Source organism: Homo sapiens, chromosome 17 (assembly GCF_000001405.40).
Source record: "Homo sapiens chromosome 17, GRCh38.p14 Primary Assembly".
Lineage (NCBI taxonomy): Eukaryota > Metazoa > Chordata > Mammalia > Primates > Hominidae > Homo > Homo sapiens.
Window position 1 is genome coordinate 60,535,408 of NC_000017.11, and position 1,139,808 is coordinate 61,675,215.

Sequence of the window (1,139,808 nt, forward strand, 5' to 3'; positions counted from 1 at the left end):
GGGCTTGCAATTGGCATTTGTTGGCATCAAAAGTTGGGGGCAGTCTTGTGGGACTGAGCCTTCAACCTGTGGGATCTAATGCTTTCTCCAAGTAGATACTGTCTGAATTGAACTGGAGGATACCCAGCTGGTGTCTGCTGCAGAATTGATTGATTGCTTGATGTGTAGGGGGAAAAAATCCACATATGCTGGTGTTGCAAGCATGTTATGAGGGTACAGTAGGAAAAACTAAGTTTGTTTTTCTGCTCATACATACCCTGACAAAGCCCAAGCCTCGTGGAAGGCTACATGTAAACACTCTGGTCAGCAGCTCCAGAGCACAGCCCTTGAGTCATCCCAGCCCAGCTACCAGATGTTTAAGTGAAGAACCTGTAGACGATTCCAACTGTAAGACATTTGAGTCACCCTTTATTTTGTCCCACTGAACCTATAGCTTGGGTCACCCCAAAAGTGGAGGCAAGAATGTTCCCACAAAGTGCTCCAAACCATCTCAAGATGGGGCTGATTGGGATTCACAAGAAAGAAGCACAAAATGCCAGGGTGATCAGTCCAAAGCAATTATTAGTGGAACTTAGATGCAGAGTGCTGCCTCATATCCTCATGACAGAGGGCAAGAGAAAAAGAATGTTCTACCCGGGTATGTCTGCAGCAAAGGGGTCAAAGCATAGAGTTTACATGAGGGTTTTAGGAATTTGACTCAGTGCTGGGGCTGGTTTCTTTCTAGTAAACCTAATTACCTTTATCAGGGCCTGGGGACATTCAAGGCCACAGTTTGAATTCAAGCTTGCTGGGAAAAACATACAGCTGGCAGAATCACAGAGTGGTCAAGACACTCTGATTTTTGGTCAGGACACAGAAAGTGGGGGAAACTGGGAGACCCTATACCTTCAGTCTTCCTAGATGAGGGCCCAGCATCATGGAGCTGAAACAAGCATCCCTGCTGTGCTCTGTTTGAATTCCTTACTCACAAAAGCATAATAAAATGGTAGTTCATTTATATCACAAATGTTGGGGGTGGTTTGTTATGCCAAAATAGATAACTGGAACACCCCATCCCAATCCTCTAAAGTTCCCAGGAACTCATTGTCTTAGACTCCATAATTTTCAGGGATACATATCACTAAGCATGCGGATACATTCATGAAAATGAAAATTCAGGCCGGGTGCAGTGGCTTACGCCTGTAGTCCCAGCACTTTGGGAGGCTGAGGCGGGTGGATCATTCAAGGTCAGGAGTTCAAGACCAGCTTGGCCAACATGGTGAGACCCTGTCTCTACTAAAAATATAAAAATCAGCCGGTCATGGTGGCGCATGCCTGTAATCCCAGCTACTTGGGAGGCCGAGGGGCGAGAATCACTTGAACCTGGGAGGCAGAGGTTGCAATGAGTCGAGATCGCACCGCTACACTCCAGCCTGGGTAACAAAATGAGACCCCATCTCAAAAAGAAAAGAAAAGAAAATGATAGGATTCGTAGCCTATACTAGACAACTTTCATAGTTTACAGACTATGACTCTGCTACACTTTAAAGAGTGAACTAGGCCAGGCACAGTGGCTCATGCTTGTAATCCCAGCACTTTGGGAGGCCGAGGCAGGCGGATCATGAGGTCAGGAGATAGAGAACATCCTGGCTAACACAGTGAAACCCCATCTCTACTAAAAAAATACAAAAAAATTAGCCGGGCGTGGTGGCGGGCGCCTGTAGTCCCAGCTACTTGGGAGGCTGAGGCGGGAGAATGGCATGAACTCGGGAGGCGGAGCTTGCAGTGAGCCAAGTTCGTGCCACTGCACTCTAGCCTGGGTGACAGAGCGAGACTCCAGCTCAAAAAAAAAAGTGAACTGCCTAGTCACAGAGTTTCAAAATGGAGACAACGATTTTTGTCCTAAATCTGAAGTCTTCTTCGGAGCCCTCCAAGTCTAAAGTGCATGTATTCGTTGCCTATCAAATAAATAGGGTCTTGTCATGGCACACCTATGGCACCACACATCATATAAGCTAAATGACTAGGTCATTTTGTAATGACCCATGTAACTTGAAACTACCAAAAATCAAAGCAAGTCTTTGTCAACAAGTTCTGGTCATCCGAGAAAACAATGCAGATAAGAAATCCAGCCTAATTATTTTTTGTTTGCTTGTCTTGAGACAAGGTCTTGCTCTGTTGCCCAGACTGAAGTGTAGTGGCGCCATCACAGCTCACTGCAAACTTGACCTCCTGGGCTCAAGTGATCCTCCCACCTCAGCCTCCTGAGTAGCTGGAACTACAGGCACACGACACTAGCCCAGCTAAATATATATATTTGTAGGCACAGGATTTTGTCATGTTTCCCAGATTGATCTCAAACTCCTGGTCTCAAGCAATCTGCCAGCCTCCAGAAGTCTTGGGATTACTGGTGTCAAACACCACACCTGGCCTAAATCCAGCCTAATTCTCATCATCCCTCATCACCCATATCTGCAGAAAACTAAAGAGTTTTCTGAACATGTTCATAGTTACCATCCATCTTGTCCTGGCCCCTTTAAATTCACCCTGCTTGTTAGACATAGATCCTATGGCCAAAATTAATCCAAACTGCTACCTGCTAGGCTGTTCCCTTGTTCTTCATCTTTACTGTCTCCACTAACAAAAACACCTCCCTGCTGGGTGTGGTGGCTGACATCTGTAATCCCAGCATTTTGGGAGGCTGAGGCAGGAGGATCACTTGAGCCCAAGAGTTAGAGACCAGCCTGGGCAACATAGCAAGACACAATCTCTACAAAAAATTTTTGTAAAACATTACGCAAATGTGGTGGGGCGCATCCGGCTACTTCGCTGAGGCTGATGCAGGAGGATTGCTTGAGCCCGGGAGATCAGCGCTGCAGCGAGCAGGGTTCACACCACTGCATTCCAGCCTGGGCGACTGAGCGAGAACCTGTCTCAAAAAAATCCTATCCCTGCTGGGCGCGGTGGCTTATGCCTGTAATCCCAGCACTTTGGGAGGCCGAGGCAGGCGGATCACAAGGTCAGGAGTTCGAGACCAGCCTGACCAACACGGTGAAACCTCATGTCTACTAAAAATACAAAATTAGTTGGGTGTGGTGGTGTATGCCTGTAATCCCAGCTACTCGGGAGGCTGAGGCAGGAGAATCGCTTGAACCCTGGAGGTGGCAGAGGTTGCAATTAGCTGAGATCGTGCCACTGCACTCCAGCCTGGGTGACACAGCAAGACTCTGTCTCAAAAAAAAAAAAAATCCTATCCCTGCCAGCTGCCGTGGCACACACCTGAAATTGCACCACTTTGGGAGGCAGAGGAGAGGGCTATTACTAGAGCTCCAGAGTTCGAGACCAGCCTGGGCAACATGGTGAAACCCCGTCTACAAAAAAATACAAAAATGTACTGGGTGTGGTGGTGTACTTGTAGTCTCAGCTACTTGGGAGGCTGACGTGGGAGGATCACCTGAGCCTGGGAGTTCAAAGCTACAGCGAGCTGTGATTGCACCACTACACTGCAGCCTGGGTGATGGAACAAGACCTCCCAAAAAAAAAAAAAAAAAAAAAAAACAGGCCGGTCACGGTGACTCACGCATGTAATCCCAGCACTTTGGGAGTCCAAGGAGGGTGGATCACTTGAGGCCAGCACGAGACCAGCCTGGCCAACATGGCAAAACCCCGACTCTACTAAAAATACAAAAATTAGCCGGGTATGGTTGTGCACCCCTGTAATCCCAGCTGCTTGGGAGGCTGAGACAGGAGAATCGCTTGAACTCGGGAGTCTGAGGTTGCAGTGAACTGAGATCGTGCCATTGCACTCCAGCCTAGGCGACAGAACAAGACTCTATCTCACAACAAACAAACAAAAAAAACCATCATCCCTATTTTGCTCTAAGAAGCAAAACAAGGTATAGCCTGTGATTAGGCCAGTCCTTATTTTGAAGAAGCCCACCTGAGGCTGAAGCAGGAGGATTGCTTGAGCCTGGGAGGTAAGATTGTGCACACACAATCTGCCTACTTGACAATCTGAAGTAGAAACCCAGCATAGAAGGACTGAGTAGTTCTGGATTTGTGCTGCCAAGGCTGGTTTAATATATGGAATAAAGGCTTAAGGATCATATATGGAAAGACAGATATGTAACCAATGATAATTCATTGTGAAAAGTCTGTGGTAGAGTTTGCACAGAATCTTATGGGAGCACAGAGGAGGAGATAATGACTTGTTTTGGGTTGTAATAATGCTGTAACAGTTCCAATATAGGTCAATGCTCAAGTATTTTTAGTTGCAATGAAACTCATAGGAAAATAACAATGGAACAGATTTACTTGGGCAATTATAAGTGCGTTCATTTTCTTTCTTTTTTTTTAACGTGGGTTCGTTTTCACCTTGACATTGCACCTAGTAAAATTTTCTGGAATCTTTTCTAATTATCAGAATGTATAAAATACATAGAAGTTTGTGAATCAAAGTTGTGGTTCTTGGCTGGCTGTGGCAGCTCACACCTGTAATCTCAACGCTTTGGGAGGCTGAGGTGGCTGGATTGCTCAAGCTCAGGAGTTTGAGACCAGCCTGGGCAACATGGTGAAACCCTGTCTCTATGAAAAATTTTTTAAACATTAGCCAGGCATGGTGGCATGCACCTGTGGTCCCAGCTTGTTCAGGAGGCTGAGGGGAGAATCCCTTGAACCTGGGAGGCAGAGGTTGCTGTGAGCCAAGATCACGCCACTGCACTTCAGCCTGGGTGACACAGTGAGTCCTTGTCTCCAAAAAAAAAAAAAAAAAAAATTGTAGTTCTTTATTTGTAATGGTGAAAGGTTATGACTTTTTCAATGAGATAGAAAATAGCAAAGATCATGGATCAGGAAAAAAATTTAAAAGGAGTTCAAAATGCACCTGGCCAACATAGTGATACCCTATCTCTACAAAAGAAAAATAAAATTAGCTAGGCATGGTAGTGTACAGCTGTAGTTCCAGCTACTTGGAAGGCTGAGGCAGGAGGATTGCTTGGGCCCAGGAGTTCAAGGCTGCAGTGAGCCATAATTGTGCCACCGCACTCCAGCCTGGGTAGCAGAGTGAGACCCTGTCTTAAAAAAAACAAAAAGGAAAGAAAAAAGAAAGAAAAGAAAAAATAGGCACAAGGAAAGCTATAGGCAATATAATATATAATAATGATAACTCTTGAGCCATCTGATAGAACTACCATTATCCTAAGTGATCCCATATACCGCCAACCTCCCACCAAACATTTTATTTAAAATGTGCAAATGACACATTTTTAACTTAGAATGCAACATATATGGTGAGGCCATCTACTGAGCTTAACAAATACTGAGGAATTTGTGTCCAACTTTTTATTTATTAAGGTTGATGTATCTATAAGATGTTCAGGTAGCTATAGTCCCAGCTACTCTGGAAGCTGGGCAGAGGTAGGAGGATTTCTTGAGCTGAGTTGTTTTGATCCAGCCTGGGAAACATAGCAAGACCCCATATCTTAAAATAAATAAATAAATAAATATATACACACACACATACATATATATTATATATGATACATTATATATATGTATTATACATCATCATATATGTGTGTGTGCATATAATATATTATGTATTATACATAATATATGTATAATACATGATATATGTGTGTATACATATAATATATGCAATTACATATTATACATAATACATAATATATAACATGTATAATACATTATAATATATACAAAATATATATTATGTATACATATACCCACACACATATATATGTTCAGGAAGACATGGGAAAAAGCTTTAAGACTAAGGAAATAACCTGATAATTGTTGATAGGTAACGATAAGAGAGTATAGTATATCGAAAGAGAGAAAGAATATTGCTATGGTTTGAATGTTTGTCCCCTCTGAAACTCATGTTGAAACTTAGGCTGGGCACAGTGGCTCATGCCTGTAATCCCAACACTTTGGAAGGCCAAGGTGAGAGGATCTCTTGAGCCCAGGAGTTCAAGATCACCCTAGGCAACATAGTAAGACCCTGTCTCTACAAAAAATTTTAAAAATTTGCTGAATGTGGTGGCACAAACCTGTAGTCCCAGCTACTTGGAAGCCTGAGGTGAGAGAATCATTTGAGCCCAAGAGTTTGCAGTGGCAGTGAGCTGTGATCATGCCATTGCACGCCAGCCTGAATGATACAGTGACTGTCTCAACGGAAAAAAAATGAAAAGAACCTTAATCCATAGTGTAACAGTGTTAGGAGGTGGTGCTTTTAAAAGGTGATTGGGTCATGAAGGCTCTGACCTCATGAATAGATTAATCTATTCATGTGTTAATGTATTAATGAATTATCATGGGAGTGGGTGAGTTATCATGGGAGTGGGTCTGTTATAAAAGGCCAGGTTGACTCTCTCTCCTGAGCTCCCTAGCCACGTGATGCCCTGTGCTGCCTCAGGACTCTGCAGAGGGCCCCCACCAGCAAGAAGACCCTCACCAGATATAGCCTTCAACCTTGGACTTCCCAGCCTCCAGAGCTGTACAAAGTAAATTTATTTTTCTTATAAATTACCCCATCTGAGATATTAAGTTGTAGCAACAGAAAATGGACTAAGACAAATGTGTAATTCAAGAGAAAAGAAAAAGAGATCACATTATAATCTGCCCCCTAAGATCTCTTATAATGATTTGTTATAATTTATATTATAGTGTAATATACAGTAGTCACCCCTTATCTGCTATTTCACTTTCTGCAGTTTCAGTTACTCACAGTCAACTGGGGTCCAAAAATATTAAATGGAAAATTCCAAAAATAAATTCATAAGTTTTAAATTGCCCGTCATTCTGAGTAGTGTGAAAAAAATCTCACATGGTCCCACTCCATTCTGCTCTGTCCTGCCCAGGACATGAATCATCTTTTTGTACAGTTTGTCTACATTGTATACACTCATTACTGTATATCAAAAAATATGCTATATGTAGGGTTTGATGCTATCTGAGGTTTCAGGCATCCACTGAGAGTCGTGGAATGTATCCGCCACAGAAAAGGAGGGACTGCTATATACGGATGCCTTATCTCCCAAACTGGTCCATAAGTTTTTTGTGTTTTTTTTTTTGAGATGGAGCCTCGCTCTGTCCCCCAGGGTAGAGTGCAGTGGCACAGTCTCGGCTCACTGCAACCTCTACCTCCCAGGTTCAAGCAATTCTTCTGCCTCAGCCTCCTGAGTAGCTGGGATTACAGGCGTGTGCCACCACACCCGGCAAATTTTTGTATTTTTAGTGGAGATGGGGTTTTGCCATGTTGGCTAGGCTGGTCTTGAACTCCTGACCTCGGTGATCTGCCTGCCTTGGCCTCCCAAAGTGCTGGGATTACAGGCAAGGGCCACCATGCCCAGCCCTCATAAGCATCTTGAGGACAGAAACATAAATATGTATTTCAGGTACCAAGCATAGTGCAGATATAGGATGAGTATTTAATAACTGGATGAAAAGGAAAGATCCTTCCTATTTTTCTCTAGGGGGGAAAGCACATTTTGCACATAGGTGTTTATGTAGGTGTTTGCTGCATCGCAAAACATTTACTTTCTGTAAAACCCAAGGTAGCAAAAACATACACTTTAAAATATTTTTTCCTGCTGAGTGTGGTGGTGCACAACAATAATCCCAGCCACTCAGGAAGCTGAGGCAGGAGGATCACTTGAGCCCAGGAGTTCGAGGCTCTAGTGAGCTGTGATTGCACCTGTGAATAGCCACTGTACTCTGGCCTGGGTAACATAGCAAGACCTCATCTCTAAAAAAAAAAGAAAAAGAAAAAGAATTTTCTTCCTTTTTTAAAAAAATTGTGCTATAACATAAAATGTACCATTTTAATCTTTTTTTTTTTTTTTTTGAGACAGAGTCTTCCTCTGTCACCCAGGCTGGAGTGCAGTGGTACGATCATGGCTCACTGCAACCTCCGCCTCCCAGGTTCAAACAATTCTTGTGCCTCAGCCTCCTGAGTAGCTGGGTCTACAGGTGTGCGCCACTGCACCTGGATAATTTTTGTATTTTTAGTAGAGATGGGGTTTCATCGTGTTGGCCAGACTGGTCTCAAACTCCTGGGCTCAAGTGATTCACCTGCCTCGGTCTCCCAAAGTGCTGGAATTATAGGTGTGAGCCACCACATCCAGCCCATTTTAACCACGTTTAAATGTACAATTCATTGCCATTAAGTATATTTACAATGTTGTGCAACCATCACGACTATCTATTTCTAGAAAATTTTCATCATCCCAAACAAAAAGCCTATACCTATTAAACAATAACTCCTCATTCCCCTGTCCTCACAGTCAGGCCCTGGTAACCACCTTTCTACTGTCTGTCTCTGAATTTGCCTATTTTAGGTACCTAATGTAGTGGAATTATACAATATTTGCCCTTTTGTGTCTGGCTTATTTCACTTAGCATAATGTTTTCAAGTTCATCCATGCTATAGCATGTATCAGAATTGCATTCCTTTTTAAGGCTTAATATTCCATTGTATGTACATACCACATTTCATTTATTCATTCATCGGTCAGTGGACATTTGGGTTATTTTCGTCTTTTGGCAAATGTGAATAATGCTGCAGTGAACATCAGTGTACAGTATTTGTTTGTGTCCCTGTTTTTAATTCTTTGGGGAATATATCTAGGTGTAGAATTGCTGGACCATATGGTAATTCTATGTTTAACTTTTTGAGGAACTGGCAAACTGTTTTACAGCATGTGCATCATTTTATATTCACCTAGCAACGTACAAGGGTTCCAGTTTCTCAGCATCTTCGCCAACACTTGTTATTTTCCTTTTTTAAAATAATAGTCATTCTGGCTGGGAACGATGGCTTGGGCCTGTAATCCCATCACTTTGGGAGGCCAAGGCGGGTGGATCACTTGAGGTCAGAAGTTTCAGACCAGCCTGGCCAAGATGGTGAAACCTTGTCTCTACTAAAAATACAAAAATTAGCCAAGCATGTTGGCGAGCGCCTGTAATCCCAGCTGCTTGGGAGATTGAGACAGGAGAATCTCTTGATCCCTGGAGGTGGAGGTTGCAGTGAGCCAAGATCATGCCAGCTGGGCAACAGAGCGAGGCTCCATCTCAAAAAAAAAAAAAAAAAAAAAAAAAGCTGGGTCCGTGCTCATGCCTGTAATCCCAGCACTTTGGGAAGCTGAGGCGGGCGGATCACCTGAGGTCAAGAGTTCAAAACCAGCCTGCCCAACATGGCGAAACCCCATCTCTACTAAAAATATAAAAATTAGCCAGGCATGTTGGTGCATGCCTGTAATCCCAGCTACTCAGGAGGCTGAGGCAGGGGAATCGCTGGAACCCAGCAGGCAGAGGTTGCAGTGAGCTAAGATCAGGCCACTGCACTCCAGCCTGGGCAACAGAGCAAGACTCTTTCTCAAAAAATAAATTTAAAAAAAGAAAATAAAAATAAATTAAAAATATAAATAAATAAATAAAATAATAGTCATTCTAATGGGTGTGAAGTGGTATTAAAATATTTTTGTAGCCAGGTGCAGTGGCTCATGCCTGTAATCTCAGCACTTTGGGGAGGCCAATGAGAGAGGATCACTTGAGCTCAGAAGTTCAGGGCAGCAGTGAGCTAGAATGGCACCATTGTGCTCCAGCCTGGGCGACTGGGCAACAGAGACTCTGTCTCTTAAAAAAAAAGGCTAGGTGGTGGCTCACGATCACTTGAACCCAGGAGTTGAAGACCAGCCTGGGCAACATAGTGAGACCCTATCTCTACAAAATTTTTTTAAAAATTTAAAAAAGTAGCCAGTTGTGGTAGTGCATGCTTTTGATCCCAGCTACTTGGGAGGCTGAGATAAGAGGATCGCTTGAGCCTGGGAGGTCAAGACTGCACTTGTGAGTGATGATTGCACCACAGCACTTCAGCTAGGGTGACAGAGCAAAACCCTGTCTCTAATTAATTAAAATACATTTTTAAAATTTTGTCTTACAAAATCCACAGAAGGGTGAGCTAGCCTGATAAGAAAGGCCTATTAAGTTTAGAGTTGAAGACACTAAAGTTACATCAGAAAATGTTTAGGCAAACATGTTAGGAAACTTAAAAATGTTCAACTGGTTTTTTGATGTTTTCGCACATCTTCAAATAGATTATGTATGAGGATGTTTATACAGTTTGTTTATGTGGTAAGATATCAGTTTCTATGTTTGTTTGTTTTTGAGACAGGGTCTCACTCTGTTGCCCAGGCTGGAGCGCAGTGGCACAATCACAGCCCACTATAGCCTCAACCTCCCTGGGCTCAGGTGATCCTCCCACCTCAGCCTCCTGAGGAGCTGGGACCACAGGCGTGCACCACCATGCCCGCTTAACATAACCGTTTTAATTGTGAACTGAACTTACTCTGCAACCCCTCCCCTGCATTGAGACAACAGCTATTGTGGTTCTATGTTTACTTATTTTAAGTGAGAGGGCACAGAAGAGAGAAACAGGAGCCTTTTGTTTAAAAGTCTAGCCCCTGCCGGGAAATAGAAAGCGCTAATATGCATAGACACAGCCGTAGATTTGGGAGCAACTTGATGAATAGAGCTTCTGCATCCCTTAGACCAGCCAGTTTCCCTGGAGAGGAGAAAGGAAAAGGAGGGAAAGCCCAAAGTAGAAAGCATAGGAATCTTATTATGTAGAAAGTACCCTGTACCCCGTCCCCTCACCACCCCACCACTACCTCCACTCATGGATCCCAGAGTAGGAATCAAAAACTAAAGATCTGTGGCATCTGAGTACATAGGACCTACTTTCACAGGAAGATTTGAGAAAGGCAGTAGGAACCCAAAGTGGAACAGCTGCCTGATATGCCCAGGCTGTTAGGCCTTAGACAACATCTCCGGGCCCTGCAGCATGATATGGGAGTCGTACAATGATGCTCTTGAATTATCTGGTGGTAACTAGCATCTGTGAAGTGTTTTGGGTAACTCAAGAGTTGCTCAGAAAAACAGAATGATTTCTGTGTGTTTAGGAACTTTAGGCAGCCTCCCGAACTGGCCACTGGCAGCCTGTTACAGGGGGTGACAATTCCAAGGTGCCCTGGAGAAAGGAGAGAGAAATCTGCCTCTCAAGAAGCTCTGTGATCCAGAAGGAGGAAAGCACAGCAGTGATGGGCACAGACCATGGCCAAGGGCAAAATAGACATTGGCCATCTTGCAGATGCTGATCACTAGCAGGATGAAACAGCTCTAAGCATTTTTTGGTCCTTAGATCACACGACTCAAAATTAAAATTCCAGGGATAGAAAGGCTGATTGGCTCTCTTGGTCACATGTCCACCTTTGGCCAGAGGACAGGTCAATATAATTGTTCACCAAAACTACATCAGCTAGCAAAAGGATAATAACCTAAGAAAACAATCAGGGGATGTTACCAAAAGACAGGATCAGGAATGTCTGGCAAGCAAAAACTACAAATATCTGAATTCACCACAGGGACTTACAGTGTCAAAGATAAAGTAGCTTGTTGGGTTTTTGTTTTTCTTCCCAAAAAACTATCTGCAAGTAAAGATATGATAGTGTTTTTTTGTTTTGTTTTGTTTTTGAGACAGAGTTTCACTCTTGTTGCCCAGCCTGGAGTGCAGTGGCACGATCTTGGCAACCTCTGCTTCCCGGGTTCAAGCAATTCTCCTGCCTCAGCATCCCAAGTAGCTGGAATTACAGGTGTGCGCCACCATGCCTGGCTAATTTTGTATTTTTTTAGTAGAGACAGGGTTTTGCCATGTTGGTCAGGCTGGTCCTGAACTCCTGACCTCAGGTGATCCACCTGCCTCAGCCTCCCAAAGTGCTGGGATTACAGGTCTGAACCACCGTGCCCGGCCAGTATTTTTTTTTTAATCAAAATTTTTTTTTTTTAGACAGGGTCTCACTCTGTCTCCCAGGCTAGCTCACTATAGACTCCAACTCCTGGGCTCAAGCGATCCTCCACCTTAGCCTCCTGAGTAGCTGGGACTACAGGGTGCAATGCACGCCACCACGCCTGGCTATAAAAAAAAAACCAACTTTTAAGGCATAATTTACATACAATAAAAGTGATACATTTTAAGTGTACACATTGATGACTTTTGACAGATGTACACATGTATGTAACCACCACCCCCAGTCAAGATGGACATTCCCATCTCCCAAGAAGTTCCCTGGTGATCCTGTGCAGTCAGTTGTCACAAATGCCCCAGCCCAGGCAACCACTGATGTGATTTCTGGTACTATTGATTAGTTTTGCCTGTTGTAGAATTTTGTCTAAATGGGTAATGGTCTAATACTTTTAATATTCCATTTTATTTCCTATTAGCTTTTTAGCTGTACCTTTTTAAAATTATTTTTTGGAGACTGCCCTATGGCTAACAATATGAGTCCTTAACTTACCAGACTCTATTCAGTCAATACTGTCTCTTTACAATTAACACTTCCCAGTTTCTATACAAGCCCCCTTCTACTTATCTCACACTTTCTGCTGCACAATGAAATACCTTTACAATAAATAAAAAATTTACAAATACATTTATCTGCCTTCCTGTATTTTGATGATTTTATGATTATTGTCATATCTTTTATTTCTACATTTATTATAAGCTCCTCTTACAGTATTTTGTTTTTTCTTTTCTTTAAAGAATCATCGCCTTTTAAGTAAATCACAAGAAAGAACACAATCTTTTTTTTTTTTTTTGAGACAGAGTCTGGCTCTGTGCCCAGGCTAGAGTGCAGTGGTGTGATTGGCTCACTGCAACATCTGCTTCCCAGGTTCAAGCAATTCTTCTGCCTCAGCCTCCCAAGTAGCTGGGACTACAGGGCCCTGCCACTATACCCAGCTAGTTTTTGTATTCTTAGTAGAGATGGGATTTCACCATGTTGACCAGGCTGGTCTTGAACTGTTGACCTCAGATAATCCACCTGCCTCAGCCTCCCAAAGTGCTGGGATTACAGGCGTGAGCCACTGCGCCCTGCCACAGAATCTTGTATGTTTAGCAATTTTTTTTTCTTTTTTCTTTCTTTCTTTCTTTTTTTTTTTTTTTCAGATGGAGCCTTGCTCTGTCACCCAGGCTGGTGTGCAATGGCACAATCTCGACTCACTGCAACCTCCATCTCCAAGGTTCAAGTTATTCTCCTGCCTCAACCTCCTGAGTAGCTGGAGTTCAATGGCACAATCTCGACTCACTGCAACCTCCATCTCCAAGGTTCAAGTTATTCTCCTGCCTCAACCTCCTGAGTAGCTGGGATTACAGACGTGCACAACCATGCCCACCTAATTTTTATTTTTAGTAGAGACCATGTTGGCCAGGCTTGTCTCGAACTCCTGACTTCAGGTGATCCTCCTGCCTCGGCCTCCCAAAGTGCTATGATTACAGGCGTGAGCCACCACCACTGTGCCCAGTGTTAGCAATTATTTACAACAACTGATACTCTTACCTTTCTTCCTATAGATCTAATTATATGGAAAGATACAATCATTTTTGACCAAATTTTTATCTTACTATGTTGTACTCTACTCATCTACATTTCTTCCAGTAGTGGCAGTAATTTTCCTATATACAAATACATCCATATATAAGCACACAGTATATATACAATATATATAAAACATATAGACAAGTTAAAAATATGGAAGGAAAGATTATAAAAGCAATAAAAACATAAAATATGGAAGAATAAAGTAAAAAAAAATGCGATGGACCTGTGTGGAAAAGCTACAGGACAATAGGGGGAGGTGAAAGAGGATTTTAATGAAAGGAGGGACATGCTTTGTTCCCGGAAAGACAATATTGTGAAATTTTGACTTCTATTGAGAATAGAATTGTTTCTACTCTCAACAATTCCACTCATTTTTGTGGTCAAAACAGCATATAGTTGTATCTTTTTTTGGTAAATGCTAAATCTGACAGTTGTTGCCCTTTAATAAAAGAAACTCTTTCATATATTAATAATTGGTATACCCGATTTTGCTTCAGCCATCATGTTTACACTTTCAGCCATCATGGTTTATACTTTCCACTCATTGTATATTCTTGCTTTCTTTCTTTTCCTTGGAAAGAAAAGTCTTCGGCTAAATGGATTTTTTTTTCTTTTTTTAAAGAGAAAGGGTCTTGCTCTTGTCGCCCATGCTAGATTGCTATGCCACTATCAAAGCTCACTTCAAGGCCAGGCATGATGGCTCACGCCTGTAATCCCAGCACTTTGAGAGGCCAAGGCAGGCGGATCGCTTGAGCTCAGGAGTTCAAGACCAGCCTGGGCAACATGGCAAAACCCCATCTCTACAAAAAAATACCAAAAAATTTAGCCAGGTGTGGTGGCATATGCCTCTAGTCCCAGCTACTCGGGAGGCAGAGATGGGAGGAACACTTGAGCCCAGAAGGCAAAGGTTGCAGTGAACCAAGATTGTGCCTTTGCCCTCCAGCCTTGGTGACAGAGGGAGACTCTGTCTCAAGGAAAAAAAAAAAAAAAGCTCACTGCAGCCTGGAACTCCTGACCTCAAGTGATCCTCTTGCCTCAGCCTCCCAAAATGCTGGGATTAGAAGTACTGTATCCCCCCTTTTTTTTTTTTTTTTGTCAGAGTCTCGCACTGTCGCCCAGGCTGGAGTGCAGTGGCGCAATCTTGGCTCACTGCAACCTCCGCCTCCCAGGTTCAAGTGATTCTCCTTGCTTCAGCCTCCTGAGTAGCTGGGATTACAGGTGCACGCTACCATGCCCAGCCAATTTTTGTTTTTGCTTTGTTTTGTTTTTTTAAGACAGAGTCTTGCTCTGTTGCCCAGGCTGGAGAGCAGTGGCGTGATCTCTGCTCACTGCAACCTCTGCTTCCTGGATTCAAGTGATTCTCCTGCCTCAGCCTCTTGAGTAGCTGGGACTACAGGCACGTGCCACCATGCCTGGCTAATGTTTTGTATTTTTAGTAGAGACGTGGTTTCACCATGTTAGCCAGGATGGTCTTGATCTCCTGACCTCATGATCTGCCCGCCTTGGCCTCTCAAAGTGCTGGGATTACAGGCATGAGCCACTGCGCCCGGCCTAATTTTTGTATTTTTAGTAGAGAAAGTGTTTCATCATGTTGGCCAGGGTGGTCTCGAACTTCTGACCTCAGGTGATCTGCCTGCCTTGGCCTCCCAAAGTATTGGGATTACAGACATGAGCCACCACACCTGGCCAGAAGTACTGTATCCTGTTTCCACTTTCATGGTGGTGAATTTTACCTTTTAGAAAACAATAGTTATTTTTATTTTCTGATTATAAAAGTAATACATACTCATGAACAGAAATTTGGAATAAATAGCAAACTAGAAGGAAAGTGCCATGCAGAGATAATCACTATTAATATCTTTAATTTTTCGTATTATTAAATTTTTTCGACCGCAGCCGCCGCCGCCCGACCGCCGGGAGGATGGAGTTCAGCGGGCAGCGGAGCTGTCTCAGTCTTTGCCGCCGCGCCGGCGAGCGCCGCCCGGGAGGCAGCGGCTGGAGGAGCGGACGGGCCCCGCGGGGCCCGAGGGCAAGGAGCAGCCGCCTGCCTTGGCCTCCCAAAGTGCCGAGATTGCAGCCTCTGCCCGGCCGCCACCCCGTCTGGGAAGTGAGGAGTGTCTCTGCCTGGCCACCCATCGTCTGGGATGTGAGGAGCCCCTCTGCCTGGCTGCCCAGTCTGGAAAGTGAGGAGCGTCTCCGCCCGGCCGCCATCCCATCTAGGAAGTGAGGAGCGCCTCTTCCCAGCCGCCATCACATCTAGGAAGTGAGGAGCGTCTCTGCCCGCCCGCCCATCGTCTGAGATGTGGGGAGCGCCTCTGCCCCGCCGCCCCATCTGGGATGTGAGGAGTGCCTCTGCCCTGCCGAGACCCCGTCTGGGAGGTGAGGAGCGTCTCTGCCCGGCCGCCCCGTCTGAGAAGTGAGGAGACCCTCTGCCTGGCAACCACCCCGTCTGAGAAGTGAGGAGCCCCTCCGCCCGGCAGCTGCCCCGTCTGAGAAGTGAGGAGCCTCTCCGCCCGGCAGCCACCCCATCTGGGAAGTGAGGAGCGTCTCCGCCCGGCAGCCACCCCGTCCGGGAGGGAGGTGGGGGGGGTCAGCCCCCCACCCGGCCAGCCGCCCCATCCGGGAGGGAGGTGGGGGGGTCAGCCCCCCGCCTGGCCAGCCGTGCCGTCCGGGAGGGAGGTGGGGGGGTCAGCCCCCCGCCTGGCCAGCCGTGCCGTCCGGAAGGGAGGTGGGGGGGTCAGCCCCCTGCCCGGCCAGCCGCCCCGTCCGGGAGGTGAGGGGCGCCTCTGCCCGGCCGCCCCTACTGGGAAGTGAGGAGCCCCTCAGCCCGGCCAGCCACCCCGTCCTGGAGGGAGATGGGGGGGTCAGCCCCCCCACCCGGCCAGCCGCCCCGTCCGGGAGGGAGGTGGGGGGGTCAGCCCCCCGCCTGGCCAGCCACCCTGTCCGGGAGGGAGGTGGGGGGGTCAGCCCTCCGCCCGGCCAGCCGCCCCGTCTGGGAGGTGAGGGGCGCCTCTGCCCAGCCGCCCCTACTGGGAAGTGAGGAGCCCCTCTGCCCGGCCAGCTGCCCCGTCCGGGAGGGAGGTTGGGGGGTCAGCCCCCCGCCCGGCCAGCCGCCCTGTCCGGGAGGGAGGTGGGGGGGTCAGCCCTCCGCCCGGCCAGCCGCCCCGTCTGGGAGGTGAGGGGCGCCTCTGCCCAGCCGCCCCTACTGGGAAGTGAGGAGCCCCTCTGCCCGGCCAGCCGCCCCGTCCTGGAGGGAGGTGGGGGTGTCGGCCCCCCGCCCGGCCAGCCGCCCCGTCCGGGAGGGAGGTGGGGGTGTCGGCCCCCCGCCCGGCCAGCCGCCCCGTCCGGGAGGGAGGTGGGGGTGTTGGCCCCCCGCCCGGCCAGCCGCCCCGTCCGGGAGGGAGGTGGGGGGGGTCAGCCCCCCTGCCCGGCCAGCCGCCCCGTCTGGGAGGTGAGGGGCGCCTCTGCCCGGCCGCCCCTACTGGGAAGTGAGGAGCCCCTCTGCCCGGCCACCACCCCGTCTGGGAGGTGTGCCCAACGGCTCATTGAGAACGGGCCATGATGACAATGGTGGCTTTGTGGAATAGAAAGGCGGGAAAGGTGGGGAAAGGATTGAGAAATTGGATGGTTGCCGTGTCTGTGTAGAAGGAGGTAGACATGGGAGACTTTTCATTTTGTTCTGCACTAAGAAAAATTCCTCTGCCTTGGGATCCTGTTGATCTGTGACCTTGCCCCCAACCCTGTGCTCTCTGAAACATGTGCTGTGTCCACTCAGGGTTAAATGGATTAAGGGCGGTGCAAGATGTGCTTTGTTAAACAGATGCTTGAAGGCAGCATGCTCGTTAAGAGTCATCACCAATCCCTAATCTCAAGTAATCAGGGACACAAACACTGCGGAAGGCCGCAGGGTCCTCTGCCTAGGAAAACCAGAGACCTTTGTTCACTTGTTTATCTGCTGACCTTCCCTCCACTATTGTCCCATGACCCTGCCAAATCCCCCTCTGTGAGAAACACCCAAAAATTATCAATAAAAAAACAAATTAAAAAAAAAATTTTTTTTTCATGAAGTAATGTGCAATTGCTGTAAAGATTTCCAATAACATTGAGGCATTATAGTGGACATCTTTTATTTTTGCTCATCTAGTATCTATTCTTTCTTCTGGTAACACCACCTGATTTCCCTTTGGGGAGCTATCTCTCTTCCAATTTCCATTCATGTGTTTCAGATGGGACTGAGCCCACCTCTCAGCTCCAGAGACTGGCCAAGAGCCAGGCATGGCCAGGGTGATGATGAACCTGGCAAGGCTAATGGGAATCAATTCTGGAACTTTAGTTAAAACTACTGGGAAAGAGAGGTTCCCTTTCTCTACTGTGACTCACACCTGACAAATAGAATATGGTGGAAGTGATGCTGTGTTACTTCCAAGGACATAGCTTCCACTCAGTACCCTCTTTCTTGAATCACTCACTCTGGGGGAAGGCAGCCACCATATTGTGAGGCCACCCAAGCAGCCTTGAGGAGAGGACCTTGTGAAGAACAACTAGGGCATCAGCCATGTGAGTGAACCACTTTGGGGTTTTTCATTTGTTTGTTTGTTTGTTTTGAAACAGGGTCTCACTCTGTCACTCAAGCTGGAGTGCAGTGGCATGATCTCCACTCACTGCAACCTCCACCTCCCAGGCTCAGGTGATCCTCTCACCTCAGCCTTCTGAGTAGCCAGGACAGGTGCACACCACCACATCTGGCTAGTTTTTGCATTTTTTGTAGAAACAGGGTTTTGCCATGTTGCCCAGGCTGGTCTCAAACTCCTGGGCTCAAGCAATCCACCTGCCTCAGCCTCCCAAAGTGCTGAGATTACAGGCATGAGCCACTGTGCCTGGCTGGAGTTAGCCACTTTGACAGTGGATACTCCAGCCTCAGTCAAGCCTTCAGATGACATCTTTATTGCATCCTCATGAGTGATCCTGAGCCAGAACTGCTCAGCTAATCTGTTCCTGACCACAGAAACTTTGAGAGATAATAAATGTTTGTTGTTGTTTTAAGCCACTAAGTTTTTTGTTTGTTTGTTTGTTTGTTTTTGAGATAGAGTCTCACCCTATCGCCCAGGCTGGAGTGCAGTGGCACGATCTCAACTCACTAAAACTTCCACCTCCCGGACTTAAGCAATCCTCCCAACTCAGCCTCCCAAGTAGCTAGGACTACAGGAGTGCGCCACCATGCCGAGCTAATTTTTGTATTTTTAGTAGAGACAGAGTTTCACCATGTTGGTCAGGCTGATCTTGAACTCCTGACTTCAGGTGATCTGCCTGCCTTGGCCTCTCAAAATGCTGACATTACGGGCATGAGCCACCATGCTCAGCCATAAGCCACTAAGTGTTTAGATAATTTGTTATGTGGCAAGAGATAACTAATACAAGATTAGTTTAGGAATCCAAACCTAAGCCTATCAGCATGTGGCATTCCCCTGTGAACTTTGCTGGTTCAAGAATAGGTATGTTATGAAATTGTCCTAATTAGACCCAGGGACAGACTTATAAACAGCTGGGTGAATAGCTCTCTTCTACTACCCATAAACATGAAAACCTATGTTCAAAGTGTGGCTGGCAGCCATCATTATAAATAAAGCCCTCATTAGTGCACTTGATGAGTCTTAAGAAAGAAAGTGGCTGGGTGTGGTGGCTAATTCCTGTAATCTCAGCACTTGGGAAGGCCATGGCAGGCAGATGGCTTGAGGCCAGGAGTTTGAAATCAGCCTGTGAAACATGGGGAAACCTTGTCTCCACAAAAAATACAAAAATGAGCTGGGCATAGTGCCACATGCCTGTGGTAGCAGCTACTCAGGAGGCTGAGGTAAGAGGATCGCTTGAGCCTGGGAGGTCAAGGCTGCAGCAAGCCGTGATTGCACCACTGCACTCCAGCCTGGGCAACAGAGCAAGACCCTGTCTCCAAAAAAATAAAAGCCAACTTTAGGGTGAATATAATATTGTAGATAGCAAATCAGATGGACCTAATAAATTGCGTCCTTGGTGAAATTATTGAGCTACTGAAATAAATAACCATAAACCCCTCCTTAACTTTAACCTTCTAGTTATATGAGCCAATACAGTTCCTTATCATCTTAGCCACAATAGCCTTCTTTATGTTAGCATTTGCTTTAATAGAAACACTTCCCAGTATTATCAAACTCTTTTAGTAATGTTGTTTTAGGTATATCTTATGTAAATTGTAAATGGCTGGGATTTTTTTCTTTTCTCAACATGACTTTGACTTTGGGAGAATTTACTACATGATCATAGCTCACTGAAGCCTCTGACTCCTAAGCTCAAAGGATCCTTCCCACCTTGGCTTCCTGAGTAGCTGGGACTACAGGTGTGCACCACCACACATGGCTGATCCAACGTTTTGAAATCTGGATCTTTTACATAGAAATTAAGTTGTGTATCCACACTTTAAAAATTAGAGGATCTATAATGTGAGGCCCCTTAATCTCACATCACTGAGTGGTGGCTGGCCCCTTTAGATGGGGTATGTACCCGCTGGTTCACCACAGTGCCCCCCATTCTATGTTATTTTTCCAAAGTGGAGAGAATTTTAGTTTATATTTATGGTCTCTCCTTGCACTATTTTTTTCTTATGGTAGAATATCTGTTTCCATGACTCTATTACTTTTATTGAAGACCAAGAGAGCCATATTTCAAGAAATAAAAGTAAAAATATCCATTTCCACATTACCCTTCTGGCCCCTGTGGTCATTTGGGTTTGCATTTTCTGTTTTAATTCTTTTTCTCTTTTACAATTGGTTACCTATAAATTGTTAACAATTATGTTATGGGTCACTGGTTTCTTTCTTTTTTTTTTTTTTTTTTACTTTTTTTCTTTTTCTTTTTCTTTTTTTTTTCTTTTTTTGAGACAGGATGAGGCTCTGTCACTCAGGCTGGAGTACAGTGGGGTGATCACAGCTCACTGCAACCTCCACCTCCTGGGCACAGGTGATCCTTCTACCTCAGCCTCCCTAGTAGCTGGAACTTCAGGCACATGTCACCACACCCAGCTAATGTTTGTATTTTTTGTAGTGACAGAGTTTCGCCATGTTGCCCAGGCTGGTCTCAAACTCCTGGGCTCAAGTGATCCTCCTGCCTCCGCCTTCCAAAGTGCTGGGATTATAGGCGTGAGCCACCACGCTCTGCCCAATATTTTTAATGACCATCAGGAAACAGTAGCTATAATTTTGCTCCCCTATAATTTTACTTGCTACAGAAAATCTTTAGCAAGATTTTCTTTCTCCTCTGCCTTATAACTCACTTCCACTTTTGTTGTGATTTAGTTCAACATTGTTATTCATCTTTCTTATTAAGTCTCTTCTAAGAATCTTTTCTGACAAATTGCACTAAACATCAAAACCACTATCAACAACTATTTAATCTATACAGCTGTAAACATTGTCAGTTTCTTTACTCATCACTGTTTCTTTTTCTTTTCTTTTTTTTTTTTTTTTTTTGAGACAGAGTCTTGCTCTTGTCACCCAGGCTGGAGTGCAATGGTGTGGTCTTGGCTCACTGCAACCTCCACCTCCCGGGTTCAAGCAATTCTCCTGCCTCAGCCTCCTGAGTAGCTGGGATTACAGGCACTCGCCACCATGCCCGGCTAATTTTTGTATTTTTAGTAAAGACAGTGTTGTGCCATGTTGGCCAGGCTGGTCTCAAACTCCTGACCTCATGATCTTCCCCACTCAGCCTCCCAAAGTGCTGGAATTACAGGCGAGAGCCACCGCCCGCGGCCTCTTTTTTTTTTTTTTTTTTTTTTTGAGACAGAATCTCGCTCTGTCACCAGGCTGGAGTGCAGTGGCGGGATCTTGGCTCACTGCAACCTCCTCCTCCCGGGTTCAAGCAATTCTCCTGCCTCAGCCTCCTGAGTAGCTGGAATTACAGGCACATTTCACCACACCCAGCTAATTTTTGTATTTTTAGTAGAGACGAGGTTCACCATGTTGGCCAGGATGGTCTCTATATTCTGACCTCGTGATCTGCCGGCCTTGGCCTCCCAAAGTGCTGGGATTACAGGCGTGAGCCACTGCGCCCCGCCTACTCATCACTGTTTCTTATATATCACCCCTGCCCTTTTTTGAGCTTTTTATTGTAATTCATCTGTCATTTTGCTACAGTTCTTCTTTCTTAAGGGAAAAAAAATATCTGTTGATAGATGGTTTGCACTCCCTCAAAACTTGTCAGTTACTGGGCTATTCAATTTCGCTTGAGCTAGGCCTCCCACCCCAAGGCTGCAGCATTCTGCTGGCCAGTTTCACCCTGAGTATGATGAGTGGCCATGGAACTGGCTGACAAGCTAAGACCCTGCCGGAGCAAGAAAGCAAGGGAAGTGGTGGAGGCTTAAGGGACTTCGCTGATGTGATTTGACTGTTGTGCTGAGTCTTTCTCTTTTTGTCCCCAATTCTCTCTCTTCTTGTTTGTTGTAGTTGCCTAAAATTAGTTGGATCTCAGCTAGCCAATCTCTCTGGCTGCCTAGGTAAATTGCCATTTCAAAGAGAGTCAAGCATACTAGTGTAAAATTGTGATCCTTTTCCCCTAAAACAGGAAACACTGCTCCACTGTCTTTTTGTATCTATTGCTGCATATGAGAAAACATGAAAAGTTATGAGTTTCTTTTTATCTTTGGAATATGGAAAAGTCACCAGACTCACTTGGAATTATCTTCAATTCCTCTCTTTCTCACACCCCACCACCTTCTACCTATCAGTAAATCTTGTTAGTTCTACCTTCAAGATGGAGTTCAGGCATGGTGGCTCACACCTGTAATACCTAACTTTGGGATGCCAAGGTGGGAGGATCACCTGAGCCCAGGATTTTGAGACCAGCCTGGGCAACATGGTGAGACCCCCATCTTATATAGCTGAAAGAACACTCAAGGGGCCATAGGCAGGTGAAAGATGGTTTCATTCAGCAGCTCTCTTACACTGTCTGTCTCTGTCTCAGCTACCTGTTCTGGCTCTGTGACTCCTGCCACTCCCACACACAGCTGCAAAGCCAGCTGTCTCTACAGGGTCAGAAGCTTAACACTTTCTCTCTCTGGGCAAGAGCATGCCTGTACAACATCAGCAGGGCAGTTATACCTTTTACAGACAATAGTGGCTCCAAGCCAAGTGATGAGCCTTCCCATGTTATGCCTATGTAGCTGTGATTATATAACAAGCAAAGTTATGCACCTGCACTCCAAACTTGCTGAGTCATGTGGGATGTTTACCTTGGCCCATGCCTGCCTCGCTGCATTGCAGCCATGTTCCTTACACAGGAGGATCCCTTGAGCCCGGGAGTTTGAGGTCAGCCCAGGGAACATAGCAACAGCCTGTCTCTAAAAAAAAAAAAAAAAAAAAAGTAAAATATTTTTAAAATTTAGGAAGCTGCCAGGGATGGCTCCTCCAAAATAAGGAGTAAACCAAGCAGGAGGAAAAATATGACACAAAATGAAGGGTACAACCAAAAGAGTGGTATAAAGTAAACCACTAGGATGGTTGTAAAGGGAGATACCAATGAGACAGTGGTATAGGCCTAGAGAGGAACCAATACAGATTGGAGCAGGCCAGAAGGGTCTGGAAGAGATTTCCAAAGAAAGATTCAATTAATAGATTATGATTGCTAGAAAAACACTTGTTAGATCCTGGTGTCTGGGTCCAGCCATGCTGAAGTCTGAGGGGAGTGGGTGGATGAGCAGAAAGAACACTTGATGGGCTGTAGGCAGGTGAATATGGTTTTATTTAGCAGCAGCTCTCTTACACGGTTTACTCAAACTAGCTCTTTTACATTGTCCACCCTGTCTCAACTGCTTAGTCTGGTGGCTCCCACATACACCTGTGCAGCAGGCTTTCCCTTGCCTTCAGGGTCAGCAGCTTAACTCTTTTTCTCTCTGGGCATGAGCAAGCCAAGCTGTGTCCTGGCTCCCTCCTGTCCATCTGTAAAATGGACAGCTTTGGCTCTCTCTGTCTCTCTTTCTCTGGGTGCCAGTGCATCCCCCATGTCAAGCCATGTTGAGCCGAGCCAAGCCCCCAGGTCCCCCGTACAGCATTAACAGGGCAGACAATAGTGGCTCAGAGCCAAGTATGAACTTAACACAAACAAGTTATATAACAAGTGAAGGTGTGCGCCTGCGCACCAAACTCACTGAGTTACGCAGGCCTTGGATATCCACCTCGGCCTGTTCCTTGACCAAAGCACATCCATATGTACCTTACACTCCACCCCCTAGGCCAAACGAGACATATGCCTTGGACACACAGGTTTGATCCACAGGTTTGGCATACAGGCCTGACATATAAACTTTGGGCATGCAGGCCCAATACATACACAGGCTTGACACATAAGCCTGACACACAAGCCTTGGGCACACAAGCCCGATACATACATAAGCTTCTGGGTACGCAGGCCCCTTGCATACATAAGCTATGATAAACTGCCCAGCTACTGGCGCAGATTACCTTAGGTGTCACCTCCTTGGTGATTACCATTCACACTGCCTTGAGTTTAGCTTATTAACCACTTTGCCCATACCTGCTTTCAAACCATATGATGTCAGTACTAGCCTGGACTGCACCAGCAGTCCAGGCAGCAGTAGCACCCCAGCTGGACCCACTTGTACACGATACCCTATTAGGAATGGGGGGGTGTGCTTCCTAATGGTGAAGGCTTAGGTCTAGGGGTGCCTCAGGCCTCATGGCCTCATCTTGCATTAGGACTACTACTCAGGAGGCTGAGGCAGGAGAATTGCTTGAACCCAGGTGGCGGAGGTCGCAGGGAGCTGAGATCGTGCCCTGCACTCCAGCCTGGGCGACAGAGCAAGACTCCATCTCAAAAAAAAAAAAAAAAAAGAAAAAGAAAAAAGAAAAAGTCCATTGTTGCCCTCCCATGAAGGCAAACTGTTCCTGGCTCTCTGGACAAGAAGTCCCAGTTCCGTTGTCAAGCGGTCGGCAAGTCCGTGACAGACAATACAGCTGCCAAGCCGTGCAAAACATCCACCCCCAGAATGTCTTCAGGTATGTGAGACACATACACAGTGCATAAGTGGAGAGCCAAGCAGCGGATGCCAAGATGCAAAGACACAGGTTTTACTTTCACTGACCAACTTTCATAGCTGTTCATGCGGCTCTGCCCGGAAACTTATCCGGGTTCAGAGACCAGTGGATTGCCAAATCCACATGTGGCTCTGGTTTTCCAGTGCCCCGCAAGCCGGCACCTTGGCCAGTTCTCTTATCAAGCAGAAAAGGCTTTACACTTCCGCCAACTGCAGCAGGTACTCTTTGAACTGGAATGCTCGAGTAGGACTAGGTTGCGCAGCAATGTCCTTCTCCCGAATGACTTGCACTAAGTCTGTACACAACTGGCGACATTAGTTGCTTAACTCCCTCAATTCAGCGGGGACACAGGCACCATAGGAAATGTGTTCCACCACGATGGGGGGTCTCTGGGCCTCCTCTTGGGGCCCAACAGCTGTTCATGCTCTATTTTCTGACGGACTACCGGGCAAGCCTGCAACGGAGGTTCCTCCTCCCTGCGCTGCATCCTGCAGGGATTGGGCATTCATTTCCCTCAGCATAGTCGCAAATGCCCATCTGACTCTGCTGGCAAAGGTATGTTCCTTTCAATGCTGTGCATTTCCAGGTGATTCAGCGCCTTCTCCACACTCATAGGGGATCTGTACACTGCCTCCCATGTTTCCACTGGGGCTCATCCAAGCAGCACCACTGCGACCGGGTACCACAGCTCATGCTGCGGCCACGTAGCCGTCCCGGGAGCCCTCAGGGGCTGAAGACCCACTCACCTCCTTCCATCCTCGTCGCCAGTTGTTAGATCCTGGGGTCTGGGTCCAGCCCATGCTGAAGTCTAAGGGCAGTAGGTGGATGAGCAGAAAGAACACTGGGTGGCCGGCCATAGGCAGGTGAATTTGGTTCTATTTAGCAGCAGCTGTCTTACACAGCTTACTCAAACTAGCTCTTTTAGACTGTCCACCCTGTCTTGGCTGCTTAGTCCGGCGACTCCCACACACACCTGTGTGGCCAGCTCTCCCTTGCCTTTAGGGTCAGCAGCTTAACTCTTTTTCTCTCTGGACACGAGCAAGCTGAACTGCGTCATGGCTCCCTCCTATCAGTCTGCAAGACAGACAGCTTTGGCTCTCTCTCTCTTTGGGCGTCAACACACGCTCCATGTCAAGCCATATTGAGCCGAGCCCAGAGCCCCTGTATAGCGTTAGCAGGGCAATTATACCTTTTTCAGACAATAGTGGCTCAGAGCCAAGTATGAACTTACACCAAAAGGTTATATAACAAGTGGAGATGTGCGCTTGTGCGCCAAACTCACTGAGTTATGCAGGCCTGGATATCCACCTGGGCCTATCGACCAAAGCATATCCATATACCTTACACCACTGTTTTGAATGTATCAAGAGCAGATTTATATAACTGGAGTAAGTTTGGGGTTAAATTAATAATAAATAATTTAAAAGCCAGATAAATGAACAAACAATAACCCCAGGAAAGACAAAAATGTAAAAGGGAAAGTAATCATACTATAATATTAGCATGGATAAAAATAGCATTTTTCGGCTGGGTGTGGTGGCTCATGCCTATAATCCCAACGCTTTAGGAGGCCGAGGCCAGTGGATCACCTGAGGTCAAGAGTTCGAGACTAGCCTGGCCAACATGGTGAAACCCCATCTCTAGTAAAAAAAAAAAAAATACATAAATTAGCTGTGGTGGCAGGTGCCTGTAATCCCAGATACTCAGGAGGCTGAGGCAGGAGAATCGCTTGAACCCTGGAGGTGGAGGTTGCAGTGAGCCGAGATCATGCCATTGCACTCCAGCCTGGGTGACAAGAGCAAAATTCCGTCTAAAAAAAAAAAACAGCATTTTTTACTTCTCCTTCCTGCCACTTTGTGAAGAAGTTGCTTTGCTTCTCCTTTGCCTTCCACCATGATTAAGCTAGGAGAGGATATGCCTGCACAACATGGCAGATTATCAATGGGGGACCTGAGAAACTGAAGTTCTATACACATCAGGGGCTGAGAGGATGCTCCAGGTGATGGTGAAGTAAGCTCCAGCAGGACAAGTGGAGCATGGAGTATACCTTCAATTAGAAAGCCAAAACAATGTGAACTGTTGAAAACTGCTGTCACTGATTCTCTCCAAGCTGAGGGAATACGCAAGGTCCCTGCCTCCCACGAAAAGCCGCTCTTAATATTCATCCAGCAGGATTGTATGGAAATCAAGAAATCCAAAAGGGCTGTGAAATATTGATGTTCTGTTCAGTTTCAAGACCTCTGAAATGCAAAGTGATATGTACACTAAACACACAAGAAAATGCAAATACCTTTATAACACTTTTCTCATAGTTCTATTTTCATCCCTATTGGAAGCAAGTCGTTAACATTCATTTTATCGTAAATATAATGGCAATGAATTTTAATGTGCACAAATTAAAATATTTTATAAATTTTAAAAATAGCATTTTACATTATTCAACTTATGGAACTATTTGACTCTAGATTATATGATTGTATAACCTGAAAAAACTAATTATAAAATATTTTATATCATTCAATTTAGGGTATTAGATAAAAAAATTAACTCATAGTGACTAAGCTGGTTAATTATTGCCCTTAAATGGATATTAAAAGCGAATTTTTCTCTTTGATAAAGTAACTAGCAAATGATTAAATGTTGTGAAAGTGTTTCCTGGTGTATGGATTCACTGAATTCCTTTGACCCACTTAAACAGAACATGTGACATTCATGAAATAGTAACTTAATAGCTTTAAAACAGCTGTTCTGTAGCTCCAAATTAATTTAGCTTTTCTCTCTCAACATGTCTACTTTATGAGAAAAAAGCGTGAGAAATGAGTTGTTCTTTTGCTTTCAGGCCCTGTCCTACCATGAGCTGAAGAGGCAGCAACATACGTGTTTGGAGTTTAGTAGGGACTGAGAAGCGGGGAAAAGAACTGCCTAACCAAAGGTATTGTTTCCACCTGACTTCCAAGATGTCAGAAAATTCTCCCTAGTAGATACTCTTTTATACATGGACATTAGCTATTGTTGTTAAAATGAAAACAGGTTAAACCTATTACGTTATCATCACCTATCAATAATTTAGACTATCAGCTTATCAGATTTATTAGTCTTGTAGTGAAATCCTGTTGTTAAACAGCACAGAAACAGGAGAGAAGAAAGAATTGTCTAAGTCTGCACTGTCCAACAGAAATATAATATGAGCCATATAAGTTGAAATTTTCTAGCAATTAGCAAGTAAAAAGAAACAGGTGAATTTTTTTCTTTTTTTCACTTCCTCCTCTTCCAAGGTGAAATTATTTTTAATAACATATTTTTGTTAACCCAATATATCTAAAACATTTTCAAACATAAATCAATATAAAATTATTAAAGAGATATTTTGCATTCTTTTTCTGTACTGTCTTTGAAATCCAGTGTATGTTTTACACTTACAGCACATCTTAATTTGAACTAGACACATTTGAAGTTCTTAATAGTCACATGTGGCTACCATATTGGACAAGCAGGTCTAAGTCAGTGGTTCCCAAAATGTGGTCCCTGGAGCAGCAGGATAAGCATCACCCTAAAACTTGTTAGAAATACAAATTCTCAGGCTCCACCCCAGACCTACTGAATCAGAAACTCTGATAGTTGGGCTCAGCAACCTGTGGTTTAACAAGCCTTTCAGGTGATTCTGATAACATGTTAAATGTCACAATCAGCAGTCTAAATTATGGGGAACTGGTTTTTCTTTGCTAAGTACATTTAACAGGGTTCAAAATTCAAAAAGTACAAAAACATACACAGTGAAAATCTTCCTTTCCTGCCAGGCACAAACCATCTATCTCCCTTTCCTAGAGGCAACCAAAATTTTATGTTGGTAGGCAGCTGTCATGCTGGACCCCTATTGACTTCAACAGCAATGGCACCATGTTTGAGAGGCTGAAGACGAGATGCAGAGCCAGTGAATGAGACACAGGGTTTGTTTAATTAATTTATTTACTTTTTGAGACAGGGTCTCGCTCTGTCACCCAGGCTGGAATACAGTGGTGTAATCATGACTCACTGCAGTCTCAACCACCTGGACACAAGCAATCCTCCTGCCTCAGACTCCTGAGTAGCTGGGACTACAGGCATTAGTTCTGGCTAATTAAAAAAAAAAAAATTATAGAGATGGGTCCTCACAATGTTTCCCAGGCTGAGACATAGGGTTTATTGAGGAGACTTACATACAGGGCAATCCAGTGGTGGCAGGCTGGACAGGAGAACTGCATTTGCTTACAAAAAACATACTGGCTGGGCGCGGTGGCTCACATCTGTACTCCTAGCACTTTGGGAGGCCAAGGCAGGTGGATCACTTGAGGTCAGGAGTTCGAAACCAGCTTGGCCATCATGGTGAAACCCTGTCTCTATTAAAAATTCAAAAAATTAGCTGGGCACGGTGGTGCGTGCCTGTAATCCCAGCTACTTGGGAGGCTGAAGCAGGAGAATTGCTTGAACCTGGGAGGCGGAGGTTTCAGTGAGCTGAGATCGTGCCACTGCACTCCAGCCTGGGCAACAGAGCAAGACTCCATCTCAAAAAAAAAAAAAAAAGTATACTGGTTATATAGTGTTTTCACTTAGCATTCTCACCCTAGCAACCTCCACCTGGCAACCTTGATTTAACCCAAAACAAAGGGCCTTGATCCCCTGTATGGCCTGCATTCCATGGGATGAGATGGGGATTCCTATGTTCCTCATAGGTAAGGAATGAATCTCCTGATTGGCAACTCCCAGGTTCCTTTTTTTTTTTTTTTTTTAAGAAACATGTTTATTTTCGGTCAACCTTATTTCCATGTGGCTTATGAGCCTGTAAGACAACTTGGTGGTTGTTCCTACCCATTCAAGTGGCCTGAGCAGTGGGAGCTGCAGACCAGACTTCCATGGCAGGCTGAGCTCTCCAATCTTCAGTAAGGAATTGCTGAATAGGCACAGAGGGCACCTGCCACATTCAGATCAGTCTGCACCCTCAGGCAGAGGAGCAGTGAACTCAGGAGCTGGAGCAGTCCATTTACCCTGAAATTCCTCCTTGGTCACAGCTTTTTTTCAGCAACAGCTTGCTCTTCCTTTTCATCTTTTTTTATCTTATTATATATATATATTTTTTTGAGACAGAGTCTCACTCTGTTGCCCAAGCTGCAGTGCAGTGGTGCTGTCTCAGCTCACTGCAACCTCCACCTTCTGGGTTCAAGTGATTCGCCTGCCTCAGTGTCCCAAGTAGCTGGGACTACAGGCACGTGCCACCATGCCAGCTAATTTTTGTATTTTTAGTAAAGACCGGGTTTCACCATGTTGGCCAGGCTGGTCTTGAACTCCTGACCTCAGTGATTCACCCACCTTGGTCTCCCAAAGTGATGGGATTACAGGCGTGAATCACCACACCTGGCCTTCCTTTTCAACCTCTTTAGGATCTCTATAAAAGTAGAGATCAGGCCTGAGCTCCCATGAGTGTTCACAGGAGATGGTGCCATGCATGCACAGAAGTTCCCAAACCAGCATCCACCATATCAAACCCGTAAGTAAGCTCCTTTGTTGTTGCATGGGATGGCAATGTCCCCATAGCGCAAAGGAGAATCTGTGTTGCACAGAGCGATGGTAGATAAGATTAACATAAGTTGCCTCTGTGACAGGCCGGTGGTCGTTGTTGGATTGTTGGAATCAATAACCACCAGAAGCTGTGGCTCCCAGAAGGTTTCCTGGATCTGGTTAGTGAAGGTTCCAGGAGTGAACCGACCAGCAATTGAACTCCCAGAGATTCTTTAGCTCAGAGTTCCGAACACGCATTCTTCTTTTTTTTGAGATGGAGACTGGAGTGCAGTTCACTACAATCTCCACCTCCTCGGTTCAAGCGATTCTGCTGCCTCAGCCTCCTGAATAGCTGGGATTACAGACACGCACCAAAATGCCTGGCTAATTTTTATTTATTTATTTATTTTTATTTATTTATTTTTTTGAGACGCTGTCTCGTTCTGTTGCCAGGCTAGAGTGCAGTGGTGTGGTCTTGGCTCACTGCAACCTCTGCCTCCCAGGTTCAAGCGATTCTCCTGCCTCAGCTTCCCAAGTAGCTGGGACTACAGGTGTGCACCACCATGCTCGGCTAATTTTTGTATTTTTAGTAGAGACAGGGTTTCACCATGTTGGCCAGGATGGTCTCGATCTCTTGACCTCGTGATCTGCCCACCTTGGCCTCCCAAAGTGCTGGGATTACAGGCATGAGCCACCGCTCCTGGTCTAATTTTTATATTTTTAGTAGAGATGGGGTTTCACCATGTTGGGCAGGCTGGTCTCGAACTCCTGACCTCAGGTGATCCACCCGCCTTGGCATCCCAAAGTGCTGGGATTACAGGCATGAGCCACTGCCCTGGGCCGTCCGAACACACATTCTTCTTAGGCCATAGGGTCATTCTCCGGGTATGCTTAAATTATTTCTGTTAGGCACATCTGCCATACAGCAGCCTCCAAGATGACCTCCAGTGATCCCTGCCTCCTGGTGTTTACCCTTTTGTAGTCCCCTCATATTGTACCAGATTTGCTCTGTGTGACTAGTAGAAAATTGCAACAGTAATGGTATGTCCCTTCAAAGGCTAGTGTATAGAAAGACTTTGTGGCTTTTGCCTTGCTGTCTCTTGGATCAGTCACTAGCTGCTATGGTGTGAAGACATTCAAGCAGCCCTATGGAGAGGTACTTGTAGTGAGGAACTGAGGCCTTCAGCCAAGAGCCAACAAGAAACTGAGGCCTCCTGCTAACAGTCATCATGTGAGTGAGCCATCCTGAAGGTGGATTCTCTAGCCCCAGTCAAGTCTTAAGAGATTGAAGCCCCAGTCAATATCTAAATTGTACCTCATGACAAACAAACCCTAAGTCAGAACCACCCTGCTAAGCCCCTTCCCAATTTATGACCCACAGATACTATGAAATAAGAAACGTTTGTTGTTTTAAGCCATCAAATTTTGTGGTAATTTGCTATGCAGTAACAGATAACTAATAGACCACATCTAGGAGAATTTGGAAAGAGTCACTTGAAGATCTATACAAATAGTAAAACTGAGCCTGATAAATCTAAATTGCTGCCCTAAGATTACGTTATTCATGCTAGCCATTGTAAAAAAAAATCATTACTAAAGTTTTAAATATTATAATGTGTCCTTCTTGTTAAACACACATACACACGCAGAATACAGAATTATGTGAATAGGCCTGGTGCGGTGACTCACGCTTGTAATCCCAGCACTTTGGGAGGCTGAGGAGGGTGGATCTCCTGAGATCAGGAGTTTGAGATCAGCCTGACCAACACGGTGAAACCCCATCTCTACTAAAAATACAAAAATTAGCTGGGTATGGTGGCAGGTGCCTGTAGTCCTAGCTACTTGGGTAGCTGAGGCACAAGAATCGCTTGAACCCAGGAGGCGGAGGTTGTAGTGAGCCAAGATCATGCCACTCCAGTCCAGCATAGGTGACAGGGTAAAACTATGTCTTAATAATAATAATAATTATACAAATAGGACAACTCCTTCAATCTTCTCTGAAACTGCCTTGATTCCATCCATTTCTGCACAATAATTCTTCAGCTTTTTCTTCCTTTTCATGAAATACATATTTTCATTTTCCCCAAAACTACCCAGTCTGTTTCTTTTGCTTAAAATAATAATAATAATTTTTTATTTTATTTTAGAGATGAGGTCTTGTTATGTTGCCCAGGCTGGCCTCAAACTCCTTGGGCTAAAGTGATCCTCCTGCCTCAGCCTCCCAAGTAGCTGGGACTATAGGCATGCTCCACCACGCTCAGATTATAGTCAGAAGAATCTTAACAGTATTATAATGGATGTACCACAATTTAATCCATCTCCTCCTAATGGACACAACTTATTTAATTTTTAATATTATTAATAATATTGCCACCTTCTTTACATCTTTGTGCACCTATGTGTTATTGTTAAGATAAACTCCTAGAGATGAAATTACTGAGAGGGCTGGATGCAGTGGCTCATGCCTGTAATCCCAGCACTTTGGGAGGCTGAGGCAGGTGGGGACATCACTGTGGAATGTCAGAAATGAAAGTCAGTAAATTTTGTTTTGTAAGTTCAAAAGCAGTTTCTGTCTCATAAAGCAAAAAATATTAAGAAAGAAGATAAAATCAGTCAGCAGAGATGACCAGATAGGTAGAGACTGAGAATGTCACAACCTCTGCTCACTCTTACAACCACCCTGGTAGCATTTTTACCCCCCTTCCCAGGAGTATTAACTCCAAAAGGAAGAAAGATCAAGTAGAAAGAAACGTAAACTAAGGTATTTTAAACATGAATTGAGATATAATTGAATTTGATTTAGTTTGCCTTAGATTAATAAGATTGTTTTCTGCTTCAGGCAGGATGGGGACTCAAGGTCATAAATTAAGATTGAACTGTAGGAAAGTTCTATTTGGCTGGGCATGGTGGCTCATGTCTGTAATCCTAGCACTTTGGGAGGCCAAGAAAGGAGGATCATTTGAGGCCAGAAGTTCAAGACCAGCCTGGGCAATATAGTGAGACCTCTGTCTCTCCCAAAAAATACAAAAATTAGCCAGACATGGTGGCACATACCAGTGGTCCCCCAGCTGCTTGGCACGCTGATGTGGGAGGATCACTTGAGCCCAGGAGGTTAAGGATGCAGTGAACTTTGATCATGCCACTGTACAACCTGGGTGACAGAAAGAGACCCTCATTTCAAAAAACCAAATTAATTAACAAAATTAAATATAACTTTTCTTTTCTTTTTTTTTTTTTTTTTGAGACAGGTCTTGCTGTGTCACCCAGCCTGTAATGCAGTGGCGCCAGCTCAGCTCACTGTGACCTTGACCTTCTGGGCTCAAGTGATCCTCCCACCTCAGCCTCCCAAGCAGCTGGGACCACAGGCCCACACCACAACACCTCACTAATTTTTGAATTTTTTTGTAGAGATGGGGTCTCTCACTATGTTGCCCAGGCTGGTCTTGAACTCCTGGGCTCAAGTGATCCTCTCTTGGCCTCCCAAAGTGCTGAGATTACAGGTGTGAGCCACTGCTCCTGATTAAAAAGTTCTATTTTCCATATACCTGCACTTGGAGGACACTGTGGGTGAGCATCTGTGCACGACCGGTTCCTCACTTGCCTTGCGCTAGTCCCAGCCCTGCTCTTCATTTGCTGCTTTCAGAGGGTATCTTTCAACATTTTCCTGAACTTGGGCCTTCTCTGAGGGAGATCCAGCAGTTTCTGAAATCACTAACTGCTAGTTTACAAAATCCTTTCGGGTCCCAGACATCCTCCCTATTTCTTAAGAATATTTTTGGCCGGGCACAGTAGTTCACGCCTGTAATTCCAGCACTTTGGGAGGCTGAGGTGGGTGGATCACCTGAGGTCAGGAGTTTGAGACCAGCCTGGCCAACATGGTGAAACCCTGTCTCTACTAAAAATACAAAAATCAGTCAGTGTGGTGGCACGTGCCAGTAATCCCAGCTACTCGGGAGGCTGGGGCAGGATAATCGCTTGAACCTGGAAGGCGGAGGTTGCAATGAGCCGAGACTGTGCCACTGCACTCCAGTCTGGGTGACAGAGTGAGCCTCCATCTAAAAAAAGGAAAAAGAAAAATGTTCAGGACTATTATAGCTGAGAAAAGTTTTCTTCATGTGTCCTTTAGACTTCTATGTTCACAGCCTTTCTTCATAACAGGCCCCTCCCTTTTCTCCCTCGCATCCTAATAAACCTCTATTCTACCCTCTGCCAAATTTGTATTAAAAGTCGCACATGAGCCCAGACGACATCTGATTCTCTGCAGCTAACAGAGGGCTGGCAACAGAAATCTCTCTTACATCCTGGCAATATGTAATATACTACCTTTCTCATCTAGTGATGAGAGTCCTTACGGGTCTAGTTTCTTCCTAAAGGATGCACCCTCTCTGAAACTAGACATCAACCTTATAACTTTGAATCATTCTCTAATTTGGCAAAAGCAGATCTTGCAAAATAATTTTATACGTTCTATTTTGAAAATGCCACCTAGTGGACAGAGCTAGTAAGGTTTTCATGATAACAACCAGTCATGGGATAATCACGAGAGTGAGCCCAGGGATTTAGCAAACCCTCCAGCTGGGTCCACTTCAGCACACAAACCAGCCAAATGGCCTGTGATGACTTTTCTTTTTCTTTCTTTCTTTCTTTCTTTCTTTCTTTCTTTCTTTCTTTCTTTCTTTCTTTCTTTCTTTCTTTCTTTTTCTTTCTTTCTTTTTTTTTTTTTGAAATGGAGTTTTGCTCTTGTTGCCCAGGCTGGAGTGCAATGGCACGATCTCGGCTCACTGCAACCTCTGCCTCCTGGGTTCAAGTGATTCTCCTGCTTCAGCCTCCAGAGTAGCTGGGATTACAGGCATGCACCACCACGCCCGGCTAATCTTGTATTTTTAGTATAGACAGGGTTTCTCCATGTTGGTCAGGCTGGTCTCGAACTCCCGACCTCAGGCGATCCACCTGCCTTGGCCTCCCAAAGTGCTGGGATTACAGGCATGAGCCACCGTGTCCTGCCCTGTGAAGACTTTTATCCTGTCTTTTCTGCTTCCCTCCAAATTAATCATGACATAATAATTCAAAAGAAAATATTGGGGGCAGGCACGGTGGCTCACACCTGTAATCCCAGCACTTTGGGAGGCTGAGGTGGGCGGATCACTTGAGGTCAGGAGTTCAAGACCAATCTGGCCAACATGGTGAAACCCCATCTCCACTAAAAATACAAAAATTAGCCGAGCATGATGGTTCATGCCTGTAATTTCAGCTACTCAGGAGGCTGAGGCAGGAGGATCACTTGAACCAGGGAGGAGGAGATTGCAGTGAGCCAAGATTGCGCCACTGCACTCCAGCCTGGGCAACAGAGCAAGACTCTGTCTGAAAAAAAAATACAAAAGAATTAACATCAAGAAGAAAATGTTGGTTGTTCCAATTCATGTTGTTATGACATCCAAGTTGCTAGCTATTGTAATGGCAAAATATTTGGGGAAAGTATATGGAACAAAGGTTCATGTGCTGGGCAATGATGGGAAGTTAGTAATTAGTATGTCCCCTCTCCAACTGCATAGAATAGTTTACACTCAGCAGGAAAATCGCTAAACTAAAATTCCAAACATAATATGAGAATTCAATAGGTACTTTATTGTTTGAAAAAAAACATATAAATCATGACTGTTTCTCCCCACCCCTAAGAGTAGTAATTTAAAACTCTGGAAATATTTTAAACAAAGATAGGAGGCATTCCTTTCTTTCAAATATGGAGTACTTTCAGATAAGATCCCTGAAATCTTCTTTTGAGAAATGTCAGGGCAAAACTGAGATCCAGTTTCTGAGTTTAGACAGAAAAATTGCTGAAACTTTTGAGAGTACTTGGAACTTCAAATTATCTGTGACTCCACCTTTCCTGAGTCACACAGCAGCCCATTACAGCCCTTTTCTGTTTCTTCCTTTGTGTTGCTCCGTCCTGGGTTTGGGAAATGGTTCATTTCCTCCTCTCTGCCCACTAGCAATTTCACATTTCAATTTCAGCTACAGGAAGGGACACAAATAAACACCTATTAGAAATTATGGGGTGAATAATTTTTTGGATGAGAAAGTTTCAAAAATCATGAGAGGCACCTATGGCAGACCCCCTAGGGTCTTATATAATGTCCCCTCCGTATGTCTCTGCTTTTAGACACAGCTGTGCTGAATAGTTCCATACAAGTTCAGATGCACCTAGCACTAATGGTGTCCATGAGTACCTGTGTGCATCTTGTTCAATGCCCAGGACATTCTTCAGTGCCACAGGAACCTGCTAGACCCATGGACAAGTGCAGTCCAGGGTAACCCTCAGGCAGAGGGGGACAGGAATAGGTGATGATCCAGCCTCCTTTCCTTTGGAAGAATCATTCTTGGAGGCCCTGGCTGACTGGAGCTCCTGATCTCCACAGTCGCAACCTGGATAATTACCTTTATATGATCTTTTGCTCCTCTGTTTTACTGTCCTCCATCTCTCCTGTGATCACTTTCCAAATAAACTACCTTAATTCAATTCCTTGTCTCAGCCTCTGCTTTGAAGGGAACCCAATCTGTGTTCACTAGGAGACAAGTGAGAAAGCATTCTGAAGTCCATTTTTGCTCTTAGTAAGTTAAGAAGAGTATACTTATTCTGGGCCAAGTGCGGTGGCTCATGCCTGTAATCCCAGCACTTTGGGAGGCTGAGGTGGGCAGATCACTTGAGGTCAGGAGTTTGAGACAAGCTTGGCCAACATGGTGAAAACCTGTCTCTACTAAAAATACAAAAATTAGCTGGGCATGGTGGTGGGTACCTGTCATCCCAGCTACTCGAGAGGCTGAGCCAGAATTGCTTGAACTTGGGAGGAGGAGGTTGCAGTAAGCCGAGATCATACCACTGCACTCCAGTCTGGGCAGTAGAGTGAGACTCCATCTCAAAAAAAGTAAAAAGAAGAGTATACTTATTCACTCCCGATGTTTTATTTGGTTAAGTGGGGTGACATCTATTCCCATTTTTTATCTCTCTATGCTTAATATGCTGTTGCCACACTGGCCTTCTTTCTGTTTCTCAAACAAACCAGCCTATTCCTGTCTTAGGGTGTGTGGAGGAGTTGTTCCTTCTGCCTGGAACACTTTCTTTCTGTGGCTTCACATGACTGGCAGCATCTTGTCATTCAAATCTCAATTCAACTGTCACTTTCTCAAAGAAAACAACCTTGATCACCAAAAGTAGCCACCATATACACACTCCCAACACCGTAACATATTACTTTGTTTTTTTTCTTCATAGCCGGTATAAATTTATCTGGTTAATTTATTGATCACCTATTTCCTCCTCAAAACCTAAGATCCAAGTACAAGTAGGTACTCAACATACATTTGCTGATTAATAAATCTCCTGGGCCAGGCATGGTGGCTCATGCCTGTAATCCCAGCACTTTGGGAGGCCAAGTAGGCAGATCGCTTGAGCCCAGGAGTTTGAGACCAACCTGGGCAACATGGCAAAACCCTGTCTCTACAAAAAATAAAAATTAAAAAATAAGCTGGGGATGGTGGCATATGCCTTTGGTTCCAGCTACTGGGGAGGCAGAGGTAGGAGGATCTCTTGAGCCCAGGAGGCAGAGGTTGCCATAAGCTAAGATCGTGCCACTGCACTCCACCCTGGATTATAGAGTGAGACTCTGTCTCAAAAAGTAATAATAATAAACCCAATAAATCTCCTTTTGCCTGTAAAGAATTGATAATGTTTTCTTGGACTTGTGTGCAAAAATAAATACAGATTTTTAACAGAGACTGCTCAGCTCACCAGTGTCTGGGAAAGGGCAGCCTAGCCTCTCCCTCTACATATATCAAAGGGTTGGAATAGAGCATTCCAAAGAATGATCTAAGTAGAAACCTCTGAAGGAAAATCTCTATGAACATTCCATTTGCCTTATGAGGAGCTTAAAATTTAGCTCCCCACTGAAGAATTTGTTTCACCTTCAGTACTTGGTTAGGCTTGCATTACCTTATCCAATGGCCTCTTTACCTCTTTGGCAAGGTCTAAATTTGTCACAGATGTGGGATTTTTTGTTTTGTTTTTACAAAGTCTAAGTTTGTCACAGATTGTAGGAGTCCAAGTGAGACAAAGTAGAGTTGGGGCTTGGCTTCATTCAGCTCACCCCCAACTAGAGCATTCCCACTGAAATGCTCACACAACTACGTCACTGCTAATAGTCCTTTTACTTAAAGAATTCCAGGAACTGGCCTTGGAGATAATCAAGGTCACAGAGTGTTCCCCCTCAGGAAGGAATGCTGAACAACTGATTTACAGCCTGGTTGCCCTGGCCAGACCACCAGCTGGCCCATTACTCAAGAAAACCATCACAATCAGATATGCTGACCTGCATACCCTACCCATCACGTGTTTTGTCCAGCCCAGCCTGCATACCCTACCCTTGATGTCAATTCTCATGCTTTGCCTACCAAAAAAGCCCTACCAGCTCTTCAGGGAATTCTTTCTTTTGTGCTGCCTCCCTTATGTCTCAGCATAAGCTCCAATGAAGCCTTGTCTGGGAAAGCTCTTTTGGCCTCATGTCAATTTCTTTTGCATTGAGAGCCCAAGAACCCATGGTCAGTAACATAAGGAGACATGACAACTAAATACAATGTGGGATCCTGGATTGGATCCCGGAACAGAAAAAAGATATTAGTAAAAAAACTGATAAGATCTAAATAAGGATTGTCATTTCCTTAAATAAAAAAAAAAAGTAACTATGAAAAATAGAATAGATATAAGACTAAGGTAGGCCATTCCCAGAATCCAGCTTTGAAATACTTTGCCTCCTTATCACAGAATCAAAAGTGCTTCCCAGCCCAGGCGTGGTGGCTTACACCTGTAATCCCAGCACTTTGGGAGGCCAAAGTGGGCGGATCACCTGGGATCAGGAGTTCGAGACCAGACTGGCCAACATGGCAAAACCCCATCTCTACTAAAAATACAAAAAATTAGCCAGGTATGGTGGCAGGCGGCTGTTATCCCAGCTACTCGGGAGGCTGAGGCAGGAGAATTGCTTGAACCCGTGAGGCAGAGGCTGTGGTGAGCCGAGATCGCCCCATTGCCCTCCAGCCTGGGCGACAAGAGTGAGACTCTGTCTCAAAAAAAAAAAAAAAAAAAAAAAACAAAACAAAACAGTGCTTCCCAGAGTTGAGAAACTGTCCCTGCATGAGGAAGAGGATACATGACTTTAAAGAAGTTTCCTACCCATCATCTTTTTTCTTCTCCCCTCCCTCTTTCCCCATTCTTCTCTCTCCCTCTCAAATATATTTTGAATATGTTATGCCTGTATGAGGTATAAAACTCAGAAAGTACAAAAATATATGTGTAGTTCAGATTAATAGTAAGTGTGGTAGGCTGAATAATGATCCTCCCTAAAATAAAATATTTACATCCTAATCCCTGGAACCTGTGAATGTTATCTTATATGGGGAAAAAAAGAACTTTGCAGATGTTATTAAGTTAAAGATCTTGAGATGGGCATATTATCTTGCATTATCTAGGGGGCTCCTAAATAAAATCACATGTATCTTTGTAAGAGGAAAGCAGAAGGAGATTTAACACAGACAGAAGAGGAAAAGGCAATGTGACCTTGGAGGTGGAGACTGGAGGGATGTGGCCACAAGCCAAGGTGGGCTAGCATCCACCAGAAGCTAGCAGAGGCAATTTGACTGTAATGTGTCTAGCTAAGGTTTTTTAGTTTATTCCACTTGATGTTCATTGCACTCTTGAATGTATTGTGCTTTCTTCAAATTCGACAAGTTTTCAGTCATTATTTCTTCGAATATTATTTCCACCCTTTTCTCTCTCTCCTCTCCTTCTGGAACTCTTATTGTTTGTATTTTGGTACACTTGCAGGTTTCCCACAATTCTCTAAGGCCTTTATTCTTATTTTCTTGCTGTCCCCCAGATTGGCTCTCAGTGGACTTGTCTTGAGATTTGCTGAAGACAAACCTGAGACAGGATCTTGCTCTGTCACTCAGGATGAGTACAGTGGCACAATCATGGCCCACTACAGCCTCAAACTCCTGGGTTTGAGTGATCTTCCTAGCTCAGCCTCCCACCTCGGCCATCATGCCCAGCTAATTTTTATTTTTATTTTTAGAGATGGGGTCTCACCATATTGCCCAGGCTAATCTTGAACTCCTGGGCTCAAGTGATCCTCCTGCCTTGGCCTCCCAAAGTGCTGGGATTACAGGTGTGAGCCACCACACCAAGCTGCTTTTGTGTGTTTGTTTTCAAGATGAGGTCTCACTCTGTCTCCCAGGCTGGAGTGCAGTGGCACAATCTTAGCTCACTGCAGCTTCAAACCTGTGGGCTCAAGTGATCCTCCTGCCTCAGCCTCCTGAGTAGCCAGGACTACAGGCATATGCCACCATGCATAGCTAATTTTTAAATTTTTTGTAGAGATGGGGTCTCACTATGTTCCCCAGGCTGGTCTTAAGCTCCTGGCCTTTAGCAATCCTCCCTCCTCAGCCTCCCAAAACACTGGAATTACCGGCGTGAGCCACTGCACCCAGCCCCAGGTTTGGTCATTCTTTGTCAATTCAAATCCACTGTTGAGCACCTCTAGTTAATTTTTCATTTCAGTTCTTACACGTTTCAACTCCAAAATTTCTATTTTGAGCTAATTTCTATCCTTTATTGATATCCTCTGTTGGCGAGATTTTTGTCATACTCTCCTTTAGTTCTTTTTTTTTTTTTTTTTTTGAGATGGAGTTTCACTCTTGTTGCCCAGGCTGGAGTACAATGGTGTGATCTCAGCTCACCATAACCTCTGCCTCCCTGGTTCAAGCGATTCTCCTGCCTCAGCCTCCTGAGTAGCTGGGATTACAGGCACGCACCACCACACCCAGCTAATTTTGTATTTTTAGTAGAGATGGGGTTTCTCCATGTTGGTCAGGCTGGTCTCGAACTCCCAGCCTCAGGTGATCCACCGGCCTCAGCCTCCCAAAGTGCTGGGATTATAGGCATGAGCCATTGTGCCCGGCCCTCTCCTTTAGCTCTTTAGACTTACTTTCCTTTAGTTCTTTGAACATATTTATAATAGCTGATTTAAAGTCTTTGTCTGCTAAAGTCAAAATCTGGACGCACCCAGGGACATTTTCTTATTCTTTTTTTTTTTTTTTTTTTTGAGACAAAGTCTTGCTCTTGTACCCCAGGCTGGAGTGCAATGGCGTGATCTCGGCTCACTGCAACCTCCGCCTCCTGGGTTCAAGTGATTCTCCTGCCTCAGCCTCCCGAGTAGCTGGGATTACAGGTGCCTGCCACCACGCCTGGCTAATTTTTGTATTTTTAGTAGAGACGGGGTTTCACCATGTTGGCCAGGCTGGTCTTGAACTCCTGACCTCAGGTGATCCGCCCGCCTCGGCCTCCCAAAGTGCTGGGATTACAGGCATGAGCCACCGTGCCCGGATGACATTTTCTGTTTGCTGCTTTTTGTCCTGCATATGTGGCATACTTTCCAGAGGTGGTGGTGGTGGTTGTTTTTTTTGTTGTTGTTGCTGCTTCTCTGGTGACTTTCTTCAAATAATTCTGTAGATTCTGTATTCTCTGCATTGTGTGGCAATTGAGTTCTCTGCTAGCTTTAAAAAAAAAAAAATTATAAGCCAGAATTCCTAGGTGTGATCCCTGGGTCAATAAAATTTAGTGATCAACCAATGATCAGTCAGAAGAATTCCTTTAATGCCCTTTAATGCTTTGTCTTTCTGTCCTCTCTTCTTTGCCAAGGGAATCTGTGTGAGAAGGCATGCCTTCATACTTCAGGCAGTTTACAAGACAGCCTTAGCTTTCGTTTTCTGCTTGCTACAGAGCCTTAAGGTCAGCCAGAAGCGAGTGACTGGAAACTTCTTCATTCCCATCTCTCTCCTGGGTAAGTGCACAGCCTTGTGCATGCATGCAGCCTTTTAGATCCCCTGAAATATGCTGGAACTTTTCGAAGTTCCCTATGTCTAGTTCCCTTTTCTAGTTCCCTATATTGTCTAGTTCTCCAGGACGTACTTTTAGATTCCCAGCCTGTCTCTTGCTTACCCCAATTGAAATTACAGTCTTAGCCTCAACATTGCTAGCAGATGGCTCTTGTTTTGTTAATGCCTTGGGAGTCGGGCATTTTTTCTGATGAGCTGAGTTCTAAGTCATCAAGTAATTACAACTCCCTAGGAATAGAGATTTTCCAGAGAGCTGCAATTTTGAACTAAATATTGGCTGTACTCTGGGGATCTTTCTTTTAACTGAGCGCCACAAGAGGTCAGCCCTTGCCATTGGCTGTGAGACTGCTGCTCTCGGCTACCTCTACTGAGCTGAGGAGGGAGGGTGGATGGGAATAGCATCCCAGCCACAAGTTAAAATATCACAGATCACACTGTCTTAGCAAAGTTTAACAGCTTCTCTTTCTAGAGTTCTAAAATGGTTGGCCTTAGTGGTTTTGCCAGTATTTTTCTTTGTTTTTGTGGGAGAGCAAGTTCACCGAAGGTGAACTATTCTGGAAGTTAATCTCCAGGCAAACTCATTCTTTTTTCTTTTTCTTTTTCTTTTTTTTTTTTTTTAATGAGATGGAATCTCGCTGTGCCACCCAGGCTGGAGTGCAGTGGCGCGATCTCAGCTCACTGCAACTTCCACCTCCCAGGTTCAACCAATTCTCCTCTCTCAGCCTCCCGAGTAGCTGGGACTACAGGCACACGCCACCACACCTGGCTAATTTTTGTATTTTTTAGTAGAGACAGGGTTTCACCATATTAGTCAGGCTGCTGTCAAACTCCAGACCTCAGATGATCCACCCGCCTCGGCCTCCCAAAGTGCTGGGATTACAGACGTGAGCCACCGTGCCAGGCCAGGCAAGCTCATTCTTTCTTTCTTTCTTTCTTTTTTTTTTTTTTTTTGAGACGGAGTCTTGCTCTGTCGCCCAGGCTGGAGTGCAGTGGCGCGATCTTGGCTCATTGTAAGCTCCACCTCCCGGGTTCAGGCCATTCTCCTGCCTCAGCCTCCCGAGTAGCTGGGACTACAGGCGCCAGCCACCACGTCCGGCTAATTTTTTTTGTATTTTTAGTAGAGACGGGGTTTCACCGTGTTAGCCAGGATGGTCTCAATCTGCTGACATCGTGATCCGCCCGCCTTGGCCTCCCAAAGTGCTGGGATTACAGGCGTGAGCCACCGCACCCAGCCGTTCCTTCTTTTTTTTCTTTTTCTTTCGTTTTTTTATTTTTTTGAGACAGAGTCTCTCTGTGTCGCCCAGGCTGGAGTGCAGTGGTGCGATCTCGGCTCACTGCAAGCTCCACCTCCCGGGTTCAGGCCATTCTCCTGCCTCAGCCTCCCGAGTAGCTGGGACTACAGGCGCCTGCCACCATGCCCGGCTAATTTTTTGTATTTTTAGTAGAGACGGGGTTTCCTGACCTTGTGATCCGCCCGTCTCGGCCTCCCAAAGTGCTGGGATTACAGGCATGGGCCAGCGCACCCGGCCGCTCATTCTTAAACATGGTTCTTCTCAAGTCTCCTACATTTCTGCAGGGAAAGTTTTTAAAGTTTGTCCTGTTTTCATCAAGCTCAAGGCCAGACTATGAATCTTCATAACAATATGATTTAAGCTTATTCTGATTCTGATGTGGAATACCCCAGCTATCCTTAAGGTGTATTTTTTTTTAAAATGGAACTCCCAGAGGTTCATGGAACATATTTTATAAAGAGCATCCCACTAGCCGGCTGTGTGGTAGAAGGCTGTTTACTGATAGTAGCATCCTAAACCAAAGATAACTAGATGATTTACAAGGGCAAGAGAAAAAAAGAAAAGAAAAGAAGATAACTTGAGTACTGTCATGTTTTCTGCACAGGAGAACTTGTGCAATTGCTGGAACAAATCCAAATAGATTATTCTGGTTCTGTTTATTTTCGTTTTAGAGACAGCTTCTTGCTATGTTGCCCAGGCAGAACTTGAACTTGGTTGTGTTTTCTTATCATCCAGGATGTGTTCTTATTTATTTATTTATTTATAGATAAATAAATCTTTGTTTCTCAGGCTGGAGTGCAGTGGTGTGATCTCGACTCACTGCAACTTCCGCCTCCTGGGTTCAAGCAATTCTCCTGCCTCAGCCTCCCGAGTAGCTGGAACTACAGGCATTCGCTACCATGCCCGCCTAATTTTTGTATTTTTAGTAGAAACAGGGTTTCACCATGTTGGCCAGGCTGGTCTCAAACTCCTGACCTCAGGTGATCTGCCCACCTTGGCCTCCCCAAATGATGCGATTACAGGCATGAGCCCAGGATGTGTTCTTTATCTATCATTACCACCTGTGGGGAAAGGCAAAGCACTGTGGACTATTTGAGATGAGGTGCTAATTCTTCCTACTTAACTCAAACCTTTCACCTGGCATTTCATTGTTTTACCTGGAGCCAATCAATAATACCATTTCTCCAGACTTCTCAGTCCCTCCCCCTGAGAATCAGTTCACATTGTCCCCATGTCATTCATGACTTTACTGCTGGGACACAAACTGTGCCTTTTTGGGGTCTCAGATGGTAGTGTGACAGAATATACACTTTCTGTCTTTAATGAGCTTTTATTATCCTACAATGATTGAGTGTGGATGAAGAAATAGACACCTACTCCTCTATCTCCAAACAACTGATTAAAATAATCAAAGGGGCCAGGCGTGGTGGCTCATGACTGTAATCCCAGCATTTTAGGAGACTGAGGTGGGCGGATCACTTGAGGCCAGGAGCTTGAGACCAGCCTCGGCAACATGCTGAAACCCCGTCTCTATCAAAAATACAAAAATTAGCTGGGCATGGTGGCACACACCTGTGATCCCAGCTACTAGGGAGGCTGAGGTGGGAGAATCACTTGAACCCAGGAGGAGGAGGTGGCAGTGAGCTGATATCATGCCATTACACCGCAGCCTGGGCAACAGAGCAAGACCCTGTCTCAAAATAATAATAATAATAATCAAAGGAAAATTAGCATCAGTGATAAAAATATACATATTGGGCTAGGTATGGTGCCACATGCCTGTAATTCCAGTGCTTTAGGAGGCCCAGGTGGGCGGATCGCTTGAGCACAGGAGTTTCAGACCAGCCTGGGTAACACGGCGAAACCCTGTCTCTACATATATATGGTGTGGTGGCACATGTCTGTAGTCACAGCTGCTTAGGAGGCTGAGGGGGGTGGATCACTTGAGCCTGGGGGATTGAGGCTGAAATAAGCCGAGATCATGCCACTGCACTCCAGCCTGGGCAACAGAATGAAACCCCATCTCAAAAAAAATAAAGATAAAAAAATAAAAAATACACACACAGACACACACAACTGATTAAACAGTGGAAGGGAGAGAAATATACCCCAGTGATAGAAGAATTTCTGCCAGATAATGGTTACCTAGGACTGAATGCTAGGGTAAAACTCATGTATATATCTACTTGTAAGAAAATAAGAGAATAGCGCAGTATCATGAGAATTGAGAACAGGAACTCTTGACAGACCCCTGCTAATAACTACTAATCACAGATTCAAGATCTAGAAAAAGCTGTTTCTTGAAGATTTGTGGGCCATTTTACTTGGAATCTCTTTTCATGGGCAGGACAAAAATACTTGAAGGTAATTGCACAGAGTTTAGGAGAGAAAAGGAGGCCATAAAAACAGGAAAATCTGTGGTGAGGTTCTACCCTGACTGGAACATCTCATTAGAGCAGGTAGATCATCTCAACACTGGGAGAAGTTTCCTTATTCTTATGGGCAACTGACCCCATGGGGCAGTTTCCCTCACCTCAATTTACAAAACAGCCAGGAAGGGAACCACACACTGCTATGCCTTGTACCTGAACCACAAGCCAGTCCAAACAGAAAAACAGGTATCAGGCTGGGCATGGTGGCTCACGCCGGTAATCCCAGCACTTTGGGAGGCCGAGGCAGGCAGATCACGATGTCAGGAAATCGAGACCATCCTGGCCAACAGGGTGAAACCCTGTCTGTACTAAAATACAAAAAATTAGCCAGATGTGGTGGCATGCACCTGTAGCCCCAGCTACTCAGGAGGCTGAGGCAGGGGAATTGCTTGAACCCAGGAGGCGGAGGTTGCAGTGAGCTGAGATCGCACCACTGCACTCTACCCTGGCGACAGAGCAAGACTCTGTCCCCTCAACACCTGCCCCCCGCCAAAAAAAAATTCACTAAACAGAGCCCTAAAGAGGCTATACTGTTAAGTGGTTGTGAATATAGCCGTGGAGTTACGTTGTCTCAGTTTAAACTCTATCATTTATTTTCTGTGTGACCTTGAGCAAGTTATTTTCTTCAGGTGCCAGTTTTCTCATCTACAAAATAGAATAATAGCACCCACCTCTCGGAAGTGTTGTAAGAATCAACTGAATTTATACACGTAAAGTCCTTAAAATAATGCCATGCACACAGAAAAGTCTCAATAAATGTTAGCTGTTATAGGAATAATAATATTATTATTCTTTTTGCAACTTCAAACAAATGGTCATCTTGAATTATGAATATGGATGTGGCCTTTTTTTATTTGAGACAGAGTCTAGCTCTGTTGCCCAGACTGGAGTGTAGTGTCGTGATCTTGGCTTACTGCAATCTCCGCTTCCTGGGTTCAAGCGATTCTCCTGCCTCAGCCTCCCAAGTACCTGGGAAAACAGGTGTGCGCCACCACGCCTGGCTAATTTTTGTATTTTTAGTAGAGATGGGGTTTCACCATGTTGGCCAGGCTGGTCTCAAACTCCTGACCTCAAGTAATCCGTCCGCCTTGGCCTCCCAAAGTGCTGAGATTATAGGCCTGAGCCACCGCACCTGGCCTGGATATGGCTTAAAAGTTGATTTAATCCAATTCCCTCCCAAGACTTTTGTGAAACTGTGACTCAATAGAAAAATTGACTTCTTGGTGAAGCATTTACTACATTATCTCATTTAACCCTCTGTGAGTTATGTACCTTTGCTGTCCCCATTTTACCATTGAGAAACAAGCTAAGAGAAGTTAACTAATTTGCCTAAAGTTTTAAAGTGTTAAGTGGTGAGGAGGATTAGAAGCCAGAGCTTCTTCTTTTTTTTTTTTTTTTTTTTTGAGATGGAGTCTCATTCTTGTTGCCCAGGCTGGAGTGCAATGGTACGACCTCGGTTTACTGCAACCTCCTCCTCCTGGGTTCAAGCGATTCTCCTGCCTCAGCCTCCCAAGTAGCTGGGATTACAGGCACTTGCCACCATGCCTGGCTGATTTTTTGTATTTTTAGTAGAGATGGGGGTTTCACTGTGTTGGCCAGGCTGGTCTCGAACTCCTGATGTCAGGTGATCCACCCACCTCAGATTCCCAAAGTGCTGGGATTACAGGCATGAGCCACCATGCCCGGTGGAAGCCAGAGCTTCTTGTTCTGAAGTCCATCTCCCTTATAAATTCTATGCCAGTTTGCTTAAAGTCATTGAATTCTTAAGTTTCTACATCACAACACTTAAGCAAGGCGTGGTGACCTGTGTCCTATATAGTGGGAGGCTGAGGTGGGAGGATTGCCTGAACCTGGGGGGTTCCAGGCCAGCCTGAAAAATATAGTCAGATCCCTTCTCAAACAAAACAAAATAAACCACATATTCAATAACTGTGAGAATTTTCAAGCAGGTGTTTCTAGTTGTCAGCCAAAGAACAATCTTAATTCTTTCACTGCACCACATAACTTCCTGGTCAACTTGTCTGGATGAATTAATTGCAAATATTCCTTTAATAAATAACAAAACAAGCTGGGTGAGGTGGCTTGCACCTATAATTCCAGCTACTTAGGAGGCTGAAGTGGGAGGATTTGGCCAAGAGTTCCAGACCAGCCTGGGCAACATAGCAAGACCCCATCTATATCTTTTTTTTTTTTTTAATTAGCCAGATATGGTGGCCTAGCAGCTGTAGTCTGGCCTACTCAGGAGGCTGAGGTGAGTGGATTGCTTGAGCCCAGAAGCTGGAGACTACTGTGAGCTCCCATCATGCCACTGCACTTTAGCCTGGGTAACACAGCAAGACTCTCAATCAATCAATCAGTCAATCCACAAATAGACTTTCTGTATAGTGTTATGAGAGCAACTGGAGAGCAACAAGCCTTCACCTAATGTTCATAGTTCCCTCTCCCATTGCCCTCCCCCTTGCTCTCAGCTGACAATTTCCTACTTCACAGAGAAGATACAGGCCAATGGGCAGTGGATTCTTCAGGGTCCTACCCTGCCCCATAAACCAACAACTTATCTGCAACCCTGTCAATTCTTGCTTTTTCCTTTTCTTCTCAGTCGTGAAATTCTCTCTCTTTTAAGATGATTTTCTCCACACATACTCTAAATCAATGGTCACCTGAAGATTGACAGAAAGTTAATTCTTATGCCCCATCCCAGACTTACTGAATCAGAAACTCTGGGAGTGGGGCCAGCATTCTCTGGATTAACCAGCCTATCAGGTGATTCTGATGCATGCTGAAGTTTGAGAACAATTGTTCTAAATCCTTATTATTCAAAGTGGCCCATGGAGTGGCAACTTTGGTACCACCTGAGAGCATATTAGAACTGTAGATTCTTGGATGCCCCCTAGACCTAATGGAGCTGAATCTGCATTTAATAGGATCCTCCAGATGATTACAGGATCCCCAGATGGTTCATGTGCATGTTAAAGTTTGAGAAGCTCTGCTCTAAATAATAATCTCTTCTCAGGGATATTTCTCATTTTTCCCTCTCTCTTTTACTTTTTCTACTGTTTTGGATTTTTCCTGTCAGCATTTTTTTAATTTTTATGTTTTTGAGATGGAGTTTTGCTCTTGTTGCCCAGGCTGGAGTGCAGTGGCGTGATCTTGGCTCACTGCAACCTCCACCTCCTGGGTTCAAGCGATTCTCCTGTCTCAGCCTCCCAAGTAGCTGGGATTATAGGCATGTGCCACCATGCCTGGCTAATTTTTTGTGTTTTTACTAGAGACGGGGGTTTCATCATGTTGGCCAGGCTAGTCTCGAACTCCTGACCTCAGGTGATCCACCTGCCTCGGCCTCCCAAAGTGTTGAGATTACAAGCATGAGCCACTGCGCCTGGCTCCTGTCAGCATTTTAAAAATGAGTATGTCTCTTTAATATTAAAAAATCATTATTCTGGGTGGGCACAGTGGTTCACACCTGTAATCCCAGCACTTTGAGAGGTTGAGGCGGGCAGATCACTTGAGCCCAAGAGTTGGAGACCAGCCTGGGCAACATGGTAAAACTCCGTCTCTACCCAAAATACAGAACGTTAGCCAGGTGTTGTTGGGTGTGCCTGTAGTCCCAACTACTCAGCAGGCTGAGGTGGGAGGATCGCTTGAGCGCAGGAGGCAGAGGTTGCAGTGAGCCGAGATCGAGCCACTGCACTTCAGCCTGGGTGACAGAGTGAGATCCTATCTCAAAAAAAAAAAAAAAAAAAGTTTTAATGAAAAAATAAAAATGTCATTATTCTATTTACTTTTTAGCTACTTCTCTCTCCTATTCACAGACAAGCTTCTTAAATGACTTACCCATACTGTAAACAGAGTCTTTTTCTCTTCACCTCACTCACTCCTCAATCCCTATCAGCCTGACCTGTCCCTGCCACCCTACTGGAAATTCTTGAGCGAGGGAAACAAGAAACCCCTTATGGATAAATCCACTGGATGATTTTCAGTTGTAAACTCACTTGACCTCTCTACAGCATTTGACGATATTGGCCATGTTTGCCTTCTTAAAAGTCTCCTTAGATTTTTGAATAAGACATTCTTTCCATCTTCTTCTATCTCCCTGACCACTCATTATCATCTTTCTTTGGTGTCCCCTGCTCCTACACCTAGCCTGGGTATGGCTAGTGAGTGGGCCTACTTGATCTAAAACAGAGTTTCCCGGTCTCAGCACTCTTGACTCTTTGTTGCAGGGGGCGGGAGGGTGGCAGGGGGAGGCCTCAGGGGTGGGGGTGTCCTTCTGTGTGTGCATTGAAGGATGTTTAGTAGTAACATCCTTGGCCTCTACCCACTAGACACTAGTAGCATTTCCTCTCCTCAAGTTGTGACAATCGAAAATGTGTCCAGATATTACAGAATGTCCCATCAGGGGAAAAATTGCCCATGGTGAGAAGAAAGGGTCTAAAAGCAATCAGATCAGATGTGACCTGGTTCTGGTAAACAGTAAGACATCCTTGCTGAAAATTTCTAGGAAAGTTCTCTCTCTTTTATTTTTTTTTTCAGATGGAGTCTTGCTCTGTTACCCAGGCTGGAGTGTAGTGGCTTGATCTCGGCACACTGCAGCCTCCACCTCTCGGGTTCAAGTGATTCTCCTGCCTCAGCCTCCCGAATAGCTGGGATTACAAGTGTGTGCTACCACGCCCGGCTAATTTTTGTATTTTTAGTAGAGATGGGGTTTCACCATGTTGGTCAGGCTGGTCTCAAACTCCTGACCTCAAGTGATTCGCCTACCTTGGCCTCTCAAAGTGCTTGGATTACAGGTGAGAGCTATAACACCTGGCCTGCTAGGAAAGTTCTTTATTTGAGAAAAAGCTATGGGATGTTATTCTTTCTCTCCCGTCACATGGGGAAGCATGTAGTATTGATTGCCACAGGTAGCTATCTTATAGCTCTGGATGAAGAATGAGGTGGTTTCTGATGACATAGCTGGATCAACCAGTTCTGATGTCAGCCCTTCCTCTGGATTTAGTCCTGGCTAATACACCTTTCAAACTCACTTACTCATCTGATCTCCTGTTGTCCCATTTCCTTCTCCCTCTTTGTCTCTCAGCCCGTCCCCTTCAGATTGACATTTTATTTGCAGTTTGGTTTTCTAATTTATTTTTCCCAGTAGATACTAACTTTTCCTCTATCTTTTTCCACATTTTACACGGAGGCTAGCATCTCACCATTGTCACAATGACTGCCAGTTCCCAGGCCTCAACCTGGAATCTCAGAAGCAACTCTTTTTGTACAGCTGAGGGGCACCTGGAACATAGAAGTTAAGAAGAGATCTGGCTGGGATCAAGAAACCTCTTTTCACTGCACCTGAGGCTCAGTTGTGCCCTCTGCTGACACTAGGTCAGGAGGCTGGACAGCTCCAACTGGAAACTTGGAGCAGGGTTTTAAGACCTCTGCTTTCTCACTTTGAAGAATTGGAATAGAAAAATAGAAAATACAAAAATGATGAGTCCTTGGAATTGATAGGACACGTAGACTTGAGAGACTTGAACATGTTTTTTGTCTGTTTGATTCCCTTCTCTATTCCCAGTGTTTCGAGCAGTTCTAGTCCATGGTAAGTGCTCAGTAAATATTTGTGCTGATGAGCAAGCAAAAGGCTGTTCTGCTGTGAAAGGTATGGTGGAGACCCTTATGCTCCTAGAAAGATGCAGAGAACAATTGCCTTGTTTCCTGACAAGTCCCTGTCCAAGGTCCTCATCAGGCTTAGGTAGGCTTCCTGCCCTCTGGTTCTAGGAGATATCCCTATATGTGTGTAACAAATCATTTTTTTTTCTTATACTATATTGAGGGGTTTGGCATAGATTGCCAGTCTTTTTTTATTTTTATTTTTATTTTTAGACAGAGTCTTGCTCTGTCGCCCAGGCTGGAGTGCAGTAGCACCATCATGACTCACTGCAGCCTCAACTTCCCAGGCTCAGGTGATCCTCCCATCTCAGCCTCCCAAGTAGCTGGGATTACAGGTGTGGGCCACTGTGCCCAGCTCTAGGCTGGTCTTGAACTCCTAGGCTCAAGTGATCCTCCCGCCTTCGCCTCCCAAAGTGTTGGAATTACAGGTGTGAGCCAACAAGCCTAGCCAATAAACTGAGCATTCTTTTTATTTTATTTTATTTTATTTATTTATTTATTTATTTTTGAGAAGGAGTTTCACTCTTGCTGCCCAGGCAGGAGTGCAATGGCGCTATCTCTGGCTCACCGCAACCTCTGCCTCCCGGGTTCAAGTGATTCTCCTGCCTCAGCCTCCCGAGTAGCTGGGATTACAGGCATGTGCCACAATACCCGGCTAATTTTGTATTTTTAGTAGAGACGGGTTTTCTCCATGTTGGTTAGGGTGGTCTCGAACTCCCAACCTCAGGTGATCCGCCTGCCTCAGCCTCCCAAAGTGGTAGGATTACAGGTGTGAGCCACCACACCCGGCCCTGAACATTCTTTTAAATAATTCAGATGGGCTGATTCCATTCAGGGGGTCCCATATATGGAGCTTTACTTAATTTGAAGGGTGAAAGGGGCAAATGTTAATAAATCACGGTTCCTATGCTTTGGCATCTGCTGAGATAGCTTTTTCTGCTACTTCTCTTGACATCCTGGCCCCTGTGAGGACCATGATGTTCCTTGGGTGCATCTCCCAAATCCCAGGAGCACAGTTTCTACTATCCTACAACCTCACCATGCTGGGCAAGGTAGAGGTAAGGCTTAAAGACTGGTGCCTGCCTTCCCAGGTTGGCCCAAGAAAATGAGGCACATATTCTGTTGCAACTGAGCCCCAAACCATCTGGAGGAATTCAGTTGACTCCCCTCACGGGCCCTTGCATGTGGAGAGGGCCAGGAACAGGATAACTTACTTTTGAACACACCACTATCTAAGTTCTTTAGTTTTTTCTCCAGTTCTCCTCCCCTTATAGCTTGTAGAATTATTTTTTTTTTCTGAGAACTTTAAAACATTTTATTTTGTTTTGTTTTGTTTTGTTTTTTGAGACAGGGTCTTGATGTCACCCAGGCTGGAGTGCAGATCATAGTTCACTGCAGCCTCCAACTCCTACGCTCAAATGATCCTCCTGTCTCAGCCTCCCAAGTAGCTGGGACTACAGGTGTGTGTCACCATGCCTAGCTAATTTTTAAATTTTTCTTTTGTAAAGATGGGGGTCTCGCTTTGTTGGTCTCAAATTCCTGTCCTCAAGCGATCCTCCCACCTCAGCCTTCCAAAGCACTGAGCCACTGAGTCCAGTCTTTTTTTATTAAATACAGAAAAATATGGAGAATAATAAAATGAACGTGTGTCCTCACTACCAAGGATCAAAGATTATTAACATTTTGTCATATTTCTGCTGTATTTTAAAGAAATACAAAAATTACAGATAAATTTTATATTCTTTTACCTCTTGCTCTGCACCCCAGAGTCCCATTAACCATGTCCTCTCCCCAAGGGTAACAACTACCATATTTGTTTGTATTTTTCCAGTACAATTTTTAGATTTTACGTACATTAGATTACTTTATACTATATATATTACACAAATTATTTTACTTTAGCAATATATGATAATGTCTTTTTTTTTTTTTTGAGATGAATTCTTGCTCTGTCGCCCAGGCTAGAGTGCAGTGGCGCGATCTCGGCTCACTGCAACCTCCACCTCCTGGGTTCATGCAATTCTCCTGCCTCAGCCTCCTGAGTAGCTGGGATTAGGTGTGTGCCACCATGGCCAGCTAATTTTTGTATTTTTAGTAGAGACGGGGTTTCACCATGTTGGTCAGGCTGGTCTCGAACTCCTGACCTCAAGTAATCCACCCAATTTGGCCTCCCAAAGTGTCAGGGTTACAGGGATGAGCCACCGCGCCTGGCCTATAATAATGTCTTGAATGTGTATGAAATGTATATAAATATGCTATGCCATATCAATTTGTGTATTCATTTCAAATCATCCTCTTAGGACTGGGCATGGTACCTCACACCTGTAATCCCAGCACTTTGGGAGGCCGAGATGGGAGGATTGCTTGAGGCCAGGAGTTTGAGACCAGACTGGCCAACATAGTGAGACCCCATTTCTATTTTATACAATTAAAATATTGGCTGGGAACAGTGGCTCATGCCTGTAATTTCAGCACTTTGGGAGGCCAAGGGGGGCAGATCACTTGAGGTCAGGAGTTTGAGACCAACCTGGCAAATATGGTGAAACCCCATCTCTACTGAAAATACAAAAATTACCTGGACATGGTGGTGGGCACCTGTAATCCCAGCTACTTGGGAGGCTGAGGCAGAAGAATTGCTTGAACCTGGGAGGCAGAGACTGCAGTGAGCCTAGATCACGCTACTGCACTCCAGCCTGGGTGACAGAGTGTGACTCTGTCTCAAAAAAAAATTAATTAAATTAAATTAAAATATTAAAAATAAAATAATCCACTTAGGCTGGTGCATGGCTCATGCCTGTAATCCCAGCACTTTGGGAGGCCAAGGCAGGAGGATTGCTTGAGGCCAGGAGTTTAAGACCAGCCTGGGTGGCAACATAGTGAGACCCTGTCTCTACAAACAATACAAAAATTAGCCAGGTATAATAATGTACACCTGTAGTCCCAGCTACTGAGGAGGCTGAGGTGGGAGGATCACTTGAGTCCAGGAATTAAATGTTACAGTGGGCTATGAGCCTGCCACTGTACTCCAACCTGGACAACAGAGTGAGACCCCATCTCAAAAAAAAATTTATAAAAATGCAATTATTTGGCCGGGCGTGGTGGCTCATGCCTGTAATCCCAGCACTTTGGGAGGCTGAGGCGGGTGAATCACCTGAGGTCAAGAGTTCAAGACCAACCTGGCCAACATGGTGAAACCCCGTCTCTACTAAAAGTACAAAAAATTAGCCGTGCATGGTGGCAGGCACCTGTAATCCCAGCTACTCAGGAGGCTGAGGCAGGAGAATTGCTTGAACCTGGGAGGTGGAGGTTGCAGTGAGCCAAGATTGCAGCACTGCACTTCAGCCCGGGTGACAAGAGCAAGACTCTGTCAAAAAAAAAAAAAAAAAAGCAATTATTCCTTTACTATCTTGTAATATTATTTTTGAGATGTTTCCATGTTGACACAGTGTACCAGTTAGGAATGCTTCTGGCTAAAGATAACACGAAACCCAACCAAGAGTGATTTAAACAAACGAACTTTTTTCTCTCACATACAAATATTCTGGAGGTCGATAGCTGTTGGCATTTTTTTTCCCATAACTCAGTTATGTCAGGGACAGAATTTCTGTACTTCTGGCACTTTCTTCACGGCTGTATGCAGGGGGAAAGTGCAGTGCCAGCTGCATTTGTCTCTAGAATCCCTCAACAAACTTCCATTTATATCTCTGATCAGCTGGGCACGGTGGTGCACCTGTGGTCCCAGCTACTCAAAAGGCTGAGCCCAAGAGTTTGAGACCAGCCTGGGCAAAATAATGATACCCCTTCTCAAAAAAAGAAAAAAAAATCTCATCGATCATTATTTTCCCATGGCCTACGTGCAAAGGAGCTTAGGAAAGAGGATAATTAGTCTTTTCAGCCCCATAGAGAAGGTGGCAAATGGAGAAAAGAGTCAGGAATGGTTGCTGGGTCAGTCAATGTCTAGTATATTATTCCTAAAAGAATATTTCTTGTGACTGCTATCACTGTTATATGGATTTTCTTACTTATTCCACTACTGATGGATGTTTCCAATGTTTGCCATTTCAAGCAATGATGCAATGAACAACCTTGTATATGTCTTCTTGTGAATTTGTAAAATCTTTATCGTCTCCATTGCACAAAAAAACTGGCTCTGCTAAATTGTATATTTTTGCATACCAGGATATGTTTTTGAAACAAAAAAGCTGAATGTTTAACTTTTTTTCCTCTCTAACATCATGTTCCTGAGGCACAAACCCAAATATCCTTCAGTGAGGGAAGGATCAAGAGGGAGTAGGGATGTCTAGGGGTGGAAAGCTAGTGAACATTATAAAAATAATTTCCTGCTAAAAAGAAATTATAAAGTCTTAATATATTAGAAATTATATTCTGAATTAGTACATAAACAAAAACTAGGACATCAAAAAGACTCACAAAGAAGCAGAAATCTCAGAACAGACCACACAGGATGAAAAGAACAGTGCAACACAAGAATTCAGTATAGTTAGGAGCTCAAACAAACAAGACCAATCATACTAGTTACAGGGTATCCTCAATTCCCTAGCGAGGAGGAACAGGAGATTTTTATCTGTGTCAGTAAAGATTCTTTACATTGCAAGTGAAGAAAAATCCAAGGCAAACTGCTTTCACTAGAAAAGGAAACAGAAAAGACTATTGCTAAGTCCAGTGATGGTCATGACTTTATCCAAAGTTCAAATCATGTTAGTAGGACCTAGCTCCCAGATCCTCTTCCTCTGAGTGTTAGCTTCATTTTCAGGCAAGTTCCTTTCCTGGTAACAGAATGGCTGTAGCAGTCTCAACTTCACATTCATAGGACACAGAATCCTGAAGAAGAATTTAGCTTATCTTCCAGTAGCTTCATTTTATTAGGGAGAGGTTTTTCTTTCCCAAGAGCCCCAGCAAATATCCTTATATCTCACTGGGCTTCTGACTAGGTTATGAGTTCATTAATGAACCATCAGTAAGGCCATGGAGATGGAATATGTTGACTGACCTAACCCAGTCTGAGCTCTCCCAGAGCTGAGGCTGAGACCAATTCTACCCAATCACATAGCTTGAGAGTAGGGGAGGGAGTGATTACCCAGGATAAAATCTTTGTATTATTTCACCAAAAGAAGGGTGTTCAACCCAGCGATCTCGTTACTGGGTATACACCCAAAGGAAAATAAATCGTTCTACCGAAAGGACACATGCATCCATGTGTTCATTGCAGCGCTGTTGACAACAGAATCAACCCAGGTGCCCTCAATGGTGAATTAGATTTAAAAAATGTGGTACGCATACACCACAGAATACTATGCAGCTATAAGAAAGAACAAAATCATGTCCTTTACAGAAACATGGGTAGAGCTGTAGGCCACTATTGTAAGCAAATTAACACAGGAACAGAAAAGCAAATACCTCATGTTCTCACTTATAAGTGGGAGATAAACATTGGATACACATGGGCATAAAGATGAGCGCAATGACACTAGGTACTAAAGGGGGAAGAGGGGGTGGAGGGCAAGAGCTGAAAAACTACCCATTGGGTACTATACTGACTACCTGGGTAATGGGTTCACTCATACCCCAAACCTCTGCATCATGCAATATATCTTTGTAACAAATCTGCACATGTACCCTCTAATGTGAAAATAAAAGTTGAAAAAGAAAAAAGAAGGGTGAATGGATGTTATGGATACTGGAAAGGAAAAAACAAAATGTCCACTAAAGTATCAGAACATACTTTATATGATTTTTAGTTAATTATATGTAAGCAGGTAGAGTAAGCCATATTAATCTCATTACAAAGACAGTCTGTCATTGTCCGTAAATCCTTTGACTTATTTACCCCATTTTTCATTAAAACCCATCCAAGAATAATTACAGGCCAGAAGCACTTTCCACTAATCACCACTTAAATGATAAGCCTAATCATTAAATGATAAAACTAAATCAGTGCCCTCGATTGCCTGTAAAAGAAGATACTGAGCTAGACACAGTGGCTCACGCCTGTAATCCCAGTACTTTGGTAGGCTGAGGTAGGAGGATCACTAGAGACCAGGAGTTTGAGACCAGCCTGGGCAACACAGCAAGACTCTGTCTCTACAAAAAAATCCAAAAATTAGCTAGATGTGGTGGCATACCCCTGTAGTCCAGCCATGTGAGAGGCTGATGTGGGAGGATCACTTGAGCCCAGGATTTTGAGGCTCCAGTTAGCTATGAATGTGCCACTGCACTCCAGCCTGGGCAATACAGCAAGACCCTGTCTCAGAAAAAAAAATGTATAGAAGCCCAGTGCGTGCTGAACCCTTGGAGATAGACTTCAACCCTCTGATCCTCTGATACATCCATACACTGCTGCTCCCACTGTTGAGTTAATGCTTGTTCACTAACCTGTTTGTTCCAGTTGTTCTTGTTTTAATTACATATTTAAGTAAATGTTACATTATGTGATGAAATAAGAGTGGAGGAAAAATAACTTCTCTCTATGAAACTAAATTTAATACTTTGGAAAGACTCAATAAAGGCAAATTAATTTTTTTTTAAGACGGAGTCTTGCTCTGTTGTCCAGGCTGGAGTGCAGTGGCGCAATCTCCGCTCACTGCAACCTCCGCCTCCCAGGTTCAAGTGATCTCCTGCCTCAGCCTCCCAAGTAGCTGGGATTACAGACACCCACCACCACGCCTGACTAATTTCTATATTTTTAGTACAGACAAGGTTTCACCATGTTGAGCAGGCTGGTCTTGAACTTGGTCTTGAACTCCTGACCTCAGGTGATCAGCCTCCCAAAGTGCTGGGATTATAGGTGTGAGCCACCCAACCTGGACCAAGCTTCCTCTCTTTAAATAGGTGATTTAGGAGTTCAAGTTTACAGTGAGCTATGATCACACCACTGCACTCCAGCCTGGGCAACAGGCCAAGACCCTGTTTCTAAATAAATAAATAGTTCTGGGCCGGGTGCGGTGGCTTGTGCCTATAATCCCAGCACTTTGGGAGGCCGAGGCAGGCAGATCACCTGAGGTCGGGAGTTCGAGACCAGCCTGACCAACATGGAGAAACCCTGTTTCTACTAAAAATACAAAAAAGTAACCGGGCGTGGTGGTGCATGCCTGTAATCCCAGCTACTCAAGAGAATCACTTGAACCTGGGAGGCAGAGGTTGCGGTGAGCTAAGATTGCACCATTGCACTCCAGCCTGGGCAACAAGAGCAAAACTCTGTCTCAATAAATAAATAAATAAATAGTTCTGAGGTCCCTTCTAAGTTCAATTAAGTTCTACATACTGGATAGAGGCAAGAAAATGTGAAAAAAAAATGTCGTGCCCATTTAACACAAAGGAACACTGAGTGTTTTAAGATAATCTGCTCCTATGCTAGCTCAGAAATCAAAATTTTGTTAACATCTGCAAACACAAATGTCATGTTTAACTTTAGTTTCTATCTTTTTTTTTTTTTTTTTTTGACAGAGTCTCACTCTGTCACCCAGGCTGGAGTACAGTGGTGCCATCTCGGTTCACTGCTGCCTCCGCCTCCCAGGTTCCAGCGATTCTCCTGCCTCAGCCTCCCAGGTAGCTGCAATTACAGGCAGGCGCCACCATGCTTGGCTAATTTTTGTATTTTTAGTAGAGACAGGGTTTCGCCATGTTGGTCAGGGTGGTCTCAAACTGCTGACCTCATGATTCACCCTCCTCGGCCTCCTAGTTTCTATCTTAAAGGTGGTTTCTCTAATTTCGTCTCAAATTCTGGATGGTACACTATTTGGGGCATAAAATCTTCTGCAGCAGAAGTGTAGTAAATAGTACTGCTGAGTAAAACTAAACCATGCAATAATTACCTCAAGGAAAAAGATGGTTTTTCCAAGTTATTTAAACAAATAGCTTTTATTTAACTTTTCATAAAATGGAAAAAAAGGAACTTTTTATAAAGAAAATGCAATGACGCAATAAAGACCAGGCCACATCTCTTTAGAAAAAGAAAAAAAAGCCTAAGTGTATCAGTAGAACTATCTGAAGAGACAAAGGTACAAATATTCTTTCCCCATTATTGACTCAGAAACCACTTATCTGCAGAAACATGACAGATTGAATTTCCATGGCTAATTAAGAACATATACAGCTTTGACACCTTTGGGACTCTGGCAGCTGTGATTCCAATTTTGCGTCTCCCACCAATTTACATTCACACACAATGAATGTGACAGTGGTAGTCAGATTAGAGTGATTATTTTGTTAAATACTGAGTTGCAAAAACAACAGGGTCAGAGTAAAGGCAGGTGTACAGAATGTAACCTCTTGAGACACGTTATCTCACAGCTGTAAATACACAAAGTGGCTCTAATAGATGGACAATGGACTACTACTCTCCTTGGTAGATGTCACTGATATTTTCTAGCTATGGGAAGAAACAATAGCATATTAATGAGATTTTTACTTTGTTTCTGAAATTAATTCTTTTTTTTTTTTTTTTTTTTTTGAGACAGAGCTTTGCTCTGCCACCCAGGCTGGCATGCAGTGGCGCGATCTTGGCTCACTGCAACTTCCATCTCCCAGGCTCAAGTGATTCTTGTGCCTCAACCTCCCGAGTAGCTGGGATTACAGGCGGGTGCCACCATGCCCGGCTAATTTTTGTATTTTTAGTTGAGACAGGGTTTTGCCATGTTGGCCAGGCTGGTCTTGAACTCTGAGCTCAAGCGATCCACCCACCTCGGCCTCCCAAAGTGCTAAGATTATAGGCGTGAGCCACTGTGCCTGGCCTAAAATTAATTCTCAGAGTGTATGTTTGAAGATTTTGAACTCTATGATTAAAGACATGACTCCTAAAATGAACAAATCAGTGGATGACAATAGGTAACCCTGAAATAGATCCAAGCATATATAAAAACTTACTAATAAAGGAAGTATCAGTAACCAATTGGAAACACACTTTTTTGAAAGAAATTCAAACTCACTTTATGCCAAAATAATTCCAGATAAATTTGAATGTAAAAACACATTTTAGCCAGAAAAATACTAGAAGAAAACATAAAATTTTAGTCATATTTAAGTAATCTCAGAAGTAATAAGAACGTTTTATTTTCTGGGTTTTTGTTGTTGTTGTTTTTTAAGATATGAGGTCCTCGTTTTGCTATGTTACCTTTGCTAGTCTGGAACTCCTGGCCTCAAGCAACCCTTCCACTTTGGCCTCCCAAAGTGCTGGAATTACAGGCATGAGCCACAATACCTGGCTTAAAAGGACACTGAGGACATTTTAAGCATAAAACCACTGGAAATATAACAAAGGAAACTTAAAAAGATGTTTTAGGATATTTTTATCCCATGTTTTCTTTTAGTATTTAAAAAAAAACATATGGCCAGGCGCGGTGGCTCACGCCTGTAATCCCAGCACTTTGGGAGGCAGAGGCGGGCGGATCACGAGGTCAGGAGATCGAGATCATCCTGGCTAACATGGTGAAACCCCGTCTCTACTAAAAATACAAAAACTAGCCTGGCATAGTGGTGTGTGCCTGTAATCCCAGCTACTCGGCAGGCTGAGGCATTAGAACTGCTTGAACCCGGGAGGCAGAGCTTGCAGTGAGCTGAAATCACACCACTGCACTCCAGCCTGGGCGACAGAGTGACAGTCTGTCTCAAAAAAAAAAAAATAATAATAATAAATAAATAAAAATTAAAACATAAAAAATATTCTAATATCTGTAGGACAACTAATCACCTTCTTTTTCAACATCTTGGCTATTCTTATCCATTTTCTCTTCCAGATAAATGTTGGAATCAACTTGTCAAGTAAAAAAAAAAGAATCCAGTTGGAATTTTGATTAAAGTTATATTTGTAGATTAATTTGAGACCAATTGAGTTGTTTTCTCATCTAGAAACATGGTATGTTTTTACATTTATTTAGGACTTATTTTTTCTTTAGCAACGTTTCCTGGTTTTCCTCATATTAATTTTATACATTTCGTGCTGAGTAAATTAATTAATCAACTCACTCAACAACTCTTTGTCCGAGGCTCAGAGTGTACAGCAATGAACAAGGCAAGTTCCCTGTTCTCATGGAGCCTATATTCTAATTGGGACAAATAAACAAAAAAGATCAGCTAGTGAGTAGTCCTCTGCAGATAATTAAAATAGGGTTATGTGATAGAGAGATATTGGGTGGCTACGTTAGATTGGGTGGTTAAGAAAGTCCCTTAATATTTCAACTGAGATCTGAGTAGCAAGAAGAATCCAGCTTTGTAAAGCTGCTGGGAGTGGGGATGGCATTTCAAGGAGAGGGAACCGCTAATGAAAAAAAAAAATCACTAAGTCTCCTAATAGTTTGATATTTTCTGTTCAAGGAACAGAAAAAAGGCCAGTGAAGCTAGCGGTGAGTGGTGAAGGGGAAAGTGTTATGAAAAGATGTTAGACAAACATTTAGGGGCCAAACAGATGATTCAGGCCTTCATAAGGAGTTTGCATATTATTTTATTTTTTTGAGACAAAGTCTCTGTTGCCCAGGCTTCAAGGTAGTGGTGTGATCTGAGCTCACTGCAGCCTCTGCCTCCCAGGTTCAGGTGATTCTCCTGCCTCAGCCTCTCCCCCTAGTAGCTGGAACTACAAGTGCACGCCACCATGACTGGCTAATTTTTGTATTTTTAGAAGTGACAGTGTTTTGCCATGTTGGCCAGGCTGGTCTCCACTCCTGGCCTTAAGTGATCTGCCCGCGTTGGCCTCCCAAAGTGCTGGAATAACAGGTGTGAGCCACTGTGCCTGGCCTACATTATATTAAATGTGATGGAAGCCATGTATTGAGTAAAAGAATGACTTGATCTGATTCATGGTTTTTGAAAGATCGCTATAGTACCTAGCGGAAAAAGGATAGCAGAGGGCCAAGAGTGAAAGAAAGATTTGTGAGGAGGCGAGTGTAGTGGTCCAGGTAAGAGGTAATAGTGGCCAGATATGGTGGCTCACACCTGTAGTCCCAGCTACTAGGGAGGCCGAGGCACGAGAATTCCTTGATCCCAGGAGGCAGAGGTTGCTAGTGAGCCGAGATCACGTCACTGCACTCCAGCCTGGGTGATGGAGGGAGACTCTGTCTCAAAAAAAAGAAAAAAAACAGAACATATTTATACACAAATGGAAATGACCCAGAAGAGGAGAAATTAGTCTGGGTGTGGTGACATGTGCCTTAATCTCAGCTACTTGGGGGCTAAAGTTGGAGGATCACTTGAGGTCAGGAGTTTGAGGCTGCAGTGAGCTATAATTGCGCCTGTGAATAATCACTGCACCCCAGCCTGGGCATCATAGACCCCGTCTTTAACATTTAGAAAGACAGAGAGAAAGGAGAGATTGATGAGGCAGGAGCAAGGAGGATAATTGTTGGAGCAGTAAAACTCTTGAAAAGGAGACAGTATGGAAGATATGGATAGTATCTTGAAAAATAAAGTGGATGAGAAGTGACACGAATAGTGGAAGAAACAAAGACGGTGGGCTATGAAAAATGATGGGGAGATACCAGGGATCAGTAGCTGACAGCATCTCAGAGTAGCAGCAGTCTGCATAAATTTTAAAAGCACTTGAGTTTCTGAGGGAGGAAGGAAGAGAAGTGGTTTGGAGGTAATATGAGGAATAGGCCACAGATAAGAATACCTATGAGAGGAAAAATAACCTCCTGTACTTGAAAAGTTGCAAGGGAGGTAGTTTTGCTAAGTGATAAACCGGGTTTCAGTTGGAATGGGAAGTTGATGGGAACATTTACAGAAGAGGCTAAGAATAAAGGGGAAGTGGTTGATGGCAGATGTTGAAATCAAAAGTGTGAAGTGAAATGGTTAGGATATTTGGTGAAGAGTGGGATATGGAATCAGAGTAATTGAAGCAGAGAGTAGCATGGAGATACTAGAGCAATAAACGGATGACGCAGATCCTACTGGTTGTGATTGAGGTGGAAAGGATTATAAAGCATGATGGAATTATCTTTTGGTAATCTCTTGGGTCAAACGTGGTGAACGGTAAGATGAATAATATAGAGCTACACAAACCGTTCTTGTGATATGGAGGCTGCTCCCTAATTACAATGCTAATATTTCATTTAGGATTTTTGTATTCATCGTTACAAAACAGGGTCTGTAGGTTTCCTTTTAGTGTTCATAATGCTTAGGTTTTACTAACAGGGTTATGATTACCTCTCCAAACAAGCTGGGATTTTTTTTTTCAAGCGTTTCCATGCCCTGGAACCATCTGGTCTAGTGCTTTTTGGGGTAATGAATATCTTCAATTGTATTTATTTTTACTTAGTTGATCTATTCAGATTTTCTACATTTTCTTGAGCTGATTTTGCTTATTTATATTTTTATTGATATAAAGATTTTTTCTATTTTTATTTCTTGTGCCAACTGTATGTACATTCCCCCCATTCCCGTTTCCATACTGTTTTTAGGCCATTTGAAAATCTCAAAGGTTTTACAGGAAAGTACAGATTGATGAAGAAATGGCCAAAAACGGGAAAAGTGAACTTTAAAGTGATTCAACTACAAAACGTATGCTACTGAGCAAATACTAGTGTATTCCTCGCTCTGCGGCTTAACTCCATGAAAATCCGTGCAAAGGTTTTAGCGTTGGGATTGTGACCGACTCGGTGAAGAGAGGGGACGATCACCAAACCGTTAGAGCACTGGGGCTCTTGGCAGTGTTTGTCAGTTATTTTCAAGTGATAACTTGAAGTGATACCGCAGGAATAAAATGCTGTATCCAGAGCTGGTCGGAACGAGCACTACCTTTAACAAAAGCTGAAAAGATCTGCCTAGGAATTCGTTAGAATACAGCCCTCTTACGTCTCTGACATACCTAGTTATGTGAACCGAGACTGTGCAGCTGACGGTGGAAATTTCCTAAGTGCTTTTTAAACAACAGAACTGGACTCCCTCCCTCCTCCATTCCCAGTCGAATACGTCCCACCCAGATCCAGCTCAAGGGTGCAGCACTTGTTCCGGCCAGCTCACAATCGCCCTTTGGAAGGGAGGTTTCCCGCCATTTCGCTTAGGAGGAGGGTGAACTCTTCTCCCTTCATTCTCCACTCGCTGGGGGCCCGAGCCCACACCACCTTCCTAGCAAAGCAAGCAGCGGGACGCCAAGGCCAGCAGGCCGCATTAAGAACGCTGGACTGAGCCAAAAGCCTACACAGACCAAGCCGCTCGGGAAAGGATCAACAACTGCCGACAACCCGGAGGGCGAAAACGCCCGCGGCGTAGGGGAAGCAAACTAGGAGATGCGCGGGCCCAGCGCCAGCGGCGGGAGGAGGCAGCGCGGCCGTCGCAGGCGGGAGCGAAGGCGGGGACGGAGGGCGGGCTCGCTCCACTCGACTCCGGATTGGTCGAGCTTAGAGAGCCGAGTGACGTCAGCGGGGGAGAACGCCTGATTTGTGTGGTGGGCGCGGGCGGTGGGGGGAAGCGCAGTGCGCAGGCGCAACTGCCTGGCTCTGCTCGCTCCGGCGCTCCGGCCCAGCTCTCGCGGACAAGTCCAGACATCGCGCGCCCCCCCTTCTCCGGGTCCGCCCCCTCCCCCTTCTCGGCGTCGTCGAAGATAAACAATAGTTGGCCGGCGAGCGCCTAGTGTGTCTCCCGCCGCCGGATTCGGCGGGCTGCGTGGGACCGGCGGGATCCCGGCCAGCCGGCCATGGCGGGGCTGTACTCGCTGGGAGTGAGCGTCTTCTCCGACCAGGGCGGGAGGAAGTACATGGAGGACGTTACTCAAATCGTTGTGGAGCCCGAACCGACGGCTGAAGAAAAGCCCTCGCCGCGGCGGTCGCTGTCTCAGCCGTTGCCTCCGCGGCCGTCGCCGGCCGCCCTTCCCGGCGGCGAAGTCTCGGGGAAAGGCCCAGCGGTGGCAGCCCGAGAGGCTCGCGACCCTCTCCCGGACGCCGGGGCCTCGCCGGCACCTAGCCGCTGCTGCCGCCGCCGTTCCTCCGTGGCCTTTTTCGCCGTGTGCGACGGGCACGGCGGGCGGGAGGCGGCACAGTTTGCCCGGGAGCACTTGTGGGGTTTCATCAAGAAGCAGAAGGGTTTCACCTCGTCCGAGCCGGCTAAGGTTTGCGCTGCCATCCGCAAAGGCTTTCTCGCTTGTCACCTTGCCATGTGGAAGAAACTGGGTAAGTTCCCTGGCTTGTTTGGCGCCCGCCCCTTTTTCAGGCAGTTCAGGGCTTTTATGGCACCAGCCCCGCGTGGGCCCCCGGCACCCAGAGCGCAACCAAAGTATACACTGATGGAAGTGACTAAAAGCTGTAATAGCGCTTTGCTGGGTGGAGGTCCGGGCAAACCAAGCGGCCTTGGGGAAGATAGGATTGCCGTCTCCCTGCAGCCTATTCTTGCTTTATTTCCATCCTCCAAGGATCAATGGGAAGCAGTCCACTCCCTTCCCTGCTTCACTTTGGTGGCAACCAGAGGAAACGTGTTTGAAACCTGGCGCCAGATTTTGGCCAAAAGATAAATCGATGTTGCACCTGGGCCAGGCGAAGGAAAAACTGTAGTGTTTCCTTAGAGAATCTGTCATAATTCTGCTCCTGAAAGTCTTATCCCTCTCGGTTGCCTCCTACCGGTGGTGTCAGTTCTCCAGATTGACCCGGGATTGCTGGGGTTGGTTGCTGGAGTAAAGCGTAAGCTAATTTAGAAGGGCTGAAACGTAACCATCCGGCAACTTAAAGTTTTGGAAGGAATTCCGTTGTAATGATGGTGAGATGTTTTTAGGATCATAAACCTGTACTGCTTATGAAAACTAAAAACGCGGAACGTGTTGTTACCTCTTAAAAACTGGCCCCGTGTTAAGGGTGTGCGTTAGATTCTGCTTGGGTTTTCTTTTTGGAAATTGCCTTAGCTGATTGCTTTCAGATAGTTCCCAACCGGTTGTTCCTAGTTTAAAAAGTACTTATAAATTGTAACTGCCCATCAAAATAAGAAAAGGCAAGGAATTACTGTATGCTAGAAGGAAATAAAGGTCTTAAATGTCTAAAAATTTCGGTGTAGTTGTAGTTTCATCTAAGTTTTTTTAAATGTTTGTAAAGCAGGCAGGATTTCTGTGCCCAACATTTACAGAATCATCTTACAGCATTATAATTGCTTATCTATTGCAGTGAATAAATGGCATGCATCTTTGTTAGAGCAAAGAAGACAATACTTCCAGTGGTGGGAAAAAACCTTGTTTATGGCAGCATAATAACGTTGCTTTATTTTCAGCAGAGGGATAGAGACATAGAGAAAAGAGTTAGATTTAGCAAATACAGAACATTTTTAGAAAGGTATTGTCATAGAGTTGTAGATTAGCCGGTTTCAAAGTCTGTTTTCCATTTGCTTGGCTTTCTGCCAAGAGTTAGTTGATTGACTCAAAAACCAGCCACTAGGCTTGTTGGAGGCGTTTCCCATCCATCCCAGGGGCCCCTCTTTATGGATTTATTTTGTTTTTGTGTAGGCACCGTAGAGCTGAAAGCACTGTAGTGTATTGTAGAAATATGTGATATCATTGACTGCAGGGCAACGAGAAGTCGACAGCAGCACAAGAGAGGAAGACTAGGCACAGAACTATTTAGAGTGCTGTTTATTTTGCAGTATACTTGGAGTAACATGAATTTGCCATATGTTTGAACTTTAAGGATAAAAAATCTTTAAGGTATAAACTCCGTTACATTAGTATTAAATTTTTTTTTTTTTAAGAGACGGGCAGGGGCGGGGGACGGGTGTGGGCCGCCTTACTTTGTTGCCCAGGCTGGGCAACAAGCGATCCTGGGCTCAAGCGATCCTTCCTCCTCGGCCTCCGAAAGTGCTGGAATTACAGGCGTGAGCTACCCTGCCGGACCTTCAGGAACATTTTTTAATAAAGCAGGGGCCATGCTGTTAAATGTAAATATGTATGGTTTAGTTTTACATACACAGACTTTTCGAATTAAGCTGTCACTCTTATGATGCATAAAGTTTAGAGCCTTATACTCCAGAAAAATGTTAAAGTTTGTTTTGTACCACAGCTAGACCTCAGACTTCGTCCTCAAAGCTTGAAAAAAAAAAAAAAAAAAAAAGTATGCTAATTATTTTGGGAGTCTTGACAAAGGAAACGAAGGTTTAAATTTTTTTTTCAATCACAAATTCTTGGATGGCTCCACATTTTCTGTAAAGTAAACTGTAGTTTGCAATCTGCAGGCCAACCCCTTTCCTGTACATATTCAGCCTCTCCAGTAAATTATATTTGTTACACGAATTTCCATTACATTAGTCTCTACTCACCTTTTTTCAGGACACATGGAAATACTCCATTTCCATTTTCTTGGATTCTGCCTCTCTCACCCTGCCCCCCCAACAAGGAAAACTCAAACAAAAATATATCCATCATGTAGATTCCCAGTCAGTATGTTTTCTTCTGTGAAGACTACTTTCTTTTGGAATTGAGCACCCTTTTTTCTACTTTTGTAGTGCTCATTGGATTGTAGTAATAGTTCTCAAACTTTTTGCTCTCAGAACCCTTTATATGCTTATTGAGGACCCCAGAGAGTTTTTATGTGGGCTACATCTTCCAGTATTTACTATATGAGAAATTTAAACTTAGGCAATTTAAAAATATTTCTTTAAAAACAAACTTATATGTTTATATATATATTTTAAAGAAAAAACACTTTTTTCCCCAAATAAGAAATAGTGGTGGGAGGAGTGGGGTTGTTTTACATTTTGCAAACCTCTTTCAATGTCTGGCTTAATAGAGGACAGCTGAATGGCCGGGCGCACGCCTGTAATCCCAGCACTTTGGGACACAAAGGCAGGCGAATCACCTGAGGTCAGGAGTTTGAGACCAGCCTGGCCAACATGGTGAAACCTTGTCTCTACTAAAAATACAGAAATTAGCCGGGTGTGGTGGTGCATGCCTGTGATCCTAGTTACTCAGAAGGCTTAGGCAGAGAGAATTGCTTGAACCCGCGAGGCGGAGGTTGCAGTGAGCTGGGATTGGGCCACTGCACTCCAGCCTGGGCAACAGAGTGAGACTCCGTCTCAAAAAAAAAAAAGACAGCTGAATTATCATATCCACTTCTGCACTCAATCTCTTGCGCTATTTGGTTGAAGTATCTAAAGAAATAGCAGCCCCACATGCATATGTAGTAGGAAAAAGGAGAAATATTTTATTAGTCTTTTCAGATAATTGTGGATATTCTGCACTAAAATGGTAGCTATTTTCCCCCCCAGAGAAAGGTGGAAGAAAAGTAGTTTCTTAAAGTTTGCTGAATTGGAATTTGAAACCTTAGTAATGAATTTCATACTTAATACGTTAAGATCCATTGGTCTATTTTGTACTTTGAACGAATCTCATCCATGTGTGATTTTTGTGACATAGTGCATTAGTTATTTGGAAAATAATGGTTCACTCAGTTAAGAACGTCCTCTGAATAGCAACACATTTCATTATACAATATCAAAGAAAATCATGTTTGTTAATATCACTGATCTCATCAGAAAACTCTTTAAATATTGGGAAGCTATCTAGTTCACTGTTGTGGATACACATTATCCAAAATGTATTTTTCAAGCAACAATTAGAAATGTATCATTGAGAACAAATACTGTCAGTTTTTCTTGAAGCGAAAAGCTCACTTTGTTCATGTTGAAGATGTACACCAAATGCCCAAGTCTTATTAACACAGTTTATCAGTCTCTCAAGTAAAGATGATGGTCCATGAAAAATGTGGCTAGTTCATTACATGACTCAGACAATCACAGGTGCTTTTCCTGTAGTATGTAACAAAAGCCTGTTTATGTAGTCTCCTTTTTGTCATATAGAATATTAAAAAGATATGCAGCCTGGGCAACATGGCAAGACCCTGTTGCTATACAAAATAAAAAATTAGCTTGGCATGGTAGCATGTGCGTGTAGTCTCTGCTACTCCAGAGGCTGAGATGGAGGGATTGCTTGAGCCTGGGAGGTGGGGTTACAGTGAACCATGATGGAGCCTGTGCACTCAGCCTGGGCAACAGAAGAAAAAAGTAGGTATTCATGGGTTGGGATTTAATACAATTAATTTTTATTGTGTCATCAAGGATATTCTTTTTTTAATTTTAGTTTTTGTTTTTTGAGACGGAGTCTCACTGTATTGCCCAGGCTGGAGTGCTGTGGCACAATTTCAGCTCACTGCAACCTCCTCCTCTCAGGTTCAAGCGATTCTCGTGCCTCAGCCTTCTGAGTAGCTGGGACTACAGGCATGTGCCATCATACCCAGCTAATTTTTGTATTTTTTTTAGCAGAGATGGGGTTTCGCCATGTTGGCCAGGCTGGTCTTGAACTCTTGACCTCAAGTGATCCATCTGCCTCGGCCTCCCACAGGCATGAGCCACCACTCCTGGCCAGGAATATTCTTAAGTGAAACTAGCTTGCTTTTTTTGGACTGTAATTAGGTAGCTGTGAAGAATGCAGTGACTAATGGCTCAATCTGGTGCCACTGCCTTGACTCCTGCCAAGGTACCAGTAGTTTACCAGCCATTGCTTTCTACCATCAGTACAAATGTCAGCACAGTGAAAAGGGCAAATAAACTCTTAGAATTATTATGAAAATAGTTTTGGCCTTGTAGAATCCCTATAAAGATTACACAGACCACTGGGAGATGCTAGTCTGCTATAGTATCTGCCTGTCAGCTAAATCTTGAGGTCTTTGGGGCCAGAGATACTGCCTTACTCATCTTTAATTGTTTTAGGATTGGCCACATAATACCTTGCCCAAAGTAGCTGCTCAACAACTAGTTGAGTTTAGTTGAATTTCTGTTGAGTGTAAGTAAATAAATGGACTTTCTTCCATTTTTTAATTAAAATTTCTCCTTTTAAAAAATTGTGCTAAAATACAGATAACATAAAGTTTATACCAGGCCAGGCGTGGTGGCTCACGCCTGTAATCCCAGCAATTTGGGAGGCCAAGGCGGGCGGATCACCCAAGGTCAGGAGTTTGAGATCAGCCTGGCCAACATGGTGAAACTCAGTCTCTATTAAAAATACAAAAAAATTAGCCGCACGTGGTGGTGTGTACCTGTAATCCCAGCTACTGGGGAGGCTGAGGTGGGAGAATTGCTTGAACCTGGGAGGCAGAGGTTGCAGTGAGCTGAGATCACGCCATTGCACTCCAGCCTGGGAGAAGACGCGAGACTCTGTCTCATAAATAAATAAATAAAATTTATACCATTTTAGCCATTTTTAGGTATATAATTTAGTGGCGTTAAGTGTATTCATAATGTTGTACAACCATCACCACTATCAGTTTTCAAAACTTCATCAGCCCAAATAGAAACTCTGTGTCCATTAAATAATATCTCATTGTTTCCCCCTTTCCCATCTCTGGTAACCTCCCCATTCTACTTTGTACTGCTATGAATTTGACTATTCCAGTACTCCATTTAAGTAGAAAAGTGTTCTTTTGTGTCTGACTTATTTTACTTAGCATGTCTTTAGAGTTCATTCATATTGTACCATGAGTCAGAATTTCTGCTGAATAATATCCCATCATATAGATGTATGCATGCCACATTGTGTTTATCCAGTTTTCTGTTGATGGACATTTGGGTTGTTTCCACTTTTTGGCTATTGTGACTAGTACTGCTGTGAACATTGGTGTACAAGCATTTGTTTGCATCCCAGTTTTTCAATTCTTTTGGGTATGAACCTATAAGTGGAATTGCTGGATCATATGGTAATTCTATGTTTAACATTTTAAGGACTTGCCAAACTGTTTACACAGCAGCTGTACCATTTTACATTCCTACCAGCAAGGTATGAAGGCTTCAATTTCCCCATATTCTAACGCTTGTTAACTTTTGTATTAAAAAAAAAAATCCTGATGAATGTGGACTGTCTTACATTTTAAAATTATAGCTTTTCTATGTTACTGAGCCCTTCTTGAATTATTTGGTGTTAAGCTTGACCTCTCTTGTCTTTCTAATGATGTGTACGCCTCCCAAATTTACAAAGGAAAATTTTTTAAATGGCTTATTTTTGTCTTGAGGTAGGGAGATTTGGTAAATACAGTATGGAATGAAAGAGTATATAAATATATTCTTTTTTTGTGTGTGTGACAGGGTCTTGCTCTGTTGTCCAGGCTGGAGTGTAATGGCATGATCAAAGGTCCCTGCAGCCTTGACTTCCTTGGCTCAAGGGATCCTCCTGCCTCAGCCTCTGAAGTAGCTGAGACTACAGGCATGTGCCTGCAAAGTAGCTGAGACTACAGGCATGCGCCCAGCTAATTTTTTTTTTTAATTTTTTTTTTTTATAGAGACAGGGTCTTGCCATGTTGCCCAGGGTGGTTCCTTACCCTGGGTTCAAGAAGTCTTCCCAGCTTGGCCTCCCAAAATGCTGTTATTACAGGCATAAGCCACCACATCCAGGCCTGAATATATTCTTTATTAAAAGGTCATTATTTTTCTTTTTTCTTTATTCATGATCATAAGTTTTAGGTTATGCCTAATTTATACTCACATATATATGTTTACTGCCCTTTTATTATGCTTGCCTTCTAAGAAATAAGTTTTTTTGTTTGTTTTGTTTTGTTTTATTTTTGAGACGGAGTTTTGCTCTTGTTGCCCAGGCTGGAGTGCAATGGTGCGATCTCAGCTCACTGCAACCTCCACCTCCCGGGTTCAAGCGATTCTCCTGCCTCAGCTTCCCGAGTAACTGGGATTACACGCATGTGCCACCACACTCAGCTAATTTTGTATTTTCAGTAGAAAAGAAGTGAGACTCTGTCTCTGGGGTTTCTCCATGTTGGTCAGGCTGGTCTTGAACTCCCGACCTCAAGTGATCCACCTGCCTCAGGCTCCCAAAGTGTTGGGATTACAGGCGTGAGCCACCGCACCTGGCAAAAATAAGTTTTAAAGTTTGTATAGGCTTTTTTAGGTTTACTTATTGGAAATAATGTTTTCATTGTCCCTTCTTTTGATAGTTTAAAGAAGATGGTGAATGAAGTGCAGCTTTTAGCTCTGTGTCATAGTCTTATCAATAGAGTCAATAGAAAGATGACATTCTGCAAAGGGTGATCTCTGGTGTGATTACAGGGAATTGGCCACAGTATTTGTAAAGGAAGATGAAATACAAAAGTTTCATTTGTTAACTTGGACTGAAGATTTAGAGCATTCATTTTAAAAGAGTATGACCAAGGAAATCGTGAAGAAGTTAATCTTAACATAAATTGTTGGTTCTAGATTTGGCATTACTTTAATTTAAAATGGAAAGAAACCAAAGTGGGGAGAGAGAATTGAATTTGGAGAAACCTCTTAAACTATAGAATTTTAAATGTGTATCTTGTTTTATGTTGGTTGTTCGCATTTTTTCATCATAAAGGATCTTCACCTTCTCATAAATTATACGTTCTGAAAGAGTTGTGTGCCATATTACTTATCAAGTTCAAATTTATTTTTTCTATTTTCATTATCAGTCATTACTTTTGATCCTTATTAGGTAGTCTCTCCAGAATTGATATCACTTAGAGAAATAGAAGCAATTTAAATTCTCATTAGTTTCTACATTATGCAGGTAAAACTAGATTTCTTTGCATCTTTATATTATGAAATATTCAAAAAGATGTAAAATGATTAAACAAACACCCATCCATAACTCAGCTTAAAAAATAAAACATTACCAGGCCGGGCATGGTGGCTCACGCCTGTAATCCCAGCACTTTGGGAGGCCGAGGCAGGCAGATCATGAGGTCAAGAACCTGATGAAACCCAGTTTTTACTAAAAATACAAAAAATTAGCTGGGTGTGGTGGCATGCGCTGGTAGTCCCAGCTACAGTGAGCTGAGATCAACGACACTGCACTCCAGCCTGGCAACAGAGCGAGATTCTGTCTCAACAATAAATAAATAAATAAAATAATAAAACATTACCAGTATAGTTAAGCCCCTTCTCTCTGTGTCATATTACATCTTTTTCACTCCCCATGAGGGGCAACTGCTTCTATATTCAGTGTTTATCATCCTCACTATTTTTTTTATAATTTTATTAGGTATATCTTTTTTTTTTTTTGACACAGAGTCTCGCTCTGTCGCCCAGGCTGGAGTGCAGTGGCGCTATCTTGGCTCACTGCAAGCTCTGCCTCCTGGGTTCACACCATTCTCCTGCCTCAGCCTCCCGAGTGGCTGGGACTACAGGCGCCCGCCACCACGCCCGGCTAATTTTTTGTATTTTTAGTAGAGACGGGGTTTCACCGTGTTAGCCAGGATGGTCTCGATCTCCTGACCTCGTGATGTGCCCTCCTCGGCCTCCCAAAGTGCTGGGATTACAGGCGTGAGCCACCGCGCCCGGCCTTTATTATGTATATCTTTAACCAATATACAGTACATTTTGTATTTTGTTTGTTTGTTTGTTTTTTAAGACAGAGTCTTGCTTAATCTCCCGGGCTGGAGTGCAATGGCGTGATCTCGGCTCACCGCAACCTCCGCCTCCTGGATTCAAGCGATTCTCCTACCTCAGCCTCCCCAGTAGCTGGAATTACAGGCGCGCACTACCACGCCCAGCTAATTTTTTGTATTTTTAGTAGAGATGGGGTTTCACCATGTTGGCCAGGCTGGTCTCGAACTCCTGACCTCGTGATCCACCCGCCTTGGCCTCCCAAAGTGCTAGGATTACAGGTGTGAGCCACCGTGCCCAGCCTGCATGGTTTTTATAACTTATATATGACATCTTACTATATGTATGCTATTGTCATCCCTTATGTGTTGGTTTCACTTTCTGCAGTTTGTTAACTTTGTTCAATGTTGAAATATTAAATATAAAATTCTAGAAATAAACAATTTGTAAGTTTAACTTGTGTGCTGTTGGGAGTAGCATGATGAAATCTTGTCTCGTCCCACTGTGTCAGCCCTGGATGTTAATCATTTCTTTGCCCAGCATATCTACGCTGTATATGCTACCTACCTGTTAGTCACTTAGTAGCTTGTTAGTCACTTAGTAGCCATCTTGGGTGTGGTTATCGGATCAACTCTTATGGTATTGCAGTGTTTATGTTCAAGTGACTCTTATTTTACTTAATAATGGACCCAAAGAGCAAGAGTAGTAATGCTGGCATATTGTTATACTTGTTTTATTTTATTAATGTTGTTAATTTCTTACTGTGCCTAATTTATAAATTACATTTTATCATAGATACGTATGTATAGGAGCCAAGCACGGTGGCTCACGCCTGTAATCCCAGCCCTTTGGGAGGCAGAGGTGGGCGGATCATGAGGTCAGGAGATCAAGACCATCCTGGCCAACATGGTGAAACCCTGTCTCTACTAAAATACAAAAAACTAGCCGGGCATGGTGGTGCGCACCTGTAGTCGCAGCTACTCAGGCGGCTGAGGCAGGGGAATTGCTTGAACCTGGGAGGTGGAGATTGCAGTGAGCCGAGATCGTGCCACTGCACTCCAACCTAGCAATAGAGTGAGACTGTCTCAAAAAAAAAAAAAAAAAAGATATGTATGTACGTATAGGAAAAAACATAGTGTATATAGGATTTGGTACTATCCAAAGTTTCAGGCATCCTTTGGGGGTTTTGGAACATATGCCCCTGCGATAAGGGGGTACTACTCTATTCTTCTGGGTCTTACTTTTTTGGTTCAGTATTGTATGATTTCTTCATGTTGACACACGTAGCTCTAGTTCGTTCATTTTCACTTATGGATAGTATAAATATACCAATATTGTGCTCATCCATTGTATCCTTGAAGGATATTTAGTTTTACAACTATTTATAATTAAAAACAATGATGTTTGGAATATTTCCGTACATGTCTTTGGTTGTTCTTCAAATATCTGAGGGGTTCTCTGAGAGCCCAGGTTTGGCAAAGTAAAGCCTACAGGCCGCATTGGGCTACCACCAATTTTTGTAGATAAAATTTTTTTTATTGGAGCACTGCCAAGATCATTTGTTTATACAATGTCTGTAACTGCTTTCACACTTCAACAGCAGAGTTGAATAGTTGTGACAGATACCATATGTTTTGCAAAGCCAAAAGTATTTTCTGGTCTTTCATAGAAAAGGTTTGCTGACCCTGCTCTAGTGTACTAGGGGAACAATTGCTGGGTCATGAGGTATGATATCTTGGACCTCACTAGATATTGCCAAATTGCTTTCCAAGGTGTTTATACCTGTTTATTCCCCTGAAGAAGTGTAGGAGAGTATCATTCTTTCACCTTCTTGCCAATACTTGAAGTGGTCTGCATTTTATGGTGGTGAAATTATATCTTATTGTGGTTTTAATTCTCATTTCCCTGATTCCTCATAAGATTGAGTACATTATTATTTTTGAGACGGAGTCTCGCTCTGTTGCCCTGTTGCCCAGGCTGGAGTGCAGTGCCTCGATCTCAGCTCATTGCAACCTCTGCCTCCCAGGTTCATGCGATCCTCCTGCCTCAGCCTCCCAAAGTAGCTGGGATTACAAGCATGCACCACCACCCCAGCTAATTTTTCTATTTTTAGTAGAGTTAGGGTTTCACCATGTTGGCTAGGCTAGTCTTGAACTCCTGACCTCAAGTGATCTGCACGCCTTGGCCTCCTAAAGTGCTGACATTATAGGTGTAAGCCACCATGCCTGGCCATGTTTTCTTTTTATGAAATACCTTTTAATTTTTTTGCCCATGTTAACACTGAATTGTTTTCTTGCTGATTTGTAGAAATTCTTTATGTATTTTGTGGGGTTTTTTTGTTTTGTTGGGTTTTTTTTTGAGACAGGGTCTTGCTCTGTCACCCAGGCTGGAGTGCAGCGGCACGATCTTGGCTCTGCCTCCTAGTTTCAAGCAATCCTCCTGCCTCAGCCACTTGAGTAGCTGGGATTACAGGCATGTGCTACAATGCCTGACTAATTTTTGTGTTTTTTGTAGAAATGGGGTTTCACCATGTTTGCCAAGCTGGTCTCAAACTCCTGGCCTCAAGTGATCCACCTGCCTCGGCCTCCCAAAGCGCTGGGATTGTAGGTGTGAGCTGCCACGCCTGGCCCAAAATTCTTTATGTATTTTGGATACTAATTCTTTGTTACAGAGTTAGCAGGTATCTTCCAGTTTTTAGTTTGTCTCTTCACTTCGTGATGTTTATTAATGAACAGAAGATGTTAAACTTATGTAATTTTATTAATCATTTTCTTGATATCTCATGTTTTTAAAGATGCTATTGTGTTCTCTTCTAAGAGGTATACAGCTCTGCTTTCACAATTAAGTCCTCCTATCATTTTTGTTTTTGTCCTTTACCTATGTGCTGTCCAATTGACTGGAGTACACATGTAGCCACTGACTACATGTAGTCAGTGGCTACATGTGGGTATTTAAAAAAAGAAAACAGATTTATAGAGGTATAATTGACATACAATAAATGGTACACATTTAAAGTATACTCTGATAATTTTTGACATATGCGCATGTCAAGCCATCATCACATTCAAAGCAATAAACATCTATCACGCCCAAAAGTTTCCTTGTGACCATTTGCAATTATCCCACATTCTCCAATCTCCATTTCTAGGTAACCACTGAGCCGCTTTCTGTCTTGTAGATTATTTTTTCTATAATTTTATATACAGTCATATGTTGCTTAACAACAGGGATATGTTCTGAGAAATGTGTCTTAGGTGATTTTGTGTTGGTGTGCGAATATCAGAGTGTACTGACACAAACCTAGATGGTATAGCCTACTGCACACCTAGATTGTATATAGCGTGTTGCTCCTAGGCTACAAACCTGTATGCAGGTGGTATGGTATCATTGTTAACTTCCTGATTTTGATGGGATCGTAGTTATGTAGGAGACTGTCCTTGTGTGTAGGAATTAAATACTATAAATATTTAAAATTGATGGGATTTGGTGGTTTACACACTATTGCTTCAAGAAAAAGAAAATAGAATTATTCTTGCAAAAAAGGAAAGGTAAAGCTGAAGATATAAAAAGATCAGAAACCCGGATACTTTTAGGAATCTAGGTAGCAGTTTCATCAGGGTCTTGCTGCTGGATGTGTACCAGATAACAGTCTGTTTTTTTTTTCAATGACGAGAATAAATAAGAAACAGCAGCATTTGGAGTCACCATTTGGTTATGATAATTCACTGTCATTTTCCAAGAGCTATCAGACTTTTGCAGTGGTCAAACTATGTAATAGGAATAGATGGGATTTACCACCCCTTCTTCTTTCATGTTTTAGTGGTGGCAGGAATCTTTGTTATTCTTTGAAGGATGCGACAGTGCTTTTAAATTATTAGTTTGGAGTAGAGTCTCATTGTTGAGGTGCTCCAAAGTCTTGCACTTGGCCTTTTCTACCATAATAGGCTTCCTAACCTATCAGTTAAGAGCTTTCAGGAGAAGCTATTAGTTTTTGTCCAGCTAGTTGATATTCCATTCAGTCTGTGGAATTGGGGAATTGTGTACTATGTAATACTAAATAGTATTACTGCTTAAATAAACCCTTTAAATAAGGGCTAAAGTGAAAGCAGTGTAGCCTTTTTTTTTTCATTTGGACTATTTCTTCAGAAAAAAAATTCTCAAAACTGAATTATTTGCTTAAACAATGTATACCTTTTGATGGTTGCCAATAAGTATTTTCAAATTGCTTCCCTGAAGGCTTTACATCTCCATACTACTTTGGAATTGGAATTCTGTAAGAACTCTTAAGTGATTGAGAGTATGTGCCCTAGAGTTGTACTGCCTAGGTTCGAATTCCAGCTTCTCCACTTACTGAGAGTTGACAGCGTGCTGGCAGCCCTCGCTGGCTCTCAGCGCCTCCTCAGCCTTGGCGCCTACTCTGGCTGCGCTTGAGGAGCCCTTCAGCCCGCCACTGCACTGTGGGAGCCCCTCCCTGGGCTGGCCGAGGCCGGAGCCGGCTCCCTCAGCTTGTGGGGAGGTGTGGAGGGAGAGGCGCGGGTGGGAACTGGGGCTGCGTGCTGCACTTGTGGGCCAGCGCGAGTTCCAGGTGGGCATGGGCTCCGCAGGCCCTGCACTCGGAGCGGCCAGCTGGCGCTGCTGGCCGCAGGCAGTGAGGGGCTTAGCACCCGGGCCACTAGCTGCAGAGGGTGCGCCGGGTCCCCCAGCAGTGCTGGCCCACCGGCGCTGCGCTGGATTTCTCGCCGGGCCTTAGCTGACTCCCCATGAGGCAGGGCTTGGGACCTGCAGCCTGCCATACCTGAGGCCCCCCCCCCGCCACCCCCCCGCCTCACACAGCCCAAGCCTCCCCGATGAGCACCACCCCCTGCTCCACGGTGCCCGGTCCCGTCGACTGCCCAAGGGCTGAGGAGTGCGGGCCCAAGGGCTGAGGAGTGTGGGCGCAAGGCCCGGGACTGGCAGGCAGCTCCACCTGCGGCCCCGGTGCGGGATCCACTGCAAAGCCAGCTGGGCTCCTGAGTCTAGTGGGGACTTGGAGAACCTTTATGTCTAGCTAAGGGATTGTAAATACACCAATCAGCACTCCGTATCTAGCTCGAGGTTTGTAAACACGCCAGTCAGCACCCTGTGTCTAGCTCAGGGTTTGTGGATGCAACAATCAGCACTCTGTATCTAGCTAATCTGGTGGGGACTTGGAGAATCTTTATGTCTAGCCAAGGTATTGTAAATATACCAGTCAGCACTCTGTGTCTAGCTCAAGGTTTGTAAATGCACCAATCAGTGCTCTGTGTCTGGCTAATCTAGTGGGGACTTGGAGAACTTTTGTGTCTATCTCAGGGATTGTAAATGCACCAATCAGCACCCTGTCAAAACGGACCAATCAGTTCTCTGTAAAACAGACTAATCAGCTCTCTGTAAAATGGACCAATCAGCAGGATGTGGGTGGTGCCAGATAAGGGAATAAAAGCAGGCTCAGCCAACATTGGCAACACGGTGGGGTGGCTTCCACACCGTGGAAGCTTAGTTCTTTTGCCCTTTGCAATAAATCTTGCTGCTGCTCACTGGGTCCACACTGTCTTTATGAGCTGTAACACTCACTGCGAAGGTCTGCAGCTTCACTCCTGAAGCCAGGGAGACCACCAACCCACCAGAAGGAACGAACAACTCCAGACGCGCAGCATTAAAAGCTGTAACACTCACCGGGAAAGTCTGCAGCTTCATTCCTGAAGCCAGCGAGACCACGAACCCACCAGAAGGAAGAAACTCCGAACACATCCGAACATCAGAAGGAACAAATTCTGGACACACTGCCTTTAAGAACTGTAACACTCGTGGCAAGGGTCTGCGGTTTCATTCTTGAAGTCAGTGAGACCAAGAACCCACCAATTCTGGACACATTACTACCTTTGTAACCTTCAGTAAAACTATTTGCACCAGGGTATCCTTACCTATAAAATAGAGATGTTATAACAATTTATTGGTTTTTGCCTTTATGACATGCATATTTTCTTGCTTAAGAAAATTTTCCTTAGGCTGGGTGTGGTGGCTCACACCTCTAATCCCAACACTTTGGGAGGCTGAGGTGGGCAGATTGCTCGAGCCCAGGAATTCAAGACCAGCCTGGGCAACATAGTGGAACCCCCTCTGTACAAAAAATACAAAAATTAGCTGGGCGTGGTGGCGTGCACCTGTAGCCAGCCCAGGCAAACCCAGCTGCTTGGGAGGCCCAGGTGGGAGGATCGCTTGAGCCGAGGAGGCAGAGGTTGTGGTGAGCCAAGATCATGCCACTGCATTGCAGCCCGGGTGACAGAGTGAGACTCTGTCTGAGGAAAAAATGAAAAGAATACTTAAGTGAGAGTTAGTATACTAGATGGTGCTGTCTTTTAATGCACTTCTCGTTTTATGTCATTAAAAAAATTAAAATATAAAGTAGGAAATAAATACTATAGTTAAGGAAGACAACATAAAAATACCAGTTGCTTAATATATAAATTTAGTGCAGTTTCAATCAGAATCTCAAGAAGGTTTTTTAATTTTGCAAGTTGCTACTAAAGTTCCTTTGGAAAAGTATGTGGGAGAATTTTCTTTTTACTTTTTTTTTTTTTTTTTTGGGTAGAGATAGGGTCTTACTATGTTGCACAGACTGGTCTTGAACTCCTGGGCTGAAGCTATCCCCTCCTGCCTTGGCCTGCCAAAGTGCTGGGATTACAGATGTAAGCCACCGCGCCTGCACCTCCCTCCCCCTTTTTTAAGCGACAGGATCTCTGTGTTGTCCAGGCTGGAGTATAGTAGCTATTCACGGGTTCAATCACAGTGCACTATAGCTTCTAACTCCTGGGCTCAAGCATCCTCCTGCCTCAGCCTCACAAGTAGCTGGGACTGCAGGCATGAGTGACTGCACCCAGCTATGTAAGATTAATTTTTTTGTTTTTGTTTTTTTTGGAGGCAGAGTCTTGCTGTCACCCAGGCTGAAGTGCAATGGCATGATCTCGGCTCACTGCAGCTTCTGCCTCCCAAGCTCAAGTGATTCTTGAGCCTCAGCCTCCTGTAACTGGGGTTATGGGTGTGGTGGCACACAACTGTAATCCCAGCTACTCTGGAAGCTGAGGCACAAGAATTGCTTTAACCTGGGTGGCGGAGGTTGCAGTGAGCTGAGATTGAGCCACTGTACTGTAGCCTGGGCGACAGAGCAAGGCTCTGTCTCAAAAAAAAAAAAAAAGGAAAACTAAAAAGAAAAGAAAAAGGCCAGGTTCAGTGGCTCATGCCTGTAATCCCAGCACTTTGGGAGGCCGAGGCGGCAGATTACTGAAGGTCAAGAGTTCGAGACCAGCCTGGCGAACATGGTGAAATCCCGTCTCTACTAAAAATACAAAAATATTAGCCTGGTGTGGTGGCACATACCTATAATCCCAGCTACTCGGGAGGCTGAGACAGGAGAATCTCTTGAACCCAGGAGGCAGAGGTTGCAGTGAGCCAAGATCACGCCTCTGCACTCCGGCCTGGGTGACAGAGTGAGACTGTCTCAAAAAAAGAAAAAGAATTGAGGGATACTTAAACTACCAATTATTAAAAAGTACTATAAATAGATTAGTAGGATGAGTTTAGAAATAGATCTAAGGCAAAATGTAGCATATAATAAAGGTGACATTTCAGATGAATAGGGAAAGTATGAATTAGTCATTTTTAGGTCATTGCAAAATATCTCTTTGTTCATGTTAGGCTTTTGACCAAAAGTGTGATTTAAATAATATTGCATCTAAGGATATTTATTTTTAGCTCGTTTTTTCACTTGCCATTTTGTTTTAGGTGATTTTTGTGAATGGCTGAATTATTTGTATACTGTAGGTAAATTTTGTTTTGTTTTCTTTCTTTTACTCTTTAGGAGACTGAGTCTTGCTCTGTCGCCCAGGCTGGAGTGCAGTGGCACGATTATAGCTCACTGCAGCCTTGAACTCCTGAGCTCAAGTGATCCTCCTGCCTCCTCCTCTGAAGAAGTTAGAACTAACAGATGCATGCCACTAAACCTGGTTAATTAAAAAAAAAAATTTTTTTTTTTTTTTTGTAGAGACAGAATGTGGCTGTGTTCCCCAAGCTGGTCTCCTGGCCTCAAGTGGTCCTCCTGCCTTGGCCTCCCAAAGCACTGTGAATGTAGGCATGAGCCACTGTACCCTGCCAAATTTTGTGTTTTGAATGTGCTGTAGAACTTCTGAGAGTTCGCCTCATTTATTCATTCACATTTATTGTAGTAGAAGTTTTTTTTTTGTTTGTTTGTTTTTTAATTTACTTCAGTTTGTTTAAAAAGAAAGAGGATAGCCAGGCACAGTAGCACATGCTTATAGTCCCAGCTGCTTGGGAGGCTGAGGCAGGAGGATTGCCTGAGCCCAGGAGGTCAAGGTTGTAGTATGTGATGATCACACCTGTGAATTAGCCTGCACTCCAGCCTGGGCAACATATTGAGACCCTGTTGTTAAAAAAAAAAAAAAATAGAAGAAAGGGTTTTATCAAAAGCTAGTAAACACCCCAAATAATTGAAAGGGCTGAAGAAACATACAGTATACTCTAGGCTGAGCTTCCATGAAATAACTTCTGCAACCAGATTGCAAACTGGATGGGCTATGAAGCTGTCCTTGCTGTGATTTCTGCCGGCAAAATTGATACCTTTTCTCTGCTTTTTTTTTATTTTAAATATTGCAAAATAAGCATATGTATAGAAAAGGTCATAAAACATAAATGTACACTTCAATGAATAATTATAAACTGAACACCATCCAGTTAGGAAAGAACATTGTCTGCACTGCAGATATCTGTATGTCCTTTCTGATTTCATATTTCTATCTCCCCCTAAAAAACTACCTTCCTGACTTTCATCATGAGAGTTCTGTAATGGTTTACTTGTTTTTCTTAATAGTTTCACCACTTTTCTCTAAACATGATGGTTGTTTTTGAAGAAAGTCATGCTCTATGTGTTCTTTTATCATGTGCTGCTTGTGAGATTCTTGTGTGCTTTATGTAGTATTGTCCATTTTCATGTTGAACAACTTGGGCTGTTGCCCATTTGTAGCCCTTATTATTGTTTTAGAGACAGGGTCTTGCTGTATTTCCCAGGCTGTAAACTCCTGGGCTCAAGCGATCCCCCTGCCTCACAGCCTCCTGAGCAGCTGGTACTACAGGCACATACTACCATGGTTGACTCATGTATTTGTTGTGTATGTATGTTAATTTGTGGTATATACCTAGGAGGTAGTCAAAGAGTATACATATCTTTACCTTTAATAAGTAATGCCTAAATGTTACCTGCAATGTACCAGTTTACACTTTCACAGTAGTTGATGATAGTACATGTTGCTCCATTTTCTTGACCACAGTTCGGTTGCTATTGTCGAACTTTAATTTGTGCGGTCTTGTAGTTATGCAGCACTATCTCATTGTGGTTTTAAATTAGTATTTCTCTGATAATTAAAGAAGCTGAATACCTTTGCATATTTTGTGGCTGTTTGGATTTCCTATTTTGTAAAAGGCTTGTTTAAGCTTTTTGTCCATTCTCCCATTTGGGTAGTCTGTCTCATTGATTTGATTTGTAGGAAAATTTTATATATTCTGGATGCTTTTCCTTTGGCGCGTAGGTGTGTGTATTCTGTTCTCTGTGTTGTTTTTATTCTAATAATGGTATCTTCTGAAGAATAGATTTTTTTAGTTGCTTTTAAAAAAGATGTGCAATGTGATAGATGATTTTATGTATGTATACATTGTGAAATGATTACCACAGTCAAGTTAATTAACACATCCATCACCTCACATAGTTACCTTTTTTTGGTGGTGAGAACACTCAAGATTTATTTTCAGCAAATTTCAAGTATACAAAACAGTATTATTAACTATACTCTCTGTGTTGTACATTAGATACTAAGAACTTACTCATAATGGGAAGTTTGTGCTGTTTGACCAACATCTCCCCACTTCTCCTAACCCCTAATCCCTGGCAACCGTCCTTCTACTCTTTCCTTCTGTGACTTTTTCTTTAGATTCCACGTATAAGTAAGATCACACAGTATTTGTTTTTTCTGTGTTTGGCATATTTCACTTAGCATAATGTCCTACAGGTTCATCCTTGTGTTGCACATGGCAGGATTTCCTTTTTTTTTTTTTATGGCTGAACGATATTCCATTGTGTATACATACATTTTCTTTATTTATTTATCTCTTGCTGGATACTTAGATTGTTTTCATATCTTGGATGTTTTGAATAATTCTGCAGGGAGTGTTGAGGTACATGTATCTCTCTGAGAGACTGATTTCATTTTCTTTGGATATACATTCAGAGGTGCAATTCCTGAGTCATATGGTACTTCTATTTTTAGATATATTTTTAATTCTATAATATTTTCCATAATAGCTATGCCAATTTACATTTCTATCAGCAGTGTACAAATGTTCTCCCTTCTTCACATCCTGGCCAGCACTTGTTTACTGTTATCTTTTTGATAATAGCCATCCTAATAGGTGTGAGGTTATCTCTCTCTTTATTTTTTTAATTTTTTTTTAGATGGGTCTTCTCGCTCTGTTGCTCAGGCTGGAGTGCAGTGGTGTGATCACTGTAGCCCCAGACTCCTTGGCTCAATGGAACCTTCTGTCTCAGCCTCCTGAGTAGCTAGGACTACAGATGTGTGCTACCATGCCCGGCTAATTTTTAAATTTTTAGTGGAGATGGGTCTCGTTATGTTGTCTATGCTGGTGATAAATTCCTGGCCTCAAGCGATCTTCCTGTCTCATTTTGTTTTTGATTTGAATTTCCGTCATGATGCTTGATGTTGAGCTTCTGTTCATATACTTGTTGCCCATTTGTATGACTTCTTTGACAAATGTCTATTCAGGTCATTTGCCCAGTTTTTTTTTGTTTTTGTTTGTTTTGTTTTGTTTTGTTTTGTTTTGTTTTGAGACAGAGTCTCGCCCTGTCGCCCAGGCTGGAGTGCAGTGGCATGATCTCGGCCCACTGTAAACTCCACCCCCTGGGTTCAAACTATTCTCCTGTCTCAGCCTCCCCAGTGGCTAGGATTACAGGCGCCTGCCACCATGCCTGGCTAATTTCTGTATTTTTCGTAGAGACGGGGTTTCACCGTGTTAGCCAGGCTGGTATTGAACTCCTGACCTCCTGATCCACCCACTTCGGCCTCCCAGAGTGCTGGGAATACAGGCATGAGCCACCGCGCCCGGCCTGCCCAGTTTTTAACTGTGTTTTTGTTTGTTTGTTTGTTTTGCTATTGAGTTGTATGATTTCCTTATATATTTTGGATATTAATATCTTACCACATAGTGTAAAGTTTGTAAATATTTTCTCCTGAAAGTTGCCTTTTCATTTTGTTGATGGTTTCCTTTCCCGTGCAGAAGCCTTTTAGTTTGATGTAGCCCAACTGTTTTTTTCTGCTTTTGTTGCTGTTTTTTTTGTTTGTTTGTTTGTTTTTTTGAGACAGAGTCTCGCTGTACTACACAGGCTGGAGTGCAGTGGCGTGATCTCAGCTCGCTGCAATCTCTGCCTCCTGAGGTTAGGATCCCTCCTGAGCTGGGATTACAGGTGTGCGCTACCATGCCTGGCTAATTTTTGTATTTTTAGTAGAGACAGGCTTTCACCATGTTGGTCAGGCTGGTCTAGAACTCCTGACCTCATGGTCCACCCACTTTGGCTTTCCAAAGTGCTGGGATTACAGGCATGAGCCACTGCACCCAGCCTGTTGCCATTTCTTTTGGTGGTCATATTAAAAAAGTAATTGCCAAGACCAACGTCGAGATTTTTCCTTATGTTTTTTTTCTAGGAGTTTTGTGCTTTTTGTTTTTCTTTTCTTTTCTTTCTTTCTTTTTTTTTGAGGCAGATTCTCGCTCTGTTGCCCAGGCTGGAGTGCAGCGGCACGATCTTGGCTCACTGCAACCTCCACCTCCAAGGTTCAAGCGATTTGCCTGCCTCAGCTGCCTGAGTAGCTGGGATTACAGGCGCACACCACCACATCTGGCTAATTTTTATATTTTCAGTAGAGATGGGGTTTCATCATGTTGGCCAGGTTGGTCTCGAACTCCTGACCTCAGGTAATCCACCCACCTTGGCCTCCCAAAGTGCTGGGATTACATGTGTGAGCCACCGCATCCGGCCTGAGTTATGCTTTCAATGTATTTCTTACATTTCAGTTTTTAATCACTTTCCAGTTAATTTTTGTGTATGGTATAAGACAAGGGTACAATTTCATTCTTTTGCATGTGGATATCCAGGTTTTCCAGTGCCATTTATTGAAGACTATCCCTACCTCAGAGTTTTGTTTGTTTGTTTGTTTGTTTGTTGTTTTGAGACAGGATCTCACTCTGTTGGCCAGGCTGGAGTGCAGTGGCACCATCTCCACTCACTGCAGCCTCCACCTCCTGGGTTCAAGTGATTCTCCCACCTCAGCCTCCTGAGTAGCTGGGACTACAGGCACACATGCCTGGCTATTTTTTGTATTTTTTTTTTTTTTTTTTTTTGAGACGGAGTCTCGCTCTGTCGCCCAGGCCAGACTGCGGACTGCAGTGGCGCAATCTCGGCTCACTGCAAGCTCCGCCTCCCGGGTTCACGCCATTCTCTTGCCTCAGCCTCCAGAGTAGCTGGGACTACGGGCACCTGCCACCACGCCCAGCTAATTTTTTGTATTTTTAGTAGAAACGGGGTTTCACCATAGTCAGGATGGTCTCGATCTCCTGACCTCGTGATCCGCCCACTTTGGCCTCCTAAAGTGCTGAGATTATAGGCGTGAGCCACCACTCCCAGCGTGTTAAGAGTTATCTCAAAAAAAAAAAAAAATTATCGGCCAGGCGTGGTGGCTCACGCCTGTAATCCCAACACTTTGGGAGGCCAAGGCGGGCAGATCACGAGGTCAGGAGATCGAGACCATCCTGGCTAACACAGTGAAACCCCGTCTCTACTAAAAAAATACAAAAAAATTAGTTGGGTGTGGTGGCAGGCGCCTGTAGTCCCAGCTATTTGGGAGGCTGAGGCAGAAGAATGGCGTGAACCTGGGAGGCGGAGCTTGCAGTGAGCCGAGATCATGCCACTGCTCTCCAGCCTGGACGACAGAGCGAGACTCTGTCTCAAAAAAAAAAAAAAGGAACACTCATTTACTGTCTTTATTACTGATTTTTCTTTTTGCTTATGTTGGATTACAAGTCTGCATTTTTATTTTTTTTCTTAACATAATTCTATTCCTTTAAACTTCCAGGAATTCTTCATCTTTGCCTATGACCTTTCTGTGTGTGTCTATATGTTGTGGATTTATTTCTAACATTTACATTCTGTCCTTTCAGTGGGATTTTGGTGGGGAGAATATGTCATTGTTTGGACTCATTTTGCCATCATGAACTATAAGTTGCAGTTTGTTTAGTGTTACATAATACTTCAGAATTGTTGAATGACAGTGAATTTAATTAAACAGTATAGGGTTTGTAATTTAATATACAGGGATTCTGCCCCTAAATATTTGAGTTATCTGAAGCAGGTTTCTTAATTATTCAAAGTATTGATATCCTTATCTGCAAAATGAGGAATAAGTAAATAAATAAAGGGAATAATCATATCTGTCTCATAAGTTCGTCACAAGCATTATTTGAGATAATACATGTAAAGCTCTTAGTATAGAACTTGGTATACAGTGAATATACTCAGTAAATGTAATTTGTTAAGTAGTGACTATTCAAAATAGTTATTTCAAAAACAAATCAAGCCGAGTGCGGTGGCTCATGCCCATGATCCCAGCACTTTGGGAGGCCGAAGCGGGTGGATCACCCAAGGTCAGGAGTTTGAGACCAGCCTGACCAACATGGCGAAACCCCATCTCTACTAAAAATACAAAAATTAGCTGGGGATGGTGGCAGGCGCCTGTAATACCAGCTACTCGAGAGGCTGAGTCAGGAGAATCACTTGAACCCAGGAGGCAGAGGTTGCACTCCAGCCTGGGTGACAGAGTAAGACTCAATCTAAAAAACAACAAAACAGAAAAACAAGTAGCTTTTTCAGAAAGCCTTTTAGAAGAGATATGAGTAAACAGATGCTAAGTGGCTGGCTAAATGATACCACAACTCTTGAATCAAAACTGATTCAGATTAAAAAAACCTCTTAACACATTCTTTCCTATCAATGTAGTTAGGACTAAGAGTCATGTAGCAGTAGTAAACCTGTCCTGTAATATATTTCTCTTAGGATTGGTTTGATAGTTGTATCATAATTGCATTATTTATAACATTAATTTATTAATGTATTCATTAATTAACCTAAGTCCTTTAGTAGTTTTCAGAATATTTTTCTTAAATTGTTTCCTGTGCTAATTCGAATGTTAACATGCTAATTCAGAGTTTGTTGCCATTTGTATCCTGACAGTGTATTAATGTTTATACTTGCAAGAGTGAAATATTTTATTTCTTATTACAGCGGAATGGCCAAAGACTATGACGGGTCTTCCTAGCACATCAGGGACAACTGCCAGTGTGGTCATCATTCGGGGCATGAAGATGTATGTAGCTCACGTAGGTGACTCAGGGGTGGTTCTTGGAATTCAGGATGACCCGAAGGATGACTTTGTCAGAGCTGTGGAGGTGACACAGGACCATAAGCCAGAACTTCCCAAGGAAAGAGAACGAATCGAAGGACTTGGTGGGAGGTAACATTCTGTCGTTTTCTCTTTCCTCTTTTGGTTCTATTTAGTCCTTTTATGCTTTACTAATGAAATTGACCTACTACTGTCCCTTTTACTGAAGTTACTTTCTTAGTATTACAGGTTTTTTAGTTTGTCTGATGTAATACTCATGTATGTATGTTCATATTTTTCTCATTACTATGAATTGACTTTTATTTCTGATAATGACTCTAATAGGAAATAATATTTCAGTGAGCCCCAAGGAAACAATTCAAGGTTTTACTGAAAACCTTTCAGATGACTTTCAGAATCTAGACGGAGCAGCTCTTGGAGTTCCAGAGTAGAACACTTTGAATCTGGCTGGGGGAAAAAGATTAAGTTAGAATTAACCTTCAGCTTTTTTCATTGATTTCAGATTTACTGCAAACCTTTCCAGTTATTGTTTTCTTTGTTTGAACTTAGCGTTTCAATGTGTAAGTAATTTGTAAACTAGGAACTGAAATTGATTTCAATTTTATATTTTTATGATTCAAACTTAAATGAAAGATTATTCTAAAAATCAAGAGAGTGAATAACATGAAAAAATTTAAAAATTATCTCAATACTAATTTTTAAAAATTGAGGATATGAGGCAAGTTGAGTAGAATCCAATGTTTTCTAAATAATCCTTCTAACTAAAGCCTTCCCATGATATCGTTACTTGCCTCTTTTTTGCTTTTATTAAATCAAAATTGGTCTTTTGCAGAGAAACGACAAACTAAGGAAAATAATTAGCATCTGGCTGGGCACTGTGGCTCACACCTGTAATCCCAGCACTTTGGGAGGCTGAGGCGGGCACATCACCTGAGGTCGGGAGTTCGAGACCAGCCTGACCAACATGGAGAAACCCCGTCGCTACTAAAAATACAAAATTAGCTGAGTGTGGTGGCACATGCCTGTAATCCCAGCTACTCCGGAGGCTGAGGCAAGAGAATCACTTGAACCTGGGAGGCAGAGGTTGTGGTGAGCTGAGATTGCACCATTGCACTCCAGCCTGGGCAACAAGAGCAAAACACCATCTCAAAAAAGAAAAAAGAATTAGCATCCTTAAACTATAAGGAGTTCAACAAATTAATAAAGTACTAAAGTGTGAGGCTGGGCGCAGTGGCTCACGTCTGTAATCCTAGCACTTTGGGAGACCGAGGCGGGTGGATTGTCTGAGCTCAGGAGTTCGAGACCAGCTTGGGGAACATGGTGAAACCCCATCTCTGCTAAAATACAAAAGAAATTAGCCGGGCGTGGCAGCGTGCAACTGTAGTCCCAACTATTCGGGAGGCTGAGGCAGGAGAATTGCTTGAACCCAGGAGGCAGAGGTTGCAGTGAGCTGAGATTGCGCCACTGCACTCCAGCCTGGGCGACAGAGCGAGACTCCATCTCTTAAAAAAATAAAAATAAAATAAAATAAAGTACTAAGGTGCATGGCAACCCCGGTTAGGTGGATAAAGGAGAGAAAGTTTGAACAACAAAAAAATGCAAAACAGTAGTAAACATTTGGTGAAATAAAAGTAAAACATTAAGATGAAACTTCATTTCCTGTTATTAGATTAGGAAAGATAAAGAGATTCCTCTCAATATTTTTATTGAAATGGTTACCTTCTTGGTAAGATTACAAATTGGTACTACCTATATAGAAAATAATATATACCAGTAGCTTTAAATGTTTAGGGAATCTAAAGAAGAAATCTGAACTGTGGACAAAAATATCTGAATAGAGTTACTGATTGCAGCATTTGTAATGACTGTTAAAGGCCAGAAGTAACTTGAAGGCCTAACAGCTGGATAATGGTTAAGTATATTTAGCAACATATTCATAATGCTGAATATGATACAGCCATTAAAAATAACATTTATAGATAAGTTTATAAAACTCATGGTGTTTTGAAATTTTTCCAAGTAAAGGTAGAGTAATATGAACTCCCATGTATATGGGGAAGGTTTAATGATAGAGGAAAATGTTTATGGTCACAAAAAAGCAGGATATAAAATTATATTTCTGGTGTTAGCAATGCAGAGACATGGGAATAAGATGGAAATATTCTAAATTTTTATAAATGAGTGATGAGATTTTATGCCATACGTTTATTTTTATTTTTTTAATGGCGACATTCATTTGGTTCAAATTCAGGTAGCATAAAAAAGAGGATATGCTATGGAAGGTCTCTCAGCTGCTACTGTCCCAAAGGCCACCTCGTTCCCCTCCACTTGCTAAGCAACCAGTATGGCTGTGTGTCCTTTCAAAAGAGAGATATTCATATACAATCAAATATATTATGGAGCTGTACCATGTACAGATGTACCGTCATTTATTTTAATCAGTCTCCTATTGAAGGATTTTTATTTCTAATTTTTTTTTGTTATTGCAAACTGCTGTGAAATGAAAAATCTGCACATATGTGTTTTTGTGCACTTGCCAGTATATTTGTAGGATCATTTCCTAAAAGTGGAATTGCTTGGCCAAAGAGGTGTATGTTTTGAATATTGATAACTATTTGTCTCTATAAAGGTTGTACCAATTTACACTTCTACCATCAGTGTATGTGGATGTCCTGGACAACAAATAAAACTTTTTGATCATATCCAGTTTCAGGTTTAAAAAAGAGGTGTCTCAATGATGTGTTTTTTTGGGGTTTTTTTTGTTTTTTTTTTTTGAAACGGAGTCTGGCTCTTTCGCCCAGGCTGGAGTGCAGTGGCGCGATCTCGGCTCACTGCAAGCTCGGCCTCCTGGGTTCATGCCATTCTCCTGCCTGAGCCTCTCTAGTAGCTGGGACTACAGGCGCCTGCCACCACGCCCGGCTAATTTTTTGTATTTTTAGTAGAGATGGGGTTTCACCATGTTAGCCAGGATGGTCTTGATCTCCTGACCTCATGATCCACCCACCTCAGCCTCCCAAAGTGCTGGGATTACAGGCGTGAGCCACTGCACCCGGCAATGATGTTGTTTTAAAAAAAAATTTTAAGAAATAGAAATGAGGTCTTACCATGTTGCCCAGGCTGGTCTTGAACTCCTAGGCTCAAGCGATCCTCCCACCTTGTCCTCCCAAATTGTTGGGATTACAGATGTGAGCCACGTGCCCAGCTTCAGTAATGTTTTAATTTGAATTTATCTTATGAGAAATATTGAATCTTTTTATATATTTAAGAGCCATTTATATTTTCTTTTCTCTGTATTTCTTTTAATATTTATTATTCATTTTGGGGGATTGTTGTTAGCCATTTTTTTCCCACATTAATGTGTAGGGGCTAGCTGTACATTAAAGAAATTAGTCTGATGTATGTGATGTGAATTTTAGATATTGTTTCCACAGTTTGTCTTTTGATTATGCTCCTGGAACTTTTTCCACGTGGAAGTTTCTTTTAATGTAGTTAAATTTATTAGTCTCTTCTGTTACAACTTTTTGGGTTTTATGCCACACACACAGTGAAGCTTTTTAATAAAGTCTGCTATATTTTCTTTTAGTACAACAGGAATATTTTTGGTCTTAGAAACTCTGTTTGTTCATTGTATTTGTTTTTGACATGATCTCACTCTGTTGCCCAGGCTGCAGTGCAGTAGCACAATCATGGCTCACTGCAACCTCAAATGATCTTCCCATGTTAGTCTCTTGAGAGCTGGGACTACAGGTGCACGTGTGCCAACATGCCAGCTAATTTTCTTTTTCTTTCTTTTTTTTTTTTGAGACAGAGTCTTGCCCTGTTACCCAGGCTGGAGTGCAGTGGCGGGATCTGGGCTCACTGCAACCTCTGCCTCCCAGGTTCAAGCGATTCTCCTGCCTCAGCCTCCTGAGTAGCTGGGATTACAGGTGCCCGCCACCATGCCCAGCTAATTTTTGTATTTTTAGTAGAAACGGGGTTTCACCGTTTTGGTCAGGCTGGTCTTGAACTCCTGACCTTGTGATCCGCCCACCTCTGCCTCCCAAAGTGCTGGGATTACAGGTGTGAGCCAATTCGCCTGACCAGGAAGGAGTATTTTGCTCACTTTTCCATAAATGTTTGTCTTTGATACTGTTTCAAAACTCAAGAAATGATAGTTTCTTAAGGTATCTGAAACTTTATTAATGAACTTTGCATATTCTTACATTAACAGCCATTAGTCAGTCAATGAAGACATTAGTTGAATAGAAATTTTTTTTTTTTTTTGAGACTTGAGTTTTGCTCTTATTGCCCAGGCTGGAGTGCAGTGGCACGATCTCGTCTCACCGCAACCTCTGCTTCCTGGGTTCTCAGCCTCCGGAGTAGCTGGGATTAGAGGCATGTACCACCACACCCAGCTAATTTTGTATTTTTAGTAGAGACGGGGTTTCACGAACTCCCGACCTCAGGCGATCCACCTGCCTTGGCCTCCCAAAGTGCTGGCATTTCAGGTGTGAGCCACTGCTCCCGGCCCTGAATTGAATGCTTTTTAAAAATCCCTGCATAATTTAAAAAAATTAATGACTTTAATTTTAAGAGTACTTTTAGATTCACAGCAAAATTAAGTGGGAAGCACAGAATTCTCATATATACTTTGGCCTACCCCCCGTCTCCCAGGCTTCCCCACTATCCTTCTCCAGAGTGTTTGTTATAATCAATCAGTGAACCTACACTGACATACTGTTATCACCTGGTGTCCATAGTTTACATTAGGGTTCACTCCGGGTGTTATACATTTTATGGGTTTTGACAAATACGTCATGACACGTATCCATCATTATAGTATCATGCAGATTAGTTTCATCACCGTAAGAGTCCTCTGTACTTTGTCTGTTCATCCCTCCCCCACTTACTCCTGGCAACCACTGCTCTTTTTACTGCCTTCATAATTTTGCTTTTTCCAGAATGTCATATAGTTGGAACCATATAGTATGTAGCCCCTATGCATGACTTTTTAATATATGCATTTATTGTTTGTAATATACTAGGTCACTGAGTTATACAGATCTTGCAAATATTGACACTTTTTATTATACTATATAATATCCAGTCATGCAGCCTCTCAAAAAACTCCACTGTATACATGTGGTCTTAGTAGTATTATGAAAAAAAAAAATGGACCTTGGAGACACCCTGAAAAAGTCTGTAGTAACCTGCCAGGGGCCCCTAAACCACATTTTGAGAACCACTTTGCCAGTACTCGTATGGTTTCATCATCTTTTATATTTTAATCTTTAATCCTTCTGGAATTTTAAGATCTAAGCTATGTAGTAAATAGGCAAGTTAACTTTTTTTCTAGATGGCTACTAGTAGCCACTTGAATAATTATACATCTTTTCATTACTGAGTAGCAGGGTGACCAGGCTTAAGACCCTTCTTTAGTGGGAAGATGACCTTGAATTTACCCTCTTCTTGTATTTCTCTGGTGAAGATAAATGTGAAATATCACCTCTGTTGTAAGACAGCATTGCTTATTGTAGAATGATCCCTGAATGGAATTGCATCTTGGTAGGGAAGTTGTTGAATGGACTGTACATTTCTATTCGGAAGCACAGGCCTTGGCTTCCTTGTATGCATGCAGTTTGTCTTGTGTAGGGACCAAGAAACTGTAGTCATGTGCTATTTATTACATTGGTTTCTGTGACACATGAAGCTTACCTAAGCTAGACCCTGTCGTCTTGCTTACAACTGAGCCATCACTTGGGAGATGGAAAAATGGCTTCTGGCTGTCTGAATCACTGCTGAAGACAATATCCTTGAAGCTGCTATGGTGGCATACTCTATTTCCTGCCCAGTATTCTGCAAAGTTAGATGAACCTCCTTTCAGGCTATAGTCTATTTGATCTTGTGATTGTGAAGGTGAGAATATATCTGACATCTCTGCTGGTTGTCATGCTAAGTGGGCTTTGCAAATTATAAACAGAATTCTTCCATATATTTGGGTCTTTTCTGGGCTATAATTTTTTTCCTGCTTATTTACCAGTATTATAATTTTTAAAACGGAGACTTTATTATAATTTTAAATATTGGTAGGCCTGATTCCTTCTCATTAATCTTCCTTTTAAAAAATACTTTTCTTGGGGCCGGGCACAGTGGCTTACGCTTATAATCCCAGCACTTTGGGAGCCTGAGGCGGGCGGATCACCGGAGGTCAGGAGTTCGAGACAAGCCGGGCCAACATGGCGAAACCCTATCTCTACTAAAAATACAAAAATATTATCCAGGCGTAGTGGCATGTTCCCGTAATCCCAGCTACTCGGGAGGCTGAGGGAGGAGAATCTCTTGAACCTGGGAGGCAGAGGTTGCAGTGAGCCAAGATCCTGCCTCTGCACTCCAGCCTGCCCAACAAGAGTGAAAACTGTCTCAAAAAAAATAAAATAAAATAAAGCAGCTGGCTGCGGCACTTGTAATCCTAGCGCTTTGGAGGCCAAGATGGGAGGATCACTTGAGGTTAGAAGTTTGAGACCAACCTGTTCAACATAGCGGGACCTCCATCTCTAAAAAATTTTTTTATAATTATAAATAAATAAAATAAATGAACAAAAAAGGAAATAATTATTTTCTACAGAAGAAATTACCCTTTTGTGTTTTAAAAATACCTTTCTTGACTATTCTTTCTTGTTTGTTTTTTTACTTGAATTTTAAAATTATATTTTATTTGATTTTAATAATGTTTTTAGAAAGAGTTTTTTGGCTTTATTACCAAAAACACCATCTGGACAGTTGGGCAGATACTCCGCTATTTTGGAGCAGGTAACTTTTTGCAAAAATTGAGCTATTTTATTATAAGTTATTTCCTTGCTTCCCTCTGTCCCGGCCTAGGCAACGGGCCAGCATTTTGTTTTTCCAGCCTTCTGTTGCTGCTCAGTCAGCTCTCTGCGTGTCAGGCTGTTCCTTTTTACATGCCTTTTAATCATATAGGACAACAACAGGAAGTGCAGTAAAAGCATCTTTTATAACATTGCTTTGGTTTTTTGTTACTAGATGTTGAAACTTCTATGTTTTAACCAGTATCATTATTTGTCTTTTTGTTTCTCAGAAACACAGATCATAATATCTTTGAATATTAAGTGTCGAGAGAGCTGCTCGTCTAGTTATGTTGGAAGCAGCTACTGTAAATTACTTAGGTACTAAGCCTTACCTTGTAAGGAGAAGGTTTAGCAAAGAATAATAGAGCTTTAAGATGGTATTAAGGCAGAATGTTGGCATCTTATAACTCTTGTGTTTCATGGATTCTTGTGAATGGCAAGTTTAGTCTTTACTCTGCTGTTGACTTTTGAGAGTCATCATTGAAGAAAGCTTAATACAACAAAATGAATGCCTTTGATATTTTAACTCTTGTTATGATCAACCTATTTATATCAGAACTTATTTAAACTAGTTCTTGGCTGGGCATGGTGGCTCACGCCTGTAATCCCAGCATGTTGGGAGGCCCGGATGGGAGGATGGCTTGAGCCCAGGAGTTTAAGACCAGCCTGGCAAACATAGTGAGATCTGTTCTCTACAAAAAAATTACATGCCTTTGGTCCCAGCTATTTGGGAAGCTGAGGTGGGAGCATCACTTGAGCCTGGGAAGTCAAAGCTGTGGTGAGCCACGATCACACCACTGCACTGCAGCCTGGGCAACAGAACGACACCCTGTCTCAAAACCAAATGAAAACTAGTTCTCAAAAGGGATGGTAGGCTGGGCATGGTGACTCATGCCTGTAAGACTAGCACTTTGGGAGGCTGAGGCAGGCAGATTACTTGAGGCCAGGAGTTCGAGACCAGCCTGGCTAATATGGTTAAACCCCGTCTCTACTAAAAATAAAAAAATTAGCCGGGCATTGTGGCGGGTGCCTGTAATCCTAGCTACTCAGGAGGCTGAGGCTGCAGTGAGTTAAGATCACACCACTGCACTCCAGCCTAGGTAACAGAGCGAGACTGTCTCCAAAAAAAAAAGGGTGGGGGGATGGTGAATGAGCAACTTTCTGGAATTTCTCTTCTTTGTTAACACCCACAATGTTTTCTGGTCATTCTCTACTTGTTTCAGTCTTCCTCTGGACTGTTCAGTATACTCACCACTAGCCACAAATGGCTGTTTAAATTAATAAAAATTAAATTTAAAAAATCAATTCCCATTTGAAGTAAAGCTCATTTCGGTCATGCCAGGCATAGTTTGAGAGACCATCTCTAATGTTTTGATTATCAGTGTTTTTTCCTAAAGAACTAATCATATTTCAGGCCGGGCGCGGTGGCTCACGCCTGTAATCCCAGCACTTTGGGAGGCCGAGGTGGGTGGATCACGAGGTCAGGAGATCGAGACCATCCTGGCTAACCTGGTGAAACCCCGTGTCTACTAAAAATACAAAAAATTAGCCAGGCATGGTGGCAGGTGCCTGTAGTCCCAGCTACTCATAGTCCCAGCTACTCGGGAGGCTGAGGCAGGAGAATGGCATGAACCCGGGAGGCGGAGCTTGCAGTGAGCTGAGATCGCACCACTGCACTCCAGCCTGGGTGACAGAGCCAGACTCTGTCTCAAAAACAAAAAAAAAAACCTAATCATATTTCCAAGTTTTAGGCATTTCTTTTGCTCCTATGACACATTTTAGGAGGGTTTTCTTACTCTTGTAACTCCCAAATCTATATGTCTACAGCTGATCTATTTCACAAAGTCTAGTCTCAAACTTTGAATTACAGAAATACCTAAATATATAGTATTTTCTGTATATTGCTGAAATCATATTAAAACTGCCAACAATTAGCTGGGCATGGTGGCACATGCCTGTATTCTCAGCTACTCAGGAGACTGAGGTGGGAGGATCACTGCAGCCCAGGAGGAAGTCAAGCCTGCAGTGAACCATGAGTGCACCACTGCACTCCAGCCTGGGCGACAGAGACCCTGTATCAGAAAACAAAAAACAGGCTGGGCGCTGTGGCTCACACCTGTAATCCCAGCACTTTGGGAGACTGAAGTGGGAGGATGGCTTAAGCCCAGGACCAGCCCAGGCAACATAGTGAGACCCCGTCTCCTCAAAAAAGAAAAAATTAGGCAGGCGTGGTGGCCCACGTGGTGGCTCCCAGCACTTTGGGAGGCTGAGGTCAAGAGTTCGAGACCAGCCTGGCCAACATGGTGAAACCCTGTCTCTACTAAAAATACAAAAATTAGCAGGCGTGGTAGCGTGTGCCTGTAGTTCCAGCTACTTGGGAGGCTGAGGCAGAATAATCGCTTGAACCCAGGAGGCGGAAGTTGCAGTGAGTCGAGATGGTGCCACTGCACTCCAGTCTGGACAACAAGAGCAAAACTCCATCTCAAAATAAATAAATAAAAATAAACAAAAAAACTGGCTGGGCACGGTGGCTGACGTCAGCCTGTAATCCCATCACTTTGGGAGGCCGAGGTGGGCAGATCACTTGAGGTTGGGAGTTCAAGACCAGCCTGGCCAACATGCTGAAACCCCATCTCTGCTAAAAATACAAAAATAGCCAGGCATGGTAGCATACGCCTGTAATCCAAGCTACTCGGGAGGCTTAGGCAGGAGAATCGCTTGAACCCAGGAGGTGGAGGTTGTGGTGAGCTGAGATCACACCATTGTGCTCCAGCTTGGGCAACAGAGTGAGACTCCATCTCAAAAACAACAACAACAACAAAAATTAAAACTGAAGTTCTGCTGTTTCGCCCGTCCTCAACATAAACACTCAGAACCCTATAACCTTTCCTTTTTAATTGCTTATATCACAATTTAATGCCTATTTATTTATTTATTTATTGAGACAAGAGTCTCGCTCTGTCATCCAGGCTGGAGTACAGTGGTGTGATTCTCGGCTCACTGCAGCCTCTGCCTCCCGAGTTCAAGCAGTTCTCTCTCCACTTAGATAAGGCCTTCTGTCAACCCCCAATTGTTTACTAATTAGGTAGTGTTGCTTTTTTTTTGACATGGTATTTATACTTACTTTTCTTCACATTACATTCATTTGGTTATACTGCCTATTCCAGTAATCTCAAAATTTTCCACTTTGAATCTACCCTAATTCCTCTCTGAACAGGAATTTTGGCTTATGCATCTTTGTATTTGAAACACATAAGACATTATTTTGTAATAATGTAGTCTTATTTTATTAGTGATTTAATATACTGAGCTATCTTAGTTGTTGTATTTTAATCATTTAGATTATTTATGTGAACTCTTTATTTTTAGTGTAATGAACAAGTCTGGGGTGAATCGTGTAGTTTGGAAACGACCTCGACTCACTCACAATGGACCTGTTAGAAGGAGCACAGTTATTGACCAGATTCCTTTTCTGGCAGTAGCAAGAGCACTTGGTAAGTAGGACTTAATTTGGTGAAATTATATTGAATTTTCTACAATATATGGTGGCAAAATAAAAGAGGAGACAGAACTAAACCCTTACTTGGCATATAGTGAGGGTAGAGATATCATGATATTCTATTAACTGCTTTAGAACCTAATCGAAGCCATGCATGGTGGCTCACGCTTATAATCCCAGCACTTTGGGAGGCTGAGGTGGGCGGATCTCTTGAGGTCAGGAGTTTGAGACCAGCCTAGCCAACATGGTGAAACTGCATCTTCACTAAAAAATACAAAAATTAGCTGGGCATAGTGATGTGTAGCTGTAGTCCTAGCTACTCAAGAGGCTGAGTCAGGAGAATTGCTTGAAAGCAGGAGGCAGAGGTTGCAGTGATCGCATCACTGCACTCCAGCCTGGGCGACAGAGCAAGACTCTAAAAAAAAGCCTAATTGAGGGGAAGGTTTAGGTATATAATTCACTGACAGTTGCCCTTTGTTCATGAGTCACGTTCAATGTTTTGCTAATTTCTATCTCTGTTTAGGGAAGTATATGCATATCTAGGCTTAATGTTACCCTTGAAACTATTTTTAAGTATCCCATTCTCCTTTAGCCCTTAATAGTCCTCCTGAGAGCCTTCAAAACCTCTTTTTTCTTTAGTTAGGAAAGTAAAATAACTATGAAAAAAATAGTTATATTTCTGGTCTACCTGGCTTTGGAAAGAAGGCTAGAGAATTACACCTGTTAAGGTGTCTTACCTTGGCTATGCTAGATGGGGGTAGTTTTTTCAAAGAAAATGTCTCTGAGAAAACGCACATTTGTTTATTTTTATTTTATGAGACAGGGTCTTGTTTTGTTATTCAGCCTGGATTGCAGTGGCATGATGACAGCTCACTGCAACCTCTACCTCCCAGGCTCAAGTGATCCTCCCACGTTAGCCTCCCGAGTAACTGGGACTACAGGTGTGAGCCACCACGCCTGGCTAATTTTTTCTTTTTTAAGGAGACGGGGTCTCACTGTGTTGCCCGGGGTGGTCCTGGGCTTAAGCCATCCTCCTATCTCGGTCTCCCAAAGCACTGGGATTACAGGCATGAGCCACCACACCCAGCACAACTACTATATATATTAATAATTTGTTTCCAATGTGAAACTAATTTTCTTCTTTCACACCCTGACTGGTGGACTTTTATGTTATATCCAAGCATTTGCTATTATGAAAAATACTGCAATAAATATTTCCTTATATACACATATGGGTTGTTTTTTTTTTTTAAATGGAGTTTTACTCTTGTTCCCCAGGCTGGAGTGCAGTGGTGCAGTCTCGGCTCACTGTAACCTCTGCCTCCTGGGTTCAAGCGATTCTTCTGCCTCAGCCTCCCGAGTAGCTGGGATTACAGGCATGCACCACCACTACCGGCTAATTTTGTATTTTTAGTAGAGACGGGGTTTCTCTATGTTGGTCAGACTGGTCTTGAACTCCTGACCTCAGGTGATCTGCCCGCCTTGGCCTCCCAAAGTGCTGGGATTACAGGCGTGAGCCACTGTGCCTGGCAAGATTTCTTTAAGATACATAACTAGAAATGGAATTTCTGGGTCATAGTATGTTACTTACCAACTGTTTTTGTGTCGTAACACTCACACAAGATGATAATATTTCTACAGTAAGCAGAGGAGGCTACTTGAGACTGAGGTAACTAACATGGACTCTCTAGCCACTGAGGACCCACCCTGCTGCCCCTAGGCCTCACTCATCCAAGGAATACCAATTGGGAGACTCAGTTCAGAGATATCTACATGTTTAGTTTTATTAGGTATTGCTAAATTTCTTCCCAAAGTGATTATCCCAGGTTATTACAGTCCCGCTGTATTAGTTATCTATTGCTGTGTAATCAAATACTCCCACACTTAGGAGTTTAAAACATTTTTTATGTACACAGTTCCTCCGGCTCAGGAACCCGGGGTGACTTAACTGGATGGTTCTGGCTCAGGGTCTCTTGTGTAGCTGCAATCAAGATGTCATTAATCATCGAAGCCTTCAATGGGGTTGGAGCATCTACTTGTAAGACAGCTCACTGAGTAACCTGGATTGGCTGGAGGCTTCAGTTTCTTGCTTTGCCGGCCTCTGCATAGGGTTGCTTGATGTGTCTTCATCACATGGCAGCTGGCTTCCTTAGAGCAAGTGATCATAAAAAGACATTTTGACTTCTACCTTGCTTTCTTGATCACTTGCTGTAGGGAACCCAGCTTTGTATTTTGTTAGCCCTGAATCACTAAATCAAGCCCACCCTCAAGTATATCAAATAATTTGTGGATGTATTTTAAAAGCATATAGTTCCTACTTCTTCATGATTGTTCTTTATTCACCAAATATTTATTAAATACCTGCTATGTGCTAGGTACTGTTCCAGGTGCTGAGGATTCAGCAGTGAATGAAACAAAAATTCCTGCACCCATGGAGCTTACTTTCTAGGTTAGGGGAAAACATGATAAACTAAAATAACTAAGTAGGACACATACTGTGTTAGAAATGCTACCAAGAAAAATAAAGCAGGGAATGCTATGAGGGTGGGGCCTGTATAATAATTCTAAATGGGATGGTCAGAGGAGGGTCTCGCTAAGATGATATGTCAGTAAAGTGTAAGTAAAGAGATGAGGCAGTGAGACCTGTGAGTGTCTGGGGCCACAGAATTTAGGCAGAAGTAACAAATGTAAGGGTTCTCATTACTCATGAATTTTTCTCTTTTTTTTTTGAGATGAGGTCTCACTCTGTGCCCTAGGCTAGAGCTCATTGCAGCCCCTAAAGTCCTGGGCTCAAGTGTTCCCCCAGCCTCAGCTTCCCAAGTAGCTGGGGCTACAGGTGCATGCCATCACACCCAACTAATTTTTAAAAATTTTTTGTAGAGACGTCTCGCTTTGCCCAGGTTGGTCTCAAATTCCTGGCTTCAAGCGATCTGCCCACCTCAGCCTCCCAAAGTGCATGTGCGACAGCGCTCAGCCTACTCATGATTTTTTTTTTTTTTTTTTTAGACAGAATTTCGCTTTTATTGCCCAGGTTGGCGTGCAGTGATGTGATCTCAGCTCACTGCAACCTTCACCTCCTGGGTTCAAGCAATTCTGCTGCCTCAGCCTCCCAAGTAGCTGGGATTATAGGCGTGCGCCCCCACGCCCGGCTAATTTTGTATTTTTAGTAAAGACCTGTGAGTGTCTGGGGCCACAGAATGTAGGCAGAAGTAACAAATGTAAGGGTTCTCATTACTCATGAATTTTTCTCTTTTTTCTTTTTCTTTCTTTCTTTTTTTGTTTTTTTGAGATGAGGTCTCACTCTGTGCCACAGGGGTTTCACCATGTTGGTCAGGCTGGTCTCCAACTCCTGACCTCAAGTGATCTACCCACTTCGGCCTCTCAGAGTACTGGGATTACAGGCATGAGCCACTGTGCCCCGCTCCTACTCAGTATTTTTAACTGAGCAGCTGGAAAAATGGAGTTGCCACTAAGTGATAAAGAAATGACTGGAACATCAGTGTAAAGGAGAGGTCGGAAGTTCAGTTTTGGACACATTACCCTTTCGGCATGTTTTAGACATTAAGGTGGTGATACCTATTTGGCTTCCCATTATAAGAATTGATTTCAGGTGTTGTCTAGGGTGGAGCTTTCAATTTGGGGGAGCCAGTAGCATATAGATAGTATACAAAGTCTTGAGGTCATGTAGGGATTGAGTGCAGATAGAAAAGGGGACAAGGTCTAGTGGCTGAGCCCTGAGATACTCTCACTGTTAAGACTCGGGGGATGTGCTCTGGTTTCATTTGAGGGTTGGATTAAAATTAAAAAAAAATCTAAAAGAGTTAGGGGATGTGAATGGAAGAACAAGGTAAAACAACTAACAGCTGTAAGTCAAATAGGAAATTTGGGTTAGCGTACCCTGGAAGCTAAGTGAAGAAAGTGTTTCCAGAAAGAAAGTGTTTCAAATACTGTTGTCATTTAGGTGGAGGGAGGATTGAAAAATGACCATGGGATTTAGGAATGTGGAGGTCATTGGTGACCTTGAAAAAGAAGGTAGCTTTTGGTGGAATAGCAAGACCACAACCATGATTGGGGTTATTGAAGAAAGAACTGTCTTCTTGAGTGGGAGGAATAAAATTTGATACAGCGAGTTTTTAGACAGTGTTTTTATAGAAGTTACTTTACTTCAACATAATTTTGTAAACACATACAGAAATGAATTAATATTTTGATAAAAGGGCTTATAAGAGAAAATCGTTTTAGTGATAAAAAAGCTTTTTTCCTCTTGATTTCTCTTGTCACATAAATATTTTCTTTTCAAAAATAATGCTACCTTTTAGATTTTAATATTTAAGCTAAAAAGGCTTTGCTGTATTACTTTTCAAACCATTATTCTGACACTTGGAAAAATTTTTTTTTTTTTATGAGATGGAATCTCACTCTGTTGCCCAGGCTGGAATGCAGTGGCACGATCTCAGCTCACTGCAACTTCCGCCTCCCCGGCTCAAATGATTCTTCTGCCTCAGTCTTCCAAGTAGCTGGGATTACAGGTGCGTGCCACCACACCTGGCTGATTTTTGTATTTTTAGTAGAGATGGGATCTCACCATGTTGGCCAGGCTGGTCTCGAACTCCTGACCTCAGTTGATCCGCCCACCTCTGCTTCCCAAAGTGCTGGGATTACAAGCGCAAGCCACCGCGACCGACCGGCCTGGAAATAATATTTTTAAAAGAGCCATGTTATTGGTTTTCTGAGTTTAGCTTGTTGCATGGAAATACTTACTGGCCTAAAGTAAATTAAATGCTCATATTTAGCACACACCCTTATGGTTTACGGCCATTTTTCTTATAGGTTTTTTTGGGCGGGGGAAGGGGTGGGAATAGATGTCTCCTTGTCAACATTGGTACCCACCCTATAGACACTGATGATAATTACCCAAGTACAAATGTAGCAAAGGTGCCCTCTAGTGGCTGCCTGCTGGAATTGCATTTTGAGTCTTGCAAATCATTTTATTCACTGGGGAGATAATTTTTGAGTATAGTGTGTATGAAGCACTCTGCTGTATGTACAAGCACATGATCTTTGCCCTCATGGAGCTTGCAGTCTAGGAAAGGGTTGAAAGGCATTCATCAGATGATAACAAAAAACTGAAAAAAAAATTATTTTTTTTTGAGACTGAGTTTTTTTCTTGTCATCCAGGCTGGAGTGCATTGGCACAATCTCGGCTCACTGTAACCTTTACTTCCCAGGTTCAAGCGATTCTCCTGCCTCAGCTTCCCAAGTAGCTGGGATTACAGGCACCCGCCACCATGCTCGGCTAAGTTTTGTACAAAAATACAGGGGTTTTGCCATGTTAGCCAACTTGGTCTCTAACTCCTAACCTCAGGTGATCTACCCGCCTCAGCCACCTAAAGTGCTGGGATTACAGATGAGAGCCACAGCGCCTGGCTAAAACTGAACATTTTTAATTCTTCTTCTTCTTCTTTTTTTTTTTGAGATGGAGTCTCACTCTGTCGCCCAGGCTGGAGTGCAGTGGCACGATCTCGGCTCATTGCAGCCTCCGCCTTCCGGGTTCAAGCGATTCTTCTGCCTCCATCTCCCAAGTAGCTAGGACTACAGGCGCACGCCACTGCACCCAGCTACTTTTTGTATTTTTAGTACAGACGGGGTTTCACCATGTTGGCCAGGCTGGTCTCGAACTCCTGACCTCAGGTGATCCGCCTGCCTCGGGTTCCCAAAGTGTTGGGATTACAGGCGTGAGCCACCACACCCAGCCAATTCTTAACTTCTTATATGTACTAATGAAAACCTAAAATAAGGATATTTCACTTAACCAGAGAGGCCAGAAAAGTGATATTTGAACTGAGTTTTGAAGAATTACTGGAGGTTAAGGAGGAAGAAAGTGTGTTTTAGGCATAGAAAACAACATTTTCGAAAAGTTCGGTGATAGGAAGAAGCATAGTGATATAGGAACTCTGATGAAGGGCAGTGTAGCTGGAACGGATAAGGAAATAAGAGACTTGGATAAAATGAGAAAATACTGCATTTTATAGGCAGTGGTAAATAATCATGTTTGGCTGGATGTGGTGGCTCACACCCATAATTCTAACACTTTGGGAGGCCAAGGCAGGTGGATTGCTTGAGTTCAAGGAGTTCAAGACCAGCTGGACAACATGGCGAAATCTCCCCTCTACAAAGAATTGGCTGGGCGTGGTTGCACGCGCTTGTAGTCTCAGTTACTCAGGAGGCTTTGGTTGGGAGGATTGCTTGAGCCCAGGAGGCTGCAGTGAGCCAAGATTATGTCACTGTACTCCAGCTTGGGCAACAGAGCAAGACCCTGTTTCAGAAAAAACAAAAGAATTGTGTCTTTATCTTAAAAACAATTGTGAACTATAACAGAGTTGGAATGGGAAACATAACCAGATTTGTGTGTTTTTAATTGTGGTAATATATGCTTAGCATACACGTAACTTACCGTTGTAAAGCATGTGGTTCATTGATGTTACGTACGGTTACACTGTTTTGCAACTGTCATCCACCATTCATCCTAGATTTGTGGGCTTTTGTTTGTTTGTTTTTGTAATTTCAGCTTTTAGATTCAGGAAGTACATGTACAGGTTTGTTACATGGGTATATTGCATGGTGCTGAGGTTTGGGGTACGATTGATTCCGTCATCCAGGTAGGGAGCATAGTACCCAATTGTTAGTTTTTCATGTCTTCCTCCTTCTCTCCCTTCTCCCTCTAGTGGTCCCCAGTGTCTATTGTTGCCATCTGTATCTTCATGTGTACTCAATGTTTAGCTCCCATTTGCAAGTGAGAACATGTGGTATTTGGCTTTCTTTTCCTAAAAGAAATTGGAAATTTCTTTTATTTAGAAATTTAGAAATTTCTTTTCCTAAGTAAATTGGATTAATTTACTTAGGATAATGGCCTCCAGCTGCATCTGTGTTGCTGCAAAGGACATAATTTCATTTTTTTTTTTGTGGCTGTGTAGTATTCTGTAGTGTGTATGTACCATATTTTCTTTATGCATTTCACTTTTGATGGGCACCTAAGTAGATTCCTTGTCTTTGCTATTGTGAATAGTGCTGCAATGAACATTTGAGTGCATGTGTCTTTTTGTAGAGCGATTTATTTTCCTTTGGATGTATACCCACTAACAGGATTGCTAGATCGAATGGTAGTTCTAAGTTCTTTGAGATATCTCCACACTGCTTTCCACAGTGGCTGAATTAATTTATATTCCCACCAACAGTGTATAAGCATTCCCTTTTCTCTGCAGCTTTGCCAGCATTGTCATTTATTGGCTTTTTAATAATAGTCATTCTCACAGGGTATGAGATGGTATTTCATTGTGGTTTTGATTTGCGTTCTCTAATGATTACTAATGTGGAGCTTTTTATGATTCTTGGCCGTTTGCATGTCTTCTTTTGAAAAGTGTTGATGCCTTTTGCCCACTTTCTAATGGGGTTATTTGTTTTTAACTTGTTGAATTGTTTAAGTTCTTTACAGATTCTAGATATTAGATCTTTGTCAGATACATAGTTTGTGAATATTTTCTCCCTTTCTGTAGGTTGTCTGTTTACTCTGTTGATAGCTTCTTTTGCTGTGCAGAAGCTCTTTAATTAGGTCCTACTTGTCAATTTTTGTTTTTGTTACAGTTGCTTTTGAGGATTTAGTCACAGATTCTTTCCCAAGGCTGATGTCCATCCACGATTCTTACAGTTTGAGGTCTTACATTTAAATCTTTAATCCATTAGTTTGTGTTTTAAAGAGAGAATTTTCATTGAGTTTTGAGAATGGATTAGAGGGGGTAAACATTGTTGGAAGTTCTCCATGGGAAGCCACTCAAAGGGGTGCTGAAATTTGATAGGTGTAAGGACCACTGAGTGTCTTGTGGACTGCTGGCTGCCAAGTGCCACAGGAGCAAGCAGAAAATATACTGGAACCAGAAAGCAGGCCTCCTCTCTTCTGGTGTCCCTTCAGCACCCTCTACTGAGGAAAAAAGGGAATTGGCTGTCTGCCAGTTTCCAAGGCACCTCCTTTCAGGACCTACAGAAATGATGTTCTATGATCGTACTTTGGTGTACAAACACTAGACCAGTAATAAAAACCCTTAGTTAAAGGCCCAATTCTGATCCTTACCAGTTATTTGATATTAGATAGAATCATATAGACTCTTTGAACTGGTAAAACAAGGGAAAGTGTCTATGAGTATGAATCATCTGGTGAGTTTGTTGAAAGGTCAGATTCTAGGGACTTTTACTAGCAAATTTGAAGCAACTTGAGCATCAAAACAAATTATAACAGGAATAAGTTAAAAAATATTGAATAAAAAAGAATCTGTAAGTCTATATAGAGATAAAAAATTGTACAGGTAGAAGAATGGATTTTTTTTTTTTTTTTTTTTTTTACATTTAAAGGAGTTTAATTGGGCAATGAACGATTTGTGAATTGGGTAGCCACCCCCGCCCACAGCAGATTCAGAGAGACTCCAAAGAAAATCTTTTTTTTTGAGATGGTGTCTTGCTCTGTCACCAGGCTGGAGTGCAGTGGCGCGATCTCGGCTCACTGCAACCTCTGGCTCCTGGGTTCAAGTGATTCTCCTGCCCGAGCCTCTCGAGTAGCTGGGACTACAGGCGTGTGCCACCATGCCCAGCTAATTTTTGTATTTCTAGTAGAGACTGGGTTTCACCATTTTGGCCAGGATGGTCTAAATCTCTTGACCTCGTGATCCACCAGCCTGGGCCTCCCAAAGTTTTGGGATTACAGGCGTGAGCCACTGCCTCCGGCCAGGAAACTCTTCTTTAAAAAAGATTTTCAGCCGGGCACGGTGGCTTATGCCTGTAATCCCAGCACTTTGGAAGGCCGAGGTGGGCGGATCACGAGGTCAGGAGATCCAGACCATCCTGGCTAACACAGTGAAACCCCCATCTCTACTAAAAATACAAAAACTTAGCCAGGCATGGTGGCGGGCGCCTTATAGTCCCACCTACTCGGGAGGCTGAGGCAGGAGAATGGCGTGAACCCAGGAGGCGAGATCACGCCACTGCACTCCAGCCTGGGCAACAGAGCGAGACTCCGTCTCAAAAGAAAAAAAAAAAAAAAAAGACTTTCAGGCCTGAGCACAGTGACTTATGTCTCTAATCCCAGCAGCCTGTAATCCTAGCACTTTGGGAGGCCGAGGTGGGTGGATCGCTTGAGCTCAGGAGTTCGAGATCAGCCTGGCCAATATGGCGAAACCCCATCTGTAGAAAAAAATACAAAAAAATTAGCCTAGCATGGTGGCACACACCTGTAGTCCCAGCTACTTGGAAGGCAGGTGAGAGAACTGCTTGAGCCTGGGAGGCGCAGGTTGCAGTGAGCCATGATCGCACCAATGCACTCCATCCTGGGCAATAGAGTAAGACCCAGTCTCAAAAAAAAGAAACCTTTTTGGGGTTGGGAAAGAAGAGCAAAAAGAACCAAAATAAAGTAAAATAAACTGTCAGCTAATAAATGTAGTTAGAATGTCCTAATTCTGTCATCAGTTTATAACCGTTATAATAATTGATTCATTCAGGAATCATCAGTAGATGCTAAAATATGGCATATTTTGGTACAGAACAGGATATTTCACAGAGCCTCAAACTTTCACCCTACAGACTACTCACCAGTTAAAAAAAGAAAAAGGCACCTTTATGCTGCCAGTAGATAGCACTTTAACCAAATGATGAAAGTCAATACTGCCAATAATAGGACTGACTGACACACTGTCTCTCCTCATGTGATATACGGAGAAGGACATGACATCAGCAATGTAGTCCTGTAGCCAAAAGTGAGTTTACCCGTTCATGAACCCCTGTAGAGCACGAGAACAAGAGGAAACAATCAGATGGATCCAATTTAAAGGTCATTGTGCAATAGAACTCTTTTCTTTTCTTTTTTTTTTTTTTTTTTTTTGAGATGGAGTCTCACTCTCGCCCAGGCTGGAGTGCAGTGGCATGATCCTGGCTCACTGCTATGTCCGCTTTCTGGGGTCAAGCAATTCTTCTGCCTCAGCCTCCCGAGTAGCTGGGATTACAGGCGCGTGCCACCCAGCTAATTTTGTATTTTTAGTAGAGCCGGGGTTTCACCGTGTTAGCCAGGCTGGTCTCCAACTGTTGACCTCAAGTGATCCACCTGCCTCGGCCTCCCAAAGTGCTGGGATTACAGGTGTGAGCCACCGTGCCTGGCAAAAGAACTATCTTGAACTCTTCACAGTTGTCAATACCATGAATGATAAAAACAAAACAAAACCCTAGGGAATTGTTTTAGGTTAAAAATGACTAAAAAATGACAAATGCAATTAACTTTTTAAAAAGTTTTTTTAAAAATAAAGATGGGGTTTCACTGTGTTGCCCCGGCTGGTCTCGAACTCCCAGGCTCAAGCAATCCTCCTGTCTCCACCTCCCAAAGTGCTGGGATTACAGGCATGAGCCACCTAACCTGACTGAAGAATGATCCTTGAATGGATCCTGGATATTAAAAATGCATTATTGTGACAACTGGGAAGATTTGAACATAAACTTTATATTATACAGTGCTATAGCAATATGAAATTGCCTGAGTGTGGTAGAATAACATCCTCATGCTTAGGAGATAAATGTTGAAGTATTACTGTTTGGAGGTGAAGTGTTTTGAGTCTGTAATCTAATCTCAGATGGTTCAGCAAATAACTAAAACCAGCTCTATCCACAGATTCCAACACTATCTGCATAAAAAATCCCAGATAATCTTCAAAAGAACTACTGGAATTAATAAGTGGAGTCAGCAAGTTCACAGGACCTAGATTTAGCATACACAGTCTATCATATTTTTATGTACTAAAAATGAACAATTCGTAATAAAATTTAAATAAGTATCATTTATAATCGCACCCAAGAAAACCATGAAATACTTAGGTATAATTGTAACAAACTGTGTTTAAGATTTATATGCGTGAAACTACAAAATGATGAAAGAAATCAAAGAAATAGAAATATACCACATATCTTAGTCAAAACCCAGAGTTTAAAAATTTAAGTTAGAAGAAACAATCCCTTCTTCTGAAAATGTATTGAGGTTTATTGAGAAAGAAATAGAGATTGAGGCTGGGCGTGGTGTCTAACGCCTGTAATCCTAGCACTTTGGGAAGCCTAGGTGTACAGATCACCTGAGGTCAGGAGTTCCAGACCAGCCTAGCCAACATGATGAAACCTCGTCTCTACTAAAAATACAAAAATTAGCCAGATGTGGTGGCGGGCACCTGTAATCCCAGCTACTCGGGAGGCTGAGGCAGGAGAATCACTTGAACCCAGGAGGCAGAGGTTGCAGTGAGCCAAGATCGTGCCATTGCACTCCAGCCTGGGCAACAAGAGCGAAACTCCATCTCAAAAAAAAGAAAAAGATATTGGAGACTAGTGATTTGGAAGTTGTCAGTAAAAGAGTTGGAAACTTGAAAGGATGGTTTCACCAAAGCAATGTAAAATATATATGTGTGTGTGTGTGTGTGTGTGTGTGTGTGTGTGTGTATGTGTATATATATATGTGTATATATATGTATATATATATGTGTATATATATGTATATATATGTGTGTGTATATATATGTATATATATATGTGTGTATATATATGTATATATATGTGTGTATATATATATGTATATGTATATGTGTGTGTGTGTATATATATATATACACACACACACATATACATATACATATGTAGGTAGGTAGATAGGTATCTCCAGAAAGATAAGAACATAAGAATAATAGTCCTTACAGGGAAAACTGGAAGGGCAGTGGTGAGAAGGGAGAATTTTCACTGTATATGTACCCTTTTATATCTTTTGGTTTTCATACTATGCGAATATATTACATAATATTATAAAAAGGCAGACCCAGTACCGTGGCTCATACTTGTAATCCCAGCACTTTGGGGAACCGAGGTGGGAGGATTGCTTGAATCCAGGACTTGGAGACCAGCCTGGACAACATAGTGGGACCGCCATCTCTACAAAAAATAAATTAGCTGGGCCTGTTGGTATACACCTATAGTCCCATCTACTTGAGAGGTTGACGTAGGAGGATCACTTGAGCCCAGGAGATCTATCCTGCAGTGAGCCATGATTGTGCCACTGTCCCCATGTTCATTTTTATTATTTCGTCAACCAGGGAGCTTTGTTTTGCTGGTATAAAGAGGTAAGTGTGTCTTTGTGAGCTTATCTGGATTATAATTAGCTTTTAGTGCTTGCATGTATTCTGTTTTGCTGCTCAGAGGGCTGAATTGCTTTTTGAAGAGTCTGGTTAGCAATGATTTTGCTACTTTCAAGTGGGAGTAATTGACTTGAATTATTCTTTCTTTGGACTCTGAGCATGTTTGAATTGCCAGTATTTCTGATGGGGAGCTAGTGGGGAAGTTTAAATAAAGAAAAGGACAAAGCTTCCTCTTGTTTAACAAAAAAACCAGACCTACTGAAAGGGGACAAAAATTGTTTAACCTCTTGTCTGAAAATCTTTTGCTTTTAATTTAGGCCTTTCCCTTAAATAGTTCACAATAAACAAAAGAGGCAGAAATTAATGTTTTCTCCTTTCTGTCTCCTCTTCCACATTTATTGGAAACAGAAGAAAAATTTATATTGTTTCATTTATGTTGTCTTATATATTACAGAAAAGTAGATGGTTTCTATAAATCATTTTTATTTTCTTCTGTTTTAGTTTTATTGATCTTTTTTATGGCCTGGGTCGACTAAAAGTTATTGTCTCTTGAACATTTTGATGTTTGTATCTAATAGGTCTAAAGGCAGAAGTTTAGGCATTGTTTTTATGTGGAGCTAATCAAGGAGAAGGATAAATGTAAGAGCTTTCTTTTTCCGGCTCAGTGAAAGGGAGAACTGTTGCTCTCCAAAGTTTGGTCATATGGTTGGTAAAGAGCATTACAATGCTCATTTTTATATTTTGAATTTTCTTGCAAGTGACTGGTACTTGTTCTGTAAGTTTTGATGTAGGTACTTTACTGATCTAGAGATTAACAGGAAGTTTGCAAACAGCCATTGGTACTTCTGTTTGTAGGATAAGTTCTCATCTTGTCCTTTTTCTTCAAAATTATCTTGATTAATCTTGGCCCTTTGCGCTTAGCCTGTCAAATTCTACAACAATCCTTTTGGGATTTTGGTTAGAATTACATTGACTTTGTAGATTATTTTGGGAATAATTGACATCTTTATTATAGTAAGTATTGCTATCTATGAATCTGATTGGTTACTTCATTTATTTAGATTATCTTTTTAATGTTTCAAAATAGAATCTATAATCTTCATAACAGGCATGTATACCGTTTGTTAAAGTTGTTCCTAAGTTCCTTACATTTGGTTCATTGTTAAAATTGGATTATTTAAACATTTATATTTTCTATGTCTTGCTATCATATAGAAATACGTTGACTTATATATTGGGTTTGTATTTAACAACTTTGCTAAACTTTTCTATTGTAATAATTTATTTTTGGTTTTCCATGTATAAATGAAATTATCTGCAAATAATATTAGTATTATTTTCTCCTTTCCATTTTGTATATACTTTATTTTTATTATCTTACTGTGCTGGGAAGGACTCAGTATAGTATTAGAAGAGAAGCAATGATACAAGGCATAGTTTTCTTATTTCTACATTTTAAAGGGAATACTTTTAACATTTTACCTTTAAGATGATTATTACAGAATTCTGGTGGATATACTTTATCAGGTTAAGGGAGTTCCCTTTTATTCTTAGTTTGCTAGGAAATCTTATCATGAGAGGAGTTTGAATGTTATCAAATGCTTTTCTGCGTCTATTGAGATGAACTGTGTAGATTTTCTCTTTTAATCTGTTGCTGTTGTACTATTAGCTTCCAACTAATACTTCTTGCTTTTTCTGCTCCCTTCCCCCAGGTGATTTGTGGAGCTATGATTTCTTCAGTGGTGAATTTGTGGTGTCACCTGAACCAGACACAAGTGTCCACACTCTTGACCCTCAGAAGCACAAGTATATTATATTGGGGAGTGATGGACTTTGGAATATGATTCCACCACAAGATGCCATCTCAATGTGCCAGGACCAAGAGGAGAAAAAATACCTGATGGTGAGATGTGATTGAATAACTTGATATTGTTGTCTAAACATTGTTTTGGTACTTCTGTCAGAATCTTGAATATGAACTAAGGACATTGACCTTGGGTAGATTTTTGCATTTGCCTTGATCTGCTAGTGGGTAAAACATAGGCTTTGTAGCTCCTAATCATTAGAGGAATGAGACAAGAAATATATAACCGAAGTCTAATAACAAAACACACAACCACTGACTTCAGTATAAATTGGCCTGTGAAACGTTGCTAATTCCTTATTTTTTTAAATGACATATAATTTCCATACCATAAAATTTATCGTTTTTTTTTTTTTTTTGAGACGGAGTCTTGCTCTGTCACCCAGGCTGGAGTGCAGTGGCACAATCTCGGCTCACTGCAAGCTCCGCCTCCTGAGTTCACGCCGTTCTCCTGCCTCAGCCTCCTGAGTAGCTGGGACTACAGGCGCCTGCCATCACACGCGGCTAATTTTTGTATTTTTAGTAGAGGTGGGGTTTCACCTTGTTAGCCAGGATGGTCTCGATCTGACCTCGTGATCCGCCTGCCTTGGCCTCCCAAAGTGCTGGGATTACAGGCGTGAGCCACTGCGCCCGGCCAAAATTTATCCTTTTAAAGTGTATAATTCAGTGATTCTTAGTGTAGTTCACAAAGTTGTACAACCATCACCACTACTACTTTTTTTTTTTTTTTTTCTGACTGTCTCAGTGTCTCGCTCTGTTACCGAGGCTGGAGTGCAGTGGCATGATCTCAGCTCACTCTAACCTCTGCCTCCTGGATTCAAGCGATTCTCCCACCTCAGCCTCCCGAGTAGCTGGGATTACAGGTGTGTGCCACCCCACCCAGCTAATTTTTTGTATTTTTAGTAGAGATGGGGTTTCATCATGTTGGCCAGGCAGGGCTCGAACTCCTGACCTGAGGTGATGCCTCAGCCCCACAAAGTGCTGGGATTTAAGGCATGAGCCACCGCACCCGGCCTCCATCACCACTACTTCTACTACTTTTTTTGTTTTTTTTTCCCCCCAAGAGATGAGGTGTCACTATGTTGCCCAGGCTGGTTTAGAACTCCTAGGCTTAAGCAGTCCTCTCACCTCAGCCTCCTGAGCAGCTGGGACTACTGTGGTGCCATGCCCAGCTCCTAATCTCAAAACATTTTCATCATCATCCCCTAACAGAGCACATGGAAGTATCTGGAATCAAAAATCCAAAGATGGGTTATCCTTAGAAAAGATGATCTTTCTCTCAGATGGCAGGAATAGTAAAGCTGTATTTTGAGGTGGAAGGAGGGGCAAATTGATTGAATTTTTGTTAAATTGCCTCCATTCATTCCGGGCGCAGTAGCTCACGCCTGTAATTCCAGCACTTTGGGAGGCTGAGGCGGGTGGATCACCCAAGGTCAGGAGTTAAGAGACCAGCCTGGCCAACATGATGAAACCCCACCTCTACTAAAAATACAAAATTAGCTGGGTGTGGTGGCACTCGCCTATAGTCCCAGCTACTTAGGAGGCTGAGGCAGGAGAATCTCTTGAACCCAGGAGGCAGAGGTCGCAGTGAGCCAAGATCATGCCATTGCACTCCAGCCTGGGCAATAAGAACGAAACTCTGTCTCAAAAAAAAAAATTGCCTCCATTCATTCACTCAATTAACATACTAGGTACTAGGTACAGGGATTGCAAAGGTAAATAGAATATGGTCCTTCCTCAGCACTTACCATATTATTATAAATAGAATATATAAAAAACTAACAATCCCATTAGATCATGAGTTCTTTTAAGGTGAGAGTCATCTTGATTCAGTTTTACATGTTCAGGGCCTGGTGTGTTGCATTTAGTTGGAGATTATCATGTATCAAAGAGTAACATAAAGACTCTTCTGTCTAATGGATTTAGAATTCTTTAATGATCTGAGAGAGATCATTTCAATGGCATAAAGACAAAAACCAGTTTGTAGTGCATTGGAAGAACCTATTTATGAACCATAAAGTGTTTTAAGATGAGTATTGAAGGAAGCATCCGTATAATGTATAATTAGAACAAGTCTTATGAGACCTGGAAGAGTGAGACGATAGAAAACTTCACAAGACTGCATAGGAAGCTTCATGGAAGAGAGTGATATTTGAGCAAGAAAATTTGCAGGCTTAATCTAAGGCAGCAGTGGTTTTTGGAAAAAACACAAAGAAATACATGTAGGCCGGGCGCAGTGGCTCAAGCCTGTAATCCCAGCACTTTGGGAGGCCAAGGCAGGTGGATCACTTGAGGTCAGGAGTTCGAGACCGGCCTGGCCAACATGGTGAAACCCCATCTCTACTAAAAATACAAAAATCAGCCAGACGTGGTGACTCGCACCTGTAATCCCAGTTACTCAGGAGGCTGATGCAGGAGAATTGCTTGAACCCAGGAGGCAGAGGTTGCAGTGAGCTGAGATCGTGCCACTGCACTCCAGCCTGGTGACAGAGCGAGACTCCATCTCAAAACAACAACAACAACAACAACAACAAAAAACACAAATACATAAGTAGTAGAATTGACAGCTCTTATGTTTATAAGGAGGAAGAATATGATGACACCTAAATTTCTAACTCTGGTGACTAGTAAGCTGTTATAAAGAAGAGACATTATTTAGGGAGAGATGGGGGAGGTAATTAGTTCAGACATAGGCATGTTGAGTTGAGGTACCTGTGGTTCATCTAGATAGATATCTTCAGTAGGCAGTTATAAATATTTGAGAGAGAGGGGTGGCATGCTCCTATAGTCCCAGCTACTCAGGAGGCTGTGGGAGGATTGCTTAACCCCAGGAGTTCAAGGCTGTAGGGCTCTATGATTGTACTTGTTAATAGCCACTGCACTCCAGCCTGGACAACATAGTGAGACCCTCATCTCTTTAAAAATAAAAACTTGGGAGGGAAGCGTGGAAATACTAATTTAACAGTTAACAAGAGTTGCGTAAATTGTGGCAATATATGCACTTAGAGAGACTCTGTGGTTTAAGAGCACACAATATTAGGGGGACTCAAGTCAGCAGAATTCTAGTGAGCTGAGGGAAAAATATACAGGTAAGATAGTGGAAAATGGTTTATATAATTGTTTTCATAGAGCATTGATGGGAAGGGAAACAGGCACACTGAAAAAGTGAGAGGTAAGGGCTCAGTCAGCTGGTGTTTGGAGAGTGGAACCACATGCCGTAGGGAATGTGATAGATTCATGAATTAGAGATTAATGCTGCCTTTAATCAATTCTGAGGTGCATATTTTCTTTTAATATCTCTGAAATTGGAATACTTTTTACAAATGGTATATCACAGTTCAATTAACAGTGTTTTTGGTTTTTTTTTTTTTTTGAGATGTAATCTCGCTGTGTTGCCAGGCTGGAGTGCAGTGGCGCGATCTCAGCTCACTGCAACCTCTGCCTCCCAGGTTCAAGCGATTCCCCTGCCTCAGCCTCCCGAGTAGCTGGGACTACAGGCGCGCGCCACCATGCCTGGCTAATTTTTTTTATTTTAGTAGAGACGGGGTTTCACCACATTGGCCAGGATGATCTCCATCTCCTGACCTCATGATCCACCCACCTCGGCCTCCCAAAGTGCTGGGATTACAGGTGTGAACCACCATGCCAAGCCACCACGCCCAGCCGACAGTGTTTTTTATTTCGTTTGTGGCACATAAAATGATGCATCCATAACACAAGGCTCATGGTATTCTACATGAAGAAAACAATCTAAGTGATCCAGTCAGAGTTACAAAAAAGAATATCATAGTAAAACCCCTCAAAGTAGGAGGTTGAAAATAATAGAGCAGAAATTAATTATTTAGGGAGATTCACAAAACCCAGAAGGGCAGTCTTTTAAGAAGACACATAAGGCATGATTGATTGTTTCTAGTTCAAGAGAAAAGCACAAAAAAGTTTGAGTGGACATAACTACACTTAAAAATAGAGATTTTTAAAACACACTTTAAAAAATTCGAAGTATACTATACATATGACATTTACTATTTGTACTATTTGAAATTGTACAATTCAATAGTAAAAAATCCATTTATATTCTTTTTTTCCACCCTTCATCTCTCTCTCCCTACTACCCTTCCTGGCTTCTTGTAACCACAATTCTACTCTCTCTCTTTGTGAGATCTACTCTTTTAGCTGCCACATATGAGTGAGATCATGTCTTTCTGTGCTTGGATTATTTCATTTAGCATAATGTCCTCCAGTTCCATCCCTGTTGCTGCAAATGACAAGATTTCATTCTTTTCTATGGCCGAATACTATTTCATTGTGTATGTGTATATACACCACATTTTCTTTATCCATTCATGTATTAAATGGAATTGACGTAGGATGATTCCATATTTGGACTGTTGTGAATAGTGCTGCAATAAACATGGGAGTGCAGATATACCTTCAGTGTATTGATTTTCTTTCTGTTGGATATATGTATAGTAGTGGAATTGTTGGATCATATGGTAGTTTACTTCTGTTTTTTTTTTTTTTTTTTTTTTTTTGAGGAACCTTCATACTGTTCTTCGTAGTGGCTGCTCTAATTTACATTCCCACTAACACTGAGGGTTCCCCTTTCTGCACATCCTCACCAGCATCTGTAGTTGCCTATCTTTTTGATGCAAGTGGTTTTAACTGGAGTGAGATGATACCTCATTGTGGTTTTGATTTGCATTTCTCTGATGATTAGTGATGTTGAGCATTTTTTCATATATCTGTTAATCATTTGTATGTCTTTTGAGAAATGTGTATTTTAGATCTTTTGCCCATTTTAAAATTGGATTATTTGGGGCTTGTTTTGTTTTGTTGCTACTGATTTGAGCTCCTTACATGTTGTTAATTCCTTGTCAGATGGATAGTTTGCAGATGTTTTATCCCATTCTGTGGGTTCTCTCTTCACTTTGTTGATTGTTTCCTTTGCATTTTAGCTTGTATTTTCATTTGTCTATTTTTGCTTTGGTTGCCAGTGCTTTTGAGGTCTCATGCAAAAATTATTTGCCCAGAACAGTGTCCTGGAGCGTTTCTCCAATGTTGTTTTCTTCTAGTAGTTTCATAGTTTGTGAGATCAAAGTAGATCTCACAGAGGGAATAGAATTGTGGTTACCAATTCTACTAATTGAGATCTTAGATTTAAGTCATTAATCCATTTTGATTTGATTTTTGTGTGTGATGAGAGATAGGGGTATAGTTTCATTCTTCAGCATATAGTTATCCAGTTTTCCCCCTACCATTTATTGTTGCTCTTGGCACCTTTGTTGAAGATGAGCTGGCTGCAAATTGCGTGGATTTATACATAGGTTTTCTGTTCTGTTCCATTGGTCTATGTGTCTGTTTTTGTAGCAGTACCATGCTATTTTGGTTACTGTAGCCCTCTAGTATAGTTTTGAAGTCAGGTAGTGTGATGCCTCCAGCTTTGTTCTTTTGGCTTAGAATTGCTTTGGCTATTCAGGATATTTTGTGGTTTCATATGAATTCTGAGCTTAAAGAAAAAATTATGTGAAGAATGTCATTTCAATTTTGATAGGGATTGAATCTTTAAATTGCTTTGGGTAGTATTGTCATGTTAACAATATTAATCCATCCAATCCATAAGCATGGACTACCTTTGTATCTTTTTGTGTCCTCTTCAATTTCTTTCATCAGTATTTTCTAGTTTTCCTTTATAGATCTTTCACATCTTTGGTTAAATTGATTACTAGGCATTTTATAATTTGTGTACCTATTGGAAATAGGATTGCTTTCTTGATTTCTTTTTCAGATTGTTTGCTGTTGGTATATGTAAATGCTGCTGATTTTTGTATGTTCATCTTGTATCCTGCAGTTTCACTGAATTTATCAGCTCTAACAGTTTTTTGGTGGCGTCTTTAGGTTTTTGTAGGTATGAGATCATGTTACCTGCAAACAAGGCTCATTTGACTTATTCGTTTCCAGTTTGGTTACCCTTTATTTCTTTCTCTTGCCTAATTGCTCTGGCCGGGACTTCCAGTATTGTATTGAATAACAGTAAGTGAGAGTGGGGCATCCTTGTCTGTTTCAGTCCTTAGAGGAAAGACCTTCAATTTTTTTCCCCATTCAGTATTGATGTTGGCTGTGAGTTTGTCATTTTGAGGTATATTTCTACTATACTTATTTTTGTTGGGTTTTTATCATAAAGTGATGTTCAATTTTACGAAATGCTTTTTCAGTGTCTATTGAAATAATATGCTTTTTTTTTTTGAGAGAGAGAGTCTCACTCTGTCACCCAGGCTGGGAGCACAGTGGTGCGATCCCGGCTCACTGCAGCCTCCACCTCCTGGGCTGAACTGATTCTCCCACCTCAGCCTCCCAAGCAGCTGAGGTGGGAGGATCACTTGAGCCCAGGAGGTGGAGACTGCAGTAAGCCGAGGTCACACCACTGCATTCCAGCCTGGGTGACAGAGTGAGACCCTGTCTCAAAAAACAACAAACAAAATTTTCCACTCATTTTCATTAGTCATTTATTTCTATGGGTACTTTTAATACATGCAGGCAGCCGGGCACGGCGGTTCACACCTGTAATTCCAGAACTTTGGGAGGCCGAGGCAGGCAGATCACCTAAGATTAGGAGTTCAAGACCAGCCTGGCCAACGTGGTGAAACCCCGTCTCTACTAAAAATACAAAAAAAAAATTTAGCTGGGCATGGTGGCAGGTGCCTGTAATCCCAGCTACTTGGGAGGCTGAGGCAGGAGAATCACTTGAACCTGGGAGGCGGAAGTTGCAGTGAGCCGAGGTCTTGCCATTGCACTCCAGCCTGGGCGACAAGAGCAAAACTCCATCTCAAAAAAAAAAAAAAGAAAGAAAAGAAAAGAAAGAAAAAAATACATGTAGGCTTATTTCCTGGAGTACATCATTTTCACTTTTGTTCTGTGAAACCTAGCAGATTTTAAATTCATATATGACACTGGAAGTTTTATTCCAAGCCACATTTATTTGCATAAAATGAGATCCTTTTGGTTTTGTTTTCTTTACTCGTTCAATTGGTATATATTTGTTCTTTATACTATAAGCAGTTATTGTATTACTTTTTCCTCATATGAGTGACATTGACTGTTTATATATATATATGAGCTGTTTATATTTCCTTTTCTCTGGATTTTGTTTATATTCTTTGACAATTTTTATGTTGAGTCATTTTCTTCGATTTGCAGAATCTCTTATGTTAGAAGGAATTTGACCCTTTGCAATGATTTTTTTTTGTACCATGCCTGATTGTCTTGTTTGTGAATTATGTTTTCTTAAATAACTTGATGTTTACTTCTTGTTGTTGTTGTTGTTTTGAGACGGAGTCTCGCTCTGTCGCCCAGGCGGGAGTGCAGTGGCGTGATCTCGGCTCACTGTAACCTCCGCCTCCCAGGTTCAAGCAATTCTCCTGTCTCAGCCTCCCAAGTAGCTGGGATTACAGGCACACACCACCATGCCTGACTAATTTTTGTATTTTTAGCAGAGATGGGGTTTCGCCATGTTGGTCAGGCTGGCCTTGAATTCCTGACCTTGCAGTCCACCTGCCTCCACCTCCCAAAGTACTGGGATTAAAGGCGTGAGCCACCACACCTGGCTACTTTCTTTTTAAGTAACTTCTTTATAACTTTTTCTTTTCTTTTTTTCTTTTTCTTTCTTTCTTTTTTTTTTTTAAATGGAGTCTTGCTCTGTTGCCTAGGCTGGAATGTGGTGGCCTGATCTTGGCTCACTGCAACCTCCGCCTCCTGGGTTCAAGCGATTCTCCTGCCTCAGCCTCCTGAGTAGCTGGGACTACAGGCATGTGCCGTCGCGCCCGGCTAATTTTTTGTTTTTTTAGTAGAGATAGGGTTTCACCATGTTAGCGAGGATGGTCTCGATCTCCTGACCTCATGATCCACCCGCCTCCTCCTCCCAAAGTGCTGGGATTACAGGCATGAGCCATTGCGTCTGGACAACTTTTTCTAAATAAAGTTACAGTGAAGGCTGAGTTTCTTGATAAAAATAAAAATAGTGAAATTTAATGACAGGATAAAACCTTGTTTTATTAGTATTTTTTGAATTTAGAAAAGTATTATTTTAACATGGCTAAGGAGACTGGGGATAATGTTTGAAAATTTGGGAGCTTTGGCTGGGCGCAGTGGCTCACACCTGTAATCCCAGCACTTTGGGAGGCAGAGGCGTGTGGATCGAGGTCAGGAGATCAAGACCATCCTGGCTAACATGGTGAAATCCCGTCTCTACTAAAAATACAAAAAATTAGCCGGCCATGGTGGCGGGCGCCTGTAGTCCTAGCTACTCGGGAGGCTGAGGCAGAAGAATGGCATGAACCCGGGAGGCAGAGCTTGCAGTGACCCGAGATTGCATCTCTGCACTTCAGCCTGGGTGACAGAGGAAGACTCTGTCTCAAAAAAAAAAAAAGAGAAAAGAAAAAAAAAAATTGGGAGCTTTGTTTGGGCCACAGCGAACACCAAATATTTAATTTGATATAGATACAGATGTAGTGGCAGCTAAATCTGAGTTACTTTCCTTCTCCTTGTTCTTTTGAATACAGGGTGAGCATGGACAATCTTGTGCCAAAATGCTTGTGAATCGAGCATTGGGCCGCTGGAGGCAGCGTATGCTCCGAGCAGATAACACTAGTGCCATAGTAATCTGCATCTCTCCAGAAGTGGACAATCAGGGAAACTTTACCAATGAAGATGAGTTATACCTGAACCTGACTGACAGCCCTTCCTATAATAGTCAAGAAACCTGTGTGATGACTCCTTCCCCATGTTCTACACCACCAGTCAAGGTATATAGTTCCATAGTTTTTAAGTTATGTTTTAATAGACACCAGTTCTTTGGTTAGCGTCACCTGGAAACAATTTTTAAATTCTTACAGGATTTTGGATTTGAACTCGATTCAAGAAAGTGATGTAACTTATTATCAGAGAGCCATCTTTACATCAATACTAATCTGAATGCCAGCCATGTGTACAGCACTAATAAAAAGGTGATTGTGGGCCCTTAAGAATATTATTGTTTGCCATCTAATGCTATGAACATTATTTTTAAAGCATTTAGAAGTTTGTGAAGCACTTAAATATATTTTATTTGAATCTCGTAGCCCAGAAGTAGAGCTAATGTTATTATTTCATTTTATCAGTAATAAGCCTGAGAGATTAAACTGTCTAAACAAGGTCATAGAGAATCAAAATTGAGCTGGACCTGAGGATAGCAGACGTTACAACTGGTTGTCTGTTAACTCGTATAAGAAACTTTATTCCTATTTCTTATCCATGTTAATATTGATTGAGTTTAAGATATGCTTTGAAATAAGCAAATTTTAAGTAGATATCATACTTTTTTGATTTACTAAGAACTCAAATACTTGGTTGTGTTTTCATCCTAATTTTTCCCACCAAAAATTAGCAGTATTGATTGATAATTGCTTTAATACATAGCATGGCTAACCTGGCTTTCTGAGAATGTGTTTTCAGTAGACTGACCATTAAAATGGGAAATGTAGGGAAATCTAATGTCACCTATTCAGGAAGTTTTTTAAAGTGTCAAAGGCCTTTAATTTTGGGCGTCGTAATCCTATAGTCAATACTTGGAAATGGATTATTACTGCTTTGCTTTCTTTCACTTTACATACATATGGCAAAAACCACATATGGCCAGATACAATGGAATGTTTTCATTTCTTTTTCTTTTTTTTGTTTTTGAGACAGAGTTTCACTCTTGTTGCCCAGGCTAGAGTGCAATGGCATTATCTTGGCTCACTGCAACCTCTACCTCCCAGGTTCAGGTGATTCTCCTGCCTCAGCCTCCCAAGTAGCTGGGATTACAGGTGCCCGCCACTACGCCCTGCTAATTTTTTGTATTTTTAGTAGAGATGGGGTTTCACCATGTTGTCCAAGCTGGTCTTGAACTCCTGACCTCAGGTGATCCACCCGCATCGGCCTCCCAAAGTGCTGGTATTATAGGCCTGGCTGAAATGAAGTATTTTCATTCACAAAAGGTTTCTTTTCTTTGAAAACCATGAATGGTAATGCAGGTTGAAACCCTTTAAAGCCTCTTTATTCTCTTTTCAAAGCTGTGAAAGAGCTTATGTTTGTATATTTGCGTATTTCTGAATATTTGTATGTAATTATTACTTTCATGTTCCCTTATAACTGACCTTTAGGCAGTATAGAGAAGGAGGAGACATTAGGGTGGGGAATAGTGTGAGGAACAAAAGGGCATTCTTAATATTGACCTCAAATAAAAATTATTGCAGTCTGCTGACTGGCATTAGTAAACCCATACATAAAATACGTTTAAAAAATTACTTAAGCTGGGCACAGTGGCTCATGCCTGTAATCCCAGCACTTTGGGAGGCTGAGTTGGGCAGATAACCTGAGGTCAGGAGTTTGAGACCAGACTGACCAACATGGAGATACCCCATCTCTACTAAAAATACAAAATTAGCCAGGTGTGGTGATGCATGCCTGTAATCCCAGGTACTTGGGAGGCTGAGGCAGGAGAATCGCTTGAACCCAGGAGGCGGAGGTTGCGGTGAGCCAAGATCGTGCCATTGTGCTCCAGCCTGGGCAACAACAGCAAAACCCCATCTCAAAAAAAAAAAAAAAAAAATTCCTTAAATTCTGGGCTGGGCGTGGTGGCTCACGCCTGTAATCCCAGCACTTTGGGAGGCAGAGGCACATGGATCATGAGGTCAGGAGATCGAGACTATCTTAGCCAACATGGTGAAACCCCATCTCTACTAAAATACAAAAAATTAGCTGGATGTGGTGGCTCGTGCCTGTAATCCCAGCTACTTGGGAGGCAGAGGCGGGAATCGCTTGAACCCGGGAGGTAGAGGTTGCAGTGAGCTGAGATCGCGTTGCAGCACTCCAGCCTGCTGACAGGGCAAGACTCCATCTCAAATAATAATAATAATAATAATTCTGATAATGACCTAATAATACTACTAAAGTAAAGATAAGAAGACGTATGTTTGCCATATGCAGGTATAGTTATTTGTTAACCCATTGGCCCTGCCCAAATATGGGAAAATATTTAGGTTAATTCAGAATAATTAGTATTGTTGGCTCTGATCTAACAACTAACAAAAGACAGATTTCTGCCCAAGAAATTGTTTTTGGTTTGTTTTATTTACCTTAATTGACATAAAGGTGAGTACTCCTGACTATATTTAATTTACATCATTATTAAAGTTGTCTCATGTTTAGTAACATAGAGATAAATTTAATTATAATGTGGTTAATGTTGAACAGTCAGAGACTTAATCACATTTAGACAAGGCATTTGAGACTAGATTTGTCTGTAAACATGTCAGCTTCCATTTGAATTCTCACATAAATTAGTCTTTGTTTTGGGATGGAGATAGTGGAAAAGCCTTTGTTTAAGTAAGATAGATTACTATGACACACATTTCTTTCTCTGTCCTTTGTTTAGGGCAAAACTAAATTTAGCTATGTTTTACAAGCTAAGATCTTTAAGAACGGAATGGGGAAGAGAGCAAAGAGTTTCAGAAAATTAAAACTTAGTTTTAGTTGCATTTTAGGCACAGTTTGTAATTAATTGTTTAATATTGGATTACAGGGTAGATGGGAGGAGAAAGTTGATCTCTGAAGCAGTGAACTTTTTTAAAGTATGTATTTTTAGGGGTAACCTCAATATCACATAACTGTTTTACGAACATGCAGGCCTTAGCAATACAAATTAACCTGGGGTACATCTAAGAAGTCTAAACAGTTGCCTGTGCTAACAGATACAATGTATTCCCACAGAATGCCAATAAAAAGAGAATTCCCTTCAGAAATGTTCAAGAAGAAAGTAGGGGAAGGGAAGCCAGCACACCTGTGGTGTCAGAATAATATTCTGTGCATTTAGGCTGGGTGTGGTGGCTCACGCCTGTAATCCCAGCACTTTGGGAGGCCGAGGCGGGTGGATCACAAGGTCAGGAGTTCGAGGCCAATATGGTGAAACCCTGTTTCTACTAAAAATACAAAAATTAGCTGGGTGTGGTGACATGTGCCTGTAATCCCAGCACTTTGGGAGGCCGAGGCAGGCTGATCACCCGAGGTCAGGAGTTTGAGACCAGCCTGGCCAACATGGTGAAATCCTGTCTTTACTAAGAATACAAAAGTTAGCTGGGTGTGGTGGTGGGTGCCTGTGATCCCAGCTACTTGGGAGGCTGAGGCAGGAGAATCGCTTGAACCCAGGAGGCGGAGGTTGCATTGAGCCAAGACTGTGCCATTGCACTCCAGCCTGGGCAACAAGAATGAAACTCTGTCTCAAAAAGAAACAAAAACAAAAAAACAGAGAAGTGATGTATTTGGGGCAGTACCAGATTAGTAACTAGAAATTCTTTGTCCTTTTCTTCAGTGTCCATTGGTCCTAAAGTCTATATATATATGTGTTTTTCAGTAAAGCATATTCATATCTATGATTAGATCGAGATCATTTTAGAAACGAGTTTCTGGGCCGGGTGTGGTGGGTCACTTAAGGTCAGGAATTTGAGACCAGCCTGGCCAACATGGTGAAACCCCATCTCTACTGAAAATACAAAAATTAGCTGGGCATGGTGGTGAGCACCTCTAACCCCAGCTACTCGGGAGGGTGAGGTGGGAGAATCGCTTGAACCCGGGAGGCAGAGGTTGCAGTGAACAGAGATCGCGCCACTGCACTCCAGCCTGGGTGACAGAGCAAGACTCGGCCTCAAAAAAAGAAAAAAGGAAGCTTCTGGATGCCTTCAATTTCCCTTTCATTTTATTTTTTGAACCTCCCTGCCTCCCTTATTTCCCTTTGTTTTTAACTCTAGACAAATTAAAGGAAACATTCCTATGATAAGTATACTTTTATATAGCACTTCTAAGAAAGTTGTATATTCAGGCTGGGCGCAGTGGCTCACGCCTGTTATCACAGCACTTTGAGAGGCCGAGGCGGACAGATCACCTGAGGTCAGGAGATCGAGACCAGCCTGACCAACATGGAGAAACCCTGTCTCTACTAAAAATACAAAAAAAAAATTAGCTGGGCATGGTGGCGCATGCCTGTAGTCCTAGCTACTCAGGAGGCTGAGGCAGGAGAATCCCTTGAACCTGGGAGGCAGAGGTTGTGGTGAACCAAGATTGTGCCATTGCACTCCAGCCTGGGCAACAAGAGCGAAACTCCATCTCAAAAAAAAAAAAAAAAAAAAAGGAAAGGTGTTTATTTATAGGAGATTTTATTTCGGAGAAAGATCAGATAAATACGTCTTCATTTGCTGCTCTGCTTGGGCTTTTCAGAATCTATTAATATTTTGATACATTTGATTGAGAGTCCACTTGAGGAAAATTTTACATGTTTGGGGGAGAGAGTATTTATGCTTTAACTCTGGACCTTGATAAAGTATTAAGACAATGATTTTATGAAATGTTATTACTTTGGAAGAGCTGGGTTTGATAGTAAGAATGTTCTTATCTGGAGGTGAGCGGCTATTCTGAGTATATGTAGATTTAGAGCACTACACTCAAAGTAGTGGTGCATATCTAGATTGACATGAAGCGTTGTGAAAACAGCATTTTTAAAAACAATAAAGTGCCTTGGATAATTCTCATTTGTTTTCATCAATTGGGAATTTCCCTAACCATTCTCAGAATGGTCCCATGTGTACTACTTTTCTCAAATCACAGAGCAGTATCTAGTGTTTGCAGGATGGGTGCAAAGCAGCATTCTTCTGAGTTTCCATTATGACCATTATGACATAGTTGCTTTAATGTTGTACTTTGCTTTAATGATGTGCTTTAATGTTGTAATGCTTTCCACACTACATACTCAGAAATTAGAATTTAGGAGATAGGATAAACCAAAAAACTACAAATTTGTTGCTTATCCTACTGAGATGCTACCATCCCCTCCAGTGGTTACACTGGTTTTCATTACTAGAAAATTCAGATTTTTATTTTTAATTTTAATATTTATTTATTTATTGTGAGACGGAGTCTCACTCCGTCACCCAGGCTGGAGTGCAGTGGTGCGATCTCTGCTCTCTGCAGCCTCCACCTCCTGGGCTCAAGCAGTTCTCCTGTCTCAGCCTCCAGAGTAGCTGGGATTACAGGTGCACACCACCATGCCTGGCTAATTTTTGTATTTTTAGTAGAGACGCAGTTTCACCATGTTGGCCAGGCTGGTTTTGAACTCCTGACCTCAAATGATCTGCCCGCCTCGACCTCCCAAAGTGCTGGGATTACAGGGGTTAGCCAGTGTGCCCGGCCAAAAATTGAGATCTTTAAAAGCTTTTTTTTCTTTTTTGAAATAGGGAACGCTTCATGAATTTGTGTCATCTTTGCACAGGGGCCATGCTAATCTTCTTTGTATCATTCCAATTTTAGTATATGTGCTGCTGTAGTAAGCACTTAATGGCATCTTAAAGCAATTTTTTGATGGTTCTTATGGAAAAATATGACTTTTATGAAAAATAGAGCGATTTCATCAGCATTATGTTATTACCAAAAGTAAATTAAAATGCACACAGAGAATGCGATACTTTTGATCTTCTCCATGTTTGAGTACAGAATAGTGGAAGAGTGAATGTGTGCCTATGGTTAATTTTGAGGGTTTGTTTTGAAATCTTGTTCCTTAATGTATCTTATTTTTGTTTACCTGCCAATGGATAGAAAATGCTTGTGACCACGTGAATTTTCACCCACTTGAATAGATTACTTTATAATTTCATCTATTACCCTGAAGACAGAATTCAATGTCATTCTTACCTTTATATTGTCTTCTCACTCAGGTTCCTCCCATTAAACCTTAACACATAGTTCAGTAAATAGAAGGTGAACGAATTAGTGAATGCATACCCCGTTTTTGCCATCCTACTAGCTTCATAAGAAGCCTAATATCACATGCATAGATTTGTTGAGTTCTGGGATAAATTTTTTCTTATTTGTTTTACCTTCTTATTTTTCAGTCACTGGAGGAGGATCCATGGCCAAGGGTGAATTCTAAGGACCATATACCTGCCCTGGTTCGTAGCAATGCCTTCTCAGAGAATTTTTTAGAGGTTTCAGCTGAGATAGCTCGAGAGAATGTCCAAGGTGTAGTCATACCCTCAAAAGATCCAGAACCACTTGAAGAAAATTGCGCTAAAGCCCTGACTTTAAGGATACATGATTCTTTGAATAATAGCCTTCCAATTGGCCTTGTGCCTACTAATTCAACAAACACTGTCATGGACCAAAAAAATTTGAAGATGTCAACTCCTGGCCAAATGAAAGCCCAAGAAATTGAAAGAACCCCTCCAACAAACTTTAAAAGGACATTAGAAGAGTCCAATTCTGGCCCCCTGATGAAGAAGCATAGACGAAATGGCTTAAGTCGAAGTAGTGGTGCTCAGCCTGCAAGTCTCCCCACAACCTCACAGCGAAAGAACTCTGTTAAACTCACCATGCGACGCAGACTTAGGGGCCAGAAGAAAATTGGAAATCCTTTACTTCATCAACACAGGAAAACTGTTTGTGTTTGCTGAAATGCATCTGGGAAATGAGGTTTTTCCAAACTTAGGATATAAGAGGGCTTTTTAAATTTGGTGCCGATGTTGAACTTTTTTTAAGGGGAGAAAATTAAAAGAAATATACAGTTTGACTTTTTGGAATTCAGCAGTTTTATCCTGGCCTTGTACTTGCTTGTATTGTAAATGTGGATTTTGTAGATGTTAGGGTATAAGTTGCTGTAAAATTTGTGTAAATTTGTATCCACACAAATTCAGTCTCTGAATACACAGTATTCAGAGTCTCTGATACACAGTAATTGTGACAATAGGGCTAAATGTTTAAAGAAATCAAAAGAATCTATTAGATTTTAGAAAAACATTTAAACTTTTTAAAATACTTATTAAAAAATTTGTATAAGCCACTTGTCTTGAAAACTGTGCAACTTTTTAAAGTAAATTATTAAGCAGACTGGAAAAGTGATGTATTTTCATAGTGACCTGTGTTTCACTTAATGTTTCTTAGAGCCAAGTGTCTTTTAAACATTATTTTTTATTTCTGATTTCATAATTCAGAACTAAATTTTTCATAGAAGTGTTGAGCCATGCTACAGTTAGTCTTGTCCCAATTAAAATACTATGCAGTATCTCTTACATCAGTAGCATTTTTCTAAAACCTTAGTCATCAGATATGCTTACTAAATCTTCAGCATAGAAGGAAGTGTGTTTGCCTAAAACAATCTAAAACAATTCCCTTCTTTTTCATCCCAGACCAATGGCATTATTAGGTCTTAAAGTAGTTACTCCCTTCTCGTGTTTGCTTAAAATATGTGAAGTTTTCCTTGCTATTTCAATAACAGATGGTGCTGCTAATTCCCAACATTTCTTAAATTATTTTATATCATACAGTTTTCATTGATTATATGGGTATATATTCATCTAATAAATCAGTGAACTGTTCCTCATGTTGCTGAATTTGTAGTTGTTGGTTTATTTTAATGGTATGTACAAGTTGAGTATCCCTTATCCAAAATGCTTGGGACCAGAAGTGTTTCAGATTTTTTAAAATTTTGGAATATTTGCTTTATACTGAGCTTTTGAGTGTTCCCAATCTGAAATTCAAAATGCTCTAATGAGCATTTCCTTTGAGCATCATGCCTGCTCTGAAAAAGTTTCTGATTCTGGAGCATTTTGGATTTTGGATTTTCAGATTAGGGATGCTTAACCTGGATTAACATTCTGTTGTGCCATGATCATGCTTTACAGTGAGTGTATTTTATTTATTTATTATTTTGTTTGTTTGTTTGAGATGGAGTCTCACTCTGTCATCCAGGCTAGAGTGCAGTGGCGTGATCTCGGCTGACTGCAACCTCTGCCTCCCGGGTTCAAGTGATTCTCCTGCCTCAATCTCTCTCCCCAGAAGCTGGGATTACAGGTGTGTGCCACCACACCCGGCTAATTTTTTTTTTTTTTTTTGAGATGGAGTCTAGCTCTGTCATCCAGGCTGGAGTGCAGTGGTGTGATCTCGGCTCCCTGCAACCTCTGCCTTCTGGGTTCCTGCGATTCTCCTGCCTCAGCCTCCTGAGTAGCTGAGATTACAGGCACGCGCCACTGTGCCCAGCCAATTTTTGTATTTTTAGTAGAGATGGGGTTTCACATGTCAGTCATGCTGGTCTTGATCTCCTGACCTCGTGATCCACCCGCCTCGACCTCCCAAAGTACTGGGATTACAGGCGTGAGCCACCGCATCCGGCCTGAGTTTTATGCTTTCAATGTATTTCTTACATTTCAGTTCAAGTGATTTTCATGTCTCAGCCTCCTGAGTAGCTGGAACTACAGGTGCGTGCCACCATGCCTGGCTAAGTTTTGTATTTTTAGTAGAGATGGGTTTTCATCATGTTGGCCAAGATGGTCTTGATCTCTTGACCTCATGATCCACCAGCCTAGGCCTCCCAAAGTGCTGGGATTACAGGTGTGAGCCACCGTGCCCAGCCAACTATGCCATTATTTAACCATGTCCACACATTCTGGTTATTTTCAATATTTTGCAGAAGATAATTCTTGATCGGTGTGTCTTATGCCACAAGGATTAAAATATGTATTCATTGCTACAAAACAATATCTCGAAATTTAGCAGTTTAAAACAACAAATATTATCTCCAGTTTCTGAGCCTCAGAAATCTGAGAGTGGTTTAGCTGGGTGATAGTCTCGTGGTTTTGGTCAAGCTACCAACCAGGGCTACAATCTTTCGAAGGTGTCATTGGGGCTAGAAGATCTGCTTCCCGCAAGACTCACAGCTGTTGGCAGGAGACCTCAGTTTGTTGCCACATGTTCCCCTCCAGAGGGCCTCTCACAACATGGCAGTTATTTGTCCCCAGAGCAAGCAACACCGGAGGGCAAGGAAGAAGCCATGATGTTTTTTGTAACCTAGCCTCTGAAAGTGTCATACCAATTCTGTATTTTGTTGGTCACACAGACCAAGTCAACTACAACGTGGGAGACTCCTACACAAGGCATGAATTCTAGGAGGTGGGCATTTTTAAGTGTCATCTGGAAGGAGGCTGTCACAACCTGGAAGTTAAAAGCATTGATATTCTGAAATACAGCGTGTATAACATTGTTTTAGTAGGGTGTGCAATAGTTATGTTTTGGTAATAGCATTAATGAACAATGTTATTTTCATCTTCCAGACATCTGGAAGATTGCTCTAGTGGAGTAAAACATCTTAATGTATTTTGTCCCTAAATAAACTATCTCACTAACAAAGTTGAGAATAATTTTTTTTTTTTTTAACAGGGTCTCACTGTCCCCAGGCTGATGTGGAGTGCAGTGGCAAAATCATAGGTCACTGTAACCTTTAACTCCTGGGTTCAAGTGATCCTCCCATCTCAGCTTCCTGAGTAGCTGGGACTACAGGTGCATATCACCACACCTGGTGGATTTTAAAAATTTCCTTAGAGACAAGGTCTCACTGTGTTGCTCAGGCTGGTCTTAAATTCCTGGCCTCAAGTGATCCTCCTGCCTCGGCCTCCCAAAGTGCTAGGCAAATTTTAATCTTAGAGACAAAATATTTAGGCAGTATTAGTGGTTGCATTAGGGATTACAATGTACATACACTTATAGACTACTTAGAATCAATGTTCTATGACTAAAAGTGGAATGTAGGAACGTTACTAGCCAGGTGTGGTGGCATGTGCCTGTAGTCCCAGCTACTCTGGAGTCTGAGGTAGGAGGATCACTTGGGCCCAGGGGGTTGAGGCTTCAGTGAGCCGTGATCACACCACTGCACACCAGCCTGGGCAACAGAGTGAGACACTGCCTCAAAAATAAATAATAAAAGTAACAAAAGTTTTAGCAAAAGGAAAAAAAGTTAAAAGAAAGCAAGCTGGGTATGGTGGTGCATTCCTGTAGTCCTAGCTACTCAGGAAGCTGCGGTGGGAGGATTGCTTGAGCCCAAGAGTTCCAGGCTATAGTGTGCGATGATCACACCTGTGAATAGCTATTGGACTCCAGCCTGGACAGCATAGTTAGGCCCTGTCTCTTACACAAAACACAAAATAACAAAATGAAAACAGGTCGGGTGCGGTGGCTCATGCCTGTAATCCCAGCTCTTTGGGAGGCTGAGGTGGGGGGATCACCTGAGGTCAGGAGTTTGAGACCAGCCTGGCCAACATGGTGAAACCCCATCTCTACTAAACATACAAAAATTAGCTGGGCGCGGTGGCACACACCTGTAATCCCAGCTACTTGGGAGGCTAAGGCAGGAGAATTGCTTGAACCTGGGAGGCAGAGGTTGCAGTGAGCTGAGAATGTACCACTGCACTCCAGCCTAGGTGACAAAGTGAGACTTCGTTGCAAAAACAAAAACAAAAAAACAAAAACAAATGGAAACAGAGAAGAATGTGGTGCTAAAAAAAAAATCTAGGCTGGGCACGGAATATGCCTGTATTCCCAGCACTTTGAGAGGCTAAGGTGGGTGGATCACTTAAGGTTAGGAGTTTGAGACCATTCTGGCCAACATGGTGAAACCCTGTCTCTACTAAAAATACAAAAATTAGCCAGGCATGGTGGTGGATGCCTGTAGTCCAGCTACTCAGGAGGCCGAGGCAGAAGAGTCACTTGAACTCGGGAGGCGGAGGTTGAATTGAGCCGAGATCGGGCCACTGCACTCCAGCCTTCGCAACAGAGTAAGACCCTGACTCTAATAATAATAATAATAATATAATAATAATAATAATAATAATAATAATAATTAAAGATGGCTTTAAAACATCCTAAGTCTAATGAGTCATAAACCTACAAATTCAAGCTCAGCAAATCCCCAAACAGAAAACATTAAGAAATCCTGACATAACCAAATTGCTAAAAACTAAAGAGAAAAACAATCTTGAAAGCCACCAGAGGGAAAATATAATGCATACTGACATACACAGGACTAATTTAAATGACTGCATATTTCTCTTCAGAAACCATGATAGGGCCGGGCATGGTAGCTCCACCTGTAATCCCAGCACTTTGGGAGGCCGAGGTGGGTGGATCACTTGAAGTCAGGAGTTTGAGACCAGCCTGGCCAACACGGTCAAACCCCATCTCTACTAAAAGTAAAAAAATTAGCCAGGCATGATGGCGTATGCCTGTAATCCCAGCTACTTGGGAGGTTGAGGCAGGAGAATTGCATGAACCCAGGAGGTGGAGGTTGTAGTGAGCCAAGACAAAGCAAGACTCCGTCTCAAAAAAAAAGGAAGAAAAAAAACAAACATGAAGACCAGAGGAAGCGGCATTTTCATTTTTTTGAGACAGAGTCTTGCTCTGTCACGCCCAAGCTGCAGTGCAGTGGCTCAATCTCGGCTCACTGCAACCTCCACTTCCTGGGTTCAAGTGATTCTCCTGCCTCAGCCTCCTGAGTAGCTGGGACTACAGGTGCGCACCACCATGCCCGGCTAATTTTTGTATTTTTAGTAGAAACGGGGTTTCACCATGTTGGCCAGGCTGGTCTCAAACTCCTGACCTCAGGTGACACACCCACCTTGGCCTCCCAAAATGCTGGATTACAGGCATGCGCCACCATGCCTGACCACCTTGTGTATTTTTTAAAACAGTTGATAAAACTAAGGTTTGAGGGCTGGCCGTGGTAGCTCATGCCTGTAATCCCGGCACTTTGGAAGACCGAGGCAGGTGGATCACCTGAGCTCAGGAGTGTGAGACCAGCTCTGCCAACATGCTGAAAACACATCTCTACTAAAAATACAAAAATTAGCTGTGCATGGTGGCGCGTATGTGATGGTGCGCACCTGTAATCCCAGCTACTCTGGAGGCTGAGGCAGGAGAATCACTTGAACCCAGGAGGCAGAGGTTGCAGTGAGCCGAGATTGAGCCACTGCACTTCAGCCTGGGTGACCAAGGGAGACTCTGTTTCAAAACAAAACGAAACAACAACAAAAACAAGATTTGGTCGTTGTCGGCAGTTTCACTTTCCTGTATCTTTATAACTGTCTATGGTTGTTTTTTTTGGGTTTTTTTTTGGAGAGACAGGGTCTCATTTGGTTTCCCAGTGTGGAGTGCAGTAGCACAATCACAACTCACTGCAGCTTTGAACTCTTGGACTCCAGTGATCCTGCTGCCTCAGCCTCCCGAGCAGTTAGGACTAAAGGCATGGGCCACCACGCTCAGCTAAGTTTTACTTTTTTTGTAGAGATGGGGTCTCACTACGTTGACCAGGCTGGTCTCAAACTCCTAGGCTCAAGCAATCCTCCCGCCTCAGCCACCCAAAGTATTGGGATTCCAGGCCTGAGCTACTGTTACTGGAAAGGGGTCCTGATCCAGACCCCAAGACAGGGTTCTTGGCTCTTGCACAAGAAAAAATTCGGGGTGAGTCCATAAACTGGAAGCAAGTTTATTAGGAAAGTAAAGGAGTAAAGAATGCCTCTTCCATAGACAGAGCAGCAGGATGAGCTGCTAGTTGGCCATTTTTATGGTTATTTCTTGATTATATACTAAACAAGGGGTGGATTATTTATGACTTTTCCGGGAAAGGGGTGGGCAATTCTCGAAACTGAGGGTTCCTCGCCTTTTTAGACCGCATATGGTAACCCCCCTGACACTGCCATGGTATTTGTAAACTATCCTGGCCCTGGTAGGAGTGTCTTTTAGCATGCTAATGTATTATAATTCGTGTATAATGAGCAGTGAGGATAACCAGAGGTCACTCTTGTTGCCATCTTGGTTTTGGTGGGTTTTGGCAGGCTTCTTTCCCGCAACCTGTTTTATTAGTTAAGGTCTTTATGACCTGTATCTTGTACTGACCTCCTATCTGATCCTGTGACTTAAAAGGCCTAACCTCCTGGGAATGCAGCCCAGTAGGTCTCAGCCTCATTTTACATAGCCCCTCTTCAAGATGGAGTTGCTCCAGTTCAAAGGCCTCTGACACCACCGTGCCTGGGCAATAGTAGGAGCTCCGACATTTAATTGTTCCTGTTAGTGAATAGAGCATCATGGAGAATAAATGAAACAAATAAATAATCGTTTCTGGTAAAGAGATTTTGTTACATTTCAGTTACAGGCAATAGAATTATAAGCAGTTACAAAGCAGCACTGATGTGTCAAAGATAAAGAATGACCACACTTGGCCTGGCTGTGGCTCACTCCTGTACTGCAACTGCAACTCCCAACAGTTTGGGAGGCGAAGGCAGGCAGATTGGTTGAACCCAGGAGTTTGAGACCAGCCTGGGTAACAAAGTGAGACCCTGTCTTTACAAAAAAAATTTAAAAATTAGCTGGGTGTGGTGGTACGCACCTGGGCTGAGGCAGGAGGATCCCTTGAACCGAGAAGGTTGAGGCTGCAGTGAATTCTGATTGCACCACTGTACTCTAGCCTGAGTGACAGGGATGACCATACTTAATAGTTTGCCCGGAGCAGTCCTAGTTTACTTTTTTTTTTTTTTTTGGTGTAATTATTAGAAGAGCCTCATTTCACTGTCCTGACAAGATGACAAATTCTATGACCACTTTATAGATACTAGTTGGTTTCAACAGAATGAAAAACTAAAGGAAAATAATCACCGTATCTTCAGGATTTTTTTTTTTTTTTTTGAGACAGAGTCTTGCTCTGTTGCCCAGACTGGAGTGCAGTGGTGCCATCTTGGCTCACTGCAACCTCCCCCTCCTGGGTTCAAGCAATTCTCTTGCCTCAGCCTCTGGAGTAGCTGGGACTACAGGCGTGTGCCACCATGCCCGGCTAATTTTTGTATTTTTAGTAGAGACGGGGTTTCACCATGTTGGCCAGGCTGGTCTCGAACTCCTGACCTCAGGTGATCCTCCCGGCTCGGCCTCCCAAACTGCTGGGATTACAGGCATGAGCCACCACGCCCGGCCATCTTCAGGATGTTTGCTGGACTTGGGAAGGAGCAGAGGGATCCAACATAATAAACAACTGCAAAGACTTAAAATTTTGAATAGAAATTATGGGGAAATGCTGTTTTAGAAAGCATGATTACCTAGTACCTAGTATTCAGGATGGACAAATGGCAGGCACTAATTGTAATCAATAGAGGTGAGGTGATAGGAGTTTGGATTATGTTGGTTTTGCTAGTCTATGAATTTTGGGATTCTACTTTGGGTAGTGTTTAGAAATTGGGACCTAATGAATGCATCAGAAAAAGTCAATATCATGAGTAATCAATATATTTTTATCTTACAAGATAAAATCCTAGCTACAGCTAGAGGATTTTAGAGAAAAGTGATGAGGTTTTATTTTTTAAACTTTTTAAAATACTTCGCTGAAAATTAAAATACTAATGTTCACCACAGTTTTGTGTGAAAACAGGTTGTTTCCCTGCTGCTGAAATTACAGGATCATTATTCAAGTGTTTTTGGTGGCCTGGGTCAGTGAGGCAATAGCTTAAGGCTTAAAAAACAAACAACAAACAAACCAAAAGAAGAATCCTAACCAAAGCAAAAACACACCAGAAAGTACACACTGATCTTGAAATTTGGTTTGCATATGGACAGCTCCCTGATTATTCTCTAGGGATTTTGATTTTTTGTTCTGTAGGGTCATATGAGAGGCAATCTTGGTCATTAGTAATTTACTATACTGGGCCAAGGAAGCAATTGGAAGAACAAAGAACTCCCTTAAAGTTACTCTTTTCCATTAAAGATGAGTTTCGTAGCTGGGATTGCTAGGTAGCAAGAACAAATAGTTCACTGAAGAGTTTCTCCATGTCTCTGTACTTTGAAGTGACTCATGAGCTGGCAGTATGTACAAAGCACCCACTAGTTTCTTCCATTAAAAAATATGATCACCACACGTTTTATCTCCAGTGAAGGCTCATAAGAGAATCTCAAACCATCTTTGTGGATAATAAAATGGGGTAATTAGAACTGGCTGGTCGTTCGTTTGGAGAAATTTCTTTCTTTCTTTCTTTTTTTTCTGAGACGGAGTTTCGCTCTTGTTGCCCAGTCTGGAGTGCAACGGTGCGATCTTGGCTCACCGCAACCTCCACCTCCCAGGTTCAAGCGTTTCTCCTGCCTCAGCCTCCTAAGTAGCTGGGATTACGGGCATTCGCCACCACGCCTGGCTTATTTTTTATTTTTAGTAGAGACGGGGTTTCTTTCTCTTTTTTTTTTTGAGACGGAGTCTCGCTCTGTCGCCCAGGCTGGAGTGCCATGGCGTGATCTCGGCTCACTACAAGCTCCGCCCCTCGGGTTCACAACATTCTCCTGCCTCAGCCTCCCAAGTGGCTGGGACTACAGGTGCCCGCCACCACGCCCGGCTAATTTTTTGTATTTTTAGTAGAGACGGGGTTTCACCGTGTTAGCCATGATGATCTCTATCTCCTGACTTCGTGATCCGCCCGCCTCGGCTTCCCAAAGTGCTGGGATTACAGGCGTGAGCCACCGCGCCCGGCCCTTAGAGACGGGGTTTCTCCACGTTGGTCAGGCTGGTCTCGAACTCATGACCGCAGGTGATCCGCCTGCCTCAGCCTCCCAAAGTGCTGGGATTACAGGTATGAGCCACTGCGCCCGGTGCATTTGGAGAAATTTCTACTTTGATCTAAGAACTTTAAATTTGGGCTGGGCGGATGACTCACGCCTGTAATCCCAGCACTTTGGGAGGCTGAGGCGGGCACATGGCTTGAGCTCGAGTTCGAGACCAGCCTGGGCAACATGGTGAAACTCCATCTCTAGAAAAAATACAAAAATGGCCGGGCTCAGTGGCTCACGCCTGTAATCCCAGCACTTTGGGAGGCCGAGGTGGGCGAATCACGAGTTCGACACCAGCCTGGCCAACATGGGGAAACCCTGTCTCTACTAAAAATACAAAACATTAGCTGGATGTGGTAGTGGGCGCCTGTAATCCCAGCTACTCGGGAGGCTGACGCAGAAGAATTGCTTGAACCCGGGACACGGAGGTTGCAGTGAACCGAGATTGCACCACTGCACTCCAGCTCAGACGACAGTGCAAAGACTGTCTAAATTAAAAAAAAAAAAAAAGAAAGAGAAAAAAAGAAAAAGAAAATAAAAAATACAAAAATTACCAGGAGTGGTGGTGCAGGTCTGCCGTCCCAGCTACTCAGGAGGCTGAGGTGGGAGGATCACTTGAGTCTGGGAAGTCAAGGTAGCAGTGAGCTATGATTGTGTCACTGCACTCCAGCCTGGGAGACAGACTGACACTCTGTCTCAAAAAAAAAAAAAAAAAAAAGAAAGAAAGAAAAAATGGCCAGGCGCAGTGGTGGCTCACGTCTGTAATCCCAGCACTTTGGGAGGCCGAGTCAGGCAGATCACGAGATGAGGAGTTCCAGACCAGCCTGGCCAATATGGTGAAACCAGACCAGCCTGGCCAATATGGTGAAACCCCGTCTCTACTAAAAATACAAAAATTAGCCAGGCATGGTGGTGCACACCTGTAGTCCCAGCTACTCAGGAGGCTGAGGCAAAAAGAACTGCTTTAACTCGGGAGGTGGAGGTTGCAGTGAGCCCACATCGTGCCACTGCACTCCAGCTTAGGTGACAGAGTGAGACTCTGTCTCAAAAGAAAAAAAAAAAAGAAAAAAAAACTTATTTAGTCATAAAAAGCCTATGGGGTCGGGTGCAGTGGTTCACACCTGTAATCCCAGCACTTTGGGAGGCTGAGATGGGAGAATCACTTGAGCTCCGGAGTTCAAGATCAGCCTGGGCAACATAGGGAGGCCCTGTCTCTACAGAAAAAAATTTTTTAATTAGCCAGCATGTTGGTGTGTGCCTGTAAACCCAGCTACTTAGGAGGCTGAGGTGGGAGGATCACATGAGCCGAGGAGTTGGAGGTTGCAGTGAGCTATGATTGCACTACTGCACACCAGCCTGGGTAACAGCAAAACTGCCCCCCTCTGACGCCCCTGCTAAAAAGAAAGCCTATGAGGCTCATAATATTCTTTTTTTTTTGGAGACGGAGTCTTGCTCTGTTGCCCAGGCTGGAGTGCAGTGGCGCGATCTCGGCTCACTGCAAGCTCTGCCTCCCAGGTTCTCGCCATTCTCTGCCTCAGCCTACCGAGTAGCTGGGACTACAAGCGCCAGCCACCACGCCTGGCTAATTTTTTGTATTTTTAGTAGAGATGGAGTTTCACCATTAGGATGGTTTCGATCTCCTGACCTCATGATCCGCCCTCCTCGGCCTCCCAACGTGTTGGGATTACAGGCCTGAGCCACCGCGCCCCGCCCATATTATTCCTTCTACAATTTACAAAGGATGAAACAATGAAGGCACAGAAATTTACCAAGAAATGTAAAACTCAGCTAGTGTTCATCCTATTTGTAAATGGCACCACTCAGCTGATCAAGCCCAAAACACAGAAAACATCTTTTTTTTTTTTCCTCTAACACCTTTAAGGTTTCTTGGATTTGAACATCCTTGATTCTTTCCCTTTGGGTCCGGAGTTGGTTCCTTCCGGTGGATTCGTGGTCTGACTTCAAGAACGAAGCCGAGGACCTTCTCGTTGAGTGTTATAGCTCTTAAAGGTGGCATGGACCCAAAGAATGAGCAGCAGCAAGATTTATTGTAAAGAAGGAAACAACAAAGCTTTTAGCTTTCCACAGAGTGGAAGGGGCCTGGAGCAGGTTGCCGCTGCTGGGGGGAGTGGCCAGCTTTTATTCCCTTATTGTCCCCGCCCATGTTCCGTTTCTGTCCTAGCACAGTGCCCTTTCTTCAATCTTCCCCACGATTGGCTTTTAGACTCCTGCTGATTGGTACGTTTTACAGAGCACTGATTGGTGCATTTTACAGAGCACTGATTGGTGCATTTTACAGAGTGCTGATTGGTGCATTTTACAATCCTCTTGCTAGCTACAGAGCGTTGATTGGTGCGTTTTTACAGATCACTGAATGGTGCATTTTACAATCCCCTTGCTAGCTACAGAGTGCTGATTGGTGCACCTTACAATCCCCTTGCTAGCTACAGAGTGCTGATTGGTGCGTTTTCCAATCCTAGCTACAGAGTGCTGACTGGTGTGTTTTACAATCCTCTCCTAAGACAGAAAAGTTCTCCAAGTCCCCACTCTACCCAGGAAGTCCAGCTGGCTTCACCTCTCACCTTCATCCTGTAACCGAGTCCTAACTTGTTCTGCTCACTGCATGACAGCCAAGGGGTGAAGAGTCAAGGAGTTAGAGCAAGGATAGTAACTTTATTTCTGAGAGCTAGCAAACCCGGAAAATTGCAGAATAATGTACTAAAGAACCATCTTTTTGGCTGGGCATGGTGGCTCACGCCTGTAATTCCAGCACTTTGGGAGGCCAGGGCGGGTGGAACATGAAGTCAGGAGTTCAAGACCAGCCTGGCCAAAATGGTGAAACCCCGTCACTACTAAAAATGCAAAGAATTAGCCAGGAGTGGTGGCGGGTGCCTGTAATCCCAGCTACTCAGGATGCCGAGGCAGAAGAATCGCTTTAACCCGCGAGGTGGACGTTGCAGTGAGCCAAGATTGAGACACTGCACTCCAGCCTGGTGACACAGTGAGACTCCATCTCAAAAAAAAAAAAAAGTTGGAGTCTTGCTCTGTCGCCCAGGCTGGAGTGCAGTGCCTTGATCTTGGCTCACTGCAACCTCCACCTCCCGGGTTTAAGTGATTCTCCTGTCCCAGCCTCCCGAGTAGCTGGGACTACAGGCGCACACCACCACGTCCAGCTAATTTTTGTATTTTTAGTAGAGACGGGGTTTCTCCATGTTGGTCAGTCTGGTCTTGAACTCCTGATCTCAGGTGATCCACCTATTTCGGCCTCCCAAAGTGCTGGGATGAGAGGTGTGAGCCATCACACCCAGCCTGAAGAACCATCTTAAGTTAGTACACATTTCAGGCTCTTTTTGTGTTAAGGGCAGGGGGAAGAAGAGAGGGTTTGAATCAAGGGGTGACTGATGACCGTAGACATCTGGGCGCCAGCAAGGGTTCCTCGAGGCCTGAAGCCTCTCTGTTACTGGTCAGGTCACAATACTTTCTCAAACTCTCAACATTGTTACTTGTGTGTACACCCTCCTTTTCTCCTTGGGGGTTAGTTTTGGGAAGGGACTATTATCATCCTTGCTTTAAAGTTAAACTATAAATTCCTCCCTTGGTTAGCTTAGTCTATGTGCAGAGATAAGCAAAAGCAGTTAACTTAGATATCACCGATGGGTGGGAGTGGGGAGTTTAGGAGCAAAATGGAGTTAGTCATGCTAGGCCTCCTTTTCAATGTTACAATTCCACATTATCAAGTTATTTCAATCCCACATTATCAAGTTATTTCAATATTTCCAAATATATTCTTCTTCTTCTTCTTCTTCTTTTTTTTTTTTTGAGCGAGAGTTTTGCTCTGTCGCCCAGAGGCTGGAGTGCAGTTGCACGATCTCGGCTCACTGCAACCTTCACATCTCGGATTCAAGCGATTCTCCTGCCTCAGCCTCCTGAGTAGTTGGGATTACAGGCGTGCACCATCAAAACCCGCTGATTTTTGTATTTTTAGTAGAGACAGAGTTTCACAAAGTTGGCAAGGCTGGTCTTGACCTCCTGACCTCAAGTGATCTGCCCCTCTCAGCCTCCCAAAGTGCTGGGATTACAGGTGTGAGCCACCGTGCCCGGCCTTTTCTTTCATTTCTTTTTTTAAAATTTTTTAAAATTTTATGTATGTATGTATGTATGTATGTATGTATGTATGTATGTATGTATCTATCTATCTATCTATCTATCTATCTATCTATCTATCTATCTGTCTTGAGAGGGACTCTCTGTCACCCAGGCTAAAGTGCTGGAGGGCAATGGCGTGATCTATAGGCTCACTGCAATCTCCGCCTCCTGGGTTCAAGCAATTCTTCCGCCTCAGCCTCCCCAGTAGCTAGGATTACAGGCATTGGCCACCACACCTGGCTATTTTTAGTAGAGACGGGGTTTCTTCATGTTGTCCAGGCTGTTCTAGAACTCCTGGCCTCAAGCGATCTTCCCGCCTAGGCTTCCCAAAATGTTGGGATTGCAGGCGTGAGCCACCACGCCCAGCCCACCACGCCTGTTAATAAGCTATACCCTCACGGACCTGTCATTGGCATTAAATTTGATAATACATTAGAGTATTGTATATGAAGTATACGAAGGCCTGTGCTGAGTGTTCAAGAAGTCAGTCAGTATTATTCTACTTATATTAATAAATGAACTGATGAAATGACAATGGCGAGATCTCGATCTTCAACAATAAGGGAGATGGAAACTGAAGCAAGAAGTGGTCTACAAACCTAGCTCAAATTGTTGAGATTACCGGCCGTGCCCCTTATTCAGATCAACCCCTCCTCGGCTGATCGCCGGCGCGAGCCAGCCTAGGCTCCCGGAAGGTAAACACATCGCCAAGGGCTGGGCAGAAGGCGGGTGTGGGACGGGTGAGTGGCCAGCTAAAAGTGATTGGCAGCTGCCATGTCCACGTGCTCCGAGCTTGGAACCAGCTGTCGCGAGAATTCGATGTAAACAGACCAGTCTCCCTGTCCTCCGGCTCCAACCTGAAACGCTCACGTGAGCGGGACAGGAGTCTGGATCATGTTGCTTTTCTTTTCAAAGCCACGAAGGTTCTGTCTTCCAAAAAAAATGTACATGTTCGTAATTATTCCCCAGCTGCCTGCGTTTGCAACCGAACCTGACACCTCGGCTTCACCCGAACTTACATGCTGTTGTGTTTTCCCTCCAGCCCCAGCGGATTGGACACATTCAGAAGGCGGGTCCGCCTCTTTCCTACTTGCTGGTTGGCGAAGCTGACCTCCAAGGGCGGTGCCCGGCCATAGCCGGTTTGCTTCTGGGATTGGCTAGAGGGGGTGGTTCCGCTGAGGCGTGGTAGGAAGTGGCTGCCGTCAATCACTCGGGGAGACTCCAAACAGTGAGCCTAGAGCTGGAGACTAGCGTTAACCGGCGGGGCGGCCGGTGAGAGGGCTGGCAGGGCTTTGGCTTTGGGGAGGCTTGGGGAGGACGAGGGACTGGCGGCGTGAGGGGACTGGGTCGGGCTGGCAGGAATTCGACAGGAGAGAGGTGTCGATACTGGAGGGGGAGGGGAACAGTGCAAGGGGCCGGAGGGCGGCCGGGGGCAGCGGTGGCTCCGTGTTGGAGGTTAAGTGGGCAGCGCCGTACGAGTGTCTTTCAGGAGACTGGGGCCTGAGTGGCTGGCGAGGGTCGTCCCCAGGAGACAGGGCCCTTAAAGGGCAGGGCTTGGGAGACTGTGGTTCGAGAAAGCAAGAATGGGATGAGAATGAGAGGGCTGAGGGGCTGGAGGTGCAGGTATCCTCTGAGGAGGTGGTGGCTCTGCTCCTTGGGGCAGAGGGTGTTTTGGTTGTAGGAGGTGGGGCGCACAGGTTTAGAGTTTTCACATCAGGTGTGAATGCTCCCTACTTAAAAATGGTTTTCGGTGCCTTCAAGATGAGTTCCAGGTTGTGGGCTTCCCTGAGCCCTGTAAGAGATCTTTGATATTGCTGTCAGTCCTCTTTTAACCTTAACCAAGCCGACTCCATGCTCTTAAAATCTCAGTGATTCAGAGGGTCATGAAACATTCTAGGATCAGGATTTACTGATGTGACGGGAAAGGGTAAAGGGCTGTAACAACGTATTAGTTTATGTTAGTTATTTGACTACTTGCTACTAGTCAAATAATTACTTGACTTATTTGTTATAGTAGCAGGGGGTTACGAATGTGATTTAAATTGTGATTTACTCATAGATTCCCAACAGGTTTAATTGGAAGGTAGAGTGATATCATGTCACTTGTTCCGTTTGGTCTTGAAATATTGTACCATGTGTATTTTCACTATCTCAACATAAAATTGCAGTAAATTCCCATCCCATGATCTGGTTCTCTCACCCTTGTAATTTATGTTAACAACAGACCAAGGGGTACAGCAGGAGTCTTCCTTACATTGTTTTGTGGTTCTGAGACCTGGTCCTATTAAAAAACAAAACAGGATGGGCGCGGTGGCTCAAGCCTATAATCCCAGCACTTTGGGAGGCTAAGGCGGATGGATTGCTTGAGCTCAGGAGTTCGAGACCAGCCTTGGCAACATGGTGAAACCCCGTCGCTACAAAAAAATATAAAATTTAGCTCGGCATGGTGGCGCTCGCCTGTAATCCCAGCTACTCAGGAGGCTGAGGCAGGAGAATTGCTTGAGCCTGGGAGGCGGAGATTGCCATGAGCAGAGATCGTGCCACTGAACTCCAGCCTGGGCGACAGAGCGAGACTCTATCTCAAAAATAATAATAACCCCCCAAACCCCTCATTATAATTTGAAAAAAATTAAAAACCTACTTCCTCCTTTTTTCCCTTTCTGGTGTAACAGGAATTTCTGGGAAAGTTTCCTACATTTGAGGCATTTTTGACAAGGGATCTCTAGTGAGTAATCATAAATCTTCCTCCCTACCCCCAACAACGATCCATGTTTTTCTGTTTTTTGTTTGTTTGTTTGTTCTGGAAACAGGTTTTATGAATGAAGCTATGGCTACAGATTCCCCAAGAAGACCCAGTCGTTGTACTGGTGGAGTTGTGGTTCGCCCCCAGGCTGTCACGTAAGCACATTTCAGATAAACCCAATAGCTGAAGAAAAGATTACTCAGAATACTAACATTTAGGTTTTCTTTATGAACAGTGGTTACTTTTGTAAAAATCTTTTAACTGTTGGCTTTATGGGATGAATAATAATAATTGCCAAGACCAAATGAAGAATTGGAGAGTTAAGTTGACGTATTCAGCACATTTACAGAGTACGTGAAGAGCACTATGCTAAATCCTGAAGAGCAGTGTTTTCAAACTCCAGGTTTAACAAATTAGTGGATTGTTAAATCAGTTTAGTGGGTCAGGAGTTGTAGTAGAAAATGAAATAGAGGCCGGGCGCAGTGGCTCATGCCTGTAATCCCAGCACTTTGGGAGGCCCAGGCAGGCGGATCACGAGATCAGGAGATCGAGACCATCCTGGCTAAAACGGTGAAACCCTGTCTCTACTAAAAATACAAAAAATTAGCCGGGTATGGTGGCCCCTGTAGTCCCAGCTACTCGGGAGGCTGAGTCAGGAGAATGACGTGAACCTGGGAGGTGGAACTTGCAGTGAGCTGAGATCGCGCCACTGCACCCTAGCCTGGGCGACACAGCAAGACTCTGTCTCCAAAAAAAAAAAAAAAAAGAAAGAAAATGAAATAGAATATAATAGAAAATTAGAAAATATAGCTGAGAGTTTGTATTGTTTCATGACATGCACATAAATATGTTCATGTGTATGTATATATTTACCAGACAGTGATGTAAAATGTATCTCTTTTAACTTTTAAGTTCAAGGGTACATGTGCAGGTTTGTTATATAGGGAAACTCATGTCACAGGGGTTTGTTGTACAGATTATTTCATCACCCAGGTATTAAGCATAGTCCCCATTAGTTATTTTTCCTGACCCTCTCCCCGCTCCCACCCAACTCTGATAGGCACCAGTGTGTGGTGTTCCCGTCTATGTATCCATGTGTTATCTATAAAAGGAATCTCTTAGTCTAGGTCTCTGTCAGAAAGTTTCAAAGTAAGTGTCATAGTATATGTCTCTGTTTTTGGCATTCTTTGACAAAGAATGTCTATACTTACTAGAGTGAGTTTATAATCTAATATGGTTTGAAGATATGTATACTTTTTTTTTTTTTTTAGATGGAGTCTCACTCTGTTGCCCAGGTTGGAGTGCAGTGGCGCCGTCTCGGCTCGCTGCAGCCTCCACCTCCTCCTCTGTCTCCCAGATTCAAGCGATTCTCCTGCCTTGGCCTCCCAAGTAGCTGGGATTACAGGCGAGCGCCACCAGGCCTGGCCAAATTTTGTATTTTTAGCAAAGACGGGGTTTTGCCATTTGGCCAGGCTGGTCTTGAACTCCTGACCTCAGGTGATCTGCCTGTCTTGGCCTCCCAAAGTGCTAGAATTACATGTGTGAGCCACTGTGCCTGGCCAAAGATATGTATACTTGAAGGCTGACATGGGAGGATTGCTTGAAACCAGGAGTTTGACACCAGCCTGAACAACATCCTGAGACCCTCATGCCTTAAAAAAATACAAAAATTAGCCAGGCATTGTGGCAGGCGCCTGGAGCCTTAGCTACTCGGGAGGCTGAGATGGGAGGATCACCTCGGCCCAGGAGCTTGAAGCTGTGGTAAGCTGTGATTGTGCCATTACACTCCAGCCTAGGTGACAGAGTGAGACTGTGTCTTAAAAAAAATATATGTCTGGGCGCAGTGGCTCATGCCTGTAATCCCAGCATTTTGGGAGGCTGAGGTGGGCGGATCACCTGAGGTTGGGAGTTTGAGACCAGCCTGACCAATGTGGAGAAAACCCGTCTCTACTAAAAATACAAAACTTAGCTGGGGGTGGTGGCAATAGCCTGTAATCCCAGCTACTTGGGAGGCTGAGGCAGGAGAATCGCTTGAACCCGGGAGGCGGAGGTTGCAGTGAGCTGAGATCGCACCACTGCACTCCAGCCTGGGGGACAAGAGCAAGACTTCATTTCCAAAAAATAAGAAAAATAAATAGATATATTTTATATGTATATATATTATTCTTTTTTTTTTCTTTTTTTGAGATGCAGTCTCGCTCCATTGCCCAGGCTGGAGTGCAGTGGCATGATCTCGGCTCACTGCAACCTCCGCCTTCTGGGTTCAAATGATTCTCTTGCCTCAGCCTCCCAAGTAGCTGGGATTACAAATGTGGATCACCACGCCTGGCTAATTTTTGTATACATATATATATATTTTTTGAGACGGAGTTTCGCTCTTTTTGCCCAGGCTGGAGTGCGATGGCACGATCTCGGCTCACCGCAACCTCCGCCTCCTGGGTTCAAGCGATTCTCCTGCCTCAGCCTCCCGATTAGCTGGGATTACAGGCATGCGCCACCATGCCTGGCTAATTTTGTATTTTTTAGTAGAGACAGGGTTTCTCCATGTTGTCCAGGTTGGTCTCAAACTCCCAACCTCAGGTGGTCCGCCTGCCTCAGCCTCCCAAAGTGCTGGGATTACAGGTGTGAGCCACCGCGCCCGGCCTAATTTTTGTATTTTTGGTAGAGATGGGGTTTCATCAAATTGGCTAGGCTGAAGCAAACAAGTGAATAAGTAAAATAATGACAGGCTGTGATTGTGCACCGTGTACTACAATGGAGAGTGACAAAGGAGAATACATATAAGGCTGTCCCGGAAGCTCTCTCAAAGGAGGCAGCACTTAACCCGGAGAACTAAAAGGAAGGGAAGGGGATGGGAAGGAATCCAGATAGAAAGAAAGGTGGTATAAAGGTCTTGATTCAAAGAAGAACTTGGTGTGTGCTAGGAATTGAAGTTGCATATGGCTGAATCAGAATAAGGAGAGTGGCAAAAAATGAGGTTGGAGAGGTAGCCTAATAATTTTCTTTTTTAGGCCTAATCGATTTTTGTAGGTCTCTAGGGCATATTGCTTTTTTAATAGGATTTATGATAAATCATATTATTTTCAAGTGTGATTTTTCACATCTCTTGAAATGGATTTGAATTAGTATTTTGATTTTTTCGTTGTTGTTTTTTTGAGACAGAGTCTTGCTTTTTTGCCCAAGCTGGAGTGCAGTGGCGCGGTCTTGACTCACTGCAACCTCCACCTCTTGGGTTCAAGTGATTCTCCTGCTTCAGCCTCCCGAGCAGCTGAAATTACAGGGTGCACCACCAGGCCCAGCTAGTTTTTGTATATTTAGTAGCGACAGGGTTTCACCATGTTGGCCAGGCTGGTCTTGAACTCCTGACCTCAAGTGATCCACTCGCCTCGGCCTCCCAAAGTGCTGGGATTACAGGTGTGAGCTACCACGCCTGGCCTAAAATAGTATTTTGAAGAAGTTGTTTTTTTCCACTTGCTGAAATTTACGTACTTTGTATTTAAAATACATTAATTTAGTGTCCTTACTTAATTAACAGTGTTATTTTTTTCCCCTTCCCTTTTTTTGTTTGTTTTTTAGAGATGGGGTCTTGCTATGTTGCCTAGTCTGGCTGCCAACTTCTGGGTTCAACTCCACCTCAGCTTCCTAAATAGCTGGGACTATAGGCACATGCTACTGCATCCAGCTTTCCCTCATTTTTATGCATTTTAATTTTTTTCCATGTCTTTTCTATACCAAAAGTTCTGTAAAGGCTTAATAGCTTCTTCTAATGCCTGTATCTACCAGAAAATGTAGACTGACCTGCTATATACAGGTAAGGGACTAGGTTCATAACCAATTTAAGGAGAAGGTCACTAGATAGTGAGTCATCAGCAATAGTTTTACTTGCTCTAATTAGGGCATTCTTCTGCTCTGACTCAAGAGGAAGGTCCTACCTTAGGTCTCTGTCATCACTCCTCCAAATATGACTTAGAAGCTATCTCTATCAAATTAGGAGAGCATGACTTTTAAAAAGAGATAATGTTTAAAAATGTTAAAAGCCCATTTACATTTAATAACATATATAAAGACCCATGAAACGAGAAAGTAGTTTAGCAGAAATATCAGGTGATAAGAGTTAGCCTTTTTTTTTTTTTTTTTTTTTTTTTTTTTTTTTTTTTTTGCCTTTTTTGAATATTATGAGTGATGCCTGTAATCCCAGTACTTTGGAAGACTGAGGCGGGAGGATCGCTTGAGCTCAGAAGTTTGACACCAGCCTGGGCAACATGGTGAAACACCGTCTCTACAAAAAATACAAAAATTAGCTGGGCATGGTGGCGCATGTCTGTAGTCCCAGCTACTTGGGAGCCTGAGGTGGGAGGATTGCTTAAGCCCCGGAGGTCGAGGGAGCAGTGAGCCGAGATCGCACCACTACACTCCAGCCTGGGTGACAGAGTGAAACCTTGTCTCAAAACAAAACAAAACAAAACAAACAAAAAAACCCCAAAAAACAAACAACAACAAAAAACAAGTGACTTTATTAAGGCTTGTAAATAGAGCTTTTTTCATGTTCTATATTAAGCTCTCCTGACCAGTGTTGTCCATTTCACCCTTTTCCAGAGAGCAGTCCTACATGGAAAGTGTTGTGACTTTTCTGCAGGATGTTGTGCCACAGGTAAGTGTCTATATGTGCTTTCGCCTTTCCCTTTGGTCAGGAGAGCTCTGAAATGTTTGGTTTCCTAAACTTGACACTAGTACCAGCAACTTCCAAAAGGTTTTTGATGTTTTAGCATCCTGAGCATTCGTAGGGTGGGACTACATTATTGTTTAGATGTGCCGCAGTGTTGTGATGACAGTGGCATAAATATTATTCCTTAGGACTTTGCCTTCCTAAGAAGAATCAAGGTGAATTGTTAGTAGAGATTTGAGACCTGGGACTTTCTTTCTTAGGTTTCTATTTTCTTGTCCTATTTAAGTGTTGCCTGCCAGAAGGGAGAAAAGCAATATACACTCTGCACTCCTTAACTAGATATTAGCTAAGTATTGTACCTGAACACAAATCTACATCTCTTTTATATTGAGCAGCATTTTTATGCCAACTAAGGTATCCTGTTACTCTAACTGATAAAAGATTAAGTCTTTTACTGTTCCTTTTATATAAATATGAGAATAAAGAATGAGAATAGCCTTACTGGGATTATCTAGTATACTATTGCCAAACTTAACATAATTATCACTTGGCATACTTATTAAAAGTAATAATTTCCTCTCTCAGAGTCTTAACACAATTGATTTGGGATGGTAACTGGTAACTTGTAGCAATAGTAAGAATCTCAGGTGATTCTTATGAAATGGTACCTTTGGGAAGCACTGTTCTAGTGGGACTACTGAAGGGAAAGGTTTCCATACTTTCTCCTTATGGTTGTAGTCTTCCTTGACTACCATGGGTATGTGTAACTGGAGTGTTCAAAAAGGACATTCATAGATCCAGTGTCCCAGCTTTATGAGAGGATCCTAGAAAACACAGTGCCTTCAACCTGAAAAGCTGAGTGGGAAAAAAAGGAGAAAAGAAACAGTGTTATGGTAATATAGTAGAAGGAAAATTAAATTCAGTTGGAGGACATCAAAGAAGGCTTAATGAATGAGATGCCATCTGAATTGAGGAATAGAGTGGAATAAAATCCAACAATGATCAATTTAGTGAGAATGTAATGGGGACAACAGGATCCTAGTAGGTGTTTGCTTTATTTGGCAGAGAGGTTATAACTTAACATTTTGCACATTAGGCTTAGAGTAGCTTAGTGATTAAGAACATAGACTTTGGGCCGGGTGCGGTGGCTCACGCCTGTAATCCCAGCACTTTGGGAGGCTGAGGTCAGGAGTTCAAGACCAGCCTGACCAACATGGAGAAACCCCATCTCTACTAAAAATACAAAAATTAGCCGGGTGTGGTGGCGCATGCCTGTAATCCCAGCTACTCAGGAAGGCTGAGGCAGGAGAATCACTTGAACCCGGGAGGCGGAGGTTGCAGTGAGCTGAGATCGCATCATTGCACTCCAGCCTGGGCAATAAGAGTGAAACTCCGTCTCAAAAAAAAAAAAAAAAAAAAAGAACATAGTCTTTGATATTAGATCTGACTTTATATTTCAGCTCTGCATCTTACTAGTTTCAGACAAGTTACTGAACCTTTCTAAACATCAGTATCCTTATGTGTAAACTCGGGTTAATCATCTTATTCGTCATGGGTTTGTTTTGAGGCTTAAAGGGTGTCATGTATATAAAGCATAAAATAAAGCAAAGCAAATACTAAGTAGTCTTTCCTGGAGGGAGCTTGAGACTGGAGATCCAGGGTAGAGATGTAGATTTTTGGTGTACAATCGTAGTCGAAATAATCAGATGAGCCAGATACATTACAATTTCTAATTGTAATGGTGAGACGTCGTCATTTTAGCACCTACTGACCATAGGTTGCTTAGGAAAGCAATAATAGGAGTAACTTTTTGTTATATTAGACATTTTTTTTTTTTGAGACAGAGTCTCACTCTGTTCCCAGAGTGGAGTGCAGTGGCATGATCTTGGCTCACTGCAAGCTCTGCCTCCCGGGTTCATGCCATTCTGCTGCCTCAGCCTCCCGAGTAGCTGGGACTACAGGCGCCCACCGCCACACCTGTCTAATTTTTGTATTTTTAGTAGAGACGGGGTTTCACTGTGTTAGCTAGGATGGTCTCCATCTCCTGACCTTGTGATCTGCCTGCCTCGGCCTCCCAAAGTGCTGGGATTACAGGTGTGAGCCACCGCACCCGGCCTATGTTAGACATTTTTTCTACTGTTTGGTTGACATGAGAACAGTGCTTTCTAACATTTTTTTTCCCACATTTAATTCAGAGTCCTGCGTTGGTACTTTGTGGTCAGACATTAAAAAATAATGTTTTCTGCCAATATTGTGTTCTACCTCCTGCTCTATTCTGGGAATCATCAAATTCATGGAGCCTAGGTATTCTCTGGGTCTGCAAATATCCTCCTAAAGAGAGAACATGTGTTGTTGGACTGGTAGCAGCTTCTTTAGTTATCACTCATTGAATTCTAGTTGTGATAACATTGATGGATGGTAGTTGCCCTTGGCTGTGTCTTGATCTAATAATTTCACTTATGAAAATTTATTTATTTAATTTTTTTTTTTTGAGATGGAGTTTCACTCTTGTCGCCCAGGCTGGAGTGCAATGGCATAATCTCGGCTCACTGCAACCTCTGCCTACGAGTTTCAAGCGATTCTCCTGCCTCAGCCTCCTGAGTAGCTGGGATTGCAGGCATGTGCCAACACGCCCGGCCAATTTTTGTATTTTTAGTAGAAACGGGGTTTCACCATGTTAGCCAGGCTGGTCTTGAATTCCTGACCTCAGGTGATCCTCCTGCCTTGGCCTCGCAAAGTTCTGGGATTACAGGCGTGAGCCACTGCACCTGGCCGAAAATTTATTTTAAAAAATAATTCAACAAAGAAAAAGTTGAAGCTTAGAACTTTTCAGTATATATGAAATTTTTACATTTTCAGTGTAAAAACTTGTAACCAGCTTAAATGTCAATTAATAAGCAAATGATGATATATCATGGTCCCTATAGAATAATTTGCTATAAATAAAAATTATGGCAATAGTACACTATGGAAATTATTTTCTCTATAGTGAGCAAATAAGACAACATACAGAATGACACCTACAATGATTATAGCTATGTTATATAAAATTCAAAAATAACTTTGTACTTATCAGTGTGTGTAGTGTGTTAGAAACCAGTGTTGAAATATAAAAGAAGTAAATAAATCTTTTCAGTAGTGAGGTGAAAGTTTTGACTTTAAATAAGAGGGCTAAATCGGTTGCTCTTGTTTGAAGAAGGGCTTTTAATCAGTGCTGGGGGAAAAGGAAAAGTGTGGCAGTACACTGACCTCTATAAAGACATCAGGTGATCCTGGGTGTGGTGGCTCACACCTGTAATCCCAGCACTTTGGGAGGCCTAGGCGGGCAGATTGCTTGTGCCCAGGAGTACCAGACCAGCCTGAGCAACATGGTGAAACCCCATCTCTACAGAAAATACAAAAATTAGCTGGGTGTGGTGGTGCACACCTGTAGTCCCAGCTATTTGGGAGGCTGACATGGGTGGACCGTTTGAGCCCAGGAGGCGGAGGTTGCAGTGAGCTGAGATCATACCACTGCACTCCAGCCGGGGTGACAGAACCAGACCCTGTCTCGAGAAATACAAAAACAGAAACCCAAAAACAACTTTTTTTTTTTAAAGACATCAGGTGAAAGGTAGAAGGGCAATAGGTGAGTCTGTGTCTTACTGAGAATAAAATATCTAAGCATGGGAAAAGGAGATCATAAGAGGCAAAAAATGACGTGATTCACCTTTGTGCAAAGCTGTAGTAAGGAACACACGAAGCAGAGCTCAGGTGCTTCAGTTGTCTTCCCAGAATTTTCTCAAAAATTCTGAGTAAAAAACACCATGTCCACTAAGGAGAGAGGAAACTTGAAGACATAGTGAAAGCATATAAGCCTCATTTTGTAAGACTTATTTCCCCCTCACAGGGAAAGCAAAAAGAGGTTCAAGAATCCCAATACACTGAAAGACCTTCTTTGACCTTGTTTTGTTCTGCATATCACTCAGAAATCAAATGTCGCAAAGGAATAAGTCTGCTAAGCTGAAGAAGAATTTGAAAATGTTATTGCTTCACCACGTTAAAGGAAAGGAAAGCCTGATACAGGAAAAAAGGAAGTTGTCCTAAATGCAGGATAGCATCCTGGTTTGGATCCTGGAGCAGAGAAAGGACATTAGTGAGAAAGGTTGTGAAATCCAAATAATGTCTGGGGTTTAATAGTAATGCACCAGTGTTACTTTTGTAGTTTCGAGAAATGCAAATGTTAGATTTGATTAGATTAGATAATATTAGGGGAGAATTTTTTTTTTGAGACAGGGTCTTGCTCTCACCCAGGCTGGAGTACAGTGGCACTATCATGGCTCACTGCGGCCTCAATTTCCCAGATTCAGGTGATCCTCCCATCTCAGCCTCCCTGGTAGCTGGGACTACAGGTGCATGCCACCATGCCCAGATTTTTTTTCTGTAGAGATGAGGTTTCTCCATGTTGCCCAAGCTGGTGTTTTTTAAAAAAGGTATGTTAGGCAGGGCATGGTGGCTCACCTGTGTAATCCCAGCACTTTGGGATGCCGAGGCGGGGCGGATCACCTGAGGTCAGGAGTTCAAGACCAGCCTGGCCAACATGGTGAAACCCCGTCTCCACCAAAAAGACAAAAAATTAGCTGGGCGTGGTGGCACACGCCTATAGTTCCAGCTACTTGGGAGGCTGAGGCAGGAGAATCACTTGAACCCGGGAGGTGGAGGGTACAGTGAGCCAAAATCATGCCACTGCACTCCAGCCTGGGTGATAGAGTGAGACTCTGTCTCAAAAAAAAAAAAAAAGAAAGAAAAAAACATGCTTTATGGAGAGATGCCTCCTTTTGAATACTGTTGAATACTGTTGATACTTCATGCCATTAATGCTTGTCTTTTGATCCTTGCAGGCTTCCAGGAAGCAGCTGATAGGTTGGGTCTAGAAGCTTGATAAGAGACTAAAAAAGTACAGTAATACTCACACCAGTATAATTGCCACAAACACCTAGCACTTAATAGTTAAAGGTAGTAGTTGTGTTTGTTTTCTAAGCCTTATTTGTTGACCAGTATAGCGGATGGTTAGTCTTTCATTTGCCTTTGAATTATAGTAATGCTTCAAAATAGATTGTGATCATTGTATTTTAGGTTTCTGCAGTTCTTTTTTTTGTGGGGGACAGAGTCTTGCTCAGTCGCCTAGGCTGGAGTGCGGTGGCACGATCTCTGTTCATTGCAATCTCTGCCTTCCAGGTTTAAGTGATTCTCGTGTCTCAGCCTCCCCAGTAGCTGGAATTACAGGCATGTGCCACACCTCACCCAGCTAATTTTTGTGTTTTTAGTAGAGACAGAGTTTCGCCATGTTGGCCAGGCTGGTCTTGAACTCCTGGCCTCAAGTGGTCTGCCTGCCTTGGCCTCCCAAAGTGCTGAGATTACAGGTGCCTAGCCTGCAGTTCTTTTAATAAGTTAAAAACTCTTTTGACCAAGGTTATGAGACTCATGGATAATATTCTTTGGGGGTAATAATGTTCTAAAATATTCTAGTTACCAAGATGTAGGGTTGGTGAAGTTGGAGAGGTATAGTGTTGGCTTTAAGTCACTTTGTTTTGAACATCAGTAATATTAAAGCTGTAAAATATGTTTATTCAAATGTTTCTGTTTACTATGCAGGCTTACAGTGGAACACCTCTAACAGAAGAAAAGGAGAAAATAGTCTGGGTCAGATTTGAAAATGCAGATTTAAATGGTATGGTTTTAACTTTTTTTGGGACGTGTGAATTAATTGTTTGTTTGGAGTACCTGATTCCAAAAAGAGAGCCTCTACTTTAGTCAGATTACTTTCTCTTATAGTAATTTTTCAGTTTTCAAAATAAAAGGTAGCATAACCGCAGTACAGAAACTTTAGAACTAATATTGTGTAATAAGCCTTAAAGTAACTATAACACAGTGTGTAAGTGTTAAACTTTGATGAAGTTAAAGTGAGTTAAAATTTTCTTAGGCAGAAAAATGGTTTTCTTAAAAAAGGAGTTATTCAAGTTTGGTCAGTTATATAAGATTTATAACTGCAAAATAATCATTAGTGTTGAACTTTCTTGGCTTGAAAATTGTTTTTTTCTGAACAGAATTTTATGCTAGTCCAAGTACCTCATATAAGTGGAATCGTACAGTATTTGCCTTTTTGTAACTGGCTTATTTCACTTAGCATAGTGTCCTCAACGTTCATCTACATTGTAGCATAGGTCAGAATTTCCTTCCTTTTAAAGGCTGAATGAGGCAGGGCATAGTGGCTCACACCAGTAATCCCAGCACTTTGGGAGGTTGAGGCAGGAGGATCGCTTGATCTTAGGAGTTCAAGACCTGCCTGGGCAACATAGCGCGACCTTGTCTCTACAAAAACTTAAAAAATTAACTAGGCTTGGTGGTGTGTGCCTGTAGTTTCAGCTACTTGGGAGGCTGAGGTGGGAGGATTGCTTGAGCCTGGGAGGTCTAGGCTGCAGTGAGCCGAGATCGTGCCACTGCACTCCAGCCTGGGTGATGGAGTGCAACCCTGTCTAAAAATAAATAAATAAATACAGTTAAATAAGTAAGTAAATAAAAAAAAATCATTTATAAAAGGCTGGATGGGCTGAGCACTTTGGCTCATGCTTGCAGTCCCAGCACTTTGGGAGGCTGAGGTGGGAGGATCACATGAGGTCAGGAGTTCAAGACCAGCCTGGCCAACATGGTGAAACCTCGTCTCTACTAAAAATACAAAATTAGTCGGGCATAGTGGCACACTCCTGCAGCCCTAGCTGCTCAGGAAGCTGAGGCAGGAGAATCGCTTGAACCCAGGAGGTGGAGGCTGCAGTGAGCCGAGATTGTGCCACTGCATTCCAGCCTGGGCGACAGAGCGAGACTTTGTCTCAAAAAAACAAAAACAAAAACAAAAACAAAACAAAAGGGAGTCTCACTCTGTCGCCCAGGCTGGAGTGCAGTGGAATGATCTTGGCTTACTGCAACCTGCGCCTCCTGGGTTCAGGTGATTCTCCTGTCTCAGCCCCCTGAGTAGCTGGGATTACAGGTGCTCGCCATCACGCCCAGCTAATTTTTGTATTTTTAGTAGAGACGAGGTTTCACCATGTTGGTTAGGCTGGTCTCAATCTCCTGACCTCAGGTAATTCACCTGCCTCGGCCTCCCAAAGTGCTGGGATTACAGGTGTGAGCCACTGCGCCCAGCCTCCTATCTCTTTGAGACTCTACTTTTGAGAATTGCTGGCTTATATAGTAATGCTGTTTTTAATGTTTTGAGGAACCACCATGGTTTTCCTCAGTGAACGTACCATTTTTCATTCCCACCAACAATGTACAAGGGTCCCAACTTCTCCACACCCTTTCCAACACTTGTTAGTTTCCTCTCTCTCTCTCTCTCTCTTTTTGGTAGTAGCCATCCTAATGGGACTGGGTTGTGGTTTTGATTTGGATTTTCCTGATGATTAGTAATGTTTAGCATCTTTTTATGTGCTTATTGGCCATTCATTTAGCTTCTTTGGAGAAATGGCTCTTCATGTCCATTGCCCATTTTTTAATTGTTTTTGTTTGTTTATTTAGTTTTAGGAGTTTTCTAAATATCCTGGGTATTAATTCCTTATTAGATATATGATTTAACAATATTTTCTCCTATCCTGTGAGTTGCCTTTTCCTTAAAGACTTTTCAAATATGAAGCCTTTTTTTTTTTTTAGAGCCACCATCCACGATGAGAAAGTCTGAGTGTCGCTTTTACAGATTGGTTTCATTTGAATTTTGGACTCTCTATTAGCTTATTCTTTCAAATAATAACAATTTGTTGGGTCCTCTTTATGGAGAGTAAAACATTAGTTTTTAAGGGTGATTGTTTATGATATCCATGACAAATATTTTTTGAAATTTTTTTCATTTTGGAACATTACAGTGACTGAAATTAGAAGTAGAAGCAGTAAAGCCCCACCCAGAGTTTGCAGTGAGCCGAGAACATGCCATTGCACTCCAGCTTGGGGGCAACAAGAGTGAAACTCTGTCTCAAAAAAAAAAAAAAATGGAGAAACACAGAAGAAAAAGTGGATTGGTCATTTCAAAGTTATTTCCCTTACCAGCTGTCAACAAAGAAACAAAACAATAGAGAAATAACTGATTGGTTAACATCAGGTTACTTCAGGTTATCTTTTGTTCTAAAGATTAAAACAGAGGGAACTTTATTTTATTTTATTGATATATTTATTTATTTTTGAGATGGAGTCTCTCTCTGTCACCCAGGCTGGAGTGCACCCAGGCGCGATCTCAGCTCACTGCAAGCTTCGCCTCCTGGGTTCACACCATTCTTCTGCCTCAGCCTCCCAAGTAGCTGGGACGACAGGCACCCGCCACCATGCCCGACTAATTTTTTTTGTATTTTAGTAGAGACGGGGTTTCATCATGTTAGCCAGGATGGTCTCGATCTCCTGACCTCGTGATCCGCCCGTCTTGGCCTCCCAAAGTGCTGGGATTACAGGCGTGAGCTACCATGCCTGGTGAAACAGAGGGAACTTTATTATCATGCATGTTGAATATTGAAACAGGACTCCTTGGCCAGGTGCTCACCTGTAGTCCCAGCTACTCAGGAGGCTGAGGCAGGAGAATCACTTGAACCCAGGAGGCGGAGGTTGTAGTGGGCTGAGATGTCACCACTGCACTTCAGCCTGGGCAACAGAGCGAGACTCCATCTCAAAAAAAAAAAAAATTAGCTGGAGTGGTGGCATGTACCTGTAATCCCAGCTATTCGGGAGGCTGAGGAGGAGAATCGTTTGAACCCAGGAGGTGGAGGTTACAATGAACCAAGATCGCGCCACTGCACTCCAGCCTGGGCGACAGAGAGATATCCTTTCTCAAAAAAAGAAAAAAGAAAGAAAAGTTCCATGTCACCAAACTGAAACTAAGTTGTTATCTGACCTTAGGAGAAATCAGAAAAGAGACATAACAGCCAATTTCCCAAGGAGAATCGCTTGAACGCAGGAGGTGGAGGTTGCCCGGCTAATTTTTTGTATTTTTAGGAGAAACAGGGTTTCACCATGTTGGCCAGGCTGATCTTGAACTCCTGACCTCAGGTCATCTGCCCGCTTTGGCCTCCCAAAGTGCTGGGATTACAGGCATGAGCCACTGACTTGATTTATACCCAGGCTTGTTTCTCTCAAGACACTACACTGAGAAAGGTATAAGTAGCCAAAGCAGTTTAATATTCTGACATTTTTCTGTCAAATTCTCTAAAGGTGAGAATATAGTTTGAATCCCAGACTACATCAGATCAAATTGATGCTGGTTTACTCTAGTATAATGGGAATTGCTTTCTAGCCTGTGCAGTGAAATTCTTACTATCCCCTAATCCCATACTTCATACTTGGCCAGTTTTTGTATTTTTTTTTTTGACAGAGTCTCACTTTTTCACCCAGGCTGGAGTGCAGTGGCCTGAACTTGAACTTGGCTCACTGCAGCCCCGACCTTCTGGGCTCAAGCAATCCTCCCACCTCAGCCTCCTTAGTAGCTTGGACCACAGGCATGTACCACTATGCCTGGCTAATTTTTTGACTTTTTGTAGTTGGGGTCTCACCATGTTCCCTAAACTGGTCTCAAACTCCTGGGCTCAAGCAGTCCTCCTACCTTTACCTCATAAAGTACTGGGATTGCAGGTGTGAGCTACTATGCCCGGCATGGCCAGTTCTAATATCAAGGTCTAGTACTATATTTGAGTGTTGGATTTCATGTTCAACAGGCCCTTTTTTTCAGTTGCAAGTAATTGTTTTAAGTAAAAAAGGGAATTATTTTTTTTTAATTTTGGAAAAATATAGCATAAAATTTACCATTTTAACCATTAAAAATTTTAATTTTTTTTTTTTTTTTTTGAGATGGAGTCTTGCTCTGTCTCCCAGGCTGGAGTGCAGTGGCGTGATCTTGGCTCACTGCAAGCTCCACCTCCTGGGTTCATGTCATTCTCCTGCCTCAGCCTCTCGAGTAGCTGGGACTACAGGCACCTGCCACCATGCCCGGCTAATTTTTTGTATTTTTTAGTAGAGACGGGGTTTCACCATGTTAGCCAGGATGGTCTCGATCTCCTGACCTCATGATCTGCCCGCTTCGGCCTTCCAAAGTGCTGGGATTACAGGCGTGAGCCACCGCGCCCGGCCAAACATTTTAATTTTTAAAAAAATTATTGATTATTGGCTGGGCGTGGTGGCTCATGCTTGTAATCCCAACACTTTGGGAGGCTGAGGTGAGCAGATCACAAGGTCAAGAGATCAGGATCATCCTGACCAACATGGTGAAACCCCATCTTTACTAAAAAAACAAAAATTAGCTGGGCGTGGTGGCATGCGCCTGTAGTCACAGCTACTTGGGAGGCTGAGGCAGGAGAATTGCTTGAACACAGGAGGTGGAGGATGCAACAAGCCGAGACTGTGCCACTGCACTCCAGCCTGGTGACAGAGTGAGATTCCATCTCAAAAAAAAAAAATTTATTGATCATTAAAAATTGAGACAAGGTCTCACTGTGTTGCCTAGGTGTCGAACTTCTGGGCTCAAGCCATCCTTCTGTCTCAGCCTCCGAAAGTGTTGGGATTTTAGGCGTGAGCCACCATGCATGGTCTTAATTTTTTTTTTTTTTTTGGTAGAGATGAGGTGTTGCTGTGTTGCCCAGGCTGATCTTAAACTCAAGTGATCCTCCCACCTCGGTGTCCCAAAGTGCTGGGATTGCATGTGTGGGCAACAATGGCCATCATCATTTTAAAGTATATTGTCAGTATTGTTAAATAATTTACATTGTCGTACAACCAGTCTTCAGAATTCTTCATTGTGCAAAACTGAAACTCTGTACCCATTGCACAACAACTCCACAGTCTCTACCTCCTCCCAGCCCCTGGCAACCACCACTCTACTTTCTGTTTCTATGATTTTTAACTACTTTAGGGACCTCACATGGGTAGAATGATAGATTATTTGCCTTTTTGTGATTACCTATTTCACTTAACATAATGTTCTCAAGGTTCATTCATGTTGTAGCATGTGTCAGAATTTTCTTCCTTTTTAAGGCTGAATCATGCTTCATTGTATGTATATACCACATTTTTTTTTTTTTTTTTTTGAGATGGAGTCTCGCTCTGTCACCCAGGCTGGAGTGCAGTGGCGTGATCTCAGCTCACTGAAACCTCCATCTCCCAGGTTCAAGCGATTCTCCTGCCTCGGCCTCCTTAGCATCTGGGACTACAGGCGTGCGCCATCACACCTAGCTAATTTTTGTATTTTTGTAGAGACGGGGTTTCATCATGTTGGCCAGGATGGTCTCTTGACCTCGTGATCTGCCCACCTCGGCCTCCCAAAGTGTTGGGATTGCAGGTGTGAGCCACCGCGCCCAGCCCTGTACCACATTTTATTTTATTCATTCATTTATTGAAAGACATTTGTGTTGCTTCTACCTTTTGGCTTTGGGAACAATGCTGTAATGAACATGGGTGTACAAATATCTCTTCTAGTGGAATTGTTGTATCATATGGTAATTCTTTTTTAAATTTTTTGAGGAACCACCATACTGTTTTCCATAGAAGATTTAAAATTTTATTTTTAGAGACAAGTCTTGCTGTGTCATTCAGGGTGGAATGCAGTGAAATGATCACAGCTCACTGCAACTTTGAACTGCTGGGCTCATATGATCCTCCTGCCTTAGCCTCCCAAGTAGCTAGCACTATAGGCACATGCCACCATGCCCAGCTTATTTTTAAATTTTTTGTAGAGATGAGGTCTTGCTATGTTGCCCAGGCTGATCTTGAACTACTGGCCTCAAGGAATCCTCCTGCCTCAGCCTCCTAAAGTGCTGGGATACAGGCATGAGCCACTGTACTTGGGCTCATAGGGGATTTAAAAATAATCTACTCATGGATCTGGGAAAGATTGGGGCTTCATACTTTTAATCTTTGTCCACTTCTTGTCACTACTTCTTTCTGAATGTTTGCATCTCTTCTTTGACTTCTTTAACAAAGAGACAGTTGGTGCAGTGGTTACTCAAAGCTCTTTATTCATACCTTTATGATTATATGATACAATCAAAGAGGAAAAAGTATTCATTAGGAGATCCAGATGGCTCAGTCTGAGTCACTCTCCCATTATTGGAATAGTTGCTGTGGCCAAGGATGTAGTACTAGAATTGCTCAGCTGGTCATGTGCCTATCCCTGTGCTTGATGGAGGATAAGATTAGTTACCAGAATAGAGGGAGTTACAGAGTAGAAAGTGTGTGAGGTACACAAAGGTAATAGCTGCTACAGCTGGGCACAGTTGCATGCACCTGTAGTCCCAGCTGCTCAGGAGGCTGAGGTAGGAGAATCGCTCGAGTCCAGGAGTTCTGAGCTATAATGTGCTATGCCGATTGGGTGTCTGCACTAAGTTCAGCATCAATATGGTGACTTCCCAGGAGTGGGGAACTACCAGGTTGCCTAAGGAGGGGTGAACCAGCCCAGTTCAGAAACAGTTAAAACTCCCATGCTGATGAGTAGTGAAACTGCATCAGTGAACAGCCACTGCAGTCCAGCCTGGGCAACATAGTGAGACCCCATCTCTAAAAGAAAATGCTGCTATCAGCTTCTATTGCTTTAGAAGCTTGGGTCCCTTAGCTACCTGAAGATGCCTCCTAGACATCCTCACATAGATGTCCCACAGATGCCTCAAACTCTGATTTCTTTTCCCATCTAATTGTCTCTCCTTAGCAGCTGTGCACTGACCCTATTTACCTTTCAGGTCATTAAAGCCACAGAACTTTTCATGCCTCAGGATCTTTGCAAAGGGGACCCTCTAGGTGAAATGTTATTTTCTGCCCCTATCATTATTTACCTTTTAGAGTGTACAAAAATGACTTGAAAGGCTGGGCGCGGTGGCTCATGCCTGTAATCCCAGGACTTTGGGAGGCCAAGACGGGTAGATCACTTGAGCCCAGGAGTTCAAGACCAGCCTGGGCAACATGGCAAAACCCCATCTCTACAAAAAAATATTAAAAAATTAGCTGGGTATGGTGGTATGTCCCTGTAGTCCTACCTACTCGAGAGGCTGAGGTGGGAGGATTGCTTCAGCCCAGGAGGTCGAGGCTTCAGCAGGCTGTGTTTGTGTCACTGCGCTTCAGACTGGGTGACAGGGCAAGACCCTACCTCTGAATGAATGAATGAATAAATGAGGGAGGGAAGGAGGGAAGGGAGGAAGGAAAAGAAAGAAGCAGGTTTGGGAAGAAAGATTCAGTTTTGGCTGGGCGTGGTGGCTCATGCCTGTAATCCCAGTGCTTTGGGAGGCCGAGGCAGGTGGATCTCCTGAGGTCAAGAGTTCAAGACCAGCCTGGCCAACATGGTGAAACCCCGTCTCTACTAAAAATACAAAATAAATAAATAAATAACTAAAAAATAAGCTGGGCATGGTGGCAGGTGCCCGTAATCCCAGCTACTTGGGAGGCTGAGGCAAGAGAATTGCTTGAAGCCAGGAGGTGGAGGTTGCAGTGAGCTGAGATTGCACCACTGCACTCCAGCCTGGGTGACAGAGTGAGACTCTGTCTCAAAAAAAAAAAAAAAAAAAAAGATTCGGTTTCACTTTACACCTTGACTTTTGAGGTGTGAATAGAAATCCAGTATCCCTATCCTCCCACCAGTTGCAAACAGTCTTCTAAGGAGGGAGAGTATACTGAGTGCAGTCATGGAAGATTCACAGATAAGTTAAGACTGGACAAGGTTTTGAAGGATGGGTGAATCAAAGGAAGGGAGGACATTGTAGTTGGCTGAAACCATGCAAGAATGCTAGATGTCTCTATAGGAAAGACCGTAAAGTTCAGATTTAGAGGTAGAATAAGAAAAAAGAAGCCAGTAAAGAAAATAGGCCGGGTACGATGGCTCACGCCTGTAATCCCAGCACTTTGGGAGGCTGGGGCAGGCAGATCACGAGGTCAGGAGATTGAGACCATCCTGGCTAACACGGTAAAACCCCGTCTCTACTAAAAATACAAAAAATTAGCCAGGCGTGGTGACGGGCGCCTGTAGTCCCAGCTACTCGGGAGGCTGAGGCAGAAGAATGGTGTGAACCTGGGAGGCAGAGCTTGCAGTGAGCTGAGCCGAGATTGCACCGCTGCACTGGCCTGGGTGACAGAGCGAGACTCCGTCTCACAAAAAAAAAAAAAAAAAAAAAAGAGCAGCAGTGGAGAAAATAAATAGTGATTCTATGATAGAGGATATAAAATGAAAGGAAAGCCAAGGAAAAAGGATTTACTTAAATGTATAATAACTTTGAGGAATAATATAACATTTCTACAAAATTAAGGTTTTTGTTCAAGAACAATAAAGTCTGGCCAGGCCTGGTGGCTTATGCCTGTAATCCAGCACTTTGGGAGGTTGAGGCAAGAGTACTGCTTGAGCCCAGGAGTTCGAGACCAGTCTGGGCAACACAGTGAAACTCTGTCTGTATTTACAAAAAGAAATAATAATAAAAGAAATCTGCTGTATCACCACCATCCAGAGAAAGTGACTAAGTGAAATCTAAAATAAGAAAAAGGAGATTTTGTATATATTATGACCTCAGGGGTTTTATGTGTGGCATTTGAACCTGGGATCAAGATGGTACTTGTGGTAGAAAGATGATTGGATTGAGTATCAAAAAGCCCTAAGATTTCTCATTCAGTTATGAGTAAAGTATACCTAACTTGTTTTTGCCAATGATAAAATGAAGTTGACCTCTCTGCATATAAAAAAGGATTCCAGGGCCAGGCACAGTGGCTCACGCCTGTAATCCCAGCACTTTGGGAGGCTGAGGCAGGTGGATCACCTGAGGTCAGGAGTTCAAGACCAGCCTGGCCAACATGGTGAAACCCCATCTTTACTAAGTAATACAAAAATTAGCTGGGTGTGGTGGTGGGCATCTGTAATCCCAGCTGCTTGGGAGACTGAGGTGGAGAGAATTGCTTGAACCTGGGAGGCAGAGGTTGCAGTGAGCCAAGACTGCATCACTACACTCTAACCTTAGTGACAGAGCGAGACTCCGTCTCAAAGAAAACAAAAACAGAACAAAAAACAAAACAAGAACAACAAAAAAACAGGATTCCGTCTCAAAAATAAATAAAACAGAATTGATATGTCAGATTTGATGATGTACACAAAAGCACATAGAAACTTATAAAACACCATTTGTTTATTTATTTATTTACTTATTTATTTATTTATGAGACAGAGTCTCACTCTGTCCCTTAGGCTGGAGTATAGTGACACAATCTTGACTCACTGCAACATCCGCCTCCTGGGTTCAAGCAGTCCTCTTGCCTCAGCCTCTCCAGTAGCTAGGATTACAAGCATGCACCATCACGCCCAGCTAATTTTTGTATTTTTAGTAATTTTTGTATTTTAGTTTCAGCATTTTGGCCTGGCTGGTCTTGAACTTCTGACCTCAAGTGATCTGCCCACCTCAGCCTCCCAAAGTGTTGGGATTACAGGCGTGAGCCACCACGCCCAGCCAAAAACACCATTTGAATGTCAGGTGTAAAAATAATTATGCCCTAGGTACATAAGTTTATAATTCTGAATTTTGCTGGATATGGAATCATGTACTATTAACATGGCAACAGTGAATTCCTGTCAAAAGAAAATGGGCATTAAAGAATTACTGATGTATTAGCCATTTAATAATTTTGATTTTTATCTTTGAGAATAGGAAGTCATTAATACGGGAGATGGAGGTAAAGAGGTATGTCATTATTGGTGTTTTAAAAAGAGCAGTTGGCTGGGAGGTAGGGATTGCAGTGAGCCGAGATCGAGCCACTGCACTCCAGCCTGGGCGACAGAGCAAGACTCCGTCTCAAAAAAAAAAAAAAAAAAAGAGCAGTTTTGGCTGGGCTTGGTGGTTCACACCTGTAATCTCAGCACTTTGGAAGGCCAAGGTGGAGGACTGTTTGAGGTCAGAAGTTTGAGACCAGCCTGGGCAACAGAGTGAAATCCCATCTCTACAAAAAAATTAAAAAAGTAGCCAGGCATGGTGGCACGTCCCTATGGTCCCAGCTACATGGGAGGCTGAGGCAAGAGGATTCCTCGAGCCCAGGAGGTTGAGGCTGTAGTGAGTCATGTTTGTGTCATTGTACTCCAGTTTGGACAACAGAGTGAGACCCTGTCTCAAAAAAAAAAAAGAAGCAGTTCAACTCTTACGTGAAGTTTGGTGAGCAGTGGTGGAAGCAGGAAGCCATGTATGCTTTTGGAGTAGCTGTTGTAGCTTAGACAGGGTGGTGGTGGTGTAAGAGGAATGAAGAGAACTGTTTAGGAAGACACAGGGACTTGGGATAGATTTACTGGTATAGGTGAGGAAGAAAGTGGTTCCTGGCTTTGCCAATGGGGTAATGATGCTTTTCACCAAAATAAGGGACCCTGGAGGAAAATCAGGCTTGGTGAGGAAGTCATGATCTTTGAGTGGAGTTTGCACTCCTGTGGAGACATCCAAACTCTATATTGAGGAAGTCACTAGCAGATACTAGTTGAAGTAATGGGTGGAATGAGTTAACCTAGGAGAGGATATATGGTAAGAAATGGAAATTTAGAAATTGGTTTTGAGTAACTCCAATATTTAGAGACTAGGTAGAAAAGAATGCTCCAGCAGAGAGAATGGTGAAGGAGTGACTAGAGAAAGTGAAGAAAAGTTAGAGGATTATCCCTGAAAGACCAAGGGAGAGTATTTTAAGGAATAAATGGTGACCATTGGTTCTAGTTGCTGCGCAGTCTAAAAAGATGTGCTTGAAAATTATCTATTGGATTGAACAACTTAGAGATTATTGGTGACCATTAGTGGTGACCAGAAATGGGAGGAGTGTTAGGGACATTCTGAAGTGGGTTTGGGGTAAATGTTAGATGAAAAATAATGACAGTTGTGAATAACCCAATTAAGGAATTTAGCTTCTAGAAGGAGAGGGGAGGCTGGGTGTGGTGGCTGACATCTGTAATCCCAGCACTTTGGGAGGCTGAGGTGGGCAGATCACTTGAGGTCAGGAGTTTGAGACCAGCCTGGCTAACATGGCAAGACCCCGCCTCTACTAAAAATACAAAAATTAGCCAGGCGTGGTGACGCACATCTGTAATTCCAGCTACTCAGGAGGCTGAGGCACTAGAATCGCTTTAACTGGGGAGGCGGAGGTTGCAGTGAGCCGAGATCACACCACTGCACTCCAGCCTGGGTGATGGAGTGAGTCTGTCTCCAAAAAAAAAATAAATAAATAAAAGTCGGAGAGGAGAGCGATGAAATCAAGTCGAGGAAGAGGAATGTTTATTGCTTTATGATTTTGGAAAACATTTATTGTACAAAATATGGCAAATAACACAAAAGTATAGATTAGTGAATGAGTTTTTACAAATCCAATGCTTATGTAACCAACACCAAAAAAATAGAATATAGTTGACCCTTTAATAATGTGGGTTTGAACTGTGCGGGTCCACTTTAGTTATACCCAAACTTTTTGGAATAAATACATTGGAAAATTTTTTGGAGATTTGTGTGACACTTTGACAAAACTTGCAGATGAACCACATAGCCTAGAAACATCAAAAAAATTAAGAAAAAGATATGTCATGAATGCATAAGATGTATAGATACTAACCTATTTTATCATTTACTATAAAATATACACAAATCTAGGCCAGGCACGGTGGCTCACGCCTGTAATCCCAGTACTTTGGGAGGCCGAGGCAGGTGGATCATTTGAGGTCAGGAGTTCAGGACTAGCCTGGCCAATGTGGTGACACTCCATCTCTACTAAAAATACAAAAAAAAAAAAAAAAGAAAAAGCCAGGCGTGGTGGCACACGCCTGTAATCCCAGCTTCTTGGGAGACTGAGGCAGGAGATGCGCTAGAGCCCAGGAGGTGGAGGTTGCAGTGAGCCAAGATTGTGCCAGTGCACTCCAGCCTGGGTGACAGAGTGAGACTCTGTGTCAAAAAAATAAAAAAAGAAAGAAAAGTATGTCTCTCTCTCTCTATGTATATATGTATGTATAGATACACACACACACACAAATCTATTATAAAAAGTTAAGATTTATCAAAATGTACACACACACTTAACAGACAGTACATGGTGCCATCTGTAATCATGTAAACGTATAGATGTAGTTGAATTGAATGCAATTGAATTTTAACTGCATAAAATTACCTGTAGTACATACTGTACTACTGTAATAATTTTGTAGTGACCTCCTGCCGCTGTTGCAGGGAGCTCAAGAATTGCGAGTATTCGCTTAAAATCATCTCTGGTGAGCAGTTTATCTTTCTAGTAAATTGCTGTGTCAAAGTAAAAAGTGATCTCTTTAGATTCTCACCTATTTTGCATCATGTTAATTGTAAAACTATAAACCTTGAATACCACGATGGGACCCATATGAAGTGCCCACTAGTGATGCTGGAGATTCTCCCAAGAATCAGAGAGAAGTCATGACATCATGATAAAAAGTTGAATTGATTGATATGTACTGTAGATTGAAGTCTGCAGCTGTGATTGCCCACCATTTCAAGGTAAAGGAATCTGGCCTAAGGACTATTGTTAAAAAAGAAAAGGAATTTTTTTTTTCTTTGAGACAGCGTCTTCCTCTGTCACCTAGGCTGGAGTGCAGTGGTACAGTCTCAGCTCAGTGCAGCCTCCACCTCTGGGGCTCAAGCAATCTTCCCACCTCAGCCTCCGAAGTAACTGGGACTGTAGGCGTGTGCCACAGCGCCTGGCTAATTTTTGTATTTTTTTGTAGAGATGGGGTTTTGCCATGTTGCCCAGGCTGGTCTCAAACTCCTGAGCTCAAGTGATCCGCCCACCTTCATCTCCCAAAGTGCTGAGATTACAGGCGTGAGCCACCATGCTCAGTCCAAGGAAAGGAAATTCTTGATGCTGTCATTGCAGTGACACCAGCAGGCACCAAAACCTTGCACATTTTGCTTAATACTTTTTTATCTCATATTGAAAATGCAGGCTGGGCGCGGTGGCTCATGGCTGTAATCCCAGCACTTTGGGAGGCCAAGGTGGGTGGATCACCTGAGGCCAGGAGTTTGAGACCAGCCTGGCCAACATGGTGAAACACCGTCTATACTAAAAATACAAAAATTAGCTGGGTGTTGTGGCAGGTGCCTCTAATCCCAGCTACTTGGGAGGCTGAGGCAGGAGAATCATTTGAACCCGGGAGGTGGAGGTTGCAGTGAGCTGAGATCGTGCCACTGCACTCCAGCCTGAGCGACAGAGTGAGACTCTGTCTCAAAAAACAGAAAAAAAGAAAATGCAGCTTTTAGGCCAGGCGCGGTGGCTCACCCTTGTAATCCCAGCACTTTGGGAGACTGAGGCGGGCAGATCACTTGAGCTCAGGAGTTCAAGACTAGTCTGGGCAACATGGCAAAACCCCGTCTTTATGAAAATTAGCTGAATGTGGTGGCGTATGCTTGTATTCCCAGGCAGGAGATCGCTTGAGCTTGGGAGGCAGAGGTTGCAGTGAGCTGAGATAGCACATTGCACTTCAGCCTGGGCAATGGGAGTGAAACCTTGTCTCAAAAAAAAAAAATTAATTAAAATAAATGCAGCTTTTACATGGGTGCAGGATGCTGTAAGAAAGACTTACCTAGCCGGGCGCGGTGGCTCACGCCTGTAATCCCAGCACTTTGGGAGGCCGAGGCGGGTGGATCACGAGGTCAGGAGATCGAGACCATCCTGGCTAACATGGTGAAACCCCGTTTCTACTAAAAATACAAAAAATTAGCCGGGCGCGGTGGTGGGCGCCTGTAGTCCCAGCTACTCGGGAGGCTGAGGCAGGAGAATGGCGTGAACCCGAGAGGCGGAGCTTGTAGTGAGCCGAGATCATGCCGCTGCACTCCAGCCGCCTGGGCAACGAAGACAGACACCGTCTCAAAAAAAAAAAAGAAAAAAAGAAAAAAAAAAGAAAGACTTACTATAGACTCTAATATGATTTGAGAAAAAGCGAAGTCATTATATGACAACTTAAAGCAAAAGGAAGGTGAAAAATCTAAAACTGGAGAATTTAATGCCAGAAAAGGGTGGTTTGATAATTGTAGAAAGAAGTTTGGTTTAAAAAATGTCAAGATAAAAAGAAGCAACTTCTGCCGACCAAGAGGCAGCAGGGGAGTTCCCAGATACCATTAAGAAAATCATTGAGGAGAAAGGTTATCTGCCTGAACGAGTTTTTTAATGCTGAGAGAAGTGCCCTATTCTGGGAAAAAAATGCCACAAAAGACATTTATTAGTAAGGAAGAGAAGTGCACACCCGGAATTAACGCCAGGAAGGGATAGACTAACTCTATTGTTTTGTGCAAATACAGTCAAGTTTATAATCAGGACTGTCCTTATCTATAATGCTGCTAACCCCTGAGCCTTGGAGGGAAAAGATAAACAGCAGCTGCTAGTCTTTTCATTGTATAACAAGAAGACCTAGACAGTGGGAACCCTTTTTCTGGATTGACTCCATTGATGCTTGTTCCCAAAGTCAGGAAGTACCTGGCCAGTAAGAGACTGCCTTTTAAAGTTTTTTTTGAGGCTGGGTGCAGTGCTTCACGCCTGTAATCCCAGCACTTTGGGGGGCCGAGGTGGGTGGATCACTTGAGGTCAGGAGTTCGAGACCAGCCTGGCCAACATGGTGATACCCCATCTCTACTAGTACAAAAATTAGCCGGGCATGGTGGTGCGTGCCTATAATCCCAGCTACTCAGGAGGCTGAGGCAGGAGAATCGCTTGGACCAGGGAGGCAGAGGTTACAGTTAGCTGAGATTGTGCCACTGCACTCCAGCCTGGGAGACAGAGTGAGACTCAGTCTCAAAAAAAAAAAAAAGTTTTATTGATATTGCACAGTGCCCATGGCCACCAGAAATGTCATGAATTCAACCCCAAAAGTATGGAAGTGGTCTACTTGCCCCCAGACACGGTGTCTCTATCTTGTTGTTGGGCCTCTAGATCAAAGGGCCACATGGACCTTTTAAGGCTCACCACACATGATACTCTATGGAAAGGATTGTCAACTCTGTGAAAGAGAACCCTGATAGAACATCAGGAAAGTGTGGAAGGATCACACCATTGAAGGTGCCATCAATGTTACAGAAATAACCATGAAAGTCAGCAAGCTTGAAACAATAAATTCCTGCTGGGGAAAACTGTCCAAATGTTTTGCATGACTTACAGGATTTACGATAGATACCATCAAGAAAGTCATGAAAGAGGGCCGGGCATGGTGGCTCATCCCTGTAATCCCAGCACTTTGGGAGACCCAGGACGGCAGATCACCTTAGGTCAGGAGTTCGAGACCAGCCTGGCCAACATGGCGAAACCCTGTCTCTACTAAAAATACAAAAATTATCCAGATGTGGTGGCGCCTGTAATCCCAGCTACTTGGGAGGCTGAGGCATGAGAATCGCTTGAGCCTGGGAGGCGGAGTTTCAGTGAGCTGAGATCATGCCACTGTATTCCAGCTTGGGTGACAGAGTGAGACTTGTCTCAAAAAAAAAAAAAAAAAAGAAAAGAAAATCATGAAAGAAGTTGTAGATATGGCAAAAAAGATGAGATGTGAAGCATTTCAAGATATCTGTTTTGGAGAAATTCAAGAACTAAGACACCACACCAGAGAAGTTAAGAGAAGACAGCTTGATGGAGCTCAGTGCTTCCAAACCAGTGCCAGATGATGAGGAAGAAGATGTAGAGGAAACAGTGCCAGAAGACTGATGTTAGACAGTCTGCCAGAAAGCTTCCAATTATTTAAGACTGCTTTTGGCTTCTTTTAGACATAGATCTTTCTATAATACTGGCACTGAAATGAAAGCAAATGATGGAAGAAGGATTGGTACTGTATAGAAACATTTTTAGAGAAATTTGCAAAAATGTCAGAGAGGAAGTACAGTATATTTCCATAAAGTTATACTGAGTGTGCCTGCCTCTATTGCCCTCCCTTCCACCTCCTCCATCTCCTCTGCCTCTGTTACCCCTGAGGGAGATGACCGACCCCTCCTGTTCTTCCTCTTCCTCAGCCTACTCACTGTGAAGACAAGGATGAAGACTTTTTTTTTATGGAGATGGAGTTTCGCTGTTGTTGCCCAGGCTGGAGTGCAGTGGTGTGATCTCGGCTCACTGTAACCTCCACCTCTTGGGTTCAAGCAATTCTTCTGCTTCAGCCTCCCGAGTAGCTGGGATTACAGGCACCCACCACCACGCCCGGCTAATTTTTTGTATTTTTAGTAGAGATGGGGTTTCACCATGCTGGCCAGGCTGGTCTGGAACTCCTGAACTCAGGTGATCTACCCTCCTCAGCCTCCTAAAGTGCTGGGATTACAGGCCTGAGCTACCGCACCCAGCAGGATGCAGACTTTTTTTGATGATCCACTTCCATTAATGGATATTTTCTCTTCTGTATATTCGAAGAATACAGTATATAAAACATATACAAAATATATGTTAATTGACTTTATTTTAACAGTAAGCCTTCTGGCCAGCAGTAAGCTATTAGCAGTTAAGTTTTTGGGTGAGTCAAAAGTTATACATGGTGGCTCATGCCTTTATTCCCTCCCAGCAATTTGGAAGGCCGAGGCGGATGGATCTCTTGAGGCCAGGCACTCAAGACCAGCTGGGACAACATGACAAAACCCCATCTCTACTAAATATACAAAAATTAGCCAGGCGTGGTGGAGACTACAGTGAGCTGAGATTGTGCCACTGTATTCCAGCCTGGACAACAGAGCAAGACTCTGTCTCAAAAAACAAAACAAAACAAAACAACCCCAAAAACTTACACTATACTTTTTTTTTTTTTTTTTTTTGGTGGAGACAGGGTCTCACTCTGTCACCCAGGCTGGAGTGGAGTGCAGTGGTATGATCACACCATACTGCATCCTTGACCTCCCGGGCTCAAGCTATCTTCCCATTTCAGTCTCCCCAGCAACTGAGACTGCAGGTGCTTTTCACCAAGCCCAGCTAATTTTTGTATTATTATTATTATTTTTTTGAGACAGAGTTTTGCTCTTGTTGCCCAGGCTGGAGTGCAATGGCTTGATCTCGGCTTACCTCAACCTCTGCCTCCTGGGTTCAAGCCATTCTCCTGCTGCAGCCTCCCGTGTAGCTGGGATTACAGGCATACGCACCACCATGCCCGGCTAATTTTGTATTCTCAGTAGAGACCGGGTTTCTCCATGTTGGTCAGGCTGGTCTCGAATTCCCGACCTCAGGTGATCTGCCTGTCTCCGCCTCCCAAAGTGCTGGGATTACAGGTGTGAGCCACCACGCCCGGCCAATTTTTGTATTTTTTGTAGAGATGGGGTTTCGCCATGTTGCCCAGGCTGGTCTCAGACTCCTGGGCTCAAGCGGTATGCCCACCTTGGCCTCCCAAAGTGCCGGGATTACTCAGTCTATACGTGGATTTTGACTGCATTGGGGGATGGGGGGTACTTAGCACCCCTACCCTCCACATTGTTCAAGGGTCAAGTGTACTTTTCCCCTTCCAATCTTTACATCATTTATTTTTCTTTCCTAATTGCACTGTCTAGGGCCTCTAGTACAGTGTTGAATATAAGTTTTAAGTTTAGGCATCTTTGTCTTGTTCTGCCTCATAGGGAGGAAGCATTCAGTCTTTTACCATAAATATGGTGTTAGCTTAGTATTTTCATAGACATCCTTTATTCTTGATTTGCTGAGTTTTTAAAAATAAAATAACTATTGCATTTTAGCAAATGCTTTTTTAACATATATTGAAATGATCATATGATTTTTTGCCTTTATTCTGTTAATGTTGGCAAATGATAATTGATTTTTCCGATGTTAAACCATCTTACATTTGTGGGATAAACCCTATATTTTAGTGATTGATTATCCTTTCTATATTGTGGGATTCAATTTGCTAGTCTTTGTAAAGTATTTTTATATATACATTCATGAGGTGGATTGATTTATAGTTTTCTTGTAATTTCTTAGTCTGGTTTTGGTTGCCTCAGAACGATTTGGTGCTTATTCCCTTCTCTTCTGTTTTTTAGAAAAGTGTGTAAGGCCGGAAGTGATGGCTTATACCTGCAATCCCAGCACTTTGGGAAGCCGAGGCAGGTGGATTGCTTGAGCTCAGGAGTTTGAGACCAGCCTGGCAACATGGCGAAACCCTGTCTCTACAAACATTTACAAAAAATTAGCTGGGCATTATGGCATATGCCCGTAGTCCCAGCTGCTTGGGAGGCTGAGGTGGGAGGATCACCTGAGCATAGAAGGTTGAGGCTGCAGTGAGCTATGATGGCACCACTGTACTCCAGCCTGGATGAAGGAGTGAGATTCTGTCTCAAAAAAAAAAAAAAAAAAAGTTTGTGGAGAATTGATGTTATTATTATTTTTAGAGCCAGGGCCTTACTCTGTCACCCAAGCTGGAGTACAGTGGTGCCATCATAGCTCACCACAGCCTTGAATTATTTTGCTTAAAGGCTCCTTCCACTTCAGTCTCCAGAGTATCTAGTACTGTAAGTGTGTGCCACCAAGCCCAGCTAATAATAATAATAATTACTATTTTCGAGACGGAGTCTTGCTGTGTCACCCAGGCTAGAGTGCAGTGGTGCAATCTTGGCTCACTGCAACCTCTGCCTCCTGGGTTCAAGAGATTCTTGTGCCTCAGCCTCCCCATTAGCTGGGATTACAGGTGCGGCACCACACCCGACTAATTTTTGTAGTTTTTAGTGGAGATGGGGTTTCACCACATTGGCCAGGTTGGTCTTGAACTCCTGACCTCATGATCTGCCTGCCCCAGCCTCCCAAAGTGCTGGGATCACAGATGTGAGCCACCGGGCCCAGCCTATTTATTTGAAATAGAGACAGGATCTTGCTGTGTTGCCTAGGCTGGTCTTGAACTCCTGGCCTCAGGTGATCCTTCTACTTCGTCCTCTCAAAATACTGGGATTATAGGTGTAAGCCACCATGCCCAGCCCTGTTTTTTTTTCCTTAAATGTTTGATATTATTTAAATGGTGTGGCTAGAAGCTATGTTGAAATGGGCCAAGGAATGACAGATATATAAGGAAATAGATAGCCAGGATGGACAACTTTGAGAATTCTGGCTATGAAGAGAAGAGAGGATGGTTGCTAGACAGGTGTAAAGATTGAATCAGGCATTAAAGAAATACAGTTGTTTTCTTGATTGCCATTATGTCTTTTAAATTTGCTTCTTTGTTACTTAATTCTAATGCAGATACATCAAGAAATCTGGAATTTCATGAAATACATAGTACTGGGAATGAACCGCCTTTGTTGATTATGATTGGCTACAGTGATGGAATGCAGGTCTGGAGCATCCCTGTAAGTACACATGTGGTTGAATACCTAAAACATACTTCCCAGCATGTTAGCTTATGTGAAATCTGTAGATACTTTTTTTTTTTGAGACAGAGTCTCACTCTTCGCCCAGGCTGGAATGCAGTGGTGCGATCTCGGCTCACTGCAACCTCTGCCTCCCAGCTTCAAGCGATTCTCCTGCCTCAACCTCCCGAGTAGCTGAGATTACAGGCATGTGTCACCACACCCAGGTAATTTTTGTACTTTTAGTAGAGATGGGTTTTGCCATGTTGGCCAGGCTGGTCTCAAACTCCTGACCTCAGGTGATCCATCTGCCTCAGCCTCCCAAAGTGTTGGGATTACAGGCGTGAGCCACTGCACCCAGCATATGTCTGTGTATCTTTATAGGATAAATTCCTTTCAATGGAGTTACTGAGTCAAAGGCTAAGTGCATTTGTAATTTTGATATATGTTTTACATTGCATAATATTGGTCTTATTTTGCATTTGGACTCCTACATGTGCCTTTTTTGGGTGACCAAACATAAAATGTCCTAAATGAAGAAGAGGCATGGGAGCAGTGCATTTGTTGAGATGTAGTAAATACTGCATATTTTGGCTTATTTCACTTATATTTCATTATTTGGCATAATCTAAATAATTATCTTCCAGTAGATGAGTGGGCTTATTATTTTTAATTGAGATGGGGTCTGGCTGTATTGCTCAGGATGGTCTTGAAGTCCTGGACTAAAGCAGTCCTCCCACCTTGGCCTCCCAAAATGCTGGGATTACAGGCATGAGCCACTGCACCCAGCTGAGATGACAGGACTTCTGTTGTGTGATTCTTTTGCAGTCGGAGGCTCTGGGCCAGTAGAAGTTGAATTTATACCTTTAATAATTGTATTCAGGAAACTTGTTTGAAGCCCCATGAGTATGTGTGTATGTGTGTTTCAGCCAGAATTTTTTTCTCTTTTTCTTTTGGGTGATATTGTTGCTCCTTGAATGATGTATAAGCAAACATGTATTACCTCAGATTTAATGGAAGTCAGGATATTCTCAAGTACAGAATTTGACCTCAGTAGTCTAAGAATTACTAAGGAACAAGCACATTCACCTTTCAATTCTTTAACATTTTTTTTTTTTTTTTTTGAGACAGAGTTTCACTCTGTTGCCCAGGCTGGAGTGCAGTGGCGCAATCTCGGCTCACTGCAAGCTCTGCCTCCCGGGTTAACGCCATTCTCCTGCCTCAGCCTCTCAAGTAGCTGGGACTATAGGCGCCCGCCACCACGCCTGGCTAATTTTTTGTATTTTTAGTACAGATGGGGTTTCACCACGTTAGCCAGGATGATCTTGATCTGCTGACCTCGTGATCCGCCCGCCTTGGCCTCCCAAAGTGCTGGGATTACAGGTGTGAGCCACCATGCCTGGCCAACATTTTTTAAGTTAAAAAAATGTTTATTTTTTGATAAGTCACTTCTGATGAAGTTTGGTGTTCCATTCTGTTCTTTTTTTTTTTTTTTGAGACAGGGTCTCACTTTGTCACCCAGGCTCGAGGGCAGTGGCATGATTGTAATTCACTCTATCCTCCACCTCCTGGACTCAAGCGATCCTCCCACATCAGCCTCTGGAGTAGCTGGGACTACAGGCACGTGCCACCACACCCAGTTAATTTTTAACACTTTAATGGAGACAGGGTCCTACTGTGTTGCCCAGGCTGGTCTCGAACTCCTGGGCTCCAGTGATCCTCCTACTTGGCCTCCTAAAGTGTGGGCATTACAGGCATGAGCCACTGTGCCTGGCCAATTCTATTCTTATAATTATCATATTATTAAGTATCTAAGATGTGGGATTTTTTTTTTTTTTTTAACTTGGCTTTACTTTGCGGAGATAGAAGAATCGTGCTGGTATGTCATGAAATTAGAAGTATTCTTTTTCTTTTGACTTTTGGGAAGTGTAGTTGACATTTTTCAAGGTCCCTCAATGTTCTTTGTAATTTTGGTATTGTTCCAAAGGCGTGGAGAAAGTACTTAAAATTTGGCAGTGTTTTTTTTTCTTACGGAGAGAAATATTTCTAGGTTGTGATAAAACAAAAGGGTTTTGTAAATGTAACTTTTTCTTATTAATAGAGACTACATTTTGCTTCATTATGCTGTTTGTTGACAGTACTGAAGACAGAGGAAGTTATACCTTTAACAAGAGGGTTGAGCCTGTGTGATTAGGGGTGTTGACTGGATTGAACACATTCCTTTGGTGGTATTCAGGTTGTTTTAACTGCCCACTTGTTTTGGTTATAATTGGGGATATTAATTTTAATAGTTTAAAGTTAATTTCTGTTTATCTTTGAGTAATTAAGGTCTTTATTTCTCCTTATGCCTAGATTATATTTTGAGAGACTTGAATAATTTTTTTTTTGATAGAATTTTCTTTGGCCAAGTGTATATTGTTGTAGTACCACTATTTCATGAATTAGGGCCTGGTGTAGAGGCTGACGCTTGTAATCCCAGCACTTTGGGAGGCTGAGGCAGGAGGATCACTTGAGGTCAGCAGTTTGAGACTAACCTGGGCAGCACAGTGAGACCAGCCGGGTGCGGTGGCTCATGCCTGTAATCCCAGTACTTTGGGAGGCCAAGGCAGGCAGATCATTTGAGGTCAGGAATTCGAGACCAGCCTGACCAACATGGTGAAACCCCATCTCTACTAAAAATAAAAAAAAAATTAGCCGGGCATGATGGCACATGTCTGTAGTCCCAGCTACTCTGGAGGCTGAGGCAGGAGAATCGCTTGAACCCGGGAGGCGGTGGTTACAGTGAGCCAAGATTGCGCCACTGCACTCCAGCCTGGGTGACAGAGTGAGACTCTGTCTCAAAACAAAAACAAAAACAAAAACACATAGTGAGACCTTGTCTCTACAAAAAATTTTTAAAAATTAACCAGGCGTAGTGGCATGCGCCTGTGGTTCCAGCTACTCGGGAGGATGAGGCAGGGGGATTGCCTGAGCCTGGGAAGTTGAGGCTGCAGTGAGCCATGATTATGCCACTGCACTCCAGCCTGGGTGACAGAGTGAGATCTTGTCTTGGGAAGGAAAAAAAAAAAAGACAATCTGGGAAAATAAGCTTCTTATATTTCATTGAGCTCTCATTATGGTCAAAGAGGTTTATATACATATTATCTCATCTAATGTAGAAGTTACCTTGTTTTACAGGTGGTAAGGTCACACTGCTTTTAAGAGGTGGAACTAGAATTTAAACCTAGTTCTGTCTGAATTCAAATTCAAAGCCCATGATCTAAGAGCTATACTTCATCACTTTTCAAATGTGATTGCTAAAGATATGACATGTGAGTAGTTTTGTAGTTAAGGTTTAGTTTTTGTAGAGGTGAAGGGAATTATCCCCTCTCCCTCTGAAATAAATTGACAATAGACTAATGGGAGAAAAAGCATACACATGCATGAGAGCCACATAAAATATGAGACTCAAAGAAGGGCCAAATGGCTGAAGCTTACATAGTGCTCTCTTCATAGGGGAGAAGGAGATGGAGGAATGTCGTCAGTTTTGAGAGTTAGTAAATCATTCTCAGGAAAGTTGAATGGGCCCAAAGAGCAGAAAATTGTTTCTAAGTGATTCACTTGGGAAGTGGGACCTGAGCAGAGATGATAGCCTGTGACAAAGTCTGTCTAGGTGTGGTGTCATTTCTCGGTTTTCCATCCTGTAATTTGAGATTAATCTTCTCTGGTTGAAGAAATTTCAGAAAGGGGAGAGGGAGGCAATTGTGTTCCTTCTAGAAGAGCTTCAGGAAAGGGAACTTGAGAGAGTCCCTCCTTGTGCTTGTGAGGGAGAAGCAGGAGAACACCAGAAAGTCCTTGGTTCTGAGGACTTCTGAGGCCTTTTAATTTCCTTTAGCTCAAAATGCTCAGCATGCCAAAATGCCAGAATTTGGAATATCGTTTTCTGAGCCCCAGTGTTTTCATTTGTAAAAGATTAGTATGTACCTTCAAATACTCATAGTTATCTTTTACATTTTACTTTGTTAGCCATTACTCTGTCAGAACCCTTCTGAAACTTATAACCATTATTCATTACATGAGCATATATGCTAGACAGTGGGGAGCCTATGTTGGCCAACCTAGAAAAAAATGACTCTCATGGATCTTTATAGTCTGTAATTAATACGATTGGCCCTCTATATACGTGTGTTGCGCATCTGCAGATTCAACCAACTGTGGATTGAAAATATTTGGAATTAAAAAAAGGATGGTTGTGTCTGTACTGAACACGTATAGAGTTTTCTTTCTTGTCATTATTTCCTAAACAATGCAGTATAACAATTATTTACATAGCATTTACATTGTACTAGGTATTATAGGTAATTAAGAGATGACTTAAAGTATATGAGAGAATGTGTAAAGGTTATATGCAAATACTATGCCATTTTATGTAAAGGACTTGAGCATGATGGACTTTGGTATTCATGGGTGGTTTGTGGAACCAGTCAGCACAGATGCTGATGGACAATTGCATTTGCATTTGCTTTTTTTGTTTGTTGTTTGTTTTTGAGACTGAGTCTCACGCTGTTGCCCAGGCTGGAGTGCAGAGGGGTGATCTCGGCTCACTGCAACCTCTGCCTCCTGGGTTCAAGTGATTTTCATGTCTCAGCCTCCTGAGTAGCTGGAACTACAGGTGTGAGCCACCATGCCAGGCTAATTTTTGTATTTTTTTTAGTAGAGATGGGGTTTCACCATGTTGGCCAGGCTGGTTTCGAACTCCTGACCTCAAGTGATCTACCTGCCTTGGCCTCCCAAAGTGCTGGGATTACAGGCGTGAGCTACCGTGCCTGGCCTGCTTTTTAAAAATAGAGATGAAATCTCACTATGTCGCCCAGATTGGTCTTGAACTCCTGGCCTCAGGCAGTCCTCCTGCCGTGGCCTCCCAAACCACTGGGATTACAGATGTAAGCCATCATGCCTGGCCATATATTTGCTTTTGAGTAAGTGTAGGTGGGCAGAAAATCAACCCCTGTCCAAACCTTAGCTTAGTTTTTGCTTCTAGTATATGCTCAGGACTCCCTCTTGTTGAGTTTAATATAACTGTCCCGCGGTGGCTCATGTCTGTAATCCCAGCACTTTGGAGGCCAAGGCAAGCAAGTTACTTGAGGTCAAGAGTTTGAGACCATCCTAGCCAACATGGTGAAACTCCGTCTCTACTAAAAATACAAAAATGGTGGTGGCCACCTGTAATCCCAGCTACTTTGGAGGCTGAGGCAGGAGAATTGCTTGAACCCAGGAGGCGGAGGTTGCAGTGAGCTGAGATTGCACCACGGTACTCTTGCCTGGGTGACAGAGTGAGACTGTCTCATAAAGACAAAACTGTCCCACCTGGGAGTCTCAGGTTAAGAAAATAAGCATATCCTGGTTAAACATTTTAAAAAATTGTCTATTGAAGTGTGTAGATGTGAATGGAACTTAGATGATGTCTAGGAATATTATTAATTAGAGTCAGCTCAAAAGCAGAACTGTGCAGTAGTTTACTGCCCAATCTCTACTGCTTTGTACATGACACCAGCTTTCCTAGCTTTCCTGAGCTGTCAGAGCCCTTCTTTCAACACACCAGATGTAACATAGAATGATTGTTATGTGGGCGTTCCAGATAAACAACCCCTTTTCTCAACCATCCCTAACAATGTTATTGACTCTTTTTTGGTGAGGTAAATATAGGCTTTCTTGCTTAAAATTCTTAATTAAAAAAATCAAAATTATCTTTGTATATATTTTAAAAACCAAATAGTTTCGTGAGATTCAAATATGAAACAAATGAAGTTCTGTACTCTTTCTCTTTCTTTTTTTTTTTTTTTTTTTGAGACAGAGTCTTGCTCTGTGGCTCAGACTGGAGTGCAGTGGCATGATCCTGGCTCACTGCAGCCTCCACCTCTGGGGTTCAAGTAGTTCTCCTGCCTCAGCCTCCCAAGTAACTGGGATTACAGGTGTGCGCCACCACACTCGGCTAATTGTTTTGTAATTTTTAGTAGAGACGGGGTTTCACCATGTTGGCCAGGCTGGTTTCAAACTCCTGACTTCAAGTGATCTGCCTGCCTAGACCTCCCAACGTGTATACTCTTTCTTTCATCACTCTTTCAAATCTACTAGTTATTGTCATTTTAGTATTTATTTCAATTATTTCAAAATATCATACTTCTTATTTATTTTTTATTTTGAGATGGAGTCTCTCTGTGACACTCAGGCTAGAGTGCAGTAGCGCAATCTCAGCTCACTGCAACCTCCGCCTCCTGGGTTCAAGCAATTCTCCTGCCTCAGCCTCATGAGTAGCTGGGATTACAGGTGCACGCCCCATGTCCGGTTAATTTTTGTATTTTTAGTAGAGATGGGGTTTCACCATATTGGCCAGTCTTGAACTCCTAACCTCAAGTGATCTGCCTGCCTCAGCCTCCCAAAGTGCTGGGATTACAGGTGTGAGCCACCACACCCCACCTCAAAATATCATACTTCTTGAAGTTTTTTTTCTCCCAGTGTTAAGATTGATTGGTGCCATGAACTATGAAGTTATTTTTTATTTTATTTTATTTTTTTGAGATGGAGTCTTGCTCTGTCACCCAGGCTGGAGTGCAGTGGTGTGATCTCGGCTCACTGCAGCCTCTGCCTCCCAGTTTCAAGCAGTTCTCCTGCCTCAGCCTCCTGAGTAGCTTGAATTACGGGCATGCGCCACCACACCCAGCTAATTTTTATATTTTTAGTAGAGACGGGGTTTCACCATGTTGGTCAAGCTGGTCTCGAGCTCCTGACCTTGTGCTGTGCCCGCCTCGGCCTCCCAAAGTGCTGGGATTACAGGCGTGAGCCACCGCGCACAGCCACGAACTATGAAGATTTAAACGGTGTTCATTTATTCAGCACATGTCTGGGATATACAGGGGTAAGCACAATAGATGTGGTCTTTGCTGTCATGGAGCTAGTAGGAGAGAGAGATTTAAATAAAAATAAATGGATATACAACTTAAGTTGTAATATGAAAAAAAGCATGACATGTTAGGACAAGGAAGTGACATATAAGCTAAAAAATACTTAGGGTAAGACTGGAACAATAAACACTAAACAGAGGCTCTGAGATGAAAGCATTCTTTTCTCCATAGTTAGAAATTGATTTAGATTTCTTAAATTTTTTCTCTTTAAAGAGCATTGTAGCTGGGCATGGTGGCTCACGCCTATACTCCCAACACTTTGGGAGGCTGAGGGTGGTGTATCGCTTGAGGCCAGGAGTTTAAGAGCAGCTTGGGTGAGACCCCATCTCACCAAAACCACAAAAATTAGGGCTGAAACAGGGGGATCAGTTGAACCTAGGAGGTCAAGGCTGCAGTGACCTGTGCACCACTGCACGCCAGCCTGGGTGACAGAGCAAGACCCTCTCAAAAAAAAAAAAATAATAATAATATTGAGATAAATATCTTTATGGTCATATAATTTGGAGAGATCAATAAAAGTAAGGCTCCTAATAGATTTTCCAAATTACATTCTTTTCCAGCCATGTCAGTTATACTTACCCCATATATTTATTAATTCTTTCACTCAGCAAAGATTTATTAATTGTCTATTACATGCCAGACTGTGTTGAAGGTGCTGGGACAACACTGAACAAAACAAAGTCATTCTCTTTGTGGAATTTCCATTCTGGTAGGTGGGGAAGATAGATAATAAATATGTATCATGTTAGATGGTGATAGATAGGGTGGTTGTTGTTGCTGTGGGTTGCTCTTTTATATACGATGGTCTGGGAAAGCCTCTCAAAGACCCAGTGACATAGTGGTGTGAAGTTATCCATATGGGTATTTGAGGGAGGAACACTCCAAGCCAGTACAAACATTCTGAGGTGCAGAATATGTTTCTTTCTTTTTCTTTTCTTCTTCTTCTTCTTCTTTTTTTTTTTTTTGTGAGACAGAGTCTCTCTGTGTCACCCAGGCTGGAGTGCAGTGGCGTGGTTTTGGCTCACTGCAACCTCCACCTCCCAGGTTCAAGCGATTCTCCTGCCTCAGCCTCCCTAGTAGCTGGGACTACAGGGATGCGCCACCACGCCTGGGTACTTTTTGTATTTTTAGTAGAGACGGGGTTTCGCCATGTTGTCCAGGCTGGTCTTGAACCCCTGACCTCAAGTGATCTGCCTTCCCGGGCCTCCCAAAGTGCTGGGATTACAGGCGTGAGCCACCATGCCCGGCAGAATATGTTTCTTATATTTAAGAACAGCAAGGAGGCAGTTTAGCTGGAGTTAGGAGAGCAAAGCAAAGAATAAGAGATTATGTCCAAGAGTTAGCAGTTGGCTAGGGCTTTGTTTTCGCCCTTGTAAGGACATCTAAAATTTCAAATATACAGCAAAGTTGGACTTTTACGGTGAAATTACTTATACCCGCCATCTAGAGCAGCAGTCCCCAACCTTTTTGGCACCAGGGACCGGTTTTGTGGAAGACAGTTTTTCCACAGGGTGGGGATAGTTTCAGTATGATTCAAGCACAGTAAATTTATTGTTCACTTTACTTCTATTATAATTGCATTGTAATATATAATGAAATAATTATACAACTCACCATAATGTAGAATCAGTGGGAGCCCTGAGCTTGCTTTCCCACAGCTAGATGGTCCCATGTGTGGGTGATGGGAAACAGTGACAGATCATCAGACATTAGATTCTCATAAGGAGCACACAATCTAGACACTTCACATGCGCGGTTCACGTTAGGGTTCGCGCGCCTATGATAATCTAATGCTGCTGCTGACCTGACAAGAGGCAGAGCTTAGGCAGTAATGTGCGCGATGGAGAGCAGCTGTAAATACAGTTGAAGCTTCGCTTTTGCTTGCCTGCTTCTCACCTCCTGCTGTGAGGCCTGGTTTGTAACCAGTACCTGGCCCAGGGATTGGGGGACCCCTCAACTAGAATATACCCTTAAAATTTTACTATACTTTTTTTTTTCCAGTTTTTTTTTCAGGCAACCCTCAGAACCAGAAGGGGTTCATACAGCTGCCTACTGTACTTTGTCTCACATCCATCTTATTCATTGCATTTCAGAGGAAATGCAAACATCAACATGCTTTCCCCTAACTACTTTTGCATGCATATAATTAACTAGAGTTCAATATTTGGTTAGTTTTTAAATTTTTTTAGACAGAGTCTTGCTCTGTTGCCCAGGCTGGAGGGCAGTGATGCTATCTTTGCTCACTGCAGCCTCTACCTCATGGGTTCAGTTGATTCTCATGCCTCAGCCTCCTGAGTAGTTGGGATTACTGGCACATGCCACCATGCCTGGCGAATTTTTGTGATCTTTTAAATTTTAGCTATTTTGGTAGGTGATACCTTGAGGATTCATTTAGCATTACCATTTCCCTGATGACTAATAATGTGGAGTACTTTTTCATGTTTCTTGGCCATTTATATATATTTTAGCAATTATTTGTATAATTTTTTTGCCCATTAAAAAATTTAGTTGTAGGCTGGGTGCTGTGGCTCACGCCTGTAATCTCAGCACTTTGGGAGGCCGAGGTGGGCAGATCACGAGGCCAGGAGATCGAGACCATCCTGGCTAACATGGTGAAACGCAGTCTCTACTAAAAATACAAAAAAATTAGCCAGGCATGGTGACAGGTGCCTGTAGTCCCAGCTACTTGGGAGGCTGAAGCAGGAGAATGGCGTGATCCCAGGAAGCGGAGTTTGCAGTGAGCCAAGATCGCGCCATTGCACTCCAGCCTGGGCGACAGAGCGAGGCTCTGTCTCAAAAAAAACAAAAACAAACAAACAAAAAAACTTAGTTGTAGAAGCCATTGGAGGATTTTTGAATAGAGGTAATATCACTTTTAAAAATAAGAAAGGTATGTGAAGAGCAGATTTGGGTGGAAAGGTAGTGAGTTTGGTTTTAAATGTGTGAACCATAGACTGTTGCTGGTCCATAAACTGGTGATAGCGAATCGTTTGTTATTGGCAGCAAAAAGGTAAAGTGCAGAAAATGAGAGTAAGCCTTTCAAAACCTATAGTATTCGCCAGTGCACACTATCCAAACATATGTATATAGTTTACAGAAGTATCATTTGTGCCAACTTTTAGAAAAATCAAAAAATAATTCGTCTTTTATGACAAACAGTTTGAAAAACACTATCATCAAGACATCCAGTTGGAGAAGGAGTTTTTGATGAGTATGTTTAGACATGCAATCATGTATTATTTTATTTCACACAAATAACATTTCTGTGATTATTAACATTCATTTTAGCATTATACATTCTTTGTAGTCATGAGAATAAGATACAGAATTTTCAAGGAGGAGATTTGAATTGCAGGATGAGGAGTTGAACTTATTCTTTCAGCCATAATAATTTGGACTCGTTGAGAATCTTTTGGTAACATACATTCCAAAAGCTGTCTGTAATATTGATTTTGTGGTTGCAGTGGGATGAATAGCAGGAGAAAAGAAAAGGTTATAAGGCTAGTTAGGAGTGAATTTCAACACTGTCTAAATGTTAGATGTTGAGAGCCTGAACTAAGTTTGTTGTTGTGAGAGGATTACCAAAAACCATGGTAAGTGGTTAGACGTTTAGAAGAGAAGAAAGTTAAAGATGTTTCCAGAGTCTTGACCTGGGGACCAGTGCTGCTTAGTATGAAAGATGGCATCATTTTAGCAGAAATAGAATTTGATTATTAGACTTACACTATGTTAAAAATCATGTAAAGCAAAAATTGTATAGCATATTGTCTTATAAGTAATAAAGGGTTCTCACTTAAAGTTTCAGTGGTAAAAGTCTTCTGATATTTTCGCATACTTTTTGCTATCTGTTTAAATGGCAACTTAGTTTTCTTTTCTTTTCTTTTCTTTTTGAGACATAGTCTTGCTCTGTCACCCAGGCTGGAGTGCAGTGGTGCAATCACGGCTTCGCTTCCTGGGCTCAAGCGATTCCCTCACCTCAGCCTCCCGAGTAGCTGGGACCACAGGTGTGCACCACCATGCCCAACTGATTTTTGTATATATATATTTTTTTGTAGAGATGGGGTTTTGCCATCTTGCCCAGTCTGATCTTGAACTCTTGAGCTCAAGTGATCCTCCTGCCTTGGCCTCCCACAGTGCTGGGATTACAGGCATGAGCCACTGCGCCCAGCGTCTTATCTTCTTTTGAAATGCTTATTTTTTTCTTAAAAAATGGAGAATATATTTATTACATCACCTAAAATATGGCAGTTGTATTGTGTGAAACAGTATACAGTTGGCCCTGGATATCCATGGATTCTGAATACGTGCATTCAGTCAATATGGATAGAAAATATTTGGGAAAAAAGTAAAAAATAATTCAACAATAAAAAATAACACAAATAAAAATGACAGTATAGCTATTTACATAGCACATTGTATTAGGTATTGTAAGTAATTTAGAGATGATTTAAAGTATATAGGAGGATGTGCATAGGTTTTATATGCATAGGTTATGTGCAGATACCATGCCATTTTATAAAAGGGACTTAAGCATTGGAGGTTTTGGTGTCCACAGGGATTCTGGAACCAACCCCATGTGAATACAGAGAGATGACTGTATTTTCTTTTCAAAAGTTAGTATTTGTAGTGTTTTCTTGGAGCTGTGTATATGCGGTACTTCAATGACCTAACACTAGGTGTCGCTACCACATTGAGCTAAGAAAAGTGCGGCTGCTCCTTGAAAGGAAATTTTTGCCCTAAAGCTTTTTGTGTAGTTTTTATACACTAAAAGCTTTAGAGCAAATATGCAAGGGCATTCTTGAGGTAAATGCCAATTAGTCTACTATTTATTAGAGGTTGGGTGCCAATAGACCTTGCCATGTTAAGATTGTTAGCCAGGAAACAGTTTTTATGGGTTTCATTTGGGAGTAATATAAAGTTAGTGATTTGGGTACACTGGCAAGCAGAGAGAGGTTGAATATGGATGAAGTCCAGTGAAAAAAATTGCCTTTGTTGAGAATAGGACCTTATTTTGTTTGGTGCATTCTCTTCTTCCTGGAAAGAGAATAGGTGGATCCTTAGACTGTAGATACAGTGGGAGGACATTGGTTGTTATGGATGAATAAAAGCAGAAATGAAGAGTAATACTGAAGTAATTTCTGGAATTTAACCATATTGGTGGATTAAAATATCTTTTCCTGTAGTATGTTTCTTAAAGTATCACTCCAGAGAACTCTTGCATCTGAAACTTAATTTTTCCCTGTGTGCGAATAGTGGCGTGACTCTTGTTGATTTGACATAGGCAGTAGACATTACTGTGAGTTTGAAATTTATCATTGTAAGTTGGACTCTTTCTTACTTGAGATCTTTTTGATGATTTTCTACTCTAAAACAATATATTATTTGGACCTAAGCTGATTTATAAGTCTGTGGAATGCAATTTTTTTCTGATAAATGTTATTGAATATACATACAGTAAAATGCACAAATCTGAAGTGTACAGACTGAAAATATATATATATATAACCTTCTAACCATCATCCTGGATTAAGATCTAGAATATTTCCAGTACCTCAAAAGAATCCCTTGTGCCACTTCCTTGGCAGTACTACCCTCTTTCCACCTCCAAGTAACCATTATTCTGCTATTCTGACTTCTATCACCATAGATTCTTTTTTTCTATTCTTGAATGTCTAAGAAATATGGTCATAGATTTAAAAGGTATGCTCTTATGTTCTGGCTTGTCTCTTAACATTATGACTGTAAGATTTGTTTTTATGCTATTGTGTGTAACATTAATTTTGCTGTGTTGTATCTATCATATGAATACAATAAATTTTGAAAAATCCATTATATGACTGATAGACATTTTTGTTCCCAGTTTTTGAGTATTATTAATAAAGTTGCTCTGAAAATTCTTATATATGGTAATTTTTCATGGATGTAAACAAAAAATGGTAATTTTTGGTGTACGTAAACACTCATTTGTCTTGGGTGTTGACCTAGGCGTAGATTTATTGTGTCATAGGATAAGTACATGTTTACCTTCAGTAGGTACTGCCAAATAGTTTTCAAAAGTGTTTTTGCCAACTTTGTACTCTCACCAGAATTATGTGGAAGTTCTGTTTGTCCTGCATCCTCAGCAGCACTTGGTATTGTCAGTCTTTTTGATTTTGGCCATTCTGTTGCGGATGTGTTGATATCTTCTGTGAGGTTTTAAAAATGCTTTTTAGGGGGCTGGGTGCGGTGGCTCATGCCTGTAATCCCAGCACTTGGGGAGGCTGAGGTGGGTAGATCACGACGTCAAGAGATCAAGACCATCCTGGCCAACATGGTGAAACCCCGTCTCTATTAAAAATACAAAAAGTAGGCAGGCATGGTGGTGGGCACCTGTAGTCCCAGCTATTTTGGAGGCTGAGGCAGGAGAATCACTTGAACCTGGGAGGTGGAGGTTGCAGTGAGCCGAGATTGCGCCACTGCACTCCAGCCTGGTGACAGAGCGAGACTCTGTCTCAAAAAAAAAAAAAAAAATGCTTTTTAGGCTGGGCACAGTGGCTCATGCCTGTAATCCTGGCACTTTGGGAGGAGGTGGGAGGATCCTTTGAGATTAGAAGTTTGAGACCACCCTGGGCAACATAGACCCTGTCTTGACCAAAAATGTGGCATGTGCCTGTGGTTCCAGCAACTCAGGAGGTTGAGGGGAGAGGATCACTTGAGTCTAGGAGATCAAGGCTGTGGTGAGCTATGATCACGTTACTGCCCTCCAGCCTGGGCGACACAGGACACAGCAAGACCCTATTTCAAAAAATGCTTTTTATTTTGCAATAAATTTCAAACTTCCAGAAAATTTTATAATGTATATAAGGTATTCCTGTTACTCATTGTGGAGATTCACCAATTACGGATTTTGCCTTATTTGCTTTGTCATTCTTTCAGTCTCTGTATCTATGCATATATTTTCTGAACCATAATTTCCATAAATTATTATTATTATTTTTGAGATGGAGTCTTGCTCTGTTGCCCAGGCTGGAGTGCAGTGGCGTGATTTCGCCCACTGCAACCTCTGCCTCCCGAGTTCAAGCAATTCTTCTGCCTCAGCCTCCTGAGTAGCTGGGACTACAGGCATGCACCACCATGCCAAGGTAATTTTTTGTATTTTTAGTAGAGACGGGGTTTTGGCATGTTGGCCAGGCTCTTCTCAAACTCCTGGCCTCAAGTGATCCAGCCGCCTCGGCCTCCCAAAGTGCTAGGATTACAGACATGAGCCATTCATTGTGCCTTGCCTGTTTTCATAAATTATTTAGTATAATTTCCTACAAATAAATATATAGCCATAGCACTGTCATCAAGCCCAGGACATTTAAATTTGATGCAGTAGTATTGTGGAAACTATTGTTCATATTCAAATTTCATCCATTGTCCCAATAGTCTACTTTATAGCTATTGTTACTTTTTCACTTTCTTTCTTTTTTTTTTTTTTTTTTTTTTTTTGAGATGAAGTCTCGCTCTGTTGCCCAGGCTGGAGTGCAGTGGTGCGATCTCGGCTCATTGCAACCTCTGCCTCCCAGGTTCAAGTGATTCTCCTGCCTCAGCCTTCTGAGTAGCTAGGACTACAGGCACCCGCCACCATGCCTGGCCAATTTTTTTTGTATTTTTAGTAGAGACGGGGTTTCACCATATTGGCCAGGCTGGTCTTGAACTCCTGATCTTGTGATCCACCTGCCTTGGCCTCCCAAAGTGCTGAGATTACAGGCGTGAGCCACCGTGCCCGGCCTACTTTTTCACTTTCTTAAAATTTTCTTTTGATGAAAAAAATCTGGTTCCGATTTTTTATCTTTTACTCTATTATTATTTTTGTATCTTTGTTTACTCTAAGGACATGCAAATATTCTTCTAGGCTGGGTGTGGTGGCTCATGACTGTAATCCCAGCACTTTGAGAGGCCAAGGCAGGCGGGCCCCTTGAGGTCAGGAGTTCAAGACTAGCCTGGCCAACATGGTGAAACAGTTCGCTACTGAAAATACAAAAATTAGCTGGGCATGATGGTGTGTGCCTGTAATCCCAGCTGCTTGGGTAGCTGAGGCGTGGGAATTGCTTGAACCCGGGAGGCACAGGTTGCAGTGAGCTGAGATCGCGCCACTGCACTCCAGCCTGGGTGACAGAGTGAGACTGTCTCAAAAAAAAAAAAAAAAAAAAAAGGCCGGATGCGGTGGCTCATGCCCGTAATCCCAGCACTTTGGGAGGCGGAGGCGGTCTTATCACCTGAGGTCAGGAGTTCGAGACCATCTTGGCCAACACGGTGAAACCCCGTCTCTACTAAAAATACAAAAATTAGCCGGGTGTGGTGGAATGCACCTGTAAGCCCAGCTACTTGGGAGGCTGAGGCAGGAGAATTGCTTGAATCCAGGAGTGGGAGGTTGCAGTGAGCCAAGATTGCCACTGCACTCTAGCCTGACAACAGAGTGAGACTTCCTCTAAAAAAAAAAAAAATTCATTTTCTTTTAGTGGGTTGTTGTTTTTACCTTTAGGTTTAAGATTCATTAAAAAAAAAAAAACAGCTTTGTATATGTGTGGTATGAGATGGGGTCAGGGTTATTTCTTTTTTGTTTCATTTCCTTTTTTGTAGAGACAGAGTCTCACTCTGTTGCCCAGGCTGGAGTGCAGTGGTGCCATTATAGCTCACTGCAGCCTCCAAGTCCTGGGCTCAGGTGATCTTCCTGCCTCAGACTCCTGAGCAACTAGTACTATAAGCATGTGCCACCATGCCCAGCTACTTAAAAAAAGTTTTTTTTGTAGAGAGGGGCTCTCATTATGTTACGCAGGCTGGCCTTGAACTCCTGGCCCAAAGCAGTCCATCTGCCTAAGCCTTATTTCTTATTTATCTCTATTTTTAGAATAGTGATACTCAATTGATTCAGCACCATTTCCTGAAAAGACCATTCTTTACCCAATTAATTGGAATAATACCATAGATGTGTAGTAATTCTTATACTCTATTTTTTCATTGGTTTAATTGTCTGCTTTTGAATTCTAAATATGCTAGAAACTCAATCTGAGAAAGTCCCAAAATAAACTTCCCAATTTCTTGCTCTTTGCTTTAAATCTATTTTATTTCCACTCTAGCCCTTCTTGCTAACATCTATATTTTTATTAGAATAGTACCATAATTTTTCCATTCAGCCACACTGAAATGTTCGGGTCTATGTCAAGTATTACGAGATACAAATAAAGTAAGATGTGAGCATTGTCTTGAGGCGATAATTTCCTACTTGGGGGAAAGGTCACTAAATATTTGCAGTCTGTGTCAGTGGTTCCCGACCAGGAGTGATTTTGTTCTCCAAGGGGCCATTTGGCTATTTTTTTCATTGTCATGATTGGGGATTGCTGCTGGCATGTGGTAGGTAGAAGCCAGAGATACTGCTACACATCCTATAATATACAGGACAGACTCCTCGAACAAAGAATTGTTCAGTCCAAAACATCAGTAGTGCTGAGGTTGAAAAACCTTGGTCTGTGTGATCAGTATTAGGATAGAGGTATGAATACAGTGCTGTAGAGCCCCCAAAGAATGACAGGATGCCTGGGGGAGGGTTTTTTTTTCTTTTTGTTTTTTAATCCAGGATCAGACCTGAGGGAGTTTTGTTGTTGTTGTCATTGTTGTTGTTTTTGAGACGGAGTTTCGCTCTTGTTGCCCAGCCTGGAGTGCAATGGTGTGATCTTGGCTCACTGCAGCCTCCACCTCCTGAGTTCAAGCGATTCTCCTGCCTCAGCCTCCCGAGTAGCTGGGATTACAGGCATGCACCACCACACTTGGCTAATTTTGTACTTTTAGTGGAGACAGGGTTTCTCCATGTTGGTCAGGCTGGTCTCGAACTCCTGACCTCAGGTGATAAGACCGCCTTGGCCTCCCAAAGTGCTGGGATTACAGGCGTGAGCCACTGCTCCCGGCCAGAGGGAGGATTTTTTTTTTTTTTGAGACAGAGTCTCACTCTGTTGCCCAGGCTGGAGTGCAGTGGCACGATCTCGGCTCACTGCAGCCTCCACCTCCCGAGTTCAAGTGATTCTCCTGCCTTAGCCTCCCGAGTAGCTGGGATTACAGGCATGCACCACCACTCTTGGCTAATTTTGTATTTTTAGTGGAGACAGGGTTTCTCCATGTTGGTCAGGCTGGTCTCGAACTCCTGACCTCAGGTGATCTGCCCGCCTTGGCCTCCCAAAGTGCTGGGATTATAGGCATGAGCCACTGCGCCCAGCCAGAGGGAGGAATTTTTTTTTTTTTTTTTGAGACAGAGTCTCACTCTGTTGCCCAGGCTGGAGTGCAATGGTGCGATCTCAGCTCACTGCAAGCTCCGCCTCGCAGGTTCACGCCATTCTCCTGCCTCAGCCTCCCGAGTAGCTGGGACTACAGATGCCCGCCATCACGCCAGGCTAATTTTTTGTATTTTTAGTAGACATGGGGTTTCACCATGTTAGCTAGGATGGTCTTGATCTCCTGACCTCGTGATCTGCCTGCCTCGGCCTCCCAGAGTGCTGGAATTACAGGCGTGAGCCACTGCTACTGGCCAAGAGGGAGGAGTTTTAACACTTGTGCTGCCTAGTAAAATTTCGTAGAATATGAAAAAAAATTGTTATAACTGGAATATTCAGAATGCACCATACATTGTTTTAGGCATATTGCATATATTATTTATTATCCTGTCAATTTTACTAGTTAGTGTTAGTCTTATTTTACACTTGAAAAAATTAAGGGCTATATTTAACTAGGTCAAGTTCTTTAACAGATACCTTTTAAAAAACAGACTTTAAAAAAAAATTATTTATTTATTTTTTAAACATATCACTGTATTTATTTTCTCTCAGGTAATTTTTCTATGGCTTCAACATTTTCTCTTCAAAATTAAAAGAAAAATATCCCAAAGTTTAGAACTGGATCTCTTGGCCCTTTCTCTTCTTATCTCCTCCCGGTTCAAAATGCTTACATCTCTGAATGACCACCATCCTCTTGGATCTGCAGTTAGGCTCAACACATTCTGGCCTTAGCACAGTCTTCTTTGTGGTCTTAGCCTTCTTCAGGAAAACTGGCCTTCTCTGCCCACCATAGCCACTCTGCTTCCGATCATAGCGCCTCTTTCCCTGGGCATACAAGGAATCCTTGCTCTTATACTGTGTCACTTTGTGAGGCTGATGCTTGCCACACTTCTTACAGAAGGTTCTTCGGGTTTTAGGTACGTTGACCATCTTTGCAGCAGGGCTGTTCCGTCTATGTGATGAAAACGAGAAATGGCATCTGAGACTCTCGCCTCGCAAAGCTCTCGCCTGACAGGAAAGGAAAAAACAGACTTTATTTTTAAGGGCAGTTTTAGGTTCACGGCAAAACTGAGTAGAAAGTATACGGAGGTCCCGTATACCTCCTGCCTCCACATCGTGCACAACCTCCCCAACTGTCAACACCCCCAGCACCACAGTGGTAAAATTGTTACAATCCATGAACATACATTGATATATTATTGTTACCCACAGTCCATAGCTTACAGTAGGATTCATTTTTGGTGGTATACTTTTTTCCTTTTTTTTTTTTTTTGACACAGGGTCTTGCTCTGTTGGCCATGCTGGAGTACAGTGGTGCGATCTTGGCTCACTGTAGCCTCTGCCTTCTAGGCTCAAGTGATCCTCCCACCTCAGCCTCCTGGGTAGCTGGGACTACAGGTGCATGCCACCATGCCTGGCTAATTTTTCTATTTTTTTGTAGAGATGGGGTTTCGCCATGTTACCCAGGCTGTTCTGGAACTCCTGACCTCAAGTGATCTGCCCACCTCGGCCTCCCAAAGTGCTGGGATTACAGGTGTGAGCCACCGTACCCGGCCTGGTTTTTGGTGGTATACTTTCTATGTGTTTTGACAGATAATATAATGACAGGTATCCACCATTGTAATATCACACAGAATACTCTCACTGCCCTACACATCCTCTGTTCTCTATCTATTCATCCCTCCATCCCTGATAAGCCCTGGGCACCCCTGATCTTTTTATCATGTCCATTCTTTTGCCTTTTCCATGTAGTTGGAATCACTACATGGTAGGTAGCCATTTCAGATTGGTTTCTTTGACTTAGTAATATGCATATAAGGTTCTTTCATGTCTTTTCATGACTTGATAGCTTATTCAGATGCTGAATAATATTTCATTGTATGGAATACCACAATTTGTTTATGACAGATACCTTTTTATTTTTATTTTATTTTATTTTATTTTTGAGATGGAGTCTCACTTTGTCGCCTAGGCTGGAGTACAGTGGGGTGATCTTGGCTCACTGCAACCTCCACCTCCTGGGTTCAAGTGATTCTCCTGCCTCAGCCTCCCAAGTAGCTGGGATTACAGGTGCCCGCCGCCATGCCCAGCTAATTTTTGTACTTTTAGTAGAGACGGGGTTTCACCATGTTGGTCAGGCTGGTCTCGGACTCCTGACCTCAAGCAATCTACCGCCTCAGCTTCCCAAAGTGCTGGGATTACAGGCATGAGCCACCACACCCGATAATATCTTTTTAAAAATAAAGATAATATACATACTCTGAAATGCACAAATCTCAGGTCTATATTTTGGTGATTTTTACTTGTGTATATGTGTTTGTATATATGTGTGTTTATGTATGTCTGTAAGCATGCTTGTGTGTATACACAAGTACGTGAAACCACCATTGGGGAGAAAATGTAGAACATTTTTGTACTCATAAAATTTTCCAGTCAATATTTCTCCTCCTTCCAGGATAAGATAATCACTATTCTGACCCCATATTAGTTTTGCATGCATTGAACTTCATATAAACAGGGGCACACAGTATGTACTCTTTTGCATCTGTTCTCTTTTGCTAAATATACTTTTTAGATTCGTCTGTGTTGTTGCTATATCATGGTAGTTTGCATTTTTTGTTTGTTTTTATTATTGTGTTTTATTTCACTATTTAAATATACCATAATCTGTTTAGTTATTTTCTTTTTGATGGGCTTTGTGTTTCTGGCCTTTGCCTATAATGAATAAAGTGTCTGTGAACATTCTTGTAGATATGTGGACTCTTTTTTTTTTTTTTTTTAAGATACCTAGTGAAATTGCTTAGTCACAGGGTAGGTGGCATATGTTTAACTATTAGAAATTGTGGCCCCATCACCTCCAAAACAAAAAGAAATTGCCCAAGGTTTTCCAAATAGGCTGTATTGTTGTATATTTCCATTTGCAGTATCTGGGAGTTACAGTTGTTCCACTCACTGCTTACATTGATGTTGTCAGTCATTAAAAAAAATCATCTTGTTAATCTTACAAGTTAATATGATAGCTATTTTATGGAAAAAACTTTTAGACTTCTATTTAATATAAACAGTTTCTCCTTGGTTAATTATCTATTGCAAATCTATCTTCTTTAATCAATGGGTTAAATCAAGATAGGTTTACAATACCATTAAAATGTAACAAATTCAGTCTTTTAAAAGTGGAAAGAGGCGATGAACCAAAATTGGTTTATCTGTTGCACTGCTTTCTCTCTTCACTTTTCAATTGAACACCTATCAGCTTGTAATAAAATAATAAAGAGAATCCAGTTTGTATGTCTGAGTGATTATGAAGTGTTTATGACAGCCGCTAGGCCGACACTCTCTATAATGGTGTTACATTGACTTCTGAACACCTTCTCGTCTGCCTCCAGGCGTGTGTGTCACTGTAGTCTGAGTGGTTTTACATTAACATCTACCCTGAGTAAGATCTTTTGACTACCAAAGTGTTAGTTGCAAATGGAAGATACCATTAAGGCGGCTTCAAAGGACTGGAATGATATTTGGATTGGTGCATGCTGAAGTAATGGCTAGAGTTTTGAAGTGTAATATCTAAATCAGTGTTGCATAACTGAAGGAACATGTGAGTTCAAACGGCTTTTGTTTGATCTTCCTTTAGAAAATCAGGCTGAAGGGGAAAGGTTAAAGTTGCCTTAAAACACTCCTTTCTATGTGTGCAAAAATCTGGAAGTATGAAAATATGATTACAAGTTCCATTCATTATTTGTGTTCTGTGGTTTTCGTATTGTTCTTGAAATTTACTTCCTGCCTGCCTGAAGTTTTGTATTATGAATTTAGTGTCAAGACCAAAATACAGACCGGGTTGCTGTTTTCTTTATGTGGTCAGCAAATATCTGTTCTATAAGTTGTTACTCCTCACAAATATGCATTTTAGGCGATTTTTATGGCTTGCATTTTTTTTCTTGATGGTATACACAGTAGGTTACAGAGATACTGACACTCTGATATTAACTGAATCATTTGTGGTTAGGCAGGCAAAAAACAAAACAAAACAAAAAACTTGTTCCCCTCTTCCTCCTAATTTTAGGAGCTTTCAAAAGGACTGCTCTTTACTATTAGGAAAACTTTCCTCAAAGTATGCTATCTTAAGTTTTTAAAATTGTGGAGGCAGAGCTGTAAAAAATAAAATAATACACTAACAGTGACTTGTTAGAGAAAAAAAGGCCTGAGTTTAAGAACTATTTTGAATATAGTGTATTTATAGGAGATTCTGATGCCTCTTTGGGCTGGTTATTTTTGGCAGCCTTTTTCTTTGTTTCCTTATCTATAAAATGAAAATATATTATCAAATTGGCTTACAGGGTGTTTTGAGGGAGAGACTGTCAGCTTTCAGTAGAGCTGGCTCTGTAGTTACTGTGGCCACTCATGTAGCTAGGTGAGTTCTTTTTGTTGCTTCTTAACCGAATTCCTTAGTATAAGATGATACCTGCCATGCCTCCCACATTCTCCTTTACGTTTTTACAATTTCTCCCTAATTAAAAGTAAATTGTTATTAATTTTTAAGTTAAAAAAACTATAATGAATAAATCTTCTTTTTAAGGAACTTCATTCCTTCCAGTTGTATCTGTATGATTAGTACATGTGAAGTAATTAGCAAATTGATAACTATACACGTGTTTTTTTGCTTGTTTGTTTGTTTATTTATTGAGACAAAGTCTTGCTTTGTCGCCCAGGCCTGAGTGCAGTGGCATAATCTTGGCTCACTGCAACCTCTGCCTCCCAGTTCAAGTAATTCTCGTGCCTCAGCCTCTTAAGTAGCTGGGATTACAGGCGTGCGCCATTACGCCCAGCTAATTTTTGTATTTTTAGTAGAGATGGGGTTTCGCCATGTTGGCCAGGCTGGTCTCAAACTCCTGACCTCAGGTGATCTGCCCACCTCACCCTCCCAAAGTGCTGGGATTACAGGCATCCTGGCCTTAATGTGTATATTTAAATGGGTTACGTGAGGTGTTTTTGTTGCTTTAGGAACTGAATTCCTTAGTAGAAGACTTTCTTTCTCTAATCTGTATATTTTTACCTTTTATCCTTGATTTTTTTTCTTCCTATTATGGAAGATTAACATTTATTTGTGGGATTTTAACATTTTCTATATATGTTTAAATTAATAGGCTTTATTTATTTGAGTAGTTTTAGGTTTACAGAAAATTGAGGTGAAAATACAGAGACCTCTCATGTATCCGCTTATCACCCTCCTATTTTTTTTTTTTTTTTGAGGCAGAGTCTCATTTTGTCGCCCAGGCTGGAGTGCAGTGGCATGATCTCGGCTCACTGCAACCACCGCCTTCCAGGTTCAAGCAATTCTCCCATCTCAGCCTCCCAAGTAGCTGGGATTATAGGTGCTTGCTACCACTGCTAATTTTTGTATTTTTAGTAGAGATGGGGTTTCGCGATGTTGTCCAGGCTGGTCTCAAACTCTTAACCTCAGGTGATCCGCCAGCCTCTGCCTCCCAAAGTGCTGGGATTATAGGTGTGAGCCACCGCGCCCGGCCAGCCCTCCTATTTTCAACTATTAACATTTGCATTAGTGTAGTACATTTAGTACAATTGATGAGCTTATATTGACACATTATTAATAACTAAAGTCCTTAGATTAACTTTTTCTCCCCAATAGGATTTTATTGGTGTTACTTTTTAGCTTTTTAAACTACTGATCTTTTTAACTACTGATCTTCATTTGTCTCCATATGGTTAGTACATGTGAAACAATTAGATAAGATTGGTAACTCTGCATTTATATGTTTAAATGGGCTATTTTTAGATCGCTGGTAGCAAGGAAAACAAGTTGCAAGTAAAAACATATAAATAGATAAAACTTAGGGAGGGTGGAGACTGGCTTGATCTTGGATGAGATTATGAAGACTAGTGTGATAAAACCTGCTACATAGACAAGATGCTGCTTACCACCTTGGTAGTAGTTCTTTTCTCCAAGGCTATAAATCATAGGAAGTAATGTATTAGTGAGTTCAAGAACTGGGCTGGGTGTGGTGGCTCACACCTGTAATCCCAGCACTTTGGGAGGCTGAGGCGGGCAGATCACGAGGTCAAGAGATCAAGACCATCCTGGCCAACATGGTGAAACCCCGTGTCTACTAAAAACACAAAAATTAGCTGGGCGTGGTGGTGCGCACCTGTAGTCCCAGCTACTCAGGAGGCTGAGGCAGGAGAATCGCTTGAACCTGGGAGGCGGAGGTTGCAGTGAGCCAAGATCGCACCATTGCACTCCAGCCTGGCGACAGAGCGAGACATCGTCTCAAAAATAAATAAATAAATAAAAAAGACCTGAGCACTGAGCTGTACCAAAATATATTCTTCAATATGGTATTTTAACAAATTTCTACGTATTAAATATTAATAGCATGATTTGAGATCAGGAGAGCTAAGGTACATTATGCTAAATAACATTAAGGTAGAATAGTGAGACCAATATAGACTGAATCATTCATTCATCAATTTATTCATTCAACAAGCATCTCTTTGGATTAACTATCATTTATTGAGTGCCAATTATTATATACTATCAAATATACAATTATACATTTAACAAATATACAATTTATATATTGTTGCCTGGTTAGATAAATATGTTATTAACCTTATTTTAAAACGAAACTCAGATTTAGTAAATTTGTATAGCTAATAAGCATAGTCCATTTTCTTTTCTACTAAACTGTTAGAATCATTGATTTTGTTGATTTGTAAAATTTGTAACAGATGATCTGGTGTATTTTTCATATTTTGCATTGTTGTGATAGGACATGATTTTTGGAATAAGACCAAAATGTCCGGGGTCTCAGGTATTGGCTGCTCTTGCTCCCTCTCTTCCCAGGTGAAATTAGAGCAGTTACTAATTCAGAAGACTCTTGACATGAAAGATATTTTTGACAGAAAGGCAAAATGCACTGGAGATAAACATGAGGCATTCTTTTCCTATGATCTTCCATGTCTAGTGGCCAATTTTAAATACTGGATGTTTGGTTGGGTGTGGTAGCTGACGTCTATAATCCTAGCACTTCTAAGAGACTGAGGTGAGATGACTGCTTGAGCCCGGGAGCTTGAGACCAGCCTGGGCAACTTTGTGAGACCCCAGTCTCTACAAAAAAATTTTTAAAAAGTTAGCTGGGCATGGTGGCATGTACCCGTGGTCCCAGCTACTTGGGAGGCTGAGGTGGGAGAAATGCTTGAGCCCAGGAAGTTGAGGCTGTAGTGAGCATTGATCACGCCACTGCACTCCAGCCTGGGTGACAGATCCAGACCTTGTCTCAAAAAAAATCAGATTGTTTTCTTATTGTTGAGTTTTAAAAGTTCTTTATATATTTTAGATAACAGTACTTTATCAGATGTGTCTTTTGCAAATGTTTTCTCAGTTTATGGCTCGGCTTATGCTCTTGACAATGTCTTTTGGAGTGTAGAAGTTTTAAATTTTAACCAAGTCTAGCTTATTTTTTTCTTACATGGATGGTGCTATTGGTGTATCAAAAAAGTCATCACTATACCCAGTATCATCTAGGTTTTCTCCTGTTATTTATTTAGTTTGAGAGACAAAGTGTTGCTCTAATCCCCAGGCTAGAGTTTTGCTTTACTACCCAGGCTTCTATTACCCAGTAATGCGATCCTAGCTCACTACAGCTTTAAACTCTGGGCTCAAGTGATCCTCCTGCTTCAGCTTCCTGAGTAGCTAGGGCAACAGGTGCACACTACCACACCCAGTTAATTTTTAGATTTTTAGTAGAGATGGAGTCTTGCTGTGTTGCCCAGGCTGGTCTTGAACTCTTGGCCTCAAGCAGTCCTCCCACTTCAGCCTCCCAAAGTGCTGGGATTACAGGTGTGAACCACTGTGCCCAGACTCCTATATTATTTTTTGAGTTTTAGACTTTCGTGTTTCACATTTAGGTCTGTAATCCATTTGGAGTTAATTTTTGTGAAGGGTGTAAGGTCTGTGTCTACATTCATTTTATTGCATGTGGGTGTCCAGTTTTTTCAGCACTATTTGTTGAAAAGACTATCTTGGCTCCATTGTATTATCTGTGCTATTATGTCAAAGATCAATTGACTGTATTTATGTGGGTCTATGAACTCTTTGTTCTGTCCCATTGATCTAATTATCTAGTCTTTCACCAATACTACACTGTTTTGGTTACTGTAGCTTTAAAGTAAGTCTTGAAATCAGATAGCATCAGTGTTCTGACTTTGCTTTCTCCTTCGTATTTAGTTGGCTATTCTGAATTTTTTACCTCTCCATAGAAACTTTAGAATTGATTTGTTGATAGCTACAGAATAACTTGCTTTGATTTTGATTGGGATTACATTGAATGTATACATTAAGTTGGAAAGAACTGACATCTTGACAATATTGAGTCTTCCTATCCATGAATATGGAATGTCTCTTCATTTATTTAGTTCTTTTTTGATATGTTTCATCAGTTTTATAGTTTTCCTCATATAGATTGCATACATATTTTATTAGATTTATACCTACGTATTTCATTTTTGGTGGCACTAATGTACATGGTAATGTATTTTTAAATTTCAAATTCCACTTGTTTAATGCTTGTATATAAGAAAGTGACTTTTGTGTATTAACCTTGTATCCTGCAACCTTGCTGTAATTGCTTATCAATTCCAGTTTTTTGTTGAATCATTTGTATTTTATACATAGATGATCATGTCTTCTGTGAACAAAGCCAGTTTTCTTTCTTTCTTTCCCATTTTTATACCTTTTATTTCCTTTTCTTGTCTTACTGTATTAGCTAGGGTCATGTTAAAAAACCTGGTGAGAGGGGACATCCTTACCTTGTTCCTGATCTTAGTGGAACTGCTTTGAGTTTCTCATCATTCAGTATGATTTTTTATTTTATTTATTATTTTATTGTATTTTATTTTATTTTTGAGACAGGGTCTCACTCTGTCACCCAGGCTTGAGTGCAGTGGCACGATCTCAGCTCACTACAACCCCTGCTTTCTGAGCTCAGGTTATCCTCCCAACTCAGCCTCCTGAGTAGCTGGGACCACAGGTGCATGCCACCATGCAGCACTAATTTTTGTGTTTTTTATAGAGACAGGGTTTCGCCATGTTGCCTAGGCTTGTCTCAAACTCCTGGGTTCAAGCGATCCACTCACCTCTACTTCCTAAAGTGCTGGGATTACAGGTTAAGTGATGTTAGCTGGACTTTTTTTTGTAGATGTTCTTTAATCAGGTTGAGGAAGTTCCCTTCTATTCCTAGTTTCTGAGGAGTTTTTTTCTTTTTTTTCATAAATAGGTGTTGGATTTTGTCATATGCTTTTTCTGCATCTATTATTTGACCATGTGATTTTTACCGTGTAGCTTATCGATGTGATGGCTTATGTTAAGTGAGCCATTAAGTGAGTGTAAGTGAGCTATTACATTAAGTGAGCCATTCAACATTTTTTGAAGGTTGAACCAGCTTTGCATACCTGGTGTGAATTCCACTTGGTTCTTTATTTTATTTTCAGAGACAGGGTCTCACTTCGTCACCCAGGCTGGAGTGCAGTGGTGCAATCATAGCTCACTGTTAACCTCAAACTCCTGGACTCAAGTGATCCTCCTGCCTTTGCCTCCCAAAGTGCTTGGATTACAGGTGTGAGCCACTGTGCCCAGCCTATAATTCTTATTATACTTTGTTGGGTTTGATTTGCTAGTATTTTGTTGAGGATTTTCACATCTATGTTCATGAGAGATATTGATCTGTGGTTTTCTTGTAATGTCTTTTTTTTTTCTTACAGGCGTGTACCACCATGCCCAGCTAATTTTTTTGTATTTTTATTAGAGACGGTGTTTCTCCATGTTGGCCAGGGTGGTCTCAAACTCCTGGCTTCAAGTGATCCACCCACGTCAGCCTCCCAAAGTGCTGGGATTACAGGAGTGAGCCACCACACACAGCCTAACGTCTTTTTTATGGTTCCGGTGTTAGAGTAATACTGGCCTCCTAAAATGATTTAGGAAGCATTCTATATGCTTCTGTCTTCCAAAGAGAATGATAAAGAATTGGTATTATTTCTTTCTTAAATGTATGGTAGAATTCACCAGTGAATTCATCTGGTCCTGGGTGCTTTCTATTTTGGAAGGTTATTAATTACTGAGTCAATTTCTTTAATAGGTGTAGACCTATTCAAGTTGTCTATTTATTGTTGTGTGAGTTTTGGCAGATTGTGTCTTTCAAGGGGTTGGTCCATTTCATCTAGGTTATCAAACTTGTGGGCATAGAGTTGTTCGTAATGTTCCTTTATTATCCTTTTAATGTCCATGGGATCTTTAGTGATCTCCCCTCTTTTCCTTCCCTCCCTCCCTCCCTCCCTTCCTCCCTTCCTCCCTTCCTCCCTTCCTCCCTCCCTTCCTTCCTTCCTTCCTATTTTTGAGACCGAGTCTTGCTCTTTTGCTGAGGCTGGAGTGCAATGGCGCGATCTTGTCTCACCGCAACTGCTGCCTCCCAGGTTCAAGCGGTTCTCTTGCCTCAGACTCCTGAGTAGCTGGGATTGCACGCATGCACCACCACGCCTGGCTAATTTTTGTATTTTTAGTAGAGACAGTGTTTCGCCATGTTGGCCAGGCTGGTCTTGAACTCCTGACCTCAGATGATTCACCTGCCTCGGCCTCCCAAAATGCTGGGATTACAGGTGTGAGCCACTGAGCCCAGCCTCCCCTCTTTCATTTCTAATATTAGTAGTTTGTGCCTTCTCTGTTTCTTTTTCAATTAGCTTGGCTAGAGTCTTAATTTTATTCATCATTTCAAAGAACCAGCTTTTGGTTTCATTGATCTTCTCTATTGATTTTCTGTTTTCAATTTCATTGATTTCTGCTCTATTTTGTATTATTTATTTTCTTCCACTTACTTTGGATTCAATTTGCTCTTCTTTTTCTAGTTTTCTTTAAGGTGGAAGGTTAGATTTTTAATTTTAGATCTTTCTTGTTTTATAATATATTCAGTCAGTGCTACAGATTTCCCTCTATGCACTGCTTTCACTGCATTTCACAAATTTTCTTAAGTTGTATTTTCATTTTCATTAGTTAAACATGTTTAAACATTTCTCTGGAGCTTTCTTCTTTGACCTATGTGCTATTTAGAATTATGTTGTTTAATCTTCAAATATTTGGTTATTTTCCAGCTTTCTATTTTTAATTTCTACTTTAATAATTCTATTGTGGTCATTTAATGATTTCTGTTCTTTTATTTTTTATTTTATTATTATTATTATTTTTTTTGAGATGGAGTCTCACTCTTGTTGCCTGGGCTGGAGTGCAGTGGTGCAATCTTGGCTCACTACAACCCTTGCCTCTTCGGTTCAAGCGATTCTCCTGCCTCAGCCTCCCAAGTAGCTGGGATTACAGGCATGTGCCACCACACCCGGCTACTTTTTGCATTTTTAGTAGAGATGGGGTTTCACCATGTTGGCCAGGCTGGTCTCAAACTCCTGATCTCAGGTGATCTGCTTGTTGGCCTCCCAAAGTGCTGGGATTACAGGCGTGAGCCACTGTGCCCAGCCTGTTCTTTTAAATTTGTTAAGGTGTGTTTTGTGGTCCAGAAGATGCCCTATCTTAGTGAATGTTCCATGTCTGCCTGAAGAATGTTTATTGTGCTACTGTTGTAAGAAGTAGTTTATAGATGTCAGTTATATCCAGTTGACTGATGGTGCTGTTGAGTTCAACTATGTCCTTTTGTGCTTTTCTGGCTGCTGGATCTGTTCGTTTCAGATAGAGGGGTGTTAGAGTCTCTAACTCTAATAGTGGATTCATCTCTTTCTCTTTGTCAATTTTTGCTTCATGTATTTTGGTGCTGTGTTGTTAAGCACATATGTAGTAAGCACCGATTAAGTCTTCTTGGGGTATTGACCCCTTTATCATTATGTAATATCCCCCTTTTTCCCTGACAAGTTTCTTTGCCTTGAAATCTGCTCTGTCTGAAGTTAATACAGCTGTGGTTGCCTTCTTTTGATTAGTGTTAGCATGGTATATCTTCCTACATCCTGTTACTTTTAATCCCTGTCTTTATATTTAAAGTGGATTTCTTCTATACAACATACAGTTGGATCTTGTGTTTTAATCCGTTTTCACAATCTCTGTTGTTTGACATATTTAATTGATGTTTAACGTGATTATTGATATAGATGGATAAATAACTACCATATTTGTTGCCCTTGTTTTAATTTTTTTGTATTTTTAAAAGTTTTTTCTTGTGAAAGGGTCTTGGTCTTCTGCCCAGGCTGCAGTGCAGTGGCATGAACATAGCTCACTGTAGCCTCGAACTCCTGGGCTTAATTGATCCTCCTGCCTCAGCCTTCCATGTAGCAAGCCATCATGACTGGCAAATTTTATTTTTTTTAATTGTTGCTTTGTTTTTTTCTTTTTTTATCTTTCATACTTTTGCTGCTTTTTTAGTTTGAGCATTTTATATGATGTTGTTTCTTACCTTTCTTAGCATATCATTTTTACTACATTTTAAACTTCTTTTAGTGATTGTCCTGGAGTTTGCAATACATTTATAACCAATGCATGCCCACTTTCAAATAACACTATACTGCTTCATGGGTAGTGCAATACCTAATATTAACAAACTATTCATAATTCTCTCTTGTTTCTTGTATCATTGCTGTCATTTATTTCACATATGCATAAGTGCATATATATACACACACAATACCACACATATATACATACACATACATAATTGAGTACATTATTGCTATTATTTTGAACAAACTATTATCTGTAAAAAAATCAGTAAGAAAAATAAGTTTTGGGTCAGGCGCAGTGGCTCATGCCTGTAATCCCAGCACTTTGGGAGGCTGAGGCAGGTGGATCACCTGAGGTCAGGAGATCGAGACCAGCCTGGTCAATGTGGTAAAACCCTGTCTCTACTAAAACTACGAAAATTAGCCAGGTGTAGGGGCAGGCACCTGTAATACCTGCTACTTGGGAGGCTGAGGCAGGAGAATCGCTTGAATTCGGGAGGCAGAGGTTGCAGTGAGCTGAGATCACGCCATTGTACTCCAGCCTGGGCGACAAGAGCAAAACTCTGTCTGAAAAAAAAAGGAAAGAAAAATAAGTTTTATTTCACCTTCACTTATTCTTCTCTGTTGTTTTTCTTTCCTTATGTAAATCTGAGTTTCTGACCTATATTGTTACCTTTTTCCCTGTAGAACTTCTTTTAACATTTCTTGCAAGGCAGGTCTACCAGCAACAAATTCCCTCGGTTCCTGTTTGTCCAAGAAAGTTTTTGTCTTTTGTTTTTGAAGGATGAGTTTTCAGGATACAGAATTAGAGGTTGCTGTTTTTTTTGTTTTTGTTTTTTTTTTTCCACACAACACTCTAAGTGCTTCACTCTCTTCTTGCTTGCATCGTTTATGAGGAAAAGGCAATGTAATTCTTATCCTTGCTCTTCTACAAGTAGATAATTTTTCCTTTGGCTTCTTTCAAGATTTTTTCTTTATCTTTGATTTGTTTGAAATTTGAAAATGGTATGCCTTGGTGTAGGGTTTTTTGGGGCATTTATCCCGCATGCTGTTTTCTGAGCTTACCAGTTCTGATTCTGGTTCTGATGCTTGTTGAGTCTCTTCAGATTGTATTGTTTGCCTTTTAGTATGCTTTCTAATTTTTTGTTAAAAGGAAGATATGGTCCATGTGTGGTGGCTCACACCTGTAATCCTAGCAGTTTGGGAGAGTGAGGCGGGTGGATCACTGAGGCCAGGAGTTCAAGACTAGCCTGGGCAATATGGTGAAACCTCATCTCTACAAAAACATACAAAAAAATTCAGCTGGGCATGGTGGTGGGCACCTGTAGTCCCAGCTACTTGAGAGGCTGAGGTGGGAGAATCACTTGAGCCCAGGGGGGCCGAGGCAGCAGTGAGCCGAGATCATGGTACTACACTCCAGCCTGGGTGACAGGGTGAGACCCTGTCTCAAAAAAAAAAAAAAAAAGAAAAAAGAAAAAAAAGGAGGATATGATGTATTGGGTAAAAGGAACTATGGTAAATGGGACGTTAGTAATTGAGTGGCGGTGTGTGGGGAGGGAAACCATTCTACAGTCCTGTGGGTAAGTTTTAGTCCTTTGTTTCTCATTATTTTTTTGAGAGTGTGTGGTGTGTTTTTTAACATCCTCGAGTGAGACAGAAAGGTAAGAGGAGATTGGATTTGGGTATTTACCTTTCCCCAGGTAGGTTAAGCTCTGATATAACCCCAGCAAGTTAGGCTCTCATAAAGTAGTTTCTGTCGAGGCCAGGCTTTGTTAAGAACAGAATGATCTGGTCTGGCATGTTTCAAGATGGTTCCATTTTCACACCCACTGCCAGAGGCTCGAGGGGATTTTTATTCAGTATTGGCTGTTAGAGCCTGGTGGAGCTCCTGGAGGTAAAACACATCAGTGTGAGGGCCCCTAGGTCTGGGTTCCCCTGGAATTTTTACTTTTTACAATTTTTAATTTTTACATTTTACAATGTCTTGTCCACATTGAACCTCTAGAAATTTGTCAATCACAGTTTAGGTGTTCCTACCTTGGTACTGAGTCCTGAGGTTCTCGCTTGTGGATTTCTGCCCTGGTAAATTGTGATTCTCTGTATCTGCCTGTTTGTCTCTCCAATTTTTGGGGCAGCAGTTTGCTCTATGACGTCATTTTTCTGACGGATGTAAGAAGAGCTGTTCAGCTTTTTACCTGTGGTCAGATCTAAGTGAAGTCTTCTGAGCTGCATGTGTTGGCCTGGAAACTGAAAGTCTGAATGTTCACAAATCAGTGTATTTCAGCTTCGAAGGACATTGTGTTGCTAGAACCTAATCATTGCACCTTAGTTTGAGGGAAGGATTGGTCATTATTGTATTTGGAATTAAGATATGAATTTCATTATGTACAAAAAAACTCTACTTATTCCAAGAGCTGCTTAATCGAGTCCTTGAATCTCATTAATATCCTGTACTATCATACCTATCTGTGGTCCTTCAGGACAAAAGTCTTACATCATCTGCCCTCATGGAGGGCCATTATAATAAAGACTAATTATTTATATATTTACTTTGAGGCAGCATTACATATCCATTGGAGACTGATTTATGCATTTCAGTTACCATGCATCTATTGATTTAAATCCATAATTTTTGGACACCTACCAGAATGGCTGACACTAAATATTGGCTAGGATGTGGAGCAGATAGAACTCTTGTACGTTGCTGGTGGAAGTGTAAATTGGTACAATCACATTGGAAAATTAAATCTACAAAAGATACACATGTGCCTGCCCTAATATACAGAAGTAGTTACTCTACTAGATATATATCCAAGAGAAATACATATACATGTTTACTAAAAGACATTTGTGAGAATGTTTACATCAATATTCTTTATTATGTTGTTTTCAAAATGGTAAAACAGTGATCTCATACAACTATATAAGGGACAGATATCCTGCATTTTTTTTAACTCATTGATTAGGGATTTGGGATGTTATTATAGCTGGTTCCAAGAAGAAGGTGAATATCACAGAGAAGCAATTAGGAATACTGAAATAAATTTTCTAATAGATACAAGCTTGGTTAATATTCTGTTGGGCACTAAAATGTACTGTTTGGAATAATCTTTTCTACAGAGTGGAATTCACTTGTATCTCTACCAGACAAAATTCATTTGCATTTCTGTGCACAAGAATCAATTGCATTACTATCAGTTTTTGACAGCTCAGAGTATTGTACAGTAGCCCAGTCAAAGACAAAGTGTGGATCCCCTATAGAATCAGATAACCCCAAAGGGTCTGCTAGAGAGCTCTTGGTAATCCATAGAAAAAACACAGAACACAAAGTAATCTATTCAGCATTTCAAAATCTTTCACAATTTTCCTTGACATCTTTTTTTTTTTTTTTTTTTTTTTTGAGACTGAGTCTTGCTCTGTTGCCTAGGCTGGAGTGCAATGGTGCAATCTCAGCTCACTGCAACTTCCGCCTCCTGGGTTCAAGCAATCTTCCCACCTCAGCCTCCCGAGTAGCTGGGACTACAGGTGTGTGCCACCATGCCCGGCTAATTTTTGTATTTTTGGTAGAGACAGCTTTTCACCATGTTGGCCAGGCTGGTCTCGAACTCATGACCTCAAGTGTTCCACCCACCTTGGCCTCCCAAAGTGTTGGGATTATAAGGCATGAGCTACTGTGCCTGGCCTCCTTGACATCTTAAGAGCTAAAAACTAGAAGTAAAAAAGTAAAAACAACTCAGAGGTCCATGAACAGTAGTACAATGGATAAAATTGTAATATTTTCGGCCAGGCACGGTGGCTCACGCCTGTAATCCCAGCACTTTGGGAGGCCGAGGTGGGCAGATCATGAGGTCAGGAGATTGAGACCATCCTGGCTAACACAGTGAAACCCCGTCTCTACTAAAAATACAAAAAATTAGCCGGGCATGGTGGCACGTGCCTGTAGTCCCAGCTACTTGGGAGGCTGAGGCAGGAGAATGGCGTGAACCCAGGAGGTGGAGCTTGCAGTGAGCCAAGATCGCGCCACTGCACTCCAGCCTGGGTGACAGAGCGAGACTCCTTCTCAAAAAAAAAAAAAAAAAATTTGTAATATTTTCATACAATGGAAATCTATATAGCAATACATATAAAACTACAATTCCATGCAACAACATGAATTAATTTCATAAGCATAGTAATGTGTGAAAGAAGCCATTCCCAAGGGTACATATTGTGGGAACCCATTTACATTAAGATGAACAAGTAGAACTTAAAGTAATAGAAATCAGGATTGTAGTTATGGCCACTCTTGAGTTGGGATTATGACTGAAAAGAGATGTAGCAGGACCTTCTGAGTATCCATAATATTCTGTTTCTTGATGTCTTTTGGTTCAGAGGTACGTTAACATTTAAAATTCATGTTATACATATACTTAGGATGTATGTATTTTTTCTGTGTTTGTTACCTCTTGATAAAGTTTGCTAAAAAAAAAAAAAATCATTTGTGGACCACAAACATCCATTTAACCAGTATCTATAGGGGAAAGTGGGGTTGTGAATGTGTACTCTTGTCCTAATAATGCAGCATTATAAAGCAGTATTTTTATTGTCTTTTGGTATTTGAATTTTCTATATTATAATTGGTCTATGAAAAGTCATCAGAAGTTTAGAAATAAGTTTGATTCTGAGGGCAAGATAACCTTCATTTGCTTTCAGAATTCTCTAAAAGCACTTCTACAGCTCTCCCAGAACTTGTGTAGCCTTTTCTGTGTGTATATTATTGTCTTAGCTGTTGTAATTTCCTTTTGCCTTAGATCGAGTTGTGAGATTCTAAACTTGTACTACCCCCACCCCTTTTTTGGTTTGGTATGTAATTTGCATATTTTCACCATGCGAAAGCTATTTTCTATGGTTGGAAAAGATTTTTTTTCCTACAGTGTGAACAAATCATTCTTTGTTCTCCTTATTGTGCCTCCAAACTGGTACGTCCGGTTTATGCCCCAAACAACAAAAGTCTGTCATCAGAAATTAAAATGCCAGTAAGAACAAAGGCAGAGACCATGAGGAGCTGTTGGAGAGGCTTTCTCCCTGTTCGCTCTTCTCCCCAAGTTACCACAGTTGCCAGGAAGTTGGAATACTGCTTGGACTCTCTTTCCTTGTAGTTCTACTCTTGTATTTATTGCTATTGTTGGTTTAAAAGTGAACTTACAGTTTAGTATACTTCTTTTCAGGATCTAGAAAATCCTTATCTCTGCCATTTTTAATGAGCTCTTTTCTTAAAACCTAAAAAATCACTCTTGACAGCCTTATAAAAAATCAGTTTTGGCACTTATTTGAAGGCAAAATTATCAGTGGACATAATGTATAAAATTATTATTCAGAAAGATAGCTAAAGCAGAATCTGTAAAGACTAACCATCCTCTGTGTGTCCTTTCTAAAACGTATGGATCATATCTGTATAAACCTTAACTCTGTTTCTGTTCTGAAATGGTACTCTAATGTAGAATTCCCACAGACTATTTGGAGAGTTCTCTCCTCGAGGAAGTTTGACATTTTGTGACTCACATAGGATAGTTTAGAATTATGCTTCTAATTTCAGTAGGTTGTACAATCCTGATTTTAATATATTCAGAAATATCTATAAATGTGACACAATGTTTCCTCTGCTCCCCCCAACCCCCACCCCCGAGTTATAATTAAACACAGATCCTAGGACCATAGAGGTAATGAAGAATGGACAGTGAATGTGGGGATGCATTTTAAAATCAGTCCAAATGTTTTTTTCCTCCCCTCACCCATTGCCTTATGTGTAAGGAGGGATTTAAGATACAAGCTTAGAATAGGGCATTTAGGTTTGTTTTGAAAGCTGTTTTGCTGAAAAGTGTTGTATATTCAGGTTTCAAAATGTTTTTTGATGTCAGAATAAGCTCTTGTGTATTAAATACAATGATAGCAAACTTTTATATTGTGAGTATGCTAAGACAGATTTGTTTTATTCTTTTTTTTTGAATAATTGAGTACAGCAGCTCATTTAAATATGGTTACACTTCTTTAACATAAAGGTTTTATTTGATAGGACCAAAAGCTAAATACTAGAACTGGCATATGCAAATAATAGTACAGAGTGGTGGATTTTGTTTTAGAATACTATAATTTATTATAAGTGTAAAGTGAGAAGTATTTTTCATTACTTGAAATATAATTTCAATGTAAGTTCTATGGTATTATTTTAAAATATATTTTTTATTTTATTAATAGAAATAGCAGGTATATTGGGTAACACTTATCTGTTACAATAATTTATTTTTAAAATGTAAATGGCTTGGCAGTGTTTTTATTCTTTTGGCTATTGTTAAAATTTTAAAAGGTAGGTGGAAATAGCCAATAACACATCTGTAATATAATTAGATTACATTAGTGTTACACCTTTTAGCATATATATGCTTAAAATAAAAAAGACTGTAATTTTTAGATTTCAGAGAATGTACGATACTACATTGCAGGGGAAGTTGAACAAATAACCTTTGAAGACTTTTTCTAAATTTTAAATTTTGTTCTATAATAATAAAATGTGGACTATAATGGCCATGGTTTTTATTCTGAAAATTAAAAGTTACAAAGGAATTTGTAGAGTAAATAAGTTCTTATAGTTTGGAATAATGAGTTTATAGCTTTTACGTGTTTCATTGGTGATAGGTGGTGCTATTGTTGCACAGTTAGTCCTAGCATTCTTCACATCTGCATCCCAAGTGCTACAGAAGGATTTCTTGCTAATAAATAATTTGTAGTAATTATCATAAGCAAAATGAATGTGATAGTCATTTAGGCGTTATCACAACTTAACATTTTAAGAAACAAAAATATTTGTAGTTTGCAGCTCTTAAATTCAGATAGAAGCTGAAAATCTAAAAAAGTAGTTACTCTAAAAGAGAGCTCTGTAGATTTATAGTAATATTGTAAGATTTATACACTTCTAATTTTATCATGTATACATCTTTGATATTTTAAACTGCTTGTATGGCAGGCAGTTATTTAAAAAAATACCATCAGTATGTTTCCTCTATTGAATTTATATCTTTATTACATTGGTTGTAAGTTCTTTTGTATCTTGAACTAGTTTTATAATGTTTGCCATTTTCTCTGATAGTGCATATTTCATCAAACACTAGGCAATTATGAAAATGGTTTAAGAACTACAGTACCACGTACAGTAATTTAATCTGTCCATTCCCCTTCCCCACCTCCTCCAAAGATAAACTCGTAGTTCTGTCAGTTGAGATGGAAATAAGAAAGCTATTCTTAACTATAATTTAATCTGCTCAGTGCTTCAATGAGCAGTTTGAAAAGCAGTTGTTTTCACACTCAACACATATTACCATGCCTCTTTACCTTTTGTTCTTCTTTTAAAAAAATTTTTATCCCCCACAAAATGTCCTGAACATACCCTTTACCTTTTGAATTAATAGAATGAATGACTGAAAGTGCTTGGATATTCATAATGTTTGAGCTATGTGTATATTTATGTGTATAATAAAAATGATGACTTTTAAAAGTTGTATATATATATAGAATTTTTTGTTCATAGAATATTGAAATTAGAAGTATCCTGGCAGCTTTTTTTAGCAGCTTTTCCTTTTCGTTTTATGATTGTGAAAGAATATAGGCTTATTGAGGTTACATGATTTACTCAAGGTTAACAGACAATTAGTTGCCTAACCATAAGTATACCTAAGTTATTCACATTTCACCTACGTGTTCTTTGCAATAAGTATTGCTTTTTCTCATTTACAACATATTTGTTAAAGTTGCTATAATATTTAAGGTGAGATTTTCAGAGTAGTATTACAGTTGTTTTGTTCTCAAAGAAGGCAGTTGTGCAGGAACTGTACAGATTTCTAATGGTTTAATAAGATAAAAATTATAGACTTCCAGAACAGACCCTTTTTTTCTGTTCATATCAAGTGTGTGCTCTTACAGTTTTCTAAAATTACTTGCAGTAATTTAAGATATGAATATACTTAACATGTATGACCAATGATAAATGGGTGTGGGTGTATGTATATATATTTCAGACAAAATATTGTTATAAAATTTAGAAGATCTTGTTTTTATATAATACTGTTGTGACCTTCATTTTCCCACTGAAATATTTTCTTTCTTCTCTTATGCAGATCAGTGGTGAAGCACAAGAGCTCTTCTCTGTTCGACATGGCCCAATTCGAGCGGCTAGAATCTTGCCTGCTCCACAGTTTGGTGAGTGTAGTCCTTAAGAAAAGAATCTTTCAGAAAAGAGTTTCTCTTTTGTTGGTCTTGGACTACAGGCAGCAAGAATGATAACTAAAGTCTGTTTTCCTCCAAGTGTCCATTCCCCTTCCCCACCTCCCCCAAAGATAAACTTAGTTCTGTCAGTTGAGATGGAAATAGGTAATCTTAACCAATTCAATATGGCCATTCACTTTCTGCTGTGGTTTTGATTTATCTTCATCCTCTTTGATCTCGATTTAGCCTCTGCCTTTGCTGGCTCTTTCTTGAAGCCCTTTTTCTCTCTTGGTTTTCATGGCATCCTTCTTCCCAGATCCCTTCCTGGCTGACTGTGCCGCCTTTGTTATGTTTCTGGCTTAGCTTTCTTCTGTGGGTATTCCTCAAGTCTCTATTGTTCTCATGCCTTTGCCCTCCTTCTCAGTTATACTTATGCCATGGAGAGCTTGGTTTTCACTTTTCTCTGGGCTGTAGATGACTCTACTGTCTGCATCTACAGCTATGTCAGAAGTGGAGTTTTGGGCTTTTAAGCTTGCAATTCTGCTTTAATAGAGAATACTTCTTAATGTTGTGTTTAAATAATATATATGTTTTATATTTATTTAAAAAATTCAAATATGTGTTTGTATTAAACTTGCTGTTTAGATGGCTAAATAACGCCTGACTCCTTAATACTTTGAGTTTTCCAAAGGTGTTATTCTCTCATTACCTTTCCTGTGTTCACTCAAGCATGTTTTTGCATGTACAGTGAAAACATAATCATAATAATCATGTTTGGATACTTTAAAATCTTCTTAAAAAGAGGATATTAAAATATTTTAATTCTATTATATTTTAAAAAGTTACCAGAAGTGAAAAAAATCTTATAAGACTTCTTGTAGCAGCTAATCCTCTAAATTTGTGAGAAAGATGTTTTTGAAAACTTATGACATTGTGATTGTGTGTAAATAATTTAGGGATTAATTTAGCAACTAAATCTGCCTAAATGAAATGAGGAGGGTGGAGGAAACAAGCAACAGTATCTTGCAGTCACATGTAGATTTTCTCCCTTGCTATTCAACTCTATGGCATATTCTGATTTCAGCTCTTTAGCTGTCTCTCTGTTTCTTTCTCACACAATTGATTGTGCTGTCTCTCGCTCTCTCATGCTCTGTCACTCTCTCTCTTGTTCTGTTTTTTGTTGCATTTGTACTTTGGTGAAATATTTTGATAATGAAGATTCTAGACCGTCCTTTTCTAGAAGGGTTTTGGAATAGCCAGCTTTCTCTTTGGATGGCTGGAATCAAGGAGGACTTTATTACTAAAGGGCTCTGCTGTTTCTCTGTGTGTAATTCACAGACGCAGATTTTTCCCTCTTCATGTTATTTATGAAGTTATTTTGTTTATGTGTATTATCAATGTTCATCTTTTCTCAACTTTTAAGGCAGAAATATGTCTTGAAAATATCTAATTAATATTGCTAATATTTTATTTAGAAGTAGATTTAATTTACTTTCCTCTTAAAAAAAGATTCCTTCCTTCACTATAATGTATTTATTTAAAAACATATTGTTAGATTTAAAATGTAATTTTATATGGGTAAGTTTTCTGTTATGATTTGAACAAATTACTTGTGTAGCTTTTATTGTATTTGATTAATTTTTTAGATTTTTAAAAAAGACTAGTCGAGTGCAGTAGTGAGAAGGGGGGAAAAAGTAGAACAAGGAGTTCCATCAGTAACTGACTGTAAACAATCAAGAACTCACTACCTTCGGAGCAGCCTTTTAGATTTTTTTCCCCCAAAGTTATACGTGCAAATGATCACATAAAACTTGTAATGGAAAAGAGTAATACCCACTTTTCTCTTTTACCCATTTTGCTTTAATTCGTTATGGTGGAATATGTAGCTTTCTGAAAAAGGATGTGTGGGAGATATTGTCTGTCTTTATTCTTCCTTCACTCTTGATTGATTGTTTGGCTGGATAACAAATACGTGTTTATAAGAATGTTACTTCAGAATTTCGAAGGCATTGGTGTAACATTATGTTGAAGAGTCTGAGGCCATTTTGATACCTTTTTCTTTGTGGCTTGTTTTACTTTCTGGAAATCCATACAATGTTGGCTTTGTTCCCAATGTTCTGAGACTTTGCAGCTTTGTGTCTTGATTCACACATTTTCCTGGACCGTTTTAATTTGGAAATGCAAGTCTGGTATTTTGATGAAATGGCTTCAATTTTTGTTGTTGATTTCTTCCATTGAGTTTTCATTGTTCACTCTTTCTATAACTTGTATTATCTGGGTGTTAAATCCCTTGTACTGGTTAATTTTTTAAAATTAATTTCTTTCTTATTCTTTTTTTGAGATAGTTCCAGTGTGGCTTACTATTACTTCTATTGAACAATTATTTTCTGCTGTTATGTTTTTCTTATCCTATACTTCTCATATCTAATACCCTCCTCCCTTCTTTCTTCTTTCCCTCCCTTTCTTCTTTCTTGGTATACTTTACATACAAATAAGTAGCAAATAGAATCCAATGACATATAAAAAGAATTATACATCAGGACAAAGTAAGATTTATTCCAGGAATACAATGTTGGCTAACATTTGAAAATTAATCAATGGGATGGGCACGGTGGTTCATGCCTGTAATCCCAGCACTTTGGGAGGCTGAGGCAGGTGGATCATGAGGTCAGGAGTTCGAGACCAGAGTGGCCAACATAGTGAAACCTCGTCTCTACTAAAAATACAAAAAATTAGCCGAGCATGGTGGCCAGTGCCTGTTATTCCAGCTACTCGGGAGGGTGAAGCAGGAGAATTGTTTGAACTTGGGAGGCAGAGGTTGCAGTGAGCCGAGGTAGCACCATTGCATTCCAGTCAGGGTGACAGTGTGAGACTCCATCTCAAAAAAAAAAAAGAAAATTAATCCATGTAATTTACTGTATTAGAGTGAAGAAGAAAACCTGTATGATCATCTCAATAGAAGTAGAAGAAAACTTTGCCAAATCTCAGTAGCCATTTATGATTTAAAAAAGAAAAGTTTTAGCAAACTAGGAATAGAAAAAAAATTTTCTGAATATGATAAAAGTTATCTGCTTTAAAAATGTATACCAAGCATCATACTCAGTGTTGATATATTGAATGCTTTCCTGCTGAGTTCAGGATGACTTCTGTCACCACTTCTATTTATTGTAGTTCCTAGCCATTACAATAAGGCAAGAAAAAAAAATAAAAGACATAAAGATTAGAAAGAAGGATATGAAAGTGTCGTTATTCATCGATAACATGATTGTGTACATAGAAAATGCAATAGAACCAACAAATAGTTAGAATTAATCAGTGAATTTAGCAGTGCTGCTGCATAGAAGGTTCTGTAAATCTTTTGTGAACTGAATCCCTTCCTGTGCATTTTTCCAGCATCACATTCTGCCATCCTTACCCTGTCCCCCTCACTAGTCATCACAACAACATTCCCTTGTGATAGTTGTACTGAATTTCTTTTATTTCCTCAAAAGACCCATCTTCCTGCTTTCAGGTCTGCTTTTGTTATTTCCTCTTCTAGAATACTTATGTCCTTCTAACCCTTCTTGTTCCTTATCCACTGTCAGTAGTGCATGCTCCCATAGGACTTAATGTTCTTTAATTGTTCATTTGCCTCTTGTTTGCTACATTTGCAGGCTGTTTTTATGTATTCAGTGTCTCACAGAGTGCTTTATACAAGGTATTAATAAATATTTGTTGAATGTTGCTGGATTGTATAATACTTTGCAATTTAAGACGTGGAAGAAAAAGTGAATCCCCTTTCTAAAGGTATTTCTGTAGAAAGCCTGTCCCCTAACTAAAAGTGAGAAACTGAAGGATTTGGATGTCTTCATATCCCACAGAAGACCATCATTGTATTTAATGGGCATTTACTCATGTCAACACAGCTTATGCATCCCTGCTTCTTCATGGCCACTATCAATAATAATTGATTATTTTCTTAATGAACCTAGATCTGCTTTAGGATTTTTTTCAATACAATATTCCAGAAAGCTATGACTAATTAATTGGTATTATCTCAGATAAAAACTGTTACTAATTATCTTTCAAATCTGTCCTTCCAGAACTTAATTCCAAGTAATAAATTTTTCTTATTCATTACTTTAAGTAGCCATTTTGGCTTTTAGTACCTCACTTTTGTAATAAAATGTATCAGTATGTATATTTTAATATACAAGTAAAAAAGAGACTTTCACTTCCTTTAATATGTTTTTAATTTGTTTCTTTTTTTTCTTTTTCTTTTTTTTTTTTTTTTTGAGATGGAGTTTCACTCTTGTTGCCCAGGCTGGAGTGCAATGGTGCAATCTAGGCTCACCACAACCTCCATCTTCTGGGTTTAAGCGATTCTCCTGCCTCAGCCTCCCGAGTAGCTGGGATTATAGGCATGTGCCACCACACCCGACTAGTTTTTGTAATTTTAGTAGAGACAGGGTTTCTCCATATTTGTCAGGCTGGTCTCGAACTCCTGACCTCAGGTGATCCACCTGCCTCGGCCTTCCAAAGTGCTGGGATTACAGGTGTGAGCCACTGCGCCCAGACTGTTTTTAATTTCTTAAAGTAAGGACCATGTAATTCTAACCACTGAAAATATTGATTATTAAAAAAATCAAGTAATACTCAAATGTGGGAAATGAAAATTTATGTGAGTCTGTGTTAGCAAAGGTAAATCTGACTGCTTCTTCCTTTTCATCCTTCCTCAGATATTGAGCATTGTACCAAAGGCCCATATTAACAGCATATATTTCTAGTTTTTTTCCCCTTAACTATTCACACATGCATAACACTAACTTATATTATTATGTCCCAGGACTGATTCAGTTTGTTTATATGTATTACATGTATTGGCTGAAGGGTGTGTGTGTGTGTGTGTGTGTGTGTGTGTGTAAGTGTAATATTTTTCATAACGATTTATAGTGAACATTGTTTTATTTCAGAACTTAGGTATTTATTTTATTATTGCTAAAAATTATGTAACATTGTATTGTATGGGTATTTATATTGTTTTTTCCCAGTTGGTTATGTTGTTATATACTTCCGTATATGTACATTTAAAAAAGTATACAAGGAATTTTTTTTTAAGGGTAACTCCTAATGGGGAATTGCTCACATGTGTATTTCATTTTTTTTTTTCTTTTTTTGAGACAGAGTCTCACTCTGTCGCCCAGGCTGGAGTGCAGTGGCGCGATCTTGGCTCACTGCAAGCTCCGTCTGCTAGGTTCATGCCATTCTCCTGCCTCAGCCTCCCGAGTAGCTGAGACTACAGGCGCCCTCCACCATGCCTGGCTAATTTTTTGTATTTTTAGTAGAGACGGGGTTTCACCATGTTAGCCAGGATGGTCTTGATCTCCTGACTGCGTGATCCGCCTGCCTCGGCCTTGTGTATTTCAATTTTGATGCATGCTGTAAAATTTCCTCTTAGAGAGAGTCTACCAACATTTATACATGAGAATCCCATTTCTCCTTATTCTGTCCTATACTGGTTATTATGAATCTTTTCAATCTTTGCCTGTCTGGATGGCAGAAAATCCTATTCATATGTAACTTGAAAGTGTTTATTTTTAGAGACAGTCTCACTTTGTGGCCCAGGCTGGGATGCAGTGGTGTGATCCTAGCTCACTGAAGCCTCAAACTCCTAGGCTCAAGCAATCTTCCCACCACAGCCTCCTGAATACCTAGGACTACAGGCACACGTCAGCATGCCTGGCTAATTTTTAAATTTTTTGTAGAGTGAGGTCTTGCCATGTTGCCCAGGCTAGTCTTGAACCCCTGGCCTCAAACAATTCTCCCATCTCAGCCTCCCAGTGCTGGGATTACAGATGTGACCCATTGTACCCATATGTAATTTTTTGATCCTTGATTACTAGGGAAGATAGAAAATCCTCATATTTTTGCTATTTATATTCATTAATATCACACTTGTTTATATTCTTTCTCATTGATTTGAGCCCTTTACTAGGTTATTATTAATCTTTAGTTTCATACTAAGAAAATCCTTCTGTATTTTATTATGCCTAACTTTAAATCATGACTTTTCTTGAAAGTTTAATTAAAATTTTATTTTGTTGTTATTTGTCTCTTATTTTATTTATTTATTTATTTATTTATTTATTTATTTATTTATTTAGAGACGGAGTCTTGCTCTGTCACCCAGGCTGGAGTGCAGTGGCTCGACCTCCACTCACTGCAAGCTCTGCCTCCCGGGTTCCCGCCATTCTCCTGCCTCAACCTCCCGAGTAGCTGGGACTACAGGCGCCTGCCACCACGCCCATCTAATTTTTTGTATTTTTAGTAGGGACGGGGCTTCACCATGTTAGCCAGGATGGTCTCGATCACCTGACCTCGTGATCTGCCTGCCTCGGCCTCCCAAAGTGCTGGGATTAGAGGCATGAGCCACCACGCTCTGCCGCGTCTTCTTATTTTATTACATTTTCCATATTGTTGATGGTCAGGAAGTAGTTCTTCCTTGCCAGTCTCTGATTTTCATAGATTTTGGACAAAATTTCTGTTTTATTATGGAATTTCTGTTACTATAATCTTAGCTTTTTGGAATGATGGGAACTGTGTTTTTCTAATATTTGCATTCTATGCAGTGACTTGCATAATAATAATATGTACCATATGAGGGGTACCACATAATGAATTTATTCAATATTTTGTAGACAATAATCTAGAATGCTACTTTGTATAAAGTGTTGTTTATAAATTATCAGTGATCAAATGATGTGTTTTATTTTATTTATTTTATTTTGAGACAGGGTCTCTCTCTCTCTTGCCCATGCTGGAGTGCAGTGGCACAATCATGGCTCACTGCAGCCTTGACCTCCTGGGCTCAAGTGATCCTCCTGCCTTGGCCTCCCAAAGTGCTGGGATTACAGTGTGAGCCGCCATACCTGACTTCTTTTTTTCTTTTTTCTTTCTCTGGGATAGAATTTTGCTCTGTCACCCAAGCTAGAGAACAGTGACGCAATCATGGCTCATTGCAGTCTTGACCTCCTGGGCCCAAGTGATCCCCCTTCCTCAACCTCCAAGTAGCTGAGACCACAGGCGTGTGCCACCATACCTGGCTAATTACGGAGTCTTGCTCTGTCACCCAGGCTGGAGTGCAATGGCGTGGTCGGAGATGGGGTCCCACTGTGATGCACAGGCTGGTCTTGAACCACTGGCCTCAGGTGATCCTCCTGCCTCGGCTTCCCAAAGTACAAGGACTACAGGTGTAATCCTCCGTGCCTGGCCTGATGTTTTTTACATTAATAGAGCTTATAACTCATAAGAATTATGTTAGTCTGGTGTATATTCTGTTTCCTTCCTGCTCCTGGAGAAAGACAATCATTTTGGCCTTGAATAATTTCTTAGAAATGCAGATGTAAAATTTAAAATACACACACACACACACACACACACACACACACACACACACACACACACACACACACACACAGAGTCTGTTCAGCCGAAACACTAGCAAGCCTCTAAAAGTAGGCCAACTGACATTTGTTGATATTCCTCACCAGTCTATTGCAAAGATGAGGAAACAGGCTTATTGACATTTTAAATGGCTAAACTATGAGATTTAGGGCTTCTCTAATGTTTTCCGCTCTAATTACTGCTCAGTTTGCCTTGTGTATTTTTAAAAATAACACCTAGTCTTTATTATTGAGGTCTTACTACTTGTGATCATTTAGGTTTTTGCAATATTTTGCTAAGCCTGTGATGTGATTCAGGTAAATTGTAACTTGAGAACATATGTTGTATTCATCTTAAATTTCTTTAATGATTTGGGTCAGAGAACAGTGTTTCTAGGGGAGAATGTCTGGTTTAGAGGTGCTGCTTTTTCAGTTTGATGATTTCATGGTTTTAGGTATAGGAAATTGATTTCAGAGGATTCTCAGTTTATACCTAGCTGAACCCTGTTATTAGGGCGTTTTTCTATAAGAGGTATAGAGAGAAATGTACTGAACACAAAAGAGAGGTGAATTAAGTGAACTATATAATGCTTGATACTCTTCAGATAACATTTTAGGTTGTTTGTATACATTATTACCACTTTTCCACTATTCTTCAGGGTGAGTACCATTATCCTAATTCACAGGTGAGGAGACTTAATGCTCAAAGAAATTGACGGTTGGTAAATGGTGAAACTGAAACTTGTAATATCAATTATTATTTGGTTATATAGCACATAATATAAAAAAGAAGTACTTCAAAACCCTGTTCCCTGAAGATACTCTCTGTTAATCTCTTGTTTTATATCATTTAAGCCTCTTTATACACACACTCCATGTACATGATGTGTTTTAAAAATTGGGATTACTATGTAATGTATTTTGTAGCTTTTTATTAATTTAACATTATTAGTTGAGCATTTTCCTGATATTAGATATTCTTCTTTTCAATATGCTTTTCAATAGCTGCATAAATTTTCATCATGTGGATTTATGATTACTTATTTAAGCAACCTTAACATTTGTTTTCATTTTTCTCCTGTTTTTTCAATTTTTAATTTTAAAAATTGATACAAATATTTTACATGTTATGCGGTACTTGTGAATATTTCTTACGTGCATAGAATGTGTAATGATCAGGTTAGGGTATTTTAGGTATCCATCACCTGAAGTATTTATCATTTCTATGTGCTGGTAACATTTCAAGTTCTCTCTTGTAGCTACTTTGAAATATATAATACATTGTTGCTAACTATAGTCATCCTACTCTGCTATTGAATATTGAGGCTTACTTGTTCTAACTTAGTGGCCCCAACCTTTTTGACATCAGGGACCTGTTTTGTGGAAGCCAGTTTTTCCATGGATGGGGGGCGTGGTGGGGGATTATTTCAGGATGAAACTGTTCCACCTCAGATCATCAGGCATTAGTTAGATTCTCATAAGGAGTGCACAACTTAGATCCCCTACATGCAGAGTTCATAATGGGGTTGGTGCTCCTGTGAGAATCTAATGCCACCACTTACCTAACAGGAGGTGGAGCACAGACAGTAATGCTTGCTCTCCTAATGCTCACCCACAGGCCATGAACTGGTACCAGTCTGCGGCCCAGGAGTTGGGGACCCCTGTTCTAACTGTGTGTTTGTACCCATTAACCAACCTCTCTTTATCCACCCCCCTTCCATCCACACATTCTTCCCAGGCTCTGGTATGTATCATCCTATTCTCTGTCTCCATGAGATCAGTTTCTTTAGCTTCCACATATGAGTGAGAACATGTGACATCTGAATTTCTGTGCCTGGCTTATTTGACCTAACATAATTAGCTCCAGTTCCATCCCTGTGCTGCAGTGACATGATTTTATTATTTTTTTATGGCCACATAATATTTCATTCTGTATATATACCACATTTTCTTTATTTATTCATCCATCAATGGGCACTTAGGTTGATTCCATATCTTTGCTGCTGTAAATAGTGCTGTGATAAACATGTGAGTGCAGGTTATACAGATTTCTTCTCCTTTGGATAAATACCAAGTAATGGGATTGCTGGATCATATGGTAGTTCTATTTTTAATTTTTTGATGAACCTCCATATTGTTTTCCACAGTGGTTATATCAGTTTACATTCCCACCAACAGCATGTAAGAGTTCCCTTCTTGGCCAGGCGCGGTGGCTCATGTCTGTAATCCCAGCGGATCACGAGGTCAAGAGATCAAGACCATCCTGGCCAACATGGTGTAACCCCGTTTCTACTAAAAATACAAAAATTAGCTGGGCGTGTTGGCGCGTGCCTGTAGTCGCAGCTACTCGGGAGGCTGAGGCAGCTGAATCCCTTGAACCCAGGAGGTGGTGGTTGCAATGAGCCGAGATCGCACCACTGCACTCCAGCCTAGTGACAGAGTGAGACTCTGTCTCAAGAAAAAAAAAAGGAGTTCCCTTCTAAATACAAAAATTAGCCACTTGGGGGGCTGAGGCAGGGAATTGCTTGAACCTAGGAGGCAGAGGTTGCAGTGAGCTGAGATCGCACCACTGCATTCCAGCCTGGGCGACAGAGCAAGACTCTGTCTCAAAAAAATAATAATAATAAATAAATAAATAAATAAATAAATAAATAAATGAGTTTCTCTGCATCCTTGCCAGCATGTATATGTGTGTGTGTGTGTGTGTGTGTGTGTGTGTGTGTGTGTGTGTTTTCTTTTAATGATAGCCATTCTAACTGGGGTAAGATGATATCTCATTGTGGTTTTTTTCTTGTATTTCCATGATGCTTAGTAATTTTGAGCATTTTTCCTGTATACGTATTGGCCATTAATATGTCTTCTTTTGATAAATGTCTATGTTGTTACCCCACATTTTAATGGGATTTTAAAAAATTGTTGAATTTTTTGAGTTCTTTGTATACTCTGGATATTAGTCCCTTATTGGATGAATAGTTTGCAAATATTTTCTTTCATTAAGCAAGTTGTCTGTTCACTCTGTTAATTGTTTCCTTTGCTGTATGGAAGCCTTTTAGTTTAATATAGTCCTACATGTATATTTTTGTTATAGTTGTCTGTGCTTTTGAGGTCTTAGTCATGAAGGTTTTGCCTAGACCTATGTCTTGAAGTGTTTTCCATATATATATATTTAGTAGTCTTACTGTTTTAGGTCTTAAATTTATGTCTTTAATCCATCTCGAGTTGATTTTTGTATATGGGGAGAGATAGGGGTTCAGTTTCATTTTATGCATATGGATATTGAATTTCCCCAGCACCATTTATTGAAGGTCTTTTCCCTTGTGTATATTCTTGGAGTCTTTATCAAAAATCAGTTGGTTATAAATACATGGATTTATTTCTAGACTCCTATTCTGTTCCATTGGTCTATGTGTCTGTTTTTATACCAATATCATGCTATTCTGGTTACTATAGCCTTGTAATATATTTTAAAGTCAGATAGTTTGATGGCTTCACCTTTTCTTTTGACTCAAAATTGCTCTATTTGGGCTCTTTTTTGATTCTATACACATTTGAGAATTGTTTTTTCTAATTATGTAAAAAATGACATTGGTATTTTGAGGTTTATTGATTTTGTTTATCTTTTTGAAGAACCAACTTTTTGTTTCATTGATACTTTGTATTGTTTTTTGAGTCTCTATTTTATTTAGTTTGCCCTGTTCTTTATTTTTTCTTTTATTCTGCTAATTTTGAGTTTGGTTTATTCTTGGCTCACTGCAGCCTCCGCCTTCCGGTTCAAACAGTTCTTCTGCCTCAGCCTCCCGAGTAGCTGGGATTACAGGCTCCCACCACCACTCCTGGCTAATTTTTGTATTTTTTGGTAGAGACGGAGTTTTGTCATGTTGGCCAGGCTGGTCTCAAACTCCTGACCTCAGGTAATTCACCTGCCTTGGCTTCCCAAAGTGCTGGGGTTACAGGCATGAGCCACCGCACCCGGCCGCTTTTCTAGTTTCTTGAGGTGTGTCATTAGGTTGCTTATTTGAAAGTTTTCTACTTTTTTGATGTGTTTATTGCTATAAACTTCTCTTTTAGCACTGCTTTAGCTGTATCCCATATGGTTTTGGTATGATGTGTTTCCATTTTAATTTGTTTCAAGAAATATTTTGATTTCTCTCATAATTTCTTCATTGACCCAGTGGTTGTTCAGGAGTATCCTATGTAATTTCCATGTATTTGTATAGTTTACAAAATTCATTTTGATGTTGATACTTAGTTTTATTCCACTGTAGTCTGAGAAGATTTTTTTTTTTTTTTTGGACACAGTCTCCCTCTTTTGCCTGGAGTGCAGTGGCACGATCTCGACTCACTGCAACCTCTGCCTCCCGGGTTCTATCGATTCTCCTGCCTTAGCCTCCTGAGTAGCTGGGACTACAGGCACATGCCACCACACCCAGCTAATTTTTGTATTTTTAGTAGAGATGGGGTTTTGCCATGTTGGCCAGGCTGGAAGATTTCAGTTTCTAAAAATTCGTTGAAACTTATTTAATGGCCTTATATAGTCTGTCATGGAGAATGTTCTATGTGTTGATAAGAATGTATAACCAGCCTGGCAACATAGCAAGTCCCCATCTCTGTAAAGAAAATTCGCAGAGTGTATATTCTGTAGTTGTTGGATAGAATGTTCTATACGTGCCTGTTAGGTCTGTTGGGTCTGAAGTCCAGTTTAAATCCAATGTTTCATTGTTGATTTTCTGTCTGAGTGATCTGTTTAATGCTGAGAGTGGGGAGTTGAAGCCCCCTACTGTTACTGTATTTCAGTTTATCTCTCCCTTTAGATCTACTAATATTCGCTTTATGAATCTGGATGATCCAGTGTTGGATGCATATGTATTTAGAATTGTTACATTCTCTTGCTGGATTGACTCCTTTATCATTACATAGTGACTTCTTTTTTTTTTTTTTTTTACTGTTTTTGTTTTGTTTCATTTTGTTTATTTTTACAGATAAGGTCTCACTGTGTCACCTGGGCTGAAGTGCAGAGGTGTGATTGTAGCTCACTGCCACCTTGAACTCCTAAGCTGAAGCAGTCCTTCCACCACAGCCTCCTGAGTAGCTGGGAGTACAGGTGTGCACCACCATGCCTGGCTAACTTTTAAAAAATACTGTAGAGATGAGGGTTTCTCTGTGTTGCCCAAGCTGGTCTTGAACTCCTGACTTAAAGTGGTTCTCCCACCTTAGCCTCCCAAAACACTGGGATTACAGGTGTGGCCACCATGCCAAGCCAAAATCTGTTTTATCTGATATCAGTATAGCTAGTGTTGCTCACATTTAGTTTCTATTTGGATGGAGTATCTTTTTTCCATCCCTTTACTTTGAGCCTATGTATGTCTGTAGGCAAAGTGCATTTCTTGTAGCCATCATACTTGTATCATGTTTCTTTTATACATTCAGCCAGTCCCTCTCTTTTAAGCAGATAATTTAATCAATTTACATTTAAGGTTATTAATGATGTGTGAGATTTTGTTACTGTCATATAATTTGTTTTCTGTTTGTTTTGCATATTCTTTGTTCCTTTCTCTCCCTTATTTGTGTGTTTGGTTTACCAGTGAGTTTTATATTTTTGTGCATTTTCATGATAGGGTATGTGTTATTCTTTTACTTTCATGTTTAGGACTCCTTTGAGCATCTCTTGTAGGCCTAGTCTAGTGGTGATGAATTCCCCCAGCTTTTGTTATCTTGGAAAGACTTTATTTCTCCTTCATTCATGAAGGATAATTTTGCTGGATATAGTATCCTTGGGTGACAGGTTTTTTTGTTTTTTTTTTTTTAAATTTTAGCACTTGCAATATGTCATTCAATTCTCTCCAGGCCTGTAGCTTTCTGCTGAGAAATCCGCTGTTGGCTTGATGGGAGCTCCTTTATAGGTGACTAAATGCTTTCACTTGCTACACCTTAATATTTTCTCTTTTGCTTGGCTATAGTTTGACTATAAAGTGCCGTGGAGGAAGACCTTTTTGCATTATATTTGGGGATTTTTGGACCTCTTATTTGTGAAAGTCTAGGTCTTTCTCTTGCTAGACTTGGGAAGTTTTCATCTAACATTTTGTTAAATAGGTTTTCTAACCCTTTCATTCTATCTTCATCCTTATGGATACCAGCATTTCAAATATTTGGTCACTTTTTGTTGTCCCAAATGCCACAAAGGCTTTGCTCATTCTTTTTCATCCTTTTTTCTTTATTTTTGCCTGACTGGATTATTTCAAAAGAACTGTCTTCAAGTTCTGAGATTCTTCCTTCTGCTTGATCTTATCTATTGTTGCTTTTGAATATATTTTGCATTTTATTCATATAATTCTTCTGTTCTAGAATTTCTGTTTTGTTCTTTTTAAAAATACTTATCTCTTTTGTAAATGTCTCAGTTATATCCTGAATTGTTTTTCTGATTTTTCTGTATTGTTTTTCAGAACTCTCTTGTATCTCATTGAGCTTCTTTAAAATCAGTATTTTGAATTATTTCTCTGGGATTTTATGAATTTTTTTATTATTATACTTTAAGTTCTAGGGTACATGTGCACAAAGTGCAGGTTTGTTGCATATGTATACATGTGCCGTGTTGGTTTGCTGCACCCATTAACTCGTCATTGACATTAGATATTTCTCCTAATGCTCTCCCGCCCCCATGCCCCCACTCCACGACAGGCCCCGGTGTATGCTGTTCCCTGCCCTGTGTCCAAGTGTTCTCATTGTTCCACCTATGAGTGAGAATATGCAGTGTTTGGTTTTCTGTCCTTGCAATAGTTTGCTCAGAATGATGGTTTCCAGCTTCATCCATGTCCCTGCAAAGGACATGAACTCATCATTTTTATGGCTGCATACTATTCCATGGTGTATATGTGCCACATTTTCTTAATCCAGTCTATCATTGATGGACATTTGGGTTGGTTCCATGTATTTGCTTTTGTGAGTAGTGCCGCAATAAACATACGTGTGCATGTGTCTTTATAGCAGCATGATTTATAATCCTTTGGGTATATACCCAGTAATGGGATTGCTGGGCTAAATGGTATTTCTAGTTCTAGATCCTTGAGGAATTGCCACACTGTCTTCCACAATGGTTGAACTAGTTTATGCTTCCACCAACAGTGTAAAAGTGTTCCTATTTCTCCACATCCTCTCCAGCACCTGTTGTTTCCTGACTTTTTAATGATTGCCATTCTAATTCGTGTGAGATGGTATCTCATTGTGGTTTTGATTTGCATTTCTCTGATGGCCAGTGATGATGAGCATTTTTTCACGTGTCTGTTGGCTGCATAAATGTCTTCTTTTGAGAAGGGTCTGTTCATATCCTTTGCCCGCTTTTGGATGGGGTTGTTTGATTTTTTTCTTGTAAACTTGTTTAAGTTCTTTGTAGGTTCTAGATATTAGCCCTTTGTCAGATTGCAAAAGTTTTCTCCCATTCTGTAGGTTGCCTGTTCACTCTGATGGTAGTTTCTTTTGCTGTGCATAAGCTCTTTAGTTTAATTAGGTCCCATTAGTCAATTTTGGCTTTTATTGCCATTGCTTTTGGTGTTTTAGTCATGAAGTCTTTTCCCACGTCTGTGTCCTGAATGGTAATGCCTAGGTTTTCTTCTAGGGTTTTTATGGTTTTAGGTCTAACATTTAAGTCTGTAATCCATCTTGAATTAATTTTTGTGTAAAGTGTAAGGAAGGGATCCAGTTTCAGCTTTCTACATATGGCTAGCCAGTTTTCCCAACACCATTTATTAAATAGGGAATCCTTTCCCCATTTCTTGTTTTTGTCAGGTTTGTCAAAGATCAGATGGTTGTAGATGTGTGTTGTTATTCTGAGGCCTCTGTTCTGTTCCTTTGGTCTATATCTCTGTTTTGGTACCAGTACTATGCTGTTTTGATTACTGTAGCCATGTAGTATAGTTTGAAGTCAGGTAGCGTGATGCCTCCAGCTTTGTTCTTTTTGCTTAGGATTGTCTTGGCAATGCGGGCTCTTTTTTGATTCCATATGAACTTTAAAGTAGTTTTTTCCAATTCTGTAAAGAAAGTCATTGGTAGCTTGATGGGGATGGCATTGAATCTGTAAATTACCTTGGTCGGTATGGCCATTTTCACGATATTGATTCTTCCTATCCATGAGCATGGAATGTTCTTCCATTTGTTTGTATCCTCTTTTATTCCGTTGAGCAGTGGTTTGTAGTTCTTCTTGAAGAGGTCCTTCACGTCCCTTGTTAGTTGGATTCCTAGGTATTTTATTCTCTTTGTAGCAGTTGTGAATGGGAGTTCACTCATGATTTGGCTGTTTATGTGTTACTGGTGTATAAGAATGCTTGTGATTTTTGCACATTGATTTTGTATCCTGAGACTTTGCTGAAGTTGCTTATCAGCTTAAGGAGATTTTGGGCTGAGACGATGGGGTTTTCTAAATATGCAATCATGTCATCTGCAAGCAGGGACAATTTGACTTCCTCTTTTCCTAATTGAATACCCTTTATTTCTTTCTCTTGCCTGATTGCCCTGGCCAGAACTTCCAACACTATGTTGAATAGGAGTGGTGAGAGAGGGCATCCCTGTCTTGTGCCAGTTTTCAAAGGGAATGCTTCCAGTTTTTGCCCATTCAGTATGATACTGGCTGTGGGTTTGTCTTAAATGGCTCTTATTATTTTGAGATACGTTCCATCATTACCTAGTTTATTGAGAGTTTTTAGCATGAAGTGCTGTCGAATTTTGTCGAAGGCCTTTTCTGCATCTATTGAGATAATCATGTGGTTTTTGTCTTTGGTTCTGTTTATGTGATGGATTATGTTTACTGATTTGTGTATGTTGAACCAGCCTTGCATCCCAGGGATGAAGCCAACTTGATCTTGGTGGATAAGCTTTTTGATGTGCTGCTGGATTCAGTTTGCCAGTATTTTATTGAGGATTTTCGCATCGATGTTCATCAGGGATATTGGTCTAAAATTCTCTTTTTTTGTTGTGTCTCTGCCAGGCTTTGGTATCAGGATGATGCTGGCCTCATAAAATGAGTTAGGGAGGGTTCCCTCTTTTTCTATGGATTGGAATAGCTTCAGAAGGAATGGTACCAGCTCCTCTCTGTACCTCTGGTAGAATTTGGCTGTGAAGCCATCTGGTCCTGGACTTTTTTTGGTTGGTAGGCTATTAATTATTGCCTCAATTTCAGAGCCTGTTATCGGTCTATTCAGAGATTCAACTTCTTCTTGGTTTAGTGTTGGGAGGGTGTATGTGTCCAGGAATTTATCCATTTTTTCTAGATTTTCTAGTTTATTTGCATAGAGGTGTTTATAGTATTCTCTGATGGTAGTTTGTATTTCTGTGGGATCGCTGGTGAGATCCCCTTTATCATTTTTTATTGCGTCTATTTGATTCTTCTCTCTTTTCTTCTTTATTAGTCTTGCTAGTCTATCAATTTTGTTATCTTTTCAAAAAACCAGATCCTGGATTCATTGATTTTTTTTTTTGAACTTTTTTGTGTCTCTATCTCCTTCAATTCTGCTCTGATCTTAGTTATTTCTTGCCTTCTGCTAGCTTTTGAATGTGTTTGCTCTTGCTTCTCTAGTTCTTTTAATTGTGATGTTAGGGTGTCAGTTTTAGATCTTTCCTCCTTTCTCTTGTGGGCATTTAGTGCTATAAATTTTCCTCTACACACTGCTTTAAATGTGTCCCAGAGATTCTTGTATGTTGTGTCTTTGTTCTCACTAGTTTCAAAGAACATCTTTATTTCTGCCTTCATTTAGTTATTTACCCAGTAGTCATTCAGGAGCAGGTTGTTCAGTTTCCATGTAGTTGTGCAGTTTTGAGTGAGTTTTTTAATCCTGAGTTCTAATTGGATTGTACTGTGGTCTGAGAGACAGTTTGTTGTGATTTCTGTTCTTCTATATTTGCTGAGGAGTGCTTTACTTCCAATTATGTGGTCAGTTTTGGAATAAGTGCGATGTGGTGCTGAGAACAATGTACATTCTGTTGATTTGGGGTGGAGATTTCTGTAGATGTCTATTAGGTCTGCTTGGTGCAGAGCTGAGTTCAAGTCCTGCATATCCTTATTAACCTTCTGTCTCATTGATCTGTCTAATATTGACAGCGGGGTGTTAAAGTCTCCCATTATTATTGTGTGGGAGTCTAAGTCTCTTTGTAGGTCTCTAAGGACTTGCTTTATGAATCTGAGCACTCCTGTATTGGGTGCATATATATTTAGAATAGTTAGCTCTTCTTGTTGAATTGTTCCCTTTACCATTAAGTAATGGCCTTGTCTCTTTTGATTTGTTGGTTTAAAGTCTGTTTTATCAGAGCCTAGGATTGCAACCCCTGCTTTTTTTTGCTTTCCATTTGCTTGGTAGAACTTCCTCCATCCCGTTATTTTGAGCCTATATGCGTCTCTGCATGTGAGCTGGGTCTCCTGAATATAGCACACTGATAGGTCTTGACTCTCTATCCACTTTGCCAGTCTGTGTCTTTTCATGGGGGCATTTAGCCCATTTACATTTAAGGTTAATATTGTTATGTGTGAATATGATCCTGTCATTATGATGTTAGCTAGTTATTTTGCCCATTAGTTGATGCCATTTCTTCCTAGCATTGGCAGTCTTTACAATTTGGCATCTTTTTGCAGTGGCTGGTACCGGTTGTTCCTTTCTATGTTTAGTGATTCCTTCAGGAGCTCTTGTAAGGCAGGCCTGGTGGTGACAAAATCTCTCAGCATTTGCTTGTCTGTAAAGGATTTTATTTCTCCTTCACTTATGAAGCTTAGTTTGGCTGGATATGAAATTCTGGGTTGAAAATTCTTTTCTTTAAAAATGTTGAATATTGGCCCCCACTCTCTTCTGGCTTGTAGAGTTTCTGCTGAGAGATCAGCTGTTAGTCTGATGGGCTTCCCTTTGTGGGTAACTTGACCTTTCTCTCTGGCTGCCCTAAACATTTTTTCCTTCATTTCATCCTTGGTGAATCTGACAATTATGTGTCTTGGGGTTGCTCTTCTTGAGGAGTATCTTTGTGGTGTTCTCTGTATTTCCTGAATTTGAATGTTGGCCTGCCTTGCTATGTTGGGGGAGTTCTCCTGGATAATATCCTGAAGAGTGTTTTCCAGCTTGGTTCCATTCTCCTGTCGCTTTCAGATACACCAATCAAACGTAGATTTGGTCTTTTCACATAGTCCTATATTTCTTGGAGGCTTTGTTTGTTTCATTTTACTCTTTTTTCTCTAAACTTCTCACTTCATTTCATTAATTTGATCTTCAATCACTGATATCCTTTCTTCCATTAGATCGAATCGGCTACTGAAGCATGTGCATGTGTCACGTAGTTCTCGTGCCATGGTTTTCAGCTCCATCAGGTCATTTAAGGTCTTCTTTACACTGTTTATTCTAGTTAGCCATTTGTCTAATCTTTTTTCAAGGTTTTTAGCTTCCTTGCGATGGGTTCGAACATCCTCCTTTAGCTTGGAGAAGTTTATTATTACCGACTTTCTGAAGCCTACTTATGTCAGCTCATCAAAGTCATTCTCTGTCCTGCTTTGTTACGTTGCTGGCAAGGAGCTGTGATCCTTTGGTGGAGAAGAAGCGCTCTGGTTTTTAGAATTTTCAGCTTTTCTGCTCTGGTTTCTCCCCATCTTTGTGGTTTTATTTACCTTTGATGGTCTTTGATGATGGTGACCTACAGATGGGGTTTTGATGTGGATGTCCTTTTTGTTGATGTTGATGCTATTTCTTTCTGTTGGCTAGTTTTCCTTCTAACAGTCAGGTCCCTCAGCTGCAGGTCTGTTGGAGTTTGCTGGAGGTCCACTCCAGACCCTCTTTGCCTGGGTACCACCAGCAGCAGCTGCAGAACAGCAAATATTGCTGCCTGATCCTTTCTCTGGAAGCTTTGTCTCAGAGGGGCACCCGGCTGTATGAGGTGTCATTCGGCCCCTACTGGGAGGTGTCTCCAAGTTAGGCTACACAGGGGTCAGGGACCCACTTGAGGAGGCAGTCTGTCTTTTCTCAGAGCTCAAACACCATGCTGTGAGAACCACTGCTCTCTTGAGAGCTGTCGGGCAGGGACGTTTAAGTCTGCAGAAGTTTCTGCTGCCTTTTGTTCAGCTATGCTCTGTCCCCACAGGTGGAGTCTACAGAGGCAGGCGGGCCCTGTTGAGCTGCGGTGGGCTCCACCCAGTTTGAGCTTCCTGGCTGCTTTGTTTACCTACTCTAGCCTCAGCAATGGCGGATGCCCCTCCCCCAGCCAGGCTTACTGCCTTGCAGTTTGATCTCGGACTGCTGCTCTAGCAGTGAGCAAGGCTCCATGGGCATTGGACCCGCAGAGCCAGGCACGGGATATAACCTCCTGGTGTGCCGTTTGCTAAGACTGTTGGAAAAGCGCAGTGTTTAGGTGGCAGTGTCCTGATTTTCCCAGTGCAGTCTGTCACAGCTTCACTTGGCTAGGAAAAATCCCCCGACCCTTTGCGCTTCCGGGGTGAGGCAATGCCCCACCCTGCTTCGGCTCGCCCTCCGTGGGCTGCACCCACTGTCTGACCAGTCCCAACCAGATGAACCAGGTACCTCAGTTGGAAATGCAGAAATCACCAATCTTCTGCGTCGATCATGCTGGGAACTGCAGACTGGACCTGTTCCTATTTGGCCATCTTGGAACTCAGAAGTCCTTTTTTTTTTTTTTTTTTTTTTGAGTTGGAGTCTTGCTCTGTCACCCAGGCTGGAGTGCAGTGGCGTGATCTCGGCTCACTGCAACCTCTGCCTCCCGTGTTCAAGCCATTCTCCTGCCTCAGCCTCTCAGGAAGCTGGGACTACAGGCATACACCACCACTCCCGGCTAATTTTTTTGTATTTTTATTAGAAATGGGGTTTCACCATGCTGGCCAGGCTGGTGTCAAACTCCTCACCTCAAGTGATCCACCCTCTTCAGCCTCCCAAAGTGCTGGGATTACAGATGTGAGCCACTGTGCCCAGCCATGAATCTTTTTTTATTGGACTCTGTTGCTGGAAAATTATTGTTTTCCTTTGGAGCTTTCTTATTTCCTTGCTTTTTCATGTGTCCAGTGTCTTTACATTGATATCTGTGCATCTGGTTAAATGGTCGAGTTGCTTCTTCCAATTTATTTATTTATTTATTTACATTCTTTAGAGACGGGGTCTCACTCTGTTGCCCAGGCTGGAGTTCAGTGGCGTGATCATGGCTCACTGCAGCTTTGACCTTTTGGGCTCAAGGGATCCTCCTACCTCAGCCTTCTGAGTAGCTGGAATGACAGGCATGTGCCACAGTACCTGGCTAGTTTTAAATATTTTGTAGGAACAGGATCTCACTATGTTGCCCAGCCTGGTCTCAAATTACTGGCCTCAAGCAATCCTGTCTCAGCCTTCCAAAGTGCTGAGATGAGAGGTGTCAGACACCGTGCCCATCATCTGTGGGTAGGGTGCTTTGACTTTGATTTTAGGTGCATATATTAGTGTGAGCACTGTATGATTTCTTTGGTTGTAAACAATATGAGTGGTATCTGTGATTTCCTTGGTAGCTGTGATGGTTAATACTGAGTGTCAACTTGATTGGATTGAAGGATGTGAAGTATTGATCAAGGATGTGTCTGGGAGGGTGTTGCCAAAGGAGATTAACATTTGAGTCAGTGGGCTTGGAAAGGCAGACCCACCCTTAATCTGGATGGACACCATCTAATTAGCTGCTAGCATAGCTAGAATATAAAGCAGGCAGAAATACGTGAAAAGGCTAGACTGGCCTAACCTCCCAGCCTACATCATTTTCCCATGCTGGATGCTTCCTGCTGTCGAACATCGGACTCCAGGTTCTTCAGTTTTGGGACTCAGACTGGCTCTCCTTTCTTCTCACCTTGCAGACAGCCTATTGTGGGACCTTGTGATCCTGTGAGTTAACACTTAGTAAACTCCCCTTTTTTATATATCTATCTATCTCCTATTCTGTTCCTCTAGAGAACCCTGACTAATATGGTAGCTTTGAGTGCAGTTATTAGTGGAGGCTGTGGTGAAATTTTGCTGGGCAGTAGGACACCAAGTGGGTCATTCTTTGTGTTCCAGTGGTGGCAGTAATAGGCTGATTGTGCTTGTCTTTCTGCTCCAGGATGGCTTGCACTGGCACCAGTGTCAGCGGGCCTAGGTGGTCTGATTCTTGGGCCTCCAGATAGCTTGTTTAGCAGTGGTGGGCCAGGCATGTGGGCAGCTTCTCAGGCCCCTGGACAGCTGGTATGAGTGGCAATAGCAGGGGTGGAGCAATGCACTGGAACCCAAGTGATTTATGCTGGTGTTGGCTGTGACAAGTTAGGCAGGTCTGTCCTTTGACTTGATGGTGGTACATAGTGGTGGGTGCCAGCTCTGGTGGTATTGGCAGGTTGTGTTGGCCCAACTGGAGACCCCAGGAGGAGTGGTCAGGTGCCAGTGGTGATGTACTGATCTGGGTGATTTCCAAGTCCGTGGATGACATGCTCAGTTACTGTGGGGACTAGACTGGCTGGATGAGTAGACTTGTCCTTGGGCCCCTTGGTAGTGCATTCAGGTGATGTCTGTGATAGGCAGGGGCAGGATGGTCCCTAGCCCACTGGTGGAATGCTCAGGTGTTGGCAGTGGTGTCTTTGCTGCAGTCCTGCCACTGAGGAGAGTGAGGCCACTCTTAGTGGGAGCAGTGTAGGGAGGTAGCTGTGGGATGTGTGGTTTTCTTGTGCTCTGGTCATACAACAGCCTGCAGTAGCGGAGGTGGGCTTTGTCTTTGAAGCACATGGAAGTGCCTGGCCTCATTTCTCTCCTTGGCCTGGTGCTGGAGGCAGCATTAGACCTAACCCTAGCCCCACCTCCAGCCCCAGGGGAGTTCAAAGACCTTTGGAGGCTGGCTGTGGGCCTGCCGTGGGGAAGGGGGAGGGCCCCCCTCAGTAGGAGCAGCTAGGCAGGTGGTTGTGGGGAATGCAGTTTGCTTGTGCTGTTGGTCCACAGCAGCCTGCAGCAGTGGCAGTGGGATTTGTCCTTGGCGTGTGTGAAGGTGCCCTGCCTCCTGTCTCTCTCCTTGGCCCAGTGGCCTCAGGGAAGAACATAGTCCTTTGGGTTTTTAATTTTTTTTAATTTTTTTTTTATTTTTTGGAGATGGAGTTTCACCCTTTCGCCCAGGCTGGAGTGCAGTGGTGTGATCTCCGCTCACTGCAACCTCCATCTCCCAGGTTCAAGTGATTCTCCCCATTCAGCCTCCTGAGTAGCTGGGATTACAGGTGCCCGCCACCATGCCCAGCTAATTTTTGTATTTTTAGTAGAGACAGGGTTTCACCATGTTGGCCAGGCTGGTCTCGAACTCCTGACCTCAGGATAAGCCCACCTCGGCCTCCCAAAGTGCTGGGATTATAGGTGTGAGCCACCATTCCCAGTCCAAGTTTGGTTCTTAGAATGGTGCCAAGCTGCAGCTGTTCAGGGCTTGAAAGCCTGTGGGAGTTCAAGTTCTCTCTCTGCAGCAATGCTTCTGTGCAGTCTGTAGTCAGTTCCGTATGTTAGTCTTGAGGCCTGTATGGGTCAAGGGGTTCTCGTGTAATTAGGATCATGAAACACTGTGGTGGGCACGTGGAGCCTTGGGGATCTGTCTCACCCTTTTTCTCTGTCCATGAGCTTTCCCCAGTTCATAGTCCATCCCAGCTTCTCTCTCCTTACTTGTTACTTGCTTTTAGTCCTTGCCATCGCCTCTCTCATCCCAGTGTTCCCTCTTTTTTTTTTTTTTTTTTTTTTTTTTTTTTTTTTTTTGAGACAGAGTCTTGCCTTGTCACCAGGCTGGAGTGCAGTGGCGTGATCTCGGCTCACTGCAACCTCCGACTCCCTGGTTGAAACGATTTTCTTGCCTCAGCCTCCCGAGTAGCTGGGATTACAGGCATCTGCCACCACTCCTAGCTAATTTTTGTATTTTTAGTAGAGACAAGGTTTCACTGTGTTGGCCAGGATGGTCTCGATCTCCTGACCTCGTGATCTGCCTGCTTCGGCCTCCCAAAGTGACAGGCATGAGCCACTGCACCTGGCCCCAGTATTCTCTCTTAGACGGTCTATTTGAAGTGTGAATATTTACTTGCTATTTTGGTTCCTCTCTGTGGAGGAGGTGCATACTATCTGCAGTAGTCAGCGATCTTGAACCTAAAACTGAAATTTGTTTTTTTTTTTTTTTTTTTTTTTTTTTTTTTGAGACAGGGTCTCACTCTGTCACGCAGGCTGGAGGGCAGTGGCACGATCTTGGCTCACTACAACCTCAGCCTCCCAAGTAGCTGGGATTACAGGTGTGTGCCACCACGCCTACCTAATTTTTGTATCTTTAGTAGAGACAGGGTTTTGCCATGGCTGCTCTTGAACTCCTGACTTCAGGTGATCTGCCTGCCTTGGCCTCCCAAAGTGCTGGGGTTACAGCGGTAAACCACCACGCCCAGCCCCCAAACTGAAATTTGTATTTGAAAGCTCACCTTACTTAGATCTCATGGTCTCCCAGTATATGGTTTTTACATTACAACTGAGAAACGCTTTTACCACATCACATGATGTAAAAAGTAGCTTCGTTTCTATTTTTTTTTCATTTTTAAGGTCTAAAATAGCTTCAATTATTTCAGTGTCATTATTATATTTGGGTTGTCTAGACTAAGGGTGAAATGCAATGGAAATTGCCGGTATGGAGACCAATACGTAGAAAAGCCGTTCTCCTACATTACTACATTTTAATTTTAAGTTGTCAGGATAAAGTATGTTGCAAAGACAGCAATAGTCTACTTAAATTTCCTTTACCTTAAATCAAATCAAACTTTTAAAAGAAACGTTGGTTCCCTTTCACAAAACTTGGAATAAACTATTAAAAGTGCATCAAAAGGATTAGTGACGGGTATCTTTTTTTTTTAATTATACTTTAAATTCTAGGGTATATGTGCACAACGTGCAGGTTTGTTACATATGTATACATGTGCCATGTTGGTGTGCTGCACCCATTAACTCGTCATTTACATTAGGTATATCTCCTAATGCTATCCCTCCCCTGTCCCCCTATCCCACGACAGGCCCCAGTGTGTGATGGTCCCCCACCCTGTGTCCAAGTGTTCTCATTGTTCAGTTCCCAACTATGAGTGAGAACATGCAGTGTTTGGTTTTCTGTCCTTGTGATGATAGTTTGCTCAGAATGATGGTTTCCAGCTTCATCCATGTCCCTACAAAGGACATGAGCTCATCCTTTTTTATGGCTGCATAGTATTCCATGGTATATATGTGCCACGTTTTCTTAATCCAGTCTATCATTGATGGACATTTGGGTTGGTTCCAAGTCTTTGCTCTTGTGAATAGTGCCGCAATAAACATACGTGTGCATGTGTCTTTATAGCAGCATGATTTATAATCCTTTGGGTATATACCCAGTAATGGGATGGCTGGGTCAAATGCTATTTCTAGTTCTAGATCCTTGAGGAATCGCCACACTGTCTTCCACAATGGTTGAACTAGTTTATGCTTCCACCAACAGTGTAAAAGTGTTCCTATTTCTCCACATCCTCTCCAGCACCTGTTGTTTCCTGACTTTTTAATGATCGCCATTCTAACTGGTGTGAGATGGTATCTCATTGTGGTTTTGATTTGCATTTCTCTGATGGCCAGTGATGATGAGCATTTTTTCACGTGTCTGTTGGCTGCATAAATGTCTTCTTTTGAGAAGGGTCTGTTCATATCCTTTGCCCACTTTTTGATGGGGTTGTTTGATTTTTTCTTGAAAATTTGTTTAAGTTCTTTGTAGATTCTGGATATTAGCCCTTTGTCAGATGGGTAGATTGCAAATATTTTCTCCCATTCTGTAGGTTGCCTGTTGACTCTGATGGTAGTTTCTTTTGCTTTGCAGAAGCCAATTAGATCCCATTTGAGTGACGGATATCTTTAAAAAGGCTTAACATAGGCTGGGCATGGTGGCTTACACCTGTAATCCCAGCTCTTTGGGAGGCTGAGGTTGGTGGATCACTCGAGGTCAGGAGTTCGAGACCAGCCTAGCCAACATGGCAAAACCCTGTCTCTAGCAAAAATACAAAAATTAACTGGGTGTGGTGGTGTGTGTTCCAGCTACTCAGGAGGCTGAGGCAGGAGAATCGCTTGAACCTGGGAGGTGGAAGTTGCAGTGAGCTGAGATCGCGCCACTGCACTCCAGCCTGGGCAACAGAGTGAGACTCAGTCTCAGAAAAAAAAAGGGGGGCTTAACGTGAAGCAAGTAAGTTTCATGTAAGCTTAATGATTCTGACCCAAATTTGAAAATGAGTCTTCAACTTATTTGGGTAAATATCAAGGAGCATGCTTTTGGCATTGTATGGTAAAAGTATGTTTAGTTTTGTAAGATACTGCAAAGCTATCTTCCAAAGTGGCTGTATTGTTTAGTATTTCCACCAGCAATGAACAAGAGTTGTGTAGCTTGCATCTTTGCCACCATTTGGTGGTGTCAGTGTTCTGAAATTTGACTATTCTAATAGCTGTGCATTAGTATCTTGTTGTTTAAACTTGCAATTCTCTAATGACATATGATGTGGAATATCTTTAAATATGCTTATTTGTCATGTATTATCTCCTTTATTTTGTATTATCTGACTCTTCAGGTCCTTTTTTTTTTTTTTTTTTTTTTGGGACAGGGTCTCACTCTGTCACCAGGGCTGAAATGCAGAGGTATTATCATGGCTCGCTGCAGCCTTGACCTCCCAGGCTCGGGCAGTCCTCCCAACTCAGCCTTCCCAAGTAGCTGAGACTATAGGCAAGCACCGCCACATCTGGCTGATTTTTGTATTTTTTGTAGAGATGGGGTTTTGCCGTGTTGCCCAGGGTGGTCTTAAACTCTCGGACTCAAACCATCTGCCTATCTCAGCCTCACAAAGTACTGGGATTATAGGCATGAGCCACCACACCCAGCCAACTGTTGAGGTCTTTAACCTATTTTTTCATCAGGTTTTTTTCTTATTGTTGAGTTTTTTTTTATTTATTCTTGAGACAGGGTCTCATCCTGTTGTCCAGGCTGGAAAGCAGTGGCGTGATCATGGCTCACAGTTGCCTCTGCCTCCCAGGGTCACGTGATCCTCCTGCCTCAGTGTCCCAAGTAGTTGGGACCACAGGCGCACGCCACCATGCCTGGCTAATTTTTGTATTTTTTTGGAGACAGGTTCTCACCGTATTTCCCAGGCTGGTCTCGAACACCTGCACTTAAGTGATTGGCCTGCCTTGGTCTCCCAAAATGTTGGATTTACAGGTGTGAGCCACTTTGCCCGGCCTTACTGTTATGTTCGTTGTGTGTTTTAGATAATAGTCCTTTATCAGATAAGGCTTTTGGAAATATCTTCTACCTATGGCTTGTCTTCTTATTTTCTTTACAATGCCTTTTACAAACCGTATTAAAATATTTTCTTTCCTTCCTCTGCATGGATTTTAGCTCACTTGATGTCGTTTCACAACTCACTGATGCTCTGATCACTTTTGAAGTCTTTCCCTCCCCTCTTGTTCCAGTAGTTTCTATTGGTGCCTCTTCATGTTTCTTCATGTTTTTTTTCTGCAGTATCTAATGTTGTTAACCCATCCAGTGTATTTTTTTCTCTCAGACACTGCATTTTTCACTTACAATTTGCGTGTACATGTGCATGTGTGTGTGCAGAGACAGAGATCTTCCATGTGCCTGGAGACATGTTCACTTTCCTCTCCTTGAATAAATGGAATATGTTTATCATAGGAATTTTAATGTGGTTATCTAATTTGATTCTGTTGATTGATTTTTCTCCTTATTATGGGTTGTATCTATTCCTGCTTCTTTGCATGACTTAAAATTTTTGTTTGGATGCCACACATTTTGAATTTTGTGTTGCTCAGGACTATTTTGTATTCCTTTAAATATTTTTGGTTTTGTCCTGGGACACAGTTAAACTACTTGGCAATAATTTTATTCTTTCAATACTTTCTCTTACTCTTTGTTAGGTATTCCTAGAATAGCCATTAGTCTAGAGCAGGGGTCTGTAGACATTTTCTTAAGAGAGCTAGATAGTATTTTAGGCTTGTGGGCCATCTGTCCTGACTATTCCACTATTCATCTCTGCCCTATTGGGCAAAAGCAGCCATTGACAATACTCAAATGAATGAGTGGTAAGTTGGGGCATTCACAGGGCTCACATCAATTGTTTCCCTTGTCTCAAGGATCACTGTCCTGGGCTGCGTGTTGTTGGATGTCTGAAACTGTTTTTTATATATTTTATCTGTTTCTTAAGTTTTCCTGGCAGGAGGGTAAATCTGATCTGCTGCAGAGGTTCAGCATTTTGCCTTAGTTCCTTGTTTTGGATGACTTAAGAGTGCTTAGGATAGCGCTTGGCATGTAGTAAAAGTCCTATGTGAGTTTTTATAAATAAAGAAAAAAATAAATTTCAAATTGAATTTCATTTGTAAGACAGTTTAAAAATTTTAATGTATCTTTGGAGAAGTTAAGTTTCAAACACTTTGAAAGATGCAGGCATTATAGAGAAATTTCTGGAGGTATCATAGCATTAATTGTGGGGTTTTTTTTCTCTCGGGTGCTAGATGCAGTAGCAAAAGAAAGTGATAAAAACACCAAGGGATTCCTTTATTTCTTTTGATCTCATGAATAGGTAAAGGAGTCTTAAACTTTCCTTCTCCTCTTAACTATCAACAAGGGACTACTATGATTCTTGCCTTTCAGAGTCTGGCATCATTTTTTTCTTTCCCCATGATGCTTTTAGTCTTAACAACAAGAAGTGTGGGCCTCCATGTTATCATTTAAACTATCTTTTTGGCATCTACTGTTTAGTTTAACCTAGTTTTCACTGAATTTTTTTCTCTTGTTGTTGTTACTGTACTTTGCAGTTTTTATGTATATATAGGTTTACCTTGGGAATATTTCAGAATTTCTTTTTTTTTTTCATTTGTAGAACATGGAAATAATCTAATTTGAGGCCAAGTGAATTTATGTAAATTTATAGTTAGCAGTAACAACCAGACACACTAATAAAAACCTTCTAATATTAAAAGAAGGAAAACAAAAACCGTGTGTGCAAAGGAATGATCCGCACAAATTATAGGATACTGACTACCTGGCAGTGGGTAGTAGGGTTTGGGATGTATGAGTCTATATAAGTAAATGAAAGTTTTTGGCAGTGTTTTACTTCTTATGGATGAGGGGGTCATAGGTGTTTATTATTAAAGTATAAAGAAGAGGTCCATGCATTCATTGAGAAGAAATGAACCAAGAATTATGAATGGTCTAATTCTTTGTACTCAGTGCTCAAAGTGGAGAGGAGAAAGATGCAAATGAGAGAAACAGAACATGCAGTCTTTATTGGATTGGAAATAAAAAATTAGAATTGTGAATTAGAGATTAAAAGCAAAGTTTTGAGTGAAGAATTTAAAGAGAGACTTATTTCCCTCTGTATGGGAAATACATACAGTATTTTGCCCTGAGAAATTTTCTTTGTATAAAGTCGTGCTTCACAGTTTGTTAATGTTTTAAATTCATCATAACAGTATTGACTCAGTTTTGTACTTTTAAAGTAATCTGTGTGTGTGTGTATAGATGTATATGTATACTCTCTAATCAGAATGACTCCATATATAGAGCTAATATCAGCTGTTGGTATTTTATTCATATTTTTGAAAATGCCAGTATAATATCTCACATTAGTTGTTTAACCTTTATACATTAATATTAGTTTTCCAAATGTAACTAATGTCCTTCTTTAACCTATCTTATAACAATATAAGAACAAATGGCTGTGCGCGGTGGCTCACGCCTGTAATCCCAGCACTTTGGGAGACCGAGGCTGGCGGATCACAAGGTCAGGAGTTCGAGACTAGCCTGACCAACATAGTGAAAACCCATCTCTACTAAAAATACAAAAATTAGCCAGGCATGGTGGCGTGCACCTGTAATCCCAGCTACTCAGGAGGCTGAGGCCGGAGAATCGCTTGAACCTGGGAGATGGAGATTGCAGTGAGCCGAGATCGCACCACTGTACTCCAGCCTGGGTGATAGAGTGAGACTCCGTCTCAAAAAAAAAAAAAAAAAAAAGGCATGGTTGCTCACGCATGTAATCCCAACACTTTGGGAGGCTGAGGTGGGTGGATCACTTGAGGTCAGGAGTTACAGATTAGCCTGACCAACACAGAGAAACCCCATCTCTACTAAAAATACAAAATTAGCTGGGCGTGGAGTTACATGCCTGTAATCCTAGCTACTCGGGAGGCTTAGGCAGGAGAATTGCTTGAACCCAGGAGGCGGAGGTTGCGGTGAGCTGAGATTGTGCCACTGCACTCCACGCTGGGCAACAAGAGTGAGAACTCCATCTCAAAAAAAAAAAAAAAACAAATGAAGTAAAGTATATACACATATATGTGTGTGTGCGTGTGTATATATGTGTATATATATATTTCACTGACGAAATGGCTAAAATCAGCAAGTATCAGGAGGCAGCTCCGTGACTTCCATGCTACCACTGGCAGTAGGGAAAAAATGGCTGCAGAACTCTTGGTGTCTTTCCCATCACCACCTTATTCTCTTCCTCTACTACTATACTTAAAAAAGCTTTGCCACTACTGTTATGAGACTATGGCCACTAAGTTCCTTATGTTCTTTACTCTTGTTTACCTCAATCACCACAACAAACTCAAAACTTGGCCCAGCGTGGTGCCTCATGCCTGTAATCCCAGCACTTTGGGAGGACAAGGCAGACAAATCACTTGAGGCCAAGAGTTGGAGACCAGCCTGGCCAACATGGCAAAACCCCACCTCTACTAAAATTACAAAAAATGGGCCGGGTGTGGTGGTGGGCGCCTGTAATCCCAGCTACTCGGGAGGCTGAGGCATGAAAATCGCTTGAATCCAGGAAGTGGAGTTTGTAGTGAGCTGAGATCATGCCAGTGCACTCCAGCCTGGGTGACAGAGCGCGACTCTGTCTCCAAAAAGAAAAGGAAAAAAAGAAACTTAAAAACTCACAGGTTATTTCTCATTCTCACCCTCTCTCCATGTGGCATTCACTTTTCAATCTCCATCTCTCTCTTCATTCCCCCACTCTCTGAAATACCTACTCCAACTCCAGAAACTTTCTGACAGGGCCCCCTCGGAAGTCATTATCCATCATCTGCAAAATCCCCTATGTCCTCATCCTCTTTTTGGAATGTTACTTCCTTTCTCTTTGTTGCTGCCTTTCTTTCTTAGTTACTACCTTTCAGTTTTTGGAGATTAGATTTTTATCTCATAGTTTTCTTTAGTACCACTCCTTTCACAATTCCTAAAAATGAACATATTTTTATGTGTTCATTTGAAATCCGTATGTCTTCTTTGGTGAAATGTCCCTTATGTCTTTTGCTAATTACTGTTGAGTTTAGATAGTTCTTTACATACTCTGGATACAAGTCATTTGTTGGATATATGATTTTCAAGTATTTTCATTTCATCCATGGCTTATCCTTTCATCCTTTCAGTTTGGATGAAGTCCAATTATCTTTTTTTTTTTATTTTATCAGTTGTGCCTTTCATGTCATATCTGAGAACTTAGTAAATCTGTAACACTATGGTCTTTAGCGTCTCTTGTCTAGAATTTGTGATTTTCCTGTTTATATCTCTCTGCCCTTCTCAAACTCATTTCATCTCCTCTGAACAGAATATATTTTTAGTTAATTTTATAAGAGATTATTAAAATAGGTTCTATTATATGGAATTCATTCATATGCTTGTTTCAATTTGTGGTGCAGCAAAATTTTAAATTAATAAAATTATTTTCTGTAATTGAATAAATCCTTATTTTCAAATGAGAATAGAGATAAGACTATTCCCTCAGGAATGATTTGCCACAAAGTAGTGGAAATCCATGCACACATTATTAACTTTGATGGTCTTTTTAAATTCTCATTTGTTAGATATTGTCATTCCTGGGAAATTGGTGCTTACTGAGCAAGCAGTTTGTGTTACTCAGCAAGACTTATTTTCCTACAGTCTATAAATCTTTAAAGGAACTAGACAGATTCCCAAAATTTAGAAGTGGATGTATTTGATATCTGAGTGGCATAAGTGGCTTTAAATCTCTTTATAAGATGATACATCTACCATGTAAAAAGATCAGCCCTAGTGTTTGACCCTGTAGTAGTATTCTTTTGGTTGAGTGTTTTATTCATGTGTGTTGGGCATATGCTATAAGTAGCATATGATTTTGTGGGATGATAAAAGTATAGTTTGTATACATATTAACACATTTTTATAGTAAAATTTCCTTGTGTCTGAAGTATTTTTTCTAGGCAGATATTTGAATAAACATCTAAACAATCTTTTTTTGCAGTACACTTTGGGTTAATATGGCATTAGTGTTCTTAATTTGTCTTAATGCAGCCTTGCTTCTAACCACATTGTATTACAGGTTGAGCATTCCTAATCCGAAAATCCAAAATCCAAAATGCTCCAAAATCTAAAATTTGGAGCCTGTTTGAGCTTACTCTAGCTCTGGAGGCTGCCTGCTCTCCCCACCCCCAAATAAAACCCCCAAAACAAAATTCAGAACTTTTTGAGTGCTGACATGATGCCACAAGTGGAAAATTCCACACATAAATAACACAAACTGTTTCATGCACAAAATTAACAAAAATACTGTATCAAATTACCTTCAGGCTATATGTGTAAGGTGCATATGAAACGTAAGTTATTTTCTTTCTTTTTTTTTTTTTTTTGAGGCGGAGCTTTGCCCTTATTGCCCAGGCTGGAGTGCAATGGCGTGATCTCAGTTCACTGCAACCTCCGCCTCCCAGGTTCAAGCGATTCTCCTGCCTCAGCCTTCCAAGTAGCTGGGATTACAGGCATGTGCCACAACGCCTAGCTAATTTTGTATTTTTAGTAGAGACAGGGCTTCTCCATGTTGGTCAGGCTGGTCTCGAACTCCTGACCTCAGGTGATCCACCCGCCTTGGCCTCCCAAAGTACTGGGATTACAGGCGTGAGCCATCGCGCCCGGCAGAATTTCATGTTTAGACTTGGTTCCTATCAAGATAGCTTATTATGTATATGTAAATATTCCAAAAGCCAAAGAAGTCTGAAACCTGAAATGCTCCTGTTCCCAAGCATGTCAGATAAGGGGTACTCAACCTATACCATTCTCTGAGTTTTTCTAAATCATGCAAGAATGGTATGATTCTGTTTGAGAAATATTCTTGGTGCTATTTGATATATAGACCTTTGAAAAACAGGAGATAAGGCTCTGATATGATCACTGGAGCTTGGTGTCTATTGCAATATTTTTGGGAAAATATTCAAATATCTAAAAAACTTTACTATTTTTAATTTTTTTTTTTTTTTGAGATGGAGTCTCGCTCTGTTGCCTAGGCTGGAGTGCAGTGGCGCCATCTCGGCTCACTGCAAGCTCCGCCTCCTGGATTCAAGCGATTCTTCTGCCTCGGCTCCCCCGAGTAGCTGGGACTACAGGCACGTGCCACCACACCCAGCTAATTTTTGTATTTTTAGTAGAGACAGGTTTCACTATATTGGCCAAGCTGGTCTCAAACTCCTGACCTTGTGATCTGCCCACCTCGGCCTGCCAAAGTGCTTGGATTACAGGCGTGAGCCACCATGCCCTGCCTATTTTTTTTTTTTTTTTTAATTTTTTGAGACAGTGTCACCCTGTTGCCCAGACTGGGGTGCGGTGGAGCGATCTCGTGATCTTGTCTTACTGCAAACTCCACCTCCTGGGTTCAAGCGATTCTCCTGCCTCAGCCTCCCCAGTAGCTTGGATTATAGGCACCCGCCACCATGCCTGGCTAATTTATCTATTTTTAATAGAGACGGGGTTTCACTATGTTGGCCAGGCTGATCTTGGACTGCTGACCTCAAGTGATCCACCTGCCTTAGCCCCCCAAAGTGCTGGGATTACAGGCATGAGCCACCACACCCAACCCTAAAAAGCTTTTTTGTCATGTTAGTACTTTAGGTAACTTGTCGTACACAGAGATTTATTGGTGTAAAAGATAGACCTCTTGATACGAATTTTTGATAATTTGTTTGGAAAATAGTTGTATCTAAGCTGTGTTGCAGAGCTTCCTATTATAAATTATATCACAGCTTTCTTCCTTCTAATTTCCAGGCTGAGGTCCTTTTTATCCTTCTTTGAGTTATGGCTAACATAGCCTTACATTTTTTGACATATTTTCCTAAGTTAATTGTAGAATATCTGTAGATATTTTGTTAGATGTACATACAGATATTTAAATTTTGACGCTTTAAAGTAATTTGCCACCATGGTTCTGTTTTATTTTTTGTCTTTTTTGCCATCTTTTTTTTTGAGATGGAGTCTCACTCTGTCCCCCAGGCTGGAGTGCAGTGGCACCATCTCGGCTCACTGCAGCCTCCAACTACTGGGTTCAAGCGATTCTTGTGCCCCAGCCTCTGGAGTAGGTTGGGGTTACAGGTGCGTGCCACCATGCCTGGCTAATTTTTGTATTTTTAGTAGAGATGGGGTCTCACCATGTTGGCTAGGCTGGTCTCGAACTCCTGACCTCAAGTGATCCCCCCGCCTCAGCCTCCCAAAGTACTGGGATTACAGGTGTGAGCCGCTACGCCCAGCTTTTTTTTCCTTTTTTTTTTGCCATCTTTCTCAAAGAAAGAATTTTCCAGCTGGCCATGGTGGTTCACACCTGTAATCCCAGCACTTACAGAGGACAAGGTAGAAGGATCACTTGAGATTAGGAGTTTGAGACCAGCCTGGCCAACGTGGTGAAACTGCATCTCTACTAAAAATACAAAAATTAGCCAGGCATGTTGGTGCATGCCTGTAGTCTCTATTACTCGGGAGGCTGAGGCACGAGAATCTCTTGAAGTCAGGAGGCAGAGGTTTCAGTGAGCTATGATTGTGCCACTGTACTCCAGCCTGGATGACAGAGTGAGACCTTTTCTTTCTTCTCCTTCTTGTTTTTCTTCTTCATCCTAGACTGCCTTATACTTACTCAGATCACATTTCTTCTTATTGTTTTTGTCTTATTTCCATGTTTTTTCCTCTACCCCTTAAAACAAATTTTAAAAGACATTTTTATAAAAATGAATTTTACAATTATGTGTATTTCTTTACCTATTTTTCATAATTCCATTTTTTCCTACGTTAGTTAATAACAGTTGCTATGTGCTTCTAGACCTATTTCTAGGTGTGAATTTCATTTTATTCTGCTGGAGACTTACCAAGCTTTCTGGTTCTTTCTTTTATAATTCTGGAAAATTCTCTGTCATTTATCTCTTTGAATATCATGTTTTAAATTCTTCCTGTCTTCTGTCATTGTCCTCACCATCCTCCACCTAGAAATTCAGCACACCAGATGAACAACTGAGCTAGAAATCAGATTAACTTTCACAAAAGCAAAAGAAACCTATACCTGCTACATAGCCATTTTACCTTGAAGACTGAAAATTAAGGATGACCACATATGAGGAGTCCAGTTATTACTGAGGAGATATGACTTTAAAAACTACTTTTGTTTATCTGTTGCATTCTTTCAAATAGCTTGCAGCACAGTGTGAGACCTAATAATGGTTGCTTAATAATTGCCTGCTGTATTGAGTTTATAAAGATTTTATGTTATTTTACCAACTTTTAAACATCACTTTAAGAATTCCTTCATTTTATCTTAGTTTATGATAACAGCCACTATTTTTTGAGGACTTAGTATGCTTGAGGTAGGTAGCATCTCCAGTTTGCAGATGTGGCAGTTGACCTTCAGAATGTAGATTACAAACCAATTAATTATGAAAGCCAGTTTGGAAATCCATGCCTATCTGATTTAAAATTCCATGCCCTTTCTATTTTCTATGTTACTTCTGTTCAGATCAAATGTTGTGACCAGAAAACATGTTAGTTGGTCTTTATAAGTTATTATTATTATTATTATTATTATTATTATTATTATTATTTTGAGATGGAGTCTTGCTCTGTCGCCAGACTGGAGTGCAGTGGTGTGATCTTGGCTCACTGCAGCCTCTGCCTCTCAGGTTCTAGCAATTCACCTGTCTCAGCCTCCAGAGTAGCTGGGGCTACAGGTACGCACCACCGCACACAGCTAATTTTTTTTTATTTTTAGTAGAGATGGGGCTTCACCATGTTGGCCAGGATGGTCTTGATCTCTTGACCTCAGGTGATCTGCCTGGCTTGGCCTCCCAAAGTGCTGGGAATACAGGCATGAGCCACCGCACCCAGCCAGTCTTTAGAAATTCTAAATTAAGGCTTACTCTGTCATGCCAATTAAATTTGGGGCCCCAAATGCATGCATACGTATATTTACATATTTGTGTACATAAATATAGGTCTTTCTAGGGACTGGAAGGGATGAATAGCCAGAGCACACAGGATTTTTCGGGCAGTGAAAATATTTGATATGCTGATACATGTCATTATATATTTGTTCAAACCCACAGAATGTATGCAACTGCAAGAATGAACCCTAAACTATGGACTTTGGGTGATGATGTGTTAATGTAGGTTCATCAGTTTTTCAATCAACAGTTTGTTTGTTTGTTTATTTATTTACTTATTTTTGAGACAGTCTTGCTCTTTTGCCCAGGTTGGAGTGCAGTGGTGCAATCATAGCTCACTGCAGCCTTGAACTCCCTGGCTCAAGCGATCCTCCCACCTCAGTCTGCTGAGTAGCTGGGACTACAGGTGCACACCACCACATCAGGTTAATTTTTGTATTTTGTATAGAGATGGGGTTTCGTCATGTTGCCCAGGCTGGTCTCAAACTCCTGGGCTCAGGCAGTCTGCCTGCCTTGGGCTCCCAAACTGCTGGGATTATAGGCACGAGCCACTGCGCCTGACAATCAACAAATACTGATAATGTGGTAGACTATGTCTGTGTGTGGCAGGGGCTATGTGAGAGATCTCTGTACTTTCCTCTTTATTTTGCTGTGAACCTAAAACTGCCCTGATGAAAATAAATTCTTTAAAAACAAACAAACAAAAACATCTATTTTAAGCATCTTAACATTTTTCATAATACAGTATTCCTCATAATAGCTACATAACAGTTTTCCCATCATTAACTTCTTATTTGCCTTTTTTTCCTGGGCATATTTGTTCTAAATGAAATGTACTCCACCTCACAGTTATATACAGAGTTTCCACATTAGTATAAACTATGAGATAATGCTACAGGTTTGATTTGAGACTCTTTTTGTTTGTTTCTCATGTTGTAATATTCTCTTTGACTTCTCTGGAGTTCTTTATGGGCAGCTGTAGTGAACAATGAGAATTGGCCACATAAAGTTTCCTTAAATATGGGAAGGTAAATGAGATGTGGCTGGCCAAACATAGAAATGAAGTATAATATAAAGCAGCACTCCATTGTAGAACTGCTGCCAGGAAAGTATCTAAACATCTGGAATATGGTCAGAATTCTATATTAAATAATGCAGTCCAAGCATGTACTGTATCTAAGTTAAAAAACTCTTATATTGAAGATGTTAGGCATCTTATCTAAAGGAGTGCAGCATTTATACTTTGGGAATACGCAGGAAAGAAAGGGTCTATATGTAAAATTACCAAATTGAAAAAAAAAAGGTGAAAATACTTAGTGATGATGGCGTGTGTTCTTTCTAAAAAAATGAAACAAATTTTTTTTTTTTTTTTTTTTTTTGAGACGGAGTCTCACTCTGTCGCCCAGGAGGGCAGTGACACAATCTCGGCTCACTGGAAGCTCCACCTCCCAGGTTCATGCCATTCTCCTGCCTCAGCCTCCCTAGTAGCTGGGACTACAGGTGCCCGCCACCATGCCCGGATAATTTTTTTTTTTGTATTTTTAGTAGAGACGGGGTTTTACCATGTTAGCCAGGATGGTCTCGATCTCTTGACTTTGTAATCTGCTCACCTCAGCCTCCCAAAGTGCTGGGATTACAGGCGTGAGCCACTGCGCCCAGCCAACAAAAAATGTTTTTAAATGAGGTGGAGTCTCACTGTGTTGCTCAGGCTGGTCTTGAACTCCTGGGCTTGCAATCCTCCCACCTCATTCTTTCAAGTAACTGGGATTACAGATACATGCTACTGTGCCTGGTTATGAGAGGAATGTTTATTTTAAAAGCGTTTCTGGAAAGTAACTCAGCAAGCAATATTTAGTAAATTAAATGTAGCTAGGCCAGGCGCAGTGGCTCACGCCTGTAATCCCAGTACTTTGGGAGGCTGACGTGGATGGAGCACCTGAGGTGAGGAGTTTGAGACCAGCCTGGCCAACATGGCAAAACCCAGTCTCTACTAAAAATACAAAAAGTTAGCTGGGCGTGGTGGCAGGCGCCTGTAATCCCAGCTGCTTGGGAGGCCAAGGCAGAGGCAATTGCTTGAACCTGGGGAGGCAGAGGTTTCAGTGAGCTGAGATCGTGCCATTGCACTCCAGCCTGGGCAACAGAGCGAGACTCCGTCTCAAAAAAAAAGTATCTAGCAATCCCAAACATGCCCTTTTAACTTAGGAGTTTTTACTTTTTTTCTTAGTTTTTTATTTTTTGAGACAGAGTCTCATTGTCACCCAGGCTGGAGTGCAGTGGTGCGATCTCGGCTCACTGAAGCCTCCACCTCCCAGGGTCAAGTGATTCTTGTGCTCCATCCTCCTGAGTGGCTGGGATTACAGGTGTGTGCCACCATGCCCAGCTAATTTTTGTAATTTTAGTAGAAATCGGGTTTCACCATGTTGGTCAGGCTGGTCTCTAACCCCTGGCCTTAAGCAATCCACCTACCTTGGCCTCCCAAAGTGCTGGGATTACAGGAATGAGCCACTGCGCCCAGCCAGTAGTTTCCCTTTTGAAAGTCTGTTTCATATGAACAGAAGTACTCGTACATTACCAGAATAGAGTATTTTTACCAGGATGTTTATAGTCAGACAGCCTGAATGTACATCAGTAGGAATGGTCAAATAAATTGTTACAGCCATATTATGCAATATTATGAAGCGATTAAATACTGAGTTAGGTGTATATTTGTTGACCTGAAGGAATTTACATGAAGTATTGAGTGAGAATAATAAGATACAGAGCAATGTGTACACTGTGATCCCATTTTGTAAAACAGTTATCTAAAAAATAAAAAATCTCTGCTGTATTTAACAGCAGTCAGCTCTCAGTATCTGTAGTTTCCACATCTGTGGATTCAACCAACTATGGATCAAAGATACTTAGAGAAAAAGTTGTGTCTGAACTAAGCATGTACAGACTTTCCCCCTTTTCATTATTGCCTATACAATACAGTGTAATAACCATTTACATAGCATTCACCTTGTATTAGATATTATAAATAACCTAGAGATGATTTAAAGTACACAGGAGGATGTGCATAGGTTGTATACAAGTATGATGCAATTTTATGCCAGAGACTTGAGCATCTGCAGATTTTGGTATCTGAGGGAGGTCCTGGAACCAATCCCGCACAGATACCAAGAGACAACTGTTTATGTTTTATTCAGGATTGAATTACCACGGATAAAATTATGTCAGTAATTTCAGGGTATTAATATTGTTTACTTGGACATATTGGTAGAATGTGAGAATATATATAGTATGAGGGAGCCCGGATAGTTCAGTTGGTAGAGCATCAGACTTAATCAGAGGGTCCAGGGTTCAAGTCCCTGTTTGGGTGTGTCCTTCGGCTTTTAGCACCTAATTCTGATTCCACCTTTGAAAAAGAAAGAAAGAAAAAAAGTATTGTTTTAGCTGGGCATGGTGGTGCACATCTGTAGTCCCAGATACTCAGGAGGCTAAGGTAGGAGGATCGCTTGAGCCTGGGAGGTTGAGGCTACAGTGAGCCAAGATTGTGCCTCTGCACTCCAGCCTAAGTGACAGAGCAAGACTCTATCTCAACATTCCCCACTGCCTGCAAATGTGTATATATATATATATATATATATAAAATGTGTCAGTGGAAATCTGAAGTATAAAATCTATGTATATTACTATAAATATGTAAACATTTTAGTATGCTTATTGGCAAGACTCATGAACGTTAATTGACTTTGGTATGGGAGCCTGCATGATTGTGCCCATGTTTGCAGTTCAGCAATTGAAATGAAAAAGAGATCAGTTGTTCCAAGTGCTTATTCTGAGGTTACTTGTTTTTCAGTTAACATTTCTCTGGAAAGACCAGACTACAAATGGTAAAAGCTCTATGTTTTATTATCGACAATCCCTTTTAAAGTTGAAGTAATTAACATTTGGAGTGAATTGGATTACTTTTTATTCTAATGTGTGTGTTTTCCAACTTTTTATTTTCAAAAAGTTCAAGCCTTCATAAAGGTAGAAAGCATAGGATAATAAACACCTACATATCCTTCACCTAAACTGATTATTAATATTTTGTTTTATTTTGGATAAAAAGGAACAAAAGCTCACCTTTTTTTCTCACTACCCTAATCAGCCACTGTTAATGTCATGCAAACAGTTTATATTATTTGCCACTAAACATATTTCTTATTTGCTTAAATTTTTTAAATGAAAGCATAATTTATGGTAGATAAATACACAGAATTATGTGTTGTAGTTTGAGTTTTGACAAATGTGTATACAGTTGTAATCTATACCCCTGTAAAGATAGCATTTCTGTCACCTCAGGAAGTTCTCACATGTACTTTCCCAGTCACCCTCATCTCTACCAGTAGCTTCTACTGCTCTGTTTTCTTTTGTTTCAGAGAGTTTTCCCTGCTTTTGATGTTGTTGCATACATCAATATATCTTTCCTTTTTATTGCTAAGTATATTTCATTATATGAATATAACAAGTTATCAGTTTTTCTGCTGATGGAATTTGGGTTGGATATTGCTTTGAGTTATTATGAGTAAAGCTGTTATGAACATTCTCATGCAAGTCTTTTTGCATCATAGAGTTAACATTTGAGTATGCTGAGCAAATAAGTAAATCAACAGTATATAATGTGCACAATATGAGGTTCTGTTAAGTGCTGTGAAGAAACAAATCAGGGTAAGGAGATAGAGTAGGAGGGAGGATGGTTTCCAGAAACAACTTCCTGATTAAGAGATACTTTAGTAAAGACCCAGAAAAGTATACAAGTGGACTATGCAGATCACTAGGAGAAACTGTGTATTTCCAACCAGAGAGGAGGAAGTGCAGCATTACTGAGGCAGGGGTGTGTTTGACATACTCCAGTATGGGTGCAGAGTGAGCAGTGTGGGGAAATGTTAAGGAGATATTGGCACCATGGTAAGAAGAGCAAGACAGGAGTCAAGGACATGAATAGTACCTTTTTTTTTTTTTAACTAGAAAAGTTAAAAAAAAAGATGAATGGTTTCACCATAGTAGAGTTGCCAGAAACAACAAAATTTATATAAAGTTTGAGTTCTCATATGTTGCAGCACCATGCTCAGTGCTTTGCGTATATTATCTTTTTACAACAGTACTATGTGGCGTATTGGTACTTATCCCCATTTTACAGATGAAAGGATTAAAACACTAAGGGATTAAATGCAGACGCCTTTATCAATAATTTTGTTTACAATTTTCAGCAGATGAGTTGATCATTAATTTTTTTTGACAGTAGCTTTTTCAGTGAGTAAGGGTAACAGAAAAGAATTCTTGTCTAGCTTTAAGGTTCATACATGGCATTTAGTACTACAAGAATTTGGACAAGTTATTTAACCTCTCAAGATCACTTTACTCCTCTATAAAATGGAAGATTTGTGTTTGGTGCTTTTTAAGGTCTGATGAGTCTAATCTGTGAAAGAGCACAGGGAGCTGATTATCAAAGTGAAATAGAAGGTACCATTAAAGGTTAAGGGATACCTCATATATTTAACCTTCAAAAAATACTGTCTTTAATATAGTTTAATAAACTTTTTGAAGTCACTGTGGAGGCTAAAATGTGCACACATATTTTAGATATTTGAGGGAAATGGCAAAGATGTCTTTGGTGATCATATTTAGTTGAAACAATTCAAGGTAATATGATTTATGTCTTGTTTTTCCTTTTTTGTGGGTTTGTTGATGGTGCCTGGAGCCTCTCTATTTTCCTATTTCTCCCTCTTTATCTCATCTTCCACTTCATCTCTCTTCTCTGTCTCAAAAAATTGCTCACAAGTTCCTGTTTAGATAAATGAGAGTATTATTCAATTCATAATGATTATTTATAGAAAATTTGGTAAGAAAATAGAATTTTGTAGCGCACAACAACCTTGACAGAATCTAAAAATTTACATATAAAATGTATTGGCAATAGAATAAAACTTTATGGATAAAATTTAGATTTGCAAAATTTGACTATACCTTGAAAGCTCACATTGAGTGAATATATAAGTTAATCTCAACAAGGACAAACTAACTGAATCAAATCTATCTTAAAAATGATTTCAGTAAAATAAAAAATGAAGCAGAAGACTTGGAAATGGTTTAAATGATAAATTTAGTTGTTCAATGGAATCCTTCTAGAAAATATTTTTCTCAGTGAAAATTGATTAGTTTCAGCATACTTTTGCATAAAATCTTCACATTGAAGACATAATCCTTAACATCAAAAGAGAAGAGTTGAGATATTTCATTATCAGTTGGATTTTTATTTGCCTCTGGGTCTATTTTTGGACCCAGGCAGAAGCTGTTTCTATTTTATGTCTTGAAAAATCCTTAAGGCTGATTTCTGAGCTTAAATCCTTTGGTTTAAATGAGTTTACAATGGTGTGTGTGGTGGGGGATATTATTTAACATTTTCTGACAAGGAAACGCTTTTGAATTTTGTTGCGTGGGAGAGGAGTTGGTGACTTGGTGGGCAAGCCCATTTTCATTACTTTAATTGTGCGATTTATTAGGATTTTAAGCTTTTTATAAATGTTTTAGTGTTATAGGACAGAATTAAAAGGATTTAGCATAAAAGGAGTTTAACAAAAGGACTTTGCAACAGGATTGCAATAGTTTTTATATTTGATGGATTTGGCTAGCCGCTTTTCATTTCAATCATCATGGTACATTCTGTTAAATGCTGTAGAACAGGTGTGTGTAACGTCATTCTCTCTATTGTACATGCAAATAAACACACAATTTTATATATAAAAAGTTAATCCACTGCAATTTGGAGGATTATGTTATGGGAGGGTGATGACTCCATTAGGCATCATGAAGAATGAAGAGTACATGCTATTTATACTGCAGGAAAAAACAAGTTAATAGCTACAATGTTCATGAGATGTAGAATTTTTATGTGGACACTTTTATTCAAGATATCCACAATAAAATTATTTAAATGAAAATTAAGATTTTGTTACATTGTTTTCTAACCTTGAAATGAGAATATTTTTTTTTTCTGGATGGTCTGCCTTATATAAAGTTGGAAGTTTAGTTAGTATTTGTTTATTGTAGATTGTGGTGTTTTCTACTTGCATGGACTTTCTAGTAAATGTGTTGGGAGTTATTGCCATTCTCAGTATAGGGCTTTTATTTTGTAGTTTAAAATTTTAGCTTCTTTGATTATCCATAAACTTTATAAATTTTTAGTAAGTATTATGTGCCTGATCTAGAGAGCAAAGTTTGCTGGACTGATATACTTCAGTAGGTTAGTGAAAACTACTGGAGTTCTTCAATTCAGGTTTGAGAAAAACAATCACAACATTCTTGCCAGTATTATTTGCATTTTAAAAACTTGATGTTTCATTGATCAAAATATCAAATTGATATGCATAATACAGGTACAAACTGTAAAGACCTTGGAAAGACCAGGAAGTAGAAGGAAAATAGCCATTGTTAAAGGTGAAGGCAAAATATGTAGGAGTGAAGAATTGGCTCTGTATAGAGGAAGTTCAGTTATAATTAATTTGGAACATAAATATTATGGACTGTGGGCCTGTTAATTTTTAACTTATGCTTGGATCAAAAGTAATATTGTTAACTGTGAAATCTGATTTGTTTAGCAGGAGTAATGGCACACCATGTACAGTAAATTATGTTTGAACAAACCTATTCTTGATGCTTTCTCACTACATTATCACAGATTTGTTTAAAAGATATAGGCACTGATTATTATATAATTCTAAAATATTTAAATAACTATAGTTTTATTCATAAACATTAGTTGTGTTTGTAGGTTTTTTTTTTTTTTTTTTTTTGAGATAGAGTCTTGCTCTGTTGTCCAGGTTGGAGTGCAGTGGTGTGATCTCAGCTCACTGCAGCCTCTGCCTCCCCGGTTTAAGCAATTCTCCTACCTCAGCCTCCCAAGTAGCCAGGATTACAGGCGTGCACCACCACGCCTGGCTAATTTTTGTATTTTTACTAGAGATGGTTTCACCATGTTGGCCAGGCTGGTCTTGAACTCCTGACCTCAGGTGATCCACCTGCCTCGACCTCCCAAAGTGCTGGGATTACAGGCATGAGCCACTGCACTCGGCCTTAGTTTTGTTTTTCTTTTAGAGGTGAAGATCTTGCTATATTGCCCAGGCTGGAGTGCAGTGGCTATTCACAGGTATAATCATAGAGCACTAGAGCCTCAAACTGCTGGGCTCAAACCTCCGGTGTAGATACTATAGTCTGGTGTCTAAGAAATGATAGAACTTGTCTTAACTTAATTTTCAGTCTTAATTATTATAATCACAGTTAAAAAGTATTAGTTAAGTCACAATCTCAGTATATTACCATTAACCTTTCCTTCTTTGGATTAGACCTCATTATTTTTGGAGGGATCAATTAACATGGATTGTTAATGTTACAAATGCTTTCTACTGACCAGGTGTGGTGACTCACGTCTGTATCCCAGCTCTTTGGGAGGCTGAAATGGGATAATCACTTGAGGCCAGGAGTTTAAGACTAGCCTGGGCACAGAGAGAGACCTCTATCTCTACAAAATATTAAAGAATTAGCTGGGCATGGCGGCGCATGTCTGTAGTACTAGCTGACTGGGAGGCTGATGAGGAAGTATCATTTGAGCCTAGGAGTTAGTGGCTGGAGTGAGCTATGATGTCCAGCCTAGGTGACAGAGCAAGACCCCATCTCTGAAAAACAGACACAAGAAATGCTTTTTATCACCCAGCCTAAGAAATAAAACAAAGAGTTTTGAAGTCCCCTGGCTACACTTTCCAAATATTTTCTTCTTCCTAAACCCGTAAGAGTTAAATCCCTATCCTGAAATTAGTGTTTATCTTTTTTATGTATTTATGTATCCATGGATATTTGTCATGTTGAAATATGATCCCTGGCTGGGCGCAGTGGCTCACGCTTGTAATCCCAGCACTTTGGGGGGCTGAGGCGGGCAGATCACGAGGTTAGGAGTTCAAGACCAGCCTGGCCAACACAGTGAAACCCCATCTCTACTAAAAATACAAAAATTAGCTGGGCATGGTGACAAGCGCCTGTTATCCCAGCTACTCAGGAGGCCGAGGCAGGAGAATTGCTTGAACCCGGGAGGTGGAGGTTGCAGTGAGCCGAGATCGTGCCACTGTACTCCATCTTGGGCGACGGAGCTAGACTCCATCTCAAAAACAAAAAACAAACAAACAAAAATCCCCGTTGTGGCAATGTTGGAAATGTTGGGAGGTGGTGATGGCAGTGGTGGCCATGGCAGTGGCTGCTCCTGGGCTGCATGCTCCACGGAGCCGGTGGAAGCCAGGAACAGGCAGAAGCCCCACCTTCTGAGTTGGCAGGGCAGGAGCTTCGTGCATGGGCCTCGTGCTGGCACCTCGAGCTGCCCGCCCTGCCATAGCCAGCATGCCTGGCTGTCAGCAGTGGGTGAACCCCCCGCTCGCTTGCTTACACATGCCTCACCACTCTGCTTGCCCTTGGCAGGCATGGGATCCAGCCTGGTAGTGTGAGCAGAGCACAGCCTGCCAGGCTGAGTGGGCCCAGTGGGCCCCGAGGGAAACTTGGGCAGCAGTGCTACTGGCCACAGAGGTTTCCGGCTGGCGAAGTGACACTTCAAGGATTCTGTAACAGTGGGGCCTGGTGAAGGTACTTGGATCATGGGGACAGATCCCTCATGAATAGATTAATGCCCTCCCTAGGGAGTGAGTGAGTTCTAGTTTCCAGAAGATCTGGCTGTTAAAAAGAACCTCCCCAGCCGTTTGGCATGTGATCACTGCAAATGCTGGCTCACTTCTGCTTTGTGTTATGAGTTGAAGCTGACTGAAGCCCTCATCAGATGCTCAATATTGAACTTTCCAGCCACTAGAAGTGTGAGCCAAGTAAACCCCTTTTCTTTAGACTACCCAGTCTCAGGTATACTGTTATGGCAACACTAATTGGACTAAAACAATGAGTGTGACTGCTTTATTTTTTTATTTTTATTTTTTCCCCTCTGCCACCCTAGTGTGACTGTGTTAGATATCTCATCTCAGTGGAATCATGTAATATTTATCTTTTTATGATTGGTGTATTTCACTTATAATGTTCTCAAGGTTCATCCATGTTGTAGCATGTGACAGGATTTCCTTCTTTATTTTTATTTTTAAATTTTTAATTAATTAATTATTTTTAGATGGAGTCTCACTCTGTCGCCCAGGCTGGAGTGCAGTGGCACGATTTCTGCTCACTGCAACTTCTGCCTCCTGGGTTCAAGCAGTTCTCTGCCTCAGCCTCCCGAGTAGCTGGGATTACAGGCACCTGCCACCATGCCCTGCTAATTTTTTTGTTTTTAGTAGAGATGGGGTTTCACCATCTTGGCCAAGCTGGTGTTGAACTTCTGACCTCTTGGTCCACCCGCCTCAGCCTCCCAAAGTGCTGGGATTACAGGTGTGAGCCACCGTGCCTGGCCTTTATTTTTATTTTTTATTTTTCCATAAGTTATTGGGGGTACAGGTGGTATTTGGTTACATGAGTAAGTTCTTTGGTGGTGATTTGTGAGATTTTGATGCACCCATCACCTGAGCAGTATACACTACACCATATTTGCAGTCTTTTATCCATCGCCCCCATCTCACTTTCCCCCCAAGTCCCCAAAGTCCACTGCATCATTCATATGACTTTGCGTCCTCATAGCCTAGCTCCCACATATTAGTGAGAACATATGATGGTTGGTTTTCCATTCCTAAGTTACTTCACTTAGAATAAAAGTCTCCAATCTCATCCAGGTCACTGCAAATGCTGTTAGTTCATTCCTTTTTATGGCTCAGGAATATTCCATCATATATATATATATACACACCAGAGTTTCTTATCCACTTGTTGATTGATGGGCATTTGGGTTGGCTCCATGATTTTGCAATTGTGAACTGTGCTGCTATAAACATGTGTGTGTAAGTATCTTTTTTGAATAATGACTTCTTTTCCTCTGGGTAGATACCCATAGTGAGATGCTGGATCAAATGGTCGTTCTACTTTTAGTTCTTTAAGGAATCTCCACACTGTTTTCCCTAGTGGCTGTACTAGTTTACATTCCCACCAGCAGTGTAGAAGTGTTCCCTGATCGCCGCATCCACACCAACATCTACTGTTTTTTGATTTTTTGATTATGGCCATTCTTGCTGGAGTAAGGTGATACTGCTTTGTGGTTTTGACTTGCATTTCCCTGATCATTAGTGGTATTGAGCATTTTTTCATATGTTTTTTGGTCACTTGTCTATCTTCTTTTGAGAACTGTCTATTCATGTCCTTAGCCTACTTTTTGATGGGATTGTTTTTTTCTTACTAATTGGTTTGAGTTCGTTGTAGATTCTGGATATTAGCCCTTTGTCAGATGTGTAGATCGTGAAAATTTTCTCCCACTCTATGGATTGTCTATTTGCTTTTCTGACTGTTCCTTTTGCTATGCGAAAGCTCTTTAGTTTAATTATGTCCTAGCTATTTATCTGTGTTTTTATTGCATTTGCTTTTGGGTTCTTGGTCATGATATCTTGCCTAAGGCAATGTCTAGAAGGGTTTTTCCAATGTTATCTCCTAGAATTTTTATAGTTTCAGGTCTTAGGTTTAAGTCCTTAGTCCATCTTGGGTTGATTTTTGCATAAGGTGAGAGGTGAGGATCCAGTTTCATTCTCCTACAGGTGGCTAGCCAATTATCCCAGCACCATTTGTTGAAAAGGGTGTCCTTTCCCCACTTTATGTTTTTGTTTGCTTTGTTGAAGATCAGTTGACTGTAAGTATTTGGGTTTATTTCTGGGTTCTCTACTCTGTTCCATTGGTCTATGTACCTATTTTTATAAAGTACCACACTGTTTTGGTGACTATGGCCTTAGAATATGGTTTGAAATTAGGTAGTATGAGGCCTCCAGATTGGTTCTTTTTGCTTAGTCTTGCTTTGGCTATATGGGCTCTTTTTTGGTTCCATATGAATTTTAGAATTGTTTTTTCTAATTCTGTGAAGAGTGATGGTGGTATTTTGATGGGGATTGCATTGAATTTGTAGATTGCTTTTGGTAGTATGGTCATTTTCACAATATTGATTCTACCCATCTGCGAGCGTGAGCATGGGATATGTCTCCATTTGTTTTTGTCATCTGTGATTTCTTTCAGCAGTGTTTTGTAGTTTTCCTTGTAGAGGTCTTTTGAGTCCTTGGTTATGTATATTCCTAAGTATTTTATTTTATTTTTATTTTTGCAGCTATTATAAAAGGGCTTGAGTTCTTGATTTCATTCTCTTCTTGGTCGCTGTTGGTGTATAGAAGAACTACTGATTTGTGTATATTAATTTTATATCCGGAAACTTTGCTGAATTCTTTCATCAGTTCTAGGAGCTTTCTGTAGGAGTCATTAGGGTTTTCAAGGTAAATGATCATATTGTCAGCAAACAGTGACAGTTTGATTCCTCTTCACTGATTTGGATGCTCTTTATTTTTTTCTCTCGTCTGATTGCTCTGGCTAGGACTTCCAGTACTATGTTGAAGAGGAGTGGTGAAAGTGGGCATCCTTATCTTGTTCCAGTTCTCAGAGGGAATGCTTTCAACTTTTCCCCATTCAGTATTATGTTGGCTGTGGGTTTGTTATGGTTGGCTTTTATTACATTAAGGCATGTCCCTTGTATGATGATTTTGCCAAGAGTTCTAATCATAAAGGGGTGCTGGATTTTGTTGAATGCTTTTTCTGCATCTATTGAGATGAGCATGTGATTTTGTTTGCTTGTTTGTTTGTTTGTTTGGCGGAGTCTCGCTGTGTTGCCCAGGCTGGAGTGCAGTGCTGTAATCTTGGCTCCCTGTAGCCTCCGCCTCCTGGGTTCAAGAGATTCTTGTGCCTCAGCCTCCTGAGTAGCTGGGATTACAGGCATGCGCCACCACACCTGGCTAATTTTTGTGTTTTTAGTAGAGACAGGGTTTCACCATGTTGGCCAGGCTGCTCTCGAACTCCTGACCTCAAGTGATCCACCCACCTCGGCCTCCCAAAGTGTTGGGATTACAGGTGTGAGCCACCACTCCCTGCCGTGATTTTTGTTTTTAATTTGGTCTATGTGGTGTGTCACTTTTATTGACTCACGTATGTTAAACCATCCCTGCATCCCTGATATGAAACCCACTTGATCATGGTGAAATATCTTTTTGATATGTTGTTGGATTCGGTTAGCTAGTATTTTGTTAAGGATTTTAGCATCTGTGTTCATCAAGGGCATGGGTCTGTAATTTTCTTGTTTGGTTTTATCCTTCCCTGGTTTTGGTATTAGGGTAATGCTGGCTTCATAGAATGAATTAGGGAGGGTTCCTCCTTTCTCTATCTTGTGGAATAGTGTCAGAATGATTGGTACCAATTCTTTGAATGTCTACTGGAATTCTGCTGTGAATCCGTCTGGTCCTGGACTTTTTTTTGTTGGTAATTTATAAAATTACCATTTCAGTCTTGCTGCTTGTTATTGGCCTGTTGAGGGTGTCTAATTCTTCTTGGTTTAAGCTAGGTTGTATTTTTCCAGGAATTTATCCGTCTCTTCTAGGTTTTCTAGTTTACGTGCATAAAGGTGTTCATAGTAGTCTTGGATGATCATTTGTATTTTGTGTCAGTTGTAATATCTCCTGTTTCATTTCCTAGTGAGGTTATTTGGATTTTCTCTCTTCTTTTCTTGGTTAATCTTGCTAATGATCTATCAATTTTATTTATCTTTTCTAAGAACCAGCTTTTTGTTTATCTTTTGTATTTTTTTCCCCAATTTCATTTATTTCTGCTCTGATCTTTGTTATTTCCTTTCTTCTGCTGGGTTTGGGTTTGGTTTGTTCTTGTTTCTCTAGTTCCTTGAGGTGTGACCTTAGAATGTCAGTTTGTGCTCTTTCAGGCTTTTTGATGTAGGCATTTAGGGCTGTGAACTTTCCTCTTAGCACCGCCTTTGCTATATCCCAGAGGTTTTGTTTTTGTTTTTATTTTACTTTTTTGAGACAGAGTCGCGCTCTGTTTCCCATGCTGGAGTGCTGTGGCGTGATCTCGGCTCACTGCAACAGGTTCAAGCGATTCTCCTGCTTCAGCCTCCTGAGTAGCTGGGATTACAGGTGTGTGCCACCATGCCCAGCTAATTCTCTGTATTTTTAGTAGAGATGGGGTTTCGCCACCTTGGCCAGGCTGGTCTTGAACTTCTGGCCTCAAGTGATCCACCCACCTTGACCTCCCAGAGTGCTGGGATTACAAGCATAAGCCACCGTGCTTGGCCGTTTTCCTTCTTTTTTAAGTCTGCATAATCCGTTTCAATATACCACATTTTCTTTATCCATTCATCTATCAGTAGACTTTTGGGTTGTTTCCATCTGTTGGCTATTTGGAATAATGCTGCAGTGAACATAGTTGTGCAAGAGTTTGCTACATTTATTTTTACTTTTATTTATTTATTTATTTATTTATTTTTTTGTGGGGTGGGAAACAAGATCTTGCCATGTTGTCCAGGCTGGCCTTGAGCTCCTGGGCCCAAGCAGTTCTCCTGTCCGGCCTCCTGAGTAGCTGGGACTACAGGTGTGTAGCACCACACCTGACTACATTTATTTATTTATTTATTTACTTTTAATTTATTATACTTTAAGTTCTGGGATACATGTGCAGAATGTGCATGTTTGTTACATAGGTATACACATGCTATGGTGGTTTGCTGCACCTGTCAACCTGTCATCTACATTAGGTATTTCTCCTAATGCTATCCCTCTCCTAGCCCCCCACCTCCCGACAGGCCCTGGTGTATGATGTTCTTCTCTCTGTGTGCATGTGTTCTCACTGTTCAACTCACACTTATCAGTGAGAACACGTGGTGTTTTAATTAGTAAGCTTTATTTCTTATTCACAGAAAAATTAAGCAGAAAATAGAGTTTCCCAGCCTGGGCAACATGGCGAGACCCCGTTTCTGCAAAAAAATACAAAAATTAGCCAGGCATGGTGATGTGTGCCTGTAGTCCCAGCTACTCAGGAGGCTAAGGTGGGAGGATCATTTGAGCTGGAAGGTGGAAGTTTCAGTGAGTTGAGATTGTGCCACTGCACTCCAGCTTGGGCGATATTGTGAGACCCTGTCTCAAACAAACAAAAACACACAGAGTTTCTGTATACCCCTGACCCTGCCCAGGCACTACCTCTTCCCACTTCCCACTTTTTGTATCATAGTGGTACATTTGTTACAAGTGATGATCCTACACTGACACATTATTATTCCCCAAAGTCCCTAATTGACATTAGGATTCTCTTGGTCTACATTCTAGAAATTTTCATAAATGTGTAATGATGCATTTCACAAATGTATAGTGAAACAATAATCCACCATTTTAGCATCATACAGAAAAGTTTCAGTTAAAACTTAAAACTTAGAAGTCCTTAAATTCCTCTGTGCTCTGCTTATTCATGTCTTCCTCCTAATTCCTGCAACCATTGATCTTTTTACTGTCCCCATAGTTTTATCTTTCCCAAAATGTCATGTAGTTGGTAACATATGATATATAGCCTTTTTATATTGGCTTCTTTCAATGAGCAATATGCATTTAACATTCCTTCGTTTTATGGCTTGATAGCTCATTTCTTTTTAGTCTGTTGTTTGGATATATTACAGTTTATTTATCCATTCATCTGCTGAAGAACATGTTGGTCGCATCCAAGTTTTGGCAATTATAAATAAAGCTGTCATAAACATTGTGTGCAGGTTTTTGTGCGGACAAACGTCTTCAGTTCATTTTCGTAATTACCAAGGAGTGTGATTTCAGCATTGTACGGTAAGAGTATGTTTAGTTTTGTAAGAAACTGCCAAACTCCTCCAATGGGGCTGTGCTCTTTGGCATTCCCATTAGCAGTATGTGAAAAGTGTCACTTGCGTCCTCTTCAGTATTTGGTGTTGTCAGTGTTCTGGAATTTGGTCGTTCTGGTAGCTGTGCAATGGTATCTCATTGTTTTAGTCTATAATTCCATAATAACATATAACTTCGAGCATATTTTCATATGCTTGTTTTTATGTGTATCTTCTTGGGTGAGGGTGACCTCAGGTCTTTTGCCCATAGTGTTTTCTTATTGTTGAATTTTAAGATTCCTTTGTGTTGGCTAACAATCCTTTTATCAGATGTGTTTTTTGCAAATGTTTTCTAGTCTGTAGCTTGTCTTCTCATTCTTTTTACTTTTACTTTTTACATGTACTTTTTAAAATAGCAAACCAAAATTATTTAATATTAAAGAAAACCATTTTTAAAGCAATTCTAGCAAGAAGTTTTCTCTTTATTCTGTCTTCCATTAAAAAAATCTTATTTTGAAACAATTACAGACTTACAGGAAGTTGCAAAAATACTACAGAGCAGTCCAGTGTATCCTTGTGTGTACATAATTCCATGCCATTTTATCACATTCACCACCAGCACAATCAAGATACAGCACTGTTCCGTCACCACAAAGATCTCCCTTATGCTACCTCCCTGCAACATCCCCAGCCCTTGAGAACAATTTTTCTCCATCCTTATTTTGTCATTCAAGACTGTTACATAGTAGAATTATACAATATGTAAGTTTTTTGAGATTAGTGTTTGTTTTTTTTTTTTTTTTTTTTTGGAGACAGAGTCGTACTCTGTCACCCAGGCTGGAGTGCAGTGGCCTGATCTTGGCTCCCTGCAGCCTCTGCCTCCTGGAGTCAAGCAATTCTTGTGCCTCAGCCTCCTGAGTAGCTGGAATTACAGGTGCGCGCCACTACGCCTGGCTAATTTTTTTCTTTTCTTTTTTTTTTTTTTTTTTTTTTTTTTTAGTAGAACTGGGGTTTCACCATGTTGGCCAGGCTGGTCTTGAATTCCTGACCTCAAATGATCTGCCTGCCTCGGCCTCCCAAAGTGCTGGGATTATAGGCATGAGCCAATGAGACACCGTGCCTGGCTGAGATTAGCTTTTTTACTAGTACAGTGCTCTTGAGGTATATCCAAGTTGTTTAGTCTATCAGTAGTTAATTCCTTTTTAATTTCGATTAGTATTTCCTGGTATGGATGTACCATTCATCTGTTGAGGGACATCCAGGGGTGATTTTGACTCTTACATCTAAACCTGCTGTTAACATTTGTTCACAAGTTTTTCTGTGAGCACAAGTTTTTATTTTTCTGGGATAAATGCCAAGTACTGTGATTGCTGGGATGTTTTGTTTTTTTAATTTTTGTTTGGACAAAAGTCTTCAGTTCATTTTGGTAATTACCAAGGAGTGATGATTGCGGCATTTTATATTTCCGCTGTGGCATTTTATATTTCCACTAGCAATGTATGAGACATCTAGTTTCTGCTCATCTTTGTCAGCATTTACTATTGTCATGATCCTTTGTTTGAGCTCCTCTAGTAGGTATGTAGTGATGTCTCACTGTGCTCTTAATTTACATTTCCCTAATGACTTTTCCTGTGCTGATTTGCCATCCATCTCTTCTTTCCAGTGAAGTATCTCTTAATGTCTTTGCCCATTTTCTAATTGGATTGTTGTTTTACTGTTGAGTTGTGAGATTATATATTTGAGATTTGAGTCATTTGTCAGATATGTTTTTTGCAAGTATTTTTTCAAGTGTGGATGTAGCTTGTGCTTTCATTCTTCTATCATGGTCTTTGATAGAGCAAAATTTATAATTTTAATTAAATCCAATTAATTGATTTTAAAAATTATCTTATGGATCATACTTTTTAGTATCTTGTGTGGGACTTCATCAAACTCTGTATCCTGCAGATTTTCTTCCATATTTTCTTCTGAAAGTTGTATAGTTTTACATTTAAATCTGTGATCAATTTTGTGTTAATTTGGGGTAAATGTGAGATTTAATTTTTTTTTATGGACATCCAGTTGTTCCAGGGTCATTTGTTGACTATTCTTCCTCCATTGAATTGCTTTTACACCTTTGTAAAGAAAATCATTTGGCCATATTTGTGTGGTCTATTTCTGTGTTTTCTTTTTTCCTTTAATCTATGTGTCTATTCCTCTGCTAGTACCACTAACTCTTATTTACTATAGTTATATAACTCCTGAAATATGATAGAGTGATTTCCTCTATTTTCTTCTTTTGTTAAACTTGTTTTAGCTATTCTAGCTCCCTTACCTTTCCATAAAATTTTAGAATACTCATGTTTATAATTGCAAAAAAATCTTGCTGGATTTTTGGTAGGAATTGCATTAAACTTTATATCAGTTATGTATCTCCATGTATTTAGGTTGTCTTTTGTTTGTTTTATCAGCAGTTAGTAGTTTTCAGTACATAAGTCCTGTACATGTTTAATCAATTTATAGTTCAGTATTTAGATTTCTTTTGAACAAGTATAAGTGCTACTGTACTTTAAATCTCAATTTTCATGTGTCCATGATAGTATATACTTTTGTATGCTGATCTTATAGCCTGTGACTTGCTGGACTAACTGATTCTAGTTTTTTTTTAATTTTTTTTGTTGATTCCTCTGTAATTTTTATGTAACCAATCATGTTATCTGTAAATAGGGAGTTTTATTTCTTCCTTTCTGGTCTATGACTTTTACTTTGTTTGCTGCCTTATTATACTAGATAGAACTTCCAGTACTCTATTGAAAAACAGTAGTGAGAGTGGACACTCTTGCTTTATATCTGACCTCAGAGGAAAAGCATTTAGTTTGTGTGATGTTCGCTGAAAGATTTTGTGTTAAGTTATATCATCTAATACCTGGAGCAACCACTTGAATTCCCGATCCTATAACAATCTGTTTCTTCTCTGGTAGCTTATAGAAGCTTTTCTGTGTTATCACTGTCTTGAAACAATGTACTCTGATATTGGTCTGTTTCATGTACTGTGCTAGAACCTGAAGAAGCTGATAAAATCGTAGTTTTTTGTTCTGGGGAAACTTTTTGAATTATTTCATGGGTGATTTTCTCCTGTTTTCTCTGTTCTCTCTTTTGGAACTTCTGTCATCTATGTATTGACTGTTTGGACTGTCTGAGCCCATCCTTTTCAATTTCTTGTGTGTAAAAATGCTCTTTTCTTCTCTTGTGTTTTTGTTCTTCTCTCTGGGAAATTTTCTTAAATTTGCCTCTGATTCTTGTGTTGAGTTTAAAAACAATATATGCCTGCCTGTAATCCCAGCACTTTGTGAGGCCAAGGCAAGCAGATCACCTGAGGTCAGGAGTTTGAGACCAGCCTCTACTAAAAATACAAAAATTAGCCGGGCATGGTGGCACGTGCCTGTAGTCCCAGCTACTTGGGAGGCTGAGGCAGGAGAATTGCTTGAATCTGGGAGGCAGAGGTTACAGTGAGCCAAAATCACGCCACTGCACTCCAGCCTGTGCAACAGAGTGAGACTCTGTCTCAAAAAAAAAAAAATATATATATATATATATATATGCACACACATATATTTATATAAATACAAATACACACACATACATACATACATACATATATATATATATATATCCCCTTGTTTTTATCATTCTTCAAGAGCTCTCTTTTATTCTCCAAGCGTCTATCTTTTTAATTCTTATTTTGTTCCATGTCTGCAGTATCTTCTCTTACATAATGGAAATGATTAATGACAATTTTTAATTTCTATTGTGTTCTTCCTGTGTAGTATTAGATACTTTCCAGATGACTATTAATCCTTGGCTGTTTGCACATGATTGTCAGTGGCAAACTGAAAAGCTAATTGAAAACATTGCATATCTGCTTGTCGACTTTGTTTTTTTGAGATGGAGTTTCACTCTTGTTGCCCAGGCCGGAGTGCAATGGTGCCGTCTGGGCTCACTGCAAACTCTGCCTCCTGGGTTCAAGCGATTCTCCTGCCTCAGCCTCCCGAGTGGCTGGAATTATAGACACCCGGCTAATTTTGTATTTTTAGTAGAGATGGGGTTTCACCACATTGGCCAGGCTGGTCTTGAACTCCTGACCTCCGCCTCGGCCTCCTAAAATGCTGAGATTACAGGCGTGAGCCACTGTGCCCAGTCTATTTGTCGACTTTTAACTTTATTGTGAGGTGCTTTGGTTGTGTTGTTTGTTTGTTGGAACCCTCTGATGGATAGTATATTTTAGTCTTTCCTCTTGGACTTGTTAACATGTCCCAGAAAAGACTTACAAGTGCCCACCTAAAGGATAAGGTTCTGGTGCTAGTGTCCTGGAAGCCCCATGGGAAAGACGACATGAAGGATGATGAAGGGATGTTTCAATATTAAGTATTAATGTTGTCATTTAATCTTCTTCACTTTTTTGTTTTGCATTCACCTTTACCCAGTGTCCTTCTGTCTGTCTCTAGAGAGTAACCTTTCAGCCTTGTGCTGGGAACGGGGAAGATGAGTTGCCTAACAGGGTAAAGGTCTTAGCATCGATGTGTTTTTCAGATAGCCGATATCAAATCTAGTCTTCTTTATTTTAGCTTCATCTCCCATCAAATCTAGTACCTGGTATTATCAGTTATTGTGCCTTTTAAAGATTCTGCGATGTAAAGTAATTTGGGCGTCAGGTTTTTTCCCCCATGCACAACCTTGAACTTTTAAGATTGCTAAGTCAGTCATCAGTCATCTATTTCCAAAATTTCTTGGGGTTATATATTTTTAAAGTACATTTAATTTAATATTTTTTTTCCTAGAATTTTCTGAAGGTATAAAATGAAATTCATGTCTTCAGTCTACCATCTTAACTCAGAAGTTGAAACAACCATTTACTTGTTTCTTCTGGCATTTGCCTTCTTATTTAAAAACAAAGGAAAAATTTTGGGGGAAATTTATATATTCACATGGTTTGAAAATGAAAAAGCACAAAGTATATAATGAAAAGTTTCTTCTATCCTTCATTTTTTTTCATTTTCCCTCTCATAAGTAACTATTACGATTTTTTTTTTTTTTTTTTTTTTGAGACGGAGTTTCACTCTTGTTGCCCAGGCTGGAGTGCAATGGCATGATCTCGGCTCACCACAACCTCTGCTTCCCGGGTTTGAGCGATTCTCCTGCCTCAGCCTCTTGAGTAGCTGGGATTACAGGCATGCACCACCACGCCCGGCTAATTTTTTGTATTTTTAGTAGAGACAGGGTTTCTCCATGTTGGTCAAGCTGGTCTCGAACTCCTGACCTCAGGTGATCTGCCCGCCACGGCCTCCCAAAGTGCTGGGATTACAGGAGTGAGCCACTGCGCCCGGCCACTATTATGATTTTTATATGTCCTCGTGGAGTTCGTATATGTATGTATACATATATGCAGGTCTTTTTTTCTCTTCTTTGTAAAAAAGGTAGTATATTGGCTGGGCGTGGTGGCTCACACCTGTAATCCCAGCACTTTGGGAGGCTGAGGCGGGTGGATCATAAGGTCAGGAGTTCGAGACCAGCCTGGCCAACATGGTGAAACCCCATCTCTACTAAAAATACAAAAAATAGCTGGGCATGGTGGCAGGTGCCTGTAATCCCACCTACTCAGGAGGCTGAGGCAGGAGAATCGTTTGAACCTTGGAGACAGAGGTTGCAGTGTGCCGAGATCATGCCATTGCACTCCAGCCTTGGGGAGACTCCATCTCAAAAGAAAAACAAGAACACACACACAAAAAACAAAAGGTAGTATATTATTCTGTATCTTCCTATGGTTGTATGTATTCCTTTTTTCCACTTTATATCTTCTATCTCATTCCATGTTTTTATAGTGTAATTCGTTGTGTTGTTTTGCAGCGGTAGGAAATATTCTATTGTAACTTGATTTTTTTTCAGTCTTTTGCTATTATAAACAATACTGTTGTGAATAATCTTATATACAAGTTATTTATCTCATGTCTGAGTATATGTGTAGGGTGAACTTGGATTAAGGGGTATTTGTATTTCAATTTTGATTAATGTGAGAAAATTTAATCAAATTTTTGGATTTTTTAAGGAGCTCTTAAATAAGTGTCAATATATGTAGTTAAATTTAGTTATATAGTCCTTTTTATTTTAGCTTCATCTCCTATCACATTTAGTACCTGCTATTGTCAATTATTGTGGCTTTTAAAGATCCTGTGATGTAAACTAATTTGAGTGTCGGGTTTTTTTTTTTCCCCCAAGCACTACCTTGCACTTTTACTTCTGACTGCTGCATCAGTCATCAGTCTGACTTAGCATGCTTAAGTAAATACACACACACACACACACTCACACAATTTTAAAGATATATAGTTATCGTTATATAAATAACATATTTATATGTATATAAATATATGTAGTTAAAAATTTTTAAGTAGAAAATGTCTGACTTATTTAAAGGTAGTGTGAATAGTGCGATGATCCCTAAGGAACCCACCAGTCATCATTTTATGACTATTCTTGTTTCATTAGCATTTATTTCCCTCCCTCTAGATTATTTTGAACCCTTCCTAGATATCATATCAGTTTATTGGTTAACATTCCCTCACTTGTTTCTAAAAGATAAGGTATCTTAAAAATGTAACCACAGTATTGTAGGGGAGGAAAACTTCTCTGACCTCTCAGGGTCTCTGGGTGGGCCAAAAAATTAAACTGACATAAGATAAATTAACAGGAGAAAAGCATACAAATTTTTATTTCATAAAATTTACATGTGCATGTGTGTCCGAACAGGGAAATGAAGACTTAAGGAAGTGGCGGCTGGGCGCGGTGGCTCACGCCTGTAATCCCAGCACTTTGGGAGGCCGAGGCAGGAGGACTGCTTGAACTCAGGAGTTCAAGATCAGCCTGGGCAACACGGTGAAACCCCGGCTCTACTAAAATACAAAAAATTAGCCGGACATGGTGGCGGGCACCTGTAATCCCAGCTACTTGGAAGGCTGAGGCAGGAGAATAGCTCGAACCTGGGAGGCGGAGGTTGCAGCGAGCCCAGATCTGCCATGGCACTCCAGCCTGGGTGACAGAGTGAGACTCCATCTGTAAAAAAAAAAGAGAAGTGACTCAGCCTAAGTTTTTTTTTTTTTTTTTTTGAGACGGAGCCTTGCTCTGTCCCTCAGGATGGAGTGCTGGCGTTGGCATGATCTTGGCTCACTGTAACCTCTGCCTCCTGGGTTCAAGCTAGTCTGCCTCAGCCTCCCAAGTAGCTGGGATTACAGCGCCTGCCTCCATGCTCGCGCTAATTTTTATATTTTTGTATTTTTTTTTTTTAAACTAGAGATGGGGTTTCACCATGTTGGCCAGGCTGGTCTCGCATCCTGACCTCAGGTGATCCACCCGCCTCGGCCTCCCAAAGTGCTGGGATTACAGGCGTGAGCCACTGTGCCCGGCTTCGGCCTAAATTATTACATGCTAGGTTGAACAAAGAATGACATTTATGGAAAGGTATCTGGGAAGATAAGGGCTAGTTTAACAATGTTCATTTATACAGATTTCTTTCATCCTTGCCTTCACATCTCTGGTGATTAAAATGTTTCTTCTTGGTATGTAGGAAGGTCATCTTTCACTTGGGGGCTTCCTTTCAGGAATCAAAGAGCCGGTCAGCGTGTCTTTCTTACATCTGCTGTTTTTCAAATGCTTTTAGCCCAAATAATCAATATGCCAAAGAGGCATATTTTGGAGTGGTTTGTCCTGAGCTCCTTAATATCATTATCAATATAGTTTTAAGGAATTTCTGTCATGTGTGAGGTTGAGCATTTTTTCTTCTTAATCTTTTTTTTTTTTTTGAGACTGATTCTTGCTCTGTCATCCAGGCTGGAATGCAGTGGCACAATTATAGCTCACTGCAGCCCCCAACTCTGGGGGCTCAGAGGGTCCTCCTACTTCAGCCTCCTGAGTAGCTAGGGCTACAGGAGTGTGCCACCATACCCAACTAATTTTTTGTTTTTATTGTTTGTAGATACAGAGTTTTGCCCTGTCTCAAGTGATCCTCCTGCCTCCGCCTCCCAAAGTGTTGAGAGTACAGGCGTGAGCAGGCACAGAGCACCTTTTCATATGATTCAGAACCATTTATATTTCCTGACTTTACTTTTTTTGCTTCTTGTTCATATTATATTGGTTTTGTATCCTGTAATATTGTTGAGTTCACTTACTATTATTATGTGGACTTAGGACTTGATGGGAGCAGCAACTCTGGATATTCTTGTATTATTATTGCTGTTAATAGGAATACTCTGAACCATTACCTGTGACATTTGCTGTAGATCTTTTGTAGATGATCATTATTAGGTTAAAAAAGATATTTTTGTTATTTTTTTTTGTTCATATGATTAGGTATAGAGTCTAATTGAATGCTTTTTCTGCATCTGCTGAAATATTAATATCATTAATTACATTAATAGATTTTATACTGCCAAACTATTACTGTTGCTTAGGTAAATCTAATTCAGTTATGAGAGTTTATTTTTTTCATATATGTTGCTATTTAATTTGCTGATATTTTGTTTAGGATTTTTGCAACTATGTATATCAATGGGAATGACCTATAGTTTTATAATTTTCTTGTCTTGAACTACCTTTATTTAGTTTCGACATCAATATTATTACTAGTTTTAGGTAATTAGTTGGTGGGGTATGGGATGGTTTTCTGATCTCATGGGGAAGGTGTATAAGATTGAAATTGGTGCCAATTGAAACTTAAAAAAAATGCCAGTTCAGGCTGGCCATTGTGGCTCTCGCCTGTAATCCCAGCACTTTGGGAGGTTGAGGCGGGTGGATCACTTGAGGTCAGGAGTGTGAGACCAGGCTGACCAACATGGCGAAACCCTGTCTCTACTAAAAATACAAAAATTAGCCGGGCATGGTGGTACGTGCCTGTAGTCCCAGCTACTCAGAAGGCTGAGGCAGGAGAATTGTTTGAACCCGGGAGGCAGAGGTTGCAGTGAGCTGCGATCGTGCCACTGCACTCCAGCCTGGGTGACAGAGCGAGACTCTGTCTCAAAAAAAAAAAAAAAATGCTGGTTCAGTTTTTAAAATGATTACATATATATAATATATGATGATTTTATATAGTAGCTTTTCTTCTTTTTATTCAATTGTATAAATTATGTCAACTTATAATGAATACTTCTCCTTTTCAAGTATTTTGAAAGCATGAAAATAGTGGGAATTATACAATAATATTCCTCAAAGCTTACAATTTATTTTATCCTTCCTGTCAGGTGCTCAAAAATGTGATAACTTTGCTGAAAAAAGACCCCTCCTTGGTGTTTGTAAGAGCATTGGATCTTCTGGGTAAGGAAATTTTAAAAATTCTTTGTATCACCTATTACAAATTTATATTATTCCAGAGGGAGAACTTTGATGTTATAAAACCTTTGTAACCATAAGACTAAGCTCTCATAAGAGAGAAGAAGAAGAAAGTAAAACATATTTAGGGTTTCCAACAGTAAATGACATTTATTGATGCTATAGCATGTGCCTGACACTGTTCTAAAGGTGTTGTGTGAATTTTCTTTTTTATTTATTACCACAATACTGTGAACAAATACAAATATCTTTCCAGTTAGTGCATTCCCTCAAATTGAACTTCTGGCTGCAAGGAAAGCTAGGAATGATTATGGTTTTGTTAGTAAGGAAAATTATCAAAATGGATATTAGGTTGGCTACTAGCAGTCTTGGCCTCATGCTTTCAGTAAATAGTGTGCACTTCAGATCATGTGGCATTGGAGAAAGGAAGAACATGTTAATAATATAACATGGTTAGGTCATGGAGTCTTGATTATTGTTTCCTAATGGTACTGTTTGACTTCATAGGCTACAAGACAAATTTCTTCAAGTGTAAATTTTTCGATTGAAGAAGACATAAAGCCTTTGAGAATTTACTGTATACTCAGCACTTTGCCGGGTGTAGGATAAGGATACAAAATCATGAAAGCCTAATTTCTTTCCCCAGAGACTTATGAATGTGGCTGAAAAGAAAAAGTACAACACATGCAAAATAATTATGAAATAATGATGTATGACAGGAATGCAGAGAAGGGAGAGATCAGTGTGCATGAATTAATGAGAAAAAGCCTCATGGAGAAGGAGCAGCATAGGTTAGATCTTAAGGAATGGGAAATATTGCAGCAGATGAGAAGGACTGCCAGGGTAGGTTATAATATAGTAGTGGAAGAGAAACTGAAATAAATACATTTAAGAATGGTAAGAGTTTGTGGGCCAGGCATGGTGACTCACGCCTGTAATCCCAGCACTTTGGGAGGCTGAGGCAGGCAGATCACTTGAGGTCAGGAGATTGAGACCAGCCTTGCCAACAAGGTGAAACCCTGTCTCTACTAAAAATACAAAAATTAGCCCAGTGTGGTGGCATGTGCCTATAACCCCAACTACCCGGAAGGCTGAGGCACGAGAATTGCTTGAACCTGGGAGGCAGAGGTTGCAGTGCACCACTGTACTCCAGCCTGGGCAACAGTGAGACTCTGTCTCAAAAAAAAAAAAAAAAAGAGAGAGTTTGTGACTTAGATTTAATGCCATCTGCAAAACAGATGAAAACAACTATTGCAGTACTCTGAAACTCAACCAAAAGCATATAATAATCTGAAAAGTGTTTAAGCTTGAGAAACTGCTAATCTTTGCACAATAACAGTGGGAATCTGTGGCATTCATGCCTGCAGCTGCTCCTGTCCCACTCCACACTTTCCCTCTTCCAGGGTTGGTTGGTTGGTTGGTTGGTTATAGAGTGTCTTCCAGGGTGAGAAAGGTTTTGAGGACTAGTACCTTACCTGCTGTGCTTGGAAAATTTTCGCTCATCTCTGAGTGGCAGGTATTGCATATGCCTGCCAGCATTATCTGCAGAAATTACTGTCTTGATGACATGTGTGCTTTGAGAGCCATTGGCTCTTTCAGCCTAAGATAATGGTTAGCTGAGGCTTCATGCATATGCAGAGGAGCCATGAAAAAGGGTCCAGGGGGAAGAAAAATCTGAATAGATGTGCAGATCCTTTGGCAAAGGAAAACAACTTTTGTTGACCTGGGGTATTTGAGTGAATCCTCTGTTGAGTAGTTGGCTGCCCACTAAGATACATAGATGCATGGCCAGACCCTGAAAGTCAGGCTTTAAAGTAATGCAAGAATAAAAGAAATAATAAAACTGAACAGAGAAATCAGCAACTGCAAATTGTGGAAGAAGACAGATTTCATAGAATCCAGAGTAATGTTATACTGTATTATATAAAATGTCTATTTTTAAATATAAAATTATGACACATGCCAAGAAACAGGAAGTTGTGGCAGTGAGAAAAAGGCAGACAATAGAAATCATACCTGACTGGTCTTCAGAAAAGCCTGAGTCCTGTCCTCTCACTCTCCCCACTGGACAGCATGAGCTTCACCACTTGCTCCACGTTCTCCACCAAACTACCAGTCTCTGGGCTCTGTGCAGGTGCCCAGCTATGGCACCCAGCCAGTCAGCAGTGTGGCCAGTGTCTGTGCAGGCACCAGGGGCTCTGGTTCCCGGATCTCCGTGTCCCACTCCACCAACTTCTGGGGTGGCATGGGGTCCAGGGGCCTGGTTGTGGGGATGGCGGGGGGTCTGGCAGGACTGAGAGGCATCCAGAATGAGAAAGAGACCATGCAAAGCCTGGACGATTGCCTGGCCTCCTGCCTGGACAGAGCAAGGAGCGTGGAGACCGGAAACCAGAAGCTGGAGAGCAAAACCCAGGAGCACCTGGAGAAGAAGGGACCCCAGGTCAGAGACTGGAGCCATTACTTCAAGACCATCGAGGACCTGAGGGCTCAGATCTTCCCAAATACTGTGGACAGTGCCTGCATCGTTCTGCAAATCAACAGTGCCTGTGTTGCTGCTGATGACTTTAGAGTCAAGTATGAGACAGAGCTGGCCATGCCCTAGTCTGTGGAGAGGGACATCCATGGGCTCTGCAAGGTCACTGATGACACCAATGTCACTCAGCTTCAGCTGGAGACAGAGATCAAGGCTCTCAAGGAGGAGCTGCTCTTCCTGAAGAAAAACCTCGAAGAGGAAGTAAAAGTCCTACAAGCCCAGACTGCCAGCTCTGGGTTGACCATGGAGGTAGATGCCCCCAAATCTCAGGATCTCACCAAGATCATGGCAGACATCTGGGCCCAATATGACGAACTGGCTCAGAAGAACCAAGAGGAGCTGGACAAGTACTAGTCTCAGCAGATTGAAGAGAGCACCACAGTGGTCACCATGCAGTCTGCCGAGGTTGGAGCTGCTGCGTTGATTCTCATGGAGCTGAGACGTACAGTCCAGTTCTTGGATATTGACCTGGACTGCATGAGAAATCTGAAGGCCAGCTTGCAGAACAGCCTGAGGGAGGTGGAGGCCCACTACACCCTGCAGATGGGGCAGATCCTGTAGACTGGATCCTGCTGCACCTAGAGTCAGAGCTGGCACAGACCCTGCAGAGGGACAGCGCCAGGCCCAGGAGTAGGAGGCCCTGCTGAACATCAAGGTCAAGCTGGAGACTGAGATCACCACCTACTGTCACCTGCTGGAAGATGGTGAGGACTTCAGTCTTGGTGATACCCCAGACAGCAGCAACTCCAGGCAAACCATCCAGAAGACCACCTCTCCCAGGATAGTGGATGGCAAAGTGGTGTCTGAGACCAGCGACATCAAAGTTCTGAGACATTAAGCCAGCAGAAGCAGTGTACCCTTTGGGGAGCCAGGAGGCCAATGAAAAGTTCAGAGGTAAAAAAAAAAAAGAAAAAAGAAATCTTATGTGGTTGTCTCCAGATGTTAAATTTTACAAAGATTTTAAAGCAGCTATTATAAATGTGTTCTAAGAACTAAATGAACTATGTATAAAGAATTAAAGGAAAGGGTTATAGCAATAACTCAACAAATAGATAATCTCAACAAGGAGTTAGAATTTATATAAAACTCAAATGGAACTTCTGCTGTTGAAAGGATATAAAAGATATAGAAAGTGAAATAGGCCTGGATGCAGTGGCTCATGCCTATAATCCCAGCACTTTGGGAGGCCAAGGCCAGCGGATCGCTTGAGCTCAGAAGTTCAAGAGCAGCCTGGGCAACATGGTGAAACCCTGTCTCTACCAAAAAAAATACAAAAAAATTAGCTGGGCATGATGGCACACGCCTGTGGTCCCAGCTACTTGGGAGGCTGAGGTGGGAGGATTGCTTGAGCCTGGGAGGCAGAGGTTGCAGTGAGCCCAGATCTCACCACTGCACTCCAGCCTGGGTGACAGAGTGAGACCCAGTCTCAAAAAAAAAAAAAAAGTTCATAAGTTGTTTTCATAAGTTGTTTTATGGATGTAGACCTAATATGTCTTGTTGTTAAGTTTTTGTCTAAATGTTTGTAGTAGGTGAGCATATGGTGATGTTGAATAGAGTAGACTCTTTAGTAGCTACTGTTGGGGAGGAATACTTTTCTCTCTTAAATTCTTTGGGGAGAGGGCTGCAATTTAAACTGACGAAAGGCAGATTAGCAAGAGGACAAAAAATCAGATTTAATTACATATGTACATATAGGAGTTTGCAAAAAAATGTGACTTAAGGTGGCTTATATATCATCTCAGTAGGAGATGGGGATGGAGAGGGACACAATTTGTAGAAGGGCACATTTTGTAGAACAAATGACTTCTTAGAATGGGAGCAGAAGGAAGGGCACTTGTGACTTTTTGGAAAATTAAGGTGGTCCTTAGGAGAAAAGACAGGAGATGTGATAGTTTTGTAACAATATCTGTTTGGGAGTGGTCCTAGAAGAGATTAAGTTGCTCCAGGGGAGGAGATTTATGACAAATGAAGTTTTTTGGAGGGCTCTGCTCTGCTTTTAGGTAGATAAAGTATACTAGGAACTTGAGTGCTATCAACAATCCATGAGTCAATACATACATACATACATACATATATACATATGTACAGTTGAGTTTATGACAATTAAGTTTGTGTGTTCATTTATTTATTTTAGAGACAGAGTCTCCCTCGGTCACCCAGGCCCAGGTGCAGTGGTCCAATCATAGCTCACTATAATCTGGAACTCCTGGGCTCAAGAGATCCTCCCATCTCAGCCTCCTGAGTAGCTGGGACTATAAGTTATGCCACTGTTGGGCTAATTAAAAAAAATTTCTTTTTTTAAGAGATAAGTTCCCACGATGTTACCCAGGCTGGTCTTGAACTCCTGGCTTCAAGCAATCCTCCTATCCCAGCCTGCCAAAATGTTGCAATTACAAGTATGAGCCACCACATCTGGTCCAATCATATTATTCTTATTTTATGCATGCAGAAGCTAATAGAGGTTCAGTCACACAGTTAGTCATGGACCCAGGCTTTTGCTTGACCCTCAAGCTATGTTCTTTCCAGTAACCATACTGTTTGTCATTATGGAGGGCATTCCTCTATACATACACAGGCATATTCCGTCTATAGACTGTATTAAGAGTGCCCTAACCTCAGATTTATATATTTACAATTTTCTGACCAGTTATTTTCAGAGGTAACAAAGATTTCTTAAAAAAAAAAAAAGGAGGTTATGTTAGGAGCAATTAAGCAATTTGTTTATCCCTGCCAGAGTACCTAGGACTACAGGTGTATGCCACCTTGCCTGGCTAATCTTTGTATGTCTTCTTTTGAGAAGTGTCTGTTAATGTCTTTTGCCCACTTTTTAATGGCATTGTTTTTTGCTTGTTGAATTGTTTAAATTCGTTATAGATTCTGGATATTAGATATTTGTTGGGTGCATAGTTAGTGAATATTTGTGAATCTATAAATATTCACAAAAAATATTCACTACAGATATTCACAAACTGTGCATCCAACAAAGGTCTGTAGATTGTTTGCTCTGTTGATAGTCTCTTTTGCTGTGCAGAAGCTCTTTAATTAGTTCCCAATTGTCGATTTTGTTTTTGTTGCAATTGCTTTTGAGGACTTTGCCAAGGCCAGTGTCCAGAATGGTATTTCCTAGGTTTTCTTCTAGGATTTTTATAGTTTAGGGAGTCCTTTCCCCATTGCTTGTCATTGTCGACTTTGTTGAAGATTAGATGGTTGTAGATATATGCAGCTTTATTTCTGGGTTCTCTTTTCTGTTCCATTGGTCTCTGTATCTGTTTTTGTGCTGGCACCATGCTGTTTTGGTTACTGTAGCCTTATAGTATAGTTTGAAGTCAGGTAATATAATGTCTCAGCTTTGTTCTTTTTGCCTGGGATTGCTTTGGCTTTTCAGGCTCTTTTTTGTTCTATATGAATTTTAGAGTAGTTGTTTTTCTAATTTTGAGAAAAGTGACATTGGTAGTTTGATAGGAATAGTATTAAATCTATAGATTGCTTTGGGTAGTTTGACCATTTTAACAATATTTATTCTTCCAATCCATGAGCATAGAATGTTTTTCCATTTGTTTGTATCATCTCTGCTTTCTTTCAGCATTGTCTTGTAGTTCTCCTTATATCTTTAACCTTGTTCATTAGATGTATTTCTTGGTATTTTGTGTGTGTGTGTGTGTGTGTGTGTGTGTGTGTGTGTGCGCGCGTGCCCATTGCAAATGGGATTGCATTCTTGATTTAGCTCTCAGTTTGGACGTTATTTGTATATAGAAATGTTACTGATTTTACTACCTTTATTTTTTTTTATCCTGAAACTTACTGAAATTTTTTATTAGTTCTAGAAGCCTTTTGGTGGAGTCTTTCGGGTCTTCTAGGTATATAATCATATTGCCAGTGAAGAGAGATAATTTGGCTTTTTTCTTTTTTCCTATTTGAATGCCTTTTATTTCTTTCTCTTGCCTGATTGCTCTGGCAAACAGTAGCTTCTTAAGAGAGTCTTTGTGTTAGGCGTATATTTTGATGCAGTGTTTCTGCATAAGCAAAAGATACTTTTGTTATTTTAGTACGTTTGACGTATACCATTTAGTTACTTAGAATTTTTCAGTGTGGAAAAGGACTTCTCCAATTTTATTTTAGTATTTTTTTCTTCATTTAAACACATTGTTTAATGAATTCAAAGGAAGTCTCCTTTACATGATAGCAATAATATAAGAAGGACATGGCTATTAGAAAATTGTGGTCACTAATTTCAGGAACACTATTATTTAAAAGTCCTGTGCCTTCTAGATTCCTCAAGGATCTAGAACTAGAAATACCATTTGATCCAGCCATCCCATTACTGGATATATACCCAAAGGATTATAAATCATGCTGCTATAAAGACACATGCACGTTTATTGCAGCACTATTTACAATAGCAAATACTTGGAACTAACCCAAATGTCCATCAATGATAGACTGGATTAAGAAAATGTGGCACATATACACCATGGAATACTATGCAGCCATAAAAAAGGATGAGTTCATGTCCTTTGTAGGGACATGGATGAAGCTGGAAACCATCATTCTCAGCAAACTGTTGCAAGGACAAAAAACCAAACACTGCATGTTCTCACTCATAGGTGGGAATTGAACAATGAGAACACTTGGACACAGGAAGGGGAACATCACACACCGGGGCCTGTCATGGGGTTGGGGGAGGGGAGAGGAATAGCATTAGGAGATATACCTAATATAAATGACGAGTTAATGGGTGCAGCACACTAACATGGCGCGTGTATACGTATGTAACAAGCCTGCACGTTGTGCACATGTACCCTAGAACTTAAAGTGTAATAATAAAAAAAAAGGAAAAAAAAAAGTCCAGTGCCAACTTATGTCCAATACAAAGTAATTTCAAGAATGGGCAGATTCCTTCACCTGCTTCCAGTTTTTTAAATAAAGTAACAAAAAACAGCAGGCAACTGATGATGTAGAACAGAAGATGTAATGCTTCCAAAATAATTTAAGTTAATGAGACTCAGTTTATAGGCATAAATATAGGTGATACGAGGAACCATTCAGGGAGCCAATGAAGTCTGAAATAATGGAAAGAGTAGGAGAATACATAGTTACAAGACAGCAAATAGAATAGTGACTGCATCAAATGGAGATGGAGAAAGCCACACATAATCATGAAGTGTCTGCTTAGAGACATTCTTCAGTTTCACATGTACCTTGAGAATGTTTTCTTTATCTTGCCCATCTTTATTTCTTTCTTGGTATTAAGCGCAGTGCCCTATATCTAGGAGACCCTCGAATATATATATATTTTGCCTAAGTGAATTTTAGGAAGCTTCCTATACGAGTAGTTATACTCATCCTTTATTTTTTAGTATCACTTTTTTATGACTGAGAATATCTCTTAATCTAAGGAATCATATGTACTGTACCTGGGTATTTACATTTTCGTAGCCAGTTGGGTACAAAACCTTAGGACATCCCTCCATTTGGAGAGGAGTGGGATGTCCAGGTTGCTCTCCAGCTCCCTGGCACATACTTTATTGAACACCCATGTAGTTTAGACTTTGTCAAGTTGCTTATATTCACAACTAATACTGCCTATTAAATTATTCTTGGGAAAATTCACTAAGATTTTCTTTTGATGTATAACTTTTCTTTCTTTTTCTTTTCTTTTTTTTTTTTTTGAGACGGAGTCTTGCTCTGTCGCCAGACTGGAGTGCAGTGGCGTGATCTCAGCTCACGGCAACCTCCACCTCCCGGGTTCAAGCGATTCTCCTGCCTCAGCCTCCCTAGTAGCTGGGACTACAGGTGTGCACCACCACGCCCAGCTAATTTTTGTATTTTTAGTAGAGATGGGGTTTCACCATTTTGGCCAGGATGGTCCCGATCTCCTGACCTCGTGATCCGCCCGCCTCGGCCCCCCAAAATGCTGGGATTACAGGCGTGCACTACCGCGGCTGGCCAGCTTTTCATTTTTATAAATTCATAGTGCCTTTTCTAAGAAGAGGGGAATTGCTATGGAAAGTGTCAGTCAAAGTCAAAATAAAAATACAGAGATGAATCTCTATGCAAAACATTTTATTTGAGAATGTACATAAAACAGAATTGCAATTTGGGGCCACATACACAGTTTGGGGTGGTTTTGTTATGTCTGAAGAACAAAGAAAAGCTTGGGAAATTAGAGAAATGCAACATATTGTTTTAGAAGAAAGCTCATTGGCGCTAGAGTGACAATGGTGGAGTTATGCCGGTTCGTTTCAGCAGTTACTAGTTATAACTGATCTTAGGGTTATAGCAGGCAGTTTCAGCAGCTGGGCTTTACGGCTAATTTTTGGAGCAGGTGCTATGTGCCCCAAGTGCTTTCCCCCACTGGCCCCTCAACTCTGATTTAGTTGGGTAAGACAAAAATGACCCAATTTGCATAATTAGCTCTCACCAAATAATCCCAGTTGTTCATATTTTATCCTTTAGTAATAAATACATTGCCCCAGCCCAAAATTTAACATACTCTCTCTTACTGCATTGATGACAGTCATTAAAATGCCATTTATTTAGGTATTCTAGTGTTTTGTTTCGTTGTGTTTTGAGAGATCATACCATAATAATTCCAGATAAGTCATTTAAGCTCTTGGAAAGGGATAATGTTTATTGTGCCACTGATCCAGAAACTAAGGCAGTGTCTTGTGTAATAATGTGAGAGAGGGAGGAAACCAAAGTTTATTGTGTGTTATATGCTAAACAGTTCCCAGAATGTAGCTATTTATGGTTAGGATCTTGTTGGCTACTATGAGTAATAGCAAATGAGTAACATTATTCAAGAGCTGACTGCAGACCTTGAAGAATGTTTAATCCAATATATTATGATCACATTACACACATTACGTGAAAATATGACCTTTATGTAGAGAGAATCATAGACTATTGGAAGTGGAAAGAACCTTGTAGATTATGTCATTTAACTGCCTTGTGTTGTAGATGAAGAAAAGAGGTTAAATGTTTGTCCAGAGGCTCCCATCACGCATCACTGTGGTGGGAAAAAATTCTTGTAAGAGTGAGTGAAAATTTCTTCATCTCAGTTGGTTAGGAATCCCTTATCGCTCGTTATATAGGCTTTCTATGGCCATTGTTTCCAAGACTGGATTTTAAGAATCAGAAAAATTAGTCTTTTGCCAAGCAAGAACATATGAAAAAATTATAATTGACTATCAGTTAATACTTTAAATTTACTTTGAGAAAAGCAAAATAATTTTTTTTTTTTTTTTTGAGGCAGAGTCTCACTCTGTCACCCAGGCTGGAGTGCAGTGGCGTGATCTTGGCTCACTGCAACCTCCACGTCCTGGGTTCAAGAAATTCTCCTGCCACAGCCTCCCAGGTAGCTAGTTCTACAGACATGCGCCACCATGCCCTGCTAATTTTTGTAATTTTAGTAGAGATAGGGTTTCCCCATGTTGGCCAGGCTGGTCTTGAACTCCTGGGCTCAAGTGATCCATCCGCCTTGGCCTCCCAAGGTGCTGGGATTACAGATGTGAGCCATTGCACCCAGCTGAGAAAAGCAAAATAATCTTAATAGCTAAATAGGAGGAATGACTTAATTTCAAAATTGACTGTTTATTAAATAGAATACAGTTAATTCACAATATTAATATTTTCCTCTCATTATTACAAACTGGCAAAAGCATCATCTTGGATTGGCAGAAGTTCATGGAGTGGTATGTGGAAACCAGTTTCCTAAAGCTGCAGTTATTAGGTGGAGGTGAAGCGCAGTGTCACCATCCTGAAGTGGTACTGCAGTGACTTTATTTCAACGTTTGTCTAATGTAAATAAGGGTTATGTTATTAAATAATTAGAAGTAGAAGCATATTGCTTGGGATAGTCGGTATGTGACTCTTCTTTTTGTCATGAAAAATCCCAGAGCCCTTATATATGATACCTGATGCTTTCAATTTTGACTGATTTTTGTCAGTTGTGTTTGCGAGTTCTGACCGATATTATCTCCATAGGCAGCAAAGTAGATTTATGCCGTTTTCCCAGTCTTTGCTGCTTGTAGACATGGACTCTTCCAGCAGTTCCTTGGCACCAAATCCAGACACCAAGTCTTTCATTTGCCCATCTCTCTGGCATTTTTCAGGCTTTCTGTGGGTACCTGGGTTTTCTTCTAGCTCTCTGCCATGGCTCTGTGGCTGTCTTTACTGCTCAAAGAAAGAGCTTTACATCTTAGGTATACCGTTTATGCTGACAGCTGCCGCACTGGCATAGAGACGTTTTTAATGGGATGGGTTAGCATACCAGGTGATCCAATAACGTAGATGATCTATGGGGCTCTGGGCTTTAGTATTAACTTAGAACCACGAAGACCTCAGTGCATGCTAGATATGATCTCTGTTTATCTGATTATGGATGTAGGAAATCTTAGGGAAATAAGATGACTTTACTGTTACTTCTATTTAATTACTCTTTCTCATGTGGCTTAGGGATGTTTTTTATAATATGTCTTAAAATGTTAACATTGTCTTTGATAAACAGGAGTCACTAGTATAAATGCTAATTGTGTACATTTTTCATGACCCCAGTTCACTTAATTACTTAAAGCAAATTTTTAGTTTTTGTTTGGTGATAAGGCAAAGGGCCCGGAACATTACACACCTGACTGACACTTAATACAATTTTAAAACACATGCTGAACAAATCTCAGTGGGAGGTTAAGAGTAGTCTGTCAGTGTCAAGGAATACACATATTACATTGTAAAATTGTAACCATGGGCTAGTTGTTTATATATTTATTTTAAACTATAATATTTAAACTATGGACACATCTAAAGACTGTGTGAGATTATATTTCAGACTTTGTATATTTTCTTGTGATATTGAAATTGGTACAGATCTCAAATGGTTTACCAAAATGGTTATTTGCAGGTGACCAAACCAAAGGAATGCTGGTTTAATTTCTTACAGAATTGCTTTACTTGCTGTTTGATATGTGTATTCCTGAAAATCTGTGCTGTTAGGGCCCTTGCTGGAAACAGATAGCATACTCAAATTGGGTGATTCAAAGAGAGTTTAAATAAAATAACACATGTGGGAGCTGAGACTCATTATCCTTCCTCCCTTCCCCTCCCCTTCTCTTCCCTCCTACCCTCCCCCTCTCCTTCCTTTCTTCCTCACTCTCTTTCTGAGACAGGATCTTACTCTGTAACCCAGACTGAAGGCAATGGCTTGATCCTAGCTCACTGTAGCCTCAAACTCATGGAATCAAACAGTCCTCACACCTCAGCCTCCTTAATAGCTAGGACTACAGGCGTGAGCCACCATGCCTGGTTTATTATCATTTCTAAGCAAGAGGAGATAACCCTTAGTAAAGCCTGCAGAGAAAGCGATATGAAGAGGGTTAGCAACAGGAACTGTGGCCTCTGGTGGATGGATTTAGCCTATCTTCAGTAACCTGACAGTGGGACATCTTTTTTTCTTTTTTTTTTTTTCTGAGGCAGAGTCTCGTTCTGTTGCCCAGGCTGGAGTGCAGTCGCACGATCTTGGCTCACTGCAAGCTCTGCCTCCCGGGTTCATGCCATTCTGCCTCAGCCTCCCGAGTAGCTGGGACTACAGGCACCCGCCACCACGCCCGGCTAATTTTTTGTATTTTTAGTAGCCAGGATGGTCTTGATCTCCTGACCTTGTGATCTGCCCGCCTTGGCCTCCCAAAGTGCTGGGATTACAGGCGTGAGCCACCGTGCCCAGCCGACGGTGGGGCATCTTATTTCTCCAGAGGCTTCCTATGGGGTCATCCCAGTCAGAAACTAGGGGCTGGATTCTGAAGGTCCAGAGAGCCCACTGATGCAATTCATAGGATATGGCTCAGTCTCCCAAGGCAAGGAACAAGATATAGAGAATGCAGTGTGTATTTGGAGGGGCAGTACACTTCATTCTACAAAATTTCACACTAAAATGGATAGAAATAGGCTTGGTGAAAATGTATGCAACATTGTTTTCAGAACAATAATTTGAATACAAAATTAGAACATTTAAAAGTTGTTTTAATGCTAATTAAAAAAATTTAAAAAGTAAAAGATTTTACCTAAAAAAAGACAAAGATGCCCTGATGGAATGGGGGTATAAGAAAGAGTTGAGACTGTTACGTTATGGAGAAAAGAACAAAATGGACAAAGACCAGGGAGTAACACTCTTTAAGCACTTTCAAACCAGAGGACATGGTTAAACTGAGCCATGAAAAACATGATTTCTCCTGGTTTTCTACATTCAGTTGATCTAATGTACTTTGTATTCAGTTGCTGTTAAATTATAGTACAAAAAAGTAAAATGGTATGAATTTTATTTATTAATAAAACTAACTTTTTTTTTGAGACGGAGTTTTGCTCTTGTCGCCCAGGCTGGAGGGCAGTGGCACAATCTCGGCTCACTGCAACCTCCGCCTCCCGGGTTCAAGTGATTCTCCTGCCTCAGCCTCCCAAGTAGCTGGGATTACAGGTGCTTGCCATCATGCCTGGCTAATATTTGTATTTTTAGTAGAGATGGGGTTTCACCATGTTGGCCAGGATGGTCTTGAACTCCTGACCTCAGGTGATCCACCTGCCTCAGCCTTCTAAAGCGCTGGGATTACAGGCATGCGCCACCTCACCTGGCCATAATACAACTTCTTTGATGTACTGACATTATTTCTCATTGAGAATCATAATTGTAGCAGGAAAGACTGCAGTGTGTGAGGTCATACATACATACATACATACATTTAATTATTGTATAATTGAAATTCAATGAACTATACATATTTAAAGTGTATAATATTATGTGTTTGATGTGTATATACCTTTGAAACTCTTTCTACAAACAAGACAATGAACATCTTATTCCCCAAAGTTTCCTCATGTCTCTTTGTAATTCTTCCTTTGGCCCCTCCCAGCTCTTTTCTTCAAGATAACCAATGTTCTACTTTCTGTTACTATAGATTAGTTTGCGTTTTCTAAAGTTTTATATAAGTGGAATCATATAGTATGTACTCTTTTTTTGTCTAGCTTTGGTTACTCAGCGTATTTATTTTGAGATTCAGCCATGATATTACATGTATCAATAGTTTTTTTTTTGTGACAGAGACTCCTTCTGTCACCCAGGCTGGAGTACTGTGGTGCAATCTCGGCTCACTGCAACCTCTGCCTCCTGGGCCCAAACGATCCTCCCACTGGGGAGCTGGGACTATAGGTGAGCCCTACTGTGCCTCACTAATTTTTGTGTTTTTTGTAGAAACAGGGTTTTACTATGTTGCCCAGGCTGGTCTTAAACTCCTGAGCTCATGTAATCCACCTGCTTTGGCCTGCCAAAGTAGTACATTCATTTTTATTGTGAAATATTATTATATTGGATTAGTTTACTAGAGTATGATTATGCTCTCATCTGTTGATGGATATTTTGGTTGTTTTTAGGTTTTGGCCTTTACAAATAATGCTGCTATGAACATTGTATTCAAGTCCGTATAGACATACATATTTCCTTTTCTCTTGACCAGATACCTACAAGTAGAATGGTTAGATCACATGTTAGATGCATGCTTTTCAAAGTGGTTGTACAATTTTACATCTACAAGTGGTGTATGAAATTTCCAGTTTTTCTGCCACTTGAGAAACACTTGACATTGTCAGTCTATTTTATTAAGTCTTTTTTATTTTAGCTATTTTAATAAATATGCAGTGGTGTGTCATTATGGCATTAATTTGGATTTTTACAAGTTGTTCTTCATTTTCAATCCTTAATTCAGTTACCTCTTCATTCATATCTCCCTGTTATTTGGCCATTTTGAGTTTGTGAATTTCTCGTTTATAATATTGTTTACCTGCAATTGCTACAGACTTACCTCACGTAAGCTCTTGAAAAGCTATACCTATGCTACTTTACATACACTTTTTTTCTGGCATAACAGTTTTTGCACAAAACACAGTTTTCAATAAATATAAGTTAAGAAGTAATATTTCTATGTATAATTTCAGGCAGAGACACTATTGCCAGTTTAGTCAAAACAACAGTCTCTAGTCAAAGAATATTGTATCAAACTACTTTGAAATGTACAGTTTCCAATTACTGCAGAAGTCCCTTTTAAGGAATTGCACTTCCAGGTCAGACCTATCAGTGTTCTTGCGGTGTCCCCTCTCACTTGAATCTGAGCTTCTTTGTGAGACTTGCTTTAACCAATAACATGTCAGTAGACATACCAGAAATGCAAGCTTGATAAATGTTTTTATATTGGGATTTACTCTGTGAAACCACCATAGTCATTATCATATGTGGGTGAAATACCACATGGAGAAAGAGACCCAACCATCCTTACTCTCTCAACTTGCAGCCAACTCAGAAGTAGAAAATAGCTATATGAATGAGCCCAGGAGAGAAAATAGCAGAAGAACAACCCATCTAATTCACAAAATCTGAGAAATAAAGTGATTATTCACTTGAGCCAGTATGGTTTCTAGTGGTTTCTCATACAGCAATAGATACATGAACCATAGTAACCATATTTGTATTAAAACAAAAAGTTTTGCTTTGTTTATATATGCCTAGTTAGTGGGTAGATGTGGTAGTACTGTCACAACTCTTTAATCTGTAGTTTGCCATGTTTCCCTGTGTTTTGGAGCACCCTTGATTTTAGTTTTTATTTAGTCCTAAGTTGTTGTTTGATTTTACAGCAAGGGAATCGTGAGTCCCAGAAAGGTTGAAAAAAGGGTGAGGGGAATGGTGCAGATACAAGGGAAGCAAAGGGGAAAAAACTTTAATCATTTTTCAAAAGATGGCTTTATAGAGAGGATTGAGGGCTGGCAAAGTGGCTCATGCCTGTAATCCCAAGATTTTGGGAGGCTGAGGTAGGAATATCACTTGAGCCCAGGAGTTCAAGGCTGCGGTGAGTTGTGATTGTACCACCGCGATCTAGCCTGGGTAACAGAGTGAGACTCTGTCTCTTACAAACAAAACAAAACGAAATGGAGAGAGAAAGGGAGAAAATTGAAAATGGATGTAGAATAAGAGAAGTTAATTCTCTTTAGAGTTAGGTCAGTCACTGAACTGGTTTTTTGTTCTAGGAAGTTTCGTCATCTCCAAAAATAGTCACGGTGTTTGAGAAATGTAAATTGTATGTAATACACTACATGGAGAATGAAAGCCAATGGTGCATTAATATTGTCAAACTGTGAGAGAAGGCAGTCTTCCATCTTGTGCTTTTTTTCACACAGAGATTTTTCTTTTATGACTATGCCAGGTTTTTGTTTGTTTTAATTTTAGTACCATAGTGTTGAGGAAAAGAAAATTCTCATTAAGCATGTCTGATTCTGATATTGAATGTCCCCCTGGAAGTGGATCACCTGACTACTACCTTCCAAAATATGACTCCCTGGCACTCTTTCTTATCAACAGCCCCTTACAATTAAGTCACTTCTCACTTTGACTACTATAATAAACTTTCATTATGTGTTAGTATTCAATTCATTTTTCTTTCTCTTGAGTAAATATGAGTTTGTATATAATTCATTACAGTTTTTCCCGTTAAAAGTAATGGAAATGATTTTCCATTTAATGCCTTTTCTTTTAGTGGCAGAGTTTTCAGGAAGAAATTACAGTCACTAAGTAGGCATACATGTATTTATAATTATGTTGAGCTGTTGTGTTTTAGTTTTCTGTTTTGTGGGATTTCGGGAAGATATTTTTATTATCTTTTATGATGATGATTTTCTGATGAGACCCTTACCTTCAGCTCCTTTCTTCTTTCTTGCTTTTATCACAACATTCCCAAGGGACACATCTCATTTCTGATGCTTTCCTTCTCTGATTCTTTCCCTTTGGCTGGTATCTCTTGTCCAGCACATGTTCTCGTCTCCTTCCTTGTGATTCCCTAGTAGCCCAGGCTTTGATCCAACAGGTCTTAAGCCTGTTTTCAGCATTTCCCTGCTCAGGGTGAGACTCCCTGCTTCTCAGAGTGAATCCTACATGACTTTTTTCTGTGTTCTGTCACCAATAGATCCATTCCATTCTTCTGTTTTGCAAGTAATTCTTGCTCAGCTCTGGTGCCAGCTCAGGAGCCATCTTGGCCAATTTTGAATATTTATAATCCCCCTACATAATTGTTATTTAAAGTTAGTGGTGTTTCTGTTTTCTAGTTATGCTGTGTTGTGATTTAGGGGTGATTTCATTTGTTTCCCTTGCCGATGTGTTGTTTTCTGGAAGATATTTGGAGTTAGGTGGTCATATACACATGCACAAACACATTTGTAAAAATACATGGGTTGGGCTGGGCGCAGTGGCTCTTGCCCATAATCCCAATACTTTGGGAGACCAAGGCAGGAGGATCGCTTGAGCCCAGGAGTTCGAAACCATCCTAGGCAACATGGTGAAACCCTGTCTCTACAAAAAATACAAAAATGAGCTGGGTGTGGTGGCATGCATCTATAGTCCTAGCTACGTGGGAGGCTGAGGTGGGAGGATTGCTGGAGCCCAGGAGGTAGAGGTTGCAGTGAGCTGAGATCACGCCACTGCACTGCAGCCTGGATGACAGACTGAGAACCTGTCTCAAAAAAAAAAAAAAAAATTAGGTTGTGTTGCACTTATGTGCACCTTGCTTGCTTTTCTCTTTTAATGTATTATAGTGTGGTTTTATTTAATGATGAATATTCATCCTACCTTATGCACATTATTTCATTATATACATATCTTAGTAATATACATTTTGAAAATATAGATAATAGGTTAAAAGAGCTTAAAGCTTAACATAGGCCACCTTGTGCTTTCACCACATCTCCGAATCTCATGTGTGGCTTTATAAGATTTTGTGTCAGAGTATGCTGGTGTCCTAGTTTGTTCCTTGCACTGTAACAAAATACCACAAACTTGGTAATTTATAAATAATAATTATTTATAATAATTTATAAATATTATAATAATTTATAAATAATTATTTATAATAATTTATAAATAATTATTATTTATAATAATTTATAAATAACAGTTCTGGATGCTGGAAAGTCTGTGATCAAGGCAGTGGCAGGTTTGGTGTCTGGTGAAGAAGGCTCAGTCTTTGCTTCCAAGGTTGCACCTTGAACTCCATGTCCTCACATGGTGGAAGGGCAAAAAAGGGCCTAGGGTGTTCTCTGCAACCTCTTTTGTAAGGTTGCTAATCCCATTCATGAGATTGGGAAAGCTCTGCCCTCATGACTTAATCACCTCCTAAAGGCCCCACTTCTTAATACTATCTCTGGGGATTCAGTTTTTTTTTTTTTTTTTTGAGACGAAGTCTCGCACCGTCACCCAGGCTGGAGTGCAGTGGTGTGACCTCAGCTCACTGTAACCTCCGCCTCCCAGGTTCAAGCAATTCTCCTGCCTCAGCCTCCCAAGTAGCTGGGATTACAGGAGCCCGCCACCATGCCTGGCTAATTTTTTTTTGTATTTTTAGTAGAAACAGGGTTTCATTTTGTTGGCCAGGCTGGTCTCAAACTTCTGACCTCGTGATCCTCCTTCCTTGGCCTCCCAAAATGTTGAGATTACAGGCATGAGCCACCTCGTCTGGCTAGTTTTATTTTTGATTGATTAATTAATTAATTAATTAATTTTGAGACAGAGTGTCGCTCTGTTGCCCAGGCTGGAGCGCAGCGGTGTAATCTCGTCTTACTGCGGCCTTCACCTCCCGGTTTCAAGCAATTCTCAAGCCTCAGCCTCCTGAGTAGCTGGGGTTACATGAGTGCACCACCATGTGCAGCTAATTTTTTGTATTTTTAGTAGGGATGGGGTTTTGCCATGTTGCCTCAAATTCCTGGGCTCAAGTGATTCTCTCGTGTCGGCCTCTCAAAGTGCTGGGATTACAGGCGTGAGCCACCACTATAGCTGGTCCAATTCAAAAATTTAGCATATGAATTTTGGGGGACACATTCAGACCATTGCAGCTGGTAAGGTAAAAAAGAAGAAAATATTTGTGAAAGGTTTGCTTCTATACTGTCTGATTCTAAACTTAAGAATAAAAATTGGCCACATATTTATTAAAATGGGGTTCTCTCCCTAACCATTTTACTACCATATATTTCATGTAGCAATGTTGCAAAGAGGTATGTTTTCCATGAGCTACATCTAATTCTTGTCTTTCTTCTCATCTCTCCTGAGCTATTTGCCTGGAAATTTAACAGGAGTACTTAGAAATGGGACATAAAGAAAGATCACCAGAAGATAGTAGTCTATAATGTATATCTGAAGAAAGAAGCCCACAAAACAAATACTGGCATAATGATAACGTGGATGATATTAGGCCTTCAGTGGCAGCTTTTGCAATTTAACAGGAACTCTGCTTGTAGTGATATTTCTGTTTAATGGATACAAATATGATTTTGTATTTGATAATTTTTTTCATATGTAGGTTTAACGTAAGGTTTATACTCCATAATATTTATTGATATTCCTGAATCCATGGATGAAAATATAGAATAATGGAACTAACAAGGGTTTTGGAGTCACATAGACCTAGCTGTGAGTTACTAGCTGTGTAAACTAAATTACTCAACAGTTCTTAGGCTCACTTTCCTTATTTGTAAAGCAGTGCTTATATAAAACTGCTGTGATTGGTTCTTGTGTGAATTCAATGAGGCACTGTTTTCAAGTATTGATTACATCCTGATACATGTTAGGTGTGCCTCATACTATTTGGGTCAGGAAGGTATTAAGGATAGTTAGATATCACTCTTCACCAGGAATTTCTTTTCATTTATATTTATATACTTTCTTTGAGTGGGAGTTTTGCCTCTATGACTGTTCGAGAAATAGGGCTGTACCCAGCTTATCTGGTGCTTGTGCTACAGATTGGCCAGTCTTCATTGCCTAACCGAGTACTGCATCTAGAGGTCTTTACTTTCATTGGAAAATGGTAATGTGTTCATATTCCCAGTAGAAGCTCATATAGTATAAAGCTACATGTGTGTGTATTTTTGTGTGTGTCTTTATTGAGGTATATGGAAATATGATGAACGGCATATATTTAAAGTGTACAGTTTGATAAATTTTGACATCTGTATATGTCCATGAAGCCATCACATTCCAATCAAGATAATGAGCATATCCATCACCCACAATAGTTTTCTCATGTTTCTTTGTAATGCACCCTTCCTGTTCCTCCCCCTGTAGAAGAAGCGTGTTTCTATGTAATAAGTCTTCCCGAGTAGCAGTGCCATCTTCACTTTGTAATGAGGTTTTTTTGGGAAATACTTTGCTGTCACATAGTTCAAAGTGACTTTAGTATACAGTTAAAAATATAAAGGTAAAGGTATTGAGTTCAAAGTTGTTTTTTCTTCTGCTCTACAACTTAACCAAAAAGTAAAGCTTTCCATCTAGAACCAGTTCATAAAACAACTAAAAGGCTTGCAGTTTCTCTGTGTAATCATTTCAAAACAATAGTTTTTTTTCAGCCACCAAGAAGGATGCAGTCTTGACATATAAATAGAAAACAGATTGAGTTTTTGGCTGATATTGCTATACTGGTTTAAATGTTGGTCCAGTCAACTTCAGGCTTAGATTACAAGATTTGCAAATTAGAGGAAAACCAAAAGGGAAAGAACATCTGCATAGATTCTGACTTTGTGGAATTCCATACAGGCATGCTTACTCTACTTCTGGTGGAACAGGCCATGTGCATAGTGAATAAGCCTGAAAAGAGATCACTGTTGTGTTGTGATTATGTTAAAGACAAAAGTTGAAGTAGATAATTAGGCAATTCATTATGGAGAACCATGACAGTTTCTACGTCAAGTATTTTTAACCATTTTTTTGGGGGGGAAATCTTTTGTTGATACAGTGATATGTTACTTTGCCAGAATAAAACCTTGCTAAATATCACTAATTATGTTACTTGATTTTCTGGTATCAAAGTATTGGGATTTGAAAAAGGTAATTTGCTGTAACTAAGGATTTTAAATTGGTTATAATCAAAGACTATATGGATATAATTTATTCTATAAATGACAACACAGTCTCAGTGAGATGTAAGGAATCCTTGTCTGCTACTGGGCTAATCATACATTGTGTATATGATTTTAAGATGTTTTCTAAAGATCACCTCTCCTGCCATTTAGATATGAATTTTAAGAACTGCTTTATTTGATTTTTTTTCTCTTTTATTCTGAGAAGGGGCTTCCTTATGTTCTTTCAAGACATGTTTATGGGTATCTATTATGTGTCAGCTACTGTTAAATAATCCAGGACATCGTTTCTTAACTGAGGGAAAAAAGGTAGAGATGATTTTGATCCCCAAGGGATATTTGGCAGTGTCTGGGGGACATTTTTTGGTTGCCACATCATGGAGTAGAAGGTGCTGTTGGTATCTAGCGTGTAGAGTCAAAGAACCTGCTATACTGTGCATCCTATAATTTGCAGATCAGCCCTTAACAGCAAAGAATTATCTAGCTCATAATATCGATAGGGTCAAGTTTGAGAAACCCTGATCCAAGAAGATAAAAATCTGTATGTCTAGAACTGACATTGCTAGACATTTCTTGCTAGAGCTGACATTCTAGCAAGGAGAGTGAAACAGTAAAAAAATAAGTAAAATATATAGTATGATGATGTAATGTATAACAATAGTAGAGGGTCGGGTGTGGTGGCTCACACCTGTAATCCCAGCACTTTGGGAGGCTGAGGTGGGTGGATCATGAGGTCAGGAGTTCAAGACCAGCCTGGCCAACATGGTGAAACCCTCTCTCTACTAAAAATACAAAAAATTAGCTGGGCATGGTGGTTTGCGCCTGTAATCCCAGCTACTCGGGAGGCTGAGGCAGGAGAATCACTTGAACCCAGGAGGCAGAGGTTACAGTGAGCTGAGATCACGCCACTGCACTCCAGCGTGGACAATAGAGCAAGACTGTGTCTCAAAAAAAAAAAAAAAGTAGAGAAGGTAGTTAGATAAAGTTGGACAGGACAGTGGTGTTTGTTGTTGGTGGATATTTGGATTGTTTGCCATTGAGGGTTTGATGAATAGTGTGGATATGAACATTTCTATATTGCTTTTGGTGTACATTTCTGTTTGGTATATGTAACTAGGAGTGGACTTGCTGGGTCATAAGTTGTTCTCACTATCTTCTTCTATCTTATTATCTTCTTATATCTTGTTAGATATTTCCAAGCAGTTTTTATTGTTCCATGAACCTTTATTTATTGCCAATATATGAAATGATATAATTAGAACAATGTAGTAAATGTGTGTCATTTCCTGTGTTGATGATATCAGGAGTCTTATGAGATTGCCTTAAATAATTGGGATTTGAAATTCTGGATGTGCTTTTTCTCCACTGGTAGCTATTGTAAATATAATTTTGTCTCTTAATTTCTCTTCCTAGTATTCAAATGTTGAGCACTTTTTAAAAATTTGTATTTATTTATTTATTTTGAGATGGAGTCTCACTCTGTCACCCAAGCTGGAGTGCAGTGGCGCGATCTTAGCTCACCGCAACCTCTGCCTCCTGGGTTCAAGCGATTCTCCTGCCTCAGCTGCCTGAATAACTGGGATTACAGGTGAATACCACCACGCCCGGCTAATTTTGTATTTTTAGTAGAGATGGGGTTTCACCATGTTAGCCAGGCTGGTGTTAAACTCCTGACCTCATGATCTGCCCACCTCAGCCTCCCAAAGTCCTGGGATTATAGGCGTGAGCCACTGCGCCCAGCCTGAACACTTTTAAATAGTGTTTCTTTATGTTTGAGAACTGTAAAACTAACTGTAACAGTATAAAACGTGATGGTTGCACAAGTATAGTTGGAAAACTTACCTGGAAAATGGCAGAAATCCTTGATGTCATCTAGATCATGAAGGGGAAAAATGGGACAAACATGAAGTCCTGAATAGTTAACTTTATAGGAAAGGTCATGCTAAGTGAAATGGTACAGGAAAATTTTTAAAATGCTGTATGACCCTCAGGTGTGTTTTGTTCAGGATTGTACAAGGGCTATACTTTTTTTCTTTATTTCTTTGTGTAAAGCTGTTGATCATACCTTAGGATACTGAGGACCAAATATTTGAAGAGAATTTGGAAAGATTTAGAAAAACTCCTTTTACACAAAAGGAGTTTAAATTATAAAGCTGGCTGAAAAACTTGAAAAAATTACAAACTTTGAAGTTTTGTTTTATGTCCATGAATAGATTATTATTATCTTAAAAATAAATTTTCTGGCTCAATAAGGTATTTATCACAACTACTATAATATTCTAGAGCCAAGATTTAATTTTTGGGTTTTTTTTTTTTTTTAAATAAACATCCTTTTGTTTTTTTAAGACAAGGTCTTACTCTGTGATCCATGCTGGAGTGCAGTGGTACAGTCTTGGCTCACTGCAACATTTGACCCTCGGGCTCAAACAGTTCTCCCACTTCAGCCTCCCTAGTAGCTGGGACTACAGGTGTGTCCCACCAGACTCGGCTAGACGGGGTTTTGTGGTATTGCCTAGGCTGGTCTCGAACTCCTGAACTCAAGTGATCCTCCTGCCTTGGCCTCCCTAAGTGCTGTGATTACAGGCATGAGCCACTGCATCTGGCCAATAAATGTCTTTTGATTGAGTTATATGTTATGTCTTTTTTTTGAGACCCAGCCTCATTCTGTCAACCAGGCTGGAGTGTAGTGGCACGGTCTCGGCTTACTGCAACCTCTGCCTCCCAGGCTCAAGTGATTCTTCTGCCTCAGCCTCCTGAGTAGCTGGGACTACAGGCGCGTGCCACCACGCCTAGCTAATTTTTGTATTTTTAGTAGAGACAGGATTTCACCATGTTGGCCAGGCTGGTCTCGAACTCCTGACCTCAGGTGATCCTCCCGCCTCAGCCTCCCAAAGTGCTGAGATTACAGGCATGAGCCACTGCACCGACCTATGTTATGTCTTCCTTATGTTAACTGATTTTATCCTTTGTTAGAAAACAATTGTTGTGACAAGTGGTTTTCTTTTCATTTATATAATTTTATTAACATCTTGTTTACCAAACACAGTATACAACGAAGGTTAAAACAGTTATTGTGAGATGACTGGCATGTTAATTAGAGCCTCCCTACGTGTGTGTGGGTGTGGGTGGATGTGCTTTTGGAGAGACTAATGCAGAGCAAGGGACAGTATTTTGAGTGCCTCTTTGGCGGTGGGTTTTTTTTTTTAAATGACAAGCCCTCAAATATGTGGTATGTTTAAGTCTTATCAGTTATTTAGATGTAGTCACATTTATCTCTGTGGAAAATATAAAATACAATAATTTGTATATTGTAAAGTAATGTCATTTTTAATTTTTTGATTAGTCTTTTTCACTTTCTTGAAAAATTCAGAAGAAAACATTCTGAATGCATCTGTTTGTCAGTTTTGTCCGTGCACCTTTCTCAGACAAAAAAATAAAATGTACGTTTATGATGATGAAAACAGCTGCAGTGCATACTTCTGAGAGTCATTTGTCAAACGAAGCAGCAATAGAGGAAAAATGATAATACACCACTGCACTATTAAGTATAAAACTGCTGCAATTGGTGCCGTTTTAAATTATTAAACACTGTAAATGCCATAAAGTTAATTAGAAGAGGAACAAACTCTACAAAGATAAATGTGTTTTCAGTATGATTGTTAGGGGAGGGTACAGTAGAAACCAGTGAATAGAGAGGAAATTTATTTCTGGCAGGACTCTACACATGGAACTGTGGCTGAACTTTTTACCCTAATTACCTCCTGCTAATGCCTGCAGCGGGCTGGAATCAAAGTGGTGCTTCAGGCCCTGGAAATTCTCTGATGTGGCAAACGTTTGTTGTGTGAGGAGGGTTTCTTAAGAAAAAGCAGAATATTGTGACAGGATTTAAAAAAAATTTCTCAGTTACCACCCACCTCACTTGTTGCCTACAAAAATAGAGTAATTGTTTGCATCTGTGTGTGCTTTTTTATCCCCTAAGAAATAACTGTTATAAATCAATGTGACATAGATCCAGTGAACTGAGGCTTGCCTGAGGTAGGATTTTTTTTTGTTTTTTAAAGTTTCTCCTTTAATTGAAAATTTAGATTCCAAATGTAAAGAGGTTATTTTTTATAATTGAGAAGAAACATTCTATGCATTTTTAAGGAGAATTTGGATCTTAAAGTGTGCTTTTCAAAATGAATTCTAAAAACTTTTGTAGTATCAAACTGATAACTATTAAATTGCTTAATCCTGGAAAAAGTGGGAATTTCCAGTTTCCATTATTAGTTCTCCATCTGAGACTAGAACCTAAAAGACATTTCTCTAATCTTTGTGAAAGTTAATATCATTCCACTTATGTGTCACAAAAGGTTTGGCCATGTATGCATTTTTGAAATAAAAAGAATTAGTTCTCTAAAAGCACCTGCTTTTCAACTTCTGCCTTTAAAGGCAGTGTTTCTATACAATGTAAAATACAAGTACCATGACAAGTCATTTTATATAATCTATTTTTAAAAAATAGAGATAGGGGTCTCACTGTATTGCCCAGGCTGGTCTCAAACTCCTGAGCTCAAGCGATCCTCCCACCTCAGACTGCCAAACAGCTGGGATTACAGGTGCGAGCCACTGTACCTGGCCCATTTTATATATTCTAAAAGAATCCAATTTTCAAATAGTCTGCCCTTGTGCATCTGTGCTGTCTTGTGTCTCCAGCTCCAGCCCTTATCTAATCTTCTTGAAATACCTTTTAGATAATTCTTGAAAAGCACTAATAGCACTTTTTTTATAATGCAAATAAAATCATGTTTTTATGTTGGCAAAAATTTATTTTGGCAGTCTTTTAGTTGGATGTCCTAAAGAAATAGTTTTAATTTTTAAAAGCAGAATGCTGTGAGTTTTCTTGATCCTAGGCAATAAGAATTGTAGTGAAATCCCAAATTTCTTTCAAGATTGTGTCAGAAACTCACAGTTGCTGTGGTTACAGATTGCTTCATTATAACCTTAGTATTTTGCATTTTGCACACTTATACTTTTGCATTGCATCTGTGACCATTCATTCATATAGTAGTTTTGTGAATTGTGAATGAGGGCTATTTGTTTGAACTACCAAGTTTCAAAATTATGTTACAAACAATTTATTTTTATTTCGTTCGGTACATATGTTTACAAAAACTTTAATCAGTGGTAAGGCACTTATATATTTTCACTTCACGTATTCTTTCAAAACTGTAATTATCCACATTTGATATAATAGATATATTTTGCAACATTTGGCTTTGTCATTTGACGCCCCTTCATTTTCCGCTCAATTCCAACTGCCTTTACAAGAAAAGCCAAATAAGAAAACATTTTACTTCTCTGTCTACTATGAAAAGTAATCTGTCAAAACGTGAAACTACTTTTTAAAGCTGTATTTATATCTGTAGGTATTTGGTGCAATTTAAGTTATATTTCACTATAAAATAACTGCATATTATCATTAGAAGGATTTAAATCATCATGTGATATTTTTCTGATTCTAATAACAGGAAAGAGAAATTATACTAATGTGGCTTTATCACAAATTATGTAATATAATAACATTTATGTAAAATGAATGTAAATATTCTTACTAGTTTTCAAACAAAACATTTTATGGTACAAGAGGAATAATTTTGTTGTACTTCAATAATATGTCAGATTTCTTAGAAGTATTAATTTAGAACAGGATATTTTATTGTCTTCTTAATAAAGATAAGCAAAAGCTTAGATTTTTCTGCTATCATTTTAAGAATTGACAAGGAAAATAATTGACTATAAATTTTTACACATATCCTTCTCTAAAATGTTTCCTGTTCTGTCTTGATATAACAGGTTGTTCCTTGATTTTGAGAATTAGACTTTAAGCATAATCTATTAATTTTGGCTTTACTTCATTTCTCAGCATGTCTCAAATGCTGTGATGAACTTTGGTTACTTTGAAATGTTTAGTGAAGTGGTTTCTATTGATTTCATATGTGTACTCAAACTAATCTACATTGGTAGATTATCAAGTTTTAAGATGATACTAGAGTAATAAAACTGGGCATACTCTTTCACAGTATAGTAGTATATTTGGCCTCACTGTGCTTGCTTGGCAGAAGATGGTATAATTAACATCTTTTTATGAGTTGAGCTAGACTTTAGTATCCTCATTTCAAGTACCCCATGTTTTTTTGTTAGCTATGGTTGTGTGTATCTGTTAATATGAAAAATGACTCTGTATTTTTTTGTTTATCATAACTGATAAGGAGTTTTAAGTTATATTGCTTTTAGGGAAATAAATCCCGGCAACATCTTGCTTTTTGTGGTTGTTAGTGCTTCTACTATAACCAACTTATAAATTTTCCCTAGTATATTCTTTTAGTTTTCAAAAGTTCCTTATAATAGTATGACTCAAAACTAACTGTACATGATTTTTAGGGAACTTTATGATGTATTTCTTTATCATTAACTAAAATTTTAATGTTTAATTTTTAACTGGTCTGTTTTGCCTCTCTATTCTTCTGTATTCCTCTGCCAGCAGTTTCTGCACTTTTGTTATCTATCAGAAGAAAGCGATAAAATAGGAAAGTACAATAGAATCTTCTAATGGACATTAAATTCATATATCTTCCAAAATTAAAAAATAATGAACAATTTATTAATATTTTTGCTATTAAAGCTATAAATATATTTTTCTTTTACATGTGGATTTACAATATGAGATTTTTAGTATCCTGAATTACTACTTTCAAACAGTACACTGTAACAGTTATGCTATTATTATGGCTGATTATATTATCTACTACATGAATACCGAAGGCAGATTTGTTAGTTTTTTCTTTGGTTATTTGGAAACCTGATGTTACTGAAGTCAAGGTTGAAACTTCAGTCTTCTTTTACTTCTCTTCTTCATCTATAAATAGATTTCCTAATCAACCAGTAAATGAGTATCAGCAACTTAAATATTACATGTTTTAGCAACCAAAATCTTTGCTATTGTTAGAAACATTTCCACTGGTAGTTTATTGCTGAATATTAAAGATTAAAGTGTTCCTTTTTTAAAATTTGAAGATTGAATCAAATGTTTAAAGAAAAGCTTTTCTTATCAGGCCATGGTTGCTGCAATAAAAGAAAGAAAGAGAGGCTTTCCTGTATAAAGTTTTACCTACATCATAGGGTTATTGGAAAGGTTAAATGAAATAGTACTTGTAAAGCCTTTATAACAATGGGTGGTATTTATCAAATGTACAATATTCATATTCTCGTGATGAAATTATAGATATTATACAGCAGTAACAGATATTAGCCTTATTAGAAAAGCAAGATTCACAAAAGGTAGAATGTCAAACATTTTAGGATGTTTGTTTCAGAAATGGAATTTTCCCAAGTATGTCTCCTGAATTTCTCATTTAGTCATTAATTGTTTAGACTTTTAAATGAATTTTAAAAAATGGATTCTCTAAAAAAATTTTATCCTCTCAGCTTTTTTGGGAGATTTTTAGAGGAGTTTTAGGGTCACAGCAAAATTGAGTGGAAGATACAGAAAGTTCCCACATATCTCCTGCCCGCATACATTTATAGCCTCTGCCATTATCAACAGTCCCCACTAGAGTGGTACATTTGTTATAGTTGATGAACCTACATTGACACATTGACACATCATTATCACCCAGATTCCATAGTTCACATTAAGGCTCACTCTTGGTGTTATACATTCTGTGGGGTTGGATAATTGTATCAGACAGAGTGATTAAATCTTTTAACAGATAGTTAACATTAATTCTCTTAATTCTTTTCTTAATTTTTAATTAATTCTTTTAACAAGTAGTACTAATGCTCAACATACAACAGTGAGCGAGACTTAATCTCTGCCCTCCGGAAGCTTATACGGTAGTTCTTTTTAGCGAAAGAACTTGTAAGTCCGAAAAATGTACAGATGGCATTAACTAGAGTGTTTAGTTCTGTTGTTTGCGTTCCTTCTTTAATAATGTTTTAATATCTCCACATAGTTAAAAAAAAGAAAAAATGGAAAATATCCTGGAAGGTTTAGTAAGCAATTATTTTCTTTATTAGAACAAACTGTTGTTTGGTTTGAACTCTATTGTCATTGGCCTTGGAAATGTTGGAATTTTTCATTAATATGGATTATTAATATTATTTACAGATATCTCACATGTATATTGAATTATGAGTTGTCATATGGTACTTTTAGATGGAGTCATTTCCTTTGAGGCAAGCAGAAAAAGTGAAATGTTTCCCATGTTAGTGTTTTAGTTATAATAACCTAAACATAGTTTTATACTACTTCATGTTAGATCAAGTTATGTAGAAAAGTAATTAGAATATGTTTCACTTGCACCTCAGTAGATTAAAACCAGTTTAGAAGTTTTAAAATGTGCTAATTCTTTTTGACATTTGTTGATTTGTCTGTTTGGTGAAGGCAGATCCTGGATTTCAGTTTAGGGAAGATGATACTTAAAAGACTGACAAACTTGTACTTTGTGTTATCAGGAAATGGGACCTGATTATTTCTTGGAGGCTTGGAAGATTTTGCTGCATTGTCAAATGATTGCACTTTAACCTTATATCTAGTAGAAATTTTACTTTCCTTAGGTGAGATCAGAGTAGTTGAACTGTAGATTTGTATGTCAAAACTCATAGTAGTAGGTGTATATTCAATAAATAGATGTAACAAAAGATGGCAAACTAGCTGTCCTAAACATCCACAACCTTGTTTAAGCCTTTTTATATTCAGCAGATTATCATACCTCCTAATTCACTAGAACTTTATTTATTTGGAATTTCCTGATTCTTTCAGTTAAGCCAAAAACTGATTATTTGGTAACATCAGTAAAATTGATAACCCTTTAATGAGACTAACTAAGAGAAACAGGAGACACAAAGTACTGATATCAGGAATGAAAGAAGGGGCATCACTACAGATCTTATGATCAATAAAAGATAATAAGGTAATATTATACAACTTTTATGCCAATAAATTTGTTAACTTACATGAAATGGAAAACCTAACTAATTGGAAAGTTTTTGGTAAGTGAAGAACAATCAGTAGAATAATTTTCCTGGGAGCAGTTTAAAATTGTAAGCAAATATTTCACAATACTTTTTTTTTTTTTTTTTTGAGATGGAGTTTCACTCTTGTTGCCCAAGCTGGAGTGCAGTAGCACAATCTTGGCTCACTGCAACCTCTATCTCCTGGGTTCAGGTGATTCTCCTGCCTTGGCCTCCCAAGTAGCTGGGAACAGGTGCGTGCCACCATGCTTGGCTAATGTTTGTATTTTTAGTAGAGGAGGGGTTTCACCATGTTGGCCAGGCTGGTTTCAAACTCCTGACCTCAGGTGATCCACCCCGTTGGCCTCCCAAAGTGCTGGGATTACAGGTGTGAGCCACCGTGCCTGGCCACACAATACTTTTTAAAAATTCAATTTTAAATTAAAATTTAACATTTAAATTAAAAAATTTTAAAGCTTATTTTTCCCATGAAGGAAGGCCATAAAACAGTGATACAAGAACTCAGGGAAGACATGGCGAGATAAACCCCACAAATTGATCACAGAATTGATGAATTGTAAGGCATGGAAGGGAGAATAGATAGAAAATGGAATTAAATGAGAGACTGAACAAAATGGGAAGAAAATCACAACATGTGCATAGTTCCCGAATAAGAACAGCAAAGCATTGTGATTGAGGAAATATTTAAGGTAAAAATTAAGAAAACTTTATGGAAATAAAATGACTTCATTTGATGTAATGAAATAGCACAGCGTGTACCAAGGATAGTTGACTCAGAATGGTCAATTCCAATATATATCATTGTAAAGTTTCTGAATTTCAGGAGCTTTAATAACTCGGAGGTGGTGAGGTGGGTGTGGGGAGTGAAGAGGGAGTAGTGGGGATTAGGCTGATCTCATATTTCCCCACAACAACTAGAGCAAATACTATAAGACCCCCGAGAAAGATAGTGAAAAGCAGCCCAAATTCACTTGAAATAGAAAGGTATAGGTTAGAGGTCAGCAAACTTTCTCCTGCAAGAAATATTTTAGGTTCATTGGATGATATGTTCACTGTGGCAACTAAACTATAGACAATAAAGAAATGAATAGGTTCGGCTGTGTTTCAATAAAACATTATTTACAAAAATAGCAGTGGGGCAGGATTTTGGGCATAGTTTGTTGACTTCTATATACCGCCATTTTGGAAATGTTTTTCTAGACAAAATCTAAAAAAATATTAATCATGCTGTACTTATGCATGGTTTTTGTTGTTTTTATTACAGACAGGGTTTCATTATGTTGCTCAGGCTGAAGTGCAGTGGCTATTCACAGGCATGATTCATGGCACACTGCAGCCTCAAACTCCTGGCTTGAAATGGGCTCAAGTGGTCCTCCTGCCTCTGGAGTAGCTGGCACTACAGGCATATGCCACTGTGCCTGTCTTATGCATGGTTTTTAGTGGAGGAAGACTGTGTGGGCGTAGTAGAAAATAGTATTGTATAAGTAGATAATGTATGTATTTATATTATATGTATATTACATGTATATATGTAAATAAACTGGCAGCCCATATCTGTTTCTTGTAACATTTCTTTCATAATTTGAATTTTCATTGTATTTGTTTACCATTGTGGAACATTAAACATATTTCTTTGTATTATAACTTAATTTCCAGTCCTTAAAAGAAAACTCAGCTAATTATTTTGAAACCTCCTTAAAGATAGTCTTTCTAACACATCTTTGTGTTTAATCACAAATAAAGGAAACTTACTTTCTTTTTTTCAACATAATGTATTATGTCTTTGCGTCTTATGTTGTCTGTTAGATCTTTCTTGAAGAAGAATGTCTGATTCCAACCCCAATTGTAATATTACCTCCTGTTTTTGTGTGGAGATGTCACTTACCCCTTTGTGCCTGGTTACCTCTCTATAAGTTGTGCGAGTGTCGGAAGGTTTCATAACCCAGTGTTTATTGAGAACTCTGCAGAAGAAAAATGCAGAATAAAGTTATTAACTAGGCTCATCACAGGTTTAGCTTTTAATATGGTTACGTTTCCATTTTCTTTTCTTTTTCTTTTTAATTACTTAATTAAAAACAAGACCAACTGGCTTTTGTTCTTTAGGAGCCAAATGAGAATACAAATAATGTAATACTATCAAAAATTTTCCTCTTAAATTTAAAGCATTAGATTCAGTAACACATGTTGAAGGTTGTGCAGCTTTTTCCCATTTAAAAATAAGTGTTTCCATGCTTCTTGCAATTTGTGGTAGATTTTAAATGTCTTTGCTATTTTGTGTTTCACTTATACATGCACATTCTTGGAAAATGTCACTTTCTCAAATACTTTGTTCCGCTTTTCCTAATTTTGTTTCAATCTGTTAAATATCATGAATGAAAATAATAAAAGTCTTTGTAAAGGAAAATGGTATTAATGTTTAGAATTTTGAAATCATAAAAGCCATATTTCACATTGCTTTAAAGTGATGTTCATTGTATTGCATTAAAAAAAAAACCCTCTATTTTGAAAACATTGTCCAGGTTAAGAATGGCTATGATTCTAAGAAAATACCCAAATGTAAAGAAAAAACATACTGTTACAAATAATTAAAAAATAGATGAGAGACAAAATTTAAATATTTTTGTTAGGGATTTATGAAACTTGAGTTTTGGAATTGAATTTAATATTGTATTATTTGTAATTCTTGTTTTTCATCAAGCATAAAAGATCCTTTTGCATCTGTCTACTATACCATTTTCAGGAGGTATTTAAATTTTAAAGATGCAGAAGGTACAGTGTGAGGCTACCATCTTTCATGCATTATAATTTTTAAAAAGCTGAAGTATTCAACATCAAACTTAGTCTTTGCAAAAAGCTCAAGGCACTTAGCTCATTTTTCATTCTATAGATGCAAAAAACCTAGTTTGTGACAAAGAAAATGAATTGTTGATCCTATGATATAAAGATATAATTACACAAGAATACTTAGTTGTACATAGCTAAAAGTCTTATTTAATTCCTGTTTTTTGACCTCTTCATGTTTTGGCTCCTTTAGTGGTTCATTTGACTAGGCCTCACTGCATTCTTGACTTTTGTCTTACGTAGAAACCGTTGGATCTGAAACAGATTGTCAGAAGGTTTCCCCGTGTTTACAACATGTTTGGTAGTATTTATATATAAAAAGATTCCTAAGTTATGGGTTGAGAATTCTCATGATTACTTAACCAAGTGATGTGGTTATGTACATTTGGTCAAATCTTTTGACAGGTTAACCTCAATTAATTAAGAACAAATTACTGATATGACTTGTGAAAATTAAAATAACTTTTGATTAAAATTGCTTAATGCTTTGTAGGCTTCTCTGTTTTATCATTTCAAAAACTCTCCCTATTGTCTCAATAAAAGTGAGTTAGAATTCCAGAAATGTTAGTGTGTTACAGAACTTGAACAATGGAGGCTCATTTGGTTAAATTTGTTTCAGAATAGATTATATTGTTAAAATTTTAAAAATTATTTAAATAAATGAAAATTGTGTAATAATTTTTCATATACTACTTTAAGTAAGGAACTTAATTTAGTAGATTTAAATGTAGCATATATAAATGAAGTCATAATTTTACTTATACTGCTGAAATTTAATCAATGTCATTTTGAAGTAGTATAATGGCAGAAGGACTGAAACTTTATTATGTATCTATTAAAAAACCCTTCTGCGTCTTTGAGGTCACACTAAATCTAAAGATCATTTTGTTGCAAAAGAGAGACTGGATGGGTTATCTACTGGTATATAATGTATTAGAACATATTTAGCATATTAGAACAACATTTATCTTCTCATACTTTTTTTTTTTTTTTTTGAGACCGAGTCTCGCTCTGTCACTCAGGCTGGAGTGCAGTGGCACAATCTCGGCTTACTGCAAGCTCTGCCTCCTGGGTTCACGCCATTCTCCTGCCTCAGCCTCCCGAGTAGCTGGGACTACAGGTGCCCGCCACCACACCTGGCTAATTTTTTTTTTTTTTTTTTTGTATTTTTAGTAGAGACAGGGTTTCACTGTGGTCTCGATCTCCTGACCTCGTGATCCGCCCGCCTCGGCCTCCCAAAGTGCTGGGATTACAGGCATGAGCCATTGCGCATGGCCTATCTTCTCATAGTTTCTATGGGTTAGGAGTCCAGGCACAATTTAACTGGTTCATTACCTTAGGTCTTACAGGCTGGAGTAAAGGTCTCATCTGAGGGCTTGACTAGGGGAGATTCCACTTCTAGCCTTCCTAAGGGCAGTTCTTAAGGGCTGTCTGCAGTTCCTTGGCATAGGGCTTCCCCACATGGCTGCTTACATAATCAGGCTCCCAAAAAGAGTCTCTAGTGATGGTGTTTGGGGAGACTGGGGACCAGCAAATGGAAGATGGCATGAGGTAGCCTTTCGAGGTGCTGGAAATGTATTTTTCTGTCTGTGTGGAGTTATAAGGGATATATGGACTTTATGAAAATTTACCAAGGTGTACACTTTAGATTTATATACTCGTTTTTAGGTATGTTATACTTCTGTATATCTTTATTTAAAAGTAATTGTAAAACATACTTTAATAAATAACTGCTAGTTACTTTTAGATTTTTTGATATCCTTTTCTGCTTTGGAACTAATTTTTTAGTTAATATGACTCAACAAAAGTAAATGATAGGTATATCCTACCACTGCTTTAACCAGATCATTGGATAATAACCTTTTAAAATAGGAGATCTTTGATTGCAATGGAATTTCAGCTTTATGTTTTTTTGGTAGTGGACAACCTTATACATTTGGTGAATTAGGATACTTATAATCATTAAAAATCTAAGGTTACTACTACATAACGTATCAAAAAATAGTGGCATGAACTCCTTATACTCAGGTTAACTTCTGGCACCAAGATACCACCTGCCTATGTGGTGATTAAAAAAAGAAAGTATACTAGAACAATTTTTTTTTTCAATTTTCTATTTAGAACCCTGACTTTAGCTAGTTCCATGTCCTTTTCTTTTGCCAATATTCTGCATACTCTACGGGACATGATCTTCTGTGATTCTACATTGTGGGTTATAGTTCCTTTCTCCACTTATTTATATTCTCATCTAAGTAAGCAGTGCTCACATTTGCTTACTCCTGAGTGTGCTATCTTTTCTTTCTCTACTCTAACGTTAAGTTTCTAAGCTCTTTCTTCTATCTCCTTGGATTCCACCATTGTACTGAAAATGAATTCCTCCATATTTACAGGCTGGCTTTCATTTGAAAGATAATTATTTCCTAATAATACTGACTTTGTTGGGTTTTGCATTCTCTTAGCTTTTTTTTTTTTATATTTTTATTTTTATAGACAGGGTCTTGCTCTGTTGCCCAGACTAGAGTGCAGTGGCCCAATTATAGCTCATTGCAGTCTTGAATTCCTGGGCTCAACGTATCCTCTCTCCTCAGCCTCCTAAGCAGCTAGGAATGTAGGTGTACAACACCACACCCAGCTAATTTTTAACATTTTTTTATAGAGAGAGGGTCTTGCTACGCTACTAAGGCTGATTTTTATTTTTTATTTTTTTGTTACTTATTTTATATAGTATTAGTATATATTTTTAAAAATTGGCTAAAAAACTTATACGTGCCCTTTTCATAGTGTCTCTATTAATATTTTGTTGTTGTTGTTTGTTAATTTTTTTTTTTTTTTGAGACAGAGGCTTGCTCTGTCACCCAGGCTGGAGTGCAGTGGCACGATCTCGGCTCCCTGCAACCTCTGCTTCCCGTGTTCAAGCGATTCTTCTGCCTCAGCCTCCCGAGTAGCTGGGATTACAGGCACACACCACCACGCCTGAGCTAATTTTGGCAATTTTTAGTAGAGACAAGGTTTCACCATATTGGTCAGGCTGATCTCGAACTCCTGATCTCAGGTGATCCACCCGACTCGGCCTCCCAAAGTGCTGGAATTACAGGCATTGAGCCACTGCACCCGGCCATACTATTTGTTGAAGTTAAGAATATATCCCATCTCCATATTTTTGGCAAGATGTGCCCTCTTGTTCCTCTCCCTACACTCAGTCATACTGCCATTTATCTACCTTGTGACCAGTATGACAGATTGCATTCTTTTTACATACAGGCTTATATTAGCTATTTAAAGAAACAAGGACTCCCAGGTCATTTCTAATTCTTACTTTCTAATCTTAACATGGCTGTATGGACAGTGTTGCATATCCTTTTATCATCTGCACTGATCCCTTTTCCCGACTCTATGTTTTTCTTTATGCATATTACTTATTAATCTCTAACATTTGATTTATTTTACTCATTTATGTGTTTATTTTGTGTTCAGTAGGTGTCTTTACCTACTAGAATATGTTCAACAGTGGGAAGGATTTTGCCCTGTTTTGCGCTCATAGTGCCTGGCACAAAGTATACAACTAATATACTTTTGTGTTTTTTGAGACGGAGTTTCTCTCTTGTTGCCCAGTCTGGAATGCAATGGCGTGATCTCGGCTCACCGCAACCTCTGCCTCCTGGGTTCAAGGGATTCTCCTGCCTCAGCCTCCCGAGTAGCTGGGATTATAGGCATGCGCCACCACACCCAGCTAATTTTGTTTTTTTTAGTAGAGATGGGGTTTCTTCATGTTGCTCAGGCTGGTCTCGAACTCCTGACCTCAGCTGATCTGCCCGTCTCGGCCTCCCAAAATGCTGGGATTACAGGCCTGAGCCAGCACACCTGGCCACAACTAATATAAATTTATCGAATGAATAAATTAATGAGAATATAAAAGGCAATAGTTCCCTCTACCATTCTGAGATTGAGGCCTAATTTTGACTTAAGATTCATTGTTACTTCCATATTGCTCAAAATAATTTCATTGGTGTTTACTAACCCATTTTAGATGAGGTGTTAGGATATACCAACATCACATACAATTCCCTGTCTTCCCAGTATAGTTGTATAAAAAAACTTCAGTTTTTCTGTTTTGTTTTTTTTAAAGGTGCTGTGGTCTGTCTCTGTAGAAGTAGAGTTTTTCACTTCATGCCAACCTGTAAATTTTGCTTGCCCTTGGTTCAGATACCTTTGTTGGTCTAACTAAGGGGGAGGGCCCTTGTATCAAGCATGACCATCTAAGACTACTGGCTTATCATGGGATGCTGAGTAGGACAGTTCTCTTTATGTCAGTTGTGGCTGGCAGATCTTTTAATTGACCTGATGGATATCATAAGATTGCAAAGGAAGAAGCAGGCATCTCAAGCTGGGAGGATATCATTGTAGTCAGTGAGTAGACGTGAGGATGGAATAGAGCCAAGTAGATAGAATACCATGAGTAAAAAAGTTAATAAAGGTTTAAAGGCTGCAGTACAAGTTGTCTGAAAGGGGAGAATGTAAACTAATGGTTTAAAAATGCTCCAACAAGGCTGGGCACGGTGGCTTATGCCTATAATCTCAGCACTATAGGAGGCCGAGGCAGGTGGATCACCTGAGGTCAGGAGTTCCAGACCAGACTGACCAACATGTTGAAACCCCTTCTCTACTAAAAATACAAAAATTAGATGGGCCCGGTGGCGCATGCCTGTAATCTCAGCTCTCAGGAGCCTGAGGCAGGAGAATCGCTTGAACCCAGGAGGCAGAGGTTGCAGTGAGCCAAGATTGCGCCATTGCACTCCAGCCCAGGCAACAAGAGGGAGACTCCGTCTCTAAATAAATAAATAGATAACCCCAACAAACAAACAAAAACCTGAGTCCATCTCGTGAAGGTCTTTATTTGCTTAGATAAAAGTTTGAACTTCATGGCAGTGGTGTGTCATTGAAAGCTTTAGAAACAGGAATCAAATGATTAGAGAGAATTGTTTAGGGAGATTACTGTGACAAGGTGGATTTTTAAGTTGTAATGTTTGAGTGTGATATAATAAAACAGACCACAAGGGATAAATTCCCATTGCTTATGATCCTTAACAGTGGCCACTGCTCATTACACTCTGTTTCCAAACATCTTGTTTTCCCTTCAGTTCTCCTGGTTTCTGCTTCATTCTAAAACATTTATTGACGGTAAACTATGTCTAAGCACATGCCTGGGCATGCAAAATGAATAATATACTATTATTGGCTTAAAGAAGATCACAATCTGATGGAGACTTAAAAATAAAGTATAAAAAATTTTGAAAATGCTATCGTTCCTAGAGGTTCCACCCTGTGTTCTATTCTCTTGGTTACATACTCCCTTTCTACTTCTTTCTTTCTCTTTTCTTTTTCCTTTTTTTTTTTTTCTCTCTCTCTCTCTTTCACAAAGTCTCACTTTGTCATAGCTCACTGCAACCTTGAACTCCTGGGCTCAAGTGATTCTCCCACCTCAGCATTCTGAGAAGCTGGGCCCACAGGTATGTACCACTGTACCTGGCTAATTTTTTTTTTTTTGAGACTTAGTCTCACTCTGTCACTCAGGCTGGAGTGCAGTGGTGACATCTTGGCTCACTGCAGCCCCAACCTTCCAGGCTCAAGCAATCCTCCCACCTCAGTCTCCTGAGTAGCTGGGACCGTAGACATGTACCACCATGCCCAATTAATTTTTAAATTTTTTTGTAGAAAGGGGGTCTTGCTTTGTTGCACAGACTGGTCTCAAACTCCTGGGCTCAAGTGATCCTCCTGCCTTGATCTCCCAAAGTGTTGGGATTACAGGCATGAGCCACCACACCCAGCCCCATTCTACTTCTTTATCAGTTTTTTCAGTCAGGATCAGGTATATTACTTATGTCAAAAGTCCTTTTTTATTAGTATGGTTGCATATGTATACACAGGGATCCCCACTGACTTCCTGTTTTGTTTAATAGCATCACCAAGTTCTCATTCAGATTGGCTCAAAACCTCAATGTTGAAATAATCTGTACTCTGCTGTTACTGGGTATTATATAAATGTCAAGTTCCTGTTAGCTGATGGCGTTTGTGAGTTGTTCTATATGGTTTTTTTGTCTAGTCTTTCTATCAGTTGTTGAGAGAAGTATGTTGAAGTCTTTCCTATTATAATTGTGGATTTGTCTATTTTTCCTTTCAGCTCTACCCATTTTTACTTCAGATAACTTCCAGCTCTGTTGTTCAATATATATACATTTAGGGTTGCTTTGTCTTCTTGATGTATTGACCCTTCTATCTTTATTTTCCTCTCTGTCTCTGCTTATTTTCTTAGCTCCAAGGTCTACTTTATCTGATATGAATCTTGACAGCCTCCCTGCCTCCCTCCCTTCATTCCTTCTTTCCTTCTTCCCTCCCTCCCTCTCTTTCTCTCTTTCTGTTGAGGTGACTTTACATAATATAAAAGTTACCATTTTAAAGTATACAATTCAGCAGCATTTAGCACATTTACAATGTTGTATCACCACAACCACTAGTTACAGAACATTTTATTCACATCGAAAGAAAGCCCCATACCCGTTAAACAGTCCCTCCCCGTTTCCTCCTTCCTCCAGCCACTGGCAACCAACAATCTGCCTTCTGTCTCTGTGGATTGACCTGTTCTGGGTATTTCATATAACTGGATTCACACAATATGTGACCTTTTGTTTCTGACTTCTCTCACTTAGCATAATGTTTGGGAGGTTCATCCATGCTGTAGTGTGTGTCAGTACTTCATCCCTTTTTATGGCCGAATAATATTACATTGTATATTTTGTATACATTGTACACTACAATTTGTTTATCCATTCATCTGTTGAGAGACATATGGGTGTTTCTACTTTGTGGTTATGATGAAAATGCTACTATGAACATTCATGTAGACGTTTTTGTGTGAACATATGCTTGCTTCCTCTTGGGTATATACCTAGGAGTAGAATTGCTGGGTCGTATGATAATTCTATGTTTAACTTTTTGAGGTACTGCCAAGCTGTTTTCCACAGGAGATGTACCATTTTATATTCCTACCAGCAGTGGACCAGAGTTCCAATTTCTTCATATTCTTACCAATACTTGTTATTTTCTGATTTTAATTTTTAAATTATGACCAACCTAGTGGCTGTAAAGTTATATTTCATTGTGAATTTGATTTGCATTATCCTAATGACTAATGATGTTGAGCATCCTTTGTGCACATGTTGACCATTTGTATATCTTCTTTGGAAAAATGTCTATTCAATTCCTTTGCCCACTTTTTTTTTCTCATTGGAATGTTTGGCTTCTTGTTGAATTACAAAAATTAACAATATATTCAGAATATTAGACCCTTATTTGATATATTATTTACAAATGTTTTCTCACATTTTGTGGTTTTCTTTTTACTTTCTTAATAATGTCCTTTGTTCCACAGAAATTTTAAAATATTGATGTAATCTGATTTATCTGTTCATTCATTTGTTGCTTATACTTTTGGTATCATATCTGAGAATCAATTGCCAAATTCAAGGTCAGGAAGATTTACCTATTTGTTTGCTCCTAAGAGTTTTATATTTGGGTTAGAACTATTTTGAGTTGGGGGCTAGGGTTTCCCTTCATTCTTTTGCAGAGAAATATCTACTTGTCCCAACATAATTTACTGAAGAGACTGTCCTTTCCCCCATTGAATAGACTTGGCAGCTTTTTCAAAAGTTAATTCATCATTAATTTATTTCTGGACTCTGAATTCTATTTCATTTTTGGAATGTCTAATGCTAGGCCAGTTTCACAGTATTTTGATAACCCTAGTTTTGTTGTAAGTTTAAAAATGTGAGTCCTCCAAATTTGTTCTTTTCCAACTTTGTTTTGGCTGTTTGGTGCACCTTGTACTTATTACATTTGTGTTTAGGATTGGATTTCTCATTTCTGCAAAAAAGGCCACTGGAATTTCGAAAGATATTGTATTGCTGTTATGAATGGAACTGTTTTCTTCATTTGTCTTTTGGATTGTTCATTGCTAGATTTTGCGTGTTGATCCTGCAACTTTGTTGAATTTATCAGTTCTGGTACTTTTATAGATTATCTGGAATTTTCGACATATAAGAATATATTATCTGTGAATAGATACCTTTTATTTCTTTTTATTGCCTAATTGCTTTGCGTAGATCTTTCAGTACAGTGTTGAATAATAGTGGGCATCCTTGTCTTGTTCCTGATGTTAGGGGAAAAACTTTCAGTTTTTCTTTATTGAATATGGAGTTAGCTGTGGGTTTTTCATGAGCCATTTATCATGTTTTCAAGTTTCCTTCTTTATTTTTTTTTTAAGTCAGGGTCTTGCTCTGTCACCCAGGCTGGAGTGCAGTGGCATGATCATAGCTCATTGCAGCCTTGACCTGCAGGGCTCAAGCAGTCCTCTGGCTTCAGCCCCCTGAAGTAGCTGGGACTACAAAAAAAAAAAAAAAGTACTCTTGTATTAGCAGATTGGCTTTAAACCAGGACAGTCCTTGAATGTGTAGTAATGCCATCTACAACTCTGCCTTAGTCTTCACTTCCCGCTTGAGATGAGCCAGAGGCTCAGCCAGAGATGCAAAACGAGAGTCCTTGCTGTTTTTCTTTGAGCAAATGTTTGGCCCTGTGTATGAGTGTTTTAGTTTTTATTCCCCAGTATATTAGTCAGTGTATATAAACACAGATAGACACATAGATACACACAAAACCGTTTTAAGGAATTGGTTTGTGTAATTTGGGGGTACAGCAAGTAAGAACTAGGCCAGGCTAGCAAGCTGAGAGGCTAAAAACTGTCAGAGAAGGATTGATGCTGCAGTCTTGAGACAGAATTTTTTTGAAATAACATGTAATTTCACAAACTGAATCTCTGTGTTCAGTTCTTTTTTTTTTTTTTAATCTGCTGTCTTTTAAATCTCTTTATTCATTTCCTTTTAATTCTGGAAAATGTACTGTACTTCACAAATTCAGTTTTCTGCATGAACTAGTCTATTTATAGCTCCATGTACACTTTCTGTTTTTACTACTTTTTTGTGGAGGGGTAGTGTGCAGAGGAGAGTAATGGACTTGGTTGGGTGTTTATTATTTGCTTGAGGATGGTATGTTTTCTGTATTCTTATGAAGAAAATAAGACTTATTTTTTCTCCCACAATTAAAAAAAGTTTATAAAGAGATTTTCTCTCAAGGAAAGCTATTATTATAACTTGTAGCTCAGGTTCAACAGCAAGTGGTGCCTAGTACTGGTTTTTAACAAATATCAGGCCGGGCACAGTGGCTCATGCTTGTAATCCCAGCACTTTCAGAGGTGCATAGAAGAATTGAGTGAAAAGTACAGTGGTCTTCTTTCTTCTTCCTTTTCCTCCTCCTGTTCCTTCTTTCTTCTTGACAGGCTCTCACTCTGTCACTGGAGTACAGTGGCACAATCATAGCACATTGTATGTAGTCTTGAACTCCTGGGCTGAAGTGATCCTTCTGCCTCAACCTCCCAAGTAGCTGGGACTACAGGCGTGCTACCGTGCCTCGCTGATTTTTTATTTTTTGTAGAGATAGGGTCTTGCTACATTGCCCAGGATGGTCTTGAACTTCTGGGCTCAAGCAATCATCTCACCTTGGCCTCCAAAAGTGCTGGGATTAGAGACGGAACCCACTGCACTTGGTGCCTGGACTCCCCTATTCTTTGATACATCCACTTTCTCCCATCATTAACACATTAAATTAGTGTGGCTAGTACATTTGTTTCAGTCAGTGTGCTGATACTGATACAACTAATATCCATAGTTTATATTAAGTTTCACCCCTTGAGTTGTACATTGTGTGGCATTTGAGAAATGTATGATGCTCTGTACCCACTATTACAGTATCATAAAGATAGTTCCTCTGTCCTGAGAATTCCCTGTACTCTGCTTATTACTCCTTTTTTCCCTCCCCCTAACTCCTGGCACCACTGTTTTTTTTTTTTTTTTTTTTTTTTTTTTTGAGATGGAGTTTTTGCTCTTGTTGCCCAGGTTGGAGTGCAATGGCGTGATCTCGGCTCTCTGCAACCTCTGCCTCCTCAGTTCAAATGATTCTTCTGTCTCAGCCTCCTGAGAAGCTGGGATTACAGGCACCCGCCACCACACCCAGCTAATTTTTGTATTTTTAGTAGAGATGGGGTTTCATCATATTGGTCAGGCTGGTCTCGAACTCCTGACCTCAGGTAATCTGCCTGCCTCGGCTTCTGAAAGTGCTGGGATTAGAGGCGTGAGCCACTGCGCCCGGCCAATTTTAGACCTTTTCTGACAAGCTTCTTTTACTTAGCAATATGCATTCAGGGTTCCCTCATTTCTTTTTCTGGCTTGATGGCTCATTTCTTTTTGTTGCTGAATAATACTTTTATTAGCAACAAAGAATGAAATACTTAAGTGTAAAACAAGCAAAAGATCTATATGAGTAAAACAACAAAATACTGATACATGAAATAAAAAAATATAAATGTCATCTCTTCCTAAGTTGATCTATGCATTCAGTGCAATTCCTATAAAAATACAAGCAAGTTATTTTGTGGATATGTACTAAGTAATTCTAAAGTTTGTATGGAAAGGCAATGCTCCTAGAAGATAACATAGAAAATCTAGGTGACCTTGAGTTTTGGCGATGACCTCTTAAGTACAACACCGAAAGCGCAATCATAAATGAAAAAATCAGTAAGTTGGGCTTTATTAAAATTAAAAACTTTTGCTCCGTGAAAGATTATTTTAAGAGAGTGAGAAGATGGGCTGCAGATGGTGAGGAAATATTGGTGAAAGACACGTCTGACTAAAGAACTAAAAAACTCTTAAACCTGAACAGTAAGAAAATGAACAATCCTATTAAAAAATGAGCAAAAGGGTCTCAGCAGCTCGGGCTGCAGGAGGAGTGGCAGCAGCCAGGCAGCCCAGCTTCGCAAAGGCTCTCGGCATGCTGCGGCCCGCAGGCACCTGGCACACGTCCTCCCCGCCACCAGGATGCCCGAGAGGAAGGTCAGCTCCACCGAAGGGGCCGCCAAGGAAGAGGCCAAGAGGAGATCGCCGCGGTTGTCAGCTAAACTTGCTCCTGCAAAAATGGAAGCGAAGCCGAAAAAGGCAGCAGCAAAGCATTGAAACCACCATCTGTAAAGCTCTACATGTTCTTCACGGGGTGAATAATTTCTACCCAAAACTTGGGTTAAAGCTTGAAACGAGGAAGTACAAATAAAAGGGCAAAGGGGAGCAAAGGGAAAACAGGCTGAAAGAAACTAAAGAAGATTTACCTGCAGAAAAGGGGGAAATGAAAACTGAGGGGAGTCCAGCCTCTGATGAAGCAGGAGAGAAAGAAGCCAAGTCTGATTAATACCATATACCATGTCTTATCAGTGGTCCCTGTCTCCCTTCTTGTACAATCCAGAGGAATATTTTTATCAACTATTTTGTAAATGCAAGTTTTTTAGTAGCTCTAGAAACATTTTTAAGAAGGGAATCTCACCTCATCCCATTTTTTAAGTGTAAATGCTTTTTTTTAAGAGGTGAAATCATTTGCTGGTTGTTTATTTTTTGGTACAACCAGAAAATAGTGTGGGATATTGAATTATGGGAAGCTTTGACTGTCTTGGGTGTCAGCTTAACATTTCATAGATGGGGGATAGTTTTCATATCCTATAATACAAAGCATATTAAATGGCAATATGGAGTCAGTCCTGCATTTAATGTCTTGAACATTTTAAATTACTTCTATTCCCGTGGTTTTTTTTTTTATTATACTTTAAGTTTTAGGGTATGTGTGCACAATGTGCAGGTTAGTTACATATGTATACATGTGCCATGTTGGTGTGCTGCACCCATGTTGTTTTTTAGTAGAATTGTTTCCTAAAGAAAACCACTCTTTGATTATGGCTCTCCCTGTCAGAATTGTGTCCACTCTGTAACATCGTTGGTTGTGGTTGTCCTGTTTTCCTAATAACTTTGTTACTGTGCTGTGAAAGATTAAAAAATTGAATATGTAGTATACATGCTATTCAGTTGTGAATTGGTGGGATGTGTGTAACAGCTTATCAAATTGTGAAGATACTGGTACTTGATGTCCTCTTAAGGAAAATTTGCTTCCAAATTTAAGCTGGAAAGTCACTGGAATAACTTTAAAAAAGAATTAGGATACATGGCTTTTTAGATATTTGTTATGTATGTTAAGAATTGTGTACAAATTGAAATGTCTGTACTGATCCTCAACCAATAAAATCTCAATTATGAAAGAAAAAAAGAGCAAAAACCTGACCAAAGAAGATACACATGGCAAATAAGCATATGAAAGATGCTCAATAATGTATGTGATTGGGGAATTGCAAATTAAAAATAACAATTGGATACCACAGTTTTAAAGGGCTAAAAGCTCTAACATTGACAATACCAAATGCTGAGAAGAGGTGGAATAACAGGAATGCTCATTTATTGCTAGTGGGACTGCAAAATTGTACAGCTACTTTCAAATACAATTTGGCAGTTTCTTACAAAACTTAACATACTCATACCATAAGATTAACCAATTGCCCTCCTTGGTGTTTACTCGAATGAGTTGAAACTTACGTCCTCCCAAAAACCTGCACAAAGATGCGTATAGCAACTTTATTCATAATGGCCAGAACTTGAATACAACCAAGATGTCCTCCACCATGCAAATGGGTAAACATTGGTACATCCTGTGAGTGGAATGTCATTCAGTGCTAAAAAGAAATGAGGTATCAAGCCATGAAAAGACATGGAGGAATGAATGCATATTACTCCGTAAAAGAAGTCAATCTGATAATTGTACTGTATGATTCTAACTATATAATGAAACTGTGGAGACATTAAGTTGAAATTTTTTTTTAACTTCTCATCTCTTTTTTGATTAGTTCTCCTTTTATTCACATTTGTTTGTAGAGGAAAACATTTTAGTCATAGTATTAATTCACTCAGAAAAATTATGTGAAATGAGTTATAAATTTAGTGGTGAACTGTACATGGAAGCTTCTTTCAAAATATATGTTTGAATTCAAATGCTAGTGTTTAAAAGTCTATTTAGTAACTGGTAATTTGACTGAATTGAACCATGTCATTATTATTTATTGACTGCCATTCAAAATAACCTTTTTTATTTTTACACATTTACTAGAGAAAAATAGGAAACTTAGACAAACATTCTTTCAGCTTGAGATAATCACGAGATAGTCACTAGTAACATTTTTATATCTAGCCTTCCAAATAGATATGTAGTCAGATATATGCATTTCCTCTAAAATGTAAGTTCCATGAGGCCATAAGTGGTCAATTGAATGGATGAATGCATATTTAACAGACTTAAATAAAAATCTACACACAATTTTAAACATACTGTTTTCTTATAAAATGTTTTTTATTAAGTATATGTCTATCACATACTTTTTTTTCATCCATGTTGTAGCATGTATAAACACCTCATTCCTTTTTATTGCTGAATAATACTCCATTGAATGGATATATCACTTTTTTGTTTGTAAGTTGTTTTTTTTTATACTTTAAGTTCTAGGGTACATGTGCACAATGTGCAGGTTTGTTACATACGTATACACACGCCATGTTGGTGTGCTGCACCCATTGACTCGTCTTTTACATTAGGTTTATCTCCTAATGCTATCCTTCCCCCCTCCCCCAACCCCACGACAGGCCCCGGTGTGTGTTGTTCCCCTTCCTGTGTCCAAGTGTTCTCATTGTTCAATTCCCACCTGAGTGAGAACATGCGGTGTTTGGTTTTCTGTCCTTGTGATAGTTTGCTGAGAATGATGGTTTCCAGCTTCATCCATGTCCCCACAAAGGACATGAACTCATCCTTTTTTATGGCTGCATAGTATTCCATGGTGTATATGTGCCACATTTTCTCAATCCAGTCTATCATTGATGCACATTTGGGTTGGTTCCAAGTCTTTGCTGTTGTGAATAGTGCCGCAATGAACATACGTGTGCATGTGTCTTTATAGCAGTATGATTTATAATCCTTTGGGTATATACCCAGTAATGGGATGGCTGGGTCAAATGGTATTTCTAGTTCTAGATCCTTGAGGAATGGGCACACTGTCTTCCACAGTGGTTGAACTACAAGAAAAAAACAACCCCATCAAAAAGTGGGCGAAGGATATGAACAGACACTTCTCAAAAGAAGACATTTATGCAGCCAACAGACCCATGAAAAAATGCTCATTATCACTGGCCATCAGAGAAATGCAAATCAAAACCACAATGAGATACTATCTCACACCAGTTAGAATGGCGATCATTAAAAAGTCAGGAAACAACAGGTGCTGGAGAGGATGTGGAGAAATAGGAACACTTTTACACTGTTGGTGGGACGGTAAACTAGTTCAGCCATTGTGATTAAGTTGAAAATTTATGTCCACACAGCCTGCACATGAATGTTCATGGCAGCTTTATTTATAATTGCCAAAACCTGGCAGCAAGTTGCCCTTCAGTAGATGAATGGATTAACAAACTGTGGTATATTCATAAAATGGATTATTATTCTTATTTTTCTTATTTATTTTCAGTGAGGTTTTTTTTTTTTTTTTTTTTTGTAGAGTCTTGCTCTGTTGCCCAGGCTGGAGTGCAGTGGTGCGATCTCAGCTCACTGCAACCTCTGCCTCCCAGGTTCAAGCGATTCTCCTGCCTCAGCCTCCTGAGTAGCTGGGATTACAGATGCATGCCACCACGCCTGGCTAATTTTTGTATTTTTAGTAGAGACAGGGTTTCACCATGTTGGTCAGGTTGGTCTCGAACTCCTGACCTCGTGATCTACCCACCTTGGCCTCCCAAAATGCTGGGATTTCAGGTGTGAGCCACCGTGCCCAGAGAGTTTTTTGTTTTGTTGTTGTTTTTTTTTTTTAGTCTACCTACCTTCTTACTCTGGTGGTTCGTGTGCTAGTTGCATGTGTAGTTTTATAAGAAACTGCTAGACTGTTGTCCAGGCGACTGTTCCATTTTATATTCCCACCAGCAATGTGTGAGTGATCCCATTTGTCTTTATCTTTTCCAGCATTTGTTGTCACTATTTTTAAATTTTTTTTTTTTTTTTTTTTGAGGCAGAGTCTTGCTCTGTCGCCCAGGCTGGAGTGCAGTGGTGAGATCTCGGCTCACTGCAAGCTCCACCTCCCAGGTTCACGCCATTCTCCTGCCTCAGCCTCCTGAATAGCTGGGACTACAGGTGTGTGCCACCACGCCCGGCCACTATTTTTAAATTTTTATCAGTTCTGATAGATGGGTAGTGGTATCTCATAGTGATTTTGTATTTTCTTTCTTTTTTTCCTTTGAGACAGGGTCTCACTTTGTCACCCAGCCTGGAGTGCAGTGGCACAATCACTGCCCACTGCAGCCTCAACCCCCAGCCTCAAGTGATCCTCCCACCTCAACCCCCAAAGTAGCTGGGACCACAGGTGCATGCCACTATGCCTACCTACTTTTTGTATTTTTTGTAAACAGGGTTTCACCATGTTGTCAAGGCTGGTCTCGAACTCCTGAGCTCAAGTGATCCCGCCTGCCTTGGCCTTGCACAGTGCTGGGATTACAGGTGTGAGCCGCCGCGCCTGGGCTGTTTTGTATTTTCTTTGTGGCTATTCATGCATCTATATAATCTCTTTCATGAAGTATTTCTGCTTATTTACTTTGTTAAAAGAAGGCCATCAAGAAGGCCATGTCCGAGGTCAGCTGAACGTATTTCTGATTCTCCTGGGATAGTAATTTAATGATGCTATTTGCAAAAACTACCATCTTTTCCATTGCCTTTTAAAGCAAATGCCTATGACTCAATATTTGATGATTTAAGTTATAATGAAGACTCAACCTCCTAGTTTTTTATTAATGGAAGAAGGAGTAAGAAATTTTGTGGAGAATAGGTTGATAGGTTTTCAGAATTAGAGCCTGAATTTCAGACATATATTATATGAAAATCCAAAAAAGTTGTAGCTAAGTATAATTATTTTGGTTTGTCCAGTGCATTCCAAAATTATAGATGGAGGCTGGGTGTGGTGGCTCATGCCTGTATTCCCAGCACTTTCGGGGGCCAAGGCAGGTGGATTACATGAGGCCAGTAGTTCGAGACTAGCCTGGCCAACATTGTGAAACCCTGTCTCTACTGAAAATACAAAAAAATTAGCCAGGTGTGGTGGTGTGCATCTGTGGTTCCAGCTACACAGGAGGTTGAGGCATGAGAATCGCTTGAACCTGGGAGGCAGAGGTAGCAGTGAGCCAAGATCCAGCTACCGCACTCCAGCCTGGGCGATACAGCCAGACTGTCTCCAAAAAAATAAAAAAAAAATTATAGATTCATTTAGATGAAAATGTTTAGTGACTTCTTGTTGATTTTTGTCTTCTATATTTATAATATTTTTCCTTTTAAGAAATCTGGTTTAAATATTTTGTTTTATAGTTCATAATTACTTAATTTAACCTTTTAATTTTCAATAAAAGAAGCATTTTTTGAAATTTGTTCTTTAAATACTTTTAATTAACCCTCTTCACTGTAATGAATTCACTGTGTAAATTCCATACCTTTGGCTGTTGTAATATATAAAAATGAGGACCTTTTCCTCCCTAATAAAATCTTAATAACTTCCTTTATGGGTATGGGTCAAATGTACAGTAGGTAACAGATTGTTCTGATAAAATTTCAACACACATGCTCAGTAATTCACTATAAAACAAGTTACTTACATAAAGAAAAGGTCAGTTAAAGAGAATTTGCATTCATTTCTATTTACATTTATCATGAATAGTGTAAAATGCCTTTACTATGCATTTTTATATGTATATATGGGATCCTGGGCACAAATTACAGATTTTTAAAGAAGCATTTATTAATAAAAATTGCATCCTTCCTGCCTTTCCTACAGCCTCTGATATTTGCTTACAGTAGATTCAGTTACATTCTAAACTTGGCTCTAAAAACTTCTTCTAGGAACTTCCCCCCACTTTATGCTATTAGGTTTACCTTTAAGGTCATAGCCCCATGTTTAAATGTCAAACACAATCCTTTAAAAATAATCCATTAGAGCTCTGTAGAAGTCACATGAAGACTGTATTCTGTGTAAAACTTTCTTGTGGCACTGTTTTCTACACCATTTTTGGCTTGTATGATAGAAAATAAAAGCTTGTTTCATGTCTGTCTATTTTAGTATAACACCTTATGGGGCATGCATACTGATTATTTTATGGAAAGCACTCTCATCAGCCTGCCCATGAGGAAAATTAAGATTGTCTTGCTATGTTCCATGGAAATGGTCAAGGCTTTTCAAAAGAGAAAACAGAGAACAAAAGAATATGTCGGGCGTGCACCCAACTGTGTTATTGGCAGGAAACGTGCTGACTCCTTTGTGAATGTGTGAATTTGTGAAGACCCTTATTTTAAAGAATTATCTTTTCCTATTAGTTGTTGAATGAGAGGTTTTTCTCATATATAAATAGTTTATGGTTCTGACAAATTTTGTTCAGTTATCTATAAACTGAGCTTTCGTAACATTTGTTTTGTCTGTTTCTAATGAAGGCTTGTTGCATGAAGATTCTCAGTTGTGACATTGTATGGATGATGCCAGTGAAGTGATCGGAGTTCCAGTATCTAGTGTGTTGTAGCCATCATGAGCTCCTAATTGAAGGCGACAGGCTGCTTTTTTCCCCTCCTAGTTGGTCAGGCAAAATGTTAGATTTCATTCATTATTAACTCATTCCTTATCAGCAGAGGACTGGATTAATTTGTAGGGAACATAAATAATTTTTGCTTTGTGTCAATTTTAGAGATTGAAGTTCAGGCTTATACAAGATTCTCTCCCACCTCCAGTTGTTCCAATTGTATGCATTTGTGTAACTACCATCATAAAAATGATACACTAACATTTCTGTCACACCAAAAGTTTCTCGTGCCACTTTGTGCTCCATACCTTCCTCCTTTCCCTCTCTCTTGCAACACTGATTTGCTTCCTATTATTATAGTTGTGGCTGTTGTTTTTTTTTTTAACTTTTCATAGAAGGGACTCATACAGTGTGTAGACTTTTATGTATAGCTTCCCTACTCCCACAGTCATGGTATTGAGATTCACTTTTGTTGTTTTATAGATAATTTGTTCTTTTTAAATGCTGAGTACTTTTCATTGCATTAATATGTAACTGTCCATTCACCTATTGATGGACATTTAATTGTTTCTAGGCTTTTTATTATGGCTAATAAAATACCTAGTTGTGACATATGGAAAATGTATGTTTAATTTTTTTACAAACTGGTAAACTATTTTTCAGAGTGACTGTACCATTTTGCGTCTCCAGCAGTAATGTGTGAGGGCTTCAATTAGTTTGCATTCTTGCCATAACTTTGTACTACTAGTTTTTAAAATTTTAGTCATTCTATTGGGTGTAGTGGTATCCATTAGTGGTTTCAACTTGCATTTCCCTGATAATTAAATATGTTGAACATCTTTTCATGTGCTTACTTGCTATCTGTATATCTTCTTTAATCAAGTATCTTTAAACATATTAGGGCCATTAAAAAACTGTATTCTTCTTTTTGCTTCTACAACAGTTATCATAGAATTATCGTCATTTTATTTATTATGAACACCTTTATTTTTTATTTTTCATGCATGAAATCATTTATTTTAGAGCTAATGTAAGCTTAGCCCACATTATAATGTTATAACATTAATTTTAATGCTGACATTAAAATTAAACATTAAAACAACATTGATACAGAAAATAAACATATGACTTAATATGTACAAGAGAGTTAGCAAGAAAAACTTGATAAATAATTTTTTTTCCAACTTTTATTTTAGGTTCTGGGGGTACGTGTTCAGGTTTGTTACATCAGTAAATTGTATGTCACTGGAGTTTGGTGTACAGATTATTTTGTCACCCAGGTAGTGAGCATAGTACCCGATAGGTAGTTTTTTGATCCTCACTCTACTTCCACCCTCCTCCCTCAAGTAGGCCCCGGTGTCTGTTGTCCCCTTCCTTGTGTCCATGTGAATTCATTGTTTAGCTCCCACTTAGAAGTGAGAGCATTCTGTATTAGGTTTTCTGTTCTTGCATTAATTCGCTTAGGATAATGGCCTCCAGCTGCATTTATGTTGCTGCAAAGGACACGATTTTGTTCTTTTTTATGCTGTGTAGTATTCTGTGGTGAATATGTACCACATTTTTTTTTTTTTGAGATGGAGTCTCGCTCCTGTCGCACAGACTGGAGTGCAGTGGTGTGATCTCAGCTCACTGCAACCTCCACCTCCCAGGTTCAAGCGATTCTCCTTCCTCAGCCTCCTAAGTAGCTGGGATTACAGGTGTGCACGACCACGCCCAGCTAATTTTTGTATTTTTAGTAGAGATGGGGTTTCACCATGTTGGCCAAGCTGGTCTCAAACTCCTGACCTCAGGTGATCCACCTGCCTTGGCCTCCCAAAGTGCTAGAATTACAAGCATGAGCCACCACGCCCGGCCTATGTACGACATTTTTAAAATCCAGTCCTCTGTTGATGGGCATCTAGGTTGATTCCATGAATTTGATATTGTGACTAGTGCTGCAAAGAACATAGGAGTGCATGTGTCTTTATGGTAGAATGATTGATATTCCTTTGGATATATATCCAATAATGGGATTGTCCTGTGTTGAATGGTAATTCTAAGTTCTTTGAGAAATCTCCAAACTGCTATCCACGGTGGCTGAACTAATTTACATTCCCACCAGCAGTGTATAAGCATTCCCTTTTCTCCACAACCTCGCTAGCATCTATTATTTTTTGGCTTTTTAGTAATAGCCATTCTGACTGGTGTGAGAAGGCATCTGATTGTGATTTTGATTTGCACCTCTCTAATGATTAGTGATGTTGAGCATATTTTTCATATGCTTGTTGGCCATGTGTATGTCTTCTATTGAGAAGTGTCTGTTCACGTACTTTGCCCATTTTTTAAATGGGGTTATTTCTTGCTTGTTGACTTATAGATTCTGTATATTAGACCTTTGTCAGATGCATAGTTCACAAATATTTTTCTGTCCTTCTGCAGGTTGTTTGCTGTTGACAGTTTCTTGTGCTGTGCTGAAGCTCTTTAATTAAGTACCACTTGTCAATTTTTGTTGCAATTGTTGGGATTGCTTTTGGAGTCTTCCTTATAAAATCTTTGCCAGGGCATGTGTCCAGAATGGTATTTGCTAGGTTTTTGTTTCTAGACTTTTTATAGCATTATGTTTTACATTTCAGTCTTTAATCCACCTTGAGTTGATTTTTGTATACAGTGGAAAGATTTTCATATATAGAGCCCAGTTTCAATCTCCTGCATATGGTTTGCCAGTAGTCCCACCACCATTTATTGAATAGGGAGTTTTTTCCCTATTGTTTGTTATCATCAACTTTGTCAAAGATTAGATGGTTGTAGGTGTGTGGCTTTATTTCTAGGTTCTCCAACCTGTTCCATTGGTCTATGTGTCAGTTTTTGTATCAGTACCATGCTATTTTGGTTACTGTAGCCTTGTAGTATAGTTGAAGTCAAGTAGTGTAATGCCTCCAGCTTTATTCTTTTCGCCTAGGATTGCTTTTACTATTCAGGCTCTTTTTTGGTCTCATATGAATTTTAGAATACTTTTTTTTCTAATTCTGTGAAAAATGCCTTTGGTAGTTTGATAGGAAGAGCATTGAAACTGTAAGTTGCTTTGGGTAGTATGGACATTTTAACGATATTGAGTCTTCCTATCCATGAGCATGGAATGTTTTTCCATTTGCTTGTGTCATCTCTGACTTTTTTCAGCAGCATTTTGTAATTCTCATTTTAGAGGTCTTTTACCTTTCTGGTTAGCAGTATTCCTAGGGATTGTATTCCTTTTACGGCTATTGTGAATGAGATTACTTTCTTGATTTGGCTCTCAGCTGGGATATTATCGATGTATAGACATGCTGTTGATTTTCATACATTGATTTTATATCCTGAAACCTTGCTGGAGTTGTTTAACAAATCCAAGAGCCTTTGGACAGAGACTAAGAGTTTTCTAGGTATTGAATCATATCATCTGGGACTAGAGATAGTGTAACTTCCTGTCTTACTATTTGGATGCCTTTTATTTCTTTCTCTTTCCTGATTGCTCTGGCTGGGACTTCCAGAACTGTGTTGAATAGGATTGGTGAGAGTAGGCGTCTTTGTCTTGTTCTGGTTCTCAGGGGGAATGTTTCCAGTTTTTGCCTGTTCGGTATCGTGTTGGCTGTGGGTTTGTCATAGATGGCTCTTATTATTTTGAGGTATGTTCCTTCAATATCTAGTTTGTTGAAGGTTTTTAACATGAATATTGAATTTTATTGAAAGTCTTTTCTGCATCCCTTGAGATGATCATTTGTTTTTTTGTTTTTAGTTGTGTTTGTATGATGAATCACATTTATTGTTTTGAATATGTTGAACCAAACTTGCATCCCAGGAATAAAGCTTACTTGATCATGGTGGATTAGCTTTTCTGTGTGCTGCTGGATTTGATTTGCTGGTATTTTGTTGAGGAGCTTTGCATCTGTGTTCATCAGGGATATTGGCCTGAAATTTTCCTTATTTGTTAATGTCTCTGCCAGGTTTTGGTATCAGAATGAAGCTGGCTTCGGCCGGGCGTGGTGGCTCATGCCTGAAATCCCAGCACTTCGGGAGGCCGAGGAGGGCGGATCATGAGGTCAGGAGATTGAGACCGTCCTGGCTAACATGGTGAAACCTCGTCTCTACTAAAAATACAAAAAATTAGCCGGGCATGGTGGCAAGCGCCTGTAGTCCCAGCTATTCGAGAGGCTGAGGCAGGAGAATGGCGTGAACCCAGGAGGTGGAGCTTGCAGTGAGCCTAGATTGCACCACTGCACTCCAGCCTGGGAGACAGGGAGACTCTGTCTCAAAACAAACAAACAAACAAAAAACAGAATGAGGCTGGCTTCATAGAATGAGTTAGGGGGAATCTCTCATGCTCGACTTTTTATAATAATTTCAGTAGGATTGGTAGCAGCTTTTCTTTATACATCTAGTAGAATTTGGCTGTGAATTCATTTGGTCCAGGGCTTTTTCTCATTGGTAGGTTTTAAAAAATGACAGATACAATTTTGGAATTCATTATTGTTCTGTTCAGGGTTTTAATTTCTTCCTGATTCAATTTTGGGAGGTTGTTGTGTTTCTAGAAATTTATCCATCTCTCCTATGTTTTCTAGTTTCTGTGCATAGAGGTGGTAAAAAATGTGTTGCATGCATCATCACTGTTGAGTCATAAGATTTTCTTTTCTTTTCTTTTTGAGACAGGGTGTCACTCTGTTGCCCACACTGGAGTGTAGTGGTATGATCAGAACTCACTGCATCCTCAAATTGCTCCTGCCTCAGCCTTCCTAGTAGCTGAGACTACAGGTGCATGCAGAATTTAAAAAATATTTTGGACACAAACCTTTGTCAGATATATATTTTTGCATTTATTTTTTCATAACATGGCACTTGCCTTTTCATTTTTAATTTTTGTCTGTTAAACAGTTAAAGTTTCACATTTTGATAAATTGTGTTTTGTCAGTTATATCTATTTTCATGCATTTCTTTTTCTGTTTAAGAAATAGGTTACAAAGATTTTTCTCAAGAAATAGGTTACAAAGATTTTTCTCCTGTAGTTTGTCCTTGACACATAGTTTTTGCTATTATATTTTTAGACTTATGATCCATTTTGAGTTTGTTTTTGGAGCAATTTAATTTTTTTCATATAGAAATCTGATTCTTTTGGCACCATTTGTTCCAAAAATGATCTTTTCATCATTTAGTTATATTGTACCTTTGATGAAAATGAGTTGGCCATACAAATGTGAGTTTATTTCTCGACTCACTATTCTGTTTCCTTGAAATATTTGTGTATGCCTATACCAGTACCATACTATCCTGACTATTGCAGCTTTATATGTCTTATACATGTATATCATTTGTATACATCCATATCTCAGAGATATTATATAGTGTAGGTTCAGTTCAAGATGACCCCAATAAGGCAAATTCCATAATAAAGCAAGTCCCGTTAATTTTTTGGTTTCCCAGTGCATATAAAAGTTATGTTTGGCTAGGCTCGGTGGCTCATTCCTGTAATTCCAGCACTTTGGGGAGGTAAGGTGGGGGGCTTGCTTGAAGCCAGGAGTTTAAGACCATCTTGGGCAACAAAGCAAGGCACTGTCTAAAAAAATAAAATAAAATAAAAAAATTAGCTGAATATGGTGGTGCGCACCTGTAGCCCCAGCTACTCAGGATGCTGTGACTAGAGGATTGCTTGAGATCAGGAATTAGAGGCTACAGTGAATTCCATTTCAGGTGACAGAGTGAGGCCCTGTATCTAAAACAAAAACAAAACCAAAAAAGGTATGTTTACACTATACTATAGTCTCTTAAGTGTATAATGGCATTATGTCAAAAAAAAATCAATGTGCATACCTTAATTAAAAAATACTTTATTGCTAAAAAATACTGATGTTCTGATACTTCAGTGAATCATAATCTTTTTGCTGATGGAGAGTCCTGGTTACCCCTTACGGGGCTCTTTCCTGTTCAGCGTCATGAAACCAACACATCAAACTGAAAATGAGTATCAGGCAGTGCAGCTTTATTCAGTAGCCTTGGAATTGGAGAAGTGGGAACTTAGCTTAACTTCTCAGCTCCTGAGAAACCTGGAAGTTACAGATATAGGGCATCTTTAATGAAGGGTTTGGGCATTAAGAGCCAGGAGAGGAATATGTTTTTCTTGGAAAGGGATGGAGATTTTCCTGGAATCAAGGAGCCACCTCTTTTCTATGCTTTCCTGGTCTCTTCTGGTCTTTGTCATTGTGATTGTCAACTGTCATGGTGCTGATGGGAGTGTCACTTAGCATGGAAATTGGATTATAATGAAGCTAGAGGTTCTTCAGAGGTCGATTAAACTGCCATTGTGGATTTCATCAGCTTTAGCTGGGTTAGACCTAAGAAGGAACTTCTGACCACAGACATCCTGTTTCCTAAAAATAAATGGAGTTAAAGCTGACTAGGAATTTAGCCATATCACATAGGCATTGCATTGGCCAACAAAAATGGGGTAGGGATCCAGCTAAGTCATTTAGGCACTACAATGGGTAGTATTAGGACCTTGCTCTGGATTAGGCTTTGGCTTAAGGGAATGTTGTGTTTAGTTTAGTCTTCTATCTAAACCACTAAAACTTTCTCCATATCGGCAATAAGCCTGTTTCACTTTCTTCTCATTCATGTGTTCACTGGAGTAGCACTTTTAATTTCTTCAAGAACTTTTTCTTTGTGTTCATGACTTGGTGATGTGGTGTAAGAGGTCTGGTTTTCTGCCTGTATCAGCTTTCAGTACGTCTTCCTTGCTAAGCTTAATCATTCCTAGCCTTTGATTTGAAATGAGAGATATGCAACTCTTTATTTCAAATGAACACTTAGAGGCTATTGTAGGATTATTAATTGGTCTACTTTCAATATTGCTGTGTCTCAGTGATGAAGGAGGCCTGAGGAGAGGGAGAGAGACAGGAGAATAGCTGGTAGGTGGAGCTTTCAGAACACACTCATTTATTGATTAAATTTACCGTCTTCTATGGGTCCAGTATGTGGTGCCCCAAAACAATTACAATAATAACGTCAAAGATCACTGATCACAGATCATTCTAACAGATATAATAATAAATGAAAGAGTTTGAAGTATTATGAGAATTACCAAAATGTGATGGAGAGACACTAGTTGAGCACGTAGTGTTGTAAAAATGGCTTCAGTCAACTTGCTTGACACAGGTTTCCCACAAACCTTCAATTTGTTAAAAAAAAAAAATGCAATATCTGTAAAGCACAGTAAAGTGAGGTGCAGTAAATTAGGTATGCTCGTATGTAAGAATCATGTTAATTTGCATAAAGATTTTAAAGTTAGCTTGTCATCGTCTTTAAAAAGGCCTGGTAGGATTTTGATTGTGATTATTAAATACATAGATCAGTTTGGGGAGACTTGCCATCTTAAGAAAATTATAACTCCCAATCCAAGAACATGGTATTTACTATTATTTATTTAGGTCTTTGATTTATTTTATCTGCATGTTATAGTTTTTAGTATACAAATCTTGCATGTATTTTGTTAGACTTACATAGAATTATTTCATATTTTCATGCTATTGCAAATACTTTCAGTTTCAAATTGTTCATTTCTATACAAACATGATTGTGTATGTAGACCATGAATTCTGCAACCTTGGTAAAGTTCTAGTAGCTTTTTAAAGAGATTCTTTGGGATTTTTTATGTAGATAATGTTATCTATAAATAGATCATGTTATCTGTGATGGTTTTATTTCTACCTTGACAATCTGGATGCTTTAAATTTATTTATCTGTAATTATTGCGCTGGGTAAGACTTCTTATACAATGTTGAGTAGAAGTGATAAAAGCAGACAATTTTGCCTCGTTCTTGACCTTATGGGGAAGGTGTTTATTCTTATATCTGTAGATTTTTTTATAGGTGCACTTTATAAGGTAGAAGAAATTCTAATTATGGTTTGTTGAGTGTTTTTCTCTTGAAAAGGGTGTTGCATTTTTATTCCTAAAAATGCCATATCTGCATCTTTCTAATGTGATAATCATGGTAGTTTCCCCCCTTTTTTCTGTGAATATGGTGAATTACATTAATAGATATTTTGTAGTAAAGCAGCCTTGCATTCCTGCAATAAAGTTCACCTGGTTTTGTATTGCTGGATTTTATTTGCTAATTTTTTTTTTTTTTTTGAGACAGAGTTTCACTGTTGTTGCCTAGGCTGGAGTGCAGTGATGCAATCTCGGCTCAAGATTGAAATCAGTTTCAAGCGATTCTCCTGTCTCAGCCTCCTGAGTAGCTGGGATTACAGACATGCTTGCACCACCACCCCTGGCTAATTTTTGTATTTTTAGTAGAGACGGGGTTTCTCCATGTTGGTCAGGCTGGTCTTGAACTCCCAACCTCAGGTGATCCACCTGCCTCGGCCTCCCAAAGTGCTGAGATTACAGGCATGAGCCACTGCCCCCAGCTATTTGCTAATATTTTCTTAATGAGTTTTGGGTGTATATTTATGAGACATATAGATATACAAGCATATATTTTATTTTCTTGCAATATATTTATTTAGTTTTTGGATATGTGCTACTGACATTATAAAATATGTTGGAAAGTGACTCTTCTACCTTACGAAAGAGTTCATGTATGATAGGTATAATTTTTTGTTTTGAGGATTTTCTTTGCAAGAAGTTATGAATTGAATTTCTTTTTAGATCGTGAGCTATTCAAATTATCTTTATGTGTAGATTGGTTTTGGCACTCTGTACATTTTAAGGCATTTGTCTGTGTCATCAGAATATTTCCTGTTTCCTTCATTATTTGTTTGTTCCTTCTTTATTACTTTTTTGAACACTTTGACCAGAGTTATTGATTCTATTATCTTTAAAAATAACAAAGTTTTTGTTTTATTGATTCCCCCTTTGCTTACTCATTTTATTTTAAGAAATTCTTGTTCTTAAAATATGTTCTGTCCCTCTGTCTAGAACACAGTTTTTTCTTTATTGTACCTTTACAATAAGTCTTATTATGTGGAATGCATTTCCATATACATTCTAGAATGAGATCTCATGTCTGGTATATTTTTGATGAGGTTTTAAACTATCAATTTAGAGGTCTTTTAGGCCATGTTATTTTCTTTTAGGTAGGTTTTTTTGTTTTTGTTTTTTTTTTTTGAGGCAGTTTCACTCTGTCGTCCAGGCTGGAGTGCAGTAGCACAATCTTGGCTCACTGCAACTCCGCCTCCCAGGTTCAAGCAATTTTCCTGCTTCAGCCTCTCAAGTAGTTGGGATTACAGGTGCTTGACACCATGCCCGGATAATTTTTGTATTTTTAATAGAGATGGGGTGTCGCTGTGTTGGCCAGGCTGATCTGAAACTCCTGACCTCAAGTGATCTGCCTGTCTTGGCCTCCTAAAGTGCTGGGGTTACAGACGTGAGCCACCACGCCTGGCCTACGTAGGTTTTTAAAAAACCATTTTATTCTTCTTGTGTAGATATATTATGAATCTTTCCTTAGATTTGTTCCAAGATAGTCAATAGTTTTGATATTTAATGTCATTTTATATGATTTTTAAAAAAATTTTACTAATTGTTTCTCAATTTATAAAAATATACCTGATGTTTGTATATTAAACTTTTATCTAGAGACCTTGGTAAATCCATATATTCTAACAGTTGGTCTTTATTATGAATTTGCCTCTGTGTGTGTGTGCACAGATGATCTATATTTCTATGCACAGATTGGTATTTTTTGCTTTTATACAATCAAGTTTTTAGCAAATAATGACAGCTTTAGTTTCTCCTTATAGTAATTACTTTTCTTGGCTTATGCACAAGACCTTCCATACTGTGTTGAATAGAAGTTATGATAATAAGCATTTTTTCCTACATCCTGATTTTAGGGTCAGACCTTTTCATATTTTATGGGTGTTTGCTAGTTTTTGTTCGTTAGTTTTAAGGTTGGTACCCTTTATCGTATTAAGGAAATGTTTCTTATCATGAATAGGCTTTGAAGTTTATTAGATTCTTTTATGTATCTATTGGTGTAATCATATAATTTTTCTTTTCTTTCATGTTTTTTTTTTTTTTGAGACGGATTCTTGCTCTGTCACCCAGGCTGGAGTGTAGTGGTGTGATCTTGGCTCACCGCACCCTCCGCCTCCTAGGTTCAAGCGATTCTCCTGCCTCAGCCTCCCAGAGAAGCTGGGACTACAGGCACATGCCACCATGCCTGCCTAATTTTTGTATTTTTTTAGTGGGGGCAGGGTTTCACCATGTTGGCCAGGCTGGTCTCAAACTCCTGACCTCGTGATCCACCTGCCTCGGCCTCCCAAAGTGCTGGGATTACAGGTGTGAGTAACTGCACCAGCCTAATCATATCATTTTTCTTCTGTGTAGTACTAATTTGGTGAGTGATATTTTTTTCTTTGCCAAATTTTGCATTCCTAACTTGTTGACTTAAAATAAGGGATGTATTATGATCATTTTTGGGATAAGTTTTGAATCAATTTACTAATATCTTGTTAATCAGAGGTTTGAATATTATGTTAATGAGAAAGTATAGAGATTATTGGTCTTTCTTTTTTAAAAAAATGACATTTTTCTTTCTTTTTTCTTTTTTAGCACAAGCCCACCGTACTGTTGTGTGGATCTGTATTCACTTCGTACTGGGGAGATGGTCAAGTCCATTCAATTTAAGACACCTATTTATGATCTCCATTGCAATAAACGGTAAGGATTTTTTCATGGGTTTCTTGTGTAAAATAAGAAACATGCTCTCCTGGGCATGGAGAACTCTACCAGTTTCAATGACTAACTTAGATTTATTTTTAAAAATCTCAAGGAAACACCTTCTGAATTCTGTTCAGTGGAATAACTCTAAGATTTCTTGATGAATATATTCAGACTTCTAGTCTTGATCCATTAGGGAATTGTGAATTCAGTTTAGTGGGATATAACAAGCATTTGTAAAACAAAATGGAAATGAATAGAAAGTATCTGAGCAAACTTAAAAAGGTTAAGTATGGTTTTGAGAAATATTTTAATGTAGCTTTTTATATGTATTTTGTGTATGCTGATTTATGATGTGAAATGTAGTTTTGCTGTGAGAAACCACCAAAATTTTTGAAAAGCATGTTCCTGAACTATAAAAAAATGCTTTAAAATATTTTTATTCCTTCACACTTCACAGTGGAGCTAAAATAGGGACTAGACTAATTTGTATCCTTTAAAATTTATTTCATTTAATTGCTGGGAAAATATTCAGATCTATCTTGAACTTCTATGTGACCTCTACTGCTAATGACAAATTAATCACAGAACATTAGAGGAGAAAGGAACCTTAGGAATCTTCTATCACTCAGCACTTTCCTTTTCCGTTTAAGCAAACTGAAGCCCTGGGATGGTAAATATCTTGATCATTAGCTCTTACATGCCTCGTATAAATCTTCCATGCCATTAAAAAGCAAAACACCTGAAATATAGAAAATAAATTGTTTTCTGCCATTTCAGTAAATTTAAGTGAAGCAAAAGACTCACAGGTTAGAGTTTAAAGAGATGTTTTGAAACGTGACTCAGTAAGGTTGAATGTAGAAGGGAGGGCAAAGACATACTTAAAAAATACAAATAAAAGGAAGGTGGGTTTTGATACTAATAAGAGAAATATTTGAATTCAAGTATAGAAAGATGAAAATTATAGGATGTAGGAAAAATACCCAATATATTATTGCTAGAATAATATGATTGTCCTATGACACATCAAGTTGATCAGAAGGGTATAGAAGTGTTAAACAACGTTATTGAATGGGTAGATCCTGCAGACATATTTAACCCTGAACTGTCCTTTGTGCTGTCACAAACTTGATTACATATTATTTGGTCAAAAAATAATGTGAACACATACTAAAAAGTACAGAGAAGATTTTTAGACCACAGCTTCCTTGTATTTCAATTACATAAATATACTAGAAGTCAAAAAACAACAACACAAAACTCTTTCTCTTATTTACTTTCCTCTTTAATTTAAAATGTTTGCTCCATTTTAAAGAGGAAATCAAAACTGTAATTGTATATCATCTGAAAATTAATCGCAAAATATGGTTGCTCAGTTGCTTAGGTACTTTATTTAAAGGTTTCAGGTCCCCCACAGATAAATGTAGTCATCTATATCTGAATTGCTCCTCATTCTCCAGAAACCGTACGTATCAATAAATGGCACATATAAAATCACCTGTAGCCCATGCTTAATTCATAACTGCACAAGAGTGAATACTACAACTAGAAATTTTAAATTTGAGGAAGGTAGAGCTTATTCGGGAGCCCTAGCAAGAGGTGATATGACAAGAGTGTATGATATGGCAGAAAGGAGACTATGGTGGGAATTTATTGGTGCAGAAGGGACATAAGTAAACTATGGTTCACTCCCAGAAGCATAGGCTCTGTTGGAGACCTAGTAGTTTAAAGCACTAAGGGATCAAAAGGGTCTCGGGAAGTGTGCAGGAACAGATGTATCCTTGAAAATTCCTTCTGGCAGTATGGCAGGCAATGTTAAGGGTAATAAGTCTTCAAATAAATAAATGTAATAAAGAGAAGATATGATGTAAACCTTACTGAAACAAGGTAGCAACACTGACTCAGAACACTTATCGCTCCTCCATTGTAACCCCCCAATAAAACAGTAATTTATAAAGTCTGATGCTAATGAAAATATAGATAAGTGTACCAATGCAACAAAGTAGAATCTCAGATTAGACACACACAACCTCTATAGACATGTGACTTATAAAGGTTCCGCTGCAGGTAAGTTTTTTCAATAAATATTGCTCCAGCACTCAGATATTGATACAGAAAAAACTCAAGTCTTGACTCCTACAACAAAAAACGATGCCATGTGAATTCTAACTCTAACCATGAAAGATAATACCATTTATTTGTAGGAACATTTTCAATTACAAATTCAATTTATTTTATATTTACAAGTCTATTAAGACTTTAAAGTTCTTTCTAGCACAAGTTTTGATAATTTGCCTTGATAATTTGTCATTTATTAGTTTTGATAATTTATCAATAGTTTTGACAATGGTCTTCCCAGTCATTTGTCCATTAAGTCTTCTAATTTATTGGAATTTAGTTGTTTGTAATATTCCTACGTTGCTAATTTAATGACTGTAGGTTATCTGGTGATGTAGGTAATTTATGAATTCTATTTCCTTTTCTTTTTTGGGAGTTGGGAGGACTGGATCTCACTCTGTCACCCAGACTGGAGTGCAGTGGCACCATCACGGCTCACTGCATCCTTAAACTCCCAAGCTGAAGCAATCCTCTTGACTCAGCCTCCCTGTAGCTGGAACTGCAGGCATGTGCCACCACGCCTGGCTAATTTTTTTTAACATTTTTTTTGTAGAGACAAGGTCCCACTGTGTTGTCCAGGCTGGTCTAGAACTCCTGGTTCAAGTGGTCCTCCTGCCTTGGGCTGGGATTAGAGGCATGAGCCACTGTGCCCAATCTCTCTATTTTCTTGATCAGTCTACCTAGAGATTTGGTTTTATTTCCAGCTGTAGGTTTATTTATAGGGAAGTAGCGTGGGGTATGTGTTGATTATCAAGTTCAGCAGTTTATTTTCTAGTTTGCCAGGGTTTTTTTTGGTTTGTTTTTGTTTTTTTTTTTTTTGCATAACCAGGCATTGTATTTAGTGAAGTCAATATGAGGACGATCATGTTTTTCCTTTTCAATTTGTTAAATTGGATGATTTCCCAGTGTTAAACCATTCTTACACCCTGGGTTTCACCCTAGGGGTAATTATCTATAATCCTTTTTATATATTCCTGGATTTAATTTTTGCAGCTATGTTCATGAGGGAGATTCATGTATATTTTCTTTTTCTTATTATGCCTTGTCTGTTTTTTTGTTTCATTCATTAGACCCTTAGGAAGGTATTTCTTTTTTTGGAATTTTCTATGATAATTTGTGTAGGATTGTTATTCTATTTTTCTTAAATCTTTTGAGTTTCTGTCATTGGGTTAACATACATTTATGGTTATTATGACCCTTTATGAACCATCCTTTGTTAATAGTGATATTCTTGTTCTTAATGTTTATCTGATAATAATATATCCATTTCAGCTCTTTTGTTACTATACGTATGGTATGTATTTTTCCATTTTTCAGTTTTAAGCTAGTTGTGTGTTTGAATTTGTTGGTGTAGACATAATATGGTATCATTATCCAGTCTGACAGTTTCTAGTTTTAAATATTCTATGTTTATAAAATAAATTATGAGAAGGAATGAGAATATTATATGCGTGTATGTGTATATAGTGTGTGTATATAATATGTGCATGTGTATGTGTGTATATGTACTTATATGTATATCTGTATGTATATGCACACATACACACACCCCATATATATCTGAATGTATATATCTGTATGTATATACACACATACACACACATACCCCATATATATCTGTATGTATATATCTGTATGTATATATACACATACACACACACCCCATATATATCTGTATGTATATATCTGTATGTATATATACACACATACACACCCCATATATATCTGTATGTGTATATCTGTATGTATATACACACACCCCCATATATATCTGTATGTATATACACACATGGACACACACCCCATATCTATTTTTATGTATATACACACATACACACACACCCCGATATCTATCTGTATGTATATACACACATACACACACATACACCATATATATCTATGTATGTATATACACATATACACACACATACCTCATATATATCTGTATGTATATACACACATACACACACACACCCCATATATATCTGTATGTGTATATCTGTATGTATATATCTGTATGTATATACACACATACACACACACACACCCCATAAGTACTTTCTCTTTGGTTCCATTGACTCTTAATAATGGTGCATTTTTGTGGCTGTGTGTGTGTTTCATTATTTGATATTTTCTGTCAAACGCTGTGTGTAGAGGAATAGTACAGACATTGGTAATTAGATATGGAAATGCCTTTTCTTCTATCAGGGCATTAAAAGGGTATTAAGTTGATATAACATGTAGGCAAGGTGGTCTGAGGCTTTAGTATAGTAACAGAACAGAAATGGAATTTACAATTGAGTAATTCTAAAATTTGATATTATCACCTTTATAAGGATATTATCTCTACCTTTTTGTGTATTCAGAGTACACATACACATATATAGCAAATTATCACTTATTAGTAAGAAGCAACCCAGTAAAATATATAGAGAAAAGTTTTTAACAGGCCCAGCTAGAAAAAAAAATTGCAAGGATCTAACAGTAGTCACTCATTAGAATTATTCTGCATCAGTAAATGAAATTGTTGTTTTTAAAGATGAACAAAATTAATAAAGCATGCATATGAAATAATACATTTTCCTTTTTTTATACTCATATTAGCATCTGTTGCTCAGATTTACCAGCTTCCAATTTTGAAAAATAAGCTATTAGTTTGTTAAATATTTAGTAACAATTATAATCTCTATTTGATTTTTTGAAGTAAATATTAAGCTTGGCTATTTATATTAATATGCTGCAAGGATAGCACAATATAAAGTGGTGGCTTTGGATGTATTTTAGGAATTTTGCTTTAAAAAAGTGTTTATAACTAAATTATTTTCTAATTATCTGTAAATCTTGGGCATTGAGAAAAATACTGCTTTTACAGATTGTTAGTGAATTTTACTATATTGAGTCAATCAGAAATGACTTATATTTATGAGTAGCAGTTGGGAAATTCATCCGCCATTTAAACTTAAAGTGATGGGTTACATAAATCCATTTTATCTTTAATACCATGACTAAAACATCACTGGAAAAACACTTTAGTAGATAGCCAACAATTTATTATCTTCTCCATTCTTTTTTTTTCATTTCCTTTTGAGACAGGATCTCACTATGTTGCCTAGGCTGGTCTCAATCTCCTGGGCTCAAGTGATTCTCCTGCCTCAGCCTCTTGAGTAGCTGGGATTACGGGTGTGCAACACTGTGCTGGGCTTGATCTTATCCATCTTTACTGTAGACTTATTCGATTCAAAAATAAATGAAAACAAAACTTTACTTTGTGTATTCATATTTTTAGAGACAAGATCTTGCTGTTGCCCAGGCTGGCGTGCAGTGGTGTGATCGTAGCTCCCTGCAGTCTTGACCTCCTGGGCTCAAGTGATCCTCCTGCCTCAGCCTCCTGAGTAACTAGGACTACAGGCTCACACCACCACACCTGGCTAGTTTATTTGTATTATTTCTTATAGAGACAGGGTCTTCCTTTGTTGCCCAGGCTGGTCTCAACCTCCTGGGCTCAAGTGATCCTTCTGCCTTGGCCTCCAGGAATGTTGGGATTGTAGGCATGAGCCACCATGCCTGGCTGAAACAAAACTATTAAAAGACAAACATTTTTTGAGGTGGTAGTTTTTTCTTCCATCACTTTTCTTCTAGTCATCTCTATCTTATTTATATATAGGATTTTGTGGTTTATATTTTTACACATTTTAAGAGGCAGAAGTTTCTAGCCTAAATATTATAGGAAATGTTTAATTTTAAAATTGTATTAGTAGGCACTTGTTTTCATCTAGATGATATAATGCATTTCTGATTCCACTTACAGAATTTCACATTCACTTTTTTTCTTTCTGTTTTTTTTCTCTCTCTAATTTTAGGATCCTTGTCGTAGTCTTGCAGGAGAAAATTGCTGCCTTTGATAGCTGTACTTTCACGAAGAAATTCTTTGTTACAAGTATGTACCAATTTTTTTTCCCTTCTTATGCCTTTGGGTTTATACTACTTACTTGACACAATCAGCAAACTAACTGTAATTTTCTCAACAGTACTTAATGTTTTCAATTTTGATGATTTTCTTGTGATTCTGTGGCTATTCTCATTGAGTAATATTCTTGTATGATATATATTTTCAACTTTCCAACACATTTTCTTTATATTACTAAGCAAGCTTTGTTGTGGGTTACCTCACTTTCTCCTTACATACTATCCTTGAGTTTGTGATTTAGTTTCATATAGCTGTTTCATACTTTCAAAGCAGTTGTTAAATTGCTTAACATACCGTACTTTTATACATTATACCTTTACATATGAGCAAAATTTGTTTCTACTAACATTAGTATCTGTCATTTAACCAAAAGGTGAAAAAAATATATTTTTCGAATAAGGACTTATATTTTAAAAGAGTGTTCAAAAATCTTCAATACTGTTAAATAAACTTATGTACTTATAAAGCTGTAAGCACAATTTCCTTTAAAACTTTTGTTTGTTTTTGTAAATTGATAATATTTGCAGCTTTTCTGTGGGAGTATTTGGCAGCTTGAGATTTTCTAATAGGAGAATTTGTGGTAAGTCCTCATTTGGGTCAACTTACAGATTTTCTGTATGATGGAAAAAAATGTAAACACATAAAGCCTTGGAAAATATATTGGCAGAATCAGTATAGAAGTTGGCACATTTTCAAAGAAAGCAATTTAGCAGTTTCGTATTACCAATTTTACTATAATTTCTCAATTTAAACCATATATGACAGAGAAAAGAGTGAAAAAACCTTTTACTTAGAAGAGAGAATAGTGTATGTATTCTTAGTTTTTATTGCTATTTGAAATTGAAAGTTCTTGCAGAAAAAATGTGTTTTTAGTCATCTTAAAATGGTTAAATGTATCTTAAATATACAAATGTCTTCAATTTTCAATAATTTGGCCTATTATGTAAACATGTAATAATATAGTGCTGTGGCAAAAATATTGTATCTTAATTAAATTTCTAGTGCCACAGACATGCCATTTCTTTTCCTGTAAAGGCCATAAACAATAACTTTTTATTTTGGGAAATATATACATATATATAATTAGAGTAGTAGTATGATGAACACCCACGCATTTATTATCTAGTTTCAACAACTATCAAATAATGGACAGTCTTTTTCATTTATACCCCTTCCCCAATTATTTTGAAGCATATTGCAGACATTATAGAATTTAATTTGTACATATTTATTATCTACGTCTGAAAGATAAGAACTTTGAAAAATTACCAAGTGATTATATAATTATCATCCAAACTGCAGTCTTTTGATTTGCACAGTTGCCATACTGGACTTAACTCTGATCAATATATGTAAACTTGTAAAGTCCTGAGCGAACACAGATATATAGTTATCTTGTCCATTTACTACCAATGAAACTCCCAAGGTTTTTGATACACCAAAACCTTCTTTATGAAAGTTTAGTGTCCTTGCTAAATCTTTTCTACAACTTAATTTTCATGCTTCTTATGTCCCATTTAATTTGAACCTCTCATTATTCTCATTCTGTTGGAGGTACATTTTTCCTTTGTCTTCGTGACCAGAATGGCCTTTTCACTAATACCCCTTCTCTTTATGATGTTTTAATCCTATATATCTTTCTGGGCCCAGTGTAGATAGTAATTCTTATATGAAATCTTTCTTGACCCCTTTAGCTTACAGAAACTTCTCCTTCTAAATCCCTTAAAGATAACATTTCCCACTGTCTGTTTGTAGAACATTAGATTTTCAACATACTTTGCAAATCAGGATGCCCTGGTCAAATATGCTTAGGAAATGCTGCCTTCTGTTGAGACTAGCAATGATGATTAGTATTTTGTCTGTTTAAATTTATTTGATACATTTCTTAATTTCCCATATTTATTTGATAACAGACCTCATTTGTTAACCAACACCGTTTTGGAATGCTTTTGTAGTATGTCATCTCTGCCTCTCTTGAGGCACTTACATTCTATCTTGTATACATTTTCTATCTGTTTGCCGCTAGACAGTATTCTCATTGAGAGAAAAGTTACTCAGTTTGTTTTGGATTGAGGAAATAAAGTTTTACCATGGAAGGCATAATGTGTCTATCATGTCCTTGCCAACATAAAAATATTAATGATTTTTTTTGTTCTCTTAATAATAAAACCCAGTTCACTAAAGATGAATACATTTATCAAAATTATGTTCGGTTTCAAAGCACAAGTGGTTCTTTTTCAGAATGTTTAGTTAATGAAAATGTTTGTGATAACAGTATGTCTGAAAATGTAGTGCTTCTCTGTCAACAGTTATCAGATGAAGAAAATTATTTATATAGGATCAGTACAGATCTTTATAGGTCTGAGTTGGAAATTAAAAGTAAGTGGTGAATATTTTAAGAAATGATATATATATATATATATACACACACATATATACATATATATGCATAGATGAATGAAATTTCTATCTTACAAGTCACATTGGGGTAAATCCAGAAATTTTGGAAAGGATGAGTTTGTTAGAAAATTATGTCTTCATAGGCGTCACCTCTTGAGTATCTCTCTCGTATCTGCAGTATCTCTCCTGTCTATCTCTAAAGGATTTCCCCTTTGAAAATGGGATCTTCTGTTCTGCAGACTTTTAGTAAGCACAAAACATAAGTCAAATTTGATAAAAGTGAACAGGAGACTGAGTTGTTAGCACTCTTTCTTAATGCCTTTCATGCTTTCCTTTTTCTTTAATGTCTTTTTGGGACATCTTTGCCATGTATTCCTGAATACTTCCACCTGAATTGCTGGACCACTGAATAGATGAAACAAGTTTTGTTAAAGCATTAGTCTCTTTTGTATTCTGTGAATTCTTCACTACAGGAAGAAGAGATCTAGAGGGATCAACAGTGTTTGTGGTACTGTAGAAGGTACTTTAAAAGTGAAATGCAGCTTTTAGTTAAGTCCTGGTCAAGTGGCTGGAGGTCCACAGTGATGAATTTTTAGTAATTCCTGACCCACAAAGATTATCACTTATTCTCTCAGAGTAATGTTTGCATACTGGCTGTCATGGGTTGGGCATTCCTTAAAATCTATTTAGTGTGGATTTCATAAAATCTGAAATGTATGTTACTTAAATGGTTAAAATATTGAAAAAAGTAGTAAATAAAAGTACATTCTGTCATTTCTGGGAATAAATGTTGGAAATAAGTGTAATTAACTATGTATATAAGCCCAGTAATGTCTTTTTTTTTCTTTTTTTTTTTTTTGAGATGGAGTCTCACTCTTTTGCCCAGGCTGGAGTGCAGTGGCATGTTCTTGGCTCACTGCAGCCTCCACCTCTTGGGCTCAAGCAGTTCTCCTGCCTCAGCTTCCCAAGTAGCTGGGACTACAGGCAGGCACCACCACGCCCGGCTAATTTTTGTATTTTTAGTAGAGATGGGGTTTTACCATGTTGTCCAGGCTGGTCTCGAACTCCTGAGCTCAGGTGATCTGCCCGCCTTGGCCTTCTAAAGTTCTGGAATTACAGGCATGAGCCTCCATGCCCGGCCAGTAATGTCTTTGAGGAAAGATGTTCTTAATTTTAATATAGTTGTCAGAAGGTAGGATGGTGCATGTCTTGGGAAGAATAGGGACTGAAAGGGAGTGTAAGAATGTGCTTTGGGGAATCTATAATGTCCTTTTTTTGTCTGGTTGTTATTTATGTGTTCAATATGTGTACACTTTGTTGATTTGGGTAATGCTGCATGTATATTATATTTCAACATGCACTTAATATGAAAAAGTTCAGAAAGCAACAGTAACATATGTTTGTGATTTCTTTCTTCATACTCTGGATACAGTTTGATGTAGCATTTCACCACAGGTCCCCCTTACCTGTTCATCTACAAATACCCTTACCAATAGTGGTAATGTATTTTATTTCATATTTCTGTGAGGAAGTATGTCATTCTTAGTTACAAATTATTTTTCTTGAAAACCCTAGGGGTCAAATTTATGCATATGACATATGATTTTAGGTTGGTAAGATTGATGATATTCTGTAAATATTTGAATGAAGGAATTTGGCCGATTTTCTTTGAAATTACAGCTTCCTCTAAAGTGATTTATATCAATATTTAGAACAAAATTTACCATGACCAGATTTTTAAAATTAAGGAACAAAGGGTGCCACTTCATAAGTAGAAAGAATCTTATTTTCCTCCAGTTTCTCCCCTTCTCCCTGTTCCTTTATACAGACTGAAACTTTTGTCAGGTGAATCCCATGCCTGTAAGCTGGTTTTGCCTGTTAGACTGAAAGGTATAGGATATAGAGACTGGAGGATAGGATACTGGGATGTAGGGAGCAGGTGGGACAGGGCATACTGAGATAGCATTTGTGGTAGTTCATTTGCCTGTAGCACATAGTTTTTCTACATTTATTGGTACCTAGTTCTTAAGGTAGGACCATAGCCCATGTTGAATGACAAGATCTCCACTTAATGAGGTTGTTGTTTTGATCATGCAAGCAGTTATCTTCTAAAATAGTTTGAAAAGGTTTTGTATAATACCTTTTTAGTGCATTGGTTATATGTGAATACAATGAAGGGACTGTAAAATAAGTAGAGACAGCTGTGTCCATCAGAGCAAGCATCATGGGAATTTGTGCCAAAGGGTGGAAGGAACAGGTAAAGAGAGCTGATAGAGGACTGTTAATGGAACGCATCCAATATGATGAGAAAGGAGACACCTTTGTATTTGGATATAAAGAAAAAGTCGCCTTGAGCAGCTGTCTGATGTGGAAATCCAAAACCCGTGTATGATTAGGAAAACAAAAGACAAAGACCGATAGATGTCATTAGCAGTCATTTTCAGTGTTCTTAAATTGAAAGGTAGATATGAAGTCTCCAGAGAGATCAAAGGAGTGTACAGTAAGCAATCTTGTTCCATTGGCCTCTGTTTTTACTTGGAGGAGAAAACTTATTTCTTATAATCTTAGTGTTATTTCTTGGTTTTAATGTGTTCTTCATTTATGTTAATGATTAATAACAAATAGAACAAATGGAAATGCAAAGTTTACTTTAAAATGCAAAATTATCTTTAAGTTTTGAAAGAGGAGCTCTGCTTTTATGTGAAGAAACAAGTTTGTAATATTTATGAGAATTCATTGATAGGTTAGTGTGAGTTCTAAGTTCAGCTTACATTAAAAGTTAAACCTATCTTTGTTTTTCTGAGTTCTCCATAAGATGGAAAAGGTTACTATGATGTTTTTAGGGCATGTGCTGGTGCTGGAATCATAGTGGACACTCAGTGAATATATATGCAGTGAACTAACTTGTGACTTTTTCATTCTCTGCACACAATTCTCACCCATTGAGTCTTAGAATGGCAGTACTCATGAAATTCATTTTAAACTAAAAACTCATAAAACCTTATGAGAGTCCTTAATCAGCTGTATGATGGTTAAACACATCTGTGAAATGGTATTTAATGTTTTATATGCTTATGTGTTTTTCTGGGGAGGATGTTCACTTTTTTTTTTTTATTGTTGTTGTTGTTTGTGTTTTTTTGAGATGGAGTCTCGCTCTGTCGCCAGGCTGGAGTGCTGTGGCACAGTCTCGGCTCACTGCAGCCTCCATCTCCCGGCTTCAAGTGATTCTCCTGCCTCAGCCTCTCAAGTAGCTGGGATTACAGGCGCATGCCACCACACCCAGCTAATTTTTATATTTTTTAGTAGAGACAGGGTTTCACCATGTGGGCCAGGATGGTCTTGATCTCTTGACCTCATGATCCGTCCTCCTTGGCCTCCGAAAGTCCTGGGATTACAGGCGTGAGCCACCGCGCCTAGCCATATGCCACATTTTATCTGATCGTTAGTTGACAGATATTTAGTTTGTTTCTACTTTTGGGCTGTTGTAGATAATGCTTGTATGGACACTAGTGCACAAGTTTTTCAGTGGACATATGTTCTCTTGGGTATGAACATTTAGCTACAAGTTTTTGTAATTTTGAAATTTGAATTTCCCTGATGGCTAATGACACTGACCATTTTTAATGTGCTTATTTGCCATTTGTATATCTCTGTCCATTTTTAAATTATTTGTCTTTTCAATACTGAGTGGTAATATTTTATATTCTAGATATGTCACTTATCAGATATATCTTTTTGCAAAAAATGTTCCCTCATTCTTTAGATTGTCTTTTCACTTTCTTCTTTTTTTTGTTTTGTTTTGTTTTGTTTGTTTGTTTGTTTTTGAGACGGAGTCTCGCTCTGTCACCCAGGCTGGAGTGCAGTGGTGCGATCTCAGCTCACTGCAAGCTCCGCCTCCTGGGTTCACGCCATTCTCCTGCCTCAGCTTCCCGAGTAGCTGGGACTACAGGCGCCCGCCACCACACCCTGCTAATTTTTTGTATTTTTAGTAGAGATGGGATTTCACTGTGTTAGCCAGGATGGTCTCGATCTCCTGACCTTGTGATCCGCCCACCTCGGCCTCCCAAAGTGCTGGGATTACAGGCGTGAGCCACCGCACCTGGCCTGGTCTTTTCACTTTCTTTATGGTGTCTTTTAAAGCATGTTAAATTTGCATTTGTTTTGATGAAGTCCAATTTATGTATTTTTCTTTTGTCCTATATAAGAAACCATTGCCCAATCCAAGGTCATGAAAATTTACAGTATTTCATTCTAAGAATTTAATTGTTTAACTTTTTTTTTTTTATTATACTTTAAGTTTTAGGGTACATGTGCACATTGTGCAGGTTAGTTACATATGTATACATGTGCCATGCTGGTGCGCTGCACCCACTAACTCGTCATCTAGCATTAGGTATATCTCGCAGTGCTATCCCTCCCCCCTCCCCCCACCCCACCACAGTCCCCAGAGTGTGATATTCCCCTTCCTGTGTCCATGTGATCTCATTGTTCAATTCCCACCTATGAGTGAGAATATGCGGTGTTTGGTTTTTTGGTCTTGCGATAGTTTACTGAGAATGATGATTTCCAATTTCATCTATGTCCCTACAAAGGACATGAACTCATCATTTTTTATGGCTGCATAGTATTCCATGGTGTATATGTGCCACATTTTCTTAATCCAGTCTATCATTGTTGGACATTTGGGTTGGTTCCAAGTCTTTGCTATTGTGAATAATGCCGCAATAAACATACGTGTGCATGTGTCTTTATAGCAGCATGATTTATAGTGCTTTGGGTATATACCCAGTAATGGGATGGCTGGGTAAAATGGTATTTCTAGTTCTAGATCCCTGAGGAATCGCCACACTGACTTCCACAATGGATGAACTAGTTTACAGTCCCACCAACAGTGTAAAAGTGTTCCTATTTCTCCACATCCTCTCCAGCACCTGTTGTTTCCTGACTTTTTAATGATTGCCATTCTAACTGGTGTGAGATGGTATCTCATTGTGGTTTTAATTTGCATTTCTCTGATGGCCAATGATGATGAGCATTTTTCCATGTGTTTTTTGGCTGCATAAATGTCTTCTTTTGAGAAGTGTCTGTTCATGTCCTTTGCCCACTTTTTGATGGGGTTGTTTGTTTTTTTCTTGTAAATTTGTTTGAGTTCATTGTAGATTCTGGATATTAGCCCTTTGTCAGATGAGTAGGTTGCGAAAATTTTCTCCCATTTTGTAGGTGGCCTGTTCACTCTGACGGTAGTTTCTTTTGCTGTGCAGAAGCTCTTTAGTTTAATTAGATCCCATTTGTCAATTTTGTCTTTTGTTGCCATTGCTTTTGGTGTTTTGGACATGAAGTCCTTGCCCATGCCTATGTCCTGAATGGTCATGCCTAGGTTCTCTTCTAGGGTTTTTATGGTTTTAGGTCTAATGTTTAAATCTTTAATCTATCTTGAATTGATTTTTGTATAAGGTGTAAGGAAGGGATCCAGTTTCAGCTTCCTACATATGGCTAGCCAGTTTTCCCAGCACCATTTATTAAATAGGGAATCCTTTCCCCATTGCTTGTTTTTGTCAGGTTTGTCAAAGATCAGATAGTTGTAGGTATGTGGCATTATTTCTGAGGGCTCTGTTCTGTTCCATTGATCTATATCTCTGTTTTGGTACCAGTACCATGCTGTTTTGGTTACTGTAGCCTTGTAGTATAGTTTGAAGTCAGGTAGTGTGATGCCTCCAGCTTTGTTCTTTTGGCTTAGGATTGACTTGGCAATGCGGGCTCTTTTTTGGTTCCATATGAACTTTAAAGTAGTTTTTTCCAATTCTGTGAAGAAAGTCATTGGTAGCTTGATGGGGATGGCATTGAATCTGTAAATTACCTTGGGCAGTATGGCCATTTTCACGATATTGATTCTTCCTACCCATGAGCATGAAATGTTCTTCCATTTGTTTGTATCCTCTTTTATTTCCTTGAGCAGTGGTTTGTAGTTCTCCTTGAAGAGGTCCTTCACATCCCTTGTAAGTTGTATTCCTAGGTATTTTATTCTCTTTGAAGCAATTGTGAATGGGAGTTCACTCATGATTTGGCTCTCTGTTTGTCTGTTGTTGGTGTATAAGAATGCTTGTGATTTTGGTACATTGATTTTGTATCCTGAGACTTTGCTGAAGTTGCTTATCAGCTTAAGGAGATTTTGGGCTGAGACAATGGGGTTTTCTAGATATACAATCATGTCGTCTGCAAACAGGGACAATTTGACTTCCTCTTTTCCTAATTGGATACCCTTTATTTCCTTCTCTTGCCTAATTGCCCTGGCCAGAACTTCCAACACTATGTTGAATAGGAGTGGTGAGAGAGGGCATCCCTGTCTTGTGCCAGTTTTCAAAGGGAATGCTTCCAGTTTTTGCCCATTCAGTATGATATTGGCTGTGGGTTTGTCATAGATAGCTCTTATTATTTTGAAATACGTCCCATCAATACCTAATTTCTTGAGAGTTTTTAGCATGAAGGGTTGTTGAATTTTGTCAAAGGCTTTTTCTGCATCTATTGAGATAATCATGTGGTTTTTGTCTTTGGCTCTGTTTATATGCTGGATTACATTTATTGATTTGCGTATATTGAACCAGCCTTGCATCCCAGGGATGAAGCCCACTTGATCATGGTGGATAAGCTTTTTGATGTGCTGCTGGATTCGGTTTGCCAGTATTTTATTGAGGATTTTTGCATCAATGTTCATCAAGGATATTGGTCTAAAATTCTCTTTTTTGGTTGTGTCTCTGCCCGGCTTTGGTATCAGAATGACGCTGGCCTCATAAAATGAGTTAGGGAGGATTCCCTCTTTTTCTATTGATTGGAATAGTTTCAGAAGGAATGGTACCAGTTCTTCCTTGTACCTCTGGTAGAATTCGGCTGTGAATCCATCTGGTCCTGGACTCTTTTTGGTTGGTAAACTATTGATTATTGCCACAATTTCAGCTCCTGTTATTGGTCTATTCAGAGATTCAACTTCTTCCTGGTTTAGTCTTGGGAGAGTGTATGTGTCGAGGAATTTATCCATTTCTTCTAGATTTTCTAGTTTATTTGCGTAGAGGTGTTTGTAGTATTCTCTGATGGTAGTTTGTATTTCTGTGGGATCGGTGGTGATATCCCCTTTATCATTTTTTATTGTGTCTATTTGATTCTTCTCTCTTTTTTTCTTTATTAGTCTTGCTAGCGGTCTATCAATTTTGTTGATCCTTTCAAAAAACCAGCTCCTGGATTCATTGATTTTTTGAAGGGTTTTTTGTGTCTCTATTTCCTTCAGTTCTGCTCTGATTTTAGTTATTTCTTGCCTTCTGCTAGCTTTTGAATGTGTTTGCTCTTGCTTTTCTAGTTCTTTTCATTGTGATGTTAGGGTGTCTATTTTGGATCTTTCCTGCTTTCTCTTGTGGGCATTTAGTGCTATAAATTTCCCTCTACACACTGCTTTGAATGCGTCCCAGAGATTCTGGTATGTTGTGTCTTTGTTCTCGTTGGTTTCAAAGAACATCTTTATTTCTGCCTTCATTTCGTTATGTACCCAGTAGTCATTCAGGAGTAGGTTGTTCAGTTTCCATGTAGTTGAGTGGCTTTGAGTGAGATTCTTAATCCTGAGTTCTAGTTTGATTGCACTGTGGTCTGAGAGATAGTTTGTTATAATTTCTGTTCTTTTACATTTGCTGAGGAGAGCTTTACTTCCAACTATGTGGTCAATTGTGGAATAGGTGTGGTGTGGTGCTGAAAAAAATGTATATTCTGTTGATTTGGGGTGGAGAGTTCTGTAGATGTCTATTAGGTCCGCTTGGTGCAGAGCTGAGTTCAATTCCTGGGTATCCTTGTTGACTTTCTGTCTCGTTGATCTGTCTAATGTTGACAGTGGGGTGTTAAAGTCTCCCATTATTAATGCGTGGGAGTCTAAGTCTCTTTGTAGGTCACTCAGGACTTGCTTTATGAATCTGGGTGCTCCTGTATTGGGTGCATATATATTTAGGATAGTTAGCTCTTCTTGTTGAATTGATCCCTTTACCATTATGTAATGGCCTTCTTTGTCTCTTTTGATCTTTGTTGGTTTAAAGTCTGTTTTATCAGAGACTAGGATTGCAATCCCTGCCTTTTTTTGTTTTCCATTTGCTTGGTAGATCTTCCTCCATCCTTTTATTTTGAGCCTATGTGTGTCTCTGCACGTGAGATGGGTTTCCTGAATACAGCACACTGATGGGTCTTGACTCTTTATCCAATTTGCCAGTCTGTGTCTTTTAATTGGAGAATTTAGTCCATTTACATTTAAAGTTAATATTGTTATGTGTGAATTTGATCCTGTCATTATGACGTTAGCTGGTGATTTTGCTCGTTAGTTGATGCAGTTTCTTCCTAGTCTCGATGGTCTTTACATTTTGGCATGATTTTGCAGCAGCTGGTACTGGTTGTTCCTTTCCATGTTTAGCGCTTCCTTCAGGAGCTCTTTTAGGGCAGGCCTGGTGGTGACAAAATCTCTCAGCATTTGCTTGTCTGTAAAGTATTTTATTTCTCCTTCACTTATGAAGCTTAGTTTGGCTGGATATGAAATTCTGGGTTGAAAATTCTTTTCTTTAAGAATGTTGAATATTGGCCCCCTCTCTCTTCTGGCTTGTAGGGTTTCTGCCGAGAGATCTGCTGTTAGTCTGATGGGCTTCCCTTTGAGGGTAACCCGACCTTTCTCTCTGGCTGCCCTTAACATTTTTTCCTTCATTTCAATTTTGGTGAATCTGACAATTATGTGTCTTGGAGTTGCTCTTCTCGAGGAGTATCTTTGTGGCATTCTCTGTATTTCCTGAATCTGAACGTTGGCCTGCCTTGCTAGATTGGGGAAGTTCTCCTGGATAATATCCTGCAGAGTGTTTTCCAACTTGGTTCCATTCTCCCCATCACTTTCAGGTACACCAATCAGACGTAGATTTGGTCTTTTCACATAGTCCCATATTTCTTGGAGGCTTTGCTCATTTCTTTTTATTCGTTTTTCTCTAAACTTCCCTTCTCGCTTCATTTCATTCATTTCATCTTCCATTGCTGATACCCTTTCTTCCAGTTGATCGCATCAGCTCCTGAGGCTTCTGCATTCTTCACGTAGTTCTCGAGCCTTGGTTTTCAGCTCCATCAGCTCCTTTAAGCACTTCTCTGTATTGGTTATTCTAGTTATACATTCTTCTAAATTTTTTTCAAAGTTTTCAACTTCTTTGCCTTTGGTTTGAATGTCCTCCCGTAGCTCAGAGTAATTCGATCGTCTGAAGCCTTCTTCTCTCAGCTTGTCAAAGTCATTCTCCATCCACCTTTGTTCCGTTGCTGGTGAGGAACTGCGTTCCTTTGGAGGAGGAGAGACCCTCTGCGTTTTAGAGTTTCCAGTTTTTCTGTTCTGTTTTTTCCCCATCTTTGTGGTTTTATCTACTTTTGGTCTTTGATGATGGTGATGTACAGATGGGTTTTCGGTGTGGATGTCCTTTCTGTTTGTTAGTTTTCCTTCTAACAGACAGGACCCTCAGCTGCAGGTCTGTTGGAATAACCTGCCGTGTGAGGTGTCAGTGTGCTCCTGCTGGGGGGTGCCTCCCAGTTAGGCTGCTCGGGGGTCAGGAGTCAGGGACCCACTTGAGGAGGCAGTCTGCCGGTTCTCAGATCTCCAGCTGCGTGCTGGGAGAACCACTGCTCTCTTCAAAGCTGTCAGACAGGGACATTTAAGTCTGCAGAGGTTACTGCTGTCTTTTTGTTTGTCTGTGCCCTGCCCCCAGAGGTGGAGCCTACAGTGGCAGGCAGGCCTCCTTGAGCTGTGGTGGGCTCCACCCAGTTGGAGCTTCCCGGCTGCTTTGTTTACCTAAGCAAGCCTGGGCAATGGCGGGCGCCCCTCCCCCAGCCTCGCTGCCGCCTTGCAGTTTGATCTCAGACTGCTGTGCTGGCAATCAGCGAGACTCCGTGGGCGTAGGACCCTCCGAGCCAGGTGTGGGATATAGTCTCGTGGTGCGCCGTTTTTTAAGCCGGTCTGAAAAGCGCAATATTCGGGTGGGAGTGACCCGATTTTCCAGGTGCGTCCGTCACCCCTTTCTTTGACTCGGAAAGGGAACTCCCTGACCCCTTGCGCTTCCCAGGTGAGGCAATGCCTCGCCCTGCTTCGGCTCGCGCACGGTGCACGGTGCGTGCACCCACTGACCTGCGCCCACTGTCTGGCACTCCCTAGTGAGATGAACCCGGTACCTCAGATGGAAATGCAGAAATCACCCGTCTTCTGCGTTGCTCACGCTGGGAGCTGTAGACTGGAGCTGTTCGTATTCGGCCATCTTGGCTCCTCAATTGTTTAACTTTTATATTTAAGCCTTTGATCCATTTTTGTATGTGGTATGAGATAGGGGTCCACGTTCATTCCAGTCCAAATGCTTTTGCATTTGGATATCCAGTAGTCCCAGCACCGTTTGTTGAAAAGACTTCTTTCACCATTGACTTGTCTTGGTATTCTTGTTGAAAATCAGTGGACTTATAAATGTAAATAACTGTTTTCTTTAAAAAAAGGGCTCAGACTTTTTATTTGTCCTTGCCAGGAGAAATAAGGCAAAGTATCACAGAGAGCAGTTCAGTTTTTTTGTTTTTTGAAATGAATTCAGGTCACCTCTCCATTAGGACCACTTTCTGGGAGGATGCCATCTAAAATTGCATCATGCTTGTGTACCTTCTTAATTACTTTTTTAGTAATGGACAAATATAGTGTGCTTCTAAAAATTTTTTACCTTCATTTAAATTGGGAAATGAATTCTTTTAACATCCAGTTCTCTTTGTCCAATAAAATTGTAAACATGTTAGAATTAGGCCTAGTATTATAGAGATTCATGTCCCCCCAACCCCTTCACTTGTTTTCAGACTTTACCTGGAGGCAAAGATTAATCTTTAAAAGAGTCATGCTTATAAGGTTGGGATGGTGCTGAGTGGCTTATGTTCTGCTGATTCCAGCTATAAAGCATTCTTTTGGCAAGCAGGAAAACAGTTGTTTTCATTACAATATACTGTAATTCTTGAGGTCCACTGAACTCTAAAAATACGGACTCAAAAAATGAAATGAAGAATTGTAAACTGTGTTTTTCCTTAGGACCCTTTTGTATTTGTGAGGTTAAAGTGGTTATCAGAATTTATTGAGAGTTAGATTATTTAGTTTTAAAGCTAATTCAGGAGATTCTCTGTGTCTAATGTAACACCACTGTTCACAAGTACTTGGTTCTATTTTTCATGACGAATTTTAAAAGGGGAAAAACTTTCTTATAGATCATATTTATCCTCATTTCTCCAGCTCTGAAATTGTCAGCGGAATACATGTATACATACTCATATAAAATTATATTTTTAATGAATAAGATTAATCTATTCAATGGTCTAATCTATTGTGTAAATACTACACAATTTATATTACAGTATGTTGTCTTTTTATAATTTTTAGTGTGTTTTTGTCCTATATATGTTTCCATAATATGCATTTAATAGATAATAGTAATATTACAGTTAACCTGAAGTCAGTTTTCCGGAAACCCTAAGTATTGCAAACATACTCCTTCAAACAGTAGCATGAATGAACAGTTTTTTAAAAAGGGAGCAATAAAATGAGAAAGCTTTTATTTTGTTTATGTGGACTTTCTTTTAGGGTCTGTCTCTTCTCTATAAGTTTATTATTTTCTTTTCAAGACGAAAATTCAAAATAGATGGCAGTTTAGGGAGCTAGGCTAAAAATGGCTGTGTACTGGAAGTGACAGTAAGGTGTGCTTCTTTAGTGCTTTTGAGCATAGCAATAGGAACATAGTCAGAATGACTAGGGAGTGGCAGCAGGGAAGAGTCAGCGGCGAAGAAAACCGATTCTTCAATTTACACATCCCTGTAATCAAGTTGGAGGAAGATAGAAAATAAACAGTAAATATATGTCATAGAACAATTAACTGTTGTTATTGGCTAGAACTGCAAGCAAGAAGAATGATATTGAGTGAAATGTAAATACAAAGGATTATGCAGTTCCCTAACATCTTTCTGTGGAGGCAGACTTTCAGAGTTACTTGTCTTCATTGGCCTCAGTGAGGTCAAATACTTGTTCTTTTTCTCTCCTCATTGTAGTATCATGTCTGATAGTCTCATTTATCTTTTGCCTTTAAATTCCTGAACCCATCATATCATTTCTCTCTCCTCTCCCAAAATTCTTCCTTGATTTATGAATGTTAGACTTAAAATGGCCCTGTTAACTTCATTCTCATGTTTAGGAATAACTGTATAAAATGCCCAGTGTTTGCTGAAAGTGATGACCAGTTCTTTCCAGATTTGTTTCTTATTGGGACAGAGTTAAGCCAAAAGGAAACTAAATAGAGGGGGAAAAATGCACCTTACTTAGCTAACAAAATAATGACTAGTGTTACAGGAATTTTATGTGAGACTTGAAAAAATATAAGCATTTGATTTTTCTGTTTTTCTGGCATCGATATATGATGCACCAACAGAAAAGTTATTAAGAAATTTCTCAATAGTGCCATTTGAAATTTTTCAGGCTGCTATCCATGTCCAGGGCCAAACATGAATCCTATTGCTCTTGGGAGCCGCTGGCTTGCTTATGCAGAAAACAAGGTAAGACGTGGCCTGTGTTTGGATTATTTGTAATGGAGCAAGTGTTGAAGGATTTTCCATAAAAAATACCTGTGCTCCATAGTTGATTACCAATAATAAATGTTTTACTTACTAGTTCATTTGCTTTGGTTTGGTTTTAATTGTGCAACTAATAATTGAACTCGTTTAAGAATTTATAAATGTTTGGCAGTTGTCATTAAGTCCAGACTCTGTAGAACCTTAATTGTTTTAGCTTGGTTTTATATAGAGAACTTCATTCTATTAATTTGCAGCATTGAGATGACCACAGTAGTGGTATTAAGGAAAGTAGTTTTTGACTTTTTAGAAATCAGGAGGCAGGAGTAACTTCTGTCTTCATTGGTAGATTAGAAACCTGGGCATAGAATAATTTAATTGACAAGGCTAGGCGTGATGGCTCACGCCTGTAATCCCAGCACTTTGGGAGGCTGAGGCAGGTGGATCATTTGAGGTCAGGAGTTCGAGACCAGCCTGGCCAACATGGTGAAACCCCGTCTCTACTAAAAATACAAAAATTAGCCGGGCGTGGTGGCATGCGCCTGTAATCCCAGCTACTCAGGAGGCTGAGGCAGGAGAATTGCTTGAGCCTGGGAAGTGGAGGTTGTGGTGAGCTGAGATCGCACCACTGCACTCCGTCTGGGCAACAGAGTGAGACCCTGTCTCAAAAAAGGAAAAAAAAAAAGAATAATTTAATTTACATTAACTATATGCTAACAACTATATCTAAATAAGGGTTCAGCCATTTGTTTTAATAGTTAAATCACACATGTTCACATTTTGTTGACTTCTTCGGTTATTTATCAATTTATTTATTAAGGTCATCATAATAAGTGAAGATACTATATGCACTAGGAATTTTACTTATGTCTGATTTAAGGAAAAAGGTAAATTTGAATCTTCAAAAAGAAAGATAAAATTCTTTTAATTCCATTTAGTACCCTGCATGTGAATATAGAATGAAATCTTCTAAAAGAATATTACTATTTTTGGTTTCGTTTTTGCTAGTTGCATAGTTATTGTATCTTGAGATTAATATGAATTAATATGAAATAGTTCTTGACAAAATTAGGATGTGGTAAGTAAAGTAGTTATTTGGTAAAGCCAAATCTACTAAATTTCTAGCCTCTGGAATGTACAAAAATCAAGAAACTACTGAAGAAAATTATTTTTCTGCATAAATTCTTTGAGATCTTATCCATAAATCTGTCTAACTACTAGATATGTTACATCTTCCTGAATTCTGTATTTATATTCCATTTTGTTTTTTCTCTTGATTTTCCAGTATATCTTGTAAAAATAGCTCTTTCAAATTATTCTTTTCAAACAAAACAAGGCATACAAGTAAGTGTAGTGACACAATGGTATCTTCTAATGTTTCTATCTGTAAAGCATTTCCCTTGAGTGCTGGAAACATTCAAGACAAAGATGTATAAATTGTCCCTTGGTTCTTGTGGATGTATTCTCACATATGGGGAACTGCCCATTTGGAAGTGGAGGTAATATGTAAGTAGTTACATATTGCCTTTGAGGGGAAAGAACTCCCTTCATAGATGCATAGCCTGAATATGCACCAGTTGTTTTCCCTCTTCAGGAATACATGTTAATATCTGGTGTCATGTACAGAGACCAGACAACGTAGTGGCCTTCACAAGGAGTTTGTGAGTCAAATGTCGTGCTTTCATCTCAAAATATTTCTAGATAAATGTCCTTACATAGTATTTTCATAAGAGCTAGCATTTATTAGTTTCTAATTGTTTTAGCTTTGGGGCTGAGTATAGAATTGTAAAATTGAATTAAATTTTGGGGTACCAGTCTCTTTCAGTGAAAATGCTCTTTGACTATAAAATCTTAAGAAGCCGTATATCTTTGTTTAGTTTTGAGATTCACAGGGTACACGTGCATGTTTGTTACACAGGTATATTGTGTAAGGGTGGGGATTCAGCTTCTAGTGTATCCATCATCCAGATATTGAACATTGTACCCCATAAGTGATTTTTCAACCCTCAGCTGCCTCTTCCCTCCCCCTTTTGGAGTCCCCACTGCCTATTTCCATTTTCATCATCATGTGTACCCATTGTTTAGCTCCCATTTATAAGTGAGAACATGCTATTTTTGATTTTCTGTTTCTGAGTTAGTTCACTTAAGGTAATGGCCTCCAGCTCCAAGCATGTTGCTGCAAAGGACATGATTTCATTCTTTCTGTGGTTGCAAAGTATTCCATGGTGTGTATAACCATATTTTCTTTATTCAAATAATCAGCTGCTGATAGACACCTAGTTTGGTTCCATGACTTTGCTATTGTGACTAGTACTGCGATGAAAATACAAGTGCCTGTCCTTTTTAAATTAATGATTTCTTTTCCTTTGGATATATACCCAGTGGTGGGATTGCTGGGTCGAATGGTAGTTCTATTTTTAGTTCTTTGAGAAATCTCCATACTCTTTTCCATTTACATTCCCACCAACAGTGTATAAGCATCCCCTTTTCTCCATATTCCTGTCAACATCTGTTGTTTTTGACTTATTTTTTTTTTTTTTTTTGAGACAGAGTTTTGCTTTTGTTGCCCAGGCTAGAGTGCAATGGCATGATCTCGGCTCACCGCAACCTCTGCCTCCTGGATTCAAGTGATTCTGTCTCAGCCTCCCAAGTAGCTGGGAGTACAGACATGCGCCACCATGCCTGGCTAATTTTGTATTTTTAGTAGAGATGGGGTTTCTCCATGTTGATCAGGCTGGTCTTGAACTCCCAATTTCAGGTCATCTGCCCGCCTCGGCCTCCCAGAGTGCTGGGATTATAGGCATGAGCCCCAGCGTCCGGCCGTTTTTGGCTTTTTAAGAATAGCCGTTTTCGGCCCGGCATGGTGGCTCATGCCTATAATCCCAGCACTTTGAGAGGCCGAGGTGGGTGGATCACGTGAGGCCAGGAGTTCGAGACCAGCCTGGCCAACATAGTGAAACCCTGTCTCTACTAAAAATACAAAAAATTAGCTGGGTGTGGTGGTGGGCGCCTGTAGTCCCAGCTACTCGGGAGGCTGAGGCAGGAGAATCACTTGAACCCGGGAGGTGGAGGTTGCGGTGAGCCGAGATCATGCCATCGCACTCTAGCCTGGCCAACAAGAATGAAACTCTGTCTCAAAAATAAAAATAAAAATAAAAAGTCGTTTTCACTGGCATAAGATGGTATCTTGGTGTGGTTTTAAGTTGCATTTCTCTGAATATTAGTGATGTTGAACATTTTTTTTTCATTTGTTTGTTGGCCATTTACATTCTTTTTGAGAAATGTCTGTTTATGTCCTTTGGGGTTTTTATTGGAGTTTGTTTTTTTCTTGTTCAGTTGTTTGAGTTTCTTGTAGATTCTTAGTTGGATGCATAATTTACAAATATTTTCTCCCATTGTGTAGTTTATCTGTTTACTCTATCGATTATTTCTTTTGCTGTGCAGGAACTTTTTAGTTTAATTAAGTGTCATTTGTCTATTTTTGTTGCATTTGTTTTTGGGGTCTTTGTCATAAATTCCTTGCCTAGGACAATGTCTAGAAGAGTTTTTCCCTAGGTTTTCTTCTAGGATTTCTATAGTTTCAGGTCTTACATTTAGGTCTTTATTCCATCTGAGTTAATTTTTGTATATGGTGAGAGATAGGGGTCTGGTTTCATTCTTCTGCATATGACTAGCCAATTTTCCCAGCTCCGTTTATTGAATAGGGTGTCCCTTCTCCATTGTGTATTTTTGTCAACTTTGTTAACAAAATATCAGTTGGTTATAAGTATCTGATGTTATTCAGTTCTCTGTTCAGTTATCTTGACCTATGATCTTTTTTTTTTTTTTTTTTTTTTTTGCACGACAGAGTGTAGCTCTGTTGCCAAGGGTGGAGTGCAGTGGCGTAATCTCTGCTTGTTGCAACCTCCGCCTCCTGGGTTCAAGTGATTCTTTCACCTCAGACTCCTGAGTAGCCGGGACTATAGGCACATGCTACCACACCTGGCTAATTTTTGTATTTTTAGTAGAAATGGAGTTTTATCATGTTGGCCAGGCTGGTCTTGAACTCCTGACCTCAAATGATCCACCCACCTTGGCCTCCCAAAGTGCTGGGATTGCAGGCATGAGCCACCATGCCCAGCCTATGTGTCTACTTTTGTACCAGTACCATGCTGTTTTAGTTACTGCAGCCTTGTAGTATAGTTTGAAATCAGGCAGTGTGATGCTTCCTGATTTGTTATTTTTGCTTAGGACCGCTTTGGCCATTTGCTGCCCCACCCCATTTTATTTTATTTTATTTTATTTTTTGCTTCCCTATGAACTTTAGGATAGCTTTTTCCAATTCTGTGGAAAAAACATTAATAATTTGATAAGAATTGTGCTGAATCTATAGATTTCTCTGGCCAGTATGGTCATTTAAATCATATTGATTCTTTCAGTTCATGAGCTTGGGATGTTTTTCCATTTGTTGGTGTTTACAATTTCTTTCATCAGTGTTTTGTAGTTTTTTCTTGTAGAGATCTTTCATCTCCTTGGTTAAATTTCTTCTTATATATATATTTTCGTAACTATTGTAAATGTGATTGCCTCTTTGCTAGATCATTATTGGTGTATAGAAATGCTATTGAATTTTGTATGTTAATTTTATATCCTGCAACTTTACTGAATCCGTTTACCAAATCTAAGATTTTGTGCGTGTGTGTGAAATCATTAGGTTTTTCTAGATACAAGATCATGTCATCAGCAAAGAGGGGCAATGTGACTTCTACTTTTCCAATTTGGATGCCTTTTCTTTCTTTCTATTGCCTTGTTGCTTTGGCTGGGACTTCAGTACTGTGTCGAATACGAGTGGTGAAGTTGGCATCCTTGTCTTGTAGTAAATCTTAGAGGAAAGGCTTTTAAATTTTCCCCATTCAGCCTGATGTTAGCTGTGGTTTTGTCATATATGGTCTTTATTATTTTGAGATAATTTCCTTCTATGCCTAGTTTGTTAAGAGTTTTTATCATGAAGGGATGTTGAATTTTATTAAATGCTTTTTCTTGTATCTATTGAGATGATCATATGGTTTTTGTCCTTCATTCTGTTGATGTGATTATCACTTATTGATTTAGATATGTTGAACCATCCCTATGTCTCTGGAATAAATCCCCCTTGATTGTGGTCTATTATATTTTTGATGTGCTGTTGGTTTTGATTTTCTAGCATTTTCTTGAAGATTTTGGTGTCTGTGTTCATCAGGGATCTTGGCCTATAGTTTTCTTTTTTGTGGCATCCTTGTCTGGTTTTGGTATCAGATGATGTTGGCTTCATAGAATGAGTTAGGGAGAGTTTCTTCCTCTTTTATTTTTTTGGAATAGTTTCAGGAAAATTGGTGATCTCTTTTGTACATTTGGTAGGATTCAGCTGTGAACCTGTCTAGTCCTGGGCTTGCTTTCTGGGAGACTTTATTACCTACTCACTCTCACTACTCATTATTGGTCTGCTCAGATTTCTGTTTTTTCCTGATTCAATCTTGTTACGTTAGGTTGTATGTTTCCAGGAATTTATCAATTTCCTCTAGGTTTTTCAGATTTTCAGTGTATAGCTTTTTATAATAGTTTGCTGATCTATTGTATTTCTGTGGTATCAGTTGTAATGTTCTCTTTTTCATTTCTCATTTTGTTTATCTGGGTCTTTCCTTTCTTGGTTAATCTAGCTAGTGTTTATCAATTTTGTTTATCTTTTTGAAGAACCAATTTTTTATTCATTGATCTTTTGTATTGTTTCATTAGTCTATTTTGCTTAGTTCTACTCTGTTTATTATTTCATTTCTTCTGCTAATTATGGGTTTGGTTTATTCTTTTTTAGCTCCTTTGGGTGCATTGTTAGATTGTTAATTTGTAATCTTTGTACTTTTTTGATGTAGGCGTTTATTGTTGTAAACTTCCGTCAGCACACCTTTTGCTGTATTCCACAGTTTTGGTATGTTGTGTTTCAAGATCATCATTTGTTTCAAGATTTTAAAGAATTGACTCAGTAGTGTTCAGGGGCATGTTATTTGATTTCCATATGTAAAGTTTCCAGAGTCCCTTTTGGTATTTATTTCTAGTTTTAGTCCATTGTGGTCTGAGAAGATACTTGATATGATTCAGTCTTTAAAAGTGTATTGAGACTTGTGGCCTAACATATGGTCTATCATGGAGAATGTTCTATGGGCTAAGAATGTATATTCTGCAGTTGTTGGATAGAATGCTCTATAAGAGTCTATTAGGTCCATTGGGTCTAAAGTCCAGTTTAAGGCCAGGCACGGTTGCACATGCCTGTAATCCCAGCACTTTGGGAGGCCAAGGCGGGCCAATGACTTGAGGTCAGGAGTTCAAGACCAGCCTGGCCAACATGGCAAAATGCTGTCTCTACTAAAAATACAAAAATAGCCAGGCATGGTGGCGTGTGCCTGTAATCCCAGCCACTTGGGAGGCTAAGGCAAGAGAACCATTTGGACCCAGGAGGTGGAGGTTGTGGTGAGCTGAGATCACTGCACTCCAGCCTAGGTGACAAAGCAAGACTCAGTCTCAATAAATAAATAAATAAAGTCCAGTTTAAATCCAATGTTTCTTTGTTGATTTTCTGGCTAGATGATCTGTTTAATGCTGAGAGGAGTTTTGAAGTCCCCCACTATTACTGTATTTCAGTTTATCTCTCTCTTTAGATATAGTATATACTAATATTTGCTTTAGGAATCTGTGTGCTCCAGTGTTGAGTGCATATATATTTAGAACTGTTATATCCTCTTGCTGAATTGATCCCTTTATCATTATATAATGACCTTCTTTGTCTTTTTTTTTTCCAGCTGTTTTTGACTTTAGAGTCTGTTTTATCTAATATAAGTATAACTACCCCTGTTCACTTTTGGTTTCCATTTGTGTGGAATATCTCTTTTTTTTTCCCCTTTACTTTTAGTCTACATATGTCTTTATGGTAAGGTAAGTTTCTTGTAAGGAGCATATAGTTGGGTCATTTAAAAAAATCCATTTAGTTATTCTGTCTCTTTTAAGTGGATTATTTATTTTATTTACATTCAAAGTCATTATTAATATGTGAGACTTTGTTCTTATATTGTTGATTGTTTTCTGGTTATTTCGTATATTTTTGGTTTCATTCTTTTTCTCTTATTGTTTGATGTTATGGTTTGGTGGATTTCTGCAGTGGTACTCTTTGAGTTCTTTCTCTTTCTCCTTTGTGTCTTTGCTTTACCAGTGAGTTTCATAGTTTGGTGTGTTTTTGTGATACTAAATGTTGTCCTTTCACTTCCAGGTTTAGGGCTACTTTGAGCATGTCTTGTAGGGTCAATATAGTGATAATGAATTTTCTCAGAATTTGCTTGTTGGAAAAAATGTCATTTCTCCTTCATTTATGAAGGGTAATTTTGCTGGATACAGTATTCTTGACTGACATACTTTTTTCTTTCAACCCTTTGAATCTATAATTCCATTGTCTTCTGGCTTGTGAGGTTTCTGCTAAGAAATCTACAGTTAATGTGATGAGGTTTCCTTTATATGTGACTAGACACGATTTTTTCTTGCTGCTTTTAGGATTCACTCTTTATCTTTGATTTTAGACAATGACTATAATGTGCCTTAGAGAAGACCTTTTTCCATTGTATCTGCCTGGGGATTGCTAAGCCTGTTGTATCTGAATGTCCAAACTTTTGTTAGACTTGGGAAGTTTTCATCTATTATTCCATTAAATGTGCTTTCAAATTTTTTCTTTCTCTCTTCAATGTCAGGAATACTTATAATTGTAATATTTTGACACTTTATGTTTCCCCAGATGTCATAATGTCTTCGCTTATTTTTAAAATTCTTTTTTCTTTATTTTTATCTGACTGGATTGTTTCAAAAGATCTGTCTTCAAGTTCTGAGATTCTCCCTTTTGCCTGATGTAGTCAGTTTTATTTTACTTATTTATTTATTTATTTAGAGACAGGATCTCACTGATCTTACTCTGTCATCCAGGCTGAAGTTCACTGGTGCAATCACAGCTCACTGCAGCCTAGACCTCCAGGGCTCAGGTGATCCTCTTGCCTAAGCTTCCTGAGTAGCTGGGTCTACAGATGTGTGCCACCACACCAGGCTAATTTTTTTAATTTTTATTTTATTTTTATTTTTTTTTTTGGTAGAGATAGGGTCCTGCCATGTTGCCCAAACTGGTCTTGAACTTCTGGGCTCAAGCAATCTTCCTGCCTTGACCTCCCTAAGTGTTGGGATTACAGGCATGAGCCACTGTACCTGGCCAGAATTTCTCTTTGACCCTTTTAAAAATTATCTGTCTCTTTGGTAAATTTCTCATTTATATTCTGAATTGTTTTTCTGATTTTTCTGTATTGTTTTTCACAGTTCTCTTGAATCTCACAAGGTTGTTTTAAATTATTATTTTGAGTCCTATAAATGGGCTCTCATAAATTTCTTTTTGATTAGAATCTGGCTGGAGAGTTATTGTGTTTCTTTGGAGGCATCATATTTTATTTTTCATGTTTCCTGTGTCTTTACATTGATATTTGCACATCAGGTGCAACAGTTACTTCTTCATATTTTTACATTTACTTTCGTAGAGGACTTTTTTTATTAATGAAGATATATCTATAGTACTGGTTGGATAGGACACTTTGGTCTTGATTCTGGGTGTGTGCGGTAATGTAGTCTGATTTTTTTTTTCTGTATACATCATTAGGGGTATTTATTATTTACTTAATGAATTAGGGTGTGATTATTAGTGGTGGCTGTGGTGAAGTTTTGCTGGAGACTGGGATGCCAGGTTGACTGGTCATCAGTATGCAGTGGTGGCAGCATTGGGCTGAGTGTGCCTATCCTTGTGCCCCAGAGTAGTGTACACTGGCACCTATATTGGTGGTTACAAGTGGGCTGATTGTTGGTCTTCCAGGTAGCTTGCTTGGATGCTGGTAGTGGCAATGGTGAACAGTATGGGTGGGCTGGTTCCTGAGCCCCTGGGCAGCCAGTGTAACATGGGTGATAACGGTAGCAGTGGCAAGATAATTATTTTTGTTCCTAGTGGCGTGTGTTGATGTTGGTGGTGGCTGCAGTGGTCTGGGGGTTCGGGAGGTAGTCTCCAGGCCTGTGGTTGGAGCTTGCAGGTAGGTGCCAGCTTTTGAGGCAGTGGCAGGGAGATAAGGCCCAACCTCAGACCCCCTGGAGGAGTGCTTATGTACCCAAAGAAGTGGATTGGTTTGGGCAGTCCCAAGGACCCTGGGTTATGAGTTCTGTCTTTGGGGGTTGAAGGCAGAACTAGGCTGGGTGGGCTTGTTCTCAGGCTCCCCAATGATGAGAGCAGATACCAGCCATGGTGGGTGGGGACAGGGTAATCCTAGGATCAGTTTTTGGGTGAGGGGCCCTGAGGCTGCTTATGGAGAGGGTAGGTCTGGCCTCAGTGGCCACAGCTAGGCTGGTAGGTGGGGAAAATGTGTCTCTTTCACACCCCAGTCCCAGTGGGGCTCACCCCCCAGTCCCGGTGGCAATGGCATATACCTGTCTCACCCCCATCCCTGGCTGCAGGAGCCTCTGCCCAGCTCGCAACCAAGTCTTAGTGGCAACTCATGCCTGCTCATGTCTCAGTCTCTGGCCTGGCAGCACTTGCTTCCCTGCATTGGTAGCTGCTACAGCCAATGCTTTACTCGATTCTCAGCCCCTAGTGCGGGAATGAGCCCAGATCACACCCTAGTCCCAGCAGTGACAGCCTGAGATTTTTTTTTTCCTGAGATGGAGTCTCGCTCTGTTGCCCAGGCTGGAGTGCAGTGGCGCAATCTTGGCTCACTGAAACCTCCACTTCCTGGGTTCAAGCAGTTCTCCTGCCTCAGCCTCCTGAGTAGCTAGGATTATAGGCATGCACCACCATGCCTGGCTAATTTTTGTATTTTTCATAGAGACAGGGTTTCACCATGTTGACCAAGCTGGTCTCTAACTCCTGACCTTGTGATCTGCCCACCTCAGCCTCCCAAAATGCTGAGGTTACAGGTGTGAGCCACCACTCCAGGCCCCTGATTTTTTTTTTTTTAACACCTCAGTCCCAGTGCTGCTAGGCCCCAGAGCAGCATGCCATCTGCCAAAAACCAGGTTTGAAAATGATGTCTTGCTGGGCATGGTGGCTTGTGCCTGTAGTTCCAGCTACTTGGGAGGCAGAGGTAGGAAGATTGCTTGAGTTCAGGAGCTCTGGGCTGTAGTGCACTATGCCAATCAGGTGTCTGCACTAAGTTCAGCATCAATATGGTGACCTCATAGGAGTAGGGGACCACCAGGTTGCCTAAGGAGGGGTGAACCAGCCCAGGTTGGAAATAGAGCAGGTCAAAATTCCCATGCTGATCAGTAGTGGGATTGCACCTATGAATATTGCACTCCAGCCTGTGCAACATAGTGAGACGCTGTCTCTTAAAAAAAAAAAAAAAGAAAGAAAGAAAAGAAAAAGAAAATATTGTCTTGCTATAGCCACTTAGGTATCAGAAAGTGTATAGGACCCAGTACAAGCTCCCTCCCTGGAGCAGTTCTGTTGGAGAGTCTCCTGGCAGCTCCCTATGTTAAGTTTCAGGGCCTGGGAGGGTAGAGGGTCTCTTTCCTGGCTAAGATTGCATGGTTCCATGGTTGGGGATGTGGGCCGCTGGAATTCTCTTACTTACCCTTGCCTTGTGTTGGGAAGCCACTCCCAGCTCCCAGCCTATCCTAGCCAAGCAGGCTACTTGTCTTCCTTCTCCTACCCACTTTTGGTGTTTCCTGTTAGTTCTCTGTTGAATTCCAGTGTTTTACCTTGGACAGTGTATTTGAAGTGTGATTCTCTATGCACTATTTTGGTTCTTCTAAGTGGAAGAGGTGAGCATGAAATGGTGTTTGACCAAAGTCTATATCCCTTTCATTCACAAATGATAACGTATATATGCTCTTTGGCAAACTGCTTTTTTTTTTCTTTTGCTTAACAATATTTCCTGGAAATTAGTTCATTTGATAGAATTTTGCACTATTTCTATAGTGCAAAATTCTGACTCATCTTTGATTTTGTTGAACCAAGATACAAATGTAATTTTCTGATGATTCTAAATTTAGACCAAAATTTCTGACTTAGTTACTTTTGTGTAGAACTGCTGACTCAGTTGTAGTTGAATTTGAAAGGTAAGAATAGGGCTGGGCGTGGTGGCTCACTCCTGTAATCCTGGCACTTTGGGAGGCTAAGACTGGTGCATCACTTGAGGCCAGGAGTTTGAGACCAGCCTGGCCAACATGGGGAAACCTCGTCTCTACTAAAAATAAACAAAAAAAATCCAGGCGTGGTGGCATGTGCCTGTAATCCCAGCTACTTGGGAGGCCGAGGCGGGAGAATTACCTGAACCCAAGAGGCAGAGGTTTCAGTGAGCTGAAATCATACCACTGCACTCCAGCCTGGGTGACGGAGTGAGACTCTGTCTCTTAAAAAAAAAAAAAAGAAAGGTAAGAGTGTTGTTGTTGTTGTTGTTGTTTTTTACATATTTGTCCTTGAGTATTTTAATTACCAGAAGCAGGGAATAAGTAATAGCCTTTCTTTTCTTGCTTATGCAGCAGGAGGCAGCAGAGGAATAATTTTCATAATTATTTGAATGTGTATTTGTGGATGAATGAGTGAGCAAGAGAGAGATTCTTTTTATTTGCTAAAATGATCACTTTTCAAATTCTTTATTGTACTCTATGTGAAACCACATTTGATGATCACCTGACATTTGGAAAATTCCTCACTTCTCTCTTTCAAATCTATTTAAGCAGTCATTCAGTGTGATGTAACAGAGATTGCTTAAAAAAATCTTGACTTTGCATATCATACTTTTAAGGGTGTTCCATTCTATTATAATATATTACTATTGCTTTCAGGGATGTTTAAAATAACAATGTCAGTGATGAAGAAAATTTTGAATTAAGAATAAAAGGATTACATATCAGTCTTCATCAGAGGACCTGGTTTTAAACAATGTAAAGCATTTTTAATTTTTACTTTTTGTGAGATATAGATTCTTCGTGAATTCCAGAGGTTCTAAAAAACTCATAATGTGGTGCAGTTCTAATACTCTACCCTTGTCATTTTGTTTTTTAAAAATGTTAAACATACAAATCTGGCTAATGACATTTTTTGCTAAATATAGGAAGTAGAGGACCAGTGGAGAATTTAATCCTGGTTTATTGCGTAGCATGTGAAATAATCATGCATATCAAAGTAGTGATTCATTTTGAAAATTGGCAGTTTGCTTTATTTATGTCAGTCACAAATAAGGATATGTCTTTTTCATTCCTAATGGTAAAAGTTTAAGCTCTCTGAAGTGGACAGCTAATATACTTGTCATAGTTGATTTATGCGTAATTTGTAATGCTTTTCCACTGACACAATTGAAAATATAAATATGGCAAAATCTTTTGTCTACTTTTTATGTTTTCTTTTATAATCTTTGTGGAGGAGTTAACAGGATAAAACATCTAATTTGTTAGCATGTCAGATATTTAAGTTAGGAAGTCATGTGTAAGTCCTTTGATTACGTTTTTAAAATTTATTTGTGGAAAGGCCACCAGACCCCAATCCTACCATTTCAGAGTTTATGGATTCTTAAAGACCATTCTTCTTGTAATGAAAACCGTAGTTGAGCATGAAACTGCCTGAGTGGCACCAGTAGATTATAAAAAGGGGTAGAAGTGTCTCGGCAAAGCTTTTAGCTGTTTGTCTGAAATACACTCATGCAAACATTCCCACCCATCACCATCACTGTTCACGGAAAATAAGCTCTATCCTGATAGCCTGTAGAGTTAAACAGATTAATAGAAATGACGTTCTGCTTCTCTCTCTCTCTTTTTCTCAGTTGATTCGATGTCATCAGTCCCGTGGTGGAGCCTGTGGAGACAACATTCAGTCTTATACTGCCACAGTCATTAGTGCTGCTAAAGTGAGTACCTCCGAAATCTTGGAGAGTTGTGGTTATGTGTAGTAATTGTTCAGATTTCTCTCCTGAATTATATTTTCTATTGTAATGATTGTAGTGCTTGTACTTATCCAATTTTAAAGATTTTAAGTCTGTTAACTAGCTTCAAGACTGTTACCTAATTAATACCACATTTGGAAGAAGCTTTCCATGTTTTAAACAGTGACTTCTGGATTCTCTGTGATTTGCATCGTTCTGCCTACACTGACATCCCTTTGCATCTTTGAACATTTCAGAGTCTTCTTCTCATGAAAAGAATATTATTCCCTATGAAAACTTGAGTCAGTCCCTCGTCACATTCAAAGATTCTTTTATATCAAGGGGCTGCCCCTTCATGTTTGTCAAGTGAGCTCTTTTTTTCATGTGTGTGAGGGTTAATTTTGATGATGTCTGGTAAACTTTATGCTGATTATAAGGTATTCTTGTAACCACTATCCTTTAGAATTGTGAAGTATACAACAAAACAATTCTAATAATAGGAATGACAGAGTGAATCTAAAAGACAACATATAATAGAAAGCACAACCATTCAGAAAAGAACAACAGTTTAAAGCAAACCACAGAGTGGGAATCAAAGGTCACACTGTTTTATGTAAAACAAATACAAAAATACTTCATATTTGATCACAGACGCTTACATGATGCGCTTCAGAATGTGTTCCTTGGTTTGATGAGAGAAGCATTACATATTTTTCACCCAAAAGGGAATTAACCATTAGGTCTTTATGCCTATAGCACTATGAGTTTTTAGATTTCAGAAATCTTTTTTCTTTTCTTAAGACAGGGTCTCGCTCTGTTGCTCAGGCAGGAGTGAACACCCACCTCAGCCTTCCAAGTAGCTGGGACTACGGGCGCATGCCGCCACGCCTGGTTTGTAGAGACAGGGTTTTGCCATGTTACGCAGGCTGGTCTTGAACTTCTGAGCTTAAGCAATCCACCCACCTCAGCCTCCCAAAGTGCTGGGGTTACAGGTGTGCATCACCGCACCCAGCAATTGCAGAAATCTTAATAAAGATTGCTTACTTTTCTCCATTGTGTATAGAAAAATTATGATGGTTATTTCAATGAAGAGCTGAGAGAGAGTATTTAGAAAACATCTTCAGTATTAGTCTACTCATTTATCCACAAAATACAACGAGATCTTTTTCTCAAGTATTAGACTCCTTTTAGACTTGTCTATCTCATACACATGGGTCACGATAGTTTAGCTTATGATCATTTTCAGTAATTTTTAGTTATGGAATGGAGGATAACTTTTCAGCTCCTGTTTGCTATTCTTATGTGTTTATGTGCTTATATAAAAAGAAAGTGATCTTCATTCCATGTTTTGCTGTGGACATGCTGGAGTGAGGCTGGACTTAAGATGTTTTAAAAATAAGTGCAGGGCTGGGCGCTGTGGCTCATGCCTGTAATCCCAGCACTTTGGGAGGCTGAGGTGGGCGGATCATGAGGTCAGGAGTTCAAGATCAGCCTGGCCAACATAGTGAAACCCCGTCTCTACTAAAAATACAAATATTAGCTGGGCATGGTGGCGGGTGCCTGTAGTCCCAGCTACTCAGGAGGCTGAGGCAGGAGAATTGCTTGAACCCAGGAGGCGGAGGTTTCAGTGAGCTGAGATCACGCCACTGTACTCCAGCCTGGGCGACACAGCGAGACTCTGTCTCAAAACAAACAAACAAACAAACAAACAAAACAACAAAAAAAATGCAAACTCCCCATTTTCTCATACCTCAATATTGGGAACTGTGAGGCATATACTCATGTCTTCCACATTTAAGACTATGAAATTATGTTTAATATAACACTTTAGGGCTGGATGCTGTGCCTCGTGCCTGTAATACCAGCATTCTGGGAGGCTGAGGTGGGAGGATCACATGAGCTCAGGAATTTGAGACCAGCTGAGGCAATATAGTGAGACCCTGTCTCTACAAAAAAATTTAAAAATTATCTGAGTGTGATGGTACATGCCTGTTGTCCCAGCTACTCCAGAGGCTAAGGTGGGAAGATTGCTTGAGCATTGGAGGCCGAGGCTACAGTGAGCCATGATTGCGTCACTGCAATCTGTTTACTTTTCTTTTTGGGAGAATATAAGGGTTATTTTTAAAAAACTCACAAAGATGTCTCCAGACCTAGAAAACTTCTCTAGAGAATTCTTTTTAATATTTAAGAATAAACAATGGCAATATTACAAAGACTCTTCCAGTGAATAAGCAAAGTCAGATTATGCCTAATCTGGTTTGATGAAGCCAGATCACCTTAATACTAAAACTTTAGAAGAGCATTATAATACAAGAACACTACAGTCCAAATCAATGAACATAGATGTGAAAAATCCTAAATAAAATATTTGCAGAAAAACAGCATTATATAGGATACCATATATATTGTGTCACAGTCCATTTGGAATAAGAATATATGGACATAATTATAGTATAATATATAGGACACAATATATGCTGTGTCACAATCCACTTGGGATAAGAATATATAGGACACAATTCTTCAGTATATAGGACGCTATATATTGTGTCACAATCCATTTGAGATAATCCACAATATAAGCTGGTTTATCACTCAAGATCAATGAGCATAATTTGCACATTTAACAGGAGAAAATTATATGCTTATCACAATAGATGAACAAAAAGTATTTGATAAAATTGAAAATATATTCATTGATAAAATCTTAATAAATACAGATAGTTTCTGGTTCTCTTGGTTTTTAAATTTTTCTCAAATTATCAAACTTGTTTAAACACAGTAAACCTGGTCATACTGAAGTCTGTTTCTGATAACTCTAATGTCTGGTTCCCTTTTGGGTCCATTTCTCTTGTGTGTTGTTTCTGCTCGTTCTCATTTATTATGACTTGAGTCCTTGTGAAGCGGTGTCATTTGTCTGGGGTAATACCCGAAGTTTGTTGTCTCATGCCAAGGAAATTGAAGACGCGGACACACAAGGAATGGGTTTAAGAGTGGAAGTTTCATAGATGAAGAAAGAAGAGAGCTTCCTCCTGCAGAGAGAGGGGGCCTGAGCGGGTTTCAGGATTGGGGCGAGATGTGATTGGTTTTATAGATGAGCTTGAGGAGGTCATGTTTGATTTACATAGGGTGTAGTGGGTTGGTTGGACCAGGTGTGTCATTTGCATAGCATGTGTAGAGGCTGGCTATCCCACCATAATCTTTTATTATGCAAATGGAGTCTCTACCTGGCTGGTGCCATGTTGCCTGCACATGTGGTTACAAAGAAAAGGTAAGAGGGAACCTCTCGGTTGAATATACCTGACTTCCAGATATCCCTTTTCTATTGGCACAGCTGCTGGCATTCACCTATGCAAGCTTCCAGCTTGCTTATCTATGCTTGCAGCTTGATCTTTCAGGCTGCTTTTTGTTAGAAAAGAAATTATTTGGGGGCTGATTTTTATTTAAAGGAAAACCTTGCTGAGGACTCTCTTACTCTCACTAACTGCCTAAATAATTTCTTTTTAACTCCTGTTATCACTTGTTTGCCAGAATTTATTTCAAAACTTTTTAGAAAATAGTTTTGAGTTTGGGATGACAGTGGAGTTCTGGGACAGTATCAGTCTTGAATAATAATCCAATTTCAGGGATTGAGATTATTTGAGTGAAGTTCACCTGCAATAGCTGTGGTCACCTTATTGCTGTAGGTGGACTCTTCTATTGTATATTTCTTTATGTTCAAACCCAAGCTTGGAGGGAATGTCACCAAGTAGACCCATTTGGCAGGGCTTTGACTCTCATAGATGATTTTCTAGTTCCATCTATCAAAAACACCACTTAGTTTCTTAGCACCCTACCTCCTGCTTCCTAGAATCACCAGATACCTCTAGGCCTAAATGCCTAGCTGAAATGTCTGGATTTCCTTATTCTTTCGGATTCTGACTTTGTAACTCAGTACCTTCAAGCAGCATTTTACAAAAATATTCTCTTCGATTTTCCTAGTTGTTCTCATTAGTGGAAATCAGATTGATCTGATTTCCCCAACCTGTCATTATTGAAAATAGAAAACATATTTTCTTATTTATTTTTTAACCATTTCTAGGTGATATATTTTTTGAGATACAACATGGAGAGCACGTTAAAAAGCCATGTAGTATGTGCTCCTTAAGAAAAATACTTAAGTAATTTTACAGTTACTTTATTAAGTCACTTTCTCTGAAAGTGTAATCATTACTCTTTTACTCTTTCCGATGACAGCTTCCCTTGTGGCTTAATAGAGGTTATTAACCACTTTGTTATATAGAAGGATGAATTATTAATTTTTTTGTCTTAAATTTTTTGTCTCACTGCAATTGTGAGGATAAATATATTCATTGCATATGTACTTGGAGCTCCTTAGAGGAAATAATCTTTTTTACATTTTCTGCATTTCCAAATACAACTTGCATAATATTTATGCTATTAATGTTTTTTCCTTTGATTTTCCAAGTAATTTGACTTTTCTCATAAAGAATATGAGAGTCATGAATTTTTTATGGTAGTGATAAAAAATATTGAAATTGTTCAAATGAGATTATTTGACACATTTATAAAATCTTGGTCCATATTTTCTAGTTCCCTCATTACCGTCTTATTTTCATGTGTGTTACCAGTGTGGTCAATTGATTTAATAAAAATGCCCCTGTTTTCTCTTGTTATCTGATAACTTCCTAATGACAACTAACAGCTTTTGTGAGAGCAGCACCATTAGCACTAATGGATAGGGAGGCCAACTGATATGGCATGGGAAAGGTTAAAGATGACTAGTGACCCTTCGGCAAATCTGCTTGCAGCAGAACAGAATAAGTACCATGCTCATTTGAATTATAGGTCATAACGGATTTTCTCACACTTTCGTTATAGTCTGTCATGTTCAGCTGTCTTACAGCTACAGTTTAGTTCTGTGAGTACTTGTGTGAAGATTCATCAGTGATTTAATGAACATTTTTATGTAGATACCTCAGATTGTGAGGACACTTAGTCTAATTTTTCATCTCCTTTTGGCCAGGTTATACTTCTCTATTCCTAATTTTTGCTGAGGCTTTATAATTTTTCATATATATTTGAGAAAATAGTCAGATATATACATACTCTGTCTACTAAAATTAATTGGAGAGACAAATTACTGTGAGGTGATTTAGATTTCCGTTAAATAACATTATCAGTTAACTTCTGGACACTAGTGCTCATAGATGTGCTTGATGCTAACATGGAAACAAATTTACCCTAAAAGCAAGGGTCTTTACAAATGCAGAAAACTTCCAGCACTTTTCTCTAACACCCCTGACTCCCTGCATAGTTAATGGGTTATGATAAATAGTAGTATCTTGTAACTTGCTATACAAATTGCATATTTGATGACTTAAATTTTGAGTTTAGATTTTTGTCCACTACTAAGACAACTCCATCAATAGTCATGTTTTTTTTTTCCCTAGGAAATATCAAACACTCTTCATGTAATATGAGCTGTTGACTATGAAATCTACTGCTGTCTTCTCTCTGTGGATCTTTTTCCTGGTTCTCTTATGTTAACTTTTACTGTTGTGGTTTGCTTTGGTACACATTACTTTCCACTTTTTATGTGCTCCAGTTCTTTTAGTTTTATTCCTTTTCATTGGTATAAGAGCATGAAATAATAGGCTCAGGGGCAAATGGGGAGGATATACAACCAAAGACTTTAAAACTAAAAGGCATTCCTTTGATAAAGGGATAGCTGTGTTTAAGTGGGAGCATCTCCATTAGCATTAATGGAGTGAGTACATCAGTTAAGGCATCTCAGAGGTTAATCAGGCTTCCTGGCCTGCTCTTGACATCAATACACTGTGGCGCCTGAATCTGTTGGTCCTTCAGAGGCTTACTTGACAACACTCCAACAGACTTTGTGTAAGTCATTTCTTGTGAATTATTGAAAGAAATGTTTGGCTGCTAATTGAGGAACGTTGATGTGTTTTATAATCGCGGGAGTTTGAGTTTTTAGCACTAAACAAAACAGTTACAATTGATTTGTGGCTTTCTCTTGGTTTTAGTCTGCTGTTAAATTATATCTTTTTATTTGAATTCAGCATATGGCTTTGCTGGTCATTTTTATTTAAGTATTTATTAGTATATTATTATGGATTTTAATTTTTCCTGTTTTCCACCTTTCAGACATCTGTGTTTTGTATTCATTAACTGTGAGATCACAAGTAGTAACAGAAATAGATTACAAGGCAGTACAGGATAGTGTAAAAATCAGGCCCTGGAGACAGATGGTCCCAGTTTTGAATTCTGACTTTGTCATTGGGTAACTGTTTGAGCTTCCATTTTACTTAACTTCCCTAGCCTCGATTTTCTCTTTCATAAAATTGAAGTATCTGAGGAAATCTATCAACATAGTTTATGTTAAGTGCCTTTACCAGTCCCTAGTCCATAGAAAAGCCACCGTGGAAACATAGCTACCATAAAATAATGCATCTATTATTAGTGCTAGTTTTATGGTATTTTAATAGAACACTTCTTTGGAAAATACTTCTCCCATTTTCAGTTTTAATCTAATTATTGCTTACATCACATTTAGACCTCTATACACAACTGTCTTTGTGTACTATTTATGAATTAAAATTTGAAATACCATGTATATAATAGTTTATATTTTCAAATTTAGCCATAGCATGTGCCAGAATTAGGTAAGGATTTTTTTTTCATAATTGTTTTAGAAAAGATAGTCACCTCATTGAAGATTAATTTGAAATATTTTAATGAAACTTTTTTTCTTACAACATGAGAATTGGAAAAATGTACCTATATTATTTAAAATGTAATTTTTGATGTGTCTAAGTATTCTAGGGTGCCTGTTTTTGTTCTAATGATGATACCCTTCTTCAGCAATGTGTGACTCACAAGTATTTGTCTTTATTTTAGCTTTCTTCCTTTCATTTCTTTTTCTGTAGACTCAGAAACTTGAAGCTTTCTTCCTTTCAGATGAAAAAACTTGTTATTTAGAAAAATGTTTCTATTAATGCATATGAAGATAATCAGAGGATATTCACATAGAAGAAAAAATATTTCACGAGTTAGTTTTACTTATATGTTTTGAATGAAATGGAGCTAAAATGTAATTATAAACATCTTAAGTTATCTTTAATTGAAATAATATAGTAGGAGCACCACATTTAATTGTTTTCTGTTACCAGATAGAAAATAACTCTCTTAACTAATTTAGTATGATACTTCATTCATCCAGTGATTAATATCTTGGACAGAGATTGTGTTTTCCATATGCCAAATCTTGGTATACAGTATTATATAACAGCATATTCATAGATTTGCTTTGGAAGCACATTCTTTTCCACATAGGTATTCTACCAGTGTCTCAGTCTTTTTCATACTAGAAATAGGTATACAATTAGAGTTATAATATTTCAAAGAATTGACCATTTCATAGTTTCTACTTCTTCCTATGTCATTGATTTTAAGATGTATACATTAAGAGGAGGGAATGAAAGAAATATCTTCTATAAAAATATAATTGTACCCTTATGTAAAACAGAGCTCTTTAATTTTTTTAACTATGGCTTTATGCCTGCCATGGTGACTTTAGAGACTTTACTGATGCCATTCCCTCAAACTAATACTGATATTCTAATTAAAATTCAAGATCATTAAAAGTCAGACTGAATGTCTGTGACAGTTTACTGCTATAAAAGATTGTAAGAGAATAAATAACATAATGATTAGGAAAATTAATAAAATGCGTATTTCTATGTAGAATCCAAATACTGATGTGAAGTCATACATTTTACCTTTCATTGTACAGACATTGAAAAGTGGCCTGACAATGGTAGGGAAAGTGGTGACTCAGCTGACAGGCACACTGCCTTCAGGTGTGACAGAAGATGATGTTGCCATCCACAGTAATTCACGGCGGAGTCCTTTGGTCCCAGGCATCATCACAGTTATTGACACCGAAACCGTTGGAGAGGGCCAGGTAAGAAGAACTTTTGGTGCGTACCATGTGTGTTACTTGCAAAGATGGGGCTAAGATCAAGATTAGTCAAAATGTATTTGGCCTAGGAGATTATCAATTTGGAATTTTAGGAATTCAGATTATTTCAAATGAGGTTTTTCTTTAAAAATGATTAGTAACATGTTAGAACCTGCTGTTTTGAACATTATTAATGCATCAAACCTGAAGGTAAAGTCGAGGTTCTAAGAGATTCTCTTATCTGTGAGGACATTTGTTTCATAAATAAATAATTATATAACATTTAATACTGTTCTGTTCATAATATTCTTTTTTTTCTTAACTTGCTACCCTAGAGACTCAGTTATTGTTTCTTTTTTGTGTGTAATGACATTTGTCATAACCTAAATTGTAAGATTAATAAATTTTTTTCTTTTTTTCTTTCTTTTTTTTTTTTTTTTTGAGATGGAGCATCACTCTGTTGCCCAGGTTGGAGTGCAGTGGAGTGATCTCAGCTCACTGCAATCTCTGCCTCCTGGATTCAGCGGATTCTCCTGCCTCAGCCTCCCGAGTAGCTGGGATTATAGGCATGTGCCACCACACCCAGCTAATTTTTGTATTTTTATTATTTATTTATTGAGACAGAGTCTTGCTCTGTCGCCCAAGCTAGAGTGCAGTGGCACGATCTTGGCTCACTGAAACCTCCACCTCCTGGGTTCAAGCAATTCTCCTGCCTCAGCCTTCCAGGTAGCTGGGATGTAGGTGCGTGCCTCCATGCCCAGCTGACTTTTGTATTTTTTAGTAGAGTTGAGTTTCTCCGTGTTGGCCAGGCTGGTCTCGGACTCCTGACCTCAAGTGATCTGTCCGCCTTGGCCTCCCAAAGTGCTGGGATTACAGGCATGAGCCACCGCGCCCAGCCTTAATTTTTGTATTTTTGGTAGAGACGCGGTTTCGCCGTGTTGGCCTGGCTGGTCTTGAACCCCTGGCCTCAGGTGATATGCCCGTCTCGGCCTCCCAAAATGCTAGGATTACAGGCATGAGCCACTGCGCCCAGCCACGTAAATTTTGTTTTAAAGGCAGGACCATACCTATTTGGAGGAATTTATAAACAAATTAATTAATAGTTGCAACTTACACAATTTACTGAGTAGTATCAAAATTTATAACAGATGTTTTCTTATCAATATAAAAATATGTGAAATCTTAAAGTAGCATATAAGAATACATACATGGCAGTAGCTTATTATAAAATCTTGTATCTTCAGATACAGTGTTCTGTAATTTTAAAAATCTAGCTTCAGAAACATTTACAATGAGTGATTATAAGTACAGAAATACATGTTACATTTGCTTATAAATCTTGCTGGTAAGGTATCATTTGGGCTGTTTTTCCCCCATGCACTCATAAACTCTATTTTCTTTTGTGTCATAGTCTTCATTTTAAATATACGTTTCTTAAAGGAAGGTAATTTTTTTATTCTGATAGTGTGTGATCATTGATATAAAAATACAATCTAGAATCAATTCCTAGAATGAGATAGGAGTAGGGCAGTATTGGTGAAATAAAATTTCTTTTAGTTTTTATATAGAATATATATTTAATTCCATATTCAGAGCACTATGCTTAGAAACTATGTGAGCTGTTAAGGTATTAGCCTTAAATATTGCATATGTTTTGAGAAAATCTGTTTCCAGTATATATGGGTTGGTGTTGTGATGAAAAATTACATTTGGCAGCTACTTATATGCTAGTTCCTATAGTAAGATTAACAGCGTTTCAAGAAAGTTTTTCTGCAATTACAACAAAAAAACTTTGAAATTCTGGATTATTAAATTTGGCTCTTGTATTTTACTTGAAATCTGAGTAATAATTCTCTGCCTCTCCTGTCTTAACTTTGTGGTTAGCCAAATGTGTTACAGATTCGTATTTTTTTAATGAAGTGCTAGAAGACTTTTCAGTTGACTTTAATGACTTTGTGTTAATTAGTTGATGTGGATAAACACAAATGTTCTCTTTTTTAATTGAAATGAAATGTATAAACTTTTAGTGTTGTGAGTGTTAGAGTAAAATATTCCTTTTGTTCTTTGATTTTTTGATTTTTAATTAATTCACCTACAAGGCCACCCACATTTATTGGGTAGTAACAACTCTCCTCAACATTGTCTAGGACCATACATCTGTTAAAGATCTAGCATTTGTTGATGGAGAGATTTGGGATTATTTCAAAATAGAAAATGTTATCTCAGTAATTTTGATGAAATAGAAGTGTAATTCACGTATTTATTTTGTTAAATGGAAGTATGGGGACATATAATTATATTAAAACATGACATTTAGGCCTTATGTTTTAAAATGTGGTTTAATTTTTTTCTTTAAGTTCATTAACTTTTTATGACCTTGAAAAAGGAAGTCTTAATTTTGGAGTATGGAAATGGACTATAGATTGGAGAGTTGCAAAAGTTCATTTGTCTGTGATAAATGCATTGATAACACTTGAAACAAATATGTTTATTAAGAAGAATCATAGAAATGTTAACTTTTAAAAGTTAAGAATCTTAAATGTTGTTCAACATGGAACATTCTACCTTTTCTGTTACTGGTTAGTAGCCCCAATCTTCCACTTATGACATATTCTGAAATTTTAACTTGATTAAAAAATTCTGTTAGAGGACAGGAAAGAAATTGATTTTCAATAAAAGGTGAGTTAGTGTGTACATTTTAAAAAATATATATAATTTGTAAAGCAACAAGATCTGTGCAGTATAATTCTGTCTTTTAATTAACATGAATCTGTTTTTTGTCAATAAAATGTTTTTGTCTCTGATAAGTAGTTCAGTTGGAGTACAGGCTGTTTTTAGATTATGCTGGATTGTATTAAAACTGCAGTGGTTAATGTCTTAGATTTATCGCTTTTAGCCCCTTCCGCTGATGTTTAGCCTAAACTGTAATGTTTTTCCTTTTCCAAATACAACTCAGATTGTATACGAAAAGCTGATAATACATTGACTTTTGCTGTTTAAATCCCTTGAGCCTTTGATAATGATTTTTTTTGTGTTAACAATTGTAGTATATAAAATCGGATTCACCATCCTTCTGATGCCATATTGATTAGTTTGATTTTATGGTGATGGGATCATTGTGTGTTAACTGTATTAAGAAGAAATGGATTTGATTGACTTTGCATCCATTTTTATCTGTGTTACTTTCATGTTTTATTTAAAAGCATTTCTGGACCAGAATAAGTTAAGTGGTATAATTTGCTTTTTACACGTTTATATAATTGAAGTTAGCAATGTGGCAAAATCTCTAATGGAAATAAAATGCTTCAGAATGATGACATAAATCTGAGCTATTTCTTGCCTGGAGAACAAGTGTTATTCATAATAATTTAATAGCTTCTGAGGTGTTTTGTTCATGTGATGAAGGCTTATCCACCTTGTATCAATTCATGGGCTCTGCTTTGTTTAATGTAGTCAGGTTGTTAATACAGACTTAAGAGTTCATCCTACTGTGATAAGTGGTGAGTGAAGATTACATGTCTTAGGAAAATTATACTGGAATATCTCTGACATTAATGGTTTAATGTTTTAGGCTAGGTGATGATGCAATGGAGAAGATTCTTCCAAAAGTATCTGGTTGTTTATATTTGTGAAGTCCATAAAGAGAACATTCAAAGAATCTTACGTAGTGGTAAGATTAATGTGCCTTTTTGCTGGATGGCTTCTGTCTTTATTATTGCCATCAAATTGAATACTCAATGCCAGTTGTATTGGAAGGAAACATACAGGGTGTAGGGTTATAATATATGAAAGGAAAGGGAATCTTGTAGATAAAGTTTAAAGTAGAAAAATGGGCAAAAGATAGAAATAAATATTTCACAGAGAAAATAAAATATGGTTGACCATTGAACAACATGGGTTTGAACTGCACAGGTCTACTTATATGTGGATTTTCTCTGTCACTACCAGCCCTTAGACAGCAAGACCAACCCCTTTTCTTCCTCCCTGTCCTCCTCCTCCTTAGCCTACCTGTAGTGAAGACAATGAAACTGAAGACCTTTATAATTGATTCACTTCCACTTAATGAACAGTAAATATATTTTCTCTTACTTTATTATAAGAATATAATCTGTAATACATAACATACGAAATATGTGTTAATTGACAATTTTTGTCATCAGTTAGGCTTCCAGTCAATAGTAGGCTATTAGTAGTTAAGTATTGGAGGAGGGAAAGTCATATGCAGATTTTCAGCTGTGCAGGGGGTCAGCACTTGTAAACATGAGTTGTTCAGAGGTCAACTATACATGTAAATGATATAAAATATACCCATAACTTCACTTGTTATTAATGAGAAAGCTGCAAATTAAAACTGAGATACCATGTTTTACTTATCAGAAACTGAGCCGCTCAAAAGCTTGCAATATATTCTATATTTTTATTAATTTTGAAGTAATTATAGACTCACAGTGAGTTGCACATGCCTTTCATCTTACTTCCTCCAGCTTAACCTGAATGATGATGTATTTTGTAGCTATAGTATAGTACCAAAACAAGAAAATTTTCTGAGTGATGTGGGTTAACAAAAAAAACCTCAGAAAATGGACAATGATACACTCTGTTAACTAGGCTACAGGTCTTAATCAGTTTTCTCTATTTGTTTAACCTGCATTCATTGGTGTGTTTATGTGGGCATGTATAGGGCTGTGAAATTTTATCCCATGTATACATTCATGTAACCCCCACCACAGTTAAGATACAGGACTGTTCTAAACTGTTTCATCAACGCATACTTCTTTGTATTTCATGAGCATCCCTCATCCCACCCCATCCCTTTTTCCTGATAACCACTAATCTGTTTTCCATCTCTATAGTTTTATGACTCTGACAACGTTATGCAAATTGAATAATACATTATGTAATATTTTAAGATGGACTTTTTACACTAAATATATTGTCTTTGAAGTCCATTCAGGTTGCAGCATGTAGTTCGTACTTTTTTTCTTTTCTTTTTTTTTTTTTGAGACAGAGTCTCACTCTGTCGCCCAGGCTGGAGTGCAGTGGCGCGATCTTGGCTCACTGCAAGCTCTGCCTCCTGGGTTCATGCCATTCTCCTGTCTCAGCCTCCTGAGTAGCTGGGACTACAGGTGCCCGCCACCACACCTAGCTAATTTTATGTATTTTTTAGTAGAGACGGGGTTTCGCCATGTTAGCCAGGATGGTCTCAATCTCCTGACCTCGTGATCTGCCCACCTCAGCCTCCCAAAGGGCTGGAATTACAGGTGTGAGCCACCGCGCCCAGCTGTAGTTTGTACTTTTCAATCACTCTGTTGTATTCCATTGTATGAATGTGTCAGTTTGTTCAATTATTCACCCCTTGAAGGACATTTGCACTGTTTCTAGCATTTTTCTATTATGAATAAAGCTGTCGTGATCATTTGTGTAAAGGTTTTTAATGTGGATATGTTTTCATTTCTCTGTAAATGCCCAAGAGTATTGCTGAGTTGTATAAGTGCACTTTTAGAAAGGAAATGTGCAACTATTTTCCAAAGTGCCTGTGCTATTTTATATTCCCACCAGCACTGTATGATAGACAGCAGATTTCCCAACTGAATCCATGGAAGCTGAAGAAAGTGGTACAATATCTTTAAAGTACTGAAATAAATGAACTGGTAGCCCCAAATTCCATTTGTAGTGAAAATATACTTCAGAAATGAAAGGGAAATAAAGGCATTCTTAGAAAAAGGAAAACTAAGAGAACCTATCACTCGCAGATCAACTCTTAAAAATGGCAAAAAGTTTTCCAAGGAAATGACAATAAAAGAAGGCTTAGAACTTCAAAAATGAAAGAACAACAATGGGGTGGGTAAAAATAAAGGTATATGTGAGATATCCTTTTTAATGAATTTATAAGATTATATTTGATGATTGCGTTAGAAATTGTAACATCATCTGATGTGTGTTGACCGATGTGTGTGTAAGAAATACTTAATATTTTTATATTTTAAAAAATGGGGACATAAATTGAACTTTATAAAAATCAAAATTTATGCTACAGTGGACACAATCAAGAAAATGAAAAGACAACTCACAGAAGGGGAGAAAATATTTGTAAATCATATTTTTGATAAGGTACCAGTATTCACAATATGTGAAGAACTCTTATAACTCAAAAATAAAAAGACTACCTAATTTTCAATGAGCAATGGATTTGAATAAACATTTCTTTGAAAAAGATATACCTGTGGCTGATAAGCAGAAATTGGGACCCTTCTAACCTGCTAGTCAGAATTGTGCATTCACTTTGTAAAAGAGTTTCAAAGTTCTTCCCAAAATGTTAAACAGAGTTATATGACTAATATATATCTACGATAAAACTCTGAATATTTGCAGCATTGTTTGCAATAGCCAAAAAGTAGAAAAAAATCTAAATATTCATCAACTGATGAATGGGTGGATAAATAAAATGTGGTATATGCAAACAATATAATATTATTTAACAATATAAAATGTACATTTTAGTGGCATTAAGTACATTTGTAGTGTTATATAATTATCAGTACAGGCACTATCCCTTTCCAAAACTTTTTCACCATCTGAAACTGAAAGTCTCTGCCCATTAAACAATAACTTCCCAGTACTCTGTTTCCCAGGCCCTGGTAACCAGCATTCTACTTTCTGTGTTTGAATTTGCCTGTTTCTAGGTATATCACATAGTGCAATCCTACAGTATTCATCCTTTTGTGTCTGGTTTATTTCACTTAGCATAATATTTTCAAGGTTCATACCTGTCGTAACATATATCAGAATTTCATACTTTTTAAAGGCTCCATAATATTCCACTGAATGTGTATACTACATTTTGTTTATCCATTTACTTATTGATGGACATTTGGCTTACTTCTACCTTTTGCCAATTTTTTTTTTTTTATTGAAATGGAGTCTTGCTCTGTTACCAAGGCTGGAGTGCAGTGGCACAATGTTGGCCCACTGCAACTGCTGCCTCTTGGGTTCAAGCGATTCTCTTGCCTCAGCCTCCCAAGTAGCTGGATTACAGGCATCTGCCACCATGTCTGGCTAATTCTTGTATTTTTTGTAGAGACAAGGTTTCGCTATGTTGGCTAGGCTGGTCTCAAACTCCTGACCTCAAGTGATCTGCCTGCCTTGGTGTCCCAAAGTGCTGGGATTACAAGCATGAGCTACCGTGCCCCGCCACCTTTCGCCAATTTTGAATAATGCTTGTGTGAACATTGGTGTACACATTTCTAATTGAGTCTCTACTTGTAATACTTTTGGTTATGTACCTAAAAGTCAAATTGCTGGATCATATGGTAATTCTATATTTAATTTTTTGAGGAATTACCAAGCTATTTTTCACAGTGGCTGGACCATTTTAAATTCCCACCAGTGAACGTCCAATGATGGATAAGGGTCTCAATTTCTCGTATATCCTTACCCCAACACTAGTTATTTTTCTTTTTAAAAATAATGGCCATCCTAATGATGTAAATGGCCATCCTAATGAGTGCAAAGTAGTATCTCATCATGGTTTTAATTTGCATTTACCTAAGGAATAGTGATGTTAAGCCTCTTCTCATTTGCTTATTGGCCATTTGGTTATCTTTAAAAAATTGATACATAATATTTGTACAAATTTTTGGGGTACATGTGATATTTTGTTATATGCATAGAACGTCTAATCATCAAATCAGGGTATTTAGGATATATATCACCATGAGCACTTAGCATTTCTATGTGTAGAGAACATTTTAAGTCTTCACTACTAGCTGTTTTTAAATGTACCAGGTATTGTTGTTAACTATTGTCACTCTACTATGGAATGTTAGAACTTATTCCTTTGATCTGAGTGTACATTTGTACCCAACCTGTCTTTCTTCATTCTTTTTTTCTTTTTCTTTTTCTTTTGTCTGACTGGGTTAGTTTGAAAGGCCTGTCTGTCAAACTGAAATCTCTTTCTTCTGTTTCATCTAGTCTATTGTTGAAGCTTCTCAATTTTTTTTTTTTTTTTTTTGAGATGGAGTCTTGCTCTGTCACCCACGCTGGAGTGCAGTGGCGCGATCTTGGCTCACTGCAAGCTCCGCATCCCGGGTTTACGGTATTCTCCTGCCTCAGCCTCCTGAGTAGCTGGGACTACAGGCACCCGCCACAATGCCCAACTAATTTTGTGTATTTTTTAGTAGAGACGGAGTTTCACCATGTTAGCCAGGATGGTCCCGATCTCCTGACCTCGTGATCCACCCGCCTCAGCCTCCCAAAGTGCTGGGATTACAGGCGTGAGCCACTGCACCTGGACTCACTTGTATTTTTATGTCATTCATTGAGTTATTCAGTTTATGGATTTCTGTTTGGTTCTTTCTTATGAGATCTATCTCTTTGGTGAATTTCTTTTTCATATCCTGAATTGTTTTTCTTATTTCTTTGTAATGTTGTCTGTGTCTGCTTGTATCTCACTGGGCTTCTTTAATATCATTATTTTTCAATTCTTTTTCAGGCATTTTATACATTTTTTGGGGGGGTTAAAACCTATTGTTGGAAGATTGTGTTTCTTTGGAGGTGTCATATTTCCTTGCTTTTTCATATTTCTTGTGTCCTTTCATTGATGTCTGTGCATCAGGTATAACACTTCTAATTTTTTTTTTCTTGAGACGAAGTCTCGGTCTGTTGCCAGGTTGGAGTGGTGCAGTGGTGCGATCTCAGTTCACTGCAACCTCTGCCTCCCAGGTTTAAGTGATTCTTCTGCTCAGCCTCCCGAGCATCTGGGACTACAGGTGTGTGCCACCACGCCCAGCTAATTTTTGTGTTTTTAGTAGAGACGAGGTTTCACCATGTTGGCCAGGATGGTCTCGATCTCTTGAGCTCGTGATCTACCCGCCTTGGCCTCCCAAAGTGCTGGGATTATAGGCGTGAGCCACCATGCCCGGCCCACTTCTAATTTTTAAAATTGGCTTTCATAGGGGAAGGCTTTTTCCTGTGTGTTTTTTTTTTTAAAATAATGACAAGGTATTTTTAAATTGGTAATACATAGGAAGATAATAACTCAAAGGAGTAGGTAGCAGATGCCAGTATATTCAATCAATGAGCTGTATTTTACTGGAATTTAATCAATATTAACCTGAAATAGATGATAAGTTAATATGCATATTGTAATCCCTCCAACTACCGCTAAGAAATTACTCAGAAAAAGTAACAGAGGACTTAAAATATTAATGCTAAAAATATTTTCTAAACACAAAAGAAGATAGGAGGAACAACAAACACCTAAGACATATAAATATACATAGTAAAATGGCAAACTTAAAATCCAGTTATACCAACAATATATTAATGGCAAATGTATCAGACCCAAATTGCTTCAGATTCAAAGACCACTTGTTTGAAAATAAAAAGATGGTAAAAAATATATCACATGCTTTAAAAATTTTAATGTAAGACCTCAAACTAAAAATCATAGATGAAAACCTAGGAAATACCCTTTTTGACATCTGCTTTGGTAAAGAATTTTTGGCTGAGTCCCCAAAAGCGATTGCAACCAAAAACAAATATTGACAAATGATACCTGATTAAACTAAAGAGCTTCTGCACAGCAAAATAAACTATCAACAGAGCAAACAGACAACTACTTAATGGGAGAAAATGTTTGCAAATGGTTTATCTGATAAAGGTCTAATATCCAGCATCTGTAAGGAACTTAAATCAACAAGAACAAATAACCCCATTAAAAATGGGCAAAGGACACACATACACTTCTTAAAAGAAGACATACGTATGGGCCAACAAACATATGGAAAAATGCTCATCATCTCTCATCATCAGGGAAATGCTAATCAAAGCCACATGAGATGCCACCTTAACACCAGTCAGAATGGCTGTTATTAAAAAGTCAAAAACTGGCTGGGCCTGGTGGCTCATGCCTGTAATCCCAGCACTTTGGGAGGCCGAGGCAGGCAGATCACGAGGTCGGGAGATCAAGACCATCCTGGCTAACACAGTGAAATCCCGTCTCTACTAAAAACACAAAAAATTAGCTGGGCGTGGTGGCGGGTGCCCATAGTCCCAGCTACTCGGGAGGCTGAGGCAGGAGAATCGCTTGAACCCAGGAGGCAGAGGTTGCAGTGAACCGAGATCATGCCACTGCACTCCAGCCTGGGCGACAGAGCAAGACTCCATCGCAAACAACAACAACAACAACAACAACAACAACAACAACAACAACAACAACAACAGATACTGGTGGGGCTGTGGAGAAAAGGGAACACGTATACACTGCTGGTGGGCATCTGAATTAGTTCAGCCACTGTGGAAAGCAGTTTGGAGACTTCTCAACTTAAACAAAGCTACCACTTGACCCAGCAATCCCACTAATGGGTATATACCCATAGGAAAATAAATGGCTCTACCAAAAAGAGACATGTATATTAATCACCATGCTATTAACAATAGCAAAGACATGGAATCAGCCTAAGTGCCCGCCAGCAGTGGATTCAATAAAGGAAATGTGCTATTCATCACCATGGAATACTACACAGCCATAAAGAGAATGAAATCATGTCATTTACAGCAGCATGTGTGGAGCTGGAGGCCAAAACCTTAAGCAAATCAATGGAGAAATGAAAAACCAAATACTCCATATTCTCACTTATAAGTGGGAGCTAAACATTGACCACACCACGTTGGGAGGCCGAGGCGGGCGGATCACAAGGTCAGGAGATCGAGACCATCCCGGCTAAAACGGTGAAACCCCGTCTCTACTAAAAATACAAAAAATTAGCCGGGCGTAGTGGCGGGCGCCTGTAGTCCCAGCTACTTGGGAGGCTGAGGCAGGAGAATGGCGTGAACCCGGGAGGCGGAGCTTGCAGTGAGCCGAGATCCCGCCACTGCACTCCAGCCTGGGCGACAGAGCGAGACTCCGTCTCAAAAAAAAAAAAAAAAAAAAAAAACATTGACCACACATGGACATAAACATGGGAACTATTAATAGACACTGCAGACTACTAGAGTGGGGAGGGAGGAAGGAGGAGTATGGGTTCCTATTGGGTACTATGCTCACTACCTGGGTGCAATATATCCATGTAACAAACCTGCACATGCACCCCTTGTATCTAAAAGTTGAAATTAAAAAAAAAACATGTAAACAATAACCATAATAGAATTAGAGTGGCCATAGTAATATTAAAGACTTTACGTCAAGAAGTATTACTGGAGTAAAAGAGAGACATTTCATTCACGATAAAAGGGTCAATATAATAAAACAATTGTTAACACATAATACAGATAAAACATTTTTTTCTTTTTTTTTCTCAGTAATACTTGTTCTGGAAAACCACTATTAATATGTATAATTAATAAAACAATTATTAGTATATAAATACCTAACAACACAGCCACTAAAAACATTGAACAAAATCTGACAAAATTGAAAGAAGAAATTTTAGCTCTTTTTTTTTTGAGACAGAGTCTTGCTCTGTTGCCCAGGCTGGAGTGCAATGGCACGATCTCAGCTCACTGCAACCTCCGCCTCCTGGGTTCAAGCAATTCTCCTGCCTCAGCCTCCTGAGTAGCTGGGATTACAGGCACGCGCCACCATGTCCGGCTAATTTTTGTAGTTTTAGTAGAGACAGGGTTTCACTATATTGGTCAGGCTGGTCTCGAACTCCTGACCTCGTGATCCCCCTGCCTCGGCCTCCCAAAGTGCTGGGATTACAGGCATGAGCCACCGCGCCTGGCCCAATTTTAGCTCTTTATTACAGCTCAAGATTTACATAATTTATTCTCATTAATTGATAGGAATAAGCACTCTGTAATTTTCCACATGCATGTTAGTAAACATGTACGACTATTTCTCTATTAAAAAATAATTGATAGAACAACTAGATAGAAAATTAGAAAAGACTTAGAAGACATGATTAACACTATTTTCTAACTTGACCACCCAAAACTGCAGAATGCACATTATTTTCAAAAACATCTGAGACATTCATTGTACATGATAGAACAGATGCTTGGCCATGAAACAGATCTTAATAACTTTAAAAGGATTAAAGTCATGCGGAGTATTTCTCTAAGGACAATGGAAATCAATAACAAAATTCGATTTGGGGAATCTCCAAATATTTGGAAATAAAACGCACTTGTAAATAACTCATGGGTCAAAGAAAGAAGCTTAGGGACATTAGCAAATATTTTGAATTGAATGAAAATGAAAACAGAACATATAAAAATTTATGGAGTATAACTATAGTGTTATATGGAAGAAAATTTACAGCTTTAAATGCTTATATTAGGACAAGAAAATGGCCTGAAATTAATAATCTAAGTGTTTCCCTTAAAAGATTATAAAAAGGAGCAAATTATAACCAATGCAAGACTAATGAAGCAAATAATAAAGATCTGGATAGAAGCTGATGGAACAGTAAACAGTGAAATATTGGAAAAGTCTAAAATTGGTTATTTGAAAAGATCAATATAATCAATGTATTTGTAGCTAGATTGAATTGGAGGTTCTAGCTAGATCAATAAGGCATAAAGATCTGACAGGATAATGTTTCAGACATTTTTATGATGGCTTGTTGTTTATGATATTGTATAGCATGATTGACCTGCACAGTTAAAACGGGTAGCTTTTGTGGTGTGCAAGTTGTATCTTTGTAAAGCTTTCACTCACAAATACTATCTCAGTGCTTAAGTACATTGTTTTTTTGGGCTGTATTTGCATATATGTTGTAACTGATAAAATAACTGTTCTGGTCATTTGCTCTGTATCTTTCAGGGCAGGAATAACATTTGGTTTATATTCTGAGCTCTAAGCAGAGTATTTTACACATAGTAAGACTTGACTCTTAACATGCATTTTTGAGAGAAAAAAATAGCGTTGCCAGTGTAGGACAACTTCCAAGGCTACTTAAAATCAAATTTCTCTGTGTCTAAATATTATGATCCAAAATTGGTGTAATAGGTTTTCTTTCTGAAACATTAGATAAGTAAAACAATTTTTAAAAAGTTGTTGAACTTATGATGGGAAATTATATGGAATGTAAATTATATTTCAGTGTAGCCTTAAAAATTAAGAGGAGTGAATAAAAGAAACTCCATTTGAGATACAGAGGTACCTATTCTAATGTACCTCTGCTTTTATGATTTCATAGTCATTTCAAAGAAGTTCTATTTCTCTCTAGAAACTGAGAGTTGAAGAACACGACTTTCATACTATAATATGAAAATGTTATTGGATGATTTCTCTATACACCTGTTTATTTATGTTTAACAAATTATGTTGTTTCCCCCCCATTCTTATATTTCAATAAGGGGCAAAAAATTGTGATTTCCCAGCAGATCGCATAACACAGTAAGACCTGTATTTCCTGTCCTTGGATAAAGCGCTAAGTGATTACATTTTGTAAAGAATTGAAAATAGTTGATTGTATCATTTTTTTTCCTCTGAACCTATACTTGAAGAAGTAATTGTTTCTGTCATCTACAGTCAAGTCAGCTGACTCTTTTTAGAGTTTATATGACTGATGTGCGTGGGGGCATGTTATATCTCTTCCTCAATTCTAAAGTGGAATTCTCTCCTTATATTGGCAAGAATAATCTGCTAGAGTGGAAACATGTTATTTGGTCAGTGGTTTGTGATGTGCCTTCTTATAGGCTTCAAGCTCGGTTATCAGTGAGAAAATATTTACCTCCATTTGTCTTTATTTCTTTGTGAAGGTGCTTGTGAGTGAGGATTCTGACAGTGATGGCATTGTGGCCCACTTCCCTGCCCATGAGAAGCCAGTGTGCTGCATGGCTTTTAATACAAGTGGTAAGTTCGCTCTCTGTCTTTTTTTTTTTTTTTTTTGTAGACCATTTATATAATGGGTTTTCCAGCCAAATATGGAATATGGAATCTGACTTTTCTTCATGTATCAGTATATATCAGAAAAGTTATTAAGTCATTATATTGAATAAAGGAATTTATAATAAAAATTTAGTACCCCTCTAAAATCCCTCTAAAATTGGTTTTGTTCTCGATAAAGTAGCTATTAAATAGCAGCCATTTAAACAATGCTGTTGAGTTACATGAATTTCTGTTTATAATTACTCCAAGAACTTCAGTATTCCAAACTAGAATATTAATGGATATGAGCAGTATTTTTTTTTTGTAACTTGAAGTTTTGTGTAACTAACTTACAACACTTTGTAAGCTAATTTAATTTTCTCGGTTTTTTTTTTAGTGGTGCTCTTTTTCTTTTTCTTCTTAAGGTTTACTCCTTACATTTTGTTATATCTTTTTAGTTCCTTTTAATATAGCATACAATTTGTACTCTTAATTTTCTTTTCACAATATCCAGAGTAGTTGTCTTATTTAAATTCTGCATTTGTAAGATTTTTAAATTTTTATTTTACTATTTTTTTAAAAAAAGATAAAGACAGAGTCTCACTATGCTGCCCAGGCTGGTCCTGAACTCCTGGCCTCAAGTAATTCTCCTGCCTTAGCCTCCCAAAGTATTGCCACGATGCTTGGCCAGATTTTTTTCATTATGATAATGTTTTTGTATTTCTCCATTCCCTGGATATCTATCTGTTTAACTGGAAGTTAAGTCTAGAGGTATAAATCCATTCAGGCTAAGGAGTTTTTGTTTGTTTGTTTCTAAACTTCGTAAGTATTGCGTCTACATCATTTCATCCCAATAGGAGACACATTATTTTAGGTTGTCTCCCTATTTGTGGTGCTATATTTGATCACATGAGTAAAGTAATGACTATCAAGTATCTACATTATTGGAAATAGGTTTTTCTTATGGAGATTAACAAGTACTCTACAGTATGTCATTTTGACATTATTTCTGAAGCAACTTTTTAATTAATAATTTTGTTACATTGAAGGTTGTAGAATGGTGGGTTGTTTTCTTAATTCTGTCCTGGTCTCTGCATTTATTGACTGTTATTCTTCTATAGAAAACGTTTTCTCTCATCAGCCAGGAGTAAACAGCCTTTCTCCTGTATATCAAAAGTGGTATAAATGCCTAATTCTCTCTCTCTCTTTTTCTTTTAAATGACCAATTTTCACAGTAAGGAGTTGGTGTAATACTTCCAGTGGTAGGAAACAAGTTACAGGTTGAGTACTTTATGTCTGAAATGCTTGGGACTAGAAGTCTTTCTGATTTTAGATTTTTTTTTTTTGATTTTGGAATATTTGCATATATAATGAGTTATCTTGGCGGTGGGACCCAAGTCTAAATACAAAATTTATTTGTTTCATGTATACCCTATACACATAGCCTGAAGGTGATTTTGTACAATATTTTAAGTGATTTTGTGCATGAAACATAGTTTTGACTCCGTTTTAACTGAGACTTTGTACATGAGGTCAGGTGTGGATTCTCCAGTTGTGGCATCATGTCAGTGCTCCAGTTCTGGAGCATTTCAGAGCATTTTGGTTTGCATTATAAGAAGAACATAAATTTCTGTGAGGATTTTGGTTTTTCAGATTAGGAATGCTCAATCTGTATTTTAAAAATACTTTGTAAATAAAACTGCTCTTTTGTTTTCAGAGCTGGTATAGTCATCATAAACTTGCAGTCTTTTCAGATCTTACCCATTTGGTTGATGTATCTAAGGAGCATGCTACTTTTAATCTTAGTTTTCAGAAATGATTATATCACTTAAAATTGATGGGAAAAGCCAATCCTTTTCCCCTTCTTTTCATCTTTTCAAATAAAGAATGATAGTAAGGGATTATCATTATATAGAGATATTATTTTATAAAGCACTTTAAATAATCTACCCTCTAATATCTTAATAAGTCATCTTTGATTAAGGGAACAGGATTTTTATAGTGATTGGTAATCAGTAGGATTGATTTAATTAATAAAGGCAAGATTTATTGAAATTCTGTGAGTGTTGTGGGAATTAAGTTAAATGTGAAAAAACAGCCTGGAAGTTATGTCACTTGTAGCACTCCACTTGGAATGACCGGTATGACTCATATTGATATTCCATCTGTTATGTCAGATCTCCTTTGTGTTAGTGTATATTTCATATAACCCTACAGTGCTTCTGACACTGGCAGCTGTATTTTTTTCCTGTGACTTTGCATTATAAGAAGAACATATTATATAATATAAAGAGTGTTGTAGTCGTCATAAAATGGTTTCATAATTTTGATCTACATTTGCCATTTGATTTCTTTGTCCTCTCACATTTGTGTTTATACGATAAGGTTAAAAATAGCAATATTTATACCTATTTTTCTGTGTTGCTGGGACACTAGGTTTATAACTATGATGTAATTTATTTTGTGACAATCATTTGTTTAAATATTTGTTTCCCTTGCTAACTTATCTGTTCCTCCTACAAAGAGATCAGATGTCATTAATCTTTGTATCTCTAGTGCTTGGCATGGTGTCTCAGAGTAATAGGAAACTTAGTGAATTATTTTGAACTATTCCCCACTGTAGATGTATGGCACTGTATTAGGCATGGTAGTCTCTATTTTGACAATGAAAGTGATAGGTCAGTTCAGTATTTTTAAATTCTTTTATTTATTTTTTTCTTTCTTTCTTTCTTTTTTTGTTTTTTGTTTGTTTTTTTTTTGAGACAGGGTCTCGCTCTTTTGCCAGGCTGGAGTGCAGTGGCACGATCTCAGCTCACTGCAACCTCCGCCTCCCAGGTTCAAGCGATCCTTGTGCCTCAGCCTGCCAAGTAGCTGGGACTACAGGCGTGTACCACGCCCAGCTAATTTTTTTTTGTATTTTTAGTAGAGACGGGGTTTCACCATGTTGGCTAGTGTGGTCTCGATCTGTTGACCTCGTGATCCACTTGCCTCGGTCTCCCAAAGTGCTGGGATTACAGGCATGAGCCACCACCCCTGGTCCTTTCCTTATTTTTCTATAGAAATTTTGATGAGATTCTACTAAAGTTCTTCTGGAATTTATTCACTTTGAAATGGTTCATGGTGTATAGAGTTTCCTTGTTCTGGTATTACATAATTGTTTCATATAGCAATCTATGAAGCCTGTTAATATCATTGGAAATAATCCTATATGGAGATGCTAATTAGTTAACTGTACCTGTAAACTTGTGAGTGATGAAAATAATGGTTATTTTTATATCATTTCACATTTATATATAATTCTCTAAATATTGCTTATGCTTCAAAATTATGATAGAGCCTATAATTTAATATATTAACAAAAAAGCCCTTATACTACTTATATTTTAATTTTTTAAAATCTTAAGTATTATATTTTGTGTTTTAATTTCATTCTGGGAAAGTGGTTCTTGGCTTGCTAAAAGGATCCACACTACAGAAATGTTTTAGAACCCTTTATCAAAAAGGTTGAAGCTTGCTGATGTGATTTTACCCGTTTCAGCTAGCACATTGGAAGATACCTCTTTCACTAGTGACTCTATTCACCTTGTCTGGCTAAGTCTTGTTAATTCACTTAATAAGAGATAGTCCCTATGCATAGAGTCTGCTTGCTGGTTAGTTGCAAATGCACAAACAGGGTCTTAAGGAAGGAAAACCCTTTGTGGAGGAAGGACAGCATGCTAGGGGATAAATATTAGCCTGGTTTTGGAGATAGTTCTTCAAAAGGAAATCAATTCCAAGCTGGGACCTAAAAGATTAGAAAATAATGATTCAGTGCCTGGCACCATAAATATTATTTGAATGAAAGAGGCAAGAAAAATATGGTACATTTGAAATAGATTGTGAACCATAGTCTGTATAGTGGACTCATTAGTTTGTTGTGCACAGATATGTTTTTCAATGTGTTCTCATTTCTGCAACATTTTATAAATCCTTCATGCCTGTTTAGATATCTGTATTCAGTGGAGGGTTTATAACTCAGCAACCACTCATACAGTTGGTTTGCACAATGCTTTATAGTAGCTGGTAAGCAATTACTTACAATTCTTCTTAATTATTTACTTTCAGCTTTGAGTATTTTTGCTGTTCTGAATATTGACTTATTACTTGATTATGAGCAAGGATGCAGAAAGTGCTCAATTCTCAATGATGTGGAAGTCTGGATTTTTTCCTTCTTTTTTTAATTAGCAAGTGCTAGTCAGCAGCTACCCAGCTTTGTACAAAAAGTAATTGGGGTTAGCCATGGCTTCTAACCATTAATCAGCTTGTATCATTAGGTGACATTTTATTTTGCTTTGCTAGTTTCTGGTTCATATTTACTCTTCTAACCCTTCTGATTGGTGTACATACATATACACACACATACATAGAGGACATGTTTTAGTGAGGAAACTGCATTGCTATTTGTAAATGCATAGATACCTCAGTAGCTGGGTTTTTTCCCTTAAATTATTATTTGTCTTACAGTTTTAAAAATGTTTTTGTGAGATAAAATGATGTATTTTCTAGCACTCTTCATTTAAGTCCTTCCCACTAGTAAATCATAAGTTTACTAATGTGATTAAGAAATGCGACATTATAAAATGAGGTAGGAGCCGGGCACATTGCTTATAATCCCAGTGACCCAGGAGGCTGAGATGGGGGGACCAACACTTGAGGCCAGGAGTTTGAGACCAGCCTGGCCAACATACCAAGATCCTGTATCTAAAAAAAATTTTAAAAAATTACCTGGGCGTGGTGGCACGTGCCTGTAGTCCCAGCTACTTAATTGGGAGGCTGAGATGGAAGACTTGCTTGAACCAAGAAGTTAAGGCTGCAGTGAGCTCTGATCCCACCATTGCACTCTAGCCTGGGTTACAGAGTAAGAGCCTGTCTGGAAAAAAAATTAAAAAATTAAGTAAAATGAGGTAGTTCTCTGCACACTGGCTGAATTATATTTGTTAGCTTCTGAACTTTTATTAATTGACGTTTTATAAAAAGATATGTAATTTCTTTTTTATTTTAATTTTTAATTTGTTTATTTTATTATTATTATACATTAAGTTTTAGGGTACATGTGCACAATGTGCAGGTTAGTTACATATGTATACATGTGCCATGCTGGTGTGCTGCACCCATTAACTCGTCATTTAGCATTAGGTATATCTCCTAATGCTATCCCTCCCCCCTCCCCCCACCCCACAACAGTCCCCAGAGTGTGATGTTCCCCTTCCTGTGTCCATGTGTTCTCATTGTTCAATTCCCACCTGTGAGTGAGAACATGCGGTGTTTGGTTTTTTGTCCTTGCAATAGTTTACTGAGAATGATGATTTCCAATTTCATCTATGTCCCTACAAAGGACATGAACTCATCATTTTTTATGGCTGCATAGTATTCCATGGTGTATATGTGCCACATTTTCTTAATCCAGTCTATCATTGTTGGACATTTGGGTTGGTTCCAAGTCTGTGCTATTGTGAATAGTGCTGCAATAGACATATGTGTGCATGTGTCTTTAAAGATATGTAATTTCAATAGGCCTTAACACAGTAGTTACAATTTTTAATTTAAATTGGCTTTTTCCAAAATATAACTAATAGATCCTCCAATGACATACTCCAGTCCTTCTTTACCCATACATGTAACCATATATGTTTTAAAATTTATATTAGGAAGTTTTAACCCTCTAATAATTATCTAATTTGGTTAAAGGTATTTTCATGGGGTATGTAATATGGCTAATAAAAACAGTATTGCTTGTTAGAATACTTTTTACTAGTTTAGGGAAGTTTATGTAAAACAAACAAAACATGCCAAAAAGTTGATTGCATGATTTTTGTTTTTAAAGCTGATCTTACTCAAACCAGTTTACCTGTGTTTGTCACTGTTACACTTAAGAATATAAATAAATTCCTTTTAGTCTTCATTCATTCATTCATTTTTTGAGACGGAGTCTTGCTCTGTTGCCCAGGCTGGAGTGCAGTAGTGTGATCTCGGCTCACCACAATCTCCGCCTCCAGGTTCAAGCAATTCTCCTGCCCCAGCCTTCTGAGTAGCTGGGATTACAGGTGTGCGCCACTGCACCCAGCTAATTTTTGTATTTTTTTAGTAGAGACGGGGTTTTGCCATGTTGGCTAGGCTGGTCTTGAACTCCTGACCTCAGGTAATCCGCCTGCCTCAGCCTCCCAAAGTGTTGGGATTACAGACGTGAGCCACTGCGTCCAGCCCTTTTAGTCTTTTTAAAAGAAAGACATATTTTTAGACAACAGTATTATAAACATGTCCTGGACAACAAAATCCAAGAACAAACCAGGCCCATAGCCACTTCCTGGGAAACGTTAAAAATACTATAAAATGTACATGATGGAATAACACTGCAAAACGAATTTAGGAGACCATGTAGGTTGGTTGACTGGGTGGCATACATTTCTGTCTTGTATGGGACCTATTCAGAAAAGACATGAAGTGATGCTATTAAATAGATCTGTGAAACTTCTAGTTCAGCAGCTGCATTCATTTTTTTTTCAATTTTTTAATTCCCATTCTTATTTATTAGCTGTGACTTTGAGGCCAGAATTAAAACAAATATTTTAGTGGCAGCATTTATGATTTGTTTAGAAGTACCAGATTGATCCCCATGGTTAGATCTGGGCAGATTCAATATGGGCAGTGTAAATTTGTTGCTCTCAGGGACAAAGTGAATAACATTTTCAAGGAACTTTAAAAAAAATTAATAAACTTTATTTTTTATTTTTATTTTTTTGAGATGGAACCTCGCTCTGTTGCCTAGGCTGGAGTGCAGTGGCACAATTTCAGCTCACTGCAACCTCCACCTCCCGGGTTCAAGCGATTTTCCTGCCTCAGGCTCCTGAGTAGCTGAGATTACAGGCACGTGCCACCACACCTTGCTAATTTTTTGTATTTTTAGTAGCGATGGCATTTCACCATGTTGCACGGGCTGGTCTCAAACTCCTGAGCTCAGGCAATCTGCCCACCTTGGCTTCCCAAAGTACTAGGATTACAGGTGTGAGCTACCACACCCGGCCGGAATCTTCTTTTGCCTGGCTAACTCTTACACTGATTCCTATCTTAAATATCATTTAAGAAGTCTTCCCTGAGTCTACATAAAATGTCATGTTCCCCTTCCTCCTTCACCTTGTCACCTAATTGGGCAAGCTAGTTAATCTGCTTGTCACACTCAATGCTTCAGTTTCCTCATCAATAAAATGGGGGCTAGTAATGATATCTAAAATAATACCTGGCCAGGTGCACTGGCTCACACCTTTAATCTCAATACTTTGGGAGGCCAAGGCAGGTGGATAGCTTGAGCTCAGGAGCTAGAGACCAGCCTAGGCAACATGGTGAAACTCTGTCTCTACAAAAAATACAAAAATTAGCTGGGTGTAGTGGTGCACTCCTGTAGGTCTAGCTACTTGGGAGGCTGAGGCAGGGGGATTGCTTAAGCCTGGGAGGCAGAAATTGCAGTGAGCTGAGATCGCGCCACTGTGCTCCAGCCTGGGTGACAGAGCAAGACCCTGTCTAAAAAAAAATAAAAAATAAAATAATATCTAACAAATAGAGTAACCTCAATAGATATTAGTTGTTTCTGTTTTCATTATTATCAATCACCTTCATCCTAGTTTTTAAATTATTTACATCCATCAGAGTATCTTTTCAATGTGTTCGCTGTTAGAGGTAAGCTTTTGTTAATATTTTGTCCCCAAGTATTAGCCCAGTAGCTTTCACATACTTGATACTGAGTAAGTGTACATTGAATAATTACAATAATTAATTACATTGGATTGCTTCATAATTGTAATCATGGAAAAAATATAGCAGGGCAAAATTAAGACATTTATTCAATGTTGTTATTCATTTGTTGAATAAAATCAACTTATGTCTAAATTGTGGTTTGAATAAGAATTGTCTGGCCGGGCACGGTGGCTCACGCCTGTAATCCCAGCACTTTGGGAGGCCGAGGCGGGTGGATCACAAGGTCAGGAGATCGAGACCATCCTGGCTAACATGGTGAAACCCCGTCTCTACTAAAAAATACAAAAAATTAGCCAGGCGTGGTGGCGGGCACCTGTAGTCTCAGCTGCTTGGGAGACTGAGGCAGAAGAATGGCATGAACTTGGGAGGCGGAGCTTGCAGTGAGCCAAGATGGTGCCACTGCACTCCAGCCTGGGCGACAGAGCGAGACTCTTGTCTCAAAAAAAAAAAAAAAAAAAAAAAAAGAATCGTCTCCATCTCTATATATTGGGAGTGATACATGATGGCAAATTATAATACATGCAGATACATATCACAGATAACTAAAACTGAAATATGTAATAGATAGTAATTTAAAATACCCCATGGAGGCTGGAAGCGGTGGCTCATCCCAGTAATCCCAACACTTTGGGAGGCCGAGGAGGGCGGATTACTTGAGGTTGGGAGTTCGAGACCAGCCTGGCCAACATGGCGAAACCTCATCTCTACTAAAAATACAAAAATTAGCTGGGTGTAGTGGCACACGCCTGTAATCCCAGCTACTGGGGAGGCTGAGGCAGGAGACTCGCTTGAGCCAGGAGGCAGAGGTTGCTGAGATGGTGCCACTGTACTCCAGCTTGAGTGACAGAGTGAGACTCCGTCTCAAAAAGAAAAAAAAAAGGACCCCATGGAAATGACATTTTTATGTAATAAGAACAATAGATTAGTATACTATTATGTTTTTGGACAACAAACTATTTCTTATTTATCAAACTATCGTTAGAAACATAAGGAAGAAATCCTCAATTCTGTGCAATAAGCCTGACATGAACCTTTAATTCAGTAAATAATTGATTTGCTTTTCAGAGGCATTACTTCTGCCAGCTGAGCAACTGAGAAATGTAAAGTACAACACATCTACATTTTAAATAATTACCCCTCCTTGGCAGGGAAATTGCTTTTCCATCCATTAATAAGAGGAAAATGAGTGTTGAATCTCTAGCAAAACAGAGTAAATATGTACCCCTTTAGATGCTTGGCTGCATCTTTAGCAGACTTGAAATTCTTCTGGTTACTTAAATGATACATATTAAAAGGTGATTGTGGTCTTGGGTTAATTGTTAAAGAAGTTTAGGTTTTTCTTTTTGGACATAAAGGTTTTCCCATTGTCTAGCAAGTGGTTAGAGAAATACCATGTCTTGATTTATTTTTAACATCTATAATGCATCACAGATCTACAGCATAACATAGCTTGAGATTTTTAATCTGACAGCTTCTGGTTTATCACTACCAGACACCTATATTATTTCATTCACAATGCAAAGGCAACTTGAAGAATTTATTTCCTTTTTTCATTAGAAGAGGATGTTTCCATAGTAGGTTTGTACTTACTCTCTTGTTTCATCATCTTGTAAAGTGGTGTCCTTTACTCATGTAATGGATTTACTCTCTGAAGAATTAGTTCTGTTTGCTCTCTGTTCATTGTGGCACTGTAGTTGTGTAAGAGAGGGATCTTTGTAGGGGTGACTTACGATTAGGTAGTAGGTACAGTGTCTAGGGACCACAATACTTTTAGAACCTCGCTATAATTTTCTGATTTCTTTAAAAGCAGAAAAAAAAACATGGTTTTAAGTTAATAGAATGGAGTAAAAAAATATAACTTTAAGTATTTTTTCCTGAAGGAGAGTGCCCATGAAGACAAAAATGCCCAGGTCCCACCTAAAGTCCTAATGTAGCCCTGGGTTCCATCAGTAAGTGAAGAGCCTTTTCCATTCTTCATCACTATTGCCACAGCACTACCACTTAATTGAATAAAGGTGCTCAGTTGATAGTGAATGAACTCATGGAATATGTGAATGCATACATTGGGATACTATGTAAAAATGTGAAATCAACATATATACCTGTAAAAATAGACCTGTCTACAACAAATATAACATAAATACTTACAATAATATAAACATAGTATTTAATTTTGCAAAAGGTAAAGAAGGATCTGTATAGTCAGGTACATACATGCAAAGCAGCTGTTGATTTCAACTTTTCATTTATCAGTATACCCTTACTAGTTGTTAAACACTGAAGTACTTGAATACTTCTTGCCTGTCCCAGTAGCCTCTGAGCCTCCCTCCCTGGTGGGGGATGGTGGGCACCTTGTTTCACTATTCTTATTCAGATTGGCCTGTATCTTGCCATACATTAAATATTTTTTGAACATTGCTCTAAAAACAGCCTAAATATTTCCCAAAGATATATATTCATTTCAAAGAGATTTATTATATATAGTAAGGTGGGTACCTGTGGTCGGGAGCAGTGAGAAATGAAGAGTGGGTGCAGGAACGGAGAAGCAAAGAGAAAATGTAAAAACAGTAAGAGGCTGGGTGCAGTGACTCATACCTGTAATCCTAGCACTTTGGGAAGCCAAGGTGGGCGAATCACTTGGGTTCAGGAGCTTCAGACCAGCCTTCCAACATGGTGAAACCCCATCTCTACTAACAATACAAAAATCAGCCGGGTGTGGTGGCTCATGCCCGTAGCTGTAATCCCAGCTACTTGGGAGGCTGAGGCGTGAGAATTGTTTGAACCCAGGAGGTAGAGGAATACAATGCAATGCAATGCAATGCACATAGCAAGAGAAGGTTTATGTATGGACTTATTAACATAGACGAAATGAAAAATCTGATTAATTCTTCCATGCATCTGAAGTCTAAAAAGGATATCTAGAATGCTAAGAAAGTGGAAGTAATGTTTATCAATTAGAATTGAGAATTAATAAATGTGATGTTAATATAGTTTTAAGAGTACAACAATGTAAAATAATACTATCAAATACAATTATAGTTAATTAAATAATTTATACTATAATTGATATAGTAATTAAAAATGAACTGATTTTATAATTTTCTCTTTGTTCCTTTGATTGTTTCTAAGAAGACATTGAATAAGTAAATATATAATTTGGTTGTGCACAGAATGCCTGCCTACCCAGTCATCTTTTTTATGGATCAGCCATTTTTCTTATATATACTTGTTCTGTAACATAGTCACAGAGTCATGCTTTGATACTGCTCCTGTAGGTAATCAAACCTAATTTCCAGAGACACTTGGTCATTTGGTAATATTTTCAACATATGCTCATATACCCAAAATGTGTTAACTGATGTACAATTTGATACAGCATGCTTGATGACTATCTTTGAAACTTTATCTTTCATCTAATCATTATCATTTGTTACTTAGTTACTTACTTTCTGAACATTTGGACCAGAACCCTGATTCATGTCTGTTATATTTTCATTTAAGTACTATGATACATGGTTCTTTGAGCACCCATTTAGCCAAGCTGAGACTCACTGACCTTTTTTTTTTTTATACTTTAAGTTTTAGGGTACATGTGCACAACATGCAGGTTATTTACATATGTATACATGTGCCATGTTGGTGTGCTGCACCCAGTAACTCGTCATTTAACATTAAGTATATCTCCAAATGCTATCCCTCCCCCCTTCCCCCCACCCCACAACAGGCCCTGGTGTGTGATGTTCCCCTTCCTGTGTCCATGTGTTCTCATTGTTCAATTCCTACCTATGAGTGAGAACATGCAGTGTTTGGTTTTTTGTCCTTGTGATAGTTTGCTGAGAATGATGGTTTCCAGCTTCATCCATGTCCCTACAAAGGACATGAACTCATCCTTTTTTATGGCTGCATAGTATTCCATGGTGTATATGTGCCACATTTTCTTAATCCAGTCTATCATTGTTGGACATTTGGGTTGGTTCCAAGTCTTTGCTATTGTGAATAGTGCCATAATAAACATACATGTGCATGTGTCTTTATAGCAGCATGATTTATAATCCTTTGGGTATATACCTAGTAATGGGATTGCAGGGTCAAATGGTATTTCTAGTTCTAGATCCCTGAGGAATCGCCACACTGACTTCCACAATGGTTGAACTAGTTTACAGTCCCACCAACAGTGTAAAAGTGTTCCTATTTCTCCACATCCTCTCCAGCACCTGTTGTTTCCTGACTTTTTAGTGATCGTCATTCTAACTGGTGTGAGATGGTATCTCATAGTGGTTTTGATTTGCATTTCTCTGATGGCCAGTGATGATGAGCATTTTTTCATGTGTCTTTTGGCTGCATAAATGTCTTCTTTTGAGAAGTGTCTGTTCATATCCTTCACCCACTTTTTGATGGGGTTGTTTGTTTTTTTCTTTTAAATTTGTTTGAGTTTATTGTAGATTCTCGATATTAGCCCTTTGTCAGATGAGTAGATTGCAAAAATTTTCTCCCATTCTGTAGGTTGCCTGTTCACTCTGATGGTAGTTTCTTTTGCTGTGCAGACGCTCTTTAGTTTAATTAGATCCCATTTGTCAGTTTTGGCTTTTGTTGCCATTGCTTTTGGTGTTTTAGACATGAAGTCTTTGCCCATGCCTATGTCCTGAATGGTATTGCCTAGGTTTTCTTCTAGGGTTTTTATGGTTTTAGGTCTAACATGTAAGTCTTTAATCCATCTTGAATTAATTTTTGTATAAGGTGTAAGGAAGGGATCCAGTTTCAGCTTTCTACATATGGCTAGCCAGTTTTCCCAGCACCATTTATTAAATAGGGAATTGTTTCCCCATTTCTTGTTTTTGTCAGGTTTGTCAAAGATCAGATGGTTGTAGATATGCGACATTATTTCTGAGGGTCACTGACCTCTTTTTTTTACCCCTCACCATATATCTGTTTTTTTTTTATATATCCTTCTCTGAATGGTGCGTTTTGAGTTTTTCTCTCTCTTTTTTTTTTCTTCCATGGGGGTGGGGTGGCTGCTCAAGTGTTTTAACTTTCTAACTGGTCTGTTAAACATCTTGCATTTTCCCTTTCTCCATTCACTCCATATAAAGCCAACAAGTTTATCTTGTCCTCACATTTATTTTTGTTTTTGTCTGTCTTCATTTTTATTGAATTGTAACTTACGTAATATAAGTTGCACCAATTTTAAGTATACGGCTTGTTGAATTTTATTTATGTATGTACCTCTCTAAGCAACATCCATAGTGTTTGAAAGATCTGTTTCACACATCTCTGAAATACACAGAATGCCCTTCCTACATTTAGAAATTCCTACATTTCCATATTTACCTTTCCAATTATTTTGTAGTCCTAACACATAAAGAATCTGCTTGATACAGATTGTTCTCCATGAAATCCTCTTCTTTATCTCTGCTTCCTGTCTTATGCTGTTCATAATTATTTCACTTTACTATCCCTTCTGTCTACCAAATTCCTACTAACCTCCATTCAAGGTGTACTTTATTATGCACTTCCAGCAATTATTGTCTATGACATGAATTTAGCATTAGTTGACTGTATCTGTATCTGTAATTTTTCCTTGAGGCTGGTTACAGTCTGATACTACCATGTAGATATGTATAGATCTTGAGTACTAAACTTTGTGTTGGGACATAATATACACCAGAAACTAACACTCATTTATCCTTAGACTTTTCCAATTATATTTCTCACTCTTTTTTTTTTGAGACGGAGCTGGAGTGCAGTGGCAAGATCTCGGCTCACTGCCATCTCCGTAGAGACGGGATTTCACCATGTTGGCCAGGATGGTCTCAATCTCCTGACCTCGTGATCCGCCAGCCTTGGCCTCCCAAAGTGCTGGAGTTACAGGCGTGAGCCACTGCACCCGGCCAAAATTTGTATGGAATTTCAAAGGACCTAAAATAGCCAAATCAATCTTGAAAAAGATGAGTAAATTTTAAAGACTTAAACTACCTAAATTTCTGAATTAATCTAAAGCTCACCAAGAAAGGGTTTTTAGGGAGTAAGTATAGACATAGATGAGTGAATGGAATAATGTCCAGAACAGTCATTTGATTTTTGACAAAAGTGGCAGGTAATTAAATAGGTGAAGTATAGTTTTTTCAACAAATGGTGCTAGAACAACTGCGGTATCTTTTGGTGGAAAAATAAATCTTTACTAACATCATACATAAAATTAACTCTAAATGGATAATAGGCTTAGCATAAACACTAAAACTATGAAACTTTAAAAAGAAAACGTAAGGTTATATCCTTAAACTTGGGATAGAAAAAGATTTCTTAGATAAACACCCAAACCACAAAATCTTCATCAAAATTGGAAATCTTTTGGGAAAATGTTAAATAGTGAAAAGCCATGCCACAGACTGGGAGAAAATTTCTGATAGAAGATAGATAGATAGATAGATAGATAGATAGATAGATAGATAGATAGATATTGAAAACATACAATTTAAAATGAGGAAAAGATTTTAAACAATCATGTCACAAAAGAAAATATTTAAAAGCCAGTAAGCACACAAAAAACTGATCAACATCACTGATAACCAAGGAATACTGGCAAATTAAAACTGTGAGAATACCAATTGAAATTATTAAAAAGACTGACAGTATCAAATGTTGGTGAAGTTATGGAGCTTGTGAGAATGTAAAATTATACAACCACATTGGAAAATAGTTTGGCAGTTTCTTATAAATATTTAATATATGACCCTGCAATTTCTCTCCTAAATATTCACCCAAGGAAAAGAAAAACATGTCCACATGGAGACTAGTATTTGAATGTTCATAGCTGTTTGAGTTACAATATTAAAAAACTAGAAACAGGCCAGGTGCGGTGGCTCACACCTATAATTCCAGCACTTTGGGAGGCCGAGGTGGGTAGATCACTTGAGGCCAGGAGTTTGAGACCAGCCTCGTCAACATGGTGAAACCCTGTCTCTACTAAAAATACAAAAAATTTAGCCAGGTGTGGTGACAAACCCCTGCAATCCCAGCTACTCAGGAGGCTGAGACAGGAGAATCACTTGAACCTGGAGACAGAGGTTGCAGTGAGCTGAGATGGTGCCACTGCACTCCAGCCTGGTTGACAGATCAAGACTCCATCTCAAAAAAAAGAAAAAACAAAAAACTAGAAACAGCTACGGAATGGATATATAAATTGTGGTATGTATTTAAAATGGAACACTAGTCAGCAATATAAATCAATGAATGACATACTGCTACTTGTAGCAAATAGACTGAGAAAATATTGTGTGATTATATTTCATTAAATTCTAAAACAGGCAGTATTCATCCCGCATAATAGAAAGCTGATGAGTGGTTGCTTGGGGCCAGGTGGTTGGGGAGAGGATGGTTTGCAAGTGAACACAAGGGAACTTTTTTTGAATGCTCTTTCTCTTGACTATGGTAGTAGTTACACAGGTATATGTATTTGTCAGATTCATCATACTGTACATCTAAAATGAATCTATTGTATATAAATTATGTATTCATAAAGGTTAAAGTTTTAAAAAACATTCTGGCAATGGACAAATATTCTCAACAACCTGAAAAAATGAGAACACATGTACGTAGGCATACACCACTTTCTTAAATATCTATTTGGTAAGGAAATCTGTTAAAAATAATGAACATTAGAATGCTTAATATGAAAACTCACTGGAAATGACCAGAGATGTCTTCATAAGCCTGAAAATTGTACAATTCAAAGAGAAAGAAAATAATTAAATATTTAAATAATGATGTTAATACACTTCGAACTGCTAAAAATGCAGGAGGACGAATATAACAAATTAAAAAATAAAGTGAGCTAGAAAATCAGTTGTTCACTTTATATAGATTTTTCCACATGAAACAAATAAGGGCAATATCACTGATTTCTAATTTATGTTGGTTATGGATATATGCAACTTTTGTAAGGGATCAGCTAAATCATCTGCTTTGGTAGTGTTTACTTCAGTGCCTTTAACAGAGTGTTATGTAGCAAATTTGATAACGATATACTATATTTTAGGCTACTAAAGTGGAAGAATACATTGATGAGTTTGATTATTAGTGTTTGTAAGTAGCTTAAAAAATATGCTGCTGTAAGCTAGTTTATGCTGCCCATATGGAGACTTTGGGACCTTTGTTTTCCAGTATTCATATCCAGCTTGAAAGTTTTATTAATCTGACTTTAATAAGCTATGATATTATGATTTGTGTAAGCTGAGGAGGTTAACGCTTTCTTTCAGTACTGGGATTCTGTTTCTTTGCTTTTGTGTTTACAAATTTGGCTATTAACTTTTCTAAATAATTAAGTAATTTGTAAGTTTGTATCTATACAGGTGTTAATTGAAAAGTATTACATGAACAAGCATTAATGCCAAAGTATAAAATTCTTTTATGAATGATATAATCTGAATTCCTGTAAACATTTCTATTTGATTCAGCATAATCATGTTTATGTCTCTTTTTGGAAAAGAGTGTGAGTAGCTGGTAGTTTGTCTTCTAGTTCACATGTGTGTATATGATAAAGAACCATACAATTAGGTAGGTGTTATAAATAGGATATGGCAAAAAAGGCAAACCTACTCATGTTTCCAAGATTTTATAGCATATGCCTGGTGAAATTTTGCTATTCTTTAATTTTGCTTTTTGGGTTAACCAGCTGACGCCCAGTTGAAAAGACTTATGTTCGTGTGAGGCCACAAAAGCCTTAATGTTCAGTCTCCAGCTACCTCAGATTTTGGAGAACGCTGTGTACCATCAGCAGCTTGAATCCCCACCCTCTAACGCTAATGCTCATCTATCAAACTTGAGGCTAAGAGTGAGGGAGAGGAAGCTTCCAGATAAACATACAGAAGTGCCTAAACAGCTAATCACTCTAGGCTTCCGCTTCCAGGCCCTATAATTAGAAGTCCTTCTTTTTCCTTGTATTCCCAGATGACGCAAATGCTTTTTGTGGCTTGGCACCTCATTTGGGGCGTGGGTTTAGTTTATGGCCAGGCCAGAGTCTGGTTTAGTCTTCTGATGCAGCATAAATAGTTCTCAAGCCACAGTCTACTCTGCACAAGTTTTTCCTTTTATGTATATGTGCATTTTAACTTGTTTTCTAGAAGAAAAAAAAGCTTGCTATTTCCCTGGCAGAATGTGTGCAAAAGAGGAAATTCTAAATGAAAAGAAAGCACGTGACTATGTAGTCCTATACTAGCTATTTCTTTTTCTCCTTTCTGCTCTTTAAATTTTTTATATTATTTTTAAAATTTTGTGAAAAAAGTAAACTTACTGGTGGATTGTAGAAGCCACATTTGCATGGAGGGGTGGAAAAAAGTGTTTGAGATAGGATACAGAGAAGATAATAGGCATAATTTTTTAGTGGACATTTTCCTGAAAATTTGAATTTGTTTTACATAATCATAACTAAACAGAGATGAATGCCAGTTTGAAAAGCTAGGAACATATGGGAACGTGTTCATTTGTGATTTTCATTCATATGTAAAACAATAATAGTCTTGATTTGGCAAATGAGGACCTTTATTTGAATGCTCATTCTACATAAAATGGTATGATTTAAAACGAAATTTAATGAAGTTTATAGTAGGTGAGGAATATATGTTACAAATGCAAATTCATCTTATTTCCTGTCAGAATGATGTTTCTATTGAATTGTTTGTCAAGTGCAGAAAATTTGTTACAGAGAGGTGGAGTCAGAAGATAGTAGTGGATTTATGATCATTCAAACTTAGTATAACTCAGCAAAAAAGTAGGAGTGGCAAAACACTGTCTACAAATGGACAACAAAGCATTCATGCCTAAACTTAGGAATTCATTGTTTGAGGCCGGGTGCGGTGGCTCACACCTGTAACACCAGCACTTTGGGAGGCTGAGGTGGGCAGATTGCCTGAGCTCGGGAGTCAGAGACCAGCCTGGGCAACATGGTTGAAACCCCCTCTCTATCAAAATACAAAAAATTAGCTGGGCGTGGCGGCGGGCGCCTGTGGTCCCAGCTACTCGGGAGGCTGTGGCAGGAGAATTGCTTGAACCCGGGAGGCGGAGGTTGCAGTGAGCCAAGATTGTGCCACTGCACTCCAGCCTGGGTGACAGAGCAAGACTCCCATCTCCAAACAAAAACAAAACAAAACAAAACAAAACAAATTTATTGTTTGAATAACAGTAAGTAAAGAATATAAACTATGTCAATAACCTCATGATCATAGCTAGACATATAATGAGAGGTAAGGTTATATATATTGTTGTAGGTTTAATAATTTATTAAATTATTTATAATAAATGGTACCTTTCATTTTCTAAAATGTATTCTCTTGGAAATAGCCAGGACAGTGGCATCTAGTAGGATATTTTAATATAGTGACTAGAGCTGTACCTTATGTTTGCCAAAGAAATAGCAAACTCAAATTTACTTCATCTTTTCACTGAAATGACTATCTTGTCTTCCCACAGATGCTTAATATTCTTTCATGCCTTTTTGTTCAACAAAACATTAGTTTAAATGCTTATACTAATGTGATTCTGCTTCTGGGAATAGCAAGGTAAACGTAGAAACCATCCTTCCCATAGAAAACATTTATGAAACCTGGACAAAATACAACTGAACAGGCACATAAAGTTAGATATGTGTATTATAATCTCTGGAACAACCAGTAAAATTTTAATATAAAGAGATATAGCTCAAAAGTCCATAGATAAATTATTTATTTTTAACATTCAACAATAAATATTGTTAAAAATAAGTAGTCTCAAAACAGCAAGAAACCATGAGAAGAGAAATAAAACTGAATAAAATGTTGAAATTAGCATTTCATAAAAATTGAATATTCCAAATAAATAGTCCCATAACAGCAAGAAAACATGAAAAGAGAAATAAAAAACAGAAACAAGACAAGCAAAAATAATAATAAATTGGTAGACCTAAGTCCAGCCCTACCAGTAAGTACTAAATATGAATAAACTACAAATACCAATTAAAGGCAGTGATTTGATTGAAAGAGAGTGAGCGAGTGTGAGAGCACCCAACTGTTATCTAAAAGAAGCCTATATTGATAGATATAGAGTAGAAGAATGGAAAATATATACCATGCAAGTACCAATCAAAACAAAGTTGGAGTGGTAAAGTTAATATCAGAAAAAACTAGACCTCAGAGCAAGGAAAATAACCACGGTTAAATCATGTTAAAAGGGTTAATTGACCAAGACTTCATACAATCCTAAATGTGTATGAACCTTGCTCTAAAATTTAGGAAGCTGATATAACTTAGGAAAACTACACATGTCCACAATTATCCTTGGAGACTGTAACTCCTACTCAGTAATGGAACAGAAAGCAGTCAGTCAGTAAGGAAATTGAAGATGCAAACATCACTACCAATTACATACCTTTCTAGAATATATTCTAGGTGTTCAAGTGTATATGGAACAAGGATCATATTTCAAGCCATAAAACAAACTTTAACAAATGTAAAAGAAGTAACTTCTTGTCATAATGAAATTATACTGGCAATAATATCTGAAAGATATCTGGAAAATATCCAAATATTTGGTAACAAAACAATATACCTTTAAATAACCCACGAGCAAAAGACAAAGCAACTAGGAAACATTTAAAACTGAATATAAATGAAATTGCAGCATATCAAAATCTGTTACATTTAGCTAAGCAGGCTTAGAGGGACATTAATACCTATATGTGCTTACTCCAGAAAAGAAGAAAGTTCCTGAAACAATAATCTAAGCTGCTCCCATAAGAAACTCGAAAAAAGGAAGAGCAAATGAACCCAAAACAAGGAGAATAAAGGAAATAATAAATATAGTAACAGAAATCAGTGAAATTGAAAAGAGAAAAACAGAAAGTTATGAAACCAAATAGGTTAACCTTAAAAAGACCTTACCAGACTGGTGAAGAAAAAAAACAGAGAAGACACAGATTACCAATATCGTGAATGAAAAAGTGGATATCATTAATGTCTCTACAGATATTAAAAGGATGAATTCCTTGAATTACAGAAAGTAATTCATCAAAGAAGAAATTTTAAATTAAAAAATTAACAAAATATTTAATGGTAGTTAAAAATCTTCAAAAATAGGCCCAAATATTTTTACTTGAAAATTCCCTTAAACATTTAACGAAGAAATAATAGCAATCCTACATCTTTTTTTTCCCCAGAAATTAACAGAGTAAGGAGCATTCCCATTTGATTATTTGAGGCCTGGATTATCCTAAATATCAAAATCATCCAAACACATTATTAGAAAAGAAAACCACAAATCAGTATTTCTCAGGGACACAGATAAGAAAATATTCAAGAAAATATTAGAAAATTGAATCTAGCTGCTTATAATAAAGGATTTTGACCAAACGAGGCTTATCCCAAGAATGCAAGGCATATTCAACATTTGACAATCAGTTATTGTTAGAATTCGCTATATTAATAGATTTAAAAAGAGAAGCCACATAATCATTTCAATAGCTGCAGAAAAGCACTTGAAAAATTCAATTTTCTTTCATTATAAAAACTCTCAACATATTTTACGAAGGACTTTTACAAAAAACCTATACATAATGTTATACTTAAAGATTGAATGCTTTCCTCCTACAACACAGAAATCTCTCCTTCCTATTTCTGCTTGCCTCAGCAAATGCAGTAAGTCGAGAAAATTGAAGAAAAGGCATGTAGGTCAGAAGGGAAGAAATGAAACTGTGATTGTTCCTAAACTACGTAATTGTCATCAAAGAAAATTCTTGTACTGTATAAAAAAACCCCTAGAACTTGCAGGAAACATACATTGTCAAGATAAAAAATCATCAATTTTATCTCTATGCACTAGCAAGCAAAAATTGATCATTTTAAAAAATATTACCATTTATAATAACTCTAAAAGACAATATTTTCAGAATCTGTGTGTCAAACAAAAAGAAGTCAAAATAGATCTAAATCAAGAAATATGCTGTGTTAATAGATCAGAAGGCACAATATTAGGATAACAGTTGTCCCCAAATTAATTTATTACACTCAATACAGTTCCCTCAAAATCCTAAACAAGAATGGCTAAAATAATGTTGAAAAAGGCAGGAAAAGGCTCATTTTACCTGATTTCAAGATTTTCTGTGAAGTTACAGTAACCAAGAATGTGGTATTAGTGAATGTATAGACACAGAAATTGAATTAATAGAATAGAACTTCAAAAATAGGCCTTGGCCTGGCATGGTAGTTCACGCCTGTAATCCCAGCACTTTGGGAGGCTGAGGTAGGCGGATCTCTTGAGACCAGGAGTTTGAGACCAGCCTGGCCAACATGTCAAAACTCCATCTCTACTAAAAATACAAAAATTAGCCAGGCATGGTGGCGCACACCTGTAGTCCCAGCTACTTGGGAGATTGAGGCATGAGAATCTGTTGAACCCAGGAAGTGGAGGTTGCAGTGAGCCAAGAATGCACTACTGCACTCCAGGCTGGGTGACAGAGCGAGACTGTCTCAAATAATAATAATAATAACAATAAATAAAAAATAAAAAAATGCCAGGCATGGTGACTCATGCCTGTAATCCCAGCACTTTGGGAGGCTGAGTCCGGCGGATCATGAGGTCAGGAGATCGAGACCATCCTGGCTAACATGGTGAAACCCCGTCTCTACTAAAAGTACAAAAAATTAGCCGGGCATGGTGGCGGGCGCCTGTAGTCCCAGCTACTTGGGAGGCTGAGGCAGAAGAATGGCGTGAACCTGGGAGGCGGAGCTTGCAGTGGGCGTAGATCGCGCCACTGCACTCCAGCCTGGGAGACAGCGAGACTCCATCTCAAAAAGATATAGGCCTACACAAATAGCCAATTGATCCTTGGCAAGTTGACAATGTTACTTCAATGGAGAAAAAACAGTGTCTTCAAGAAGTCTTTCTGGAACAATTGGACATCTTATGCAAATAAGTTAACCTTGTCCATGTTTTGTATAGGATCCTCACCTTATAACCTGTTGTATAAGGTCCTCACACCTTATACAAATATTAAAATGATGATAGGCCTAAATGTAAAACATAAAATTATGAAACTTTTACAAGGAAAGAGAAGATCTTTGTGACCTTGGGTTAGGCAAAGAATTCTTAGCTATGACATCTCATCAAAATTAAGAACTTTCTCTGTAATAGACTCTATTGGCATTTTCAATAAATATCATGGTGAATTAAGTACAGGAAGTAGTAGTTGGATCAGTAGATAAATTGGAGCGTAGAATTAAAGCTTGAAGAAATTGCAAAAGAGGGAGTTTCATGGGGGGTATGTCATTTTCACATTCTTTGTTTTGAAAAATGATTGTGGCTGGGCACGGTGGCTCATGCCTGTAATCTCAGAGCTTTGAGAGGCCACAACAGAAGGATTGCTTGAGGCCCAGAGTTTGAGACCAGCCTGGGCAACATGGTGAGACCCTGTCTCTACAAAAATAAAAGAAAATTAGCCAAGCATGGTGGCATGTGCTTGTAGTCCCAGCTACTTGGGAGGCTGAGGCAGGAGGATCTCTTGAGCCCAGGAATTTGCGGCTGCAGTGAGCTGTGATCAGGCACCTGCACCCCAGCCTGGGCAACCGAGTGAGGTTCTGCTTCAGGAAAAAAATAAAATAAAATTATGAATTCTGTAAATTCAGGAATATCAAACTTCTCTCTGCTAGTTTTACAGGAATGCCATAATACTTGCACATCTAGTGTTTATACCTTGCTGATATACTGATGTGTCATTAAGCTTGGTATTCACATGAAAAAGATATTTTATTTTTTTCTTTTGTAAAGTTTCTTATAGCCTTGGTAATTTTTTTCCCATTGGTAATATTTTAAATATTGTGAATAGCTTTTTAGAATATTTCATCCACATACATAATCATTTTTATTTTTACCCTTTGTTTTTTGTCTTCCAGGAATGCTTCTAGTCACAACAGACACCCTTGGCCATGACTTTCATGTCTTCCAAATTCTGACTCATCCTTGGTCCTCATCACAATGTGCTGTCCACCATCTGTATACTCTTCACAGGGGAGAAACTGAAGCCAAAGTAAGCTGTATAATTTTTCAGAAGGCGATTTCTTGGTGTAATATGACATCTACTCTAGCTGGTCATTTATATTACATTGCAGCTTAATGTTGATGTTTGTGAGAAAATATTGCTGTCTGTGATAGAATGGGTTAGATAAATAGGGAAAAATTCCGTTTTGACCCAGTAAATACATAAGCACTAGATGAACATTTTTTTGTTTAAAAATTCAATGAATTTTGATAAAACAGTAGGGCTGTTTATCCTGCTTTTCCCAACCTGAGACCATTTCTTGCCCCAGGGAAAACTCCTGTCATTCATTTGCTGTCTCTCCAGACCTTTTACTAGGCATTTGGATTCTGTGTACATAAATATGTATGTGCATACATACACACACATATACATATAAACATGGACATATTCATATATACAAAAATAGTTTCATGATGAATATGGATATATGAATACAGTGGAGGCTAGTGAGAACCAGTTGCGCACATCCCTCCTTGGCACGGTATTTAGTGATATTATTTTGATTGCGTGAAATCACCCATGTTGGGACTATTTGATCATGAAAATTTGCAAACACTACAAATCAGGGCTATTTTTTTCCTCAGAGAGCTAGATTTTAAACATTTACCAGCAGATAATCACGTACACGTGCATGGGTACACATATGTTCATATGCATGATTTACTGAGCGCTTGTATCAGGTGCCACGCTAAGTGCTTCACATATATTTAATATTCTTATTTAATTTTTAATTTTTATTTATTTTTATTATTTTTTTTGAGTTGGAGTCTCGCTCTGTTGCCCAGGCTAGAGTGCAGTGGCGCTGCGATCTTTGGCTCACTGCAACCTCTGCCTCCCGGGTTCGAGCAATTTTCCTGCCTCAGCCTCCCAACCAGCTGAGATTACAGGCACCCACCACCATGCCTGGCTAATTTTTGCATTTTTAGTAGAGACGGTGTTTCACCATATTGGCCAGGCTGATCTCTTGACCAAGCTGGTCTCAAACTCCTGGCCTCGTGATCCACCCACTTCAGCCTCCCAAAGTGCTGGGATTATAGGCATGAGCCACCGCGCCTGGCCCACATATATTTAATATTCTTAATATCACATGGTAGATATTGTGTATTGTCTTAATCGCTTAAAATCTCAAACACCTTTTGTTTCATACCTTATATGCACTTGCCAATATAACACTGTATATATGTTATTCTACAAGATAGCCATTTGACCCTACTCTATTTATTGACTAGCCTATCATTTTCCAACAGTCTAAAGTGATGTTTCTCTTGAATTCCCACCAAAATAAATGACTATAATGGATTGAAATGTCTTAAATTTAGAGAACTTAAACGCTAATAGTTTATAAGAATATGTTTGAAAAAGTATTAGGCATTACTCTAGGTTGCTTATTTACTAACTCACTCTGAAAACTGATAAACCAAAAATATACAGTGTTTACCCCACTTTTCTTGTTATCAATTTAATAAGACAATCAAGTAGTTGATGAGGGAAAGTTTTTTCATTGAAATATTCTTTTTTTTTTTTTCCCTCAAGATGAAGTCTTGCTCTGTTGCCCAGACTGGAGTGCAGTGGTATGATCTCGGCTCACTGCAACCTCCACCTCCTGGGTTCAAGCAATTCTCCTACCTCAGCATCCTGAGTAGCTGGGATTACAGGCATGTGCCACCACGCCTGGCTAATTTTTGTATGTTTAGCAGAGAAAGGGTTTCACCATGTTGGCCAGGCTGGTCTTGAACTCCTGACCTCATGATCCACCTGCCTTGGCCTGCCAAAGTGCTGGGATTATAGACGTGAGCCACCGCGCCCAGCCTCACGGAAATATTCTAACATAAAACTGGCTTAAGTAAAATTTTAAAAATTATTTCTAAGGTTTCTTATACAATTATTATTATTAGTAGTAGTAGTATTTTGAGGACAGGGTCTTGCTCTGTTGTCCAGGCTGGAGTGCAGTGGCAGGATCATAGCTGAGTACAGCCTTGACCTCCTGGGCTCAAGTGATCCTCCTGTCTCAGCCTCCCAAGTAGCTGGGACTACAGGTGCATGCCACCACACCTGGCAATTTTTTCAGTTTATTTTCTTTTTTTGTAGAGATGACACTATGTTGTCTCACTGTGTTGCCCAGGCCAGTCTCAACCTCCTGAGCTCAAGTGATCCTCCTGCCTCAGCCTCCCAACGTGCTGGAATTGCAGGTGTGAGTCACCACCCTGGCCTATTCTTAATTTTTATGGGTACATAATAGTTGTACCTATTTGTGGGGTACATGTGATATTTTGATACAGGCATACAATGCGTAATGATCTCGTCAGACTAATTGGGATATCCATTGTTTCTTTGTGTTGGGAACATTCTAAATCCAATCCTCTAATTATTTTGAAATATACAATAAATTATTGTTAACTATAGTTACTTTTGCACTAAACTAACAAATCAGCTTCTAGATATAGTCTCACTTTGGAGAAAATACAGAAATAGAGGGATAAGTTAAACAACACCATGAAAATGCAACTAGCCAACTCTAAAATATGGGAAGTTCTACATTACAAATATGACTTGATTTCTTTAACAAATAATTGTAATTGGAAAATAAAAGTTGATGTGTGGTGGGGGAAAGGTGAATTGTTAAAATTCAAGGAGACTTTGGAGAGTATCATCTAAGTACAAAGCGTGGACCTTATTTAAATCCTCTTTCACACAAACCAAATATAAAAAGACATTTTTCAGACAAGTTGTGAGATTTTTACATTTGACTTACTAGATATTATTTATTATTATTAGATATTATATAGATAATATTAGGTATTCAGGAATTTAAAGTCCTTATTTTTTAGTGATGCAAAAGTATTTACAGATGTCTGGAATTTGCTTTGAAATGATCTAGCAGTAGGGGAGGGGAGGGTTGGTTAGATAATAGGACAAATAAGTGACAGAAGACAATAGAGGGATGGTTATGTTGATTATAAGAGACTTAAAATACACATTGAGTAAATGCATTGTGAAAACTTTGTTTGGACCCTGATCTAAATAAAGTATAAAGAGACATTTTTGAGACAGTTGGAGAAAATTGACCATGAATGAGGTGTTATTTGACATTTATCAACTATAACTAATTTGCTGGGTATGTAATTGTGTATTTGTTTTGTAGAGACAGAGTCTCGCTGTGTTGCCCAGGCTAGTCTTGAACTCCTGGGTTACCACCTGGGTCTTCCACAGTGTTGACATAAGCCACTGCATATTGCCTTGTAACTAATTTTTTAAAAGTCATTATTTATTAGGCATATATTCTGAATTATTTACAGGTGAACAGAGATGATATCTCTAATGTGCTTTAAAATATTCTAGCAAAACAAACAATGAGATATAGTCAACAGATCTGCAGAGCGTTAATTGTTGAAGTTGAATGATGTCCATGTAGGTGGGTCATGTTAACATTCTCTATATTTTTGTGTATGTTTGGAAATTTCTCTTAATAGGAAGCAAAAACAACACCCTTCACCAACTTTTTTACTTACTTTAGCTTTATGACTTGATTTATTGTTCGTTTTCAAAAGCTTTCCCAGCTGTTGTGTTTTAGAGTGACCTTCTTGCGTTGCATAGTGAATCCCGTGGAGATTTTTATTTAAATTGCATTGAAATTACATTTTAATACAGTTAGAACTGACATCTTTATGTTGTAGAAGTTTTGCAACTAGGAATTTTAACATTTTAAAATTTGTCATTGCTGTGGTATGGCAAAGCTATTGATAATTTTGTATTGAATTTGTGTATGCCTGCTTTGCTAGATTCTCTTGTAAGATTAAGTAGTTTTTCAGTAAATTTTCTTGGAATTTCTAAGTGGAATACATTTTCTGAAAATTATTATCTTTTTTGTTTTTATTTTTCTCTTATTATATTGTCTAGGAATTCTAAAATATTATGCAACTGTAGTAGTGATAGCTATACTCTTTGCTTTTTGAATAATATCTTTTATTTTGACTTCATTGTTTTGCCCTATTTCTTGCATGTTTTTCATGATATAAGTAATACATAATAACATTTTGGAGGTAAATTTTAGACAATCTTGAACTACATGGAACAAAAACATCAAAGTTACCTGACCCATTAACCTCTGCACCCAGAGCTGCTTTGCTTGTCAATTTGTTGTGCATTCTTAAGATCCCCAAACATGTTTATTGTAGATGAAATTGTTCTTAACAGTGCAGTGGTATTATATCTTTTTCAATTATTATCCTAGCACTGGAGATCTGAGGATTAAAAAAATGATTTTACTTAACCTTACTAATTTGAGTTCTGACATTTAAAGATCAATAGTTCTTAAAAGCTATGTATGTTTATTTCTAATTAATATCTAGGGGAAAATCCAATTTACTGATTGATAGGGTCTTGGCATTTTCTTTTCTTTCTTTTTTTTTTTTTTTTTTTTTTCTTTGGAGACGGAGTCTCTATCGCTCAGGCTGGAGTGCAATGGCACAATCGCGGCTCACTGCAGCCTCTGTCCTCCCGGGTTCAAACAGTTCTCCTGCCTCAGCACCCCTGAGTAGCTGGGACTATAGGCACCCGCCACCACACCTAGCTAATTTTTGTATTTTTAGTAGAGACAGGGTTTCACCATGTTGGCCAGGCTGGTCTTGAATTCCTGACCTCAGGTGATGCACCCGCCTCAGCCTCCCAAAGTGTTGGGATTACAGGCATGAGCCACTGCACTTGGCTGGGTCTTGGCATTTTCATAGTCCAAGTTCTATTTGAATTAATTCATGAGCTTTAATTAAAATGTAAAAATCTTGAATTTTTATCCCTTACTGTATATTTTTTCCTGCTTTTTGTGTTCTTGTTGCTACAGTTTAGAAAAGACTAAAGACAGGAAATGGGTTTGCACATTTTTCTTTATCTCTGTTATTTTATTCTCAGGCTAAACTGGGAAGTCTTATCTTTTAAATTTTTTAAAAATTATTTTTAAACTTTTTTTTTTTTCTTTTGAGACAGAGTCTTGCTCTGTTGCCCAGGCTGGAGTGCAGTGTCTCGATCTTGGCTCACTGCAACCTCTGCCTCCTGGGTTCGAGTGATTCTCCTGTCTCAGCCTCCCGAGTAGCTGGGGTTACAGGCGCCCAACAGCATGCCCAGCTAATTTTTGTGTTTTTAGTAGAGACGGGGTTTCACTATGTTGGTCAGGCTGGCCTCAAACTCCTGACCTCAGGTGATCCACCCATCTTGGCCTCCCAAAGTGCTGGGATTACAGGTGTGAGCCACCGTGCCTGGCCTAAACTTTTATTTTAAGTTCAGGGGTACATATGCAGGTTTATTATGTAGGTATATTCATGTCATGGGGGATTGTTGTACAGATTATTTTGCCATTCAGGTACTAGGCCTAGTACTCAGTAGTTATTTTTTTCTGATCCTCTCCCTCCTTCCATCTTCCACCCTCAAGGAGGCCCCAGTGTCTGTTCCCTCTATGTGTCCATGTGTTCTCATCATTTAGCTTCTACTTATAAGTGAGAACATGCAGTATTTGGTTTTCTATTCCTGTATTAGTTTGCTAAGGATAATGCCCTCCAGCTCCATCCACGTTCCTGCAAAGACATGATCGCATTCTTTTTTATGACTGCATAATATTCCATGGTGTCTATGTACCATGTTTTCTTTATCTAGTCTGCCATTGATAGGCGTTTAGGTTGATTCCATGTCTTTGCTATTAGGAATTGCACTGCAGTGAACATGTGCATGCATGTGTCTTTATGGTAGAATGTTTGATATCCTGTTGTATATTTACTCAGGAATGGGATTGTGCTGGGTTGAATGGCAATTCCGTTTTTAGCTCTTTGAGGAATTGCCACACGGCTTTCCCCAGTGATGGAACTAACTTACACTCTAACAGTGTATAAGCGTTCCCTTTTCTCCACAACCTAAGGAGCATCTGTTATTTTTTGACTTTTTAATAATAGCCATTCTGGCTGGTGTGAGATGGTTTATCCTGGTTTTGATTTGCATTTCTCTAATGACATTCTTTTGAAAAGTGTCTGTTCATGTCCTTTGCCCACTATTTAATGGGGTTTTTTGTTTTTTTTTCTTGTAAGTTTGTTTAAAGTTCTTATAGATGGTGGATACTAGACTTTTGTGAGATGCATAGTTTGCAGATATTTTATCTCATTCTATAGATTGTCTGTTTACTATGTTGATTGTTTCTTTTGCTGTGCAGAAGCTCTTTAGTTTGATTGGAGCCCATTTGTCAATTTTTGCTTTTGTTGTGATTGCTTTTGGTGTCTTTGTCATGAAACCTTTGCCAGTTCCTGTGTCCAGAATGGTATTGCCTAGGTTGTCTTCCAGAGTTTTTATAGTTTTGAGTTTTATATTTGAGTCTTTAATTCATCTTGAGTTGATTTTTTTTTTTTTTTGAGATGAAGTCTCGTTTTTGTCACCCAGGCTGGAGTGCAATGGCGTGATCTCTGCTCACTGCAACCTCTGCCTCCCGAGTTCAGGCGATTCTCCTGCCTCAGCCTCCCGAGTAGCTGGGCTTAGAGGCACCTGCCACCACATCCAGCTAATTTTTGTATTTTTAGTATAGATGGGGTTTCACTATATTGGCCAGGCTGGTCTCGAATTCCTGACCTTAGGCAATCTACCTGCCTCGGTCTCCCAAAGTGCTGGGATTACAGGCGTGAGCCACTGGAGTTGATTTTTTATATGATGTAAGGAAGGGGTTCAGTTTCAACCTTCTGCACATGGCTAGCCAGTTACCCGAGAACCATTTATTGAATAGGGAGTCCTTTCCCCATTGCTTGTTTTTGTCAGCTTTGTTGAAGATCAGATGGTTGTAGGTATGTGTCCTTATTTCTGGGGCTCTCTAGTCTGTTCCATTGGTTTGTGTGTCTGTTTTTGTATTAGTACCATACTGTTTTGCTTACCACAGTCCTGTAGTATAGTTTGAAGTCAGGTAACATGATGCCTCCAGCTTTGTTCTTTTTGCTTAGGATTACGTTGGTTATTTGGGCTCTTTTTTGGTTTCATATGAATTTTAAAATAGTTTGGGAATCTTATTTTAGAAAATTGTGGTGAAATGCAAAAAAAAAATTCCACCATTTTTACCATTTTAAAGCATACAGTTCAATGGTATTAATTCACACTGTTGTGCATCCATCACCATCATCTAGGTAATCTTAGCCTTTAGCATTGAATGACTTTTCTAAGCTATCACCATTTAACATTTTACCCATACTAGTAGTTCCTTGATTAGAGAAAAACTAGAAAATGGAATTTTAGTCATTAACACAGTGTCTTTTCTTCTAATGTTCCCATCAGGCAAATTATTATTTATGTGCAAATTTTAACTCATTCATGAGTAAATATGGGAATATTTAACATCTCATACATATAATGCCCAATTTCTTTCTTCTGGATTAAATACTTAAAATATTTTTACCTTCTTGAGGGTAATAAGGATTATTATATCTGTTTTATTCTTCACCAAAAATACATACAATGCATACTTTTAAAGTTCCTACTGAGTTTAATGAAATTGATTTTTCTATTAAGATTTCATTTTAGAAGTATATTCATTGGATCATGATTTATATTTTTCATTCATGCAATATTCATGTTAAAAATTACCTTATTTCTTCTCTTCCTTATCTAGGTGGAATCAATTCTTCTCTTCCTTGTGTTACTCATTTTACGCCCCATTATAGTACTTATTATTTTGTATTTTGACTGGTTGTCTACTTGTTTGTCTCCACTAATACTGGGATTTCTTTTAAAAATAAATTGTACCTCATTGATTTTTATATGCATAGGCCTTCCACTAAGGCAGATACATTTTTTTCCTTGGACCATTTGAAAGTAGATTGCCAACATGACATGATGCCCTATTACCCTCAATGCTTGAATGTGTATTTTCTACAAATGAGAACATTCTTCTGTGTAACCATAAAAAAGTCAAATCAATAAATTTTCACCATCTAATTTTGAAAGTCCATTTTGGTTTCACTGATTGTCCCAGTAACTAGCTAAAGGATCTAGTTCAGGGAAACTGAATTTTTTTTTTTTTTTTTTTGAGACAGAGTCTTGCTCTGTCTCCAGGCTGCAGTGCAGTGGCGCTATCTCAGCTCACTGCAACCTCCCGACTGCCTGGTTCAAGCGATTCTCCTGCCTCAGCCTCTGGGATTACAGGCAGACGCCACCAAGCCCAGCTAATTTTTTTTTGTAATTTTAGTAGAGATGGGGTTTCACCATGTTGGTGGCCAGGATGGTCTGGATATCCTGACCTTGTGATCCGCCCTCCTTGGCCTCCCACAGTGCCAGGATTACAGGCATGAGCCACCGTGCCCGGCTGGAGACTGAATTTTTATATCTCTTTAATCTCCTTCATTCTGGAACAGGTCATTATTATTTCTTTGCCTTTTATGCTCTCGGCACATTTAAATATTACAAGTAATTTATTTTTGTCAAAAGTGCCTCAATTTTTTATCTGATGTTTCATTATGATTAGATTTAGCTTACTCATCCTTGACAGGAATGTCACAGAGTAGGTGCTGGTTCTTATTGCATCCTATCAGGTTGTTACTGATTTTGATTTTGATTTGTTATTGATGATGATCAGTTTAATCACATGACTGAGATGATGTCTGCTGGTCTTCCTCACTGTGCAGTTACTCTTTTGTACTTATAAAAATTTACAAGGTTTTTGGGGCAGTAATTTAAAACTATGTAAATATGCCATTCTGCATTGAACTTTCAATTCATTCCTTTATTTACCTATCATTTTGGTCTCATAGATTCCTATTTTATTCAATGGATTATATTTGTTCAATAATTACTTATTATAGTGCACAAAATGTCCCACATTTGGCCAGTGGGAGCCCAATAACTTGGTGTCTGTGTCCTTTTGACATATCTTCACCACTTTCTGAGCTTGTCCTTACTTTCTGGCACAACTAACTTGCTTACCCTTAAGTTTAATTATTATTTGTTTTTGTCTCTTTTGTATGGAAGTTTTAAATTTGATGAGCATTTTATCTAGAGTTAATATTTCACTGTGCTGCTGGGCACATTTTATTTCTTACCTCTTTTTCAAATCCCATCCCATCTGTTCTAGTCACTGAGATGCTCTACCTCATCTCTGACCTTTTAGAATTTGGATATTTTAAGCACTTAACACCTATTTTTGATACCTCTTTGTATTAAAGTTATTTGCCATTTAATTTATCTATAAGTTCAATATGGAAATAGAAATTTTGCTTAAGCTTCTTGGCATCTCTCATGCATAGAATGGAGCCTTGCATATTGTAGTGCAAATGTTTGCTAATGCCAGTGATGTTCCTACTTAACAGGTAGGAAAGTCAAATAGAAATTATTTAAATGATTATGCTCTAGAACACACTCTGTATGGGAGACTGGGAATTTCTAAACCCCAAATACCAGGACCTCAGTGACCACAAAATTAATTTTATAAGGTTCTACAGAAAATTATTTTGAACTGATATATAAAATTTAACACCAGTCGTGAAATCTATATGTCACATGATCTGTTTGGCCCTCTTTGAGTACTACAAAAGCATGTTTTTCTGGATTCTTCCAAGAACTCTGACGGTACTTTAATCAGGCAAGGAAAAAAATTCAGTATGTGTATCTAATTATACTGAATTAAGTTGTTTTGTGGTCTATGACTTGGGATATCCTTTGCATCTGACAGTAATTTTCCTCGTAAAGCACATATGCAGTAAGAAAAATAGTCCTTGTTTTCAACAGTAAGTATAAACCTTACACATATTTTGTTAACATACTTTCTCAAACAGACTCAAGTCATTTTTGTACTTAGCATGCTAATTTTGGCAAATGGCAAACTTGCTTTTGAAACAAAATCAGAAAAGTGTTAATTTTACCATTCTAGAATAATACTGTGAAATAATATAGTTAGTATCTTCAATTGTCAAGGGGAAAATCATCTAGTTATTCAGTGTTATTAACTGATAACTATTTGATGGTCATTTTAGATAAATGCAAATATTTGTTTTTAGTGTGAACATGTTCCAAATATTTCCTAGTTATGGTTTTACTAATATTCAAGTTTAACTGGGCTTTCTGTATTTATTTTTGTGAATCTAGCAACCCTGTGCATGACCCTATCTATAGTCATGTAATTCTTCAGTTTTTCTGCAAAAACGTCATTTTTATTGAGATATAATTTACATACTATAAAATTCATTTTTAGAAGTGCAATTCAGTGGTTTTTGTTATGTTTTTACAGTTTGCATATCATCACTAGTATCTAATTTCAGGACATTTTTGTAATCCTTAAACCACTTATCCATTAGCAGTCACTCCTCATTCCTGTTTTCCCTGCTCCCCTATATACTTGGATGCTGATTAGTAATTATATAACTAAGGACAGGCTAAATACCTTCTCTAATCTTCAAGTTACTCTTCTGTAAAATGGGGCCAATACCGATTTCAGAGTTTATTGAGGAAATAACAGAAATACTATATGTAAAATGCTTAGCAAAGCACTGGCACAGTAAATGCCAAATACAGAGTCAATATTAGGACCTCTACTTTTGGCCAATATAGCGTTAAGAGCTGGATTAACCCTCCTACCTGAAACAACTAAACAATGAACAGTAGTTTTCTATTTACTGTACATTAGTCATTGAAAGATGGCAATCCCTGATAGATGAAGAACAAATGAGAGGATGCCTATGGTTGCCCCAGTTTATTGCTTTGAAAGAGTTTCCAGTCATGGTGCAGGAAGGGGGAACCCTAGTGGAGCCTAGCAGTCTCCCTGAATTGATGAGGTATTGCTAAGAGTCCTGGGAGGCCAAGATCATAGATTCTCAATACACTGGACCAGAGACATGGGAGCTGCAGAGAGAGAATCCCAGAGATCTGCAGAGGAGACATGCGAACAAAGAAAGAACTACCGTCAGATCAGAAAGGCAAGAGTAAAACTATCTTTTATTCAAAAATGACATGATTGTCTATGTTGAAAAACTAAAGGATTTTATTTTATTTTTAAAAAACTAATAAATGATTTTAACAAGGTTACAGGATATTAGATCAATATACAAAAATCAGTTGCATTTCTATATACTAACAACAATGAATTGATCATTTAAAAAATCCAGAAGTGTATACTACTGACATTCAATAAGCAAGACTTGTACTCTGAAAGCTAGAAAATATTGCTCAGAGTAAAGACCTAAATAAATGGAGAATTAAACCATTTTCTTGTGCTAGAATACTTACCATCATTAAAATGTCAGTTCTTCCCAGATTTATCCATAGACTCGATGTAATCTGCATCAACATCCCAGCAGGGTTTTCTTTTGGTTAAACATTAACAAGATAATTCTAAAATTCACATGAAAATGCACAACACTTATGAGCAAAATAATTTTGAAAAAGAAAAAGTTGGAGAAATGTCACTACCTATATCAAGACTTACTAAAACTACAATAATCAGTAGGGATCCTGTGACCATTCCCACACATGTGGAGACAACTTATTTTTGACAAAGGTGCAAAGATACAAAGTGGAGAAAGATTAGTCTTTTCCACAAATTAACAAATTAACTCAAATTAGATCATAGACTTAAATGTAGAACCTACAACTATGAAGTTATTAGAGCACCAAAAGAAACCTTCGTGACTTGGGTTAGGGACAGACTTTTAAAATGTGACACCAAGGTTGGACACAGTTATAATTCCAGTACTTTGGGAGGCTAAGGTGGGAGGATCGGTTGACCCCAGGAGTTCAAGACCAGACTGGGGAACATAGAAAGACTCTGTCTCTACAAAAGCAAAAAAAAAGTTAGCCAGGCCTGGTGGTGCATGTCTGTAGTCCCACCTCCTTGGGAAGCTGAGGTGGAAGGATCGCTTGAGCCTGGGAGGTCAAGACTGCAGTGAGTCATGATCACACCACTGCACTCCAGCCTGGGAAACAGAGCAAACCCCTGTCTCAAAAAAAAAATTTTTTTTTTGGTTTTGTTTTTGCTTTGCAAAATTTTCTATTCCAAAGCCCATTAAAGAAAAATTGATAAACTGGATTTCATCAAAATGAAACACATCTGCTTTTTGAACAAAACCATTAAGAGAATGAAAAGACACAAGTTGTATGTCTTATGTCCACAATACCTTTAAAGAACTAACTCCCCACAGTCAGTGAATAGAGGAACTAAATTTCTCATATTTCATACATTGCTGTTGGTACAGCTTCTCTGGGAAATAATTTTGCATTTACTTAAAATATTAATATGTACTTACCATAGAACCCAGCAATTTCAGTCCTGGGGCAGATTGTTCATATTATAAAATTCATGTTGTTCAGGATGATGTCCAGATTTACTCAATGGTTTTTTTCCTGTGGTTACTACAACAAATTGCCATGAACTTGGGAGCCTAAAATATCAAAAATTATTCTCCTACAGTTTTGGAGGGCAAAAATCTAAAATCAAAATGTAAGCAAGGCTGCACTTCCTTTGGAAATTCTGAGGAAGAATTTGTTCTTTGCCCTTTCTAGCCTTTGATGGCCTTTAGCATTCTTTGAGTTATAGCCACATCACTCAGTCTCTGTCTCTCTGATTGTATTACATCCTCCTCATTTCTGAGTCAGCTCCTCTTCTGTATTTCTTGTAAAGATACATGTGATTGTTTTAAGTACCAACCTGGATAACCCAGGGATAAGCCCCTTCTCTTAGGATTTATAACCTAATCACTTATTTTGCCAAAGAGTAACTCTTTGATCCTTTGAGGGATGTGGACATGTCTTTTGGGGGCTATAATTCACTTCTCTGTATTCTATCCTCTGCCTCCCAGAATTCATGTTCATGCCATATGCTAAGTATTACCTCTTTTCCCTACCAACATCCCCAAAAGTCACAACCCATTCATTACAGCATCAACTCTAAGTCTAAATTTTTTTTAAAAATATTATCGGCTCAAAGGTCCAATCTTATCATCTCAATCATCTGACTCTGGTATGGTTGAGACTCTGGAATTTATCCTAGGGCAAAATTCCTGTGCTTCTGTGGACCTGTGAAACTACAATAAAAGTTACCTCCTGCCAAAATACAGTAGTAGGATATGCGTAGGATAGACATTTCAAAAGGAAGAAATGGAAAAGAATAAAAGAGTCACTGGTTTCAAACATGTTTAAAATCTAGCAGGGCAAATTCCATTGTGTTTCAAGGCCAGAGTTTCCCATCTGGCTTGAGGCACTGCCCTCCTGGACTGCGGCTTCATTTTCTGGGCCTGTGGCTCTGCCCATTCCTGCCTTTGTACACACAGCTTAGGCCTTTAAGTGCACATCTCTGCCCTTGGAGTCATTCATACATTTTATTGAAGGGTAGCACAGGTTTGCACCTAGGTAGCTCTATCAGCCTGTTTCCTGCTTGTGGAATTTTGCAAGTCCAGTAGCTGCCTTCTTCTTCTTTTTCTTTTTTTTTTTTTAATCATGCCTTTGTGCCTTTCAGTCCAAGATGGCGGTGTTTCTGCAGATACTACATTCTCAAAAACCTTGTGTATCTCCTGTGTATGTCATGGGGATCCATGCCATCAGACAAGAGGACACTCCACAGATCTTTCTTGCATTTGTCTCTCTATTCCTGGCTTCTGCTGATTGAGTGGATCCATGAAACACATGCCTGATGTCTTCAGCAGAATGTTGTCAAGCTATACTCCTGGCCTTCAGAGCACATTTTCCCAACCATGAAACTCCTCATAGTAACATCTTTTTCTCCTTGGTAGGATATTCAAATACCAGAAGATCCAAAGGAAGTATTATTGAATGGTAAAATAAGAAGCACTCTGAATGGCAGTAAGGGAGACATTTGAGGTCAGGGAGAAATTTTGAAAAACTTATATCATAAATTTTGTCATTTAGCTATGATGGAATGATAGGAACTGGATTAAACCTCTGTATCCGTTAAGGTTCTACCAGAGAAACAGAATCAGTAGGGCATTACAGAGGTTTATCAGCATACATGATTCTGGCGGCTGGCTAGGCTAGTCTGAAATCAGTAGGGCTGGCCAGAAGGAATGTCCAGGTGGAAACTGTCATGCAGGAGCTGCTGCTTCAATCTATAGGATCACAATAGTCACATTAGCAGAATGAACCTCGAGATTACCCAGATGTAGTAAATTATAAAAATTATTTTATTTTTAAAATAAATTTTCAATTTTGGAATCATTTTAGAGTTACAGAAAAGTTGCAAAGATAGTATAGAAAGTTTCTATACCATATCAAATTTCTCCTTTTTTATACTTAAAAAAATATACATATAAAATTTACTATCTTTACCATTTTTAAGTGTACAGTTCAGTGGTAATAAATACATTTCTATTCCTTTTCTTCCCCTTCATTCACCCTGCCCCACACTTCCTGGCCTCTGATAACTGCCATTCTACTCTCTATCTTCATGAGGCCCACTGCTTTTTTTTTTTCACATCAGATGGATAATGTGCTGACATTGTAACGAGGCTTGAGGAAGGCACATCTCACACAGCAGTGTGAAAACCCACTCATCATGCTTATGAACTACAAAAGGATCAAAGATCCACTTTTGTAGTTCCCACCTAGGAGTGAGATCATGCAACATTTCACTGTGCCTGGTTTGTTTCTCTTAACATAATGGCCTCCAGTTTCAGCTATGTTGCTGCAAATGACAGGATTTCATTCTTTTTTTTAAAGCTGAATATTTCATTGCTATATATACCATATATGCTTTATTTATTCATCTGTTGATGAACTCTTAGAGTGATTCCATATTTTGGCTATTGTGAACAGTGCTGCAATAAACATGGAAGTACAGATATCCCCTAGATGCATTGATTTTCTTTCTTTTGGCTATATACCTGGTAGCAGAATTGCTGGATCATATGGTAATTCTGTTTTTAGTTTTCTGAGGAACCTCCATACTGTGCTCCATAGTGGCTGCACTAATTTACATTTCCACCAGCAGTGTGCAAGGGTCTCTTCTCCACATTCTCACCAGCATCTTTTATTGATTGTCCTTTTGATACAAGCCATTTTTACTAGGGTGAGATGATATCTTGTTGTGGTTTTGATTTGTGTTTCTCTGATGACTAGTGATGTTGAGCATTTTTTTTCATATACCTATTGGCCATTTGCATGTCTTCTTTTGAGAAATGTGTGTTCAGGTCTTTTGCCCATTTTTAAATTTTCTTATTTTTTCTTTTGTTTCTAATGGGGTTGGATTTTGCCCATTTTAAAATTGGATTATTTGGGGGTTTTTGCTATTGAGTTACTTGAGCTCTTTATATATTATAGTTATAAATTCTTTGTCAGATGGATAGTTTGCAAATATTTTCTTCCATTCTGTGGGTTGTTTCTTCACTTTGTTGATTATTTCTTTTGCTGTGTAGAAGCTTCTTAGCTTCAGGTAATCCCATTTGTCTATTTTGCTTTGGTTGTCTAGGTTTTGAGGTCTTACACAAAAAGGCTTTGCCCAGACCAATGTCCTGGACTGTTTCTCCAAAGTTTTCTTTTAGTGGTTTCATAGTTTGAGGTCTTAGATTTACGTCTTTAATCGATTTTGATTTGATTTTTGTTATGGTGAGAGATAGAGGTCTAGTTTCATTCTTCTGCATAGCTATCCAGTTATCCCACCACCACTTATTGAAAAGACTGTTCTTTTACCTTCTTATGTTCTTGGCGTCTTTGTCAAAGACGAATTGACTGTAAATGCATGGATGTATGTTTGGTTTCTCTAGTACGTTCCGTTGGTCTGTGTATCTATTTTTATGCCGGCACCATGCTGTTTTGGTTATTATATACCTGTAGTAAATTTTGAAGTCAGAAAGTGTGATGCCTTCAGTTCCTTTGGCTCAGGATTGCTTTGGCTATTTGTGGTCTTTTGTGGCTCCATATAAATGTTAAGATTTTTTTTTTCCTATTTCTGTAAGAATGTTGTTGGAATTTTGATAGGGATTGCATTGAATCTGTAAACTACTTTGGATAGTATTGTCGTTTTAACAGTATTCTTTGATCCATAAGCATGGAATATCTTTCCATTTTTTTGTGTCTTCTTCAATTTCTTTCATATTTCATAGTTTTCTTTTTATAGATCTTTCACTTCTTTAGTTAGATTGAGACCTAGGAATTTTATATTTTTGTAGCTATTACAAATGGGATTGCTTTCTTGATTTCTTTTTCAGATTGTTCCCTGTTGATGTATATAAATGCTATCGATTTTTTTTTTTTTTTTTTGAGATGGAGTTTTGCTCTGTCGCCCAGGCTGGAGTGCAGTGGCGCAATCTCAGCTCACTGCAAGCTCCGCCTCCCAGGTTCATGCCATTCTCCTGCCTCAGCCTCCCGAGTAGCTGGGACCACAGGCGCCTGCCACCATGCCCAGCTAATTTTTTGTATTTTTAGTAGAGACAGGCTTTCACTGTGTTAGCCAGGATGGTCTCGATCTCCTGACCTCATGATCCACCCGCCTCGGCCTCCCAAAGTGCTGGGATTACAGGCGTGAGCCACCACACCCGGCCAAATGCTACTGGTTTTTGTATGTTCATTTTATAACTTGCAACTTTACTGAATTTGCTGATCAGCTGTAACAATTTTTTGGTGAGTTCTGTAGCCTTTTCTGGATATAAGATCATGTTGTCTGCAAACAAGGCTGATTTGAATTCTTCCTTTCCAATTTGGTTGCTCTTTATTTCTTTCTCTTGCCTAATTGCTCTGGCCAGGACTGGCAGTATTATGTTGAGTAACCGTAGTGAGAGTGGACATACTCGTCTTGTTCCAGTCTTTAGAGGAAAGGCCTTCATTTTTTCCCTGTTCCGTATGATGGTAGCTGTGGATTTGTCATATATGGTCTTTATTATTTTGAAGTATGTTGTTTCTATACCCATTTTGATTAGGGGTTTTTTTATATCATAAAGGATGTTGAATTTTATAAAATACTTTTTCAGTATCTATTGAAATATGTGGTTTTTGTTTTTGATTCTGTTAATATGATATATCATGTTTATTGAGTTGCTTATGTTGAACCATCCTTGCATCCCTGGAATGAATCCCATTTGATATTATAAATGATCTTTTTAGTGTGTTGTTGAATTCTGTTTGCTAGTATTTTGTTGAGGATTTTCACATATATGTTCATCACGGATATTGGCCTGTAGTTTTCTTTTCTTGTTGTCGTGTCCTTATCTGATTTTACTGTCAAGGTAATGCTGGCCTTATAGAATGAGTTTGGAAGTATGTCCTCCTCTTCAATTTTTTTGAAGAGTTTGAGTACAATTGGTATTAATTCTTCTTTAAATGTTTGGTAGAATTCAGCAGTGAAGTTGTGAAGTCCTGGGATTTTCTTGCTTTTTATGGAGGCTTTTTATTACAGCTTCAGTTTTGTTACTTGTTATTGGTTTGTTGAGGTTTTCTGTTTCTTCATGATTCAATCTTGGAGGTTGTATGTTTCCAGAAATTTATCCATTTCTTCTAGGTTTTCCAGTTTGTTGGTATATAATTGTTCATAGTAGTCTCTAATGATTTTTTGTGTTTCTGAGGTCTCAGTTGTTATGTGTCCTTTCTTTGTTTCTGATTTTATTTATTTAGGTCTTCTCTCTTTTTTCTTAGTCTAGCTCAAGACTTGTTGATTTTGTTTACATTTTTGAAAACCAATGTTTTGTTCTATTGATCTGTATTTCTTTTTAGCTTCGATTTCATTAGTTCCTGCTCTGATCTTTATTATTTCTGTCTTTACTATTTTTGACTTTGGTTTGTTCTTGCTTCTAGTTCCTTGAGGTATATCATTAGGTTGTTCATTTGAAGCCTTTCATTTTTCTGATATAGGCATTTATTGCTACAAACTTGCCTGTTAGTACTGCTTTTGCTATATCCCATAGGTTTTGGTATATTGAATTTTTTTTTTTTTTTTTTTTGAGATGGAGTCTCACTCCAGGCTGGAGTGCAGTGGCGCAATCTTGGCTCACTGCAACCTCTGCCTCCTGAGTTCAAGTGATTCTCCTGCCTCAGCCTCCAGAGTAACTGGGATTATAGGCGCCCGCCACCACACCTGGCTAATTTTTGTATTTTTAGTAGAGATGGAGTTTCACCATGTTGGCCAGGCTGGTCTTGAACTTCTGACCTCAAGTGATCTGCCCCCTCGGCTTACCAAAGTGCTGGGATTACAGGCATGAGCCACCACGCCCGGCCTATATATTGCATTTCCATTTTTCCATTTTCACTTGTTTCAAGACATTTTAAAATTTCTTTCTTAATTAATTTCTTCATTGACCTATTGGTCACTCAGGAGCATGTTTTTTAATTTCTATGTGTTTATATATTTTCCCCAGTTCTTCTTATTAAGTTCTAGTTTTAGTCCATTGTGGCCAGAAAAGATATTTGATATGATTTTTATTTTAAAAGTTTTGTTCAGATTTGTTTTATGACCTAAGATATGGTCTCTTCTGGAGAATGTCCCATGTGCTAGTAAAGAAAATGTATGCTGCAGCAGTTGGATAAAATGTTCTCTAAACGTAGTTAGGCTTGTTGGATCTGGTGTGTAGTTTAACTCTGCTGTTTCATTGTTGATTTTATGTCTGAATGATTTGTCCATTACTGGAGTGGGGTCTCCTTCTTTTATTGTATTGCAGTCTATCTCTGTTTTAGATCTATTAATATTTTCTTTATAGACTTGAGATGTCCAGTGTTGGTTGAATATTTATAATTGTTACATATGTTTACTTAATTGACCCCTTTATCATTGTATAGTGTCCTTCTCTGTCTCTCTTTATAATCTTAGATTGGTTGTCTATTTTTTCATGTAAGTATAGCTATTCCTGCTCTGTTTTGGTTTCCAGATACGTGGAGTATCTTTTCTCACCCCTTCACTTTCAGTCTATGTGTGTCTTTATAGGTGAAGTGGATTTCTTGAAGGCAGCATGTAACTTGGTCTTGTTTCTTTATCCATTCAGCCACTCCGTGCCTTTTAGTTGGATAATCGAGACCATTTACATTCAGCCTTATTATTGATAAGTAAGAAGATACTACTGCCATTCTTTTGCTAGTTTTCTGGTTGTTTCTTTCTTAGTGCCTTCCTTTGTGGGTAAGTTATTTTCTCTGGTATTATGCTGTTAATTTGTTGCATTTCTTTTTAGTGAGTCTGTTACAGGATTTTGTGTTACAAGTTTTTGTGTTGTGGTTACCAGGAGGCTTATAGAGACATCTTATAATAGATATAACAAGTTATTTTAAAGAGACTACAACTTATCTTAGATCACAAATAGAAGAGTAGAAACAAAGGCAGGCATAAAGAACATGTAAAAAAAATTTATACTTTTACTCTATCACCCAACTTTTTTTTTTTTTTTTTTTTGAGACAAAGTCTTACTCTGTTACCCAGTGGCACGTTCTTGGCTCATTGCAACCTCCGTCTCCTGGGTTCAAGTGATTCTTCTGCCTCAGCCTCCTGAGTAGCTGGGATTACAGACATGTGCCACCATGTCCAGCTAATTTTTTTGTGTTTTTAGTAGAGACAGGGTTTCACTGCATTGGCTAGGCTGGTCTTGATCTCCTGACCTCAAATGATCTGCCCTCTAAAAGTGCTGGGATTACAGATGTGAGTTACCATGCCTGGCACCCCCAGCATCTTGACTTTTGGTTATATCAGTTTATATTTTTTGTATTACCTATGTTTTAACAGGTTGCTAATAGCGATTATTATTTTTGATAGATTTATCTTTTGGGTTTCATACTAGAGTTATGAGTGGATTGTACACCACCATTTCAGTTATAGAGTATTTTGTGTTTCACCATGTACTTTTTACCAGTGGGTTTTATACCTTGAAAAGCTTTCTTTTAGCACATCAGAGTTTTCTTGGTTCAGATTGAATTATTCTCGTTAGCATTTCTTGTTAGGTGGGTCAGGTGGTGGCAAATTATTTGTTTTTGTTTGTCTCAGAAATACTTTATTTCCCCTTCATATTTCAAGTATAATTTTGCTGAATGCAATATTCTTGGATGGCAATGTTTTCTCCTTGAGCACTTTGAAAATGTTGTTATACTCCCTCCTGGCTTATATGATTTACACTGGGAAGTCTGTTGCCAGACAAATTGGAGATACAGTGTTTGCTTCTTTTCTCGTGCTGTTTTTAGGATCTTCTCTTTGTCCTTGACCTTTGAGAGTTTCATTATTATACGTGTTAGAGTACTTTTATTTGGGTTGAGTGTTGTTCTCAGTCCTTCCTATAACTGGATATTTATATCTTTCTTAAGTTTTAGAAAGTTTTCCATTATTATTTCTTTGGCTGCATTTTCTACCCTTTAGTCTTATCTCCCTCTTGAATACCAATAATTCTTAGATTTGGTCTTTTGAGGTAATTGTCTGCATCCTGTTGGTGGTATTCATTCCTTTTTGTTCTTTGTCCTTCTCCCACCACCCCCCACACCCCCAATTGTATTTTCAAATAGCCAGTATTTTAGGTCACTGATTCTTTCCTTCACTTGGTCCATTCCACTGTTGAGAGTCTCTGATGACTTCTTCAGTTCAGCAAATATGTTTCTCAGTTCCAAGATTTCTATATTTTTTCCCAATCTCTTTGTTAAATTTCTCTGATAAATTTCTGAATTGCTTTTCTGTGTGTTTGTTGTTGTTGTTGTTGTTGTTGTTGTTTTGGAGATCACTGAGTTTTCTTAAAACTGCTATTTTGAATTCTTGGTCAGAGGGCTCACAGATCACTCTTTCATTAGGGTCTGTCACTGGAGTTTTGCTTTGTCCATTGGAGAGGTCATAATTCCCTACTTGCTGTTGTTTTTTTCGTGTGTATATCTGTATCTTTGCATTGATACTTTATTTCAGTTTTATCTGTCTACCTTGTTTTGATTTTATTGGGTATATTTTGCTTAGTGCATTTTTTTTAATCCTTTTAGAGTCAGGGCTCATTTTGTTGCCCAGGCTGGAGTACAGTGGTGCAGTCATTGCTCACTGTAATCTTGAACTCTTGGGCTGGAGCAATCCTCTAACCTCAGCCTCCTGAGTAGCTAGGACTACAGGCACGTGACACCATACCTGGCTAACTTTAAAAAGAATTTTTTTTGTTGTTGTTGTTAGAGACAGACTCTCATTGTGTTGCCCTGCCTGTCACAAACTCCTGGCCTGAAGTGATCCTCTCACCTGCCTTGGCCTTTCAAGGCACTGGAATTACAAGCATGAGGCAGCGTGTCTGGCCTGTTAGTGAATCTTTACAGCTAAGTTGTTGCCTTTTTTTTTTGGATATAGGTGGTACCTAAAGCCCAGGTTCACCTTGGCTCTGCTAAATGATTGTAGTACTGCCTATCCTGATTTGGGAGCATCCCAAAGTGGTTATCCCCACAGTGTGTCAAGTCTGGCTAGGGGTTTGTGCCCAGGGACCTTTGTAATGTATTGCCTACTACATGGTGCTGCTGAACAGCCACTCTAATTTGGTGTCTCCTTTGGCCAAGTAATGGAACAAAGTTTCCAGGGCTAGGGATGGTAGTCTAGCCTCCCCACTTTGTCTTGGCCTGTCCTCAGGGTTGTTTCTCCCATCAGGCAGCCACGATACTTCCTGCCAGTTAAGGCAAGGATAGTTTTCCTGCCAGAGCACCCAAGATGGTGGGAAAGCTGGTTTACCACCTCAGTCTCACTTTTTCCAGTATAGTCACCATGAGTTGGGGGGGGAGATTTTCTGTGCTCTTGATGCCAGGCAGAATCGGGGGAGGGGCATTACAGATCTGGAAGTCTGAATCTCTTACCATTCACTCTGAGGTTTTCTTTTTCACTTCTCTGTGGCCTCAGGAATTGTCTCATCCTCATATTTGAGTTCTGAGTGTTTCTGGTTAAAATCTCGGTACTATATATTTGTTTTTGGTTTTCTGCAGGGGTAGTGAAGCCAGCTAGCTTCTATACCACCGTTTTGGAACTGGAAGTCTCCATCTTCTAGTAGAAATTATTTTAAAGCATCTATTATTACTATGCTCAGTGATATGAAGGAAAATATGCTTCTTTTAAATAAAAGGGTAGGAAATGTCAGCAGAGAAAGAGAAAATATAGGAAATTACCTAGTGAAAAGTCTACAACTTAAAAATACAATATCAAAAATAAAAATGAAATGGATGTGTTAATAGCAGAATTTGAGTGAGTAAATGAATTTGCAGATAGATCACTAGAAATTTCCAAACCAAATGAGTGAAAAAATAGAAAATAAGTAGAGCCTTAGCAACTTGTGGGACAATATCAGAGCCAACATACATGTAGTTATTGCAGAAGGTGAGGAGAGTAAGGGAGGAAAAAAAATCTAAAAGTGGGAAACTTTCCACTTTTGTTGAAAGACATACATTTACAACTTCAAAAAGATAAGCAAACAACACATAAGATTAAGTACAACAAAAACCATGTCAAAGGACATCATAGTCATTTTTCTGAAAACCAAAGTAAGGAGGAAATCTTGAAAGTAGGCAGACAAAAGTAATGCATTGCACACACAGAAAGTACATTTTAACACACTATTGACTTCTCACTGGAAACCATGGAAGTCAGAAGACAGTGGAATAACATGTCTGAAGGACTCAAAGAATAAAATATTGGCCACCTGAAGTTTTCCATCAAACAACAATATCTCTCAAGGATGAAGGAGCAGTAAAGGCGAGACATCCACACTGTAAATTATGCTAATGGCACATAATACCAGAAGCAAACTTGCAGCTTTAGGAAATAGTGAAGAATATGGTCATTTCTTGTTGAATAGAAAGGATGATTTTTCCCTTTTAAAAATTTGTGTCTAATATATGGGAATGATTGAATTATTTTGTTGGTATTGTATTATATGTACATGTAATACATATGACAACTATAGCACAAAGATGGAGGGTGCTAGGGTGGAGGCAGGTATATGGAGCTGTACTATTGCAAGGTTCAACATTGCTATACATAAAAAATCAATGCTTCAATGAAAATGGCATACTAAAAAATGTTCAGTTAATACAAAAGACAGGAAAGGAAAGGCAGAAGCACAAGAAAAAGAGGGATAAACAGAAAACAGATATTAAATGGTATATCAAAATTCAACCATATAGAAATTAAATATTAATGTACTCCAATATAAAGGAAGAAATTGCCTATAAGGTAGTGTTGAATATAGAGACATTAATATGATAGTAAATGTATATTAAAAGATACATCATCCAAATAAGAAACATAAGAATATTGGAAATTCAACTATATTAGTATCAACTAAAATAGAATTTAAGACAAAGCCTATTACCAGAGATATTTTGTACTGTTCAAAAGTCAAATTATCAGGAAAATTTAAATGTATGCACGTAGACTCAGTTTTAAATGCACATAATTTAAATGCATCTTGACATTTTGGGCTGTATGATAAAAAATAAAATAAATGTATGCATCTAAAACTGAGTTTTAAAATACATTAAATAAAATCAGAATTAATAGGATGAATAATTCTACAATCAGCATTGTTGATTTTAATACCACTTTCTTGATGTTGATAGAATAGAGAAAAAAGACATAAATTATTAGAGTAACACTACTAGCTACATTGGCCTATTAGATAACCAAACCCAACAACTGCAGAATACATATTATTTTCAATTATGACATCATGCCTAGTTTGAATGGATATGAAACAGTGGATAATAGATGATACTTAAGTCAGAGGCAAAACATTTATTATGGATGGATTTGGATGGCAATCACAGTGCAGTGCAGGGTACTGTAGGCTTGATAAGCAGCTTGATTCCAGTCATTTCCATCAGTGAATAGAACCTTACCTTGGCTGTGAGTGATCCAGATTGTTCAATTAGCAACTATGATTTGTTTGCAGAACTCATGGCCCCAAAGAGGTGCATCTGTAGTCTGCGAGTGTTTAGTCTTCCTTGTGGCAGATGAGACCACTGGCCAGGCCATTGCCAACTGAGGAAAAGTCAGTAAAAATGAAACTTCTAGAGGGTTTTCAGAATTAGGAGGCGGCGAACTTTTTCTTTAAAGGACCAGATAATAAGTATCTTTGACTCTGCATTCCATATTGTCTCTATACTCAGTTCTCCTGCTGTCATACAAAAGCTTCCATAGGCAGTACATAAATGAATGGGCACAGTTGGCCCACCGACATAGTTTTTACCTAACCCTGAATTAAAGCTGGGGTGATGGCTTTGCATTATTCTATCATGCTGGTTGCTCCTTATTTCAATCAGCCTTCCAGAGTTGTTGGGGTTATACAGCTATCAAGGCCCAGTGGGCATCATCAGGTTTCATCTTAGCTGAGCCATCAGTCAATCAGGCCCAGGTATTTAAAGGAAGCTCTGTGAATCCAGTGCCTCTTGAGCCAGTGGCATGCTTCTGACAGTGGAATAAAAGATAAAGTGGCTGTAATACCCAAGGTTCTGCTCAACCAGACTGGCTGTACTCTGGAATATACCATTTCCATTTGAATAGCGGTCCCTGTTGGTTGGGCTCTTCCCACCTTGTTCATTTTCAAATTTTAGTTGACCCATCCCCAAGTAGGTCTAGAAAGTCACAAGGCCTCCATGGGTCAGTTGTTCAATTACAATTAGAACTTTGTAGCTGGTTAATAGCAGCCTTCTAAAAAAGGGAGTGTACTTGGTGGCTGCATCAGGCAGGTGGCGATGTTGTACTGAGATAACACCTCTGAGTACTTCAGCAGCCATTAAGTCTTTACCTAAACATTTTACTCTTGGAATCCTACGTTGTTTCTGGCATATAATATGGGAAGGAACTGGAAGTCTAGTAGGTGGTCTGTTGTGCAGTTGTCCCACTATCACCTTGGTGTACATGTTCGATGATATCCTCTGGCACAAGCATTTAAGTACAGTCATGTAAGCCATTAATACCAGTTATATATTCACCAACATAAGTCAAAATGATAGTACATTGAATCGGACTAAAGGGTCCCACCATTTTATATCCCATTCCAGTGTATTTTTCCTCCATGAAAAGCATGGACTAGCGTTTTTAATGTGCACATGCCAGTTGCTCCAGTGACAATTGCCCTTCAGTAATGTTATCCCCTGTGCATGGCAGGGGAAGCTACCCTTTGCATAAGGTGGGACAGCTAGGATGTTGGGCTTTTATCTCACTTGGCCTTTTTTTTTTTTTTTTTTTTTTGAGACAGGGTCTTGCTCTGTCACGTAGGCTAGAGTGTAGTAGTGCAATCATTGCTCACTGCAGCCTTGAACTCCTGGGCTCAAGAGATCCTCCACCTCAGCCTCCCAAGTAGCTGGGACTACATACAGTTGCATACCACCATGCCCAGCTAATTTTTATAAAAATTTTTTAGAGAGGCTGTTGCTATGTTGCCCAGGCTGGTCTTGAATCCATGGCCTCAAGAGATCCTCCCACTTTGGCCTCCCAAAGCTCTGAGATTGCAGGCATGGGTCACTGTGTCCAGCCCGAAAGTGCACGTGTTTTTATCAGTTCTGAAGGATAAAAAATGTTGAAGTACATGGCTGGGAATGTTTCTAGAACTTGTATTTTAATTCCCTTTTTTATATTTCTATATGTTTTCATTAAACATAACCTCATCAAATGGCTTGGACTTTGGCAAGGTAGTTATTGCTATATGCAGTTATCTTTATGATAACTCTCTTCGTCTTGAGACTTTTTATCCGAGCATTGCTCTTGGGTTTTCTTTCTTTTCCAGTAGGGTTAGAAAGGGCGTTGTTATTGGAATCATTAGGCATACTTTTGGCCATAGAAAGAAAACCACATTTAACAATGGTTTTTTAAAATCAGTGTTTATTTTTTATCACGTTATAAAATGTTTGCTGCTGGTCTTGGCTGAATGATGTCTATGTGACTTTTTTTGCTCTTTCCCTCATGATTCCTTTATAAATGTCACTTCCCTGGGCATCATTTCAGACTTCAAGGCAATAAGAAGGGGAGAAAGGGCACCATCAGTGATGTTAATTTCCTTTATCAGGAAAGCAGATACTGTTCCAGAATCCTGCAATAGCCACCTGCCTTTGAGTGATCATAACTATGTCACCACTTGTTGTAAAAGAGGCTAGGCAATCACAGATTAAGTATCTGTGGTGGCATCCAGTGAAGGAGTGAATGTTGGAGATGGATGTTGGATTTGCCTCTCAGTAGTTAAATCTATATAATCATCACCACAATCAAGATATAGAATAGTTTTCTTATCTCAGAAACAACTTTCCTCCTGCCCTTTTTCGTCAGTGCTCTCTGCCCTGCTGCTGCCCTAGACATTGCTATTACCTTATTATTAATATATATATATATATATATATGTATGAAGGAGTCTTGCTCTGTCCCCCAGGCTGGAGGTCAGTGGTGTAATCTCAGCTCACTGCAACCTCCACCTCCCAGGTTCAAGCGATTCTCCTGCCTCAGCCTCCTGAGTGGCTGGGATTACAGGCGCATGCACCACACCCGGCTAATTTTTGTGTTTTTGGTAGATACAGGGTCTCACCATGTTGGCCAGGCTGGTCTTGAACCCCTGACCTCAAGTGATCCACCTGCCTCGGCCTCCCATAGTGCTAGGATTATAGGCGTGAGCCACCACACCCTGCCTAAAAATATTTTTTCTGTAATTTCTAAGGTTTGATATGGGGTTGGAGGGAATGCTGTTGCTGGTCACTTTATTTTCTAACTTGGTATTGCTGATCAGTACCAGAGTTATTATTTAAGTATTCTAAAAATGCATATTTCTTGGTCATCCCCCCTCCTACCCAAATAACTGCTGAATCATAATTCTGAAGATGTGACCACAGGATCTGCATTTTGTACAGATCATCTAAGTGCTTCTTATCACACTAAAGTTTAACAATCTCTGCTTCAGGTTTTTTTAGGATGTTAAATAATCCCAAAATGTTATCATTCTTATTAATTGAGGTTGTTATTGAGTTTTTGGTGGTGAATTCACAGCCTTATAAGATGCTGATTTCTACATCTTAGATGCTGAAATGTAGTAACATTTAATTCTAGTACCCAATCCTCTTGTTTCATATGTACTTTGACTTCAACCCATTTTGTGAATTAATTTTTTTAAGTTTTGATAAAATGTTGAACATAGATGAAAACACTCTTTAGAAATTTTATGTTCCATGTGAGTATATCTACTATATTAGATATTGGTTTCCCCAAATATTACAGTTTTGAATTCTCAAATCGATGAAATATTTAAAAATGAATAACTCAGATTACATAAAGTATTTGTATAAATCGGAATTACTGGACTATGACTACAGTACGTTTTAAAGAACAAATATCTTAGCATTTTAGAGGCCTAATTGGTTTCTGATTAGCCAAATTTTATATCATTATAATGAGAAATGTGAGATATTATAAATATGCTAAATAATACAGGAAACATTTAATGAATGGTAAATTACATAACCTAACATAAATTTGCAAAACATTTAATTAAACACTGTAATACTGTATTTGTATCTCATTAGTTGAGAACTCTGACATTTGTATACTTAAAAACTCTAAATTGGTAATAATGAGTGCCCTAATGAGGATTCCCAGATTAAGTTAAGTGCTGTTTGCTTGAGTTTTTCTTCTTATGGCACACTTTTATGCTGAATGGAAGGAAACTTAATAAGAACATCTGGTTATACCTTTTACCCATATTATATTCAAGCCATTTGTTTTTTTTGTTTTTTTTGCTTTTTTGTTTTTTTTTTTTTGAGACGGAGTCTCGCTCTGTCGCCCAGGCCGGACTGCGGACTGCAGTGGCGCAATCTCGGCTCACTGCAAGCTCCGCCTCCCGGGTTCACGCCATTCTCCTGCCTCAGCCTCCCGAGTAGCTGGGACTACAGGCGCCCGCCACCGCGCCCGGCTAATTTTTTGTATTTTTAGTAGAGACGGGGTTTCACCTTGTTAGCCAGGATGGTCTCGATCTCCTGACCTCATGATCCACCCGCCTCGGCCTCCCAAAGTGCTGGGATTACAGGCGTGAGCCACCGCGCCCGGCCTCAAGCCATTTGTTTAACCCAACCCCAGATGTGAAATGAGCCACGATAGGCACAGATAAAAATGCTCGTTTAGGCTTCTCAGCAGCTGCTTATCTTCCTTTGTGCATAGGACAGCAAAGGCATCTCTAAGAACTAAGGGGGCTATTAAAAGAAACCACAAACTATAAAAAGAGGCTATAGAACTTCACTTTCAGGAAACTGGCTAGTTAGTGTTCCTTTCATTTTTTTATGACAGATTTGTTGAGGTATAATTCACATACATAAAGTTCACCATTTTATAATGTACAATTCAGTAGTTTTTTAGTATATTCAGTTATCCATTGATCACTACCATTCAATTCAAGAACATTTTCAGCACCCCAAAATGAACCTTGTACCTATCCAAGTCACTCTCCATCCCCCTCTCCCTGCTCCTCTGCAATTACTAATTTATTTTCTGTATCTGTGGATTTGCTTATTTTATACATTTCATATAAAATGGAATCATACAATATGTGGCCTTTTATGTCTTGTTTCTTTCACTTTGCATAATGCTTCAAAGTTCATCCATTTTCAAATATGCATCAGAAACTTCATTCCTATTCATGGATGAGTAAATACTATTTCATTATATGGATATATGACATTTTGTTTATTCATTTATCAATTGATAGACATTTAAGTTGTTTCCACATTTGGGCTTAGGAATCCAGCTGCAAACATTTGTATATAGATTTTTGCTTTTTTTTTTTTTTTTTTTTCTTTTTGAGATGGAGTCTTGCTCTGTCGCCCAGGCTGGAGTGCAGTGGCTCACTGCAAGTGCAAGCTCTGCCTCCCGGGTTCACACCATTCTCCTGCCTCAGCCTCCTGAGTAACTGGGACTACAGGCACCTGCCACCACACTCGGCTAATTTTTTGTATTTTTTAGTAGAGATCGGGTTTCACCGTGTTAGCCAGGATGGTCTCAATCTCCTGACCTCGTGATCCACCCGCCTCGGCCTGCCAAAGTGCTGGGATTACAGGCTTGAGCCACCACAGCTTGTATATAGGTTTTTGTATGAACGTATGTTTTTAGTTCTCTTGAATATCTATCTAGGAGTGAAAATGCTGGGTCATATGGTAACTTTATGTTAAACTTTTGGAAACAATATATATATATATATTTTTTTTTTAGTATTTATTGATCATTCTTGGGTGTTTCTCGGAGAGGGGGATTTGGCAGGGTCATAGGACAATAGTGGAGGGAAGGTCAGCAGATGAACATGTGAACAAAGGTCTCTGGTTTTTCTAGGCAGAGGGCCCTGCCGCCTTCCACAGTGTTTGTGTCCCTGGGTATTTGAGATTAGGGAGTGGTGATGACTCTTAAGGAGTATGCTGCCTTCAAGCATCTGTTTAACAGAGCACATCTTGCACTGCCCTTAATCCATTTAACCCTGAGTGGACACAGCACATGTTTCAGAGAGCACGGGGTTGGGGGTAAGGTTATAGATTAACAGCATCCCAAGGCAGAAGAATTTTTCTTAGTACACAACACAATGGAGTCTCCTATGTCTACTTCTTTCTACACAGACACAGTAACAATCTGATCTCTCTTTCTTTTCCCCACATTTCCCCCTTTTCTATTCGACAAAACCGCCATCGTCATCATGGCCCGTTCTCAATGAGCTGTTGGATACACCTCCCAGACGGGGTGGTGGCCGGACAGAGGGGCTCCTCACTTCCCAGACGGGGCGGCCGGGCAGAGGCGCCCCCCAACCTCCCAGACGGGGTGGCGGCCGGGCGGGGGCTGCCCTGCACCTCCCGGACGGGGTGGCTGGCCGGGCGGGGGCTGCCCCCCACCTCCCGGACAGGGCGGCTGGCCAGGCGGGGGCTGCCCCCCACGAAACAATATTTTTTAAGCTTTTATTTTTTAGAGATGGAGTCTCTAAAAATATGCATTGCACAGGCTGGAGTGCCGTGGCTCAATCATAGCTCACTGCAGCCTCAAATTCTTGGGCACCAGCGATCCTCCCACCTCAGCCTCCCAAGTGATTGGGACTATAGGCACATGCCACCACACCTGGCTATTTTTCTTTTTTCTTTTTGTAGACACAAGGTTTCACTGTGTTGTCCAGGCTTATCTCTCTGGCTTCAGGTGAACCTTCCACTTCAGCCTCCCAAAGTACTGAGGTTACAGGCATGAGCCATTGCATTTGGCGGAAGCACTTTCTTTTTATTATTATTATTATTATTATTATTATACTTTAAGTTTTAGGGTACATGTGCACAATGTGCAGGTTAGTTACATATGTATACATGTGCCATGCTGGTGCCCTGCACCCACTAACTCGTCATCTAGCATTAGGTATATCTCCCAATGCTATCCCACCCCGCTCCCCCCACCCCACAATAGTCCCCAGAGTGTGATGTTCCCCTTCCTGTGTCCACCTGTTCTCATTGTTCAATTCCCACCTATGATTGAGAATATGCGTGTTTGGCTTTTTGTTCTTGCCATAGTTTACTGAGAATGATGATTTCCAATTTCATCCATGTCCCTACAAAGGACATGAACTCATCATTTTTTATGGCTGCATAGTATTCCATGGTGTATATGTGCCACATTTTCTTAATCCAGTCTATCATTGTTGGACATTTGGGTTGGTTCCAAGTCTTTGCTATTGTGAATAATGCCTCAATAAAAATACATGTGCATGTGTCTTTATAGCAGCATGATTTATAGTCCTTTGGGTATATACCCAGTAATGGGATGGCTGGGTCAAATGGTATTTCTAGTTCTAGATCCCTGAGGAATCGCCACACTGACTTCCACAATGGTTGAACTAGTTTACAGTCCCACCAACAGTGTAAAAGTGTTCCTATTTCTCCACATCCTCTCCAGCACCTGTTGTTTCCTGACTTTTTAATGATTGCCATTCTAACTGGTGTGAGATGGTATCTCATTGTGGTTTTGATTTGCATTTCTCTGATGGCCAGTGATGGTGAGCATTTTTTCATGTGTTTTTTGGCTGCATAAATGTCTTCTTTTGAGAAGTGTCTGTTCATGTCCTTTGCCCACTTTTTGATGGGGTTGTTTGTTTTTTTCTTGTAAATTTGTTTGAGGTCATTGTAGATTCTGGATATTAGCCCTTTGTGAGATGAGTAGGTTGCGAAAATTTTCTCCCATTTTGTAGGTTGCCTGTTCACTCTAATGGTAGTTTCTTTTGCTGTGCAGAAGCTCTTTAGTTTAATTAGATCCCATTTGTCAATTTTGTCTTTTGTTGCCATTGCTTTTGGTGTTTTAGACATGAAGTCCTTGCCCATGCCTATGTCCTGAATGGTAAAGCCTAGGTTTTCTTCTAGGGTTTTTATGGTTTTAGGTCTAATGTTTAAGTCTTTAATCCATCCTGAATTGATTTTTGTATAAGGTGCAAGGAAGGGATCCAGTTTCAGCTTTCTACATATGGCTAGCCAGTTTTCCCAGCACCATTTATTAAATAGGGAATCCTTTCCCCATTGCTTGTTTTTGTCAGGTTTGTCAAAGATCAGATAGTTGTAGATATGCGGCGTTATTTCTGAGGGCTCTGTTCTGTTCCATTGATCTATATCTCTGTTTTGGTACCAGTACCATGCTGTTTTGGTTACTGTAGCCTTGTAGTATAGTTTGAAGTCAGGTAGTGTGATGCCTCCAGCTTTGTTCTTTTGGCTTAGGATTGCCTTGGCGATGCGGGCTCTTTTTTGGTTCCATATGAACTTTAAAGTAGTTTTTTCCAATTCTGTGAAGAAAGTCATTGGTAGCTTGATGGGGATGGCATTGAATCTGTAAATTACCTTGGGCAGTATGGCCATTTTCACGATATTGATTCTTCCTACCCATGAGCATGAAATGTTCTTCCATTTGTTTGTATCCTCTTTTATTTCCTCGAGCAGTGGTTTGTAGTTCTCCTTGAAGAGGTCCTTCACATCCCTTGTAAGTTGTATTCCTAGGTATTTTATTCTCTTTGAAGCAATTGTGAATGGGAGTTCACTCATGATTTGGCTCTCTGTTTGTCTGTTGTTGGTGTATAAGAATGCTTGTGATTTTTGCACATTGATTTTGTATCCTGAGACTTTGCTGAAGTTGCTTATCAGCTTAAGGAGATTTTGGGCTGAGACAATGGGGTTTTCTAGATATACAATCATGTCGTCTGCAAACAGGGACAATTTGACTTCCTCTTGAATACACCTTTATTTCCTTCTCTTGCCTAATTGCCCTGGCCAGAACTTCCAACACTATGTTGAATAGGAGTGGTGAGAGAGGGCATCCCTGTCTTGTGCCAGTTTTCAAAGGGAATGCTTCCAGTTTTTGCCCATTCAGTATGATATTGGCTGTGGGTTTGTCATAGATAGCTCTTATTATTTTGAAATACGTCCCATCAATACCTAACTTATTGAGAGTTTTTAGCATGAAGGGTTGTTGAATTTTGTCAGAGGCCTTTTCTGCATCTATTGAGATAATCACGTGGTTTTTGTCTTTGGTTCTGTTTATGTGATGGATTATGTTTACTGATTTGCGTATGTTGAACCAGCCTTGCATCCCAGGGATGAAGCCCACTTGATCATGGTGGATAAGCTTTTTGATGTGCTGCTGGATTCGGTTTGCCAGTATTTTATTGAGGATTTTTGCATCAATGTTCATCAAGGATATTGGTCTAAAATTCTCTTTTTTGGTTGTGTATTTGCCCGGCTTTGGTATCAGGATGATGCTGGCCTCATAAAATGAGTTAGGGAGGATTCCCTCTTTTTCTATTGATTGGAATAGTTTCAGAGGGAATGGTACCAGTTCCTCCTTGTACCTCTGGTAGAATTCGGCTGTGAATCCATCTGGTCCTGGACTCTTTTTGGTTGGTAAGCTATTGATTATTGCCACAATTTCAGATCCTGTTATTGGTCTATTCAGAGATTAAACTTCTGGGCGGAAGCACTTTCTAAGTGGCTACACCATTTATATTTCCCCTATGGAAATTTGAGTGTTTCAGTTTCTACACATCCTCACCAAAACTTATCATCTTTTTTTATTTTAGCCATTCTTTTCGGTATGAAGTGGTATCTCATTGTGGTTTTTATTTGCATGTCCTTAATGACTAATGATGTTGAGAGTCTTTTCATATGCTATTGGCCATTTGTTTATCTTCTTTGGAGAAATATTTGTCCCAGTCCTTTATTTATCAGATGTATTATTTGCAAATACTTTCCCTCATTCATTTTATGGCTTTTTTAACTTTCTTAATGGTATTCTTTTTTTTTTTTTTTTTTGAAACAGGGTCTCACTCTGTCTCCCAGGGTAAAATGCAGTGCTGCAATCACAGCTCACACCAATCTTGACCTCCCTGGGCTCAAGCAATACTCCCACCTCGGCCTCCTGAGTAGCTGGGACTACAGGCGCACACCAGTATGCCCAGCTAATTTTTCTATTTTTTTTGCAGAGACAGGGTTTCACCATGTTGCCCAGTCTAGTCTTGAACTTGTGGGGTCAAGTGATCTGCCCAGCTCAGGCTCCCAAAGTGTTGGGATTATAGACAGGAGCCACTGTACCTGACCTTTATTTATTTATTTATTTATTTTGGAGGCAGGTTTTCACACTGCTGGCATGCAGTGGCACCAGTATGGCTCACTGCAGCTTCAAGCTCCTGGGCTGAAGCGATTCTCCCACCCTAGCCTCTTAAGTAGCTGGAACTACAGGCATGTGCCACCATGCCAGGCTAATGTGTTTTTATTTTTTGTAGAGACAGGTCCTTGCTATGTTGCACAGGCTGGCCTTGAACTCCTGGCCTCCAGCAGTCCTCCCACTTCCCCCTCCCAAAGTGCTGGGATTATAGGCATGAGCTACCATGCCCAGCCAATGTATTCTTTGTACATGCAAAGTTTTTAATGTTGAAGAAGTATGATTTGTCTACTTTGACTTGGGTTGCTTATAGGTGATCTCGATTAAGAGTCCAAGTAAGAGACTAATATAGTAACCTTGTAGATGATAGTGTTTTAAGTGTATTTTTTTTTTTTCTTGAGACAGGGTCTCGCTCTGTCACCCAGGCTGGAGTGCAGTGGCATGATCTTGGCTCACTGCAGCCTCTGCCTCCTCCCAGGTTCAAGCAATTCTCCTGCCTCAGCCTCCCTAGTAGCTGGGATTACAGGCATGTGCCACCACACCCAGCTAATTTTTGTATTTTTAGTAGAGACAGGGTTTCACCATGTTGGCCAGGCTGGTCTGGAACCCCTTACCTCAAGTGATCTGCCTGCCTTGGCTTTCCAAAGTGCTAGGATTACCTACGTGAGCCACTGTGCCCAGCCACAAGAGTGATAGCAGTATGTTGATAGCAGTGAAAACAGACATTTGGACAGAGTTGCAATGTATTTTTATGAGGACAATAATAATAATAGCAAACATCTTTGTATAGTGCTTATTAAGTGCTAGGCACTGTTCTAAGTGCTGTATGCAGTAACTCATACCCAACAACCCTATGAAATTGGCATAATTATTCCTGTTTTGCAAATGAAGAATCTCAAGGCACAGAGCTGGTAATTAACTTTCATATGGCCATATAGCTTGTAAGTAGTAGATATATTTACTGTGATATATTGCCTCTAGGTAAAGCTTATATATGGCTTTATATTTATAGTACTGTTTCCATGTATTTTCATAATCTTCTATAATATTAAACTTTGTAGATTGTTTCATTTCAAATTGGTATTTTAAATCTAATCTGAAAAGAAATTATATGTGTATGCACAAATGTGTATATGTAGTTATGTAATATATATAAATGGATAGATATACTGTATATTTGCATTAAGAGTTGCCTGAAAGAAGGATGTGTTCCAAGATAATGAGAAATAGTTGTGGGATTTATGTGTGTGTGATTTTTTTAAAATACCAAAGTTATTTTCTGTATTTATGTTCATTATTTTATTATATATAGCTATATTCTACCTTGAAAACAAAATAAACAAAATATCTGCTTGCTATTGAATGTCATTTTTCTTCTTTTAAGCAGATAATCCATATTTTTTAAATTAATTAATTTATTTTACAGATTGGGGGTCTCACTCTGTTGCCCAAGCTAGAGTACAGTGGCACAGTCATAACTCACTGCAGCCTCATAACTCCTGGGCTTAAGCGATCCTTCTACCTTAGCCTCCTGAGTAGCTGGAGCTACAAGTGCATCATTGCGCCTCGCTTGCTATTGAATTCTTTAAAGTACCTTAAAAATAAAGTATCTTAATTTCATTGGTCTCATGTTCTTAACTCATGTCTTGTATGGATTTTTCTTAAGGGAAGACTTTCTTTAGTTTTTCCTCTCTCTACTGTGGAGAATCTAATAACACTAACTTTGAATTTCAACTGAGCAAAAGATTATTCCCATAAAAAGAATGTCTTTCTTCTCATTGTAGATCTATATTACAAAAAACTATATTGAATTATTATATTTTGAATTGCATCAACAAAAATTTTGTCAAAATTTGGTTTTTCTCTTGTTATAAACAACAACTACATGGTACCTTTGATTTTGCTTTCTTGTCTTCAAGGCCTAAAATTTATTATCTGGTCCTTTACAGAAAAAGTTTACTGAACCCAGTTCTAAAAAAAACCTCCACTTCTCTCATGTCCACAAACATTTTCTGTGTCAGTTCTATAGGATTCTGAAATGTGGCCAACCAGGAGCACATATACTTTATCTCTTGCTATTCACATCTGCTTAGTTCCTGAGTTTAAAATATTGACTAGTGAGTGTCTTAAAGAAAAAAATATATAAATATGTTTGTGTCCTAAATTTGAGAGCAGGGGTTTGAATAGTGAGTGGTACCTGTACTTGTTTATTATTTGTTACCACGGTTGCCTAATCTGTACATGGTAAATGTTATTTGTCATGATATTCATGATATTTAGTGCTGTAGAATTAAATCAGTAATGCGACTCGACTCCTATCTAGCTCTTCTTTTTGTGATGAGAATATGTTAATTACAAATAACATTCCATAATTGAGGTCCAAAAATCATGCAGATAATGTCATCACCTTATTACTAGTTTTCCATTTTTACAGGTTTTTTTCATTTTTAATAATGTCTGAAAAACCGTCCAGCTAGTTAACTAATAGCAACAGTTATATTATTTTACATCTTGTGGATAGGCAACTTGTTATCCTCTGTAATGTTATTTAAAGGATTAAACTTTCCCTACTTATTTTGACAGCTAGTATCTTTAGCAGTCCTTCTCTGCTCATTTATATATGCTGATATGTCTTCAAGGTCATAGAGCAGAATCACTTCTCTATTAGCAGTTTTCTAAAAAAGCATTAGGTGGAATTCTGTCTTCCTGCCTTGATACTGTTACTAACACCACCTCTATATCCTGAGTAGTCTAAAAATGAAAGAAAGAAACTCCTTTTTATTGACAGACCAGGAAGTGGTCTTGATTATAAGTGTTTTGGAAAAAGATGTTAGATAACATAGTTCAATTTCACTGTGGCTGGAACATAAATTGCTCAATGATAAATCTAAGGATGCCTTTCTTTATATAGTTGACTCTGTCATGTGAAAATGCATTTCATATTATGATATTAATTTCTTCCGGTACTATATTTCTTTTCTCTTACTTCTTCTGTTTACACCTTTGTTCGTCCTGCTTTTCCCTTCCTCTTGCTTTTCTACGACTTTCATCCTTTCTTTTAATAGGACCCCTGATCTATTCAGAAAAGTCAGTTAAGCTGAACATAATCGTAGGCAAGCTACAGAGGTTAAACACTTCTGGAATAACTATTTATCTGAAATGCTGGAATTGTTGGGAGTTAAATTTCTCAGCTTTTAGGACAGTCTTTAATTATATCATTAATGTGTCATTTGGATGTGTCACAATAGTCGAGATTGGCAGGCATGTGGTTGAATTTTGAGTTTGTTCATGTACTGATGATGTTTGTGTAGCAGTTTTCTAGCAATGAAGTATCTTGTCTTGATACATAAGACTAAAATTTCTTTTTTATTTAAAAGATTCCAGGCTCTATTAGAAACTTGTACTTTGATGGCTACCTAGAGCTTTTGTTTGTGGTGCGTTTCTGAAATATGTAGTCTTATTTGAAGACCTAATACACTGAAAAGTGTTTCTCTGACCACTTGGGGACTTTTACCTAATTCATGTTATTATAATGAAGCTAATATGCCTCATGCACATAGATATGTATATATACAGCTTTTTTTTAATTTTTAATTTTTGTGGGTACATAGTAGTTATGTATATTTATGGAGTACTTGAAATATTTTGATACAGGCATATAGTACATAATAATCACATCAGGGTAATTGGGGTATCCATCACCTCAAGCATGTATCCTCTGTGTTACAAACAGTCCAATTACACTCTTTTAATTATTTAAAAAAATTTTTTGTGGGTACATAGTAGGTAGTTATATATATTTGTAGAGTACATGAAATGTTTTGTTTTATCCAGGCACAGTGGCTCACGCCTGTAATCCCAGCATTTTGGGAGGCCAAAGTGGGCAGATCACCTGAGGTCAGGAGTTTGAGACCAGCCTGGCCAAGATGGTGAAACCCCATCTCTACTACAAATACAAAAATTAGATGGGCGTGGTGGTGCATGCCTGTAATCCCAGCTATTTGGGAGGCTGAGGCAGGAGAATCACTTGAACCCAGGAGACAGAGGTTGCAGTGAGCCGAGATTGCACCACTGCACTCTAGCCTGGGTGACAGAGTGAGACTCCATCTCAAAAAAAAAAAAAAAAAAAAAAGTTTTGTTTTAATACGGGCATACAATGTCAAATAAGTGCATAGTGAAGAATGGGGTACCCATCTCCTCAAGCATTTATCCATTTGAGTTATAAACGATTCAACTGTATTCTTTTTTTTTTTTTTTTTTTTTGAGACAGAGTTTCACTCTTGCTGCCCAGGTGGGAGTGCAGTGGCATGATCTCAGTTCACTGCAACTTCTGCCTCCAGGGTTCAAGTGATTCTCCTGCCTCAGCCTCCCCAGTAGCTGGAAGTACAGGCATGCGCCACTATGCCTGGCTAATTTTTTGTATTTTTAGTAGAGACAGGGTTTCACCATATTGGCCAGGCTGGTCTCAAACTCCTGATCTCAGGTGATCCACCCGTCTTGGCCTTCCAAAGTTCTGGGATTATGGGTGTGAGCTGTCACACCTGGTCCCAATTATATTCTTTAAGTTATTTAAAAATATATGATTAAGTTATTATTGACTATAGTCACCTTATTGTGCTATCAAATAGTAGGTCTTATTTATTCTATTTAAAAATGTAGAATTAAATTATTATTGACTACAGTCACCCTGTTGTGCTATCAAATACCAGATATTATCCATTCTTTCTATTTTTCGTACCCATTAGCCATCCCTACTCCCCCCTCCTCCCTCCACTACCCTTTCCAGCCTCTCGTAAACATCCTTCTACTCTCTATCTCCATGAGTTTATTATTTTGTTTTATTGATTGATTGATTGAGATGGAGTTTCGCTCTGTCGCCCAGCCTGGAGTTCAGTGGCACGATCTCAGCTCACTGCAACCTCCACCTCCTGGGTTCAAGAGTTTCTTCCACCTCAGTCTCCCAAGTAGCTGGAATTACAGGCGCACGCCAACACACCAGGCTAATTTTTGTATTTTTAGTAGAAACAGGGTTTCACCATGTTGACCAGGCTGGTCTTGAACTCCTGACCTCAAGTGATCTGCCTGCCTTGGCCTCCCAAACTGCTGGGATTACAGGCCTAAGCTACCATGCCTGGCCAAGTTCCTTGTTTTACGTTTTAGATCCCACAAATAAGTGAGAACATGCAAAGTTTGTCTTTCTGTAAGTGGCTTATTTCACTTAACATAATAACCTCCAGTTCTGTCCATGTTGTTGCAAATGACAGGATATTATTCTTTCTTTTTATGGCTAAATAGTACTCCATTGCGTATATATACCATATTTTCTTTATCCATTCATCTGTTGATGGGTCCTTAGGTTGCTTCCACATCTTGGCTATTGTGAATAATGCTGCAATAAACATGGGAGTGCAGATATCTCTTTGATATACTGATTTCCTTTCTTTCGAGTATATACCTAGCAGGGGAATTGCTGGATCATACGGTAGCTCTAGTTGTAGTTTTTTCAGGAACCTCCAAATTGTTCTCCATAGTGGTTGTATTAATTTACATTCCCACCAATAGTGTATGAGGGTTCCCTTTTCTCCACATCCTTGCCATCGTTTGCTATTACCTGTCTTTTGGATAAAAGCCTTTTTTTAAACTTGAGGGAGATGATATCTCATTGTAGTTTTGATTTTCATTTCTGTAATGATTATTGATGTTGAGCACATTTTTGTATACTTGTTTGCCATTTGTATGTCTTTTGAGAAAATCTATTCATATCTTTTGCCCATTTTAAAATAGGATTGTTAGATTTTTTCCTGTTGAGTTGTTTGGGCTCTTTTCTAGTTGTTAATCCCTTGTCAGATGGACAGTTTATAAATATTTTCTCCCAATCTTCGGGTTATCACTTTGTCGATTGTTTCCTTTGCTGTTCAAAATCTTTTTTAACTTGACATGATCCCATTTGTCTATTTTTGCTTTGGCTGTCTGTGCTTGTAGGGTAATACTCAAGAAATCTTTGCCCAGTTTCAATGTTCAGGAGTTTCCCAAAATGTTTTCTTGCAGTAGTTTCATAGTTGGAGATCTTAGATTTAAGTTTTTAATCCATTTTGATTTTATTTATGTGTATGGCGAGAGATAGGGGTCTATTTTTATTCTTCTGCATATGTATATCCAGTTTTCCCAGCACTAATTATTGAAGAGACTATGTTTCCCCAATATATGTTATTGACGTCTTTGTTGAAAATGAGTTCACTGTAGGTATGTAGATTTGTTTCTTGGTTCTCTGTTCTGTTCCATTGGTGTATGTGTCTGTTTTTATGCCAGTACCATGCTGTTTCAGTTACTATACCTCTGTAGTATAATTTGAAGTCAGGTAATGTGATTCCTCCAGGTTTTTTTTTTTTTTTCTTTTTGCTCAGGATAGCTTTGGTTATTCTGGGTCTTTTGTGGCTCTATATACATTTTAGGATTTTTTTTTCTATTTCTGTAAAGAATGTCATAGGTATTTTGATAGGGATTGCATTCAATCTGTAGATTGCTTAGGGTAGTATAGACATTTTAACAATATTGATTCTACCAATCCATAAACATGGAATATCTTTCTATTTTCTTGTGTCCTCTTCAGTTTCTTTTTATCAGTGTTTTGTAGTTTGCATTGTAGAGATCTTTCACTTTTTTTGTTAATCGCTAGTTATTTATTTGTAGCTATTGTAAGTGGGATTACTTTGTAAATTTCTTTTTCAGATTGTTCACATTTGGCATGTAGAAATGCTACTGATTGTTGTATGTTGATTTTGTATCCTGCAACCTTACTGAATTTGTTTATCAGTTCTGTTAGTTTTTTGGTGGAGTCTTTAGGTTTTTCTGAATATAAGATCATATGATCTGCAAACGAGGCTCATTTGACTTTTTCTTTTCGAATTTGGATGCCTTTTATTTCCTGTCTGATTGCTCTGGCTAGGACTTCCGGTACTTTGTTGAATAACAGTGATTAAAGTAGGCATCCTTGTCTTGTTCCATATCTTGGCAGAAAGGCTTTCTGTTTTTCCCTGTTCAGTAAGATACTAGCTGTGGGTCCATTGTACATGGCTTTTCTTCTATGGAGGTATTTTCCTTCTATACTCAGTTTTTTAAGAGTTTTTATTATGAAGTAATGTTGAATTTTTATCATATGTATTTCCAGCATCAGTTGAAATGATTATATGGTTTTTATCCATTATTCTCTTGATAGAACATGTCACATTGATTTGTGTATGTTATACTGTCCTTGCATACCTGGGATAAATTCCACTTGGTTGTGATTTTTTTTTTTGATGTGTTGTTGAATTTGGTTTACTAGTATTTTGTTGAGGATTTTTACATCAATGTTCACCTGGAATATTGGCCTCTAGTCTAGTCTAGTCTAGTCTTGTCTGGTCTTGTCTTTTCTTTTCTTTCCTTTTCTTTTCTTTTTCTTTTTTTTTTTTTTTTTTTTTTATGTATGTGTTTGGTTTTGGTTTCAGAGTAATAAAAGCATTGTGGAATGAGGTTAGAAGTATTCCTTCCTCCTCTATTCTTCTCAATAGTTGGAGTAGGATTGGTATTAGTTCTTCTTTAGATATTTGGTAAAACATCTAAAATTAAGCAGTGAAGCCATTGGTCCTGGATTTTTCTTTGCTGGGAGACTTATTACATCTTCAGTCGCATTACTTGTTACTGGTTTATTCAGGTTTTGGATATTTTCATGATTCAATCTTGTTAGGTTGTACGTGTCTGGGAATTTATCCATTTCTTCTAGATTTTCCAACATATTGGCATATAATTGCTCATAGTAGCCTCTAATGATCCTTTGAATTTCTGTAGTATCAGTCATAATGTCTCCTTTTTCATCTCTGATTTTATTTGAGTCTTCTCTCTTTTTTTCTTAGTTCAGCTAATGATTTGTCAATTTTGTTTATCTTTTTAAAAAACCAACTTTTCATTTTGTTAATCTTTTGTATTCTTCATTTCAGTTTTATTTATTTCTGCTTTGATCTTTATTATTTATCTTCTACTAATTTTGGGATTGGGTTCCTCTTGCTTTTCTATTTCTTTAAGATGCATTGTTAGATTGTTTATTTGAAGTTTTCCTTTTTTTTTATTTAGGTGCTTATAACTATAAACTTCCCTCTTAGTACTGCTTTTACTGTATCCATATATATATTTTCATGTTAAGTTTCATTCACAAATATCTTTATTCTACTGTGCTTTTTCTCTTGTCTGGATTTTTTAAAACACTATTTGACAATTGTTTTAGGTGGTGGAAAATTAATTTAGTCAGTGTAGAAAACTTAAGTATCTGTGAGCTGCCTTCCTTTTAGAGGCTATGCTTAAAAATGCTTATAACAGTATCAAATTTTCCTTAGCTTTCTTTAATTTTTTTCTGAAATAAGTAAGTGGAGATATTTTTGCTCAAGTTGTCACCAGTTGACTGATATTGAGATAAAGGTAGTAAATTCAATTTGCTAATTCAGAAATACTGGAGATTCTTTATTCACTGTATGATAAGTGTCATACAAATTAACTTTCCCTGGCTCAGGTCTGTGGCTCACCACTTGTTTTTTGTAAATAAAGTTGTTTTTTTTTTTTTTTAACATAACTGCACTCATTTACATATGTTCTATGACTGCTTTGACAGTCCAAGAGTAGAGCTGAGTAACTGCAACAGACAGTGGAGCTTTTACATCCTACAAGGCCATATGGCCTCTTACAGAAAAAGCTTGCAGATACATGAGCCACTGCAGATACATGAATTATTGTTGTTATCAGTTATGTGTGTGTGTTGGGGGGCAAAGGGCATTGAGTGTTTTAAGATCTTCTTTCTTTGCATTTCACCTCTCTTCAGGATCCTGTATCCCTGACTATTGAAGTAACATTCTACCTAATGGAGTTTTGATCAACAGTCATTGTGAAATGCATCTGTAGAGTAAATTTTTATTTATTACCTGATCTTAGGTACATTTGGTAATGAGGCAATCATTTATATTCATATTTGGTGATGTGTGATACTCTTAGAAAAATCCAAGTAGTTTGAGACATTTTTGTATCTTTTCTTATCTCATTTCTAGGTACAGGACATCTGCTTCAGCCATGACTGTCGCTGGGTTGTGGTCAGTACTCTCCGGGGTACTTCCCACGTTTTCCCCATCAACCCTTATGGTGGCCAGCCTTGTGTTCGTACACATATGTCACCACGAGTAGTGAATCGCATGAGCCGTTTCCAGAAAAGTGCTGGACTGGAAGAGATTGAACAAGAACTGACGTCTAAGCAAGGAGGTCGCTGTAGCCCTGTTCCAGGTCTATCAAGCAGCCCTTCTGGGTCACCCTTGCATGGTAATTTTCTCTGTCTCCACTGTTATCTTGAATCTTCCTTCCCTTTGTCCTTATTTTTACAGATCTGGGATAAAACTAAACTTGTTATAGTCTGTTCATGTAAAAAGAAGATCTTAGGCTTATATGAAATTCTTAATTATTAAATAATTTAATAAATTGGAGCCAGTATAGTAATGGTGATCTTTACCATGCTATTTTAACTCCCTGTTTCAATATATAAGGGATATTTGGTATCATATTTATGGAATATAAAACTTGGAACTATTTTTATAACTTCAGAGAACTGAACATCCTTTTTACTTATCTCTTCCAGAACATTCTATGTTCAATGGGACACTATAGTTTATTAAGAAATATTCATTGTTGGAAAGAAATAGTCATGGGTAATGTGTATTTTAGATAGAGCAGCATTTGCTTTTTTTTTTTTTTGAGACGGAGTCTTGCACTGTAGCCTGGGCTGGCATGCAATGGCGTGATCTCGGCTGACTGCAACCTCTACCTCCCAGGTTCAAGCAATTCTCCTGCCTCAGCCTCCCGAGCAGCTGGGATTACAGGCATCCGCCACCACGCCTGGCTGATTTTCAGTATTTTTAGTAGAGATGGGGTTTCACTATGTTGGCCAGGCTTGTCTTGAACTCCTGACCTTGTGATCCACCTGCCTTGGCCTCCCAAAATGCTGGGATTACAGACATGAGCCACCGCACCCAGCCTGCATTTTATTTTAAAATGGGATTGGCGGGATTTCTGCTGTGTATCTCAGTAATTTATCTTAGAGCAAGTAGCTGTGTAACCATCATCCCAATCAATAAATGGAACATTATTGGAATCTCTCTTTTGCATACCTTCTCCATAACATTAAACCACAATTCTCATTTTTATGGTAACCACTTCTTTACTTTTTAGAATATTTCTACTCCTAAGCAAGTGTCCTTAAACACTATTGTTTCCATTTTATGTAAATGGAATTGTAGAGTATGTATATTTTGATATCTTTGGCTTCTTTAACATTATATTTGTGAGATTCAGTTATGTTGTTGCAGGTAGGTTTAGTTCATTTATTTACAGCTCTCATTTATTCCATTGTACTTCTGTTTATTTATCCTTTCTACTACTGCTGATGTACATTGCATGGTTTCAGGTTTGGGGATAATATGTATACTAATTTTTGAGTGGAAATTCTTGATCATAACGTAGTTGAATCTTAACCTTGATAAATAACACTGGAGTGGTTGTACCGTTTCATTCTCACTAGAACGACAGAAAACGTTGACATTAGATCACCTTTTCTGGAGCATTGCAGATTTCCCTTGATGGGTGACCATTTTAGGTTTTCAAGATTGGGGAATCTTATATAGAGAGATTGTGGTTACCACAGAAAGTCATTGTTATTTTATTAATTGACCTGAAATTCACATAACGTAATATTCACCATGTAAATGTGACAGTACATTCATGATGTTGTGCCACCACAACCTGTTTACAAAACATTTTCCTCACTCCAAAAGGAAACCACATATTCTTTAAGCACTTACTCCTCATTCTTCTTTCTCCTAATCCCCTAGCAAACACCACTCTCTGCTTTGTAGACTGTTACTTGTCCTGTATATTTTATATAAATATAATTATAGAATATATGACCTTTTGTTTCTGCCTTCTTTCATTTAGTATAATGTTTTTGAAGTTCATCCACATTGTAGTATATATTAACACTTCACTCCTTTTTATGGGTAAATTATATTCCATTGTAGGAATGTAACGCAATTGATCTGTTCATTCACTGAGGTACATTTGGGTTGTTTCTACCTTTTGGTTATTGTGAATAGTGCTATTATGAATATGTGTGTACGTGTATTTGAGTACTTCTATGTAATTCTTTTGAGTATGTACCTATCCTAATTTGTTTCAGCTTCTGTACTGACCACATTACACATTCTTTCGTAGTATCCGATGACTTACACACACACACACACACACACACACACACACACACACACACTCTGTAGGAAGCTTAAAGATAGACTGAAAAAATATAGGTAAATGTTTTCCTCGGGACTTTTGTAACTCAAAAAAATGGGACCTCTTTTTACTCCTGAGATCATACTTTATGCTTTGGTTCTATTATTTTTAATGAGAATGATTGTTATTCATGTGTATTTAATTTAACTAGTGACCCATGATATTTAAGGTTGAAAGTTTTTAGAATCAGCTCTAGATGCAAAAGGTCATTGGGAGCTAAACATTGAGTATACATGGACATAAAGATGGGAATAGTAGACACTGGGGACTCCTGGAGGGAGGACAGTGGGAGGGGGTGAGGGTTGAAAAACTACCTGTTGGGTACTACGCTCACTACGTGTGACAGGATCATTTGTACACCAAACCTCAGGGACATGCAGTTTACCCATGTAACAAACTTGCACATGTGCCCCCGAACATAAAATAAAAATTGAAAAACAATGCTTATATTTCAAAAAAGTATATAGAATTTTTATAAAATAAAATTTAGAAAGCTATGAGATATTGATATTTTCAGCTATTTGCTAGACATTTTATTTCAGACTTAGTTACATTTTTTGGTGTTAGTGTTAAAATTGTGTTTTCTATGTAGATGTGTAGTATAGGTTCTTTGGGGGCTTTTCTTTTTGTGTCAAATGTTTTTCATAACATAAAATTTTAGCAAAATCTTTTGGCAAAGAGATTCACTGTACACATGGAGCAGCTAGGTCAATAAGAGAAACCACAGATGTATTAGTAAATTAAGAAGGCTTTGTGATCCCTACATTTATATGTCTTTGGAAGATATTTCCTTGAGCTTCTTTTTTGTTCTTATTCTTGCTTCTTTATACAGCAAACCACATAAGAGGTTTTTGTGTTAAGATTCAAGCATAATGTGCACAAAAGATTGTGGGCATTCCTACCCTCATAGATCTTGTATTCCACGGGAAAAGACAGATATTAAATGACTGTGAACAAATACCTTTCAATATACTTTTGTTGAAGGTTGCAAAGTGCCAGTCAATGAAGGATTTCATCATTTGTGAAAGGACAGTAGTTAAAGAGCAATACTACTAGATTTCCAAGTCAAAATATATTGTTTTCTCTCAGCTTTATTGCTTTCATGTCTCTCTGCATGTTTTTTTCAGAAATCTCAAAGAGGAGAATCCACACTGTTCGACTATGCTGCTGTACTTAAGATTTTCTTTTGAAAGCAAGGAATTTCAGGCAGCCTATTCCTCCTGATAGATAACACGTGTTAAAATTTTATTTCCAGAATTTCCGTCTATTACTCTGTGTAGTTTTTCTCATTTTTGAAGCATGGACTTTAGAGTGATGGTCATTTTTCTTCATGTTTTTTTGTATCTTACATGTCATAACAAAATGGGCATTGTTGGTTAGTTCTAAAAATGATGTATTTACAGTTTGTGTGGGTAAACAGTCTGATGCTGGTCAAAAACAATGTAAACCATTGAACAGGGAGGGATTCATCTTGAAAATGAATCATGTTTTGGCGGTATTACCGTTGTTTGTCTGTGCTCTTTTTAGCCAAGTAAAGGAAACTGTTAAATAACAGTTGATATAGGGGTATTTCCTTTTTACTCTTTGGACCCAATCCAGTTTAGGTTAGGATTATTTTATCTATTTGCCAATTTTTTTAACTTTCCAGAGGATGTTTATTTATTTGAAATATATTCTTTATAAATATCTCTTCCATTTCCTATCTTGTTGCCTGAACATCCACTTAGTCTACTTGAGGACTTCTTGTGATCCATGAACAGGATAGGAAAAAAATTTACATCTTTATATTCACTATCCTTTAACCAAAAGTAAGCATTTCCTTTTTGTTATGAACATGGAAAATACATGACAAAAACATTAACAGTGCTTGTGACACTGTTACCAATAGAAAATGCAGAATTACTCATATCACTTTATATATGAAATATATATCTTGAAGTATCTTGCATTATTGAATATATTTTAAAATATTGTTTTTACTCATCACTACTTTGAAATTATGATTATATAATATTTTAGTATTAATTGATTATATACATTACTATAACACTTTATTTTTAATATATTGATAACTGTACTTCAGTATAGTTCATTTTCTTTGTAATTATATGTCTTTTTCCCATGGCTTGTAAGTATTATTCTGGGAAACATTCCTCAGGCTTCCCCAGACTGTCCAAATAGTCTGTGATACAAAAATGGTTAAGAATCCCTGATCATCATTTTTTCCCTCATCTATATCAGTAATTTCTAACAATTTTTTACTATCACAAGCACTTCCTTGTGGAATGTTAGCTATAAATATGATCTGCCAATTTTCTGCTTAAGATCTTTGTGTCTCACCATATTCCTAGAAGGTTAGAAAATGTCCTATCTTATTTCCAGCTTCTTGTCTAACCATACCTAGATTTCTGTACCCTTCCCTGAATATGCCACATGTATTTATTTTTTGATAACTTTCCTATTTGCAACTTTTCTTTATTTGACATTATTATTGCCTCTTTGAATGCCTACTAAGCAAGCTAAAATATTACTGCCTCTCTTAAGCCTTCTTTTGATTTTTATCATCTTTTTCAACCTTGGTATTGGTATGCTCTGCATACTTTTATCATATTATAATATGCAGGTTATTCATTGACATGTCTGGGCTTCCTATTAGATTGACTTCTGTGAGCACAAAGTCTTTTTGGTGTTTCTATTTGTATCTTGGCAGTTGACATAGATTCTAAGGCCTTTTTTATTTTTTTGAGACGGGGTCTCGCTCTGTCACCCAGGCTGGAGTGCAGTGGCGCCATCTCGGCTCACTGCAAGCTCCGCCTCCTGGGTTCAAGCGATTCTCCTGCTTCAGCCTCCTGAGTAGCTGGGATTACAGGTGCGTGCCACCATGCCCAGCTAATTCTATTCTATTCTTTTCTTTTCTTTTAGACGGAGTCTTGCTCTGTCTCCCAGGCTAGAGTGCAGTGGTGCAATCTTGGCTTGCTGCAACCTCCACCTCCCGGGTTCAAGTGATTCTTCTGCTTCAGCCTCCCAAGTAGCTGGGATTACAGGTGCCCGCCACCATGCCTGGCTAATTTTTGTATATTTAGTGGAGACAAGGTTTCACTCTGTTGGCCAGGCTGGTCTTGAACTCCTGACCTCACCGTGAGTGAGTGATCTGCCCACCGTGGCCTCCCAAAGTGCTGGGATTACAGACATGAGCCACCGCGCCCAGCCGAATTTTTGTATTTTAAGTAGAGACTGGGTTTCACAATGTTGGCCAGGCTGGTCTCAAACTCCTGACCTCAAGTGATCCACCTGCCTCAGCCTCCCAAGGTGCTGGGATTACAAGCGTGAACCACCGCGCCCGACCAGTTTCTAAGGCTTTAAACCAGAGTTTTAAAACATCTTTAGAAGTTGTTCTAAGAAAAACAATTTAGATTTAAATAATTACTTGTTAGAATGAAGAGCTTTTTATTCATAGTAACAACTTAAAAAAACATCTCCAAGGTGTAGTCATTTGATCAACAACATTAATTAGTGTTTATTGTGTCCAGGCACTGTTCTGAGTTTAGGAATTTAGCAGTGAACAAAAGAGAAACATGTCTGTGTTCCCATGGAGCCACAGAGAAAAATGAGGGAAGGGGAATAGGGAATGCCTAGGGAGGATTGCAATTTGAAATTAGTATGCTTCCCATAGGCCTTGCTGAGATGATGACATCTGAGCAAAGATCTGGTGGAAGTAAGAGAGAAATTCATATAGAACAGCCTGTGTAAAATCCTGAGGTGGGAGTGTGCCTGGCATGTTCAAGGAATGATAAAGAGACCAGTGTGGCTGAAGCACATGGTGTAAGGTGTATAATAGGTGATGAGATCGGAGAGGTAATGAGGGCAGATGATTGTTAGCCTTTCACTCAGCATGAGATGGAGGGGGGCTCTGGAGGGCATTGAGAATAAGAGTGACATGATAATACTGTGTTTTGGCAGGACTAGAATGGAGATCTGTATTGAGAACACAGTCTGTACGTGGACATGGGTGGAAACTTAGTTGAGACCAGTTAGGAGAGTATTGCAAAAAATCAGGCAAGAAAAGATGAGGTTTGGAGTAAGTTGTTTATAGTGAAGACTGTGAGAAGTCATTGGATTCTTGATATATTTTTTATGGTATGGCGATCAGAATTTCTGGTACATTTTATGTCAAGTATGAAAGAAGAGATGAGTCAAGATGACTAGTAAGACTTTTAACCTAAACATCTAGAAGGATAGGGTTGGTGTCAATTGAAATGAAGAATGTTGTGGATAAAGCAGGTTTTGGGATGGGGACAGGATCAGGAATTTTGGACATGTTAAGTTTAATATGATGTCTTTTTGACCTCCTACTGATGGTAAGTAGGTAGTTGGTTACATGAGTCTGGAGTTCAGTGGAAAGCAGTCATTTATGTAGGGATAAATGTTTGCAATGCATAGATGGTAGCTGAAACAAAAATGAGATGAGATCACCTTGTAGGTAAGTGAGTATAAAAAAGAGATGTCCCAGGACTGAGCCCTGGGGCCCTCTGACATTAAGTAGCCAGTGACATACAAAGCAAAACTATATATGAGAAATCCTAGAGGCCAAGTGAATTAATTCTTTTAGAGAGAAGGGAATGATTAATGTGTTAAATTCTACTGACAGATCAATGAAGAACTGAGAAAAATAAGACTATTAAAATTAGTAATGTAGAAGTGTGATCCCCAACCTTTTTGGCACCAAGGACCGGTTTTGTGGAAGACAGTTTTTCCATGGGCCAGTGTGGGGAGGGGTGGGAGGTTTTGGGATTAAACGGTTCCATCTGAGATCACCGGGCATGAATTAGATTCTCATAAGGAGTGTGCAACCTAGATCTTTGCATGTGTAGTTCACAACAGGGTCTGTGCTCTGATGAGAATCTAATGCTGCTGCTGATCTGACAGGAGGTGAGCTCAGGTGGTAATGCCAGCTTGACAGCCACTTACCTCCTGCTCTGCAGCCTGGTTTCGTACAGGCCACAGACCGGTACCAGTCCACCACCTGGGAGTTGGGAACCCCTTGTGTAAAAGACATATGTCTTTGATAAGAATACTTTTGGTGGCATGGTAAGTTCCTGGTCCCAGTGGATTTTAGTAAGAATAGGAAAAGACAGTGTCGACAAGTCTTTCAGGGAGGATTGATGTAAGGGGAAGCAGGAACATTTAGAGGAGACAGAGGATGTTGCTTCTTTTATCATAAGGAAATGGGTAGTGAGGATGGGTGCAGGTATTGGAGCTTTGAGGAGAAAGGCAAAGGTAAGAAATAGTCCTCTAGGAGAATAGGCATTCCTTTCACCAGTTAGTAAATTTTTGTTGAATGAATAAAGCATATCTTCCACCGTTATTTGTGCCCTAAGTAAATTTAATTACATATCTTTGCTTTCCAGCTTCAATACCATGTTTCTACACCTAAGTTACTTTCTCCCTACTTCTTCAGGTACACATTCAACCCCATCTTTAAAGGCCAGCTTGTGATGTACTTTCTCTCTCTAAAAATAGTGTTGAATTTCATATATTTGCTCCTTCTGTAAACCCTTTATCTGTACTGATTGTTTTCCACTTTCTGCCTATTATTATTGGTTTTTAAATTTTAGATTAAGAGTGTACATGTGCAGATTCGTTACATGGGTATATTGCATGATGCTGAGGTTGGACTTCCATTGATTCCGTCACCCACATAGTGAACATAGTACCCAACTGGTGGTTTTTCAACCTCCCCACCCTTTTCCTCCCCACTTTTGAATCCCTAATGTCTATTGTTCCCATCTTTGTGTCTGTATACACCCAATGTTTAGCTCCCACTTATAAGTGAAAACATGACATATTTGGTTTTCTGTTTCTGTGTTAATTTACTTAGGATAACGACCTCCAGCAGCACCTATGTTGCTGCAAAGGACACGATTTTATTCTTTTTTTATGGCTGCATAGTATTCCGTCGTACATATGTAGCACATTTAAACAATCTAATCCACCATTGATAGGCACTTTGGTTGATTGCATGTCTTTGCTATTGTGAATAGAACTGCGATGAACATATAAGTGCATGTGTTTTTTTTGTAAGAATGATTTATTTTCTTTTGGGCATATACCCAGTAGTGGGATTTCTGTGTCAGATGGTAATTCTATTTTTAGTTCTTTATGGAATCTCCAAATTGCTTTCCACAGGGACTGAACTAGTTTCCATTTCCACCAACAGTGCATAAGTATTCTATTTTCTCTGCAGCCTCACCAACATCTGTTGTTTTTTGACTTTTTACTAATAGCCATTCTGACTGGTGTGAGATGGTACCTTATTGTAGCATCTGTCTGATGATTAGTGATAAGCATTTTTATATGTGTATTGGCCATTGTATGTCTTCTTTTGAGAAGTGTCTGTTCATGTCTAAATGACCCTTTTAATGGGGTCATTTGTTTTTTGCTTGCTGATTTAAACTTCTTATAGATTTGGGATATTAGTCCTTTGTTCAGATACATAGTTTGTAGTATTTTTTTCCCATTCTGTAGATTGTCTGTTTACTCTGTTGATAGTCAGAAGCTCTTTAGTTTAATTAGGTCCCAGTTGTCAATTTTTTTTGTTGCATTTGCTTTTGAGGGCTTAGTCATAAATTCTTTGCTCAAGCCAGTGTCCAGAAGAGTTTTTCCTGGGTTTTCTTCTAGAATTTTTATAGTTTCAGGTCTTACATTTAAGTCTCTAATCCATCTTGAGTTAATTTTTGTATGTGGTGAGTAGGTAGGAGCCTAGCTTAATTCTTCTGTGTGTATATAGTTAGCCAGTTTCTCCACATCATTTATTGAATAGTTATATCCTTTCCCCATTGTTTATTTTTGTCGACTTTGTCGAAGAATATCAGGTGGTTGTAGGAGTGCAGCTTTATTTCAGAGTTCTCTGTTCTTTTCCATTGGTCTATGTGTCTTATTTTTGCACCAATACTATCCTGTTTTTGTTACCATAGCCTTGTAGTACAGTTTGAAATGTGATGTCTCAGGTCAGGCGCGGTGGCTCACGCCTGTAATCCCAGCACTTTGGGAGATGAAGGCGGATGGATCATGAGGTCAGAAGTTCGAGACCAGCCTGGCCAACGTGGTGAAACCCCGTCTCTACTAAAGAGACAAAAAAAATTAGCTGGGTGTGGTGGTGTGCACCTGTAATCCCAGCTACTCAGGAGGCTGAGGCAGGAGAATCACCTGAACCCGCGAGCTGAATGTTGCAGTGAGCTGAATGTTGCAGTGAGCCATTGCACTCCAGCCTGGGCGACAGGGTGAGACTGTGTCTCAAAAAAAAAAAAAAAAAAGAAAAAGAAAAAGAAATGTGATGTCTTAGGCTTTGTTCTTTTGGCTTAGGATTGCTTTGGCTATTTGGGCTCTTTTTTGATTCCACATGAATTTTAGAATAGTTTTTTCTAATTCTGTGAAAAGATGACATTAGTAATTTGGTAGGAATAGTATTGAATCTTTAGATTACTTTGGGTGATAATGGACATTTTAACAATATTGATTCTTCCAATCCATGGGCATGGAATGCTTTTCCATTTGCTGGTGTCATGTGTGATTTCTTTCAGCAGTGTTTTGTAGTTGTCCTTGTAGAGGTCTTTCACCTTCTTGCTTAGACGTATTTCTAGGTATTTTATGGATTTTTTTGTGGCTTTTCTTAAAGGGATTGCGTTCTTTATTTGGTTTTCAGCTTGAATATTATTGTTGTCTAGAAATGCTACTGATTTTTGTATCCTGAAACTTTACTGAAGTAATTTATCAGGTTAAGGAGTCTTTAGAGTTTTCTAGGTATAGAATCATATTGTTGGTAAAGAGAGATAATTTGACTTTCTCTTTTCCCATTTAATGCCTTTTATTTATTTCTGTTACCTAATCACTTCAGCTATGACTTATAGTAGTACTATGTTGAATAGGAGTGGTGAGAGTAGACATCTTTGTCTTGTTCCAGTTCTTGAGGAGGAATACTTCCAGCTTCTGCCCATTCAGTATGATGTTGGCTATGAGTTTGTTGTAGATGACTCTTACTATTTTGAGTCTACTTTTATTTTTGATGCTACTGATTACTAAGTTAAAACTTTCTTGGTGAGGAAATTGGAGGACCTGGAATCAGACTTCCTGGTGGTAGAATCTATCTTCCATGATTTCCTAACTCTGTAATCTTAGACAAATTATTTATTCTATCTGTACCTCACTTTTCTTTCTGTAAAATTGGAATAATAATATTACCAATCTTATAGAGTAACTATGAGAATCAGAGCCCTTTAAATAGTGTTTGGCACATATCAAATATTCAGTAGAGGATTACTGTAGTTTCTATCATTAGTATCATTATTGATACTGCTGTTAATGTGAGAGTCTATAGAACTGATTCATTTTTCGTATTTTGGTACAGTACCTGTTATCCAGAAAACAGAATAAATGAGTAATTCACTAAATAATGAGTAAATTAAATATAATAATTGTGAACTTATTCTTTAAAGGCTTTTAGAACAATACTAGGCTCAATGTTGATAAGCTCAGTTGCTACATTGCTACACCAATGCAAAACCAAAAGTGATGGTAGTATTATCATTTTAATTGGTTTTTGCTCATTTTAATTGTATACATCAGGAAATATGGTTTTATAAATCAGTACACCTATTCTTGAGCCTTTGCCATTTCTTAATTTTGCAAATTAGTTTTCCATTTTAGGTTCAAAAATATAGAGTTCACTGTGTCATGGGACTTAGAAGGAATTTGTTTTCTTCCTGCAATTTCCATTGAGTTAACAAACAGATCTTGGATTCACTTCTGCAGTTCTCTAGAGTTCCTGCAAGTGTCTCCTTTCCTATTAACTTGTTCGTCCTCAGAGGGGTCATCTTTGAGTCACAGCTTTTGGCATCTGAATTCTAGATTCTGCTTTTTCTAAATGGAAGTAGTTGATGAGACTCGGAGACCTTTGTACAAAGCCTCTCATTTCTTGGACTTGGAGCCTCCATATTTCAGTAAAGTGCTTTTACAAAACTGGAAGTATCACTTTTCTTTTTAGCATCTGTATGAGGCATTCCTTTTACCACTCAAAGACTCTGTTTATAGCTTTCATTTGATGGTTTATTGTAATTTTAACTTACGTTGATCAGTAGTTTTCTTGATACAGACCACATCACAATTGTAAATACAAAGCAACCACACATTTCAGCCTTATATAGTTTCACCTACTTAAGAGAATCAATGATAATGTGATGTTTCTTGACTTTTCTTTCCACATCACTGTTTACTTGTGGATTGAAGTTTCCATGTGCATGTTTTAATTTTTGCCAAGAAAAATCAATCAAGTGCACTGTAGCTCTGCTTTAGATTTTATGCCTCATATGACATAGAGTATATAAATAGTATAAACATGTTAAATGGAGAAAAATCTTGTGGGGGGATATCTTAGTTTAGTACCTGGATTTTTATTGATTATGTGTACTTTATTGTTTTAGCTCAAATGCAGTTTTGTTTTTCATTTGTTATTTTCAGATTTAAAGTTTTCCTGGTGAATTTGTTTTCTCAAATTCTTTTATCACCTTTTTTAAAAAAAAATGTTGCTATAGCACTCTGCTAGTTTTAACATTTACTATTTTCTCAAGACAGAGCAGATGAGTTTGTTAGGGAAAGTGGATAGAAAAGAGTGACCTCATAATACCTTCCTGAAAACAAGATGCTTTCATTTCAGAATCATTAATGGAAGAAGCTATTAAATGAAGATTGTACAGTTGTTGTTTTTAAATAGGTTTTTAAAGAGAAGTTTTAGGTTCTCAGTAAAATTGAGAGAAAGGTATAGATAACGTAGTTTTGGGGGGAAATAAAATTGCCAGTGGGATATATTTTAAAGGAAACCTGATATTATATTGCCTCTAAATTATACTTTAAAATTTAGTGCTATGAAAATTAATTTAAAAATATTTTAAACCTAAATAAACTCTATGTAGATATTTTATATTTTTGTGTATTTCATTTTGGATATAACACATTTCTTTTCTCTGTAAGTTTTGCCTTTAAATAAATGCCAGATGATGTAGTTATCCCTTGAAACTAATCCAGAATTTCTTCTTTGCTTTTTACTGCTTGTGGAAATATTTTTTCTTTTCTATGTATTTTTTACATGGGCAAATCATAAACTCCAGATTTCAAAATAGTTTTATTTTTAAATGGTTAATGAGACATGCCTCTAGAGGGCAATATTTTCTCATTGTAATCAAGGCAACCCTGGCATGAACCTGAGGTACTAGGGATGTTAATGTCTTATCAGATCTTAAATAGCCTTTCTTCCTTTTTATTATGTTTTCTGTGATTTATTCTTCAACGTCTTCTTAGAGAATTCAACTTTGGAAATATATTACTATCAATTAATATCCTTTCTGAGTACTACATGCAGATCCAGTTCCTCTGAGTGAATACCATTGAATGAATAGAGGCAAATTTTTTAGTTATATCATTTGAGTATGTGGGGTCATTATGCTAAATGTTTTTTTATTCTCTATGTGTTGCTATTCAGGGACTTGTTATCTGTATACTTTATAATATCAGAGTGATTAAACTTCATTTTTGAGGCATTGAGGCATTATAAGGGCTAATAGTTATCTACTCTTTTCTATTAACATTGATTGGACACTTACTGTTGTTGTTTACCCTTTAAATATAATTTTTATTTTTTATCAAAGAAATACATGCATTTATTATAAAAGTCAAAAATATAATTTTATAGTGAAAGGAGGCACTTTTTGGCCTATCCTCCCCACTCTCGGGTGTCATTCCCCAGAGGCCTCTTCTTTTAACTCTTCTGTTTTTTTCTCAGTTGGTTTTTTTTGGGCCCTTTCCTGGAAATCCTATTACTTGAATAATGTATCTTCTACATTGAGCCCCTAATCTTCTTGTCTATTTTCTATCTTTTTTTTAACTTTATGAGAATTTCCCCAACGTATGTTTCAGTCTTCTTGTTGCATTTTTATTTCTGCAATCTTTTTAATATGATTTTCTTTGAATTTTTTTTATTATCACACCCTTTTCTTATTTTATGTGTAATATTTTTCTCTCTTTAAGAGATCGTTATAAATTTTGAAGCTTTTTTGTGCTCCTTTTATTATGCCCTCCCCTCCCCTCCCCTCCCCTCCCCTCCCCTTCCCTTCCCTTCTTTTTCTTTCCTTTTTTTTCTTTCCTTTCTTGTCTCCCTTTCTTTGCCTTTTTAAATCGAGACAAGGTTTTGCCATTTTGCACAATCTGGTCTCGATCTCCTGGTCTCAAGCAATCTGCCTGCCTCAGCCTCCCAAAATGCTGGGGATTACAGGTGTGAGCCACCAAGCCCATCTGGAGCAGTGATTTTCAACCCTTGACTGTCCATTATACTTAAGCTAGATAGATTTGAAAAATACTGAGGCCTAGACTCCATCAGACTGATTGAACCAAAACACTGACCTCAGTGATGGGGAATCCTTGATGGATCATTGGCTGATTATTTTTATTTTTACATTCTATTATTTAATAATTCATTTTTATTTTATTCATTTTTATTCAGCTAATCAACAAATCAATACTAAGGAACTGATTGGAAGCTTTTTGAATGTGGGAAGGGCATACCGCCTTATAGGTATCAGTGGTCTATCAGGTAGGAATGCCATTTTATTATCATACCTCAAATAGTCACTATCCGTAGGTCTTTTCATGTACGCTGGTCAGTTTTCCCACAAAGAAATTCTTCTATCCTCTGTTCAGGGTGGGGTTGGGGTAATAAAGAGTTTCTGGCAATAAACTTAGAAGTTAGTTTTCAAGGAGTTGAAGGAGTTAACATTATTTTTGTCTAGTGATTAGAATAACAAAAAGAGGATTTGGAGAACCTGTTTGCATTTGATTATTGTCTTACTTCCCTAGTTAGGAGGACAGTTAAGTAAGAAATTCTGGTCTGGTTCCACTGAAATAAAAATATTTCTATGGAAATCTGGAGATGGAATTTTTAGTTGCTGAAGTGAATGAATGTAAAAACTACTTATTCAGATAAAGAAGTGCAAATGGGTAGAACAACAAATTTTGGGAAAAGAAGTGAATGTTCATTTCCTTATGTACTTATCAAAAGGAAGATCTGAAATGTTTTTTTTTTTTAATTTGGAGAAAAATTGGAGAGGGAGAAGAGAGTGAGTAGGCTTCTTAGGATTTGTAGTAGCCAGAGTTTGAATGATTGACCCATATGAACAGATTTAGAAATTATCAGACTTGAGAATAACAGACATGAATAGTCTTGAGGTTGAAATCTGAGCAGGAACTAGAAATCTGCTAGTTGATAGTTGTAAACTACAAAAGGACAACAAGACAGGGATCAGGGCTATACCAGGATTATGCACAGAAGTAGAAATTTTGATGGTTCTTACCATGATGAGGTAAATGATATTTTGAATTTGGAGGAGGATGAGAAAAGGAAAAGGATTTAAGGTTCATTGAAAGAGTTATTAACATTGGATGATGTGTTTTTGCAGGTGAGAATATTGAAGCTAGAATGAGGCACAAGAGGGAAATTACTATTTCAGAATGGACCAAGGTGGAATTAACATGGGCACTGTTGTTGTTGGCTTCAGAAGAAATAGAGCATTCCATTTTCTGTGTTAAGAGCCATCTCTAGTAAGGAATGCTTAATTAATGTTCAATAATATTTCACTCTGGTCTAGTTTTGGAGCAGATTGAAATGTGTCTATATTTGATAAAACCATAGATGAGGGAAAAAATACCATGACAGTACTCATAAATGAATATAGTTTTCCGGCAGTGCTCCAGCTGATTAGGAAAGTGTTTCGGCTTGACAGGGAATTACAGGGAAAGAAGAGTCATTATTTCTCAACTGGGGATGGTCGTGGTATCACTCCTCTTTGTGGTTCTTACTGTCAAGGATCTTTTGTAAAAGTAGGTTTTACGTACGTAGGTAAAGTCATAGGCATACTTTTGGAAAAGTAAATTTAGAAGAGAAGGGCTTGAACTATTAGTATTCGTGTGGTGTGCTTAGTTTGATTTTTTTCTTTTTCTTTTTTTTTGGTAAACTGTTCCACAAATTGTTGATAATTTAGGCAGCTAAATGGAGTATTGGTTTCCTGTTTTCATCTTGAGGAAAATATGTAAGCATATTTTGATAGATATTTAAATGTTTTAAAACTGGAAATAAAGTATATGTGAATAGAAAAGGTTTTATCTGCCCTGTTGTCAAAAATGCTGATTTGGCCCTTTCGTACTGTACTCCCATCTTTGTATGGTTGTTACAATCTGTTGCTCTTTCCCATCTGAAGGAAATGCATCTTTGACACTTCTCATGACCTGCGTCATGATGCTGAAATAGAGCCAGAAAATATCCTTAACAGTCATGGGTAAAAAGAAGGAAGGCGTCCGTGGGTTGGGGCGGGAGAATAGGGGACTGTGAGGAGAAGAGAGTCTTTGCTCTTTCAGTTTACATCATTTTGATTTTTAGGAAAGTTACTTACATTTTGTGGCTATACTTTTTTTTTTTTTAGGAAAAAATTTCTTTTTTTTCTTTTTTTTTTCTTTTATTATTATACTTTAAGTTTTAGGGTACATGTGCACATTGTGCAGGTTAGTTACATATGTATACATGTGCCATGCTGGTGGGCTGCACCCACTAACTTGTCATCTAGCATTAGGTATATCTCCCAGTGCTATCCCTCCCCCTTCCCCCCACTCCACCACAGTCCCCAGAGTGTGATGTTCCCTTTCCTGTGTCCATGTGATCTCATTGTTCAATTCCCACCTATGAGTGAGAATATGCGGTGTTTGGTTTTTTGTTCTTGCGATAGTTTACTGAGAATGATGATTTCCAATTTCATCCATGTCCCTACAAAGGACATGAACTCATCATTTTTCATGGCTGCATAGTATTCCATGGTGTATATGTGTTGTGGCTATACTTTTTATTCAAGAGAAAATGCTTCGATTTTATATTAAATTGTTCCTTAAGTATACATTCTTTAATGTATAGGTATACAAAGTACATAAAGATAAGTTCTGCAAATGTAAAATTAAATAGTTTTGAGTTCTCCAGATCTAAGAAAATACACTTTAAATCTTGCAGTTAATTCTATATTTCATCTTCCTACAAAGTGTTTATCTCAGAACCAACTTCTGATACTTCTACATCTTGTATGTTTAGCAGTTTAAGTAATAAAGTCACATTTGTTGAAACAAGAAGATAGGATTCTATATTTTTTCCATCTACAGTAAAGCATTTCTATTTACTCTGTTGATATACAAAATTCATTGTGAGGTAAAGATGGGAGAGTTGAGTATAGGGTATTTTCAAGAAATAATTTAATGAGGACTTATACTTTGGGGAGCACATTTCACCTCAGACTTGTTCTAAGGGATGTTAGATTATGGAGCCTTAATTCAGGGATTTTTCATTAGGCTAAAACTCCACTTTTGAGCACTTAGTGTCAGTACTATATTTGAACTTGATTCAGAGGAGTGGGAAATTTTGAGGGTGCTTTAATATGATACATTTAGAAATAGGTTGAGGCTTAAGGTCAAAGATCTTTTTAAAAAATTTTTATTTATACGTATGAAGAATTTACTTTCTTCCCTCTTGTGTTAAATATAGTCTTTTTACTGTTATATTTGATTTTTCATTGTTGAAGGAGTGTCAAACTACAATCCTAATACGTAAAATGAATTAAAAATTGCTAAACCTTCTTAAATTTTAAGAGCACCAACTCTTAATAAACTTTCTTCATTCCAAAATCTTGGAGTGCTCTAAGAATAATAAGTAATGAACTTACCACTTTGAGGGAGGAGATTTTGTTCATTTAACTTACAAGTTTGGGTTGACTCTGTGATTGAAACTTAATTGCATGAAACTTTTCAGACAGATTTTTTATATTTCAGTAGAATTCCTCACAGCTAGTTCTATTATTTTTCCCTTTGTGTTCTTGCATTTTATAAACATTGTTTCTAACTGTTGATTTCATCTCCTTTTCTAGGGAATTTTTGCCTCCTAAGTTTTCAATATTCCTTGTTCTAGGCCCACCTTGTTACCTTTTGGAGTTGTGTCAACTATACTTGCTGTACTTAGAATTTTAGCAACAGGAATTATTTCTTTATGACTTTTAATTTTTAGGCATCAAATTTCTAAATTTATTGGGTTTATTTTAGCTTTAAGAAAAGAAAAATACTTAAATTTGTATGTTGTAGTAGCCAACACATTCAGATAATAATTAACAGATGATAATGGATTCACAATAGAAAAGGAAAACTACCTAGCAAATTATTTATTGGAGTATTCGTACATAAATATATACAGTTTCAATTCTCCTGAAAGTACACTTTTAATTCTAGTGACATTTAATAAGCCCTAGGCAAAGCTCCATGCAGGCTACTTTGTATGTAGTGGGGAGAAGTGATGACACTATCATTAATAATCTCAATCCCCATCCTGTTTAAAAAAAAAAAAGAAAGATTGGATTCTTGTTTTCAAGTCCATTTTGTGGGAGATTTCTCTAATCTTCCTACCTTCTCACCCTTTCTCAAAGTACCTACAGTAATGTCTATGGTGACGTGAACTTTTTACTCAAAGAAAGCAACAAGTGTTTTTGCTTGAAATGCATCAAAAATTGCAGTGTTTTTACTTCACCATCGATTGCCTCCAAAAAAAAGTTATAGGCAAAATGAATCAGTGCCCACACAGGATTGTCCTTCAGTATTTTCTGTCTTTATTTGTCACCCAAACTGTTTGTTGTGTTTATAGTCTTTAAAAATGTGTGTCTGTGTGTCGACACACACACACACACACACACATAAAATTCATTTTCTTTTAGTGTGTGTTCTACTCTCCTTGGCTCCTGTGAACAAGCATTGCTTCCGCCCAGTTTGGTATGTGGGTCAGAAGGCACTGTTTCTCACCAGGGTGCTGCTGTTTCCTTTTCCGACTTGAGTAGATTGCAGATTATACTGGAACATGCCTGAGAAAAGGTCATAAAGGAGGGTGAAAGTCCTGGAACTGCAGCTGGGAAGCTTGACATTCTCATCTAGGAAAGGGGAGAAGAGAGAGATGGAGAGAGAGACACACACTCCCATCCCAACCAAAAATAACCCACCTGCAGGAAATTCCCTTCTACACAGGGTATTTTTTGTTAAATAACTATTGAGAGTTTGGTTGAAAAAACTTTAATGTTAAATTGGATGGCAAGCAAGAACTAAGCAGTGTTTTTAACTTTTCAGAGCCCACATTTCCAGTGACTATTTCAAAACAAGCTACCATTGTATTCTTTGACAGAGTCAAGAAGTCAGAGCTTTTCAACTACAGAATTAACTTAGTTAAACTCCTTGGTATATTTTAGATTTTTATCCCTGTCAATTCCACAGCAAGATATTAAAAACAGTCCAAAAGCTTTGCTCTTCTGTAGAAGACAAAAGTTTACCAAAAAATAAAAAATAAAAAAATAAAAAAAAAGGCCCCGTAGAACTCATCATCTAGTTTTTATTTTTGAAAGATATGATATAGGGAATAGAACATCTACATGATGTCTTAGAATAGGTAAAGTGTTGCAAAGAGGGCAAAAATAAAGGAGATATTTGGGACTGGGGCTGTTTCCGTAGAATTGTCTTCTGAGGAGTGCCAGAGAGTCACATTGACCTCGGGCTTCAGTGTGGCTCAGTAATCCGATTTCAAAATGCAAGAGTTCCAAATAGGAGACCAAAGACACTAGGTGAGGAGCTTATATCCTAGAACAATAGTGGGTGTTGTAGATAAGTGTATGGAGAGGTGATGAGAACAGAATTTAATACAGTCGTAGGAGTCTAGAGTACTGAGTTATAGGAAGGTGTCTATTGTAAACCTTCAGAAAAGTGGAGTGCCTAAAGTGGATAAGGTCTGTGTCTGTGGTAAGAATAAGTGGGATGATATGTGGACCTCCTAATAACACTGCTCTTTCACAGGGCACCATTGCTTAGTGTCCTTTAGCTCTTTTTGCAAATGAAGCTTTGCCGTTTCTATACTTATCTCTAATACTCTAATACTATACTTACCTCATATGTCTAATGACAACAGAAGGACAGTGCTCTTTTTATCCTCCAAATGTTTCACTTGACCCACTTTATTCCATTGTAGGTCTTAGTTTCTCATACCTTCTGTTCCTAAAGAATCTTTCTTTGTCCTCCATTAACAATAACTTTTAGAAACCTGTAACAAAAATTTCTCTCTCTCTCTGGTATGACACTCCTTTAAGGTACTTTCTGATCTACAACTATTGTCATTTGATTCCTTAATGTTATTTTAACTGATTTTATGTCCTTTGGTTCACAATATGGTAAGATATGGAAATTTTTTAAAGGTAGAAAGGATGCAAATACATTCATTTTTTATTTTCCCTCTTCTTGTTTGTATCTCGGAAGAAAGACAACTATACATATGTACACACAGATACACTGATAGTAACTTTAATATTTAACATAATCTGAAATGTTCAACAATTTCAGTTTTGCTAGCTTCAGAGAGTTCTTGCAGTTGGCAGTTTGCCACATTCACATGTTCTCACATCACTGCATTCAGAAGCTAAGAATACCAACCTGGCAGCTTCTGCACAGAGGGTAAAGATAAAACAGAAGGGAGTCTAACTTTGCAGCCACATTACCTGGGAGTTGCTGCTGATGTCTTTTCCACAAATGTCCAAGTTTGTCAAAGCCCAGTAAATCTTAGAAAGTTTATTTTCCTTGTAGCATCTGTGTTTTATAATGGGTCTTTTAATTTGTTTTTACTTTGTCTGCAGGGATTTCTTTTGTCCGGAGTTTTCAGACTCTGTCTTTTTTTTTTTTTTTTTTTTCCTGTGGAAGTGAGTCTGTTAATGATGACTGGTTTGGGAATATGCCTCTCTGCAAAGCTGACCTGACAAGCTATTCCTCCAGCGTGGCAACAAAGCCCATTGTTATTTTCTCTGTTCACTTTTATCCTCAACTTAATCCATTTTTCTTCTGTGTTTTTATAGTATAGAATGTCTGGGAAAACATAATTTAGGACAAAGCATAAGTAAGATGGTATTTTGAAGTTAGCAAAACTTTTAGTAAACAGATCACACCATGTCATTCTCATATATGCAGACAGTGGAACTATGTGTTAGTATGGAGATTGAGAGTTTGTGTCCCCCAAAGTACACGTACCTGTAGATATCCTTTATCCAAAAGGTAACAGGAAAAAAAGAGCACAAGAAGTTGTTTTCATAATTCCTTTTTTTTTTTAAATTGCAAACTTTTAGAAGATAAACATAGAAAGTCAGTGGTTGAACCCGAAAGTGAATGGTTCTGGTGTAATGGCTTTGTATTGTAATATTAAAAACAATAATAGCAGTAAACAAAAAACTGAAAGCAGAACAAAAACAAGACATCATAGCTTTAAACATCAAGGGATGTTTTAAAAATTCTGATTTTTAAATAATTTTGTATCCCCAAATAGAATTCCTGCTTTAACTTATTGAGAAACCATTTTATTGGAACTCGGGATTTCTTTCCCCCAAGAGAACTCCATCTATCGTGGGGACTGGTAAACCTCTAAAGGATCAAAGCTCTAGTGGATTTGGATAAAGACCCAAAAGCCTGAGGCTTATGCAAGTTTATCTATATAGAGTAAGCCCAAAAAACTGGGATGAGAGTCTTAGATGAGCTTATTTTCTCATGAGATTTTTGGGACTTCCTCTGTCTGCTTGTGCCAGAAATACTGTGAGAATATTCATTCTCATGGCATTTGTCACTTACAGGTCTCCTCTTAGCTGGAATTTGAAAGTATAATAGTGTGTGAAATATTTTATGTATCTCAAGACTTCATGCAGTCCACTACCAAAACTGCACTTAAATAACCTCTGTTCTTTTTCATTGTACTCATGCAATAAAGGAAAAAATAGAAGAGTATAGTAAAGAAAGGTTAGTGAAGGTGATACCTTGTAACTCTCTTCATAGATCTCAGAAATATTATTTGTATCTTATGTATTTCTGAGAGGTGAAGCAAAGAAAAAGAATAGCAATAGACTTCATCTAGGTCCAAGGCAGACACTGCAGGTTTCTTCCTGCTGAACTTCCTTATACGAAGAGGCTTGAGGTTTAATGAAGAATTCTGGCTTGAAAATTTAGGCTTGATATAACCACATGGAAATGTCTAAAGATCTATTTTTAAAGTTATCAAGTCTAACCTTCTAGGCCAGTGAACGTGAGACTAAGCAGAATAGTGAAAGCCGCAGACTCCAGTCATCTGGCAACCTTCTGAAGTACTGAGTCCCCTCCAGAATTATTTTTTCTATAGATCATAGGGCCGTATTTTTCTCTACCTCCTGGACATGGAAATAAATATATTTCCTTCATTCATTCAGCAAACATTTATTGAGCTGTTAGCTATTAATGACTAGTAAGACACTATCCTCAGGAGTATAGGCAGCCTGGTGGAGTCTCCAGTATTGTGGAGGACAAATCTGGAGGTTTGTTAGATTCTAGCTGAATTTTCAAAGAAAATCCAAGACAGTGTAAATAGTGTAAAATCATTTATAACCAAAGATTTTAACAATAGGTCCTGGAAGAAAGGATTGTTAGGCTGTCTTGTGTAGTTATTGCATTTATTTATTTAATGTGTATTATTTACATGTCTGTGTCAGCTATTGAGATTTCTGGTCTAAGCTAGCTCTTTCATTTTACTAACTTCTGATGTTATTTATACATTTCTCCTGCTTTATTTTCTACTAGAAAAGCAAAATAAAAAGATAGAGATTCCTTCCTTTATGCTCAAAATTTGTATACCTTTTCTCCCTTTTTAAGTTGTCCTTTAAAACAATAATAAAAGTGACTCCTTACTTTTTGTTCCTGAGTCATTTTTCAGATGTATTTATTAGCATGGTTTTCTCCCATTTTTCATTTTTTGTTAATATGTCTTTCTGTAACATTACATTATGAACTCTTTGAAAGTCCCTTGGACTTACTCCTTCAGAATCTAGAACAGGGCCTGATACCAATAAGCCTCCAAAAGTGTGAAGTGACAGAGCAAAGATTGAGTGGAACTTTTGCTTGGCGCAGTATGCATCTTTGTTAATGTCTTCTTTTTCAGTGTCAGTCTTTAAATCTTTGTTCTCTGTTACCTTGATTTTATCCTATCAGCAGTTCCTTTGCTTATGGCTTACAATCTGACTTTTCCACCTCACTGCTGAAACTACCCTACTGAAGACTATTAGAGTTAGCTTTTTCTCTGAGTTTGTCTTCTTAGATCTTGGCCTTATTGAGCATTTTATTAATATACTCATTGTTTCATTAAAACTGTGTTTATAAGTTGCTAGCCATATCCATTAATATGTAAGACAGACACCACCCCTACGAACATAAACATGAATGTAAAACCTACACAACTTACTTTGCTCTCTCAGATGTGCTGGTTTCAAATGGACTCTACAGCATAAACACAGGAGCAGGCTGAGAAGGATAGATCTGAAGTTCTTTGTATGCTATTCTGAGGTTGTCCTTTATCCTGGTGAGACAGTGAAGCATTTTAAGTTGTGCCTAGCTAAACCACAGATTTGGAACTTCTCAGTGAATCACTTCATTTTCCTAGACCACTCCTTTTATCTGTCAAATTCAATGACTTCAACATCTATACTGTTCCCTCGCTGAAGAACTTAACCTAAGTTCCTACTCCTCTGGCTCAATTGAGAGGTCCTCCTAAAACTGAAATATTTTATCTGCCATAGTTAGAGATTCCTCACTACTCCTCACATAATGGCATCCCTTTATACCACTCTCCCCTCACGTTATCCTTCATGCCCAGAATATTCCTTCTCTCCTACCCTTATCCATATTTTGTCCAATTTTCAAAATCTAGATCATATCCCATTTGCCCTTTTCCTTGAGCCCTTTTCCATATAAAGTTGTTCCCACGTCTGCTTATCTTTGGTTCTTGGCAATTAGCACTTAATGATTCCTGTTTGTGCCTGTTAGACTGTAAGCTTCATGATAACAAGGAAAACAGTCCCTTACAGTGTTATCTTAAGCTAAGGCACTCAACAAATATTTGTTTACTAGTTGTGAAATACATATGATGTACACAATTCTTAATTTTCACCAGCTTGTGACAGAAAGTTGCAGTCTGATTTCAAATTCAAGTTAATATTAGCATAGTTGTCTAATAGCGATTTTATAATTATTTACATCTATATTGGCCTTGAGAGTGTGATAATAAATTACTTCGAATGGCTTAACTATGAAGCAGTTTTTCTCATTTCTTCCACAAATATAATATTTTAATGTGATTTCCCTCTTCATATTTTCTACAAGGTTCTGTGTTGTGGCCTAAATCATCTTGTGTGTATTGTGAATTCTGTCTTTTGTTATTCCTGCAACAGGTGTAGATGGCTTCTGTTAACTTTAATGTGTATTCTGAATTGGAAATTGAGGAGATAGAGAACGATTTATTTTATTTGCATGAATTTCTTATCTTTCCCCATATTTTACAAAAGAGACATTTATCAAAGGTTAACTTGATAGTTCTATAGAGTAATATAAAAGGATAGATTTGTGTCCAAGGAAGAAGTAACATTTGGTTAAGCCACTATCCTAATTCTGAAGCCACTGTCATCTTGTTACGATTTTTTAGAAAGGCACTTTTGACTTTTCACTACCTCTCAGGCTACCATTAGATACTGTGTGGTAGTTCTCCCTCTATCCTGAATCCATGCTATTTTTAAAGCAAATGTCTTTTAGGATGTGTTTTAGAAATAAGATATTAATTAGGACTTTCGGGGGGGATGCTTTTGCTGTGTACATAAATTGGTCAACTTAATTCGAATTAGTAAAAAAAATTTATATGTGTGTTTACTGTGGTTATTTAAAAAATACCTTATCTATTGCTAACCACATAAATGGGGTTGATAATTTTTATCGACAGTCAAGAACAGTGATATAAAATTAACATTAAGTCAATAAGAAGTTTTTTGCATGAAAGAGTTGTTGGATTACAGGCACTGGCTTATTCCGTAACACAGAAAATGAGGTAATTTTTATAGTTTCTCTGTAAACCCATCAATTAATAAGACTCACTAGAAAACTACAGTAATTGAGAAAATGTGGTATTGGTGAAAGGCTACACACATAGATCAATGGAACACATGGATCAATGCAGGAATAGAACCACATGTATATGGTCAGTTGGTTTTTGACAAACATGGAAAGGCAATTAAAGGAGAAAGGATAATCTTTTTAGCAAATGGTGATGGAACAATTACACTTCTATATTAAAAAAATGAATACAATGAACCTCAGCTCTCACTACATACACAAAAATGAACTAAAAATAAATCACAGTTTGCTTTTCCCCTGTCAAATCAACATTGCACTGGAAGTTCTAGGTAGGTCAGTGAGGAGGAAAAAAAAAAAGGGCATCTAGACTGGAAAGGCAGAAGTAAAACTATCTGTTTTTTGAGGATGACATAATTATGTATGTAGAAAATCCTTAGGAATCCAGAAGACATTATTAGAACTAAGAAAGGAGCTCAGCAAAGTTGTAGGATACAAGATCAATGTACAAAAGTTACCTGTATTTCTATACATTAACAATGAATAATCTGAAAAATGAAATTAAGAAAACAATTCCATTTTCAAATTGCATGAAAAAGAATGAAATAATTAGTAGTAAGTTAACCAAAGAAGTACAAAACTTGTACCCTGAAAACTACAAAACAACATTGAAAGAAATTTAAGAATACCTAGGTAAATGGAAAGGCATCCTAAGTTCTTGGATTAAAAGGTATATTATTGTTAAAATGGCAGTATTCCACAAATTGATCTCCAGATTAAATGTAATCCCTATCAAAAACTCAGCTGGCTTTTGTTTAGAAATTGACAAGGTATGGGGGAACTAGCAGATTGTGTTGGATGTAAGGACCTAAGCAGGGCAACAAACCACTTTAACTGTCTTTAGAAAGATTAGGAATTCAGCCCTAATTCCCAAAGACTGAAATATGTTAATAATTAAGTCACACTTGGTGTTACCAGAATACTTCTTTTTTGTTTGTTTGTTTAGAGACAGGGTCTCTCTAATGCCACCTGGGCTTGGAGTGCAGGGGTGCTATCATAGCTCACTGTAACCTTGAATTTCTGGACTCAAGTAATCCTCTTGTCTCAGTCTTTAGTAGCTAGGATGACAAGCGTGTACCACAATACTCAGCTAATTTTTGATATTTTTTGTAGAGATGGGGTCTCACTCTGTTGCCCAGGCTGGCCTCAAACTCCTGGCCTCCTGCCTTGGCCTCCCAAGGTGCTGGGATTACAGTCATGAGCTATCCAGCTCTCCAAGAATAGTTTGGTTTCTTCTCATCCACATAATTGTAATTCTCTTGGCATCAATTCTACCTTTGATGCCTTTCTTAAATGATTACTGGAGTCAGTGAAAACCCTATCGGAGATAGAGAACGGGAGATAGAGAACCTTCCTCAGTGATGCTTTTCTTTATTTTTCTCTTTGTAGGGAAACTGAACAGCCAAGACTCCTATAACAATTTTACCAACAACAACCCTGGCAACCCTCGGCTCTCTCCTCTTCCCAGCTTGATGGTAGTGATGCCTCTTGCACAAATCAAGCAGCCAATGACATTGGGGACCATCACCAAACGAACCGGGTAAGGCCTTAGACTTGATGCTTTTTTAACAGCTGTTTTATAGGGTTGAATGAATAAAAATAAAACATACTTTTTCTTTGTGTGGTTTTTATTATGTTCTTCATTTCCAGCTCAAATAAGACTTAATGGCATCAGATTAAGTACAAAGCATAGAACTTGCACAAGCATACTTGCACACAACCATGTATACACACATTCATCGAGAAAAACAAAACAGTGACAAGCTGTGAAAACTAGTATTGGCTAATCAAAAACAGATCCATCTACTTCGTCTTATGCTTACTGCCTTGTGGCTTTGCCTGCAAGTACAGTTTCATTTTCCTGGCTCTTTCGGGATTTGAAATGACTCCCAAATTTTGACAGATACAAATATGGAGAGAACCTTAGATGACAACCATCTTTTTAGTACTTTGAAAAAATCATCTATATTGAGATATAATTTACATATAATAATCTGTCATTAGTGTCAGGACAATGTGATGTCATTGGTAGTTTTCAAAGCCAGTGCACTAAGATTTGGGCTTTATTTAAGATTGGTCATTAACTTCCTTAAAGACTTTTGATTACTCACTTGATTTATTTGTGCTTATTTTAGCAATTTGCTACCCCTTAGGAATATAAGATTATCACTTCAATAGGTTCCTGAAAATAAACTGCTAGGTCTATGATATCATTAGATATTCAATTGTATATTAACACTGGAAATCCATTTTATATCAGAAAATATATGTCTATAGGCAAATTATTTGTTTTCCATAATGAGCAATCCTGAAGTTTAATCTAATTTGAAATGAAACAACTTTTTTACATTTCTGTATTAAAGTAGTCAAGAGAAAACCCTGTCTGGCCTCAAACAGTCCTCAAGTTCTTTCCAATGAAAGGAATATATTATTTGGCTGCTACGTCAATATATCTTAATTTTGTTGTGCTCAGTATTAATGTGCTTACAGAGGTCACTTTTGTGAGAAGAAATACTCAGTAGTCTCAGGGACAAGGCCTTTGAGCTCCAGGTATCACCACAACATAGAAATTGACTCTGTAGCTAGGTGGAGTGGTGTTTGTATATAAAAAGATCCTGTTGCTGCATGCAGACATAAAATTGAGTCTGTGGCATTTGCTGTGTTTTTCAGCAAAACTTCATCCCAAATCAGACATCTTAAGGCACCAATAATTTGGTCTGTATATCTTTTTAATTTTTTTCAGCTTTTTAACTCCTTGGGCCCAGGAAAAGTATAATTTTAAATTGGATTTCAACTTTCTCTTCCTCTGTTAGTTTATTTTAAAATAATTTAAGAATAATGGCTGTGAATAATGAAGAGGTTATGTCCTTTATATTCACAATTAGGTTATTTTTTCATTGTATATTACATTCCTGGGATGTAGAATCAAAAATGGGACTAAATCTGGAATCATAACTTTAAAGTTTCTTTTTTACTTACTGAAGTTAGTCAGTACATAATTGTATCATCTTGATTCACTCCAGCATTGTACAATTCTCCAAAGTACTTACAAATTTTAGCCTGTCTTTTCTGAATCTAAGTGAAACCATCCTCAAAATTGTTTCTCTGTAATTTAATTTTATATTCAGAGTGAGGGAAATTTAAGAAGGTTCAAAAGGCTCCTGGAGTCATAAAAGCATATTCTGGTGCTTTGTTTCTGGTGCGTGTTTATTTAATTTTAACATAAGAGCTGTCCTGTTTTATAATGCAAAGAATTAGCTCTCTTTTTCTAATGAGCTTCTCCAAATATATCTCTGAAATAGTAACTGAAGTTTAGTGCATAAAATGATATGATGTTAGAATTTAATTCATAATATTTATGGTGAGGGGTAGGAAGTGAGTCTGCTTTTTTATGTAGTATTTGAAATTTTCCATAAGAAGATAAAATCTCTTGCTTTCTTTCTCTCTCTCTCCCTCTTACAACCCGATTTCTCTCTACACTGAGATGAATAGAAACTGTTAGTCATTTGGTGTCCTCCTGTGTTACTACACATTATGAATTTAGATAAAATTCTTATGTTTCCTTTTCTTACAAAAATTTGCTCTCTGTTCTCAGATTTTTGGAGCATGTATTCTGTTGCGTTATGAACAATTTATTAATAAGGGAACTGTTATCAATTTGAGTTGTTTTATGTGCTTTGAAACAAATGTTAGTTAAGATACTTGTATCATATTGTTTACTAGGCTTTGTATCTCAATTTATACCATTTTATTTCTGCCATAGTTTCGAATTCTTTTTTAGCAAGCCTTGTATTGAAGTGTTTAGAGAGAATAATTGATACTTGTCCCACAATGAGTACTAGGTTTTAATTTATTTGTGACATAGTTTCAGACTTACAGAAATGTTTCAAGACTAGCCAAAGGAATTCTTGTCTACCCAAATTCCCCAGTTTTTTTTTTTTTTTTTTTTTTTTTTTTTGAGACGTAGTCTTGCTCTGTCTCCCAGGCTGGAGTGCAATGGTGCGATCTCAGCTCACTGCAGCCTCTGCCTCCCTGGTTCAAGTGATTCTCCTGCTTCAGCCTCCCTAGTAGCTGGGATTACAGGTGTGTGCCACCACACCCAGCTAATTTTTGTATTTTTAGTACAGACAGGGTTTCGCCATGTTGGCTAGGCTGGTCTTGAATTCCTGACCTCAAGTGATCCACCTGCCTCGGCCTCCCAAAGTGCTGGGATTACAGGCATGAGCCACCACGCCCGGCCCCAAATGTTAATAGATCAACTTATTTGCTTTATCATTCATATTCTCTCCCTCTGCCTGCATAAACACTAACACGTCATTCACGTTCTCTCCCTCTGCCTGCATATACACTAACATGTTACGTTTTTGCAGCCTTAATATACCCTTATCCCTACATACTTCAATGTGTAATTTCTAAAGGCACAGACATTCTCTTATATAACTGTAGTACAGTTATCAGAAGAAGAGACCTTGAACGTACTTCATTAGTTTTTCTTAATTCCACATAATTGTTGTCTATAATGATTTTTCTACTTGTAGCATAGCTTTAGTGTACTACAAATTACCCAACCTACTGTTCCTTTTTTCCCTCACCATCTACTATTTTTTATCCCTTCCTATTAATATAGAGTACAGTGACTGATAAGACTTTGATGATAGTGGTCAGTCATACTTGACTGTTGCTAGATGACAAGACTCAATATCTTTAAGCCAGAGGTCCCCAACCCCTGGGCCACAGACTGGTGCTAGTCCCTGGCCTGTTAGGAACTGAGCCGCACAGCAGGAGGTGAACAACAGGCGAGTGAGCATCACCGCCTGAGCTCTGCCTCCTGTCAGATCAGCATCGGCATTAGATTCTCGTTAAGAGTGCAAACCCTATTGTTGTGAACTACACATGTGAGGGACCTAGGTTGCACACTCCTTATGAGAATCTAATGCCTCATGATCTGAAGTGAAACTTCCATGAAACCTATTCCTGGTGCCAAAAAGGTTGGGGATCGCTCCTTAAGCCACTCTCTGAAGAGTTTGTTGATTATACCTGGAAACTACTATTGACTTTTCTGATTGTTCTTTTACTATAAGTTATCTAAAACATTTAATCATAAAGTTTTCAGAATATAATATATGGTTTGATTATCTTAAAATTTAACATTTTCACTAAAATACATGTATTTTGCCTTGTCAAAAGTAATATTTGATTCGTGAGAACCAAATATATTCTGTGAATTTTCATTTTTGCTATATTCTGAGTTTTGAAACAAATCTCAGACAATATTTCATCCCATTAGCTTTCATCCTATTAGATTTTAAAGGCTATATTTATTTTATTAAATTTTTTTTACTATGACAAATTCTTAAGACTGGAGTTAGCTAATTTCCATTAATTATTGGCATTAAATTGTATTGTATTTGCTGAGAAATCTGATGGCTCCATTAACGTCACCAGGGTGATGAGCACATGAGAGTTTTCATTTTCCATGTCTCTTTTTATTCTGGAAATTCTCATTTACTCAAGCTTTGCTTTTATAAAATTCCTTTCCTAGTATTTTTAAAATAAAATCAACAAGAAGTATTTGACATGGATTATGTAGAAAGAGAACACAGAGTGACCCACTTATAGACAGGTAAATTATATTCTGTTTTCAATATACCTGATAATGTAGTTGGTAAAATTATGTACTTAGGTTAGATAAGCTTCCACTTCATCTATGTCCGAGGTATTTTGCACATGGTCATAAAATAACCATAAAGTGTTATATTTCTAAAGTAGAGATTTCTAAAGATTTCTAGGATCCAGTAATTAAATACCCAAATTGAGATAGAAGCCTCAACTTAAACCTTAAGGGGACAAAACGTGTGTTTACCATATTCAACATCTGCCTTCTTATGTTTGCAAATACATATGCCTGAAAGCCTGTGCAGTGTCAGGGACCATCTGTCTCACTGCGAGACATACATGAGGCCAGTAGAACTACAAATAGCAGAAGACAGATGTATTTACACCTTCTTGTTCAGTACCTTGAAGCAGCACTTGGAGGTAATAAGGCCTGTTTTGGCAACAGCTGCTGCTTAACTCTGTGACAGTATACATTGATGGAGGTAAAAGAAGTGTTAGACATTATTTGGCTCCAATAATCACCCATTCAAACAGACTCTGTTTTCTTTCAGTTTAAGACTGGAGGTTTAAAAAGTCCAGGTTATCATGTTCTTATCATATGTAAGTAAGAATAGTTCTCCTAATCTATTAAAAGTGGAATTAGGTGCTAAGAGGTTGCACCATATCTTGGATGTTAGGTTTGTAGTAGGGATTTATTAGCAGCATTTCATAGATGTTTGGCATTATCAAGTGAGTGATCAAGTTTTAAAAAATATTTTCTATGTAACAATTCACAAAAAAATGTTCATCAATGAGCTTAATTTTATCTGCTTAAATCTAAAATTATTTATATTTCCAAATTATTTTATGGACACAAGCAGAGAACAGTAAATTTCAAAAAGAAGTCATGGTAGGTAGTTCCGTGGGAATAAAAAATATTAAAATTGAAAATGAAGTTACTTCCTTGCTCTTACTAGGTGGAGCACTTTTTGTGAAGTAAACATGGGATGATTTGCTCTCTCGTAGGTTTCCTTTTCCTTAAATGGAAGTAGCTCCTCATTTCTTTCCCCCTCCCCATCTTTATATTTACTCATTTCATTTCTTCTCTTTTCTTTTGAGACAGAGTCTTGCTCTGTCACCCAGGCTGGAGTGCAGTGGTGTGTGATCTCCACCCACTGCAACCTCTGCTCTTGGGCTCAGGTGATTCTCTTGCCTCAGCCTCCCGAGTAGCTGGGACTACAAGTGGGTGTGTGCCACCATGCCTGTCTAAGTTTTGTATTTTTTGTAGAGATTGGGTTTCTCTATGTTGCCCAAGCTGGTCTTGAACTCCTGGTCTCAAGTGATCCAACTGCCTTAGCCTCCCAAAGTGCTGGGATTATAGGCATGAGCAACCGCACCCGGCCATGTTTATTCATTTCTTTGTGAAGATTTAGGTGGTTATTAGGAAGCTTCAGATGCACCCTGTAGAAGTAGGTTAAGTAATGTAGTGGAAAAAATATGGAATTGGGAGTCTGAGGCCCTGGCTTCTTCTCATCTGGGTTCTGCACCTATTTGCCAGTGTGTCCTAGGTAAATTTCTTCACCTGAAAAAAAAAAGTTTATATATATGGATTATAATCTTTTAATCCTTATCATGTATGAGTTTCTACCAGTTCTTTGGTCCCATTTCTAAGCCTCAGGACTGTTGAGCAGCCGTAAGCCAGTGCTGATGGGCTCAGGCCCCACTTAGAAAGCATAGATGCTTTTAAATGATATTAAATGGAAGCATTAAATAGCATTTATTCAGACACATCCAGTTGATATTTGTAGACCAAATCTACCATCAGACTTGGCTATGTGAGTAAATGATATTGGCATATAGTAGGCCTTGCAGAAGGTCTATTCCTTATTTTAATTCAATTAGGTACACCTTGGCTCAGTTACACAGTTTGGCCTGAGCCTTAAACTTTATAGGCAAAGTTCGGAGAATTAAATTGGAAATATTTGGAGAAAGACCCACTAGATACAGATATAATAGCTTGGGTAATTCCCCACCTCATGTTTCTGCCTTATGTAAGTACCAGTTCTTCATAGCTAAGCAATGGATGTTTGGTTCTAGATATTAAATAATGGACAATGTATTTTCATTGGAATATGTATGGATGTGACTACATATGCAATATATTTAACATAGTTTGAGTTCCAATTTTTCTGCTATATCAGTGGAGTACTTAAACCACACCATACTGTAAATCTGGGAATTTTTTTTGGATGATGTCTACTATATACCATATATATATTTTTTGTTTGTTTGTTTGTTTTGTTTTGTTTTTGATATGGAGTCTCGCTCTGTAGCCCAGGCTGGAGAGCAGTGGCGTGATCTTGGCTCACTGCAAGCTCCGCCTCCTGGGTTCACACCATTCTCCTCCCTCAGCCTCCCGAGTAGCTGGAGGCGCCCGCCACCACGCTTGGCTAATTTTTTTGTATTTTTAGTAGAGATGGGGTTTCACTGTGTTAGCCAGGATGGTCTCATTCTCTTGACCTCGTGATCCACCTGCCTCCACCTCCCAAAGTGCTGGAATTACAGGCGTGAGCCACCGCGCCCAGCCTATACCATATTTTTAAAAGTCAGCAGGCATAAATTTCTACAGAAGTTTGACATTATTTATGTTATGTTCATCTCTTTTTTTGCCACATATAACAGAATTTTAACATTATCAATGTTTTTTTCCTAATGAAAAGTCACCCAGGCTCAAGTGCAGTAGTGTGATCATAGTTCACTGTATCTTCAAACTCCTGGGCTCAAGTGATCGTCCCACTTCAACCTCCTGAGTAGCTGGTACTACAGGCCTATATCACCGCACCCGGCTGATTTTTAAAATGTTGTGAAGAGATAGGTCTTGCTGTATTGCCCAGGCTAGTCTTGAACTCCTACGCTCAGTCTTGCCTTAGCCTCCCAAAGTGCTGGAATTATAGGCATGAGCCACCATGCCCAGCCTGCTAATGAAAATCTTCTAAATCTTGAGTTTATCACTTAAAATTGGGTATCATGTGTATCTCAAATTAGACACTTGTCTGTTTTAGCTTCAGTTTCCCCTACAGATCAATAGTTTACTACCAGTAATACGATAGGTCTCTTTGGTAGGGAGCAAGTAAAATTAATGAAAAATTCAAAGTATAACTTAAAAATGATATTAGGAATAATTTACTGATATGCATGTGGGAAATGCAAGTTCACTTCAGTTGTTGTTTTAACAGAGGGCACACAGAATTTAGAAGTCATTAGCATCCCTAGAATTTATTTTTAGAGAAATATGGCTCTGCTTCAATATTTGACACATAATGTTGTATAGCTTTTTCTCTGCTTCATCTCTGTTTATTACATTTAATATTTATATGGGCTCATTCTGATGTCTGTTCTGTGGCAGTGCCTGAATTGTCTTAGGACATGATTAATTGAAAAATAAGGTTTATAGAGTATGTTTATAAAATTTGTCTCTTAGATGCCACGTACTTCTTTAACTCTGGAGATGATTGAACAGAATTGTTACTAATACCTTTTAGCACTAGAGTCAGATTATAGAGGATTGGAGGATTTCAAATCAAATCTAGTTTTGCTTTTTTCTCATATTAAAAAAATTCTTCGTGTTTACCTTGTTTTCAGCTAGTAAGATTGAAGACTTTGTGGCACCATGTGGCATTCAACAAAATGAATCAGTTGAATGACTTACATAGTGTTATGGTATGTTATAAAACATAATTCTTTCCTATCTTCTGGGAGTCTCCTGAAGAAACCCTTTGAGAACTAATGGCCAGGTCATTTCACGGTGGCCTATATATAAGTCTGTAATATTTCTGGATTTTTAGTCTCTTGACCAGATTTTCCTGAGATTTGAAAATCAGAATTCAGGTCAAAAAGGATATAATTATGACAAATTGAGTAGGTTTTATATGGCATATTTGTTAAGCCTGCTAAAATTTAATGGTGATTGGAAAACACCAATTATTCGAGTTTGAATATAGTAATTTGGGTTGCCTCTGTTAATACAGAGAATATTTCATTCAGTATACACTCCCACTCACATCATCTCTTTTTCTTTCCACTCTCATCTCACTTTAATACGAAACTATAGCTGTGAACTTTTGGGAGGGGAGAGTGAAGTCATAGGTGAAGACAGCTGGATCATGGATTTGTACTTTGTGACTTTATATTTTCATTCCTTTGCTACTGAGGAAAGATGAAGCAGGCACATTTCAAAAGAACAGCTGACACTATCCATACAAAGACAGTAATTACGTCAGTCACTATAATTCTTTGGAGTTTGTGGATCTTCTTTTACATGTATATGGCAGAGGTCTAGCTTGTAGGACTAGGCCAGAGGCAGATGAGTATAGATTTTATACATGCCAATTGTACATGCTAAACCAGGTTCTAACCTTGTCTCTCCAGTTCCCTTTCTCCTTGAGTTCTGTTAGCCAGTGAATCCTAGTTTGATTGAATTAGGATAACTTTAAACTAACACAAGTGGGTCAAATTGTGAATAGTGAACCTTACTGTATTCAAACTTAACAATGATGTTATTTATTTAGTACAGGCCTGTAAACTACAGTGTCTGAGTTTTACGGTGCATTTTAGGATTATGGGACAAGGAAGTAGTTGGAGAAATCTCCTTTTGGCAACATGTTACTGCCTGGAAAGGAAAATCTCGAGGTTTTTTTTTTTAAGTTTCTATATTTTTCTTTGGCTAACGTATGTTTCCTTTTTACATAAAAGGAAACCTAAACCTGGAAGAAAGGTATTTACTGGCTCTACAGGTAGGGAATATCAGATGGTCTTTTGAATTTTTAGACACTTGAAGTTTTTGTTTCATTTTTGCTTGTTTGGTTTTTGCAGCCAATGGAAAAACCTTTTAAGTAATAAGGACTAAGTTAAACTTCTAAATTCTTTATAATAAATCAATATGCTGATGTTCTGGATGAGATGGGAGACTGCCCTGAGTAGGTACAATATAACGACGTAAGCCTGGACATTCCAGATTACAGTCACTTCTGGACAATTTGGTTAGTTCAGGTGTCTTGCCTAATTAGGTGAAATTAAGAGAAGTTGTATACTATATGACAACGAAAACCTCTTCATTTTAGAGGTATTTGTAGGCATATAGAAATGGCGTGAACCATTCCTTTTCCTATCATTTCAGAACGGGCTCACTATTCAGTTGAGAGATTGTAGTCTTCAAGTAGTTTTAGTTATTTAAATCTGTGTTTGTCAAACTGCAAGCTGAGCTCTAGTAACATTTTGGTTTTGAGGTAATTAGTCATGAAATCATATAAGGAGATTATGGCCAACATTTTTTTTTCTTTAATGAAGTAGAATAAAAGTGCAATTCTGCCACTGGTTCTGTGGACCAGCAGCATTGCTGTTATCTAGGAGCTTATCGGAAATACAGAATCTCAGATCCCAGCCAGACCCACAGTGTTAGAATATGCATTTATCTGCATTGTAACATAATCTCAACATTAATGTTTATAAAACATTGAAATAAAAATAGTAACATTTATTACAGATAACACATTCATTAAATTATTGTTTCTGTCTTGTTTGTGTGTACTCGTGCACATACCAGCTTACACCTTAAAATGTATTTCTATGGGTTCACAGTCAAAAAAGTTTAAAATCTACTATTTTAAATGTGGATGCTGACATCGTACCGCTGGGTATGTTCTTATCTAACTGAGAGAGAGCTATCCTTGCTTGGCATTGGCATTGGCATCATCTCTAAAGTTTTGTTTTATTTTTTATCTATCCTATTTTTCCTTCTACCTCACTTTCTTCTAGTTATCTCTTGCGTGTCTCTGTTCCTTTCTTTGTATATAATGCGCTTCAAGCCTCAAAATTGTACTCACTATCGTGAAAACATTTTTCTCAAGTTTTGCTTTGTGGTCAAATATACTCAGTTTACTGGGAAAAAAATTAAGGCTAATCAGCAGGATTTTTATTTTTTAATTCTAGAACCAATTTTGAAGAAGGAAATACCCACATTTTACCAATGTGCTTTTCTCCTCCATTTGTTATGATTTCCAAATGTCAGATGTTACAGTACCATTTGGTTTGGATATCATTAAATCACTCAGTTTTCTTTATGTGCAGATGTGCATGGCATATCTTAAATGCTAGGAACAGAATTTTGAGAAGAAATATGTATAACATTGAAGTCCCAGTTTCCCAGTTGTATTTAAAACAAGTGATTGTAGCTTTAGTTTGCTGCGTACTAACCTAATCTAGTGCAGACCAGGTAAAGGAAGCTAACCTCTTAGACCACTATTAAGAGATATCCTAATTTCCTGGATTATGGCCAAAAATAGAGAAAAATTATACTAGTTGTACTTAGTGTTTTTTCCTTTGACCAACAATATACAATTCAACTTACGACAAATAAGCAGCTTGAAAAATATGTGCCTCTTTCTGTGGTTCTGAGACTGGAACCAGTGAAAAGCAGACAATTCATATCAAATTTTTTATCCAGTCATCGTTAGCTAATTTTAACCATTTTGTGTCACATAGCTACACATTTGTTGCTATTGATCTCACTCTTCTCCATCTGGTTATTCCATTTAACTTATACCTTGTTTTAAAGGGCTTCAGCAGTGAATTTTATTTTATTTTAACTTAGAAATACTACAGGGGTGCTCCAGAAAAGGGGGAGAAATAGAAAATTTTGAATCTCTAACTCTGAAAATTAAGGGCCTTGTTACTACACATCATTCTGTTTATTGGTTATATCAGACAGTATGTACAGCAGAATTGTAAATGATTACTAATTTTTTAGTTATTTTTATCCATACTCTATAACAGTATGATATACTTGTATTTGCTAATGTTAAATGAGTTTTTCTCTAATTTTTTGTGCATTTTTCCCCCTTTTCCATGAAGGCCTTATCTCTTTGGAGCGGGGTGTTTTTCCATAAAAGCCCCATGGTGAGTTCCAGTTCAGTCCCGCATGCCTCATTCATTTGCTGTACTCTCAAAAAGTAATTTGTTTTGTAGTTTTGTTTCCAGTTGCATGGCCTGATCACAGATAGATGCACCAAGTTACTGAATAATTTGTAGATGGAACATGAATGTTGATATTTAAGCTTTAGAAAAGTGGTTTTCTTGGTTTCACTTCATTCTTTAAAAAGTAAAAAACAAAAAAAAAAAAACCACAGATGAATTTTTTTTAAATAGAAGAATTCTCTCATAATGCTCGTAAATATTACAAGACAAGGCTAACACCCAAGTTTAAAGCTTTGAGTATTATGGCATTAGAAGTTACCTACATATCATGCATAGCATTTGAGGACATGATTTATTTTGAAATATAAATATATTTAAGGTATACCAAAAGCACCTTATAAAGTTTTTGTTGCATTTTATTTGGTCCTAAAGAGACAAAAGTTCTGTTTTTGAATAGTTTAGGTATTTAAGGAGCTACATAATGACAAAATATATATTTTACATAAAACCTCCTAAATAATTTATTATTTTGAATTATTAGCACATACTCATCATAGCTTAATTATTTGGTAAATTCTTTCATGTCAGTGCACAGAATACAGCTTTGTCAGTCTTAGACAGGAAGGTCATAGAAAAGAATTCGAATATATTTAATACTTTCATGTAAAGATAGGAAGTAGAATGTGTTAAGAATGGTATAAAATGTTTAATGGTTAAGAGTCAGACTGCCTGGGTCTTAGATCCCAATTGACACACTTACTAGCTATATGATTTGGGGGGAGTTTTCTAAAACCTTTCTATTTCTTATTTCCTTATGTATTAAATGTACCTATGTAATGGACTCACTATGAGTATTAAATAAGCTGATACATATCTCAGTATGTGTTAGTATATAACAGTGCCTGGCACATAGTAAATGTGCAGTAAATGTTAGCTGCTACCACTGTTTCTTTTCCTGTTTCAGGGAAAAATACCGTGTTTCAAAAGAAGCTTATTTAAATTAGATTATGTTTTTCACTTTTAAGGATATGTTAACCAGTGCGAAGTTTTGAGAAATGTAAGCTATATTAATTTTATTAATTTAGTCAGAATACTGAAAAGAGTTCTGCACATATGTGTAGTTCTCATAACTGCTAAATGGGGATTGTTCATACTGTTCTATTACACTAGAAAAAAACATTCCAACGTTTTTTCCTCTTGGACAGAAAGAAGCTTAAATAGTTCTTTAAGGTTAATTATTATTTGACACAAACTTATTTCAATGTTTATATGCCATAGGAAGATCTGAAAATTTTGTTATTGCTTAATAATAGGTGACATAAAACAAATCAACATAAAATTTTCCTCCTTGAAAATTATAATTAGACACAGTTTGCAAAACTATTCTAAACAAATTCAGGATATACAAGAATATAAATCTCATGAAAGTTGATCTTTATTCATTTTGTTAACCAGATGTCTTCTAAAAACAAATAAGATACACAGATCTTACTTATGAGCCTTCCAGTGATCAGTGAATTTTAAATGCCACATTCAACATATGACAAAATTTCTTTGTAAACTTAGAATTAAATTCCATTTTAGGATAAATTCTTCTTCTAAGTACAAAGCAAAGAGTTGTAGTATGTTAATAAAGATTGAAGTTTTGCATAGAAGTAAAAGATGGAATAACAACTGTTGTATGTTAAGTAAGTAAAGTTCATTCCTTCAACAGCTTACGTGCTCCTCACATTTAAGCAAAAGCACTTGTCAACCAGAAATGATTTGAGGTTGAAACAAGATTAAAAGAGCCAGATTAAAGAAAGGGATATATTAAATATAGTAGACTTTTAAATCATTGCCTGTCTTTTAGAAGACTGCTTTGTGGTTTGTTTGATGCCATCGTTAGCTCACAAGAAACTCGTTTTTAGTCACTTATACTAGACTAAAAGGTTCTCCTTTAAAATGTTACTTTCCCAGTGGTGCATGTTTTTTCCATTAAGATCTTAATGAAACCTCAAATTAAGGCAGCAAATGAATATAAATTTGACAACTTCTTCCATTTTGTTTATAAGAGCTCCTTTGTTTTAATAGTTTTTGCTATTTTTCCATGTTATTTAGCATTCAACCTGAGAATGTTTTTATGTACTGTTCTGAAATAAAACATTATATGCTAAATAAATATGTTTTTAGTATATCCAGTTATAGGGTAATATATGTATTTTGGATGAAAAATGAAATTTTTAAATGAAATGTAAATTTTCTACAAACTTTTTATTAGTTTCGAGTTGCAACGTTAACACTTAGCTAAGAATTTGCTTTTGGTATATCACAATTTCTGCTAGTTCTTTATTCTCCATTAAACAGGTTTAGTCCTTTACATTCATATACTTTCAGATGAGTCGTTATAAAATACAGTCGTTCCCTTTGGTAACAAAATAAGCTTGTTGGAAAGTAAACTATGCATCTTCAACATTTTAGTCACTTTGGACTTCCCTGGTATTATGTGTCATCTAGGTTAGTTTAGGATATTTGAGTTTGGATGACTATATAAAATAATACAAAAGAATTACACATATAACATACTTTTTTAAACATAGGAATTTAAGATAAATAATCCCAGTGTGAATTTTTGAATCTGAATTTTGCTTTCAATATTACAAATAAATAGGAATGTATCAAGCTCTGAATTTGCATGTAGTGTTGTATTTAAGCTACTGTTATTTTTGAATTGCTTATCAAAAAACATACATGACAGGTAGACAATGGGTAGTCCATATAAGTATATTTCTTCCTCATAAAATGTTTTCATATTATATAAGGGTAAATTTTAAAGAATTAAAATTTGCATATTAAATTAGAAAGTTTTAATTAGTGTTTTCTAAGAGTTTTGATCAAGCTATAAACAGTTCATGTAAACTAATCTTGTTCTCTTAAATATTTTAAAATTTTATGATTTCATTTTTTGAAAGATACGATTTATATGGAGAGGAGAATTTATTCTTACCTGCCACATTTACACAAATCTGTTAGACCTTTAAGAAAAATTTATGACAGAATAGAATAATTTCAGACAGATTATTAATATCTTTAGTTATTTGAAATAAAATGCTTCCAGTTCTCCCATTTAGGTCTTATGTTAGAAACTAAGATTGAGAATGAGAAAAAACTTCTAAAAGAATATAAAGAATATTTTTTCTTTTATAGAAAGCTGTTATACCACTTGTAATACTTAGATCAATATTGGGTCTTACATTTAAACTCAAATATTGACTATTCTTTTATGTTTTAAAAATGAAAAGAAACGGTGCTTCTGTCTCATGTTAGCGCCTTCCATGCTTGTGTCCTTCCACAGAAGGCACTGGAGCACATTGCTGCTTATCATGCTGTCCACAGATACTTCACATCTGTCCTATTCAGATGGAGATCATTGTCCTGTAATTTTTAAGCAGATATCATTAGAATTTTGTACTCTTTTTTTTCTCTCTTTGCAGTTGGGTGTGGAGAAAAAAATAGGCCAGAGAAATTCAATATATTGACCTGGCTGGATTACATAATAAAGGCCAAGGGAAGAAAAATGGGGAACTTTAGTAGCCTTTGCAAATATTTTTGAAGTCCTAGTAATGTTAATATCCCTATAACTTCCTCTGATTGCAGTGAAAATGATTCTCGTTCTATGGTTAGACAGTTAAGCGTTTCCTCAGAAGAAATGACAAAGAGTTAAACTCCTGATTTTTAATTTAGCATCTTATTTGTTAATTTGGTTATTCGGTTTTTTTGTTTGCTTGCGTGTTTGTTTTTCTTTTGATTACATTGATTCGTATCAGGCTTAGTAAATATGATGTTTTATGATTGTCATTTTTATGATGCTGAAAGTTGAATTTATTCCATTTTTTCTTTTATTTTTTGCTCAAAAGTTAAGTCAAATTTTTAAAAAATTATTGAACATGGGGTTATGTGTGAAAAACTAAGGGTAGTAAAGGAACAGGAATTGTCAGTAGAAAGGAGTCCATCGAGAGTATGTCTTGTTCTCATGTATAACCATTTTAAAAAAAAATGGATGAGTCCACATAATCAATACAGTTAAACTTTTGGGCATCAATACAAATTTAAATATTTTTCTATCATTGTATTATTAACTTAATAAATGATTAAATAAATGAGGGAAGGCATCCAAACACCCAGAGAAATTCTTTCTAAACTTGCAAATGTTCTTTAATGAGATTTTTTAAAGACCCCTTTTGGAGGAGAAAGGGAGATGTTGAGAACAAGAGAGAAAAAAAAGGTTAGCATTGGAGTGCTTTCCTATGAGGGTTGGGTCAGCAATCTGTAAATTTACATAATATACAAAGCTAGCACTTTTCTAATACATTCACGTATGTATCATTTTTCAATGTTTTATCTTTCTGTCAACAAAAGGTTATTTTGTGATAGAAATATTCTAGGTCATTGTGGAAAAGTTCATACATTGTATGTCACTGGCATATTGCTAGAAAAGCCCTTCTACTTCTGCCAAGCTTTCTTGGACTTTTAAAAACTTAGGATGAAGGGCAGATTGAACCCAAGTTAAAATTTCTAACTTTGAGTGTATCCCATAGAAGATATTTTATTCATAACGTTCTTTTTATTAGATTATTTCTCCTTTTTATTCCTCTGCAAATCTTAAAGACACACACATATTTTTATGTTTTTATTTTGCTGAAATACCACAATCATTCCAGATTATAGATTGATGATAGAAATAACTTGATATGAATGTGTTTACCCAATATGCTTCATACCCAACACACAACACTATGTTATGTAGCAGATAGCAAGTTATTTTCAGGGTGAAAACTCTTTTGACTCCTTAATAAACACAGACTTTTACTAATGAAATTTAAGGCCCTATCAGAGGAAAAAAGAAATGATGAAATATAAAAATAAAAATGGTAATTCTTTACTGAAATTAAGCATAGTTTTACCATAAAATACTTATTTTCTGTAGGAGATACTGAGCTTATGTAAAAATAACACCGTGTTGATGCTTTTTACTTGTGTGTTCCAAAACAGAATTGTATGTAACTTATAGATGTATAAGAGATTTTAGCTTTTGACATGAGCTGATTAGACTCTAAACTAGTAAACATACAAAAAATATTTTTTGTATGTCAAAAAACTAAATTGACGTCCTCTCATTTTTCTACTTTTTATTATCATGTTAGAAAGTTTGCCATCTGGCCTGGAAGCAACTATTTTTAAGTCTGTTTAGGATGCATACTTCAGAGGGACCATATTTTCTCTTAAGAAGAGGCATGCTCACTTGTTACTTACCACATGATTTAAAAACAACAACAATGACATCCAGTAATTTGCAAAGAGCTTTGAGTTTGTCCCAATGAAGCTTGTTGGTACATTGTAGTAGCTTTGTTCTCTGATGGTGATTCTAGTAAAAGCACATAGTCGCACAATTGCAAACTGCTTTCAAAAAATTCTACAATACTTTTCTCTTTCCCGTTCCCCCAGCCACCATCTTCCCAAAACTCCTAAGGATTAAAAATGACCAGTGGTACCTCAAAGATACCAGCTAGAGGAATTTGTCAGTTCAATGATAGCAGTTTAGTGATGGAAATAAAAGCTTTGAAAGAAGCCTTATATTCTCAGGTAATGCAACAGAGAGCATCATAACCAGAAAGAACAATTCTGATGCCAGTGACCCAGATATCATGGGAAGGTGCATATTTGTTCAGGTATAGGGCAGAGAAGAGTCTTCCTTTCTGGAGGTATGTTACTACAGTTGTGACAGATGCAAGTATGAAGAGGTGAAACAGTTTATAGAGCCAGATTCAGCTTCCCACAGAAACTTTTTATTTAAAAACGATGTCTTTATTCCCTGTCACTGGAAGTCTCACTGTGACTGGTTGACATTTTAGGCATGGATGTTTTTTGTTGCAGGAATAATGAGAAGTGTTTTAAGAAATGTAAATGGCAGAAGAGGTTTCTTTCATATATAGTAATATGCATTACCATGGATTTTGTTCAAAGTGGGGAGACCAAAGGGACCAATCATAGTTGCCTCTGATCCAGACTTAGCCATCCTTAGAGGAAGATGTTTAAACAAGCCTCAGGAAATAAGATGTCTGAGAGACTATTTAAAATGTCATAGGAACTGGGAAACTGAGATTACCAAAGCAAAGTCTGAATTTTTTGAAGATTAGGTTGGGGCTGAGGGCCATATAGAAAAGTTAGTATTTGCTGAGTACTGTGATATGGGAAAGTACTGCCCTGGGAACTTTACCTGCTTTGTCTAATATAGTGGTTCTCAGAGTTGAGCATGCATCAGAATCATCTGGAGGGTTTGTTTCAAAACACGGATTGTTGGGCTCCATTCCCAGAATTTCTGATTTAGTAGGTCTGGGATGGGGCCTATGAGTATTTGCTTGCACTCCTAAGAAGTCCTCAGGTGGTACTATGAGCTGGGGACAGTGCTTTGAGATAATATAATCATTAAAATAATCCTATGAAGTAGGCATTACTATTTCTATTTTACATATTAGTAGTCTGAGCTCTGAGAGGTTACATAACTTAACCAAAAGTCACACAGCTCAGAGGTGCCAGCACTGGGATTCAACTACATGTTTCTTCCTGACTCCAAAACTATCTCTTTCCATCCCACCATACTTTAGTAAAGGATGAAAACAAAAATTGAGCAAAATAAGGTAGAACTAATGTTTGACATTGGAGGCTAACTAGCAGAGAGGAACATCAGAGCTCTAGTTTTTATTGTTTCCTACCTTGGCTGTGATCTTTACCAGTGCACGATGAGGCTACTGGTTTATGAATTAGAGAAAATAATTTATCAAAGGTGATTGGCAAAATTGCTTTGGGAAGCCCTTGATAAACCAAAAGAGAACAGAAATACGGGATTGAAAAGGTGTGAGGTCGATATTAGAAGCTGAGCATGAAAACTTATTTGTGGAAAACAGAGGAGATCTACTTCTTTTGAATGGCAGTGACAGGAAGTAATGGCAGTTACTAAATGTGTCCTCAGACATATGAGCAACAGAAAAGATTTAGGTTTGAGAGGCTATTGATATGTAATTCCACCTTGGTCTTTTTCTCTGAACAAAAATAGACACATCATTTTCACAAATCCGAGAAGAAAAAGAGACAACAGGAAGATCAGTGAATATAATTGCATTAGATGATTAGCTATTCTTCCCTTGCACTGTCTAACTCTCCATAGCATTGTGGCCGAGAGAGCATTTTCAAGGCTTCATTCTATATCACCTCATTTTCATCCATGCTGTCTAAATTCATTTATACTGTTAATCCCACATCTTATAGATTGGTGCAAAGGCAGTGGCAAAAACCACAATTACTTTTGCATCAACCTAATATATATAGAAATGAAGTGATAAACCATTTTATTATTGTGAGATGTTCATGCTGGTACTATTGCTTCACTTTGAAATTTCTAGGGAAATGTTACTCATCTGAAAAGAGGTGACTTGGATTTTGCCAGCACATACTTCAAAAAGGAGTTGATTTTTATTGGTCTTATAAATGTTGCTCTCTTTACAAAACTCTGGAACTTTGAAATAATTCTACTTTTACTCCAGAACATAGTCTCACATCACCATTTATTACTTAAGGCAAAATGCATGTTCATACTGGAGGATTTGAATAGGGGTGGAATTTAAAGGAAAAACTGTCATTACCTAAAGGAGTATCATTTCATCATGATAATTGTTTTTTACTCTTATTTTATTTTTTAAGCAAAGTTAAACCTCCTCCACAAATTTCACCCAGCAAATCGATGGGCGGAGAATTTTGTGTGGCTGCTATCTTCGGAACATCCAGGTCATGGTTTGCAAATAATGCAGGTCTGAAAAGAGAAAAAGGTATGTATTTTTACTGAAAAATGAATGCTCTATTTGTAATTTTTGCTTCTTAAGGAAAATTTTTAGCAGTTTCCCTAGAATAATCTTGTACCCAGTAGTCTGGAAACCAATTTTTTTAATGTAATTAGCATGTCACTTCTCAACTACTCAAGCCTAGTCAAGAAGAAAAACTATCCTCTCAGTATGAACGTTAATGAATTGCCCACTGAGTGATTTTGTTTTGTTTTGTTGGTGACAATCTACAGGTGATCTCAATGCTGTCAATTCTATACCCATTTTATACCTTTTACATTTTTACAAGCTAGTTTCACCCCTGGTCTGTGAAGTACAGAGAGGAAAAGCGTCATTGTCCCTGTTTTAGAGATGAAGAACTTGAGACCAGCAAGTTTAAATATCTTAGCTAAAAGTACTGGTTAGTTAGGCAATGGAATCAGAGTTTGAAACCAGATTTTCTAATGCTAAAAATCTTCACATTAAAAAAATCAACTCTGCCATGTTTTAAAACACAATTAAGGCCAGTCGCAGTGGCTCACGCCTGTAATCCCAGCACTTTAGGAGGCAGAGGTGGGCGATCACGAGGTCGGGAGATCGAGACCATCCTGGCCAACATGGTGAAACCCCATCTCTACTAAAAATACAAAAATTAGCTGGGCGTGGTGGTGCACGCTTGTAATCCCAGCTACTTGGGAGGCTGAGGCAGGAGAATCGCTTGAACTCGGGAGGCAGAGGTTGCAGTGAGCCGAGATCACGTCACTGCACTCCAGCCTGGGTGACAGAGCAAGACTCCATCTCAAAAAAAAAAAAAAAAAAAAGAGGAAACAGCCTGCCAGTGAGAAATAAGGCTCAGCTTTTGTGGTTACCATTGCTCCTTTGAATTAATATACAGTAGTCTCTCCTTATCTGTGGAGGATACATCCAAGACCTCCAGTGGATGGCCGAAACCTCGGATGGTACGGAGCCCTATATGGTACAATGCATTTCAGTCTAATAACTGAGATAGGTACTATGGGACTAATGGGTTGGTAGCGTATACAGCGTGGATATGCTGGACAAAGGATGATTCATGTCCCAGGCAGGACAGATGGGACAACGAGAGATTTTACCACGCTATTCAGTCTGCCATTTGAAGCTTATGAATTGTTTATTTCTGGAATTTTCCGTTTAATATTTTTGGACTGCAGTTGACCATGGGTAACTGAACTCGCACCTAAGGAGGGACTACTGTAGTTATTATCTTTCTAATCCCTGCTTTGATCACCAGGGTCAATACCTAAAATGTTTATAGGATTAGTGCTTTATAGCATGTGAATCCTTATTGCTTCTGTTTAGAAGAGAATGCCTACGTTCATAAACCAAGTATATAATTTTGAATGTTATGATTTTCCCCTTAATATTTTAGTATTATTAAAGTAGGTCACAAACCGGGTTGTTACTGGGGCACTTCTCTGGTGAGTTCCACAGGCTGTATTGTTCTTGGCAAAATGGCTCTCCTTTATGCTAACACTGGCAGTCAGACATGAGCCCTTTCTCTTGTTATCGCCTTTCAGTGACCCTTTACTTGGTAATGGGATCTCACGCGCAGCAGGTTCCTTACCTAAGTGGGAGAGGATACTGTTAAGTATGCAAGCCTTCCATTTCCTTATCCCATCTTTATTTTTTTTGTTACCTCCTTAGGTTTAATGATGCTATCGAAAGGACTTTTTGTTACTAGTTAAAACCCTCTGAGAAGCTCGATTTCAAATGCTTCTCCCTTCTGTTCTAATTACCTTTTTAACTTTCTACTCCTTTATGTCCCTCTGGCTGATCATTAGCTATTTTCTCAAATCAGCTGTAATTGATTCGCCTGACACAGAGATAAGATGACCTACCCAGCATTCATGAGTGATTTTATATGCTCCTAGGTTTACTGTAAAACCGGAGAGAGAGGACTAAACCTGTTTTGCTAGTGGGTACATGTGTATTCCTTATAAAGTCAGTTGATTAGATCCATATTCAGCACCTAACTTCTCAAAGTATGGCTGATCTTCATTTACCATGGCGCCAGTGATCCCATGGAGAGAAAGAAGAGGATTTGGGGGAAGGGGATGCACATGCATGCCTGTGTATGTGTGTTGAATAGACTTTATTTTCTAAAGGAGCTTTAGGTTCACAGCCAAATGAGCAGAAGGTCCAGAGATTTTTCCATATATACCTTCTGTCTCCACACATGCAAAGCCTCTTATTATCAGTATCCCCAACCAGAGTGGTACGTGTGTTTGGATTGATGAACCTACATTGACACATCAAATGTTTTTTGTTTGTTTTGATCCACAAATTTAAGTTCTAAATTTAAGTCTTCTGAGAAAAAAAATAGATGAGACATTAGGCTGATTTAGGCATACAACTAACCTTTCATGCAAGTCATTTGGTACATGCAGGGTAACTAAATCCTAGTCCATACATTATTCCTTTTCAGTTAGTCCATTTCCTGATATCATTCATTTTTCATAATGTGGGACAAATTACATTGTAGACAAGTACAAAAGTCTATGAAGGATTTTACTATATTAGGATTTGGGGCATAGTAGTATCATTCTTGAAGTAAGTTGCTTAAGATTGAAAATACTCTGATATCATAGACATTTTCATATTCACTAGCATGTGCTTATACGAGGCAACCTTTAGGCAAGGAACAAGCACCATATGAAAAAATTCCTGTCGTCTGAGCATGGTGGCTCACGCCTTTAATCCCAGCACTTTGAGAGGCTAAGGTGCACAGATCACCTGAGGTCAGGAGTTCGAGACCAGCCTGACCAACACGGCGAAACCCTATCTCTACTAAAAATACAAAAATTAGCCGGGTGTGGTGACAGGAGCCTGTAATCCCAGCTACTCAAGAGGCTGAGGCGGGAGAACCATTTGAACCAGGGAGGCGGCAGCCTGGGCAGCAAGAGCAAAACTCCATCTCCAAAAAAAAGAAAAAAAGAAAAAAATTCCTGTCTTTTCATTTTCTCTGAGCAGCCTCAGGAGCAGACTAATAAGATCATTAACTTGTAAAAATTATTCTGTGCTCCATTTATGCCATCATAACACATCGGGTTCTGTTTCTCTGTTTGTAGATCAGTCCAAACAAGTTGTAGTTGAGTCCCTGTACATTATCAGTTGCTATGGCACCTTAGTGGAACACATGATGGAGCCGCGACCCCTCAGCACTGCACCCAAGATTAGTGACGACACACCACTGGAAATGATGACATCGCCTCGAGCCAGCTGGACTCTGGTTAGGTAGTACCTCTTTTCTTTTTTTCTTTTTAACAGCTTCATTAAGGTATAGAAGATTAAAAGCGTATAATTTGATAAGTTTTGACATGCATACAGCTACGAAATCATCACCACAATTAACATGGTAAACAAATACATCACTCTCAAATGTTTCTTGGTGACCCTTTGTAATCTCTCCTTCTTTCACCCCCTTTGTCTCTACAGATTAGTTTACAGTTTCTAGAATTTTTTTTTTTTTTTTTTTGAGACGGAGTCTCACTCTGTCACCCAGGCTGGAGTGCAGTGGCGCGATCTCAGCTCAAGCGATTCTCCTGCCTCAGCCACTTGAGTAGCTGGGACTACAGGCACACGCCACCACACCTAGCTAATTTTTTTGTATTTTTATTAGAGACGGAGTTTCACCATGTTGGCCAGGATGGTCTCGATCTCCTGACCTCGTGATCTGCCCGCCTCAGCCTCCCAAAGTGCTGGAATTACAGGCGTGAGCAACCGTGCTGGCCCAGTTTCTAGAATTTTATATAAATGGAATCATATAGTATGTAATTTCTTAAATCTCACTTTCATCTAGCAAAACAAACAATACTTCATTCCTTTTTTTTGTTTTGTTTTTGTTTTTGTTTTTTTTTTTTTTTTTTTGGAGACAGTCTCGCTCTGTTGCCCAGGCTGGAGGGCAGTGGCACGATCTCAGCTCACTGCAGCCTCCACCTCCCGTGTTCAAGCGGTTCTCCTGCCTCAGCCTCCTGAGTAGCTGGGACCACAGGCGCCTGCCATCCCATCTGGCTAATTTTTAGTAGAGATAGGGTTTCACCATGTTGTCAAGGTTGGTCTCATACTCTTGACCTCAGGTGATCCACTCGCCTTGGCCTCCCAAAGTGCTGGTTTTATAGGGATGAGCACCTGGCCTTTCATTACTTTTTCATTTGACATAATTTACATACAATAAAATTAACCCATTAAAAGTGACTTTTCACAAAGTTGTGCACTTATCACTGCAATCAGTTCTCATCACCCTAAAAAGAAACCTCATACTCATTAGCAGTCACTCCTTATTTTTCTCCAACCCTTCAGACCTAGGCAGCAGCCAGTTTACTTTCTTTCTCTATGGATTTTGCTACTCTGATCATTTCATGTAAGTGGAATCATATAATATGTGACCTTTTGTGTCTGGCTTCTTTCACTTAGCATATTTTCAAGATCTATCCATGTTGTAGCGTGTGTCAGAATTTCACTCCTTTTTATGGCTACATAATACTCCATTATATGGTTATACTGCATTTTGTTTATCCATTTATTAGTTGATGGATATTTCTACTTTTTAAGCTGTTATTAAATAATGTTGCTGTGAACATTCATGTACAGATTCTTGTGTGAACATTTTTTTTTTTTCCTGAGATGGAGTCTTGCTCTGTCACCTAGGCTGGAGTGCAGTGGCGTGATCTCGGCTCACTGCAAGCTCCACCTCCCAGGTTCACACCATTCTCCTACCTCAGCCTCCTGAGTAGCTGGGACTACAGGCACTAGCCACCACGCCAGCTAATTTTTTGTATTTTTACTAGAGACAGGGTTTCACTGTGTTAGTCAGGATGGTCTTGATCTCCTGACCTCATGATCCACCCACCTCGGCCTCCCAAAGTGCTGGGATTACAGGCGTGAGCCACCGCGCCGGCCCATGAACATATTTTTTTAATTGTCTTCTGTATGTACCTTGGAGAATACCTCTGTTTGAACTTATTTCCCCCTTGCACTTCTGTGTTAAATTTTCTTGGATTTATGCTTCCTCTATTTGCAATCTCATGCTCACCGAAAATAGAGAGTAACATTGAGATAGCCATTAAGGGGAATAGAAACTAATATAGATAGATTCAAAGGTTTCTCTGAAAGTAATTCTCCAAGATACAGTGGTTAAGCCTTATAGGAATGTTTATTAAGAATCAGAGTCCATCTCAAACGTGCATAATGATTAGAATCTTTATAAGCTATAACCAAAAGGAAAAAAAACCTGGAATAAAACCTCTTTAATATAGTTCATTGTCCAGGAAAGAAAAAATTGCTCCTGACATGTATGGAAGGAAACAGACAAAAATGGATATGAAAATGATCCCTGTCCTTTTGACATTTTAAAATATTCTTGTATTGATTTTTGGAGGCTCCAGCATTCTTTACTACTACTTTACTATGCTGGATTGATCTGATCAATATCTGATTTATCAAGCTTATTTAGGAGTGGGCAGATCTAATTAAAGTTACTACACTATCATTGTTGAAATAGTAACTTATTTCAGAACTCAGATGCTAATTTGATCTATAATAAGTCATCCATTTACACAGCTGTGTTTTATTAACCATTTTTACCTACTTCATTTTATTTTAAAATATACACATATTTTAAGAATAGAGAGGTCAGAAATTACATAAATTAGAACTAGTTAGTTGTAACATTTGAATTTTACACCTGTTTAATCTTCTGAATGTCTTGCCTATCCTGTTGGAGGGTCTTCTGCTGTTAAGCTTATATTGACTGCATGTTATTTGTATGAAAGACTGCCACCTTTTTATTTTTTCTAAGCAGATGGCCTTGTGTTTCAGGTTTCATCACATTCATTTTAATGATTACAAGTTCATTTTAATGATCACAAAAGTAGTGTGAGTTTAAGTCACTGTTCATAAGTGATGACAGTCATGGTGATTTACATCCCATCTATTAAGCTTAAATATTAATATTCTTCTCCTGTTTCCTTAGAACCCCTCAATGGAATGAATTGCAGCCACCGTTTAATGCAAACCACCCTCTGCTCCTCGCTGCAGATGCAGTACAGTATTATCAGTTCCTGCTTGCTGGCCGTAAGTAGTTCAGATTTTTTTTTTCCTTTCGTATGGTCTATTCAGATTTCATCTTAAAATGCTAGCTTTGAAAGCAAACATTACCACTGGTCCATAGGCCATGGGCCTTAAAGAATCAGTTTGAGGCAAATAAGATATTTAATATGAATATAAACTGTAAGCCTTAGTATACATTATGTCTCTGACTGCTTATATTCTTTACCTATGAAATATATTTCTGTAATAAAAGTTAAGTTGATAGGGAATATCTGGAGGGCTCAAAAATTCAAACAAACATAAAAACCACCACCTGAAAATGCTAGGATATAATAAAAAGTTTCATAAAGCTTGGAATCTGTTTCTAACATGGAAAAAAAAAAACCCCAAAACTTAGCACAGTTAAAAGTGCAACTATGAAAACAATGCCAGCAGGCTTTTCTTTTGGTAGAATTTTACTTGCAATAATGAGGTAAAGATTTCAACTACATTTGTTAATTTGTTTGTTTACTTATATGTTTAAGCGTGAGCATTTGTAGAGACTGAACCAAGTTCATTGACCTAGATAACAGCTTTTTATATGGGAGTCATTTAAAGGCAATTTAGTATTTATTATCCAGTTTGCGTTTATAGAATTAAAAATTATTTACAATTATAATTCAGTTTTGTAGATATAGACAGAATCCTTAATTTAATTTGATGGCTCTGAGTAGTGCACGCTTTAAAGAAAATTCTTAAAAATCAACATTGACATGTTTTTAATGAAACTTTGTTGTATTTAACACATTGTCTTGCCCGGTATATTAGAAAGCATGAATTAAAATAGTTGTCGAATGATTTTATTTTATCTTTATAATGTGCTATATATTATACTGGAAACAGAAATATTTTATAGACTTTGCTCTCAAGTTATGAAACTCTATAACTGTAATCAATAGTTGGCAGTCTTGCTCTCTCATATTATTGTTGAACTCTCTGCTTTTTCTAGGGCATTTTTATTGAGTGCCTACTATGTGTGAGGCAGTTCTGATTTAAAGGTGATTAGTATATTGCTTCTCTCCTCAATGAATTCCCTAATTCAGGAGATAGACATTTAATAAAAAAGTAAAATAAAGTGGGGTAGGTGTGTCAGTGGAGGGTTATAAATTGAACTGTGAGAGCAGTGACGTGTGTTGCCTATGGCATCACAGACGGGTGATATGTAAGTGGTTTTCGGGTTGATTCAAGAAGCAGTGCATATAGAAGTTGTTAGTTTCTAGATTTTTTAAGCATATATTTAACTATCATATGAACTGGAAAAATACATGACATGAATATGATATGAAATAAGAATCATGAGTACATTTTCCATTACCTCTCAAGGAGCAAAACTAATTGTTGAATTAAGCATAGTTGACTCTTTCAGAGTTAATATTGTGTTTTGTGTTGTTATTTTGATACCTATTAAGTCTATTTAATAGACATACTATAACAAGTCTGAAATATTTATAAAACACATAGGGGAAAAGATATAGCTATATCTATCTCTTAATTGTTTTTTGTTCCAGTGATTGACCTTATTGACATTACACTCTGCTTGATTTTAGCTGCCCTAAACACCTTTGTCTAATGCTCAGAACAACAAAAATCCCCAGGTGCATAATTTAAGAACCACCACTGTTGGCAGTAGTAAGCCATTACATGTTTTCAAGCATAGGAATGACACCATCAAAATTGTATTTTAGAAAGATCATTCTGGGCTGGGCGCAGTGGCTCACGTCTGTAATCCCAGCACTTTGAGAGGCTGAAGCGGGAGGATCACTTGAGGTCAGGAGTTTGAGACCAGCCTGGCCATCATGGTGAAACCCCATCTCTACTAAAAATACGAAAAAATTAGCCGGGTGTGGTGGTGCATGCCTGTAATCCCAGCTACCTGGGAGGCTGAGGCAGGAGGGTGACTTGAACCCGGGAGGTGGAGGTTGCAGTGAGCCAAGATCACGCCCTTGCATTCCAGCCTAGGCAACAGAGCAAGACTCCATCTCACAAAAAAAAAAAAAAAAAAAAAAAAGAAAGAAAGAAAGATCACTCTGGCAGCACTGCAGCAGGAAATTCAGAGGAAGGGAGTGGAGGCTAGGTGATCCTAGAGCAAGATGAGACCTTAAATTAATGCTGTATTACAGAGAAGACAGGACAGACCTGTGAGATGTTTAATAGTTGGCATAGAAAAGAATTAGAGGCTGGGCACAGTGGCTCACGCCTGTAATCCTAGCACTTTGGGAGACCGAGGTAGGCAGATCGTCTGAGCTCAGGAGTTTGAGACCAGCCTCGGCAACATAGTGAAACCCCATCTCTACTAAAACACACAAAAAAATCACCCAGGTGTGGTGGCGTGCACCTGTACTCCCAGCTACTCAAGAGGCTGAGGCATGAGAATTGCTTGAACCTGGGAGGTGAAGGTTGGAGTGAGCTGAGATGGTGTCACTGCACTCCAGCCTGGGTGACAAAGTGAAACTCTGTCTCAAAAAAGAGAGGGACAATTTGAAACTAAGTAGTTACTAATGATTCTGTGGTTTCTCATATGGAATACAGCAGGTCCTTGAATGATGTCATTTTGTTTAACATCAATTCTTTATAAGGCTGATGAGAAAAAATAATCGCTCCCTGCCTGGGGCCATTGCCTGTGTGGAGTTGTCACGTTCTCCCCATGTCTGTGTGGGTTTTCAGTGGGTACACAGGTTTTCTCCCTGATACCAAAGGTATGCATGTTAGGTTAATTGGCATGGCTACATTGTGTCCCAGGCTGAGTAAATACGGGCCTGTGTGTGCGAGAGTGCCCTGCAATCGAATGGTGTCTTGTCTAGGATCGGGTCCTGCCTTGCACCCTGAGCTGCCAGGATATAGGCTCTGTCCACCCACAACTCTGAATGAATGAATACAAATTATTGTAAAATAAAACTTCTTAAAATATATGGTAAATCACAGAAATGCACAACAATAAATGTTGCTATATGAAAGTGCTCAGCAAGCCCAGCATATTGGTTATTATCTGTTTTTTAACTTCGTGGTTGTAGGAGGTGCTCATTAAAATTTTCACTTTGCAAACATTTATTCCTTGATTTAACTCACCAGCACTTCAAGCTCCACTACTCAGTGATTCGCTAGAAAATGAGTAAATAATCATATTACTTGTTTTCATTAATCTTTCTTAAATGTATGTATAGCTCACATTTATTTTGATGTTTAATATTAAAGCATTTGGGGTCTTTATTCAGAAGTTTACTGATGTTTTTGACCAGAAAAAAAAATATGCCTTAAGAGGTGGGGGCGCGGTGGCTCAGGCCTGTAATCCCAGCACTTTCGGAGACCAAGGCCGGCAGATCACGAGTTCAGGAGATCGAGACCATCCTGGCTAACACGGTGAAACACTGTCTCTACTAAAAATACAAAAAATTAGCTGGGCGTGGTGGCGGGCGCCTGTAGTCCCAGCAACTCGGGAGGCTGAGGCAGGAGAATGGCGTGAGCCTGGGAGGCGGAGCTCACAGTGAGCCGAGATTGCACCACTGCACTCCAGCCTGGGTGACAGAGCGTGACTCTGTCTCAAAAAAAAAAAAAAAAAAAATATATATATATATGCCATAAGAACTTAACTCTTGTTTATATCAGTCAGTGGTAAAATGGGTTTTGTAATACTTCATTTCACTTAAAGTCACAGTTTCCATGAACTTATCAATGATGTTAAATGAGGACTTATTGTATAATGCATTTCATTTTAGACCTTTTGAGTTCCAGGTGGACTAATATTGGGATAAAGATGAAAAGACCTGGGTTCTAGTTCTAAATCCAGCAATAACTTGATAAATGTAGATATCAATTATTATACTTGCTCTTATAGAGATGTTATGATGATCAGTGAAATGATGCTAAAGTCCTTTTTTTTTTTTTTGAGATGGAGTCTTGCTCTGTTGCCAGGCTGGAGTGCAGTAGCACCATCTCAGCTCACCACAACCTCTGCTCCCTGGGTTCACGCAATTCCCCTCCCAAGTGGCTGTGATTACAGGCACACGCCACCACACCTGGCTAATTTTTTGTATTTTAGTAGAGATGGGGTTTCACCAGGTTGGCCAAGACGGTCTTGATCTCCTGACCTTGTGATCCACCCCGTCTCTGCCTCCCAAAGTGCTGGAATTACAGGCATGAGCCACTGTGCCCAGCATAAAGTCCTTTTTAAAACTGTAAAATAGTTTATACATTTGAGCATTATTATTATAAGCTTTTGTTTCTTACCTCAGAAGAATATATTTTCAAATGATAGACTTCTGGGACTTTTGGTACAATTTACAAAACCTTTTTTGTATTCTGCATTTACAGTGGACTACCTGGCCTGGGCATGGTGGCTCATGCCTGTAATCCTGGTACTTTGGAAGGCCAAGGTGGGAAGATTGTTTGTGGCCAGAAGTTCAAGACCATCCTGGGCAACATAGAGAGACCCTGTCTCTACAAAAACATTATAAAAATTAGCTGAACATGGTGATATGCACCTGTAGTCCCAGTTGCTCAGCAGGCTGAGGTAGGAGGATCACTTGAGCCCAGCAATTTGAGGTTACAGTGGGCTGTGATTACACCACAGCACTCTAGCCTGGGTGACAGAGCAAGATTCTGTCTCTTAAGAAAGAAAAAAAAAAAAAGGCTAGGCGCAGTGGCTCATGCCTGTAATCCCAGCACTTTTGGAAGGCCGAGGCGGGGGGATCGCTTGAAGCCAGGAGTTTGATATCAGCCTGGCCAACATGACGAAACCCCATCTCTACTAAAAATACAAAATTTAGCCAGGTGTGGTGGCGCGCACCTGTAATTCCAGCTACTCGGAAGGCTGAGGGAGGAGAATCGCTTGAACTCAGGAGTTGGAGGTTGCAGTGAGCTGAGACTGCACTACTGCACTCCTGCCTGGGCAACAGAGTGAGTGAGACTTCATCTCTCTTTCTCTCTCTCTCTCTCTCTCTCTCTCTATATATATATATATAAATATATATAAATATATATTATATATATAATATATATAAATATATATTTATATATATAATATATATAAATATATATATTATATATATAAATATATATATAATATATATATATTATATATATATTTATATATATATAATATATATATTTATATATATATTATATATATATTTATATATATATAATATATATATTATATATATATAATATATATATATTTATATATATATATAATATATATATATATAAAGTAAAATAAAAGCAATACTGGCGCCAGTTTCAAGAGAATGCCCACCCATCTGTTGCACCCTTTCTGCAAGTTAGAGCCATTAAGCGGACTTTATTACTCTCTTGCTTTCTCCCAGATTTCCCTTACTGAAGCCATTTGTAAGGATATTATACCTTTTAAAACACAAATATATCATACCTGGTGCCAGAAAGTTTTTTGTTTTCCTTAACTATATTGGAAATCACCTATTTCCCAACTTGAAGACTTTAATAAATATTATTCTCAAAGAATTTTCAAATATAGTCATTCCTTGGTGTCATGGGAAATTGGTTCCAGAACCTCCCTCAGATACCAAAATCCACAGATGCTCAAGTCCCTGATGCTGGTACTATATTTGCATATGACCCACGCACATCCCCCTGTATGCTTCAAGTCATCTTTAGATTACTTATAATACCTAATACAATGTAAGTGCTATATAAATAGTTGTTAACACTGTATTGTTTGGGAATCATGACAAGAAAAAAGTCTAGACATGTTCGGTAGAGACGCAACCATCCTTTTTTTTTTCACAGAATATTTTCAGCCTGTGGTTGGTTGAACCCATAGATGCGGAACCAGGGATATGGAAGGCTGACTGTATAACTTTTTGGTAAACTCTAATACAAACTTCACAAATGTTGCAAGCATTTTTTTTGTGTGTGTTTGGATCTGTGGATCAAGTGAAGCAGACTTGTACAAACTCCGGAAATTATAATAATAGTAGACAAAGAATGATGTAAATGGAAATGGGAAAGAGACTTTGTCTCAGTGAGAAGAGAGTAGGAGAGCAGGATGTTTAGCAAGGAATCTCCACTCCCCTTCCAGCCCAGTAATCATAATAAATACACTGCTAGTTAATAAACAAGTTCTGTATATGTGGCAAAAAGGGTGGCTTGTGGTGGAAGGAAGGGGGAACCAGCCCTAAACACTAAACACTTCTTATGTAACCTTAATATAAAGTAAGTAAAAACTCCAGATCCTGTATTCTTAAATTATAGTAACATTTCCTACCTATATTAATTGAATGGAATGACCAAAATTAATGAATTTTTATTTTTATTGAAGAATTTTGCTGTATCACAAATTGATACCCCAAATTGAGGAATTTTGGTGTATTGTAAATTAGATCATACTAGAATGTTCCATACAGAGGTCACTGTAGAGGCACAGATGACTTCTCTGTTATTAGGTGGAACGATATGAAATTGGCATTTTTAATAAGTTTTTTAAAAGTCTGATATTTCAGCAGTTTCACAGATTAATTTATATATGCCAACTAAATATATAGATGGTAATCTAATTTTTCTGTTTAACTCAGTAAAAGTAAAAGTCAAGAATTTATAATCCAAAAGATGTTTTTGCCTTGGTCAAAGAAATTTTGGGAATAGTTTATAAAAAGATGACAGCAGAGGTCATTAGTGATTTCTGTGTTAGCACTGTATTTACTCCCTTTAAAATAAAAATTACATACTATATTGCCTTCCAACACAGGCATTATATTTCAGTGTATTCCTTTGCCAAAAACAAAGATAAACCATAGAACATATCAGTAAATACCAACCAGCTTTGAATATGATCCCAAAATAGACAATAACTTTTTCTTCAGTCTGCTGTAGAGCTTCCAATTTGTAAATTAAAAACAGAGCTTACTGAGTTGCCTTAGGAAAGCCTTATTTAAGGGAAAAATAATGTTTCCTCCTTTCTTTCAGGTAATTTGGCAGCAACAGTGTTTTTAAGTTGCTGACATTAACTAGCTTTGTGGCAGAGTGGGTTTCAGAGTTTGGACTTCTTTCTAAATCAGGCTGTGATGTGTGAAAAGTTCCTCTGTAAACTTACTGAGTTTTATTTGTAATAGAAATATACATTCATTCAATAGAAATATAGCTTAGATATACAATAGAAAGGTGACTGGGGTCCATAGTACTTCCCTGTGTATTATTGGGTGTATACTTGGTTTCTTCTAACTTTAAAAGGAATATGAGAAAGATGGAGAAAATATTTTATATGTTTCAATTTGATCTCAAATTTTGGGGAGATTTAGTGTTCTCTCAGTTTCATTGACTATTTCTTGAGGTTCCAGTTGAGTAGTAGCTTCCCAACAAGATGGACTAACAGGGGTCAGTTTTACTTTCCTGCATGTAGCAACAACAGAAACAGAAATCATATATGAAACAATTGTTTTCAAGTCATCTGACATTAGGGAATGAAGGACAATGATCCCTGAGAGATGGGAAACAAATGAGACAAGCCCTGCACTTGCCTTAGTTTATCGTCTTTGGAGTTTCTAGGCTGTGTTACAGTAAGGGAGAAAGCAAGTGAAACCCAGGGAACTCCCTCAGTTGAGGAGACAGAGCTGAGAGTCCAGTAAGACCAAAGAAGAGCGGGTGTCGGCAAATTACCATGTGCTTTTATTGTAAATAAAGTTTTACTGGAACACAGCCACACTGTTTCATTTTTATCTTGTCTGTGGCCACTTTTAAGCTATAATCACTGAGTTGAGTAACAGTAACTGAGACCATATGACCCACAAAGCCCAAAATATTTACTATTTTCAAACCCTCACCTAGAGTTTGTTGGATGGGATATCAGGGGAGATCTTCACAGAGAAAAAATGCTGAAGACTGCAGAGGGTCCTTTTCCAGTATTCAACAGAATACTGGTGCCTCTGAGGAAACTGCAGCCTAGGAAACAACCATCTGAGTGTCTTAGAGGGCACAATGGTCACACAGAGTCAGGACTAGTGACACTAACAGTTACTATGACTGTATTCCATATGTTCAAAAAGTTAAGTAGACTTCTCAATTACTTAGATCTAAATATAAAAAACTCCTAGGTGTGAAAACCACAGTGTGTGAGGAGAAAGCTTCATTGCATAAGACTGAAGATAGATTATAAATTGCAGAAAAGTAATCCCAGCACTTTGGGATGCCAAAGTGGAAGGATTGCTTGAGGTCAGGAGTTCAATACCTGCCTAGAAATAGAGTGAGACCCTGACTCTAAAGAAAACATTTGAAAAATTAGCCAGGTATGGTGGTGCATACCCTTAATCCCAGGTACTCAGGAGGCTGAGGTGGGAACATTGCTTGAGGCCAGGAAGTCAAGGCTGCAGTGAACCATGATTCTGTCACTGCACTCCAGCCTGGGCAACAGAGCAAGACCTTTTCTCAAATAATAATAATAAAATCAATAAATAAATTGCAGAAGAAAAGATTAGTGAACTTGAAGATAGAGCAAGATAAAGATCTTGTTTCTAAAATGAAACACAGAAAGAAAATAACTTAAAAAGAGTATCACTGAACTGTGGGAAAATATACACTAATAAACAGAATTTCTGAAGAAGGGGTGGTGGGACAGAAGAAATAATAGCCAAAATATTTCCAAATTTGATATAAACTATAAAACTGCAGATAGAAAAAGGTCAGTAAATCCCAAGTACAGGACACCTTAAGAAAGGCATACCAAAGTGTATTATAATCAATTTGCTCAAAATCATTGACAAAGAGAAAAAAAAATCTTAAAAGCAGCCAGAGGAAAAGACATGTTACACACCAAGGAGCAAAGATAAGCAGATTTTTCTTTTCTTTTCTTTTCTTTTCTTTTTTTTTTTTTTTTTTTGAGACGGAGTTTCACTCTTGTTGCCCAGGCTAGAGTGCAATGGCGTGATCTCAGCTCACTGCAGCCTCTGTCTCCTGGGTTCAAGTGATTCTTCTGCCTCAGCTTCTCAAGTAGCAGGGACCACAGGCATGCGCCACCACGCCTGGCTAATTTGTTGTATTTTTAGTAGAGACGGGGTTTTTCCATGTTGGTCAGGATGGCCTCAAACTCCTGACCTCAGATGATCGTCTACCTCGGCCTCCCAAAGTGTTGGGATTACAGGCGTGAGCCACTGCGCCCAGCCAGCAGATATCTTTGAAGTATGGAAAGAAAATAACCATCAACCCAGAATTATATTCTGCCTTTGCCCCCTAAATCTCTGAAGATGAAGGCAAAATATTAGAAATCTCAGATTCATGAAAGCTTAAAGAAGTTATCAGCTTCATATGAAATGTTAAAGGGAGTCCTTAAAACAGAAGAAAACTACGTCAGCATGAAAGGAATTAAGAGCACTGGGAATGGTGAAAAACGTAGGTAAATGGATGAGATATTTTTCTAATTTGTAAAAATGTAAATAATTAAAATTTAAAATATAATTGACTTGTTTTAAAATATTGACTGTTAACAGAAAAAAATGGCATATTGTTTTTAATATATACTGTGTGTGTACCTACGCATGTGTGTATATATATGTGTGTACACAGTAGCATAAAGGCCAGGGGGGTGGGAAATGGAACTATACTATTGTAAGATTTTTGTAATATATGTGAGTGGTATAATATTACCTGAAGGTAAACTGTGATAAGTTAAAGATGTACATAATGAACTCAAAAGCAACTACTAAAATAACAAAAACAAAATGTTGTATCTAATATTCCAACAAAGGAAATAAAATGGAAACAAGCAAGAGCATGTAATTCTAACCATATCAATACTCATTAGTTATAAACGGACATTCTAATAAAAAATGAGATTGTCAAATTAGATTTAAAAAGTAAGTTCTAACTGTATGCTACTTATAAGAAACACACTTTAAACTTGGAATTGCTACATTAATATCAGACTAAGTAGGACACTTCACTCAACAGCAGAATACACATTCTTTTCAAGTGTGCAGGGAATATGGACCAATATAGGGAATCTTCTCGGCTCTAAAACAAATCCCAGTAAATTTAAAAGGTTTCAAGTCATACAAAGTATATTCCCTGACCACAAGAGTTAAGTAAGAAATGAATTACAGAAAGATCTTTGGAAAGTGCACAAATATTTGGAAACTAACACACTTTTAAATAGTCCATGGTTCACAGAAGAAATCTAAAGGGAATTAAGAAATTATTTTTGACTGAATGAGATTGAAATCAGATATACCCATATCTTTGACAACTACTCAGATTTTTTTACAAGTGGATTGAGCTATTAATACTTGGGACACGTTTGATGACCCTCAAGAAAATTAAAAGCCCATCTCCAAAGTTTCCACACTGCATGATTTCATTTATATAACATTCTCAAAATGACAAAATTATAGAGATAGATAATAGATTAGTGGTGCCCAGGGATTAGGGATGGGGTGGGAGAGAATGTGGCTATATAGAGTTATTACAAGGTTGATCTTTGTGGTGATAGGACAGTTCTGTATCTTGATTGTAGTGGAGGTTACACCAATTTACACATGTGATAAAATTGAATAGACCCTCACACACATAAATTGAGTGTAAAACTGTATATGTAAATTTCATTATATCTGAATAAAGTCTCTGGATTGTATCAATGGTGATTTTCTGATTTTGCAACTGAGTGAAAGGTACACAGAGTATCACTGTACTATTTTGCAACTTTTTGTGAATCTTTAATCATTTCAAAATAAAAACTTGTTTTCTTTTAATGGTGATAGGGTCTTACTCTGTCACTCAGACTGGAGTGCAGTGTCTTAGTCATGGTTCACTGTGGCCTCCAACTCCTGAACTTGAGTGATCCTCCTGCCTCAGCCTCCTGAGTACCTGGGACTATAGGCTCGCACCATCATGCCTGGCTAATTCAAAATAAAAACCTTAAAGAAAAACAGGAAATTTTGTGAGATGGCACTAAATCCATACTCAAGGGAAAAATTATAGGGCTAATGTTTATATTATAAAGGGAAAAGATCTGAAATCAATGACCTCAGCTTCCACATTGAGAAACTAGACAAAGTAGAGGAAATTAATGCAAAACAGAAAATACAGGAAAAAAGGAAAAAGATCAGAGTATAAAATCAGTGAAACAGAAAACATAAAAACAATAGAGAAAAAGCAATGAACTATGGTGTGCTTTTCTTCTGCTTGGGGTTTATGGGATTCTTGGATCTGTAGGTTTGTAGTTTTCATCAAATTTGGAAATTTTTATACAATTATGTCTTCAAATATTTTTTCTTTCACTCTCTCTGTCACTTTCCCTTTTTTGGACCCCAGTTTTATTTACGTTGACCACTTGGTACTTTCCCAGCTTACTGAATTTTTGTTAAGATTTTCTTATTCTTATTTTCCTCTCTGGTTTTATATAGTTTTTAATTCTGTATCTGTAAGTATATTAATTCTTTTTCTTTGTGTTAATTTCATTCAATGTATTTTACATTTCGGATATCATAATTTTTATCTCTTGAAGTTCCATTTGGATCTTCTTTATATCTTTTATTTTCCTCTTCCTTATCTACATGTTTGACCATATGGAATATTATGGAACCATAGGCAGCACGACGTGTTAGAAGGCAGCAGATGAGAAGTAAAAGCAAGTGATTAGAAGTAAAAGCAACTAGTACAGAATTTGGTGTCATGGAAGTCATAAAACAATACTTTGGGAATTAGAAAAGAGAATCATGAGTTGAATTAATAACTATAAAAAGTCTTACTGTAACCTGACTTCGAAGTAGTTGTGTTCCTTTGACAAAATCTTAGTTTTTATTATGCTAAAGACAATTAAGTCTGTTGTGAGTTTCTTTCTTTCTTTCTTTCTTTTTTTTTTTTTTTTTTTTGAGACGGGGTTTCTCTCCCATTGCCCAGGCTGGAGTGTAGTGGCACGCTCTTGGCTCACTACAACCTCTGCCTCCCGGATCAAGTGATCCTCCTGCCTCAGCCTCCCAAGTAGCTGGGACTCCAGGTGTGTGCCACCATGCCTGGATAATTTTTTTATTTTTAGTAGGGACAGGGTTTCACCATGTTGGCTAGGCTGGTCTTGAATTCTGACCTCAAGCGATCTGCCCGCCTCGGCCTCCCAAAGTGCTGGGATTTCAGGAGTGAGCCACCACGCCTGGCCTGTGGTGAGTTTCTTCTGAATAGCTGGGCTGTCTATTGATTTATAGGCTTTAAAAAATATGATTGCTTTACTAATCTCTTGGCCTTCACTTACATTTTGTTTGGCATTTACATACAATAAAGTAGATAGGACTTAAAAGTGGTATTGAGCTTTAGTAGAGGAGTACTAAAATTAGTAGTCAGCAACATGATTAAGGTTAAATTCTAGGGATCTTGATTCCCAAACAAATTTTGTACTGCTGGCATACAAATCACAACATTGAGACTAGAAAGAGCCAATATTTTTCATTCTAATATAAAGCCATGCATTTGGGTTTAGAATGAAGTCATTTTAAAAGATTTTACTATCCTGTTGTTTCATGAGTTTTGAGTCCAATGCTGATATGTTTTGTGCATGTTGCTGTTATCAACTCCACTCCCTGCTGCCTATAAAAAGGACAACGATACAAAAAGTTAAAGAAATTATTGGTGTTTTCTACCGTGGATATTGTCAGTGCCCTGGAAAAGCAATTAAATATGCAGCAATTTTCTTATGAGCTGCTCCCTTTCAAATGTCACATTAGATTTAACCTAACATCCTGGATTGCATTGCTGTTGTGGTATGTGTACTGTACATGGTGGAGGTACTCAACAATATTTCCTTGCATTGTCCATAATAAATATTTGCCCAAGACTGGGTAGGGGTGGAAGGGGAAGAAAGAAATGTTTTTCTCTTGTAGAGGAAACTTGTAATGTAGGACTTATTTAAAGAGTGTTTATAGTCCATTGTTGTCCATAGGGTGTGTCATACTGCTCTCTCCAGGTCTGAAAATCTGGGATAGTTAAAATTTCACTTATTTACACTTAAACTTCTCAGTTGACATATCCTTCCATAGAGAAATGATTTCAGTGAGACGGTGTTTTTCTTTAAGAAACTAAACATTTGAGACATTTAGACCCTGAATTTAGCCACATGTATGTTTTATAACTTGGGGAATATTATGAAATTAAAGTTTCTTGTTCACTGAAAAGATGTCAGATAGCTGAATGAAAGTACCATCAGCAATCTGCAAACATTGTAAATGATGGACTTAAAGTTTGTATTAGATTTCCCTTTTTGCATTTGTGTTCATTGGTTACCTACTTCTCCATCTCTTCGCATAGATCTTCAGACCTGTACAATAGAGTTCATTGAGTTTTTCTGTCATTGCTGGTCTCGAGATGTTTCAACATTAAAAGTTCTTTCCATTACAACCTAATGATCTGTACCCTATTCTGAAGCTAATCTTGGCATTTTCTGTCATTTGCTTTAGTATTTACCAGTTGGGGAAAAAAAGTGTGCGTGTCGTACCACCATCCTGTCATAATTCTTTTTTTTTGGCCAGGGGGAGACAGGGTCTCACTCTCTTGCCCCCAGGCTGGAGTGCCGTGGCATGATCACAGATCACTACAGCCTCAACCTCCCAGGCTCAGGTGATTCTCGTGCCTCAGCCTCCTAAGTAGCTGGGACTACAGGTGTGCACCACCATGCCTGGCTAGTTTTTGTATTTTTGTAGAGATGAGGTTTTGTCATGTTGCCTAGACTGGTCTCAAACTCCTGGGCTCAAGGCCAGGGTCAATCCACCCACCTCAACCTCCTGTAGTGCTTGGACTACAGGCATGAGCCACCACACCCAGCCCTGTCATAATTGTTCTTAATATAGAAGTGAAACAAAAGGAATGTCTCTATAAAGGGCTGCTTTTTACTTTTTAATGTCTTTATTTTACAGAATTCTATGTGATAGTAGTATCTCAGTGTTCCTTCAGATTGTTGTATGACTTGCTATTTTTCAGATACATTTGAGAGTAAGCATTTTTTCCACTGAAGCTAGTCATATTTATTGCACTGGATTAACAAATTTGGCTGGGCTAGGACATTGATTCTGATAGATTAAAGAAAAAGCATCTATTGGTTGTAAAGCCTGTAGGCTATCAGAACTCTGCTCCTGATGTCATTTATGCTATCTCACGTAAGTTTAAGGTTATTTACATACAGATACTGATATCCCTCAATGTGTGGTTTTATGATTGGGTAGTGGGGATAGGGGATGCAGGATTTGGATATATGTTTGCCCTTTTCTTCAAAAAATGAGGAGCTAAAATAGAATGGTCTGTCTGTGCTTACCTGCAGTAATGTAATGGGTTGATATTGGCAGGAGCTTGTGGGTTGATGTGGCATCACTTCCATCACTACGGTTAATTGCTAATAAATGACTGACTGGGAATTTAGGAGGAATGCTACAACTGTCTGCTGTGTTAGTGGTAACAGGAATTCTGGCGCCATTTCAGGGTGACTATTTGTATTTGTCTATCAGAGTTAGAATACAGTTGTTTCTCTCAGTTTCAGCCTTCTCTATAGAATTTCTGTCAATTGTTTGACTCCATTAAGTGTGCAGAGGAAGTAAAAGCCTGAATGACCAATCCACCAGGGGCTATGGATAGACCCTTTCTTTGTCCATACTCAGAGCACTGCATTAGGTCTCATTATCCATTTATAATAAGTGACCTCTGCCCCCTGGGTCATTGAAAAATATTCAGTGTGCTTTTCTGACACATAGGGCACCTTTCTCAGCAGACACATGAAACAATGGGACGTCTGGTAGTCTGGAGAACTGGTATACATTGCAGGTTTTAAAATAAATACACAGCCTTGTGCCAAATTACTCTTCTAATTTTTTTTTCTCTGTTCTTACATGGTTTATAAATGGGCCAAGGGGATCCTAATGTCTGGAAAATAAATGTATTCCTTATCTCTTTTCTTTCTTATTATTCTAGTTTTAAAAAATTGCCGTGTTTTTCCATTTATTTTCTAGAAATGATTTGCCTTCATCTCTGATTTTGCATTTCCTGATAGAGAACTATAGAAAGCCTTGGATATAGTGAATGGAGAGAGTTACCGTCTTTCAAAAGTGTTTGCCAAATCTGCTCAGGATGGCTCTGGAGGTTATCTGTGACGTGCTCAAAACCTGTCTTCTTCTAGCCCTCTGTTCTGCCCAAACTGGTAGTAACCAGGCTGGAAAAGGATTTGACCCTTCCTTGGTCACTGCATTCCAGATTTCTTTCGTGGTATAAATGTGGACCACCTGCCAGAAAGCTTTGCGTATGTACTTGTTCTGTCTCCAGCTCCAAGTGTATAGACAGACTTGGGAAGAGATGGAGATAGAAATTGATTAGTGGCCAAAATAAAGATGGAAAGTAAGAAAACTGTCATGTCCAGAGCTTTACATGGTGTCAACTGAAGGACAGCCTTCCGCGAGTTGGAGTCTTGACCACCAGTAACTAACTGTGTGGCCTTAGTACAGTGCCCATGTTATATACTGATAGAAGTCAGTAATTTACTTGAAATATGTTGGGACAGGAAAAATAAAAGACTGAGAACCACTTATTTTGCAAGTCATATGAAGAAACGTTAAGAGGCAAATTAAAATTTTAACTTATACTTTATTTTAATTAAAGTATTTAAAATAAATTTATAAAGTATAAAAATTCTTTTATAGATATTTTTTAAAGTTTAAGATGCAGGCTTTGTATTAACAAAGCCCTATTCCCCTTAGAACTTACTGATGTTGTGTTTATTGTTATATATACTGGCTTGTTTATTTTATTAAAAATACATGAGCTACACAGAGATTTGAAGAAACTCAGTTTATTACACTGAATTAGCTGCCATCCTGTCCAGGAGACCCAGGGGTTTTATTATAACAAAATGGTTTTCCTATTAAGTGATGTACTACTGCATGCTCTCAGATATTGAGACACAGAGGTGTTATCTCCATAAAAATGACCATTGCATCCATGCACAGATTTTTTCTCTCCAGTTATGGAAAACCTCATAGTTGTTAGAACTCTCTCCATGACAAGGATTAATATATTAACTGGATTATAGCACTGTTTGACAAATTGCTCACTAAATACATCAAAATTGATTGGACCTTCTTTATTTGAATTGACAAATGGCTGCATTAGGAGAAGGAGGGAAATCCATTAATTATAGCTGCTCTCGACCATAGGAAATGTAATCATATAAATATGGATTTTGCTAAAACAAAAATGTCTTCTTTATGGTAGTGTTGTTTATATGTATATCTGCATCTCTTTGCCATTAATAGAAGGCCTGTGCTTACTTACCATCTTTTAAATAATAAAAAATTGATTTCTGTGGTGTTAAAAGGTGTGTTCTACCCTCTCCTGACTATATAATAGTTTTTTAAATATTCCAGAAAATATCAGGGAAACCCTGTAGTTCAGCCTTTCTGCTCAGTTTTCAATTGCACCTCTATTTGTCCATCTTGTGCTTCTATGTTCATTGATTTCCCAGATAACCTTACAGATTTGTGACTGCTCCAGTGTAAGTTTATATATGACAGGGCCTTTACTTAGGAAACAGGAAATCCAGACACTGATGGTTTTGACTTCCTTCACATTGTTACCTTGAGTGAGTCATTGCCTTCTACGCCTCAGGTTTCTCATCTTTATAATTAAGGGTGTGAAAATCTTTTTCAACTTTCAGATTTGGGGAGATCCCTGCCCTAGAATCTCGTAACTTGTCCAGAAACTCATGAAAATTCAGACCCAAGACATGTTAAAAGAGGAGGAAACAAGCAGCTAGGACACCTGAAGTCAAGGTCTTTGTCTTGTTACTTTTTTTTTTTTCACATTTTATGTAGCAACAGGATTTTCTAATAGTTTGCAAATAATTCCTGATTATACAATAGTAGAAACAAAGCAGCCTGTGCTATTCTTTATGGAAAATGTATGTTTCATAAACATTTTTAAGCGATCTTTTTGAATTATTTCTTATTTCCAAGAATACCTAGAAATCCCTTCTTTCTTCAAATTAATGTATATATGATTTTAGTTTTTCCTATATGTTTTAATACTTTGTTTTAAATTATAGTCTTGTGTCTTTAGCATAGCTACTTTTTTTTTATATTGAAGCCTCTTTTAGCTGCTGATTATGAAGCTAACATATTTAATATTATTTTTGTTTCTGGAGTTCTGACTGTTCCATTTATCAAAAGTTTTAATTTTGCTTTGATAGTGTATAAGCTCTTATCATTACTGAGTTTCTCTTTCTTTGAAAAAATTTTTCTCTCTTGATTTTTCTTACTGAAAGTAACCAGCCCAGTAACCGAGGCATAAGGTTGGTGGGTGAGTGCCACAGATTGTCTCTCTGCAGCTTCAGTCTCTTCTTCCCCTTATTGTTGTCATAGGATAGGAGACTTTTGGCCATATGATTCTGTGGAACTTGGCAGGGGACCAGAAACACCATATTGCCTTCAGTGCCTTTATGCCATCAGTTTCTTGTCTTTTATACTACGCTTTCTTTGTATTTTATGACTTTGTGAAGAACATCTGTAACAACCCTATATGATGTGAAATCTGGTCAAAGCTGAGATTTGGGGATTTTTTGAGGATAGCGTTTTTTTCTTTTCTTGGTCACTCGGCTGATTTCTGTGCTCTTTTCTAGATGCTAGCATGTCATCCGTGGTTGCATCATGTACACCTTTAAATATGAAACCAACAAACCAGTATTTTCTACGATGAAAAATTTTAATCAGAGGTATTATAGTGTATGTAAAGTAGCACTTTGATTGTTTCTCTCACTGCATGTGAAGCTTCCTTCAATGTCTGTAACCTTGTGTTGTGACTTCTGGTTAAAGTAATTTTTCCCCATTGTTTGATCACAGTATAGGTATCTCTGATCAGGATACATAACTGTTTATTATGATTATAGAAAAGATTATATTAAGTGAAGCAGACATTGAATAGACAAACAACAGACTCTCAATCAATGATATAATTGACGTTTGGGGATAAAAATCTCTTACATGTTTTATATGATAAATTTAACTTAAAATAATGAACTTAGTAGGTAATGAAGTGATAAATTGAGGTGAGGTGATTTTGCTTAAGGTGAAGAATGTGATCTTTAGAGTCAGCAGTCCTGAATTTGAACTCTGTCTCTGCTACTTGCTATCTGTACAGCTTTAGGCAGATAACCTCCCCGAACTCTTTTTTCTCCCCATCTTTTTTTTTTTTTTTTTTTTTTTTTTTTTTTTTTTTTGAGACAGAGTCTCGTTCTGTTGCCCAGGCTGGAGTGCGGTGGCACAATCTCGGCTCGCTGCAAGCTCTGCCTCCTGGGTTCACACCATTCTCCTGCCTCAGCTTCCCGAGTAGCTGGGACTACAGGCGCCCGCCATCACGCCTGGCTAATTTTTTGTATTTTTAGTAGAGATGGGGTTTCACTGTGTTAGCCAGGATGGTCTTGATCTCCTGACCTCATGATCCGCCTGCCTTGGCCTCCCAAAGTTCTGGGATTACAGGCGTGAGCCACTGCACCTGGCCTCTCCCCGTCTTTAAAATGGGTATTAATAATACCTACCTTACAGGATCATTGTTAGATAATATGAGATAATTGATCCAAAAAGGCTTACCCAAGAGCTTGGATAGAAAAAAGAAACTCACTAATGATAGCTGGTGGTTGTACTTAGTTGTGTGAGAATGAATACCCTTCTTCCGTGAGGTCTTTCTTGCTTCTCATGATTCCACCTACTTTATGACAGATACTGCCAGGTGGCACAGGTGAACATACTTTGTTGTGAAGAGAAAGCGTTTGTATTATATCTCCTCTGATCTTCAGTGGTCAGCTGGACAAGTATGGCTCTAATATTGGGCACATTTTCAAAGCTATAGAAAGAAATTTTACTGGCTGGGCACGGTGGCTCACACCTGTAATCCCAGCACTTTGGGAGGCCAAGTTGGGCAGATCGCTTGAGTCCAGGAGTTCTAGACCAGCCTGGCCAACATGGTGAAACCCTGTCTCTACTAAAAACACAAAAATTAGCCGGGCGTGGTGGCGCGTGCCTGTAATCCCAGCCACTCGGGAAGGCTGAGGCAGGACAATCTCTTGAACCTAGGAAGGAAGGAAAAAATGAGTGGGAAAGAGAGAAAGTGAAAATGAAAGAAAGAAGGGAGTGAGGAAGGAAGAAAATGCAGGGGAAAAGAACTACCTCACTTTGTTATACAAGATGAAAATAAAATGGTATACAGTAATGAAAGTAAACCAGACCTAAATATATTTTTTTTATTATTTTTATTTTTATTTTTTGAGACAGAGTCTTGCTCTGTCGCCCAGGCTGGAGTGCAGTGGCGCAATCTTGGCTCACTGCAAGCTCCCCCTCCCAGGTTCACGCCATTCTCCTGCCTCAGCCTCCTGACTAGCTGGGACTACAGGCGCCCACCACCACACCCGGCTAATTTTTTTTTTTTTGTGTATTTTTAGTAGAGACGGGGTTTCACCGTGTTAGCCAGTATGGTCTCGATCTCCTGACCTCATGAGCCACCCCGCTTGGCCTCCCAGAGTGCTGGGATTACAGGCGCGAGCCACTGCGCCCGGCCACCAGACCTAAATGTATTAACATGGATGATACATATAGTGTTATGTGGGAAAAAAAACCTGTTCTAGAAAAGTATTACTATGATTTTTTAAATTATCACTCACTGAATGATCCTGAATACTTCATGTATTCCACACCCTAGCCAAGAAGAGTCAAGATGACTCTCTGTCAGTCTGCAGGTCAAGAAATGGTTGTTCAATCTTTTGAAACATTCATAAAATAGTTTTTAAAAAAATTATTGGAGAAACGTTAGACGTACATAGTACACAGTTAGTTGTATAAGGAATCTACCAATTACCAAGTTTCAACAATTTACAACATTCTACCACAAAGTATCCTAAGAAAGTCATTCACTATTGTGTCTTTTTACCCATGATTCTTCACTATACATCTGATTATAAAGACTTTTTAAAGATCACAACTCCCCACCATTACGTAAAACAGGTGAGGCAGGGACAGTGATTTGTGGAGATCTCTGTTTAGTAGTTTGACGTTGTGGAGTAGGCAAGGAAGATCAAGCCTGGAAAATGCTCTTCTTACTTTTGGAAAGTTAAAGAAAACCCTGCAGTAGTTGTGGGCTTGTGTTCTCTGTCTCATGCTTTCCCCTATCCTCTCGGTTTTGAGAATTTTCTGATTAATTTAGAGTTAAAATATGGAAAACATCATGAATGCTTAATGATCATTTAAGAAGATTTTAGATTATTTTCCTAACTATAGGGTGAAAATGTTTGGTGCCTTCCAGGTCTAAAAGCTTTTGTCTCTCCATGCCAGGGCAACTTTGCCTCTTTTGCTTAGGCAAGAGAAAATCTGTATGTAATTCTTCCTGCTGCATAATGATGTGGATTTTCCTAGTATGTAACTAGATAATAAATAAATGAAACATGAAAAAACCACATTAAGTCTTTGCAAAAAAAAATTATTTTTGCCATTTTTACATTTGCAAACATCACCCCCCATCCTCGCCTGCTTTTTTGTTGTTGTTTGTCAGGGCTTAGTGTAGATGCTAGACTGAATACTACATTAGAGCCTTTGCTATTCAACTGTGCCATTGTAGATGGAGTCAAGAACAGTAAGTTTTCAATCACTGTCCTATTGCCTACATGTACAGATGGGTACATCGATTACTGCACACAATTTAATGACCAAAAATAGTGATTATTTACCTTTACAACATCAATTTACAGTAGGTTCCATATATGCTCTACTCATCCTAGTATCTTATCAAGTATATTTTAGAGTGTTCCTTGAATTTATAATGGAGAATTGATTATTCCTGAAAGAAATGCATCTAACATTCAGGTTTGGCTGTGAGAATACCGTTGCTACTGTTGAAGCATTACAACTCATAATTCTACACAGAATTTAGCTTAGGATGCTTTCAGCAAATAATCATTCTTCTGAACAAAAAAACAACGTGTTTGAGCAGTTGATAAAGCTGGTCCTATGTTTGATATTTGTGTGTATAAATACAGAGATAATGATAAATAAACAGATACGGAGACATTATGCATAAGCAAGTTAGAAGTAGCACACCCCCTTTAAAAAGTTACTGAATCTAAAAATAGGGGGAAAAACACATAACCCACTATGCAATAAGGTCAACTTTTATTTTGTTTATCGTTTTCCAACTTCTGTTGATATATATCTGATTTGTTTGCTTGCATATATTGACTATGGTGTGCTGCACCATCTGTATCAATTGTATTGTTCCTATTCCACAACTTTTAATTAAATATGAATTTTTATATCATGTTTATTTTATAAACATGATATACACGGTTTAAAAGGTAACAAAAAATATCCAGTGGAAAATAAATCCTCCGTATCTCCCAACTAACCTCATCCCCTCCCAGGAGGCAACTACTATTAGTAATGTATTGTATTCTATACTCCTGTAAAGGTAAGCTTTAATAAGAATGCTCTTATTGTTACATATGAGTCTGGCCAGATTATATAACCCATGATAAGACAACAGTTGTTATTCACAAGCTATAAGCAAGGTACTTTATAGTTATGATACAATTCTTTAAAATAGTGTGGACTTACTTTTCCAGCTATCCTACTGTTGGTGATTTAATGTACATACAGTGCAGTTGTACTATCAAATGAGTTGCACTAGTGTGAGTTCTAGTAGAACACATTAAGTAGATATTGTGTGTGTCTCTCCAGGTAGATATGAGGGGACTTCAAAAAGTTTGTGGAAAAAGGGAGTTAAAAGATACAAATTAAAAATATAAACTTTATTTCTCAAGATAAGCCCCATCAAGTTAAAGATATTTTTGTAAGCGATGATACTAGCCATTTAGTCCATCCTAAAAACTGAAGGTCCTGGGAATTTAATTATGTCAATGCTGTCTTTTTTACATTAACTAAAGAAAAATGGATGCCCTTTAATGATTTTTTTTAAGATTAGAAGCAAAAAGAAGTCTGAAGGAGCCAAATGAGGACTGTGAGGTAGATGCCTCATGATTTCCCATCAACACTCTCACAGAACTGCCCTTGTTTGCTGGGAGGAATGAGCAAGAATATTGTTGTGGTGGAGAGGACTCTGGTGAAGCTTTCCCGGGCATTTTCCCACCAAAGCTTTGGCTAATTTTCTCAAAGCATTCTCATAATCAACAGATGTTATTATTTTCTTTGGCCCTCCAGAAAGTCAACAAACAAACTGCCTCAAGCATCCTAAAAAACTGTTGCCGTGACCTTTGCTCTTGCCCACTTTTGCTTTGACTGCACCACTTCTGCCTTTTGGTAGCCATTGCTTTGATTGTGCTTCGTCTCTTGGATCCTACTATAACAGTAAAGCCATGGTTTATTTACAGTTTTTTGTTTTTTTGTTGTTTTGGTTTTTTTTTTTGAGGCAGAGTCTTGCTCTGTCACCCAGGCTGGAGTGCGGTGGCACAATCTCGGCTCACTGCAGCCTTTGCCTCCTGGGTTCAAGCGATTCTCACGCCTCAGCCTCCCGAGTAGCTGGGACTACAGGCACCTGCCACCACGCTTGCTAATTTTTTATATTTTTAGTAGAGACGGAGTTTCACCATGTTAGCCAGGATGGTCTCGATCTCTTGATCTCGTGATCCGCCACCTCGGCCTCCCAAAGTGCTGGGATTACAGGCATGAGCCACCATGCCCGGCCTCCTGTTATAGTTCTTTGAAGAAATGCTTCAGGATCTTGTTTCCACTTGATTAAAATTTCCATTGAAAGCTTTGCTGTAGTCTGCAGCTGATCTGGGTGCAATGCTTTAGGCACCCATTAAGTGAAAAGTTTGCTCACCTTTAATTTTTCAGTCAGAATTGGGGAAGTGGAACCAATTGAGATATCTTTGGCACTGGCTGTAGTTTCTGCTGTTAATCATTGGTCCTCTTCAATTAAGGCACAAAGAAGATGAATTTTTTTCCTATCAAATTGATATGGATGGCCTGGCCACTGAAGACTTCATCTTCAATACCATCTTGTCCCTTCTTAAAACGAACTATCCATTTGTAAACTGCTGATTTCTCTGGGGCATTGTCTCCATAAACTTTTGGTAAAGCATCAATAATTTCACCATTCTTCTACCCAAGCTTGACTGTAAATTTGACATTTGTTCTTACTTCAGTTTTCCATGAACTTTTTGAAGACCCCTCCTAAACTCCACCTTGTCCTTAAAATGGTTTGACCTTGCAAGTGCTTTGAGAGGATGGTTATAGTCTGTTCACTTCTTAGAAGTATATTAGAGGCTGGGTGTCATGGTATACACCTGTAGTTCCAGCTCCTCAGGAGGCTGAGACAGGAGGATCACTTGAGGCCCAGGAATTCTAGGCTATAGTGCACTATGATGATCATGCCTGTGAATAGCCACTGCATGCCAGCTTGGTCAGCATAGCGATACCTATCTCTTAAAAAAAAAAAAGTATACTTGGACTGTTTGAAATTTTTCCTTAGTAGAGTAACTGATCTGGCTGATAGCATGAACCCATTATGCTTTATTCTTTCTCTCCATTTTATGAGATATTTAGGGCCACTAAGAAGTAAAACTAAATTGTGAGCCCAGCCAGACTCTCCAGGGGTAATTTGTCCAGATGCTAAATGTCAAATGACCTCTTGGTAGCAGGAACAATAAATGAAAGCTCCTTAGTTTATGTCTTCTGTAGTAATATTATGATACTGTGGGGGTACAGAAAAGGAGATGGGGAGAAAAGATGCACCCAGAGTTGTCAGTTTTTCAGTGAAATCTATTAGTTTATAGACAGAGAAGATATATACTTTTTCTAATTATATATTGCCTGTGACTGTTCTTCTGGGAATGTGACATAAAAGGAAAGTGAAACCAGAGATGTACAATACTGACTGTTAGAAAACTTTAATAATTAATTAGAGAACATCTATGGTACTACAGGGTCAGGGCACAAGGAAGATCATTGATCCCTATAATATATAATGTAGATAAAGCTTGTTCCCCTTTATGTATTGTTGTTGCATTGGTATAGGGATGGCTGCTAATCAACAGAACAGCCAGTGATATTCTGTGGAATTGCTTTACTGCTCTGTGTATTAGATTTAGTGAATTCCTCTACATTTAAATTGTCACATTTATAAATCAGTGTGAATTTAATACTACCCATTTTCAAGTAGTTATGTGTGTTATTTTTAATCTGAAAGGGTTCTCCCTTTTTTTAGTCATTTAAAAAATCACACTTTAATTTTTGCCACTTTGATATGTATGCAATGATAACTTGAATCATTAAATCTCCAATTACTACGATTTAAATATGTTTGTTGGATATTATAATTCCTCCTCTGTGAATTGCTTGTTCATTGGGAACTGCCTTTGTTCATTTTGCTTTTGGATTATTTGTCTTCTGAACCTTTGTTTTAAAATGGCAAATTTTAGTTTCTATACTAAGAAACTACATTCCCAAGCAGAATTTCATCCTTATATCCTGAGTGCTTTCTGATCAGAAACAGAGTTTGGTAAATAGCCCTTGCTTATTGTATGGCTGCTATATAAATGCTGTTTTTAATAAGCACCAAAAATATATTGAGGTTTGTCCTTGGGAGAGAGTTTATCACTGTTGGCCTTTGGGTGAACTTTGAGCCTGAGCTGTTTCATTCAAGGCAGCATGATGTCATTTAACTGCAAATTTCTCTGTTGCTAGAAAAAGGAATGTTGTTCCTCTAAATAACCTAAACGACTGAAAAATGCTGGCACAACATTATTCATCTCTCAGGTCTCCACTAAAAACTTTCACGTGCTAAGGGTTTTATTGTTTGTGGAGGAAGGGTGGGGATATGGTAAAGAGTAGGAGAAAACAAAAACTGTGTCTGGTCCTGAATCTGAAGAATTCCACTGCCCATATAAAACTCAGCTGCCAGTAGGACCCAGTAAACTCACTTGTCCAGATAAGAGCTTTTGGGTCCATCTTTGATTTTTCACTTATAAATCAGTGTGAGTTTTAAATTTATAATTAAACTTACAAATGCATTTAATCTTCATTTATAGATCAGTGTGAATTTTTGAATTAAGAGACTCTAAATTTCTATTTCTATATATTCAGCCTATTATCATATTTTAAGTTTCCAACAAAATCTTAAAGCAGGTAACTATATGATTATCTCACATATAAAACTAGGTACCATTAGGGTCAGCATTTTTATCCTTAATTTGAGAAGCAGATTTCTCTGATAGTGATAGCATTGCAATTAATTTCAAGGAGTAGAACAGCTTCTTAACATCTGCTAGAGTTGGGAGGCTGGAGTTTACAAACAGTGGTACCTGTAGTTGATCAGCTATGTCCTCTAAAGCTTCCAGAGCTACAGCTAAGAGAATTTATTACTGGAAATTCAAGAAATGTAGGAAAGGGTAGAACAAGAAGAACAAAACCAAACCAAATAGACTTTTCCTTCATTACTTTCATAAATAAGCACTGCTCGATGTTCATTATGCTTTGTGCTTGTTTATATAAAGAGGATGCTTACAAGCTGTGTGTAGTCTTTTAACTTTTACATGCGTTGGCAGTTGTTTTTCATTGCTTTAAATGAAATGGTACTGGATACAGATATTTTTATTTTTATTCTTGCTTTACAAAGAAATATTTAAATCTTATAAACTTCATTTTTACAAGGTCTAATTTTTTTCCTGAGTATCTTAAACCATGTCCAATATAATGAGAGTAATTAATTACCTGCTCTAATGTACAGTATATTTAATATGTTAATGATAAATATCTTACCTTTTGTATTCTAAGTAGAAGACTAGATTAGTTGCAGATGAACTTTTTTGATATCTAGCTGTTTCTCTGGGGATATTTTAGAAAGAATTTGATTCCATAAAATTGAGGTTTTCTTCTCATTCTTTTGGGGGAAAAATTGAAATGTTAGGTTTAAATTTTTCTAGGAATGGTAATAACTCATTCTCGGAATCCTGGTTCAAATTCACCTATCCTAACCTGTATTAAGTAGTGTTAAAGAACTAGATATTTGAAGAAACTTAAGGATGTCAACTTAGAGGTCTGTTAATGTTTATACCTTTAATCTTGCAATTATTATTTATATACTTTAATACTTTGTACCTATAGTTTAGCAGTATGTAAAGCAACACTTTTAACTTTCTCTAACCGATAAATACCATATTTTCTGTGGGTAATTTTTTAAAATTCTTTACACATTGATTCTTGTATTAAGTTGCAGAAGGCATCTAAAAATTCAAAAATAGAACTCTTCTAAGATTTTGATTTGAAAAGTTATATTATTAATTGACTTTTTGGAACATTGTGAATTTTATTATATAGGATTCAGACCTAAGGATGTTATTAAGGGGACATTAATCTTTCATTTCATAACTTTATTTATGTGTGTATGTGTATATATATATATATATATATATATATATATATATATATATATTTATACAGACTTGGCAGTATTTTTGGTTTAGATTAACAGGACTAATTTTCAAAGGTCAGCCCTAAAGCAGATTGGCTTTTGTTTGCTTTACACATACTCACATATGAAAATATATAAATAGGCTGAACACAGTGGCTCACACCTGTAATCTCAGCACTTTGGGAGGCTGAGGCAGGCGGATCATGAGGTCAAAAGATCGAGACCATCCTGGCCAACATGGTGGAACCCCACCTCTACTAAAAATACAAAAATTAGCTGGGTGTGTGGTGCGCACCTGTAATCCCAGCTACTTGGGAGGCTGAGGCAGGAGAATCGCTTGAACCTGGGAGGCGGAGGCTGCAGTGAGCTGAGATCATGCTGCTGTATACCAGCCTGGTGACAGAGCAAGACTCCATCTCAAACAAACAAACAAAAAAAAAAAAAAATATATATATATATATAGAAACACACACATGTATACACAGAAGCCCATATATTCCTATAAGAAAAATACCATAAGTGATTTTTTAGCTCTTATTTACTCACTATAAGCATGATTTGCTTATAAATACTAAAAACAGACAGGCTCACAGTTACCTCATAATGATCTACTCATCCTGCCTTTGCTCGTTGATGTATATTTAGCAAAAGCCTGTGTGTAGAGGCAGTACTTTTGAAGTTGTATTCTCTAAAGTAAATTGATAGTATTCCCTATTCAGTATTTTCCTTTTCAGTTTGGCAGATAAGGTGTGTTTGAAAATTACTGTACTAAGAACATGGCTAGATTTATATCCTTGTACCAAGTTTATTAATTATCTAAGGACAGTTGGTAAATATAAAAGATACTAAACATTTTTCTTTAGGGTAGCTATTTTGTATCTTGGTCCATTGAACTTGGATTTGCAAGATATGTAACTTTATTTTTCTTTAAATAAACTCTATTAAGTTTTTTTTAGTACCTCCATTCGAAGAAAGGTGGAAAAATTAATCTCAATCAATTATACCACCTCCAAAGTTACATCTAAATTCTCTAGGGTGTTCAGGGTATAAAAGTATGAGGTAAGGGATTTGGGGACATTTTGTCCTAATTGTCACCACTGACATGTCCCATTTCCCCACCAGATCATTGGCCATTGGTTCATATAGGTCTCTGCAGCATCCATTCTTGTTTCTCATCCAGCTCCTGTCAGTTGTCTGGACTATGTCCATATTATTCTTGTACATGTATGAAACATTCTTCTCCTCTAAGCTATGGAGAACATGGTAAGGTTGTCACAGACCTGGCTGTACAGACACACTATGTGCACACCATTTCTACTCTTGTACCATGTGGGATCTCTTGCCACTTCCCTTAACTCTGCCCAAGATTGAAGACATAAGTTTTCACCGCCATTGGTCCCTAAAACTTCTTCTGGGATTCTGTCGTTTCCCACTCCTCTTTGTGACCCTCTTTTTTCCCCTTTCTGTCTCTGCCAGTCTCGCTCCAATCTCAGGGTATCATTCCTAATATTTGAGTGGTTAGAAGCATGGAAACTTTGCTCTTATCATATTTTCTTTTTATCAAGGTTGTAAATTCTTTTTTCCATGTGAACAGGTATGTCATTCCTTCCCAAGGTAGTAAACATAGAATGTTCTTCCTACCTGGATTGAGAGAAATTTTTTAATATAAATAAATGCAAGTGGTGAAATAAAATGGATAGACTTTGTCAGAGGAGCAAAAGAGAGGATAATTCTATTTAAAGAAAAAGCCAAAGAAGCATTAGGTAAAGCCAAAGACACAAATAATGGTAACCCACAATTAAAAAACAAAAAACCAAAGAAGTGACTTGGGAAATAGTAGAAGGAGAGATGAAAAAGAAGCATTGAAAAAAATCATGCAAGACCAACAAGAATCCCCAAATAAATGGAAGTCAAAGATTGCAGATTTACAGGAAAAGGGAAGAGTAATAAAGCTACCCAGCCTGGGTTTGCGATAGGGAAGGTACAGTTTCAGGGCAGGTAAACTAAATTTGATAGTGATGATGAATGTGATGGAGAATGGTGCAACTGAGCCAATGAAAAGAGCAAAAGAAGAAACAAAGAAGAACCTGCGCCACAAGGACAAAAAACAGAAAATGGTGCCAGAGACCAGTAGTTGAGTGCACAGATTTTTAAATTCATTTTAATTAGGTTTTAAGCTGCTTTTGTTTTGGGACTTTTAAAACAAAATCCAAATTAGGCCTACTATTCAATGTCCACCTGCAAGAAAGGAAAACTTTCAGGCCAGGTGTGGTGGTTCATGCCTGTAATCTCAGCACTTTGGGAGGCTAAGGCGGGTGGATCACTTGAGGTTAGGAGTTTGAGACCAGCCTGGCCAACATGGCAAAATCCCGTCTCTACTAAAAATACAAAAATTAGCCAGGCATGGTGGCGCACGCCTGTAATCCCAGCTACTCAGGAGGCTGAGGTGGGAGGATCGCTTGAACACAAGGTGGAGGCTGCAGTGAGCCGAGATCATGCCACTGCACTCCAGCCTGGGTAACAGAGTGAGACCCTGTGTAAAAAAAAAAAAAAAAAAAAAGACCCTTTTCACAAGATGGCGCCGAAAGCGAAGAAGGAAGCTCCTGCCCCTCCTAAAGCCGAAGCCAAAGCGAAGGCTTTAAAGGCCAAGAAGGCAGTGTTGAAAGGTGTCCACAGCCACAAAAAGAAGAAGATCCGCACGTCACCCACCTTCCGGCAGCCGAAGACACTGCGACTCTGGAGACAGCCCAAATATCCTCGGAAGAGCGCTCCCAGGAGAAACAAGCTTGACCACTATGCTATCATCAAGTTTCCGCTGACCACTGAGTCTGCCATGAAGAAGACAGAAGACAACAACACACTTGTGTTCCTTGTGGATGTTAAAGCCAACAAGCACCAGATTAAACAGGCTGTGAAGAAGCTCTATGACATTGATGTGGCCAAGGTCAACACCCTGATTTGGCCTGATGGAGAGAAGAAGGCATATGTTCGACTGGCTCCTGGTTACGATGCTTTGGATGTTGCCAACAAAATTGGGATCATCTAAACTGAGTCCAGCTGCCTAATTCTGAATATATATATATATATATATATATATATATATATCTTTTCACCATTTAAAAAAAATAGAAAGGAAGCTTTTTTGTTGTTGTTTAACTTGTCTTTTTTGTTATTCACATGAGAATTTTTTTGAATGTATAGTTCTATTTGTGTAATTTCAGATGATTCAATATCAAAAGGAAGATTCTTCCATGAAATTGCCTTTGTAATATAAGAATGTATTAGTACAAACTAAGAAAATATATGCTATATAAAAAGAGCAAAAACTTAGTTTATTTTTACCTTTTTGTGCCCAAAGCATTTGAGAATGAATTTTAAACTAGAATGTTGGCTATTGATTATGGGCCCTTCCCACAGATAATTTATCCTGTCTCCTAGGCTGGCCTTCTGTATTTACACAGGCAGCCTGGTAACATTAGAAAGAATTACTTGTCACAAAGCTTTTCAATACTATATGTAGACTGACTAAAATCAAGAGACTTACTGATTTCTTTGTATGAAAGTTGTGTGACGCTGGCAGGTCATATCTGTAAAACAGAAGCCACCTAAGGTCATTTCCAAACACTTAACCACCTTTGACTAAAACAACAACAACAACAACTACAACAAAAACTAAGAAAAGTATTAAATACTGGTAAGCTGAACATTTTAGATCTGTCCCTTTAACTTATGCATATACTGGCTTGATATGTCCCCCAACATCAGCCATGGAAAACAGAGCCTGGCTCTTCTGCTATAATGGCCATTTATACTGAAATTTGAGGTTATAGTGAAGAATTTAGAAGGATAACAAGTGGACAAAAAAAGTAAATCCTATGAAAATGATAGTACCTTTCTATTTTAAATTTCCTAATAATTTATAGCTAACTTAATCTCATAATAACCATGCTTATTTCAGAATTTTCTTGTCTAGATTTTAGAAATGGCAATAAGTAACTAATTATTTTCCTCCTAAGCTCTCAAATGAAAACCAGTTTTTCATATTTTTTCCTTTTAAAGAATAATGTAGATTCTCCAAACTTTTACTACTGATCTATTTTAGAGGAATGGCAGTGAGTCTACTCCTGTATAATGCAGCTCTCAAATTTTAATGTGTAATAAAATCACCTAGGGATCTTGTTGAAATGCAGATTGTAATTCAGTAGGGCTGGGTGGGTGGAGCCTGAAGTTATTTATTTCTAACAAGCTCTGCGAGGGATGTCAATGTTAATGGTCTGAGGACCACATTTGGAGGAACAGCGTTCTGGCTTGGTGGTATACTGTTGGGACTGTTCTAAGGTATTCCATACTACATATTGTAATTCCTAAAACTGTATAGAGAATCCAATACTAAATATAATAGGAAGACCAACAGATTTTAATAAATATATTACATTACCAATTATTATGAACAGTAATATATCTAGTTGTATGTTTAACACCACAGTGCCAATTAATGATTAATTTATTGTGAAAAAAATATGTTCTCTTATTGCACTCTTCTTTCAGACTTTTCAAAATTATTTGGATTATAGTTAGCTTCTAATTATAAGCTTTTCCTGTTTTGATGTTTGTGCTTTTACCCAATTTAGTAATAAAAATGTATCAAACATGGAAAAAATGGTGAGGCAGAGGAAGGATATTTATTTGATAATGAAAAATATTATCCCACCAGATTTATTTTTTATATTGCCCATCTTCTGATGGCTTCCAAGTATGCTTAATTAGAAAACTATTTTTGGTGAAAAAAGGGGATGGAAATTCTTATAATCTCTTTAGGATTTTGGGGTGCATATTTATGGTACTATTTCTAGATGTATATTTGGAATCTTTATTACTTCCTTTGGAAAGTTAATGAGGGCAGAGAGGATCTTTCTCCCTTCTCACTGTGGAAAATTCCAAACATACACAAAACTAGAAAATAATAGTATAGTGAGCCTCCATGTACCTATCAGCCAGCTATAACAATGATCAACTAATGACCAATCCTGTTTTCATCTGTAATTCTACCTCCCACCTTCATCCCTGCACTGGGTTATTTTGAAGCTAATCCCAGACATTATAATATATTATCCCTATTTTGATGATGGATAAATAAGTGTCCAGCCATTCTAGTGCCGTTACTTACTTAGTACAGAATCCAAAACTCCAACCACCCAGTAAATACTTATTGAGTACTTGTTCTGTGACACGTACTAGTCTAGGCTCAGCATATATAAAACACAACATAAACTTTTGGAGAAATTCACATTAGGTACTAGCTAGTTACGTAAGGCATGGTTACTCACTTCTACTTAAAAATTGCTAATTGCTTTCCATCATATTACTCGAGCTTTATTACCAAAAAAAAAAAAAAAAAAGAAGAAAGGAAAAGCCCACAGTAATCTGCTGGTCCTACTTCCTTTGCCTTACTGACTTAACCTTCCACTCACAACATGGCTTATCCCACCCAACCACAGTGGCCTCCTAGCTGTTACTTATTCCCTTTATGTTTACATCTCAAAATCTTTGTACTTAACATTCCCTTGGTCACACCTCTCCTTCAGATATTTGCATAACATATTACCTCACCTCTTTAAAATCTTCTCTGCCCTCATCTGCTTTCCAGCCTCTACATATTTTCCATATTCACATTTTTCACTAGTATTTAAGGGGTGGGAATTTCAAGGATCCTCTTGTTCTCTTCTGTATTAAGAATTAATATAGAATTTAGTGGTGGGAAGATAACTTAGCCTTTTGAAAATATCATTACTTATCAGCCTTTCAATGTATATCAATTATTTCCAAAAGAATGCTGAAATAATAGTTATTGTGATATTCTTTTCTTCTTGATATAATTTGTCATCACAAGAATGTAGGTGTATGCTTTTGTGATCATTTGTGTTTTGTACAAATGCCACCATGCCGCTTGGCTGTAGAACTATGATTTTGAAGAACTAGCAGCTAAAAGTTTTGATTACTGCAGATCTTACACTTTAATACTGTGTATGCCTCTGCTGAGTAATTCACTGAATTAGCATTTCTCCTCTTGCAGCAAGTTAAGATAAGCTTTTTGTGAGTCTGTGTCTTTTAAAATCTTGCCCTAGGTTATGCTTTGTCTACTTTATTTGTATCTGTTTCACTAAGATACAGTTTTTCAAAATACTACCTTGTTCTAGCAAGAGCTCAGTGAGGTTGGCATTCTCTTTCACTGCTTGGGTAAGTGTATAACTCTTTCTGGGAACATATATTAAGAAATTTATATATTTACATCCTCTGATTTCATATGTAGGAATCTAACTCAAGGAAATTTTTGTATGTTGATGTGTATATATAAATGTCTTTTGGTGGTAGAAATTATGAGGGTTTTCAGCTTCTCATTCTTTTCTATTTCTTCCACACTTCTTTAATGATCATCTCTTACTTTCTTACTTTTCTTTCTACTTACCTCCCCTCTTTTTCTCTGTTCCTCCCAGTACTTCATTGCTTGATTTCTCTGAGTATTAAAATGGTAGGCCAGGCGTGGTGGTTCATGCCTGTAATCCCAGCACTCTGAGAGCCAAAGCCAGAGGATCACTTGAGGCCAGGAGTTTGACACCAGCCTGGTCAACATTGTGAGATCCTGTCTCTACAAGGAAGAAAATATTGGGCAGGCATTGGTAGCTCATGCCTGTAGTCTCAGCTACTTATTAGACTGAGGTGAGAAGATGGTTTGAGCCCAGAAGTTTGAGGTTACAGTGAGCTATGATCATGCCACTGTAATCCAGCATGTGTAACACAGCAAGATCCTATCTCTTAAGAAAAAAAAAAAAAAAAAAAGATTAAATACAATCATGTATGAGGTTGGGGGGTTATATGGGAAATATCCGTATCTTTAGCTCAACTTTGCTGTGAACCTAAAACTGCTGTTAAAAAAAAAAAGAAGAAAAAAAGAAAAAAATACCTTTAGAGACATGGAGACAGACAGAGTGAGTGAGTCGTAGCTTCCAAAGAAGAGACTAAGATTTTGAGGAGATAATATCTGGTTCATATTAGGAACTCAGTAAATATTTTTGAATCATTGTATTGTTTTACTAAGCAAATGTTCCTATTTGAATGAAAAAGTAGGCTGTTGTAATTTGACTATGTCATACCACTTAAGAATCATGAAAACTACTCAGGTATCTAAGAAAGATGATGTATTTCTCTGGATAAATGAATTTTTTTTAGGACTGAAAGCATTTTTTCTATTAAGTGTGCATGTTTATGCCTAGCATTTATATGAAGCTACTAAATAAACTCTTTTAAAGAATCCTAATGTCATCCCCCAATGAATAGATTTGTCGCTGCTCTTCAGTGTACTTTTGCTATTAGCATATGTAGTTAGTTGTTTATTTCTTTTATTGCAAGAAGATGGCATTACTAAATTTCTGTAGATATTTTTTAAAGTATCTTATTCCTAAGAACTTCATTCTTACTTGTTCAATAATTGTTTGAATTGCCTTTTTGCTTTAAAGTATTATATTTTATCTTATAAATTACCATAGTATCCAAAATGGTTGTGCCCACGTCTGTTTTTCCACTGCATGGAATGAAGTGGTTTAAATCTATTTTCTTTCTCCTATAGTGGTTCCCCCTGGAAGTCCTGGGCCCATTACTCGACATGGGTCTTACGACAGTTTAGCTTCTGACCATAGTGGACAGGAAGATGAAGAATGGCTTTCCCAGGTAAAACTCTGAAATATTGAGAGTATTAAAGTAAAATAAAACAGAAATTTACTGTTTTTATTCTTTTCCTTAGAGGTAAAAGGGGAGAATTGGTAACTCTTTATTGGATTATCAAGAATTAGTTGTCTTTCCATATTACAAATTACTCCACAAATATTGCTGCAGGTGTACATATACATATTATATATACATTATACGTGTGTGTATATATATATATGTTAGCTTCCATAAACATGGCATAAAATTTGTGTATTTTTCACACAATCCATTTAAAGCCTTAGGGCCTTGGAATCAATTAATTTATTAATTTTTGAGACAGAGTCTTGCTCTGTCACCCAAGCTGGAGTGCAGTGACACGACCTTGGCTCACTGCAACCTCCAATTCCTGGTTTCAAGCGATTCTCATGCCTCAGCTTCTTGAGTAGCTGGGATTACAGGCATGCACCACCATGCCTGGCTAATTTTTGTATTTTTAGTAGAGAAGGGGTTTCGCCATGTTGGCCAGGTTGGTCTTGAACTCCTGACTTCAAGCAATCCACCCTTCTTGGCCTCCCAAAGTGCTGGGATTACAGACGTGAGCCACTGTGGCCAGCCAGGAGCTTGGAATTTAAATAGGCTCTTTGGAACACATTTTCATCAGGTTTAAAATAAAAGTTGACCTTGATGAAACAGTGAAGCCACTCAGCAATCTTTGGGATTTGTTTTGTGGAGCCAACATTTTCCGAAGATTGAGTTCATACTTTCATTATTGGAAATATAACATTCCACCCTGCAGAAATTCTGATGGTGCCTTGGTTTCCTTTCCTAAGCCCATGTAATGCTGCTTTTAGTGGTCTCTAAGCCAGCCCTACAACATTGCTGGGACTGCAGGCACGCATCACCATGCTGGCTAATTTGTTTTTTTTGTTTGTTTTTTAATGTAGAGACAGGATCTCCCTATGTTGCTTAGGCTGGTCTTGAACTCCTGGGCTCAAGCAATCCTCCTGTGTTGGCCTCCCAAAGTGCTGGGATTACAGGCAAGAGCCACCATGCCCAGTCTCCAACAGCTTCACTGACCATCCCTCCCCTTGCCAGGTGAAGCTGTCTTCATCTCAAGGGCTTTGAAATAAAAGATACTTGGGCAGATGTCAAAATGATGGGATTACAAATGACTTCATTACAAATGCTGTTATGTCTGCCTCAAGTCTGACATCATTTTATGAAGCTAATGACCTATCTCAGGTTACCAATCTGACAGCTTTTCATCGGACAGGTGCCTCAAAAATGTGGAGGCCATTTGTAGTTTCATTTCTTTCTCAAGGAGGGTAGCCTGAAAACTAAAGTCTGGAAAATCAAAAGTAAAGTAAACTGGAAAATCAAGCAGTGTCTAGGTAACATGTATTTATTTCATCACACCAAAAATATTCACAGGAAGTTCCTTGAAGGAAGTTGATTCTTCAGTTCCTGGCATGTGGCGGTCCATCCTTTCTTAATGTTAGGAAGATAAAGTAAACCCCAAATGTGTGTTTTTTCCAAAATCAAAATGTTGTCCAAGGAATGCTGGCAGAGAAACCACTGTCCTTCACTTCAACTTTTCAATTAGAAAAAGGGGTAATGTGTGCTGTCAGTGTGAAAGTATATACAATGTGTTTGTCCGGCACACAACAGGAGAGTGAATAGGAACATCTGGCCATCGCCTCGGTGAAATTGAACAGGCATCTGTTTACCTCTGGGCTCTGTGACACTGATGGTTTTGAGCTTAAAGTACACAGAATGCTTTATCTGTGGCCTAATTTACATTGCTGAATACAACTACTTGAATCAGAAATCACTGTCCTCAATCTGAGCATTTTTCTCCCTGTGATTAGTAGGAATGTGAATATTGTTCCAAAGACCATGATGCTTTTGCCCTTTTGGACTCACACAGGGCTACACTCTGTGAACCTTTTCAGTTATGTTTTGTTAAGAATTAATCACCACAATCAGAGAAATGTGATTAAATATAAAAGAACTCAGGACAAAAATAAGGCATGTGGGAAGTCAATTACATAAAGTATTTGCACAGGCATGAATGTACCATTGACAAGACATTTAAACTAGTTTGTATATTTAGTCTCTCATTCGAGTTGATTATTTGTAAAAAAAAAAAAAAATCATGTAATATATATATTTTCAGGTTTTTCCAAGTGTCTTCTACCCACTTCTTTGACTTTATAATGTTTAATAAAGTATTGGCGGCCGGGCGCAGTGGCTCACGCCTGTAATCCCAGCACTTTGGGAGGCCGAGGCAGGCGGATCACCAGGTCAGGAGACCAAGACCATCCTGGCTAACACGGTGAAACCCCGTCTCTACTAAAAATACAAAAAATTAGCCGGGCGTGGTGGCGGGCGCCTGTAGTCCCAGCTACTGGGGAGGCTGAGGCAGGAGAATGTAGTGAACCCAGGAGGCGGAGCTTGCAGTGAGCGGAGATCACGCCACTGCACTCCAGTCTGGGCAACAGAGCGAGACTCCGTCTCAAAAAAAAAATGAAATAAAATAAATAAAATAAAATATTGGCAACATTCCCTATCCCCCCCATTGAGCGTGAAATTCATAAAGCATTTTGGTATTACTGTTTTGTAGCACATCAAATGCCTGTGTCGATATTTGTGGCAGTTGAGAAAACACACTAATTAATGGTATTTGGAAGACAAAAATCTAGTTTGAGAGAAAATATATAATAATGTTTTCATTTAAAAGTGGATTGGGGTAATATTAGGGCAGTATAATAAATATTATAATATTTTATTGTGGAAATAAAGTGGCTTTGGGCATTAAAATTATTTCAGACCTTTACTTTTCCTTGGATGGTTCAAGAACAACTTCACGTTTGTCATAAGCTTGATCCTCAGTGAAGGAATTGCTTTTAATCTGTGGATTAATAGGTGTAGTATTCAGTGCATGCCCACAACATGGTAAGTACTGTCTAGAATGAATGAAAAGGTAGACCCTACGGAGCTGACACTAGTTATATGAGGCAAGCAACTGGTCCTTTTACTTTCATGTGATTTTTGTCTTGTATATGTGTGTGAGGTGTGCATGTGTGTCTGTGTATGTATATGTACACAAAATGTATTTTTGGCTTATGTTGATGAAAAGCAGTAGAGGGATATTTTGAATGTCTACATCAGCTGTGATTATCATCACCTTTTAATTATGGGTGTCCTATCCCTTTGCCACTTTAACATGGGCTTCTTGAAGAATGTGGGTGTTAAGAGGAAGAATGGGGGATTGTGAAGTCTCTCAAATCAGGATCACAAACCATTTAAATCATCATTGCTACTCCATTCCAGGTTGAAATTGTAACACACACTGGACCCCATAGACGTCTGTGGATGGGTCCACAGTTCCAGTTCAAAACCATCCATCCCTCAGGCCAAACCACAGTTATCTCATCCAGTTCATCTGTGTTGCAGTCTCATGGTCCGAGTGACACGCCACAGCCTCTTTTGGATTTTGATACAGATGATCTTGATCTCAACAGTCTCAGGTAGGAAATGAGAATTAGGGAGTGATTTGAACAAAAGGATTAATATGTTCGTGTGAAATGAGCATCATATGTAATATTTAGGTTTCCCCTTTTGGCACAGTATCATGTTGCAGACTACATGTACTGTTGCACGTAATTCCCTGTCATTACTTGAGATGGTATATAGGGTCTCGTGGGATCACATTACGTGCAATAAATACTTGCTTTTCAGATTATATTCTCCCTAAATCTAATAGTCACTGCACTTTTCAAGCAATTCCACTTTTTGATGCTTTGCTTATATTTCTAACTGCTTGAATCTGATTATGTATTCTTTTCCTGATCTTTCTGAAGTTGGCACCACCTTTCAATTAAATTTCATCTGTGATTTTTATCTAATCCTGTATCTCCCTTCTTTTAGATTATATAAAGTTTTTGGATGGAAAAACGTTGGTATAAATTCAATTATAGTTTATCTTCTATATTTTTATAATACATGTTCTCTCATCCTTATTTGTAGGAATCCTAGGACAGGTGTACAAATTATGCTTTTTATTATTAGCTTTTTTTTTTAATTGCAACTCAGACAGTTTTGACTTGCAGTCTCAAGTTTGCTTAGCAGTTTAATTTGTTATACCAAGACTTGACACATTAGGGTGCAACAGATAATGAAGGACTCAGTCTAATGTAATATAATCTCCCTTTTCTTGTCTTCTCTTTAAAAAAAACTCTATAGTATATCTTGAATTGAATATAAAACAACCCTCTGACCTTTTTCTTGCACACCTTTTAAAAAATAGTGGGAAAAAATGTTCCAGTTACATAGTGGAAATACGTTTTTGTCTTCTTTGTCAGTAACAATAAAAAATTTTTATAACAAGATGAAAATTGTTGCAAAGTTGGATTATGCCTGATGTATCTGTTTAGAAAATATGACACATATTTACTGAGTACCTGCCAGGAGGTGCCAGGAGATAAGCCTAGAGTACGGCCGGCTGCCTACTTGGGTCTGAATTGCAACTCTTCATCTCACTCCCTAATCCTGCTCTCACCCCTATTCTTTGTCATCTCTATTTTATTTTATTTATTTTTTATTTTATTTTTTGAGACGGAGTCTTGCTCTGTCACTCAGGCTGGAGTGCAATGGTGTGATCTCTGCTCACTGCAACCTCTGTCTCCTGGGTTCAAGCAGTTCTCCTGCCTTAGGCTCTTGAGTAGCTGGGATGACAGGCGCCCGCCACCAGACCCAGCTAATTTTTGTATTATTAGTAGAGACGGGGTTTCAACATTTTGGCCAGGCTGGTCTTGAACTCCTTACCTCAAGTGATCCTCCCGCCTTGGCCTCCCAAAATGCTGGGATTACAGGCATGAGTATTTTTTTTTTTTTTTTTTTTTTTTTTTGAGACTGAGTCCCACTCTGTCACCTGGGCTGGAGTGCTGTGGTGCGATCTCAGTTCACTGCAACATCTAGAATGTATTCTAGCCTCCTGTATTCAAGCGATTCTCCTACCTCAACCTCCTGAGTAGCTAGTATTACAGGTATGTGGCACCACGCCTCCCTAGTTTTTGTGTTTTTAGTAGAGATGGAGTTTCACTATGTTGGCCAGGCTGGTCTTGAACTCCTGACCTCAGGTGATCTGCCCGCCTCTGCCTCCCAAAGTGTGGGGACTACAGGCGTGAGCCACTGCACCTGGCCTCATCTCTTTAAATTACTCCACAAACTACCTACTCAAGACAGAATCTAGAGGTTATCCTTGAAATCTCTCCTTTCACAGATGCCACATCTAATTCTTCACCAACTTATGTCATTTCTATTCAAAATACATCTAGAAACCTTCCACTCCTCTCCATTCCTAATGCCAGCACCCTAGCAACATCTCACAGACTCCTAACTGCTGTCCCTTTTTACATTTTTGCTTTCCCCTGACTGATGTATCTTCTTAAAGAATGATTCAGCCAGGCGTGGTGGCTCACGCCTGTAATCCCAGCACTTTGGGAGGCTGAGGAGGGTGGATCATGAGGTCAGGAGTTCGAGACCAGCCTGGCCAACATGATGAAACCCCATCAAAACCCTACCAAAAAAATACAAAAAATACAAAAAATTAGCCGGGCATGGTGGTGCACACCTGTGATCCCAGCTACTCGGGAGGCTGCGGCAGGAGAATTGCTTGAACACAGGAGGCGGAGATTTCAGTGAGCCGAGATCGTGCCACTGCATTCTAGCCTGGGCAACAGAGTGAGACTCCGTCTCAAAACAACAAACAAACCAACACACAAAAAAAGAACGATTCATCAAGAAGAATGTATCTTCTTTTAATACCTTGTTTAGTATTTTTTGTTTACTCTGCTTTGTATTTTGTTTTTTTCTTCTCTGCATTTTTTTTGTTCCAGCATAATTCCTCCAGCTTTCTAAAAATGACATTTTTTGACCAAGATGTCAGGTAATAATGACAGAATACAGTGAGAGTGTCAGACCAATTTTCAGTGATGCTAATTGATTAAATATGGTCTAGATTAGGACCTGAAGCCATGATCAGGGAGTCAATTCTTTGCAGTCCTCAACTTAGTGATTCAGTGTACTCGTGTTTACAACAGTCATTTGGTTATTTAAATCTTAATAATAAAGCGTTTAAAATAAGTAACCAATTTATTCTCTTCACAACTATATAACACATTTAGTTTTTTTGCTAAACCGTGCACAAGACACTGTCTCATTTTTTTTCTAGTGATTGACCAGCTGCTATTTATAAAGCCCTGTGCTGTACTTTTTCTGAGGATGTCTTTGCCCCATTGTTTCGTGGCCTCCTCAGCTTTCTTTGTTACTCTTTTCCTCAGGTATAGTCCTTCTATTAAGATAATTCTAACTCGCTTCTTTTAAAAGCAGATATAGCTACTTTTCAGAATCCTTAAGAATTTTCCTCGCAGACTTTCCCTTTGTTAATAATAATAAATAACTCCCCAAATTTTGTTTAAATCTAAATGACTTTAAATTGTTTATGTTTGATTAGAATATTATCCTGTTTACAGGACACATATAACCTTTAGAAACCTTTATACTGAGCAGCAGGTTTATAAATTTCTGTTAATTGCATTTGTAATTTATATTTTAAACTTTCAGCAGGTAAGCTTGGTTGGGACCTTGGCTAAGACCCTACAGCAGTTTTTATGGGAAATATAGATTTTATTCACATCAATTTTAAGTCCTTTTTAGTACCACCATTTCCCACCCGGCATCCAATTAGAAACCCAACTATTGAGATTCTCCTCATTCTCGTTTATGATCACTCTAGCCCAGCTCCTTGTCTCTCATCTGATTTCTACACGCCTGTGCATGGTGGCCTATGGCCGACCATTGGCTTTACTTTCTCTCTTAAATTGTGAAGTCCTTGTTTAGATTTTTTGGGGCTCACCTGACCCTTGACACCTAGTACACTGTCCTGTACCCCATAGGATACCAATAATAATATGTAGTGCAGTGATAATCTTCCTCCCTGCCGCCTAACCAAAATGGGAAACAGGCAGGCATAGTGTTGACTCTCATCCATAAGGGAATCAGGCAAGCTCCCTACACAGAGCAGGTGTTTAAAAAGAATGGGCAATGAAATATTTGCTAACAGACCTGAGAAACATATAATGTAAAAGATGCTGAGTATGCAAAGCCTCTCTTTCCACTCGATTAGCTCCTCAGAAATTGGTTATCATTTATTTTATTTTATTTAACTGAGATATAATTCACATAACATGAAATTTACCAGTTTTAAAATGTACAAGTCAGTGGGTTTTAGTATATTCACTATGTTTGGCATCCATCCCACTAATTTCAGAACGTTTCCATCATCCCAACCAGTTTTTCTCTTTTTTTAATTATGAAGAAAATTCAAACATGTATAAAATAAAAAGAAAAATAGCATAAACCCCCATATATCTGTTGTCCAGCTTCAGCTATCAAGTCATGGCCAATCTTGCTTCATCTGTAGCCCCATTCACACCCTACCTCCAACTCTGGATTATTCAGAAACCCCAATATAAATTGACTAACTATAGGAGTTGTATTAGCCCACATAGGAAGTTGTTTAGACTAGAAGGGGGCATAATTTTGAATGGACTGACCATATCTAAGAGGCTAGCTTTTTGTTGCTCTCAAGAACAAGGAAACTTCTTTTCCAGACACTTTAAATAAACTTCTCTTTTCTAACTGGCCCACATTAGCTTAGGCTTACCTATCCCCTAACTAACCACTGCCGAGATGTGATGAGATTACCATGATTGGCTTAGAAAAATTAGCTGGGGTGGAATGAATATTGGGTAGTCCTACATAGCAGTGATCAATATTTGTTAATCAGTATTTTCACCTTCCGGTAATAGATCATCCTATACCTCCCTCCTGTTTTTTCTTCCTCACAACAAAAGCATGCATTTCATAACTAGTCTGCAGTTCATACTTGGCATTTCAGGCTTCTGTCATCTGTCCCATGTTTCTTATCAACTTTTTATCTTCCATCAATAGCCTTTATGAACTCTATACTTCAGCCAAATCATGCACTTCAAGATGCCCTGAATCTATCGTATTCAGTCACTAATCTAAGTTTCTATATGTTGTAGTCCTGTGCTTAAAGGGCATTTCTTGCTCCTCTTCATTATGCGTATATACTATTACTATATACAGACCTAATCCCTGTTCCAGCTCTGCAAGATCTCTAACTGATGTGGACCCTGCATGTATTCCCCCATCTCCTCAATCTGAGCTTTTACTATTTATGTCATTCATATTTACACTTTAGTTTTATTTTGCATTGTCATGAATGTTCATGTGCTATGTCATATATATACACATTGGTCTGTATTTTATGTTTTGTTTCTGCTTGTTCTCAGAGTAATGCCTACAAGCAATTAATATTCAGTAAATACTTACTGTATGAATGAATTACCAGAAATGCATGCATATATTGTTGTAATAAGTTTTTGTTTCACTAAGTTGCCTGGGACTTTCAGATCTTTTAATCTTCCAGATACTTTTATGTTAATAGTATTTATTCTAATGCAGCTAGAAAGAGACACTCGGCATTTGGCATTTATATGTTTATTATTCTTTTTTTTTTTTTTTTGAGACGGAGTCTTGCTCTGTCACCCAGGCTGGAGTGCAGTGGCACGATCTTGGCTCATTGCAACCTCTGGTTTTTGGGTTCCAGCAGTTCTCCTGCCTCAGCCTCTTGAGTAGCTGGGACTATAGGTGCATGCCACCACACCCGGCTAATTTTTGCATTTTTAGTAGAGACGGGGCTTCACCGTGTTAGCCAGGATGGATGTTTATTATTCTTAAGCAACTTTAAATTGTGTGTAGTAATTTGCACGTTTACTGAGGTTCTAATTGATTGTTGTATGCTAGTTGGTAATTTTATAAAGGTAGCTCAGTTAGTAGTGACCCACCCCGGCCACAGTACATCTTTGTTATCCTATGCTTACTGTCAGATATAAAGTAACTTTCATTGAGCATTTTAATGGAGCATCTCAAAATTTGAAATTACACATTGCTGCCTTTTATGGAACACATTAATAGCTATGGTGATATTAGTGAATTTCAGGATTCTCAAAACTCTTCATGTGTGTCCCTTGGAAATCCCAAAGGTTTCAGTATAAACATTTTCAGTGTTTAATTTCCTCTCCCATTCTACTTATTGTATCCCTTTAAATTAATGTCAGCTTTTCAGTCCCTTCCTTAAAAATCTATGGAATAACACACAAAGATAAGTTAGAAGGGGTCCAGAGTGTAGAGAATATTTGTAGTGTTTTATCCTTGTGCAGCAATTAGGGACTGCAGCTCCCCTGTTTGTCTTGTTTTAGAATGGATGGTTCTTTAATGGATTGTGCTACTCCAGCATTCCTGATTTAAGGTCATTTGTAGCAAGTGACAGTTTTGATGCCAGTAACATATGTGAATTAAATTAAATTGCATTGCAGGATCCAGCCAGTCCGCTCTGACCCCGTCAGCATGCCAGGGTCATCCCGTCCAGTCTCTGATCGAAGGGGAGTTTCCACAGTGATTGATGCTGCCTCAGGTAGAAAACCACCTCTGAAATATTTATTGGGCAGTCCTGTGCATTTTTAACTAATTTTCTCGCACAATGTAGAGGATGACATTTATTTGCTTTCCTCTCTGTTTTTTTGTTTTGTGGTGTGTGTGCATTTTAATACAGTACTGTGCCTATATTTCTTGCTGAACAATGCCATGCTTTTAAGCATTCCTAAGGTTGGTGAATGATGCAGTGGAGTTGGCACTTGATTAAATGTAATGAACATAGTATTGAAGGCTACAGGGTTGATGACTGTTTTGCCTTTGATCACTGAAATGTGGAGAAGCAACCTTGACAGAGAACGTAAATACAATCTATGGATTCAATTTACTCAACCTGTTGAGTATCAAAGTGCCTAATCTGTGGGAGTAGAGAGGAGACAGTCCAAATGCTATAGCTTGAATGATTTTATTATCAAAAGCATCAAGTTTAAAAATTCATTAACTTAACCCTGGTCTATCTATCACAGTTATTAATTTCCTATCCTTGGAAACAAGCTATGAATATGTATCATTAGTACAGAGAAGGAGATCTTTGCCTTTATAGGTGATCGTTGCTCCATTAGTATTATAAAACTTTTCAGCCAGGCCTACTAAATGGTAGAATTGTCTGTAGTGATATATTTTCTCGTCTCTAAGTCAAGTGATAAAATAAGGACAGTGATGCCTTGCTTTATAGTGCAGCTGGGGAGCATCTGAAGACAGCGCATGGCAGGATTTTGTCCAAAAATTCTCTCTCAAGTAGAATTATTAAATACTCGGCGTTAGTCAAACAGTTGAGTCAGAGAGGATTTTAATCTATAGCGATTTCAAAATCCCTAGAGACTGCTGATTTGATTGAGGCTTAAACTGTGAAAGAAAATGGAAACAAACACAAAACTGATTTGTGAAGGTCACTTTAAAAAGACCAAAGTTTCTGTCTGTGGATATGGATATATTTTTAAGTTTCAAAGCTAATGGGTTTTATACATATTCTTAGCTTTCTGATTTTTTGGTTAGTGGATTGTACCTTGCATCTTACTGAGCTGCCCCATCTAGGGCTATGCCTTCATTTTTAACGTAGACTATTACTTTAGAGGACTCATACTTGTTCCTACTGCTTTAACTTGGCAACCATGGTTGTCCCCTGGAAATGAGCATGGAAATGTGTAGAGTCGCTATCATTGCTTCCCGGCACTGAATGAGATATCGAGATAGGGAACTTAAACAATAAATCTTTTTTATAGTCACATTCTGAGAATGCTAAGAGATTGTTGTGCTCGTTTGGAATGATCGTTTACAATTGTGAATCCTGGAAATGTTACATATTTTAATCTGAAGTATTTTATTCAAGATTACAAGAGTAGGCCTTGATTGGGCTTTTTAAACCTTCTTAAACTACCAGATTACTGATGTTTTATTGTCGAGTGACTAGCTACTAGGAACACATGCTGCCAAAGCAGTTACCTTGTGTTATTAAAAGTAGACATATTCAATACTAGATTCTGAGGTAACACTCCATATATATATATTTATTTTTTATTTTTTTGAGACAGAGTCTCCCACTGTCACCCATGCTGGAGTGCAGTGGCACGATCTTGGCTCACTGCAGCCTCTGCCTCCCAGGTTCAAGCAATTCTCCTATCTCGGCTTCCCGAGTAGCTGAGACTACAGGCACCTACCTGACACCACACCCAGCTAGTTTTTGTATTTTTAGTAGAGATGGGGTTTCACCTTGTTGGTCAGGCTAGTCTTGAACTCCTGACCTCAGGTGATCCACCTGCCTCAGCCTCCCAAAGTGTTGGGATTACAGGCATGAGCCACTGCGTCTGGCCAACATTCCATATTTATCATGTAGCAATCTTAGCTGTATGTAAAGTCATCTCATGCAACAAGGGAGGAGCTTCAGTGAACTGTTATTTAAATCCTTTTGCAAGAAGAGTTTTTAAGTTGACTTTTGAATAAGGAATTAGATCCTACATGTAAATAATCTGATATGTAAGTAGTCCTAAGATTACTTAATTTGCATCAGAGATACACTGTATGAGTTTCGATGGCATTGACCCTCTCTGCCTGAAAGTACCCATCTTTTGAGTAGGAAAGAACTTCTTGGTGGCTAAGCTTTATTATTATTTTTCTAGGCCTGTTTTCATTCCAGGAAGCCATGGTACCTTTCTGAAAGACAACCAAAACAGTGAAACATGTGTGCTGCCTTCTTTAACTTTGAGCTAAAGAAGCCTCATAGATAAGGAATTGGACTTTTATGAGTAATTCTCTCTTCAGCTACCTCTCAATTGGTTCAGATCCCTTTTGAATGAGAAATATATGTTAACGCATTTTTTGAGTGAATAATGTTTTGTCGTGGAATGTCCATCTACTTTAATAGGACCAACTGTTGTCAACAGAATTACTTTCTACATCTGTGGAAAACAACATCTAGGCTAACAAAAATCAAGGTAGCAAGTCTAACGAAATCGAGGCTAAATAATTTGAGTTCTTTATGTAAACATATTTATGGGAAAATTTTGTTGTAGATTCTTCTGTTAAAAAGAATCTAATAAATTTTTATAATTGCTCTTGAACCGGGAAGTGCACCTCTGATTATGATCCATGCATTGGAGTCAGCTGCACATCAGGAAGTTGCTTATCTGGAGGTTTCATTGCCTGTTACTTGGAGATACGACCAGTGTGGCACCTCCTCTGTTGGTCTTCATTGCCCTGTATTACCTTCAAGCATTTTATATGACTTCATGGATTATCTTCTTAATTATTCCTATGGCACATGTTACACCTAACCCTCTATTTTAGTGACAGCTCTTGCTCTGTCTAACCTTGTGGCAGTATAATTGTTTTTCATATAATTACTTTATTCACAGATAATAGAATTTAATGTGATATAATTAAATCCTTTGACAATTATAACAGTTTTTAAAGTGAAAATATTTTATTTAAATCTTGGGTCTGCAGTTTATTTTCTAGATATCTATGTATTAATCCAACAACGTTATTCCATTGAAACTAAAAGAGGTGTGCAGAGTGTGCCACTTTTACCATGTAATGGTTTTTTTCACAATTTCTTAATATCTGGTAATCTCTGGTTCATGCTTTTGCAAAGAAACACATTGCCTAAAATACATATTTTTAAATTATTAACTTCAGTGATTTAAGCACCGGGTAAATTCTATGCCTTTAGACACCTATGAACTAGATTCTTACTGTCTCTCTGTAAAATACATATAGAGTATTTTTGATTTTCAGCAGTTCTATAACTGCTTGATGAGTAGATGTTATTCCCATAACATCTGTCTCATCTTGTCTTTGGTGATTCTAATGACACCATACCAGCTGGGCGCAGTGGATCACAACTATAATCCTAGCACTTTGGGAGGCCGAAGCGGTGGATCACTTGAGGTCAGGTGTTTGAGACCAGCCTGGCTAACATGGCAAAACCCCGTCCCTAATAAAAATACAAAAATTAGCTGGGCATGGTTTCACATGGCTGTAATCCCAGCTACTCAGGAGGCTGAGGCACAAGAATTGCTTGAACCCGGGAGGCAGAGGTTGCAGTGAGCTGAGATTGCACCAGTGCACTCTAGCCTGGGTGACCGAGCAAGGCTCTGTCTCAAAAAGACAAAACAAAACGAAACAAAACAAAAACCATCCTACCTAAAATTTGTGGGGGTTAAATAATTGTAAGATGTTCCATTGTTGGCTGAGGAGATCATTTTGGAAATGGACACATTATAGGATTTTAACCTAAGACACAGGCTACCCAGAACAAATGGGATTTGGGGCAGTTGCTCACTTTTTCCCATATCCAGCTGATGAACAACAATGTCGATGAATCATTGATAGTATTTCTAGCCAAAGCACTGCATCAATTTATTCATTTTCCTGTATGTTCATTTTGGCTAGATAGCTAAGAATTTCTTTCTATTCTTTGTACCTTATAACCTGTGCCCTTCTTTTGATAAAGATGTAGGACCTCTAAAGAGAAAGCAGAAAGACAGCTGTCAATGTCTTGTTGGAACTTTGTTTTCCAGATTGCTGACTATTCTTGTTCCAAAACTTGAAGGCTATACCTAATAGATAACCTTTCCTTGCTTCTGAGTCATCAAATCAAAGAGCCTAGAAAGATCTGGTTCACCCCTGAGTTTGTTTGTCCTGATTTGTGGTTTTACTATGGAGATGGATGTTTACTAACAAAGAACTCAGATAATTGAGATCGAAAGACAAACTTATGCGTGACTCATATGCAGAGCAGACATCTTTATCAAACTCTATTAAAGAAAACATTTTATAAAGTTATGAGGTGTGGTGGAAGCAGTGTTTGTGTACATGCCTGAGGAAGTGTGGTGGAAGCAGTGTTTGTGTACATGCCTGAGGAAGATGGTAGTGTGAGAAGGACAATGTGACAGATAAGAAAAATGACTTCTTATCCTGAGCAGCCTTGGATCATAAGGTATTAGTGTTACATCAAGCATTTCAGTAAATAGGGACAAAGTTGCAGACTTGGGGTTTTTTGTTGTTCTTGACTCAAGAGAAATACTACTTTTGTTGTACAATTGAAGTAATAAAAATAATTAATTTAGGAGATACCTTTTGAGCACCTAATTTTCTCCACTATCAAATACTGTTTACTGAAGAAAATTACACACTTAAAATCCCAAACTAGTTTGATTTGATTGATTTTATAATGATCATTTATGCCTACTTTATGTATTTGGCATTTGGTATATCACCTTAAAAAAACAAATAATACTCATTAATAGAGAAGTGTGATTAGATAGGTGACAAGGAGGTTATTTGAGCAGTTTTTGTTTTGTCTTGCAGTCAAATCTGTGCTGGAAGGACCTTCTTATAGAGGCATTCTTTTATCATATAGAGATTTTGTTCATGGACTGGGGGAAGAGTATTCTTTTTTTTTTTTTCTTCGAGACGGAGTTTCACTCTTTTTTTTTTTTTTTTTTTTTTTTTTTTTTTTTTTTTTGAGACGGAGTCTCGCTGTGTCACCCAGGCTGGAGTGCAATGGCACGATCTCAGCTCACTGCAACCTCCGCCTCCTGGGTTCAAGCCATTCTCCTGCCTCAGCCTCCCAAGTAGCTGGAATTAACAGGCACGCGCCACCACGCCCGGCTAATTTTTTGTATTTTTAGTAGAGTCGGGGTTTCACCATGTTGGCTAGGCTAGTCTCGAACTTCTGACCTCAGGTGATCCACCCACCTCGGCCTCCCAAAGTGCTGGGATTACAGGCATGAACCACCGCGCCCAACCTGGGGGAAGAGTATTCTAAGATTATATTTCACTGTATTGACAGTTGCCATTTCAATCTGAGGCCTACTTAGGTACTATTTCTTAAAGGCTGTCAGAGGCATAGAGATGCTGATGGTAAAAATAAAGAGATTAGTGAGAGACATTGTTCAGTCTACAATGATGTGGCCACATAGCTCCATGGTCTTAGAGCTAGAACTGAGTGGAAAAAGCCATGACTTCATAATCATGGTCTTGAACTTTTGCTGAAACCTTCAAGTCATTCTCCTACCATGCCATTCACTTCTACATCAGTAAAAGAAGATTAAGAGTCCCTATGCAAAACTTTTTTTACCACCTTTTGTGGAAGGGGTGTGTTCAAATTATTTCCTTAAGTAACTCCTGAATATAAAGTTCTTCAGAAATATTAAGATATTTTTTGAATAAATGATGTGATTTTCAATTAATAGAGTTTCAGATATTCTTGATGATTATAAAGTGACAAAAACTCCAGGGCATATACCTTGGGTACTGAAAGCTTGTGTGGGATCAGTAAGAAGATTAAGGATAAGAGTGAAATTAAAAGAAGGCTCAGCCCTGACCTGTGAACAATCCCTCAGAGGGGAAAAAATATTCAAACTCAAATATTAAGATTGGCTTTTATATTAGAAATGAGTAAGTGTATACATTAAATTAATTCTAATCTTTCGACTATCTGCTGTCTATATAAAATCAAAAGTAAGTTTTAGAGATTAAGAACATAGGGAAAAGACCTTATTTGCCCATAAGGAAAATGCTCAGCTGTATCTCTCCTCTTCTGATTTAAACATTCCTCTTATTCTTCTTTCTTTCTTTCTTTCTTTTTTTTGAGATGGAGTCTCACTGTGTTGCCCAGGCTGGAGTGCAGTGGCGTGATCTTGGCTCACTGCAACCTCTGCCTCTCGGGTTCAAGCGATTCTCCTGCCTCAGCCTCCCGAGTAGCTGGGATTACAGGCATGTGCCACCATGCCCAGCTAACTTTTGTATTTTAGTAGAGATGGGGTGTCACCATGTTGGTCAGGCTGGTCTCAGACTCCTGACCTCGCGATCCACATGCCTCGGCCTCCCAAAGTGCTGGGATTACAGGCGTGAGCCACCGTGCCTGGCCCTTTCTTCTTTCTAGTATTTATAGGATGTTAGAAGACCAAAGTCAAGTTAACAATGAGGAAAATTTTAGTTCAGCACAATTAAGAAAAAATGATAGCCCCATTTGAAGATGAAGAAACAGTAAACAAAAGTAGAAGAAGCTATTGGGAAAGTGTCTTCTGATGACACATTGCTTCTTTGAATAAATCTTTGTGTCAACTAAAACCTTGCCTATGCTTTCTATATTGCAAGCATCAGGTCCTTGACATGGCTTTAAATCTTTCCTAAGCATTTTGAGAGGGAATTGATGCAATACTTCTCACTGTTGATATAGTAGGGTTCCACATATTTACATGGGACTTTTTGACCAAAGACCCAACTTTTCACTTTTGTACATTTACTGTGCCTCTCATACAGGGCTGGACTGTTTATGTAGTCTGTTGCATCACACTATGGTGGCAGGGGGACAGAGTTGGGGGCACTATTAGAATTTGTTTAAGTCTGAACCGGGAATTCCATTTGTCTTAGTGACATGAGTGTCAAAACTGTTAGTGCAACACTATTTTAAACTGTCTGCAAGAGCCTGAGAGGCTTATGCTTATAGGTGCCATCTATAAACTTAGAAACAAACAAAGAGCCCCTCTCCATTGAATAGTAAGCCCAGTGGGCAATTAAAGAACAGCTTGGGACCCCACTTGGTCAACTAGTCAGAACCAGAGCTTCTGATATTCCCTCTGGATATTGTTGAGAACTGTCACAGAAAGGCTAAAGTAAATAATCAAAATGAAAATAGTTGTTCCAGAGAAAAGTCTTGTTCTGGAAGCTTGGTGTTAAGGAAAGAATAATGACCACTAATTTGTGGATCTTTGTTAGTTCTAGTCTCAGCGGAGTCCCTTTCAGCTTGAAACATGGATGAACCTGTGTTTTCAAGCACCTCTGAAGATGTTTTTAAAATTAGGGTATAATTTGGGTATAGCAAAAATGCATGTTTTAATCATACAGCTTGATGAATTTTTATACTCAGCCACCACTCACATAAAAACATAGAATATTTCCGTCAACCCAGAAAGTTTCTTATGCCCCTTCCAGTTAATACTACCAGTGACCTAGAGGTAACCATTTTTATCATCACAGATTACCTTTACCTGTATTAAACTTCATATGATTGGAATCATCTTGTGTCTGTGCTTTTGTATCTAACCTCTTTTGCTCAACTTAATTTGTTTGAGATTCATCCAGGTATTACATGAATCACTAGTTCATTTTTAATATTGCAGTGTAGTGTTCCATTCTTCAAATATACCACACTTTATATATCCAATATTCTGTCATTTCCAGCTTTTGGCTATTAGGAATAAAGCTGCTATAAACATTTTTTTATAAGTCTGTCTGTCTGTCTCTCTCTCTCTCTCTGTCTCTCGTCAACATATGCATACATTTCCTTTGGGCATATCCCTAGTACTGGAATTGCCGGATCACAAAGTAGGCATATGTTTAACTTTATTAGGAACTGCCAACACGTTTTCCAAAATGACTGTACCATTTTGCATTCCTATCAGCAATGCATGAGCGTTCCAGTTGCTCCACATTCTCATCAACACTTGATATTATTGATCTTTATTTTAACCATTCCAGTGGATGTGAACTATGGTTTGAATTTGCTTTTCTCTGTTGAGTAATGGTATTGAGCATCTTTAATATACTCATTGGCCATTTGGATATCATCTTTTGTAATGTCCTAGTTAACTCACTGATTTTTATTAGATATGTTGTCTTTATTGAATACCAAGTGTTCTTTAAATATTCTGGATATGGTCCTTTTGTGAGATATGTGCATTGCAAATATTTTCTTTCAGTTAATTGCGTTTTCACTTTCTTAATGGTATCTTTTGACAAGCAAAAATCTAATTTTTTCATTGTTTTTTCCTTTTATGTTTTCACAAACAAAAAAAATCTTTTGTCCAGTCTTTTTTTTTTTTTTTTTTTTTTTTGAGACAGAGTCTCAGTCTGTCACTGAGGCTGGAGTGCAGTGGCATGATCTCGGCTCACTGCAACTTCCGTCTCCCAGGTTCAAAGTGATTATCCTGCCTCAGCCTCCCAAGTAGCTGGGACTACAGGTGCCCACTACCACGCCCAGCTAATTTTTTGTATTTTTAGTAGAGATGAGGTTTCATCATGTTGGCCAGGCTGGTCTCGAGCTCCTGACCTCAGGTGATCTGCCTGCCTCGGCCTCCCAAAGTGCTGGGATTACAAGTATAAGCCACCATGCCCAGCCCCTCCAGTCTTGAAGAGATAACTCTTTTCTAGAAATTGTATAGTTTAAGCCTTCACATTTAGGACTATGATCCTTTTCAAATTAATTTTTTATTGTGGGTGGTCAAGTGTGGTGGCTTATGCCTATAATCCCACCTTGGGAGGCCCAAGTGGGCAGATTGCATGAGCTTAGGAGTTTGAGACCAGCCTGGGCAACACAGCAAAACTCTGTCTGTACAAAAAGTACAAAAATTAGCCAGGCATGGTGGTGCACAACTGTTGTCCCAGCTACTTAGGAGGCTGAGATGGGAGGATCACTTAAGCCTGGGAGGTTGAGGCTGCAGTGAGCTGTGATCACGCCACTGCACTCTAGCCTAGGTGGCAGAGCAAGACCTTGTTTAACAAACAAAAAAAAATTTTATTTTGATGTAGGGCAGGGATCAAGGTGTTTAGTTTCTTCCGGTTGCTCCCACATTGTTTATCAAAAAGATACGCCTTTCCTATTATGAATTGCACTGATGCCTTTTTAAAATTTTTATTTTTTCTTGGGTTCTTTATTCTGTTACATTGATTTATATAGCTGTCTTTTTACCCACATTGTACTACCTTAATTACTGTAGATGTTTAGTAAGTTTTGAAGTCTCATATTTTAAGGCCTCCACCTTTGTTTTTCATTCTGGTTATCTTGGCTATTCTGGGGCCTTTGCATTTCCACACATGTGCATTTGTACGAACATACCAGTGGTTTTTCAAACTCTGGGAATTCCCAAGACACTTTCAAGTGGTCTATTAAGTCAAAATTATTTTTATACTAGTATCAAGTTATTATTTGCCTTTGTTTTTTCTACTGTGGTGAAATTTAGTATAGATGGTGCAGAAGCAATTGTGGGTAAAACTGGTGGCCTGTTATCATAGTAAAGGCAATGGCACCTAACTATTGCTAGTAGCCTCTGCTACCTACTTAAGAGTTCTTTTTTAAGCTGTATTCACCTAAGAATATCTTTAAAGCAGTAAAAATCATCAACTTTAATTTTATTAAGTTTTGATCCTTGTGTAACATCTTAATATTCTGTATATCAAGTGGGAATGAATGCACAGTAGTTGTCTTGAGGGAAAGCCATTGTGATTTGTAAACTGAACTAGCAACTGTTTTCATGGAATCCCATTTTATCTGAATAAAACAAACTATGTTTATTCAGACATGGGCATTTGGCAGAAATTTTCTCAAAAATAAGCAAACCCTGTCACTTCGAAGAAAACAACTAACAATATTTATTACCAATAATAACATTCTAGCTTTCAATTGAAAATTAGAAATTTGAAAACCTTGTATCCACCACTGTCTGTTTAACAGAGTCCCAATATTTAAAGACATTTCTCGGCCGGACACGATGGCACACGCGTATAATCCCAGTACTTTGGGAGGCCAAGGCGGGTGGATCACCTGAGGTTAGTTCAAGACCAGCCTGACCAACATGGTGAAACCCTGTCTCTACTAAATACAAAAAATTAGCTGGGTGTGGTGGTGCATGCTTGTAAGCCCAGCTACTTGGGAGGCTAAGGCAGGAGAATCGCTTGAACCCGGGAGGCAGAGGTTGCAGTGAGCCAAGATCGTGCCATTGCACTCCAGCCTGGGCAACAAGAGTGAAACTCTGTCTTAAAAAAAAAATTTCTCATTAAATAAGTAGTGATATTAACTAATATGATTTTTTGCATAATAGATATTAAAATATATCAGCATTTGGAACATCTGCAACATTTTCCGAATGACCAGTTTCATGTTGCTACAAAATCATGCAAGAGTAAAGGACTCATTCCAAATGCAAGATAGGACAAAGGATTTTAATGTAATAGAATATGAAAGTTAATTGATATAGTTTCAGATTCCACATTGCAACTAATTTGTTAAGGATCATATCAAGGAAGAATATCCCCAGAACCTGAAAATGCTATTAATATACTTTATCTTTTAGCAGTTACGTATTTGAGTTAGACCAACTTTTCTTCGTGTACGTCAACCAAAACAGCATATCAGAACAGATAGAATGCAATAGCAGATATGAGAATCTAGCTGTTGTCTATTAGAGGATTTTCTCTTAAAAATGTTACTTTTCTCACTTCTTTCTGTTTAGAAAATATTTTTATATAGAATGTAATTGATATTTCTACATAGAGGCTTTATCATTGTTTTTAAATTAGCTGATACATAATTGTATTAAATGTTGATAGATATAGTACATATAAACCAAAGATCTTTGGGGTCCTGGGTTTTTTGTTGTTGTTGTCGTTTGTTTGTTTTTTTGAGACAACCTCACTTTGTCATCCAGGTTGGAGTGTGGTGGTGCAATCTCGGTTCATTGCAACCTCTGCCTCCAGGTTCAAGTGCTTCTCCTGCCTCAGCCTCCCGAGTAGCTGGGACTCCAGGCATGCACCACCATGCCCGGCTAATTTTTGTATTTTTAGTAGAGACAAGGTTTCACCATGTTGGCCAGGCTGGTCTTGAACTTCTGAGCTCAAGTGATCTGCCCACCTTGGCTTCCCAAAGTGCTGGGATTACAGGTATTAGCCACCGCACCTGACTGGGGTCCTGAGTTTTTTTAAGCACACTGGGATCCTGAATTTTAAAATGTTTGAAAACCACTGGTATGCATATTCTCGTACACACACACACACACACACACACACACATTAAATTACTAGTTTGTTTGTTTATTTCTACAGAAATTCAGATGAGATTGGATTGGGATTTCATTGAATCTGTATATCAAATTTGGAAGTATTGACATCTTAAAAATACTAAATCTTTCAAAACAAGCTTTTTTAATTTTTTGAGATGGAGTCTTACTCTGTTGTCCAGGCTGGAGTGCAGTGGTGTGATATCGGTTCACTGCAACCTCCACCTCCAGGGTTCAAGCGATTCTTGTGCCTCAGCCTCTGAGTAGCTGAGATTACAGGCAAAACATAAACTTTTATAACTATTCACTTATTTAAGCCTTCTTTAATTTCTCCTTGATAAGTTTCAATGTAGAAGTCTTACACATCTTATATAAAAGTTTTTTCTTTCTATTATTACATTTTGATGATAACTATAGCACGTTTTTATTTCACTTGTCAGTTTTCTTTACAGCATATAGAGTAAAATACTTTTCTGTATAATAAACTTGTATCCCAGCCTGGGCAATATAGTCAGACCTCGTCTCTACAAAAAAAAAAATTTTTAAATTAGCTGAGTATGGTGGTATGCACCTGTAGTCTTAGCTACCTGGGAGGCTGAGGTGGGAGGATTGCTTGAGCCCAGGAGGTTGAGGCTACAGTGAGCCAAGGCTGCATCACTGCACTCTAGCCTGGGTGACAGAGGGGAAACCCTGTCTCAAAACAAAAAATGAACTTGTTTCCAGCAACTTTTCCAAATTCGTTTATTCATTCTAATAGTAGAATCTCTTGGATTTTCTACTATGTAATCATGTCATCTGCAAATAAAGATGGTTTTATTTCTTTTTAATCTTTATCTTTCTCCCATATTACACTTGTTTAAACCTCCACTACGATGTTGAATAGAAATGATGATATTGAATATTCTTGTTTTCTTCTCAACCCTAGGAGGAAGGGTTTATTATTTCACTATGAAGTATAATGACAATAAGCAAAAATTTATCAAAACTGAAGCAGAGAGAGAAAAATACTGAAATAAAATAGAACTCACTGTGAGCGGTATATCAAACTATAGCAGTATCAAACTGTCTAACATCTGTGTAATTATTTCACATATGTGGAAGAAAAGAAGAGGATATGGCAAAAGAAATGCATGAAGGGTTGAGAATTTTCCAAAGTTAATGAAAGACATAAGTCAAAGTTTTAAGAAACTCAGTGTATGCTGAGTGAGATATTAATAAACACAAAGAAAACCATACGTAGACATATTATAATCAAACTGTTCAGATCTAAACATAAGGAAGGAATTTTAAGAAGCCTACTCTGTTTCTTTATTTGTTTTTTTCTTTTTTCTTTTTTGAGACTGAGTCTCGCTCTGTCACCCAGGCTGGAGTGCAGTGGCGCAATCTCGGCTCACTGCAAGCTCCACCTCCCGGGTTCATGCCATTCTCTTGCCTCAGCCTCCCGAGTAGCTGGGACTACAGGCGCCCGCCACCACGCCTGGCTAATTTTTTGTATTTTTAATAGAGACGGGATTTCACCATGTTAGCCAGGATGGTCTCGATCTCCTGACCTTGTGATCCGCCTGCCTCGGCCTCCCAAAGTGCTGGGATTAGCCACTGTGACCAGCCTCTTTATTTCTTAGGTTTATATTTAAGTGATGGTTTGGACTTTTGATAAAAAGAGAAATTGGAAAAGTAGCAGGGTGATTTTTAAGTTTCCTTGGCAGTGTGAGATCCCCATGTCTGAATAATCAAGAGGCTCTATGAGGAATCTTCAGGATATTTTTCAATAGACAGAAGTAAAAGAGATGGGAAACCAGTATTAATTTATAAACAGTTAGGTGCCCAACACTGTGCTAGGTCTTGCCACATGTCTCATCTCATTTAATCTTCTTTAATTAGGATCAAGGTCCATTTTAGCAATAGTCAAAGAACAGGACTTAGGACACCTAGCTCCTGATACTTAAAATTACTTAAAGTGCATTATGGTGACACCTCAGATAAGTCTAAACCTCTTTCTACCCTGCCTAATCAAATATTCATTTCAAAACACTGTATGCTGAAATGAGCCACGTGGGAGTTGAAGAGAATCAACTATTCAGGTGGTGAAAATGTGTGAATGCAGCTGGCAGATGAAGTTCCAGTGTGATGAATTCCCAGCTTGTCCTTATTGCTTTAGGCAACAACTGACAGGCCTGACTGGTCATTGGCTTTCCATTCCTGGCATTGATATGACTGAAAATTCTTAATGTCACAGATCCTTAAAAGCTGTCTCTGTTATCATGGATATAAATGGTGCTGGAGGGTCCTTCTTGCATAGAGAGGTAATCAATATGGTCTAGAGTTCTTGACCTGAACCTGTAATTACTTGGACATTTTGAAGGTAGCTTGTTGTTACAGAATATTCATATATTCAGAACATTGGGACTGAGTTGTGCATGGAGAGGAGAAAAATAGAGTCTTTGTCCCCCTTTCTGTTCTTAGTATTTAAGAGGCCTTCATAATCACAGAAGAGAGTGATATTATAGGATTAGAACATTGTATTTTTGGTTTTGGGTGCTGAAGTTCTAATCTTACCTCTGAAGTGATCCTGATATTTTGCCAAAGTTGTGACTTTAATATTCTGTGGCTTGTAATTGTGATTTTTCTAATACCAGAGTAGAATTCTGGGGAGGAATTTTTCTAAACCCAAATACCTCAATTTGAAGTGAGGCTTGGCTTTAAATAATAACACATTTGAGTTTGAGCTTTTCCTGCAATTAAGTGGTATGCTGCAAAAAGGAATTCGGTTAGCAGATTTTATGGCATCCATGATCCATGGACAAGAGTGAGTAGAAGGAGATGATACTGATAGCAATTCTTAAGTCTCTAAATGTTTTTACGTTGTTGTGATCAGGATTTCTTTGCCAAATGAAAACGGTAAAAGTGGAAGCATGAAACACCTTAACAGTAGGTGTGGATCCTGATTGTTCTGTTACTGCTTGGCTTAAGATACCCCTGGATGGGCTGGGTGTGGTGGCTCACACCTGTAATACCAGCACTTTGGGAGGCCGAGGCAGGTGATCACCAGGTCAGGAGATCGAGATCATCCTGGCTAACACGGTGAAACCCCATCTCTACTAAAAATACGAAAAATTAGCCGGGCATGGTGGCGCACACCTGTAGTCCCAGCTACTCAGGAGGCTGAGGCAGGAGAATGTCATGAACCTGGGAGGCGGAGCTCACAGTGAGCTGAGATCGCACCATTGCACTCCAGCCTGGGTGACAGAGTGAGACTCTGTCTCAAAAAAAATAAAAGATACTCCTGGATGGCATTATTATTGGATTACCTTATATGTAGCATGCTTAGAACAGAGGGGGAAAAATGATGGCTTATAATAAAGGACTGTTTGAGAACAAGGGCTGTCTTTGTATCTCCCTTTGCCTGGTATTGGTACCTTCCACAGAGCAGATAATCAATATTTCTTGATATCTGATTAATAATGATAGTCAGTGATGATTAATAATGATAGTCAGTGATAATCAACAATGATAACCATTGTTGATTTCTTATAAAACATAAGGCTTTAAATATCATAACATGATTACAAGTTGGTAATGCTGAGTCTTTATCTTCGTTACCTGACTTAAACCTGGTCCTCAGTTAGGTTTGCCCTTATGTTATGATCACTATTCCTTTGTATGGGCCTATGGTCAATTGTGTAATCAAGTGAAATATTTTACAAAGCATTTCAAATTATCTTTTATGTTATGCTTTTAAAGCAGCATTATGTTTAAACAGAATATTTCTTTGATACAAGCTTTCGTTCTATTAGGCTTAGCATGGAAATTTTTGTTTTAAGGTTATCTTTATAAAGCATTAACTCTAGCGAAGTCTTGCTTTCTGGAATCTATGGTCAGGACTGGTAAACATCTGTTGAAAAGAATGGACAGGCTTTTGCTTTCTGCTCTTACTAGGCTAACTTTCAGACATAATTTTAGGGATATTTTGGGCTGCCTTTGAAGCTAGCCCATTTTGGGCATAGGACATTGGCATATGGAGAACTGACCCTAAGTTCCATTAAGCCAAAACATTTTGTTGAAGAATTTCCAAAATTTTAGTGGTGTCATTACAGTTTAGTTACTTGTACTTATGCTCTAGACAGCTACAAGAAACATGGTAGAATTGACTTCTGTTGTATGAAGTGGCGTCTTGAGTCTTAAACCTATTTTACTTTGGTGTTCTACAATATTTGGAAAGGCAACAGTTATTATATAAATGTTCAATGTTAAGACTGTAGAGAACACTAAGTTACACTTGACACTTAGTTGAACTCCCCAGTCAGTTATCCCTTCTTTAGATGAGTTTATGTAGTTCTCAAATGAATGCTTGTAAGACTGGGAACAGAACCCATTTACTCTTCTGTTTCTCTCTACCTAAAGAGGAAATAGCGAACCCTATGATCTTCTATTTGGGCTACCTTTTCCTTTTCCTATGTTAGAAATTCATAGCCATGAGTCAGTACCTCAAATTAGAGTTTTTATAGCCATGAGAGGGACCCAGTTCCTGAATCAGACGGCTTAAGCCAGAGAGAACTTACTATGGTGCCTGACACTTTTCATTTCTCTTGAAACATGTTCTTAATCTTTCTCTTTATTCCAACTCACCCCCTTGATTAAATTAATTACTTTCTCATGTGTTCTTAAACTTTTACTGTTATGTGTACCATCTGATATTAAAATTAGTTGGGTATTGTTTTTCATTCTAGACTATGAGCTCATCTTTGTACTCCCCGTAGCTCCCTGAATGGTTTTGACACATAATAGGCACTCAGCAAATGTTAATGAATTCAATATTTCATCATGGAACATTGAAACCAAGTTCTTGCATTTGCCTGGAACAGTAATTACCTCCTCAAAGAGAAACTGTGTGGCTAGGGAGCAGAAGTGACAAGGAGACCATCTTTCCACTAGAGTCCTTTACAACACGGCCCTGCATTATCCATGCAAACATAAATTAAACTCTGTTTTTAACAACATACTTTTTAGATTTTTTGTTTTCAACAGTTGAAGATGCTGAGGTTAAGAGATTTAAATAACTTGTCTACTGTCACAGAGCTAGTAGATGGTAGAGCAAAGGTGTGAATCTGTGAAACCTTCATTTTTTCCCGGACCTTGAACAGCATCTCAGCCAACCTTGATTTCATTCATATAATCATCAGGGCATGTATGTGACCTAAGAACTATTTATATTTATTCTTTTTATCATATACTGTTGTATCATAGAGGACACAAAATACATCACCTCCACTCTGGAATGGCACCTCTATTTTAAAAGACCATTGGCAAAACCTCTCCGATGAGATTTTGATGATGGAAGAATGTTATATTCAAGACTCACCTAACTATACCTGCATCTCACAGATACTTATCCTTTAAGCAGTAAACAGTTATTTTCAGCTAGGAAAGCCACTCTCAATCAGGTAGTGGTTTCTTAAGCTGAAAAAGGCTTTCCACTTAAGAATCGTGATAGGCCAAGGTCATTACCTTTCCGTCTACTTATGGGAAAATTCAAACTAAAGGAATACCAGTGTTTGAAACTCACAATTCACTCTATAGTGGGGAGTGGGGGAGTGCAAGGCAAGCAAAGTGATTATATTTCCCTTAGAAATATTGTTAACTATTTTTTCAAAATATGGATTAAAGCTTAAAACATACCCAAAATACACTGATTCTAAATGGACCTGACACCTTGATCTTCAATCATGGAATAACATATGAGTGAGGATTCCCAATGGACCATTGTACACTACAATATTTATTACTATAAAGATCTAAGAGCTCTTAGCCACTTTCAAACTTTTAAGAGTTGTTCAGCTCTCATCCTCTTGACTTGTGTTTTCACATTTTAAAATTCTGGTTTGTTTTGTGTGATGTATTCAGAATTACCTCCCTACCTTGATTTCAGAATAATATTTGGCTTTTTAATAAATTTAAGGAAGTGCAGATATGAAAGTATACCCATTAATGCATGGGGACTGCAGTACCTTTAACTGGCCCATTTTTGGCCTCTGTTTATCCATCTGCAAAACGGTGACTAGGTTTTGCCTTCTAGTTAGTTGATATGATAAAAATACTAATAAATTGAAAGGCTGTGGGATGATACCTTTATCAGTTCCTTCTATGGATGGTGTAATTTTCACTGTAGTTTACTTTAGCATATATGGTCTCAAGAATAAAAATAAGGAATTACTAAGGAACCTCCTGAATGCAATACTATTAACATTCACAAAAATAGCTATATGCAAATTAGTAGATGTCCTTAGCTGAGACAAAATTATTTTGAGGTTGTGATCATGAAAATTAACGTAAGCTGATATAATTTTGAATTGTATGCATCTGTTTTCATGAAAGAAACCTATTTGGAGAGGTTTATTCTTGAAAAATTATGGAATTAAAAGTTAAATAGGATTCTTAACATCTGTTTTTAAATCTTGAATTATATGCAGCTCATAGAGTTTCTCTCCTGTATGCATATTAAATGATATATAATGAACTATCAGTGGTTTTAGGTAACATTTGGTTACTGAATACACTATGCTAAGCATTTCACGTGCATTATCACCTGTATTCACAAAATATTATGAGGTAAAAGCACTGTTACAATTTCCATTTTTTTCAGAAGAAGGTGTGATTTAGAGAAATTAAGTACTGTATACTACCTCCCAACTTTGGCAGTGTCATCTGAATTTTTTTGTCATGAACATGTTTTACATAGCTTGTTGTTAAAGTCCATTTTTGATAAATTTTTTGAATAGACGTGTGTAATGCAAGTGCATGAGCTTTGTGGTTAGGTGTAGATTTCATTCCCATTTCTGTAGCTGACTGGGTACATGACCTTGAGTTTCTTTGTCCATAAGAAGAGTATAGGAACATCTGTCTCTGATGTTGTAAAAATTAATAGATAATAAAAATCTTCTGGCCATAGTTCAGGTACATAACAAGGACTCATTAAATGTCAGTTGTCACCACCTTACCTTCTTTCCGTAAAATATTTCCTTTCTGTCTGTCCCAAAGTTTTAGTTTTGCTCTTCACGTGTATCATAATGTATTATGAGCATCCTAAGAAGATAGGTTATACTATTGTCCCCATTTTACAGTTGAGAAAACAGACTGAAATGTTGTAGATTCCTGGTTGAATCCCTATAGCAGTCTGATTCCAGAGCCTGTGTTTTTAGCTATAATGTGCTTTGGTATGAAGATATATTCCAATAACAGATTATATTCTGATATTTCAGACAAGAATCTAAATCCCAGAAATTATTCTCTTGTACCCGCATCCCTACCATTCAGTTCTTCCCTTCTTAGATTATGCTGGTATAACAGTGTATCTCCTTATTACTCTTGTAATAAATTTGTATATTAAATGCTCAAACACCCTTCTGATTCTAAAATCTGTGATCCTCTGTCATTTGGATACATTTGCAGTAGTCTGAGGCAGCTCTGAGAATCGTTTAAGGGAAAAGTATTCATCACTGTGGCTTTAGTAAGGAATATGTTGACATTTTTACTCTAACTCCAGGAACTCCTACTGACCTGAAATTAACCAGTTCATGGAGGTTTTTGGTGGGGACTAAGGAATGAAATTAACTCCCTAAGTCTCCTCTTCTTAAAAAAGAACCTCAAAATACTGCTGCCCAAATGGATTTAACTTTAGTTATATTTGTTTTTACATGCAAATACATTTTACTCAGCCTAAAAAGGCAAAGAAATGAAGCTATTTGGTTTGCAGAGGAACAGATCACTCTCCTGAGCATGTCAGACTGTTTATGTGTGTTTTTCACTCCATCTTACTCTGTCTTTGTCTTTCATGTTCTTTTTTCTGTCTCTGTTTCAGTTTGTCCTGTTTCTATTGCTCCCTCACAGCAACTATCTTCCTATTTTGATAATCCTGTTTCATCTCTATAAGGAAAAGGCTCTCTCAAGGATGCAGAAAATGTTACTATTTTTATAACAGTCCCTAAATACACAAAAGATTTTAACTTGGCTATAAAACTTTGTTCTTGGCATAAATTTGGCAGATAGTCTTTCGCCTGGGTGAGACTTTTCATTGGGATCCTGGAAGTGTTGGGATGTCACTATTCTCCACTCTTGCTTCTCCAAGTATGACATTAGTGGTTTTAGCTCTTGTTGACCCATCTTTAAACCAAAGCTTTATAGCCTATTAGAAGCACAGTGTGGATTTTTCTTATGATACGTTGGAATAAAAGAAAAAACTTTTCTAAAGTTACAAATGGTTTCATTTACCAAAATGACTATTTCACTTGGAAAGTTTTGTCTTTTCTGTAAAAATTCCAGGAGTTGGGTGGGCTTGATGTCCTCTCTCCCATTCCACCTCCCCACCCACAGACTCATGTCAGCAAAGATGCTGAGAGTTTTATTCCAGTCTTTTAGGAGGCGAGACCTTGACCAAGGAGTAGCTAAGACATATTTTTCTGCTTTTATTTTTTAAAAACTTTTTAAAAAAAGTTTTTCATATAACTTTTTCATCTTGTATAACTGAATAAAGAAAATTTTTTATTGAAATTAAAGTAAGGAAATACCACAGGATGGCTTTAAAGTGTTTGTTTCACTGTGGCACATAGGGCAAATGCCTTGGAACATCAGTAATTACTATTTGAGGCAACCTTTGGGGATTGAGATATATGCCTTTCAGATCTGCACTTCATCTCATACTTCATCATTTATTGGATCAAATAGCAGTCTCATTTACTTAGGATCCGTGTCAGCGCCTTGAGCTCCAAATCGGGTATTACATGTCACCCTGTGAAAGATCCTCTGCGTTACCCCATCAATTCTGCTTCATTAAAGGACTTTAGATGATCATCTTAAAGCTTTAAAGAAATGAAAAATATTTGCCCTCTCCATAAAAAAAATGCTTACAACTTTATCTTACATTTTACTCAGCAGAGTAACTTTGCCCAGCCCTGGAGCAGAACATTCTTAAAAGTAAGCCCAGTAAACCTAAGCGTTGGATGGTTCTGCAAGTAACCACTGCAAAAAAGATTTCCTGGTAGAAGTAAGTAGTGTCTTTTGCTAGTGTACCAGGTTGTTTAATAAAACTAGGAATAGCTGAGAGTAGGAAAACTCATGAGGCTTTTTCTCATCACAAGCTGTGTAATACATACTTCAGGTAACCTCCGTGGGTTTCCTCACTGCTGTTGGCTCAGCTGTGGCTTTTTATGGAACCATAGCTGCATTTCCATCTCTTTCATCCCTCCCTTTTTATGAGAATAAAAAGTGAATTGGGTGCTATTTAAATATTCTCTACTTACATTTATTGAAAACTACCCTGCCGCAGGGCACAGCACATTGGAAAACTGCCTTGCACCAGCCCAGTTTTCCACTCAGGTGGTTTACCCCAAAACCTGGCCTTTGCTTTCCTCAGACCTTTAATTTCTTTAAACTAAATGATCACAGAAAAACCTAGGAGGAGCTAGTTCCATTTGTGAGGTTTTCAATAAAACTTAAGTGGAATGTGGCTAGAAAAGCAGACCCATGAAAGGCCATGACTACTATGCTGACACTAGAGGAAAAACCCACAGAATTTTTTTTATTTTTTTGAGACAGAGTTTCGCTCTTGTTGCCCAGGCTGCAGTGCAATGGCGCGACCTTGGCTCAAAGCAAGCTCTGTCTCCTAGATTCAAGTGATTCTCCTGCCTCAGCCCCATGAGTAGCTGGGGTTACAGGCATGTGCCACCACGCCCAGCTAATTTTGTATTTTTTTTAGTATAGATGGGGTTTCTCCATGTTGGTCAGGCTGGTCTCGAACTCCCCACCTCAGGTGATCCACCTGCCTCGGCCTCCCAAAGTGCTGGGATTACAGGTGTGAGCCACTGTGCCCGGCCTAAACCCACAGAATTCTTATACCTCTTGCTTTAAGTGTTGGGAGAAAATGGAAAAAAAAAAGTTAGAGCTTTAGTACTGGTACACTTTGGGACAGAAAGGCAGCTAGGGATGTTTGGTTAAATTCATTTGTCACATATTGGTGTTTTATTTAAAATATTGTCCAGAAATAAACAATTCATACATGTTCAATTTTGTGCCTTTCTGAGTAGCCTGGTGAAATCTTACAGCATCCCTCCCAGACCGTGAATCATCCCTTTGTCTGGCATCTCCAGGCTGTCTATGCTACCTATCCTTTGGTCACTTGGCAGCCGTCTTGGTTGCAGTATTACAGTGCTTGTATTCAGGTAACCTTTATTTTACTTAATGGCCCCAAAGCACAAGGGTTGATGCTGGCATATTGTTATAATTGTTCTATTTTATTACCAGTTATTGTTGTTAATCTTTGTGCCTAACTTATAAATTAAACTGTATCATAGGTCTGTACATATAGGAAAAAACATGGTATATACAGTCATGTATGGCATAGTGACCTTTCAGTCAACAGTGGACCTTATATGCTCGTGCAACAGTGTTCCAGTAAAATTATAATACCAGATTTTTACTGTACCTTTTCTATGTTTAGATACACAAATACTGACCATTGTGTTACAGTTGCCTACAGTATTCGGTACAGTAACATACTGCACAGATTTTTTGTCTGGGAGTAATAAAAGAGGTTATAGCATATAGCTTAGGTGTGTTGTAGGCTATTCTATCTAGGTTTGTACAAGCATACTCTATGATGTTTGCACAGTGATGAAATCACCTAATAACACACTTTCTCAGAACACATCTTTGTTGTTAAGCAATGCGTGGGTGTATAGTGTTGGTACTGTCCATGGTTTCAGGCATCCACTGGGGGTCTTGGAACGTATCCCCATAGATAAGGAGCGGGGGACAGTTGTAGAATAAATTATATTTTGAAACTTGCTTCATTTATTGTTAGCAGATTTCCTTCAAGTCATTAAATATTTTTGAAGACATAGATATTTTAATGGTGGCTGGATCATTTATTTGTCTGATTTTCTATCATTAAACTTTGAGATCGTTTAGAATTTTTTACCATACTAATTTAGAATAAATAAATTCCTATATATAAATCTTTGTTGTTATCTGTGATTATTTGTTTAGGATAAATTCCCAGAAGTGGAAATTCTGGGTCCAGAATACGTATATTTTTAAGTCACTTTATGTTTACATATTGCCAGGTTGCCCTAAGTAAAGTTCTATCAATTTGTGCTTCATTCATTCATTCAGCTAAGGTTGATGTTCCTCATTTCCTTCCTTTAGTCTTGCTTTGCTAACACTAGGCTTACTTTTTTTTTTTTTTTTTTTTTTGAGACGGAGTCTCGCTCTGTCGCCCAGGCTGGAGTGAAGTGGTGTGATCTCGGCTCACTACAACCTCTGCCTCCCGGGTTCAAGTGATTCTTCTGCCTCAGCCTCCTGAGTAGCTGGGATTACAGGTGTGCACCACCACACCCGGCTAATTTTTGTATTTTTAGTAGAGATGGGGTTTCACCATCTTGGCCAGGCTGGTCTTGAACTCCTGACCTCATGATCCACCTGCCTCGGCCTCCCAAAGTGCTGGGATTACAGGCGTGAGCCACTGTGCCTGGCCACTTTTGTGTCATTTTATCATGTGCACAGATTCATGTAACCACCACCATCATCAAGATACAAACCGTTCCGTCACCACAAATATCTTGCTCATTTCTTCCTGCTCCATTATAGCCCCACTCAGTTCCCATCCCACCACCATCTCTGACCCCTGCCAGCTACTAATCTATTCATCTCTATAATTTTGTCATTTTGAGATTTTTAAGAAATTGAATTTTACGATATGTGACCCTTTGATATTGCCTGTTTTTAAAATGGATTATAATGCCTTTGAGGTCCATCCAAGTTATTGCATGTATCAATAGTCTATTCCCTTTAATTGCTGAGTAGTATTGCATGGTATGGATGTCGCACAGTTTAGTTAACTATTCACCTATTATACAACATTTTGGCTGTTTCCAGGTTATGGCTATTTCAAGTAAAACTGCCTTGAACAATCATGTAAAGGTTTTCATGTAGATAAAAGAAGTTTCATTCCACTGAGCTAAAGGCCCACAAGCACAGTTGCTGGGTCACATTGTAAGGATATGTTTAATTTTTCAAGAAACTTCCAAACTATTTTCCATACTGTCTGTATTATTTTATAATCCTACCATCAATATATGAGAAATCTACCTGTTGAGAAAGAATTATTGAAGTCTCCAGCTATAACTGTAGGTATGTCTATTTCTTCCTTCAGTTCCGTCAGGGTTTGCTTCATATGTTTTGTAGCTCTGTTTTTAGTGCATGCGCATCTCGGGTTGCTGTGTTTTCTTTGTGTAACTTTTTATCATTATATAATGTCTTTCTCTTATCTGGTAATTTTCTTTTCTCTAAAGTCTACTTTATCTTGTATTAAGGTAGCCACCCCCACTTTCCTTCCTGTAACTTTTACGTGATATATCTTTTTCTAACATTTTAGTTTCAGTGTGTCTGTATCATTATATTTGATATGTTTTAAATGAATTTCCTGTAAAAAACATATAGTTGAGTCATGTGTTTTAGTCCATTCTTCCAATATCTGTCTTTTAATTAGTGTTTGTAGACCATTTACATTGAATATAATTATTTATCTGTCAGGGCTTAAGTCTGCCATTTTATTTTTTATTTTCTATTTGATCTCTGCTTTTTCTTTCTCTGTTTTTTTGTTTGTTTAGGCTCGATTTGGTTTTTCTTTTTTGCCTGCCTTCCTGTAGGTTATGGAACATTTTCTAAAATTCTATCTTGATTTGTCTATAGTGGTTTTTTTTTTTTTTAATTTCAATAGGCTTTTGGGGAACAGGTGGTGTTTGGTTACATGAATAAGTTCTTTGGTGGTGATTTCTGAGATTTTTGGTGCACCCATCACCCGAGCAGTGTACACTGTATCCAATGTGTCATATTTTATCCTTTGCCACCCCTCACTCTTTCCCCTGAGTCCTGATAGTCAAATGTATCATTCTTATGCCTTGGCGTCCTCTTAGCTTAGCTCCCACTTATGAGTGAGAACATATGATGTTTGGTTTTCCATTCCTGAGTTACTTCACTTAGAATAATACTCTCCAGCTGGGCACGGCGGCTCATGCCTGTAATCCCGGCACTTTAGGTGGCTGAGGTGGGCGGATCACGAGGTCAAGAGATCAAGACCATCCTGGCCAACATGGTGAAACCCTGTCTCTACTAAAAATACAAAAATGAGCTGGGCGTGGTAGTACATGCCTGTAATCCCAGCTACTCAGGAGGCTGAGGCATGAGAATCACTTGAAACCAGGAGGCGGAGGTTGCAGTGAGCTGAGATCACACCACTGCACTCCAGCCTCATGACAGGGTGAGACTTTGTCTCAAAAAAAAAAAAAAAAAAAGAATAATAGTCCCCAGTTCCATCCAGGTTGCTGCAAATGCCATTATTTCATTCCTTGTTACGGCCGAGTAGTATTCCATTTGTGTGTGTGTGTGTGTGTGTGTGTGTGTGTGTATACACGCCACATTTTCTTTATCTACTCGCTGATTAATGGGAATTTGGTTTGGTTCCATGTTTTTGCAATCGCAAATTGTGGTGCTATAAACGTGTGTGCAAGTATCTTTTTTACATAATGACTTCTTTTCCTCTTGGTAGATTCCTAGTAGTGGGATTGCTGGAACAAATGGTAGATGTACTTTTAGTTCTTTAAGGAATTGCCACACTGTTTTCCATACTGGTTGTACAAGCTTACATTCCCACCAACAGTGTAAAAGTTCCCTTTTCACTGCATCCATGCCAACATCTATTATTTTTTAATTTTTTGATTATGGCCATTCTTGCAGGAGTGAGGTGGTATTGCACTGTGGTTTTGATTTGCGTTTCCATAGTGATGTTGAGCATTTTTCCATATGCTTGTTGGCCATTTGTATATCTTCTTTTGAGAATTGTCTTTTCACATCCTTAACCCACTTTTTGATGTGATTGTTTGGGTTTGTTTTGCTGATTTGTTGGAGTTCTTTGTAGATTCTGGAAATTAGTCCTTTGTCAGATGTATAGATTGTGAAGATTTTCTCCCACTCTGTGGGTTGTATGTTAACTTGGCTAATTATTTCTTTTGCTGTGCAGAAGCTTTTTAGTTTAATTAATTCCCATCTATTTATCTTTGTTTTTGTTGCATTTGCTCTTGGGTTCTTGGTCATGAAGTATTTGCCTAAGCCAATGTCTAGAAGGGTTTCTTCTGATGTTATCTTCTAGAATCTTTATGGTTTCAGGTCTTAGATTTAAGTCTTTAATCCATCTTGAGTTGATTTTTGTATTAAATATAAGGTGAGAGAAGAGCATGCAGTTTCATTCTTCTACATGTGGCTTGCCAATTATCCTAGCACCATTTGTTGAAGAGTTTTTATGTATAGTTTTAAAAATTATGGGGGGAGGAGCCAAGATGGCCGAATAGGAACAGCTCCAGTATACAGCTCCCAGCGTGAGCGACGCAGAAGATGGGTGATTTCTGCATTTCCATCTGAGGTACCGGGTTCATCTCACTAGGGAGTGCCAGACAGTGGGCGCAGGTCAGTGGGTGCGCGCACCGTGCGCAAGCCGAAGCAGGGCGAGGCATTGCCTCACTTGGGAAGCGCAAGGGGTCAGGGAGTTCCCTTTCCGAGTCAAAGAAAGGGGTGACGGACGCACCTGGATAATTGGGTCACTCCCACCTGAATATTGCGCTTTTCGGACCGGCTTAAAAAACGGCGCACCACGAGATTATATCCCGCACCTGGCTGGGAGGGTCCTACGCCCACGGAGTCTCGCTGATTGCTAGCACAGCAGTCTGAGATCAAACTGCAAGGCGGCAGCGAGGCTGGGGGAGGGGCGCCCGCCATTGCCCAGGCTTGCTTAGGTAAACAAAGCAGCCGGGAAGCTCCAACTGGGTGGAGCCCACCACAGCTCAAGGAGGCCTGCCTGCCTCTGTAGGCTCCACCTCTGGGGGCAGGGCACAGACAAACAAAAAGACAGCAGTAACCTCTGCAGACTTAAATGTCCCTGTCTGACAGCTTTGTAGAGAGCAGTGGTTCTCCCAGCACGCAGCTGGAGATCTGAAAACGGGCAGACTGCCTCCTCAAGTGGGTCCCTGACCCCTCAGCAGCCTAACTGGGAGGCACCCCCCAGCAGGGGCACACTGACACCTCACACAGCAGGGTATTCCAACAGACCTGCAGCTGAGGGTCCTGTCTGTTAGAAGGAAAACTAACAAACAGAAAGGACATCCACACCGAAAACCCATCTGTACATCACCATCATCAAAGACCAAAAGTAGATAAAACCACAAAGATGGGGAAAAAACAGAACAGAAAAACTGGAAACTCTAAAACGCAGAGCGTCTCTCCTCCTCCAAAGGAACGCAGTTCCTCACCAGCAACGGAACAAAGGTGGATGGAGAATGACTTTGACAAGCTGAGAGAAGAAGGCTTCAGACGATCGAATTACTCTGAGCTACGGGAGGACATTCAAACCACAGGCAAAGAAGTTGAAAACTTTGAAAAAAATTTAGAAGAATGTATAACTAGAATAACCAATACAGAGAAGTGCTTAAAGGAGCTGATGGAGCTGAAAACCAAGGCTCGAGAACTACGTGAAGAATGCAGAAGCCTCAGGAGCCAATGCGATCAACTGGAAGAAAGGGTATCAGCGACGGAAGATGAAATGAATGAAATGAAGCGAGAAGGGAAGTTTAGAGAAAAAAGAATAAAAAGAAATGAGCAAAGCCTCCAAGAAATATGGGACTATGTGAAAAGACCAAATCTACGTCTGATCGGTGTACCTGAAAGTGATGGGGAGAATGGAACCAAGTTGGAAAACACTCTGCAGGATATTATCCAGGAGAACTTCCCCAATCTAGCAAGGCAGGCCAACGTTCAGATTCAGGAAATACAGAGAACACCACAAAGATACTCCTCGAGAAGAGCAACTCCAAGACACATAATTGTCAGATTCACCAAAGTTGAAATGAAGGAAAAAATGTTAAGGGCAGCCAGAGAGAAAGGTCAGGTTACCCTCAAAGGGAAGCCCATCAGACTAACAGCGGATCTCTCGGCAGAAACCCTACAAGCCAGAAGAGAGTGGGTGCCAATATTCAACATTCTTAAAGAAAAGAATTTTCAACCCAGAATTTCATATCCAGCCAAACTAAGCTTCATAAGTGAAGGAGAAATAAAATCCTTTACAGACAAGCAAATGCTGAGAGATTTTGTCACCACCAGGCCTGCCCTAAAAGAGCTCCTGAAGGAAGCGCTAAACATGGAAAGGAACAACCAGTACCAGCTGCTGCAAAATCATGCCAAAATGTAAAGACCATCGAGACTAGGAAGAAACTGCATCAACTAACGAGCAAAATCACCAGCTAACGTCATAATGACAGGATCAAATTCACACATAACAATATTAACTTTAAATGTAAATGGACTAAATTCTCCAATTAAAAGACACAGACTGGCAAATTGGATAAAGAGTCAAGACCCATCAGTGTGCTGTATTCAGGAAACCCATCTCACGTGCAGAGACACACATAGGCTCAAAATAAAAGGATGGAGGAAGATCTACCAAGCAAATGGAAAACAAAAAAAGGCAGGGATTGCAATCCTAGTCTCTGATAAAACAGACTTTAAACCAACAAAGATCAAAAGAGACAAAGAAGGCCATTACATAATGGTAAAGGGATCAATTCAACAAGAAGAGCTAACTATCCTAAATATATATGCACCCAATACAGGAGCACCCAGATTCATAAAGCAAGTCCTGAGTGACCTACAAAGAGACTTAGACTCCCACGCATTAATAATGGGAGACTTTAACACCCCACTGTCAACATTAGACAGATCAACGAGACAGAAAGTCAACAAGGATACCCAGGAATTGAACTCAGCTCTGCACCAAGCGGACCTAATAGACATCTACAGAACTCTCCACCCGAAATCAACAGAATATACATTTTTTTCAGCATCACACCACACCTATTCCAAAATTGACCACATACTTGGAAGTAAAGCTCTCCTCAGCAAATGTAAAAGAACAGAGATTATAGCAAACTATCTCTCAGACCACAGTGCAATCAAACTAGAACTCAGGATTAAGAATCTCACTCAAAACCGCTCAACTACATGGAAACTGAACAACCTGCTCCTGAATGACTACTGGATACATAACGAAATGAAGGCAGAAATAAAGATGTTCTTTGAAACCAACGAGAACAAAGAAACAACATACCAGAATCTCTGGGACGCATTCAAAGCAGTGTGTAGAGGGAAATTTATAGCACTAAATGCCCACAAGAGAAAGCAGGAAAGATCCAAAATTGACACCCTAACATCACAATGAAAAGAACTAGAAAAGCAAGAGCAAACACATTCAAAAGCTAGCAGAAGGCAAGAAATAACTAAAATCAGAGCAGAACTGAAGGAAATAGAGACACAAAAAACCCTTCAAAAAATTAATGAATCCAGGAGCTGGTTTTTTGAAAGGATCAACAAAATTGATAGACCGCTAGCAAGACTAATAAAGAAAAAAAGAGAGAAGAATCAAATAGACACAATAAAAAATGATAAAGGGGATATCACCACCGATCCCACAGAAATACAAACTACCATCAGAGAATACTACAAACACCTCTACGCAAATAAACTAGAAAATCTAGAAGAAATGGATAAATTCCTCGACACATACACTCTCCCAAGACTAAACCAGGAAGAAGTTGAATCTCTGAATAGACCAATAACAGGAGCTGAAATTGTGGCAATAATCAATAGTTTACCAACAAAAAAGAGTCCAGGACCAGATGGATTCACAGCCGAATTCTACCAGAGGTACAAGGAAGAACTGGTACCATTCCTTCTGAAACTATTCCAATCAATAGAAAAAGAGGGAATCCTCCCTAACTCATTTTATGAGGCCAGTGTCATTCTGATACCAAAGCCGGGCAGAGACACAACCAAAAAAGAGGATTTTAGACCAATATCCTTGATGAACATTGATGCAAAAATCCTCAATAAAATACTGGCAAACCGAATCCAGCAGCACATCAAAAAGCTTATCCACCATGATCAAGTGGGCTTCATCCCTGGGATGCAAGGCTGGTTCAATATACGCAAATCAATAAATGTAATCCAGCATATAAACAGAGCCAAAGACAAAAACCACATGATTATCTCAATAGATGCAGAAAAGGCCTTTGACAGAATTCAACAACCCTTCATGCTAAAAACTCTCAAGAAATTAGGTATTGATGGGATGTATTTCAAAATAATAAGAGCTATCTATGACAAACCCACAGCCAATATCATACTGAATGGGCAAAAACTGGAAGCATTCCCTTTGAAAACTGGCACAAGACAGGGATGCCCTCTCTCACCACTCCTATTCAACATAGTGTTGGAAGTTCTGGCCAGGGCAATTAGGCAGGAGAAGGAAATAAAGGGTATCCAATTAGGAAAAGAGGAAGTCAAATTGTCCGTGTTTGCAGATGACATGATTGTATATCTAGAAAACCCCATTGTCTCAGCCCAAAATCTCCTTAAGCTGATAAGCAACTTCAGCAAAGTCTCAGGATACAAAATCAATGTACCAAAATCACAAGCATTCTTATACACCAACAACAGACAAACAGAGAGCCAAATCATGAGTGAACTCCCATTCACAATTGCTTCAAAGAGAATAAAATACCTAGGAATACAACTTACAAGGGATGTGAAGGACCTCTTCAAGGAGAACTACAAACCACTGCTCGAGGAAATAAAAGAGGATACAAACAAATGGAAGAACATTCCATGCTCATGGGTAGGAAGAATCAATATCGTGAAAATGGCCATACTGCCCAAGGTAATTTACAGATTCAATGCTATCCCCATAAAGCTACCAATGACTTTCTTCACAGAATTGGAAAAAACTACTTTAAAGTTCATATGGAACCAAAAAAGAGCCCGCATCGCCAAGGCAATCCTAAGCCAAAAGAACAAAGCTGGAGGCATCACACTACCTGACTTCAAACTATACTACAAGGCTACAGTAACCAAAACAGCATGGTACTGGTACCAAAACAAAGATATAGATCAATGGAACAGAACAGAGCCCTCAGAAATAACGCCTCATATCTACAACTATCTGATCTTTGACAAATCTGAGAAAAACAAGCAATGGGGAAAGGATTCCCTATTTAATAAATGGTGCTGGGAAAACTGGCTAGCCATATGTAGAAAGCTGAAACTGGATCCCTTCCTTACACCTTATACAAAAATCAATTCAAGATGGATTAAAGACTTAAACGTTAGACCTAAAACCATAAAAACCCTAGAAGAAAACCTAGGCATTACCATTCAGGACATAGGCATGGGCAAAGACTTCATGTCCAAAACACCAAAAGCAATGGCAACAAAAGACAAAATTGACAAATGGAATCTAATTAAACTAAAGAGCTTCTGCACAGCAAAAGAAACTACCATCAGAGTCAACAGGCAACCTACAAAATTGGAGAAAATTTTTGCAACCTACTCATCTGACAAAGGGCTAATACCCAGAATCTACAATGAACTCAAACAAATTTACAAGAAAAAAACAAACAACCCCATCAAAAAGTGGGCAAAGGACATGAACAGACACTTCTCAAAAGAAGACATTTATGCAGCCAAAAAACACATGAAAAAATGCTCATCATCACTGGCCATCAGAGAAATGCAAGTCAAAACCACAATGAGATACCATCTCACACCAGTTAGAATGGCAATCATTAAAAAGTCAGGAAACAGCAGGTGCTGGAGAGGATGTGGAGAAACAGGAACACTTTTACACTGTTGATGGGACTGTAAACTAGTTCAACCATTGTGGAAGTCAGTGTGGCGATTCCTCAGGGATCTAGAACTAGAAATACCATTTGACCCAGCCATCCCATTACTGGGTATATACCCAAAGCACTATAAATCATGCTGCTATAAAGACACATGCACACGTATGTTTATTGCGGCATTATTCACAATAGCAAAGACTTGGAACCAACCCAAATGTCCAACAATGATAGACCGGATTAAGAAAATGTGGCACATATACACCATGGAATACTATGCAGCCATAACAAATGATGAGTTCATGTCCTTTGTAGGGACATGGATGAAATTGGAAATCATCATTCTCAGTAAACTATCGCAAGAACAAAAAACCAAACACCGCATATTCTCACTCATAGGTGGGAATTGAACAATGAGATCACATGGACACAGGAAGGGGAATATCACACTCTGGGGACTGTGGTAGGGTAGGGGGAGGGGGGAGGGATAGCATTGGGAGATATACCTAATGCTAGATAACGAGTTAGTGGGTGCAGCGCACCAGCATGGCACATGTATACATATGTAACTAACCTGCACAATGTGCGCATGTACCCTAAAACTTAAAGTATAATAAAAAAATAAATAAATAAATAAATAAATAAATAAAATAAAATAAAAATTATGATCCTTTATGTATCTTTATTAGTGGCCAATATATGTATATTGCATTATGTATACCTAACTTATCACAGTCTACTGGTATCACTATTTCACCAATTTGAGTGTAGCCCTTCTTCCGTTTATGTCCCTTTACCATCCTGATTTATAATATAATTATCTTAAACATTCTCTTACATGCATTTAGAACCACATCAAAGAGTGTTGTTTTTGCCTCAACTCTCACACATAATTTAGAAAACTTAGGAGGAGAAGAAAAGCTTATAGTATTTAACCATGTTTTTGCTTACTATGTTTTTTCTTCCTTCCTACTGTTCCACAGTTACTTCTTCATTTGTTTTCCCTTTGTTAAGAGATCTTCCTTTAGTCATTCTTTTAGAGTAAGTCCACTGGCAACAAATTCTTAGTCTTCCTTCATGTGAAAATGGTTTGATTTCCCCTTTATTACTGAGTGATATTATGGCTGGGTATAGGATTCAAGGTTCATAGTTCTTTTCCTTTGTACTCAGAAAAAAATATTGTGTTACTTTCTTTGAGCCTCCGTGTTTTCTGATGACAAATGTGATGTTAATTGAAGTTTTTTTCCCATATAGGTAAAGTGCCATTTTTCTCTCACTGCTTTCAAGATTTTTTCTTTGTCTTTCATTTTCAGAAGTTTACCTATGATGTGTCTTCTAGTGGGCTTCTTTGGAAGTTTCCTGTTTGAAGTTCAGGATTTAGCTTCTTTAATGTGTCAATTTATGTCTCTTAAAAGTGTGGATATTATTCAAGCATTATTTTTCAAATACTTTGCCAACCCACACCCTTTCTCCACTCCTTTCGGGCTTAAAGGGATAGAAATGCTACATATTTCATTATAATCTCACAGATCCCTGAGCCCCTGTTATTCAGACTGGGTAATTTCTATTGCTCCATGTTACAGTTTACTAATTCTTTCTGTGCCTCTTCATTCTGTTACTGAACGCATCCACTTAGCTTTTTATTTTAGTTATTGTATTTTTCAGTTCTAAAATTTTCTTTTGAGGCCAGGTATGATGGCTCACACTTGTAATCCAAGCACTCTGGAAGTCTGAGGCAGGAGAATTGCTTGAAGCCAGGAGTTGGAGACCAGCTGGGGCAACAAAGCAAGGCCCTGTGTCTACAAGAAAAAATTAAAAATTAGCTGGGTGCAGTGGCTTGCACCTGTAGACCCAACTACTAGGGAGGCCGAGGGAAGGAGAATTGCTTGAGCCCAGAGTTTGAGGCTGTAGTGAGCTATGATCACACCACTGCAATCCAGCTTGAGTGACACAGCAAGCCCCTGTCTCAAAAATGAATAAGTAAATAAGTAAATAAAAATTCCACTTCATTCTTTTTTATATCTTTTACTTGTTTGCTAAGACTTTCTATTTCTTTGATGAGGCTTTGGGGTTTTTTAGAGCAATTTTAGTTAGGTTCCCAGCAAAATTAAGCAGAAGGTGGGGAGATTTCCATATACTCCCTGCCACCCCCTACATGCATAGCCTCGCCTGTTATCAAGATCCCCCACCAGAGTAGTATATTTGCTATAACTGATGAACCTACATTGACAAGTGATATATTATTATTACCCAAAGTTTACATTTCTTTCATTTTCATTTTTTATGTGTTTCTAGCATGTTCATAATTACTCATTGAAACATTTTTATCATGGCTGCTTTGAAAGTCTTTGTCAGATAATTTTAGGATCTCTGTCATCTTGGTGTTGATATCTATTGATTGTCTTTTTTTCATTTGTTATGATATCTTGCTGGCTGGAAGTATGTTGAATCATTTTCAGTTGAAAGCTGGGCATTTCCCTATGATATGAATTGTACTTAAACCTTCGGTTTTAAGGGGCTTTCTCTGGTATCACAATGGCAGGGGAAGTAGGATGTTCTACCTCGTTTCTGCCAGGTGGAGGTAGAAGCCCAGGTTCCTTACCACACTACTGTTACCACCCAATCAGGTTACTACTTGGGAGAGATGGAAGTCCCGGCTCCCAACGTAGTCTCCAATGACAGTGCATTAGTGCTGGATGATACAGTCAAAGTCCAAAAAGGGATTCTCCCCTAGACCTCTTTCATAAGCACCCCAGTGGAGAGAAGGAGTGGTGCCTCCTTACTGCCAAGCAGGGGTGAAAATCCAGACTCCCCATTTGTCCTGCACCAAAACTGCACGTGTGTGTTAGGAGGTGGTTCTTGTTAACAGCAGATAGGGATGAAAGTCCTGACTGTACTTAGCCTTCTCCAACACCACCCCTGTGGAGGTGTTGGGCACCTTGTCATAGCCTCTCAAGGGTGGAGTCTGGGCTCCCTACTTGGCCTTTCCCACTGTGGGTGGTGGGGGTGCTGCAAGTTTTTGTGTGGCGTTTGGGTAGAGAGAAGCAATTATTGTCTAAAAGTTTCTGTCTTGCTAGGCTACACATTCCTGTTTTTTTTGGCAAGAGAGAGCAGCCTTTTGTTGTGACAAAAGCATAGACAGACCTTGAGGTGTAGAAATGTTCAATAACCTTTACCAATATGGGGACTAACTTCGCAGGATTCTGGTGCTGATATTTGAAATAGATATTGTTTTTTGCCTAATCTGGTTTTTTTTTTGTTTCTTATTGCATACTAACACTACCCCCAAAATGCATTTTGCTTTTTAAATTATCTTCCAAAACGTTGACAGTTTCTGTGTTTGTCAATTACTTTAATATTCTATATATTTTTAAATGGATGGTTGGTTGGGAGTCTCTAGACACAACACTTCACACTAAGCAAGGCTGACAGTTAAGTGATGCGGAAGCCATTATCTCACCTTTGTGCTTGCAGGCTGTGGCCTCTTGCCTTTTCCTACTTCATAATAAATAGCATTAGCATTGAGGAACTTTTTAACACCTATTGAGGACAGGGTTTTTCTAATCCCCTCTCAGAGAGGCTTTTAAAAATGAATGACTAAAACCTAACAAACATAACATACATAAAAGAGAGCTATGTAGCAATCTTACATATGAATTTAGATTCAGAAATAGCAAATAAAATACCAACAAACCAAATTGAATGTTACAGTAAAAGAATCACCTACCATGACCAAATGTGATTTATCCCATATTATAAAATATATTATTGTAATGTATAGTATTTGTTGGTCCACGAAGAAAACATGATAGTGTCATTAGATGCTGAAAGGGCATTTGATAAAATTCAGCATTTATTTATGAGATTTATTCTGAGATAACTAGAAATAGAAAGATGTCTTCTTTAAATAATAAATAATAGCTATCTTAAACCAAAAACCGACATCATATTTAATATGAAATACTCTTGGCATTCCTCCTAAAATCATGAAAGAGGCAATCATACTAAAACCATTATACAATTACTCTAGATGTAGATATTCCAGACAAGGCAGTAATATATATATATAAAAAAAGAAGAGCTGTAACTACAAAATCACCATTTACAGACAATATAATTTTTTCACTTAGAAAATTCAAGAGCATTATCTTTGAACTTATCAACAGATCAGACACTTGGTAAATATGTAAAACATTCATACTATTTCTATAAACAAGTGAAAGCTAATTAGACGGTTGAATTCTTTAGAATATTTCACTCCTGATAGTACCAGAAAATATAAAATACTTAGGAATAACCCTAAGAAGAAAGATATAGAACCTATGTAAAGAAAACTATGAAATTCTACAGAGTGATTAAAAAATTATTTACATGAATTAACAATATATCATGTTCTGAATAAGGAGACTGATTATTTTAACAATTGAAGGTATTTTGAAATTAATTCAGAACTTTTATGCAATCCCAGTCAAAATGCCAGTGGATTTACAATATTGATAAAATTATTCTTTAGTGTATCTGAAAGTATACAGGCAAGAATTGCTAAGATAACTTTTTAACTTGACAATAAGTAGGAATTTCACAACATTTTATTGTGAAAAATTTCAAACTTACAGAAAATTTTAAATATAGTACAGTGATTATATAAACATTTTCACTGGATTCAACAATTGCTAACATTATGTGACATCTGTCTACACAAAGGAGAAATTTAAATAAAAATGAATAAATGGTGTTCTGTTGTAAATGCGATATCAGCTACAAACCCATATCTTTCCTTTCCCTTAAAACACCTCCTCAAAAGAATAACTATATTTGCTATGAGCAGTTTTTAATGTGTGTGTGCATATACACATTCATGCTCGCTTTTCCCTTTAACTCCTTATTATGAAACATTTCAAATATATGCAGATATAGAGTGAATAGCCTGATGTATCCCTGAAAATCAGGTAGTTTTGACACTTAGCAACCCATCACCAAACTAGTTTTATATGCTACCCCGCTACTCTACCATATTATTTTGAAGCAAATCCAGATGTCATGATACTTCATTTGTAAATATTTTAGTACATATCTCTAAAAATAAGGACTTTTTTTTAAAAAACAAAGTATTATCATGCCTGAGAAGATTAACAATAATAATGTGATATCAAATCTCCAGTTCATGTTAAATTTCTCTATCTCATTTTTAAAATCATGTTTCACATAAGACTTATACATTGCAATTGGTTGATATATTTCATAAGACTCTTTTAATATGTAAGTTTATCCTCCATCTCCTTGTTTTTACTACTTTATAGTTTATTTATTAAGGAAACCGGGACATTTATCTTATAGCATTTCCCACAGACTGAATTCTGTTGATCTCTTGGTGTCCTTTTGTTCCTAAAATTTCCTATAAATTGTTTATTAGATCTGGGAGATTGGTTTGATCAAATTTTATATTTTAGCAAAAATATTTCATGATTTTTGTAAAGGTTTCATGGGCACTTGAAAAAAAGGGGTTTATTTTCTCTTTTCAGCATACAGAGTTGCAATTTCAACAGTTAGATTTACCTCATTGGTTACGTTACATGCTTTCTGAGAGAGAGAGCTAGAGATGTAGATATATAGATATATCAGCTGTTATGGAGTTAAAAATCATGAAGTTAAAATCTCATGCTAATAATATTTTTCTGTATTTTTCCTTATATTCTATAGTTTTGCTATATGATGTCAACATTGTATTATTTGATATATAGATAGTCATAATTGTTAGAGTATCATCGTAGAATAAAATATACCTGTTAACATTTCTAGGTGTCCTCTTTTCCCCCTTCTTTAATGCTTTTGTCTATTTAAGATTGTAACCACTGCTTTGCATTTTAATGAACTTAGAAGAGTACAAAACTGTGCAAAAAGTATTATGAAAAATTATGCAGTTGTGGATTTATACAACTTTATGGTATTCATTCATGGATGACACGAAGGAAACAGATCAAATTGTAAATAGTGTTTAACCTCCAAGTGATAGGATTATGAACAGTTTTAATTTTCTTCTTTAAAGTTTTTCCAAAGTTTTCTTTGGTGAGCCTGTGTTATTATAAGGCTCAAAAACATCTATTTTATATGTGTGTGTGTGTGAGACGGAGTCTTGCCGTGTCACCCAGGCTGGAGTGCAGTGGCATGATCTCAGCTCACTGCAATTTCCGCCTCCCGGGTTCAAGCAGTTCTCTGCCTCAGCCTCCCAAGTGGCTGGGATTACAGGCGCCTGCCACCACGCCTGGCTAATTTTTGGATTTTTAGTAGAGACGGGGTTTCAACATCTTGGTCAGGCTGGTCTTGAACTCCTGACATCGTGATCCACCCGCCTCATCCTCCCAAAATGCTGGGATTACAGGCGTGAGCCACTGTGCCCGGCCAAAAACATATGATTTTTACAAAAGAAAATTTAAGAGAAAGTATGCAAAGATAGATTGATTTTCTTAATATTTTCAGCATAGTCTTGCCACAGCTGAAATAGGAAGAGTATTGAACAGTCTCCCTTCCCCCAGTTTTAATCACAACTAAAATCATACACATGCATCTTCCAGTGACGCATTTGAAATGGTGAAATCTGATTGCTAGAAATTGTGATGTGAATAAGTAAAAATTTACTAGAGTCTCTGATATGACTTGAGGATTAGAAGTAGAATATAGGAGGCCTTCTGAAAATCTGTCTCACATTCACTCAGGCTGCCCTTGGTTTTGAGCCAGATAACAAACCTTTCAGTTGAATTTTTTCCATCCAGACACTGGCTTAAATGAAGGTATACTGAACTTGGAGATGTCATTTCAGCATTTGGCTGGAAGAGCTGTTGTAGAGGAGCTTCTTTAGATAGGAAGCCATGAGGGAATTCTCTGAGTACATGCATTTTCACACATCTGCTAATGCAAAAGCCCCGTGTGAGCATTAGTACTCAGGAATGTGATGTGGATTCGAGATGATCTCCACAGGATTTTGGCAGGTCAGAACAAACATTATCTTGCTCCCATATGTTTTTGTAGGATCTTGAAAGGGAAATCATATACATTTCCTTAAACTCACATGCTGAATTTTCCCACATAGACAAAAAACAAAACAAAACAAAAAACCATCTCAGCAAAAATAAATTCAAGAATATGTATATATGATGTTCATATATTTAGCATCTGTTGTCAATACAGCAATGTAAGCTGATGGCTATTGGAATTCACATACAGTTTGCATTTACTTTGATTTATGTTTAAATGGCTTATCTCAGAAAACTTGACCCAAGAGATAAAGACTGTGAAAGATTCCACATTATGGGTAAGTCTTTTTTTTTTTTTTTTGAGATGGAGTTTTGCTTTTGTTGCCCAGGCTGGAGTGCAATGGTGCGATCTTGGCTCACTGCAACCTCCTCCTCCCTGGTTTAAGTGATTCTCCTGCTTCAGCCTCCCAAGTAGCTGGGACTACAGGCGCCCACCACCATGTCCAACTGATTTTTTGTACTTTTGGTAGAGACGGGGTTTCACTGTGTTGGCTAGGCTGGTCTCCAACTCCTGACCTTAGGTGACCCACCCACCTTGGCCTCCCAAGGTGCTAGGATTACAGGCATGATCCACCACACCCAGCCACTGGGTAAGTCTTCTTTAATTTCTCTCTACACTACATTTCCTTAGGTGCAGCATATATGTGACCTGGTGCCCCACACCTCCACTGCTTCCCTGCCAATATCGCTGTTCCCCCAGATGGACACACCTCTCAATAGTTTTGTAGTATTTGATATAACTCGGACATATTCAGTATAAAAACAACCAGGGAACCCCTGTGAAGCTAAGAAAGGATTTTCAAAAATAATAATGATAATATATACTATAGACAAAGACCCTATCTGTTTTTTATCACCCTTGAGCAAACCCAGCCCTATTTGGTATGGGGCCTTACATGGAGTGGGCAGTCATTAAATGTTGACTAACCCTTTTTCTAAGTCTTTTTTTTTTCCTATTTTAATTTTTATTGGGGGGGAGTGGGGGTACTCAGTCCCAGAAGACCTAAGTCTTTTAATTCTCTACTTGTAGTGCCTCTGTAAAGTGATCCGTAATCTGCCCAGTATTAATAGTTTGGCTCCTTTTTCTCTGCAAACATATTATTAAAAGTTGAATAAAGAAATAAATCCTGTGCATATTGGTTGATTCTCATTGGCATATATGCTGACATATTTAGTTTTATTTCATTCTCTGTGACACCCAAGACCTTCTGTAGAACTGAACATAATTTTGAGAGAAGAATGACCACTAATCACTATTTGTTTTCATGTTTTGTGAATGAGTTTTGTTGCCATAGTCTCATGTGTCTAATCAAATTGATCTTCAAACCAGTTCTAATCAAATCAGTTCTTTTATGTGCTTATACTACATGGTTTTCAGCTATCAAATGTTATTTCAAACTTGTATCTAGGAGAGAGATATATATATATACATATATATGTTTTTATTATTTAACATTTGGAGGGAAGTCAGATATCTTTGATCTCATTTCTTTTACTCATTTTGTGTTTGTTTATTTAACACCAATGGTTTCCTATTGGCTTCTTTAGCTGGAAAAATTATTTCTACAGGACAATAAAACCTGGGATTCTCCTCCACAAAATGAAACATGAAGTGATAATACCATTAATCTATTAACAAATAATTGCCCTTGGGTTCTTTTCCTGGTATCTCGAGCCACCAAGATATAGCTTTTACTTGATCTGAATTTGTCAGTCTATAAAAGTAGGGATTATAATATAACAATGCATCTTTTTATTTAGTTTGTTAACTACATTCTATTGTAGAACTGTTCTTATTTTTAAGATCGTAGAGATCCATAGAAGTATTGGCATTCTTGTACCAGTTATTCATATTTCACTGCATGTTAGTATTTTGGCATCATTTCTTACATACCCTGTTATTGTTTAGGGGAAAAATGTGGAAGCATTTCTTGATATTTTTTCACTATTTTTCCCTAGTGAGTTATGTAGTTAATCATATTAAACTGTTTTTCAGTTTTGAAATATGAGAGATTTGTCAGCCCTTTGAAAAAATGGTTATAGTTCATTTTCCATATATTACTCAGCATTATGGGTCTGCCTGCCAAGTGATCCCAGGTGTGGGATTGCAGCAGGTAATTTCCTGAGCTGTATGGTACAGATGATTTTCTGTGTTAGAAGATGCTATCGGCTCACCTGGCCTCTTAGTGACAGAGAAATCCTTTGTTTATTCATTTAGTAGGCAGATTAACCCTAATGAATATTGGCTTCCTGGAAATAGATACAGGTGACAATGGCAAAGTGAGGAGTGGGGAGATGTAAGACAAATTCCCTTTTCTTTCTTCACTTATAAATAATGGTGGCTTTCATAGGAGAGTGTTTTAAATCAGAAAGGAATGCAAAATATTTGAACTAAAAAGATAGATTTAAATAATCAACCTTTAATTTTTAGTTTTGAATGTCTAGGTATGTGTATATTTTTCAGAAGAACTAGAGATTTTCTAATTTTGGCAAATACTTAAAAGTTTTATGTTGCCATTATAGCTAAACGAAAATATTTAATTAAATACTTCATACTGGTTTGGGCAGAGCTACTCACTTGAACACGAAAATGCTTTCCTAATATGTCCTTGTATTCAGATAAATTTTGTGAATTAGAGAAGTGTAACATTCATCAGCCTCTCTCAGCCTGTGAAAGAAAATGTGCATTATTCTGTGTCCTTTCTTATAGTGTGGTCATATTGCTTCAATGACATATTTGTTTTCTCAGAGCAAGGATGAAGGACTAATCTAGGCATCAGAAAATTATTCATAGAGTTATGCTATAAACTATAAAAAGTTCCTAGAAATAAGCTATTTTAAATTCATTGCTTTGTTATGGCTTTTAGAATATTGACAAAAAAAATTTTTATCAATATAATTTTATGGATATTTGATTGTGTAATTATCAATAATCTATGATGAAAATGAAATGTTTGTGATTGCAACTCTTAAGTTTTGCTCACCAACAGAGTACTTTACAACATTTTTCTGTGAATGGTTTTGGACATACACTATTCCCAAGATGGGAATGTATAGATACAGATGTGGAAATCTCTTAATGTTCAACCAGACTTTTCCAGATCTTACAGCTATGATTTATACTGCATTCTCCAAAGACTTCCAAAATGTCTTCTTTTACGTAACTTTATCCATTAGAGGAAAAGTTAAAATTCTTCCCCTCCTCATGCTAAATGCTGAAGATAGGCTTTTCATGATACCTTTTGTAGTTGACTTATAAAAGCTGTAGAATTTCAAGGAAGAAGTGAAAAAACAGAGTTTACCTTTCCACAAAGATTTAAAATTTACGATTTCTTCTAGCTATGGAGTTGAGATTCTACTTGAATTGTGTTATTGGGAATTCTGAGTAATGTGAAATGTATGTGAATTGGAAGCAGTAATAAATTGTGAATGAATCTTTTGCTTTTTACTTAAGATTACTTTATCCTTAAAACTAATGTTTCTATAACCTCTGACCGAATACAGAAGATCCAAAATACTTCCAAGGGTGAGAATTTTTCCTTGCCCGTTGTGAGCAGTTTAATTCATTAGAATTGTGTGTGCGTTGTGGCATGTGGGTACATCAGAAGTATATTTGCAAATTCTGAATTTACATATCACCTTGAGAAAATGTGAGGCAATCCTTTACTGAATTGTCAGTGATACTTATTTTCAGAGACATTAGAAAAAAAGAGCAGTGTATATGTGTCATGTTATCGCACGTGAACCACTGCCTATGTTAAATAGGTTTTTCTTTCCTTTTAGTGAAAAACCGAAGGACAATAGTCATTATATGATTTTGTATTTTAAGTATTTTCATAATCCAACATAAATTGGCCCACCCAAGGATTATGTCTGTTTTATAAAGATGTGTTTATATAGTCATTGGGTGAAAGATTGCAGAAGTTGAACCACTAGTTTTGAAAGTTGAGCCAGACCAGGAAAAATCAGGATACAATTTGGCACTTATGGAGACGAAATGATTTCCTTTTTAGCTGCTGATTTCTACTGGGAAATGTATCCTTGGACTGAAAATTGCATCCGGAAAAATGTTTATGTAGTGTTTTTCAAATGACTGATTATTCTTGTAACCTTTAACATGAACTGTGTCTAATTTTGGTCTCTCTTAACTCTTTCACGACTAGGGGATTTTTCTTTGTGGGAAAAATATTACAACCGTATCATTACTACTTTGAATACAGGAATGTCTTACATGGTAACAAGAATACAAAATGTGTTAAGATTTCTTTCTGGGTTATTTTTCCAAGCGGGTAGTAGAACGCCCAAGGTTATACACCCTTCGTCACAGGCACTTAAGTTTTAGATTGCATTTAAATTAGGATACATCTCGAAACATAAACAAAAGAAAAAAGAGAGAAAAAAAAGGATACATCTCAGCAGCTGCATCTCTTCCACTTCACTACCAGCTACACACATGCAGTAGGAGCTTCTTGACATTTTCATGGGTAATATTTGGTCTTCGCAAGTATCAGTACTTCTCTATTTTCTTTCTTGTACATTTAGTGACTTTTCTGGCTAAATTATTGCTGAATATTGTCCGTCGCAGATTGAGGGGTCTCTATTCCATGTTATCTCCATTCAAGGAGCCAGGTTAGCGAAGGCTTCACCACTGAGTTATTCTAGGTAACCATTAGGTTTATAAATATAAGAGTGTTTTCTCGTGTAAGTGAGGGTTTTATATTACTGATGTGATGTGTGAGTGAGCAGGGATAAGGGGACACTGGACATCTCATGGTGGTCACTTCTGCTTACAACTCATGAGCTATAATTGTGCTGTCCAATACAATAGCCACTAGCTGTATTTTTTTAAATTTAGATTTAAAATAATGAAGATAAAATGTATAATTCATTTTCTCAGTTGCACTAGCCACATTATCATATTAGACAGTACAAGGTTTAGAACATTTTTATCATCGTAGAAAGTTCTGTTGCAGACTACCAGGCTAGAACTTTAAGAGGATGGGGAAGTACAGCTATCTTGTATGCCCAGAGGTGGGAAAGAAGGAAATATTACCAAACTTCAATAATGTCTGTCATCATTGGTAAACTGTATGCTTGAAAATTACTCCTCAGATCCTCTATATCCTGTTTTTCTGTTTTTGGGGGAGTGGAATAGGGAGGAAGGGGGCTACAAAGTTAGTTGGGTGATATAAAAAAAAATAATACATATACACACGAATGCATACATACTGCTTCTGTGTGAAAAAAGAAAACTTAAGGAGTACATACTTGAAATTAACATTCTGCCAAGCAGGAGTCATTCTGTTGGATGCCTTCCTCTGAAGGAAGACTGTATTGCATTTGTGTGGCTTTGGGGAAGACATTCAGCAAAGAACACCACAATTCCCATTGAGCTCAGAAAATGTGATTAAGGAGTTTGAATGTAATTACCCAAAGTTTGGCTTTTCTTTTAAAGAACCCATTCATTTTAGAGATTCCTTGATACTGTAAACCTGACAACTCAATCTGGTTTTCTTTTAGGAAGCCTTCCACCAGGAATAGTGTGAGTCAAGGATGAGTACATGAAGATGAAGCCCATGCAATGAGGACAGCCTAGGCCGTGTTAGGCTTTGACTTAAATCAGATTTCATCTACGGCTGAGATGCAGAGGAGAGACTTAGTGAAATATGCAGAGCTCCATTCCAGTTCCTTTCTTATTTGTTTGATGTACAGGCTTATTTAAGTGAAAGGTGGGACACCAGTAGATATACATTCAGACAAATCACCCTGCAGTTATTGCTCAACAGAGTAATAATAATAGATTTGGAGAATGTTCTGTGTTTTCAAAGACAGAGGTTAACAAGCAATGGACAAACCTTCCGTTCTTCTCTATCCCAAATCGTTTGAATCGTTTGACTGCTATACACAATCCCCAGCACTTATAAAATAAAAAAAGTATGGAGAGAGAGAAAGCAAGTAACCCAGCAGAGTTTGTGACAGAAACTGTTAGCCCTCTTTTGTATTGTTTCTGCATCGTCCTGTCAAACATCTGGAAACCAGCATATTGGCAGTCGTCTCACAACATGATTTTGCATTTACATCATCGTGCTAGCTGGTAGAATTTTTTCCCCCAGGAAAAAAAAATCGGCAACTTTTGGTCTGTCACAAGGTCAAGTGATGATTAGTGATGTAGTCTCTCCTAAACACATGGTTAGCACAGAAAATTTAAATCAGTTCCCCAAAATTTGGTAACCATTAAATTACTTCCTAAGTCACTTCCGGATGTCAGGCCTAAGGTGGAGAGGGGGACAGGGCTATATTGAGTTCTCCGCAGTTTTCTAACAGAGAGATTTAGTTTGGCAGCTGATCCAGCCAAGGAAACGCTCACGCAAGGGCAGAGCTAGACAGGAAACACTTTTGAAAGTGCTGTTTTGATAGAGGATCAGGAGATCAGGCAAAGAGCTGTGAACTTTATGTGTAGCCTAGGCCATGTAGCACTAGGCTAGCCACCTGAGGGTATGGAGTAAGAAAGGAAATTAAAGGAGAAGGGCCAGAGATCTTACAGGCAATTTTCTTTTCTCAAAAGAGCAGTGCTAAAAATTATGAATTTCTTTGAAGTAGAGGAACATAATTAATGAATTTCTTTGTTGTTGTTGTTGTTTGTTTGTAAAACATTCTGCCATCATTATTCACCTTTACATTTTTAACATGATTGTTAGCTTAGACTACGAGAGCTAACCTCACCCATTCTAACCACCTTTTTATAGCTCTCAGAAGAGCTGTCTTCTAAGGAAAACACTGCACTGAGCAAAGGTTGTACTTTTGTAAGATGGACGTTTTATAATGATAAGTTTTGACAACTTGCTCTGGTTGCCATGTGTCTCCCAGTCCTGCTGGTGGGTGGGTATTTGTCAGGAATGAGAATACGTCTGAGATGGTCTGCTTTACAGCAGCCAGTCTTGATTTTCAACTTCCAGGGCCTTCGGCATCCTTTTGGCTCTGTAAACATAGAAGGCTTTGCTGCCCTTGGCTGTGCTGTTGGAGAAAAGGAGAGCATCCTGTTTAGGGAGGTGCCGATCTTCAGTTTCAGAACCATTGTTTGACACCTTTAGTTCCTCCCGTGGACTTCATGTCCTTCCTTGTCCATAGTTTGGAACTTACAATCTGAGTATTCCTTCTATTGAGCTACTCTTCAAGGTCTACAGAAGCCATTTTTGTTTATAAAGCTGTAATTTCTCACAGCAGATCATTTCATTATTTCTGTCTTAATTACAGAATTTCAAAGAAAAATAAAATCCTTATCTGTACTTAACAAAGACTGCCAACACTTTTCCATAGACCACCAATGATTCTTGTTTTGTAGCTTTTTGTTTATAAAGGCAATGTTGTATTCCACAGCATCATTACACACTGCTTCTGTGACTCAGACAGCTGGCAGGTCCAAGATAGAGCATATGGATGATGCTCTAATGACATCTGTCCAGTTGTTGTAATCACATATTTGGTGGACAGCTAAAAGACCCACTTTCACCTTAACTGAGTTTATGTGACTAATTTTAAATTTACTGTAAACACTTTTTTATACGTCTCATGCTTATTAATACTTAATAATAATTCCACAAGTATTTCTCTCAATTCTAAATCCCAGAGCACCATAGAAACTGGCAAAATATCTTCCCAATTAATTATGAGAAATTCATCTGTACAATTTTCTTATTAATTCTCGTATCCAAAAGAACCACAATACAACCCAAGACCCCAATCATTAGAATAACCACAAAACCGATTCTTAATTACCTCTTGCCTGGGACACTGCAGAAGTAACCAAATCGGTCCCACAAACATAAGCCTCTCTAACCCTGCCACCTCCCCCAGTTTATGTTACGTAATATGGTGAGAATCTTCTTCCTCAAATACTTTTTATCCTGTCATCCCTGTTCTCAAGAATCTTCAGTTGTATCCCATTTTACACCAGGAAGTTCAAATGTTTGAATGGAGATTTAAAAAGTCTAGCTATGCTTCTTGTACATCCCCTCTAGGAGCACACCCACTCTAATCAAACTGACCTTTTTAGTTTAGCTGGGCTCCAACCAGTTCTGTTCTAGCTCCTGAAGTCAGCGTCAAGAAATATTGGTCTTGGCCAGGAGCGGTGCCTCACACCTGTAATCCCAGCACTTTGGGAGGCCAAGGCGGGCTGATCACTTGAGGTCGGGAGTTCGAGACAAGCCTGGCCAACATGCAAAACCCCGTCTCTGCTAAAGATATAAAAATTAGCCTGGCCTGGTGGCGGGCACCCGTAATTCCAGCTACTTGGGAGGCTGAGGTGGGAGAATCACTTGAACCTGGGAGGCGGAGGTTGCAGTGAGCCGAGATTGCGCCACTGCACTCCAGTCTGGCAGACAAAGCAAGACTCTGTCTCAAAAAGGGGGAAAAAAAAAGATGTTGGAGACCTAGGTTCTAGAGTAAACTCTGCCACTACCTAGCTAGGTTGACCTTTAACAAGTCTATTTAACTTTTTCTTAGGTTATTTCTAAGAGAGTTTCAAAATGAAAAAAAATACTATGTGTTTGTAATTTTATGATTATAATTCCATTTAAGTAAAATAACAAAAATAACACTCGTATCATAGACATTAGAGAGTTCTTACTTGGAAAGTTTCATTTCCTAATGACATCACTGAAACAGCAGGTATGACAGAGGGTTCCCTGACTTTGATAGTTTTAATTATCTTAATTTATCCTCTGTTCCTCTGCCTTGGGCTTATTAAGTTTTGAATTAGGTATGAAAATTATTAAGCCAGGGGTATAAATTACAATTCGTTAAATAAATTCATAATATATTTTATACGCTTAAAATGAAATTATATTCCAAACTCATAATTAAGTATGAACAATTTGCATTTGAGATTTTAAAATAAAGCCTAAACATCGGTCCCTTCCTTCTTCATTAATTTATTTCTCCATAAAGGCCTTTCTTCCTTGAGGTCTGTGAGCCTCCAGGCCTTTGCAGCCTGTAGTGGTCTGCACTTCTCTGTTTTTCTTTCCCTGAGAGTGCTGATTAGTGACTTGCGGTGTGGATTCTGATTTATCGCAGACCAGAGCTGCCCCTTAGGGGCTGAGCAGAAACACTCATGAAGGAGCCCTGATTAAAAAGAGTGGTAATGAAGACAAATGTTTCAGAGGGAGTTGAGAGAAAACCAGTCCTTGGCATTCCCCATAGCTCCTCTGAGCTTTTGAAAAGGAGGTAGTGGTAGCCAAAGGAAATATTTCTTCTTTGTTGTTTATTTCTCATGGCACTGGAAACATTTTTCTTTTCCTCTTGGGTGTTCTAATTCTCACTTGTTAACTGCTTTTCATGCAGGGTTGCAATTAACCCCTGGCAGATACCTCACCGTGTTCTCCTTATAGCCACTCTGTCCCCAAAGAAGTTTTTAATGCTTTGACCTATAACCATTTTAAAATTCTTCAGACTTGACACTTGCCTAATTTCTCAGATCATTAAATCACACTTCTGGTTTTTTCCAGTGATTTTTACTAAATTTGATGTTAGGTACCTATAATTACCTTCCCTTCTTCTTATTTTTACAAGACAGAATGCCAGCAGAAAAAAACAAATTCCTGTTCACTTGGTAATTTTAAACACAACCAGGTCAAAAGTTTCAAATCTAGTGTTAAGTCCGTAACTGAAGGCACCATTCCAAAACTACTTGAGTATAGGTGAGAACTTGACAGATAATTATGGTTGCTTGACCTGGGTCTTGGGGCATCTACCAAATCTTAATGGTAGTCTCACTGTCTGTGGCCATGTGAGCTATAATCTACTGCCCTGGTCAAACTTAACCAAAATTCTGTTTTCTTTCAGAAGATTCCCTAACATTGGAATAAATGGTAAGAATATAGATTGTTTGTGCCGGGCTTATACAATGGGTCTCTAAACTATATTGAGTGGTCAAAATGCCACATTCAGAATACTTAGAGAGGGAGAAAGATAAAGTGCCTTGGAAGCCGTGAAACATTCTAGGGAGCAAGAGCACACCACTGTACATGCTCCTGGTTTGTGTGCTGCAGACTGTGTTAAATGCAGAGGAGGCAAGGTGGAGAGAAGGAAAGACAAGAGAAGTGGAAGATAGAGTCCACTCCCCTATCCCCGTCAATGAGAAGAAGCTCCTTACCAGGTCTGTGTGGGTCACGGGGCAAGATCAAAGAATCCAAGCAAGGTTCATAAAATGCCACCACCCCTGATTCATGACCTGACCTACTGAAAGGTTTAACTTCCAGAGGCAGGTTGTGGTTTCTGATCCAATCAAGTGGATTCCTTTTCTTGGAGAAAGTCTCACTGTACTGAAAGAATCTTGTCAGATATCCAAGGCTAAAGGAAAATTTTAAATCTAATCCAATCAGATGAAGAAGCTGATAAAAAAGGTATAACCATTAGTGGGAGAGCAGCATTTAAAATTCTCTCTATGGCTTTTCTGGGCTTTTTACCTCTGTCTCAACCAAAACCAAAACAAAACCCCAGAACAACAACAAATGAGTTGAATGTTGCTCAGATTTGGAGTATTTGATGTTACCCCTTTCTGATGAACGTCTGAGATTAAAGATCTGCATTAAAGATGAAATAGAACACACTAAGAAAAGGGTTGGGTAAGAACTTTCACACATACTTTGTTTCTATTGAGGTTGGGTCCATCTTGAAGATCAGACTCTTCCCCAAATACAAAGGCAAGGTCAGGGTCTGAGTTAGGCTAACTGATGTCAAGTACAAGTTCTGTAGGAAAAAACAAAAATTGCTGCCACTCATCTACCAAGAGACAAAGATTTAGGCTGCTGGACTAATTGCCAAGTTTGTAAGATTACTTCAGGAGCACCCTCCAGGCTAGTAGAATTCCGTGCAAATTTCAACCATTTGACATTACTTCCCTGTTAAGTAGGGAAGAAAGACTTAGTAATTTTCAGGACTGAACCAAATTCCCCCTCAAGTATTGATACACTCTCTTCCCAGTCTGAAATACTGGCATACTGTTATTTATTTTTCCTGGCTTCAAACAGGCATATTAAGATTTCATGGATCTCTGAATCTTTCTTTGAGGATCTGGGAACACATCAGAAAAACCAGATAGAAAAGAGGGAAGAGGAAATAGGTTATTTCCTTAGCCTCCTGAAGCAAATGAATTGGAAGGGTGCTTTCTGTGACTTTCATTGGCCTGCAACTGCCTGGAATCTCAAAAAAAAAAAAAAAAAAAAAAAGGAAACCCAAAAAACCATCTTTGATTCCTTACTGTGTAATCTTTTAACAAAGTATTTTGCAAACATACTTAGCATGTGATTTTCACATATGTGTTCCAAGGAGCAATGGAGCAGAGTTGGAGAGATGAAAGCATTTGAAGACTGCAAAGTAATTTTAAATTGAGGGATGTACTAACAAAGGAGTCATATACAAAAAGGGAGGAGAGGTAGAGTTGGCCTGATGTGGAAAATAAATATTTCATATAGTCTGCTATAGTCTGGCCAGTATGAATTAAATAAAAGTCACATTCATAATGAACACTGGAGCAATTATACATCCTAAAAAGAAAGGGAAGAAATACCATTTCGTAATAAGAAGATGAGGATCAATAATAGTAGTGAACACTTGTTGATTTTTTAAAAATCAACTGTTAGGCACTGTGCTCAGACTTTATGAGCATTGTCTCATTTTTCATCGTTTTATAAATTAGGAAATTGAGGTCTTGTGAAAGTAACGTGCCTGGATTGACACAGTAAGCTGGTGGAATGAGGATTCGGAACCACGCATGTCTGACTCCAGAGCCCTCGCTTTTTACACCAGCCTCTACTATCTCCCTGTGTGACTCTGGTCAGTTAATCCATTTATAAAATGAGAGTATTGGACTGAGCAATTTCTAGATCCTTTTGGTTCTAGAATTATAGGAAAGTATTTTAAAGTCGAGAGAACTGTGTTATGGTGGGACATTTAGAGACAAACTGAAATGGTGATTGTAATGACATTTCAAGTTAATGATAGCTAGCATTGATGGAGCCTGTACTATATAATTATGTAATTATATTTACAAACACCTCATTTAACCTTCAAAACAATCCTTTTTGACATCAGTTTTTTGTTCCTAAGAAAAGTTAAGTAACATCTCCAAATCACAGAACTAGAATTATTCATGAAGAGTCAGCCACATCAAAGATCCAAAACACGGGTTTTAAGATTTCAAATGGTTAATACTCTACTTTTCTCTTAGATTGTTGTTTTGTTTTTTTTTGAAATAAAACATTTGTACAAGTCAGTAAAAGTGATATACAGTATTTCTTCAAAACTGGAATGTTATTAGAGTTCTTGCTTGAAAATAGTTCCAAATTAAACATATGAGGTTTCCAGTAGTTTGAAGACTTTAGAATCCGACTTGAGATCAAATCGGAACTGAGACAGTGAGGTCACCTAAACTGCGACGTGTGAAGTGCCCTGTTTCATGCTTCTTATAATGACATGATAAGGCCATTAGTATTATCTTTATTATAACAGATGATTATAAATGGTACAGACTTGGTTTCTTATTATCTGGTACTTTTTGTCACTTAGCCCTAATTTTCTTAATTCAAAGACATATTCTGTTAGTACTAGGGAGCAAGTTTAAGACTGACTTTGCCACACTAATCAAATTACATCAGTGTCAAGTGCTCACTAATTAACACAAAATTTATATCTGCATTAGGTAAATGTCATTTCACCACAGTGGCCTGAAATAAGCTTTTTATTCCTTTGAATTAGCATACCATTTCATTGTAAGTATTACAAACAAGCTAATGACAAAATTTAGGCCCATGTGCATTTGTTATTTAGCTGGAAATAGCCAGAAGACAGTCAGTACTTCCAAAGATCTGTAGGAAAATGCCCTGCTTCATTTTTTAACTGATCAGCTAGCTGACTTGTCACCTTGAGGTCCTGTGTGTACATCATAGAAGGGCTTAGCAGACTACTGCCACCCCCTGTCTATATGCAGCCCACGGGCTAGAACAGTTCTCACATTTTTAAATGGGAGGAAAAACATCAAAAGAAGATTTTATGAAACCTGAAAATCACATGAAATTCACATGTCAGGCTCATAAATAAGTTTTAATGCAACAGAGTCATGTCTGTTCACTTATGTATTATCTATGGCTGCTCTCCCTATGATGGCAGAGTTGAGCAGCTGTAACAGAGACCGTGCGGCCTAAAGATACTTACTGTCGGGCTGGTTACAGAAAATGTTTTCCAAACAGAAGCTGTATTCCAAATTCTTTCCTAATGTGGCATACAAAGCCTTTAGGATCTGGCTCCTGTGTGCCTCTCCTGCCGCTGCTGCTGCTGCTGCTGCTCCTGTTTCCGCTTCTGCCATGGCCACCGCCACTGCCGCCGCCTCCTCCTTCTTCCCTGCACCCCTTCGCGCCTGCCTTCCCCGCGACCGGCAGCCTGAGCTCTAACAATTCTCAACTACTAGCACCTCTTAGACTCCAAAATGCTTTGCACCTATTTAAATGTTTTCCCGTGCTCTTCCCTCTACATAAAATCATTTCTTTCCATCCTGAGTACCCATGGCAAGCTCCTATCTTCCAATATTTTTACTTAAGCATCCCCTCTTCTTCTCTGCACCTGGAGCATCTTGGACATAGCTTTGTTTCCACCTTGCATTCACCCACTAGACAGTAAGCTTTTTCAAGACAGATACTGTCTCTTCTTCATCTCTATATCTGTAGAACAGGGTTTCTCAGCGTAAGTACTGAAGGTATTTTGGACTGGACAATTCTTTGTGTGCAGCTGTTTTATGCATCATATAGGATGTTTAGCAGAACCCCTGGCCTCTACCCGTTAGATAGCAGCACGCCCCCTTCCCTCAGATGCCTCCAAATATTGCCAAATGTCCCCTTGTGGACAAAATTGTCCCATTTATTTATTGAGAGACGGAGGCTGGATGTTGTCGCCCAGGCTGGAGTGCAGTAGCGCGATCTCAGCTCACTGCAACCTCTGCCTCCCAGGTTCAAGCAATTCTTATACCTCAGCCTCCTGAGTAGCTGGGATTACAGGTGTGTGCCACCACACGCAGCTAATTTTGCATTTTTAGTAGAGATGGGGTTTTGCCATGTTGCCCAGGCTGGTCTCAAATTCCTGGCCTCAAGTGATCCACCCACCTCGGCCTCCCAAAGTCCTGAGATTACAGGTGTGAGCCACTGTGCTCAGCCAATTGTCCCCATTTAAGAACCACTACCCTGGAAACCAGCAGTAACCAGACCCTGGTGGGTGCTGAGAAAATGTTGAATTATTCAGATAGTTGATTCACATTGAATTGTATACATCAAATGTAAGAATTATGAATTACATTTCAATAAAACTTTTTTAAAAAAAGTATTGGTTTACTATTAGTTATTATTAGTGGCATTATTATGAGGTGGTTTCCATTTGTTTTCCTCAGTGGCCACCAGTGCAACTGATTTTGTCATATACTGTACTCATTGATGCCAAATATATATATCTTATTTAATGCTGACTTCAAACCTGGGAAGTTGATTTGTTTATCTCTTCTTAACTTTTTGGAAATGCAGACACAAAAAGATTCAGCAAATTGCTTAAAATCGAGGTAACTAGCAAGCATATATCAAGGGATACATGACTCGGCTTCTGTCTAGTTTCAAAGCCTGTACTCATTCCATCTGACCATGTTGCTTCCATAAGCCACATGCCAGCCACATAATGAATTTCTTGATTAGAATACAATGCATATACCTACCAAAGATAGTATGTGCATATAGCAAATATGAGCAATTTCTAAATAATGGGAGCATTATTTTTGTTCAAAATGCTAAAAACTGGGGCCAGGCGTGGTGGCACACGCCTGTAATCCCAGCACTTTGGGAGGCCAAGGTGGGCGGATCACCTGAGGTCAGGAGTTTGAGACCAGCCTGGCCAACATGATGAAACCCTGTCTCTACTAAAAATTCAAAAGTTAGCTGGGCGTGGTGGCACACGCCTGTAATCTTAGCTACTCTGGAGGCTGAGGCAGGAAAATCACTTGAACCCGGAAGGCAGAGATTGCAGAGCCAAGATTGCACCAGTGCATTCCAGCCTGGGTGACAGAGCAAGACTCCATCTCAAAAAGAAAAACAAAACAAAATGCTAAAAACTGAATTATCAGTAGAACAGCCCATGTACTCTGTGGACGGTGATGGGTTTTTGTTTTGTGGGAGTTGTTGTTTTGGTTGATTCGGTGTTTCCTTTGAGTCCACTGAGGAGCCACTGTTTTCTTCCATATCTTTAGATCCTGATATGGTAGGACATGCACAATCTATTTTGAATCATCATAAAGATTGAATTTTCAGCCTACAAAAACAAAAGAAAATTCTTAGGGCATCAGTTCTCATCTTTCAGATAGAACCTAGGACCTGTGAGGCTGGTAATCTTTGGAATAGCACTGTATGGTAAAACTTTCTGTGATAATGGAAATGTGGCGTATCTGTGCTGTCCAATATAATAGTCACATGTGGCTGCTGAGTGCTGGGAATGTGGCTGTTATAACCAAGGAACTGAAATTTTAAATTTCATTTAATTTTAATTGATTTAAATTTAAATAGTTGATGTGGCTATTGGCTATCATTTTGAATAGCACAGCTTTAGAAATCTTAGCTTTGACAAAAACCACAAACTTAAGTTTATCCCCAGCAAACATCTTAGGTGCCAGAGACGGCAGATTTGGATTGAATAAATTATCCATGTTGAGTATCTACGTGGGAACTCCTAGTTATACAGTGCAGATTCAGAGATTACTGTTGTACCTTGGCTATGTGACTTACACACAGACCAAATTACTCTGCTGGGGGTAAATTCATACTCCAGTGTTACTTCAACATTTCTGAACATCTTTTTGTAAGCAATTTTGCATTTTTTACTGACTTGATTGTTGTAGTAATTACAAAATAAATTATCCATTTAGGGGGCAGTGTTGAAGCATTGAGGAATAAAAGGATAAATGTGGTATATTTGATTGTTTTCAGTGTTTAAGAACTCTTATTGGAATAAGAGACTTACTTTATTGAAGTCTTATAATTTTTTACTAGAACATTTGTTTTTTGGCTCTTGATCCAAATGACAGCTGAATTTAGGAATTCAGCAGAAAAGTAACAATTCTTTTTGGGCATTTTTCTGATTATTTACTTGGAAATTCAGAGGATTCCATGTCTTGGAATATTTTTTTTCATACCCATAAGATTTGAATGGTGAAGATAAGAAAATTATAATAAGTTGATAGGTTTTCATCAGCAGTACATTCTTAAAAAGAAGAAAAATATTTTATTTCAAATGCTATCCTGAATTAGCTGTAATCTTCAAGTTATTTTTAAACCCACTTTATGCTTTTGCTTACATTTGTTTATTAAATCTATTAGATCTAGAAAAAATTAGAGACAGAGATGAATTTTTTATTCTTGGATTTTCAAGAATTGTTATCTTTTTATTTATACCTATTTTCCCCCTGTACTTGTATTGCTAGTGATAGAAGTTCTGAATTACGGATACATTCTTAGGCTTAAAGAGTACACATTTTTTCCCTTAGAGTTATAGATGATCTAATCTAAAAAGTTGGAGGACTTAAAAAGAAAGTGTGAAGATTTTTTTTTCTTCATTTCCTGATTTGCTTCTTTAAGGAAGTGCGAGAAGGTTAAAGATGTCTGTGATCTGGCCAAACGAGGTTCACAAATGCTGTTTTCATATTTGTGGTTTTGGTGTTTCCTCTTACACATGTGTCTTCCTTCTTCAGTTTCTCAGTCTGTCGAGAGAGCATGGCTGCACCCTGTGCATTCTGGGCACACATCATCTGGGCTCAGTGCGGGCTTTGTTTATAGCAGAAGCCATAATGTATAATGTTCAGGAGTGGGTGAGCTACCTAAGAAACTCCCTTTGAAGGATTCCTTGTGTGGACTGCTTATCAGAAAAAGTGTAAATGCTATTATTGACTGTTTCCTAGAACTCATACATGCAGTATAGTTCAGTGCGATTAAAAGTCATCATGCTACATGATGTAGGGAATATAAAAAATGAAGAAGGCATGCTCCCTGGCCCCCAGAAACTTGGAATTCAGTTGATAAAAATACAACCCTAGTGACCATAGAATAAGGCAGATGGAGTTCTCTCAGAATGCAAAGAAAGGTAAAATTTGTTGTAATGGGTGATCAGAGAAAGTTTTATGGAAAAAATGCCGTTTGAGCTAGAATTTGAGGAATACGTGGAATTTTGGCAGGAGAAGATTGAGGAAAGGGATACCTACTGTCAAGACACAAAGTGATATGACCGGGCACAGTGGCTCACGCCTGTAATCCCAGCACTTTGGGAGGCCGAGGTGGATAGATCACTTGAGGTCAGGAGTTCGAGGTCAGACTGGCCAATATAGTGAAACCCCATCTCTACTAAAAATACAAAAAATTAGCTGGGCGTGGTGGTGCATTCCTGTAAACCCAGCTACTCAGGAGGCTGAGGCAGGAGAATCACTGGAACCCAGAAGGCGGAGGTTGCAGTGAGTCAGGATCACACCACTGCACTCCAGCCTGGGTGACAGAGCAAGACTCCATCTCAAAAAAAAGGAACAGAGTCACCAAGACATACACATACTGGACCAATTTGGGAAAGTACGGAAGTTTGCTTTGAATATATAGCAAAGGATATGTGAGGGATAGCTGTGGAAGATCCAACTGTCAAGGAAGGTTAGGACCAGACTCTGAAAGTAGAGTGCTGGTGGGAGATGTGGAACAGGGGACAAGAGATGGAAGGTTTTGAGTTGGGGAAAAGTATTCTGGCAGCAGGATTGAAACATTAAAGAAAAGTAACCCTGTTAAGTGGTTATCACAATCAAACATTTACCAAGTAATCACTGCAAGTGGATTCAATTTGTAAAGTCACATAAAAGTTGCTTATCTCTCCACTTTTTTTTTTTTTCTGGAGAAACAGCACTCTGGCATTTGGCCATCTTAGTATGGCCTTTATATAACTTTGGAATGCAAAAGAAAAGAGAAAACTCTCTTTGTAAAGTCAATTAAAAGCTAATTGTTTGTGATTTTTTAAGTTAATAAATATATATTTACATAGTTTATAGTTGTTACATAAAACTTTCATGTTCTTTTCCTTATGAAATGACTCTATGACTTTGGGCACATTACAGATTGTAATGTAGTGGATTGATGGTACATGATTTAAGGGAAATCTTGTACTAATCTGCAAGTATCCTGAAAAATGTTAAGTAAGGAAAAAGCATGCCTCCCTGTGCTCTTTGTCCATTTGAGTGTTTTTTTTTTCCCCCAAAAGTATAATAGTGAAATGGGGCAGGCATGAAGCCCGTGAGAGATCATTGCTACCACTTCTACTTTTCATTATCATGTCTCTTTATCCTGATTCACCTGTACAGCGGGACTAGGCTGGTTCATTTCAACACAGTAATGAGTATTCATCCTCTGTTGCCCTAAGAACTTACACCTACTGGTTCATAAATGGTCATAAATGTTCAACATTTACGAATTTATGTTGAAGTACATAAATTCTTCAACAAGGGGCCTTTACATTCATATGTAGGGCATTTGGTTGCTTAAATATTGAAACAATTATAAAGAAGTTAAATTAGGCTGGGCATGGGGGTTCATTCCTGTAATCCCAGCATGTTGGGAGGCCAAAGTGGGAGGACCGCTTGAGACCAGGAATTTGAGACCAGTCTGGGCAACATACCAAGACTCTGTCTACAAAAAAAGTGTTAAAAGTAACCAGGTATAGTAGCAGGAGTCCATAGTCCCAGCTACTTGGGAGGCTGAGGTGGAAGGATTCCTTGAGTCCAGGAGTTCGAGACTGCAGTGAGTTATGATCACACCACAGCACTCCAGCCTGGGCGGCAGAGCGAGACCCTGTCTCAAAAAATAAAATAAAAGTTGAATCACCCACGTTTTAGATTATGAGCTTATTAAAACTTAAACAGGCTGGGCGTGGTGGCTCACACCTGTAATCCCAGCTCTTTGAGAGGCTGAGGTGGGCGGATCACGAGGTCAAGAGATCAAGACCATCCCGGCCAACATGATGAAACCCCACCTCTACTAAAAATACAAAAATTAGCTGGGCGTGGTGGCGCACGCCTGTAGTCCCAACTACTCAGGAGGCTGAGGCAGGAGAATCGCTTGAACCCAGGAGGCGGAGGTTGCAGTGAGCCGAGATCGCGCCACTGCACTCCAGCCTGGTGACAGAGCGAGACCCCACCTCAAGAAAAAAAAAAAAAAAAAAGTTAGACAATTATACAGAGATACTCAAGTTCTTGAAAGAAGTTTGTTGAGGATAAGATTTATTTAAATGGAGTAGTTTTACTCTTATTTCCACTCTCATTTTCTCCTTTTCCCCAGATATATACACCTTCTCATTTATTGGTGTTTATTACATGTAAGATTCTCTTGTTTTATTTTTTTTTAATGAGCTAAGTTTATTATTAAGGTACTTGGCTATGTACTGTATATACCTTATCTCATTAATCTTGTTGACAATCTGCTAGGTAATTGTTATTATTTCCATTTTAGAGACGAGGAGACAAAGACTTAAAAAGGTTATTTGCCCGGTTAGTAATTGGCAGAGCCAAATTTAAACCCAGATCTGTACAATTGAAGCTGATGTCTTAACTACTATAGTACAGCGGCTTTCTTGATGCTAGATGATGTGGCCCCAGTTTTGGTAATGGAGGAATACTGATCCAATCCAAAGTGGATGTTTGCATGGAGGAGTCAGAGAATTTTAAGAATGAAAGGGTACATGGAAGCCATCAGCCCTCATGTAAAACAAAAGTCCTGTGTATCTGATAAATGTTCTCTGTTTAACTAGATTTGTATAGTGCCCTGGGAGTACTAGTTAGCATTAGTAACAACATTCTGGGGCAGGGGAGGGTGGGGGAACGTATCATCAGAAAAAATGGATTTGGGGATATAGAGGTGAAGGCAGGAAGAGGCAGTCATATAGAATGATGTGCTTGGAAGATCTCTGCCTTTTCATGTACTGCATCTGACAAAAATGGATTTGATGACATCTGGGATTTGCTTCAAAATAATAGAGGAGGAGGGAAGTGGATTTGGATGTGGATGGGACGGGATTGGCCTGGTTTGATGGTTGTTGGGGTTGTATGATGGATGCATGGGTTTTATTATGTTTTTCTATTTTGATGTATGTTCAAAATTCTCCATAATAAAATGTTTTTAAAAGTTATTTGAAAGTACTGTTTCCATGATTTTATAGTGGTCAGATTATGTATATGTTTTCTTATCCAAAATTCCCTTGGTTTTTCTCAGAAGCTTTTTCTTCTAGCATTTGTTCCCTTTTAGAATCTCCCTCACCTCTCTTTCTGATTATTTATTAAAAGAACTCAATTTTTTCAGTGCTGAAGGAGAAGTTAACTATCAAATGCCCATATAGCTACAGTATTGGGATAATTTATCTAATTTTTCTTATGAGTAAGTTCTCTTTGACTTTATTTTTGAACTCAACTTGCTTGCATTGTTCTTGTTAGTAAAAAACATTGCTAGGATGTACTTAGTAATTGGAGTCAGCTGCACTTAAGACTGTTCAGCCAGACTGTTATTTTAGCCTTCACTAGTAGGGTTTTTAACACCAGTTTGACCTTACTTTGAAACATTCTCAAAATACCATACTTTAATATCAATTTATATACTTTCATATTAAGGCAGGGCCGGGTCCCTGGGGAAAAAAATAATGAAATTTTTACTTCCCACAAATGTAGAATAAAGGTAGATATTCTGATTTTGTTTTTTAAAGAAAAATAGAGGTAAAGACTTTAAAATTTTTCTTTGGTCAGGACATAATGCTTGCAAATACATTCTAAAATATAAGTGGGCCAGGCATGGTGGCTCACGCCTGTAATCCCAGCACTTTGGGAGGCTGAGGCGGGTGGATCACCTGAGGTCAGGAGTTCGAGACCAGCTGGCCAATATGGCGAGACCCCGCCTCTACTAAAAGTACAAAAATTAGCCCGGCATGGTGGCGTGTGCATGTAATCCCAGGTACTAGGGAGGCTGAGGCAGGAGAATCACTGAAACCTGGGAGGCAGAGGCTGTAGTGAGCCAAGATTGTGCCACTGCACTCTAGCCTGGGCGACAGAGCAAGACTCTGTCTCAAAAAAATAAAATAAAATAAATAAAGTATAAGTCACAGAAAGATAGGACACCTACAAATTAGGGGTGCTGGTTTCATTGGCCAGTGTGTCCTACCATTGCTTTGGGATAGAGACTGAATCCTCAGTGTGAAGCACCAAGTAGATGGTGATTATTCATGAAATCAGAAAGAATTTTTTTTCTGAAATACTAAATTCCCATAACCTATGCAAATTACATTTTAGGCAAGTAATGCTCAAATTTTCTATAAGTGTTCTGAAAATAAGTTATAAGTTTTTGTTCATTTCATAGGAGGACAGTTGACTCCTTTCTACTCTTTTTTTTGCCGTTGTCCCTATTTTTTGCCACTGGTAAACTCCTGCCTAGAGGAATGCCAGAGGCAGAATAAATTTTGGAGCATGGATTTTTTTTTTAAGGAGGGTTATAGTATCCTGAAGACTTCATTTCTTTCTCTGAAGACACAACTATCAGCAAATCCATATAAGGCAAGTGACTCCCTACCATCTCCTCCGAGTCTTCTACGTGTATGTCTAGATACTATGACAGATCCAGTGCCTGTGAAGACCTGGAACATTTCAGACAATCACACAGATGTTTTCTTATGCTATATATAGGAATTAAGCAAGTGTTTCATAATGAAGTGTCCCTCCAAGCATTCTCTATCTTCTGGTAATGCAAAAGTGTTAGACATCCAGTAAGCAGCCCTTTTTAGGCCTAAAATGTTGACTACTTTATCTCTGTTACCTTTCTGAAATGTTTGGCCTAATATTTTTTATAACATCTCTGTGAAAGTTTGAAAATTTATGATTGTTGATCCTCAATAGTCAAAAAAGTAGTCATTTAACAATACAATATTTCTCTCGTGTTCTTGAGCATGTATTTAAGTTAGCTTTAGTTAACCCTTTATTTTCTGGACTTCTTCAAGTCAGCTCTCAGAATTGTTTTTACGGGTTGCTGAGGAAGCTAAAGGTCAAAGATATTTTCTTAGTCAGTTGATTTACCTCAAAGAATTACTTCATGTAGATTAACTGAAATAATGATGCTGCTAAGATTCGCAGATTAAGATCATTATAGCATTTGAGTAGGCCCTCAGTGACAAATTGCTCTAAACCTGTTTGGCTCACCACCATAAGGTTTAAAACATAAAAATATAAAAGTGCTTAAAATTTTCTTTCTGTTTCCTTATCAGAAATATTCATTTAGACCATAACAACTGTTAGAACAAGATAACAACTCCAGGCCAGCTGTCAAATGTTTACCATTATCAAAACTCTCCCTGGAGGGAGATGCAACTTTGGCTCGCCTCACCGGCAGTAATTTAATTTTTCCTTCATTCTGACTCGGAAATGGCAGCATTTTTCAAAGCTTCCTCCCACTGATGGCTGAAATTTTCCTTGTGAAATGATTTCCACCAGTCTTGAATCTTTCTTGTTTCTGCCGTCTTCACCTTTGCTGATGGTTCTGCAACTCATCACCAGCTATGCAAACTGACAGTTCACATCCTGGGGCAGCAGCGGGGTCTGGCCTGCAGAAAGGAGCAGCCTGACCAAATTTACGCTCACAAGATCTCTTAATTCACAAAAGCATTTGCTCTAGTTCCTGTTCTCTGCTGCAGGGGCTACGGAGAGGGAGTGGGGGCTGGGGGAGGACCATTGGGAGAATGTTCTGAGGAGAAGAGAGGCTCTCTTCACACTCTACTGAGTACACAGACTTTGGAGATGAAAAACAGACGGAGAGAGGCATTTCCAACCATCTTGCTGATCTGTGCAGGAGTTCATTGAACTGTACAGCACAGCACCAGACCCTTGTGTCATTTAATGTTACTTTAAAAAATTATTCTTAAATGTTCAGCACAAATATCCCTCCCCTTTTTACTTAAGCTGAAAAAGAATATAAAAATTAAAGAGAAATTGAAAATCTAAGTCTTGCAGTGAGAATGACCAGAAATCGTTTCCCTCTCTGGGGGGTTCCTGTTTAATATGAAAGTCCTCTTAACAAGCGTGGACAGAGGAAGTTTTAGGTTTGATTTGAACTTCATGTACAAGACATATTTCATTTTTTTTTCTTCCCTCACAAATTTCAACCCAGGCCACTTGTTTGCAGAGACTGCCAAACCTTCCATTGCCGCTTCCAAGATACTCCTGGAATCTGAGATTACCTTTTATCCTCTTGATGGACCATGTTGTTATTTTTGTCATTTTCCCTGCAGCTCTTCTGCTTTGCTGGGGAGGACTCATCCCCCTATGCATCATCTACCCCCCGATAGCTGACACAGTACTGTTCACAAGGTTACTTACTGGTTTTTTGTTTTTTTTTTTTTGAGACAGTTTCACGCTGTGGCCCAGGCTGGAATGTAGGGATGTGATCACGGCTCACTGCAACCTCCACCTCCTGGGCTGAAGTGATCCTCCCACGTCAGTCTCCTGAGTAGCTGGGATTACAGGTGTAAGCCACTACACCCAGCTGATTTTTTTTTTTTTTTGGTGTTTTTTGTAGAGACAGGGTTTTGCCATGTTGCCCAGGCTGGTCTCGAACTCCTGGGTTCAGGGATCCATCCCCCTCGGCCTCCTAAAGTGCTCGGATTACAGGTGTGAGCCACTGTAAGCGACTATCCAGCCAAGGTCGCTTACTTGTGTACCAGTTTGGGTCACTCTGAAAATTGCTTTGAAATACTTACTGTTTAAAATGACTGAGCTCTTAGGAGTGTTTCTGCCCTCTCCCCACAACCCTCAAATATCTAAAACAACCTAATCAAATTGGTAGTTTTCATGGCTTTCAAAATGGAACTAAAATTAAAGTAAAAATGATAGAATCTTGAGCTAGAGTGGCAGATTTGAATTCTAGGCTTTGCTGGTCCACTGATGATGTTCATTTTCTTTCCTTGTGACTCTCATAATCAGAGTAAAAAGATGAGATTGTAAGTGATAACACAATCCATTCAGAATGTATGACTTTGCTGAATTGAGGTTGATCTTTAAGTGTGAGTAAAATGTTATGCAAATTGGTAGTTTAAATAATATTTCAGAGGGGAACATGCACTTGCTAGAGAAAATGAAAATATTTCAAACCCACTTAGTTTTTTTAATGGCAGATGTTTCCTTTTTTTAATTTAAAAAAAATTTTTTTAAGACAGGGTCTTGCTCTATTGCCCAGGCTGGAGTGCAGTGGCGTGATCATGGCTTACTGCAGCCTCGACCTCCCAGGCTCAAGCAACCCTCCCGCCTCATCCTCCCGAGTAGTTGGGACTATAGGCACACACCACCATGCCTGGCTAATTTTTTTTTTTGAGACAGAGTCTCACTCTGCTGCCCAAGCTGGAGTGCAGTGGTGTGATCTCGGCTCACTGCAACCTCCACCTCTCAGGTTCAAGCGATTCTCGTGCCTTAGCCTCCTGAGGACCTGGGACTACAGGTACGCACCACCACACCTAGCTAATTTTTTGTATTTTTAGTAGAGACGGGGTTTCTCCATGTTGGTCAGGCTGGTCTCAAACTCCTGACCTCAGGTAATCCGCCCGCCTCAGCCTCCCAAAGTGCTGGGATTACAGGCATGATCCACCGCACCCGGCCATACCTGGCTAATTTTTGGTTTTGGTTTTGTAGAGAGGGGGTTTCACCAGGTTGCCAGGCTGGTCTTGAACTCCTGAGCTTAATCAGTCTATCCACCTTGGCCTCCAAAAGTGCTGGGATTACAGGTGTGCACCATTGTACCTGGGCCAACAGGTGTTTCTTGTATCAAAGTAGCGCTAATAGATTTCTGTTTCTCAAAGTGTTCTCAAGTATAACTCACCTGCTTCCTTGTTTCAGACTGGCCATTTCCCTAATTGCCTGAATTAGCGGTGTTTTTATATTCTCAATAAAGCTTTGGGGGATACATACCTTAGAAATGTATAAGTTGGGGCGGGGCACCGTGGCTCACGCCTGTAATCCCAGCACTTCGGGAGGCCGAGGTGGGCGGGTCACCTGAGGTTGGGAGTTCAAGACCAGCCTGACCAACATGGAGAAACCCCATCTCTACTAAAAATACAAAATTAGTCAGGCGTGGTGGTGCATGCCTGTAATCCCAGCTACTCGGGAGGCTGAGGCACGAGGATCGCTTGAACCTGGGAGGCGGAGGTTGCAGTGAGCCGAGATCATGCCATTGCACTCCAATCTGGGAAACAAGAGTGAAACTCTGTCTCAGAAAAAAAAAGAAAGAAAGAAATGTATAAGTTGGTTGGGAATGCAGCTACCAATACAAGATACAGTATGTGCTAAATTCCACAAGGAACATTGTTGACAGTAAGTGCTATAGGAATTTTAGATAAGTAGAGACACTCAGAAGGTTTAGAAAACTGTGTGTGTGTGTAATTTATATTAATACATCTCACACACACACACAGAAGTTTTTGTATTATTTCCAGAGCTTGATATATTCTCTGCCCATAAAATGTTTAGCTGATAGGTCTGTGAAACTGCCCTCAAATTTGGAGCCAACTCATTTTATTTGGTGTAGTAGCTCATATAATAGTTACCTTTTATTGAGTACTTACTATGTACCAACCATTATGTGCCAGACACTGTTCCAAACACTGTGTTAAACCACTTCATGGAACATTCAAAAACTCAGAGGCTACACTGGCTGGATTTAAGTGGTGGGGGTTATACAGCAAATTACCTACATTTAAGGTTGCTGCTGCCGTTTCATTCCATGTTGCCAACTGCAGAAATGTGGGCTCCGTGTTCCCAGACTTTCCATTTAGTCAAAAGAGACAGGAAATTCACATTTTTATGGATATTTCCTGATTTTTTAAACACTACAGGCTAACTGAAACAGTTTGTGACTTTTGCATTGTATGTTCCACTCCATTTTATCCTCATAACATCCCTACAAGATAGGTATAATTATTTGTATTTGCGCACTCTCAACACAGCTAATACAGAGCAAAAGTAGAAATCTACTGCAGGTCTGTCTCCCTCCAAAAACTATGTTGTTATTGCGCTTCCTCATCTGGTTCCCTAAACTCATGAAGGTGGTACTGTTGGCAAAAAAATGTACTGTTTGGTTAAAGCCAGGCCCTTAACAAAATTATCAAACAGCATGGTACTGTACCACAGAGTGCCATTTTCCAGAAAACAGTTATTTATGGCTTTGGGAGAATTGATTGTAACATGAAGATAATGATAACTGCAAATATCAAACAAAAGCTCTGTTGACTTTGCTCCAGATTTTTTATTTCAACCCCATGGTACTTCTAGAAAAGGCACACAAATACTCTAAATTGTTAACAGAGTTCTTCAAGTTTCTCAAAGAGTGGCAAAAATATTAGTGGCAATTTTACAAAGCCTGACCTTGCCAGAAAGAGATATCAGTAGTTCTCGGTGTCTACTAAATATTTAATCACTTTTATTAAAATTCTAAATGAACTTAGACGCCTTGAGGAGTTAATGCACCTCCACAAACCTGCTTTCCGCTGGTAAGATCAGGCCCATTATTATTATTATGTACAGCTGTAAAAAGCTGGTTCCATAGCATAAATTGCGAAATACTTAGGCAAGAAGATTATTCGAGAAGAATTGTATTGCTTGTTCAGTTATATATTTTGATCTTTATAGCTAGTAGTTTTTTTTCTCATGAGAGTTGGAGATTAACCTTGCTTTTAATGTAAAAAGTATATCAGTGAGGGTAAAAATAGAAAATGAAAATAGATTTTTAATGGCAACTTTGGTTCTTAGCATTAATTTTACATGCATTTTTCATTCTGAACTTTTAAACAGTTTTGAGAAACATATGAGAGATTTGTGAACAGGGGCAAGGGAGGGTCAAATGTATCAAATCCTTGGATTCCAGCAAATGTAGGATTTGTGGAAGAGCTGAGAAGCACACATGTGTTGGGAATGTAAATTAAAATAAAACCCCACTTTGTGAAGGCTTTGAAAAGAGAGTGCACCCTGTTATGGCAAATGTCTGAGGCGTTTGTCTTCTTAATAAATTAACCAAATATTAAAATAAACATTACTTTTATCAGCCTGCATTTTTCCTCTCTGGATGAAAGTGTTTCAGGAAAAATCATAAAAGAATCTATGGTAGCTCAGAGAGGTTAAACTCAACAGTTGTTTTCTTTGAAGTCTCTGGCCATGAGGTTAATTGCCAAAACTGCTTGTGGAAAAGGTGGTAACAATTTAACAAGACTGTACAACTGCAGAGACTTAGATGAATATCAGGTGTTTGCAGATGTTTTTTCCTAACAGGAAAGGGGGTGGGGAGGAGAGGCGGAACAGAATGAGAAACAGGGGAAGAGAGAGGCCTGAATAAAGTCCCAACTAAACAGCCAATAATTCTTTGTTTGCTTAGCCAATCATCCTGTAATTGGCCAGGAGGTTAATAGGAGTCTATTGATTGGTCAGGAAGATTGCTTACTGTGGCTGTTTTTACAGTATGCTCCCAGACAGAAGACTGCAATTACTGGAGCTCTCATTCCCACTCTTTAGGGCCATGGCTGCTCTGATTTATGAAACCCGATCAGGTTGCTGTTGGCAGTTTATGTTTTAAGTGTTGCCTTCTGGGTCTTTGCTGCTTATGGGTCACTGTGCTATTTCTCATCATTTATTGTGGTCATTTGAATAGGTAAGCTTATTTATGACTTACTGAAGTAGGAATACATTAAAAGTAATAACCACCACCCACGTGCACTGAAAAGTGGGAACAATCGTACAAGATGTGTGACAGAGCTCTGCTTGTTCTAGAAATAGAGATTCTGCTACCAGTATAGAGTTTACAAAAGACCAGGAAATAAAATAATACAGCCCTTCCTTTCTCTGTCTTCAACAGACATGTTTCTCAACTCTCCTCATTAATTCCTGCTAATTGATTACACTTAGATTTGCTTTCGTATAACTTCTCATAATTAGATTTGGTTGCTGGTATGTTAGAGTTAGGAAACTGAGGCCAAGTTGTAAATGTCTTTAACCCCCAGACTGCTTTTGGAACTTGTGACAGGGCTCTTCTAACTTAACCCATCCTGACCTGGTCTTGACCTTAGCATTACTAATAAGGTACTTACCTCATCATTTCGTTTCTCACTTACTGAACGTGACTATAAATCCTCCTGTTACTCAAGATCTTGGTTTTCCACACTTTTGCAAACCTTCTTTTGTAGTTCCCTGGGAGCCCAGTTGAAGGGGAGTAAATCTTTAATTCTGATAAGGCCCTGGAGCCACAGACTTCTGTGTAGCCACATCTAGACAACTGAATTTCACTTACACTTCCAACTTCTCATTTAAAGCTACAATGACCACAACTACTGCAATGACTGTTACTGCTACTACTACTGCTATTACAGGTTGACCATCCCAAATCCAAACATCTGAAATCTGGGATGCTCCAAAATTCAAAACTTTTTTGAGTGAGTGCCAATATTACACTCTAAGGCAATGTTCATTGGAGGATTTTCGATCTTCAGATTAGGGATTCTCAACCAGTAAGTATATAATGCAAATATTCTAAGATCTGAAAAAATTCAAAATTCAAAGCACTCCTGGTCCCAAGCATTTCGGATAGGGGATAATCAACCTATACCACTACCTCCTCCTCCTGTTTTTTCCTACTTTTTTTTTTTTTAACCTGTTAAGGTCTTCCGCAAATTCCTGCATTGCTTCTAATCTAAACATCTCTTTCATTCAACGTTTTCTTTTTTTTTTGAGATAGGGTTTCACTCTGTCACCCAGACTGGGGTACGTGGCACAATCATGACTCACTGCAGCCTCAACCTCCCTGGCTCAAGTGATCCTTCCAGTTCAGTCTCCCATGTAGCTGATACTGACTAGCACGCCCAGCAAATTTTTAAATTTTTGGCAGAAACAAGTTCTCGCCATTTTACCCAGACTGGTCTTGAATTCCTGGGCTCAAGTGAGCCTCCTGCCTTGGCCCCGCAAAGTGCTGGGATTACAAGCATGAGCCACTGCACCTGGCCAACATCTATATTTTGAATGACTGTTGTATGCCAGGTGCTCTTGGCAAGGTCTCTGGATACAGTGTTGATGAGATAGACCACAGGCTTTTCATGCCAATACTCCTCCTGCAAACGTGAATGTTCCTAAAATGCACCAGACTTACTATAAGAAGTATGGCAAGCACCAGCTCCACATAGTGACACAGTACCGGAAGGGCAAGGATTCTCTGTGTGCCCAGGGAAAGTGGTTTTATGATAGGAAGGACAGTGGCTTATAGTAGTGTGTCTGGAGTTGGTTCCTTCGGTGGGTTCATGGTCTCGCTGACTTCAAGACCGTGGACCTTGGCAGTGAGTGGTACAGCTCTTAAAGATGGCACGGACCCAAAGAGTGAGCAGTAGCAAGGTTTATTGTGAAGAGCAAAAGAACAAAGCTTTCACAGCGTGGAAGGGGACCCAAGCAGGTTGCTGCTGCTGGCTGGGGTGGCCAGCTTTTATTCCCTTATTTGTCCCCTCCCATGTTCTGTTTTTGTCCTATCAGAGTGCCCTTTTTTCAATCCTCCCTGCCCTTAGCTACTTTTAGGATCCTAGTGATTGGTGTGTTTTACAGAGCAATGATTGGTGCATTTTACAGAGTGCTGATTGGTGCATTTTACAATCCTCTTGCTAGCTACAGAGCGCTGATTGGTGCATTTTATAATCCTCTTGTAAGACAGAAAAGTTCTCCAAGTCCCCACTCGACCCAGGAAGTCCAGATGGCTTCACCTCTCAGTAGGCAGACTGAGCCTATTTTTCTAGAAAAGGGTTAAAACTAGGAAGAAAATAGTGCTAAGGCTTGAACATGTTGAGCCCAACCTCAGATCTAAGAGAATGCTGGTAGAGGAGGTAAGAAGAGAAGAAAGGGCCAAATGATCCAGTTCTAAGTTTCAATCTTTTTATTATTAATATTATTGTAAAGATAATAAAGTCTTAAGGTTAACTTCTAAAAAAAAAAATACCCCAATACTGCAGATTCCTGGTCATTCTCCTTCCTCAAAGGACCCTTTTAGTTTGGTGAGTATACTTCTCTCCACAAATCAGTGAAAGATGTGCTTACCCCAACTGGGGCAAAGGATCTAAAACAGCCTCCTGGAGATTTATTTTTCTGTAAGGGAATCCCTTATTGTTAAACTGTTATTTTTGTACTGCCTGAACTGGGATATAATGCCTTTTCTACTTCCTTCTTTTGAAAGAAATTTTCTATCATCCTATACTAACTTACAGTTTTTCTTGTCCTCCTGAGCTTGCTGCAGCTCAAAAGAACCTTCATAATTTACTCCCCTGTCTGTCAGTAGAAGCTGGAACTCCCTTTCTCTTCCCATAGCTTCTGTAAATAAGAGAAGTGGCCTTTTCCTGCCTGTCTCCCATTACCTCACTTTAGAAGTCTCTTCTGGTGGTAATCTCACCTTTTATGAGAGTGTTTTCAACTATTGTAACTAACTTGTTGTTCCCATAATACAATGTTGTAGGACAGTGCTAATCCGACTTGTCCTTCAGTGTGGTAATTATGGGCCAAGTAAAGTAAAATGTTAGTTGCTAAGTCTCCAGTGGGGTACTCCACCACCAGTTCTACTGGACTTTGAGAATATCATTCCTGCCTTTCTTCTTGGTTCACGTCTAGGCAAGATTACCTCTTTTTCTCTGTTTTCTTACTATTTTAATAATTGTTTTTACTATGAATATCAGAGGGAAAGAGATGACTTTGCCCTTAAAAGATGCTAGCCACATAATCTCTGCAACCTCACCAAACCCCCAGTGTAAGGTAGCATCTCCTATTTAATTTGGAATTCATAAGAGAAGTTAGCTTGTTACTTTTAAATGGACTACAGTTTCTTTATCATCTGCTTTACCATAATCCAAAAATTTCAGAACCCCAGAGGAAGGTCCTTAAGATTAATTATCTCTACCATTGTATGCCGTTAGAATCCTTGTATCATGTATCATTTTTTTTCTTGTTTTTTCGTTTGTTTGGCTAAACTTTGCTGTTTACCTCATTATCAACTTTTATATCAGAACTCAACAGCAGTCATATTAGGATTCTTTAGTAACACAGCGATGTGTGCACTTTTATCTTCCCATTTGGGGGTGAAATCTGCCACTGTTTTCCAAACGAATTAACAACCAACCAACAACCACACACAAAAAAGGAATAATTCATGTTCTGACACTAGCCAGCTTAAAAGTCTCATTGTTTTGGTATCCTTTCACTGTTGCTAAAGAAATTAAGAGGATGGAGAAAACAACAATCCATTGGTTTAGTGAAGGGAAGCAAGGTTGAGGGAGTAAATGTGATGTTCATCCCCCCACTGCCACTTTGTTCTCCTGAAGGACCTTTCCTTTAGATATTTGTCGCACTGCCTTCCTTCAGTTTGTTTTCTTTTCCCTTGTTTTGTTTTGAACCAATGTGTCCTTTGAGGAAGGAAGGAAGGGAGGGAAGGAAGAAGGAAAGGAGGAGAGAAGAAAACTCATGTAATACAGCCAAGATTGTGAACTGAGAGTTGGGGCAAATGCAATATTTGGTGATGCAACTATTTCTAAACCTTTGTGTGCTGGACCAGCCTTGACACAGTCACCGTTTTTTGGAACAACTCGGAGGGATTTTCTTTGCAAAAATTCTGTGATTTCAGTTTTCATAGTTCCAGGACTAAATTGCCAGCACAAGCAATTTTTTTTTTTTTTTTGAGACAGGGTCTCCCTCTGTTGCCCAGGCTGGAGTGCAGTGGGGGGATCATGGCTCACTGCAGCCTAGACCTCTTGGGCTCAAGCAGTTCTCCCAACTCAGCCACCCCAGTGGCTGGGACCACAGTGTGCACCACCACACCTGACTAATTTTTTTACTTTTTATTTTTTTCTATAGATGAGATCTCTCTACATTGCCCAGGCTGGTCTCAAACTCCTGAGCTTAAGCGACCCTCCCCACATGGGTCTCCTGAAGTACTGGGATTACAGGCATGAGCCACCGCGCCCAGCCTCAGAGGGATTTTGTTCTTGAGAACTAAAACGTGACTTCTGTTAATCATCAGAATATTTATTTAATGTGTTTAATGTAAAAAAGGAATTACATTTATTGTAAATGAAGGCACTAAATATATTTTTACTCTTAAATTACAATGTTGAAGTATCCTTTTGATCAAATGCAACTGGTTTTTTTTTTTTGGTGGGGGGTGTTTGGCTTGCAAAAGATAAATCATTTCAGAAATGTTTTTCTATTTGCATTTTTTCTTGAAATTTTCTTTTGAGTATGGAAAAGTGATCAACAAACAATACAGAGAATTTTTAATGAGACATGTCAGGCATCGTGGAAGGCTCTTGCCTGGGTCACTTATGTGATGACCTCAACAAACCCATTTTATTATACAATGAAAAAAGTGTACGAAGCTTACATATGATTTTTTTTTAAGTTTCTTCCTGCCAGAGCATGGATTAAAGAAACTTTAGTAAAGAGTAAAAAATTTTAAAACACACAGTTTGATATGAATTTTGGTAAAAGTTATCAGAGACAAATACTAGTGGGCCAACGAAAACACTGTATTTATAGGAAAATTTGAATTGGGGCAATAAATATGTCCTGAGGCTTTGGTGGCATCAAAGTATTGGTGCTTTATTTTTTGTGATTTATTGTTTTATCAACAGAAGTGAGCACTTGTGTTCAGAAAAGGATAATTCACACTTAAATCTTGTTTTTATTTAATCAAGCTTAAATAACAGGTTAGAGTGGTAGCAAAAAAAAAAAAAAAAAGTCTAATATTTAGTTTGAATCTTAAATTGGTCACCCAGAGCTGCTCTCTCTAGGAGCGAACCTCTCTATTTGTCAATAAACAAGAGAGAGATACAGGCTCCCAGATAACAGGCATTTGGTAAACTGGCGACAGTCATACAAGCGAGAATGTTAAAATGACTTCAGCTCTTTCTAGCTTCATTATGTCAGCCTGGCAGATCACATATGGCATTATGGAAATCAGCAAATGAAAACCATATTGATCAGCATTGAGAACAAATGTAAAAAAGGTGGTCTCAGGGAGGAGCAGAGAAGAAGAATGCTTTCCTGTTCAACCTGATAGGCCCTTGTTAAGGCCTTTTAATCATTTATTAACATAACCCTCCTTCTTCCCTCTCCACTCAGATTACCTCAGCCACAGAGCATCCTGCTCCATTTATCTTTTAATGCTTCCTTTATTTAATTTATTTTTAAGCTCTAAGTTATACTCTTATTTCAGAATTGAGTTTTACTTTTCATGGTATTGTTTAAAGTGACTTAAATGACTTTTCCCAACAAGCTCACCAGGCATTCAAAGGAAGAAAAGCATTTGCTGAGATTCACCTATCAGCAAATAATTTACTCGGTATGCACCACAAACAAACGCAGAGAGACAGAGAAAGACAGTCAGCCAGACACATTAAAAAAAAAAAAAAGAAAAGTAAAATCTGAGTTGTTACTAAGCCTAATTCTCTGGTTAAAGTTTGGGTCAATGTATTCATTTTGGTCTTCTTTTCAGGGATTGGAATTGAGCCTGGTAAAATTCCTTAGGTCTAAAACTGGAATCTCAGGCACCTTCTCTTTCCCTCTTCATTTTCTGAGTTCGGGAGAAAGGTGGACTTTTGTTTTATCTTGTTTCTTTTGGGGGAAACTTAGAGTAATATTTGGTCTGCCAAAATGAGATAGAGAAATGGAAATACGTGCTTTGTGGAGGATCCTGTTTTCCTTGAGTGTCCTTACCTGAAATGGTCTCTTTGGTTTTGTAGGTTCAGACTGAGGTTGGAACGGGCTTGCTTCTCTCTCTCACCTTCTCCCTACCCAACCCCTGCCTCCCCTTTTATTTTTATGTCGAGTTTCATCATTTGGTAAGAAATTTCAGAGGGATTTTTAAATATGAAACTGTGTCTTTTTGTAGTTGATGAGTAACCTGTGGATGTGAATCCTTGGAATCCTAATTGGCACATAACAATAATTGTTTCTATCCTGCTATAAACCATAAGTAACTCCTAAAAAAATTCACATGCACACAAAAAATCTGCAGTGTGGATATAAGTTAATGCCCTGAAGCTGGTACATACAGACCACCTCAACGATGGACTCCTTTATGAATGATTTAGGTAATTGACACAATTTAATATTTGCAATTATTTTTCCTTTGAAACAACACTTAAAAAAAACAAATTCTACAACATTTAAACAGTTGAGGCATCACTCTCCTATAAATTTAGTATTAAATTTCAAAATACGTATTTGTTTTAAAAAGCAAATGTGGTTAATCTCGAAATCATTGAACTTTCTCTTTGCTCTGGACTCCTTGTCTGAGGCTGTTTGGGATGGATTAATTTTAACTTTTCTTTCCTGTTTCTTTGCTTTCCCAGTGCATCTGGGGGAAATAACTCTGATTGATTTGGATATCAAAAGATGTACAATGTGAAGATCTAATTTATCAAAACAGAATTCAATAATTTTATTCATTTTGGCTCTCCCTTGAGACTCCAAAGATATATTCAGTAATATATTTGAAAAATCCAGGTATAAAAATGTCTTTTATCTTCTCTTCATCTTGTATACTCCTTGATTTCTAAGTACTTTTCCTCTTAGACTCATATTACTATCCCACTTTCCTTTCTGGGCTCTACATCAAACAGTGTAGGAATTACAGCAGGAGTGCTATCTGTGGAAGACTTACTCCCCTTGTTTGTTGCAGAAGAGCAGAACATTAAACAGTGAGTGGACTATGCAGAAACGCTCTCCCTCTCCGGCTCTTTTCTCCCTCCCTGCCTCTTTTTTTTTTTCATTCTTGCCTCTCCTTCTCTTCCTCTGTTTCTCTCTTTCTCTCTCTCTCTCTCTTCCCCCCCACCCGCCCCCATTCCCAATGGGAGTGTTGTTTATAGAGCATTATAATTTATAACTGAAGAGAGTGGATTTAATTTCAGTGGAGAGGCTCGCCAGCAGGGCGCCAGCCTGCAATCATATGAATCAGCAAGCTGCAAACTCTATTGAATGGAAAGTATTATCGCTGGCCACAAACGGACACTGTTTCTCCTAAACAACTCCCTTGGTGCAGGAAGACCTTGTCTTCATTCATCTATTTTACATATCTACTTCTGTTTTAATTTTGCCATTTCCTAAAAGTGTTTTCTGTTTTAGATTGCAGCTTTTCTCTAACTACCTTATTTCCTGATGCAATATTGAAAACTGCTATTGTATATTTCTGACTGATTTGATATCTCTTCTTTCCTTATTCTTTACCATGTATGACTAGTTTTCTGTTTGCTTCTCCTTCCTATATGCAACTCTTTTTTTTATGAGACCTGTTAAACCTGCCAAAAGACTAACCATTAGCATTAATACTGTAAAATGCTAGTCAGTTTGGATCACCTCAAGTTTTATTTAATCATGGATATTTTGTTTATACTCCGACATTTTTTCTACATTCATGGAAAGATTTATTTTGTTGTCTTGCAAACATCTGGGAGATGATTTCTTATTCTTTACATGACCCATCAAATGTCTTGTAATGTTAGTACTTGTGCCTTTATACCACATTTTTCTCAAGTGTTTCAGTCATTTTTTTAGGAAAAGGGATAGAATATGTGCATGACTTGTGGCTGGTATTTGTTTTTTGCTTTAACTCAAAATCAGCTGCTTTAATGTAGCTGAACTAAATCTCTAGGTTATTCTAAAAATCAAGTTGGACCAACTTTGCTGATACCTTTTTAAGAAGTATTTTACTGAATTCATGTAGCTATTATAATTGTTGGGAATTTTGGTAGTGAATCTTTAACTGAGGTTAGACAGATTGCATTACTCTTGCATCAAATATCATGCTATCTTCATCCAGGCTTTTAAATAATTTCAACACCTATGCCTTAACAATAAAATCCCAGTTGCACAAATAGCGGGTTAACTGATAATGATATTTGCTTAAAGGGAAAGAGGGATAGTACATGAGACAGTAAGGCAGCTCCGATAAAGGAATTTGATTTCGATTTCATTGGAAAGCCAGACTAGTCTGACTACATTTATTTAAAATAAAGGTCTTTAAAGATACTAACCGAAATGCAAAAATTAGCAGATAACAAAAGTGAACTTCTAATAACAAAACTTCTAATCAGAAATTTGATTAGAAGTTCATGTTTTGTCAGAAATAGATCCTTTTTGTTATATAAAAGGAAATTATTTATACATCAGCTTGCATATTTTCTTCACACAATTTAACATCAACAACTCAAAATATATGTAATCATAATTTTTCTCATTTCAAGCACAAACTTGTGAATCCATATATATTCATACATTTTATCCTTTAAAGTGTGAGAATAGAGTTATAGTCTTCACTGTCTCAGCTAGGTTTTTCTTTTCTTTTTTCCTTTTTGCCTTTGATTACTCCATAAGAATTACACACAGAAGCAGAAAATCAATATGTTTACCTCTGCTTATTTTCAAAATTGAATGTTGCTGTGGTTTGATACCAGAGACGGTATACCCAGTATCAGCTTTGAGAGATTTTGTTTGGTTTTAGTTTAAAATTCCTTGTGTGTGTGGATATTACCTCTGACAACAATTAACTATCAGTAAAAGTAAAATGTTCATTTTTTTTTTCCCCAAGAAGTAGTGAGTGAAATGAAGAAGAAACTTGTGAGATGATTTCAGGTGAACATCTTTCTAAATCCTTTTATTCATGACTTAAAACCATTTGGTAAGTCTGACCCAAGATGTATGGATTTTTATTGAATTATTAAGATTACAAAAACTACAGGCAGCTATCTTCACACATATCTTCAGACAGTAATCTTGTGCATTTTTAACATCCTTGAGGAGGTGGGAGAACTATGTTGAAGTGCAGACATTTGATTAAGGTTGGAATGACTCAACAGTAGTGAAAACACCCTTGCCTTCATCTTTTCAGAGGCCTGGAGAGGCAGACCCTTTGTCTTTTCACTTGAGTCCTGCCTTCTTTGTTTTTGTGTTTTGTTTTGTTTTTGCCTAAAAGATGTTCCTCTCTACCTGTAATGTAACATTCAAGAAAAATCTGGTTTATCTGTGCCTCATCCTGATTAATTCCTATTTTCAAAATCTACCATAAGAACTTTCAAAATCCAGTCCTAGAACAGATAAGTTGTGTTTGCCTGTGTATTCTATGCAAAAGATTAGTTTCTTTAAATTTATACACACAAGTTAATACCTTTGAGAATTTTCTGCAATTGAAGTAAAAGAAAAAATATGTGGTTGGCATCTTTGATTTTTTTTTTTTTGTAGTGACAGTCTCGCTGGTATCTTTGATTTAAATAAAAATATATATTGAAAATAGAACCATCTATAAATACATTTGTCCAAAATCTTTATATGCTACTAGATTCAAAGATATAAATTAACTACAAGGAAATGCCATTCACTAAAAAGTTGCTTTTTATCATTTAAAGCAGGGTGGTTTTTTTTTTTGCAGAATTTTTGCATGTTATGGTGACCTGACTTCCTAACATATTATCTGATTCCTTGATCAGAAAAACTTTATAAAAATAGTCTGAGTTAATTTTTTTTTTAATTTACTGGATAACCTTGTAAAAGTCCCTCCACTAGTCATATAGTGAATATGTCACATTTAGGTAATTGCCATTGCCGTGCTGGATGGTTAATATACGGAATTTCCGAGCACTGATCTAATAGAACTTGCTGGGGCATCATGGCAGACAAGTATGTCTCCCCTCCCTGTGACTGCGCTCCTGCATGGTATGCTTGGCAAGCTTAGCAAAGCTTAAAAGTCAGCTGCATCTGTGTGATCCAACTTTGCTTTGACTGGGAGCAATTGAGTACACCATTTGTTTTTTCTAAATATCACAAAAATTGTATTTTCCATTTACTAGGGCCTTTTAAGAAAAAAATGCCTAGGGCTGATGGTTTACCAACTTTTTTACCATCTATGCCTCCAAAATATAAAAAAGGTCATGGTCTTACTACTGATTATAGTGGACCACACTATGGTCACTCTAGTTAAAACTGTGACCTTGAAGCGGGGGTTGGGTAAGGAAGGCCCTACTTGTGGCAGCTTTCCTCCACATTTTGGAGCTTTGATGTGTTCCTGCAGCTGATATAAATGCAGGGAGGGGGTGTCAGGGAGAGGCAGCTGGCTGGCAGCGACAGATTAAAATATTTCTGACCCACAAATGTAACCAAATGCCCATATTTCTTCATTTAACATAATTAATGCCTTGTATTTCCACTGACTTTGATAAAGTGGCCTTCCTCTTCCCATCCCATCCCCCTTCCCTGTGTCAACTTTGGGACGACTACAAGAGATCTATAGTTAAAATACTCTGCAGATGATGAAGGATAGCATGTCTGAAAAAAGCTAACATAAAAGTCTCAATTAGGTTGCTGCCTAGCAGGAAGCTTATAACCACATTAAAATGGAAAAGTTATTTCATTTTTAGTATACTGTATTTCAGCAGCAAGAGTTGCAATCTGAGAGTAATATGAAACATTTTGGTTTGGCTGCCAAGTACATCCACATTTTGTTATAAATGTATAATTACAGGAAATATGTGAAAAGTGTTAAATATTTCTTATCAAATATTGTTAAAGAGGTATTCTGGTTACATTTGGAATTTAGAAAAGGCCTGGGATGGATTTTGATCATGTTACAAGGCCCACTTGTTGCATTTAATTTAAAGCAGTTGTCCCAATTTCATTACCACAGAGCATAGCGTTTTCAAATTTATTCTTTAAAAGACAGAGATAGTGGCACAAAATGTGCTGTGGGTTTAAGCAATATTTGATTGATCATGTGATTCTATCAGTATCTTTTTTTTCTTTTATTTTGCCTCAGTATACACATTTCTGAATGAAAAGATAGACGATGTCTTTATTTTAAACAATCTAGTGGTGGTTGAAGAGGCCATCTGGAAAGGTGATGTCAACGGAGGGTAGGGTGGTTGCTGGTGGAGGGGAGTAGCCAGCGCCCCTCCCCTCAGCACACATACCAGCCCCCGCAATTCCAGTTTCATGGTGCCTGAGTTGCTGTCTGGTTGGTTGAACTCATTCTCCTCAGCTTATATTTAACTCGTCGCTTGTTCTGGAAAAGTAGTAGTACTGCCTTCTCTGGCCTTTATAAACATGATTGCTGGACAAAGATGAGCAGCACGGATTTGCTGCGATGGTCAGAATTCAATTATATTACTCTCTCTGAGGCAAAAAGCACACATTTAATAACTAAATTGGATTCCTTCTACTAAGAGATCCTAAATTCGTGTTTAATAGCCAGCTAAATGTAGAGCTGATTTATATTTATAGGCTGGTTGTAGATTTGGTTGATAGAATATAAAGTTTGATCTGTATGTGGATGGTTTTACTACCCCAAATGAAATGTACGTATCCTGGTCCTGCACCATGTTTTTCTTCAGTAAAAATTGAAGATATTTTATTGGGAAATATCCTGGGTAAGTAAACAGTGATTGCAATGTGTATGGAGCCACGGTTCTTACAGGAGTGGGTATGGTTCACATAGGAAGTGGGAGCCTAGTTAAGATTCCGATTCTCTGTGGGATGGGGATAGGTAGGGAATCATTTCTCAGGAGAAGGAGAGCTTGCGAATGGAAGGGGTGTTCCTGCCAGCTGGGTTTCTTTGCATTCCCAACAGAAGGTTGTTTCATATGCATTTGCCTCTACAAGAATATTCTCACACCATAGATATAGAGAAAGGACAGGTATATACATCGTATTTTATTTGAAGGTATCCTGACAGAATTTCTGCCTATCTTTTTTCCTGCTACAGTCTGTTGTACAGCAGCAAGACCAAGATGATTCCAGTAATAAGCCTTATTGGTATGGTTCACTGATTTTTTTGGACTCTGCATTTATTTTAGCAGACTTCCCCAATAACATTTTGCAGTTTTCAGCTTTTAGTTGTTGAAAACAAAAATAATAAGTAAACCAGTTCAGGGATATACTTCTCTTTCTGAAACTGATTCCATGTCATAATGCCCTCCTTGGGGAGGAGCAACGTCTCCAGCCGAGGCTGCAACCCGAGGAACCACTCCTGATGGAATATGAGAAAGAAAAGTGTATTATTTACATTCTTAATGTTTTGCCTTTTGTTGTTATTTGGGACACTCAAGAGGACCAACATGACGTTAGAGCTTTTTACTTAATAAATTATATACATATATATCTTGCTTAAGTTTTATAGGTAATCCTGGAAGTTTAGTCTTACTTTGGGAAAAGATCAAGGCAACATTCTATTCACATTCGTTCAGCAAATATTTGTTGAGCACCTATTATATGTCATAATAGTGAGTGCCTAGAATACATTTACCAGAGGAAATGTTGTTCCTACTAAATGAGTAAAACCCTGCGGCACACACGATAAATATTATTTTTAAAAAGTGGTTTTAGGCCAGGCCTGGTGGCTCACGCCTGTAATCCCAGCACCTGGGGAGGCCGAGGTGGGCAGATCACGAGGTCAGGAGATCAAGACCATCCTGGCTAACACGGTGAAACCCAGTCTCTACTAAAAATACAAAAAATTAGCCGGGCGTGGTGGTGGGCGCCTGTAGTCCCAGCTACTGGGGAGGCTGAGGCAGGAGAATGGTGTGAACCTGGGAGGCGGAGCTTGCAGTGAGCCGAGATCACGCCACTGCATTCCAGCCTGGGCGACAGAGCGAGACTCCGTCTCAGAAAGGAAAAAAAAAAAAAAAGTTTTTTTCTATGCTAAAATTTAACAGATCAATTCTTCTCAACTATTAGGAGATGGGATGGTTTCTATTCTCTTAACACCTGAATGACCAAGATACTTTAGATCTGAAGTATAATTACAGTATGTTTTTCCAGGGCAGAGCTTCTCAGAGTCTTTATTTAAAGGTTTCATTTCAGAGTCCTTTATGGAATGTAGATTAAGAAGTAGTAATATTCCATCTACCCAAAAGTCAAACAAACAAATTTTTTAAAAACTCAAATAGCCAGGCACGGTGGCTCACGCCTGTAATCCCAGTACTTTGGGAGGCCAAGGTGGGCAGATCACCTGAGGTTGGGAGTTCGAGACCAGCTTGACCAACATGGAGAAACCCCGTCTCTACTAAAAATACAAAATTAGCCAGGCATGGTGGCGCATGCCTGTAATCCCAGCTACTCGGGAGTCTGAGCCAGGAGAATCGCTTGTTTCTCCTCTGCCTCTGGGAGGCAGAGGTTGCAGTGAGCCGAGATTGTACCATCGCACTCCAGCCTGGGCAACAAGAACGAAACTCCATCTCAAAAAAAAAAAACCAAAAAAAAAAAACCTCAAATAAATCAAAGATTTATTTGAAATGACCAGATTTTTGGGCACTGAAATCAGTGATAAAGACATGACTTTTTTTTTTTTTTTTTTTGGAAACATCAGTACTGGGAAATTTATAAAGCCCTTAATAGAAAGTGATAAAAATACTATGGAATCATGTGTGTAGTAATTCCGAATCAATGGCAAGATGTTGAATTATCTTCTAAATTTTTAAAGAAATACTATGTTCAGGGTAGTTTTTTATTAAACATGTGCTATGGTTTCAATATGTCCCCAAAGTTCATGTGTTGGAAATGTAATCTCCAATGAAAAGGTGTTAAGAGGTGGGACCTTTAAGAGGTGATTAGGTCTGGGCATGGTAGTTCACACCTGTAATGCCAGCAACACTTTGGGTGGCCAAAGCAGGAGGACATTTGAGGACAGGAGTTAGAGACCAGCCTGGACAACATACTGAGACCCCATCCCTACCAAAAAAAAGTAAACTAGGTCATGAGGGTTCCACCCCCATGAATGAATTAATGCTGTTATCGCAGGAGTAGGTTAGTTATTGCAGGAGTGGGCTGGTTATCGCAGAGTGAGATTCTGACTAAAGGGTGAGTTCAGCCCAATTTGCTTGCTCTGTCACATGCTTGCTTCTGCCTTCCATCTTCCACCATAGAATGACCCTCACCAGAGCCTGGTGTCATGCGCTTGGACTTCCCAGCCTCCAAAACTGAGCCAAATAAACCTTTGTTCTTTATAAATTACCCAGTCTGTGGTATTGTTATAGCAGCAGAAAATGAACTAAGATAGCATTCTTCATAATCTTCTAGTTCCTTATGAGTTAGTATCCACAAATGATGGATAAGATACCTGTTCATTCATAAGCATGTTCTGTGTACTCCAGCATGGTATTCATTTCCCGATTGGACCACTTTCCTGGTCCGTTATGGAAAGGTGAACAAACAAACAAACCCCACATGGACATTCAGATTGAACAGTGATGATCCTTAGTTGGTTCTCCATGCAGGTGGCTGTTAAAGAAGCAGAGTGCTTGACAGGCCTGCCTGGGAGAAGGCAAGCAGTAACAGTTTCTATCCATTCAATTCTTACTCCTTTTTTATGCCCTTTCCTTACCTAATAATTTCCCTAATTATCTGGTATATTTCAAAGGAAGCTCTGTTAGGACCAACAGCATGTAAATTAGACACTTTTCTCCCAAAAGGAGCCTTGGGATCCAAAGGAATTAGAATGAACTCACCAAAGAAGCCAGATCCTTTCCTAAAAGGGTACTTAACCTTAGTGCCCACCAATGTATATCCTGGCCACATATATTTTCAGTAGTATTATGCACTCTGAGGACATTTACATTCTTTTTTAAAAGTTATTCTACTTTTTTTTAAAAAAGTTTTAGGCTGGGCGCAGTGGCTCACGCCTATAATCCCAGCACTTTGGGAGGCTGAGGCGAGTGCATTACCTGAGGTTGGTAGCCTGACCAACATGGAGAAACCCCATCTCTACTAAAAATACAAAATTAGCCAGGCATGGTGTCACATGCCTGTAATCCCAGCTACTCGGGAGGCTGAGGCAGGAGAATTGCTTCAACCTGGGAGGCAGAGGTTGCAGTGAGCCAAGATTGCACCATTGCACTCCAGTCTGGGTAACAAGAGTGAAACTCTGTCTCAGAAAAACAAACAAACAAACAAAAAACTTTTAAAAACTATTTTTTAAAAAAATACTAAAAAAGTTATCCTACTATTTTTTCAAAAGTTATTCTCTATTTTTAAAAAGTTATAATTTCTAGCGGACTCTTCACTTACATTACCTGGATTAATACTTGAAAGAACTCAAAGAGGCAGGAATTACTATTTTATATTTTATAGATGAGTAAATGGAGGCTTAGAGATGTTAGGTTATTTCAGCATAGTTACTAAGTGATAGAGCTGGAAGTCAAACTGAGGTTTTGTAAATCTAAATTTTGTCTTTCCACCAAGTGACACTACATAATTCTTATGATGGTAAGGACATAGCTAAAGTAGGTAATTGCTGCTTCAGCTTCTTGATGAATGAAGGAAACTGAATCTCATAAGTTTTTCCCTTTTTCCCCATAATTGCTAGTTTAGTCTTTGCAAAACAAAGCACCTCTCCCAGGATTCCTTTTGGCAGATTATCATCAAGCAAAATCCTCGAATTCCCTCATGGCATATTTTTTGTCCTATAAAGTATCTTATTTAACTGTAGCTTCATCACGGTCTTCCCTCCAAACTACTTACTAGTTAAAAGGCACTTCGTATCAGGCCCTTCTAATAGCAAATAGCTCCATAAAGCATTTCCTTTTTTTTCTTTTTCTAAACGTTTTATTATTATTGTTACTCTCTCTCTCTCTCTCTTTTTTTTTTTTTTTTTTTTTTTTGAGACAGAGTCTTGCTCTGTTTCCCAGGCTGAAATGCAGTGGTGTGAGCTCAGCTCACTGCAACCTGCGTCTCCTGGGTTCAGGCAGTTCTCTTGCCTCTGCCTCCCAAGTAGCTGGGATTACAGCCATGCACCACCATACCTGGCTGATTTTTGTGTTTTTAGTGGACACGGGGTTTCACCATGCTGGCCAGGCTGGTCTCGAACTCCTGACCTCAAGTGATCCGCCTGCCTTGCCCTCTCAAAGTGCTGAGATTACAGGCATGAGCCACTGCACCCATCCTGAACTTTTTATTATTTTTTAGTTTTTATTTTTAGAGACATCATCTCACTCCGTCGCACAGGCTGGAGTGTAGTGGCACAATCATAGATCACTGTGGCCTTCAATTCCCTGGGGTAGAGTCATCCTCCCACTTCAGCCTCCTGATTAGTTGGGACTACAGGCATGTGCCACCATGACTGGCTAATTTTGTTGTTGTTGTTGTTGTAGAGATGGAGTCTCACTACTCACTACTCCATCTCTACAACAATGTGGAGACCCAGGCTGGTCTCCAACTCCTGGGCTCAAGCGATCCTCCCACCTTGGCCTTCCAAAGTGCTGGGATTACAGGCAGGAGCTACCACGCCCAGCCGAGCACTTCCTTAAAGAATCTATTTATTTTGTGAAATAGGTAAATATTTATTGAATGCTTATTGTGTTTTTAGCAGTGTGGGAGGTGAGAAAACTTTTCCTTTCCTAATTCAAGGAGCCTTAGTTAGGAAAGATGAGGCATAAGTGCATTTCAATTACTTAAAAGATGAAGAAATACCACAAGGCACTATATGAGTAATTGCAAAATTAATGGCACAGAGAGTAAATGCTTATCGTAATATTAGAATTGTAACACTGATAAAGTCCTTATCTAGTCCCACTTCCTTAAAAGAAGATAAAACTCAGAAAGATTAGCAATACAGGCTTAAAATTATACAGCAAGATATTGCCAGGTCTAGAATTCAAATTCACATCTTTTGACTACCAGTCTCTCACCTGAACTAACTCTCTCCTTGAACTGTAGATACTTAGATTTTTGAGAGGGAAATAAAATCTCACTATAGATAGTTTTAAGCTTCTGACACAATCTAGCAGATGTCTGTGAAACTGTGTGCTATACCCTGGACATTAGGCACTAGGTACTAGAAAAGATGGTCCCCTGACTCAAGTAGTTTACAGTGTAATAGGGTAGACCTCTAAAAAACTGGACTACAAGGTAAACTTAAGGAAATGACACAGAAGAGCTTTACGTACATATGCTGTGGGAGCCCAGACATTGGAGGAGAAACCCTGTTTATCAGGACTGGGGCTTCTTGTAGGGGATACCTTTGAACAGATGGCATTGTTTGGAAGGACATTTCATACAAAGGAAAGGGCTGTGACTTGCATTTTGTTTGTTAGTGCTTTGATGATTCGTAGCTATTTTCTTTTTCTAGTCTCATTTTTGTTCCCCATGCCTACTTTTCATCGTCTTAGCCACCTGTACACATGCCTCAGTGCTAAAACCTACATTTCGATATTTGCTGTAACTATAGGTTTACTTCTCTCCTCTTTGGTATCATACGGCGCTGCCTGCCTCCTGATGGTAGACATCATTTTATTTCTCCATTGGCTTTTATCACTCATTGGAAACAAAGGAAATTTATGCCCACTGACAAAATTAAGCATTGGCTTATTTCATTTGCTGGGTCAGGTTTGACTTTTCTTTTTTCCCATCTGTCTCCTTCTGTATGTTTTTGATTTCTCTAACTCTAGACTTTTTTTCTACCCTTCCACAATTTCCCCTCTGTTAACTCCCACACTCTGGAAGATCTTTTTGATGACTCTTTGATCCAACTCTGTATTTATATCTATCATGCGGACCTCTCTCGTTCCTTGAGCCTTTTCTATTTCTCCCTTCTCCTATATTTTGTATTTGGCATTGAATTACCATCCTGCAAAATGGGCTGACTCCATTTTGTGTAAAAAATAAATGCAATCAAATGAAAGCTAATTTATTTTTAACAGGGACTTTGAATGCCTGGAGATTAGGTCATAATTTTCTCACCTTTTCAAATATTTATCTCTAATTTTCCCTCCTGCCAAAGTCTAGAATTCCAGAGTGTTTTTCCCTAGTAATTTAATTAGGCCACAAGTTTGAGGCTTAATGGTAGATCAAAAAATGTATGATATGCTTGAGAGATCAAGACAGCAAATTGATTACTGTTGTAGCAAAGGTTGGCAAATGTGGGAGAAGGAGCAGGTTCTGCCCTGTGCTGCAAGATCTGAGTCAGCGATCAAGGTCAGTCTCAGTTCATTAACTTCTTCTGAAGGCTTATAGTCATTGCAAATATAACTGCTTATACCTTATGTTATCATTATATAGTACGGTTTTGGAATGACTTATGTTCACCTCAAATGTGTCCTAGAGTAACAGAAGGATGCTGAAATGTCTAGAGTAGTATAAACTGATTTCTGACCATTTTGCCTAGTTTCCTAATGCCCACAAATGGAAAAGTCTCACCTCTCAAGGTATAAGTGTGGATAAATACTCTCACATGTGCTGAGATCAGACAGGGGCCTGCTTTTAAATGAATCATCCAAAAATCATTATTTATTTTGAGGAGCAATATACAAGGATTCTCACTGTACTTCCAGCCAATACATTATTTAACATTAGAATATATTTCATATTATTAAGGTCTCACCATTAAGAAAGATGTTTTCTCAACAGTTCTAATACCTATGTCATTCTTATGTTCAGACAATACCAAAACTCTTTTTAACTGTAAATTGCTACCCTTAAGCCCACTTTTAAATGATGTTTAATATATTCCACTTGAAACAAAATGGCAAATCATATTAAGCTTAACAGTTTTTGAGAAGTCTGGAATGAAGGTAACATTTTATGTGCCCAGTCCTTTACATAGAAGTAGAATAACTTGGTTTGAGATTTTTGTATGTGGATAACCTAGCTGTGCAATGAGATAGGATTCTTTTTCCTTTTCTTTCCTTGTTATTTAAAAAAAATTGAGATGGGGTTTTGCTATGTTGACCAGGCTGGTCTCAAACTCCTGGCCTTATGCAATCCTCCCATCTTGGCCTCCCAAAGTGCTAGGATTACATGTGTGAGCCCGGCCGAGATAGAATTGTTTCATTTAAGGATTCCTCAGTGTACTTTAGAAGCACTCCACACCAACCTTTATAAATAAACAGAAAGTCAGAAAAATTGTTATACTTTTTCATTTGTTAAACATATTTTAAAGACCATTTGATTTTCAGACAGTGGTGGTGGTGATAAGATAATGTATTGAGGTTGTTTTTAAGCCAAGAATATCTGTGGATATGGGACCATTTTTACTTATCTCATGTAAAATAGATTTTGATCCAATTTCTGTGAGTTGATTTTTCTGAAAATGAAATAATTAACATTATTTTCTTTTCTTTTGAGACAGAGTCTTGCACTGTCGCCCAGGCTGTAGTGCAGTGATGCGATCTTGGCTCACTGCAACTTCCACCTCCCGGGTTCAAGCAATTCTTGTGCCTCAGCCTCCCGAGTAGCTGGGATTACAGATGGATGCCACCTCGCCTGGCTGATTTTTGTATTTTGAGTAGAGACGGGGTTTCACCACGTTGGCCAGGCTGGTCTCGAACTCCTGACCTCAGGTGATCTGCCACCTAAGCCTCCCAAACTGCTGTGATTAGAGGTGTGAGTCACCGCGCCCGGCTAACATTTACTTTCTAATCAGTTGGGTATTCCACACATCGAATTACACAAGGCCTTCAATAAATGCAGGCACCAGACTTACCCTTCTGCTTGAAACAAACTGAACAATGATATGATGTAATGGTTTTTTGTTTTTGTTTTTGTTTTTTGGTTTTTTTTGAGACGGAGTCTCGCTCTGTCGCCCAGGCTGGAGTGCAGTGGTGCGACCTTGGCTCACTGCAAGCTCCACCTCGAGGGTTCACACCATTCTCCTGCCTCAGCCTCCCAAGTGGCTGGGACTACGGGTGCCCACCACCACGCCCGGCTAATTTTTTGTAGTTTTAGTAGAGATGAGGTTTCACCGTGTTAGCCAGGATGGTCTTGATCTCCTGACCTCATGATCTGCCTGCCTTGGCCTCCCAAAGTGCTGGGATTACAGGCGTGAGCCACCGCGCCTGGCCGATACGATGTAATGGTTTTCAAGGTATTGGGTAACAGGCAGTTAAGGATAGTTATCCCTGAAAGATGGGAAATAAATGAAGTGAGCCCTGCAATTGTCAGAGCTCGTCGCTGGTACATATTGAAGGAAGGGGAAATCCAGGTGGAGTGCAGCAGTCTTCATGAGTGGAGGAGATAGAGGTGGGAGGTTGAGGAGGCCAAGGTGGCTAGAACTCACAGGGCAGAGTCCCCGAGAGGAAAGAGCTGTACACGGAGAGAGAACATTCTAGAGATCTACAGAGGACATCCTGCAAGCCTTCAGCTGAGCACATGGGAAACTACCCAAGGCCCAGGAAAGAGCCACTTAAAAAGATCAGAGGGAACATTCGCTGGAGCTTATGCAGGGCTGGGAGTGATTTCTGTTCCCATTAGCCAGATTGGAAAATCTCATAATTTGCAGGTAAAGTGATACAAGATTTTTGTGTCAAAAGTGGGGCAAAATTTCCTCTAAATTCCTGTAGCCTTCCTTGCTTAAAAAAAAGCAAGACCCACGGCACCTCCTAATTAAGTCGCTTATAATCAGTGATAAAGAGAAAAATGTTGTAAGGTTCTTACACTGTACATGAAGTGATATAATACATCCTAAATGTGTAGACTTGGATAAGTTACAAATATATGCTATACATTCTAAAGCAGCCTCTAAAGTAACATAGGTGTAGCTAATCAGTTAACAAATGAGATAAAAATGGCATCCTAAAAATATTCAGTAGATCCAAAACAACACATGGGAACCAAAAAGAAAAAAATGGAACAAAGAATAAATGTATGAACTAATAGAAAACATTTAGCAAGATGGTAGATTTAAACTTGGCCATATCAAAAGTCATATTGAATGTAAATGGTCTAAACACTCAATTAAAAGACAGGAAATGTAAGATTGGATAAAAAAGGCAAGAATCACCTACATCTTGCCCATAAAAATCTCACCTAAATATAAAGACATGAATAGGACAAAAGTAAAAGGATAGAAATAATGATATATTATGCTAATACTAATTTTATTTTATTTTTTTTTTGAAACAGCGTCTGTTGCCAAGGCTGATATGCAGTGACATGATTACAGCTCACTGCAGCCTCAAACTCCTGGGCTCAAGTCATCCTCCTGCTTCAGCCTCCTGAGTAGCTGGGATTTCAGGCATGTGCCACCATGCCCTGCTAATTAAAAAAAAATTTTTTTTTTTTTTTGTAGAAATGGAGTCTCACTGTGTTGTTCGGGCTGTTCTTGAACTTCTGGAATTAAGTGATTCTCTCACCTTGGCCTTCCAAAGTGTTACGATTACCAGTGTGAGCCACCATACCCAGCAAACAGGAAGCTTTAAAAAGCAGGAATGGCTATATTAATAGACAAAGTAGACTTCAGAACAAAGAATATTATCACAGAATAAGGAAACATTTCATAATTACAAAGGGGTCAGTTCGTGAAGAGAACATATCAGTTCTGAATGTTTGCCTCATTACAGAGCTTCAAAACACATGAAACAAAACTGATAGAACTACATGTAGAATTGGGTGAACACACAATTATAGTTGGAGATTCAACATCTCTTTCTCAGTCCTCAATAGAATAGACAAAGAATCAGCAAGAAGGAGATAGAATATTTAGAATAACACTAATCACCAACTTAATCTAGTTGACATTTACTGAAAAACAAAAAACACTACCAACGGCAGAACCACCTTCTTTCCAAGTGCACACAAACTATTTACTATAATAATTCATATTCTGGCCGGGCGTGGTGGCTTACGCCTAATCCCAGCACTTTGGGAGGCCGAGGCGGGCGGATCACGAGGTCCAGAGATCGAGACCATCCTGGCTAACACGGTGAAACCCCGTCTCTACTAAAAATACAAAAAAATAATTAGCCGGGCTTAGTGGCTGGCGCCTGTAGTCCTAGCTACTCGGGAGGCTGAGGAGGGAGAAGGGCGTGAACCCAGGAGGCAGAGCTTGCAGTGAGCTGAGATCGCACCACTGCACTCCAGCCTGGGCGACAGAGCGAGACTCCGTCTCAAAAAATAATAATGAAAATAATTCATATTCTGAGTCCTAAAGCAAGCCTCAATAAATCTAAAGGATTGGCTGGGCGCGGTGGCTCATGCCTTTAATCCCAGCACTTTGGGAGGCCAAGGCGGGCGGATCACGAGGTCCGGAGATCGAGACAATCCTGGCTAACACGGTGAAACCCATCTCTACTAAAAATACAAAAAGAAAATTAGCCGGGCGTGGCGGTGGGCACCTGTAGTCCCAGCTACTTGGGAAGCTGAGGCAGGAGCATGGCGTGAACCCGGGAGGCGGAGCTTGCAGTGAGCTGAGATGACGCCACTGCACTCCAGCCTGGGCGACAGAGCAAGATTCCATCTCAAATAAATAAATAAATAAATAGGATTTAAGTCATACAAAGTGTCTTCTGACCACAATGGAATTAAATTAGAAATCAGTAGCCTTAAGGGATTTGGAAAAATCACCAAATATTTGGAACCTAGCACATCTAAATAACTCATGGATTTAAGAAATAAAAAGGAAAATTAGAAATTGTTTTGAGGCTGGGCACGGTGGCTCATGCCTGTTATTCCTAGCACTTTGGGAGGCCAAGGCGGGAGGATCAGTTGAAGCCAGGAGTTGACACCAGCCTGGCCAACACTGAAATCCCATCTCTACTAAAAATAGAAAAAATTAGCCAGGCATGGTGGTGCACACCTGTAGTCCCAGCTGCTTGGGAGGCTGAGGCATGAGAATCATTTGAACCCGAGAGGCAGAGGTTGCAGTGAACTGAGATCACGCCACTGCACCCCAGCCTGGGTGACAAAGCAAGACTCTGTCTCCAAAAAAAAAAAAATTGTTTTGAACTAAATGAAAATTAAAACATATCAAAATTTGTGAGACACGCTAAAACAGTACTTAGAGGGAAATTTATAACACAAAATGCCTATATTAGAAAAGAAAAAAAGGTCTCAAATCAGTGGCCTCACCTCTCATCTTAAAAAAACTATATAATATGGCCCAGTGCTTTGGGAGACTGAGGCTGAAGGATCACTAGAGGCCAGGAGTTTGAGACCAGCTTGGGCAACATAGGAAGACCTCACCTCTATAAAACAATTTTAGAAAATTAGTTGGGCATGGTGGTGCAGGTGTGTAGTCCTAGCCACTCAGGAGGTTGAGATGGGGGATGACTTGAGCCCAGTGGTTGGAGGTCACAGTGAGCTATGATCATGCCACTGCACTCCAGCCTAGGTGACAGAGTGAGACCCTGTCTCAAACAAACAAACCCAAAAACGATAATACAGATCAAAGTGGAAATTATTTAAATAAAAACAGAAAAACAAACCTTAGTTCTTCATTTTAACACCAATACTATAATCCATTTTTAAAAATGGAAATTGCACATCATCAAAATCAAGAAAGTCAGTTCCTCTAATGATACTATTAATGGATTGCCACACACTGGAAGAAAATTGTTTAATATTTTTAAATTTACAAATAAAAATTGTATATATTTGTGATGTACAACATGATTGTTTTTGTGTGTGGTAAGAACACTTGAAATTTACTTTCAGCAATTTTGAAATGTACAGTATATTAACTGTATGAACAGCAAATTATTAACTGTAGTCACCATTCTGTCAAACAGATCTCAAGAGACTTACTCCTCCTTACTAAAACTTTGTGCCGTTTGACCTACATCTCACCATTTTCCTCACCCCAGCTGCTGATAACCACCGTTCTACTATTCTCTGCTTCTGTGAACTTGATTGTTTATCAAATCTGCACATAATTGAGATCATAGGTCATTTGTCCTTACATGCCTGGTTCATTTCACTTAGCATAATGTCCTCCAAGCTCATCCATGTTGTCACAAATGACAGGATTTCCTTCTTTTTTAAGGCTGAATAGTATTCCATTGTGCATATGTACCACATTTTCATTTATCTGTTGATGGACATTTTGGTTGATTCCATAACTTGGCTGCTGTGACTAGTTCTGTAATGAACATGAGAGCACAGATATCTCTTCAACACACTAATTTCCTTTCCTTTCTGTATATACCCAGTTTCAGGATTGCTCATGGTTTGTATGGTTAAAATAAGGAAATGGCCAAAGTATGATTTCAATAATCGCACGGTGTATTACCATACAAAGAGATTCTCTTCCCTGCTTCCCTACAATGCTCAAACGGGGAGAAAATGAGAAAAAATCTTGTAGGGAATACACTCGATAGACACAGTGAGTTCCATTTTATTTAGAGTCCAATTGATGAATTCTGGTAGCTCAATTAAGATAGAATCAGGCCTCAGTGGAAGTAAAGTCTAATCACAGTTCGATATGTACTTTTCTATGGGAGCTTCTCAGGAGAGATGGTTTGACCACACAAGTCCTTGTACACTAGTGAGTGGTGCAGGTATTGGCAGGTGAGACTTTGGAGAACAGCTTGAAGGCTGACAAAGAGTAGTCCTGCTGCATCCTGAGGTCTCAGTGTGTCTTGTCAAAGTCCTGGGGTTAGGTCAGGCATGGGTGGTTCACACCTGTAATCCCAGCACTTTCGGAGGCCAAGGCAGGAAGATTACTTGTTGGCAGGAGTTCGAGATCAACCTGAGCAACTTAGTGAGACCCCATCTCTGTAAAAAATATAAAGATTAGCTGGGTGTGGTGGTGCATGGCCATAGTCCCAGCTACTCAGGAGACTGAGGCAGGAGGATCACTTGAGTTTGAGGATGCAGTGAGCTATGATTGTGTCACTGTGCTCCAGCCTGGGTGACACAGTGGGAAAAAAAAAAAAAGCTCTTGGGTTTACATGTGTTTTGGAGTCCAGTAGTTGAGATCAGTAACTCACATATGTGGTCTGATAAGGGGTGATGTAACATTGTCATGGGGAAGGGCATTATACTCCATGTTTTTATCTTAGCAAAACATATGTCACCAATGCAGCAAATTATGTGAATGTTTGGAATCATTTCAAAGCTGTCCCAGCTAGATTATATGATAGCTCTATTTTTAATTTTGGGGGAAACCTCAATACTGTTTTCCATAATGGCTGTGCTAATTCACATTCCCACCAACAATACACTGTGGTTCACTGGGAGAAAATATTAACGGAAGCTACACATTGGTAGAAAGTATTTTCCGCTCACCCAACTGATAAAGGACTTGTATCCAGAATATATAAATATAAAAAGCTCAGAACTCAAGAATAAGAAAGCTAACAACTGAATTAAAAAATAGGTAAGTTTGAGACTAGGTGTGGTGGCTCACGCCTGTAATTCTAGCACTTTGGGAGACTGAGGCAGAAGGGTTGCTTGAGTCTAGGAGTTAGAATCCAGCCTGGGCAACAGAGTGAGATCCCAGCTCTACAAAAAATAACAGAAGATTAGCTGGGTGTGGCAGTATGTGCCTTGTAGTCCCAGCTACTCCGGAGGCTGAGGTGGGAGGATTGCTTAAGCCTAGGAGGGGAAGGCTGCAGTGAGCCATGATTGTGCCCCTGCACTCCAGCCTGGGAGACAGAGCAAGACCCTATCTCAAAAAAAAAAAAAAAAAAAAAAAGAAAAAGAAAAAGAAAAAATTTGGACAAATTTAAAATGTAGAGAAAATATTTTCCTTTAAACTGTCAACCTTATTTATAAGGTAAGATGTATATGGTTATTTAATATATTATATATGTATTTAATATATGGCTAATATATACATTTTTCTGACTTTATATATAGATATAAAACCAGAAAAGCTATTTACCCAGAAAATTTTTTTCTTCCTATATTTTTGTTTTCATTTTACTCAGTGATATAATTTTTATTCTTACTTCCTGATAGTAAAAGAAAAAATGAACCCAACCCTCAAAAGGCTGAGGCCCTGTCCCCCCATTGTCAGTGATTTGTTTTTTCTGACAGGTTGAAAATTGTGTAATGTCTATTTATTTATTTATTTATTTATTTATTTATTTATTTATTTATGTATTTAGAGAGATGGTCTTGCTGTGTCACCCAGGCTGGAGTGCACTGGTGCTATCATGGTTCACTGCAGCCTCCACCTCCTAGGCTCAAGTGATCCTCCCACCTCAGCCTCCCAAGTAGCTGGGACTACAGTCATGTGCCAACATGTCCCAACAATTTTTGAAATTTTTTGTAGAGACAGGGTCCCACTGTATAGTGCCCAGGCAGGTCTTGAACTCCTGGGCTCCAGTGATCCTCCTGCCTCAGCCTCCCAAAGTGCCAGGATTATAGGCATGAGCCACCGCACTCTGGCCTCAATCTTTTATTTTTAAAAATGAGCAAATGATTTGAACAGATTTCACCAAAGAAGATCTATAGATGGCAAAGAAGCATATGCAAAAATGTTTAATACCGTTAGTCCTTAGAGATTTGCAAATTAAAACAAAAATGAGATCCCACTACCTGCTTATTAGATATCCCAAAATTTAAAATGCTGATCATACCTAGTCTTGGGGAAGGACATAGAGCAACTGGAGCTCTTGTACATTGCTTTTGGAAATAGAAAATTGTACAAATGTTTTGGAAAACTCCTTGCTAGTTTCTTAAAACATTAAACATGCACTTATCATATGATCTAGCCATTCCATTCCTAAATATTTAACCAAGAGAAATGAAGGCATTTGTCCATATAAGAACCGTACATGAAAGTTTAGTATCAGCTATATACACTTGTAGTAGTCAAGAAATGGAAATAACCCAATGTCCCTTAACAGGTAAATGGAGAAACGAATTGGTATTTATCTATAAAATGGAATACTACTCAGCAATAAATAGGAATGAGTTCTTGATAAATGCGATAATATGGGTGGATCTCAAATAAGCAAAAGGAGCCAGAACAAATGAATACATACTGTACGGCTTCATTTTTATAATGTGCTAGAGGATGCTAACTAATCTGTGGTAACTGAAAGCAAGAAGTGGTTTCCTGGATATCCAAATGGGGCAGGAAGAGAGATGGATTACAAAGGGGCATGATTTAACCTTTGGCAGTGATCACTACACTATGTTCATTATCTTGATTGTGGTGATGATTTCATGGGTGTATACATATGTTAAAACTTGTAAATGGTGCACTTTAGATATGTCTAACTTAGTGTATGCAATTAAACTATCAAAATATATTCTCAAGGATGGAAGTTTATACCCTCATTCTATATTCTGTTCAGCAGTGCTATTTTGAGATTATGTATACCAATTAATTTAGTAGGTCTTTTAAGTGGAAGTTACATAGTGTCTATCTGTTGCACCTGACTTGTTTCCAAACCCATCATTATTTAATGAGAGAGCTAAATTCATGGCATTTTGATTTTGGACTAAACATTGAATATGTACATTACATAAGACTATATACTATAGCTACTAAATGGGTAATCTTTTGTCCTACATCTCTACATTCTATCATAAAAAAATTAGACACTTGTATCTTTGAATGTTTGAGTTGGTGTTTTGCTTCAGACTCTTCAAATACAGACTTTAATCCCAATCTCTTTCTTTATTTTAAATTAAAATTCACAGGTTCTGGTTGGGTGGGCTGTATACATTCAATCTGCCCTCTTATTCCATGGACGTCCTGCTTGGACATTATATTTTGAAATCTGTATTACAAAGTCTTTTATCCTTTTATTAGTTTAGTACTTTAAACCTTAGACATAAAAAAGAAGACTATCAGTGAAAATCAATTGAAATGTAGTTAGATAAAGATCTGATGTACAAGCAGAAGGCTTAGTTGCAGCACAATATAATCAATTAGGACTCTCCAGCTGCATACAGAGTTTTACCCATCCAATCACTTTTCACACGTTTCTTCCATTAGCTTGACTAGAGTTATTCTTCTTTTTTTAATGTGAATTATGATGAATGAGATTGTTGTTATGAATATAGAGATGGGTCATTATCCTACAGAAACCAGATTGTGCTGGTGTTTAGTGATTAGGGCTATCTGCTTCTGCTATCAATAAAGTACAGATTTATCTGTCTCAAATTATGATTGGGAAGCCAGTAGTCATTGTTATCTAATTCATTTAACAATGTTACAATACAAATGTATAATATAAAATTGTTTTTGTTCAGCTGGGTAATTGACATAACTTTTAAGTTGTGAGGGTAAAGGAATATAATTTATCAAATAGAGGTGGGAAATTTTTCATGGCTTAAAATCAAATAAATATTCCTCAGGAATTAGTACCCCCAAATTTAACACCCTGGGTGTAGCCTTTAAGATGTCAAAATGTGGAAAGAACAAATGAAGTTTACGTACCCTATATGAAGACGCTGGAGCTTTGCAAAGTAATGAGCATCGGTTTATTACAGAAGTTCTGTAATTAATTATTACAGTCTAAAAAATGATACGATGTTTTCCTGGGCTTGGGTTGAGGAATTCAGGAGGTGGGAAGGAGTTATTGGATCTAGTTTAATGCACCAAGTGACTGGAAATGGCATTGCTAGGTAAATTGGGCCGTCAGCCTAACATTAGCATTTTTTATTAAAAAAAAATACTCAATCCTTAGAAAACTTACACCCAGGTAGATTAGTAGAGAAGGTCTTGCTAGAAACAGCTATTTAATTTTAATCAAACTTGTTTTTCTTTGCCCTTAAAATTGAATTTTTGTTTTTGTTCTTATTTTAAGTTTTTCCTATTCCAGACTCCTATTGTCAAAGAAAAAGCCTTTTTTTTTTTTTTTTTAATCTACAATACAGTACCTTTCAATACTTGGCCCTCACAGATGTCAGTGCATGGATAGAAAAATTTCATTGTCTGCAGTCATGGATAATTTTAGCGTCATGTGGAAAAGTAAGAACTGTTGCCTGACTATATTGGACACCAAAGAAAGCCCCAGTAGACAGGCTATTCTTGGAGCTTGCAGGCCTGCCTTTGAGGCCCATTGATGAAAAGACCTTTGTGTTTTGTGCCATGAGGTGGGGGAGGAGTAGTGTTCAGTACTAGAAGAGTTAATAAACACCAAGAGCTGTGCTCATCTTGTAGCTTTACTAAGGCTTAATCTGTAAGCTTGATTACCTCCTAACCCTCTATCTCTTGCCTCTCCCTTCAAGCACTGCAGGGGCTTTATGGTGGTATTAGTGGCATTTTGCCCAACATTGGCTTTAGGGAAATCATTCTATAAGAAAGAAAAGCAGAAAGACCGAATCTGTCTGCTGTGTGTGGTCATTAACACAAGGATAACCTTATGAACTCCAGAGAGAGGAGGGGATGTCTGTCCTTACTAGAAAACTACTGGTAAAATATCACTGTTTTTCTCTCTCTCTCTCTTTTTTTTTTTTTTTTTTGGCAGCCCAATTTGTTATAGGCCTAGTGGCATCATCTAGAAGCACTCACTTGAGACACTTTCAGCAGGATATTCAGTCGTTTATAATGGAGAGTCCTTTGTATTCTCTGAGCTGTTTCATAAAAATATATCTGCAAGCTGTAGCGACCTGGGACTTTTTGTTAGAGACACATACACAGAGTTTCTATGTAATTAATTCCTGGTATTGAGATATTTTGGAGTCCGAGACCAGATTGAGTGCACCATTTTGCCAAACATCATTAAGTCATTAGTGTAAGGGACTTGTTATGAAGGACCGATTAAAAGCTCAGAGAAGCTGTCGTACATTTTTATATTAATCCCAAGAGCTTTCTAATATTCTTTTCTCATTCTAATGAGAAGTCTCAGATAATGATGTATTATTTCACTTAAAAAAATCTTGGAAGATAAACCAAGACAGGAAAATGATTATGGCCACAGATAAGAGATTAAACTATTCAGCCAACAAGCTGTAATAAATAAACTCTAAGCCAATGTACTGTTAAACTGGGAGCCACTGGGTAGAAATAATTTGGCTAAAATTCTGGCCCAGTGTTGTCAGAGGATATGAAAGAAATAATGAAAATTCTCCCTTGCCTCAGGGTAAGTAGTAGACTGCACATCCAGACTTGACCGTCAGGTCACCTGAAGGACAGGTTCCCTACAAATATGAGGAAACAACTCAGAGGACCCAATAGCAAATGAGGCACTTAGATAGCATGTGATGGCAGAAGCTTGCTACCTGTCTGAGGAGCATCAGTCCCATGCTTCGTGTCTGCACAGTGGAACATAAAGCAGCAGCTTAGATGGCATATGGCACTATCTGCAGTAGGCTTTGTGCTGTAGGCACAGAATAAAGTTATCCTAGCCATGTAGCACTTGAAATGAGGGGGAAATAAGACAACCATGTAGAGCCTGAGAATAGAATATAAGCTTCATGAGGACAGGGTCTTATCTTTTGTCATTGCATCCCTAGTTAGAATAGTCCCTGATGGATTATAGCAGTTTGATTTAAAAAGGATCTAAGGTCAGGCACGATGGCTCACACCTGTAATCTTAGCACTTTGGGAGGCTGGGGTGGGGGGATCACTTGAGCCCAAGAGTTCGAGACCAGCCTGGGCAACAAAGTGAGAACCTGTCTCTGCAAAAAATTAAAATAAAAAAAAATTAGCCCAGAATGGTGGCACACGCCTGTAGTCTCAGCTACTCAGGAGCTGGGAGGATCACTTGACCCTAGGAACTCGAGGCTGCATTGAGCTGTAATAGCACCACTGCACTCCATCCTGGGCAAAAGAGCAAACAAACAGTTTAATTAATTAATTGGTATGACTGGTGAGGAACAAGATGATTCGTTCCTTGCCTAAGCCCATGCTTACATGCTAAGGCCTGAAACTGTGAAGACCTACTGGTAGTGGTTAAATGTAGGATTTTAATCAGATCAGAGCAAAGTATGGAGTTGCCATGAAATAATTCTGATAGCCACTCAGAGAACTGAGAAGTGATTTATTGCTGGAGGTGATATTATCTTTGAACCTTTGCTTGACCATTTATGGACCAATACACCCAGAAACAGTCTTTTGTGTAGTAACCCAGCCAAAGAGCTTGACTATTTTAATCATTTCCCTTTGATAGTCTGGTCATTTCTTTTGTCTTTTGAAGAAAATATCCACTAATTGGTGTTTCTTTCTGAGTTGCCAAATGCTGAGAAAGCAGACAGTAATTGATGTAGTGAAGATATTTTGCTTCTGTTACTCTGATCATCTACATATAGAGATACACTGGATGATAAGAGTCAACTCTAAAATCAAAATAAATAGAAGCTCCACCATGATTTTTTTCATTGTCTGCTGTAACTAAGTTTGCCTTTATTCTTGAGTTGAAGTACATGATATGACAGCAGAGGTTGGAAACTTTTTAGTTGCTTAATATTTTATTTCTAATACCAAAAGTCTTGCTTTTTCCTTCTTTTTTTTTTTAATCTTGAGACACGGTCTCACTCCGCTGCCCAGGCTGGAGTGCAGCGTCATGATTCTAGCTCATTGCACCCTCAACCTCTTGGGCTCAAGGGATCTTCCCACCTCAGCCTGCCTTGTAGCTGGGACTACAGGTGTGCACCACTACACCTGGCTAATTTTTTAAAATTTTTGTTGAGATGAGGTCCTACTGTTTTGCCCTGTTGGTCTCAAACTCCTGGCCTCAAGTGATCCTCCCACTTTGGCTTCTCAAGGTGCTAGGATTGTAGGCATGAGCCACCATATGTGGCCATTGCTTTATGCTTGAGATTAAAAATGCTGTCTCATAGTATCCAGATATTCTAAATTTTGTGAAAGCATCCCACCATTTTTGAGAGGCATCTAAACCATTTTTAGCTAGTTGTTTATTAACGGTAGTGGAAGAGTGTGGACTATGAGTTTGTGATAACGGTTTTTTTTAACTTCTTATTTTGAAAAATTTTAAACATAGGCAGAAGGAGAAAGAATAGCTTAAAAAAACCCCACTAGCCATCACCCATCTTCAATAATTATCAATAAATAACCAAGCTTGTCTTATCCTTATCTCCCTAATCCTACTCTTTGCTGGTTATTTTTATTTTAACAGCCTTATTTAGGTATAATTTACATACAATACAATTCATCCATGGTAAGTATACAATTTAATGATTTCTTAGTAAATTTACAGAGTTATGCATCCAACACCACAACGGAGTTTTAGAATATTCCTATTACCCTGTGTTCCCATATGCTCCTTAATAGGAGCTCACACTCCCCAACCCTACGCAGTCATTGATCTAATTTCTGTCTCTATGTATTTGTCATTCTGGACATGTCATGTAAATGGAAACATACAATACGTAGTCTTTTGAGGCTGGCTTGCTGGCCTAATGTTTTTGAGACTCATCCATGTTGTCGAATGTAGAGTGTTGTGGACTATGTCAGCACTTTGTTCTTGTGGCCGTGGGCCCCTTTTCACTGAGCCTTCTTTGCCTTTATCTTCACTTGAATTTGTGGGCTATGTGCTGAATGACTTCCCTGTTACTTTCAGTGTTGTTTTAGAGGAAAACACAGTTGTTGTTTTGTCTTTGTTTTAATGAACTGATATCTCCTGTGTGTCCATGCTGATTCTTAAGTTGTTTAAGGAAATATTTCCTTAATAGAAGAACCTTCTTTCAGGATCCTCCTATTCTTCCTCCCAATATTGAAAATCATTTTTTAAAATTTGCCATTAAACAAATTTTTTTGTTTTTCCTGAAGAAACTCCCCTTCATTTAAAAATCTATAGTTTCTTGCTTTTAGAAAAGAAAACATTACTTTAAAATTTGCCATTTTGTTTGTCAGTTACCAAATTGTCCACTCTGGGAAAATTCGATGTGAAGAGCTCATAAGAACAAAAGCATGATCTTAAGTATGGTTTTTAGACAAACATGTTTTGAACTCCATGTTGTCTCAAATTAGAAATTTTCCCTTATCTCCGTAGTTCAAAATATATTTTTATTTAATTATATTCAATGTAATATATTTTTAATTAAACTATATTTTAATTCATATGATGTCTCAAGCTAAGCATTGTACAAAGGACTCATAAACATATGTTTGTTATATTTTTCTACATGATGTTTGTTAAGATGTTTAAAATGTCCCCTAAGCATGGTGCTAAAGTGCTATGTATCTGTTGTTCCTAAGCTTTATTTAGGTAAATGTTATAGTGCAGTTTGCTGTGAGTTTAATGTTAGTGAATCTACAATATGGTATGTCCAGAAAAAGAAAGAGGGAGTTCACCAACCTGTACAAAGCTTCTTGGGAAAATGCTAGGGTAGTACCTATAGTGCCTGATTGAAACTATGGAAAAGATAGAAAGGTGGCTAAATTTGTGAATTTATGAGAAAATGACTGATACAATTGTTGATAGGCTGAAAGCCAAAGAAATTTACATTACCCAGGGTCAGGAAAATGTTATGCCCTTCTCAGCTAGTGCTGGCTGGTTTGAACATTTCAAAAGGCAATATGTTGTGAAGAATATTAAACTTTCAGGCAAGGTATGGTCTGCAAATGCAGAAGAATTTTTAAAGTACCAGCTTAAGTGTTACACAGGAAAAGGGTTATGTGGAAAAGCCGGTTTTCAACACTGTTGAGACTGGCTTGTTTTCAATTGAGGAGACATTGGCAAATGAACCAATGTTACATATTAATAAATGACATTTTAGTTGATGGAAAATGTCGTGACCAGGGTCTTGCAGGAACCTAACCCTGTTTTTCCCAGAGAAAATTTCAGTATTCACTAATTCAGTGTTCATAGTGACTTCCTAAGTACCTTGAATAATGAGAATAGATTGTCATTGATAAAGTAATTGTGTGCAAAATATGTAGAGAACTCTTATAACTCAATAATGAGGAAAAAAACTCAAAAAGTGGGCATTTGGACAAACACCACAGAAGATTTTTAAATGACAAAAAAAAGACATGAAGAGTTGCTCTGTCATTAGTCATTGGGGAAATGATACTGTGTACAACTAGAATGGCTGAAATTAAAAGACTGACAATACCAAGAGCTGGTGAGGATGTGAAGAAACTGTAGAACTCTTACACTGTACATTGTTTTGGGGAATGCAAAATGGTATGTCCACTTTTTAAAATAGTTTGGTGGTTTCTTATAAAGTTAAATATACACTTGCCATCTAATCTAATCATTCTATTAATAGGAATTTACTCAAGAGAATGAAAATCAGTGTTTATAAAAAAAGATTGTATGTGAATGTTCATTGCAGCTTCATTCGCAATAGCCAAAAACTAAAAGCAAACCAAATGTTCATCAACTGGCGAAGGGACAGACAAATCATGTTACCTCCCTACTTAGCAATAAAAAGAAGGAAGTACGTAGCAACACAGATGAATTTCAAAGCATTGTGCTAAGTGAAAAAAGACAGACATAAAAGAATATATCATCTGTGATTCTATTTATATGAAGTTCTAGAAAAAGCAGAACTATAGAGGTAGAATGCAGATCAGTGATTTCCAGGGGCCAGGAGTTGGGGGAAAGGAATTGACTCTGAAGAGGGATAAGGGGACTTTTTGGAGTGATGGAAATATTCTATATCTTGATTATAGTGCTGATTACATACTATATGCATTAAAAAAAAAACCTTTATCAGTCTCAACACTTAAAATGGGTGAGTTTAATTAAGGGTAAATTAAAGCCCTTACAAAGCTGGTTAAAACAACAGTGACAGAAACTCTTTACCAAAACCTGTAAGGCTTTGGTTGACTTGCCAGAATCAACTTGCCAATGCAAACCAAGACTTTGTTACCAGGGACATTCAAGATAGACCCTTCACTGAGAGATTTTAAGAACTCACTCAAAATAAATAATAAAATTGTACCTACTTTTCCAACTTAAAAAAAATAAAAATTTTATTTGAATGTATAAGCCTCTACTTCAGCCAAAGCTCCTGTTAGGTTTGGGCTATCTCCATATACAGTAGTAATAATTAAAATTTTTCTTTCTTCAAATGGCTACTAGTCTAATGGTTTAAATACTTACCCATATTCTACTATATTGTCTTCCATGACCATACCGTGACCTCTCAAAACAAAAGTTAGAGATCGGAAGTAACCAACTGACAATTACAGTGGTTGATACACTCCAGTTTAAATAGAAGGGTCCTTGGTTAAAATATGGTTCATTCATCGGTCAAACTGTCCTTATTTCCTTTAATTGAATTAAGATGGACAAATGAGAGATGTGTGCAAGACAGAAAAAAAAATCCTTTCACAAATCACTGTTATCCTCTCTCTGAGTGTAAAACGAATCAATTAAAAGCATGTCAAAGCATCTTTTACTGTTGAACAACTTTAATGCAGAAGTCATTTATTAAAAAATTTGAGTGAGAAATCGGTTACCTTATACAGTTAAACATAGTTTAATGTTATCTCTGAGAATTGTGGATTATTTTATATACTCATGTTTGGCTAAAAATTATAACTTTGTGCTAAGAAAGCCTTCATTTTTCCTCTTATCCTCAAGTTGAAAATACTGACTAAGAAAATACAAAATATAAGAAAATACACAATTCACACTTGTATACACAGAATTTAGTTTCATCCGTACATTTACTAAATAGTTCCTTAGGAGAGATGTAACATTAGGATGGAGGGTGAAATATAATTTTTATTTTTTTGCCTAATAGCCAATTGCTTTGAAAAATGTAGTCCATCTTCTCTTTCTAGTGCCTTGAATTGCTATTTAACATACGATAGCTTATTTATATATTCATACACATTCTATAAAATCATTTTTAACCCGTATGTTAAGGTTGTCTTTGATATGATAGCTTATTTATATATTCATACACATTCTATAAAACCATTTTTAACCCATATGTTAAGGTTGTCTTTATTACAGTTAGTTATCCATCCCTATATCTTAGCTGTTTTCACTAGTATATACGTATAAATGTATACTGCTTAACGAAAACATTTTTAACCTGTGTGTTGATTTTATTACAATTATCTATCCTTTTATCTTAGCTCTGTTTTCAGTGGTATACACATGTCAATTTATGCTGCGTAACTCAGAGCCTGCTTCCACTTTTTCATACTTGAATATGTTTTTTCCTGCTTTCTAAATATGGTCATAAATATGCTCATAACTTATTTTAATTGTTCATTTGAATTTTTGTCTTCATATTATTTTAAATTTTCAATCGGTTCAAAATTCAAAACATAAAAGGATACATAATGAAAAATCCTTTCTCCCTTCCCTGCCCCCAGCCACCCAGTTTCTCTGTTTAGAGGCCACCAATATTAACAGTTGTTTTTTTTTTTTGAGACGGAGTCTCGCTCTGTCGCCCAGGTTGGAGTGCAGTGGCACGATCTCAGCTTACTGCAAGCTCCACCTCCTGGGTTCACGCCATTCTCTTGCCTCAGCCTCCCAAGTAGCTGGGAGTACAGGCACCCGCCACCATGTCCAGCTAATTTTTTGTATTTTTAATAGAGACAGGGTTTCACCGTGTTAGCCAGGATGGTCTCGATCTCCTGACCTCGTGATCCACCCACCTCGGCCTCCCAAAGTGCTGGGATTACAAGCGTGAGCCACTGCGCCCAGCCAACAGTTTCTTTATTCTTCCAGAAATGTTTTATGCAGTACACATTTGAGTAGGGGAAAAAAATGAAGTAACCCTTATTTATTCAAAATTTCAAGAGTATTAAAGTACCATTGGTTTCTACATGTTATTTTTATTGAGTCAACTTGCCAACACAAACCAACATAAACCAAGACTGTAAGTGTTATCAAGGACATCAAGATAGACCCTTCACTAAGAGATTTTAAGAACTCACTCAAAATACTCTCAGCATGAGGCTTTTAGAGTTTCCTATCTTTGGACTTTATGTTGCTGACATGTGTTCTCAGCTAGATTTCTGGTATGTCTGTGAAACTCCTTTCTTATCATTCGTCTTTTAGTCGTGGACAAAGCCAGTAAAAGAGAGCATGGATATGAGTTATTGAGTAGCACTGATGACCAACAGAGTTACCCATGTTGCTTTTCCCTTAGTTTATAGTCTATACTTAAAAGTTTTTCCTTCTAAAACACCTAGAGCTGAGAATGACAGTTTTACCCCCTTACCTTCATAATAAATAAATAGAATTTTAAAACACAGAACAGAAAGCTAGATTCCAGAAAAATGTTGGCAACCATGTATAGGGTTATTTATTGATGACTTTGCTCATTGGCAGTATAAAGGGCGTGTCACTTGTCATTAGCAGTAACAATTTCACCACATTATGTTCTCTTTTTATTTTCTCTGGTGGCAACATGTGTCTGAACAGGGCCACTGGCTGTGGGTCAAGAGGTCAGTCTTTGAGGTTAAGAGTGGATGGGGTCATTTGCTATTAACCTAAGATTAGCAGCTAAGGTTTTTTTTTTCTTTCTTTCTTTCTTTCGTTTTAACAGATTTCCTCCATTTGTATAACATGCCAAATTAATCTTGCCCAATTTTAGAAGAATTTCTCCTTTCCAATCTGCATTTTATTTGCTTAGATTTATCATTAAGGTATTTTTTTTCTATTCAGATTTCTTTCTAGCCCCCATCCTAGTCCTCAAAACAATGTTAACTTTTTCTAAAATTTAAAAATGTTCCTGTCTTTAACATTCATCTTCCAGTGTACAAATGCAGCTAATATTTTCTCTGCTCTTGAACTTTTGAGGGAAAAACAAATACATGGCAGAATTGTAGGATTTCAGGGATGTCTTCACCCCTAAAACAATCTCTCCTTGCTATTCTCGCTATTGAACAGTCTCCAACTCTTAAACTAGCAAGTTTTGTTGTTGTTTAACTTTAAGGATCTATTGAGTTGGTACCCTGATACCTGAAACCTCCTACTTCTCTTTTCTCTTCAGCCAAAAGTATTACCTATTATGATGTAGTTTCATCAGTCATCTTTGAAATGTAAAGAGAGTGCTTGTATAATAAGAAGTGTGTTCTCCATGGAATTTTTCAACAAGAGAGTTCCCACTCGATTCCTAGTTTATATTCTGGTATGGACCACAAGTCTGGGAGGCAAGTGGATTTTAGGTGTTTTATATCAAAGTTGTTTATCTTAAATCTTGGCTCATTTGATTACTAGGATATTTTACTTACCTTTAAACAACTTTATTGTTATTGGTGATTCTCTTTCTTTTTCTCTAAACCTTAGCAGTAGGTCTTAGCTTGTGCTAAGCATATAGAGTCCACTGTGGATGCAAGTACAAGCGAGGAGAGGTCCTTCAGGCAACTGCTCAGAGTGCTGTGTCGAGCTTAATGGGTATAAAGGAGAAGAAAGTAAAGTGTATACATACAAATTTTAAATATGTTAAACCTATGATAAGATACAGATTAAAAATCAACTGGATTTCAAATCATATTATTCAGTAAAGAATGGCATACTTGCCGGGCATGGTGGCTCATGCCTATAATCCCAGCACGTTGGGAGGCTGAGGTGGGAGGAGCCTGGGAGGTTGAGACCAGTCTGAGCAACATAGTGAGACCTCATCTCTATAAAACATCAAAAAATCAGCCGGGCGTGATGGTGCATGCCTATAGTCCCAGCTACTTGGGAGGTTAAAGCAGGAGAATTGCTTGAGGCCGGGAGATTGAGGCTGCAGTGAGCTGCTATTATGCCCCTACACTCCAGCCTGGGTGACAAAACAAGACCCTGCCTGAAAACAAAACAAAACAAAAAAAGAGAGAGAGAGAGAGAACAGCACACTTCAAAGGGTATGGTCTTTGTTGCTATGCTCCTTTATGTGCTTAGAGTTGAGGAAGGTGGAGAATATTTAAGGAAAGCTTTCTGTAGAAGTACACCTGGGAGAAGTGTAATAGCAATCTAGGTAGAGAAGATAAGCATAAGTGAAGGCACAGTAGCAAGAGAAGCCATGGTATATTCAAAGAGCTCATAAGGAGGTTGACCTTGCCATCATATAAAGTCCTAGCAGGCAAGTCATAAGATATTAATCCAGAGCAGTGTGTATTTTAGTTAAGGAACTTGGACTTATATCCTATAAGGATGGAGAAGGGTCTTAGGCAGAAGAGGAGTGACAGCGTCAGACTTGCATTTTAAATGTAATTTGGGAGCTGTAGAGAGAGCAGATTTGAAGAAAGATTTAAAATGAAGTCAGGGAGACCACTTAAACTGTTGACCTGACACCTAGGGCAGGGGTAAATGGAATCGAAAGGAGAAGAATGGAGAGGAATAGAAAGTTGAAAAATAGCTACAAGTAAAAATTGTCAGGCATGGTGACTGGATATCAGTCATGAGGAGAAGGGGGAAGAGTTTAATATAAATCCCAGGTTTCTGTCTATGCTAATTAAGTGGAAGAGAGAATGTAAGAGAAGCGGTTTAAAGAGGAGCTCAATCCTTTTAGGAATTTGACCTTGATGCACCTATGAGATGACAAAAGGCAGGTCAGCTGGCCCTGAGTAAAAATGTGGGAGTTATCAACATATAGCTATGGAAGGTGAAAGGGAAAGTATGCAGAGTGAGAAAAATCGTGGGTCTAAGGACATGCCCTGAAAATCAGCAAAATATTACAGACTAGCATAGGATAATTTGTACAGAATTAACTGTCAAAGAAGCAAGAAGAACCTAAAAAGTGCAGTGCCAACAGGAGTCATAGGGGAGTGAGCTTCAATCAGCAGTGTCATTCCTTATAGAATAGTATAGTGGTTCTCAATGATGAGGACAGAAGTAGTCATTGCTTTATAACAGTAAGCAATTATCAGAGGCAAGAGCAGTTTGAGTAGAGCAGGAAAGAGGAAAGCCACATTACCACGAATTATAGAATGAATAGAAATGACTAGCTTGGCTGGGTGCGGTGGCTCACCCCTGTAATCCTAGCACTTTGGGAGGCCAAGGCGGGTGGATTACCTGAGGTCCGGAGTTCAAGACCAGCCTGGCCAACATGGTGAAACCCCTTCTCTAGTGAAAATACAAACAATTAGCTGGGCGCAGTTGTGTGCACCTGTAATCCCAGCTACTGTGGATGCTGAGGCAGGAGAATCGCTTGAACCCGGGAGGCAGAGGTTGCAGTGAGCTGAGATCACAACACTGTACTCCAGCCTGGGCTATGGAACAAGACTCCATCTCAAAAAAAAAAAAAAAAAAAAAAAAGACTAGCCTGGGCTACGTAGTGAGACCTCATCTCTACAAAAAAATTTTATTTCATTTATTTATTTTTATTTTTTGAGATGGAATTTTGCTCTTCTTGCCCAGGCTGGAGTGCTATGGCGTGATCTCAGCTCACTGCACCGACTCCCGGGTTCAAGCGATTCTCCTGCCTCAGCCTCCCAAGTAGCTGGGATTATAGGCATGTGCCACCACACCTGGCTAATTTTGTATTTTTAGTACAGATGGGGTTTCACTGTGTTGGTCAGGCTGGTCTCGAACTCCTGACCTCAAGTGATCCACCCACCTCAGCCTCCCAAAGTGCTTGGATTACCGGTGTGAGCCACCGTGCCTGGACTACAAAAAAACTTTATTAAGTAGCTGGGTGTGATGGCATATGCCTGTGGTCCCAGCTACTCAAAAGACTGAGGCAGGATGATTGCTTGAGCCCAGGAGTTTGAGGTTACAATGAGCTATGCATCACCACTGTACTCCAGCCTGGGTGACAGAGCAAGACACTGTCAAAATAATAATAATAATAAATCAGCCTGGGGAACATAAGGAGACTCTGTCTCTACAAAAAAATAATTTAAAAAAAAATTACACATCTACTCAGAAGGCTGATGTGGGAGGACTGCTTGAGCCCGGGAGGTTGAGACTACAGTGAGCTCTGATTGCACCACTGCACTCCAACCTGGGTGCCAGAGTGAGACCCTGTTTCCAAAACAAAAGCCATAAAGTAATACTTTAATATGAATAAAGACAAATTAGAAAGTGAGCAAGTAGGAGATAAATTCACTCAGGTGATAGGACAATAATAAAACAATTAAAAAATTTAAGATCCTCAAAAGGACAAAGTAATAACTTTACAAAACAAGAAATTATATAGCAAAAGCTTGTAGAAACGACGCAAGATAAGAACAAGTGGATATGAAAAATAATGACTTAAGGCCAGGCGCGGTGGCTCACGCCTGTAATCCCAGTGCTTTGGGAGTCCGAGGCGGGCGGATCACGAGGTCAGGAGATTGAGACCATGCTGGCTAACATGGTGAAACCCCGTCTGTACTAAAAATACAAAAAATTAGACAGGTGTGGTGACGGGCGCCTATAGTCCCAGCTACTTGGGAGACTGAGGCAGGAGAATGGCGTGAACCTGGGAGGCAGAGCTTGCTGTGAGCCGAGATCGCACCATTGCACTCCAGCCTGGGCAACAGAGTGAGACTCCGTCTCAAAAAAAAAAGAAAAGAAAAGAAAAGAAAAGAAAAATTACTTCAAAATATCAGCAGTAAAATAATAGACATTGAAATGTAACTCAGTAACAATTTTAGACTGTATATTTGAACAGTAGTTCGCTCAGAAAGAAGCACATAGGTAGAAAAATGTGAAAGATTAGTTAGTTGAGAAACATACAGTTTAGAGTCCGGGCATGGAGGCTCACACCTGTAATCCCAGCACTTTGGGAGGCCGAGGCGGGTGGATCACCTGAGGTCAGGAGTTTGACACCAGCCTGGCCAAAATGGTGAAACCCTATCTCTACTAAAACTTACAAAAATTAGCTGGGCGTGGTGGTGGGTGCCTGTAATCCCAGCTACTCAGGAGGCTGAGGCATGAGAATCACTTGAACCCAGGAGGCAGAAGTTGCAGTGAGCCGAGATTGCACCACTGCACTCCAGCCTGGGCGACAGAGCAAGGCTCTGTTACCAAAAAAAAAAAAAAAAGAAACATAGAGTTTAGAAACGTCAACATTTATATAATAAGAGTTCCAAAATAATATGATAGGGAGAAGCAATGTTCACATAATAACTACCAAGAATCTTCCAGAATTGTAGACCTCAGATTGAAAGTATAACTTGAGTGTTGAGCAGAGTAAATAAAAATAAATTTGTATCTATGTACGTTGTAGTGTAATTGAAGACCATTGATTTTTAAAAGGCTAGCTGAGAGAAAAGACATCTTTTCTACATAAATGTGAAAATTAGGTTGATGATAGACTTGTAATTTGGTGACAATAGATGCCAGAAGGCAATGGAGTAATATACCAGAGTGCTGAGCTGATAAAAAAGATATTATTTTTAATTTTACAGTTCTATACCCAGCTAAAATTCAATACTTTTACACAGTGGCAGTTTACCACTGTCATGCTTTTGTTGAAAAAGAAAATCCTTTAAAAATGTGCTTCACCAACAAAATATAAATGTAGAGGTAGGAGTGATATGTAAGATTCAGAATTATGATGGTAGTTAACTTTGAATTTTATAATGATAATAGAATAGCAATACCTTTCATATTATAATTTACTTACATGGAATGAAAACCTCAGACAGTAATGACAAGAATGATGTGGAGTTGTTCGCTGGCAATTAAAGCATATTCAAGACAAATATTGAGATACTGAGTAGCCCAGAAAAAACTATGGTATAAAAATTTAAGGACACTGCGGGGCACTGTGGCTCATGCCTATAATCCCAGCACTTTGGGAGGTTGAGGCAGGCGGATCACCTGAGCTCAGGAATTCAAGACCACGCTGGCCAACGTGGCAAAACCCCTTCTCTACTAAAAATACAAAAATTAGCTGGGTGTGGTGGCACATGCCTGTAATCCCAGCTAGTCAGGAGGCTGAGGCAAGAGAATCACTTGAACCCAGAAGGTAGAGGTTGCAGTGAGCCGAGATCATGGCACTGCACTCCAGCCTGGGTGACAGAGGGAGACTCTGTTTCAAAAACAATAAATAAATAAATAAAAATTTAAGGACAAACCATAATAGAAATATAATCTATAGCTTCCAAACATATAGAGAAAAAATTACTATAGAAAACTGTCAGTGCAATACAAGGCGGGAAAGAACAGATCATACAAAATAAGATAGTAGAAATAAGCCCCAATATGTCAATAATCAAACTTCAATGACAGGGGATATAAGACTGAATTTTTGGCCAGGTGCGGTGGCTCACGCCTGTAATCCCAGCACTTTGGGAGGCCGAGATGGGTGGATCACCTGAGGTCCGGAGTTTGAGACCAGTCTGACCAACATGAAGAAACTCCGTCTCTACTAAAAATACAAAATTAGCTGGGTGTCGTGGCGCATGCCTGTAATCCCAGCTACTCTGGAGGCTGAGGCAGGAGAATGGCTTGAACCCGGGAGGTGGAGGTTGCTGTGAGCCGAGATCGTGCCATTGCACTCCAGCCTGGGCAACAAGAGCGAAACTCCATCTCAAAAAAAAAAAAAAAAAAAAAAAAAAAAGATTGAATTTTTGAAAACCTAGTCATATTCTGCTTATAAAAAAAGTACAAGCCGGGCGTGGTGGCTCACACCTGTAATCCCAGCACTTTGGGAGGCTGAAGTGGGCGGATTGCTTGAGGTCAGGAGTTGGAGACCAGCCTGGCCAACATCACGAAACCCCGTCTATACTAAAAACACAAAAATTTGCCGGGCCTGGTGGTGGGCACCTGTAATCCCAGCTATTTGGGAGGCTGAGGCAGGAGAGTCACTTGAACCCAGGAGGCACAGGTTGCAGTGAGCCAAGATCGTGCCACTGCACTCCAGCCTGGGTGACAGAGCGAGACCCTGTCTCAGAAAAAGAAAAGAAAGGAAAGGCAGGGAGGGGAGGGGAGAGGAGGGGAATCTGCAGATTGTGCTATTAGCTCGTATTAGTGGTGTCAAATTTTAAGTCAGATTCTGCTGTAAGCAACAAATGGCTTCATTCTTTCCTCACTATTACAAATGCGAGACAGAGAAAGAAAACATGGCCTTGTAATGTCACAGACTTTGTCATTGGTTAACCCGAGTTCAGAGAGGCTTCCAAATCACATCAGTTAATTCCCCCAGCAAGTGAAAGCTGACTGAAATTATGAGCTGCCTTTAAAGCAATTCTAGCCCTCAAGCTTGTGAGGAGTCATAAAGATATACTAACTAAGCCGGGCGCAGTGGCTCACTCCTGTAATCTAGCACTTTGGGAGGCCAAGGCGGGTGGATCACCTGAGGTCGGGAGTTCGAGACCAGCCTGGCCAATATGGTGAAACCCTGTCTCTACTAAAACATACACAAATTAGTCAGGTGTGGTGGTGGGCAACTGTAATCCCAGCTACTCAGAAGGCTGAGGCAGGAGAATCACTTAAACCTGAGAGGCAGAGGTTGCAGTGAGCCGAGATTGTGCCATTGCACTCCTGCCTGGGCAACAAGAGCAAGACTCTGTCTCAAAAAAAAAAAAAAAAAAGATATACTAACTATGTGACTCTTAGATTCATAGGCTAAATTTCCTTTTGGATTGTTTTTCAAAGACTGAAAATGCCTATATTAGGAAATATCTTCACTTTCCATCTCCAGCTCCCCTATTTGTCAGTTCTTCTATTCTGACCCCTAAGATGTGGTTCACATTTTAATTACAGTTACATATGGCAGTCTCCATCCACCATAGCCAGCCAGCCTGCAGGCTTGAAGAGAATGAAGGAGAGCCTAATACTGCCTTCTTTCTGACAAGCTCTCATGGAGCTTTCACAGTTAAGACTCTGTCGATCTGTTGCAATGACTGAAGTGTCCTGTAAATGATCACTTATTACAAATGTTCAGGTAGATGTGTCACTTTAAGCATTAACAATTTATTTTTAACTACATTTCTTTATTCTTTACATATACCAATTGTGCTTATGCCCAGAAGGACTGGATACAGTATGTGAAAGCTGTAAAAATTGGCTGTTCATTCTCTTCTCATTTAACCGCAGATGAAATATTGGTTGTCCAGGATAAATCATCCTTAATGGGATATTTATACTCTTTCCACCAAACACTGTGCATCTCTCCACCAGCCGTACTCTCCCTATTTCCTTTTATTTTCCCAGACAAGGTCTCATTCTGTTGTCTAGGCTGGTGTGCAATGGTGCAATCATGGCTCACTGCAGCCTCAACCTCCTGGGCTCAGGTGATCCTCCTACCTCAGCCTCCCAAGTAGCTGGGACTGTAGGCATGAGCCACCATGCCCTGCTAAACTTTTCTTTTTCTTTCTTTTTTTTTTTTTTGTAGAGACAGGGTTTTGCCATGTTGCCCAGGCTGGTCTCAAACTCCTGTGCTCAAGTGATCCGCCCACCTTGGCTTCCCAAAGTGCTGGGATTACAAAGGTGTGAGCCACCGCACCCGGCCCCCCTCGTTTTTTAAAGATGGAATTTCTCTCTCTTTCTCAGGCTGGACTCAGACTCCTAGACTGAAAGCTATCCTCTCACCTCAGCCTCCCAAGTAGCTGAGACTTATTTATAAACTTTCCAGTTAATTGTGACTACAGTTATGCACAGATTAAACATAGGTTTATTCTGGTTGGTAATGATCATAAAGAATGATCTGACTGGCTATCTTTGGGAATGATTGTTTGTAGACTGTAGTAAAGATGAAAAGTCCAAACTGATTTTTATCTTTTTGTGCTGTTAAAGTATAAGGATCTAGAATTTTTATTTATGGACATTGATGTCAGAAGCATATGTAGGTAGTTTTAAAACTGAAAATATAGCTTGTTTTTACCTCTCATCTAACTTTGGAGACCACAGTCGCCTTTGCAGATCTATCTAGACAACTTCTGAGGTTTATTCAAGCCTCATTTGTTGCTGCTCTAAATTCTTGCTCTGACCCTATCTGAAATCAGTGTAGTCTGAACTACTAGAGAGACGTTATTCCGTAACACAGTGAATCTCAGAATTTATTTTTTCAACTGATACTTCCAGCTCTGGATTCTGTGACATTTGCCCAAAGGGAAACACCGGTCCCTTGGATTACACTGTGCATCCATTGTCTGAACTGTCACAGCAATAGCGCGTAAAGCTGTTTGCATAGCGTGCTAACTCTATCAGGGTCATTTCCAGTCTGTGGCCGCTAAAAATGAAAACCATGCCCCAGCCGGGACAAGAACAGGGTCAACAGCTGGCAAAGGATATGGCAATCATTTATATAAATATGCTTTCTCAAGCCCACAAAAACAAAAAACCCCAACCCAACAGCTGGGAAGGGTTGGAAGTAGCCCCAAGGCTGGTTAGTCCCCTTCCAGATGGGGAGGTTAGACTGGGGCTAGCCAGACTGCTCCACATAGACTTCCGATTCGAATTAGAAATGAAAAGAGGAGAGGAAAGGGAAAAGGAAGAAAGCCTACAAGCATGACTGCTCTGCTTTTCACCTAACTTAATCAAATAAGTGAAGACTTTCTGAGACGGAAGGCTTGCATTTATCGGCATTCATGCTCCGTTTTTTCTGTTTATCATAGGGTCTAATACACATTTTAACTGCTGAAACAGAAAGCATATATGCTCTAAAGTATAGTTTATATATAATGTCATGGTTATTTGTAGAGAGATTGAAGAACCGGTCTCAGATTTATGTCCTGTTTACATCTCCCAAACACTTATGTAGAACATTCAATGCTAGAGAAGATAATAATTGTGGTGTTGGCTCACTCCCAGAATTTTATCCAAGGGATAGGGTTCATTTTTGTAATTTGATTTACTTCATAATACATCGTTATTGCACATCTAATATATCCAACAGAATAACAAATACCGTTTTCCTGGGTTCACCTTAAGGTTGCATACCATGAGGCAAAGTATTATTTTTGTAACCTGTTGATGCTTCAAGAGGCAAAGGTGAAGAGTATATGACTTTCAAACTCTTCCAAGAGTGACATAGTAAAATAAAAGACACCACAGTGATGAAGAAAAAATTTGTTCTCATTATCTAGAAAAGGGCCGCTTCTTCCTAATAATGGAGAGTTCTGCTGAAGCCAAATTGAATGGCAAGCAGCACTTTCTTCCTCTCCAGTCTTACGTTTGCTTAAGGAAAAGCTTACATAATGAATACATTTATAGGTGTAGGATGAGCTCATGATATCAGAATCCATAAAGATATATAAATTAGGCTCTTTTGCCAACATTGAGGCATTGTCTTAGAGAATCTTCTGCTTTGACATAGAAGTTAGGTAATGCATTTTCCTTCTTGTAATGATCTGCCTGAAACAAACATTTAGCCTTACTCGTGGAATGTCAAAACTAGAAGGAACTGTAGTGATCATCTCAGATACCTCCTCTAATGAGTAGTAAAGATCAGAAAGTTAGAATGTGCACAGGGAGGATGCTGTGGACCCCTCAATCAGGTATACATCTTCCAACTATATACACACAGAGGACCCTATACTGAGAAAGAATAGTGCCAAGCCAGTCTGGATAAAGACCCTCGGGAGACCTGAATTATCAAAGCTATCTGCTGATCCCTCAAACACTCAGATTTACTGTGTAATTGTATAAAGTAAATTTCCCACTTTGTTCTGTGGCCCTATAGTATCAAAACAAATGTTTCTCAAGCATCAACACTTTATTAGAAATTCTCATGACTTCTAGATGTGGTTTTGGTCATTTCCATAGATAAGTAATAAGATGAGTGTGTTAGGTGTTGGCTCTGAAAGTCTATCCCATCTATCTATATAGTAATGAATATTAGATTTTAAGCTTGTTGGGGGCAAGAAAAGTAGGTCATCTTCATGTTTATATCCACTGAGTCTGGCACATATGAGTACTTAGTGGATGTTTGCTGATATGCGATTAAGATAAAGTGCAAGATATGTTTTTTTTTTTTCTTTTTTTTTTTTTGAGACGGAGTCTCACTCTGTCCCCCAGGCTGGAGTGCAGTGGCCCAATCTCAGCTTACTGCAAGCTCCACCTCCCAGGTTCATGCCATTCTCCTGCCTCAGCCTCCCAAGTAGCTGGGACTACAGGCGCCAGCCACCACACCCAGCTAATTTTTTGCATTTTTAGTAGAGATGGGGTTTCACCGTGTTAGCCAGGATGTTCTCGATCTCCTGACCTCGTGATCCACCCGCCTCGGACTCCCAAAGTGCTGGGATTACAGGCCTGAGCCACTGTGCCCAGCCCGATATGTTGATTTTCAAATAATTCATTAATTTAAGTATTTTCTTCTATAATAGCTACAACAATTTTATACTAAAACTTTTGGGGGGAAGGGCCATTACCTTAATTTACACAATAGATCAGTTAAGTTTTGCAAGAAGGTGAAAGTAGACAAACATGTTTTTGACACATTGTTATTGCTATTCCTGCGGTCTTTGATTCTGACCCATTTTTAGCTTCTGTGCATTTACTTTTAGTTAATCTGTTTGATTTGAATACACTGTTCAGTTAGTCTCAAACACTTTCTTAGCATTTATCTTCAAACCTTAAGTGTAAAAATGAGACAGAGGCTTAGAGGTGTCCTCGGAATTTTAGAACTAACGGTTTAATTTCCTGACTCTTAGAGTCCAAATGTTTTCTTAGATTGATGTGGATTGGTTTAACGTAATTGGAAGTTTGAAAGGTACATGTTTCTAAAGCTTTTAAGATAATGATACTTAGAAATCACTGATTGTTCCTTGATGATGAATGCCTTTAATATATGTTTACAAGCTCCAAAACTTTTAATATATCTTACCATACTCTGATTACTAGAAATATATAAATGAAACCAACATTTCTCTATCCTGGAAAAAAAGTGTCCAGTAGAGTCTGTCCTTCCTGAGCTTAGTTAAAGCAATTCTTGTATCTTTGTTTTATATTTTTTAACCTTTTCCAATCCTTAATACATTTGTGGTCTTACTGGGATATGCCAGGAAGAAATTTCTTCCTTCTATTTCTTCTCCCTCTTTTTAGCTGTCTACTGTATACCATGTAGAACCACAAAATGCATGTTTTTATCTGTTCTGTTGTGTAGAATGTATATGCTGCCAGCCAGCCTTACTCTTTCCTCTCTACACTGCCACAGCTACAACTGCTTCCCTGTCAAACATTAGAAAAACACAGGTGGGCACCTAGTGCATGGTGTTACAGTAAAGACAACTCGACATCATACTGACTACAAATTACCTCCCCTAGTTTAAAGGCAAATAGTAGCTATCACAACCAAATTTAGAATGTGACACCATTGTTTAGGTGTATGTGATTCATTTTTATTATCTAATCACATATTTTTTTCCCTTCTAATTTGTGCCCTGACTGCACCTTGTGAAAGGTTAGAACTGGGATAATAACTGTGATGAACAAGTTATTCAAGAAATACTTGCAAGGTGGACAATGTTAACTTTGAACAGTGAACACAAAGGGTAATGAATTACTAATACCATAGTTCCCTTCTCAAACAGCAGTGACAGCTTAATTTTGATAGGATCCCTATGATCTTTGTAAGCGTATTCATGCCAGGAATGTTGTCCTCAGCAATAGATCCTATCTCTATCCCTTTTCCAAAAGCCCGGTAAAGTTAGTTTGCTTAAAACTACCTGAAAATGTCTTTCTAGACATCCACCTTACTGCAGGGCCCTAGGGTCATAACCTCTTAACCTTACGGGTTATAGGTCTCTTGCTTTTTGATCTTTCTTGGTTCTTTAGTTTTTGCCTACTTCCTCCACAACATTCAAGCCTTGTTATATAAGGAAATTGGAAACACCAATTTTGGATGAGATAAGTTACCCTTTCTTCCAGAATAATCCAAAAAGATGATTTTAAATAGAAACATGCTTGGGAAAAATTTAGCAAAACTACAGCATCCTGTCTAAGCCAGTTTGAAGTTGCCCCCCTTCATTTCTTATCCTCTTTATAAAAAACAAAACAAAACCAACTTAGAACTTACTGTTGACTTAGTGATAAAGTTTTTATTCAGGTCCCAAAGGCAGCTTGCTTGAGACATCAGAAGGAGTCAGAGTGGTCTGAGCGAATGAGAAGGAGATTAATATTAATACAATTAGTTAGTTAGCTTATTATTCTTGCCTTACTGGGCAGTACACTGTTTGATAATAGTGACAACTAACATCAATTTGGCACTTACTATTGACAAAGCATTATTTATTATTTTATAGCCATAGCAACTTGGTAAAGGAGAGATTATTATTCTTATTTCATAATAAAGGAACCTGAGCTTCAGAAAGGGCCCTCGGCTTGCCGAAGGCCGTATGGTAAATCAATGACCGAGCTGGTGTGGAATGTTAGCCTCCTGGATCCTGATCGTTCAGCCTCCGAAACATTCCTACTGAAGAGGCATTAGGACTAGAGCGTATTTCTTTTGATTATCAATGCGGGTGGTAGTGAGGTATCCTCAGCTGTTTGGCTGGCTCTCTTATTATATTAGTATCTTTTTACTATTATCTTGCTTCTGTTTCAGCCAAAATTTGGATTTTGTTTCTTTGCCACACCCATAGGATCAGGTACAGTTAACCTGTTTGAGCCTAATAATCAAGTATTGTACTGAAATTCCAAATAGAATTGGAAAATGTACTTTTTTGATGGGCTACCTTTCCTCTTTCCTGCCTCATCCAAACAGTCTCCATTAGAAATAATAAAAACCCTCATAGGATTTTAAAGCCAAGTTAGCAGCCCTGAGTCAGGACAGGTGTTTATTTTTAATTCATACTCAGAAAGCACTGTTTACCCATTTACCAGACAGAGCAAGAAAGGACAAATAGTATATATAAAAAAAAAAAGAATTATAGGTCATACAGTTGTCTTTTCATTCCATAAAAATTAGGAGGTCTCTTTTAAAACATTAAGATAATGTTGAAATAAATACATTTTAACCCGAACCTAAAACCAAACAATGACAGGAATATTTCTCCTTAAATGCAGACTACCTGGCATTCGCAGGTATCTGCTAGAGGCAAAGTCAGAACGAATGAGGAGGCCTGCAGACAGTAATCATACTTCCATCTCATGGAAATCACCCACTTGCCTGACTCACAAGAGCACTGAAGTGTGTGTGTTTATGTGTGTATTTGTTGTGAATTTGTTTTGATTTTATCAGGCTTGCCAGCTGCATAAGCGGGCAAAGAATGTAATGTGGAAACCATCCATTGCCACTGGAAAAAGGATCCAAGAGGAATTCCTTAAGCTGGGAACATGAGCTGTGAGCAACATGTTTAAATAGCTAAATATCCAAAGTTTGAGTCATGTTCATTTATTTTGGGGGATACACTCTCTTCTTTGAGGCTGAAAGAGTCCTTCTGGCTTAGACTATAACAAATGTGGTGCTGGAGGAGGTGAGAGACTGGAAGCCCTAGCGAGTTTGCTCAGGTTGTGGTTAATGGTGAGAGAGGGTACCATGACCCCCTTCGTGAAGTACGTTCCACGTTCAATCTGAAAAATCCATGGGCTTTTAAAAAAGCCTTTTCTGTACTTTCCAGTGAGGGAGAAAGGTAAGGGAAAGGAAACTAACTTTTTTTTTTTTTTTTTGAGACAGGGTCTCGCTCTGTCGCCCAGGCTGCAGTGCAGTGGCGCAATCTCGGCTCACTGCAACCTCCGCCTCCCGGGTTCAAGTGATTCTCCTGCCTCAGCCTACTAAGTAGCTGGGATTACGGGAATGTGACACCACGCTCGGCTAGTTTTTGTTATTTTTAGTAGAGACCGGGTTTCACCATGTTGATGAAGCTGGTCTCAAACTCCTGACCTCGTGATCCTCCCACCTCAGCCTCCCAAAGTGCTGGGATTACAGGTGTGAGCCACTGTGCCCGGCCTCTTTTTTTTTTTTTTTTTTTTTTTGTAATTTTTATGTGCCAGACACTATTCCAGGTACTTTCAGAAAGGTGGTGATTTTTTTTTTTTTTTTTTTAAAGAGATGGAGTCTCGCTCTGTCTCCCAGGTTGGAGTGCAGTGGTGTGATCTCAGCTCACTACAAGCTCTGCCTCCCGGGTTCACGCCGTTCTCCTGCCTCAGCCTCCTGAGTAGCTGGGACTACAGGCACCCAAAAAGGTGGTGATTTTTCTCCCCATTTTGCGGATGAGGAAACTGATGAGATCTGAAACGATTTGCGCAATCTATCACAGCGAATAAGGTTGGGATGAGGATTTTAACCCAAGATCTGGCTTCAATGCCCATGCTTTTCTTAACTCCCTTGAAGCCTTAACACTCTCAACAAAGAGTTTACTTTCCTTTTTCCCCTCCTCATTTTCTTTTTTTTTTAAAATATTACTTATTTAATTTTTAATGGTCGAGTTTACTTTTCTTCTTATTTTACTTGTGTTTCTTCTAAAGGAGCTGTCTGGGCTAACTACTCCATTGGTTAGAATATGATGCCTTTGAGCCCAAAATCTTGTTTGATCTCAGAATAGGCCAAGTTAATATTTTACAAAGAAAAGCTGAGAATTAAATGGCATCACCATTAGCCTGCCATTGTCAGAAGAATATGAGATGAGCTAAGAGTATATCTGACTCAGAAAAACAACTCAAAAGCATGTCTTGTTGTTCTCAGATGGTCTGAGTTTTCAAAAGAAAAAAGATGATGAGTCAATCGTAGAAATAAATAGCCTAAATATCTCATAGATTAAGTCAATTAAGTAAAGATTCCCCTTATGTATTTGCCCTATTTTAATGTAGGTAATCAAGGTACTGAATTTTTTCTAGACAGGTTGTAGTATCAGCGCAGTGATGAAAGTAGTCTTCCTCTGCTGTGAATTAGGGCTAATATTAAATTTTGTGTGGTTGCTGAAGAAGTTTACTGTGCACTAGCTCTCTCTTCAAAAAAATTATTTAAGTTACATTAAATTTTATTTATTTATGTGTAGCTCCTAGATCTAAAAGGGAATAGTTTTTTCCCCTCACAATTTCAAGACTTCTCTTTTATTCTTCTTTTTTTCGAGACAGTTTCACTCTTGTCACTCAGGCTGGAGTACAATGGCACGATCTTGGCTCACTGCAGCCTCTACTTCCTGGGTTCAAATGATTCTCCTGCCTCAGCCTCCCGAGTTGCTGGGATTACAGGTGCCCGACACCACACCTGGCTAATTTTTGTATTATTAGTAGAAACAGGGTTTCGCCATGTTGGTCAGGCTGGTTTCAAACTCCTGACCTTGTGATCTGCTCACCTCGGCCTCCCAAAGTGCTGGTATCACAGGTGTGAGCCACCGCGCCTGGGCTTCATTACAATTTTTATTTTGTCTTCCTGATTTCTGGGGGATAAGAGGGGAACCAAAAAGATAGTTTATGAAGAACTTAACAGTTTCCACATTGCCATTTCTGTAAAATCAGGAAAAGAACAACAGATGTATTACAGACTAGTTAGGGAGAAAAGTGATCAAAAAACACTTGATATTTTTAAATTCGTGGAAACTTTGAGCTACATATTTTGCCTTCCGTTCATCTTTGTAACCATTTTTTTGTTTCAGGTTGAGTGTGATTCTTTCTTCCCAGCTGGAACTTTCAGCCTTGTCCCCGAGACCAAAAGCTCAATCAGTGTCACTCTGCAGAGAATGTTTTCAGTATACGAGTGTCCTCTCCTTGGCACTCAGTTGGGACAGTCAGCACTGCCCCTGCCCCAGAGCTAATTAACTGCATTGCTATCAGAGCTCTGAAGTGACAGAGGCAAAGGGCAGAGAATGGAACCAAGAGATCATTCAAAATGGGGTTCAAGCTGGGAGGCAGTGCCCGGCCCCCTTCTTTCACAGCTGGGGTTTTGGCAGCCTGTCCTCGGGTTGTTCAGCCTGGTGACCCTAGCCGCCTGTGATTTACTAACTGTTTTACAAATGTTTCCTCGCTCTGGGAGGTTTGATACACTCTTCATCCTCCTCAGCTCACCAGAGTCACTCAGTCTCTGAGCCAAACCTGCCTTTGTTTACAACTTTTCCGGAAATTTTCACAGAGGGAGAGAAACTCTCCCTCCTCTTTCAGTGTTTTATTTTTAAGTCAACACTTTTCTCAAGTTTATTTGTGCTAAACCAAATTCTCCTACAAGGTATTGCTCTGTATTCAAATGGGAATTGCTGCATTTCTATAAATAGAATGAAGGTCATGTGAACGAGTTCAGAAGATTCTAGATATCACATTTTACGGGACCTTTACATTTAGTTCACTATTTTTTGAAAATAATATTCTATGTTTGGATTTGTCTTTTTTTCCCACATTCATATTTGACTGCGCATTATGTGAAAAATTGAATTTGGGAAACATTGAGTGGAATATTTTTTAAGCTGAAATACCCATGTTAAAAATAACAAAATGTGTTGTTGCTTCATCATTGTAACTTTCTTAAAAACAGAATTTATAGCCCCTTTATTAAATATTTCTAGAATATAATTGCCTCTGAAAACACAGTACCAGGGTTTTTTTGTTTTCGTTTTTCTTTAAATCTCATTCCCATTAATTGCTCAGTCTTTACCTTGGCGGAGAATGAAAAACTGCCTTGGAACTTATTAATAAGCATTTAGAAAAACTCGACAAAAAATTAAAGAATTGGCCTGGCATGGTGGCTCATGTCTGTAATCCAAGCACTTTAGGAGGCTGAGGCACGCAGATCAGTTGAGGCCAGGAGTTCGAGACCAGCCTGGGCAACAGGGCAAAACACCTTCTCAACAAAAAATATAGAAATTAGCCTGGCGTGGCGGCACATACCTGTAGTCCCAGCTACTCAGGAGGCTGAAGTGGAAGGATCACCTGAGCCCAGAGAGGTTGAGGCTGCAGTGAGCCATGATTGTGCCAGAGTGAGACCTTGTCTCAAAAAAAATTAAAGAATGACAGGATAAAAATTTAGGGAGGCCGATTCCATCTGCAATCAAAAGCTAACTTTTGGTCCACACTAAGTAAGAAGTATTATTTTTCTCATTTCTACCTATGAAAAAAAGGTTGAAACTGAAAGAAAAAAAAAGGCATTATTTATTTTCCTCCTTTTCTGTCTTCTAGAGCCAGAACAGACAGAATATATCCTAAATTGGATACAGCCAGAGAATAGTTTACTGATAAAATATGTTTTAGGAAGGAAAACTGGTTACATTTCAGCATATACAGCTGGACTTCCTGGTGGGCCTCCCACATTGTCAACATCAGTACCATTTATTTGTTGACCAACAGAAGACCACCAGAATGAGGTATTTTCATTTCTGCATACTTCTAATTCTACAAGAAAGATAGCTGTTGAGAGAGCTAATATCAAGGAAATGGCAAACAAACACCTTAGGTGATCCTGTGTGACATTCAGGAACTATTGCAGACTTCCAGGACTCAAGACAGTCTCCTCAGCCATAATGTCATTGACCTTGACATACTCAGAACAAATTGGTCTGTGTGATTGCTACCACATGCTGTAGCGCCTCCTAACCCTGCCGTTGGTCTGGAGTGAAGCAGAGCAGGAGAAAGGGCTCCTCATCAGAGGATATGCTTCTTTTATGTTCCTTAGACTCTTGCCCAGCATGCTTTTCCCACTCTATTTAGTCTTAAAATGGCTAATTTAAAGTTTCTGAAGCTTTGTAGGAGCCGCAGAGTGTACCTAGTTTTGCCAGGCAAGGACTGAATAGGTGAATAGTCATTGTATTCTTAGGGTGTGAAACTGTTTCGGGAGCAAAAGATAAGGCAAACACAACCAAAAAGACAGCCCTTTTGCTTAGTTAGGAAGATAATTTATGTCCCCAAAGCTCTTTCAGTGATCTGTACCCATCAGACCAGTAGAATTTGAACTTTTTTCCCAACTGAAGAGTCAACTGAGATGAGTAATAAGCACACTCCTCACTTCTGGTTTTCTTTTACGTCTGTAGGTTTTTTTCATTTATATGGAGAACACAAGTCGTAGCCAGTGAAAGTTTGTATAGGCCCCTCTGTTTCTTGCACTCTAGTTATAGGCACTTGCTAAATGTTTCTTGAGTGGATGAATGAATAAGTGAATCCTGGACAGATTGAGATGTATGGGGTGAGTCATAATCCTGGCAAAACCCTAATTAAACACAGTGGAACCATTGCCTTATGCACAGGGCAACCTCAGGCATTCTGCGTTCATCGTGTCTGCAGTGTTCTCCAAATTCTGAAGCAGAGATGTCTAGATGCTTGTTTAGTGCGGAGGGTCACTTTCTTTATATTTTAAAATCAGTAAGGTCATACTTAACTTCGTTTGTACATATTAATATATCCATAAATGTTGGTAGTTCCTTTGGGTACTATGAGTGACTATAATATTAACTAAACTGCATTTTTAGATTAGAAAATTGTGAGGGGGGACCAAGCACAGTGGCTCACACCTGTAATCCCAGCACTTTGGGAGGCCAAGGCGGATGGATCACCCGAGGTCAGGAGTTCGAGACCAGCCTGATCAACGTGGTGAAACCCCCGTCTCTACTAAACTTACAGAAATTAGCCGGGCATGGTTGTGCACACCTGTAATCTCAGCTACTCGGGAGGCTGAAGCAGGAGAATCGCTTGAACCTGGGAGGCAGAGGTTGACGTGAGCCAAGATCTCGCCATTGCACTTCAGCCTGGGCAACAAGAGCGAAACTCTGTCTCAAAAAAAAAAAAAAAAAAAAAAAAAAAATTGTGAAGGGGGAATCCCCTATGAATGTACCAGTTTTTACTTTGATCCAATCAAGTTGTTTTGTATGGTTTGTTGTTTGTTTTTTGGTTTTTGGTGTTTTTTTTTTTAATTTGATTTCTACATGGATTCAAAATAATTTTGTTTGGAAAGAACAGATATGTCAGGGGAAGAAGTGACACGTAAGCTACAACAGAGTATATTTTTCAAGCACCTCTTTATTTGAAGATGCAATATTAGTATTTGTTCTTTCTTAGCACCTTTTCGAAGTTTTCTTCACATGAACTCTTGCAGTGTGCCAAGGATAGCAGAGATGTTTTTCAAACGTTTATTGGCTACACACATAAAAGAACAGAAATTCCTATTTTTCTTCTCTGTCCTTATATTACTATATCACCTGTTCTCCAGCCTATGGGTACAAGTGATTGACATCGTTTTCTTGTCGATAAGTATGATACTTATACATCTGTCTTGTTCTTCTTACTGTCTGTGTATTAATATTTCTAGATGAAGATATATATTAATTCATTTAATCTTCATTATAACTTTAGGATGCAGATACTGTTATTATTCTTTGATAGATGAGGAAACTAAGTTCAAGAAAGATCCCAAATGTGTCCAAGGTTACAAAGACAGTGAATGCATGACTAGATTCAAACCAAGATGCCCTGGCTCCTGAAGCTGTGCTCCTAATCACCAAGCTGTTTCCCATGGCATTCTATTCTGTGAAGGTATTATCATCTAGTTGATGGCTTCCCTATGGATGTTGTCTAACTTTTTTTGCATTTACAAACAAAACTGCAGTGAACATCTTTATACATATTTCCTTGTGCAGTGGTTAGCATCTTAGAAACTTGAATATATCTGCTTCTTAGCCTCCCACCCAAATTTCTATGTTGCTTTAGAATCCAGAGGAGAAAATCCGCCCTCTTACATGGCTCAAAGAAATATGCTCACAGAGTGCCCATTTTTCAGTTTTCTTAGAGTTGTGAGATTTAAACTAAGAGAAATAAGGTACATATATATTTGTGTGTTGCTTAGTGAGAAGTGGTGGGTAGGAATAATTTTTCTGTTTTTGCTGAGATCTTATTAGTAACATGGCTAAAAACATTGGCTTTGCAAAATTCTCAGTCAGATTCTTGCTTTTAAATAGAATTAGAGGGGAAAATTACTATTAGTCTTTTATATGGAAATAACAAAAAACTTAGGAGATAATGTTGATCACATACCCTTTTTTATTATATCTTAGTAACTTATTTAATATTTTAGAAAGTGGCTTATAAAAAATTTATTGATTTCTACTTAGTATTTCAAATCTAAATTCAGGATGGGAAGGTTTCATGAACTTTCCAGAGACTAGTAACTTCCTATTCCACTTTCCTGGGCTTGGTATTTTAGTTATTGTATTGTCTACTCATATATTTGACTTTTCACTGTGTTTCATTTTGTCTAAAGCGGGACTCTTCTCCTCCCAGGGACCAGAGAATTTTCTTCTTGATGTTCTGTTAAAGCCTTGCTAAGCTCTGACTCAGCCTGACTTTAAATCCATAGTTTCATTTTCTAACATTATTAATGATTAATCTTGAAGCACCGAAGAAATGAAATGTGCTAGTAAGTGTCGTTAAAAAACTGAGAGTTTTTCTTCTGTTGTGGACATTTCTTGTCCATAACAGCTTGAGTTTAACTCGAATCTCATTAGCTCAGCTTAATTTGAGGATGTTCTGAAAAGAGAGAGGGAGAAACAAAGCACGTGGTCATCCCAAATGCTAATATCAGAGACTCTCTTTTAAAGCTACTAGGTCCACGCTTCTATGAAGAAAGCAGGTATCCATGTTGTTGATGCTCCCTAGAGAGAGCCTCAGACACATTTTGTTCCCAAACAGAATTAGAAGGAAAAGGTCTGCTTAGCTGTCTTTTCCTGTTTAAAATACAGCTGCCCCTGCAGTAGAGCCCTTGTCAGCTCGCTGGTGCTCTCTGCAAACTTGCAGTGCAAGTCTATGATATAAGTGGTGTAGAGTGGTTTTGTTGCTAAGAGAAAAGTGCTAAAAAGGAAAAAAAAAAAAAAAGGAGGGCCTGTATCTCTTGTGTAGCTCAGATCCTTTGGGTATTTAATGTACAGTTTCAGCAAAAGACACTCAGAATTATACCTCTGGTTGGTTCAAAATTGCTTAAATGTTGAAACATATGGTCTCATGTTCCATTTGTTAGCAAACAACCAGCTGTTCTCAGCCTGCCAAATCCAAGTAAACATCCACTGTGTGGAAGAGTGAATCTGAAATGGTTCAGTAAAAACATAAAAGCTGTTTTTGCTGAAGAAGAAGAAAAAAAAAAGGCCACCCCGAAACAACAGCTAGTGAAAAAAAAAAAAAAATCTTGTTCTGATAACGTCTTTTCCCTGGCTTGCTTACAGTGGACTGTGGAGTAGGAATGACTCTAGAGCCGTTTCAATTTAAAAAGATTTGTAGGCAAACTTGCTGTCCTCTTCTGTTGCTGAAAATCGTGATTGTCTTGGTTACAGTGATTATTTTAATAAAATGCAATTATCTGAATAATTAATGTATTTGACTACTCTACTGTGTCCTCCATTCACAGAGGCCAAAATGTCAAAGATCAAGTAGATTGGGAGAATAGGAAAATTCTCATTATAAAGGCAAGGGGAGGAGGGAAAGGATGAAATATTTGGAATTTCAGTGCAGTGGTTTCTATTTATCCGAAATGTCAAGGGCAGTGTAAAATGTATTTTTAAAATGTGTTTCTGTATGGTTTGTGCCCATTCTTGGCGTGGCTGTGGCTGTACAGAGACCATTGTTCTTTGAGGAATATGAGGGGGTGTCTTTGTCCAAAGTGACAAAAAGAAGACTTGGAAGACTGGGCTTCCTTTGTTCCTGTGCGGTGCTGTAAAATTTGGTTTGAAATTAGGACCTCAGGGAAGGACCTTCAATAGAGAGCTTTCATTTCCTGCCAGCATTTTAATCACTCTGGGGTTTAAAGTGGATGGCCGGCCAGCATAATGGCCCTATGTTTAATAGAACAGCTTGTATCTTGAAGGCCAGTTAAGGGATCTGTCATCCGCCCAATATTCGTCTTTTCTGTTTCCTGTCCATTTATGAAGATCACCCACCCTTTTAGGTGGCTTCCCTGGATCATTTTGTAGGGGAGCTGCTGCCACTGCTTCTTAAAGAGGCTGAACAGAAACCCAGTTGAATGTGGTCCAGTCTTCAGCCCACGCAGGGAAGTTCTGCAGAGTGCTTTAATTAGACACGAAGTTCACCACATTTGGGAGTTGATTCCATCAGTTGTAGAGGGACTGTGTCAGATTTCACAAAAAATATAGAATTGGAAGAAGATTAAAATTTATCCATATCTCAGAATTATTGGCACCTATTGACCTGATATGTGCTCACATCATCACTGTGGTGGATGTTAATGTCATCCTGTCATGCACAGGAGTAACTTATCTCCTGAGGGGTGAAGTAACCTGGTGGGTTTGATCCTGTTGTATACAAAGGAAATTCACAATTTTTCTAATACAGTGGCTTGTTAACTCTGAAGGCAGGCTTCCTTTGGAACCCTTTAGAAATTTACCTTTATAGTTTATGAGATGATATCCAGAACTCCTAAAGGAGTAAATATTGGAGACAAGACTTGAAAGAGAGAGCCAGCAGTAAGAAGTAAGGGTTCTGAATTTCTTTCCCAGCTCATGCCTAGTGGGTAAGAGTAAGATAACATCAGTAAAAGCCTGAGATTCACTAAGTTTTCATGTAGGAACTGTCACTGAAATTGCTCTGTGACCAGGTGCTAAGAATGGCCTTGTGTTGTCAGTAATAGTGAACTGCTTGGCAGAGGTAATTTTAGAGGTAACTATTAAATAGGATCACAAAGTGTTTCCCTAACTGAGTAATAACATACATGAATGAGGGGAGAGAAGGAAGGGACCTTTTCAACTACGAGCACACTCTCTATCCCATCTCATAGCCAGTTGTGCTGCAGACAGACAAAACCAGAGAAGCCGCTTTTCACGGACATTTTTCTTTTTTGCAGATACCTAGGGGTTATCATGGGGAAACAAAGGCATGTATAAACCTCATTCAGCAGTCTTTTCAGATAGAGTCTGAAAAGAGTCTATCACCAATCTATCTGAGGTCAGCTTAATCCATACCCACAGAGATGATGAGCCAAAGGCTTCCCTAAGCTAGGGTCCCATAGTCTTCCCCAAGCTAGGGTCCCAGCGCTGGGTGGGGGACAGGAGAAAAGGCCTGAGGCACGGGGGAGAAAAGGCAGTTGCAGATAGTAATGTTTGGAGGCATGCTCAGTTATTCAGAAGAAATGGAATGACGTTAAAATTCTCCCAAAAAAGGTTGGAACCACCTCTGCTTCCCTTTCCCCACTCTGTAATCAGTAATCATTGTCTGGTGTGTTCAGATGATAATCCAGTTGGCCACCAAGGGGTTGTGCTTCCTTACTGACTGTATTTGTGATCTGTAAGACTTTTCAAACACAGGTTTAAACATCCAGAGACTCCAGCCTCTTTGACAGTCATTCTCCCACTGTGTCCCTTTTGACTTCTTTTGTCATGTCTCTAGTGCAGATTTCCCAGCTGCCCAATTTGAGCCCTTTTGAGTTGACCTCCCTTGGATGAGTAGCTCTTTGAAAGCTGATTTAAAGTGAGTGTTGCTCCACCTAAGAGCTGTTGGCTGAAAAAAGCACTGTCTACAACAGCAGAGGTGGCCGAGAAAGGCAGACAGGCTCTCCTGAGGCTGGTGTTGCAGATTTGCATTGGTCTAGTAGGAATTATGCATCATTAGACTGAACTTCTTATGTTTGCATCCAGGTCATTTCTCCATAAAAAAAAAAAAAAAATGCCACTGACATTACAGCCAAGGAACCATCATTGTACTTACACCAGTCTGTTCCCACACATGAAGTGTTATGCTTCAAATAACCGCTCAACAGCTCATCTGAAGGTCCAGAGTATGTTTACTGGGTAAAATATTTCAGGCATAGACTTGGAGAGCAAGCTGCCCACCAGGGCAGGGCCTTAGCATAAAGTTAATATCGTCAAAGATCTGACTATAATCCATTTCATTCACTGTTGCAGTTTGCTGTGTGGGTGTTTCTACAATGTGGGAAACTTGTTTCATTGAAGAGTCTGAATATTTTGTAAGGATGTGAAGAGTTGCAAATAATCTTTTCTGTAAGGCTATGAGGAGAAACAAAGCAGCTAATGTTAGAAAGAACTGGTACACGATTGTTTTCTGTCATTTGTAAAACAAAATAGGAATATTCTGGTCTTTACAGATTTATATCCTCAACTTGTTGCTCCTTAAGGATTATACAAAAAGCATACCTATGAAAAGATCTGTTCTACTGGAAGGATATCCTATTTTGAAGCTCAAATAGTTTTATTTTTATTTACGTATTTATTTTCAGAAATAGCGTCTCCGTCTGTCACCCAGGCTGGAGTGCAGCAGTGTAATCATAGCTCACTGCAGCCTCGAACTCCTGGGCTGAAGTGATCCTCCATCCTCAGCCTCCCAAAGCACTGAGATAACTAGTGAGGGCCACCACGCCCAGCCTTGAAGCTCAAATAATTTTAAAATATAAGATGATATATGTAATAAAGCATAATTCTTTGTCTATAGAAAATGTGTCTGTATGTTCAAAAGGCTACCTAAATTTTGTTATATTAACGAAAGAAAAGGTATGGAATAAAGTGTATATATATATATATAAAAACTATATTGTATATTTGCAATATAGTAAAAATAACATATACATGTATAAAGATATATACATATAAACATATAAATATTTCTGTGTATTCAAGTCAGTAGAGTTACCCAAGATGCCTTCATTTTTGCCTTTAGGCAGTGAGACTATGCTAGCCTTAACTGAAACTTTATTAGATTCAGTGGTGCTAGTTTCCAATTTCTATTTCTCAGCTTCTCTTTGGAATCACAATTCATTAGAATCATTCATTAGAAAATGAATTGGCCTTTGTGGATACCCCATTCTTAGACTATAGCATTTGGTTAGCATCGTTCCTGTGGGCTCCCTTTGGAAAATTTGCCTGTATCTATATGAGTCCCAAGTCCTTCCTTTCAAAAGCCTTTGCTTATACTTTATCCCTTATTCAGTTAATACCTTTTTCATTATATTGTACATAAGTGCTTTTATGTTTTAGATTTGAATCCCAACTAGATAGTTTGGGATAGTTCTTTGGGGCAGGACCCATGTCACACTTTTTCTGTATTCCTCAGAACCAAGCACACTATTTAGCATGTAGGTGTTAGTTTCCTTTCCTTGTTAAATTGTTATATATATATTTTTGTTTGTTTGTTTGTTTTTTGTTTTTTGTTTTGAGATTGAGTCTCACTCTGTCACCCAGGCTGGAGTGCGGTGGTGCAGTCTTGGCTCACTGCAACCTCTGGTCCCCGGGTTCAAGCGATCCTCCTGCCTCAGCTTCTCGAGTAGCTGGGATTACAGGCTCCTGCCACCATGCCCGGCTAATTTTTGTATTTTTAGTAGAAACGGGGTTTCACCAGCTTGGCCAGGCTGGTCTTGAACTCCTGACCTCGTGATCCACCCGCCTCGACTTCCCAAAGTGCTGGGATTACAGGTGTGAGCCACCGCGCCTGGCCTATTCATATATTTTTATATGAAAAAAGTAAGGCATGAAAAGAGTCTTATTATTTGTTTAGTTGACAGGAAATTTAAAGAAAAAGTATTGCTATAACCATCCTACTTCAAATTCCTAGAATAATCTTTCCCACTCCTTTCATTTTAGCTCTTCTCTCTTCCTGACCTATAACTGTCTTTAATGGTCTTATATTTGCATGTTTTTTTAAGTAGTGAAAGAAGGTTGGAGGAGGACTGTACAGATGGATAGATGTACATTTAACTGCAGAGACTGGATTAGAACACACACATTCAGAATTTTCTGGATGTGGTTTAGTATATCATGATTACCAAATCACAGCTCCCAACATGTGATTATAAGGGTAGCAGGCAGGAAAGAATTTAATGAAATCTTGAACTTTGCCTTCTGCCCTTTTGTATTTGTCCCAGGGTAGCAGAGAAGAGACTATAGAAATGTAGTGCAGAGGGAAGACAAGTGAGGAATTATGGCAGCCAAATGTCTCCCAAAGTGAAAGACAAGAAAAATGGGGGCTTCACTGCACAGTAGGCTGGAGATTCTACCTAACCTCACAGGACTCCTAGCATGGCTGGTTTCAAAACTCGTTTGAGCTATAGGAATAGGCCATTCGTGGTGGCTCACACCTGTAATCCCAGCATTTTGGGAGACCTCACAAGGATCACGTGAGGTCAGGAGTTCAAGACCAGCCTGTCCAACATGGCGAAACCCCATCTCTATTAAAAAATACAAAAATTAGCCAGGTGTGGTGGCAGGCACCTGTAATCCCAGCTACTTGGGAGGCCAAGGCAGGGAGAATTGTTTGAACCTGGGAGGTGGAGGTTGCGGTGAGCTGAGATCATGCCATTGCACTCCAGCCTCGGCCACAGAGCAAGACCCTATCTCAAAAATAAATAAATAAATAAATAAATAAATATTTTAGGCTGGGCGCAGTGGCTCATGCCTGTAATCCCAGCACTTTGCAAGGCCGAGGCAGGTGGATCACAAGGTCAGGAGATGGAGATCATCCTGGCTAACATGGTGAAACCCCGTCTCTACTAAAAATACCAAAAAAAAAAAATTAGCTGGGCGTGGCGGCGGGCGCCTGTAGTCCCAGCTACTCCGGAGGCTGAGGCAGAAGAACAGCATGAACCTGGGAGGCGGAGCTTGCAGTGAGCCGAGATCGCGCCACTGCACTCCAGCCTGGGCGACAGAGCAAGACTCCATCTCAAAAAAAAAGAAAAAAAGAAAAAAATTCAAAAACATTTTTTAATGAACTATAGGGATATTTTGATGGACTGTTCTTTGGAATTAACAGGTCCACAAGCCAGTGGCTTTTCTGGAAATTACTGAAAGCTAATTCTTCAGAAGAGTATGTTCTAGCTAAGGGTGTACTATAAAGGTGGTAACCAGTAGCTAGCAATAACAAGCTTGTTGTTGGTTTCACTGCAGAAAATTTACCACTTGCATGTACTTACTGCATTGGTTTACCCTCAAGAAAAAGAAATACAGCCTCTATATACCTCTTACACCCACTAGATAGAACTAATCAGGATCTCTTTTGATCACTGGAGCAGATAAGCAGGAAATATAACTAACCAAGATTAATTTCACATATTATCTATTATTATAGTTTTTCCTAATCTACCCCTTGACTTAATCTAATTATTTTCAGTTCAGGGAGCTTCCTGAAAATGGAGGACAAGGATACATTTCACCTATGTCTTATGCTTTAACTCTTTTTAGAGAGGAGAACAAATCTCTTTTGAAATTCATTTGTTAAAGAAAATATTTCAGAGTCACTAGCAAAAGAAAACTACTTTCTTAGTTGATTCTTTTTGCTCTGGATGGAGAATCTAGAGATCTGGGGTTTTACTCATCACTGTCAGTAACTAGCTCTCTGTCCTTCTGACACTTCACCTCTCTGTTCTTCAGTTTTGTATTTTGTGAAGCATCTACACTAGATGATTCCTGTCCTCCCTCTAGATTTGTAGTAATTCTATGATATATTACTTGAAGAACAGAGGCAACATTTAAATGTAAATTTCCAAACACCTGCATTCCAACATCTCCATAAAGTGCGAACCAAGATACATTATGCCACTGACTATAAAATACAGAGGAACATACTTTTTAAGCCACTTAAGCTCAAACTAAAATTGTTAGAATTTAAAGAAGTGTGGAAGGTTAACATTAACCTCTCCCAATTTCCATCTCTTTTCACATTTACCTCCTTAATTTGCTAACCCCTCAGTTCTTGATATCCAGGCTCCATTAAATGTGAACACTAACGTCTCTTAGTGCAGTAGTTCTCAACCTTGACTATATATTAGAATTCCTTGGAGACCTTTTAAAAATTCCAGTTGAAGTTGGAGCTTAGGCATCAGTATTTTTCAGACTCCCTGAGTAATTCTAGTGTACAGCCAGATTTGAAAACCTTTGTCTTAGTCAGATCTCTGTGCTTTTCAGGATATAATAGGTAAATCCACTTCTCTAGTATATTCAAATATATATTTTGGTTGGTTCTCCCAGTAGTAGATCGCTGATATTTCAGAACACTCTGCTGAATATTTTATTGAAATTTTATTTTATTGAATTTTATTGCATAGATTTTATTCCATACTAATTTCCTGATAGTCATATCACTTCCTTTGGAGAGATAGCACTGTTTCAGATTAGGGGGCACAATGTGAATTTTCTATTCCCATTTCCTAAGATTAAATTTTAAGCTAGCAGGGAGATTCCTTAAAGTATCATGGGATGTCCAGAAGTTCAGGACGGCCTGAGACAGATGAGTGGATTTAGAGTGGTGTTGATGTGCGTTTGTTTATAACACAAGATGCCCCTAGTGGGATTATATCACCATTTTGTCAGATTTTTCTTAAGTCTACAAGGTACTGAAGGGGAAGCTTTTTTCTTTCAGCAGTTGGCTCTAGCTAAACCAGAAGTATAAAGTAAAAACACTTAACAGCTCAAATCGACATATCAAATTGAAACGTGTAGGATTATAGTATGTATCATTGTACCTATGAACTAAGCAAGTCAATAAGTATGTGTTTATTTTATTTTATTTTATTTTATTTTATTTTATTTATTTATTTTTGAGTTGGAGTCTTGCTCTGTCGCCCAGGCTGAAGTGCAATGGCAATCTCGGCTCACTGCAACCTCCATCTCCCGGGTTCAAGCGATTCTCCTGCCTCAGCCTCCTGAGTAGCTGGGATTACAGGCACCCGCCACCACGCCCAGCTAATTTTTGTATTTTTAGTAGAGACGGGGTTTCACCATGTTAGTCAGGCTGGTCTTGAACTCCTGACCTCAGGATCCACCCACCTCAGCCTCCCAAAGTGCTGGGATTACAGGCATGAGCCACCGTGCCCAGCCTATATGTTGATTTTATGTGACATGAGATGATTTTCAAATAGACTATTAAAATGCAGGATTTAAATGTGCATCTGCTTGAATCTAAATACCTTCATATAGGTAGTCAATCTGCAAAGTTGTTTGCCTACCATGTGTAGTTTCAAGTTAGCACTAGTTTTGGCCGGGTGGGGTGGCTGACACCTGTAATCCCAGCACTTTGGGAGGCTGAGGTGGGTGGATCACGAGGTCAGGAGATCGAGACCATCCTGGCTAACACGGTGAAACCCCGTCTCTACTAAAAAAATACAAAAAATTAGCTGGGTGTGGTGGCACACTCCTGCAGTCCCAGCTACTCAGGAGGCTGAGGCAGGAGAATCGCTTGAACCCAGGAGGCGGAGGTTGCAGTGAGCTGAGATCGTGCCACTGCACTCCAGCCTGAGTGACAGAGCAAGACTCCATCTCAAATAAATAAATAAACAAATAAAAATAAAGTTAGCACTAGTTTTAAAGTATCCTCCATTTTTTGTGATAGTGAAAATCTAGGTTCCTGAAAAGAATAGATTATTTCCCCAGCTGGATGATTTCCAGTCCTTACAATGGTTTGGAAGCATTTGGTAGGCATATAATGGCCCCACAATCGTTTTGGCTTAGTTTGGCTTGCCCCAGTAATGTAAATTATAGGAAATCTTTCTTGAACAAGATAAACAGGAACTAAGAGCAGAAATGCTTTCCCCCACCCACCTCCCCTCATGGTTATTTGGAGCTATTAAAGGAGTGGGCAAATAAATGAAGGGCATATTCCCAGGACCTAGACACTCCAAAAGTCTGCATTTTTATCCTGTTAGGTTTTCCAGACCTGATATCATTAGGCAGCTTCCTCTGACTAGTTGATTTTCTTGAGAAACATTATTCTTGATCCCGTAACATCCCACACTGCTTTGCTTCTACTCCTCTAAGCCTTTTTTCCCCTCCCTTATTAAAAGTAATTTTTTACAGAAATTCCTAGCGCCAAGCACAAAATAAACTAGAAAAGCGTCGGACTTCTCTGTAACAACAGTCTTGGTGGCTGACTTTGTTGCTCCTGTGAGAGGCCTTCATGCTTTTGAATGAGTTCTGTTACAACAGATCACTGATAATTTAGTGGACTGGTTACCACCAGAATCCTTGGGATTATCTGACCTTCTCCAAGTAGCTCTCCATTTCAGTATTGCTATGTTTACCATCTGGTTATTGTATCACAATCTCAATCCAGCCAGAACAAGAAGAACTGAGATGGTTAAAGGAAAGACTCCTAAATGTTGGGTCATGAGAGATTAAATTGGGCATCTTACAACTTGTTCCTCCTGGAGCTGACTACACTGACTTTCTCAGTCTGAAGTCCCCTCTCTACTGCCGCATTCCAAGGCTGCTGTGAGCCCATTATCACAGTGAGTAGTAGCATCCAAAGGTTAGGTAATGCCCCTTTTCCTAGCCGAAAGACTGAAGACCGAATTCTCCTAAGATTGTTGGGCTTACCTTAAATTCTTCTATTAAAATGGAAAATGCCCAAACCCCAGTCTGTCTGTCCTTAGAGCCAGGAAAAAGGACTCTGAGACGTACATGCTGTTGGCATCAGTTAAATTTCATGTTCCTAGAGGTCCTACAATCCTGTATGTAAAGCTACAGTGAGTAATTGCAACTGCATTATAATTATTTTGGTAATGACTCCCTTCCTCTCACCAAGAGGCACAGGGATGGATCTGCACAGTTGCCTGCTATGAACATTGTGGTTCAAGTAGCTGATATTTGTTGTTTAGGCAAGCAAGACATCCAGCTGATGGGCTGAACATCTCCATTCCATCCTGCTGTTTAGTTTTGTGATTAAATAGCCACTTACTCATTTCCTGTATTGTCACATAACTTTTCAGTTCTCAGTTTGCTATGAGGACAGAGACTTAGCTAGGGTTACTGCAGGTCCACATTTGCCTAGGTCCCAGCTTTACTTGTACCAGTTTAATTATCATTGCCGCTTATGTCACCCAAAAGTGTACCAGTTTGGATGATAGTCACCTTATTTATCACCCTACATTAAACATAGGAGAACCAAAAGAAAGAGCTACTAAATGGAATGATACCAGAATCTGTGCTTCTAAAGTAATTAGAATTAGCCTGTATGTCCCATTGTTTTCAACACAAGTAGTGTCACTTGAATCCAAAAAAGTGATCTCCCTCCTCATTTTCTGTTTGCTGATAAAGGATGGCTCTCTAGAATTAGGATTCTGCGCTCCGTAACTAATATTTTTATAGGAAATATGAAATGAAGTAAAGTCCAAAAGCAAACAGGTCTGTAGCCTTTTTGAGAAGTGTTCACTCTTCTTATGGGGGACGAAGGTGAGTAGATGATGGTAAAGTAGGTTGTCCTCTAAACATACAATCTCTGAGAAAGATCCTTGTCCAGAAATCCTGTGTCTCAGTGGTACCCAGCGATACCCTGGAGAGGAACATTCCAGTGATTCCTTTCTGGGCATATTTCCTAGGGAGTTTTGGGAGTCATGCAGTGATCAGGTTCAGGACTTTTGGGTCAGACTTAACATGAGTCTTCCTTTCTCACAGGTGGCCCATTGACTTGGTCTCTGTGTGCCCATATTACTGGTGCTGCCAGCTCAGGGAGTTTATGAAATTTTGATGTAGAAATTAGATTGTTGCTTATCTTGTACCTTCTTGCTCATAGTATTGACAGTACCACTGAATTGCTTGAGGCAGATAGCATCTCAGCGATCACTGTGCTATTTCAGCTTTCTGCTGCTGACAACATCAGAAGTGTTTTAACAGGGTTTTAATGGGCAGCCTCTGTAGCTCCTTGGAGGGTTGCAAATAGCTGCCGTGAGAAACCCTCTCTGCTGCTCTGGGCTGACATGCCCTCTTTTCTCATCCAGCTGCTGCTTGTTTAGATGGCCGCCTTCCTGGTGACAAGCACTTCTTATTTGGGCTGAGCAGTACTAGGACTTGAATTCCAGAGATGAGATTGTGTAACATAAAAAAGGAAAGGTCTTTTAAGGACGTTTTTTTCCCATCCTGTTTGGGGTAGGAAAAACAAGGCAGGTTATGGGGGGAGAGGAGTAGGGCAAGAAAGAGGGTCTAACCAGAAATAAGTTTGCCATTCCCACAACCTTTCAGAGGAAAATTCTGGTGTGCCGTTAAAACTAAAGTTTTCGGCCGGGCGCGGTGGCTCACGCCTGTAATCCCAGCACTTTGGGAGGTTGAGGTGGGCAGATCACACGGTCAGGAGTTTGAGACCAGCCTGGCCAATACAGTGAAATCACGTCTCTACTAATAATACAAAAATTAGCCAGGCGTGGTGGCAGGCGCCTCTAATCCCAGCTACTCAGGAGGCTGAGGCAGGAGAGTCGCTTGAATCTGGGAGGCAGAGGTTGCAGTGAGCCAAGATTGTGCCACTGCACTTCAGCCTGGGCAACAGAGTGAGACTCCATCTCAAAAAACAAACAAAAAACAAAAAAACTGAAGTTTTCTCATTTGATGGAGTCACAATAATCTATTTGGAGAATATCAGGCCCACAGCTTCTATTTTCTATTTAATAGCTTGCCCACATTTTAGAGTTTACAGTTAATTAATGCTACTTTGTCAACTTGGTTCCATTATTTGATCTTCAGATTCAACAAAGTAGCCGAATTCTCAACTAATGACTTAAAACTTCAAATTTTAGGATTAAACAGAATGGATATCCACTCCACCTGGAATTCTCTTTGCTAAAACAATGAGGTAGTTCAGTGAGGTAATACAATGACACTACATTGATTTCCCCCCTGTGGCGCCAAAGACAGTTCTTGATCTCTACACCCAGTGACAACAGGGTACTCAAAAGGGAACTAGTGGTAAGAATGGAAGAAAAAAAAAGTGGCCAAATTAACAAGGTTGTTGGTGTGATACAAGAACTTGGTCTAATCAGGAGGAGCCTCTGAGGAAAAGATGTCTGTGTTCCACCTAGAAAGTGTAGTTCGGCTGGGCGCGGTGGCTCACGCCTGTAATCCCAGCACTTTGGGAGGCCGAGGTGGGTGGATCACGAGGTCAGGAGATCGAGACCATCCTGGCCAACACGGTGAAACCCCATCTCTACTAAAAATACAAAAAATTAGCTGGGCATGGTGGCGGGCGCCTGTAGTCCCAGCTATTTGGGAGGCTGAGGCAGAAGAATGGCATGAACCCGGGAGGCAGAGCTCGCAGTGAGCCGAGATCGCACCACTGCACTCCAGCCTGGTGACAGAGTGAGACTCCGTCTCAAAAACAAAAAGAAAGTGTGGTTCATAGTAGAATCCCAGTGTTACAAAGTGTCGGTGCAGATATCAGCTGCTATAATTGTTTCTCTACATCACTTTCCCTTTCAGGGACATGGAAACAGTAGTTTGCCTGGCTCATTCTAAAGAAGATCTCAGAATACTTCCTTCTAATGTTAGAGAGAAAGAGACTTCCTTTACTTCAAGCCCTACCTACTTACAATTGGTTTTTATCATTATCACCATCCACAGTGTTGCAGGCTGCCTGAAAAAAATCTCCTATCAGACACTTAAGGCCATTTCACAGCTTCCTCTTCCCAAACCACATTGATAGCACTGGGTTATCATCTGTCCTTTAGAGATTTAAGATTCTTAACTTCTTGTCACCAGCAGAGGCATGACTTTAGCTATTAAGGGATAAATCTGATTATCACGATTGGAAGAAAAAGCCAGTACACCTCTGGGACACATTATGGCATGGATCCTTGGGAAGGCCCAAGTCTGTTTCCCCTTCACTTTCTTAGAGCTGGGCTTCTCTCCTAAAGCTGCTGTTGCTGTGTGCTCTTGGGACTGTTACCCCAACCAAGATCCTAAAAAAAGGCTTAGATGTGCCTGTGGTTGGGGTGCTCTGCAAGGCACCAAAAAAAGAAACCTGCAGAAGGCTACATACCATGAAGGAAAAAACCACAAGAATGTGGGCTACAGGAGAGTATGATGTGAAAAGCATAAACCCTAGCGTTACCCGGAATGCTAACCACCTCACTAACTAGGAAATGGGTTTGCCTGCCTCTGCCACAGTTTCCTCATTTGTAAAATGAAAATTACATTGAGAATTCTAACTTACGTCATAAGTTTGTTGGGGATTAAATAAGATAATGCAGTATGGCACAGTACCTGGCACACGGTGACGTGCTTAACAGGGGCTGATATTACTATTACTATTAAGAATACATACCTGCTGCTCACTAAGTGTACATATGATCCCTCTGTGTGTTCAAAGTGCATAATTTTAGGGAATTTGTTAACAGTCATGCCGACATAGATACAAATATAGAGAACATATAGTGGCAGAATAAATAAGCCAAGATATGAAATAATAGTGGGGAACTGTAAAGAAATGATAAAAATAAGGACTCAGCTTAAACCTTTGAAAGAAAGGGCCTCCATAGGCTTGTCAAACCATAGACTTCAATTTTGAAAACCTCTGTTCTCTTTTACAGTCGAAAAGCAAGAAACTTCGGCTTGACTAATGAGTATGGTCTTGGTGTGGTCCTTCCTTTCTGGAGGCCTCAGTTTTCTCTGGAAACTGGGAGAGGTGGAGTAGATGGTCTCCAAGGTAGCTTGTGGTCTAAAATTCTGTAAGTCTACTTAAAAAGAAAAGGACTCGTAGCATTCCTCTTTTCGCTGTTGCTCAGCGGTGTTTGCCTGAGGTACAGATGTTTCGTGGATCTCCCCTGGTACATTTTTCTGTGAAATCTCAGGCTCCTGCCTCATGTCTCTGTAGCTTAGTAATAACTGAACATGGTTAATTTGTTCTGGTTTATTGTTGATTGGGTGATTTATGTCACGTGGTATATGGGTTTTTTTTGTTTGTTTGTTTAATTTTCATTCAGCAACCAGTGGTCTTGGTCAAGGTGGGCCATGGCCACTCTGCGACTCCAGGTCGATTCGTCTGCCTGTTGGCTTTTTTGATTTTTGCTTTGAAGTTTCCTTTTGCCTCAGTCAGCTGCCTTGAATGAAATTATCTGCTGCTGCTCTGGGCTTGTGATTTCCTTTGCTTTCATGTTTGCTCCCTTTCTGAAAGATGGGGGTTGTAATTTGTTTGCTGTTTAGGAGCCAGCCCTTCAGCTTCCTTTCAGTGATAGCATCCTGCCTGCCACACTGGGCTTTTCTCCTTTTCCAGTCCGGTTGTTCCCAAAATCACTAGTTTAATTCTCTGTATTTGAAGAATGCCAATGCAATATCTCCCTTTCCTGAATCACAACTGCAGTTGGTAATTGTGGAATGCATTTCCTACAAATATTAATTTTACTTTCAATATGTGACAGGATGCAGCGCCTTTTTTTTTTTTTTTTTTTTTTTTGAGACGGAGTTTCACTCTGTTGCCCAGGCTGGAGTGCAGTGGCGCAGCTTTGGCTCACTGCAACCTCCACCTCCTGGGTTCAAGCAGTTCTCCTGCCTCAGCCCCCCAATAGCTGGGATTACAGGCATGTGCCACCACGCCTGGCTAATTTTTTTTTGTATTTAGTAGAGATGGGGTTTCACCATGTTGGTCAGGCTGGTCTCAAACTCCTGACCTCAGGTGATCTGCCTGCCTTGGCCTCCCAAAGTGCTGGGCTTACAGGTGTGAGCCACCACGCCCAGCCACAGAGCTGTTTTTTATAAATATTCAAAACATTTTAAAAGTTAATAGAAATACCTCTAATCTGGTCCTAGAGAGCTTGTAAATTGTCTGACCTGGTCATTCTCCTATCTGCCCTTGGGTACTGTCTCCATGCTCAGGCACTTTCCTATTTAATATACTACCTGCCAATAACTAGCTAAAAGATATCTTTAACCTTGAATCATTAGAAAGATATCAAGGTTCTTTTCATGATGTATGCTTTTTAAAAATTTAAAACTAGCAATTAGGATACATTTGAAAGGAAGACTGTCTTGATTTCTTGGATATTGTATAGAACAACTTGTATTTGCACCTCTGAGGGCCTTTGATGAGGTGGCCATTTAATGAAACACTCAGCTCAAGTGTTTTCAAAACAGCTGATTTACTACACTTGGATACCCTGTGGTGTGTAGAGTTGTGCCTGAAGTTGTCAACCAAGCAGCAGAGCTGGAACCCAGTTGTAGTGATCATGTCTGAAGGATGTCTGCTAAATATCATGTGCTCGCTTTTGGATAGAAGGAGGTGGGTCAGAGTGAAGTTGTTAATCTTCAATTTTTTTCAACCACCTCTAATTGAGAGTAGAAAAGCATTTGCTTTCTATCAATTTGATAGTCCCATCTTTTCTCCTATATTTGATTATAGAAAGCAGTTTTTATTTTTATGCTTTATCTTTATTATTTTCCCATTGATTTATAAGAGAAATCTTTAAGCATCTATCATGTGCATCTCTGTACCATGGATGATGGGAAGATATACAAAGTAAAGTTCTTGTTAGCAGGAAGATGGACTGAGTATATGTATGACTATAAAGTGATATCAAAAGTACAGGTGAAGTTGTGGCAACATTCAAAGGAAAGGGAAATCAGTTTCCTCTTGAAGTTCAGGAGAGATTTCATGGAAGAGGTATCATTCAAGCTGAGTTTTGTTATATGGAAATAAGAAAGGAAAGTCATCCCAGGCAGGGAGAACAGTGCTCGGAAAACAGGGTGTACATATGGGGACGAGCAGGTGGTTTGGTTTGCCCATCAGACAGTGTGGCAAGGACAGCAAAAGGAGATCCAGTCTGAGAAATAAGACTATACAGTGTAGTCCTTTGAATACTTTGCAGTGTTTCATATACATCTGGAGTCAACTGGTTTGTTGGGATTTGCATCTTGCATCCACCACTTCTTACTTCTGCAACCTCGGGCACATTCCTCATCATCTCTCTACTTCAGTTTCTTGGTCCGTGAAAACTAACAGGTGAAATGAATTCTAAGTATATGTTTCATTTAATGCAGTAAATCTAAGATATCATTATTTCAAGATTTAATCAATATAAAAATAGACTGAAGTACTTTTAGCACATTTGGCTTCAGCCTAGCCATATTTCAAGTGCTCAGTAGCCACATGTTGCTAGTGGCTACCATATTGAACTGCACAGATCTAGAACATTTGGAACCCATTCTTCTGTTCTCCTGTCTTTGGTTTTATGCACACAAAGAGAGAAACATTAGGATTGAATGCAAGCCATTTCATGTTGATAGGCATAGCTACCACTTACAGATGTTGCTGAGATGCCAGAAGTTAATCCAAATACATTTTGGTCTCAGTTGGCCACAGGAGACTTGTCAGCAGTTACATAGAATGAAAGCAATCACTGCTAGCAAGTCCATCCTTTTGGACATACAAGTATCGCTCTGCCTTTTTTTTTTTTTTTTAAAGAAATAAGACTCATCTCTCCTTTATTCTTTCCTGACCATGCCTGCCTTTGTATTCCTGACAGCCTTGAAAGGACACAGATTATGTGGTAAATATAATAATCACCCCTTTTCACATTAGACGCAGCCCTTTGAATTCCCAGCACTGATCTAATTCCAATTGCTTCTGAAGTTTACCTTTCACACTTGTGTTGGTTTTAGCCGGTGGATACTATGTCAAAGGTCATGAACTTGTACACTTCCCCTCCAAAGATTCACAGTATCAGTGCCCAGTTTGTCAAGATCTCTCTAGATTAGTTTATTTAATTTTGCTGCGGTTGGTTAATTCACAAAATCATAAGGCCTTTTTCTTCTTTCAAATGCATAGCAAGTGAGGGACAAAGAAGAAGGAAAAGGAATGGAATTCAGTTTCCTCAACATCTTAATTATCTCAGTTTTAAGTTCTTCTATAAGTGTGTCTCTGTGGATGTTGCTTTACTGCTTAAAGCGTCTAATTGAAACCAGATCCTTAAATCTCTTGGAATCAAGAAGCAGTAGTAAGCCCAGGGCATATTATCCCTACAATCCAGAAATACTTAGGTGTCTTGTATTTGATGCACGTGTAATCAGTTTACTCTCCCAGCTCCTTTTTCTACCTAAAATCTTAGTGATGTAGTACAGTGGTAAAGGGGATATTTATTCCTGTTTTAAAAGGATACAACCAAGGTAGGGAAGGCTTCGTTATTGGTGATTATTCAGAAGACCTATTTTCTTTACATATGCTATGGAAACAATACTGTTTTCCGCTACAGAATACAGTTTATGATTATACTTTTGTAAATTGCCTGCTTTTCCCCTGTCATCTGCTAATTCCAATTTGATACTGTTCTGTGTTCAAAAATACAGCATGAGCAAGCTGTAATGGTGCCTGTCGAGAGTCCCAGCTGCTTGGGGGGCTAAGGTGGGAGGATCATTTGAGCCCAGGAGTTTGAGTCCAGCCTGGGCAATATAGCAAGACCCTAGCTCTAAAAATTAAAAAATTCCTAAAATATCCACTGACCATAATAGTGTCTATCAAATGCATTTTCACATTCTTGTTATGTCCAAAATTCTCTATAAAAAATTCAGGAAATAATTGTTTTGTGATACCTAATTTTCAGGTAAGCCCAGCTGGTCTAAAAAGATTGGCAATATTTGAAACATTTAAATTATATTAACAGTTTTTCTTTTTTGTATAGTTGAAGAAAGAATTAAGACATTTCAAACTTTTGTATGGAGATCTTTGTTAAGTGGATTTTATGCTTGCTTCTTAAAATATATTGAATACACTTTGCTGTAGGACAGGGCCTAGCCCATAATAGGCATGCAGTTCTTATTGGAATTGTGTTGAACGACTCACTGCTATGAGCACCCAGTATTTACTAGATCTTAGATTTTAAGGGTTAGAATTTTTTCAGGGTGATCTTTTTTGTTCAGATGCAAAATAGCTCCAGTACTCATGTGTATTTTCTGTATTTTTTCCTTTTTTGCCATCAAAGCTGAGAACCTTATCTCTTAGAAACCTTTAATTGACTACCTAATATGTGCCAGATACCCATAGCTTTACATGGGATATCTCATTTAATCCTCACAGCAGCCATATGAGATTGCTGTTACTGTATCACATTTACGTATTAGGGAACTGAGCTTCAGAGAGAACCACATTTGTTCTGACTGCTGTCAGTTTGCCTGCCTATATCCTATAATATCCCTTTCCTTTTTAATTTGTTGCTTCTAGTCCTGAGGACCAGAAATCCAGATAAATAAAATATGCTCTGGTGGGCCTTCCTGATGGGACCCTCGAGGGAGGAGAGGATGGAGACTGGGAGAGGAGTTCCAGGTTGGGGTGTATGAGGTGGTTAACTGTGTGCAACGCCCCTTTCCCATAGGTTATGGTTACTCCATAGTTAAGCTGATGTTACGCGGTTAGCCAGAATGAACTGATTTTGGCTAGAGCCTTTTCTTGTCTAGGAATGGAGGAATTACCTGAATGAGTTCCCACAGACTGTCCTAGAGGGGCCACAGACTGCTCTGAGAAGCTAGTGCAATTTATGAGTCCTCTTCTGAAAAAAATGCAGATACTCATACATATACAATGTCGCATGTGCTTTCAGGGGTTTCAGGACCCCTCTGAAATCCATCCCTGGATCCCAGATTAAGGTAATTCATTTGGCCTCTGTGGGTGGATGTTAATCACTAATGCTGTTATAACCTAAACATGTCCCTAAGACCAGAAATTATAATTAAGAACAGAGGAACTCTAGGGACTGTAAGAAGTTTGAAACAGAAAAGGGCTTTCTTTAGCTTTTGGGAGGAATTTGTGTTTGCCCATGAATGAAGTGAAATGACCAGGTAGACAGTAGAACCAGGCCTGTGTGCTGGGGAGACCTTCTGTGCCCTAAGGCCACATGGCCGAGAGACAGGTGGGAAGCCAAGGAAGAATAAATTGGGCATAGGTCCTGTTAATTTACACCAGCCCATCAGGTTGGAGCACACTCGGGAAAGTTCTTGCTACTCCGAAGGTGATTTTTAGAATCAGAAACCTGTACTTGAGAAACATAACTTTTTGTGTTATTTATATTTTCTGTAATGATTTTCTGTTGCTCTCTGCTTGATTTTATGTAAAATTTGTACTAAGGTTAAACATTGAAAGAGAATTTTGCAAATATCTGAGCCTCTCTAAAGGGAAGAATAGGTGATGCAGTGGGGTTGGCAGCACTTTTCCTATTACTTGGGAGTGAACCCTCAGGGAAATAAAGTGCAAAGGCTTAGCCACAGGTGTAGCCATAGAATCCCTTTCCACCTGGAGACTGTCCTTTCCAATTTCCAGCACAGGTTTTGCATCTGGTTTTCCTAAGAAGGCCCCTTCCTTTACACACATTCCTGCATACTCCTGCTTCACCCTCAAGGCCCAGTAGAAACCAGCAGTAGGACCTTCCTCAATTTTCAGCAAGTAGGACTCCTTATTTGAAGGACAAGTACCTGGCTCTTAATTGAAGTCTTGAACAGTTTCAAAGATGGGAAAATTCTTTATTATTTTGCTTTGAGATTCTCCTAAGCCCCAGCTGAGAAATTATGAAGGCGACTATAGACACATCAAAATCTATTACCAGAAAAGTTGCCTTACCAGGAAACCGTAATTTATAGTGTATTTTTTTAAGGTGGGAAGGACACATGGGTATGGTGTATTTTAAAAGGATTTAAAAGCACTAAAGTATAGGCACACCTCATTTTACTGCATTTTGCTTGATTGTGCTTCACAGATGATATTGCATTTTTTACAAATTGAAGATTTGTGGCAACTGTGTTAAGTGTGTAGACATCATTTTTCTAACAGCATGTGCTCACTTCGTGTCTCTGTGTCATACTATGGTAATTGTCACCAGCTTTCAAACTTTTGCATTATTATTTTATCTGTGGTCAGTGATCTTTGACGTTACTATTGTAATCGTTTGGGGGCACCCTCAAGCTATGCCCATGTAAAACAGCAAACTTAATAAATGTTTTGCGTTCTGACTGCTCCACTGACCAGTTGTTCCTCCATCTCTCTGCCTTTCCGCAGGTCTCCTGATTCCATGAGCCACAATAATATTGAAATTGGGCCAATTAATACCCCTACAATGGCCTCTAAGTGTTCAAGTGTAAAAAAGAGGTTCGCCTCTCACTTTAAATCAAAAGCTAGAAATGATTAAGCTTAGTGAGAAAAGCATGTCAAAAGCCACGACAGGCTGAAAGCTAGTCCTCTTGCAGCAGTTAGCCGAGTTGTTAATGTAAAGGAAAAGTTCTTGAAGGGAATTAAAAGTGCCACTCCAGTGAGCACAGAAGAAAGTAAAACAGCCTTGCTTCTGAGATGGAGAAAGTTTTAGTTGTCTGGATGGCAGATAAAACCAACCACAACATTTCTCAAACTGTTGGCCTCAAGCAATCCTCTTGCCTCGGCCTCCCAAAGTGCTGGGATTACTGATGTGAGCCACCGCACCTGGCCACCACCACATTCCTTTAAGCCAAAGCCTAATCCAGAGCAAGGCCCTACCTCTTTCAATTCTATGAAGCTGAGAGAGGTGAGGAAGCTACAGAAGAAAAGTTTGAAGCTAACAGAGGTTGGTTCGTGAGGTTAAGGAAAGAAGCTATTTGCATAATATAAAAGGGCAAGATGAAGCAGCAAGTGCTGATGGAGAAGCTCCAGCCAGTTATCTAGAAGATCTAGCCAAGATCATTGATGAAGGTGGCTATGCTAAACAACAGATATCGATGTAGACAGAACAGCCTTCTATTGGAAGAAGATGCCATCTAGGACTTTCATAGCTAGAGAGGAGGAGTCAGTGCCTGGCTTCAAAGCTTCAATTGAAGGACAGGCTGATACACAATGGCAATTAAATGTCAACATTCATTTTGAAGGGGATGCTCAAACTATAGCACAGACCAATTTTCTTTGTCTAAATACAATAGTTTTCCTTCCAGGCAGCCTCAGTCCACGTTCATGAGCCACATTCTTGTGCTTCTCCATTTACATAGCTCTAATAGTAGAGGAGAGATGCTTTATGCATCCCTCTTACCCCGTCTCTAGATATGGAGCCACAACCTTGCCTGCTACCAGCTGAAAATTCTCCTGAAGCTAGGCTTTTATCTTCGAATTATAAGATAGTGTTGGCTGGGCGCGATGGCTTACGCCTGTAATCCCAGCACTTTGGGAGGCCAAGGCGGGCGGTTCACCTGAGGTCAGGAGTTCAAGACCAGCCTGGCCAATATAGCAAAATCTGGTCTCTACCGAAAATACAAAAATTAGCCGGGCGTGGTAGCACGTGCCTATAGTCCCAGCTACTCAGGAGGCTGAGCCAGGAGAATTGGTTGAACCCAGGAGGCCGAGGTTGCAGTGAGCTGAGATCATGCCACTGCACTCCAGCCTGGGTGACAGAGCGAGACTCTGTCTCAAAAAAAAGTGTGTGTATACACACACACACACACACACACACACACACACATAGTGTTGATATGTGCATATATGTATACTTTGTTTTAATATGTAAGCTATTTGTCTGCCAAATTACTTTTTTCATAAAATTTTAAGCAAAACAGCTCTCCGTGGTCCACCATTATGTACCCCCCAGAAACACTACAATAACATAACATTGATGGAGGTTATAAATTTTTTTCTCAACTTTTAGATACGGGGGCACATGTGCAGGTTTATTACATGGGCATCTTGCACTCAGGTAGTGAGCATAGCGCCCAATAGGTAGTTTTTCAACCCGTGCCCTGTCTCTCCCTCCCCCTCTAGTAGTTCAGAGTATCTATTGTTCCCATGTTTATGCCCATGGGTGCTCAATGTTTCACTCCCACTTAAAAGTGAGAACATGTGGTATTTGGTTTTCTGTCCCTGCACTAATTTGCTTAAGATAATGGCCTCCAGTTCCATCCACGTTACTACAAAGGACATGACTTCATTCTTTTATTCCATGGTGTATATCTAGCACATTTGCTCTATCCAATCTGCTCGTAGATGGGCACCAAGGTTGATTCCATGTCTTTACTATTGTGAATAGTGTGGCAGTGAACATAGGAGTGCAGGTATCTTTTTGGTATAATGATCTATTTTCCTTTGGATATATATATACCCATAATGGGATTGCTGGGTCAAATGGTAGCTCTGTTTTAAGTTCTTTGAGAACTCTCCGAACTGCTTTCCACAACGGCTGAACTAGTTTATAACAACAGTGTATAAGCATTCCCTTTTCTCTGCAGCCTCGCCAGCAGCTAGTTTTTGCCTTTTTTTTTTTTTTTTTTTTTCTAAGAGATAAGGTCTCACTATGTTCCCCAGGCTAGTCTCAAACTCCTGGACTCAAGCAATCCTCCTCCCACCTTGGCCTCCCAAAGTGCTGGGATTATAGGTGTGAGCTGCTGTACCTGACCTGACTTTTTAATAATAGCCGTTCTGACTGGTGTGAGATTATATCTGATTGTGGTTTTTGATTTGCATTTCTCAGATGAGAGTGATGATGAGCATTTTTTCATGTGTTTGTTGGTTGCTTGTAGGTCTTGTTTTGAGAAGTGTCTATTCATGTCCTTTGCCCATTTTTTAGTGTTTTTAATTTTTTGCTTGTTGATTTAAGTTTCTGAAAATAGATTCTGGATATTAGATTTTTGTCAGATGCATAGTTTGAGAATATTTTCTCTCATTCTTTAGGTTGCCTGTTTACTCTCTTGATAGTGTCTTTTTATTGCTTTATCTCCATTTTACAGATAAGAAACCGGTTTTAGAAGTTTCAGATATTTGTTCAAAGTCATACCATGAAGTACAAAGCTGTTTTTAACCCATACCTTTCTTAAGTTCCAAATCCATAATGCAGAAACCATGCTGGGCATTAAGGAATCCTACCTTCAAAGGAAATGACAAGGCTGGAGACAGTGGCTCATACCTGTAATCACATCTGTAAGCACTTTAGGAGGATGAGGCAGGAAGACAGCTTGAGCCCAGGAATTTGAGATCAGCCTGGGCAACATAGCAAGACACCGTCTCTACAAAATAATTTTACCATTAGCCAGGTGTGGTGACACACACCTGTAGTCCCAGCTACTCAGGGGGCTGAAGTGGGAGGATCATTTGAGCCTGAGAGATCGAAGCTACAGTGAGCCATGATTGCACCACTGCACTCAAGCCTGGAAGAGACCCTGTCTCAAAAAAAAAAAAAAAAAAGAAAGAGAAAGAAGGAAACAAAGAAAGAAGGAAAAGAGGCCTGACACAGTGGCTCATGCCTGTAATCCCAGCACTTTGGGAGGCCGAGGGGGGTGGATCACAAGGTCAGGAGTTCAAGACCAGCCTGGCCAATACGGTGAAACCCCGTCTGTACTAAAAATACAAAAATTAGCTAGGCGTGATGGTGGGCACCTGTAATCCCAGCTACTCGGGAGACTGAGGCAGGAGAATGGCGTGAACCCGGAAGGCAGAGCTTGCAGTGAGCCGAGATCACACCACTGCACTCCAGCCTGGGTGACAGTGAAAGACTCCGAAAAAAAAAAAAAAAAAAAAAGAAAGAGAAAAAGAAATCAGGAGAGTTTAAAAGCATTCCACAAAGTCAGTGGTTATATGTTAATCTGTGTAGTGTGCTTTGTTTCCCAGATAATTTAGAAGCAATTAATTCTGGATAGACGTGTGTTGCATGTAATGACAGATACTGATTGTAATGTTTTATTTTGGCCAAAAAAAAGGTGGGGGGTGGGGAGTAATTTTCCTCAAAATCATTATCTGGCAGGGTGGGAGGTTGTTTTTCTTTTGTATACAGAGAAACAGAGTCCCAGGTAGGAATATGTGTTGTATTCATGGCAGTTCGGCAGACCCTTGGAATATAACCTTCTTCATGGTCCATGTTCTAGTCCTGCTTTGAGAACCCTCTTTTGAGTAAAGAAAATCTTCAAAAACCCATCTCTGGGTTTCATCCTGAGGATCCAGGACCGGTGTTCTCTTTCTTAAGAGGAAAAAAAATCACAATGGTAGAAAATTCTTTGCAAATCCTATTGTAGTCTTGATTGATCTCTCTTCTCATTGCTCTTCGTCGGCCTCTTCAACCCTTCTGACTGTGTGTATTAGAAATAATTATTATCACCATTAAAACAACTTTCTTTGTCTATTTCAATTATTTTCTTTATGTTAACTATTTTCTTTTTAGAGTTGCTTATCTATTTAGCAGGCTACTGCATTAGCCTTGAGCTAGTATTGTAAGATGCAAAATTATGTTGCCGGCATCAGTTGGGAATTTCATGGAATTTGCTTCTATTTGACTATATTTCCAGATGGAACCATGTGCCGAAGTGTTTGTTTTGGGCCTCCATGAAGTCATTCCTTTGCAGTGATCTGTAGCTAGACTGCGCTCTCTTGGGACTAACCTGTGTGACTAATTTGAGTAGGAGGGTGATAAACTTTGTTACCACTTAAAAAGGGGCTAAAAATACTTCTTTTTTAAAAAACTCCTCTCCATATTATCTAGCAACACTCTTTGAGGGATAATGGAAAGGAGGTGATAAAGATTAGAGCTGATTGGGAAGGTTCTGAATGCCCAAGTTTCATTTAGGAAGCTTCACACCTTTGAGCCCCAGGGAAGAGTTTGGACCCCAGGCTTTTACAGGTTTGTAGTAAAATCTGAGCTGCCCAGAACACTCTGTGGCTAATGGCTTTTGCAGAAGTGATTCTACAACTAAAGATGCCAATCAACTAAGCTTGTATTGGTTCATCGTCCAGATCTAAAAATGATTGTTAATTTGAGTTATTGTGCTAAATATTTCTAAGAAATGCTTCTTTTTAAGTTGCTGTCTTGTGATCAAAACACAGTAAATGAAGGGCTTCCCTGAAAGGTGGAGCCAGTAGACTTGATTTGGAGATGAAGCATATACCGAACTTGAAGACTGGAGAGGTATTTTTGCCTTAACCCTGTCTCTGATTCACTGAGGGACCTTGGATAAGTCACAATCTTCCTGTCTCATGTTTCTTTTACTTAAAAATGAAAGCATGGATTAGGCTAGCTCTTCGTCAAACCTCCCTTCTCAATTCACCTTCCTAAGCACAGAACTCTTTTTCTAATAAAATTTTATGCAGGACCCCAATCTATAAAACAGATACAAGAGGAGATGCTTTGGTTAATGGAGGGCACAGGGAGAATCTCTCTCTGGCTTCAGTTCTGGCCCCTGAGGCTCTTTCCTGTCTAGTTGAGCTTTCTTTAAGAGGTCTTCCAGCTGTGGCATTCCATCCATTATTCTAATTAATGTGAATTGAGTATTACTAATATCAGGTTTGGTTTTTTTTTTTTTCACTTAGTACCCACATCATGGAGCAAAAAAAGTGGTTCTAAATTGCAGAATGATTTAAGCTAGTAGAGGGTGCCATTCATTGATATTAAAGATTAGTACTGGTCTAAACATAGCACTATTAGAAGTTACAGAAATTCACAATAGAAACCCCCTTCCTCTGTCCCAGAATGCATGGAGCAAGAATGCAGAATGGGGAAGTAAATGATAAATCTGCAACCATTAGTGCTCACTTTCTAAGCTTCCCACTGAGTACTAGGATACAGCTCTCTCTTCTTCCTTCCTCTCCTTCCTCAAATCCTACATTCCTACACCATTGCTGAGCAGGTTGCAATTTTGGCCTAGAGTGATTACTCCTGATTACTCCTGTCCCTCTCTCTGACTGGAGCCAGGTCTGAAGTACTCTGTTTTCCACCTGTCATCTCAGCCAAGACCTTGCAGATTCAATACTAAACTGTTGTATAGGATTAAATTCTGAGCCTTCTAGGAAAAGTTTCAGAATGTGTTTCTTTGCTGTTGTTAATTGCAAAATCAATAGACCTCCCTCCCAGGGAGAGGAGTTTCCTTCTCCTTTGGTGGGCTTCCCTCTAGCAATTCAGGAGCTGCTAGAAGCAGATTAACACCTACAGTTCCAGACCAGCTTAGAGCTCACTTCATTTCCCACTGTGCAGCATTTCACCAACCCATGGACCTATAGCTAGTCATTCCTGCCTGTCCTGCGCCAGGGCCTTTTCCAGCCAGCAGTCTTCCCACTGACTGTTAGAACTATACCCTCTGGCTCAGGCTTTTTCCAGAAAAAAAAAAAAAAAAAAAAATCATAGTACTGCTTCGCATTTTCTCTCAACTTCACATTTCCTCACAAAGCACTAGGCTTTGTCCTAAGCACTTTATTTATTTACTTATTTATTTATTTATTGAGACGGAGTCTCGCTCTGTCACCCAGGGAGGAGTGCAGTGGCATGATCTCGGCTCACTGCAACTTCCACCTCCTGGGTTCAAGCAATTCTCCTTCCTCAGCCTCCCGAGTAGCTGGGACTATAGGCGCACGCCACCACTCCTGGCTAAGTTTTGTATTTTAGTAGAGACAGGGTTTCACCACATTGGCCGGGCTGGTCTCAAACTCCTGACCTAAGATGATCCGCCCACTTCGGTCTTCCAAAGTGCTGGGATTATAGGCGTGAACCACCACGCCTGGCTGTCTGCCCCCCGCCTGTCCTAAGCACTTTAAATGTGTCAACTCATTTGGTCTCTTTGAAAAGAGTGGCCAGGTGAAGGCTGAAGGACCGGATAAGTGTAGTTTCCAGAATCCTTCTTGGCTAGTTATAGTCTAAGACTTGCAGACAGGCAGCCTGGGAAGATCTCAAACAAGTAACCTTCAATGAAAATGTACAGTTTTGAGAATTTCGATATTTGACAGATGATTGAGCCACTCGAGTTGCTTATGCATGAATGTGCTTGTTTAGCAGGTAGAGTTATTATTCTCTTATGTTCAAATTTATTAACAAGGGCTTAATTTCATTCCAAACAGATTGTGAGGTGACTACGTAGTACAGAAGTACAGTGAAATATGAGATTCCTGAGCCTTTAGTGGATGCTGAGCTGGAGACCCCCGTTAGTGCTACCTCTTTCTAAACAGCGCCAGCCATGAAGCTTTTGACCTTTTCACCTTTAAACTTTGTTTGAACTTGGAAAGAAGACTTTTGAATTGTTTAAAAAAAAAAAAAAGGAGAAGAAGGAGAAAGAAAGACAAGGGAAAAAAATGGTTAGGGAGGCTGCAAAAGAGATGTGGAGACTGGGGGAAAAGGACTGATTATATGTTAGCTTAACAGTAATACTAGGAAAATAATCCTCCTCTTGTCTAGGAGTTTCTGCTACTGGGAGCCACAGGGTAATCAGCTCACATGACATACCCAGAGGCGAATGCTAGCCTGTGCTGTTTTTGAACATACTCAAACAAAGGCTGATTATCCAAACAAGAATTTGGACTGCAGCAGTCGGACCAGTTAAATTATAGTTAGTAAAACTTGGTGCCTTGTGAGCTTGGAATGTTACAATTGCAGCTGGATCTTCGTTTGTCAGGCAGCCTTACTGCACAATAAAACCAGAGATTTTTATCTCCGCAGGACTCAGTTTAACTCCTTGGGTGCAAACAGAAAAGTGCCAGCTATCATACGTCAGAATCCTGGCAACATCTGTCCCCACTCCTGTCAGAGTTCATGAGGCAGTGGCATTTTCGTGGTGTTCTGTAGGAAAGTGGGAGGACAGGGGCAAGTTGCTCTTCTTCTTAGATCTTATGTTGGAGATAATAATTTTTATTTATTCGTTACTTTAACAACATTTTTTGTTTTGAGATGGAGTCTCGCTCTGTCACCCAGGCTGGAGTGCAGCGGTGTGATCTCAGCTCACTGCAACCTCTGCCTCCCAGGTTCAACCAATTGTCCTGCCTCAGCCTCCTGAATAGCTGGGACTATAGGCACCCGCCACCATGCCTGGCTAATTTTTTTGTATTTTTAGTAGAGACGGGGTTTCACTGTGTTAGCCAGGGTGGTCTCGATCTCCTGACCTCGTGATCCACCCGCCTCGGCCTCCCAAAGTGCTGGGATTACAGGCGTGAGCCACCGCATCCGGCCACTGTAACCTTTATTAAGTGTTACTATGGACAAAGCCCTGTGTTAGTACTCTACTTATATACAAATGGCTATAAAAAGATGGTATAAAGTAGTCAATTGTAAATAGGTTTCAAAATGTTGTAAGTGGAGGGATGATGGAGAAGGTAAAAAAAAAAAAGGCTTTTTGGAGAAGGTATGATTTGAGCTGACTTTGTGGGAAAGTAGGATTGAATCTTTAAATGTGGCTCTAAAAGTGGTTTTATGCAGCAGGAACAACACAAAGGAAAAATTGGAGGCAGGAAAGTTGGATCCTGGATGTGAAGGGAGGTAATAAAAGAGAAGACTGAAAAAGTAGAATAGCCTCTGCATAGCGGACTTAGGATGCCAGGCCTGAGAGTGGACTTCCTTTGGTAAAGCAAGAGGAAGCCATTAAAAAGTTATCTTTTTTACATAGCTGTCAAATAATAATAAGTTAACATGTATTGAAAGGTTACCATACTGAGAGGTGAAGCCAGCTGGACTTCTGGGTAGAGTGGGGACTTGGAGAACTTTTCTGTCTTACAAGAGGATTGTAAAACACACCAATCAGCACTCTGCAGCTAGCAAGGGGATTGTAACATGTACCAATCAGCACTCTGTAGCTAGCAAAGGATTGTAAAATGCACCAATCAGCGCTCTGTAAAGCACACCAATCAGTGCTCTGTAAAATGCCCCAATCAGTGCTCTGTAAAATGCACCAATCAGGATCCTAAAAGTAGCCAATCGCAAGGAGGATTGAAAAAAGGGCATTCTGATAGGACAGAAACGGAACATGGGTGGGGACAAATAAAGGAATAAAAGCTGGCCATCCCCGCCAGCAGCGGCAACCCACTGAGGCCCCCTAGCAGGCTGTGGAAGCTGGTTCTTTTGCTCTTCACAATAAATCTTGTGGCTGCTCACTGTTTGGGTCCTTGCCACCTTTAAGAGCTGTAACACTCACCTCGAAGGTCCGCAGCTTCATTCTTGAAGTCAGCAAGACCCTGAATCCACTGGCAGGAACCAGCTCTGGATACAGTACGTGGGACACTGAATACTCAAAATAATTCTGGAAGAAAATAGAGACTCAGAGAAACGAAGTAACTTTCCCAAGACTGCTCAGCCCATAAGCAGCAGAGTCACGATTGAAATCTGGACTGACCGTAGACCCCCAGCTCTTAACTGCTTTTTGTATTACTCTCTATTCCTTTTAAATTGGCTGACTTTATGATCATAATGCAAAATAGATTAGCCATATTTTTATATGGAGGCAGGAAGCTTGACTCTAATGGATCACCCATATTCCTGAATTGGATGATGATGGTAAAGAGAATTGCTTTACAGGGGTGATTTTTATGTTGGAGAAGATACAGTTATGATCACCACCCTGAGTTGGTTTAAATATACGGGTTATAACTTTGTATGAACAAGAGTTTTGTTTTTGTTTTTGTTTTGTGAGACAGAGTTTCACTTTTGTCGCCCAGGCTGGAGTACAGAGGCACAATCTTGGCTCACTGCAAACTCCACCTCCTGGGTTCAAGCGATTTTCCTACCTCAGCCTCCTGAGTAGCTGGGATTACAGGCACCCGCCACCACACCTGGCAGTTTTTCGGGTTTTTTTTTTTTGAGATGGAGTTTCGCTCTTGTTGCTCAGGCTGGAGCGCAGTGGCATGATCTTGGCTCACTGCAACCTCCGCCTTCCAGTTTCAAGCGATTTTCCTGCCTCAACCTCCTGAGTAGCTGGGATTACAGGCGCCTGCCACCACACCTGGCTAATTTTTGTATTTTTAGTAGAGATGGGGTTTCACCACGTTGGCCAGGCTGGTCTCGAACTCCTGACCTCGTGATCCACCCGCCTCAGCCTCCCAAAGTGCTGGGATTACAGTTGTGAGCCACCACACCCAGGCACAAGAGTATTTCTGCTTGACCAATTCCATCATAATGAGATAATCTGCCCTCATAGCTATTTCTGACAGTGATTTATGGTAGTGCAGAGCTGGCTTTGGCAGGTCTTATGTCTTTATGGCCTTGCTTTTTCTGAGCGACACATTTGCTACCATTGGTGTATGGCTCTCCATTTCCCAGTTTCCACGGGGTGTCTTCACCGTATTCTTATCCTCTGCTGACCCTGCTGCTGTCTTGTTTTCTTTCCTGTCCTCTTTGATATACTCTGTTATTGTAAGCCAGGCTTGTGGCTTCTGGGAGGGGTGATTGGCAGGGTCAGTCAGACATAAGCACTGAAACGTGTGTCCCAGAGGTGGAAGCCAAATTTCCTCTCAGGGCCCTGAGGCTAACCTCCTGTGATGGCTTCATGGCTAGAAATAGCAAAAATCGAAATGGATATTGCAGATAGTCCAGACAAGCAAACAGAAGTCCAAAATGCTTGGGTACCTAAGATTTTTTTAATTTGTTCGTGTATATTTTTAGCAATAGAAGCAATATAGCATACCTTTGAGCCAGTTTTTCCTAGGTGTGCCAGGTAGGTTGGCATTCACAGTTCTCAGGAGACAATCAGGTACTGATTTAGTGAGCTCATTTTTGAAATGCAAAAGCAAAAAGGAATAAAATAGCAGGTTACCATAGTATAGATAGTAGGAGTTGATTGGCACCAACATCTTTATTTAGTTTGGGTTAGAACAGATTCTCTGCATATCAGATTTGAAGAGAAGATCTTAGTTTTTATAGCAGTACCATCAAAGATAGTTATATATCCAAGAGGAAAGCCTGAGTTTGAAATAATGATTAGCTCTACAGATTTTCAGCTTTTTGTTTTGGGGTTTTTTGTTTTGTTTTTAATTCAATTTGCAAAGCCTCTAGCAGATAGTTCTGAAACCTTTGTGAACGCTTTCTGTAACTTATGAAGCTTTTGGAAATTTGGTCTAGTGATGAGTAATTCTTTCTTTCTGACGTTAATCATTTGCATTTTATCAGTGGCTCCAAGATTAATATAAAAAGAGAACTTCATTTACTCTGAGTGATCATGTTTCAATGTGTTAATGTTTTAGGAGTAGCAGAGGATAACATGCAACTGTTAAGATCTAGATCATGCTAAAAGTATTAAAGTTGGCTTTCAGAGATTAGTTTTTTCCTACTTAAAATTAAGAACTTAAAGATTTTAATCAAGATAATCCTAAAATGTCTTAAGGTGCAACTTATTCTGGAGTTGATACCAGTTGGAATAGTAAAGACCAAAGGAGAAATTGTGAGTTAATGTTTACTTTTTTATTACTATTTTAATCAAATGGCTTTACAACTTGACCTTTTAAATGTGAATATATTTTTTTAAAAGAACACTCAGGTATGTGAAGCCATAATTGTTGTGTTGGAAGTTCTCAGCCCTAAAAGTTCTGCACTTGAATGTTAAATATATGTGTGATAAAAATATTTTGATTGGGGTTTTCTGTGTGGGCATTTACATTCTCCTGGTGACAGGTGTTTTGGTGAAGAGAAAAGCATCTTGTAGATGTTTGAGATCTGTAACCATGCTGTCTCAACAGCAGCAGCAGCAGCAGCAGGAGGAGGAGCTACCATTTATTGAATGCCTGCTCTATCATAGGCACTCCTCTAGGCACTCTACAGACATAATTTCTTCTACTTACAACCATCCTGGCGGGTAGAATAGTATTTTTATTTCACAGATTCAAAAACAGCCTAAGAGAAGATAAGTGGTAGGGACAGGCTTTGAACTCAGGTTTCTCTGATTCCAAGGTCCATATTCTTTTCACTATACCATGATATTAAAAAGGAACAAGTGGGGCCAAGCACAGTGGGTCACACCTGTAACCCCAGCACTTTGGGAGGCTAAGGCGGGTGGATCACTTGAGGCCAGGAGTTTGAGACCAGCCTGGCCAACATGGTGAAACCCCATCTCTACTAAAAATACAAAAAAAAATAGCCAGGCGTGGTGGCGCACGCCTGTAATCCCAGCTACTCTGGAGGCTGAGGCAGGAGAATCGCTTGAACTCAGGAAGCAGAGGTTGCAGTGAGCTGAGATTGTGCCACTGCACTCCAGCCTAGGCAACAGAGACTCCATCTCAATAAATAAATAATAAAAAGGAACAAGTGTAGCTGACATTTATCTGAGACTTATCAGCCTTAGCACACATACACTAAAAAGTTTAAAACAGATTTTATGTTATTCACTAGAACAGATTCATTTACCTATATCATTGAGCCCTATAACTAAAGGGTCCATTTCTTTTAAATTGATCTCAGACACACAGAAGTATATCTTAACTAAAACTTTCTTCCCGAAAAGAAGCATTTTTAAAAGGTACCAAGGGCTGTTATTCTTAGAATGATTTGATGAAATCAAAGACAAAAATAGTTTAGGCTTTTGATTAGATTTCAATATGCCACTCTTACTGGGGAGCTTTCTCTTGTTTGGGCATGACAGGATTTTTGCCATGAGAAACCTTCTAGAGCTTCCGCCCCCTCAGTTCTCACTCTCCATCACTTACCCTTCAAAAGACTCTGAATAGCAATTACAATACAGTTAAGCTTTCTTTGGGGGACCCTCATATAGTGGGCACACTGAATATGTGGATTTAATATTAGAGGCTTGACTATTTGAATGTGATTGCAAAAGTCAGTGAGGACTCTGTTATTACTACGAATTTGTAGGTTGGTATTTAGCTTAGCAAGTGATGAAGCTAGTGAGTGAGCCTGTTTACCACCAAGTACCCACGTCTTCCTTTGGCTCTGTTGTCCTCTGCTTGTTTCATCTTGTGACTTAAAACACACACACCTTAGCCAACTGTTTATGCTAATGATGAAAGAGAAGTCAAAGTAAATAAGCTTAATAAAATAATAGTTTGGGCCTGCGCAGTGGCTCACCCCTGTAATCCCAACACTTTGGGAGGCCGAGGCAGGCGGATCACGAGGTCAGGAGATCAAGACCATCCTCGCTAACACGGTGAAACCCCACCTCTACTAAAAAAAAATTACAAAAAAAAATTAGCCGGCCGTGGTGGCGGGTGCCTGTAGTCCCAGCTACTCGGGAGGATGAGGCAGGAAAATGGCGTGAACCCAGGAGCCAGAGCTTGCAGTGAGCCGAGATCGTGCCAGTGCACTCCAGCCTGGGCAACAGAGGGAGACTCCATCTCAAAAAATAATAATAAGAATAATAGTTTGGAGGTAAAATGAGTCTAAAAAATGTACTTACCTATTTTTTCTCTACTAACATCATTTAACATGTAAAATAAAATTTTGTTGAATAAATGTTAAATGTTTCTGAGAAATCTGAGAGCTTTCATAATAGTATAATATTCAGGTTTTTTCTTGTTTGTTTGTTGTTTACTAAAGAGGAATCATTTCTCAGTGTTAAGTATATCTGGGACCAGAAATGGCTCTTGTTATCCAAGGTAAAGAATCCAAACATTGGCTGGGTGTGGTGGCTCACACCTGTAATTCCAGCACTTTGGGAGGCCGAGGCGGGCAGATCACCTGAGGTTGGGAATTCGAAACCAGCCTGACCAACATGGAGAAACCCCGTCTCTACTAAAAATACAAAATTAACTGGGCGTGGTGGCGCATGCCAGTAATCCCAGCTACTCAGGAGGCTGAGGCAAGAGAATTGCTTGAACCTGGAAGGTGGAGGTTGCAGTGAGCCAGGATTGCACCATTGCACTCCATCCTGGGCAGCAAATGTGAAACTCTGTCTCAAAAAAAAAAAAAAAAAATCCAAACATCAGGAAGACAGTGTAAATATCAGGGTCTGACCTAAAGGAGACCTTGAGATGTGTGCTGGTTAGCCCTTTGACAAGTCTCACAGTACCTTAAAACACATATTTATAGTGAGGTTTGAGTAACTTGGAAGTCTATTTTAGACCAAATACACGTTTGGTTAATGTTGCTAGGCATAGAGTGTAGCCCTCCTCCCTTCATATGAGATCCTTTAGACGTGACAAGACCCGCCTGTGATGCCTAGACCCTTCTCCCATTTAGAAGGACATCACTGAATGCAAATTTGCAAAAAGCTATGGCAGAACCTGTGGTTAAAATCTCATAAGATTCAAAGAGTCTGGAATTTAAGAAGCTAAGGGAAAATATATGTCCAGAGCCTATCTTCTACCAGTCAGCCTTGTTTTTGCTTACATAAGTTTATTCTTTTTCTGAGCCAATGTTGAATTGAAGTAATAGTGATCACAGCTTATCACAGTTCTCTAAAGATTATTGCCTCCTTCACTGCCTTCATGAATTAACACCAATTTCTTCCAAATGGAATTCTTTAAAAAAAAACAAAAAAACCCAAAAAACTTTATTGAGATATGATTGACATACAAAAAGCTATACACTTTTTTTTTTTTTGAGACGGAGTCTTGCTCTGTCACCATGTCACCAGGTTGGAGTGCAATGGTGCGATCTCGGCTCACTGCAACCTCTGCCTCTTGGGTTCAAGCAATTCTCCTGCCTCAGCCTCCCAAGTAGCTGGGACTACAGGCGCGCACCACCACACCCATCTAATTTTTGTATTTTTAGTAGAGATGGGGTTTCACCATGTTGGCCAAGATGGCCTCCATCTCCTGACCTCGTGATCCGCCCGCCACGGCCTCCCAAAGTGCTGGGATTACAGGCATGAGCCACTGCGCCCTACTGCTATACACATTTAATGTCTACACTGTGATGAGTATGGAGATACGTATATACCTATCCATCACCTCCAAAAGTTACCTGCTGCTCTGGCAGAATCTCTTTCTTATTTAAAGCTGAGTAATATTCCATTGTGTCTATATACTATATTTTCTTTATCCATTCATTCATGGATGGACATTTAGTTTGCTTCTACATCTTGACTATTGTGCATAATGCTACAGTGAACGTTCCATACAGTGAAGTGGAGATACCTCTTCGAGATCCACATTTCAGTTCCTTTTGATATATACACCCAGCAGTGGGACTGCTGGGTCATATGGTGGTTTTATTTTTAATTTTTTGAGGAATGTCATAAGTGTGTCTCAAGAAAATATAAAGACAGTATAAGAAGACTTAGAATTGAGTACAGTTTGATTGAATCAAGGGTAATCACCATTATCCTGATTTTCAGGACTTTCATTCACTTCCTTCATGTAGCACAGTTCCCTGCCAGAAATATCCATCATGGACGAAGTGACTGCTAGAGACTTCAGGGAAAATAATAACTTATAACTATTTTATGTAGTTGAGGGATGAGTGTTTTGGTTCTTTCCTAAAGAGTTGGAATCTGCTCTGTCAACCAGGCTGGAGTGCGCTGGTATGACCATAGGTCTCTGCAGCCTCAAACTCCTAGGCTCAAGCAGCCCTCCCACCTGGGCCTCCCAAGTAGCTGGGAATATCAGTGTGCACTACCACAACCTGCTAATTTTTTAAGTTTTTTTTTTCAAGAGACAGAGTCTTGCTATGTTGCCCCAGCTGGTCCTGAACTCCTGGCCTCAAGTGATTCTCCCTGTCTCAGCCTCCCAAAGGGATGAGTTTTAATATGCTAATTACTTCAAGTTTTAAAAGAATAATATGTCAAATTAAAGCATTTTTAAACCTCTTTTTTTAACTCAAGTAATACATATTTATTATTTAAAAAGCTTAAGAAAAAACAGAAGAAAAAAGAAAACTAAAATCACTTGTAATTTCCTTACCTACAGTTAACAACTATTAACATTATGGTATTTATTAAGATTCTTCTATGCATTTGTATACACACATATATACGCTATTGTTTGTAAAATGAAATCACACTGAGCTTATTTACCATTAGGTAATGAGTCTTACCTGTCCAGTAATGAATGTGTTTTCCTTTGCTTTTTTACTTAGCACTATATTGTGAATATCATGAACAAAGACAGTTTGGAAACAGGGTGACTAGAAGTCAACAAAAATATGTGTTACAAAAGAATAACAATAGGTAAAATTCAGAGTATTATTTTAATTTACTGTTAAAATTACCCAAATCTCACATACTTTATTCAGTCTATATTTTTAAAAATTGGATATATAGGCCCGGCGCGGTGGCTCATGCCTGTAATCCCAGCACTTTGGGAGGCCAAAGCGGGCGGATCACGAGGTCAGGAGATCGAGACCATCCTGGCTAACACGGTGAAACTTCATCTCTACTAAAAATACAAAAAATTAGCAGGGCGTGGTGGTGGGCACCTGTAGTCCCAGTTACTTGGGAGAATGAGGCAGGAGAATGGCATGAACCCAGGAGGCAGAGCTTGCAGTGAGCCGAGATCGCGCCACTGTACCCCAGCCTGAGCAACAGAGTGAGACTCCGTCTCAAAAAAAATAAATAAATAAAAAAGGATATATAGGGAAGGAGCAATTTTTTAAAGATTTAACTGCAATTGCATAGTATTTTGTGATTTCATTATTCATCTTTCTAAATGTGGTGTAATAGACTATAATTTTAGTAAGTGTATCAGTCCATTCTCACGCTGCTGTAAGGACATAGCCGAGACTGGGTAATTTATAAAGGAAAGAGGTTTAATGGACTCACTGTTCTGCATGGCTGGGGAGGCCTCAGGAAACTTAAAATCGTGGCGGAAGGGGAAGCAAACACGTCCTTCTTCACGTGGTTGCAGAGAGAAGAATGAGTGCCCAGTGAAGGGGGAAGCCCCTTAGAAAACCATCAGATCTCGTGAGAACCAACTCACTAAAACAAGAACAGGATGGGGAAACTGCCCCCATGATTCAATTATCTCCACCTGGTCCCTCCCAGGACACATGGGGATTATGGGAACTACAAGTCAAGATGAGATTTGGGTGGAGACACAGCCAAACGATATCAGTAAGTATTTATTTTTATTTATTTTTTAGAGACAGGGTCTTGTTATGTTGCCAAGGCTGGATTCAACTCCTGGGCTCAAGTGATCCTCTCACCTCAGCCCCCCGAGAAGCTGGTACTACAGGCATGTACTACCACACTCGGCTTAATTTTAGGAAGTATTTAAGCAAATATTATTGAGCTGTATAAAACTGTTCATTTTAAAAAGTGAAAAGTTGTTTCCAAACAATGTGTCAATTAGTTTTTCTCTTTGGTAGAAAAATTGTATATGTTCAAATCAAAGTTGTAGAAGTACCTCCCTGCCTAACATTCAAGTGGTTTCAGATGGTAGGCTTTAACATAACAAGATGAGCTATTGGGCTCTCAGAAAAAGCAGTTCCTAAGGGAGCACCTACATTTAGTACTTCTTTTTCATGTTAATGAAGTTCTGTCTCATTGAAAGAAAAAAAAAGAGATTGTTGTTGAGTGGAGGTACCTACTGCCTAGTGCAAGGTCAGGAAGGCTGTGGAGCTGATGGGCAGCTCTTCAGAATCCAGGGGTCCATTATTGGTGCACTCAGCGTGAGGCTGAAGCTGGAAGGTCACCTCCCCTAACGTGAATAAAACTGAAGCTGTGAGAGCTCAGGTGATCCACCCAGGGTTCCACAGTGATTGGGAGGGCTGAGACTTTAGAATTCTGCCTTCTAACACCCAGATTTGGCCTACCTCACACACTGACAGGAATTCTCTTCTATCCTGGGAGAGTCTTACAACTATCACGACCTCATAACTGATCTAAGATGGCTTTCTGGAGATGGTCAAGTCAGGAATAGCTTTTAAATAGGTTGCTATGGCCGGGTACAGTGGCTCACGCTTGTAATCCCAGCACTTTGGGAGGCTGAGGCAGGCAGATGGCTTGAGTCCAGGAGTTCAAGACCAGCCTGGGCAACATGACGAAACCCCATCTCTACAAAAAATACAAAAATTAGCCAGTCATGGTGGCATGTGCCTGTAGTCCCAGCTATTGAGGAGGCTGAGGCGAGAGGACCACAGAAGCAGAGGTTGCTAAGACTCGAGATGGTGCCACTGCACACCAGCCTGGGTAACAGAGCAAGACTGTCTCAGAAAAAAAAAAAAAAAAAAAAAAAAAAGATTTATGTTGTTTCCCCCAGTCCCCTAGGTCTCTCCTTTTACTTCCGCAACCAACCAGAAGTCAATGTAGGAGCCTTGGTGTTAGGTGTAGGCTAGGGGTGGCACCTGACACGGCATCACTGGAGCCTGTGTACTGGAATTAGACCAGTTGCTACAAGTTAGCTCTGTTGGTTGTCAAGAGAATTTCCTTTTCTTTATTAAAATGCAAGTCATGCTTTTGTTTTAATACAATATCAACCATTCAGCCTTGACATGATTTAAAATGAATATGGGTAGTTTTGCCTTTGAGTGAGAGTGTGTGTGTGTGTGTGTGTGTGTGTGTGTGTGTGTGTATGTGTGTGATAACCTAATTGACAAAGCAATCATGATGTTTTCCATGAGCCTGATGTTATCCCATCATTCGGAGACCCATTTTGTTTAATTTGTTTTTTCATATAGTTTCTGGTGGGAAAAATGCATTGCTTTAGTACCGAAATTAACTTGATTGAAATGTCTTAGACTTTATCATTTTCCAGTGGCTCAAAGGGTTATTTCCCAAGTGTTTAATTTTTTAAGTACAGTGTATATTAATTTCACTGCTACTTTCTGACATTCATCATTCCATGAGAAATTATCACAGATGAATACATCAGACTTTTATTTACACTCCAATTCCTACTCAATGTAAAGTTATTTAACTTTGACGATAGCATGCAAATTTGATAAAGATGAGGTTTTTAAAAACCTGAACCATTTATTGATTTGCTAAGTATAATTTTCACATTTTTCTTATAGTATTCTATAATACATCTTTCAGAAGGAAAACACTTGAAAACTAGTATAATCTTCAGGAACCGTTCAATCAGAAATAATGAGTGGAGAGGTCACTTATCAAAAATATATTGTTTAAAATACTTATATTTAAGTATTTCTAGTCTTTGAGGTAAAAAGTTCTGCCACAAAAAGTATGGATTCATTGGGCTTCTGAATTCTGTACATGTCACGATTTTTGCTCTTGGGCTAAAGATAGAAAGTAAAATAAAATGTTCTTTGTCCATTTAGTTATCCTTGACTCCATGAAATTCTCCAAAGTAATTACTGGTGACCACAATACCACCTACCAGCAAGAGCAGCATTGACCATGTGCCAAGTCCCTTATTGCCGACCACAGCTGCTCTTGACTACAGCAGATGTTTCTTCTTTTGACTTGGCAGTAAAATTTTATTAAGCAGTTTTGCAAGTAGAGAGCAGCATACTCTACCTGATGAGTGGCTGGAGATCTTAGCCCTTTTGTGCAATCAGCTTAGTTTTCTCCTATCTACCATCAGGCCCCCGCCTCTAGGTTCCTTGGATCTCACCAACCAGGCCTCAGGCCTTGTAAACTGCAGTCCTCTTGGGTTTGCTTCCCTACCCACCCATGTAATTTTCCCAAAGAAAATAATGTTAGAAGAGCAGCCGCACTTGTGGTTACAACTTGCGGCATTGAAAGGCTGTCACATTGGAACTTTGTTCCTACCAGTTGTGGGTTTACAAAAAGGAGTTGGGGTACTTTGTTGGGATGTTTTGTTAGGATGCTTTTCTGAATTTTTCCACATCTCTTTGGTTTGGATGTTGACTTGGAAATCTCTTTTGAATTAGCTTCTTTTGGAGAGCTTTCTGCTTTTCTGAGCACTTCTTGGATCCTTTCCCCAACAAAGCCACCAAGGGAACTTCTTCTGATCCTATCTCTTTTGTAGGTGGTACCCTATTTGAGTCCTTCTGAAGACTGGAGCACATAAAGGCCTGATTTTTTCTTCTGAGTTGGATTGGATGGTTTAACATAATTTGTCTCTATGTTTTCTGTCTTGGGTAAAGGAATATATTTGTGAATTGTGGCTGATACTACTTTAAAAAATTCCAAAAAGAAAATCTAAAGGACCATTCCTATGATTATTGCAACCCATTTCTCAGGTCTTTCAAAGAAAACAACTCGTAAAGATACTGGCAGTTGAAGGTCTAAGTCCCAGCCTGGCATGAATTCCCAGAGAGCCTTGGGCCTTGGGAGGAGGGGTAATATACAAGATTAGAGTGCAAAGTCCATCTGGTGAGAATTTGTCTGGTTTGTGCTTCCTCAGCAGGGAGGAAGTAGCAGTGACCTCAGTCCTGAATGGTTATTTCAGAAGTGTATCATGGTGGGAATTTAGCCAGCTTTGTGGCAGATGACCAACCCTGATAGCCTGATTTTTAAGGCCCCTAACACAAATGATACCAGGACTTCTTTGAATATTCTATTTAGTCTGTACTAGGACACATAGGACAAGATGAGCGACTATTTTAGACCTGTAGGTCAAGAGGTTTGAAGCAGTATATTCACCTTTTACACTTCAAACCACTTGGAGTATCTTAAAGAAGTAGTATACTGTCAAATACTTATAAAACTTCCTTCTTCTTTGCTCTTAAAGATAAGACGTTGTTTAGATGAATATATATTCTTTTCCTGTGTATTCTACTATTCCTGCAAAAATTTGTTTTTAAAATAAGAAACTTGGCTGGGCTTGGTGGCTCACGCCTGTAATCCCAGAACTTTGGGAGGCCGAGGCAGGTAGATCCCCTGAGGTGAGGAGTTTGAGACCAGCCTGGCCAACATGGTGAAACCCCATCTCTACTAAAAATACAAAAAATTAGCCGGGAATGGTGGCGGGTGCCTGTAATCCCAGCTACTCGGGAGGCTGAGGCAGGAGAATCACTTGAACCCAGGAGGCAGAGGCTGCAGTGAGCCGAGATCACACCACTGCACTCCAGCCTGGGCAACAAGAGTGAAACTCCATCTCAAAAATAAATAAATAAAATAAAATAGAAACTTGAAAATAATACCAGCACTGCTAGAGTGGGTATTTGGCTCAGTTCAGGCCTGTGCCTTTTTTTGATGTTCCCAGAGCAGAGCACTCCTTAAACTAGGATGAGAAAAGTTAATTTTAATCCTCCAAAGGCTTATTTGCTAGCACAAAAGGTCATGAAACACACCCAAAACTATATTGCTAAAATCTGAAGGAGAGAGATCTCAACAGCAGAGATGGACTCTAGTGTCCCAACATAGAATTGTGTCTCTGGCTGAAGAAATAGTTTGTTTTAGGAACGCCAATACAAAAGCTACAGAATGGAAGAGTTTTCCCTTAACTGATCTAAGGGAAAATTCTTTTTCTCGTGTTGTTTTAGGAAGCTCAGAATTATTTAGAAATACTTGTGAAATCATGGTCACAGGAGTTATTTCCAAGGATGTTTAAGTAGCTGCTCTCTGCCCATTATTTTGATAATTACTACACCTTAATCTGTTATCTGTCAAAAGGGAAAAAACTTTCTGTTATCTACCTGATAGACCCATGGAATACAAAAAAAATGTGATGACCCAATCACATTTAAAGCTTTTAAAGCTCCCTTTTGAGATGATTTCTTAGGGTACTAAAATATCACCTGCCCCAGAGTTTACAAATCAGAAATTGAATGAGGCAGGCTTAAAGAGGATCAGAAAACAAGATACCAAATAAGAGCAGCCATTGTAAAACTAGAGAAGGTTACGAAATGGCCCTGCTTTTCTATAAGGAAGGTCGAAGACACCAGGCCCCTTGCCCTGGGTTTGTCTGGTGGAAGTTTAAGGAAAGTTCATACCCTGGGCCCAGTAGAGAGCTTTGCCTTCATAATTGTCTGCATATGATTTGACAAACATAAGACCTCAGTGTTCCTAGATCGTTTATCCCCCTCAGCAATGTGCTAAATATGAAGTAAAAGGTTACCAAAGGGAGGATAGGGAAGAAAACCTAATTACCAATCCTGGTAATTTTAAACATGAGAAGATTTATAAACAACGGCTTCTTCATACACTTGTGAGTTCTGACATGTTGTGAAAATAGGACCTGCTAAGCCATTGAAAGGATTTTCAATATATTGTACGAGATGGAAAGAGGACCCAGAGAAGGCTTGTTTTTCATTTTAAAGAGTTGCTTTAGAAACCAAGGTTGTAACTGAGCACTGCTCTGTGCTGTATCAAGCCGTAATATCCAGTGAGTCATGAAGGCATTAGGGAAGCACTGGAGACATCATAAGAAACATTTGAGTTAATGTTTGAGATAAGGAAGATGATTATCTCTAAAAAGAAACTGAAATTAAGGGGCACAGTCTCCCGTTTTCGGACAGCTAAAAGGCATTCTTTTCAGTGATCTCTCCTTTACTAACCCATGTACATGCTGTGAGTATGTGACCTAGAAACCAGGCTTTTTTAAGCTGAGCTCTGGATACTTGTAGACTGAGACCTTGGGCGAGTTACTGCCCACCTTGGCTTCAGCTTCCTCACCTGAAAACGAGTGATCAACCAGGTAATCTTTATGGGGCCCTTCTGGCCCAAGGACTCTATCAGTCTGGTTTTTGAACATTATCCTACATTAGACAATCTCAGAAAGGTTTTATGACTTGTGGGTGCCTTTGTGGTACTTCACATGAGCGGGAGGTCTTAAGACTATGGACCCCTTGGGAGACCAGTGTCTAATTCTACTACTTCCTCCTCCCCAAGAATTCAGATGGTGAAACACCCTCATCCCTCCAGCCCTGCCCCCAGGAAACCCTTCATTCAGAAAGGTCATTTCATTTCCTGTGAGCCAGTCTTACATCACTGGTGCAAGAATTGGGCAGTGCTTGCCCAGCTGGAAGGTGAGACATTGGAGGCCTCAGCCTGGTGTCCCAGACAGTATTTGTCAGGCTGATGATAAGCTGGTGGAGAGTCTGTTAACTCAAGGCCTGATTCTAATGAATTTGGGATTCCTTGCTGAAAAAAAGACTGGGCTGGGTGTGGTGGCTCATGCCTGTAATCCCAGCACTCTGGGAGGCTGAGGCGGGCGGATCACCTGAGGTCAGAGTTTGAGACCATCCTGGCCAATATGGCGAAACCCCGTCTCTACTAAAAATACAAAAAATTAGCCGGGCCTGGTGGCGGGCGCCTATAATCCCAACTACTAGGGAGGCTGAGGCAGGAGAATCACTTGAACGCGGGATGCAGAGGTTGCAGTGAGCCGAGATTGCGCCATTCCACTCCAGCCTGGGCAACAAGAGCGAAACTCCACCTCAAAAAAAAAAAAAAGAAAAGAAAGACTGGATCCTGGTCCATCCAAGATGCTGCCCTTGAGACCTCTGGGTTGATGACTGATATGTTGGTCTCTTGGGACAAGGCTGTACAGTTGAGAAAAGTAGCAAGAACATCAGATCTCTGCAGATAATCTGGCCCCCATAAAAAAGCAATAGCAACTGGGAAAAGGCTAGACTGCTAGGTTCCCAGCTATACTGGATTATTAGACAAAGCTACCCACTCCATCTTTGTTTATAGAACTCATTTTCAGGAACAAGTGTTTTATAGTGAGGTGGAGGTTGTAAAGAAGCTCTTTATAATGAAGATCCCAAATATGTGAGCCTTCTATCAAGCTTGATCTCAAGGAACTTTACACGGGTGGCAGTTTAGAAGAAAAAGAGAGAAAAGGATAAAGAAAAAAACTAATAAAAATAGCTGAGATCACTCAACAGTTATCAAGAAACAGATACTACAGTTTTATAACACGAAGTACTAAAAGTATATGCACTCTTAAAAGGCAATTAAAACGTATGCTCCAAAACTATAAAACATTTTCTTTTCATCTGCAACATAGAGGGCAGATTACAACACATTAATAACGTTTTGTTTAGAGTTCAGTTTCTGATGGTTTCCAAATGTAGTCTGTGTAGATTAACCAGAAGGAGTCCAGTTCTCTTTTTTAAGAGCGCTTGTAAAGGAAAGCAATGTGGTAAGATTGTTATGAAAAGAGAGTGTATTTAGGAAATAGCACTTAGCAGGGTCTCTCTGAATGGCTGCCAGGTCAGGAAGCTGAAGTGCAAGGCTTGGCCCTTGTTCAGCCCCCCCAGTTCCAGCTTCTTGACCACACAGTACGTCAAGAACATGTCACAAGCCAGCCAGGAAGACTCAGCCCCGCCCATGGGCCAGCTTGGCACGGCTGCTTTCACATAACCCAGGGCTCCAGAGGGGCCGGAGGCAGGCATTCCAGGGCCACGGGAACATGCAAGTTTTTAAAATAGAAGTGAAGGACTTAAAAAAAAAAAAAGCCTGGGAATTAAACAGTTGCTGAGTCCTTGAGTCCTTATGGAACATGGTTCCTCATGTAGAGTGGCAGAGGTGAAAAGGGCCTTAAAGGTTATCTCATCCTCTGCCCTCTGCTTATAGACAAGGACATTGACCTGCTTACAACCATAGTGATAGAACCAATTGTGGAATCCATATCTGTCAGCTCTTAGTCTGCTAAACACACTGGCTTCTACCTCACTGGGCTAAGCTGCCCTTTCTTCCTTGGATTTTGACTCTAGAAAGCTGTCCAGTAATCTGTTCCTATACATTTTTTTTTTTTTTTTGAGATGGAGTCTTACTCTGTTGCCCAGGCTGGAGTGCAGTGGTGTGATCTCAGCTCACTGCAACCTCCACCTCCTGGGTTCCAGCTATTCTCCTGCCTCAGCCTCCTAAGTAGCTGGGATCACAGGCATGTGCTACCATGCCTAATTTTGTATTTTGTAGTAGGGATGGGGTTCCACCATGTTGACCAGGCTGGTCTCGAACTCCTGACCTCAGGTGATCCACTTGCCTCGGCCTCCCAAAGGCCTGGGATTACAGGCATGAGCCACTGAGCCCGGCCCGTTGCTATACCATTTGTTCCTACTACTTGCCTAACTGTTCTATGTCTCAGTCTCAGTTTCCTTGTCTACAAAATGGAGATAATATCAATGCCTGGGCTGGGCCCGGTGGCTCACGCCTGTAATCCCAACACTTTGGGAGGCCGAGGCAGGCGGATCACCTGAGGTCAGGAGTTGGAGAGAATATATATATATATAATCAATGTCTGCTTCACAGAGTTACAAGGATTGATAGAATAAACATGTGTAACATTTACAGTGCCTGGTATGGAATAAGGGCTCAATAATGTTATCTATTCCCATTAATAATAGTATTATTAGCATTATACTATCATCTGTCTTATTGCTACTACTATTTCTACAGTTGCTACATCAGCAGTCCCAGGAACTTGGCCTACGGCCTAGGCATGGCGTATGAGCTCTATGGTAGTAGAAGGTCAGACCCAGGATTGGAGGAGGGGCAGCTGAGTAGAGGGGAAGATGAATCTCGGATGCCTCTGGGCCAGTGCTTCATAAAGTCCTGTGCTCAGATTCCAGCTGTGGAACAGAGGTGCAGAGGTGGATTTTAATGTTATTGTTGTTTTTGCTTTGTTTTGCCTTTCCATTTTTGTTGTATAGTTTTAGTTGAAAGAGACTTTAGAGATGATTAAGTATACATTACAGTTCGGCCTCCACGGTTTACATGGGGGAAAACTGAAGCGCAGAAAGAAAAAGTGACTTGCCTTATGTCTTGCTAGCCTTACTTGGTAATTGAGTAGAGCTCTCTTGTCTAATTTACATATAAAAGGAAAACTGGAGAAGAAAGAGCCTTAGGATAATACTCATAAGATCTAAAATTCCTTTAGCCTTTCTTCTACATCAGGCCCACTGGGACCCTACTTAAAACCCTCATTTTGACCTGGTTCCTCAGTCAGCATGGAGACAAGCCCGAGGAAAAAACTCAAGAGAGCCGGCCTCCTTCCTTAGGTATTATTAGAGAGCAATCCCCTATAAAAGTTAAGTGGATGTTTGTTTTTTATTTAAAACCTTCAGGAGATTTAACCCTGCTGGGCTGCTCCTGCCTCACCCACAGCAGTGTCCCTTCAGGCCTCACAGAACACTTCTGCCGTAAAGAGGGCTTGCTTTCAGAATGCTTAAACAACTCTGACATGCACATTTCTTTGCTTAATACAAGGCTCACTGATTTAGAAGGTAAAATTACTTTCTTAGTTGATGCCTCAATTGTTTTTTCCTTTGAGTTCTTATCTCTCCTTTGCCCTAGTGTCAAGTCAGTTTTCCTGTTTTGCTAAAATGTTTGATCAACTTTAAGATTAGAAAATTTATGGCGGGGCGCGGTGGCTCACGCCTGTAATCCTGGCACTTTGGGAGGCCGTGGCGGGCGGATCACAGGGTCAAGAGATGGAGACCAGCCTGGCCAACATGGTGAAACCCCTTCTCTACTAAAAATACAAAAATTAGCTGGGCGTGGTGGTGGGCGCCTGTAGTCCCAGCTACTCAGGAGGCTGAGGTAAGAGAATCACTTGAACCTGGGAGGTGGAGGTTGCAGTGAGCCGAGATTGCGCCACTGCACTCCAGCCTGGTGACAGAGTGAGACTCCGTCTCAGAAAAAAAAAAAAGGATTAGAAAATTTATACTGCTTTAAATACCCAGTGAGTATAGTATATGATTGCTGGAAAAGTCGTTCATCCTGACCAAGAACAATACAATAACAACAAAACCATTACCTGGAAAAACCAACTAGAAATTCAGTGAGAACATTTTAGCTTTTTCCTTTTAAATTTTTAAAATTCTGACATTGCCTGGTTACATTGAAACAGCCCTGTTGTGTCATCCTACTTTCTTTTTCCTGGTATTTTCCTCTTTGGGACTTTGGTTTCATTAATCTCAATTTGTTCTGAAGGCACTAAGGCAGATTTTCAAAGAGCTGTAATTGTCACAGGGAGAGCACAATGACTTATTGAAGTTTCACATGTTGCTCTTTTTGGAACTACCAGAGATTGGAACCAATTCTCCATCCACATCTCTATCCGAGAGTTAAGTTTTCTCTTCTCTGGTGCTTGTCAAAAGTATTTCTCCCAGCTAATCTCATTCCCAGTTGCCAAAGAAAAGATCTCAAGCATAACTCCTCATCTCCAGGTCACCCGACAAGGTAAGAAGAGAGATTAAATGAATGTGCCCAAGTTTCTTTCCCTTACAGCCTCCAGATCTCCAGAATATACCTTCTTTAGTTTCCACATCACACTTTCCTACATTTCTTCTTAATTTGATGATGTCTTGAGAGTATCTCAGGAAACTGGTATGACTACCAAGGGGACAGAGGCTTTTGTAGCGCATCAATACCCCTAAGTCTATCCATCCTTCTCCAGAAACACAGTGGGCACATCTTTGCACCCTGTGGAATCAATGTTAGTGCTGAAATCAGAGTAGACTTGGCTTTGTACTTTTGTCTGGGTAGTTGGCTTAAGTGCCGTGTCTGTATTGAGTGACACTTCTCCATCAGAATTCTTATTCTTTTGGAAGCCTAGACTATTTCTTCATTTGACCACACTGTGCAGGGTTTTAGTGCTAAAGGGTTCCGGATGTAGCTGCTCTTGTGGAGAACCTTATCACAGCTTTCTTTTCCCTAAGTTATTTGTGGTAAAGTCCTGGCAGTTTGTTTAGATGTTCAGTGAGTGACACCTAATTGAAGAAGTGGCTGGGGCTGGACTTCAAGGTGGATGGTTTTCTTACCAAGTACTATGAAGAGATTTGCTCCTAGACTTTAGAGATGGGAAATGCTGCTCTCTTTTCCCCTGAAAATTGAGTCTCGTCAAACTGACAAGTTATTTTCTGAAACTCCGAGTCATAATTGTACCATATTTATTTTCTGATTTTTTTTAACCTTTCAGTTAATAAATGTTTTCCAGCCTCCATCAGCCTCTACTGGTAATCAGGAGAAATGGGCCAATGGCTTTATGTAACTGAGGTTTCTGTTTTAACATGAAAGTACTATATTTACCTTCAAAATGACCCTCACTTAGATCAGACTACCTGGGGTTGTCAAGCCTTCCATCTTCAAGCCAAGAGGTAGTTTGGTTTTTGTTTGTTTGTTTGTTTGTTTGTTTGTTTTTCATTTATTTTTATTTATTTTATTTTATTTTTATTTTTTGAGGCAGAGTTTCACTCTCTCGCCCAGGCTGGAGTGCAGCGGTGTGATCAAGGCTCACTGCAACCTCCGCCTCTGGGGTTCAAGTGATTCTCCTGTCTCAGCCTCCTGAGTAGCTGGGATTACAGGCGTGGGCCACCATACCTGGCTAATTTTTGTATTTTTAGTAGAGACAGGGTTTTGCCATGTTTGCCAGGCCGGTCTCAAACTCCTGGCCTCAAGTGATCCACCCACCTGGGCCTCCCAAAGTGCTGGGATTACAGGCGTGAGCCACCGCGCCTGGCCGTTTGGTTTTGTTTAGGTGTCTTTGTCCATGGAGTGCTATGTGTCCAGGGTTGTTGCCCACTTCCTGCCTTTGAAACCAGTGAATTGTGTCACCAGAGAGCCTTGGATACAGAGATAAACTGGAGACAGAGTAACACAAAAATAATCATTTCAAAAGAAACCTGAGGCTTTCAGGGTTGTTGGTATGCCATGGCACAAGGACCCAAAGTGATCTTCTCAGGCCTCAACCCCAGCCCATGCAGATGGTATTTGAGCCACTTACAAGAAAAGGTGAACCTTAGTACTGCATATAAATAAGTCTCTGAGTAATTCCTTGGAGGTGAACCTAGGTTCTCTTTGAGGTATTTTCTCTACCAAAATCAAGATTTTTGGATTTAAAAAAAAATTTACATTATGCTTTTTATTTACACAGCATTTCCGCTCACATGATTTCCATTTAGATCTCAATCTTTGCGATCGGTGTTGTCATGTCCATTTTGCTGATAAGGCTTAGGGAAAGAAACTCTAAAATCACATTGCTAATAAAGGGCAGAACTGGCCAGGCGTGGTGGCTCACGCCTGTAACCCCAGCACTTTGGGAGGCCGAGGCAGGCAGATCACGAGGTCAGGAGTTTGAGACCAGCCTGGCCAATATGGTGAAACCCCATCTCTACTAATAATACAAAAATTAGCTGGGTGTGGTGGCCACACGCCTGTAGTCCCAGCTACGCAGGAGGCTAAGGCAGAAGAATCGCGTGAACCTGGGAGGCGGAGGTTGCAGTGAGCCTTGATCACACCACTGCACTCCAACCTGGGAGACAGAGCGAGACTCCATCTCAAAAAAAAAAAAAAAAAAAAAAAGGCAGAATTCTGGCATTCCACCCATGTCTTCAGTCGTTTCTTCAAGAATACTTTTACCAAGCCACCTTCCTTTGAATGGAATACTTTAGCGGTCCCAAGAAAGTCTTCCTTTATATCAAAATAGCAAATATTTTGGTCATGTTAAAATACTTTTCTTCTCAAGAACTTTGATGTGCTGCATCTTCAAATAATAGAAATCTTAATTCATTATTGTCTTGTTTAAGGTAACATTATGTAGAGGGAGGAACACGGAATTTGGGATCAATCAAATAATTCAAAATATGATTCTTCTCTGTGATAAATGTGTGACTTACACTTAGCTTGTTTCTTCATCTAGACAAATGTGAATGGTAAACCAGCTCAAAGGGGTCTTGCAAGTATTAAATGCAGTGACACAAACACAGTGCTTAATAGTAGTAGGAATCCATAAACAGACATTTCCCTTCCCATTTTCACTCTGGTTCAAACTGATCTTTTCTTTCTTACCTCCCACTTCTTTCTTAGATCAATTCTTTGCTCATGGGAAATGTAATTGTTAATCCTCTCTTGAGCATAGATTTTCTCTTCCCACCTTATTATTTTTGTGCACACTGTTCCTTCCTCTGAAGAGCCCTGCTCTTCTCAGTGTCCTTCATACACTCCTGGTTAACCACCTACAGGATTTCTACTCACCTTTCAAGGTTTAGAGAAAATAGCGCTCTTCCTTGCAACCTTTCTGATTATTCCAGTCAAAAATTGTCTTCTTTTCTCTGAATATCTTTGTCTTTAATAGTCATTGCCCTCTTATGGGACTTACCATGTTTCGCCTGATGTTGTCTTTAAGTATGTAACTTTATTTTCTTTCCTATCAGACTTTAAATTCATTGTGGAAAGGGGTTGTTACTTCGTGCCTTTAGATATCCACCATAATGTGTAGCGTAGTTCCTAGGAGGCTGCATGGTATGATCAAAAGAACACAGGTTTTTAGAGGCAGGTTTATCTAGGTTTGAGTTGTGGGTCTGCCACTTCTTCACTAGCTGTTGACCTTAGAAAAGTTGCTTCACCCTCTGAGCCTCTGTAAAATGTGAATAATCATACCTACTTCATGGTATCGTTGTGTGGATTAAATGAAATTGCATGTAAAGTGCCTGGCACAAAACAGGCGCTTAATAAATGTTAGACTGTTCCCCTTGATCATAATACAACATTGATTAAGTAAGTAGACTGATGTTCACTCCTTATTGCATGATTTTCTAAAGTGGAGAATTTTGGATAATAAATTTTAGTAGACTCATTTGATATAACAGGGACTGGTATACACCCTCTGTAGTTGATTTGGGAAGCCAGGCATCACTCTGTGGAAGAACCACAGAACACTAGCTAAATATTGACAACTGACTATGCCGTCTTATTCCAGCATATGGATTTGTATTCGTAATTCCCCAAGATAAGATTTTACCGTCCCTCTTAATTTTATTAATCCATTCTAAACTGACAGATGTTGCAGTGAGCTTTGAGCTCTTGGGGATTCTTGTTTTGTTTCTGATTAAAAGATGAGTTTCCTTCTTAAACCCAAGGGTCTAAGTATCAGTGCCCTTCTCTCCTAAACATCTTGCTTAAATGCCAGAAGTAAACTTGTTATTCTCTATTGGATGCTAAAGAAGCTTTTCACTGTCTAAGCCCCTTCTAAACATGTTTCCTTCTAGGAGGCAGAAGAGTGGGAATTGTTTAGCATAGTACCTGGTACTTGGTAGCTGCTTAGTAAACAGTAGTTAGTATCATCATTACTTGTATTTACATTTTTATTTTGAAAGAGCATGGGGAGTGTAAGCAGAGCTCACAGAACTAATCTGTGTTGATCTGTCTTCTTCTTGAGGGCACACAGAATTTGAGAACACTGAAATTCAGCCAGATAGTGACCCAGGGTTATGGTCAGGGTTCCAGTATGGTTTGTGCTTTTGTTCCTTCTTGGAGTCCAGCTCTGACTTTAATAGCACAGTAACTGCCAGTTCCTGTCCATAGGGGTTGAGAACATCGTTGGATGATATGTTTAATGCTGCAGATGCTGAGGTTGTCTAAGTCGTGGTCTCTTCTTAGGTTACTGGCTGGTATGTGAACTGCTACTCCAGAAAGCAAGTTGGTCAACAGAAGAATTTTAATGAAGCCATTTAAGTGTTCCAGCCACTGGAGCTGGTTCTCTTTGTTGTTCTTTTTTTCCCCTTCCATCAACCTACTTTCAAGAAGAGGCTCATGTTCTGGTTCCAGGGCACCAGCCTTAGAGTGGGCAGTCGTTCATTACTGGCCTAGGACAATCATATTGGAGATCTCCCTGGACATCAGACACTTGCTATCATTTCTGTTCTCTTGTTGGCTGATCCTCCTAGTGCTTTTAGGGGCACCTGAGGTCACTTTTTGCCATAAGGCATGTCACTCTGTGGCATCTTACTGAATAGGATATGCTTTTTATTACTTTGGACTGACCTAGTGATAATAATACTAATAGCCACTATTTATTGAATTGCTGTGTGAGGTAGGCGTTGTACAGGCTGCCTAACATAGTTTTTTATTAATCCTCACAACAGTCCTTTAAGGTAGGCATTAAGGTAGGTATTCTTATGCCCATGTTACAGATAAGTACTGGATAAGTTAAATAACTTGCCGAAGGTTTAAACAGCTACTAAATGCCGAAGTCAAGACTTAACTTCAAAGCCCTGTTTCCACTTTATTTACAGAAAGCTCAAAATGCCCCTGAAACTCTGAAATCACTGTGGTATTTCACACTAACTTACCAGAAATTCCCAGGACATTAATTCAGGGATCTGAGTTTAGTGTGTAGAGCATTACCCAATATGAAAACAGTGGAGTTCCACAGTTTTATGAGAAAACCCAGAGAAACCCATAGTACGTTAGACAAATTGGAATTGAAACGCTTAAGTAAAAAAATATTCATTTTAAGGTCATCTGTTTATACTGACACAAGGTCTATAGAAAATGAGAGAGTTGGCATCATGTTTCTGAAATATGCAATTTTACAATGGGAACGTGTTATAAAATGCCCTGCCACTGTTGTTTTCCTTGGGATTTAGAGTGAGAGACATGAAGGCTGACAACTCTCTTCCTGTTGTAGGTCAGAGCTTCAAGGAACTCTGTAATCTTCCCACCAGCTTTATTCTCTCCTGAAACTCACGGGTAAAATTAGATGCTGGCTGGACGTCAGTAGTTGAGTTTGAAAGCTTTCAGAGGCCAAGTCAGACAACTGCAGCAGACTGCTTTCTCACAGTACCAGTTTGAGAGACACTTTGTACCGACTAACATAGTTTAGTAAACCGATGAGTGTCTGGCAATTTTGCCGTAAAACGCCATTAATAACAACGCCTATAGGAGCAGAAGAAAATGATCTTTGTGTGGTTAATCTTGGAAACAGGATCAGGCTTTATCTTCCTTTTACCAATATGCTGCCTTTACCTCTTGATGTTGCTCTACTCTAGTGTACTGTTACAGTTGAAAAGCAACAACTCTAGATGAGGATTTAGTTGGAACTATTTTATTATATGCATTATAATTGACTCTAGGAGGCAGACATGGTGAAAAGGGTGTGGGAAGAAATTATTTAAAGGGTGAATGCTCTCCCAAACTATCATCAAACGCATTTATCTAATTTGACACATTTTGCCTGGAAGTCATAGAAGAAGACTGAGGTGCCCCCATCAGAATATAAAGAGTCAGAAACTTAAAACCAGACTAAAAAGGGCCAACCCATTAGGGAAGTACCTCCCTGGGGAGCGGGTGGACAGGGAAAGAAGGTTTGATGGCAGTTATTAAACACTGATTCAAGAATATGTTTAGAGGAGCTGCGACCCAGGGAAATCCTGCCTCCCAGTCTTAGCTGGGCGAGGGACAGTTAAGTAAAAAGAGTTCTGCTTATTCTCTGCTGCAGGATGCTACCCCCTGACCCTTTATAAGTCAGCCTTGCTTGATTACTCCTTTTAATTCAAGGCTCAAAACAGCTTGTAAAGTTTTTTTTATCATTCCTTTCCAGATTGTGTGGGCCACACTGTAGCATTTTGTCCACATCTGTTTTCCAACCTCATTACTCTTCTGTTATTACATTCATTAGAAAAAAGAGCTGTTTATTTCTTTTCCGCATGTTTTCCCCCTAGTTTCAAAAGCTAAAATGGTAAATCATGTGGTGTTTGATGTGACCATCTCCACGATTTCTAGTGTACAAATTGATGGTTGCATATACAGGAATTGGTTGAACCTTATTGTTTAAATTAGCTATACCCCAGCCAAAGCTCACAACTCATATGAGGCTGTTTCACTGTAGACTGAGATTGTCAAGACTTCTCATTTCTGTATCAGAATGGTTATATCATTCCCTCCAGGGCGCATAGCAATAACGTGAATTTTTTTGTCTAGTATGACTCCTGCGCACTTTAATTTGAATATAATTATTTAAAGACACATGGAAGCTGGGGGCAGAGCTTTAGAATTTAGGATGGTTTTCCTAGTGAAGAGAAAGCTAAGAGAGATGAGACAAGGATGTCCACGAATACCGTTTCTATTCAGTGTTATACTAGAAGTACTACCCAGAGCAATGAAATAAGAACAACAGATTAGAGGAATAAGAATTGGAAGAAAATAGGACACAGCTGACCTTATTTGCAGATTATATTATTTGCTTCAAAGACAATCCAGAAGAATGAACAAACTGTTAGAATTAATAAAATAATTCAGCAACATTGCTGGATACAGAATTTGAGGATGTTCTTTCATGATGGTAATAACCAATTAGAAAAAAAAAAGATCCTATTTGCAATAATAATCAAAAGCACAAAGAAGCTAGGAATAATCCTTAGAAAACATATGCAAAACCTTTACAGGAAATGTATAAGGCAAAGTTGAAGGAATGAGAGAAGACCCACATAAATGGACATAACATATTCATAGATAGGGAGACTTTTTTTTTTTTTTTGAGATATAATTCTCACTCTTTCGCCCAGGCTGTAGTGTAGTGGCACGATCTCCACTCACCACAACCTCCGCCTCCTGGATTCAAGCGATTCTCCTGCTTCAGCCTCCCAAGTAGCTGGGATTACAGGCACGCACCACTGCGCCCAGCTAATTTTTGTATTGTTAGTAGAGGTGAGGTTTCGCCATGTTGACCAGGCTGGTCTTGAACTCCTGACCTCAGGTGATCCACCCGCCTCGGCCTCCCAAAGTGTTGGGATTACAGGCGTGAGCCACCTTGCCCGGCCAGGAGACTTAATTTTTTTTTTTTTTTTTTGAGACAGAGTTTCACTCTTGTTGCCCAGGCTAGAGTGCAATGGCACTATCTTGACTCACCGCAACCTCTGCCTCCCAGGTTCAACCAATTCTCCTGCCTCAGCTTCCTGAGTAGCTGGGATTACAGGCATGTGCCGCCACCCCCGGCTAATTTTGTATTTTTAGTAGAGATGGGGTTTCTCCATGTTGGTCAGGCTGGTCTCGAATTCCTGACCTCAGGTGATCCACCCGCCTCAGCCTCCCAAAGTGCTGGGATTACAGGCATGAGCCACTGTGCCTGGCCCAGGAGACTTAATATTTAAAGGCTGTCAATTATCCCCAAGTTAATCTAGAAATTAAATGAAATTCAGATGAACATCCTAAGAAGTTTTGAATTACTCAAAGTCTTAGCAGGAAACCAATGGCACACACAGAAGTGTTCACCGAGGGGAGTCAATGAAGGACCTGTTTACAAAGGTGTGGACAAAGCTTAAGGAAACCAAGAAACCAACAGGGGAAGGTGAGGCACCCTAAGCTAGCAAAAGCAAAGAAGCACTGTTAGCACCCCTGGGCCTGAAGCTGCAAGCAGATGGAACCGTTATCAGAACCCAGACAGTGCTCTAGCTTTAGCTGTAGAGAGGCCCACCTGGCAGGCCTTCGGTAGAGGAACAGCTGCTACTAACCTGGACATAGGGGTGAGAGAGCCAAGGAGAGAAATACCTTGACCTGTTCCTCCTTTTGCCCTTCATTCTCTTTCCATTGACTCTCATTAGCTGAATATAAGAAGGAGAGACCCAGTCGATGCTGCCCATGCAGAGGTCAGCCTCATGGGACACAGAACAAGGTGAAGAGTGGAAAGTGTTTCTGAAGGAGCAATCAGAGAATATCCAGTGCAGGTGTTTTTCATAGTATTTTTCAAGGTGATCTTGAACTTCATGTGGAAGATCGGAGGATTAAAACCAGCAAGGAAAGTTTTTGAAGCAACAGACCTATTATGACTTTTATTTAAAATCTCAATTTCTTTCCTGCCAGATATTAACATGTATTATAAAGCTGTAATAATTAAAGCAGAATGGTATTGTTTCAGAGAAAGACAGACAGTGGAACATAATGTACATATATGTAGAAACTTGATATATTACAAACCAGTGCTGAAAGATGGACTGTTCAGTAAATTGTGCTGCGACAAATGATTATCCACATAGGAAAAACTTAGGATTTCATTTTAGGGTAGCAAAAATAAAAAATTCTGACCATGCATGTTGGCAAGGGTTGGATACTCATACACTGTTGGTAGAAGTATAAATCGACATAATCCTATCAGCGGGTAATTTACAATGTCTAGTAAAGTTATGTGGATTCTAGAGCCAGACTATTCCCTGTCTGTAAAATGGGGTTAACAAGTGATCCTCAGAAGATTATTGTGAAGATTAAATGAGTTTATATATATATAAAATTATATAGATATAATTCTTGGAACAATGGTTACTACAAAATAAGCTCTATTTAAATGTGTCATTATTATTGTTATTTCTAGATCTTGCAGTTCTACTTCTAAGTATGTAATCCAGAGAAAATTCTGACTTGTGTATAAAAGAAGACTCATTCAATAATGTTTATTTCAAATGAACAAAAAAGCAGCTGAAAAAAATCATGATATATTCATTGTATAGCAGTAAGAATGAATGAAGTAAACCTGTATGTAGTAACATAGGTAAGTCTTTTTTTTTTTTTTTTTAGAGAGAGAGTCTCACTCTGTTGCCCAGGCTGGAGTGCAGTAGCATGATATTGGCTAACTGCAACCTCTGCCTCCTGGTGCAAGTGATTCTCATGTCTCAGCCTCCCACATAGCTGGGATTACAGGGATGTGCCACCGCGTCCAGCTAATTTTTGTATTTTTAGAAGAGACAGAGTTTCACCATGTTGGCCAGGCTGGGCTCAAACTCCCAACCTCAGATGATCCACCCACCTCGGCCTCCCGAAGTGCTGGGATTACAGGTGTGAGCCACCATACCCAGCCTCATAGATAAGCCTTAAAAACATATTGAGAGTGAAATAAAACCAGATTGCAGAGGAATATGAATAATCTGATATTGAGGAGGCAGGAGACATGAGAATGGGAAATGGCACAGAGAGATTTCAGCCCTATCTCTAATATCTCATACCTTTCAAACATTTTCTAAAATCTGAGCCAAAAAGAGAGCTAAGCCATTAATTATGGTCAGGTTTTAGAAATATAAAAGGGATATTAGAAGTATGATAGAGAGAAATTGCTCTACAGAGAAATTGCCCTGTGTGGTCTTTGGAGGCAGACAGCCCTGTATTCAATTCCACTGTTTATTTTTATTAGCTGTGTAATCTTATATAAATTATTTAACATTAGTTACCTCACCGGGTTAGTTTGACAATTACATGGAGTACTATATATAAGAAAGCACAATACCAGCCAGGCGCAATGGCTCATGTCTGTAATCCCAGCACTTTGGGAGCCTGAGGCAGGCAGATCACCTGAGGTTGCGAGTTCAAGACCAGCCTGACCAACATGGAGAAACCCTGTCTCTGCTAAAAATACAAAATTAGCCGGCATGGTGGCGCATGCCTGTAATCCCGGGAGGTTGAGGCAGGAGAATCGTTCGAACCCGAGAGGCAGAGGTTGCAGTGAGCCGAGATCGCACCATTGCACTCCAGCCTGGGTAACAAGAGTGAAACTCTGTCTCAAGAAAAAAAAAAAAAGAAAGCACAGTACCTGATACATAACAGATATTCAATAATTGTTCCCTTCCTTCCCCTCTTATACAAGGAAGAAAAAAGACGAATCAACATCTCCCTTGGAAAATACTCTAGACCAAATTTCTGCTTCTGTGGGCCTGGTTTCTACAATCTTGTTTGGCTACAATTCATGTTGACTTTACGTAAGGATTGCCAATTCATGCCCAAACTTAGTGAAGCAAGCTCACTTGATAAAGAAATGAATTTCAGGATTTAACTATGTAACACCATCATTCTTTTTTCCCCCCCATCAAGTAGTATATCTGCCAGGGTTTGTGTGTGTCATACTGTCCTGGACTCTGTATAGCAAAGATTTAATGACCATGGACCTTACCTTTGTTCTAAAAAAAAAATCTTTGACTCCACCATTTTTATAATAAACACTTGCAAACTCACACCTTCTCTTGCTAACTGAGCAGGAGAATAGTTGCTTGTTTCTTTCTCTATATAAAAGACAAATGTCTTTATCTTGTGGAAAATCCAGTGTCACCTTTCATAGATACTAAAATATTTCCTTTCTTCATTTCTAATGAGACTTCCTGTTTGGTTATTGTTTTTATAAAGATATGAAATCCATATGAAAGCTCTTGTGGTCAGGGTCAGTTATTCCAAGGGGGAAGCCTGTCCTCACGTTCATTAAAATGATATCTCTTCTAGGCATACCTCTTTTGATCATTAACGAGCAACTGAATACTTTTCTTATGAATACTTCTGTAACAACCAAATTAGCAAATATAGCCTTGTGCTTCAGGATTTGATCTTATTTTTACCTTAGTACTTGGGAGTTTAGAGTAAAACATGCAATGCTAAGAAGAGACTGTGCAATAGGTAAAGGAGACAAATGGCTTAAAGAGAAAGAGACACACACCATCCACACACATGATCATTAGTGGACAGAGAAAACGGCCAGTATGTGGAAATTAAAAGGACGATCTTTCTTGTATGCTTCTCACAAGAAAATTCATCCTGAGCAATTTCATTTCAGGCAAGGCTTGGGAAAGGGGAATTAGTTTCCAAAGAAACCTATGAGAAGCACCTTGGGCCTGAATGATTTAACACTGAACTAAGACTTGGTATCTGAGAAGCTGTATCTAAGAGTGGAGAGATGAAATAAGAGGCTTAGGAAAATTTTCCTGCCTAGTGTCCTCAGGGTTTACCAAGCTGACCTTACATGTAGGTACTGTTTTCCAAAACTGACATATTTAGGAAATCTTTAAAAATATCTAATTGCCACAATTAGTATGACTCACAGCCCTTTGCACCTTCTGTTGTTATGGAGTCCATCCCATTTCGTGTTAGAAATTTTCTGTAATGTAAGCCTATTTAGTCTATTTTCTCCCACTTTGTAAACACCCTTTTTCCATAGTTGCAAATGTCTCCACCATTATTTGTTTCAATTTGTAAATTTCAGAAAGGCTAGAATAAACAGTGTCCTCACACACGCACATTCATCCATTGCCAGACATGCACTATCTCTGGCCAGAGATATAGTCAAAAGGGTACCCTCCATACTTTCTTTATAGCACCAGAATTCCAAAGTGAGATTCTTTGCTTCTTGTCCCCTTTCTACCAGGATAGGAAAGTTAATTTTTTGTGTTGTTGTTTGTTTGTTTGTTTTTGAGACGGAGTCTCGCTCTGTCGCCCAGGCTGGAGTGCAGTGGTGCGGTCTCGGCTCACCGCAAGCTCCGCCTCCCGGGTTCACGCCATTCTCCTGCCTCAGCCTCCCAAGTAGCTGGGACTACAGGCATCTGCCACCATGCCCAGCTAATTTTTTGTATTTTTAGTAGAGACGAGGTTTCACCGTGTTAGCCAGGATGGTCTCGATCTCCTGACCTCATGATCCGCTCCCCTCGGCCTTCCAAAGTGCTGGGATTACAGGCGTGAGCCACTGCACCTGGCTGGAAAGTTAATTTTTAAATTGCCACAGTGGTTGGTAAATTAAAAGATATTAAGTCATGATGTCAAGACTTTTATTTTTTGAAAAGAAAAAACTAATTTAGGCCAGGTGCGGTGGCTCACGCCTGTTATCCCAGCACTTTGGGAAGCCAAGGCGGGCGGATTGCTTGAGATCAGGAGTTCGAGACCAGCCTGGCCAACTTGGTGAAACTCTGTCTCTACTAAAATACAAAAATTAGCTGGGCATGGTGATGTGTGCCTGTAATCCTCCTGGATTACAGGCACACATCACCTTGAATCCAGCAGGCAGAATGAGCCAAGATCGTGCCACTGCACTCCAGCCTGGGCGACAGAGCAAGACTCCGTCTCCAGAAAAAAAAAAAAAGAAAAGAAAAGAAGAAAGGTGGCAAGAAGGTGAAACATGGAATTTTCCAGAGCAAAGCCAGGAAGTACTGTGTAAGAAAGGACCATGTGATCTGCAACATGACCGTAGGGGAAGACTCTGCCCTCCTTTGTTTTATTCTCCTCCACGTCCGAGAACCTGTCCTATATAGGTCTTCGTGTGTACAAAGCTCACCGAAAACCCATACTCACCCCTCCCCGAGAAAACTGGGTCACATATCTCTTGAATATTTAATGTAATGTCCTACATTTGGTGCCTAGAGAGAAACTGTTACTCACTTGTAGATGTCACTCAGGCCACAGACAGACTGTCATTCACTGAAGACACAGTATCCTTAGTCACATTTGATCTTGGGGACTCTGCATCTCTGCTTCTTCCACCTTTGTCTGTTTTGCATTTGTCATTTATTCATTCAGTATTTTCTATTAGCTAAGGATTGATTGCTTGACTACTCAGACTTGCAAATTAATAAGACATAGACTCTGTGTTTAATGTATATTCCTCAATCTAGTTGGGAAAGTAGAATTTTACAGTCAATGATAGTGTTTCTGCCTGTCTATCCCTCTCTTTTTGAATCACTACCACCGACCCCCACCACTACCACAATTTTTTCATTTTCTTTTGCTTTCTATTTGCCAGATTCAAATTATTTTTTAAATTGTCATATAAAAGAAAATATAACATTATCATCTTAAGTGTCCACTACAGTAATACGTATGTATATTATGGTACAACAGCTCACTAGAATTTTTCATCATACAAAACTGAAACTCTATACCCATTAAACAATTCCCATCCCCACCAGTAATTGTCTTTCTGGGTTTTTTTTGTTTTTTTTGTTTTTTGAGACACAGCCTCATTCTGTCGCCCAGGCTGGAGTACAATCTCGGCTCCTGGGTTCATGCAATTCTCATGCCTCAGCCTCTTGAATACCTGAGATTACAGGCATGCACCACCAAACCCAGCTAATTTTTGTATTTTGAGTAGAGCTGGAGTTTCACCATTTTGGCCAGGCCAGTTTCAAACTCCTGACCTCAGATGATCTGCCCACCTCAGCCTCCCAAAGTGCTGGGATTACAGGCGTGAGCCACCACATCCAGCCAGTAATTGTCTTTTTATGATTTGCTTATTTCACCTAGCATGATGTCCTCAAGAGTCATCCATGTTGTAGCATATGGCAGGATTTCCTTTTTTTTTAAGGCTGAATAATATTCCCCTGTATATATATGTATATACCCCATTTTCTTTATCCATTTATCCATCAGTGGACATTTAGGTTGCCTCCATCTCTTTGACTATTGTGACTAATGCTGCAGTGAACACAGGTGTGCAAACATCTCTTAGAAATTGTATTTTCTTTTCTTTTTTTTTTTTTTGAAATGGAGTTTCGCTCTTGTTGCCCAGGCTGGAGTGCAATGCTGTGATCTCGGCTCACCACAACCTCAGCCTCCTGGGTTCAAGCAATTCTCCTGCCTCAGCCTCCCAAGTAGCTGGGATTACAGGCATGCACCACCACACCTGGCTAATTTTGTGTTTTTTAGTAGAGATGGGGTTTCTCCATGTTGGTCAGGCTGGTCTCGAACTCCCGACCTCAAGTAATCCACCTGCCTCGACTTCCCAAAGTGCTGGGATTACAGGCATGAGCCACCGCGCCCGGCCATTATATTTTCAATTCTTTTGAATATATATCAAGAAGTGGGATTGCTGGATTGTATATGGTAATTCTATTTTTAATGTTTTGAGGCGTCTCCATGCTGTTTTCCATAGTGACTACACCATTTACATTCCCACCAACAATGCACAAGGGTTCCAATTTCTCCACATCCTTACCAGCACTTGTTACTCTCTGTTACATTTGTTTGTCTGTTTGTTTGTTTTGATAGTGGCCAACTTAATGGGTGTGAGGTGATCTACCATTGTGATTCTGATTTGCATTTCTCTGATGATAGTAATGTTCTGCTAGCAACTTTTCATACAACTTGTTGGCCATTTGCAGTTATTCTTGGATTAATGTCTATTCAATTCCTTTGGCCTTTTTCTTTCTTTCTTTTTTTTTTTTTTTAATTAAGACAAGGTCTTGCTCTGTTGCCCAGGCTGGAGTGCAGTGGCATGACCTTGGCTTACTGCAACCTCCGCCTCCCGGGTTCAAACGATTCTTGTGCCTCAGTCCCCTAGGTAGCTGAGATTACAGGCACGTGCCACCACGCCTGGCTAAATTTTTGTATTTTTGGTAGAGACGGGTTTTTGCCATTTTTTCCAGGCTGGTCTCAAACTCCTTGCCTCATGTGATCCACCCACCTCAGCCTCCCAAAGTGCTGGGATTACAGGAGTGAGCCACCAGGCATGGCCTTCTGCCATTTTTTTTTTTTTTTTTTTTTTTTTGAGACGGAGTCTGGCTCTGTCACCCAGGCTAGAGTGCGATGGTGCGATCCCGGCTTACCGCAACCTCTGCCTCCCAGGTTCAAGCGATTCTCCTGCCTCAGCCTCCTGAGTAGCTGGGATTACAGGTGCCCGCCACCGCGCCTGGCTAATTTTTGTATTTTTTTTAGTAGAGATGGGGTTTCACCATGTTGGCCAGGCTGGTCTCGAACTCCTGGCCTCATGTGATCTGCCTGCCTCGGCCTCCCAAAGTGCTGGGATTACAGGCATAAGCCACCATGCCTGGCCCTTTTGCCGATTTTTTTATCAGGTTGCTTTATTGTTGTTGAGTAGTAGGTGCTCTTTATACATTCTGGATGCTGCCCCTCATCAGATACACAGTTTGCAGATATTTCCTTCCACTTTATAGGCTGCCTTTTCACACTGTTGTCTCCTTTGCGACACAGTTTTTAAATTTGATGTCGTCCTATTTGTCTACTTTTGCTTTCATTGCCTGCGCTTTTGTTATCATATGTTACAAATCATTGCTAAATCCAAATGTAATGAAACTTCTCCCCTATGTTTTCTTCAGGTAGTTTTATAGTTTCAGGTTTATATTTTTTGTTTTGTTTTGTTTGTTTGTTTTGAGATGAAGTTTTGCTCTTGTTGCCCAGGCTGGAGTGCAATGGTGCAATCTCGGCTCACCGCAACCTCTGCCTCCCAAGTAGCTGGGATTACAGGCTTCAAGCAATTCTCCTGCCTCAGCCTCCCGAGTAGCTGGGATTACAGGCATATGCCACCATGCCAGGCTAATTTTGTATTTTTAGTAGAGACCGGGTTTCTCCATGTTGGTCAGCCTGGTCTCGAACTCCTGATCTCGTGATCCGCCTGCCTCAGCCTCCCAAAGTCCTGGGATTACAGGCATGAGCCACCACACCTGGGTATATTTAGGTCTTTAACACATTTTCAGTTTTTTGTACATGGTGTAAGGGAAGGATCCAACTTTTATTCTTTTTTTTTTTTTTTTTTTTTGAAATGGAGTCTCGCTCTGTTCCCCAGGCTGGAGTACAGTGGCACCATCTCGGTTCACTGCAACCTCTGCCTCCTGGGTTCAAGTGATTCTCCTGCCTCAGCCTCCCAAGTAGCTGGGATTACAGGCGCATGCCACCACGCCCGACTAGTTTTTTGTATTTTTAGTAGAGATGGGTTTCACCATGTTGGCCAGGCTGGTCTTGAACTCCTGACCTCGTGATCCGCCTGCCTCAGCCTCCCAAAGTGCTGGGATTACAGGTGTAAGCCACCATGCCCGGATTTTTTTTTTTTTGTCTTAGGTGGAGTCTCGCTCTGTTACCCAGGCTGGAGTGCAGTGGCGCGATCTTGGCTCACTGCAACCTCTGTTTTCTGGGTTCAAGTGATTCTCCTGCCTCAGCCTCCTGGGTAGCTGGGATTACAGGCGCCCGCCATCACGCCCAGCTCTGTGTGTGTGTGTGTGTGTGTGTGTGTGTGTGTGTGTGTGTGTGTTTAGTAGAGACGGGGTTTCACCATGTTGACCGGGCTGGTTTCGAACTCCTGACCTCAAGTAATCCAGCTGCCTCAGCCTGCCAAAGTGCTAGGATTACAGGTGTGAGCCATCACACTCGGCCCCAACTTTATTCTTTCACATGTAGTTAACCAGTTTTCCTAGAACCATTTGGGGTTTTTGTTTTGTTTTGTTTGAACAAGGTCTCTCTCTGTTGCCCAGACAGGAGTGCAATGGTGCAATCATACCTCACTGCAGCCTCACACTCCTGAGCCCAAGCAGTCCTTCTGCCGCAGCTTCTCAAGTTGCTGGGACTACAGGCACACACCACCATGCCCAGCTATTTTTTTTATTTTTTGTAGAGATGATGTATCGTTCTGTTGCCCAGGCTGGTCTTGAACTCCTGGCCTCAAGCAGTCCTCCCACCTGGGCCTCCAAAAGTGCTGGAATTAGAGATGTAAGCCATCATGCCTGGCTACCATTAATTGAAGAGACTGTCATCAAATTACGTTTTAAAGAAAAGACTGAAATATATTCCTTCTATAGAAAAGCACTTCAAACATATTGTATACAGAAGCAATCAATGAGTATGCAGCCAAAATATAAGAAAATAAGAATGTTAGAATCTTTTTGGGTGCTTAATGAAAAATACTAGGTTGTTTTTTAGGATTTGGTGATATTTATGGTGTTTGTGAGTGTTTAAAAACATGTAATTTTGCCCAGGGCACAGAGGCTCATGCCTGTAATCCCAGCACTTTGGGAGGCTGAGGCGGGCAGATTGCTTGAGCTCAGGAGCTCGAGACCATCCTCAGGAACATGGCAAAACCCTGTCTCTACAAAAAATACAAAAATTAGCCAGGCATGATCTCATGAGACCACATCTGTGGTCTCAGCTACTCGGGAGGCTGAGGTGGGAGGATTGCTTGAGCCCAGGAGGTCAAGGTTGCAGTGAGCCGGGAGTGCACCACTGCACTCCAGCTGGTGACAGAGTGAAACCCTGTCTCAAAAAAAAAAAAAAAAAAAAAAAAAAAAAAAGCAATTTTGATCATCTCTCCTCATTCTAAGTAAAAATTACTTTCATATATAAGTCGTAGTGTGTAAGTTTCAGGCTATCCATAACTAGATCTACTCCTGTTCAGATACATTACATTTTGTATCAATTTTGCCTTTTTATCTCTTGATATCTGCCCCAATCTAGATGTGTTGACCTTCATACCTGAAACAGCATCGTCTGTGGTCTCTCTTCACTGTCACGCTGGGGAGTCCCTTTGGCTCACTTCTGCATTAGATCTCCTATGCCCTCCTGTATCCCCTGTGTTCTTTCTTGGCTTACTTCCTTGCCTTGGTAATTCCTTTATGTAGATCTGAGTTTCAATTTTCCTTCACCCAGATTTCTGTTAACATTTCTTGAAATACCAGTATGCTAGCTAGAATTCTCTTAGCTTTTGTCTAAAAATGTCTGTTTTGCCTTTATTTTATTTTTTTTTTTTTCTGAGACATGGTCTCACTTTGTCACCCAGGTTGGAGTGCAGTGGCATGATCATGGCTCACTGGCAGCCTCAACCTCCCGAGCTCAAGCGATCCTCCCACCTCAGTCCCCCAAGTAGCTGGGACTACAGGCGCGCACCACCACCCCTGGCTAATTTTTTGTATTTTTTGTAGAGATGGGGTTTTGCCATGTTGCCCAGACTGACTACCTTTATTTTAAGGGATATTTTGCTGAATATAATGCTGCATTTAAAAAATACCATTTTTTAAAAAGCCAGATGTCATTCTGGCTTGTGTGGATTCTGACAAGAAGTTAGCAGTTATTCTTTGTTCTGTATGTCATATGTCTTTTACCTCTGGCTACTTTTAAGATTTGTTTATCTGTTTCTCACCATTTTGATGATGATGTGCTCTGGATTGCTTTTATTTATGTATATCCTATTTTATAGTTTGTTGAGTTTCTTGGTTCTATGAGTTTATCATTTTTATCAAATTTGAAAATTTCCTGGTTATTTTTTTCAAAAATTTTTAATGCCTGACCCTCCCTCTAAGACTCCGGTTTCATGTATCAGACCACTAATATTGTCGCATGGGTCACTGTGGCTCTGTTCTTTTTTTTTTTTCTTAGAAGTTTTCTTTTTCTCTGTACTACAGTTTAGTTTCTATTGCTGTATCTTCAAGTGTATAGGTCTCTGTAGTGTTTAATCTTTTGTCAAGTCAATTTAGTGAATTTTTTATTTTTAGAAGTTATGTTTGGTTCTTTTTATATATCTCCCGTTTCCTATCTTCATTCTTTTTTTTTTCCCCCACTGGCTTAATTTATTTTATTTTATTTTTTAAATTTTATTATTATTATACTTTAAGTTTTAGGGTACATGTGCACAACGTGCAGGTTTGTTACATATGTATACATGTGCCATGTTGGTGTGCTGCACCCATTAACTCGTCATTTAACATTAGGTATATCTCCTAATGCTATCCCTCCCCACTCCCCCCACCCCACAACAGTCCCCGGTGTGTGATGTTCCCCTTCCTGTGTCCATGTGTTCTCATTGTTCAGTTCCCACCTATGAGTGAGAACATGCGGTGTTTAGTTTTTTGTCCTTGTGATAGTTTGCTGAGAATGATGGTTGTGTTCACACTTTCTTTAAAATCTTTGAATTTTTTTTTTTTTTTTTTTTTTTTTGAGACAAGTTCTCAGTTTGTCGCCCAGGCTGGAGTGCAGTGGCACAATCTCTGCTCACTGCAACCTCTGCCTCCTGGGTTCAAGCAGTTCTTCTGCCTCAGCCTCCTGAGTAGCTGGGATCACAGGCGTGTGCCACCACACCTGCCTAATTTTTGTATTTTTAGTAGAGATGGGGTTTCACCATGTTGGCCAGGCTGGTCTCAAACTCCTGACCTCAGGTGATCCACCCACTGCGGCCTCCCAAAGTGCTGGGATTACAGGTGTGAGCCACTGTGCCGGCCTGAACATGTTTTTAATAGCTGTTTGAACTTCCTTATATTAAAAACCTACAGCCAACACCAGACATAATGAAGACTGAAAGCTTTCTCCTAAGATCAGGAACACAGCAAGGGATGTCCACTCTCACCACTGCTATTCACCCAAGTACAGGAGGTTCTAGCTAGTGCACTAAGGAAAAATAAACCAAAAGCATCTCAATTGGAAGGGAAGAAGTAAGACTGTTTCTATTGCTAGGAAACATAATTGTCTGTGTAGAAAAACCCATGAAATCTAATTTTATTAATTTATTTGGAGACAGGGTCTTGCAGTGTCACTCAGGCTGGAGTGCAGTAGTGCAAACATGGCTCACTTCAGCCTCTATCTCCTGGTCTCAAGTAATGATCAGCATTTGAGTAGCTGAGACCACAGATGAACGCCACCATACTTCACTAATTTTTTAATTTTTTTGTAGAGATGGGGTCTCAGCATGTCGCCCAGGCTAGTCTCAACTCCTGGGCTCAAGCGATCCTCTCACATCAGCCTCCCAAAGTACTAGGATTACAGGCATTAGCCACTGCACCCAACCCTGAAATCTGTTTTTGAAAAGCTACTGGAACTAATAAGAAGTTTAACAGCATCAGAACATAAGATCGATATGTAAAAATTGATTGAATTGTCTATGTGCTATCAACAAATAATCTGAAGTTGAAATTTTAAAACAATACCATTTATAATAAGTAAATATCATAGATCTTGAATGGAAGTATATAGAATAAAGGATTCATTATAGGGATTAGGTCTATACAGGGCCTTATGTGATTGTTGGTGCTGTTGAAGAGTCTGTTGCCATTGAGTCTCTTGGTGGGCCTGAATGTTGTGCAGGGCTGAAGCTGGGAAGAAAGCTCAGTGTTTAGCGGCAGAGAGAAAGGGCAAATTGGAACCCATGTGCATTTCTCAGCCAGGATCTCACCTTGTCGCCCAGGCTGGAGTGCAGTGGCACAATCACAGTGAGCAGTGGCTCACTGCAGCCTTGTCAGTGCCTTTAGCCTTGATAAAATGGTTGACTGACCTGCAGAAGGAGCTGGCACTCTTCACTACAGAGGTGCACATGCACTTGGCCCAGAAGTCAGATAATTTGAAGGAGACTATCTCATGAGAGCTGGAAGACATGTAGCCCGGCAGGCTGGCCAGCACATCAGTGACGGTAAGCATAAACTGCCACAGCACCGTGTGCCCTACATTTAACCTTCAGAGCGTAATGATTGCTGCCATCTTCCACCTTCCAAATCTCATGGAAATTTTTCTTATGATTAACCCCAACTCATAATCATACATGGAAGAGAATTATCTGAATCGTAGTTCCAGATTAGCTAAATTGATACAGTACAAAGTCATTATAATACTTAATAGTTTTTTGATAGCCTTAGGTATAAAACCTTATAAACGGCAACCTATTTTGCAAGGTTGTAGGATATACTATCAGTATATAAAAATCACTTGTGTTGGCCGGGTGCGGTGGCTCACGCGTGTAATCTCAGCACTTTGGGAGGCTGAGGTGGGCGGATCATGAGGTCAGGAGTTCAAGACCAGGCTGACCAACATGGTGAAACCCCATTTCTACTAAAGATACATTAAAAAATTAGCCAGGCATGGTGGTGAGCACCTGTAATCCCAGCTACTTGGGAGAGTGAGGCAGGAGAATCGCTTGAACCTGGGAGGCAGAGGTTGCAGTGAGCCAAGATCATGCCATTGCACTCCAGCCTGGGCTACAGGACGAGACTCCATCTCAAAAACAAACAAACAAACAAACAAAAATCACTTGTGTTTCTATACAGTAGCAATGAGCAAACCGCAAATAAAATTAGGAAAGCTATTTCATTTACAGTAGCATCAAAAAGAACAAAGTACTCAGGAATAAATTTAACCGAAGTAAAAATTTTATAAACTACAAATCACTGGGAGAAATTACAGAAGAACTAAATAAATGGAAAGATACTCCATGTTTATAGATCAGAAGACAAAATTGTTAAGACGGCAGTGCTCCCCAAATTGATCTACAGATTCAACACAATCTCTATCAAAATGATCTCTATCAAAATCTCTATCAAATAAGCTGACTTATTTGCAGAAATTGACAAGCTGATCCTAAAATTTACATATAAATTCAAGGGTGCAGAAAAGCCGAAATAATCTTGAAAAAGAACAAAGTTGAAGGCCTCGACTTTTCAATTTCAAAATATACTTCTAAGCTACAGTAATCAAGACAGTGTGGTACTGGCATAAGGATAGACATATACCATAATGGAATAGAATTGAAAGTCCAAAAATAACCCTCACATTTACAGTCAATTGAATTTTAAACATGGATGTCAAGACATTTTCTATGAGGAAAGAATAGTAGTTTCAACAAGTGGTAGGCTGGGCATGGTGGCTCATGCCTGTAATCACAATGCTTTGGGAGGCCAAGGCAGGAGGATCACTTGAGGCCAGGAGTTTGAGACCAGCCTGGGAAACATAATGAGACCTTGTCTCTTATAGGAAAAAAAAAATTTAGAGGGGCATGGTGGCGTGTGCCTATAGCCCTAGTAACTCAAAAGGCTGAGGCAGGAGGATCGCTTTTTCTAGGAGTTCAAGGTTGCAGTGAGCTGTAATCATGTCAGTGTACTCCAGCCTGAGTGACAGAGCAAGACCCTGTATCAAAAAAAAAAAAAAAAAAAAAGGTGGTGATGAGACAACTGAATATCCACATGACCCTACCTCATACCATACACAAAAATTAACTCAAAATGGATCAAAGACCTAAATGTAAGAGGTGAAGCTATAAAACTCTTAGAAGAAAACATATGAGTAAATCTTTGTGACCATGGATTAGGCAGTAGTGTCTTACATATGACACCAAAAGTACAAACAAGAGAAAAATAGATAATAAACTGGACACTATCAAACTAAAAAACATTCAGGCTTCTAAGAACCACATCAGGAAAGTAAAAAATGACCCACAAAATGGGAGAAAATTTTTGCAAATCATATATCTGATAAGGGACTTATATCTAGAATATATAAGAACTACTACATACATACACAATAATGATATATAACCCAATTAAAAATGGGCAAAGGATCTGAATAGACAGTTCTTCAAAGAAGATACACAATGGCCAATAATCACGTGAAAAGATGCCCAACATCATTAACCATCAGAGATATTCAACTCAAAACCACAAGCAGATACTACTTGGCACCCACTAGGATGACTATGATCAAAAAGATAGATAATAACAAGTGTTGATAATGATGTGGAGAAGTTGTAACCCTCATACACTGCTGGCAGGAATGTAAAATGGTGCAGCTCCTTTAGCAAACTGGCAATTTCTCAGATGGTTAACAGAGTTACCCTATTATCCAACAATTCCACACCCAGGTGTATACCCAAAAGAAATGAAAACATACCCACACAAAAAATGGTTTGTTTTGTTTTGTTTTGTTTTGTTTGACGGAGTCACACTGTGTAGCCCAGGCTGGAGTGAGGTGGTACAATCTTGGTTCACTGCAACCTCTGCCTCCCGGGTCCTGATTCAAGCAATTCTCCTGCCTCAGCCTCCCGAGTAGCTGGGATTACAGACACATGCCACGATGCCCAGCTAATTTTTGTATTTTTAGTAGAGACGGGGTTTCACCATGTTGGCCAGGCTGGTCTTGAACTCCTGACCTTGTGATCCGCCTGCCTCGGCCTCTCAAAGTGCTGGGATTACAGGCATGAGCCACCGTTCCCAGATAATTTTTGTGTTTTTTGTAGAGACAGGGTTTCGCCATGTTCCCAGGCTTATCTCAAACTCCTGGGCTCACATGATCCACCCACCTTGGCCTCCCACAGTGCTGGGTTTACAGGTGTGTGCCACCATGCCCAGCCTCTATCAACTGTTGGATGGACCTACCCAAAGGAATTGAATGCAGGAACAGGAACAGATGCTTCTGCGTTCCTTGTGGCATTATTCACTATAGCCCAAAGATGCCAGCACCCTAAGTATTCCAACACATTCATGGATAAACAAAATGTGGTGTGTTCCTACAGTGGAACACAAAATATTCCATAAAAAGGAATGAAATTTTCATACATACTGCAGCAAAGATCAGCCTTGAAAATATTTGTGACTGGAAGAACCAGCCAGTATGGTTCCACTTATATGACATGTCCAGAATAGGAAAATCTATAGAGACAGAAAGTAGATTAGTAGTGGTTTCCTAGGACTTGGGGATATGGGGAGATTGGGAGGTAGTGGCTAAGTGGTACAGGGTTTCTTTTCAGAACAATCAAAATCTTCTAAAATAGATTGTGGTGATGGTTGCACAATTCTGTGAATACACTAAAAGCCATTGAATTATGTACTTTTTTTTTTTTTTTTAAAGATGGAGTCTTGCTTTGTCACCCAGGCTGGAGTACAGTGGCATGTCTGGGCTCACTGCAACCTCCTCCCAGATTCAAGTGAGTCTCCTGCCTCAGCCTCTTGAGTAGCTGGGATTACAGGCATGTGCCACCATGCCTGGCTAATTTTTGTATCTTTAGTAGAGACGGGGTTTTACTGTGTTGGCCAGGCTGGTCTTGAACTCCTGACCTCAAGTGATCCGCCCACCTCGGCCTCCCAAAGTGTTGGGATTACAGGCATGAGCCACCATACCTAGCCTGAATTATATACTTTAAGTGGGTGAATTGTATGTTAGGTGAATTATATCTCAATAAATCTTTTTTTTTTTAAGGCAGCCTAGGTCTGACACACCTAATAGAACAGAAGCTCTCGCTTCTTTCTTCTCTTTCCATCAGTCAGTGATGCCCTTTGTGGGCAGGTTTGTGCACAGATCAGGGGTTCCATTCCATTCCTTATTATTTGGGTTCTTCTTGAAGAGCAGCTTCTGCCTAGCCCATGGTGGCTAAGAGATTCACAAGCCAGTTTGTATTTTGCAAACTTTCCCTTGGGGCCTCAGCAGAGGATATTTTTAGAACAGCTGTGGGTCTAATTTTGATGTGGCCCAGTGACTGTACACCAGGCCTCATCACTGCCTTGGGATAAGCATATATTACATTCAGTCTTAATCCCTTGGAGGACACAGAGTTGTTCAGTCCATCCTGGTGTAGACCACAAACCATGTTTAAAATAGTGGGCTAAGCCACTGGGCCTCCATGGTGAGGTGGCACTGGTCCCTCTGCTTGAGTGAAGAAAAAAAAAAAAAACTAGGCAGGTAACCACAAGCCAAGTTGGGCTTGGCTGCTGCAGGCTGATTGGATGACTGTGGCAGTACCAGCTTTGCTAAATCTCCTTTGGCTCACTTTTTCTCCCTCTCCATGTCTCTACATCTTTCTTTTCTCTCAATCCTGCTCCTGCTGAGTCTACATTAACTCTTTGTTTAGCTTGGCTCCAGAACCATAAGTACTTTCCTTTAGTCAAATATTTATCTCTTGGGTAATTTTCTCCCTACTGTCAGCAGAACTCAAGAAATCCTCTGGTTCAACAAAGAGTAGAGTTTAAGGGACCTCAGAACTCTTCTACTCCAAACCTCTTCCTTTATACTCGAAGACCCTGGTGCCCAGAGAGAGGAAGTATTATGCCAAAGTTACCCACCAAGTTAGGCTAGGCCTGGGATTTGGTACCATTATCTCCTCACTCATGGCTCAGTACTCTTTCCATTTTTGAATGAAGAAAGACATTACAGAAAGAAGCAGGATTCTGAGCAAATTCCAACCACTTGCAATTATCTTTGTGATAGATACAGACATAGGATCAACAGTAGTCCACCTCAAAGACAGTTATTGTTTCTTAAAGTCCAAGAGGCTATTGGTTATCACTGAGTCCAACTTGGGGAGGTCATCAGATTTGTCTTTGGAGGGGAATGTGAGGTAGTTGACCTGGTAGAAAGTGTCTAATTTGGAATCAGGATTCAGGTTTGAGTCACAACTTTGCCACTTAAAGATTTCACATCTTGTATGAGTAATTTATTCTCTGTGCTTCAATGAATAGATCTATATAGCAGGAGTAACAGTACCTACCTTGGAGTGTGGTTGTATAGATTTGATAAAATAATGAAAGTAAAAGCTTATTTTAACTTGAAACAAAAGGTGTATTCACATGAAAAGATTGGCATTGTTGTGTGTGTGTTCAGCAAGAAGTGACCCCCTCCAAGTGTATTCTTATGACAGATTAGTGCTTAAAGTGGGCAGCGCCGGAGCTAAAGGTTCCGCCAGTTCTCTTCACACATGCCTGATCATTTGGGCAGCAAAGATGGAGCTATCTGGGAATGTCTCGACCCTTAACAGGTTGAAGGCTTTCTCCAACAAGTCCCAACTGATTGGCCTGCTGTATTCCCGCAGTATCTAAGCCTTCTAAAAAGGTATTACATACTATGTGGTTTAAAAAGAAAATCAGGCACAAAATGGTATAAAAAGAGACCTACTCTTATCTCCCAATCCTTGCCCAGAGGAAACAATCACTGTCAGCAGTTTACTGTGTATCATTCCAAAGATATTCTGTGCATCCTTTTTTCTTTGCATCGAAAAAATACACTACTATGCACACTCTTTCCATATATCAATACATCTTGGAGATTTTTCCTTTTTTAGTATTTATAGAATTTCCTTAGAGACAACATAGTTTTCCACAATTTATTTCACAATGCCTATTGTTGGATGTATAGATGGTCTTCAATCTTTTGTCATTATAAACAGTGTTAAAGTAAATATTTTATATCTTAGGACATTTGTGTAATTTCATCTGTATAAATAGTTCTTAGAAGTAGAATTCCCAGGTCAAAGGATAAGTGACCTAGGAATTTTTTGTAATTTAATTATTTAATGTCAAATTTTCCATCATAGTCACCATACTAAGTTATACTCCCACCCCCAGGTATGAGAGTACTTATTTCTCTACGCCTTGCCAGTACAGTGTGTTATCAGATTTTTTGGTCTCTGCAAATCAGATTCAATGTGTCATTTTATTGTAATTTAAATTTGCATTTCTCTTAGACTGGCATGGAACGTATTTTCACAAATTTAAATGCCATATTTAGTTCTTTCATTGTTCATGGTCTTTACCCATCTTTATACTGGGTTTTTTATCTTATTCATATTGATTTGGAGGAGCTTTCTATATACTAAGCAAATTAGCACTCTATCATATATATTATAAATATTTTTCCAAGTTTGTCAGTATCTTTGCCATACAAATTTTAAATTTTATGTGTTTATCAATAATTTCTGGGGTTTGTATCATATTAAGTATAGCTTTCTCATTTCTCTGTTTTTAAAAAAAATTCTTCGTTTTATGGTAAATTTTTACTTTCTTTTCCGCTACTTCCTTTTTACAAGACTGTTGTGCACATAATAGATGTTCAAGACTTTTTTCTAAACAGCTATTTCAATTTAGGCTGTTTCATGTAATGAGAGGAAGACTGAATTTGGATTCAGAAGACCTCATTGACAACTAACTATAACACATTCAAACTAGTTACTAGGTACCTGCCTCCTGCATTTTTGTGAATATCTAATAAGATCAAGTGAATTTAATATATGAGAAAGTCCTTTTTAAAGTATAAAGAAATTATTTGGGACAGTTTTTCAGTGAACACATTCATATATGCTTTTATTATTTTTCTCCCTAATTGGTCTCAGGTTTGAAATAAAATTTGTCTCTAGGAAAAAGCAAAGCTCATAAATGTGGGGTTTTCTTTATTGCTTCTTTGGGAATACCTTACCGATGAGAAGGCTTTCCTGAGCCTTGGTTGGGAGCTGAATGAGAAGGGGCAATTGGGCCTCTGGTGAAAGGTTCTCCCCAAGTGTCCAAACTAGTACCTTTTAAGAGTAGGATGGTTGGAAAAAGTGGGCAGGACATTTGCATAATATTCCAGGACAGAGAGTTCACTTTTATTGGGCTGAAAGAGTTCAAAGGCAAAGTCTTCTGGGAACTAAAGTTGGTTTCGTTGGCTTACTCTTAGACAGATGTGACTTCCTGTGTCAGCGAGGGAGGCTCCAAGGACAAGTTGAATGCCCAAGTTATAGAAAGTTATGTTTGTATTGGTCGTTGTTAATAAAACAGAGTATCTGGGGTGTTTGAAAAAGAAGGAAGCCCATCAACACAGAGGATTATGAATCAGACCCTTCCAGAAGTCTCTATACCTCACTTTGAGAGAATTTCCATTTTGGTTTAATGAGTTGGTCACATTGCATCATCCCTTTATCTACCCAAAATGTGAATTTTAAACATTTTTTATCCAGATAATTTTTTCACAGAGGGAAATGCACAGAGCTTAAATGTGCAAGTAATTAAATGAGTTTTAGTGAAGGGGAGAAATCACAGTAAAAATATATATTTTCAATATATTTGTATATTATATATAATACATATTTTATATTTTTATATATAAATTTTTTTCACTGTGATTTTCCCCCTTTAAAAATAAATCAGCCCATGGCATCTTTTATTTAAATAATACTATGATGTCGTGATGTTGTAATACTAAAAGTTGTGTTGTTTTTTTTGCTCCACGTTGCTCCTTTTTGTATTGAAAACGATTGGGCAGCCATGACATTCAATGGTGCTGCCTAGTTCCTTCAGAGATTTTACCGTTTTATTTATGTTTTAATACAAAGGTGACCATTTTTACTGGAAAAGTACCAATGAATTCAACTAGTCTTGGTTTGGAGGACTATAACACATTCAAACTAGTTAGCTTCATCCACCAGACATTAAGCACCCACTCTATGCTAAGTACTTTATGTTACGTTTAGCTCATTCTCCCTATTATATTTAGTTAACTCTCCTATTTAGTTCATCAGCGATGATGAAGGGAAGACCAAGTGAATTTAGAGGGGATTTGTACCAAAATGAGGTTGCAAAAGTAAATTGATTTTTTTTTTTTTTTTGAGACGAGTCTGGCTCTGTCGCCCAGGCTAGAGTGCAGTGGTGCCATCTCAGCTCACTGCAAGCTCCGCCTCCTGGGTTCACGCCATTCTCCTGCCTCAGCCTCCCAAGTAGCTGGGACTACAGGCGACCGCCACCATGCCTGGCTAATTTTTTGTATTTTTAGTCGAGACAGGGTTTCAATGTGTTAGCCAGGATGGTCTCAATCTTCTGACCTCGTAATCCACCTTCCTCAGCCTCCCAAACTGCTGAGATTACAGGCGTGAGCCACCGCACTTGGCCGTAAATTGATTTTTTAAAAAAAAATTTTAGAGACAGGGTTTTGCTCTGTCACCCAGGTTGGAATGCAGTGACGCAGTCATAGCTCACTGCAGCCTCAACCTCCTGGGCTCAAACAGTCCTCCTGCCTCAGCCCCCCAAGTAGCTGAGACAGCAGGCCACCACACCCAGTTGTAAATTGATTTTTAAGCAGTTAGAACTTGAACTGATTCACCTGGGCAGCTTTAGTTGTATCTTTGGTATTACGATCTTGAGAGGTGAAGCCGGCTGGGCTTCTGGGTTGGGTGGGGACTTGGAGAACTTTTCTGTCTAGCTAAAGGATTGTAAATGCACCAATCAGCGTTCTGTGTCTAGCTAAAGGTTTGTAAACACACCAATCAGCACTCTGTAAAAATGGACCAATCATCACTCTGTAAAATGGACCAATCAGCAGGATGTGGGCAGGGCCAAATAAGGGAATAAAAATTGGCCACCTCCCCCACCCACACCAGCAGTCGCAAACCTGCTCAGGTTCCCTTCTATGTCAGGAAGGTTTGTTCTTTCACTCTTCACAATAAATCTTGCTGCTGCTCACTCTGGGTCCACACTAGCTTTATGAGCTGTAACACTCACCAGGAAGGTCTGTGGCTTCATTCCTGAGAATGAAGTCAGCGAGACCACGAACCGACCGGAAGGAAGAAACACTGGACACATCTGAACATCTCAAGGAACAAACTCCAGACACACCATCTTTAAGAACTGTAACACTCATCGCGAGGGTCCGCGGCTGGTTCTTGAAATCAGCCAGACCCAAGAACCCACCGGAAGGAACCAATTCCAGACACAATCTGAAGACTTGTTCACCTCCGATGCTGCTTCTGGGCTCTTTGCAATTAGCAGTGCAGCCCACAACTGCGTTTTTTTTTTTCCTCTACTCTTTTTTTTTTTCCCTCCTGCTGTTTAGGCTTCATTCTAACTAGCTTTTCAGCCTATGTGGGCATTTATTTGTTCCCTTAAGGCCATGCCAGTTGTTGCAAAGGTAGAGAAGGAATCCTCAGAAGAGCTCTCAGGGTCTCTGCTTAGGAAAGCCTCCACTCAACAGTAAGTGAGGAGATTTGCCCAGGCATGGCAGGGCATAGCACAGTGACCTGATGCCACCTCAGAAGGGACAGCAGAAGCTTCCCCAGCACCTAGCTAGTGCCTGTTGTTGAATGAATGTATAAGTGAAGTTTTCAAGCAAGTGTCATCAAGGTTCTCTCCTGGTTCTCCTGTCTGTAGGCTTCTGAAAGCTTTGCTGCCCTAAATTCCTGTCCTTGGTCTCTGTTGGGACCATGCCTACTGACTGATGCTAACCTCGGGGTCTCTTCTGTCCCCTAGTGATTCAAACCAGCTATCCTGAAACTGCTTCCACCTGGGCAGACCAGGGACCACAGGAACCAGAGAAATGAAAAGTATCACTTGAGAACTAAATTGGGGTGTTTTGCTTTTCCCCTCCTCCTAGGTTGTGTGTGTGTGTGTGTGTGTGTGTGTTTCTTGCTAAAATGCAGCAAAGGAAGGGGAAACAAATACAACAGTGCACGGCAGAGTCCCTGCTAATAAATGTATATAAAAGAACTGAGTGCTGCTTCTCCAACATAACTTCCAGGTCTGAATACTTTGTTTTCTGCAGATTTTCAACAGGTGTCAGTTACACTTTACCTGGCCCTAAAGTGAAAAGCTCTACATGCTTGGTTTGGTTTATCCATAGGATCTAGACTAGACTAGACTAGAGGATTGACGCAGTGAAAATGTTTACTCCTCTAATTAAGCAGAATTAAGGTCTGGGCTCAAAACTGTCTTGAGCTGTGCTAGGCATAATTGAGATGCATGGACTTTGTGTAAATAATGTACTTCTAATTGGCTTTGATTAAGTGCAAATTAGAATCACACTTCACTCCAGTGTGATTTACATTCCTAAGCCCTTTTACTAACTGAAGTACTGTGGGTGGCCGATAAGGCTTGTTTATCCAGGAGACAAGAGACTAGGAGCTAGGAGCTGCGGATCTGCAGTTTCCCAAAGGTAAAGGAGCCTGCAGCTGAGCCTCGAGTTTCTCATGTCTTCCCTCCCATCTCCAGTCCCTACTTTAGGCGAATCAGCTTTAGTCCTCTAAATTCTAAAGCTCTACCAATTTTTTTTTAGTTTCAAGACTTAGCTTACACACACACTCAAGTTACGTGAATACATGAATATTGCAGTTTGTCTTGTGAAACCTCAGACCTAAAACCAGCCCCAGGCTTTGACTGTCAATATCATGACACCTTTTTACTCATGGACCAGAAACATTTCATAAAGGAAACAACTGGTGGGAAGTTTTTTCCAGAGAGTTCCCAGTGTGTGAGTGTGAGTCAACAGACTGCTACAAAGTAGCTTAAACTCTGCACACATCTTCCTCTGGGATTTCTTTGCAGCTTTCAAAGGGTAGATCTTTGCAACCATCCCTTGGGGAGCCTGCAGGGCGGGGTGCGGAGGGTCTGCGGGGGTGGGGCGCTGCCGAATATGAGACATTTCCTCTTGCTTCTGAGTTCTCTGAATCTGCATTTGAAAGTTATCGTGAGCAGATGAAGCAGAGGTTGCTGGGTTTATACTGATGTCTGCGCCCACTCCTGTGCTGGTGAAGTCTGGCGTGTGGAGAGGCCTCTGGTTATTGGGAGGCTGGTAAATGGCCAGCAGGATAGAAATCCGACGTGGTGTTTATGACCCTGGAGGCCATCGATAACTGGACCTAGAAGGGTTTCTCCAGATTTTCTCACGTTAGCATGCTGCTGCTTGGTGCACGACCAAAAAGTAACATGTCAGAATAGGGATTTTCACACCAGCAGAGAGTGCTAACAGTGTGCCAGGATCTGTGGGCACGCTGTTAGCAGGGCTAAGTTAAATACTCGCTTTACACCGTTGTGAAGGCAGCTCCCAGGGCAGCCAGAGGAGCATGTCACCTTCAGAGTAGGTTGGACTGTAAATATGTTTGGTCTCTAAACTCTGCCACGGGCTTACCAGAGTGAGAAGTTAGCATATTGAGGCAAATTACACTACAGAGATCCTGGCCAGGGTGAGGAAAGACAGAGAATGCTTTCTAGGACCTTTATACTGCATTCATTCATTTATTCATTCACTGAAACTTTATGGGCCACCTACTGAGCCAGACACCAGAGATGCAACTAGAAAGATGCCATGGTCTTTACACCTAAAGAGCTCTATGGAGGCCAGGCGTGGTGGCTCGCGCCTGTAATCCCAGCACTTTGGGAGGCTGAGGTGGGTGGATCACAAGGTCAGGAGATCGAGACCATCCTGGCTAACACGGTGAAACCCCGTCTCTACTAAAAATACAAAAAATTAGCCGGGCGTGGTGGCGGGCACCTGTAGTCTTAGCTACTGGGGAGGCTGAGGCAGGAGAATGGCGTGAACCCGGGAGGCAGAGCTTGCAGTGAGCCGAGATCGCACCACTTCACTCCAGCCTGGGCAACAGAGCCAGACTCTTAAAAAAAAAAAAAACTCTATGGAGTTGGGGAACAGATCTCTATAGAGATAAATGAGAACCAAATGTGGTAGATGCTGCAGCAGAGAGGAGGAAGCCTGCGGTAGGGGCTGTCTTGGGGAAAATTGTCTGCCATACTGCATTTGTTCAGAGCAACGTGGAGTCAGCTTGAGGGCCACATGCTGTTCCAAGAAAGTGTACTTTGCAGGGCGTGGTGGCTCACACCTCTAATCCCAGCACTATGGGAGGCTAAGACAGGAGGATTACTTGAGCCCAGGAGTTCAAGACCAGCCTAAGCAACATAGTGAGACCTCGTCTCTATGAAAAATCAAAAAATTAGCCAGGCATGGTGATGGGCACCTACAGTCCCAGCTACTACTGAGGCTGAGGCAGGAGGATCACTTGAGCCCAGGAGGTGGCGGCTACAGTGAGCCAAGATGGCATCGTTACACTCCAGCCTGGGTGACAGAGTGAGACCCTGTGTCAAAAAACAAAAAACAAAACAAAAAAAACACCAACAAGCCAAAAAAGTACACTTATTATTGACTTTCTGAAGAAAAAGCAGTAATAACAACAATAGGATATTCACATTTGTTCAGTACATACTATGTGCCAAGTATTGTTCTAAGTATTTTTGTTCATTTTCTCATGTAATAGTCACAGCATTGAAAAGGTACCATTATTTCTATTTTAAGAGGAGCAAGCTGAAGGTTGCAGGGATTAAGTAACTTGCAGAGGAATCGGGACTCGAACTTGGTTCTGATATCTTTACAACTCTAGCTTGTTACTCTACACCAAAGTGTAAAAGACAGTCAGAAGCCCTGGGCTCTGTTGCTGACTTTCTTACCAACTGGCTGTGTGCTCTTCAGCAAGTCACTCCCTGTCTCTGCCTTGGTTCCTTCCTTAACCACTCCATTAAATGAGGCACTCAATCAACTTGAATCAAAGAAATTACATGGGCTGTGGGGAGGGAAAGTGTAAGGTCTTTGATGGCTTGCTGTGCTATTATCGGTAGTGAATTTTGTGACCTTGACTTGTCATCTGCTGGCCCTAAAGTATGTAGTGTTGATCTTTGTCAGTCTTACTTCTTGACCTGGGTGCTTGATTCCAGAAAGCCTCTTAAAGTGGGGCTCTGTATGTTTCTTTGTTGGGAGTGGATCCAGGCAGCAAGGGCCCAAGGTTATCAAGTACAAGGGCTTTGTCCCAGAGCCATCTCTGCTATAGATTGTCCTAGCTTTAGGTTGGCATGCACTTTCTACTTCAGATCCCCAGTGAGTCCTTGTTGGCAAATGTGGTGCTTTGATCTTTTAAAAGTTGAAGTTCAGCCCAAGACCTTGACCAAGGTCAAGTTCTCCTTCATTCCCAGTGGGCTTAGGAGGAGTGCTTTCTTGTCTGACTGATAGAGACAAGGAACCAAGTCGGCAGCAACCACAAGATATGGCGCACTGAAGGACTGGAAATTTTCTTGACAGTTTTTAATGCAGAGATGCCTAGAAAGAAGCTACCACCCCACATGCCAATCCTCCAAGCAGGCCTTGTACCCAGCCATGGGCGAAAGGGCTGTACTGAGAACCACCAAATCCTGGCCTAGCCAGGATGGTGGCTGGTGTTTTCCAGGTACCTTGGTATTCAAAAAAGCCTTAGAATAGCAGATTTTGGTTTTGGAGGACAGGGGTGGAGCATGAAAACATGCTCATAGTATTTATCTATAACCAATACAATGTTTAAAATGACCCGTCCCATTCGGGAAGGGCCGCGCAGGCCTAATGGCCCCTCTGCACATTTCCTCTTGGGCAAGGCCCAACACAAGTGCACCCTCCTTTCCACCCCTTAGTCCACTTGTTGGAACAACTTGTTTCAGACTCTTCATGTCGTCTAATCTTTCTAACCATATTCTGGAACTTTGACTTTGACCTTGAGTTATAATTCCAAGTACTAAGCATTACTTGGGAGAGAATGTACCCCCGCGACTCAGCTGGCTCACTCAGAGTGGCGGGGTGTGGTGGGGGTGCTGGCCCAACAGACTCTAGTCACTCATGGAAAGGGGTCTCTCTTCTGACCATTTCCAGACATCTTCACATGATCTCAGTTTGATTTTTAGCTTCCTTTTTGCTCTTCGCTTGTAATTTCTCAACATCAGACATGGCTGTTTACCTCCACGTACATTACTGCCATGTGAAACCACTCTGTCCTCTGAGAGCAAATAAACTGGCTTTAATGGGTATGCTGTCAAGTAACAGCTAAAGGGTTAAAAGTTTGAGCAGGCAGGCTGGCCAGCAGGAGTTAGTGGTGTGGAGTAAGAGGGACGCCAGCCTGTCTCTAAACTTTTTGGCCCTCCCCAAGTACAGAGATGAAGGAAGAGCCTCTATAAATCACTGGAGATTAGAGACCCCGTTCTTGCCGACTCCACAGGGTTGCACTGCTTAATGTCAAAGCCTCACGTATTACTCTAACAGCACTCCTTTTCTTTATTAAATCCACTTTGAAATAAAAAAAAAATGATGATCTTTCCAGTAAGGGGGAGAAGGCTAAAAGGATTTAGAAAGTATCTGCTATGTTACATTACAGAGACTAATAACTGTTTAGGGAGTAAGTAACATTTTTGCACCATCTTAAGCCATAAAAGCGAAGAGAGGTATAAAGGTCTGTTCCTTAGAATCAATTTGTTTGAGTGTTTATTTTGCCCCGTGTCCTTGCCTCCAGGTTTCCTTCAAAGTGTGAGCAAAGCAACTGGGAAACTGATGTGAGTGCTGATAGCCAAAAGGTCTGGGACACTAAATTTTTCAGAAATTAGGGTGTTTACTTGGGTTCGTGTGTGTAAAGGGAGCATGGGAAGGGAGTGTGGTGGTGGAAAGAGTTCTACTTTTATACTTAAAAGAAAAAATGCAAACTTTGTGTTCCTTTGGAGGCCGAAACTAAGCTTATCTCCTTCATCTGACTTTAATGAAGACATATTTTAAGCAGCTGCACCCATGTCAAATGTCATATTTTGGCTCAAAACGTCCACCTTCTGGGTGGGAGTTTTCTCAAACTAAGAAGTTGGTAGTAATTATAAGCTAATTGAGGAGCAGTAAGCAGAAGTCTGATTGTCACAAAACGTAAGTTAAAAATTATATAGATGAAAAAAGAGTGGCATGAATTGGTTATTTGTTAAAGCTGGCAGTGGGGTTTATTATACCATTCTCTCTGCTTATATATGTTTAAGATGTTCATAATAGAAAAACAAATCAGTTTAAATAAAATGCTTAGCACTTACTAACCAAAAATAAACCAATGTGAGCTAAAATATTAAATCACCAATTATAGCTTTTTAATTTATACTTTCAGAGAGATCTAGATAACGAAAAACGACAGAGAATTTGGGTGCCTCTAATTTGTTTACTACCCATTAGGGCTTGAAGCTTCTTTCTGTTTATTCCTTTATAGTCAAATGCCCATTACTTCAACAGAATTGTTCCAGGAAGGTAGGATTCCATCATTAAGAGCCCAGAAAAAAAAGCCTTGAAAATCTTGGGAGTAAATGTGGTCAAGGGACTTTTTAGTTTGCATTTTTTTTTTGAGTCAGAGTCTCGCTCTGTTGCCCAGGCTGGAGTGCAGTGGCGTGATCTCGGCTCACTGTGAGCTCCGCCTCCCGGGTTCATGCCATTCTCCTGCCTCAGCCTCCCAAGTAGCTGGGACTACAGGTGCCTGCCACCACGCCCGGCTAATTTTTTGTATTTTTAGTAGAGACGGGGTTTCACCATGTTAGCCAGGATGATCTCGATCTCCTGACCTCATAATCCACCCGCCTTGGCCTCCCAAAGCGCTGGGATTACAGACGTGAGCCACCGCGCCCGGCCTAGTTTGCCTATTTTAGCCAAGCACTGGCGAACCAAGTCCATTTTGTGTTTAGGGTTTCACTTGTTTATTCAGCAAACATTTGATGAACAACTACAGCCTACCAGGTACTTTGCTAGCTATTGGTGATTTAAACAAACAAACAAACAAAAGAAACGAATAACCCAGGCTCCAACTCTGGAGAAACTTACCATCTTAAAAGGAAATATTTAAAACACGATTACATATAAAATAGCATGAAACCTTAAAAATAAAGGCCACTTTTAAACATTACTATACTTGATGTGGGGAGAGGAATTGAGCTTGCTTTCTGTAGCTCCCGGATTATGACTTAGAGAAGGATTGTGAGATTTGAGATGAGCTAGGAACTGTTTTCAAGCCAACTGCTAGATTGGTATGTTGTTTCCATTTGCATTTTGAAGTTTGGAAAGGGTTCACACCTTTAAAATGTGGTTCATATTTGCCGGGAAAAAAATGGCTTGTTTTGCTGTGCTTCCCATCCAAGAGCTGACAAGTCACAGCTTTTTATTCTGACTAACAGCTTGAAGGTATCACCTCTGCAGGCTCCTGACACAATGAATTGCGGTTCTTCATTTATGGCAGTTTGTGCTTCGTGTACACTTTCATGTGTTTAGGATGGTTGCCCAGTTTTAAAGTAGCAGCTCTTAAAATAGCTGGAAATGGATTTGGAGTTCAGGTTTGGTTGAAAGTGGGCTGATGGTGGTTGTGCGTGTGTCGGTGTGTGCCCACTTGCAAGCCTGTATGCACGCCCGTGCTGCTGTGAGTCAGTCCAGAGCAGTTTACACAGGGGTCCACTGTGATAGAAAATATAAGGCATGTAGGGTGAGGAGGAAGAGGGTGGGAGGATTGCATCTAGTGATCCTGGAACAGTTGCTCAGACCAGCATTTAGTGTTTTATTAGGAGAGAACAACTCTATAAAAGGAACAAGAGGTTCAATCATTATAGAGTGGGGCGACAGGAGGCAGCTGCCAGCATGACTTTGAAAACCCTTGGAGATCCTAGAAGACTTGCCACATGTAACGTGGAGCAGCTGCTGGGATCATTTAGGAGAAATGCAGAACTTGGCACCCACCCACGCCTTCAGGGGATAGATTCTAGGATCACCCCAATGTTTTCTTTAGATGAGTTCCAACCCCACCCCACCCCCACTTTCCTTGCCATTGAACATTCTCACAGCAGCTCTTGTATTTTTCTTTTTTATTCCAGGTAGTTTTGCAGAGAATTAAGAGAAAAGGATAGTCCCCTAGTTTGATTTGAAAAGAAATGAGGGGCCGGGCATGGTGGCTCACACCTGTAATCCTAGCACTTTGGGAGGCCGAGGTGGGCAGATCACTTTGAGCTCAGGAATTCGAGACTAGCCTGGGCAATGTGGCAAAACCCCATCTCTACTAAAAATACAAAAATTAGCCAGGCGTGGTGGTGGGTGCCTGTAATCCCAGCTACTCAGGAGGCTGAGGCATGAGAATCGCTTGAACCCAGGAGGCAGAGGTTGCAGTGAGCCGAGATCACGCCATGCACTCCAGCCTGGGTGACAGAGCGAGGCTCCGTCTCAAAAAACAAGAAAAAAGAAATGAGGGGTGAGGGGTCCTTTATGCTTGGGGGTCAGGCAGGTGTGGCCAGGTTGGGAGAATACAGAGGGTCCCCTATTCTTATGCCCATATGTGTACTTCATAAACAGATTGCCACAACCTTGCAAACTATCACTTACATGATGTCATGCAAGTAACGAAGTATGTGAATTTCATTTTTAAAAAATCTGCCTAGGATGTCTGTTTTTCATCAATACATACAGAATATTTGCAAAGCTGAACCCTTCAACTTTAAAAATCTCCAATTAAATCATATAAACGTAAGCAATAACCAATGTTCAAATAAGCCAGAAGAAGGTTATTTATGGGGGGTTATTCTTGACAAGTGTATCATTTGACATATGTATAAAATTTTTGGTAAAGTTTTCTCAGAGTATAAATGCCAATAACTGCTGAAATTTGGCAACCAGCACATTTCTTCTGTGGACTCATGTTCTGTAAGCAAGCTCAGAGACCACCAGTATGTTCGTAAAAATTATTACTGATGTAATCTTGAACAGGAGGTGGCCCCAACTTCATTTGGGAACAAATGGAGGGAAAATTAAAGGGTAGATGTGGAAATAGTCATAGTTTCATCTTTAGAAGGGATATTAGAAATCGTGCAGGTTGGAAATCTCACTTATAGCTTGAGAAAATCCTCCTGCCCCTCTACTCCAAGAGATTCTGATAACTTCTCTCCTGCCTTACCTCCCTCACCCCAGTTTGAAAATCATTCTCACTCTTACTAATAGGAGAGCTGCCTATCATCAGATATGTTGAGATGGTGAAAAAAAAAGTTAAGAACTGCACGTTTAACCTTCTTGGCTCGTTTTTAAGACAAGACTATTAGGGCCCAGAGAAGTCCCGTAGAGGATAGCAGAACAAGGTCTTCATATTCTGTCACTTGGAAGTGACAGGTATATGGACCCAGCCATTTCTAAGACATTAAATCACAACCCTCATGCTGTTGCCATATGACCAGGGATCAGCACTGTCAAGTATGAAAGAGAGAAGACTATGGGGCTGGTGCTATGAGGAACTATATAGGGTCATATCCTTAAGTTCCATTATGTGCAGGATCTACTGGAAATAGCACCTCATTTTTATTTTTCAGACAGGGTCTCACTCTGTCACCCAGGCTGGAGTGCAGTGGCACGATCTCAGCTCACGGCAACCTCTGCCTTCCAGGTTCAAGCGATCCTCCCACTTCAGCCTCCCAGGTGTCTGGGACTACAGGTGTATGCCACTGCGCCTGGCTTATTTTTGTATTCTTTTGGTAGAGGAGAGGTTTCACCATGTTGGCCAGGCTGGTCTTGAACTCCTGACCTCAAGGGATCCATCCTCCTCGGCCTCCCAAAGTACTGGGATTACAGGCGTGAGCCACAGCATCATTTTTCTGCAAAGTAGTTTGTTGTATCTCTAGTTAAATAGTTAAGCAATAGAGTATTTCATCCTTGTATTTTCCAGTCTCCAAAATAAGTTATTTTAAAATACAATAAATGTATAGAACAGATCCCAACTACTGTAGTTAAACTTATAATGGAGTTACTCATCATGTTTGAAAAAAGCCTTGCAATATAATATCATATGTTTTTATTCCAGGCCCACAAATAGGTGGTAGTACTGTGATGTCCCTACTCACGGGTCCTTTCCCTCTTTATTTGAGGGACAAGGAACTTCCCACCAGCCTAGGGAAAATCATCCATCCTAAGTATCTTTAAACATTTGATTTGATTAAGTCCTACAAGGAACAAGCAGAGTTATGCTAGCCACAGCGTGGTATTTGGAATTCCTTTTGTTATTAAAAAATTCCATGCTGGTTGTATGAGTTCAGGAAGCCTGAGGAGGGATAAGAAATAGACCTTTTGTCTAGTGCTATTTTAACACACTTCTTCAGGTGTTGGTGGGCAAACTGGCCTTGAAAGGCCTTGAGTTCTTAACATAGTTGAGTCTCAGGCCCAGGCTGGGTAGCAGAAATGCCCTACCTCATTGAGTACTCTTCTGTTTCATCTCTTCTGTCCCTGTATTTGTCTGGATTCTCAAAACATTGTCTTGTCACTTAAAAACATTAAGACGTGCTCCATCCAGTCTCCATTGCTGGGATTTAGTCTGTATTTGATGCAGCTGGTCTTTGGGATGAGCTCAGTCTTCCCCAACCATCATAAGGCAGTTTCTCTTGAGACTTCTGGTCCATTGCTACTCTTGAGATCTTTGCCCCGAAGTCAGCCCTCTCTGCCCCTATGGTGCCTTCAGTATGACAGGTCAGTTAAACATCAGCTGCCTTAGTAATTCAGGAAACAAAGACAGCCTCCAAGCCTCTGATGACATCACTACTCAAGACTGTGTCTGGCAGGAAGGGCTTGGTGTCACTTTATGAAGGAGACAAGCTGAGAATCGCACCTTCTAAACAGTCCCTGCTAAGTGCTGAAGTCTTGATTGGAGATGTGCTGTCCCGAGGCTTCTCTCTAAGCCCTTGGAGGGTATGCTCCCTAATAAGCTGCCCCAGAGAGGCAGTCCAGACAAGGAATTCCCTTTAAATGGTGGGTCACAACATCTGGAATGATTGTGCTGGATTACTAGGGAGCCTGGGCAGCAACGCTTTTCATCCTTCCTTAAACTTTATTCTCAAGAGAAGTGGTTTATAAGGAGCAGGTGATACGCAAAGAGGCGTTGGTGATGGAGACTTCTGCTGGAGAGCAGCCTGGCTCCTGGGGAGGATGAGCAGAGAACCCCTGTCTCTGACACTAAATGCCCAGCGTAATCCCCAAGGCAAAGGACAGACTGAGAGAGTTTTGTCAGATGAGTAGCTGTCTCTCTGTCTCTGCCAGGGGAACTCCTTTCCTGTGGGATTGCTGCTGCCAAGAGTGACAGTGCCTTCCTGATGAGGGTTCCTTTGTTCAGGTATTTACCTGGTTATAGTAAAGCCTATTTCTGATACCACTCAGGTCAAAAAACTGTCGTGTTGGGATGTCCATGGTTGCCGTTTGAAATTTCTGTAGGTCAGGCGGGGCGCGGTGGCTCATGCCTGTAATCCCAGCACTTTGGGAGGCCGAGGCGGGTGGATCACGAGGTCAGGAGTTCAAGACCAGCCTGACCAACATGGTGAAACCCCCGTCTCTACTAAAAAAAAAAAAAAAATTAGCTGGGCGTGGTGATGCACATCTGTAATCCCAGCTACTCAGGAGGCTGAGGCAGGAGAATCACTTGAACCTGGGAGGCGGAGGTTGCAGTGAGCCAAGATTGTGCCATTGCACTCCAGCCTGGGCAACAGAGCAAGACTCCGTCTCAAAAAAAAAAAAAAAAAGAAAGAAATTTCCGTAGGTCATCACAATTTTCAACACAACAGTTGCTTAGACAGCTCCTGCATCAGCCCAAAAGGGATATGAAAAGTTTCTTTCTCCCCTGAAAATGAGTTTGGTTTTGCCAGTGATATTTAGAAAAATATTTCCAAAATTTCTTCCTAGCGACATAGAATGTAAATGTGTATCATTACCATAAGAGACAGATGTCTGTTTCCATACTCTCTCATTCTTCCAGTCAGGTTAAACAGGCTTTACCCAGAGGTCATATGCATTCTCCAAGTTCCTGGTGGTTACCTTGAGTTAGCCCTAATGACAATTTGATGAAACAGTTGCTGGTAAAATCAGCAAAGGCAACTAGCACGATCACTATGAGTTGATGGTCCCAAAGGCCCATCCAGTGGGTTTGAGGGAACCCAGTGGTTCCAAGGCAGGCAGTAATAATATTTTTCCAAACTTCAGGTTCTCTGTGGAGAGGCTGTTCTTCAGAATTCTGCCTCTTTTTGAAAAAGGTAATTTTGACGAAGGTACATGAAATAGAGCCCGAATATTGACATCATCTCCAGCCAAAGTTCTCATTCCCCAGTGTGAATTCTTTCCTGTCCCTCTTGCAGTTATTACTATGTTTTTCTGTAGGAAAAGATGTATTTACTAGAACATATTTCTACCATTTTATTGGTTTATTTATTTATTCAACAGAAATTTATTAAGCACCAACCACATGGCAGAGGAGGCATCCTGGAAAAATTATTGACTAAACCAAGTCTTGAAGAATGAGTTGCAATTAGCCAGGCAGCAGCGAAGAGGGAATAGCACTTGCAAAGTCCGTTTACAAGAGGAGACAGAGCACAAACAAGGAGCTGTGTTTAGTTCAGGATGGCCAGGACATAAGACATAAATGCTTGGAGTTGTAGGAGAAATAAAGGGCTGATCATGGGGAGGTTGGGTTTCATGGTAGAGAGTCTGAAGGCTTTGGGGAGTCCCCTTGGAATTTTAAACAAGGTAATATGATCAACACGTGTTTCGGAAAACCCACTTAGGCTACAGTGTGGAAAATTGATTGAAGTGGGGTGAGACTGGATCCAGGAAACCGCCAGGTACCAATTATTTATCGAAGTGAGGAGTGATGAATGCCTTCCGTAAGGTAGGGATAGGAGGAATGGAGAGGAGGCTCCAACATGGGAAAGGAAATTCAGGGGCTCCATGACAGTCAATGCATATGGGATTTAGAATGCAATAGAAAGGTGGGAGTCTAAGATGCCACTCAAATTCTGGCTTGATAACTGAGTAGAAAGCAGTACCAGTCACAGAGGAAGAGGCTGGGGATGGAGGAGAGAAGGTGTGTTCACTTTGGAGCATACTGAGTTAAGGAGCCTAAAGAACAGCCGAGAGAAAGGGAAGCCAAAGTCATACTCCTTGACTTTTTCTTTATTGGCTTAGACTGTCTGGTGATCTAGTGGTGTGTGTGTATGCCGGGGGAGGGCAGAGATGGGCACGTGAAAACTCTCAGCATCCAAGAGAAGTTCACCTAAACCCTCCTGTTATTTCCAAAATTTGACCAGATGTTTAAGCAAATTAACAAATGATTAAAGCAGCAGTCAGCGGGGACCTAGACCCCTGTGGAAATAAGCAAAGGGGCAAAACTGCAGAGAAAGCCAAGCCCAGGTGTTCTTGTTGAAGGGAGGTCAGTGTGATGGGGGTCCTCAGTGGTCGATGGGCAGAGTCAAAATGAAGCAAGCTGAGTCTGGTGGAGAGGGTGAAATCGGAAATCTAGGAAAAGTACAGGTGTTCGTGTTCACTGTGAGAATAACTTCTACCTAACAGCTATGCTCTCAACGGTATTTTTATTCCGTCCACTGTTGGTAGCACATTCTACTTTTCTCTATAGCCAAGTATTTTTCTTTCTCTAAGGGATGTCGTCCCCTAAAAAGACTGTTTCCAATAGTATCAAACGACTACCAATTAGTATTTTGTTGTAGCAAAATGAACTAGCAGCTGAGCAGCTAACTTGGGTCTCCCTGCAGCTTCATCAGTAGCTTTTTGTGGGGCCTTGGGCAAGTCATAGGTTTCTCTCTGGACCTTAGCTTTCTTCTCCATAAAGTTAAGGAACCTATCCTAGCAGGTTTCTAGAGTCACTTTCAGCATGATCCTTCTATATTTGTGTTCATTACTGGTTTGAAAAGGCCACGAGTCTCACTTAGAATGGCAGCTTCTTCTCACTCACCAAAGACATAGGCCTGGACATCAGCAAAACACTTCAGTAAATTGTAGTTCCCAACACACTTTTATGCCTAGTGTGTAACAGGGCTGGAAAACTGCCACAGAGACACTCACTACAGCCCTTAACTCATTAGGGGTCATTTAGAATGTCAGGTTTAAAAATCAGCTGTCCCCCCAGGCCCCTCCCCACCCAGTCAGCTCCCTAGCTAGCCTCATCTAGAGACTGCATTTCTCATTGATCTTAAAATAAAAAAGGAAATAAAATGAAAAGGACTTTGGCTCTAGTATGTGGAAACTCTTCCAAATGCCCTGGTCTTTGTGACCATGCAAAGGCTGGCTCTCTTGAGCATCATCACTCTCCGTGTGAGTTGATCCTCTAGCTCACATTCTCTGCCCTGAGAATAATGATGAGAGAGATCCTCGGGAAGGCCCACTGCCTTTCCAATCTACTTCCAAAAGGGAGCCAGAATCCAAGCCCCCAAAGGGGACGTCCCACACCCTGCATCCTCCACCTTTTCAGTCATCCTTCTCACCCTTCTCTGGCAACAGAGAGTTCAGTGCCCTCAAGTGTGGGCTGCCTTCCAGTTCAAAGTAGTCACATGCCATTATTTATTTATTTATTTATTTATTTATTTATTATTATTATTATTATTTGAGATGGAGTCTTGCCCTGTCGCCTAGGCTGGAGTGCAGTGGCGCAATCTTGGCTCACTGCAATCTCTGCCTCCTGGGTTCAAGCAGTTCTCCTGCCTCAGCCTCCTGAGTGGCTGGGATGAGAGGCACCCTGCACCATACCCGGCTACTTTTTATATTTTTAGTAGAGATGAGATTTCGCCATGGTGGCCAGGTTGGTCTCTAACTCCTGACTTTAGGTGATCCTCCCACCTCAGCCTCCCAAAGTGCTGGGATTACAGGCATGAGCCACCGTGCCTGGCCTATAATTTAAATGTAGATAGCAAAAGATGAGATTCTGAGGGCCGGGCACAGTGGCTCACACCTGTAATCCCAGTACTTTGGGAGGCTGCGGCAGGTGGATCACGAGGTCCGGAGATTGAGACCATCCTGGTTAACACGGTGAAACTCTGTCTCTACTAAAAATACAAAAAATTAGCCTGGCGTGGTGGTGGGCGCCTGTAGTCCCAGCTACTTGGGAGTCTGGGGCAGGAGAATGGCGTGAACCTGGGAGGCGGAGCTTGCAGTGAGCTGAGGTTGCACCATTGCACTCCAGCCTGGGTGACAGAGCGAGACTCCATCTCAAAAAAAAAAAAAAAAAAAAAAAAGAAAAGAAAAAAGATGGGATTCTGAGTAAACTTGGGATAAGGCGTTTAAATAAATTCATGCCAACTCATAGCCATTTCATAGCATTCTTTAGAGGGTTTGGCGTTCATTGCCCAAAGAATCTCATTAATATTTGTGCTATTAGTGTGGGGCAGTTAATGAGTATCAAAATGGTTGCTTCACACACAGCTATTAGCCAGAGAGGTTTAGTTGCTTACCTGTGGTCACACAGCAAGTGAGTGATGAGCCAGGATTAGGAACAATCCAGGTGGTAATGAAACTGAAATGTTTTGGCTCTGACAGCATAGTTCAGCAAAAGGATGCGGGTCCTAGGACAGGGAGTGCAGCTTAGCCTTTGAGTCCCATTGTTATCCCAGGAGAACTGTATTTTCTACTTTCCTGAATTCTATTATGACAGGTTTTAAAAAATGATTTCAAATTTATGTGTATGCACGTGCATGAAAATATGTGGCTGCTCACAGATACGTGTATAGAAGATGAAAGAGAAAAATGGACAACTTATAATTACAGATATTTTCATTCATCTGGTATCCAGATGATCTCCCTTGATTCTGACAGTTTTGACAAATCAGTTTATTAAAATTGTAAATGTAACCCAGAGCTGTTTAGTACAGTACTAGGCAGAAGGTGCTTTCTCCTCACGTTACATTTTGCTGTTGCATTATTAGAAGTAAATACAGCTTATACTGAAAGGACAAAACAGCCAGCCAGTCTTCTATGAGAAAGATGTCACTTGCCACATACAGTCCCAGTTGGTTTCACTGTCCCGAGACCCTAAGGATGTTTTCGTAGAGCTTTGACCTTGATGAAGCACAGAGAAGTGTCTGGTCCCCATGCCCGCCCTCCTCCCCTTTAACTCCTCGCCTGCCCCTTCAACTTCAGTTTTCTAAAGAGAAAACTTGCTCCCTAAGCTCCCAGAAGGCATTACTCAGGTGACATTTGGGGAAGGAAATGATCAGTAGGGCAAGTTTTAATTTAGGGCATTTAAACCCATTGTGCTTAAGTACCAGATTTCATTGCAGACTCTTTAGAAAAAATGTATGGCATCTTGACGCAGTGTTCCTGGCCAAAAAAGAAAAGAAAAGAAAAGAAAAATGTATGGCAGTAAGTAATGCCATGCGAGGGCAAGCTGGGAACAGTGAACACTCAAACAATGAGAGAAGAAATGTACAAAATGTGGAACTCTCTGCATTAGCTGAAAATAGGGAAAAGAATACCTTTTTTTCCCTCATCACCTACCACAGAAAGTTCAGAGAAGTTTTTATTTCATATCTGATTAGCTTCAATTGACAATGTTTTCTACACTCTGATTTTGTTCCAGCAGCTTTCCTCCTCCCTCCCTCTTCTAGCCTCTGCCCAGGAATCATTTGTAGGCAAACACATATATTTGTGACAGGACATCTTCATCTTAGTGCCACAGACCACTGGCAATCTGGCCAAGCCTGCAGACCCTTTCTCAGAATATTTTTAAATAAATAAAGTGTGTAGGAACATAATTACCAAAATATTTTAAATGCCCACACATTTATGATATAGTAATATATGTACTTATTTTTAACATATTAACTAAACAGAATTCATCACTGCTGTACTTTCAAAGTCAAAATGTGTGTGCACCAGGGGTCAGCAAACTGCAGCCCACAGACTGTTTTGTAAATAAAGTTTTATCGGAACATAGCCATGCTCACTCATGTACATATTGTCCATACCTGCTTTCACACTACAGCAGCAGAATTGAATAGCTGGCCTCATGTCATATGGCCCTCAGAGTCTAAAATATTTGCCATCTGGCCCCTTTCAGAAAACGTTTCCCAATCCCTGGTGTAAATTGCAACAGTAGTAATGTGCAATGAAAAGACTGATTTCGGCCGGGCACGGTGACTCACGCCTGTAATCCCAGCACTTTGGGAGGCCGAGGCGGGTGGATCACGAGGTCAGGAGTTCGAGACCAGCCGGGCCAACATACTGAAACCCCATCTCTGCTGGAAAAAAATACAAAAAATTAGCTGGGCGTGGTGGCAGGTGCCTGTAATCCCAGCTACTGAGGAGGCTGGGTCAGGAGAATCGCTTGAACCCGGGAGGTGGAGGTTGCAATGAGCCGAGATTGCACCATTGCAGCCGGATGACAGTGAGAGACTCTGTCTCAAAAAAACAAAACAAAAGACTGATTTCTCTTGGTTACAGCCACAGGTTGCTAACTACTGTTTTCTGCCTACATTATAATTGATATAAATGCAAAATTTCAGTTAGAAGTTAACAAAAACATAGGAGTGATTTTTTTCACAGTCCAAATTCATGGACCACCTGAATTCTATTCATAGATCTCATGGAGGCCTGTGGACCCCAGGTTAGTAATCACCAAATGGGATTACAGTTAAAAGAGCCTTTCAGCACAAATAGATACTTTCTTTACAGTGTAAAGAATCTGCACCCTTTCCGCCCCCTCACAAATGTCTGCATATTTTCATATCAATGAAAAAGACATCAGATCATCTCTAGAATTAGGTGAAGCACGGCCACTTTGAACGCTTATTCCCATTCTGCAGAGACCCAGTGGCTTGCTGAGGAAAGGCTAGTTCTGTCAGCTAGTCCTAAGAAAAAGTTGAGATTCTCTACACATACAGTCAGCTCATTACCTCCTCCCTGTCCCACTCTTGCCATGCCAGGAGAAAGAGCCAAAAACTCCCCCCTCCCCCGACTCCCAGGGTTCTCCTGTTCTCTCTGGTGTATTACTTGACTTTCCTCATCTTGTCTCTTAATGTCACATCAGAATGTACCACGGAATCTGACTTTGCCATTTGTGTGGCTATGATGTCTTATTCTCCAGAGACGACTTCAAGTATTCAGCAATAACTCATGTCCACTTAATGTGAAAATTGGTACCATCTAATAGAATCTTCAACATGCTAACCACACTATTCCAATAATGAAATGCAAATTTTCCTGCCTTTTTACTATGGTCATTTTTAGATTCTTGAGGAATGAAATATCCTCTTTATTATGAATTAAGAACTGGAAATTAAGATGTGGAGTATTGTTACACTATTTTTAGATAGTCTCCTTATCTGAAGTCCTAGGCTATCTTGTTTAATACTGACAATATAATTACAAGGTGCATATCATTATTACTCCCATTTTCTTGCTAAGGAAACTAAGATTTAGGTTACATTGATGAGTGACAGAATTCTAGAATTCATATTTTTTTTTCAGCTTTGAAAGAACAGACAACCCCACTTTATCTGATCCTTCATTTACAATATCAGCTACGGCCTCTGGATGTGTTTTTATCTAAGAGAATCCTACAGTAGTTCAGACTTTGTAGAGAAAGGCAGTGAGACGGAACAGTTCTGGCCATAGGGAGGATGTAGGGTCTAGATCACTTTCTAAATTCCTTTTCCACGAAATACGGGCTTTGAGAGAGAAGACCATCTATCTCTAAGGTCCCTTCCAGTGCCATCTGACCATCCATGGCTCTAGGATATTCAAAGCAAAAGATAGTTGAGGCAGCTCAACTTGTGATGAGTTCCCCTGTCTGCCTTTCAGACTGGCCATGGAAGGGAAAGGCCTGTCCGACAACAGGACCTCTGAGATGGACCCGAAGCACTTCAGCCCTTGTCCTGTGTGCTGAGCAGCTCTGCTGATACAGCAAAGCTGGGGGATAGTATTGATTTTCCAGATAATATTAGCATGTCATCTCATTGAGACAGAATGAAGAGGATTTATGGGGAGCCAGAGCCGCACACTGCTGCAGGAGGCCCAGTCTGTGGGCATCTTCTGAGCTGCCTAAAACAAGAATAAAATAGTCCCTCATCTATGAGCGTGGGGAAGAATGTAAACAAGCACCCGTGTTTGGGGATACAGCAGCGGCCTGGAACTTCTGAACGGCCAGAGAAACATCCAGTGGGTGAGAAGGAACACATGGGCTTCACCGAGCAATTAGTGCTGTAGGTTTAATAGAGTTTGAGTACTGATCTAGGTTCAGCTCCATCGCCACTCAGCTTCCGGGATGGTGATTTGAACTGACAGTATTACCACCTGTTGTTCATTGGACTTTGGCACTTTCTCCTCCTGCTGTCATTTCTCATTACTGCCCTTGACTTCTTTCTAGAAGAGTGGGTACAGTGGGGAGTGACCAGCCCCCAGGAAGAGGACACAGGTACACGGCAGTGTGCACCCTCTCTTCTTTTGCCTATTTCTGGCTCTGCATGGCTTGAGTCAGAGTTGATATTTCCCCATCCCTTTTGTTCCCTTACAGCAAGCACTTACCGTGCTGTACTGTGGTTTTCTGCTTACATTTCTGACCTCTTTCTGGACTGTGAAGTCCTGAAAAGCAGAGGCTGCAAATGCATCTCTGTGACCCCAGCACCAAGTCTTGTGCCTGGCACTTAGTAGGTGTTCAGCAGCATTTGTTGGAGAGATAGATGAAGAGTAGGCATATTGTTCCTAGTCTAACCCATCCCAATCATCCTCCACTCCCAGCAGTGCCATTTGTCATTATTTTCTGAATCCCAGTCTGTAACACCACCATCCACCCTATCAACAAAACTAGAAATGGGGGAATCATCCTTACACTGTCTCCTTCCTCACTTCACACACACCAGTCACCAGTTCCTGCTGATTGTTTCTCTCTAAATAGTTCTCAAATTTGCTCTTTATCCTTTTCATCCCTATTACCACCCCCAAGTTCATTGCCTCACTGTTGTAATTTAATTATCTGGTCTTCCCACCTTTACTTTGGCCTCCACTCACCTGTCCTGTGACACCACTGCTCTGGCCATGTCACTACCCATCTAAAGTTGTTGAGAGGCTGCATTTGCCCACAGTAAGAAACTCAAGCTTCTTAGCAAGGCCTGCAAAACCTTTCCTTGGTCAGGCTTCTGCCTGCCCCTGTATCCACAGCTCTGACCACTTGCTGCCTTGAGTTTTATGTTCCAGTGCCACCAGATTTCTTGTAGTTACCCATATTAGTCATATACTATTTCGTGCCTAGAGTGTCCTTCTTGCTCTTGTTTTTTCCATTCCCATTCATACTCATTGAGACTCAGCACGTAACGTCACCTCATCTGGGAAGCCTCGTCTAACCTTATTTCCCCCATGAAAGGAAGGAGGGAGGAAAGAGGAAGGGTTAAGGTACATCTCCTTTGGACTTTCATAGAGCTCTGTACACACCTCAATGTCCCTGACACAGGTAGTCACCTCCATAGTGAATTGAACATCCAACATGTCTTTGCAGTTCCCTAATACCCTTGAATTCTATTTTCCTTCCCAATCCTTTTTTTTTTTTTGAGGCGGAGTTTCGCTCTTGTCGCCCAGGTTGGAGTGCAATGACACAATCTCAGCTCATTGCAACCTCCACCTCCCAGGTTCAAGGGATTCTTCTGCCTCAGCCTCCTGAGTAGCTGGGATTACAGGCGTGCACCACCACGCCCAGCTAATTTTTTTTGTATTATTAGTAGAGATGGAGTTTCACCATGTTGGCCAGGCTGGTCTTTAATTCCTGACCTCAGGTGATCCGCCCGCCTCGGCCTCCCAATGTGCTGGGATTATAGGCATGAGCCACCATGCCTGGCCCCCAGTCCTTTTCTAAAGTGTTTATTCATATTGGGATAGAACTAACAAGTAAATGTGACCTTTTTTAGGAGGATTACCATTTGTATAGGGCTCTATCCCTCTGAAGATAGAATACTGGCCTTAGTCAATGAATGAAGCAACATCTCTTGGGGTTGCCAGATGACCCCGGTGCATAGTCAATCAGCCAAACCTCTGATTCAGCTGCTTAGTTGGGTTAACAGTTTCCTTTCCACTAGTATGGTGTGAGGAGTGGGAAAGGCAGCAGAGTACCACTCACAGCCTGCCCAGTGAGCCCAAAGCAGTAGTGAGCCCAGTCAGAAGAAAAGCCTGGCATACTAGAAAGAGCATGGCCTTTGAAAGATTGGTCAGCCTGGGTTCAAATCCACTGTTTGCCTCTTCACTGTGTGAACTTGAGCAAGTTCATTAAGCTCTGTCCTCATCTGTTAAATGTGCATAATCGTTTACACTGAATTGTGGTAAGGATTAAATGAGGTCATATATGTTGTCTGCTCAGAAGAGCCACTAGCTCATGGAAAGTGACCAATAATGATGGCTGTGGCTGGGTGCAGTGGCTCATGCCTGTAATCCCAGCACTCTGGGAGGCTGAGGCGGGCGGATCACCTGAGGTCAGGAGTTTGAGAGCAGCCTGGGCAACATGGTGAAACCCCGTCTCTACTAAAAATACAAAAATTAGCTGGGTGTGGTAGCGTGCGGCTGTAATCCCAGCTACTCAGGAGGCTGAGGCATGAGAATCACTTGAACCTGGTAGGTGGAGGATGCAGTGAGCTGAGATCATGCCACTGCACTCCAGCCTGGGCAACAGAGCAAGACTCCATCTCAAATAATAATAATAATGGCTGCATTTGTTGTTGTTTCCCCTGTCTTGATCCCCTGGTGGATGGTCATTGTGCAGTAGAAACAAGAGATAATCCTGTGTGCTTCCTTCTTGTTTCACTGAATTTGGCCCCAAGTCTACCTGAATGCCCTTAACCAGAGTTCTGGAACACTTCTGACTTAGGAAGCCTCAAACACCCTAGTATGTTTCCAGTTTTCCAACAGTTGAGAAAAACATGATAAAGCCGCAAATTCTATATGTGGAAAAGCAGTGCAGTGTGAAGAATGGTGTACACCTGAGTCATTTGTTGGCAACAGTGTGATCTTGGGTACATTCCTTTGAATCTCTGCATCTGAGCTTTAAAGATCCCATGAGCTATTTGTATTTCTTCATCAACACTTCGCTTACAAATTAAAGTACTTTGGTACTATAATGGTGATTTGGTTATTACTATTTATTACCTAGACTGCAGGCTTAAGTATAGCAGTTAGAGAATAGCACACTTTGTTTTGTTTTTAAATGAAAAAACAATTCCCCTTAAGAAGTGGAAAGTACTCAATAGCACCAAATATTAATTTTTAAATATAATTCAAGAAGCCTGGCTGAGCACACCAAGCTTTTATGCCTGTAATCCCAGCACTTTGGGAGGCTGAGGTGGGAGGATCGCATTAATGCAAGAGTTCAAGACAAGTCTCGGCAATGTGAAGAAACCCAGTCTCTACACAAAGTAATAAATTAGCTGGGCATGGTGGTACATGCTTAGAGTAGATCCTACTCGGGAGGCTGAGGCAGGAGGATCGCTTGAGCCCAGGAGCTCAAGGCTGCGGTGAGCTGTGTGAGCTGTGTGAGCTGTGATTGCACCACTGCACTCCAGCATGGGTGACAGAGTGAGACTCTGTCTCAAAAGAAAAAAAAACAAAGCTCTTTTCTTTAAAATATTTCTTTGAAACTAAGCCTAGAGGTACTATTACCTTTGGATCACTATTATTAATCATTCCTTAATAGAACTTTGGATTTTTCCCCAGGCTTAAGTACACTGGTTATTTCTAATTCTTTGTGATTTTCCTGGCTTCAGATCTTTCCAGGAACAGCTCTGGGTCTCTTGGCCAATTTGGCATCAGGGCTCTGGGCCTTTGCCCCCAGCTTCTGTGATTCTCTCAAAGGTCTTTCAGTATTGATCAGGGAGTCATTCCCACTGAGTCCTTCAAGTTTTCTTTTACTGCTTCCCCACAAACCGTAGAATGAGAAAAGGATGATTGAAGTGAAGAGCCTAGCCTAGTGCCGGCCCAAGTTGGGACTTGCTGAACATTGGTTTCCAGCCCTGTGGCCCCAGAATACCCCACAGTTACACCTCAGCTGTGGGTTCCTCTGGGACTGTTCCCCAGAAGGAGATTTTTCTGCCAGTTTTAATTTACTTTTTGGGGAACGAAAAAAACTACCTGTAATTTTTCCTGTCTACTTTTACTAGAGTTTACTAGAGGTTTCCTCAAGTTCCTTGAGCATAATCTCAGAGAAGAATCTAACCCATGTTTTCTTTTTCCCATTGCATTTACTACAGTTACAACGATAATAAATGTTGAATTAACTTTCACTAGCTTTTAACCAACATGTAAGCACTCCCCTTTAAACTGTGTCTTCTGTGTTTGGTGTCTACCTGTGTAAAATAGGAATAATCCCAATCTTCTCAATGAGATTTTACCAAAATAAATTAGCGTTCATAAATAAAAGGAGCTATATAAATCTGAGAAACTGTAGAGAGGACTCTAACTAATTTTATGTCCAAGTGCTCTAAATAAAATTACTTTTTCCCAAGTGTTCTAGAAAGGGTTACATTCCTGAGTAGGGTCTTAATGGCCAGTTCAAGAAATAATCAAGTTAAGTGTATTTAATTCATACTTTTAATTCATTTTTTTGTAATACCTTCTGTTAGACACTTCCATATGACCTGTGTCAAATGCACAGCAAAACATCTGATATATGGTTACAGATCTAACACAAATAATGTTACGTGAGCAACCCCAAACAGTATACACCTTGACAATGTGGAGACTCAAGATTTTCCAAGCACTCATTAAATTGAGCAGAGAAGTAATCTATTTCATCCAATAACCTTTCGTTTTATGTATTTAGCAAATCTTTATCAGAGAGAGCTATATGTGGACCTCCTAAAAAGGGACCTGGGAATTCGGGTCAGAAACTAGACCAGCCAGGCGTTGGAGTTCACGCATCCCAGCACTGTAAACAACAGCATGGGCACAACTGGCCAAGTGTGTGGGGACTCCTGGTGTTGTTGTTTATGGCGTCTGGCAAATATTTCTACCCAAGCCTTCAGCTAGTTTACAGCATTTCATTTTACAGCCCATCATGATGATAGTAACCAACCCCAGAAAAACATCAACAAGCATTAGCAGCCATAGTGTTGGAAGATGAATGTGACCCCAGCGACCTCCATTCCACCCCCCAACCCCCATCCCACTCCCACCCCATCCCCCTCACCGCCCCCTCTAGTGTTCAGTGAATTTCTGCAGCTAAAGTGGTTACCATGGGTCTTGGGTCAAAGGAGGATATTTGGAGGAATTTCTCTAAACACATGCTTACAAATGTTGAGAAATAGCACTCTAAAAAAGCAGGAGTCATACACAGACCCCAGCTCTTCTCGGTGAGTAAGACAAAAGGCAGCGTGATCTATAAATATGGTAAAGTGCCTTGAAACGATGAGTCTGCAGAGGCAGGGGGGTGGGGGTAGTTAAGGGAAGGCAGGAGGGAGACAACAATTACATATTAAGTTGCATTGGTTAAGAACAGAAAAATATAACTTGGCATGAGTTCCCATACTGGCCTTTTAGAACGGATTGGTCTGTAACACCATACTAAGTCTGTTTTCTATCAGTGATTCCTAGCCAGCTTATTAAACAGATTTATACAATGAAAGAATCTCATAACAGAAACATTCACCTTCTTTATTACTTGGCATTATTTATGGTTTGAGTTTTTTCAGCTACTTTTTTATGCACTGGAATCTGCCAACATTATACTTACAAAGTTTATGTACCAAAGTATAAGTAGGTTGGGAGAATATTATATGTGTCTCCTCTCTCCAGCCATGTGGCCTCCCCCAGCAGAGGCTTTGAGGACCTATCTGTCCCCTCCTCTGAGTGTCTTCAGCATGGAATCCTCTTTCTTTCAGGAGTCCGTGATTCTTGACTGAAACAAGGGTTAGTTCCCTACCTCCATGCCCGTCAAGGAGTAATACTTTTTTCAGCCTTGGGTTTAGTGACAGGGAAAAAAGAACGTTAGCTCATGTGAGGATACGTATAAGGGAATTAGATAACTCTCTACGTGATTTGCAAACACCTCAAAATTGTCAAGATGGAAAAGAGACCCAGAGTCCCCTTTCGTCCTCCCCATTCATTCTAGGGTAATAAGGGCTGGTGGAGAGGCGGTGTCCATTTTTTGACGGAACTGGTATGGGCAGATGAGCATGCCTGAGTACTGAACACTACCGTGTCACTCCCCATGTTGCCATTCTGTAGAAGAGGAAGCAGGAAGCCACCGACAGGGGCATAACTGTGGACCTAAAGTGGACATCAGAGGGGTCCCGGCAATGCGGCCCTGACCCTTCCCTGCCTCACTTGCCCTCTACTTCCCAGCTTCACCATAGCTGGGAAGAATATTTTGATTTGTTTGTTTTCCCTGAGAAAGAACAGTTTCTATCTCGAGTATTGCCTCCTTTCCTGAAGCGTGTTCTCCGTCCCAAGGAAAACACACACATCCAGAAGGCACTGTGAGCAAAGCCTGGAACTGGAGAGATGACCCAGGGTCTTTGGGATTGCGGAACAGCTGCTGTGGAAAAGTAGTGGCCTGTTTATGGGTTGAGGAGGCAGTACAGGGTGACAAGAGGGAGCCCGAGAGCCCCCCATGAATCTGTCTGCACCCTTGTGAGAAGAAGCCCATGAAGTCAAATGACAGCTTGTTTAAGGAAGCCATGAACTAGCAAATGTAGTTAAAAGATGAAGGGGGAAAATGAAGGGAAACGCTTATGCTTAAAGCAGTTTTCCTTTGAAAAACTACAGCATTTAGGCTACCAGGTTGTGTTTCCTTAATAGGAAGCCATATCCCAGCCATGTGGCAAGAATTAGTCATTGCCTTCCATATGGGTAGTAATAATAAATGTAGGAATTTAGAGGCTAATGAATCAGTGGGAGTTGCTATGGGTTTGCTGGGTGAATGAATCAAAGGCGATCCCTTCTTTCTCCCTGCTTCCATCTTTCCGGTCCTTTCCTCCTGCTATGCTTTTATGCGTATGAGCTTTCATCTCTGGCCCACTAACCCCAAGGATCCTTTGAATAATCTGGAAGGAGACCATCTAAAGAACTCTCTGGCCAGGTACAGTGGCTCACGCCTGTAATCCCAGCACTCTGGGAGGCCACAGCACGTGGATCACCTGAGGTCAGGAGTTTGAGACCAGCCTGGCCAACATGGAGAAACCCCGTCTCTACTAAAAATACAAAAATTAGCCAGGTGTGGTAGTGCATGCCTGTAATCCCAGTTACCTGGGAGGCTGAGGCAGGAGAATCCCTTGAACCCAAGAGGCGGAGGTTGCAGTGAGCCGAGATCGTGCCATTGCACTCTAGCCTGGGCGACAGAGTGAGACTCTGTCTCAAAAAAAAAAAAAAAAGAAAGAAAGAAAAAATGAACTCTCAAATCTGTCTCTAGCCTGCATGCGAATCATCGCCCAGAAACTAATCTGTCCCCCTGAGCCCAAGTATTAAGCCGAGCTATGAACCAAAAATTAGAGGTATGAGAGACATGAAGGGGGGCAGGCCTCTGTGCCCCGCCCTCCAAGAGCTCACCATCTAGTGCTAGAGACTGATGTGTAAACAGATCATCATAGTGATAAAAACCGTGATAGAAAAAGGATGACCAGTTGTTTTGGCCTGTGTGTGTAGGGGAGGCTCTGGGAGGCAGGTAGAATGCCGATGAGGATCTTCTATGACATGAGTGGCTGTTGAGCTCAGGAGATAAGAATTTGGAGCTGGAGCAGTTCACTTCCATTTTAAATCCCAGCCCTGTCTCTTAATAGTTGTGTCACTTTGAGCAAGTTACTTACCTCTCTGTGCCTCGGTTTTTTCATGTGTAAAATAGTATACCTACATCCTCGGGTTCCTGTGAGAATTCAGTGAGTTAATATGTGTGGAACACTTAAAATACTGCCTGCTCCTAAAATTACTGCTTGGCAGTAAATGCTATGTAGATGTTACTTTAAAATTATTACTATTTTCACATATCTTATGTGAATGTGCCTAAATGTGATATGTATATATTTTTCCTTTTAAAAATTTGAGATCATACTATACAGAGAGTCCAGCTTACTTTCCATATCAGCACATGTAGATGTACCTTAAGACATTAATTTAAAACCAACTTTCTTTTGAAAAACTTTCCAGCCTCATCAGACATTGGGGATTCTATGTGAGGGCACCTCTCCAAGATTGGATCTTGCTGTGGTTGATGGAGTTACATCCTTCACAGCACGGTCCAAATTAGAGATCTCCAGTCAGGCTGTTTGGTCTGTGAAACATTTGGATATTTGTTTTTTAAATCCATATTAGGACATGTTATTCAGTGTTTGGAGAAATTAGTATGTACTAATTTCTAGGCTGCTTGAAGAACTTGGGGGGTAAATTGTTGCTCTTAAATCCCCTTAAAATATAGGGCAGAGGCCAGGCGCGGTGGCTCACGCCTGTAATCCCAGCACTTTGGGAGGCCGAGGCGGGCAGATAACGAGGTCAGGAGATCGAGACCATCCTGGCCAACACAGTGAAACCCTGTCTCTACTAAAAATACAAAAAATTAGCTGGGCATGGTGGCGGGCGCCTGTAGTCCCAGCTACTCAGGAGGCTGAGGCAGGAGAATCTCTTGAACCTGGGAGGCGGAGGTTGCAGTGGGTTGAGATCACGCTACTGCACTCCAGCCTGGGTGACAGAGCGAGACTCCATCTCAAAAAAAAGCATATATATATATGACAGAAAGGATCTTGGCACCCTGTGTTGAAAAGATACGTTTTTAAGTCAAATGTGAGGTAAGTAGGTCATGCCACATCTCAACCTCATCAGGCTGTACTTCTGCAGATTGTTGTGGCTTCTGGGTGTCCTATTAGAAACAAAACAGGAGGGGAGAATCGTTTGATCTCTTGCTCCTAAAATGTGGGCCCTAGGCCGTCAGTAAGAGGTACTGGCCCTTGCCGAGTCCCAGTGTTCTCCCTCATTCACCCCCTAGGTGACAGTGGATCCAACTCTCCATAAGCAAGTCTGGGATTCTGCATGTTGTGCTTATTTGCTCTCTGTGGGAGGGTCTGTTAGACAGGTCTCTCCAAGGAAGGGGAAGGGAGCAAGGAGTGGGGGAGGGTGTCAGCTCAGAGGGGCTAGCAAGTCCAGTAGATGCCAGTTCTCCCGAAAGACAGGTCCCCTGTGTGATTCACATCTGGTACTGAAGTGGCTAGAGCAGTTGGCACACCGCAAATTGACACTGACCTTGGCCATGCTGTTGGGGTAATTGGACTTTCAGGATGGACTCTCCGAACAATCTTGCCACTGTGGCTGGCACAAACAGGCTTTTCTTTAACAGCAGACGTTCATGTCTTCTTGCTCCAACTTTTTTTTCTTGAACAAACATATGTATTGTGGCCAATGCAAGGAAAATCCCACTCACCATTTTGATCTGAGTTGCTTCTGTCCTGGAACAATAGTCTAGTGTACCAGGGGCCCTCGGGATGCTGGTTTCCATGCCCTGGTCTAGTTTTATGAATCTCCTTGGAAGACCCTAAAGGCCAGGAAGCCATCGGTATTTCTGCAGGGCCTCCTACCACCATCGGGGACATCAGTGGCTCTGTATCTGATTGTCAGAGCGTGAGCTTCAGCAGTAGCCTCGGGGTCAGGACTGGTTACAACCAAAGAGCTTTCTAAGTGCCTGCCCTTTCTCCCACAAGATGGCCTCTTCACAACTTAAGTGGGCATAACCGAAGACTTGCATTCCCCTTTGAGCATCCACCTCACTCAGTTAGAAGAAATGTGTCTCCAAGCACTGCCAGCCTGTGAATAAGCACTTCCCAAGTGCCAGGTACAAAGTTAGACACTTCCCATCTTTCACCTCGTTGATCGCCTCAAAATCCCGTGAGGTTTTTAATCACTGACTCAGTAGCATTGATTGAGAAATCTACTCCGTGTTAGGCTTAGACTACATAGTGATGACCAAAACAGTCTTTGGATTCATGGCAATTACTGCCAGGTAGAGAAAGCGAATGCTGTTATTTTGCTCTAAGAGGAAACTAAGGTTCAAAGAACCAATACTTTCTCAATGCCATATAACTGGTAAAGGGTGTGGCCACGATTACACCACCATGATTCTACTCCAAAGACTGTCTTCCCTCCACCATGCCCTACTACCTTCCTATAGGAAGCTTAATCTGCGGTTCTACTTAAAATATGAGGAAACATCTGGAATATTAGTTTTCAACCACATTTCAGACACAGAAAGTGGAGCCTAAGGAATAGCCCAGTTGGCTCCTCTCTGAGAGCGGGTAAGAGTAGAAAAGAATTGCTGATCTCAAGCATTTTGTTACCAGAATAACCCCACAGGAGAGGCCTGGCTGAACGGGGATTTGTGTGGGCCAGACAATGTAGGGGATTTATTTCCAAGGCTGGAGGACAGAGCTTGGACTCGGGTCCAGCTCGGCGTCCTCCCTCGGGTCCTGCTCGCTGAAGAGGTACAGCATCTGGAGGAGGACTTTCCGGCCAGGGTACAGCTCCTCTAGGCTGAGGCAGTTAACGATTAAACAAGAAGCAGCCTTTGGCTACAAAGCTAATGGTTTGGGTTCCAGGGCACAGGATAAAAATATACAACTGGAAAGGCAAGCTCCCAATTAAGTGGAAGAGCTCAAGCAAGAGATGTTTCAATGCCGCGGAGCCAGTGACCACACGTGGGCCTGCTGTCTCCTCCACCAGCCCCACTCGCCCGGCCCCATACTTAGTGCTGGCTCCAGAGTCTCGTGGGGGAAGCCGGCTGGCAGCACACAGGCCATTCCTCTTTTCCATTCAAAGAAAATCTTACTTGCCTTCTGCCCAACAATTTATCTTGCTTGGCATCTTAGGATAGTAGAATGTCAGAACTGGAAGGGCCTTAGGGATCATCTAGCCTAGTCCAGCTCCCTGGTTTGATGCTTTAGAAACCGAGGCACACACTGGGGAAGTGACTTGAGCAGAGTCACCTTGTCAGTTCGTGGCAGGGAGGAGATTCACGTTTTGATCTTGTAATGTCCGCATTCTCTTCTCCCTTTGTACTAAGCTGGCACCATTAGCAGCCTGCCATTTGCACCTCTTCCCTTTGCTCCCACAAACCTAAAAGCCCTCGGTCCTTCTCCTCTTTTACAGGAAAAGATACTGAGGCAGGGAGTGTAAACAGTGCCCACAGAGCTGACAAGTACAGATGCCAGAAAGGGAACCGCAGAATCCCGCCCAGCAGGCCTGGGCCTTCACCATCTGACCGCATTCCCTCTCTAAGAACATGTTGTGGGAGAACTGAATTTGGCCTCCTTTGAGCTCTAAGCCTGCAACAGCCCTCCTAATGACTCTACAGTTCCTGGCTTCCTCTTGCCACTGACTTTCCCCTCCACCGCTGCCTGGGACAACCTTACAGCTACAGTGACTTTGAGTCTTGCCAAGACAAGCCCAATAGTTACTTTCAGACTCAAGTGCTTGCCAAGCCTGAAATAGTAATTGCCTGAAGGGTTCCAAAAAGCTGGGCTTTATCTGCAGCAGAGACTTTAGTAAATCAAAACACAGGTCTTATCTCCCTATTCTCTCCCCTCTGTTGTGTGGTCTCCTAAATGAAAAATGTTACCTAATTGCCTAAAACAGCTGGCTTGATGTTTAATTACTTCAGCTTGCTAACCTGATATTCTGGACCAATAAACTATACACAGGGAGTGGATAATGCTCTTTACAGATCGGACTTGTCCAGGTTTCCTTTGTGAGAAATGTTGATTTCAGCCACCAGAGGGAATTCCAAATTTGAATGCTCTTAGCAGTCACCGCGCTTGTCTGATGTTGGAACTCCTCTTCACCCATCCGAGGAACAGTGTGCCTGGAAAATGCCTTGAATCCTCTCCCCAGCATTCCAGGGGCAGTCTCCTCCACACGCCACACTGCTCAGCCTACACTCCCTTTTCTTTTTCTTTTTTTCGCGAGACAGATTCTCGCTCTGTCACCTAGGCTGGAGTGCAGTGGCGTGATCTCGGCTCACTGCAGCCTCCGCCTCCAGGTTAAAGCAATTCTCGTGTCTCAGCCTCCCAAGTAGCTGGGATTATAGGCGCCCACCACCACACCCGGCTAATTTTTGTATTTTTAGTAGAGACAGGGTTTCACCATGTTGGCCTGGATGGATGGTCTCAAACTCCTGACCTCAGGTGATCCGGCCGCCTCAGCCTCCCAAAGTGCTGGGATTACAGGTGTGAGCCACCGCGCCCAGCCAACGCACTCCTGTTCTGAGACACGGGAGGGCATGCAGAGCAGTCTCGGAGCGGACGCTAGCTGGCAGCGGTGCCATTGCTTTCGCCTCAGGCTTCCTAGAGCAAAGAAGCCCATGGAAGAGGTTGCACAGCGTCGCTGGTTAATGGCAAAGCCCAGGTATGGGCCAGTGAACCCCAATGATGCTGGGGTGCCTCTTCCTGTCCCCAAGGACTCTACAGCCTCAGCCTCACCCATCGATGCTTCCCCATGTGGGTCCTGGAATGTGACCAGGCTGACTGACCCCCCGTTTCATGCCCCACGCCTTTGCTGGTACTGGTCCCTGAGATGTCCCCTGACATGCCCCTCACCCAGCACCTCTGCCCTCCCATCTGCCTCCACATGCCGCTGCGTCCCCTCCACGGCTCCCCTGCAGTAGCACACCTCTGCACAGCTTTCCTCTTTACTCCTAGCCAGGCTCAGAGGGACCCACAGCTGACATCTTAAAGTCACCTCTATTGTCCACCTACCTACTTCTCTATCTCACTGAACCTCTTTAGGACCAGGATTTTCCCTTTTCATGTGTGTTTTCCAGTGTCTAGGATAGTGACCATCTATAGCAGGTGCTGGCCAGGCGTGGTGGCTCACACCTTTGATCCCAGCATTTTGGGAAGTCGAGGCAGGTGGATCACCTGAGGTCAGGAGTTCGAAACCAGCCTGGCCAACATGGCGAAACCCCCATCTCTACTAAAAATTACAAAATTAGCCAGGCATGGTGGTGCATGCCTGTGATCCCAGCTACTCAGGAGGCTGTGGCAGGAGAATCACCTGAGTCCAGGAGGTGGAGGCTGCAGTGAGCCGGGATCACGCCACTGCACTCCAGCCTGGGTGATAGAGTGAGACTCCATCTCAATAATAATAATATTAATAGTAATATAGCAGGTACTTAGTAAATGTGTGCTGAATGTGGGAGACGTCTTTTTTAAGGAAAGCCTAAGATGTCATTCTTAGAGCAGCAGAAGAGATGATGTTCATGCCCCATGCCTTTGTTGGTACTGGTCCCTGAGATGTCCCCGGACATGCCCCTCACCCAGCACCTCTGCCCTCCTATTTGCCTCCACATGCCGCCGCGTCCCTTCCACAGCTCCCCTGCAGTAGCACCCCTCTGCACAGCTTTCCTCTTCGCTGCTAGGCAGACTCAGAGGGGCCTGCAGCTGGTATCTGATAAAATAAAGGAAAGGTTAGAGGGAGGGAGAGAGGGAAGGAGAAGGAGGATAAAATAAAAGGAAAAGAAGAGGTATGAATTCTTTGGAAAAGAAATCCATGCCCTCGGAATGATGTGGCTCCTTCCTTTTTTAGTCAAACATCTGCTCAACTGTATGTGCTGTGCTAGATTCCTCGGGGTCATGTACAATAATTCCTGCCATGTAGGTTTATTAAATTAACAGTTGCAATTTATGTTTAGCGGTTTCCCCACTAAGGAATTCCTCGTGTATTTGATCGATTTGTGCAAGAGGCTAACTCCAGCCATTGCCAGCCCTTCTGTAAAATGGCTACTATATGATCCAGAATTCCCTCTCACCTCAGACACTGATGGTACTATTAGAGTTCGGGAGGCTTCAACAGTTCTGAGATAGGTGTAGCATATACAAAAATTCCGTTCACTGCTTTGTTTTCTTAAAAAAGTTTAGGGTTCTAAAGAGTAGTGTCTTCTATCCAAATTTAGTATACTTATATATTATATCCATCATATTATATTTAGCTCTTATGCCCTAGGTATTTGATCAATTTGAGCATTTCATTGCCAAGCTTTTAAGAGACTCCTGCTCCACGTCTTCTTGCTGTCCTCACTAGCTTGAGACAAAGTAGAAAGGCCAGAGAGAGGGGACTCCTCCAGAGCCCACCCAGGACACACAATATACAGTATGATAGAATAAAACAATGTAAAGGCATGCTTCTTAAATAACAGGTCATATGCTTTAATTATTTCATCTACTGGCAGTGTATTGCCTTTACTGGGAAACAAGCCTTTCCCACACACCTGCTTTGTAGGGCTGGGCTGAGTCAAGCCGGGAGAACCAGACAGTTCCTGGTGTTTGGGGCCTGGACCAGGAAAATGCAGCTCATGGCAACATGGAGGGCTTCATTGACGGTGAGGTGAGGTCACTCTAGGAGAGGGCTCGGCGTAGAGACCTGGGTCAGTGGGGTAGTAGCACCATCAGGGGCAACTGGCAGTGAGGCCTCAATAGCACCTTGAGAATTCAGCGAGACAAGACCGATTTGGGTGGGGTGGGAGAGTAGTAGTTGGCAAGGTAAGTAGGGCACAGTTGTTCCTAAGAACTAAAGCCCATCAAGGCAAGGGCCCAATACCCAGATTGGGGAACTTGACCTCAGGGATAGGACAGAAGCCTAGTAATTAGAGCAGAGACACGGTGTCAGAGCCAGCCAAGGGCCCTGCCATGGGAGGCCTGATGTGGAATCTCCTCCCTTTTAGCCACCTGAGGGCAGACTTGAACAGAGGTCCCTGGTGAGGTCTGTGGGTGGGGGTCCAGGCAGAGCCTGAACGAATGCCATACGCAAGCTGTTCTGGCAGGCGTAACGCGTAGGACCAACAGTGAAAGCACAGCAAGAACAGGGTTTGTGCTGCAGGTGTCCAGGCTGTGCAGGAAGCAGGGCCAGAGGCCGCCTCTCCTGCTAGAGCTACATGCCGCTCCTCGGCTCCTCCCCGCCACCATCACACCAGGAGTCAGGGCCCTGGGAGGCGACTAGAACACACCAAAAAAGGATGGCTAGGACTATTTCTCTGCAAGGTGGAATCAGCTCTTCATTTAAGATATAAGCTGTGGCCCAAAGTTACTGAGGGTTCTACAGGTGACGTCCATCTAGGCAGGAATAGAAGTTCCAAAATTAACTGACTTTTCTCAGTTGGAAACTTTCTTCTCAGGCTCCAGAATCTGCAGTGTCCTGTCTGCACTCCTTGGTGGCGATGGAGCAGCAGCCCTCTCCTGTCTTCCCTGCCTACTGTTAGAACCAAATGTAGTCTTTCTTGAAGACGGCACCATCTCCCTCTCCCAGTGACATCAGCAGCCCCTCTTCCCCCTCCCCCTAATTGACAAATGTGGGCATTTCCAAGTGTCTTAATGGCATTAACAAGGGACACACCGCTTAATCACAGGTGGAACTGCCAACAGATGACGGGTTATTTCCCGTGTTTCTCCCCACCCTGCAGTGAGGCAGCAGCCTTGTGTTGGGGTTTCTGAAGAGCACTCCTGCTCGGAGGACATGTGCTATTTCCAGCCAGAGTTGTCCACCTGCAACTTTCTGCTAGGGTTAGCAGTTTCATCTCCCATTATTAAGAGTCCAGCTGGCGTGTCTTTGAAGTTGGTCCCATCATGTTAAATGTTAACTGTAATTTCTCTTGGCCCTTGCTGGAGAGTGCTTTCCTTCCCGTTGGTATGATAATAGCCGCAGCTATATTGGCCATGTGCTAGCTGACCACCTCAGCAATTGCTTTCACTCCCGGAGTGACATAGAAGGAGCTTTGTACTGTGCATCGTGAAACTTGGGGTTTGACCTGGTTCTGCCAGGAAGCCATGTGATCTTGAGCAAGCTCATTCTCTTTTCTGATCCTCATTTTTCTGCTCTGTACAATTCTGGGTAAGGGCTAGAGGATTTCTAAAGCCCTTCCACTTCCAAATCTGTGATTCCAAGATTGGGAGAATGCACAGTTACTCGCAACTCCTTTTTCTCCCTCTACCCCGGGCCTACACCCCTCGCTACAGTGCTTCTCCACATGCTGATCCCAGTAGGTAGCCAGGGTCAGAGAATACTAACAATATGTAGAGAGCTCAGGATCATTCTGACCCTTTGAACTTGAAATCCTCAGAGAGCTTTCTATTCTAATAAAAGGGCATAATCTTGGTGATATGACACCCCCTACATTAAACTCCATTATATTAAGGAAACCTTAGAACTCGGATGTACAATCTAGCTTGATAATTTACAATTCTGCTGGGATTAGTATGAGGAATAATTATATCTATTTATTCCACTGTCAGAATGTTGACTCTAGAATTTCATATTGTCTCTGTCACTGAAGATTATAATTAAATAATATGTCGAATGTATTGATCATATTTTTATACATTTGCTTGATATGCTATAGAGGCTTTTTTTTTTTCAATATATCACGAGATTAAATTCAAAAGTTTGCCAGGCCATCTAGGTCTGTTTAAGAGATTTTTTTTTTCCTGAATAAACCACAATTTTTTGATGGCTTGTCATTTTGACATCAACTAAAGTAATTTATTTACTCCTTAGTGCAGAACTGTATCTCTTTTAGCCTTTAGTCAGACTCAGTAGCTATCATGACATTAGAATAAGAAGTAGTATGTGTCTTTGAGGGTAGGCTTTAAATTTCCTTTGTGCATAAACTCACAATTTTCATAGAATAGTCTTTTTTCTTTTTCTTTCTTTCTTCTTCTTCTTTTTTTTATTTTTTATTTTTTTTTTTTGAGATAGAGTCTTGCTCTGTCACCCAGGCTGGAGTGTAGTGGCACAGTCTCGGCTCACTGCAACCTCTGCCTCCTGGGTTCAAGCATTCTCCTACCTCAGCCTCCCGAGCAGCTGGGATTACAGGCTCGTGCCGCCACACCCAGCTAATTTTTCTATTTTTAGTAGAGACAGGGTTTTGCTATGTTTGCCAGGCTGGTCTCGAAGTCCTGCCCTCAGGTGATCCTCCCGCCTCGGCCTCCCAAAGTGCTGGGATTACAGGTGTGAGCCACGGCACCTGGCCAGAATAGTCTTTTTTCTATGCATTTATTATGAGAACTTTTCCAGTGGAATTTGAACTCAAGTCTCTTTTACTCCAAAGCCCAGTTTTTCCTTCTGCATCAGATGGTCCATTCCTAGACAGTGGCACTATGAACCAAAAGACCTGGGTTCCTCACTCATCTCTTGGACTCTTAGCTAAGGAATATATGGTGAAAGAATATATTCAACTGAAGGCCAGGCGCCGTGGCTCACGCCTGTAATCCCAGCACTTTGGAAGGTAGAGGCGGACAGATTACGAGGTCAGGAGATCGAGACCATCCTAGCTAACACGGTGAAACCCCATCTCTACTAAAAATACAAAAAAATTAGCCAGGTGTGGTGGCGGGCGCCTGTACCTGCTTGGGAGGCTGAGGCAGGAGAACGGCATGAACCCGGGAGGCGGAGCTTGCAGTGAGCCGAGATTGCGCCACTGCACTCCAGCCTGGGCGACAGAGCGAGACTCTGTCTCAAAAAAAAAAAAAAAGAATACATTCAACTACAAATTTTCTCAGCCTATTTCTCTTTTGCTTGAGTCACAAAACATTCACCTACTTTACCCAGAGGGTATAATTAAACCTTTTCTAATACTTGCTTTGGATGTATGTTTCATATATATTCTTAAGTAGTGTAGAGGGTTTCTTCAGTCTGCCCGAAACACATGTAATCAGCTCTTCAGTCACAGTAATAATATAGCACGTGTGTAATGTTTTACAAAGGGCTTTCATATACATTATCTCAGATGAGCATTAAAGCATGCTGTGATATAGGCAAGGATTATTACTATTAGTTCATTTAATGGATTCTTTTTAAAAAGACTCAGAGAATTTAAGATTTTCCATAACATCCAGCTAAGAAATAATAAAGCTGAGACTAGAACTCATGTCTTCTGAATCCTTAATCTAGGGTCTTTTGGCCTTCTTTTTTTTTCTAATGAGATTTACAAACATAACTAAAAATATATCTCCAGCTTCCCTTACCTCTTCATTTGTTTAAGGCAGATTCTTCATTTTGCTGTAACATCCCATCCTCTGAATAGATATGGCATGAAATAAAGTGGTAGCACCTTTTTAACCCAAGTAAGGACAGAGCGTTAGCAAAAGAAGAAAGATCCTGATTATATTTGACTGAGAGACTCGCATTCCTTCTACCCCACCTCCCATCTCCCTTCACCATTCATACTGTGGCTTCTTGGGGAAGCTCATGACCTGTTTCAAAGAGCTTGATTGTAGTCCTGGGCCATGAGGAAATGCATGAGCAAAAGCAGCAATGGTGAGTGGCTGATGACCTCAAGAAGAGGCCATTTGATGTCGGGCGGTAAGAGGCTGTGGTCAGGAAGCACTTTCCTCCCTGGGCCATCTGGATGCCCCTGCAGGCCGCCAGGCTGCTTGTGCCCTTATCCCTTCACCCTCAGGGAACCTTGCTTTGTTGACTGACAGTTGGGTTGGCATTTGGTCTTTATCATCAGGGATTCTTCACAATAGTGCAAGCCCTAGGAAGGCGAGCCAGCAAATCGTTCTAGTCTCTGAGAACAACGCTGACCTAGTGCTCTCCAATCTGGCCATGCTTCTGCTGGGAAATGAGGGGATAGTGGGGAGAACCCTGGAGGGCTGGATTTTAATCCTTGTAGTCTGTTTGAACTTGGGCAAGTTATTGATCTCTGAGCTTCAGCTTAGTTCCTTTTTAAGTAAATTGTGGATACTAACACCTATCCCGTTTTTTGTTTGTTTGTTTGTTTGTTTTTTTTGAGACGGAGTTTCCCTCTTGTTGCCCAGGCTGGAGTGCAGTGGCACAATCTCAGCTCACCGCAACTTCCGCCTCCCAGGTTCAAGCAATTCTCCTGCCTCAGCCTCCCGAGTAGCTGGGATTACAGGCATGCACCACCACGCCTGGCTACTTTTTGTATTTTTAGTAGAGACAGGGTTTCTCCATGTTGGTCAGGCTGGTCTCGAACTCCCAACCTCAGGTGATCTGCCTGCCTCAGCCTCCCAAAGTGCTGAGATTACAGGTGTGAGCCACCACACCCGGCCCCACTTATTTCCTCAGATTAGTATTGGGAGGCGTGAGTGACCTCATGTGTAAAGGTGCTTTGCTCAAATGCAGGGGACCTGCTCTGAAGGAAGGGGCTAGGCTCTGGGAGACTGTTTTAGGGGACCTGTCAAACTGAGCAGTTTTTAAGATCAGAAAGAATTGTTTTCTCCCCTCACCCTTGGTGAGGACCAGCATTGCCTGCCAGGGTTACACCCATCCCTCCAAGCCTTCCGCCCTCCTCTAAGAAGTGAGATTGTAACTCAGCCACTATTGGGCTGTGACATTTCTTCGCCTCTGAGGCACAGCCAAGAACATGGCCTCACTCTCCCTCCCACCCCTCTTTCCTTTTTCCTCCCTTTCTCCTGCCTTCTCTTCATTTCAAACAAGTGAGTTGTGTTAGTTGGTTTTTTAATGAGGTTTTTCCAGCCTCTTGTTTTTTTGTCCTTGACAATAAAGAACTCCCAGTTACCCAAAGCTGAAAATAAAATTTGGCAGAAGTAAGCCAAAAGTATAGTCTCATTGGTGTTGATATTTTTAAGCCTCTCTTGAGAGAGAGAGACAGAGAGAGAGAGAGAGAGAGAGAGAGAGAGAGAGACAGAGAGAGAGAGAGAGAGAGAGAGACAGAGAGAGAGAGAGAGAGAGAGAGGTGGTGGGGGGTCCTCTGGGAGACAGGGGCAAATCGTCATGGAATAAGAATCTGTTTGAGCACCCTGGGGTGAGGACTTTATATCTTTTTCTGAAAACAAGGCGCCTTCCTTTTTTTTTAAAGGCGTGTTGTGGCTATTTTGATGCCTTTTGAAAGTGCCACAGTTAATTTGATTGAGCTGCTAAGCAGTTGGTTTAAAAAAAAAATGAAAGAAAAAGGAGAATGGTCACATGGATTTAGCATCACACGGGGAATTCGCTGTAACCCAGCCATCTTTTAGGCAGCTGATGACCACGGGCCAGATTGTTCATTTCACAAAGGGGAGGCTTTTAAAAATGAGAAGACTTTTGTCTAGAGCCCAAACTTCCCCAGGGGGAAGGACTCATTTATAACCCGTTCTGATTATTCTTCTCCTCTGAAATCTCACTGGTTGAATATGAATTTATGTGGAGCACTCAGCTACAACATGGAAATAAGTAGTGCAGTGAGCAGTTAGCATAAGGGAGTTCCAGCCCCGGGTTCTAGTCTCAGCTTTGACCCTCCCTGGTAAGCTGTATAATCACAGGAGTGGCCCTGAACGGACTTAGGATTTGGTTTTCTACTCTGTGAACTGAAGCTAATTTCTCCTACCTGGGAGGATTGATATGGAAGAGAAAAGTTGTTGATAATGTAAAAATGCTTTGAGAAATATCTTAGCTGTTCTCAAAATTATAAACTCGGGAGTGTGGAGGGGGTTGGTGAATTTGGGGAGAAATTGGTGACCAAGGGTCTCCAGTTCCTTCCTCCATATGGCATCTCTGTCAAAAGTTGAGCCTCTGTTTCCTTAATAGGCCACTTCCCTCCAAGGATTCAGGGACCATTCATCACCGTGGTGCCTAGTCCCCAGGAGGTCAGTGGCCTGCTGCGGTGCTCAGCTGCTGGTAAGTGATCCAGCAGAAGCAGGCAGCCCTGGCTTATCCATGGCCCCCTGGCCCCTGTGTGGGTTCCTTGGCTCCGTGTTTCTCGTCTTTCCCAGACGCTTCTTCCCTTCTTGTTTGCACATTCTTCCTGGAGGAAAATGATAGCTCATTGTCAAAGGTTGGGCGGGAGACGAGGTAAGAACTGTTAGTGTCTGTGAGATGTTTGGGGATTTCCAGCTGGAATCCTCACACTTCTTTGGCTGGAGCCGCCTTCCTCTGTGTTCTCAGTGTGCTCTTGTAACCCTCTGCTAGATCACTTAGCACATGGGACATACTGGGACTCTTCCCATCAGGCTGCAAACTCCTCCAGAGGCAGGGACCCCATCCTTCTGATTCTCTGTATCCCCAGTGCCAGACATATGCTAAGCACTCGAGAAATGTTTCAATCAGTGAGTGAATTAGAGGCGGGAGAGACCCTACCTCCTTTATCATACACATTGATGAAACTGAAGCCTAGAGCTAATATGTGAGGTGATCACACAGAGGATACTAGAACTAGGATTAGACTAAGGCAGAGATTCACCCATTTGACCCCTGCAAGGCTGATCACTGTCAGGGCAGGGCAGGGAGAGGCTGCCCCGAGTATGTGTGGTAGTATTAATATATGTACATGTAATATTTGTGTGCGTTTAATCCCAGTTCTAGTATATCCTGACTATGGTATATCTATATATATCCTGACCCCGGGTTGGCTGTGTGTTAAAAAATCAAACTGAAATCGCCTCCAAAAGGAAGGCAGCACTGAATGACAGTAAAGTAAGGGCTGGGCCTGGGGTCAGCAGCCTGGCGTCCAGCCCTGCCAGCCACTAGCTGTTTGACCTTGGCTGAGTCATTTCCTCTCCCTCATCTCATTTGCCTTGTTTATAAAATGGTATCCAGCCAGGCACGGTAGCTCACTTCTATAATCTCAGAAGGCGGGAGGATCAGTTGAGCTCAGGAGTTCAAGACCAGCCTGGGCAACCTAGTGAGACCTCATCTCTATGAAAAAAAAAAAAAAAGAAGAAACAAAAAAGAAGATGTAGACTGTGTGATCTCTGAAATTTCTCCATGTTCAAAAGTCTAACCTTCGAAGACTTCTAAGAGTTTTAGAAGAAAAGTTTGAGCTGCTAGAGGAGAAAGAGGAAACAGTTTAAAAATTAAGTTAGAGAGTTCTTGCAAAGGAGATGTTTTTGTTAGAGACACTGAAAATTCTTCTCTTAAAACCATTTCCACTAGAGGCCATCCCACCATGCACAGTTAGCCTGGGCTTTAAAACCCCGCTCCCTCCACTGCCAAATGAGTTGCTGATGGGAATTTTTTGAATGTTTGACTCTGTGTCTCTGTGGACCACAACAGGACCACAGGCTGTTACACAGTTAGCATTTAACTTACATTATGAAGTGACAGAATCGCACTTGTGTGGCTGATAGAGACCATTGCAAGTAACTAACAACCGTACAAATAGCGCCCTGACCTTTTCATATCTGTGGGGCCTGATTCTCAACCTCCATCCTGTCCTGCACATACTCGGCGTGGCCTCTCCCCACCCTGCCCTGAACAGTTATTAGGGCTCACAGGGCTTGCAGGGTGACCCTCTGCTCCAGGGATATGGGCACTGCCTGGAGGGTGGTGAGCCTTTCCTGGGAAGACCTGCACTGGCTCTCCCTGAGGGCTTTCCATACCAATTCATTCTTGGTCAGTGGCAGGCACATTTCACACTGAATTCCACCCCATGGGGCTGTGTCTAATTGGACAAATTTGAACAGCAGGCAGCACAGCCACTGCCGCAGGGAGCATTGATATATGGCCCAAGCAAGGGACTAAAATCTTAAAGTGACAGGGCCCCGTTTTCAAAGAATAACTGGCTGGCTTCCAGGAGTAACAGGCCTGATGATGACCAGCAGGAGAGAGATGGGCCAACTCCACAAAGCAGGGGCTTTTTTAGGGAGGTGTTTTTGAAATGAGTGTCTCCATTTTTCCTGGTCTTGGTGGCAAGATAAACAGGATAGGGTGGTCCCTGGGGACAGTCATCTGGGACCCAGTCATGCTGAATGTTTCTCTCACTAGAGACTCACTGTATCTGTATCCAGATTAAATCTGGCTAATATATACTGCAGGGAAGCCTCGGCAGAGAACAGAGTGAAAAATCGTGTTGTCATACATTACTAAGCACCCACCATTCATTTGTTTGGCATCCATCAAATCTCTATAAATGCTAACTGTGTGTGCTATTAAATGCGCACTGCCCGGACACAGTGGAGCTTGTGAAGTTTGTGGTCTAGGAGGGGAAAAGACATTAATCAGATAATCTCACAAATTAACATAATTACAAATTGTGTGAAGTATAATGAAGGAAAAATTCCATGTGGTATGAGAGCATCTGAAAAGGGTATGCAGGGAGAGTTTCCCTAAGGAGGTCCCATTTAAGCTTGGCTCTAATGGGTGAGATAAATCAGCAAAGGGAGTAAGAGGGGAAGAGGAAAAAGAAATGCTTAAGGAGTTGAAAGAGGGCCTGGGTGGCTGGAGCTCAGCACCTAAGCGGGACAATAGCCTGGGGTGACTGTGGGGTCTTGCTGCTCATGTGGACTTTAGTTTTATCCTAAATGAGAAGCATGTTTTCAGCAGAGGGTGAGTTTTGAAAAGATCACTCTGACCTTACTGTGGAAGACAGGAGACTGTTAGAGAAGTCGAGTAGAACATGATGGAATGGATTAGGCTGGCCCAGTAGCAAATAGAAGTGGACAGTAATGAGTGTTATTTAGGAGGTAGATTCCACAGGGCTTTGTTACGGAGTGGACATGGGTGGGTGGAGAGGAAGAGATGTTAAGGATGCTCCCCAGTTTTCTGGCTTACTTCACTCATTTGATGTCATTCACTAAGAGCTCCTAGTCACATGGAGGAGGAGGCTTGGATACATTACATTTCCAGTGGATTTGAAGATGTTAAATCTACAGTCAGATCTATGGGTCTTCAGCACAGAAGAGGTGTTTGGTCTAGGGGTTTCCTTAGGAAAGAATGGGGAGAGAAGAATGGGAGGTGATAAAAAGATGGATTGGACACCATCTCTCCCTTTAGGCAACTCAAAATCTATTTGTATTTGTTGTTAGAGGAAGAAAAGAAAAAAGAAATAACAAATAGTAGAAGGAAAAATATTTTTAAAGGAAATATAAAAGGGCAATAAAATTTTTAATTAAAAAACAAAACAGGCCGGGCGCGGTGGCTCACACCTGTAATCCCAGCACTTTGGGAGGCCGAGGTAGGCAGATCATGAGGTCAAGAGATTGAGACCACCTGGCCAACATGGTGAAACCTCATCTCTACTAAAAATACAAAAATTAGCTGGGTGTGGTGGCGGGCGCCTGTAGTCCCAGCTACTAGGGAGGCTGAGGCAGGAGATCACTTGAACTCAGGAGGTAGAGGTTGCAGTGAGCCAAGATTGCACCATTGCACTTCAGCCTGGCAACAGAGTGAAACTCCGTCTCAAAAATAAAATAAAATAAAAATAAAAATAAACAAACGTTTAAAAAATCAATTTTAGAGGCAATTGGACTACAGAGTCAAGGAGACATTTACAAGTTAATATAATAAATGTAAATGTTTATGACATCATAGAATTGTAATGAGACTATATTGAGGGTTAGATAACAGGCAAGTATGTGGAGATGAGGGAGCAAATAGAAAATGAAGCAAAATTTTTTTTTTTTTAGACAGAGTCTCACTCTGTCACCCAGGCTGGAGAGTAGTGTAGTGTCACAGTCTTGGCTTACTGCAACCTCCGCCTCCCGGGTTCAAGACATTCTCCTGCCTCAGCCTCCCGAGTAGCTGGGATTACAGGCATGTACCACCAAACCCCACTAATTTTTGTATTTTTGGTAGAGATGGGGTTTCACCATGTTGGCCAGGCAGGTCTCGAACTTCTGGCCTCAAGTGGTCCAGCTGCCTCAGCCTCCCAAAGTGGTGGAATTACAGGCATGAGCCACTGCGCCCTGCCCAAGATCTGACTGAATAACACAAAGGTGACATCCAGTTCAAGGAACTTAGTGGTAGGTGTGACTTTAAGGTTTGCAATGGTTGATCAGACACTGTTGGTGTAAATTGGTGCACCCTTTTTGGAAGGCAGTTTGGTAGTAACCATTATACATTAATAGTTTATTCTTTTTCACCCAGCAATTTATTTTCTAGGAATTTATTCCACAAAAATATAGGTAAAATTATTAAGGTATAGACAAAAGCACTGTTGTAACGGCAAAGGAAAAAAAATGAAATAATTTAATTATTGGTCTGCAGAGAGAGTAACAATAAATTTTAGTATGCACATATCGTGGAATAACCTATAGCTTTAAAAAAAAAACCTTAATAACATTTTTAAGTTTTAAAAAAGCAGGTGAAAAACAATGTGTATAATATGATCCTATAGAGAAAGAAAAAACTAGTAGAAGCATAAAGCTCCATTAACAGTGCTTGTCTCTGGGGAAGTAAACAACAAAAACAAACAGGGAATTCTCACTCTGTTTTGTGGTTTTATATAGTTAAAATAGTTTACAATTACCATTGTCAGTTAATTCAGACTGCTATAACAGAATACCATAGACTAGGTGGCTTAAACAACAGGAAGTTTATTTCTCACAGTTCTGGAAGCCAAAGTCCAAGATCAAAGTGCCAGCAAGCCTGGGCACAGTGGCTCACACCTGTAATCCCAACGCTTTGTGAGGCCGAGGCTGGCGGATCACTTGAGCCCAGGAGTTCAAGACCAGCCTGGCAACATGGCGAAACTCCGTCTCTACAAAAAATATAAAATTAGCCAGGTGTGGTGGTGTGCGCCTGTAGTCCCAGCTACTCAGGAGGCTGAAGTGGGAGGATCACCTGAGCCAGGGGTGGTCAAGGCTGCAGTGAGCCCTGATTGTGCTGCTGCACTCCAGCCTGGATGACAGAGTGAGATCCTGTCTCAAAAAACAAGACAACAAAAACAAAATGCCAGCACATCTGGTGTGTGCTGAGGACCCACTCCCTGGTTTACAGGTAGCCATCGTCTTTCTGTGCCTTCACATGGCAGAGCATGAAGACGCAGGCTCTTTTTTTTTTTTTTTTTTTTTTGAGACGGAGTCTTGCTCTGTCGCCCAGGCTGGAGTGCAGTGGTGCAATCTCAGCTCACCGCAACCTCCGCCTCCTGGGTTCAAGCAATTCTCCTGCCTCAGCCTCCCGAATAGCTGGGACTACAGGTGCCCACCACCACGCCCGGCTAGTTTTTTGTATTTTTAGTAGAGATGGGGTTTCACCATGTTGGCCAGGCTGGTCTTGAACTCCTGACCTCAGGTGATCAGCCCGCCTCGGCCTCCCAAAGTGCTGGGATTACAGGCGCCTGGCCAAAGCAGGCTCTTTTTCTAAGGGCACCGATCCTATCATGAGTACTCCACCCTTGTGACCAAATGTGCCCCACCGCCAAATACCAAAACATCAGGGGTTAGGGTTAATATAAACTTTGGGAGGACACAAACATCCAGGCCATGTTATTATTATTATTATTATTTTTTTTTTTTTTTGAGACGGAGTCTCGCTCTGTCGCCCAGGCCGGAGTGCAGTGGCGCGATCTCGGCTCACTGCAAGCTCCGCCTCCCGAGTTCACGCCATTCTCCTGCCTCAGCCCCCCAAGTAACTGGGACTACAGGCGCCCGCCACCACGCCCGGCTAATTTTTTGTATTTTTTAGTAGAGACGGGGTTTCACCGTGTTAGCCAGGATGGTCTCGATCTCCTGATCTTGTGATCCACCGGCCTCGGCCTCCCAAAGTGCTGGGATTACAGGCGTGAGCCACCATGCCCGGCCTATGTTGTTATTTTTCTAATCAGAAATAATAGTAAAGACTTTTGAAGAGAACAGAAGTGAGAGGGCAGGAATGGTGACTGACTATGGAATAGCTCCGGGTGAGGGTGAGGAGGAGGAAAAGGGGTTCCATCCTACGTTCGTCCTCGGCGCTCACCTCCTCCAAGCTTACCTGCAGGGCTTTGCTGCACTTATCCATGAAGACCGCAAGACGCCGCTTACCTGCTCAGTCTTCGAGCAGCTGTCCCTGATTATGAAGTTCAGAGTGGCTGTTTAACGAGCATTTAGTGAGAATTTCCTTTTAGCAGACACTGTTAGGCGCTAGAAATATAAAAATGAAGAAGACACCGTCCCTGCCCTAACAGAACTTATTGTTGAGGGGGAGAAATTGCCAAGTAAACCAATGTTGCAGTACAGAATTTAGTCTAGATGCCCGGAGGTCTCTTCTGAGTTGAAAAGCCTTCAATTCACTGAAGATGGTCTCTGAAATTTCTAGTTCTTTTCATAGGCTGAGAGAAGGGCTAAGAGTAGGTTTTTTATTTCTTCGTTTCTTCCTACCTTCCTTCCCTTCCCTTTTCTCTCCACCTCTTCTCTCCCCTCCCTCCCTCCCTCCCTCCCTTCCTTTCTTTCTCTCTTGAGACCTGGTCTTGCTCTGTCACCCAGGCTGGAGTAGTACAGTGGCGCAATCACGGCTCACTGCAGCCTCAAACTCCTGGCCTTAAGTGATCCTCTGGCCTCAGCCTCCCAAAGCACTGGGATTACAGGCATGAGCCACCATGCCCAGCCAGTAGTTTCTCACTTTCCCAAGTGTTCACTTTGAATTGGCCTGGGCCCCCAAATGCAGGCCTTCATTCCCTGGGCAGCAGGACATTCTTCTCAGTGGAAGGTTTTATGAAAGAGGTCAGCATGTGCCTCTGCGGCCAGTGGACTAAGTCCATGATGAAGCTGAGACTCACATTCCCACGCTATAGACTCCATAGCTTCTCAGACCTCCACAGCCACAGGCCCCCAGGAGTCCCCCTGCCCATCTGGCTATTCCTCAGAAACACACACCAGTGAGCACACAGGGGACACCTGAAGTGCACAGAGGACTCCGGCAGCAATGGCCAGGGAATGAGGAGACCCGAGTTCTAATCCCAGCACTATCACTGTACTCCATAGCATGACTGGGAACAAGTAACTTTCTTTCCCTGGGCTTCAGTTTCCTCATTTGCAGAATCAGCCAATGGTGGTGAATGGTCTCTGCCAGCGTTGACATCCTGTAATCATTGTCATTGTGTGACAGTTCTGCCATCTCTCTACTAGGTCAGGTGAAACCACCTCCCAAAGGGCCTCTCTGGGCGGTGAGTGTGCACTAGCACAGTGCCAGGGGAGCTGTTGAACAAATGCAACTCCTTGTTGAAAACTACTATAGGTGCTTTCCGTAGGGGTGAGAAAAGCATATAAGACCATGTCCTGCGTTCTGGGAGCTTCCAATTTTCCCAGAAAGGTCAGAGAAATACACATGAAACAGATGAAACAGTAGCAGCCCTAGAAGCCTCAGCACACAGGGGTAGGGGATGGAGAAGATGGGGGCTAGAGTGGGAGGGGGGCTTTTTGGCTGGACAGTTGCCAAAGGTTCCTGCTGATCTTCAGAGTTTTTCCTTTCACAAAGCATGTGACAAGTGCTTTGCCTTGTTTCATTCTGGGACGTTCTGTTCTCTGGATCTGTTTCTGACAGGATATGATCACTGGAGCTTCCAAAATTTCTTTGGGAGTGGGGAGAGGGTTGGCAAGCAGCCAGATGCCCCTGTCGCTTTATTTGGCACAGGAGGAGGTCACCAGGTTCAAGCCCAGAACTAGTTCAAAACTTTAGCCTCAAGGAAAAGGTCCAGGCCAGGCACAGTGGCTCATGCCTGTAATCTCAGCACTTTGGGAGGCTGAAGTGGGAGGATCACTTGAGCATAGGAGTTCAAGACCCCCCTGGACAACAGGGTGAGACCCCATCTCTATTTTTAAGTTTTTATTTTTAATTTCTTTTAAATGGAAGGAAAAAAAGAAAAAGGTTCAAATAATATAATCCTTCCTACATCCCACTCCTAGCAGTGTGGGAAAGTGAAAGGAGAATTCTTGTGACGAGAACTCATGAACACAGAACAAATTTGTGTCACTCCAGTCGAGCGTGGCTTCTCAGTGTGTACTCAGCACGTGGCAGGTGTGATTGTTGGCCTGAGGTGATGACCTGCCTGAATCCTCAGCCCATCACCAGGGCTGGCAAGAGCTTTATCTGCCCATAACTGAGCCCATGATGGGCTCGAGTGGTATGCTTTTTTGGGGTTTGTACCAAACCGGCCTTTTTCCCTGTTTCATCCTGTGCTGGTCTGTCTCTTTTGCATGTTTGGGCTAATCTTCTCCATATGCGTGTCTGGTTTGGCATGTGGGTCTCGACCTCCCATGAGCAGGGCGAGGCTGCCTCAGACAAGTGCAGAGAGTTGCCACCCAGCCCGCCGGGCTCTGGAGCTGGGCCACGGGCTCCTCTCTCTGGAAAGGCTCTGCAGAGAGACACCTGGATGGCTTCTCTTCTATGTTTCGGGGACATGAGAAGAAGGCATTCTTAGAACAGATACTGCCTGGTGACCCACCTAAAACAGTCTTACTAGGACAGCAGGCTTAAGGTATGCCCAGCGCTCAGACACCTAGTCATCCAGGCCCTGAACATCCTGCTCTGACTACAGCGTCCCCTCCCCTCCCTCCACCATCCGAGAGGTCAGCTTCCTTCACCATGGGAGCCCCTGCTTGCCATGTTTGTGAGGGGCAAACACTTCACTGGTTGGTAGGGCTTATGGCTCCATATTGAAAGGAGGGAAACAATTTGACAGCAAGAAAAGAATCTCCTAAAGAGACTGTTGCAGTTTTACAGAGTTCTTTCCAACTGATTGCCTCTGCTAATCTCTATACTACCCTGTGACATAGGAATTATTATCCCCATCTTTTATTATTATTTTTTTTTATTTTTTGAGATAGAGTCTTGCTCTGTCACCCAGGCTGGAGTGCAATGGCATGATCTCGGCTCATAGCAGCCTCCACCTCCCAGGTTCAAGCCATTCTCCTGCCTCAGCTTCCTGAATAGCTGGGATTATAGGCGTCTGCCACCACGCCTGGCTAATTTTTGTATTTTTAGGAGAGACGGGGTTTCACCATGTTAGCCAGGCTGGTCTCAAACTCCTGACCTCAGGTGATCTGCCCGCCTTGGCCTCCCAAAGTGCTGGGATTATAGGCGTGAGCCATGGCACCCGGCCTATCCCCATCTTAAAAAGGAGGCAGCTAAGGCTCAGAGAAGTCATATTACAAGTCTAGGGCAGAGCGGGGACTATATTCTGGCTTCCTGACTCTGAGTTCAGTAACCTTTCTAGAATACTGCCCTCCCTAAACCTACACTGCTGCAGCCTGGAGGTTCCACAAGCCCTTTCTCATAGACCCCAGCAAGGTGCTTTCTCCCTGGACCCCACTCACACCTATTTCTGGACCTTTATTGGCAGGTGGGTCAGAGAGGACACCTGTGTGATCAGAGAAACAAAGTCTGGTGAGAGGAGCAAGTGCAGTTATGCACAGGGAGCAGCTGGTCCCTCAGACCTTGCCAGCCACTTCTGCGGTGGTTGTCGGTCTTGGAAAAGCTCCATCTTCAGAGGGGTTTGTGCCCAGCAGCTGATCTCTGCCTGTAATCTTCAGAGGGCACCAGTTCTTACCAGACAATAGCTGTCTATGACCTCAAGCCAGGCCTAGGACAAAGTGGAGACGTCCTGTGAGGCAGGCAGGCCTCTGTCTCAGCATCACCAATAGCTCACCCTCCTGTCCACTCACATTGTGGCGCCCCCGACCCTTGCCAATCCCGTGCAAACCACGCAATGTCTGCCAGCGCTCACTGCCTTCCTGAGCCCAACAGCCCCTTTCTTGCCCACTAAACTAGCACTAGAGCTTTATCAAGTTCTTGAAACTTTCTTTTTTTTTCTTTTTTTTTTTTTGAGACAGAGTCTCGCTCTGTCGCCTAGGCTGGAGTGCAGTGGTGCGATCTCGGCTCACTGCAACCTCTGCCTCCCAGGTTCAAGCGATTCTCCTGCCTCAGCCTCCCGAGTAGCTGGGATTACAGGGGCACACTACCACACCCAGCTCATTTTTATATTTTCAGTAAAATGGGGTTTCACCATGTTGGCCAAGCCGGTCTCAAACTCCTTACCTCAAGTGATCCGCCCATCTCGGCCTCCCAAAGTGCTGGGATTACAGGCATGAGCCATGGTACCCTGCCAAGTTCTTGAACCTTTCTGGTCATTTGCTTCCCTGATTGAGAGATGAGTCAGCATTCATATATTCATTCATTCATTCATTCAGATATTAATTCAACATATAATTTGATGAGTCCCTAAGAGAGCCCTAGAGACTCAGAAAGGTAATCAGACACAATCTCAGCCCTGCAGGTCTTCACAGCCTAGCAAGGGAGACAGATATGTAGACAGATGATCATGATACAGTAGAAGTATCAACAAAGAGCTTCTGAGCTCATGTCAAAGCCATCTCCCTTGAACACAGATGAGAGAGGGAGGATATGGGGATCAATAGTTACTTCCTTAGAAGTCATGGAAAAAGCACGTAGGAGACAAGGGTGAGCTGGATGACCTTGGGCAAGTTATGTAACTTCTCTGAGTTTCAATTCTCTCATCTATAAGATAGGATGATAAAACCTATGTTGCAGAGTTATGTTGTAAGAATAATGGGCCGGGCGCGGTGGCTCACGCCTGTAATCCCAGCACTTTGGGGGGCCAAGACAGACGAATCACCTGAGTCAGGAGTTCAAGACCAGCCTGACCAACGTGGAGAAACCTGGTCTCTACTGAAAATACAAAATTAGCTGGGCGTGGTGGCCCTGCCCGTATTCCCAGCTACTCAGGAGGCTGAGGCAGGATAATCGCTTGAACCTGGGAGGTGGAGGTTGCGGTGAGCTGAGATCGCACCATTGCACTCCAGCCTATGCAACAACAGCAAAACTCCATCTCAAAAAAAAAAAAAAAAAAAAAAAAACACCAAGAAAACGATGTATCCAGTCATTGAGCCAATGTCTTACACATAATAGATCCTAAGAGGGCAAAGGAGCCACGACAAATGTTGAATTGTATTTTTGGGAAACCTAAGTGTCACAGGAACAGCTCACTGTAACAGCAACCGGTATTTATTAGTGCCCAGTAAATGCTTGACCCACTGATGGGCCTTGGCCCAGTAGCTAAGGCTGAGAGACCTTTACTGCACCTGGCCTTCGCAGAAGTTGGTCTGTGGATGGGGAGAGCCTGAACCTGCCTGAGGACTGAACCTGACTGAGGTCCTGAACCTGAGCACAGGACCTCAGTTACCTGGCCACTGTGGTCATCCCAGGGGCACCCAGAACAGACCGGAGTTCTTCCTCAGGCACATCACTGCCCCAGCTTTCAGCCTGGTGTCATTTTCAGCCCATTTCTTTTTCTCACCAAGTTGACTCAGCAAACTTCCCTTAGGTTCCCTTGCCCTTTAGGCAAGTCTGCTTCCACTAAAGTCCGCAGGCCTTGTGTGTGCTCTGTACGTTCACAGCAGCGATTCCTTCCCAGGGCTAGGAGGGGGACTTTCCCCTCTGGCCTAACATGCTGAATCGTCCTTTCCAGGGCACACTCGCAATGTGTCTATAGTCAAGGTCCCTAATGTTGCAGGAGCACTTCTTCCCCTCTGACTCAGAACTACTATTTTCTGCCTGTTGGGTCTCATCAAAGGGTCTGGGCCTTTTTTCCAGTTGTAAGACTCTCAGCAATGACGCCAAGATGCCCTTTGGCCACTGCTCTTCTACAGCTGCCTCAGCTCAGAGCTCCGGGGAGTCAGGGTCCCTGTGAGTCAGGTTTTGCAGGAGAGCATCCACTCCCTAGGACTGTGCCTTCTCCTCTGGGTGCTGACTGACTTCTCTGAGAAATGCTCTTCTGGGCCAGGTGCAATGGCTCATCCTAGCACTATGGGAGGCTGAGGCAGGAGGATCGCTAGAGGCCAGAAGTTCAAGACCAGCCTGGGCAACAAAGCAAGACCCCATCTCTAGAAAAAATCAGAAAAAAAGAATTGCCTTTCTGGCTTTGAGAGTTAATTGCCTTTCATAGAAACTGGAAGCAAGGGAGAAAAAGCAGCTTCTGGTTGTATTTTCTTCTCAGAAATCTATAAACTCCAATCTGGCCAAAAACGCAAAGCACCAGAGTCTGAGCTGGAGAGTGGGCACCTGAGAGGGTACCGCCCAGCCTAGCAGCTGTGGCTGCCTGCCAGATTGACAGCTGTCTTTAGACCTCACCCCAAGGGGCTGCCAGCCCCCCACCTCGGGGAGCCCTCGCTCCCAGCCCCCTTTCCATACTTTTCAGATACAGGGCGTGTCGGCTTTCCTTTCGCGCCTCCAGCTCCAGAGGCCCTGGCCCAGTGGTGCTGCTCTGGATCAAGGCCTCGCTAAACTCCCAGCTCCCTGGTTTGCAAAGCAAACTTCAGCCTTTTACTATTTACCTTGGCAAGTCCAGGACCGGATTGATGATCTGTAAAGTGGATTTGTTATTTGGCTGTTTGCTTTGGCAGCTCTTGAAAGCACTTTGCTGATTACAGTCCCAGATGTCATTGCATACATTACCCTGCTCTATAACGGGGCTTTGAACACTTTAATTTGAACTACAAATACTATTAAGCTTTTTGCACCTCTTCTGCCTTTAGTTCTTGGATATTAAATATCGGAACAGACAGCCTGCATTCTCTTAGGCTTCTTTCCCCTGGTCTTTGTCAGCGTCCTCCCACGGAGAGCTTCAAGCTTTCTTCCTGTTCTCTGTGGGTCTTTCTAGAAACCTTACCCACCTATGCCCACCTCTAGCCCAGCTACGCTGGCAGCAGCCTTGCCAGTTTTCACATAACAGGCTTTCTAGTTTGGAAGGTGCACTGTGTTCATGCCAAGCCTGGCTTCCCCGCAGTCACAATCCTTTGTACTTTGTACTGGGGCTTCATTTCATTCATCCACAGGGGTGCTGTATCCATTTTTTGTTTGTTTGTCTTAATGTTACTGACAACTTTGTTTGGGGAAAGCTAGATTTGGGGGCATGAATGTGTCATGTCATTTTGCCCAGAGAGGAAAAGTCTTGCCCAAGGTTACACAGAAAAGGCAGCAGCAGAACTTTATCCTTTCTGGCCAGGCGTGGTGGCTCACACCTGTAATCCCAGCACTTTGGGAGGCCAAGGCGGGCAGATCACTTGAGGTCAGGAGTTTGAGACCAGCCTGGCCAACATGGTGAAACCCTGTCTCTACTAAAAATACAAAAATTAGCCAGGCTTGGTGGCACGTGCCTGTAATCCCAGCTACTCAGGAGGCTGAGGCAGGAGAATCACTTGAACCTGGGAGGTGGAGGTTGCAGTGAGCCAAGATTGCCTCATTGCACTCCAGCCTGGGTGACAGAGCAAGACTCCATCTCAAAAAAAAACAACAACAAACTTTATCCTTTCTGAACTCCAAGCCTGATATTTCTGCCCAGGCTCCCTTTTTTATACTTTATTTAAATCGCCTCACCCGAGTGGAACAGGGACGTGAGCCATGTCAGTGTCTGTAAATAGAGGCAGTTGCAGGTTCACGTATCTTGGGAAGTTATTGGTGGAGAGCACTGGTGTTCCTGGCTAATGTGGGGTCTGTGATTCAGTGTTCTCCCAGGTCAGTGCTGCTTCCGTTGTAAATAAACCATTAGCTGGGGGCCTCACCTCAGGAAGCAATTTAAGGCCCAAGAGAGGTGGCCAAAGAAGTCAGCTTGCAGCCTCTAGGAGGAGACGCTTGGCTTTGCCCACAGCCCTCGGCCCCAGGTCTTCCTCTTGGAGCAACAAAATGCTCCCAGGGATCCTCCTGCCAAGATCCTGCCAGGCTTCCCTCGCCTTTGATTTGCCAAATTCCATGTGAACAGCCTCTGCGTCTGTTACTCTCCGAAGAAAATTACAGTTTCTAGTACACCTAAACTGAATGTTGGTGGGATTGTTTTTATTGTTTTTTTTTCCTTTTTCTTTTTGCGCTCACCCCTTAAAGGTCGTTTCTGATCTACTCCCTCTCCTCTAGCCTTAAAGTGTCCACTAGGTTCTTGGCTGAAACCTTTCAGCATTTCACAAGGTGTTAGAGACAGAGAAAGCCTCCTTGTTATGGAGAATTTGTGGTGTGCCTGTGAATATTTCCACCAGTCCTGCAAGGAAGATAGTTCTATCCCATTTTATAGTTGAGGAAACCAAGGCTCGGTGAGGTAAAGCGCTTCATCCAGTACCCCACAGCTCTAGGGTATTGTTAGTCTGGGTTCTGACTTAGGAACTGCAGCGTCCCTTCTGTGTTGTGAGCAACTCAAAGTTAGGTCGAATGTCACGCTTAATGTTGTATCTCAGTGACTAACCCTGGGCCCGGCTTATGTTATGTTAGGTGCCCCATAAATATTTGTTGGATGAATAACCATAAATCCACTCAAGTGGTTCTGATTTTAAGTGACTGTGTCATCCCTGTGGCCAGTCTCTGGCGGGGGCGGTAGGGGACAAACACTTTCAACTTTGAAATATTTCAGTTGAAGAAGTTAATTCACTTTGTAAGTTTACTTTAGGAGTAGAGATTATTGCAGTATTTTTGGCCACCGCTCTCAAATTCTTCTAAACCTTTACTATAATAAGCAAATTCAGCAGATTAAGGACATACTTAACTGCCAAATGGTGTTCTGAACTGTGTAAAGTTACCAGAGTCGCTTTTTTTTTTCTTATATAAAAGATTGTGTGGGTTCTGTGAACTTCTCTGCTTTTTTTAGCTCTTCCTGTTTTATTGTGTTTGAAGTATCTTTGTGGTGACCTGTTGGGATTGGATTCTTCCATATGGAAGTGTTTCTTTAACTTTTTAATCATTTCTTTTGGGAAGTAGGTTAGGGGTAGCAGATGTTGTTCTGGCATTGTTTGCCGAGTGGAGGTAGGGGCTTTTGGATCTGTGAGTCAGGCCAAAGCCAGCCTGGAAGAAGAAGGCTGTCCCAGGGGTGGGAGGCTGCCCATCACTGTTGGATCTGGCAGTGCAGGCCCGCGTGGGAGTCGTAGCTCCCTGTGTCCTCACTCTGAGTAACGCCTTTTCCATTTCCTAGGAAGAATACATTTTCCCCTGTGACACTGAAAAGTTATTTTTTTTCAGTGTCCCAAGGCAAATTCTTATCAGTCCTCAAATGGGAAGCCTATCTGGTGCCCTTACTGGGAAAAAAAAAAAAAAAAAAAAAAAAAAAAGCAGAAAGGAAAAACAGCAAATAAGATGAACTCTTCTTTCTCCCCCTTCATGGCAGTCAAGTCCCTCTTCATACCCCATTTCTTAGTGGGCCAAAGTTTAACATCTTGGTTTTGGGAAAAAAAAAAATTCACAAAGACCCATCTGCCTCTCCCATTTTCTCATGTTCTTTTGGACTCTATTACTCAATCAGTGACATGTGACCCCCTGGGAAGGTTGTTCTGTGGAGGATGCAGAAACTGACGATTGGCAGTCATCTTCCCAGCTCTCGGCTTCAACCCTGATTCTGACAGTGGCAGGCGCCACTTGCCCTTGGTCGGTTTTACTCCCTGCCCCTAGTGCCCACCTCTCCTTCATCCCAGGTCACACCCAAAAGCCAATGAAGAAAGGGTTTTGGTTTGGTGAGTGCACTGGCTCCCTTGGATCCAGGGGATAAGGATACAATGGGAAGGCCCATGAAGCCGCCTAAAGGAGCTCAAACTAGCATTTCCCTTGGCATTCTATTCCTTTCTTGACCAGACCAAGGCTTTGCAGGTAAACTAGGGAATCTCAGCATCTAAAGACTGAGGAGGCTGGAAACATTGGCTCAAGCCTGTAATCCCAGCAGTTGGGAGGCCAAGGTGAGCAGATCACCTGAGGTCAGGAGTTCGAGACCAGCCTAGCCAACATGGTGAAACCCCTTCTCTACTAAGAATACAAAAATTAGCCGGGCGTGGTGGTGCCCATCTGTAATCCCAGCTACTCGGGAGGCTGAGGCAGGAGAATCGCTCGAACCTAGGAGGTGGCGGTTACAGTGAGCTGAGATCGCGCCACTGTACTCCAGTCGGGGCGACAAAGCGAGACCCCATCTAAAAAAAAAAAAAAAAGACCAAGGAGATGAGTGGAAGAGCCAGTAAAAGAGACTGCAAAGTAGCGGCCGGAAAGATGGGAGGAAAACCAGGTGAGTGTGCTGTCCCGAAAGCCAAGTAGAGAGAGGGTCAACTATGTCGAAAGCACACTTGACCTGCTGAAAGATGAGGCCAGATGATAACTGAGAAATGGCTGTGGGATTCAATAATGTGGAAGTCTCTGCATTAATTGATTTGTTGAAAAAGAAACGGGGACGACATTAACTTTGGAAGAGCGGTTTCAGTACAGAGAGGGGGCAAAGCCTCATTGGAGTGTGTTCAAAGAGAGAAAGGGAGGAAAGCAGTTGTAGACAGCAAGTCCAGACATCTCTTTCAAGGAGTTTTGATTAAGGGAAAGAGAGAAATGGGGGCGGTAACTAGAAGAGGAAATGAGGTCAAGAAGGTCTTTCTTTTTTTCTTTTTAATGGAAGAAATACTAGCATAGTGATGGCAAGAGGGGGTGGGGGCTGGTGCATACATGGAGGGATTGACCTTGGTAGAAGGAAGGGGGACTGTGTATACACAGATGCAGGGGGTGGGTGGATTCCAGGACAGGACTTTAAATACCTTTCTGATGGCTTCCATTTTCTCGATGAAGCCGTCATCTAAGCCCTCCACTGAAAGCGAGAATGGTGGAGAAGATATTGACAGTTTGAGGGTAGAGGAGAAACGATGAAGTAATCATTTAGGAGGGTGAAAGAGTGAATGCGCTCAGGAAATAGCACTGGAGGGCAGCATTAAAGGTCCGTCTGGTGTGAGTGATCATCAGGTCAGGCTCAGACCCGTTAGCATGGTGTGCTTTCCTCCCTGCTGTGAGTCGCTGCGGGGGACGGGGAGTGGGTAGAAGTTGGATTTAACAAGGTTGTGGTTTCACCAGGCCGGTATGGCCAAGGGAAAGAGGGATGCAGAAGCTGAGAGTGTGTGCAAGGGACTGAGTCTAACAACTGGATGTGGTGGGAAGAGAGGACATGGAGTTGGGGGATAGTGAAAAGCAGGCGGGATCAATGTATTATACACCCTGGTGAGGCTGAAGGCTGCTTGGAATTGGGTTAGCAGAGGCAGAGAACCAGAAGGAGAAGAGACAACAGTCAGTGTGGGATATATGAGATTAGGATTGTGATGAGATTTGCAGTTATTGTTAATTCCATCAAAGGAAGAGCCATGGCAGTGAGTGGCAGAGGGGATGGAGAAGGGCGCTGGAAGGGAGGAGGGTCAGGGCCTGAGAGGCCAGGTTGCTGACAGGGTCATCTGTGTGAGTATGATCGGGTTAGTGTTGTGACACTGTTAGAGTGGCAGTGAAGCAGAAGCTGGAATCGTTAAGGAATAGGGAGTGTGAGTGTGCTGAGGGCATGGGGCGGGCACAGGAACAGACTGTAACAAGAAGGGGCAGTGGGTGGAATAATCTTACAACACAGTCAAAGTTGGGGGTTTTATGAAAGAAAGAAAAGTCTGCATCTACGAGGAGCAAAAAGAACATCAGCTCCCACCCTGGTCTAAGGGATGAGAGAGAGAAGTCAGCCACCACAGGAGAGGACTCCGGGGCAGGCGGTGTCCTCAGAGGAGAGCCTGGTATTTCCCCAAATACGGCAGTTTAGAATTTACAGAGAGAGTGAGCGTATGGACACTTCCTGTTCTATCTGATCCTTTCAGTAACCCTTCAAGTGGAGAGGCAGGTACATTATCCCTGTTAGGCACATAAAGACACTGAAGCTGGTGGAGCCGGAACACTGGTGCAGTGGCACTCAGCCCGCTGCTGATGGATCCTGGTCTTCTGACTCCAAGTTCAGTGCTCTTTCCACAGCATCATACTGCCTGCCTTTAGGAGGCCAGCAGTCCCTCCACAGAACCCCTAAAATCACACTCGATTGACAGTTGCAACTGAAAAGCACACCCAGTCCAAAGCCGCAATGGTTGTTATCACGCTGCTTCCATAAAGTGAGATTCAGCCCCCAAAGATGGGTTCAGGGAGTGGCAATCATCCGGCCTTTTCTCTGCGATACCCAAAATATCTTAAAGTCAGTAGCCAGTACTAGGACACAAGTGGGTACTCCCTTTCAGGGATGATTTGGATAGCAATTTTTGGATGGAAATCATAGTTTTAAGAAAGTTCCGAGGCCACAACTTTCTAGATATGATAGACAGAAAAGTGATTATGAGACGTGGACAGGCAGTGGGGGCAATCATGAACTTCGGACAGTGGTTTAGGGCTTGGTTCTTTTGAGACAGAGTCTCAGTCTTTCGCCCAGGCTGGAGTACAGTGGTGTGATCTCGGCTCACTGCAACCTCCACCCCTCAGGGTTCAAGCAATTCTCCTGCCTCAGCCTCCTGAGTAGCTGGGACTACAGGCATGCACCACCACACCTGGCTAATTTTTGTATTTTTAGTACAGACGAGGTTTCACTAAATCTCCATTCAGAAGCTACTCTGGCACCATACACAACGGTGCACAATTGAAGGGCTTGTTCTGCTCCTCCACATGGCACCTTTAGAAACGTCACTTCCCCACCTTGTGTGGCAACAGCCTTGGCCAACGTGCTTATGAAGAGCCATGGCAGGCTGGTCTTGAACTCCTGACCTCAGGTGATCCACCCACATCAGCCTCCCAAAGTGCTGGGATTACAGGCATGAGCCACCGTGCCCAGCCTAGGGCCTGGTTCTTAAGAACGCCATTCCCTTCTTGATCCTCAGGCCCAGTGAGTGAGGCAGTGTGGCAGTCCAGGACCTCCCAACGCCGAGCACATCCTCTCTCCTTCCTCGCTGGGGCAGATGCTTACACAGGTAGAGAGCCCAAGCCCAGGCTAGCAGCCTCAGTTGCTCAGTCATGCAGCAGGCGTATGCTGACCCCCTGTTACAGTCCTGGGCAGACAGAGATGTGCACCACACTACAGAAATAAACACAGTAAAGGGCTAGAGGTTTCTATCATGTACTGTATGAAGAGATTTTCTTTTCTTTTTTTTTTTTTTTTGTGAGATAAAGTCTCCCTCTGTAGCCCAGGCTGGAGTATAGTGGTGGGATCTCGACTCTGTAACCCCCGCCTCCTGGGTTCAAGTGATTCTTCTGCCTCAGCCTCCGAACTAGCTGGGATTATAGGCATGTGCCACCACATCCAGCTAATGTTTTTGTATCTTTAGTAGAGACAGAGTTTCACCAGGTTGGCCAGGCTGGTCTTGAACTCCTAATCTCAGATGATCCACCCACCTCGGCCTCCCAAAGTGCTGGGATTACAGGCGTGAGCCACTGAGCCCAGCCGAGATTTTCTTTTAAAGGAAGGTGAGAGAGTAACTTCTTGGCCACCTTATCCTATTTTCCCAGGCTCCTGGGCCACCGAGGAGGGTCAATTCGTGGAGGGGTGGCACCAAATGCCTCTATCATCCCTCTCTGCCATGGCTCTTCATAAGCACGTTGGCCAAGGCTGTTGCCACACAAGGTGGGGAAGTGACGTTTCTAAAGGTGCCATGTGGAGGAGCAGAACAAGCCCTTCAATTGTGCACCGTTGTGTATGGTGCCAGAGTAGCTTCTGAATGGAGAGAATTACACAGGTCTCCGTCCTGTTCTCTAAGTACCAATGGTCAGGCAGACACACCGACCCAGGCAGGAGCAGCGATCTGGCCATGGTTTATAGCAACAGGGAGTGCATCAGAATCACCTGATGAGCTTTTTAAAGATACAGATGCCCAGGCCCCAAACTTTTGCCCCAGAAGTTCTGACTCTAGTCTGGAGTGGGCCTTGTAGCTCCATGCATTTGAAAAACTCACTTGATGTGAGGCCCCTTGGAGAAGTACTGGTTGAGGAAGCGTATGCAGAGGTTTGAGCCAAACAACTGGATGGCAAGGCAACAGACATCCCACTGCCGTTCCTCTGCCACCTCTGAGTGTGATCAGATGTCTCTCCTGTCAGATTCCCTTTCCAATATTATCCTCCAGGAACTTGTGATTATCCTCTGTCTAAGTCAAAAGCAGCTTAATTCCTCTAAAAACAGTGCCCGTTGGGCATTTTGCCTGGAGAGAGAGAAGCAAATCTGTGTCAGCGTTCTTTGCTCAGTTCTGCTCTGCAGCCCCCATGGCGACACCCTCTCTCTTTGGACCACCTCCTCCCCTTTCGCTTCCTTCCACACAGTCCAGTGCTTTGTTAGGTACCTGCATCCCAGCAGGACTGGGGACCTGGCTGGATGTGGGCTTGGGTAGAGTTGGCCAGATGAAATGTGGTTGGCAAGAAGGTCCTGAGTGTGCTGAGACAGGCAAGAGTCAGTAATAAGATCAGAGAGTAGAAGACTAGGGCCAGGAGCGTGGGACAGGCTAAGGATGCCGGCTAGCCCCCAATCCCAGAGAGCATGCAGCTGAGTCTAAGAGAGGCTTCACTGATACCCATAAGGAGGCGGAATATGCAAACCCTCTTTGCTTAGGAGAACCTGAGTTCACCTGCCAAAATCATCCTTTGACATTAAAAAAAAAAAATCCCCTTGCTTTTAAAGAGCCAACCTCTTACCAGTTGCTTCTCTTTTGTCAGAGACATGGGCCTCTTCAACCAAGTCTCTGGGTCTTCTTGTCAAGACTAATTTCCTTTTAGGCCCAGCTTCATCTTCACGGGGACTTTCTTCCATCTGTGCACTGATGTTAGTGTCCCGTTGTCATTTAAGTCCTTGATTCTCTGAGACCACTATAGAGACTTTAAAGAAGGTGGGTCCTAAGTTTTGAGGGTACCATGGAGAGCAAAGTAGATGATATCTCTGCCCCCATGGGGCTTATATTCTAGAGGAGGAAACAGCCAGCAGTGGCAGTAGTGTGTTACATGCTGATAGGGCAGGTTCAGGGCACCTGACCTAACCTAGGAGAGGATCAGAAAAGGCTTCCCAGAAGTTCGATTTAAGCTGCAGTTGAGGGATGAGCAAGGCGAAGATGTAAAGGCCCTGGGGTGAAAGGAAGGAGGTTGTTGGAGGGACTGAGGGAGGTTCATCATGGCTTACCAAAAGGAAGGGAGTGGGAGAGATGAGCCATGGGAAGCCAGCAGGGCCCAGGTCATTAAGTAAGGGACAACCATGGCGAGGAGTTGCAATGTCACTCCAGCCCCTTGTTTGCCACCATGGACAGGTATTTTATGATTCCTGGATCGGAAATACACACACACACACACATACACACACACACACGCACACCCCTCACAGAAAAATAGCCACTCTGTCCCTTCTCATGCGGAGGAAGCACAGGGTAATCTGGATTATAAACCATCCGCCTGGGGCAGAGCTCGCCTGCTGTCATCATCTTCCTCCACCTCGGGATGCCACTCAGCCTCACACAGCACCAGCTCTCTGATGAAGAAAAGAAGTGACAAGGGCAAAATCAAAAACTCTCCAGAATGTATTCAGAGGGAAACTAAAGCCGGGAAGAGCTGTTCTCTTGTTCCCAGCCAACACTCACACTCCTGCCTGCTCTCATCAGAGGAGACTCCGCTTCCGCTATGCCTGACTGGCTGGCTGGGCGATTCTTTGGGGGCTGTGTTTTGTGCTTGTCACTCCCGCCCTGGGTCACTTTTAGGATGTGTGGACTGCTGAATCTTTAAAGGAAAGAATGAGCAAGGGAATCTCAGAGGCAGTTAGTTGGCAGGTTGTTTGCTGAGAATGAGGAAAGAGTTGTGACAGGCTTGGGGAGCTTGAGGAGAGGAAGAAATACAGGAGGGAAGTAGCCGGGAACCCATGGAAAAATGAAGGAGGGAGGGAGGAAGGAAGGGAAAGAAGGAGGGTAGGCTGAGGAGCAGGGAGCGCCTAGCTGTTAAATTTGTCATGGTGCCATTTGACACAGCATGTGCGTTTTGTGTAGCACAGCTCAGCAGCCTGGATGGTTCATCTTGATGGGTTTGGCAAAGCGGAAGTGGCAGATAGGCTAGGAGGAGCAGAGGTGGGGACTTTACGGTGGACTTAGTGAGGGTGTTAGAGGACCTATGAGCCCCAAACACGGGGATGGGCAGTGAAGGAGTGGCACCAGGAGGAAGCCAGTAGATTGGGATGATAGGGAGGACTCCAGGGGCAAGCAGGCTCCTTGAGGCCAAACAGCATGATTAGAATAAGGAAGTGAGTGGGAGAGACAAATAGGAAGTTTTATGATGAATATGTGGGCTTTCTAAGCTTAAAATCCTAGAAGGGCCAATTGTAGACGATGAGTGAGTTGAGTGAGTTGCTGGAGTGAAGGTGAAGGTCGTTGGTGTGCGGACTGGAGGTCAGTGAATTTAAGGCCAAAGGTGTTGGCTTGGTCATGCACCTGACATCATACTTTTAGTGCTTGGCAGGAGTGGTTGAGAAGGTAACAGCGGGGTAGGTGCCATAATCCTTGTTGAAGTCGAGGAGTTGACTTAGAAGGCCTGCAGAGTCCAGTGACAAGGATGTTTGGGACAGATTTTGTGAGCTCTGAGCTTCTCTCCTGACTGGAAGATCATTTCTTTGGAAGAGGTGATGTCATCCACAAAGAGCATTTGTATTCCTTTGGAGAAGAAGTACTTCCTTTTATTGTCAGGTCATTTTAGCATGATTGAAAAATCAGGAGAAAACTTTTTTAAATGCCTGAAAGGAATGTTATATGAGATGTCTAAAGTTCTGGCCTCCGGTTCCAGCTCTGTGGCCTAATACAAAGTCACTTTATACCTCAGCTTCTTTCTGAAACGGAAGAGCTGCCTGGGGCTGTTGTGAGGCTCTGTGGGATAGCAGCACATTCAAGCATTGACTGTGTATCAGGTGCTGTGCTGAGCATGTTCATTGAAGTCTTACTATTTTTAGTATTCCCATTTTATAGCTGTATAAATTGAGCCAAGAGAGGTAAATAATTTACCCAGGGCTATGTAACTATTAAATGACAGAACAAGGGCCTTGAAGCCTGAGCCTTTAACCATTTCCTATACTGCCTCTGTTAGGCTCTGCAAATCTAAAAATAAGATAAAGCAATCAGTGCCAAGTGTAGGAGAAGGCATGAAGGCAAGCCACTTCACCACAGTCTCATCTACGCTGTGTTAGAGGGTTAGCATGTGCTGTGGGGATGTGGTAGAGGGACTGGTTCCTCATCCAGGGTGACTCCAGGAAGGCTTCCCAGAGGAGCTTGCACTTGGGCTAAGTCTCAAATCTGCAGAAGGCAGTTCGTCATGTCACTTGGTCACTTGGCACCTCTTCTCATGTTGGTCTGAAATATGCCAGATCACTGACCTCTCCCTGTGTCCTGTTTTGCCCCTTGGGGACACAGAAAAATTGATTCCCTTTTCTATAAAATCACTCTCTAAATATTGGATTTTTGTTTTAACAAATTTTTTTTTAAGGCAGAGTCTTGCTCTGTCACCCAGGCTGGAGTGCAGTGGTGCAATCTCAGCTCACCGCAACCTCCACCTCCAGGGTTCAAGCGATTCTCCTGCCTCCCGCCTCAGCCTCCCGAGTAGCTGGGATTACAGGCATGCACCACCACACCCGGCTGATTTTTATATTTTTAGTAGAGACGGGGTTACACCGTGTTGGCCAGGCTGGTCTCGATATGCTGACCTCAGGTGATCCACCCACCTCAGCCTCCCAAAGTGCTGGGATTATAGGCATGAGCCACCGCACCCGGCCAGAATCACTCTTCAGATATTTGAATAGTGAAATTGTAGCTTTCATATTGTCTTCCCCAAGTTAAACAACCTTGATTTCTTCCCTCCCTTCTTCCTGCTAGGTGCCAGGAACTGAGGCACTGTGCTGTGCACTGGGGACAGAGATCTAAAAAATGAAAAGCCAGATGCTGCCCAGCAGGAACTTACAGTCTAGTGGGAAGAATAGGGCCATAAAATATTTTATTGCTTTTGTCTGTCTCCTTTACCAAATTTCCCATCATCCAGCATAGCGACTGGTGCACAATAGACATCTGTTTTGTCTGTTGTGGAATTGGTGACTCTAGGTGCTATGTGAAGGTAAGCCTAGGGTGTTGTGGGGGCCGGTAGGAAGACCTAAGTCAGACCCAGAAGGGGAGTGGTAGACTTTTCCGGCTGACCTAAGTCCTCAAAGATGAATAGGACTTCACCAGGGAAGGCATTCCAGGCAGAGGGAGCAGCAGATGCACAGACACAGGGGCAAGGCGCAAGGTGGGGTGTAGCGTTCAGAGTCTGGAAAGCTGCTAGAGGCCAGATGATAGACAGTTGTGCTAAGAAGATTGGGCTTAATCCTGAGGGCAGATGAGTAAAATGTTCAGATTCACATTGTAGAAAAGGTCACCCAGGTGGCACTAGGAAGAATGAATTGAAGGGAAGCCACATTAATAGGCGGAAAGACCAGTTTAAAGATTGCTAGAATAATCCCAATGAGAACTGGTAAGAGCCTAAGCCCAGTGGCTAAGGAAAGTAGGAGACAAATTCAAGAGGGCTTGGGAAGTAAAATCCACAGGACTTACTGGTCAGCTGGATGGACGGGCGATGTTTGGGCCAATGAGAAGATGGTGTTGCCACCCACCTAAGTAGGGATAGAGAAGGAAGAGCAAGGGCTGGAGAAGTTAGGTCATGAATTTGTTTGGGAGATGTTGAGTTGGAGGTGCCTGTGGAACATCCAAGTGAGGGTGCTTGGTCTTACGCAGATGGTTTTGGAGCCCAGGAGAGACCTGAGTTAGAGGTGCAGTTTTGGAAGTCAGTAGCATATAGGTAGTACTGGGTATTTGTAAGCGTTAGAGTAGCTGAACTCACCCAAGAATAGTTTACAGAGAAAGAAGAGAAGAGGACTGAGGGCACCAAAATTTGAGTTGCAGAGAGAATAAAGCGAGGCCTTGGGAGAGACTTGGGAGCGGTCAGAGAGGGAAGAGGAAAACTGAGGAAGCTAGGGAGTAGTCAGCAATTTCCCAATGAAGTCAACTTGCTTTATAGAGTCTGGGTTGCCCACAAGGGACCACATCATTGTACCTAAGCTGCCATGATCATGGGAGGACAGTCACGTGCTTCTTGCAACCTCTTGGGCAGAGATTCTTTTTTTTTTTTTTTTGAAACAGAGTCTCACTCTGTCGCCGAGGCTGGAGTGCAGTGGCATGATACCGGCTCACTGCAAGCTCCGCCTCCCAGGTTAATGCCATTCTCCTGCCTCAGCTTCCCGAGTAGCTGGGACTACAGGCGCCCACCGCCACACACGGCTAACTTTTTGTATTTTTGGTAGAGATGGGGTTTCACCGTGTTAGCCAGGATGGTCTTGATCTCCTGACCTCATGATCCACCCACCTCAGCCTCCCAAAGTGCTGGGATTACAGGCGTGAGCCACCGTGCCCGGCCCTCTTGGGCAGAGATTCTTAAGGCTGGATTTGAGGACCCGTGCTTTGGAGCAGTGGTTCCCAAAATCCCTGGATAAGAATCCAGTCCTACCCTAGAATCACTGTGCTGGAATATCCAGAAGGGCCTGAGAATTCATTTGCTCAGTAAGCATTCCAAGTGCTTCTTCTCATGAGGGAAGTCTGGGAGTGACTCCAGACCATAGGTTCTTTCCAACTGCACAAATCACACCCCCACTCTCCCACCCTACACCCTAATACCCTCCAACCTAAAGTTCTTGAGAATCCCCATGATCATGAGCCACTGTTACTGATGGAACCATGTCATGAATCCCTCAGATGTGTGGGATGGAAATGCTAACCCACTGACCGAACAGAGTTTCTGAACAACTGAGTGGGAAATTCTGCACTTAGATTATTGGTCCAGTGGAAATTCTGCACTTAGATTATTGGTCCAGCTCTGCTTCTCCGAAAGCTTTTAGACCAGAGCCCCTCACTGCCCCCTGGTGTAGACAGTCTGATTGCCTACTCCATTTTGTGGAATAATGGACCTGACTGTAATCCAACATGTTTTTTAAAGCTAGCATATGTTTCAAAGCTGACTATTAAAGAAGTGTGGAAGAGGTACCATATGTAGACAAAGAAGACGTTTTTGGGCAATTGCCATGGAAAGAGCTAACTCTACTTTTTTATATATTTAAGACCTAACACTGCTTCATGTCCCCAGCAGTGGAATTCTTGAAGAATGTTTAATACATCTGCTCTCAGGAGTGATTTTGTACATAAGGCCTTCGTCTCTACCAAAGGTATTAGCATAGAAGCAGTTCAGAAGGCCAGTGCCCTTTGTGTGAAATTGCAAATTTGTGAAATTCAAACATTGTCATTCATTTCTGAATAGTTAAGATCAATAATCTCTCCTGAACAATTGGCTTTGGGACATTGTCTTTCTAGGAAAAATAGAAACATAAATTATACTCATTTAAATATTGCAGAGAGAAGGGACCTACTGAGTAGAAAACTCAGGAATGTGCCTCTAAGGAACTTAGGGACCTCTCCTTTTTTGGGTTCTTTTATTTCATTAAAAAATATATAAATTTTGGCTGGGTGCCATGGCTCATGGCATTACAGAGTGCTGTAATCCCCTCCACTCTGAGGTCAGGAGTTTGAGACCAGCCTGGCCAACATGGTGAAACCCCGTCTCTACTAAAAATACAAGAATTAACTGGGTATGGTGGCACACACCTGTAATCCCAGCTACTCAGGAGGCTAAGGCAGGAGAATCACTTGAACCCAGGAGGCGGAGATTGCAGTGAGCCAAGATCGTGCCACTGCATTCCAGCCTGGGCGACAGAGCGAGACTCTGTCTCAATAAATAAATAAATAAATAAATAAATAAATAAATAAATAAATTTTATTGTATGTATTTAAGGTATGCCCAAAGGGACTTAAATCATCACTTCATAAAGATACCTGTGTGTCCATGCTCCTGCAGCATTATTCACAAAGCCAAGATATGGAAACAATCTGTCAGTGGATGAATGGATAAAGAAACTGTGGTGTATGTACACAATGGAATATTATTCAGTCTTTTTTTTTTTTTTTTGAGACAGAGTCTTGCTCTGTTACCATGGTGGCAGTGTAGTGGTACAATCATGGCTCACTGCAGCCTCAACCTCCCAGGCTCAAGTGATCCTCCCATCTCAGCCTCCTGAGTAGCTGGGACTACAAGCATGTGCCACCACACCTGGCTACTTTTTTCTATTTTTAGTAGAGATGAGGCCTCCCTGTGTTGCTAAGGCTGGTCTTGAACTCCCAAGCTCAGATGCTTCCCCTGCCTCAGCCTCCCAAAGTGCTAGGATTGCAGGTGTGAGCCACCATGCCCAGCCTTCAATCTTAAAAAAGAAGGAGATCCTGCCATTTGCCACAACTTGGAGTTATTTTAGAATGAGAGATTGAAGGATGGTGCTGTCTGGTGGTCCCTTTCAGACCCATCATACGTACTTCAGATCTAAATATAGCAAAGGCTTGTTCTTTCCTACATTCATTCAGTAAACAATTATTGGGCACCTGTTATGTGGCAAGATCTGTGCTGGGCACTTTCTTTGTCCTTAGATATCTTTGAGACATCAAAATAACTTCAGGGTGAGCTCAGTTTGATCCTGGAGGACAGGAATTGAGTATCTCGTGCAATATTAAAGCTATTGTAAAGGCATTGCTGGTGACTTCCCATTTCCAGTTTAGCTGCATCCTGAACTATTTTTTCCCTTCCTCAAGAAGCCAAACAGCATGGGAATTATCCTTACATCTCAAAGTACCTGGTGTAAAGTGGTGAAAGCACCAACCGAAGGCCAGCTGGCTTCTGGGAGTAAAATCAGTACTTGACATTCAGATTCCACGTTCGATTTTTGAATGATCTGTCATAGAGCCTATCATTTGAATCTTAGCACGATTTTGAAACTTACAATTAGCAATAGTAACTAGCAGTATTATTCCTCTTATACAGTGGAGAAAGCTGAAGTTCCAGGAGGTTAAGTGCTTTGCACAAGGTCACGTCGTTAGGACATACTAGAGCTAGATCGAGCACAAGTTTCCCACTCTCGATTGAGTGCTCTTTTTGCCAACAGAGCTCAATGGCCTTATAACCACCTCATCTCTCCCCCTTCCGCATCTCAGAATGGCTTAACCAGGAGGATGTAAGGAGGTGCTAAATGAAGAGAAGAGACTGCAGCTAGGTGAAAAGGCACAAGCAACTGCTGCTTGAGGGTAGCTCCAAGGGCAGGAGTGGAAGGAGATGGGCTGGTTCATCCTCCACCACTCGTTTCAGATATTCACAACTGGAGAGCCATCTCCTACATCAGAGGACATACAGCTCGTCTCTAGGCCTCTTCCCTTTAGAGGGAGGCCTGGAAAGGACTACTGACTTTTTGCCAGCTCGTTGAGCTGTTTGTTAGGTATTTCTACAACAAACACTGCTTTTACTTCTTTACCTATTTTTTTCCCCAATCTGAGGGATACAAGAAAACTATTCTAGTAGTTTTTCAACCCTAAAGGCATTTCTAAAACTAAAATGAAACAGTGAGAAATTAATTCCTTCGTTCAGCTGTTAGCCCTAACTCAGAGTTAGATGACAGGTCCATGTCCAGCTGACGTAGTAACAAGAGGTCTCTGGGCCCCTCCTGGGAGCCCCTTGGTGCTTTGGCTTTTTTCTTTTTTCCCTACTCATGGATGAATCCAATCTTCTAATCCAGTATGTACCTTAGGCCCAAAGATAAAAAGATAGGTTTCTTTGCACACACAAACACACCCTGGGCTGACTATAAATCTGCTCCTTGCCTGAGTATAGCAGAAACAAAATATGTTGCTTCCTCCTCGAGGGAGGAATTGGCATTTCTTCCACAAGGAAGGGGTGAGAGGAGGCTCTACTGGCCTTTTTGAACTTACTTCTCAGCTAGGGAAATGAATAACATCCTGGTTGGCCTCGGTGGAGTAGAAGTGGAGGGAAGGAGGGGTGATGCTGACCCCACACTCGAGCCACAGCCTCGGAATCTCTTTACCCGTAGGCGCCACACTTGGCACACAATGAGTCTGTGAGTTGAGGGGAAATCACAACCAGATTAACACAGTGATTTGGGCATTTTTTCACACTTACTAACGAGTGGGCTTTTGACAAGGCCTAAGTGGAGCCTTCTCTGCAGGCAAGCCTGGACTCCCCACCCCTCTCCTCTAGGCAGTAAGGCCTGTAAGAGAAAAGGGCAGAGATGGACCCAAGTCTTGCTTGCCCTCTGCAGCTGTGCAGAGAAGGCCTGGTGCCGCCACACTCCTGCTCGGCTCCTAGGCTGCTAGCGGGAGGTATGAATTTCTCTTGTTTGCTTTAATGGAGTGTTAACCCCCGTCGCTGGAACTCATGTTAATGCCTAACACAAGGCTGGGACTGCAGGGAGAGGCCAAGGGACTGGCAGCTGAAGGCAATTTGAGGATTGACCTCATGGGGTGGGGAGAGGGAGGAGAGGAAAGGGAGACATCAGTTGAATGTCTGCTGGATAGACAAGCCGGATGTAACAGGCCCAAGACCGATGTGCAAGACCAAGGTTCTGTCTGCTCCTGCTTCTGTCACAGGCCATGTCCTGTCCCCTCCCCTCCCTGGGCCTCCATTTCCTTGTGTTTAAAAGAGGAGATAGAACCAGATATACTCTAAGGGGACCAACAGCCAAAAAATGCTTTTGGGGACAGGCCAGGGGGAGGGGAGTAGGGTGTGGGCAGTGATTCTGCAGCTTCCGTGCACACAGATCCCCTGGGGGTCTTATTAAAATGCAGCTGGTGACGCCGGCGGTCTGGGGAGGGGTCTGAGCAGCTGCCTTTCTCACAGGCTTCCAGGTGATGCTGCTGCTGCTGGTGGGTGGAGCACACTTTGAACAGCGAAGGTATTGAGTGCAAAATGGGGTTCTCCAGTCTAAGTTCTGCCCCGCACTTCACTTCCCTGCCCTGATTTCCTCAACCGTGAAACGGGGAATAGTAATCGTTGCCTTGTCTTCCTCTCTAGGGGTGTTGTGAGGATTCATGGAGCAAATGGCTGTGAAAGCACCTTGTAAAGGGTAGAGCAGTGTGCGGCGTGAGGGATTATTATCATTGTTAAGACGTCTACGCCTCGTTGCTCACCCTGTGTGATCCTGCAGCTTCTCAACTTTTCCCTCCTTTCTCCCTGGTTTCCACGCCTGGGCTGCTGAGTCAGGCGGACCGGCCAAGGCTGGCGAGGGCTGAACAGATGCTCTGACATGTCAAGGCAGGAAATGACAGTTCCCAGGCAGCCCTCTGTTTCAGGTGTGGAACAGGCTCCGAACACACTTTGTGTGATAAATTGTAGTAACGCCAGGCTGAGCTCTACCTCCACCCCCTTAGGCTGCAAGACTAGGACATGAGGCTGAAAGTCAGAGAAGTCCCTGTGAGACGAGGGCCCTGAGCAAGCACTGGCCAGACTGTAGCAAGGCCACTCACCAGGCCACCCCGCTGGTTCTACTTCCGCACCCACCTCTGGCAGCCATGATGCTTCTGCAGCATGCCAGTTTGTTCACTGAGACCTTCACAGAAGGTCGCACAACCACCCTGGACGGTGAGAAACTAAGGTGACTGAGGCAAGTCATTGAACCACCCTGAGCCTTGGCTTCCTCATCTATGAAATGGAGTTGACAGCATCTGTCCTGCCTGTGGTAAAAATTGCTGTGATCCCACAACCAAAAGGAAAGAGAGAATTATGAGAAAAATATGTACTTATTCTGTGAAAATATGTGAGATTTTCATGAGAGACTTCCTGTTCCAGTGGACTCTTCCACCGCCCTTGAGTGGGGAACATCCAGGCCTTCACACTCACGCTCAGCCCATCACCCCTCTGTGCAAGGTGCAAGGTCCTCTGCCCACCTGAAGCCTCAAGGCCTGATGGAAACCATCCACAGCCACTCTAGTAAGTGACCCCTCCATTGTCCAAAACAGTGCTGCTGCTTAGCCTGCTCTTCTCAGGCCAAGTCTTTGTTGAACAGCTTCAGTGCAAGGACCTGGGAAGTCGGGATTCTGTAATGTACCTTGCCCCCAGTCAGGATGGGAGGCCAGGCCCAGATCTTCTTCCCAAGGACCCTGCACCTGAAAATCTGGTACAGGTTTGTCCTTTGGAGTGAGAGCTCTTGGGTTTAGGTGGTTGAGAGAGGTGGAAGGTTGACCACACACTCCAAATACACATGTTTATTGCCCAAGCTGGGAACACCATTTTTAAAGCCCACATAGTTAGGAGACTACCAAAATAACAAAGCTAAAAATGGGTCAGGTATCAAACGGGTCAACTCCAGTACCGGCAGGCACATCCGGGACCCTCCCCTTCAGGGCAGGTGGACTCCTCCTTTCCTTTCCCCGCAGCTACTGTCCCAGGGCCTTAGAGGAACAAATAGCCCCTGGCTCCAGATCAGAGCCAGTGTGCCCACCCATCCCTCCCTGCTCTTTGAAATTCCCAAGGCCAGCAGGGGGCCCAGGCCTGCAAAGCTGGGCCTCCAGACACCTCCGCCAGCTGGGGAGGCAGAGAGTTCGCACTCTGAGGAAACGCAGATCCTCAGAGGAGAGTAAAAGGTCAGAAATAATCCAAGAGGACAAGCCACTCGTGTCTGTGTGTATATTGGGTTTCACATCTGAAATCCAGTCATGATAAATCTGGTTTTTGAAACATCTTCTTTGACTAATAAAAACAGAAGACTTCTTGGCCCCAGGTTTCAGACTTCAAAGTTCTCAGTTGAGAGCCTCGTGTTTGACTTATTTGTGGAGCACAGAAATCACAGGATTTAGCTGGGTTGCTCCCTCCACCCCCTACCACCCAACTGCAAGAACACTTAAAAATTCTGGAATGGAAAGACTGAGCTGAAAACCCCCTCGCTGGCACTCCAGCCATATTTTCAAAAAAAAAAATTCAGCATGGTAGTTTTAGTGGAGAAATGACAGGCTTTGGAGCCAAATGAACCTAGGATCCTAATCCTGACTGTACCCTTGACCTTGTCATCTTAAGCAACAATCTTACTTCTCTCTGCCACAGTTCCTTGAACTGTACAAATTGGAACAATAACATCCACCTCATAAGTTATTGGGATGATTTCAGTGCAATAGTGTGTATAAAGTAGCTATGCCTGATGCAAAGTGGACACCCGACAAATGTTAGTTATCTTACCTTTCCTGATACCTGACCACAGACTAATTATTTGGAATGAGGACTGTCCTAGAAAACCCAGTTTGTATGCTTGCTGTCTTGAGAGATTCAGTTCCTTGTTTTTCCATTGAAGGAATTGCTAGGTTTCCGAGGATAGTTTGTCTTGCAGTGTATTCTGAGCCCTGCCATAGGAATCCTATCACAGCTCTATGTGTATGTTTTCTATCCACCTGAAGAAGCAGGCCAGAGCAGCCTACAGGAAACATTTTCTTTTTCTTTTCTCTTTTTTGAGACTGAGTCTTACTCTGTGGCCCAGGCTGGAGTACAATGGCGCAATCTCGGCCCACTGCAACCTCCGCCTCCCGGGTTCAAGTGATTCTCCTGCCTCAGCCTCCCGAGTAGCTGGGATTACAGGCGCCTGCCATCATGCCCGGCTGATTTTTGTATTTTTGTAGAGACGGGGTTTCACCGTGTTGGCCAGGCTGGTCTCGAACTCCTGACCTCAGGTGATCCACACGCCTCGGCCTCCCAAAGTGCTGGGATTACAGGCGTGAGCCACCGCACCTGGCCAGGAAACATTGTCATTGCAGCCCAGCTACAAAATGATTCTTCTCTTCCTCCTTGGAGGGGGAGAAATCATGAGTGTGCCAAGTTTAAAACAGAAGAGTAAAGGGTCTCTGGCGTCCAGTCTGGGAATGCCAGCTTCAGCCTGACTTGGAAAGCTCTCTTGTTCCCTGAAGCACCTCCATGTTTGTTCTGAATGTGGAGCCAGTCGAGATTCTCCTTACTGGGACCTACACTGATGACTGATCTCTTGGGCTCACAGCCCTGCTCAATGACCTCATGATGTGTGAGGGCCTCAGCCATTTCTTGACAGTCATGAAAAGGTGTCTCCTAGGAAGCCGGGCCTGTTTATCCAGAGGTTAGTTGTAGGCAGGGGAGACAAAGAGGACAGGTAAAGGGACTTGATTTTAAAATCAACTCCTTCCAGAGTTGTTCTTCTAGCCCTTTCTGATCTGATGTATGAAATTTGTACAGAGGTGGAATCGTTTCTGCCATTTTTCACACACAAGTTGGTGCACATTCCTAATATGAATTAAAAATAAATATGCCATGTGTACACAGGGATGAGTCAACATTGCATGCAGCCAGCCATGGCCACTGGGAGAAGAGTCAGACATGGGCCATGGAGCTGCAGGCTCACCTGCCCCCGGCTGAGTCAGGACCGAGCACAGGACTTGACAGAGGAGGCATCGCAGCAAGGTCAGGTGCCTCCCGTGCTTCTTATGGGCCCACCTGGTCCCAGCATGAGTGCTTCTCCCAGGAGGCATTTTTTTGTCTCTCGACTTTTTCTTTCTTTCTTTTTTTTTTTTCTTAAAAAACTGATTACAGAAACTGTAGGCCAAGTGCAGTGGCTCATGCCTGTAATCCCAGCACTTCAGGAGGCCAAGGCAGGAGCATCACTGGAAGCCAACAGTTTGAGATCCAGCCTGGGCAACGAACAAGACTCCATATCTACAAAAAATAAATAAATAAATAAATAAATTAATTAATTAAATAAATAAATAAATAAAATAACAGGTGCCTATGGTTTCAGCTACTTGGGAGAGGAGGGAGGATTGCTTCAGCCCAAGAGTTCAAGGCTGCAGTAAGCTATGATTGCACCACTGCACTCCAGCCTGGGCGACAGAGTGAGATCCTCTCTCTAAAAAAAAAAAATTTTTATTTTTTTTTTTTTTGAAACAGAGTCTTGCTTTGTCGCCCAGGCTGGAGTGCAGTGGCGCGATCTCGGCTCACTGCAGCCTCTGCCTCCTGGGTTCAAGCAGTTCTCTGCCTCAGCCTCCTGAGTAGCTGGGGTTATAGGCGCCTGCCACCACACCCGGCTAATGTTTGTATTTTGAGTAGAGACGGGGCTTCACCATCTTAGCCAGGCTGGTCTTGAACTCCTGACCTCATTATCTACCCACCTCAGCCTCCCAAAGTACTGGGATTACAGGCATGAGCCACCATGCCCGGCCAAAAATTTTTTTAAAATAATAAATAATAATAAAAAATATAAAATACAAAAAAATAATTAGGAAACAGCTGGGCACAGTGGCTCAAGCCTGTAATCCCAGAACTTTGGGAGGCCGAGACGGGTGGATCACTTGAGGTCAAGAGTTCCAGACCCGCCTGGCCAACATGTTGAAACCTCATTCTACTAAAAATACAAAAATTAGCTGGGCATGGTGGCACATGCCTGTAATCCCAGCTCCTTGGGATGCTAAGGCACAAGAATCACTTGAGCCCGGGGGGCAGAGGTTACAGTGAGCTGAAAGCATGCCACTGCCCTACAGCCTGGGCAACAGAGTGAGACTCCATCTCAAAAAAAAAAAAAAATTGTGGGAAACATATAGAAAAATATAAAGTAACAGAAGAGTCCCCTATAGCCTGACTACCCAGAGACAGCGTGGTTAACATTTTGTCGTGAATCATTTAGAATGTTTTTCCATGTTTCTTTTGCATTGTTCAATAATAATAACTGTATACTTTTGTCTTTTTAAATTTAACATTGTATCTTAAAGAATTCTAATTATAAACATCATGTTTATGACTACCTAACATTCTACTGCAAGAATGAAGTATAACTTTCTTAACAAATACCATATTGTAGGGCTGTGTTAAAATGGCAATGAGCGTATTTATGCATGACGGTTGTTGCTTCCTAGGTTATTTATTTTGGCTAGATTTCTGGAAGTGGCATCCCTGCCTAGGTCAGTAGTTGGGCACGTTTTTAATTTTTTTTTTTTTTTTTTTGAGACAGTGTCTCCCTCCATCACCCAGGCTGGAGTGCAGTGCCACGATCTTGGCAGACTGCAACTTCCACCTCCTGGGTTCAAGTGATTCTCCTGCCTCAGCCTCCTGAGTAGCTGGGATTACAGGCATGCACCACCATGCCTGGCTAATTTTTGTATTTTTAGTAGAGTTTTCCCATGTTGGCCAGGCTGGTTTTGAACTTCCGGCCTCAGGTGATCCGCCTGCCTCAGCCTCCCAAAGTGCTGGGATTACAGGTGTGAGCCACCGCGTCTGGCCTTGATTCTTAATGCATATTGCCAAATTGCCCGTCAGATAGCTTATACTAGTAATATTCCTGCCCGAAACAGTCAATCTCATTCCGTTCTTACGCGTGTTGAGTATAACTCTGCTTGTTTATCGAAGAATTTAGGGAGCTAAAAAGTTCTATCCCCACCCTCAGATGTGGGGAGATCAGAGCTAAGAGGTTGCTTCTCCTACTCTCCTGTGCCCCCTGCAGGCATCCTCAGAGAAAGTGGGGTGCACATACTCACCATACGCTTTCACTCCCCACCAAAGGCCCTTGCTATGTAATTGACGCATAACCAGTCAGCCTTACCGGTGGCATTGCCCAGGCTCCAGTATTTCTCCTCTGGCTGCTTGCCTCTGGCCCAGTGTTCCCTCAGTCACTCTCTTAGCCTTTCATAGAATCCCACTGCCCCAAAGAAGAGCTGCTTACAGAGCCCTGGGGTAATCCTCTAATTTTGAATGGGCCTGTGTAGCTTACAAAGCACTTGTCAAAAGACAAAATTATAACAAACTTCATTATAGATCTAATTGGCTTTTATTTGTGATTCATGAATCTGGGCAGCCTCCATTCTACAAAATAGAATGAGAGCTCCCACTGGGCAGTGGTAGAACAGCGGGTTTTTTAAGGTGAGATCAAGGAAACAATAGAAAAAAAAAAAAGCTCATTGGTTAACATCAGGTTACTTCAAGGTTTTGTTTTTTTTTTTTGAGACGGACTCTCTCTTTGTTGCCCAGGCTGGAGTGCGGTGCCGCGGATCTCACTGCAATCTCTGCCCACCAAATTCAAGTGATTTTCCTGCTTCAGCCTCCTGAGTAGCTGGAATTACAGGCATGCACCACCATGCCCAGCTAATTTTTGTATTTTTAATAGCGACAGGGTTTTGCCATGTTGGCCAGGCTGGTCTCAGACTCCTGACTTCAGGTGATCCGCCCACCTTGGCCTCCCGAAGTGCTGGGATTAAAGGCGTGAGCCACTGCGCCTGGCCAGGTTCTTTTTTTGTAAAGGATTAAAGGCTACCCTGACTCAGTTAGACTGAAATCTCCCATTTTCAGGAATAGCTGGTCTGTTTTGGGATCTATCTGCTTCCTTAAAGTTTCAGTTTGATTGTGTGGCATTTAGCATGGGTGATTCCATTTCATTTTGGTCTGGTGTGTGGGGCCTAGTGCAGGAGCTCAGTTCAAAACAGTGGCCTCCCATAACTTTTCTTTTTTTTTTTTTTGAGACAGAGTCTCACTCTGTCGCCCAGACTGGAGTGCAGTGGCGCAGCCTCGGCTCACTGCAACCTCCATCTCCTGGGTTCAAGAAATCTCCTGTCAGCCTCCCAAGTAGCTGGGACTACAGATGCACGCCACCACACCCGGATAATTTTTATATTTTTTAGTAGAGATGGGGTTTCACCATATTGGTCAGGCTGGTCTCAAACTACTGACCTCAGGTGATCCACCTGCCTTGGCCTCCCAAAGTGTTGGAATTACAGGTGTGAGCCACTATGCCCAACCAACTTTTGTTTAATACAGTCTTTCATAATACTATCTGGTCTGATGCTCACAACAGCTCTGGAAGCCAAATATTTGTTTCCCTGTTTTATAGGTTTATTATTTTCCTAGGCTGCTTTAAGGAATTACCATAAACCTGGTGACTTAAAACAACAGATGTATTCTCTTGTATTTCTGGAGGCTAGCATTCTGAAATCGGGGTGTGAGCAGGGCCATGCTGTCCTTCCTTGCTTCTTCTGGCTTCTCACCACTCCTGGCATTACTTGGCTTAGGCAGGATAACTCACATCTGTCTTTGTCTTCACATGGGCTTCTTCCTTCTGTGTCTCTGATCCCCTCTTTTCTCTTTTAAGGACACCAGTCATTGGATTTAGGACCCACCCTAAACCCAGGATGATCTCAACTTGAGATCCTTAATTACATTTGCAAGGACCCATTTCCAAATAAGGCCACATTCTGAGGCTCCTGCTGGACATATCTTTTGGGTGGCGTGGTGGGGTGGAACACCATTCTACCCATTGCAGTGGATAAGGAAAGCAAAGTTCAAACAGGGAAAATGACTCTTCCAACGTCATGCAGTGAGAAAGTAACAAGAGCTGGCATTTGAACCCAGGTCTTCTGCTTAACATATGCCTTTAATTGGGTAAAAACAAGACTCTTATGGTATAACTGCTGACTGTTATCTGGTTTGTAGAAAATGAAATTGGTAGCTTTTACCCTAGGATACCTCAAATATCAGACACCATTTTCTGGAAGTATACTATTGTTAACGACATTGAAACTATTAGTGCCAATGTGAACCCCTTAAATGGGCATCATTTATTTATTTTCTGTGTCATAAATGGGGAAATTAAGACCTAGAGGGATGATTCTGCTGAGAGAGAAAAAGAATTAAAAAAAAAAAAAGAAAAGACCCAGACGGAGTAGCAACTTGCCCAGAGTAACCAGAAAAGTTAATGGGAGAATTCCAGTTATGACTCAGATGTAATCTATGTTCTAAGCTTTAAAGTGTGCATTATGCAATTGCATATTTTGCAGTTGTGAAAATGGTCTCCTTGTCAAAATAACTGTGTTAGATTGCAAAGAAATTCTTAGTCCAATTGCCATTGAACTCCTTTTCCCTGGCTCAGGACCATGCGATATGATACACATAATATATAACATAATATAATATCTGATCTATATCTATATCTATCTCACTGTGGGAGAACGCTGGCTCATATAATTGGCCATCAGATGTGTCCACAGGTATAATATATAATATAGCTGTGGTATATATAATATATCTGTGGACACATCTGATGGCTAATTATATGAGCCAGGGTTCTCTAAGGAAACAACTAATAAAAGAGATATCTCCAGAGATGCATAGATATAAGAAGATTTATTTTGGGAATTGGAAATGGAGGTCAAGAAGTCCCACTGTCTGTTGTCTGAAGGTGAAGAACCAAGAAGGCTGGTGGTATATAACCAGGGGAGCTGATGGTGTAAGTCCCGGTCCAAGTTCAAAGGCCTGAGAACCAGGAGTACCAGTGTCCAAGGGCAGGAATTAGTGTCCTAACTCCGACAGAGAGAACAAATTTGCCTTTCCTCCACCTTTTTAATATATTTAGGCCCTCAGTTGAATGATGCCTGCCCACAATGGTGAGGGCAATCTTCTTTCCTCAGTCTACCAACTCGAATGCTAATCTCTCCCAGAAACACCCCCCAGACACACCCAGAAATAAGCCTTGCTGGCTATCTGGGCATCCCTTAGTCCAGTCAAGTTGATACATGAAATTGACCATTGCACCAAGAAGAGCTAATGTCCTCAGCCTGTGCTTATGGGAACCAACTTGTAGTGTGGAGAAAGGGGTGCTCCCCGCAGCAGCACTCTTAAGCTCCGTTTGGTGAGCAGTTTGGTAAGCTTGCCAAGGAGGCTCCCCTCTACACTGGTTCCCCTCATCATGCCTGGGATCATTTCTTAGTTATTGTAGACGTCATCATCACAACCTCTCACCAAGGAGGGCTTACATCTTGCAAAGCACTGCTTAATGCAGGTTTTGCTTTTGGTATCTGGCCTCCCTGGTGGTTAGAAATCTGATCAGCAGGCTCTCAGCAAAATCCAAACCTGGGCAGAACCTCATTAACGCAAAGCGGAGGCTGTGCCACAGTCTCTTAAATAGCTAGAGTGTGATTAGACACTATCAGCTTAGAGGAGCATCCTACCTGTCCCCCTCCACCTGCAGTCACTAGGCTTCCTTGCCTCTTTAACAATGGTGTACAAAGGCAAAGCACGTGTTCCCCCAGCCTCCCCAGGAGCTACCAGCTTGCCAGCTGTCACAGCATGCCTTTAATGGGTTTGTGAAACCCAAGAACCTGACCCATTTCTCCTCTGGGGAAAGAGTATAACACAGGATGCCAAGCTGGGAAGCAGGATTCGGGACACTCACCTGGATGAGACCAGCTCTCTCTGCCGTCCTAGACAGATTGTTTTGTTTTTTCCAATTTCCAGGATCTCCAAATCTAAAATAAGTGCACAGAAGGCAGTAGAGTAAAATTGTGACATTGTTTTCTGCTCACTTATCTTCTTCTTCCTTCCTCTCTTTTAATTTTAACTCCACTTTCTGCCTACTCTGACCCTAGATATTCAGGCTCTGGTACCCCACCCAAAGGGTGTTGACTGCAAACTGACTGTCAAATTTCATAAGTAGTCAATAAACGAACCTGTTTTGAGCAAGCATGATGTACAAAGTTCGGTGCCTATTTTCATTATGGAGGAATTCATGCCCTCGGGAGCTTCTAAACTAGTTAGAAAAGCAGTTCATGTGAACAGTGTAAGGCAGTACGGAAATAAGGCCACAGGAATGATCTAATTAACCTGGGGTCCACAGGTGGGTTTCAGAGGCATCCATAGATGCCCCAAAATTGCCCGCATAATTTTATGTATGCAAGCACACATTTTTTGAGTAAGTGCTTAGCTTTCATCAACTTCACCTGGAAAGATAGAGCACCTTTTATGCCGTTAGAGTTTGAGCAAGAGTAGTCTTTATACCTTCGGTAGTTGAGCAGGTAAGACTTGAACTCATTCTTAGAAAATAGTATTCAGGGCAGGAGGCAGCCCTGAAAGGCAAGAATCCCCAGGAGATAGCCTGCGAAGACTGTTGCACTTACAACCAGATGCCTCATGTCTCTGAAACTCAGTAAGATGGAAACCTATACAATGGTGATCATTGTTGCTTCCCATAGTTTGGTGAAGTCACATAAGCTCCTCTTTTTTTTTTTTTTTTTAACTCACTCTGAACCTTGTACAGTGCTCGACTCATATCATAGTGGACACTAACTAATATTTGATATATGTGTGAGTTAACTGAAATAGCAAATGTGAGAGGGCTTTGTAAATAGCAGAGCACTGCTTCAACAAAAGATGTCTGTTGCCAAGAGTGTGTATTTTGTCCTTTGCAAACAGCCTGCGCTAAGTGAGCGTCTTCTCCCTGCTTGAAACTGACCCTTTCCCCTGTAATGGGACTCAAAGGGCCAGCTCATCTGATGGAGTGTCCCTGGGCTGGTCAGATGAATGATAGCTGTGCTGTCAACATGGACAAGATGTGCAGTTTTCCAAGAGCCCAGAGATGACCTCACCCTCCAAGGGCTTGGCCTCTTCACCCCAGTGCCTGCTGAAACACACCTGCAGCCTTGCTCTCACTCTGGGACAGGGAGATTCCAGGAGCACCTTTGCTGTCCTCAGCAAAGAGGCTACGAGGTGTGGAAGGGAAAGAGACAGCGGGTATGGCAGAGCCTCTGATGGGACTCCTAGCAGGATAAGCAGGACCACTGATTGTATCCTCTCTATGACGTCTCAGGACGGTAGAAATGATCAGGTGCTTCTTTGCTGAACACTTCTGATATCTCCCATCTTCGCTCCTCAACTTCCTAGCTGTGCGCATGCGAAGAGAGAACAGACCCACTATCAAATTGTGTTTCTCCTGTGTGCCATCCCGTAAACATGGTGACTCATCGTCACCACCACCAAACTCCAAGCAACTCGGGCTGGTTGGGAGTGGGAAGGGTTTTTAAATGTCATTGGTTGAAGGTGACAGGAGTTCTCAAAATGGTAGGAAAGATAGAAGTGGTTTACACATATTGTGGTTCTTGGCCAGGCGCAGTGGCTCATGCCTGTAATTCCAGCACTTTGGGAGGCGAAGGTGGGTGGATCACTTGAGCACAGGAGTTTGAGACCAGCCTGGGCAACATGGTGAAACCCCATCTTGACAAAAAATTAGCTGGGCATGGTGGTGCACACCTGTAGTCCCAGCTACTCAGGAGGCTGAGGTGGAAGGATCTCTTCAGCCCAGGAGGCTGTGGCTGCAGTGAGCCGTGATTGCACCACTGCACTTTGGTCTGGGCAAAAGAGTGAGACCCCGTCTCAAAACAAAACAAAACAAAACAGTTCTCCACTGCAGGTGTTGCTGAGGGAAACAGTGTGTGAGCTGACAGAATGAGCTCCAAGCTAAGAATTAGAAACCCTTGTTCCAGATCTGTTGCTCAGAGACTTTGAACATGTCACGTAACTTCTCAGAGCTTCCAGTTTCACCACCATAAATGGGGGATAGTACCTCTACGACCTCTCAGGATCATTATGATAGTCAGAATTTATGATGATGCCCCAAGTGGTATAAAGGCATACATATTTGTCATTAAGAACATATACATGAACACACCTATTACATACAGAACACTCACTGTGTGTCAGGTCTTTTACATTTATCTACTGCAGTCCTCACAACAATCCTATGTGGTTGTATTGTTTTTCCATTTTTATGGATGAGGAATCAGAGACGCATGCCTGGAATCATACAGCTCACGTGTTAGTCTTTCTTGAAGTCCAGGCCTATTTCCATCCACCACTATGACACTAGCTCATGATTCTTTTCTCGTGCGTACTGTTACTTTATCCCTTAAAATATTACATATTCCTCTGGCCTTTACCATCTCTTATGGACTGGGCCCAACATCTTACCCTAACCTTTCTTGCTATAACATTGATTGATTGATTGACTGATTGAGTGATTGACTGAGAGTCTCACTCTGTCACCCAGGCTGGAGTGCAGTGGCTCAATCTCGGCTCACTGCAACCTCTGCCTCCCAGGTTCAAATGATTCTCCTGCCTCAGCCTCTCGAGTAGCTGGGATTGCAGGTGCCCGCCACCATGCCCAGCTAACTTTTGTATTTTTAGTCGAGATGGCGTTTCACCATGTTGTCCAGGCTGGTCTCAAACTCTTGGCCTCAAGTGATCTGCTCACCTTGGCCTCCCAAAGTGCTGGGATTACAGGCGTGAGCCACCGTGCCTGGCCCAATTTCTTTTGTTTGTTTTCTTCCTGCTTTGGCTTTTGATATTCCTCTTGGTCCCGCTGTCACCCCACCTGCCTTGACCTCTGAACACAGTAATGCAAACATTAACTGAGCTCCTTTCTAGAGACAGACCTCCTGCTCTTGTGAAGTGAGAAAACAAATGGTCATTCTCTTCCCAATTTTCCAGGCTCTGAAACATCTCTGTCCATAAGAAAGCTGAGTGTATAGCAGCCAGGTGCGGTGGCTCACACCTGGAATCCCAGCACTTTGGGAGGCCAAGACAGGTGGATCGTTTGAGATCAGAAGTTCAAGACCAGCCTGGCCTACATGGTGAAACCCCGTCTCTACTAAAAACACAAAAATTAGCCAGGCATGATGGCACATGCTTGTAGTCCCAGCTACTCGGGAGGCTGAGACACGAGAATCGCCTGGACCCAGGAGGCAGAGGTTGCCGTGAGCCAAGATCATACCACTGCACTCCATCCTGGGCGACAGAGTGAGACTGTCTCAAAAAAAAAAAAAAAAGTTGAGCCAACAGGGAGGAGGAGGGCCCACGTTTTCTTGTTATCATTAAGTCCTTGCGTCGCATGCAGACCCTTCAGAGAAACGATGATGCTTTAGCACTGTAGCACTAGATCTTGTCAAATAAGGTCTAGTGGGGGAAGTGCTGGAAGTGGGGACTTTGCTTAATCTCTTCACTCCTGTGAGACAGGGCAAAGGGTTATTCATTCTAGTTTAGAGATGGAAAAGGAGCTAGAAGGACTGGCTGTGCATCATGCAGTGAGTCGGCAGCAGAATCAGAAGCTTAGTGGATGTCAGCAGTCCTGTGTGTCCCTGGGGAGCTAGGCACCTGGGAGTTGTTGCCAAGGGTGGTTGAGTGTTGGCTCTGAGCTTGGCACTGCCAGTGCACAGCTCTAGCACAGTTCAGGCCTTGGGAGAATTATCTGACACCCAGCCGTGCACCCCCATTTTCCAGAGCCTAGCTTACCAGATCTACAGCCTGACCCTACTTGATGGAGAGGTGGCAGAGGGAGCTCCCCATTCTCAAGTCCTACCTGACAAGCTGATCCCAAGCAACCCACTCCTAAGGTGGGCCTCTTCTTGGGGAGATGCCCTTATAGATGCTGCCCATTCTCCCAGTGCCAGGAATCTTCCCTACAATTAGGTACGAGATAAATCAAAGCCAAACTTGGCTGACGAAATTCAGGAGCCAGTAGTGACCCTTGCCACACATATAAATCGCAGCAGGCTGGCCAAGGGCCTTTGTCTGGCCAGGAGAGTTCAGGATTATCTGGCCCTCTTTGCTGATGTATGGAGTCACCGGCTGTCGGAGTGTTTACTAACGGTTATCACCTCAATGCTGTGGCCATTATCAGAGGCAGGACCGCCTGCCGAGGCTGGGGCTCGCACCCTCTCTATTACCACCTGTCATTGGCAGGGAGTGTGTGCTGACACTGCCCAGCCCTCACTGCCTGGCGAAGATAGTTTCTGACGGCTGATCAAAGAGGAGAAGCAAGGCCTGATAAAGAGTGCGTGTTTCGTGTACTTTTAACTTTGGGAAACGTTGGCATTTGCATTTTTTCCCCATCTTCCCGATGCTGGCAGGAACCAAGCCCAATAAATGCAGTGGATTCAGTTACCTAATCGCTGGGGAAATGGTATGTGCTTAAAGCAACAGAGCGTGACTATAATCTCCTTCCGAGAGAGAGTGGATGAAATAAGCTTTCACAGAAGACTTGCTGTATAATAAAGTAGAATAATTCAAGTTCGGACTTTGAAGTGATCTCACATGTAAGATCTAATCTTAGCGTTCAGCAGAACACCACAGACGTTTTGGAATTGGGGAGCAGCTTTGGCTTAAGGACAGACCCTTGCCGAAGATGCTATCACCCACCTCCTTGCTGGTATCCCCCAAAGTAATTCCCTGGTTGTTCATATGCCCTTGGGTAGCTGGGAGACCAGGTAGTGAAGTAGAACGTGTTCTCAACTGAGGCATCAGGAGAGCGAGTTCTTGGACCTCGTCTGCCACAGACTTGCTCTTCCATCTTGGGCCATAACTTCTCTGAGCTCCAACTATAAAATGAGGAAGTTGGTTATAGGTTATAGAATATAATGGTTAAGAAAGCTTTAAAAACATTAGGCTATATAACCCCTTCTTTAAATGAAAATTTATTTATTTATTTATTTATTTATTTGTAGAGACAGGGTCTCGCGCTGTTGCCCAGGCTGGTCTCAAAGTCCTGGCCTCAAGCAATCTTCCCGCGTTGGCCTCTCAAAGTGTTGGGATTGCAGGTGTAAGGCACCACTCCCCGCCCTAAATGAAATTGTAGATGGAATCCCATTGTATCAAAAAGAGGAAAGTAGGGATCCGTTTGGGTTGAACCTGGGAAGGGGGTTGCCTTCCCCGTCCCACTTCTTAAGGTGGTCCCTGAAGACCAGGGGAACCCTGTAGCTCCTCAGAAACAGTTGTAAAACCACCAGCCTCAGTGTCACGGAAGTCACTCCAGAGGTCTGCACTCTCTCAGCGGCATGAGCTATTTCTCCTGCGCTACCCAGTCTGTTGGCGGCGTGCTTCCATCCTACAGGAAGGCTACAATGGACCCTGGGTATGGAGAGGAGCGGGTGGGAGGTAGACAAGAATGGCCTGCTCCCTGAAGGTGTGGACTCAACGTCAGATGTCCCGTGTGTGCCACAGGTACCTTTGACAGGAGCGTGACCCTGCTGGAGGTGTGCGGGAGCTGGCCTGAGGGCTTCGGGCTGCGGCACATGTCCTCCATGGAGCACACGGAGGAGGGCCTCCGGGAGCGACTTGCCGACGCCATGGCCGAGTCACCTAGCCGGGACGTCGTGGGATCCGGAACAGGTAAAGGTGTCATCAGACTTCTAGCCTGATTTGGTCAGGACCAGCACCTGTTGGTGCAGAGCTTCTCTGGAATCGTTTGTGGGCATATGTTTGTTTTTGCTGTTGGTTTCTTTAGTTAGCACTCCAGTGGCTATCCGTCTGAGGAGCTCTGGTGTTGGGAAACCCTGTGTAAAGGGGAGCTCCCAGTGGAACTGCCCCTCCCACGTGGAATACCACATGCAGGATTGCCATGATCAACACCACTGTGCAAGTGGCTCCCAGAAGGACACTTTCCTCCTTTGGGGGTGTCCCCACGTCTTCCAGCAGCGCTCAGGCACTGAGTCCTCAGGTTGTACCTCTTCAGACACGCTGGAGACTTAGAGATTGGCAAGTCTCAGTAGGGCCTGCCAACCTGAGCGGAGTAAGCATGAAGCAGGCTGGGCTGGTTTCAGCCCCTACCAGCTTTTCCTCATGCTGCCTTTGGCCTTGCATTCTTGCCTCTGAGCGAGTCCAGCAACTAGGGTCTGGGTGGCTTCCTGCATCCCAGAGCAATCAGAAGACATCCTTAAATGATGAGGGAGCCCTGGCCCAGGCAAGTGCATGTTCATGTGCGCACACACGCAAACACACACACACAACATGCACTCAGGAAAGCCACCAATCATCCATCTCCAGTACAGCTGTAATACAGCCTGCCTCTTCTTTCCAAAACCCTTCTTTGTTCTAGATAGCTGTGCTGTTAGTGACTGCCCTAGCCCTGCTTTTGTGCTGACAGAGGCTGCCCCAGCAGGCCTCTTCCCTCCTTTCAGAGGGAACTTTCTGTTGGGTGCAGCTGACTCTGGCTAGAGGCCTTTTCTCTCCTGCTTGCCTGAGTCCTCTCAAGACTCTGTCACTCTGCTGTGCACTGCTCCGTTCCCGTTCCACATGCCTCCCTGCAAAGAACCCCAGTAAGGAGAAACTTACAACAATGGGGCAGGCGCTGATCAGGACCAGCAAGATTCAGAGTCAGAGCACTGAGGCAGGGCTTGAAATGTCTGACATCATCACACAGTCCCACTTCCCCGTGGCTCCTCCAGATCTTTAGATGTTTAGGTTTATGGTCAGGCGTTTCCCTCATCCATCCCCATGCCGGTCCCTCCGTTCCTTCACTAAGACGTGTCATCTCCACAGCACTAGCTGTGTGGCCTGCCCGTGGTGCTCCTGTAATAACTGGCAAATGAACAGGATGGAAACGATAGGTGCAAGGGAGGAAGAGGGGGAGCTTGGCTACATGGGTAGCATGTCATCATGCCACTGTTCTCCCAGCTGGACCCAGAGATGAGAAGCATTTACCAGGGCTTGACTTCGCTTCCCCTGGAAGGGGGCCTAAGTGAGGAATGTGGCTTACGGCACAGGCTTTTGCCTGCATCTCTGGGGTCCCTAGCCAGCCTCGGCTCACATAAACCGGAGCCCGGTGCCACTGGACCCATCCCCGGCAGCCTCCCTCTTCCGAGGCCTGGAGGAGCTCCCGGGTGGCTCTTCTCTCCCACCGCCTTCTCAGGAGCCCCTTGGAGCATCTCACTGTCATCCGGCAAGAGGATTTGAAGGTGCATTGAGTCACAGCTGTGGAACTTCAGCCTGGCATAGTAACCTGCACAGCCCTGGCAGCAATGCATCTGCCAGACAGCTGAGGGATTCAGGAGAGGCTTTGTGGCCTTAAGCAGTTTCATGAAATTAAAAAGAATAAAAAAAGAGAAAGAAAAAAAGGTAGAGGAAATTAAAACTGCATGACCCACAGGTCAGAAAATAGGAGACTCCCTTTTTTTTTTTTTAGCAGAGGGATTTCATTGTCCTCCCCAAACTGTCACCAAAAGGAATTTAGTTGGTTTTCTCTGACCATATTCGATGTATGTTTTATTTTTAAGAAAAAACTTGTTCTTTTTTTGTTTTTTTTTAAGGCGGAGTCTTGCTCTGTCACCAGACTGGAGTGCTATGGCACAATCTTGGCTCACTACAACCTCCACCTCCCAGGTTCAAGCAATTCTCCTGCCTCAGCCTCCTGAGTAGCTATGATTACAGGCGCCCGCTACCACGCCCAGCTAATTTTTGCGTTTATGATAGAGACGGGGTTTCACCATGTTGGCCAGGCTGGTCTTGAACTCCTGACCTCGTGATCCGCCTGCCTCGGCCTCCCAGAGAGCTGGGATTACAGGCGTGAGCCACCATGCCCAGCCTAAAACTACTCCCATTTTAAAGGCCAGTAAGCAAAGCAGATGTTATGGAAGTTACCCAGTTTCCATGGCTGAGAATCACTTTTCACATTTTCCAACTAGAGGTAAAGCATCAGCCTGGTAGTGCAGCCCAGGACTTTGAAAGGGCACCCTGGTACACCCGTGCCCAGGTCAGCCTACTGCCCGGAGGTAGTTGGGGAAATACAGTGCAACGTGGGTAAGAATTTCCAGCAAGCCACTCTTTGCCTATAGCAACATCTCAGTCCCCCTCTTTCTTCCCACAACTCTACTTCTCTAGGTGGCTTATAGGACAAATGAGGTATCCCCAAGTGTTTGCCTCTGATAGGTCCTCTGATGCACCAGAGCTAAGTCAGTTCCCTTAATGCTTTGCAGCAGGCACCACATGTGACACAGCAATTGGGACCCATGGCCTCTTTATCAAAGTATGAATGAAGCACAGAGAGCAACTGAAAACTTGCTCTCATGATCCCTGACACAGAAGCCTATTCTATAGCACGCCTCACTGTTACATAGGTGTAGCCAGCCTTGATTTGTGGATTTCTGTAATGTAAAAACTCCTATTATGGCCAATTTCAACCTGTCACACAGTGTCAGCTAGCTAACAGAGGTTCTGGAGATGTAACAGTCTGTGCACTCCAGCACCTGGTTGGTAAGCTGTACCCTAGGGCAGGTCAGCTCCCCACAAAGTAAAGTGAAACCTTTTCAAACCTCACTATTCAGAGTGGTCTGGGGGTTGAAGGATAGCTTTGGTCAAAGGATACACAGTTTCAGTCAGATGAGAAGAATAAGTTCAAGAGATGTATTGTCCAGCATGGTGACTCTAGTTAATAACAATGTATTCTTGAAAATCACTCAGAGAGCAGATTTGAAGTGTTCTCGACACAAAAAATGTTAAGTATGTGAGGTAATGCATGTTAATTAGCTCGATTTAGCCATTCCAAATGTATACATATTTCAAAACACCATGTTGTACATGATAAATATATATAATTTTTATTTGTCAATTAAAAAATATATATTTTTTTAAAAGTGTGGTCTTCAGACCCACAGCAGCATCCGTAGCCAGGCGCCGGTGAGAAATGCAAAGCCTCAGGCCATGCCCAGCCCTGCTCAGCCGAGGTCTGCATTTCAGCAGGATCCCTGCGCATGCTGAAGTTTGAGAAGGTCAGTTTTAAATTATGGTTAACTTATAAGACAGATGGCAGTTCTTTGGTCCGTGATGGATGCCGACCAAATAGTTGAATTCAATCACCTATGTGATTTGCAAGTCCAGTTCTAAGACAACTGGCTGAACTGCCTTTTTGCTAATATCCTTCTGCCCCTTGCCCCGTCACCCTTCCATCTTTCCATTCGGCAAACTCCAATTCGAGCTCAATCCAACTCTGCTCTCACACCTGGGTTCCTGAAGAAAGAGCACTTATTATTCCAATTGGTGCCTCTACAGATCCATGGTCTCCACTCTCCACTGGAGCCTGCTCTGTGTTTTCCTCATAGCCCCGCCCCCATTCTCAGTTTGCACCCATCTTTTGCAGCAAAAGACAGTGCCTAGCGCAGTGTCTGCAATAGAGACGCAGAGACGATGAATTCTTACTCAGCCTCTGGCTACTTCTCAGTCCTTTTCTTCTGTCGTCCTTAGGCGTATTTCTCAAGGCCTTGTCTTGGCCCTGGTCTCTTCTCTCTCAGTACCTGGCAATCTCTGCTTCCGTGTCTCCAATTACTATCCATAAACTGATGATTTCCAAATAATTTCCAAGTTGGCTTTGTCTCCTGATCTCCAGAACCATCTATTCAGCTACCTATTGACATATCCACATGTCTACGAACTGAATTCCTCTCTTCGGGCCCTTTCCTTCTCTCGAGTTTCCCCATCCCGGTGTCCAAAGCCCTTTGAGACCAGCCACTGCCCTCGCTCCAGACTCATCTCTTGCTGCCCTGGGCCAGCTCCAGCCAAGCTAAACTCCCAGAGGGTCCCCGAGCATACGCAGTCTCTTGCCCGCGAGGCTTCTGTGCATACTTTTCCTTTTGCCTGGAATGCTGTCTCTCAAAGCCCCCTCCTCTCTCTGTTACCCCCCTCAAAATAACTTGACTAATTCCTGCTTAGCAGACATTCCTTTCAATATTGCCTTTTCTAGAAAAATAGAATTTTTAAAGTAAACAAAACATTGACTTATTCCAACTGTTTTGTGTCTAGGTAAAGATATAACTTAATACCAGTAAAAAAGCTTTTTAAATAAACACCTGTGTACATATTAAGTACATTTTCTCTTTCGACTTTAACTCTTTCAATAACTGTAGCTGCACCTTGTCTTTCTTTTTAGTGCTCTCACACATCTGATATCAAAAGCCCAGGCCTTATGCATGGGTCCAGATCCGTGTGTAAAGTATTCCTTTTTTTTTTTTTTCTGAGACGGAGTTTCGCTCTGTTGTCCAGGCTGGAGTGCAGTGGCATGATCTCGGCTCACTGCAACCTCCGTCTCTGGGTTCAAGCAATTCTCCTGCCTCAGCTTCCCGAGTAACTGGGACTCAGATACCCACCACCATGCCTGGCTAATTTTTGTATTTTTTAGTAGAGACAGGGTTTCACCGTGTTAGCCAGGCTGGTCTCGAACTCCTGGCCTGAAGTGATCTGTCCGCATCAGCCTCCCAAAGTGCTGGGATTACAGGCATGAACCATGGTGCCTGGCCCCTATTTAAAGTATTCTTGATGCATCTCTGTTGCAGGAAGTATCTGTTTGCTACTGTTAACATTTTTTTTTTCTCTGTCACCCAGACTGGAGTGCTGTGGCACGATCTCGGCTCACTGCAACCTCCACCTCATGGGTTCAAGCGATTCTCATGCCTCAGCCTCCTCTCCTCAGGCCCTTTCCTGAGTGGCCAGGACTATAGGCGTGTGCCAACATGCCCAGCTAATTTTTGTATTTTTAGTAGAGACGAGGTTTCACCATGTTGGCCAGGCTGGTCTCGAACTCCTGGCCTCAAGTGATCCCAAAGTGCTGGGATTACAGGCATGAACCACGATGCCCAGCCCCTGTTTAAAGTATTCTTGATGCATCTCTGTTGCAGGAAGTATCTGTTTGCTGCTGTTAACTTCTTCTTCTTCTTTGTTTTTTTTTTTTTTTTTTTTGCTCTGTCACCCAGACTGGAGTACAGTGGTGCGATCTCGGCTCACTGCAACCTCCACCTCATGGGTTCAAGCGAATCGCATGCCTCAGCCTCCTCTCCTGGGGCCCTTTCCTGAGCGACTAGGACTACAGGCGTGCGCCACCATGCCCAGCTAATTTTTGTATTTTTAGTAGAGACGGAGTTTCACCATGTTAGCCAGGCTGGTCTCAAACTCCTGGCCTCAAGTGATCTGCCCACCTCAGCCTCCCAAAGTGCTGGGATTACAGGCATGAACCGCAGTTCCTGGCCCCCATTTAAAGTATTCTTGATGCATCTCTGTTGCAGGAGTATCTGAGTATCTGTTTGCTGCTGTTAACTTCCTTTTTTTTTTTTTTTCTCTGTCACCCAGGCTGGAGTGCAGTGGCACGATCTCGGCTCACTGCAACCTCTGCCTCCAGGGTTCAAGCAATTCTCATGCCTCAGCCTCCCAAGTGGCTAGGACTACAGGCATATGCCACCACACTCGGCTAATTTTTGTATTTTTAGTAGAGACAGGGTTTCACCATGTTGGCCAGGCTGGTCTCAAACTCCTGACCTCAAGTGATCTGCCTGCCTCAGCTTCCCAAAGTGTTGGGATTACAGGCATGAGCCACTGCACCCGGCCTGCTGTTGACTCTTAAGTGCTCACAGAGTCAGCTCTCAGGGTCCGGGAGACTGTCTGTTCCCCGTGACTGTTCCTTCCTGCGGCCCCGGGCTCACTGATTCTTCTTTACAGTGACAGCATTAAAGATAGGAAAAGGCTTCATCTTTTCCTGCCTGCCGTCTCTTTAACAGTCTCTGCCCTAGCCAGAAGTAGTTATTCTTGGGGATAACATAGTGGGCTCAGTCTTTGCCTCTTACCTTCTGTCATATACATATTTTACTTCCTGACCTAGTTCACCCACATCTATAACCCTTCACAAAACAATATTACGGCCAGTGCATTCTAGTACTTCCTTTTCTTCTATTATTCTAAGAATTATCTTGTACTTTCTATTTTATTTCATTTTTTAAAAAATGCACTCGTGACCCACTAAAGTGATTTCACAATACATTGGTGAATGGCAATCTGCGCTTTGAAAATCAATGCTCTAGCTTGTTCACCTAAATCCTCTGAGTTTTCCCATTTATGTATTAATTACTCTGCAGAAAAGGCTTTAAGATTATGTTCAACTAAAGCTCTTCCAAAGATTTCTGTCAGAAGCTACTTTTATGTACTGAAAGGGCTGCGCCTTTCTTTTTCTCTTGTTAACATAAAAAGAACACTTTGAACATTAGGCAGTTTTTAAGTGATCACGGGATGGTTTCAGCAAGTTAATAACAAATATTTGTTGATTGCTATGTTTTGCAAAAGATGACCTAAAAGCACTATTTGTGTGTGTGTGTGTGTGTGTGTGTGTGTGTGTGTGTACTAATAAAGTCTTTCATTTTAAGACTGTAAAAAGTAAGCTCCCAACAAATATGAGCTGTTTTTACTGGAGTCAATCAGATATGTACCAAATAACTAATCCAAATATCTCAGTGTATTGGACCCCTCTCCTGCCTCTAGAATCAGCTCTTCCAAAGGGCCTTGGAACTCCTGCCTGGGTCAGTATGGAGGGCTGGGAACTTTTTCAATCTAAGGCTACATTTCCAATAGGGATCATATTAGCCCCATCCCATACCAGGTTGCCACATGATCAGATGACAATAATTGTAGGCACCAGTACCATGTGTTAATTATCTTTTTTTTTTTTTTTTTTGAGATGGAGTCTCACTCTGTCACCCAGACTAGAGTGCAATGGCACAATCTCAGCTCACTGCAGCCTCCACCTCCCATCATGTTCCAGCGATTCTCCTGCCTCAGCCTCCTGGGTAGCGTGGATTACAGGCATGCGCCACCATGCCCAGCTAATTTTTGAATTTTTAGTAGAGACAGGGTTTCACCATGTTGGCCAGGCTGATCTCAGACTCCTGACCTCAGGTGATCCACCCACCTCGGCCTCCCAAAGTGCTGGGATTACATGCATGAGCCACCACACCGGGCCAATTATCTTTTAGCCATCCCTACTCTCTGGTCAGTCTCATTTTAAAAGCAGATAATTGATTTATCAGTATTCGCTACAGAAAGTAGTTGACCACATTTGACTTTGCAGACATTTCAGAAGATGTGGTGGTGGTTAGAATTTTCTGCATCCCACATATTTTTAAAATCTGCAATTTAGAGAGAACTTTATCCAGTCCAGCCCTAGGGGTAGATAGATGCATCCTACTGGCCCAACTCATTGCAAGGCCATGGAAATAGGAACTGACAGTGTTGCCCCAGAAAGCTGGAGAAGTGACATTTACATGTGTTATGTGGGCCTCTCAGGTCCCTTTCCCAAACCTGAGATTCTCTGATTCTAAGTGAAAGGTGAGCCTCCTTTATGGGTCCTGGGTTAGCCACACTGTTCCTGTCCTAAGCAAACCCGGAGGTTGTGTGAGCTGAAGATGCTGCCTTCACAGGGCCATCGTGGCTCATAGCCCCATAGGTCACATTCCCTGCTTCCCTACCACACACAACCACCAAGCTGCTTTGATCTTTCCAGAGAATCTTCTCTCCTCTTCCTACAGCCACTCTATCAGGCAAACTGGTATTTACCCCAGATACCCAGGAAGGGTTAGTCTTTCGGCCTCCTGAAAGTAGGAATCGCTCTCCTCTCCAGGATCCCCAGTGTGGCCGCCCATGAGACCCAGTCTTGTCTTTTAATTTTTTCCTCCAAGCCTTACCTCTCCAACTTCCTGGGTCCCCTTCTCAAGATGCACAAGGGTGATTCATCTGTGCAAGCCATAGCTTCTGGCTTGGTCTGGCTCTCTTGCCAAAGTCTCTAGGCTTCTCTGGGTAATATCTCTGATTGCCCAGTGCTCCTAAAATTGCACCTGTCTCAGCAAATGCTATCACCCAAGCAACTTAGCCAGAACCTAGGGCTTTTCCTCTGCCTTATCTAATTGGGCCCTGGAGTTTTCCTCCTTCTACAGCATCTACAAAAGTTCTCTCAGTGTCTTCTCTTAATGACCTCATCAGTGGCCCAACGTGTTCTTTCTGTGGTTGGGGCAGGCAGGGTCTCCATCGGTATCTGCCAGTTTCTTCCCCAATAGGCTGGAGAAAAATAAGAGAGACAAGTTTCCTACCCTCAAAGAGATTAAAGCCCCAGAGGAGGCCACAATACTGAACGGTGGGTCTGTTTCTCTCTGACTTCTACCCCCAGCTTCCCGCTGGGCCTCCCTAGCTGAGCTGGACCAAGTGGAAGTCAGGAGTGCTCCCCTGCCCACAGGGCATGGTCTTTCTAGGATGCGGAGGCAAAGCTGGAACTCCCCAGTGCCTAATGCCCTGATTGCTGAGGGTGAGAGAAGAAAGTGTCCCCAGAGGCACAGGGCCACCAGATAGAGAGCCCAGTCCCACCAGCAGGTCACAAGCATCCCTACTCGGGACAAGAGGGAGCAGCTGCGCCAGCGAGACTGTGGGACAGCCGGTGGCCTCGGCAGGGGTGGTGTTGTTGGTGTTGCTATTTGTGTCTCGGTTCAGTGTCGGATTGCCTATTCCTAGCTATTTTCCACTGGCAGGAGAGGCCAAATCTGAGAGTCCTTTCAGTTCCCAGCACCAAGCTCCCGCTATTGGGAAGAATGTGGTGTTTTTTTCCCCTTTTCGATGGGATTTGAAGCCCTCATCAAGCAATGGGGTAAACCTGTGACCCTGGGCAAGTGCCTTTCCCTCTCTGGGCCAGTTTCTTCCTCTGTGACACAGTGTGGGGAGGAGGAGCTAGTAAATGTAGTAATCGTTGGCCTCCTGTAACTCTGATGTCCTGGCTGCTGCAGGGAGCACTCGGTCTCTCTCTTTTACTCCTCTCCACGATAGCAGTGGCCACACCTCCCGTGGGACTTGTACGCCTAAGACTCTGCCTGCCACATAAATGTCCTCTAATTGTCAGAGCACTGCCAGGTAGACCTTCCCCTCTCCAGTTTACAAAGGAGGAAACGAAAGATTTGAAGTGAGAGTATAACTAAAAGATGTGGGATTAAAATAAGAAATTTGGGAAGAGGTTCCAGTTATTAAGATCCTGCCGGTCTCCCATGGTCTGAAGGGTTGGAGTTTTATCAGTTATTCTCACCTTTTATTCAGAATAAGTAGGGATCCAGCAGAGGAAGGGGACTGTCACTAGCAGGGCCTGCCTTGACTGCCGTTGCACTTCCCTGCTCAGAAAGTGTCCAGGCCTGCACATTGCACCCAGGCTCCTTGCCATCATGTTTCTGTCTCTTACAGGCCTTCCCCACCTTCCCTTCCAGCCTGACCTCCCACCCCTTCTGCAGTAACCTCTGCATATTTCACCTCCTCCACCTTCTTGCCAATATAGGATCCCAGCATCCCCAGCATGCACCCTGTTACCTGGCCCTGGTGCATGTTGGTCACCCCTCAGGACCGCTGCCCTCCCATCCTGCCCAGTCGTCGTCTTAGGCCAAGCTCAAATCTCACCTCCTCTGTGTTGCTTTCCCTGACCATGAAGCCAAATGTGTGCAACTCTCTCTGTCTCTGAATTTCTGCACCACCGACTTGCTGGATACTTGGCCCTGGGCAAAGAGTGTATGCTGCCTTTTCCATTAACTTGCTCACCAATTCCCTTCGTTTTGCCATTGGAAAAGGGCCGGCCCTGGTGGTCCCTTCAGCCCCTCCCTCACCCATACTCCCACGAGTGTCTTGACCCACTACTGGTTCTTTGAACTGAGTCTGAACCATCTTTGTTATCCCCAACCACCAGCCTTCTCCCTGCCCAGCAACCAGCACTGGAAGGAGAGCCAGGCTGAGCCTCAGTTAATGTTTGTTGAGTGACTGGATGGGTTTCTGTGGCCCCTGAGAGGTAAATGAAAGCCAGTCAAAGCAATGGGAATAGTTATTGATTAAAAGTCACACTTGTTAATTTCTGGCCAGGTCTCAAATCTGATTCTGGGTAGATCATTTCCCCCACCCCACCTTCGTCACTAAGGCTACTGGAAGCCCCGCCAGGGGCAGAGCTGTAATGGGAGTTTGGGCTGAGACTCTCCTCTGCATATTTCTTAGTTGTCTAAAGTGACTTTTCAACTCTTTCACCAAGGCACAGTGATTCCTATCAACAAGGAGGAAGTGCCAGTGCGACCTCTGTGACCCTTCAGAGTCCCCTCTCCAGGTGCTGCCCCAACATGAAAGCAGGAATTACTGTGGATAGGCACAGGCTTGGACTGAGGGGCTGGGGGAGGGCTGTTGGACCCCCAGAGCCAGGCTCTCCTCTGGAAGCATCAACATAGGTAAATGGTTAACAAAAGGGAGGATTTCTCCCTGTTCCTCCTCCTCTGCCACAGTATTGACTGTTAACCACTGACCTTTCTGTGAGGCGTGAGATTCTGAACAAAGTTGAACGCGGTCATGGATGGTTAAATTCCCACCTTTCCCTTCTGCCCTTGCCTCTGCCCCTCTGCCTTCTCGAAACATGGCCCGAGATGTGGAGGCCACCCCCTGGATGTGGTGGCTGCTGAGAGAGGGAGACACACTTGCTCACAGAAAATGAAAGTTGGCAATGACCCTCTGACCCTTTAGGAATCCAGAATCTTGGCTCCTAGAAGCCATAGAGCACTGTACCAAGAAGGCCAAGCCAAGCCCATCCGATTGAACTTAACGGAGAAGTGAAGTTCCCTAGTAGAAGAAGGCATTTTGGAGCCCATCCCGGAAACAGCTTTCCAGCCTTGGCCTTTTACTTATTTCTTCCTGCCCACTCCTCCTCCCACGTCACCCCTGCCCCCGGGGACCTGCCGGCCCACTGCATAAGACATTTTTTAATTTGCTGGCAAAATCCCCCAGCACCAGGCTTCGCAGCCCTCCCCTGTTACCCACATATGTTTTATGGGGTGTAGCCCGCTAGCTTGCAGTTCCACCCCTCTGCACCCTTCATTGAGTTTTGGGAGAAGCGCCATCCAGTCGTGTCATTTGTTCAGGATGACTTTTCCATTCCACGCCCGCTGTGTTCGTTTTCCTGGAATGTTCCCATCATCTCCCAGCTCCAGTTGGCCAGGGCCAGCGTGCCATCTCCATGCTGGTGTGTGTGACTGTTTGGTGCTGACCCGAGGGGTGGGTTGGTGGAGTACGAGCCTGGGCTGGGGCCTTATAAGGCCTGGAGTTTCTCGGTTTCATGCGTTATCCATCCCCGACCACTGAGAGCTGAGTAGGATCCTGTGGTTAGTGCCCTTGAGCTGGTCTTTGTGACCTTTCTCTAAGCAGCCCAACCACACACTGCCATGCAGCTTTGAACTTCAGACCTGGTTTCTAAATCCACGGAAGCTGAGAGGAGGAAGAAAATCTGAGGGGTTACCCAGGATGCCGGCTTTCTCTCTACATCATTCCCTACCCCAGCCCTGTGCAGCAGGCAGGAGTGTAGGAACTCAGGCAGCTGGACTGGGGAGGAGGGAGAGAGGGAAGGATGATACCAGTTTAGGCTAGTGAGAAATCTGTAAAACCCTAGATGTGCTGTGCCTGGGAACAGACCATGAACACCCCCGCAAAGCTCTCAGTGGTCAAACCAGATTTGGGTATCGACTCACTTTGATCTCAGCTCTTCCTGCTCTCTTAAAGGTCCAGTTTGTGATCCGCTTTAAAGGAATATTTTATTTTCAATACAGACACAGCCCTTGACGTAGCAGTAAAAACCTTCCCCCCTGAGAGACACGTGGCAGTGAAGTGTTTTGGTATGTAACGTCCTATCTTTGCCTATGTGGAAGGGGTTGTCCCGTTGCTTCTTTTGTCCCTCAAGAGGGTGCCCTCCTACCCCCTCGTGCCCAGGCCCAGGAGCACTCTAGGGAGGGCAGGGGTCAGCTCAGATGGGAGGTCTCTTCTGGAAGGGGACTGGTTTGGGATGGGGAGTGGTTGTCATCCTTCACCCAACAAGAGTTTCTTTGAGAACGCCACTCCCTGCCCCCCACTTTGAAGATGGAAGTGAAATTTTCGGACTCTGCTGTGCAGAGCAGGGAGGTCACTAGGCTCTAATGCATTTACCATTGACTGCCCCTCTTGTAGTGCGTCTATTAGTGAGTAATTTGATTTGTACCTATTCATTTGCAGTCCCTGCAGGAGCCTGGAGCTGGCCCCTAGTATAATTGGTGCTGTCTCTATTTTTACATCATTAGATTAGCCCCGACTCCTGGCCACTTGTTGTCTGCGCTTGTCTGTCCATTTATACAACCTAATGTAACACAAAATTCATTACTGATCACATTACTTTCAACTCTGAAGCCAGCCTTGTGATAAACATTTGGTTAACCCCTTCCTACCCACGGGAGGACTGACAGAACAAATGCACTTCCACCCGACAGGCAAATCGATATCTTAATACACCAAAGTGGAATTGCATTTCTAGATTTGTTATTCCTCCTGGAGGAGCAAATGGAAAGGCTCGCCTGAGCCAGCTGAATTGAATAATGAATAGAGCCCCGGCACCAGCAGCCAGTCTGTGAGCACCGCACAAAGGCAGACCGGCATCAGCCAGGCCGTTTCCATCTGGACGGGCGGCGGCACCACCACAATTAGCTGAGACTGTGATCCTTTCCCAGCCGCGGCGTGTGGGCTTGAGACACAGGCTGGGACCCCAAAGAGGGCAACAGAGGCCGTGCCCCAACACCATTCCTTTGGCTAGGCTTGGCCTAGAACACTAGACCAAGAACTGGGTTATTTAACTTCAAACCTTGTTCACTGATGTCAAGGCTACCAGACGCTAAATGCCACCGAGAAGTTAAATCTATTACTAAACTCAGGTTTACCATCTGGAAACCGAAAAAGCTCTTCCTGTTTAGAGCCAGGTCAGTGACATTGGGATTGGTTGGTTCACACCAACTTGCGTGTGTGTGCCTGTCCCCAGGGCCAGCATTCTTCAGCACGCAGATGCCATGTGTGCCTGTATGTGGTTCTGGTTCTCTGGTAGGGTTGCTGTGAGCAGCATGTGGGACTCTAACACAGGAGCTGGCCAGGAGTCTTAAAGGGACCTCAACCTCAGCACAGCATTATTAATCTAGAAAATTCTCTCCTATCCCCAACTGGTCATCCTCTCCCCAACCTTCATTGGTCTCTGGGTAGCAGCCACAGCCGCAATAAGTCATTAACTTTCAGGACAGCTTGTTTCAAAATGAAAAATACCCCCACTTATTAAGAAACTCTCATAAAGCCTGGGGCCGGGCGCGGTGGCTCACGCTTATAATCCCAGGACTTTGAGAGGCTAAGGAGGGTGGATCACCTGAGGTCAGGAGTTTGAGACCAGCCTGACCAACATGGTGAAACCCCATCTCTACTAAAAATACAAAAATTAGCCAGACATGGTGGCGCGTGCCTGTAATCCCAGCTACTTGGGAGGCTGAGGAAGGAGAATCAGTTTTTGTTTTTTGGCTTTTTTTTTTCTTTTTTTGAGACAGAGTTTCACTCTTGTTGCCCAGGCTGGAGTGCAATGGCACGACCTCAGCTCACTGCAATGTCCGCCTCCCAGGTTCAAGGGATTCTCCTGCCTCAGCCTCCCCAGTAGCTGGGATTACAGTCACCCGCCACCACACCCAGCTAATTTTTTGCATTTTTAGTAGAGATGGGGTTTCACCATGTTGGTCAGGCTGGTCTCGAACTCCTGACCTCAGGTGATCCACCCACCTTGGCCTCCCAAAGTGTTGAGATTACAGGCGTGAGCCACCGCGCCTGGCCAGGAGAATTGTTTGAACCCAGAAGGCGGAGGTTGCAGTGAGCTGAGATTGCACCACTGCACTCCAGCCTGGGTGAAAGAGCAAGACCCTGCCTCCAAAAAAAAAAAGGAAGAAGGAAAGAAAGAAAGAAACTCTCATAAAGCCTGTACCACAATGATTAGAAAAATTGGCATAGGGGAAGGTGAATGGAACCATTACCATGAAAGTCATAAATGCCATGAACTGAAAGAAACCATGAACAGAAGATCCTCCAGTGGGAAGGGAAGCCGGGAAAAGCAGCCCTCCAGGGACCATTCTGCCTGGATTTGGATATGGGGAAGTCCTGGGCAGGAGGCCGAGGGGCAGAGGCACTGAAGCCTGAAACAGGGCACCCCCTCTCACAGAGGACTGCACCTTGGACCCTGCTGTCCCTTCAGCTGTCCAGAGCCCTTCCAGGCCAGAAGTGGCAAACAGTCCTGAGAGACATGGAGGTCCTGGAGATTCTTGGAGAGGGCCAGGCACCACTCTGGGCCTTGTCTGTTAGACGGATTCCTCCACCATCTCTCATACCTCTCCTCCTTCGTGTACAGGGAGGGGGCGGGGAGAGGGGCGCCTCCTTGCCGCAGTCCCAGGGCCCCAAGGTGAGAAGTAAGAGGTGGGGAAGGGCCTCACCGTGTCCTGGGCTGTAGGGCCGGGCCAGGCCAGGTACAGGGAGGTCCTTGTCCCAAAGACTCCAGAATCGTAACCCTCAAGCACTTCCTACTGTGAGGAGCTACAAAGCAAGCCGGGGTCTCCTCAGCAGGGTATTATGACACCCTCACATCCCAGCAGTGGAAGGACACTGGTGTGTCACTGAGGTGAGCCTGGGCACAGTGCTGTCTCCTCAGGGTCAGGGAGACACTTTCAGAAGGAGTAGGGGCACTAACTCACCACCCCCACCCCTGTTGAACCCCCAGCACACTGTCTTGCTCGGCTGCAAGCCCGCAGCTTTGGCCTCAGCTGTTAATCCTCTCAGGTGGGTAAATGGAACACGGGGGTGGGGGAGATCCGTGTATCCCATGCTGGCCCCAGCCCCATAAGCTCTAGAAAACAGATAAGAGCACAGGCCTTTGCCTTTGCAGAATAGGACGGACCAGTGGCAGGGAGGAACGCGCGTCTGCCTGTGGAATGAGAGACTGTGATTTCTTAACCTTGATGGAAAAGGGGAAAGCCACATCTTACCAAACTCTTCCGCTGCGTCGTAGGGAATTTAATTACATTTGGACATTTGAATGAGAAGCAGATGTGGCTCTGGCCCGCCGGCCAGCAGCTCTCAAAGGACAGCCACTCTCCTGTGGTCTGCAGGGCTCAGTGCTATCTCGTCACGCTGGAGGGTAGCTCGGGGAGACCCCTTCCTGGGAACTAGGGTGGGTCTTCCAGGCTTTCAGGGCTGGACTTCAGGACACAGGCAGGTCAAGGCCAGCTGCCAGCACCTAGTGCCAAGGACGAGTCTCCAAGCCCTGTCCCCTCTTCATAGCCGGGCAGAGCGGGCCTGTGTGCCGGTGCCTGAGACTCCTCCAGGCCCCCCATTGGCATCCACACAGAGTGGTGGCGTGGCAGCACCTGGCCGGGCATTCTCCATCCCCCAAGCCCACCTGCCATGCCCCTCGGCACTGAGTCCACCCTAAATGGCATCAGCCAAGGCTCTGCCCCCAGGTTGGCATGGAGTAGCTGGAGCTAGGAGAGACATTTCAGCCCCGCTCCTGGAGGGCCCTCCGCTGCTAAAGACAGCAGAGGCAGCAAAGCGTATTTTTTTACCCAGTTTCACGTGTGTGTCCAGTGCGGGTTCTGCTTCTTAAAGCCCCCCACTTGCTTTTCTCATTAGAGCCGTACACGCCCAGTGAGGTCACTAGAGCAGACCCTCCCCTCCTGTGCCACAGATGCTGACGCAGATGAGAAGTGAAGTGACTTGCCCAGGTCATTTGGCACATCTGTGACAGAACTGAGGCCAGAGTGAAGTCTCGGCCTCCTCGCACAGTCCTCCTCCTCCCTGGGCCATCCACAGGGAGTGGTAGGGCAGGGCTTCTCCCACATCTGGCCGATCCTGAGCATGGCTCCAGCCAGTCCTCAGATACATCCAAACCAGCGACAGAGGAGCTGGGTCAGCACAGCATTTTCTCTCCCCTGGTATAGCATGTGGTGACCGCATGTACTCTGCCAGGGGAGAAAGGGGACTCCTTTCTCAGTCCCTGCTAGCCCCAGCACCCCCGTCCTCCCAAGCGCTCACTGCTGGTAGGCAAAGAGGACCCCTGGTCTGTGGGCCTGGCAGCCAGCTCTGAAGCCTGAGGGAGGAACCTGGTGGGGAGGGGAGCCCCACACTGCAGGGTGAAGCCTGGGGAAGAGGGAAAGCGCAGGGGAGCCAGGCAGCCTGGGAGGTGGGTGTATGCTCAGTGTGGTGGGAAGCAGGGCTGCCTTTAACTGCTGCACTTTTCACCTCCTAAAAAGTGCCCTGGGGGCTGAGGCTGGCTCCATCCCAGAGTGTGGTCTCTGACAAGGCTGTCAGGGGCTTAGAGCCAATCTCAGCCAACTCCATCTCTGTCTCACGGAACAGGCCCCCGCCTCCTCAGCCACGCTCTGGAAGAGACAGCAGTTGTTTTCAGGCACAGGACTGGTGTAAGACAAGCAGCCTGGAGCCATGTCTGCCTGGGCCACCACCTCTCCAGGTGCCAGCGCCAGCACCAGGAGGCTGCCAGCCCTGCTCAACCCCACACAATTTGCTCAAGTCTTCCTTCCACTTAGTCTCTCTCTCTCTCCAAGCCCCATTTTGCATAGCTGGTCCTGTTTGCAGGACATAAGGGCCCTGGGTGCAGGCCCCTTGCTGACCAAGTTGATCGCTTGGGGCAGACCCCATATGGTTCATTTGCTGAACTTAGAGCAGTCACGTGACCCGCTGGTCTCCTCTTCACATGTCCCATCAAGGGAAAATGCAGAAAATGCCCGACCTCCTAATGAGAGGACCTCCCCTACTACGTACCTCACTGCCCATTCAGGAACCCCCAGGCAGAAGGTACTGAAGCTGTTGGTTGCAAACCTTCTCAAAGCCAGGCACTGGGCAAGCGCGGGCAGCTCGGCTGGCTGCTGTGTGCCGCGAAGCCATCCGCTCCCCTGGGCCACCCCGGAACCCAGCCCCAGCAAGGGTCTTAACCACAGTCCCTGCTGATGTGGGAGAGCTGAGAGGTGGATGCAGGAGGGAAAAATCGATGCATGTCAACAGGGTTGGAAATTTATTTTCCATTTTGGAAGAGGGTATTTGCAAAGAGGCGAGGAGGGAAATGAAAAGCTGTAAACACACATCTGCCATCTTCCTCCCTGGGCCATTTCTTGATTAAAAAGAAAGAATCCTTCCCAAGCTCCGGTGGAAGCCAAGCTGGTGAGGGCCTGGATGGCAGAGACACCTGCTGGGGAGGGAGGCTGGAGAGGGACCCTGTAGTCCTGTGGATCATCACAATGACTAATCCGATTGCAGCAATAATAGTAACTCACATTTGCTGACTGGAAGCGTTAAGCACTTTGTGATGCACTCTACATGCATTATTTAATTTCATTCTTAGAACCAGGCCATGACACAGACATCGTTAACCTCATGTTCGGGAACCTGAGGCACAAAGATTCGAGTAACTTTCCCAAAGTCTCCCAGGTAGCAGGTGGCCAGGGGGTGTGCTCTTAACCACTTCCCTAAACGCCTCCACCAACATGGGCAGACACTGCCCCTCTGCCTTCTCGGGTTCTCTTGAGGCTGGGGGCTGGACTGGCCAGGGGAAACATCCTCATCCTCCTGCTCACTGCTGGAAGCAGGCAGAGCTGTGGGTGCAGGGTCAGACTGGACCCTAAGGTCTCATCCTACTCCCACCAGTCAGCGTGGGTGGAGAAATGCAGCCAGGGCCCAGTCACAGTGCTCTGCCAATCCCTTCAGTGGGCAGCATCAATGCTCATGTACAGAGCCGTGGACGCTGCTCCTTTTGTGGTGACGGAAGTGCCAGAGCTGCCCAAAGGGTGAACCAGGGGCCCCAGGCAGCCTCTTCCTAAACACAAACAGAGCACTGTCCTCCCTGGCCCCTCTCAGGTCCCTGAGACTAGGGCTCAATGCCCCCACTTCCGAAGCCAGAGGAGCTTTTCGCAGGGCCTTTGATTGGCCAGACGTCCAGGTTGGAAGAGACCCAGAGAACACCAAGCCCAAAGCAGGATTTCCTTACTGTTTTTTTTTGTTTTTGTTTTTTGTTTTTTTTTTTTTTTTTGAGATGCCAGGCTGGAGTGTAGTGGCACAATCATAGCCCACTGCAGCCTGGAACACCTGGGCTCAAGGGATCTTCCTGCCTCAGCCTCCTGAGTAGCTGGGATTACAGGCACGTGCTACCACACCTGGCTAATCTTTTAATTTTTGGACACGGTTTTGCTGTATTGCCCAAGATGGTCTTGAACTCTTGGCTTCAAGTGATCCCCTTGCCTTGGCTTCCCAAAGTGTGGGATTACAGGTGTGAGCCACTGCACCTGGCCCGACTTCACCTCCGACCTACTGCTGGGGCCCCTGGTTTGGCCTCTCCAGCTTTCCCTGCGTCTCACACAGGCCCTGTGCCCTCCGCATTTCACCCCTCCCGGGGAGTCTGCTGCCCGTCAACTCACAGCCTGGCAAAGGGGCCACAACACTGCACTGTGGGTGGAGGTGCATGGGCCCATGCTGCACGGCCCAGCTCAGGAGTAGGACAAGGTGTGGGCAGCCATGCCCTTGCCTCCTCACAGACAAAGAGTGACCCCACCCCACCCCATCTCCCTGGGCACACGCTCCCAAGTGACCAGGGTTGCTTCTCTCTAAAAAGGCCAGTCCCCTCTTTCTGCCCCCTCTGACACCTCTGAGTTTGGATGGGCTCCATATGGAGTGGGGCAGCATGAGGATCCAGCTTGCTTTTTTTTCACCCTGAGAACAGTAGTGCCAAGGATCCGGCTGTCTCATCCTTCACTTGTTTCATGAGAGCGGAGGCACCTTTCCTTCAGTTGCTACTCATTCATCATCCCCCTACCCCTGGGGGCTGTCCATCCTGGCCCAAGGCATAGAGGGGCAGCTGCGGGTAACAGGCCCATTTCCAATATGAGCCAACAGGGAATGGCTCTCCAGCATGGGCATGGGGGCCGGTCTTAGTGATGCCGGAGCTGCCAGCACCCTGTGGCCCGCACCAGCACCCGTTCTTTCTTGGGGGATGGGGGTGGGAGGTGAAGAACCAGAGCTAGTGGTTGCTTCGTCTTCCTTGGTTTTGCTCTCTGCAATGTGGGTATATAGCTCCCACCACCCAGGGGACCACATCCCTGGAGAGTGCAAGGTCACAATGAGGTGACTGGGTCTAGCCACTTGCCTGGAAGCCACTCCTCCTCTCCTGCCCTACTTTGGGGCCTGGAGAACAAGCTCTTTTAAAGCTTCTCCCACTGACCAGAATCTCCACACCTCTAAGGGGGGAGGTGGCTGGGGACACTTCCCTCATTTCCTGCCACAGAGCCCCCAGCACTCTCTTTCGGGCCCTGGCAGGTTCCTGATGGACTTCCCCAACAGGTCCACCTCAACCGCAGGACAGCTGCTCAGACCTGGAGGTCTTGGGAGTGGGGGAGGAGGGCAGCAGCCAGGAGTTGGGCCACTGAGTCAGAAGGTCCAAGGGCATCCCTGAAAACTGCAGTCTGTTTCCCTGTCCTCCTCCAGCAACCCACCTGCATGGGGTCCCATCTGGCACTGCATGGGCCGTAGGTCCCCAGCCCTCCCACTTCCTAAAACTGTTCTTCATGTTGAACCTGTGACTCCTCTCCCCCTCCCCCACTCTGAACGGGGTCTTGGCCCCCTCTGTCACAGCAGATCCATCTCTGGGACCCCCAAGACAGATTGGTCCCCAGCCCCTACACATGCATGTCACTGTCCTCCTTGACTGCAAACTCCCCCTCCTCACGGTGTGCCCCTGCGCCTCCTGACACCTCTCCACCTGCTTGCAGAGATCAGTGTACTTCTCAATCGTTGTCCATATCTTTTCCAAAAAGATTCCTCAATGCTTTTCTTTTCAAAAGGGAAAAAAAAAGGAAAAAAAAAACAATGCCAACAGCCCAGCGTCCGTGAGCAACCCAACAGTAACAAAGCATGCGTTCGGGATGGAGGAAGGTAAGGCCACACGTTTCCATTTGCCGCTTGCTCGTAGGGCTGGGCGGCCGGGATGACTTGGAGGGGGGAATCTGAGCAGCCCTCCTCCCCTCCACTTCCCACACACACCCCTGCCTGCAGGGGGAGGAGCAGAAGGGGTCTGAGAGGAGGCGTGGAGAAAAGCGCCCACAAAGCTGCCCCGGGGCCAGCAGGCCCCCGATTCTTTCAGTTAGTCTGTGTTGAAGAATGGGCCCCCACCTCCCCTTACCACATCATTCATTCATTCATTCATTCATTCATTCATTCATTCATTCATGCTAGAAATGTTTAGGGCACCCATGATTTTCCAGGCCACTAGGGATACAGAGTTAAGGCACAGAACCCCCCCGAGGGGGTCTCCCCTAGATGAGACACATGGGACGATGAGGGGGCCTGGGCTAGGAGTCAGCACAGCGCAGGGTAGGGTCTGGCAGGCTCTGCTCGGGGGACAGGACGGGCTCACAGAGGAGTGGACACTCGTGCTAAGCTTTGGAAGATGAGTAGGTGTTCTGGGGCTTTGTAGAGCAAGTTACATGAACACAGGCCCAGAGGCCTAGAACCACCTGGATGGGTCCAAACACCACACAGCTTCATCACTTTTGTGTCTCAGACATAATAACGGGTATCACTAGTGAGGGGTTGGCGGCAGGTCATGGAGGGCCATTTCACAGTGCTGGGGAGTTCAGACCTTGCCCTGGGAACTGTTAGGAGTGGCTGAAGGCTTTTACGCAGAGGAAAAGCAAGATGAGGGCTGTGCTGTACATAGCCCACTCTGGCTTTGGCACAGGGTGGGTGACCTGGAGTCAGGAGACTGAGGCGCACAGGGCAGGCTTAGCCAGGGCAGAGGCAGAGGAGGGAGAAGTTCAGCAGAGCCTTGGTTACCTTACCCTGGGATGCGGGGGCGAGGGAGAACGCTGCCCCCATCCTTCTTACCCGGGTCTAACTGGCAAAGGGAAAATGCGAGCAAGGCGCTCAGGTTGTCCCTGGCCCCCAAGAACAGGACATTCATCTTGTAAGCCCCTGGGTGGCTTTCCCTGCACTGTGGTGTGATGGGCTGGGGTGCATCCACGAAGACTCATTGGTGGGACCACCGAGGCTGCTGGGGTATTTGCTGGGGGCCTATGCCAAGGGACGGTGGGGGTGCCATGCCTGGGCCCGGGCTCCCGTTTCCTGGCTTCCTTGGCAGTGTGGATGTGGAGGCATTTTGCATCAAGGCCGTTAAAGCTGCCCCTGAGCTGTAAAAAGGGGCCAGCCTTCCCCATCCTGGTGGCCCTGCCTGCTCCTTCCTCGGGGGCTTTCTTCCTTAGGCCTGGCGGCCCGATCCTAAGGAAGCCCCTGCTTTTCTTGCGCCTGCCGGTGCTCTTCTCCCGCCCGCCTGGCCCTGCTGTCAGCGCCCCCTAGTGCCGGGCCGGCCGCGCATGAGGGCGGTGGGACAGATCGCCCACAACTCCTCGGCTTGCTTTTGGGGAAATAAGGCAACAGAGGGGTCTCTTGGAGTCTGGAGCTTCCATGTAAAATCCCCAGGGTCTACTCTTGGCTTTACCACCCTCTCCATCTCATGGCACGATGGCCTGTCCCCCCAGATTAGGGTGATACTGAAGGAGGAGCAGGAGAAAAAGATCCTATCTGCCTTGTTTTCTATCCATATCCAGATAGCTCTTGACTTTCCCAGGCAGCCAATGTCCCCTGGAGGTCAGGGACCATAGTCAGGCCCTCGGTCCCTGTCCACAGTCCCATCCCCCTACTTTCCCCAATTTGCCAAGAAGCCCTGGTGTCCCAGTGAACTGTCCCACCGAGACCCCGGCGACAGACTCGGCTGATGGATCCCAAGGGCCCCTCCCCTCCCCAGGCCCAGGTGCCCGCCTCCTCCCCACTCCACTCTGTGGCTGCTGCAGGCCTGCAGGGAGTCGGGGTCAGTGGTTCGTTGCTGGCTGGCTGGTGTTGGCCAGCCCAGGAGTGAAGGCCATGACCCCTTCATTCCCTAACCAGAGCCGGCTGTACTGCGCGTGTGGTGGCAGGGGGCCTGGGAGCGGTTGCAGGATGAAGACCAAGGTCTCAAGCCAGACCAGACGAGTGCAACGTTTTTGCACATCTTGCTGTTTCAAGTGACTGCTTTGAGGTCCTGCACTCCTGGGTGGACAGGCCAGACTCCTTCAGTCACAGGCAGGCATCCCTTGGAGAAGGAAAGGTTGCAGGTCTACATATCTTGGCTTGGGGCAGGCTCCAGAGACTGCCCGGTGTGTGTGTGCCCATATGTCAGAGCCCCCGGGGGAGACTGAAAGGGAATCGGAACTGACCACCTTCAAAAAGCCAAGAAGTAATTGGTTCTTCCTTGCACTCAGCAAGCAGGGAATTCCATTCCCAACCCACCTACCCCAGGACCTGACTTGGGTCAAGAGATGGTAGGACAATTGAGCGGCCCACAGCTGAATTAGATGGATCAAGCTGCCATATCTGAGGTGGCAACATGGATGTGCAGGGCCAGGGAGGCAGAGGAGGAGGAGGGCGGGACTCCCTGCCTGCCCTTCAGGTTGATGCTGAGGGGCCTCCAGGAGACTTGGGGCCTAAGAGGAAAGGAGAAAGGAGGCACTTCAGGCAGACAGGGACCCTCTCTTCATTGGAGCAGGCCCCTCTCAAACCAGGCATCCCCTCCCAGGGAAACAGGACACTTGGCAGGAGGTGCCAAAGATGAGCCAAGACCTGGCCAGCAGATGGACTGTGTGGGTGAGCATGAGTGAATGAGTGAGTGGCAAAGCCAGGCAGAAGCTCTAGGCACAGGCAGGGCAGGAGAGAGGTGGGGACAGATCAGGCAGGGATGCTGCAAGCCCTCCCGTGTCCTAGCTTCTCCCCGCCTGCCTCCCCTGTAGAGCCGGGACAGAAGGCACTGTGGAGTTGGGGGCATGCTGGCTGAGCATGAGTGTGTGCAGGCGTGGGTACGGGCTCATGAAGAGCTGTGTAGTCCACACACATCGTCAGGGTGGCCGTGCTTCGGGCCTAAAGGGCTTCCCGCAGCAGGGAGACGGTGCTCTCACACCAGAGTCTGCCAGCCAGGGGGCTTTCCCTCCCCTGGCTGAGCCTTCCTGTGACCTGAGCTGCCCCCTGCCCATCCAGGGAGCAGGCGGGGATCCCCCTGCGGAAGGACACAAGTGAACCCAGAATGGTGCCTCAAGGCAGGCAGCCTGGCCCAGATGGTGCCCCCACTCCCCAGACCCAACTCTAACCAGGCCTGGCCCTCTCCTGTGTCTTGCAGAACTTCAGCGAGAGGGAAGCATCGAGACTCTGAGTAACAGCTCAGGCTCCACCAGCGGCAGCATACCAAGAAACTTTGATGGCTACCGATCTCCGCTGCCCACCAATGAGAGCCAGCCCCTCAGCCTCTTCCCGACTGGCTTCCCGTAGGTACCAGCAACCTGCTTCTGACTGGCCAGCCCCCTCCCCTGCTGGAGGAGGGGAGAAGCCCCGCTCTGGTCCTACCCTTCAGTCTCTGCTCTTCCTTCATCAACCACCTTCCCCAAGCTTAGTGACAGCAGCCGCCCATCCTACCTGGATGGAGAAGAGACCCTTCTCCAAGCACCTCAGCGCACTTGCCCTCTGCCACACCTGTCGGTGGAGGCTGTGGCCAGGAGAGACTGTAGAAGCTCGGTCCCTGTGTATGTTTGCATATGACATCCTGCATTGGATCCGCTTTTGTATTTTTTAACCATACCCACGGTGGGGCGGGTGGGGGGAGCCTGGAACAGTGACCAGATCTGGGGGCCTGAGTGGGGACAGAGTTGATCGTCCACCTGGCCATTTTGACCCTGAGTGGACAGTCACAGCCTCAGCTCATGTCTGGCTGTGACACACACTGCCCCCAGCTTCCCTTGGTCAGCCCCACTCCAGCACGGGGTGAACGGAGGCCCAGAGTACTAGGGAAGGAGGAAGGGAGGACATGCCTCTTCTTCCTCCTTTCTTTCCCCATCTGTTCATGGGAAGAGTTTGTCTTTCTTATCTTTAAGCCCCTTTACCCTGGTCCTGTACTGATCAGTGAAGGAAACCGTGGTTACTGAGGCCCTGTTGAAAAGTGCACGTCTTGTCCAATAAATCACGCTGCAGTTGGTGTCCATCCCTGAGTTGCTGGGGTAAGGGTCCTCTCCAAATGCTGAGCAGAGTCCTATGGCCTGAGTGCCCAGGATCCCAACACCCCCTTTCATGTGCAACTTGGGGGCAGAAGGAGTCAGTGGAGGATTGGAATGGGAAGAACTTTTGTCCTGGAATTTGGATGGGGCCTGATTTAAGAAGCCCATTCTCTAAGCATCTTGCCTGTTACCAGAGGCAATGAGTTCTTGGGGTGCCACAGGGTTGGACCCTCCTCCCTGGGGATCAGGGCTTGCCATGTGCTGGTGGGTTGCTGTCAAGGGGAGAGTCTGGCAAAGCCTCATCTGGGGGGCACCTTGTTGTAATTGCCTCTTTTTAACTCAGAAGATGGAAGGGTGGTCAGGTGAAGGTGGGTATCTCATGAAACCTGGCCGGAACCCTCAGATGACACGTTCCTGATTTTGTCCCCCCGCCCCACCACCACCACTTCCGGACCTAAAGTAAGTGGCAACAGAGACAGGAACAGGGAGAAAAAATGGTGCATTGAGCAGGAAGGAGACGAATGCTAGTCCTTTGCCCCCTTCCCTGGCCCACACTTCCCAGAGACCCCAGGGAGGCCTTGGAGAATGGAAGGAAACCCACAGAGCCAGGTGTGATTTGGGGTAAAGTTTAATGGAAAAGCCGTGGAAACGTTGAGTTCACAAACAGGACTTCCCGTGCAACTGTCCAGCCAGACCTGGGGCAGCTCCTGGGGACCCTGCCCCCTTCACACACACCCATCCCATCCATGGTGCCTGAGAGGCCTTCATCTTCAGTTCCCTCCACCAGATCAGTTGGGCATGTTGGGGGCAGAGATGGAGGGTTGTTGAATCACACTAGGCTCTGTAAGCTGAGAAGACGATCCTGCACAGGGTGGCATAAGCCAGTCCCTCCTGCCAGGGCACCTGCAGGGCGAGAAGTCACATGCCAGACTGAGGCATGCTTGCGAACACTAGCCTGGCCCCAGCAGCAGGGGGTGCTGGAGGAGCTGCAGCTTTTCCCCATCTTGCTGAATTATTGATGGGCCTGGCACTGCCCCTACCCCCAGCTACAGCCATGTTTCAATCAAAAAGGGACAAGGAGGAGAGTGCTACCAGGCTACCTGTGCATGCTGCCCATGGCCTGTCTTCCTGGGGATGGGTTCAGCTGCCCTAGGAAGCATGAGCCCCTCTGAAACCACCCCAGGACACGTGGATGTGGCAGAGACCTTGCTGCCAGGGGCTCTCTCAACCATTCAGGGAACTGGCTGGCAGCTTACAGAGTCAGGAGTCCTCCCTGGCCCGGCCCTTCCCCTCCAGCAGGGGCAAAACAGCTGTGGCCTCCCCCAGGCAGGGAAAGTGGTGGGTGTAGGGCTGGACTTGCCGGCTGAGCTTGCAGGACAATCTGGTTATTCATCTGCTTGAAGTCAGGGCAACTCTTTGAGTATGTGGGGGAAGGGTGAGGATAAGAGAGACCAGATAAGCTGGCCCCACAGCGGCTGCCACTGGAGCTCAGGTTATCAGAAAGGCCTTGGGCCTGGCCTCCGGCTAATTGGGGAGGTTATGGAGCCTGCCATAGCCTGTAATCAGCTGGAAGGGAGAGCTGGGCCCCAGGGTTGGGGACCTTACTGGCCACTGGCCCCAGAGCAGCCGCTTCCTATCCTCTACAGATAACATCCAGGGCAATCTGGGACTCACCCCCAGCCCCAGCAGACCTAATGGTGGCATCATCTGGGAGGGCATCAGAACATGAATCAAACTGTGGCTGATCAGGGGACCTTTAGGAATCCATGTGACCTACCGATTCTCTCGGCACTACCTGGTCAACGGGCAGCTTTACTACGGACTTCCTCTCAATTTGATGAAGGAAAAATACCTTCATGATCTGGAAAGAGGCCGGTGGGAGCCAGCGTGGCAACTGAAGGAGCAAGAGTACTGTCTGAGATGAGAAAAGGCACGGTGGGCCTGAGGCCAATTCAAGCACACAAGCTCAAACACCAGGGCCAGCCCCTCTGTCAAGGAGCAGAGGCCAGGCTAGGCAGCCACCAGTCTGGAAGTGTATATGGTTTCTCAGTGGTAATTTTTTATTTTCACAATTCAGGGACTCATGAAACTAGAAAGTACCTGAGAGTTCTGTTCGAGCCTCATTTTTTTTGCAGATGACAAGCAAGCCTGAGCCCCAGAGAAGGGCAGGGCCTTGCCCAAGGTCACAAAGTCACACGCCTAGTGAGCCTATCCCTGTCTGCACCTGGCTGCTTCACACCCTGGCCAGTTCCCTTAGAGGGACCCAAATCCGAACTGACCTCCCTGTCCTGTGCCCCTATCCCATCCAGAATGCTGACCCCACTGATCCCCATCCTGACTCCATCAGGCTTCCTGCCTGGGCTGAGAGACTGAATTTGCAGCTGCTCCCTTGCCCCTGTGTAGCTGGAAGGCAGCCCTCCCACTGCAGACCTAGAACTGGAGGCTCTAGAGGCAAAGGGACAGTGCATCCTGTATGTCTCGAATTCAGAGCAAGAGCCCAGGGGAGGGTGGCAGCCCTGGCATCTCAGGATCACCTTGCTGTAGGAGCAGGGGTAGGCAGCTCAGCAGCACCGGCTTCTTAGGAGTGGGTTTGGACTTGCTCTCTTTAAGGTCCCAGGGTCCCATCCCAGCTCTGCCACCAGCAGGTACGTGGCCTTGGGTACATGACTGCACCTCTGGGATTCAGGGTCCTCATGTGTAAAGGAGGGAGTGGAGGGGAGAGAGCAGCATGCCCTTCCGAAGGCGCGACAGAGCAGAAGCAGGCAGAGGGGAAGCTGCGGGTCCACAAGGCAAACCCATGGTTCGAGGGGAAGTTGACAGCCAGGCCAGGTGCCCCTTAGCAGGGATGGGGAGGGCGGAGGCGGCACAGCTGGAGCCCGGATTGTGGCACGCCGTCACCGTGCTGCTCCGGGGAATCCCGACCCGCTCCCTGCGAAAGCGTTTCCGAACGCGAACCCAGAGCCTGTGAACGCGCCGGCAAGCCCCCCACTCCCCCACCGCCGCCCGTCGCAGGTGGGCCCGTCCTAGGGGTCCTTCCTGCGCTCTACCCCGTCTCTCAAGTCACTCAGTCGATCGCCCCGTTCACGCTCCCGTGATCCCAGACATCCATAACCACGATCTCGCCTCCATGCACATCCAACGCACGACGGTGCACAGACGTGCACCTGACTTCTGCGGACCAGGTGTCTCAAGCGTACAGCGGCCACCCGCGGAACCGCGGCCCGGGGCCAGTGAGTCGTCTGCAGCTCCCCGGGTTAGGGGATTCCCCAGAACTCCGGGAAAGTCACCCGAAGTCCATCCGGGATGCGGCCTTGGTTCTCGGCCGCGTGATCTCGCCCTTAGGTGCAGAACGACGCCCTTCCAGGGCCCACAGCTGCCAGGCTGGGCCTTGCCCTCGCATCCCCCGGGAAGACCAGGGACGGGGCCACACAGGCCGTGGCTGCGGAGACGCTTCCCCGGGCCACCCCGCGACCAGGAGGGAGTCGAGCCGCCCGCTCTCCCCGCGTCCCCCGCCCCATCCCAGCCAGTTGGCCCCACCCTGCGCGGGATAATTGGGACGGGAGGGAGGCGACGGGAGGGCGGCGGCTCCAGAGAGACTGCGCGCCTGTCAGCGGCAATTTGTTTAAGTGGACGGGACGGGCCGGGCCGCTGCGGGCTGGGGTCACCGAGGCCGCGGCCCCCACCCCAACCAGACCTGGGACCGCGGGGGAGCCCGGTCCGGCCGCTAAACCGGGCTGGCTGGCGCCAGGGCTCCGGGAGGTGCGGTCCGGCGGGGAAGCCGTGATGGGAAGCGACTCTGTCCAGGGAGTGTCCTTCACCACCACACTCCTCACGTCCAGGCAGTGATCGACGGCCTGGCGGCACCCTCACAGCGGGCCCATAGCACGGGGCCACACACGTCCCCTGAGCTTAGCCTGGGCACATTCGTCTGCCACCGAGGGCTTAAGCCAGTCTGCAGCCCGCGCCCCGTCACTCGGACGCAAGTCCGTCGTCCGCTCTGCCACGCGGCCGCACAGCCCGAGCTTCCTGCTGCCCACTGCCCGCGGGGTCACGCAACCCCGGCCCTGCACACAGAGGAGGAAGCGGCGGGGACCCCCTGCCACCTGGAGGCTCAACCCGGGGAAGGTCCCAGCAGTGCCCCTTAACCCTGCGAGAGGTGACGGGGCCGGAGGACGGAAGGGCAGCCACGCCAGGCTCAGGACCGCGGCCCCACCCGGCCCAGGCCGTCCCCGCTCCCGCCCCATTTCACTGTTGCGGGAAGCGCGGGGCGCACAGACCGCGCGCCACCAGCCCAAGCCCGCCCGACGCCCTGGCCGGAGACCGCCTGCGAGAGGGAGGGGCGGCCGAGCGCGCGTCCCCCGCCTGTCTGCGGGACCTGGCCGATGCGAAGTGACAGGGGCCGGAGCTTTGTTGTGGAGCCTCGGCCGCCTGGCGCCAGCCGCCCCCGCCCGCGCCCTCCCCCTCCAGCCCCGGGCGGCCCGCGAGGCGCCCCCCGGGGCCTCTTAAAGGAACACGCACACTCGGCCCCCGGGGCTCCGCCAGGGGAGGGGGTTCCTGGGAAGGGGGAGGGGGCCGGCCTAGGTGGGGGAGGGGCCCAGCGGAGGCCTCACGGCGCCGCTCCAGGGCCTCCCAGGCCTCCCCAGCGCCAGCTTTCGGTGAGCCTCGGGCATTCCTAGCTGGAGAGTTTGGCTGGGGGTCGCTACAGACTCTTCAGAGCGGCTGCAGCAGGACCTCAGGGTGATCGCGGGACCGCGGGGCGGGGCGAGTGGTGGGATCCTGGCCCGGACAGAGCCCCGGAAAGCCAGAGGGAAGGTCGGTGCCACTGTAGGTGGGGTCGCCGTCCCCAGATGCAGCCGCTGCACTGTCGCCGCCAGGTTTCTCGGTCAAATAACCCAGGCCTGAGTGTTTCAAACTCTTCAGGCCTCGGACCCCTGGACCAGCTATGGATGGACTAATGAAATGGACTAATGTCTAAAACGCACACATTTAGATGTACACATACTCTTACAAGGACAAAAGTATGTGTCTACACACACACACACACACACACACACACACACGCGCGCGCGCGCGCGCGCGACTTTGCGAATGTATTCACGGATTCCTAGGCCGGTACCTGGGTTCCCGGCTAAGGAAAGCTGCCCTGGTTATTATCTGGTCACCTCACCGGCTGCGCAAACGTGTCCACAACGGGTCCCTCCCCGAGAGGCCACATCTCGCCTAAGGTGGAGCCAGCAGGTATTTGCCTGTGGAAAACTGCAGTGGATCCTGCCCCGTCTGCGTAGACTGCGCAGCTCGGAGTCAAAGATTCGTTCTGGCCAGAGAGGAGGTACTAAGAGAGGTGCGACCTAGCCAAGAACGAGGTCGTGGAGAAAACCCTGTGGGGGCGGCGCTCACATATGCGGTGATGAGGAGTTGTGAGGGCCCTGGGGTCGGCCCCGAAAAGTAGGGATAACGGTCGCAGAGGCCATACTGCTTCCGCCGGTCCCGAATCCGCACTGCCAGGAGAGATCCGGCCTTCAAACGCTGCTCCCAACGTTCAACAACGAAGTGCCCTGCGACCGGTGTGCGCAGTGGGCGGGCGCCTGCATGGGTCAATGTTGGATGTACGCGCCCACCACGCGGTTGTACGGGTGGGAATGTCACCCGTGGCTAGTGCATGCTCTGTCTTTTCCTTCAGAAAACGACCTTCAGGAATCAGCCTGAGTGTTCGCGCCCGAGCCCGATTGGAAGCAGGTGCGTGGTCGCTTCACTCTCCCCGTGCACACCTTGAGTTATAGCTCTCGCTGCGCACAGAGGGCACCACACGGGGCCCGACACACACACACACACACACACACACACACACACACACACACACACCATCACTTCATGGGGGGGAAACTGAGGCTGCCGGAAGACAGAAAACGAAGACTGATCACAGAAGAGGGGGCTTCAATCACAGGTGCTCGCAGACACCCCAACTCCCTCACGCGTTACTCAGCACTCCTTAACTTAGGAGACGTGCGCTTCCGAGAGATGAGAAGAAACTAAAAAAGTGGTTGGCAGGGCGAAGAGAGGAAGCCGGTATTTCGGAAGAAGGAGACTTTCGTCTCCGGTACCGGATAGGGCGAAAATTCGTTGGGTCGCGGGTGGAGAATCCGGGGTCCGCCCGCGCGGTGCCGCCCTGTGCTCAGCGAAAGGTGCGCTCACCTTCCTGGCCCCGAGGATCCGCTCCTCCCGGCCGCTGGAAAGCTCAGGGCGGGGCCCGGGCCTGCGGAGAACTCCAGGTTCCTTCCGAGTCTTCCGGTGAAGGCGGGCGCGGGTAGGGGGTCCCCGCGTTTCCCCAGCGCAAGGCCGCGTCCCGCTCCCGCCCGCGCCGGCCCCAGCAGGGCTCGGCCATGGCTCCACTCACCAGCTCCCGCCACCTGGGATCCGCTCCCGGACCTCGGCCGCCCGAGCCTCCCGACTCGCCCGCCCACCGGCCTCGCTTTCCAGTGCCTGCTGTCTCTTTCCGGGGCGCAGGGACCCCCAGGCGGCGCCACGACCCGGAGCTGGGTCGGAGGCCAGGCTGGGGCTCGGGCCAGAGCGGCCGGGCCTCTGGGCGCGGGAGAAGGAGGGCGCCCCCTCTCCGCTCGGGGTCGTGTCAATGCTTTGCACTTGGGGCCGGCGTGCGGCTGCGGGTCCTTCCCCAAGGCCCCGGGACCCGGGCTCCCCTCGCCTCAGGCCCTTTCGGCGGGTCAGGTCGGCCCTCCGCGCTCTCCAGTCCGGCGCAGGCAGCCGCAGGCGCGGGCGGGCGGTGGGGGCCGGGGCAGGAGGAGGGGTCTCGGGGCCCGGCGGCCCGTCATTGGTTAATATTTTATTCTGTTGACATGTTTTCTTACTGCTGAGGCTTCCGACACCTTCTCCCAGGCCCCCCCTCCCGGCCGGAGCTTGGCCTGAGCTGTCAAAACCCCGCCCCCGGAGACCCACAATTGGTCCAAAAAGCGTAAAATCAGCAATCAAGGGGGGCCTGGCTCGTTAGCGCAGGGGATCCGAGCTGGGCAGGACATGTGAGATAGTCACAGTTTTCCAGAGATCACGACAAGATCTAACCAGTCGCGCGTGGTCCCCGGCGCCGGAGCGGGCCAGCTCAGCCCGGCCCAGCCCGGCCCCGCGCAGAGCCCCCGCCGCCCCCGCGCACAGAGCCGGGTGCCCCTTGCGGTGCGCCGGACGGGAAGCCCCGAGGAGCAGCTGCTGCGCCCGCCACCCGGGTCGTCCGTCCACCGCGCGCGCCGCCGCCCGGGCCGGGGGTCCGAGCCGCGCGCCCCCGGCCCCGGCCCCGGCCCCCGGGCGCCTGGGCCGGATGTCCCGATGAGAGAGCCGGCGCTGGCGGCCAGCGCCATGGCTTACCACCCGTTCCACGCGCCACGGCCCGCCGACTTCCCCATGTCCGCCTTTCTGGCGGCGGCGCAGCCCTCCTTCTTCCCGGCACTCGCGCTGCCGCCCGGCGCGCTGGCCAAGCCGCTGCCCGACCCGGGCCTGGCGGGGGCGGCGGCCGCGGCGGCGGCGGCGGCAGCAGCGGCCGAGGCGGGGCTGCACGTCTCGGCACTGGGCCCGCACCCGCCCGCCGCGCATCTGCGCTCCCTCAAGAGCCTGGAGCCCGAGGACGAGGTGGAGGACGACCCCAAGGTGACGCTGGAGGCCAAGGAGCTGTGGGACCAGTTCCACAAGCTAGGCACGGAGATGGTCATCACCAAGTCCGGGAGGTAGGGCTGCCGGCCGGCTGGAAGGCGCGCGGGCGGGCGGGCGGGCTGGGGCACGGGACTGCACGGATCAGAGCAGAGCTGGGGACTCCCGGCTCCCGGCTCCCGGCTCCAGGTTCTGGCCCTGACGCCACGCTTCGCTCCCACGGACAACCAAGTTGACTTTTCTCGTTTGGCACCGGAGCGATTTTTTTTTAAAACAAAAACGCTAAAATCCTCCGAATGAAATAAAACGAAAACATACTGCTAAAGAATAGCCCCAACCGTTCTGAGTCCCAGCGCAGAGGAGGCCCCGCGGCTTGGCCCTGGCGGTCTCCTCCGCCCCGCGCTCTCGCTCTTCTGCGTCCGGGTCCGTCTCCGAGCTCGGGGGAAATTCAGCCTCTCTCAGACTCTGCTCCGACCCCGAAGCCCCTAGTGGGACCTGGGCCCAGCTAACCCCACGCTGGTTGCTCGGTTCCTGGCAGCGAGCCCCGGGTCAGCCGAGCCCTCCGCCTCACCGGGCTGGGAGCCCTTTCTCCACCGCGGGCATCCGAGCCCTGGACGCATCCGCCGCCCCAGGCCTTAAAGCCTGAAGAAAGCCACAGCCCCGGCCCCTCCACCCTTCGACTCAGCCACCGAGAATCCAGGCCTCGGGTTCACCCTCTTCCCCCGAACTGCACGGCCAGGATGTCTTATCAGGCTCTGTAGCCCAGTTCCCAATACAAACACCCTCCAGATTTATTTCTGGGAGCTTCCGTCCCAAGTGGGTATTTCCCCTGAACGAATTTCGGGGAGATTAAGGAGAAGCGAGAATATTTCTAGAGGGCCTAGACTTCTCTCCTGGGCATCAGCTTTCATCTCAGATCAGGGAGAAAGAGGGTCCCCAGATCTGAGCACAAGGCCTAAAGGAGGCTGTTTAGGAGAGGGTCTGACAGGCAGAAATGGGATCTCCTGGGAGCAACAACCACAGGTGGGGTCGTCCGGGCAGTGATGAGAGGGCAGAGCAGCCGACCACAGGGGAAACAGCCAGGCGGCAGCGGTGTGCGCAACGAGGAGGGATAAATAAAGGAGGAGTGGGGTCCTGGAACCTAGAACAGCCGGTTCCAATGGGATCTCCTCCCTTCCCTCCCTCCCAGGCGGATGTTCCCCCCCTTCAAGGTGCGAGTCAGCGGCCTGGACAAGAAGGCCAAGTATATCCTGCTGATGGACATTGTAGCCGCTGACGATTGCCGCTATAAGTTCCACAACTCGCGCTGGATGGTGGCGGGCAAGGCCGACCCTGAGATGCCCAAACGCATGTACATCCACCCAGACAGCCCAGCCACGGGGGAGCAGTGGATGGCTAAGCCTGTGGCCTTCCACAAGCTGAAGCTGACCAACAACATCTCTGACAAGCACGGCTTCGTGAGTGTTGGGGCAGGGTGGGGACGGTGCAGGAGCTTGTTGACCCAGCACTGCAGCTGAGCAGGAGAGCAGGGCGGCAGGATCTCCCAGGGGGAAGCGCTGGGCAAACCCCCAGAGTGCCCCTGCCCGGGTCACTGCCCTGTGGTCTACGTGGGCTGGGCCTGGGCCTGGGCCCCAGCGCTCTCCTTTGCAAGCCTGGGAAATGGTGGGGTCAGTGGCTGGCAGCTCACAATCTCAGTTCCTCAGGCCGTGGAGGGTCCCTTGTACCGTCAATAGGGAGGCAGGTGCTGCCAGGACTGGGTCTGCAGTGCTGGACCACGGAGGTCACCCTGCTCTTGGCCTGTAGGTGCCGAGCTTGGAAGACCTGCCCATGACCTCAACTTGTCCATCACCCTTCTGCCAAGACCCGCGTCCCTGGCCCTCCCCCAAGACTAGGGGATTTAAAAGTTAAACCACCCTCCCCACCCACCCCCCCAGCCTCCCTAAGACCTTTCCCTCCTCCCACAGGCAGATGCCCAACTAGGAGGAGAGGGTTTGGGGGTTCTCTCCATTTATGCCTGAGCAAGGCCCCAGCGAACGGGGGTGGTGTTTCATAGGGTAAAAGGAACTGCCCATTCTGAGGTAGGGCAGTTGGTGAGCCCCCGAAGGTTGGAATCTCCTCTTTGTGGGGTTAGGGGGTTTACCAGTGCCAGAAAGGAAGAGAGTGTTAAGAGTGGAATTGTAGGGCTCTGTTTTGTTTTATTTTGTTTGGGTTTCTTTTGTGGGGAGGGGTTGTTTTTTGGTTGGTTTTTTTGTTTTGTTTTTTGTTTTGTTTTGTTTTTGCTCTGTCTCATTTCTGTTTCCAACTGGGAAATTTTTTTTAATGGCAAGAGAAAAAGAAGCTGTGAAAAGAGAAAAGCGAGAGGAAAAGTAGAAGAAAAAGAAATAAGGGTGAGAAAAGAGCAGAGACAGGAGAAAATGGGGAAGAGGAAGAACCGATAGAGAGAGAGAGAGAGAGAGAGAGAGAGAGAGAGAGAGAGAAAGTGGAGAGGAAGAGGTCAGGTACCCAAAGAATAGAAAAGCTCGGGCCGGGGCTGGTGGCTGCCGGCTGACCCCCACCCTCCCCGCAGACCATCCTAAACTCCATGCACAAGTACCAGCCGCGCTTCCACATAGTGCGAGCCAACGACATCCTGAAGCTGCCTTACAGCACCTTCCGCACCTACGTGTTCCCGGAGACCGACTTCATCGCCGTCACTGCCTACCAGAATGACAAGGTGCGCGCGGCGGGCGGTGGGCTAAGCCCCTGCACTGACGCCCCTCAACACGTGCAGGCCCAACCGTCCGTTCATCGCCCCTCGAAGCCCCCTGCACGGGATCCGCGCTCTTGCGGCCCGCCCCCGAGCACCGAGCCTCGCATCCATACGCGCAGCACTCACGGAAGTCCTCAAGGCGCCCTCTCAATCCCACCGCGCGCACACACAGGCTCCCCTGGGGCGAGCGAACAGCTGGGCCGTCGTTCTGATGGAGATGTTTACTTAACAATTAGCTGAGACTCCGGGCCCGCGCTGACATTTTTACATTTTATTCGTTTATTTCTTGGCTCAGGAATGAGAATGTAAGTGAAGAGAGGGCGCCCGAGGCAATCTGCCCAGGCTCTACCGATGCTCAGAACCCGGGGCCCAGTTTTCACTCTCTCGGGGGGAGCCAGAGGGTGGGACAGGTGACACAGCCCCCCAAAGCACTCCTGGCTACTGCTCTGGGTCAGTCTAGGCCCCAGACCCCTTGGGAGGCGCTTAGAGAATTACCTTCCAATCAAAGGGCTTTTTCTGCTTGCGGCTTCTCCACCCTTGTTCTAGTGGGGCAGAGCATCACCCCTCTAGGCCTGTGCCCTTGTGCGCCACTGTCGAGTGAAAGAGAGGGTACGAGTGTCCGTGCCGGTCGTTGTGGCTTTGTGAACCAAGGTGTACGCTGGGCTGTGCGTGCCCCGTTTGGGGTGTGTTGGATACCTGTGGAGGCATGTGAATTCGTTTGGTTCCGTAGGCGTTTGTTATGTCTGTGCACACTTGCGTGTGTGCGAGCCCGTGAGTGTGATTTGGCTTTGTGTGTACCTGCAGCCTTGCGTGTGAACTGCAGTCTCTGTTCGCGCCTGCTCGGGTGCGGAGTCGTTTAACTTGCGCAAGCCCGCGGGCGGGTGTGCATGCTTGGGCTGGTTCCGACACTGTGGCACTGCTTTAGGCCTGTGTGGGGCTGTCTAGGCCTGTCTAGGGATAATTCCTCGAATGAAGCTTTTGGAGGACAGACCCCGTCGCTTTCCGCGAGGCCCTCCCACCGGCCTCAGCTCGGGGCGTCCCATCCCAGGCGGGTGGGTACCAAGTGGACGCTCCCCGGGTCTTCCCTCTGCGGCCAGCACCCGCTGACCTCGGGGTGCCACCGACCACGCTGGAAGAGCCACGGCCTGACTTAGCGCCGCCCCCTTGGTCCCCGCAGATCACACAGCTGAAGATCGACAACAACCCGTTTGCCAAGGGCTTCCGGGACACCGGGAACGGCCGGCGGGAGAAAAGGTGAGAGGCCGAGGACAGCAGCCCTGTGGCGGGTGCCCGCGGGAGCAGCGAGCAGGAGGGATGGAGGGATGGGCTCCCCGCTGACCTGGTTCATCCGCTCATCCCCAGGAAGCAGCTGACGCTGCCGTCTCTACGCTTGTACGAGGAGCACTGCAAACCCGAGCGCGATGGCGCGGAGTCAGACGCCTCGTCGTGCGACCCTCCCCCCGCGCGGGAACCACCCACCTCCCCGGGCGCAGCGCCCAGTCCGCTGCGCCTGCACCGGGCCCGAGGTGAGGGTCGGACCGGAGGAGGGACAGGGAGGTGGCGGCGGGGGGTCCTCAGGTCGCTGGGCTGGTCTTTTGCTGAGCCACCCGCTAACCTGAAAGGCCAGGAAGGAAACGTCGGCGAGTGTCTGGGATGGGGTTTCCGTCCCGGGACTCCCCTACGAGGGCGGTCCCCGGTAGCCAGAAGATCCGGCCGGACTCCGAGCCTGGCCCCTTGGGCGCCGTGTAATTCTATAGCTGTAGGGTTTCCTCTCCAGGGCTGGGTTCCTTCCACTGTAAATCTGGGGTCTTGGATTAGGTGACCTGCAGCTGCCCTTTGCCCGACTCCAGCAGCTCCTCCGACTCGGCCTCCCCGAGAGCAGCCCTTCCCGAGTGTCCCTGATCCTGCTCGTCGGCCTCCGCCCAGGCCCCTGTAATCCGCGCGCCCTCTCCCCGCAGCTGAGGAGAAGTCGTGCGCCGCGGACAGCGACCCGGAGCCTGAGCGGTTGAGCGAGGAGCGTGCGGGGGCGCCGCTAGGCCGCAGCCCGGCTCCAGACAGCGCCAGCCCCACTCGCTTGACCGAACCCGAGCGCGCCCGGGAGCGGCGTAGTCCCGAGAGGGGCAAGGAGCCGGCCGAGAGCGGCGGGGACGGCCCGTTCGGCCTGAGGAGCCTGGAGAAGGAGCGCGCCGAAGCTCGGAGGAAGGACGAGGGGCGCAAGGAGGCGGCCGAGGGCAAGGAGCAGGGCCTGGCGCCGCTGGTGGTGCAGACAGACAGTGCGTCCCCCCTGGGCGCCGGACACCTGCCCGGCCTGGCCTTTTCCAGCCACTTGCACGGGCAGCAGTTCTTTGGGCCGCTGGGAGCCGGCCAGCCGCTCTTCCTGCACCCTGGACAGTTCACCATGGGCCCTGGCGCCTTCTCCGCCATGGGCATGGGTCACCTACTGGCCTCGGTGGCAGGCGGCGGCAACGGCGGAGGTGGCGGGCCTGGGACCGCCGCGGGGCTGGACGCAGGCGGGCTGGGTCCCGCGGCCAGCGCAGCAAGCACCGCCGCGCCCTTCCCGTTCCACCTCTCCCAGCACATGCTGGCATCTCAGGTAAGGCCTGTGACCCCGCGGCAGCGCCAGCGAGGGAGAAGGCCCAGGGAGCTGGCGGCGAGGCCAGCGGAGGGCCTGAGGGGTGCCAGGGTCGCTGGGATCCTCTGGCAGGCAAGAACTCCATCCAGGGGAGGCCCCGGGATGCCCTTTAGGACACCTGGGTTCTGAGAGACGAGGACTGTGTTGTAAGTCCAGGGGCTGGCCAGGGCGCCGCTTCTGACTCCCGTGTGACCTTTGGCAAGTCCCTGACCCTCTCTGGGCCTGCTTCCTTCCCTATAGCCCCAGCGAGGAGTGCGGTGCCCATCGAGACTCTTCTCACCCTCACAGACCAGGGCCACCCCTGGCTTGTGAAGTCTTCTCTCCTGGCCTCAGGACATTTTTCTTGAGAACAAAGACCCTTGGCTCCCTGTCCATTCTGAAAGGCTAAGGTGGCCAGACAGACAAAGGGAGAAGGAACATTTGCATTATTTTCTGGACAGTTGACCACCAGCCCTCCCAGAGGTCTCTGGCCCCTCCCAGGCCTTCTACGAAGTCCTCTGTCCTGGTGAAGGACAAGGCTGGTCTTTCCCCTACCTTGAGTTCCCAGCACCCCCAGCCACATGTCAGGGATGAGAACTCAGCTCTTCAGGCCCCATTGAAATTCCAAGCTCCCAGGGGAGTGTTGACGAAAATGTGGCTGGGGCACAGTAAGGAGATCCGATGGGGACAGTGGCCTCTTTGGTTGCTTGGGTGGAATATTCCCTGTGGAAAGATTTGGAATCTCTTCATTCATTTTCTTCCCTCTGAGGTTTCTGGCAAATTGAACCCCTGAGATCTTATCTCAAGGGAAGGAAAATAGCAGTTCAGGTCTGAGAAAGCTCCTTTGCTTCAGCAGCAAATATTTTAAAAGTTGGGTTGGTGGGTGGGGGGGTGGGGGGTTGGGAGGCAGGCGATTCTGAAATGAGTTTTACACACAGCTCAGTGTTAGGGTGTGTGGAGTGTTTGAGGTATCACCATCACTCATCTGGGGCTCTGGGCTGGAAGGGAAGCCTCTGGAGAAAGTTCAGGGCCCAGAGGTTTAATCTGCACCCCTGATTATTTGTGTATATGAATGCCTCCTCCCCAGACAAACTGGTAATAATCACCAGCATCACAGAGGTCATGAGGAAGTCAGGGCTTCTAGACACAGCCTGGCCAACAGGTGCATGACCCGGGTGAGAATACCAGCACCTGGGAGGCATCCGTTGGTAGGGCTGCTGGTGGTTACATTCCCAGGCCAGTGCAGCCCATCCCAGACATCAGGTAGAGCCAAATCCCAAGAGAACTGAAGCCTCCCTCCTTCCTCCCAACCTGGGATGCCAGGTCTGAAATGCCCAGTAGGACCTGACTGTCTCAGGAGGGGGTATTTTCTCAGGCCTGATGAAGCTGCCTCTTTTCTTCTTCCTGCTAGAGCCAGGCCTGAGGCTCCCTGGGAGCCCAGTGCAATCATCAGCCCCCTGCCCTCCTCCCCATACCCACTAGCTCTGGGGAGTAAGCCATTATCTCAAAGGTCAGGCCGTGCACCAGCCAGACCTCATGAACTCAGGAAGGTGCTTGTCCAGGAGTTCCTGGCTGCTGTGCCCTTCACAGGCAAAGACTGCATTCCTTCCTCAGCTGCCAGTGAGGTGCTGCCAGGCATTCCCTGTAGAACTTTCAGGCCAGTTTATGAACTGGTTGGCACCCGTGTCCTCCTCCTGGCCCAGGCAGGAGAACCATGAGCAGGCAGAAGGAGACTTTGCAAAGTGCCTTCCCCAGCATGTGTGCCCTCTGCCCTTCAGAGCCTGCAGATAGGAGGGGTGGCGAGGACACTGTTCTCAATGAGCAGAACCTCCAAGACACCCAAAGCTGCCTGTTTGCCACCTGGCCCTATGCCTGCCCCGTTTTCTCCCTCAAGGCCTTCACCCGTGCTAGGGCAGTCACCTGGAATGTCCTTTCCATTACCCCTGCTGTAATGCCCAGCACAGAACTTGATGGCAGGCCTTTGCATGGTAGCCTGAAGCGATCTCACCCTTCTAACTGGGTTTGGCCACAGGCACACTGGCTCATGCTTACCTGTGCTGCCTGTGGTTATAGTTATGCGAATTGTGGTTTTACATCCCTAAAACAGAAGGGCACGGTGTCCAGGGGATAGCACCCAGCCCAACTTCAGAAAGACTTCAGGCAAGATGTCTAACCCTCGTCTTGTTCTGTTTCTTCCAGGGAATTCCAATGCCCACTTTCGGAGGCCTCTTCCCCTACCCCTACACCTACATGGCAGCAGCAGCCGCAGCCGCCTCGGCTTTGCCCGCCACTAGTGCTGCAGCTGCCGCCGCCGCAGCCGCCGGCTCCCTCTCCCGGAGCCCCTTCCTGGGCAGTGCCCGGCCCCGACTGCGTTTCAGCCCCTATCAGATCCCGGTCACCATCCCGCCTAGCACTAGCCTCCTCACCACCGGGCTGGCCTCTGAGGGCTCCAAGGCCGCTGGTGGAAACAGCCGGGAGCCTAGCCCCCTGCCCGAGCTGGCTCTCCGCAAAGTAGGGGCCCCATCCCGCGGTGCCCTGTCGCCCAGTGGCTCGGCCAAGGAGGCGGCCAATGAACTGCAGAGCATCCAGAGACTGGTGAGTGGGCTGGAGAGCCAGCGAGCCCTCTCCCCAGGCCGGGAGTCGCCCAAGTGAGGGGCTGCCCAGCTGCTCCCCTGCCACGCAGGCCACCCGGGCTGCCTGCCCCTGCTGCTTGGGACGTGTACAGCACAGAATGAGTATTTATTTAAATAAAGGAGAAAAGTGGGCTGCAGCAGCCGGAATAGAGCCTCGTCTGGCAAGTCGGGGCCTGGGACACTTCCCTGGGCCTCAACAAGGATCAGGCTGCTGGAAACACAGTCACTTGGGAGCTGCTGGGCTAGGTCCAGATCCGCTCCAGCGTCAAGGTGGCATCCGAAGGTGTCTCTGGTCTTCCAGCGAGGTGGGAGAGGCCTCATCCAGGGCCCAGCGGTCCCTGCAGAAGCCAGAAGGTGCAGGGGCCAGGGGTGGGAGCATCGGAGGGAGTCCCAGAGCCCTGGACCTTGGGCCTAGACCGCGTGATAAAACTGGGTTGAGGGATGCTGGAACCAGTTACGACTGAAGTCAGTGTAGACCTGAGCTGGGAGGGAACCTGTTAGTCTCCCCACCTCTTCCCTGAAGAGACAGGCACCCCTCCCAGCCGTGGTCAACGGAGGGAGTGGCACTTCTGCCTTGAGTCCCCAGGGGAAAAAAAAAAAAGATATTTATGAAATAAATGGTAATTTGTGTAAATAAGCTTTAAGGTTCCCAGAATATGCAAATTGGTATTAATTTATTCAAAGGTGTACATTGCTGTGTACATATATTTAGAGATTAACTCATACATTTAAAGTTTTTTTCATTTTACGTGAGCATCTATATTGTACAGGGCTGGGGGGGCCCTTGGCTGCGGGAGAAGGCCCAGAGCCCTGGAGGAGCCACCACCCCGCCGGCCCCTCGACCCCTCGGCCCCTCGGCCCCTCCGCCCGGGTTTGGCTCGCCCGGCCCGCGGGCTCCACCTCAGGTTTTCACTTTTCGCTCCGGAGCGAGAACGAAACGACAAAAACGCAAGAAAACAATAAAACGCTAGAAAGCGAAGTGAACGGCGCTGTGCGCTCTGTGGGTCGCGCGGGGCTGGGGCGCTGCACGCGCGCAAGGAGGGACGAGAGGCGGGGACAAAAGGCTGCGCGCCCCTCGCCCGGCGGCAGCTGCACCCCGGGGACGGCAGGGCGGCACGGCGGCAGGGCGGCTGGGGCGCTGGCGGAGCCGCGAGGCCGGGCGGCGCCGGCGCGGGACGCGGGGTGCGTCCCAGGCCGGGGCTGGACTCCCCCTGCCGGCCGCTCCCGCAGCTCCGCGCAACGGGCCTGGGCACCCACCCGGGCCGGGAGGAGAGCAGCCGAGCGGCCTGGACTCCTGGCTTCTGACTCCCTTTCCGGGAAACCACACTGGAAACCCATCTCCTTTCAATGCTTCTGGGTGGGTGGGCTGGGAGGATGGGTGTTCCTTGTCCAACCTCTCCCTTCGGAGGAGGGGTTTGGCTGTGTCCCACCCCCGTACTCCCCGCCAAATATCGCTGAGCCTAGAATTCTTTCCCCTCTCTCTGCCTCCTGAACCTCAAAGACAAACATTTCCTCCGCGTCAGGGCTGTTGGCTAGAGTGGCAAAATCTGGACTAAAAGGTCTTACTTTAACTCATCTATCTAAATCCCTCTTGGGAGAGTGGAGAGTGGGGTCAGTGGGCTATTTCCATTCCTGCCTCAGTTTCCCCTGTATAATAATGGGCTTGGCTGGGGTCTCTCCGGGGTCCAGCTGTGTCAGTCTCCATTAGGCTGGTCCTTCCCCGAGACCCACTCCTGCAAGGACAGCTGCCTCCCACCCCGCGCCGGTGAGCTCCCCCTCCTTGCCCAGCTAGCAGGTGTCTCCAGCCCCCACTTCTAGCAGTGGGAGCTGGGCGGGCACTCCTTTAGCCCTGGGTCTGGTCGGTCACCGAGCACGCCACCTCCTTCCCAGTTCTCTCCTCTTTAAGCCTTGGGGACCCTGAACGCCCTGCCCCAACAGGCTGCCCACCTTGGGCACTGCACAGGGTGGGGCTTGGGGAGGGTGCTGGCTTCCAAAACACCAGGGACGTTGAGATGGAGGAACGGTGATGGTGAAGGTGGAATGGACAGTTGGGCCCCCAGACTCCCAGGACGCCTTTGTGGGCCGATACATTTGCAAGGAGCGAGAGAGAGAGAACCAGGCCCGCCTCTTCAGGATGGTGCTGCCCCCAGGCCACGCCGAATGCGGCTGGAGCAGGGAGGGGACTCAGCCAGTGCACGAGTGGGAGGTTGCAGTAGAACGTATCCCAACCCCAGAGGGTGGGTTCTGGCTTCCCTGCCTCAGACCTGCGGGCAGGTCCGGGAACCCGACAGGGACAGAGAAGCCCGTTTTCCAGCCTAAATAGAAGCTCGTGGGCAGCGCGTTTGCTGGAGGTCGCTTTGGGCTGAAACGCCTCTCATACTCCTAGAGGAGCGGCGCGTTTGCGTCCCGCGGCTTCTCACTTTCAGCAGGACATTAGGAGGGAGACGAGAGTCGGCTGCGCGCCCGCGGCGGCCTACGTACAGGGCTGCGGACACCAGGGGGCAGCACCGACTTAGGGTCGCGGGAGGGGTGCGGGTGCGGGCATGGGCGCGGGGGAGGCGGGTGCCTGCGAAGGCCGGGCGGGGCGGCCTAGTCGCGGCCGTTTTTAGGCCGCGTCGTTGCTGCAGCAACCCGGGTGGGGTGGGGTGGGACTCCAGGGCCTCGAGATCCCCCACACCACTTTCGCCGCCACCTCCCGCCGCACATGTCCCCTCCGAGTCGCCCACCCGGCGCTCCGCGGGGCCCCAGCTGGTAGCCTGAGTGCGACTGCGGGAACCCGCGGCCGGCGGCTGGGCCTTGTCCCAGACAAAGGCTAGGCCACTCCCATGTCCAATTAAGCCACCCTCCTCCCCGGCCTCCCAGCCCTCATTGTCCCCGGGGTCGCCAATTAGCCTAGGCGCCCGGCGTACCCGCCGCTCCGGTGCCGCAAGGCCTCCTTAACCCTTCAGGGCCTGGCCCGGGGTCCTTGGACGGCAGAGCCGCCGGCACACGCGTGGCAGGAGGGCCAGTGCTGGGACGATGGCGATACCTGCTGGCGGCCTAGCCTGTCGCCTCGGGCTCTCGCGTGTGGGGCGTGTGAGGTCTAAGAGGGAATTGTGCGTGTCGGTGTGGGGTGGCGCGTGCGATTCCCGGAGGAACTCGGAGATGGAGGGTGTGAGTGCAGGGGCTCCGAGAGACCCCTAGCGGCTAAGCCGCCCGGATCCCAAGGCCCAGGGGACCTCATTTCCTCTCGGGTTAATCGGAATCTTCCGAGCCCTCAAGCCCTTCCTCCTCCACTCCCCCGCCGCTGCTGTGGAGAACCGGAGCCACCGGTATGGCCTGGCCCTGCCCTCCCGAAGGCCGCAGCTCCCGGGCCCGCCTCCCCAGCTGACCGCGAACTCCTGCGTGGGGTGCTCCTGGGGCGGGAGGGGCGCGCTCAGCCTCGCTCTCCCCGGGACTCTCACGCTCAAGCGCCCCGGCTTGAGGCCGGGACCCCCTATTTCCCGGTTATGGGACGGCCCCTTGAGGGACAGCCTCTACGAGCCCTGGATTTATACCCCGAGCCTGCCTTCCTCCGCTCTGGGAAGGACCCAAAATCCAGTCCCGCTTCCTCCCCCTCCTTCGCTGTCCTTGGCCCCGAGGTGCGGAGCACCGGCGGTCAGGCGGGATCCCGCAGGAGGCCGAGCGCTCCCTGCTCGCAGGACAGGGCGGCAGCGGAGGGAGCCCCCGCCCTCTTGGGAGGAAGCCCGAGCTCCGGGTCTCCTGGGCACCCTCCCGGGAGCGCCTTCGGGGTGGAGGCTGGTTGCCGGGCGCTGAACGTGTCCGAGCACGCCCGGGGCGGTTTTGCACTTGGACTTCCTTTTGGGCTCTCCGGAGGCGCATATCTGTTCCTCCTATTGGATGGGGCCGGGGACCCCAAACCCACTCCGGAAGCACCGATTTCCAGCGCTGACGGCCGCGCCTGGTTTCCCAGCGAGTCCTCTTGGCAGCTCCCGCAGCTCCCCGCCGGGAGCACGAGTGGGAGCGAACCCAGAGCCCGCCCAGGCCTCGGGCCTCGGCAACTCCTCACAGGTCCACGAGATGGCGCTGCAGGCCAGGGCCCGGGCCGCGGCCTCACAGCCCGCCTCGGGCGAGAGCGGGAGATAGACTGCGGACCCCGGCAAGCGGGGCACGGAGGCACAGCCACCGACACAGGCAGAGCCGGGTCCGGAGCCCGGCACAGGCCGCCGAGGGACCGAGGGACTCCGGGGCTGCGGACACACTGAGCGGAGGGCTTGAGGCTCGGGGTGGGGCCTTCTCCCCTGCTGCCAGAACCGCCCGGCAGCGCCAGCTCGGCGACCTTCCAGGCTGCTGCAGACCCCAGCTTGTCCTCTTCTGCGCGCCCGCGGGGCTGGGCCCTCGCGTTCTCTCTGCGGGAAGTGAGCCGCCGGCCTCCGGCCTCCTGGGCCCCTCCGAAGGGGGCTGTGGCTGGCATCCGCAGCGCGCGGGGCGCACGGCCCTAGGAGCGCGGGGCCCACTCGACGGTGAGGACTTACGGGCGGGATAGGGGAAGGATCGGCGGGGATCCAGCGCTCCTCCAGCGGAGAGGGCCCCCTCGGCTCCGACCCGCCCTCCTCACCACCCTCATCCGGCTCTTCAGGGCGGGGTCTTCAGGGTCGAGGGCAGGATGTGCCCTGTGGAGCTGCTCACCTAAGTTCCTGCCTCCATAGGGGAGGCTTTGGGCTGCGTTATTCCAGCGGGAGGTGGTGGGGACTGGGGAGGGCCCAGGGGTCAGCCTGAGAATCTCGCCCTTGGATTAAAAGCCACCAATGCTCTGGGTCAAGTCTCAATGGGAGGCTGGGGATGTAAGACCCGTTGGCTGGGGAATGCCAGAGTTGGAGGGGGTGGGGCTTAGAAGCCTGTTTCCAGCTGACCTTTTATGTCCCCAGATGAGCTCTGGCACCCTCAGAGATTAACCCTACACACGTTTCCTAAGGGCACACGGCTAGAAAGCAGCCCAGTTAACACCAGTCGAGGGTCATTTCCACTGCAATACAGTCACCGGCTGGGTGATGGGACCCAGGCCAGATGTCGTCCCTGCACTAGGCTCTCAGCTCTTTTCTCTTTCAAAGTACAGTGTAGCAGAGAATAGGACCAAATCTTTGGTGATTTAATAATTATCTACATGCTCATCTATGGCTGAAGCAGCTGCTTGGTAGGAAAACTGGACAGGAGATAGATAGGTACAAGGTCGAACTCTGCCTCTAGAGCTGTGAGTGCTCTTTGAAAATGTGACTTTATTCTCTGGGCTGCAGAAGCCTCATCTGCAAAATAAGTAGTTTGGACTAAAATCCAGTTGATCTGCGAATGGCCAGTTGACCTGGGTCCAGTTTCCCCCCCGTCCCGCCCCCAGCCTCAACTGCTTCAGAGAAGAGCCATGTTCCCATTTAATGCTTGAGGAACCTGAGCCAGAGGGATAGGTGGAGTCACAGACCTTGAGGACCTTGGCCAAGATTCTTGGGGTGGGGGACTGGGTTGGTGGCCTGGATGAATTCCCAATTAGGAAATTACATTCTAAGTCCCGGCTGCCTCCATTCCCTGTGGGGTGCGATTGTCAGTCACAGCTTGGCCTTCTACCTCGAGCAAGCTGCTTTTGGAGAGATGCAGACTAGTGGGTTGCGGGCGGGGGGGCGGGGGTGACTTTGGTGCCCAGCACTACAATTTGTTGACTGTGTGTGACTTCTCTCCAAAGAGAGACCCCAAAGAGAGAAAGCGATACCAATGAAGGCCATTCAGGCACCCATGTTTAAGGGGGTCCCCCAGGCTAATTTCTTACTTGCGAGGAAGCCTTCATGGCAGTCAATGCGCTTTCACATGTGGCCTCTCCCCGACCCTCACTGGCCGGGTGGAGACTATGAGTCCTCGTTTCACAGACATGACATTGGGGTTCAGAGAAATGAAGTGAGGTGCCCAAGGCCATCCAGTAAATAAAGGACGGAGCTCTTTCACAATCCCTTGGGCCTGGCCCTTGGAAACTTTCGCTGATGAAGTGATGATGGGTGAGAGTCAGGCTTGCAGCAGGAAAAGGGCAAACGGGGCAGGGGAGGGAGTGCCCGGATGTCCTGGCCAGGAGGTGTGTCCGTGGGAGAAGCAGCCTGGCTCAGAGCCCAAGTCCAGCAGGCCCGGGGGAGGGTGGCCTCATGGCTCCAGTCAGCCCAGCTGGGCCTGCAAGGACCCCTGGTCGGGCAGGGGCTTCTCAGTGTAAAACCCTAACAGGGGCGTTGAGAGGATTACCCGAGAGGGGGCTGCATCCTGTGCTTAGCTCAGGGCATGGCTCATGTTTGCTCTCAATATTATTTATTTCTCTCCCAAAGAGAACAAGCAGGATGTCCTCTGGCTCCATGGTGCCTGCTCCTCAGCCCGACAGGAGCAGCTGTGGAACAGCCACTGTGTGCTTAATAAACATGCAGACATTTGATTGAATTCTCAGCACGGGGTGGCTGGTATGATTATCTCCATTTTACAGAGGACAAAATGGCCCAAGGTCATACAGCGTCAAAGAAGCAGGTCACAGGGCCACACCAGGCTCTGGCCGACCCCAGGCCTGTGTCCTTTCCTGGAGCCTGGCGTTCCTGCTCCACACGCCTGGGCTTCAAAGTCCCCCTGGCATTTGGCTCAGCCCTGTGGCAGGCTGTCCTGGGACTGGTTTACATTTAGCCCTGGACTGGCTGGTCAGTTCCTTCATCCAGCTCCCACTTTGGGTCTTATTTATTTCCTTCTTGGGGGGCTGTCCAACACTTCCATGCTTTGCCTGCCCATAACTGTCCCCGTTTGCCCATGACAGTTCTGGTTTGACTATTGGCATCCTGAGTTCTGGGAGACCCCTCAGGTCTGAGCAAGTTACCCAATAGGTCACCTTGCCATCACCACACACATACCCCTACACTGGGCCAGGAGACCCAGCAATGAGTGAAACAGACACCAGCACCCCCATTGAGGGAGCCAATGATCTGGTAGAAGATAGAGACATTCAAGGAATATATCCCTTCCCAAGAGAAGACACGGCAGTGCATGGGGTGGGGTGCGAAAAGGCTTAGCCCCAGCAAACTGGGGGCAGAGAGGAGCCGCAGAGCCTCAGAGAGGCTGGGGAGCTGGCAACTGGCCTGGTTTCCCAAGGAAACTACCCCACCAAGCATCTTCATATGGGCATGTCTTTGTGTGTTCGTGTGTGTCTGTGTGTGGTAGGTGCATGTGTATGTGCATAACACATGGCAGGAGTGCCGAAAGCCCTTGCTGGATGAGTGAATGAAGTGCACCTGGTCCCTCCAGGATAGCCCCCCCACCCCCAGGTCCTGGGCCAGAGGCCCCTCCTCCAAGTACACTTGAGTACCCTGTGGAGAGCTCCAGAGGGCTTCCGGTCTCCCCATCCAGGCCTCCTCTGTCTCCTGGGGAACTGAGGCCCAGGGAGTGTGTGTGTCTTGCCTGAGGACTTGCCTCTGCAGGAGAAAGTTACAGGCCATCCACAGACACTCCCAGCCCTCAAACCCTGCTCTCCAGCTGTGCCAGTGATTCTCTGCTCTCTAAGGGTCTGGAAACTTCTGGACTCTGGAGCAACAACCTTGTTCCCCAAGGCCAGGGCAGACCTCTCTATCTGAGTCCCTTGGGGAAGCTCCTAGCATGTTTTCCCCCACAATCTTTCTTGTGGCACAGACAGCCTTCCTGAAATGCAGCTGAGATGAAGTCACTGCCCTGGTTAAAGCCTCCCAAAGCCTTCCCTTGCTCTTGGGGTCAAGCCCAGCCTCCTTAGCCTGGCACTGGGGCCTGTGTGAGTCCTGCCTACTCGCCCCCCTCCCCAGGACTCCATCCCCACTGCCCACCTCTAGGCTAATCTTGCTGGCCTTATCTTGGCCTCTGCATATGCACATGCTTTTTCCTGGGCTTGGAGTGCTCTTCCTGCCTTCCTCCGAAAAACTCAGCCCACTAGCTCCTTCTCCAGGGAACTCCTCTGCCTTCTTCCTCCTGAGTTGGGTGCCCACGCACGCCTTGTTTCGTGTTGGTAGTCAACGAATGTATGGACTTGGGCAAGTTACTCCTCCATCACCGCTGCAAAGTGGGGATACCAGCACCTGCTCATGGTGTTTCACAGTGGGGCCGGCCAGGAGCCTGGACCAGTGAGTGATGGTTCCCGTCCCTTTGGGGGACCGTAAGGGCGGCTGAGGATGGGGCCTGGGGGCGCTCTGCGAGTGGGGACATTCCCCTCAGCCCAGCGCGGCGGCCAGGGTTGGGCCTGCCCCCTTCCCCTCCTGGAGGCCAGGCGCGGGCCGAGGAGACCCTGCCTGAATGTGCCCTAAACCTGGGGGGTTGAGACTAGAGGGGTGCTCGACAGGCCTGCGTGCTGGGTGTCTTCAGATGAAGGGCGACGAAATCCTGAGGGCAATGAGCCTCCGTGCGCACGCGCGCTGGTGACACCTCCTCCCTCTCCCAGGGAAGCGCGGCCAGGGGAGGGGCGTTTCTTGCCGCAGGACGGTTGCTGGTGACCCGGCCGGATTACTGTCATCTGTGGACTGCCTGCGCTGTGCGGGCAGTGGCTCCCTCCTACCACTAGGTGGGGATCTGGAGTCGTTCAAACCAGGAGTCCGGGGCTTGGGTTCAGGCCTGGAGCCCCTCGCCCTCCTGCCGCCAGCCAGGGTTTCCCAGCCTGCCTGACTGCCGCCTCCCGGGCACTGGGCCCGCGCTCTGTGCCTCCACTCTCATTTCTAGCTAGGTCCTGCTGCCAGAGAATAACATTGAGGCAAATGAATGAGAACACCGACTGTGCAGCCCGAGGGGCCTGGGTTCAAATCCCAGCTGCACCTTTGGTTCTGGGGATTTGGCTCGTTGGGCCTCCACTTTCCTCATCTCTAAAATAGACTCGTCTACTCATTCTGCAAAGGGCAGGAGGAAATGTGGCTGCCCTGATCGCCACCCAGAGTGGGGGGAATGGACAGTGTTCTGTCGTCTGATCCCTCACATAGGACAGCTAACCTGGACAGCACCTGTGTTCCAAGACTTCCTCATGCTCTTGTCTCACCGATAGAAACTTACCTGTTCCAGGGCTCCCTCCCTGGGGACCTTGCTGGGAGAGAGGGGCCCATCTGACTTAATGCACTGCCTTTCCAGGTGCTGTGCTTGCAGCTTCCATCTGAGCCAGAGTGGGGGACCCATCTGGCCTGGGTCCCAGGGGCACCATTGCAGAGGCGCAGTTGTCCCCACCCCACCCCCCCATGCCCATCACACAAGGGCCCTGCCTCTTCTTCCTCCGTCAGGCTCTGGGTCAAGGCTGAGGGATAATTTCCCTTCTCCCCCATTCACAGGCAGGAAAACTGAGGTTCAGAGAACCCAGGACAGGTTCTATCTGTGGGGAAAAGGGAAGGTTTGGCCCAGGGAAAGGGAACATGGAGGTTGGGGTTGTTCCTTCTAAGTCACCAGTCTTGGTCTTGGTCACGTTGGTTCAGGTGTCCCCTTCTCCCATGCCTCGTTGATCTTTCCCCTGACATAGGAGGGATTTGTATGACAGTCCCCATCTGTTCAGACACCGGAACCTGCCGCGCCCAGAGGGAGCTGCCCTCCCTGACTCTCACCCCTTTGGGAGCCAGAGGTCTCTTCCCCAGGGTGGAAAGACAGAGGTTAAGAAGGGGTTAACTCTTCTTGCCTTCACATCACGACAACAAGTATGTGTTGAGCAATGGCTGCAGTGTCATGTGCTGCGCATCCTCCCTCTTTCTCTCACGTGCTCTGGACTCCTTGCCATTTTTTCTTTCTTTTTAAAAATTGAGGCCGGGCACGGTGGCTCATGCCTGTAATCCCAGCACTTTGGGAGGCCGAGGCAGGAGGATCACCTGAGGTCAGGAATTCGAGACCAGCCTGACCAATATGATGAAACCCTGTCTCTACTAAAAATACAAAAATTAGCCGGGCATGGTGGCATGTGCATGTAATCCCAGCTACTCGGGGGGCTGAGGCAGGAGAATCACTTTAAGCCAGGAGTCGGAGGTTGCAGTGAGCCGAGATTGCACCATTGCACTCCAGCCTGGGCAACTAGAGTGAAACTCTGTCTCAAAAAAAAATTATTTGCATAAAATGTACTATCAAAGGGTACAATTCACTGGTTTTTTACTATATTTACAAGATTGCACAACAATCACCACTGTCACTCCCCAGCCCTTGACAACCACCAATCCACTCTCTGTCTCTGTGGATTTGCCCATTCTGGACATTTTATATCAATGGAATCATATACTCTGTGTTTTTTTTTGTGACTGGCTTCTTCCACTTAGCCTAATATTTTCAAGGCTTACCCATGTTGTAGCACATATTGATACTTTCATTCTTTGTACAGCTGAATCATATTCCATTACCTGGTGATACCATGTTTTATTTATTCACCATCGGTTGATGGGCATTTGGGTTGTTTCCACATTTGACTATTATGAATAATGCTGCTATGAACACTGATGTACAAGTCTTTGTGTGAACATATGTTTTCATTTCTCTTGGGTATGTCTAGGAGTGGAATTGCTGGATCAAATAATAACTCTAACATTTTTCCCCACCAGCATCCAAAGCAGTTAATGCTAACTTTTTGAGGAGCCACCAAACTGTTTATCAAAGTGCCTGTACTATGGTACCCTCCCACCTGCAATTCCTTGCCATTTCTTGAATGTACCAGACACACCCCTCCTTGGTCCCTGACTTCTTTCTTGGAGAGGCCATCGTTGGCCATCTGATGTAAAACAGGAGCCTACTTTCACCCCCTTCACTCCCTTTCTCCCTTCCTCCCTTCCTCTGTTTGGTTGTTGATACTGGACGCGCTGAGACTATTTTACTTACTTATTTTGTTTATTGCTTTCCCTCACTAGAATGGAGCTTTGTTCATTGTTCTATCATTAGTCCTAGAATATACCTGGCACATGTAGGTGTTCAATCAATGTTTATTGAGTAACATGAGTTAGTCAAGAAATGTAGGGTGCCATGCTGGGTACACAAGGCATAGCATGATAAGAACTCATGGAAATGGACCAAGTGCTACCGAGGCCACAGGGAGGTAAACCAAGTGTCACTGAGGCCTCCTGCCTGAACATTTCTTCACCTATTGAGTCGGCCATGGGGGTTCAGGACCACCCATGCTCTCACCCTCATCAGACCAACAGAGAAGAAGAACTGGGCCTCCTCCCTCAAACTAGGCAAGGGTTCGGGAAACAGGTTAGTTAGCCACACAGTCATCACGACAGTTCTGTCTACTGGCTGTAGACAGTGCAATCGCTGAGTGAAAGGATTTGAAGGGTGGCAATTGGAGAGGGTATTCAAGTGTGTCAGTGCCCTGCGTCAGCCCTGTCTGTCCCCATCCAGGTCTCAGTCTGCCTTGGAGACCCAGATGTGAGAGCTGCTCAGCAGGGAAAGATGTTGGCCTTTTCCCATGCCAGGAGTGAGGATCACAGTCCTGGCTGTCCAGCCAACCCAGTGGGTCTTTTATGGCTTCACCTCAGCTGGCCTCTGGACATATTAGTCAGGAATCCTTCAGTCGTACGGACAGAAATCCAACTCAAGCTGAAGAAAAAGGGCAGTTTATTGGCAAGCACAGGACCTGGGAAGCACAGGGGAAGGGGAGCTGGCCTTCAGAATGCTCGCTCTCTCTGTCTCTCTCTCTCTGCTTTCTCTCTCGTTTCTTTTCTCTGTGTGTTGGCATCACTCTCTCCTACCACAGATGGGCTTCTTCATGTGGCAGGGGGCTTGGCTGCAGGCAGCTGTGGGTTACAGAAATCCAGCTTAGTGGCTTAAAAGGAAAGGAAATGGCTCTGCTGTTCTACTTAGAACAATCACAGGGAAACACTCGGATTGGCCCCCTGGGATCATATGCCCACCTCCCTCCATACAAACAACCCATTCTCCTTTGCCACTATTGTCAGTTGTGGCTACACCAGAAAACCAGGCTTGCTGGTCTCTCTCTCTCTCAAAATGCGTGCTGACTGGCAAGTACTTTGCAATCTCTCTCTCTCTCTTTTTTTTTTCTTTGAGACAGGCTCTGTCTCACTCTGTCATTCAGACTGGAGTGCAGTGGCATGATCACAGCTCATCACAGCCTCAACCTCCTGGGCTCAGGTGATCCTCCGACCTCAGCCTCCCAAGTAGCTGGGACTACAGGCACATGCCACTATGCCCAGCTATTTTTTTTTTTTTTAATTTTGTAGAGACTGGACTTTCGCCATATTTCCTAGGCTAGCCTCGAACTCTTTGGCTTAAGCAGTCTTCCTGCCTGGGCCTCCCAAAGTGCTGGGATTACAGCCATGAGCCACCGCACCTGGCCTCATTTCTCTTAATCCACACAACTGCTCTGGAGAAATATATACTGGTCAGGGCTCTTTTAGCTCCTACTGACAAAAGCCCAACTCAAATGAGCTTAAGCCAAAAAGGGAATGTATTACTCTACATAACTGATAAAAGCAGGAGTAGACTTCAGGCATAGCTGGTTCCAGGGAGTCAAATAAGCCTGGGCTCTTATTGGCTCCAGCTCTTAGCCAGACTTCCCTCTCTATTGGCTCAGCTCTCAGGTACATCCTACCCAAGCAGCAAGAAAAAATGACTAGGGCAGCCTAGGCTCAGATGGTCTTTAGAGCCGTTATTCCCAGGGGAAAAGGGAGACTGCTTTCTGTGCATAGAGCAAACTATCTCGGGGGACTGGTTGGCTCCCATGAGGGTCCAATATCTACTCAGGGAACAGGACAAAGAAAACCATATTTGGCCAGGTCAGGTCATGTGCCCACTCCTGCAGCAAGAGGATGAGACAGAGCTGTGAGGAGTAATGCCATTGGAGTAGTGACAGGGCAGACTGATTGGATGTGGCCAGCTATAGGACTATCCCATTGCACAGATGAGGCTTGGAGAGATAAGGTAGCTTCCAGTACCGTAGAGCTAGAGACAGTCAGGATTCAAACGCACATCTGTCATCTCTTCCCAGAAAACCACCCTGCCTCCTTTTAAAGTGCTGAGTTAAAATATCCCTTGAAGAAGTAGATTCCTGTAGACAGCCATATCATTCCCAGTACCCCTTGCAGCAACTGCCATAGAGAGGATTGCTTGGGAGGTGGGGTCGGCCGCACTCTCAGACAAGATCCTTTACCAGCTCTCCGTGGTTGAAAGGGTCTCTGGTCATTGACTCCAAGTGTCATACTAAATCATCAATCCAAACAAGGTTTGATTTTTGGCAAGGGTGCCAAGATCATTCAGTGTGGGAAGGATAGTCTTTTCAACAAATGGTGTGGGAAAAACTGGATGTCCACATGCAAAAGAATGAAGTTGAACCCTTACCTTACATGATATACAAAATTAACCCCCAAATGCATCAAAGACCTAAACTTAAGAGCGAAAGCTATAAAACTCTTAGAAGAAATCACAGCGGGGAATCTTCATGACCTTGAATTTGGCAATGGTTTAAAAAATGTGACTCTAAAAGCATAGATGACAAAAGAAAAAACAGATAAATTGAACTTCACAAAATTAAATTACTTTTGTGCACCCAAACACACTATCAAGAAAGTAGAAATGCAACTCACAGAACGGAAAAAAGGATTTCTAAATAATATATCTGACAAGAATTTAATATCAAAATATATAATTTCTACAACTTAACAACAAAAAGAAAAATAACTCAATTACAAAATGGGCAAAGGACCTCGAATAGACACTTTTTCCAAAGAGGATATACAAGTGACCAGTAAGAACATGAAAAGATGCTCAACATCATTAGTCATTAAGGAACTGCAAATCAAAACCACGAGATATCACTCCACACTTACCAGGATGCCTAGAATTTAAAGAGAGAGTGAGCCAGGAATGGCAGCGCACAACTGTCATCCAATCTACTTGGGAGGCTGAGGAGGGAAAATCACTTAAGCCCAGGATTTATAATCTAGCCTGGGCAAAATAGTGAGACCACCATCTGTACTAGAAAGAAGAAAGAAAGAGAAAGAGAGAGAGAGAGAGGGAGGGAGGGAAGAAGGATGGAGGGAAGAGGGAAAGGGAGGGAAGAGAAGGGAAGGAGGAAAGAAAGAAAGTCCAAACAAATTGGCAAGGATGTGAAGGAAAAAAAAATTTTTTTTTGAGACAAGGTCTCACTCTGTCGCCCAGGCAGGAGGGCAGTGGCGCAATTATACCTTACTACAGCCATAATCTCCTGGACTCAAGTGACTCTCTGCTTCAGCCTCCCAGGTAGCTGGCTTTATAGGTGTGCACTACCACTCCTGGCTAATTTTTGATTTTTTGTAGACAAGGTCTCACTATGTTGCCCAGGCTGATCTCAAACTCCTGAACTCAAGTGATCCTCTTGCCTCAGCCTTGCAACATGCTGGGGTTACAGGTATGATCCACCACACCAGCCCTGCATGTGGAGCAGTTGGAACTCACGTACATTCTGTTGAAAATGTACAATGGTGAAGTTTCTGTGGAAAACAGTATGGTGGTTCTCCAAAAAGCCAAACATAGAGTTACCACGTGGTTCAGCAATTGCACTCTTAGGTGTACACCCAAAGGCATTGAAAACAGACACTCAGGCAGATACTTGTACACCAGTGTATATTGCAGCATTATCCACAGTAGCTGAAAGTTGAATACAATCTCAATGTCCATTAACAGATGAATGGATAAACAAAATGTGGTATATACATTCAATGGAATATCATTCAGCCATACAAATAAGTGAAGTTCTGATACATGCTATTTGCTCTATATTGTATATACATGCTATAAAATATAGAAAAAACTTGAAATCATGATGCTAAAGTGAAATAAGCTAGACACAAAGGGACAAATATTGTATGATTGTGCTTTGCTGAAATATCTACAATAGGAAAAGTCACAGAAACAGAAAGGAGAGTAGAGGTTACCAGGGGCTGGGAGGAGAGGGTAATGAGGAGTTATTGCTTAATGAGTACAGAGTTTCCATTTGGAATGATAAGAAGTTTCAGAAATAGATTGTGGTGATAGTTACATAACAATGTGAATGTACTTAATGCCACTAAACTGTACACCTAAAATGGTTTAAATGGGAAATTTTATGTTGTATATGTATATTTTGTCCCAACATTAAAAATATGGGGGCTGGGCATCGTGGCTCACACCTGTAATCCCAGCACTTTGGGAGGCTGAGGTGGACAGATGACTTGAGGTCAGGCGTTTGAGACCAGCCTGGCCAATATGGCAAAACCCCATCTCTACTATAGATACAAAACTAGCCAGGCGTAGTGGCGGGTGCCTGTAATCTCAGCTACCCGGGAGGCTGAGGCAGGAGAATCGCTTGAACCCAGGAGGCAGAGGTTGCAGTGAGCAGCTGCACTGTACTCCAGCCTGGGTGACAGAGTGAAATAAATAAAATATAAAAAATAAAAATAAATCATAAAATTAAAATTAAAATAGGGCATGAACGTAACAAATGTACCCCTCTGGTTGGGGATGTTGAAAATGGGGGAGGCTGTGCATGTGTGGGGTACAGAGGGAATATGGGAAACCTCTTATGAATGAACAAATTTGTATGAATAGACAAACACCTTTCTCTCGATTTGGCAGTCAAGCGAAAACTGCTCTAAAAAATTTAAAAAGGATATGCATCTTGCACATAGAGAGGTCTACTTGACAATTTGTTTTCCAACAAATATATATTGAGCAAGCATTCAATGCAGTCGTCTGGTTGGCACTGGGAGGTCCATGACACAGTTGTGCCCTCAGGGGGCCTGGGGCTGCAGTGGAGCTTGCCAAGTTCTCAAAGAGAGAGGGGAGCTGGATGAGAAGGACATGTTGAGAGCAAAGAACATGAATTTGCCTCCTCAGTGTTTCCAAACTGCCCAGGGCGTTGATTAAAAGCATTAACGTCATCCAAGTTCCATCCTGACCTACTGAGTCTGAACGTGCTTGGCTGGATCTCCATTCCCAGGTGGGAATCCAAGCCAGAGGACTTGAACTAGGAGGGAGTGAGAAGGGCCGCGCAGCTTCCTCCCTGCCCATGGCCAGTGAGGATTCACCAACTCCATTCTCTCCATTCCTAGAGCCTCATGCCCTGGCTGCCAGAAGTTGCCCTGTCTAAAGCTCTCCTTCAGGAGAAGCTCAGACTTTGTGTCCATCTTGGGAGAAACAGAAAACAGCTCTCCCGCCCTCTCCGTCTCACCATCTTTCAGAAGCGTAAAGGCTTATTAAAAGCTTCTGCAATTTGGGCAAAGTACTGATCCTTTGCGTAGATGGTATTTCTGCTCCTCTGGCCTGAAAACTCAACGCTAACCCAGTACCCCTGGCGAACACATCCACCATGTTGAGAATGGTGGGTGTGGGGGTGTGTGGGAGAGGTTCTGCCCTCTGCTCACTCAGGCCTCAGGAGCCGAGGTCACCATGCACCTGCTACTCTTTGGGCATCCATTTTGTTTTCATGGGCCAAGCTCTGGAACGGGGAAGGCATATGTGGACAGTGGGCAGAGACATTGAGAGACGGTCTGTGTCTCAGCCAGAGATCACCTGGCACCTCGGGTTCAGCCACTAGACCTCTTCTTAAGGCTGGCTGGCACTGACTTAGGCATCCCCAGCATGCCAGGCCTTTGGGCAGAGGGCAAGAGTTCAGGCCTCAGCTGTTCTTCCCAACCTAGAAGAGGGTAGCTGTCTTCTATTTGAGCATATGCTTTGGGATCGTATTTTAAAATCCTAAATCAGGACAGCAGACCTGATAAATAATTTGTGAATTGATCGATGTGTAAAGTCCTTTAAAAGCATCCAAGTCAAATCCGTTACATATTAAATACATTTCTTGAAAAGAGTGCAGCTAAAGTGACTCTGTCCTGGAAATGTGAGGCCAGGGGTTCTTAAACAGGGGCAATTTTGGACCCCATGGGACATCTGGCAATATGTTTGGAGACATATTTGGTTTTCACAACCTGTCACCAGCATCTAGTGGGTAGAGGCCAGTGATGCTGCTAACTATCCTACAATGCACAGGGCAGCCCCCATAATTTGGAATTCTCAGGCCCCAAATGTCAGTAGTGTCGAGTTTGGGAAACCTTGCTCTCCGCTCTCTGGGGCTGTGCCTGTGCACCCCAGGGTGTCCGCCCAGCCTTGGTTTTTTCCTCGTACTTCATGTCTACTTTGGTACTGTCTGTGACACTATTGTCAGAGGGGAGAGGCTTGGAACCCCTCAGCTCTCTGCTGCTTCCTTTTTTGTTGGCAGATGCAGGGAGATGACTACCTTTGAAGAGGTGACCCAGATACCAAGGCAAGCCTGGCAAGGGGCAGGGGGTGTCTTGAGTAAGCATCTCCCACTGGGGAGATGAAAGCAGGGACCGGATGCAGCAAGAGGGTGGGAAGGAGCACTGGATTTAGAGGGAGAGGCGCAGGCTCCAACTCTGTCTGACTCCGCCCCTAACCTGGCCATTTAGCCTCTGTGCCTCAGAGGCATTGTCCGTTGGGCACAGGTTCTAAACAGGGTTATTGTGAGGGTTAGGGAGAGGAAGGATGGGACAGGGTTGTGGAAAGCACTAAGGCTGGGCAGCAGCAACTTGTGGAGTCCCTGCTGTGTATGCTGACTTAGGAGGGCCCCAGCTGGGCTGGCAGGTTGGGAGAGGGTAGGGCTGGGCCAAGGGAAGAGTGTGGAACGCTGGGAGTGCGTGCTCTCTAGTTACAGTGATGTGCAGACAACTGGTGTGCCTGGAGCACAGAAAAGGACTGGCTGGCAAGATAGTGCCGGGCAGCATGTGGAGCCTCCCATTTGGGGGCGCTGCTTTCCTTTGTAGCTCTCAGACAGAGGGAGCAGGAGGCCTACATGAGCCTGGACGTGCACCCAGGCCTCTTGCCTGGAGGTTAGCGCAGGGAATGATGTGCTGGAGCAGGTGGGCTCCGTGTATTTGGCCAAAAGCAGGTTGAGGTTGGGCACCATGGCTCAAGCCTGTAATCCCAACACTTTGGGAGGCTGAGGTGGGAAGATCACTTGAGCCCAGGAGTTTGAGTCCAGCCTGGGCAATATAGCAAGACCCCATTTCTAAAAATTTTTTTTAATTAGCTGGGTGTGGTGGCATGCATCTGTAGTCCCAGCCTGGAATGGCTGAGATAGAAGGATCACTTGAGCCTAGGAGGTCGAGGTTGCAGTGAGCCAAGGCCATGCCACTGCACTCCAGCCTGGGCAACAGAGTGAGATGCCATTAAAAAAAAAAAAAGATAAATTAGATTTGAAAGTCCTAAAAGCATCCGTGTGTGTGTGTGCGTGTGTGTGTGTATAATTTTTAATTTAAAAAAAATTTTTTGTTTTTTTGCTTTTTGTTGTAATTTTTTTTGAGACGACGGAGTCTCGCTGTCACCCAGACTGGAGTGCAGTGGCACAATCTCGGCTCAATGCCACCTCCAGCTCCTGGGTTCAGCCTCCTGAGTAGCTGGGACTACAAGTGTGTAATTTTTTTAGACGAGATATTGGAGTACAGAGGTCACATTTGCTGCCCAGAATTTAGAAACAGACACTCACTGACTAGGAGTGTGACCCTTGGGCTGTTATTCAGCTTTTCTCTACTTCAGTTTTCTCATTTACAGAAGGTGAGTCATAGTGATGGGGCCAAAGGAATGCAGGAGCCCACTGAAAGAGCTCCTGTGATCCTTCTATCTCAGCCATTCCAGGCTGGGACTACAGATGCATGCCACCACACCCAGCTAATTAAAAAAAAAAATTTTAGAAATGCGGTCTTGCTATATTGCCCAGGCTGGACTCAAACTCCTGGGCTCAAGTGATCTTCCCACCTCAGCCTCCCAGTGGCCAAAGCTAGAACAATTTGAGCAACAAAATACATAACGTACTACTGAATTATAACCCAACATATAACACAAAGATCCAGGAGTTATACTGAGACAAATAAATGATTGAGTGAAATAAGTGAATCAATGGGAAAGAATAGACAAATCTGTAAAGAAGAACTCCAAATATTGATGTAGATACTCCATGCTTAAGAAGGTGGAGTGTAACTCCCCACTCCTGAAGCGTGGGCTGTGCCAGTGATTTCCTTCCAGCTACTACAGTATGGAAAGGGACAAAAGGAAACCTTTCGCAGTGGAAAGCTGGCAAACACTACCTCACTCTGGTGACCAAGGCTAGCATCATTAGTGAGAAGTCATAACATGTCTTCAATATGATTGATGAGAATGACACCCCACTTCTCTGGCCTTCCTCCCCCAAACCCATAACTTCAGCCTAATCATAAGAAAAATACCAAACAAACCCCAGTCAAGGAACATTCCACCAAATGCCTGACAGCACTTCCTAAAACTGTTCAGGACATCAAACACAAGGAATGTCTGAGAAACTGGCATAGCCATGATTAGCCTATGGTGACATGATAACAAAATGCAATGTGGTCTCCTGGATGGAATCCTAGAACAGAAAAAGGACATTCAGTAAAAAAAGCTAAGCAAGTCTGAAAGAAGTGTGGATGTTAGTTGTGACAAATTGGTATGGTTTGGCTGTGTCCCCACCCAAATCTCATCTTGAATTCCCACGTGTTGTGGGAGGGATCAGGTGGAGGTAATTGAATCATGGGGGCAGTTTTCTCCATACTGTTCTCGTGATAATGAGCAAATCTCACGAGATCTGATGGTTTTATAAGCTTCTGGCATTTCCCCTGCTTATACTCATTCTCTCTCCTGCTGCCCTGTGAAGAGGTGCCTTCCACCAAGATTGTAAGTCTCCTGAGGCCTTCCCAGCTATGCAGAACTGTGAGTCAATTAAACCTCTCTTCTTTATAAATTACCCAGTCTCAGATATTTCTTCATAGCAGTGTGAGAATGAACTAGTACACAAACATACTATATTAATGTAAGATGTTAACAATAGAAGAAACTGGGTGTGAGGCAGAATATGGGAAGTCTATGTGCTGTTTTTGCAACTTTTCTATAAATCTATTCTAAAAATGAGTTTCTTTTTAAAAGTAAGTAATAGTGTCACATTATGTTGCTGCATTCAATAAGTGATTTATATCAAGCATTTGGTGCACTGGTATATGGTGTTTAATGTTAGCTATTATTTATTACTATTGTTCTTATTTCTACTTTTCTTATTGAGTATATGAGTATACATTTTTCTTATTAAAATAGCAGTGTATACTCATTACAGAAAAATTTACAAATGAGCCAAAGAAGAACATCCACGACCCTACACTCTCAGAGAGAACCACTGGTCACACCTTGCTGTGGATCCCTCCCAAGGTGTCATTAATTTTTATAAAGCTTGGATCACTCCATACATACAGTTCAGTAAATGGCCATAATTTATTTAAGTAACACATAAATTATTTGATATTTAGGTTGTTCTAACTCTTTGCTCTTACAAATAGGCAAGAGCACAAGTAATGGACTAAGCATTAATTAGGAAGATAAAAGAAAACCCTGAAAAATTATAAAAACTGGACACTAATGCTGAAATAAGCACGGAGGATGCTCAGTAGTTAATCAAAATGACCTTATCTGAAAATCCAATGGCCGACTTTTCTTTTCTAGATCTGTTTTATTTCATAATTTAAAAAAATTTTTTAAAGTAAAGAGGGAAAGATTACCTGGCAAAATTTGTTTTTAGAGCTTAAAAACTTCATTTATTTATGATGATGAGAATTTTTTTAAAAAGCTAAATTTGCTCAATGGATTACTATAGGCATTTTATCCCTACCTGTGCATTCTTTTTAAAAAGTATTTATTTATTTGTCTATTTTGAGAGCATCATTTTATCCTTTTTATTGTATATTTTAAGGTGTACCATTTGATTCGATATACATTGTGAAATAATCACTGCCATAAAGACAACTGACATATCTGTCACCTCACATAGTTACCTTTTTCATGTGCATGGTGAGAAAACTTGGGATCTGCCTTCTTAGAAAATTTCAAGCATATAGTACAGTATTGTTACCTATAGTCATCAGGCTTTATATTAGATCTCCAGAACTCATTCATCTTGCATAACTGAAACTTTGCACCCTTTGACCAACATCGTGTAATCTTTCCCTTCCCCCAGCCCCTGGTAACTATCATTCTCTTCTTTGTTTCTAAGAGTTTGACTATTTTAGGTTCCACACACAAGTGAGATCTTACAGATTTGTCTTTCTGTGTCTGGCCTATTTCACTTAGCATAATGTCCTTCAGGTCTATCCATGTTGTTGCAAATGACAAGATTTTATTTTCTTTTTTAAGGTGGGATAACATTTCATTGTATATGTATGCACCACATTTTCTTTATTCATTTTTTTCATTTTTTTATTTTTTATTTTTTTTAAGACTGAGTTTCATTCTATCACCCAGGCTGGAGTGCAGTGGTACAATCTCAGCTCACTGCAACCTCTGCCTCCCGAGTTCAAGTGATTCTCCTGCCTCAGCCTCCTGAGTAGCTAGGATTATAGGCGTCCACCACCATGCCCAGCTAATTTTTTATTTTTAGTAGAGATGGGATTTCACCATGTTGGCTAGGCTGGTCTCGAACTCCTGACTTTAAGTGATCCACTGGCCTCGGCCTCCCAAAGTGCTGGGATTACAGGAGTGAACCACCGCGCATGGCCTTATTCATTCATTGTTGATGGACATTTAGGTTATTTTCATATCGTTGCTATTTTGAATAATGCTGCAATGAAAATAGGAGTGCAAGTAACTTTTCAAGACCTTGATTTCAATTCCTCTGGACAAGCACCTAGAAGTGGGATTGCTGGATTATATGGTACTTCTATTTTAATTTTTTGAGAAACTTTCATACTATTTTCCATAATGGCCATACCAACTTATATCCCCACCAACAGTGTACATAAGCGTTCCCTTTTCTCCACACCCTCACCAACACTTTTTTTTTTTTAATACAAGTTGAGTGTCCCTTATCTGAAGGGATTTTTTTTTTTTTTTTTTTTTTTTTGAGATAGAGTCTCACTCTGTTGCCCAGGCTGGAGTGCAGTGGTACGATCTTGGCTCACTGCAAACTCCACCTCCCAGGTTCAAGCAATTATCTGCCTCAGCCTCCCAAGTAGCTGGGATTACAGGCACCCACCACCATGCCTGGCTAATTTTTGTATTTTTAGTAGAGACGGGGTTTCACCATGTTGGCCAGGCTAGTCTTGAACTCCTGACTTCGTGATCCACCTGCCCTGGCCTCCCAAAGCGCTGGGATTACAGGTGTGAGCCACCATGCCCGGCCGCGCATTTTGGATTTTTTTTAAAAGCTTGGAATATTTGCATATATGTAATGAGGTATCTTGGGAATGGAACCCAAGTCTAAACACACAATTCATTTATGTTTTATATATACCTTATACATATAGCCTGAAGGTAATTTTATACAATGTTTTAAATAATTTTGTGCATGAAACAAAGTTTGTGTACACTGAAACATCAGAAAGCAAAAGTGTCACGATCTCTGCCACCAATGTGGATAATCTGTGGTTGTTTGGCATCATCATCATGCCTGAATCTGAATGTATATGCTACTAATTAAACAATCATTTTTTTACATTTATTCACAGATAAGTACTTAACAGTAAAAAATATGACTTACCATTTTTTTTTTTGAGACAGGGTCTTGCTACTGTGTCGCCCAGGTTGAAAGGCAGTAGTGGGAACATGGCTCCATGCAGCCTTGACCTCGTGGGCTCAAGCAATCCTCCCGCCTCAGCCTCCCAAGTAGCTGAGATTACAGGCACACAACACCATGCCCTGCTAATTTTTTTAATTTATTTCTTATTTTTGTAGAGACAGAGTCTCAGCATGTTGCCCAGGCCTGTCTCGAACTCCTGGCTCAAGCGATCCTCCTGCTTTGGCCTCCCAAAGTTCTGGGATTAGAGGCATGAGCCGCCACACCCAGCCAACAACAGATTTTGTCTTAGAAGTGTCTTTTTGATTTTATAAATGAACACGATTTCTTGTTCTGTTGTGAATGTATGCTGCTTTAGTCCTTCAATAAGCCCATCACACATTTTCACCATGCCATCTATAGACATTTTTTCTGCAAAAAATGTTAACAATGTCATCTTCATTGCCACTATTATCATGATCACTTTGGTTTGGAGCCATGTGTCTATTTCATCATCAGCCAATGAGTAAACAACTGGAGCCTTATTATCAATGTCAAAAAGCCCTTTGCTATCTACTTCTTCTAACTTACTGGCAGACTCTGAAGGTATATTTTTTGCATATGAAAGAAAGCCATATATCATTTTGTTCTCACTTGACACCAGTTCTTTCTCACTTGATACACAATTCTCCAAAGTCACCACCTTGTTCATCATCATCACTGAACATAGTCAAAGGTCAGAGGTCGCACCAGGCATGCACAACTATGTCTTTAGTCACTGTGTTCTAAGCGCTGGCAACAGTATATGTGGCGTCCTTCATGTCACCTCCTTTTGAAAACCTTCTGCACTCATGCCTCTGTTCACTGCTGCTAGCATTCTGTTCAATAAAGTGATTTTACATCTACTCTTCATTGACCTAAGGATACCCTAGTCACATTGAATTAATGTAGTCACATCTGGGGGAAAGTACATGGCATAAACATTATTTTTTGTGAGAATTTCAGCTGGAGAATGAGCAGAACAGTAATCAAGGAATAACAAAGTCTTACATCATCACGCATTCCAGCTTCCCTGCAGTGAGTACTAGCCACTGGTACAAAATGTTTGTGAAACCAATCATAAAAGGTGTCCCTGATGATCTGTGCCTTTTTGTTAGCATAATAGTAGACTGGTAAGAGATCTCCTCCTTGATAACAGTGAGGATGCAAGCTCTTGCCAATCACAGCAAGTTTATACTTATAGATGCTTGCTACATTAACACATCCCAGCAGGGTTACTCTATCCTTGGCATCTTTTTTTTTTTTTTTTTTTTTTTAAGACGGAGTCTCGCTCTGTTGCCCAGGCTGGAGTGCAATGGCGCAATTCTGGTTCACTGCCAACCTCTGCCACCCAGCTTCCAGCGATTCTCGTGCCTCAGCCTCCCCAGTAGCATGCGCCACCACGTCCTACTTTTTTTTTTTTTTTTTTGTATTTTTAGTAGAGATGCAGTTTCACCATGTCGGCCAGGCTGTTCTCAAACTCCTGACCTCAGGTGATCTGCCTGCCTTGGCCTCCCAAAGCGCTGGGATTACAGGCATGAGCCACTGTGCCCGGCCTATCACTGGCATCCTTAATTCCTGTCTCATCAAGTGTAGTCGGTGTCTTTCTGGGGAAATAATGCCAAAACAGTGATATTTCATCAGCATTATAGACTAGTTCTGGTGTCAGATTTTTGTTAGTGATGACTCGGGCAAACTTGTCAATGAATTTCTCTGCTACTTCATGATCAGCAGATGCTTTATCACCACAAATCTTTAAAAATTTAATGCTGTCTTTTCCTAAATTTCTGAAACCAGCCTGTTGAACATTCATAGTTCCCTTCAATTTTCAGTTCACTGTGATAGATCTTTGCTTGTTTCATGATCAGCAACCAGTATTTACTGCAACACTTTTGAACCCATTCTTTCAATACATGATCGAGATCTTCATTATTAACTTTATGCACTGTTTTTCTTTTTGTTATTGTTGGTTTTTTTTTGTTTTGAGACAGTGTCTATGTCATCCAGGCTGGAATGCAGTAGCTTAATCTCAGCTCACTGCAACCTCCACCTCTCCAGCCCAGGCGATCCTACCACTTCAGCCTCCTGAGTAGCTGGGACTACAGACACGCGTTACCACACCCAGCTAATTTTTTGGTTTTTTGTTTCTTTGTTTTTCAGACAGAGTCTCGCTCTGTCGCCCGGGCTGGAGTGCGGTGGTGCAATCTTGGCTCAATGCAACTTTCACCTCCCAGGTTCAAGTGATTTGCGTGCCTCAGCCTCCCGAGTAGCTAGGATTATAGGCACATGCCACCACACCCAGCTTATTTTTGTGTTTTTAGTAGAGATGGGGTTTCACCATGTTGGCCAGGCTGGTCTCGAACTCCTGAGCTCTAGTGATCCACCCGCCTTGGCCTCCCAAACTGCTGGGATTACAGGAATGAGCCACCATGCCTGACTGATTTTTAAATTTTTTTTTGTAGAGATGGGGTTTTGCCATGTGGTCCAGGCTGGTCTTGAACTCCTGAGCTCTTGTAATCTGCCTGCCCTAGCCTCCCAAAGTGCTGGGATTGTAGGCATGAGCCACTGCACCCAGCCTGTTTTTCTATTTTTGTTTTTTTTTTTATTAACTTCTGTTCATTGCTTTCAGCATAGAACTTCAACAGTTTATCCTTCTGTTTCTTCAGGTCATATGTGGTGGTCATTCCAACACCATACTCTTCTGTAAGACATTTCATACTTACACTGCTGTCCAGCTTCTCCAATAGCTTGATTTTCTGTGCTATAGATAAACATAACTGTGTCCTCTTTTTCTCTCCTGTGTTGCCCACAGGAGTATCTGTAGGCCTTTCTGACATTTTCAATAATATCTTTACACCACAGAGCAGAGAATAAGCCAAAAGAAATACCACAGTAAGTAATGCACATAGGTATTGGCCCCATGTGGGGCATTGTGGAGAACCTGAAATTGGTGCATCTGGCCTCCACACCATTTTAAAAATGGGTTTTTAAATGGGTTATGCCATTTTATAACCCTTGGTGGATGTGCTTACATGCGAAAATCTGGACATGTACAGAAAAGACATGTCACAGCTGAAGGGGGATGGGGGTGGCTTCCCCATTGGGGATGCTGAATGAACTGTGTGTTGTGTGCCTGCATTTTCATTATGGCCAATCATATGAGGTTAGATGTAGAATTTTCCACTTGTGGTGACATGTTAATGCTCAAAAACTTTCAGGTTTTGAAGCATTTCAGGTTTTGGATTTTTAGAGTAGGGATGCTCAACTTGTAATGACCATCCTGACAGGTGTGAGATGATATCTCATTGTGGCTTTGTCTTGCATTTCTCTGATGATTAGTGAGCACCTTTTTTATATACCTGTTGGCCATTTATATGTCTTCTTTGGAAAAATGTCTATTCAGGTCCTTGGTCCATTTCTAATCGGGTTATTTGTGTTTTTATTGTTGTTGTTTTTGTTTTGCTATTGAGTTGTGTGAGTTCCTTATATATTTTGAGTATTAACCTTTTATCAGATATGTGGTTTGCAAATATATTCTTCCATCCCATAGGTTGCCTTTTCAGTTTGTTGATTGTTTCCTTTACTATGCAGAAGCTTTTTAGGTTGATGGAGTCCCACTTGGTTTGTTTTTGCTTTTGTTGCCTGTGCTTTTGGTGTCATATCCAAAAGTTTTAGCTATGCCCCATGTCAAGGAGCTTTTCTCTTATATTTTCTTCTAAGAGTTTTACATTTTCAGATCTTATGTTTAAGTCTTTAATGCATTTTGAGTTAATTTTTGTATATGGTTTAAGAGTGGGATCCAGTTTTATTCTTTTGCAGGTGGATATCCAGTTTTCCCTGCAACATTTATTGAAGAGTCTATCCTTTTCCCCCATTGTGTATTCTTGGTGTCCTTGTGAAAGATTAGTTGACTATAAATGCATGGGTGTATTTTTGGGCTTCCTATTGTGTTTTATTTGTCATTGTCTGTTTGTGTGCCTGTACCATATTTCTTTGATTACCATAGTTTTGTAATATAGTCTGAAATCAAAGAGTGTGATTCCTCCAGCTTTGTTCTTCTTTCTCAAAATTGCTTTGGCAATTTGGGGTCTTTGGTGGTTCCATATGAACTTTAGGATTGTTTTTTCTATTTCTGTGAAAAATGCCATTGGAATTTTATAGGAACTTCATTGAATCAGCAGACTGTTTTGGAGTATGGACAATTTAACAATATTAATTCTTCTAATCCATGTATATGGTATATCTTTTCATTTATTTGTATCTTCTTCAATTTTTTTCATCAATGTTTTCTAGTTTTCAGGGTACAGATCTTTCACCTCCTTGGTTAATTTATTCCTAAGTATTTTATTTTTTTGATGCTATTGTAAATGAGACCATTTTATTAATTTCTTCTCTGGGTAGTTTGTTGTTGGTGCATAGAAATGCAACTGTATTTTATATGTTGATTTTTTATCCTGCAACTTTAATGAAGATGTGTATTAGTTCTAACAGTATTTAGGGTTTTCTATATATAAGATCATATAATCTGCAAACATACAATTTAACATCTTTCTTTTTGAATTTCTTTTATCTATTCTTCTTGCCTAATTGCTTTGGCAAACACTTCCAGTACTATTTTGAATAGAAGTGGTGAGAGTGGGCACACTTGTGTTGTTCCTGTTCTTTCTTTTTATTATTATTATTATACTTTAAGTTTTAGGGTACATGTGCACAACGTGCTGTTCCTGTCCTTAAAGGAACAGTTTTCAGATTTTCTTTGTTGAATATGATGTTAGATGTGGGCTGTCATATATGACTTTTATTATGTTGAGGTACATTCCTCTATAACTCATTTGTTGAGAGTTTTTAATCATGAAAGGATATTGAATTTTGTCAGATGTTTTTTCTGCATATATTAAAATGATCATATATTTTTTATCCTTTGTTTGTTAATGTGGTGTACTTCACTTATTGTTTTGTATATGTCAAACTGTCCTTGCATCCCAGGGATAAATTCCACTTGATCATAGTGTATAATCCTTTTAATGTGCTATTGAATTCAGCTTGCTAGTATTTCATTGAATGCTGTTTGTTTATTGATTTTCTGTCTGGATATCTATCCAAGATTGAATGTAGCATATTGGAGTCTTCTATTACTATTATATTGCTGTCTGTTTGTCCTTTCAGTTCTATTGTTATTTGCTTTGTATATTTAGGTGTTCCAAAGTTGGGTGTATGTATACTCACAATTGTAATACCTTCTTAGTGAACTGACCCTTTTATCATTCATTATATGATGACCTTCTTTGACTATTGTGACAGGTTTTGACTTAAAGTCCTTTGTGCCTAATATAAGTATAGCTACCTCTGCTCTCTTTTGGCTTCCATTTGAGTGCAATAGCCTTTTCCACCCCTTTACTTTCAGCCTGTGTGTGTCTTAAAGCTAAAGTGAGTCTCCTGTAGGCAGCATATAGCAGGATCTTGTTTTTTAGTCATTCAGCTATTCTGTCTTTTGATTGGTGAAATTAAGTCATTTATATGTAAGGTAATTATTGATAGGTAAGGACTTACTATTGCCATCTAGTTGTTTTCTGTTTTGCAATTCATTTGCTCTTTTCTCTATTGTTGTCTTCCTTTGTGATTTAATAATTTTTTATAGTATTTTGTTTTGATTCCTTTCTCTTTGTATTTTGTGTATCTCCTACAGAATTTTTTCTTTGTGATTACCATGGGATTACAGAAAACATTCTATTGTTATAATAGACTATTTTAACCTGATAAAAACTTAACTTTGATCACATACAAAAACTTTAACTTCTTCTCCCCTACATTTAATATTATTAATATTACTGTTTACATTTTTATAATGTGCATTCATTAGTAAATTATTGCAGCTATAGTCATTTTTAATACTTTTGTCTTTAAACTTTTACACTGGTGGTAAAAGCAATTTACATACTACCATTACAGAATTAGACTATTCTGAATCTGACTATACATTTACCTTTGCTAGCAAGTTTTATACTTTCATATGTTTCTTATGTTTAGTGTCCTTTCATTCCTCCTCCTTCTTCTTCTTTTCCTTCTTCCTTCCTCCCTCTCCCTCTCCTTCTTCCTTCTCTCTTCTTCTTCTTCTTTCCAGTGCTGGCTGATATCCTTTCATTTCAACCTGAAGAACTTTCTTTAGTACTTCTTGTAAGTAGTAATGAACTCCCTCAGCTGGAAAAGTATCTCTCCTTCCTTTCTTAAAAATAGATTTCCTATGTAGAATATTCTTGGTTAGCAGTTGTTTTTGTTGTTTCAGCACTTTGAATGTGCTAGAACATCAACTCATAATGCAAATGTTGTTTTGTTTCATGTTGTCCCATAAGTTACACAGGCCTTTTTCATCCTTTCTTCTTATTGTTGCTCTGATTGGATAATTTCAAATGATCTGTCTTTGAGTCCACTGCTTCTTTCTTCTGCTTGAGTCCCCTGTTGAAGCTCTCTATTGAATTTTTCAGTTCATTCATCATATTCTACAGCTCCAGAATTTCTGTTTAGTTCTTTTTTATGATTTCTATCTTTTGGTTGAATTTCTCATTTTGTTCTTGTATTGTTCTCCTGATTTTGTTTAGTTGTCTGTGTTCTCCTGTACCTCAGTGAGCTTAAGTCACTTATTTTGAATTATTTATCAGGCAATTCATAGGTCTCAATTTCTTTGGGATCAGCCACAGGAGCTTTATTTTGTTCCTTTGGTGGTGTCATGTTTTCTTAATTCTTCTTGTTCCTTGAAGTGTTGCATTTCTGTCTTTGAAAAAGCAGTCTCCTCTTCCAGTCTCTACTAACTGGCTTTGGAAGAGAAAGACATTCACCAGACAATCAAGAGTTTGACGTCTTTCAGGCCTTTTCTATGGATTCACCTGCCCCACTCTCTTGTTCCCCCTTGTGGGGGTAAGGCTTAGGATTGTGTGCCTACTCTCAATCCTGTAAAGTCAGGCCAGGTGTGGAGGGCCTCCTCTTAATTTTCTCCAGGAAAGTGCCTTGAAGTGTTCAAGATTGTGCACCTTCTCTCAACCCTGCAAAGTTGAGATAGCTGCTGATATCTATGTGCTGTCTGTGGGGATTTGCATGTGTCCTCTGTGGTGGCTTGCACTCACTATCTGTGGAGGCTCAGGTGCTCTGTCTCAGGAACGCATAAATGCCATCTGAGGACTTTTGCATGTGCCATTTCAGGGGCACATGCAGAGTGCTGAGGGTGTGAGTCATCCAATTGAAGGTGTTGAAGATGAGGCATCCTACAGGGTTTTCATGGTTTTCAGACTCCTGGTGGAGTCTCAAACCAATTAATAGGGTCTACAGCTGGTTTTTGAGACTTTGTGGTTGCTCCTACCTCCCCCAAGACTTTTAGCTGTGTGATCTTCTGTGATCTGGGTGGGGTGAGGCAGAAGTGAGCCTCTTGGGTAACAACCTGTGAGGCTGGGGAAGCTGGACACTCACTTCACTCTCACTATCCCCCATCGAAGAAACTGTGGACTTGGGCACTGAGCCATGCTGCCTTGGGAGTAGGGTGATGTGGGTTAAGTGAAACTGTTCTTCCTCTTTTTCTTTTTTTTAGGTGGAGTCTCGCTCTTGTTGCCCAGGCTGGAGTGCAGTGCTGCAGTCTCAGCTCACTGCAACCTCCGCCTCCTGGGTTCAGGTGATTCTCTTGCCTCAACCTCTGGAGTAGCTGGGACTACAGGCACCTGCCACCATGACCAGGTAATTTTTTTTTTTTTTTTTTTGGCAGAGTCTCACTCTGTCACCCAGGCTGGAGTGCAGTGGTGTGATCTCGGCTCACTGCAACCTCCGCCTCCCAGGTTCAAGCTATTCTCCTGCCTCAGCCTCTCAGGTAGCTGGGATTACAGGGGTGTGCCACCACGCCCGGCTAATTTTTTGTATTTTTAGTAGAGACGGGGTTTCACCATGTTGGCCAGGCTGGTCTCAAACTCCTGACCTCAGGTGATCCGCCTGCCTCAGCCTCCTAAAGTGCTGGGATTAGAGGCACGAGCCACTGTGTTCTTACCTTCATCAACGCATCTAGTCTTAGTTGTTTTTTCTTTTCTTTCTTTCTTTCTTTTTTTTTTTTTTTTTGGCTTAAACAGAGTTCTATAATTGCTTCACTGGACTCCTGGTTTCCTACTTGAGGTACTCTTCTTGTCCATGGATGGTTGTCAAAATTGATGTTTCTATGGAAGTATGAGGACTGGAGTCTCCTATTCCACCAGCTTGCTGTCATCACTCTGGCAAAAATGTCAAGTGGTTATCTCTTTTGTTTTCTTTGCAGTCTGCCATAATTACCAGATTCTTTCCAATGAGGACATTTTACTCTAAAGTAGTAGTAATACCATGGACAATGAATGAGTCTAATCTTTTTCAATCAAGTTCATTTCACTTTCAAGTAAATCTATTTACTCTGTAGTGTTGTAAATGCTTCCCAAATATTTAATAACTTGAAGTAAATGAGTATTATTTTGCTCATTTTACAGATGAGGAAACTGAGGACCAGAGAAGCTAAGTAGATCACCCAAGGTAATACCTGAGATGTATGGACCCAGTGGCCAAGCTCAACCACCATGTCATGCTGTCCTCAAACCCTCTGGGCCAAATTGCACATAGTTTACAGCCTGTCCCAGGCTGACAAGGAGGTGACAATTGCACTAAGCTTTATGATTCTGAAACCTGGAATCTGGAAGCCATGGAATTCCAAAAGTCTGAAGAGGCCCCCTCTTAATTGTGTGGCTTTGGGAAAGTCCCTTACCTCCCCTACGCCTTGGTTTCCTTATTTGTAAAATGTGGGTGATACCATCTGTATTCTTTCCTACTCCTCAGGGTTGTTATGAGCTCAGGTATATGTGAAAATGTTACATAAACTGTGAAGGATGTAGGTAGGCAGGAAATCAAGGGAGAGATATCAAAGAGATGCTGTGTGAACAAAGGTGCATTAAAAGGACTGTGAAGGCCATTGTGAGGGAGCTGTGTGAAAGGGAATTTGGTTCCTGAGGAGGAGCAGTGGGACTGGGGTAGAAACAGGTTTGGTGTTAAATCCTGGAGGACTTTAATGTCAGGTGATGCACTGGGATGTTACTGACAGTGAAATAAGGAGGGTGGGCTATGAAGAGTCATCCACTGCAAAAATACAGCATGATTGTCGGGTTGTCTTCAGCCACTCTGCTGGGCCTCTAGGCCCGACTCTTGAGTGAGTCTGAGAGAGGGAGCTCCCCAAGACAGGCCCTCTGGGCAGGTGAGGATTCCAGTGGTGTATAGTGACTTGCTGGCAAGTTTTAGTCAATGCCCATGAGAGGGAAGCTGGCACAGGAGGCCAGCATTATGGTTCTTTCCAGAAGCCCAGGAAAACCAGAGTGTGAGCCTCTCCCATTTGGTGGGTCCTTCCAATTTATGGTAGCCAGCTCATTTGATTCTCCAACAGCCTGGAATGGAGATGAACTCTTATCTTCCCTCCACTAATCTGCTCTTCCTAATGTCACCAGTGACTCTAACTTCCTCCTCCTCGAATCCTCCTTAATACAGTTGCCAGTAGTTTACATTGCTGACTTCTCCCTTGCTCCTAAAAAGTTCTTTTGCGACCAGGATTGCACTCTCTCAGCCAGTTTTTTAACTGATTCTTCTCAGGCCCCTTTGCTGATTTCCTTTCTTTTCCACACCCTCCAAGATTCCATTCTTGGTCTCCTTTTCTTTTTCAATGAATTCTCCCTCAGTGGCCTCATCAACTACCAGTATGAATGCCCACTGTGTACTCATGTGTCTCAAATTGTGATCTCCAGACCCTGTATTTCTTATCATGACTAAAATGAAACTCATCTCTGCCCATACTCACTGCCTATTCTCTCACTTAATGTCATCACAACCACAAAAGGTTCTGTGTCAAAGCTGTGACAATGTACCTGGTTGGTTTTAGCAGAGAGGGGATTTTTTGGAAGCATGGGGCAATTCACTGACATGAAGAAAATTCTTGAAGGTCAAGACTCATAAATAATGAAGGCCAGAGCAGCTCTGGGAAGCTGAACAGTGGATACAAGTGAATGGCTTCCCTGGGGAATGAAGACTGAAGAATGTAGTAGAAGAACATTACCTACCATGTAGTGTTTGTTGAATCTAAAATGAACTGTACAGTTAAGGAAGCCGAGGCCCAAAGAGGATGATTCAACTTCCATCCCTTCATTCTTTCTGCCATTAGGCTCGAGATTAGAATTACAGGAAGAAAGCATCTGAATGCACTAACTAGGGTCACATGGTCTTAGCTGGGGGTAAGCACAACCCTTTCAGTGATGGTCCTAACAAATTGTAAATCAATCCTGATATTGTCAATCTTGTTTTTAAAAGCCTCTAGAGAATGATTCTTCCTCCTAAAACTCAACGAGCATTCTGAACCTGAAAAGGGGGGGATGAAGTCTGGGTGTAAAAATATCACAACTGTCCATCATACTCTGGCCCAGAAACATCTTTAACTCCTGCCTCTTCCATACTTCACTTCTCCTAAATATCTTTCTAATAACTTCCCTGCCCTCATAACTCCTTGCTGCCAGTCTCTACCTGCAAATCTATTTGCCCCACTACCAGTCATCTTCTACAATACATTCTGGGCTGGGCGCAGTGGCTCACGCCTGTAATCCCAGCACTTCAGAAGGCCAAGGTAGGTAGATCATTTGAGGTTAGGAGTTTGAGACCAGCCTGGCCAACATGGTAAAACCCCGTCTCTATGAAAAATACAAAAATTATCTGGACGTGGTGGTGGACGCCTGTAATCCCAGCTACTCAGGAGGCTGAGGCAGGAGAATTACTTGAACCCAGGAGGTGGAGGTTGCAATGAGCCAAGATTGCGCCACTGCACTCCAGCCTGGGCAACAGAGGGAGACTGCATCTCAAAAATAACATAACATAACATAACATAACATAACATAACATAACATAACATAACATAACATAAATAAAATAAAATAAAATAAATAAAAAAATAAAATAAAATAAAATCTGATCAGTCCAAGCTTCTCCTTCCCTCCCCCTGCCCCCAAAAAGAACCCTTTATGGTCCCCCATTGCCATTAGCTGAAGTTTTTAATATGGTTTACAAGGTCCTTCCCAAGCCTTATCTTTCCACAAGGCTTCATTTACCACTCCAGCCCCACTACTCCTGAAACAGGCCTCTCTATGCCTATGTCTGTATTCTTCCTTTCTCCTGGATGCCTTTCCCACATTCTCTGTCTCGAAGGATCCCATTCATATTCGTCTTTCATAGATAGCATCAGATCTCACCTCTCATGGAGACTTCCTCAAACAAGCCAGGATGAGTTGGTTAATCCTTCTTTTGTACTCTTTTCACACTCAGTAAGGACTTAAGATTATAGCCCTGAGCACATTTTATTATGGCGTTTGTTTACAAGTCTGTCTTCTTCACTGGACTGGGAGCTCCTCTAAAGTAGGCCCTGAGTTTTCCTTGGCTTTATTGCCCTAGTGCTTAGCATTGTGCCTAGCATGTGGTGTTTGGTGAATTTCAAGTGAGCTGTACCGATGAGGAAACTGAAGCCCAAGGAGAACAAGCTGCACACTTAGAATGAGCAACCTCCCTAATGGCAATCAAGTTGGAGAGACAGTTGTGATCAATCACATTGGGCTTTGTAATCATCTAGGCAGTTGCTAAAGACTGGAAGTAAAGGGTGGTCACCAGCTATCTCCCTTTGCACTTTGAGAAAATAAGGCTCAACAGGCTCAAACTTAAATGGTCAAGAGGGATTTAAATTAAAGAAGAGAAAGACCTTCTTGTTCCTGGGTTTGGTAGACAAAAAAGTGAGCTGACTCAGAACGTTTGTGAACTTTTTGCCTCTGGAGACTTTTACAAACAAGATAGACCTTATTATCAGGGCTGAGTCGAAAGTCCTGTTAGAGGCGGACAAATGGCTGAGCTGACGTCTGAAGAAGCTGCCTCTTGAGGAAGCCCTTGAGGGGCAGAGGAACCAGTGAGAAGACTTCAGTTCCCAGGGAGGTCAAGGATGCTTGGGGGAGGGGGAGACAGAGGAGGGAGCCCTTCCTAATTAAGCCTCTACCCACGAGTGAATGTGAGGCTAATAAGGCAGCCCCATTCCAGGGCACCTCCACACCCAGCCAGCCGGTCTGCCTGTTTATTGCCCGTATGGAGATCATTAATGCCTCCTGACACTGGGGTCACTCCCGGGGTCAATCCCGGAGCCCCTTCTGGAAAACAAGGGGAAATGAACTTCCCAGCACATGTGGCTCAGCCTTGGCAGGGAGGGGGACTCTGGTCACCCCACACCTCAGCTCTGGGAGAGATCAGCACTCCAGGCAGTCAGACCCCCCGAAACAATCCCTTCTGCCCATGCTGGACTCAGGGGGGGTGGTCCTGGGGAAAGGCGAGGTGGAGGCCCTTGTCTGGGCCGGGACAACCCCCACTGAGGCTGTCCCAACCGACAGACAGACACTAATCCCCTGGCGACGGACTGGGCTGGTGTCTGGGAGCTGCAGCTGCAGCTCAACAGGGGCCAGGCTGCCGGCCACAGGTGGCGGGAAGGCGCAGGCCTGGTGGCCACGTGGGCGCGAGCTTGGGCCTCGGCCCCACCCTCACCCGCTTCCCCCTCGTTGATTGGGCCCCTTCCCCTTCCGGAATCCAAGATGGTGGGGGGGGGGCGGGCTTCCAGGGCAATCGGAGCTTCAATTGGTGGAATGCAGGCCCTTTGAGCTGAAGGACAGCCTCAGTAGCCACTCAGGGAGCTCATGCTGGTGATGGTGGTGGGCGCTCAGCCACCTTACCTCACACTTAAGCAGCCGAGGTGACCTCAGGAATCGGTCTCCCGCAGGCTGGCGAGAGCCACAGTGAGAACGAGGAAACTCCAGACGGCCTCCGGGCAGGCCCCTTACCAGCCTGGGGCGTCTTCCTCGATAATGGAACTGAGAATCAGTCCCTACCTGCCCGGCAAGAAGACGGGAAAAACCTCCAACTACCTTGGAGGAAATCAATAGGATTACGAGGTTAATGCCAGAGCAGGCTGAGTGACAGTTACCAAATAAATGATCTTGGGAGGACATGGCTGAGGTTAAACGAGGCCCAATAAATAAAGGAGCGTGTTCAAAGGAGAAACTTCAGAAAATGCAAGGACGCCGGAGGCGGGGGTGGTGGTCGGGCCTGGGGACTCCTTCCTGTCCTCTCGTCGGGGACCTGTTGAATCTCCCAGAGGAGCCACAGCCCCGGGCCTGCCTTTCACAACCTGCCCACTCGGGTCTGCACCCTGTTCCGTGCCAGTGTTGGCATAGCTCCAGGGCACAGCACTCCTTGGACAGCTGCATCCCCCCAGCTTTGGAGACTGAATGAGGGAATGGAAAGTCTTACCGTGGAGGCCTGACCAGTTAACAGAGCCCCAGCGTGCCTCTGACTCCTTAGAGAAAGGACCAACTGCAGCAAGAGGGGTTGAAGCTAGATGTGAGGAGGCACTTCCCAAACAGATTGATGGACAGAGCTTATGGGCCTTGGAGACAAGGAAGTTTCCCGTAGGCCTTCAGCTGAGTGTCTTTTCTTCATGAAATCTGCTATAGAACGGTTTTGATGACTGAGCAGTAAGCAAAGTCCCTTCTCCAATTTCTTCCAAATCTTCCCACTGATGCCCACATCAAGCCTCCTTCCATTCCCTTTTCTACTGTGCCTGCCCCTTTAGAATTGGGGATTGAAAAACCCAAGCACAGAGAGCAGCTCTGGGTGAGTGGGGCCGGAGGCAGATGGGGGACGTTTGAGGAAGAGGGCAGCAGGGAGAAGAAGGCCTTGGTGACATGGGATGGGGGCACTCAGGAAGCTCCAGGACACGCTTCTTGGGACGGCAATTGGAAAAGAGGCTTGAGCTTGGTACAGACTGCTAGAAGGGCCCTGTGATGTGGGGAAGGAGCGGAAGGCACCAAGGACGTGCCTTTTGTTGGAGTTTCATTCAGCTTTGTTGCCATGAGTCATTTGGCTTTGTGTTTATATAGTGCCTTCATAGTAATAAATCAGACTCAAGGAAGGAGAGAGAATGGTGTTCTGAGCCCCCGGTGCAACCCTGTGGTGTGTCCCTCCACACCCAGGGCTGGATTGCCTCTGGGGCAGTAGGTCTGTGGCCAAGTAGGTGGGGTGTGGGGTAGGAGAAGAGGGTTCTTTGCCCGGTGGCCTGTTATAAAGGATTTTATTCCAGATGAAAGCACAATTTTCCTTATCGTCACTTGTTTCTGATGTAGTCAAGAATTTCCCTTTTTAAAAATTTGTGTTTTATAGAGATAGGGTCTTTTTGTTGTTGTTTGTTGTTTGTTCGTTTGTTTTTTGAGACGGAGTCTCACTCTGTCACCCAGGCTGGAGTGCAGTGGCACAATCTCAGCTCACTGCAACCTCTGTCTCCTGGGTTTAAGCGATACTCCTGCCTCAGCTTCCAAGTAGCTGGGATTACAGGAGTGCACCACCACATCCGGCCAATTTTTATATTTTCAGTAGACACAGGGTTTCACCATGTTGGCGAGCCTGGTCTCCAAATCCTGACCTCAAGTGATCCAGCTGCCTCAGCCTCCCAAAGTGTTGGTATTACAGGTGTTAGCCACCGCGCCCAGTGGAGATAGGGTCTTGCTATTAAATATATTGCTCAGGCTGGTCTTGAACTCCTGGGCTCAAGCAATTCTCCCACCTCAGCCTCCCAAAGTGCTGGGATTACAGGCCTGAGCCATTGTGCTGGCCTAATTTGCCTTTTTTTGTCCAAGGCTGTGTTCTCAGCTAGAAAGGGCCATCAACATCATCTTTACACATGAAAAGCTTGCAGCAGAGTCTGTGTGTACAACCCTCGCTCTTCATTCCGTTAGCAATGTGTCCTGGTGAATGAGCACCCCACTCCTGGGGTCCTGCTGGCTTTCTTCCAGTAGCTAACGTGGTAGGAGCCCGCAGGAGACAGAGAATGATGTTCTTAGGAACATCAAGGATACTGGAAGTGCCCTCTCTTGGAAATCTGAAGAGAGAGATGATTAAGTTTTTGGTCCCTGGGTGAGTATTTTATTTTTTAGCAAATGAACAATAATAATAATGAATAGGTTATGATCTTGGGCTCTTGAGCCCTATAGGTCCAATAACCTCTTTACTTACTGTGAGACCTTGGTCAAGTCCTATTTATAATGATACCTGTATTTGAGTGTTACCATGCGCCAGGCACTATACATGTTACTCTTACAACAACAACGTGAAGGAGGCTGTGTTATCCCTGTTTAACAAAGAAAACCTGCTTAGGCTAAGAAACTGGAGAGCAGTTTACTTAAAAGCATAGGCACTGAAGATTCAAACTAGTTTGGCTTTAAATCTTGACTTCATTTCCTGGTTGTATGACATTGGGCAAATTATGTGACCTCAGTTTCTTCATCTGTAAAATTGGGTTTATGATAGTAACCACCTGATAAGGTAGTGAGGCTGAAATGAGATAATGTGCATAAAGTTCTTAGAATTCTGCCAGGCACATTGTAGGTGTTTGATAAATGTTAGCTATAATTGTGAGCCCTCAAAGTACTTTTATCTATGTGCTGTCACTTCATCCTTTCTGCTACCCTATGAGGTGGCTATTGTTATTAAATTCATTTATAGATGAGGAAGCAGAGCCTTAAAACTCTGCTCTAGCCTTAAAACTCTGACCTAGAACATGCTGTAGACCTGAATTCAGGCCTTTAAACTTCAAATTCCAAGCATTTTCTGATAGTCTCCCATTCTTAAATTCTAATTTATTTTAGCCCCTCATTCAGAAATATCCCCAAGGAGCCGAATTTAAAGCCAAATTTGGATTATCTATGCTTGGGAAGAATGCAAAGGAGAAAGGAAAAAAAGGGAAGTGTTGAACAATTAAATAATATCTCTGATTTAGGAATTTTTTTCACCTAGCACAACCCTAGGAGATATACCTTCCTCTGGTAGTGAAATAAGCATATATTTCAGAGAAGTCTTACTGAAGGAAATGGAAGGAAGTGAGGATTCAGGAGCATGTAGTGTAAGGATGGGGGAGGGGAAGCTGACCTTCTAGAGAAAATCCACCAAAGAAAAAGGTCTCTGGATCAGGAGGTCTAGATTGCTCAGGCTATGCAAAACCCAGACTTGATCATTCATTCCTTACCTCTGTAGTGTCTCAAATGAGAGTTAAAGGAGGGATCCACCTGTGCTGTTGGTGAATCACTGTCTCTGCCCTCAGTCCCAAAGGGGCTCAGACCAGTCTGCCTCACCCAGCTCAGAGATGAAGGCAGCCCAGTCCTCAGTTCCTTCTACCTGGAAGTTTCTGGTTCTGCCTGACAGGAGAAGGCCTGAGAGAGCAGGGTGAGAGGTCAGGTGAGCAGACCTGCATCTGTGGTGTGAGGGGAAGCACCTGCAGTAGCAGCAGCTGCCACCTCTACCCATCCCCTGCTTGGTCCTTCTCCAACCTCCCAGAGGGAGCTCAAGCTCCTGCCCCACAGCTTTCCTGAGCTTGCTAATCTGAATGGGATGTGGGCTGAGGAATCTGGAACCAAGACTTGGGGCTACTGGGTGACAATAAAGCTACAGGAGGACAATAAAGCTACAGGGGACAGATCAATTCCCTGCTGCCTCATCCATCCTTTCCCTTTTGGAGGTTAATAAGGATCCTAGGCCTTAGACCACAGCATACACAGAAAAACATAGCTGGGAAAGAAGTGAGGAGGGATTTTGTGTCCTGGTTTTGAATGGGAAGACACGAGCACATGCGCACTCAGGTAAGTATCTTTCATTATGGAGGAAGGCACTCAGCACTGAGCTGGTGAAGCAAGAGGATGGCTTGAGCCCAGGAGTCTTTGAGGCTGCAGTGAGCTATGACTGCATGCCAGCCTGGGCAACAGAGTGATACCCTGTTTCTTTAAAAAAAAAAAAAAAAAAGGAACACTGAGCTGGGAACTTTTACATATGCTTCAGGAGTATATTTAGCTGTAAGTAACAGAGATCCATCCAGACTAACAATGATGAAAAGAAATAAGGTTTATTTTTCTTATGTATAAGAAGCAGGCTGGCACTGGTTTACCTGCTCAATGATGCCATAAGGAACTCAGGCCCTTTCTGTTTTTCCTTGGATATCCTTAACATATTGACTTTCATCCTTCTTCCTTAAGGTCTCTAGAGGGTGAGAACTTCAAGGATCTCATCTGCAGGGGAAAGGAAGATCACATCTTCCCCTTTATCAAGAAAGCAAAATATTTCCCACAACCTTTCTCCCCTCCAGTCTTCCGTTTAGGTCTTATTGGCCAACACTGGATTACGTGGCCATCTCTAGCTACAAGAGAGACTAGGAGAGCAGAGAACAGGATTTTCATAGACCAGTGGTTCTCAGCCTTGCCTGGAACTCCTGGGCTCAAGCTATCCTCCTGCCTTGGCCCCCTGAGTAGCTAGGACTACAAGCGGCGCCACCATGTCCGGCTTTGGCTCTACTCACAGAGATTCTGACTCAGTTGGTCTGGGTTAGAGCTTGGCATTGGTATTTATTAAGTGCTCCAAAAACCTAATTTTTTTAAAAAATTGTAATTGCTTTTCACTACACTATGGTGCCAGCTCATCCTCCACCAAAAGGTCATCCTCAACCAAAGCCACCCCAGGCTCTAGGGAGCCACCCTACTGTGCTGACTGGCATCCCCAACTTATCCTGTAGCCCCTGCTGTCTCTGAGATTGATTATTTAGGTGATTAATTACTCAGCTTGCAGGTCATTCATTAATGAATTTGCTGTTAGTGATGGGTTAGTCAAGTAGTTGGGTAACTAACAGAATGGTCAGTTGGCCTTTCCTCCTGTTTGTGTGTCTAACACATAGTAAGCATTTGATATTTCTTTGGATGAATGAATCCATAAAATAGAGAAAAAAATGGAGTTAATACAGTATCAAATGAGATGGCAGCTGTGAAACCACTTTGTAAATGGTAAAACACTGTACGATATAACAATAAACATTTACATTAGAAACTACTTTTATTTTTTCTTTATTTTTAAATTTTATTTATTATTATTATTTTTGAGACAGACTCTCACTCTATCATCCAGGCTGGAGTGCAATGGCACTATTTCGGCTCACTGAAACCTCTGCCTCCCAGGTTCAAGTGATTCCCCTGCCTCAGCCTCCAGAGTAGCTGGGACTACAGGCATGCGCCACCATGTCTTGCTAATTTTTGTATTTTTAGTAGAGACAGTGTTTCACCATGTTGGCCAGGCTGGTCTTGAACTCCAGGCCTCAAATGATCCGCCTGCCTAGGCCTCCCAAAGTCCTGGGATTATAGGCATGAGCCACTGCGACCAGCCGAGAAACTACTTTTTAAAATTTAGGGCCAGGACAAAGTCTGTTCCTTCACCATTCACCAAAGAGTTACTGTTTCCACATTTCTGATATAGAGAACTACCATGTTGCTCTGCTGGCTCATAAGCCAGATTTTATTCTCAATTATAGCAACTTTGTCAGCACTTAGTGATAGCATATATGCTTACTCCTTTTTCCTTGATCCTAATGTGTTTTTCTACTTGTGTTTTTATTAGCTAATTCTGGTTATAAACCACCTCAAGCCTTTTGCGGAAAAGAGAAAAGTAGAATAAATTTTTAAAATACTTGGGAGCTAGCCTTTATCAACCATGCATTAATATAGGCAATCCTCACAATAAGCTAGTAGGTTGGCGTAATTATCCCCATTTTATATGAGCATTAATGAACTTGCCCAAGGTCACATAGCTGCAAAATGGTGAGCCAGGAATCAGAGCTAGGTTTCAAAACCAAGGTGAGCCTGCTACCAAACCTGAGCACTTTCCCCCAAGCCAACCCAAATCAGTGTGACCGATGTGTGGCACCGTCAGTTATTTGTTTAGCTAGTTGAGGAGGGTTTTCATATTTTGAACTCCTCAAAGTAGTTTTGGAGAAAAAAAAATTGGTCTTCTCCTCTTCTACACAGGCTCTTTTTCAGCAAATACTATGCAGCATCCATTATAAGCTTTTCTATTATTTTACATACGACTAAGAAGAAAAAACGCTGCTAATTAAGCTATGACACACCGCTAGCTATCAGATGCATCTCAGTTTCAGAGATACCAGAATGTGAAAAATGTGTGTCTTAGAGTCAGTTAAATGAGGTATTCCATTCTAATAATGGGGAATGTGCATACAGAACCGCTCTCATTTACTCACTTGCTGGCTGGTTTGCCCCTTCCTTTTTACTGCCAAAAGCTTACCTGTCCCTTCCATATCTCATTTCTCCATGTCATCATGAACCTGTTGATATTAATTTAGACTGTCTGCCATCAGTCTCCAGAAAGCCTTGCACTTATAGGAAGGTTCCAGTCTAGTTTGTTTGTTTTTGTTTGTTTGTTTTATTAAAGAACTATACGATACGATCTCAGTATGAACTTCCTCCAATGACTGTCAACAAATTCTTTCCAGAGTCTGGCCTAGCTCTAGTCTTCCCATAGTACCTGGTGATTCACTGCCCTCCCTGTTCACCATTCCACACAGTAGTTGGTTGCTTAGTCTGTATACTATTTATTTGCAAGGGATTTCCCTACAGGCTGTTGGAGAGGTCATGGGAGGGGGCTTGCGAGCAGAAGCTGAGGCATGTCATCCAGGTCTCCCTAACACAGGAAACACGACTCCCCAGGCATCTCCTGAAACGCCAGGGCCTTCCCTTTCTCCATTCCAGGAGTCCGCAGGTTTGGGGAAGGATTCTGCTCCTCCACTCCTCTTAGATATTATTTCCCCTCCCTGGTTTGAGACTCCATGAGAGGAATGGTGATAGGGTGGTGGGACCTGGTACTGCAATGGTGATAGGGACTTGAGCAGCGGCCCACTGTTGAGGTGGATTTCAGGCTCCTGACAGCAGCAGCGACTGGCTTTTCTGAGTTGGCGTTTTTGCTTCCACCTTTGAGTGCAGGGTGGTAAAGAAGGCATTGATGCTGGCTTTCCATTTCCTAGCATTAGAACAGGGACAGACCCATCCAGGAAAAGAATTTCCCTGTCCTCTCCCCTTCAAGCTGATTTTGAGGTCAGAATCTGGAAAGGGACAGAGGCTGGTTGAGGACACTGGTGGAGGGAGGGATGCAGCCCATGCTAAGCACTAAGGGACCACTCTGGGGATCCTTATTGATGAGGATTCTGCTGTCTTTGCAGATGGGTGGGCAGGCCTATTTCTGCCCCAGGATTCTGGGCATGTGACAGGCGGGGAGGCTGGGGCACGGGCTGGGGTCCGCATGGGTCCGTCTGCTAGTGGAAAGGCAGCGTCCTGTGGGAGGTACAGACAGAGAGAAACAGAGGTAAGTGGAGACAGAGAGCTCAGAGGCTGGGCAGGGAGGTCTAGGTGCTGAGCGGGACTCCGTTTCTGAGGCGGAAAGAACCGGGTGGCTGGGAGCAGGACGCTCCCCAGTCTCCACTTCCTAGACTAGGGCAGGCATTGGGCTTCCTCTTCAGCTCTCCAGGATCTCAAGGAGCTGCCGCGGAATCCTGGCCCTGGGCCGCAGTTTCCCCAGGAGGCTCTGCCAAGCCTGGCACCTTGCAGCCCGGCCTGGGCTCTGTCAAGGCCCGAGCCGGACTCGGCTCCACTCAGAGGCCGGCCCAGCACTTCCCTGCCGCCGCCGCCCCGCACCCGGCCACCGGGCTTCCTCCCAGTCCTCACCCCTGACCTCCGCGGCCGACTTCGAGGCGCGCCAGGCCGGGTCCAGCGCCCGCGGCCCCCTGGGCCGGGACAAGGAGGGCGGGTGAGCAGAAGGGCCGTGCCCAGGGCCTGGAAGTGCAAGGCCGCGTGGTGGGCATGGTAGGGAAGCGGAGCGTGGGCCTGTGAGGCGCGTGTGCGCCTGCGACCTCGGGACCGGGGCTCCCAAATGAACAGCGCGCACAGCTGGGAGCAGGGCTTGGGGAGCGGGGCTCTGCGGCCGGGGATCCGTAGAAGCCGCTGCCTGGAAGCGGGCGCCGGCAGGGGGTGGCCAGACCCGGTCGTGGAGCGTCCTAGTCTTCGGGCACGGCGGGGCCAGGCGAGCCCTCCTGGTTGTCGAGCCTCGGCTGAGAGCCGGGCTGCTCGCCCTTGCTTCCCGCCTCTCTAATCTAAACCATGCGGGGCTCCCAGCCCCTACCCGGCTCGCGGGGCCCGAGGGCCAAGAGGAGGGCACTGGGCCGCGCGGTGGAGGAGCCGGCGGCTCGCGTGGGGCTCGGGATCTTGGGGACCGCGACGCCGGGGAACCCTGGAGCCCCCCTCCCCGGGGGACAGCGGGCGCAGACTGATTGACAGCGGCGACGTCAGCGCGGAGGGGGGGCGGCCCCAGAGGGAGGGAGGGAGGAGGAGGGAATTGAGGCCCCAAAGTGCAGCCTTGGAGATCAAGGGCCCGCTCCAGAGCCGGGATGTGTCCAGCCCCGAGGGCACGGCAGGCAGCTGGACCCTGACCCAGCGGCGCGGAGTCGGAGCCCCGGCCGTCCCGCGCTCCTCGGACCCGAACCTGCAGGGGACCTCGGGCCGCTGGCGCCTCCGCATGCGGCACCGCAATTAGGGTGAGTGTGGGTTCCAGCCGAGTGGGGACGAGCTGGGCGTGCGGGGCTGGGGCCACAGGGGCTCAGGGTTAGGCTGCGGGGACGGACAGGAGGATGAGCTGGAAAGGGGTGAGTCACGCGACCCGGGGAAGAACTTCAGGGGCGGTCAAAGTTGCAGGAAGGCGGCGCGAAGTGCCTTGGGTCGGGCCGCCGCCTCGGCCCGACACCCAGTAGTTGGGGCACGAGCCCTCCTCTCTGAGTAACGCGATGAATTGGGTCTAGAGATCCAAGAGCATAGAAATATCGACAGCGCCAGCACCCTAAGAACAAGGCCGTGACAGGCGGAGCGGTGGCCTGGAAATTGGTGTTTGCAGAATATGCAAGGCCAAGGAAGAGGGCCCCGGTACTGGAGCGAAAATCCGTGTAGATATGTGAGTGATCAGAACACTAGACTCAGAGCCTTTGATGCAATAGACTAGTCAAAATTAAAGCAAGGAACATTATATATAAATAATGATCGATGATTAAAGATTATTGGAATGTGAACAATTACCAAAGAAAGGGCTAATCGGCATAACTGATATAACACGTGAACTTCCAAATAATACAATCATAGTCACTTTCAGAATCAAGTGAAAATAGTAATCACAATTTTTAAAAGGATTAAAGACAAAGTAATTCTAAATAGAGGAACAATGTAAGGACTGTTTATTAAAACCAATTGCACTAATATAACATATAGTAATAGTGTAACAAATTACCAAACTGTAGGAAACTAGCAAACGAACTGTAGGAGAAAGATGAACAATGAAAATACTATTAAGGGAAATACTATTAGTGGTAGTGATATAATAATATAATGTATTATTGATACTACAGTGAACTATTAAAAGAAATATTAACTAAAATCTTAGGAGCAATAGTAATATAAATAAAGACATATTAACAAGAATTGCTGGAGTAATATGACAATTTATGACCAATGTATTAATAGTCACAAGAACATTATAAATAATGGTTGAGTAATAAGAAGTATTGTACCAATGTGATGAAAAATAATCAGAGTATTAAGAGCTACAACAATATTACAAAGTATGACAAAATAACAAGAAGTAATGATGTGATGAGTAACTAGCGAGTTCAGATCTGTAACATTACAAATAATGACAAAGTAACAAGATACTGTCGGGGTGTGTTGAAGAATAATACCTGGAGTGTTATGAGCAAGCCTAACAAAACAAATTGTGGTTAGATAACAAGAAGTATTATAAGGATGTGAGGGAAATTAACATGAATTTTGAGAACAATTATATAACAAGTTATGGTAAACAAGAAGTTATTGAAACAGCGTGACAAAGTATAATCAAAATGAAGAGCAAGCAACGGAAACGTATTAGGGATACAAAGCAAGAATAAAAAATTACAATAGATTAACGTGACCTATTGTTCACTATGTCACCTCGATATTGGAAATAGTATTATGAATGTGCCAGGCGGCCCTGAAATGATGGAACAGTGACAGGAAAACAACAAATTTAGTAACAGTAAGCTAACGAATCAAAGCAGGGCTTTAACCATACAGTATTAAAGATACAAAGTAGTAATAATCCACGCGATAGGATATTCTCAAAGTTCCCGAACTGATCAAAATACTACTATGGTAATAAGGACAATTAAAATATTTTAAAAAGCACGAAATAGTAACAGTTCCCCTAGTGCAAGAAACATATCCCCAGTAACCTAAAAATGAAAAGAGAAATGCTGTCGTCTTTGGAAAACGAGGCAGCTGAAAGCAACAGACCCCATCGCAAAGGCAGCGGAGGTTGCGGGCCGCACCCGCGGAGGAGTGGATGTGAAGGACGAGAGCGGACCGCTATGCGGTGCTGAGTGCGGGACCCCGCGGTGCTGGCGGCGGCCGAGCGCGCCCAAGCTCGAGGTCCGAGAGGACCGCGAGGACGGCCGCCCCGGGCCAGCCGGGCGTGGAAAAAAGGAAATTGCTGGGAAGGGGGCAAGCTGTCCCGAGGTCTGGATGTGGCTTCGTGGCGGAGAGAAAAGGAAGAGGCAAACCCTGAGCCCGGGAGGGAGAGCACTGAGCAGGCCTCGTCCCCAGTCCGAGCTGCGGGACCGGCGTCAGTGGACGCGGGCGGTGAACCAGCTCCTCACAGGGCAGGGCTGAGCGCGTAGGACTGAGAGCGCAGGGCGCGAGCCGCAGGGCTCCGCTGCACGGCTCCGGGTGTGACAAGAGCCCAGCAGAGGACCCCATGGCCATGCGGGCCAAGCGCGAGACGGCCCCTCCTTGCGACCCCGCAGGCCGCCACATCTGGGACCAGCGGATCGCTTGGTCGCTGGAGCCGATCCCGCCGGGGCCCTAGATATAGTTGGACCCAGCGCGCTGGCCGGAGCGGGCAGCTACCCTACTGGCGCAGCGGCCCTGTGTGGGGACTCCTAGGTTTCCGAGGCTCGGCCCGCGTTCGCACGTGGCCCGAGGCGGGTGCTGGCGCTGGCCATGTCCAGCGAGTCTCACTCCCTGCAGGCTGTGGCCGAAGACTGGTCCGCCTGTCAACCTTATCTTTATGGGTTTTTCCCAACCCAGACTGGCCCCGGCCCCTTTTTATCTCCTGGGTTGCACTTGGCTTGTTTACTTTGCGAGGTCCTGGGAGTCGAAGTCTAAGCCCGGGATGAGGAGGCCTCTGAACAAGATGGGCGAGAGGCCTGAGCCCGGGGATGCTCCGGGAGGGCCCGGGGAGAGCGGGAAGAAGGTAGGAAGAGAAAGGCGGGGCATTCCGCCTCAAGAAGGGCCGTCAGACCTACAGAAAGCTCCGCTGGAGCGCCCAGGTCCAGCAGGATGGGGAAGAGCAGGGAGGTGGAAAGGGGAAGCGGAGCAAGCGGGGCACACCCTTAAGGGATGCGGGCAGGCTGGCCTCTCAGGCTGTGCTCTCATCCCGAGGCCCCAGGACCTGCTTCGGGCAGGGAGCAGGCACCTGAGTAGGCGAGGGAATCAGCCAAGACAGCCGAAGAAATGTAGCTGTGCCAGGCAGGGCTAAGCGGTTCCTGTGAATGGGCCCAGCCTGCTGGCCTGGTCCTTCACTGGGAAGGGTGTGGGTCTTTAGGCCCAAAGCAGAGCCCTGTGGCGCTAAAGTGTGCCTGAGTGAGCCTGTAGGTTCGAACTCGAGCACCAGGTAGGGGAGGCCTGGGCTGAGGGCAGAGCCTGGATCAGTCACCCAGGAGAGTGTGGCTGCTCAGGCTGGTGGGATGCTGTGTGAGGGGCTGTGTTTGGGTGTGAGGATGTCTGTGCCAGAACGGGAAGAGGATGTGTGTGGACGGGGAGTGTGTTGGAGTGAAAGCCTTTGGTTCAGGAAGTCTCTACCTCAGTGCTGTCTGAGGGGTTGGGTGAGGGCAGATGGGTGAGCTGGGCCTGAGGTCCTGAGGCCCTCTCTGCACACAGGTGTGGAGCTGCAGGAGCCTGGGCCCTGCCCTCCAGCCTGGCTCTCCTTTCCTGCATGGCCAGGAGGTGTCCTGGCTGTCCTGGGCCCACAGAGAGGCCTGGACCCCAGTTATTGGGGAACAGCCGAGAAGGCCCAGGCCTCAGGCTCCACCGGAGCTCAGTAGGAGTGAGGGACTCGGGGTGCAGCTGTGGCAATGCCGAGAGGGCGGTCCCTCCCCTAGACCTACTCATCACAGAACCCCACACCCAGGGGCAGGCAGACATTGAACTGCCGCAGACCCTCCCAGGTCCACAGCCTGAAGGGAGGAGGCGAGGGACCTGCCTTCCTTGCGGGTTCCCTCCTCCAGCTCAGGAGGGGGCGGGGTCCACGTGCTCCAGGGCTGCCTCCGCGCCCCGCACGAAGTCCCGGAATCGGCTGGAGAGGGCCAGGGGTCCTCTGGCGAGTGTGGACCTGGGCGAGTGACTCGTTGTGTGCTGTGCCCGCAGGAGATGCTGCAGGATAAGGGCCTGTCCGAGAGCGAGGAGGCCTTCCGGGCCCCGGGCCCAGCGCTCGGAGAGGCCAGCGCAGCCAACGCCCCCGAGCCCGCGCTGGCAGCGCCGGGCCTCAGCGGAGCCGCGCTAGGCAGCCCCCCGGGACCCGGGGCCGACGTCGTCGCCGCCGCCGCCGCGGAGCAGGTAGGGCTGCGCCAGCCGTCGGGTAGAAGTCGGGCGTCGGTCTGTCTGCGGGGCCGCCTGTGTCCGTCTTTCCGTCCGATTGTCGGCAGGACTCGCTTTCAGGAGGACCTGGCTGCATTCAGGACGGTCTGCCCGTTCGTTCTCCACTGGACATGGCTCGCTTTCTCTGCCTTTTGGGTCCTTCTCCACTTTGAGCCCTCGGGGCTACTCTGGGACAAGCAAGAGCTAGAGCTAGAGATAGAGGAGAGGGCGGTAAGAGAGAGGGAGACCCCCGTAGCATCTGAGCGAGCCTGGACCAAGTGTCCAGCTCCAACAACCCGTAGAGGGCCTGGGACCCAACGGCGAGGGGGCAGGAGGAGGCCACCCCGCCGGTGCGCACGGGAGCCGCTGCGGGGATCCGAGGCCTCTGGGACGTCGCCGAGGGCTTCACAGTGATAATCGGACGATCACAGCGCACGGGATGCCGCCTGGGGATCTGTGTGCACTATCTGCAGGCGCGCGCCTGGCCGAGGGTGCGTGCGCCTCTCCCTGTCTGTGTCTGCCCCGGGAGCCTGTGGCGATGGCCCGCCACAGAAATGTTCATGAGTGAGCAGGAGTGTCGTCTAACCTGCGCTGGCCACTATGTGTGTCCTCTGAGGGTTCCTCCGTAGGTGCAGCTTTAAAGGAGGAAGTTTTAGCCACCGATTAATTCTTTTATATTCACGAATAGTTCAAAATCGTTCTGTGAAACGAAATCTGGAGCCATGGGCTCCGGGCGGGCAGGGTTCCGCACAGCTCTTCGGGTCTGGTTCTTCTTTCCTCAGGCTCCGCGTGGAGCCCTGGGCCTGGCAGACACAAGTTTCTCTCCCTCCCATCCCCAGACCATCGAGAACATCAAGGTGGGGCTGCATGAGAAGGAGCTCTGGAAGAAGTTCCACGAGGCGGGCACCGAGATGATCATCACTAAGGCTGGCAGGTCAGCGCTGGGAGATTTACTTCCGGGGATGGCGGTGGGGAGCAAGGGGGGCCAGGGAGGTCCCTTAGAAGTCCTCTCGGCCCCGGCCTGGTGGCCTGTGGGAGGCCTCTCTGCCTCCTCGGGCGTCAGTGCCACCTCCCTTCGCAGCTTGGGACTGGGCCGCCAAAGCCCGCAGGGGGCCACCGCAGCCGCGCGGGCCTTGCGGGAAAGACCGAGGGGAGGGGCAGCGCTATGCAAATGAATCCAAACAGGGATCGCGACGCTCAAAAGTCCCAGCTCCAGCACTTTTGGCCCCCTGGGGGGCTGCTTTGCCCTCCTCTCTTTGAGGACCTGAGGAGGTTTCTCAGGAATGCATTGATTGGAGACCCAGAGATGCCTCTCAGCAGATGGGGAGAGGGAAATAGACTATGCTGTTCAGTTTTCATACATTTTCGTGAGTGACTCGAACCCCAAGTTTTTCATCCCAGGGGCGCCGCTCTTCTGTTTCCATCCCCATCTCTGGCCAACGGGAAAGCACTACGTTGGGCTCCGTGTGTGTTGTTGGGGGAGCGGCTCTCGGTGGCTGCCAGAAAAGGATGATTTATAAAGTGGAAACATCTTTAAAATGCGCTGGTGTCTGTGGGAGAGAACAGGGAGGAGAGGATGAGAGGAGGAAGACTCACGGCGGGGGTGGGGGTGAGTGAGAGATTCGCTGGGGCTGGTGGGGTGGGGGCAGGAGTGTGGAGGAGAACGGTTATCAGGTGAAGGTGGATTGCTGTAGACAGAGACGCTGGCAAGTTCAGGTTCAGGAACTCCCTCCCCACCCACTCTATCCCCTGCACATACACACACTTGATTTCTGTCCCTGAGGACAGATTAGGTGTGAAAATGTCCCTTTGCCTGGATGTGTCTCATAATTGGGATTTTGAAGGAATAAGATGATGAAGGCTCAAGTGCCAGGAATTTGGAGTCAGACCACGGTGGGTGAGGGCTGCAGTTCCAACTCAGCTACTTTCATCTGTGCAACCTCAGACAAGGTGCTTAATGGTCTCTGCTCCCTCCCCACTCCATCTGTAAAAGAACAGGTCTTGCCTCATACATTGTATGTAAAGCACCAAGTTCCTGTCACATGCAAGCACACAAGAAGTGCTAGCGAATAATATTAGCAATAATTAGAGAAGTGTCTGGCGTCCCACTCAGTATTTTCTTCTACTTTTTAGAGAACTCAGCTCTGCTGAACCACTTAGTGAATGATAGACTATTCAAAGGAAACAAAAAGCCGGCTGGTTTGCTGTGTGCAGCGTATGGGGTGCTGTGGTCCTTCCTCTCTGCTCCCTGGCAGGCCTTATAAAGTTTCCTTTCTTTTGTTGAGGGTGGAGGTCTGGGCACTTGGCCACCCTCAGGCCTTAGCCAGGGAGGTGGCATCACCACTCAGGGCCTCTATCAGGAGAGAAAGTAGGTTTAGTTTAGGGCTTGAGCTTGCTGTATTTTGGGGATGGAGATAGGGAAGGAAGACACATGAAGGGGCTGGCAGAGGGTGCGACATGGAGCAGGCATTGAGGACAGTGGAAGCCAGGTGTCACAGGCCCTGCCTCTTTCTGGCTGAGTGTACTTGGGCAAGTCACAGTCTCCTTGTAGCTCAGTGGTGTCAGGGAAATGGTGACCGTAGACCTATCTGCTGTCCCTTCCTTTTCTATCACTGTGAAACTCAAACCAGGGAATCACGTGGATGATGGTTGGTAAATGGATAATCCACTTGATCAAGTGCGAAGGGGAATGGGGCTATTTCTTGTGCCTGCTAGTGTGGAAAGAAGGTAAGAAAGAGAAAGGTTCAGAACTGCCATTTTTAGGCAGCAGAAATAACCTTGTCTCTTGAAAATAACTGGCCAGCATGTTCTCTGGGCATGTCTGGCCTTTGGCATTTTAAACAAAGGGCATTTTTGTTTGTTTGTTTTCCTCAGTAGTGTTTCCTGCATCTGCATGGGTCCTCCTCCTCCCTCTCCCAACACATACACTTATACACATACTTCCATAGGTGGCCAGCTTCAGGCAGATGTTTGTGCTTGATCCTAGTTGAGGCTTAGAGATGGACCTTAGGGAATTATGATAATATTTCTAAAATGGCTGTGATGATGTTGGCCAATTATGGATCCATCACAGCCTTTCACTTCTCTGGCAGAAAGTTATCCTTGCACTGGGTCTGGTTCTTAAGAAAATCACTAGTCTCATGCCCCCAACCCCTCACCCCTCACAGACCCCATTTCCTCCTTCATAGCTGCCCCCCTCCTTCAGCAACCACTGTATTGCTCTGATCTACGTTACTCAGGCTGTGGTTCTTCAACATCCTGTCCAGTGCCTCTCCCTGCTCCCCAAATTCTGTGTGCCTCTACTGGAACCCTTCTTGGTACACGTCCATTTGTCAGCCTGGGCCCTGCTGCTAAACCTGGAATCATAGCTTCCTAGATGGCTAGAGCTGGAGGAGAACCAAGAGAACGTAAACCAAACCCCAGAGAAGGGAAGTTAGGCAGTTACCAGGTCCACACAGGAAAACAGATGAGACACCCCACCCCCAGAACACAGCCCCTACTTTGATAAGTTCCCTTGATTGCTTTTTTACGGGGTCCTATTCAGTGTGGATTGTGGCTCTGCCCTAGAGACCCTGGCTGATTAGGGACACGATAACTGCCATCTGGCTGGGTAGGAGCAGGCCCTGGAAAAGGGGAGCCAGAATGTTCTCAAGCCAGGTTGAGTTCTCAGATCACAAGTTTCCTTCCTACCTTAGCCCTTTGGGTCCTTGAGAGTCTTGAAGGTTGACAGAGAGAAGAATCCCTTTCACTGGATAGTGACTTTGAACTGCCAAACAATTTGGCCTGGTGGATAAAATGCCAACCACAGTGGGAGCCACCAGTTTCTGAATACTCAGCGACCTCCATGTCAGGTGTGAAATGGGGGCCACAGCCCTCCGCAGCCCGTCTCAGTCTCTTGGGTCTCTGTGTCCAGAGGGTTCGTGCTGATAGCCGCAGACAGCAGATCCCTCTCTTGGCCTCCCCACATCCCTGCCAAGCTTGATACATGTGAGAAACTGCATTTTCTCCCAAACATAGATAAAAGTGAGCTCCACAAAAAAATTTAAATATAAACCTCCCCAAAATGAAAATTGCCTAACTGTCTCACTGCCCTACTCCTAGGTCAGGGTTTTGCCACCAGATAAATCTCCACTATCAGCCTTCATAGCCTGTTGAGTTCAATGTTGCTTGTGTTAGTGACAGTGAATTTGCGTTTGAAAAATGAACTACCGATGAGAACTCCTGTTGAACCTGTATTGTTTGTTATTCTGAGGCAAGGATTTGGCCCGGCTTAATCCGGGGCTTCAAAGCCAATTGCCCTCACTCTGTATACAGAGCGTCAGAGCCCAGTGGCGTGGATGATAAGAGAAGTAAGGGTTGAAGACACTGGGAAAGTGGGTTGGGGAGAGAGTGCTTTGATCTCTTTTTAAAGTATTTTCTGAAAGCAAAAGTCTATCAGAAGGAAGTGCCTTTAAAAAAAATCTAAGAGAAGCAACCGATCTTCCAAAACAACATCCATTCCACACACTCTCACCCCTGCCCCTCCCTCAGGGAAAAGATTTCTTAAATATGCTTTGGGTGAATTAGAAAACTGTGTGTGTATGCCTCTATGTATGTGTGTGAAACGTGGAAATCGATTTATTATCTTCAAAATCAGAACTCACTTGGCTACAGAAGGCTTGGTCTCAGTGTAGGTGGCACCAGCAGCCCCACTCCTAACCCCAGCCTTGGATGCTGGGCCCTGGCCTCTTCCCCGTACACCCAGGATTCCTCCTGAAAAGCCCCCACGGACATCAGGGTTGGAGAAACAAAGGGTTTTAAGGGGACCCCTGCCATTTCACTGCTGTAGGGTTCTTTTCAGACTCTGAGCTCCAAGGCGCCTGTGTATGTGTACACACATATATAATTTTTAACCTAAATGTATTGAAGTGGAACATTCCTACAGAAGAGTCCACAGGTCTTAAGGGTGCAGCTTTACAGACTTGCACAAAATAAACACACTCGTGTAACCTTCATCCAGATAAAGAAATAGATCATCACCACCACCGCCCCAGAATCCTTCTTGTGTGCCTGCCCAGTCAGAGCCATCCCCACCTTTGAAACCGCTCTCTAGACTTCTGACCCCTTCTGGCTGGTGTTCCCCTACATTAAGGGAGGGTCCGTGTAGCTGTTCCTGGAGTCCCCAGGGACCTCCGAGAAAGTCGGGGCTGCAGCGGGGTTGGGGCTTGGGGGACCCTCCAGGTGGAGAGAATCTAGGGGTATCCCCTAGTCTCTGTCCCTTTCCCCAGGAAAGGGGCTGAGAGTAAGCGCCTTGAATTTGGCCACCGCTTTGGCCGGGGAGCTCCCGCGGCTCTCGCAGCGCAGCTAGAACTTGCGTGTTCCCTCAGCAGTGAGTTCGCAGTTACGGGTTTGTTGCCAGAATTAAAAAAGCCCCAAACCCTTGCCCCGCGCCCCGCGCGCCTCCAACACCGAGAAACGTCCGAGGAAGCTTATCTTAGCAGTTCATTCTAAAGCCATTTCCGAGTATGAATAGATAAAGGCTCCAGCTCCGCACCCTTTCAGAGCCTGTTTCATGATCAGAGGAGAAGCCCCGGGCTTTCATCTCCTCCCGGGCCGGCGAGCAGGCGGCTTGTTTATTCCCCTGGCGGAGCCGTTTCCGCGTGTGCCGTGGGGAGGGCGGGGGAGCCCCCATCTGTCTGGGGGCGCGGGAGCCCGACGGCGCGAGGGGAACTGGGGGAGCATGGAGAGGGCGCTTGGGGCGCGGAGAGAAGGTGCGGGGCACGTGGAAAGCGTGCCGAGGGGCTGGGAAGAGGGAGGGACAGGAGGACGGGGTGGGAGCAGGGAGAGGGTAGGGGGCATAGGGAGAGGGTGCAGGGAGGGGAGAGGGGGAGCGCGCAAGGAGGGGGCTGGCTGGGGCGGACCCAGAGGTAGAGCGCAGAGTGCCCGGGACAGGCGGGCTTCACCGCCAGCGCTGGTGGCAGGGCCTGCGTGGACACAGGCGGCACACACAGTGTCTTCCTTCTTGGTCACCTCCCCCACCCCAACACACAAACAGGGAGGCGTTGCTTTCCACCGTAGGGTGTTGGTTTTCAGGTACATTCTATGTCATAAATCACAGAAACAATTTACATCTCACTCCATCATTTCAAACCTTTCATGAGAGAGGCAGAGCTCACAGGAAGTCACAGCTCCCAAACCCAGCCTGGCCTCTGTCGCCTGAGGCATGCCACGCTGGGGAACACCCCCAAGTCAGGCGTCTAGGCACCAACTTTAGTCCCTTCAAGAACCCAAGGGCAGATGCCCAAGGGGCCTTGAATTCTCCCCTCGACCTGGGCAGGAAGCCAATGGAGGGGACAGAGGGGGCCTCACTTTCACAGGCAGCCCTTTCCCAACGCTGGGTGGACCCTTCCTCCTTCTGGAGCCACCTAGGCAGGGAAACGGTAGTGCTTAGGGCCCCCCACCCCACCCCAGAGTGGGTTCTGCATGGCTCAGAAGCAGTCCCCCAACTAGACCCTGCCAAGACCTAGACATCTGTTGCATTGAAGGCAATGGAACTCCCTGAGGCAGTTCAGGCCACAGCAGAGGGCTTTTGAACTCCCCATTCAGACCAGACATCCTACGTCCCTGTCCCTCGGCTTCTGAGCGCTGCTGCCTTAGGTAGAGGGGAATTGGTGGGCAGGGGAGGCGAGGCTGGGAGGTACTCCCCTTCCCTGTGCCGACGCCCACATCTCCTTATCAGTCAGGAATCTGGCCTACGATCAGCTTCCAGCAGGGGCCAGGTCCCAAGACACCAGCTGGGGCTGCAGAGAACAGGCTCCTCAAAGGCCTTCCAGAAAGCACTTAGTTAGTGTCAGCCTGGCCCCCTGGGCTGTGGAAATGAAGCCCAGCAGGGAGAAGGAGAGGGGAAGGCCAGGGCCCCTTAGCCTCCTCTCAGCCTAGGCTATGACGCGTGCCAAAGTGGCAGTGAGCCCTTCGCTCCTGGCCCCCTATGTGGACACTGGCCCTGGAGGGAAGCCATGGCTGCCCTCTGCTGTTGCCACCTGGAATGATGACAGGAAACAAGCTGAGTGCAGGCCCCCGGTGCCAGGCCAGCCCAAGTATGGCCAGGGCTGCCCCATTTTGTGGCTGTTTCTGTGGCAGTTACAAAATGGTGGCCTGCAGGGGGCGGGATTCTTGGCCTTACCCCAGGGAAGGGGGAGGTGAGGCAGCTGCTGCCCTCCCTGCTTCAGCTGTTGGCCCACCAGGAGAGAGGCAGGGCCGGGAAAGGGTGGTGCAAGATCCAGCTGCGCCCCCAGGCCCCATAGGGGGGCTGGTAAGCAGGAGGCAGGGTTGGGTTCCTGAGCCCCTCACTTCCCCCATTCCTGGAGAGGGGGTGGGGTGGGTATTTGAAAATGCTTTCAATTGACATCTGAGACAAATTCTTCCACAAGGTTTATAAGTCCCTAGACTTGCAGCTAGAACTTCCCTCCTCCCTCCAGGCACGCACACATCCACACATGCGCACTTGCACACCGCTCACATGCGCCTGGGCACACACACCCCACATCCCCACGTCCCCGCCCTGCAGTGCTTGCACAGGCCTCTCCTCCAGCAAGAGAGGGGCACAGGCGGGGCTGGGTGGGGCGTGGGCTGGCAAGGAAGTGAACCCTCCACCTCGGTCGGGGTCCTCGCCTGGGCTTAGGGCCCGCCAGCTTATAGAGGCCTTGATCCTTTCTGGAAGCCCTGTTCTGTCCAGGTAAGCTGGTGCCCCTGGTGACAAAATAGGGGCCTCTGATCAGCTGTTTGTGGCATCTTGGACAGCTTCTCCAGGGTCCCGTACTGTCTTGGGTTAGTGAGAGGCAGAGAACCACCTGATGGTTGTCCCAGAGTGGACCAGCCGGGCAGTGGCACAGCTCAGTGGGGCTTAGTGTCTTCACTGTGTCTTCAGCTAGGTTTGGATCCTGTTTCTCTTGGGGAACACCTTTGTGGAAGATCAGCTGGGGTGGGGGATGGAGTCTGAGGAGGATCGTGGGAAGTTCCGTTCTTCCCTCTGGTGAAGTCAGGGACCTAGTGACTAGGGGAGGGAGCTGTGCCCAGAGCGTTTGTGTATGCGCTGTGCTGTTGTGTGTGCGTATGTGCTGAGGGGTGTGCGGAAGCCCCCTCTAGAATGTGCCTCGAACCTCAGGGCCCTTGACAGCCTCAGCATGGGCTGCAGGAAATGACAAACTTTCTGGGTTTTGGTGAATCCATTTTCACAGAAGTAGGTCATACCACTTCTCCATTTACTTTGCTGAGGGAGGAGTGCAGCAGGGGTCCGTGGTAATTCACGCAGCAATCTATGAGATAGGTGGTAATGTTATCCTCATTTTAGAGATAAGGAAACCAAGGCACAGAGAGGTTCAAGCAAGTTGCCTAAGGCTTATCAGTGGGGTCCAGGCTGTGACCATGGCAGGTGGTTTCAGAATCCATGCCCTCTCTTATCCATGAGGCTCCTGGACCGACTTTCCCCTGATACTCAGGGTGCACAGGTCCAGGTGAGGTGTTCACAGGGAGAAGTACCCCCGATAGACACACTGGAAGAACCCAAACCTAGCAGGGTTTTGGACAGCAGTCTCCTGTTTTCCTGCAAGCTGGTTTTAGGCCTAAGGATTTCCACAGAGGCATGACCCAGAGGAGGCAGCTCATTATTTATGGAAGCAGCTGACGGGGGTTTCCGTCCCCCTATAACTGCACCCCAGAACTTCACTTGTGTGTGGGCTGGCAAAGGACAGGAGGGAAATTAAGGCAGCAAGGTTGGCGTCAGAATCTGCTCCCACAATCCTGACTGGGGTCTCTGTGCTTCAGCTGCTCATGGGCACTAGCCCCAAGTCTTAGGGGATTATGGGGGAGGGGATAAGTGAATTTGGGAAATGGTGTAAACTCTCCTCCTAGACACAGACTGATAGCTGCAGGGGCTCAGAGACAGCAGCCAGTGCCACCTTTTCACTGTGCAGCTCGGGCAGAGGGGGAAGTGAGTTGTGCAGGTCACACAGCTGTGACCAATGCCAGGATCGCTGGCCAAAAGGGCAGCATCTGTTAGCGGCCTTCTGCCCCCTTGCTCACTCTGTTCCATCTCTCCTGGTGCTCTGTCCACACGCTCCGCCTCACCCCTCGGCTCCCCCAGGAGGATGTTCCCCAGCTACAAGGTAAAAGTCACAGGCATGAACCCCAAGACCAAGTATATCCTGCTGATTGACATTGTCCCTGCCGATGACCATCGCTACAAGTTCTGTGACAACAAATGGTAAGTGGACCCTGACCGCATCACCCACGTTCCCTCAACTGCCCACTTGCCACGCCCCCACCTAGTGTTTTGTCCGGGGGATTTCTTAGCTACCTGAGTGACTGCCCAGGTCTGCAGGCTGGAGTCCACTGCCTGGAACTGGCTGTGCGGAGGCTGAGGTGGTCAGCGAATGTCTGCATGCCTGCTTCAGGTGGGGCTGGGTTTGGGCTGAAAAGCAGCTGCGTGTTTGGGAGTTTGGTGGATCGCAAGGGTCTGTACTCTCCTTATGGCCGTGGGTAGTCAGGACTTGGTAACTATGCTGTCAGGTGACAGACAAATCATTAACACTGGCCAGATTTAGACTGTCAGTGCTTCACTGTGGGGAAGATGGGAGCAGTTCTCTTGGGGACTTTAAGGGCAAGCCATTACCTGCTGTGTGGGGGCACTCGCCTGTTTCTCCATGTTCTCCTTGGCTTCAGGCCCCTCCAGCCATCCAGACGAAGTGAGGCTCCACCAGGGGGTTGGTGGATGGGACCCTTTGGCAAGGGGCTGGGAGACATAGAGAGGTAAAGGGACAAAACCAAAAGGGGCCAGGTAAATAAACGCTGGGCTACCTTTCATGAAGCCAACTCCTTAGTCCCTGACTGCCTGGGAGCTCGGAACAGCGCTCCAGGAGCGAGCAGCCAGCCAGGACACTGGGCTCCGTGGCAAGTGAGCCACAGAGCTGGAGAGATTGGGCCGAGCAGGCAGGATTTGGTGGCCACGTCCTGGCAAGGGCCATGTTTCTGTTTCTTCTCCCTCTCTGGGCTAGAACTCAGAGCAGGCTCTGGCTGCGGGGAGAGCTACCAATTAATTTCTTACCATTGTTTTGGGGACAAGCCTTTTGAGAGTTGTCTAGGTCCTCTGAGAAGCTCCCTCTAAATAATATAATTTATAACATGTGACAATCATAATCATACCAGGTGTAGCGGCTCATATCTGTAATCCCAGCTACTCTGGAGGCAGAGGCAGGAGGATGACTTGAAGGTCAGGAGTTTGAGACCAGCCTGGGTAATATAGTAAGATCCTTGTCTCTGTAAAAAATGTAAAAAGTTAACTGGGCATGGAGGTGCATGCCTGTAGTCACAGCTACTTGGGAGGCTGAGGCAGAAGGATTGCTTGAGCCCAGGAATTGGAGGCTGCAGGGAGCTATGATCATACCACTAGCATGGGTGACAGAGTGAGAACCTGTCTCTTAAAAAGAAAAAAAAATTTTAAATCATAAGTGTAAATATACATAGAAGTGCCTAAATCTCCTCACAATATCTTTGTGATTAGCCCCAGTCCTTCAATTAAATGATCCCATTTCCCTGTAACCTCCCTTTTCTTTTCTACTGCAGTAAAATAAAGGAGATTCAGAACTGCTCTCTCCTCCTCAGCATTCTCTCCTCTGAACCTCACACTCCTACCCTTGAAGTACTAATTTGACAATGTGGTGGGACCAGCAGCTATTTTTTCCTCTGGTCAATGGGGGTTTGCTCCAAGAGGGGACGGGGAATCTGGCCTCACCAGCCCCTGGAGTAATCACCTGCTCTTATCTGCTCTGTTGGCAGGATGGTGGCAGGGAAGGCTGAGCCAGCCATGCCAGGAAGGCTGTATGTCCACCCGGATTCTCCTGCCACAGGAGCCCACTGGATGCGGCAGCTGGTCTCCTTCCAGAAGCTGAAGCTGACAAACAACCACCTGGACCCCTTTGGCCATGTAAGCATGGGGGCTGCCTGGCCCCAGGAGGCAAGTCTGGGGCAGTTTTAGGGGTGGGACAGGCCAGGATGGGGATAGGGAGAATCCACTCCGGGATCCAGCTCCAGGCTTTGGCGCTCACTGACCAGTTTAGGGAAGGAGCTCAAGCCTCTGAGGCCTGCAGAGAGCTGGACTTCCTTCCCGGCCACTTACTGGCTGGGTAACTCTGGACAATCGTCTCAGCCTTTTTGAGCCTCACTTTCCTTGTCTAGAAAATGGAGATGACCACATGTACCTTTCATGGCTGTGAGACTTAAATGAGAGGGTTTACCGGAAGCACTTTGCACGTAGGAGGGGCTAAATAAATGGCAGCTATGATGATAAAGGTGACGGGTCAGATCTCAGCTTCAGTTCCCCAAAATCTTGCCTTGCTGGAACATAACACAAGAGGGGTAAGCCTTTTCGAGCGAGAGTCACGGATATGTTCCAAAGCCCCTCTTTGGTGTGTACCGTCTGCCTGGCCTGACAGCCGCCTGCTTCTGGGAGAAAAGACCTTGCTCTGGCTCACATGTTAGCTCCTGCTGGATTTGGCCTGGTCCTTACAGAAGAGATTCTGAAGCCCCAGGGATGCTGCTGACGCCCCATCCAGGCAGCCCAAGCTCATTCTTTCCCCATCTGGCCCTGGAAAGTCCACAAAAAAGAGATTTTTATGTGGAAATTTTTAGCTCAAGTGTGTGGCAAACAGAAGTCTGGGGACCTGGTACTATCTGCCAGGGCACAGGCCCCTCCCCTCGAGACTGCCCGTGGTTTCTGGGGAAGTGCAGGGCAGGGGCAGTGGAGGCTTTGAGATGCAGGTGTGGCTGTTGGGGTTACGAGATGTGCAGGTATGTCCCGCTTTTACGTCCCAGCTCTGAAGCATAGTTCCTATGGAAAACTCCAGCCATGCTTCTTTTCTGATTGATGGGTATGTAACTGGCATTGAGCTTCTAGTTTTAATTTCTCAGAATCTATTCAGTTCGCTTCTGAGTCATTGGTGAGCTATAAACAAGCAGCTAGGAGAATGTTTAATTAATGCAGTCAACTCCTGACTTATCTTATCTGGTTTGTGAGTCCCTTTGCTGGGTTTCCCATACAGGGCAGGCAGATTCCCAATGGGGAGGATCAGCCAAGTTCCCACCTCCCCGAGCCCCAAGGCATTTCAGCTGAGAGGCAGAGGGGCTTCCTGGGTCTCCCTGGGCACCATCCTGGTCAAGACTTTGTTCCCAGTCAACTCCTACCCAACTTCCTATGCTTGGCCAGGCTGTGGCACCAGCCTCAAAGGGTAGGGAGGGTCTCTGTGTGGGGAGGCTAGGGAACCTGGCCCACGACGGCACACACACACAGACCCCATGGGGGGCGAATACAGAGCTTGTGGGGAGCTGCATCTTTGGGTGGCCATTTGTCCCTAGAGATCCAAACCTGGAGAGGATTTTGGATGAGCCAGCTTGTTGTCAGGGCTGCCAGCTGCAGGGATGTCTCAGAGGACACCTCTGCTTCCCTGACCTCTAGAAAGTGAGAGCAGAGGGAGTTAAGGGCTGGAAAGCTGCGCCTTCTTTAGGAAGTGGGAGAGAGCGCTCTGGCCTTCACAGCCCAGCAGTAGCTTTTCACAGCCTGGCTAACCTCTTCAGTAGCTCTCCCTGGGTCTGTGAGTGGTTTGTGATAAACTGCATAGAAGTCAGGGCCAGTGAGGCTGCTTGATGGGCTTGTGATGCTGGGGGTGCCCCTGGCTGCATCTGCCGTGCCTGCCTGGCGCTTCCCTTGCCTTGATGATAGGGATACTACCCACAGGAACTCAGCTTTTTCCCTGGATGAGTGGGACGCAGAGCATCTTCCTTCTCCCTTCATCCCCACACTTACCCAGTACTTGCAGTTTATTGGCTACAACAGCCCTGTGGGTGTGGCAGGGCCCAGGTACCGTCTCAGACCCAGGCCTTCTGCTTCCAGGTCCAGTGTCTCTGGGCTTCTCCACTGCCTTTCTGTACCCAGGGCTCTCGCTGCGGTATCTTCACCTATTTAGAGAACCCTTGAAGAGGGAGCAGCCTCTGGCCATTCAGACAAGGGCTGTGGAGAGACATATCAGGGCACAGCAACCCATTTGGACATTGATTTTCTTCTGCCTCTTGGCCCGTGCCCGTGGGAGTGGTGAGCTCCCATTGAAGGATGAAGGAGTCACCCTTCTTGGCTTCTCAGTGCAAGAGGCTGGGGAAAAGCCACGTTGTATTGGGAATTGCCCTTCCTTCTGCACAACCACTTCTACGTTTTCAGCTTGCCCTGAAAGCTTCCAGGCCTCAAGGGACTTTCTCCAGCCACATGGGCTTGGACTTTTCTTGGGGATCCTCACGGTATCCCAGGAGCTTGAGCAGCTGCCTCCTATTGGCAGCCCTCACCCCCAACTCCTGCCCAAAAGGGTGGGCTCTCTCCTCGCGAAAGGGCAAGTTGAGAGCTCATGAGAGTGGCTGTGGTATCATCTTGGGGTCCAACAGGTGGACTCAGTGTCCTTCTAGCCTGGAGATCCCTGGGCCCAAGCCATCCCATTTCCTCATCCCAGGAGATGAGCAGGGTGGCTCATGTGTCTGCTTGCTGGTGCCTTAAGGCTTCAAAGAGCAGGAAGCCCTGACTGTCGGGGAGGGGGTGTGGAACAACTATTTTGGGATAATCCGGGTTTTCCTATCATTCAAGATTCCTTTCTTCCATGAATGCTGCTCTTCTCTGAAGTCTGAGGACCTTAGATTGAAGTCTTGGGCCTGGTAGCCTGTCCTGTATGGCACATGGGGCCCTGGAACAGGAACCTCTCAGACCACATGGCCAGAACCTCCTAAAAGGACTGAGCTCCCACTAGAACAACACTCCTTGTGGGTTTTTGCTGTGGGATTAGGAAAGCCTTCACAGCAGAAATCCACAAGGAATTTTCCAGTCTGAACCTTGGAAGGCAGGTTCAGGAGGGCAGATTCAGACCTGGGCGTCAGCTCCAGTCCCGAGGTTGGGCCAGGCGGGAGCAGAAAGGACCAAGGGGCTGGGGCTGGATGAGCTGCCTCCAGGTGGCCTGAATTCAGCTTTGCTTCTGCTGTTCTGCTGGCCACAGAAGCTGCCTGCCCACTGTCCCTCCTGCCTGCCACTACCTCCCACGCCCAGCAGGGTCCTGTGCCCGGCGACTATGAGATGGGAAAGGAAACTGCTTCCCTCGGCTTTCTTCCTCTTCTCCTCTTCTGAATAAGCTTCTAGCAATACCTGGGCTTCAGGAAGTCAGGGAGGGCCTCACTGGGGCATAGGCGGGACCTGTATCCTGTAGCACGATGAGGAAATGGTGGCATGCAGGTATCCCAGATTGCTGAGGAGGGAGGGCCAGTTTATGATTTCTGACGCAGTGAGTCCAACTGTTGGAGGGGCTGCATTAGCCCCTGGGCTAGAGGTGTGGGCTGCAGTTCCTCAGTCACAAAGTAGCACGCATTAGTCCCCTTAATATGCGACTTCCTTCTAGCCACTGGGCTTCATAACTGGCATAGGCCTGACTGCCACACCCTTAGGCCTGGGACTATTTTCCCACCTTCTTCACCTAGGTAGCTACTCCTGAGCTGCGAGATCCAAGCTCAAATGCACCTTCTTCAGAGAGAAAGGTTGGGGTCCTCATTCCATGCTGTCAGAGCACTATGCACCTTTTCATGCTAGTACTTGCCAAGGTTATAATTTTATACCTATTTGCATCTTAACATTTTATTTATGAATAGGAAATACTTTCACAAGCTTTAAACATAAATCATTGAACAAATTAAAATGTCTACAATACGACATCTCTCTCTACTTGTTCCTGATCCACTGTTTCTTTCAACCCCCAGTACAGGCAACCATGGCTACCAATTTCTTTTCAGCATTTTTTTTTTTTTTTTGCACATAGGCAGAATGTGTAATCTGGAATCCCCTCTTTTACACACAAAAGGTAGCATACTATAGAAACATTTTTTGCATTTGCTCTGTAAACTTAATAATATCTCTTGGAGAATAGTCTATTCAGAGAGGGCTTCCTCATCCCTTTTGCAGCTGCACAGAATTATTATTATTTTAATTTCTTTGAGATAGAGTTTCGCTCTTGTTGCCCAGGCTGGAGTGCAATGGTGTGATCTTGGCTGACTGCAGCCTCCACCTCCCGGGTTCAATCAATTCTCCTGCCTCAGCCTCCTGAATAGCTGGGATTACAGGTGCCTGCCACTATGCCCAGCTAATTTTTTTTTTTTTTTTTTTTTTTTTTTTTTTAGTAGAGACAGGGTTTCACCATGTTGATCAGACTAGTCTCAAACTCTGACCTCAGGTGATCCACCTGCCTCGGCCTCCCAAAGTGCTGGGATTGCAGGCGTGTGCCACCGCGCCCGGCCTGCAGCTGCATAGAATTTTATCAAAATGATTGTTTCAGAAATCATGTAGCCAGTTCTTGTTGAAGGAATTAGATGTTTTTTTATTCTTTGCTCTTCTGATTAAGCTTGTACATATGCCATTTTATGCTGTGCCAAGTATATCTGTGAGATAAATGGCCTGTTCAAAGGGTACGTGGATTTGTAACTTTGAAAATATCACCAAATTCCCCTCCATGGGAGCTGTACTGATGTATATATTTCCACCACTGCTGTGGCCTTACCAATAAGGGCGGGAGAGCAAACTTGTGGATTTTTGTCAGTTTGACAGGTGAAATGTGGATATCAGTGTTAGCTTTAATTTGCATTTCCTTTATTATGAGTAAGGTTAAGCATCTTCTTTTAATAAATTTCCTCTCCTGCGAACTGCTGTTCTCATCCTTTGCTCATTTTTCTTGTAGGTTTTTGATATCAATTTCTAGGAACTCTTATAAATTAGGAGGATGTAGCTCTTATCTGTGATGAGTTACACATGTCCAGGTTATCATTTGTCATTTGGTTTTGCCTGTAGTGATATTCCCACACCGATGCTTTTGATTGAATTGACCAGTCTTTTCCTTATAGATTTTGGATTTTGAGTTATTGAAAGCCCTAACCCCCCTCCTTACTTATAAGGGACTTTTCTTTTAGTATTTTATGGATTTATTTTTACATTTAAACCATTGATCCTTTTGAAATTTATCCTGGCATTGATTTGAGGTGTGAATCCAATTTTTTTTTTTTTTCTACAGAGCTATCCAGTTGTCCCAGCATCACTAATTGAGTTGTCCCCTTTCCTCCCCTGGTTGAGGTGCCTTATTTCTGAACACTAAATCCCTATATGAATGTGTGCCTGTTCACACGCCAGTCTTTTAACTGTTGAGACTGGATAATAGGTTTTAGTGTTTGGCAGGACTGGGCCTCCTTGATCTTCTTCAGAGTTTTCTTGGCTAGTCTTGTCTATTTTTTCACATAAATTTTAGAATAAGCTTGTAGTGTTAAAAAAGGAGCTTATTTGTATTTTTATTGGATTTTCCTTAAATTATAAATTTACTTAGAGAAGACTGATAGGAAGGCTTTTCTATTTGCTGAGGGTTTTCTGGTTCTTCAAAACGTATTCAGGTTTCCTTGAAATGGCCCTGCACGTTTCTTGTTAGGTGTGTCACCTGATTTGTTACCATGATAAATGCAGCCTTTCTTTCACTACATTTTCTCACCACTTATTTCTGCTCATTTTCGGAGTTACTATGTGACTGCCCCACCAGATAGTAAACCATGAGGTTTCCAATCACTGTGACATCCTAGTGCCTAGCCACCGTGTCTGGCAAGCCAGCGGGTGCTGGTGGATGGTAAGTGCATGAGAAACTCCTGAAGGGGGTGGTAATCAGACAGCAAAGCCACTTCCCCTGCCAGGGGCAGATGTCCCCCCAAAGCTTATGCTGCTAATCTGCCAGTGGGGACCCAGAGCTATTTATCTCCCTCTTTCCTCCTTTCCTCCCACATTTGCTGATCCCTGACAATGTGGCAAGCCCTGAACTCCAGATCAGGTCCCACCCTCCCCAGCCAGGTTAAGGTATGAACTCAGGCTTGGAAACTAGTACCAATTCTGGCTGTGCCTGAAATCGGCTGTCTGATGCTGGGCAAATGCCTGCACCTCCCTGACCCTCAGTCCCTTGCCTGTTAAAATAAGGGCAATAATAATTAATGCCTACTTTATACGGATACTGTAAAGATTAATTTTATGGTGAATGTAAATGGCTTAGCACAGGGCCTGGCACATAAGCTATGCTCAGTAAGTGCCAGCTGTTACTGCTGTTGCTGTGGCAGAAGGCAGGAAGGTTTGGAGGCCCCACGGTACCACCCCAGTGTTGCTCGCATGGGAGTGATGCCTAAGGTTCCCTGGGCAAGGCCTCTTGAGTGGGCTGATGGGCTCCCTGACTTAGATCTAGTTTGAATTTTCCTTGGATGCACCTCTTATCATCCGGGGTCTCAGTTTTCTTTCTTTCCTTCTTTGGTGTTTAAGCTGAGATCCTGTCACTGTCCTAACCTCTTTGTAGGGCTGGGGAGGATCAGAAGGATGATGGAGAAGGTAGTCACAGAAAATAAAATTATGATGCAGGGTAAATCTGGTTTTAGTATCTGACAAAATGGACATTAGCCACACTTTTGAGGGGCTAGCATCCAGATAACATGTGTTCTGTGTTCTGTAGGGCCTGCTGACCCAAGTCCCTTACAGTGTTTAATTGGCACCTTCTCATTAACTCTGAGCTTGTTGAGAGCAGTGTGTGCTCTCTCACAGGCCATCTGGATCCTGCTCCAGACTGTGTCTCCAACCAGCTGTGTGTTCCTGGGCGAGTCACGTCTCCACTACCAGCATTCTGTTCCTCATCTGTAAAATTAGAGAGCTGGACACGAATGATCTCAATGGCCTGCCTCTCCATGCCCTAATGTTCTGTGATTCCAATGTAGATAGATCTGGGCTTTATTGGCCAAGCACGCTATGGCGATCTCTTGAGGAGAGGGATGTTTGGCGCAATTGCAGTTGTTAAAATAGAACAGGCTTCTGAATTGTGGCCAGAACATAATGAATCCCATTTCTGTGAAACGATGATGACGGAACCAGTCATGTAGTGGGGTTGTTGACGTGGCTGGCCCATTTGGCCCCATATCCTCTGCAGCAAATATAAATGTGAAACTCTGGCAAAGTAGTTTAATGTGGCGCCTGAGGAACTTCCGAGCAAAGCCAGGTGTGTGAGTCACTGAGTTGGTTTCACATTCTCCCGGCTGATGGGACTAAGGCTCAAGTTTATACTTGTCTTGGCTCAATGGGTGGGACTTTCTTCCAGATACCTGTCCAGGTTCTAGACTGTCGGAGTCAGAAGGGGTGTTTGGGACCACTTAGTCAAAGGCCCCACTTCATAGATGGGGACCCCAATGGTTGGAGAAGGAGAAGAGCTTGCTCAGGACTTGACGCTGGTGAACAGAGATCATGACGGCGTCTGCACCCTTCTTGACTTCTCTATGACCGGGGTTACCCTCACCTAGTGGCTCCCACCTGCCCCTGTAGGACTGGCAGCTTCCCTCTTTGCAGGTTTCCCTGTGAGCCTGGCTGGTTCCCTGCCTCGGAAGATGTGTTGGGCACTCTCTCCACCCTAGTCATCAGGGACTTTGTCTGACGGGCTAAGGAGTTTGGCCTTTATTCCAAGGGTCAAGAGGGAACAATCAAAGGTGGATTGTGTACATAAGGCATTTACTGAGCCCCATATACTGGCAGCAGTGGTAGGAGGGGATGTGGGGGAAAGAGGAGGAAATACAAAAGGCCCTGCTCTTAAGCAATGCACATCTTCCTGAATTTCCCAGAAGGTTCTGAGCAGGGGAGTGAACTGATGGGATGTGTTTCAGGAGGAAATGGAGAGAAAGTAGATGGAGGTAGGGGGAGGCTGTCCTAGCAGCCCAGCCAAAGATGGTGGGGCCTGAAGCAGGGGTGTGCAAAAGGAATGGAGGGGCTTTTGTTTTATAGATAGAGTCACAGGAATCGGTCACTGAGTGGACCTGGAGGTGGATGACAGTGAGGAGGAGGGGAGTTGATGATGATACCCAGGGCTTTGACGAGCCCACGACTGCTTGTGACTGCCCAGGTGTCACAGGAGCAGGGTGGCTGCTGCCATGTGTCCTAGTGTCCTGCACAGCCTTCATGAGGTGCTGGTGCCTATGGCTCTGTCCTGGGTTCTCTCAGCCCACGGTCTTTGTTCTCCCTTTGCGCTGCCACCTTTGGAGAGCTAGAGTGACTGGGGGAGGCCTTCATGCCAAGGAGCTGGCACATCGGGGAACTCATGGGAGATCATCTCTGCACATGTTTCATCACCACTTTTGACCTAGGAAATGCCTTAGAGATGATCTCGTCTTTAGTGAGCAAGCAAAGACCAGAGAGGAGGGGACTTGCCCACGTTCCCACGGAGGGTTTGTGGTCGTGGCCCAGATCTTCCCACTCTCAAACCCGACCTTGCACTCACTAGATCCTGTCTGGGGGCAAAGGAGCCTGGAGGTACAAAAGGATAAAAGGTATAGCCCTTTCTCCTGAGGAGTTTAGAGTTTAATTGAAGGGACAAGAAGAAATAGGAAGCCACTAGGATGCAGAATGACAACCAGGTAGATAACACATGAGAAGTAAGTTTCAGAACTGGGCGTTCAGAGCAGGCCCTTGTACCTGAGACTTCCTGGAAGATCTGGGTCTTCCTAGAAGAGATGTTAGGCCCAGAAGGTGAGAAAAGAATGGGAAAGGAAGATCGAGACAGCAGAGGGACCTGCATGTGCAAAGGTGCACAGGTAGGAACTGGGCATTCCTGGAGCTATCGGGCCACCTCCCAGGTATTCCATTGCTGGATCTTCCGGGAACGTGGGTCCTTTGTGGATGCCTGCAGCTCTGTGAATAGTGCACGGTGATGGAGTCACCTAAAGGGGCTGGGAGGTGTTTTCCAGGCCCAGTTCCTCTCGCCACAGGAGCATCCCCAGCGTCCTGGAAAGGGACAGACATCGAGGCCTCTCTGAGCGGGACCTGTGTCCTGTAGCCTCACTCTGCATTCCTCACCTGGCAGGCCCCCAGTCGGGCAGCAGGTCCCCAGCTGCAGGACCTGGTTTGGGGTTTGGGAGTTATGTACTTGCCTCGTGAAGGTCTGGAGGTTTGTCACTGAGGGCTGAGGCGGGAGTGGCCAGTGCAGAAGGCAGAAAGTGTGGTTCCTGCTGGATGGAGTCACCCAGCTCAACCGAGGAGCCCAGGGAAGGCCAGTACCCACAGCCCAGGTCCTGGCCCACCCATTCCTCAGCTGAGCTGGCTCTCTAGGCTATCCCTGTGCCCCAGGGCACGATAAGAGCAGAGTCTTCCCAGACTAAGACTTTGGCCAAGGTTTGCCATAAAAGAGCCTGACTCTGGCCTTTCTCTTGGCACTCTGGTCACTAACAGGTTAAACCTTTCATTCAGCGTCAGTACCAGGTCCCATCCCTGGGAACCTAGAAGGGTGGCAGCCCAACGACCAACCCAAGGAAAGGGCACTGCCAGCTACGGAGAGGGGAGCTCAGAGGGGAAGGGGACCCGAGGGCCCGCCTGGCCTGGCCAGGACAGAAACCGAAGGGTTAACAGAAGCCGCAGGGCTGATAAAATGCCCCAAATTCCTGGTCCTGCCTTCAATGGGGAGGGCGTCTGGCAAATGTCAACGATAAAAAATACATTTTAATGGCACATGATGCAGCTGCTACCGTGGGGCGCAGCCAAATGAAGCAGGTTTGGAGCAGCAACTACTGTGAGCGGCCCCCGGGGGCTCTGGCAGCCGCGCCTCCAGGGCGCTTTGCTAAGCTTTGTCCAGCCGCGGCAACCCGCCTCCCCCAGCCCACGGCATCCTCAAGGGCCCTTGGGATCGGGGGCCTCTTGCCTTCTATGGCACTATTTTGGAAACTGTGCCGTCTCCTACCTTGGCACCTTGAACGCTTGAAGAGCTTCTCTGAGGGCTGGGAGCGGCCTTAGGCAGGTCTGAAGGCAGGATACATTTGGGTCTCCCCAGCACACCGTCAGCAGGCCTCTGTGAACGTTGAGAAATGCATAAACAAGGCTAGGTGCGGAGGCTCACGCCTGTAATCCCAGCACTTTGGGAGGCCAAGGTGGGCGGATCACTGGAGGTCAGGAGTTCGAGACCAGCCTGACCAACATGGTGAAACCCTGTCTCTTCTAAAAATATAAAAATTAGCTGGGAATGATGGAGCACACCTGTAATTTCAGCTACTTGGGAGGCTGAGGTACGAGAATCGCTTGAACCCAGGAAGTAGAGGTTGCAGTGAGCCAAGATTGCGGCACTGCAGTCCAGCCTGGGCAACAAGAGTGAGATTCCATCTCAAAAAAAAAAAAAAAAAAGAAAAAGAAAAAGAAAGAAAGAAAGGAAAGAAAAGAAATGCATGAACAAATGAGCAATGTGACAAAAAAAGTTACAGTGGGACATTTTCCTCAGCTTTTTCCCTCTCTCTCATCCTGCAAAACCCAAGTATTTCTAGAAGAGGCAGGTCATGTGTAAGAAGGGTATTGAGAAGAGGTGAGGCTGGAGGGGGACCCCTGAGGGAGGGAGGTTACATGTTATGATCCCATTTACAAATGTGGAAACTGAGGCACAGAGAAGCCCAGTGACTTGTCTGAGATCAAACAGTGACTCGGTGGCACCCTGGACTTTTGCTGACAGCTCACAATTCCACCTGCTACACTGTGCTGAGTTCACAGTGGGCTTTGACAGTGTTAAGGGCTGACTCAAGTTCTCCATTACCACAGTGAATCAACTGGTCACATCAAGGAGGGCCTGGAGCTGGGCATTAGTGCTGGTGCAGAGAGGCTAAGTAGGGCTGGGGTGGGGAGAGTTTGGGGCCCAGGGGCCTGGTTCTTCACTTGGGAGCTCCAGTCCTGGTCGGTAGGCCCCGGATCCTGGGCTTTGAGGAGAATGAGAAAAACCAGGCCAGGGCCAGAAGAATGAGGTCAAGGGCCTGGGGCTTGCGGATGGGGACCTGGAGCTCAGCATGAGACCCTTCTCTTCCAGATCATCCTCAACTCTATGCACAAGTACCAGCCGCGGCTCCACATCGTTAAGGCTGATGAGAACAATGCTTTCGGCTCCAAAAACACTGCTTTCTGCACCCACGTGTTCCCAGAGACCTCCTTCATCTCTGTGACCTCCTACCAGAATCACAAGGTACAGCCACTGCCCCACTGCCCCACAGCCCCACTTAACACCACCCTGCGTTCTCTTCCACCAGGCAGAGAGGCAGAGTGTGAAGCCAGAGTCCCAGCAGGGCTTGGGCAGGCCCAGTGCAGGGACCTCAGAAGCCTAGAGTCCCTCGGAGCCGCGAGCAAATCGAATGATGAACAGAAAAGGACCCTAGATATGTCCATCTCCAGCACAGAGGAATTACGGTCTCTGTGTTTTGGGGAATGGAGAAAATTGGCAACTGTAAAAACCAGGAGCTTGGAGTCTGCCTTGTGGTTTGAGCATTGGGCCCTTTCATTCCACAATGTTCTTTCTCCTGGTTCATCTCCTGGTGCCTTCAGAGACAGGGGTAGGGAATGGGGATAGGAGCCCTGGGGTGCTGTCAGCTGGGGTGTGGAAGCAGAGCCTGAGCGGAGGCCCTTCCCAGGCTGTGATAGGAGGTGCCCCAGCCACCTCCCACACTCACTACTGCCCTCCCCAGCCCGGCCACCCCCACTGCATCCCAGTCACTGACAGCCGTGCTCTGCCGCCCGTCTGCTTTCCACAGTATGCACACAGGGACTGGCAAGGTGGGCAGGGGTCACTGGGGAAGGGCCGTGGCTGTGGTGGATTTTAGGCAGAAGAGTGACAGAGTCGGAACTGCATCTAGAACGGTCACTCAGAGCCTGATGTAGTTGCACAGACTCAGGCAGCAGGCCCGGGATGCTCACTGGGAAGATGTTACAGGTCCCCAGGAGAGACCCATGGGGACAGAAGCCCGGCAGTGCGGAGGGCTGGGGAGCAGGAGAAAGAATCAGAGGGTGGAGAGCAAGGAGTAGGGAGCCAGGGACAAACCAGGTGTGAATGGCAAGGCCCACTTCCCCAGACCTGCCCCAGTTCTGCCTGTGCCTGGGGTTGGGGAGGAGGGAAGGCCAGAGGCCAGTCCAGTCCCACCCTCCTCCCCAAGGAGGGTAGTGAGAAGCGGTGAGGCTGGAGAGCGACCCCTGAGGGAGGGAGGTTACATGTTATGATCCCATTTACAAATGTGGAAACTGAGACACATTTGTGTGCCTCACACTGGTGACCCTATGTGTTTTCTCCCCACAGATCACCCAGCTGAAAATTGAGAACAACCCTTTTGCCAAGGGATTCCGGGGCAGTGATGACAGTGACCTGCGTGTGGCCCGACTGCAGAGGTGGGGCTGCGTAGCCTGGGGGTGGGGCGGGCAGATGGGATTCAGGCACGTGGCCTCTGTGACCCTCGATGTATCTTCACTCTCTTCCTGTCTCTCCTCCTGTCCTCCCCACCCCTTCAGCAAAGAATACCCCGTGATTTCCAAAAGCATCATGAGGCAGAGGCTCATCTCCCCCCAGCTCTCAGCCACACCGGACGTGGGCCCCCTGCTCGGCACCCACCAGGCACTCCAGCACTACCAGCACGAGAACGGGGCACACTCACAGCTCGCGGAGCCGCAGGACCTGCCCCTCAGCACCTTTCCCACCCAGAGGGACTCAAGCCTCTTCTATCACTGCCTGAAAAGACGAGGTAGGGCTCTCCTGGTCTAGAAGCCCTAGAGGGTAAGAGGAGCGGTGAGGTTCTCCCCGAAACCACTCTGCAGCGCCCCCCCCCCCAACACACACACACTCATCTCGTGCTTGTGTGGCCTGGGAGAGTGGGCCTGAAGGGTTAGGGATCACAGCTGGGCGCAGGGCCATCTTTTCCAGTGCAGGGATGCTGGTTCTCATCTCTCATGCTGCCTTTGGAACCCTCACAGACAGCTTGTAGCCCCGGTGTCCCCAGACACCTTTCCAAGTGTTGCTTTGCAGTCACTGCTCTGAGAGCCTCGTGGGGTGAGCTGGGCTCTGCCTGGAAGTGCAGGAAGAGGCTGACACTTCCCAGTCCAGAGGTTTTGGGATTGGGGCTGTTGTTTGTCAAAGCAACCTCAATTCCAGAACAGGGAGGACTTGGTGTCTCACGTGCAGGGCCTTCCACCCAATCATTCCTTCCAGGATCTGCAGAGGCTGCTTGAGAGTTGAGATGAGCTATTGTGGATGTAGGTGGGGGCTGGGAAGACAAGCCACAGCACCCTCTGTGCCAGGCCTCTTCGTAAAGAGGAGGAGCCCGGAGCTGGGCACCATCACATCTGTGCTCTGTGCCAGGTCTTGATTCCTCCATGGATAGAATTGCAATGATTCGTGTTACTCCACCAGAAGACCTCATGGGGCTGCTGAAATTCCCTTCGGAATGAGCCTGGGGACTTTTGCTTGCCTTCCGGAATGTTCCCTCAGCCCTGGTCCTAGGGACTAGCCCAGCAGAGCTCCGAGATCCCCTGTACAAGTCTCATTAGAACTCAATGACCTAGAGCACGGGTTGGCAAACTGTGGCCTTCGGACCTAACCCAGCCTGCTACCTGTACAAAATAGTTTTTACATTTCAAAACAATTGAAAAAAATCAAAAGAATATTTCATGAGATGTGAGCATTATGTGAAATTAAAGTTTTAGTGTCCATAAAGTTTTATTGGAACACAGCCATACCCATTTACTTACAGGTTGTCTACGGCTGCTTTCATGGTACAACGGCAGAGTTTCGTAGTTGCAACAGATACCCTGCGGCCCACAAAGCCTAAGATATTTACTATCTGGTCCTTTGCAGAAAAAGTTTGCCCAGTCTTGACCTAGAGTGAGTAGGCCACCTGCCAGGATCAAGAGCTTAGCTCAGGGAGAAGAGAGGGATTTGGAGAGAAGACGGAGAATCGGGCTGAGTGAGGGGCAAAGGAGAGAGCTGGGCAAGGGAGAGGAGCAGGTCTCCCTGGGCAGGGCAGATGCCACCAGCAGGGGCAGAGGAGAGAGGTGAGCAGAGGCCTTCACACCCATTTAGCCCCTCTGCTTCCAGCCCCGTGGGTGCACACACAGAGCTCCCCGAATGAATCCCTGGAGAAAACAGGAGGAGGGAGGCCAAGATGAGCCATGGATGTGTGGGGTTTTTGTTGTTGTTGTTGTCCTTGTTTTGAGACGGAGTCTCTCTCTGTCTCCCAGGCTGGAGTGCAATGGTGCAATCTGGGCTCACTGCAACCTCTGCCTCCCGAATTCAAGTGATTCTCCTGCCTCAGCCTCCCCAGTAGCTGAGATTACAGGTGTATGCCACCATGCCCAGCTAATATTTGTATTTTTAGTAGAGATGGGGTTTCACCATGTTGATCAAGCTGGTCTCGAACTCCTGACCTCAAGTGATCCGCCCACGTTGGCCTCCCAAAGTGCTGGGATTACAGGTGTGAGCCACTGCACCCAGCCCGGATGAGTGTTCTTAAATTGGCTCAGTGGGCTGCTCCCCAAACCCTCAGGCCTGGGTCAGCCCTGGATCCCAGGGGAGGTCATGCCACTCCAGATACTTAGGCCCTCCTTGTGGAGGATGTCGAAAGGCACACATACATGATTTGTGGCATCTGATGTCATCTTTCCCCAGAGTATCTGCTTAGCCTGAAAAGTATGTCACCTTTTTCACTTATTATCAGTTCTATTTCTTAATTTGGTAGACACTGTGGTGTTGGAATCTGTGTAGTAAAAATCTGATGGTTCTTCTTTAAACACATGTGAGGTTAGTTCATCTTCTAAAAGCAACAGAAACATGCCTACAAGTGGCTTTGGCTCCCTGAGGTCTTCCTGGGAGCTGAGGATGGAGGCAGAAACCTCATGGCCTTAATTTTCTGGCTACTTCAGACAGATGTGGCCTCTGGGCATGGGCTGGCCTGGCAAGTGCCTCTACTTTCCTTGGCCAGGGAGGGCCTAGCCTGAGAATGCCACTGCACATCAGGGCCTCTCACTCTGCAAGAGTCAGGCTGGCGAAGGATCAAAGCCGAGTGCTGCCTGGCTAAGCCTGGCCCTCAGTGTCCGGTGATGTGGTGTCCCCCGTGGCCTCTGAGTAGGGTCCGTAATCTGACCACTTCTTGGTGCCTGCAACCCTATAAAAGCCGTGGCTGATTGAAATGGCTCTGGGAGTGCCATGGCAACATGGGGAGGGCGGGCGCAGAGGGACAAGGACAGGCTGTCCCAGCATCCAACAGGGTGCTCTGGGGCCTGGGCTGGTGGAAATGGTTCTTCCTGAATGTTACTTTGTCTTTCAGCAGACGGTACCCGCCACCTGGACTTACCTTGCAAGCGATCCTATCTGGAAGCCCCCTCTTCGGTGGGGGAGGATCACTATTTCCGTTCCCCCCCTCCCTACGACCAGCAAATGCTGAGCCCCTCCTACTGCAGTGAGGTGACCCCCAGAGAAGCATGTATGTACTCAGGTTCAGGGCCCGAGATTGCCGGGGTGTCTGGGGTGGACGACCTGCCCCCACCTCCGCTGAGCTGTAACATGTGGACTTCAGTGTCGCCGTACACCAGCTATAGCGTGCAGACGATGGAGACTGTGCCGTACCAGCCCTTCCCCACGCACTTCACCGCCACCACCATGATGCCGCGGCTGCCCACCCTCTCCGCTCAGAGCTCCCAGCCACCAGGAAATGCCCACTTTAGTGTCTACAATCAGCTCTCCCAGTCTCAGGTCCGAGAGCGGGGGCCCAGCGCCTCATTCCCAAGAGAGCGCGGCCTCCCCCAAGGGTGTGAGAGGAAGCCACCCTCGCCACATCTAAATGCTGCCAATGAGTTTCTCTACTCTCAAACCTTCTCCTTGTCCCGAGAATCTTCCTTACAGTACCATTCAGGAATGGGGACTGTGGAGAACTGGACTGACGGATGACTCTCACGTCTCCTCCATAGCCCCGGGACCGTGTTGCTCCAGTATTAACCTCTGTGGGTGGCCTGCACTCTACCAAGAAACACAGGAAGGTATTCCAGTGTGTGTGTGTGTGTGTGTGTGTGTGTGTGTGTGTGTGTATACACGAGCATGTATGTATTTGGAGAGCATCCATCTTCTGACATACAACTGAGGTCATGACAAGGAAAAAAAACACCACATTTATCTAAGAAGTGATTTTGGCTGCAGGACCTGGGTCTATTGTTATCTGACATCTCTTGACATGCCCGTGGGTGGGATGGGAGTGGAGGGTTCATATGAGTTATTGAGAGGGTTTTATAATGGTTGATTTACTCAGGGGCCAGGTGGGGAGTTCTCTCCCATGGGGAAAGATTCTCACTGCTGGGGTGGGAAGATTCTCGCTGCTGGGGTGTGAGGACTCTGTGCACACCTTAGAGTTCCTGGCCTTCTCTTTGCAAGGGGAGCTGAGAATCTGGTTTTGGTAGCAGGAGGCCCACTCCTTTGACTTCTGGAGAGTCTGTGAGACTGCCTGAGAGGTGGGCTCAGCTAAGCCACAATGTGTACTTTGATAGTACAGCTGGCTGCTCAGTGAGTGGCCTAGACATTGATGACTGGAGCTCTGAGGTCTGAGGGATGACGTTCGGAAAGGGTCATGGGCTAAATGTCACCTGAGGGGTATTTTTAAAGGGTTTTTTTTTCCCTTCAAGAGGAGGGAAAATGCAACCAGTAGCATCTCTGTCATCATTCAGATTTTGTAATAAAGTACAGAGCCCTTCCCCCTAGGTCCCCAACATACAGTCTCTCACTCTGGTGTGTGGAGAGTCAGCCTCCCAGGCACCATACCATCTGCATCCTATGATGATGGGCAATTATGAAACACGCCTCAGCTGGCATCATCCCCAGGAGGCCACACTGGAGCTGATGTCTGGCATCTCCAGGGCCTGTTCTGCTCTCAGAAAATCTACGCTTCTGGAGCGAGAAAGGCCAACAGAAATAAAGATAGTTGAAAAAAATTTGTTTCTTCCAGTAAATTCAGCCGGTGAGCTCAGAGGAGCAAAGAGAATTCTCCAGTGTGGCGCTCACAAAGTCCTCAGCCCTGCGTTTTAGCATTGAATACCACCAGGCCATCAGTGTGGCTGGGGTGAACTCTCCATCAAACTTGGGAAATCACTAAACTCTTTGCATGCTGAATAGCTATTTATATATTATATAAATAAATAAATATATATATTATATATCGCTCTCTCTCACAAATGCAGGCCACATGTCAAATTCAGCTTTGCTTTCTACAAATGAATGAACTTAATAAAAATAAACGTTGGAGGGGGTATTTGGAAAGACATCTATTTAAATTTTTATTACATGTTTGATATTAAAAACTAAGAATGGTTTAGATAAAACATATAAATAAATATATATATATATATATATATATATAAACACACACACACTACAGATAAGGCTTTTTTAGAAAACACATTAGCTAACAGGTGATATGGAACTTCAAGTGTTTTGTTATATAGCATGGATGTTTTATTTTGCATATCGGAACATAAAGCCATTTTACAACTGTGAAGTGTGTGGATGCTCTTTATTACTGACTTGTCATTTCTTGGCTCTGCAACGGCCTCTGCCTCTTTTTTGCTGGTATTCTTTTTCTCAAGTGTCAGGTAAGGCCCTCAGTACCTCTGAACATGTGTACCGTGGAGCCTCTGAGCTCACAGTGAAGTCACCTAGGACCACAGAGCAATTGCACCTTTGATCTCATGCTACTCCCTGGGTTATGAATCTGGACTCCAGGGTCCACAAAGACCCCAGAAGGGCGGGCAGGCAGTAAAGCAGGAATCTGTCTCCTTTCAGCAGTCAACACATAAGCTGGCCATTTGGGGGAAGTGGTCTCGTAAGTAGGGAATTCCTGGTGGGATTTATGCAGCTGCTTCAGAAAAGGAACTGAAGAGCAGGTTTGAGTCAGTGCGGGGGGCTTCCTGGAGCAGTCAGGGGCATGAGCTCATCACCACCATCACCCCAGAATGGGTGAGTCAAGGCCTGGCAAAGTCCCCATTCGCCTGCACCTTTGCCAGGTCCCTAAAGCTTGGCCACAAGATGGAGAGAGGAAAAGCAAGGTGAAATCCAGCCCAGGTTCACCCTAGATTGGAAGAGGCAGGCATAGGAAGGCGCTGCTGGGTCTCCCTCCTTACAGCCTTGCCACCTGCCCTGCCCCTCATTGCTCCTTCCCCAAAGCTGCTTACCCGCATCCACCATCTCCACTGCAGGCTGGTCTAGGAACCCAGGAAAAGAGAAGGCAAGGGAGGCATGCCCTTGAATCCTTGCCCTGTCAGGACTGAGATGAGACTTCCTGCTGGGTAAAGACTCAACCTTGTCTCCTGTTTCTCCAGAGTCCTTTTGTGGCTCTAGGCTGCTCTCTGGCTGGACTTCTTCCTGCAGAACAGGAAGCCAAGCTCCATCCTCCCTTAGCTGCTGGCGCACACCTTGGGATTCTTGGTCATGGAGAAAGATGTTAACTGAGCTTGGCTCAGGGGACAGGGAAGTGAGAGGGCTCTTCCTAACTCCCACCTGCTGCGCTCTTTTCTTTCTGGGTGAAGACAGCACATCTGGGACACTCCACACCTTCTAGAGCCCAGGCAGAGGGCTGGGGGCAACGCGGATGTTCCCAGGTTCTCTCCAAACACATGGTTGGCTGAGTCTGACATGAAGAAAGCCACTTCTTAAAGGGGTATTTTGCCTCGAGGCAGCCCACGGCTTCCTGCCAGCTTCCTGGGAAGCGTGAGGTCCCTGGGCTTCCCCACCTGGGCATGGCCAGAGCCGGGCCTGCAGTGGGATTTGTGGAACTTTCCTGCGCCTCTGAATCAACAGCTCAATAAAAAGGGGGCACATGGGATATCCTGAAACAAAGGGCACCATTCAGGAGCGCCAACAGGTCATACATCATCGGCCAGAAACCTGCCACATGAAAAGGGTCTGCTTCTGCTGTGCCCTGCCTGGGAAGGGGACAAAAGCCAATTAACGTTCAGCTGCATGTCCACGGGAAGGCAGCCTTGGGGGCTGTGCTCTCCAGCCCAGGGCCAGGCCCCTGGGGAGAAGCCAGGGCAGGCCTCTCAGCAGCAACTCAGCCACAGACAGTTGGCCCTCAACCGTAGAAGAGCCTGGAATAACAAAAGGGAGAAGGGAAAGAGAAGCTGGGTCAGACTGACAAATTGTTAAAAAACCAAACCAACTTCCAGCCTTGGCTGGGCCTCAGGGGGTCAAGAGGCCTCGGCTCGCCCCACTAATGGAGCCTGCTGGAGGAGTAGCAGCCCAGCCTCGCAGTGTCTTATCTTACAACATAAAATTAAAACCCACTTAAAAGGCCGGAGGGCATGTTAACATTCCCCCTGCTGTCTAATTGAAGTAGTTCCCAGCGCAAAGGATTTCACTTGAAAGATGTCTCTGTCCCAGCCCGGGTCTCCAGCTCAGCCAGCAGGGGAAAGGGGTTGGCGGGGTCGGGGGAGAGGGGGCAGAGGCTGTTTGCTTGCCACCCCCACCCAGGCGGCAGGTGGCGACAGCAAAGGTTAGAACAGTCTGGGTTGTTTTGTATTTTTTAAAAATTTACAAATTCATTAGCAGCTATGTCAGCAGAGGCCACACTCCTGACAAGAAGACCTGGTAATGATTCAAACGTGGTGAGTCCTGCAGTGAAACCTGGCTGTTCCTGCAGCCAAGAGATTTCCATGCCATCCCCCGGCAAGCCCTCTCTCCCCCCACGCAAATCTATGACAGGTCTCCAAGGCATACGGAACCAATCAGGGACATCCTGTCAAGGTGATGAACTTGCACTGGCCATCCCGAGTAATGGGAACCAGTCAGCCTGAAGCCGGCCTGGACTGAAAGCCAAGGTGACAGCTATTAAGCAATTGTGCGCCGAACAAAATGGCAAAGCGGCCGGGTAATCAATTCAATTTCGATGGGCAACCCGAGCAACCGCAGCGGCTGTCGCAGCTGATTAGGGAGGACCGGGCTGGAGCTTTCAATGCGAGCCCATCACAGATCAGAAACAGGCCCGGGATGAAAAGGGAAAGAACCGTCTCCTGAGAAGCAGGCGATGAAGGACTCTGTTTTATGTGACTGTGTTCTTCCTCCTCTCCTTGAAGAAAGAGGAGAAAAAAAAAGCAAGCAGTTTGGAGATTAGATAGTTTTCTTTTCAGCCATTTATCATTATGAAGGAAAGTAGACAGCGCAGGGGCGGAAGAATCTCCAGTGGGATTTCTGCGAAGTCTCACTCGGAAGGGCCAGGTTTACATGATGCAGCTCAAACAGCCCTGCTTATCACAGCAGCCTGACGGGGTCTGCAGAGCATCGAGGGTTCCTCTTCTGTAACAAGGGCGAACAGGCCCCAGTGCCCCCAGGAGTACAGAAATTCTCCTGCGGAAACCCCAAACCAGCAGACTGCATCATTTGTGAAAGTTAAAGCCTGAGTCAGAATAATGGGGAGAGGAGGAAAAACGGGAAAGGAAAAGACGAGGGGATTGTGCACGGTCCCTGCAGGGGAGGCCCCCGTGGTGGCCCCCCGTTTCTCCCTGGCCCAGGTTGGCGCAGCAGGGGTGCCTGCTGTGTCTGCTGGCCTGTCAGCACTGATCCCAGTCTGATGGCAGGCCCTGGCAGCCTGCTTGAACATTCTAGGCTTGTGTTTGGTTGTTCTGTGCCAGGGTTTTGGGGTGCAGAGCAAGGGGCACCCACAGGCACAGAAGCCGAGAGAGAGAGGCCAGCCATGGGGATGTGGAGGGGATGGAAGAGGCTTGAGAACAGATGGCAAGGGACGCAGAACCAGGAGGAAAAGGGCCATTTTGAAGTCAAGGGTGGGTCCAAACCTCTGGGGCAGGAGGGCTCAGGGCTGGGACTGGGCCGGTGGTGAGGGAGGAAGGCTGACCACCTCCTCTTTGGAAAACTAGAGCAATGGGTGCATATTCAGATAATTCTTAGAAGAATCACAAATGGAGAATTAACCTCACTAGTCATCTAAAATGCAAATTGAAGTGATAACATGCCACTTTCATCTACCAGATTAGTGAACATTTAAGAAAAGGGGTTGGGAGCCTCTCTCAGCCATTGCTAGTGGGAGTACAGATTGACATGGTTTTTCTGGAACGAGCAATTTGGTAGCATGGACAAAGACTCTAAAAGTGTTCATTCCCTAAAGAAAATAACCAGGAATGCGGACATAGTTTAATACTGTATGATATTCATTGTGATTTTACTTTTTAATAGCCCCAAACTGGCTGAAAGTAAATTGGTAAATTATGAGATACATTCTGGAATATGATGCTGTCATTGAAATCATGTTTACAAAGGGCCCTTAATGATATGAGACTTGATTTAAAACTAAGTGAAAAAAAAGGATCCTAATATAGAGTACAATTTCAAGAACATTTGAAGTGAAAACAAAAAGATTGGTGTGTAGCCAAACTATAGATCATTACATAGCAGTTAACAAGGGGATGAACTATATCTGTATATACATGAAATACTATGTGAAAAAAAGTTCCTGACATATGGTCTCCCATGTGTATGCAATACAAAACAAAAAAACACTCCGGAGGTCCCAACATCGATTAAGCAGAAATGTCCAGGAGATGGGGTGCATTTATGTGTATATGATGTATGCATGTATGATGTATGTGTATGACGTGTATTTGTGTGTGTGTGTTAGGGACACAGACATGATTTAGAAGAAACTGCTTATGATGATTCCCTCATATATCTCTGTTTCGTTTAACTTATTACAATGGGCACGTATTATTTCTGCAATTAAAAGATTTAATTAAATTAAAAAAAAACTTGTGATTGTAGAAGTACCCAAAGAAAAGAAAAAGAAGAAAGGCTAAAAGAAACTGTGCCCAGTGCTAACGGCAGTAACGTCAGGAAGTGCTGGATCTGCTGAATCGCTGCCCGGGTGGACAAAGGTTGACTTCTGGGCCTCCTCCCCGTGTTTGTTTTCCTCCCCTCCCTGGCTGTCCGCCTCAGACACCCTGCTCCTGCCCAGGCCTGCAATGCTGCTGTTGTTCAGGCTGGGGCTTTAGCATTTTCCACTCCTCCCTAGGTCCTCTCCCTGGGTGACGGCATCTGTTCCCACGGCTTCTCTCACCAACATATGCCAACGAACCTCAAGTCCGATCTCATTTCGGTCTCCTGATACCATCTTCTGGACATCTCTGCCAGAAAGAGATGTTAAGTCCTCCAATTCAGACTGGAACCCAGACTCTCCCTCCAGGCCTCCCTCACATCCTCCGTTTTGGTAATGGCACCACCAGCCAGCATCCAGTTGCTCAAGTCAGAAGCCTGGGCTTCAGCGCCAACTCCCTCCTCTCCCTACCTGCCCACCCCAAATGCTCACCAAACTGCAGATTCTACCTCCTAAAGATTTTCTACATCTCTACACGTTTCCTCTCTTCCAGCAGGCCTGGCAGTGTTTGCTATAACGGCAAATTCCTGGGTCTGGGCAGGCCAAGATGTCAGCTGTGTAAGGCTATGGAGCTTGGGGCTGCTGTGAACGGTCCTCCTGGGCCCTAAGCTGTCATTCACGGAGTGATGGTTTTCTGACATGTGGAGCCAGGAAACTGCCCAAGCAGCAGATGCGAGGCCACTCAATGAGAAGACTGCTGCCTTCATTGGCGACCTTGCTTTCAGCTCTGCGTGGCCTGAATCTTGTACTCTGGCTGCCACCTTGCGCGTGGTGAGGAAGCAGGGCACTGCTACAGGCCATCCCCCAGGGTCACAGGCTGCTGGAGAGGCCTGTTGCTTCCTAGGGGCAGGTGGGCCTGGGAGTACTGGATCAGGGTTTTCCAGCATCTGACCCCCAAGCCCTGACGCCTCTTTCTCCTTCAAAGGTTCCAAATGGTCTCTTCCTTCAAACCCTTCCATGGGAGGCCACTCAGTCTATGCCAAGATGGGACTGGCCTTCCCTCTCTCTCAAGAAGGGAAAAAAGCCTGAAACAAACCAAACTAAGGCCAAGAAGCCCCCAAATATGGCTCCTTGTGTAAAGCCTCTAGCACAGGGCCTGGCACAGGGCACGCTTTTGGGAAACAACAGTGCCCCTGCATCCTTCATCCCTTCACAGCCTGACCTCTCTCCCTCTCTCCAAGCCTAGCAGGTACCTGCACGGGCCATCAGACAGCAGAGGAGGAGCCACTCGTCAGCCTGCCTGAAGATAAGCTATTGAGCAAGACAAGTGTCTCAGCATGTGCTAATATAAACCTCCGGCATCGGGTGTAAGGAATTGTGAGACTCCTCCAGATATAACTGAGTGAATCATCTGTGGCATTTAGAGAGCACTGCTCTAATGGGAAGGTGGAAAGTGTACTCCTATTTTATGACTGAGCACATTGAGGCTCCTCTGAGACCCTTCCCAGATGTCATGCTTTCCTCTTTTAGAAACACCCTCAACAGGAGAAATGCTCATCCCAGCAAGAGCCACCAGAGACCCCCTGGTTCTGAGAATGTAAGGCAGCTTTGTGTGCCTCCTCCTTTTCCAGGCCAGGCAGGACAGTCCCAAGTAGGGCTCTTTGGAATTGGGAGCTGATCGAAAACGGGGAGGCCAATGGCCAGAGGGTCTTTGGAGGCTTGGTTGGTGAGTTCTGTAGAGGATCCTCCAGCATCAGGTTTGACAAAGTCTGAGCCAGGTTTTATTTATTTATTTATTTATTTATTTATTTATTTATTTATTTATGTTTAAACAAGTTCTCGCTCAGCCACCCACACTGGAGTGCAGTGGCACCATCTTGGCCCACTGCAACCTCCACCTCCCAGGTTCAGATGATTCTCATTCTTGTGCCTTAGCCTCCTGAGTAGCTGGGGTTACAGGCATGCTCCACCACCCCCAGCTAGTTTTTGTATTTTTAGTAGAGACGGGGTTTCACCATGTTGGCCAGGCTGGTCTTGAACTCCTGACCTCAGGTGATACGCCCGCCTCGGCCTCCCAAAGTGCTAGTATTATAGGTGTGAGCCACTGCGCCCGTGGGCCAGTTATCCTTTACGCCTCCTGGCTACCTGCAGCCTTAAGAGTTGATGACTTGGCCGGGCGCAAGATGACTTCTACCAAGGCGGGCGGATCACCTGAGGTGAGTAGTTCAAGACCAGTCTGGCCAACATGGTGAAACCCCATCTCTGCTAAAATACAAAAATTATCTGGGCATGGTGGCGGGTGTCTGTAATCCCAGCTACTTGGGAGGCTGAGGCAGGAGAATCACTTGAATCCAGTAGACGGTGGTTGCAGTGAGCCACAATTAGGCCACTGCACTCCAGCCTGGGTGGCTGAATGAGACTCCATCTCATAAAAAAATAAAAGAGTTGATGACTTAAGACCTACCTTGCTGCTGCTTCTTTTCTAGCCTTCTACCAAGAATAGGTGCTGAATTTTCCACTCTGATCTCCCCTTTTCCCCTCAGGGGTAAATGCTATCTCACTGAAGTAGATGTCTCAGCATCCGTGAGTTAGTGGCACCAACTCTGCCTCTTAAGCCAGAAATCCTGGGTTCGATACTTGGCTCTGTCACTTTCTGGTTTGTGCCTGTAAGTATAGCCATTCCTTCTGTGCCTGTCAATGCAATGGAGATAATATTGGAAATAACATCTGCTTCTTGTGATCATGGAGATTAAAATAACATATGTGAGAGGGCTTGGCACATTCTCTGTCCCTGATGTTCCGATACTAAACAGGAACTCAACAAATGCTGGTTCCCACCCTCCTTCCTTCCCCTCTTATGGAAGGGCATTGCTTTAGATTTCAGATTCAGAAAAGGAGGGTTGAATCTGAACTGAGTTTTAGGTTTCCCATCTATAAAATGAGAAAAGAAAAAGACATTTACACTGAGTTTGTTAGTAATCAGCCATCAGCCATTGGACTTGGCACTCTACTATATTAGGATTATTATATCTAATCCTCCCCACAACTTGGTAGGAGAGGCATTATCACCACTGCCTCACAGAGGAGGAAACTGAGGCTCAAGGAGGTGAAGAAACTTGCTCGAGGTTATGGGCTAAGGGTCAGAACTGGCTTCAAACCCAAGTCTCTCCAACCCAAAGCTTTCGCTTTTTTCTCTAAGATGCCACTACTGCTGCCATTATCACCACTACCACTGCGTGTTCTGTGCTGGTCTTGCCTTCTTCCCTTGTCCTCTGAGGCCACTGGACCCAATCGATGTGTATTTTTAGTGACTTTGAGTTTATTAACAAAAAGGAAACAAACATGTTGTAAAATAAGTTTATGACTTGAAGCATGCAAAATGGCAGAGGGTTACCCTTTTAGAGGATGATAATTTATAGTCACCTCCACCAACTCCAACCACCCATCCCCACTGGACCATGAACTTGGGTTGTCTTTTGCCCTCCACTTCACAGAGAAGGGGCTGATCAAAGGAGGGGCTGTCATTGCACTAGCTCTCGCCCTCCCCCTGTGGGTGAGTCAGCTCTGCCCAAGCTGGTAGAGTCAGGAAATAGTTCAGGTACCTCGAAAACAACTGTTTAAAGTGTCTGGGGGAAAATAAAGTGTTTTGGGGATGTCCCCAAGCCCCACTTGGCTTGGATAGCAAAGCTAGGGTGTCCTTTCCTTGCCTTTCCAACTCTTGGTCAAAATATGCTTCCTTGGGATGACTTAGAAGAGACTTGTTTGGGAATCACTTTTCTTTAACTTCCAGAATTCCTAACTAGGGTGCCTGAAGCAAGAGCTGGGTCTGGGAAATGACGCAGCTCCATGAGGAATGATGGAAACTATGCGAGCTGCTTTTAATAGCATCAAATATGGCACAGCACAGTCCTCCTTCTCCCTAGCCCCCACGTGCTGGTAGCCTGGCCCACATGCTCTGTGGCCCAGACTGAAAAGCCAGTGGTTGTCTCTTCAGGGCGGCTGTGGACCTGAATGTATGCGGGACACAACGTAGGAGGTTCAGGCATTAATCTCCAGTCTGTCCCATGAAAGACCCAAATGTAATTTTCTGGCCCAAGAAAATGAACCTTTGGCTTCTTTTTCTATCAGTGTAGAGGAGAGCACGGAGCTTGGGACTCAGCATGAGAAGATGTGGTCCTAGTCGCATCTGTCACATGCTGGCCGTGTCTCCCCTCTCTCTGAGCCTCCTTTTCTTCCGCACAGCTCCTCACAACGCTTGCAGCGCTAAAGGATGATGATTCCCAAATCATGTTTGCAATCACGAATTTCTCAGCCATGGCAGGGCTCTGTCTCAATCTATAGCAGACCTCTCTGGAGCAAAGTTAGGGACGGAGGAGGTAGAACTTCTTTCTCTATTTATCTTACATTTTAAACTTATTCTAATACTTTTCAAATATCGAATGTCTATATTTGTATAGTAGTACATATGTATAATTTGTAAATCAATTTGTAAATAAGATATTGGTAGCTTGTGCTTTAAGGTTTCTTTGTTTGTTTGAGATGGAGTCTTGCTCTGTTGCCCAGGCTGGAGTGCAGTGGCACCATCTCGGCTCACTGCAACCTCTGCCTCCCAGGTTCCAGCGAGTCTCATGCCTTAGCCTCCTGGGTAGCTGGGACTACAGATGCACACCACCACGCCCAGCGAATTTTTAAATTTTTAGTAGAGATGGGGTTTCACCATGTTGGCCAGGCTGGTCTGGAACTCCTGGCCTCACATGATCCACCTGCCTCGGCCTCCCAAAGTCCTGGGATTACAGGTGTGAGCTACTTCGTCCAGCCTTAAGGCTTTTTGCTGAAGGGAGGTGAGATTTAAAAATGTATGGAGACCACAGGGGGATGGGGAAGTCAACATGAGGCTCTGCTCACAGGCTGGGACCTCTGCCATTCCTGTCATGCCCTGGGCTCTCCACCGTCCTCCCAGAGGTGGATCACCAGAGCTCTGGGTGGAGAGGCCAGGCCCAGGAGTGGAAAGAGAAGAGGCCTGGAGCTTCACTCCTCATTAGATGCCTGCCTAATCTCTGTGAGCCTGTCTCTCCACGTTAATTAGGGGCAATAAAATACTCCTTATCTTTCAAGGTTATAGAAAAGATTAAATGAGACGATAGAGATGAAACGTGTGCTCAGTTCAAGTTGTTCCCCTTCCCCCCACATAATTTGCCTGTCTGCACGGGACTCATTTTAGATGTCTAAAAGAGTGAGATTTTTCTTTTCTGGGAAATTCTGTTTATTGACTTTATTGCGTCTCCTGTCTCACAGTTAAGCCTCCTTTACCAGACGCCAAAGTCCAGATCTACGTGCGGTTAGGTGCACAAGGCCAGCGGCAGGAGAGTGACGCTGGGGAATTCCTGCCTGGTCCTCCCAGCCCTCTGAGCGCCCCCCACTGCCAGGGGTTTGGGGCTCATCCAGGACACAGGACAGCATTCAAGGACACTTAGAAAAGAATGTGCCTCCAGCAGGTCAGCCAGCCATCCTCACTAGTGCCCCCAGGAAGGGATGGCTTGAGCTTTGCTGCCTCCTTCCAAGTCTGTTGCCACACTCGGTGACACTGGGATACATCTATTGTCAAAAGAAAGTCCCAGCTTTGTTGCTGTGTTTTTGGAGGCCTTGGGCAAGTCCCTCTATCTTTTTTGGCTTCAACATCCTCTGTTATAAAAAGGGATGAGTAATATCTGTGTTGCCAACCTCCTGGCCTTGGTCCACAGGCCAAATGAGATGCTTCTGAATGAAAATACGTAGTAAGAAGTGAAAAGGATTGCGATGAGTAAGCTTCTTGTTGGTCCAATCAGTGCCAGTCCATGCTCATTTCTTCTCGAAAAGACCCACTGATTTTTATAGGGTAAGGAGGGGGAATGATTGGCAAGGCACTGACCAATCCCATTAGCTCTGAGAGGGGGATGATTTAGCATCACCTGCCTTATCAATCTCCCTGCCCCGCCTGCATCCTCGGCTTTTGGGGAGGTCAATTTCCGGCACACACAGAAAAGCCTGTGGCTGTGGCCGGGAACAATTGGCCACAGTGCTCCTCTCGTGTTGATCCTTTCATTTCCTCCTGCCGGGGACAGCGGTTCTAAGTTTCGCGCTACTCTTTTGGACTAATCGTTTACAACAGGCCTGAGCACTCAGCCCCTCTCTCACTTTTGCTGTCCAGCTACTGCTCTGTATGGCAAGGTCGCTAATTGGGACGTGATCCTGGCCAAATGGCAAGAGAGATTCAAGGAACCGGTTCCCTGGACCTCAAATATCCTGCCCCCAACTTTACAGCTCAGGCGGCCACGGAGGAAGCGTGAGTCATACTTGAGAGGTGAGGCCGCGGCTTAGGAAAGGCTTCGGCAATGACATTTTTCACGCTTTTAATAAACCCCTGTATTATTAGAACTTGCCAAAGCTGAATTTAATGAAAGTCTTAGGCCCTAAGGCCTGAATTTTTCTTTTGTATCGCAAAATGAAACCAACTGGTTCAATTCAAATTAACCCCAGAAAATGTGAGGGCTTTATATTTCTTTCTTTCCCCCCGCCTTTCTTCTCTCTCTCTTTCTCTGCTCTCTCATTTTGAAATTTTGCTGTGATTACAATCTCTTGGAAGAAAAGGAAATGTACAGGAGGAAGAAGAAATCAAACATGAGAAATATATTCAGATAGTTACAACTTTCTCTATGGGACTCCTTAAGCAGAGTTACCCATCACTGATACAAGTTCATATGAGAATTTTTTAAAGGAAGAGAATGAAAAGGCAAAAAATAAAGAGGTCCTCTCAAATTGTACCAGAGACACAATAGGATTTAACATTCAATTTTATGAAAGCTCCTTCAATTAGACCTGCTAAGCATCAGTCTTGTGCAATACTGGTGCCCCCCAAACAAACAAACAACCATTTCAGAAATAATAAAATGACACGTTCTTTATTTTTCAGATTTCTGAGGCTTAGCCCTTGGAAACTACCCTGGGGGGGCGATATTAGGGGTGGTAAAGTAATGTGCCACTGGGCACCTGGCCTTCAACTATTCAGAAGCTACGGTGGCAGGAAATAGCTCAGCGGCAGCTTCCGTGTTTGCAGGAGCTAATGAAAAGACATCTTTTTTCCCCCTCACAGCTACGTTCATAAACAAATGTTCACTATCCAACCTTCACTCCCATTTGGCACATAGTTCCCAATAGAGCAGGCCTTCAAATGCCTCCTTGTCCTTTATGGAGCAGAAAGGTACAAGGGCTCAGCCTTCAAGGCCTTCCCCGCGGGCCTTCCTGAAGGCAGGTCAGTCAGCCTCAGGGGGCACACGACCCCCACTGGAGCTACTGGACTAGAAAGTTACCCAAGATGTGGGGAGGGAAACGACTGTAGATACCCTGCCTTCAGCATCTAGAGGCAGGCAGTCGAAGGGGGCTGGGAAAAAACCCAGGCCCAGAGCTGCCTTTGTCTTGGCTGATTCCTCCTTTTGGGAATCAGGCTCAGCTCCGATTCCTGCAGGGAAGTCCCTGCTTGGCATCAAGGCTGGCCTCAGGCATAAGATCCTAATTATTTGAATGGTATTTGTTTTCATAGCTCTTTTTTTTTTAAAAAATGTGTCCAGGTCGATGGCATTTTAATGCCTTATTAAACAGGGGTTTTACAGCAGTCTGTCTGTTCAGTCTCTGGGCCCATGCCTGCACTTTGTGTGCAGGGATTTTATCTTTCCTGCTGGCCGAAAATATTTTCCGAATTCCCTATAAAAGTTTTCGAGATTTCCTAAGACAAATAGAGCTCCACCAGCTCTAAAATGACCTTGATGCCGTCGGAATTATATTCAGACACAGGCTTTCTCCCCTGTTTACACAAAGAACTGAACCTCACTTGTACTCATGAACTGCCGTTATGAGGACACCAAATTTGCTCCACAAATGTGCTGGTGCATAAAAACACAACTGTACCTGGGATGGCTCACCAGAGTCCCATACTTTACTGGTTTCTTCCATCCTCTCAGATGGCCGCCTTGGCTTTGAAGGCAGCATCAATAAAGCCTGTCCTGGATGCAGTTTCCATAAGAGTGGGCAGCAGCTCCCAGCTGAGGGAGCAGCCAGGCCTGTAGTGGGAACATGGCTGTCGTGAAGACCACAGAACCCACCCCTTTTGTTTACTTGCAAGTGTTTAAACCTTTGTGAAAATGAAGTCTTTTCAGAAAGAAGCTGGATTTAGAAAATATTACCATAAGCCACAAGTCAGGCTACTTAGTGTTATGGAAAAAACCTAGAACAGACATGGGTTCAAATCTCCTTTCTGACATGCTGTAGGGTGTGATCTTGGGCAAAATAAAAATAAAAAATAGTACCAGGTTCTTTATTTTAAAAAATGGGGAAAATTATATATGTATATGTCTCAGGGTAGTTGTGAGAATCGATATGAAGTAACGTGGCTGGGCGCGGTGGCTCATGCCTGTAATCCCGGCACTTTGAAAGGCCGAGGCAGGTGGATCACCTGAGATCAGGAGTTCGAGACCAGCCTGGCCAACGTGGTGAAACCCCATCTCTACTAAAAATACAAAAATTAGCTGGGCTTGGTGGTGGGCACCTGTAATCCCAGCTACTTGGGAGGCTGAGGCAGGAGAATCACTTGAACCTGGGAGACGGAAGCTGCAGTGAGCCGAGATTGTGCCGCTGCACTCCAGCCTGGGCAACAGAGTGAGACTCCGTCTCAAAAAAAAAAGAAAAAGAAAAAGAAAAAGAAAAAGAAATGAAGTAACGTATATAAAGCACAGAGGGCAATGACTGGCAAGAGTAATTGTAAATAGTAGCTACTATCTCCATTTCCTGAGGGTCCTTAGGACTCAGATGAGCAGAAGCACAGCCACTGTGTGTCCTGAGGCTTTGATAAAGATTCTGGAGGTGGGAGGGGAAAGGAGGTCTCAGAGACTGAGTGTCAACTCTGGGCCAGATACAGTGGTAGGCGGTGAAACTAGAATTTAAATTCCAATCTGACTCCAAGATCTGCAAGGGCTGGTTCCACTATGCAGATTGGGGAAAGTGTTGAAATTAAACATGGGGAATTATGTCAGCTGCCTGCAACACAGCCTAAGCCTGAACCAGGCCAGATGGGGCTCATTTTGTGTAGGTAGCATTAAAAAAAAAACCCTCCAATAGTAACTGTGTAGCCACCAGGAAGCTCCCTCTGAATTTCTATTTTGCTAGGTCATTTTTCAGCATTACCCTTTTGGTGGTATTTCACTAAAAATGCCACATTTAGTATTTAAGACAGACAGACAAATACCCTGGGAAGGAGTTTGTAGGGATGTCCAGCCCATTCAGAACATTCCTGCTTATTCCATGTCTGCTGGTGTTAAGCACGTCACAACCAAAGATGGAGGGTTGTCTGATGGCCGCAGTACAAAAGGACAATTAACCAGGGGTCATGTTTATGCTTCTATGGTTAGAACCAGTCATTTATTTAACTAAGACTTTCCACTTTCATGGAATCAATGAATACTCTGAATTTCAAGGACAATTGTATGTTTCATTCCTTGAAACTCTATTTGATTCTTTTTCAAGTCAGCTTAGTCTTAAAAATTATTGCTTTTTCTGATGTTCACAATCTCTTCTTTTTTGTATTTAATTATCTTAAACAATTTTAAAATAATCTCTAGATGATAATTCTGTTATCTGAGGTTCTTGTGGGGAGGGGTGACTAATCTAACTGCCATTTATTGGGTCTACTGATATTTCACAACAGATATTTATCTTTTATTGTTTTATAATTTTATGAGAATTCATCCTAAGCTAGGCTTTATCTCCTGTCAGATTCCTTCAGAAAAGTTTTGCTTGCTTTTGAAGACTAACCTTTTATGTTGATTTTTAGTTCGGAGATTTTTAGACTATGCAGGAAGTATAAATTCAGACGCCAAAGCCAACAGAGGACAAAATTTCTTTGTCTTATGCTGAGCGAGAGGGTTTTTTTTATTTTGATTTTTTATTTTTATTTGAGACAGTCTCACACTGTTGCCCAGGCTCAAGTGCAGTGGCACCATCTCGGCTCACTGCAATCTCTGCCTCCTGGGTTCAAGCAATTCTCGTACCTCAGCCTCCCAAGTAGCTGGAACTAGAGGCTCACACCACCACACCCAGCTAAGTTTTGTATTTTTAGTAGAGACAGGGTTTCACCACATGTCACCCACGCTGGTCTTGAACTCCTGACCTCAAGTGACCCACCTGCCCTGGCCTCCCAAAGTGCTGGGATTATAGGCGTGAGCCACTGCTCCTGGCTGGCGTGGGAGTTTTGGGGGGTTTCAGCTATTCATAAGTCTCAGTATCGACTCCTTTAATTTCTTTTCCCCACATGTCAGTTAAGACTCAAGCTCCTGGCTGTTTTGAAGAATAAAACTGGAGGGGTCTTATACTACAAGAGGACTTATCATAAAGCCATAGCAGTTAAGGCTGGTGCAAAGGTAGATGAATGGGCCACTGAACAGAACAGAAAGTCCAGAAACAGATGCACACACATATGATACCTGAATTAGGAAAAGGGTGGCATTGCAGTGGAAAAGGATGGTGCTGGGCCAATTGGATATCCCTATGGAACAAAATGAAATTTGAGTCCTGACTCATACCATACACAAAAATAACTTTCAGATTGTTTGTGATCTATATATGAACTGAAAACAATAAAATATTTAAAAGAAAACATAAGATAATATCTCCATGACCTTAGGCTAAGCAGAGATTTCTTAAAGAGGACACAAAAAACACTGTCATAATTGAAAACTGACAGATTGGTCTATATTGAAATAAAAATGTATGTGTATCAAAAGATCCACTAAGATAACAAAAAAAAAAAACAAGCACAGAATAGAAGATATTGAAGACTCAAATCCAGAACGTATTTTTAAAAACTTCTGTAAATCAGTAAGAAAAATGCAGACAACCCAATAGAAAAATGGGCAAAAGACTTGTAAGGGCTGTTTGCAAAAGAGAATACTCAACTTGCCAAGAAACATATGAAAAGGTGCTCAACTTCAATAGCCATCAGGAAATTGCAAAGTATGACTGCAATACTGCTATACTCCCACCAGAATAGCTAATAAAAGAAGGTAATACTGAGTGTTAGTGGAACTTTCATCCACAGCTGGTGGGAATGTAAATCGGTACAACCACTTTGGAAAATTGTTTGTTAGTATCTACTAAACTGTCAGGATCCTATAACTATGTTTAGTAGGAACATAGCCTATGACCAAGCAACTTCCCTCTTAGTTATATCCAAAAGAAATGCACACACATTCTTTACAAAAGGCATGTATAGCATACTAACAGTGCATTATTCATTATAATACAAAAGTGGGAACAACCCAAATGTTCATCTGCAGTAGAAAGAATAAATAAATTGCGGAATTCATACAGCAGTGGGAATGAATCAGTTACAACTAAATGCAAAAGCATAGCTAAATCTTACAAACATCATGTTATGCGAAAGAAGCCAGGCTTAAATGAGTACACACCTCATGTTTTCATTATACAAACTCCAAACAGGTAGAACTCCTTCAATGTTGTTAGAAGTTAGAATAGAGATTTCCTTGGAGGGATGAGTAGTGACTGAATAGGTTACAAGGGGGAGCCTCTGGAGTGGCGGTAAAAGACTGTTTCTTGGTATGGGTACTGGTTACATGGTTGTGTTCACTTTGTGAAAATACATCCAGGTGTACAACTTTAACTTGAGAAAATTTTTGAATGCCTGTTACACTTAAAAAAACTTTACTCAAAATAAGTTTATTTTTAAAAGATAATCTTCTGGGTGATGTGGCTCACCCCTGTAAACCCAGCATTTTGAGAGGCCTAAGTGGGAGGATCACTTAAGCCCAGATGTTCGAGACCAGCCTGGGTAACATAGAGATACCCCATGTCTCCTAAAAATTTTTTGAAAATAGCCAGTCGGAGTGGCACACACCTATAGTCCTAGCTACTTGGGAGGCCGAGGTGGGAGAATCATTTGAGCCCAGGAGTTCAAGGTTGTAGTGAGCTATGGTTGCACCACTGCACTCCAACTTGAGTGACAGAGCAAGACCCTGTCTCTAAATAATAACAACAATAATAACCATAATCCTTAACCAATTATTAATAGAAAAACAAAATTTAAGCCCTTTTATTAATAACACAGGTTCTCTAACCCCAGGTAGTCCCAGCATCAGCTTAAACTCCTTTAGTTTGTACATTTTTGGACTTTGAGGGTTTCTTTTACTTTCCTGCAAGTTCAGTTGCATATTTAAGTGAATGCTGCTATATTTTTATCCATCTTCCAAGAGGTTTCTGAGCAGGAGTATTTTCAGGTTATCTAAGTCACAATATTGCCAAAATCAGAAGTCTTCTATGAAAAGGTGCTCAACTTCAGTAGTCATCAGGGAAATACAAATCATAGCCACAATGCATACCATTATGCCCCTGTTTTTTAAAATTTCCGTAAGCATTTTTACTTCCCAAATGGCTCTGTTGTAACTGAAACAGGGATCTAAGCTGAGTCAACCATGAGGCAAAAGACACTGGCGATTTAGAATAGTCTTCAGTTCACAGATGATTCTTTAAACGTCACCCAGGACTCACAGATGAGCCAAGTGCCTTCCTTGTTGTACCGGGTAACCTATCTGTCCGCGAAAAGGTGGGGAGAGAGTAATGACAGGAGAGAGGGAACTCTGATTTGAAAGAGTTTGCTTTCTCTTTCCTTTGGCCTTAGTGTGTTTGAGAATGCTGGTTCAGATTCATTTTTGAAAGGCCTGATGATAAAATGTGCTGAGATGGAGCAAAGAAATTTAATAGGCATACGGACACTAAATCTTGTGGAACTGTTAGTCTTCAGGTTGGCAGGGAGAGGGTTAGATTAATATTGATATAGAGATACTTTCTCATTAGGTCATAAAGTGATTATTTCTTTCTGTTGAGTCTCTATTTAAAGTTTTAGTCAAATTGAGAAAAATGTCCAAAACCAGGATGAATCAGGTAGTTTCAGTCCTCTGCCTCTGTGCTGAGTTCTCTAGTATATTTCATACGGGAAACAGAAGGCGGACATGGTCCTGTAGTCTAGGAGCATGTTCTTTCAACTGCGGACTCAGAAGTAGCAGTAATGGCAACAATGAGGGGTATAATTACCACCCACAACATTGGCCATATGAAAGAAATTCCCCTAACTTCCTTCCTCTGCATCTCCAAACTTAGTTCGTTCTTTATTTGTTTTTATTGTGCGTGGTATTTAATACTTTTCCACTCTATTTTCTAAGTGGTTATTTCTGAGATGTAGTAGGAAAACGGTTTTTATTTTGTAAAGGATTACTATGACTCTCTTGAGTCTGGAAGTTTTTATTTGTTTCCTTTAGATTTTCTAGTTAATCTTGTCATTTTCAAATTATAGTCACATGTCACTTAACAATGGAATACGTTCTGAGAAAGGTGTTGTTATGCAGACACCATAGAGTGTATTCACACAAACCTAGATGGAATAGCCTACTACACACTTAGACTATGTGAAACAGCCCGTTGCTCCTAGGCTACAAACCCGTAGAGCATGTTACTGTACTGTATAATATAAGCAATTGGAATATAATCGTAAATATTTGTGGATCTAAACATATTTAAACATAGAAATGGTGCAGTAAAAATATAGTATGAAAGATTTAAAAAAATGGTACACCTGTGTAGGGCACTTACCATGAATGGATCTTGCAGGACTGGAAATGGCTCTGGGTGAGTGAGTGGTGAGTGAATGTGAAGGCCTAGGACATTACTATACACTACTGTAGACTTTATAAATGCTGTACACTTAGGCAACACTACATTTATTTTTTAATAATAATTTTGTTTTTTGGGACAGGGTCTCGCTTTGTCACCCATGCTGGAGAGCAGTGGCAAGATGATTGCTCACTGCAGCCTTGACCTCCCAGGCCCAGTTGATCTTCCCATTTCAGCCTCCCGGGTAGCTGGGACTACAGGGGTGTGCCACCACACCCGGCTAATTTTTGTATTTTTTGTAGAGACAGGGTTTCGCCATGTTGCCCAGGCTGGTCTTGAATTCCTGGGCTCCAGTGATCTGCCTGCCTCGGCCTCCCAAAGTGCTGGGATTGCAGGCGTGGGCCACCATGCCCAGCTTTAATAATAAATTAACCTTAGTTAACTGAAGGTTTTTATTTTGTAAATGTTTTAATTTTTAATTTTTTCAACTTTTTAACTCTTTCGTAATAAATAATACTTAGCTTAAAACACAAACCCATTGTACAACCGTACAAAAATATTTTCTTTCATTCTATCTTTATAAGCTTTTCTCTATTTTTAAAATTATTTATTTATTTTACTTTTAAAACATTTTTGGTTAAAAATGAAGGCACAAACACACACCTTAGCCTAGGCCTACACAGGGTCAGGATCATCAATATCACTGTCTTCCACCTTCACGTCTTGTCCCACTGGAAGGTCCTCAGGGGCAATAACACACAGGGTGCTATCATCTTCTATGATAACAACACCTTCTGGAATAACTCTGAAGGGCCTGCCTGAGGCTATTCTATAATTAACTTTTTTTAATAAGTAGGAGTACACTGTAAAATAATGATAAAAAGTATAGTAAATGCATAAACCGATAACACAGTGGCTCATTATCAAATATTATGTACTGTGAATAATGGCATGTGCTGTACTTTTATATGACTGGCCCCACAGTGGGCTTGTTTACACCAGCATCACCACAAACATCCGAGTAATGTGTTGCACTCAGACATTAGGGTGGCTACCTAACATACAATTTTGCAGCACTATTACAATCTCATGGGACCACCTCGTAGCATATGTAGTAGGTCATTGACTGAAATGTCAACTGTATTGATATTTCAACCTCTCTGCTTCCTTCCTTCCTCTCTTCCTCTCTTCATTCCATTGTTCCTTTCTATCTTTTGTTGGATGAAACTTACTTTAACGCTAATGATAAATAAATGCAATGATAGATGACCTTCTTGTCTTGACTGTTTTATTGAAATTCTTCTAGTGTTTTATTGTTATATTTTCTTTTATTATATGTTTGATGATTGTATCTGTTTCCATTTGATCTTCAAGAACATTATTTATTTACTGATTTCTACATTTATCATCTTATTCCTAATTTTTTTTCCCTTGGCATTCTGAGTGATTTCTGTTTTAGGTTAACCTAGACACTAAGGATGTACAAATCAAGAGACAAACCACGTCTCTCTGTCTCTCCAGTACCAACCTCTGTATTCCTATTGCCTTCTGGGTATTGTTATTTGATGTCCTCTAGATAACTCAAGCTTGATGTGTTCAAAACTGAACTCTTTTCTTTTCCAAAACAAACAAACAAACAAACAAACAAACAGAAAACTCCTCCTCTGTGTGCTAAGCAGAGGTTGATGATTCATCTGGTCATCTAAGCGAGAAACCTCAGAGTCAATGTTGGCTTCATCTTTTTCCTCCCTCTCCTTTTCACGTATGATTGGAATGCAAGTGTTTTTGTTGAACAAGGTCCAAAGAGTGGAACAGCAAATTAGAAGCTTTCATGTGCAAGTTGCTATGAATGATGTGAAATAAGATATGGTCCCCACATTTGTAGTAGTAAGAAAGGAAACTGCTATTTCAAACAAAAACTGATAGCAGACAGTTCTACAGAAAAGTTACAAAACTGATTTTCAGGGTAGATAACATTATTGTTTAGGAAAACACCTGATGGAACTTTTTGGCTGAGAAAGGCACAGCTGAGATGTGGTAGACAGAGAGAGAGCTGAACTTCTCTGTGGAATAAAGTGAGAAGACTTGAGTTTCTGCAGAGAATCAGTGTGAAGGGGATGGGTGGCAATCAGAGATGACAGAGATGTAAGGATATATGAGAAGGAATTAGGGAGAAAAGAGGGCTTAAAAAGACAGCAGTGGCCGGGCGCGGTGGCTCACGCCTGTAATCCCAGCACTTTGGGAGGCCGAGGCGGGTGGATCACGAGGTCAGGAGATCGAGACCATCCTGGCTAACAAGGTGAAACCCCGTCTCTACTAAAAATACAAAAAATTAGCCGGGCGCGGTGGCGGGCGCCTGTAGTCCCAGCTACTCGGGAGGCTGAGGCAGGAGAATGGCGTGAACCCGGGAAGCGGAGCTTGCAGTGAGCCGAGATTGCGCCACTGCAGTCCGCAGTCCGGCCTGGGCGACAGAGCGAGACTCCGTCTCAAAAAAAAAAAAAAAAAAAAAAAAAAAAAAGACGGCAGTAAGCCAGAATCAAAGGATAGAAGAATTTCTCTTTCTTTCTTTCTTTCTTTCTTTCTTTCTTTCTTTCTTTCTTTCTTTCTTTCTTTCTTTCTTTCTTTCTTTCTTTCTTTCTTTCTTTCTTTCTCTCTTTCTCTCTCTCTCTCTCTCTCTTTCTTTTCTTTCTCTTTCTTCCTAGGAAAAATTCTCTGTCGTGGGGAGGGCCTGGGGACTTTCGGACCCTGCTGTCTCGTGTTCACTCCCAAGTTGTTTGCTCTACCACCTTGTTAGCCCTTCTATGACTCCCGTAAAAATATACTATCCCTAACAGCCTGTGTAGATGGTGTTGAAGGAAACGAAGGGTGAGGGCAATAAAAAGAAGTACAGCCTCCTCCACATCACCCCTCCCTGAGGCCAGCGTGGCTGGTAGCAGCACCGCGTGGAGGAAGGACAGTTTAGGACTGTGCCCTTGAAACAAAACCCCCTTTCCTCAAGGATACCAGAAAAAAAGTGACATTTGAAAGGGGGCAGGCAGACACTTGGATTGCACTTTCACTCTAGTGCACTTTGTAACTGTGTTACAAAGCAGTGTCAGCTAGGTGCCACAGAGTGGTACATGCAAAAGACAGTTGGAGTTCATTAGAGGAAAACAGAAACACTGAAAATCACCAGGTCTGGGGAGGCCTTTGATATTCATGAAAATGGAGTGAGATAGAAGTATCTGAATAATGCCAGGTGCAGTGGCTCACACTTGTAATCTCACCTACTCAGGAGGCTGAGGGAGGAAGATCATTTGAGCCCAGGAGTTCAAGGCTGCAGTGAGCTATGATCACACCACTGCATTCCAGCCTGAGTGACAGGGCGAGACCCCATCTCTAAAAAATAAAATAAAATCTGAATATAAATAACAAAAGCAACGTGCACACCAACAACACAAACACAGATCAATGGGCTACGAGTTACTAAACACTATAACAATGGCTTTGGCAAGTTTAAGAGCACATTTTAAAAAGTAACACAACACTCAATATTTGCTGATTAAATGCATGAATGAAGAATCTGCTTAAAGTAATTCAGAATGGGAAGGTGATAAATGAACCAGTGTAGCTGATCAAGTGGGAAAGATTGTAAAATAAAGGAATGAATGGCTTACAAGGAATATTTGAGATCTTGAATTAGTATGTGTACTGAAAAATAAATTTGGCTAATGAAGAAACAAGCCGCATAAACACTAGGGCATCTAATTACTTTACCAACATCATGTACGTGGTACTAGCCAGGTCAAGGTCAATTGATGAAAAGATCAACCGAGGGGGAAAAACCTTAGAAAGATTCTTAAATTCTGCACTAAAGAGCAGTAAAGACAGAATTGGAGGGTTTGAATCCAAACGCCACTGCAACTGCCTCCTGATTCATTCTGATCATAGGTGGCTACTCCGAGTATATTAAAGTAACAGAGAAAAACCTGTGCAGGAGGGGGTGTGTGTGTGTTTGTGTGTTGTGTTCACATGTGTGTTTGGGGTTTGGGTCTGTGTGCTGTAACAGGGATGGGGGAGGATAATATGAATGAAGGTCTAGGGGACATTTTTGAGTGAAACTTTGTGATTAACAAAATAAAAATTGGAGCGCCCAATTGTACTTTGTATAATCCTGGCCTAAAATTTTGTTCTTGTAAATAATAATATTGGCTTTTCATATGACAAATACATGGGACGTGGTGAGTTGAGTTAGAATGGTTAAACACATGGTGCTAATATTCCTGAGTATTTAAAGAAAAGAATCAGACCCCAGGCCAACAATTATTTCTCTGCTACAGTCTTCACATGGGCCAAATGTGTGGATGTGAGTTGGGGGAGACTGGCGGAGGACACGTTTGTGGCAGAGATCGCAGATGGGCTGAGCAGTTTGACTGCTGGCGAAGGGCTACACTTCCTAAGGCAAAGGGAACATTTGCTGAGAGCTGTGTGCCATGTAGGCAGTTGATCTGGACCGTCTTATAGATTCTCACAAGCAACTGAGGCGGGTGCAATTATCTTCATTTAACAGACAGCAGACTGAGGGTCTGAGAACTTACACAGTGGATAAGGATTGGAACTTGGTTTAGATACCAGCTTTGTTCAGCTCCACAGTGAACCCTAAGTAAGGGTAAGGATTTCTTTTAACAATTTCGTATTGACCCTCAAGAATAAATAATCTTTTTGCGACTCTGATAGCTGTTTGACACTAAGCAAAATTCCCCTAGAACAGGTGAAAGTTATCAACAAAGCCTGTGCTTTTTGGGGGCCTCTAGAGACAGACTCCTGCTTTGAAAAAAAATGTGTGTGAAATAAACTGAATCAACTCCAGATTCCTCCCAACCAGTACTACTCAACAGGCACCGGGGGAGGCACTCACTAAGGGTGAACTAAATCCCAGCTTATTTTTCCTCCTACGAGAAACAATTATATAAGAAAAGTATGAAGATAGTAATTACAAACTATATTAAAACTTTTGCTTATCAAAAGCCAGCATAAGTAAGTGAAAAGATAAGTTGGTAATATATTTGCAACACATTAGCTAACAAAGATATACCACATGTAAAGAATGTCTATACATTAATAAGAAAAAGACAAACAGTTCCATAGAAAACCAGTAAAAGATGGGCACTGTGGCATGCACCTGTAGTCCTGGCTACTCAAGATATTGAGGTGGGAGTCTCATTTGAACCCAGGAGCTTGAGGCTGCCGTGTGCTGTGATCGTGCCTGTCATAGCACTGCACTTCAGCCTGGGAAACAAAACAAGACACTGTCTCTTAAAAAAAAATAGTTGGGCAAAAGGCTGGAACATTGTATTAGTCTGTTTTCACACTGCTATAAAGACACTACCTGAAACTGGGTAATTTATAAACAAAAGAGGTTTAATGGACTCACAGCTCTGCATGGCTGAGAGGCCTCAGGAAACTTACAATCATGGCAGAAGGCAAAGAGGAAGCAAGGCATGTCTTACATAGTGGCAGGAGAGAGGGAGGGTGGGGAAACTGTCACTTTTAAAGCATCAGATCTCATGAGAACTCACTCACTATCACAAGAACAGCATGGGGGAAACCGCCCCATGATCCAATCACCTTCCACCAGGTCCCTCCCTCAACACATGGAGATTACAATTCTAGATGAGGTTTGGGTGGGGACACAGAGCCAAACCATATCAAACATGTACTTCACAAAAGAACAAATAGGACTGACTGATAAATGTATGAAAAAGATGCTCAATCTCATTGAAAATCAGGAAAATGCAAATTAAAATCACAAAGAGTTACCGTTTCACCTTTACTAGATTGTCAAAATATAAAAAGTCAAATAAAACCAAAAATTAAAAGAACATAGAGCAACTGAAACAAATACACACTGTTGGTGGTTGTGTACAACCATTTGGAAAACAATTTGGCATTATTTGGGAAGTTGAAGACGTACAAACTCTATAATCCAGCAGAAAGAAATCCTTGGAGAAATTCTTGCCATGTTACCTGGGGGCAGATACGGTAACGTTCAAAGCAGTATTGTTTGCAATAGCAAAACACTGGAATCAATCCAAGTATCTATCAAGAGACGGCTTGTTAAATACATTTCAGTATAGTCAAGCAATGGAATATTAAACATGAGTGAATGTTGCAAACATGTTGAATGAAAGAAGTTGCAGAAGGGTACATACAGTATGATACCTTTTTTTTTTTTTTTTTTTTTGAGACGGACAGAGTCTAGCAGTGTTGCCCGGGCTGGAGTGCAATGGCACGATCTTGGCTCACTGCAACCTCTGCCTCCCGGATTCAAGTGATTCTCTTGGTCAGCCTCTCGAGTTGCTGGGATTACACACACCTGCCACCACACCCAGCTAATTTTTGTATTTTTAGTAGAGACGAGGTTTCACCATGTTGGCCAGGCTGGTCTTGAACTCCTGACCTCAGGTGATCCGCCCTCCTTGGCCTCCCAAAGTGCTGGGATTACAAGGGTGAGCCACCACACCTGGCCTATGATACCATTTTTATGAAGCTCAAAACAAAAAACTGAACAGTGTAGTTTAGGTTTACATACTTACATAGACTTACGTAGGTGAGCCACATGTAACGAACATGCCAGTAAGGATAGTGCAGCCTGCAAGGTATAAGAGGAGAATTTGAAGTTGGGGAGGAATGCATAAGATTATTTGGTGGTGTGAGTGACTTTTTTCCTAGCCTGTGTTTTGGGTGCATAAGTTTTTATCTTACTATTCTTTTGCCTAATATACACTTTGTATAATTTTAAAACATGGAGAATGAAACAGTACTAAGAGCTTGGAAATGTACTGGCTTTAAGAGGAACTTCACTAACTTCTCCTCCTTATCAGTTAATATGCATTGAACACTTTTATGTTGCCTTATTGACTCCCTTTGGAATGGATTTGTGGTGAATAAAGGATTAGACAGCAGCAGGTAAAATTGTTAACTGTTGGTAGATCAGCAGTTTGCTGCTGACATTTAAAAAGGAAAAGTTAAACCTCAGGTTTGACTGACCCCTAAGTGTTCCATGGGCATTTCGGTGGTACCAGTATTAATGAAGATGTTTCTGAAAGTCCCTCTGTTAACAGAATCCTTGTTTCCAGAGATAGAAATCATGTTGGTGGCCTGGGGTTGGGCTCAGAGCCATGGATTCCTCTCCCTGTTTCCAAACCAGGCACTGTAGCCAGACATTCCCTTGCTCCCCTGAGATAAGTCTCGACTCCCCCAGTCTCTCGGCCTATTTGGGATCTAGGGACAACCTCTTGCTCAGGAATAGGGAGGTCCCATAGGGTGGTTGCCCTGCTGCTGCTCTGCCTTTCCTTCAGGGGGACATACGCCTGAGCTACTATTCTCGCTTCTCTTCCTGAAATTATCAAAGCCCCAACACTTGGGAAGATGAGGCTCTTTGAACTTCTTGCAGATCAAGCAGACTGGTACGAGTGCCAAGTTGCCTGAGTATTAATTACCCGAGCTAAGTCATGTGATTCAAGCTCTCACAACTCTCAGGGTCCCCTGCGATACTTGCAAAATTATGAAATATTAGCTTCTTGCCACGTCAGATTCCTCAAACATTGGGATTTATAACGTCATTCTTGGGAGCTTTCTCCTGGGGATTTATTCTTTAATGTAGCTCATATTTTGAATGTCTTTACCAGCCTCAGTGACCAGTGAGAGGTATTAGAGGATGTGGAATGAGTGGAAATCTGAAAATGAAGAGGTTAGAGAGCTTTCCACTAATCATCACTGTAGATACCTTCACTTCTCTGAGTTACCTATATGTTGCTACCAATAAAAGTCAGTCTATTACATGTGTTGACATATATGATCTTTCCTGTTTACAGAAAAACTGAACGGAGAGTATAATTATCTCCAATTTAATAACAAAAGAAATGGAGGTTTAAATACATATTGGTCAAGGTCACAGAACCTGTAAAAACCTGAATCAGCTGCTGACTCCAATCCTCTAGGAAGCTGCCTCCAGTTGGAAATTGAAATGTCTTTTCAAGCAAGAACAGCTTCAGGCCCCAGTGGTAACGGTAAAGGTCATGTGACATGTTGCTCTGAAGATGCAACAACATTAGATTCTACTTATTTTCACTGCTCTAGTTCAGTGTGTAGGGAATCTGTATTTCTGGAGGAACAATATTACTTTTTCATAACACATTTTCTGCACATTCACAGAGGCAGGGCTTTGCTGCATCATAGAATCACAATTTAGGAGCCCATTTTTACCAAACAAGGCTTTGGGGGTGTTTATAGGGGTCCCCAAAATGTCTGAAACTAGACATGTCTCCATTTTTGAGCACACAGCTTTAAAAAAGCTAAGAGACTGGATGCCAAACTTCAGCCCAGAGTGAATTTTTACGACTTGCACTGTAAACCTATGAAATTAGGGGTTTAAAATGGAAATGCTGACACAATCTTTGCACTTCATAGAACATCAAGTGCTGGTGGGGGTAGTGCTCTCTGCTCACTGCTGCTGGCCCCTGCTGGGCTAGGAAACTTCCTGTCCAGCTTTCTTTACTTTGGGGCCTCTGGTTCTCTTCTAGACTTCTCCAAGCCTCCCTCTGGCCTGGCTAGAAAACACAGCTCAGATATAAGCCCATCTGCAGATGTTCAGGGTCAGGCTCTGAACTGGCTGTGGAGTCCAGCCTGGGGAAGCTTTACTGGTTTCAAGCTCTCTGGTGCTGCCTTGGACTGCTGGCCAGGACCTCCTGGCCTCAAACCTTCCGAGTGCCCCTGAAAGGCACTGCTTGGGGCTATGTTCCTTCTAGGGCCAGCGACCAGCTTCCTGTGAACCCTTCTATGACTGCAGAATGGAACCATTCCTGAGGCATCCAGGGCTCCCGCTGGATTTACTAGTGGCTTTTGCTGAGTGCTGAGTTTATATCCTCCTGAAAGGAAAACCTCTATTAAAAACTTTTTCCTTCATGGCAGTAAAGTGACAGATGGTGATTGCTGTCTGAAAGTTACCCTAGATCAGCTTGGCTTCAAGCTTACAGACTTTGAGTCTGACTGCCTGGATTCAAATCTTCCAAATACCTACCTCACAGGATTGTTTTGAAGATTAAATGAGGTTGGTTGGGAGTGGTGGCTCACACCTGTAATCCCAGCACTTTGGGAGGCCAAAGCAGGCAGATCTCCTGAGATCAGGAATTTGAGACCAGCCCGGCCAACATGGTGAAACCCTGTCTCTACTAAAAACACAAAAATTAGCCAGGTGTAGTGGCAGACGCCTGTAATCCCAGCTACTCAGGAGGCTGAGGTGCAAGAATCGCTTGAACCCGGGAGGTGGAGGTCGCAGGGTGCCAGTGAGCTGAGATCATGCCACTGCACTCCAGCCTGGGTGACAGAGCAAGATTCTGTTTCAAAATAAATAAATAAATAAATAAATAAATAAATAAATAAATAAATAAATAAAAGTGATATATGCAAAGTGTGCGACACGCCCTAGGCAAGTATTGAGTGAAGGTAGTGGTCTTCTATCTTGAAGCAAGAGACAGGGTACGGAACTGAGAGGACTGGTTCTGAGAGGCCTGCACATGAATGAACCTAAGGGAGAGAAGAATGGAAATTGATGACTTCAAAATAAAATTGTATTTGCACAGTGCTTCCTAGTGTATAATCTCATAATTTAATCAGAGCACCCCTCTAAGGAAGATGATCTCAATTTTATAGACTGTGGCTCAGAGAGGTTAAGCGTCTTGGACAAGGTCATGCAGGGAGTAAATGAAAAGCCAGGGCTTGAACCACGTCCTGATTCTAAGTTTGGTGCTCTTTCCACGACTTCACAGATTTCTTCTGTTTCATAGATTTCATGATAAACTAGAAGGTGTGGGAGTAATAGTGAAGTCCTTGGCCGGGTGCAGTGACCCATGCCTGTAATCCCAGCACTTTGGGAGGTCAAGGCAGGCAGATCACTTGAGGCCAGGAGTTCAAGACCAGCCTGGCCAATATGGTGAACCCCTGTCTCTACTAAAAGTACAAAAATTAGCTGGGCATGGTGGCATACCTCTGTAATCCCAGCTACTTGGGAGGCTGAGGCACGAGAATTGCTTGAACCTGGGAGGCTGAGGTTGCAGTTAGTCGAGATCACGCAACTGCACTCCAGCCTGGGTGACAGAGCAAGACTCTGTATAAAAATAAAAAATTTCAAAAAAAAAGTGGAGTCCTCATTACCTTATGGGTTCTTAATTTTAAAAGACTGATTTTATACCTTCAAAAAAATGACTCATTATTTAAAGAAAGTGTATTCCATTTCTTTATCACTAAGGACTCCAGAACATGTAACTTGGAGTTAGTACAAGTGAGGCTCCAATGAGCATTTTTTTTTCTTTTTTTTTTTTGCGACAGAGTTTCACTCTTGTCGCCCTTGTCGCCCAGGCTGGAGTACAATAATGCAGCCTCAGCTCACTGCAACCTCCCCCTCCCAGGTTCAAGCAATTCTCATGCCTCAGCCTCCCGAGTAGCTAGGATTACAGGTGCCCACCACCAAGCTTGGCTAATTTTTGAATTTTTAGTAGAGACAGGGTTTCACCATGTTGGCCAGACTGGTCTTGAACTCCTGACCCCAGGTGATCCACCCGCCTCGGCCTCCCAAAGTGTTGGGATTACAGGCGTGAGCCACCACGCCCAGCTGAGCATATTAGTTTTAAAATGGAATTAAATTGAGTTTTCTAACTTAATTCCTCTTTCTTTTATACTTTCTCCAATTTTAGCTTCAGTAATTTTCTTTTTCTTGGAGATTCTCATAATACCTTTCCATCCATGGTCAGAATTTACTTGCAAAACAACAGAGTAAAACAGCATAAAAATAATGGAAGCTGCTTAAGTGTTTCATGGGGCCGGGCAAGGTGGCTCACACGTGTAATCCCAGCACTTTGGGAGGCCGAGGCAGGCGGATCATGAGGTCAGGAGATCCAGACCATCCTGGCTAACACGGTGAAACCCCGTCTCTACTAAAAATACAAAAAAATTAGCCGGGCTTGGTGGCGGGCGCCTGCAGTCCCAGCTACTCCAGAGGCTGAGGTAGGAGAATGGCGTGAACCCGGGAGGCGGAGGTTGCAGTGAGCCGAGATTGCGCCACTGCACTCCAGCCTGGGCGACAGACTCCGTCTCAAAAAAAAAAAAAGAAAGTCTTTCTAATTTGCTTAGATATCTAACCCCCACGTAAATGTGGGCATGAAATAATTAAGTAACAAAACTCTAGTTTGCTACAGTCACAAAGGAAGGTGTGATGTAACCCAAGAACTGTCATTTCTTCTGCACGTTGGAGAAGACTTTTTCAGGTTGTTCTGTTCTCTTCCTAAAAAAAAAAAAAGGAAACAGAGAAATGGAGAGAAGATAAAAAAAAAAGCAAGAGACTAACAGATATCAAAGCTGTGCGAGAGAGAGTGGCTGTGGCATGTATTTTGCAGGGCGGAGAGTGAAAGAAAGTGAACTTTCATTTGTAACAGCTTTAAATGGTTCTGTTCAGGAGCAGATGGGGAACAATTTTGCTAGTGCTATGGAAATACAGTTCGAAGGACTGCAATCACAGACCAAACTCTCAGCAACTGCAGACAGAGAAGCTGAGAATTTTCTGTAAATAGTTAAAAGCATCTGGACAAGGTAGACCAGTAGGAACATAAGACAGCATGGAGCTCAGAAAGTCAGCAGTCAATGTACACAACAAAAGAGTCGGACCAGGAGAGAGACAACCCACCAGTTATTTAGTGTAAAATGATTGGTGCTTAATATTGAAACTGTATGATTGTATAAAAGAACTGATGATTATAGTTGAGTTTAGAGATTTATGTTTAAATTAAATAATAAAATATAGCTTATTCTACAATGTACATTTTGTCCTATAATATACATTTTATTATATAATATACATTTAGTCAAACCTTTAAAAGGATCAATGAGATCCTTTTAAAAGTCTTCATGGGCCAGGCACGGTGGCTCACTCCTGTAATCCCAGCACTTTGGGAGGCCAAGGTGGGTGGATCACCTGAGGTCAGGAGTTCGAGACCAGCCTGGCCAATATAGTGAAACCACGTCTCTACTAAAAATAAAAAATTAGCTGGGCATGGTGGCGCACGCCTGTAGTCCCAGCTACTCGGGAAGCTGAGGCATGAGAATTGCTTGAACCCGGGAGGCGGAGGTTGCAGTGAGCCGAGATCGCGCCACTGCACTCCAGCCTGGGAGGTTGCAGTGAACTGAGGTCGTGCCACCGCACTCCAAAAAAAAAATAAATAAATAATAAAAAATAAATTTAAAAAAGTCTTTATGAAGTCTTGAGTTCGAACAGACAAAATCCTTTAACTATTCATGATACTCGAACCAAGTGGATTCCAGCTCCCAACTATAGGCTGGGATTTTGATGCCAAAAATTGGCAAGAAAGACAAAACAGCTGAGAATAGTGCCTGATGAAGGTGAACCACACTTGCAACTGCTTATATGTGGTCAGGTTTGTGTTAATGACTCTTTATGCTGTGGCATTCACAAAATTTCTCTCTCATCTTGGGATTTTTCCTCTTTCTTTTTTTTTTTTTAAAGACGGAGTCTCGCTCTGTCACCCAGGCTGGAGTGCAGTGGCGTGATCTCGGCTCACTGCAACTTCTGCCTCTCAGGTTCAAGCAATTCTCCTGCCTCAGCCTCCCAAGTAGCTGGGATTACAGGCACCCACCACCGTGCCTGGCTAATTTTTGCATTTTTAGTAGAGACGGGGTTTCGCCATATTGGCCAGGCTGGTTTCGAGCTCCTGACCTCAGGTGATCCACCCGCCTTGGCCTTCCAAAGTGCTGGGATTTCAGGCATGAACCACCATGCCCGGCCCCTCTTTCTTTTACTGGTAAGAAATTATAGCCGTACTCTGTCTCTCAGCTTCTCATGATCTCAGACTCCTATGGTCTCACCATTATTCCTTTCCTAATACATTCCATATTTTAGGCCATATATCTCCCCTGAGCCAGTCAGAGCTCAGTCTCTCCAGAAACACAGCTATAAACCAGGAAGAAAGGGAAAATGAAGGGTTAAGTAAAGAGAGAGAATGAAGCTTTATGTATCACCTGCTATGTGTCTAGAACTCTGTTATATACTTTATATATATTTCCTCACTTAATCTTTGTAACTGTATGATATCAGTCTTATTTACTCTATCAGATGATGAATCTGAGGTTCAGAGAGATTGAACAACTTGCCCAAGATGACACAGCTAACAAGTAGAGGAGTTAAGATGCAGATTTGGGTCTGTCTGATTCCAAAACTCATATTCTTTCCACTGCACCACACTGCTTTCCAAAACTTTATCTGAATAATCAAGACTTGTGTTGCAAAGTATGAACCCAAGGTATATGATGATTTATTTTACTCATATAGCTAGTCTAAAACCCTCACATAGAACTTGTGAGTCACAGTTGTCTGGTTCCTAAGCCTAGAGCTAATTAGAAAGAAGTAGCAAATTAAAAGATGAGGGAGGATTTTGTGAGCAAGTGCACTGACTACAGTGAGAAGAGGCAGATGGCAGCTTGATAGTAAGAAAAAAACCACATTCAAAAGCAGATATGGCTGGGCGTGGTGGCTCACATCTGTAATCCCAGCCCTCTGGGAGGCCAAGGTGAGCAGATTGCTTGAGTCCAGGAGTTGCAGACCAGCCTGGACAACATGGTAAAACCTTGTCTCTACAAAAAAAATACAAAAATTAGCTGGGCATGGTGGCATGCACCTGTAGTCTCAGCTACTAGGGAGGCTGAGGTGGGAGGATCGCTCGAACCCGGGGAAGTTGAGGCTGCAGTGAGCTGTGATCATGCCTTTGCACTCCAGCCAGCCTGGGTGACAGAGTGAGACCCTGTTTCCAAAAAAAATGAAAACAAAAACAAAAAAAAAGATATAAGAATAAAAGCATATAAAAATTAACAAAAGCTTCACATTAAGTGATATTCATACTAACAACTGCTATCATCTAAATAGTACCTACTAAGTGTCAGGCTCTGTGCTAGACACAATGATTTTTAAAACTCAGAGCATTTCCACTATTATTTGTTCACAATGGGCCTCTGCATTAATTTCACTTGTAAAAAGAATTTTCGGGTGAACAGTACTTTAAAAAACTACCTTTTATCACATAATTCTCAAATCATCATTATGAAGTTTGATTCTAGCGCTCCCATTTTACAGATGAGAAATGGGAGCTGAAAAACATTAAGAAATTTGCCCAAGGTCACATAGCTATTAACAGCAGGAGCCAATATTCCAACACAGGTCTGCTGACTTCGGAGTCTGTGTTCTTTCCACTGTCATGCTGCCTCCACATTTATAGGGATGGCGCTGAGTCATTAAAAAAGGTTAACTTATAGCCCTTTAAGAAGCCAGGGAAATTACATTGCTTAAACTGGTGGAAAAGTGTACTTAAATGGCAAGCACCCAGCTACCTGGGAAACTGAGCTCTTTGGAATGTCCAGATACATAATAACAGGGGAGCTACCTACACCTTTCCCAAGTTTACCTTTACATGAGTGTAATTTTGTAATTGTCATGTCTCTTTCTTGAAGATGTACTTACATAGTAAGCATAAGAATGATACAATTTTCAGTTGGAATGTGCATTGTCACACCTTCATGGCAATGACTTTGTTGAACCACCATTCATTAATAGAATCTGCACATACACATAATTTATAAAGTACTATTCATAAAAGCACATTTTGTGAATAACAATCTGTGGGCTGCAGAAGCAGTATCTTTCATGACATCTTTCTAATGATCTTGTCAGAGGGGAAAGTAGTTATAAATCATCCTTCAAATCCCTTAAAGGTTGAGAGGTAAGTAGTAACTAGTCATCTTCAGAACTCATTGGATTTACAAGTTTATCCTTGAATAGGTTCATGACTGAGAGTGGGCCTCATTAATCTTAATCATATCAATCTGAGTACCTAGTAAAGTTAGGTCAGCCATGGCTGCTATCAGAGACAGTCAGGACGTACTGCAGACAAGAATGCACTCAGTTCGTAGACACACATACCCAGGCCAGATAACAGCCAGGGATTTAGGAGAGATTCTCTGGAGACACAAGTAGTCTCCATAATGACAATAGCTAGAGAAAGGCTCCCAGAGCCAAACACACAGCTAATAAAACCACTGAGGTGCAGGGTCAGACCAGACTTAAGCTCAGATTCATCCAGAACATTAATGGCTCTATTAAAAAAAATTCAACAGAAACCTTGTATGCAACAAGTGGCCAATTTGGGGCTTCCATGAGTAGACTGTGATTGTCCTAGGAGACAGGGCTGGATAGCATCAAGCTCAGGAAGAACTCTGCTCTGAGCCCTCCATTTTAGATGTGGGGAGATCACCACAAAATGCAGAATAAAAGGGAGGGGGGTAAGGAGAAACCACATCGTGTAGACAGATTTTTGCATTTGTTGGAGATGAGAGAGAAGAGAATGGTACAATTTTCAATTGGAATGTGCATTGTCACACCTTCATGGCAATGACTTTATTGAACCACCAATTCATTAGTAGAATCTGCACATACACATAATTTATGAAGTACTATTCATAAAAGCACATTTTATGAATAATAATCTGTGGACTGCAGAAGCAGTACCTTTCATGACATCTAATGATCTTATCAGAGGGGAAAGTAGTTATAAATTATCCTTCAAATCCCTTAAAGGTTGAAAGGTAAGTAGTAAGTAGTCATCTTCTAAAAGACTAGTCTAAATACTAAAAGTATAGATTGACCTGACCAGAGAAGCGAAGACGGGTCATCTGTCACACAGTGTCGTGAACCTAACTAGTTGGGTCAGTATTTTCCAATATTTTTAATCTTGTGAAACATGCAAACTTGCCGGGAAGCTGCAGGGTAGATATTCTTCTCTCCTCTCTCCATCTCTCCAGCCAAAATAGCTCGTTCACTTACTCTGTTGAATTTCTCAGAGAGTCTGTAAGCTCCTTATGCGCAAGGATATCATATTTTATACATCCCTATTTTCCCTACAAAGTCTAGTACAAGAACACATAGTAGGCTTTTGGTAAACCTTTGTGGATTTTAACTGCCCTTTCTGCTTTCTGCCACTACACAGAGAAGATATTCACCCTCTTCTCTCATTGCTTTTATTAACTAAACTTCTTAACTCTTGGTCAAAAACTTTTAAAGTGTGAAGAAACACAGGACTTGAAACTGACAAAGGAAGCCCTTGTGATATATACAAAGGTCTCAACAAAGGGGATGAGAACCTACGTTAGGTGATTTGATTTCAGCCATCCTTGATTTAGTGAGCTTTCAGATTTGCACCTTACTTTACTTTTGTTTTGTTTTGTTTTTTTCTAGGTTTAAGCTTTGTCTTTTCCCTCTCTCTTTTTCTTTTTTAAACCTTTGGAGAACTTTTATTTTATGCTTCCTTATTTAGCTTTGTAACAACAGGAGTAATTGCTTTAATACTGCCTGTCACTAACGCATTTTTAACAGCTTTATTGAGATATAATTCACATACCACACAATTCATCCACCTAAAGTGTACAACTCAATGATTTTTAGTGTATTCACAGAGTTGTGCAACTATCATCACAATCAATTTCAGAGCATTTTTATCACCTCAAAAATAAACCCCATACCCTTTAGCTCTCTCTCCCACTCCCTTTTCCCCTCACGCTTCCTAGCCCTAGGCAATCACTAATCTACTTCCTGTCTCTATAAATTTGCCTATTTTGGACATTTCATATAAATGCAATCACACAATATGTGATTTGTGACGGGCTTTTTTCACTTAGCATAATGTTTTCCAGGTTTGTTCATGGCATACTATGTATCAGTGCTTCATCCTTTTTATACCCAAATACTATTCCATTGTATGCACAGACTACTTTTGTTTAAACATTCATCAGTTAATGGACATTTGCATTGTTTCTGCTTTTGGGGTATAATGAATAATATTGTTACAGACATTCAAGTGCAAACCAGATACAAATATTCAATAACAAGTATTGGGTTGTTTGAAGATGTGGAGAAATTAGAACCCTCACACACTGGTTTGGAATGTAAAATGGTGCAGCTGCTTTGGCAAAATGTCTAGAAGTTCCTCAGTCATCATAGTTAACAAATGGCCCAGCAATTCCACTCATGGGTCTTTTTTGATTCTAGCCATCCTAGTAGAAGTAAAGTGATATCTCATTGTGGTTTTGATTTGCATTTCCCTGATGACTATTGATGTTGAGTATCTTTTCGTGTGCTTATTGGCCATTTGTATATCTTCTTTGTAGAAACATCTATTCAGATCTTTTTCCTTTTTTTTTTTTTTTTTTTTGAGACGCAGTCTTGCTCTGTAGCCCAGGCTGGAGTCCAGTGGCACAATCTTGGCTCACTGCAACCTCCGCCTCCTGGGTCTCTGTTCAAGCAATTCTCCTGCCTCAGCCCCCCGAGTAGCTGGGATTACAGGAATGTGCCACCATGCCCAGCTAATTTTTGTATTTTTAGTAGAGACGGGGTTTCACCATGTTGGCCAGGCTGGTCTTGAACTCCTGACCTTGTGATCCACCCACCTCAGCCTCCCAAAGTGCAGGGATTACAGGCATGAGCCACTGCCCTCGGCCTCCTTTTCCCATTTTTAAATTGAGTTATCTTTTTATTATTGTGATACATGTCCCTAATCAGAAATATGATTGCAAGTATATTATCCCATTCTGTGGGAGAATAAAACAACACAATATTTTACATCAATATTTACATCATGAATATACGTCAGTAGAATAGAACTGAAAATCTAGAAATCCTATGAAGCCTAATGTATCTTTATGCCAGTACCACACTGTCCGGATTAATGTTGCCAGTACCACACTGTCCGGATTGATGTTGCCAGTACCACACTGTCTGGATTAATGTTGTCAGTACCACACTGTCTAGATTAATGTTGCCTTGTAATAAGTTTTGGAATTGGGAAGTGTGACTCCTTCAACTTTGTTCTTTTTCAAGATTGTTTTGGCTATTCCAGGGTCCATCAACTTTCTACATGAATTTTAGAATCAGTTTGTCAATTTCTACCAAGAAACTAGCTGAGATTCTGATAGGGATTGTGCTGCATCTTGCCATCTTAGCTATACGTCTTCTGGTCCACAAATATGAGATGTTTTTTCATTTATTTAGATCTTTACATTTTTCTTTCAAAACATTTTTGTAGTTTCCAGAGTATAGTTTTATACATCTTTTGTTAATTCATTCCTAAATATGAATTTTTTTTATGCTATTGTGAATGGAATTCTTTTTAAATTTTAGTCAAATTGTTCATTGCAAGAAATGTTCATAGAAATACAGTTTTAGGCTGGGCGTAGTGGCTCATGCCTGAAATCCCAGCTGCCCAGGCGGGCAGATTGTCTGAGCTCAGGAGTTCAAGATCAGCCTGGGCAACACGGTGAAACCCCATCTCTACTAAAATACAAAAAATTAGCTGGGCATGGCAGCATGTGCCTGTGGTGCCAGCTACTCCGGAGGCTGAGGCAGGAGAATTGCTTGAATCCAGGAGGTGGAGGCTGTAGCGAGCCAAGATTTCCCCATTGCATTCCAGCCTGGATGACAGAACGAGACTCTGTTTAAAAAAAAAAATGTATTTTTGTATGTTAATTGTGTATCCTGAAACCCTGCTAAACTCATTTATTAGTTCTAATAATTTGTGGATTTCTTAGAATGTTCTACATAGATCATATCATCAGCAAATATGGATAGATTTAGTTCTTCTTTCATCTTCTGTTTTTTGGAAGAGTTGGTCAAGAATGGGTATTAATTTTTCTTTATAGGTTTGGTAGAATTCACCAATGAAGACATTTTTCTGGGCTTTTCTTTGTGGGTAGTTTTTTTTTTTTTATTACTCATCCAATCTCTACTTGTTATCATTTTATTCAGATTGTCTATTTTTTCTTAAGTCAGTTTTGATAATTTTTGTGTTTCTAGGAATTTTTCCATTTTATTTAGGCTATCTAATGTAGTGGCATACACTTGTTCATAGTATTCCTTTATAATCCCCACTTTCATTTCCAATCCTAGTAATCTGAGTCTTCTCTCTTTCCTCTTTGGTCAGTCTAGCCAAACGTTTGCTAATTTTGTTAATCTTTTCAAAAACCAGGTTTTTTTGTTTTATTTAATTTTCTCTGTTGTTTTTCTGTTCTTTATTTCATGAATTTTGCTTTGATCTTTTTATTTCCTTCCTTCTGGTTGCTTAAGGCTTAATTTGCTCTTCTTTTTCCAATGTCTTAAAGTGGAAAGTTAGCTTATGAACTTGAGATTCCTCTTTTTTTAATATAAGCATTTATAGCTATAAATTTCCCTCTAAACATTATTCTAGCTGCATCCTATAAGTTTTGGTATGTCATGTCTGAATTTTCTTCGTCTCAAAGCATTTTCGTTTTTTTTTGTTTTGTTTTTTTTTTTTGAGATGGAGTCTCACTGGAATGCAATGGCACGATCTCGCCTCACTTCAACCTCTGCCTCCCAGGTTCAAGCGATTCTCCTGCCTCAGCCTCCCAAGTAGCTGGGATAACAGGCACCCACCACTACGCCTGGCTAATTTTTGTTTGTTTGTTTGTTTTGTATTTTTAGTAGAAAAGGGGTTTCACCATGTTGGCCAGGCTGGTCTCGAACTTGTGACCTCGTGATTCGCCCACCTCGGCCTCCAAAAGTGCTGGGATTACAGGCATGAGCCACTGCGCCTGGCTATCTCAAAGCATTTTCTAATTTCCCTTTTGATTTCTTCCTTGGCCCATTGGTTATTTAAGAATGTGTTAATATCCCCATACTTATGAGTTTTCCAAAGTTCTTTGTGTTATTGATTTCTAATTTCATTTCATTGTGGTAAGAGAACAAACTTGGTGCTATTTTTATCCTGTTATTTTTATCCTTTTATTTTTTTGAGGCTTATTTTATGGTCTAGCATATGGTTTATCCCGGTCTAGCATATGGTTTATGCTGGTCCACTTTTCTTAAGCTATAGCTGCAGATTCCTTAGATCATGAAGAGCCTGAATATGATAGAAAGAAGCACCATCAAACTGGGTTTTAACTCCAGCTTTTCTGTTTAGCAACAATATGGCCTTGGAATGTCCATTTTCCCTCTCTGGGATTCAGTGTCCCTATTTGTATAAAGAAGACCAGTTTAGACTAGAAGACTTCTAAGGCTAAAGGGCTGGTTTTAAATTCCAATTCTTAGCTGGGTGTGGTGGCTCACGCCTGTAATCCCAGGCACTTTGTGAGGCCAAGGCTGGCAGATCACTTAAGGTCAGGATTTCGAGACCAGCCTGGCCAACATGGTGAAACCCCGTCTCTATTAAAAATATAAAAGTTAGTGGGCGTGGTGGCGAGCCCTGTAATCCCAGCTACCAGCTACTTGGGATGCTGAGGCAGGATAATCACTTGAACCCGGGAGGCAGAGGTTGCAGTGAGCCGAGATCATGCCACTGCACTCCAGGTTGGGCAACAGAGCAAGACTCCATCTCAAAAAGAAAAAAAAAAAAATCCAATTCTCTCACTAGTCTGAATAAATCCTTTAATCTCTCTGGAGCGAAGTTTCCTTATCTCTAAAATTAGGATAATAATACCTACATTTCCTGAGTTGTTTTGAGAATAGAATAACATATGCATAATTACTGGCATATGGTAGCCCTTCAATAAATGAGCTTTGTTGTTGTTGTTTTAATGATGAAAATTTTCTATTTGTCCTATGGTCCACCATAACACAACAGGCTAAGTTCACCTCATACAAAAACTTATCTGTTTGGCATTTGCTCCCCAAAGCCACCAGCTGATGTGGCTTGTGCTGGCCCACTTTTATGGTCCACTTTCAGGATCCCATGTATATAATATACTAGAATGAGGCATTTCATCGTAGCATCAATCTGAGCCTCAATGAGGCTTCTTACATAAATGACATTTTCTGTTTTGTACTTGATGTCTACTTTCCTCTTCAGAGATCATGGTATTTCATAACTATTTGCTTTATAATTCTATACTAGGTAGAACTTCTCACCTACAGGGTGTGTAATCAAGTTTTCTAAGATGTGGAGAAGCAGCCAGAGAAACCTGGGTCTCAGGGAAGCCTTAGGACATGGTATGTCCTAAAAATCCAGCCTCATAAACCCTCTCATTTTAATTTCTTTGAGCTCCTTGTCTTCAGTCACTCCACCTGAACATAAAGCAAACAAGATCGATTTTGAAACCCAGCAGGGAAGAAGAAAGAAGAAATTCTATCAGACTGATGTAGGAGGTGGAACTCTACTCTGGAGGTGGGGCTTGGACACTGGACCAAATTGAGGACTAGCTAAAACATCCAGGGCAGAAGCACCTTCCCGTAAGACATGGCCACTAGTGTGCCATGTCAGTTTATCATTGCCATGGCAACACCCAGAAGTTACCACCCCTTTCCCTGGCAACCACCAAACAACCTGGAAGTTACCACCCTCATCCTAGAAATTTCTGCATAAGCTGCCCCTTAATTTGCATATAATTAAAAAGTGGGTATAAATATAGTACAGCCCTGCCTCTGAGCTGCTACTCTGGGCACATTGCCTATGAGGTAGCCCTGCTCTGCAAGGACCCGTACACTGCAGCTTCAATAAAAGTTGCTGTTTAACACCACCAGCTCGCCCTTGAATTCTTTACTGGGTGAAGCCAAGGACCCTCCCAGGCTAAACCTTGATTTGGGGGCTTGCCTGTCCTCCATCAAGACCATGCAATATCTGGAAATAGGAGGGGCTGAATCTGAGAATAGAACTCACGGCACCAAATTTATAGATCTTATAAATATGGGAGAGGAAAGGAAAGGTCATTTTTTGGGGGGAAAAAGGAAAGGAAGTTCATCTGATGCTTACTGAGGTTATCCAGCTACTGACGCCTGAAGAATCAACTCAGGTGTGAATAGTGATTGTAGGGTAAAGCCCCTCTTGGTAAGATACTCCTGGCATAGGATACTATGGTAGAGAATGAATGGGAAAATGGCAGGCATTACTTCAGGTATTTAAGCTATGTTTCTTTGAAGAAAGTTGGTTCTCAGTTGTGCCACAAAATAGGAACACAAAGAGTGGTGAAGAGTGAGTAGGTGGAAGCTGGAGAAGTTGTCTCCACACTCACACACTCTTTCTTTCCAAAGATTAAGTCTGTTAACAACTCCACTATCTCAATTAGGCCAGGTTTTGGCAATGCAGGAATGCAGTCAAGGATAATTTATTCCTAGTCAAGAATTTACTAGGAGTCTACCAGGTGCCCCATCCCACATCCCAGAACAGCAAATTCACTAGAGGAATTGGCAGCTTTTCCAAACCTCTACACTAGACCAGGACTCCAAACGTGTAGCAGCCACAATGCTTTCCTTGGAAGAGCCTCCGAGCTTTTATTAGCTTTTTGCTGTTTTTCTAGGTTAAACCCATTGGAAATTGGATTCTCTTTAAAAAGAAGTCTATTTTGGTTGAGAATACAGAGTATGTGGAATAATCAAGTCAGGTAATCTCTGGGGCTTTGGATTAAGAATTCTCTGCCCATGATGCATCATATTTAGCTTTTATTTTTGGTGAAAGCCTAGTCTAAGAAATTGTATGAAAAAATAAGTAAACAATCACAATCTTTGGAGAATAGAAATGATGTCTGACTTAGCTATTCGGTGAGCCTTGAAGATTCTGGCTTTGTCCTTGCATGTTTTAGGTTAACAGGTGTTTCCAGACAAACGAGTCATGTTTATTTAAGGCCAGTATTGGTGGCCAGTAAAAAGGCTGGACTTCTTGGCTCTCAGATGCAGTGTGATTTTGGATTTTTCTCTCTACTACATTAACCATACATTCTTTAAAGAGTACTTAGAGTCCTGGGAAGGATGTAAAATGTCAACACTGAACTAAGATTACAAAACTCCTGGAATCATAGCAAACATGTTGTTAAGGATCAAACTGAAGATGTGCAAATCAAAAACAATACTTTAAACATACTCTCAGCTTTTCAGTTCATTCTAAAAACTCAACGATTGCTCCAAATTCAGGGCAATGGCACTTCCCTCCCCTTCTAGGTTCTTCTCTGAAGAGCTCGGGGCACTTTCCAGACATGACTTCATTTACTCTCCCTGCAACTAACAGTGTGGGAGAGAAGAGCAGAGCTATTCTCTATATATTACTTATTGAGGAAAAGTGTCCTAGAAAAGAAACGATGTTAGAGTCACATCAGATGTTAGGTGAAGAGTTGTGTGCCTTTTTTGCCTTTGCTAAGACAAAATCCATGGAACGCGAAAGCTGGGAGAAAACTTAGATACCATCTAGTGCGGTGATTTCATATACAAGTAAAATTTCAAAACAATTTTAAGGATCAGCTACATATTTGGCCGAAAGAACACTAGAAAAACAACATTTGTCATCCCATGAAAGCAGGGATATTACAACGCCAAAGAGGTAGGAAGAACAACCTCAAAATACACAGTAGTCCTTCTCAGTAAAGGACCATTTGCAACTTTATATCAACACACACACAAACACAAACACACTATATTTCCCTAGTTTTTCTCTTTTTATCATCATAGACCAACTTCAGTAGAAGGGCAGACGTACAGGAATTTAGCCCACACCTTTATTTTACTTATGAGAAAATTAAGAGCTGGAAAAGGAAGTAGGACTGCCAGATAAAACACAGGACACCCTATTAAATTTGAATCCCATGCAATATTCTGGACATAGTTATGCTCCCTAATAATTTGTTGTTTATCTCAAATTCAAATTTAACGGGGCGCCCTGTATTTTTATTTGCCGAGTCTGGCAACTCTAAAAGGAAGTGACTTCTAGTTACTTGACTTGAAGTAACCGTGTTTAATAGTAAAATTAGAAGGAGAAATCAGTTCCGAGTCCAGTAAATTTTTTTTACTATACTGTGCTACCTTTTAATGCATCATAGTCCTGCTCTAATTCAATATAATTCATCACCCATGCTAATTCACAGCTTGGGTATCTACAATCACCTGCCCACCTCTAATTCTAATTTCATTGTTTGTAATTCTGATACTTTCCTCTTTAGATCCCAAAGATTCTCCCTCTATACTGGCAGTTATTCAAACTTTTTAGCCTCAGGACCCTTTATTCTTAAAAAATATTGATGATCCCAAAGAGTTCTTTATGTATGTGAATTATATCTATCAGTATTTAGTGTACTGGAAACTAAAATTGAGAAAAAATTTAAATATCTTTGTATTAATTCATGAAAAAATAATAAGCCCATTACATGTTAACAAAATAACAAATTTAATTTTTTAAACTATATTTTCCAAAACAAAAATATCAAGAAGAGTAGTAATGGGTATTATCTATTATTTTTGCAAAATCTCTTTATTGTCTGGCTTAACAGAAGACAGCAGATTCTGATATCTGCTTCTACATTTGATCTGTTGTGAAATGTTTTGGTTGAAGTATATGAAGAAAAAGTAGCCTCAGCCAGGTGCTGTGGTTCATGCCTGTAATCCCAGCACTTTGGGAGGCTGAGGTGGGCGGATCAGGAGTTCGAGACCAGCCTGGCCAACATGATGAAACCCCAGCTCTACTAAAAATACAAAAATTAGCCAGGTGTGATGGTGGGTGTCTGTAATCTCAGCTACTCAGGAGGCTGAGGCAGGAGCTACTCAGAATTGCTTGAGCCAGAGAGACAGAGGTTGCAGTGAGCTGAGATCATGCCATTGCACTCCAGCCTAGACAACAGAGCAAGACTCCATCTCAAAAAAAAAAAAAAAAAAGAAAAGAAAGAAAGAAAAAAAAGAAAAAGAAAAAGTAGCCTCGAACAGACATGTGGTTGAAAAAGGAACGAGTGTTTCAAGTAACGTTTGGAGATCATTGTGACTATTTTTAAATGTTACACCAAAAAATTGATATTTCTTTCAAAAATTGATACTTCTTTAAATAAATTGATAGTTTCTTAATGATTAGTTGCAGTGCAGAATGCAAAACCTTATTAATAAAATTTTGTATTCCTTTACATTAAAATCATTGGCCTCTCATATACTTTGAGTGGATTACTTCTCCATGAATGATTTTGTCACATAATTCATTGGTAACTTGGAAAACATTAGTTCACTAAGTCATGCAGATCCTCCAAATGTTGGCACATTTCCTTATACATTATCAACAAATCACATTTGTTAATATTTGTGATATTTGTTAATGTCATCATTCACGTGATCAAAAATGACTGAAAAGTTTTCTGAAATTCTGTTTTTGTTTGAAAGTTGGAATTTTATTGTTGGCAACAAATACTATATGCTTTGTTGAAGTGGCAGGCTTGTTTTCTCATCATCGAGAAAATGTCTACCAAATCTGAGTAACCAAAACTTGTCTGTCAGTTGTTTTTCAAGTAAAAATAAGGTGCCATGAAAAAAAGCAGTGAACTCAATTTGCCACTCAAATGATTACAAGATAGTTTTCCTTGAAATGGTCATTGTCCTTTGGTATGCAGCACAAGTGCCTATGTGTGCTTCTCATTTTGCCACACTGGCCCTTAAAAAGTCCTTTACCAAGAGATGAGATTTAGAAAAATAAATGTTACTTCATCAAGGATATTTTCAAATGAAACTGGCTTTTTTTTTTTTTTTTTCCAAGACGTAGTATCGCTCTGTGGCCCAGGCTGGAGTGCAGTGGCACAATCTCTGCTCACTGCAACCTCCGCCTCCCAGGTTCAAGCAATTCCCCCAAGTAGCTGGGATTACAGGTGCCCACTATACCCGGCTAATTTTTGTATGTTTAGGAGAGATGGGGATTTCACCATGTTGGCCAGGCTGGTCTTGAACTAGTGACCTTGTGATCCGCCTGCCTCGGCCTACCAAAGTGCTGGGATTACAAGCACTTTGTAATCCCACCACGCCTGGCCTGAAACTGGCTATTTCTATTTGTTGTTTTGTTTCTGGTTTTAATGTGAGTGCATTGCGATGAAGAATGCAGTGACTACTAACCAGTACAGTTTGGTGATAGCAGTTTTACCAACATTACTTTTCAACCATCAGTGCAAATGTCAACATACTGCAAAAGACAAATTATGCCTTAAGATTATTAAGAAAATAGTTTTGCCCTTTGGACCCCCTGAAAGGACCTTGGGAACCCTCAGTGGTCTGTGGACCCCACTTTAAGATCCACTGCTCTATACCACCTTTGCTCTAACACGCTCAGAACCAGCTGAAATGCTTAACAAGAAACTCAAGGCTAAAACTCATTAAGAGGGACAACTCTTTCATTCCAACTCATCACCACAGTATAAACCTGCAAGGAAGCCTTTTTCTTTATCAATTATGAAAAGATATCTGTGGCCTATGACAGAATAACCTAGATTCTGTGAACTGCTCTCAAATGCATGTTGTTCCTTGGGTCTGGGATGTTCCTTGGCCATCTCCTACTCCTAATTCTACGCATGCTTCTGGGAAGTGTTCTCAAATCCCCTAAGACTAAATTCCCATTGCATTGTACTTATCATCATGGGCAGGGGTTAGGAGAGCAGGGAGAGGAGAATAACATTAAGTGCCTACTGTATTTCAGGCATTATACTGGATACTTAACATTTAATGCTTACAAAAACTGTGCAAATTAATTTTATAGTTTAGAGAGGGTAAAAATGTAGGTACTAAGAAGACCTGTTTGAATCTAAAGCTCTTTGTACTCAATCATGGGTTCGTTTTCTATTGCTTAGGGAAATTTGATTTAGTTACAATTTCTCTTATCTTCAAATTTATAAAGGGGTTTAGGTCAATGATCTCTGATTCTTAGCTCTTTATTGAGCTACTGACCAGTTATTCAGCAATCTATATCGAGATTGATAACCATCATTTTTTACACTTCTCTGCAAATCAGAGAGGGCTGAAGAGAAGCTATGACAGAGATGGGCTGGGGAGGAGCAGAGAGTGGGGTGAGGAGGCTGTGATGGTATGAACTCTGAAAAGATATATTCAGCCCATTCATGGAAATCATCAGATGGCTAGAAATTGATATTCAAAGTCATACTATTAGAAAAGAAGAGTAAGCATACAGGGCATAATTTTGAAAAACAAAATAAAACAAAGTGGGGAACTTTGTCCTGCCAAAAATCTAATTGTTTTGTTTTTTGAGACAGGGTCTTACTCTGTCACCTAGATTGTAGTGCAGTGGCACAATCTCGGCTCACTGCAACCTCTGCCTCCTGGGCTCAGGTGAGCCTCCCACCTCAGCCTCCCAAGTAGCTTCGACTACAGGCACGTGCCACCACACACACGTGCTGATTAATTTTTTTATTTTTTTTATTTTTTTTTTGAGACGGAGTCTCACTCTGTCTCCCAGGCTGGAGTGCAGTGGTGTGATCTCGGCTCACTGCAAGCTCTGCCTCCCAGGTTCACGCCATTCTCCTGCCTCAGCCTCCTGAGTAGCTGGGACTACAGGTGCCCGCCACCACACCCGACTAATTTTTTGTATTTTTAGTAGAGACAGGGTTTCACTGTGTTAGCCAGGATGGTCTCGATCTCCTGACCTCGTGATCTGCCCGCTTCGGCCTCCCAAAGTGCTGAGATTACAAGCGTGAGCCACCACGCCCGGCCTTTTTTTTTTTTTTTTGCAGAGACAGGAGTTTCACTATATTTCCCAGGCTGGTCTCGAACTCCTGGGCTCAAGTGATCCTCCTGCCTTGGCCTCCCCAAGTGCTGGGATTACAGGTGTGAGCCACTGCACCTGGCAAAAAAAATCTAACATTTTGACGCTTGATACTGTAAAGTTATAATGCTTAAGACACAAAAATCATAAACTAAAAAGGAAAAGATTGGTGAATTTGACTATTTTGGAAGTTAAAACTTAAGTTTATCAAATGACCTACCATAGAAAAAATGAAAGACAAGACACAGGCTAGAAAAAGATATTTGAAATCTAGAGAACCCACAAAGGATAAGTGCCCAGGATACACAAAGAATTTCTACAAATCTTTATGAAAAAGACAAATAATCCCTCAAAAAGGGATGAAAGATAGAAAATTATATTTCACAGAAGCTGAAATATGCATGGGTGGTAAATAAATAGATATTAAACCTCACTAAATAGGCAGAGAAATGAGATATTTCACATCCATCAGATTAACAAAAATTAAAAAGTCTTTTAATGCTAAGTGTTGGGAAGATAATGAAACAGACCCTGCTGGTGGGAATGTCATTTGACTCAATGATTTTGGAAAATAAATTGATAATAAATAGAAGAAGCGATTATGCATTCATGCCACGACTCACCAGTTCCAGTTTGCGGATATGTTCTAGAGAAGTTCTCGTTCATGTGCACAAAAAAGATATGCACAAGAATGTTCACACTAGCAACGTTAATAATCGTAAAAAATAATAGGTAGGCTAAATGTCCGTTCACAGGAAATTCAAAAGTAGATGGTGGTATAACCATGCAATACAAGAACATAGAGGAGTGAAAATTAGTGAGAGCTCCAGGTATCTATGTGGATTGCTGTAAGACACAAAATGTTGACAGAAAAAAAGCAATTTTCATAGGCATACACACAGATTACGTTTCTATAAGGTGTTTAAAAATGGATATTAATACTATATATTGTTTAAAGATACAATACATATATAGTAAAATATACAAAAGTGCCTGGAAATGATAAAATGCTAGATTCCCTCATCTAGCGGATTGGAAGGAGGCTACAGCTAGGGAAGGCGACACACAGAGAGCTTCAATTTTATTGCTAATGTTTAATTTCTTAAGTTAGGCTGTGGGTAGAGAGGTGTTTGCCACACTATTTTTTACACATTTTTTATGACATAATGTTTTTTAAACCCAAGGGCAAATGTCTGAAAAATATTTTTTTAGGCGTCTCAAGGATATATATCTTCTCTGGGCAGCCAAACCTTTTTCTTCTATTGTTTTTTAATCAGAATATTGATTTTTTTCATCAGTTGGATTACTTTAAGGCATAGTTTCAGACAAAATAACACAAAAACTCATTCTCACCAGTTAAGTTTCACAGTATCTGCCTTCTGGATTAAAATAATGCAGTGCAGAATTTAGCTTATGTCACGTGGGGTCAAGGGAAGAAAAAAGAAATAACCATATCTGGAAAATAGCATGGAGAAACAGGCCCTGTATGCCCACAGTTTATTTGTTCAGTCTTGTAGCAAGGAGTAAGGGAAACATGAAAATACCTTGGTCATAAATTGTCATGTAAAAGACAAAGAGAAACTCTGGAATATTATGAAACTATAAATTACTTCTGCTGAAAGCGTAGAATTTGCAGTATCCCCTTAACCGAGGTTTCACCTCCCCACTTTTGACAGAATAACTCCTGTTCTTTGGAGAAAAACACATGAAATAAATGTAAAACCCGAGAGGGAAATCATCTAATATGTACACCACCTGCCTAATAAAATAAGAATAAATTTGGTTTTTTGGCTAAGTAGATTTGCTTATGTTTTAACTTAGTTAGAGGCACACGCCATCAAAATTACATATTTATTTTCATTTCAAAAGCACAACACAAAGGGACAAAAAACAATTTTATAATGTTTAAGTGGTTTTGCTTTCAAAAACAGACATCCTATGATAGAATTTCTATTTACAAAATAAGACCCAATCAGTTCTTAGGTTAGCATACAATCAAGTCTATTTATTAATTGTGCTAATGAGATCCTGAAACACCACAGTTTGGCCTCCAGCTCGGCCCTGGGATCTCAGACCTGTGGTGCTGAGTTACAGGAGTACACAGATCCGTTTACCCCAGAGATTGCCAGCACTTTAGTCACCAAGCTAATGGCAGCAGGTACCAAACAATGACCTCTCAAAAATAAACATATCTGCTCTTTTAAAACTCTTTCTCCCAAATCCTAGAAGGCAGCAGGCCTCATGAAGAGCTACCTGCAAAATCCTTCCTTTGAAGAAATACACAAATGAGTCAATCCCCCGTTGAGGGATTTGCTAAAAACAAAGGTCCAGGAAGCCACATAAAAATGATTTGTGAGGCTCCTTGACGCCTGACATTTTTTTTTAAAACGCTTTCTATGCTCCATTTCAAAAAACAATGCATCTGCAGGCAACTTGACTGCTATTTAAGGCGAAATGCTGGTCTCAGATGTATATTTGAGGCATCTATTCAATCTGGAGTTTACTATAGCCAAGGCCTAAACCATAAAAATGGAGTTGGTAATGAAAACACGGAGAACTTTAACTAGAGTCAGTGCCAGATTGCCATTCTGTCTCTTCCAGCACCTTCTACTTACGAGAAGTTACTGCCAAATGGAGCACTGGCAAGTTGCAGAGTGAGTCCCCCTTCCTATGGGCTGATGTGACTCTCACCCTAATGGGACGTGGTAGTGCCTGGGAGCTGCTGGTTGGTGCAGTTGTGCTGGGAAGATATGAAGCTAGAATTTCAGAGGCCCACTCTGCGGGTATCGCTTTGGCTCTATTCCATGTGTTATATTGAATGGTAGAAGCAGACATGTATTTTTCAATAGTCTGTATTCCATACAGAAGAAAGAATGGCCAGTGTTAGTCCAGTACTATATTTTGATTATGGGGAAGAAAAATTACAAGAAACTTAATTCAACAAGCATTCACTATGAATAATAATAACTATGATCTTTGAGGGCTTACAACTTAGCCTTCTGCCAAGGACTTTTCAGACATTGAATTGTGTAATCCTCTTAATATTCCTAAAGATATGACTACTATCCTTGTTTTATAAATGAGGAAACTGAGGCCCTGAGAGATTTAGTAATCTGATTCAGGTCACACTTTTCCTAAGTGGCAGATCTGGGACTTGAGTCCACATCTAGTCAAACAATAAAGCCCTTTTCAATACACTGTAACGCTTTTTTGGAGTTATCTTGTATGTGAACTACTAAAGATGCTGTGAAATCAAAACATTTGGGTATGTTAAAACGCATTATGTCTCCCTGAATGATGTACTATATAGTGGTAGGTACCAGAACTCCATTTTGTAGTGGGAATGCTAAAATATGAAAAGGTTATTTAGTGTAATATAGCACTTTAAGGAAGATCCGTTGTCTTGACCTGACCCTTTAGACTATACTGCCGTAAGAAAGTTATAAAACATTCAGTATCTGACTCCTCTTCTTCTACTACCATGTTTGATCTGACAGTAAAAGTTTACAAAACCCCCTTCGTCCCAGACAATGTTAAATAATGGAAGGGGAAAATTCCTATTTTTCCCCCAAAGTTATTCACAGATAAGTTGGCTAAAAATTCAAAAAATGTATGAGCTCTTTTTGGAATTAATTCATTGAAAAGAACCATTACAGTATCTATATCCCTTCCCATCTGGAATTTATTTTTTAAGACGCTCGTTGCTTCTCACAGGTTCAATGTTACCCATTTCACACCATTTAACTATTGAAAGCACTTGAAATTCCGGACCATAGGAGCAGAACCAGGGTCTTTCCTCGTGATGCAACTAATGTGTCAGACTTGTAAAATAGCTCTTAGTGGCGGGCCTCCATTTAGAGAAAGACGGAAACTAGCTTTAAATACTTAGAGCTTTAATATCTAGTCCATTACACTAAAGCAGGGTCTTGTAAAGAGTCAATTATGGGATACTTCTGATTTGATCCACATGCAAGGGAAATCCGCTTCTTTGCCTTTAAATCCCCGTTGTAAGTGTCTTGTTTAAATAATTAGTGACACTTTTTCTTTGATCAAATTGATTCATATTGTTATTCTTCTATGTTAATTTAAAACTTAATCCACATAAAACTCTAAAGCAGATTTTAATCTTGAATAAAGAAAGCTTTCTCCCAAAGAATGGAGTTTTCCAGAAAACATTTTAATTTTTAAAACATCATTAGTTGATTGAAAATAAATTTATTTTTCTGTAAGGAAATATGAGAGTCTATCACAAGCCAAAATCGTACTGTTATTTTTGGTATGTAGCGTGATGCTTTTCAGACACACACACAAAATATAAACTATATGCTTAATAGCATGACTAAGCAACTAAGCAACTGAGACCTCTAAAGACAATCAAATGTAATCTCAGTTTATGGTTTGGGGGCTAAAAAGTTTACATATATTTGAAACATTTGTCAAAGGGTTAATATCCCTCATTTAAACTTTATTTAGAATCTAAGAATTGATAAATAGAAATAAAAGCAAAATGCCAGGTTTTACTTATCAAATTCAAACTTTAAAAAATCATAATATCTAATATTGGTCAGGGCACTGGGAAACTGGCACTCTCATGCACTGCCAGTGGGTATTAGATACTAGTTCTCCGAAGGGCTTTTGGAAAGATATATCAAAAGCCTAGAAAATGCACATTACCTCTGATCCAGCAATAACAATTCCAGCAATTTAGGAGTCTAGTCTCAGGAAACAATCATAGTAAGAATTTAGTTATGGAGATATTTCAACACTGATTCTAACAGTGAAATATTGGGAAAAAACTAAAAGTACCTCAACAAGGGATTGGTTATATACACTGTACTTACACTCACAATTATATCCCTCGAACCTATTGAACAAATGAAATATCTATATCCCTTTTAAAAGGATGGTGTACACAAATATTCTGTTATGTATATTTGAAATACATGGTCAATGAGTTAATATCCCTAATTCAAACTTTACTCATAATCAAATGTGCTAGGGAAAATGGTCATAATATATAATACTTTTTTTTTTTTTTTTTTTTGAGACAGAGTCTTGCTCTGTCGCCCAGGCTGGAGTGCAGTGGCACAATCTCGGCTCACTGCAAGCTCAGCCTCCTGGGTTCACGCCATTCTCCTGCCTCAGCCTCCCGAGTAGCTGGGACTACAGGCACCCGCCACCATGCCCGGCTAATTTTTTGTATTTTTAGTAGAGACAGGGTTTCACTGTGTTAGCCGGGATGGTCTGGGTCTCCTGACCTCGTGATCTGCCCACCTCGGCCTCCCAAAGTACTGGGATTACAGGCATGAGCCACTGCGCCTGGCCTATTTTTATTTTTTTAAATTTTATTTATTTATTTATTTATTTATTTTTGAGATGGAGTCTTGCTTTGCCACCCAGGTAGTGGTGCGATCATGGCTCACTGCAACCTCTTCCTCCCAGGTTCAAGCGATTCTCCTGCCTCAGCCTCCCGAGTAGCTGGGATTACAGGTGCCCGCCACCATGCCCAGCTAATTTTTGCATTTTAAGTAGAGATGGGGTTTCACCATGTTGGCCAGGCTGGTCTTGAACTCATGACCTCAAGTGATCCACCCACCTCTGCCTCCCAAAGTGCTGGGATATTACACGCATGAGCCACCGCTCCTGGCCACTATTTTTATTTTTAAAATGCAAAGATGTGGAGAAAAATTGGTAGGCTATACAGATACTCCTCGATTTATGAACATCATAGCTTAGCCTTATCCTACCTTAAACATGCTCAGAACATTGACATTAGCCTATTGTTGGGCAAAATCATCTAATACAAAGCCTATGTTCTAATAAAGTGCTGAATATCTCATGCAATTTACTGAATACAGTACTGAAAGTGAAAGCTAGAGTGGGTGTGTTGGTTGTTCACTTTCCCTGCCGCTGCCCAGCATCACGAGAGAGTATCATACTACATATCCCTATCCTGGGGAGAGGTCCAAATTCAAAATTCGAACTATGGTTTCTACTGAATGGGTATTACTTTTGCACCATCGTAAAGGTGAAATATCAAAAGTCCAGCTGTTATAAGTCAGGGACCATCTGTACATCAAAATGCTAATAGTGGCTATTTCTGGGTTACAGGCTAATGTTTATTTTCATATTTTCATCTCTGAATTTTCTAAATTTTCTAAAATAAACATGTATTGCTTTCATAATAAGGGTATAATTTCAAACACTTGTGCAATTTTGAATTATTTATACAAGAAATATATTCCCCAAGTTTTAAAAAATATCTAAGTAGGGAGCATAAATATTGAAAGTACTTCCTTCCTATCTCTATTCCCAATTCCACACCCTTTCCAAGATGTGACTACTATTAATAGTTTGGTTTATCCTTTCTGATAATTTTTCTATATATCTTGTATATATACGTACACGTAAATATATTTCAATTTTGATTTTAAAATGTTGTTCATAAATAGGATTATATTCTGTGAATCCATAGAATCTTAGTCTACATAGTCAGCTCCATGAATATTTACATTATTTATCTTTTTTTTTGCTATTATAAACAATGCTGGAGTAAACATCTTCATATGTATGTCAGTGTATACAGGTGTAAGTATTTATCTAGGATAAAACCCAAGAAACTTAAGTAACAGGTTGATGAGAGTGGGCATTTCAAATTGCCTTTCAAAAAGTCTTTTAACATCCCCTGCCTGCATGGCACATTTATTATAATTGATGAGCCCACACTGACACATCATTACGCCTAGAGTCCATAGTTTACATTAGTGTTCACTCCTGGTATTGTGCGTTCTATGCATCTGGACAAACATAAGGACATGTATCCACCATTATAGTACCATACAGAGTAGTTTCCCTGCCCTCAAATTCCCCTGTTCTCTACCTATTTGTTCCCCCGTCCCCCTCAACTCCTGGCAACCACTTATCGATTTACTCTCTCCGTAGTTTTGCCTTTTCTGGAATGTCGTATGATTAAAATCAATACAAGCATACTTCTTTTAGTTACACTTCACCGATATTGCGTTTTTTAGAAATTGAAGGTTTGTGGCAACCCTGCATCATAAAAGTCTGTCGGCACCATTTTTCCAACAGCGTGTGCTCGCTTTGTGTCTCTGGGTCACATTTTGGTAATTCTCACAATATTTCTAACTTCCGCATTATTATTATATGATAATAATAGTTATGGTGATCTGTGATCAGTGTTCTTTGATGTTACTATTGTAATTGTTTTGGGGCACCAAAACCATGTCCATTTAATACAGCAAATTTAATCAATAAATGTTGTATGTGTTCTGATTGCTCCACTGACCAGCCATTCCCCTGTCTCTCTCCTTCTCCTCAGGCAAAGGAAAATTTTTGAAGATAATTAAAAGTGCTACTCCTGAAAATGCATGAATAATAAGAAAGTGGGAGGCTGAGGCGGGTGGATCGCCTGAGGTCAAGAGTTCGAGACCAGCCTGGCTTTTTTGGCCAACGTGGTGAAACCCCATGTCTACTAAAAATACAAAAATTAGCTGGGCATGGTGGTGGGGGCCTGTAATCCCAGCTACTCAAGAGGCTGAGGCAGGAGAATTGCTTGAACCAGGGAGGCGGAGGTTGCAGTGAGCCGAGATCACGCCACTGCACTCCACCCTGGGTGACAGAGTGAGACTCCGTCTCAAAAAAAAAAAAAAAAAAAAAAAATTAAAAGAAAAAAGCAAAGCACCCTTATTGCCGATATGGAGAAAGTTTTAACGGTCTGGACAGAAGATCAAACCAGCCACAACATTCCCTTAAGCCAAAGCCTAATCCAGAGCAAAGCCCTAATTCTCTTTTATGAAGGCTGAGGGAGGTGAAGAAGCTGCACAAGAAAAGTTTGAAGCTGTAAGAGGTTGGTTCATGAAGTTTGAAGAGAGAAGTCTCTGTAACATAAAAGTGCAAGTGAAGCAGCAAGGGCTGATGTAGAAGCTACAGCAAGTTATCTGGCAGTCTAGCTGAGATCATTGATGAAAGTGGCTACAGTAAACAACAGATTTTCAATGTAGACAAAACAGCCTTCTATCAGAAGAAGATGCCACCTAAGACTTTCATGGCTAGAGAGGAGAAGTCAATGCCTGCACTACAGCTTCACAGGCTGACTCTCTTGTTATGAGCTAATGTTGCTGGTGATTTTTTTTTCTTTTTTTTTTTCAGACGGAGTCTCGCTCTGTCGCCCTGGCTGGAGTGCAATGGCACAATTGGCTCACTGCAACCTCTGCCTCCGGGTTCAAGCCATTCTCCTGCTTCAGCCTCCTGAGTAGCTGGGATTACAGGTGCCCGCCACTATGCCTGGCTAATTTTTGTATTTTTAGTAGAGACAGGGTTTCATGATGTTAGTCAGGCTGGTCTCGAACTCCTGACCTCAGATGATCCACCCACCTCGGCCTCCCAAAGTGCTGGGATTACAGGCGTGAGCCACCGCGCCCTGCCCGCTGGTGATTTTAAATTGAGGCCAATGCTCATTTACCATTCTGGAAATCCTAGGGCCCTTAAGAACTGTGCTTAATCGACTCTGCCTGTGTACTACAGATGGAATAATAAAGCGCACATCTATTTACAACATTGTTTAGTGAATTTTTTTTTTTTTTTGAGACAGAATTTCGTTCTTGTTGCCCAGGCTGCAGTACAGTGGCACCATCTCGGCTCACTGCAACCTCCGCCTCCCGGGTTCAAGCAATTCTCCTGCCTCAGCCTCCCGAGCTGGGATTACAGGCATGTGCCACCACGCCTGGCTAATTTTGCATTTTTAGTAGGGATAGGGTTTCGCCATGTTGGCCAAGCTGGCCTCAAACTCCTGACCTCAGGTGATCCACCCGCCTTGGCCTCCCAAAGTGCTGGGATTACAGGCATGCGCCACTGTGCCTGGCAGAATTTTTTTTTTAAATAATTTCAACTTTTATTGTAGATTTGGGGGTACATACATGTGCAGGTTTGTTACATGGGTATATTGCATAACACAGGTTTGGGGTATGAATGATCCCATCACCCAGGTAGTGAGCATAGTACCCAATAGGTAGTTTTTCAGCCCTTTCGTCTCAACTCTCTCCCCCACCAGTAGTGTCCAGCGTCTATTGTTCCCATCTTTATATCCATGTGGACCCAGTGTTTAGCCCCCACTTATAAATGAGAACATGTGGTGGTATTTGGTTTTCTGTTCCTGCATTAATTCACTTAGGATAATAGCCTCCAACTCCATCCATGTTGATGTAAAGGACCTGATTTCATTCTTTTTTATGGCTGCATAGTATTCCATGATGTATATGTACCACATTTTCTTTATCCAGTCCACTGTTAATGGGCACCTAGACTGATTCCACATCTTTGCTATTGTGAATAGGCTGTGATGAAAATACAAGTGCATGTGTCTTTTTGGTAGAATGATTTATTTTCCTTTGGATATTTTCCTTTGCCCAGTAATGGGATTGCTGGGTTGAATCATAGTTCTGTTTTAAGTTCTTTGAGAAATCTCCAAGCTGCTTGCCACAGTGGTTGCACTAACTTACATTCCCACCAACAGTGTATAAATGTTCCCTTTTCTTTGTAGCCTTGCCAGCATTTGTTATTTTTGACTTTTTAATAATAGTCATTCTGACTGCTGTGAGATGGTATCTTATTGTGTTTTTGATTTGCATTTCCCTGATGATTAGTGATGTTGAGCCTTTTCTCATACGCTTGTTGGCTGCATGTATGTCTTCTTTTGAGAAGTGTCTGTCCTTTGCTCACTTGTTAATGGAGCTATTTGGTTTTTTGCTGGTTGAATTGTTTTAAGTTCCTTACATATTCTGGATATTAGACCTTTGTTGAAAGCATAGTTTGCAAATATTTTCTTCCATTCTGTAGGTTGTCTTCTTGCTCTGTTGATAGTTTATTTTGCTATGCAGGAGCTCTCTAGTTTAATTAGGTCCCACTTGTCAATTTTTGTTGTCATTGCTTTTGAGGACTTAGTCGTGAATTCTTTGGCAAGGCTGATGTCTAAAATGGTATTTCCTAGGTTTTCTTCTAGGATAGAGTTTGAGGTCTTACACTTATATCTTTAATCCATCTTGAGTTAATTTTTGTATATGGTAAAAGGTAGGGGTCTAGATTTATTCTTCTGCACATAGCTAGCCAGTTACCCCAGCACCATTTATTGACTAGGGAGTCCTTTCCCCATTGCTTATTTTTGACAGCTTTATCAAAGATATGATGGTTGTAGGTGTGTGACTATACACTGGGTTCTGTATTCTGATTCATTCATCTATGTGTCTATTTTTGCACCAGTACCATGCTGTTTTGGTTACTATAGTTTTACACTATAGTTTGAAGACAGGTAATGTGATGCTTTTAGCTTTGTTCTTTTTGCTTAGGATAGCAAAAAGTGTTGGTTATTCAGTTTCTTTTTTAGTTCCACGTGAAGTTTAGAATAGTTTTTTTCTAATTCTCTGAAAAATGACATAAGTAGTTTAATAGGAATAGAGTTGAATCTGTGGATTGCTTTGGGCAGTATGGCCATTTTAACAATATTGATTCTTCTAATCCATGAGCATAAAATGTTTTTCTGTTTGTTTGTGTCATCTTTGATTTCTTTCAGCAGTGTTTTGTAGTTCTTCTTGTAGAAATCTTTCATCTCCTTGGTTTTATGTATTCCTGGGTGTGTGTGTGTGTGTGTGTGTGTGCGCATGTGTGTGTGTGTCTATTGTAAATGGGATTGCATTCTTGATTTGGCTCTAAGCTTGACTATTGTTGGTGTATAGAAATGCTGCTCATTTTTATACATGGCTTATTGAATGTTTTAAGCCCACAGTTGAGACCTACTGCTCATTAAAAAAATTCCTTTCAAAATATTACTGCTCATTGACAATTAACCTAGTCATCAAGAACTCTGATAGAGATGTACAAGGAGATTGTTGTTATTTTTATGCCTCCTAAAACAACATCCATTCTATACTTCATGGATCAAGGAATAATTTCAACTTTCAAGTCATTTTTTAAGAAGTAAATTTTGTAAGTCTAGGGCTGCTATAGATAGTGATTTCTGTGATGGATCTGAGCACAGTACATTGAAAACTTTCGGGAAAGGACCCACCCTTCTAGATGCAATCACATTTGTGGTTCATGGGAGGAAATAAAAATATCAATATTAACAGGAGTTTGGAAGAAGTTGATTTCAACCCTCACTGGATGACTTGCTGAAGTCTTGGATAATTATTAGCATTTTTAGCATTAAAGTTTTTTGGGTTTTTTTTTTCTGAGACAGAGTCTTGCTCTGTCACCCAGGCTGGAGTGCAGTGGCTTGATCTCAGCTCACTGCAACCTCTGCCTCCTGGGCTCAAGCAATTCTCACGTCTCAGCCTCCCGAGTGGCTGGGACCACGGATAATTTTTGTAGAGACAGGGTTTCGCCATGTTGGACAGGCTGGTCTCAAACTCCTGGCCTCAAATGATCTGCCCACCTCCGTCTCCTAAACTGCTGGGATTATAAGCGCAAGCCACTGCACCTGGCCAGCAAAAAAATATTTTTAATTAAGGTGTGTACATTGTTTTTTAGACATAGTGCTATTGCACACGTAAGAGACTACAGTACAGTGCAAATGTAACTTTTATATGCATTAAGAAACCAAAACATTTGTGTGACCCACTTTATTGTGATATTTGTTTTATTGCGGTAGTCTGGAACTAAACCCACAATCTCTCTGGGGTATGTCTATAGTATGCAGCCTTTACAGACTAGGTTTTCTCCCTTAGTAATATGCATCTAAGTTTCTTCCATGTCTGTTCATGGCTTAATAGCTTACTTATTTTTAGCACTGAATAATATTTTATTGTATGGATGTACCAGTTTGTTTATTCACCTACTGAAGGACATTTTGATTTTCCAAGTTTGGGCACTTTGAATAAAATTGCCATAAATATCTGTGTGTAGGTTTTTGTGTGAACATAAATTTTCAACTAATTTAGGTAAATACCAAGGAGCAATTGCTGGATTGCATGGTAAGCATTTGCTTAATTTTGTAAGAAACTGCCAAAGTGTCTCCCAAAGTGGCTATACCATTTTGCATTTCCACTAGCAATGAATGAGAATTCCTATTGCTTCATCCTTGTCAGTACTTGGTGCTGTCTGTGTTCTGGGCTTTGTCCATTCTAATAATTGCAGTGGTATCTCATTGCTGTTTTAATTTGCATTTCCCCAATTACATATTATGTGGAGCGTCTCTTCATATGCTCATTTTCCATCTGCATATCTACTTTGGGGAGGTGTCTGTTAAGGTCTTTGGTTCTTTTTTAAAAATTTAGCCAGGTGCAGTGGCTCATGCTTGTAATCCCAGCAATTTGGGAGGACAAGGCAGGCAGATCACCTGAGGTCAGGAGTTCAAGACCAGCCTGGCCAACATGGTGAAATCTCGTATCTACTAAAGATACAAAAATTAGCTGGGCATGATGGTGGGTGCCTGTAATCTCAGCTACTTGGGAGGTTGAGGCAGGAGAATCGCTTGAACCCGGAAGGCAGAGGTTGTAGTGAGCCAAGATCACACCATTGTACTCCATCCTGGGCGACAAGAGTGAGACTCTGTCTCAAAGAAAAAAAAAACTAGTTGCTTTTCTTATTTTTGAGCTTTAAGAGTTCTTCAGTTCTTCGTATAGGTTAGAAAACAGTACTTTATCAGATACGTCTTGTGCAACTATTTTCTCACAGTCTGTGGCTTGCCTTTTTTTTTTTTTTTTTTTTTTACAGTGTCCTTCACAGAATAATCTAACTTTAATGAAGTCCAGCTTATCAGTTCTTTCTCTCATGGACCATGCTTTTGGTGTATTTATTTATTTATGAGACGGAGTCTTGCTCTGTCCCCCAGGCTGGAGTGCAGGGGCGAGATCTCGGCTCACTGCAAGCTCCACCTCCGGGGTTCTCGCCATTATCCTGGCTCAGCCTCTGGAGTAGATGGGACTACAGGCGCCCGCCACCACGCCCAGCTAATTTTTTGTATTTTTAGTAGAGACGGGGTTTCACCGTGTTAGCCAGGATGGTCTGGATCTCCTGACCTCGTGATCCACCCGTCTCGGCCTCCCAGAGTGCTGGGATTACAGGCGTGAGCCACTGCGCCCGGCTTATTTATTTATTTATCGAGACAGGGTCTCACTCTGACGCCAAAGCTGGAGTTCAGTGGCATGATCTCAGCTCACTGCAACCTGCGCCTCCCAGGTTCAAGCGATCCTCCTGCCTCAGCCTTCTGAGTAGCTGGGACTACAGGCATGTGCCACCACACTTGGCTAATTGCTTTTGTATTTTTTGTAGACACGGGGTTTTACTATGTTCCTCAGGCTGGTCTCAAACTCTCAAACTCCTGGGCTCAAGCAATCAATCCTCCTACCTCAGACTCATGCAGTGGTGTCATATTTAAAATCTTTGCCAAATCAAAGGTCATCGAATTTTCCCCTATATTATCTTCTAGGAGTTTTATAGTTTTGTGTTTTACATTTAGGTCTGTGATAAAGTTTGAGTTAATTTTTGTGAAGAGTGAAAGGCCTATATCTAAATGTATTTTTCTGCATGTCCAGTTGTACCAGGACCATTTGTTGAAAAGACTGTCTTTTCTCCACTGTATTGTCTTTGTTCCTTTGTCAAAGATCAGTTGAGTATATTTATGTGGGTCTATTTCTAGGCTCTCTATTCTGTTCCATTGATCTGTTTGTCTTTTCTTTCACCAAATACTATCACTACCATGTCTTGATTACTATAGCTTTGTAGTAAGTCTTGAAATTGCACGGTGGAAGTCCTCTAACTTTGCTCTTCTTCAATATTGTGTTTGCTATTCTGGGTCTTTTGCCTGTCCATATAAACTTTAGAATCAGTTTGTAGAAATCCACAAAATAACTTGCTGGGATTTTGATTGGAATTGCATTGAATCTATAGGTCATGAGGGAAGAACTGACTTCTTGACAATATTGATCTTCCTATCCATAAACATGGAATCTCTCTCCATTTATTTAGTTATTTGATTTCTTTCATTGGAGTTTTGGAAATCATGTAAATATTTTGTTAAATTTATACTTAAGCAATTCATTTTTGGGGGGTGCTAAATAAAATAAACAAGTATAATTTTAATTTCAAATTCTACTTTTTTATTGCTGGTATATAGAGAAGTGATCAACTTTTGTATGTTAACTTTATATCCTGCAAACTTGCTATAATTGCTTATTAGTGTTGGGAGCTTTTCTTTCAGACTTTCTACATAGATGATCACATCATCTGCAAACAAAGACAATTTTATTTCTTCCTTCATGGTTTTTATACCTCTCTTATTTCCTTTTATTGTCTTATTGTATTAAATAAGACTTCTAGTCTGATGCTAAAAAGCAGCAGTGAGAGGGGACATCCTTGCCTTGTTCCCAGTCTTAGTGAGAAAGCTTTGAATTTCTCACCATTAAGTATGATATTAGCTGTAGGTTTTTGCAGAGGTTCTTTATTAAATTGAAGAAGCTCCCCTCTGTTTCTAATTTACTGAGAGTTTTTATCATTAATGGACATTACATTTTGTCAAACGCTGTTTTGTGCATTTATTGATATGATAAAGTGATTTTTCTTCTTTAGCCTTCTTTTGATGTGATGAATTACATTAATTGATTTTTAAATGATGAATCAGCTTTGCATACCTGAGATAAATCTCACTTGGTAATGGTGTAGAGTTTTTTATACATTCTTGGATTCAATTTGCTAATATTTTGCTCAAGATTTTTATATCTGTGTTCATGAACAATATTGGTCTGCAGTTTTCTTTCTTTCTAATGTCTTTGTCTGGCATTGACATTAGGATAATGCTTTTATCTTCTGAAAGTAAATATGGTAGAATTCACCTATGAACCCACTTGGGCTTGGTGCTTTCTATTTTGTAAGGTCATTCATTACTAATTCAATTTATTTAATAGGTATAGGCCAGAGCATTTCTTCTTAGGTGACTTTTGGCAGATTGTGTCTTTCAAGGAATTGGTCCATTCCATCTAGGTTATCAAAGTTGTGGGCAGAAAATAGTTTATAGTATTCCTATATTATCTTTGTAATGTCCATAGGGTCTGTAGTGATGTTTCCTCTTTCATTTCTGATATTAGTAATTTGTGTCCTTTCTCTTTTTTCTTGATTAGCTTGGCCAGGGGCTTATCAAAGAACCAGCTTTCGGTTTCATTGATTTTTCTCTATTGAATTCCTATTTTCAATTTCATTGATTTCTGTTCCAGATTTTATTATTTCTTTTCTTCTACTTACTTCAGATTTAATTTGCTCTTCTTCTTTTAACTTCCTAAAGTGGAAACTTAGATGACTGATTTTAGATCTTTGTTTTCTAATGTACACATTCAATGTTATAGATTTTCCCCTAAGCACTGGTTTTGCCACATCCCACAAATTTTGATAAGTTGTGTTTTTATTTTTATTTAATTCAAAAATATTTTAAATTTTCTCTTGAGATTTCTTCTTTGACATATATGTTATTTAGAAGTGTATAGTTTAATCTCCAAGTATTTTGGTATTTTCCAGCTATCTTTCTGTTATTGATTTCTTGTTTAATTCTGTTGAGGTCTTAAAGCAGACATTGCATGATTTCTATTCTTTTAAACAATGCTTTAATTATTGTATCTTTATAGCAGGTTTTGGATATGGTAAGGTAATTGCTCCCTCATTGTTCTTTATCAAGTAGTTCTGTTATGGTCTTATTCAGTTTCTTTTTAGTAAATAATTGAGAATCAGCTTGTCAAGTTCCATGGAAATACTTATCAGGATTTTGTTTGAGATTGCATTAAACTTATGAATAATTTGAGGAGAACTGTCATCTTTACAATATTGAGTCTTCCAATCCAATAACATGGTATTTAACTCCATTGATTCTTCTTTTATAGCTTTCACTGAGGTTCAGTAGTTTATTTTATGTAGTTCATACACATTTCTTGTTAAGTTTTTTCCTAGGAATTTATTTATTTCCTGTAATTGCTGGGATAAAAGACATCTATCGATGTTTCTACACTGATCTTTAGTTAGTTACTTTGCACATTCTCTTATTAGTTCTTAGAGCTGTTGATTTTTCTAATTAGCACATGGTTTGCAAACAATGACACTTTTGTCTGTTTCCAATATTTATTATTCTCATTTACTTTTCTTATCACATTGCATCGGCTTTCAGTATAACGTTAAACAGTAGTTATAAAGGACATCCTATCTGGTTCCAGATTTTAAAGGAAATGCTTATATATTTGATTAGATTTCTTAATAGATAAATTTTGTCAAGTTCAGGAAGTTTACTTTTATCTCTAATTTACTAAAAATGGTTGTCTGTTTATTTAATAAGGAATGAATGGGTGCTGAGTTTTATTAAATTTTTTTAAAAGTCGGGGCCATTGAGATTATCTTTTTCTCTGTTAATTAAATAATTTATAGACTACTAAATCACCTTTGCATTTCTGACATATATCCTGGTTTGACATAATGTATTTATTTAAAATATCACTGGACTTGATTTGTGAATATATTATTTAAATTTTTGCTTTTTCATAAATGACATTGGTCTATATCTAAGTGTAGGCTGCCCTTGTCTAGATTTGGTTTCTGCCTATGAGGCTGAGATAGGAAGTTTTAGCTCACTGTGTTCTAGAGCATTTTATCTATTAAAAGAAACAATTATTCCTTGAGATTTTGTAGATTTTGTAGAGGAAGACTTCTCACTTAACATATTTTTAAATATGTTAAGTTGTTTATCTTATGGAATAGATTTTGTTAAGTTACATTTTTCTAGAAAGTCTTCCATTTTATTTAGATTTTAAAATTTATTGGTATGTAGATAAACTTTAAATATATTTATTTGTGCTTTCTTTGTTCTTGATCAGATTTGCAAGAACTTTGTATATTTTACTGATTGTTTTAACTTCAATTTTTTGTATTATTCATTGGTTCTACTAGTTTGAGTTTTGCATTAATTTCTGCCTTCATCTTGATTAATTCATTACTCCTTTGGGGGGCTTATTTTATTGTTTTTTCCCCTAATTCTTTGAGTCAAAGTCTTAATTAACTCATTTGAATCTTTCTATATTCTATTAATACTCTAAAAGTATCCTCTAAATATCACTTTGTTTGCATCCAGTAGATTTTGGTATATTGTGCTTTTCTTGATTTTTATTTCCACATAGTTTGTAATTTGATGGAATAACATTAAAGATGTTTAATTTTTTTCTCGTAGAGAGATTTTTGGGGAAAATATCCTTTATTAATTACTAATCACTAATTTTATTGAATTGTGATTGGAAATTCATGTCACATAAGATTTCTGTTTTTCTGGTATTTATTAATATTTCCCTTACAATTTAATACATGGCTGAATTTTGAGAATCTTCCATGGATGTTTGAAGATAAATGTATTATGCTTTTCCTGGGTATAATGTTCTATGTGTATTGTTTAGATTTGTTTGTTTGATTGTTAGTTTAAATCCTTATGTCTTTACTTTGTGTGTGTACATGATCATCTGATTTCTCAGAGAGAGTTGTTAGACTCTTACACTTTAATTATGGATTTGTGAATTTCTTCTTGTATTTCTGTCAATTGTTACTGAATAATGTATATTTTAAAGCTATGTTCTTGTTCATAAAAGTTCAAAATTCTTATTTCTTCTTGATGGATTATATTTTTACCAAAATGAAAAATCCTTGTCCCTTTTGTCGTTTTTCATCTTTTACACTAAAACTAGTATTTTGTCTGAAATTAATATTACTATATCTGCTTCCTTATTTTAACATTTATCTGGGATAGATTTTTCCATTTCTTCACTTCAAACTTTTCTTCATCATTTTATCTTATATATGAATCTTGTAAATAACATATGACAAGATTTTTTTAAAACCTAATTGGATTTTCTGTCCTTTAATTGGAAAATTTAACAGGTTTACATTTATTAAGAATACCGGTATATTTTGACTTAATCTTGCTACCTCACTTTATGTTTTCTATTTACTATTGTTTCTTTTTTTATTGTCTTCTGTTGGATTTATTTATTTCTTCTTTTTCCCTTTATTTATTGTTTTGGAAACTATATATTCCATTTTCCTAATGGATTCTTTTACATTTTACATTAAGCTTTCTAATTTTTCTCTTTTTAAAATCATTTGTGTATATATCTAGGCACCTCTTGGCCCCAACACGAATCTTAGCAAACATTCATCTTCTTTCTTGTACTTTTGTCTTTCTTCTTCTACTTCACACATTGAAGTCATCTGGTACTTTAGTTCCAGGTTGTTGTTAACTATTTTTCATTATGCTTGAATATCATCAGACTTATTCTAGGTTTTACTTCTTTGCTTACCGTTTGTTTCTGATATCTCTTATAGTCCTCTGAATTCCTTTTTTGGCAGGGGTTGGGATGGCTTATGTCTTTTAGTAATTCTCTAAAGAGAAAATTTGTGGGTGGTAAACTTCTAAGTCTTACTGTGTCTGCAAATGTCTTAATTTTTGTCTCACTATGTAAATATTAATTAACTAGGAATAATATTTTAGTTTTAAGATAATATTCCCTCATTATATTGAGCTATTATTTCATCTCAATATAATTTTGGTATCTAGTCCTAGTAATTAGACATGAAATGCCAATGTAAAATCTACGCTTTTGTAGATGGTTTTTCCTGTCTTTATTCTTGGTATTTTGAGGTAAGCCCACGATGCAGGCCCTTTCCATCTGCCTTCAGACCTGGGAAATTTTCTTCTATTATTTCTTTGATTATTTCCTCCCTTCCATCGGCTATGGTCTCTTTCAGGAGTTCTTCAAAATATGTAATCTGATAGACTTTTTCTTGTTTTTTGACATTTTATGACTTTTTTGGGAGAAACAGGCATATAATCAGTTCAAAATCTTAATCTAGTCTTTCTATGCATTATTAAGGAAATTTTAAGATAAATGTCAAATTATACTTTTGAATGTGATTGAATTTGGGCTCTGGTTATTTTTCCAAATAATATATTTTTAAAATCCTTGAATGGATTCCCTTTAGATAACTCTATGGAATTTTTCACTCCTTCAACCAATATTTATTTAGTGCCTAATTTTTGCTTGGCATTGTTCTAGGTTCTAAGGATTCAAAGTTTTTTAAAAAGATACAATTTTAAGGTCTGACACAGAGTTTCCCAACCTTGGTACTACCCATGTTTGACTGGATAATTCTTTGTTGTGGGAGGTTGTCCTGGCCATGAGAAGATGTTCAGCAGCATCTCTGGCCTCTACCCAATAGATGCCAGTAGCACCACCACCACCCCATTGCTGTGACAATAAAAAATGGATCCAGTCATTGCCAAATGTCCTCTGATGGGCAAAATTGCACTGCCCCCAGCACACTCTCTGTCACCACTGAGAATCATTGGTTTAGCAGGAGAAATAGCTAGTATACTACCGGGTCTATGGCAGTGGAAGAATATATAGAATGTTGGCACAAAGAAGGTAATGCCTGAGGTTCAGGAAATGTTTTACAATGCAAAAGATAACTTGGCCTGGATCTTAAAGGAAGAATTAGGTACTGGTCAGGTAAACAAGGAATAAGGGAAGAAAGAATAGTAATATTCAGGAGAAAAACAGCATGCGAAGACAGAAAGGTTGAAACAATTTGATGCATCTGAGAAACTCTTAGTAGTTCAGTTCAGTGTGTGGTTGGAATACAGATCTGAGGGCTATGGTAAAAAGGGAAGAAAACAATAGAGCTGGAGAGGTAGTTAGGGACAAGGTTATAAAGGAACAGGCAGGCTATGCTAGGAAATTTGTGCTTTGTTCAGCAGTGATGGAAAACCACTGGAAGTGTTAAGCAGGGAAATGGCATTTTAGGAAGACAGTTTTATAAATATGCAATGAATGGTTTAAAAAGATATGAAACTAGAAATAGGAAGACTGGATAGAAGAAAATTATAACAACCAAGTTAAGGACCCAAACTAGGGCAATGGGGGCCCGAGAGATGGAAAATGGGACATGCAATATATAGGAGGTAGAAATGATAAAATTTCCTGATTGTTATATGGAGAATAAAGAATTGGGAGGATTAAGGACAATGTCAAATTTTGGTGAAAAGAAAGGGTAAATGGAGCTGTTAGCAAATTGTGTTTACAGGTAGAAAATTCAAATAAATATCCCTGGGACAAAAACAAAAAACAAAGAAAACAAAAAAACCCTAAGTATCTTATAGCTCTATAGTTCTAAACACAATAGACAAGACATAAATTGATAGTTTTTAGAAAAACAGAACCAACACCCCCCATCTTTCCCAAAAAATCACTGTTTACTTTCATCACAACAAATTTCAACATCTTCTCTAAACATTTTCTCATGGTCTTTTTATCCCAAAGCTTTAAGAGAATGCTTTATATATATTTTTTCAAATTATTTCACTGTTAACTGATTTTTGACACATTATTTCAGCTGTTACAAAAGACTGTGAAATTTTAAGCCAAGATCGGACCATGAGGACTAAATTTTTTTGTTTATTAATGACATAAAAAATAGACAATTGTATCCATAAAATGACTTAAGTTCCATAAGCAACCATAAACGCCAAATAATTCAAGGTTTGGAGAATTTTTTTTTTCAGCATCTTTGCTGAAGAACTATGGTACTGAGGACCTCTACTGTTGAGAATATGAATGGCTTCACTGCTAGGATTAAATTTTCAGGGAATAAAAACATCAACCAGGCATAGGCAATCTACAGTCTGCCCAAAGTACAGAAATTATTTTCAGAGGCACACGGATAGTTGTGTCACTGGAACCTACGCAGAAATGCGTATGAGGTAGAATTTAGGTCTCCTCTCACCTTCTGGACTTCTCTACCTCCGTGTGCCCAGGGTCTAGTGCTGTCTTCTGGCTTGAGTCTGTGTTGGGCCTGATTACTACAGGTTTTTTTTTTTGTTGTTGTTCTTACTCTGTTCTTTTTTCTTTTCTTTTCTTCTCCTTCCTTCCTCTTTCTTTCCCTCTCTCGTTTTTCTTTCTCTCTTCCTCCCTTCATTCTTCTTTCTTTCTTTTTCCCTCCCTCCCTCTCTCCCTGTCTTTCTTTCTTTTTTTTTCTTTTTTTTGAGACAGAGTCTCTCTCTGTCACCATGCTGGAGTGCAGTGGTGCGATCTCGGCTCACTGCAACCTCCGCCTCCCAGGTTGAAGCGATTCTCCTGCTTCAGCCTCCCGAGTAGCTGGGACTACAGACGTGTATCACCATGCCCTAGCTAATTTTTTTATTTTTAGTAGAGACGGGGTTTCACCATGTTGGCCAAGATGGTCTCGATCTCTTGACCTCGTGATCCACCCGCCTCGGCCTCCCAAAGTGCTGGGATTACAGACATGAGCCACCATGTCTGGTCTTTTTTTTTTTTTTTTTTTTTTTTTTTACGGAGTCTCTCTCTCTCGCCAGGCTGGAGTGCAGTGGCCCAATCTTGACTCACTGCAGCCTCCACCTCCTGGGTTCAAGCGATTCTCCTGCCTCAACCTCCTGAGTAGATGGGACTACAGGCACCCGCCACCAAGCCCAGCTAATTTTTGTATTTTTAGTACAGACGGGGTTTCACCATGTTGGCAGGGATGGTCTTGATCTCCTGACCTCGTGATCCACCCACCTCAGCCTCCCAAAGTGCTGGGATTATAGACGTAATCTCAAATGCCACAAGATATAGGATTGGAAGAGATTTCTTTTGTGTTTATATTTAATATCTGGCTGGCCATGGCTGGGTATGTAGTGCACTTGATCTTTTTATTTTTTTTTATTTTTTTGAGACAGAGTCTCGCCCTGTCTCCCAGGCTGGAGTGCAGTGGCGCGATCTCGGCTCACTGCAAGCTCCGCCTCTCGGGTTCACGCCATTCTCCTGCCTCAGTCTCCCGAGTAGCTGGGACTACAGCCGGCCGCCACCATGCCTGGCTATTTTGTATTTTTTTAGTAGAGAGGGGGTTTCACTGTGTTAGCCAGGACGGTCTTGATCTCCTGACCTCGTGATCCGCCCACCTCGGCCTCCCAAAATGCTGAGATTACAGGCGTGAGCCACCACGCCAGGCCAGTGCACTTGATCTTTAAGTGAGATTTAATTCCAGTACTTCCATGACACTCATTATTAGTGTTTGAATTGACCCAAGCACCTCTCTGGTATACCTTGGCCAGTAACTGTCCCACATGCTAGGATTTGAATTTAGGTCCTGCTATTTATTAGTTTATTACCAAGGAACTTGTTCAAGTTACTTGACCTCTCACTCAATTTTCTCCTCTGTTCAAATGGGAGAAATAACATTTTTTAAAAAATGTTTGATCAAGTTAGATTTGTGAAAACATGTAAGACAGAGACGGATACAAAATGAATGTTCAATATTCCTAATGTCCCTTCTCTCCCTTTCCCTTCCCTTTATAAAAAATCAATTCAGAGTGAGAAATATCTGTGTTGAAAAATACGCTTAAGGGGGATCCTTTATCAACAACATATTTCCAAGCCAAATGTGAGTCAAACCAAATTCATGTCTTCATCAGATTGTGTTTTTACCACAAGAAAGTTTCTCAAATTAGGATTTATGTTGACAAAAGAAATTGGGTGTTAGAGGGCTTGGTCGTACACAAAGCACCAAAGCTGTAATCAGCTTTGTATAAAGGATTCTATAGAATTACAAAGAGTTTAGTCAACTCCCACAGTCATATGTGAATTGTGAGGTTTGGTCCGGGGACAGGTGAAGGAAAGGATCCTATGAAAGCTGGCAACAAGAGAAAGCGAAGCCCCAAATATAAAGAAGGCCTACATCATCTCTACACTATCCAATCACATTCACAACATGGCAGCATTGTGCATTTGGGCCTCCATACAAAGAAAATTCATCAGCTCCTGTGCCTCGCCTTCCAGGACTCAGAGTGAGGCCATCCTGTCACACGCTGTTTTGTTAAAAAGATATACCAAACCGGCCAGGAGCAGTGGCTCACGCCTATAATCCCAGCACTTTGGGAGGCTGAGGCAAGTGGATCACTTGAGGTCAGGATTTCAAGACCAGCCTGGCCAACATAGTGAAACCCCATCTCTACTAAAAATATAAAAATTAGCCAGGCCCGGTGGTGGGCACCTGTAATCCAAGCTACTCTGGAGGCTGAGGCAGGAGAATTGCTTGAACCCCGGGAGGTGGAGGTTGCAGTGAGCCGAGACTGCACTACTGCACTCCAGCCTGGGCGACAGAGAGAGACTCTGTCTCAGAAAAAAAAAAAAAAAAAAAAAAAAAGGCAAACCATATGCAGAGACCCATATGCTATGATACAAATGCAAGCCGGTACACATAAATGTATTTTCCCACCGTCCAGAGATTTTGTTGTTGCAAAAAACAAAATCTTGGAGTGAAATGTAAAAGCTAATGGCTCCTATTCACTGTGAAAAATGGAGAGGAAATGATAATCGAGTTGAAGAAATAGCAGGTTAGCAATTGGGAGATCAGAGACCCAAAATACCTCCCACTGTGTATCTGTGGGACCGAGGTCAAGTCCTCTCCTCTAAATAGCGTTTCAGTTTCCCCACCAGAATGCTCTAAAGAACAATCCTGGCTTGTGCTTCAAGGGGAGGAGATAACAAGCATAAAATACTTTGCAATCTTCCTTAAGACAGTGTTACCTAAATCCCAGTCATTACTACACTAATACACTAAGATGATAGTACCTGCAGGAAGGCAGGCATCACCTTGAACACAGAGAGCTGTTAATCACCTCAAATCCCTCAAGTGTGTCAAGTAAAGGGCAAGGGAAAGATGCAAACTGTAGTACTGGTGTCAGGATGGTTTTGTGTGTGTGTGTGTTTGTGTGTGTGTGTGTTTGAGACGGAGTCTCGCTCTATCCCCTGTGTGTGTGTGTGTGTGTGTGTGTGTTTGAGATGGGGTCTCACTCTATCCCCCAGGCTGGAGTGCAGTGGCGCAATCTCGGCTTAGTGCAACCTCTGCGTCCTGGGTTCAAGCAATCCTCCCACCTCAGCCTCCCAGGTAGCTGGGATTAGAGACGCATGCCACCACGCCCGGCTAATGTTTGTATTTTTTGTAGAGACGGAGTTTCATCATGTTGGCAAGACTGGTCTCGAACTCCCCCAAACCTCAAGCGATCCACCTGCCTTGGTCTCCCCAAGTGCTGGGATTACAGGTGTGATCCACTGCACCCAAAATCAGCTCAGAGTGATTTCGTATAAGCCTTGAGCCTTCACCGTGAACATTTTGCTTCCAAGAATAAATGATTCTGAATTCCAAGTAACCTCATTACTGCGAGATGAGATGGTCTTGACCAGTTTACCACTCTTGAGGCTTTAAATCTTGGCATCACTGCTGTGATTCCCACCTAAACCGAAGTGCATGTGCAGGACTGTGGTGTCACCGTAACCAGAAAGAAAGACGCTTACTTTAACCAAGGAACCTACTTCCAACCTGGGATTATAAAATGCCTACCTAAATCCAAACTGCAACTTTTATCTTAGACCTCTCCTCCAACTAATGCGGTCAGTGCAGATCAAATGTTTAGATTGATAAATGCGGCTTACTGGTGTGAGAGACTCACTCATTGACAGAGCCCAGAATCCAAAGGTGATTAGTTGACTAAAGAGGGAAGACGAGCACCAGACAGCCTTGTTTGTCATTTTGCACACTTAATCGCATAAATCTCATAACACCAACTGCAGCTGCATGGCAGGAAATTAAATACTGACAAAAATAAAACCAAAGCTCCCAAATCAGTTCAGACACCTGTTTCGCAAGAATCAGTGCGATAAGATCATCTGTGGGTGGCAATTTTTTTTTCTGTAACGTCACTTGATAACTATTTTTCTCCCTGTTCTTTTTTTTTTTAACTTAAAAACACAGATAGAAAAACATGTAGACATCCTTAATAGTTGAATATTGACACACATACTTTAGGATTCATTTTCATAAAAGTGGCTGCTTTTTGTATAATGTAGATGAATGTTATATTCCAGATTAAAAGCAGACCCAATTCTAATTGAAAACAAATAGAGTATCCTCTAACTGTGGTTACTAATTTATACACAATATATTTACTATTTCAGAAAGAAACTGGCTTAGGAATTTCCTTTAACTGTACCCAAAAATGCTAAAAATGACATATATTTCCTTACACACACTTGTCCAATTTGATTCGAATCAAGGCTTCCCTCTCAAACCATATATTGGTTTTTAAAATTTTTTTAATTTCTATATCACTTGGACTGGACCTACATTGTTTAAATGAATAGTTTGTAAGGCAGAGTCTAACCTTTTAAAAATCCTAGTATGTGAGAATATCATTTCGAGATTGTTTTATCTAAATGAAAAGTATTAACTTAAAAACTATAAAATTTGCTTTGCTTAAAAGAAAAAAAAGGTAGCCACAGTCTTGTACCATCATTTGATAACTATTTTTCTCCTCTGTTCTATTTAGTTAAAACCACAGGTAGAAAAACATGTGCAAATCAGTTAAACATTTGAGAAAATGTTAGTGAAAAAGGAAAGGAGAAAAGACCCTCTTCTGGGAAAAACCTACTATTTATGGGTAGTGCTAATTTTAAAATGTTTTTTAATTTTAAAATAATTTTTAAATAGAAAACTTTTCATCAGATTTGACTTTAAGCAAAGGAAAAGAGTTGAGTTTCACTTTCACAGTGCAACTATACAGAAAATTCCAGAGATGTTCAAATGCATCAGGCACCTACAAGAGCAACCTCCAAGCGGGTGAAACTCAGGAAAGCTCTGTGGAGGAGGGTTTTCGTGGTTTTTGGAGCACCACAACTGTTTTCAAAACATACCAACGTATGGAGAATAAAGCATTCCAAGCACAAAATGAGCACCCAACAAGAGCTGCAAAAGAATCTTTTACCTAATTAAAAGCTTAAATTTACAGAACTTCAGAGCATTGCCGTTTCAGCTTGACTTTGCCAAAATAATCAAGCAGGATGAAGCAAAACAAATACAGGAACAACAAGCCTACCACTCTGGTTTTGATTTGCTGCCCATTACAGTGGAGCGGTTTGGCCTGCTCGGGCTAGATGCTTTCAAACATCTTCCAAATGCCCTATAATGACACCTAATTTTACATTTAACTCTTGGAGGAAAATGTTGTTTTCCTTGTGATAGTATTTGTTCTATTTGAACATTATCAAACTGTTTGTTCTAATCCGTTAGGAAAAACCATAATAAGGCTCATCTAGAGGCTGTTCCTAGTTAGGAAGGTGACTGAAAAGATTTAGATCTTGAGTCTGTCTTTAAATCTTCTAAATGAAAGATGATTTACAATTGAGCTACGAAAATGTGAACACTCTCAAGTCTGGAAAGTTTCAGTCTGAATCTAGATATTTTGTAAATCAACGCAAAGACTCTGTCTCACAGGACCAAATTTTACAAATATCAGGCTCTATGCTCAAATCTCGTTAATAAATTATAAAGGGTTCACATACTATGTTTTAAGTTCAGCTAGTTTCAGCTGAGGCACTATCAGTATTTCCTTATAATGTACCGAGAAATGAATAATAGGGCTTGCATTTAGAGATAGAATAGCATAAAGTGCCAGAAAATTGTCACATAATGATCACTTTTCATTCAGAAAAAAATATATTTCTAATAGTTTGATAAATTGGAATAGGGAGATAAGGTTTCCCAGGCTGCTCAGGTTTAGTTACAAATTAAGGTCAATTTTTATAAACAGAAGTTTTGAATTATTTAAAATTTTGACCAGTTTAGGAGTGTCTGATTTGGGGACCTCATCACTGCACTCCAGCCTGGGTGACAGAGTGAGACTCTGTCTCAAAAAAACAAAACAGGCCGGGCACGGTGGCTCATGCCTGTAATCCCAGCTCTGTAGGAGGCTGTGGCAGGCAGATCACCTTCTTGAAGTCAGGAGTTCGAGACCAGTCTGGCCAACATGGTGAAACCCCATCTCTACTAAAAATACAAAAGTTAGCTGGGCGATGTGGCATGCACCTGTAATCCCAGCTACTCAGGAGGCTGAGGCAGGAGAATTGCTTGAAGCCGGGAGGCAAAGGTTGCAGTGAGCCAAGATTATGCCGCTGCACTCCAACCTGGGTGACAGATCGAGACTCCATCTCAAAATAACAACAACAACAAAACCACTTTCACAGCCACCATTTCATCAAATCTTCTCAATATGTATGAAGTGGATATTATTATTATATCAAGTTAAATGCTTTGGCTTCCCTTTTCCGTACTCAGCCAATGCCCTTGCCCTTGTCCAGAGATCTAATTTCCAGGCAAGAAGCAGTACAATGTGGTGGAAAGACCTTGGTTAGAATCCTAGATTTGGATCCAGAATCCAAATCACTTTAGGCAAGTTTCTTTTCACTGGAGATCATTTTCCTCATCTGTAAGACAAAGGAATTAGACCATGTATCTTTAAGAATTCATTCCAGTTTGAAATTCTCTGAATCCTCCAGAAAGGAGGAATACTGGATGACAAAGCCCACATGATCATATTACCCAGGACTCTCATTAGACCTCTGGGTAAATGTTATTAAACTATCCAACTAACTCTGAATATTCAAAACAAGAACTAAAGGTTAAGAAACTGGAAGATCTGAAAAAATAAAGGTTAGTGAGCTACATAGATGAAATCTTCCAGAAAGAAAAAATTATGTGGTAAAAGTTGTGTGCACGGTGTAGGTATGCATAAGTTTTACTACGGATAGTGAAGGCAAAGGAGAAAAAAAGAATACAAATCAGGAAGAAGACAATGACAAGAACAGATTTGCAAAACGGTGTCAGAACTGACCCTTCTGAAAAGTGAATAAATACAATTCCTCAAAAATGAGGGTGACGGTTACTCAAACTTCTTGTCCTAGAGGCACTAGGGTAGTGGCTAGAATATCAAAATAGGACTCAGAAGGCAGATTCTATTACAACTTAAACTCTGATATTTATTAAGAATATGGCCGGGCGCGGTGGCTCACGCTTGTAATCCCAGCACTTTGGGAGGCCGAGGCGGGCAGATCACGAGGTCAGGAGATCGAGACCATCCTGGCTAACACGGTGAAACCCCGTCTCTACTAAAAATACAAAAAATTAGCTGGGTGCGGTGGCGGGCGCCTGTAGTCCCAGCTACTCGGGAGGCTGAGGCAGGAGAATGGCGTGAACCTGGGAGGCGGAGCTTGCAGTGAGCCGAGATTGCGCCACTGCACTCCCACCTGGGCCACAGAGCGAGACTCCGTCTCAAAAAAAAAAAAAAAAAAAAAAAGGAATATGTCGCAGCTTAAGTCACTTTGCCCGTCCAGATCTCATTATAGTCATCTGTTAAGGTGAGACTATCTCCGTTTATTTTATCTGTAAAAGGAAGGCATAGGACTCAATGATCTTTAAGGTCCCTTAGAGATCTTATATTTTATGACTCAACATGGTGAAATGAAAGCATTTTTCAGTAAAGTTAGCTGAGAATCTAAGAAGTGCCTTAAAAGTTGACATAATAATAATATCCACTTCATACATATTGAAAAGATTTGATGAAATGATGGCTGTGAAAGTGGTTTTGTTTTTTTGAGACAGGGTCTCACTCCATCACCCAAGCTGGAGTGCACTGGAGAGATCACAGCTCATGGCAGCCTCGGCCTCCCAGGCTCAAGCGATCCTCCCACCTCAGCCTCCCAAGTAGCTGGGACTACAGGCACGTGCCACCATACCTGGCTCCTTTTTTTACTTTTTTAGTAAAGACAGGGTTTTGCCATGTTGCCCAGGCTGGTCTTGAACTCCTGAACTCAAGAGGTCAGCCCACCTCAGCCTCCCAAAGTACTGGGATTATATGCATGAGCCACCACGTCTGGCTGAAAGTGTTTTGTAAGCTATAAAATGCTATGCCATTGATGGTAGTAGTAGATATTATTTATCAACATTTTAAGAAAATGAAGAGTTAATGTTGATGAAAGTTTCATCACACCATAGGAGATGGTCAACACATACTTTTTTAATAAGTAAATGGATTCGAAGGAACATGTCCAATTCCACAATGAGAAACTGATAAACAAATTTGCAGATATGAAGGGGGGAAGCTCATATCCACATTGTTGGGGAACATGGGAAAATAGAAAGCCCAGTTCAATAACAGAGCAAGAGAATGTGTGGAAAAATGCTTCTTCCCCTCAGAGAAAAATTTCTATTTTTGATTCTTTGGTTTCAAAAAAAAAAACAAAAAACATTTAAGTGCCAACCACGTGTAAGACTTTATGTTAATTTCTTTTTCTTTCCTTTTCTTTTTTTTTTTTTTTTTTTTTTTTTTTGAGACAGGGTCTGTCTCTGTCACCCAGGCTGGAGTGCAGAGGCACAATCTCGGCTCACTGAAACCTCCACCTCCCGGGTTCAAGCGATCCTCCCACCTCAGCCACCAGAGTAGCTGAGAATACTACAGGCATGTGCCACCACGTCCAGCTAATTTTTGTATATTTTTGGAGAGACAGGGTTTCGCCATGTTGACCACGCCGCTGGTCTTGAACTCCTGGCTTCAAGTGATTCGCCTTCCTGGGGCCTCCCAAAATGCTGGGATTACAGGTGTGAGCCACTGTACTCAGCATTTATGCTGATTTCTTGAGCATGGGGATTAGGTGTTCCAGGAAAAAGAAGATGATTCTTGTCCTCAAGAAGCTTACAATTAATTTGAGAGAATCATAAAAACATGCTAACCATGACATAATGTGACAAGTATGGTTAGTAGACACAGTACTAGGTCCTGTAGAACCGTGAAATAGGGGGAAGAATTTTGCTTGGGAAGAATGGAGGATGGAGAATGGAGAAGATTTCCGGTAGGAGATCTTTTGTAAGCTGCACCTTAAAAAATGAATAAGATTTCATTAAGCTCAAAAGGCAAGAAAAGCCTCCAGGAAGAAGACTGAAAGAAAGGGTTCGAGAATAGAAATACAAGTGATTACCAAAATCCCATAGATAAAAATTGAGTAGGAAGGTGACCGAGCAATGGTTAACATCTTGATTGTTGGAGAAATCAAACAATGTGGCCGGGTGCGCTGGCTCACGCCTGTAATCCCAGCACTTTGGGAGGCCGAGGCGGGTGGATCACCAGATCAGGAGATCGAGACCATCCTGGCTAACACGGTGAAACCCCATCTCCACTAAAAATAGAAAATATTAGCCGGGCGTGGTGGCGGGAGCCTGTAGTCCCAGCTACTCAGGAGGCTGAGGCAGGAGAATGGTGCGAACCTGGGAGGCGGAGCTTGCAGTGAGCCGAGATCGCGCCACTGCACTCCAGCCTGGGTGACAGTGCGAGACTCCATCTCAAAAACAAAACAAAACAAAAACAACAATCACAATGTATTTTTTAAGAGTGATCTTCTTGGACAGATTGTTTGTACAATAACTAATTCCAAAAGTGTCAGCATGCAGACATGTGTTTTGTGGGGTATTTTACAAAGGAAATTAAAAAGATACAAAACTGATCCTTTCAGAGCTTAAATTTAGACTAATGTAGTATTAGGGACATCATAGAGCTTTTTTAAAAAAAAAAAACAGATTTTCATTCTTAGTTTGTAGTCAAAATGGGCTTAAAGGCAACATTACCTATAACTGCCCCAAAATTATATGGCTAAATACTTAGATTTAGGGCTTGGACTTTTTAACTCAAATAACTTTTAAGAACACATATTGACTTATCTTTTCATCTTTTTCCAGGGCATTCTTTTAGCTCCCTTCCAGACAGGGGGAATGTATTTTACCCACGTTCCTGTCCCATCTGACCACTTGCTAATCAGTCTGGTTGGAATACCTCTCCAAACCTATCCTCGTCACTAGTTAATCACCCTAACTAGTCACTTTTGAGTGCTGCAATGTAGGGCATACCATCCTTGCCACATTCCCAGATCCTACTGGCTTAGGTCCAGATTTGGGGACTGGAAATTCAATCAGAACCATGCTTTCCTATGGAATTTGACCTTATATTATTTTTAACACATACAGTCCAACAGAAGCAAACAGCCATGAAAAGGAACTTCACATATTAAGCACACAGCAAGCTGTTAGGTAAACATGCCAGATTATGCCAAGTACATAGCTGCTAAGGACACAATTATCCTGCAGTTCCCTCATTTAGCATTTTTGCTGTTAGAAGATATAAGCCCATCCATCTGAGTAATGCTAAAACAGGTGGTCTGTTCTAAGGACCTTTGGAGAAGACGGTTCTGGAAGGGTGGGAAAGAACCCTTGGGTCTTTTTTTCAGTCCCTTTACATTTCCCGTGTTCCACAAAGGTCAAACTACTTTTATAAAAGGAAATTAAATGTTACAAACCAGCACTAAAATGAAATCACTCTATTTTCTCACCTAACCTCCCCACAGTCAGGACGTTTGGAACTCATATCTCCCTATTTCCGCTAAGCTGTGGTTCCCAATTTAAGACTTTAAAAAATATCTCTGGCTGTAATTCGCATGCTGTAATTCTTCAGAAGAGGATGTAATTCTGGAATTTCTTATTTAAAAAGTAATGAATTAATAAGAAACTGGATGCTTCAACTTCTAAATCACAATCAATTTTTTCATTGGTTTCTTATACTGATTACAGCATTCATATATGTACACATGTACCTTCAGTATATGTGTGTGCTTCTATTGTTAAACCCATGCGTATTAAGGAGGCTACCAGGTTATTTATAGGTGCCAATCCTGAACGTCCTCACTTGCATGACAGGTATATTTTGCTTTGTAACACTTTCCTTTGGTTCCAACTGGAATAAACCCACTTTGTGTTTGCTTGTTTGTTTGTTTGTTTGTTTGTTTTTGCGGTGGGAGGAGTTGTTTCTCTCTCCCTCTCTCTCTTTGAGACAGGTCTTGCAGTGTTGCCCAGGCTGAAGTACAGGGGTGCAATGATAAGTTACTGCAGCCTCGTTCTCCCAGCCTCAAGTGAGCCTTTCTACCTCAGCCTCCTGAGTAGCTGGGACCACAGGCACATGCCACCATGCCCAGCTGATGATTTACTTTTTGTAAAAATGGGGTCTCCCTATGTTGTCCAGGCTGTTCTTGAACTTCTGGGGTCAAATGATCCTCCTGCCTCGGCTTCCCAAAGTGCTGAGATTACAGTTGTGAGCTACCATCCCCAGCCAATAAACCCGCTTTGATTAAGGCAAATATAGTTTCAGACACAAGCGATGTAAGTGGGAAGGTTTTCGTGACAAAATTCACCTCTAGTGAGGACACACAGACAATATTTGTTTGTTTGTTTGTTTGTTTGTTTTGAGACGGAGTCTTGCTCTGTCACCCAGGCTGGAGTGCTGTGGCACAATCTCGGCTCACTGCAACTTCCACCTCCCAGGTTCAAGGGATTCTCCTGCCTCAGCCTCCTGAGTAGCTGGGATTACAGGTGCCCACCACCACGCCTGGCTAATTTTTGTGTTTTTAGTAGAGACAGGGTTTCATCACGTTGGCCAGGCTGGTCTCGAACTCTTGACGTCACGATCCGCCCGCCTCGGCCTCCCAAAGTGCTGGGATTACAGGCATGAGCCACTGTGCCTGGCCACAATATGTATGGTAATATTTGAGAGGCAGCATAGCATCATGGTTAGGTTTGTAGAAAAATTGTGCAGAGTCCCGAATACCACTTGCCTCAGGTGCACAAAGTTTCTCCTATTATTAACATTTTGCACCCAGTGTGATACATTGTTACAACTGATGAATCAATATTGACCAATTATTATCAAAATTCATAGTTTGCATTAGGGCTCACTCTTTCTGTTGTACAATTCTCTGGGTTTTGACAAATGCGTAGTGTCATGCATTTACCATTACAGTATCACACACAATAGATTAACTGCCCTAAACATCCTCTGTGTTCCATCTGTGAACCCCTTCCTCCTTCCAGCGAAACCAATGATCTTTTTACCATCTTACAGTTTTGCCTTCCCAGATGTGATATAGTTAGAATCATACAGCTGGCTGAATCATACATTCAGCTGGCTTTTTTCACTTAGCAATACGCATTTAAGATACCTCCAAGTCTTTTGGTGGCTTGATAGCTCTTTTTTTTTCTTTTTTAACAGAGTTTGTTTTTTACAGTAGTTTTAGTTTCACCGTAAGATTGAGTGGAAGATACGTATATCTCCTGGTTCTTTTTCAGTAATTGCTGAATAATATTCCTCTGTATGGATGTACCAGTTTATCCATTCACCCTTTGAAAGTCTTGCTTACTTTCAATTTTTGGCACTTATGAATAATGCTGCTATAAACATTCAGAGCATTGTTGCGTGCACATGCAAAATACTTAGAAGAATACTTGTGCTATAGCAGTACTATGAGCCATTACCTTATTTTAAAGATGAAAAAAGGCCGAGCATGGTGGCTCATGCCTGTAATCCCAGCACTTTGGGAGGCCAAGGCGGGTGGATCACCTGAGGTCAGGAGTTCAAAACCAGCCTGGCCAACATGGTAAAACCCCATCTCTACTAAAATACAAAAATTAGCTGGGCATGGTGGTGGGTGCCTGTAATCCTAGCTACTCAGGAGGCTGAGGCAGGAGGAGAATTGCTTGAACCCGGGAGGCAGAGGTTGCAGTGAGCCAAGATTGCATCACTGCACTCTAGCCCGGGTGACAGAGTGAGACTCCATCTAAAAAGAAAGAAAGAAAAAAAAGATTTAAAAAACAGTTTCAAAGATTTGCCCAATGGCACTCTGCTAAAAAGTAGTAAAGTTGTAAACAGGAAAATATACCTACTGAACTATATATGTTTACTTAAAAAGACCTACCAATACATGCATTCTGTTCAGCTCCACTGATGATACAAAAATGAAGATATGTCCTCTATATATACATGCATAATCTCAATATAATATGCTGAATAGAGAGTTTTTTTGGAGACAGAGTCTCACTCTTGTTGCCCAGGCTGGAGTGCAATGGCACGATCTCGGCTCACTGCAACCTCCGCCCTCCCAGATTCAAGTGATTCTCCTGCCTCAGCCTCCTGAGTAGCTGGGATTACAGGTGCCCGCCACCACGCCCGGCTGATTTTTTGTATTTTTAGTAGAGACGGGGTTTCATCATGTTGGCCAGGCTGGTCTCCAACTCCTGACCTCAAGTGATCCACCCGCCTTGGCCTCCCAAAGGGCTGGGATTACAGGTGTGAGCCACCACGCCTGGTGGGACTTTTAACTTCAACCTAGAACCTCTAGAGAAAATGATGCCTGAATTGGTCCTAAAGAATGAGGAAGAATTATCCAGGCAAAGATGGGAAGGGCCATGCTGGCAGAGGGAACACAATGAGGAAAAAAGACATCAAAGGTATGAAACAGCATGTTGTGTGTATGTAACAGTCTTTTTTAAAAAAATCCAATATTGCTAGAGCATCAAATTCTATAGCAGAAGGAGAGATGCAGAAGATAAGATTGAGCAAGACATGGGGGGTGGGAGGGGAAGACCTCTTACATGCATATTAAAGAGCTTGGACTTTATTCAGTTGGTAATGAAAAGCCACCAAGACTTTTGAGCAGGAAGTGTTAGGCAGATTGTTTCCGGGGCAGTGTGGATAACAGAGGTAAGAGAAGGCAAGGTTAGAGACGGGCAGGATGCCCAGCTGGGAAGCAAACTAGAATGGACGTTTGAATTAGCATTAGTAGTAGGGATGGTGAGGTTTGCCCTTAGGCTATGTCTATAGGGCACTGACAAAACCTGGTGAAAAGTGAAACTGTTAAAAACAGTTTGCATGGTATTCCATGGTGCATATGTGCAGCATGTCCTTCGCAGGGACATACGTGAAGCTGGAAGCCATCATTCTCAGCAAACTAACACAGAAACAGAAAACCAAACACCACATGTTCTCACTCATAAGTGAGAGTTGAACAATAAGAGTACATGGACACAGGGAGGGGAACAACACACACCAAGTCCTGTCAGGCAGTGGGGGGAAAGGGGAGGGAGAGCATCAAGACAAATACCTAAGGCATGCAAGGCTTAAAACCTAGATGACGGGTCAACAGGTGCAGCAAACCACCATGGCACATGTATATGTATGTAACAAACCTGCACTTTTTGCACATGTGTCCCAGAACTTAAAGTAAAATAAAAAAAATATATATATATACAGTTTGCAATGATAATACACAGTAATATATCACCAATTTAATAGTTTTTTTAAAAAAATAACTTTTTCAATTGTAGACAATTTACCTGGCTATAATTTTGACATCAAAAACATGTATAATCCTAATACTATATTAATAGATGCAAATATTAAATCAACTGTAAGCTCCTTGAAGGCAGTACCTTTTCTTATATTTATGTAACACAGTACATGGCCCAGTCTTGAGTATGTAATAGGCATACTATAAAAACTTGTTGAGTAGTGAAGCTTAATTATTATGTTAATATCTTATAAGAAGACATTTATGCAGCCAAAAAACACATGAAAAAATGCTCATCATCACTGGCCATCAGAGAAATGCAAATCAAAACCACAATGAGATACCATCTCACACCAGTTAGAATGGCAATCATTAAAAAGTCAGGAAACAGCAGGTGCTGGAGAGGATGTGGAGAAATAGGAACACTCTTACACTGTTGGTGGGACTGTAAACTAGTTCAACCATTGTGGAAGTCGGTGTGGCGATTCCTCAGGGATCTAGAACTAGAAATACCATTTGACCCAGCCATCCCATTACTGGGTATATACCCAAAGGATTATAAATCATGCTGCTGTAAAGACACATGCACACATATGTTTATTGCGGCACTATTCACAATAGCAAAGACTTGGAACCAACCCAAATGTCCAACAATGATAGACTGGATTAAGAAAATGTAGCATATATACACCATGGAATACTATGCAGCCATAAAAAAGGATGAGTTCATGTCCTTTGTAGGTACGTGGATGAAGCTGGAAACCATCATTCTCAGCAGACTATTGCAAGGACAAAAAACCAAACACCACATGTTCTCACTCATAGGTGGGAATTGAACAATGAGAACACATGGACACAGGAAGGGGAACATCACACACCGGGGACTGTTGTGGGGTGGGAGGAGGCGGGAGGGATAGCATTAGGAGATATGCCTAATGTTAAATGACGAGTTAATGGGTGCAGCACACCAACATGGCACATGTATACATATGTAACAAACCTGCACGTTGTGCACATGTACCCTAAAACTTAAAGTATAATAATAATAAAATTAAAAAAAATTTAAACAGTTATATGTTAAATAAATTACAAATAAAAGTGAAATTGGGAACATTTACAAAAAAAAGAAAAAGTATAATTTTGACTATAATAAAGCTTAATCTTAGTGTATGATATAGCTAACAGATGTTAGTAAATTTATCTAAACAGGAGAAATTCTAAAAGCAAAACAATTATTCTCACAGTGGCAAATAATTACTTTCCAAATTACTTTTATGGAATTTTTTTAAAAAACAAAAACTAATAAAGATGTCAAGAAATTTCCAGAAACTGAAGCTATACCTTTAAGAAAAGTTGCTGCAACATATCTGGGAAAGAAAACCTTTTCAGAGACATGATCAAAGGATTACCGTGTTCAGTATAAAAAGCAACAGGCACACCTGCTGAAATACTAGTTTTCTATTAATGTTTACAAGGTATTAGACTCTTTAGTATTTTTCTTACAGCTCTTCTATAGGATGAGAAGTCGACAAAAAGTTATCTCTTTGTGCCTTTTGAAAATTCTACATCTGTCTAGAGGCTGAAACTTCTTTTGCGTCTTTCTTTTGTTCTGTTGTACACACTGGTGAATTTTTATTTAAGTGACTCACTATTGATGTGACTTGTGAAAAGTTCAGCATAGTTGGCAATTAAATGAAGGCATTTTAGAAAACATTACAACTTTTGTGTTAATGGGTGTAACCCAAAAGATGGGTCTAGTGAATATTCTCTTTTATGTATTATGACTCCACCACATTAAAACCAGAGGATAAATAAACACTAAAAACACTTTTAAGTACAAGGTATTATCAAGCAAAAATCATTGATCTTGTACCTAACATGCTAACAATGATCAAACAATATCACTTATGAGTAAGAGTACAGAATGAGCAATACTGCATTCTACATAAATTGTAAATCGCTTGAGCTCATTCAAAAAATATTTTCAATTTGCCTTGAACTTCTTTTCACTGGAAACAATTACCACTAGGAACTATTTTGTCTATGCAAACTAAAAATGAAAATGAAGTGAAAACAAGCTGAAAAGTTCCTTAACAAACATCTGTTTTTCTATAGATCTGATAGGTTGGATATTTTGAAACATTTTAAAGCTAAAGGGAATTTCAAACACCCTAGATTAACATTGAAATTGACTTCTCTACCTGGTTTTTAAAAGTGTTGATCTCTGAGACAAGAAGCCACATGCTAATTAAACCAGGTTTCATTTCAATTAGAAGTTCAAAGAAGAAACACATTTTGGAAGGTATTACAAAGTTACGGTTACTAATCTACCTGAGAACTATCTTTAAGAGGTAACTTTGTTTTCTTTTAAGTGTTTCATGTGCATTTTTGTTACTCAAAAGCAAACCTATACCTGAGATGTCTTTAAAAAAAAAAAAAAAAGACAGGGTCTGGCTCTGTTGTCCAGGCTGGAGTGCAGGGCGCCATCACCGCTCACTGCAGCCTTAAACTCCTGGGCTCAAGCCATCCTCCCGCCCCAGCCTCCCAAGTAGCTGGGACTACAAGCACATGCCACCATACCCCGTTAATTTTTTTTTTTTTTTTGGTAGAGATGGGGGTCTCACTATGTTGCCCAGGCTGGTCTCAAACTCCTAGGCTCAACCAATCTTCCTGTTTGGGACTCCCAAAGAGCTAGGAAGACAGGGCTGAGCCACTGTGCCAGGCCTTTAGATGTCTTGATCTGTTGGTGGGAAGCGTTCCTCACCAACCTCCACCTATCTCCGTTTTTTTTACTTCCAGACTCAATACCCACGACAAAAAAATGCCAAAAAGAGATATTACAAATGTGCAAGTCATTACTACAACCACTGAAAATAGAATGTTTCTACAGGTTCAGCTTTAGCTCATGTATCTCCTCTGTGTTTACCTAACCAACCACACCTATGTGGACATAGTGATTCACAGGGAAAAATAATAACCTGTATTTAAGCATAAAGATCAACAACAGAAATACCACCCAGGGAAATACTGTTATGAGTGAGGTCATGAGGTGCATTTAGCCTGAAAGATGCATAAACGAATTGCTAACCTAATGGCTCAGGTGCCAGAGAATACTAATTGGAGCCAGACCTCAAGTCAATCTTTGAGGCCTTGTAATTGACAACGTCGAGCACTAAAAGTAGGAACGTAGGAAAGGAGAGGATCAGGGACATGCGTCACGCTCGAGGCCAGAACAAATGTCCAGTCTGCATCAAAAGAGAGGTTGCCTTTGTGAAGTCCACAGGTTATGAAAAGTAGCTATACTTGGGGGGTGAATGGGGGTACCTGAAGCATATATAAAACTGTCAAACACCTACGCTTCCCCTTGATAAAATTAGTTTCTTAAGCAAATATTGTTGAAGGCTAAGGACTGGTCTGAGAATACAACTGTTGTAAGTTCTGACCTAATGATACTAAATATCTACAGATTTAGTGTGTACATACTAAATATGTTTATGATCCTGCCAATACTTTTTAATGCTTTGTGTCTTATAGCTTAAATTCTATAATCCCGGTTGTAACAGAAAAACATGCAGAAGGCATTATGACTATGTCACATATGACCTTGATTATTAGAATTTTCAACTGCTCAAATAATTAAACAGGGCTGTACTGGAGATGGCAGGACAATCAAGGGAGGGAGATCAAGTTATGAGACATTTGTGAAAGTCTTTTGATGGCTTACAATTACATAACAATTTTACAATATATTTAAAATATTGAAGAAAGAAAGCAAAATACAGTGAGATAGGTATGATGTCTTTTATAGAATTTGTTTGTTTGTTTGTTTGAGACAGGGTCTTGCTCTGTCACCCAGTCTGGAATGCAGTGGTGCAATCACGGCCCACTGCATCCTCGACTTCCTGGGCTCCAGTGATCCTCCTACCTCAGCCTCCTGAGTAGCCAGGATCACAGGAACGAGCCACCACACCCGGCTAATTTTTGTATTTTTTGTGAAGACGGAATTTCACTATGTTGCCCAGGCTGGTCTCAAACTCCTAACCTCAGGTGATCAGCCTGCCTTGGTCTCCCAAAGTGCTGGAATTACAGGCATGAGCCACTGCACTCAGCCAAAAATTTTAAAATTATGTAAAGCAATATTACATATTGTTTATAAATTCAAATATGTTATAAATATATAAAAATAAACGGGACAGATTCATACACACCAAATTTGCTGAAGCCAGTATACCAAAATGTTAACATCTGTAAAATCCACTCATTGGTTGATTGACATTTGAATTGTTTCCATCTTTTGGCTGTTATGAATAATGCTGCTATGAAGTTTTGTGTACAATTTTTTGTTTGATTACATATTTTCAATTCTCTTGGGTAGGTACTTAGGAGCGGAATTGCTGGATCACATGGAAATTCTAGAACTTTCTGAGGAACTGCCAAACTGCTTTCCCCAGCAGCTGCACCATTTTATATTCCCAGAAGCAATACACAAGGGTTCCAACTTCTCCACACCCTCACTAGCCCTTGTATTTTCTGTTTTTTAAAAATTATACCCATCCCAGTGGGTGTGAAGTGGTACCTCCTTGTGGTTTTGCTTTGCATTTCCATAGTAACAAGTGATGCTGAGTATTTTTCATGTGCTTATTGGCTACTGCCTATTCAAGTCCTTTGCCTATTTTTTAATTGGGTTTGTTGTTGTTGTTGCTGCAAGGTAAGATTTTTTAAAATATATATTCTGAATACTAGATCCTTATCAGATAAATGATTTGCGAATATTTCCTTTCATTCTTTAGGTTGCCTTTTCACTTTTTTTCTTTTTTTTCTTTCTTTTTTTCTCTCTCTCTTTTTTTCTTTTTTTTTTTTTTTTGTTGTTGTTGCTTTGTGTGTGAGAGACAAGGTCTTGCTCTGTTGCTCAGGCTGGAATGCAGTGGTGTGATCATGGCTCACTGCAGCCTCAACCTACCTGGCTCAAGTGATCCTCCCGCCTCAGCCTCCCAAGTAGCTAGAACTGCAGGCACGTGTTACCATGACACCCAGCTAATTTATTTCTTGTTTTTTGTAGAAATGGGGGCTCCCTATGTTGCCCAGGCTATGGCCTCCCAAAGTGTTGGGATTACAAGCATATGCCACCGTGCCCAGCCTTTTCACTTTCTTAATACTGTCCTTTGATGTACAAAGTTTTTTAACTTCGATAAAGTCCAATTTATCTATTTTTTGTTTGTTTGTTGCTTGTGCTTTTGGTATCATATCTAAGAATCCATTGCTAAATCCAAGGTAATAAAGATTGACACCTAAGTTTTCTTCTAAGAGTTTTATAGTTTTAGATCCTACAATTAGGTCTTTGATCGATTTTGAGTTTGTTTCAATATATGGTGTGAGGTAGGGACCCAACTTCTCCGGCATATGGATATCCAGTTGTCGCAGCACCATTTATTGCAAAGATTATTCTTTCCCCATTGGAATGGTCTTGGCACCTTTTTCAAAAGTCCATTGACTATAGACACATGGGCTTATTTCTGTACTGTCAATTTTATTACATTGAGCTATAATCCTCATGCCACCATGAATAAGGATGTACACACTCTGTACAACAAATTGTAAATGCTTTCATAGTGATACTGGGTCATTACTGTTAGTATCAATTGTATTGTGCAGTAACAATGCCACCTCAAGGTCTACCAAAATAAATGGGTTATTTAACTTCAAAGCAAATAATCCCAAACTGGTATTTTTGATTATTTATGTTTTATGTGGCTATCCTTCTCTTGCTAAGAGTTGTATGTTGCCCTACAATCAGCATGCCTGTCATACTTGCAATCTCATTTTTCCCTTCCTAATTCATTATCTTTAATACCTCTGTGAATTCAGATAAGTGGGTTTTATTCATTCAATAAGCACTTTGAGTGTCTACTATTTTGGCTTATGAGGAATTGCAAGTGACTTTCATACGGGATGGTGAGTATGACAGCACTCTCAATTCAACAGGTGTACACATACACAGCTCATTGTAAAACAAAATGATAAATATGCTAATAAAGGTGGGAATCATGTCATGGGAGTATAAAGAAGAGAACATTCATTTAATGCAAAGAGATAGGAGAAGGTTTCATAGAGGATGTGACATTTAAACTAGGCCTTGAAAGATTAATTGAATTTTGTCAGATCCTGTCAGATTAAGAAGGATAGGAAGTACATTTTAGGGAAACAGAACATACCATATTCAGGCAACAGTAAGTAGTCCAGTGTCACTACAGTCATGGTAAAAGGTAGTGGGATGAACAGGCGCTGTGGCTCAGCCTATAATCCCAGTACTTTGGGAGGCCTAGGCGGGTGGATTGCTTGAGCTCAGGAGTTCCAGATCAGCCTGGCCAACATGGTGAAACCCTGTCTCTACTAAAATTACAAAAATTAGCCGGGCCTGGTGGCACACACCTGTAATCCCAGCTACTCGGGAAGCTGAGGCAGGAGAATCGCTTGAACCTGGGAGGCAGAGGTTGCAATGAGCCAAGATCACACCACTGCACTCCAGCCTGGGTGACAGAGCAAGACTTGGTCTCAAAAAATAAAAAAAATAAAAATAAAAAGGAGAGAAACAGACAGATGAGCGCAGGGTTAAGAGAACAGCCATGAACACAGTACTATGCTAAGAAGTTTGAGCTTTATTATGAAGGCAACTGGAAGGCAGTAAAGATTTTTGTTTGGAAAATGATGTGATTAGTTCTATTTTAGGAAAAAACTGAACTGGTAGTGGTGAGACTGAGGACAGAGGGAGTTGAAAGGTTAATTCTTTTTTTCTTTTTTTGAGACAGGGTCTCTCTCTGTCACCCAGGCTGGAGTGCAGTGGTGTGATCACAGATCACTGCAGCCTCAACTTCCCAGGCTCCAGCAATCCTCCCACTGCAATCCTCCCACCTCAGCCTCCCAAGTAGCTGGGATCACAGGCACGCACCACCACGCCTGGCTCATTTTTGTGTTTTTTGTAGAGACGGCGTTTCTACAATGTTGGCCAGGCTGGTCTCGAACTCCTGGGTTCAAGCGATCTGCCTGCCTGGGCCTTCCAAAGTGCTGGGATTATAGACATGAGCCACGCATCCAGCTGGGAGGTTGATTTTTAATCAATATGTGAGATGATGAGGACTTGGCAATGGGAATAGTTTTGTGATTTATAAAAGTAAACCACCGGAGTTAGAGTTTGAGGCACTTTCTGATGGGTAAAGTGCATAAGAAAGTCACAGTACACAGATTTTGAGATGCTCCTCTTGGGGGTCCTATAAGGAAAGAAACCATTAAAAGAGCGCGGGCTTTAGAGTCACCAGGGTCTCAACCCTGACCCTGCCGTTTCTTAGTTGCTTAACTATGAGCAAGTTCCTTAGCATTGTAAAGACATATCATAGAACAGGTACATTGCAACTTCTGCCTCCTAACTTCTTGCAATTCTCCTCCCTCATCCTCCCAAGTAGCTGGCATTACAGGTGTGCGCCACCATCCCCCAGCTAATTTTTGTATTTTTAGTAGAGATGGGTTTTCACCATGTTGGCCAGGCTGATCTCGAACTCCGGACCTCAAGTGATCCACCTGTTTCAGCCTTGCAAAGTGCTGGGATTTCAGGTGTAAGCTACTGCACCCGGCCAAGGTACATTAATATTAACATCACAGGGTTAATGGGAATCAGTGACTGAGATGATATGAATAGTATTCAATAAATGTTAGTTTTTGTATTTTTTCCCCTCCCAGATTCTTCACTATACTTTTGGTGGTTGAGGGTGCCGTATAATTGACCTTGAGATTTAGCATTATTATAACAGTTTTTAGGTTAATTAAGGGGTTGATGAGAATGGTGACTCTGATGCTTCCCTTTGAACTTGACACAATTCTTTTCTAAATTGTGCACTTTAGTGTGGCAGCTGGTTGACACTTAAGGTGCATGCCATGCTGTTTTTGGTTTCTGCTGCCCCTCTGTTTGGAATGCCCTTCCTCCATCCCTTCCAATAGGCCAGGTTAGCTCACCAGGCTCAACTGAAGCCTCATCTCCTTCAGGATGCTTCTTTTCTCCTCTACCCCAGGTAAGGTCTGCCTTCTCTGGGTCCCCGTGTTGTTGTATAATACAATGCACTAAATGCAGTGACAGAGTGCCCCATATTTCAATGACCTGTGTGTGTGCTGGGTTCCCCTTGTGGATGACAAAGGATCAAGAACTGTGTATTATAGATGATCTTGGTGTTTCCTCCATTCCTATCCTGGGCCTGGTACATACAAAACACTCGATAAGTATCTGTTGAATAAAGAAACAAACAAATTTTAAAAATCACCCACCACCCATTTCAAGTGCTTACAAGTCACATCCACTTTCGGTCTTGAAGCTCTCCTGCCCTACTTACTAGCCTGTCTTTCTCCTCAGAGAAGAAGCTGGCATGGCTCTGAAGGAACTGATCTTATGAAAACTCTTGCGTTTCAGCCTGGCTCTACCATCATGAGCTGTGAGATCTTGGGCAAGTCACTGATTCTCTTTGCCCTTGCTTCCTCAGATGCAAAGTGAGAATAATTATGGATGTGTAGCAAGAGTTAAATGAAATAGGACATAAAAGAGTCTTACATAGTATCTGTCACATAATGAGCTTTCATCATTTATTGATACGTATCATTTTCATTATAAATTTAAGTTAGAATATAGCTGGAAATGAAAACATTCTCCTGAAAAATTTGGATCCGTCATGCAATTAACTCAGATTATTTCAATCATCCAGGGAACTCTGTTAAATTGCTTTTATTTCTACTGTTATCCCTAGAACCAGAATGAACTTCTTAATAAAAATAAAACAAAGTAAAACACCCCAGCCTCAAAGTCCTTGCCAGTCATAAATAACTTGAAAGTTATTTAAATGAAGATATATTGCCTCTATAATGGGGTGCTGTCTATAAATCAGGAAGAAAAACAAACAAATAAAAAGCCTATTAATGTGAAATGCTGACAAATCTGTGTTTTCAAGGGCCCTACAATTGAGCTTTAATAAAATACACATTCATCGTGTCTGTCTCCCAAGCCCCACAAATAAGTCTGATCACAGCGACTTTAGAAATGGATGCCTGCAGAGTCGAGGCAAGTTTTCACTCCCAAAAATGAAAACTTCTGGCTGTTTTTTAAAGTGAGTGAACTGTAGTCCTCCGGGCACCAAAGAGCTTTTATGGCTCTTTCTCACACATCAGCCCTGGGAGGCTTTGGAAAGGATGCATTAGTGTGATGCTGCCATCTGCAGCCAGGACTTTCCATATGTTTTGATAATCTGAACAAATACTGATCCTAGGCCCGGCCAGCCAGCACACGTTTTAAATGGTCTTTCAAGTTGCTTTCCTGAGTAGGGACGTACTCGTTAGTGCCAAAAGAATTTTTGGCAGACATTTCTCCCGGTTACCAAAGGAACCCATTTTAGTTTCAGTTCAAGAGAAATTTCATACAGAAGATGCTTCCACTTGATATGAGTTTTCCTGAAGTTCCATGGCACACATTTCTAGATGGTATTACTACAGGAACTTTTTCAAAAGAATGATGTTCATGTACTTGGATGATGCTACGAACTCACTTCAGAGGGCAGTTGGGTGAAGCTGTGGCACAGTCATTCATAGGCAGGTAATTCAGCCCCCGGGGTGCTGGCTTCAAATGTCACTCACAGGATTGCCCTCTGACCACTTTGCCTTGGGTTTTGCCCTTTCCCTCTGTTCTGACAGAGGCAGAAGAAAATAAGATAACAGCAGAGGGCATCAGTCTTTTTTCTAGAAAATTTTTTTTTTCTGGTTGAACAATTAGCATCCAACCAATACATAAACTGCATTTATAAAACACGCAACCCTTCCAGAAATAACCAACCAATTTCACAAAAATGAAACACATGTCTACCATTTCCATCTTTAACTTGTTTCCAAGTTTGTTTTCTTTCAGCGAAGCATTTGATCTCTTCTGTCCCACACTTTTTAAAAAATTTTTCTTGTCTCATTATGAGTCATCTTATGTTCCGCAAGCTAAGTTTGCTCCTCCTATATCTCAATTCTCATCAAAGAACAAAATAATAAAAATCAATGTTCATAATCTCCTTAAAATATCATCATCTGAATTATCTTATTTATACCTTCATAGCATCTCAGTGTATTTTACATTGAGTTTGACTAGTTTCCCAAATGTGAATAAAAATACCACAGGAAATGTATAGGTTATATTAAAAATATTAGTGTGTTGATATCCTTCCCAGCAACAGAACATACACAATTACTTGATGTTATACAACTACTTTCGGTCATCGTAAGCCATATAACTAAACCACTCTTTTCTCTCATTTGGCAGATGAGAAAAATAAGTTATGTAAGGGTTAAGTGACTTATTCAAAGTCATCTCAAGTAATCTGTGCAGACACTTAGAGATTCTTATTGTTCAGATCTGTACTGAGGTCCTTGCAAGAACATTAGTCTCCTCTTTTTACCTCTCTAGTGAGAGGTTTACTTCAAATTTTTATCTGTAAAATGGGTATCAATTTCTCAAATGGAATAGTAGGAGAATAATTTGTGACAACCCATTTAGCTCCTAAGAGATGGACTAGAGAAGAAAAATGAGATGTCAAATTGGAAAGCTTATTTAGTGTTATGGAGAAAATCTAAATTAAAAATGGTAGCTTTATGTTTTTATAGCTTTGGTAGTACATATTACTAGAAAGTCATTCAGTACAGAAGCAAGTTTTTCAGCTTGTTTATAAAATAGTTAAGAAAAAATTGGTAGCAATTTTATTGCAAAGCAAAAGGTTAAGCAGAAAAATCTAGTTAGCTCATAATCAATCCTTTGAAATACTCGGGATAAAATAGAAATATCTTAATAATTATTACTTATTGCTTTGAATCATACCTATGCTTTCTCAAGATATAAGCAGGTTTTTTTCCTTGCCTTGAAGAGAAAAGACAATTATTATCCTTCTGTCATCTTCAGGTATTTTTCTCTGGGCATGATATTTTTAATTATCCATTAGAATTATGTCTATAGAGGGAAGCATAAATTTCAAATAACTCTAAATACTTAAAATACATTCAGAAACATATAAACTTTTGCAAGCATCTTACTCATCTTTCATTGTATTATAAAACCACCAAACACACATTTTACTATTATTTTTGTTATATAAACAAAATATTTCCAAGTAGGATTTGGTAGATGGTAGATTTCAAATTAAACAAAAACTGTGCCCATAACATATATCCAATTGTTTATTAACTCTGAATGGTTTAAATTTTTACAATCAAACAAGGTATTGAATAGAAAATAAAGGGCCTATACATAATACCAGATCCAAAAACAGAAACAAGCACTAGTTACACTGTCCAGATATTTTCATTTTATGTATTTAACACATATCTCTAGTAATGGTGGTAGAACCCTGAATATGCTAAACACCACTGAACTGTATACCTTAAAAAGAGTGAATTTTATGGTATATGAATTATATCTCAATAAAACTTATTTTATTTTATTTATTTATTTATTTTTTGAGACAGAGTCTTGCTCTGTCACCCAGGCTGGAGTGCAGTGGCGTGATCTCGGCTCACTGTGAGCTCCGCCTCCCGGGTTCAAGTCTCCTGCCTCAGCCTCCCAAGTAGCTGGGACTACAGGTGCCCGCCACCACGCCCGGCTAATTTTTTGTATTTTTAGTAGAGACAGGGTTTCACCGTGTTAGCCAGGATGGTCTTGATCTCCTGACCTTGTGATCCACCCGCCTCGGCCTCCCAAAGTGCTGGGATTACAGGTGTGAGCCATTGCACCTGGCCGCAAAACTTAAAGAACACGTCTAGCTAAATATTCTGTAGGAAATAATACATAATTTTTTTCCTTGCTAGCACAGTATTTTAGAGTAGATACAAAAATGAAATAAACAAAGTGTTCGTTGCAGCCCAGATAAAGTGATGCTATTTGCTCAGAGTAGGATATCTTTTGTGCTGTATTTACAAGCCTCAAATTCTGATTTCAAAGATTTGTGTGAAATTCCCACTGAAACCAGTGACCATTACACTACATAGCTTAGGGTATAATTTGGCACATTCTGCAGTATATTTGTATTTTTAAAGGATTCTTTGTTACAACTTTCATCTGCTTTTGTTTAACTGACAAAAAGATCAGGAAAAGGTCATGATATTTCTTTAAAGAAAAGTCTGGATAAAACATGAAAGTTACCCCAGTACAGCAATACAGATTTGCACTCACTGAAAGTTTTTGGAAATAAATATTGTATGCACTCTCCATTTGGATTTTGAAAGGAGGAGTAGTTAGAAGATTCATTCTTTTCTGAAAAAATGGTTCTGATCGTATCAAAGAATCTTAGAGTCAGAAGCACTTTAGTGATAATCTGGTTAAATCCAATGCCATCCTTGATGAAGTAACAGAGACCCGAAGAGGTTAAGTAATTTACCCAAGGTCACACAGCAAGTTAGTGAAAGAGCCAGATCGAGAATGCGTCTCCTAATTCCCTGACCAAAGCTTTTCATCCTCTCATTCCCTAAACAACTATCGTCTGGGGAAAATTAAAATTTGTTAGGTGTCCCCCATCAAAAAAAATTGTATTCATCATAATCCCACATACAGCAGGTACTTAAGAAGTATTTTTAAATTATGAATTATCTTCCATCTATTTTTACTGGGTTTTTTTACACAACAGTTTTGCGAGATATTTTGTAATTAATCTCATAATGAAGAAAATTGGACAGAGAGGTGTTAAGGAGAGTTATGGAAGAGATCAAACAGCAGCCACATCTCCTTCCAAATTCCATTGTGCCTCATGAAATCTCAAGAGAGTTTCAGAAATCAGCCATGTGATTGAGCCATGAAATGAACAGGATCGTGCTCTGTTAGAGAGTGTAAGCTGAAACAATCGTCCTGGAAAACGCACAATTTCTATCAAGAGCCTTTAAAATGTTCTTATAAAATAATCTAATAATTCTATCTCTGGTAGCCAATTATATAAATGTAAACCAAGATGCAGAGACACAAGTTTGCAGAGAAGTGTTCATTGCAGTAGTACTCATGATAAAGTGATAAACATCAACAAGGGAATAGCTAACAATACCATAGTATATTCATTTGATAATTACCACTGTAGGCTAATAAAAGGAAATTAAGAAGAATTTAACACCAAACATTTTTTATGTGACAATGTGAAGTTTAAAAAGCAGAATATAGGATTGTATATATGGTATGTTTTTTAAAAACGTAAAAACCCATGCACAGAAAAATATGTTGGTTGTCTTTGGGGCATAAAAATATGGGTGGTTTTTCTTATATTATGCATGTTTTTAATGAAAAAATATGTATTGCTTTTATAGTAGAAAAATCTCTAATAAATATTATTAAAAATAATAAATACTGTTAAAACAAACATAATATGAGCTAATTGATCAAAAACAAATCCAGAAAATATAATTAGAATCTACCATTGGAATAAAGTATGTAAGGGCTTTGGCTTCCGATGCCCTAACATTACATCACGTTATCCAATGCCATAATTTCTGATGTTGTTGCCAAGTGCTTTTTTTTTTTTTACAGAATCACACATAATTAGTAGCTAACTATATATATCGTTCTTTGAGAGTCTAAAGAATATCATTCACTCTAGAGCTTGTAAATATTTCATTCAATTGATTTGCTTGATCAGACCACACCAATTAAAAGCAAACTGCATATGTCTCCCAAACTCAGTTCAGGGGAAGGGGCTCCTCTAGTTGCCTCCTGTGAGGTTTCCTAATTTAAGTCAGTCCCTGTTTTACTACACATGGTGAAGTCGTGTTATCTCTTTGGACTATACCATCATCTAAACTCACACAAAAGCACGAGGGGCTGTAATCCCTCATTCCACAAAACCCCAAGTTAACCAAAGTTGTCACACATAGATCTGGAAAGATGGCAAACTCTTTAAAGATAATAGCAACTGTCTAAAAGGATAACAAAACATTGTTTTGAGCAAAACGAAACAAAACAAAAACAAAAAGCCAGGTCCTAGTGAACTATTAAGAGGAAATTTTCATTTAAAGATGAGACTTTGTGAAGGGAGATTTCAAAATTCCTGAGTCCCACCTCTAGAGAAATTTCCCCCTGTTGCTTATACTTTGAAATAAAAAGGCCACTAGAAGAACCCTGTCTTCTTCTGTCAGCGTGATTCACGTTCCAGCATTTGCAATGAAGATGAGCCTTTCCTGACTAGATCTCAGGAAGACAACCATGAAGGCAAACTGACAACCTGTGCTTCTGCTGTCAGAGATCTGCACATCAATCAATAAGACTCCATATGGCATCTGTTTTCAGTGATCATGTCACTTACCATCAACATCACATTAAATCCTTGCGGTAAAAATGGGTTCTTTCCCCCATATTCACAAGCGAGTGATCTCTGATTTCATCCCCAGGCCTCTCGCTTGGGGAAGAGAGCACAGTGCAACAGTGTCTCCTGCCGCCTGTTAGCGTGGTGACACGCGTGCATGGGAGGGGCTCTCCCTCCTGAAAAGGAATGAAGACTTAATCCTCCACCAGACTTGACTTCATTCCAGTGTGTACTTTCTCTACATTCAAATAAAATGGGCTTTGAATTTCACATTGCTCATTTCTAAGTGTAAGAATATCATTATCTCTGGTTTTAGAGCTCTTCTATTATTTAGCAACTTCTCATATCCTTTTGATGTTTCACATGTTCACTCCCATACTGGCCCACTCATCACTCCTGCCCTCCCCTCAAAAAAAGCAATACAAGATAGCTAGTTAAACCTGGAGTACACTTATATCAACAGAAGAGTCCAAATTTAAATGCCAGAGAGAAAATGACTGGTGTCAGGATATAACCTCATGGTTTTACAGGTTTTGGCATAGTGTTCAGGGGGAAGTCATGCTGGAGGGGTGCCACTGAACCCCTCCAGTACAAGTTGGTCTTTTAGTATTATTTCAGATCCTCGATGGAAGAAAAATGCATGTCTGGGAGCAATCACACTCAAGCATACATCTTCCTGTCATGCAATTTTGTGAATCCAAAGTGATAAAAAGAAGTTGTGACTTTTGACATTACTGAATAAATCCCGAGGTACTGTTTGAATCAATCAGGTTACTTCTTCCTCTGAAATAAATTCAGTATGTTTACACTCTTACCATATGTCAAAAGAATGCATTTGGAAATCTCATGAATTAGCTCACTTATTTAAAAAAAAAAAAAAAAAGCAGGGTAGGGAGAACTCATGTAGAAAACTGCATCATGTTTGCCCACCCCCTCCACATTTCTGGTCATTCTCTAAGATTTGCCCCTGGGGAATGCCTGGCTTTTATTGTCTCTTGTTTGGGGAATATTTGACAAGCAAGATTGCACCCATCTTAGATGCTAACGAAATGGCCTTTGAGTGCAGGGATAGTTAATGTTACGTATGTGTTCAGAGTTACCTAAGGAAGAGCAACTCCCTCCCCTAGTCTCAAACCAGCTACAGTGCTGAGGTCGTATGGATGCAAGATGAAATCATAGTCTGTTAACGCCTCCCATTACTTAAGAAGCAAAATAGCCCATTGCTCTAAGATTGATCTGGCTTTCTACCTCTCTACTCTGATCTGTAGCAATTATTGTTTATTTTGGCCTGTAATCACATCCAATCTTGAATTCTTCCCTAATTGTTCCAGAAGTACCTCTCTTGCCTCTGGAACAGGACTAACTTATTTAAGGATATCTTAAACTTGCCACAGTCCCTCCAGCCCAGTGTACCCTCATTAAAATGACTTGAAATTTCTCTCTTTGTCTTAGAAATCTCAGTGACAACACACACATTTTAAAAAGTGTTGTAAGAATCAATTCATTAATATTTGTGCAGCACTTCAGAAATTTAAAGCCCCAAGCATTGTAGTTGGATAGCAACTTAGTAAGATAATTAGCCAACCACTTCTAACTTGAAACTGTGTAAGTATGGACATGTTTTACCTCTGAGTATTTTATTCTTTCTTCCTTTTATTGGCTTAAGCATAATACTACACATTCTGATGACTCAATTTGAGTGAAAGAAAAAGAGGCGTTTTTAGTTTGAATAAGAATTACCTTACCATTTAGCAGCATTATTTTCTTTCGGTATACAGAATGTTTTTCATTTTCATCCACAATTTTTAATGCCCTGAGCAGAAAGACTATTAAAGGTAAACACCTGAACTTATCCTCTAGTTTAGGAAGGCATTTGATCACGAGTTTTGTTTTGCATTTGAACCAGGACACTCTTTAACCTGACAACCCCTCCTAGAGTGGAAAGAGACTACTATTGATTTTTCTTATACACAGTTAAACTTTCCATTATGTGTCCTATTAATAATTATATTTGCTTTTGTGGTGTGTACTGGCTCCTGACCTCTGAGCTCAGACCATTATAATCTTCTCTAAATACATAACCTTTGAGATCCATTCCCCAAAGACCTGCTGGGAGAGATTTCCTGCCATTTTTCTAACATTCCAGGACCCAAGCATACAGTGAAAATATAAATTTGTTTTAAAGCAAAAATTAGAATAAAATAATAATTAGAAGCCAGCTAAAATTCATAAAATGTTTAAATGCATTTACTAATCATTTTTTTTCTGGCAAGATGTGGTGTTAAAGCCATAAATAACTCTTAGCCTAAACTGTTTTGAAGACAAGAAAGCAACAAATAAGTGAAATAATAACTTCAAATCAATAATAGAAAACAATAGAAAAAATCATTTGAAATAAAGGATTATTTTTTAAATAAAAAGTTATTAAATTTCATTTACTTTGCTGAGTACTATCATTAATATTACTCTTAGGGGAGAGTTCATTTCATTTTTGCATCCTCAATGCTTAACAAAATGCCTACAACAATGAAGGCACTCAATAAATATTTAACAAATGAGTGAGAGAATAAATGAATGAATGGCTAAATGGCCAACATTTGCTTACCACTGATGTTCAGTTTACAGATGTATTTGAAACAAATATCTGGAAGGCAAACAAATAATCAGAAACCAAACATCTTTAACCTGGATTCCTTGAAACTAACCTTAGAATTCATTTGAGAATAAGGATTTGAGAGCAGGCTCAGTTGAAGAAGTTATTGTGCAAGAGAGAAAAAGGCAGAATCTCAGGTATTTGGATGTCTCTAAGTAGATCCTTAGAGAGGTTAAAGTTGGTGGACTTTATTGCCAATAATACTTAACTTTTTGTTCTGAATAATTTCTAATATTATTTCACAAACTTCATTCAGGTCTATATTTATGCAAATAATATTTACAGGTAAAGGATCATATTATTTTTCTGAAGTGTATTTAATTTTTAAAATAATAGCCACAGGGGAAGCTGATCTTGCTGAGAGAGAACACATTTGGACTTCTTATTGGGATCAGGGTCAAGAATATGCCCAGAAGTGTGTTCATTGAGGGCAATACAGAAAATATTGGCATATGTTATCCATTTGGGAACAACTATACGTATCTGCATTGACATCGAGCAATTTGTTAGACCCAGAGGCAAGATTCTAAATGATGTACTACAAACAAGGCAAAAATAAGAAAACGGTTTAAAAAGCACATCATTAGATTCAGAATACATATACTACACCCAGCTAGTTCAAACAGAAAACACACCACCTTGTGGAATGAAAGATAAATGCTTTACTATGTTCTGCCACTTATGAATGATGTCATCACTGTGATTACATGAAGAAGAAACTTCTTAGCTCCAGATGGTCACCATTCCCTGTCTCTGGTAGCCCTGGTATTCATAAGTAAGTATAATTTTTGTTGAATTCAATTGTATAAAAACACACTGCCTTTTTTCACTGATATGAGTGGATGAGCACACTGTTTTATTACTCTCTCAGCCTTCATTAATGGTTTTTCTATAGAATTTATTGTTTTAGTATAGTAATCACTAGCTTTGCCTAGATAATAAGAATAGGCTTTTAAACTTTTTTTAGAGAGAGACAGGCTCTTGCTCTGTTGCCCAGGCTGGAGTGCAGTGACATGTTCACAGCTCATTGCAACCTTGAACTCCTGGGCTCAAGCGATCCTCCTGCCTAAGCCTCCCAAACAGCTGGGAGTACAGGCACGTGCTACCAGTCCCCATCTCCAACAATGGGGAATACATTTCAACATGAGATTTGGAAGGGACAAACATCCAAACCATATCACCCAGATAATTTTTTTATTTTTATTTTTTGTAACAATGGGGTCTCGCTGTGTTGCCCAGGCTGCTCTTGAACTCCTGGCCTCAAGTGATCCTCATGCCTCGGCCTCCCAAAGTGCTGGGATTATAGGCTTGAGCCACTGTGCATGGCCCAGAATAGACTTTTAGAAACCTCTTTTCTATTAGTTTCCAAGAGGGGTCAGAGATTTTTTTTTTTATGTTTATTAAACTTTATGGCATTCAAACAAAGACACTGTTTTTACTTCCTACATGTGTGATGTTAGGTACCAACTAATTAATGTGGAAAGAAAAGAGTCGTAATTCCTGTCTGTTAATGTTCATATACTAAATACATAACTCAAGCCTAACTATTCCCAAGATACTATAGAGTTTAGAAACCATGTGGTTCAACACCTTCATTTTTAAAATTAGGAAATTGAGGCCTAGAAAGGTTAAGCAAATCATCTAAAATTACACTATCAGTAAATGGTTAAGCCCAGATCCCAGGCCTTCTACATAGCCTAGTGCATTTTCTACCGTATGACACAATATTGCTTAGAAGTTGAGTGAATTTTACATGAACTTGCCAAACAGTAAAATTCATTATGTTTAGCAACTATGCTACTTACTCAAAAGCTACCAATCCCTCATTATTTTTATATTTCACATCTTAAAAATGATGCTGAAGTTTCACTCTGATGAAAATAAAGCTATTTTATCCACTTCCTAAATGTGATATTTAAAAAACATGCATTTTACTTTGAGATTTGCTTTGTTGTATACATATTTTTAAAACTAAGATAATGGAAACACTTCTGATTTTTCCATTAGCTATAAAAGCAATGTATTTGCTTCAAGATGAGAAAACAATGTATGTATTTAATCTGTTGCACATAAGAATTCTGCCAGACACTTGACTGGTCCACATTACATGAGTTTGATGACAGCTATCTTGCAATTTCTAATTGAGGGAGCTTTAAGTAATGTGCTAAAGCCATGTTCAGCGTGTGTAGCAATGAAGAAGCCCAGATACTAGAGAGAAATTGTTCACTGGAGCTGTTAATAGAACCCAAATTCCAGTTTGTAAGGCTGCCAGCTGCAACCCACTTGTGATAAACCATATGAAAAGGAACAGATGAACAGATGAATCTGATACAAATGATTTATATGAGAACGCAGAAATCTGCTATTGAAAGTTCACACTAGCTGATTTAAAACAAAAACAACAAATACATCTGTCTATCCTTTTTGCACTATTACATTAAAATAAGAACAGGCAACCTAAGCAAAAACTTGTCAGTATCCTAAAAATATGTAACGTTGAGCACATTTATTAATAACTTCCTTCTTTTGAAAGTTTTTTAAATGGAATTAGAATACCATTTGTATCGTTTCCTTTATTTAAAAATGGGTGCAAAATTCAGAAAAAGCATTTATTGTAATAATTCATAGATGGCAAACAAAATGTTCTATATTCCTAGATGAGTCTTATAAGAAAATATTAGGCCAGGTGTGGCGGCTCACGCCTTTAATCCCAGCACTTTGGGAGGCCGAGGCAGGCAGATCACCTGAGGTCTGGAGTTCAAGACCAGCCTGACCAATATGGAGAAACCCCATCTCTACTAATAATACAAAATTAGCTGGGCATTGTGGTGCATGCCTGTAATCCCAGCTACTTGGGAGGCTGAGGCAGGAGAATTGCTTGAACCCAGGAGGAAGAAGTTGCGGTGAGCCAAGATCACGCCATTGCACTCCAGCTTGGGCAACAAGAGTGAAACTCCATTTCAAAAAAAAAAAAAGAAAGAAAAAAGAAAATATTAATTCAAGCACACTAGGTTTCTCTTTTTTTTAAAGTACATATTTGTCAGCGAGGAAAAGAAATGATCATATCAAGTTACTAAAGTTGACTTGGACTAATCTATGTTTTCATTTAACTCATACTTTTTTTTTTTAAGCTGTGGACAATTTAAAGCAAGAATTTTCAATCTATGGATTTTGACCCATTTATTGGGTTCTGACTAGAATTTTAAAAATTGAAATAGATATAACGGCAAAGGTACATTTGACACAGTGAAGATAGCAACTTTGGGTCTTAAGATCAAATGTATTTCTTAATGTGAATCATGGTTAAAAGTTCAAAAAACGATGATTTAGAGTAAAACAAGTATAAAAATCATTGCTAGTTTTCTTCAACATTTTGTGCATGTTTCTCTTCTTGGGTTTCTTTCTTGATAATCCTTAGCCCTTTTATAACTAATTATCACATCCTGGAATTTATTTTCCACACTTAAAGCTTTACAGATGTAAGGAAGAAATGTGTAGACTAACAGACAACGAAGAAATATGTGGCCAAATCTCCCTAGAAATCAATTTATTTTTAGTAAATCGCTAGGAGTCAAGACATCTAAATATCTTTTCTATAATTGTCATAAGACCTTGTACAAGTCCTGTTCTGATTATTTCCCTGGTGTATTTGGTGAGAATAATTATTCCTGCTACTAAATCACTTTGCAGAAACCTTGGAAAATTAGTATTAGTAGACTAATCATATTGTAAGCTGCTCTGACCAAAATATCGGATAAATACATGGATAAAAAGAGGCCTGCTAACATACCAATTTGAGGCTCCTAATAATTCTCCTCTTTGCATGTTTTCTTTATTTTTATTTTTACTTTTTTTTTTTTTTTGAAACAAGGTCTTGCTCTGTCACTCAGGCTGGAGCGCAGTGGTACAATCAAAGCTCACTGCAGCCTTGACCTCCCAGCCTCAAGCAATCCTCCCATCTCAGCCTCCCAAGTAGCTGGTACTACAGGTGCATGCCACCACCCCCGTCCAATTTTTATATTTTTTGTAGAGATGGGGTTTTGCCATGTTGCCCAGGCTTGTCTCAAACTCCTGGGCTCAACTGATCCTCCCACCTAGGCCTCTCAAAGAGCTGGGATTAGAGGTATGAGCCACCACACCTGGACGTTTTCTTTCTAATTATTTCTTATATCCTTTGAAATATTTATCTTAGGTAAGTTTTTTTTCATGTGTTTACCCTCCTCATTACAATATAAGAGGATCTTCGAGAATAGAGGATGGCTTATAAAATTCTATATTATTTTTCGGGCCCAGAAAAGATCTCTATGAGCAGAGGTGACTCAAGAGATGCTTATAATACTAATTAAATAAATCATGATGAATGGCAAGGGATAGACAAAGAATTAAAATTAATGATGAGCTAGAAACAGACTCTACTGACCTTAAAATAAACTCTATGAAGTCCAACGCACAAGGAGATGAGGTTAAAGCATGCTAACTTGTAAACAGGTAGAAAAATGGATTCACAGATTTTCATGGCACAAGACTTTACTCATTTATTTAGCTGGATGCTTCCCTATCACTGGGCACTAAAGACTCTTGTGTCATAGTCTTTTTGCTACTATTAAGCCAGAAAACAGAGATAATGTGCCAGCCTACCTACACAAGACGAATCATATTTCTCTCCAAGAACCTCAACAAGGGCACCTAGTTAAAGGTGGTAACTGAATTTGGTTCCATCTACATAATGGCATAATCAAGACAGAGAAATGATAAAAATATTATGACAGCTGATGCATTCCCTAGAGACTGACAGAGTCCAGTAGCAAGGTCCAGATCCACACTGGAGTCTGTACTTGAACAAGATACAGATATCAGATTTAGTAACTAGAAATATTCCATCGACCCTCATCCCCACCCCACCCTTCCCCATAACAGACTCAATTATCAAGTGGCAAGAAAAATTCTCCATAGGGAAGCTTGGTGCCTTCCTTCAAGAACGTGCCTGCCATTCTACAAGAAGTAAAAATCATGGAAAATTAGTTTCCACGGGGAAGATCATCTGAGAAGGATGGGCAGTAACAACTTAGGGGGCAATGAAGTTAGAAGGTTGGCATAGCTCTTCAAGGAATGTCAAGACCATGGCCAGAAAATGCTCAACATTATAGTAAAAAGTTGAGGGAAATGTACCCAACAGAAAACTTTGATGCTCATTTTGAAGAAGGTAAAGCTGCCAGAAGACTGAGACACTGCTGAAAAAATGGGCACAAAAAGAATTACAGTGGTAGAGTTGGGATCTAAAAATGTACCATTTTTGCATATGAGAGTAGCCTTGTTCCACTTCATTACTTAATTTGAGTGAAGTGGAAAGAACATGGGCTTTGGAATCATGTAGACCATGAGTTCTCAGTCTAGCTCTTTTAATTGAGAGATCTATGATAATGAGTATCATCAACCTTTCTTAGCTTTGTGTTCTAAAATGAAAAGTAACACCTGCATATTAAGTGCTTAGCTTAGCATAATTTCTAGCACATTGTGGGGGATCTAAGTGAGATCTATTATTGCTGCTTTTAATAGATTTATTTCTGCAGTTCTGTTCTTGCCCACGATTTCCCTTGTGACCATTAATACATATTTCGAGGCTTCTGACAAGAGCGTGAAGGCACCATCTGTGCCATGAACCTTGGACTCACTCATTAACTTCAGTGAACAGAGCCAACCCAATCTCACAGTGGTGGGTACCCTGGAGAACTATCTTAGTTGGCAAAGGATTATCTACATTTCATAACATTTTGTTGGAGGTAGTTGAAGTAGGTGGGCTAAAGTAACTTTGTTTTGTGGTGACCTGTGGTCAAATTATGATGATCAATAATTTGCATATTGTTGTAAGTATTCACAACAATGAAGATGATAAGTAACAATTACTTCTAATTTATGGTCTCTACTATATTATGCTTTTGCTGAAGCTTGAAGAAAGCTCATATGTACATAGACGGTGTGTCTAAAAGAAACACGATTTTTAAAAAATGTCTGACTGTATACATCAAATGAGCAATACCTCCTACAAAGGAGCTCCCTTGGGAAGCTATACAAACATTGTTAACAATCCTGCATTAGATCAAAACACTTTTGGAACTTCTTTATTGGAATTGCCTTATGACCTAGTTTATGAGCCATATAGAAAACTCAGTCTCATTAATTTATAGTCACACATAATTAATTTTTCACCTCTGGTGGAGTTACCCAGCTTGATCACCCATTTTGGCTCTGAATGATTTTGCTGCTTCCAAAATAAAATCCAATCTCAAAGTGTGAGTATTTGCCACTATCTAGAGTGTTTAGGAGAACATATCACATGTTATGAAGGCAATTCCAAAAAGAACTCCAGAATTTCAGATTCTGGAATAACATATCTCATGGCAGTGAGTTTGCTGAGGGCAACTCTCCTCTGCACAGCAAGTTGTATTTAATAGTATATTTGATTTTAAAACTATTCATCCAACAAACAATTATTGAGGGCTAGCTATTGTCAATTTGTTCTTTCATTCATTTGCTTAACAATTATTTACTGAGTCCCTATTACTCTATAGGAACTGGGCTAGGAACCCAGCAGTGAATAGGAAAGACATGGCCACTATTCTTGCAGAGACTTCATCCAATTAAGAAGACAAATACTAAACAGCAAAGAGAGGCGTAATGAGAACATATTTCAGAGAGACCTAAGCTAGTCTAGGGATTAGGGTAAACTTTCCTGAGGAAATGATTTTGAAGCCGAGATTTGAAAGATGACTAGGAATGTTCCAGGTAGAGGGAACAGCATGTGTAAACGCTTGAGGGCAAGGGAGTGTGATGTTGCAGGAACTGAAAGACGTTCAGTATGACCAGAGCATTTAGGGGAATAGCAGAAAACTGTCAGAGGCCAGACCATACAAGGCCTAATAAGCCACATGAAGAGTTCAGACTATTTCAGTTGCTCATACACTAAAGAAGGGATATGCAACTCTGGTTGCAGAATGGATCGGACAGAAGAGAGACTGGAGGTAGAGAGACGGTTTAGTAGGTTATTAGGAAAATCTGGGAGAGGATGATGGCAGTAGAGACACAGAGAGGTGCATGAATCTGAGAAATGCTCAGGAGGCAGTAGCAATAGGACTTGAAGATTTACTGGGTGCCAGAGATTTTAAAGGATAGGGAAGAGCTAAGGATGAGTATCGAGTAGCTGGTTTGGGAATGAAGGGTATGATGGTGACTTTCACTGAGCTGGGGACACTGGAGAAGGAGCTCTAGTCATCCGGTAGAGGAGAGATGATGAGTATACTTCTGGCTATCCTGTGATTGAGGTGCCGGGAGAGTATCCAAGGAAAGACGGTAAGTAGGTGGCTGGATATCCAAATCTGTGTCTTAGGACAAAGATGGGACTGAAACTATTTGAGGATCATCAGCAAGAGAAATGAATCTGATCACCTATGTTGAGTGTGCAGAGTGAAAAGAACACAAGGCCTTGGAAAGACCCCTGAGATGCACTAATATTTAAGAACTGGGTAGAAGAAAAGATGACCACAAAGGAAACTGAAGAATAAGCCAGGGAAGAAGGTAGATCCGGAGAGTACGGCACTTGGAGACCAAAAAAAGAGAGCATTTCTTTTCTTTTCTTTTTCCAGCAAGAAGTCATAACTTTATTTATGATAGAAACAGTACAAATTTCAAACCAAGCTGCAGTTACTCCTTTGAGACACCAAAAAAAGTTGCTTTCAGATGGTTACACTGTTAATTCCATAATCGCATTTACAATATCATTACTGTTGTTCTTCAGAGCTCGGACTGCCTTTGCTCTCGACACATTTGCTTGTGACATGACCAATTTCACGTCTTTAACTTCTACACCTGTTTCATCGACCTCTTCCTCTTCACTCTCCTCTTGTACAGTTGGAGTCTGTGTGTTTTCTTGAATGTTTCCGACAGCTTCACCTTGAACTCTGAATTTCTCCGCAGCTGCTAGTTGTGCTTGCTGAGATAAATCTTGGATCTTGGCTTCCCCAAAAACTATGTAGGCATCCGAAGCAGGGCTCTTGTAGACGTCCAGTTTTGTGATGACAAAGAGGATATTCTTAGATTTCCAGATAGTGACTCTAGTAACTCCTGTAACCTGTAGAAGACCCAGTTTGGACATAGCCTTCCGTGCCCTCTTTTCACTCCGACTCTGTTTTGCTTTACCGACTGGTTCTTCATCAATTTCAGCTGCTGCCACCAGCCAGGCTTTTTGTGTGGTGGTCTGGGTGGAATCCTGTTCTTCAATCCCTGGTACTGATTCACCACTATCAGATGCTGTTCCAGACCCTGTCTCAGCCTGGGACTGCGGCAACTCCTGCTCTGTAGCAGGGACGGTTTCTGTGGCTTCGCCCGGCATTTTGTGCAGGGAACGCGGAAGCAAGATGGCGGCAGAAAGAGCGCGAGCGAGAGCGTGACCCACGCTTGTTGCAGCGGGAAGCAAAAAGAGAGCATTTAAAAAGACATTTGTCAGCAGTGCTACACTGCCATGAGGTCAAGTTGGAATGGAAAAGGATCTATTGGATTTAGAGACTGTAAGTTACGCGGTCTGAGTGGTGCGGTGTGAGTGGCACTTGGGAATTGGTTAATGGTCAGTTCCTTGAAAAAATGACTAAATTGGGGAATCATTTTTTAAAATTTACATTATTTAACATGCTGTTTTAACTGAAAACATATCACTGTACTTTTATTTGCCAATCTTTTGATAGGAGCCGTAAACCTTTCTTTGAGTATTATCTGTTTATTGGAATTCAGCCTCGGTTTTCTCACATAAATCATATCTATAAAGGTATTGTCTATCATTCCCTGTTTTAGTTTATTTAAAATAGACCAAGAACTCAAAGGTGCTCATGAAGCAATCTGAACGCAGAATCCTAGATATGTATGGTTTCCCTCGATCTTTTCTTGCTCCCCCAATGAATGGAAAATTGTAAATGTTTCCAAACCATTCAATTTAATTTGCACAGAAACAACTATTTTATTTTTTCTATTTATATTTCATATAACAGTTATATAATGAGTTTACGTAATAATCAGTTAAATTACATAATTATAGTAATAAGAATACCCAGCATAAATAGGTTAAATAAACACAACTGATTCTTGGTAAGCCTATAACTGTATAGAGAAAACAAAAAATCCATAGAAAAGAAAACCAAAAAACAAAAATCCGCGTATGTACTAGGCAGTAGCACGTTAGCTATAGAGTGTGCCGTTGGCTTCCACCAATATGTTTCACGAAGGCAACAGAGAGTATCAGTCAATTTGCATTATGTTGGCTAAATATACGTTAAGAGAGTTTTTGCTTTAGTTACAGGGGATGACTCAGAAGGCAGTTAGATTGCAGTGGGCTGAGAAGTAGGAATTGAAGAAATGGAAAGATTGGATTAGATCAGAGTACTCTTATAAGAAGTTTAACTGTGCGGGAGGAGACAGTGCAGTAGCTGAAGACATAATTATAGTTGGCGGATAGGTAAACACATATTCTTCCTAAGAAGAGACCTGAGCATGTTTAAATTCTAAAAGGAGTAGTTAAATACAAATGAAAGAGGGAAGTTGATCAGTCAAGGTTCTGAGGAGCCAGGAATGAAATCCATGGCACAAGTAGAACGACTAATCTTGAATAGCAGGAAAGGCATCCTTTTCATTGTAATAGGAGGAAAGAAGAAAAATATGGATTTGGGTGCAAGCAGATTTTTAGGTTTGGTAGCACGATGTCAAAGGAGTTCCCATCTGGTAACATTTATTTTTTTTTTTTTCTAAGAGGCTAGAGGAGCTGTCTGCTGAGAGTGAGGGGAAGGCAAGAGAGTTAAAGGTTTATGTATGATGGAAAAGATTTGGAATAGGTGCTGCATAGAAGGAAGAAAATGATCACTAAAGAAGCACAATAGGGTAGTAATTCAGTATTGAGGTCCTAGCTGAGATAGGCAAATACTGTGCTATATGCTGGGTTGAGCAGGTTAAATGGGAGGAACATGCAAAGATAGGTAAGACACAGTTTCTGTTCATCAAATGAGAAAGAGAGACATATAAACAAACCACTTAAAAAGAACAGAAGATATAAATTGTGGCATATTGTGAAAATTAGTAAACTAGGTTGCACACAACCACATTAATAAATCTTAGAAAACTTAATATTGGCCGGGCGTGGTGGCTCACGCCTGTAATCCCAGCACTTTGGGAGGCCAAGGCAAGAGGATCACAAGGTCAGGAATTTGAGACCAGCCTGACCAACGTGGTGAAACCCCACCTCTACTAAAAAAATACAAAAATTAGCCGAGTGTGGTGGCATGCCTGTAATCCCAGCTACTCAAGAGGCTAAGGCAGGATAATTGCTTGAACCCGGGAGGTAGAGGTTGAAGTGAGCCGAGATCACGCCACTGCACCCCAGCCTGGGCGACAGAGCAAGACTCTGTCTCGAAAAAAAAAAAGAGAGAAAGAAAAAGTGAGAATGATTATCATAAAAGTCAGATCATGATTACCTCTAGGAGAAAAGAGAGGAGTGTGATCAGAAAGGGACATAAAGAGGACTTTTGGGGTGCTAGTGATGTTCTAGTTTTTGACCTGGATAATGGTGTATTTAGTTGCAGCTCAATCAGGGAAGAAGAACCTCTTTGGGTCATAGGATAAGGGATTTATTATAGGAATTAGACCTTACACGACTGTGGGAGGAGCTGGGGAAGTAACGTCTCAAGAGGAAGTTGGAGGACCAGTGGAGTCACCAACTGATCCAGCTGAGAAACCAAGCGCATCCAGCTGCCAAAATGAGACTGCACAGATTCCTTTGGCTGCCGAAGGAGTCTGTGGGAAGCTGTTGCTTCTTTGGGTCTGCAGCCAAACATCTGGTCATGAGCCTGGGACCGCTGTTGGGGAGGAGAGTTGCGTGTGGCACAGGGAAGAGCAAGGACACCTGGACCCTGTGAGACCTCTGCGTCTCTCTGTATCCACACCCACCACAGCAACTTGCAGAGAGAAGGGCTGCTGCTTCACCTCTGTCTCCCAGATCTCACACAGGCTGCTTTTTTGGCCATGCACAGAAGGGGACTCTGGGAAACACAGTTCCCAGGTTAATCAATTTGAAATAAAATGATCCAGCGCAGGTGGTTAAATGAGTTTGACTTTGTAATTATCCATGAAAATGTGCATTTACAGTTCTGACATTATTATAATTTATAAAAAGACTTTCAGTTAATCAATCAGTAAAAGAACAGGCATGGCATTTCAGGGGCCATGTATGATATGTTCCCATAGTGTTACTAGAGTATGTTTTTAAAAAGTGCTATGAAGCTAAAGAGACAGCTCTGCCTGGGGGCATCAGGAAAGTTTTCATAGAAAAGGAGACATTTCAACATAGTAATAAAAATAGCTACCATTTATTGACCACTTACTATGTATCAGACATTATAATATGCTCGTACTTCATATAATTTTTACAACAATCCTATTAGCTAGACATTATACTTCCAATTTTTCAGATAAAGAAACTGAGGTCCAGATAAATAAATTAACTTGCCCAATCTAACAAGAAACAGATCAGAAATTTGAAATACCTCTAGTTTACTCCAACCACGCGGAGCACTACTTCCATTTGAGTCTCTTTTTTTTTTTTTTTGAGACAGAATCTCACTCTGTCACCCAGGCTGGAGTGCGGTGGTGCCATTATGACTCACTGCAGCCTTGACTTCTCAGGCTTAAGCAATCCTCTCACCTCAGCCTCTCAAGCAGCTAGGACTACCAGCCCTTGCCACCATGCCCAATTAATGTTTTGTATTTTGTTTTTGTAGAGATGGGGTCCCACTGTGTTACCCAGGCTGGTCTTGAACTCCTGGGCTCAAGCGATCCTCCCGCTTTGGCCTCCTAAAGTGCTGGGGTTACAAGCATGAGCCACTGGGCCTGGCCAGGCTTTTTAAAATACCATCTTTTCTTACCCAGTCTTCCATTTGAGTCTTCACAGGTAATAATATACCTGGCAGGCAGAAGGAACAGCATGAGCAAAGAATTGGCAACATGAATGAGTGTGGTTTGCTTGCGGAAGATTAAGAAGGTTGATGAATGTGTGTGTAGGAGATGGTGAAAAAGGTGAAAGATAAGCTATAAAATTTATTGAAGATTTTTTATGCCATGATAAAGTGTTTCCAACTTACCCTCTAGTCAAAAAGAAGTCACTGGAAATTAATAAGTAAAGAAACAGCACTAACAGATTGTTTTCCTGGCAGTGATTATTTAATAGCCATCTATACCTTTGTGTCTGCGAGTACTTTTTACCTGGACTTTTCTTTATTCTTTTTTTTTTTTCTTTTTGAGACAGCGTCTCACTCTGTTACCCAGGCTGCAGTACAGTGGACTGATCTTGGCCCACGGCAGCCTCAATCTCCTAGGCTCAAGCAATCCTCCTGCCCCAGCCTCCTGAGAAGCTGGGACTACAGGCACAAGCCACCATGCATGGCTAATTTTTTTTTTTTTTTTTTTTTTAGTAGCTAGGAGGTCTCACTTTGCTGTCCAGACTGGTCTCAAACTCCCGAGCTCAAGTGATCCTCTTGACTTGGCTTCCCAAAGTGCTGGGATTACAGGCGTGAGCTACTATGCCCAGCCTGACTCTTCTTTATTCTTTACATAGAACTTTCTATCACATGATTTGTTTTGATTCTCACAATTAGCCTATGAAGAATGCAGAATAGGTATTATTATCTCCATTATATGAACTTCAAAACTGAGGCTCAGTAAGGTTAAATAATTTGTCCAATGTCACTTGGCTAAGTGACAAACTTTGGAAGAGAACCCACATTTCCCTGACTCCCTGTTTTCTCTTCTTCCTACCCCCTGTTGCCTAACTTGACCTGGGCAAATGTCAAAGTAAAGAAAACAAAACGAATCAAAATCCCTGTGCGTTTTCCAGTGAGCTGTAGCCAAGCCGAGTGAATTTTCTGTCTCTTGAATTCTAGGTGCTGAGAACTGATTGGCATCATCATCTTTTGAGAAATTAAACTTTAGTCATAAAATTTCTATTTGAACTAAAATTATATGACTCAGATATCTTTTGATTTAAACCTAATGACAGCAAATTGCTTCATAGTGGGAATACAGTAATTCTGGATAGGCATGAGGTTTGTATTTTAAAATGAAACGCAGTTTTTGAATTGCAATGAACAAGAGAATGTAATTAGTCCCAATTGCCAAATCAGAAATTCTGCCAGGAATTTCAAGAAAGGAAAAAAAGAATGGAATCATGTTCAACATCAATGCCAGGGAAAGAATGCTTCCAGAGGCTCGAGGACTCTCCATGGGAAATCAGTTCCCTCCAGTTCCTTAAATCTCCACAGCCGTACCTTTCATCAACACTGAGCATTTCCTCGATTTTAAAATTCCTGGTTTGGTATTCTGTTTTCCTTTATTAAAACTCCTGTCATTGCTCTAAAATCCCCACCTCCGTTTATAAAGTCTGAATGTATGAAGGTCGTGAGGATTTTGTTTTCCAATGGTATCCGATTTTTCCTTTAACGTAACCAGTGAGGAGGAATAGAATAAGGGCTGGACTGGGGCGGCTGGCATCCGAAGTGCTTGCTTGTGAGCTTTTCTTTATCGCTTGTTTGTTTCCTGGATGTCTGTCTAAGGAGATGCCAGAGTCTGTGTCCTGATAACTTACTGGGTCTGTAAAGTGACTGCTGATGAGAAGCTTCCCCACCACCCCACCATGATTACACTGAAATTCAGAATTCTACCAGAAGACAATTTTCTCAGTTCATCACCCTTCCAAGGACATTACATAGGTCTCACTTTCTCAGAGTGAGCAACAGCAAAGCAACATAGAAAGAAGGCACATCAGGCTTCCATCCCTTCCAATTTATATTACTTTGTTTCTCAACTGGCTTTTAAGCTATTGCAAGTATGTATTAATATCGTCTCTCTTTGCAAAACTGCTTAGGTCTGAAGACTTGAAAACAAAAACATAGGAATATATATATTTCTTCCAAAGCAAAAGATACATATGTTTTCTTCTCAAGCAATAAAATATTGGGGATAGGTGTCAAAGCATCACATGATTCTAGTGTCTTATTAAAATTGGTATTTTTCTAGATCCCAGGAGTTCTATGAATAGACAGTAGCATTTCTCTTCATTCTCAATGCCAGCTATGTCTACCTGGAAGAAGAGATATACACTTAAAGCTGGTGGCAAAGGCTACTGAATTGGTTTATAGGAGAATTCCACTTTGATTATTTTGTTTAGACTTTTTTTGAAAATATTTTATAATCTGTTAAGATTCAACAACATCAGGGAAAAAAAGATCTCAAAAGCGCTATGCTTTACTCAATTTCAGATAATTATGTTAAAAATTGTTTAGAACTACAATCAGAGGAAGGTTCTAACTAATTTTTAACAAAATAAAGTCCAACAAGTAGAATTCCATAGAACTGGCTCATTGGCATTTAGCATATGTTAAGAGACAGAATTGTTTTATTTGAAATTGTCATATTTCACCATCCTCAACATTAGGTGAATTTTTTTTAAAGTTTCAGTGATCCCAAATGAATTTCTGATTTTCAGTAGAAAATTGCTAAACCTTCATGTTGTCTAGAAAATGTCTCTAATTTGAAATTAAAGATTTTACTAAAAATAAAGAAATAATAAAAAAAAATAGGTTTTTTTTTTTATTTTTTTACCTAAGCTTTCTCTCTTTCATTATTCTTACTTGGCTTGAAAGATGCTGCTTTATGCCCAGCCAAAAATATGAAAGATTCAAATACAAAGCATTTAAGTACTGAGCATATTGCAGTATGTGATGCTGGCCTCACCATCCTATTGGCTCCTATCCACAAGAATTCAAAATGGAAAATGTACCTAATGACGGTTTATGCATAACTTCTGGGAAATCTCTTTAGATTTAATTTTTTAGAATTTAACCCTATTCGTCATTTCATATAAGTGGTCCCAAAGAGATCTCCATAAGTGGCCAGCTTTAATTTGTATGCCTCAGGGGTTCACAGGACTGTAAATGGAAATGAAGGGCTGGCCCTGGTCTCAAAATGACAGCTTGCTTGCTTACAGGCAGGATATGGTAGTTCAAAATTAGCCACAATTATCAGAGTCATGCGTTCTACCTCCTGCTTATTTAGCAACCTGAGTCCCTCAGTCTAAACCTGAAAGGTTATTCTAACTGCATCTGATCAAATATATTAGCTGAATTAGATTTAATCCATTGCCCAACACCAGCTCCTTCCATAGCATTAGACAAATGGTCTAAGTGTCTTTTCTTCCCTACCTGGATAATTAGAGATTATTCTCTTGGGTTCTGTGATGAAATACTAAACTCCTGCTTTTGTTGCCTCTACCCAAGGGCTTAGGGCTTTTTCCTGTGCTCGTGGCTGGGGAAAGTAGCCCTTTCTTTCTCTTGTACTTCCCTTGTGTCTACAGCAACACACCCTTAAATACTTATCTTGTTTGAATGGGAAAAAAATCCTGTACTACTTGTTGAGATTTATACGTAAAAAATAATATAAGGCCACAGTTACAGGTAGGTAAAGTGGCTCCATAATCTAGCTTTTTGTAGTACAGAGAATAAACACAGAGATACCCTGAAACAAGATCTTGTTTCAGGGTATCTCTATTCGGCCACCTGGCTTACTTCTCCAATCAGTCTAATCTAGATAGTTTTCTGATCAGTTTTGAGAAGGAGATAATATTAGTCTAACCCCTTTTACAGATGAGAAAGAATTTATGAGTTAGGCTTTTGTGTCTGACTTATGCTCTTCCCTCTATAGTTATATATTAAAATCCTATTAAAATAATTTAAAGTGAGTTAATATATGTAAAGCATTCAGAGCAGTACCTGTACCTGGTACATGATACTATATAAACATTTGCTCTTATTTTGAGTTTGTTTGTTTGTTTTAAGAAACTGGGTCTCCCTGTGTTGCCCAGGCTGGTCTTGAACTCCTGGCTTCAAGCAATCCTCCTGCCTTGGCCTCCCATTCTAACTCCTTTGTGAAGTCTTCCCTGTTCTCATCTGGCCACTCCTCTCTCTGTATAATCAGGTGCTTTTTGGACTTGTTTTCCATCAACTTACACTGTATTTAATTGCTTCTATTGCTGTCTCCCTCACTAGACAGTAAGCTATTTGAAGGCAAGAACCATGACTGTTCTTTGTATTGTCTTCCTCTTCAGTGCCAATCATATTACTTTCAGGCATTACATCCTTTAAAAAGTGTTCATTGGTTTAGTTGCACTGATGATCTTCAAAACCGGTGGGAAGTTATTCACCAGTGTAGGCTTTGCTCTTAGACCTGCCTACAAATACTAAGAGACGTTAAATTAGTTTCTCTATGGTGTAAATTGGGGTTGTGATAAAATTAAGCAAGTGGCACGGTCAAATGGCAGGGACCAGAAAAAGGGTAATTGCAAAACAGTAATCAAAAATTGCACAAACAATGGGATTAATTTAGATTGGAACTCACTAAAGCAGCAGGCAGACTGAGCCTCAAAATTAGGGACAAGGATCTATACTAGGTAAGGGAATAGGGCAAGCTGAAGCATGGTTCAGACCCCATCCACAGATAGCTGCAATCTTAAGAAGGTATCTGAAATGGCTTCTAAGTGTTGCATTGACAGGTGACTGTGGGATCGGAGATCAAAAGATCACAGTCTCTTAACTAGGACGGATAAGTCTTTCCACATTCGTTTTGTCCCCAACATGTTTGTTAAAAGATCTCAGCTTATTAGAGTAGTTCCCATTTATCCAGGCTCATCTTCACAAATGTACCTTCCAGAGCTGTGTCCAGATAATAGTGCTATGTCTTCAAAGAGGATCACAGATTTAATCATCACTTAATTAGAGAACCAATTCCAATTTTCTAAATACTACAGGATTTTCCACGTTGAATTTGTTCTCTGGAACTCCTAATGGCTGGGCTTTTGACCAGAGTACGAATAGCATTCACCCTTAATGCTCACGAAGTGGAACATTAGATGCCCAGCTCTCTAGATGTTGTTTGGTTGCAGATGGCAGGTCCTTAAGTCTAAAAGTTATCCCTCTCAATGGTGTACCCCTATGCAATAGCACATGCTTCTGACCTCAAATTCCACAGTACTGCTTACTTGGATCAGAGAAGGAAGAAAAGGAAGGGAGAGAGGGAGGACATTGTGTAGGAAGGAAAGTTTAATAATGAGTTTGGTGGGGCAGACAACAGAAAATGCTGTCTAGACTTAGAGGTCGCTGAGAGGCTGAATTTAATAGTTTTGATAATAGGAGAACTAAAGAAGATGTCTTTCAGTCTTTAAGAGAGTTAAAGAGGGCTCTAAGTGCAGAAGGTTAGAAGTACTTGGCTGCCAACCCGTTAGTATGCACTTGGGACTATACTTTATCTTGTCCCAAAATTGATTTTTCATTTGTTGAAGGGTGTGCCCCCCAACAATTGAATTGTTTTCAGCTAGAAAGTCTGCAAAGAGCTCAGGTCCTTGAGTAAAGATGTTTTTTATGTTTCTATCATTTGGACTCTTAACTGTTAAAGAGGGTTAACCAGATATTTGTGTTTGTAAAGTCCAAGAACTCTATTGTCTGAGAAAGGGAGTCATCCTAGACTTCCCCCTCTGTGGTGGGCATCTGATGTTTCTTTGGCTATCTGAAATTCAATCTTCCTCCCTAACATCACCCTAACATTTGGGGGGTGAGGATTTTCTTTACTAAATTTTGAATATTATAAATCGAGATACCTTGTCCTTGCTCTATGAAAGCTGATGGGGCTCTCAGATGCAATTATATCCTCCTTCCATAAGATCTGTAACTCTTATTGTCTTGATTATCAAAAGCCAACCATATGGCTTAAACTCAGCTAGCTGGGAGTGCCTTTTCTGGGACTTCTCTTTAGTTCTCCTATTATCAAAGCAATTGACTTCAGCTTCCCAGTGACCTCTTAAGTCTAGACGGCATTTTCCTGTTTTCTGCCCCACCAAACTCAATATTAAACTTCTTTCCTTCCTACACAAGGTCCTTCCTCCCTCCCACTCGAGTCACAAGTGCAGTGAGACAGGAAAAATCAGTAGGACCTCTTTCATTCCAGTGGCAGTAGCCCAGTGAAAATGTCAATTAGCTCCTACTGACTTGGCCCCTGTCATTTCTAAGCCTAGTTCTCCACCCTTTTGATCAATTTTTTTAGTTGTCCAATATCCTTATTTTTAAAATTCCCTTTTTGTTTAAGCCAGATTTGATTTTTATTATTAGCAACCAAAGAACTCTAATTCAATATCCCTTTTCCCACACATTTTCCTCTTCACTCAGTCCTGTTTATTTTAATTCCAGAACAGATCTTGACTCTATTTTATACAGCTACTTTGACATCACCTCTAAGCCAAGCTTTTTTTTTTTTTTTTTTTTTTCTGAGACAAGTCTGTCACCCAGGCTGGAGTGCAGTGGCGTGATCATAGCTCACTGCAGCCTCCAACTCCTGGGCTTAAGCGATCTTCCCACCTCAACCTCACGAGTAGCTGGGACCATAGGCATGCGTCACCAAACCCGACTAGTTTTTTGTTTCTTGTTTTGTTTTGTTTTGTTTTAGATATGGGATCTCACTATGTTGTCCAAGCTGGTCTTAAACTCCTGGGCTCAAGCAGTCCTCCTGCCTCAGCTTCTCAAAGTGCTGGATTACAACAGGCGTGAGCCACTGCACCTGGCCAAGCTTTTTTTTGATAGGCAATCTTTTCTTACCCAGACCACTGCAAGAGCATTCATGCTTCCACTATTGTCATCCTCAAATCTAATCCATTTTCCATATTGCAAGCACATCGATCTTTTAAAATTCAAATCTAATCATGATATTCTTCAGTCTAAAACTCTTGCTTCCCACTGCTCTTAGAAGAAAATAAAAAATCCTTAAGAAGGCCTGTAACATGTTTCGCAATCTGGCCCTGGTGACCCCTCCAGCCTTGTTTTACTATATTCTCCCCGCCGGCTCACTGAGCTCCAGCAACTCTGGCCTCCTTTTCATTTCTCTCTTTTTTTTTTTTTTTTTTTGAGATGGAGTCTCACTCTGTCGCCCAGGCTGGAGTGCAGTGGCGCGATCTCGGCTCCCCGCAACCTCCACCTCCTGGGTTCAAGTGATTCTCCTGCCTCAGCCTCCTGAGTAGCTGGGATTACAGGTGCATGTCACCACGCCTGGCTAATTTTTGTATTTTTAGTAGAGACGGAGTTTCACCATGTTGGTCAGGTTGGTCTCGAACTCCTGACCTTGTGATCCATCTGCCTCGGCCTCCCAAAGTGCTGGCATTACAGGCCTCAGCCACCGTGCCCGGCCCTTTTCATTTCTTGAACACACTAAGCTTTTTCCTATCTCAGGGGCCTCAAAAATACAGCTCCTTCCACCCAGGCTACTTCTACCCTGCCAATTATCTGCCTGCCTGTCTACTCTTCCCGTCTCACCTAAAGTGTCACTAAGGGATGCCCTTTTGGCCTGGCACAGTGGCTAATGCCTGTAATCTCAGCACTTTGGAAGGCTGAGGTGGGCAAATCACTTGAGGTCAAGAGTTCGAGACCAGCCTGGCCAACATGGCAAAACCCCATCTCTACTAAAAATACAAAAATTAGCTGGGTGTGGTGGTGGGCACTGTAGTCCCAGTTACCTGGGGGGCTGAGGCAGAAGAATCACTTGAACCCAGGAGGTAGAAGTTGCAGTGAGCCAAGATCGAGCCACTGCATTCCAGCCTGGGCGACAGAGCGAGACTCCATCTCAAAAGAAAAAAAAAAAAAGAGAGGCCTTTTCTTATCTCCTAATCTAAACACTACTCTTTTCCTTCAGAATAGTTATAATTTTTACATACCTATTTTTAAAATTATTCAGATAATGTCTATCCGTGTACATGACAAGGTACAGTCAATGTCCCAATGCTTGTTAGCTTCAAGAGAATGGGAATCACGTCTGCTTTGCTCACCACTCCATACTGAGTGGATTGCTAGCACCCAGTAGTGTGCCTGACTTATAAAAGTCCTTTAAGAAGCATCTCAATTCAGATGGCTGAATGAATGGATGGGAGTCATCACATCATAATTTCTTCTCCTACCCTCACCATTACTTCCTATACTAAATCAATTACTCAATCAGCAAATCTTTCATTCAGTCTCTAAAGTACGCCTCTCTTATCATTGCTACAGTTTAGTTCAGACTCTTATCATTTCTCCCCTGGGCCTTTGCAATAACTTCCTAACTAGTCCTCTTGTCCCCAGTCTTGTCCTTCTCTCACCTTTCACACTGCAGCTGGAGTGATCTCCCGAAATCACAAATCTGATCGTATCGCCTCTTTACTTACAGTGCTTTGGTAGCTTCTCATCATCTGCAGAATGAAGGCCAAATTCCTCATACAAAGCCCTAAGTGACTTGGTTCTCTATATATCTCTAGCTTCTTTCCCCTACTACTCTCTACTTTTAACTTGTGCTCTCTTTCTTTTCCTTTGCAGTTCGCTTGGCCTACGACACTGGTGACACTGTTCTTCACCTCACCAACTCTAACATCCCACAGTGCCCCGTGTCCTAGCACAGTTTATTATGTTGTGTTGAACTTTATCTGTTTATGTGTCTGCCTCCATCATTACAATGAAAGTTCCTTGAGGACATGAACTATGTGTTATTCATATTTCTATTATCCTTGTAGGGCCTTTTTCAACCTGCAAGTTGCAATCTAGTCGTTGGTCATTAAATCAAATTAGTGGGTTATGGCTAGTATTAGTTTTTAAAAATTATGTGGAAGAGAAGAGAAAGTGTCAGACTATACCACATATAGTAAGGGTAATCTGTGTGTGTGTGTGTGTGCGCGCGCACGCGCACGTGTGTGTGTGTGTGTGTGTGTGTGTGTGAAAAACTGTTTTTCTTTTTTTTTTTTTAGGATGGAGTCTTGCTCTGTTGCCCAGGCTGAAGTGCAGTGGTGCGATCTCAGCTCACTGCAACCTCTGCCTCCCAGGTTCAAGCTATTCTCCTGCTTCATCCTTCCGAGTAGTTGGGATTACAGACATGCGCCACCATGTTCGGCTAATTTTGTATTTTTAGTAGAGACAGGGTTTCACCATGTTGGTCAGGCTGATCTCAAACTTCTGACCTCAAGTGATCCACCCATCTCAGCCTCCCAAAGTGCTGGGATTACAGGTGTGAGCCACCGTGTCTGGCCTGAAACTTTTTTGTATGCACATACATATATAAAATATGTATAAATAAGCATGTGAACTAGTTCCCTATGTACAATGTATTTCTTGCCATAAGATTATAGTAAAAATTTATTTTCTGAAGAACATTATTCTAATATCTAGAATATAGAAGGAGCTAAATAACTACCCATCTTAAATCTTTTTGGAATGAAGTAGAGGGGAAAACAAATGTGTCTGAATAAACCTAACCTCAGTGAGCTCATGATTTCTCCTGCTTATCTGACTTCTTACTCTTCAATGCCCAAATTATTTCCATTCATCAAGAAGACATTAAAAATCTTAAAAATTTATACCTTTAATAACAGAGCTTCAAAATACATGAAGCAAAACCTGATAAAACTGAAAAGAGAAATAAACAAACCCACAATTATATAAGATATTTCAAAACCCCTCTCTCAATAACCGATGTGACACGTTGACAGAAAAGCAGAAAAGGCACTCAAGACTGAAATAATGTCAACCAACTTGGACAGTCCAACTAATAACAGCAGGATAAATACTCTTCTCAAGTGCTCATGAAACATTTACCAAGAGAGACCATATTCTGGCCCATAAAACAAGTCTCAATAAATTTTAAATGATTTAAGTCATACAAGGTAAGTTTTCTGACCACAGTGTAATTTAATTAGAAGTCAGTAATAGAAAAAGGTATTTAAAAATGCCTAGGTACTTGGAAATTAAGCAACATTGTTCTAAATAACCAATGAATCAAAGAAGAAATCACAAAGGAAATTAGAAATTATTTTGACTAGAGAGAAATTTTTAGGACTAATAGCCTATATTAGGAAAGAAGAAAGGTCTCAAATTATTGACTTCAGCTCATACCTTAAGAAACTGGAAGAGTAAGAGCAGATTAAATGCAAAGGAAGAAGAAGACAGGAAACAATAAGAGAATAGAAATCAATAAAATGAAAGAGAGTAATGAAGAAAATCCATAAAACTAAAAGCTTGTACTTTATGAAAATCAATATGATTAACCTGTAGCCACTCTAATCAAGAAAATAAAAGACACAAATTGCCAAAATCAGGAATAAAAGAGAATATATTACTAAAGATCCTACAGACATTGGAAGAATAATAAGGGAATATTATGAGCAATTTTATGCCCATAAATTTGACAGCTTAAATTAAGTGAAAAAATCCCTTGAAAGACTCAAACTATAAAAGCTCATTCAAGAAGAAACAGATAATCTGAATAGCCCTATATCTATCTACAAAACCGAAGCTGTTAAAAATAATTTCATAAGAAAACTCCACTGCAAATACTACTTAACATTTAAGGAAGAAATAATTCAATTATATACATACTCCTTCAGGACCTAGAATGGTCAATGCAATTTTTATAAAGAAGAACACCATCCTGGCTAACAAGGTGAAACCCCGTCTCTACTAAAAATACAAAAAATTAGCCGGGCGCGGTGGCGGGCGCCTGTAGTCCCAGCTACTCGGGAGGCTGAGGCAGGAGAATGGCGTGAACCCGGGAAGCGGAGCTTGCAGTGAGCCGAGATTGCGCCACTGCAGTCCGCAGTCCGGCCTGGGCGACAGAGCGAGACTCCGTCTCAAAAAAAAAAAAAAAAAAAAAAAAAAAAGAAGAACAAAGTTGGAGGATTAACACTATCTGATTTCAAGACTTAAAAAGCTATAATAGTCAAGATAGTGTGGTAACTATAGAAAAGAAAGTGGAACAGAATATGGAGTCAGAAATAGACCCACACATATATGGACAACCTTTTTTTTTTCTTGAGACAGGGTCTCACTCTGCAGCCTTGACCCTCCTGAGCTCAGGTAATTGTCCCACCTCAGCCTACCAAGTAGCTGGGACTACAGGCACATACCACCATACCTGGCTAACTTTTTGTATTTTTTGTAGAGACAGACTTTCACCATGTTGCTCAGGCTGGTCTCAAACTCCTAGGCTCAAGCAATGCTCCCACCTCATCCTCCCAAAGTGCTGGGATTAAAGGCATGAGCCACCATGCCTAGCCTGGACATCTTATTCTTGACAAAGGCACAAAACCAAACCAGTGGAGAAAAGATACTAATTTCAATAAATGTTGCTGGAATAATTGGATTCAAAAAAAAATAAAATTGGACTCATACTTCATATCACATGCAAAAATTACCCCAAAGTGCATCATAGACTTTAAATTATAAGACTTCTAGAAGAAAATACAGGAGAAAAATATCTGTAACCTAGAGTGAAGCAAAAATGTCTTAGATATGATACCAAAAGTATGATCCATATTGACAAATTTGATTCATCAAACTTAAAATTTTCTGTTCTTCAAAAGCCATTGTTAATAGAATGAAAGGTCACAGACCGGAAGAAAATATGTGCAAGGCATATATCTGATAAAGTACTTGAATCCAGAATATATAAAGCACTCTTAAAACTCAGCAACAAACCAACAAACCAGTTTTTTAAATGAGCACAAGATTTCAACAGACCCTTCACCAAATAAGATCTATGGATGATCTATAAACACATGAAAAGATGCTCAATATCATAGTCATTAGAGAAATGCAAATTAAAATCACAATAAAATGTTACTACATACCCACTAGAATGGCTAAAATCAAAAAGACTGTACATACCAAGCGTCAACAAAAATGTGGAGGAACTTAAACTTTTATATCTTTGCTGACAGGAATGTAAAATGGTACAATCACTTTGGAAAACAGTTTGACAGTTTCTAAAAGGGTCAAACATACACCTACCATATGATTCAGCCATTTCACTCCAGGTATTTACCAAAGGGAAATGAAAAGATCCATCCATACAAAGATTTGTACGTGATCGTTCATAGCAGCTTTATTTGTTGTAACAAATAACTGGAAATTACCCAAGTGTCCGTGAACATGTGGATAAATAAACAAATTTTGCATATCCATACAATGGAATAGTACTGAGCAATAAAAGAAAGTAAACTATTGTTATGTGCAACAACATGGATGAAATTTCAAAATAATTATGCTGAGTGAAAGAAGCCAGACAAAAAAGAATACATACTGTATGACTGTATGACTCCATTCATACAAAATCCTAGAATATGCAAACTAATCTATGGTGACAGAAAGCTGACCCGTGGTTGTTTGGGGACCTAGGGGTAAGGGGTTGCAGAAAAAGAGGTGGGAGGGGGACCTACGAAGAGGCATGAGACAACTTTTTGAGATGATGAATGGCCTCATGGGTTACAAATATGTCAAAACTTGTCAGATTATATAGTTTAAATATGTACAATTTAATGCATTTAGTTATATATCAGGCCGGGTGCGGTGGCTCATGCCTGTAATCCCAGCACTTTGGGAGGCCAAGGTGGGCAGATCACTTGAGGCCAGGAGTTCAAGACCAGCCTGGCCAAATGGTGAAACCCCATCTCTACTAAAAATACAAAAATTAGCCAGGCATGGTGGTGCGTACCTATAGTCCCAGCTACTCAGGAGGCTGAGGCAGTAGAATCGCTTGAACCCAGGAGATGGAGGTTGCAGTGAGCTGAGATCACACCACTACACTCCGGCCTGGGCGACAGAGCAAGACTCCATCTCAAAAAAAATTTTTTTTAAATTATTTATCAATTACAATGAATTTAAAAATAAATGGAACAAAACTATTGAAGCACTAGAAGAAAATAAAAGATGGCTGGGCGCAGTGGCTCAGGCCTATAATCCCAGCACTTTGGGAGGCCGAGGCTTGTGGATCACAAGGTCAGGAGATCTAGACCATCCTGGCTAACATGGTGAAACCCCATCTCTACTAAAAATATAAAAACAAATTAGCTGAGTGTGGTGGCAGGCACCTGTAGTCTCAGCTACTCGGGAGGCTGAGGCAGGAGAATGGCATGAACCCGGGAGGCAGAGCTTGCAGTGAGCCGAGATCGCGCCACTGCACTCCAGCCTGGGTGACAGTGCAAGACTCCTTGTCCAAAAAAAAAAAAAAAAAAAGAATATAAAAGATATTATTTCATATTTTTGGGTGAAGACAACCTTTCTTTGCACTCACTAAAGCTGGAAACTCAGTAAAAAGGCTAATATAATTCACCACATAATTGACCACAAATTTACCACATAACATAAACTAAGTTAAAAGATAAACTTCAAGGCCAGAACTTTGAGAGGCCAAGGCGGGCAGATCACTTGAGGTCAGGAGATCGAGACCAGCCTGGCCAACATGATGAGACCCCGTCTCTACTAAAAATACAAAAGTTAGCCAGGGGTGGTGGTGTGCGCATCTGTAATCCCAGCTACTCTGGAGGCTGAGGCAGGAGAATCACTTGAACCCAGGAGGCGGAGGTTGCAGTGAGCTGAGATCGCACCACTGAACTCCAGCCTGGGAGACAGAGTGAGACTCTGTCTCAAAAAAAAAAAAAAAAAAGAATAAACTTCAACATATGATACACAAAAGACTAATACCTTCACTATATAAAGGGCTCTTACAAATTAATTTTTAAAAGATGAATACTTAAATAGAAAAATAGGGAAAAGGCATACATTTCCTGGTAATTCACAAATGAAGAAAATTACAATTGTCAATAAATGTATAAGATGTGTTACTCCATTAGTAATAGAAGTTTTTTTGTTTTGTTTTGTTTAGGTTTTGAGACGGAGTCTTGCTGTATCACCCCCCCAGGCTGGAGTGCAGTGGCACGATCTCAACTCACTGCAACCTCTACCCTCTGGGTTCAAGCGATTCTCCTGCCTCAGCCTCCTAAGTAGCTGGGACTACAGGTGCTCGCCACCACGCCCGGTTAATTTTTGTTATTTTTAGTAGAGATGGGGTCTCACCATGTTGGCCAGGCTGGTCTCAAATTCCTAACCTCAGGTGATCCACCCACCTCGGCCTCCCAAAGTGCTGGGATTACAGGCGTGAGCCACCACGCCCAGCATAAGATTTTTAAATTATAACAATAAAATAGAATTTGTATTTTATCTAACTGGCAAATTTTGGAAACATTATCCACAGAGCAACTGAAAATGTGGAGTACTCTTGCACACTGTTGGTAGCAGTGGAAATTTGCATACTGATTGGTATTACTCTCACAGCAATTTGGCAAGATACATAAAATTATAAAATATCTCAACACTTAAATCCAATAATTTGAATTTTTAGGAATTTACTCCAAAAAAATCACCATTTTGTTTATAATCACTCCAAATTGGAAACAACTGAAATGTTCATCCACAGAGAGTCTCACTAAAGAAATTGTGGTTTCCCTCTATGTTGTTTCACTATGACCAAAATACCATGGTCATCATTAAAAATTACGAACAGCTATATTATTGACCTGGAAAGATATCTATTAAATGAAAAAAAAGGTGGTTTGCAAAGTACTATGCATAAATATAACTAAATTTAAAAAGTAGTTTGTAAAAAATATCCTGGAAGGATATACAGCAGAGTGTTATTAATAACAATGGTTTTCTCCGGGTATGGTGGCTCACGCCTATAATCCCAGCACTTTGGGAGGCCAAGGAGGGTGGATCACCTGAGCTTAGGAGTTCGAGACCGGCCTGGCCAACATGGCGAAACCCCATCTCTACTAAAAATTAGCTGTGCGTGGTCTGGCCACCTGTAATCCCAGCTACTCAGGAGGCTGAGGCAGGAGAATCGCTTGAACCCAGGAGGAGGAGGTTGCAGTAAGCCCAGATCTCACTCCACTGCACTCCAGCCTGGGCGACAGAAAGAGACTACGTCTCAAAAAAAAAAAAAAAAAAGTCCGTATAGTAAAAGATCCGCATTTTAGAAAAAAAAAAAATCTGATCTAAAATTATTCAATAAGAATTTTATGGCCAGGCATGATGGCTCAAAACTGTAATCCCAACACTTTGGGAGGCCAAGGCGGGTCGATCACCTGAGGTCAGGAGTTCGAGAATAGCCTGACCAACATGGTGAAACCCTGTCTCTACTAAAAATACAAAAATTAGCCAGGCGTGGTGGCGGGTGCATATAATCCCAGCTACTTGGGAGGCTGAGGCAGGAGAATTGCTTGAACTCGGGAGAAGGAGGATGCAGTGAGCCGAGATCGCACCACTGCACTCCAGCCTGGGCAACAAGAGTGAAACTTCATCTCAAAAAAAAAAGAATTTTGTAATAAAATTCTTAATAAAACTCGTTTCTACCTGGGTTTTTAAATGTTCTAATTTGTTCATTAAAGCTTTTAGAAAGTGCTGCTCCTATTGAAAAGTCAGGAATAATTTTCCTGAATGGTGATTTTTTTCCCGCTTTCTAGGCAGTGGTTCCTAACCAAAGAGTTTTGAGCATGAAAAGTACAAGAGCTTGTATAACCAGCTCTGAGTAAAATACATCTATCATCACTTCGTGAGATGACTTCCCACTAAACAAACACCTGGGCTAAGAAAATTAATGGATAAACCAATATTGCAAGCCTGGGCTACATTCATATGTATTGGATTAGTTTATATTCACATCATTATTTCTTGTTGAAAAGTATTCCACTTAAATAGTTTAAAAATTTGCTTCCACGAGATATTGTCATATTTAAACATACACTGAACATACTCTGGATAATGTTACATAAAAGTTGTGAAACTCTGTAATCATTTTTGAAAGGATACTGTATAATAATTAATTATGCTGTATATTTACGCATGAAAACAAAGCACTGTAAGGGACACTAGTTGTTAGAGTGATATGTCTCAAAGCGAATCATCTTCAAATTGTAAAAATTCACACTGGGGAATGTTGGCAAGATCAAGACATTATTAAAGATAATAATAAGTTATATATCAAATGTGAACTGCATCATTTCTCTGCACCAAATTTTACCACACAGCTGCCTATGACAATTTAAACAAAACACCCAAACACATTATAAATCATGCATCCCCCCAACACCCTCTTAAGCAAAAACATCTACCAAGTATACAATCAAATTAAAACCGTAGGAGAGATTTATTAGCTTGTAGATGTTCCTAATTATTCGAAAAACTTGTCTGACGTTCAATAGCAACATCATTCAAGAGCACAGTTCAATCTTAGGAAAGGGAATCCAGTCATGAAACTGATCGTAGAGAATGTTTATTAAGTCTGTGTTCCAGGGCAAAGCAAACTTTTGGGAAATAGGCTGGGTTTTATTCTATAATGCACACAATAGGTCTCCGTCTTTGCCGCTATCTAGAAGGCTTGCTACACACAGGAGATACAGTCATACAGCACGTATACCAGGAAAGGGGCAACAAGGAGGGAAAGGGGGTAAGATTTATTACCTTCAATTATTTTTGTTCCAAACTTTCCTCAGGGCACAGGCACATAATATATCGTACTTTCCATTACTTAGTACAAATGTAAAACATATCTAAAAAACACATTTCATCTTCATAACATATTAAAATAACAAGTGGGATGTCGTGACGTTAAATTGACAGATGGACTGTCATTTAGCAGTGTTGTACAACATGAGTTAACAGCAAATTAATATCATCATATCCAATTTTTCTTAACAGCTAGAAGCTATCAGATTGGAAAAAAATTAGTAAACAAATCTTTGATTTGTTTTGGGGGCGAAATAGCTAAAATATGCAAATGCGATTCACATATAATTTTAAAATAGCTACCTTTTACAAACTTAAAGACAAATGGTAAATAGTCCAAAAACTCTGATCTCAGAATCCGCCCCCCCCCCAACTTTATTGTTCACTAAGGTATTGATTTTTTCTGACAAGTTCGCATGTACATTATGAATTGACTCATAAAAATTTTCAGCATATTGTACTGGGTTTATTATAGCCATCCTTACTATATATTAAGGCCAGTATCTTTTCATCAACACCAGCTGTTAAGCAAACTCAAGTGACACAGTAGATTCATGATTAGTTCACAGAAAAGAAAGCAAAAATAGAGTGACATAAATTTAATTTCATTACACTTTGGCATTTAAAGCCATATTTTATACCCCACTGACCACAAAGGACTTCTCTATTGTAAAAAAATCTTGCTCTATACAATGCTAATAACAACACCATTTACCAAATGCAGGTTCATTTTAGTTTAAATTCTTTATCAAATTTTGATATATCCGAAATAATTTTAATAGTACTGAAATAATATGAGAAAATTATGTCTTGCAAATTTATCCTCACTGATAAGTTAAGGGATTCTGCAGGTCATTTCTGTTAATATTTTTTTCTTTACCTAGTGCATAAAGGGTAGGAACAAAAGAAGAAAGAAAACTTCCAGCCTGATATCAGGGTTTGAGTCAAAACATCAGCTTAACTTTATCTGGCTCTTGGAGCAGTAGCTGGAAGGGTCGCAAAAACGTGGCTTTAAATCTTTAGTAGCTACATTCTAGAAAAACATAAAGCAGTGATGTTATAACATTAAATTGACCTGCTTCTTATATACTTTTTAGCAAATAAGTTATAATTTCCTAGTGGAAACAAGAAAGACCTGATTTCAGGAATGATTGTATGAAACTTTAGGAAGGAATTTACATGCTTTTTGTTTAAAACCTGTGAATTCTACTTCCTTTGAAGAGCTAACTCATTCCACACCAATACCATATAACTTATTTCTCCAGGTTTTTTATGTATGTTAATTTGGTCATCCCAAGTGGATTTTATATTCCTTGAAACCAGGGGCCATGGCTTAAGCTTCCTCTTTATTCCCTTATTAGCATAGTGCTAAGCAAATAGTATGTACTCAATAAATACCTGATTGTGAAATTCTAGCAATGTTTATCTGTTTTTAAAAATCTAGCCATATTGGGCCGGGCGTGGTGGCTCATGCCCATAATCCCAGCACTTTGGGAGGCTGAGGCAGGTGGATCACCTGAGGTTTGGAGTTCAAGACCAGCCTGACCAACATGGTGAAATTCCATCTGTACTAAAAATACAAAAATTAGTCAGGCATGGTGGCAGGAGACTGTGGTCCCAGCTATTCAGAAGGCTAAGGCAGGAGAATCACTTGAACCCGGGAGGCAGAGGTTGCAGTGAGTCAAGATCGTGCCATTGCACTCCAGCGTGGGGGACAAGAGCAAATATTCCGTCTCAAAAAGAGAAAAAAAATCTAGCAAAATCTAGCTGTATTTGTGTTACCCTCATAGTCCAATTTTACTAGCTGTCTGTCTGCCTTTTCTGTTTATGACTTATTCTGAGTCTCATTTTTTCTTCATTTTATCTGTTACTCACCCTACCACCCTGAACTTCTCTTTTTCTTTCTCTTCCCACTCCCAGGAGATACTATCTGTCCAAGTACATATATATATATACACACATGCGCACACACACACACACACATATATATATCCAAGTACATATATATGAGTACATATATATACACATACAATCGTAAATATGCAACATACTTTAGAAATTATGTAATATTATAATTTTATATGTTGATAATTTAGAGTTTTATATATAAACAATAAGTATACTTTGTTCCTATCTTATTGGTTTAAAAGAAAGCTAGAAAACAGGCTGGGTTCAGTGGCTCACGCCTGTAATCCCAGCGCTTTGGGAGGCCAAGGAGGGTGGATCATTTGAGGTAAGAAGTTCAGAGACCAGCCTGGCCAACATGGTGAAACCCTGTCTCTACTAAAAATACAAAAATTAGTGGGGTGGCGGTGGCGCGCACCTATAATCCCAGCTACTCAGGAGGCTGAGGTGGGAGGATTGCTTGAACCCAGGAGGTCGAGGGTGCAGTAAGCCAAGATTGCGCCACTGCACCCCAGCCTGGGCAACAGAGTGAGACCCTGTCTCAAAAAAAAGAAAAGAAAAGAAAAAGAAAGCCAGATTTTTTAGGTTATCTTAAATTGATTTTTCTCCCTAAAATAACTGATCGTTTCTTCTAGTGGTTTGTCTACATTATCCCAAAATACAGCAATAATTTCAATCAAGTATCACATTCTCTACTTAAAATATTTAATTCTACTAATTTCTTGAAAATGTATTTTGCAGTATTTGCCAGTTCCATTGGAAGAAAGTGGTTGTTACTGACAAAAGAGGATTTTAAAAAATCATTCTTGATTTTTTATAGTGGTGTTAGCAATCCTATCTCCACTCAATGCTCAGCCATTCCTAGGTTATGAAGCTTTGAGATTTCTGATTATTTTGGGAGAAGTACATCTAGTATAGTAATTGATACTACATATAGAATTTAGTAGGAAAACTAAATTCAATTCTTACCCTCGTAATAAAAACAGAATGGTGGTTCAGTTTCCGTATCTGTAAGATCTGAATTGTGTCATTCATTCATTATTCATAAAGAAATGTATTGTGCCAGTTAGAGTAATATTAACAAAAGGTAAAAAAAAATCTAGTAATATGATATATGTAATGCAATTATTATACTATTTGAATATCAAAATATTTCAGAAAATTTTATACTGTAATTTGAACTATACTGTGGATAGGTACTTTGAGCAAAGGCTTATGGAAGGTCAATATTCAGATTTGAGATTTTGGCATTAACAATGTGTGGCTGAAGAAATAAATTAATCTCTGTGTTAGTAAATTGCAGTAACATAGGTATTTTAAATACAAGTTGGCTAATGGTAACAGTTTTCTATGGTAAAAACTTCCTATTTCAAGTACCCTGAATGGTGCTTATTGCCTTTGTGAAGTATAAGGTTTTAAAAAAATCTAAAACTGGAATCAGAATATTATTATTATTATTATTATTATTATTATTATTGTTATTTATTACTTTTGACACAGGGTCTCGCTGTGTCACCCAGGCTGAAGTGCAGTGGCATGATCACAGCTCACTGCAGCCTCAACCTCCTGGGCTCCAGAGATCCTCCCACCTCAGCCTCTTGAGTAGCTCAGACCACAGGCACGCACCATCACACCAGGCTAATTTTTTTATTTTTTCTAGAGACAGAGTTTCACCATGTTGCCCAGGCTGGTCTCAAACTCCTGGGGTCAAGCCGTCCTCCTGCCTCAGCCTCCCAAAGTACTGGTAATACAAGTGTGAACCACCATGCCTGGCCCAGAACATTATTTTTTATTTTATTTTTTATTTTTTTTAACTGCTTCTTGCAGAGCAGGACTATCCCATAGGCAGTGTGCCCAGAATAGCCCAGAACATTCCATGATCCTGTATCAAATAAGTAACTAGTCATTACGAATCTTTAAACTTACCTTAAATGTAGGTGCAGAAAGAAAAAAAAAAGTAACTCCCCCATGAGATTTATCCAGAGTGACTGTCATTAATCTACTGATTACCACTGTATGTGAAATTCCATCAGAATTGTCTTTCTAACTATCTGTTTTTTTTTTTTTCCAATGACAAGTATTTGTCATTGTAACCATTGTAACAGGCAACTGTGATATAATAAAAAATGTATATCTGACCTTTGTCCTGGATTCCTGGCACAGACAAAAACCCATGGAATTTCCTGAGTGATAGGAGTGTCTTTATTATGCTAATGAAATGACTGGGCAAAGCCCCTAGATAGTTTCAAGAGGAGGGCCGGTCATCAGAAAGAGTAACAACATGATTAAAAGATTGGAGCATTAGGCCGGGTGCGGTGGCTCACGCCTGTAATCCCAGCACTTTGGGAGGCCGAGGCGGGCGGATCATGAAGTCAGGAGATCGAGACCATCCTGGTTAACACGGTGAAACCCCGTCTCTACTAAAAATACAAAAAATTAGCCAGGCGTGGTGGCAGGCGCCTGTAGTCCCAGCTACTCGGGAGACTGAGGCGGGAGAATGGCGTGAACCCGGGAGGCGGAGCTTGCAGTGAGCCGAGATCGCACCACTGCACTCCAGCCTGAGCGACAGAGCGAGACTCGTCTCAAAAAAAAAAAAAGATTGACACATTGACCAGCCCAACTGTCAGAGAGGGGAGGAGGCTGGAGAGTTCAATCAGGTGGCTGATTTAATCAATCTTGCCAACGTAAGGACACCACGGCTCAGGGAAGCTTCCTGGCTGGTGAACATATCCATATACTAGTGGCACATCCTGACTCCACAGAGATAGAGGCTCCTGTGCCTGGGATCCTTCCAGACCTTGTTTTGGTTATCTCTTCATCTAACTGTTCATTTAGATCCTTTATAGTAAAACAATTATTTCAAGTATAGTGCTCTCCTGAGTTCTGCGAGTCATTCTGGCAAACCACAAAACACAAGGGAGCTGTGGGAAGCCTCAATGTGTAGCTGGCTGGGCAGAAGTGTGGGCGATTTGGTAACACCCAAAACTTATGACTGGAACCTGAAGTGGAGGCAATGAAGGACTTTGTCCTAAGCCTGTGGTGTCTGATGGTGACTCTGGGTAGTTGGTGTTAGAATTGAATTGAACTGGAGGACACCTGGTTGACATCAGGTAACTGGGTGTTGAAAGACAGCAACAAACACTTTTATTTCAAGAATTGTAAACTTTTGGATTTATTTCTACTCTGCTTCCTGCAATGTGTAACTAAACAATTTAAATAGTTTTTAAAGAAAAGATGTCAGTGATGTCACAACCATTACACCAATTGCTTTTTCTAAAGTTACTTTCATTTTAACAAAACAAATTTTTAAAAACCCAAATTATTACCTACTAATAATACATACGCAGAATGCACAGGGCATGAAAATAAAAGCCATCGTGTATGTATTCAAAGGTCTTTATTACAATAATTTTTATAGAGGTCAAAAGTGAAACCAAACAGACTATGACTTAATGGGAAAGCAAGAGCTAAAATGCCAAGAACTCAAAACACTAGAAATTTTAGAATATGAACTTTCTGTTTCATGAATGTCTTTATAAAATTGTCTTTGTCAACTATACAATACGAATTCTGCTATTTAAAATAGAATTTACATTAAACTCTAGATAAAAAGCATTCTGCTAATTTTTGTTTTTGCAATAAAAGATGCAGTGCCAGCATGAAAAAGGTTGGATTACAAATTCAGAGAGCCCTTGAGCACAAGACTGTACTGAGAGTTAAAAATCATCATAAACATTGGTGAATTCCACATGTCTCAAAGAATTATCAATTTTAAAGATGGATGAGAAACGGATGAAACATACAGTAAAGTTGCCACAAGGACTAAGTAAAAGTCCTCACCACTATTTTTACTAACACTTAATAGTCAACAGTTCTAAAACATTTGCTAAATGCACTTACTAGAAACTGAGGGATGTGAAAGTTACTTATAAAAAAGAAATGCTGAAGATTCAGGAAAAAAAAAGGTCAGTTCCTTTCTGATACAATGCATTTCACAATTTAAATAATTCATCTGGTGGTAAAATCTGAAAAACATATTTTCCAGCACACCTTATCCACTTATCATAGTATAGGAAAATAAGTGGATTTCAATTTGGTGATTTAACCTATAGCTTTAAATCTTTAATAAACAAACTTGAAATTCCAAACTTTAATAATGAAAAGGCCATAACTGAAATGATGTCAACCCTGGATATGAATCTCTTACCAACATGATGAAAGCCCCACTTGGAGAGCCGCACTTCTGGTCAGCAGCTGCATTTTTGTTTTAATAAAAGGAGAAAGGGTGCCAGCACACCAGTGCGATCCAAGACATGGTTACTACATAAGCAGTAGGATTAATTGCTTTTCCAGAAAGCCAGAGTAAGCTCTCCTTCCACTGTCCCATCAGGATCAGCTTCCATAAAATGAGTGTAATAAGATAATGTATTACATACGCCAGTAACTCCTACCAGCAGTATTCAGCTGCACAAAGCCATACATATCAATCAATAAAAACTTCATTGCTACATATATTTCACACACCACATTTTAGCTCTGTCTTTAACGTGCAGATAAGATAGGCTATAAAGAAGCAAAAGTGCATTTTCTTACCCCTCAAAGAATCTGTCCACCATTCCTCTACTATCTTCTTGCTAGCAAGATAAAGAGAAATAAATATGTATTAGAGATTTTGGAAAAACAGCTCTAACAATATGAAGGATCTGGTTTACAAAAGCTACAAACATTTTAATTAGCACCCAGATGATTAATATATGATTTTATGATTGATGAAATTTGGAGAGATCATTTTATTACCCCATGTATAGGCAAGAGAAGGTACATTTAGGTTGTGTTGTACCATGATGATTTCATAGGCTCACACCATCCTTTTGAGGTGAACATGGAGGAAAAAGTTATTTCTAAACACAGAAGGGAGCATGACAAAGGTTACCCTCCAATCAGAAAAAGAAATATTTTCTTCTAGTTCTACAGTACGGAGCTTACTAAATCATTTAGGTTTCTAGACCACAACCTAAATGTATCTTCTCATGGCTATATATGGCATAATCAAATGATCCCTCCAAAACCTATCAATCATTTTGGAAACTATTAGAGAGCCTAAAAACCATATATTCAGATTTATTTAATAAGTACAGCAGTTCTGAGATTCATTTTGAAATTCTGGCCCACTTATGAATATGACACAATGTACTACTATTTTAGAAACTGAAGGTTTCTCTTGGAGATTTTTTTTAAGATAGGTCTTTCTATTTAGGGGAGTAGATAGATTATTGTTGTCCAGTGAAATATAAACCAAACCTAAGACAACCTCTTTACTCAAACAAATGCTGTTTGTTGAAATGATATAAAGAATCATTTAGGTCTCTGCTTCAAATCTGGGGAAAAACAAAAACAAAAGGAAAATTATGATGTTAAGCTAAAAATGTTTAACCTGCATACCTTCTTAATCTCTCTCTCTCCTTCTCTCTCTCTGTGTGTGTGTGTGTGTGTGTGTGTGTGTGTGTGTGTGTGTGTGTGTGTGTGTGTGTCTGTAGCATTGAAAATAGGTAAAAGGAAGAAATTACTGCCTTTACTCAGAAATATTCCATAGTAGCTTTAGGAAAAATAGTATGTACAATATTATCATTTTGAAAGCAAGCTATCAGCTGCTTAAAATATTTTAACAATATCAACCTAGCATTTTCTAAATTCTTAATAAAATTCTTTTTTGTTGTAGCCTTTACCTACCCTGAGAAAAAACATACAATACTATTCATCCTCTATTATAATGTCCCTGATGATTTCCAAATGTTTCTTTGCTATGCAGCAGAAGTATATGATTTCTGATCCAGATGCTTTAAAAAGCAATTCTAACAAAGAAACTTAATCTGAACTGAACTTGGCACGGATTCCAAAAACCTATAGGATGATGTTTTGGAAGCTGCTCAAACAAAAGTTGAAACAGAAATATGCATCCACAACCATATATCTCTGGCTGTTATTAATAAATGAAGGATACAGACTTTTTCCATAAGTGTGGGTGAATAGAAGTTAATGCTTATAAAATACAGTTTAAGTATCAAAACAGTATTTGAGATTGATGCTTTTTCTTTTAAAGCAAAAGCATTTGTTTAATTCACAAGAAGGTAAAAATCAAATAAAGAAATGTTATACTTGTTCTTTGAAAGATATTCAGAAACTCCAGTGCCCAACCGCAAGAAAGGAGTTATTTTCTTTATAATATGTAGCACATTTATGGCATAAAAGTCTACAAAATATTAATATAGAGAGATAAGGGTATTTGGAGTCAGTTTCTTCCAGTGAACAAGAATAAGTCAGGTACACAGGTTTGCAGACTCATTTTGGAGTCCCAGAAGGAGAGGAGAGGAAGAATGGGCCAAAACAATATTTGAAGAGACAATGCCTGAGAATTTTAGAAACTCAGAAAATATATCAAGCCACATATTCAGGAACTGCTACATACCCCAGGAACAATAAACATAAAAAATCGTACACTAGTAAAATCATAGTAAAGTGTTAAAAATCAAAGGCAAAGAGAAAAATCCTAAAAGTAGTCAGAGGAAAGGACACATGACATTTCAATGTAAACAATGGAAGTCAGAAGACAATAGATTGTTATTTTCAAAGTGCTTAAAGATAGTAACTCCAACCTAGAATTCTATCCTCAGTGAAAATATCTTTCAAAAATGAATGTGAAAGAATATTTTCAGACAATTAAACACTGGAAGAATTGATTACCAGCAGTCCAACACTAAAATAAATACTACTATATAAAAAATATAATTTATTTTTGTACATTGACTGTGTATCATGAACCCTTATTAAACCCACCGATTAGTTCTAGTAGCTTTTTGGCAGATTCCTTAGGATTTTTTTACATAGGTGATCATGTTGTCTATGAATAAAAACAGATTTACTTATTGCTTTCCAATCTGTATGACTTTTTTTCCCCTTCCTTTGTTGCACTGGCTATGGCTTCCAGTACAATGTCATATAGAAGTGATGATGGCAGACATCTTACTTTGTTTCTGATATAAGGGGAAAGCATTTAATCTTTCACCATAATTAAGCATGCTAGTGGCTGTAGGTTTTTCATAAATCCCTTTTTCAGCTTGTTTATTGAAAGTAAATGGATGGTGAATTTTCCAAGAGCTTTTTTTTTTTTTTTTTTGAGACAGAGTCTTGCTCTGTTGCCCAGGATGGAGTACAGTGGCATGATCTCGGCTCACTGCAAGCTCCCCCACCCGGGTTCATGCCATTCTGCTGCTTCAGCCTCCCAAGTAGCTGGGACTACAGGCACCTGCCACCACACCTGGCTAATTTTTTGTATTTTTAGTAGAGATGGGGTTTCACCATGTTAGCCAGGATGGTCTCAATCTCCTGACCTCATGATCCACCTGCCTTGGCCTCCCAAAGTGCTGGGATTACAGCCATGAGCCACCGTGCCTGGCCCGAGTGCTTTTTCTGCATCTATTGAGATAGATGCATGATTTTTCTTTTTTAGACTATTAATAGGATGATTACATTGATTACCTTTTAAATAATCATGGATTATTTTTTAAAACTCACAGATTCATAGAAAGTTGCAAAGATAGAACACAGAGGTCCTGTATATCCCACTTTCCTCTATTACAGTTTCATCTGTAATATGAAATGTGGAAAACCACAGAACTCTGATAAAAGAAATCAAAGATCTAAATAAATGTAGAGATAGTCCATGTTCATGGATTGAGAGTTACACTGTTAAGATGTCAGATCTTCCCAGCATAATCTATAGATTAAGATGGAATCCCAGTCAATATCTCAGCAGCTATTTTGTGGTTACCAACAAACTGATTCCCAGTTACATCTTATATAATTATAGTAAAATACCAAAACCAGAATACTAACATTGACATGAAGTGTATGTACAGTTCTATGCCATTTTATAACATATGTAGATTCATGTAACCACCACTGCAATAAAGATACAGAATGATTCCAAGTCCATCACTAAAAAGATCTTCCTCATGCTACATCTTTATACCCATTTCCCTCCCTGCCACCATTTCTAACCTCTGGAGACCACTGATTGTTTTTTATCTTTATAATTTGTCATTTGAAGAGTGTTATATAATGGCATCACATAGTATGTGTTCTCCAGAGAGACAGAAGTGATAGGATATAAAGAGAGAGATATAAAAAGAAATTTATTAAGGGTATTGGCTTGCTTGACTATGGAGGCAGAGAAATCCCACAATATGCTGTTTGCAAGCTGAAGAAGCAGGAAAGCTGTTAGCACAGCTCAGTCCAAGTCTAAAAGCCTCAGAACAAACTAAGCCAATAGTGTAACTCTCAGTCCGAGGCCAAAGGCCCAAGAGCCTGGCGGGAGGGACTGGTGTGAGTCCCAGAGTCCAACAGCCAGACAACCTGGAGTTCTGATGTCCAAGTGCAGGAGAAAAAGGGAATCTTGGCTCCAAAAGAGAGAGAGAGGAAATTTGCTGAAATCCTCCACCTTTTTGTTCCATCTAGGTCCCCAGCTGATTGAATTATGCCCACCCACAGTAAGAGCAGATCTTTCTCACTCAGTCCACCAGCTCACATGCCAATCTCTTTTGGAAACACCTCACAGACACACTTGGATCAGCCCAATCATTCTAATTAAAAGTGAAACCACCTAGTCTCCCCTTCAGCAGAAGAGAGATGGGCTCAGTGCCTACCGAAGCACTGAGAATACATAATGCTTTACCAGCTATCTGGGTATCCCTTAATTCAGTTAAGTTGACACTCAAAATTAATCATCAAAGTATGTGACCTTTTGACATTGGCTTTTTTTTCACTCAGCATATGCCGTTGAGATCCATCCAAACTGGGTATGTATCAATAGTTCACTCCTTTTTATTGTTGAGTAGTATTCCGTGGTATGTAGGTAGCACACATTGTTTAACCATTTACCTATTGTAGAACATTGTGGTTGCTTCTGGTTTCTGGCTATTACACACAAAGCTGTTATGAACAATCGTGTATACGTTTTTGTGTGGACATAGGTTATCATTTTTCTGAGATAAGTCCCAGGAGTGCAATTGTTGGGCTGCATGGTAAGTACATGTTTGGTTTATTAAGAAATTGCCAAAATATTTGCCAAAGTAGCTGTAACATTTTACATCCTCTCCATCAATTTATAATAGATCCAGTTTCTTTGCATTCTTGTTAGCATTTGATATTGTCATTATTTTTTACTGTAGTCATTTTGATAGGTGTGTAGTGATATGTCATTGTGGTTTAATTTGTATTTCCCTAATTCCTCATGATGTTGAACATCTTTTCATGTGCTTATTTGCCATCTGTATATCTTCTTTGGGGACATGTCTCTTCATGTCTTTTTCACATTTTTTAATTGGATTGTTCAATCTTTTTAACTGTTGAGTTTTGAGAATTGTTTATTTATTCTAGATACCAGTCCTCTATAAGACACTTGGTTTGCAAATATCCCCCAATCCCGTACACTGTAGCTAATTCTTCCATCCTCTTCATATGAGCTTTCAAAGAACAAAAGTCTTATTTTAATTGAAATCAAGTTTAGAGAAACAATTTATTGATTTTTTTACTATGGATTTTGCTTTTGGTGTCAAATAACTCTTTGTCTAGCTCTGGATCCCAAATTTTCTCCTATGTTTTTTCGTTAAAGTTTTATAGCTTTTTATTTTACATTTAAGTTCATGATTCACTCTGAGTTAATTTTTACAATTTTTGTATGAGATTTAGGTCAAGGTTTATATTTTTACCTAAGGATGTTCAATTGCTCCAGCATCATTTGTTGAAGAGATTATCTTTCCTCCATTGAATTGCTATAACACCTTCCTCAAAAATCAGTTAAATATATTGCTGTGGAAATATTTTTGAATTCTCCATTGTGTTTTATTGATCTGTGTCTATCCCTCCAGCAATATGTCTCTGTCTTGCTGAGATGAGAGATATTGTCTTGTCTTATTATTGTTATATAATAAGTCTTAATGTATGGTAAAGTGATTCCTCCCATTTTATTCTCTTGTCAAGCTACTAGTCTGTTGCCTTTTTGAAGAATTTTATCTATATTTATCACAACTCTTGCTGGATTCACAGTAAATTTATATATCAATTTAAGGAGAACTGACATCTTTACTGTGGTTAGTCTTCCTATCTTGTGAACATGTATCTCACCATTTATTTAGATCTTCTTTGATTTATTTCATTAGTATTTTGTAGTTTTTGACATACAAGTCCTATACATGTTTTATTAGATTTGCATCTAGGTATTTCATTGTTAAAGTGATTTTAAGTGGTGTTGTATTTTCCACACAAACTGTAGAATCAGTTTGTTGGTTACCACAAAATAGCTGCTGAGATATTGACTGGGGTTTCATCTTAATCTATAGATTATGCTGGGAAGATCTGACATCTTAACAGTATGACTCTTTCAATCCATGAACATGGACTAACTCTCCATTTATTTAGATTTTTAATTTCTTTTATCAGAGTTCTGTTGTTTTCCACATTTAGATTTTATACATACATTGTTAGACTTATACTTATGTAATTCATTATATTGGTACTATTATAAATGTTTTTTAAGATTTTGAATTCCAATTGTACATTGCTGGCAATAGAAGCAATCAACTATTGTACATTAACTTTGAATCCTTCAACTTTGCTATATTTACTTATCAGTTCTAGCAGATGTTTTTCAATTCTTGGGATTTTCTACATAGCTATACATTCATGTCATTAGCTAATAAAGACAGTTTTGTTTCTTCCTTTCTAATAAAAGGTATGCAGGTTGATTTTATTTCCTTTTCTTATCTTATTGTAAAGCTAGAATGTCCAGCATGAACTTGAATAAAATGGCAAGAGATGATATCTTTACCTTTCTTCCAGTCTTCAGAGAAAAGCTATCTAGTTTCTCATCACTAGGTATGATATTAGCTGTAGGGTTTTTTTCTAGATGTTCTTTATCAAGTTGAGGAGTTTACAGAGAATTTTTATCATGGAATGTGTATAAAATTTTATGCATCTTTTTTATGCACCAATTGATATGACTGTATGATTTTTCTTCTTTAGATTGTTGATATTGTGGATTACATTGATTTTCAAATGTTGAACCAGGCTTGCATAGTTATGGTGTTAACACTTTTTACATATTGTTAGATTTGACTTACTGATATTTTGGTGAGTATTTTTGCATCTATATTTATAAGAGATATTAATGTGTCATTTTCTCTTTTTTTTTAACGGACTTTGTGTGGTTTTGGTAGTGGGTATATTAACTCTGTAAAATGAATTGAGAATGTTCATTTCTCTTCTATTTTCTGGAAAAGATTGTGTAGAATTGATGTTAATTCTTGAAATGTTTGGCAAAACTCTCCAGTGAAACCATCTGGGCCTGAAGATTTCTTTTTCTGATGTCTTAGAATTATAAATTCCATTTCCTTAATATTTACAATGCTATTCAAATTATTTATTCCATATTAGATGAGTTGCAGTAATTTGTGCCTTTCAGAGAATTGGTCCCTTCAATTTGTCAAATTTATATGTAGAGTTGTTTTTAGTATTCTCTTATTTTCACCTGCAGGCTCTGTAGCAATATCTCTGTTTCATTATTGACATTGGTAACCTGTGTCTTCTCTTTTTCTGTCAGTCTTGCCAGAGTTTTGTCAATTTTATTGATCTTTCTTAAAAAAACTTTTCCTTCATTGATTTTTTCTTTTTTCTTTTTGTTTTTTTTCTTTTTCTTTTCTTTGTTTTTTTTTTTGAGACAGAGTCTCACTCTGTTGTCCAGTCTGGGGTGCAGTGCAATCACAGCTCACTGTAGCCTCGACCTCTCAGGCTCATGCAATCCTCCCATCTCAACCTCCCAGGTAGCAGGAATTTCAGGCACATGCCACTACACCCAGCTAATTTTTAATTTTTTTGTAGAGAGGCAGGCTTACTATGTTGCCCAGGCTGGTGTTGAACTCCTTGGCTCAAGCAAGCCTCCCACCTTAGCTTCCTGAAGTGCTGGGATCACAGGCATGAGCCATGGTAATATCCACCCAGCTATTTTTTTTTAATTTCATTGATTTCTTGTGTTTATTATATATTTTCTTATGCTTGCTTTGGGTTTATTTTGTTCCTCCTTTTCTAGTTTCCTAAGGTGAGAAGTTTGATTACTGATTTGAGACTTCTTTTCTGATGTAAACATTAAGTGCTATAAATTTCCCTTTCAGAGCTGCTTTAGTTGAGTCCCATAAATTATGGTATATTGTATTTTCATTTTCATCATGTTCATTCACTGCAATATATATTATATATATATATATATATACATATATATATTTCCATTGAGCCTTCCTCATTGACCTGCAGATTATAGTATTTAGAGTCAGTTGCTTAGTTTCCAGTGCTTAAAGATTACCCTGTTATTTCCTTTCTCTTTCTGCTATTTGTTTCCATTGGTTTCTAGTTTGATTCCATTTTGGTCAATCATCATGTGGTTTCAATTCTTTTAAATTTATTGACTTTTAAAAATAGTCCAGGGTATAGTCTATCTTGGTATATGATCTGTGGCTGCTTGAAAAGAATGTATAGGGCAGGCACGGTGGCTAACACCTGTAATCCCAGCACTTTGGGAGGCCAAGGCATGTGGATCATCCGAGGTCAGGTGTTCGAAACGAGCCTGGCCAACATGGTGAAACCCCATCTCTACTAAAAATACAAAAAAATTAGCTGGGCATGTGGCGGGTGCCTGTAATCCCAGCCAGTTGGGAGGCTGAGGCAGAAGAATCACTTGAACCCAGGAAGCCGAGGCTGCAGTGAGCCAAGATCACGCCACTGCACTCCAGCCTGGGCAACAAGAGTGAAACTCCATCTCAAAAAAAAAAATTAAAAAAAGAAAAAAAAGAAAAAAGAAAAGAATGTATACTCTGTTGTTTGGTGTTGAGCAAATGCTTTTCCTGCTGGTTCATGGTTTTTTGAGCTCTTCTATATCGTTGCTGATTTTCTATCTAGGTATTCTATCAACTGCTGAGTATAATGTTAAAATCACCAATAACTGTGTGACTATTTTTCCTTTTAGTTCTATCAGTTTTGTCTTCACATATTTTGCCCTTCGGTAGCTTTGTGCATACACATTTAGAATTGCTCTGTCTTCTTGGTGGGTTGACCCTTTTATTATTGTGTAATTTCCCTCTTTTTTCCTGGTAATTTCATTTACCCTAAAGTCTACTTTGTCTGATAGCGCATTACTATATTTTTTCTGCTGTCCTTCTTTCCTGAATAATATTGTCCTGGATATAGAATTCTGAATCAACAGTTCTTTTCTTTCAGTACTTGAAAAATATTGTTCCACTTTCTTATAGCCTCCGTAACCTCTGATAAGAAATCTGTTCTCACTTGAATTGCTTTTCTTATAGAGTAAGTGTAATTTCTTACACATTTCATTCTTTTTTTCTTTAGTTTTCAGAAGTTTGACTATGATGTCTTCATGGATCTTTGGTTTATCCTGTTTGACGGTCGCTGTTTCTTGAATATGAATGTATATGTCTTTTGCTAAATTTGGAAATTCTTCAGCCATTATTTTGTAGAATACATTTTCAGTAAGGTGTTTCATTTGGGAATTATAAAAGTATCTTTTAAAATAATTTCTAATAGAATTCCATTATAGTCAAAGCACAAACTTATTTGAAATCTTTTAAATTTATTGAGAGTTGTTAATGGCCCAGAATATGGTTAGTGTGGTGAATATTCCATGTGAAATTGAAAAAGAAAAAAAAGTATATCCTGCTGTTGCTTGGTGAGTGTTTTTTTAAAATATCTTTATTAAGATATAAGTCATAAGCAATAAAAATCACACAGAGTTTAATGTTTATATTCACAGAGTTGTGTAACCATCACCACAAATTAATTTTAGAATATTTTAATTCCCCTCTAAACAACATCCCATACCCATTATCATCCAATTCCCTTGGCTATCCCAGTCCTAAGCAACCACTATTTTAACTTCTTTCTGTTTCTACAGTTTAAAAATTGAGATATAATTCACATATTATGTAAAAACAAAATTTACCCATTGAAAGTGTACAATTTGGTGGTTTTCAGTATATTCACAAGGTGGTGCAACTGTCACCACTATCTAATTTCAGAATATTTTCATCACCTCAAAAAGAAACCCCATAGCCACTTGCAGCCACTTCCCATTTCCTTCTAATCCTCCCAGCCCTAGGCAATCACTACTTTTTGTTTTTATGGATTTGCCTATTTTGGACATTTCATATAAATGGAATACAATATGTGGTCTTTTGGGACTGGCTTTTTCTCTTAGCATAATGTTTTTAAGGAACATCTGTGTTGTAGCATGTATCAATACTTTATTTCCTTTTATTGCTGAGTAATAGTCCATTACACAGATATACATTTTATTTATATATTCTTTAGTTGATGGAGATTTAAGTTGTTTCCATTTTTTGCTATTATGCATAATGTTGCTATGAACATTTATGTACAAATTTCTGTGTGGACATATGTTTTTATCTCTTCTGAGTATTGACCTAGGAATAGAATTGCTGAGTCGTATAGGAATTCTATGTTTAACTTTTTTGAGAACTGCCAAACTGTGTTCCACAGCAGCTGCACCGTTTACATTCCCACCAACAATGTAGGAGGTTTCCAATCACTCTGCATCCTCAACAACACTTGTCTTTTTAGTTACAGCCATCCCAGTGGGTGTGAAGTGGTCTCATTGTGGTTTTGCATTTCCCTAATAAATAGTAATGTTAGCATCTTCCTATGTGCTTATTGGCTACTTTTACATTTCCTCTGGAGAACTGTCCATTTGGAACATTTAACCCATTTAAAATTGGGTTATTTGCTTTTTTTATTATTACATTGTAAGAATTCTTTATACATTCAGAATATGAATTTCTTAATAGATATATATTAGCAAATATTTGATTGTATTCTGTGGGTTGCCTTTTAAAATTTCTTGATGATATTGTATGCAGCACAAAAGTTTGGGGTTTTTTTCGTTTTTTGTTTTTGAGATGGAGTCTCGCTCTGTCACCCAGGCTGGAGTGTAGTGGTGTGATCTTGGCTCACTGCAGCCTCTGCTTCCCAAGCTCAAGTGATTCTTCTGCCTCAACCCCCCAAGTAGCTGGAATTATAGGCATGTGCCACCACGCCTGGCTAAGTTTTGTATTTTTAGTAGAGACAAGGTTTCATCATGTTGGACAGGCTGGTCTCAAACTCCTCAAGTGATCTGCCTGCCTTGGCCTCCCAAAGTGCTGGGATTACAGGTGTAAGCCACTGCGCCCAGCCATTTGTAGCACAAAAGTGGGCTGTTTTTTTTTTGTTGTGTGTGTTTTTTGTTTGTTTTTTTTGTTTTTTTTTTTGAGACAGAGTCTCACTCTGCCACCCAGGCTGGAGTGCAGTGGCATGATCTCAGCTCACTGCAGCCTCTACCTCCCAGGTTCAAGCAATTCTTTTTTTTTTTTTGGGACGGACTCTTGCTCTGTCACCCAGGCTGGAGTGCAGTGGCACGATTTCAGCTCACTGCAGCCACCACCTCCCGGGTTCAAGCAATTCTCTGCCTCAGCCTCCTGAGTAGCTGGGATTACAGGCGCCAACCATCACACCTGGCTAATTTTTGTATTTTTAGTAGAGACGGGGTTTCACCGTCTTGTCCAGGCTGGTCTTGAACTCCTGACCTTGTAATCTACCCACCTCAGCCTCCCAAAGTGCTAGGATTACAGACATGAGCCACTGTGCCTGGCTGGTTCAAGCAATTCTCCTGCCTCAGCTTCCCGAGTAGCTGAGATTATAGGCGCCCACCATCACACCCAGTTAATTTTTGTATTTTTAGTAGAGATGGGGTTTCACCATGTTGACCAGGCTGGTCTCGAACTCTTGACCTCAGGTGATCCACCCGCCTCGTGCTGGAATTACAGGCGTGAGCCATTGTGCCCAGCCAGCACAAAAGTTTTTCATTGTGATGTAGACCAACTTATTTTTCTCATGTTGCTTATGCTTTTGGTGTTGTATTTACAAAGTTGTTGCCTAATCCAAAGCTATGAAAATTAACTCCATAACTTTATTCTAAGAGTTTTATAATTTAATCTTTTATATTTAGGTGTACAAGCCATTTTGAATTATGTTTTCCATACGGTATGAGGTAGGAGTCCAACCAAAATTTAGAAACTCAGTTGTCATGGCACCACTTGTTGAAAATACTATTATTTTCCAATTAATTATTGTGCGCCTTTGTCCAAAGCTTAGAGTTCTTTAAATAAATTAAATTAGGTCAAGTTGGCTGATAGTATTAGTCAAGTCTTCTAAAATCTTGCTTGTTTTTTTGTCCAGTTGTTCTATAAATTAATGAAAATGAGGTATTGAAATTTTCAAATATAATTGTGAACTTGTCCATTTCTGCTTGAAGTTCTTTCAGTTTCTACTTTATGTATTTTGAAAACCTTATTACTAGGAGTAGAAACATTTAGGATTATTACATCTTCTTGATGAATTGATCCCTTTATTGTTATGAAAATACCATATTTATCAATGGTAATATCCTTGGCACTTATATCTACTTCATTTAGAATTAATATAACATTTCAGGTTTGTTTGGTTATTATTAGCAAGTATTATATTGTGATTTATAATGAGAAAATATGTATTTTCATATTTGTCCCTAGTTCCTGACACAGAGTTCCTAGAACTCTTGTAATTGCCCAGATGACAGGAGCATCTTTTGTTCTAATGAGGCAACTCTTGGTGGGCTGCTGGATGGGGGCGGATGCCTGAAAGACCAAGCCATGATTAGAAGCTTGAAACTTTCAGCCCCCATTTCCTAGGATAGGAGAAAGGCTGGAGATTGAGTTAATAATCAGTCATGTCTACATGATGAAGCCACCATAAAAATCCCTGAACTACAGGTTCAAGGGGCTTCCCAGTTGTGAACACATCCATGTGCCAGGAGGGGTGGTGCACCCCAACTCCATGGGGACAGAAGCTCCTGCACTAGGAACCCTTCTAGAATTTCCCCTATATATCTCTTCATCTGGCTGTTCATCTGTATCCTTTATCATATCTCTTATTAATAAAATAAACTGGTAAGTGTGTTTTTCTGAGGTCTGTGAGCCATTTTAGCAAATTAATCAAATCTGAGGAGAGGGTTTTGGGAACTGCAGCTTATAGTCAGTCAGAAGTATAGATGACAACCTACTACTTGCAATTGCTGTTTGCAGTGAGGAGCAGTCTTGTGGAACTGAACCATTAGCCGGTTGGCCTGACTCTAACTGCAGGTAGATGGTGTCAGAAGTAAATTGAATTGTGGGACACCCAGTTAATGTCTGCCGGAGAATTGTTTGCTGTGGGGAGAAATCCCCACATATTTTGATCACAGAAATTTTCTGTATTGTGATGAGGGTAAGAGTGAAAAAAAATTTGGTTTTTCCTATCTCAAGCAAAACATGGTATATTTTTCTACCTCCTACTTATTTTTTTACAACTTTTAATAGCTACATAATAGTTGTATGTATTTTGGTAATACATGTGGTATTGTGATTCATGCATATAATTGTAAAGATCAAACCAGAGCAATTGGGATATCTATCACCGCAAACATTCACTCCTTCTTTATGTTGGGAACATTCCAGTTCCTCTCCTCCAGCTATTTGGAACTATAAAACAAATTATTGTGAACTATAGTCAACCTGCTGTGCTACAAAACACTAGATCTTATTCCTTCTAGCTGTTTGTTGTACACACTAAACAACCTCTCTTTACATCCCACCTCCTCCAACATCTTCCAGTCTCTGGTAACCACCAATCATCTCTCCACCTCCATGAGATCCGCCATTTTAGCTCCCACATATGAGTGAGAGCGTGGACTATTTGTGTTTCTGTACCTGGTTTATCTCACTTAACATGATGACCTCCAATTCCATCTGTGTTGCTACAGATGACAGGATTTCATTTTTATGGCTAAATAATATTCCATTGTGTATTTGCATCACATTTTCTCTATCCACTCATCCACTGATAAGACACTTAAGTTGATTATATATCTTGACTATTGTGAATAATGTTGAAATAAAAATGGGAGTGCAGATAGCTCTTCAACATACTAATTTTCTTTCTTTTGCATGTATACCCAGCAGTGGGATTGCTGGATCATACAGTATTTCTATTTTTAGTTTTTGAGGAACCTCCATACTGTCTTCCATGGCTATATTAATTTACATTCCCACCAACATTGTACAGGTGTTCAGCTTTCTCTTTATGCTCACCAGCATTTGTTATTTTTTATCTTTTTGATAAAAGCCTTTTTAATTGGAGTGAGACAATATCTCATTGTGGCTTTGATTCACATTTTCCTGATGATCAGTGCTGTTGAGCATTTTTTCCTATACCTATAGGCAATTTGTATGCCTTCTTTTGAAAAATGTCTACCCAGATCTTTTCCCCATTTTTTAATTGGATTATTTGGGAGTTTTAGGGTTTTTTCCAATTTTGTTTTGTTTTGTTCTTGCTGTTGAGTTACTTATATATAGTCTCTAGTCAACTGGATAGTTTGCAAATATTTTCTCCATTCTGCAGGTCATCTCTTCACTTTGGTGATTGTTTCCTTTGCTGCGCAGTTTTTTTAGCTTGATATAGTGCCATTTGTCTATTTTTGCTTTTGCTTCATGTGTTTTTGCAGTCTTACACTAAAAAATCTTTGCCAGACCCATGTCCTGAAGCATTTCCTCCATGTTTTTCTTCTACTAGTTTCATTGTTTCAGGTCTTATGTTTAAGTCTTTAGTGCATTTTGATTTGATTTTGTATATGCTGAGAGATAGCGTCTAGTTTAATTTTTCTGCAAATGATTATCCAGTTTTCCCAGCACCATTTATTGAAGAGATACCTTTTCCCAATGTCTGCTCTTAATGCCTCAATTGAAAATGAAATGGCCATAAATGCACAATTTTATTTCTGGGTTCTCTACTCTATTCCATTGACTCATGTGTTTATTTTACACTTGTACCAAGCTATTTTGGTTACTATGGCTTTGTAGTATATTTTAAAGTTTGTTAGTATGATGCCTCCAGCTTTATTCTTTTTGCTGAAGATTGCTTTGGCTACTTGAAGCCTTTTGTGGTTTCATACAAATTTTAGGAGTTTTTTTCTTTCTGTGAAGAATGTTGTTGGTATTTTGATAGAGATTACATTGAATCTGTAGATTAGTTTGGGGAGTATTGACATTTTACCAATATTAATTCTTCCAACTCATAAGCATGGGATATCTTTCCATTTTTTGTATCCTGTTCAATTTCTTTCCACAGTGTTTTTTGTTTGTTTTTAAGATGGGATCCTGTTCTGTCACCCAAGCTGGAATGTAGTGGCATGATCATAGGTCACTGCAGCCTCAAACACCTGGGCTCAAGTGATCCTTCTGCTTCAGCCTCTCAAGTTGCTGGGACTACAGACATGAGCCACCATGCTTAGTTAACTTATTTTTGTTATTATTAATATTATTATTATATTATTTGTAGAGACAGTGTCTGACCGTGTTGACCAGGCTGGTCTTGAACTCTTGGCTTTAAGCAATCCTTGGCCTCCCAAAGTGCTGGGATTATAGACATGAGACCATCCATGGCCTCATCAATGTTTTATAGTTTTCCTTGTGGAGATCTTTCACTTCTTTAGTTAAATTTATTCTTATTTTTTTTTGTAGTTATTGTAAATGGGATTGCTTTGTTGACTTCTTTTTCATATTGTTCTTTGTTGGTGTACATAAATGCTACTAATTTTTGTATGTTGATTTCCTATCCAGTAACTTTATTGAATTCATTTACCAAATCTAAACTTTTTTTTGATGGAGTCTTTAGGGTTTTCCAAATGTACTAGTATGTAATCTGCAAACAAGAAATTTGACTTCTTCCTTTCCAACCGAATGTTCTTTACTTCTTTCTCTTGCCTAATTTCTCTGGCTAGGACTTCCAGCACTATGTTGAATAAAAGTGGTGAAAGTGGACATTCTTGTCTTGTTCCATATCTTAGAGGACTTTCCATTTTTCTTCATTTAGTACAATGTTAGCTGTGGCTTTGTCATATGTGGCCTTTATTGTTTTGAAGTATGTTCCTTCTAAACCCAGTTTGTTGAGAGTTTTTTTTTTTAATCATAAAGGGATGTTGAATTTTGTTGAATGTTTTTTCAACATCTATTACAATGATCATATGGTCTTTGTCCTTTATCCTCTTAATGTGATGTACTGCATTTATTGATTGACATATGTTGAATCATCCTTGCAATCCTGGGATGAACCTCACTTGATCATGGTGGATGATCTTTTTAAAGTGTTGTTGTATTCTGTTATTTTGTTGAGGATTTTTGCATCTATTTTTATCAGGGATATTGGCCTGCAGATTTCTTTTTTAGTGTTGCTCTTATCTGTCTAGTTTTGGTATCAGTGTAACACTGGCTTCATAGAATGAGTTTGGAAGTACTCCTTCCTCTTTAATGTTTTGGAGTAGTTTGAGTAGAATTAGTATTCGTTCTTCTTTAAATGTTAGGTAGAATTCAGCAGTGAAGCTATCTGGGCCCAGGCTTTTCTTTGATTTTCTATTTCTTCATAGTTCAATCTTGGTTGCTTGTATGTGTCCAGTAATTTATCCATTTCTTCTAGGTTTTTCAATTTGTTGGCATATAGTCATTCATAATTGTCTCTAATGATCCTTTGTATTTCTGTGGCATCAATTTTTATGGCTTCTTTCTTGTTTCTGATTACTCGGATTTTCTCTTTTTTTTTTCTATTTAGCAAAAGCTTTGTCTATTTTATCTTTTCAAAAAAACCAGCTTTTTGTTTTGTTGATTTTTCTAATATTTTTTAGTCTCAATTTTATTTCTACTCTGATTTTTAATATTTATTTCCTTCTACTAATTTTGTGTTTGGTTTGTTCTTGCTTTTCTTGTTTCTTGAGGTGCATCATTAGGCTGTTTATTTGAAAGCTTTCCACTCTTTTGATGCAGGTGCTTGTTGCTGTAAACTTTCCTGTTAGTATTGCATTTGCTGTATCCTGTAGATTTTGATATGTTGCATTTCCATTTGCATTTGTTTCAAGAAATTTTGAAATTTCCTTCTTAATTTGTTCATTGACTCACTGGTCATTCAGAAGCATGTTATTTAATTTCCATATGTTTGTATATTTTCCACAGTTCCTCTTGTTACTAAGTTCTAGTTTTATTCCACTGGGGTCAGAAAAAATACTTGATATGATTTTGATTCTTTTGAATTTGTTAAGACTTGTTTTGTAGCCTCATAGATGGCCTATTCTAGAGAATATTCCATGTGCTGATGAGAAGAATGTGTATTCTGTAACAGTTAGATGAAATGTTCTGTAAATGTCAGTTAGGTCCATTTAGTCTAGAATGTAGTGTAACTCCAGTGTTTCTTTACTGATTTTCTGTATGGATGATTTGTTCATTCCTGAGAGTGAGGTGTTGAAGTCCCCTACTATTATTGTATTATAGTCTTATCTCTCCCTTTAGATCTATTAATGCTTGTTTTATATATTTGGGGGCTCCTGTGTTGGGTACATATATATTTACTGAATCTTCTTGCTGAATTGATCCTTTTATCACTATATATACCCTGTTTATTTTACTGTCTTTGACTTGAAATCTATTTTAACTAATATAAGTATAGCTACTTCTGCTTAGCTACTTCTGCTCTTTTATGGTTTCCATAGAATATCTTTTTTTCAACTCTTTCAACTCTAACAATATTACAGTATCCCAAATTTGTCTATATACTGACTTTTACCAGTGAATTTTATACTTTCAAATGTTTTCTTTTTGCATATTAGGATCACTTTCTGTTATATTGAAAACTCCTCTTAGCACTTCTTGTAAGATAGGTCTAGTGGTGATAAATTCTCTCAGCTTTTGCTTATCTAGGAAAGACTTTCTTCTTTATGTTTGAAGGAAAACTTTGCTGGGTACGGTGCTCTCAGTTGACAGTTTTTTTTTCTTCAGGACGTTGAATATGTCATCCACTCCCTCCTGACTTGTATGGTTTCCGCTGAGAAATCTGTTGCTAGATGAATCAGAGCTCCTTTACGTGTTATTTGCTTCTTTTCTCTTGCTGCTCTTAGGATCTTCTCTTTGTCCTTGATGTTTGAGAGTTTGAATGTTATATGCCTTGGGGCAGTCTTATTTGGATTGAATCTGTTTGGTGATCACTGAACTTCTTGTACCTGGATATTTGTGTCCTTCTCTAGGTTTGGAAAGTTTTCTGTTATTATTATTACTTTGAATATGCTTTCTACACCTTGCTCCTTCTCAACTCCCTCTCGAACACCAACTCCTAGACTTGCTCTTTTGAGGTTATTTTGTATATCCTGTAGGTATTCATCATTCTTTTTCACTCTTTTTTCTTTTTTCTCCTCTGACTGTGTATTTTCAAATAGTCCATCTTTAAGCTTCCTGATTCTTTTTTTTGGCTCAATTCATTCTGCTGTTGAGAGCCTCTATTGTATTTTTTCAGCTCAGCAAATGTATTTATCAGTTCCAGGATTTCCATTTGATTGTTTTTATTAGTTCTATCTCCGCTATATTTTTCTGATAAATTTGTGAATTGCTTTTTCATGTTACCCTGGAGTTTTCTGAGTTTCCTTGAAACTGCTATTTTTAATGCTTGATCTGAGAGCTCACACTTTGCCATTATGGTAGGGTTGATCACTGCCTCCTTGCTTTGTTGACTTGGGGAGGTCATAGTTTCGTTTGCTGTTGTTTCTTGTGGATGTACATCTATGGCTTCATAGGATTAGTTCCTATGCTTCAAGGATTAGTTACTTGTACCTATCTTCACTTCATCTCTTGTTTTGGCCTTTCTAGGTTATGTTTCCTAAGAGGTCTTTTACAATTGTTTGTTGAATCCCTTTACTCCTAGATTGCTGCCTCATTTTCAGCACTAGATGGCGCCTTAAGCCCAGGGTTGTCTTGACTCTCACAAACGTTCATTATTCTAATTTCATTCTTCCACATGTCAGTATACAACTTTTCTAGCATCAGTTATTGAAGGGACTGTCTTTTCCTCATTTTGTATTACTGGCATCTTTACCAAAAGTCTGTTAACCATAAATGCATTGATTTTTTTTTTTTTTTTTGCTCTCTATTCTGTTCCATTAGTAGATGTGTTTTTAATGCCATTTCATAATGTTTGAATTATTACAGCTTTGTAATATAGTTTGAAATCAGGGGGTGTGATGTCTTCAGTTTGTTCTCCTTTCTCAAAATTGCTTTGGCCATTATGGGTCTTCTGTGGTTGCAAAGTTTAGTATTGTTTTTTTCTGGTCCTGTGAAAAAAGTCATTGAATTTTTAATAGGGATTGCATTGAATCTGTAGATTCTTTGGCTAGTATGAACGTTTTAACAATATTAATTCTTCCAATCCATGAACATAAGATTTCTTTTCATTTATTTGTGACTTCTTCAATTTCTTTCATCAATGTTTAATAGTTTTCAGTGTACAGATATTTCATTTCCTTGATTACATTTATTACTTATTTAATTAACCATTTACATAATTTAAAAATTTGTCTGCTCCTTTCACTGGACTATGATCTCTAGTGTCTGGCTTTGTTCTCCCTTGTATTTCCAGGACCCAGTACAGTCCTTGCTATAGAGTGTATACTTAATAACTATTTGTTGAATTAATTAATTTAAAAATTAGCAAGTTTCACAAGTGGAAATGAAAACCCAACATACCAAAACCTATGGGATACAACCAAAGTTGTAATAAGAGCAAAGTTTATAGCAGTAAGCTCCTATATCAAAAAAGTATAAAAACTTCAAATAAACAACCTAACAATGCATCTTAAAGAACCAGAAAAGCAAGAGCAAACAAGCCAAAATTAGTAGAAGAAATAAAATAATAAAAATCAGAGTATAAATAAATAAAATCTAAATAAAAAAATACAAAAGATCAATGAAACAAAAATTTGTTTTCTCTAAAAAGATAAGCAAAATAGAAAGACCTTTAGCCTAAGAAAAAAAGAGAGAAGATCCAAATAAATAAATCGAGAGATGAAAAAGGAAACATTACAACTGATACTGGAGAAATTCAAAGGATCATTAGAGACTACTATAAGCAACTATATGCCAATAAATTGGAAAACTCAGAAGAAATGGATAAATTCCTAGACACATACAACCTAAGATTCAACCATAAAGAAATCCAAAACCTGAACTGACCCATAACAAGTAAGAGATCAGGCCAGGCACAGTGGGTCACACCTGTATTCCCAGCACTTTGAGAGGCCATGGCGGGTGGATCACTTGATGTCAGGAGTTTGAGACCAGCCTGGCCAACATGGTGAAACCCCACCTCTACTAAAAATACAAAAATCAGCCTGGTGTGGTAGCACATGCCTGTAGTCCCAGCTACTTGGGAGGCTGAGGCACAAGAATTGCTTGAACCCAGGAGGTGGAGTTTGCAGTGAGCTGAGATCACGCCACTGCACTCCAGCCTGGGTGACAGAGTGAGACTGTGTCTCAAAAACAAACACACAAACAAAACAAACAAACAAAAAAAAAAAACAGAAAAACAAGTAATGAGATCAAAGCTGTATTAAAAAGTCTCCCAGCAAAGAAAAGCTGACCCAATGGCTTCACTGCTGAATTTTACCAAACATTTATAGAAGAACGAATCCTACTCAAACTATTCCAAAAATAGAGGAACTTATTCTATGAGGCCAGTATTACTCTGATACCAAAACCAGACAAAGACTAATAAAAAAAAGAGAACTATAGGCCAATATCCCTGATGAACATTGATGCAAAAATCCTCAACACAATACCCGCGAACCAAATTCAAAAACAGACTAAAAAGATCATTAGCCATGATCAAGTGGGATTCATTCAAAAGATGCACAGATAGTTCAACAGATGCAAATCAATCAGTGTGATACATCATATTAACAGAATGAAGGACAAAAATCATATGGTCATTTCAATTGATGCTGAAAAAGCACTTGACAAAATTCAACATCCCTTCATAATAGAAACCCTCAAAAAACTGGGTATAGAAGGAAGATACTTCAACACAATAAAAGCCATATATGGCAGACCTACAACTAGTATCATACTGAATGGGGAGAAACTGAAAGCCTTTCCTCTAAGATCTCAAACAAGACAAGGATACCCACGTTTACCACTGTTGTTCAGCATAGTACTGGAAATCCTAGCCAGAGAAATCAGACAAGAGAAAGAAAAAAAGGGCATCCAAATTGGAAAGAAAGAAAGAAAATAATCCCTCTTTGCAGATGATATGATCTTATATTTGGAAAAGCCTAAAGACTCCACAAAAAAGCTATTAGAACTAATAAATGTAGTATAGTTGCAGGATACAAAATCAACATAAAAATCTGTGGCATTTGTATATGCCAACCATAAACAATCTAAAAAAGAAATCAGGAAAGTAATACCATTTATAATAGCTACAAATGAAATAAAATACCTAGGAATAAACTTAACCAAAGATGTGAAAAATCTCTACAATGAAAACTATAAAACATTGATGAAAGAAATTGAGGAGGGCACATAAAAAATGGAAAGATACTCCAGGTTCATGGATTGGAAGAATCAATATTGTTAAAATGTCTGTATTACCCAAAGCAATCTACAGATACAGTGCAATCTTTATCAAAATACCAATGACATTCTTCACAGAAATAGAAAAAACAATCCTAAAATGTATTTGGAACCACAAAATATCCAGGATAGCCCAAGGTATCCTGAGCAAAATGAACAAACTGGAGGAATCACATTACCGGACTTCAAATTATACTACAGAACCATAGTAATTGAAACAGCGTGGTACTGACATAAAAATGGACACATAAACCAATGGAGCAGAACAGAGGACCCAGAAATAAATACATGCAACTACAGTGAACTCATATTTGACAAAAGTGCTAAGAACATATACTGGGGAAAGGTTAGTTTCTTCTATATGTGATGCTGAGAAATCTGGATATCCCTACGCAGAAGAATGAAACTAGACTTCTATCGCTTGCCATATAGAAAAATCAAATCAAAATGGATCAAAGGCTTTAATCTATGACCTCAAACTATGAAACTACTACAAGAAAACATTGGGGAAACTCTGTAGAACATTGGACTGGGCAAAGATTTCTTGAGTAATATCCCACAAGCACAGGTAACCAAAGCAAAAATGGACTAATGGGATCACACCAAGTTAAAAACTTTTTGCACAGCAAAGGAAACAGTCAACAAAGTGAAGAGACAACCCACAGAATGGAGAAAATATTTGCAGACTACCCATCTGACATGGGATTAGTAACCAGAATATATAAGGAGCTCAAACAACTCAATAGGAAAAAAATCTAATAATTGAATTTAAAAAATAGGCAAAATACCTGAATAGACATTTCTCAAAAGAAGACATACAAACGGCAAACAGGTATATGAAAAGGGGCTCAACATCATTGATCATCAGAGAAATACAAATCAAAACTACAATGAGGTATCATCTTACCCCAGTTAAAATGACATATCCAAAAGACAGGCAATAACAAATCCTGGCAAGGATGTGGAGAAAAGGGAACACTCATACGCTGTTGGTGGGAATGTAAATTAGTACAACCACGATAAAGAACAGTTTGGAGGTTCCTCAACAAACTAAAAATAGAACTGCCATATGATCCATCAGCCCTACTGCTAAATATATACCCAAAAGAAAGGTAATCAATATGCCAAAGAGACATCTGCAGCCCCATGTTTATTGCAGCACTATTCACTAGAGCCGAGATTTGGAAGCAACCTAAGTGTCCAACAGCAGACTAATGGATCAAGAAAATGTGGTACATACACACAATGGAGTACTCTTCAGCCATAAAAAAGAATGAGATCTTGTCATTTGCAACAACATGGATGGAACTGGAGGTCTTTATGTTAGGTGAAAATAAGTCAAACACAGAAAGACAAACCTCTCATGTTCTCATTTATTTATGAGAGCTAAAAAAAATAAACAATTGAAGTCATAGAGATAGAGAGTAGACAGATGATTATCAGAGGCTGAGAAGGGTAGAGGGGCTTGGAGGGGAGGCCAGAAGGGAGTTGGGATGGTCTAATGGTACAAAATATAATTAGATAGAATGAATAAAGTGTAGTATTTGATTGTTACAACAGGGTGACTGCAGTCAACAATAATTTATTGTACATTTAAAATAACTAAGAGTGTAATTGGATTGTTTGTAACACAAAGTAAGGATAAATGCTTAAGGTGACAGATACCCCATTTACCCCGATGTGATTATTATGCAGTGTATGTCTGTAGCAGAATATCTCATGTGCCCTATAAATACATACATCTAATGGCTGGGTGCAGTGGCTCACACCTGTAATCCCAGCACTTTGAGAAGCTGAGACGGGTGGATCACCTGAGGTCAGGAGTTCGTGACCAGCCTGGCCAACATGGTGAAACCCCATCTCTACTAAAAATACAAAAATTAGCCAGGAGTAGTGGTGCACACCTGTAATCCCAACTACTCAGGAGGCTGAGGCAGGAGAATCACTTGAACCCAGGAGGCAGAGGTTGCAGTGAGCCGAGATCATGTTATTCCACTCCAGCCTGGGAGACAAGAGTGAGACCCCATCTCAAAAAAAAAAAAAAAATCTATCTATCTATCTATCTATCTATCTATCTATCTATCTATCTATCTATACATACACACACACACGTATATATACATCTACTATGTACCCACAGAAAAACATGTTTTAAAGATACAGCTTAAAAAAAAAGAATAAAAGCTCTAAACCCTCAGATATGGTTTGGATCTGTGTTCCTATCCAAATCTCACGTTCATTTGTGATCCGCAATGTTGGAGGTGGGGCCTCATGAGAGATGATTGAATCATAGGGGTGGATTTCTCATGAGTGGTTTAGTACTGTCCCCTTGGTACTGTCCTTAAGTTAGTAAGTGAGTTCTCACGAGATGTTGTTGTTTAAAAGTGTGTGGCATCTCCCCCCTCTCTCTCTTGCTCTTGCTCCGGCCATGTGATGTGCGCCAGCTCCCACTTCGCCTTTTACCATGATTGTCAGTTTCCTGAGGCCTTTCTAGAAGCCAAGCAGATGCCAGCATCGTGCTTCCTGTACAGCCTGCAGAACTGTGAGCCAATTAGACCTCTTTTCTTTATAAATTACCCAGCCTCAGGTATTTCTTTATAGCAATGCAAGAACAAATTAATACACCCTCCTTTAAAGGAGATAAATGATGATGCGCTCATACACAACTACTTAGAAAATGCTCAGCCCACCTTAAAGGAGGAACTTAAAAGTCATTAAAGTATTTTAAAGTTTAAAAAGTCAGCAAGTTTCATATAACTTTATAATTTTCTTATTATTATATATATTGAGTTTTATTTAGTTTATAACTATTTAGTTTAGTTTATAAACATTGAGTTTTATTTAGTAAATCAAATTATTGTTAACGCTGTTCATTTATCTGATATACTCTATAATTAACATTCTTGGGACAAATCTATCTGCAACTTAAAAAATTCTAAAAGCTTATTTAATGCCCCTGATACTTGAAAAACTGATCACAGAGAAATCAAACAACTAAATTATATCATTTATAAAAGCTGTACAATATTGAAAATAATCTTTTCTCTTTTTTTGATTGATGTTTTGAATTCACTCCTCTAAAGTCAAATAACATGCCAATAACAAAGACGTGATTTATGTTTGGTAACTCCTGAAAGAAAGGTCAGTGGCAGCACAATCAGCATAAAATACAATCCTACTTTAATGACTCTGTTAGAATATGCAGCATCCATCTTTAATTCCTATTTTTACCAGCTGTTCTTGCTATCTTCTGATTTCCTGCTTAAGACTATACAACCTTAAAGTTTCAATTCAGGAAGGCAGAGACACATTAATTTACAAAATGACAGTATGCAAAAAAAAAAACTTTTAGGGCGCTCTTACAATATGCATGCAACCTTCAAATCTCACATGACAAATTTTCAAAACTAAATGCGTTTTTTCCTTAAAAACTGCATCATACCATAACTAAAGTAGGTATAGCCAGGCACAGTGGTGCATGTCTGTAGTCCTAGCTAACTTGGGAGGCTGAGGCAAGAGGACCACATGAGCCCAGGAGTTTGAGGCTGCAGTGAGCTATGATCATGCCACTGCACTCCAGCCTGGGCAACAGAGCAAGACCTCACCTCCAAAAATTTTTTTAAAAATTAAAAACGTATTACTACATGGCAAAATTTATCATCTTTATTTTCATACAGTTTACAGAAAATTTATTTATAAATAAATTTATGATGGCTGAAGCCCACCAGTAGCACAAAATACAACTATGTACACATTAGCTAATAAAAAATGTATGCACACTCCTGTAAATTTCTTAAGTTAGAATATAACAACCAAAGAAAAATTGCACATACATTTGTTTATAAAATTTATTTAATACTCATCTACTTACCTACAAATCTCAAACAAATTGGTAACGTATCATCAGAATTGACTTAATATTAAAAAGCCTTGCTAGAATTTAGAATGTTGACTAAAATATACCATTGATGTTTAGAATGTACAATGTATATCATTAATAATTGTAAGCATTTGCTATATCGATTTCTAATCCTTTAAGTTTCTATTGATGTTACCTATATAGTGAGCGACATCCTTCTCTAAATCTGGAAAAGCTTTGAGCTTCTTAAAAGGCAAAAAAATATATAGACCATTTCAAAGACTGTACATGTAGTAACTGAAATTCATCAGTAAGGCATAATGAAAAACAAACAAACAAGCAGGTCCACAGGCTTTGTAAGCAATTAGACTTGGATTTAAATTCTAGCTCTCCTACTCAATAACTATTTGACAGTGGGCAAATTACTTGGCATTTCTGTGTCTCAGTTTCTTTATATGTAATAATTTTGGTAATGATTATTCACAATTGTTGTCAGGAATAAATTAAATAATATACAGAATAAGCACATATCCTTTCCAACTGAAATTCAGTGTTACTTACACCATGCTTTCTCCCACATGATTGCTCTTAAATGTGCATCAAACTTTACAGTTCACATAACACTTTGATATGTGTGTGTGTGTGTGTATATATATATATATATATATTTATTTATTTATTTATTACTTTGAGCCACAGGAAGAGCAGAGAGAACAACTCCAATTACAGATAATAAAATTAAGGTTTAGAGAGTATCAGCAGTTTGCCTAAATTCATCGTGTTGTAGCAAAATCATTGTCTTTACTGTTATCAAGAAAATTTATTTTCTATTAGGGAGGTAACAGAAAAATATTTTGCTTAGAAAAACACTTTGATGTGACCCTGGGGTATAAAAAATGAGATTCTGAGAACATGGACAGCTGGAGATAGGAAGTAAGAGCTAGGTAATCTCCACATTCGAAACAAGCGGGATTTCAGGCATTAGCATAGGGTCGAATTAAAAATAGAACAGAGTGAGGAAGGAAAAGGATGGTTAGCAATCTTTGGGGTCACCGAAGCACCTTTAAAGAATGGGAGGAGTATTTGGTTAGCTGCAGTGGCCCATGCCTATAATCCCAGCACTTTGGGAGGCTGAGGCGGGAGGATCCCTTGAGCCCAGGAGTTTGAGACCAGCCTGTGCAACATGGCGAAACCTCGTCTCTACAAAAAAATGAAAAATAAGCCGGGTGTGGTAGCACATACCTGTGGTCCCAGCTACTCAGCATGCTAAGGTGGGAGAATCGCTTGAGCCTCGGAGGTCGAGGCTGTAGTGAGCTGAGATCACGCCACTGCACTCCAGCCTGGGTAACAGAGCGAGTCCCTGTCTCAAAGAAAAAAAAAAAAGCATAGGAGTAGGTAATATACACTGTGATGTGTAATTCTTTCCATTTAAATCTCCCTCTTTCCAAATGTGCAGTCAACCTTGTAGTTTATGTATTTACAGACATAAATTCAAGTAAGTTTCTTTTTATTCATTCTTTTTCTTCTCCTTTTTCCTTCCTTTTCCTTTTTCCTCTCTCTTTCTCCTTCTCTTTTTTAAAAAAGGAATATTTATTCAATTCCATATCTGGGTTAGCACAGTGTGAGACAGGGACAGCATATGGAGAAAGAAGAAATAATTTGTACCTGAATAAAATCAACAGAAGCATAAGCTTGAACTTCATGGTAAAGAAGAAAACATACCAATCCCGCCCTCCAGATTCACAGAAATCTTGGGTAAAGGAATTAGTCTTTCACATGCTGTTCTTATTTAGATTTTAAGGGAATTACAGAGGTAAAGCTAAGACTAGTACTCAGGTTTTAAAATTCCTAATCCAGTATTCTTTCTAATGCCCAAACGGAGTATTAACTCAGCGTTACAAGGACATACAGGCCAGGAGTTAAGATCCACTGAGTTCTAAGAAGATTTCGATGATGTTGTAAAAAATAATCACTACACCAATGATGAAAATAACATGATGGGCTGATATCCTGTCTGCACCAAAAAAAGGTGAGATCCTGTCCCCACCAAAAAAAGAAAAAAAAAAATCAGACTCTCTTAACACCTACCAGTTGTCTGCTAAATGTTATATAAGGAGTCTTTGCCTTTTGACAAAATTACACTATTGTTAGGACCGATTCAAATTATATGAATACACTGTATACATAGTACATAGACATTCCCACCTACACCTGATACATATTTATAATTAGAAAAATTATTTTAAAAAGCAGAAAAAAGTAGTAGGACCAGGAATGAGAGGAATGACTAGAAGTGTGACTTAGAGATGTTGAAGAAAAAGAGATTGTTCACTTTGACATTTATTAAGCATCTTTCTTTCCCTTTCTTTTCCTTCCTTCCTTCCTTTCTTTTCTTTCTTTTCCTTCTTTCTCTTTCCTTCTTTCTTTCCATCCCTCCCTCTCTCCCTTCCTTCCTTCCTTCCTTCTTTCCTTCCTTCCTTCTTTCCAGGTTAGAGTTGCTATTTGTGAAGAACATATCTCAAGGGGAATAGAAGACCTACACCAGTCAGATATCAAAAGCTATTTATGATTGAGTGGTTCAATGTATACAATAGACAGGAAGCATTATCAGAAAAGTGACAGATTCATGTGGCCACAAGGTTAAGGGAAGGTTTCACAATGGAGATGAGTCCTAAATAGGAAAGGCAAGATAGTCAAAGTGATGGAAAGAAGTGTTTTAGGGTCAAGGAACAACTTCTGCAAAAAATCTAGCATCGAAACAAAACTGGCCAACTGATCATCTTTATTAAAGCAGTGTTTTATTTAAGCTATATTGACTAATATTTGCTATCTTTTATAACTCAATGGTATTTCATTGCATTTACATTGTGCCATTTGTCAACTCATAAGAATTATTTTGGCACTACAGTCACTAAGTCCACTTAGACTATCACTCACCTACACCATAAGCCAGTCTGTTTTATAGTGCTGTATAAAAGTTTGGTTCAGATACTATAAAAATATTTCCATTAAAGGGCAAATATTTTCACTCTTAAATAGATACTATAGAAATAGTTTTTACAATCTATTATAAGCATTTATAAAATGCTTAACAATAACTCATCCCTAATATAATGTGTAATGTATGAATTTGAGAGGCTCCAGTTCCTGATAAAATATAAAATCATAAATATCCTTCCCTAAAACTCACTGGTCAGGAAATATGAAAGGTAACCATCTAAATATATCTACTCAAAACTTTTAAACCAGATTATAAAGCTAAGTCCACCTGAACCCATAATGGGTGAGGATTTCATTCTAAGGCCGCAATAACTTCATTTATGGCCAAGTCTCAACTCCAAGAGCAGACAGATTACCAAAGACATTCTGGAGATCAGTATGAAGCGCATCCTGCTTAAACCAATTATGCTGAAATTGTCAGATTGCAGCTGACAGCCAATTTCATGCATTTCATTTCCATCAAGTTCACCTAATAATAATAACAGCAGAATATGAAAGATGTCATTACATATCATTCTTTTGGAATATTTAAACGTAGATGGATATTTTACAGATGACATTCTGTGAGTCACATACAGAAAAGCTCAACAAATGTGAGTTTAAGAAAAAATATGTTGTAGTAAAAATGTGGATGTAATATACATATTGCTTAAAAATTATACTTTCGTGATTATTTTCTGTTTCTATCTCATTGATTCATTTTTTTAAAAACTAACATGCAAGTTTAAATAGTATATTTAATCTTTATTTCCTCTGCACCATTTTATTAACAAAAGTGGAAGATAAAATAATCAAGGTAGAAGAGCAATTCTTAATTTATAATTTTCTCACCTTTGTACTAGTTTTAAGTCACAGCTTCTGAATGGTGCTCTACAATAGACACCCAAAAAACAGCTTAATAAATATGATTGGCAATCATTTCATGCATCCTTCAGGCATAAAAGCCTGTTAGGAACTAAGAGAAATTCATGAGCTGTTTCTAACACTGTTCTTTACAGTGCATTTGCATAATAATAAGGCCCAATCTGTTGGAAAACAAGTAAAGGGCAAATTAATAAGGTCATCATTTTGGTCTAATGATGCTTAATGCAGTTTTAGCAATCTGCTCAAGACAAAAGGTAGCCACTCAGACATAGCCAATTATGCATTTGTGTGGCAGATGAAATCTTTAATGATGAATCTGATTAACATTCAATAATAAACATACAGGCTGAGAAAATGACCAAGCTACCTCCTGCAAACATCATCAACTAAGGCTTTGTTCAGATTGAGGTCAGACTGGTATTCCAGAAAGGCGCATTAAGATAAAAGTTTATCAAATGTGTTAACATGAATCCCCCTAAAAAACCCACAAAATCCCTATTATACAAAGGCTACCTTTGCAACAGCTGACTTGTCTGATCAGTTATGAAAAAATAGACTAAACTTTTTCATGGGTTGCATGTGTTTAAATTTTTAGAATGGTTTTAAATTAATTTGCTCTGATCTCCAAACACTGGGAATATGATAAAATTGGGCCACAGGAGACTTAGGAGTTCAGTTCCGTTGCTTCAATTTTTCTTCCAATGATCCAATGTGAGCAACTCGAAAGGAATCTGTTTTACTCATGTTCCTAAAATGCCTTGGATCCAATGGAATTCAAGAATTGTTACTTATATAAATAAGCATTACTTAATAAAGTATGGAAGCAGTTAGACAAGGATATCACATATCATATCATATTTTATTTTATTTTATTTTATTTGAGACAGAGTCTTGCTCTGTTGCCCAGGCTGGAGTGCAGAGGCACGATCTCAGCTCACTGCAAACTCTGCCTCCCAGATTCAAGCGATTCTCCTGCCTCAGCCTCCTTAGTAGCTGGGATTACAGACACCCGGCACCATGCCTGGCTAATTTTTGTATTTTTAAGTAGAGATGGTGTTTCACCATGTTGGCCAGGCTGGTCTTGAACTCGTGACCTCAAGTGATCGCCCTGGTCGGCTTCCCAAAGTGCCGGGATTACAGGCATGAGCCACCACGCCGAGCCCACATATTGTATATTTAAGACATTTTATTGAAGTATAGCAAACATAAAGAGAAGTACACAAATAGTAAGTTAAAATCGCAATAGATTTTCACTAAATGAACATACCAGTTAACCTGTAGCCAGATTGAAAAAAACTGAACATCAAGAAATAGCATCCTGGAAGTGCAGTCACTAGATCCCTCCCTACCAGCTCACTAACTTGACTATAAAGACCAAACGTTAATTTTGCTAGTTTTTTTGTTTTTTGTTTGTTTGTTTTTTTACGGAGTCTTGCTCTGTCGCCCAGGCTGGAGTGCAGTGGCGTGATCTTGGCTCACTGCAACCTCCGTCTCCTGGGTTCAAACAATTCTCCTGCCTCAGCCTCCCGTGTAGCTGGGATTATAGGCTCGTGCCACCACGCCTGGCTAATTTTTTGTATTTTTAGTAGAGACGGGGTTTCACCATGTTGGTCAGACTGGTCTCGAACTCCTGACCTCGTGATCCACCTGCCTCGGCCTCCCAAAGTGCTGGGATTACAGGCTTGAGCCACCGTGTCCAGCCTTTTGCTAGTTTTTGAACTTGTGCCTCACTTTTTTCTTTCAACATGTTTGTGAGATTCTTCAATATTTTTGAGTGTAGTTGGAGTTCATTTTCATTCATGGCTGTGGAGGATGTATCATTTACTTGACAAACATTTATTATCTCTGTCTATATAAATATTCATATTATAGAAATAGTTTTTACAACCTATAATAAGTATTTATAAAATGCTTGACAATAGCTCATCAATAGTATAACATTAAATGTATGAATTTGAGAGGATCCAGTACCTTGGAAAAATATAAAATCATAAATATCCTTCCCTAAAACTCACTGGTCAGGAAATATGAAAGGTAACCATCTAAGTCTATCTACTCAAAACTCAATCACTGCTAGTGGTAGATTTGGGATTATTTATCCTTTCTATGACTGTTTCTATTTTATAGCTACTATGAATTGTGCTGCTACAAACAATTTGTATGTCTTCTGGTGAACATATGTATGCATTTCTGTTGGGTATATACCCAGGAATATTGCTCTGGCATAGGACATATGTATGTTCAATTTTAGTAGCTACTATGAAACAGTATTCCAAAATGGTTATACCAACCCATATTTCCATTAACAGTGTAATGAGAATTCTGGCTGTTCTACATCTTTAACATTTTCTGTTTTCACTTTAGCCATTCTGGTGGGTGTATAGTGGTGTTGTACTATGGTTTTAATTTGCACTTTACTGATGACTACTGAGGTTGAACGTCTGTTCACACATTTATTGGCCATTTGAACACCCTTCTGTGTGAAGTTCCATTCATGCCTTTGGTCCACATTTTGTATTCCATGCCAAACTGTAATGTCTTCTGAATGTGGTTATATTAACCAGCAAGTAAATAAAATCTGAGCTTTTATTCCATTTTTAGAAATCTGACATAAACTGAAATACAGATGGTCCCTGACTTAACGGTAGTTTGACTTACAAATTTTCAACTTTATGAGGGTGTGAAAGTGATATGCATTCAGTAGAAACTGTACTTTGAGTGCCCATATACCATTGTGTTTTTCACTTTCAGTACTGTATCTAATAAATTACATTAGATAGTCAACACTTTATTCTAAAATAGGCTTTGTGTTAGATGATTTTGCCCAACTGTAGGCTAATGTAAGTGTTCTGAGCTTAAGGTAAGCTAGGCTAAGCTATGGTGTTTTGTAGGTTAGGTGTATTAAATGAATTTTCTATTTATGATATTTTCAACTTATGATGGTTTATCAGAATGTAACTCCATCATAAGTTGAGAAGCATCTGTACATCTAAATGTTTAAGTTTCTGAGCTTATGGTGAAACTAAGAAATAAAAAACAGCAAAAAACATTATTATTATGCAAGCTAGTGAAGAAACTCATGATAATAATTATGTTAAAGGACGGTATCAAGAATTTATCCTGATTTTCTTATTTAAACTGTACCTCTGAGGAACCGAATAGTAGATAAGGGAAAAATCTCTTCTAGGAGTACTCTGTATAACTACATAAGGGATGACAGAATTAAGATATCACTATTTTGCAACTCTGATGAATTAATGGCCATAGGCGTTGAGACTCAATGGCTGTTAACATCATGAAAAAAGAGATACTCTTTAATGCTTCTTGATGGAAGAACACAACCTATGAAGTAGTCTTGCCAAAGTCAAACCTGAATCTAGATGACCCTCTAGATGCAACTATCAATTTATGGAAAATACAGGTCAGAGGAGTATGTTAAACTATACCATAGGACAACAAACAGCCCAATCCAGATTGTGGAAAACTCTATAGTACAAATACCTTGATTGGCTTTTATCAAATAAATAAATGCAAAAAAAAAGAATAAAACAGATGATGGAGGGGGACCCTATAGATTAAAAGAGACTTAAAGGATACATCAAGGCCAGTCATGGTGGCTCACACCTGTAATCCCAGCACTTTAGGAGGCCAAGGCAGGCAGATCACCTGAGGTCAGGAGTTCAAGACCAGCCTGGCCAACATGGTGAAACCTTGTCTCTATTAAAAATACAAAAAAAATTAGCTGGGTGTTGTGGCAGGCATCTGTAATCCCAGCTACTCAGGAGGCTGAGGCAGGAGAATTGCTTGAACCTGGGAGGCAGAGGTTGCAGTGGGCCAAGATTGCACCATTGTACTCCAGTCTGGGCGACAAAAGTGAGAATCTGACTAAAAAAAAAAAAAAAAAAAAAGACACATCAACAAATCTCAATGTAGGCACCTTATTAGAATCCTAATTCAAAACTTTTTAAAACCTTAAAGATTTTATACTATTTATGAAAAGACAATTTCTGATAATGGTGAAGTAGCTTCTATTAGATCACTGCTCCTACCAGTAACAATTGTAAATTTTGAATTTTTTAAATAAAACCATTTTTGAAGTGCTAGAGAGTGATCAAAAACAGAAACTTCAGGAGACACAATCCTTGAAAGATGTGAAACACATTTGGAGAGCTCTTTCTTTAATTAGTTTTCCCTTCAGTGAATGCCCCAGTTCATGTGTCAGGGAATAAAGCTCAAGCAGAAAGTTTCAGTCTTACGAGAATGAGGAAACACAGGTTGAATCTGAGACTGCTAGAATGACTAGAAATTAAGGGAAGAAATCTTGGGCATGATTGTGCCACAAAGAAGGGAACCCCAAAATGTAAGTATAAATATCCTTCCAATCCTTGGTTGACTCTTGAACAACTGTACATGTGTAAGGCATGTCTCCAACTGCCCAGTGGAAAGCTGTAGCTGTAAGGTAGAAAGAGGTGAGAAGACTTCAGCAGCTGCTTATTGCTGGGAAAATAGAGTTTGGAGTTCAAATTCTACTAAGTTAGAAGAACACTAGGGCTTTCCTATTAAACCCCAGGAAGGCTACTTTACACGTAAGGACTATATCACAGGACTAAGAGCAAAATCAGAATAGACCCATTCTAACAAAGTTGAAAATCTAGCCTTCACAAGATAAGAGCTATTTTCCAGCAGTGTAACTGCCTTCCAGAATAAAATTCAAAATTCTTCAGAGGAATATAACAGAATCTAGAATATGTTATTCACAATTTTCAGTATATAATAAAAACCAGATGTATAAAAAAACATAAAAATGAGACTTAAAGAGAAAAAACAGTCAATTGAAAGAGATCCTGAGACAACCCAATGTTGGAATTGGGCAAGAACATTAAATAAACTATTATAAACATGTTAAAGATTTTATAGGAAAAGATAAATATAATGGGTAAAGAGATGGGAGAATTTTAACAGATATTTGAAAACTGCAACAAAACCAGAACTCTTAGAGCTGAATAATACAATACTTGAAATAAAATGTTTACTGGATGAGCTTGACAGCAGATTAAAAATAGCAATCAATAAATTTGAAGATACAATAATGGAAACTATATGAACTAAAGTACAAAGAAAAAAATCATTGAGGAAAAATGAGTAGAACCTCAGTGACCTGTGAGACAATATCAAGTGGTCAAACATATATGTAACTGGGGTGTCAACTGGAGAGAGAGAAAATAGGGCAAAGTTTGAAGAAATATTGGCTAAAATGGTTTCCATTTTATTTAAAAGATCTACCCTCAGACTTAAGAAGCTCAGCCAAAACCAAGAAAAATAACTACAAAGAAAATCATACCTAGGAACATCATAGTTAAACTGATAAAAACTAGAGGTAAACAGAAAAAGTCTTAGCAGTAAGAGCAAAAAGTTATATACAGGGGAATGATGAGAATGATGGCAGACCTTTGTTTAATAACAACAGATGCCAGAAGACAACATCTTCAAAGTTCTTGGGGGGAAAATCTTGCCAGCTTAGTATTTTATATCCAGTGAAAATTTCATTCAAAAGTGAAAGTGAGATCTGGTGTCCAAAGAGACAGCAGATCTGCTGTCTCCAAAGATCTTTGAAGTCATCTTTCCCATCCTGACAACAAGGAACGCTGACAAAACTGAAAATCAACAACTTTTCTTAGATCCTCCAGAGAATTGAGATCATAAGGCCAACTGTTGCCCCCAAAATTGGAGAGAGATATGGGCAGATATAGAGAATCACAACTTACGACAGCAGAAATCTCTGTGGGAACCAAATTGGGGTGAGAAAACTTAAACTGTTATTGATAAATTGCCAGAGGCACAGCATAGATGAGTTTGAGAGTCAAAGACTTCACAGGGACCCAGTTGTAGGAGGATCCCCACACTTTTGTGAGTTTTACCTCCAAGAGCCCTACTAGGTTATCATTGTTAAAAATCACAAAAATATCCCTTTGTGCTTCCAGGTGATGGAGGGGGAAAGTAGCCAATTTAAAATATATCCAGAACATTCTGTTCTTAACAAGGCCTGCCCTCAAGAGAAATTACTTTATCAGAGCCCAACCAACTGGGATTTTATTAGAGCCCAACCAATTTGTAGGAAGAGAAATACCCAAATTCGGCTCCCTCTAGCCTTTCACATGGGGGGAGGAAATGTCCAAACATAGCCCCACCTTAATCCTTCCTGGTTCACCTAACAAGGAAAACAAAACAAAATAAAACTGAGAAGAATTTGAGAAGCCAGATACATAGGCTCACTAAAAACTGAGACCAAATCATAAGACCATAGAATGGTTTCCCTCCCACCAAACCTTACCACATCAATAGGGCTCCTACATAATAACAGTGGAATATAACTTAAAGAACTGCACATCTCAGAAATTATTTAATAAAAATAGCAGAGGAGGCAAAACCAAGGATACCAAAGGAAATTGTAGCCCCCAACACCTGCAGGTACAGCAAATAGTAAACACAAACTAACTTCTAAACAGATAAACACAAAACCTAACAATAAAGCTATTTATTCAGTTCCTTTTACCAAGTACATCATGTCCAACTTTTAACAAAAAATTATAAGGCATATTAAAAGACAAAATAAAATTTGAAAACAGAGCGAGCATCAGAAGAGGATTCAAATATGGCAGAGATATTAGAATTATCAGACTGGGAACTTAAAACAACTATAATTAATATGCTAGAGAATCTAGTAGAAAAAGTGTACAATGTGCAAGAATAGGTGAACAATGTAAACAGAGTTGGAAACCCTAAGAAAGAATCGAAAGAAAATGCTAGAAATCAAGAACACTGTATCAGAAATGAAAAATGCCTTTGGTAAACTCATTAATATACTGGACAAACAGCTGAAGAAAGAATCAGTGGACTTGAAGAAATGTCGATAGAAATCTCCAAAACTGAAATGCAAAGAAAAAATTACAAAAAGAGACAAAATATAATATCCAAGAACTGTGGGGCAATTACAAAAGGTATAACATATATGTAATGGGGAATACCAAGAGAAGAGAGAAAGAACCAGAAGAAATATTTGAAGCAATAATGACTGATAATTTCCCAAAATTAATGATAGACAACAAACCACAGATCCAGAAAAGTCAGAGAACACCAAGCAGAATATATACCAAAAGATCTATACCTAGGGCTCAGCATGGTGGCTCATGCCTGTAATCCTAGCACTTTGGGAGGCTGAGGCAGGCAGATTGCCTAAATTCAGGAATTAGAGACCAGCTTGGGCAACATGGTGAAACCCCATCTCTACTAAAATACAATAAATTAGCTAGGCATGGTGGTGCATGCCTGCAATCCCAGCTACTCAGGAGGCTGAGGCACAAGAATTGCTTGAACCCAGGGGGCGGAGGTTGCAGTAAGCCAGAATCATGCCACTGCACTCCAGCCTAGGAAGATCTACACCTAGGCATACCTACCATATTCAAATTTCAGAAAATCAAAGACAAAGAGAAAATCTTGAAAGCCAGAGGGAAAAATCATGTTACCTATAGAGAAGCATGGATAAGAATTACACTGCACTTCTCAGAAAACATGCAAGCAAAAAGACAGTGAAGTGAAATATTTAAAGTATTGAAAGAAAAAAAACCACCAACCCAGAATTCTGTATCCAGCTAAGTTATGCTTCTTGTGAAGGAGAAATAAAGATTTTCTCAGACAAACAAAAATTGAGAAAATTTGCCACTAGTAGACCTACTTTCCAAGAAATATTGGCCAGGCGAGGTGGCTCATGCCTATAATCCCAGCACTTTGGGAGGCCGAGGCGGGTGGATCACGTGAGGTCAGGAGTTTGAGACCAGCCTGGCCAACATGGTGAAACCCTGTCTCTACTAAAATACAAAAATTAGCTGGGCATGGTGGTGTGTGCCTGTAATCCCAGCTACTTGGGAGGCTGAGGCAGGAGAATCGCTTGAATCCATGAGGCGGAGGTTGCAGTGAGCCGAGATCGTGCCACTGCACTCCAGCCTGGGTGACAGTTAGACTTCGTCTCAAAAATTTAAAAAAAAAAAATATTAGAAGAAATTCTTCAGAAAATGATTCAGATCAGTGTTGTGGGCTAAACTGTTTTTTGTTTGTTTGTTTGTTTGCTTTTCAAAATTCTTTGTAGGGCCTTTAAAGTGGTAATGAAGTTAAAATTGGGTCATTAGTGTGGACCCTAATGGATTGTGACAAGCAGTCTTATAATAAGAAGAAATCAAGATATAGACAGAGAGAGATCCCAAGCACATGCACACTTAAATCAAGGGATGACCATGTAAGGACACAGGGAGAAAGCTACCATCTACAAGCCAAGGAGAGAGAAATCAAACCTGCTAACACTCTGATCATGGACTTTTAGCTCCCAGAAGTGTAAGAAAATAAATTCTGGTTGTTTAAGCCATTCAGTTGGTGGTATTTTGTTTTAACAGCCCTAGCAAACTGCAGAAACTCAGATCTACATAAAGAAAGGAAAAGCATTAGAGAAGGAATAAATGAAGTTAAAACAAAATCTTTTATCTTTATTTTTCTTAATTGATCCAACATATGCTTGTTCAAAATAATAATAGCAGCAATATATTTAGTGATTATAGCTTGTGGATAAGTGAAATGAATGACAACAATGTTACAAGTGGTGGGAGGGACAAATTGGGAATACTCTGTTGCTATATACTTGCACTACCCATGAAGTGGTATAGTTTTTTGAAAGAGGATGTAAACTAATCGTAAATATAAGGGAAGGAGGTACAAATAGGTGGAGCATAGAGGATTTTTAGGACAGTAAAACTATTCTGTATGATTCTATAATGATGGATATATGCAACTATATATTTGTCCAAACTCATAGAACATACAACATCTAGAGTGAACCCTAATGGAAACTATAGATTTTGGCTGATAATGATGTCAATGTTGATTTGTTGATTGTAACAGTGTACCACCCTGGTGTGGGATGTTGATAGTGAAGGAGACTGCATGTGTATGGGAGGGGGTATGTGAGAACTCTCTGTACTTTCCTCTCAATTTTGCTGTGAACATAAAACTGCTCTAAAAAAAATAAAGCTTATATTTTAAAAACCATTGCCTAATCCCAAGTCAAGAAGATTTACCTCTGTTTTCTTCTAAGAGTTTTAACTCCTAAATTCAATCTCGAATCCATTTTGAGTTCACTTTTATATAAGGCAGGAGTCTAACTTCCTCATTTTGCATGTGAATATCTTGTTGTCCCAGTACCATTTGTTGAACTATTTCCCCCAATGAATTGTCATTCATTCTTGTCAAAAATTAAATGACCATAAATGTATGGGTTTATTTCTTGACTCTTGACTCTATTCCATTGTCTGTATATCTAACCTTATGGCAGTACAATACTGTCTTGATTACTGTAGTTGTGTAGTAAGTTTAGAAATGGAAAGTGCGATAGTTGTGTTGAATCTGTAAATCAATTTGAGGAGTGCTGCCATCTTAATAATATTAAATCTAGGCTGGGCATGGTGGCTCACGCCTGTAATCCCAGCACTTTGGGAGGCCGAGGCAGGTGGATCACCTGAGGTCGGGAGTTCATGACCAGCCTGACCAACATGGAGAAACCCCATCTCTACTAAAAATACAAAATTTGCTGGGCGTGGTGGCACATGCCTGTAATCACAGCTATTTGGGAAGCTGAGACAGGAGAATCACTTGAACCAGGAGGCAGAGGTTGCGGTGAGCCGAGATTGCGTCATTGCACTCCAGCCTGGGCAACAAGAGCAAAACTCTGTCTCAAAAAAAAAATAATAATAATAATAATAATATTAAATCTTTTGATCCATAAACATGAGATGTTTTTGTTAAATTCATTTCTAGGTATTTTATACTTTTTGATGCTATTGCAAATTAAACTGTTTTCTCAATTTCATTTTTGAATTGTTCATTCATACTCTACAGAAATACAACTGAATTTTGTATATTGATCTTGTATATTCCATATTGATGAATTTATTTATTGGTTTTAATTTTTTTAGTGGATTCTTTAGGATTTTCTACATAGAAGATCATGTCACCTGCAAGTTTTCCTTCTTTTATTTATTTATTTACTTATTTATTTGTTTATTTATTATTATTTTTAGAGATGCTCTCTTGCCCAGGCTGGAGTGGAGTGGCATGATCATCACTCACTGCAGGCTTGAACTCCTGGACTCAAGTAATCTTCTGTCTCAGCCTCCCAACTAGCTGGGACTATGGGCCACACCAGCATGCTTGGCTACTTAAAAAAAAATTTATTTGGTTTTGCCCACTTCTAAAAAAAATTTTTTTAGAGATGGGGATCTCACTATGTTGCCCAGGCTGGTCTCTAACTCCTGGCCTCAAGCAATCCTCTCTCCTCAGCCTCCCAAAGTGCTAAGATTACAGGTACTAACCACCACCAAGCTTGGCTCGCTTCTTCTTTTCTAATCTCAATGATTTATTAATTTGTCTTGCTTAATTGCCTGGGTTAGAATCCCCAGTAATGTTGAATAAAAGTTTCAAGAGCAGACATCCTTATCTTGCTCCTAAGGGGGAAAGCATTCAGTTTTCTCCATTAAGTATGATGTAAACTGTGTGGTTTTCATAGATGCATTTTATCAGCTTGAGGAAGTTTCCTTTTAGTTCTAGTTTATTGTTTTTTCATACAAATATACTAGATTTTGTCAAATGTTTATTCTGCATCTATGGAAATAATCATGTAGTTTTAATCTTTATTCTATTGATGTGGTGTATTACATTAATTGATTACTGAATTAAATGATTTCAGGTTTGCATTCCTGGAATAAATCTCACTTGGTCATAGGATATAATCCTTTTTATGTTGCTGGATTCAATTTCCTAGTATTTGTTGAAGATTTTTGTGTCTAAATTTATAAAGGATATTGGTCTATAGTTTTCCTGTGTTATCTTTGCCTGATTTGGGGATCAGAGTAATACTGTCCTCTTAGAATGAGTCAGGAAATGTTTCCTTCTTTTATGTGTTTTGGCAGAGTTTGAGAAGGATAGATATTAACTCTTCTTTAACTATATGTAGAATTCACCAGTGAAACCATCTGGTCCTGGGCTTTTCTTTGAGGGAAGGTTCTAAATTCTTAATTCAGTCTCTTCACTTGTTATAGGCCTATTCTGATTATCTGTTTCTTCTTGAGTCTGTTTCAGTAGTTTGTGTCTTTCAAGGACTTTGTCCACCTCATCTAAGTTATCTATTTTTTTGTCATATAGTTGTTCACAGTAATAATCATTTTTATGTCTTTAAGGATGGTAATAATTTGACTCTGTTTGTTTTAATCAAGATAGCTAAATGTCAACTTTTGTTGAAGTTTTGAAAGAACTCTTTTGGTTACCAATTGCATAGCTTACCTTTTCCATCCTGTTACTTTCAATCTATTTGTGTTTTTGAATCTAAACCGTGTTTCTTGTAGAAGGCATATGTGATTGTTTTGTAAAAATCTATTCTGCTAATATCTGTTTCTTGATTGGCATATTTAGTCCATTCACATTTTATGTGGTTACTGATAAAGTAGGATTTATGTGTCTCATTTTGCTATTTATATTCTATGACTTAAGTATCTTTTGTTCTTCTATTTATCAATTATGATCTTTCTTCATCCTAGGTATTTTCTCGTGTACCATGCAAATTCCTTTGTTGTTTCTTTTACCATACTTTTAAATTTTTTAGTGATTGCTCTGGAGATTACAATTAGCATCTGTTTTTGTTTCCCCCAATGTAATATCTTGCAAAACTGTAGTATGATATCACAACCAGGCTGTTAACAGCGATACAGTCAAAAAGCTGAACATTTCCATCACCCCATAGATCTCTCATGTTGCCCTTTTATAGCCACACCCTCTTACCTTCTACCTGTACGCCCTCCTTAATCCCTGGAAATCACTATGTTCTATTAAATAAAAAATCTGGGCCAGCTCATAGACATTTTCTTTGGCTGCTTTTTACCCTGTGTATTTTGCACACTTTGCTGTTTATTTGCATATCTAGTAATTTTTTTGGTTGAAAACTGGGTATTTTAGAGAATACATTGTAACAACTCCAGTATTTGGTTCATCTCTCCTCAAGGATTTCTTGAACTAATTGTATAGATTCTCTATTCCCTGCCACTGAGTTCTCCTGAATGTGTGTGTGTGTGTGTGTGTGTGTGTGTGTGTGTGTGTTTTATTGTTTTTGTTTTTAAGCATGGGTTTCTAGCAGTCCCCTCTGGGTCACTATAATTTAGTGATCAGCTAAAGACCATCAGATTTCCTAAAATGCTTTTCTATTATTTTTCAAGGATATCCTTTGAAGGCCCACCTTCAAACTTTAAGCAGTTCATAAGACAGCCTTACCTTTTACTTTTTACTTCTGTAGGACCTCACAGTCAGCTGGAGTGATTGGCTGGGGCCTTCTCCCTTCCCTATCTTCTGTGAGCATGTATAGCAACTTATTCATGCATGTAGCCTTTTAGATTCCCCAGGAATATATGAGAGCTTTTCAAAGTTCCCTATGCTTTTCTACTTCTCCACAGTTTCCTGTTAAGTTCCTAGCCAGACTCTTGTTTGTCCCATCTGCAAGCACAGCCTTAGGCGGCTGTGATGTTGCCAGAAGACCAGTAGTGCTTCCATAGGGTCCTGGAGGCCCACTGCCCCTGCTCCGTCCCACCCCTCAACTCTCAGTTAAATCAAATAGCTACAACACCCTGGGAATAGAGATTTTCCAGGTAGCTGCAGGTTGGAACAAAGTATCGACTGTGCTGTGGGATGTTGATTACTCAGGTACAAGTGATATATCTGGATTAAAAATATCTCTAGAACATATCTCATTTTCATCAATAAGACTGCCAACAATAGTTATAAAAACCACCTTCGGTAAATCCAGAAACATCAGAAACAATCCATTCGGCACACAGCACATTTGCACATACAATCATTTCAGACTTCAGATTCTCAAATATCTTCATAGTTTAAGAGAATCATTTCATTAAATAAGTTTAAAAATAATATCTGATTTTTGGTGTGCTAATATTATATAAGAATGAACAAAAGAATGAAAGTGAGCTATTTTTGAGGAATGTGGGTGACGGTTATATTCAATCAACACAAATAATAAGTGATGAGGTAATTTCCTAACTTACTAATATGAGTGTAATATGAATGGATATGATAAGGCATAACCATAAAAGAGAAAACCGTATATGAAAAATAATTCAAATCATCTGGTCTCCACTACCAAAATAAAATTATGCTTACTCTCTTGTCTAAATTTCTTATCAGTCAAGACAATGGAACAAAAACCTTGTTACAAAATATTTATTGCATTTCCAACTGGGAAAAGTAAATTTTAAAGAATAAAATATACATCCCTGCCAGAACTTTTCAGTGTTCCCATACTGCCAATTTTACCTTCCTTGGAAGAAAGATAAGCTCCATTTTTTTCCCATAGAGAAGTATTAATTGTAAGATGTAATTCACCAGCCCACAGAGAAATAATACTTAACTGTGTTCTTCCTGTGAGCACTCCATTAACTGTATGCTTATAAATGGCATTTCCTCTGAATGTATATTGAAACTCACCTTATAAAATCCATAGCAGTGCAGCCTTTCTTGTTGCTAAGGGACTATGATACCACAGTATTTCATGATGCTAAAATAGGAATATTATAGTTTAAATTTCATATGCCTCGCTATCATCAGACAATTTAAACAATGAAATGGGAAAATGTTCAACATCTAATTACATTAATTAATGTTGGAATAATGCACGATCCTGCACTTTCCTATAAAGGACTAAGTTTAAAGTAGTATCTACATTAATAATATTTCCTTATCATCATTATGATTATTGTTGTTAGCTAATACTTAGGGAGCTACTACATCATGCCAGGCACTATTCTAAGTGGTTTATATGAATTAACTCATTTAACCCACTAACCCCTAACCCCATGAGTTAGGTATTATTTCCCCATTTTGCACAAAAATAAACTAAAGCACAGAGAAGTTAAGTATCTTTCTCAAAATCGTAGAATTTATAAAAAGGCGGAAGTTGAATCTGATATCCAAGTGGTCTCATTGCACTGTTTACATTCTTAACGGCTGCACTCTATTACACTGAGAAAACATTTTTTAAAATCTTAACTACATTTAGTCACCTGAGATTTGTTTTTTAAAGTGATGTTATTCACCGCACTTGAAGAACATACCTCGTCTTACCCATAGAATGAATATTTGCTGAAAGTACTACCATCCTCTGATGGAATTGTTTACATTACTACTATAACTTTGAATCTGCTTGGTTTAGGGATGTGCAATAGGAGTTTACATTGGTTGGAAATCCGATCCTTATTTTACAAGACTAATCTTTGGGTCATGTTTTTGTCTCCAATGTGTATTCAATCCTGATTAGGCTTAAAGGAGCAGATTAAAAACACACAAAGAGATAAGACTGGCTTACTTTAACAACGCAAGTTTTAACATATAACATGGAAGCATAACGTGTCCAAATTTTTATGCTGGCATACTAAATGCCTTTTCAGTTTTGGCTTTGATACTTATGGTTTAATGTCAAGCATACAAAAATACTACATTTGGGAATAGTTCATCTTTAATAGCATATCATACTTTTTTTAATCAATAAGAGAAATGGGCCTTATGGATCGTATTTATCTATAGCATAGCAATACTTCATATATCTTCATTATTACATGAGGATAGTTATGCATGCACAGCCTTATCTTAAATTTCAGAACAAACATAAACTTACCCCTGATTCAGCAATATTAAAGAGACTGGTTGGTCTATTCTACACTGTAAGTAGCTGAAAGAACATTATTTCATATTCCAGATGGCATTTAAAGATAAACTTATCTCCATGCTTACAAAAATGTTTAAAAGCCTTTCATAAACCCTAAACTACCAGATTTAACATCTCAATTTCACTTGTAAAGATCTAATAGAAAGTAGATTGGATGTTAAGACTGGATCGTGTTTTTAAAAAACATTAGCTTAACATATTCAAAGGGAAAATGTAAGAATCTTTAGTCTAACATAGTATAGAAGAGTACAGAAAATAAGTAAAAAAAAGAAAAAAACAAAGAGTAACAGCTTACATTTGCGAATGCTTATGATGTAAGTTCATTATTTAATTTTATCCTCATAGACCTCTGTGAGGTATTACTGTCCTCACTGCCTGGATGAGGAAACTTAGGGAGCATAAGTTAAAGTTAGAAAGCAGTAGGCTGGGGTTTAAAATGTTCAAATCCAAAACTCAGGCTCAGATCGCTTTGGTTTAATGCCTCCTTAAGAATCAAAACATTTTCAAAAGAAAACATAATTCCTTGTTTTCAAATAAAACTATGTAGAACTGGGAACACTATTAACAAATCTCCACATTCTAAAATTCTGTGGGTTATTTGAAGAAAATCCGCCCATGTTAATTAAATGTGAAATGATGCCTTTCAAAATTTTAACACCAGTTCGTCTTAAAACAGAACTTCGATTATCCTATAAAATATGAGAATGCAATCTTTCCCATGATAGAGGCTATAATAGAAAAAACACAGATCCTGAAGATTCCTATTCTAAGAGAAGGCTATTTTAAAGACACTTAAAAAATGCAAATATTTCCTCAGCATGTAGAAAGAACAAAGTAATTTTTCCCAGGCTTCCACATCTGTGGGAGTAGCATTGTTCCTTTGACAGTACATTCACAATGCTAATAGGTGTCACTGCTGTACATCTAGTTTCAAGACAAAAAGTTTCCGTATATTCTTCAGTTGAACAATCGACCAAACAATCCAAATTTTAAAATTCCAAGGACAACCTCCTTTATGCTGGACTGCCGTTTCAATAAAGTGAGCAAAACTACGAGTTTTCCTGGAGGCACTGAGAACCCCAGGTGTTGAATGATTTGTAGTGATTCGTAAGTGAGCATTTGCTACTTTTTGTAGAAATTAATGGTGCTGTACAACAGAGGTACTTATGGCAGAGGGAAGACAATAGAGCAAGAGGGAACCTCTCTTATGCACCCCCACTTGCCCAGTCTTATTTGGGCTGGAATTACATTTGTGCATGGAAATCACTGTCCATTGAATAGACAGAGGAGTGGAAACTCAGAATGGAGGAGACATTGGATGAGGTAGCTCAGAAAAATAATAACAACACGACCTTCCACTTCAAACTCGTGGGTATACATTGAAAACAGGAAGAATTTGTGTAATAATATGACTATCAATCTATGTAACGTTGTAGTTCTCAGAAAAACTTCTTAGAGTCTTCCACACTGCAATAAGCCAAAAAATTCTTCACAACCACATATTCATTTTTTGATAAATGAGTACATTACCACAAGAAAGAATGTCCAATTCCAGAAAAAAATATTGAAATTGGTCAAAGCTACAAAGTACTAAAGGGAACATTATTAGAACCATATGATCTGACCATATGTTTCTGCAAACATTTGTAACCAAAGCATGAATGGTCCACCTTTGAGTGGGTAGCGGCAGGGAAAATCCCAAGTTATAGTTTTAAGTGTCTTTTATACTTAAGTGTTGAAATGAACAGATATTATCATAGAACTTGTTACCCACAGGTTTTAAACAGTCAAAAAAGAGAGTTTAAATGAATCCACTGATTTCAAAGATGGGGAAATAACAGATGTGGGTGATTTGAAGTCAGTATTCTGGAATATAAGTAATATGCTTCTCCTTGGCCATATCACTTTTAGGAATGAGTGGAGTTTGTTATAGGATTATTTTTGGATGAGTGCAGGGCTTGGGATAAATCATAATGTATAGCTTAGTCCCTTCTATTCAACATTAGAAACAGGTATTAGCATGACAAAAATGAACATGATGAACAGACTTGAAAGTGGTTCAGAAACTCTAAAAGGGCATGAGGCAACCGGAGACATTTATACAAAGGAAAAAGGACTTGGGGTTATGGGCCATTTGTTTGTATGTAAGCACCCATCTCACTGTTTTTTAGGAACAGCTGGTGGAACCCAGTTTCTTTTATCCTGTAAGTTGCCTGCATGCGTTGCTGCTCATCCTATACAAAGCTGAGCCTGCCAAAGCATCAATCTGGACTTGTACGCCATGGAAATGTTTTTTGGAGAGTCATTATCGGAAACAGATGAAGCAATGCCTCCTGTATCTAATGTGATGTCTGTTATTTGTACATTTCTTTGTTTTGTACAAGTTAAGTTTGAGGTTTTTTTCCTTTGCAGTTCTTTAGAGGAACATATTTTTTAAAGTGATTTATAAGTTACTTTTCATTTCCAAACTCATTTAAAAATAAAAAGGTACCTTATTTACATTTGAAGACTTTAGAAAGTGACAAGGAGGCAATGTAGCCATTCAATACATTTACCTTCATTCTTCACTGAAGTCTGATACACCATTAATGTGGTTTTTAAATGGTTAAGGGCAACATTAAATGGCATTGCCAGTGATAACATAAAATAACATTTCTTCTTAGGATCTGTACTCTGACTCACTTAAGCAATGGCAAAAAGATTTTGTGCAATTTAACATTCAGGAAGATTTTTTGGATTTTTATCAGCCCTGTAGTCTTGGAAAAAGCTTTTATAAATATTTCTAAGAGTAAAATAAGGAGGAACATACTTTAAAAAGGCATATCGCCCATGCCTATGTCCTGAATAGTATTGCCTAGGTTTCTTGTAGGGTTTTTATGGTTTTAGGTTTTACATTTAAGTCTTTAATTCATCTTGAGTTAATTTTTGTAAAAGGTATAAGGAAGGGATCCAGTTTCAGTTTTCTGCATATGGCCAGCCAGTTTTCCCAACACCATTTGTTAAATAAGGAATCCTTTCCCTATTGCTTGTTTTTGTCAGGTTTGTCAAAGATCAGATGGTTGTAGATGTGTGGTGTAATTTCTGAGGCCTCTGTTCTGTTCCATTGGTCTATATATCTGTTTTGGTACCAGTACCATGCTGTTTTGGTTACTGTAGCCTTGTAGTATAGTTTGAAGTCAGGTAGCGTGATGCCTCCAGCTTTGTTCTTTTGGCTTAGAATTGTCTTGGCTATACGAGCTCTTTTTTGGTTCCATATGAAATTTAAAGTAGTTTTTTCTAATTCTGTGAAGAAACTCAATGGTAGCTTGATGGGGATAGCATTGAATCTATAAATTACTTTGGGCAGTTTGGCCATTTTGACGATATTGATTCTCCCGATCCATGAGCATGGAATGTTTTTCCATTTGTTTGTGTCCTCTCTTATTTCCTTGAGCAGTGGTTTGTAGTTCTCCTTGAAGAGGTCCTTCACATCCCTTGTAAGTGGTATTCCTAGGTATTTTATTCTGTTTGTAGCAATTGTGAATGGGAGTTCACTCATGATTTGGCTCTCTGTTTGTCTGTTATTGGTGTATAGGAATGCTTGTGATTTTTGCATATTGATTTTGTATCCTGAGACTTTGCTGAAGTTGCTTATGAGCTTAAGGAGATTTTGGGCTGAGACAATGGGATTTTCTAAATATACAATCATGTCATCTGCAAACAGAAAAAATTTGACTTCCTGTTTTCCTAATCGAATACCCTTTATTTCTTTCTCTTACCTGATTGCCCTGGCCATAACTTCCAATACTATGTTGAATAGGAGTGGTGAGAGAGGGCATCCTTATCTTGTGCCGGTTTTCAAAGGGAGTGCTTCCAGCTTTTGCCCTTTCAGTATGATACCGGCTGTGGGTTTGTCGTAAACGGCTCTTATTATTTTGAGATACGTTCCATCAATACCTAGTTTGTTGAGAGTTTTTAGCAGGAAGCGGTGTAGAATTGTATTGAAGGCCTTTTCTGCATCTATTGAGATAATCATGTGGTTTTTGTCACTGGTTCTGTCTGTGTGATGGATTACATTTATTGATTTGCGTATGTTGAACCAGCCTTGCTTCCCAGGGATGAAGCCGACTTGATTGTGGTGGATATGCTTTTTAATGTGCTGCTGGATTCAGTTTGCCAGTATTTTATAGAGGATTTTTGCGTCGATGTTCATCAGGGATATTGGCCTGAAATTTTCTTTTTTTGGTTTTGGTATCAGGATGATGCTGGCCTCATAAAATGAGTTAGGGAGGAGTCCCTCTTTTTCTATTGTTTGGAATAGTTTCAGAAGGAGTGGTACCAGCTCCTCTTCATGACTGAAACACCAAAAGCAATGGCAACAAAAGCCAAAATTGACAAATGGGATCTAATTAAACTAAAGTGCTTCTGTACAGCAAAAGAAACTATCGCCAGAGTGAACAGGCGACCTACAGAATGGGAGAAAATTTTTGCAGTCTGTCCATCGGACAAAGGGCTAATATCCAGAATCTACAAGAAACTTAAACAAATTTACAAGAAAAAAAAACCCCATCAAAAAGTGGGTGAAGGATATGAACAGACACTTCTCAAAAGAAGACATTTATGTGGCCAACAAACATATGAAAAAAAGCTCATCATCACTGGTCGTTAGACAAATGCAAATCAGGCTGGGAGCGGTGGCTCATGCCTGTAATCCCAGCGCTTTGGGAGGCTGAGGCAGGCAGATCATGAGGTCAGGAGATCGAGACCATCCTGGCTAACACAGTGAAACCCCATATCTACTAAAAATACAAAAAATTAGCTGGGCATGGTGGTGGGCACCTGTAGTCCCAGCTACTTGGAAGGCTGAGGCAGGAGAATGGCATGAACCCGGGATGGGAAGCTTGCAGTGAACCAAGATCACACCAGTGCACTCCAGCCTGGATGACAGAGCGAGACTTCATCAAAAAAAAAAAAAAAAAAAGAAATGCAAATAAAAACCACAATGAGATACCATCTCACACCAGTTAGAATGGCGATCATTAAAAAGTCAGGAAACAACAGATGCTGGAGAGGATGTGGAGAAATAGGAATGCTTTTACACTGTTGGTGGGAGTATAAATTAGTTCAACCATTGTGGAAGACAGTGTGGCGATTCCTCAAGGATCTAGAACCAGAAATACCATTTGACCCAGTGATCCCATTACTGGGTATATACCCAAAGGATTATAAATCATTCTACTATAAAGACACATGCACATGTATGTTTACTGCAGCACTATTCACAATAGCAAAGACTTGGAACCAATCCAAATGTCCATCAATGATAGAATGGATAAAGAAAATGTGTCACATATACACCATGGAATACTCTGCAGCCATAAAAAAGGATGAGTTCATGTCCTTTGCAGGGACATGGATGAAGCTGGAAACCATCATTCTCAGCAAACTAACACAGGAACAGAAAACCAAACACCGCATGTTCTCGCTCATAAGTGGGAGTTGAACAATGAGAATACGTGAACACAGGGAGGGGAATATCACACACTGGGGCCTGTTGGGGTGAGGGACTAGGGGAGAAATACCTAATGTAGATCATATGTTGATGAGTGCAGCAAACCACCATGGCATGTGCATACCTATGTAACAAAGCTGTACGCTGTGCACATGTATCCCAGTACTTAAAGTATAATTTTTAAAAAAGTGAAAAAAAAGGCATATCACACCAACAATTATATTAATTTCCTTTAAAAATGCTGCCAATTGCATAAATTTGTTAATGTGTGTTTGTGGATGTATGTTAGCCAATCAGAAGGCAACTCTATGAAGAATTATTGCACATAGTGGTAACAATAAAACAAGTAAAGATATTATCATTAAATTCTATTACCACCACCAAGTACTGCTTCTCATTGTGATTGCATGTAACCATAGAATTTATAAAGAATGTGACTGAGTGGCTTTTTTTTTGAGAGAGTCTTGCTCTGTTGCCCAGGGTGGAGTGCAGTGGCACAATCTTGGCTCACTGCAACCTCTGCTTCCTGGTTCCAAGCAATTCTCATGCCTCAGCCTCCCGAGTAGCTGAGATTACAGGTGTGTGCCACCACACCCAGCTAATTTTTGAATTTTTAGTAGAGATGGGGTTTCATCATGTTGGCTAGGCTGGTCTCGAACTCCTGACTTCAAGTGATCCACCCACCTCAGCCTCCCAAAGTGCAGGGATTACAGGTGTGAGCCACCGCCCCCAGCCTGAGTGGCTTTTTATTTAGTACTTTAATTTGTTTAACATTTTAGTTATCTACAATTGTACTTTTCCCTAAGAATACCTTGAGAAAGTTGAGTTAATAAGAACTAAGCCACGTTGAAAACAATGTGGTGTTCTGCAATCAATATGTTGGTCTCAGTTCTAAATCTCTCTGGGCCTTAGTTACTTTATGTTTAAGGAAAGTAGATGACTTGTAAAGTATTCTAAAATATTAAAACAGTAATAAAAATATAACAAATTGAAGCAGTGCCAAAACAAAAGCAGCCAGTTTCAAGATAGCATGGTTGGCCGGGCGCGGTGGCTCATGCCTGTAATCCCAGCACTTTGGGAGGCCGAGGCGGGCAAATCACCTGAGGTCAGGAGTTTGAGACCAGCCTTGCCAACAATAGTGAAACCCCATCTCTACTAAAAATACAAAAATTAGCCGGGTGTGGTAGTGTGCACCTGTAGTCCCAGCTACTTAGGAGGCTGCAACAGAAGAATCGCTTGAACCTGGGAGGTGGAGGTTGCAGTGAGCCAAGATTGAAGATTGCACCACTGCACTCCAGCCTAGGCAACAGGGCAAGACTCGACCCCCAGGATGTAACTTCAACACAGAATTTTCAACACCATATTAAAGTTGTCTATTTTTGCTTGTTTTCTGTACCAGAATTGTAAGTCTGTACAAGGTAAGACTGTGTTTGTCACTCTTGCATCTGGCACATGCCTTAAAATAGTAAGTGCCCAATTTATAGCACTATTCAGTTCCACAAATAAACTAAATCATACTTTTTTTTTTTTTTTTGAGATGAAGGTAGGTGAGGTACACTTAATCCAAGCTTACTATGTCAGGAAGACATGGCAAGCTTCCAGAGAAATAGTGTCTCAATTGAATTTCTCAGGATGTTGTAGTAGTTTGCTAGGTAAAGAGGAAGGGAACTCTGCATAGGTGGAAGAGCATTCACCAAGGTGATGGATATGAAACAGCATGGTCCGTTTTTATATTTTAGAGACAGGGTCCTGCTCTGCCATCCAGGCTGGAGAGCAGTGGCATGATCATCGCTCACAGCAACCTCAAACCCCTGTCCTCAAGGGATTCTCCCACCTCAGCCTCTCGAGTAACCAAGGCTACAGGTTTGCACCACCACACCCAACTTTGTGTGTGTGTGTGTGTGTGTGTGTGTGTGTATGTACAGATAAGGGTCTCACTATATTGTCCAGCTGGTCTGGAACTACTGGCTACAAGTGATCCTCCTGCCTCAGGCTCTCAAAGCACTGGGATTACAGATGTGAGCCACTGTGCTTGGCCAACATGGTCTGTTTTTAAAATAATTCTTAGGAATAAAGTTCACAAAGGGTGGCTAGGAGATGAGGCTGGAGATGTTGGGTAGGACCAGATTACAAAAAGCCTGGTATATCTTCCTATGGAGTTTTGACTTCATTTTGAAGACTGCAGGAGGCCAATAGGCTGGGAGACAATGGAGGGAATAGGTATAGAAGGAGTAATAAAATGAATGCTGGAAGGACGCAGGATGGTGGTCAGAGAGAGGTATATTAGTGCTCATGGTTACGTGAGTGAGGAAGTTTTAAGGTATACTCAATGTGGGTGGATGAAATGGAGGTAAAATCACAGGAGTTGAAGTTAGGAAACTGAGAATTGGTAATTAGGTAGTTGGTAAGGTGTTAAGAATCTGGAATTGGAAGTTATGACACCAGGGTACTAGTCCTGACTCTAATGTCACTAATTATCTATGTTACTTAAAACAAACCTGTTAAGTTCTTCTTATTTTTAGAAGATTCCTTCTTCCCATAAAAAAATTACTAAGCACCTACTCTGTGTCCAGAAGTATATCATGCTCTAGGACTGTGTCTGCCCTCAAAGAGCTCATACTCCTTAATGTGAGTTAATGTATCTTCATTTAGTATTATTAAAATGTTATAAGATGATTCTGAAAAGTAAGATAATGAGGCTTGCTTTCAGATTCCAAGACTATGCCTTTCATAAAGAGATTCTGGAGAACAAAGGTAGATGAAAATCAATATGCAAGTACAAACATATATCAACAACACACTGTGGCATTATGGACTAGTGTGAAGAGTAGTATGACCTTGATTGTAGTCTCATTATGTCTCATTTTCCTCCTTTGTAAAATAAGGATAATACCACCTGTGCTGTTGACTTTGGCAGGCTGTGTTGAGAATCAAGTGAGCTAATGGTTGTGAAAGCTCTATGATATATTTCATGCTATGCACTAAAGCACCACAGAAGATGTATTTGCTATGCTCTTGTTCTGTTCCCATTAGGTTAGTTAACACAGTAATTCAGAGCAGAGAGGCTCTGCTCTGAATTCCCAACTGGAGATGGGAACATCAGGGAAAACAGCATATCCTGGTACTCCCTCAAGAATATATTTCAAGGCTGGGCATGGTGACTCACACCTGTACTCCCAACACTTTGGGAAGCCGAGGCAGGGGGATTACTTTTTTTTTTTTTTTTTTTTTTTTTGAGGTGGGATTTCACTCTTGTCACCCAGGCTGTAGTGCAATGACATGATCTTGGCTCACTGCAACCTCCGCCTCCTGGGTTCAAGTAATTCTGCTGCCTCAGCCTCCTGAGTAGCTGGGATTACAGGCGCCTGCCACCATGCCCGGCTAATTTTTGCATTTTTAGTAGAGACAGGGTTTCACCATGTTGGCCAGGCTGGTCTCGAACTCCTGACCTCCCAAAGTGCTGGGATTACAGGCGTGAGCCACCGTGCCTGGCCCCCTAGGTGGATTAGTTGAACTCAGGAGTTCAAGACCAGCCAGGGCAACATGGTGAAACCTTGTCTCTACACAAAATACAAAAATTAGCCAGGCGCATGGTGGCATGAGCCTGTAGTCCCAGCTTCTTGGGTGGCTGAGGCATGAGAATTGCTTGAACTCAGGAGGCGGAGGTTGCAGTGAGCCAAGATTGCACCATTGCACTCCAGCCTGCGTGACAGATATATAGATAGATAGATAGATAGATAGATAGATAGATAGATAGATAGATATAGATATAGATATAAATTGCAAGCATTTTTTTCATTAAAAAATTAAAGAAAGTCTGTGAGGACGTTTCCTGTGTTAAGTGACTTCCGCTGCTAACTTACAGATCCTCTACCACAACTATTATTTGTACCTACCAGAATATGTATACCCAACAAAGCTCTGTTGGGTGCCTTTCTTTTATTACAGCTCCCATCATACTGTACCATATTGCACAAGCGTTTACTTGTATGCAAATTAGGCTATGAATTCCTGATGAATACGATCCCTTTCTTATTCAACTTTGGTATCCCTAGAACATAGCACAGTTCTTGATGCAAAGCAGACTCTCAAAGTATGTCAGATGAATGAATGGATTAATGAATACCAGCTAATATGGAAAGCTGTTCTTATCCTTAGGAGTCACAGTGTGCAGGAGAGACAGACTTGTACACAATTAATTGCAATATCATACAGTACATATTACCTTGGGACATAGGCAGGAAACATTAATTTTGTCCGGGGTGATAATGGGACTAAAAGGCTTTTACAAATAGGCTGACATTTAGGCTAACTAGCTGATGTGAAGTCAAATTCATATTTTAGAATACAATTGTGTTACAATAATTATCTTCATGAGAATCTCAAACAAAATTGCAAGAGTCCAACATTCTTTTTGTAGGTAAATTTGGCAAAGGAACACCCTGTAGAATAAAAGGAAGAGAAAAGACAATCTCTGGCCCACAATTGAAGGAGTAAAGGTTTAGTAAACAGGAATGGAGAAAGGATGGAGGATTTAATGTGGTTCAGGTAATAAGAATAAAAAGTTTGGAATAGAGAAAGGTTGCTAGAGTCTAGAAATTGGTCAAATGAAATAGGCATATGTGAGGGCTGAGAAGTAAACACATTAATAAAATGCTGAATTCAATTCATTTGGTCAGCAAATATAGTGTTGGGAGTACAAAAACAAATGCAGACAAAATAAAAAAAAAATCCCTGCCCTTATAGATCTTACATAGAATTTTTCTAATTGGAATCCATGGATTTCAATGTTCCCTTGATATTTTCTTGTTTGCAATACGTACAACTTTTAAGGTATAAAATATGATATGTAAAAATAGAAAGTAGTCATAATATTTAAGTCTTACTAATAAAGGAATAATTAATTTTTTTTTTTTTTTGAGACAGAGTCTTGCTCCGCCATCCAGGCTGGAGTGCAGTGGCACAGTCTTGGCTCACTGCAACCTCTGCCTCCCGGGTTCAAGCGATTTTCCTGACTCAGCCTCCCAAGTAGCTGGGATTACAGGCACCCGCCACCACACCCACTAATTTTTTTGTCTTTTTTTAGTAGAGGCGGGGTTTCACCATGTTGGCCAGGCTGTCTTGAACTCCTGGTCTCAAGTGATTCACACACCTCGGCCTCCCAAAGTGCTGAGATTATAGGCATGAGCCACCACACCTGACCTAGATTTTTAAAAATAAAAAGCTTAAAGTGTTTTTCAGCACATGGACCAAATTCTAACAGGTTTATTAGCCCTTTGAAGGTGCAATTTCTGGATACCAAGATATCAATTATACTGTTGTTTCAGGTTCCTAACAATTAATAATTGAACAGTGCTTCAGAATTTATAAAGCACTTTTACATATTGAATGTTACCCCATTTAATCCTCAGTAACAACGTTTTTATTTATTTATTTTTGCACACTTTTTTTTGGGTAGAAAACAAAGCTGAGGCTAAATGAGGTAAAGTAAAATGACCAAGTTTTGCAGGGCAAAACTCAAACTCATTCCCTTGACCAGCTAGTCCAAAAGAGCTTCCATATACTCTTCTGCACTTGATTCTCATGTTTGATCTACTTCTTATTATCCCCATTTTAAGATGAAAAAACAGAAGTTCAGAGAGATTAAATAACTTGCCCAAAGTAAGTTGGCAGGTGGAGCTGGAACATATTTCCATGTCTAATGGTAACAAAATTCATGTATATTGCCAATCAACTTTAAAGACAAATATAGAAATATTAATATATCAACTTACTTTATTGTAATTTTTATTTTTAAAATGTTTTAAAGAGATGGGATCTCGCTACATTGCCCAGATAGTGCACTGCACCCTCGATCTCCTGAACTCAGGCAATCCTCATGCCTCAGCCTCCTAAGTAGCTGGGACTACAGGTGTGTGCCACTGTGCCCAGCTTTACTTTATTGTAATGTATATTAGGTGAGCTTATAATCTAAATAATTCCTTAGTTTAAGGTTATGCCTATCTCCAACAATGATACTAAAAAATGGTACAAAATAAGCTTTTATAGTTCCTACTTGCTCCTGCTTTAGGTAATAATTCAACTCCATAAGCAATACCATAAAGTGCTGACTAGCAAGGCAGGTCCGTGGGTGCTTTCACAACAGATAAAAAAGATTAACATTTTGAAAGGATAGTTAACTTTAAATATGAATACCATAACATCAGTTAGACAAACAGGGAAGAAGATGGCCGAATAGGAACAGCTCTGGTCTGCAGCTCCCAGCGTGATCAATGGAAAAGACAGGCGATTTCTGCATTTCCAACTGAGGTACCTGGTTCATCTCATTTGGACTGGTTGGACAGTGGGTACAGCTCACAGAGGGCGAGCCGAAGCAGGGTGGGGCATTGCCTCACCCAGGAAGCACAAGGGGTTGGGAGATTTCACTTTCCTAGCCAAGGGAAGCCGTGACAGACTGTACCTGGAAAAAACAGGACACTCCCACCCAAATACTGTGCTTTTCCCACAGTCTTAGCAACCGGCAGACCAGGAGATTATCTCCTGTGCCTGGCTTGGCAGGTCCCATGCCCACGGAGCCTTGCTCACTGCTAGAGCAGCAGTCTGAGATCAACCTGCAAGGCTGCAGCCTGGCTAGGGGAGGGGCATCCGCCATTGCTGAGGCTTGAGTAGGTAAACAAAGTGGCCAGGAAGCTCAAACTGGGTGGAGCCCACTGCAGCCCAGCAAGGCCTGCTGCCTCTGTAGACCCTACCTCTGTGGGCAGGGCATAGCTGAACAAAAGGCAGCAGAAACTTCTGCAGACTTAAACATCCCTGTCTGACAGCTCTGAAGAGAGCAGTGGATCTCCCAGCACGGCGTTTGAGCTCTGAGAACGGACAGACTGCTTCCTCAAGTGGGTCCCTGACCCCCGTTTAGCCTAACTGGGAGACACCTCCCAGTAGGGGCCGACAGACACCTCATACAGGCAGATGCCCCTCTGGGACGAAGCTTCCAGAGGAAGGATCAGGCAGCAATATTTGCTGTTCTGCAGCCTCCGCTGGTGATACCCAGGCAAACAGGGTCTGGAGGGGACCTCCAGCAAACTCCAACAGACCTGCAGCTGAGGGACCTGACTGTTAGAAGGAAAACTAACAAAACATAAAGGAATAGCATCAACATCAACAAAAAGGACATCCACACCAAAAGCCCATCTGTAGGTCACCAACATCAAAGACCAAAGATAGATAAAACCACAAAGAAGGGGAGAAACCAGAGCAGAAAAGCTGAATATTCTAAAAACCAGAGTGCTGCTTCTCCTCCAAAAGATCGCAGCTCCTCACCAGCAATGGAACAAAGCTGGACGGAGAATGACTTTGACGAGTTGACAGAAATAGGCTTCAGAAGGTCGGTAATAACAAACTTCTCTGAGCTAAAGAAGCATGTTCTAACCCATCACAAGAAAGCTAAAAACCTTGAAAAAGGGTTAGACGAATGGCTAACTAGAATAAACAGTGTAGAGAAGACCTTAAATGACCTGATGGAGCTGAAAACCATGGCATGAGAACTTCGTGACGCATGCACAAGCTTCAACAGCTGATTTGATCAAGTGGAAGAAAGGGTATCAGTGATTGAAGATCAAATTAATGAAATAAAGCAAGAAGACAAGATTAAAGAGAGTAAAAAGAAACGAACAAAGCCTCCAAGAAATATGGGACTATGTGAAAAGACCAAATCTACGTTTGATTGGTGTACCTGAAAGTGACGGGGAGAATGGAACCAAGTTGGAAAACACTCTTCAGGATATTACCCAGGAGAACTTCCCCAACATAGCAAGGCAGGCCAACATTCAAATTCAGGAAATACAGAGAACACCACAAAGATACTCCTTGAGAACAGCAACCCCAAAACACATAATTTTCAGATTCACCAAGGTTGAAATGAAGGAAAAGATGTTAAGGGCAGCCAGAGAGAAAGGTCAGGTTACCCACAAAGGGAAACCCATCAGACTAACAGCAGATCTCTCGGCAGAAACCCTACAAGTCAGAAGAGAGTGGAAGCCAATATGCAACATTCTTAAAGAAAAGAATTTTCAACCCAGAATTTCATATCCAGTCAAACTAAGCTTTATAAGTGAAGGAGAAATAAAATCCTTTACGAACAACCAAATGCTGAGAGATTCTGTCACCACCAGGTTTGCCTTACAATAGCTCCTGAAGGAAGCACTAAACATGGTACAACCAGTACCAGCTACTGCAAAAACATGCCAAATTGTAAAGACCATCAATGCTATGAAGAAACTGCAACAATTAGTGGGCAAAATAACCAGCTAACATCATAATGACAGGATCAAATTCACACATAATAATATTAACCTTAAATGTAAATGGGCTAAATGCCCCAATTA

General features: G+C 41.1%; 5 protein-coding genes, 7 long non-coding RNA genes, 1 other non-coding gene and 8 pseudogenes across 30 annotated transcripts, besides 60 other annotated features; 12 read left to right on the plus strand and 9 right to left on the minus strand.

The window, feature by feature from the left end:
* Positions 22,568–22,768: a silencer, noted in NCBI's record as "peak2927 fragment used in MPRA reporter construct". NCBI's record gives its function as "represses an SCP1 promoter by STARR-seq MPRAs in K562 erythroleukemia cells {active_cell/tissue: K562}" and the evidence as "EXISTENCE:reporter gene assay evidence [ECO:0000049][PMID:32103011]".
* LINC01999 (long intergenic non-protein coding RNA 1999) lies at positions 29,139–51,213 on the plus strand. The gene is made up of 4 exons (NR_126009.1): positions 29,139–29,220; positions 29,926–30,032; positions 41,790–41,931; positions 50,901–51,213. It is a non-coding gene; the product is annotated as a long intergenic non-protein coding RNA 1999 (long non-coding RNA).
* RPSAP66 (ribosomal protein SA pseudogene 66) lies at positions 29,275–30,271 on the minus strand (annotated as a pseudogene).
* Positions 44,075–44,737: an enhancer, noted in NCBI's record as "NANOG hESC enhancer chr17:58656843-58657505 (GRCh37/hg19 assembly coordinates)". NCBI's record gives its function as "activates a minimal SCP1, AML or CMV promoter by ChIP-STARR-seq in naive and primed H9 embryonic stem cells {active_cell/tissue: H9 hESC(naive and primed)}" and the evidence as "EXISTENCE:reporter gene assay evidence [ECO:0000049][PMID:30033119]".
* Positions 55,788–55,988: a silencer, noted in NCBI's record as "peak2928 fragment used in MPRA reporter construct". NCBI's record gives its function as "represses an SCP1 promoter by STARR-seq MPRAs in K562 erythroleukemia cells {active_cell/tissue: K562}" and the evidence as "EXISTENCE:reporter gene assay evidence [ECO:0000049][PMID:32103011]".
* Positions 63,719–64,707: an enhancer, noted in NCBI's record as "NANOG-H3K27ac-H3K4me1 hESC enhancer chr17:58676487-58677475 (GRCh37/hg19 assembly coordinates)". NCBI's record gives its function as "activates a minimal SCP1, AML or CMV promoter by ChIP-STARR-seq in naive H9 embryonic stem cells {active_cell/tissue: H9 hESC(naive)}" and the evidence as "EXISTENCE:reporter gene assay evidence [ECO:0000049][PMID:30033119]".
* Positions 64,708–65,695: an enhancer, noted in NCBI's record as "NANOG-H3K27ac-H3K4me1 hESC enhancer chr17:58677476-58678463 (GRCh37/hg19 assembly coordinates)". NCBI's record gives its function as "activates a minimal SCP1, AML or CMV promoter by ChIP-STARR-seq in primed H9 embryonic stem cells {active_cell/tissue: H9 hESC(primed)}" and the evidence as "EXISTENCE:reporter gene assay evidence [ECO:0000049][PMID:30033119]".
* On the plus strand, positions 64,786–130,873 carry PPM1D (protein phosphatase, Mg2+/Mn2+ dependent 1D). Of its 3 annotated transcripts, none has more exons than XR_934577.3 (7): positions 64,786–65,479; positions 88,114–88,342; positions 98,446–98,570; positions 112,485–112,675; positions 121,192–121,434; positions 121,525–121,635; positions 127,588–130,873. XR_934577.3 is itself a non-coding variant. In NM_003620.4 (6 exons), exons 1-6 carry the CDS (start codon positions 65,008–65,010, stop codon positions 128,143–128,145), a joined length of 1,818 nt encoding a protein of 605 aa, NP_003611.1. In that variant the 5' UTR covers positions 64,786–65,007; the 3' UTR covers positions 128,146–130,873. The 3 variants fall into 3 exon arrangements, 1 of the variants encoding a protein (NP_003611.1); XR_007065507.1 differs by lacking the exon at positions 127,588–130,873 and adding an exon at positions 124,233–124,521; NM_003620.4 differs by lacking the exon at positions 121,525–121,635.
* Positions 64,856–64,905: an enhancer, noted in NCBI's record as "active region_12532". NCBI's record gives its function as "activates an Ori minimal core promoter by ATAC-STARR-seq in GM12878 lymphoblastoid cells {active_cell/tissue: GM12878}" and the evidence as "EXISTENCE:reporter gene assay evidence [ECO:0000049][PMID:35858748]".
* Positions 88,148–88,348: a silencer, noted in NCBI's record as "peak2930 fragment used in MPRA reporter construct". NCBI's record gives its function as "represses an SCP1 promoter by STARR-seq MPRAs in K562 erythroleukemia cells {active_cell/tissue: K562}" and the evidence as "EXISTENCE:reporter gene assay evidence [ECO:0000049][PMID:32103011]".
* Positions 117,145–117,194: a silencer, noted in NCBI's record as "silent region_8795". NCBI's record gives its function as "represses an Ori minimal core promoter by ATAC-STARR-seq in GM12878 lymphoblastoid cells {active_cell/tissue: GM12878}" and the evidence as "EXISTENCE:reporter gene assay evidence [ECO:0000049][PMID:35858748]".
* On the minus strand, positions 126,926–127,030 carry RNU6-623P (RNA, U6 small nuclear 623, pseudogene; annotated as a pseudogene).
* Positions 141,824–142,577: a silencer, noted in NCBI's record as "fragment chr17:58754592-58755345 (GRCh37/hg19 assembly coordinates)". NCBI's record gives its function as "represses an EF-1alpha promoter that drives an FKBP-Casp9 reporter gene in an ReSE screen in HepG2 liver carcinoma cells {active_cell/tissue: HepG2}" and the evidence as "EXISTENCE:reporter gene assay evidence [ECO:0000049][PMID:32094911]".
* Positions 141,996–142,165: an enhancer, noted in NCBI's record as "active region_12533". NCBI's record gives its function as "activates an Ori minimal core promoter by ATAC-STARR-seq in GM12878 lymphoblastoid cells {active_cell/tissue: GM12878}" and the evidence as "EXISTENCE:reporter gene assay evidence [ECO:0000049][PMID:35858748]".
* Positions 142,336–142,485: an enhancer, noted in NCBI's record as "active region_12534". NCBI's record gives its function as "activates an Ori minimal core promoter by ATAC-STARR-seq in GM12878 lymphoblastoid cells {active_cell/tissue: GM12878}" and the evidence as "EXISTENCE:reporter gene assay evidence [ECO:0000049][PMID:35858748]".
* On the plus strand, positions 142,444–857,424 carry BCAS3 (BCAS3 microtubule associated cell migration factor). 8 transcript variants are annotated; one of them, NM_001353144.2, is made up of 26 exons: positions 142,444–142,507; positions 144,046–144,133; positions 148,575–148,629; positions 154,279–154,354; positions 173,812–173,918; positions 211,791–211,872; positions 272,597–272,669; positions 333,169–333,276; positions 339,255–339,331; positions 354,288–354,364; positions 367,213–367,296; positions 375,125–375,295; positions 389,000–389,093; positions 411,812–411,945; positions 454,564–454,828; positions 468,393–468,482; positions 480,344–480,494; positions 491,459–491,503; positions 499,259–499,383; positions 502,482–502,647; positions 505,385–505,485; positions 539,513–539,613; positions 542,926–543,122; positions 549,060–549,157; positions 832,920–833,087; positions 856,570–857,424. In NM_001353144.2, exons 2-26 carry the CDS (start codon positions 144,051–144,053, stop codon positions 856,716–856,718), a joined length of 2,877 nt encoding a protein of 958 aa, NP_001340073.1. In that variant the 5' UTR covers positions 142,444–142,507; positions 144,046–144,050; the 3' UTR covers positions 856,719–857,424. The 8 variants fall into 8 exon arrangements, with proteins under 8 accessions (NP_001340073.1, NP_001317342.1, NP_001340075.1 ...); NM_001330413.2 differs by lacking the exon at positions 468,393–468,482 and adding an exon at positions 845,099–845,164; NM_001353146.2 differs by lacking the exon at positions 468,393–468,482 and adding an exon at positions 853,211–853,301.
* Positions 147,728–147,928: a silencer, noted in NCBI's record as "peak2931 fragment used in MPRA reporter construct". NCBI's record gives its function as "represses an SCP1 promoter by STARR-seq MPRAs in K562 erythroleukemia cells {active_cell/tissue: K562}" and the evidence as "EXISTENCE:reporter gene assay evidence [ECO:0000049][PMID:32103011]".
* On the plus strand, positions 160,906–161,198 carry RN7SL606P (RNA, 7SL, cytoplasmic 606, pseudogene; annotated as a pseudogene).
* Positions 171,550–171,740: a silencer, noted in NCBI's record as "fragment chr17:58784318-58784508 (GRCh37/hg19 assembly coordinates)". NCBI's record gives its function as "represses an EF-1alpha promoter that drives an FKBP-Casp9 reporter gene in an ReSE screen in K562 erythroleukemia cells {active_cell/tissue: K562}" and the evidence as "EXISTENCE:reporter gene assay evidence [ECO:0000049][PMID:32094911]".
* Positions 191,715–192,090, minus strand: RPL36AP46 (ribosomal protein L36a pseudogene 46; annotated as a pseudogene).
* Positions 231,099–231,600: an enhancer, noted in NCBI's record as "H3K4me1 hESC enhancer chr17:58843867-58844368 (GRCh37/hg19 assembly coordinates)". NCBI's record gives its function as "activates a minimal SCP1, AML or CMV promoter by ChIP-STARR-seq in naive H9 embryonic stem cells {active_cell/tissue: H9 hESC(naive)}" and the evidence as "EXISTENCE:reporter gene assay evidence [ECO:0000049][PMID:30033119]".
* Positions 231,601–232,100: an enhancer, noted in NCBI's record as "H3K4me1 hESC enhancer chr17:58844369-58844868 (GRCh37/hg19 assembly coordinates)". NCBI's record gives its function as "activates a minimal SCP1, AML or CMV promoter by ChIP-STARR-seq in naive H9 embryonic stem cells {active_cell/tissue: H9 hESC(naive)}" and the evidence as "EXISTENCE:reporter gene assay evidence [ECO:0000049][PMID:30033119]".
* Positions 274,708–276,111, plus strand: KRT18P61 (keratin 18 pseudogene 61; annotated as a pseudogene).
* HMGN1P28 (high mobility group nucleosome binding domain 1 pseudogene 28) lies at positions 315,857–316,538 on the plus strand (annotated as a pseudogene).
* RN7SL448P (RNA, 7SL, cytoplasmic 448, pseudogene) lies at positions 364,484–364,778 on the plus strand (annotated as a pseudogene).
* LOC124904118 (small nucleolar RNA U13) lies at positions 426,383–426,486 on the minus strand. Its single transcript, XR_007065997.1, has one exon. It is a non-coding gene; the product is annotated as a small nucleolar RNA U13 (small nucleolar RNA).
* On the minus strand, positions 499,106–600,605 carry BCAS3-AS1 (BCAS3 antisense RNA 1). Of its 3 annotated transcripts, NR_186507.1 has the most exons (6): positions 600,460–600,605; positions 581,171–582,018; positions 535,433–535,475; positions 534,598–534,716; positions 500,806–500,977; positions 499,106–499,367 (listed from the first exon to the last, which is right to left on the minus strand). It is a non-coding gene; the product is annotated as a BCAS3 antisense RNA 1 (long non-coding RNA). The 3 variants fall into 3 exon arrangements; NR_186505.1 differs by lacking the exon at positions 581,171–582,018; NR_186506.1 differs by lacking the exons at positions 535,433–535,475; positions 581,171–582,018.
* RPL23AP74 (ribosomal protein L23a pseudogene 74) lies at positions 534,448–534,977 on the plus strand (annotated as a pseudogene).
* On the plus strand, positions 554,349–571,460 carry LOC124904041 (uncharacterized). Its single transcript, XR_007065871.1, has 2 exons — positions 554,349–569,490; positions 570,530–571,460. It is a non-coding gene; the product is annotated as an uncharacterized LOC124904041 (long non-coding RNA).
* Positions 587,686–587,864: a silencer, noted in NCBI's record as "fragment chr17:59200454-59200632 (GRCh37/hg19 assembly coordinates)". NCBI's record gives its function as "represses an EF-1alpha promoter that drives an FKBP-Casp9 reporter gene in an ReSE screen in phorbol 12-myristate 13-acetate-treated (for megakaryocytic differentiation) K562 erythroleukemia cells {active_cell/tissue: K562(+PMA)}" and the evidence as "EXISTENCE:reporter gene assay evidence [ECO:0000049][PMID:32094911]".
* Positions 709,793–710,318: an enhancer, noted in NCBI's record as "OCT4-NANOG-H3K27ac hESC enhancer chr17:59322561-59323086 (GRCh37/hg19 assembly coordinates)". NCBI's record gives its function as "activates a minimal SCP1, AML or CMV promoter by ChIP-STARR-seq in naive and primed H9 embryonic stem cells {active_cell/tissue: H9 hESC(naive and primed)}" and the evidence as "EXISTENCE:reporter gene assay evidence [ECO:0000049][PMID:30033119]".
* Positions 710,319–710,844: an enhancer, noted in NCBI's record as "OCT4-NANOG-H3K27ac hESC enhancer chr17:59323087-59323612 (GRCh37/hg19 assembly coordinates)". NCBI's record gives its function as "activates a minimal SCP1, AML or CMV promoter by ChIP-STARR-seq in naive and primed H9 embryonic stem cells {active_cell/tissue: H9 hESC(naive and primed)}" and the evidence as "EXISTENCE:reporter gene assay evidence [ECO:0000049][PMID:30033119]".
* Positions 748,173–748,673: an enhancer, noted in NCBI's record as "H3K27ac hESC enhancer chr17:59360941-59361441 (GRCh37/hg19 assembly coordinates)". NCBI's record gives its function as "activates a minimal SCP1, AML or CMV promoter by ChIP-STARR-seq in naive H9 embryonic stem cells {active_cell/tissue: H9 hESC(naive)}" and the evidence as "EXISTENCE:reporter gene assay evidence [ECO:0000049][PMID:30033119]".
* Positions 779,569–780,070: an enhancer, noted in NCBI's record as "H3K4me1 hESC enhancer chr17:59392337-59392838 (GRCh37/hg19 assembly coordinates)". NCBI's record gives its function as "activates a minimal SCP1, AML or CMV promoter by ChIP-STARR-seq in naive H9 embryonic stem cells {active_cell/tissue: H9 hESC(naive)}" and the evidence as "EXISTENCE:reporter gene assay evidence [ECO:0000049][PMID:30033119]".
* Positions 801,101–801,395: a silencer, noted in NCBI's record as "tiled region #10586; HepG2 Repressive DNase matched - State 5:Enh, and K562 Repressive non-DNase unmatched - State 21:Repr". NCBI's record gives its function as "represses a minimal TATA promoter and a strong SV40 promoter by Sharpr-MPRA in HepG2 and K562 cells {active_cell/tissue: HepG2 | K562}" and the evidence as "EXISTENCE:reporter gene assay evidence [ECO:0000049][PMID:27701403]".
* Positions 816,954–817,900: an enhancer, noted in NCBI's record as "NANOG-H3K4me1 hESC enhancer chr17:59429722-59430668 (GRCh37/hg19 assembly coordinates)". NCBI's record gives its function as "activates a minimal SCP1, AML or CMV promoter by ChIP-STARR-seq in primed H9 embryonic stem cells {active_cell/tissue: H9 hESC(primed)}" and the evidence as "EXISTENCE:reporter gene assay evidence [ECO:0000049][PMID:30033119]".
* Positions 821,301–821,595: an enhancer, noted in NCBI's record as "tiled region #2758; HepG2 Activating DNase matched - State 5:Enh". NCBI's record gives its function as "activates a minimal TATA promoter and a strong SV40 promoter by Sharpr-MPRA in HepG2 cells {active_cell/tissue: HepG2}" and the evidence as "EXISTENCE:reporter gene assay evidence [ECO:0000049][PMID:27701403]".
* Positions 826,261–832,297, minus strand: LOC101927855 (uncharacterized). Its single transcript, NR_136397.1, has 3 exons — positions 832,119–832,297; positions 827,326–827,398; positions 826,261–826,450 (listed from the first exon to the last, which is right to left on the minus strand). It is a non-coding gene; the product is annotated as an uncharacterized LOC101927855 (long non-coding RNA).
* Positions 844,469–844,969: an enhancer, noted in NCBI's record as "H3K4me1 hESC enhancer chr17:59457237-59457737 (GRCh37/hg19 assembly coordinates)". NCBI's record gives its function as "activates a minimal SCP1, AML or CMV promoter by ChIP-STARR-seq in naive H9 embryonic stem cells {active_cell/tissue: H9 hESC(naive)}" and the evidence as "EXISTENCE:reporter gene assay evidence [ECO:0000049][PMID:30033119]".
* Positions 857,425–858,048: 624 nt separating the features above from the next.
* On the minus strand, positions 858,049–864,199 carry TBX2-AS1 (TBX2 antisense RNA 1). Of its 3 annotated transcripts, NR_125750.1 has the most exons (3): positions 863,832–864,199; positions 859,215–859,331; positions 858,049–858,340 (listed from the first exon to the last, which is right to left on the minus strand). It is a non-coding gene; the product is annotated as a TBX2 antisense RNA 1 (long non-coding RNA). The 3 variants fall into 3 exon arrangements; NR_125751.1 differs by lacking the exon at positions 859,215–859,331; NR_125749.1 differs by lacking the exon at positions 859,215–859,331 and having other exon boundaries at positions 863,630–864,199.
* Positions 861,721–862,272: an enhancer, noted in NCBI's record as "H3K27ac-H3K4me1 hESC enhancer chr17:59474489-59475040 (GRCh37/hg19 assembly coordinates)". NCBI's record gives its function as "activates a minimal SCP1, AML or CMV promoter by ChIP-STARR-seq in naive H9 embryonic stem cells {active_cell/tissue: H9 hESC(naive)}" and the evidence as "EXISTENCE:reporter gene assay evidence [ECO:0000049][PMID:30033119]".
* Positions 863,393–864,653: a promoter, noted in NCBI's record as "-1096 to +165 promoter". NCBI's record gives the evidence for it as "EXISTENCE:reporter gene assay evidence [ECO:0000049][PMID:23727221]".
* Positions 864,273–864,520: a promoter, noted in NCBI's record as "p216 promoter". NCBI's record gives the evidence for it as "EXISTENCE:reporter gene assay evidence [ECO:0000049][PMID:18640248]".
* Positions 864,302–864,331: a protein binding site, noted in NCBI's record as "T element". NCBI's record gives the evidence for it as "EXISTENCE:protein binding evidence [ECO:0000024][PMID:25371204]".
* Positions 864,360–864,386: a protein binding site, noted in NCBI's record as "Sp1 site". NCBI's record gives the evidence for it as "EXISTENCE:protein binding evidence [ECO:0000024][PMID:18640248]".
* Positions 864,380–864,408: a protein binding site, noted in NCBI's record as "CCAAT box". NCBI's record gives the evidence for it as "EXISTENCE:protein binding evidence [ECO:0000024][PMID:18640248]".
* Positions 864,436–874,059, plus strand: TBX2 (T-box transcription factor 2). Its single transcript, NM_005994.4, has 7 exons — positions 864,436–865,164; positions 866,277–866,544; positions 867,654–867,800; positions 869,014–869,090; positions 869,199–869,362; positions 869,795–870,429; positions 872,647–874,059. Exons 1-7 carry the CDS (start codon positions 864,770–864,772, stop codon positions 873,097–873,099), a joined length of 2,139 nt encoding a protein of 712 aa, NP_005985.3. The 5' UTR covers positions 864,436–864,769; the 3' UTR covers positions 873,100–874,059.
* Positions 864,509–864,520: a transcriptional cis regulatory region, noted in NCBI's record as "DPE (downstream core promoter element)". NCBI's record gives its function as "important for basal promoter activity" and the evidence as "EXISTENCE:deletion mutation evidence [ECO:0005510][PMID:18640248]".
* Positions 870,001–870,898: an enhancer, noted in NCBI's record as "H3K27ac-H3K4me1 hESC enhancer chr17:59482769-59483666 (GRCh37/hg19 assembly coordinates)". NCBI's record gives its function as "activates a minimal SCP1, AML or CMV promoter by ChIP-STARR-seq in naive H9 embryonic stem cells {active_cell/tissue: H9 hESC(naive)}" and the evidence as "EXISTENCE:reporter gene assay evidence [ECO:0000049][PMID:30033119]".
* Positions 874,081–874,140: a silencer, noted in NCBI's record as "silent region_8796". NCBI's record gives its function as "represses an Ori minimal core promoter by ATAC-STARR-seq in GM12878 lymphoblastoid cells {active_cell/tissue: GM12878}" and the evidence as "EXISTENCE:reporter gene assay evidence [ECO:0000049][PMID:35858748]".
* Positions 874,151–874,200: a silencer, noted in NCBI's record as "silent region_8797". NCBI's record gives its function as "represses an Ori minimal core promoter by ATAC-STARR-seq in GM12878 lymphoblastoid cells {active_cell/tissue: GM12878}" and the evidence as "EXISTENCE:reporter gene assay evidence [ECO:0000049][PMID:35858748]".
* Positions 874,211–874,360: a silencer, noted in NCBI's record as "silent region_8798". NCBI's record gives its function as "represses an Ori minimal core promoter by ATAC-STARR-seq in GM12878 lymphoblastoid cells {active_cell/tissue: GM12878}" and the evidence as "EXISTENCE:reporter gene assay evidence [ECO:0000049][PMID:35858748]".
* Positions 875,059–875,641: an enhancer, noted in NCBI's record as "H3K4me1 hESC enhancer chr17:59487827-59488409 (GRCh37/hg19 assembly coordinates)". NCBI's record gives its function as "activates a minimal SCP1, AML or CMV promoter by ChIP-STARR-seq in primed H9 embryonic stem cells {active_cell/tissue: H9 hESC(primed)}" and the evidence as "EXISTENCE:reporter gene assay evidence [ECO:0000049][PMID:30033119]".
* Positions 875,059–875,690: a biological region, named in NCBI's record as "H3K4me1 hESC enhancer GRCh37_chr17:59487827-59488409".
* Positions 875,521–875,690: a silencer, noted in NCBI's record as "silent region_8799". NCBI's record gives its function as "represses an Ori minimal core promoter by ATAC-STARR-seq in GM12878 lymphoblastoid cells {active_cell/tissue: GM12878}" and the evidence as "EXISTENCE:reporter gene assay evidence [ECO:0000049][PMID:35858748]".
* Positions 876,344–877,873, plus strand: LINC02875 (long intergenic non-protein coding RNA 2875). Its single transcript, NR_160788.1, has one exon. It is a non-coding gene; the product is annotated as a long intergenic non-protein coding RNA 2875 (long non-coding RNA).
* Positions 877,211–877,270: a silencer, noted in NCBI's record as "silent region_8800". NCBI's record gives its function as "represses an Ori minimal core promoter by ATAC-STARR-seq in GM12878 lymphoblastoid cells {active_cell/tissue: GM12878}" and the evidence as "EXISTENCE:reporter gene assay evidence [ECO:0000049][PMID:35858748]".
* Positions 877,291–877,350: a silencer, noted in NCBI's record as "silent region_8801". NCBI's record gives its function as "represses an Ori minimal core promoter by ATAC-STARR-seq in GM12878 lymphoblastoid cells {active_cell/tissue: GM12878}" and the evidence as "EXISTENCE:reporter gene assay evidence [ECO:0000049][PMID:35858748]".
* Positions 881,329–881,876: an enhancer, noted in NCBI's record as "H3K4me1 hESC enhancer chr17:59494097-59494644 (GRCh37/hg19 assembly coordinates)". NCBI's record gives its function as "activates a minimal SCP1, AML or CMV promoter by ChIP-STARR-seq in naive H9 embryonic stem cells {active_cell/tissue: H9 hESC(naive)}" and the evidence as "EXISTENCE:reporter gene assay evidence [ECO:0000049][PMID:30033119]".
* Positions 890,661–890,955: an enhancer, noted in NCBI's record as "tiled region #1503; HepG2 Activating DNase unmatched - State 8:EnhW". NCBI's record gives its function as "activates a minimal TATA promoter and a strong SV40 promoter by Sharpr-MPRA in HepG2 cells {active_cell/tissue: HepG2}" and the evidence as "EXISTENCE:reporter gene assay evidence [ECO:0000049][PMID:27701403]".
* Positions 890,661–891,248: a biological region, named in NCBI's record as "Sharpr-MPRA regulatory region 1503".
* Positions 890,749–891,248: an enhancer, noted in NCBI's record as "H3K4me1 hESC enhancer chr17:59503517-59504016 (GRCh37/hg19 assembly coordinates)". NCBI's record gives its function as "activates a minimal SCP1, AML or CMV promoter by ChIP-STARR-seq in primed H9 embryonic stem cells {active_cell/tissue: H9 hESC(primed)}" and the evidence as "EXISTENCE:reporter gene assay evidence [ECO:0000049][PMID:30033119]".
* Positions 891,745–892,944: an enhancer, noted in NCBI's record as "MED14-independent group 3 enhancer chr17:59504513-59505712 (GRCh37/hg19 assembly coordinates)". NCBI's record gives its function as "activates an origin of replication core promoter dependent on BRD2, BRD4, P300/CBP and CDK7 cofactors, and independent of MED14, by STARR-seq in HCT116 cells {active_cell/tissue: HCT116}" and the evidence as "EXISTENCE:reporter gene assay evidence [ECO:0000049][PMID:35650434]".
* Positions 908,414–908,624: a silencer, noted in NCBI's record as "fragment chr17:59521182-59521392 (GRCh37/hg19 assembly coordinates)". NCBI's record gives its function as "represses an EF-1alpha promoter that drives an FKBP-Casp9 reporter gene in an ReSE screen in K562 erythroleukemia cells {active_cell/tissue: K562}" and the evidence as "EXISTENCE:reporter gene assay evidence [ECO:0000049][PMID:32094911]".
* Positions 916,985–917,826: an enhancer, noted in NCBI's record as "H3K4me1 hESC enhancer chr17:59529753-59530594 (GRCh37/hg19 assembly coordinates)". NCBI's record gives its function as "activates a minimal SCP1, AML or CMV promoter by ChIP-STARR-seq in primed H9 embryonic stem cells {active_cell/tissue: H9 hESC(primed)}" and the evidence as "EXISTENCE:reporter gene assay evidence [ECO:0000049][PMID:30033119]".
* On the plus strand, positions 917,015–949,703 carry TBX4 (T-box transcription factor 4). Of its 5 annotated transcripts, none has more exons than NM_001321120.2 (9): positions 917,015–917,170; positions 921,081–921,269; positions 922,130–922,224; positions 930,412–930,531; positions 932,103–932,250; positions 943,220–943,372; positions 944,474–944,562; positions 944,683–944,912; positions 947,490–949,703. In NM_001321120.2, the coding sequence occupies exons 2-9, from the start codon at positions 921,084–921,086 to the stop codon at positions 948,107–948,109; spliced, it is 1,641 nt and encodes a 546-aa protein (NP_001308049.1). In that variant the 5' UTR covers positions 917,015–917,170; positions 921,081–921,083; the 3' UTR covers positions 948,110–949,703. The 5 variants fall into 5 exon arrangements, with proteins under 5 accessions (NP_001308049.1, XP_011523797.1, XP_011523792.1 ...); XM_011525495.3 differs by lacking the exons at positions 917,015–917,170; positions 947,490–949,703 and adding exons at positions 919,704–919,908; positions 945,918–946,393; XM_011525490.3 differs by lacking the exon at positions 917,015–917,170 and adding an exon at positions 919,706–919,908.
* LOC124904042 (uncharacterized) lies at positions 917,835–925,435 on the minus strand. The gene is made up of 2 exons (XR_007065872.1): positions 924,981–925,435; positions 917,835–922,840 (listed from the first exon to the last, which is right to left on the minus strand). It is a non-coding gene; the product is annotated as an uncharacterized LOC124904042 (long non-coding RNA).
* Positions 918,627–919,508: an enhancer, noted in NCBI's record as "H3K27ac-H3K4me1 hESC enhancer chr17:59531395-59532276 (GRCh37/hg19 assembly coordinates)". NCBI's record gives its function as "activates a minimal SCP1, AML or CMV promoter by ChIP-STARR-seq in naive H9 embryonic stem cells {active_cell/tissue: H9 hESC(naive)}" and the evidence as "EXISTENCE:reporter gene assay evidence [ECO:0000049][PMID:30033119]".
* Positions 919,509–920,389: an enhancer, noted in NCBI's record as "H3K27ac-H3K4me1 hESC enhancer chr17:59532277-59533157 (GRCh37/hg19 assembly coordinates)". NCBI's record gives its function as "activates a minimal SCP1, AML or CMV promoter by ChIP-STARR-seq in primed H9 embryonic stem cells {active_cell/tissue: H9 hESC(primed)}" and the evidence as "EXISTENCE:reporter gene assay evidence [ECO:0000049][PMID:30033119]".
* Positions 927,048–927,710: an enhancer, noted in NCBI's record as "H3K4me1 hESC enhancer chr17:59539816-59540478 (GRCh37/hg19 assembly coordinates)". NCBI's record gives its function as "activates a minimal SCP1, AML or CMV promoter by ChIP-STARR-seq in naive H9 embryonic stem cells {active_cell/tissue: H9 hESC(naive)}" and the evidence as "EXISTENCE:reporter gene assay evidence [ECO:0000049][PMID:30033119]".
* Positions 928,374–929,035: an enhancer, noted in NCBI's record as "H3K4me1 hESC enhancer chr17:59541142-59541803 (GRCh37/hg19 assembly coordinates)". NCBI's record gives its function as "activates a minimal SCP1, AML or CMV promoter by ChIP-STARR-seq in naive H9 embryonic stem cells {active_cell/tissue: H9 hESC(naive)}" and the evidence as "EXISTENCE:reporter gene assay evidence [ECO:0000049][PMID:30033119]".
* Positions 934,845–935,346: an enhancer, noted in NCBI's record as "H3K4me1 hESC enhancer chr17:59547613-59548114 (GRCh37/hg19 assembly coordinates)". NCBI's record gives its function as "activates a minimal SCP1, AML or CMV promoter by ChIP-STARR-seq in naive H9 embryonic stem cells {active_cell/tissue: H9 hESC(naive)}" and the evidence as "EXISTENCE:reporter gene assay evidence [ECO:0000049][PMID:30033119]".
* Positions 934,845–935,475: a biological region, named in NCBI's record as "Sharpr-MPRA regulatory region 11492".
* Positions 935,181–935,475: a silencer, noted in NCBI's record as "tiled region #11492; HepG2 Repressive DNase matched - State 12:CtcfO, and K562 Repressive non-DNase unmatched - State 20:ReprD". NCBI's record gives its function as "represses a minimal TATA promoter and a strong SV40 promoter by Sharpr-MPRA in HepG2 and K562 cells {active_cell/tissue: HepG2 | K562}" and the evidence as "EXISTENCE:reporter gene assay evidence [ECO:0000049][PMID:27701403]".
* Positions 941,110–941,812: an enhancer, noted in NCBI's record as "H3K4me1 hESC enhancer chr17:59553878-59554580 (GRCh37/hg19 assembly coordinates)". NCBI's record gives its function as "activates a minimal SCP1, AML or CMV promoter by ChIP-STARR-seq in naive H9 embryonic stem cells {active_cell/tissue: H9 hESC(naive)}" and the evidence as "EXISTENCE:reporter gene assay evidence [ECO:0000049][PMID:30033119]".
* Positions 941,813–942,513: an enhancer, noted in NCBI's record as "H3K4me1 hESC enhancer chr17:59554581-59555281 (GRCh37/hg19 assembly coordinates)". NCBI's record gives its function as "activates a minimal SCP1, AML or CMV promoter by ChIP-STARR-seq in naive H9 embryonic stem cells {active_cell/tissue: H9 hESC(naive)}" and the evidence as "EXISTENCE:reporter gene assay evidence [ECO:0000049][PMID:30033119]".
* Positions 950,680–951,542: an enhancer, noted in NCBI's record as "H3K4me1 hESC enhancer chr17:59563448-59564310 (GRCh37/hg19 assembly coordinates)". NCBI's record gives its function as "activates a minimal SCP1, AML or CMV promoter by ChIP-STARR-seq in naive H9 embryonic stem cells {active_cell/tissue: H9 hESC(naive)}" and the evidence as "EXISTENCE:reporter gene assay evidence [ECO:0000049][PMID:30033119]".
* Positions 951,543–952,405: an enhancer, noted in NCBI's record as "H3K4me1 hESC enhancer chr17:59564311-59565173 (GRCh37/hg19 assembly coordinates)". NCBI's record gives its function as "activates a minimal SCP1, AML or CMV promoter by ChIP-STARR-seq in naive H9 embryonic stem cells {active_cell/tissue: H9 hESC(naive)}" and the evidence as "EXISTENCE:reporter gene assay evidence [ECO:0000049][PMID:30033119]".
* Positions 978,781–979,281: an enhancer, noted in NCBI's record as "H3K4me1 hESC enhancer chr17:59591549-59592049 (GRCh37/hg19 assembly coordinates)". NCBI's record gives its function as "activates a minimal SCP1, AML or CMV promoter by ChIP-STARR-seq in primed H9 embryonic stem cells {active_cell/tissue: H9 hESC(primed)}" and the evidence as "EXISTENCE:reporter gene assay evidence [ECO:0000049][PMID:30033119]".
* On the minus strand, positions 1,055,014–1,055,812 carry NACA2 (nascent polypeptide associated complex subunit alpha 2). The gene has a single exon (NM_199290.4). It carries the CDS (start codon positions 1,055,771–1,055,773, stop codon positions 1,055,126–1,055,128), a length of 648 nt encoding a protein of 215 aa, NP_954984.1. The 5' UTR covers positions 1,055,774–1,055,812; the 3' UTR covers positions 1,055,014–1,055,125.
* Positions 1,100,541–1,100,835: an enhancer, noted in NCBI's record as "tiled region #7395; K562 Activating DNase unmatched - State 12:CtcfO". NCBI's record gives its function as "activates a minimal TATA promoter and a strong SV40 promoter by Sharpr-MPRA in K562 cells {active_cell/tissue: K562}" and the evidence as "EXISTENCE:reporter gene assay evidence [ECO:0000049][PMID:27701403]".

What these genes read in the sequence shown, in the direction of transcription:
- BCAS3 (NM_001353144.2), top strand. Translation starts at nt 144,051, where the DNA reads ATGAATGAAGCTATGGCTACAGATTCCCCAAGAAGACCCAGTCGTTGT. An exon ending in TGCAGGATGTTGTGCCACAG is followed by an intron (nt 148,630 to 154,278) that starts GTAAGTGTCTAT and finishes TTTACTATGCAG; the next exon opens with GCTTACAGTGGAACACCTCT. An exon ending in AGGTCTGAAAAGAGAAAAAG is followed by an intron (nt 499,384 to 502,481) that starts GTATGTATTTTT and finishes CTCTGTTTGTAG; the next exon opens with ATCAGTCCAAACAAGTTGTA.
- PPM1D (NM_003620.4), top strand. Translation starts at nt 65,008, where the DNA reads ATGGCGGGGCTGTACTCGCTGGGAGTGAGCGTCTTCTCCGACCAGGGC. An exon ending in ATCGAAGGACTTGGTGGGAG is followed by an intron (nt 88,343 to 98,445) that starts GTAACATTCTGT and finishes CTTTATTTTTAG; the next exon opens with TGTAATGAACAAGTCTGGGG. An exon ending in GGCAGTAGCAAGAGCACTTG is followed by an intron (nt 98,571 to 112,484) that starts GTAAGTAGGACT and finishes CCCTTCCCCCAG; the next exon opens with GTGATTTGTGGAGCTATGAT.
- TBX4 (XM_011525490.3), top strand. Translation starts at nt 919,723, where the DNA reads ATGGGTTTTTCCCAACCCAGACTGGCCCCGGCCCCTTTTTATCTCCTG. An exon ending in ATCATCACTAAGGCTGGCAG is followed by an intron (nt 922,225 to 930,411) that starts GTCAGCGCTGGG and finishes CGGCTCCCCCAG; the next exon opens with GAGGATGTTCCCCAGCTACA. An exon ending in CGTGTGGCCCGACTGCAGAG is followed by an intron (nt 944,563 to 944,682) that starts GTGGGGCTGCGT and finishes CCACCCCTTCAG; the next exon opens with CAAAGAATACCCCGTGATTT.
- TBX2 (NM_005994.4), top strand. Translation starts at nt 864,770, where the DNA reads ATGAGAGAGCCGGCGCTGGCGGCCAGCGCCATGGCTTACCACCCGTTC. An exon ending in GTCATCACCAAGTCCGGGAG is followed by an intron (nt 865,165 to 866,276) that starts GTAGGGCTGCCG and finishes CCTCCCTCCCAG; the next exon opens with GCGGATGTTCCCCCCCTTCA. An exon ending in TCTCTGACAAGCACGGCTTC is followed by an intron (nt 866,545 to 867,653) that starts GTGAGTGTTGGG and finishes CCCTCCCCGCAG; the next exon opens with ACCATCCTAAACTCCATGCA.
- NACA2 (NM_199290.4), bottom strand. Translation starts at nt 1,055,773, where the DNA reads ATGCCGGGCGAAGCCACAGAAACCGTCCCTGCTACAGAGCAGGAGTTG.